Genomic DNA, 1,153,433 nt, shown 5'->3' with positions numbered 1-1,153,433 from the left:
CTTTCTCTTTCACATTTAAATCTTTCAACACCACTAACTTGCTCTTGATCAGCTTGTAAAAAATTATTATTGAGAACAAATTGACTCATTATTACAGTGTAAAAATGTCTACATAAAATATGCACATGCATGTATATTTGCCATCATTTTCTTCATAGAAAGAAGCAGATTTGAAATTTCCTTTACCAGGATTTCATTGCCTCTTAGATACTCTTACTGTGGTAATTTGACTTTAATCTTGTATCCTAGAGAGCACAACACGGGCCTGACAAAATCTAATATGATCTAAAAAAATCAAAGCTAAGTATTTCCAAAACTTCAAAAACCAGAATTAAAAATAATTCTATAATAAACTCTGAACTAGAGTGCTAGGATATCTGATGGACCCCGTGGCAAAGTATAAGCAATAGAATTTTTTCCTGCTGAGTATTTGAATAGCAGGTTCAAAAAAAAGTTTGTTTTCTCTCTACTTCTTTTTAATACTCAATCTATTCAATTAATATTTGTTAATAATTATTACATATGGCCCTAGACAAACTGCTGTGGTTGCCACAAAGGCCCCTCAAGAGAAAAACTGATTGTATCAATATGTGCAACATGAAGAAACTGGTGCTAAGAAGTTAAGTCAATCTAGTGCAATATTCCTAAGAATTGAGCACACGTTGATATTGCTACAAACTAAGCCACACCACTGTACATTTATTTTAATATCACTACCAAATACATAGAATCTGATATTGAAAATCATTTCTAGTTCTACTATTCTTTTTGTAGAAAGAAATACTACATGAAGTGTTACATACAAGAAATACTTGTATGGAAATACCTCAGTGCATTATAGTCAAATTTACCATGTAACATTTGGAAGGAAAGAAGAAAGAAAGTAGAAGGGAAAGGAAGGAAAGAGAAGAGGAGACAAAGAAGAAAGCCTGGAAGCAACTGAGCATTCTGCAGACATTACCTCCATCGGTTCACATCAGACTCTTATAAGGGAGAGATGTTATTGTCTATATTTTATATATGAAAAAACTAGCTTGGAAATACATTTTATTCAAGGTAAATACATAACAGAATTGGTATTTAAACCCAGGTCTTTGCTGAATCCAAAGTCCATGTCCCCTTTTCTCATCCCCAGGATACCTTCTCCTGCCACCTACTTTTTGATTTAGGAATAATATCACACGTGCTTAAAGCCAAGTTCTGTCCTGTGGGGAAGGTTCAACTCCTTCCGATAAATCCTGCAATAGACAGTCGGTTGAGTACTGAATGTGCCTAAGCATTCAACAAATACCTTTTCCTTCTCTGACCACAGTAAATGACAGAGAGATTTCTCACCTTCTAGTTAGTATTGATTAGCAAGCAAGCAACACTCTGGAAGCCTAGTCTTCAAAAAACCGCAATGCAACAAATGTGGTGAGGACAATGCACAGAAAGACTGTAGAATGCCTCACCTCCTGCTTTTCTCTCCCTCTGGGTTTGTCACCCACTGTTAGTTTTTATTTACGTAGTATTGTAAATGTGAAGCTCTATTGACGGGGGTAAAGCCTGTGCCAGAAAGGTCAGAGACTTAGTTCACTTCCTGTGCCTTAAACAGTTCTTTGATTCATTAGCTTTTTAAAAAATTAATCAGTAAGTTTTTTTTTGAGTGCCTAATTGAGGGGAAAAGCCATCAACATTTAATGAATTGTTGGAATATATTAATACATACAAGAAATATATAAACCTAATTAATGTTTGGCTAAGATAATAAACTTTAACATTTATTTATTTGTTTATTTATTTTTGGCTGCATTGGGTCTTTGTTGCTGCGCATGGGCTTTCTCTAGCTGCGGCGAGCGGGGGCTACTCTTGGTTTTGGTGCATGGGCTTCTCATTGCGGTGGCTTCTCTTGTTGTGGAGCATGGGCTCTAGGCACGCAGGCTTCAGTAGTTGTGGCATGCGGGCTCAGTAGTTGTGGCTGGTGGGCTCTAGAGCGCAGGCTCAGTAGTTGTGGCACACGGGCTTAGTTGCTCCGTGGCATGTGGGATCTTCCCGGACCAGGGCTCGAACCCGTGTCCCCTGCATTGGCAGGTGGATTCTTAACCACTGTGCCACCCGGGAAGCCCTAAACTTTAACATTTTTAAAAGACTTTTGTCCATATAAGAGGTAATGTCTCCACTGAAAGATGAGTCAATGTCACTGAATGTCACAGACCTCAACAGCAAAGGCAAAACTAAATTACTTGTTCAACATTTCAGATTTGGTCTAGTTGAAACAACACACATTACTACAAAATAACATTATTCATTTCCTAATCCTAACACTAGGCCCATAACCCAGGGTGGACCTGTCCCCCTAGCAGGAGTACTAAAATGTAGAAGAAAGTGCTTGTTGTAATATCCAGAGCTGGGAGATGGGGGTGAAAGTGGGGTGCTACATGCATATAGTTGCAAAACCCAGTGAGGGGACACAATGATAATCATCTTGCAATGTGCAGGACAGTCCTTTACAAGGAAGAATTGTCCAAAATGTCAGTAGTACATGGACCCATTAAAGTTAAAAATGAACATTTTAAGCCCAATCTATAACACTTTATTTGGTTTTCATGGCGTTATAAAATAAATTTGAATGGAGCATGTGCACTCCAGGATGACAGACACCTGAGACTGTTTTCTTAAGCCTATCTTTCGGACTCAGTTACCTAACAGCCCTCCTAAACGTTCTTAAAGTTGAAAACCTCTAAATCCTGATCATTGTCCAACCATGTAAATGGGTGACTTCAACCAGCTTAGGTAAATGGTACATTCTCTAAAACTCTTTTAGTTCTGGGAATGTATCTCAATCACAGTTCCTGAAATCCTGAGCAGGTCTTTTTCCTGGTTAGAACTGAGGAAAGAAAAGAGAAAGGCAACATATGCTTGAATAATATGCAGATTTAATAAAGTTATTTTTCAAATAGGTCTTTCCATGGATAATCTTGCTGTCGTTTAGTCTCAAAAGTCCACAGACAAGAGATACAACTGTACTTGAATTGTTGATGTTGGTAGCTTTCTCTTTGTTATGTCTTAAGATAAACACTATCAAAACTGATCAGAAAGCAGTGCAGCCCCTAAGGGTCCCTCATGGAGAGAGTAAAGATATATTCATTTTCTTCTGTGTCAATTCAGGTTTAGTATTTACAAATATGAAACTATTGTTTTCTTATTTAAACTTCTAATATAAGAATCATTTTGTTAATGTCCAGTTTTATTGCAAGTTCTCAATTACATGCTGCAATTCCTTGCTCTGGATTGTAAAATAATTTCTTTGTAAAAGAAACAAATTGTAAAATAATTATCTTTGATAATTCATAAATTCTTTGGTTTAACCATATTTTACTTCTTTAAATAAAAATCAAATTTTAACTCTAATACATACTCTTTGAAGCCAGTAAAATTATAAAATACAAAAATATTTTAAGGCAAAGCTAAACAACATCCCCTTCCAACAACACCCATACCCTCCACTAAGTCGCTTATTCCCACTTATCATACCAAGTGAGTGGCAATAACAGCTTAGTGTGGTAATTTTCATATATTTCTCCTTGTTCACAGACATATACAAATTGATATGTATATATAAAGCATATATATGATGCTAAAGAGTTTTGATTTTTTTTTGTTTCATTGTTTATACTGAAATAGAATCATTAAATACATATTGCTCCAAACATGCATGTTTTCACTCATAATATATCCTGGACGTATCTCCCCCCGCTCCTCCATATTGCCCCTATATCTCCTCTAAAGTTGTCCTAATCTAGTTTACCAATGACCTCCAAAATCATTACAGAAGTAATCAATTCTCAGTCTTCACCTTAATTAACCTATCCATGGCACTTAATCCTGTTTTTCAATTCCTTCTCCTCAATACATTTTCTTCACTTTTTTTTTTCCAAGTTTTCCTTTTTCCTCACTTTGTTTGGTTTTCCCTTCTACCTCACTGTTTGCTCCTACTCTGTCTCCTTTACTGGTTCCTATTCTTTTCCCCAAATTCTTAATATTTGAGTACTCCAGGATGCAGTCCTAGGACCCAGTTCTCCAGAGCTTTGCACTCCATTGATGATACCGTTCCATCTCATGGGTGGTGCCGTTTTCTACTATGATGTTTGTTTGATGTATCTCCTACGCTTCTCTTCATTGTTCATAGTACTTCCTCATACAAATCATATCAGGGATGTTTCTTTCTCAAGGCATTTGCTCTACCTAATCCCTCTGTCTGGAATATTCTTCTGATAATGCCTTGCATTATTTTGCTAAAATGTCACCTTCCCAAATAAGCCATCATGACACACTATTTAAAATGTTAACATGCATCACCATCTCATTTGATTATACTACACACTTACTTATGTCACACTATATGATTCATTTATTTTTCTCCCCCATACTATAATGTAAGCTCCATCTTCAACTGTTTTGTCCACTAGTGTATTCCAAGTACCTAAAGCAGTTCCTGGCACAGAACTGCACAGAGCTAGAAAGTACCTAATAAATATTTGTTAATTAATTAACCATTTTCCTATGAAATAAGTATTCAACTTGTTACAGATTATATATTCTATTAAAATAATGCTACAATAAACAGCTAATAGATCCTTATATACTGAAGCTTTCATTTCTGTGGGCTAGACTACTATAAGTGGGGATTATTATGTCAAAGGTGTATGTATCTTTACTTTTAATAGATGTCATATTGCTTTCAAGACATCTGTAACAGTATAAATTTCCACTCCTATGGTAGGTGACTATATATATCCTCATATTCCAGTCAACAATAGATTTTCTTGTACTTATAAACAATTCCCTCTATTATGGATATAAAGTATCATCTTATAGTTAAAGCAGTTAGCATATCTATGACTACTAACTGGTTTGAGCATCAGCAGACAAGGTCTTGAAAGTAAATCAGAAATATCATTTATTTAAATTTCCTGCCCTCATTTTCCTTATTTACACAATTAGCATTCAAAATCAGGTGATCTCCCCTACAAATCTAAAAGTTTATGAATTGATGAAAGCAAGGTCCAGTTTAGAATTTAACACGGAACCAGAAATGGTACTTGGAAGCCTGTCAGTACCTTCACATAAGCTAATTTATCAACTCAGTTAATTTCACAAATAAGGATTCTGAGGAAGTGAAACCACAGGTACTCTTTAACTGGGGAATGGGTTTAAAACATGGGGCACAACTCTGGTTTATGTAACAATTAGGTAGTTAGGACATGGGGCTATGATCCCCTAGAAAAGTGGGGGTTCAATGTGATAATATTTGGAGGCAGCACCTTTGGGGAGTGATTAGGTTATGAAGGTGGAGCCCTCATGAATGGAATTAATGTCCTTACAAAAGAAACTCCAGAGTGTTCTGGCCCCTTCCAACATGTAAGGACATAAGGAGAATGCAGCATCTATGAGCCAGGAAGCAGATCCGCACCAGACACTGAATCTGCCAGCACCTTGATCTTGGACTTCCCAGCCTCCAGAACTTAGAGAAATAAATTTCTGCTGTTTATAAGCCACCCAGTTTATGATATTATGTTAAAGCAGCTGAACAGATGAAGACATAACCCTTACTCTTTTCACCAATGGAAAAGCAGCCATGAAGGCTGGACTTCCAGTTAGGCGTGTCCCATGAATTAGAGGTGAGGTTATTTTGTCTCAAGAGCAGATAACACGTTCCATTACTTTGCCCTTGCTCTACTCAGAGATTCCACTCAGTATCCATGGGAAGGAAATGAAGGGAAATGAAGAAAATGAACCTTGCAGGACCAGCTAAATCTCTGTCCTTGCTCTTACAATGTCTATATCTGTCACTAGGTGTGTAAATCACTTTAATCCTTTGCAGAAGGGTTCATCATCTTCAGAGTAGAAGGAAACTGTAAAAATGTTTCCTTTTAAGTCTTGAACTTCTCAATTACAAATATGGAGATAATGCCTCAAATGATAATTTGTAAAGAATAAATGAGATGATATAAAGTGTTATGTAAATAGCAAGCACTATAAGAATACATGCCTCCTAGGAATAATTTTCCTCATCTATAAAATAATGAGGTAGGATGAAACTTTTTCTAAGAATCCATTAAATTCTAATATTACCTCCAGCCCAGATCCATCTTCTGAATCTCAAACCCTTAATCTAACTGTCTAATTATGGACACACATTAGGTAACTATATAAATACTTAAGTCACCTGGCTACATTAAAGAGGTCTAAATTCAACATGTCTGAAAATAAACTTGTCTTTCTTCCTTTGTTTTCTGTCAGTGTTCCCTGTCTTGGTAAAGTGTCATGTCATCTACCCAGTGACACAACCCAGAAAACAGGAAATTATCCTTGATTCCTCTCTTACCCTTTTATCAAATTAATCACAAAATGTTGATAATTCTTCCCTAAAATATCTTTCAAATTGGTCCTCAGGTCTCTATAGACAGTGCCATCACCCTAGTCCAAATCACCATGATCTCTCACCTTGACTACTGACATCATTTCCAAACGAGACTCACTGTCATTAGTTCCCTTCTCTAAATCCCTCACCTCACTGGAAGCAGAGTGATCACTTTAAAATACAAATCTCGGGGCTTCCCTGGTGGCGCAGTGGTTGAGAACCTGCCTGCCAATGCAGGGGACACGGATTCGAGCCCTGGTCTGGGAAGATCCCACATACTGCGAAGCAACTAGGCCCGTGAGCCACAACTAGTGAGCCTGCGCGTCTGGATCCTGTGCTCCACAACGAGAGGTCGCGACAGTGAGAGGCCCGCGCACCGCGATGAAGAGTGGCCCCCGCTTGCCGCAACTAGAGAAAGCCCTCGTACAGAAACTAAGACCCAACACAGCCAAAAATAAATAAATAAATAAAATTCAAAATAAAATAATATAAAATAAAATACAAACCTCGGAGAGAGGGGGAAGATGGCAGAAGACGTGGAGATCACCTTCCTCTCCACAGATACATCAGAAATACATCTACACATGGAACAACTCCTACAGAACACCTACTGAACACTGGCAGAAGACCTCAGACCTCCCAAAAGGCAAGAAACTCCCCATGTACCTGGGTAGGGCAAAAAAAAAAAAAAAAAAAAAAAAAAACAGACACAAAAGAATAGGGACGGGCCCTGCACCAGTGGGAGGGAGCTGTGAAGGCGGAAAGGTTTCCACACACTAGGAAGCCCCTTCGCGGGCAGAGACTGCGAGTGGCGGAGGGGGGAAGCTTCGGAGCCGCGGAGGAGAGCAGAGCAGCAGGGGTGCGGAGGGCAAAGCGGAGAGATTCCTGCATGGAGGATCCGTGCCGACCAGCACTCACCAGCCCAAGAGGCTTGTCTGCTCACCCGCCGGGGCGGGAGGGGGCTGGGAGCAGAGGCTCAGGCTTCGGTGGTAACGCAGGGAGAGGACTGGGGTTGGCGGCGTGAAAACAGCCTGCAGGGGGTTAATGCACCGCGGCTAGCCGGTACGGAGTCCGGGGAAAAGTCTGGACCTGCCGAAGAAGCAAGAGACTTTTTCTTCCCTCTTTGTTTCCTAGTGCGAGAGGAGAGGGGATTAAGAGCGCTGCTTAAAGGAGCTCCAGAGACTGGCATGAGCCACGGCTAACAGCGTGGACCCCAGAGATGGGCATAAGACGCTAAGGCTGCTGCTGCCGCCACCAAGAACCCTGTGTGCGAGCACAGGTCACGATCCACACCTCCCTTCCGGGGAGCCTGTGCAGCCCGCCACTGACAGGGTCCCGGGATCCAGGGACAACGTCCCCGGGAGAACGCACGGTGCACCTCAGGCTGATGCAACGTCAAGCCGGCCTCTGCCGCCGCAGACTAGCCCGAAATCGTGCCCCTCCCTCCACCACCCCCACCCCCACCCTGGCCTGAGTGAGCCAGAGCCTCCGAATCAGCTGCTCCTTTAACCCCGTCCTGTCTGAGCGAAGAACAGATGCCCTCCAGTGACCTACACGCAGAGGTGGGGCCAAATCCAAAGCTGAGCCCCGGAACCTGTGCAAACAAAGAAGAGAACGGGAAATCTCTCCCAGCAGTCTCAGGAGGAGCGGATTAAATCTCCACAAGCAACCTGACGTACCCTGCATCTGTGGAATACATGAATAGACAACGAATCATCCCAAATTGAGGAGGTGGACTTTGAGAGCAAGATTTATGATTTTTTCCCCTTTTCCTCTTTTTGTGAGTGTGTACGTGTATGCTTCTGTGTGAGATTTTGTCTCTATAGCTTTGCTTTTAGGGTTTTGTCCTAGGGTTCTATCCGTCCGTTTTGGGGGGTTTTTTTCTTTTACTTTTTAAAAAAGATTTTTTCTTAACAATTATTTTTTATTTTAATAACTTTATTTTTTTATCTTACTTTATCTTATTTTCTTTCATCCTCTTTCTTTCTTCCTTTCTACTTTTTCTCCTTTTTATTCTGAGCCGTGTGGATGAAAGGCTCTTGGTGCTGCAGCCAGGAGTCAGTGCTGTGCCTCTGAGGTGGGAGAGCCAACTTCAGGACATTGGTCCACAAGAGACCTCCCAGCTCCACGTAATATCAAACGGAGAAAATCTCCCAGAGATCTCCATCTCAACACCAACACCCAGCTTAACTCAACGATCAGCAAGCTACAGTGCTGGACATCCTATGCCAAACAACTAGCAACACAGGAACACAACCCCACCCATTAGCAGAGAGGCTGCCTAAAATCATAATAAGTCCACAGACACCCCAAAACACACCACCAGACGTGAACCTGCCCACCAGAAAGACAAGATCCAGCCTCATTCACGAGAACACAGGCACTAGTCCCCTCCAACAGGAAGCCTACACAACCCACTGAACCAACTTTAGCCACTAGGGGCAGACAACAAAAACAATCGGAACAACGAACCTGCAGCCTGCAAAAAGGAGACACCAAACACAGTAAGATAAGCAAAATGAGAAGACAGAAAAACACACAGCAGATGAAGGAGCAAGATAAAAACCCACCAGACCTAACAAATGAAGAGGAAATAGGCAGTCTACCTGAAAAAGAATTCAGAATAATGATAGTAAAGATGATCCAAAATTTTGGAAATAGAATAGAGAAAATGCAAGAAACATTTAACAAGGACCTAGAAGAACTAAAGAGGAAACAAGCAAGGATGAACAACACAATAAATGAAATTAAAAATACTCTAGAAGGGATCAAGAGCAGAAAAAGTGAGGCAGAAGAAGGGATAAGTGACCTAGAAGATAAAATAGTGGAAATAACTACTGCAGAACAGAATAAAGAAAAAAGAATGAAAAGAACTGAGGACAGTCTCAGAGACCTCTGGGACAACATTAAATGCACCAACATTCGAATCATAGGGGTTCCAGAAGAAGAAAAGAAAAAGAAAGGGACTGAGAAAATATTTGAAGAGATTATAGTTGAAAACTTCCCTAATATGGGAAAGGAAATAGTTAATCAAGTCCAGGAAGCACAGAGAGTCCCATACAGGATAAATCCAAGAAGAAACACACCAAGACCCATATTAATCAAACTGTCAAAAATTAAATACAAAGAAAACATATTAAAAGCAGCAAGGGAAAAACAACAAATAACACAGAAGGGAATCACCATAAGGTTAACAGCTGAACTTTCAGCAGAAACTCTGCAAGCCAGAAGGGACCGGCAGGACATATTTAAAGTGATGAAGGAGAAAAACCTACAACCAAGATTACTCTACCCAGCAAGGATCTCATTCAGATTTGATGGAGAAATTAAAACCTTTACAGACAAGCAAAAGCTGAGAGAGTTCAGCACCATCAAACCAGCTTTACAACAAATGCTAAAGGAACTTCTCTAGGCAAGAAACACAAGAGAAGGAAAAGACCTACAATAACAAACCCAAAACAATTAAGAAAATGGGAATAGGAACATACATATCGAGAATTACCTTAAATATAAATGGATTAAATGCTCCCACCAAATGACACAGACTGGCAGAATGGATACAAAAACAAGACCCATATATATGCTGTCTACAAGAGACCCACTTCAGACCTAGAGACACATACAGACTGAAAGTGAGGGGATGGAAAAAGATATTCCATGCAAATGGAAACGAAAAGAAAGCTGCAGTAGCAATTCTCATATCAGACAAAATAGACTTTAAAATAAACACTATCAGAAGAGACAAAGAAGGACATGACAAAATGATCAAGGGATCGATCCAAGAAGAAGATATAACAATTGTAAATATTTATGCACCCAACACAGGAGCACCTCAATACATAAGGCAAATACTAACAGCCATAAAAGGGGAAATCAACATTAACACATTCATAGTAGGGCACTTTAACACCCCACTTTCACCCATGGACAGATCATCCAAAATGAAAATAAATAAGGAAACACAAGCTTTAAATGATACATTAAACAAGATGGACTTAATTAATATTTATAGGACATTCCATCCAAAAACAACAGAATACACATTTTTCTCAAGTGCAAATGGAATATTCTCCAGGATAGATCATATCTTGGGTCACAAATCAAGCCCTGGTAAACTTAAGAAAATTGAAATTGTATCAAGTATCTTTTCCAACCACAACGCTATGAGACTAGATATCAATTACAGGAAAAGTTCTGTAAAAAGTACAAACACATGGAGGCTAAACAATATACTACTTAATAACGAAGTGATCACTGAAGAAAACAAAGAGGAAATTTAAAAAATACCTAGAAACAAATGACAATGGAGACACAATGACCCAAAATCTATGGGATGCAGCAAAAGCAGTTCTAAGAGGGAAGTTTATAGCAATACAATCCTACCTTAAGAAACAGGAAGTATCTCAAATAAACAACCTACCCTTGCACCTAAAGCAATTAGAGAAAGAAGAACAAAAAAACCCAAAGTTAGCAGAAGGAAAGAAATCATAAAAATCAGATCAGAAATAAGTGAAAAAGAAATGAAGGAAATGATAGCAAAGATAAATAAAACTAAAAGCTGGTTCTTTGAGAAGATAAACAAAATTGATAAACCATTAGCCAGGCTCATCACGAAAAAAGGGAGAAGAGTCAAATCAATAGAATTAGAAATGAAAAAGGAGAAGTAACAACTGACACTGCAGAAATACAAAAGATCATGAGAGATTACTACAAGCAACTCTATGCCAATAAAATGGACAACCTGGAAGAAATGGACATATTCTTAGAAATGTACAACCTGCCAAGACTGAATCAGGAAGAAATAGAAAATATGAACAGACCAATCACAAGCACTGAAATTGAAACTGTGATTAAAAATCTTCCAACAAACAAAAGCCCAGGACCATATGGCTTCACAGGCGAATTCTATCAAACATTTAGAGAAGAGCTAACACCTATCCTTCTCAAACTCTTCCAAAATATAGCAGAGGGAGGAACACTCCCAAACTCATTCTACGAGGCCACCATCACCCTGATACCAAAACCAGACAAGGATGTCACAAAAAAAGAAAACTACAGGCCAATATCAATGATGAACATAGATGCAAAAATCCTCAACAAAATACTAGCAAACAGAATCCAACAGCACATTAAATGGATCATACACCATGATCAAGTGGGGTTTATTCCAGGAATGCAAGGATTCTTCAATATACGTAAATCAATCAATGTGATATACCATATTAACAAATTGAAGGAGAAAAACCATATGGTCATCTCAATAGATGCAGAGAAAGCTGTTGACAAAATTCAACACCGATTTATGATAAAAACTCTCCAGAAAGTAGGCATAGAGGGAACTTTCCTCAACATAATAAAGGCCATATATGACAAACTCACAGCCAACATAGTCCTCAATGGTGAAAAACTGAAAGCATTTCCACTAAGATCAGGAACAAGACAAGGTTGCCCACTCTCACCACTCTTATTCAACATAGTTTTGGAAGTTTTAGCCACAGCAATCAGAGAAAAAAAGGAAATAAAAGGAATCCAAATCGGAAAAGAAGAAGTAAAGCTGTCACTGTTTGCAGATGACATGATACTATACATAGAAAATCATAAAGATGCTACCAGAAAACTACTAGAGCTATTCAATGAATCTGGTAAAGTAGCAGGATAAAAAATTAATGCACAGAAATCTCTGGCATTCCTATACACTAATGATGAAAAATCTGAAAGTGAAATTAAGAAAACACTCCCATTTACCATTGCAACAAAAAGAATAAAATATCTAGGAATAAACCTACCTAAGGAGACAAAAGGCCTGTATGCAGAAAATTAAAAGACACTGATGAAAGAAATTAAAGATGATACAAACAGATGGAGAGATATACCATGTTCTTGGATTGGAAGAATCAACATTGTGAAAATGACTCTACTACCCAAAGCAATATACAGATTCAATGCAATCCCTATCAAACTACCACTGGCATTTTTCACAGAACTAGAACAAAAAATTTCACAATTTGTATGGAAACACAAAAGACCCCAAATAGCCAAAGCAATCTTGAGAATGAAAAACGGAGCTGGAGGAATCAGGCTCCCTGACTTCAGACTATATTACAAAGCTACAGTAATCAAGACAGTACGGTACTGGCACAAAAACAGAAAGATAGATCAATGGAACAGGATAGAAAGCCCAGAGATAAACCCAGGCTCATATGGTCACCTTATCTTTGATAAAGTAGGCAGGAATGTACAGTGGAGAAAGGACAGCCTCTTCAATAAGTGGTGCTGGGAAAACTGGACAGCTACATGTAAAAGTATAAGATTAGATCACTCCCTAACACCATACACAAAAATAAGCTCAAAATGGATTAAAGGCCTAAATGTAAGGCCAGAAACTATCAAACTCTTTGAGGAAAACATAGGCAGAACACTCTATGACATATATCACAGCAAGATTCTTTTTGACCCACCTTCTAGAGAAATGGAAATAAAAACAAAAATAAACAAATTGGACCTGATGAAACTTCAAAGCTTTTGCACAGCAAAGGAAACCATAAACAAGACCAAAAGACAACCCTCAGAATGGGAGAAAATATTTGCAAATGAACCAAGTGACAAAGGATTCATCTCCAAAATTTATAAGCAGCTCATGCAGCTCAATAACAAAAAAACAAACAACCCAGTCCAAAAATGGGCAGAAGACCTAAATAGACATGTCTCCAAAGAAGATATACAGATTGCCAACAAACACATGAAAGAATGCTCAACATCATTAATCATTAGAGAAATGCAAATCAAATCTACAATGAGATATCATCTCACACCAGTCAGAATGGCCATCATCAAAAAATCTAGAAACAATAAATGCTGGAGGGGGTGTGGTGAAAAGGAACACTCTTGCACTGCTGGTGGGAATGTGAATTGGTACAGCCACTATGGAGAACAGTATGGAGGCTCCTTAAAAAACTACAAATAGAACTACCATATGACTCAGCAATCCCACTACTGGGCATATACCCTGAGAAAACCATAATTCAAAAAGAGTCATGTACCAAAATGTTCATTCCAGCTCTATGTACAATAGCCAGGAGATGGAAAGAAACTAAGTGTCCATCATCGGATGAATGGATAAAGAAGATGTGGCACATATACACAATGGAATATTACTCAGCCATAAAAAGAAACGAAATTGAGTTATTTGTGGTGAGGTGGATGGACCTAGAGTCTGTCATGCAGAGTGAAGTAAGTCAGAAAGAGAAAGACAAATACCGTATGCTAACACATATATATGGAATCTAAGAAAAAAAAATGTCATGAAGAACCTAGGGGTAAGACAGGAATAAAGACACAGACCTACTAGAGAATGGACTTGAGGATATGGGGAGGGGAAAGGGTAAGCTGTGACAAAGCGAGAGCGTGGCATGGACATATACACACTACCAAACGTAAAATAGATAGTTAGTGGGAAGCAGCTGCATAGCACAGGGAGATCAGCTCGGTGCTTTGTGACCACCTAGAGGGGTGGGATAGGAAGGGAGTTGCAAGGGGGAATAGATATGGGAACATATGTATATGTATAACTGATTCACTTTGTTATAAAGCAGAAACTAACACACCATTGTAAAGCAATTATACTCCAATAAAGATGTAAAAAAATAATAAAATAAAATACAAATCTCCTCATGCTATATATCTGCTTAAAAAGACAGAGAAACCTGCTACTATTAATATAAAGACCAAGTCTTCAAGATACCTAATGAAGCCCCTGCCTCATCCAATGCCTATCTCTTCTGCAACTTCTCCTCATACCTTTGCTGATGCATGATTTCCATTCACCAACCCTTCTGCCTTCCTAGTTCCTTGAATGGTCCCAGTCCACTTCCCTCACTTACTTGCCTGGATAGCTCATACTCATTCTTTCGTTCTCAGCTTCAGTGTTAACTTCTCATATAAGCCTTCTCTGATTCCCCCTAACCCTCTTTTCAGATAGAATCTCTCATTCTATGCTCACTTAGTACTATGTAATTCTCCTGTGCATGTCATATGTCATTAATCAATTATTGGGGTTTTTTAATAATAAACTTAGTTTTTGTAAGCAGAAAGTGTGTTTATCTCAAAATGGCTGTATCCCAACCATCCTGTGCTTGCCTGGCATACTCTGTGTGTTAAGGAAGGAAGAAAGGAAAGAAGGGAGGGAGAGAAGGGAGAGAAGGAGGAAGGCAGGGAGAGAAATCATACACATACTGCTGAATATGAAGATAACATACACAATCCAAACACAACATCAACAATGAAGAAATCAACATGTTTCTCATGGTGTTCGTTTTTTTTTTTTTCTTTTTAAGAATCAGTGCATACAATAAAGACCTATGACTTTTGCTTCTATACAATTTTAAAGTCCCCTTACAAGTCAAAGATTTCCCGATTTTTGTTGCCACCTACTAATAAAAGAGTCCCTACAAATAATAACTGCTTGTGTCATTACAATAAAGTCTTTCACAAATAAAAAAAAAAGATATCTTTTTGAGGCCATGTACAGTTTTGATGGATTTAATAACATACCAAAAATTAAGAAAGAATTACCTAGAAATTCTTTGTTTCCACTTTTATGCATTAAGGTAATACTAGCTATAGTAACAAACTAAAAAATGTATGATGGCTCAAATGCAATAGAAGTTAATTTCTCATATATAATCCAACTTATTTTTTTTTTCTGAGCAGCAAGGAAACTTCACCTACGTAGCCATTCAGGGAGGCTATTTGTGACTTCTTATCTCCAGCATGTGGTTTCCAAGGACCCTGGGCCTACCTATGCCATGTTGGTGGAAGAAGAAGTTGGAGAATTATCTATCAGAATCTACAAGCCAAAGCTAGAAATGGAACTTGTCACTTCTATTCACATAACAATGGATAGATCTCCAACACATGGCTATACCTGAGTGCAAAGGAGACTAGAAAATGTGGTTTAACTGTGTGGTCAAGAAGAAGAGAGGGCTTCCCTGGTGCCGCCACGGTTAAGAATCCGCCTGCCAATGCAGGGGACATGGGTTCTAGCCCTGGTCCGGGAAGATCCCACATGCCGCAGAGCAGCTAAGCCCGTGCACCGCAACTACTGAGCCTGCGTTCTAGAGCCCGTGAGCCACAAATACTGAAGCCTGCGCACCACAACTACTGAAGCCCGCGCGCCTAGAGCCCGTGCTCCACAACAAGAGAAGCCACCACAATGAGAAGCCCATGCACTGCAACGAAGAGTAGCCCCCGCTCGCTGCAACTAGAGAAAGCCCATGCACAGCAACAAAGACCCAATACAGCCAAAAATAATAAATTAATTTTTTAAAAAATTTAAAAAAAAAAGAAGAGAAACTGGTTTGGTGAATAGCTAGTCGTTCTCTACCACACCACTACCTCTCCAGTAAGATTTCTCACTGATCTACTCTAACCGTTTCCCTTAACTTATTTTTCCTCAAAAGTTATTCTTAAAAGTTGACAATTATGACCAATAACAGAATATTTAAAGTATAATAACATAATCATTATGTACTGCATGCAATCTCAACATTAAAATACTTGTAATTTTCTCCTTAACAATAATTTTATGCAAATGAGTGCACATCCTTCCCATTGTTAACTTTCTACTTACAATTCTTCCTTTCTAAAAAATAGGAAAGGAAAATAGTTTTCATAGGTATATTTATAAAGAAGTGTAAAAACAAAGTTAGTAGAGAATGACTTTAGCTTAGGAAGTATTCATTTCATAACAATTGTATAAAGAAACTTGAACAACACAACTTAATTTATGCACATGCTAAATCTGAATAATAAAATTAGCATTCAGTGAATGTCAGCTACGCTTATCTGTACAGTAATATTCATTTGCATGAATTGAGAATCATTCTCCATTACTGATAGAAAAAAAAGTGAAACAAAAAAGGAAGATAAAGAGACTAATAAATCTGTCAGAGTGACTATAATGGAGGAAACATGGATATTCGAGAAAAGCTTGATGTACCCACCTCATTTTTAAGCCATCTCTTTGATTGTACCAAAACATTGAAACTTACTTTAAGGAAATTGCCAAACCAATATTTTTGCCTCTCTTTAAATCTCCTTTTTTCACATGGCCTACCCAAATTCCAGAAACATTTCCAAGGACCAGAAATATCTGAAAGTACTGTGGAGTGTGATATCTTATTATAATATGTTTGGGCAATGATAAAGTGTCTCCCTCTCCAAGAATTAGATCATGATCTGAAAAATAAACTATTAAAATATTAAGCATTTAAATACACACAAACCTGTATGTACACAGTCACAAACACACAGAGCAGAAGTGGTTATTCAAATGTAAGAGTGAATCAAGATATTGTCTGTGATACATGACTACAGAGTTCAGGTACCATAAACACATCAATTGAGACAGAGATATAATGACAAGTGAGTCAATCTGAAACATAACTAATTGCACAGTAGCCTAAAAAGGATGGTAGAAATAGAAGGTACATAGATGGTCAACTCTGGAGCACAATTAAAAGAAGATTAAACACCAGAGGTTGATTTTTGAACAAGCATAACATGGAGAGAGGATGTCCTGAACCACTGATTTATGCACTATTTCAGATGTTTATCACACAATTAACTCTGCTTGTAATGATTCTGTCCTAATCATGTGGTCTTCTGATTATAATTTAGTTTCCCATGTAGCTCTGCCTAAAATGAAAGAATGTGTTTCATGCCAACATGAATAGGTCAGTCCATTTGACAGTCACATTTCTCATTGTTCATTAACAATTTGGTCTTAGGTCCTTGACTAACATAACTCTGATCCTGAGAAATAGATCCACTTTTAGTGCAACAAAATCAAATTTCTGATCTTAAAGAACAAGACAAAAGATGCTGAATTGAGGTTCATACACAAAGTAAATTCCACCTCGACATCACCAGGACAGCCAGCCATTCATGCAATCAGTATCATTTCTTTACTACTGTCTTTTCATTCAAATTACAACAGTCTACGGGACTTGCCAGGCAACAAACTGGTGCACCTAAATGAGCAGCATCCCCAAACACAGTCAACAAGAAGAATATAAATTTTCTGATCTATAACTTCTACTTTGACAGAGTGGCTCCAGATAAAACTTGTAAAAAGGTTCATTTTTCATATTCTCCTTGCCACCCTTTGATTAGTCCTTTACTCTGGTCCCACTTATTTTCTTATTTTTGGTGGGGCCCTGAAACATGTCTTTTTTTATACTATGACTTGGAAGAATTTCTAATATGGTTTTAATTTCTTTTTGGAAAAATTAACATCTCAATTGTACATCAGGTCATTTTAACATCATATAGTTCTATTATTTTCCCGGGTCTTCCCAACTGGCTGTCACTGCACCTTATGGCAACAGCCCCACAATCCAAACCTCTGGAGACTGGCCAAGAATACAAAGTCAAGCATGCTGAGAAGGGAACTGACACTTATAGAAAATATATGGGCATTCTGTCTCTGATCTCTTAACCATGGAGAAGCAGAAGATTTTGTGGTAAGATATAAGGCAAAATTGATATTAAGACTATTACTTTATATACTAATGACAAAAATGCTAATTAAACTATGACATATTATTAATATATTATGATCGCAAGATGTATTCTCATTTCAAGGAGTTAATATGTGAACAAAATATGTACAACTTAGAATTAATGAACAACAGCATTGGCTTTTATTGCCTCTTACTGAGCTCCAGACTCACAAAGGTTGGCATCAAAACCAAGACACCATTTATTGACTAGATGTGGTTCAGGGAAAGGATTTCAACAGGTCAGAATGAGTCTCTGAAATCTAGCTCAATGGTCTGCCTGGTGCTTCTGATTTAGCTGCTATAAATTATATAAATTTCCACCAACTCACTGACCTTTTTGGCCAGAATTCTTTAAATTCTCTACAATAGACTTCTCTTCTAGAGCTTCATTTGAATATATCTCATCTACATGAGGGAACTTTCGGGGATGATGGATATGTTTGCTCTCCTGTTGTGATGGTCCAATGAGTGCATACATATGTCAAAACGTATCAGATTGTACACTTTAAATATAAGCATTTTATTTTATGTCACTCACACTGTTAAAGCTGTTTTAAAAATAATAAATAATGTTCAGACTGAAAAAAATAATTAACCAGCCTTTTTTAGTCCGATGAACTTCCTTGGGGCTGATAGTCAAGTGGAGAGGACAATCACAGAAACAAATAATTACACTGCAATAAGAGATCTGAAAGAGCAGTGAAGAGCCAGCCACCAGCTGTGGGGTGATTATCTAGAATTGGAGTTCAAGGAAAGCATCCTGGAAGAAATCATGCCCCTGATGTGTCCTGAAGTAAGATGACAATAGAGATAAAACTCCAAGCAGAAAAGGATGAGCCCTCTAAAAGTTAGTTTTGGTTGGTTAGCTTCATAGTATTGTTAAAAATAACATTTTAATCAGCTCCACTATAGTTTCTGCTTATGAGAAATGTTCAGTGACATGTGTCCTTTTCACACATATATTTATTCCCTCTCCTTTTTTCAGGCTTCACTGTTAAATGTTTTTTGTTTTATGGATGAAGCACACATGATCATGAACTATGCAAGGCTAGGTGAAAACAAAATTTTTTAGTATCTAGTTAACTTAGCAGCGGCAAATTGGGTGGGCACATTTGGGCATTCTCCAAGGATATACCTGGTGCTACCTGATAAGCATATACTTGGTAGAGATTCTTGGGAAATTTTTTTAATTGGGTCCTGGATCCCTAAAAAATGTTATATTATAAGAGCACAATTTCTTAAATAGTTGAAAGTACATAGTCTTTGTATATAAACTAGCAACTTGCTAACAATACTACAATGTGAATTTAGTCATCAATGCTATATCTGACATGTAAATGCTTGATTGTCCTGTATCTATGTGTTCTAAAACCTCCAACTTCTGTTTACTTAGTCATTCCTATAATGTCTGAGCCCAAAATTGCACTAATTCCCTCAGGCTGCTCTAATAAAATACTGCAAACTAGAAGTCTTAAAATAACATAAATTTATTCTTTTAAAGTTATGGAGGCTAGAAGTCTAAAATTAAGGTGTCAGCAATGCTATGCTCCCTGTGAGGACTCTAGGGAAGAATCCTTCTTTGCCTCCATCAGCTTCTGGTGACAGCCAACAATCCTTGGTGTTCCTTGACTTATAGATGCATCCCTCCAATCTCTACCTCTGTCTTCACGTGAACATCTTGCCTGTGTGTATTTCTGTGTCTTCACGTGGCCTTCTTATAAAGTCACCAGTCATTGGCTTTAGGATCCATCCTAATTCAGTATGACCTGATCTTAACTAATTATATCTGCAAAGATCTTATCTCCAAGTAAGATCACATCCTGAGGTTCACAGTGGACAGGAATGTTGGAAGGAAACTATCCAATGCCATATGGTCCACCTCTGCTCTCCCCCAAAATTTATGTTTATACCACATGCAAAATACATTCACCACATCTCAACATCCTCAGAAGTCTTAAACATTTCTAGCATTAATTCTAAATTCAAAATCTCATCTAAATATTAGTAAGAAATGTTCCAAATCTGGTCATCTAAATCATCTAAATCAGGTATGGTTGATACTCTGGGTATGGTCCCCTGTGAAGCAAAATTCCTCTCCATCTGTGAATCTGTGAAAACTAGAACACAAGTTATCCTCTTCTAAAATACAGTGGTGGGACAGGCATAAGATAGACATTCCCATTACAAAAGGAAGAAATTGGAAAGCAGAAAGGGGTCACAGTTCCCTAAGGAGTCCAAAATCCAGCAGAGAAAATTCCATTTGGTTTCAAAGCCTGAGAATAATGCTGTTTCGACACTCTGTCCTCTGGGCCCTCTAGGGCAGCCCTGCCCTTTTGGTCATTAATTTGGAAGTCATTTTTTAATCATATATAAATATTACCTAATAGAGAGATAATAACTTAATAATCTGAAAAAAGTACTTCATTGGCGTGAAATAAATATCTTATCCACCTGACAGAATCTAGGGCAACGTAACATAACTTATAACTCCATAAATTTTTTGTTATTAAAAAAAGAAGAAGAAAATTATAGAAACAGTTGGAGAGTTGAAACTTCTTTACTAACACATTTTTTTTTCTTCAGGACTATAAGGAACTTGGAAGTCCAAATTTTTTTAATCTAAGCATCTGGTATCTCTCTCTTCCAAAGATATCTAATAAATTGCAAAAATGCAACAGAAACTTGCTGCCACCTTTCAGTATCCTAGGGCTAGAAATCTAATTCTGTTACATGGCACTAAAATAGAAGAACCTTAGATTGTTAAGGACAAATTTAATGAATTGCAGCATTAATATAAAATAGCACCTAAAATTATGGTAGCAAATAAAATGGAAAATAACTCACAGCTGTACTTAGAGAAACTTGGGTCATAAATTAATAAACATTGATATACTATATAAATTTATATAAAGTATACCTTAATAATAATATAATAATAGTATATACACTTGAGATGATGGAGACATTAAATATAGTATATATGTTATTCATAGTAAAAAATTTTTATATTGCTTTTATTATGATTTATTTATTTCATAAATTACCTTTACAACTACAGCTACTAATGAGTTGTCTTAACCAAAACAGAATATTTTAATGCTTATTTTTCCTCCAATGCATTATATTACTTTGGGAATGTCATTCAACCTTACCTGAGTACTTGAGCTCTATTCTTATCTATGGACATTGACTAGCTAAGGCTTAGAATTTTCTAACGCCATATATTATATTGTCATAATCATTAACTAGTTTGTTCTGGTTATGCCTGACAAGTAGACTGGCTTATTAACTGTTATAGCATAATGGCTAATGTATGTGTCAACTTGACTGGGCCACAGGGTGCCCAGATATTTGGTCAAACATTATTGTGGGTGTTTTGTGATGATGTTTTTGGATGAGATTAGCACTGGTAGATTTAGTATAGTAGACTGTACTCCCTAAAGTGGTGGGCCTCATCCAATCAACTGATGGTCTGAATAAAACAAAAGGGTTGACTCATTTCCAGATAAGAGAAAGTTCTTCCTTCTCGACTGCCTTCATTCTGGGACATGGGCTTTTTTCCTGGCTTTGGACTCAAACTGAAACATCAGCTCTTCCTGGGTCTCAAGGTTGCTGAACTTCAGACAGGAACTACGTCATCAGCTCTCCTTTATCTCCAGCTTTCAGGCTAACCTTGCATATATTGGGACTTGCCAGCCCCATGACTGTGTGAGCCAATTCTTTATTATATACACACCACACATGTGCATGCACACACATCCACACACCCTATTTGTTCTGTTTCTCCTTCAGGTTCTGTTTCTTTGGACAACCCTGACCAACACACATAGGTACTCCAATTCATGTCCTCTTGCCCTCACCTCTGACTGCCATCTCAGCTAGGGAAGACAATATCATTAAAAGCTTTGATTAATTTTGTGCTGATAGTGTCTCCTATCCTCTCCCACTAATGTCTGGATGGCACATTAACTCCATAGCAATTTGGGACTTGGAAGTGTAAGGGAGTTAAGAACCTTGCAGGTAATCCTCAACCAATGAAAGACAAAGGCTGATGGATAAATGCATTAACCTCTGGTCTGGGAAAATGTGCTTCCATGGAGGTCTTGGTGCAGCTAAGCCTCAATTGTTTGTAGCAGTTACCTCAGTAACACAGTCTTATATTGGCTTGTCCTCCTTCCCATCCTCCTTTTTTCTGCTACTTCACCCCTGCTCCCTAGAATCAACTTTCAAATAAACTACCTGCATGCAAGTCTTTACCTCAGGCTCTGCTTCCAATAAAATCCAAGCTAAGACAACTGGCTTTAATTTGGAACAGTGTAACAAAAGGTGAGAGATCAAACTGGTTTACAATAAGTGTTCTAGTGACATCAGTGAAAACAGCAAGTAAGGACCTCTGAAAATTCTCTCCTCCATAAAAGCAACAAGAATATTGGCAAAAATTGTCAGATTCAATTTTTTCAAATTGAAATTAACCAAAGGCTTGTAGCAATCTGGGGAGTGTTTATTCAAGAAAAACAGCTGAGTCCTGATAAGCTTTGTGACATTTAGACTTGCTTTATTTTCATTCCTCCCTCTGCTAATCCATGGTAAACTTAAAAGCCAAAAATCTGCACTCATGGTGAAAATCAGCAGCCTGGCAGTCACTGGAGGGGAAAAAACATGGTTGAAGTGCTTTCAAAGTTCCGTTCCCAGACAAATGTCATTACTTGACCTGATTCCTTGGAAAACCCCGCTAGCAAGACTGGCTTTATGCTACCTGAATCAGAGCTTGCTCACTGCAAAATAGCCTTTATCCTGGGGGTGTTTGTTGAAAACAATCAGAAGCAATTGTTGAACAAATCAGCTGTCTGAGACAGTGGATAATGGTTGATAAAAACAATAAGCTAATCAAAAAGCTTGAAAGGAAAATATGAGGAATGAGATGTCCATAGATAACTTTGAAAAGCTCTGACATGTTCCTGGGAATCTGGAAGGTCATGCATTCATAGGGCTGTGCACATGACCAAAGCTGTACATATACTCAAGAAAGACCTGGGAAGACCATAAACTCTCACCTCTGTCAGACTTTGACACTCTGTACAACGGGAAGTGAAGGCTAAGGTAGAGTTGTCAACTTCATGGCTAAGTGTTGAAGACATGCCCCATGACACAAAGAGCCCCTCAGAAAAAATGGGGAGACTTACTGGTTCTAAGAATCTAAGGAAATATTTGTTGAATCATTATCTGACCACTGAGCTTATTGAACAGAGACCTCAGTGGCTACATATAACAAAGAATACAGACTTTACAAAATTAGTTAGGAAAAGTTATGAAGCAAGCAGGCAACAGCAACAACAAATACTGGGAAGAATCTGATTTTTCAGTTGCCTCATTATATTAAATGTCTAGTTTTCAATAAAAATACAAGAGACATGCAAATAAACAAGAGAGTATGGCACATACACAGTGAGAAAAAAATCAACCAATTGAAACTGTTCCTGAGAAAGCTCAGATGTTGGACTAAGTAGGCAAATACTTTAACTATTTTAATTATATTAAAGAAACTAAGAGAAACCATGTTCAAACAATTAAAGTATGAGAATTATGTCTCACAAAATCCAGAATATCAATAAAGAGACAGAAAAAAAAATTTTAAAGAACCAAATAAAAATTCTGGAGTTGAAAATTACAATAACTGAAATTAAAAATTTACTAAAAGGGCTCAACACCAGATTTAAGCAGACAGAAGAAAGAATTAGTGAACTTGAAGACAGGTCAATCAATATTATCCAATTGGAAGAACAGAGATTTTAAAAAGAATGAAGAAAAGTGAACAGACCTCAGACCTGGGGACATGACTGAGCATGCCACCATACATTTAATAGGAGTCTTAGAAAGAGAGGAGAGAGAGAACAAGGCAGAAAAAAAAAATATTTGAAGAAATAATTTCCAAAAACTTCTCCAATTGATGAAAAATATTAAGCTATACATCTCAACCAAGAACCTCAATGAAATCCAAGTAGGATAAACTTAAAGAGGCCCACCCCTTAGACACATACTGAAAGTTAAAGACAAAGAAAGAATCTTGAAAGCAGAAAGAGAGAAGTAAATCTTCATATAGAGGGACCCTCAAAAAGCTTAACAGTTAATTTCTCATCAGAAATCATGGAGGTAGGAAAACAGTGGGATGACGCTCTAGGTGCTGAAAGAAAAAGACTGTCAACCAAGGATTCTATATCTAGTAAACCTATCACTCAAAAATGAAGGAGAAATTAATACATTCACAGATAAACAAAGTTTGAGAGAATTTGTTCCTAGCAGACCTGATCTACAAGAAATCAAAAAGGAGTCAGTCCTTCAGGCTGAAATGAAAATGACACTAGACAGTAACTCAAATTTACATAAAGAAATAAAATGCACTGGTAAAGCTAACTACATAAGTAAATTTAAAAGACAGTATAAACCTATTTTTTATCTTAACTCTATTTTTCTCTTATATGATTTAAAAAACAACAGCCTAAAACCATAATTATAAATCTGTATCTATGGGCATACATGTTATTACTGACCTTACAGAAATAACAAAATTATTAGGGAATACTCTGAATAATTATATGACAACAAATTAGATAACCCAGCTGAAATGGATGAACACCTAAAAAGACAAACTATCAAAATTTACTCAGGAAGCAGTGGAAAATATAAATACGCCTACAACAAGTAAAGAGATTGGAAGAGTAGTCTTTAAAACTTTTCACAAAAGAAACCCCAGGACAAGAAATCATCACTGGTCATTTACCAAATGTTTAAAGAAAAAATAACCAATAACCAATCCTTTACAAATTTTTCCCTAAAAATTTAAAATAGAAGAGAAGGGAACACTTTCCAATTCATTCTATCAGACCAGAATAACCCTGATATAAAAAAAAGACAAAGACATTACAAAAATCTTCAACAAAATGCTAGCAAACCAAATCCAACAACTTATAAAAATGACTATACATTATGACTAAGTGGGATTTATTCAAGGAATGCAAAGATGCAACCAGCATATGAAAATTAATCAGTGTAATACACCAGAGAAATAGAACAAAGGACAAAAAATTAACCATTTCAGAAAATGCATTTGACAAATCCAACATCCTTTCAAGATTTTTTTTAAAAACACTCAAAACTCCAAGATTAGATGAAAAATTCCTCAACTGCTATCTACAAAAAATCTACAGGTATATCATACAGTGAAAAACTGAACACTTTTCTCCTAAGATCACAAAAAAGACAAGCATATCCACCCAAGCCACTTCTATTCAACATTGTACAGATTCTAGTCAAGGCAATTAGGCAAGAAAAATAAACAAAAGGTATCGAGATTGGAAAGGAAAAATTAAACTGTACTTTCAAATGACATGATCTTGCATATAGGAAATTCTAAGAGATCCACTAAAAATCTATTAGAATTAATAAACTACTTCAGCAAGGTTTCAGGGTACAAGAACAATACACCAAAGTCAACTATATTTCCATATACTAGCAATAAACTATCTGAAAATTAAATTATGAAAACAATTCTATTTACCATAGCATTAAAAAGAATACTTAGGAATGAATTTAACAAAAGAAGTGCAAGATATACACTGAAAACTATAAAACATTGTGGAAAGAAATTAAAGAACCTAAAATAAAGGGAACTATATCTTGTGCTCATGGATTGTCAAGATGGTAATATTCCCCAAATAGATCTACAGATTCAATATAATCCCTATCAAACTCCCAGCTGACTTTTTTTCAGAAATTGACAAGCTGATCCTAAAATGAATATGGAAATGCAAGGGATCCAGTATAAGAAAAAAAGATAAATTAGATTTCATCAAAATTAAAAACATTTATGCCTCAAAGGACACTATCAAAACAACCCACAGAATGGGAGAAAACAGTTGCAAATCGCATATCTGGATCTAGCATCCAGAGGAATAAAGAACTCTTTCAACTCAACAACATATAAACAGATAACCCAATTTTTTAAATGGGCAAAAGATTTGAATAAAAACTTCTCCAAAAAAAATATTACAACTAGTTAACATGCTATGAAAAGATGCTCAATACTGTCAGTTACTACAGACACACAAATAAAAACCACAGTGAGGTAGATATCACTTTGTACACACTAGAATGGCTGTAATCAAAAAGACAGAAAGTATGGAAGAGGACGTGGGGAAATTGGAACCCTCATACGTGACTGGTGGTAATGTAGAGTGGTGTAGCCAGGTTGGAAAACCGTTGGGCAGTTCCTCAAAAAGCTGAACACAGTGCTCCCATACGACCCAGCAATTCCACTCCTAGGTATATACACGTAAGAATTGGAAACATATGTCCACACAAAAACTTGTACAGGTATATTCATAGCAATATTATTCATAATAGCCCAAATGTCCATCGACAGATGAATGGATAAACAAAATGTGATATATCCACACAATGGAATATTATTGAGCCATAAGAAAGAAGTATTACTTATTCATACTATAACATGGATGATTTTGAAACTATTACGCTATGTTTTAGAAGGCAGACACAAAAAACCACCTACTGTATGATCCATCTATATGAAATGTTCAGAGTAGGCAAATTCACAGAAACAAAAAGTATATTAAGGATTGCAAGCAGCTGGGGAGAGGGGAAAAGAGGAGTGACTGCTAACAGGTACATGGTTTTTTTGGCATCATGAAAACCTCGGGGAATTACATAGTTGTGATGTTTCTACAACTTTGTGAATATACTATAAACTACTAAATAGTATACTTAAAAGGGTGAATTTTATGGCATGTGAATTTTATCTTAATAAAAAGAATTGAAAGCAAAAATGATGATCTGCTGATTCATGAATCACTGTATACTCTACTGGTTTGTCTGGGTTATCCAATGGACCTTTTGACCCAACCTGCAGTTGTCCAAATTATATAGATTTCTCCAGTATATACTTACTCTTCGGTCTTCAAAATCAGATTCTTGAATATGTTTTGAAAATTTAAGAATATTCTCTACATATCCTTGAAATTAATGTCAAGCTTCTGCTAGCTTTATATAAACCAGGCGTCTGCTAGCTCTTGATAGTCTGTACCAATGTTCAAGTTGTTTACAGTTTGTCTTCCCACAGGTACATGTGCACAATTACCTTCTCCAAAGGTCTCCTGGCTGTTTTCTGAGAATTGAGTACACTTCCAAATATCTAAGCCTTGTGATGACCCACAGAATCACCACCATGCTTACTCCTGCCACATGCCACCTTCCCAGGGCTCTTGCATGACTATTGCCTCTGTGTGGTGGTATGTGCTTTCCAAAAACATGCATAAGGCTTGCATTCCCACTTTGTTCAAACTTCGGCTCAACTGTCAATCTCCTCCTTTCTTGGCCACTCCTTTGAAGATAGTACTCCCACTATACTCTGTCCCCTTTCACCATTTCATCATTTCATCCTAGCCCTTACCTAATCAACTTAGAATACATATATACATACATACACACTTTCATTCTTTTGTTTACTGTAAGTGATAGCGGACAGAGTCACTGGCCTGCTTCTTATTCTTAGCATTTAGAACCGTGCCAAGCATATAATAGGTGCTCAAAAGATATCTGTTGAATAAATGACTGAAATGCTGTCTTAACACAATCTTGAAAATTATTCTTATCATCTATCCAATAATCTGTGGAGACTTATTTAGATGGTCTTCCTTATGTCTCTGAAAAGGCATAAAACACTAATTAGTTTTAGTCCTCATACCTTTCAATCCCTAGCCTTCCTTTCCTTTAAACGAAGTGTTTGGGGCTTTTTTCCTCTCTAACAATAACTTTTCTAATCAAATGGTTAGGGGGAGAAAACTGTCAATCAAGCAACCTTGGATTTCCAATATTGTAATGTTCCCTAAGTATACTTATAGAAAAAGCACCAAACATAAGCACAAAGCTTAATAGCCCAGGACAGTATATTTGTGGAGAAAATACTATTTTTGGTAATCCTTCCAAACATGTGTGTAAAAGACTAGTAAAGCAAATTACTGTTTGGCTAGCCACATGACAATATTCTTAACAGTACATCTCTAAAAGATGAGAGATATGCTTTTCTAATAGCATGAGCATTTTATACTGGTATTTTAAACATGTATCTCTCTGTGTAAGATGAATTCCCAGTTTATTAGGGAATCAGATGCAAATATATACATTAAGAGAAGCAGAGTAAAATGCACCCCTGTATATATATATTTCCAGACAGAACAGAGGAGTCTTATCTCTCAGCAGGAAATGTATGAGATGAACTTCTCACTTAGTCAATTAATTTACACTGTAGTCACCAGGGCTGGAAGGTAGCTTGGCCGACTTAGCGGTCTAGGCTAGAATGAGTAATAATAATTCACATTTATAAAGGGCTTCAGAATATTAATTATTTAATCCACACTATATTGCTGCATGATAATTCAGAATTATTGCTTGTGCTTTTTAGGCAAGAGAAACTGATCTAAATCAATTAAAATTCATGCTAAAAGCAGAGTTCCTGGGCTTCAAGTTGGTGCTCAGTCCATTTTGCCTTGCCATTCTGGCCCTTTGGACTCTGTGATGGGTTAATTAACCTCTCTTGCTTTGAATTTGTCCATAAAATGGTGATAATAAGACTAACCTTACAGTAGTATATTGTGCAAATTAATTGATTTTTGGAAAGCACTTTTAGATCCATGGAAAAAAAGTATAGTTGTAAATATCTCAATTGATTTTAAGTGATAAATGATCATTTTTCATATCATTTTTCAACAGCGATAGTGACAGAGATATTGAATAATATATAAAACAATGAAAAATTCTTTCCATCACTGAAAGAAAGAGCACTTGAAACTCCCACCTCCATTCAGCCAGCCATGACTCATTCATTGGAAAAGAGGCTATGATTCATTCCTTTCCACAACTACCCAGGCTAACATGCATTTCCAGTACAATGAGAATATTGGCTATTCCTGACAATGTGGTCTCTCATTTATGGTTGCATTTTAAATATGTGTACAGTAGCTCATCTTGCAGTGCACTTCAGTGCAGTTTGGAAGGTAAGTTGCCCAAGACAAGAACACGATTTTTTTAATTTATATTTTTCAGTGCCCCGATCAGAGGTGCAAAACATTTGTTTTAGTGCTAGCATCTTATTAAGTGTTATTATAAACTAATGTATTTATAAATAAACATTGAATGGTATCAATGAAAATGCTACCAAAATTGTAGATCTCAAAGAAGAATTATTTCATTTGTATCTACTTTCTTAAATGAGTTTTTCTACATAATAGTTCTACAAAACATGTTGAACTTGATTCTGAAAAAAATACAGCTAAGTTATTTCATCTGAAAACTACAAAAAATTAATTTAAGGACTTTTATTTCAGACATGAACCCAAAGTTGAAGTTCCAAATCCATATAAACCTAGAATTATGTGGTGATAAAATGTTGGTGCTTAGTACAAGAAATGAAACACTAAGCCTTAAAATGTGTCTAACGGATGGTTTGTAGCCATCTTCAATCAAAACTCAGTACCCACTGATTTTTTTCCCAAAACAGGAGGCCCAGTTCCCCTCTGAGTGGCCTCTCTCATGTGGAACTCTTCCCCAACACCCACTCTCCACATTTCCCCCAGTCAGAAGTATGGACTTAACACAACACAATATTTAAAGAGGCACTAATTTCACTCAAATCAAGAGGCAGATTTGGTTCCTGGCTTGAAAAGGAAATAGCCATAATTAGAATGTGCCTAATAGATTACACCTGTTTGTTAGGCTAACCCCAGAAAACAAGTGCCTCCTCAGTAAAGACAAATCCTGAAATCCAAGGTCAATGAGGGTATCCCAGGTTTTGATACCTATCAGGATCACAATTAATCTACCCATATCTCCCCTGCAATAGTCTCCTGGTTATAGAGATTTCTGTATATGTGTGTGGGTCTGTTCGTATGTATGTATGTATATACACATATACACACACATATATGTATATACTATTTCAACCTATTAAGCAAACATACAGCCTCCTACCTGAACAACTGAAATGCCCTAAATTATAAGCTATATTGCTTTATCTCTTTCATGTATTTATGCATTTTATTGCTGTCCTTATTTTATACACTAAGATAAAACATCGAGGTTTTCATAAAGGCTTAAAAATTATTTATACTTGCCTTTTTGGCATCACCTTTAAGTAAAGCAACTTTCCTATTCAGAGTCACGGAAATTAACCAAACAAATAAAAATAATGGAATAATTAAAATTAAGATCATTCTAAGTTAAAAACTTTGTGACCATTTGCACAAAATTAGTAAATAAAAATTTTCATACAATTATTCAAAGTATCTGTTTAACATAAAAATCATAAGGTTAATACCCATCAGGATGGTTGTTATTTTAAAAAAGGAGAGAAATACCCTTTACCCATGTTTTGGCAAGGATGTAGAGAAACTGGAACCTTCGTGCATAGCCAGCAGAAATATAAAATGGTGCAGCCAATGTGAAAAACATTTGTCAGCTCCTCAAAAAGTTAAATGTAGAACTACTATATGACCCAACAATCCCACTCATAGGTTTATACCCAAAAGAACTGGAAGCATAGACTCAAAGATTTACACCCACGTTCCTTGCAGCATTATTCCCAATGTCCATGCCAATGTCCATCAACAGACAAATGGATTTTTAAATGTGGTATATACACACAATGAAATATTCTTCAGCCATAAAGGGGAATGAAATTCTGATAAATGAAGGAACCTGAAGACATGCTAAGTGAAAAAATTATGCTAAATGAAATAAGCCAGACACAAAAGAACAAAAATTGTATGATTCTACTTATATGAGGTCCTGAGAACAGGCAAATTCATAGAGATACAAAGCAGAATAGAGGTTACTGGGAGCTGGGCTAAGGGGGCATGGGGATTAACTATTTAATGGGTACAAGGTTTCTGCTTGGGAAAATGAAAGGGTTCTGGAAATGGATAGTGGTGATAGATGCACAATATCGTAAGTGTGCTTAATACCACTGAGTTGTACACTTAAAAACCAGTTAAAATGATAAATATGTTATATATATTTTACCACAAAAAAGCTCACAAGGCTAACAGAAATTGTTTTAGTATATTTGTTCAGAATTATTCATTGCCACTTGACCAATTATGTTTTTCAGAGCAGCTGGGTGTCTTAATTTGTCCCCAATACATATAATATAAACGTGTGTATATATATACAAAATCTAATTTCAGAGACTGGAAAAGGGTATAAGCAGAGTTCTAATTTATGAGATCAGGGAGTAAACATAAAATTTACCTTTGTAATTTTGCTGAAGTTTATAGCAAAATATCCTTCTTGAGGTTTATTAAACTCTAATCATTTTCTTGAAAGATTAGCAGCAATTATCATTAAGGTTTAAGCATTTAACTGTGACTACTGCAATAAATCTTATTAAAATAACTGAAACATACTTTTTTCGCATGTGGCAACCTGTCTCTGAATCACAACCATCTGTAAGTGGTGATTGCCTGGTGCACACAGATGGGAGTAAAACAACGTTCAGGCTATACCATTCTTTCATCATCACTTGGTACCAAACAAACTGAAATCTGAGTCAGACTATTTGCATTTGAAAGATTATATGATCGCTGTCATTAACAAATACTCATTGGCTTTCTGATATAAAATGCGTGATAGGTACCTGATTGAAAATAACACTTGAACTGTGCAGCCTCTCTCTAATCTCTGACAGCCTATAAAAAAATTAGATGTTAACAATAGAGGAACAGGTTTTGAGTTTTTATAGCACACAATTCCTTTGCAGATTTAAAATGACAGAAGAAGGGAACAGAATAATTTATTTCTTCTGGCTTACTGCACAGAACCATGGCGGTTCTAGGCCCATAACTTCAGGGCTACACTTTAAACTCCCGTCAGCCTAAATCTGTCACAAAGGTGAGCCTCTGCCCCATCTTACTTTTCCTTCAAGGCAAGGAAAAAAGACCCACATTACTCACAAAGCCCAAATCTTTAAATAAGAAAAAAGGAAGCCAAAAATCAAGAAGATTAATATCTTCCTAGGTGTCACCACATTTTGGCTAAAAAGACCTGCCTCTACTGGATTAATAATCAGAGAAGGGAAAGAGATTTGAGCACTATACGATGACACAGAGCACAGATTTTGGAGTTGGGCAAGCCTGCTTTCAAGAGGTAATGATAAGCTATCTTAACATTTAAGTGAGTAATTTTCTCTATGAGGTTTTTTCAATCTTGATGAACTTCAGAGTATTTCTTACTTTGTCGAGAGTGCATTTGGTAGTTAAAAGCTTGGACCTAGATAGAATCAGACTGCTGAGGCTTAAACCCTGCTTCTTCCACCTACAGCTGTGTAACTTTGGCAAGCTACTTAACTTCTCTGTGCCTGTCTTTATTCACTTATAATGTAGGGGTAATAATAATCCATTCAAAGTTTTGTTGAGGGGACCAAATGTGTCAATCTATTTGAGTAGTTTAGAACAGGGCCTGGCATCTATTACTATCAATATATATCAATCAGTTGCTATTCATATGTGAGCAGGTCCCTGAGTACACAGTGAGTCCTTTGGCCTCATGGAGCTTGCAGATTGCTGGAAGATAGACATTAAAAAATAAACACAGGGCTTCCCTGGTGGTGCAGTGGTTGAGAATCTGCCTGCTAATGCAGGCGACATGGGTTCAAGCCCTGGTCTGGGAGGATCCCACATGCCGCGAAGCAACTAGGCCCGTGAGCCACAACTACTGAACCTGCATGTCTGGAGCTTCTGCTCCGCAACAAGAGAGACTGCGATAGTGAGAGGCCCGCGCACCGCGATGAAGAGTGGCCCCCGCTTGCCACAACTAGAGAAGGCCCTCACATAGAAACGAAGACCCAACACAGCAAAAATAAATTAATTAATTAATAAACTCCTACCCCCAACATCTAAAAATAAAAAAAAAAATGATTAAAAGAACAGGATTTGGTTTAAACAAAAAAAAACCCACAAAAACACATAATTGCAAAATTGAAAGAAAGTAAGAGAGGACAGCAGATCTCGTGATATTTGAACTAATTATTTCATGTCAGATTCTTCATCTGAAAGATTTCAAAAATGTTACCTATATAATAGCTATTGTAGGAAATACATAAGTATCATAATGTAAAACCCCCTATAAAAGGAAAACCTTGGTGCAGGTTAGTTTCTTTCTTCTATTTTCTCCATGGTATCTGATCATTTAGATAAGTGCTTGCTTTTTTCACTGTTTGTCTGAAGATTATTATTATTATTATTTTTTCAGGGAAAAGTTTCTTAACCTCAAATGACCTCATTCTTCGAGACGCCAGATGTTGAAGAATATTAGAATTATATTTAAGACACTGTTACATTCAAATTAAGATGTATTTTCTGCTAGATTACATTTTTAAAAGACAGTCATCACATATTATATACACTTAGATATCAAATGACTGCATTTACATTTGAACCAAAATAAAAGATGAAAGTGGTTAATGAAGTTCTAATTCATTGCCTTGAATGTTTTTAGCCTACTACATCCAAATTATTTTTTTTAAATAACTGCCACTAGAAAGGCTAATGCAGTGCAGATGACTCCCCAAATATTTGCAATAGGTCACGTGAACACCACTGCAGCATCTCAACAATTGACTGTAATAGATTTAAGGGGGAATGATAGGCTGCCTTGACATTTAAATAGATAATATTTTCTATTAAATCTTTTTTAAAAAACCTTGATTAACACCAGAAATATTTCTCACTTAACCAAAAGAAACCCTCATTAAGGAAATTTTCACTGAGTTACATACAATATGCTCATCTGTGCACCATGAACTTGTTTTTACTCTATATTCAAAGCTGTATGTTTATTTCTCTGTTCTAGTTCAGTTCTGAAAGCCAAAAATATGAAACAGATGTGGTGACTTTCTGTGTAGTGTGAAGCACAATTATGCTTCTTTGAATTGCTTAGGCTAAACAGTTGCCCTCCCTAGAGCATATCGAAACTGCTTTGAGATTCTCTGCAGCCAAGAATCCAGCTTGCTACCTGTCAGGAGCTGGAATTGGCAGGCCACAGCTGGGTGACTATGGAGGATGATAAAAAATATGCAGGCAAAACTTCAGCTAAATCGTATGCTGTCTCATCCTTAAGAAGAGATTGAGCTATTTGATAGTATAGTTCAAGGTCCACTTTATGTGGCCCATTTAACAGCACTCAAAAAAAAGCTCAGTTTTCTAGGCCATGTTGCTCCCCAAGAAGATGGACAGCCAGCACAAGGCAAAGGGCAAGTGAGATGGGCATCCATAAGCCCTCCCAGCCCCTTTCTCGAAGTGACACTAAAAAAAAAAAAAAGTTCAGTTTGTCCTGCTTCTGAGTTCATAGACAGCATTGGCAATAGCCGAGAGCAAATAAAGAAAAATCTTCCAACTTACATGTTGCAGCCATGATGCCTTTAAACCTGTGTCAACCAGATTAGTCTATGTATCAAAAGTGCACGTGTTGATTTTTCTTTCGCTGAGAATAGTTTAAAACATGTGGAAATTGCTATAAATGAAGAGAAAGCTTGAAACAAATGGTAATTTTGTTCTCAAAAAGGAAATTTTCTTCAGGCTGTGGGAGGTGAGGAAAAGAAGCTTCCTTTTCTTCTAAAATGAGTGAATGCTGAAAATAATGGCATTCATAGAATCCTGCATTGATCTTGCTAGCTTACAAAACTGCAAAAAGGTCTTGAAACAAAAGTTAGCAATGGGCATGTTCATAAAGGAACATTTACAGAGTGCTGTGCTCAGAGGTCATAAATTTGATACAAATAAGCACACCAGCAGTCTCATCAAATGTATGTTTTTTATCAAAGCAAACCATGTGTCGCCATTCATTCACTCAGCATTCATTTACTTCATAGAGACCTGGGCATTATGCTAGATGATGAGGATACAGATATGAAAAGACTAAGTATATGCTACAATATGTTCATAGGGAAAGGGGAAAAAGACATTTAAAAGACATGTAACAGACAAATAGAATATTTTTACTGCTCCTGAGGACTCATTTCCCCCTGTAGTCAGGCCCCTGGGTCTTGGAATAACAGAAATAAAGATATGGGGGGTAGAGACATTTGACCTCCATAATCTTAAGAGACATTTTACCATCTATATCTAGGAGTCAGGTCCCATTTTAGACCAATTCTTAAATTGCAATGACTTCTCTAAGTCTCCTCCTACCAATCTCACCACTCTCTCAACGCACCACTCATACAAAGCCAAGAGCGTGAGAGGGAATGTAATCAGGAGGGCTCACACCCTTTGTCCTTTACCCTGAGAGATGTCTGATTCTACGCGGTCATTTTCAGTTTCATTGATATAGTGTGATCATTTTCATCTGTCTAGAAACACTGAGGGAAAAAGCTGGTGTTTTCCCCCTCAACACTTGCTATGGTCTAACACTGTGCAGGCTGTGGTCCCTGTATCCCAGACCCACCTCCACTCTTGGCTTTATAGTGTCCTAGGTCATTAAAGAGAGGTCACTTGTCCACATGGGTTGAGTCAAACAGAGTTGAGCATCCTTAGGGCATATGAGACAGTAAGGCCCAAAGCAGTGGCTGTATCCCACAGCCAATCACCACCTATATCAACAAGAAGAACAGTTGTCGTAATTCCTGGGAATGAGTTTTATATGGCTATAAATTAAGCAGAGGATGGATTCATCTGAGTGTTGGCTCTGCCCTGACTTTCGCAGGGCTAAGTACTTTGGGACAGAGCCCAGAAGACGGATCTAGAGCCTACTTCTAATCATGTCACCTTGAACTTTTGTCTCACATATAAACCAAGGCCTTGAACTTAGATACAGATAACTGCATGCATTTGTCCTACGGTTCCAAATCAAGGGAAAGAGAAGAATATTCTTTGATGAAAGGTCCTTGGAAGTAGATGTGATTGAATCATGGAGGGGTAAACAAACCCAAAACTATAAAATCATACTTGTTTAAAGCAAGTTCTGTAAAAGAGGTCTAGATTTGGAAGTATGTTTATTGCACAAAGTATTCTATTTCCACCACTTGTGAGGAAAGAAACCATGACTCCTTAATTGAAGCCACCCTGCCTTAAGATTCAGCAAAGTAAGGGTAGTCAAAGTTTGCCTCATTTCTTATTCTACCATATTAATATTACATCTCAACAAATATGGATACTATAATTGCTCTGATAATAGTGTGTAAAAAGTACACCAGGGTCAAAGAGGAAAAGATTACTCAGAGCAGTCAATAAAGGCCTCATCTAAGATACTACACTTAAACTGAGCCTTGAGCTTGCCAGGTACAAAAGCAGGCAGAGAGAGCACTGCAGACTGAGACAACAGCCTGTGTAAAAGCCCACAGCCTAAAACCACATGAGAGCCTAGGACATGTTAATGGGACTGGAACCAGGGAATGCAAGACACTAGGCATGTCAGCATGCACGGGTGCTGGACTTATCTTTCTGACCATGGAGTGTCATTTCCTAATTTCAAGCAGTGGTGTAATGTGAACAGGTAAGTAACCAGAGGTCAGAAGCATCATTTTCATACACAAGTGCCACCACAAATACTGCTATATGTGTATAAATATATAATCCTGCATGTGCATAACTTGCATCACAAGCTATTAGGTGCATTTCTCTCAGAGAAGTTTAGAAACAGTAACTCATCAGTTGAACAGACAAGGTAGAGAGACCATGGAAATATGCTGAATAGTCTCCACAGAAATCTCCAATTACAATGAACTTTAATTATGCAAGAATAAAATATGTTATCTGAATTCCAGGGATCTGAAATGTAGAACTTGCAATGTCACTACTACATAAGCTCTAAAGGGTAGTGTTTTTAAAACAGAAAAGGAAAGTCTTTCAAATTGTAAAATGATAATTATTTAACATAATGTTTCCCACCCCCATAATAGTTTCTCCTAAAATGTGTGGAATAATTTATATATAAATATGTAGATGTATACAAACTGAAATGCCAAACATTGAAAAGAAACTCAAATGAGTGGGTATTTACATATGGAATAGAGCTCATAAGAAACCGTGTTTTCGTGATAATGAGATGTTTTCCAGGCTCCCTTTCATTCTGGAAATTTACTCAGAGACAAGCCTATATAGTCATAAAACAACAAAGAAGTTCAAAAGGCAGTCTTAGAAATCTGAAAAGATAAGATCTGACTTAAGAAATGGCCACTGTGCCTTCTCAAGTTCAGTGATGGGTCAAAGAGTGAAATGATTCCCAAGACACAGAAGGTAGAAAATCCTTCAGCTAACAATGTCTTTAACCGTTATAGGACATATACAATTCCAGGTCCAGAGAAACTTTAAATGGATTTAAGCAAGTTACCACTGTTTAGGTACATTCTACAAGGATCATTAACTACTTATATACAATCACAGAAAATAAAGAAAAAAGGTGTTCTCCACAATGTTTACGAAATGGATGCTTATGATCCATAAAGCCCAAGTAGAAGACAAGGTAAATAATTTGTTTCCAAATTTGTCTGAAAACCACTGCATTTTAAAAATTCAGCAAGATGTAATCAACTGTCTTGTTAGCAAGATAGTACCTTCTCAGAGGGACTTCATATTTTGTAAGAAAAGGAAAATGGCTTTAAAGCCTTACAGTATTTCCAACAAGAAAAAGCCTATCAATTACAAAACTATTAAAATGTCTCGTCTAAAGGCTATATTCAAATGACCGACTTGGCCAGTTTCTTTTAGTTACAGAGGACAAAAAACCAACTCAATAGTATATATGTGCCACATCTTCTTTATCCATTCATCTGTCGACAGACATTTAGGTTGGTTCCATGTCCTCGCTATTGTAAATAGAGCTGCAATGAACACTGTGGTACATGACTCTTTTTGAATTATGGTTTTCTCAGGGTATATGCCCAGTAGTGGGATTGCTGGCTCATATGGTAGTTCTATTTTTAGTTTTTTAAGGAACCTCCATACTGTTTTCCACAGTGGTTGTATCAATTTACATTCCCACCAACAGTGCAGGAGGGTTCCCTTTTCACCACACCCTTTCCAGCGTTTATTGTTTCTAGCTTTTTTGATAATGGTCACTCTGACCTGCATGAGGCGATACCTCATTGTAGTTTTGATTTGTATTTCTCTAATAATTTGTGATGTAGAGCATCTTTTCATGTGCCTCTTAGCCATCTGCATGCCTTCCCTGGTGAAATGTCTTTTTAGGTCTTCCGCCCATTTTTTAACTGAATTGCTTTTTTGATATTGAGCTCCATGAGGTGTTTGTATATTTTGGAGATTAATCCTTTGTCCATTGTTTCATTTGCAAATATTTTCTCCCATTCTGAGGGTTGTCTTTTTGTCTTGTTTATGGTTTCCTTTGCTGTGCAAAAGCTTTTAAGTTTAATTAAGTCCCATTTGTTTATTTTTGTTTTTGTTTCCGTTACTCTAGGAGGTAGGTCAAAAAAGATCTTGCTGTGGTTTATGTCCAAGAGTGTTTTTCCTATGTTTTCCTCTAAGAGTTTTATAGCGTCTGGTCTTACATTTAAGTCTTTAATCTATTCGGAGTTTATTTTTGTGTATGATGTTAGGCAATTATACTCCAGTAAAGATCTATTAAAAAAAAAAACAACAACTCAAACCAGCTTAAAACAAAAAAGGAATCTACCACCTCACATGATTAAATCGTGTGCTGAATCCAGTTGCTTCAATAAATTCATTGGAACACTGTTCCTGTCTCTTTATTTCTTAACCCTATTTTCCTCAGTCTGCTTTATTGTCAAATATGCCTTCCCCACGCAGTAAGGACGCCCTCTGATAGCTCCAAGAGGGTTTTCTATCAGTTTAGTAACCCAAGTGGAAAGGGAATGTCTCTCTCCCAGTAGTTTCTGCTAAAATCTCAAACTGACACAGATTGAGCTTGAGTAAACACCCAGCTCTGAATTGTTTGTTCTGTCCAAGTGTGTGTCATACTGATTGACAAGACTTGGACCACACACCCAGCCCTGGAGCCAGTGAGTTCAGTCCTCTGGGTTACACTGACCAACAATGAAGGATGGGTAACCCCCAAAGAGACAAGGAGCAGAAAAACACATATTTTTCACTCCACAGATAAAACTATTATGAATTTGAGTATTTCATACATTCACTTTTAACAAAACGACATTTGACAGTTTAAGTGAACTGTACTCTCTGTAGGAACAGGCACTCTACCATATTTATGCTCTGGCCAATGCTCTAAAGCCAATGGGAAATATGGCAACTCTTGTATTGCTGGCAAAATCATCATGAGCGTTTCTTGGCTCCAGACTCATTCCACGTACTTCCTTCCTTTCTTTCTTATTTAGATCCAATCAGGTTAAAAATTCTTTCTACGACAGTCCATTGCAGAACAGTGGAGAGAGAAGTTACATACAGGTAATTACATATAGGTTATAACAACTATCCTAAAAATTCACATAAGAGCAGAGATGGTCATAAGAGGCCAGGGATAAAACTCAGTAAGCAAGAAACTAGATAGACAACATGAATAAAAAAGTTTCAGGAAGCCAACAAAGTCGGAAGGTGGGATTATAAAGACAGGATCCAGAATCTGGGAATTCAGAGGTTTAATAAGGACAACTATAGAAAACAGTAAACTGTGGTTCTAAGGAAAATGATGTTCTTTGCAGTCTTTTAAAATTTCTGCTGAATGTTGAGGATATAAAGACAAGGTCTCATCAACTGGAAGTATATTTCCGTTCAAAGGTATCAACCGGGTTCCCAATGTGCTTTTTTTTTAATCCTATTTGAAGAAAAGGAAGAGGTTCGGGCTTTGAAAGTTTTAAATAGATGAGACCAGGTGACCTAAACAAGTCAATCCTAATCATGAACAATTATGAGATTATTGCCTCAAATTAAAGAAAAATCTTTTTTTTTTTTTTTTTGTGGTACGCGGGCCTCTCACTGTCGTGGCCTCTCCCGTTGCAGAGCACAGGGTCCGGACGCACAGGCTCAGAGGCCGTGGCTCACGGGCCTAGCCGCTCAGCGGCATGTGGGATCTTCCCGGACCTGGGCACGAACCCGTGTCCCCTGCATCGGCAGGCGGACTCTCAACCACTGCGCCACCAGGGAAGCCCAGAAAATCTTTTAACACATTTTTATTTCTGACACATGGAAAGATATGGCTGGAGGGCACACTGATTGATACTGCCCTAAATCACAGGGAGTGTAGCATGGCCAGGTTACTAGTAGATCCCCCATTGACTCAAATGTCGATCTTCTCAGCAATCACCCTCTCTAGGGGACCATGTGATTTCAGAATGAGTCACAGTTCAATTCTTTAGCACTAAATATTATTGATTCATACATCAGAAGTTAAATAATTTCATCATCTAGTTATCTAAAAGCCTTGGGACAGCTATACAATAACAGTGATGAGTTCTTAGCAATATCAATTTAAGGTATTTATTTATTTTGTAAACATTTACTGAGCATCTATAATATTCCAGGTACTGTGCTAAATGTTAACATAATACACATATACTCAAATTGTCAAATAATGTTATCAGTGTTACTCACAAATGCATGAAAAATGTGATCATGGCTATGGAGGAACATAGGAGAATCCTTGCCAACATCTGAACTAGGTAAAAGGATGAGTAGGTATTCATCCACTTGGAGAGGTAAGAGAAGTGCATTGCTAGCAGGAGAAACAACATTCATAAGGACACAGCGGGAATAATATATTTGGTAAATATACAGAGTTCAATGTTACTGGAGCATGAAGTGATAGGTGAGTTGCAGACACTGATAAAGGTCAGATTGCAAGGAGCAATGTATACACCAAACTAATTCTGTTTAAATTTTACACTTCAGTGAGTCATGAGGTCTTGTCTTAAAAGAAGTGAGGTAAGATGATCTCTTTAATTCTCATTTAATTTTTGAGTAATATAACTGCTCCATCAGTGTGGAAGGAGGACCAAGGTGAATGGGAAGTAGGTAGGAGGCAATGGGCCACACAAGAAATAGTAAGATAGCAGTGGAATGGAGAGAAACTGGATTAAAAAGATAGAATTGGTGGCATTTGGTGACCAATTTCAAATAATTGTGGAAAGAGTGGAAACAATTCATAGTATATCCAAGACTTCTAACTTTGAAAAAAGTGAAACCACTAACTAAACTTAAAGTTAGGAAGGGGAAGCACTGTGTCCAAGACTGGTAACAGTTCACCAAATCCATGCTCCCCTTCTGCCCAGACATCCCAGTGGACTGCATTTCCCAAACTCCTTTGCAATTAGAGGGATCCTAAAACAAGAGCAGTTGAGTATGGAGCAGTTGTTGGAGCTCAGGAGAAACGCAATTTTGGAGATAGGATTGAGGACTGTCAATTTATGATTCAAGTCATAAGAATGAGTGGAGAACTCCCTTTAAACCACCACCAGACCTAATCCAAATATTTATTTGATTTTATTATTCCTGTAACATTATATATAAGATTAAGAAATATTGAAAATATGACTGGATATGTGCTATTGAAAAATAACAGCAAGGAACATCTAACACTATTATTTCTCTATCATCTTTGGTCAGATGCAGGAAATGTAAAGGGCAAGACAGGAAATAACTAGTGTTGCTTTATTCTATTCTACAATCATGTAGCACATATGTACACAGCTGATTTTCTCCACTATGAGTACCTACTAAATAAAAAGTTCAGATGCTGTGATCATATTTATTCTTTTATATCCCACCACTTTGCAAAAGGAATTTGAGGCATCCCAAATGCTATATCCTGCAAAATATAAAAATTTTACCCAACTGTTGAAGAACTATACCTGCACCTATATATAAATATACATGTAAATAGTACAGAATTTACTACACTTTTCTATTAAAAGTGTTTAGAAGATGCATTAATCTACTTCTTCACTCATCTGAGACTTGTGAACAGGATAAAAGAAAAATGGAAAAAATACTGAAATGCAATTTCTGAAAAAAGAAAAACCATTCTACTAACATTTAGAGATGCTTCCATTAATTCCTAGCAGGTTATTTTAGTCAAACTATAGAGATTAAATAGTTTGTGTCCAAGCAGCTTTATTTTGTAGTATTGCTTTCATCTAAGAACTAAAAAGCCCCATCTAAAAACCACTACTCACAGCAAAACAATATTAATACTATACCAGAAATTGCTCCATGAAGATTGTAAAAATACAGGGGGAAACATTACTGATACTTTAGCCACTCCTTGTTTTATTATTTATTTGACTATCTCCCATTTAAGTACTGACCAAGTTTGCCTTCACTTAGTTTCAGGGAGCCTACAGGCAAAAAATTATAAGGTGTCTGAATTATTTATCTTAAAACTTTAAAGGCATCTGAGGCATCTGCTATATTTTATAGACTTTTAATGGATCAGTGTCAACTACTAGAAATGTAGGCTTAATGATCCTATAAGCCCAAATGGCCATTCTGTACCCCAATGAAAAATGTCACGTGAGTCTTTTGGCCTTGGAGAATCTAACACACAACTGGCTTATTTATGGGAATTATATGCTTCAGTCACCAATAAATCTTACAACCATAATCTATGAAGAAACAGATTTTCTTTATACTACGTTATGGAAGTCAACGATGGCTGTGAGGTGAGCTGCTTAGAAAGTAGTCTGTAAATCCAACTCTATGAGGTAAGCCTTTTAAGAACATTTTTCTCTCAGCAACAGAAGGAATGGTACTTCACTTTAGATTTTATTTCCTCATGGAACATATTCTAGTGGTAAAAATGACTGAGTATTTTGTGACTCTGAAATGCAATAATTAAAACATAATCTGTTCCTTAAGAACTTAAAATTTTTCTAAATTTGAGATGTTCAACTGGGATATCCCAAACTAAACTGGAATTACTTAAAGAGTAAATCCAAACATTTGTGCAAAACTGATGCATGCACCTACAATATCTGTACAACATGAGAACATAACCTGAACATAATACCTAGCTAAAGACTCAAACTATTTATATCTTAAAATTTAACGTGCATCTAAACCACAAAAAAAAAATCTTAATTTCTTGGAATGTACAATTTGATTCTTGCCATCTTTTAAAATCCTAGGGGTTTCCAGATCAAAATGGCAGACTATAAACATTCACTTTTCCTCTTTCCTAAAATCACATTAAAATAACAGAAATATGAACAGAAGGGACTAGATGTTGAGTAGTACTGAGATGAGAATAGGAGCAATCAGCAGACCAGAAAATTTTCTCAAGTTAGAGGATAAATAGAGGCATATAAGACAGTACAGGATCGGACTTCTCTGGTGGCACAGTGGTTAAGAATCTGCCTGCCAATGCAGGGGACATGGGTTCAATCCCTGGTCCAGGAAGATCCCACATGCCGTGGAGCAACTAAGCCCATGAGCCACAACTACTGAGCCTGTGCTCTAGAGCCTATGAGCCACAACTACTGAGCCCACGTGCCACACCTGCAGAAGCCCGGGTGCCTAGAGACCGTGCTCTGCAACAAGAGAAGCCACTGCAATGAGAAGCCCGCGCACCGCAACAAACAGTAGCCCCCACTGACCACAACTACAGAAAGCCCACACGCAGCAATGAAGACCCAACACAGCCAAAAATTAATTAATTAATTAAAAAAAAAAGATAGTACAGGATGAAAAGCTGCAGAAGACAGCAGCAGGTGTGGAGTCCCAGAGGGGTGCCAAGTTTGGAGTGAACAAGAACAGGGAACAACAGCATGCTGTGGAGCTGTACTCAAGGAGATAAATGAAAGGACTTTGCACGGACCAGTCAGTGAGCTCTTTCCTCAAGCCTTTCTCTTGCTTCTCACAAGGGACCAGAAAGCAGCACTGCCTCAAGATAAAACCATAAGAATGCATTCTAAAGAAAGTGAAGGATCTTCTGGGGCGGGCTAAAACTCCTGAGACAGAGGTAGAGTGGAGATGGAAGTAAATCCGGACTCTACACAGCTACATGTGGAGAGAAGGAGCACATATGAAGAGAAGTCCAATTATTGATAAAATTTCACTCTTTAAGACATTTTGCCTTTCTCAGAAATATGTTCTTTAAGAGTGAAAAAACCAACTCTATCTGACCAATTTTCCTATAATTATCATCTACTGACTTGGCTTTTGGTATTATTAAAAATACCTGTATTTCTTATCAGTATTTTACTAAAATTCATAGGGGTGGGACTTCCCTGGTGGCACAGTGGTTAAGAATCCACCTGCCAATGCAGGGGACATGGGTTTGAGCCCTGGTCCAGGAAGATCCCACATGCCACAGAGCAACTAAGCCCACGCGCCACAACTACTGAAGCCTGTGCGCCTGGAGCCTGTGCTCCACAAGAGAAGTCACCCCAATGAGAAGCCTGCGTACCGCAAGGACGAGTAGCCCCCACTCACCACAACTAGAGAAAGCCCTCATGCAGCAATGAAGACCCAGCACAGCCAAAAATAAGAAAGAAAGAAAAGAAAGAAAGAAAGAAAGAAAGAAAGAAAGAAAGAAAGAAAGAAAGAAAGAAAGAAAGAAAGAAAGAAAGAAAGAAAGAAAGAAAGAAAAATAAATAAAATTTGTAGGGGTTACAGAAATTAGAAGTTTTGTCTTCCAGAGGTAAAGAATAAATTCTGTTTATTTCATCATTCCTAAGACACTCTTTTTTTTTCCCACATTAACACCTTTGAAATTCAGGTGCATCTTATAAAAAAGGGCATCATGCAGTGTGGCTCCATCCGGTGTACATGTGACACAGTATGGCCATTGCTTTGTCATGCACTTACTTGGTTGTTATCCCTAGAGGCATGACTGGACAACAGCAAGCCCTCAACATTTCAGAGAACAAAATATTTAAGGAAGTGTTATGAGCCTTGGTTGTTGACTGAAAACTTTCCATTGATACCTGCTGTCAAGATCAGGAAAACATCAGCATCAAAACTTACTGAAGGGATGCCAATGGCTTGGAAGAAACTCCCAGAGATAATGAGTGGAGCACACATCTAAAAGACGCTGCCTCGATACTCTGAAGAGTCAAAGAGTGAAACTGTGTAGAAAAACTCAGACACTGATGACTTTGAGTCAAGAAGTGGCTTAGAAGACTCAGAATGTGAAAAGGTTCTAGTTATACCTTAATTTATTTTACTTAGATTTCTCTTTTTGTGTATTCTCAAGGATTAAAATTACATCTAACCAAGTCTAAATATTCTAAATGAAAAGAATGATTTTGCTACGGTGTAATTGGCAGTGATTTTCTTTTTCCTGGTGGTATAAAAAAAATAATACGTCTTATGTTCAAAGGCATCCTAGATTTGATGAGATACAGTTACTAGCATTTCAAGAAAATTTGGCTGTTTTAGCAGAGGGAACATAGCCAATATTTTATAATAACTATAATTGGAGTATAACCTTTAAAAATTGTGTATCACTATGTTATACACCGGAAGATCATATAATATTGTAAATCAACTATACCTCAATAAAAGAAAAGGAAATTTAGCTATTTTATCATTTTTGGAACACAATGTTGGACCCTCTTTCTAATTGATTAATGTGTATTTGACATCTGTAGTTAATAAACTTGGCTCCTTGTCTACCCTATTCTAATCTCTCCTAAATTCTTTGTCACAATTCTGTTACCGTCACATTTTTCCCCCAGAAGTGTATGGCTCACTCACCAGTTTTGATTCTCTTTCTTGATTACAGGTAGAAACAAGTACATATGATGTTTTACAAACAGACGTATGCTTAATGGAGCAAAACACCCGTAATTTCCTAGTTATTTAACTAAAAAAAAATTAAGCGTAACTTAGTATGTTCACCCTTCTTTCATATTACATCTGATTTTATATTAATTTACCTAATCTTTTGCTCTGAAATACAAATAAAACCAATAGTAAAAAGGAGAAGGATCAAGTTGAACAAATGGGAAAAATGACCAGTGGTAGACAGAGATAAATCTGGAAAAGAGAATACACAACAAAAATTATAATGGGTCTTATCAGAGGATTTGAGGTGGCTGTTGTACCCACAGAGCAAGAATAAGCTGCTATGGGCAAAAGACGCAATCACAGAACAAGAATCCTTGTAAATTTAAAAATATAATTGATTTGTATTTTGAAAAAAGAAAAAATACAACTGATGAAATGAGAACTAATAAAAAATATTACCTATAGCGAGACCAATATTGCAGTTACACTGTATTACTTTTGGGTTCTAAATGCTAGACTAAATGTGAAAAAAAAAGTTATACAATTCCGAAAAAAATGTTTTGAACCTAAAATCTTTCACAAAAATTAATCAAAGCACTATGAAAATAGAGTGAAGACTTTTTCAGATATGCAAGGAGTCAAAATGTTCAAAGCAGCATTGTTTACAACTGCAAGATATGGAAGCAACCTAAGTGCCCATCAACAGATGAATGGATAAAGTGGATCAGTATCTTGCAGTGTTTGCCAATCTTTTAAGTAGTTTCTTCAAAGAGGCTGCATGTTAAGTTCATAAAAAAGAATGAAAATTTTCAATTTGCAACAACATGGATGGACTTGGAGGGTATTATGCTTAGTGAAATAAGTCAGAGAAATAAAGATAAATACTGTATGATATCACATATGTGGAATCTGAAAAATAAAACAAACTAGAGAAAATAACAAAAACAGACTCAGATATAGAGAACAAACTACTGGTTACCAATGGGGAAAGGGAAGGGGGGGAGGGGTATACAGGGGTGGGAGTAAAGAGGTATGAACTATATTCCAGGTGTTGTACAATATATCCTTGTAGCTTATTTATTTTATACTATGTACATTTTATAATAACTATAAATGGAATATAACGTTTTAAAATTGTGAATCACTATGCTGTACACCAGAAACTTACATAATATTGTACATCAACTACACCTGAACATTTTTAAAAAGTATTTAGTGCTCTACATCATCTTCAAAACTTGTATTTTCCAATTTTAATTTTTTCCTACCAAGTGGTTAAAAGGTCATATCTCATTCTAGTTTTACTTTGTATTTCCTTGATCTTAATTAGATTATAAAATATTTTATAATTTCATGGTTTCTCTTTTTCCCCTGTGAAATACCTATTCATGTGTTTTGACCACTTTGATATTAGGTTCCTTTTTTTTTTTCTTCTCATATACCTGAAAACAAATTTGTCTGCTAAATATGTTTCAAATACATTTGTATTTTATCTTCAGTAGTTTATCTTTTGACTCTATAATGTCTTTTGATGAGGGAGTAATCTTATTTGTAACACAGTTGAATATAGCAACTCCAAGAAGTCAAGGAATCTTAAACTTTGTCCTCCAGGTAATTTTGAAGGTGTACTCATCAAAGTATGAGAATAGAATACATTTTTAGCTTGATTAATAACTTTTAAATCTTTAGAAATGATGTGTGGTCCTTCATAGTAAATGCTTACCTCAGGCCCTGCACATGTTAGGAGCATGTTTGCTTCTGGGATGTGCTTTTGCTGCTCTCCCAGCCTGCCTTTAGCTTCCACTCCTCCTGCTCCTCGACCAGTTTTTGTTTTTTGTTTTTTTCTCAACCAGTTTTAATAGCTGAAAAAAGCATCCTGTGCCTAAAGAAACTTACAAAGGAGAGCTTCACATATAATAGCTCCAGCATGAACCTGATATTGCCCACATTTCCAAAGTCTGCATTTACCCTCTACGGGATGCTTTCTATACCAAGACTTCCAACCACAGCACATAGACACAAAGCAGCCAGACCAATTCTTTTAAATGTAAAATACTGATAGATGATGCCAATCTCTTGCTCAAAACCCTCCAATGGCTTCTCCTCATATCAAATAAATCAAAAGTTCTTTCCATGGCCTCTAAACCCTGCTTGGTTTGTCCCCTGGTCACATTTCTGTTCTCTTAGATGAAATCCTTCTATTCCCCCCTCTACTCACTCCACTCCAGGATAATGGCCTTTTGCACATTCCCCAAAAGCACTATGTTCCTGCCGTGGAACTCTGCACTGACATTCATTCCCTTCACCTGGAATGCTCTTCCTCCTGATGGATCACTTCCTAGTTTCATTCTAATTTCTGTTGACATATATCTTTCTCATAAAGTCCTTCCCTGACATTCTATCTAAATATACCCTACTGTGTATTATATTTTTATAGAATTTATTACTACCTCACATTATACTACAAATTTGTTCTTGTTTATTGACAGAATGACCTATTAAGATGTAAGCTCTATGAGGACAGATAGTTTGTTTAATTCATATTTGTATCCCCAAAACCTAGAACATGCCTTCATATAGCTTCATATAATAGGTATTCAATAAATGTTTATTGAATGAACATTTCATCCACATACTTCTTACTCACAGATGTGCCACAAAAACATATGAGCAGATAAATGTGGGTAACCCTTTGTTATCTGCATCCATTACCATGGGCACATCCACAGCTATGACAGTCAGAACCCCAGAACCATTTTAACAATGGAAAAATTCTAACCTATGGCTAAGGGTTCATGTATCTTGATACCAGAGAGCCCTATTATTATAGAATAAAGTTTCTCTTTCTCTTGGTTCCATCAAATTCAGCGTCAGTAAAATTTTAAAAAATTTTTGCTTCTTGAGTTGGGGTTGAGGGGGTAAAGAAACACTTTAAAACATACCTCTTAGAGTGGTATTGATAATAGACATAGGGTCAGGGTCAGAGGATTTTACGTTATATTTGGTACCATTCTGTACTGCTTGAATTGTTTTATCCATGTGCATAAATCCCTTTTAAAATTAAAAGAAAGTTTACAATAAGATAAAATATTTTAATATCCTCTGGAAATAAACATATATATATATATTAAATTTTTAAAAAATTGCTTCTTCTCTCTCCTCATTTTCCCCTTACACATACAGTATCTTTAACAAAAGGGCTCTAACTCTCCTGAAATACTAGGGTTCATTTTCAGTTCACTAAGTCTCTCAAGGAAGTTAGAGATTTCTTATTACATATCTTTCTTCTCTTTGCAGGATCACATACTATATATTTACATACTTGCTTCTATTTTAGACTATGCCTCCACAGATTATCTAATCAGACAATGCAAATATATCTTCATTGTTAATTACAAAGGAAAAGGAAAAAAACTACAAAGGAAACAATTTTAAACAGTAATATATTCCAAGCACTTTGCATTTACATGGAACAAAAGAATTACCATTAATGAAGGACCTCTACAAATTTACACTAGGTAATTAACCCAAAAGAAAACAGAATGAGTTAATAATGATTATAAAAATAGTCATCACTTTATATGAGAGGCTTTTTTTCTAGGTTATAAACTAACAAATTTAAAGTATACAACTTCCAAGAAAAAGAATCAAATGTATACTTTTTATTTTTAATCATTTTGTGTGTGTGTTACAAGTATTAAACTCTTATTTTTTTAATTGAAGTATAGTTGGTTTACAGTATTATATTAGTTTCAGGTGTACAACATAGTGACTCAATATTTTTATAGATTATACTCCAGTTATTACAAAACAATGGATATATTTCCCTGTGCTATACAATATATCCTTCTTGCTTATTTATTTTATACATAGTAGTTTGTATCTTAATACCATAACCCTATCTCTCCCCTCCCCTCTTCCCACTGGTAACCACTAGTTTTTTCTCTTTATCTGTGAGTCTGTTCCTGTTTTGTTGTATACATTCGTTTGTTTTGTCTTTTAGATTCCACATATGAGTGATAACATTTTCCTCTGTCTTACTTCATTAAGCATAATACTTTCTAGATTCATCCACATGTAAGAGATTGTTTATCCTAATATTTCTAATAAATTTAATTTTTAAAATACTTTATCCCATTTTTGCAAGCCAAAGAAATGTATATGTATGTGTACATGTGTGTATTAGTATTAGCAAATGAATAGGAGGAGGATAGAAAAGAAGCTCATAAAATAATTGACAGTGCTATCTCTCAGGAGGAGAATGGAGGTGGGAGAATAAGAAAGGGAGATTTCCACATTTTTCTGACTATAGGTCTGTATAATTTGATTTTTTAAACAATGAGATATATTTATACTTTGTGTAACATGTTTGTGTGTGTGTGAAATTAATAAGTAATATTTTTAGAGTGTTTTAGAGTAATTAAAACTAAAATTTCCAAAAAAAAGAAATAAAAGAAATCATTTTAAGGCATTGAGAGCTTAGTTTTTAGACAAATACAATGGAAAATATTAAACATTGAAAAAATAAAACATTTCTTAAAATGAATTAACAATCTTCTGGTTTATCTGTCTTCATGCCTAGCTTTCTACATTGGTATAGACTACTTAACGTGTGGTTCACACTGATTCCGTTACAACAGTGAATATAATAAAGCAAACCTGATTTCTACAATCTCATGATATTGTAATTCTTAGTCTATATTCACTCAAGGGACTGTGGTGGGGGAGGAGAAGGAGGTAAATAAGATACAAATCTATGCATTTTCAACATATTTTAATGTATCGATTTTTCAGGGGAAAAAAAGTGTATCTAATTTCCTAATTATTTCTTCTATCTTTCTAAATGGTAGAGAACTTTAAGGGAGAAGATAAAAGTACCTGATTGGTTGCAACCTTCCAAATCCATGACTCACTTCCTGAAACCTTGCTCATGGACTCTCATGTGGAACATTTCCCATCAGTAGTTGAAATTACCTTTCGGAACCTCCAACATGTTTCAGAATCTTAGGATGAATAATTAATGCAACTGCACTCACAGACCTTTGTAATGAGCACATACTTTATAAGTAAATAACTAATGTTCAATACCAAATAAATACCAATGGAAAGAGATTTCTAGAAAGCAGGCTTGGTGTTTTGTATGAAGCCTGAAACTGACACTAATAGGCCAATATTCACAAATTTCCACTTTTATTAGTTGGTTTTTAGACCCATTTACTGACTGTGTCAGTTTAATTCTCATATTGGCAAATGAATGTTTGTTTGTGGCTCATGAAAGAGAATGGAATTAGCTGTATCATTTAACCACAGGAAGCCACAAATAATGTTAACTGATCAGCTGGCCATAAATTTATTCTTTTTAACTGTTGAATTATGCATTCAATACTCTGCACCTGAAAGCAGTTTTCTTCTTTCCTGTATTTGTGTCAGTCTTTTCTATTTTGTGAATCATCTTTTCATTCAGAGTATATTACATGAATCAAAAGTTTGTGTACATGTAAAATAGTTCACCCCCATATGCCTGGCATTATGCCTTCATTTAACTGAATAATTTCTTAACAGCCAGACTTTATAAAATCTAATTTAAAGGTCCTGCATTGTACTAAAGCACATAATTAAAAGAGTATTCATGAAATTGACCATTTTCCCTGGTAAATACCAAAGAAACAGTACTTCCTGAATTATCTCTGTTTTTACAAGTTTTCCTGACCATCTATAGACTTTTTTCAAGTGAAACTATTTCAAATGATCATGAGAGTGTTAAATTTTTTTCTACTGACTTAGGACACATAAATCATGTCTCATTTTCTATTTGCTTTGAGAGCCTCTAGTGAAGAGAGGGAACTTGTGTGATAGAATTCTATAACATTTTACAGAAAATATCCATGAAGCATATTGGCCTAATGCAAAAGAAGGCTATTGGTTAATGAGAAGAATCTACTGGAAGAGCTAAAGTATCTAGAAGTAGCATGTTAGGATCAGCAGGGGCTGAGCTCCGTCCTGCATAGTCACTGGGAGAGCATGGAGAAGTAACCTGATCCCTGTATCTCAGTTTCCTCGTGTGCAAATAGGAATGATTATTTATCTTAAAGGTGTTCTTAAAATTAAATAACGCATTTAAAGTACATGACACACAGTAAAGGCTCAATAAATCCTCTCCCGTTCCCTTGTCCAGGTATAAGTATCACATCTAAAACTCCCAGATATCATCTCTCAGAGAGGATTGGTATGAATTTTATTGTGCAAGATCTGAGTGTTAAGGCAACCATGCTCTGTCACCCTGCTTTCCTTTTAACTATAATGTTCCTTCATGGCATTTCTCACAACTGTAATTAATTACTCTCCTCCACTAGGCTGTGACTCCATGAACACCATGTCCATTTCTGTCTTCCTTCATTGCAGCCTCAGAACTGAGCTAGCAGTTAATTGGTACTCATTGAATAAATGGATGTCCAAGTCTTTTTCCTCTAAACTCTCTAAGGTCAACTGCCTTTTACCGGAATCACTGATGGCCACTACAGGCACATTTCATGATGAAATACACAATGAAAAATAACAGAATTTCCAAGACAAAAAAACCAACAGGAATTTTTACCAACACATAATCAAAATAAAGTTCAGCATTTTCATGTGCTCCAGAGAGAATGCTTTCAAAGGGTTAATCATATCACATTACATTGTTGGTCACTTTCAAAGAGTATGCCGATTCTACTTCAATTATTCTACAGCTATTCATGTGAGTAGGTTTTACTGAAAAAGATCAATTGGTAATGATCTTTCTATAAGAAGAACATAAACATCATTCTTTGATTTGTTGCTGGAGCTGTTATTTGCAGAGCCTGAGGCTGCTGAAGACTTTACTTTAAACTCAAGTTTTACCTGAAACCATTCCTAAAGAAAGGGAAAAGATTTATTAGTATTCCATTCTGTGAGCTGTCTGCCACTGCCATTATTAATATTAAACCGATTTTAATCCATTAAAAATAAATTGTTTCAAAAGTGGTGGTTAAGATTCTCTCCCCAAAAAGCAGCACACAAGTAAAATACTGATTTTCACAGAGCCCACAGGAATGTACCTTTTACTTTTAATGCATTTTAAAGTGAAAATTCTGAAACTGTGGAGGAAACCTGGCCACTTATAGAGTTGGGAAAGGACTAAACTGCTTGGCAAACTTTTGATACATATAAAGGAATGACATGGAGAGATGCTTGCTAGAACAGCAAGGGTGAAAACTGATCAGTAAAAGGAATTCACAGTAATTAGACTTGCCAGAACCAGAGATTAATTTAAGGATGTGAATACACACTGATAGGTTTAATCTTAAATATTCCTGTAAGGCTTTTACTTACTAGCTCTTTACAACATGTTAAACACTCTACTAAGCACTTTATGGAACTTTTTTTTTCACTTAACTCCCATTTTTTTAAAACAATCCTACAATGTAATAATAATTATGCTTATTCTATAAATAAATAAATGGAAGCCCTGTTGACAAGTAAAGCAACTAGGACCTTAAATGCATCTCTTTCCAAAATTTCTGGTTCTTAACTGCTATGCTATGCTCACTAACCAACCCTAAGGGTTAGACAACCCCAAACTGAGAAGCATTTCATTGGGAAAACAATTTCAAAACCACAAGTCAAAAAATGTCTGATTAGTCATGCAAATCTATAATTTAAAACCTGAGCACAGGGAATCTGAGCAGTCTTAGCAAATACCTCTGACACATCTGCCTTCCATGGTCCCACTGGAGTAACTCAACAACCACTGCGAGCATGCTGGCAGAGACTAGGGGATATCCCTATAGTCCCAAGTTCTACTTGGATCTCCAAGGACCATCACCAGAGCTTCTTCATCCCAGAGGCAGAAGAGAGCCAAGGAAAACATCACACACAAAAATATCAGTAGCTTCTCTTTAAAGCCCAAGGCAGAGACCTCAAATTTCTTGGCTTTCAAAAGGAGTACAGCTAGCAAGTCATCAGAACCCACTGACCCATCAAACAACGAGAGAAAGTTTCTCCAGGGTACTTTCTACATGGAATCCTTGAGCCAGCAGCACAATCCCACCGGGCCCAGCTGTCCTACAAGAGAGCTAGCCACATGAGAAAACTAAATCACTGCCAGTTTCTGTAATGAGAGGACTGTCCCCTTGCACCTTAAAAATCTCAGAGCAGAGACTATTCTTCCCAATAAATCATAGAGGACTGAGAGTTGGCCAACTCATCCATTACTAGCCCAGGAGAGTGGAAAGCACTCCTACAGACTGATAAAAGACAAAAGAGCCAACATAAAAGTGGGCAAACTTAGGAAGCACATATCCAAACTGAGAACAAACAAATGAAATAACGTACGATTTCACTAATATTCAGGAAAATGAAAATTCAAACAAACATAAGATGCCAAATATTCTTAAGAGCAGAAATCTCATTTTGGGAAATATATTTGACAGTAATAAAAGCATTAGAGTGTTGGTATATATGCACAAGGATTTTTATGTGTCAAAGGAAAACTGAAATCAACTTGACTATTACACACAGGAAGACAATGAAACATACTATATAGTATTTTCATTCTATGCAATATACACCAGCCAGTAAAAAGAATGTTTTCTATAAATCTGGAAGTCTATTTTTAAAAAGGAAAGTGTGGAATAACATGTACAGTAATATTTTCTTATTTAAAAACCTGCTTATGTTTGATATCTTTTTACGGACATGAAGACAGGTGGAAAATGTCATGCACTCTGCTATTCATGTGGCTGAATTCAGGAAAGTGAAAGTAGAAAGATATGAGAAAATCATTCACTTTTCCTTTACATCCTTAGTTTGTTGTATCTGGTACCAATAAGACATTATTTTGGAATTTTTTTTTAAGTTAAAGGAAAAACTATTACATATAATTACTTTCAATATAGCACAGAGATGACCTTATATGAATTTAGATAATATTTTTTTCAATGTTAAAAACTCATCATTAACTCAGGTAAGAAAAGATGATGATCTAAACTAACATAATACCAGAAATAAAAGAAACCAATTCAAAGGATACCTTGCATGCTAGGTAATCCTTTAATGTGGGTAATGAGAAAGGAAAAAAAAAAACAGCAATGATCTCAAAGTTACTAGGTTATGGAGTATGTAGGGATTATAGTAATTAAAATAGAGAGCAAGGGATAGAGAGCACGTTTGGAAGGGGTATATATGAGAAGAGAAATTTAACTTGAACATATTAAGGTGTTAGGAAATAAACTGACACCATCAGCATGCAAGGGATGGTTAAAGCTGTAGAAGTAAATGGGATTATCCAGGAAGAGCACAAGGATGATGAAGAAAGGAAAGACCAAAATTTAAACAGGTAGAACATCAAACATTACAGTGATAGGTAACTAAAGACCATTCCACTAGAAATCCCTTATGTGTTAATATTTCCAAAGAAAAAGATAAGGCTAAGGAGGTAATAAAGAAGGTGGTATCCGATATGTATAAATTCTACAAGAGAATGGACTTGGAAAATCATGGAAGCAGAGAATATGTTTTTAAAGTTGGGATGGGGGGAGAGAGAGTATCAACATTGTTAAATGCTGAGACGTCCAAAGAAAGCAGACAGAAAATTTTGCCATTGGCCCAAGCAGTAAATGCACAGGGAGTCCACATGGAGCTTGATAGCTTAGCACTTCTTCCAGCCTTCTCCCCGAGAGCCTTGTCAACAGAGTGATATTAGCAAGCTTTTGCATTTTTGCCAATCTTATGTGTGAGAAAAATGGCATATCATTGTAGTTTTAATTTGGATTATTCTCAGTATGAATGAAGTTTAATATTTCTCCATGTATTGAAGGTCCTCACACTTTTTTAAAAGTTGTCTCTTCATGTATTTTTGCCCATTTTCCTATAGGATTTTTGTCTTTTTTCTCTCAATTTTTGAAGGTTCTTTATGTTTTAGGGATTTTAGACTTTTCACTTTGCTTACGGTACTATGTTTGACACAAAAATAAATTTTTATATAGTCAAATTTATCAAATTTTTTTCTTTAATTCATCTGGATTTGAAATCATATTTAGGAAATCTTTCCTTAAACCCAGATTTCAGCAGCATTCACTTGTTTTCTTCTAGGGCTTATATGGATTCACTTTTTTTAAAAAATAAATTTATTTATTTTTGGCTGCGTTGGGTCTTTGTTGCTGCACGCGGGCTTTCTCTAGTTGCGGTGAGCAGGGGCTACTCTTCCTTGCAGTGCACAGTCTTCTTGTTGCGGTGGCTTCTCTTGCTGTGGGGCACAGGCTCTAGGCGCGTGGGCTTCAGTAGTTGTGGCATGTGAGCTCAGTAGTTGTGGCTTGCTGGCTCTAGAGTGCAGACTCAGTAGTTGTGGTGCACGGGCTTAGTTGCTCTGCAGCACGTGGGATCTTCCAGGACCAGGGCTCGAACCCATGTCCCCTGCATTGGCAGGCAGATAAAGAAACCACTGCATCACCAGGGAAGTCCCTGGATTCACTATTTACTTTGAGATAACAATCCATTTTAATTTTATTTTTGTTTATTGGTATAAGAAAAGGATATAATTTTATCTTTTTCCAAACAATTATCCTGTTGTCTCAACATCATTTATTAAATAGTCAATTCTTTCTCCAATGATTTGACACTTTTTCATATACTAAAATTCCACATATAGTTGGGACTATTTCTAGATGTTTCAGTCTGTTCCACTGATCTGCCTACCTATCCATGCACCAGACCCACACCATTTTAACTACAGAGGCTTTTGTGGGGTGTTTTAAAATATGGTAGAGCTACTCCGCCTCATAGCTTTTCCTTCTCAGTGTTATCCTACTTATTCTTGCATGTTATTTTCAGTATGAACTTCGCTATGAACTTGTCTAACTCCACAAAAGGACACTTGTGGGTATATTTATTACCTTATATGACAAAAGGACTTTGCAAATGCAACTAAGTTAAGGACCTTGAGATGGGAAGATTATTTTGCATTATTTTGCATCCTGGTGAATCCAATGTATTCACAATGTCCTGTAGAGTCAGAAAAAGAGCTGTGACCATGACATCAGAGTCAGGCGATGTGATCACTGGCTTTAAAGATGGAGGGAGAGGCCACAAGCCAGGGAATGCAGACAGACTCTAGAATTTGAAAAATGCAAGGGAACAGATTCTCCCCTGGAGTCTCCAGAAGGAACATAATCCTGCCAATAACTTAATCTGAGCCCAGTGAAACCTATTTAGATTTCTGACTTCCAGAATTGTAAGATAATAAATTTGTGGGGTTTTTTAAGCCACTAAGTTTGTGGTAATTTGTTTGCAGAAACCATAGGATACTAATCTAGAATTAAATGAGAAAATAGATGAAAAATGTTAGTATAACGCTTGAGACATGGAAGTATTCAATAAATGTTGTTAACGTGAAGATGAATATTTTTGTTCGGATAATAATTTTCAGAAATTTTGACTGTTAGGTTAAATTCATGAAACTGCCAATATTTGATCTTTTTTTACCTATATAAATGATTATTTCATATGGTCCAACCTAACGTTTCTAAGTCCATGGCTGATTCACAGGAATTAAGAAGCAAAACAAAACAAAATTTAAAGAGGGTGCCAATCTCCTCAAAGTTTATCTTACTATTCCCTCATCAACTCCAACCACCTCATGAGATTGTTATAAAGGATTAAAAGAGGTAATGTACATAAAGTAGTAACAAGAGGACTAATAGTGAGCCTGAATACATGTTAGCCATTACTATGCTCTTGTTTAATGTAAGGCACTTCATTTGTTTTATTCACTGCTGTAACTTCTACTTGAACAATATTGTAATTTCATATAACTTACTTACTAAAAAATTCAAACCAAAAAATAATTTCTATGCAGTTTCTTGTAGTGCCTTACCAATATGCCTTTTTGTTAGCACTGTCATGCTTTTAAAAACGTTTTGTTGAATTAAAAATTATCACTTGGGTTTCATTGTGTCAAGTATTCTGTTTCTCTTTCATCTCATGATTTTTCTCCTATATCGTATACATTATTTGTATTTTTCATAGGGGTTTAAGAAAAATTGTGTTCACAGATGCACAGATACAAGTAACAATGTCTTTTAGCAAAGGCATCTTCTTTCTGCCTCCTTCCTGGTTAAATGAAATACACTAACCCACATCTGCTTTGTTCATGACAAGCAGCATGGAACCGAACCGGAAATTTAAAGGTACCGGAAGTATGGCAAGAGTGTTACTGCCCACCAAAGACACGAGCACTCCCCCACCTTTTCCTGCCCCCTTGTTATTAGGTAAAGCCAGGTGACTGGTTATGGCCCATGGTCTATGGGAGGAAATGGTACATGTCTCTTCTAGACCAAAGCATTTACAAGTCCAAGTGGGACCCTTCAACTCTCAAACCTTGTCCAAGAGGTACGAGTCTCAGACAGCACAGCCACAAAACACAGAGCCTTCTTGAGCTCACATTCCTTTGTGACTTTGGAGAGCAGAATCCCACACGCTCATGCTAGACTACAAGCCTAAGGGAGAAATAAATTTCATGTGCGGTAAGTCACTGAGATTTTGAAATTATTTGTTACTACAACTCAGCCTCTCTTACCCTGACCAATAAAAAGAAAAAATATATATTTAATAATTTAAGGATCCTGATCACAGATTGATTAGCAATTAGTTGTCTTCACCCTTACAAAAACAATTTCCAGAATAACTTTAAAGAAATTAGTTTGGTGAGAAGATTAGGGACATAATAAAATAACAGGAAACAAAAAAACTAAAGCATTGGGTATGATAAACGAAATAGTAGCCATCAAAAATAAAGTTAGACAAAAATTAAGATTTATGCCCCTGGTTCATAACACACACAGAAAGAAAAGCAATATTGTAGGTTTCGTAGTGCCAGAGAACAGACACCCTTGTTCAACATTAATGGATATTGTATGTTATTAAGCACTATTATTGCCTGTATTAGAATTCCAGACAGCTGTTCACCAGCTGACAATATAACTCTTTGAGAATTTCAAATAGAGAGAGACCATGTGAGATACTAGACTGTGAAAATGACCTTCTGTATCAGTGCTTCTCAAACTTTAATGTGAATAAGAATCACATAGGGATTTGGTGGAAAACACAGATTCTTGAGCTCTACCTCCAGCTATTCGTATACTCTATGTCTAAGAAACTCCCCCCTGCTGGCAGTTTTAGCAAACATTCCAGGTGGCTCTGATGCAAGTGGTCTATGTGCCTTCCTTTGGGGGAAAAGGTACGTACGTGTCCATTATTAGGAGCCTGGTAGTAACCGGCTCCAACATAAATGCAAAACACCCTCCCCACGAATACTCCAATGCTTGTCTTTCCCTTTAAATTTGTCTCATCAGAGTTAATTTTATTGTACTACAAAATTCTTTTCTCCCTTTATACAATATATATATGTATGTTTTCTTACACTTATACTGATATTTACATAATTCTTCCAGGAGCTTGAATGTATATTTGGTTGCAATAATCAAAAATATTTTTCTAACAAGTATGTATTTCTATGAGGATGTGTTATTTTAATTTTTAGTATCAGTGATGTCATATTTTAAAGTCGTATTACCTTTCCAGTTAGAACAATCTATGAGGATTGTTGTAAGGATTAAATGAGGTATAATATGTACAGTAATTAGAAGGGTGCTTAGAATACAGTAAGCTGCAATACTATTAGCTATTCTTCACTAGACCATAAGTCTCATGAGACCGGAGACTTCCTGTGTTTTATTCATTGCTGTAATTTTTGCTCCAACACACAGAGGACACTTGAGAAATATTTGTTGGATGGATGGATGGAGGGATGAGCAGGACTATGAAAACTGTTGTTATCACTATCACCTACTCAGGTTTACACCACTAAAAAGCTCGACAGTTAAAACTTTACACCTGTTGATATTTTTAGATGGTTTTACCATCTTTCTCACCTTCTTTGCCCTCCTTACCCTCACCCTCACATTTTCACCACCCCCAGCCAAAACATATAGTCCTTCTGGTTTGTAATTCTGAAAGGATGGTATTTCAGAGTTGCCTCCATCTAGAGTTCCCTAAGTGGCAAGACTATTGCTTGAACCCAACTGATTGCTCAGCAGTGCAGGATCTGGGAAGCGAGGCTGAGAATCAGTGTGACCAGCCTCAGGTTTGTCAGGGATATGTCAGGTCATCTGATCATTACATTCCAGCCATTGTGTGGAATTTAACAGTCTCTTGTAGTAACCGGGTGATTTTTAAACTTGAAGTTGGGACACACAAGATACTCAAACCATGAGTGAACAGAGATACCTGGCAGAGTGATGGGCTGCCACAACCCAATCTGACAACAGCATGTGGCAACAAGTATCTCTGTGCTTATGAGAGGACAATAAAGTTGTGAGGAAGAGAAAACATTTGCTTAAGTCTTTTCCAATCTGCTAAAGATTCCAGGCAGTTGGATTAAAAACAGATTTGGGTGAAAAACATATAAACCCTTCAAAAATGCTATCAAAGCCATGCTACCAAACACTGCAACACATTGTCCTGACTAAGAAATTTTGACTTGCAACACAAGTTACAACACATCTGCTAGTGATTATTACGATGATTTTATTCCGTAATTTTGAATAATGGTTGTGTTCCTACCTTTTAAACCACACAGACATACATTGTACATGACATTAATGTTACATTTGTTTCTCATTATACACGTTTCTCATTAACAACTAATTAGTCTTGATTTTTCTCCTTAAATTATGTAGTATTAAAAGAAATAGACCTTAAAAAATGTCAACAGCAGTCAAAGTTAAGTCAATATTAAAGAAACAAACAGTGCTGGCCTATAGTTAACCTTGCAAGCAAGAGTAAAAACTGACCAAATTGCATGTTTAAATTAACCAAAAAAAAGTGTGAAAAAAAATTACATGTTGCACATTACATTTTCTTTTGTGGAGGGGGATAATAAAAGGCTAGGTATGCTGCATTTTAGGTGAAACTGGCTTATATTAGATTTGAACCACCTAAGTGTTTTTATCCCTCTTTCTCCTCACAGTTGGAGATCTGGATAATGTATATTTCTTGAACAAAAAAAAGAAAAAGAAAAGAAGTTGCTTTCAGGAAACTACGCTACATTGAAAAAAAATTTTTAAATACTTAAAATATTGTTGTTAAAATCTAAAATATCAACCGCCAAACTAAAACAACCTAATGAAGTTGAAGACAATTCTAAACAACATGCCAGTATGAAAAAATTGGAGAAAAAAATTATTTTTTTTCTTTGTTATAAATTCTAAAATGTTACATGTCACCTGTTAGAAATAAAGATTGTAAGATGCATCCCATCCTTAACTCCAATACCTGACTGCGCTGAAGTTTAAAATAGCAGGAGATCCCAATAATGCCATGTCTAGTCCACTAATAATTTTAAGTAAGTTTTAAAATTGTCCTAATTATTTGACTAGAAGCAGAATAGTTCTAATTGCTTACCCAGCCAGCAGCACCACATCATGGGAAGCGACGCCTATAGTTGTACGGCTTCCTGCAGTGTGAGAAGGGAGAAGTTCAGCACGGCCCCAGATTTACCCCACGTGTCAAGAGTTCATGGTGAAACAGTCCTGACATTGACATCGCCAAGACCCAACAGCTGAAACCACCTTAACAGGGTATTAACACCGCAATGTGCTTCATAAACTGTTACCAGCTGGAAGTGGGGGGGGGCGGTGAGCAGAGGTGAAGCCTGGGAGAAAGAAACTGGAGAAAAGAAAGAATGTCATTTCACAGCTGAAAGGGGCAGGGGAGACAATTGAAAATTAATATAAACGTAGCGGGGCTTTGTGTAAAATCGCTTTATTTGGGCACAGAGGATGACAGAGCAAAGTTGAAGTCATATAGCTCCTCAAACCACTGGAGCTGTTTTACATTTCCTCTTGCACAGAATCTCAGTTAGGAGTTGGAAAAAGTTAAAGCGGTGCTCTTCTTTTCTCTGATGTCTCAAAAAATTTTGAAACTTCTTTCTTTAACAATATTCTCCCAAATGGTTTATGAAAATGAAGAAAAAGGAGGAGGAAGAGTGGGAGAGAGAAGGAGAGATGACAAGGGGGGAGGGGGGAGGGGAGGGGGGCACTCAAAGTCTGAAGCAGCTGAACTGAAACAGACAAAGCAGTCTTCATTCTAATCATGACCGAAATCAGTATTTGTCACACTATAACGTTCATGCCAGTCACCTGTAGATCTTGCCAAAATGCAACTTCTGATTCAGTATGTCAGAAATGGGGCCTGAGAGTCCATACTTCTAAAAAGATCCTCGTGGATGCTGATGGTGCTGGTCCGTGGACCACACTGAGTAGCAATGACCTAGATTCCCCTGCATATCAACAGAAGTTCCTACCAGATGGATTCATTCAAACAAAAGTTGTAACTGGTCTGTGCTGCTCTCAGATGTTTAAAGTAGACTTAACATTGGGCTTAACTTTGTGACATCTCAGTTGTTTCTCTTTTGTGTAATATTGGTCATATTCTCCATGTTTCCTAACTGCATTCCACAGGAACAATTTGATAATTGTTATTTGGTTATTGGTTCCCTTATGCCCTGTATATCCTGCATATTGGTTATCTAATTACTGATGAAACATTCAAACCTATCTCCTCCTAATGTAGAAGGAAGAAAACAGTTTCAGGCTGGCTGCAACAAGCCAGCACTGGCCACACCTAAGAAAAGCTGGGTTCAAGGTGAGATGAGGTCTCCAGGACTGGGAAGAACAGTGTATCCCTATGTGGCAAATAGCAGGTTCTAAAGAAAGTGAAGTTTTAATGAAAGGGAGGAGTTAACCTGTACCTAGCTCTCTGAGGTACTGGTTTTGTCCTATGCTTGCTTGCATGATAGAAAAAAACTATTTAATAGTGGGCCTTGAGAAACGTAAGCCCTGTTCTCATGTCCTGTGTAATTCCAAAGATTCAGAACTGTAAGGAAGAAACTCAATTAAAGGCAGTAGGAAATAGTTGGATGAAATTGGGTAGTAACAATGAAAAATTGAGGAACTGTGGGAAATGGAAAGAAACAAAGGCTAATTCCATATAAATCCAAATATCCAGTCTTTTCACTGGGAATAAATATCAATCCAAGTAAGTGTTTGATTGGAAGTTGTAAAAACTAGCTGCTGGTCCTCTAAATTGGTTTCTCAACTAGTTGCTTTGGTGTCATGTAGTCACAAAAATGATGAGAAAGGTAAATTGGGGGAAATAAACTATTGCTATTTTCATCTTCTTTACTGTTATCTAAGGTTAATGAAAGATGCTAAGAAAGAAAGCTGGTAAGAAAAGGATAAGACTACATAAAGAAGTAAATTCATAAGAGTAAATAAAATAAGGAAAAGGAAGCACTCACGCACCATGAATGCAGTAGAGAGGCCCTTGTGATGGACTTGCTCTGCTAGGGAGCCGAAGAGGAGGAACAGAGAAAGAATCTCAGGCAAAGGAAGGGAGGAAGAAGAGATTCATGTGTCAGAGCTGAGATGAAACATAATAAAACCATTAGAATAAAGGAAATGATCATAAAACAATATTAACATTCTAAAATATTAAAAAGTGAAATCAGAAGTCCAAAATCCTAAATATTTTATCCAAAATAAAATCTGCTTATTAAGGCAAGGACTACAACAGCAGAGGGAAAAAATAAAATCTTCCTCCTTTTGAAAAATCTTCATCACATAATTTAGGCAATAAAATTCTGTGAATTTTAACCAAGCTAGATATCTTTGAGTCAAATGGCATTCATAAAAGGTGCTGAGCTACCTTCTATTAAACTCACTGAGGCTTTAGAGTCAAAAGAACATCTCCCCAACACCATATCATTCTGAAGATATACCGTTTTCATAAATGTGGTTAGCAATAGTCACAGGACACTGTCTTATGTCTGCTTTTTTTTTTATTAAAACCACAATTTAAAATACCATCACACACTGACAACCCAAAGTCTAGGTCTAAAGCTCTACCTAGTTTTGAGTGAATGAGTATATTTTCAAACCAAAACTAATTTAAAATATTAACTCTAAACAGATACCTATTGTGAATTACTTCATTTTTCCACAAGTGATACAATGTTCTCCAAGAGGTAATGCAGTAGAATAAAAAATAATACTTAGGATAAAAGCATTCTTTTTTTAAGCCCTCTCGCCTTAAAGTGTATGCCTTCTTATTACTTCTTAATCCACTTTTTCAGTGAAAAACAAATGGGTGGGGTGCCGCGGGGGAGCGTGGAGTTAAAAGTCATTTAACTTTAGTCTCATGGTGCCATCTAGTGGTGATAAGTGGTAAGACTAGCTAATCTCTTCCAATTTACTTATACAAATAGAAATTGCTACATTGAAAACGAAAGGTTATTTCAGTGAGTATCTCCCATTTCTCTGGAAGCACACAAAGACCTTACCACTTTGTGTGTTCTTTAGGAGACTTAATTTTATACTGCCTTTAGCTCCCGATTACTGGCTTGGCTCTCTTGCCTGCATGAGACAAAAAAACAAGATCAAGGCTGTGTTTGCTCTACTCAGGTTCTTTACTCATACCTATGTTATGAATGTACAACGTGGATGATTAAAACAAGTATTCAATAAGTGAACAAACTTTTTAAAAACACACACAAGCACAAAACCTGCCCAGTAGCGATCTCATTTTGCCTTCTCGCTCTTCATGCGCGACTGAGCAAACCTAGGGGCAGACTCTCCAGCCTGTCTCTTCCCTGCCTTCTTATCCTCAGCTTCACCATATTGAAGAAGTTAAGAACAAGAAAACTGAAGTCAAACAGACCTGGATTTTATTCCTATGTCTTAAATATTATCTATGTAGCCAGGAAACATTTAACCACTGGAAGTTTCAGCTTCTTCATTGATAAAATGAGCTAGTCCCTACCTCATAGGGGTTTTAGGGGATTAAATTAAATGATACATGAAAAGCACCATAGAGTTTGGTCTGTAGAAAGTGTTTAATGTGTTTGGTAACTTTTTTTTTTTGCTGTGGGAACTTTCTTCCACTAGATTCACAACCAGTGAAATATCCCACCAGTTCCCAAATACCCCACGTATATTCTAAGTCCTGTAACTTTACTCACACTGTTCCCTTTGTTTGGAGCATCCTTCCTTCAAGGCTTGACTAAGTCCATCCTCCATCATGACAACTTTCTTAACACTGCTTTCCTCCCAATTTCTCCTTTCTCTGGTTCGGAGCAGTCACTGGGTTCCTGACTCACACCTTGGTCACTAATATCCACCCCCGTCTCGACTGGATTTAAGCTCCTTTAGGGCACGACTCCATAACCAGAGTACAGCACTGAGCAGTTTCCTCAGTAATCACCAGCAGTTTACAACCCTGACAGTAGCTGGGAAGTGGAGATGTTCAGATGTACGCTGTCTAGCCTTAAGCAGAAGTATAAATGGCAGTCTTTACTCCAAAGACGACCCACAGATCTATTTTATTTGAGGAAAACAGGGTTTTCAAATATTTGAAAGTAAATACAGAATAGGTGCTTTCAAGTCATTATTAGTGGCAACTTTTCTTTCTGACTCCTTGTTTCCAGGCAAAGAGACCCTCTGGTAGCACCCCTCACCTCTTGCCCCATTTTCCTTCCGTGAATTACCAGAGATTGCCTTGATTGGCAGGTGGTGCTTATTTACTAAAATCTAAAAGGAATGAAGAGCAGGGATTTTCTTTCCTGCTGCCCTGAACTAGTGTAAAACAGGCAGCCAGGCAAATGGAAGGAACTCCTCTAAACACCTGACCTTCCCTCGCTTCAGGTGTGCCGTCCCCAGTGTTATAGCCAATGGGAGGAGGTCAGTGGATCGTTATGAAACCACTTTCTCCAAAAGCTTTATCAGGAAAAAAAAAGGTAATGTTTTAAAATGTTGGGGGTTCCCTGATGGTGTAGTGGTTAGGGTTCTGGGCTTTTACTACCATGGCCCGGGTTCAATCCTTGATCAGGGAACTGAGATCTTGCAAGCTGTGCAGTGCAGCAAAAAAAAAAAAAAAAAAAAAAAAAAAAAAGATTATCCTGTAGGACAGGAGGAAAATAAACAAAATTATCTCCCTAACATGATAGGTATATGTGGATCTCTCATCTAAACTCAGGCAGAGGAAAAGAGTATCAAATTAGCCTTTTTAAACCCTAACAAGCTGCTTCTGTGACTCTTACATCTTACATTTTATGTTTTTCCGCAAAGACTTTTGAACAAAATATCAGTTTTAAACAAAGATGGACTCTGACCCTGCACTCACATGACCCTACCTCACTGGTCCACCCCCATCTCAGCCCTGATTCCAATAAAACTTTATGAACCAAAACAGGCAGGCAATCCTTAAGGCATAGGTGGCTGATTTGACTTTTTTTAAACATTGCATTAAAACATGATTTCTGAATTGTTAGATGTCATCTTATATCTTGCATCTGAAATGAGTGCCTCACTCTCCTCACCCTAGTCCTGGCCCCTCTGACTTATAACCTTCTTCTCAGGGTGCTTCCTACCAATAGGTAAGCAAAAGGCCCAAGGAAACATGGGCCAGGACGGTCAAATCATGGTGCCTCATCTTTCTGGCGAGAGAGGTTTGTTGGCGAGCATTTGCCACAGGATGTAAGGAAGACCAGAGTCCTTCCATAGAACTGGACTGGCAGAAAGGAGTTCTCTCACTCTGCTGAGGCTGCTGAGCTAAGTCTGGGAGGCAGGACTGGGGCTCAGCAGGCATCTTCTCCATCATTTGAAAGGGCTTGTGTGCAGAACAAAGCCAATCAGAGGCCAGCAGAGATAAAAGCAGGATAGAGAGAGACCGTGAGCACAGTGGTACTGAGACCCCTTCTAGGATCTGAGGTCCTGGTTCCTCTAGCAGTTCCTTCAGGCATGTGAGCTATTCCCGCTACAAAAACCATCACATTTCCTTTCTGCTCAAGGTAACTTGAACTGGATTTTTTCACATGTGTCCAAAAGAATCTTGAGCAATTTCAGGATCTCATCACTAAAGGTTTTTGAGGTCAATTATTATTTTTTCCTGAATTCTTTTGGCTGGTCTGAGCCTTAGAACCTTCAATTCCAGGATGGCAAATCCTCCCACATAGAAAGCTAAGCATTGTCTTAAGACAAATAGAATGTTTAATAACGCAACATATTTCTTGTGGTCCAAGTCACCAACTGTTCCTTAACATGTCTGATTTTAGGAGAGGCTGTGGAATAAGAAAATGACTGCATGCCATCTAGAATTCTTCCCCCAAATGTCCGGGAAGCTTAATAAAGCTAATAGCAGAGAAATTCTACTTTGAGTGAACCCTATTGAGAAAATTTGTCTTCGTAAAATGTCAGACACTTCACTCTACTTTCTCCAGGGAACCTGGAACTCAGAATTCATGAGGTTACAGAAACTCTTCCTCTAAAGGTCCCTGGCCATATTTGGGATCTCTGAGTAACTGATTCCTTGGGCCTACACTGATGACAGAGCACTCAGCCTTGTCTTCATGACACAAGATGAAGCCCCATATATATTTTTTTACTTACTATAAAATAATATTGCTTGTAATGACTCTTAATCATCTTAAGTAGCTAGAGATTTGTAAACTTTTAAGTTAAGATGCTTAAACTTTGTCTGAAGAGAGGGTATGGTCTTGTGTTTCCACCCACAGATGCTGGCAGAACAGGGTCCAGAGGGTTTACTCTGTGCTCAGCGCTAAGCTAAGCCCTAGGGAGCCTCGTAAGACACAGGTCGCCCTTTGGTGGCTCAAAGTGTGAAGCCAATTTAAGGCAGAGGCTCAAAGCATGGGACTCAGTCTAGAGAAATTATAAGTGAAGAAGGAGGGCTGCTGTGTACAGGATGTACCCTGCTGAGATGGTGCTGTAATCTGTCCTTTAATTTCTAACCAATCTGTGCGTCCTGGCATCTTGCTAATTGCCCCACCTCGTGGTGGCGGTCGGTGGGGGGGAGGTCCCTTTAGCAATTTGTCTGGGAAGAAGCAGGATACACTAGAGGACATCCTAGCAAATGCCAGACCCAGGGTCTAAAGTTTCTGCTCTCAACAGTACAACAAAAGCAAGATGGGTAGAGCCATGGAGCTTTCTGTCCAAGTGAGAACCACTCAGGATTCCAGTTGGGAATGAGATAGCAAAGAGTAGCAAATAACTTTGATCACAAAATGAATTGATTTCTGATAATTAAATGAAGCTCATAAGTAAGTCATGTGTGGTAGACAGAATGATACCCTCTCATACACATCCCAATTCCCAGAACCTGTAAATAAGGCAAGTTACATGGCAAAGGGGCATTAAAGTTGCAGGTGGAAGTAAGTTTGTTAATCAGCTGACCTTAAAATAGGGAGTCTCCTGAATTATCCAGGTGAGTCAATGTAATCACGAGTCCTTTAGAACAGCGCTGGTAAAAAAAGGATCCTATAGTTAAACAGTCAAGGGAGCAAAAAGGAAATAAGTTAGGCAAGAATAGGCAAAGTCATTAAAAACTTATATCTAGGGGCTTCCCTGGTGGCTCAGTGGTTGAGAGTCCGCCTGCCAATGCAGGGGACACGGGTTCGTGCCCCGGTCTGGGAGGATCCCACGTGCCGCAGAGCGGCTGTGCCCGTGAGCCATGGCTGCTGAGCATGTGCATCCAGAGCCTGTGAAAAAACTTACATCTAGAAAATCCCAACAATCATGACATTTATTTATAAAAAGAAATTAGAAAAGCATATGTATTTTCTACTTTGTGGAAACTTCAGAGGCATGCACCAGTTTTAGAAAGGTTTTATCCTGTGTTAATAAAAAAGAGTTTAGATTTGCAATGGCTATGGTCTTGCCATACATTAGCCAATTTTTATGGTTAGGAAAAGTTGACAAATTTATAAACCAGGGTCTTGTTTATACTGCTAATAGAGAAGGATAAGCATGTATTCGATGAAGTACAAAATATATATATGCTGAATCTGAGTAGTAGAAATCTAAAGTACATGAACTTAACTTATAGAACTGTATGCATATTTTTCTATACTTATAGCCACTAATGTCTTCAATAGGCTTATAGATTTAGGGCAAACACAGACACCATTACACTACATCATATTTAGCCTCTTGTACCACATTTTGTGGGTGGAGCTTCGTCTGTCAACTGGGTCACAGTAGTATAATGTAGCATAACCTCTACCTATCATGAAGAGACCACAGTAATGCACTGAAGGCTCTGAAATAATTCAGAGCAGTGCTTCCTCCTCCTTCTCCCAGCCCAGCCCAGGCTCCTTGCATTATCACAAAAGCAATATTCCTGTACTTATCTCAGGCCCTGACTTCAGAGAAGTACAATATGGCCTAGAGGAACTAAAAGATTAAAATCATTAAAGATGGGACTTGAGGAAAAAAGGCTTTAGCAGCCTAGGGAAACACTTACAAAACTAAACACGTACCTATTCTACAGCCAGAAGTTCTACCCTAAAGTATGTACCCAAGAGAAATGAAAACATTTGGCCACATAAAGACTTGTAGTGGCTCTACTCACAATGGTCAAAAACTTGAAACAGGCGTCCATCAACAGATGAATGGATAAAGAAATTACAGTCACTACATTTAAGGTAATACCACTTGACAATAAAAAGAAATGAACTATGATACTCATAATGATACAGCTGAATTTTAAAAAGCTGCTCAGTGAATATCTTACAAACAGTGTGGACATGAATGATTCCATTTATATGAAGTTCTAGAACAGCAAAACTAATCTGCCCTGAAAAATATCACAACAGTAGGATGGGATTAGGGATTGACTGGGAAGGGGTGCAAGGACACACTTTCTGGGTGACAGGAAGTGGTTTGGGTTACACAGGAGTATTCATTTGCCAAGATTGTACACTTAAGACTTGAGAATTTCACTGTATACAAATCTTACCTCAAAAAAAACACAGATACTGAATTCTAATGTTCATTGTGTTGAAGTGCTTAGGGAGAAAGACTACTGATTGGTATCTGCAACTTATTTCTGAAATATGTCAAAAAATATAGGATGGATTGATGGATAGAAAGATAGAATAGATATGTGATAACACAAACAGCAAAAATTAAGCTTCAAAACAATCTCAGTTTTAAAAAGCAACAATTAGGGGCTTTCCTGGTGGCGTGGTGGTTAATAAGCCACCTGCCAATGCAGGGGACACCGTTTGATCCACGGTTCGATGTGTATCCAGTAGGATCCCACAGGCCGCAGAGCAACTAAGTCCGCGTGCCACAGCTACTGAGCCTGTGCTCTAGAGCCCATGGGCCACAACTACTGAACCTGCTCGCCCTAGAGCCCGCGCGCCACAACTACTGAGCCCATGCACCACAACTACTGAAGCCCACGCGCTCTAGGGCCTGTGCTCCGCAACAAGAGATGCCACCACAATGAGAAGCCCACGCGCCACAACTAGAGAAAGCCCGCGCGCAGCAACGAAGACCCAACGCAGCCATAAATACATAAACAAATTAATTAATTAATAATAATAAATAAAAAGCAACAATTTAAGGATATCAAACATTCACAATTAAGTAGCTAATTAAAGGACCAATTTTTAGTTAGAATTTCAATATTCACCAATCCTATTTGCTCTTGTGCTGCTGCCCAACGGTCCTGTGGCAGGTCTATAATCATAGCCCACATCTTGTTGTGGACACCAACAGCACTCAGGGGAGCTTTATATGACATTTTATTCGCTCTAAGTCAGTCTCCCAAGACTCAAGAACAGCCCTAGGTAAAGAAGGGTGAAAATTCACTCAGCTAATACAGAATAAGAATTTATCCAACTAGAAAGAAACATTTTCAAACTCTGAAGTTCTATGAAGTTAGGATAGCCCAACTCCCTGGGCCCCTTCGAACTAATTCTTAAAACAGAGGTCTGGCTCATAAAGAATTATGAAAGTGATCTTGTCTCCTCAGTAGGGGTTCGGATGTCCCTCACAAATGCTAACAGTCCTGAGCCATGGGGAGGACAATTTTAAGTTTTCCTTCAGCAGACACATTTCAACGTTTGAAATGCTTTTTTTGTTCTCAACACATGATATAAAGTTTACCTATTTACAGGATCTTCATCACTTTTATTCTTTCTTTCTTTTCACACAAATAAGGACTCCAAACTTTCTTGACTTTGCCTTTGTTTTATTTTGTTCCAGAATTTAGACAAAAACTACTGTGTCATACACAGTCCAAACACCCCAACTAGCACAATGAGTAAAGTAATTTGTGAGTGGTCAGAATTTGTCCTTGTGTGTGCCCTTGCCCTGAAATACTCCCACTCCTCCAACATAGTGCAGTATGGAAATTGCTGGGTTCCTCTCTTTCCTAAGCCCGATCCCTTAATAATGTCTGATAAACCATCACAATTCTCAGAAGTACTTTTTTTTTTCTTCCCCGCTATGCGGGCCTCTCACTGTTGTGGCCTCTCCCATTGCGGAGCACAGGCTCCGGACGCGCAGGCTCAGCGGCCATGGTGCACGGGCCCAGCCGCTCCGCGGCATGTGGGATCTTCCCAGACCGGGGCACGAACCCGTGTCCCCTGCATCGGCAGGCGGACTCTCAACCACTGCGCCACCAGGGAAGCCCTCAGAAGTCCTTTTGAAGTAAATTTAAACTAGGAAATTTAAACACTTTCTTAGCAAAGGGAACCCAACTCTCCAATACAGACAACAATTCAAAATTAGTCCAAAACTAAGGATTTGTCTTTATAACTCCTAAGATAAAACCCAGATGAAGATCAGAAATAGCATTCTTTCTTTGCTATATGCTATTTTGGAGAATTATTTATTATGGCCTTGAAGGATTTATCTCGAGGGAATATAAAACTGAAAGTTAAAACAAAATTGAGTGACAGATGTAACTTTGACAGCCAGCCCTCCCTGTTGTTCTTTCACAGAGATGGCTAAAATTGAAGAAATGTCCCTGAATTCAACTAATTGTTCTCCTTCTATGAAACAGCCTGCTCAACGGACATGTCATATTTCCCAGAGCCTTCTTTTAAGTTTAGATTTATTCAAAATAATCTTTAGCCTTTGATATTCAAGAAAATGACACTGATACTGAATGGTCCACATAAATTATTACAGGGTCAGAGAACTTAGCTCCATACTAACCTTCCTTATCCTTGAGTCAGAAAATGTTCCAAATGTAAAAGCTTTCTCACTTTTAATCCATGAATTTAAGCAACTGTGGGGACCTAACTATAAATTAGTTGGATGCTGTCAGTGCCCCATTGCCCATGCAATTTTGAACCCCAAATGCTAGCCTTGTGCAATGAATTTTCCAGGACCAATTTTGATGGATATAAAACCTCCTTAATCAGCTGACAAGGCTAAGAACTCCTTTATCTGAGTGTATGTATGAGTGTGTGTATGTGTGGTACACCAAGGAGAAAGTGTTAATAAAATAGATTAGGGAGGGTTAGTTTTTTCACTTCATTTTTTACTATACCCCCTCTTTTAACTATTTATAATTAACCAGCTCTGCAAGCCTTAAGAAGCTCATGATCGCAGTATAGGATCAGCTGGTAGAGCAAAAAGAGGGACTTTATTTTTATTATGGAATTCTTCATAATAAAAATAATTGGAGGGACTTCACTGGTGGTGCAGTGGTTAAGAATCCGCCTGCCAATGCAGGGGACACGGGCTCAATCCCTGGTCCGGGAAGATCCCACATGCCGTGGAGCAACTAAGCCCGTGCACCACAACTACTGAGCCTGCATGCCACGACTACTGAAGCCTAGAGCCGATGCTCTGCAACAAGAGAAGCCACCGCAATGAGAAGCCTGTGCACCGCAACGAAGAGCAGCCCCCACTCGCCGCAACTAGAGAAAGCCTGTGCGCAGCAACGAAGTGGCAATGCAGCCAAAAATAAATTTAAAATAAAATAAATAAATTTATTAAAAGTAATAATAAATAAATAGGAGAGCATTTTGGCAAGACATCTCCAAGTTCTCTTGTAGAGAGCTAAAATTCTGTGATCGTATGACTTCATTATACTTTCTTAGATGTGTTAGACTTTTTGAAGTTGGAAGAAGAGTGAGAATCCCAGTTTAATATGGTTAAAGTTACTTTCCTGTACGGATACCCAGGGAATTGAAGAACAGCTTTCTTCTAGCACCCTAGACTACTTTCAGTCCTTAATCACAAGTTTCAATTTCTTTATGGTCCCACTACTTTCTACTTCAGCTCACACAACATCTGCTTCTCTTGTTACTCACTCAGTGACTCTGCTTTTCTTTCTTCACCCTCTGGCTTTTGTATGTGGTGGCCTTGGCAACCTTCTGGAGTCTACTAATCGCTTTCTTTCTGTGAGTCTCTGTGCTTCCGAGTTGCTTTACCATTTGCATGTCTCTCTTTGAATGCCCTCAGAAGATCTAACCAGGACCAGTCTCCTGTCTCCTGCAGAGGGCATCCTGTTTCCTAGGGTTCTCATGCGAATGACATGCCTCCCCACAGATCACTGGCCAGTATAGTGCTGCCTTCCTTTGACTCGGATGCTAATCCTTGAACCAGTTAGCTATGCTCCCAAGCAAGATTCCCCCCGGGCCCAGGGTAAGGATTGCCCTGTGCCTGTGTTCTTCAGAAACAGGATATGGAGTTAAGTGGCATTAAAATAAATACCTAATGTACTTGGACACCATACATTTTCTCAGACTATACCTAGACCATCATCAACCTGTATCTCATTTGGTATAAACATAAGGATAAAATTTAGAATATTTGGCTAGACTGCCTTTATAGCAAAGGCAAAATAAGGAAGTCCTCATTTCTATACTAAGAATACCACCTCAAAATTTTCACACTTAAAAACAGAAGTTAAGGGACTTCCCTGGTGGCGCAGCGGTTAAGACTCCACGCTCCCAATGTAGGGGTCCCAGGTTAGATCCCTGGTCAGGGAACTAGATCCCACATGCGTGCCACAGCCAACAGTCCGCATGCCACAACTAAAGGAGCCGGCGAGCCACAACTAAGGAGCCCGCCTGCCACTACTAAGACCCAGTGCAACCAAATAAATAAATAAATATTTTTTTAAAAAACAGAAGCTAAAAGGAACAAAATTTTAAAACTCACCTGTTACCTTTTCAAATGATCAGCTCAAAGTTATTAACATAATAAAAATGTAGATGTACTTTCTGATGAAAAATCTAGATGTTAAAAAAAATAATCTAGCCACAAAGATCAGAAACATTTATCAGAGGGACTTATGTTTATGATAACTATTTAAGTGTGTAAGGCAGAAACACTGAGAACAATAAATACTTTATAGCTGGCACTTTGTCAAACCTGTAAGTGGCTCTGCCTTAGAATTTTACATCATCACTGAATTTACAGTCACTTGATAAGTGGAACAGGACAAGAATTACTTCTTTCTAAGTCTAAACCAGGTAATAAATCTAACATCAGGATTCTTCTTATTGTCTATTATCATCTGATGACAATGCCTTTTACCTTCATTGTCTTGGCAGAAATATGCTATATAAAATTATAATGTCATATCACTCAGAGTGATTTAACATTATCCAGCCCATACCATTTTAATCAATCAAAATTGTCGCTTTTTAGTGTAATGATTTTGTGGTGAATTCCCTGTGTTTAATATGATATATGGTCCTATCCACCCGTTGATTTACTATTCTATTCTCTTCCAAAGTTGAACAGCCCAGAAGGCTGTTCTTGCTTTTGGACATTTCTGGAATTAGTAAACAAGAATAATTTGTGCTAATAAAAATGTTAATTTCCATCGCACAATGAAAGCTGAAAAAATATCTTAAGTGACAGTAGCTACAGCCAGTTTTAAGTGGAATTAAAAGATGCTTTTGTGAATTAAAGCCACAGAAGACCCAGAGCTTCTTCCTCTGTATCCACATATGATCAAGCATCTGTAATGCTATAACCAGGTACTTAAGTACACAGTTTTTTCTTCAATACTATCAAGAAAAACTGGGAACATACAAAGTATTCCCCGTTATTAAATTCAGACATACATCATACAAATTTCTTTCTTCTTTAAAAAACTTTGCAAAATAGTTTAAAGTGATTCCTTAAACATTTATAAATCTTTTCTACTAGAGATAAGCTAATAAAAATCAACCTCAGTTCCATTTCTCAACTATATTTTGCATTTAGAATTGGCTACAATGCAGTAATAACCAACCACAAAGTCTCAGTGGCCAAACACAATACTTTTTGGTTCATTCTATGTACCCCAAACAGGTCCACAGACAGTCATTTAGGGACTCAGTGGCTCAGGGACCCGTTCTACATACTCCACATAGGTCACCAGAGAGTCACTGAGGGAGCCTGGTTTGTGGAGGCCCTACCATCTCATAGCTGCATCATCTGGAGTATAAAGCCTCCCAAGACACTGTAGAAGAAAGAGCTGCAGGTCCTGAGACAGTGATTACATGACTAAATTATAAGTCTCTTGTGCTCATAGCCCATTGGCCAGAACTAGTTACATGGCTTTTCCTAACTGCAAGGTTGGGAGAAAACATAAGCCGCCTATGTGCCTGGAAGAAGAACATAGGATATGGGTGAGCTTAAGAAGTGACAGACTTACATGTTTTTAAAGAATAAAGATTTCCAAGTTTATTACAGGCAACTCTCCTTGTAGAATCTTGAAAAACATGTACTTCCTCTGGAATCTATAATGTTACACACTCAGAAAGAAAATTACCTATATGACACCAGATAAGTTAAGATTAACAACTGATTCCATTATTTAAGCTGCCACATAAATATATATAAGAGGAAAGCAAATATTCTGCCTATAGTTTAAGTTAATAAAAATACTTATCTTTAAAATTTTTTAAACTTGCTCCAATTGGCAAAGTAATAAACATAATTTAAAATAAAATTTTTCATTTTGACACTCAGTCATCCCAATTCTGGCTCACTGAACCATAAACACAGATTTTAAGCACAAAAATATTAATAAGAAATATAAGACTCCAATATTTTTAATTTAACCTTAGCAGAATGAGTTGAACTTCTTTAAACTTGTTACAGTAGTTTCCTTCCCCATTGTTACCCCTCCCACCAGTCAGCCCAGGTGCTGTCACTGCAGTTCCCAGTAGGCAGAATCAAGAACTCCTGGATAGAGCTGGTTCCCCAAGGCTCACCCAGTGCTGATGGGGGAGAAGAATATGAGTTTATTTATTCACTCAACAAATATTTATTGAATATCTGCTATGCACCAGGCAATCTGCCATACTCTGAACATGTAGCTACATATAACTGAAATAAACAACCAAAAAAAAGAAGAATTCTTCTCTCTTGGCCCTCACATACTAGTGAGAGAGGAGGGCAAATGAGATTAAGAGAAGCCATAGATTAAACAAACAAACGAGGAGGATAATCCCATGTAATGATTAACACAATGAAGAAAAGCCAAATAAAAGGATAGAGACAGGAGTGGAGTTTGGAGCTACTTTGGGGTGGGTGGTCAGAAAAGTTCTCTGAGGATATGACATTTGATCTGAGAGCAGAAGGGTATAAAGAAGCCAAGGAAGAGAAGAAATGCAAAGATTGAAGGATTGAAGTCAGGGTTGAAGGAACCCCAAAGACAAAGGTCTTAAGATAGGAAAAAGCTTGGCCTAAGACAGGAAAAACTACCAGGGCCACAGGTAAGAAATGAGGAAGACGGGTAGATGGAGCAGGTCAAGACAGGATCAGGGAAAAATAAGGAAACAGATTAATAGCAGCTCAAGATAAGTCAGTAGTCACCAGAATACCACACCATTAATGTGGTATAGAACAGAAAATTTCATGGGGTGATTAACAGTTGATAGTAAGCCAGTTCAGCAGGGCTGCTAGGACAACAGAGAGTGTTGTCCATCCAGTTCTAAAAAGCAATCTAGAAGAAATTTAGGCAGTTAAAATTATTGAGTGATCAGTGTAAACTTGGGGACTGTGAAGGGGAGGCTGTGAGGAGGAAAATAGGAGATTGAGTCTGTCTTACGAAATCTACAACTAAATAGAAAAAGCAGAGGATACACCACCTGAGAATTAATCAAGGACTTTTGAAAACAAAATGTAACTAAGTGCAAATTAAAATGAGACAAATTATATCTCAAGTACAGAGGAGACAGTCAGAAACAAGTGAATTACTCAGTAAAGGAGAGAGTAAACTTTATTTAGAGTTTTGAAGTAGAATCCAGATTAAAGGTTTGTTTGTGGAATGCTAGAAAAGTGTCACAGCAAGGTACTTCACATGGGAAAATGTGTGAAAGGTGTGCAAGGTGTGGAAAATGGTTACTGTTTTGCTATTGCTATGTAATAAAGCAACATAAAATCTAGTGGCTTAAGCATTTTATTACAGTCTTTCATGGTTCTATTGATTGACTGAGCTCTGCTGGGTGGCACTTACTTGGGGTCTCTCATGCAACTGGAGTAAAACAGTGGCTAAGCTCAGCCAGGCTGCTCATCCAAGTTGGCAGTGATGCTGGCTCATGGAGGGAGCTCAGAGGGAGTGTTCAACTGGAGTGCCTGCAAGTGGCCTCCCTGTGTCTCTTGGGCTTCTCACAGCAGCAGCGAGTTTCTAAGAGGAGATGTCTCATAAGCAAGCATCACCATAGACCAAGGCAGATGCTGTAAAGCTTCTTATCATCCAGCCTCAGAAGTCCCATAACATCATTTCCACCACATTCTATTGGTCAAGCAAGTTACTGAGGTCAGCGCAGATTCAAGGGGAAAGAAATTAAACTCAACCCCTTGACATGAGTAGGAGCATGTATATGTAAAGAGGAATAGAATTCACAAGGGTAATATTTTACTATCTATCACAATCTACCCTTTGGCCACCAAAATCCATGCTCCTCCTACTCACTCTCTTAAGACTCCCAGCATTCTCATCCCACTGTGACCTAAGGCTCAGACTTGAGGGCCAAAAATCTTGTCATTTAAATCAGATGTGTTGTTTCCTCAGGTTTAGTTCTTCCAGTATAGTTCTTATCAATCTGAAGACTTGTTAATTAAAAGACAAATTATCTGCCACATGCACACCCCACACAATGGTGAGAAGGCGTAGGATAACTGAAATAGATACTCCCTGTCACAAAGAGACTAGATGGGAAGGACACAGCAGGTCCACAATAGTTCTGAAATCCATTTGGGCATGGGTCACCAGTTCCTTGATCATGGCACAGTCCTATTTCCTGAGAATGATTCACTGGAGCTTTTGGTTGCTCCTTCTGGGATCTTGGTTCTGGCCCTCTGAGTCATCCTTCTTTCCCCATGAGAATAACCATCCTTATAACTAATTTTTTCAGCCTGCCTCCTGCAGGTTAAGAAAACAAAAACTTTTCATTTGTATTACCTCACCCCTTTCATTCCAAGTTTATACAATTCTTTCAAAGCTTTAGGGGCTTCCTGTGTGTCAAATTATAATCCACTCCATTCAACAAAAGTCACACCCCAATTTCTTTCCAAAAAAGACTTGGCCTATGCACCAAGATCCCATGGGACAGTGACCTTAGCATACTTAGAGTCTGTCTAGTTGAAAATATCTGAGTCAAACTCTTAAGGTTCCTCACAGGCTCTACTTTCTAGCAGAAAAGATATACCAGAATATTCTTAGAAGTTCTTTTAAGCACACCCTTAACCTACTGTATAGCACAAGGAACTTTGCTCAATATTCTGTAACAAAAATGGGAAAAGAACTTGAAAAAGAATAGATACATGTATAGGTATGACTGAATCACTTTGCTGTACACCTGAAACTAACACAACATTGCTACTTAACTATACTCCAATATAAAATAAAATTCTTTTTAAAAAAGATTATCTTGGATGTAGATTAGACTTTCTGTCATTTAAAAAATAGCCTCTCAACAAATAGAACTTAATGTCAAACTAAAAAGAAAAAACACCCTTACATTTTCTATGGTCATAACAAAGAATCTTACAGACGTATTCTTGAGATCTTTATTTGCACCATCCTGGATTTGATCTTTTTCTGATGTCATCACTGACTTTGAGAATTTTTGAAGATGAGACATTGAAGATGAGAAACAATTTTATTTTTCTAACACAGAAAGTCCTGACTTCTTTATATTTCCTCTAATTTTGCTTTAAAACTGTTCCTTAAATTTCTCTAAATTATATTCAAAAAGGTTCCTTCTTGAGTTCATTTCTCTCTCCTCATTTCGCTTTACTACAAATACTAAAAAACTATTTGGTAATGTCTAAATCTATTGAGCAATATTCATAAGTTCATTAGGCACATATATCACGGTGTAATGGCTGCTGCTTCATTTTGCCTCCCAAATCTCATTCATATTTCTCTTGTGGCAACTCTAACCCAGAACCAAACAGGAAAAAGAACAATGGGAAATATAGACCAAGCTTAACTGACACAGTACAAAATTATCACAGCTATAGAGGCAGCAAAAATTATGTTCCTCCCTTTGTTATAAGCTTATCCCTCCTTCTCCACAAACACTGCAAAAATGCTTAGAGAAAACAAGTAAAAGATTCATATTCTATAACAAATTGTGATTTTTTTTCTTAGCATGTCTATTTTTAGATAGGCAAAACTATTAACAGTGGCTGAATTACATAGTGACTTAGTATCTTCTTATGCGAATGTAAAACCCTGCACTTTTCCTCCTGTTATCCCTCAGGTCTGACTGCCCTCCAGTCAGAACAACTTCGTCAGTTGTTTTTCTGCTTATATAATTGTAAATGTTGTTTATGAATAAAATTTAATCAATACAGAAGAGCATAATGAAGAAGGCAAAAATCATCAGAAATTCCTTAACACTGCAACAACCACCATTAATACTTTAGTGATCATTGCCTCATGGGTCTCTATGCATCTGTACACACACACACTTTTATAGCACCCAAGGTATTTTTTTATTGTGAACAACTTTATTTCTTTACTTATTTGCTTATGTGTTTGTTTCCCTTGTCTTCCCTCTACCTTGCTATGAGTCATCACATTTTCATCAAGATAACCAGTGTTAGAAACCTGGAAGATAATTTTCTGTGGCTTTCACTGTGTGTGTGTGGTGGAGTGGGTGGGGACTGGCATGGTTTATCTCTACTTTTTGAAAATCTCTCCAACTCAGCTGGTAGAGGGTAGAAAGTTAATAACTTATTCCTTATTCCTGTTGGAATTTACATCTTGTATATGATAAAAGGAATGAAGAGACCACTTTTACTTTCTTCAAAATAAATAACCAGCTGTATTAATGCTATTTATTAAACACAACATGTGTTCCCAGAAAACTGCCATATATTAAATCCCTTGTATACTGCCTTGAGCTATTTATATATATATATATATATATATATATATATATATATATATATATATAAATTCTGATACTATACCAACCCATATTATTTGTTACTAATGGATTAATGTCTTAATATGTATTAAGACAAATTTATTCTCACTGTTCATCTTAACATTTTTGGCTACCTTTTGTGGTTCATTCTTTTACATTCAAATACTTAGTATCATTTTATCCAATGTATTCTTAAAATATTAAGATTCTAGTTGAAGTTGCATTAAATATATGTATTAATTTGGTATTATTGACAGTTTATGTTATTGAGTCTTCCCATTCAAGAGCACAGTGCCTTTCAGATTGGTTAATGGACTTCAACAGATGTTACAGTTTTCTTCATATAGGTATAGTTTCCTTCTTTATAAGTTTATCTCTACTATTTCATAGTTTTCCTACTTAATGTGGTAGTGAAGAGCAAATAAGCCCAACTAAGTTGCAAATTTGTTTCCTGGCTCCTGGATAATTAGCATGGGCCATGACCAAGTTCTCAATCAGAATTATACTAGGGAGCTGAGCTAATGATATTCCTGCATTACCAAAGTGAAGATCATAGGGCAATCCCAGTTGTAGACCAGTTATAACACCCAGCCGGCAAAAAGTAGGAGTGAACCACAGCGGATCCCTGGTCACTAATAGACCAAAAAAAGCATTCTATTTATCCCCTGATAAATGTTTGATTGGAATATGTTATAAGAAGTAACTTAAAATACACACACACACACATTGTTTTCATGGTTAAATGATTTAAAATAAAAAGCTGACTAGAGGCAAAAACAGGAAAACCCCATCTGCAAGTTACAAACCACCCTCTGTTTACACTTCACCCAAGCTGTCTCTTCAGCAAACTGCCTCTGTCTTAATTAGAAGTCACAAGTTACATTAGTAATGAAACAAAGTGCTTATTCTCCACTCTGGATATCAACTTCAAATTTTTTTTTAAATTTTATTCGGAAAAGTTATAAATGCAATCATTTTCATTTGGAAGGTTCTATAATCAAAAACTAACACAAATCTTTTGAGAGACAGCACAAAAGGAAGAAGAAGAGTGAGTGAATTTTACTGACTCTTCTTTCTGGTAATTAGTCTGTAGTTCTAACCATTTTGTCCTAATTTCAAGAAACATAAGAAGACAGATCAACTGGTTAGCTGAATGGTTTCAGTCAAGATGCTTCTGTGTATCTCTGAGTACCAAATTATCTTGTAATTTTCTACTACAGTATTTTAGGGCTGGGATGCACTTAAGAGTCCTGTATCCCAGACATTTAAGCTCCACTTAATTTTATTATGTATCTTTCCAATAATCATGTCATCCAATCAAAGTTGAATTAAGATGTTGGTAAGCTAGACAGCTGCCAGAGTGCCAGACCATAACAGTCACCAAAAATCCCGTAAATAAACTGAGAACATGGCGCCAGTCAATTGAGGTTTAATATATGACTCCATATAAGTGAGTCCTGTCCTCATTTAGTTCCTGGTTTTGAATATATGTATCTCCAGAAAAAAAAAAAAAAAAAATATATATATATATATATATATACATTGTTCATAATCCCTACTGCCTTTTATGGAGAATAGATCCTTTCAAGTGAAGAATCTTTCAGTAGCTCTGTTAAAAAAAAAAAAAAAATCTCATAGTTTGGTGGTTGCCAAAGGTGGGGCGTGGGAGGTCAGCAAAATGGGTGAAGAAGATCAAAAAGTAAAAACTTCTATTTATAAAATGAATAAGTCATGGGGATGTAATGTACAGCATGATGACTATAGTTAATAATACTGTATTGCATATTTGAAAGCAGCTAAGAGAGTAGATCTTAAAAGTTCTTGTTACAAGAAAAGAATTTTTGTAATTATGTATGGCGATGGATGTTAACTAGACTTATTGTAGTGATCATTTTGCATACTGAATTGTTATGTTGTACAGCTGAAACTAATATAATGTTATTTTTCAATTATATCTCAATAAAAAAGAAAAGAAAAAGACTGTCCAGTGGTTAAAAAATTTTTTTTCACTCATTTTAATGGGCTTTCTGACACACTTGAGGAAAATATTAATATTTACTAGCCACTATAACAAGGACACCAGTTAACCAATGCTTCTTTCTCAGAAAGAAAGAAAGAACAAAAAGGAGAGAGAGACAAAGAAAAAGAGAGTGAGAAAGAGAAAAAAAGAGAGAAAGAGAAAGAAAAAAAAGGAAAGAAAGAGTCATCTATGTCTTTCTCTCTCTAGACTAAATATTCCCATGACTTTCAGAACTGGCTTCATTGTCATGGTTTCCAGTCCTCTCCCAACACTGGTCGTTGTCCTCCTCTCCCAAAGCCACAGCCCTCACCGATGAAGACAACAGCCCATATCCATCCCACCAACAGGAAGTACAGCAACAGCACCACCTCTCCTTCCTTATACCATAGCTTTAAAACAGTTAAAAACTGTACTAGCTTTTTTTGGCAGCCTCATCATCCTATTGCCTTATGAGTTATCTTTCTATAAGTCATCTTTTAATATTACCTTATTACATTCAAAGTTTATGTCAAAATACTTAATTAGAAAAACAGATGCCTATTTGATGACTTTAAGAGGGAACCTGCCAAAGTCACTTTTCCTCTACCCCAAAATACATGAATCAGACTCTCCCAATGTGTAATGCATTTATTCTGACTGCTAAAATTAAAAATTCCTCCAGAGAAGTGTCTTTATTCTTACCAATTTAATTAACATTTCCGTGACCGTGAGAAGCATCTTTTATACCAATGTTTAATTCACACATCAGTAAGTACTAATGATAACTGTACTACCATATCAACTTCTAGCAGTTAGTATGTCAGTGAAAGCCATCATAAAGTTAAATAGATCATGGTATTCAAAGAAAATGCAATAAAAAAATATTGTGTTAATTACCAATGTCAAAAGTAAAGAGTTTTAATCAAATTACTTTCTTGGGTTCCTATATTTTTATTTAAAAATTAGTTTGAGAAATCAAAGAGAAAGTTGCTGCTTTCAACATCAAATGTAAGTCTAATTAGTGCCTCTTTGTTGCAGTTAATAAGTATGACACTCAGCATTCTTTAAATCAGCATAAATAAATTCTCTCGTGCTTTTCTCGCTTCACCTTACTCTCTGCCTGCTATGTTTCTTACTAACATTTGGCAACAGAGAAGAGTGTTTATTTTGCTTGGAAAATATAATTGCCATTCCTACTGTCCTGGAGATTTCCTCATGACTAAACAGAGATTTCCAGTTCCCTCTATTGCTTATGTTGTGGCTTTTAACCGATTCTGAAAGATGTCATTGGTTTTGTATGACAGTATCTCATAGTGTAAGCTCATACAAAATTTGCTTTCCATCAGTGCCCTATTTATTTGATAATATAAATTTGCTTTTGTCCTTCTAGTGAAATTGGATTTTCAGAAACAAATAGTTTTCTTTGAATGGTACTTCATAATTTTCTGGCTGCATTTATATCCTCTGGTATTTGCTAGAGGTGATAATTATTATGAGTATTAAGTCAACATGCACTCGTTCATTTAATTAACCAAGATGATAAAGAGGAATCCCTACTCATGCCCTGACACCTCAAAATAATAGAATAATTAGAATAATAGTAAAATGGAAAGAGCCCTGGACTACAAATCAGAAGACTTGAGCTGAAATCCTGATGCCCCCATTTATTTTACTAGCTGTGGGATCATGCCCACATTACTTAAACTCTCTAAGCCATCATTTATTTAGTTACAAAATCATAATGAATGTGTCAGCTAAATTGGATATAGCATGTGATAGAACACATGGGGTCAAGGATAATTAAGAGATTTGAGGCCTAAGCAAAATAAAGGATGATTTTGCTATTTACTGAGATAAGAAAGATGGCAAGAAAACATTAAGCAAAGAATTGAGGGTTTGTTTTTTGGACATGTGAAATTTGAAAGATCTATAATATCTCCAAGCAGAGATACCAAGACAGCAATGGGATATACAAGTCTAGAGTGCAAGAAAAATATCAGAACTGAAGATATAAGCATTACTCATGTAATATGTTAATAACAGGTACTTCGACCACTACTCACCAAACAATGTACTGGATGCTGTAGGTAAGTTATTTATTCCTCAAGACAAACTTTTGAGTTAATAATGAGTATTATTACCATTATTATTATTTTCTAATGCCTCATACAGTGTCTGGTTATGTAAGCTACCAAAATATTTTTTGAATGAATTTTTAGCTTATGGATGAAGAAGTCAAAACTCAGAAGAGAAACTTAACCACAACTAGTAAGTAGAATCAGGATTCAAAATTAAATTTGTCTCTCATTCCAAATGGTTATTCTTACCTTTACTGCAGAGATAATATCAACTACAAAGCAGCTTCACACTCATTAGTTTATTTAATCTGCACATAACCATTTCGGGTAGGAGAAGAAGAGAGACTGAGGCTCAGTAAAATAGAGGTGGCTTGACAATATTATGCATCTTGTCACTGCATCTATCACCCACAGCTAAGCATAAACTTCCTAACCTAAAGATAAAGACTATAGAAAACCTACTCTAGATTTATTTATTTATTTATTTATTTATTTTTCTGGCTGCATTGGGTCTTCGTTGCTGCGCACAGGCTTTCTCTAGTTGATGCGAGCAGACGCTACTCTTGGTTTCGGTGCTCGGGCTTCTCATCGCGGTGGCTTCTCTTGTTGCAGAGCACGGGGTCTAGGCGCGCGGGCTTCAGTAGTTGTGGTTCGCAGGCTCTACAGCGCAGGCTCAGTAGTTGTGGCACACGGACTTAGTTGCTCCGCAGCACGTGGGATCTTCCCGGACCAGGGCTCAAACTGGTGTCCCCTGTATTGGCACGTGGATTCTCAACCACTGCGCCACCAGGGAAGACCTCTACCCGACTTTTTGAAGCTTGGTTCTTGGGCTTTAGCAGACATCGTAATCAACCAGACTTCAAAACATTGTATCGTGCATAACGTGGCAAGATAGTCTATTGCAATAATCATCCATGTTTTCTTCTTGCTTCTTTCAAGACTCAAAAGGATGAGAGATGTTGTCCTCTTCCCCCTACCAGAGAGCAAATGAACCCAGGACTCCTCGAGGGCTGGGAACTCTCTTGTTAAAGGGGAAAGTTAATAGGGCTCCATTCTGAAAATCTTCTACTTATAAGAGGCCATAGAGTCTGGAGAGGATGGAAAGTGGCCTTATTGAGGACAAAAGGATAACTTCCCCGAGCCTGGAAAAATGGAAGGTATCTGGATATGTGAGCAGAGGCCACCTCTGCTTTTTGCACACAATGCCCTGGATGAGGAGGAAGGTTTTAGAGTGGTCCTTGCACAGTGAGTTAGTGGGCTCTTCACTCTACCTAAAATGCTCTTCCCCCAAATATTCATATGACTGGTTCCACACTTCTTCCAGGCCTCTATCACATGCCGCGAGCTTCCGGAGGCCTTGTCTAACCACTTGGAAATATCCACCTCCGACACCCCACCATCACCTTCTTTCCCCTTATTTGCTTTTTATTACTCTCTAATGCTAATCTTAACCTGAAATGTTATAACATATGTATTGTATCTATCTACTTATATATTTATTCACGCTTATCATTCTTCTCTCCCACTAGAATTTATGTCCTAGGATTTGGGTGTTTTCAACCTTAAATAACTAAAACCCAGTAGGGAATCAATAACTATTTGTTAAATGGTTAGCTTCCCATATCCCTTTGAAGGACATGAAAGACGCAAATGTATTTTTTAGGAACTCCCCAAAGTTTCTTTCTAACTTTTTTGGATTTTCATATTTTTTATTAAATACTGTGTGTGTATAAATAAACTGTAAATCATATATGTTAGGTGAAAAGAATAAAAAGAACACTTATCACTACTTAGCTTAAGAAATGGAACATTTCAAGTAATTTCAAAGCCCTTTGTGAGCCCCTTCCCCACAGGGAATCACTATCATGAATTTTTGTATTTTCCATCCACTTGCTTTTCTTTATAATTTGCATGTTTGTATCCCTTTAGAAATATTGTTGACTTTTGCTTACTTTTAACTTTATATAAATGAACCATATGCTGTATATTTTTCAACTTGTTTCTTTGGCACAATAATATCTGAGAGATGAACTCACATGTTGCTTTTAGTCATGGTCCTTTCATTTTCACTTCTTCATAGTGTTCCATTGTGTGAAAAGCTAAATATATAGTCATCCAGTATTTTATGGCAGGATGTTCGAGTTGTTTCCAATTTTTTTTTTGTTATTACAGACAACAATGCTACAAATTCTTGTACATATCTCCTAGTATACATGTGCAAAAGATGCCCTAATACATTTGTGATAGCGAGGAATTTGGGGGTCATAGCATACGTGTATATTGAGTTTCATAGGATAACATCACATTGTCTTCCAACGTGTGTGTATCCAGGACTAGTGTTCAGCAGGTGCTCACCAGTATGGCTTCACCAGTTTCTTAAATACTGAAATAATTCCACACTTAAGAAACAGCTGCTACCCTGGGTCCGTTGAGGGTCCCCTTGCAGTTAATACGGCCATAGGGTGACTAAACTATTCTGGTTTTCCTGGGACTGAGAGGGTCTGGGGAACACAGGATGTTCAGTTTTAAACCAAAAAAGTTCCCAGCAAATGGGGACAAGTTGGTCACACTACCTGGCCAGCCTCCTAGATGTCAGAGACCTTCCCACAGTTCAGTAACTAAAGGGTCAATGCCTGACCCAGTGGTTAAACATTGTGACTATGGCCTGTTATTGCACCTGTTTATTCTCCCACCAGCAGCTTATGTGTTTCATCTCTCCCTGTCCTTACCATCACTTGTTACAGTCCTCATTTTTAATTTTTGCTATCTAGGAGTGTAAAATGATATCTCATTCTAATATTAATTTTCATTTTCCTAATGTGATTGATCATGTTTCATAGGATAACTGACTATTCATGTGGCTTCATGGAAAAAAATCACTATGCCAGAGAAGGGCTGATACAAGCAGGGTAGGTAAAATGTCTCCAGGCTATTCAAAAATTTCATTTTCCAATAGTCTTTTAAAGACCATCACTTGAGAAAGATTCCCTCTCCTTTCTTTGCTTAGAATGGGAGCCCTGCACCTCCAAATTGGCCATCAAAGTTTGTACCAAAAGCATCTATCACAATGGCAAAAACAAGTTAAATGGTACCCGAAAGCACTTCCCTCGTGTTTTCAGGTTGGATAGAACACCTGAGCATCCTATTCCATACAAAAAAAGAAGAGAGCAACAAACTATGACTAATATTGATTAACTAGCCGAACTGAGGTGGATAATGAATACATGGACTTTATTTGACCTAGAAACATATCAGTATGATACTGCTTACACCTCCATTTTGTGGGCCCTATTTATACTCCCTACACTAGACTCCCCTGACCACCAAACTGAACAGAGCAAAATCTTCTCTAAATGTACAATCCATGCAATTACACATCTAAAAGCTGGAAAACAATTAGCATAGTCTTGAAAGGTAAAGCAAATCTGGAAGCAGTTAGAGACTGAAAATGAAGTGCCATAGCTGGCCATCTCATCTTAAGATGTTTAATTATATCTTGGGAAAAGGGTTGGGCTCAGTGAAGGTAACTGAGAAAGACTCTATGTAATTCCTTCATCAGATGTGTGATCTCTTGAATCAGTGACATTTTCCTAGTTCAAAAAGCTTTTGCCCAAATTCCATGGCTGGGAGGAATAAAGCATGATTTTAACCTTGATCATCAATATTTCTGTGGCTTTTACATTCTAGCAAATCATACATTCATGATCTTTCTACAAGTTTAGTGTATAACAAATTCTTTCCTTACTTTCACAATGTCCTGTTTAAAATAAAAAGAATTTTTCTAGCAATGTTTGTGGTACATTATTCACAAATATTCTGCTATGTAGGTAGTGAGAGTAGAGGCAGTAGGTAGTGGAGTAGGAGAAAAAGTGGCTCGCAAAACCATTTCGAATAAGCTTACTCTTGGGTAACATAATTTAAGAAGTTCAGAAGAGAACCATACAATCCCAAAATATCTCCTAACTCCTTTGTTTCAATGCCTAGAATTTGATCATTAGACCCTAATTATTAGGCCCTAAAATTTCTCAACAAGAGAAATTTAGGCCCTACATATTTCTTTTTTAAAAGCAACTATTTTTAGAATATGTGACTCAAAAATAACACAGTAGATGAGAAGGGAATGGGGGAGGGGGAAGCTGCGTCATCTAACATTGGAGTAAGTTCTTGTAATTCTTATAAGTGGCCTTTATGCCTCTACTCAATTGACTGAAGAAGTATGGAGGAAACAAAGGCAAGACTTATCTTCTTCAGAGCCCACCCTGATCAATACTAATGAGTCATTTCCCCACCAGCCACTTGGCCCCTGTCACAGCCTGGTGAGGTCTGTTCTCCACTACAACATCTTAAGATTCCCACTGGAGCCCAACCAGCTTCTGAACATTCATTCCCCAAGCCACAGAGATGGAATATCTGGCCTACACGTTTCTAGTTTATAGGAAACCATATGCTACTTCATTTACTAAATACAACAAATGTTCTTTGTCTAGTGTTGTTATTTTTTAAATGTAAATAATAAATCAACAGAAAATGAAATCTAAAAAACTCTTTAAGAATTAGAAAACTACTTTTGCATTAAAATCTGAATCACTATTCATGCTAAACATTTGGGGAATTTTAATGGCTAGTGTGTAGGTCATGTATTATTCTGTAGGTTTTATATGTAATACCATTTCATTTTTAGAGCTAAATTCAAAGTCTCATAGAGCAGTAGGAAAAATAAGAGCGAATGTCAAATCTGTACAAACATGTAATCAAATAAACCCATGTCTGGAAATGAAACTCCTTTAATTTTTAAATGGACTTCATACAAATCAGTCCTGATTTTTGGAGGTGGGGCCTTTGGGAGGTAATTAGGTCATGATGAGGATGGGGTCATGAGGGTGGTGCCCTCATGATAGAATTAATGCTTTTAAAAGAAAAGTAAGAACTCTCTCTCTTTCTCTGTCTCTCCATGGACACATACGAAGGAAAGCCCATATGAGGTCATAACCAGAGGATGGCCACTTGTAAATCAGGAGGAGGGTTCTCACCAGCACTGAATCTGCTGGCACCTTGATCTTGGATTTCCCAGCTTCCAGAATTGTGAGAAATAAATGTCTGTTGTTAAGCCACCCACTTTACTGTATTCTGTTATGGCAGCCTGAGCTGACCAGGACAACATGTCATACAAAGGCAGGAGAATTGTGAAGTTATTAACAGCTATGATTATACACACAGAGACCCTACATAGGGTAGAGACCCTACACATAGGGAAGAGATAAATCAAGCAATGTGTGTTTTTTAAACCTGAAAGAATCAACAAAATAACATATATAGGATGAACACTGAGGAAAAACAATAAAGGATTTGGCATATATCTAATTAGTCATATCAACAGAGAGAGGTTCAGGTTGGTTTTGGTAAACACCAGGTGGTTTTTGAGTGGAAAGCAAATAAGGGCACTGAGGTACTATACTAATCACATTTGTTCTAACATTGACCTTATAATAATTAAAAATTGATGCTTGCAACATAATACAGCTGTGCAATCATATTTAAACCTAATCATTTCATAGAGAGAGGAAAGTTGTGCAAAAAGGTCAAAAACACTTTAATTTCATGACAGTAAATTTACTCTTTATTCCCAAAGTGAAAATGTCTAATTTCTAAAAGAGCAAACCAATAATTACTTATTATAAAGCTATTTTAGTCAATACTTAATTTCTCTATATTGATTAGTGTTTAGACATTTAAAAAGTACCCTACAGCAAGAATATGTGTTTACAATACTATTCTCCCTACTGATGTTTGTAAGTATTACAGGTATCGATTGAAGACATGTCTCAAAAATGCCAAACTTAATAGTAATCATATAAAAAAGAGTTTTACTCTTTTAAAACTGGAATTTTATTTTTAAATATTTGAACACTAGTGTCTTAAAGGTCTCTATCATGATCGCTATTTCTGCCATTGTATACTTTAATGATGAGTGCCTGATTAAACTGTGTATTATAAATTCCTCCCCCTCCCAAAAGTAATGGAAAGAGCTAATATAAAAATGATCGACTCTACCACTCACAACTAAAACAAAATGTTTCCTTTTTATTTTACGTACTTCTGATTGTAAAATAAAGACTGGGATATTATTTCCCCCTTAACTTGCATTCTGTGTAACTTAGAGCTCCTTGCAATAAAACAAAATGATGCTTCATCAAGATGTTACTGGGAGTACCAAGGCAATTTACAAACTTTCTGTCATTAAGTCTGAGAACATCACTGTGAGGCAGGTATTAATATAAGACTTCTCTCCTGAGGAGTTCGATGCACTTTACATAACTTTACTTCATTAACTCTTCCTTGAGCTGGGCAAAAAGGCTAAGATATCTAACCATGCACCTCACTCACAAAGCATGTACAAAAATAGGAAAGAGTCTATATAGCCACATATTTTAAATTCACTTTTGCTTCTAATCTGAAATGATGACTAAAGATAAGGCCAATTGGGTCACTTAATATTTTTGGCTTTTGTTAATATTGATTTTAAACAGGTTCCAATTTCATAAATTTGAAGTCAGAATTAAACACATAAAAGATTATTAATCTCATTAATTCTTAAGCAATAATTGCTACTATTAAGAGTAACAATCAACTTTTATCTTTATATAATTTACTAAAAACTACAAAAGCAGATTATGATCATAGGAACAGGCATCACAACATTTTTAAGTAAATCTATGCCTTTCTTAGCAAGAGTGCAAGTATGCACACAGAAAGGCAGCCAGAAGGGAGATATAAAGTGAAGGATGTAGAAACATTAATAATACCTAGTAGTGCTCACCAAGTGTCAGCCACTATTTTAAGGAAACTATATGTATTAACTGATTTAATTTTCACAACAACTCTGTGAGGTGAGTAATTTTATCCCCATTTTATGGATGAGAAAACTGAGGCTCAGAAAGCTGAGCTTGCCCTAGGTCACAAAGCTACTAAGTGGCAGAGCTGGGATACAACCCAGGAAATATGATTCTAGAGCCCGGTTCTTAGCCAATGTTCTAGAAGGAAAGAGATGCTGACCCCAGCTGACCTGATCCACGGCATACACCATCATAGAGCTCCAAGTCCATAGTCTTTTCTCACTTTAATTGCAACACTTTCCTACCTGAGTCAACTTCACAATCATTACAGAAGAACAGCTGCTCAAGTTTGAGTATTGTACTTTCAAAATATGACACCAGTATTTAGAAGATGGTCACAGGGAGGCAGTATATTATAGCTAGGGGTACAGACCTAGGTGTCAAACAGACTTTAAGAAGCTGCCACTAGGCAAGCTACTTCTACCCAAGCTTCATAAAACAGAGATAATGGGACTTACCTCCTGGTGTTGTAGTGAAAATTTAACAGGTTAATATTGGTGTTTAACACAGAGCCTCACACATAGTAAGCACTCAAATAAGTGGTTGCTATTATAGTAAGTCAATATAAAATTATTTGAGCCATTCTCAAAACTCTGAATCAGAATTAACAGTGGATTTAGCACATCACAATACTGGTGGTAAATTGAATTGAATCGATTCTTTTATCAAATATATGTTCTAGGTATTATGCATGATCTTATTTAATCCTCAGAACAAACCTAAAATTAAAGTGTGTCTATGCCCACTTTTAGATAGTAAATAAGCTTAGAGATTTTACTTGTCTGCTATCCTGACAACAGTAATTAGATGATTAATCAATTAACTAGATGTATCCCACAAAGCAGAATGAAAACCAGTAAGTGAAGAAATTATTTGCAAAACTTTTCTCTCTCTCAAATTGAGGAACTGAAAAGTCCCTGGACTGAAGTTCACTTTGTTTAGTGTTCACTATAATTAGAGTGAAGCTACACCCAAAGAGAGTAGTTAGAATAGAGATGCTAAAGAGGAAAAATACTGCCCCCAAATACATCCCCCATGTCCAGCATGTACCAGGTGCTTTTGCTACTTCCATCAGAGCTACCAAGGAAAACAGCAGGGGCCAGGGTTAGGATAGGAGCTATCGGAGGGGACAGTCCAAGAGAAGAAGCTGGCAAGAACTCTGCCCTCAGGGGCTGGGGCTCCAGCTAGAGGGAGGTGAGACTGTGGTACTTAAAAAGTAGATTTACCTCAAATTAGCCTTACCTTCACCCAAACATCCTGTAAAGGTCAGTTTCTGTTCTAGTCAGAGAAACGTACAGAAAAAGAGAAAATACATTTTATTAGTCTTTCACTGACCTCCTCCCTGGACCTTGACCTATTGCTATTCCCTAAATTGGAAATGCCTTAGTTACACAAAACAAAAGTACCTCCTGCTGAAGTAGGACACTGCTTCTTCTTTCTCTCTTAATGCAAGTAAAAAGGTTGTCATTTGCTTAATATCCACTGTGTATAGGAAAAAAAAATATTTATCAGTCTCATTTAAAGAACATGATTCAGCACTGATTACTTTATTCCACAATGACTGAAAAAAGAAGCTTTAAGTGAAAGAACAGAATTTCCTATTGCATTGGCCAACACATGAGCCAATATGGAAGATGTGGCAGATATAAAGTAATCATATATAAAACTTGATGCAAGCTCAATGATAAGGGTTCTGCTTACACAAGTGTGGAAAGAAGTGGAAAACAATCGACCTACATGTCAGCAAGAAATATAATTGAAAATATATTTATATTATCCCAAGAATATATATGACATTGTGTTCCACTATCAATTACCGGGCAGTACCCACTCTAACCATTTCTTCCATGTTTAGACTATACGACCTCTCTAGATAACTCGTTTCAACTTTTAACAATTGTCATATAAAGGTAAGCCTTTTTAAACTAACTTCATTCACTCATATGATATGACTGAAAGACCCAGAATGATGCGAAGCGCAACCAAGTTACTCCATAGACCCTGTTGATGGGATGGTGATTTCAGTGTATTTCCCTTTTCTCTGACCTTAGTGGAGATAGGAGAAATGCTTAGACAGAAACACTGGCAAAGGGTTAGAGATGAGGACAAGCTGATAAGGGACAAATGCAGAGTAGAACTGAGGAAGACAATAACGTGAAATGACTCACTGTGCCCGAGGACAGTGTGATCTATTTTAGAAGAGAGCCAGTCACCAACAAAATGTGAATTGTAAAACAGAACTTGCTAAAGCATACACTCAGAAAATCTACTGCTTCTCTGCTTTCCTACTCAATTTCATTCAAAAAACTCCCAAATCAATCAATCTCTCTTTCTAACCCTGACCTTTCCAAGAGTTCCGATTCCACTCATATAACTATATAATTGTACTGGGTGGTGAGATGGAATATTCTTTCCCCATGATTCACTCTGTCCTTTCTTCATGGCTTTCCTGCTAGTATAGAAGGCATCTTTAGTAAGACCTAGAGAAAAGAACCATCATGGGCTGCCATAGTGACCCCTTGACATTTTAGTATGGGAACTAATCAATATTAACAAGAAAAAAATGTTTATATGTCTTGCAGATTCTCCAGTGTCTTAGTCCAAGAATGTACAGAAAAGACCTGACATTGCCGGTGCAAGAAGGATTTAAAGAACCCTGGGGGAGAAGGTAGGGAACCCAATGGAAAAAGTAAGATAGGTGATTGGTTAACAGCAGGACTCTCTGGTAATGGAATAGAATTGCCTGTTAGCTTTGGCAATAAAAGGTTTAAATCTGGATACCCAGGAAGCACCTCAAACTTTAAATTTCTAAAATTAAACTTCCCCAAGTACCAGCTTCTGCTGACTTCCTTGTTTGTTAAGGGTACACTTGTTCTCTCAAGCTCCAAACATGAGTCATCTTGCCTCATTCCTCACCCACCCTCATCATATCTAATTAAACACCAAGTCGGAACGGTTTTTTGTTCAGCACTTTTTTGCAGCTCTCTGCTGCTTTCTTTTCCCATTGCTTCATCTCTAATTTGGTTTTGACCTCACACTTGGCTCCCTGACTATAGCTCCTTGACTCTTCCAAACAATCCATCTGGCAGGTAGCTTCAGCTTTGAGTTTGGGCTCTGCCTTGATTGGGTCACTATTTTTATCAGAAGTATTTTGTGATTTTCCCCTGTCTGCTATACAAAGATATTCCAAGCTACTTCCAAATGCATCCTAAACTGCCTTTTAGTTTTACCTCCTATTTTTCTGGGTACCAGTCATGCTGACTATAATCCTCCTCCTGGTACCACACGCTACTGCCTTAACTCCTGCCACTTCCTTTTCCTGTACTACAATCTCCCCAGCCCCAGCACATTCCAACCACCCCTACGCGCGCGCGCGCGCGCGCGCACACACACACACACACACACACACACACACACACACACACACGTTTTGGCATCAGCTCAGATGTCCTCCACACCTTAAGTCTCACATCACATTTCCACAGATTCCCCCATCAGAAGTTTTTCCTGTTCTCTCTTAGAGCCTTTATTTGCTGTAATTTGATAGGAAAACATATTGCTTTGTATTGTAATTGTTGTTTTTATTCAAGGATCTTCTTTCCCTGCTAAGGTCTCTGCTCTTGCAAGGAAGGAGTATGTCTAATTTGTCTTCTTATCCCCTCAGTGCCTCAAATAGTTCCCCTCATACCCTCATATACTGAGTGTTCAGAAACTATTTTATGTGAATAAATGCAGAAAAAAATGACTACTCCAGATATATTGTTTCTAAAAACAGAGGTTTTCAAGCTTTAGAATGACACAGAATTACCTGTGATGCTTGCTCAGATATTCTGATTCAAAAGATATGGTCTGTTATAGAGAACAAACTAGTGGTTACCAGCAGGGAGAGGGAAGTGGGGAGGGACAATATAGAGGTAGGGGACTAAGAGGTTCAAACTATAAGGTATAAAATAAACTCCAAGGATATACTGTACAACACAGGGAATATAGCCAATATTTTATAACTATAAATGGATTATAAACTTTAAAATCTGTGAATCACTATAGTGTACACCTATAACTTACATATTACTGTACAGCAACTATACTTCAACTTTTAAAAAAATATATGATCTGAGACCCAAGAACATATATTTTAAATGTTTTCAAACTAAAACTCTCACCTCTTAGAGTAATGAGAATAAAAACAAAAATAAACAAATGGAACCTAATTAAACTTAAAAGCTTTTGCACAGCAAAGGAAACTATAAACAAGACGAAAAGACAACCCACAGAATGGGAGAAAATATTTGCAAGTGAACCGACCAGCAAGGGATTAATCTCCAAGATATACAAACATCTCATGCAGCTCAATATCAAAAAAAGAAACAGGTTAATCAAAAAAATGGGCTAAAGATCTAAATAGACATTTCTCCAAAGAAGGCATACAGATGGCCAAAAAGCACATGAAAAGATGCTCAACATCACTAATTATTAGAGAAATGCAAATCAAAACTACAATGAGGTATCACCTCACACTGGTCAGAATGGCCATCATCAAAAATTCTACAAACAATAAATGCTGGAGAGGGTGTGGAGAAAAGGGAACCCTCCTACACTGTTGGTGGGAATGTAAATTGATACAGCCACTATGGAGAACAGTATGGAGGTTCCTTAAAAAACTAAATATAGAACTACCATATGATCCAGCAATCCCACTCCTGGGCATATATCCAGAGAAAACCATAATTCAAAAAGACACATGCACCCCAATGTTCATTGCAGCACTACTTACAATAGCCAGGACATGGAAGCAACCTAAATGTCCATCGACAGATGAATGGATAAAGATGTGGTACATATATACAATGGAATGTTACTCAGCCATAAAAAAAGAATGAAATAATGCCATTTGCAGCAACATGGATGGACCTAGAGATTATCAAACTAAGTGAAGTAAGTCAGACAGAGAAAGACAAATATCATATGCTATCACTTACATGCGAAACTAAAACGATGATACAAATGAACTTATTTACAAAGCAGAAACAGACTCACAGACTTTAAAAACAAACTTATGGTTACCAAAGGGGAAAGGTGGTGGGGGAGGGATAAATTAGGAGTTTGGGATTAACATATACATACTACTACACATAAAATAGATAATCAACAAGGACCTACTGTATAGCACAGGGAACTCTACTCAGTATTCTGTAATAACCAATATGGGAAAGGAATCTGAAAAAGAATGGATGTGTATATATATATATATATATGTGTGTGTGTGTGTGTAACTGAAAAAAATTTTTAAAATAAAGGGGTAAAATGTTTAAAATAAATAAATAAATAACTCCATTAGCTTCCATGGAAAAAGGTGTTGTGTATGTAGTTCATAGTCTGAGAGCTGAGATAGATTCCACATTAAGCTATCATTCTTTAAAAAAAGAAAAACAAAAAAAAAAAAACTGCACACCTCAACCTAGCAAAACAATTGATGTTCAATAATAGTAGTAACAGGGCTTCCCTGGTGGCGCAGTGGTTAAGAATCCACCTGCCAATGCAGGGGACACAGGTTCGAGCCCTGGTCCAGGAAGATCCCACATGCTGTGGAGCAACTAAGCCCGTGCGCTACAACTACTGAGCCTGCACTCTAGAGACAATGAGCTACAACTATGGAGCCCATGTGCCACAATTACTGAAGTCCGTGCTCCACAACCACAGAAGCCACCACAACAAGAAGCCTGGGCACCTCAATGAAGCATAGCCCCCGTTTGCCGCAACTAGAGAAAGCTGGCGCACAGCAACGAAGAACCAATGCAACCAAAAATAAATAGATAAATAAATAAATTTATAATAATAGTAATAAAATGATAAGCTGATGTTTAATAATAACATATTAAACACAGATATTATTTGGAGTTAAATTTTATATTTTTTTTTTTTAATTTTTTTTTTTTGCGGTACGCGGGCCTCTCACTGTTGTGGCCTCTCCCGTTGCGGAGCACAGGCTCTGGACGCGCAGGCTCAGCGCCCATGGCTCACAGGCCCAGCCGCTCCGCGGCATGTGGGATCTTCCCGGACCGGGGCACGAACCCGTGTCCCCTGCATCGGCAGGTGGACTCTCAACCACTGTGCCACCAGGGAAGCCCCTAAATTTTATATTTTAAGGATCATTTATTAGGTCAAGTAAATCAAGTAGGATAAAATTTCAGTTGGTAGTTTCTACTGAAAATAGTTTGCATTCCAAGCAAAAAATAGTTCTTGAATATTTACTATAATGCACTACCAAAAAGTGCACAAAAATAACAATCTATTCCTTTACAGAAAGGCTTTTGTTTGCAACATAAATTTTTGTGGCTCCCCAAAATTAAAAAAAAAAAATTAAAAAGAAAAAACTTGTACTTTAAAATTGTACAATAGTAGATAGTAAAAAGAAAAATGATTTCCCCTAATTTATAATAGAACAGAAACTTGACTTTGCCTATTTGCACTCTGGTCTCATCTTGCTTTTCTGCGACAATTTCCCATCTATGTCAAGTTCACCTGCACTTTGGAACCCTTGCCACAGAGTCAGTCTTCTTTAGGGAAGACTTCCCTGCTCACTAGTTCTTAGGGAAGACACTGTTAGTGCAAGGAGATTAAGTAAACAGAGAAAAATTGAACTTTTCCTTCCATAAGAAGTCCATGAATTCAGAGAAAACTATTTTTTCTATAGAATTTAGAGATGGACAATGTGAATTACATAAAATTTCAAATTTTAATACAGGGAGGATGAAGGGTAAGCTGGGACGAAGTGAGAGAGTGGCATGGACATATATACACTACCAAATGTAAAATAGATAGCTAGTGGGAAGCAGCTGCATTGCACAGGGAGATCAGCCCAGTGCTTTGTGACCACCTAGAGGGGTGGGATAGGGAGAGTGGGAGGGAGACGCAAGAGGGAGGGGATATGGGGATATATGTATACTTACAGCTAATTCACTTTGTTATATAGAAACTAACACACCACTGTAAAGCAATTATACTCCAATAAAGATGCTAAATTTTTTTTTATTTTAGCAATTTAATGTTAATACAACTAACTTTGTGTTCAAAGATTTAGTAACAATTTTTTTTTTTTTGGTAGCACTGTGGGCATGTGGGATCTTAATTCCCGGACCAGGGACGGAACCCATGCCGCCTTCAGTGGAAGCACCAAGTCCTAACCATTGGACCGCCAGGGAATTCCCTAATCACAATATTTTTAATAGCAAAGTAACTATAGACTAAATGTCTAAAAGTAAAAGATTGGTAAAGTAAAATATAATTCATTAATAAATTAAAATAGTATATAATCACTAAAAGTGATGCTGTATAAATGTATTCAGTGAAATAATATAAAAAATTTTGAGAAGCAGGTTAAAAAATACTGTATATAATATTATAACATTTTACAAGACACACATAATCATGGAAGATAAACACTGGAAAGACATTCACCAAAATGTCAATCACGGTTATTTCTGGCTTTGGGGGTTATTGTTGATTTTTTAATTTTGTTCTTAATACCTTATATATTTTATACATCACCTATAATAAATGTAATTTTTTTTACCAGTCAAAAAAGAAAAGAAAAGAAAAGTCTGGATTCTAGTGATAGCTGGGTCACCTTGAGCAAGTCGCTTAACTCACCCAACTACAGTTAGTTACTTCATCTAAAAAAGTGGGCCAATAATTGTACCAACTGTACAAGGTGAAGTAATAATTAAAATAAATGATATAATAAGTGTAAAATTCTTATCACTGGTACATGAATAAATAGGAGTTTGAAAAGACCAGCTAAAGAGGTTCTATAGGAATTTCAAGTTTTTACCTCTTTTTTTATTCTTCATCATTTTAACCATCAAGCCAGTCTACCCTTGAGTTCAAACTCTCATAAATCAGATAATTGTTTCAGTAACTTGTGGGGGGTTGTTGAACCAACGAACATAACTATGGCTGTGGCTCAAGTTGATATTTTCCACCAGCTGCATTACACATTGGTGGTTTCAATAAATTGCCATAATGGTCAACAGGGGAAAGAAAAGAATTATCTTCCAAATCCATACTCTTTGGGAATTCTGCAAAGGAAACACATAATTACTAGAATTTGGCTGGCATATTGAACCTAGTGCATTAAGAAAAGTCATGGGACTTCTAAAGACAGAAAATGGTCCAGACCTCAGGTTTGTATGTCATCAAATAAAAATAAATCTTTTAAGCAAAAGTACTCTAATGAAGCCATATTTTACTTCTGGGTATACTTTAGTTATTTTAACTGGGAAAAAAATGTATTATTATTCTGTATAATTATTATATTTTCATTTTTCTTGGATGTATGTATCACCATTAATCAGGTAATAATCTGATTGAAAACATTCACAAGTTCAGAGATACACTCATTGCTTCCTTCATTCTTTAACCCAACAAATAGTAATTGATCACTTAGTATATGCCATTCACTATGTAGATGCTGAGGACACAAGGAAGGTCTCTTATGAAGCATAAAGCATAGTGGGGGAAAATTATTCAAATAAGTACACAAATAAATAATTGTAATTGATGCTACAAAAGCAAGGTAATACACTACCAGGTGAAGAATTAGAAACATCAAATTTTTAAGATGCTGAGGGTTCTCTACCCCAGTATAGATATTTCTTTCATTCCCTTCCCCTCTTCTTTCTCTCTCTCTCTCTCTCTCTCTCTCTCTCTCTCTCTCTCTTTCAATGCCCATCATGGCATATCCATACCCACGCTTTAAATTAGTCAGTTGAAAATGTTACAGATGCATAGTAGTTTTCGGGGGCTGCCATAACAGAACACCTCAGACTGGTGTCTTAAACAAGAGAATTTCTTTTTCCCACAGTTTCAGAGGCTGGAAGTCCAAGTTCAAGGTTTGGGCAGGATTGGTTTCCTCTGAGGCCTCCCTCCTTGGCTTGCAGATGGCCACCCTCCTGCAATCTCTTAGCATGGTTTTTCCTCTGTGCATGTCGCCCCTGGCATTACCTTTTCTTATGAGGACACCAAGTTGGATTAGGACCACACCCTAAAGGCCTCATTTTAAGGTAATCACCTCTTTTAAAAAACCTTATTTTCAAATACAGTTATATTCTGAGGTACTGAGAGATGAGATTTCAACATAAAAATTGGGTGGGGGGGGGACAAAATTCAGCCCACAACAGGGTGTTAGGGGGCAAGGCTACCACATATGGTTGTGTCAGTTATGCATTATACAACAGCAAAATGTGTTACCCACATCACAGTTATCACAAATTTGTGTATTTTTTAATGGAAAATTTTCCTGCAGGAAATTTTATAACTGAAATCTTCTGGGAGGAAGGTTTACCTATTTCTGATTTCCACAGAGGAGCTTTGGGCTAGCCTTGTTGTTTTGTGGTAGGAAATCCTTCCACTTGGAGGGAGATCCCCTAGAGTAATTCTCCTAGCCTCTGTTTGCCCCTCCCTCCAGACTCCTCCCTTGAAGAGTGATTTGTTTTGAACAATTAATTTAGGAGCTCCATGAAGGTCACATAACAGAGGCAGTGTGGCGTAGGGTTAAACATCTAGCTTCTAGAATAAGATGACCTGAGCTTATACCCCAGTCCTACCACTGTGTGACTATAGGCCTTATTTAACATATGTGTGCTTAGAATTCCTCATCTCTAAAATAAAAATGATAAATGTACTTACTTTTTAGGGTTGTTGTAGGAATTCAAAAAGACTATAGCTATTTATAAAGTGCTTTGTATAAATAAATATATAACAAAAGGCTGCTGTTACTACTTCTGCATAGTTTCGGGATTACCCCTCCAACTCCCTTCGCAAAAGCTGAGGAGGAACAGATGAGGGCCACACTGACAATGATTTGAATGTAGTTCCAAGGCGGCTGCAACTATGCTCCACTACATATCAATGCCAAGCAGAGCTCCTGGCATGGAGAAAATATTCTAGACTTGTCAAATGAATGAAGTTCCTAAAGGAATCAAGGCCAGACTACAGAATTCCAATCTACACTGGAGAGTGGGGCTTTCACCTCGTTAGCCTGTATATCCTCTAAACAGCTTAGTATGATATCTTGTTTCTTGTAGGTACCAAAATATTGACTGGGCTGCTATAAGGTTAAATAAACCTAAGATACATTAATATAGCTTTTTTGGTGGGGGGAGGATTTTTCTCCATGATATATGTATATATATATATATATTTTTTTTTTTTTTTTTTTTTTTTTTTTTCAGTATGCGGGCCTCTCACTGTTGTGACCTCTCCCGTTGCGGAGCACAGGCTCCGGATGTGCAGGCTCAGCTCACGGGCCCAGCCGCTCCACGGCATGTGGGATCTTCCCAGACCGAGGCACGAACCCATGTCCCCTGCATCGGCAGGCAGACTCTCAACCACTGCGCCACCAGGGAAGCCCCTCCATGATATTTTTTTATTAGTTAGCTATTTTATACATATTAGTGTATATATGTCAATCTCAATCTCCCAATTCATCCCACCACCACCAACCCCTGCTTTCCCCCCTTGGTGTCCATACGTCTGTTCTCTACATCTGTGTCTATTTCTGCCTTGCAAACCAGTTCATCTGTACCATTTTCCTAGATTCCACATATATGCGTTAATAGACGATATCTGTTTTTCTCTTTCTAACTTACTTCACTCTGTATGACAGTCTCTAGGTCCACCCATGTCTCTACAAATGACCCAATTTCATTCCTTTTTATGGCTGAGTAATATTCCATTGTATATATGTACCACATCTTTATCCATTCATCTGTCGATGGGCATTTAGGTGCTTCCATGACCTGGCTATTGTAAATAGTGCTGCAATGAACATTGGGGTGCATATGTCTTTTTGAATTATGGTTTTCTCTGGATATATGCCCAGTAGTGGGATTGCTGGGTCATATGGTAATTCTATTTTTAGTTTTTTAAGGACCCTCCATACTGTTCTCCATAGTAGCTCTATCAATTTACATTCCCACCAACAGTGCAAGAGGGTTCCCTTTGCTCCACAACCTCTCCAACATTTGTTGTTTGTAGATCTTCTGATGATGTCCATTATAACTGGTGTGAGGTGATACCTCATTGTAGTTTTGCTTTGCATTTCTCTAATAATTAGTGATGTTGAGCAGCTTTTCATGTGTCTCTTAGCCATCAGTATGTCTTCTTTGGAGAAACATCTATTTAGGTCTTCTGCCCATTTTTTGATTGGGTTGTTTGTTTTTTTGATATTGAGCTGCATGAGCTATTTATATATTTTGGAGATTAATCCTTTGTCCGTTGATTTGTTTGCAAATATTTTCTCCCATTCTGAGGGTTGTCTTTTCGTCTTGTTTGTAGTTTCCTTTGCTTTGCAAAAGCTTTTAAGTTTCATTAGGTCCCATTTGTTTATTTTTGGTTTTATTTCCATTACTGTGGGAGGTGGGTCGAAAAAGATCTTGCTGTGAATGTCAAAGAGTGCTCTCTCTACGTTTTCCTCTAAGAGTTTTATAGTGTATAGTCTTACATTTACGTCTTTAATACATTTTGAGTTTATTTTTGTGTACGGTGTTAAGGAGCATTCTAATTTCATTCTTTTACATGTAGCTGTCCAGTTTTCCCAGCACAACTTACTAAAGAGACTGTCTTTTCTCCATGGTATATCCTGGCCTCCTTTGTCATAGATTAGTCAACCATAGCTGCATGGGTTTATCTCTGGGCTTTCTATCCTGTTCCATTGATCTATATTTCTGTTTTTGTGCCAGTACAATATTGTCTTGATTACTGTAGCTTTGTACTATAGTGTGAAGTCAGGGAGTCTGATTCCTCCAGCTCCATTTTTTATTTTTTTTCCCCTCAAGACTGCTTTGGCTATGCAGGGTCTTTTGTGTCTCCATACAAATTTTAAGATGTTTTGTTCCAGTTCTGTAAAAAATGCCATTGGTAATTTGATAGAGATTGCATTGAATCTGTACAGTGCTCTGGGTAGTATAGTCATTTTCACAATATTGAGCCTTCCAATCCAAGAACATGGTATATCTCTCCATCTGTTTGTGTCATCTTTGATTTCCTTCATCAGTGTCTTATAGTTTTCTGCATACAGGTCTTTTACCTTCTTAAGTAGGCTTATTCCTAGGTATTTTATTCTTTTTGTTGCAGTGGTGAATGGGATTGTTTCCTTAATTTCACTTTCTGATCTTTCGTTGTTAGTGTATAGGAACGCAAGAGATTTCTGTGCATTAATTTTGTATCCTGCAAATTTACCAGATTCATTGATTAGCTCTAGTAGTTTTCTGGTGGCATCTTTAGGATTCTCTATGTAGAGTATCATGTCATCTGCAAACAGCGACAGTTTTACTCCTTCTTTTCCAATTTGGATTCTATTTATTTCTTCTTCTTCTCTGATTGCCGTGGCTAGGACTTCCAAAACTATGTTGAATAATAGTGGTGAGAGTGGACATCTTTGTCTTGTTCCTGATCTTAGAGGAAATGCTTTCCATTTCTCACCATTGAGAATGATGTTTGCTGTGGGTTTGTCATATACGGCCTTTATTATGTTGAGATAGGTTCCCTCTATGCCCACTTTCTGGAGAGTTTTTATCATAAATCGGTGTTGAATTTTGTCAAAAGCTTTTTCTGCATCTATTGAGATGATCATATGGTTTTTATTTTTCAATTTGTTAATATGGTGTATCACATTGATTGATTTGTGTATACTGAAGAATCCTTGCATCCCTGGGATAAATCCCACTTGATCATGGTGCATGATCCTTTTAATGTGCTGTTGGGTTATGTTTGCTTGTACATTGTTGAGGATTTTTGCATCTATATTCATCAGTGATATTGGTCTGTAATTTTCTTTTTTTGTAGTATTTTTGTCTGGTTTTGGTATCAAGTGGTCTCGTAGAATGAGTTTGGGAGTGTTCCTTCCTCTGCAATATTTTGGAAGAGTTTAAGAAGGATCAGTGTTAGCTCTTCTCTAAATGTTTGATAGAATTCACCTGTGAAGCCATCTGGTCCTGGACTTTTGTTTGCTGGAAGATTTTTAATCACAGTTTCATTACTTGTGTTTGGCCTGTTCATATTTTCCATTTCTTCCTGGTTCAGTCTTGGAAGGTTATACCTCTCTAAGACTTGGTCCATTTCTTCCAGGTTTTCCATTTTATTGGCATAGAGTTGCTTGTAGTAGTCTCTTACATTAATATAGTTTTTAACACTGTTCCTTTCCTGGGTAATTTTTCCTTAAGAGGAGAAGGGCTCCTTGATTCTGGAGATGGATGGTGTTGATGGTTGCACAACAGTGTGAACGCACTTAATGCTGCCAAACTGAGTGAACTGCACCCTTAAAAATGATTAAAATTGTATATTTCATGTTACGTAGATTTTGCCACAATTTTTTTTAAATGTCCATATTTTTACCACTTTTTTGCCATGGTAAGAAGAAAGGGAAGTTGTGCTACTGAAACATAAGATTGTTTTGAGAATGGAGTGAGATACCAGAGTGCCTGGCACAGGGCAGAAGCTCGATAAAGTTAGTTCCCTTTTCCAATAGTGCTAGATCATAGCTGCCCCTGATTGTGACAAGTCACCCAGAATGCCTGCAGTTCCTATTGCCAGATAAAAAGTTTCCTCTGGGGCAAAAAAATCTCTAACTCTTGTAGTGCTTCATGTCCTGATACTGCAGATGGCAGAGACAGCAGCTCTGGAAGAAACCCTACAGCTTGGTCTCTATTATAATCAATTCTAATCACAAATTACAAAGTATCAAAGGAAATGCTTGAGACTATTAAAAGAAGATATGCCATTTACTATCCATTTTGGATAGGCATCTGTAACATTTGTTTCAAAATAACGATTTTTTTTTCAATTACAGCTCTAGTGAGTTTATATGCCTCATTATAAAGTAATTCTGTAGGAGTTGAGGGATTAGAAAGTAAAGTCATTAACTCTTTCTTCAGAGAAAAACCACAATAACCCACAAAGAAAGAATGAAAGATGTAAATAAGAATTTCATATTTAATAGACAGCCAATATTTTATTTTAAAAGATATATTTCTATTCACCTACTAATCAGTCTCCTTGAATTTGAGTATTTTTTTAAATCAATGTATTCTTGACTGAGTTTAAATAAATCATGACATATTCCTGAGAACTTGGCAAGAGCATCAATGATTTTACATCTGGCATCACACACCAGCTGCATGTTGAGGGAATGAAAGTTTCTCTGTTTCTTTACCTTGCTTCATTAGTGAATATGTGGTGATGCGTGCATTACCACGTGTGTGCAGGCTCAGCTCCCCATATGGAGAGGCATCCAGCAATGTCACAAAACCCATGCATTATTTGCTATGATGCTGAACTTTCAAAAATAATAAGATGATACTTTCTGAAAATATTTTTATCTATAAATGAGCATATGTTTCTTACCAATAGAGCTATATGCTTAATACATATTGGTAGAACCTGTTGCAAAAGTCTAATGGAGAAATAACTTTAGCTGTCACAGTTGAACATATGTACGGTATGGTACCCATCTTCAAGTCATCATACAGCAAAAAACAATAATTTCCTTGCCAAATCTGTGTCCAACACATTCTCTACTTAGTTCTTGACAACTATACTACTTACTGTAAAAATATCTGCACTGTGAGCTGTATGGTTATCTAATTAAAGAAATCTTTACAATGTCCTCAGTCTCTACAGGTATTTATTTGCTTTATATTTGCATATTGTATGTTGAACAAACATGTCTTTGTATTAGTTATACGCTGTGTAACAAGTTACTCCCAAAACGTAATGGCTTAAAACACAATAATAACTTCCTATCTCAAGGTTCCAGTGGGTCAGGAAATCAGAAGTGGCTTGGCTGGGCAGTTACAGCTCAAGATCTCTCATGAGGTTGCAGTTTAGGTGCCAGCACTGTTAGCATCTTATGATTTGACTGCGGCGGGAGGATCTGCTTCCAAGATGATTCACTCAGGTGACTGGCAAGTTGGTGCTAACCCTTTTGACAAGAGGTATCAGTCCCTTTGATGTGAAACTCTAGAAAGCTCCTTGAATGTCCTCATGACATGAGAGCTGGATTCCCCAATGCCTGATCCAAGAGCACAAGGCAGAAGAGGCACAGTTTTTTACAACCTACCTTTGGGAGTCACACGCCATCACTTCTGCCATATGCTAACGGTCACACAAACCAAACCCAGCTTAATATGGGAGGGGACTACACAAGGGCTTCAATACCAGAGGTGAGGATATTTGAGGGACATCTTGAAGGATGGTTACCACACTCAAATTTTTAAGCTTCCATTGTACATACACTTTCATTTGGTTGAAATCTGATTTTGCACATGTTCACTTTTCTGCTTTGGCTGAGCACTAAAATGGCATAAAGGTAAAAATAGAGGTTCTCAACCATAATAATTTAATCAATCTAAAAATTACAAGCATATCCACATTTAACTGATGAAAAAAATGTATCTGATCTAAAGCAAAGCTATTTGTAATCCACTGAAAGCACGTACCTAATAACAAAAACAAAAATCACTTTGAGTCATTGGTTAAAATTATAGATAAGGAAACTAATTACTTGGAGAGATTTTGTTGCTTTATCTTATTCAATATTCCGAGGCAATATCAATCATTAATCTCAAAGTATATTTAAATTTAAAAAAAAAGTTTCTGCATATGTCTGATCTTCTGAAAGCTTTTAATTAATGACACATTAAGGGAACAGAATGATCTTTATGGGCTTTTTAATCAATAAACAGGAAATATTCATGCAGAACTTATTGCTAAGCTATTTACAAAATCTCTACCTTGGTACCCAGCCTCATTATGCTCAAATATGTCTGAGCACCTGTTGCTTTAAGATACGCTAGGACATAAAAAAAACTAAGCCAAGGCCTTTGCCTTCAAGGTACTTACATATGGTTAGGTTGATAAGGCAGTTTAACACATACTTTAATACTAGACATCTTGCAATAAGTTTCATAAGAGAAGGGGAAAGTGCACTATGAGTTAGAAGAGAAAGAAATCAATTCTGCTTGGCAAACCCAGCAAAGCATTAGGGAATATTGGCATTGGAGCTGACTTTTTAAGGATGAGTAGATTTTAACATTGGGAGATTATAGGGTGGTTATTACAATGAAAGGAGAACAAAATCAAAATGTAAATACAAGGAAATCATGACGCTACTAACACACATCAAACCTTGTCCAAAGTAGGAGCACCCTCCTATCACCTCCATATTTCAGGGTAAGAGACCAGGTAGATTCTGCTCCTCAAATGATTATGTCCTTCTCCTCTTCCATCCTTCATCCAGTGAAACCTTGTCATTACCTTCTACTGGCTTTTTGGTTCGAATTTTCTGAGGCTGGTTTTCCTGCCAGTCCATCAGTACTATAATTTATACAATATACTCTCAGTGAGTTCTTTTCTGTTTTCTTTCCTGTTTTAATTAATCAGTGAGGGTTTCTCTACAGGATTTACATTTTAAACTCTTCTGATACAGCTAGTGTGTCAGATTGTATTTTTCAACATGGCAACAAAAATAGCCTGAGCTGAAGTCCCAGCCCTAGCCACCATCTGACTGCCATCGCAAGATTGATCTCAAGTGAGAAATGCCTAACTGAGCCCAGTCTACCCCACCACCACAGGAGGTAATAATGAACAGACTGTTGTTGTTTTAAGCCATTATGCCTTGGAGTGATTTGTTTCCTAACAGTAGATAGTTAAGAAGGATTCTGGCTCCCGGAACTGGGATGCTGTCGTTAACAAAATCCTAAGACATGCAGCATTGTCTATGGGACCAGGTTGTGAGCAGAAAATGGAAGAACACTGAGGAGACTGTTGGTGGAAAACTAAAGAACCTCCATGAACGCGTTAGTGGCACCTGAGGGCCTTAAGGAGGCTGCCAGCAAGGGCTCAAGCAAAGTAAGGCCAATGTCACCGGAAGCAAGAGGAAACGGTGCACTTGTCATGAAGAGGCGCAAAGTTTGGCAACACTGTTGCCTATGGTAAAGTGGAAAATGCAAAATGTACCTAATGAACTAGAAGATCTAGCTAAGGAGATTTTCAGGCAGGATACTGAAATTGCCACCTGGTTCCTTCTCCCTGCCAGTGATAAAATGCAAAAGGAAAGAGCTAAAGAATGAACTGTTAATATAGAGGTGCCAAGACTTGCTGGGTTTGAAAATAAAACGATTTCTTACTCCAGCCTCTCTAGACAGCAAATGATTCTAAAATTAAAAGTAGCTTCTGGGCAAAGATGAAATCCAGTGCACTATCAGGAAAACACGGTCTAAAAATGAAACCGAGGGCACGACTAAAATGCTTTGTTAGGATTTTAGAAATATCTAAAATAGTACCTCATAGACCCCTTCAATCAGACCCAAAGCTTTTCAAGGCTCTTGAGAGCGTGCCTTGAAGATCCTCTCAGTTGAATAATTGGGCCTATCAGAATCTTAAGGATGTTGTCCTACACCAGTGTCACACGAGCTCTGGTAAAGAAGAGTTTCGCTTCAAGAAATAGGATTATTACGTTTAGAGACACACAAACTCACAGTGTTTTTAAGAGAATTATTCTGGTGGAACCACTGCCATCTTAGAACAAAAAGAACAGATTAATACTAAATAAAAAGAGGACTTTGAATCCCTACTATTTTATAGGCAGGAAGCAGGCTGAGAAGGCTTCTCAATTGCAAACTCAAGTTTTCTTATTAAAAAAAAATTTTTTTAAAGGATGACTCAGGGCAGAACCAAGAGCACAGAAGGTGGATGGAGCCAGGAGCCAAGCAGGTGTACTGACTCAGGAAACAAGCTGTAAATCAGTGGCTGTCCCTCTTGTTTTAGCCTTGGGGCACTATCCCATAGCTGTGTGTTGGGGTGCGGGAGGAAGGAAGTCTGTCCCTTTAGTTCATAGGTCTACAAACTGAGAGGAATGGGACTCAAGGAGATGTACCCGAGGAAACACATTCAAGAAGCTGCACCTGTACCTGAGCCTCACTTCCATGACAAGATCCTGGACTTCGAGCAAATGCCATCAGAGAGTGAGACTCAGTGGAAGGGGACAGAATAAGTGTATTTTGCACAAGGGAGGAATTTAAATTATTATGGCCAAAGGGTTGACTGCAACTGATAGTACTCTCCAGCATGACCACCATGAGACCTCCCATTACCGATTCTCTTACAATGTGACCTTGAGAGCTCACTTCTCCCACTGAGAGGGTACATGTTCCCTTCTCCTTAAATCTGGCAAGGTCTATGATTATGGCAGAAGTGATTCGATTTCAGAGCACAGGCTATAAAAGGTGATACTGTTTCCACCTGGGCCCCTTGGGATACTCCCTCTTGGAATCAGTCACCACAGCAGGAGGAAGAGGAAAGACCTCACTGAGAACCACATGAAGGTGTTCTGGTCAATAGCCCCAGCTGAGGTGACAGCCAAGAGCCAGCATCAACCTCCAGACACATGAGGGAGTGAGTTTGGAGATGACCTAGCCCCAGTCACTATCTGACCACTACTAAATGGACATCCCAAGTAAGAACCGCCTAGCTGAGCCCAACTACCCCAGAATCATGAGAGAGAAAACTAAAATTATTCCTGTTCTTTTAAGCCACTAAATTTTGGAACAATTTAATACATAGCAATAGAAAACTAGAAGTTACCTATTAAAATCATTTTTTAATGTCAGGAAGATTAAGTTAATATTAGAAACTTGTTTTTCGTTCCCTATAAGCATGTTTTTAAGGTAATGTCTTTCTTGTACAAACTTAAAAGTTTGCTTTTAAGGTGATGTCTTTCTCACATAAAATAAAAGTTTATGAAGTCTGTTGTAGTGAATACGTGTTGCTCTTTGTCTTGTACCCTATCCTCCAGTTCAGGTAGGTTTGTGAGTGGTTCCCATGATTCAGGGAGTGCCAAGCAGCTGACCCACCATGCTGAGATAGTCTATCTTGAGAATGAACTGCTATGAATAGGTAAAAGTTAGGTTGCTATAACAAAGAGGCTCCAAAACACAGTTAGAGAAACAAAGAATTATTTTGCTCTCATGTAACAGTTCAGAAGTGCACATTCCGGGGCTGGCAAAGTGACTCTGCTGTACAAGGTTATCCAAGGATGCAGTCGTTTCATTCTCTTCCTCTATCATCTCCTAGGGTTATCTTCACCTGCATGGTCAACACTACTCACTAGTACTGTATTCACATTGTCACTTATAGGAAGGGGCAAAGAGCAGTGAAAGGCAAGAAACATCCTTTTTTAAATAGATTCCAAAACTTCCACCCACTAATTCTGCTATCTTCCCATTGGCCAAAACTTAGAGCCATCCCTAGCTACAAGGAAGGCTAGGAAACATAGACTCTAGCTGAGCAGATATATATTCAGTTTGGGCACACAGAGTCTAAGATGGCCCTATGATCCATTTTTCCTGGTTATTCACACACTTGTATAATCCCCTCTGCTTGACGGTGGGCAGAACCTGTTTCTAACCAATAAAATATGGTAACAGTAATGGGATGCATGTGATTACATATGAAGAATGTGGGAATATTCCCACATTAATATGGGAATGTCCATGATGCTAGGAGACTCTCCCTTGCTGGCTTCGAAGAAGCAAGCTTCCATGTTGTGAGCTACTGTATAGAGAGGGCCATATAACAAGGAAGTGAGGGCAGTCTCTGTCCAACAGCCAGCAAGGAAGTGAATGCTGCCAACAGCTACGAAATCTGATATGTCAGAACACAGAGAGTGGTTCCATCCGTGCAAGAGAGCAACAACAACATTGATACCAGAAGGCAAACTTAAGGCCTTTAGTGAAAGAACAATCACAGGGAACCAACCACTCAATCTGCCTGCCCAGCTCAAGTCATGGAGGTCAAATGACAATTAGCACATGAGCATACAACCCATGTAAAGGAGTGACAGTATGATTCGGATGCTGAACAGCACCAGAGTAACTGAGCCTGTGTTACCATTGCACAGTAGGAACAGACCTGCAAATCTGACTCCTCAGAACAAAGACTGGATGAGCAATGTTAATATTTCCCCAGAGACTCTCTTCTGTTTCCTGGGTAAGCTGACCAACCTTTCTGATTGATGCATTGTTTTCTGGCTATTCTTGCAAAGCAAATTTGCCAGGCAAGGCCACCAGGGACAGTTATGCGGATTATATGGATTACACAGTGTACAATGACCACAACCAACATCATCAACATTCATATGGATTTCATATATTTGTATATTATTATGACATTCATCCAACCAGGTGGAAGTCACGTTCTGAGGAAGGTGTATGTCTTGTAGTAAATTACATAAAACTCTGTCTGGACTACTGGCATTCCTTGATTTATAGATGAATCATTCCAACTTCTGCTTCCATAGTCACATGACATTCTCTTGTGTCTGTGTCTGTGTCCTAATTTCCCTCTTCTTATAAGAACACCAGTCATTTGATCAGGGCCCACCCTAAACCAGTATGACCTCATTTAACTCGATTATATCTGCAAAGAACCTACTTCCAAATAATGTCACATTCACAGATACCAACAAGCGTAAGGATTTGAACATCTTTGTAGGGACACAATTCAACCCATAACAATATTAAGTCTTTATTTTCCTCCACGGACAATATAATCTAGTTTACCTCAAGAGAGTATATTCCTGTTATCAATAGGACTTTCACCTAACACTCAGCAAAATAATATTCCCGATTGATGGTGCTAAAAAATTTACCCACTTCATAGGCCCTGAACTATTTTTTTGTTTGTTTTTAACTGTCTAGTTCTCTGGAGCTTCTGAGTTTGCAACCTAGAGTCCATTTTTTGTAGGCTGGAATCACTCACATTTGTAAGGTGGCTACGTATGTATCTATATGTCCTCTTTTGTATTGTTCTTTAAATTTAACACTCAAAGAATAAATTTTATTTCAAACTTCTTAAAGGAAGTTACCACATAATAACTGCCACATACTGACAACAAGAGCTTTGTGTTGCTTTTAGATTAATATACAATGTTTCGGTGAGTGGAAGTTAATAGAGATGCAGATTTTACTACATTATGGAACAAATTTCTAACCATTAAAGTAATCTGAACATGGAATGGGGACTGGTCTAAAGTACTGAGTAGCCTGCTCCTGTAGGTGTTTATTCAGAGGATCAATAATTGCTATATCAAAGACTATATATCAGAGAGTGAACAGTGGCCGGCACTTAGTAAATGCTCAATAAATAACAGATGAAGCAATGATAGAGAGAAGGTTCTTCTGAGGGATCTCATCCAAATCCAAGATTCTGTCATTTTACCAGGAGTCCATTTAGAAGAAAGTCATTTAGTATCCCTAACATTTGGGCACTTTGTATTTTTATTGATAATATTATTATTACTAACAATAATAGCTGCCAACCATTGAAAACTCATATTTCTAAGGCTTTATGCTAAGTGCCTCATGTTGTCTCATGTAAATACTTATATGAGTTAAGTATTATTATTCCACTTTACAGGTGAGGAAACTGAGGTTCACACTCTTTACATGGTATATGTAAGATCAATAAGTAGTAGGACACTTCACCATCTCCCCTGGGACACAGAGATGACTGACCAGAGGACAGGTACTTGGAGCTGTACTATAGGAGCAATTCTCAAAATGTGGTTCCCAGGCCAGTATGTCATTTTCACCTGGGAACTTATTTGATAAGCAAACACTGCAGCCCCATTGCTGACCTACTGAACCAAAGCCTCTGGGACTGAGGCCCAGTAATCTGTATTTTAATAAACCTCCAGGTGACTCTGATATATGCACAAGTTTGCAAACCACTGTGCTAGGGAATAGGATTTCGTCGTGCCAGCATTTCACCTCAGGAGGTACTTGTCCCCTGATACAGGTAACTACAAGTTGATTAGAAAGTCACTGTACTGGGAAAGCTAGAGAAAATGATTCATTTCTTCAATACCTACCAAAATGTCACAAAAGAAACAAGGCAAATAATCCATTGAGTGATCATGATTCACCACTCTCGGTAGCATCTATCTTCTATGTATATTGCTGTACAATCCACATTTGTTTTCTGACAGTTTCACTTGTTAACCAAAACCAAGAATACTCACTATAAATGATGTAAAAATAGGACTTAAAATTAGTGAAACTTACCGTATCAGTTTGCAATGAATTTGGCTGAAAACAACATATGCCTAAGATAAACACATATTATTCATTCCAGTCAGATACTTTAAAGAAAAAAAATTTTTTAAGAATCCAGACTCTGATAATCAGTGGAATATTAAACACTGATGTCCTAAAATGAAAGGTTCATTATTCAAATATACTCATGAATTTGTTTAAAATGTGACAAATCCTACTACCCTTAATGCACTGGTAAACGTATATGCTAATGAGTTGGAAAAATGAAGAAAAAACAGTATACAAGATCACACCCAAATCCATCTGAAGCCATGATGCTTTGTTTCCCAGATTTCAAAACATGGATCTTTAACTTTACATTTCTCCTAACAAATAACCAATGTCCTTATCATTATATCATATAGAATCTATTTTCAAACTTTTTCTTTTCTTTAGAGATTGAGTACAGCAAAACAGGAAGAAGTATGTTAAAACAAACCCTTTTATTGAAGTAAAAGAAATGCAAGGCCTTTCACCATTAGTATTTAGAAGATAATCCCAAGAGGTGGATGAAGAAAGGTAGCTAAGCCATAGATAAAAGCAGGCTCCTGGCCACAGAACTTTACACCAATGTCAATGATGCTGGAGTGATGCCAGAACTCATCAACTAGCAAACATGAGTCACACAGGTTTACACAGGGAAAGGGCAGAGGGAGCAGGCTGGGATTCTATTCGCCATAGCCATGGGAGGTGACAGCAGATTTTCGCATCTTCGAGTGCTTAGGATAGTATTTCTTTATTAAAACGACGATAACCCAGAGAAGATACTGTGATGATGGGGGTGCGGGGAACACCAGAGGAGCAAATTGTTTCAGTTTAGTTCATACAGTTCTCTTTCCAACGTTGCTGGATTCAGAGACACCTAATTATATCACCACATGCTTTGAAAAGAACATTTTTTCACTGCATCTAAAACAAGCATATGGTGAAATATTTTTTCAGGGTTATCTTTTAAATGAAGTGAAGAAGAACTGATGTAGTATATAATACTTCTAATACATAAGAAGCTTGAAGACCTTTGAGATATAAAATCAGAATAGATGGATTAATAATTTTCTTGACATATTTTTGCATGTTTGATTAATTGGTGTCTTGAGACTATGTCATTTTATTTCAAGATTTGAATGTACATGGGTTAATTTCATAATGGATATCATTTTAATTGGATTTGAAATTGGGGTTTATGTCTCTGAGGATCTTGACTGGTCAGGGTAGTCAAAAGTATTAATTAATGCACCTCAGAACATTAACTTATTTTCTGAATGCCTTACGGTCTTCCTCAGTTCCTAGATTTGTGAAAGTTTTCCTCTCAGCGTGAACTCATGCCCATACATTTGGATGTTATAAAAGATTAGTCAAACGTAAAATTATGAAAAAAAGTTTTTAAAAATTACCATAGGCCTTCTGTTGCTGATTTTTAAATTAGTTTTCTGAAAATCACTTGCAGTATCTAGGAAAAATTCAACTGTGTGTTTCTTGAGCACCTAGATCTACTTTCTATCAAATACAAATGCATTGGCCAGTGTTATCAAATTAAGCCATTTAAACAATGATTGTTGTTGAACTGTTTTAGAAATATGTGTGTCAAAGTACATGTCAAGTAGGCTGGAAGTCAAAAAGCATGAGAATTAGTTGTGATCTTTCATTCACTGTTTTTGTAACCCTGGCCAACTTAACCTGTCTTTTTGTGTTGGGTTAACCTGTCCTTATTTGCAAAATAATGCTTCATTCTAACGTGGCTATGGTTCACTGAAGTCTGGGTCTATGAAGCGCCCAGAGTGAAGAGCCTGTGTCTGTTTGCTGATTTTGTTGTACTGATTGAGAGACCTACCAGTCACTAAGGGACACAAAATACACACTCTGCAGTGAGGTTTGGAGAAATTCTGCAACAATTTCAGGCCTAACAATGAACAGAAGTCATCCTTATAGTGCTCCTGTGCACATCAGCGGGTCCCAATATATTCCCAGAAACCTCCTGAGGTAAGGCAGGTGGTCCAAGAATACCTTCCAGGAAATATGCAAGAGATCCTGCGCCCACTACCTTCCCATCACAAGAGTCTTGTTCCATGAGAAAGCATAGTCCTTAGAGAAATGCAAATCAGAACTACACTGATATATCACCTCACACCGGTCAGAATGGCCATCATCAAAAAATCTACAAACAATAAATGCTGGAGAGGGTGTGGAAAAAAGGGAACCCTCTTGCACTGTTGGTGGAAATGTAAATTGATACAGCCACTATGGAGAACAGTATGGAGGTTCCTTAAAAAACTAAAAATAGAACTACCATATGACCCAGCAATCCCACTACTGGGCATATACCCTGAGAAAACCATAACTCAGAAAGAGTCATGTACCACAATGTTCATTGCAGCAAGATTCACAATAGCCAGGACATGGAAACAACCTAAGTGTCCATGGACAGATGAATAGATGAAGAAGATGTGGCACATATATACAATGGAATATTACTCAGCCATAAAAAGAAACGAAATTGAGTTATTTGTAGTGAGGTGGATGGACCTAGAGTCTGTCATACAGAGTGAAGTAAGTCAGAAAGAGAAAAACAAATACTGTATGCTAACACATATATATGGAATCTAAAAAAAAAAAAAAATGGTTCTGATGAACCTAGGGGCAGGACATGAATAAAGACACAGATGTAGAGAATGAACTTGAGGACACAGGGAGGGGGAAGGGTAAGCTGGGACGAAGTGAGAGAGAAGCATTGACATATACACACTACCAAATGTAAAACAGATAGCTAGTGGGAAGTAGCTGCATAGCACAGGAAGATCAGCTCAGTGCTTTGTGATCACCTAGAAGGGTGGGATAGGGAGGGTGGGAGGGAGACGCAAGAGGGAGGGGATATGGGGATATATGTGTACATATAGTTGATTCACTTTGTTATACGGCAGAAACTAATTATAAAGCAATTATACTCCAATAAAGATGTTAAAAAGAAAAAGAAAAAAAGAAAGCATAGTCCTTTAGGTACATTGCCCTCTGTCTGGTTTTCTTACTTTGTGTGGGTGATTAAAGACTCTCATGTCATTTCGAACCAGAAGGAGGCGAAGCCTCACAGGTATTTGATATGATCTACAAGGTCCAGCATGATTTGGCCACCTGCCTACCTCTAACTCCCCCTGCCTTGGCAAACAGTGGGACTCCCCCAGCCCTCGCTGCTCCAGGTGGACCAGCCACTTCGCCTCTTGCCCCAGGGCCCCGGCACCTGCAGCTCCCTCTGGAAGGCTCCAGTCTCACGCTCCATGGGCCCACACACACAGTCTTGACCAAGTAAGTCATTCCAATCTCTGTTAAAGTATCATTTCCTCAGGGAAACTTTCCATAACCCCCCAGTCTAGGTCAAGTTTGTTTATGAACTCTAAAGGATTATGATCCTTTCCTTCAATTATCTACATTTGCAATTATGCATTCATGATGGGATTATTTCAATAATGTCTGTGTCCGCAACTCAGTGGTAACATCCATTACAGTGTGTACTTTGAACCTTTTGCTCACCAGTTCTATCACTCAAATTCATGGGTGCAAGCAACAGACACCAATTATGACTGATTTACAACACAGGAGACATAAGGGTTAAAACCTACATCAGGCACCAAGCTGCCTGGATTTGAATACTGACTCTGCCATCTATTACCTCTGTGGCCTTGGACAGCGTCCTTATTTTCCATGTGCCTTAGCTTTCTCATATGTAAAATGGGGATTATAAGAGGATCTACCTATTAGAACTGTAGTGAGGATTAAATGAGTTTATTCATCTAAAGCACTTAGTAAGAACAGAACAAAGCAAATGTTAAACATCCAATAAATTTTGACTATTCTTATTTAAGCAGAAAATAAATGTATTAATACCAATTTTAAAGGTTATTTATGTAATAATGAAAAGTTACTAAAAGGTTATTGGGTAATACTTGATGTTTCTAGAAAAGGGAAAACTATAGGAATAGAAAACAGATTAGGGTTTGGGAGTGGCTGAGGGGTGACGACAATGGTGAGTACATAACTTTATATACTTTATATATATATATACTTTATATATATATATACTTTATATATATATACTTTATATATACTTTACTTATACTTTATATATACTATATATTATATATTATCAAAATCCATAGAACTGTCTACCACGAAGAATGAATTCATTGCATGTAAATTTAAAAAATGAAAGGTTACTTGAAAGCTCATATAATCACTATATTTTTGGAGAACTAGATCTAGAACTGAGCAGAAATTTTAAAAGGCCAGTCAATATTGAGGACCACAGCCCAGATCAGTTCTGTGTGGACAAGGAACCACTATTTCTGGAGACTGGATGCCAGAGACCACAGCACCGCCATCATCTGGGGCATGGAACATGCAAAGCTCCATCAGGATTCACTACCCTTGCTATCCCTACAGCCCCTGGAAACTGGATATGAACACTTCATAGCAACCACCTGCCAGATGAGAGGATTCGCTGTCCTGACTTCTCAGGCCAGTAGCTACCAATTCAATGTCTAATGTGGGTGCAAAAATTAGCTAAATCTAGATTATGAACACATATTTTAGCTGCAAGGGAGGCTGGATACACCAATGTTTCTGCTTTATAATTATGGACAAATGCTACCCCAACAACATGAATAAGGTAGAAAATTATCCTGAATGTAGGCATGGGTTCAGATGCTGGGCATCAAAACATAAAAACTAATACAAAATAAAGATGTCAGTGATAGTTTTCAGTAAATACTTGTTGGATCAGATTTACAACAGAGAGCCAAAATTAGGCCTTTCAGAAGAGGAGTTCTTATCAACAAATAACTTTAATGGCTGCCTGTCCAATTTAGTATAAACTAGAATTTAACAAGAAGCAGTATGTTATGGTGGAAAGGGAACTGAATCAGACGACCATAGATCTTGAATTCACTGACAAATGCCTGGACCCCCCTTAAGGCTTTACTCCTTTATCTATCAAATAAGCCCTACACAGAACTGTTATGAGAGTGAAATTAGGAGAAAAATACAAAAAAAAACTCTAAAACCCTATATAAATGTAAGTTATAAAATAATACCACCCATTTAAAATGATTTAAATCTCCATGTGCTGAAATGGTAAGGTCTCCAAGATATATTTGCTGGCGAAGATGTTTTCCTTCTGCTTCACATCTCCATGTCAGCCCATGGGAGAGGGCATACTCCCACCTATGCTCCCAGGCCATCTCTCCACCCACTTCCCAGCTACTCTTCTGCCTCCTGTGAGAAGAGGAATTGTTAATGTTATTAGCCTGATGCTTGGATCAAATTTGACTAGTAGCAGGGCTACTATTGCTTAAAAGTAAGATTACCGGGCTTCCCTGGTGGCGCAGTGGTTGGGAGTCTGCCTGCCGATGCAGGGGACACGGGTTCGTGCCCCGATCCGGGAAGATCCCACATGCCGCGGAGCGGCTGGGCCCGTGAGCCATGGCCGCTGGGCCTGCGCGTCCGGAGCCTGTGCTCTGCAACGGGAGAGGCCACAACAGTGAGAGGCCGGCGTACCTAGAAAAAAAAAAGTAAGAATACGGTCCACTGATTTTCTACTGCTACCTGTTCCTATGCTTTTGGTTCACAGAGCAGAGCCTAGCCTCAGAGGCAAGCCAGCACACCCAGCCATAGGCTGGCTAGGTAGCTGGACTTAGGAAGCAAGGGGCAAGAATACCTGCTTAGATGGCTTGGCCTCTTCCTCTTGAACCACTGCCACTTCACAGGGAAACCTTCTTCCTTCCAAAGATATGGGCACTTACCCAGCTAGTCTATCTTAGAAGTCATTACTTGTACTTTGACCCCTCCTCCCTGCCTCTGGGCGGTTGTTTACTAGTCAAGAGTCCTGGAGAGAAGATGGGCCAGTGGTAGGATTTAGTATTAAAATTCCATCAAAAATTCCAGCAAAAATCTTTTAGAAGAAAGAAAGAAAAGCCTTAGAACAATATCTATATTATAATTCTGTTTCTGTCAAAATAAAAATGTCCCCAAATTCTGTGTATGTTCTTATGCAATTATGAAAATACTTTTTGAAAAGGTAAGAAAGGATGGAAACTAAATTCTTATCATGGCTGCTGTTCAAGAGGAGAATGGGTTGGAGGGAGTTAGAGGGAGAAAATGTAAAGAGAGATGTTGACTTTTTCCCTGTGTAGTTCTGTATATTGTTTGGATTTTTACAATGAGCATATATTCATATATTATGTGTGAGTGTTTCAAGGTTTTCTGCTTATGATAAATACATACAAAAATAACTTTCTGAATGTAAGACAACTAAGGAACAACAAATCTCATACACAAAAGATTTGCTTAAGAAAACGTATGGCCTTATTTAAAACATAACCTCCTCTCCCCTCAAAAAAAACTACAAGAACCATGAGAATTTGTGGGGAAAATCACTTTTAAAAAGATAATAAAAGATATAATACAAAATAATTCCTATTTTAAATTTAACTCTTGGTTTGCTTAACTTGCTTGTCACCTCTGGGCCTTTCCTAGAACTAGACAATTAAACAATAGGTATTCTGAGGGATGGATGAAGGATTTTGAATTCTCTGAGTACAGAAGAGAGGATGTAGTTTGCCAGAGCAGGAACTGATTGTCTTCTGAAGTCAGGTGGTATGATTACCAAGTGCTATATATTATACATATGCACCTAGACATATAGCACACACACATACATATGTCTATTAACATAATTCACACAAAATATGTATAACAGAGCTTCCCAAAAGCAAGAGCCATAATTTAGCCATCTTTGTATCAGAGTACCCAGTGAATAACCTGGCACGTTATGGTCAACACAAATATTCTGAGCTGTGTAACAATATTTTAGCTACCATTGATTGAAGACTATGCTGGCCACTTAAATACACTGTCATTTAACCTACAACTTACTAGGTAGGTATTATGGCTTGAATTATGTTCCCCCAAAATTCATACATTGAAGTCCTAACCCCCAGTACTTCAGAATATGATTCTATTTGGAGATAGGGTCTTTAAAGTGGTCATTAAGAAAAAAATGAGGTCATGCAGGTGGGTCCTGATCCAATATGACTGGTGTCCTTATAAGAAGAGATTAGGACCCAAACACACACAGAAGCAACACCATGTGAAGCACTGGAGGATAACAGCCATCTACAAGCCAAGAAAAGGCCTTACTTGGACTTCCAGCCTCCAGGACTGTAAGCAAAATTAATATCTGTGGTTTAAGCCAGTCTGTGGTACTTGTTATGGCAGCTTGAGCAAACTAACATAGTAAGTAAATTATTTTACCCTACTACCTGATTCTTTTGAGATTTACTCAAGTCTGGACAGTGTAGCCCAATGGACTTGTAATGGATATCTGTTTTGACAACAGTACCCCGTTTTCTCTAAGGGTTTCTATTCCATGGAGTCCTTGTGGGTCTGCTAAGCAAAGGGTGAGCACGTGATCAAGACTATGGCATCCTAAGATCCTTCCCACTGCAGTTGGCCCAGGCGAGACTTCCGGACCAAGCATTCAATCAGCCTCGCTCTCTTAGGATCTGAAATCTGAGCAGTCACACAGGACAGAAGGAATTTGGAGCTGAGGCATTTCAAGTCTAGTGCCCTAAAGAGATTCTCCATGAGTTCTTACCATAGAGATCCCTGGAGCCACTCTGCTTGTTGACCTTCCCAAGGCCCTGAATTTTCAACTCTTCCTCTTCTTCTGAACCAGTTCTTTCCCTTTTTTGGCCTAAGCTCAGTAAGGGACAGTCTTCTCTCCTTGAAGCCAGAAACACCTCAGTGATACACATATTATTTTGTACAATCAAGTCCTTCCCATGATAGTCTCTTAATAAATGAGTTAATTGTATATTCTTGGGCTCCTTCACAAAAAAAAAGTCTGAAAATGCCTTGCAAAATAAAACTCTCCATAACACCTATCCAATGTCAGTAGGTGACAATGCCATTTCACAGATGAAAAAGGTCAAAGAACGGAGGTTAACATAAAAACAGACTTTTGCAACATACCAACAGAACTTAATAAGAAAATTAGGGGCAAGAGAAAACAGTGCATGGCAAATTCGAATTACAGAAGTATAGAGTTTGCTCCGTAACTAGGTCAGAGTTTGTACCTGCAGTGCACTATGGCACATGGCTAACAAGGAGCTGGACAGCAAGTAAGCACAGGAGTTTTGCAACAATAACTTTACTCTACTGAACTCTCAACCCCCAGACCAGATGGTTTCCACAGAGACAATCTACATCATTACCAACGTGACTTAATAACATGACTTGGTAAAAGAATTTTAAAATCACTTTCAATAGCACTGTTTACTGATATCACTACACAAGAAATATGCAAAGTTCTGTCTATTTGCCAAAACAGTAATTTCCCACAATGAAAATTACTTATTCTGCATTTATTATTTATATCACTTGTACTTTGTTGGCATAAAGTTTATAAAAAATATATTCTCCCAATCCCCATCAGTCACAATTTCAAAATTGCCTAGAGCCAGGTAATACAATTAGATCTCAGAATTAACATAACTTTTTTCAGCTTAAATTTTAAAACATCAATACAGCTTTCATTTACTTTTCCATCCTCCTTCTATATTAGAAATTAAATTTCTTTAACTTTTTTCTAACACCTGGGAGATTTTTTACTTGCAGTTTCTGCTTTTCTTTATCCATCAAGGAACTGGTACATCAGTTTTCAAAAGCTTTATAAGCCACAATCTAAACTGATTTCATCATTTATGTAACTGCGCATCATTCACCCTGCCAGCTTGTTAACCTCAGTTAGTAAGTATTAGGAATGGCCTTTTATATTCCAGTGAAGTAAGTCACCTACTAAGGTAGGTTAACCAACAGGATCAGCAGAAAAGCCTTATTATCGTGTACTATGCCCAAGGAAGTTTGCAGGTGTCCCCATCACCAGCCCCAGAGCTAATATTTATTTTGCCCAACTACAAATCTACAAATCAAAATCTCTCCTTTCCTCTCCCTCCCTTACTTCCTACCTTGCCCTCCTTTCCCCCCACCCCCTCCCCTTCTTCCTCCCTCTCTCCCTCCCAGTTTCTGAAGGTTTCCATCTCAATGTTCTGGATCAATCAATCCCTGCTCAACAAACTAGCTCCCAGACAGAGACAAACACAGGAAGAGAAAATGTTATGACTTAACGAGTTGCTAAAAACCTCCACGGTGCTTTTCCCTTTCTGTAACTGTTCACATTGCCCTCACATTCCCACACCAATAGCCACAGAAGTTTAAGGCCTGGTCTCTCTGGATCAACTCTGTTAAAATACCTACAGGTACCCTTGGTAAATTAGTGTATGAATAGCCATTACCAAGGAAGGGGGTCTTGTGCTATTGGGATGAAAAACACAAGCAGTAAATACTACAGACTCAGACATTTAGCCCTGAAGTGATCCAGTCATCAGTAAAAGCACAGATTTAAAGGCAGGAGTGAAGGCATAGGAAAGTATAAGAAGTAAGTCATGATCCAGAAGGAGATAAGGAAAAGTCTGTTAAGGTGAATTTCTTCAATCAAAATGGCAGGGGCATGGGCTTCTCTGGTGGCGCAGTGGTTGACAGTCCGCCTGCCGATGCAGGGGACGAGGGTTCGTGCCCCGGTCTGGGAGGATCCCACATGCCGCGGAGCGGCTGGGCCCGTGAGCCATGGCCACTGAGCCTGCGCGTCCGGAGCCTGTGCTCCGCAACGGGAGAGGCCACAACAGGGAGAAGCCCGCGTACCGCAAAAAAAAAAAAAAAAAAAGGCAGGGGCAGACCCACGGTTGCTTAATACACAGACTTACAATTTTTTTTCAATTTTTTTAAATTGGCACAAAAGTGAATATTTATTTAGAATGAGAAAATAAATAACAATGAATTACTCATTTTTTTAAAGCTGACATATCTGACAGATTTTTAAGACTGTTTACTACATATTTTAATCTGTACACTCATTGACCATGTCTTTAAATGACAACAATTAGCTCATATTTTCTACAGAGAGAATAGAAAAGTAATTCAATCTTTCTTCTAGCATGGTTGGCAGATTTTTGCTTTTTATTACAAATAGATTCTAAACGTTTCTTTTACAACACCTAATACGGAATGTTGAGTAAATTTTTAGTTTTTTTTTTTCTTCAAATTTGACAACTCTTCTCATTAAGTTTCTTTCATATATGACTGGTTTCTGGTTCTACGCATTTCAAACCTTGTTTCTCTCCTCTGCCTATGTAGTTTCAGTGCCAAGAACACGTTCACATTGCAAATGCTCCTGGTCTTGCACCTTCAAATCCAGCTGCCACTGTAGACAGCAGTTCTACACAGGGACAATAGCTTTGGTTGTGAAACCACGTGTTAAATGGAGAACACACATCAGCAGCCATTTCCTTTCTATAACATTTCTCTGTAACCAAGTCACAAGATACAGAAGCATTAGAGTATCAAGCAAATCTACACCCGCTTTTTTTTTTAACATCTTTATTGCAGTATAATTGCTTTACAATAGTGTGTTAGTTTCTGCTGTATAACAAAGTGAATCAGCTATACATATACAAATATCCCCATATCTCCTCCCTCTTGCATCTCCCTCCCTCCCACCCTCCCTATCCCACCCCTCTAGGTGGTCACAAAGCACAGACCTGATCTCCCTGTGCTATGCGGCTGCTTCCCACTAGCTATCTATTTTACATTTGGTAGTATATATAAGTCCATGCCACTCTCTCACTTCGTCCCAGCTTACCCTTCCCCCTTCCCATGTCCTCAAGTCCATTCTCTATGTCTGCATCTTTATTCCTGTCCTGCCCCTAGGTTCTTCATAACCATTTTTTTTTAGACTCCATATATATGTCTACACCTGCTTTTAAAATGTATGTTAAATGGAGTAAATCACATGAATTTGCCAATAATTTCCTCCTCACCAGAGCAGTTGCTTCTTGTGATTTGGCTTTCTTCCAGGCCTTTTTAGATAGCAGTGCTGACCAAATTATCCTGTTATTCAGAAAGCTCAATGTAACATTAGATCATATTTATTTTCAATAATTAAATTCATACCCAGCTGCCAAACAAGAAAAGCATTCCTTCTAACGCAAACCAAAATCAGTTTTAAAAAGACATTGCTCACAAAGAGTGCATGTAATGAACCAGAATATCCTATATTTAAAGCCACACATAGCAACGTGGGCAACTCTGGATACATTAATTTGCAGGCAGTAGGGGGAAGTCTTCCTATTCACTGTATTTCATTCTTATAAAATGTAAAGTTATAAAATGTAACTTATAAATCTTATTAAAATGTAAAATGTAATGTTCTATCCTAAACAGTACTGAAGAATTGATCATCATTTCCAAAGTGCCTAATATAGAAGCTAGATTTAAAAACCATGAAATAGAAACAATAATTCCATAGAGTTAATTGAAAGCATCTATTCACACTATTCTTAGGATGGCTGTAAAATTTCTGGTTTGTGTCAAAATCATTTTATAAAATTGAAAAGCTAACTATAGCTTTTGTTACTCTGAATTTAACAGTTTACTACAAGGTGGAGACCTAAAAATACTGCTTTATCACTCATTTAATCCTTTAGGAAATTCCTATAGAAAAAAGAAGTTTAGGAGTTCAAGACAAAATAAATGTTTTGAAACTCTGACTACAAGCAATAGTAAAATGTTGTTTAAAGGCAGCTGTTCTCAATCTTGGATCCTTGTTAGAATCACCTGGGGAACTTTTAAAACTCCTACTGTCCAGACCACACCCCAGACAAATTAATTAGGATTTCTGCATATAAGGCCCAGGCATCAGTCCCACGTGATTCTGATGTGCATTAAAAAGTGAGAACAACTGCATTACACTGTATTTGTAATGAGCTGGCAGGCAAGAGCAGACAAGAATATTTGCTGTGATTTAATTCAGAGGGAATGAATTTATCTAATGCAGTAAACACCAACAAGATTCATAGAAAACCCACGAAACTTTTAAGAAAATTGTACTAACAGGAGCACCATTGACTTAGACTAAAGGGGACAAGGAAGAAGAGCCATAGTGCCACCAATGTTCTACAGAGGGTGGAAAGCAGGTTTAGTCTGCCCAACTACCACATGGGCCATGGAAAAGGAAGGATGATACAGAGGGCAGAACCAAAGATCTTAGAGTGTGGAGCCAAGAGCACAGAGACGTATAACCAGGGCAGAGCCAGGGCCTGATCAAGGAACTGGCAGCCTGTGCCCAGTTGGATTTCAGAATTGCTATTGATCAGGGGACTCATTTTCCACTGCTGCCATAACAAATTACCACAAATTTACTGAACTGAAACAACACAAATTTATGATCTTATAGTTCTCTAGATCAGAAATCAGGTGCAATTTTCACCAGACTAAAACCAAATGTTGGCAGGGCTCTCTGGAGGCTCTAAGACAGAATCTGTTTCCTGCTTATTCTGGTGTTTGGCAAAATTCAATAGCTTGAGATTATAGGAATGAGTTTCCTATTTTCTTGCCAGCTGTAAAAGGATGGCCATTTCCAGCTGTAAAAGGATGGCCATTTCCTTCCATTTCTGGAGGTCATCACATTCCTTAGCTCATGGCCTCCATTCTCCACCTTCATAGCCAGCAGCAGCCTTTCTCTGACTCACTCTTCTTCCTCTTCCACTTCTAAGGACTCAGGTGGCTCAAGTGACCTGGAAAATCCAGAATAATCTTCCCATTTCAGGTCCTTTAACCTTAATCACACCTGCAAAGTCCCTTTTGCCATGTAAGGTAACATATTCACAGATTCTGGAGATTAGGACATAGACACCTTTGGGGGCCCTTTTTCTGCTTACCATAATCACTAAGGGGTATAAGCCTTCTGTTCTCCCCCCACCTTTTTTTTTAACTTTTTTTTTTTTAATTTATTTTTGGATGCATTGGGTCTTTGTTGCTGCACGTGGGCTTTTTCTCTAGTTGCAGTGAGCAAGGGCTCCTCTTTGTTGCAGTGTGTGGGTTTTTCACTGTGGTGGCTTCTCTTGTTGTGGGGCATGGCCTCTAGGTGCACAGGCTTCAGTAGTTGTGGCTCACGGGTTCTAGAGCACAGGCTCAGTAGTTGTGGCACACGGGCTTGGTTGCTCCGTGGCATGTGGGACCTTCCCGGACCAGGGCTCGAACCCACATCCCCTGCATTGGCAGGTGGATTCTCAACCACTGCACTACCAGGGAAGCCCTTGTTCTCCCCCTTTTTAATGGAACATCTTCTGCAGTGATCCTCTCTCTGTCTCACCAAGGTATGCTCGGGGGTGGGGAGGGTTAACTGTGGAAGAGGACAGATAATCAGTCTCTTTAATGAACAGGTCTTCAGAGCAACTGGATCTGAACTCAAGGAACTGTACCCAAGTTACCAAACGTGAGGAACCTCAGCCACATCTGGATCTGATTTAGATAAAGAGCTCCTGGATTATGAGCTGATGCTGTAGTAGAATGACATTTTAGAAAACCTTGGAAGGGGTACGTATATTTTGCAAGTGAGAGGGATATAAATAATCTGCAACCAAAAAGCAGACTGAGGTAGACTGAAGATGACAGCAAATTCTTTATACTCCCCCCATTGAAACGTGGTCTACAGCCTCTCCCCTCGAATCTTATGACTCCTTTGACCAACAGAGTAGAGCAGAAGTGATGCAGTGTGACTTCCCAGGCTACTTATTGTACCTGTCAATAAGACAATGCTCAGAAAACATGTGCTGAGTGAGTGGATAAACAAAAACCTACTCTGTGTAGAAGTCAGGGCAGAAGATTACTTTAAATATTAATAATGCATATGGTCACATACCATTTATTGGAGACTTACTAGGTACCAGGCAGTGTGCAAAGTGCTTTTATGAATGTATTATAATTGTATTATCTGCACTTTATAAATAAGAGCAGAGAGATTAAGTGATGTGAATAAAATCATGTGGTCAGTAAGTGGCTTAACTGGTATTCAAACCTGGATCCCTCTAACACCAGAGTCTCCTTGTTTGCCTTCTTCCTTCTTTCTTTTATTTCTTTTTAACTTCCTTTTTAAAGTTATTCATATAAACAGTCAAAAAAAAATCCCACAAATAGTGTAAAAAGTGTACAGTGAAAAGTATGTCTCCCTTTCACCTCTGATTCTGGTCTCCCGTTCCCATCCTCAAAGAAAAATGTGGCCACTAGTTTCCCCTGTATTGTTCTAAATATATCCTCCGCATATACAAATATATGTATCTTTTTTTACACAAATAGTAGTATTTTAAATGCAACTTTAAAATGTATTTTAAACGTAATTCAACTTTTTTTTCATATAACCATGTCTCTAAAATTGTTAAACAATATACTACATTAACATATACACTAAAAAAGAGGTAAAAACTGGAAAATATCAAAGTAATTTGAGGCAGTATAATTGTTTAAACAATAAAACATTAATGTGGTGAAAACAAACAGAATACTTTATTCCTCAGGGTTTGTTTGTTTGTTTTTTTTTGTTATTTTGGGCTGTGTTGGGTCTTCATTGCTGTGCATGGGCTTTCTCTAGTTGTGCCGAGCGGGGGCTACTCCTCGTTGGGGTGCACGGGCTTCTCATTGCCCTGGCTTCTCTTGTTGCGGAGCACGGGTTCTAGGTGTGTGGGCTTCAGTAGTTGTGGTACGCAGGCTCAGTAGTTGTGGCTTGTGGGCTCTAGAGCACAGGCTCAGTAGTTGTGGTGCACAGGCTTAGCTGCTCCGCGGCATGTAGGATCTTCCCCGACCAGGGCTTGAACCCCTGTTCTTAACCACTGTGCCACCAGGAAAGTCCCAGAGTTTTTTCATTAAGTCTCTTAAACATGTGTTCTATTCCTTGAAACAGTTTAGGAGCATCAAATATTATGTTCATTAAGCAAATGAAAATAAAAACAGGCAATGTAACTTAAGTGGTAAAGTTTTATTCAAGCAATAGACACCCACAGAATCTTAAAGGATAAATGGCAGGGGTTTAGGTCTGACACATTTAATTAATTTTAACTAACCACTAGGGAAAAAAATATGAGGTGTATACAAAGAACAAAATATGGACATCTTCCATAGAGTTATGAAATATTTCTTTTTAAACATTCTGAACCTATAGCTAATTATCATATGGAAAAAAATTATCTTGGCCACCTCTTATACTGAGTTTGCTTCCATCTATTATTGATGCAAAATAAAATTGGACTGAAGTTCTCTGAAGAGGAAGCAGAAAAGTTTTATTAGTATAAAAGGAGCAAATATAAATTTTACAAAAGATAAAAGGAAGATTTTGTAATATGAAAGATTAATTCAATACTTCAAGAATCACTCTCCTGGAACAGGCATTATGTTCAAAAATATGAGAAAATTATCAAACTGCATCTTTCAGGATAAATTTGGCCGATATATGTCATACAGAATAAAACTATCAATTAATAAAACCTGCAGTTCCTTTAGTAGTAAGAAAAAAAATGGCCCAAATGTTTGGTTAGAAATTTTTCATCACACCTGAGTAGCTTACATATCAAAGTGACACCCTAAATAATATATATACACAAATAATTCACATTTGTCTTAGTTTGGATTCCCCCCAGAAGCACACTCTACAACAAGGATTCTAGTACAACTAGTTGATCTGGAAGGAGAACACAGGAAAGTGTGGTGGAGCAGAAGTCAGTGAAGGGTGTTTTACTGAGGCAGTTAACACTGTGGGCAACCAAAGAGGACTCTGACAGTCAGTATTGAACATGCCCAGTCGAGGGACAAGGGAGCCTGGGTATCTATCCATTAATAGTCACTGATGCAAAGCTACTCCCCAAAGGTGTTGATTTGTGGCTGTTTCCAACCTGCTGAGAACCCAGGCAAGGGGGCTCAGGCCCAGAGAAAGCCCTCAAACAGTGACAAGGACTTTGTACTACAGGGGTGGGTGGGACCTGATGGGATTTGGACAGTCTCTGCTATATTTCAGACCAAGGGTAGGCAAAGGTTTTCTGTAAAGGTCCAAAGAGTAAACTTCTAGGCTTTGTGGGCCATTACAATCCCTGTTGTAGCTGCTCAACTGGGCAGTTGTAGCACAAAAGTAGCCATAGACAATACATAGACAAATGAGCATGGCTGAGTCTCAATAAAACTTTAGGAACACTGAAATGTGAATTTCATGTAATTTTCAAGTGTTAAAAAATATCATTCTTCTTGCAATTTTTTTCAACCACTTAAAAATGCAAAAACTGGGCTTTCCGGGTGGCACAGTGGTTGAGAGCCCGCCTGCCAATGCAGGGGACATGGGTTCATGCCCCGGTCCGGGAGGATCCCACATGCCACAGAGCGGCTGGGCCCGTGAGCCATGGCCGCTGAGCCTGCACGTCTGGAGCCTGTGCTCCGCAACGGGAGAGGCCACAACAGAGGCCACAAAAAATGCAAAAACTATTCTTAGTGTGCAACCATACAAAAACAGGCGGTGGGTTGTATTTGGCCCAGTGGCCAGTTTGCCAGCCCGTTTCAGACTATGAAGTTATTTAACAAACATTTATAAAATCCCATGGGAGATAACATTCAATTTGCAAGAATTTCATGTGATAGTATTTAATAACCAATCTAACACAAAAACTGCCCTAGTGTTTTGAAAAACAGTGTATTTCCATTTTAGTCTACTGATCTATGCTGGAGTTACTAATGAGTTATTAAATGTAGTGAACATGTACATGAAAATCCAAGTGATACAAATTGACCTCAGACTTGTCATTAACCTGTTCTTTTGTCAGAGTAATCTCATGTCTGATGACTACTAAAAAAATACATGAATTAGTAAATCACAGACAGTTTTTCATCAGTCATAAGTGCATTGTGCTAATCTGCATATTTAAATCAGCTATGAAGTCTACGTAATGCAATCTAAATAAGCAAGTATGGAATGTGATTTTTATAGAAGGGGACTTAGGTGAACTGGTTGGAAGGTGGGGCTAGTCTTGGCCTATGTTTGCAAGATAACCATGTTATTTTCCTTTACACTGTAAATTTATGTGGGATTGATAAATATGGAAGAAAGGCTGTAGATTACAGAAGGGTGTAAAGTCTTCTCCTCAAAGTGCCTCTTTATGCCAACACTACAGCAGGCAAAAGCATCAGAGAACCTAAACTCAATCTTCCACAGAGAGGCATGTTACCTTGGGGAACCCATCTGACCTCACTGATCATCATTCATTTTGAAAACAGACATTAAACACCAACTGAAACTATGCAAAAAGCACCTTGCTAGATGCTGGAGATGATCAGACACTGTCTTTTAAAAGTCCAAAATTTAATGGACAGATCACAACAATTCAACATGATAAGTGCTCAATTAAATGTGTGCACAATGCAGTATAGGATATCAGAAGGGAAATTCACTAAGGAGCTTCACACAGATAATATGTGAGCTAATTCTTAAAGGGTAAGCATGGCATGGCACGCTATGGGAAGACGTTTAGAATTTATCCTGCAGACAATAAAGAGATAAAAGGTCTCTGAGATGGAGTGTGACATGTGCTAAAGCACAGGCAGCAAAGGTGAAATAAGCAATCAGACTGAGAGACATATCTGAGCTAAAGTGGGCTGGACTTCCTTGATCAGATGTGGGATGAAGTAGAGCAGTAGTCCAGAGGACTCACATTGCTAGCTTGGTGGACTGGGTGAATTGTGTGGACTCTGATCTTGGTATACAGAAAGAACAAAGTTTGGGGAGAAAATAACAGTTTGGCTTTGAAAAAAGTATGTTTAAGTTACCTGTATTGTATTCAGAAGACTCACAGTAATAGCAGCCTAAAATTAAAAGAAATGTCTGGGATAATGGGTTAGGTTAGGAGACTCTAATCCATGGAGAGCTGTGAGAGAAAATAGAAGAGGCTGAAGACAAAATCCTGGTAGACACAAAAGTGTTCCTGTTCATAAAATGGATATCATTATGGGTCTTAAAGAAACATTCTGAATGCACAGACAGGATTCAAGAAGTTCTACCAAAAATTATTTATTTGTTGACTAAGCGAATATTCATCGAATACCTTCTAGGTACCAAGCCCAGTGCTAGGTCACAGGTTTGCAGCAAAGAACCAGATTTAATGTATCAAAGAGTTTACAGTCTATTGTGGAGACACATTTAACAAGTAAACAAAGTAAATTAATTCTACACCATTCCAAGTACTAGGAAGAAAATGAGTAGAGTGCTATTATAGAATAACCAAGGACCTAGTTAGAAATTTTTTTTTTTTAATTATGGTTTGTCAGGACCAAATTTCTCTGAGGAGGTTTCATTTAAGCTGAGACCTGAGAGAAAAGATGAAGGAAGCATTCCAGGAAGATGATAGCAAATGCAAAATCCTTTTGTAAGAAAGAGCTTGGGACTTCCCTGGTGGTGCAGTGGTTAAGAATCCGCCCATCAACTCAGGGGACACAGGTTCGATCCCCGGTCTGGGAGGATCCCACATGCTGTGGAGCAACTAAGCCCGTGCACCACAACGACTGAGCCCGCGTGCCACAACTACTGAAGCCCGTGAGCCTAAAGCCCATGCTCTGCAACAAGAGAAGCCACTGCAATGAGAAGCTCGCGCACCACAATGAAGAGTAGCCCCCGCTCGACGCAACTAGAGAAAGTCCATGCACAGCAACAAAGACCCAACACAGCCAAAAAATAAATAAATAAAATTAAAAAAAAATTTTAATGTAATAAAAAAAAAAGAAAGAGCTTGATTTGTTCTCAAAACTTCCAGAATGCCCACATGACTAGCAGATAAGAAGCAGGAGAGAAATGAAGGTAGAGATGGGGGTAGTGGACAGGCCTTATAAAGTCTTGTAAAACATGAGATTAGGATTTGAGAGTTTTTAAAAAAGAAAAGAGTTAAGGATGACTCCCAATTTTATGATTTTATTAACTATATCGATAGTTGTATAATCTGCAGAGGAAATGGAGACCCAGGAAAAGACAAATTGGGGGCTAAAATCTAGAATTTGATCTTACATATTAGGTGAAAGTATGTACAGATGGCAGAGTAAGGAATGTCAAAAAGTCATCTGGGTATATGAAGAAATACTTCGGGAGTATTTACCTTACATGTGATATTGCAAGGTATGAGAAGAAATGAGATTATCTGACAAGAGTGATATAGTAATATAGATATAGTGATATAGATTCAGTAAATGTTTGCTAAATGAATAGGTAAACAGCCCATTAAAAAATATGTCTATAAGTCAGACAGATATAGATTTACATCTTGACTGTGCCACTTGTGAGCTGTGTGACCTTGGGTAAATTACTTAACCACACTAAGTACAATTTTCTCATTTGTAAAAATGGAAATAATAATAAATAGCTCACTTGGTTGGTTTTAGGACTAATGAAATTATGGGTATAATGTGCTTAACAGTGCATGGCATATAGCAAATTCCAATAAGTGCTAACCTTCCACCACCCCAAGTCCACAACACCCCAATGCCATGGGTGAAACTTCTTACTGTATCTTTTTTTATTTTTTTACTGAAGCCTTTTATATGCCAAGTAGAGGATTATCTCCTCTCTCTTCCTGCCTTCCCTTCTTTTCCTTTCTCTTTCTCTCTCTCTTTCTATTGATATATATATATATATAAAATATTGATAGCAATATATAAAATAATAATATTATTATATATATGTCTCACATTCTTTTTCTCTTTCTTTTGAAATAGAAATTGAATGCCTACTTTACACTTAATGTTGCCACTCCCTTTAGATACTGGAGACAGCAGTGAACAAAAGTGTAATAGGGAAGAACACAAACCACCCTGTGCCTTTCATTATCCTGAAAATAGAATTAAATCAAATATCTACCTAATCTAATTAACAATGACAAAAATCAGTCCCTACAAAAGAAAAAAGACCAAAAAAAATCTGTCAATTCAGTTTTTCTGGCACAGCTTAATAAATGAGCAACTGTAATCATTCTATTAAAATAAAGTTGCTTTCTCCCAAAACATTAGCATTTATGTCCTTAACCTTTTAGACTTACTTCTTGAGCAATAAAACTGAGGCAACACTGCCTAACCTGAGGGGTAAGGGTGGGAAGTAAATGAGACCATCTCCTGAAAGCATCTAGCACAAGGCTGAATACAATGCAGACAATTAACAAAGTTATTTGCAGCCCCCGCCCCTTCTCTTTCTTGTATTTTAAAAATAATTTCTGAAATAAAACAAACACACACACACACACACACACACACACACACACACACACACACACCCACCCCTAGCTCAAGCTTTTACAGAAATGTCATAAAATAAACTTAAATCTTATCGAACACAGACAAATTTGAATTCTTTTTGGAAAAGAGTCTTCTTTATATTAAGAAAAAGGGGGCAGTTTTCTGTGTAAGGTTCTGAAAAATAAATCAAATACAAATATTAAAAAACTCACTCATGATTGAAACTCGGTCATATAAATATAGGTAGCTTATATCGTACAGAAATATGTCTTTGTTTTATGTGCATAAGTTCTTGAAATTTATATTTGAAAGACTTTTACTTATTTACTTAATGGTACTTATTAGAAAGTATAATCACAGTAGTTCTTGAAAAGTCACAAAAGGAAGTCCAAAAAGTTGGTATTTGACCAGAAGATGGCGCCAAGGTCCCAAAAATCTTTGTAGCAGGCAAACAAAACAGCATTCAAAAGTTAATTTAGGTCTAGAAGGTGAGCCATTTGCTTACTGACTTTTTTTTTTTTTTTTGCATTTTTGAGTGTTCTATTTATATCAAATTGGATAAAATGTGTGTATTTCTCAGACAGAAAAGACACGTCGAGGTAGGAATGTACCTTTCAATTATTCATGGGTACACTGGGGAGATTGTAAAAGTGCAGATTCTGATTCAGTAGGTCCGGTGGGCCTGAGTTCTATTTTTTTTTTTTTTTTAACATCTTTATTGGAGTATAATTGCTTTACAATGGTGTGTTAGTTTCTGCTTCATAACAAAGTGAATCAGTTATACATATACATATGTTCCCATATCTCTTCCCTCTTGCCTCTCCCTCCCTCCCACCCTCCCTATCCCACCCCTCTAGGTGGTCACAAAGCACCGAGCTGATCTATCTCCCTGTGCTATGTGGCTGCTTCCCACTAGCTAGCTACCTTACGTTTGGCAGTGTATATATGTCCATGCCTCTCTCTCGCTTTGTCACAGCTTACCCTTCCCCCTCCCCATATCCTCAAGTCCATTCTCTAGTAGGTCTGTGTCTTTATTCCTGTCTTACCCCTAGGTTCTTCATGACATTTTTTTTTCTTAAATTCCATATATATGTGTTAGCATATGGCATATGGTATTTGTCTTTCTCTTTCTGACTTACTTCACTCTGTATGACAGACTCTAGGTCTATCCACCTCATTACAAATAGCTCAATTTTGTTTCTTTTTATGGCTGAGTAATATTCCATTGTATATATGTGCCACATCTTCTTTATACATTCATCCGATGATGGACACTTAGGTTGTTTCCATCTCTGGGCTATGGTGCTTACTGACTTTTGTGGTTACATACACCACCACCTTGAAGAGTCAGGGGAAATTATTTCCTAAGGGTCAAGACTCCTTTATGCAATCTTACCAGATTCTCGCTTTGCTGTTAATATTTTAATCTACAGATGAATCTTCTTCCTCATATGTATCTTAGTTTTCAACTTGACACTTTCAATGTTCCATTGTATATTTTAAAATCCAATCTACATGTTTCTGGATGATACTATGAGATTTTGAGACTTTGGTATTAATCTCATTACCATAATTCAGGTTTCAATATTCTCTTCTTTATTTTTAAATATAAGAAATAGAATATATTGAAACTGTAGATATTTAACATTATAAATGAATTTTTAAATTATTAGTAAAGAAAGTTAGAAATTTTATCTTTTTTTTTAACTAAAGTTTGTATCGGTATTGATAGCTTAAGTTGTGCTATTACCTACAACCTCCAAAATCTCAGTGCATTAAGAAACAAAGGTTTATTTCTTGCTCACACTACAAGCCCATTGCAGGCTGTTTGGGGCTCTCTTTCACATCAAACTCGTTCTAGGACCCAAGCTAGGGATCAATTGCCAATTGGCATATTCCTACAGTTGCTCAAAAGCTTCCATCCGGAAGTAACACTCTACTTTCATTCACATCTCATTGGCCAAAACCAGTCACATGGATACAACTAACACCAGGAGACCTATAAAGCCGAAAGCTGGAAATACATGGTGAAGAGACACTATATGCAAATCATAACTATTACATCACTCTATAATATAAAACATCTTATATGAATTTTTATGGCCTTACCAAATCTTCCTAGTGTTAAAGAAATGCAAAAGGTCTTTCTTTCACAGGCATTAAAACTGGTTGGATAGAAAAGACATATTTAAAAAACAAAATTCTTATGACAACCAATATCCATGCCAATAAATAAAGTGATAAAATAAAACTGTCACAAAGTGATAAAGAAAACTAGCTGAAGGAGAGGAGATTTATCTGAGCATGACAGGAAGTGTAGAATTTGTATTGATGTATCAGGAGGACATTTGAGACAATGGGAATGACCATGAGAAAGGACACAGAAGTGGGAATAAACAACTGTTGACTATGAATTATGTAAAACGACTAAGATCATTGTTTCCCTGACTTGCAAAAACAAAAAAAAATTAACAGAATAAGTATGTTGTGTGTGAGTGAGAATGAGAGAGAGAGAGTGTGTGTGTGTGTGTGTGTGTATCTGTGTTGTGTTTTTATGGTGGGGAGAAGTAGAGGAGTAGGGAGGTGGGAAGAAGGCAACCATCAAAGTTGCCAACTTGTACTTTTCCCAAGGAAGATGTTTTTTAAAATTCTGCCATCAACTACCAGCATTTCATGAAAAATGAACATTTTATCACAAAAAGCAGGACAAATAATCTCAAATTTTTTGAGTATACTACTCTAACCACATTTTCCATATTTTTATCATTTTACTATGGGCCAGTGAAAACTTTGTCACAAGCCAGCTTCTGTGAGTAACTGACCTGAATACAGAGAGTCCAAATTGAGATGAATGAGAAAGTGAGCACATCTTCAAAACAAAGCTGAGTAATTTCACCTGGTTGGCAACCAGTAACTACTGTACATCTTTGAGTAGAGGGCCAACTAGAATTGGGGTGTGGAGGTGGAAGGGGAGCCTAGAAGAAAGAACATCCAGAATGACCTGCAGTAACTCAGAAAGATACGGGGGCCTGGATTAGGATGCAGACAGAGGAAAAGGAGAGGCATGGTGGAAAGAAACCAAAAAGAGAACCTTAAAAATAAATCTCTACTGTTGGGCTTCCCTGGTGGCGCAGTGGTTAAGAACCCACCTGCCAATGCAGGGGACACAGGTTTGAGCCCTGGTCCGGGAAGACCCCACATGCTGCAGAGCAACTAAGCCTGTGTGCCATGACTACGGAGACTGTGCTCTAGAGCCCGTGAGCCACAACTACTGAGTCCACGTGCCACAACTACTGAAGCCCACGCGCCTAGAGCCTGTGCTCTGCAACGAGAAGCCAGTGCAATAAGAAATCCGCGTACCACACGAAGAGTAGCCTCCGCTCGATGCAACTAGAGATAGCCCGCGTGCAGCAACAAAGACCCAACGCAGTCAAAAATAAATAAATAAATTTATTTGTTTAAATAAATAAAAATACACCTCTACTGTATAGCACAGGGAACTTTACTCAATGCTCTGAGGTGATCTAAATGGGAAGGAAATCCAAAAAAGAGGGGATATATGTATATGTATAGCTGACTCACTTTGCTGTACAGTAGAAACTAACACAACATTGTAAAGCAACTATACTCCAATAAAAAATATTTTTTTAATTTAAAATAAATAAATAAACCTATTCTCCCCCCGTTGATACCTCCCACCTCCCTATCCAGGAAGGTTTTCTTCTAATGGTTTGTAAAATAAAGAGTTCTTGGGCTTCCCTGGTGGCGCAGTGGTTGAGAGTCCGCCTGTCGATGCAGGGGACGTGGGTTCATGCCCCGGTCTGGGAAGATCCCACATGCCGCGGAGCGGCTAGGCCCGTGAGCCATGGCCACTGAGCCTGCGCGTCCAGAGCCTGTGCTCCGCAACGGGAGAGGCCACAACAGTGAGAGGCCCACGTGCCACAAAAAAAAAAAAAAAAAAAAAAAACAGAAAAAAACAGAGTTCTTAAATGTCTGACACATCAAAATCTTCCATAGATCTTGAAAAAAATGCTATATAAACAAAGTTATAACTAGGCAATTATAAAGTATTTCAACATCCTCCACTGTTCTGGGGCTATCACTTAAACCTTCATCTAGTAGACTTGACCCCAGGGGAATGCAGCAAACTAATCATGTTTACATAATGCTAATCTCACTTGTGTTTTTACTTTCATTGTGACCCATTCAACCACAACGTCTATGAAAACAATACTACTTAAGCACTAAATGGTTAGTTATTTATACGTGTGTAACTCTGGAGAAAGAAGGCATTACTTAGATTAGACTACAAGTATTTATCAGGAGTTATTGAAACCATGAGTATATTTTTTATCTTCAAGTAGTTTTAACCTAACTCTAAATCACAGTGTTTTCCTTTGAGGTAAAATAATGCTTTATTTTTCTAAAAAAATAAAAGCTTTGTTGCATTAACTTTAAAATCATATTTCTTTATACAGGGCATTCTTCTCCACTGCAAATAAATTGACAGATGCCTTAATTTTTAAAAGATGAATAAAAATCCAACATCTAATCAAGTTCATTATAATGTTACGCATCATTTTGGAAAATGCCTGCTGCCATATGTTTTTAAAAAATACCAAGAGTATTTTAAACGTAAAAATTGTCAGGCCTATCAAAACATACAGACAGTAACAGCAGAAATAGCTAAGCACCCCCACCCGAGTTTAAAACATGAAACAGAAAATTAAATTTCCTGTGTACCTCCACACACAGCCTAATCCCATCCCAGAGATAAACTCTATCTTAATTTGATGTTTATCATTATGATCCTGCATGTTGCTATATCTTTACTACTTATATAAGCACCTACAAACAATGTACAATATTATTTGGCATATTATTAAACTTTATACACATAGTATTCTAATGTACAGATGCTTCCCCATTTTGCTTTTTCATCCAATATAATGTTGGTATTTAGCTACAAATTGACACATATGACACTATAGGTCATTCAGATTTTCTACCACATACTATTTACTTACCCACTCTTCTATTGTTGGAATTTGATATTTTTCCATACTTATTTTACGAACAATGCTGTAATCAGCCTTCTTGCCCCAGTCTTCTCATACACATATGCAAGACTTTGTCTGAATTCCACATTTCAAGGTACATCGCTGACCTGACACAGACTCTCATTAGCAGTGTGAATTCTTTCTGCTTCTCCTCCTCACCAAAACTTTTTTTAAATGAAATTTTTAAATTTTATGCCAGTTTGATGAGAGTGAAACAGTGTTGCAATGAGGTTTGAATTTCCTTTTTCATGATTACAAGTGAGGTTAAGCATCTTTTCTTGTGTTAATGCCCATTAAGTTTTTCTCTTCTGTGAAATGCCTCTTCATATCTTCACCTATTTCTCTATCAAGTTGCTGATGTCTTTATTATTGATTCTGTAGGATTCTTTGTACATCTGGAATATCATTCCTTTGAAAGTCAGTAATAAGCACTGCAAATATCTTTCCATCTGTGGCTCATTTTCATTTTCTTCCTTTTTAATGCTTTTTTAATGCACATAAAGTAATATGAGGAGGAATACCTACCAGGCAGCTTCATCTCTTTGTTTTATGGTTTGTACTTTTTATATCTTGTGTCTTGTTTAAAATAATAATTACTATTCTGAGGGCATAAAGATACTTCTTTATGTTTTATTCTAAAATTTTTTAAGTTTTTCATTCACATTGAAGACTTTAATGGACCAAAAATATATTTTTGAGTATGATGTTAGATAAAAATCTAATTTTTTTTCCATATGGGCCAAGAATTGTTGTGGCATCATTTATGAAACAGTGCATCCTTTTCTCCTTGATTTTTATAATATCTCTGTCATTTATCAATTTTCTATATGTGTGAGGATCTGATTCTGAGCTTGTATTCTTTCCCAGCATTAGGAAATTTTCAAAGAACAAAGCCTTATCTAACTTTTATCACTCATTATCTGAATTTTTTTCCTATAGGTGAAGTGTAAATTACAAGAACATTTACAACTACATCTTCAAAAAGACTGAGGAATGAACTTAATAAAATAGGTGTATACTTCATCACTTAGCAGCATAAATTTTAACACAAAACCCTGATTCCCTGAGAAATACTTCACATTCTTATGATCATTTCAAGTCAGAACAATCAATTCCAAGTTTTCCCTTTTTCCCTTCCACCTGCGGTGGCAGTGAGATGAACCATTGTCCACAAAGGGAGAATTTGCTGAGAAAGAGAATGAGAGAGAAGCCAGGGTTGGGGGAGAAGTGCAGGTGCACGCACATACATATACACACACACACACACACACACACCATGGCTCACTGCTTTCTTTTCTCTTCTAGTTCATCGGCTGTTTGCTTAGACTCTTTCCCATGCATCTTCCTTAAATCTGATATCCCATTTGAGACCCAACTTGTGATGAAAAAGCAAGGCACCACTGGAGCCAGACCGCTTTTGTTGAGTCCTGCCTGTCACTTTCTAGCTGTAAGACCTTGGTCCTATTACTTAACCTCTCTGTGCCCCAGTTTCCTCACTGGTGAAATGTAGATTAAAATGATACCTACCTCACAGGGCTGTTGTGAAGAATAAATGAATTAGCATAAGTAATATTTCTAAGGCATTTAAGAAGTACAAGTGCCAATAGATGCTATTCCACTGTGTTTTGGCTTCCAGTGTGGTAAGAAAGAACTCTGTTATCACTCTGAGATTTTCCTCCTTGTAGAACCTGCTCTTTCTGCCTGAAGTCATGTACCATTTTCTATTAATGATTGGAGTTCAGAGATTTCATCATGATATACTAAGTGTTTTCCCTCATTGCTCCAGCCTAGAACCTGGTGAGATATTATAATCTGCACACTCATTTCTTTCATTTTATGGAAACTGACTTCGTTTGTTTAATTACTGTCTGACTTCCTTTTTCCTCTTCTGGAACTACCATTATTCACTTGTTAGACCTTTTGGACAGATTTTCTAGGTATCTAATTGCTTTTCTCAGATTCCCAGCTCTTTGTTTACTCTGCACTTGGAGAAATGTCTTGGTGCGATTTTCAGACAATTTCAGGTTTCAACAATGAGCACCCTCTCCCCAAGTTCTTCTAATAAATTATTTATTTGGTTGGTTTGCTTGTTTTGTTTTGTTTTTGGCTCCAGAAAGCCTCTTTTGTGCTGCATGTTTATTTCCTTGGGTGCTCTTCTTATTTTTGAATTCAGGATTTCCTTTTTCTCCATCCAAAAGCTCTATTTCACTGAATATTCTGCCTGATTTTCCCTCTGGCTTCTGAGCCCCAACTCCTTCTTGACTTTAGAAACCAAGGAGACTGGGTTTACTCATGCTAAGCCTGGACTGACCCTGTACCCCAGGGTCCGAAGTCTCCCCTGAAACCACTGCTTTCTGGCTCTCCTCTGCCCACTCAGCCACTGGCCTCACACCCTACCTGCACTCAGCTTTCTCAGTTACATCCAGGAGAAGCACAAAGAGTGGAACTGGGAGTGAAAATGAAGCAAAAACTTTCCCATATACTACCTTCCCAGCAACTTCTTATGCAATTTATAAAAACTAAGAGGAAAAAGGCTGGAAGAAAATACACTCACAGAAGTAGGTGTACCACATAGAAATTTTATGGGTGGGGACATTGTTATTTCTACAATTTCCAAATATTCTAAAATGAATACACATGATTTTAATAAACAAGAAAGTTACATGTTGTTATTCATTTTAAAGCCAGCTGTTGGCTGCTCGTATGCTATTTTAAAAGTCTATGCTTATTATTGGCTGAAATGTGTCACAGGCTTTATAAATGATAAATAAGTTACTATTAAGATTTAGTTTCAATTAATTAGAATACACTTCTAATCCAAATTACTGAATTAAAGATGAGGATTAAAATGAGATCCAACAAATATTTCACCATAAGATACCATAAATTGTTATAGATCATGATTGACTACAGATAATTTTATATAGATTTCAGTATTCAAGCATATCTATTGGAATTCCTAAGGATCATTCTGTTAGCAGTAGCTCACTTTCATCATTTACCAATGAAAATTTTCTATTTCAATAGGTGAAACAATATTTTGGAAAAATGTCTGCCCTGAGTGAATATTTACCTCTATATATTCTTAATTTTGAACTTTTTCTTTGCAATTAAAAAGTACACATGCATGATTTAAAATTTCAAACAGTACAAAAAGGTACACAGTGAGGGCTTCCCTGGTGGCGTAGTGGTTGAGAGTCCGCCTGCCGAAGCAGGGGACACAGGTTCGTGCCCTGGTCCGGGAAGATCCCATATGCCACGGAGCGGCTGGGCCCGTGAGCCACATGGCCGCTGAGCCTGCACGTACGGAGCCTGGGCTCCGCAACAGGAGAAGCCGCAACAGTGAGAGGCCCGTGTACCGCAAAAAAAAAATAAAAGAAAGAAAAAGGTACATAGTGAAAATGAGGCTTATGGACCACTCATTTTGCCCCTCACCAAGTACTAACAGTTTCTTGAGTATCACTCCAAAAAATGTACATATCTCACCAGGTTCTAGGCTGGAGCGATGAGGGAAAACACTTAGTATATCATGATAAAATCTCTGAACTCCAATCATTAATAGAAAATGGTACATGACTTCAGGCAGAAAGAGCAGGTTCTACAAGGAGGAAAATCTCAGACTGATAACAGAGTTCTCTCTTACCACACTGGAAGCCAAAGTATACAAGTATACATGTGCTTATACATCCTTTTTAAAAATGCAAGCATACAGTAATACTGTCCTGCACCTTGCTTTTTTCCAAGCAGCAACATATCTTGGAGATCATTCCTTTTTTTCAATGGCTGTGTAGTGTTCCATTTCTATGAAATCATTCAGTGGGTTTCCCTGATCACCCACAAGGGTAATTATTATCTCCACTTTACTGATAAGGAACTGGGGTTCGAGGTTTCACAGACAGGAGAGTCAGAATTCAGAAAAGATTTGAAATATTGCAATATCCTATCTTAATTTTCAGTTTTATGCTTCAGAAATGTACTTGATTTAATCATTATGCTTCTGTGTTGAAAAAGATACTGCCAAGTGATTCTTTTCATTTCACCAACTGCTACTATTTCTGGCGTGATTTTGTTTTCCTAAGCAGAATTCCTTTCCAATTCCACATGCCTCTCTTGCGGGGCTGTAACCGGTGCACTGGTACTGGCCTGTAGAGGGCACAGCTGTTGAAGACCCTAGCAATACTTCCATCTCTCAGGCCATTTCCTCACACAGTCTTGATTTCCTTTTCCCCAGCACCGGAGACTCCTCCAGCTCTTTCCCTTTAACAGGACAAGTATACTGACAAACTCTTCTCATAGGGTGGTGGGTGCTAGACTAAGCTATTTGACTATAAGTTAAAGTAAATTTGGGTGGCCAGCATTTCTAGGTCTCATGCTTATTTTCATTGTGTTCTGCAGTTACCACAAGGAAAGAGCTGCAGAGTTAGCTCCAGAAAGAGGCTTGGCGGTGGCTTCAGGGCCTGTGTAGCCCCAGGCAAAAGGAAAGCCACCACTCCTTATTCACCTTCCCAAGGTAGACATCAGGTATTCAATCCCTGCACTCTATGCTGCTGAGACCTGATTAGGATTCACAGTCTCTCAATACAGCATTCTAGGCAGGCACTCCCAAGTGATTGCCAATGACTAGGAAGATTACACTCTCCCAGGTTTCACCTAAAGCACAGATGAGGCAAATTCCATTCTTCCACAGTGACATGTCTTTCTCATTATACACAAAGTGATTCTTATTACCTCTCCTGGTGGTGTTTTTTTGAACTTGATTTTTGATGGGTATAATATTATTATTTTATTCAGTCCCCAATTATGAACAATTTGCTTTTTTTCAATTATCTGACGCTTTCAAGTGTAATATTAACCACCATTACAGTTTAATTACTGAGTTCTCATATCTAATCTAAATAAATCTATTTAAGTAACTGATCTGTGATCAGGGCTTTGCTGAGTTGATTGGTTGAATTTATCTATGATCTCATTGGTGCAATACAGCTCAGAGATGCACATTTACAAGAGTATCAGATGGGGTAGTTGCACTTGCTGTGAAATAATATTATGCATTTTTATATCTTACAAGGATGTATGCTTTTAGTTTATTGCAAGTATATAACGAACCATCTAATATACCCTGGATTCTGGACACTAGAGGATAATGTTCAGCCTAAAAAGGTGAATAAAAATTTGTTCACATTCTATTGTAACTGAAATGGAAACAGATCTACATGACAGGAGGATGTTAACTAAGTTTTAGCAAGAGGCCCATAGTCTAGAGAATCCTGGCTCCTTTAAGGCCCTAGTTTACCTTATAGTGGAGCTGCCTCTGCAAGGCACTTCCCTAAAAGAACAGGAAAGGGTGTGACCCTTGTCAACAGTTGAAAGAGCTGGGCTTTGGAATTAATCACTGCTCAGTGTCTTACCAGCTGTATGATACTGAGCAAGTTATTAATCTTTAAAAGTCTCAGTTTCCTCATATGTAAGAAGGAAGTAATATCTTCTAACTTGCAAGGATGATGTCCTAAAGATGAGAAATAGGTTTAAAAAGTTTTTAAGACAAAGTTTTTTTGGTTTCTTATGAAGTTGCTGTTTCTGATGTTTTTATTAGAATTAAAGCTGAGCAGGCAGTGTTGCACAGGCCTGGGTCTGGGAAGTGACTCCAGGGTTAATTAGCAAGAGGTCGACAGACTACTGAGTAGTTTTCCTCCTATGTGGTTTGGATCTCTGACCCAGGCTCTGAAACCCAGAAATTGGCTTATTCTTTCCAGGTAGACGTGATTCACCAGATGCTGATCCTTGGGGATGTATGCACAAAACATTTCTTTCCATTCTGTCACTGGGTACCCATTGAGGCTTCCCTGATGCTCTGGCACCTGTAACTGTAAATGCTGTCACTATGCTTTATTCTCTCTGTAGCTTTTTTACTACTTGAAATTGCATTCTAAACTGATAGGTTAACTTGTTCATTATTTGACTCCACCATTAAAAATATAAATTCCATGAGGGGAGGCAATTTGTCTCTCATTTTTACCATTTGATCCTCAGTGTCTAGAAGAGTGGCTGGAATGTACAGTGATTTCAACAGATAATTTGTTAAATGAATAAATGATTTAAATAATTGTACTCACTCTGTGCAGCTGAACATAAAACTCAGCTCTGATTCAAGAACTACTAAATAATTCACTCATACAAAAATACTATTGGGCAATGTTGATTTTACTGAACATTTTGTATGGGAAATGAAGATAGGGTTTATATTGGTACTCTTCATTAAAAATTGCTCAGCCTAACTACAACAAAAAGAATATAAATTAAAACTGCACCAAGGGACTTCCCTGGTGGCACAGTGGCTAAGAATCTGCCTGCCAATGCAGGGGACATGGGTTCAAGCCCTGGTCCAGGAAGATCCCACATGCCACGGAGCAACTAAGCCCGTACACCACAACTACAAAGCCTGAACTCTAGAGCCTGCGAGCCACAACTACTGAGCCCATGCACCACAACTACTGAAGCCCACACACCTAGAGCCCATGCTCCGCAACAAGAGAAGCCACTGCAATGAGAAGCCTGCGCCCCGCAACGAAGAGTAGCCCCCACTCACCACAACTAAAGAAAGCCCACGTGTAGCAACAAAGACCCAACGCAGCCATAAATAAATAAATAAATAAATTTATAGGACAAAAAAAAAAAACTACACCAAGAAGCTTGAGGAGCCAATGAGGAGTGAAGAGAACTTCCTCAGGAGATGGGGGGAGGGAATATGGAAGGGGAAACAAAAAGCCCACGTGGAGTGTAGGAAGTCTTTATGTGGGAGAGAGGCAGTGATGTGAGATGCGTTACACACAGGGGAACGATCAAGTAAGTAAATATGTAAGGATAACGTGAGCTAGCTTTCTCACTGTCAGAGAAGGGAATTAAAAATATGGAAAGAGAGAAAACTAAAATCAATCATGTGGTGTGGTATAGGTATATGAAGGTATGGTATAGACTCATAATTTTAATATAGAAGTAAATAAACAAATATAGATGTAAATATGTGTCTGTTTATTAAGAGGGCCTGGGAACAGAGACACCCCAATAGGAAGGAGCACACCTAACGCCAGATCTTGACTTCCAAACACCATTCTCCACTAAAAGCTTCCTTGAAGAAATTAATAATTCCAAGTCCGAAAAAAAAAAGAAAAAAAAAGAAAAAATTCCAAGTCCGGGTCAGAAAAAGTACAAGATGACCCTGGGACATCTCTCTGAATCAGAATATAAGGAAATGCTCACAGAATGATGGAAATAAGTCAAAAGGACAGAGGAGCCAGCTTTAAAGAGCTCCCACTGACCAAATCTAGGATAATTTGACCAACAAAATAAATAATGATAATAAAAGATTATAATCCATTGAACATAATAGAAACTAATAAGTCCATAGTGATATAACTAAAAGAAACAAATTAATAAATCAAAATTTTAATACTGAAAGAGATAGTTACATAATTTCAAAGTACCCTACCACAAAACATTACCTATTACAAAAAGAAAAGACTAAATTTACAGTGGAGAATCCTAGCAGCCATGACTTCAATCAGATGGCCAGAATGAACATCATCATTAATACAATAATTCAAAATTATGCACCATCTGGGCTTCCCTGGTGGCGCAGTGTTTGAGAATCTGCCTGCTAATACAGGGGACACGGGTTCGAGCCCTGGTCTGGGAGGATCCCACATGCCGTGGAGCAACTAGGCCCGTGAGCCACAACTACTGAGCCTGCGCGTTTGGAGCCTGTGCTCCGCACCAAGAGAGGCTGCGATAGTGAGAGGCCCGCGCACCACGATGAAGAGTGGCCCCCACTTGCCACAACTAGAGAAAGCCCTCTCACAGAAACGAAGACCCAACACAGCCAAAAATTAATTAATTAATTTAAAAAAAAATTATACACCATCTGATAGGTTACAATGAGAACACAGCATCATTTCTGTGATATCCCTGCCAAAGATGTATAATCTGAATTGAGTCAAAAGGAAACATCAGGCAAACCCAGATTAAGAGAAATTTTACAAAATATCTACCCTATAATTTTAAAAGTATCATGGTAAAGAAAACAGAAGGAACCATTTCAGATTGAAAGAGGTTAAAGACTCCCAGCAGCTAAGCACAACACATGATTCTCACTGGATATTTTTGCCATAAAGAACGTATTACAGATAATGAGCAAAACATAAATGGAGTCTGAGGGTTAGATGGTAGTAATGTATCAAAGCTAATGCCCTGAGATTGATGGCTTTATTTTGGTTACAAAAAGAATGTATTTGTTTGTAAAATATATACCCTAAAGTTTTCCAGAGTGCAGGGATATCATGTTGGCAACTTACTCTTAAATAGGGAAAAAAAGTTTTTTGTACTTGCAACTTTTCTATAAGTTTGAGATAGCTTGAAATTTTTGAAAAATTGAACTTGAGAATTGAACCTAGACACCAAGATGCCATTTGTTACCTACCAGATTTGTGGAAATGTAAAAGTCTGACAATATATTGTGCTGGCAAAGATTTGGGAAAACAGGAACTTTCATTTATTTCTGTCGGGAGTATAAATTGGTACAACTCCTTAAGAGGGAAATGTAGCAATGTCAATCAAAATTCCAACTGCATATATCATATATGTTGTCCAACAATACCAACACTGGAAATTTATTCTGTGGGTATGCATGTGCTAATGCAAAATAAGCTCTATATAAGTGTACTCAATATTGTAAATTCAAACCATTGGAAATAACCCAATGTCCACAAATAGGTTCAATTAATTATGATATATCAATAAAATGGAATACAGTGAGACAATAAAAAGAATTAAAAAGCTCTCTATGTGGTGATAGGAAAGATGTCCAAAATATACAGTATAATGAGAAAAAATTAAGGTACAGAACAATGTATGTAGTAAGCTAAATTCGGTGTTTAAAAAAAGCACAGAAGGAAAATAAAAAGCAATATTCATATTTGCTTTTATGTGTGTAAAGAAATTTTAAAGCTTACATAAAAAAACAATAACAGTGGTTAGCTGGTGGAGAGAGGGGTGAGCACTGAGGTACCAGGATATTAAGGAAACTTTATGGTCCGTGTTTCTATACTTCTGCTGAAACATATGTTTCTATCTTCTATTTAAAAAATTAATTTTAAAAATCCCTCATTAAACATTTTTGTTTTTCAAAGTCTTTCTTTTAACCTAGTGGTTACTTCCCTTTACTCCTTCTCTAAAGGGTCCGGTAAGCTGGCTCTTCACTCCTCCCAGTATTCCTCAGAAACTCATATTCCATTCTCCTCAAATATACCCCAGAACTCAGCCCTCTCCTAAATTCTACCTCCAAACCTACTTACCAACTCTTTAGGGAAGTGACCAAAACAAAGGGCCCTATGTGGAAGGCAATGATGCTCCCTTAATGGTAGGGGGAGGAAGGCGGGTTCTGACAACTACTCCCAAGTAGTTTATCAAAGCATTTTTTTCTAAATACATACATTCTTTGCCCAAGAGAAACTCCAACGAATGGGATTTCCTCCACCTCATGAAGTACTCATTTACCCACTAGTGGTGACCCTCTGTCTACACACACAGCATTATTTGCCCCTGCTCTTCATTTTGGTGGGTCCTGATATGCATGGGCCACCATCCCTCTTGTCTAACATGAACTAAGTTTCATCTACATCTAAATAGGCCAAAGGCTCTACCCAAATTGGGAGAAACATTTAAGAACTAGTCAAAACTTAGGATTTGGGGCTCAAACTCAAGATGAGAAGGATAAACAAATCCTCTCCAAACGGAATCTAGTTCTGATATATTTTCCTGCTTTCTAATTAAAGCCAAATATTTCAATATATCCCAAACTACCTCTGATGAAATTCACTGCAAATTCTGTCTTTTAAAAGCAGATGAACTTATATGTACATTGTTAATAGATTTATTTCAATGCATGCTAGTTTTCAGTGTGTTTGTCACAGGGTGTCATGGACCTCTACCACAGATGGCCCAAGCTCTAATCTTTGATGGACTGACACATTTGCTCCCTGGACCGCACACATACCAAAGAATTGTGGGAGCCACAAGTGGTCAGAATACTCTCTCACACAACATTTTACCATGATTTTTCTCCCTGCCAATGATACAGGGGATCCAGTGAAAAAGACTCCATGATATCAGGGGTCAGTTAACACCAACACTGGAAAAAGTAAAGTCCTCTGACTTGATCACATTTCAAAATAATCTCAAACATTTCAGCAGGGCATTAAGAATCTACTGTAGGTGTTATCCCATTTGATCTCCACAACTTGAGGTGGCTATAATTATCCTTATTCTCTGAGTCAGGAAATGAAGACTCAGAGATGATCACTGAATTTCCCCAGATCACACATCTAGGAAGGAACAAGGCTGTGAGGTGCATGAACTAGGCTTACCTTCAGTGATCTCAGAGTAAAGCTCTGATTATCAAGTGTAATAACTCTATCAGTAATGGGTATTTCTAAATTCAAATGAGTTTAAAATTTTATGAGACTAATGCCTCAAGAAGAGAGTCTGCAGAGGCTGGGAATTCCACAAAATAGAAGCTAAAAAGGTTAATTTATTCTGACAAAAGGATGATTAATATAAGATAAGATTACCTATCTCTAATTAACCTAGTCATTATTGAATCCTTAACAAGAACGATATGGATAACAGAAATGTCACTCAGAAAGAATTCAGCTGAGACAGTCTGAAGACAGTACCATTCTGGGAATGATAATCATTATATTTGTTGGCCACTGGGAACACTAAAAATCATCTTCATATTTAAGCCAGAACCTAAAATACTTCTTTATTCAAACCTCTCTTAAGGGGACTATGAGGTGTAAGATTAACAAGTACATTTTAACATCTACTTAAATAAAAAAGTGTCTTTCAAAGGTCTAAGCGAAGATCTATTTATTTTTTTTAACTGACGCCAATTCTACTTATTATATTCAAAGCCCTTCTAATAAAAATAGTTAAACATTGTTCTGATCTATATTCTTAACTGACCAGTGATTAATAATAGGCCTAACTTCTCTCCCTCATTGACCCCTCTTATACCTGCCATATTCCAATAGGAAGTCAGACAAAACAACTATAATATTATTCATTAATAATATTTCTGATGACTGTGGAAAATCAATGGTACTTTAAACATGCCTAACTAAAAATCTTAGGCACTGAAAAGATCTGGTTTGCCATATCCTATGGGCTAGAGTTTGTGTGTTTTTTTTTTCTTTTCATTGTAAACTGCAGAATCAAATAAGAATAAAGGTTATCATTTACTTTAGTTTTATAATAATAGAATGTTGAATGGAACTTTTTCTGTTGTCTTGAAATTAGTTATTCTGGCTGAAAAATGATGACAAAAAGGCACAAGGATTTCATGCTTTTAAAGGCCTCTCCAGACTCCCTCTTGTGAGAGCACCAGAATCATAACTAACTGCTGAACAATAATTGACAGGAAGACACTGGAATTCACTGAAAAAGATACCCCACATCCAAAGACAAAGGAGAAGCCACAATGAGATGGTAGGAGGGGCACAATCACAATAAAATCAAATCCCAAAACCTCTGGGTGGGTGACTCACAAACTGGAGAACAATTATACCACAGAAGTCCACCCAGTGGAGTGAAGGTTCTGAGCCCCATGTCAGGCTTCTCAACCTGGGGGTCCGGCAACAGGAGGAGGAATTCCCAGAGAATCAGACTTTCAGAATTTGATTGCAGGACTTTGACAGGACTGGGGGAAACAAGACTCCACTCTTGGAGGGCACACACAAAGTAGCGTGTGCATCAGGACCCAGGGGGAAGGAGCAGTGACCCCACAGATTGAACCAGACCAACCTGCTAGTGTTGGAGGGTCTCCTGCAGAGGCAGTGGTTGGCTGTGGCTCACCTTGGGGACAAGGACACTGGCATCATAAGTTCTGGGAAGTACTCCTTGGTGTGATCCTCCCATAGTCCACGATTAGCCCCACCAAAGAGCCTGTAGGCTCCAGTAATGGGTCGCCTCAGGCCAAACAACCAACAGGGAGGGAACCCAGCCCCACCAATCAGCAGACAAGTGGATTAAAGTTTTACTGAGCTCTGCCCACCAGAGCAACAGCCAGCTCTACCCCCACCAGTCCCTCCCATCAGGAAGCTTGCACAAGCCTCTCAGATAGCCTCATCCACCAAAGGGTAGACAGTAGAAGCAAGAAGAACTACAATTCTGCAGCCTGTAGAACAAAAACCACATTCACAGATAGACAGACAAAATGAAAAGGCAGAGAACTATGAACCAGATGAAGGAACAAGATAAAACCCCAGAAAAACAACTAAGTGAAGTGGAGATAGGCAACCTTCAGAAAAAGAATTCAGAATAATGATAGTGAAGATGATCCAGGACCTCGGAAAAAGAATGGAGGCAAAACAAAGACAGAGAAGATGCAAGAAATGTTTAACAAAGACCTAGAAGAATTAAAGAACAAACAAACAGAGATGAACAGTACAATAACTGAAATGAAAAATACACTAGAAGGAATCAATAGCAGAATAACTGAGGCAGAAGAACGGATAAGTGACCTGGAAGACAGAATGGTGGAATTCACTGCCATGGAAGAGAATAAAGAAAAAAGAATGAAAGGAAAAGAAAAAAACCCAGGAGACCTCCGGATCAACATTTAATGTACCAACATTCACAGTATAGGGGTCCCAGAAGGAGAAGAGAGAGAGAAAGGACCCAAGAAAATATTTTAAAAGATTATAGTCGAAAACTTCCCTAACGTGGGAAAGGAAATAGCCACCCAAGTCCAAGGAGCACAGAGAGTCCCAGGCAGGATAAACCCAAGGAGAAACACACCAAGGCACATAGTAATCAAATTGACAAAAATTAAAGACAAAGAAAAATTATTAAAAGCAACAAGGGAAAAATGACAAATAACATACAAGGGAACACCCATAAGGTTAACAGCTGATTTCTCAGCAGAAACTCTACAAGCCAGAGGGGAGTGGCACGATACATGTAAAGTGATGAAAGGAAGAACCTACAACCAAGATTACTCTACCCGGCAGGGATTTCATTCAGATTCGACAGAGAAATCAAAAGCTTTACAGACAAGCAAAAGCTAAGAGAATTCAGCACCACCAAATCACCTCTACAACAAATGCTAAAGGAACTTCTCTAGGCAAGAAACACAAGAGAAGGAAAAGACCTACAAAAACAAACCCCAAACAATTCAGAAAATGGTAATAAGAACATACATATCAAAAATTACCTTAAATGTGAATGGATTAAATGCTCCAACCAAAAGATACAGGCTTGTTGAATGGACACAAAAACAAGACCCATATATATGCTGTCTACGAGAGACCCACTTCAGACCTAGGGACACATACAGACTGAAAGTGAGGGGACGGAAAAAGCTATTCCATGCAAATGGAAATCAAAAGAAAGCTGGAGTAGCAATACTCAAATCAGATAAAATACATATTAAAATAAAGACTGTTACAAGAGACAAGGAAGAACACTACATAATGATCAAGGGCTCAATCCAAGAAGAAGATATAACAATTATAAATATATATGCACCAAACACAGGAGCACCTCAACACATAAGGCAAATGCTAACAGCTATAAAAGAGGAAATCAACAGTAACACAATAATAGTGGGGGACTTTAACACCTCACTTACACCAATGGACAGATTATCCAGACAGAAAATTAATAAGGAAACAGAAGCTTTAAATGACACAAAAGACCAGATAGATTTAACTGATATTTACAGGACATCCCATCCGAAAACAGCAGATTACACTTTCTTCTCAAGTGCACATGGAACATTCTCCAGGATAGAACACATCTTGGGTCACAAATCAAGCCTTGGTAAATTTAAGAAAACTGGGAATTCCCTGGTGGCGCAGTGGTTGAGAGTCCACCTGCCAATGCAGGGGACACGGGTTCATGCCCCAGTCCGGGAACATCCCACATGCCACGGAGCGGCTGGGCCCATGAGCCATGGCCGCTGATCCTGCGCGTCCAGATCCTGTGCTATGCAATGGGAGAGGCCACAACAGTGAGAGCCCACGTACCACAAAAAAAAAAAAAAAAGATTTAATGAAATTGAAATCATATCAAGCATCTTTTCTGATCACAATGCTATGAGATTAGAAATAAATTACAGGGGAAAAAAAAGAAAAAACACAAACACATGGAGGCTAAATAATACGTTACTAAATAACCAAGAGATCACTGAAAAATTCAAATAGGAAATCAAAAAATACTTAAAGACAAATGACAACAAAAACACGACGATCCAAAACCTATGAGATGCAGCAGAAGCAGTTCTAAGAGGGAAGTTTATAGCAATACAATCCTACTTCACAAGATAAGAAAAATCTCAAATAAACAATCTAAACGTACACCTAAAGGAACTAGAGAAAGAAGAACAAACAAAACCCAAAGTTAGTAGATGGAAAGAAATCATAAAGATCAGTGCAGAAATAAATGAAATAGAAACAAAGAAAACAATAGAAAATATCAATAAAACTAAAAGCTGGTTCTTTGAGAAGATAAAATTGATAAACCTTTAGCCAGACTCATCAAGAAAAAGAGGGAGAGGACTCAAATCAAAAAAATTAGAAATGAAAAAGGAGAAGTTACAAAAGACAACACAGAAATACAAATCATCCTAAGAGACTACTACAAGCAACTCTATGCCAATAAAATGGACAACCTGGAAGAAATGTACCAATTCTTAGAAAAGTATAACCTTCCAAACTGAACCAGGACGAAACAGAAAGTATGAACAGACCAATCACAAGTAATGAAATTGAAACTGTGATTAAAAACCTTCCAGCAGGGGCTTCACTGGTGGTGCAGTGGTTGAGAGTCCACCTGCTGATGCAGGGGACACGGGTTTGTGCCCCGGTCCGGGAAGATCCCACATGCCGCGGACTGGCTGGGCCCGTGAGCCATGGCCGCTGAGCCTGTGCGTCCGGAGCCTGTGCTCCACAATGGGAGAGGCCGCAACAGTGAGAGGCCCACGTACCCCCCCCCAAAAAAAAAACCTTCCAGCAAACAGAAGTCCAGGACCAGACAGTTTCACAGGTGAATTCTATCAAACATTTAGAGAAGAGCTAACACCCATCCTTCTCAAACTCTTGCATAAAATTGCAGAGGAAGAAACACTCCCAAACTCATTCTACGAGGCCACCATAACCCTGATACCAAAACCAGACAAAGATACTACAAAAAAAGAAAATTACAGACCAATATCACTGATGAATATAGATGCAAAAATCCTCAACAATATACTAGCAAACAGAATCCAACAACACATTAAAAGGATCATATACTGTGATCAAGTGGGATTTATCCCAGGGATGCAAGGATTCTTCAGTATACACAAATCAATCAATGCGATACACCATATTAACAAGTTGAAGAATAAAAGCCATATGATCATCTCAATAGATGCAGAAAAAGCTTTTGACAAAATTCAACACCCATTTATGATAAAAACTCTCCAGAAAGTGGGCATACAGGGAACCTACCTCAACATAATAAAGGCCATATATGGCAAACCCACAGCAAACATCATTCTCAATGGTGAAAAATGGAAAGCATTTCCTCTAAAATCAGGAACAAGACAAGGATGTCCACTTTTGCCACTATTATTCAACATAGTTTTGGAAGTCCTAACCATGGCAATCAGAGAAGGAAAAAAAAGGAAAAGAATACAAATTGGAAAAGAAGAAGTAAAACTGTCACTGTTTGCAGGTGACATGATACACTACCTAGAAAAACCTAAAGATGCCACCAGAAAACTACTAGAGCTAATCAATGAATCTGGTAAATTTGCAGGATACAAAATTAATGCACAGATATATCTTGCATTCCTATACACTAACAACGAAAGATCAGAAAGTGAAATTAAGGAAACAATCCCATTCACCACTGCAACAAAAAGAATAAAATACCTAGGAATAAACCTACCTAAGAAGGTAAAAGACCTGTACTCAGAAAACTATAAGACACTGATGAAAGAAATCAAAGGTGACACAAACAGATGGAGAGATACCTGGAGAGATACCTTCTTGGATTGGAAGACTCAGTATTGTGAAAATGACTATACTACCCAAAGCAATCTACAGATTCAATGCAATCCCTAGCAAATTACCAATGGCATTTTTTACAGAACTAGAACAAAACATCTTAAAATTTGTATGGAGACACAAAATAACCCACATATCCAAAGTAATCTTGAGGGGAAAAAAAAAAAAACGGAGCTGGGGGAATCAGACTCCCTGACTTCAGACTATACCAGAAAGCTACAGTAATCAAGACAGTACGGTGCTGGCACAAAAACAGACATATAGATCAATGGAACAGGATAGAAAGCTCGTGCAGCTCAATAGTCAAAAAACAAACAACCCAATCCCAAAATGGGCAGAAGACCTAAATAGACATCTCTCCAAAGAAGAACTACAGATGGCCAAGAGGCACATGAAAAGCTCCTCAACATCACTAATTATTAGAGAAATGCAAATCAAAACTACAATGAGGTAATCACCTCACACTGGTTAGAATGGGTATCATCAGAAAATCTACAAACAACAATTGCTGGGGAGATGTGGAGAAAAGGGAACCCTCTTGCACTGTTGGTGGGAATGTAAATTGATACAGCCACTATGGAGAACAGTATGGAGGGTCCTTAAAAAACTAAAAATATAATTACCATATGACCCAGCAATCCCACTATATACCCAGAGAAAACCATAATTCAATAAACACATGCACCGCAATGTTCACTGCAGCACTATTTACAATAGCCAGGTCATGGAAGCAACCTAAAGCCCATCGACAGATGAATGGATAAAGATGTGGTACATATATACAATGGAATATTACTCAGCCATAAAAAGGAATGAAATTGGGTCATTTGTAGAGACATGGGTGAACCTAGAGACTGTCATACAGAGTGAAGTAAGTTAGAAAGAGAAAAACAGATATCGTCTATTAACGCATATATGTGGAATCTAGGAAAATGGTACAGATGAACTGGTTTGCAAGGCAGAAATAGACACAGATGTAGAGAACAGACGTATGGACACCAAGGGGGGAAAGCAGGGGTTGGTGGTGGTGGGATGAATTGGGAGATTGAGATTGACATATATCATATAATTGACACTAATATGTATAAAATAGATAACTAATAAGAGTCTGCTGTAGAAATAAATAAAATTTGAAAGTAGAAAAAAAAGGCTTCTCCAACCACTGGGGCCAAAAACCTCCTGAAGGACTAACTCAGAACCACCTCTGCTCCTCCCAACCAACATCTCAGTCCTAGGTCAGCCGAAAGGTATTTCCCGTCAACCCTCCAGAAGCCAAGGGAGCATGGAGTTTCAATGGAAAACAGAAAGTGAGTACTGGCAAAGAGGGAAGGTTGACAGCCTGCTACCTGGCTGAAGACTTGCAGAGTCAGGTACCTAGAGACCAACCTGATGCCTGCCTTCAAAGTGCAGTGAGCCCCGTGGGAGAGTCTGGGGGAGAATTTGACTTGTGTCCTTTGGAATTTGGGAACATATGTGAACACCAAGAATTGTGCCTGCTTCTTTTCTGGAGATTTTGAAGGAAGAGGACTTACTGTCTGAGCCCAGGAAAGTGGAACAAAAAGAGACCATGTTATAGGGAACTTAAGAAGAAGGTGAGAAAACCTCCAACCCATTCCAGGTCTCCTCGTCTTTCAGAGGGTACAGACGAGAACTACCATATTTGACACCATATGAAGGAATATAAAGAAGAGAGGAGAAATGGTTGGGATGTGGACCAAAGGCAAGACTACAGGAAGACATGGGTGCCCCCTCTGCAGGTGACCCAAGGTGAAGCTAAACAACTCTAAAAATTGCACAAAGTTATGAGGAGACCACCACATCCTCAAAGAATACCAGCAGCAACAGAATCATGTAGTCTTGTGGGGAGGGGCACTCTTCATCTCCAGTAAGCAACCCGTGCCATCTCTCATATTCTTCCTCCCCAACAAAGGAGTTAGATGCTAGTAGAGGGAATTGAGAGGATTACATTTGAATCAGATTTGAGATTGGATTTTTACACTGGAGTGAAATTAGTCTGGTTCTGCTTTGTTTTTTTAATAACTGAAAGTGATGAGAAAGTTGTGGAATGTACCCAAGAAATTGTCTTGGGAGATTCTATATAGCACTATCGGGAATTGTGATTGGGGAAAAATAAAAACATTACTGTGTTAATATGCACAATGTAGAGTCTACTCAATAAACTGTTTGCATGAAAATGTTGACTTCTGAAAGCAAGCTGGGAGGGGTTGTTTTAGGGGGGAAAGGAGGTTACGCATTGTCTCAAAAATAATGAATAAAAAGAACAAAGATAAAAAAGAAGTCAATTCTTTTTTTTTTTTAAAGTCAATTCTTAAATGTAGGGTTTATGGAAGGAGATTTTAAAAGAATAAAAAATCATATAAATTTATTTTATCATATAAGTTGAAGACACATACTTACTTATGTCTTTTCCAAAAGGAGACATTTTTAGTAAAACCAACTTTGGATTTGTATTGATTTTAAAGTTTTCAATGCACTGCTTTGTACTTTAACTTATGAGCAAGAGACCAAACTCTCATTATGCACTTTCCTATCCACAGTACACCTGACAGACCTGAACCACAGAAAATGTTCAAGCCATGACTTTCAAATCAATCTATCACCTTCTACCCAGTTCTCCCCTTTGCTGTCATATCTTGGTCATTGTTACACAGTCACAAAAGACTTGGGGAAAAGGAGATATCTTTAATTATTTTTACTATGTACATTTATTATTTTTGTGATTAAGAAAAATAAAAGTAAAAAAAACAAGGATTAGTATTTTATTCATCATCTTCCCTTCTGTATCAAATCATGCTTTATCCTGCGTAAATTCAATACCACACATGCAATCTACTAGTGCTGAACATCTTTTGTTTTTGCCGGCATGGCATCCATTCTCCTCCTTCTCTTAACAGCACCTTTGTTTTCTTTTGAGGAACTACCCCTATCCCATTTCAGGCAGTCTTGGTAGAACCCTCAACCACCTAGCTGACCCAAGCAAAGCCATGAAACTTTAACCTTTCCCTCAGTATTTGAATCCTGAGCAGTAACATAAGAATAAATGATGATAGAGCAGATTCATCCCCATAGTGATCATCTGAAGAGGCTTCCTAAAACCTCTAACACCAAAGCTGCATGCTTCCTGTATCTTTGAGGCATGATTGTTCAGCCTGATTTTAAATTCTGTGAGTTACTCAATATACATATAATAAATCCTTTCCCTTCCCACCTCTACACACATACCTTTAAGTTAGACAGAGTTGGTTTCTTACTGTTTGGGACCAAATCACACAAGGACCTTGGGATAGGCATGACCCATCTACTGTCCCTATTCCAGAACCCTCCTTTCTTTCCTTACTTTTCTAACAGTTTAAAGAACTATTCATTTCAGGATAAAGAAGATGTGGTAATATATATACAATGGACTATTACTCAGCCATAAAAAAGAATGAAATAATGCCATTTGCAGCAACATGGATGGGCCTAGAGATTATCATACCAAGTGAAGTAAGTCAAACAGAGAAAGACAAATATCATATGATATCGCTTGTATGTGGAATCTAAAATGATGATACAAATGAACTTATTTACAAAACAGAAATAGACTCACAGACACAGAAAATACACTTATGGTTACCAAAGGGAAAAGAGAGGGAGGGATAAATTAAAAGAGCTTTGGATTAAAATATACACACTATTGTATATAAAATAGATAACCAACAAGGACATACTTGTTGCACAGGGAACTATACTCAGTATCTTGTAATCACATATAATGGAAAAGAATCTAAATATACATAATTATATATATAATTGAATCACTTTGCTGTACACCTGAAACTAACACAGCATTGTAAATCAACTACACTTCAATAAATTTTTCTTTACAAAAGAACTATTCAACATTCAATATTCATTTCCTTCATGTCAACCTCTCTCTAGCCAATATCCTCAACTTACTTGCACCATGTCTTTCTATTTAACTGTTTGCCTGATAAAAACTGCCTTCTCCACTCCTAGTGCTGGGACTGCTGGAGAAAATACTGCAACCGTTTGGGTTAGTGTCTTCACTCATTTTCAGTTTCTATTTTCAGTCAGATTTTCCATGCCACACAGAAATCTTCCTGTGTTTTTGCTCATTTCACTTCTCATTTTCCACAGTGATTTTAGAACCTTCTCCACTCTCCTCAAATCTCCAAGTAAATGACTCCTTCTCAAGAATGTCCATACAGAGAAAGTAAAAGCCATAGGATGGAAATTTACTCCTCTCCCAGGCAGGAAACTCTCAAACAAACCTGTATTAAACCCATTCTTCCCTCCTGGTCTCTGCTGGAGTGGGAACATGGTCTTTTCTCATACTTAAAACTAATCCTTAGGATTATGCTCTTAGATCCCATTCTTTTCTACCTTCTGAGAGAAGCAGCTTTATCAATTATCTCTGTCTCTTCTATTGATATATCTTTAAACTTACCCTCCAGATGGGCATCTTATAAAAAAACAATTCTTTCCTGAATGAGTCACCTTTTAGCTACTGCCCTTTCTCTTCTCATTCACAACTAAATTAAAGTAGTTGTATATCTGCCCTGCTTGTGGAAGGAAGGGCCCAGGAAGAAGAAACAATGGCAGCATGCAAGTCAGAGCCCACCTGGTACAGGGTGAAGACAGCATCACAGAAAGGTCAGTCCAGTGTGGAGAGACCCAGCCTGAGTAGGGTGAGGATACATCCATGTAGAGGGGCAGTCTGATGTGGATAACAGAGCCCACACAGGAGAAAAGTGCATCTATATGGGAGAAGGGATGGCAGTGGAAAGAAGAGATTGATTACATACAGGGAGATTGGCTAAACAAGTAAATCTAATAAGGCCAAAGGGAGCCAGGTTTCTCAGCATCAAAAAAGGGGGTAGGGCTTCCCTGGGGGCGCAGTGGTTGAGAGTCCACCTGCTGATGCAGGGGACACGAGTTCGTGCCCCGGTCCTGGAAGATCCCACATGCCGCAGAGCGGCTGGGCCCATGAGCCATGGCCACTGAGCCTGCGCGTCTGGAGCCTGTGCTCCGCAACGGGAGGGGCCACAACAGTGAGAGGCCCGCGTACCGCAAAAAAAAAAAAAGGGGGGTAACATATATGTAAAGGAAGAAAATTAGAAGAAACTCTGAGGTACTAGATTAGAACTAATGGTATCAGTGTACATTCATGGCCAGATAGATAGATATAATGCAAAGGTGTATACATACATTCATATATACATGCATATATGTCCTAGCTCTCTTCACTGAGCCTTCAAGCACCATACTCCAAAAGCAAAGAGCACACCTAGTGCCCAGATCCTGTCTTCTAAATATTATTCGCCACTAAAAAGACTCAGGTCTAAAATGGCTGATTCCAGGGCTAGCGTAGGGAAAGTACAAGATAAACTTGTTAATATCTTGTACCAGAAAGAAAGAAAGTAGTCAAAAAGTGATGGAAACATGTCAAGAGACACACAAGCTACCTGGAAGGGGTTTCCTGTAGCTAAATTGGGCACAATTTGAACATCAAGATAAATAATGATAGCAATGAATTAAGGCCCAATAGTACTACAAATAAATAAATGAGTATACTGAAAGTTTGATTAGGAATGATATACTTGCAGTCTCAAAGAACTTCCCTGCAAAATACTTACTAGTTACCAAAAAAAAAAAAAAAAAACTTCATTGTTAAGAATCTTGACAGACACATACTTAATCAAGTGACCATTAGTAATGGGACAAATCAAAATTGTATGTCATCTAATAGGGTTCAATGAGAAGAAAACATCATCACTTTCGAGGTATTCCTGTCAAAATCTAATAATTTAGCTTTCTTCAGCTGAGCCAGAGAACACAGTGACTATTTCCTCAACTCTCTCAAGAATGCTTCATAACTAATACTGTTTTAGGTGTACTGAGAGAAGTTAATTTTTTCATACAATAGATGCTCTAGGATGTTAGGGTTTCATTCCCTTCCAGAACCCAGGCTGGAAAAGGCCCAGAGGTATAGTCCATAAAACAACCGATCTGTAATCTTCAAAATGTCAAGGTCATTAAAAACCAGGAAAGATTGTTTTGCTGCTCCCAACTGAAGGAGACTAAAGAGGCATGATAACTATATGCAGCAGGTGATTCTGAACTGTATCCTTTTGCTCTAAAGGATAGTATTAAGACAACAAACTTGATTGGGATTTGTGGAGTAGATGGTAGTCATGTATAATGTCAATGACCTGATTTCCACGGTTGTGTTATGTTTATGTAGGCAAATGTCCTTATTTATAGGAATACACAGTAAAGTATTCAGGGGTAGTGGAGCAGCATACTGGCAAATTACTTCCAAATGGTTCAGGAAAAAAAGTCTTTGTACTTTTTTATGCCTGGAAATTTTCTATCAATTTTTAATTGTTTCAGAATTATAAAAATCAAAAAAATTTTAAATGAACAAATATGAAACTGAACAAATACAAATTCACTATCATCCTCACTCCTTCTCATGTTCCTCATCTCAGTGAATTCCTGGTTTGCCCAAACAGGTTTTGTTCATTTCTGTTGTACCAACACAGACATTATTGGCCTCCTTTTCACTCTCAAGTGTCCCAACCAGGACAATCATAATATAAATGTTCTCACTGTAAGGTTCTGAAAATCTGGCCTCTGTTTACTTCTCTAGCTTGATCATTAAGCACTCCCCCAATTTCCCTCTCCTCGCTAGTGAATCTCAACTCTTTTGGGAAAGCTCTGCCTGAACACTGGATCAGGCTTCACTATATTTGCTAGATGCTCCCTAACGCTATACTAATCCTACTAGTAACTCTGTCTATTGCATACATATCTCTATTGTAACTATTTGTTTATATTCCCTCTTAAACTGCATTTCTGTACAGATAACTCTGCCACTCAGGGTGTGACCTTGAACAAGTTACTCAACCTTTCTAAGCCTCAATTTCCTCATCTGTAAAACAAGGATAACTGTATTGTTGTTAAGATCAAATGATATAAAGCGCATGAAGAGCTTAGCCCACCACCTTCATCATTTTATGTTTTAAGAATTATGTAAATAGTCAAACGTATTTTTTCTCTCTAGAGCTCCTTAGCTGTCTTCTTTTCATACCTAATCTTTTTATGTACCCTATTTATCAAGCAAGTAAAGATTGTTTCTTCTTAACACAAATATCACAAGTCTCTATGATAGAGTTTTTTTTTTTTTTTTTTTAATTTTGGCTGCGTTGGGTCTTCTTTGCTGCGTGCAGGCTAGAGTTCTTTTTAATTTTATTTACTTTTTTAAAGAAAACACATGTTCTTACAGAAAGTTATCTTCTGGGAAATAATACCAGAAACTATTAGCTCTGCTCAGGCAATGGGATATTTCTTTCCTTCCTTTCTAGTGAATAAACACATGTAAGTCCCCACGGCAAATTCTACATATATATAGTATAGCAAATATAGTGTGTGTGTGTGTGTGTGTGTGTATATATATATATATATATACACACAAATATATAAATATATATATAAGAAAATACACTTTTAACATATTACAAAACAATGAGTGCCAAATATATAAATTTGTGGAAAACAATGTTTTCAATCACTTAAAGAGTTGTTTATTAATAACTAAACATTGTTTTGGGAAAGAAAGCCCTCTTGTAAAAAGGAATAACCATTCAACAGTAACAATTAATGAGTCCTACATTGACAGACTGGACATTGAATATAATATATTTAAAGCTCTTTGGAGTCTCATAATTGTGAAGAAAAATATGTGGGTATTTTGAAGCTCTCTACCTTATATTGTGTTTCGTCTTCCAGAAGTGAAAATTCAGAATTACATGATTGTATATTTCTACTCACTGACTACACTTTCTCTAAATTTAACTATCATTGTTTTATCTTTGTTAATTATATGATTTAATCATAGATCCCCTTTGCTTAGTAAAGCATATAAATACACTAACCACATCCCTAAAGCTTTTCTTTTCATTATTAAAGAAAAAGTAATTCATATTTTCAGAGTTAAATTTATACAAACAAATTTAATCCACAGTACTAACCATTGCTCATGCTTTGTGATATCTTGCAAGCATCTAGAATGTTACATCTCAAGTCATAAATGCATAAAAATCTGCTTCTCCACAGCAAAAATTGCACTATTTTCCACCTAATTGTTTCATTATTTTTAAAAATAAAAACATACTTAAAAATATAGGTGACCCTTGAGCAACATGGGTTTGAACTGCATGGACATGGGGATTTTTTTCCACTAAATACATACTAGAGTACTAGGCTATCCAAGGTTGCCTAGGGTTGGTTGAATCAGAGGTTGCAGGACCTTGGATTCGGAGGAACCTGGGAAATGGAGGGCTGACTATAAAGTTATACACGGATTATATGCACAGGGGAGGGGGAAGGTTGGTGCCTATAACCCTCAAGTTGGTCAAGAGTCAACAATGTATGTAGTCATTTTAAAATAATATATATTTTTAATGACCAGGGTTTCACATACCAGACTGATGAATTTACCAAACGTATGAATGAAGAAGTGTTTGTCTTCAGAAATGTTTTTAGTGATTTTATTTCTAAGAGAGATATCACCGATACATAATCTAAATATATGTAGCAAATAAAATATTACATAATTGAAATCTTTGAAATAAACCTATTACCTACTTGCAAATCTGTTCAGAATACTTTATTAAATGTCAGCTGTGAAACACTGTTAAAATACAGATAAACAATATTACAAGTTTCATTTAACTTCCCAAATTCTTAGTCTTGTATTTTGCTCTCTGCTGTGGCACACAACTGGATTTTTCCTAAGCAATCAAAAGCAGGCTGGAAGACTCTTTGTTCATCAGTTGTAAACAATATACCAAATGTAATATAAGTAGAAAAATGCCCAAAGAGGATATATGAATTTTAATATGATTATTACTTTATAACCATAAAACTTTAGCAAATAGTAATCCTTATTTGCTTTAACTAGTATTGGATAATACATCATGATGGTGACCTTGTGGCAATCGGCATACTTTTATAAAATGATGGTTTGAAACTTAAATCTTATTTTTAATTCTTCAGTCTCATGTGGTCCTCTGGGAAAACTTCCCATAAGATTCTACAATCTTACAGGGGCTTCCCTGGTGGCGCAGTGGTTGAGAGTCCGCCTGCCAGTGCAGGGGACACGGGTTCGAGCCCTGGTCTGGGAAGATCCCACATGCCGTGGAGCAAATAAGCCCGTGAGCCATAACTGCTGAGCCTGAGTGCCACGACTACTTGAGGCCCGCGCACTCAGAGCCTGCGCTCCGCAACGGGAGAAGCCACGGCAATGAGAGGCCCGCGCACCTCAACGAGGAGTGGCCCCCGCTCACCGCAACTGGAGAAAAGCCCGTGCGCAGCGGCGAAGACCCAACACAGCCAAAAATAAATAAATATAATAAATAAATTTAAATAAATAAGTAAAAATCAAGCTGTAAATTTACAATTTGTGCACTTTACTATGTGTATGTTAAAAAAAAAAGATTCTACAATCTTACAATGGAAAATTGCTTAAAGGTAACACTCCATTATCAATATATCACATATCAATAAATACTTATTGAGCGTGTATTATTTGCCAGGCACTACGCTAAGTGCTGGAAATATAAAAATGATTAACGCTTGAGCACTAGATAAGATATGGAGACTGCCCTTGAGAGGCTTGGAGTATTATGCAAGAGGCAATTAATGTACAAACTATATAAAAGATTGTTAAGGAACAGGGTCTTAAAAGGTGCTGTGTACAAAGAAGAGAAATATATAATCCAAACTAGGGGAGGAAAGGATGGTTACAGGAGCCTTCTTGGAGGAGTTATTAACAAATAAGTCTACTGACTTGCTGGCAGTATGGCCTAATGATTTAAGAGCACAGGTTCAAATCCTAGCACCACCTTTTACCAACTGTATACGTTTGGACAACTTACTTCATCATCCCAAGCTTGTTTCCTTGTTTACAAAATGGATATAATAGTATTCACTTCATTGGGCTGTTAAGAGGACTAAATAAGATAAGAGTAGAAACACCAAATAAGAGTAGAAAGCACAATGGCTGCTGTAAGATATGCTAGTATTCTGGTTGTTATAATGATGATCTCTTCCTCACATACACACCCCACTCAGTGAACCTGGTAGTTTCTGGACTTCTTGGCCAATGTATGCATGTGCCACACAGCTATAAAAGAAAAAACTGCTCCATCCTCACCCCCATCTTCTGTTATCATCCAGGCTTCCCAGTCCCCTGAAAAGTCTGCTTGACTTGCTGTCATTACCAGACATGCCTGCGCCATGCCCATTCGTTGAACGTGAGTCTGACCACAGAGGCATCTCTGGACTACCTGTCCACCACCACTCTCCTCTCATCCTTCACTGTCCCCCATATCCACCAGGAGACAGATCTCTTGGCTTTCAGCCCCACACTAGTCTCTGATGGGTCTTTCTTACCAGTGTTTTGGTGATTTTTATGCATTTCACTTAATCAGCTTTGCCCTCTAACTATTGGCCACCACTGTCTCCAAGCCAGTGGCCAACATTTCATTTCATTTGGAGTTACCATCATTGCAGAGACAGAAAAAAAAAAAAAAAATATATATATATATATATACATATATATATGATTAGAACAAAATCATCAAGCTTTGTGAGGTTGAGAAAAGCTAGTGCTAGAAAAAGAATAACATTTGGGTCTTTTGTTCTTTCCTACTTTATCCTCTTTAGGATCATGACTATTTTACAATCCAGTGTTTGCCTGCAATAATCTCCCACTGGCTAGTTTTCTATCAAGTGACCCTTTCTGAAAGGTTTTCTCCCTCCTATTCATTTGCAGAAAGACCTATGGGAGGGGCAGGGCTCAACTCAATTTCTTCTTACACATTCACCTTTCTGAGGGCTTTTACCAAGTTTCACCAAAACAGATTCAAATGATAGCAATAAATAATAATAATAATAAATGACAAATTAAAGTTAAAAGATGTTTCCCTATTCAAGTGGCTCACTGGTAGAACTAAGTGTTCCTTATTTCTAAGAGTGCAAAAGATATGATTTGGACATTATAAGTATTGGGTAAAAGGGCATCTACTCTAGCTTCCAAATTCTGTTTTTAACACATACCTTACAAAATTGTTTTGGCTTTATCTAAGCACTACTCCCACTTTCTAAAAACCAAGACACACTGTATTATTTTAATTTGTAAATTATTCATGATTTAATTCTGTTCTTCACTTTGGATACTTTGCTTTATACATCTTCACGACAGCATGTGTACCTCCCTGCCAACAAAATCCTTCATATATGTTTCAAAGTCCAAAATATTAAAGCATTAAATTTCTTTCAATCAGATTCTCTGCAGCAAAATAATTTGAAACTCTTACATGACCACAAAATGTTATAGCAAGTTGAGGAAGAAAATTTTAGTTGCCTCATGTTTCCACTGAAATGTATTAAGAAGTTTATACAAGAACTACAAAGATGTTTATGTTACAAAAACAACAAATATAAAGCTAATTGCTGATGATCCACATATGAATTTACTATGTCATAGACTGAAACTGTGATTTTAAGGTTTAGCTATCACCTAACCTGTTCCATAATCCTGAAACAAGGTCATTTGAAATTCGTAAAATTCTGGAGACAGTGAGTCCTCAGCAAACTTTTAAACTTAAATTGCCCCTCCTCCTTACAGCTTTTCACATGAAACACTTCCTTCATCATAGCTACTTCTTCAGTGTGGTAGCAAGTAAAATTCCCCAACAACAGAAATGAAAGTAACATGAAAACTGAGCTGATTACAGATGGGTGAGGAGCAAGAATTCTCTCTTACAATTTTTAAATTACGATATTAATAATAATTAACCACAATAAATAAAACTAACCTTAGATGGCAGACCTTTGTAAAATGCTTCCATTAAACAGTATTGAAAAGGTAGTGGCAGTGAGTAACAAGTTTTGGGTTTTTTAAATCATTCATAATGATCCTCAACATCAAAAGAAAAAATGTAGATGACTGGAAGGGTAAAATTCTCCAAGTAAGATATTGAACATGAAATTCCAGTTAGCCAAATATGAGTTTTATGTAAAAAACTGAGAACTCGTTCCTTTCAATTATACTTTGCCACTAAAACCCAATATCCATCAGAAAATATGAGTTATTATAATTAGAATTCTTTTACCCTCATTACATAATGCTGTGCCTGGTCAAAAATCATAAAATAGTTCAGAAAAGAAATTTAGCATTTCTGATCCTTCTTGTAGGCCTGATGCCACTTTGAGCCTGGATGAATAAAGTTTTTCAACTCATCTAACTTAGCAGGGCCTAAGTGTTACAAATTAATTAAAGAGACTATACCTTTGGAGCTACTAATCAAATCTGTTGTCAAAATAGCCTACTGGACTCAACAACGAGAAAACAAACAACCCGATTAAAAAATGGGCAGAGGGTCTGAATAGACATTTTTCCGAAGAAGACATACAGATGGCCAACAGGCAGATAATTTCCTAATTATCAGGAAACGCAAACAAAAACCACAATGAGATCTCACCTCACACCTGTTAGCATGGCTACTATCAAAGAGACAAGAAATGACAAATGTTGGAGAGAATGCAAAGAAAAAGGAACCCTCATACATTGTTGGTGGAACTGTAAATTGGTGCAGCCACAGTGGAAACCAGTAGGGAGATTCCTCAAAAAATTAAGAACTACCATATGACCCAGCTATTCCATGTCTGTGTATTTACTCGAAGCACACGGAACCACTAATTTGAAAAGATACGTGCACCCTCATATTCACTGCAGAATTGTTTATAATTGCCAAAATATGGATACAACTTAAGTGTCCATAGATGGATGAATGGATAAAGGTGCGTTATATATACAAAGCGGATTATTACTTGGTTATAAAAAGAGAAGGAAATCCTGCCATCCGCAACGACATGAGTGGACCCGGACAGCATTATGCTAAGTGAAATAAGTCAAATGGAGAAAGACAAATACCTTATGATTTCACTCATATGTGGAATCTAAAAAGACAAAACAAGTGAACAAACAAAATAAAATAAAAATAAACTCATAGATACAGAGATCAGCTTAGTGGTTACCAGAGGGAAAGGGGGTTTGGAGGGTGGGTGAAAATGGGGAAGGGGATGGTGGTGAATGGCAATTAGACTTGTGGTAGTGATCACTTTGTCGTGTGTACAGGTGTCAAATTATAATGCTATACACCTAAAGCTTATGTAATTTTTTTAAAGTTTAAAAAGTGTACTTGATAAGAAGCACTATCATTGCTTAACTGGTAATGCTTTTCTTTCCTAGTTGTACATCTAGATGGAAATGTACCAAAATGTTAACAGTGGCATCTCCGGGTGAATAGTAGAATTACGAATGATTTTATATTAAATCGAAAATCAAAAATAAGAAGATTAAATGGCATTCACATAACACATACCACACTATTTAACGATGGAAAACAGAAACCAAATTTGGTACTGAATTTTATCACAAAATCCACAAGACATTAAAACATGTATTAAGTACAAAGAATGTAACAAACATATATAAAATTAACATAAAAAACAAATCTTACTCATTTTGCTAATACTATGTATAGCAAATCTTACCTCTAATCTCCACATCAAAGTCAAATTTGCTGCATCTTGAAGATGTTAGAGTTGAGCCAGAGTTGCAAAATCTTGAAAGGCAGAGTTAAGACTTAAAAAACAAACAAACAAAACCTCCCTTAGTTCTACAGCACTCAAGCCTGTCAGGTGTTAGTTAAAATAAGGAGTAAGCATGGATTTCATATTTTTCCTTAAGAAATAGGTTTCGACTGCTGATACAGTTTTTCTTACAACCACAAAGCAAAACTTTCAGTTGAGATGGATTGTTGGGTTTTTTTTAATGATACTGAGCATTTTGATATAATGTGAAAAACTCCAGACTTGGCAGTAATTTTGACATGTTGCCTCAGTATTATATACCGTGATAGCAATTATCATTTGTCTGTTTTTGACAGAGTTCTTGAGATTGAGTTTAAACCTTTATACAGTAAGGTGGAACAGCCATGGAGTTTAAAATCCAAGAAACAAATACCATAAGAAGAGCTTCCCATATAAGTTCTGAAGCAGCTATAAAAAGGGGAGGGAACTGGTTACTCTGCCTAGTCAGAGTTTTATTCAGTTGTGCCAGAAGGAGGGAGACAACACAGCCGTGGGATACTGTTCTGGGCACGGAAAGCAGCTTGTAACTGCATGTTGGCAAGGGGGAGACAGGCTAACAAAGGGGACAGAAGATGTACTTGACAGTAGAGAGGGTTAGCAGATGAGTAGGAGGAGATGGCATATGAGACGTAGGCTGGGGTGTGGTAGGAAAGAGCCTTGGTGGTAAAGATGAACAGCTTCAATTTCACGCAAAATACAATAAAGGCCCAGTAAAGCAAGTCCAGAAGCCGCAAATAATGGCTACAGTACAGCATTTCAAGCTGTTTACAGGGTAGATATTTAGATAAGGAGTCTTGAAAAGGGGAGGTTATAAAAGTCATGAGAGAAAACATTCAAAACTTAGTCCAAGTGTTTTCATGGAAATGAAAACACAAGCAGGGATTTAGAGGTGCCAGAGTTGGTTGTTTGTTTCTGATGTTTTCATAGTTTGAATAAATAGGAGGAGGAAAACAGAATGAAGCAAGTAAACTCAAGTTTAGGTGTTTAAGAAATAGTCACATGACTGAATCCAAAGAGAAGAAAGGTGATAATTAGGGTAAGTGAGAAGGATCTTAAGTAAAAATTATAGGGGATAAGAATTTCTTGGCAACTTGTCAGTTACTAAAGTGTTTAGGAAGACATTGTAAAAAAAAAAAATAAAGAGAAGTAGAAAAATAAATAATGATAATGATTTATAATATCCTAAAGGGTTCAAACAGAAGGAATAATGTAATAGAGTGACAGGGTTGAATCATTTAATGTGCTTAAACAATTTTCCAAACTACGAGTAAATCTCAAGTTTTTGGTTAAATGGAATTCTAGTTTGATTTAAACAGCTGATTCTTATTTTTTCAAAAATAAGTTATATTCCGACTGGAGAGATTTTACTAAAAATTCTGAAGAATTCAGCAATTGTTCACTAGCCCTTAATAATTTAAAACAGCTTTGGTAATAAAGGCATCATTGTGAACTGTGCTTTTAAATCCACACCCAAAGTTGTTTGAATGGTTAGTATATTTGACCTTAACGCTAACACTTTAACAAATTTACCACTAGGTGGCGAAAAAAACCCAAATAGTATCTGTTAACAAAGCTAGTACAAGATCCCAAGTACTTGAACAACTAAAATAGCCACCAGGTGTCATCCAAGAGAGGAAAAAAAAAAAAAAAAAAAAGACTATTCTCCCCACTCAAATACAAAAATTCAGTTTTAAGCACAACCATCTAAGCTCTATCAGAGGTAAATACCCTGTCCATTAACTGTCTAAATAGTTTGCATATTTATACGCTATATAATTTATACAATGCTCTTGACTCCAAGATACTGCCTTTCAACTAAAACCCAACTAAGTAAAATTTAATTTCTTTAAAAAAAACAACAAAAAAACCAGCAAGACCAATGAACGAGCTCAATGTATTGTGACTCATAGTTTCAACCTATCCAAATACACTGCACAAAAGAACCTAAAACGGCTTAGACACAGACAGCCAAGAATCTTCCAAAGTGTATTTGGTTATGTATATATACTTCCAGATTCATATTCTTTTTCCCTATATTTCTCTCCTATAAGCAATTTCATTGATTGCAAAAAAATCTAGATAATTATGCTGTTATGCCTTGAATCCCGGTGTGATTTTACAAAAGCACTGAAATTTGTTACCAAAACGTTCACAGTAAAGAGACAAATGTACCTGTCCTTAAGAAAGATGTATAATGAGAATTATGTTGAACAGTCCAAAGCTGAAAATTAAAATTAAAGCTTTACAGAATTAAGCCCTATTTATATAACAAACCATGCTTTTTAAAAAAACATTCTGCACTTCACTAACTTCTAACAAAGATTTTTCAACGCTGTTGTAAACATTATGTCAGCTAAAACACTATGTCATGCTGCCTTTTATAAGGTGATACTTTTTTAGGCCGAATCCTATTCTTAATCCTCTGGACACAGGTGTTGTAATCATGTCATACCCTGCAAATCTAGCGGTAGGTGGTGTCTCAAAAAAGGACGTTTTCTTCCTTCTAGGAAGTGGTCAAACCTTGTTTTTCTCTCGCAACTTGATTGTTTTTCGTTGCTATCGAATTAAGAGATGGAAGAGAAAGCAGTTCAGGAGAAAGCAAAATATACTGATTAAACTATACTTGCTTCTCTTCCTTGCTCCTTATAGTATTCTCTTTTAAGGTCTCGACCTGACCTCGACTGGGCTCATTTCCACCCTGCCTACAAAGCACTGGTTTTAAAAAGAAAAAATTCCAAGCCAAGAATGCTCTTGTCTATGAACATTATCTCTTCTCTGGTTTTTATTACATTTTCTTTTGAAATTCGTTAGATTATGTTCAACAACCAGCCCTTGCCCAACCGGTTTCTCCCCTTCCCCCATCTCTCTACACACATCACTTTTTCCTCCTCCCATCAGGGCAGTGGGCAAAACACTGCAGTGCTGGGAACGCACGTTTCGGGCCGGTCACTCAGCAGTTTATTCTCACTTGTCTTTGCAAACAGCTCCCCACCCAACCTTGTCCCCCAGTTCCCTCCCTCGGCCATTATCTTTCTACTAGACTGTGCTCAGTAAGGGACTCCAGCTTGCACGTCGAGGGTTTACGGTAGCCTGCCTACCAATAGGAGCCTACAATGAAGAGAAGTCAGGTTCAGCCTCCCGGCAGCCCCAGTGTCTTCTTCCCCTGGCTGTACACCTACTGTACCCGCGAGCGAGCCGGGCGCGGGGCGGGAGGGGGCGCGCAGGGAGGGCGGACAGCAGCCGCGGCGTGCGCATGCGCAGTGGGGTTGTTTTTCACAAAGCTGCTCTTAAAGTGAGCTGGCAGCTTCCAGCCGCCCGTCTTTGTAAGGAGACCACTGAGACTAGCAGGATCGCGGAGCAGCAGCCTGTGTGCTGCCCTGAGTTTTTAAGAAATCTCAATGAACTATTTGTAAAGAATCACTGATCCTGCCTGCAAGCTCTTTGCACGGCAAAGACATCGATCAGTGTTAAGTGAAGATCACATTTTATATGTGATCTTGACTTTTTTGTCTTACATTATATTTTTTATAGATTTTGTTATAAACATGGTGCTGGGAAAGGTAAAGAGTTTGACAATAAGCTTTGACTGTCTTAATGACAGCAATGTCCCTGTGTATTCTAGTGGGGATACAGTCTCAGGAAGGGTGAATTTAGAAGTTACTGGGGAAATCAGAGTAAAATCTCTTAAAATTCATGCAAGAGGACATGCGAAAGTACGCTGGACCGAATCGAGAAACGCCGGCTCCAATACTGCCTATACACAGAATTACACTGAAGAAGTAGAATATTTCAACCATAAAGACATCTTAATTGGACACGAAAGAGGTAAGTTTTTTACATTATTCAGAAATTATTAGACCTGTTTTCTTTGGCAAAGTACCTTTTCAATTTTCCTGAATTAATATCCTACTCCTACCATAACGTATAGCTGTTTGATAAAGGTTGGAAAGGTGGAAGATTTGAATTCTCCTTGACATTCATCGTGTGTTAAGCCGTAATGCATGCAGGCATCTGCAAAGTGACTGCAAACTGCACTTATTCCACTACCTCTATACCCGGCTTGGTCTGTGCCATACACACTTGCAATCCATTTCCACCTTACGTATAAATTCTGCTTATGTGCGATTCAGTAATTTTACTAATATGTTTTCAAATGAATTGCTAAAAGCTGCAATCCAATATTAGGTTTTTCCCTTGTACTCTGCAACCTTAGATCTTAAAAACTAAGCTTCAGTGAAGAAATGGAGTAACATTTTTAAGTGGGTTAATAGGTGTATTTCATTTTTAATATTGACACGCAAAAGACTTAAGAGAATTGATCGTTGTTCTTTGATAATGGGTTTCTGTGGTTTATTTTGACATATGGTATCAACACCCCACGTGTTTTTTCCTATTCTTTCCAGTTCCTTTAGAAATTTACATCAAGCATTCTGTATTTTAAAGGACAGCACCTATCATTATGATATGTTTAAAGTCAGTTTTAGAAGCCATTTAGGGTCAGAAATTTTCTTTTCCAAGCATCATGCCTAACTTTGGAACGTGCATTCAATGAAACCCGTGCCAGTCAAATGGAATTGAAAAGTATTCGGCTCGTTGGATATGATTTTTGGTTAGAAACTGGAGATGAAGGGTTGTCAAAGGGAGAAGGGGTCCTGAGATTTCAAATCTATTGTTTAAATGGTTACATTGTGGAAATATAGCAGACTCTAAGCTTGTTTTTCTAAGTTTCCACCCTTTGTTAGAAGCGGTTCAATCCTGTTTCGGACCAGTTCTGGGGGGTGGTGAGGAGGGGCGCTTGTTCTGCTCTCAGCAGATTGGTTACACGCGTCAGGTGGTGGCGATGACTTAATTCCTAGCCCAAGAAGAATATAGTGTTAAAACTGGTTATGTAATTTTGTCCTTCTCCTTTTTAATGCAGTATTTAACTCGAATGTTGATGACTTTTCAGAGTAGAGCACATTTTTACCTCCATTTTTAATTAAAAACTACACATCCACGAGGAAGTGCTAATTGAACTAAGGCAAATGTAGAAACGTAGGGTGCTTTGAGTTACAGCATGAATGCATTATTTTTAAAATATTAAGATGAAATCAATCTTTAATTGGATTTTCAGTTACACATAGGTAATTTGCATCCTGAAATAATTTTTAGTTAACCTCTCTAAGCAGTGACAGTGATAAGAAATGCAACTGCCTAATGACAGTCCTGGTATTTGTTGAACAGGACACACAAGTTTCTATTTGATCCTTCCTGGACTGGCAGCTTTTTATAAGATGAGTGAGAAGAAACAAAGGTTTTTAAGGAGTTGAGGTTTGCAGTGGGGTAAAAGTACAATAACGACTTATGGGGACAATTTCATTAATTGCGCCACGATTTCATAGTAAAGAACACTACGTGCCCCGCACCCCCACGAGACACCCCTCAACCCCTGCAAGCTAGAACGAGCTTCGCTTGGAATAGTTTCAATGACTTAAAACTGGGACCTCTCAAACTAGCCTGGTAACTGAGACCCCGCCCCGGGCGGCCGGCGATAGGCGGAGCCGGGTTTGTTAGCCTGTTGCTAAGGCGATGCCAGGCTCTGATTGGATTGGGCGCGAGCGGGTGGGGAGAGTGGGCTCGCCGGCTGGGGCGAGGCTTGGAACCGGCGTGCGCCGGTAAAGGTTCCTCCTGAGCTGCGGTCCCCGCCCCTACTCGCATCCCTGCCCGGGCTTCTGGAGGCGCGCGGGGCTCATATCACATACCGTTCTGTTGCCCCTCACCTGGGCCCGCTTGCAGCACCGAAAGGAGCGTCTATAGGTTTCAACAGAGTGGAGAGGAGAAGCTTCCGCCGGCCTTACAGGTGCCGGATGGCCCTGGGCGCAACTTTTTAGCTGCCAGTTCTATTCACGGAGAAATTGGGTGGGCAGCGTTAGCAGGACCCCATTTTCCACGTTTTCGGGTGGAAGTTGTCAGGCACCTTCTGTAAGCGCTTGTCTTCTTAGCTGAAACAGCGTGTTTCCCTTTCTATGCAGTCAGTAGACTGGCTACCTTGATGTGACCCGAGTGGGGAGAGAGCGCCAAGACTGGCCGGGACGGGGAAGGAAAAGTGACACTAACATTGAAAGCGGGGTGAGGTGGGGGCTTCGGCGAGTATTCCTTGCCCACTTGTCATTGTTTCTTTGGGGCTCTTGCACCCCGCGCACCATTCCCCGCCGCCGTCACCGCAACTGTAAAGGTGTCGGGGTGGCCCGAGCCAGATCGAACCGGTCACCGGCCGGGGCGTGTAAAGCGGAAGCGCCGCAGCGTGCTCGCCCCGCCCCACGTCAGCAGGCTAGGCTGCGCGGCCGCGAGCGCGAGCGCCGTGCGACATATGCCGTATGTATAGCGGGGCGCGCGGGCGGCGGCGGCGGCGGCGGCGGCGCGCGGGCGGGCCGGCTGGGATCTGCTCGCGCCGGTTTAGGCCGGTCCTCTCCTGCTCCGGTCTAGTTCTTGATTGACAGCCCGGCACTTGTTTACCACGGCGCGGCCGCCGCCGCTCGCCTCGATGAGACTGCTGAGCTGGCACAAAAAAGGGAGCGAGACGGGAAGAAAGGGAGAGGGAGACAAACTTTGCGCGCTGTCGGGGGGAGCGATTTTAAATGGCCCCCAGCTCGTCAGCGGGATTTCCGTGCTGAAATACCGTAGAGAGGATTTGCACGGGGGGAGAAGAAAATACTACTGAGATAGAAGGGAGTCTTGGTGATTTTTTTTGAATACAAGTTTCCACATATAGGCGCTTTTTTCCTTTTCTCCTGTGGTGGAAGGGAAGCATCACGGTTTTTGTGTGAATTCATTACTTTGGTGAGGGAAAGTTAAATGATAATACCCGTTTCTCTTAGTCTCCTGGTTAATGATAAAGGTTTCTACACCGAGAAAACTGCGCTAGTAGACGTTTATGTAATTAAATTACCCGGTCGGAACGCTTTAGAAAATCATTTTAAGAATCCAGAACACCCACATTTCGTTATATTTGTTTTGCAGATAAACCTATTTGAGCAAAAGAAATTGGTTGTAAAATAAAGTCATCCCGTTTTTTCTAGCAATGGGAAACAAACCTAGTCTTCATTTTTCAAGGATGTGTGACAGTTGTTTCCCATTAAGCAGGCACCTTTTAAATCTAAGGTATATTTTATATATATGCGAAATTTTAGCTGTTGCTAGGACAGACTGAGATTGTCATAATTTTAGGTTCAATAAGAATTTTTATTTTTAGCTATGAAACTGACATTAAAATCACTGTTCCTTTTTTTTTTTGATTCCAACATCTATTTGACAGAGTTTTCTAATGGTTTTAGAGCTTTAACATTCACATCTTCTGCATCAAAACTGACATATTTTAAAAGGCTTACATGAACAGTTTTCATTTTATATATAGTCTATTTAAGTAAGTGGATGAAGAGAAAGGTAACATCTTAGTATGAGATTTGAAATCTGGATCTTTTGTTGAGCCTGTATTGTCACACATAGATGCTTTACAGTTTAGGTTGTTTTCCATTGAAAAACCAACTATGGGGTATAAGTATTAATTATCCCCATTCTACAGATGAAGCAACTGAAGACAGGACTTTTATTTTACCCAGAGGAAGTGATGAAGTTGGAATTAGAACTCAGATCTCTCACACTCTAAAGTTTGTGGCCTTAATTACTATGTGAGCATCTTTAAAGTTCTGCCACCAGGAAGAGAGTGTAAAGGTTTAACAAGTTTTTTGTTTTCTTTTTCTGTTTGTTTTAGATGATGATAATTCCGAAGAAGGCTTCAACACTATTCATTCAGGAAGGCATGAATATGCGTTCAGCTTCGAGCTTCCACAGACGTAAGTATTTTGTAACAGGCATTTTTCATAAACATCCATTCTTTTCAAATGAAACATTCTAAATTTAAATATTTTTAGTTTAAAAAAAAAAACCCTTTTCATTACTGAAACTTGCTAGAGGAAAACATATACTCAGAAAAGAAGCTATTTTTTTAATCTAGAGTGGCAATATTATAGAAAGCAAAGCTCAATTCTTAGTATGCTGTTTCAAGTTTTATATGGTTTTTAAAACTTGAATAGTATTTCATTTAAAGTGAGTGAATTGGAAGGTGCCAGTAAAATAGTAAGCATTTAATACTTAGTTTATCATCAGCATTAGCAGAAAAGGTAGAACATAACAAGTCTCTCATTTAGTAGTTTATAAAAATTCAGTGATCATTTTCTCTACTGATGGTACCCAACAGCAGTAAGCTAAGAAAGTCAAAATAATTAAGAATATCCTCACTTTAGAAGTGATGTGTTTTTTCTGTTATGAATTCATTAGCTTCTGTGCAAAGAGCTATTGAGAAGGTCACTCGAGATATTATGACCTGTACTTAAAAGGAAACATCCGTCAGAGATACCTTAATATAAGGCTTGGAATCTAGTATGAAAGGAAGAAGGAAAGTAGTATATTCTTTTTTTTTTCTTTTTTGCGGTACGCGGGCCTCTCACTGTTGTGGCCTTTACCGTTGCGGAGCACAGGCTCTGGACGTGCAGGCTCAATGGCCATGGCTCACGGGCCCAGCCGCTCCACGGCATGTGGGATCCTCCCGGACCGGGGCACGAACCCGTGTCCCCTGCATCGGCAGGCGGACTCTCAACCACTGCGCCACCAGGGAAGCCTGTGTATATTGTTAATGTAATAATAAATCATTAGAGGAAATTATACAAAGAGTAATTTTTGAAAAAAATGCCTTAACAGATATTAAAACATGCAAAGTGGCACTTGTACTGTTTGCTCTGAAAGGTAAACTTGCATTACATAAGAACGTCAAGTGCCAAATGTACATAATTCTGTATTTTTTTAAATTCTAGTACTTGTTATATATGGATAGAGTTCATAACGGGTATTTTTCAGAGTATCCTGTGTATCATGTTGCTTAAGAACATGATTTTTAATATAATGCCCTAATTACTTTCTGAGAGAACTATTTTAAGTCTGAATACAATAGGACTAATACATTTGGGCCTGAATATTTTCAAAGCATGGAAGTAATTTAATATATTTTTTAAAAATTCTATCTATAAACCAGTCATTTAAAGTAAACTCTAGAAGACTAGCATAGATCCTGCGTTTTATTTCTCTGCTCTACAAGTTAATGCAGAAGTCTAAAATACAAAACAAAAACACCACTACTCCTCATAAAAAGCACTCTACCTTGTAAATAAATGAACCTTGTGCATTTTTCTAATGAAATTATGAAAAAAGAGACTAAATTCACTAAAATAAAATCTTCCACAAGTAATAAAATCTGGGAGAGTTGAAAAAGAATTATGATTCTCTTGATACAGGTCAACAGAAAAAATTCTTTTTCTTTTTAAGTCTATAGTATAGTTAGAAAGCATGGCCAAAAAGAGTTAGAACATAAGTAAACTGGGAAATGTAAAAGCATTTTTTTAGAGCTTCAGTGGATTTAATGAAATGTGAAAAACTTTTGAAACTATAACGACTATTCCAGGCCTTTTCTAAATCTTAGTTAGTTACTATAATAAGAGATAATAATAATTCTTAGTTAATGAAAAATGGAACGCCATAGGGAGTCGTTTGGTCTGAGTGTTTAACCAGTGTCCAGAATATCTCAATAGAAATAGTTAAACCATTCTTAACTTTATTTTTAAACTAAAGTCTTGACCTTTTCAAGAATTGTTCATTTCCAGACTTTCGTAATTTTGCCACCAGCATTAAAAGTAGCCTCTTCTTAGTTTAAAGAGATTGTATTCTTCTGGCTTTTTTAACCAAATTTCTGTAATATTTAACAACTTTGTGTTATTATTTGGAAACAGAAGGTTTTTTCCCCAGTGACTTATCCCTTTGGAAATGTAAATTATGCCTTTGATAACTCATTGATGTATAAACTTACAATATATTAACACTTCTATGATGAGCTACTGTCTAAATATTAAAAAGAGGTGTAAGATTAATATATTGACCTTTATATTCTGCACAGACCACTTGCTACCTCATTCGAAGGCCGACATGGCAGTGTGCGCTATTGGGTGAAAGCCGAATTGCACAGGCCTTGGCTTCTACCAGTAAAATTAAAGAAGGAATTTACAGTCTTTGAGCATATAGATATCAACACTCCTTCATTACTGGTAAGAACTAACTGAATTCTTCATTTTTTGTTTTTGGCATATAAATATTAAAGAATAATCACCTAAACTACATACACATTCTTTATAATTTTTAAATAGTAACTTCATTTTTGAATTAAATAAATACCACTTTCAAAAAAATAGTTAAGAGCACAGAAATTAATACAGGATATGCTCACATTTTCTGATACTGTAATAACTTTAAGTAAATTTTTAAAGTAAGACCAGTATTTGGTATGAAATATCTTCCTCAGAAGGTAACAGCAATAACAAAAGAATAGATCTGTTCCCTAAATAATTTTAGTGGAAAAAGAAGAGTAGTATCAATTATTATTATAACAATATCACTTAACTTGAAAATATCATAATCTAAAATTTGTATTATTTATTGCATTATTCCAATATAGGGATAGTTGTCAAATGATGGGGAGATAATTATTTTCATGAAAAAACTTAAATTCTATTTTAAAGGAAATCTTTTTTAATTGTATTTTTTCACAAGATTCAAATTTGATTTCAAAAACTTTACTTGGTTTAAACAAATAATAACATCTTTAAGCAAGTAAAATTAATCTTAAAAATGAGCAGTTTTCTTTTTTTATGTATTGAGTTTTACAGTCTCAGAGAAAGATGTTATCATTTGGGATTATAACCAAGTTGCTTTCCAAACTGCTTTTTTTTTTTTTTTTAAAGGCAGTTTAAATGGAATGTGGAAAGGGTTTTTTTTTTTTTCTGTTTTTTTGGTTGTTTTTTAATTATTGTGTATGTAAATAGCCTGGGCTAAAACTATGTTTATGAAATATGGTGTTAAACCCTGTACCCTTTTTTCTTTAATTGAATGGAAACTTGTATAAAGACAAAAATACTAATATATGTATAAAGACAAAAGTACTAATATAAATCAGAAGCCCATTGGTTAGTGGAAAAGTATATTTGGATACTGAAAAGAAAACAACACTACTTTTAATGTTAAATTCTTCAAGAATTTAAGATTGTATTTTAAAACATTCTATTACTGTCTCAATTCATACATTGATCATTTTCTATAAATTTATTTCTTACAGTCACCCCAAGCAGGCACAAAAGAAAAGACTCTCTGTTGCTGGTTCTGTACCTCAGGCCCAATATCCTTAAGTGCCAAAATTGAAAGGAAGGGCTATACGCCAGGTATGTATGAGGTGGATTCCCACAAAAAATGATCTTTCTTCACTTAGCTCTTGTGTATAAATTTACATTATTTCTACTAAATGAAGACATGATACAGTATTCTTTGGTAAAATATCATAAATTGTGCTTATCCAGTTTCCTTTTATAAATTGGAATGTAGTCTTCTTTTTTAAATTGCTACTGTAAATGTGTTTATTTTTATAACTATAAGTTATTTGCCACTCTTAGGATAGCTTTTTATCCATGTAGTTCATTGAACTTTCAGACTTTAGCCTGAAAGTCTACATTTGTTTTGGGGTTGGTTGGTTGGTTGGTTTTTAACAGTAGATATATTTTTTTTTTCCTGTAGGTGAATCAATTCAGATATTTGCTGAGATTGAGAACTGCTCCTCCCGAATGGTGGTGCCAAAGGCAGCCATTTACCAAACACAGGCCTTCTATGCCAAAGGGAAAATGAAGGAAGTCAAACAGCTCGTGGCTAACTTGCGTGGGGAATCCTTATCATCTGGAAAGACAGAGACGTGGAATGGCAAGTTGCTGAAAATTCCACCAGTTTCTCCCTCTATCCTCGACTGTAGTATAATCCGTGTGGAATATTCACTAATGGTATGTATAGATTTAAGGGTTTGGGGTGGGGTTTTTTTAGGTTTTAAAGTCGTAAGGGTATCATTTTGTCTTATCCAGGATTTGATTTTTTTTTATTCCATGTGTGATATATATAATTATATGTAATTCTTTATATAGTTTGGAATATAATTACTAATTTTACCTGAGGTAAATGTACACGATGGAGAAACTTTTCAAGTATATCATATGTATATAAATTAAAAAATGAAGTAAATGAGAGCCTCAAATAACATTAGATTGGGTTATTCATTTTTTTAGAGGAAATAGTACTTGGCATTCTAAACCTAACATCTCCTTTCATTGTTTAGGTATACGTGGATATTCCTGGAGCTATGGATTTATTTCTTAATTTGCCACTTGTCATTGGTACCATTCCTCTACATCCATTTGGTAGCAGAACCTCAAGTGTAAGCAGTCAGTGTAGCATGAATATGAACTGGCTTGGTTTATCCCTACCTGAAAGACCTGAAGGTAATAATTTGATAATGCATATCTAAGCTTAATCTATTATTTTCAAGAACATAATTTTGCTTCTGATATTTTATGATTAAAGTTTGTCTATACTTGAAGAGAGAAGATGTGCCCCTAATGTTAGGTTTAAAATGTATATCCCCCTAGTTGTGATCACAAGACAGATTATTATTATGTTACCTTGACAGTCCTTTTTAATACCTTCTATTCTGTGTATTTTGACATGCATAAGAACGTGCTGTTCGAATTGCGTGTATCTTTTTCCTTCAGCACCACCCAGCTATGCAGAAGTGGTAACAGAGGAACAAAGGCGGAATAATCTTGCACCAGTGAGTGCTTGTGATGACTTTGAGAGAGCGCTTCAGGGACCACTGTTTGCATATATTCAGGAGTTTCGTTTCTTGCCTCCACCTCTTTATTCAGAGGTAAGCATCAAACCCTCAAGTACAAAATGGGCTGTGACTCTCTTAGTAAACAGTATTGCAGACTTTTTAAAAACACAGCTAGGTTTTGATTATCATAAGAGAAAAACAAATAATTTTGAACAACAGATTAAAAGTTAGATCATAAAGTTGTCACTATTTACTAAGTTTGACCCAGAGGTAGGACTGGTCTCTTATATTATTGGGGAAATAAAGATAATGATCTGACCTCATACTTCCAAAATGCCAGTTAAAGGAATAAATCATCTTTTAAAGCATCTATAGAACTGGCATTTTACAGTCATTGATTAAATAGCTAGAATTTATCTTATCATCCTTTTTCAATTTAATATTCATATTTTAATATTCTCAGTCATAAGGGAAAATAACATATGTAATAACATCTTAAACAGCATTCCTGTACTCTTAGATTATTTTTATTCATCTCAAGTAACTAAGCACTTACATGAATAAAACATGGCCCTTGGGAGAAGTGTACAGACTGGTGAGAAAAACAAACTTAGAAGCAAAATATTACCTAACAATGTAATAGTAATGCACAGTTCATTTGAGGAGCAGCTTGCTGGGTCTTGAGAATCAGGAGGGGCTTCCCTAAGAAGGTGATTGTTAAACTGATTCTTGAAGAGTAAGTATTCTCAAAATGTAGAATGTTCCAGGCAGGAAGAAAAATATGTGCAAAGGAAAGGAGGTAGGGAGCAATCCAGCAATGTCGGGATACTAAAGAATATATATATACATAATAACACATTGTAGGGACTTTAGAGTTGGCCTTGATACCAATGTTAATACCAAATGATTTTGTAAATCACTAGCATCAGCTTTTTCTTTTTGGTTGCTGTAGTTTAGATAGCTATTTTACAGTGAAATATTACTCCCAAGAAAGACATAAAAGGATTGTTTCACTCTTCAACGAATTGCTTTTATTTTTTTTCCCCTTAATACCATGACTAGAAGAGTTAATTTTCCTTTGGATATGATTAATATGAAATCCACTTTATTCATTTATTATAGGATGTTCAGAATCTGTTCTGTTCTCTGCAGATTCTTGATTGGACATAATTTTTCTATCCCACTATTTCAATTCATAAAATTATTAGATGCTAAAAATGTCCTCCCACTTTTTAGAAACATTGTCACTACATTTTTATTCTGACGTTTCTGTCTTGCTTATTAAGTCCCTCATTTGTGATTTGATCTGACAGGCATTTTAAAAGAATGGCAATCTAAGTATCCACTTTTAAGCAATTTGTCATAAAATCTACCTCCTTCTTTTAAAATGAACTAAAGATAATTAAGAGAATTCAAAACTTTTAAAACCCTATATTGGTTCACGGTGTGATTTAATTATTTTACATCTAGCCACATAGAGGGGGCAAAGTATTGTAAATGGGTCTTGTCCAAAAGATCTTTCAGTAAAAGAAATGTATTAAACCCAACAATTTGCCTTCCTGTGCCCATTCTCTTTGTACCTGAGAAGCAACTAAAATATGTTCACTTTTATTAAGTGTATGTGCATATGAAAGTCTCTACAGAAAGAGGCAAGGTGGGAAGCCTCTAGAGCATTTTGGGTTCACCATTCCTATTTCTTGATATACACTGTATTCCTAGGCCCTCCCTACGGCTTTACACCCATGAGTTATTACCTCACGTAAGCACCAAGAACTTTGTTTACACAACTACATTCTTCCCAAAGCTCGGGAAAAGATGAGTTGACTTTTTTGTAACAGGATGAAATGGATACTTTACAGAAGAAAATCACCGCTATGAAAATGTTGGCCAATTGTGTATTTGAGTCTTAAGTATGACTAAGTGCTGAGTAAAACTCCATTCTCTGATAGAATGTTACCTTTAGCTTTTGTCAAATAAAACTATTCCAGCATACCTTTCTAAATTTAATTGTTAATCTAGTGATTGAATAACAAGTACTTTATAGATGATACTAATACCCTTTCTTCCCCATACAAACTCTGTACTTTCTGATTACATTTCTCAACCAGTACTCAGAATATTAGTGTATTTGCTGCATTCTTACTAAACCTTATCAATTAACTTTGGTTTGGGTTTTTTTTTCTCTTTTCTTTCTAGATTGATCCAAATCCTGATCAGTCAGCAGATGATAGACCATCCTGCCCGTCTCGTTGAAGGAATACTTGATTAAATCAAGTTGATGTGGGTTCCGAACTGTATCTCTTCCCTTCCCGGCTGAGGACAGAGAAGTATCTTGGAGACACGTTTTCAGAGGAAGTGGAATTGCTTTTGCCCAGAAAAATGGCGAATACATGAAACAACCAGTGATCATGCTTTAGAAGCCTACAGCAACGTTCTGGGACTGCTCCAACATGCTTGAAGATCTAAGCTTTTTTCCTTTAAAACTGGCACACACTAAGAGCAGTCTTCTTAGCCTATGGTCATACGTGTCAAGACACCACGTTGTAAAGAGGGATGATTTCCTTCTTTTGATTTGAAAATTTGCACATGCTCAATGCTTACATTGTGCGGTTCCATGTCACTACAGCTTTTTTTTTTTCCATTTATGCCAGACTCTTGATACTCTTTTAAAACTTGTTTGCAGTGAGCACAACAAGGAACAAAAGAAAGCTTTGAAAAAAACTTTAACATGAAAAAAACGCACTGACATTTTTTTTTTTTTAATTTAATATAGCCTGGACTTTACCTGCGTATGCACATGCTCAGAATTGTCCTACTAGGCTGACCATGTATCACCTCTTCAGCTTGGATCCTATTGTGGATTTATTTACAAACATCAAATGCCTTCAAGCCAATCCTTCTTGCTGTATGTTTTGCAGCCTACTGTAGTAGATACGCAACAGATATGTGGGAAAAGAGATAAGAGGAGGAAGCTAATAAGAGACTGTCAAGATTGTATACCTTCTTGGTTTCTTTTAAGAATTTGTTGCCTTTCTACTATTACAGCAAAGCAGCATTTTGTTACTGACTGCCTAAAATCACTTAATCTCAGGTGAACGCATCACTTGCCAAACTGTTGGAATGCTATTTGTGTTTTGTTGCACTGTTGAGTTTTTTTGTTTGTTTGTTTGGTTGGCTTTTTGAAGAGGGAAATTTGGAAAAGGGACATACACAAAAGTGATAACCCACCCGCATTGCCTTTTTATCATTACATATGAGAAGAAACTAGCAGAGCTAAGAATGGAGTAAAGAGAGGCAGTATGGCAGGCACCAGCAAAGAGTTAAGGGCTGTTGCTCTTTAAAATTATTGTTATTTTTTATTATTATTTTAAAAGTATGGAAGTTTTCCAGTCACTGGAAAGGAGGAGAAAGTGCATTTATTTTTATACAGAGTTACATAATTACCTCCAAAACACATATGTTGGAAATCGTTTTTGCTGGTGCAGAGTATTTTCATGAGCAGGAATATATATGTTCAGATTATGATTAGAGAGCTCAATTTATACATTTCCTATCCTGCTCAAGCTTGACAGAGCTTGAAAACCCAAGTTTATTCTAAAAGTGTATAACTTCAAAATTACAAATACTAGAATATGTGCTGGAATAATAACTTTTATATTTTTGTGGTTCTTTTAATGAAAGTATTTTCTTCCATTACCTAAAGAAGATTTTGCTAAGCATGAGAAATCATACACTTTGAGTATATATAGTTATGAAGAACGATCACATCAGTAAATTATAGCTTATATTAAAGATAATTTACAGTTGGCTCATAAATATACCAGCATTCATGAAGACACTTATAACTGCATTTTCCAAGGTACCAAGCTGTACTGATTGTCTTATTCTAGAAGGAATTCAGCTCTGATGTATCTTAATGAAAATCAGCATCTCTGGTGTTGCAACATATGCGTGAAATGGGTCTTAACATCTATCCTGCCATTTAATCCCACAGTTAATAAAGTGGCTGAAAATAATAGTAACTCTGGCTTGGTGCTTGACCTGGTTAAATACTGTCTTAAAGCTTCATACAAAACAAATAGGCTTTTCCATAAGTGGCCTTTAAGAAAACATGGAAGACAATTCATGTTTGAAAAATGCTGACAGGGTGAAGAAAGCCCATGTAAAAATGAATCGCGTTTTAAGTGATTCAGTTAAAGGGTTTGGGCTCCCATAGCAAACTAATACTAGATAATAAGGAAATGGGGGTGAAATATTTTTTTATTGTTAAATCATTTTGTGAATGTCCCCCTCAAAAGAAGCTAATGGAATATTTGGCATAAAGGGCATTTGGTGGTTTTATTTTTGTTGGGGCGGGGGGTGGGGGGATTGTCAGAAAATCCCTTTTCTCTTCTTATGTCTAACTGACTAGGGAACAATTATTGATATGCATAGCATTGGAATACTTATCACCATGTACTCTTTTAAATAACACATGAGGAAAGAATGACCAATATTCTGATAATTGGCACTGGGTTACAAAATGTGATAAAGTTTCAAATATATAAAACTTTATCAAATAAAGTTTTATTTTCCCCATTAAAGTATTCCTTTACTTTCTTACTTAGAGGCATTACTCTTTCTAAATATTGATCAATTCTTGATATAAGATGTGAGGTTCACAGGTGTATTCCAGTATTCAAGATAGATTCCTGATTTTTCAATTAGGAAAAGTAAAATCCAAAACGTTAGCAAAACGAAGTGCAATATTAAATGTTTGCTTTATAGATTATATTCTGTGGCTGTTTGTAATTTCTCTCTTTTTTTCTTTTTTATTTGGTGCTGAATATGTCCTTGTAGGCTGTTTTAAGAAAACAATATGTGGGAAATGATTTAATTTTTCCTATTGCTCTTCCTTGTGGAAAATAAAAGTGTTTTCGTTTTTTTTCCTTTTTGTAAACTTGTTTGGAGATTTATTTGAATCTGATCATATCAGTAACTCATCATACGTGCAAACACAATTAAGACTACAATTAGGGAGTTCCCTGGTAGTCTAGTGGTTAGGATTCAGTGCTTTCACTGCCATGGCCTGGGTTCAGTTCCTGGTCAGGGAACTGAGATCCCGCAAGCCACACAGCATGACCAAAAATTTTAAAAAAATAAAATGAAGACTACAATTAAACTCTTAAGCCATTCTGGGTAAGAATTGTTTCTAGCTCTCTGCTAAAGAAAATTACTGAAGGCTTACAGGAATTTTTAGTACAAATTATCGTTTTCCTTAATGATTCATTAAGCTATGGATTTTTTTAATAAAATTTAAAAGTTAGAAAAAAGATATATAAATTTCCATCTTATATATGAACCAAACTTAACCAGGTATAGTTTCAGGTACTAATTCCTTCTCTCTGTGATGTGTCCAAGTTTCTAATATTTTAAGAGCACATAAATTTAAAAGTTGTATTAATCTAATCTTAAAACAATTTTTCTAAATTTTAAAATGTCCTTTTTCTCAAAGAATGTCTGAATTTTATAGTGATTTGTAACATTAAGAAGTACATTTGGAATCACATTTAGAAGTTATCTTCTTTCAGTGTTTATACATTCACGGATGAACTATCAAGTTGTATATGTGCCTTAGTATATGATTCTCCACTCTTCTCAAATGTATACACACATGGAAAAAACTGTGTTACAAAGAGACATTTAGAGACAGACATTTATATTGTATTTTATAGAAATAACTATACTATCATCCTTGTTAACAGCAATCTACATAATATCTTAATACGATAAGAAAATAAAAATGAGTAGAAGAAGAGGAATCATAGCATGAGAAGGGGAGACCTAGGTTCTGGGTTCTATGGCTTTAGATGTAGCCTTGAACAAGATATGTGAATTTTGATTTCTTCATCTGCAAAGTGGAAAAGTAGCTATCCAAAGTCCTTTTCGTGACTGCAGATATGAGGTTATAATACATATTTAGGTAAAGAAATAATGCTCTGTCAATTATTAAAACATTGGAAATTAACCATGCTGCTTCTAAATTTGCATTTGAATACTTTTAGACAGTTCAGTACATGTCTCATTATATAAAAGACAGTTATCTGGGTCTAATTTTTGCCTTATATCACCTATACTCATCAAACTCCCTTTGTCATTAATTATAATTTATTGAATGGCCAACATTGGTATATTTATCAGGACTTTTGATTGTAAACAGAGGGAGAAACTCAGACTAGCTTAAGTAAAATGTATTAAATAGTAATTCCAGGGATGAAATATATTAAGCACATTTGGATCCAGAAATCCAAATAATCCTCTGGGGACACCCTCATCTCTCATCTCCATTCACTTACCCTTTTTCATATTAGCATTATTTTTTCCTATCAGCCTATTCTTTCATGTTTGATGGGTCAGAAAAGATGACCTCAGCGTTTATAGCTCACAGAAGAAATACTATCTCAAGTCCCCAAATCACTTGTTAGGGAAAATCCTGGTTGGCCAATACCTGAGTCATGTTTCATGCTACCTAGAATGGATTTCCCAATAGAAAGAGTTCTGTTTCCAGAAGAAGGAAGAAAAGAGATCACTATATTCTTACTATTCAAGTGCTGTCCAAACCAGCAGCAATGGCATCACCTGAGAGCTCATTAGAAGAGGAAAATATCAAGATCTATCACAGAATATTGACCCAAAACACCTGTTTACATGATTCCCAGGTGATTTGTACAATAAGTACAGCAATGTTTGAGAAACTGCAGCACACCAAACAAACGTTATGAGACGAAAACAATAGGCAGCTGTTTTCATGAATCCCAAGGTTTAACAGAGCTGAGGATTTGGGCCACTTAATATGTGAAAAATAACCATGCCATTTTAAATCCCAAGGCATATTTACGGCTTGATATTTTTGAGATAGAACTTTGTAACTACTGAGATGGTGGCAATTTTTTTTCTTTATTTTTTAAAATTTATTTATTTTTGGCTGCATTGGGTCTTCACTGCTGTGCGCGGGCTTTCTCTAGTTGCAGCGAGCAGGGGGCTACTCTTCGTTGTGGTGTGCGGGCTTCTCATCGCAGGGGATTCTCTTCGTTGCAGAGCACGGGCTCTAGGCACACAGGCTTCAATAGTTGTGGCATGCGGGCTTCAGTAGTTGTGGCACACAGGCTCAATAGTTGTGGCTCGCGGGCTCTAGACCGCAGGCTCAGTAGTTGTGGCTCACGGGCTTAGTTGCTCCGTGGCATGTGGGATCTTCCTGGACCAGGGATCGAACCCATGTCCCCTGCATTGGCAGGCAGATTCTTAACCACTGCACCACTAGGGAAGTCCCTGGTGGCAATTATTATACCTTTGGAACTCCCATGTCAACAATCGGCATTTCTCAAAACTTCCATGACTGAATAACGAAATTTGCCTTTTCATTTCTTGATATCAAATCAAGACAGAGGGGAAATACATTTTTCAATTCATGAGAAAAGAATTATTGATATAAGAAATTTTATTTTTACTTTTTTTTTTTTGACTTTTGAGGAATGTAAGTCTGCAATATTCTGAAGAAAAAAATTTTAGGGAAATAACCCAGAGATGTGGTAAACACATGAATGTGGAAAGATCACCTCAAATCTAAGACAACTAGTAGTTTAAAAATCCAAAAGCACATGCCCAACTGGAAATGGAACCAGTATCACTGTCTTTGACTGTTGAACAGCGCAAAGGTAAACATAAAAGGAGAAGATTTTTTTTTCAAACTAGCTTCACAAATAACCAACTTAGACAAATAATGTCAAGGTAATATATAGAGCCAAAAAGCAATAGTTTATAGCATTTATATGTTAAAAGTGTATAGTCTAGGGACTTCCCTGGTGGTCCAGTGGGTAAGACTGCGCTCCCAATGCCGGGGGCTGGTGTTCAATCCCTGGTCGGGGAACTAGATCCCACATGCATGCCACAGCTAAGAGTCCACATGCCGCAACTAAGAAGTTCACATACCGCAACAAAGATACTGCGTGCCACCACTAACACCCGACACAGCCTAAATAAATATTAATAGGGCTTCCCTGGTGGCGCAGTGGTTGGGAGTCCGCCTGCCGATGCAGGGGACGTGGGTTCATGCCCCGGTCCGGGAGGATCCCGCATGCTGCGGAGCGGCTGGGCCCGTGAGCCATGGCCGCTGAGCCTGCGCGTCCGGAGCCTGTGCTCCGCAGCGGGAGAGGCCACAGCAGTGAGAGGCCCGCGTACCGCAAGGAAAATAAATAAATATTTATAAATAAATAAAAATAAATATATTTTTTGAAATTAGTTTTTAAATAAATAAATTTATAAAAAAAAAAAAAAGAGGGACTTCCCTGGTGGCGCAGTGGTTAAGAATCCGCCTGCCAATGCAGGGCACACAGGTTCAATCCCTGGTCCGGGAAGATCCCACATGCCACGAAGCAGCTAAGCCCGCGCGCCACAGCTACTGAGCCTGCACTCTAGAGCCCATGAGCCACAACTACTGAAGCCTGCGTGCTCTAGGGCCTGTGCTCCAGAGCCCGTGCTCCACAGCAAGAGAAGCCACCACAATGGGAAGCCCGCACACCATAACGAAGAGTAGCCCGTCTCGCCACAACTAGACAAAGCCTGCGTGCAGCAACGAAGACCCAATGCAGCCAAAAATAAATAAAATAAATAAATAAATTTATAAAAAGTTAGTTTTAAAAAATCATCCCTTTAAAAAAAAGTGTATAGTCTAATGTGATTCAAGAAAACAAATATGTATGACACCTATATTAAGAACTTCTGATACATCATAGCTAATTCTAACTGGAAATGGATTTTTGCTAGTTCTAAATTCAAGACTTACATATGCTTTCAACATTAATTTCCAATCTAAACAAAATAATTATTACCTCTGGCACTAGTAAGTCTCTGGGAACACTAATAAAGTTAAAATAATGAGTTAGAACATCACTTTGTATAATTTAGAGGTCTGTTTACCAGTTACACAGAACAGTCTTAACAGTGAACAGAAGGTTGCGAAAAATTAAAATATACTGCCCTAATTTTTAACCTTATAAGATGATGTTACTTTTGCCTTGTAGGCAACTTGTAGGTCTAACAGTGATGATACAACTAGTGAAAATCAAAGTATTACACTGTTATTACTTTAGATGATAAGAATTTTTGTCTAAAGCAAAAGCTATCTGATTCTTACTGAGTATAGGAATTTGGATTTATTAGGTCAATTTTGTCACATGAATTAGTAGCTTAAACAATGATAGAAATGCAAAAAAATGTTAGAATAAGCAGTCAGTTTCTGCCTTTTTAAAAAAAAAAAATCAATATTTCCATCTTCTAGTACAAGGCCCACTTTGATAATCTAGACATCTTGACAGGTCTGAAACCCAAAAAGTAGTACTCAAGATGTTTAGAATATTAGGAAAATAATAGGAAACTCAAATACAGCACATGGATCTTGCAAACAAAACAGTATGCCAGCAGCCTATAAAAACATACCCAGAACCTACAACAAAATCACACAGGCATTCTCCAAACTGTCAATTCCAAAATTACAAAAGCAGCGCTGGTGGTATAGTGGTAAGCATAGCTGCCTTCCAAAATTACAAAAGCAGAGGAGAAAATGTTCCTTCCCCTTCACTATTCCTCCTCCCATTTGGAAAGCCAATTCTACAAAACCCTTGCGAAGAAACAGCCATAGGAGTACATGCTGTGTAGGGAAGCAGTAGACAAATGCCTCAGGCTGGTGAGTTTTTATGAGTGCCTTGAGCAGACTGATCTGAAAAAGCCAAATAAATTGCCTCGTTACATTGCCGTGTGTATTCGTTTCCTGCAGCTGCTTTAACAAAGTACCACAAACCAGGAGACTTAACCGAAATTTATTTGCTCATAGTTCTGGAGGCTAGAAGTACAAAATCACAGCAGGGCCAAGTTCCATCTGAAGCCTGGAGAGGAAAATCTTTCCTTGCCTGGTAGCGGGTGTCAGTCTTTGGCCTTCCTTGGCTTGTAGATGCATCACTGGAATCTCTGCCACTGTAATCTAATGACCATCTTCTCTCTGTGTATCTCCGTCTCTTCATGTGGCATTCTCTCTGACTCTCTCTTCTCATTAGGACACAGTCATATTGGATTAAGGACCCACCCTGCTCCAGTATGACCTTATTATACTAACTATTACATCTACAAGAACGGTTTTCCAAATAAGATCACATTCTGAGATGTTGGGGATCAGAGCTTCAACATATCTTTTTGGGAGATGCAATTCAACTCATACCATCTTCCTTCCATTCAAAAATGAAACCATAATAACAATGCAGTATTTATAAGGAAAAGCTACCACTTTTTTTTTTTTTTTTTTTTCCTGATTAGATACTGTGGTAGGCAACCACTCATCTGGGAGATAAGAAACCTAAGTTCTGGTCCAGAGACACAAAGTAGCTGAATGAACTTGAACAAGTCATTTGAGTTTTCTGGGGCCCCCATTTCCTGTTTCCTCATTTAAGAAACAAAAGTCTTTTGGGGCCCTTCCAACAATACCTTTCTACTTGGGATACCTGATATAATGGAGTGAAAATACCTAGCCTTGCGTTCAGGCTCTGGTGTTCAAGATTTTATAATTATTACAAAATTTATAATTTCCATATACTTAAACCAATACTGTAGCTTAAAACTTATACAATTGAATTTCACTCTCAAAAATAATTTGTAGTAGTATGTAGGCCAATACTTTACTTCAAAACAGTAAAACTCACCATTTTCGTTTAAAGCTAGCCCAGGATATCATCGAATAGCCACTGTGTTTTAGAAAGCAGACTGCGTCAGGAATTGAGAATCCTAGATCCTAGTCCTCTAACTAGCTAGCTGATCATAGTACACACATCAGTAAACTCTCATGACCTCAGTTTCTTCATTCTCCAACAGTAAAAGTGAAACTTTTCCATGACTTCTGCAATTTCTTCTAGACATACCTCTTTCTTATTCAGTGGGTATGAAACGCAGGTGAGACCCTGCTTTCAGAGCACCACATAATCAAACTGTGTGATTTGGGATGGGTTCGATTATTAAGGCAAAAGTCTCTTTCTTACTAGTTACCTAGATTCTAGGTAACTAGAATCTTCCCAATTCCAGCACAACGATGTGTGTTTTTACCTAGCATTGAGCAATTTTTTTTTTTTGCATTGAGCAATTTTAATACGTATTCCTAATGCTAAGATAGGGATATCATTTTTTAAATTTTAGGATATGACTATTAAATAAGAAATATATTTGGTTTTATAAGATTTATGACAGCAAACATTAATTCATAGAAAGAGCCATTGAGTCTTCGTTGGTATAAGAGTCAGAAGAGAGTAAAACTCCCCGAGAAGATTTGGCTAGTACTCAGGAGCAGCTTCAAGGCCACCTGCCTGCTTATTTACGGTGAAGACACTGGTGACCCTGGCTTCCCTAAAAGGAGGGAGGAAGATGATAAGTCGAAACATTCCTTCTAAGGGAAACTGAATATTTCTCTGTTCACCTTAATGTAGATTACTTCAAAGATAATCTCCAATTTAGTGTTAACAGGAGATTCTTTCAAGAGGAAAAATTAACCTGGGACATTTCCATTTGGGACAATGTTACTATGGTACAAAGTAGAAAAACCTGGAAAAATTCAGTATAAAATTTGAGCTACAATGCCCCCTTATTACACAGCGAAATTTCCTTCCAAAATACCCTTGGCTCGGTGCTAATGGAATACGGCATAATAGAGTTTTGTTACCTTAGAGCATTATCTACACTGTTCTATGTCTCTTTGACAGTTAGCTTTCTTGATTCAATAAAGGAGAAGAAAATTGCTCCAATTCAAGGAAAATCTATTAACTCCTTTCATTCTCTAAGGTACTATTCTTCTGTATGCCGAAGCACTAGCTTACAAAAGAACATCGTAGAAATCAAAAATCTCTGACCAGGTAGAGCCTGGAGTACATATTCCTAAATTAGGGGAAAGATTGTATGTCTGTCTGCCTTAATCTTCTTTTTCCTAAGCCTGTGTAGAATGATTTGTGAAGTGTAGAAACGGCACATGTGTGTTTTTCTTTGGCCTGTCTTGTAAATACCATCCTACGAAGCTCCTACAATGTGTCAGGTACTGTTCAAGGTCTCTTTATGTATATTTTCTTAATCATCCTTCCAGCCACTTTCAAAGATAATTATTACATGTAGTATTTTTTAGTTGGGGAAACCATTTTAAAGAAAGTTTGAGCAACTGTCTCAATCCACACACCTGTCACGTTAAAGACCAGTGATTCACATCCAGGATTGTCTGGATTTAAAGCCCTGGCATTTTGCTATAACACTACGTATATAATTAATTAACCCCTTATCTGAACCAAGGCTTTGTCTTCAGAAAGCTCCCAGTTAGAATTTATCCTCACCAGGAGCCCTGAAGAACTAGACACTAGAAGGGTGAATGTTGCATGTAGGAAGGCAGAAGTGGTTGGAGGATCTAAATGCTGGGTGCAGGTGTAGGCAGTCCTGAGCTCCTAGGGGAGGAATAGGAAGTTTAAGGGCAGACTACTACACACTGTCTTCACGGAGGGAACCAGAGCCTGACTGTCGGCAGCAGCTACTAGTACAGGAGAAAAGTCAGTGAGAGCGGAACTGCCAGGGGGAGAGACCACAGTAGGCCCAGGAGACAGGACCTGATTCCAAGGGGAAAACTACGTCACAGTGCAGTGCCGCACTGTCCCAGGCTCCCTGCCCGCTGGGAGTGCCTCAGTGAATGTACCTGGACTAGTCTGACAGTCAGATGACTCCTTTGAAAACTGAGCTAATTAATCCCTTCATGTGATGGCAGAACTCATCATTTCTTCAGCTAATTTTGAAAATGAATTTCATTTCATTCAGCTAATCATTTCTTCAGTGCAGGAGTAATAAATAATAAATAGTGCTCAGAACACTCAGTTCAATGGAGGTGGGAAAGCTGCTTGACTTCAAAACATCCCTGATGCCCACTAGGCATTTTGGATTTTAAACTTCTAACATTCACTCATTCAATCATCAAGCCAACCAACAAATATTCATTTTGTGTAGCACTAAGTGCTGTGTAGGTCCTGAGAAAAATCAGAACTAAGTCCATTGAATTTTCTATAGTTTTACACCACTACGTCATTTGCTATTGCTAGATTTTTCAGGGTAATGATGATGGCTAATAGCTCTTTACTTTCCATACATCTCTCTACATATTTTCTCAAACAAACCTTTCATTTCCCTAGCTTCCATTATCAACTCTATGATAATGATTCAAATAACCATTATCTGTGGTCTCCATTATCTACTTTTTCTTATCTCTTTGCTCTTAATCTCAAAAACATTAAAGATATTTTACTTAGTAAATTCTTCAGTTCCTAAAAACTGATATTTCTCACTGATGTGTATAAAATTGATGACTAATAAGAACCTGCTGTATAAAAAAATAAATTAAATAAAATGAAAAAAATTAAAAGAAAACAAACCAAAAAACCCTGATATTTCTAAAATGAAGTCATCTTTCCCCAGGTAGCTAACCACCACCACTCCCCTACCCTCCCTTTTTCTGGAATTTCTGATCTCTCTTAAAAGAACTACTCTCCTCACTCATTTACTCCATGCTTCAATTACTGAGGTTTTCTGCAGGCCAGTCAGTTATGAAGTTTTCTCGGTCTTCTCGGTAAGACCAAGAAGGTCTTCATGGTGAGATGTCGGTAAGGTCCCTGTCCCTGTCCCTCCACTCACATTGCTACCCTCCTGGTCTAGGTTTTCATCGTGTCACACACTTCTTTCTTCCTTCTACCCATTTTAAAATCCCAGCTTATGCTTCAACTCCTTCATAAAGTTTTCTGGACTGTTCCAAACACTCATTGATCTCTGCTCCTCTGGAGTTCCCTCAGCATTTATTCTAGTTTGTGATTTACTGCTCTTACCTCCCCAATGAGTATTTCACCCCACCCCATTCCCAGCTTTCTCAATGCCTATTCCAGCCTGGTCCAGGACAGATGCTCAAAAAATACAAGGCAATGGTTAATGTCTGGGCACTGCTATGGACTGAATGTGCCCCGCCCTCTCCAATTCATATGTTGAAGCTCTAACACCCAATGTCATTATCTGAAGATACGGTCTTCAGAAGGGAATTAAGGATAAATGAAGTCCTAAGGGCCGGGCTCTGTTCTGATGGGTCTCTGGTCTTTTAAAGATGAGAGATCTCTCCCTGTGTCTCTCCCTTTCTCTCTCTCCTTCTCTCTCTCTCTCTCTCTTTCCCTCCTGCCCCCTTTCTCTCTCTCTCTGTACCACGTGAGGACACAGCAAAAAGGCAGTCTTCTGCAAACCCGGAAGAAAGCTCTCACCAAAACCCAGCCATGCTGGCACCCTGATCTTAGACTTCCCAACATCCAGAACTGTGAGAAAAAAATTTCTGTTGTTTAAGTCACCCAGTCTATCTTATTTTGCTACCCAACACCTTTTAGCCACATGGTATGAATAAACTAATAAAAAGTAAGCCTTGGTCAGCTTAGTCTTGTTACATTGACCACAGTGAATCCTTCAAGGATAAGTAAATGATCCAATACCAACTAGAGGGATATAACAAGAATTTTGTGAGAATTTTTGGGAAAATTCCTTGCTCTCAACAAAGAATTGTCAGAACAGCTATTCTTTCTTCACATTAAGTTGTTGTGTGTGGAATTACTTTGACTGTTTATTTACTGTGTGGGAAGGTAGGCTAAAAATGAAATAGACCCAGAGAGAGGGGCAGAGCTGAGAGAGAGAAGAGAAGTAGAGCTGGAGCCTTGATCAGATGACACCTGAATCTTGACCTCCCCCTGTACTTTTTAGTTCTGTGAGCTAATAAATTTCCTTCATTGTCAGTGTGAGCTTGGCCTTCAAATACTTGCAACCAGAAATATCTTTCTTATAGAAAGGAGAGCTAAACCCATTACAATTGGGAAATTATTATTCACAGGAGAAAATTCAGACCTCACTTTGTATCTCAATCTGACCCAATTCATCCCCCAAATGCTTTGTAACGACATTTGTCCTAACCCTCCAATACTGTATCTCTGTGAGTGCTGGCCCATCCCAGAGCCTGAGGCACTTTACTGAGTACACTAGATAGAAATTACATAAATTTGTCCTCTCAGAACAAACTAAAGTCTCTGATAAAATAAACAGAACAACGGAATGAACAATTGAAGAAGCAAAGCAGGGGCATATATTAGAAGAACCGAAACTCCATGAAGAAGAATTGAGAAATAATTGTAAAACCACTGAGAAAAGTCTGGGTCCCGCTTTCTTAGCAGAAGAATGGGAGTCAGCAGTGTAAAAACTGTGGAAGCCAATTGCAAACACAAGAGGTCCAGAGCCATATATTTTTGTCATGGTTGCAATAATACACTCTAACTAAACTCTGTTGCTGATTCATGGGTCAGACGCCTAATTTTTAAAAAAATAATAATAATTTAAAAAAATAAAGTCCAAAGAGGACCTAACGACTGCAGATTAAGATCTACGAAGGAAAGTTTAAAACTGGAATAATGTAGCTCAGAGATCACAAAAATCAAATGCCACCAGTGACCAGGCAGGTATTGCACATGAGTGAACTGTGAGCAGCGGGGAGTGCAGAGGGCTGAGGATTAGTGCTCTGTTCAAAGTGCACAGGGGCTACTTAGCTCTAGAACTTTGTTGCCCTATAGAAATGTTACCCTTGTGTTGTCGGATTTTCCATTTTTTTCAAGAGAAGCTGAAAATGTGTGTATATGGAGTGTGTGCGTGTGTGTCTGTAAAAGTAACTAATCAGAAAAAGAAAATCAGTGTTCATTCCAAAGAAAGGAAAGAGGGGGGGAAAAGAAAGAGGGGAAAAAAGAAAGTCAGTGAGCCATTTCTCTAAGTTATCCTTTAGAGAGGTCATCTTCAAGGAGCCTGAGGGGCAGATCATCTGAGCATGATTTTCAAACTATTCTCACATCTCCTCTCCCCCACACCTGAGAGTAGCCCTCCAGGTATCATTAGGCAGAAAATGGCCAGCCCCAGAACAAGGCTTCTTGACCTCCAAAGTGCAAATGAGAGTCACCTGGGGATCCTGTTAAAATGTAGATTCTGACTTGAGCCTGGTCTAGGGCGGAGACTGAGAGTCGCATTTCTAAGGAGTTCCCAGATGTTGCAAAACTGCTGGTTCACACTTTAGAGTAGGTTTTTCCAACTTTCTTGACCACAGTCTAAAATAAGAAATAAATTTTACTTGGCAACCTAGAACATATACAAAACAGACATATAATTAAAACAGAGACAAAAGTTATTTTATGGAGTGTACCTTTATATTTTTATCCAGTTCCACTATTTTATTTAGCCTATTGTATTTTTTTAATTTTGATCATTACTCATTAAAGAGTTTTTTTGACCCACTAATAAGTGATGATACAAAGCTTGAAAAATACTTCCACTAAATTTGTATTCAAACCCCTTATATTACACTTTTTCAAATGTATCTTTCCATCTCTTCAAAGAACAAAACAAGAAGACAAAAAAAACCCGTAAATGTTGCTGGAGGAATGTAGATCAGCAGAGATGATAGTAATAGCTAACAGGGGTTGAGCATTTCTATTTTTTAGGAGTATGGTCAAGCACATGTGCTGTCGGACAAGACTGCAGGATTCTAATCCCAGCAAAGCCACTTAAAAGCTGTGAAACTTGGGCAAGTTACTTAACTTCTCTGTTTCCACATCTGTAAAACAGATATAACAGTAATACAAATGCCTCATGGGGCTCTTGTGAGGATTGCTGTATATATAAATCTGAATATGTGTAGGACAACGTATTGCACACAACACGTGTCATAGAAGTGTTTGTCATTGTCATTATTATTACTAAGTACTTCGTAGGAGTCGTATCACTTAGCTTTCTAATAATCCCATGGGATAGTATAGCAGAACTGTCAGGTGGTCCAGTTTATACCTGTTCCCACCTACTTCTTTGTTGACAGAATTCCAATCTACTCGGGGCATCCATTCCTTACAAGTGATTCAGGAGTGAATTCTAGTTGGTAAGGTGATCACAATAAACCCTCCTCCCTTGCCAGTGATGGGTTAAAGAAGAGCATGTGATTCATCTCTGACCAGTGAACCAAGAGGCATCTGGGAAATGTTTCCTCTCCCTTAAAGTAAAACAGAAGAAAGAAACATCCTATCTTCTTGCACTGTGTGGTTGTTATGTCTAGATGTGATGCCAGAAACTGCAGCATTCATTTGGCAACCATGAGGGAAGCCAAAGAGAACAAAGTGAAAGGCATGCACGTGGACGCAGGTAGGTACGGTTACCCTCTCCACTGTGAAAGGGGAAGGTGTGGGATCAAGCAAGTATAGGAAATTTCCAAAAGTCACACTAAGGAAGCCACCTATTCTTTATCCACTATGCTACCATAGCCTCATCTTTAAAAAATACATAATAATTTTCTTTAAACACCCTGAAGTTATGAACTGATACATTTGGAAAACATTTCCAGAATCAGTTGTCCATCTCAAGACCATTAAGGTGGGTTAAGATGATCATTTGTTGGGAGTAGGTAGGTTGTGATCTTGTTAATACGCACAGCATGTACATATTTACTTTGTGCCACACTCTGCCACTTGGTACATGTTTATTACTTTGCAATTATTCTCTTCTTATTACACGTCTATGGATTAGTTTTTCTCTAACTGGGCTGTCGATTTCATAATTATTCTGATAAACAATCTTAATCCAAGGTGTTATTGACTAATAATAGATTAACATATCCCTATTTTCAGACTGTTTATGTTCTTAACATGCATCTTCCCTAAAAGAATTTAAATACTCTGCAATTTCAGAGACTCTATCAGGGATATAAGAGATACTTAGCAGGCAAGGTGACCACTTTGATCCCTAAAATTAGCACCCCTCAAGGAGCTGCCTTGGACTCTGAGTCCTACATTTCTCTTCCAAAACCTAGCAGGCATAATATTCTTCATGGCAAACTCTCTTATTACTTCAGTGAACACAGGCATACCTAAATAAAAAAGCATTACAGAGACAGGATGTTTAACATTTACTAAGTCATTTTACAGACTCACAACAACTTCATTTAGGTTTTTAAATCAATATTTTGATTTTAAGAAACACACTGTTGGGCTTCCCTGGTGGCGCAGTGGTTGAGAATCTGCCTGCAAATGCAGGGGACATGGGTTTGAGCCCTGGTCCTGGAAGATCCCACATGCCACGGAGCAACTAAGCCCGTGCGCCACAACTACTGAGCCTGCACTCTAGAGCCCGCGAGCCACAACTACTGAGCCCGTGTGCCACAACTACTGAAGCCCGCGAGCTCTAGGGCCTGTGCTCCACAACAAGAGAAGCCACTGCAATGAGAAGCCCACGCACCGCAATGAAGAGTAGCCCCCGTTCGCCGCAACTAGAGAAAGCCCGTGCAGCAACAAAGACTCAACGCAGCCAGAAACAATAAATAAATAAAATAAAATAATAAAATAAATAAATTTATTTTTAAAACATTAGGGGCTTCCCTGGTGGCGCAGTGGTTGAGAGTCCGCCTGCTGATGCAGGGGACACGGGTTCGTGCCCCGGTCCGGGAAGATCCCACATGCCACGGAGCGGTTGGGCCCGTGAGCCATGGCCGCTGAGTCTGCGCGTCCGAAGCCTGTGCTCCGCAACGGGAGAGGCCACAACAGTGAGAGGCCCGCGTACCTCAAAAAAAAATTAAAAAATAAAAAAAAATAAAGAAAAAAAGAAACACACTTTTATTTCACATTTTAGAGTCTTTGAAATTGGATAGTATCTTGCAATTTTTGTTGGCCAAGCAGGAACTGTGATGCAGTTGCCATTGACTGTGCACAGACTTTTAGTTATTTCTGATGGCAAGACTGGAAAAGTTCTAAACTCATGTCATTTTAGGCCCACTTGAGTTGTGCTTATTGTCTAAAAACTTTCTGTTGATGTCTTTTGGTAAGATGAAAAAAGCTACAGCATAAAAACTTGTAAACAGGTGTCAGAAGCTTGGGGGGAAGATGTATAATGACAACAGTAAAGCAGTCTTTTTGAAAATGCTGCATCAACATCCACAGGCATTGATAAATCTGATTCAAAAGTGAATCTGAAGGGACTTCCCTGGTGGCGCAGTGGCTAAGAATCTGCCTGCCAATGCTGGGGACAAAGGTTTGAGCCCTGGTCCAGGAAGATCCCACGTGCTGTGGAGCAACTAAGCCCATGCACTACAACTTCTGAGACTGCTCTCTAGAGCCCGTAAGCCACAAATACTGAGCCCACGTGCCACAACTACTGAAGCCCGCGTGTCTAGAGCCCATGATCCGCAACAAGAGAAGCCACCGCAATGAGAAGCCCACGCACCGCACCAGAGAGTAGTCCCCGCTCGCCATAACTAGAGAAAGCCCATGCACAGCAACGAAGACCCAATGCAGCCAAAAATAAATTTTTTTAAAAAAATGAATCTGAAAGGCTGACTCCAAAAAACTTTAGGAATACCTTAACTAATTATCTGGCTTCTATTTTCCTTTTTCTATTTACAAGAGTAAAATATGACAAAAATCTATATCTAAGTCTAAAAGAACTCTTTAAACTACAAAAATAATAATTCTAAGTGATAAAAAGATTTCAGTTTAATTGGCATCATTTTTTTCCTTTCTTAATGAAACCTAAAATTATGATGCATCTTCACATCAATGACATCTTGAAGTCTTTGAATATGATATTATTCATAGAAGAACAAACAGAATCAGAAAAGCTAAATGATTTACACACACATACATACATGCACACACATGCACACAGTTTCCGCAGGACTAGAAGACGGGTCTTTCCTCTACACTGCAATATTTTGCCTCTCCTTTGGTGAGACGCTGAGCATGAAGCAGATTCCTTAAGGTTTCCTCTAATCCAAGGATTCAGTTTGGAGACAGTACTTGCCACGTGTGGAATGTTATGTGTATTTTTTCTCTAAGACCCAGTGCCGGTGAAATGTAAAATGACATAGCAAGGATCATGCTTTCTTTTAATGTACATCACTGTGAAGGAAGAACTTGATTGTCCAGATTGTAGGCAGGGACTGAAGTCATGTGAGACATAGACTGTATATGTTAAGGGGAAAGCCACATTGTACACACATGCTCTGCTGCTATCACATGTATGTTACCCCAGCAAGAGCATGTCAGCCCCTGGAGAAAATGACAAGCTTTTGCTAGGCTGACGTGCAAAACACATAGTGCAAAATGTTCTGAGGATCTCTAGATTATGTTTCAGAGTTTAGCTTCAGGGATCAAGGATGTGAAGGAGTGATCAAAATCTTCCCAAATTTAAAATCTGAAAGTGCCTAAAGGGAATTCTAGTTTGATCCCACAGTGTTTGTAAGCTCAGATTCTTATAAGCTCCTGCTGGACCACAAGTAAACATTTTCTTTGAAAGAAAAATACATCCTGGGAGAGAAGCTGGAAACCATAAAGGAGCTCCTGGACTGCGTGATGGTGCCGAAGTGCTCGGGGTTTAAGAAAGAGGTCTATCAAGGATTATACTTTGTAATCTACGTTCAGAATGCAGTGCTTTAAATTGAAAACAATAAATCTTTCTAAACTTCAGTTATCCGCCAGTAATGATTTGGAAACTGAAGCACAGATCATTCCGTTGAGCAGATCTGTGGAAGGGAAAGGACAAAATCCAAGAGAATTTTTCCTGCCGTGAGGCCTGTGAGAGCCGTCTGCCAAGTGGACAGTTTTTTGGCTGTGCTACTTCGGGAGAGGGCGAGGTAGGAGGCAGGGAGAAAGGAAAACCTTATGCACCATAAAAATCCTAACAGGTCCACTCTGAGTCAGACCAAAGATATTAAAATCCTTACACTGATCGAATGTTACTATTGTTAAAGCAAATTATGAACTATTTAAAAAACTATTTGGGGGCTAGATGTTTTCTCTCAATGCAATCTCAACAGCTAGTCAAATGTAGAGATTTTCAGATAGTAAGTAATGTATTCAACACAATTTTTTGCCAGTCCTCAATTAGAAAGTGTTAGGTGTAATCTCCAATGCCCTTCAGCCTGAACTATTTTTAGTGTGAATCTAAAACATCCAGGCCCTATGTTCAAGAAGGGGAAATAATCAGCAGCAGCAAAAATTCTTCTAAGTTACTGTCTGTATCTGTGTTTACGAAGTACCCACTTCCTCTTAAGGAAATGTTACGTAAGTAATCAGGAGCACATCTCAGTCATTCTTGGACATTATGTCGGAGGTGAAAGAAGAAAACCTTGAGCACTAAATTCTTATAAAAGTTAGGCAAAACAAGTTTTTTGGTAATTTTTCTCCTACAGTAATAGAAGGCATATAGAAAATTTAGTTTGAAAAACCAAACATAAAATATGATAATAGACAAAACACCCCTTTTCCAAATCACTTTCCTTTTTTCCTTATTATTTGCGCAAACTGAAATGTTATTGTAGAATACTTCCAAACACATTCAGGTCTGCTGTGACTTTCATCTCAATTATTTTCAGAGAAGCCAGTTTGAAAATTTGTAACATTTCTGGGATAATTCCAAATAAAAAAATAGTTACGTTCATATAGACCAGCGGTTTGCAACAGGGACAATTGTGCCTCCTCCCACCCCTAACCCTTACCATACCCTAGGGGAAATTTGGCAAAGTCTAGATTCATTTTTGGCTGTCAAAACTGGGGGAGAGGGGCTTCCCTGGTGGTGCAGTGGTTGACAGTCCGCCTGCTGATGCAGGGGACACGGGTTCATGCCCCGGTCCAGGAGGATCCCACATGCCGCGGAGCGGCTAGGCCTGTGAGCCATGGCCGCTGAGCCTGTGCGTCCGGAGCATGTGCTCCGCAACGGGAGAGGCCACAACAGTGAGAGGCCCGCATACCGCAAAAAAAAAAAAAAAAAACTGGGGGAGAGGAGGAGGTGCTACTGGCATCTAGTAGGCAGAGGTCAGGGAAGCTGCTAAACATCCTACAATGCACAGCACAGCCCCTTAACAGAATTGGCCCACCCCAAATGTAGAGAGTACTGAGGTTGACTAACCTTGACATGACACATCTTTGTTTCTCTTTATTTGAACTTTGTGATGTGCCACAGGGCCCATGGGACAGAATTTAGTGCACAAGGAGCAAAAACAATTTAACACACACCCTTTCCGCCATGTGCACTGCCTGTACCTTAGACCATTCCACCATACGTTCTTGCACGGACTACTCCCGTAGCCTTCCCACTGGCCTCCCTGTTTCTACTTCTGCTCCCCCCTATTCCAGTCTTCCCCAGAGCAGCCAGAATGGCTTAAATGATGGGGGGGTTCCCTTGCTGTAGACCCTACTGAGGTCAATGTCCTATGAGACCCTGCAGGAGCTCCCTCCTGCCCCCTCTCTCCTCAACACACACGGGCCTGCTAGTTGCTCCCATCACCTTGATCCCTTGCACCTCAGAGCCTTCCAGTTTTGCACACACCCCTCTTAATTCCTTCTTACCTTTCAGATCTAATCTCAATTCGAGGAAGCCTTCCTTAATCCATCTTCACTAGATAAAGTCAATCTGCTATAAACTCTCATAGCCCCCTGTACTTTTTCCTTAATACTCTACCTAACTGCATTATACACTCGTGTAAACCAGCTCTGCTAGTTGACCGTAAGTCTGTGACTGCAGAGTCACTTTGCCCATGGTTTCCTCTCCAAGGTCCAGCATGGTACCTGATATAGTAGCTCAGTTATACAACTGAATGAACGAATCCCAGGTTTTGCCTTCTAAGAGTTAATGTAACTGATGGTGATTGGAATAAATGTCTTTATCAGCATACTACTATGTATTGGCTTGCAGTGATAGTTTAGATGGGAAGAAAGTATTAAACTGCTTTGTATGATGAAATAAGAATTAGAAGATTTGGAGGTGGGGGAGGTGACTTGAGAGAGGAGAGACCTGGGGGCACAAAAGTATGTTCAGGAGACACTGAAATTCTCTGTGACAGGGACTAACTGCCAGACTTTTGGAGAGTTCTGGTAATGATTTTGAAGTTGTTTCCTATACCGTACAGCTCTGTAACATTTAATTATTAACATGAATTCCAGTAAACACTTTGCACTCTCAACCTTGTATTAGTGGTGCTCTGTGAAATGGGAGTATAATCCAGGCTGTGTCCAATGTTGGGAACAGGATGTAAAAAAGACATCAGAGAGGGGAGTAGCCTGAGATCTCAGCAGATAACAGAAAATTGGAGTAGACTGATGAGAAAGGTACGCCCCTCGAGGACTACTGAAGATATTGAGATAGATGCTGGGTTTTCCCCATATTTATATAAAGGGCTTGAGTCAATCTTACTTTAATATTAGAGGTCTAGTTGCTCCCAAGCAGGTGACACCTGGGCACTGGCATCTGTGCTACATAACAATGTGGAATGAATAAAGGAAGGGTGAAGCTAGATGATATCTAAGGTCTCTTTTTCAAACATTTCCCCTCTTTATTCTTTCTAACATTAAAGGCTGAAGCATGAATCTGAGAATAATTGCTTTTGGTTTTAACATTTGAATGTGTATACATTTTCTCTGGCATGTCCAAGTATTATTTCTTTTGTTCCTTGAATTCTCATCTCACAAATTGGCAAATGGAAATCATACTTACCCTTTATTCTGAAGTTCCCAGAAAGGTTTACAACTTCCTAACTAAAAGTCACCAATGACTCATTATGGAAAGAAATGGGAAAAACCAACTCCAATGAAGTGTGGGAATAAGAGATGCAACTTCTTCACAGCTAGTATTTAAATTGTTCTGTTTTTAAGTGCTTTCATATATCAATTCATTGAATTGCATCAACTCTGTGAGGTAGGTACTGTCATTATCCCCATTTCACAGAAAAAATATTTGAGGCACAGAAATGTTAAGTAACTTGCTCCAGGTTACATAGCTAGTAAGTGGTGAGCCAAGATTAGAACCTAGGCAGTCAGCCTCCAGAGGTTACACATTTAACCAATGTAGGCTTTTGAATACGGTACATTGCTAGGCAAAACACAGGATGACATCTCAGTTAATGCCACCTCTGTCCTTCTTTTGCTTAATCCAGAGAAACATCCTTGAATTCTGTCTTTCTCTTACATCCCACTTCAATTTGTCAGAAAACTTCAAAATATACCCAGATTCCAACTGCTTCTCACCATCTTCACTACCACCATCCTGGTCTAAATCACTGCCTTCTCCCCACTGGATTACTGCTCTAACCTCCCAAATATTTTCTAGGCTTGCCCTCTAACAGGTTGCTTTCAACACGGTAGTCAAGAGTGATCCTTTAAAACCAAAAGTCAGATCAAGTCACTTCTCGGCTCATAACCATTCGGTGGCTTCCTAATCCATTCAGAGTGAAAGCCAAGCTTGTTACAATGGCCTACAAGGCCACATACGCTCTGCTCTGCTCTTCCTCCCTCTTTGGAGGGACCTCGTCCCCTCCCACGTACACAGCCACCCTGCCACACCGGACTACTTGTTCCTCCTGTCCTCGAATATCCCACACAGGCTCTCTGTCTTAGGGCTTTAGCACTGGCCAGTCCCTCTACCCAAAATTCTGCATGGTCATTTTTCTCACTTCCTACAAGTCTTTTTTTTTTTTTTTTTTTTGCGGTACGTGGGCCTCTCACTGTTGTGGCCTCTCCCGTTGCGGAGCACAGGCTCCGGACACGCAGGATCAGCGGCTCCACGGTATGTGGGATCTTCCCGGACCGGGGCACGAACCCGTGTCTCCTGCATCGGCAGGCGGACTCTCAACCACTGCGCCACCAGGGAAGCCCCCTACAAGTCTTTATTCAAATGATAAGCCTACACTGAAAACCCTAATTAAAATTATAAACTACTACTCTCCCTGGACCTGCTGAACCCCAACTCTCTCTTTCACTCTCTGTTTTCCCATGGCTCTTACCACTTTCTAATATAATATCTAATTTACTACTTACTTATTGTTTGTCTTCGCTACCAGAATTTAAGCTTGTCAACATTAATGTATCTTAAATGCCATACAGATTTGTTGAATGAATGAAGGAAAGAGTAAGTGGTCATAGTTAGTGGCCCTAAAGAATGAGTACAGCTGGTTTTTAAAGTCAATAATTTGTCTATGGAAGTATGTGAAATATATTACTATTGAGTGCATCCGTTTTTGGCATGCAGACATAAGTGTTTGGAATTTTAGGACTTAAATTTTTTCCCCATGAATCAGCAACATTAAAATATAAATTTAGAAGCAATGAATGTTACAGCTTTAATCATGAAATTCCACGTTCCAGCAAAAAATCCAAATACCCTCTTCCTATTCACCTTATAGGCCCCCAAAAGGAATGGGAACAGTTATAAAAAAAAAAAATTATACATGAGCACTGTTTTTCAGAACGCTTCATCCTCTCAGTCTGTTCAGCATATCCTTGTAAGTTTTCCTCTCCCAGAGAATCACTCCATTTGTGCGTTATATCCTCGAGATAATGCATAGGAACATATTCAGGTGAGTGGTGAGGGCTCTATCAGCAGGCGTCACAGCTCCTCCAAGCTGGATGGCCATCCCATCAGCACCCAGTGTGGTCCAGGACAATCTCATCTGGGTTCCCGGTGCTCCAACTACTCCTACTAATTTAGAATCCAAGAGGTGGGGCTGGGTATTTGTGTTTTAGTTTGGTCTAGTGTGATACTTAAATCCCACTGATGTTTAAGAACCACCATCTTGGCCTAGACTTTTCCTGACCTTTCTCCCAGGTACAAATTTGCCCTTCCCTCTTCTCACTTCCTTGTGCCCAATTCTCTGTCAAAACTAATCTTCTGAGAGATGCTGAGGCAATAATTATGGATAATGTTTTAGTGTGCTAGTTCCCAAGATTTCCTTTCCATAATTGCATTCAATACTTTGATGCAAACTAGTAACCAATGCCACGACTGTGTAAACTCGCAGGCTCAGAAGGGGAGAGAATTTATGACAACATCTCTCTTATTCAAGGCATTTCTTTCTCTCTAATGTTCTGCCCTGGTGCAGGTTTGACTGAGGGGAAGGATGCTTCTCTCTGTAAGAAATAATCTTTCTTCTTTCCAAAATGTCTTTTCATTTAAGTCATATATTTGGAAATAAAAACTATTTTCTTGTACACTATGTTTATGCTTTATTTTTCCAGCTACCAGGTTGACAAGACAAAACCAGGGAAACCCTAGTTAGAGTGACATAAATTAAATTTGGCCTTGATCCTTAATATTTGCTGGGTTATATCAAATATTGATATAGGTAGGTACTTCTGGTATTTATAAGAATAAAGTTATTCTGAGAATTCCAGTAGTCTTGTTTGTGTAGAAGTCCACTAAATAGCAGGTGCTTTTTAAAGCCAGACTCGAATAGAGATATAGTTGATTCTCATTATTCTTGGTAGTTACGTTCTATAAAGTCACCACAAACACTGAATTAGTGAACATTGAAACATTGCTCTTAGGGGAGACACAGGGTTAGGTTCTACAAGACTTTGGTCACAATATTTTTATCAATTGATCAATATATAACTATGTTTACATGTTTTTCTGCTTAAATACAACTTAATAATAATGTCATGGTCATCAGCACTATAATTCATGCCTGATTGAAGCTTATCTAACACATGTATTTTGTCTGTAAGATACATCACAGCCTTCTTGCTCTTAGGAATAGCACTACTGCACAATGCTTGGTGGCCAGCATAAACACTGATATCGTCAACAAAAAGCACAGAAATGGGAAAACATGGCTAAACAGATCACATAAAGGACATTTGTTTACACTGTGAGAGCTGAAACAAGAAGACATAAGGGGGGCTTCCCTGGTGGCGCAGTGGTTGAGAATCTGCCTGCTAATGCAGAGGACATGGGTTCGAGCCCTGGTCTGAGAGGATCCCACATGCCGCGGAGCAACTAGGCCCGTGAGCCACAACTACTGAGCCTGCGCGTCTGGAGCCTGTGCTCCGCACCAAGAGAGGCCGCGATAGTGAGAGGTCCGGGCACCGCGATGAAGAGTGGCCCCCGCTTGCCACAGCTAGAGAAAGCCCTCGCATAGAAACAAAGACCCAACACAACAAAAATAAATAAATAAATAAATAGACAAATAAATAAATAAATAAGAAGACATAAGGTCACCTTGTTTGACTTCAGCTGGGAACATGCATTTCAGGTAACAATTTGTTCACTGCTCTCTCCATGCACATATCTGCAAACAACTGTAGATACCACAAGTATTGATTTTAGGGTTACAAATAAATTGTAGCAAGTAGACAAATTCGTAAATATAGACTCCAAGAATAATAAGGATTGAGCATATTTTCAAAATAAAACACTAATAATGATAATATAGTTACCACTTATTGAGGGCTTGCATTTTACCAAGCACAGTCATTAAATCACTTAATTCTTAACCCAAGTATATACCTGAAGAATTTGGGCTTTAGAAAGATTATTAATTTTCTCAAGATCATAGCACTCTAAATATCAAAGTGAGATTCAAGAATTCAAAATTTATTTCAGACAACTTAAATATTCTTTCAAAACATACAAGGGGTTTATTTGATTTTTTTCTTTTTTTTTTTTTTACATTTAAAACCTTAATTCAAACATCATTAGTTTGAAGTTAATAGACTTTAATAGGCATTACTTTATATCAATGGGAAAACCAAAGCACAAAGACATTAAGTTACTAACCAGTCTCACAAATTCAATTTTTAAGAACAGCAGTTTCAACATCCAATGGCACAGCCCAGTCATAATGACAATCATACTCTGTGGATACAAACAGGATAGCAGTTCTACTAAAATAAGTGGCATGCCATTTAAATGTGCATTTGCCAAACTATTCCTATTCCTAACATCTTATTAAATGAGACTGGGTAATGCTTTTCCTTCAGAGGATATCTGAAGGATCATTGTAATCACAGCAGAACATAAGCTTCACAAGGTGGCACTTTTACTATATAAAACTACTGGATAAGCGAGTATTGGTTTTTGTTTGTTTGTTTTATACAGCAGGTTTTTATTAGTCATCAATTTTATACATATCAGTGTATATGTGTCAATCCCAATCGCCCAATTCATCACACCACCCCCCTGGACAGCTTTCCCCCCTTGGTGTCCATACATTTGTTCTCTACATCTGTGCCTCAATTTCTGTCCTGCAACACGGTTCATCTCTACCATTTTTCTAGATTCCACATATATGCATTAATATACGATACTTGTTTTTCTCTTTCTGACTTACTTCACTCTGTATGACAGTCTCTAGATCCATCCACGTCTAAACAAATAACCCAATTTCGTTCCTTTTTATGGCTGAGTAATATTCCATTGTATATATGTACCACTTCTTTATCCATTCATCTGTTGATGGGCATTTAGGTTGCTCCCATGACCTCGATATTGTAAATAGTGCCTCAGTGATCATTGGGGTGCATGTATCCTTTTGCATTATGGTTTTCTCTGGGTATATGCCCAGTAGTCGGATTGCTGGATCATAAGGTAATTCTATATTTAGTTTTTTAAGGAACCTCCATACTGTTCTCCATAGTGGCTGTATCAATTTACATTCCCACCAACAGTGCAAGAGGGTTCCCTTTTCTCCACACCCTCTCCAGCATTTGTTGTTTGTAGATTTTCTGATGCTGCCCATTCTAACTTGTGTGAGGTGATACCTCATTGAAGTTTTGATTTGCATTTCTCTAATAATTAGTGATGTTGGGCAGCTTCTCATGTGCTTTTTGGCCATGTGTATGTCTTCTTTGGAGAAATGTCTGTTTAGGTCTTCTGCCCATTTTTGGATTGGGTTGTTTGTGTTTTTAATATTGAGCTGCATGAGCTGTTTATATATTTTGGAGATTAATCTTTTGTCCATTGATTCGTTCACAAATATTTTCTCCCATTCTGAGGGTTGTCCTTTCGTCTTGTTTATGGTTTCCTTTGCTGGGCAAAAGCTTTCAAGTTTCTTTAGTACCATTTGTTTGTTTTTATTATTATTTCCATTACTCTAGGAGGTGGATCAAAAAAGATCTTGCTGTGATTTATGTCAAAGAGTGTTCTTCCTATGTTTTCCTCTGAGAGTTTTATAGTGTCCAGGCTTACATTTAGGTCTCTAATCCATTTTGAGTTTTTGTTTTTTTTTTTTGCGGTACGCGGGCCTCTCACTGTTGTGGCCTTTCCCATTGTGGAGCACAGGCTCTGGACGCGCAGGCTCAGCAGCCATGGGTCACGGGCCTAGACGCTCCGTGGCATGTGGGATCTTCCCGGACCCGTGTCCCCTGCATGGGCACGTGGACTTTCAAACACTGTGCCACCAGGGAAGCCCTTGAGTTTATTTTTGTGTATGCTGTTAGGGAGCGTTCTAATGTCATTCTTTTACATGAACTGTCCAGTTTTCACAGCACCACTTATTGAAGAGACTGTCTTTTCTCCATTGTGTATCCTTGCCTCCTTTGTCATAGATGAGTTGACCATAGGTGTGTGGGTTTATCTCTGGGCTTTCTATCTTGTTCCATTGATCTATGTTTCTGTTTTTGTGCCAGTACCATATTGTCTTGATTACTGTAGCTTTGTAGTGTAGCCTGAAGTCAGGGAGTCAGATTCCTCCAGCTCCGTTTTTTTCCCTCAAAACTGCTTTGGCTATTTGGGGTCTTTTGTGTCTCCATACAAATTTTAAGATTTTTTGTTCTAGTTCCATAAAAAATGCCATTGGTAATTTGATAGGGATTGCATTGAATCTGTAGATTGCTTTGGGTAGTATAGTCATTTTCACAATATTGAGTCTTCCAATCCAAGAACATGGTATATCTCTCGATCTGTTTGTATCATCTTTAATTTCTTTCATCAATGTCATATAGTTTTCTGCATACAGGTCTTTTGTCTCCCTAGGTAGGTTTATTCCTAGGTATATTATTCTTTTTGTTGTAATGGTAAATGGGAGTGTTTCCTTAATTTCTCTTTCAGATTCTTCATCATTAGTGTATAGGAATGCAAGAAATTTCTGTGCATTAATTTTGTATCCTGCAACTTTACCAAATTCATTGATTAGCTCTAGTAGTTTTCTGGTGGCATCTTTAGGATTTTTTATGTGTAGTATCATGCCATCTGCAAACAGTGACAGTTTTGCTTCTTCTTTCCCAATTTGTATTCCTTTTATTTCTTTTTCTTCTCTGATTGCCAGGGCTAGGACTTCCAAAACTATGTTGAATAATAGTGGTGAGAGTGGACATTCTTGTCTTTTTCCTGATCTTAGAGGAAATGCTTTCAGTTTTTCATCATTGAGAATGATGTTTGCTGTGGGTTTGTCATATATGGCCTTTATTATGTTGAGGTAGGTTCTCCCTATGCCCACCTTCTGGAGAGTTTTTATCATAAATGGGTGTTGAATTTTGTCAAAAGCTTTTCGGCATCTATTGAGATGATCATATGGTTTTCTTCTTCAATTTGTTAATATGGTGTATCACATTGATTGATTTGCATATATTGAAGAATCCTTGCATCCCTGGGATAAATCCCACTTGATCATGGTGTATGATCCTTTTAATGTGTTGTTGGATTCTGCTTGTTAGTATTTTGTTGAGGATTTTTGCATCCAAATTCATCAGTGATATTGGTCTGTAATTTTCTTTTTTTGTAGTACCTTTGTCTGGTTTTGGTATCAGGGTGATGGTGGCCTCATAGAATGAGTTTGGGAGTGTTCCTTCCTCTGCAATTTTTTGGAAGAGTTTGAGAAGGATGGGTGACAGATGTTCTCTAAATGTTTGACACAATTCACCTGTGAAGCCATCTGGTCCTGGATTTTTGTTTGTTGGAAGAGTTTTAATTTCACAGTTTTAATTTCACAGTTTCAATTTCATTACTTGTGATTGGTCTGTTCATATTTTCTGTTCCTTCCTGGTTCATATTTTCTGTTCCTTCCTGGTTCAGTCTTTCTGTTCCTTCCTGGTTCATATTTTCTGTTCCTTCCTGGTTCAGTCTTGGAAGGTTATACCTTTCTAAGAATTTGTCCATTTCTTCCAGATTGTCCATTTTATTGGCATAGAGTTGCTTGTAGTAGTCTCTTAGGATGCTTTGTATTTCTGTGGTGTCTGTTGTAACTTCTCCTTTTTCATTTCTAATTTTTTTGATTTGAGTCCTCTCCCTCTTTTTCTTGATGAGTCTGGCTAATGGTTTATCAATTTTGTTTATCTTCTCAAAGAACCAGCTTTTAGTTTTATTGATCTTTGCTATTGTTTCCTTTGTTTCTATTTCATTTATTTCTGCACTGATCTTTATGATTTCTTTCCTTCTGCTAACTTTGGATTTTGTTTGTTCTTCTTTCTCTAATTCCTTTAGGTGTAAGGTTAGATTGTTTATTGGAGATTTTTCTTGCTGCTTGAGGTAGACTTGTATAGCTATAGACTTCAGTCTTAGAACTGCTTTAGCTTCATCCCATAGGTTTTGGATCGTCGTGTTTTCATTGTCATATGTCTCTAGGTATTTTTTGTTTCCTCTTTGATTTCTTCAGTGATCTGTTGGTTATCTAGTAACGTATTGTTTAGCCTACATGTGTTTGTGTTATGTTTTTTTTTTCCCTGTAATTCATTTCTAATCTCATAGCGTTGTGGTCAGAAAAGATGCTTGATATGATTTCAATTTTCTTAAATTTACAGAGGCTTGATTTGTGATCCAAAATGTGATCTATCCTGAAGAATGTTCCGTGTGCATTTGAGAAGAAAGTTAATCTTCTGTTTTTGGATGAAATGTCCTATAAATATCAATTAAATCTATCTGGTCTATTGTGTCATTTAAAGCTTCTGTTTCCTTATTAATTTTCTGTTTGGATGATCTGTCCATTGGTGTAAGTGAGGTGTTAAAGTCCCCCACTATTATTGTGTTACTGTCAATTTCCTCTTTTAGAGCTGTTAGCAGTTGCCTTATATATTGACGTGCTCCTATGTTGGGTGCATATATATTTATAATTGTTATATCTTCTTCTTGGATTGATCCCTTGATCACTATGTAGTGTCCTTCCTTGTCTCTTGCAACATTCTTTATTTTAAAGTCTATTTTATCTGATATGAGTATTGCTACTCCAGCTTTCTTTTGATTCCAAAAGAAATGGAATAGCTTTTTCCATCCCCTCACCTTCAGTCTGTATGTGTCCCTAGGTCTGAAATAGGTCTCTTGTAGACAGCATTTATATGGGTCTTGTTTTTGTACCCATTCAGCGAGCCTGTGTCTTTTGGTTGGAGCATTTAATCCATTCACATTTAAGGTAATTATCGATATGTATGTTCCTATTACCATTTTCTGAATTTTGGGGGGTTTGTTTTTGTAGGTCCTTTTCTTCTCTTGTGTTTCCCACTTAGAGAAGTTCCTTTAGCATTTGTCGTATAGCTGGTTTGGTGGTGCTGAATTCTCTTAGCTTTTGCTTGTCTGTAAAGCTTTTGATTTGTCCATCGAATCTGAATGAGATCCTTGCAGGGTCGAGTAATCTTGGTTGTAGGTTCTTCACTTTCATCACTTTAAGTATATCATGCCACTCCCTTCTGGCTTGTAGAGTTTCTGTTGAGAAATCAGCTGTTAACCTTATGGGAGTTCCCTTGTATATTATTTGTTGTTTTTCCCTTGCTGCTTTCAATAATTTTTCTTTGTCTTTAATTTTTGCCAATTTGATTACTATGTATCTCAGTGTGTTTCTCCTTGGTTTTATGCTGTATGGGACTCTCTGTGTTTACTGGACTTGGGTGGCTATATTCTTTCCCCTGTTAGGGAAGTTTTTGACTATAATCTCTTCAAATATTTTCTCAGGTCCTTTCTCTCTCTCTTCTCCTTCTGGGACCCCTATAATGCGAATGTTGTTGCGTTTAATGTTGTCCCAGAGGTCTCTTAGGCTGTCTTCATTTCTTTTCATTCTTTTTTCTTTATTCTTTTCCACAGCAGTGAATTCCACCATTCTGTCTTCCAGGTCACCTATCCGTACTTCTGCCTCAGTTATTCTGAGATTCATTCCTTCTAGTGTAGTTTTCATTTCAGTTATTGTATTGTTCTTCTCTGTTTGTTTTTTCTTTAATTCTTCTAGGTCTTTGTTAAACATTTCTTGCATCCTTTCGATCTTTGCCTCCATTCTTTTTCCGAGGTCCTGGATCATCTTCACTATCATTATTCTGAATTCTTTTTCTGGAATGTTGTCTATCTCCACTTCATTTATTTGTTTTTTGGGGGTTTTATCTTGGTCCTTCATCTGGTACATAGCCCTGTGTCTTTTCATCTTGTCTATCTTTCTGTGAATGTGGTTTTTGTTCCACAGGCAGGATTGTAGTTCTTCCTGCTTCTGCTGTCTGCCCTCTGGTGGATTAGGCTATCTAAGAGGCTTGTGCAAGTTTCCTGATGGGAAGGACTGGTGGTGGGTAGAGCTGGCTGTTGCTCTGGTGGGCAGAGCTCAGTAAAACTTTAATCCACTTGACTCCAGAGTATTGTTAATGAAATCTTTCATTAATTGTTTCAGATCTAATAGACATGAGGAATCTCCATGTCACTCCCACAGCACTTTGCACTGATCTCAATTTTACCACATATTACATGGAATCATAATTATATGCTCACATATCTGACTGTCTTATTACAATATGAGATCCTCAATGGCTAGGACCCAATTTTCCTCACTTTTGCATTTTCTAGAACAGTGCTTAACTCATAGTACTGCTCAGTGAAAGTTATTGAGTGAGTTTCAGAATGGAAGGATGGATGAATGGATGAATGACTGACCGTGAGGTTTGCATATTACCATATTTGAGGTCTTGAAGAGTGAGACTGGGTCGAATGTTTTTTGTTTTCATTTTGTTCACACATTTAACACATTTCTTGAGCACTGCTATGTGCTGGCCACTGTACTAGGCATAGGTGTAACTCAGTACAAAAGATTTAAAAGGTCCCTGTCTTAATAAAACTTAATATTTTAGTATTTTTAGTGGACGGGAAGACACTAAATGACTTCATTTACATAAACATGCAAATTACTTCAAATAGCAAATAATGTAATAGAGATAGAAAAATTAAAAAAAAAAAAAATGGGATCTTGTGGGTGGAGTGACTGCACTAGACGTGAGGAGACTCCCTGAGTGGGTGACATTTGAATCAAGACCAGAATGATAATGGAGAATTGTACAAATCAGAGAGCCCTTGGCCTCAGCCCAGAAGAAACACATCTTCCTTCTGCTCATATTTCACTGGGCTAGCACTGGTCACATGGCCTCAACTGACTACAAGTGAGCTGGGAAGTAGAGTCTCCTATGAGCCCAAGAAGGAGGGGAAGAGGATCATGGTGAACCCATAGTATCTACCCAGTGGCTCAAAGAAAAGGGAATGGCTAAATGATAACTTACCTGTTTGCAAATGTAATCAGTGTTTAGTACTTAGTGTGGCTTAAAAAAACCAGAAGAACAATTGTTCCAGGCAAAGGGAGCAGCAAGTGGTTGGCATAGTAAAGGAACAGGGAAGAGCCCAGGGCATGGCTGGGACACGGTGAATGAGAAGCAACATGATAGGACATGAGGAGTTAGAGGATGTAGCACAGGAAGGCCAAGCAAGGGGTATGGATTTTTACTTTAAATGCAATGGGATGCCTTTGGTTTTAAGAAGAGTCAGGTAATCTGACTTAAATTTGTAAAATATCTCTTTGGCTACTGGGTGCTGAATAGATTTAGGTGGGGGTTGGGGGAGAGTATAAAGGTGGGAAGACAGGAGGCTCTGCACTAGTGACAGAAGATGGTAACTAGGCCTGTGGGAAAGGAACAAAGGAGATGAAATGTAGATCTTTATTTAGAATAGAAAGGACTTTGTGGTAGATTGGATGTGAGGAAGTGGAAAATACAGAAATCCTTCCCCGGTAAATAGTGCTGGATACTCGTTTTTCTTCCCATCCTTATTTCCATCTATAAACGTGAAGATGCCAGGATATATGCTGTACTATGTTCTTCACTGCAAAATTTTATGAACTGTATGAAATAACGCAGATGAGACCAATTTTTTAAAGGAATTATTATTATTATTATTGAAAGATGAGACCAATTTTTAACTTGAAAACAAAATAGACTTACTAGTCCTGGTCAAGCCAATAGTCATCTTTTAAAAAAATAGAGATTATTTTTGAGTTTGGATTTTAGAATATATCTTATAATTCAGGGTGCACAACCACAGAATGTGAACTTGTATTGAAAGTTTTCTAGAAGTTAGTTTATGACTGCCTGATGTGGTCCAAGTTTTAGTACAACAATTGAATTTTATAAACCTCTGCATTTGTTGTCAATGACAATCACACGCTACAAATGCAGATTCTTAACTCACAATAATCATTGGTGGCTTTGTAATTACACTGCAAGAGCAACGTGTCTAAACTTTTTATAGAAATGCTAACTCCAGCATTCTATCCTTTTACTTTCTCTATAGAAACACAGAAGTTATTTTTATAACATTTTTAAAAACATTCACATCTTAATGAATGGAGATGTAGGGAAAAATGAAATTTAAGCATTAGCTCTTCAGATATATTGAGGTTTACATGTGTGTTATGTTCCAAACAAGGTTGAGGTGCAACAGAATGGGTTGCTTGCTGTGTAAGCCACCAATATACGAGACTAGACTGCAGTAGAGATATGGAACTACCTGTTGATTTTGTTGTGTAACATGACCAGATGTGTTTAAAATACAACAGAAGCTGAGTCACATCTTCCATGAGGCTGAGCACCAGTGTAAGGAGCTGTATGCTGTGGTCAGAAGACAAGGCTCACAATAAGAGGCTGCTTGCAATATTTTAGCTCTTTTTCCATATTTTAAAAGGGGATTCTCAGTGCCAGTTCTATCTACATACATTTTCCTGAATCACATTATACACTACTTTCTTAGGTGTGGAAATGGTCCCAGGAAGCTTGAGCGGGCCCCAATTTGATCCAGAGACCTGTGAACCTGTCTTGCCCTTTGCTTGTGAGAGACAGGCTTGTTCTGTGAGTGAGCAGGACTCATTCGGCTGGAGGGACAGACAACTCCCGGGGTTGCCTAGCCTGTATGGAGGAGACTAGACTGCTTTCAATAACACTGCCCATGGGAGAAAAGAAATTTTTTTTTTTAATTTAAAATAGTGAGGATGTAAGGGGATTTACCAAGATGAAAGATACAGTGGAGAGAGAAATGGAGTGCCAACATCGATGAGGAGAGGAACATTAGGGAAAGGGGATATTCCAGGTTTTGAGGGTTTGGTTTTGTTTTGGTTTGGTTTGGTGTTTTTGAGAAATGATTTTGTAACTTTTGGCATCGGGGGGCGGATTTTATATCTTCCTCTTTTTTAGATTTGGAATGTGTCTTTCCATGAGGTAAGGAGGAGTTACTGTAAATACATATGTCTATTTCTCCTCTTTCTGCTAAGAAAATTGCCGTTAAACACGCTGCTGCTACTCCCTTATTTTGCACCAAGTAAATGTTTAAATATTTTAAAATAAACATGTTTCAGCTGACTGCTGGGTGAGATTCATTACAGCCAGAAGGAACTCAGTGGAACTGTTCAAGGAGATCTGGTTAGTATCACCATGATTTATGCCTGTGGTGGAAATTGCACTAATATTTACACAAAGGGCATGGTTTGGGGGCAATGGTAAGGCCCGACTGAAGTGGGAATTTGCACAGTCAATGCTTACTAATGAAAATAGCTACAGTTCAGTGCTCTTTCCAAAAGCATAATTAGGCCCTTCAAATGACATGTTATTTTCACATTTTTACTCTTAAGCTGCAAACTTTTTCTTGCCATCCTCTGCCTGCATTGAGATTACTCCTTTGCAAAAACAATTAAGCAAAATAATACTAGGCTACAGGATAACTTCTAAAAAATGTATTTTGGCTTTTTTTTTTTTTTTTTTTTTTTTTATTATGGCTGCATCAGGTCTTTGTTGTGGTGCACGGGCTCTACATCGCATGCAGGCTTCTCTCTAGTTGTGGCACAATGGCTTAGTTGCCCCATGCCAATGTGGGATCTTAGTTTCCCAACCAGGGATCAAACCCACATCCCCTGCATTGGAAGGCGGATTCTTAACCACTGGACCACCAGGGAAGTCCCAATTTTGGCTATTCTTTGATAAGATTTACCAATGGAAAAAAGTCATGATTTTCTTGATTAGTTATATATATTTTTAAATGATCTATGAGTTATCTTTATAGTGTCTGAGTAGCATTGTAAAACTGCATTTCTTGGCACTGTGAACACTTAAATGAGTTCCACGTGGGTGGAGAAGAAATTTCAGACCAAAAATTACACTGAAAATACAGTTCTGCTAAAGTCCTGTGGGTTTCCTCATTTAAGTGACGAGTGAGCCAGTGGGAAATCTCTGACACTGAGTTTGCCAGGTTTTCACTTTTTCTTTATTCTTTCTTTCCCAGTTCAACGGTTTTCTAATTTGTTTCTAAAGCAGAACACCCTAGAAGTCAAGGTGCTCTTCGTGTCACGTGATGAAATACAGATATATTTATTCTGATTTAGTACAGAAAGACTGAACTATGTATCTCTCTCTAGAGACAGATCTCTACAGAGATATATAAAAAGTTATGCATTTATTTTACTTGTTTTTCAAGATTATTCAATGCTGGTGTTGTAAATAGCATTCTCTTGATCTTATATTTATAAATACAACAAGGCTGTTTCTTGGTTTCCAATTAGGGCTGCTTCCATCTTTTCCTGTTAGTTCTTGTTTGTTACTTGTTCACTCACTTTTGTACCCAGCAAATAAGATGGAATAGCTGATGTTTTAAGAAAAATTTATGAGAGAAAAATCTAAAATTTCTAAGATTCTATCTATTTTGAGATTTTTCTGAGTTGGGAAAATTCCATTTTTTGATTTTAGCACTGAAGACATTAGTCCAGCAATAATAGATTTGAGCATAGCTTGAGAACTGTTCCTCTAATTTTAAATTGAGACTGCATTACATCTAATTGCTGCTCAGAAGGTAGAGACAAGGTATTAATATAGGCCAAGGTTAACTAGAAGGCATCTATGGGCAGCTTCCTTTTTTTTGTTTAATCTTTATTGAGTGCTTAACTATGTACCAGGCACTGATTTAAACACTTTATGTGTATGAATATTAGAAGCATATAATATCATCCCTTCATTTATTAATACACGTATACTAAGTGCCTGGCACTATTTTTTGCCCTGGGGGTAGAACATGAACAAAACAAAGTCCCTGCTCTGCTATAGTTTATAATTCTCATGAGGAGTACAACTCTGTGTTTAAATCTCTGCTTCACCTCTTACAAACTCTGTGACCTTGAGCAGATTATGTAATCTCTCTGTGCCTAAACTGCTTTATCTGTAAAGTGCAGAGAATAACAGTTCCTACCTTAGAAGGCTGATATGAAGTGATATGGTATGATATTAATGAGTCAATAGTTATAAAATAAAACTGGGTATGGAAAAGAGAGAAGGACTAGAAACAGATATGGGGGGGTTGTTCATGTTATACAGGTGGTTGGTTGAGAAAAGCCTCACTGTGACTAGGACATTTGAACAGATACCTGACAGAAGTGAGAGCCCAGATCACATGGCCATCTAGGGGAGGAAGGGTCTGGGTGGAGGGAACAGCAAAGGACAGAGGAGGAGGTGTGCGCTATATGTTCGGAGAACAGAAAGGAAGCCAACACAACCAAGAAAGGGAGTATGGTGGGAGATGAGGACAGAAGGAAGCAAGGACCGTGATCAGGAAGAGACTTGTAGGCTATGATGAGAACTTTCTATTTTAATTAGAACTTTAATCTGAATAAAGCAAAAGGCCTCAGAAGAGATCCCCAGTAAGCTGCCTCCCCCTTCCCCACCCAGTTTTTAAATAATTGGTGAAATAAAGCAAGGGATTTTTACCTGATTCTCCTTTTTTTCCCCCTCTCTAATGTATCACAAGCAGCAGAACAGTATCTGGCATAGAGTAGGATCTCAACAAATATTTGATGAGTGAATGAAAGAAGAAACTCTGTTTTAAAGTAAAGATGGAAACCAACACGTCAGCTTTATTACTGATAGAGGTGCAGCTGTTAGATGCTGCTTTGGGTTAGTTAGCCAAGTGGACTTACTAATATTGAATCCCAGTATTGGGCAGAAAGAACCAATGATCAGTGCATCAACTGAAAGGGGCAGAAGTGAAACCATGCCACTCAGATTGGGACTTGAACCCACAGTCTTTTAACTGAGGTAACACACCTGATCTCAGGACTTAATGAAGCTCAGGTTCTTGATGTCTCCTCACAGAAAGAATTCAGTGAGAGACAAAGTGGATAGGTAAGAAGTGGATTTATTTAGAGAGAAACACACTCCACAGACAGAGTGTGGGCCATCTCAGAAGGTGAGAGTGACACCAGGGTATGGGGCTGTCAGTTTTTAGAGCAGTGGGTAATTTCATAGGCTAATGAGTGGGAGGAGTATTCCAGCTATTTTGGGAAAGGGGTGGGGATTTCCAGAAATTGGGCCACCGCCCACTTTTTGACCTTTATGGTTGGCCTTGGAATACTGTCATTGTGCCTGTGGGTATGTCATTTAGCTTGCTGATGTGTAACAATGAGTGTATACTGAGGCTTAAGGTCTAGTGGAAGTGGACTTGTCCTCCTTCTTGGACCTATTAGGTTCTAATCAGTTCATGTCGTGACCTCAGGCTGTCATTCTTTTAAAGAATGTGCCCTGCCCCCTTCCCTCCTGTTTCAGAAGCAGCCTGAGGAAGAGTTATGTGATGGCAGAGCAGAGGAGAGAGCCCAAGGGGATGAAGTACCAGGCCTGGTTTATCAGCCCGGACTTATCAGATAAGTCAGTCCGTCTTCCCAGGAGCAGAGTGTCTAGAGACGGAAGCCAGGAGTGTGCTTAGTAATACTTCCTCCTTATGGAAACCAGGAGAGGGGAAAAAGTAGATCCTCAAATGACTAAGATAAACACACATTCGAGGATCTGGAACAGGGAAGGACACTTTCTGATTTACATTTTTGAGGATTCCTTCTATTTGCCCCTCCAGATCCACTCTTCACTCTCCTCCTCTGGCTGGGTGATCCAGGGTGAATGGGATTGGACTGTAAGGGGGGCATCAAAGAGCTCAGGCTGGGCGAGGTCTGAGTATTCCCCTTTCTGGATTCTGGTAACCACTTCCTGTGCTCTGAGATACCATGTCATTTCTTTCTGATTTCCCTCAAACCTGTCCTTACCTTTGTAAATTGTTCCTTTATTAAACTTTTCAAATTAGTTTGTTGAGTGTCATCTGTTTCCTACTAAGACCCTGATATCATTGAGATATAGTCGCCCTGGCTGTTTTGTAGGGAAAAGATTACTTGGCTGGGGGGGAAGGGTGCTGGAGGAGGCTATAAAAGCAGATCAGTTAGAAGTCGATGGCGACAATCCAGGTGAGAGAGGTTGGTGCTGGGCACCACAGTAGTAACAACAGATGTAGTGGGAAACGGTCAGAGTCCGGAATTCATTGAATGTAAATAGAACCAACAGGACTTGCTGATGCATTAATTACGGGCACGAAGAAAAAAGTGCCAGAAAAGACTCCTCATTTTATAAATCTGTGGAACAAAATGGTGCTATTTAGAGGCCTGACAGAAAGGGAATTGACTGTGGGTTTTTTCAGAGGTGGGAAGATACCCTCCAAGAATTTTCAAGATTGCTTTAGCAAGAGTTTTCCTATTGGTAGTGTTCATCTCAAAATTGGAATTCCTAGAATCTGTCCTGGGGCCTTCTGCAGTTTCTCCAATCATCTCTAGACTGTTGCAGATATTTCCACCCAAGGGAATGAATTTTAACCCATTTTAATTAAAAAAGCAAACCTGCACACATGTCACACAGCCTTTCTGGAAAAAGGAGGAAAAGGAATATTTTAAGCCAAATTACCAAGGGATGTTGCAATTGCAAAACCTAAATTTCTGAGCACTGAATCTTCTCACTTAGAAACACTGGCCATACAATCTTCTGACTACTACTGTCTACATATGCTGAGCAAATATGCATGGTATATTCAATAATACCTCAATAACATACAGCTGCGTGCGTGTGTATGATGAAGCAAAAATTGAAAAGATAAAAACCAAATTGCTAAGATTATGGGTAATTTTTAATTTTCTGCTTATACTTGTCCACATTCAAAGATTTCTGAGTTAATCAGGTATTAGTTTTAGAAACAGTTTCTATTTTGATATCGCACCCTTAGACTGGGCTTACTCGGCCATCTATCTAAAATAGTGATCCCTCCCTCCTGCCCTACTTTCACACGAATGCCTACGCAAAACACTTTACCCTTCTTTACAGCATATATCACAGATATATCATATATATATCATATATTATATATATCATATATAAGCCTGAACTTATATTATTTGCTTATTGTTCAATCCCATCAATAAAATTTAAGCTCTCTGAGACAAGTCCTTGCCTGACTTGTTTATTCTTCCGGTGCCTAGAACCAAAGCTGGCCATGAGGAAGAGGCTCAAAAAATTCTATTAATTCACACACACACACACTTTTATTTCAAAGGTATGTGATGGCAAAGATTGTCATGGTGATTTTAAAAAATCTACACCATGTGTAGAAATAGAAATTGACTCAAAATTTCTAAGGAGAAATTTTACCATATATTAAAAAATAAACAAGAAAAATCATGACTTTTGATTCAGAAACTCCACTTGTAGGGCTTAATAGAAGATTCATATATTTATTTACAAAAGTGTCTTTGCAGCATCTCTGTAATAGCATGGAAAATAAGGAGGCTTGCATAGCACAGGGAGACCTAAGGGGTGGGATAGGGAGGGTGGGAGGGAGACTCAAGAGGGAGGAGATATGAGGATATATATATATATGTATAGCTGATTCACTTTGTTATAAAGCAGAAGCTAACACACCATTGTAAAGCAATTATACTCCAATAAAGATGTTAAAAAATAATAATAATAAAATAAAATAAAATATCCTATATTTGATTCAAAAAAAAAATAAGGAGGCTTGGTTAGATATATTATGAAGAAGCCATAAAATATTAAATCATTATAGCAATTAAACTGCTGTAGAAAGAGGTATATTATATATTATTAAATTTTAAAAGTAAGTAACAAAGTAGCATGCTCAGTCTAATTCCTTACACATGGAAAAACTTTGGGAATTCCAGAATATTAACTGCGGTTATCTCTGGGTTGTGAGAGTATAGACATTTCAGAGTTTCTTTTGTGTGCTTATCTACACATTTTTAAATGTCTACAATAAACTATTGAAACAAAGTATTGCTTCATTTTATTTCATTTTTCAATAGTGTTAAAAATTATTATAAGCAATCCAGAACGGATTTCCTAAGGACTCGTAACTACAGCATATCTCAAAGTGGAAAAATGAAATTTTCAAGTGAGTTGGAATCACAAAAATGTCTGAATATTTTCTCTCTCTATTTCTGTTATCCAATATTTATCTCAAGTGGAACACATTTCTCTCTGGTCTCCAAAAGGGATTTGTAGAATTACCACCATCTGCCAACAGAAATTATTATTACAAACAATAATTAGGCTGACATTGAAAACCCTGGGGGGTAAATACAAAACCCACAATTCACCATTATCCTTGAGTGGAATCTGCGGAGGTTAGTGAAGACGTCCTCTGTCAAATTCAAATCAAATAAATGGTAGTAAGCACCCTGCCTATGCTGGACCCACAGAACTAAGCCCTAAGAAACACAGAACGTGTGTTGCAAAGTGCTTGCTGACCAGTGACTATTCTCGTGCAGCCGAGAACCTTCTCATCAGGAAGGCTGTTTTGAGTATGTGGGAAGGATGGTGCTAGAGATGAAGAGTGGAGTTGTGGATGGTGTGTGTTACTTCCTTAATCTGAGCCAAGGGTTGTAAAAATGTGATTTGAAAGTTGACTCAGTCCTGCAGGTATTTTAAACACTTAGAGCGCTTAAAAATAAAGGCTTGAAATCTTATTTAGTTCTTTTCAGGCATAGCACTTTGCAGCTGTCCAATTCTAAAGTTTAATTTATGTGCTCCTATAGGTATAGTTTTTTGTTTGGTTTGGTTTGGTTTTTAGGTATAGTTTTTGATCCTTGTATCTGAGCTATTCTTGGATCCCTACTTGAAAAGTGACTAGCATCTGTCAAACAAAAAATCCAGAGAACACAGTTCTCTCTGACCAATATGAATAATGCTAACTTCCACAATTCTCAGGAAATAACTACTAGGTAGGATTTCCTCCCAGGCCTCTTTCTTAAAGCTTTGTCTTGCTCCTGTTTATCTGCCAGCGACAAAAACAAAGAAACAAAAAGTAGCAAGCCAGTGTTAAAGGAAAACAACAAACCAAACACTGTGAGGGTCTATGGTGCTGGGAAGCAGGGGCAGATCAGTTTCTGCAGGATCTCAATTGCCAAGAGATGGGATTTTGTCTTTACCCTGAAGATAATCAGAGGTCCTTGATAAGGAGATAGAATAAAAAGAAAATTTCGGAATCCGTTGATAAGAGTTCATTTGAAATAGGGATACACTTGGTGCATGAGATCAGGCCTGTCAAATAGTTTCTGTCAGTCTCCAGATTAGTAATGGGTGACTTGGCATCCAGGCGGATGGGCTGGCGAGAAAGGAGCTATATCAGAGACCGCCACAGACACCCGGGGCAATGTGATTTGTCAATTACAGGAGGAGGAAGCCTGAGAGTGTCCCATCGCGGCTGCTGAGTCATCCTACTCTGGTAGCTATTTAAACAGAAGCCTCCAGCAGACATACAATCAACACTCCACGCAGACAATGCCCAGACCTCCAGAAACCGTGTCCACCCTGGATTGCCCACGACAAGGACAATTTCCAAAAACAGTTTCCATCCTCTTTTCCCAGTATTGTCACGCTAGGGCGTTCTGACTTCTGGCTCCTTTCCTCAAAATGAGCCTATCCAGCCGATCCTCCAATGGGACCTTGGCCCCAGAGGCCACCAATTCCTGTTTCAAGTTTTTTCATAGTCTTTCTAATATTTCTGTCAAGTCAGCAGACATTGGTTGAGCACTTGTTATGGGTCGGGCACTGACCTACAGGTAAGGGCTGGTCAAAGGATAAACGAGACATATTCCTTGCCTTTAGAGGCTAAAGTGGAAGAGACAGGTAACCAGGCAACAACAATTTATGGAGTGATGGCTCCAAGATAGGTAAGTACAAGATGATATTTTGGGGAAAGAGGAAGGTACCACTACTCTTCTTTAAAAGCTATCACCCTCTGTGTGTGGCTCTCTGGGAGGAATTGAAGGGATGTGGGAGACATCAAAGCGATGTGGGAGGATGGACGTTTTAGAAGGGCTTTTCAAATCTGAGTGTATTTGCATTTCCACCTGTCTGCCAGCCATCACCGTGTTTGACCTGGGCCCTCACGGCTGCTCTGTCTGGCTGTGAGTACTGTTGATTCTTTTCCTTGCCCATCCTCTAGGTGCTCCCTTTAGTGTGTCAGATGAGGACTCTCTTCACATTTGGCTCTCATCTATCAGCCATGACTGTCCAGAAAGCTTTGGCTTTCAAGCCTGCTTCCTGGCTGGGCTTCTGCACCACTACATTAAGGATACTGTTTGGTATCACATGTGCTACAGGTGCTGTTGATGAAAGTGCTAAAGTTGCTGGATATGACTGACGTCTTTGGGAAGGACGGGACTGCGTGCCCATGCAGTTGTTGCGTCCAAATGCTGTCCTTACCTCCCAACAGAAAGGTACTGTAAATAAAGGGAAAGGGCACTACCTTATTTTAAACACCAAATAGGAACTAGGAGCTGTCCTAGGCACTATGTAAAAGATTTATTTAGTTCTCACAGCAATAGTGTCTGTATGTCAGAATCCCATTTTATAGATTGAGAAACTGTGGCTCAGAGAGGTCAAGAGGCTTACCCAAGGTCACACAGTTTTACAGTTTTTTGTTGAGCTTGAATCTGAACACAGGACTATGTGACTTTGACTCTTGTATTCTTTAAACTACTGGAAGAGTTCACAGAAAGAGCTGTGGAATATTAATATGGCAATAAAATTTCTGATTCCAGTCTGATTATCAGTCTTCTCAGAGTGATATAAATATAGGATGTATAGCACAAGTTTCTGAATCTTTGCTCTGAAACATGAAAACAATTGGAATAAATTGGAGTAGAAGGAAGCAAAGAACATAGAGTAAAATCTAATTCATCAGATGAAAATATGGATAAATATGTTTATGTTCGCAGAACTTTTAATATTGAAGAATGAAAGACCCACTGGGAAAAAGATGAGGGGAAAATATGTCTGTTTTTATGACTTGTTGATATCTATGGGGTTTTTCCTTAAGCCTCAAAACAATTTACAACATTGCCAACAGCATTCAGTACATTCAGAACAGGATCATTTCACCCACAGCTGAACTAGGGCCATGCTTGGGACAGCACTGAGAACAGCCTTCCAGCAGACATGCCAGGGAGTAATCCAGGGTCAGTGAGTGAAGTGGAGAGCAGGGCCATTTAAAGCAACACGGTTTATGTAAGTGTGATCTAATTGCTTCCACTGGAAATGGGTCATATTTGAGTCAAGAGAACCAGGAGCCTTAATGACCCCAGTGAAATCAGATTATGGCTTTTCTTTCCATCTCCTCAGAGACTATGGCCCTCTGATGAAATAATAATGCTTCAATTCATTATAATCTGTGAGGTTTCCCACTCCCTTCCTGCTTCCTTGTAGTTGACTTTTTTGTTGTTGTTTTTTTTGTTTTTTTCTTTTCAGTTAAACACACTAAACTAAACGGGATATATCATATGACAGACTGTGATAAATTGACTACTGGGAATAGGGAAAAAATATGGGATAAAGAAATAGGTCTTTCTCGCCTCTCACAGCTGTGATTCAGTTCTGACTCAAAAGGAAGTGTGCCACCTACTGAATCACGGAAACCACTTCCTGTAGCTGTTTGGTTTATTCTGGAGGGGCATCAGGCCAAGTACTGCCCTGCCCTGACCCTGACTGGCTCTACAGAGCCCAGGCGTTTACAGCTTGAGGTGGTTTGGCCTCAGACTCTGAGAACACTGCATATTAAATTACAAGTGTTTCATTTCCTAGCAAGGAGTCTTCAGCAACATAAAAACGAACATGTGTTATTTGCAAACCAAGTGTGTCATTACTCAACCTGCATATCCTTACCACTTCATAGGGTATGTATTCTGGATGACCACTCTCAAGATCTGAATGTACACTAGTTCTGTTTTTCCTGAGGGCAACTTGAACAGTCTGTAGGGTGTCTTTACCCAGATGAAGTGGCAAGATTACCTTGCAATGAAGCAACACTAGACTTGTATTCATTCAATGTATTTTTGAGCACGTGCTCATTGCCAGGTATTGTCCTGGGTAGGTGTAGAGGATACAGTGGCAAACAGTCCAGCTCCTGACCTCATGGTGCTGATACTCTATGCTCTACGAAATTTATACTCTCCCCTCTAGAGGCAGGGGCTGTACTTTGTATACCATTAAAAGGAACATCAACTAAAAGAAAACTGTTGTTTCCTCTCTACCCACAGAACATTTCTGACAGCAAGATGTGTGGGTTTTTCCACACCAAGAAATTCTCCAATTCTTGGCAAATACTGAGTATCCTACTCTTTAACTCAATTCTGACACTAAATGCCTGGAGTTAGCACAGACCCTTCAGGTTAAGGGCTCAGTCCCGTAAGACTAGCCTCAACTTCAAACAGCAAGTCCCAGTTATCACCTGTACTTATGACTAAGTGGCTCTAGCAAGCATTCCCACGATCCCCTCCTCAGGTTTGATAAGTTGCCAGAATGGCTCACAGAACTCAGAAAAAAACACATATGTTCACCAGTTTATTATAAAGGATACAACTCAGGAACAGCCAGATGGGAGAGTTACATGGGACAAGGTTGGAGCGGGGTGGAGGGGTGAGCAGTGGAGCTTGCATGTCCTCTCTGGACACATCACCCTGTTAGTAACTTGACTTGTTCACCAACCTAGTACCTCTCCAAACGCCTAGTTTAGGATATTTATGGAGACTCCATTATGTAGGCATGATTGATTAAATCCATCTCCAGCCCTCTCCCTGCCCTGGAGGTCAGGGGGTGGGGCTGAAAGTTCCAACCCTCTAATCACATGCTTGGATCCACTGGCAGCCAGCCCCCATTTTCCAAGCGTTACCTTATTATCATAAAATCAAGTATGGTTGAAAGGAGCTTACCATGAATAGCAAAAGATGTTCCTATCACCACGATCACTCAGGAAATTCCAAGAGTTTTAGGAGCTCTGTGCCAGAAACCAGGGATGAAGACCAAAATACATATTTCTTGTTATATCACAATCATGCAGTCTCAGCATCTAGCACTGGGCCTTACATGAAGGAGCCTCTTCAATACTTGTTTGTGGAATAAATATATGAAAGAAGAAAGAAAGAAGAAAAGAAATAAGGAAGGAAGAGAGGGAGGAGGGAAAAAAAATCATCTCACTATTATTTTTTGCTGTATTTGGAAGATGAAAGCATCAGTTAGTTTTTTTTTTTTTCCTTCTGTAATGAGAATTTCAAATAGACTACAGGTTTCTGCTCTTAGGTGGAGAGTCTATAGTGCCTCAGGACACTCGCAGCCTCTTAACCAGGGGCCTTCTGGAATCGAGGAGGCCCATTCTGAGATTAGGTCAACACTTAAAGTCCTGAGAATCCCCTCTGAGAGTAAAAGGCTCTTTGTTCTTCTCCTCAGAATGGGTCAGAATCCCTAATGGTAGAAAATCTATCATTTCTCTGATGGTCCGTGCCCAACAGATGTGTCAAAGAATGGCTGCAAATCTGTGTAACATTAAGAAATAATTTACCCACCTCATAAAAGAGTTGTGAGAATTCAATGAAACAATGTTTAGAATGGTGCCTGGCACACAATAGGCTCCTTGTACACAGAAGCCATCACAACTGCAACTTCTCTTATTATCATTATGATCACTACTTATACTACTATTACTTAGATTGCCCGTATAAAGCCAGCAATTTTTCTAGGGTATGACCAGTGGTCTTATGTTTAATGATAGAATTCTATGGTTCAGTGTGTCTCATCCTTTCTTTCTCTTTTTTGGCTTCACTGCACCAGGGATCGAACCCGTGCCCGCTGCAGTGAAATCACGGAGTCCTAATCACTGGATGGCCAGGGAGTTACCTCTCTCATCCTTTCTAAATCCATATTCTTCTCTGAACAATCATAAAAACTCAAAATTGACCTTCAGTTGAAAATCCCAGTCAAGAAGATATTGTCTGGGTTACTTACAATGTTCAATTTATGAGAGTAATATTTTTTCTCAAACATAAAATTATAATATTGAATTTTTCTAAATTACATGTAACTCAAATATCGTAGTGTTAAAAGATAAACAGAGGCATATTAAAAAGATTTAAAGAATTTATTTGAGCAAAGATTGAACTAAATGGGGCAGTGCCAAACCAGAAATGGTTAGGAGCTCTCCACCAACAGGAGCCAGGGGAAAGAGTTTTATAGAAAAGAGGTGGAAGAAAGCAAGGAAATTATTGGCTATAGATTAAGTGGTTGCCTAATTTGGAAAAGCCTGGTTTGCTGTTTGTGACTGGGTGTCCTTAGGTTTTGATTTCTTAACCTTGAGACATTTACAGGCTTATGTTTTGGTTTGTTTACTAGGCTGCTAAAGCATTAGAACCACCTCAGACTAACGACCTCCTAATTTAATTAAGGTAGTTTGTTTTGCCCCTGCCCTAAGGTCTATTCTCTGCACATTTGACCTAAAAGAAGAGGAAGGGAAAAAAAAGAAGAAAAAGAAGAGGAGGAGAAGTAAGAAAAGATACAAAGGGGGAAAAAAAACATCCCCAGCAAAAATACTGAAGAGAAAGGGAGGTTTTATTGGAGTTTTCTTAAGTACTGCTGAGGCATTTATACTGTACCTCACACCACAAAGATAATGAATACCTTGTTGAAATCTTGAACAGTTTTTCTCAGAATTTCTCTTTCTATAGAAATCCCTTGAGGACACGGGGAGGTAGCAGGGTAAGCTGGAACGAAGTGAGAGAGTGGCATGGACTTATATATACTACCAAATGTAAAATAGGGTAAGCCTGAACAAAGTGAGAGAGTGGCATGGACATATATACACTACCAAATGTAAAATAGATAGCTAGTGGGAAGCAGCTGCATTGCACAGGGAGATCAGCCCAGTGCTTTGTGACCACCTAGAGGGGTGGGATAGGGAGGGTGGGAGGGAGGGAGACGCAAGAGGGAAGAGATATGGGGACATATGTATATGTATAACTGATTCACTTTGTTATAAAGCAGAAACTAACACACCATTGTAAAGCAATTATACTACAATAAAGATGTTAAAAAAAAAAAAGAAATCCCAACATCTCCCTTCATATAGGTTCTTCCTTACCTGGATGACAATTTTCTTCCCCTGTTTCCTCCAAATTATCCCAGTTTGCCCCTCTGTTTTCACAAAGATCAGTTTAACCTCCTCTCAGCCTCCCTGTCATGTCATTTGGCTCACAAAGGACAGGAAGTTAGATCCCAAGTGAAGTTTTCCCAAAATCAAGACATTATAGTAGACAACAATTATTACAGCAATCATAGCAAGCAAATAAATTAGTTCACAAAAGAGTCTCAGAAGCCCAACAATAATTTAAACCCTCATTCCCACGTACAGTTTTGCTACTGGTTTTGTTCTGTTCACAGGTGTATCCTAAGTGCCTATAAGAACACCTGGCATAAACACGTATTGAATAAATAAATTAGTTTGAGAGTTAACATTTGAAGTAAAACAAAATATCATTAGTTCACCTTTTCTATTTTTTTCTCTTAATGTGTATGAGACAAGTTGTCACACATGCATCCATACGAAAGCATACAATTTTCTGTCATTAATTTTTTATTATGTCACTTTAGGTCAAATGTTACAGAAAATTATACTGAACTCTTGACCAATCTATCTATTGTTTCCATTGGAATATTGGCCCAGCTAAGAAATAACATCAAGGAAAAATTATTTTTTGGCAGAAAAATGTCCTCTCTAAACTCCTGTGTGTTTTGTTTTGATTTTTCCTTAGTGACTGGAGGTCAGTTTCAATCCACTAAAGCACAGATTCCAAATTTTCAATCTGGTTTTCTTGAGTACAGACCGAGGGCCAAGAATGAGGCAATGATACAACATCACTACCAAGGCAGACACAGACACAGAGTCCAGGGCATGTTCTGGTGACTTGCAAGCTTCTCCCCTCTGAAATTTACTCTCAAACTCATACACTTTAATTTCAAATGGATCTATTCTCTCTCTCTCTCTAGCCCATTCTTATGCAATTTTTTGTCTAATACCCTGGTCAGGGTATTCCAGACCCTAAAAGATATCATAATGGAATCATCTATTGACTAAAGGTAGTGTGTCCTCTACTTATCCTTTCTTGCTTCCTTTTAAAACTTGGATTTTAACATGCTTGGGAGTGAATCAATGAATATAAATGTAATTATTGAAAAAACAATTTTCTTTTAGCCCAATAAAAAAGGAACTAAAATTTTTTGGCAGCCCCAAAAGAATCACATGTTATTAAACATGTGATGTAGAGGAGGGGCAGGGCCCTAAAGGAAAGAGTAGCATGCCTGACAGCCAAAGGAACAGACGTCCCCTATAAGTAATATGAGTGCCAGGTTTGGATGAGAACCATCTCTGCTATGAGACTGGGGACAGTTCACTTAATATGAGCCTTAGTTTCTTCAGCTATGACTAAAGTATTGATATACTTGATTCATTGTATAACTCTCCTTACTAAAGTAAAGTTAACTGTGTCTGTTGTTTCATGAGCTGTCAATTCTCAGAATAATCTTTTCCTGTTCCAGCCACATTCTCTATCATTGACAGAGATATTCACCTGGTTATTTTGGCTTCTCTAATCCTGCTGGTGAGAACACCTCCAAGGGAGCTTTTGGTCAGTAGTTGACCATGGCATTTAAGGTCACTTGTGCTCTTGGCAGAGAAAGAGAATTCGAAAGGAAACCAGGGTCCAACCACCAATAATATACACTTTTAAAAATCTGGACCTAGTAACTTCCCTGATAATGATATTTAGCTCATATTTGTTATGTCCTTATTAAGGCCAAGGTTGCTTTTTTTTTAATGCATCACCTCATTTAATTCTTATAGTAATCCTTTAAGATAGGGTATCAGGGTGTTTGACTATAAGTGACAGGAAAAAAAATACAACCACCTCCAACTGACTTAAACAGTAAGGGCATTTGTTGGCTCACATAACTGGTAGTCTAAAGAGAGGGCAGCTTCGGGAATGGTTTATGGATCCAGTAGCTTCACATTGTCACCAGCTCCCCAGGTTCTATCTCTGTCCTGACATCCAGTGTTGGATTCCTCCTAGCACCAATTCCCCTCTGTAGGATGGCCATCAACAGGAAACCTGGGGACTTCCCTGGTGGTCCAGTGATTAAGACTCCATGCTTCCAAGGCAGGGGGCACTGGTTCGATCTCTGGTCAGGGAACTAAGATCCCACATGCCGGGAGGTGTGGAAAACAAACAAAACAAAACAAAACAGGAAATCTGCTTCCTTATTTATAACTAGCAAACGTGAGGTAGTGCCCGCACAAACAATGAAAAAATTGCTTTCTCCTCCTCACGATCTGCCTAACTAGTCAGCTGCTTAGCTCTGAAACAGTAGCTATTGTGGATGGAAGTCAGGGGAAGGAGGAATATTATCGTATAATTAACTCATCTTCCTGAATCCAATTATCCTGATTGATTTGGATGATTTAGAATTTATTCCTGGAGGTGGGGAGATTCTCTGAACCACATTGCCTAGTACACAATGGAAGAGGAATAGAGCAGATTTGGGGGAGCCAACTACAATGTGCATTACAAGTAAATACTGCTAATTCCCAATTTACAGATGAGAAAATTGAGGCATAGAGGAGGAAGGTTAAGTAATTTGCCCAAGATCATAATTGAATCTTAAAAGTCTATCTCCATTCTAACAATTAAATTATCTTCCGTGTGCATTTCTTGAAAGCTTATGACGTATAGGAAGAATTAAGGGAAAGACCACAGCACTAGGCATCAAGAGATGAGATTACAATCTTGCCCTCCTTCCCACCACCGCATTACTAGCTGTATAACTTCTTTGAAAATGAGGATTATAAAGCCTACTTACTGAAATAGTAGCAAATATTCAAATAGAAACAATGCAGAAGAGTGGCATTACTTGGGAACTTGTTTGAAATGTAAATTCTCTGCCCTACCCGAGACCCACTTAATCAGAAGCTCTGGGGGTGGAGTCCAGCAAAAAAAACTTTAACAAGCTCTGCAGGTGATTCTGATGGTTGCTAAAATTTGAGAGCTGCTGGTCTAACACATTGCCTGGTGCCTAAGCTTTTATTTCTCGTTATTGTTCCAAAGACAAGTATATTGACTTCTATCTCCAAGAGTTCAAAATCTAGGGAAAGACAGAGTTCTTTATTAAGTTCTTTAATCAGGACCATACTGTTTGACAAATGTTCTAATACAGGTTTAATTTGCTTTTTTAAAAAATTTATTTTATTTTTTACATCTTTATTGGAGTATAATTGCTTTACAATGGTGTGTTAGTTTCTGCTTCATAACAAAGTGAATCAGTTATACATATACATATGTTCCCATATCTCTTCCCTCTTGCCTCTCCCTCCCTCCCACTCTCCCTATCCCAACCCTCTAGGTGGTCACAAAGCACTGAGCTGATCTCCCTGTGCTATGCAGCTGCTTCCCACTAGCTATCTATTTTATGTTTGGTAGTGTATATATGTCCATGCCTCTCTCTCACTTTGTCACAGCTTACCCTTCCCCCTCCCCATATCCTCAAGTCCATTCTCTAGCAGGTCTGTGTCTTTATTCCTGTCTTACCCCTAGGTTCTTCATGACATTTTTTTTCTTAAATTCCATATATATATGTTAGCATACGGTATTTGTCTTTCTCTTTCTGACTTACTTCACTCTGTATGACAGACTCTAGGTCTATCCACCTCATTACAAATAGCTCAATTTCGTTTCTTTTTATGGCTGAGTAATATTCCATTGTATATTAATTTGCTTTGAAAGCTCTTAAGGGGTTGAATTTATTTCTAACAAGATGAATCTCAGAAGGCTTTATAGAATAGATAAGAAATGGAAAAGGGGAAAATAGCTATGAACTAAAAGCAGCAGAGATAGTTAAACTTCTAGTAGTTACAGCAAAGTTCTATCTAGACAGTTAATTTAAAATACAGTTGACCCCTGAACAATGCGAGAGTGAGGGGCGCTGACCCTCTGTGCAAAGATCCAGGTATAACTTACATCTGGCCCTCTAGCAACTTAGTCCCGCATCCTCAGATTCAACCAATCCAGGATTGTGTAGTACTGTGGTGTTTATTATTGAAAAAATCCACGCATAAGTGATCCCTCACAGTGTTGTTCGAGGGTCAACTCTATAACAATGCAAACTATCAATCATAGTAGGGGAATAACAACCCATCAGAAGATGAGGATTTTAGTCCTGATGTTACACTTAGCAGCTGGCCCTTAATGTGCTATTTCATAAAGAAGGAAAGAGGTTGGATCCTTGGTTCTTACCTAGGAGAAAATAAGGTGCGGACAGGGCATGTGTAGACTTAAAGATTCCACAGGGGAGTGTGGACACAGCCTGGTTAAGAAGCGCTAGACTCAATGGTCTCTAATCCGTGGCTGTGTATTAAAGAATTATTGAATATAAAATTAATACGTTAAGGTAGAAGCATGTAAATGCCATTAAAAATCTATAAGCCAGACTCTGCTTTTTGTTGTTCCTGTTGTTTGCTTAACATCTCTGAAAGTGCTTTAGTACCTGAATACCCAATTAATCAAAGGGAAACATCGGTATTAGGTACCAACTAAAATGTCACCTTCCCTGCGTGGATCGCAAAGTCCTTGGCAATCACTTCCATACCAGACTAGTGAGTATTGTTGTTCTCATTTTCCAGATGGATAAACAGAGGATAAAGGCCTTGTCATGTGTCACACATTTCATGCACCAAATGAAACACAATGGATATCAGTCTTCTCATCCCTTTAACAATAAAGAGCTGTTAAGCTCTTGCCGTCAACAAGAACTTCTGGAAAGATTACACTGGCTGAAAAGGCATATATATGAATGACATCCACAAATAGGAGGAAAATCAAGTTAAAGCTGAGTGTCTACTCTCACTGACTCAGCAAAAGAGACAGAAGAAATGTAAAGTTTTAGCAAAGAAAGGTCTGAAAGAAAATAAATATAGCTGATTATTAAGTGCTATTTTTACACAGTAAAACAAGGGCAAAATTACTCTTTAAGTAGTAATTCTTAACTCTTGATTAATTGAGTCATTCATTTATTCATTCAACAAATACTTATTGATTGCCTTTTACGTGCCAAGTACTAATCTCTGTATTGGAAATGTAACAATGATCAAAAGCAGATGATAATAATAATAATAACAGCTAATGAGCAAGTACTAATAATATATCAATAAATAATAATAATAGTTTGCTGAATAAGATGTCAGAACTCAGTATGAACTAACATTCTTTTGGGGGCTGCATCCGTTGACTATAAGACAGCTAATCTACTTTGAACTTCTCCAGGTTTAGGGCCCTCTATCAAAAGCAGCTGTTGTTGGGCCTGCCTCTTGCTGGTGATGCGTCTACCAATGAGAACGGACTTATGCTCACTGTCCTTGGAGAGGCAACTGGAACTGAGTGTTGTGACTTTTTTTTACTGTGATTTTTTAAAATTACTAGAACCAGCTCTTCTAACTTTACTTCTTTGTTTCCTACTTACTCAAATACTGGAAGAGATATATAAAATAAAAGCCATCTTAACATTGTTTTAGCACAAAACAACAGTGTCCTTTCAACTCGGCTTGAGATGGAATAATGCACATGCATATTTGAGATTAACTTTTTTTAAGATTAATTAATTAATTAATTTTCTGCCACACTGGGTCTTCATTTCTGCACACGGGCTTTCTCTAGTTGCGGCGAGAGGGGGCTACTCTTCGTTGCGGTGCGCGGGCTTCTCATTGCAGTGGCTTCTCTTGTTGCGGAGCACGGGCTCTAGGCCCATGGGCTTCACTAGTTGTGGCTCGCGGGCTCTAGAGCTCAGGCTCAGTAGTTGCGGCACACGGGCTTTGTTGCCTGCGGCATGTGGGATCTTTCCGGACCAAGGCTCGAACCTGTGTCCCCTGCATTGGCAGGCAGATTCCTAACCACTGCCACCGGGGAAATCCTTTGAGATTAACTTTCAATGGTAAATTCATTCTATATATGGTTTTTAAGAGTAAATGCTTTGGGGGCTTTAAAAATCTCTTCATCTTTTTAAATGTCAGTTTACTCACACTGATGATGCTTTCAGATGTTAGGAAATCTTTTGAGACAGAAAGTGGGAATAAAGTGATGCAATATTTCTGAGTGTCATGTAATTTCACAATTTGTTTTTCCATCTGTTTGGACTTCCAAAAAGGAAGATTCTCATACGTCAACAAGCTCGTGAATTGAAGCTTAAAATGCTATAAACAAAGCCCCAGAGTTTTAATTATATGAATATATATAATCATGTTCTTTAATGGGATGCTGGCTTGCATTAATGTTCAGTCTCCTGAGAAACATTAATTTTTCTCTGACAAATTTACTAGCTTGCTTCATCTGAACACATGAACCATAAACAATGCCTAACAAGAAAACTTTCCGTCTTCTCCAAGGTCAAAATTGGAACAAGTAGAGGGAATTCAGTTTTCCTTACTTGACATTCTTCATCATTCTTGTAGTCAGTATTCTCATAAAGAATGCAAACCTCTTATAGTTAGTACAAAGATACAACAAATTTCCAGAGCTAATATATAAACTGATGAAATTGGAAATATGTAAAAAATGGTTATTAACTTCTTCCATTCCCATATTTAAAGTTTGAATTCTCTGCTCTCATCGTTGTGACAAAGCCAATGTAACTGTAAACAAGCAAACACATTCTTGTTTTCTCATGTTTTACTACTCCAAGCACCTATGAGAATTTTTGCTGGTACGTAAGCTGTTGACCTACTCATGCTTTCCAAGGTTCTATGTGTTTTTCCAACCTCTGTTGAGCATTTCTTTTACAGTAGAGATGGCTCAGTGATAACAGGTAAGTGAGGAGGAAAGAAAAAAAAATAAAGTTTCGAAATGGCATTAAGAATAGCAGCAATAAAACATAATTGCCTGGGAATCAGAGCCTTGGAGGCAGGTTGGTCAAATAAAATGCATCATATTTGTTTTGGAGTCAGGAGACGGTTGGAATTTGTCTCTATTGAGCATTTATTTGGTAAACTTTAGTCAAAGTTTCGTGACTCGATTTTCAAAATAAAGCAAAAAGAACATGAAGATATGAATTAATTTTTAAAAGTAAAGTTGCCAATTAAAATGGCACAAATAGATTATATGGAAATAAAATGCAAATTAAGTGTATTATTGCCAGAACCAGAAACAAGGCTTTAAGAAATCTTCATTATTATAATTGCAGAATCCTTCACTGCATATTCTTTCAATATTCTTAGATTTTTCTCATCTTTACTATACCACATTGTATTAATGGGTACCACAACCATGTTTATTTAGTTTAGTTGAGTCACAGTCAACTTTTCCAAAGAGATTAAGAATTATCCTCCCATACAGCTGTGGCCTGATCAGAGCATTTTAAGTCCCATGCATTTAACACTTCCATGTAAAAAAACAAAAACAAAAACACCACTACACTAGAATTGCAATGATGATATGATGAATTACATCAGTAGCAACTTATATGAAGTTTTAAACTTGTTAGAGCAGATATGGTAGTAAAAATAAAATTCCACCTCCCCTAAAACTCTTCCAGTCCCTAAGGCCGTCATTTTAAAATAAATGCCGTATGAATTTCTTCCACATCTTGCTAGTGTAAGAGTATTAATACACTTTACAAAGTGCATAACTCATTAGCAGGTAGTAACTCAAGCAAAGGAAGCAATCTGGCTGGATCAGTGATTTGTCAGCAAGACCTGAATCAAAGGAGGTTGGTCTCTAGTGTATCCTCTTGGTCCAGAAAGTGGGAGGCGGTGGTCCAATGAGCCAGGAATTGCCTGGCAGCATCAACATCCTGGCTGTTGCTCAGGGTAGGTTGCATTTTTTGGCTCTCACTCCTGAACTGGAAAGTTCAAGTGTGAAAACCAGGACTGAAGCTTCTTCTCTGCTGGAGCCAGGACACCCCCAGTTCAGCCAGAAGTTAGTTTGAGGGTGGAGTGGCCCAACATTCCAGGAGTGGCACATGTCAGCAGGAGGTGTGCCAGGGCTGTGTCCCAACTGCAGAGCTGGGCATGCCACACATCCTTCACTTCATTAATATACTGAATTTCTGGGCGACTGGGCAGAGATGCTGTTGAGACAGAGTCAAGATGTGACTTACGTGCTGAGTCTATTATCTCAGCCTTGGGAGGCATGTTTTGGAGAAGAGTCAGGCTGTAGCCTGTAGATTTCAGCCCACCTGTCTACATCATGTACCTGAAAGTTTCTCCTGGACCCTTTTGTTTCATCATTCTTAAGAGTAAAGCGTTCATGTTTCTCCCTTGCTCCTTTTGTATAACCAAATGCTTCTACAACAGCAGTTCCCAGAGCTGACTCTGCATTTGAAGGAAGGAAACATCTTCTAACCTCCCCCTCTGGCATGACCTATTCCCTTATAATGCTGGCACTGATGTTCTCTTTCGTAAAATATACATATTAAACCATTACTAGGGGACTTCCCTGGTGGCGCAATGGTTAAGAATCTGCCTGCCAATGCAGGGACACAGGTTTGATCCCTGGTCTGGGAAGATCCCACATGCCATGGAGCAACTAAGCCCATGAGCCACAACTACTGAGCCTGCGCTCTAGAGCCTACAAGCCACAACTACTGAGCCCACGTGCCACAACTACTGAAGCCTGCATGCCAAGAGAAGCCACCGCAACGAGAAGCCCGTGCACTGCAACAAAGAGTAGTCCCCTCTCGCCGCAACTAGAGAAAGCCCACGCGCAGCAACAAAGACCCAATGCAGCCAAAAATAATAATAATAATAAATTAATTAATTAATTTAAAAAAGACAGCTATTGAATTGCGTTGATGGGTATAGTGGTGTTCATTGCATTATAAAAAAGATTACTAGACTGTACTTATGGGGAAAAAAGTCAGAATAGCCCAGAGTATACAAATTGAAGGTAGAAGTCCACCTTTCTGCCCTTCTGTACCCCCCAGTGTCTTGGTGTTTTCCTAGACTTTTCTCTAAATACATGCAAATATATACATATGTGTGTGTGTATATGTATGTGTATATATATATATATATATATATATATATATATATATATATATATATGTAGGTGATTCTATGAGTCTGTGATTTTGGGGGCTTATTTTTACAAAAATGGGCTCTCAATGTTCACTTTATCTGCTAAAATGTGTGTGGACAGCAGGTGGAAGAGACTCAGGTGCAATTTGCCTTCCTCCCCTCCCTCTCAGGCTTGCCCCATGAGCTGGTTCTGGGTGACCTCATGATAAAGGAGAGCTCTCTGGTGTAGCATCCAGGATCTGGCCGTGCAGCAGAGGTATGTCCAATGGCACAAAGAACATCTGGTTTTCAAATACAAGTCATGCAGCCAAGTGTCAGGTACTTGTGTTTCAGGCCCCAACACAGGCCAGCATCAGACCGACTTTAACCAGCCAGGAGGGAACATGCGAATGAATCCGTGATATGTGATTCAGCTGAAAATGTCAATGATTTGAATGCAGTGAAATTGTAATGAAACTTCCCAGTGGCTAAAATTTTATGGCTCACTTTTGCACGGGCTCTTAGCACAAAAGGCAATTATGATGTATGTGCAAAATGGTAGCCTGACTAGTTCTCACACACACAAATATAGTGCTTATCACACATCTTAACTGCTTTTCTGCTAAGGAAAGTGAAACCGCAGATCATAAAAGTGTGGCATCCTTCATTTAATTAACAGGTAACATATCCTGAATACTGTTGAAAAATGATTAAAAGACACACGTTTATAGGGAAAGTTGAGGTTAAGACACTGATGTCATAGAAGACAATTATAAAGTATTGTTCACACTCACAAAATACATATCTCTGTACAGAAATTTTATGAGTTACTATTTAGAGATAAAGTTTAAGGTTTTTAGTTTTTGCATTTCTCTTGTTTGCCCACATCGACCTGTAAGTTAGGGGAAAATATTGCCTCAGAAAGCAGGAAGATACAGACTAGAGTAAAAAAGTAAATTAAAGTACTCAGTAGCTTTTATGAATTTTCAGATAGATAGAATTATCTTGAAAGCCAACATTTACAAAAGAATAAAGGGTGTTTTAAGTTCCATAAGGTTTAGAGCCTGAAGGAGCCAGAGCCTCACAGAGTTTCTATGTAAGACATAAAGTGGGTAAAATGGCTAGTGTCCTTATCATTAAGATAGGAGATAGGGCTTCCCTGGTGGCGCAGTGGTTGAGAGTCCGCCTGCTGATGCAGAGGACATGGGTTCATGCCCCAGTCCGGGAAGATCCCACACGCCGCGGAGCGCCTAGGCCCGTGAGCCATGGCCGCTGAGCCTGCGTGTCCGGAGCCTGTGCTCCGCAACAGGAGAGGCCACAACAGTGAGAGTCCCGTGTACCGCAAAAAAAAAAAAAAAAAGATAGGAGATATATGTTCCTCCAGCTTGAAGGGGTGAGAAATTCAAAGGGAGACCTAGTTAGTGCCTAGGTCCCTGAGAGGGGGCAGTAGAAGCCACATACAGACTTAGGAAGACTGGAGATGGAGAATGTGGGAAATCTTGCCTCTATTTGTAGAGTATGCCCAGAGGAGACTCCAGACATTTCAGAGAACTGTTACATCCAGCAAGGCAACAGAGTGGATGAGGGAGGGTCTGGGTGGTCAGAACTGAGGCAAGTCTCACCCTACACGGAGCAGGAAAGGACCCACCAGATCCCCCAGTTCTCAAGAGCACTGGGGTGGCTGAGAATAGCCAGGGGACCCAAAGGAGCCTGGGGTGGGATGAGGAGGATACAGAATGCTGGACATGACATCTGCAGTATATGGACTGTAAGCAGCAGAGGCCAGCGGGGCCAAGCAGATTGGGTTCGCCATCAACCAAGGCCAGCAGGAACAGAGAATGATGGAAGACCAAGGGCCCCATTCCCGTCAGATGTCAGGATGATGTATATGCTTTACTCTCCTCTCTTCAATATCTCATCCCCAGAAAAGGGGATAGGAAAGATAGAGAAAGAGTAATCTTGAGTTCAGTGAGAATTACTCAATAGAAAATGAGTTTTGAATTAGCAAAATGCAGTTTTCCACTGGCAGCGGAAGTAGGGCTAGGCTAAGATTAATGATAGAGAAATAAAACTACATGCTGTTACCATGGCTGTTAGCCTTCAGCTCTAACCCTCCCTCTTCCTCCAGGGAAAAATGTAGGCTGTGGAGAAGCATTATCCTTGTCTTACAGGAAACCACCAGAAATGAAAAACAAGAGTCCACCAGAACTGGTTGAACCAAGTAGGCCCAAGATGGCAGAAGACCTGACCTCCAGTTGACCTTGACCTCATAATAGACTCACTGTAATATATTACCATGCCATACAACACACCCACCAGTGCCATGACAGTTAATTGCCATGGCAACAGCCAGAAGAGCCCTACAAGGACTGTTAAGTCATGAATATTTCTCTCTCTTTACTCAGTTCCCTCCCTATTACCTGGACCCTCCTATGTATATGGTGTCTCAGCCCAAGTGGGGTTGAGAAGTTGATTTGCAAACTAAGTCCTCCTTCTCCATTCTCTGGCCATTGAATAAAGCTTGTACTGTTTCAGTCTCAGCAACGGTTTCCTTATTGGCTGTGTGAATCTGAACAGAGAAAGAACCTTCCCAGCTGAGGCAGGGGGCTTCTGTCGGGCTAGGGCCCAAGGGGGGCGTCTATATGACCAATTCAGTAACAATGCTATACCTGAGTCTGTGTTTGGAATTTCATGCCCAGTGAAATATATATGCCCAGTCATAATATCATAGACCCTAGTGGCAAACAAATAGCTGGATAACATTGGGCAAATTTTTTGATCCAAGATTCTGCTTCTGTAAGACTAGGAATAATAGCGTCTTCTAGGCTTATTGCGAGGATTAAATGAGATATAGATGTTACCCTAAGATCTGGCATACGGTAAGCCCAGAGCAAATGTTATTTGTCGTGATCATGACAATAATTATCATTGTACATTTTCTCATTTTGACTGAGTATGAACTTTTGATTGGTAGGATTTAATTACCTGTTGTACACATAGCATTGCACATCCAGCTACCAAGATTGTAAATGCTTAGAGGTGAAGGGACGTTCATGCACGTGTCTTTAGTGACAGTATGTAATGTGCACCCCCATTTACATGTTGGTTTATTGTTTAATTCCGTGAGTTTGTTCTGAAGGAGGGATATGTGCCTCTAGATTTGGGGACATTTGAGGTAAAATTCCTTTTGAGCCAAGATAAAAATCTAAATTTTAAACAAGGAAAGTCTGTTTCCAGCTCCACACCGCTCCCCCCACCCCCCCAACCACCCCCACCCCACCCCCGCCATCACTTAGGTGGAAGTACGGTGGGTGGCCCAAAGGTTCACATTTGGTTTCCTCTTTGCCAAACTCATCAGAGGCACAGTGCCCTTGAATTTCACCCCAGCACACACTTAAGAGCACTGCTTTGTTCCTGGCATCCTGAAGGCTCCTTTAGGACATTCAGTCATGTTGCGGTTTTATTAATGTATTGCCCTTATATAGTAACCAGGTATTTACTATACTTCAACGTGTTTGATGTGGCAGCAATATCCATGCCTCTGGGCTTCCTTCTGATTTGAGAAACTTGACGGGACAAAGCATTCAAGATGCCTCACCACACCTCTGGCCTAAACACCCTGCACCTCTTATTCAAGAGTGGGTGGGCAATCCTAGTTTCACCCCCTAAGGCTATCAAAGTACAAAGTCTGCAGGAATTGCCATGTCCTCAGGTAATAAAACAACAGCCGCAGGGGCCAGTAGTCTGTATTTGGCTTTGCTTGATCTCTGGGTGGCCTCAAAGCTTCCAATCTCTTGACTTAGTTAATTTATCTACAAAGGGAGGATAATGATATCATGCCAGTTTGCCTCAAAAGGGTATTATGTAAAACTAAAGATTGCACGGTCGCAGGACAAAGCACTATGCAAATGCTGTGATTATCATTAACCAGCACTGGTTAATGGTGAATCCATTTGTCTACTGTTTACTACAGCCATTCCCTATATTAATGTAAAGTGTGGATAACAGCGTTTTCAATGTGGGTCTCTAGATTTTATTCAAGATAGACATAGAACTCATTTGGGCCTCTGAGTCTTTCTCCTAGATTCTGAAACAAAACAAAACCAACCTTTTCCATTAGAAAGGAGGTTCTGTCCCACAAAGTCTGAAGTTTAGAGGCAAAGCCTTGGCCATATGAAAGAGGACAAATGCAAGTGGCCAGATGTCAGCTGAATTAGGGCCTGCCCTCACACACAGATCTTTCATTTCATCTGATTATATTGTTGAAAAGAAAATATGTATATAGACTAACATTTGGGAAGTGCTTTAATAAGCAGAACTGTGCTTTCTGACAATTATTAATAAGAATAAACGTTCCTTGCCATATACATATGTTATTCAAGCTACCCAGAAGTTCATCTTTAAAACTCATCTGGAAATGTTGGTGAATCATTCTCCAGTCATACTTATAAATACACGTTATGTACACTTGTAGAAAAAACACACACAAAGTTGCAAATGATCATTTTTAACTCTAAGGGCAACGCTCTGACGTTTGAAGCCATGGGAGAGTCTGTTTTTTCACTATTACTTAAGTTTCCTCAGGGTCTGTCAAATTGCTGAGGAGACTCAAAACAAGCCCTGGTCTACTGGGATGAATGCCAGCTTTATGCTTTGGTCTGGCTGTGGAAAATCCCAGGGTAGCTCTAGGAATAACTTGGTTGGGACACGTGATTAGATCATCACTGTCATCATCCTTCTAGTGTTGATCTCTCCCTTCAAAATTGTTTCTTTCTCACAGAGGGCTCTCCAGAAGGTTTTTGTCACCTTAATGCTGCCCTTATTGACTTCAGACCTGAGAAACCAGAAGGCCTGAGATGCTGAGTGGGGCCCAGGCCTGCTTGGCTTCACAGAGCACCCAGCAAGGTCATTTCAGGGGACTTATTCAAAGGACAGAACGTGATCAAGGATAGACCTGTTAGGCCCTAGAATTCCTCTCTTACTTTGTTTCCTAAAGTAGATTACAAATTCCTGCAGGTGTGGGGGGGTCCATGCTTTTCTTTTATGTATTTCATGGGCTACACCCTGAGAGATTCTCCTTCCCTGAGGAAAAGTGGGTTCTGGGGTGATCCACATCATAGTTTGAACTTAGGGCAGGGAACCACGTTTATTCTTCCTTGGAGATAGAGATGACATAAACTAGGTCATTCCCTGTCGACGTGATTAAGAGGGAATATAATTTATACTCTACTCTTCTCAACAAACTGCCCGCAGAGGCTGTCTCCTATACTATAGTGATGACGGCCACCCCTCACTCTCCAGGGTGTTCCCACAGTTACTTACTGGAATCTATCAGTTACTTGCCTTTTCATTGACTTTGACATAGAACTGGTGAAGCATAGAGGTATTTTGTAAACTAGAAGATAAACTCATTTATTTATTCAACAAACACAATCGACTATGTTCATTGTTGAATTATATTCAATACCGGTATATTCATTGAAATAGGTTAAAACTACCCCCCATTCTGAATACTTATTGATAAAATTGATACCTGAAGCATGTTATAAAGGAAAGAGAGCTGGTGTTGGAATCCAGGCCTACCTCTACCAGTTCTTAGATGTGAAGTTCTGAGTAAAATATCTAACTTTTCTCAGTCTCTATAAAAATGAAGAGTGTAGAAATGAGGCAGCATAGCATTATGATGAAGATCTCAGCCTTTGCCGTTGGACAGGCCAGGATTCCAATTCAAATATATTCTGCTGCTTATTACCTGAGTACTCTTGGGCAACTTACTTAAACTTCCTATTTCTTAGTTTCCCAGTCTGTGAAAATGAGAATAGTACCGTCTCACCTCACAAAGTTGCTTTTACAAGAATTAAGTAAAAGCATGTCTAAAGTGCTTACTTCAGTATCTGGCTCATAACAATAGACAGTAAACTATGGTTTAAAAAAAAGAAATCCTAAAAGAACTTTTGGGGTCACAAGGTGTAAACTCCTTCTTGTTTAAAATGAGAAATGGAGGCCCAGAAGTAAAGGATCCCACTTAAGGTGACTGAGCCCACGTTTGTGATGTATATTCCCAAACATTCTATGAGTTCTATGATCTGGACAGAGTACTATCTCTTTGTGACCTAATTTATTTACCAAATATATGGACTCTTAGACTGGGTGATCACCAAGTTTCCATCCAGGTAAAAATGCCAGTGATTGCATTGCTACTGAGCCCGTCCTATGTTCAAAACATGCTGCTGATACTGTGGGTGCTATAATGGGTGTATGAGAATCTGTCTCTGGTCTTAAGAGGGTTTAAAGTTCAGTTGGAGAGACATTTATATAGACATTTATGAGACATGTAAACCTTTGGTATAGCCATATGACAAGGCCAAAGTTCAAGTGTCAAGCGGATTGGACATGGACAGCAAGATCCATTTGACCTGGCTGTTAGTGATGGCTTCATAGAGAAAATAGGACTTTACCTGTGCATGAATATTGAGCTGGATTTGAATACACAGATTCAAAGGGGAGAGAAGAGGAGAGGGGAAGGTATTATGTGCCTTGCAACTTTATGTGCCTGGACAAAAGTACAGAGGTAGAGACAAACATCATTAAGTGTGGGGCATTCACTTAAGCGTTCACTTGGTCATTCCTTATGTGGAACTTAGTTCTCTAGTGGCAGTGGGAGTTTTCACAAGTGTGTATGTGTGTGTACGTATGAGCACACATTTCAGAACTCTCAACTTTAAATACTGGCGGGGAAACAACACCAAGAACTTGGTGACTCCCCAAGTGCTTAGTACCCAGAAAAGCAGAGGTCATCTTTGATTCCTCATGCTCCTGGCTCTCACTCTAATCTATCAGCTCATTCTGGCTCTCCTCCCTCCAGCATATATCTCAGATTCCTCCACTTCTCTCTATTTCCACTGCCCCAATATCAGCCTTCACTAGCCATTGTTGTACCAATGCTAAAGGAACCCCCATTCCATTCCTGCTCCCTGCGATGCATTTTCCACAGGGCAGTCTTCTGACAATGTAAATCACGTCATGGAACCCTCTGCTAAAACCTTTCAACCAGCTGCCAATTTTACTGAGCATATAATCCAGAATGTTTACTATGGCCTTCAAGGCTCTGCAGAATCTGGCCTCTCAAACCTAACGTCATGTTACTCATCCCCTCACTTGCAGTTCTTTGAACAAAGTGCTTTCAGGCTCAAGGTCTTTGTCTTTGTGATTCCTGTGCCCTCTGCCTGAGCTGTTATTCCCTCTGCTTTATGCAACCCTTCTTACCCTTCAAGCTTCAGCTTAAATGTCACCTCCTCTGAGAGTTCTTCTTTGATCTAACTATATAAATAATTTCCTTCTGGGATTCTAGATGGCAGCCTATGAATTTTCCTTTTTAGCACTTATCAATTTTTTGAGAATTTTTGATACTTACTGAATTTGTTAGTTTCTTAACTTTTAAAATGTTTGTTCTCCCTACCAGAACATAACCTCGACGATTAGGTCTTGTCTGTCTTGTTCATTTTTCAGTCTCCAGGATCTATACTGAAGATTGCAGAGAATACTCAATGGATTAGCAAAAGGAAATAAATGGAAAACTATTATAGAGAGTAACTATCATAAAATGCAGTTGCTTTCGTGACCATGTTCACCTCTTGATTCTGTAAATGTGAGACTACAATCATGTACAAAACAGTTGCTTTATTTGGGAGGGACGTAATTATAAAAGAAATATTTATTTTATTATTTCAAGAGAATGACTATTACGTCTTATAGGTGGGGGGCTCAGAGCTGCTTGGAGATTGGCCGCTAATCTCCATTAATAGCTAAGCTCATTACTTTATACGTGGAAAGAACTAAATTTCTGTCTCTGCAAAATAATGAATAATCGCATGTCAAGGGAGTTGATCTATAATTTAAAGGGCAAATGTTATATTCTCTTTGCCTAGTGACTGCCATTCTACACTGCCAACTTGTTCTCTCTGAGAACAGAAGAAAAGGGCTCTTGCTTGGCTATTCTGCATCACCTTTCTGGCCAACTGATGACTGTAGGCATTCTCTTTCAGCTCTCCTTTCATAATCAAAGAACATCAAACACTCACCCAGCTGTTTTACAATCTTACCCAAATATCTTGCCTAAGGTCAGTTTGTGATGTATATTCCCAAAGTCTTTATTAGTTCTGTGATCTGGACAAAATACTACCTCTTTGTGACCTAATCTATAGTTTAATCAAGTTCAATAACAATGACAGCAGGATGCAAGCATTCATTTACTGAAGGAATCTGTTTGTTTTTAATGTGCCTAGCATTGTGCTAAATCTTTTACAGGCATCATCTCTTTTAATCCTGTCTAACAAGCCCATGAAATAGTGATTTTAATCTCCATTTCACAGAGAAGGAAACAGGTTTAGTGAAGCCAAGTAAGTAGCCCAAGTTCGCACTGTTATAACGTGAACTTGGGTTTCAAACTGAAGTTTGTATGACTCCATAAAGTGCCAAGATAGTATCAATATTGATAAGGTAGTAAGAAAGAATCAGAACCATGCACAGTTTTTTAAACAAATGATGTACAGAGGATCCCCTACCTACAATGTTTTAAATTATGATGTTTTGACTTTACAATGGTGAGAAAGTGATACACATTCAGTAGAAATGGTACTTGGAATTTTGATCTTTTCCCGAGCTCATGAGCTATGAGGTGTAGACTCCCCATGACAATGGCAGAGGCAGTGAGTAGTAACCCCCAGTGAGCCACACGATCACGAGGGTGAACAACCAACACACTTACGACCATTCTGTTCTTTGCCTTCAGTATTCAATACATTACATGAGATATTCACCACTTTATTATAAAATAGATTTTGCCCAACTGTAGGCTAATGTAAGTGTTCTGAGCATGTTTAAAGTAGGCTGGGCTGAACTATGATGTTCAGTAGGTTAGGTATCGTAAATGCATTTTTGATTTATGTTATTTTCAACTTACAATGGGTTTTTTGGGATATAAGCGCATTGTAAGTTGAGGAAGATCTGTATATGCTTAGTTAAAATTTTAGATATTTTATACGAGAATAACATGCTTTTTTAAAAGCCTTGCACACAAGTATATCTCTGGTTATGAACAGTTCAAGTATAATAGATTCTACTTCTGGTTGAAACTACTCATTTTGCTTTTCTGGGCTCTCATATCTTCATGTTTCCTTATTATTTTTTCAGTTTGGTGGCTTTTCCCTCCTTTTAAAAAATTGGATAGTCATGCTTCTCTGTAACCTTGGTGAGTCAGTTCAACCTCTAATTACTTCAGTCTCCTTCCCTGCAGGAAAGGCTGTCAAAATACAAAAACACTCCAATGTTTTGCATCATCTTGCACGCACACAGGGATAAGGAGGGATATAATTCTCCCAAAGAAGCAAAACAACTGGCAACAGCCGGTACAACAACTTCTAAAGATCCAGTCTGACTCTGTCTTGAAAATCAGCTTCAAACTGCCCTTAAATAATAATTACCCCATCTGCATCAGGACTATCTCATTGACTAGCCACTCAATGACATAATACCTGCTATCAACTTTCAGCACAAATGCAATCACTGCCATATTTTGTAAGACCAACAAAGTATCATCTGTACCTCAGGACAGTGGGATATAATAGGATACACAAAGACATGGCTCCCCGTTCTTTGGTAACCTCACATCAAATCGCTACCAAACACGTCTCCAGTCTTCAAAATAATTTAGTTATTAGAAAGGTGATTGGACAAACCAGCAAAGATTTTTTTTCACTAACAAAAAGCAAATCAGAACAGAGTTAGTCTTTTTCTCCAGTTACCCAGCATTCAAAGCTCTAACTGTAGTCACATTGTAATAATTTTAGACCCCAAAGCAGTGTGACCATTTGATGCATAATTTTCAACACATGTTTTATTAATCCATTCTTCCTGAGCTTCATTTAAAATACTGGAAACTATAAAAAGATCAGTGTGTTACTCCCCTGCCAGGAAAAAAAAAAAAAAAAAAGAAAAGAAATGAAAAAAACCTAGACACGAAAAAATCCAGAGCAACTGGAATCTCCGTCTTGAGGAAACACATGGGATTGAAGCATCCGCCGGAGCTCTGTCACCGACTGTCATCTGTGACTCTTCGGTGCTGAAGTCTAGATGTCACCAGGCTGGGACGAGAAGGCGTGCGTGCAGGCGAGTGAGTGTGTGACGGCGGGGGTCCGGGATGGGGACCTGGGGGCAAACGGCTCGGGGAGGGTTTTCCAGGAAGCCCGGAGCTCGGCTGCGCGGGCGGCTGCGCGTCGGGCTGGGGCGCCTTGGCCGGCACGTAGCGCCCGGCGTGACTCAGCGCTGACTCACCGCACCCGCTGCCGGTGGATTTCCCGGTCCGCGCGCTCAGCCACTTCTCGAAGACGCCTGCTCCCCCGTCCTTTCCTGCACGCGGACCAGTCCTGGCGCTTTCAACAGAGCGGGACAGATTTTTATAGCTTTTGAATCCCGATCAAGCAGGGAATTAACTGGCTTTGTTGTCTTTGACTTTAAGAGCTCCATAGTCCACTGATGAAATTCTTTCAAAGGCTTGTTGGAACAAATCCCTAACGTCGTCCTTCCACAGTGACTTAGAGATGACCTCCACTCAGATTTTTGCTTCAGGCGCACCGAGCTCGCGTCTTATTTTGTCCCACATTTGGGGAGGTTATCTTTTCAATACGTCTGATAACTAGCCTTGGCTCAAACCCACAACTGTGGTGACGCAAATCAGGTTGGAACTTGGCATTATGTGTGGGCCTTGAGTGGCTTACTGTAAAAACCAGGGAACACTTCATAAAGACGTCCTTATCTGCCATCTCGCTTGTTGATTAGATGCCATGCTCATTTTCAGTCTGTCACTACCCTTTGCAAGGTCCTGGGATAGATTTAGATTGTTAACAGCCAGATTCTTGAGCAGTCATGTTCATTTCTTCCTCTGCAGGGTTCAGCACAGAGGGCAATAACAAGGCAGTATTTCTCCAGCTGTAGCCCACCGGCCACCTGTATGGAGAGTGCCAGCGGTACGTGGTCAAAAGGCATGTTCTTAGACCCCGCTTCGAAGTGCCGACTCAGAATGTCCTGGGCTTGGGCCTGGAAATCAGCCCATATGGAATTCCAATGTACCCTTAGGTTTGTAAACTACTAGGCAGAGGATGAGGGTATGAGATATTATTCTGTGAAGACTAGGAGAAATCTTTATAATCAAGAACACTCTGTTCTAAAATTGATATTGAAGTTCTGATGCCAGGTAATCATATTTCTAAAATTAGTTTTATATATAATATTGTGTTTGCTTTAACTGTGTATTAATATAGGCAGATTTTTTTTCTTTTTAATTAGAAATTCAGGTATAGAATAAAATGAAGTACCTATTGAGTAAATTTTCTTATTTCGGACCAGTATTTCCCAAACCTGACTTTGCAACAGAATTACCCACAGAGCCTTAAAACATTCTAATCCCTGGGCCAGACTCTAGGCCTAAAGAACCACTATCTGAAGGTGAAGTCCAAGAACAGGCAGTTTGAAAAGCTCTGAAAGTTAGTCTCTGTTCCTTTGCAAAAGGCGACTATTCCCAAATACAATAGAAATGTCATTAACTGCAGGGTGGTTGGCCTGTGTTGTTCTATGGTGTTCACTCATCTCTCAGTCTGCACTGTTTCCTTTTTTTTTTTTAATTATTATTTATTTATTTGGTTGCACTGGGTCTTAGTTGCGGCAGGCGGGCTCCTTAGTTGGGGCACGTGGGCTCCTCAGTTTTGGCAGGCAGCCTCCTTAGTTGTGGCATGCGAACTCTTAGTTGCAGCATGCATGTGGGATCTAGTTCCCTGACCAGGGATCAAACCTGGGCCCCCTGCATAGGGAGTGCGGAGTCTTAACTCCTGTGCCACCAGGGAAGTCCCCTGCACTGTTTGCTTTTGAAATCACCATTTAAAAAATAAAGTTAAAAGTGACCACATAAAATATCAACTTATTTTTATATTGGTAAATTCACTTCTTCAGAAAGCAAGTTTGAAATATTTGTATTCTAAATCTTTGGAGGGGAGCGGGTGGGGAGAATGGTGGATGATTGGAGAATAATCTGAGAGTTGATTTTGAAATTTTTCTTATTCTTTTTCTTTGGATATTCTATTTACTCATTTTCTTTTTGTCTCACTGGATAGATTTTTCACTTCATCATTGTTAGCATTGTGTCAAAAAGCTTAGATCTGACACACACCTGACAGAGGCATCTCCATGCTGACTTTCTTATATAGCCTTGCTTCTCCAAGTGAGGTTTCTGGACCCGCAGCATGTACATTACCCGGGAACTTATAAGAAATGCAGACTCTCAGGTCCCACCTAGAACTACTGACTTAGAATCAACACTTTAGTAAGATCCTCAAGCAATTTGTATGCATATTAAAATTTGGGAGGTGCTGTCTTACAGTAATGGTAAGAGTTATAATCTGGGGCTGGTGGAAGAAAAGAGAAGAGACAGAAGTGGGGTATATTTGTTTCCTAGGGCTGCTGTAACAAAGTACCATAAACTAAGTGGTTTATAACAATAGATATTTATTCTTCCACAGTTCTGGAGGCCAGAAGTCAAAATCAAGGTATCATCAGGGCCATGCTTTCCCTGAGACTGAGTAGAATCCTTCTTAGCTTCTAGTGATAGTCATGGTGGATCCTTGGTATTCCTTGGCTTATAGCTGCATCATTCCTATCTTTGCCCCGTCATAACATGGCATTCTTCCTGTGTGTCTCTCTCTGTCTTCTTATAAGGATATCAGTCATATTGGATGATGGCCCATCCTAATGAACTCATGCTAAATTGATTACATCTCCAAAGACTCTATTTCCAAATAAGGTCATACACAGGTATCAGGGGTTAGGGCTTCACCATATCTCTTTGGGGGACACAATTCAACCCACGACAGGAAGATGTGGAAATTCCATTTTCAATAAGTAAAATGCATTATGTGAAAAATAACATTAAAAATAATTATTGTTTTAAAATAACCTGATCACATTTTATAAAATAATTATAAACTATTCTCTCCCATTGGCTGTTATTTCACACTTTTATCTTGTATTCTCTCAGCTGGATAATGAACTCTTTCCAAAACCAACTTTCTTTGCCACCCTTTCTACATGATGCTGAGTTCATAGTAAGAACTTAGTAGTTATTAATTATGATAATCAAGCTATGAGATACTATTGGACAAATATACAAAATCTCACATGTTTTAATCTATTAATGGTACAGGGTAAGAGAAAATTCTACCACAAAGATTAGTTTGACCATAAAAATTAAGCCCTAAAATAAAGGAAAAAAAATACTTACAGCTAAAACTATAACCACATTGATGGGCAAACTGAAAATACCTTACGACCAGGGCAAGAAAATGAAGGGAATCCTTATAACCGCAGGAAAGGATAAGAATAGGACCAGAGAGGCAGCTCCAAGAAAGTGACGTCTTTTTAAGAGCCCTTGACAGTTTGTAGTGGGCACCTGATTTTGTTTGCTCATCATGCATTTTCCCTCTTTCCTTTGAGAAAGCTCTCGTCATCCACTCCAACATTTTTGTGCCGGACTGTCAACCGCAGGGTTTCCCTTCCCCCTTCCTCCCAAGGCTAAAACACATGACTGTTTACTTTCTGAATCTGAATCTGGGTGAGTCTCAAAACTGTAGAAGTGGTTGAAGCTGAGTCATTTCAGTGGTAGTGCTCAAAGACACCAACAAGGTCTTTTTGTTTGTTTGTTCGTTTCAGCACGGAGAATACCAGAGTAATCCTAGTCACAGTCTTCCCAAGTCCCAATTGTTTAACTCTTCCTTTTATTCTGAGAGCTACTCAGTATCTTTCCAAATATTAATTTATTTAAAAATGTAAAATTTCAATGTTTATTTTTAACTTACTCTTTTCAGTTCATTATTTTCTATTATTTCATTACAATTTATTACTAACTATTTTTTAATGGGGCCAAGAGTTAGCTCCAGCTGGTTTCTATTGCTTACAACCAAAGGAACATAACTACCATGAATATATTGATGGGGAGAACACATATTGCCTACAGCCGCCATACTAAGACAACCTGAAATAGTCGTCTGCATTCATGATGAACAAAATATGCACTCTTGAAATGTAATGAAGCTCTTTTCAGCTTATTTCAGTTGATTTTTTCAGCTATCATTATTGTCCTGTGTTTCAAGCTGAATCATTCTTCCCTTCTGGACCATCCAAATTGCCAATGGGTGCAAAAGGGAGAATCACTCTTGTTATGCTACTTGTGGACACCAATAATCTTCTTTATGTTGCCTCCAGCTCCTCACTGTGGTTTTCATGATATTTGCAGTATTAAGGAGATTAAAGAAGAGTACTCCAAAGTTTCTAATTAGAGCTCTTTACTGGGGGCTAACTGGCAAAATAGAAACAGAGTCCCTGTTATGCCAGATTAAATGTGATCTTTTCTTTGCAAGCTTCATATTGGCCAATACTAAATAAATGTGTGTCTTTTGAGTTCTACAGATGAAATTTTATTTCATCAAGGTACATCAGCTTCCCAGAATCCTTAAGTCTTTACTCTTACTAATCTCTCTCCCACCACATGCTTGTATCAATAGTTGCATGGTGGATATGGTTTCATTTGGCTGGAGTAGGGAGTTTATAGGGAGAATAAGCCACCAAGGTAGCTGTTTTGAAATTATAGTGAATCATGAATATCATGGAGAGGTACGTAAACATAATTCTTTAATGGTTTTTGATCAAGATAGTGACATTTATTGAGTACATATTATATGCCTGGAACTACATTATCCATTGATTTCCTGCTTATGATAGGTGGATTTCACGCTCTTACACCACCTATGACTTTATGTAAAATATTTAAGACTCAAAAAATTTTTTTTATCAATGACAGACAATATGAATATTTACTTTGTTAGAAGAGGGTATATGCTCCGCATTCTTTACCTTTCTCTTCTTTCTGTTAAATTCTGTCATCTGTATATTTCCTTTTATCTTATTGAGATTGATAACATTTATATACTTGTTCTGAGGTTTGTCTATAGATTTGACACAACTAAAAAAAATTCTTAAACAGCATTTTCATTATATTATGACTATATGACTAGTCACAGCAGAGAAAATAGTGTAGTATGATTACATATCCTTTTCTACAGTCTCTTGTTTTTCCTAAAGTTTCTTATTGTCTTGCCCTTTTATTTTTTTCTTCCATTATCTCCCATAATTTTTTTAAAAAATTGTCAAACATACTACCTGGTCTGTGGAAACCTCTTTTTCTAGGACATTTCCAGCCTCCGGTCCCCCTTCAGCGTCTGAACTGATTGCTCTCTAGGCCTGGTGCACAGCTATCCCTCTGAGACTCCTGTGCATTGTAGCAGTAGGTTACAGCCACTGTTTGCTGGATCTCATATCCTTGTTCCTTAACTTACTCCCTTCACTCTCAAATATCTTTTAAAGAGAGAATGCTTGGGAGATACATGTACTAATTCTTGCATATTTGAAAATGTTTCTATTCTGCCTTTACATCTAATTGATATTTAAGCTGGCTATAGAATTCTTGGTTGAAGATAACTTTTCTTCAAAAAGCTTGAGAGCACTACTTTATTTTCTTGTAATAATATTGCAGATGAGAAATCACATGAAAGCCAGAATCTCAATCTTTTTTTTCTCTTCTCCAACCTTTGAATCTCTTTTTATTCTTAACTTTCTGTAAGTTCATGGAGTTTGTAGGCATTTTCTCATTTATTCTATTTATCATTTAGTAAAAACTTTTAGTCTGAGGACTCACGGCTCCCTTCAGTTCTTTAAATACTTCCTGTTTCTATTTTCTCTGATGTTTCTTTATGAAACTGTTATTATTTAGATCTTGGATCTGGATGAACTCTCTATTTTTGTTATAACTTTCTTCTATCTTATGTTTTCTTGATTTTTTTCTATTTTCATGCATTTACTTAATTTTATCTTTTAATCCTTCCAATTATGTTTTCACTTTGGCAAATATACTTTTAGTTTCTGAGAACTTTTACTTAGTGTCTGATTGTTCTTTTATTATAACATCCTATCTGCTCGAATTTCTCTGATAAACTTATTAGAGTTTTTTTTTTTTTTAAGAGTTCTTTGTTCCCTGAATTATTTATGTTTACTTATGCTGGGTTTTCTATTGATGCATTTCTTTCATTTTGCAGGTTTTCTTCTAATGTCTAGGAATCGTTGATTGTGTTTTTGTATTATGAAAAGCACCAGAAATACATCAATTTAGGATACATAAGCCCCTAGGTCCTCAAATTCCAAAATGATCTTATTTTAGGGCATCGAGAATCCAGTTTGCTACTAGCTGTCATAGTTCTCCCAGGCAATGTTTGTTTTCAATGCCCCTAGATGAAAATCTTCAGTTTTTGCTTTTTGTTTTGGATTAGCACAAATGCCTGATGGTTACATGTTTTGAGCTAGATGGCTGGAAGTAGGGAAATGGGGAACATTGTTCATTCACTGTTCTCCACAGGACTTTCACTTTCTCTCGATGTTTTTGTCCCACTTTTCACTGTTATCCTTTCTTACATCTCTCAGTCTCTAAGAAGAGAGACTGTTTGGGTGGTACAAATAGGCAGCCTTCTGCATTTTCCTAGAAACTCTCAAAAAGTACAGATTCCTGGGCTCGACCTAGGGATCCTGATTCAGCACATCTGGGATGGGTCTAGATATCTGTATTTTTTTTAATACCTTCCCTGGCTCATGCACACATTCAGTTTCCGGCACTACCAAGAAATTACTAGTTTCCTGAGGAGGAGGTAACTATATAAGATAAAGCAGATGTAGGAGGCTCAGGACTGGGCAAATGACTGGGTACAGAAAGAACAAAGAGGAAGGAATCAAAACTGTCTACTAGGTTTTAAGCCTGAGTTGACTCCCAGAGTGATAGTGCCATTAGCATAAAAAGGAAAGTGATCAGAGGGGGTAGGTTTTACTTTCTTCCTGATTTTTACATCCAGATATTGTACTAAGTGCCACTCCCACAAAATATTACTAAAGTGCTCTTTTTGTAGAAAGATTACTAATAAGAATGATGTTAGATACAATAGAATGATGAATAAATAGATGTGTAAATACATTTTCAGGCTGGAGAACTAGTATTTATATGCACAAACAAAACAATCTATTCACTTTAAACAACTTACAAAGGTAATTAAAAAGCATATATAGAGCATTCTAAAACTAAATGTGAGTAAACTACTGGTGGGAAGTTCCTGCTTTCCTTTCAATCAAGTGTCTTAATTTTGCAAATGTAAAAGAGCAACATTCAAGTATACAATAACTCTTATACTTACTACATTTGAACACAAATGCAAAGAAAAAAAATCAACCAAAACCCACAACAGTATCTACAGCTATTTATGTCTTATATCCTTACTAAAATATTGCTATTCACACATTTCAATTTCTATTAATAGAACAGCCTGATGACTCATTTTGTACACTGACAGTCTAATGAGGATGTTTAGATATGTAATATCTATGATGACCATTAATAGCTCCTTCGCATTAAAATACATTTTTGGGGAAATAGTTCTAGGAAAATACTGATTTTTTTTCTTTTTAAAAATTCAGGTATAATTTACATGCAGTATTTTTTACCCTTTTTAGTGCACAGTTCTGTGAGATCTGACGAATGCATACAGACACACAGCCACCATCACAGTCAAAATACAGAACAATTTCATTATTCCTCAAAGTCTCCTCCAACTCATTTAAAGTCAAGTCCTACCTTCCCCCAGCCTTCAGCAGTGAGTGATCTGTTTTTTCTACATATAGTTCAGGATTGGTGCCAGTGGAAAAAAGTAATCTGAAATACAGATCTCAGGCCTGACATGATGAAAATCTAATGCCACAGCTATTGTCTCTCACAACTGTCACTCATCATGTTTTAATTTCACAGTTTTGATTTAATCTTTTCTAAATACGGCACTAGATAAGTACAGAACAAGATAACAAGAATTCCCAGCAAAGGAGCCAGGTTGGCATTAGCACTATCCCCCTTTCGCCACCTCCCCAACCTTTTGAGTTTTATTCTTTGTGACATTGCATCTCTAGGACACTGCTTTGTATGTTCACAAGGACCAGAGCTTCTGTACTAGCTCAGAAGCTTAACAGGAATCACAGCTTTGATTTCAGGGTGACTTCTTCACTTTTCTTATCACGCCAACTAGGATGCTTTTACCAGCCATCTTAAGTTGTAATGCACAGTGAAATTGTATTTGAAAAAAAGAATAAACATTTTCAATGATGTACCCTCAGATCCCCCCCTTTTCTAACATATATAGTTAAAAATACTGTTTTCAGCCATGGATTATATTCTTTTTCTTCTCATGAAGCCTCCTTTAAAAAATAAACCCTATATTGAGTTAGAGTTTACATACAATAAAATGCACCCATACTGCGTGTACCATCTTGACAAATGTATATACTTGAGTAAACCATCACTACAAATAAGAGCATCTCCCCCCTCAAAGCCTTCCTAATACACTTTTCAGTCAATCCTACCTCCACTCCCAATCTCAGGCAATTGATCTGCATTCTAACATGATAGATTAGTTTTACTTTTTCCAGAATTTCCTACAAACAGCATGTATTCTTTTGGGTCTGGCTTATTTACTTAGCATAAATTTATGGAGATTTGTCAGTGTTGTTGCATGTATCTGTAACTTGTTCTTTCTTTTCCCCTCTGAGAAGTATTCCATTTTATGGATATACCATTTGTTTATCCATTTGCTTGTTGAGGGACATTTGGGTTGTATCCATTTGGGGGCTGTTATGAGTAGAGCCACTATGGACCTTTGTGTATAATTCTCTGTGTAATATATTCCTTTTTCCTGGGCAAAGTTCTAAGAGCAAATGGCTGAGTTGTATGATTAGTACCCATTTAAGCTTTTAAGAAACTACAACCTGTTTTCTAGAGTGATTGCATCATTTTACATTCCCACAAGTAATATATGAGAATTCAAGTAGCTTCGTATCCTCAGCGCCACTTGGCTTTGTCAACTTTTTAAAATTTTAGCCATTCTAGTGGGTTTATAGAGCTGTCTCATTGTGATTTTAATTTGCAGTTTTCTGAAGACCAAGGACATCAAACAATTTTTTCATGTGCTTATTGGCCCTTTGGATAGCTTCTTTAATAAAATGTCTGTTCAAATCTTTTGCCGATATTGTTTTGGATTGTTATTTTCTTACTGAGTTGTGAAAGTTCTTCATATATTCGGAAAACCAGCCCTTTATCAGATATATGTATTACAGATATTTTTCCTACCTTTTGGCTTGTCATTTCATTTTTTTAATGGTGTCTTTCAAGGAGCAAAAGTTTTTAATTTTGAGAAAGTTCAATTTATCAATTTCATTCTTTTATGACTTGTATGCTTTATGCCCTAAGAAAGCATTGCCTATCCCAAGTTTGCCATGAACATTTATGCTTTACTCAAGAAGTTTTATGATTTTAGCTCTTATATTTAAGTCTCTGATCAATATCCAGTTTTATATATATATATATATATATATATTTTTTTTTTATATATATATTTTTTTGCGGTATGCGGGCCTCTCACTGTTGTGGCCTCTCCCGTTGCAGAGCACAGGCTCCGGACGTGCAGGCCCAGAGGCCATGGCTCACTGGTCTAGCCGCTCCGCGCCATGTGGGATCTTCCCGGACCGGGGCATGAACCCGTGTCCCCCGCATCGGCAGGCGGACCTTCAACCACTGCACCACCAGGGAAGCCCTCCAGTTATATTTTTGTTTACGGTATAAAGTACGTGTTGAGGTTCATTTCAAGTAGTATTTGATTAAAAGATAAACTTTGTTGAAAATCAATTAACAATATCGTTTGAGCCAATTTTTTAAAATTTACTGTTGATTATATTGAAATATATGTGTATAGAATGGAATCATGGAATCATATATACTGATTCCAGTAACAGACTGCCTAAACTACTCTAGCTTTATAGTAAATGTTGAGATCAGTCAATAGAAGTCTTGAAATGTTATGCTTCTTTAACAAAAGTGTTTTCTAGGTTGTTTGCAACCTCATGTAAACTTAAAAATAATTGACTTTAAATTTCTACAAAAAGCCTGCTGAGCTATTGATTAAGATTTCATTAATTAATTTGAGGAGAATTTCCATCTTAACAATACTGAGTCTACTAATCTATGAATCCAGTATATCTTTCTATTTACCTAAGTCTTTTAAAACTTCTTTCATTAGTATCTTGAAATTTTTAATGTACAGGTATTACACATATTTTGTTAATTTTATCCCTAAGTATTTCATGTTTTTCTGTGCTGTTGTGAATATAATTTTTCTTTAATTTCACTTCCAGAGGATAATGACTAGCATGTAGAAATGCAATTGCTTTTTTATATTAACCTTGTATTCTATAACTTTGCTAAATTCACTTGTCACAGTAGTTTATTTGTGGATTCCTTTTAATTTTCTATTTCTATAATCATGTTATTTGTAAGTACAGCGTTACTTCTTCCTTCCCAATCTTGTCTTTTACTTCTTTTCCTTGCCTTATTGCAAAGGCTAGGTCCTCTAGTCAAGGTTGAATATATGTGGTGAAAGCAGACATCCTTGCATTTTTCCTAGTCTTTGTGGGGAAATACTCAGTATTTCAATATGAAGTATGATGTTACCTGTAGGTTTTTTATAGTTGCCCTTCATTAGACTGAGGATACTCCTTTCTTTTCTATTTGCTGAGAGTTTTACTATAAGTGGATATTGAATTTTGTCAAATACCTTTTTGGCATCTACTGAAGTTATCACATGGTCCTTGGCCTATGGAACTTACATTCTAATGGAGAAAATCAGATTACAAACTAATAAATAAATATATAATATATTCATTGAGAATAAGTGCTATAGAGAGATGTAAAAAAGGCCTAGATGATACATTGTTATTTGCAGAAGATGGTAAAAAAAAATGCTTTCTAGACATTTGAGTGAAGACCTGGAGGAAGTGAAGGAGAATACCATGAAAATATCTCGGGGAACAGCATTCAGATGGCAAAGAAAACAGCATGTACAAAAGAGCTTGGTGTGTTTGAGGAATATCAGGGAGGCCAAGGGGGCTGCAGTGGAGTGAGAGAGGAGCACAGGAAATGAGGTCAGAAAGGTAGGAAGCCCAGCTCATAAAGGGCTTTTAGGAGAATGAACTTTGGAATGAATGAAATAGGAAGTCATTTTAGGATTTTGAACATTAAAAAGATACAATGTGTCTTGTATTTTAGAAGGATCACTCTGATATGGGAAATAAATTATAGGAGGCAAGGGTTGATGTAGGTAGACCAGTTAGGAGGTTATTACAATTGCCCAGATGAAAGACTGGACCAGTATGGTAGCAGTGAAGCTGAAGAGAAGTAGTGGGGTTCTGGACATATTCTGAAGGCAGAGCTGACAATATACCCAATGGATTGGAAGTATTCTGTAAAGAAGAGCCAAACTCAGATCAATTTAATTCCAAACCTATACTTTCTCTAAGTATAGGAAAAAAATCTGTTTAAAGAAGAAAAAGGGAGAAAAAACCCACACAGTTGGTATGCTTAAAAACTGTAAGAAACTAAGTTGAAACTCATGGTCACTGGTGAATCCAAACCATTTTAATCACCCCAAATATTTTCAATCTAAATGGCTCATGGTGTCTGCCTAAAGTAAATTCAATGTTATGAAAAAATGTAATATACAGGTTGTATGTTGATTTGTGAATGCTTTAGAGTTCTGAGCATATAAAAATACTTTACTTAAAGTTTGGAAAATAACTAATAATAGAGTAAAATGAGAATCATAGCAATCCTACAAAATATGAGAAGAACAACTATTAGTCCTACTATTCTATAGGTTATAAATTTAAAAACGAGATAAATATATGGCCAAATCTAATGAGTCAGAGACTAGGATCAGAGTCTACTGATTCGAATTCTAGCTCAGTTATACTCTTTGATCAATTGCTGACTGCTGCTCAGGGCTGCCTATCATTTCTGCCAATTTTAATGAAGGATATCAAATATCAATATCTTTAATACCCATGACATATGTCCTGAAACCTCAATAGATGACTATGAGAAGATTCTACATGTTAGCTCATTTAGTAAGATCCACAAAATGACAGCTCAGTGAAGTACAAAGAACTTGGACAAACCAATTTCTAGGAAAACTATGATCTGTATCAGTAACTCTAAGTATTTTAAAACATCTAATGCTACTACAATTGTGTAGATTTATTTTGCAATGGCAAAATATGTCCAAATATGTGTGTGTTGCTGGTAGTGGAGTGAGGGGGATGTTTAGAAATCCACACAGAAAGAACATTTGCAAACACATTTAAACAAAGCAGGGTTGAGAACTGTAATTTTTACTTCTTTGATGCTGAGCATGCATTTCCCCTAAAATTAAAAATTAAAAATTAAAAAAGAGAGGGCTGTAGAATTTATCTGTACCAAAGCAATTGGGATGTGTGGATTCTTTTATTCCACTGTAAATATTTTGCATACGTTTAGAGCAAGCACCAGTAATTAGTCCATAATTGTAACTTGTCACTCTTAAACACAAGAGCTGTGTATATTTGGAAAGATTAAGGATAACTAGGTTAAGTAATTCTCAGAGCCTTGTTTATCAAAGCAAAGATGGCTAGCAAGACTCTTATTGTTTACTTGATATGATATAAACATATTTTATTAAATAGTGAAGACTACATAGTTTAAAATTTTATAAAGAAAGCTTTTTACCTAATTTTGGGGAAAATTAAAGGAGAACATTTCTTTCCAAGGCTGAATTTTTTTTTTTTCTTGGCCACGCCACACAGCATGAGGGATCTTAGTTCCCCAAGCAGGGATTGAAACTGCGCATCCTGCAGTGGGAGCACAGTCTTAACAAATGGACCGCCAGGGAAGTCCCTAAGGCTGAAATTTTAACCTTCTTTATATTACCTAATAATGTGCCACATACAATTTGATACTTGATCATTTTTTTCTGTAATCAATCATGACTCATTACATCAATACACACACATATATTTTAGTATTAAAATGGATCTTCTTGGTTATTCCTTGAAACTATTCAGGAGGTAGTATTTCTATTTTACAGACAGAGGTATAATTATTTAAATGTGGTACAACAAGCTAAAAATCACACAAACAGTAGAATGAGTACCAGAACATGATTCACTAATTTTAGATTTACAGATCAGTGAGCCCCAAATGTCTCTGTTTCTGGGCTGTTCTTTTGGCAAAGATGTTTGCTGAATCTGCTGATGGAGAGATTACAAATGCACATTCTATACTGGTGTATATTGAGAGTGGAATAAATTGTTAGTGGGAAGGATCTCCTTTTCCAAATAAAATGCAGGCTTCTAAGAACAAGCAAAATTGGGATTCATGTAATTCTGGAATATCAGAATAGGCAGAATAAATAAAATAATAAGCAAAGTTTCTTAGTGACTTTTCTAACCTTTGTGCTGATTTAACATCAAATTCATTTTGCTAAACAACTTTGGAAAACTTACTAACCAGTAGAAATGTGAATTATAGCTCTTCCTCAATGAAGTAACAAATTAACATTGCCCAGGTAGTAAATTTCAATAAAATCCATTTAAAATTGGAAAAGATAAGCCCTTTTGGAAACTGCTTATTCAGCCAACAAGGGCATTGAACATCTATTTTATGTCCATCAGTGGTTTAGAGTGATGAAGAAATATGAGAGATAAAATGAAATTGTTTTTGCCCTCAAAGGATTTATAATCTAGTTAGTTCTTAGTGACGGTTTTGCTTCAGATTGGTAGATAAAAGCTTTAGGTGCGTCTTGATACCCTTCTTTAGAGAACCAAATTTTGTCAGAATCACAGGACTCCTTCAGACAATACCATGGAATAAATAAACAATATTGAAAACATTTGCTTCAAACAAGGTTCTTATTTTATTCAGTGAGTAAAGATTCCACATACCTGTTTGAAATATCTCAGTGTGGAAGAAGCCTTGACCAGCCAGGTGGCCTACGTGAACTTCTTCACCCTTAGAAAGAAAAAAACATTGAGTAATATTGGTTCTGCTACCTGGTGCTGGCCAGGAACACATGAGACAATGTGCAATTGTACACCAAGGACTCCAATGTCACTAACAAAGAGATTCCCAAAATATCAAAGAGGAAAGCTTTTAAGTTTTAGGAAAACAGCTTAAAAATAAAATTTGACTAACTATACAATCTTATTGGACATTCTGCCCAATCATCTCTCCTAATCCCTACATAGTCCGAAATGCTTCCTCTTGTTCTTTAGAAGGAAAAAAAATAATCATTTTTTGGTTCCAAACTTTTGGTAAAAATTACCTAGAGACTGGTAAAGGTTTAATCTGTTAGATTTCTTATATGTAATCCTGACTCATGATCATTATGCTGAATATCAATTGCACTTCAATAATCATTTATTGTCCAAGTTCGAGGTACAATTCACTGTGCTAGACATGGAAAGAAACACAAACATTAACCTATATTTGATGTCCAGATGCTTACCATCTAGCAGAGATAATCCCATAAATTCTATAAAGTTGAATTTATACTAAGATGTACCTGAAAACTGCACTTTTGAATATGTTACTGTCAAACTAAATAGACTAATATTACTTTTATCATTAAAAATTGAATGAGGACTGAAGGGAAAACAGTTTTTAGAGCTTGCTCATTGTTTATATGCCATAAAAAAATTATATATATGTTTAAATATATATATATATATATATATATATATATATATATATACACACACACACACAGATATTTTGGTGAAAACAGATTTGAAAATATTCTCTTATGTTAGTGAAACAATCTCCTATTGAATTCAAAATATGGAGGAAATTATGTATAGAATAAATCAGTTTTAGGGCTTCCCTGGTGGCACAGTGGTTGAGAATCTGCCTGCCAATGCAGGGGACACAGGTTCGAGCCCTGGTCTGGGAAGATCCCACATGCCACGGAGCAACTGGGCCCGTGAGCCACAATTACTGAGCCTGTGCGTCTGGAGCCTGTGCTCCGCAACAAGAGAGGCCACGATAGTGAGAGGCCCGCACATCGCGATGAAGAGTGGCCCCCGCTTGCCACAACTAGAGAAAGCCCTCACACAGAAACAAAGACCCAACACAGCCATAAAATAAATTAATTAATTTAAAAAAAAGAATAAATCAGTTTTAGGACCTAGAAAATGAGAGGGGAACTTTTTCTAAGTCAATTTAAGAAATTCATAAACTGCTATAAAAGCTAATAATACTCAATAAAATTTTGGCGGCCAAATAGGAGTTTCCATGATTTGCCTAAATCTGCTCAATCTAAACCATTTAAAAGATATCTATCTTCAGATATTTTATATAAACCTAATATCTATAGTTTTAGGGTGCTTGCTATAAGAGCTAAAATGATGAAAAATTGAGATTAGACTTCTAGATAATGGACCAAATATAGGTACTTGTGTTTGCTTCCTTTCTATAATATCATCAAAATGATAGAGAGTGATTTAAAAAGAACAAATCCATAAAGACAAAGAGGATGGAAGAGGAGTCAATACAAGAAAATTCTAGAAACTGAGAAGCAGACTCAGAAGTGGTAACTGCCTATTAAAACTTTAGAAAGCAACTGTGGGGAAAGTCAAGAAGCAAATTAATTTACATTTCAGATTTTCTGAGGGCTCAAAATTATTGGCACTAGGTGATTTTGAACTGTGTTAAATGTGAGGCTACAAACAGGAGAATGGGTTGAATGTCAGTGGGATGCAGTTGGACACTTCCCCCCACAGAGCTCTCTCCCTACCTGTAAAATGGACCACTTGAGCATTCCTAATTAGTACAGAAGATCACAGGTTTATTCTAAAGAGGAGTTTTGAAAAGAAGGACACTAGGCAAAATCGTAGTTACTGGTACCTTGCTAAAAAGTAGAATTAAGTGAACTTTAACATATGGAATTCTAAGAACACCCATCTTGTCTTCTCACACTTGGTTCCTAAAGTGCTCGCTTCCACCCACTACTTCCTAGGCCTAGGAATGGAAAAGTCACCTCTGGGGAATCTGATCAGCCCTAGGATCCTGACATCAGGGTTCCTTCAATGACATGAGTCACCCAAATCACCCACCAAAAGCAAAGCCCCCCTCAGCATACTGTACCCAGAAGTGCTCAGAGCTTCCCATCAGCTTTCTAGTCCCCCCACTCTTAGAAAACCAGAGGTCACTCAATATTTGAGGGGAGCCTCTGTGTGAAAGACAAAGATGGAAACAATCAGATAAAAGCAGCATTGAAGAGATGAACATAGGCAAGGGAAGAAAACGCAAATACTGTCTTTCGTATCCCAGATCGACAAGAGGTAGTATGGCAGCCATAAATTAGAACAGGGTGACTGACTATCTATCTATCATCTATCTAACTATTTATCTACCTTCCTATCTATCTATCATCTATCTCATCTCTAAGGAGAACAAATAAAGAGCTCCTAAAAATTCAAATTATGAGAGTAGAAATTTAAAACAAAAATAATAAAAGGGTTGAAATACAAAGAGATAAGTTGAGGACATCTCTCTGAAAGTGGAGGAAAAAGACAATGAGAGGATAAGAAGGAAGAAATGATTTTGAAATCAGAGGACTACAGACCATCCAGGAGGTCCAATATCTGAGTAACAGAAATTTAAGAAACAGAAGTAAGAGAAAATGGCTAGAAGAAAATAATCAAATAAGTAAATCAAGAACATTTTGCAGAAATGAAAGATTTGAATTCCCCCATTAAAAGGGATTACCAAGTATGCACAACAAAGATTACTAAATCTTCCAGTGGTTTTTCTGGGGGGGATGGGGGGTAATTTTTTGCCATATTCCAGTATAATGTGCTTATATTGCTGCTTCTTGATTTTGCAGCTTTAGGTATTATCTATTGACTCCCTAACGTGACAGATGTAGATTTAGTGTTGTTTCACCGTTACCTGTCTTCATCTGTCTCTCTCTTCTCATCCTCAAATCCACCTAATATATTTATATTGCAATTTTGGTTAAATCAATATTTACATTATTATGACTATGTACAAGCTATTCACAGCTGATCCCTGTAGCATTTTATAATTTCTTTTCTTCTTTCCTGCATAATTTTTTGTTTTCCTTAGAGTCGGTCTTTGTCTTGTTTCTTCATTTGTGAAATTGGGAAGTTTGTGGTTTGACCTACTTCAGATACAGAGATTCAGACATTGTCATTAAGAAACGATGTCACTCCTTTGATCTGCTCTGTTTTCTTCTGAGTTACCTTCGTTCTCAGGCAGGCAATCCCAGCAAACATACTCTAAGTAGCTCCAGACTTATATGCTAATGGTTTAGAAACCTCAGCAGATAAAGGGAGGTTTTTTTCTCAGTAGCTCCAGTGAGGGAAGCAATCTCTTGCCCAAGAGGATGTGCTATTCTTTTTGTTTTCTTGAGTCAACACTTTAGCCAGTGGTGATGTCAGTTTTATCTGAGCCTCATGGATTGAGAATGAGCAGAGTCTGGTCAGACAAAAAAAAGATAATAGGCTTGGAAAATTTTTAATGAATTTTGTATTTGCATCTATAACTATAGTATAACTCAAACTCAAAAAAGTCTTAGGATTGCACAGGCCAGAAAGGACAAGAGTTCATTTAATATTTTCCTCTGATGTAATCAGGATCATAACCAAATTAGTCCAGATTTACCACCAAAATTCACTAATGTTAAGCTCTCTATAATTGATGCCTTCAGGTTAAGGAAGTATTATATAAGTTTTTGAGTTTAAACAGCATTATAATTTTAGAGTTTATTCAGGAATATTGTACTAATAGTCAAAGAGCAGAAATTGCTATATAATTTAAAATTAAGACAATATGAATTTATGACAAATTTTAGTACTACCAACATGTTTATATGCAGTTTACTTGATCTTTTTTCTTTTTCTTTTTTCTTTTTTTATTTTTTTTTGCGGTACACGAGCCTTTCACTGTTGTGGCCTCTCTTGTTGCAGAGCACAGGCTCCGGACGCGCAGGCTCAGTGGCCATGGCTCACGGGCCCAGCCGCTCTGCGGCACGTGGGATCTTCCCAGACCGGGGCACGAACCCGTGTCCCCTTCATCGGCAGGTGGACTCTCAACCACTGCGCCACCAGGGAAGCCCCGCTTGATCTTTTAAATGTTGTATTTAATATTATTTTTGATGAGTATTGTGACCTACACAACCTGTTATGAGGCAACCGTTGGCTATAGGAAATTTAGTATTTAGGCTATCCTACTGCTCTGTAAGACTTCAGCCAAACAATTCCTGTTTGGTAGAAATAATTGCAATTTTGGTTTCCAAGGAGGTAAGGCCATCTTCATTTATTCCCTCTTTTTTGGTAATATATTTTTTTAGCAAACCAAAAGTCCTTAGCTGTCCTTCAACTACCTTGCACTGTAAGAAGTAAAGAGTATTGATTGGGGAAAACCCCCAAAATTCCATGCTAACAAAATTATTTCAAAAGTAATGAACAGTGCCGAGTTCAGAGAGACCCTTTTAGTACTGATGTATACCAATCTTTAGTGTTGTCATATTTATATTTGTCTTAGTATTATTTTATTGTCTCTCTGCAATATGACTATGTTTACATCTAAGCTTACAAGTCAAAATACTCATTATGCATTTATTTAACAATGTTAGAGAACTATGATGACCACTTTTAGTTTATGACAATACAACTCTGCCATTTGCAAATAGTGATAATAACAATAGCTAACATTAATCCTCACAAAACCCCTACAAGTCAGACACTGTTATTATTCCCAGTATACTGGTGAGGATACTGAAAAAGAGGATAGACACTTACTAAGAAATTTATGACTAAGTGGTTAGAACCCAGCTAGTCTACACAAGGTAAAAACTGTACGAACATAATGACAGCATTGCATGGATCATGACAGCCTGCCTATTTCTAGTGTAGAATACGGGAAGAAGAAAGACTCCAACATGAATTTTGAATGGCATATGCAAAAAGCCAAGAGTCAATAAGTTGATAGAAGAGGTCATGTTGTGGTTTGTAAGTGGAATAGACTACTCATTGAGTCCACTGCTTAGGATTACACCTATAAAAATGGTAAAGATAAGGTAGTAAGGATCAGAGCCCACCATGAAGAAGAGTCTTTTTATAATTCGGGACAGAGAGAACGTTCTTTTGGTGTGCTGTCACTCATTCTCTCACTCTTTCTCCACACCATCTCCCCTCGAAACCTTTATTCTTTGAAAAAAAATTTTTTAATATTTTATCATAATATCTATTAAGTATACAAAAAGTACAGAGAATACCATAACACACATATACATACCCATCATTCAACTCCATCAAGTTCTTAAATTTTGCCTAACATTTTGTTTTAACATTAACATTACTTGTTCATTTTTAAAAATTATTCTTTTAAACTATGTGCTAGATTAGACAGTTTAAATAGTATATTTAAACTGACTTAAAGAGTAATAAAATGACTACTCATGTACTCTCCAGCAAGTTTAAAAGATAAAACATTACTCCTATCTTAGAAACCCCTGTGTTTCCCTCTCCAATGCTGATAGTTTGACAGAGTATAGAATTCTAGGTTGGAAAGAATTTTACCTCAGGATTTTGAAGGCACTGTTCCATTGCCTTCTGGCTTCCAGTGTTGCTGTTCAGACACCTGATGCCATTCTGATTCTTTATCCTTTGTATGTAACCTGCTTTTTGCTCTCTGTGGAAGCTCTTTGTCTGCAGTGTTTTGAAATTTCACAACAATGTCTCAGTGTGGCTTTATTTTTATCCATGTGCTGAGCAGTCTTTGAACCCTTCCACTCTGGAAATTCATGAACTTCTGCTCCATGAAATGTTATTAGATTACTTTTTTGACGATTACCTATGTTCCCTGCTCTTAATTTAAATTTTGGATGCGATGGGCTGGTGTCCTAACTTTTTAAACATTTTCTCTCATTTTTTTTTTTTTTTTATCTCTTTGCCTTTTTGCTGTACTTTCTGGGACATTTTCTTAATTCTATCTTTAAGCCCTTCTAATTTCTTTCTATCATGTTTATAATTTCCAATGGCTCCTATGAGATAATAGAAAAATATATGTATTGGTCTCTGCCCCTGGTTCCTGGCACAGAGCTCCTAAAACCCTTGTAATTTCCTACGTGATAAGAGCACTAGGAGCATCTCTTGTTCTAATGAGGTGACTCTAGGAAAGACAAAGCCATGATTAGAAGCTTTAGAGTTTTCAGCCCTGTCCCCCACTTCCCTAGAGAGGGCAAAGAGGCTGAAAATGGAGTTAATAATTGATCATGCCTACGTAAAGAAGCCTCCATAAAAATCCCAGTAGTAAGGGGTTCAGAGAACTTCTAGGTTGGTGAACACATCCACACCAGGAGGGTAATGTACCCCAAACTCCATGGGAACAGAAGCTCCTGCTCTCGGACGCTCCCAGACCTCACCCTGTGTATCTCTTCGTATGGCTGTTCATCTGTATCCTTTATCATATCCTTTCATAAACTGGTAAACATAAGTTAGTGTTCCCCTGAGTTCAGTGAGCTGCTCTAGTGAAATGATCAAGCCTGAAGAGGGGGTCATGGGAACCTTCAATTTGTAGACAAACTGGACAGAAGTTGTGGGTAACCTGGGAACCTACTACTTGTGATTGGCATCTGAAGTGGGGTGGGAGCAGTCTTGTGGGACTGAGCCTTTAACATGTGGCATCTGACACTATCTCCAGGTAGAATTAATTTAAAAAGTAGGACACCCAGTTGAAGTCATGGAGAATTGCTTGATGTGGGGAAAAACCTCCATGCATTTGGTGACCAGAATGTCAGAAGTGAAGTGTTCTATGTGAGTAGTAAAGGAGAGACACAGAAGGGAAAAATGGGGTGATTTTTCTTATACAGTGCCTTTTCCTCATCTGTTCTTTCACTAAAGTCTCAGATGCTTTTATGGCTACACTATCTTATTTATTTCTCTGAATATATAAATAACTTGAAAAATATTTTTCTCCTCTTTGTGTGGTCTCTATTTTCTTGGAAATGTTTTCTGTTTCTTTGTTTTGGTGACTCTTTCTCACATTCTTCAGTATCTTATAGTGATCCTTGTCCTAAGAATGGGGCATTAAAAATGTGTTCAGAGTTCCATATTCATGTCTTGGACTTATTGACTGTGAGCTTATTTTAAGATGTTTTGGCTAAACAATTTTATTGGGGAATCTCTGACATCTTGCCTATCAGTGTTTTTATGAGAGCTGGAAGATTCCCCAGAAGAGATTCTTCCTTTCTCCTCCCTTGCCTGTAAAATCTGACTGCTAACGTTTCAGAGTCAGGAGGATGGTGGGGGATGGTGGTATCTCAATAGCCAGTTTGTAAACATTTCATTTAATCCCTCTGTTTTCAGGGTGGTAGCCAGTTCTGTCCTCAGCTGTGCCCTGAGCCCTCCAGTCTAGAAACACTCTGTTCTATCCTTTCCAGGGGATAAACCTCCAGTGTTCTGCTGGGGTAGGAAAACAACAACCCCCTGGCTACAAAGAGCTGCAAGGCTCTGGGTAGCTAGGTCCTCCTTTTGTAGGCCTAACTTTACTCCCACTTCCAAAATGATCAGATACTAGCAATGCTGAGATATCAGTGAGTTTGGGGTATATACTGGATTGCTCTTTTTACTTTCTCTACTGTCATTTTAGAGTAGGAAGCTTCTTGAGTTCTGCTAAATTCATCTAGTTTTCTGAGTCCTATTTAGACTCCCCCCCCCCTTTTTTTTTTGTTCTTGGTGTTCTGTAATTTAAATACAAGTTTAGGTGTAGATTTCATTTGTCTTGCTTGGGGTTCCTTATGTTCCTGAATGTGAAGATTTGTATCTTTTCTCAATCCTAGCATATTCTCATTTACATCTTTAAAAATTATCTTCTACTAACAGTTTTAATGTACACAAAGCTGTGCACAATTCTGGGCAATTTCTTTAAAGTAACAAGCTAGCCCACTAATTCACCCTTCAGCTCTGTCTATAAACGGCTTTAAACTGAATGTGGAGCTTCTATTTTAATTATTATATAATTTCTAGAATCTATTTAGTTCTTCTAAAAATAATTACTTTAAATACATTAAACATGCTTATTATCTCATATTCTATAGCCTATAATATCAGCATCTTCAGCCTTTGCAGTTTTGATTCTGCTGTGGTGATGCCATTTTGTTTTCTTCTTCTTGTTTCTCCTGTTCAGAGTGGCCTCTTGTGTTATATGTTTTGAGATTTCTCATTTTGTACTCCTGTTCCTTGGAAATGTATCTGTAAGTACTCTTTGAGACCTGGATTTGAACCCCCTACATTTCCTTCTATCAGTGCTACCTGGGAACATTGTCAGCCTAGGACCACTTTGATGTAAATTTTTAGGTTGGGCATTTTGAGTGACACTGAGTATAAAGTTTGACCTAAACTCAGGTTGAGGGCTAGCTTGAGGTTAAATATTGTCAAGGAAGAATTCCCACCCTCATCCAGAGTTAAGATCAAGAGAGTCAAGTTTCTTTCTTTCTTTTTTTTTTTCCTTGTGGAGTGTTTTAATAATGACTTTTTACTTAGGTAATAGTAATGAGTGCTAATTATAGAAATTTGGACAGCCTAGAAAAACTAGAATAAAAAATTTATCCATAGACTTACCACATAAAGATAACATTGGTGAGTGCATCTACAGGACTCCTAGAGAGAGGGAGGCTGTTCCCGCTGAAGTTCCTTGCTCATCTGCAGGCGCATCCTCGTCATGTCTTCGAAGGGGCCCCAAGATGGCCGCAGGCGCAAGAGAACCAAGTTCGACAAAAACCAATACAAGATTCTTATTGAGGCTTTTGAAAGTGACGCTTACCCTGATATTAATGTCAGAATAGATCTGGCCAAGCGAACCCAGATTCCTGAGCCGAGAATCCAGGTCTGGTTTCAGAACAGGAGAGCTCGAGTTCTTCTGAAGAACACCCAGAAGGAAGAGGCACAACCCCCAGTTCCAGAACCTATTCAGGGAGGAGTTGGTGTCCTAGTTCCAGGATCCAGTCAAGGTGGACTCTGTGCCCCCATCAGCCCTTGCCAGCAGGGTCTTCTGGTGGCCCAGAGAGGTGCCAGTTCTTTTTCCTGGAAGCTGGAAGATGCTTCTGGTCAAGCTGTTTTTGGGGGGTATGCTGGTGGCCTGGGTGTGAATATGGCCTCGCCTGACCTGCAGACCCCAGCTAATGAGCCTTCTGGAGACCTCCACTCGTCTCTCTCCTCGGGTTTCAACCCCAAAGTTCTTAACACTACCCAACAGCGCTTCTCACAGCTGGAAGACCACAGTGCAGAGACTCATTTGGGAGACCCTGGACAGCTCCTGGCACATGGGAACTGGGACCTGCAGTGGTGCGGGCAGCATCCTCCCTCTGGAGAACAGCAACCATGGTGGAGCTGGCAGCCTCCGCCTGCTGTGGAGTCAGAGGTGGCACCCCAGCAACTGCTGTCCCAGAACCCGGAGGCCTGGGCGCCACCATGGTCCTGTTCGCCCCTTCTGCCCACTCCAGCATCTTCACCCCCTCAACCCTCTCTGTCCCAGAAGCCCTGTTCCCATACTGCTTCTCCTCAGCCCTATCCAGTGAAGGCACCTGCCAGCATCAGGAGCCGTTTCCATCCCTACATCTGAGAAAGGACCTTGGTGGGAGACCCTAGAGCACCACAGCCCTCAGCCGTTGCAGCAGTGGGAACAGCACTTGAAGCCTTTGCTACAGCAAAACAGTGGAAATAACCTAAGTAAGTGTGAGTTGATAGAAGACAGTTTAAATCAACTAGGGCTCATCTATACTTTCAATATTATGCAAAATTGAAAAGGGATTTGAAGATTTGTATATTTTGCCATGGAGAGGTCTCCTAGACATACTTCTCAGGAAATGAAGTTGTCAGGATGGAAGGGCATAAAGTCCATATCAGTGGATACGGAAGAGAGGCAGAGGACCAAAGGGGTTTCCTTAGATGTGAGGAAAAAGGATCTTTAAAAGTCCATCTATCCTGCCTTTTGTGGTTGATCAACATGGAGCACTTAAATTGTTCTATAAACCTTAGAAGGGACTGAGGGATAGGGTGAGGGCTGATTTGTAGAAATATACTCAAAAATCAATAAAGAATGAGGAGTCACTGTGAAAAAAAAAAAAAAGATAACATTGGTAATCATTGCTATCTTTCATTTGTCCCATTAATATTTATTTTTGTAATAAGTGTGCTTTAAAAAATTTTTTTAAATTTATTTTTATTTATTTATTTATTTATTTTATACAGCAGGTTAAGAGAGGCAAGTTTCTTTATTATTTTCTTTTTTCTTAGTTGTCTTATTGAGGGGAACAAATTTTAATTGTCGGAGGAGTGTCTCATAAAAGAATTTCTATATTGAATGGATCCTATCTCTTGTACTAAACCATTAAATCTGAAGTTCTAGACTCTTTAGAATTAGTAGATCACAGTCTGCCATGCACTGCCCCGCCCCACCCAAGAGCTGAGGAAATTAACAAACTTCCTGGTCTATATCACAGCCCTGTTCCATGGTTCATATTACTGTGAATCAGATCACATGAGTTATAAGGGAAGAAAGATGATCTCTAACCTTAACCAGCTTTATCTCAAAAAGAGATAAAAAACACATCTAAGTGCATACACAAATATACAAAGAACATATTTAAATTTAAGTATACGAGTATTATTAAGCATAAAGGAGGGAAAGACGGAGGCGACTGGTGGGGAAGGAAATCTATGACGTGAGCTGAACATACAGAGGCAACTGTGACAGTGTACCCAGCCTGGCTGTCTTCATTTACCCCTCAGCTGCATGCTGACAAAATATTCACTCCCTCTGGCAGCTGGAACATTTTTAGCAGTCTTGGAGTCCAGACATGCACACGTTTAGATCCTCAATTCTGTTCCTGATTGACAGTCCCTAAAATGAAAATCTCTGGAAATCTGGTCATTTATGAGTCTAATGTCTTATCAGAAAGAATTAAAAAGCAAAGCATATTGGTCCTTTTTTCCAGCCGATGTTATTCAACTGCATTCTTCTATCACACAGCCTTGAGATTTTATGGTGCTAAGCATGGACTTTTCCATTAACTCTAATGTTAATCTCTTTCTCAATGACCTCAAATGGTGGGGAAGAGCATCACAATCTTTGGAGTCATAGTGGTGGAGTTAGCTACTTGTAGGGAAACAATTTTATCTATAGAGGAGTTGGATTATTAGAGGGAAAAAAGGGCATTTATTTTTTGTTTTTCTTCCTTTTGCCTGACACAAGTTAGCAGAGTAGCCCAAGTTTGTAGGTGTGGATCTCTCGACCACTGTACTTTACATGCCCCACAAAACCTCCCAATCTCTCTTCCCATTCTCCTTCCCAGTACACTTTTCCATCTTCCATTCCAATTCTAGCGTGTGCATATGACTTAATAAGCTGAGTCTGTAATTTCCATGAAAATACAAAAGGCCAAGTGTAAGTAAGACACATATGGCAAACAAGGTAAGAAGAATTCTACTCGACATCACACAAGAAAAAATATAATGTAAGAAGGGGGAACCCTCAAAACATCAACATTTAAGAAGGTAAAAGGAGAAAAGCATTCAAAGGAGATTTCATAATATATCCATAAAATCTGGAGGAAGGCTCTAGTAATAGGTTCTGAAATAAATGCTGTTTCCAACAAGTGTTATAAAATGCTTTGAATTTGTAGTTAAAAACAATCTGCACTTCAATTCTAACTCATCACACATCACGAGTGTGTACGTGTGTAAATGGGAATAAAAATTCTAGAATCACTGGAGCAAACATTTCTAAAGTGAAAAGTATTAGTATTAAGCTCAGTCTCCTTTGAGATAAGACCAATAAGAGTTTTAAGCTAGTGATTTTGACAGGAAATTTTAGCTAGTTTGTGAGAAAAACACTTAAATTTTGGAGGGGTGATAGGCCAATAAAATTAAATGAAAAAATTTTCCATTTTCAGATAATTTTGTAGGACATGTATAGATGGAAATTATCAAATGAATTAATGTCTGTCTAAAATGTAATGGAAAACAAAAATACTGTGTTTTCGTCTACTTCCAATTCATAGTTCAAGTAATTAGTAGTTGAAATAAAAATATCTCATATATTTCTACTAAGTGTGATACTGATTAACAAATATTTTCTGAACAGTTTCTTCACTTCCAGCTCAGCACAAGCAACATTCTGCATGTATGTGTTGCTTGTGTTTGCATGTTACTATCAGTGATACTTGCGCAAAGGCCACTGTCAACTATATACTCTCTCCCAGGCATGTAGACAGACTGCAAATGGAAGGTCATGCATATCTGTGCAGTGACAAAAAATTGTGTGTTTGTGTGATTTCATGCGTAATTTATAAGCATGAGGTAGAACTTAATGTATTGTGTAATATTTCGAAAGTTTAAAGTGTTGCTATTTCTAAATTCAGTTTGCTGGAATTGTCAAAATACTTGTTATTGGAGACTGTATAAAATTTCAAAATAGCTCATTTTGAGTTATCTTCAAGAAAAACACACTTTTCTACTTCAACAATGAAAGTAACCCAACATCATTGTAATTAAATATTGTTATGTTTATAATACTTTTTATGTTAATCATGAGCTGGCCAGCTGATGGTGAACTGGCTAGTATTTCTGTGTGAGGATGCCAAGAACAAAATTTCATAAGGCCTTTACCTCTCAATGAAAAATAATAGTTTTTTTTTTTTTTATCAAGAATGTATTTGGGGGTATTTGAAGATCAGGAATTTGTAATTCAAATAAATCTTTAGTTCTTTCTTTTGAGATGTAAAATTATCATTAATAATCATTATTATTGATACTAAAAAAGACTGTATCTTGGGCAGTTGTCTGGTTTATAAACTAGATACCAGATCCGAATATCTTATGCCCAACCTTCTCAACTACAACCCCCAAAGCTGCCTGAAACAGTTAAACAAAAATTTTCACAGGTCAAATTCTGTGTACCTTCCAGTGCGATATAAAGAGGTATGTTATGTCCATGGTGTGTTAGAGCTGGTGCAGACTGACTCTTGAGAACCAATGTGGGTGTTTTCTAACCCCACATTCAGTGACATCATACTGATAGTTCGAATCAGCCCTGGCAAGAGGAGTTATACCACAGAAATGGGAAAACACTATAAATCCGGTCTTCTTACCCTGGAGTATCAGCTGTTAAACATTGACCTGCATATCACTATTTAGGGGGGAAAAACGAAAAGAAAACATGGATGTGGTTTTAGTTGTAGGAAGGCAATGGAATTTGGAACTGGAGTTTAGAATGACTAGTCAGATTTAGAATTGGAGTATATTCAAAATGTCATGTACTTGAAGAATATTTTCAGCATTGTGAGATCAATTAGTTTTGGAAAATTTGGAAGCAGCTACTCGGAATTTTAAGTTATGGGAAGTTCTGAGGAATCTAGTATGTTTGTAAAAGGGATGTGCAATGTAATTAAATGAGTATCTTATCAAGCACCTTGGTTCTGGTCTGCTGCAGGTTATCCTGATTTGAAACAAGACTAGTCTTCCCTAGAACCTCAGCCAAACCTGATGTGGAGGACCAGAAGTCCTTCAAATGTAGGGTGTAGGTTGGTGTACACTGGAAAGTAAATGCATACTCATTGGCAGGGGCCAGGTAATTATATTCTTCACTTTGTAGAGCCAACAGAAGTCAGCTTTCACTTCAGAGCAATGAAAACAGACAAAGTTCTAAGATGTTATAATTTGACTCTGGTTGAGTTTCACAGTGGAAATTCACAAAGAAAGACTCATTCTTATAGTTATCATAGCTCAATTTCAATATGTAATTTGATTGATTATATATAAAATATAGAACCAGTTATTCTGAATATAATATGAACCCATAGGACATCCTAGCTGATATCAAAAATATTTATAAGTAATAAACAGATGTATATTCAAGTATGTGAAGCCACCGTGATTTCCAGATAATTAGGCCTATTCTTGTAATTACTGTTCTATTATTAATCACCATGCTGTATCTCCTTTCCTGGATTATTTTTTCTCCATGCACTTATCACACTACATAGTTTTCTGACTGTTCTTATACTATGTATTTCCATCCACTAGAATGTGCAGGCTTATGCAGGCAAGGGCCTTTTCTGTTTGCTCATTACTTTATTGCCACTGCTATGTTCTTTTACCAACTGGCACATGATAGATAATGAATATTTGCTGAATAAGTAGATGAAATAATTAACACAGAGATTGATGAAGAAATTTCAATGATTAAAAACTTTCAGGATTCTACTCTATTTGAGATTCCACAGCAACCATTAAAATCAGAAATAGAGAAGATACACAAATAAACCCAGCATAAAAATGTTGCTCACTTGCACCTAGCTTACTAAACACTGAAAGTATGTTTCAGATGTCACATCTCAACTTAGTACAAATAACTAAACTGGGTCTTTGTCGCTGCGCGTCAGGCTTTCTCTAGTTGCGGCAAACGGGCTACTCTTCGTTGCAGTGCGTGGGCTTCTCATTGAGGTGGCTTCTCTTGTTGCAGAACACGGGCTCTAGGCACGCAGGCTTCAGTAGTTGTGGCACACAGTCTCAGTAGTTGCAGCACGCGGGCCCCAGAGCACGTGGGCTTCAGTAGTTGTGGTGCATGGGCTCAGTAGTTGCAGCTCGTGGACTCTAGAATGTGGGCTCGGTAGTTGTGGCGCACCGACTTAGTTGCCCCGCATCATGTGGGATCTTCCTGGACCAGGGATAGAACCCGTGTCCCCTGCATTGACAGGAGGATTCTTAACCACTGGACCACCAGGGAAGTCCTAATTAACCTTGTTTTAAAGAACAAACTCAGTCATCCCTAAAAGTCCCAGAGATCAGACACTTTTCAACAATGAAATGAAATAAGATGATTTTCCTTCCTTATGTTGGAGATCCATATTCTCATTGAGAGTTTTTTTAAAAAATATTTAAAGGTGGTCTTAGGGAAATTTATTCCCATGTAGATATGCTGTCATTTTCAACAACTTTCCCTATTTACTTATTCTTACCATTATTATATTATAAAGGAAATGTGAAAAATCATTTTAGATCCACTGTAGAAACAGATTAAAATTGATAACTAACTAGCAGACATGGGTTGGATAGTGGGAAGATAGCCAACCCATATGAATTCAGATTATCCAGATTTACAAGATATGTAAATCCATTAGAAAATAGCCTATTTTTTTCGCTTGGCTTTGATTATATAAAGCTAGTAGAAAAAAACAAAAGCCATACTTCTATCTCTTTCTTATATGATACTTAAAAAATTGAGTTATCTGTGTGTTTGTAGGGCTTAAATTGCTGAATGGTTAACAAAAAGTCTCCATCTGATAGTCTGTGAGTTCCTTGGAGGGCAACGGCTTTGTCATCCTTAACACCTAGCATGGATCTGAGACCATAATCAGTTCTCAATAAATATTTATGGAATGAACGTTGCATAACTGATTTAATAATGAAGTATCTTTGCAACTAGGCCTATAACTTTGAATTCAGAGCTGGACCCGGTACTTTGGTCCCTACAACCCATTTTCTTCAGGCATCTCACTTTATGCTTTGCTTGCCGTATGAGAGAAATGTAGAATCTGGAGCCAAAAAGGAAATAGAAATGTACAAAATAGCATTTTTAATACAGGAGTCCATGTGACCTTTAAGAAGAGTCCAAGCTCTATTGGCTGAAAAGTTTTCTCTGGGCAAAGCATTTTCCCAAGGTCAGGAGAGTTCAAAGAACACAGCAAACTTTGAGGAACATGCCAATGAATTTTGTAAAAGTTGTTTTTTGGTGTGTGTGAAGACACAGGGCTTGGCTGGTCATTCTGATCTCCAGATGGTCACAGGATGCAGCCAGTAATGACCATGGAACATCCTGAAACATTATTAGTTTAGTCAAGCAACATAGTCTCATTTGTTTGCTTGTAAGAGAGAATTTGTCAGAGATCTTGACTCTGTTCTTTGTCATTCCTACCACCATGCCAGACTAAGTGACCATTGTTTTTCAGCTGGATTATTGTAATGACTTACTAACTGGTTGCCTCTTTAATAATCTTGCTTCCCTGAAGTCTATTCACACTTTAGTCTTAGAGATCATTTTAAAACCTAATTTGGATCTTGTCACTAGACAAGAGACTGAAAAGTTTTGCCTCCCATTGCAGTTAAGATAGAATGCAAAAATTTTGCCATAACCTATAAGACCCTGCTTGATTAGGACCCTGCCTTCTTCAATTGTTTCTCCAGCCACTGTCCCTTTGACTCCAGGCACTTGGAGCTCTTGTGGTTCTTCCTTATCTTAAGGCTTTCCCCTGTGCTTTTCCCTCTCCCTGGAATATGCTTCTCATTCACAATTTAGTGCTGCATGTACTATTCTAGACATCTCTTTAAGGGTCAGGAGGCAGTGGTTAGTTTTACTGGGCCAGGCTGGTAATGCTTCATGACAGAGTGATTCTCAAACTTGAAGATGAATAAGCTTTCCTAGTTAGATATGTGGGACAAAAGTGTAATTTCAGCAGAGGGAACAGAATAGATAAAATACAGATGGCAAGAAACCTTTTGACATAGAAATATCACTGACATTTGTTAAAATAAGAAAAATAGACTGAGGATTAAGTTTTGAGAGATAGAATGATCTCTGCTTTGGACATGTTGAGTTTGATTTATCTGAGACTGCAGGATAGAGATTGATAGAGATAGGCAACTGGGTATGTGGGGAAGATTATGGGATGGATACATAAAAGGCAGGGAAGGATATAGAGATCTAGGAGTTATCAGCACATACAATTTCCTAGGAAAATTTGCAGAGTAATAAAAAAGAAATGCCAACATTTAAATATCAGGCACCAGTAAAGAAGATAAAGAAGTGGTCAGAGAAATTGTCTCTGGAGACAAGGGAGATGAGGGTTTCAAAAAGGGATTGGTCCACTTCTTACCACAGAAACACAGAAGATAACTTAATTAAGGTGAAGACTAAAAGGACACAGGGATTTAGAAATAGGAAAGTCTTTGATGAGTTTTACCAGGAAAATATGAGAAACTGAGCCACACGGAAAGTAGCTGGAGATTGAGGAGGAACTGGGATATACAGAAGTGGAGCCAAAACAGAAACAGATTCAGATGTAGAAAACAATTTATGGTTACAAGAGAGGAAAGGGGTGGGTGGAGGGATAAATTAGGAGTTTGGGGTTAACAGATATACACTACTATATATAAAATAAATAAACAACAAAGACCTACTGTATAGCACTGGGAGCTACTATGTTCAATATCTCGTAAAAACCTATAATGGAAAAGAATCTGAAAAAGAATATATATATATATATATATATATATATATATCTGAGTCACTTTGCTATACACCTTAAACTAACACAGCATTATAAATCAACTATACTTCAATTAAAAAAAAAAAAGAAATGTAGACAGAGATTGAAGACCATTCTTTTGTGGAGCTGGGCTGTGAAGGGTAGAGGAACAGGGCGGCCAGCTATGAAGTGGGTACAAAGTTGAGGAAGAGTGTTTTAATTATATTTTTTATAGTAGTGAGACTAAATCTGCTTTACAGGGGAAAGAAGTGTGATACTAAAATACAGTTTTTGAGGAAATAATTTATGAAACAAAATATTGCAAGAGAGAGTAGGGGATCTACTTTTTTTTTTTGCAGTACACGGGCCTCTCACTGTTGTGGCCTCTCCTGTTGCAGAGCACAGGCTCCGGACGCGCAGGCTCAGCGACCATGGCTCACGGGCCTAGCTGCTCCATGGCATGTGGGATCTTCCCGGACTGGGGCACGAAACCGCATCCCCTGCATCAGCAGGCGGACTCTCAACCACTGCGCCACCAGGGAAGCCTGGGGATCTACTTTTGAATCAAGAAGAATTGCCTTTTAGTGCAGGAACAAACTCTTGAGATGGGAAAAAAGGTGAAATGAGTCATGGGCTTCTTACACATCTGTTAACTGCAATTCTTCTCAGTGGGGTAGGAGATGTGGTCACTGCTAAGAGGCCAGAGGATGCGAGAGTAGCAACTTGATCTCAGTAACTTTACAGATATATCTCATGGTGCTAAGCCATAATGGTATTATATATAAATGGTTATGAGGACTTGACCCACACATAAAATAAAATATTCAAGGCTGTGACATTGCCGCAGACATGTCTCTCTTGGACCAGAAATAGGGATGCAAGGCCAGAGGAGGAGGTTCCAAGATAAAGGATGTGAAAGTAGCTGGGACAGAAGGTGAGATCCCCTCTGAATGTGCACATCAGACTGTCATAGAGACTGATTCTTTTTTGGTGTAGGCCTTGACACCACCTTCTTTTTGCCATTAGAGTGCATTTAGGAATCACTACAATTTGAGGCATTGTCTGATAATGCTTGACTGTACTCAAATTTGAACTTTTAAATGTTTTTAAACAACTGCTTAATTTTGAGAGGAATGAGAAGTTTGGGGGGAGGGGTGATGTATGGAATTTTCTATCATCAAAATAAATAGCTAGGCAGTTCCTATTGTTCTCAATAGAAATAACAAGCAAAACACTTAAAAAATATATATATATATTCATTCAATGTTTTTAGCATATGTTTGATAGGTACGTTTAGATTATAGCTGTGGATGATTCTTTTTTTGTGGCCTCTCCCGTTGCGGAGCACAGGGTCTGGACGCACAGGCCCAGCAGCCATGGCTCACGGGACCAGCCGCTCCGCGGCATGTGGGATCCCCCTGGACCGGGGCATGAACCTGTGTCCCCTGCATCGGCAGGCGGACTCCCAACCACTGCACCACCAGGGAAGCCCCGATTCTTTACTTCATGTATTTGTGAATATAATTATCTCCTACTTTTTAGTGGTACTAAAATTTTCTTCAGTGAAATATGATTTTCTATTCTCAGTTTTTGTTCCTTTGCCTTTTTGTTTTCTTGCCTCTAACTTTTTGCCTTGCCTGTGTTATCCTGCTGAGTTAATAGCCTCTGGACACCAAGTAAGCACCGGATAAATACCTGCTGATTCACTGACCCAAGTTCTGTGAGGATGCTTCGGTCACAGGGTCAAAGCAGGAAAATGATGTTGCCAATTTAAACCTGGCTTCCTGGTTGCTTCAAGCCACCCATTCCTGGCTAAGCAGGGTGTGTGAGCAAACTATCTTGCAGCATTGCTCATAGTGGCAGTGCTACTGCTGTTAGGAGAATTTACTAAAGTACAGACATCTCTAGCTGGGTTTTTTTTTTTTGTCTCCAGCTGCTAATCTTAATTACACTCTCAACCTGAAAGTATCACAGATACATGCTATTTGGGTTTTTTTCCTTTTTTTTTTTACTATAGCTTCATTATCAAAAACAAAAATTTTGGGGATGAGATGAGTGGGTTAAAGCTATAACCACAGGTTAAGAAATTGTTCAAGGCAACTATATTTGAACACCTATTTTTCTTTTTTAAAATTTGTTTTATTGAAGTATAGTTGATTTACAATGTGTTAATTTCTGCTGTACAGCAAAGTGATTCAGTTATACACACACACACACACACACACACACACACACATATATATATACATATATATAGTCTTTTCCATTATGGTTTATTACAGGATATTGAATATAGTTCCCTGTGCTCTACAGTAGGACCTTGTTGCTTATCCATTCTATATATAATAGTTTGCGTCTGCTAACCCCAAACACCCAATTCACCCCTCCTCTACCTCCCCTCCCCTTTAGCAACCACAAGTCTGTTCTCTATGTCTGTCTGTTTCATAGGTAAGTTCATTCATTTTACACCTATTTTTAATAGTCCCTTAAACATAATTTTTAAGGTGTTTCTATCATAAATAGTACACCAAGGGCTTTTCCTTTCTATGGATTTCTGATGAAGTCATGCTATGCATTACTCTGCAGTGTTACATTTTTAGCACAATGCTTGACTTAAAATGTTATTGATTTTTCCTAGAAAGTTTTCATTACTCTGTTTAACATGTAGTTTTTAAAACTTTGCCTGTTGTTTCATGTGCAAAAGTTTTTTTTTTTTGGACTATGCATGGCTTTTTAAAACCAATATCTGGAAGGCTAGAATTTTCAATAGGAATATGTACATTCCTATAATACAGTAGTATACAAGACAGGCTACATTCTTGCCCCGATGGAGTTTATCTTCCAGTGGGGGAGATACTTTAGGAAAACAAGTAAAATGATAAATAAACAATTTTAGGTGGGGATTAGCATTACAAAGAAGAATAGAACAGAGTGAGAGGATAAAATGATGGAGCATGAGTGAAAATGGGAGTTGCTGTTTTAGATGAGGTGGTCAGAGAAGATCTTTGTGAAGAGAAGATTTTACACGGAGACCAAGTGAGGAACTGAGACATTGGAGGGCCTGAGGAAGCTGACTCAAGCAGAGGGGAAGCAAGTGCACAGCCCATGAGATGGGACTGAACTGGACATGGTGTGTTTAAGGAACATCGAGAGGGCCAGTGTGCCTGGTGCTAAGTCAATGCAGGAGAAGCTGGTCACAGACAAGTTAGGATAATGTTGGCCTCCTTTAGTAACACTGAGAATTCTGGATTTTGTTCTTCATGTAAAAGTGGGGAGTCGTATTAGTGAGCTGGGGCTGCCATAACAACATACTACAAACTGGATGGCTTAAACAACAGAGATTTAGTTTCTGACAGATCTGGAAGCTGGAAGTTTGAGTTCGGGGTGCCAGCATGGTTGCTTTCTGGTGAGGACTCTCTTCCTGGCTTGCAGACAGCCCCCTTCTCACTGTGTCCTCACATGGCCTTTCCTCCATATGTGCTTGCATGGGGGAGGGAGAGTCAGCATGTGAGCGAGCTCTGGTATCTTTCTTAGTTTTCCAGCTTTATTGAGATATAATTGACATAAAACATTTTGTGGGTTCAAGGTGTACAACATGATGATTTGATGCACTTATACATTGCAAAATAATACCACAATTGGATTAGTTAACACCTCCATCACATCACATAATTATCTTTTTTTTGTGGTGAGAACATTTAAGATCTCTCTTAGCAATTTTCAAGTGTATAATACAGTATTGTTAATTAGAGTCATTGTGTTATACATTAGATTCCTAGAATTTATTCATTTTCTAATGGGAAGGTAGTAACATTTGACTAACATCACCCCGTTTTCCCCACCCCCCCAGCCCCTGGCAACCACCATTCTACTCTCTGTTTAGGTGAGCTTGGCTTTTTCAGATTCCAGATATAAGTGCGATCATCTAGTATTTGTCTTTCTTTTTCTGGCTTATTTCACTTAGCATAATGCCTTCAAGTTCTATCCATGTTGTTGAAAATAGCAGGATTTCCTTCTTTCTCATAGCTGAATAATATTTCATTGTGTGTGTGTGTGTGTGTGTGTGTGTGTGTATATATATATATATATAATCTTCTTTGTCCATCTGTTGATGAACATATAAGTTGTTTCCAGACCTTGGCTATTGTGAATAATGTTGCAGTGAACATGGGGGTGCAGATGTCTCTTCGAGATCATATTTTCATTTCTTTTGGATAAATACCCAGAAGTGGAATTGCTGGATCATTGTTGATAGCTCTATTTTCAATTTTCTGAGGAACCTCCACACTGTTTTCCATAGTGGCTGTACAAATTTACATTCCCACCAACAGTGCACAAGTGTTCCCTTTTCTTTACATCCTCACCAATACTTGTGATTTCTTGTCTTTTTGATAATGGCCATTCTAATAGATGTGAGGTGATATCTCATTGGGGTTTTGATTTGCATTTCCCCGATGATTTGTGATATTCAGCACCTCTTCATGTACCTATTGGCCATTTATGTACCTTCTTTGGAAAAATATCTATTCAGATCTTTTGCCCATTTTTTAATTGGATTGTTTGTTTTTTTGTTACTACATTATATGAGTTCCGTATATATTTTGGATACTAACCGCTTATCAAATAGATAATTTGCAAATATTTTCTCCCATTCTGTAGGTTGCTTTTTCATTCTGTTGATTATTTCTTTTGCTGTACAGAGCTTTTGGTCTGATGTAGATCCATTTATTTATTTTTGCTTTTGTTGCCTGTGATTTTGGTGTCATATCCAAAAAATCATTGCCAAGATGAATGTAAAGGAGCTTTCTTTTCCCATTTTCTTCTTCAGGTTTTACAATTTCTGGTCTTATGTTTAAGTCTTTAATCCATTTTGAGTTAATATTTGTGAGTGGTGTAAGATGGAGTCCAATTTTATTCTTTTGCATTTGATTATCCAGTTTTCCCAACACCATTTGTTGAAAAGACTATCTTTTGCCCAATGAGTATTCTTGGCACTCTTGTCAAATATTAGTTGACGGTACATGCATGGGTTTATTTCTGGGCTCTTGATTCTATTCTATTGATTTCTGTGTCTATTTTAATGCCAGTACCACACTGTTTTGATTTCTATAGCATTGCAATATAGTTGGCATCAGGAAGTGTGATGCCTCCAGCTTTGTTCTTTCCTAGGATGGCTTTGGCTATTTGGGATCTTTTGTGGTTCCATATAGGTTTTAGAATTATTTTTCATATTTCTGTGAAAATTGACATTGAAATTTTGACAGGGATTGCATTGAATCTCTAAATGGCTTTGAGTAAACATTTTAACAATATTAATTCTTGAATTAATATTAATTAATATTAATATTAATCCATGAATATGGGATATCTTTCCATTTGTTTGTGCGTTCTTCAATTTCTTTCATCAAAGTCTTACAGTTTTTAGTGTACAGATCTTTTACCTCCTTGGTTAAACTTATTCCTAATTTTTTTTGTAAATGCTATTGTAAATGGGATTGTTTTATTTCATTTTCAGATATTTTATTGTTAGTGATATCTCTTTTTATAAAGACACTAATCACATTGGAGCAGGGCCTCCATCCTTCTGACTTCAGTTAAATTTAATTACCTTTTAGGGGCCCCATCTATGGTATGGCCACACTGTGTAAGGCTTTAGCATATGAATTTGGAGGTGGGGACACAAACATTCAGGCCATAACAGGAATAATATGATCTGACTTAACTTTTAAAAATATCACATTGGCTCCTGTGTGCTGAATAGACCACATGGGGGAAAGAGTGAAAACAGAAAGACTAGTTATAAGTCTAAGGCAATGGTCCAGGTAAGAGATGATAAAGCCTCTGAACAGTATGACAGTGGTGGAAATTGGGATGATATGTAGATTCAGATTATATTTTGAAAGCAGAGCTGTAGAAACTTGCTAGATGTGGGTGGATAAAACAATGAGAAGAAGCAAGGAAGAAAAAGATCATGGTTTGGGGCCTGAGCATGAGGGAGCATGGTGGTATCATAACCTAAGATAAACAGGACTAGGGGAGGAAAGGCAGAAAAATCAAGAGTTACATTTTAAACATGTTAAGATTGAGGTGCATATTAGACAGTCATTTGGTGACTTGGAATAAGCAGTTAGATGAATATTCAATTTGTGGAATGTTGATTCATAACCAACTTTCATAAAAGCATCTATTTCAGGAAGGTTACTTATGACTTAGTTATAAGCACTTGAAATTAACTGTTGTTGAATTAAGCAGTTATGGTAGCATATTGGGTACCTCACGGCATTATTGGGAGGGCTGAAGAACCAGAATTTGGCATAATTAATCAAGAAAATCTCCCCCAAACACCCAAAACCAGAACTGGCCCTGGGAAGAAAACTGCTAAGTACATTTTAGGATGATATTGCCCCCAGCTGGGCTTGAACTACCAACATTTCAGTTTCCATACTGTCTGGAGACCAGCCAGCCTCCTGGTGGCCTGTTGAATATATTGGACTCCTTCCATAATGAAGAGCACAATTATTTGGGAATAAATGATTAGATGATTATTTTATGTTTGTATTTGCTTTTCCTGCCCATTCTGCCAGAATCACCATTCATAGATTTAGTGTATGTATTCTCCATCATGAAACACCATACAACATAACTTCCAATCAAGAAACTTACGGTGAAAGAAGTAGGAAAATGGACTAGTGTTTACAGTACTACTGGCTTTACCATGTATTCCCGTTATCCAGCAGCAGTTGACCTTACAGAATTTTGGAACAGCACAGGAAATACTCAGTTCGCTTGGAAGTTGGGGTGCTAGTATATATGGTATACTATATACCATAGTATACATATGGTATGTGCTCTGAACCAGTAAACATTTATGGCACTGATGCTTCCACAGCCAGAATACATGAATCAGGTAAGCAAGGGGCAAAAGTGGAAGTGACACCTCCCACAAATTCACCTAATGGCTCATTCACAAAAATTTTGCATCCTATTCCAGTCCCTTTAGGCTCCATGGGTTTAGGGGTCTTAGTAGGCTCGGGGAGGCTGCTGCCATGAATCAAGTAAAGACTGGTTTAACTGAATTGGAAGCTGAGATTGCCACTTTTCTATTTCTGATTCTGAAACCACAGGATGAATAGTCAAAAAGAGGATTACGGTATGACAGGAATGATTGATCCTAGCTATAATGGGGAAACAGTGCTGCTATTACAAAATGGGATCACAAAGGTGTTAATGGAAACCCAGTGATCTTCTGAGGTGCCTTCTAATACTGCCATTTCCAGTGTTAAAAGTTAAAGGGGAGGGGGAAGGGTAAGCTGGGATGAAGTGAGAGAGTGGTATGGACATGTAAATGTAAAATAGATAGCTAGTGGGAAGCAGCTACATAGCACAGGGAGATCAGCTCAGGGCTTTGTGTCCACCTAGAGGGGTGGGATATGGGGAGGGTGGGAGGGAAACGCAAGAGGGAGGAGATATGGGGATATATGTGTACATATGGCTGATTCACTTTGTTATAAAGCAGAAACTAACACACCATTGTACAGCAATTATACTCCAATAAAGATGTAAAGAAAAAAAAAAGTTAAAGGAAATCCACAACAACCCAATAGGGGAAAGATGGTCCAGGGGCCCCTTTTCTCAGGGATTAAGGTATAGGTAAACTCTTGGGTAAGGGCAAAAGAAACATGAAATTGATGATAGAGGAGGCAAGCCAACAACATAAATACAGCACCAACGATGAGTTGCAGAAATAAGGATTGCATCTACGCATATATTCTTTCAGGTGTGTATTTATATATCTTATCAGGTTTTCCTACATTTTCCCTCCATTTCTCCTGAGATTTATGTAGTGTATTTTACTGATGGTTAGCTTAAATATTAGTAGATATTTTATAGAATATTGAGACAAGACCATGGCACAACTCCAGAAGAATTGGACATCTTCCAGAAAGCCTGGATTTCAATTTGGATAAGACTTCAGCTCGTTCCCTTTATACGGGGAAAAGTAGTTACTTTAGGCTAAGTGCAAGAGAAGGCGTAAATTGATGTTGGGCTGCAAAAGGTTTGACTTATAGAGGACATTTGTGATTCATTTGGCTATATAGCAACCAAGCCCCTTTCTATATTTGGGGAATTCTCCACTTAGGAGTATTAGAGTGGGGCAAAGAGTCTATTGCTATAGAAGCTGAGAATGTTAGATACTTAGCAATTTCCCTTAAAGATAGAACACTACTATGAGACTTAAATTTATAGCTGGACTTTGACCAAGTAGTTAGTAATGCAAGAAACCAAGAATAGGAGGCTTTTTTCTGTGTGTTTGTGACCGTGTCAATGACAGCAATAATTTCCTTACGAAAAACAAGACTGAGATTTAGTTTGGAGGTTTTCCTTTGGATTCTTAGCCTGAAATTGGGCTCCCTAGCCCTCCCAGTGTGTCTGTAAACTAGTCAATGTCCTTTTAATAAATTCTTTTTCTACTTAACTCTAGCTGGAATTGTTAGAAATCAAGAGTCCCAACTAATATATCATCTGTTGAGGTACTTTCCAACATTTTGTCAACCTTATGAATCACTTTTTAAAAATACCTTCAAAACAATCCCTTTAAAAAAAATCTGTTTTAAAAAGTCAGTCACAGACCTCATATTTTAAAGTATTTTAATATTAAGCAAAATGCATTTATTAAGTCTGTGCAACTTTAGCTCAGATGAAATTACACCATTCATCAGTTTAAAAATCCTAAAAATAAGATATATGCCTTCATCACTACTTTTAGATTGAGGATCACCAGGTTGAGATAATGTACACACTATGCAACAAAGCCTCATTAGTTCAAATTAAACAGGAGGAAGGACTTTCCATGTCAATGTAAAAATACCAATTTTTAAAGTAATGAACGTTTATAATTTCCAAGTATTTACAATAAGTAACTACATCTAAATACCATCAAAGCATTACTAGAGATGATAGAAATCTACTAGAAATTACTAGAAATCTGCCAAGCTAGATTTATAGAATACATGACCACACAATCAAGTTTTGTTGAGCGGGACCTGTATTTTTCAGGGTTCTTTCTGTTTCAAATAATAGAAACTCAATTCAACTGGCTTAAATTTTAAAAGGAAACGTGTTTGGCATACAGAACTGAAAAATCCAGTTAGTCTGGCTTCAGGCATCGCTGGATGTAGGGGCTAAACATCACTAGAACTCAAGTCTACTCTCCCCATTGTTGGGCTATACTTTCCTCTGTATTGGTTTCATTCCTGGGCAAGCCCTCCCCTACTGCTCGCAAGTTGGCTGCCAGAAGTTCTGGGCCTACGTCGTTTTCTTCCAGCAATCTTTTCAAAAAAAATTTCTTTTCCCCAATAGTTTTTTAAAAAGTCCTAGGTCTGACACAGATTTACCCAACATGATCCATGTGCCATTTTTGGCCAAGAATATGGAGGACACTGAATGCCTGTATTGGGATCACATTCCCATTGCTAGAACCCTAGGATGACTTCAGCTCTATCAAACCTCAAACCTCGTAGAAGTGGAGAAGTTGTTCAGCAAAGAATATTGGGATGCTACTACCAGAAGAAGGAGGTATGGGATGCTGACCAGGCAGAAATAACAGCCATTTCACTAGAGGACCTTGGATTCTAAGAACCACCTGGAGCATCAGGCTCCTCTCTAACACCACTGACTGTTACTCAGCTTCCACTTGTACACTCCTTGTGTTGATACACCTTTTTTCTCATTTGGCAATCCATTCTGTTGCCAATAAGTGATAAAGTTCTTCCTTATAATGAATTAAAATTTGCTTCCTTGGACTTTGAAACCATCAATCTATCTACGCTCTGCTCTCTGGAGTATAGCATTTGCCCCTTCCTACTTTAAAATGACGTTCTTGGGCTTCCCTGGTGGCGCAGTGGTTGAGAATCTGCCTGCTAATGCAGGGGACACAGGTTCGAGCCCTGGTCTGGGAGGATCCCACATGCCACGGAGCAACTAGGCCCATGAGCCACAACTACTGAGCCTGTGCGTCTGGAGCCTGTGCTCCGCACCAAGAGAGGCCGCGATAGTGAGAGGCCCGCACACGGTGATGAAGAGTGGCCCCCACTTGCCACAACTAGAGAAAGCCCTCACACAGAAATGAAGACCCAACACAGCAAAAATAAATAAAATAATTAATAAACTCCTACCCCCAACATCTAAAAAAAAAAAAATGATGTTCTTTCAAGTGTAAGAGGTCAGATACGATGCAAATCATGCTTCCCACCCAGTATTGTTTCCTCAGCCATTTCTCAAATGACACATTTTCTACTACCTTCATTGTCTTGGACACTTTTCCTCAAGACATTTTCTTATTTCTCTATGTTCCTTTTACTAGGGTATCAAAAATATGCTCCTATAAAAGAATGCTTTGGGAAAGGATAAATGAAACAACAAGAAAACAAGATTACACCATGAAATACAGACTGTCATTTTGTTAAATGGGGCCCATCTTTCTACAAGCAGTCCAGTTGGGTTAGGATACCAATCCTTGGACTTAGACATAAAGTGGCTGCAATAGGCCACTTTATATTTTGTCTTGACTAGAGTGACCATAGTCTGCATTGCCTAGGACAGCCCCAGTTATGCCTTCTGGGGTAGTGTAATTATGATTGGTGCCCTTTTCACTTTCAGAATCTCATGTTGGTCACCCTAGTCTTGAACCACTACCTATTACTGATGTGACAGGTTATTCCACAGGCACAGGTGCACTAGGCTGTGAGCTACTTGAGGGACTATGTTATATTTGACCTTGTATTCCTAGAGCTTAGCTCAGTTCCAGGATATAGTAGATATTTAAATACATGCTTATTGAATAAGGGGGTGGATAAATCTAATCATATTGTTTTTAGCTTAAACACAAAACTTTGCACTTGCCCTTAAAAATACACATATAACTGGCAGATGCATGCTTTAAAACAAGTGATATGTTTTGATATGTTTAAGTGCTTAAAAATAGTTTGCTACATATTTTTCAAAATAGCCTAAATATTTCATAGATAATGCCATAGAGAGTGAACAATGGCCAAATAAATGAAATTTAATTAGTAAAAATTTAACTACTAGAGTATCCATGTGCCCAGGACAGAGTTTCACAGATAGTAAATATTAAATAAATATTGCTGGAATCAAGACTAACTTCAAAAATATTTAACTATCACATGTATAGATTATGATGGTAAAGTAAAGACTGAAAAAGTGAATTCAATAGATTTGGTTTTAGATATATATGAGCTTAGTTTAAAACAGTGCAGAAGTACAGAACTGGCAAAACATTGGTTAAAATAAAATGCTTAGAGAAAGCAGCAATGTAGACTGTCAGAATTGTCACTCAAAGAATGATAGAGACCACCTAGTTTAATCTACTCTTTTTGCAAAGGAGAAAACTTGATCACAAAGAATAGACTTCTTGTTCAAGGCCACGTGGTTAGTTTCTAGCAGAAATAGATAAAGAAAGCAGGTTTTAAGTTGGAAAAGTACAGGGTTTTTACTTTCGTTTAATGGGATCTTCTGTGTTAATGGAGTTAAACAGGAAAATATTTTAGAAATCTCTATTATTTTGTATTTAAAGAAGGAATATTGATCAGCTGATTGATATTTCAATGATCTTACTTTCATGTATAGCTATAGGAGCATTCTAAATATAAAGGGGCCACACTCCAATCATGAGGTTTCCCTATAATACTTGTAGAGGGAATGCAGATTGAGTGAGCTATATGTAGGGTGACCAGATAATTTATCACCCAAATGGAAACATTTTTGAGAATGAGAGAGGGTGCTATCAATAATTATGCTTGAACAATAGGCATAAACCAGGACTGCCCTAGGTAAACCAGGATGTATTGTCACCATAGACAAATGTGTACTTGTTTCATAGTTAATTGCTTTTTATTAGGGAGCTGTGGACAAGAATTCTGAAAATGGAAGTTGGGAGTAGGGGCTTTGTTGTATTTGCTGTATTAAGAATATACCTTAGGACTTCCCCGGTGGCACAGTGGTAAAGAATCCGCCTGCTAGTGCAGAGGACACCGGTTCGAGCCCTGGTCCGGGAAGATCCCACATGCCGTGGAGCAACTAAGCCTGTGCGCCACAACTACTGAGCCTGTGCTCTAGAGCCCGCAAGCCACAACTACTGAGCCTGCATGCTGCAACTACTGAAGCCCGTGCACGTAGAGCCCGTGCTCCGCAACAAGAGAAGCCACTGCAATGAGAAACCCGTGCTCCACAACAAAGAGCAGCCCCTGCTCACCGCAACTAGAGAAAGCCCGCGCATAGCAACAAAGACCCAATGCAGCCAAAAGTAAATAATAAATAAAATAATTAATTAATTTTAAAAAAAGAATATATCTTAAATAATAAATGAGTTTCTGGATTTGGATTTAGTCCAAGCAAATTACACATCTAGAGTTACATATCCAGAAATTATACATTTGCTATATCATTTGGGAGCATCAAAGTTAGTAAATAACATGAATCATCTCTCAAATAGGTTGGGAAAATTACAAGTTCTTTTGAGACACCTCAACCCCTCTCCAATATCATTACTAATCATGAAAGCGATGCAAATGTTTTAATTTTGTTCTTAACTTGGGTCACATTCCATTGTGGAATGATGTAAGAGTTTTAACCAAGCATAGAATAGTAATGAGCAATTTGGGAGATCCAGTTCTAAAACCTTGCCTTTGGTCACACAACTAGCACTTAGAATCTAAAAACATGGAACCTTTTGATTTGCAAGGTTAATCGTACACCTGTTTACTTTTGGCATATTTTCTAAGAGGTTAAACTGTAAAAGCAAAGAGTAAGTTATGGTCCACTTGTCCAAGAAAAAAAATAAGCCTATGAGTCTTGTAGTATTTTTCCTAGCTCATTGAATTATACAAGCTTGGCCCTCATATCTCTCCTCCACAAGCAGTAGAGGGCTCTTGACTTTTGCTTGTAGCCGGTGGTTTCCAGCTTGGCTACACATTAGAATTACCTGGAGGGCTTCTTAGAAATACTGAGGCACAGGCCACACCTCAGGCCAATGAAATGATCAGCTCTGGTAGCAGAACCCCGGCACCAGTATTTTTAACACTACAGATAATTCCAGTGTGCAGGCAAAGTTGAGAAACACTACTGCAGACCCAGCTCCATCCCTAGCTCTGGAATCATTTAAGGGGTGATTTGAGGAGTGCTAGCACAGTGCTCTGAGGAGTCTGGAGAAGTCAAACTCAAGTTACAAAGCTAGTTTGACTTACTAGTTCCAGTAACTGATTTCCTAGATTTGCAAGTGGAAGTAAGAAAAAGAGGGATAATTAGCTTTAGACTGTAGTAGGCTTTATTTTTAAACCTGGGATCAGAGACTTAAATTAGCTGTAAGGCTTTGGACATGTTACTTATTCTCACTGAGCCTCAGCTTCCCCATCTGTAAAAGGACTAATAACACCTGTTGCTGATCTGCTACAATTGCTTGCCTTGTTAATGAAACCAAACCTCTTCTCCTGTTTAACCTAGCTTTGGAAGCTTCTATTCCTAAAATATCTAGAGTCCTGTCTTGATCATCTGATATTCTAGGACTTAGCCTCTGCCTTCTTTGTATGGATGCTTTCTCAATGACTATCTCTCCTTGACACCAGCTTGAGGTTCGGATTTTGCTGCCTGCTGACAGATTATCCTGATCTTATTTTTCCATGCACATATACATTTGTGTGCTGCCCCTTCTAGATTTCTTGTTTCTGGGCTCGTGCCACTCAACCACTGGCACATTCCAGAACTACTTTCTGGATATCACTGATACCTGTTGCCTCTAAGTACACGTATTTGGCACCAAGTTCCACCGCCCAACTAGACTTCTTCTTAGTACCTCTGATTGGGCTATCACCACAAATACTGCCTCGATCTTAGGGAATATATTGGATTTATTCATTAAATCAGTATTTGTCGAGCATTTGCCAAATCAAATCACTTTGGCTCTGCACTCACAATTTACAGAATTGTGGGGGAAGATGGACAACAGAAGGTGTAATAAGTACAGGGGCAGGGACAGTTGTAGGCCTTGATCATCCCTATATCCTCTTTTCTCATCAAAGCTTAACACTTTTACATTTGTTTATGTCACAAAATAGGATCGTTGTTTAAAAAATTATTTTAAATTCTTGTGGGGGGAGAATGGCAAGGAAAATGGTTATTGGCTATATTAAGTTATGTTGGATTCTCATGTTTTGCTCTACACGATCGGGATGATTTAGATTTTTTTTTTTTTTTTTTTTTTTCTGGCCGCACCACGCAGCATGCAGAACTTCCCTGACCAGGGATCGGACCTGCGCCCCCTGCAGTGCGATCACACCGTCTTAATCACTGGTCCACCAGGGGGAAGTCCAAGGATTAATTTTGTTTTGATACATTTTCAAAGTTCATTTCCTACTCCTTGACATAGTGCAAGCACACACTCAATTCTAATTCTGCGATCATCTTCGTGAATGTAAAGCAAACTCCATACTTCTCCTTAGAAATAATTTAGTATGCGTGCAGATAAGGTATCCTTTGGCTCTCTAAAAACCAATCTGGCTTCATTTGTCAGTTTCTATAAAGAACTTACAGGTATGTGTGCAAACAGGTCTAAAAGAGAAAAGGAATTTGATGGCTTTTCCAGCAATAGACATTATGGAGCAATCAGCGAGAATGTTATCTAAGCTACCCTTTGACTATTTTCCCTTGACTGTGCTTATCAGTCCTGACTCCCCTCTGTGCCTTCTTAATTATCTTTCTTTATGTTTTCTGTGGCTGCCAGCAACTTTATATCACATACCAGAGGAATGAAAATGACTGATTCTACCAGAGGCAATTGAGAAGTTATATATGGCTCACAGGAGTGATGGTGATGATGATGATGATGACTGTTGTTATCTTAGTATTTTACAGAATTCAGAAGTGATTGGCTGCCTCCTGACCACTCTACTCATGACCATTTAACCTTGAAGTTGTCCAGTTTGCTTTGTGGTGATCAGGGCTGGCTTAGCAAAAATTACAAAGGAGAAAAAGGTTAGGTTTAGTAAATCTGTCTCCACTACTATATATCTAGTCTCCTTGTGTTGGTTTCCTAGGGTGCCCTCTGCTGGGCTCCAACCAGGAGTTCTAATTCTGGGCAATAGCCCATGAAACCCATGGCTCAACACTCATTAAAAACTTACCACTTTATGTCGTATGTCATCGGAATCTTAGATTTGTTTTCCAAGCTGACAATTAATCCAGGTAAATTAACCCGTGTCAATGAGTAATGTATTTTATTGTATAAATGGGAAAAAAAACAACACCCCTCCCAGATCACTTAAGTATATGTTTCCACAGTGACCTCATGGAGATAACACTTCAACTTAGAGTCTAATTTATTGGTGATTAATGGTGGGACTAGAGGCCAGGCATATGAAGAAGGCTATGTTCTGAGAAATCAAATTAAACTGTGCGGGCAGCTGTGCACTCCAGCTATCTATATGGCCAACCCTCACAGAGGTAATTTTTAATCTGCTAAGCAGGAAAAGATTGAACAACTTTGTTTACTTTTAATTTTTATGAAGAATACCTCTTTTAGAGGGTATTATCTAAATACTAATAATAGGTAAGTATGTGGCATTGTTTGGTGGATTAGTTTGTCCATAAAGATGTGTATAGGGTGTACATTCACTGGCATGACCTCTGTTGCCCTATGTACTTTCTTGTCTACTGAAATCAGTTGGGCAATCCCCGTCTGCAAGCACATTTCCCAAGAACCGGTTAGAGCCAGTCTTCGTAAGAGGAACCTATTATGAAACCAGCTCCAGAGGATATTTACTTCGTTGAAGATCTACTGAAAGATACACTTGCCTGAAAATGAAATTGCTTTCTTTTGGCTCCCACCCAGCCCCTTGAAAACCAGAGAACCTTGGGGCTCAATTAGAATTAGATAGAGAGGGGAGATGACAGCTGGACTTGATGTGCTTTTTTAAACTTTCTCATTGTTTAAGCTGGTATTCTCATAACTGTTGAATGCATGTGTTTCATGAAGATCAGCTAAATCCATAACACATTATCAAACTAATAATGTGCCTGAGATTGGGAACCTGGAAAACATAGCTCAAATTTTTTGAAGGCTTACCTTTTTTTTAAAAGTTTAATGTGAAAGTTGTATCTTTCTCTTTAACCTATCCGTGTTTAAGACAAAAATAACGTGTAGGTTGCTTTCAGGTAAGTTATTAAATCTTCAGTTAAATAAATGTTCCAGTAAGAAACATCACTATTAACCTGTGGCTCCTATGATCTAAAATTGTGTATCCCCAGGATTATATGTATTCAAATTTGAGAAGCACAAACTTAGAAGAATAGTGAGGGAGAGGATCTAGTCAGGGAAGAATGGGTATTAATGATTAATCTGTTGGTAAGGAGGATTAGCCCTCTGCTGTGGATGACATTCACAGGGGAACAGTGGCTTTTGATGATAAGATCTAGTACATAGTTGTAGGAGACAGGGATGTTAAGAGTATCTAGATAGCACTGGAGTTGAAGAGACAATAAAGTCAAAATACAGAGTCATAAAGATGGATGGGGAAGAGGCAGAAATGTGATTAAACCAGTGCACATTTCCTAGATTCCTTATAGACCTACGGCAATTGCAGCTGTACGAAGTCAATGGCATGGCAAATAAATAAAGGAGAAAATCCTGCATGTTAATTTTTGCATGATAGCATCTGAAATATTAAAGTACATATCTTTTTAATCTTCAAAGTGCTATATAGTTTTTGTCACTAGTGTTTTATATTTATTATCTGGAATACATTTGTTCCAGAAGTTAATTTGTCTATAGGTTTTTTGAAACTCAGAGCATGCTTTCCAATACAAAAAATCTTATTAACAGTGAGTTTTTCACGCCAGTCCCCAAAGTATTCAGCACATAGGATATCTGGAATAGATGAGGGGTAAGGGCCTGAGTATCTGTATTTTTTTTTTTTTTTTTTTTGTAAACACACTTTGATGCAAGTGATCTGAACAATACTGTGAGAAACACTGTTATAAAAGGGTGAAGACCCTTGTGATAAGGGCAGGAGACTGAGGACATTGGCTGAGAGCCCAAGACAGGGTTACCAGGGGGTGTAGAAATATATTAAGTCGACTGCCTTCCCTACTACGATATCCAACAAGAGTAGTTACTTTGGCAATTAGGCGAAAACTGATGGAACCATGGGTGGACACATGACCTAAGGTAAGTCAACCAGATACTTTAACTTAAGAGTTTGCAAATGGGGACAGATACACCAGTTAACCCCTGCTCGTTATCTGAAATGAAGAGATTTCCAGGGGCTACAAGGGGGCCAGTCATTTCAATGGAATGGACCAGCAGGGGGCCAGCATCCATGGAAAAAGAATGAGAGACACAGAGAGAGAGAAGAGATGAGGAACCATGCGTTGTGGGTGGGGAAGGAGAGGGAGAAAAAGTAGACAAGGGAGAGAGAAAGAGCGAAAACAAACAAATAAAAAAAATAGAGGGAGAGAGTTTTCCTTGAAACCTGTCAATTTGTTGCTGTAGATGCCAGTCCCTCCTGTGGTCTGGGTTTTCTGTGAAATATCTTTTGTGTCCTTCCAGTTAATTCCTCTTTTTCACTTAAGCTAATTTAAATGTGCTCCTGATGACAGGACAACAAGGTTTTGGGAGAAGAGAAGACAAAATTGTATCTTATTCTCTCTGCTGCCTCCTCCATCTCACTTTTCTTTCTCCCTTTCCTCTTTCTCCAGCTCCTTGATTCTTTTGATGCTCTTCCTTTCCTACTATTAACATTCTTCTGTTCTCCCTTTCAAAGAGCAAGAGGACCTTTTTTCCTTTTCCCACCTCTGCTCTTCTACAAGTATTGACTCTTTCTGCCCTAAATAGAAATAAATGGCCAGGATGGAGAGGAAAAGAGCAGAGGGACATTCCTAGGACCACTCGGGCACAAATGAGAAAGTGACTGCTTATACTAAAATATAATACGTGGAGTATATTTATTTAAAATAGCCCATTTGTTAAGTACACTGAATTTAAGAAGCAGCTTCAGGCTGGCTTGACAGTCTTTATATGTAGCAACTGAAAATGCTTGTTACTATCTTTGAAATTTAACCTTTTGTAATGTTTGACTTGATGAAACACTTCTCTGGCTCAATCAGCTTCAGTGGCACTAACTGGTCTTTAAAAATTAGATGCTCTTCATTGAACTGAGAGAAAAAGAATTGCAGATGAGGAATAAAGGTCTAGATTTGTTATTAACTTGAAATATAATAGGTCATCTATAAGATTTATGACTTTAGATCATGAAAATCCTCACTATGCTGTGAGGGAGGGCTGAGCTAAAAATGCCCCAGTCACAATTCCCCTGGGTCTCAATTTTCTCATTTTATAAAGTGTGAAATCCTTTCTTCAAACAAAGCCACAAATAGGTACTTTGTGGATATGATGAAGATAGACTGCCCCAGGTCCAGTCAGGGTGGGTTGGGCTGACAAGGCCAGGACCCTCTTCCCCTGGCTCCCTTCCCAATGCCCCACTACTCTACCCATGCCCCACCCCCCCATCTACCTCCAGTCCTTGGGACTCCCATGGACTCTGACAGTTCTGCTGAGCACACCTGGAAATTCTCCAGACCAGATAACCTCCACAATTGCTTCAAGCTCATTAATTCTACAATTCTATGAGGTCTTTAATGAAAACCCTAAAGAAGAAGAGAAAATATGTCTTTTGTTCCAGTTAGTGTTTGTCAAGGCTCTTTGATGACTGTGATATTTATGATTTAAAGGACCAGATGATGTGGGAAATCAGGTTTTTATTGAAGCTGTTATTTTAATTGCTAGATATCAGTTAGTATATGTGTTTGTTGAAAAGAGAAGATTCCTCATGTATTTTCATTTAGATGGAACTTCAGGGGAATAAAATGTACTCATAAAGAACAGTTGATATTGACTTTCCAGTCAAAGCAAAGTACTCTACCTTGGTTTCCAAATATGTCTCTTCTAAGAGCTCAGTATCAGTTGTTGGGAAGGTAGTTTTTTTTTTTTTTTTTTTTGGTCATAGAATTATTTTATTTGTAGTTTTAAGATCCATAAGCATTAAAATAATACAAATTTTCTCTGATAATTCAAAATTATAAAATTTGAATAAGGGCTAAACTCACATTTTCTTGTACTGACTAGCCCTTTTCTTCTTAAATGCTTGAATTAATCCAAGCTACAGATCCATCATCAGAAATGATTCATTGTACTACATAAAAAAAAGAGTGCTTTATATCAGGTCTTCAGTATGTTTTATGCCTCTCTGACCAATTTGAAATTTGTACCAGACTTACAATGGGCATTTAGAGGTTTAATTAGTTCTGTTTCAAAGGAAGAAAGTAATCTGGGAAGGTTAATTCTTAGTATTGTTGTTGCAAGTGGGGCTTGTGCACTTGGTGTCAGGGTTGCCTTCCATCTCATCGTCCCTCTTCAGCTAGTAAGGTCCTTTGGAATCACAGTTTGCTCTTTAACAGAAAAGAGTCTAATCCAGATGGGGAGATTCTTTTTAAGTGTTATGTCAAGGTAAGGATAAATTGGGAGGCTAACACATCTGAACTTCACAAATATTACTGTTATCAGTTGAACTATGTCCTTCAAAAATTCACAGGATGAAGTCCTAACACCCAGTACCTCAGAGTGTGACCTTATTTGGAGATAGGGTCATTGGCTGCAGATGTAATTAGTTAAGATGAGGTTATATTGGAGTAGGGTGGGTCCTGATTAAAAGAGGAAATCTGGACAAAGGCATGCAGGGAGAATGGCATGCTAAGATGAAGGCAGAGATCAGGGTGATATAGCAGAGGCCAAAGAATGCCAGCAAATCACCAGAGCTAGAGAAGAGACATGGAACAGATTCTCCCTCACAGCCCTCAGAAGGAAGTGTTACCAAGGCTGTAGCCCCAGAATCATACTCCTGCCCCTCCCTCGAATAGAAACCAATCACTCTTATCTAAGTTTCAGAAGGAGGCTGCAAAGAGAAAAAAACAAGGACTGGTTAGAACCAGCTAGGTCCAAGATGGAGGAAGATTTGACTTCCAGTAAACCTTAAGCCTCATTGTACGCTCATTGTAATACATTAGCATGCTGAAAGACACACCCACCAGCACCATGACAATTGACTGTTGCCATTACAACAACCAGAAAAGCCCATACAAGGATTGAAAAGGAGAGTTGCCATGAGTTCCAGGTCCAAACCACACCCCTGTTCTCATGAATATTCCTCCCACTCTTTCCAATTCTCTCTCTTTTACCTGGTCCCTCCTATGTATTTGGTGCCTCTACCTGAATTGGGTTGGGAAGTTGATTTGCAGCGAACAAGCTTCCACTTCTTCATTCTTTAGCTGTTGAATAAAGCTCATGCTGTTCTAGTCTCAGCATCATTACTGGCTGTGTGAATCCAATTGGAAAAAGAACCTCCCTGGCCTATAAAGGGGGTCTTGGCCCAGGCTAGGACCCCAGCGTGGGTCCAGTTGACCAATTTGGTAACAGAACCAATACTGCCAACATCTTAATCTCACACTTCTAACCTCCAGAACTGTGAGACAATTTTTTGTTTGCTTTCTTTAAGCCACTCACTTTGTTATGACAGTGCCAGCAAATGAATACAACTACCATTACTGTTAATTTTCTAGAGGGGATTCCTTTTTTTAAAAAATTTATTTATTTGTTTATTTATTTTTGGCTGTGTTGGGTCTTCGTTGCGGCACACAGGCTTTCTCTAGTTGTGGCGAGCAGGGGCTACTCTTCGTTGCAGTGTGCGGGCTTCTCATTGCAGTGGCTTCTCTCGTTGTGGAGCATGGGCTCTAGGCACGCGGGCGTCAGTAATTGCAGCACGTGGGCTCAGTAGTTGTGGCTCATGGGCTCTAGAGCACAGGCTCAGTAGTTGTGGCACATGAGCTTAGTTGCTCCGCGGCATGTGGGATCTTCCCGGGCCAGGGATCGAACTTGTGTCCCCTGCATTGGCAGGCGGATTCTCAACCACTGTGCCACCGGGGAAGCCCCAGAGGGGATTTCTTAAATGTCATTTGAGTAACATTTTCATGACTTTTGCTACAGTACACATCACCGGTATTGTTTATTTTACATTTTCCTTAAAAAAAATGTTTTGTTTTGGTTTTCTTTTTTAGGTAATTGGATAGAAGACGACGTTTAAGTGGACTTGTGGTCTAAGTGTTCTTAAAAAACCATTAGAGGTACTGAGTTAAAATATAATAAATATCCTTTAAAATGCATAATTGACTTCTTAGGGAAATAAGAGAAATTTCCAGGATTCAAAAAGAACTTGTGAATCCATTCACTGTTTTCTATTTCCCCTGCATGCCTCTTTCAAGCCACCACCATCTTTCACTCTGGACCACTGTAAAAGGTCCTAACTCCCCTAATGACTCTTGCTTCCTCCAAACCACTCTCCTAGTTGCAGCCAGAATGAGGTAAATTTTTAAAATTTAATTTTCAAAATACAAACACAATCAATTAACTTCCTCGTTTAAATCCTTTCTATGATCTGCCACAGCTATTAGGATAAAGACAAAAATCTTCTCACGTCCCCTGCCAACCCCTTTAGCATAGCCAGATTCTAGTTATACTGGTTATCTCTGCATCTCCGAGCAAAGAGGTTCCTCTGCTTGAAACATACCCCACTTTGCTCTCTCCTGCCCCACCTTTCTTAATTAATTCCAGCTCATTCTTCAGAGCTCTGCTCAATGACACTTCATTTAAAGCCTTTCTCTGATCCTCCCAAACCAAGAGAGTCTCCGTGATTATATTCTATCAATTTTCTGTACTTCTTCCTAGCATGTCACAATTCCAATTAAACAAATAATTAAGGATTTCATTGTTTCATATATGTCTCTCCTTCTAAAATTTAAGCTCCATGAAGGGAGGGACTGTTTCTATCTTGTTCTGTATAATATTAACCTGTACCAAGCATGGTATCTTCCATAGGTGATTAAAAGTATGTTGAGTGAATGACCTATAGGTACCCAAGCGTAGAATTGATATTAATTTCTCTCCACCTCACTCTTTATATTCCACCCACTAAACATTTTAAGAGTAACATTAGCCTGTTACAGCTTTTCTTTTAGCCTTTCTTATAATGCCTACATAAAGAAGTTTTACTCCACACTCCCTGACAAAATTTCATCACTCTTCTGCAATTTGAAAGAAATATCCAGGGCGATATACTTCACATACTCCTAATTGTGGCCAGGGACCTATTATTTTAAGCTCTTATTATGAGTGAATATCAGTTGAAATATAGAAGTAAATTTAATTATTTAGGTTTTTCTCTGGCTAGTGGTTGTGGCTGATATAATTGATTTTACCTTTACCTGAAGCAAGTGTGGTTGTAACTGAAATATTAATTTTTGCATTATAAGCAGATTGTGTGTGTGTGTGTGTGTGTGTGTGTATGTGTGTGACCAGCTTCCCAATGTAGCAAAGCCTAATTTACTAAGGATTTCCTTTGCCTATAGTCCTCTTATTTTATCAATTCAGATATAAGACTTGAGATCTTTAAAACTAGAGATAATGGAAAAAAGAATCCTATAGAAACTGAATCTGAATGCCTGTAAAATTAGCTCTGGAATTAAATAAGCCATTCTCGTGTTTAACAATTACAATTAATGAAAAAGACATTCTTCGGCATTTAAATAACCCATTTTTCAATGTTATGGTTTTTTCTTTGTGAAAGTGAGAATCAAGTAACCTCTGTCTTGTGAGGTTGTTTGCAATTCAGTGTTCTTGGAGACTTTTTAAAAAAAATTTATTTGGTTGCACCGGGTCTTAGTCGAGGCTCATGGGCTCCTTAGTTGTGGCATGCGAACTCTTGGTTGCGGCATGCATGTGGGATCTAGTTCCCTGACCTGGGATTGAACCTGGGCCCCCTGCACTGGGAGTGCAGAGTCTTAACCACTGGACCACCAGGTAAGTCCTCTTGGACACTCTTTCATGCTAAATTATTTGCCCACAAATTAGCATCAGCAGCCAGATGAGTGCAGAATTGTTTTTAATACATATGAGCTTAAGTGTATAAGATAGTCAACAAAGGGCCAGGCCCTGAATTTAAAGCTTTATATCCATCATCTCCTCTTACTTTCACACAAACTATTTGCAAGGCAGTGGGTCATTTTATTATACCCTCATTATCCTCATTTCCTGAAGCTTGGAGAGATTAAGTAACTTCCCCAATGTCACACATTTAGTATATGTTAGGTTCAGGAAGTAAACTCAGTTTATTTGATTCCAAAGCCCCATCTTTAAACCACTACGCTTTAGTGCTTTTACATGAAAAGCTCTATATTGCCTAGTATTCAGATACCTAGGACTTATAACCATGACACTTTTAGATGAATTCAATTTTATACTTATTAGGATTACACTGTTTATGCCAGAACTGGGAGAAGAACTCAGGTGTCCTGATTTCCATACCAATTATTTTCCCATTAGATTACGCTTCTTGCAATTATACAGCTTATCCATGTACATTTTAGTTGAGACATAAACTAGAGCAATATTACTGGGCTCTATGCTTAAAGAGATTATATATACCAAAAATAATTCCTGAGTTAAAGTTTGATGTCTTTGTCTTATATATTTAATTGTCATTCACATGGTTAACAGGAGGCAGATTTTTTTTTTTTTTTTTTTCTTTTTGTGGTACGCGGGCCTCTCACTGTTGTGGCCTCTCCCACTGCAGAGCACAGGCTCTGGATGCGCAGGCTCAGCGGCCATGGCTCACGGGCCCAGCCACTCCGCGACATGTGGGATCCTCCCGGACCGGGGCACAAACCCGTGTCCCCTGCATCGGCAGGCGGACTCTCAACCACTGCCCCACCAGGGAAGCCCAGGAAGCTGATTTTTAAAAGTGCTCCTGTCTAAAACCCTGACCATGATCTTGAAAAAAGACATCTTCTGCGACTAAGATCTCAACCTCAGAACTTTAGACCAACCAAAGTATCAGCACTCTCTTCATTTTTTCCTCCTCTCTCTCATGCAAGAGACAAAACTGCTAGTGAGAAGAAAATCACACAGAAATTCTACCCTAGTTCATTATGCCTAATTTTTCTGCTCTTATTGCACACGGTAGAAGCAAGCAGAAAAAAGAATCATTATACAGCACCAACAGAGTGAATTCCTATTCCAGATTTTATTTTTTAATCTGAAAACTTACTTCTTTTTCTACAATTAAAAAAAAGGTAAGTATGTCCCTACGTGGCATTTCCAAAGATCCACAGATCAGATGTTACTTGAGATTTATATATCATGACCTTCTTTCAGCAAATCTCATATCACCTGCACATTTTAAAAATTACCAAAGGTATTATCTCTTGTTAGAAATCCTAGTTATACCTCCCAAACTCTTCAACAACCAAGAAACAAAGCTTGGTGGTGGAATGATTAAGTATAATATTTGAAGTACTTTTATTAGACTGATAACTTTTAGGAACACAATGAATTTTTTTCTCGGGCTATTTTATTCCATGAATAACAATCCAGAACTTTTCATTGTTCCACAGATACCTATTTTCCAATTGCTTAGTAATCTCTTCTTGTTCTTCTCTGAATCTTTCCAGATTCTCCATGGGCTTCTATTTACGGATTATTGTACTTGTTTGCTCAGGGCTGAGAACTGGAAGCTCTATTACCTTCCAATCACTCACCCATTCAACTTCTACTGTCAGGCTTATGACAGGCACTGGTGATAGAGATAAAAAGTAGTGTCTAACTCCAGCAGAGACTGGATGACTGTTACTCAAGTCATTTGCTCTTCTTCCAGGGTGCACAGCTAGACCACTTTTCCCAGCCCCTCTAATTAGGTGTGGCCGTGCGCCCAAGCTCAGTGGCTTGTGGGCGCTAGTCAAGTGTGATGCTAGCAGGCCTGATCCGTAGCACTTCCTTCCCCTTTCTCAAAGTAAATATGTATTGAAACTGGATGAGCCACAAGATAGAACTTAAGACCCTGACTCCTGCTTGGAGAAGAGCCACCTGACAATTAGCAACATCTGTTTTGAACTTCTTATGGGCAAGAAATAAACGTCTATTGCATTAAACTTCTTAGATGTAAGAGTTTATCTCCTACAATAACTAGCCGTGCCCTAATTAATACACTGCACCCAAAACCAAACAGGATGACAGATTAAAAAAAACCCACTATATAGTACAGTGCTCTGATAGTGGTAAAACATGCTCTGATCCAAGAACAGAGGATGGCCTGGGGAGTCAGGGGTAGAGGAGATAACATCTGAACTGAATTTTGAAGGCTGAGTAAATGTCAGGCAAGCTAAGTATGGAAGGAGTGTTCAAGACAGACTTGTATGTACAAAGTCCCCCAGGCAAGAAAGAGTAATGTCAAAGGACTAAAAGACATTTGGGATGGGTTAAATGCTGACTTACTTTAAGGAGAATGGTGAGACAGGAGCCTAGAAGGGTAAAGTGGAGCTAGCTAATGAGAGAGGAATAGACATCTGACAGGCAAAGAACAGGTGGGAAGACAACATTCTGGGCAGAGAAAACAGAAAGTACAAAGCCCAGAGTTATTAAAGAGCATAGTGATCTCTAGAGATTTAAACACAAATTAGCAGAGATGGAGTGAGGTAGGAGTGGGAAATAAGGTCAGTAAGAAATTGAGACGGGAGTGGAAGATAAGACCATCTAAGGAGTTTTCAGCAGGGAAGTAATGGAACTTATGTTCACCTTACAAATATTCCTCTGGCAGGGAGTCATGTGGAAAACACTGGTGTTCGGGAAGACTTTCAATATGGCGGTGTTTTGGTTTTTTTTTCCCCTATCAAAAATGTTATTGAGATGAGCTTTCCCACTGAATTCTACCTTATCATTTGATAAGAAATAATAGTTTTGGTGCTCGTGGATCACCATGGGGATCATCATGCACTGGATTAGGAAAGATTGGAAGTGAGGGGACAATTTAGGAGGCTACCAGTATTGTTCAGAACTCTGGTGCTGAGAGTCTGAGCTCAGGTGGAGTCAAAGGAAAGAGAGAAGAGGAGAAGAACTCGAGATGCAGATTAAACAACTTAAGGAGGGACCTTAGGTGGAAGCAAGTGTCGAAGATGACTTAAGTTCTCGATTTTGAATGAACAGGGAGATGGCAATGCTATTCACCCAAGAAGGGCCCAAGACATAGGAAAAGAAAAATTGGGGGGACAGAACATTTGATTTTTGGAAAACTGATCCTGAGGTATCCAAGGGGAAATGTTGAGCTTTTATTTGGAAAGAAATACAGGCTCAGGCTCGCAAAGATCAGGGAAGTGGGGGATAAATTGCAGAGGGTCATCAGAATATAGAAGTCCCCGTAGAAGCCTGCATGAAAGCAAGGGAGATTGTCCACGGTGAGCAGAAAGAAAGGAGGGCCAAATATGGAGGCTTAGGAGCCACTTACATTTCAGCACCCAACTAAGTAAAAGGAGAGACTAAAGGAGAAGGAGGAAAGCAGCTGTGAAGCAAGCCTTCGAGTTCAGAGCAAGGCTGTCATGGCAAGCCGCCAGGCGCTTGAAATGCCACAACAGGAAGGACCAGAGGCTTCCATGCTTACTAATACAAAGCCCTTGGAGACCTTTTGGGGAAAAAATTTATTAGAATGGAGGAAAGCCAATTATGGTGACTGAGAGGGAAGTATAGATGTGGAAGCATCAGATATCACTATTCTTTCTAGAAATTTTGCAAAATGGCTGGAGATTGAAAGCAATCTATGATAAAGATGAAAAAGCCTAGGGATAAGGGGCAAACTCTTAAATGAGCCATGAGGTACATGTGAGGCCTCTTTCCATTACTCAGAATCATTCTGGCAGCTTCCAGTACTTTAGCTCTGAAATGAAACCATTTCTTGTGAAGGTTCTACAGAGAAAGTCCCTTCTGTACTAACCATTCTGTGCTCTTCAGAACCAGTGGGACCTCTGGCATAAAACTGAAAGGGGGGAGACGTCACCATAGACAGAGCTGTAAACTCAACATATGCATTAAATGTTGATTTATTGGATATACCTGACTCATCTGAAAAGAAGCATAATATCAAAAGTTTGCAGTTAAATTAGCGTAGTGAGGCAAAATTAATGTTGAAAGGATTGTTTTAGAGGCTATAGCACAGTGTTTTTTTGTTGTTGCTGTTTTGTTGTTTTGGTTTTCTTTAATTCTCTAAAATCCCAAAAGACGTGTATCTGAAGTACAAACCAAGTGCATTTTATTTGCTTTTTTATCTTGTGAATTAATGGCAGAGAATAGAAGCCATTTCTCATGGGAAAAACAATTCTTTTTTAGACTATCTGTGGATCCATGTTGCTTCATTCCTACTTTTCAACTGGTTCTCTAAGAATTTTTTATTATAATTCATAATTTAAAGAAAATAAAATATTTTGTATTTCAATGCCACTAATTTTGTGTCATTTTAGTCAAGTCAATAAAAAACCCCTTTTCTCTTTTGTTTCTACTTCTCTAACGCTTATAATAAGTTACTGCTACTTATCTGCTGTGCTAGACAGTTAATAAGATAGTTTTATTCTAGTTCTGAATGCTACATAAAACAGAGGTGACAAATCTAGAGTCAGAGAAGTCAAGTTTGAGTCCCAGCTCTACCTTACACTAAATGTGCATAGCTTCCCTATCTGTACCATAGGAAGAATAAATACATGTCCTTTTTGGACGATTGTGAGACATGTGTGAAAAAGGTCCATACAAATATAGACTTCTAAGAAACTAGTGGGATAGTATCCTTATTAAACAGGAAATAACATCATTTCTACAGATAATATCTATTTCATTAGGTAAACAGCAAAAATCACCCAGCAAAGAGAAGTGAGCTTTAAGAAAATGTCCTTTGAAGTTTGCCACAGGGATTGCTGCTATCTGGGCAAATGTAAGGAAAGTAAGATTTGGACAAATAGTCTCTATCCTTCAGTGAAATATCGACGCCGTTGAGAATTTAAAGCCCAAAGATAGAAAATGGACACACTGACCCAAAATTAAGTGTCTTTGTGGCTTGGCATTTTATATCTTTATGTGGATATATTTTACATAAACAAAAATTTAACTTTCAGTTTGCCTTTATTTCTTCTTTTTTCATATAAATTTAACACTTGACTCGATTACACCAGCTGCCCTAGAGCTCATTTAAACTTTGATCTTTAAACAGTGTATATGCTTCCTCTCACCTATTTTTTATCTACTTATTATCTGTTTCTTCTTTTGCTGCCTGGAATACTGTGTTTTTATTTTATCAGAAGGCAATGCAACATCTGTGCTGTAAGCAACCTGATATATATTATAGAGTCTTAATGAACATTTTTTGATTGGTTTTATTTGCTCTGTTAGAAATGTTCACATTTGACTCAGTTAAATAATGATTCTGATTATTATAATAAAAAATAAGAATAGTACATAGGGCATCTCTCCAGGTTTATATGTTTAGGGACAATCTTTTCTTGAACTAAAGTGAGTTCATACTGACACACACTCTCAATATTGGGCTTTCCTGAACTTGTTTCGTTTTTTGTTTTATTTGGGACTGTACCTTAGACTATACCTGAAGATTCCTCAGATAAGTCCAACCCACATTGGCCTTCCCATACTTTGAAATTTTTCCTAAGAACCATTGTTATCTGTTTTATCTGTTAATTGTTTTATCCTTGTCTCTCACATAATCTCACTGAATATAGCTTTTTCTTTTTTCTTTTTTTTTGGGTGTTTCCCACAACTTTCACCTCACTGCTTTGTACATATAGTCAGCAATACATAATGTGCTTAACCGTAAGCATTTAACTGTTTTCCTGCCCACTAATGCAAGCCTTAAGATTACTACTACTTGATCAGAATGGCCAAACTACAAGGTACGGAGCCTGGATACTAATTCAATGAGGCAGCCAGAAGACTATTTCAGTCAGGATTACCAATGCTGGCAGGTTTAACACAGACTCCTAAAATCTCAGTGGTTTAATATAACAAAGAATTTCTCCCTCACTTTCTGGTCTGATACAGATCTGGTGGCTTCCACCATTGTAGTTTCACAATTGTACCAGTGCCTCCAAAGGGGAAGGCAGGGAAGAGCTGGAGGGATGGGGATATTAAGGAGCCAGGCCTGGAAGTGACTGTGTTCCTCTGCCCTTATCCTATGTATAGAGCTAGCCACATGGCCCAGGTCTACTGTCAGGGAGCCTGGGAAATGTGGAAAGCACATGGATATTTGTTGAGTACTATAATCGCTAGGCCAAACTGTGATTTTCTTTTTTTTTAACTAAAACTGAGAAAAACCTTGGCAACTTTGCCACTGCAGCTCCTTTAAGACTCAGGAACATTAGGAAAGGTCACATTCTGTGACCTGGAAGACAGAATGGTGGAATTCACTGCTGCAGAACAGAATAAAGAATGAAAAGAAATGAAGACAGCCTAAGAGACCTCTGGGACAAAATTCAACACAACATTTGCATTATAGGGGTCCCAGAAGGAGAAGAGAGAGAGAAAGGACCCAAGAAAATATTTGAAGAGATTATAGTCAAAAACTTCCCTAACATGGGAAAGGAAATAGCCACCCAAGTCCAGGAAGCACAGGGAGTCCCAGGCAGGATAAACGCAAGGAGAAATACACTGAGACACATGGTAATCAAACTGGCAAAAATTAAAGACAAAGAAAAATTATTGAAAGCAACAAGGGAAAAATGACAAATAACATACAAGGGAACTCCCATAAGGTCAACAGCTGATTTCTCAGCAGAAACTCTACAAGCCAGAAGGGAGTGCCATGACATATTTAAAGTGATGAAAGGGAAGAACCTACAACCAAGATTACTCTACCCGGCAAGGATCTCATTCACATTTGACGGAGAAATCAAAAGCTTTACAGACAAGCAAAAGCTAAAAGAATTCAGCACCAACACACCAGCTCTACAACAAATGCTAAAGGAACTTCTCTAAGTGGGAAAAACAAGAGAAGAAAAGGACCTACAAAAACAAACCCCCCAAAATTCAGAAAATGGTAACAGGAACATACATATCAATACCTTAAACGTGAATGGATTAAATGCTCCAATCCAAAGACACAGGCTCACTGAATGGGTAAAAAAATAAGACCAATATATATGCTGTCTACAAGAGACCCACTTCAAACCTAGGGACACAAACAGACTGAAAGTGAGGGGATGGAAAAAGATATTCCATGCAAATGGAAGTCAAAAGAAAGCTGGAGTAGCAATACTTATATCAGATAAAACAGACTTTAAAATAAAGAATGTTACAAGAGACAAGGAAGGACACTACATAATGATCAAGGGCTCAATCCAAGAAGAAGATATAACAATTATAAATATATAAGCACCCAACACAGGAGCACCTCAATACATAAGGCAATTGCTAACAGCTCTAAAAGAGGAAATCGACAGTCACACAATAATAGTGGGGAACTTTAACACCTCACTTACACCAATGGACAGATCATCCAAACAGAAAATTAATAAGGAAACAGAAGCTTTAAATGACACAATAGACCAGATAGATTTAATTGATATTTATAGGACATTCCATCCAAAAACAGCAGATTACACTTTCTTCTCAAGTGCACACAGAACATTCTCCAGGATAGATCACATCTTGGGTCACATATCAAGCCTCAGTAAATTTAAGAAAATTGAAATCATATCAAGCATCTTTTCTGACCACAACGCTATAAGATTAGAAATGAATTATAGGGGAAAAAACGTAAAAAACACAAACACATGGAGGCCAAACTATACGTTACTAAATAACCAAGAGATCACTGAAGAAATCAAAGAGGAAATCAAAAAGTACCTAGAGACAGGGCTTCCCTGGTGGTGGGGTGGTTAAGAATCCTCCTGCCAATGCAGGGGACAGGGGTTTGAGCCCTGGTCCGGGAAGATGCCAAATGTTGCGGAGTAACTAAGCCCGTGTGCCACGACTACCGAGCCTGCGCTCTAGAGCCCACAAGCCACAACTACTGAAGCCTGCACACCTAGAGCCCGTGCTCTGCAACAAGAGAAGCCACCGCGATGAGAAGCCCGCACACCGCAACCAGAGAAAGCCCGCGTACAGCAACGAAGAGCCAACGCAGCCAAAAGAAAAAGATTAATTAAAAAAAAATACCTAGAGAAAAATGACAATGAAAACACGACGATCCAAAACCTATGGGCTGCAGCACAAGTAGTTCTAAGAGGGAAGTTTATAGTGATACAATCCTACCTCAAGAAACAACAAACATCTCAAATAAACAACCTAACCTTGCACCTAAAGGAACTAGAGAAAGAAGAACAAACAAAACCCAAAGTTAGCAGAAGGAAAGAAATCATAAAAATCAGAGCAGAAATAAATGAAACAGAAACAAAGAAGACAATGGCAAAGATCAATAAAACGAAAAGCTGGTTCTTTGAGAAGATAAACAAAATTGATAAACCATTAGCCAGACTCATCAAGAAAAAGAGGGAGAGGATTCAAATCAAAAAAATTAGAAATGAAAAAGAAGTTACAACAGACACCACAGAAATACAAAGCATCTAAGAGACTACAAGCAACTCTATGCCAATAAAATGGACAACCTGGAAGAAATGGACAAATTCTTAGAAAGGTATAACCTTCCAAGACTGAACCAGGAAGAAATAGAAAATATGAACAGACAAATCACAAGTAATGAAATTGAAACTGTGATTAAAAATCTTCCAACAAACAAAAGGCCAGGACCAGATGGCTTCACAGGTGAATGTTAACAAACATTTAGAGAAGAGCTAAAACCCATCCTTCTCAAACTCATCCCAAAAACTGCAGAGGAAGGAACACTCCCAAACACATTCTATGAGGCCACCATCATTCTGATACCAAAAGCAGACAAAGATACTATAAAAAAAAGAAAAATACAGACCAGTATCACTGATGAATTTAGATGCAAAAATCCTCAACAAAATACTAGCAGACAGAATCCAACAACACATTAAAAGGATCATACACCATGATCAAGTGGGATTTATCCCAGGAATGCAAGGATTCTTCAATATACACAAATCAATCAATGTGATACACCATATTAACAAACTGAAGGAGAAAAACCATGTGATCATCTCAATAGATGCCGAAAAAGCTTTTGACAAAATTCAACACCGATTTATGATAAAAACTCTACAGAAAGAGGGCATAGGGAGAACCTACCTCAACATAATAAAGGCCATATATGACAAACCCACAGCAAACATCATTCTCAATGGTGAAAAACTGAAAGCATTTCCTCTAAGATCAGGAACAAGACAAGGATGTCCACTCTCACCACTATTATTCAACATAGTTTTGGAAGTCCTAGCCATGGCAATCAGAGAAGAAAAAGAAATACAAATTGGAAAAGAAGAAGTAAAACTGTCACTGTTTGCAGATGACATGATACTATACATAGAGAATCCTGAAGATGCCACCAGACAACTACTAGAACTAATCAATGAATTTGGTAAAGTTGCAGGATACAAAATTAATGCACAGAAATCTCTTGCATTCCTATACACTAAAGATGAAGAATTTGAAAGAGAAATTAAGGAAACACTCCCATTTACCATTGCAACAAAAAGAATAAAATACCTAGGAGTAAACCTACCTAGGGAGACAAAAGACCTGTATGCAGAAAACTATAAGACAGTGATGAAAGAAATTAAAGATGATACCAACAGATGGAGAGATATACTATGTTCTTGGATTGGAAGAATCAATATTGCAAAAATGACTATACTACCCAAAGCAATCTGCAGATTCAATGCAATCACTATCAAATTACCAACGGCATTTTTTACATAACTAGAACCAAAAATCTTAAAATTTGTATGGAGACATAAAAGACCCTGAATAGCCAAAGCAGTCTTGAGGGAAAAAAAATGGAACTGGAGGAATCAGACTCCCTGACTTCAGACTATACTACAAAGCTACAGTAATCAAGACAATATTGTACTGGCACAAAAACAGAAATATAGATCAATGGAACAGGATAGAAAGACCAGAGATAAACCCACCCACCTATGGTCAACTAATCTATGACAAAGGAGGCAAGGATACACAATGGAGAAAAGACAGTCTCTTCAATAAGTGGTGCTGGGAAAACTGGACAGCTACATTTAAAAGAATGAAATTAGAACACTCCCTAACACCATACACAAAAATAAACTCAAAGTGGATTAGAGACCTAAATGTAAGACCAGACACTATAAAACTCTTAGAGGAAAACATAGGCAGAACACTCTTTGACATAAATCACAGCAAGATCTTTTTTGATCTACCTCCTAGAGTAATGGAAATAAAAACAAAAATAAACAAATGGGACCTAATGAAACTTCAAAGCTTTTGCACAGCAAAGGAAACTACAAACAGGAGGAAAAGACAACCCTCAGAATGGGAGAAAATATTTGCAAACAAATCAATGGACAAAGGATTAATCTCTAAAATATATAAACAGCTCATGCAACTCAATATTAAAAAAACAAACAACCCAATCCAAAAATGGGCAGAAGACCTGAAGAGACATTTCTCTAAAGAAAACATACAGATGGCCAAGAAGCACATGAAAAGCTGCTCAACATCACTAATTATTAGAGAAATGCAAATCAAAACTACAATGAGGTATCACCTCACACTGGTCAGAATGGCCATCACCAAAAATGTATGAACAATAAATGCTGGAGAGGGTGTGGAGAGAAGGGAACCCTCTTGTACTGTTGATGGGAATGTAAATTGATACAGTCACTATGGAGAACAGTATGGAGGTTCCTTAAAAAACTAAAAATAGAATTACCATATGACCCAGAAATCCCAGTACTGGGCATAGATCCAGAGAAAACCATAATTCAAAAAGACACATGCACCCCATTTTTCATTGCAGCACTATTTACAACAGCCAGGTCATGGAAACAACCTAAATGCCCATTGACAGAGGAATGGATAAAGAAGATGTGGTACATATATACATTGTAATATTACTCAGCCATAAAAAGGAATGAACTTGAGTCATTTGTAGTAACCTGGATGGATCTAGAGACTGTCATACAGAGTGAAGTACGTCAGAAAGAGAAAAACAAATATCGTATATTAACGCATATATGTGGAACCTGGAAAAATGGTACAGATGAACCGGTTTGCAGGGCAGAAATTGAGACACAGATGTAGAGAACAAACGTATGGACACCAAGGGGGGAAAGTGGTGGGGGGCGATGAATTGGGAGACTGAGATGACATATATACAGTAATATGTATAAAATGGATAACTAACAAGAACCTGCTGTATAAAATAACAAATAAAATTCAAAAAAAAAGGAAAGGTCACTTCCATCTCCATAGGTTTCCTGAGCAAAAGCTATGGGAGATTGCTTCCATGTCTTGGCTATTGTAAGTAGTGCTGCAATGAACATTGGGGTGCATGTGTCTTTTTGAATTATGGTTTTCTCCAGATACAGGCCCAGGAGTGGGATTGCTGGATCATATGTTAGCTCTATTTTTAAGGAACCTCCATACTGTTCTGCATAGTGGCTGTACCAATTTACATTCACAACAGCGTAGGCAACCTAAATGTCTATCAACAAATGAATGGGTAAAGAAGATGTGGCATATATATATATATATATATATATATATATATATAAAATAGAATATTACTCAACCATGTAAAAGAATGAAATAATGCAACTTGTAGCAACATGGATGAACTTAGAGATTATCATACTAAGTGAAGTAAGCTGAAGACAAATATCATATAATACTGCTTATATGTGGAATCTTAAAAAAAAAATTTAAAAAAAGATAAAAATGAACTTATTTACAAAACAGAAACAGACCCACAGACATAGAAAACAAACTTATGGTTACCAAAGGGGAAAGGGAGGGGAGAGATAAATTAGAAGTTTGGGATTAACATTTACATACTACTACATATAAAATAACCAACAAGGAACTGTATAGCACAGAGAACTATACTCAGTATTTTTGTAATAACCTATAAGGGAAAAGAATCTGAAAAAGAATATATATACCTATATATATCTATAGATAGATATATGTGAATCATTGTTGCTGTGCACTTGAAACTCACACAACACTCTAAATCAACTATACTTCAATTAAAAAAAACACTCAAATTTAAAAAAAAAAGCTGCAGGAGATAACAGAGACACAGTGGGGTGGGGATACATTCATGGGTGATGACCATGTAGATCTCATCTAGGGCTCTGTGTTTTAGGGCTCCTTCAGGCTTTTCAGAGATTGCACTAGGAGAGCAAAGGCTGGGGTAGAATCCTACATTTGGGGCTACTTGTAGGCTTCTCAGCTATCCCAGACCTACAATCAGTTAGCCCATGAATCTAGGCTGCAGGTTTGAAAACCTCTCATTCTTGAGGTCAGAGGGTCGCTTTGATGCAGCCCTGGGAAACTGATTAGAAATCAGTTGTCATTCACTTAATATTGCAAGGGTAGGATGCTTTTCTTCATTAATCTGAACTGAGAAATAAGACTGGACAGATTCAAACATCTGACAAAAAATGAGGGTTTTTTTTTTTTTTTTTTTTTTTTTGCAGGCCTCTGTGCTCCTCAGAAGGAAAAATAAATACTGAGTGAACTGTGAAACTGGTATCCTAGAAATAGTCTAGAATTAGTTGTATTAGGAATAGTGTAGAATAGTAATATATAATAGTAATAGATATATAATAGTAATAGATATATAATAGTGATACATCTGTGCCTCACTACAGCCTCATTACAGCCTGTTGCCCAAAGTATGGCCACAAAATTGGACAGGATAAGTCAGCCTATCTGCAATTTTGCTTCGTTGGGAAATTTAAATAATTTAAAGTTAACTGATTTGATTTTCAGTTGGATTTAAACCCACTGTTACATAGTCCAGCACAGGGACAGGCAGCTGGCACAGGTCTGTGCAATCGCTCTCCAGGCAGAAATAATCATCACAATATTACCTCTCGCTTATAGCAGGTGTCTCCAAGGAGCTCCAGCACCAGAATTCTGTTTAGCAGGTAGAAATACAGCCCTTTAATATGCTCAGTGCATTGAGAAACAATTGAAACATAACCATAATGATGGTAATCGTTTTATGACATGGCTATTACATTATCTCCATTGTTGTAATGGGGTATCATTGGCTACCATTCATCGGTACATTCGTGTGGTTCACAGTGATCTAATAAATTGCAGCAGATGGCGTTTTGAGTCTCCTCGGAGAACTGACTAATCCTACATCCTGTGGAACTGCTCTCTTTACATTTAAGTCTTGGTCTTTCTCAGAGACCGAAAATGAATATGACAGGGAAACTGACAGAAGGAAAACTAGCTGCCAGAGTGTAGAAGCTGTTCTTTTTTTTCTTCTTCTTCTGTGGTACGTGGGCCTCTCACTGTTGTGGCCCCTCCCGTTGCGGAGCACAGGCTCCGGACGCGCAGGCTCAGCGGCCATGGCTCACGGGCCCAGCCGCTCTGCGGCATGTGGGATCTTCCCGGACCGGGGCACGAACCCGTGTCCCCTGCATCGGCAGGCGGACTCTCAACCACTGTGCCACAAGGAAAGCCCAGAAGCTGTTCTTTTGTCTGTACTGTTCAGGAGCTGAATCTTATTCCAAACCATAGTAACTTCCTTCCCATGCCAAGCACACTCACGACTTTTGTTTGTTCACACTGGAAATTAGAACTCTGCATAGTACCTAGATTAGCTAACTCAGTAAGGGAATATTTCTGGACCCTACCACACCCCACAGGTCATTTTTCGCTTTCTGGTTGGTTCTGTCAGTCTGCTCAGACTGCCATAACAAATGCCATAGACTGGTTGGCTTAAACAACAGGAGTTTATTTTCTCACAGTTCTGGAGGCTGAAGTCTACGATCAGGGTGTCAGCATGACCAGGGTTCCTGGTGAGGGCCCTTGCCCTGGCTTGCGGATGGCTGCCTTCCAGCTGTGTCTTCACAAGGCAGAGGGAGAGACACAAAGCAAGCTCTCCAGTGTCTATTCTTAAAAGGTATCTAATTCCTATTCTTAATTCTCCTAAGGGCCCTACTCTCATGACCTCATCCAAATCTAATTACCTCCCAAAGGCCAATCTCCAAATACTATCACATTGGGGGTTAGGGCTTCAACATGCTAATTTGGGGCAGGACACAACTCAGCGCAAACCACTAACATAATACATTAATAGGAGTATTCTACTAGTTTTCCTGATGGATCTTCCTCTTCCTCACTAGACCCTATAATCTATTCTCAGAGACAGATTTTTGAAAAATATAGATCGGATAACATCACTCCCCTGTTCAAAATCCTCCAATGACTTCCAATCACACTTAGAAACCATTGTTCGGTGGATTACAAATTTCCATATGATTCAGACCCTCTTCCTTTGTCCAGTTCCTTGTTGTTCACCTCACTCGGCCACACCAAGTCTCTTGCCACTCCTCAGACACACCTACTCACTTCTCCTTCAGGGACTCTGCGATTGCTGGCTCCTTGCTCTGGAGCACACTTTTCCACATCTTTGAATGGCTTGTTTTCCATCTTCATCTTTACCTTCCTAATTGTCACCTTGAGGCACTCCTCTTTCTCTAGTTCTCTCTAACTGTATATTCTGGTTACTATAAGCACTGTGCCTTCAAAGGACTTCATATATGAAATTTTGCTTTTGTTTTGTTTCTCTTTATATCCTCAGTGACTAGAACAGTGCCTGGCATATAGTAGGTACTAAGTTAGCATTTATTACAAAAACTGAAATACGATGCACATGCCAATGTCTTACACATACATTGTCCCCCTTGACTCTTTCATAGACACCTCAAAGTGAAAGTTTCCAAATTGATTAATCTATCCCGTGAAACATATGTCTTCTCCCATGCTCCCCTTCATATAGTGGTTCAAACAAAATCTGGGAGTCACCTTTCATTTCCCCTTCTTCCTTGCCTCCCCACATCCAGTCAATAAGCAATCTTCTTATTCTATCTCCAAAACACATCATGACTCTGTCCTCTTTGGTCCATTTCTACCACTGCTGTCCTTAATGCCATCATCTCTGGCCTGGAGCACAGCTTCTTAACAACAGATCTTCCCACTTTTAGTCTTGGCACACCTTTCCAACTATTTTCTAAGCAGTAGCCAGAGTGATGCTGGGTATTTCATCACAGTAGTGAACGGGTATTGGATTCCACTATGTGTTACTCTATTGGCACTTGAAGATGAATAAACTCAACATGGGTTTGGGCTCCCCTGGAGATTAAAAATGCAAATCTGTTCATGTAACTACTCTATAAAAGTCCTTAAAGATTAGTTCTCATTGCCCTTAGAATAAAGGACAATATTCTTACCTGGCCACCAGGCCCTGTGTGGTCTGGCTCTGCTACTTCTACAGTTTCAGCTTGTAGAGCTCTCCTTCAACCTCTCTGCGTTCTGACTGCAATAGCCTCACAGCCCTTTGAAACTTCCACCTGCCTCTCCCTTCAGAGTTTTCATATAGGATCCTCCCAGTCTGGGGAAAATTCACTCTTGTCCTGAGTAACTGCCACTTCTTTTAGGCCTTGACTAAAATATCACTCTTCAAAGATGCCTCCCGTGAAACACCTCATCAAAACTGAGTCTCCCTGGGCTTCCCTGATGGCGCAGTGGTTGAGAGTCCGCCTGCCGATGCTGGGGACACGGGTTCGTGCCCCGGTCCGGGAAGATCCCACATGCCGCGGAGCGGCTGGGCCCGTGAGCCATGGCCGCTGAGCCTGCGCGTCCAGAGCCTGTGCTCCGCAATGGGAGAGGCCACAGCAGTGAGAGGCCCGCGTACCGCAAACAAACAAACAAACAAAACAAAACAAAAAAACCTGAGTCTCCCTAATGCATTCTCTTTACAGCACTTACATTTAATTTTATCATGGTTGGTAATTACAGATTTATCTGTAACTGCCCAAGAGCCGCCTCTGCCGTGAGATTGAAAACTCTATGAATTCAGAAGTCATGGTCTATTACTTTTTAACATATCTCCATATCTTCAAGGGCTGAGTTGAGTACCAGGTACACAGTGGGCAATCATTATTTATTACTGTAGCCAAAATAAATGGAACACTCTCCCTCACCCCAAAAAGTACCCTTCGGGCTTTTATCTCTGGTCCCTTGAATGGCTTAAAGTAAAATCCAATAACAGGTTACTACAAAATGTACAATACGCTAAGTAACTGAGAAAAGGGAAGGGTGTTTCAACCATGGCTTTCATTGAAATTGTTTCGTTTTTGGTTCAAGAAAACTTTCCTGTAAATAGTGTGAAAGAATCATGTTTTCTGGTAAGGAACTTACCTGCATTTAGTAATTATTTGTCATCAATTGTGCATTTGCAAAGCACACCCTTTTTTTTTTTTTTGCGGTACACGGGCCTCTCACTGTTGTGGCCTCTCCCGCCGCCGGAGCACAGGCTCCAGACGCGCAGGCTCAGCGGCCATGGCTCACGGGCCCAGCCTCTCCGCGGCATGTGGGATCTTCCCATACCGGGGCACGAACCCGTGTCCCCTGCATCGGCAGGCGGACTCTCAACCACTGCGCCACCAGGGAAGCCCAAAGCACACCCTTTTAGATCTATTCCTTATGATAAACTGCCGGTTTATTAAGGGAGGTGTTGGGATTTCATTATCAAAGTGAAATGCTGCTACACAAAGTGTGAGCAAACGTGTTCTATCCAGTGATTCAGTTCTTCTTTGCCAAAACTACTTTGCCATATTTAACATAGGGCTTTGACATAGATTTTTAAAGCCCAAAATACTATTTTGTTTTAACAACAACAATTATTATTACTACCACCACAAAAGGCCGCGTGTCTAAATCCAGGCATTTTTAATCAAAATAAAAAGATAAAGTAGCCAACCATAATAGAAGGCTATTCTGGGACCAAGTCTCAGGCAATTGGTTATAACTGATTGCATCAAGTTGAAAGTCAAAACCAAGAAGATATCTTAATCTGGGTAGGCAATCTACACAGGGCTCATGGGCTAATAATGATTTTATATATTTAAATGGCTGAAAAGCACAAAAGAAAATATTTTGTGATATGTAAAAATTAGTATGAAATACAAATTTCAAACACCGATGCTCATTCATTTGTTATCAATGTCTTCTTTCACATTATAATGGCAGGGTTAAGTAGCTGCAACAGAAACTTTCAAATTTTTGAAATTTGAGGACTGTAATCCTCAGTAATATATTTTATTTATTTATTTATGGCTGTGTTGGGTCGTCGTTGCTGTGCGCGGGCTTTCTCTAGTTGCAGCGAGTGGGGGCTACTCTTCGTTGCGGTGCGTAGGCTTCTCATTGCGTTGGCTTCTCTTGTTGTGGAGCACGGGCTCTAGGTGTGCGGGCTTCAGTGGCTCGCAGGCTCTGGAGCGCAGGCTCAGTAGTTGTGGTTCGCGGGCTCTAGAGCACAGGCTCAGTAGTTGTGGCTCGCGGGCTCTAGAGTGCAGGCTCAAGAGCTGTGGTGCACGGGCTTAGTTGCTCCGTGGCGTGTGGGATCTTCCCGGACCAGGGCTTGAACCCGCGTCCCCTGCATTGGCAGGCAGATTCTTAACCACGGCGCCACTAGGGAAGCCGCCTCAGTAATATATTTTACACTGAGAGCTATATATTGACACAGACACACAGCTGAAAAGTTTTACAAAACAATCTTTACACTAAGAATTGAGCAGAACACAGTAGAACACATTATATTTCAGTATTTCTAATGTTATTTCTGATTCTGACCCACTAATGATTGCTACTCATAGTTTGAGAAACATTAATTTATTTGTTTTATCAATCCTGGTTGCATAATAAATCACTTAGGAAGTTCTTTGAAAGCTACTAGGCTCCACTCCAGAGCAGTCGAATCAAAATCTCTGGGTACTTGGGTATTAGTCTCAAAAAAGAGCAAACAAACAGCCCCCTCAGGGTGATCTTATTGAGGAGCCCAAGTTGAGAACTAATCCCTTTGCTACTCAAAGCCTGGCCACCTAAAGACATTTCTCCAAAGAAGATATACAGACTGCCAACAAACACATGAAAGAATGCTCAACATCATTAATCATTAGAGAAATGAAAATCAAAACTACAATGAGATATCATCTCACACCAGTCAGAATGGCCATCATCAAAAAATCTAGAAACAATAAATGCTGGAGAGGGTGTGGAGAAAAGGGAACACTCTTGCACTGCTGGTGGGAATATGAATTGGTTCAGCCACTATGGAGAACAGTATGGAGGTTCCTTAAAAAACTACAAATAGAACTACCATATGACCCAGCAATCTCACTACTGGGCATATACCCTGAGAAAACCATAATTCAAAAAGAGTCATGTACCAAAATGTTCATTGCAGCTCTATTTACAATAGCCAGGAGATGGAAACAACCTAAGTGTCCATCATTGGATGAATGGATAAAGAAGATGTGGCACATATATACAATGGAATATTACTCAGCCATAAAAAGAAACGAAATTGAGCTATTTGTAATGAGGTGGATAGACCTAGAGTCTGTCATACAGAGTGAAGTAAGTCAGAAAGAGAAAGACAAATACTGTATGCTAACACATATATATGGAATTTAAGAAAAAAAAATGTCATGAAGATCCTAGGGGTAAGACAGGAATAAAGACACAGACCTACTAGAGAATGGACTTGAGGATATGGGGAGGAGGAAGGGTAAGCTGTGACAAAGCGAGAGAGAGGCATGGACATATATACACTACCAAATGTAAAACAGATAGCTAGTGGGAAGCAGCCGCATAGCACAGGGAGATCAGCTCGGTGCTTTGTGACCGCCTGGAGGGGTGGGATAGGGAGGGTGGGAGGGAGGGAGAGGCAAGAGGGAAGAGATATGGGAACATATGTATATGTATAACTGATTCACTTTGTTATGAAGCAGAAACTAACACACCATTGTAAAGCAATTATACTCCAATAAAGATGTTAAAAAAAAAAAAAAAAAAAGCCTGGCCTTCAGAACAGCAGCATCAGCACTTGGGAGTTTGTTAGAAATGCAGAATCTCAGACCCCAATCCAGACCTACTGAATCTACGTTACAGGATCCTCAGATAATTTACACGCACACTGAAGTGTCAGAAGCACTCACATAAACCCAGAAAATGTTTGATTAAGCACTGCAGCGTTAGGTTATACTCTCCTCATTGCTGTGGAAAAGACAATTAACATATTTGCCTCTGGTTAGTATTTGATTTGGACCAGCAAGGGCAAATGTGAAATGGCAAAGAATAAGATGTATCCAGAAACAAAAACTGTTTCAGGGGTGGGAGTTTCTACCCGCAGGAGGCCATCCAAGTCCAAAACAGGGGAGTCTGGGAGCTGGATTCCAAGAACATAACAAGAGTGACTTTGATGTACCAAACCCAGCTAGACATCTAAACTGGATCCAAGTGTGTTCTAACCCTGCCTGCCTCTCTCCTGCTACTGCAGTGGGACCCATGACACAGCTTTCTCTAATCTCAACCTCTGCACCTGGGCCAGAATCAGACTGATTTCTAGGAATCGGAGTATTGGCTCTGCTACCATCTTTTTTTTTTTTTTTCCGGTACGCGGGCCTCTCACTGTTACGGCCTCTCCCGTTGCGGAGCACAGGCTCCTGACGCACAGGCTCAGAGGCCATGGCTTACGGGCGTAGCCGCTCCGTGGCATGTGGGATCTTCCTGGACCGGGGCACAAACCCGTGTCCCCTGCATCGGCAGGCGGACTCTCAACCACTGTGCCACCAGGGAAGCCCTACCATCTGTTTGATCAGAAACATCCATGTTTTAGAAACCAAGCTCTCTGGTGCATCCCAGTGAGATCAAAGGCAGTTTCTGAGTTCTCTCTGGTTGCTGAATATGAGGCTTCCCAGGGACACAGGGAGTCACAGAGGAGCCATGGAGGGGTGAGGTCTCCAGCAACCTACACAAACTCCTTGGCAAATGGAACCTTGGACGGCAAGTTTTCCTGCTGTAATTTCCTCAGGCCTCTTCTACAGTTTAAACTATTTGTGTTCTCACAGCATTTCCAAATGCTGGTTTTACCCTCCACTAACCTGAGCGATTCTGTTTGGTGCTGTTGTTAACTTTTTAAGTTCTGGCAAGAGACAACATTCAGTTTAGATTTTTGCTTTGTTTTGTTCTGTTTTGAGTGGAGGGAGAAGATGTGAGTGGAGATACTGGATTTAGAAGCAGGCATCGATAGAAATTCGATCAAGTAACAAAAGAACTAGATACGAGTATTAGAAGCTATCTTTTTTTCCTTCATAGCTCCCTTCCAAGACAAATAATATACAAACGATAAGAAAACAAACAAAAACCAGATCTAATTTAAAATGACCACATATGAACCTCTCTGGAGAAGTTTATACAACTTCCCTTGGATGTTTTTGCCCTCAGTCCCACTGGTGGGAGTGTGCAATTCCCAGGGCAGTGGTTCTCAAAGTATTGGTGCCAGGAGAATCCACTTCACCTGGAAACTTGATAGAAATGCACCATTTGGGGCTTCCCTGGTGGCGCAATGGTTGAGAGTCCGCCTGCCGATGCAGGGGACGCGGGTTCGTGCCCCGGTCAGGGAGGATCCCATATGCCGCGGAGCGGCTGGGCCCGTGAGCCATGGCCGCTGAGCCCCTGCGCGTGCGGAGCCTGTGCTCTGCAACGGGAGGGGCCACAACAGTGACAGGCCCGCGTACCGCAAAACAAAACAAAACAAACAAACAAACAAAAAAAAGAAATGCACCATTTGGGGCGTCTTCCTAGACCTGCTGAATCTGAAGCTCTGGGGCCCAGGTCCAGCCCTCCAGGTGACTGCAGGCATGCTAAAATTGGAGGACCTCTGTTCCAGGGAACAACTGAATTCACACCAGCTATAATTTAAACTGGTCTCAAACACAGGTTGACCTTTTTGGAAAACAGCAACTTGCTAACGCAAACTACTTTTGGAAAAAAGTTGAATTTGTGAAAGACATTCTTATTCTAAGCATAGATAGATTAAGATCAACTTTTTATGGTCACCAAAGCACTTTTCCAATAAGAGCTTAAAGTTGTATAAACATTGCCAAACCTTGTTAACCCTCAGAGTCACCTCCTGGGTTGGTCATCTTTTGTTGAAGATTATGTACTCTGATGGACATGAATCTGTCAGAAGGAAGAGAACAAGCTGCTCTCACTTTGCAGTTGAATTTTAACTCCAGTCAATCAACTAGGTAAATTAACATCTATTTGGAAAGGATTAAAATACCTCCAAACAAGGAGGAGTTCACCAGTCAAGATTTAGTTAGCAGAAGGAAACCTGTTCCCACAACTAGTGCTTTAGAAGCCAAAAGATAAGTGAATCTGCATACAAATACAAAGACACAGGCAGTGTCCAAGATATGTTCGTCCAGTGAACCATAAAATATGGCCTAGCATGAATTTCTGAACAAAGTGAAGACAGAAAGTTCCTGCCCAATCCTTTGGGACAGCAGTATTTCCTAAAGGAGACCAAGCCCAACATCCACATAGGCTCTAAGTAGAAATACCTTGAGATTACACTCTGTGTATGAAGGGTTGCTAAACAACAACAAAGGGATAAGAGGCAAATGATTTTCCATTTAGAAAGATTTAAGAAACCAAGGTTAAATTTTGAGTAATGTTTTTAAAAAAAACAACCTACAGGTTTTAGTGGAAAGCAGGAAAAGTAAATTCCAAGTGGTGAGAATTTCTTTCTTCCTGTAATTTACATACCATGCATTCATTCATCAGTCTGTCATTTGTTCATTCCTTCCCTTGTTCTCTTCACACTTTGAGCTCTCCTTGCCTAAGGGATTGAAAATCATCATTGGTGGTAAGTATTCTGACTTCTTATTGACAACCAAAGAAACACAAAAGGTTTGGTTATTTACAAGTTGTGTGATATTGAACAAGTTATTTAAGTTCTCAAGGGCCTGTTATTTCTGCAACAAAATTATCATAGTTCTTTTATATGGTTCTTGTTAGACATCCCATAAGTCCTACCAACAGGATTTCCTCATAATGAAGTAAAATATTGTACAGAAGTCCAGCAAACATTCATTTGGGTATTTAGTTTTGCTTTGCAAACAATATCAATATATCAAGTATCTTGGTTTATTCTAGATCTCCTTTAAATTCAAAACATCCAAAGAGGAGTTATTCCCCCACCCAGCAAAACCTCTACTCTTCAGTAAGAACCTAAATGGTTTAGTAACTAAACTTTGATGTGGGAAATACATTTATCATTTCCGTCTTTTTCGCTCTCTCTCAAAAAAAAAAAAAAGCAGCCTGTAAAACAGTATGAAAATGGTGCAGTCATTTTGGAAAATAGTTTGGAGATATCTAAAAATTTTAAACATAGAGTTATTATATGACCAAGCATTTCTGTTCCTAGGTATATACCCAAGGGAATTGAAGACATAGTCACAAAAAACTGGTACACGCATTCACAGCAGCATTATTCCCAATAGCCAAAAGGTAGAAACAATCCAAATGTCTAATAACTACTGGATGGATAAGTAAAAAGTGGTATATCCATACAACGGAATTTTATTCAGCCAAAAAAGGAATGAAGTACTGATACATGCTACTCATGGATAAACCTTGAACACATTATGCTGAGTGAAAAAGTCAGTCACAAAAGTCCACATATTGTATGATTCCATTTATATGAAATGTCCAGAATAAGCAAAGAGACACAAAGTAGATTAGTGGCTTCCAAGGTCTGGGGGAGTGACTGCTAATAGATACAAGAGTTTATTTTTGGAGTGATGAAAATGTTTTAAAATTGATTACGATCATAGCTGAACAACTCTGTGAATTGTACATTTTAAAAGGGTAAATGTTATGTTACAAATTTTATGCTAAGGTAAATTATATCTTTAAAAAAAGGCTAAGAAATGAAACATTGTATGTGATATGACTCAAAATTTTTGAAAAAAATAGTCTATGCATGGAATAAAGATTGAAAGGAAATTTACCAGAAAACAAACAAACAAAAAACTTCTACTCTTTTATCAATGTTTACCAGTTTATCAGTGTCGATTAATTACTATTAATCAAGCTAATCATATCTAGTGCCCTCTTTACAACCTGACAAATCCATGGAACATCACAATCCTACTATTTCTCCCTTTGTAACATTTTCCTTACTGCCAACCCCTTCCATTTGCCTCATCCTCTTGTGTCTGGACTATTGCAATAGTCAGTTACATCATTTTCCTGCTTTCAGTATCTTTTTCTAGTCAATCTAGTCTTGATAGTATAGTGGATGATCAAACAACCTTCAGCACTACTTGCAGAGGTTTGACTCACCTCCACCTTTGTATAGTTACATGAACTTGGACAAGTTATTTCAATAAAAATAGATCCTATTTTTTCACCTGGAAAATGGGTATTATAAAAGTATCTACTTTACATATATTGTTTTGAAAATTCAGTGATATAATCAATATAAAATACTTACTGTGCTCAGTTCAGAGCAAGCACTATGTAAATGTTATTTTATTCATTGCACAATCTTTCTAAAGCATATTTTATCATGTCATCGCTTGCTCAAAAAAATCCAAATAGGGCTTCCCTGGTGGCGCAGTGGTTGGGAGTCCGCCTGCCGATGCAGGGGACACGGGTTCGTGCCACGTTCTGGGAAGATCCCACATGCCACGGAGCGGCTGGGCCCGTGAGCCATGGCCGCTGAGCCTGCGCGTCCGGAGCCTGTGCTCCGCAACGGGAGAGGCCACAACAGTGAGAGGCGTACCACACACACACAAAAAAAATCCAGAATAGCTTCCCAATACCAACAAGTTAGATTCTAGAATGTTCATAAATAACTGATAATTTTATTGGAAAACAGGTATTCCAGAAATCCCTTAGAGTAGTGCCCTTACCTTAAGCAACTGTGTCAACTAATGCAAAAATGGAAACTAATATTTGGATGCTAATACAGGGGAGAAAAATCGGTAAATTAAAGCCACCTCATAATGCAACCTGGAGGACCCATGTGCTAGGAATCCTCTCCATTTCTTGCAGGTACCATGTCATTTTTGCCCCTAACTAGCCATTGCTTAAACCTCTGAATTTACCAGTTCTAAGCCCCGCTGCTTTCACACCCTCTGTCACAACCCTGTGATTGTTTTTTTGTGCTCTACCTAGTTCCAAAGAATTTGAGAAAGCTTACAAAAATATGTACAGCAGGAGAAAAAATACATAGCACACTGTTAAATAAAATTAAATTGGAAATGTAGCCAAATAAGCCCTCTTAAAATCTAGGATGTTCAAACTGATTTTCCCTGTATGTTTGTCTGACCTAGGCCCAATAGAATGTATGTATCTGTCTACCAATTTACCTGCGTATCTGTCTCTATATTTCTACATCTACATCTATATATAAACTAGGCAGGCAAGTGACCCATGGGGCGGGGGCTGGAGAATTAAACTGTAAATTAAACAGTAAACTGCTGATATACTCAGGTACCTGATATACTCAGGTACTCAAAGTTCCTCCCAAAGGTAAGTCCATTGCTCTACTAAATATTGGAGCATTTTAGGGAAAACCTGACACTTTACTTCCAAAATAAACTTTGAATTTGTTCAAAATAAAACTAAAATCTTTGAATAAATGTTGAAATCAGGGGAAGGACTTCAAGTATTTTAAAATAATCTTCTGAAGGGTTCACAGAAACTTATGTATGTGGGAAACCTACAGCTCAGTTTCACAGAAGTAAATTATACGATGAACAGATTAGTGGAGATTTAGAATGTAGGATTATTTTTCAAGAAATTAGAACACATCCACTTCTCAGTATAAAAAAAGAAAGTGAAGATCCTTGCCACACTCTACTGTAATAAAAATATTATTAGAAACAGAGAAAAACTGTTTTAAATATTCACTGATGGGTGGGTTGACCACATGTCCTATTTTGCCTGGGGCAGTCCAGGTTTATATCTGTTGTCCTGGTGTGATTGTTATTAGTGGTCTCTCTTGATCTTAAGTATCTTGCTTTAAATGATAAATTTTATATTCACTCTATAAAAGTAAATATGTTTTATATATATTACTTTTATTATTATACATTTTATATGTTGACTGATTAAAATGCTTATTTGCCCGATTAGCAGAGCTCTAACTGAAACTACCTGCTTGAGTTGGAAACAAATCAGTTTACCTTTCTAAATGGGTGTTGCTTCTAGGAGCTGTGAGGGCTTCCCAAGTTTGTATTATATATAATGATAAAAATTCTGTGAGCATCTGGAAATTCCAGAGCCTGGTAGGAATTACCATTTGGTTCTTTCCATTGATAAAGCACCTCTAAAAGACCTCTGGGAAGGCCTGGGACTGCTGGCAGGAGTGCAGGGTTGCTGGGAACAGGTAGCTAAACAAAAGTCCCCTTGAGGTAGGGATTAAGGGGAGTGTATTAATCTCATGCCAGTGCCCTTCACAGATCCTAGAGACATCAATATATTGAAAGGTCACAAGCTGACTGTAAAGATTAATTAAACCCTTAGGTTCATTCTCAAAATCCAGTTTCTCAATTTTCCATAAAAATAAGTCTTTCCAAGTCTTTGTAACTTTAAGATCTCTCCTGTTCATGAGCTATGTAGAAAATCAGTGGAGGGGCTTCCCTCGTGGCGCAGTGGTTAAGAATCCACCTGCCAGTGCAGGGTACACGGATTTGAGCCCAGGTCCGGGAAGATCCCACATGCCGTGCAGCTACTAAGCCTGCATGCCACAACTACTGAGCCTGTGTGCCACAACTACTGAAGCCAGGGCACCACAACTACTGAAGCCCACAAGCCTATAGCCCGTGCTCCGCAACAAGAGAAGCCACCGCAGTGAGAAGCCCGTGCACCGCAACAAAGCGCAGTCTCCGCTCGCCGCAACTAGAGAAAACCCATGTGCAGCAACGAATACCCAACGCAGCCAGCCAAAAATAAAATAAATAAATTTATAAAAAAAAAAATCAGACGGCTTCCGGAAAGATGGCGGAAGAGTAAGACGCGGAGATCACCTTCCTCCCCACAGATACACCAGAAATACATCTACACGTGGAACAACTCCTACAGAACACCTACTGAACGCTGGCAGAAGACCTCAGACCTCCCAAAAGGCAAGAAACCCCCCACGTACCTGGGTAGGGCAAAAGAAAAAAGAATAAACATAGACAAAAGGGTAGGGACAGTACCTGCACCAGTGGGAGGGAGCTGTGAAGGAGGAAAGGTTTTCACACACTAGGAAGCACCTTCGCGAGCGGAGACTGTGGGTGGCGGAAGGGGAAAGCTTCGGAGCCGCGGAGGAGAGCACAGCAACAGGGTGTGGAGGGCAAAGCAGAGAGATTCCCGCACAGAGGATCAGGGCCGACCGGCACTCACCAGCCGAGAGGCTTGTCTGCTCACCCGCCGGGGCGGGTGGGGCTGGTAGTTGAGGCTCGGCTTCGGTTGGAGCGCCGGGAGAGGACTGGGGTTGGCGGCGTGAACACAGCCTGCAGGGGTCTAGTGCACCGCGGCTAGCCGGGAAGGAGTCCGGGAAAATTCTGGACCTGCCGAAGAGGCAAGAGACTTTTTCTTCCCTCCTTGTTTCCTGGTGCGCGAGGAGAGGGAATTAAGAGCGCTGCTTAAAGGAGCTCCAGAGACGGCCGCGAGCCGCGGCTAAAAGCGCGCACCCCAGAGACGGGCATGAGACGCTAAGGCTGCTGCTGCCGCCACCAAGAAGCCTGTGTGCGAGCACAGGTCACTATCCACACCCCGCTTCTGGGGAGCCTGTGCACCCCGCCACTGCCAGGGTCCCGGGATCCAGGGACAACTCCCCCGAGAAAACGCACGGCGCGCCTCAGGCTGGTGCAACGTCACGCTGGCCTACGCCACCGCAGGCCCGCCCCGCACTCCGTGCCCCTCCCTCCCCCAGGCCTGAGTGAGGCAGAGCCTCCGAGTCAGCGGCTCCTTTAACCCCGTCCTGTCTGAGCGAAGAACAGACACCTTCCGGGGACCTACACGCAGAGGCGGGGCCAAATCCAAAGCTGAACCCCTGGGAGCTGTGAGAACAAAGAAGAGAACGGGAAATCTCTCCCAGCAGCCTCAGAAGCAGCGGATTAAAGCTCCACAATCAACTTGATGTACCCTGCATCTGTGGAATACATGAATAGAAAACGAGTCATCCCAAATTGAGGAGGTTGACTTTGAGAGCAAGATTTATGATTTTCTCCCCTTTTTCTCTTTTTGTGAGTGTGTATGTGTATGCTTCTGTGTGAGATTTTGTCTGTATAGCTTTGCTTCCACCATTTGTCCTAGGGTTCTATCCGTCCGTTTTTTTTCTTAATAATTATTTTTTTATTTTAATAACTTTATTATATTTTATCTTAGTTTATTTTATTTTACTTATCTTCTTTCTTTCTTTTTTCCTTCCTTCCCTCCTTCCTTCCTTCCTCCCTCCCTCCCTCCCTCCCTCCCTCCTTTCTTTCTTTCTGCTTGTACTAATTCTTTCTTTCTACTTTTTCTCCCTTTTATTCTGAGCCCTGTGGATGAAAGGCTCTTGGTGCTGCAGCCAGGAGTCAGTGCTGTGCCTCTGAGGTGGGAGAACCAACTTCAGGACACTTGTCCACAAGAGACCTCCCAGCTCCACATAATATCAAATGGCGAAAATCTCCCAGAGATCTCCATCTCAACACCAGCACCCAGCTTCACTCAACGACCAGCAAGCTACAGTGCTGGACATCCTATGCCAAACAACTAGCAAGACAGGAACACAACCCCACCCATTAGCAGAGAGGCTGCCTAAAATCATAATAAGTCCACAGACACCCCAAAACACACCACCAGACGTGGACCTGCCCACTAGAAAGACAAGATCCAGCCTCATCCACCAGAACACAGGCACTAGTCCCCTCCACTAGGAAGCCTACACAACCCACTGAACCAACCTTAGCCACTGGGGACAGACACCAAACACAACGGGAACTACGAACCTGCAGCCTGCAAAAAGGAGACCCCAAACACAGTAAGATAAGCAAAATGAGAAGACAGAAAAACACACAGCAGATGAAGGAGCAAGATAAAAACCCACCAGACCTAACAAATGAGAGGAAATAGGCAGTCTACCTGAAAAAGAATTCAGAATGATAGTAAAGATGACCCAAAATCTTGGAAATAGAATGGACTAAATGCAAGAAATATTTAACAAGGACCTAGAAGAACTAAAGATGAAACAAACAACGATGAACAACACAATAAATGAAATTAAAAATACTCTAGATGGGATCAATAGCAGAATAACTGAGGCAGAAGAACAGGTAAGTGACCTGGAAGATAAAATAGTGGAAATAACTACTGCAGAGCAGAATAAAGAAAAAAGAATGAAAAGAACTGAGGACAGTCTCAGAGACCTCTGGGACAACATTAAATGCACCAAGATTTGAATTATAGGGGTTCCAGAAGAAGAAGATAAAAAGAAAGGGACTGAGAAAATATTTGAAGAGATTATAGTTAAAAACTTCCCTAATATGGGAAAGGAAATAGTTAAGCAAGTCCAGGAAGCACAGAGAGTCCCATACAGGATAAATCCAAGGAGAAATACACCAAGACACATATTAATCAAACTGTCAAAAATTAAACACAAAGAAAACATATTAAAAGCAGCAAGGGAAAAACAACAAATAACACACAAGGGAATCCCCATAAGGTTAACAGCTGATATTTCAGCAGAAACTCTGCCAGCCAGAAGGGACTGACAGGACATATTTAAAGTGATGAAGGAGAAAAACCTGCAACCAAGATTACTCTACCCAGCAAGGATCTCATTCAGATTTGATGGAGAAATTAAAACCTTTACAGACAAGCAAAAGCTGAGAGAGTTCAGCACCACCAAACCAGCTTTACAACAAATGCTAAAGGATCTTCTCTAGGCAAGAAACACAAGAAGAAGGAAAAGACCTACAATAACAAACCCAAAACAATTAAGAAAATGGGAATAGGAACATACATATCGATAATTACCTTAAATGTAAATGGACTAAATGCTCCCACCAAAAGACACAGATTGGCTGAATGGATACAAAAACAAGCCTTTAATTGTTGTGTCATATGAAGAGGACTGCTGTACAGTAGAACCAGAAGATGATATACACATCACAGTCTTTGTGCATTGAGTGCCCTAAAGCTAAACAATTCAGAGCCTGTGTGGCAACACAAAATAGTGGATCAGATAGAGACAGAGACAGAAGACAGAGACAGACAGATGGATAGGTAGATGGATGAGCCATTCCTTGGGAATCTTCGTCGTGGTTGTGAGTTGTCTGAGGAGGCCAATGATGCAACTAGTACATTAACCTGGCTCTTTAAGTAGCTCATTGAGATTGTGTGTAATGTGCTACTAAAGCTGACAGCTAATCAGCCAGATTAATAAATAATTTTAGTTAAGGTGGTTGATTCATCATTGTGCAAGCTTACTTTTCCAGCCTTTAATGCTAACATTGTTCTTGCCCTTGTTTATTACTGTATATTGTGTTTTTCTTGAACTGTACCAGCAGTGCACCTTTAACCCCCATTTGTATGAAATGACCCAGCCCCAAATTTGATTGAATCAGAGGTTGAAACCCTGATTCAAACTGCAACAACCTGAGATTCATTTGCAGGAATTAAGAATTGGGACTTGATTGAGATACTTTCTTTTTTTTAATTTATTTATTATTTATTTTTGGCTGTGTTGGGTCTTCGTTTCTGTGAGAGGGCTTTCTCTAGTTGCGGCGAGCGGGGGCCACTCTTCATCGCAGTTCGCGGGCCTCTCACTATCGCGGCCTCTCGTTTCGGAGCACAGGCTCCAGACGCGCAGGCTCAGTAGTTGTGGCTCACGGGCCTAGTTGCTCCGCGGCATGTGGGATCCTCCCAGACCAGGGCTCGAACCCGTGTCCCCTGCATTGGCAGGCGGATTCTTAACCACTGTGCCACCAGGGAAGCCCGAGGTACTTTCCTAAATGGAGGATAGGTTGGTATGTTTTGTCAGCCACATTTTCTCTCATAGCTACCCAGGAAGCACAGAAATCTAGTCTGAAGGGAGACAGAGGGGTAGAGAAAAGAGTTCCATACCATGACCAGTAATTTTATAATAAATTGTCAATTTCCTGTTATCACAGAAGCTGGTTATAGGTGGATCTTTCTGCAACCAAAAGAATCTATCACACTATTCATGATTTTACAGTTCAGACTTATTAACAATAAGAATGACTCGAACTTTGTCTCTGGCATATTATGATAAGGTCCCAAGAGCAAAGCATCTATTCTCTTGCGCTTTAAATGATTTTCTTTTTCCTAAATTGAATAACTTCCCAGAGAAATGGCACAAATGAAAGAATTTATAAACATCTGCCTAGCTCATGTTATTGGTTATTTGTGTAAAAATTTGTCTTATTACTCACACAAGCTTGTTTTTTTACCCTTTGGAAAAGAATAATCTATGATTTCCTGTACGTAAAAGAGCCAGGGAAAATTTTTTATTCTGATCTAAGTTGTTTCTTCACTTTTAATTATAATACCTACTATTGCCCCAATCAGCCAAGAAAAATCTGACCTGGTGTAAAGCTTTAGAATAATTTTGTTCAAAAAAAAGTTTCAATAGCAACAAGTCAATCTAAATCAGAAGGACTGTTATACTCCCTTAAGTTATTCAAGAGATACAGATAAAGAAGTTAATAAGATAAACCTAAACAAAGTTTGAAAAACTATAAAATGCCTTATAAAGAAAAGTCAAATTTGACTTATTATAAAGTCAAATAGGAACATTTTAATTTTATTGTATATGATTAATTTAATGGATACAAGCAAAGGCTAGGAAATCCCTTAGTACCTCCCTCTATTTATTTTTCCAGCAGTGTTTGTATGATTTTGAATTCCAGAAGAGCTGTGAGGTCTTTTCATCATGGTTTTTTTTTGTTTGTTTCCGGGGAAGAAAAATATCTGGTTTAGTAGTGACGTCTGGTGTAAGAGATTGTATTTCAGAATATTTCAACTCATCTTTGTGTCATTGACCTCAGGTCTGAAAATTGCAAGATGTTTCCTCATGTAGCTTGTTCTTTGGAGCACTTCTCTTTCATAACTCTAGTTTCTACCCCCAGGCATTCTATTCTGGCACTGAGGATTTACCTTTTCATCTCAGGGAATTTTGAAGGATTGTAGACCTGTATCAGAGTATCAAGTAATATTGTGTTAATCTTTTATGAAAAACTCTAAGTTCTTACTTCAGCTTCTCTCTTCTCTAGAATTTTCATCATAGCCATTTTTATTGTTTCTTATTCTTAGTATTAATAGTTTCCTATGGTGGCTGGTGATGATTCTACTGGCTTATTTCTCCATCATTTTTTTGTTCTTTACAAACACTGAAAGGATAAACACAAACTGAGGCAAGGATATTAGCTTTGGAAGTGTTTGATTCTTACCTGGAAATTGAAGTACAGTGGTGAGGGTTGGCAGGAAGGAATTTACTGGGATTGTGGGACGAATAGCTATGGGTGAGTTAAAGTGATAGTGCCAGAGAGGTAAGACAGAGAAGGCAACAGGGTGGCTTGGATGGTAAGAGGAGGGTGTGCATAAAACATGTCCCAGATAAGGGTTGGTCACCTGAGATGGTGTGATTATGGAAAGAATTGAGTGGTATAGGCTCTTGGTGTTTACCTAGATACACTCCTTCATGGTGCACAGTTCAACATATTTCCTGGCCCCTCTTGTACTCAGTCATGTGACTGAGCTCTGGCCAATGAACTTGTAGTTCTGATCACAACATATCCCATGAAGATTTCTACTCTCTCTCTCTTTCCCAGGCCACTCTGCTAAAAATGAAGGATTCTGAGGGTCTGAAAGATGATGCTACCACAAGATAGAAGGAGCTGGGTCTCCTAAGTCATTGTTTGGAGGGGAGGAATATTGAATTTTGCAAAACAAGAAATAAACTTAAGCCACTGAAAGTTGCTATTTGTTTCTTACAATAGCTAACATTAATTATCCTGATTAACATAGTATCTCTTTGGTTATGATATTGTCTTTGATATTGTCACAGTAAGAGAATAAAAGAAAGAATAAGAACCCGAAAAATATTACTCAGAGAGAGAATATTCAAGGGGAGGGGGGTGGGTTGAAGAGCAGGAGAAAACAGATGGCATCGGGCATGGAGGGCCTCCCTAGATAGAAAACACTTTGTGGATGTACTGATCTAATTTTAGAACTGAGCAGGACACCTCTCAATGGACCTCAGTTTGTATAAAAGTAGACTGACTTATTTTTGACAACTATAATTAAAAGAATATCTATTTCATACAACTGTAAATGAAGCACAATCTATTAAGTTTATTTAAAAATATAAGATAGGAAAAAATCAAAGAACTATAAAGTTCTTAAATATAGAAAAAGATTTTTTAAAACAATACTGAGTTATGCTACATGTATTTCAAAATAGGAGAGGCTGGAAGCTGTGAGCTTGCTGAGTAGAGGGTGCTGTGAGGATGGGAACTGTATGAGGAGAAGGTGTGGATTGCATGCAGTTAGATATGAAGCATGCTGGGCCTGGGAGTCCAGAGAAAGTGGCAGAAGAGGACCCGTTTTTCCCTTTGCTTGTTAGTACTTAAATACAGTGACTTAAAAGTCAGTTTCTGTGCAACAAAAGAAATATTTAGTGATCAGATTTGGAGCAGTTATTTGAAATTTCCAAACATCTGAAGGGTAAAAAATTAGAGCTAACAGTTTCTTTAAAATATAGAAGTTTTTTGTTTTTTTTTTTCCTGAAACATATAAAAAATCCAAACATCTAAAATAATACCCCAAATGTTCACTCTTCGGTGAATAACCACCAAATATATGTCATTATCTTTAAAGTATGCTAACATTGTGGCACGCACTGATTGGGATAAAAGCACTCCTTTGTTCCGTCTATAAACTGCCAGTGACAGACCTTTCCTGTGGGTTGGAGCTTCCCTTTTCATTTCCCCCTTGCTTTCCACACACAAATTCAAGATTTCCTTAGGCTGAGAGGGAAGTCTAAGAGCTTATGAGTAGAGCTCCCCAAGACTCTAGCGCCCATGGCTCCAGTAGTCCCGAGGCTCATGGTGGTCACTGTGAGTCAATCACTGTGGTCTCCTAATATCATCTACGGAGCAGATTATAAAAGCAGGTAATTTCCTCCAGTAACAGGGTGTTCAAGGTCCTCACCTCAGTCTAAAAATCTCACCAGCCAGGGGTAGGGGTGGGTGGTGGAGAGAGAAATAGGTAGAGCACAGAAGATTTTTAAGGCAGTGAAAATACTATGTATGAGTTAATAATGATGGATTACATCATTATATATTTATCCAAACCCAGAGAATTACAACATCAAGAGTGAACTGTAAGGTAAACTTTGGATATTGGATGATTATGATGTGTCAGCGTAGGTTCCTTAGTCCTAACAAAGTACCATTCTGGGGAGTGATGTTGATAATAGGGGAGACTATGCAAGTATCAGGGCAGGAGGTATATGGGAAATCTCTGTCCCTTCCTCTCAATTTTATTGTAAACCTAAAACTGCTTTTAAAAAGATCTCACTAGCTATAATTGTTTCACTAGAAATTGAGCAAAAAAAAAGAGGTGTCTTAAATACCACCTGTGCTAAATTCAGGGCTAAAATAATTTCGAAAAAGCTATATACTTTCTCTGATTTCAAAGATAATACGTGTTCTTTGTAGAAAACTTGAAAAATACACGAAAACCTAAGAAAAAATGGAAAATCTCTGAACACTATTAACTTGTTTTATATATATATGTATGCTGTGTGTCTGTGAAGATGTGTGTAAATATATACTTACATTGTAAGTGTAATATATAAATGTATATGTTATATATTTATATACATATAATATGGAAATATATTTTTATATTTGCATATATGTAAATATGTAGAATTTTACTGTATATAACTTTGTTAGCTATAAACTTTGGTTGTATTATAAAAGTTGTCTTATTCATTCATATTTTTTAAATAAATAAATAAATTTATTTATTTATTTTGGCTGTGTTTGGTCTTCGTTGCTGCGTGGCGGGCTTCTCTAGTTGTGGTGAGCGGGGGCTACTCTTCGTTGCGGTGCGCGGGCTTCTCATTGCAGTGGCTTTTCTTGTGGCAGAACAAGGGCTCTAGGCGCATGGGCTTCATTAGTTGTGGCACATTGGCTCCATAGTTGTGGCTCATGGGCTCTAGAATGCAGGGTCAGCAGTTGTGGCGCACAGGCCTAGTTGCTCTGCGGCATGTGGGATCTTCCCGGACCAGGGATCAAACCCGTGTCCCCTGCATTGGCAGGCAGATTCTTAACCACTGTGCCACCAGGGAAGTCCTATTCATTCATATTTTTAAGACACTCTAAAAATATTCTCTCTCAAGTGACTTCACAAGAGCTTTCTTCCTACATTTATTTCACTGTCCATAAAATTTGTACCGTAGAAGGGCACCTATCATGTGTAAATTTCTAATCTTACCCCTGTTACATTTTTCTTTAAAACAAATGATGGTCTCTTCTTTGAAATGAAGCTTTAGAGTTATTAGAGAAAACTGAACTACAGCTCATCAATGTCATCGAAAGAAAGCTTATAAAATCTTTTATTATGTGTACTTCTTCGCATGCCATGAACATACGTACTGCCAAGGTGGTCATTGTAGAAGCCATATTTTAAAAAGCCTACCTATTTGGGAAATTCATTTGGGAATGAATTTAATAGTTTGCACCATTGTCTATGATTCTTTTACAGTTCCTGAAGGGTCAATTACTGCCTGAGGGGAATCAGGGTTCTCCCTGTTTTTCCCATAATAAAAATGATAAACGATAAACCATTTTAATGGTTTCCTATTTTATTGGAAACCTTGGCACTGTCAAAATCTATTTATAAAGAATGCTCACATAAGTCACTTGTAAATATGTGATGACATGCTGAGCTTAATTTTTACTTTGCCTTGAAGCAGGCAGAGTGTGAGCAATTCCCCACTCTGCTTCACATTACACAGTTTAGTCCTAAAACAGTAACCAACTATTGTGTATTCCAAAAGCCATACAGGGCCTTGGTTTCTAAGATTGTACCATATGACAACTGGAATCGAGTTGATGAAATGCATGAAATTTATTATATATCCGAACGGCATTTTTCCACTCTGAAGGTCTAAGTCTTCAGCAACTATGCTTTGGAGGTGTGGATGCAAAGAGAAGTACAAATCACTGAAATTAAAAGGCTTGTCATCTTTAGAGAGTTTCTAGCTTGTGGTCTCAGTGTTATTTATTGCGATCTAAGTCCTGCAAAGAATGGCTGTTCTCCAAGGACAGCAAAACAAATAGCTAAAGTGCTGGAAAGTGAAGGAATCTTTTAATTCCAAATGGACAACCCTGTATTCTAGAGATAATATTTGAGCAAAATACAAAATCCACTGAACTTTGCCTATAAACATCTGTTGATTGGATGAGATAGGAGTATATAATCTCAAGTACGGTACCATGAAACCAAGAAGAGTAAGCAGTTGTATGTGTTTTAATAGAAAATATAAGCTACTCTCTTGTAGAAATGAAGCAGCAGGCTAAATCCAATAGAATTTTAGAAAATTTTGGGCGTTTGCAAAGAGAGCTTTTCAGAGTAATCACTTAGTGAATAATTCTGTTTCTAAGCTCACCTTTAAGTAAAATAGGCAGACATTAATCTGCCATTTTCCAACACAAATCTTTTGTGTTCCAAATTTGTCAGATATTTTATAGTGCTTTTGTCTTTTACTCCTTGACTTCAATAATTGTATTGCAAAATAAATCCAATTTACCTTGTCTTTAAGATGATGTTGGGGGTAGGAGTTTATTAATTAATTAATTAATTTTTGCTGTGTCGGGTCTTCGTTTCTGTGCGAGGGCTTTCTCTAGTTGTGGCAAGTGGGGGCCACTCTTCATCGCGGTGCGCGGGCCTCTCACTATCGCGGCCTCTTTCGTTGCGGAGCGCAGGCTCCACACGCGCAGGCTCAGTAGTTGTGGCTCACGGGCCTAGTTGCTCCGCGGCATGTGGGATCCTCCCAGACCAGGGCTTGAACCCGTGTCCCCTGCATTAGCAGGCAAATTCTCAACCACTGTGCCACCAGGGAAGCCCTACCTTGTCTTTAAAGCATGTTCAATTCCTACTTTATTTCTAATAACTGCATCTACTTGTGACCCTTCAAAAAATAAATTTCTCCACCTGTTGGGATTCATTCCTTTTATTGTTTGCTCTATTATGAAAATCCAGTATATGTTCTATACATTTTTCTTTAGTTGTAGAGTATACAATTGGTCATATTTATTTGTATAAGTTCCTTTCAAGTCCAAGAAAGTAATTTCCTTATAGGGTTTCCTAGCTATTAACAAGCATAGTCTACTAGTCTGAATGTCATAAGGAAACTGATCACTGTTTAAATAAAATAAATCATTATTAAACTTACTATGAATAATTGTTTGGACTTGCTAATTTGTTAACCCCTAACAACTACCTCAGAGAACCTAAAGGGAGGAGGAGGAAGAAAGGAGGGGAGGAGAGGGGAGGGGAGGGGAGGAGAGTATCCCAAAACCTCCTGAGCTGAGGAGAGAGCAAAGAGGTTCATCCCATCTCGCCTCTTGTCTCTATCTTATATCAAAATAATTCACCCACATACAGAAAAATCTTGCCTGTCTTTACCAAAAACACAACTTGCATTGAGAACACTTACAGTTAAGTGTCTTTCTGCCTCATCTACGCTGAAAACATAGTTTGTTGGTGAAAATCCTAGAAGGTAGAAAACACCAACTGCTTTTCACTTCCCTAAAGGCAGTAATGGAGTGGAGGTATTTATGAAATGAGTTTCTAAAAATCCAGTGTGGATTACATACCCCATATTTCAACACTCAGTGGGGAGGATATAGGTGGGAACGGTGAAAGGAAAAAAATTACCTGGTATTTCCAGCTACAAAGTGGAAGTGATGTGAGGTGAGAAGAACATGCTGACCGTTTTGGTCCTTTACTTGTTCTGAGCACGATCAGCACACAAAAGTGGGCCTTTCTGGCTCTCAAATATCCCCAAGCACCTGAGGCACAAATGCAGGTGCCTGCATCGGGGCAGCTGAGGTTGGGAGGGGAGAGATTCTCGTTCTGGGCTGCAGATCTCCAACGTCAATCTGTTCTCTGGGGACAGAAGACCTTCCTTGCTGTGAAGAAGTTAGTGTGATTGAATACTGTAACAGTGCCTCTAATGCAGTAGCTAATCCAATCTAAGGGTCAACATCTCTGTGTTAAGGAGTAAACTGCAATATTTTAGAGCTGCTATCAGCCTTAAACAAACCCTAACGATAAGATAAAAACACAAATAGAAACATTTTCTATTGCTCTGCTCTCCCTGTCTGGCTGTCTAGCCTCTAATGCATGCTTTTGTACTTGAGCCTACAGCTCATCTCCAGCAGATGAATCATGATCAGGTGGTGACTTAGGCTCTCAGGAGAACTGGCTGAACATCACCCATCTCCATTTTTTGTCTTTTTTCTCTTTTCTTTTTGATGAGCAAGCAGGTGCACTTCATCTTAATATAAGCTAAACTTTTATCAGAATCCTTATTTTTTTTCCTTTTAAAAAAAAATGAAGTCTAGTTGATTTCCAATGCTGTGCCAATGTCTGCTGTAAAGCAAAGCGACTCAGTTATACACATGGAGACATTCTTTTTTCATATTCTTTTCCATTGACTATAGTTCCCTTGCTATACATTAGAACCTTGTTGTTTATCCATCAGAATCCTTATTTATAATCAAACTTTCTCATATGGAGTGAAAAATGTGATATACTTTATTTAAATGCATGATTTTATTTATTTTATTTATTTATTTTAATGTTTGGGTTTTTTAAAATAAATTTATTTATTTATTTTTGCCCGCATTGGGTCTTCGTTGCGGTGCGTGGGCTTCTCATTGTGGTGGCTTCTCTTGTTGCGGAGCACGGGCTCTAGGTGCGCAGGCTTCAGTAGTTGTGGCGCACGGGCTTTGTTGCTCCATGGCATGTGGGATCTTCCCAGACCAGGGCTCGAACCCGTGTCCCCTGCATTGGCAGGCGGATTCTTAACCACTGCGCCACCAGGGAAGTCCAAAATACATGATTTTAATATAAATTTTAAGAAATTGTTTCTCATATAAAATAAGTGTGCCAGTATGAGGAAAAGGGGAAACGGTAAATAGGAAGACAAAGGGTAAATATCCAAAACCTTCTTGACTATGTGAGCAGTCTTACAAGCAAAAAGGGAGATTTTGTAGAATTAAACAAATGTTTTTTCTCTCTTTCAAAATATTTTATACAGTTCTAATTTACAGAGTTTTAAAATACTTGGACCAAAGATAAATTCAAATAAAATCTGTTCATCTTTCTGTTCATCCTTCCAATCTGGCAATTCTGTTATATAGTCTATAGCATCTACACAGGCAAACTGTGATTTTTGAGCAATTTATCAACTATTTTTGGCTGACTTTAAAATGTTTATTTAAAAAATTACTTGTTTTCTTCAAACATATTTTTGTCCTTTGCCAGAAAGAAAGTCTACTTTCCACAGATCAGTCTTTATCTTGGATAATGACAAGAAACAATGACTTTTGACTCATAATCTTTTGGGTTGTCTTGAGAAATCACGAAGTGGTTGAATATGGGAAGGTCTTGACTCTTATTCATAATTAGTTCTTAACAGCATGTGGTAAAGGCATGCTCAGTTATGAAGATGATAGTGTGTTCTTCTGAACCTTGGACACTAACAATTAATCTGGTAGACACTGACTTCTTAGCTTCAGAGTACAATTAGTCTTATTCCCTTGGCTCACTAAGATTAGAAATTATATGTTATCTAGGTTTGACTGTTACAATGCAGACCGTTATTTCAAATATATTTAGTACGGGCATAATGAATCAACCATGAAATGACACATATATACTTCTTTGACTTCCTACTGTGGAACCAATTAAGTATGAGAAAGATTGTAGATTATAACCCTTTGGTTACAAAATATTCATGCATATGTAATTTCCCACACAAAGCCCTTATGACTAACAGGTCATGGAATAACAATGAGATATGAAGAGTAAACATCACCTCTTGTTGTCTGTTTACTTTTGGTTTGGCCTCCTCCTTGCCTAGTAAGCCTTAAAAAAACTATCCTAGTTTGAAACTTGTTATATAGACTACTGCCAAAATGAAAATGACAAGTTTTTCATAGTCTTCAGTGGTTTTCAAGACTCCTTGGATGACTAGGAAGCAGCATGAATTACATATATATAATTCAACAAATTATAGCTTTGGAAATGAAAGCTGTTGGTAACGTGAAGATGATACGGCATCTGATTTGTGCAATAACTGCCATTCATTTGGATTCTTAAAGGCAAAACATCTGTAACTAAAACTATAAAAGATCAAGAAAAATTATTCTCTAATTAGCTATCCGAATAGGGTAATTATTTTTCAGTTGAACAAGTATTTATTGGTCATCAACTTTGTTCCAGGCATTGTGCTAGGTGCTCAGGATACCAAAACGAGTAAGACGTAGTTCCTGCTCTTCAGGAGCTTACAGGCAAATATGTGTTTCTCTTTTGGGGCTCTGCAGATGTCATTAGGGGTTCTGTGACAGGTTAACTAGGAGTTCCAGAAGAGACTGGACAACATTTAAAAAAATGGTTTGAACTTCCTTCTCCATGCAATGCTAGCACTTGCAGTGAAGAACAGTGAGCAAGCAGTCCTGCTAACAGTTTAAAAAATTGTTTATTTTATTGTGGTAAGAACACTGAACATGAGGTCTACCCTTCTTATAAAACTTTAAATGTACAATACAGTGTTGTTGCCTATAGGTACAACATTGAAGAACAGATCTCTAGAGCTTATTCATCTTGCCTAACTGAAGCTTTATGTCTGTTTACTAGTAACTCCCCATTTCTCCCTGCCCTCAGCCCCAGGCAACAACCATTCCACACTTTGATTCTGTGAATTTGACTATTTTAGATACCTTATAAGTGGAATCGTGCAGTATTTTTTTTTTTTTTTTTTGGCCGTACGCGGGCCTCTCACTGTTGTGGCCTCTCCCGTTGCAGAGCACAGGCTTCGGACGTGCAGGCTCAGCGGCCATGGCTCACGGGCCCAGCCGCTCTGCGGCATGTGGGATCCTACCGGACCGAGGCACAAACCCATGTCCCCTGCATCGGCAGGCGGACTCCCAACCACTGCACCACCAGGGAAGCCCTCCCAGAATTCTTTTATTCTTTTTTCAATCTCTCTTTCTTTTCCTCCTTTCCCTCCCTCCCTTCCTTCCTTTTTCTTTTCTGTTTCTCTCTCTCATGAGCATACACCCTTACCTTTGAAATAAATATAATCAAATAAGTGATATTGAAATGATTTGCATTGCCTCTTCCCTTCATTCTTATTATAAAACAAATGGTATCAATACATTCTTAAATTTTAAAAAAATATCAAATCTGTGATTTTGCTCAGACTCCTAAAGGCTAATCACAGGGAAGAACATAGTTTACCCTGCTTAAGTTGGAATCCTTTTATCTGTTAGAAAACAGTGAGTACTTATCTTTTCTCACAGGACTAACATACCATTTCATGCCCTGCAAATGCTAACAGTTTCCTTGAGCTGAGTCTTTCTAGGGACTTCAGCACTAACCCTGGTGCTCACAGCACTGCCTAAGCTATTGGGCCCCATTGCTGAGTCCCCGGCAGGGGCAGGCTGGGCACTGAACTGAAGCATCCCATAGTGCTCCCAAGGACCATGGCAACAGTGTTTGATAACTGCATCCCATTGTCATAGATGATGGGCAACAAAGTTATTCTCCATTTGCTTCTTTTCCTGAAACCATGTAAGTTACTTAAGTAAAAGATGTTTATTAACCATAATTGTTAAACTCTTTTATCTCCAGTGTAGTAATTTTTAATTAAGAGGGTTGCCAAACTTGTCAGGGTGATTTGAATAGTTACAGACCACAACAGAAGTAAAGTTTCTTCCCCCTCAGGGCTATTATTTCTTAAAAATACTGTGCATGTATTCATTGTATGTGCTAGTATGTGTTATAGTTTAATAAAGCATCTGGGGCTTTGTAGATTTTTGCAAAGGTGAGTTTGGTTTTCTATTATGATGCTGAAATTATTTTTATGAGTGAAAAGTTTAGGTACGTGAGATGTATTGAATAACAACATCAATGTACCAACTAAATCTTACCAATAAGAATATCATTCACCTTTATTTCACTAGTCAATTAGACTAAAAGAGATTCAAGATAATGGAAGAGTTCCAAGCCTCAGTCACTTGGTCCATTCTTTAAATATGTTACTTATAGGTAATGTGGTCCTTTGACTTACATCCTGCTAGAGCAGTACTGGGGAACTGAGTCCATGCCATTAACAATTAAAAACAACATGAAACACAGAATTTCCCATGTTGCTTTCTCTGTTCCTATCAAGGTCAGGCTGTCTAGAGGAGATCCACTCTGCCACCCAGCTGCTTTGAAAACTCAACATTACCTACCGATCTGATTGAGACCTACCCTCAAACAATCTACCCAGAGTACTTAAGGCTAAACTCAAGGTGGATCTTAAGTGCTGGTAAACACAAGGCTAAGTTGTTTGGGAGCTATATTCCTGAATGGCATTTTCTTTTTCCAGCCATACCCCCATTGCGTATTGAAACTTCTCTGGTCAGATTTAGGAACCATGGAAAGTATTAATTAAACCCTAAAACACCTCAAGAGATTGAAAGCCAACACAAAGATACAGTTCCAGGGTGGAATTCGTTCTGTGTTTTGCTTACTATGATTTTCATTTGCCTAGGCTCCTGTCTTGGTTGGAATTCTGTGGGCTCTACTGCTGCTCCATACCTCAAATGCATACCTGTCTGCACTTGCATCCAAATTAGGAAAATCCTTCTTTTTTGCCCTAACATTCTAAAAAAAAAAAAAAAAAAAAAAGTTGAGAAAAAAACTAAAGCAACAAGAAAAACAAATTTTAAATAGTTACAAAAGTGCAGAAGCAGAGACACTTCCCAAAGAAATGTTAGGTGTCTACTGACAGAGGGAAGGAAATGTCAAAGAGATGGGATGAATACACAGTTTCTGTCTGAGGGTGATAAAAATGTTTTGGAAATAGAGGTAATGATTATACAACATTGTGAGTATAATTAATATCACTGAATTTAAAAACTACATTTAAAGATGGCTAAAATGGCAAATTTGGTGTTACACATATTTTACAACAATTAAAAAAACCCCAATATGAGAACCTACTGTATAGCACAGGGAACTCTACTTAATCCTCTGTGGTGACCTAAATGGGAAGGAAATTTTAAAAAAGAGGGGATATATGTATACGTATAACTCATTCACTTTGCTGTACAGCAGAAACTAACACAACATTGTAAAGCAACTATACTGCAATAAAAATTAATTGTAAAACCCCCCAATAATGAAATATAATCAAATACCACTAAATTGCACATTTTAAATGGGTGAGTTGTATTGAATGTGAATTCTATCTTAATAAAGCTATTTTAAAAATGTCATGGAGAGGGGCTTCCCTGGTGGCGCAGTGGTTGAGAGTCCGCCTGCCAATGCTGGGGAAACAGGTTGGTGCCCCGGTCTGGGAAGATCCCACATGCCCCGGAACGGCTGGGCCCGTGAGCCATGGCCGCTGAGCCTGCGCGTCCGGAGCCTGTGCTCCGCAACGGGAGAGGCCACAACAGTGAGAGGCCCGCGTACCGGAAAAAAAAAAAAAAGTCATGGAGAAAGGGAGCATAAAACCTCCTGAAAAAGAAAGATCACAAGGTGTTTTAGTTCTAGTCTTCGAGTTTTCATTTTTAAGACTTTGATTTGATCTGCTTCCTCCTACCTGGTACTATCCTTCCCTGGCTGATGTCCCATCTCACTCTACATTGAGAGGAAACCGGATGGCAAAATATTGCTGCTGTTGGAATATGAAGCTTATTTGTTTTAGCACTGCGGCTTCTAGAAATCTTGCCCTTTCCTTCTAATGTTTAAAGAATCATGCTGATCAGTGGCAGGAGTTTCTTTTGATTCTTTATCAAGACGGCGTTTGGGATAACAATAGAAATTCAGTAAGCTGAAGTAAGAAAGGTGTCTGTGATTGGTCATGTTTTTGGTCAGATTTTCCCAAATTCTGACAACACGTAGAAATGAAAATAGCTATTGACAATTGTCTTTGTTAGAGAATTCATTATGGTGTAGTTATAATCCATTTAGGCACTTCAAAAATGCTGATAATAACTTTACCTTAAGTGACAAATAGGAATCAAGGAATCTGCAAAAAAAATGTTATAGTAATTATGACTCATGGATTCCACACCATGAAATCTCACATTTCTGTAATCATTATCTTAGCCTCAAATTCATTAAAACCTATTAACAATTTTAAAATGCTTATTACCAATTTTAAAATTTTCATGTTAAATTTTTATTTTATAACCAATTCCATCAATTGCTTCTTATTTTGGAAGAGACTACAGTACAATGCTGTAGGTTGAGAGAGACACTAACTTATTTGTCATATAACGTAAATTCAATCTTATTAGCACCATTTCTAAACTTCCTAAAAAGGATTATAACTCTGCCAATGATGCTGCCTTTGTCTTTTAGGCTGTTTGATTTTGTTGTGCAGCTTCTGTTTCCTACCTAAAAAGTCACTGATCAAAGCTTAATATATGAGGAAATGGAAGTAGGGGAGGACCAACAGGAAGAAGAAAGGAGAGTCATTTTATAATTCATCAAGATCAGTAATGCCACCTTATTTTATAAAAAATAAAGCCATGCTTCACAGTGATGATAGAACACTTGGGTGTTTTAATTATGGTTTTAAGTGAAATGATTAACAGAACAAAATTTTCCCTTAGGCAGATTTTCAAATTTTTTCTTGAAATGACTACTGATTTTCCCCCAAATACTTAGGAATTCAAAAATAAAAGGTCAAAAAGGCTTTCTTAGAACAAACTTGTTCTGTTCTTAATGATTCCTCTGGAACCATAGTCAATGAAATCATCTTGAACATAATAGGGTTTGTTCTAGGACAGACTTGCTGATTTCTCATTCCAAGACAAAGACTGAAAAATCCAAACCAAGAAATATTTCTCCCAAACAAACTCTGCACTGTTTGGATGATCCTCTTCTTAGCTGTACTAAAATGCTTGATGGAGTTATTTTTAACCGGGAACAGAACATTCATTCTGGAAAATGTTCAGATCCCTAATTTCTTTTTTAATTTGTTTTTAATTTTTTTTTTTTTTTTTTTGCAGTACGCGGCCCTCTCACTGCTGTGGCCTCTCCCGTTGCGGAGCACAGGCTCCGGACACGCAGGCTCAGCGGCCATGGCTCACGGGCCCAGCCACTCCGCGGCATGTGGGATCTTCCCGGACCGGGGCACGAACCCGTGTCCCCTGCATCGGCAGGCGGACTCTCAACCACTGCACCACCAGGGAAGCCCCAGATCCCTAATTTTATAATGAGCAGAAATACATACTTTTGATGAAAGACTATGTAAACTACAGTACTCCGTCGACACTCAGGTACAAAATCAACAGACAATACATTTTACGGTTTTTAGGAATGAAGGTGAAGTCTTCAATCTGGATCACCTGTATCAATGCGGGAAGAAATGGGGTGCTGGACATCATCTAGATAGAGTTTGTTTCTTTGCTCAGGCACAGTATTTCCTCATAAATAATGAGCCTGGGTCATGCCAAATGGATTCTATGGTTTTTATTGATTGTTATTACTTTTATTAAACAATGTTAGCCATGTAGCATCATTAAAAAACAACTAATACTCTTGGAATATGTACATTCTATTAACTGACATGCCAATCCTATTAACTGATACAAATCAATCCAGTCTTTCATTATAGCAGTTAATTTTCAGATTGCACAAAGATAAGTAATTTATATTCCAAACACAACAATCACCTCTGGGTTAGTCATCCAGTACAATTCACAGAGTCCTATTATACGGCTGCATGTACTTAGAAAGTTTTAGCACAGAGCCAATACAAACAGGGAAGTACCCTCATTCTAATGGTTACTGAGGTGCTAGAGGTGGGTGTCGGCGATGGGGATCCTTCTGAGTTCTACGATCTGGGAGTCAGTCAAGGTGCCTCCCTCCTGGCTGCCTTGACCAGATTCATTATCACTGACACTGATACCAGCTCCTGCAATAGAAAAAGAATAAACACAAAACGCCCAACTATTAGTCCAGCAAATTAACGGTCAAGTTACAGTAAGTCAACACACGTTTACTTCTATTATATTAGTAAAAAGTGAGCTATACATTTAGAATAAATATTATTAATACCTAGCAATTATAAAACTGTATTTTAAATTCCTTTTGGTAGTTTTTATAAGTACAAATTAATTTCTAAAGACATGAATTTGGCTTCTCAATCTTTTTTTCTGTTTCTACATGGCTGACAGGTATAACTTACTCCAAAGAATAGCATTTCTTAATAGGGAGATTACTAAAATAAAAAGGATCAGGCAAGTTATTAGAATTTTTCAGCAGGGGGGTAGGATTTGCTGTTAGAAAACATATAACCTCCAACCCTACATGTACCAAACCTAGTAAGTCCTTCAGCTGAGACTCTGTGGCAGGCATCCGAGAAGAAAACTGTGCATGACAACACCTGGTATCATATCAGTGCCCAGAAGACACTGGCTCTCAATGACTCAGATCTGCTCCTAAGATAAAAATAATTATGTAACACAGTGCCAAAACAGATCCGCACAAGAATCCCACAAAGCTAGCTGTTAACTGAAGATAGCGCCTGGAATCTCTGTTTTGAGGACGCTCCACTGTTTACTACTTTTTTCACGACTCAGAATAATTCAGAAAACTTGACACTATGTTAGACTAACACCTTGTTGTTTTCTTCTGTAATGTGCAGAGGAACACATAAACACACACACACACACTCTCTCATGCGCGTGCGCACACACACACACACACACACACACACACACACACACACACGCGGACTAGGTATGTGGTCACAGGGTGTGCTGTTGGCTGAATCACCAGAGATTACAGTTCCCAGCCCCACCCCCTCTGCTGGGCACAAGACTGCAAACAAGAAGGGAAGTGAAAAACCAGTTGCCTGGGCAGCTGAGACTTCCCTATCTGTCTGAGATGTAGGAAAGGCAATTCTGCAGTTAGTAGCTATGGGAAGATAGTGGATTAGCTTCTTCTTAACCTGTTCGGAGATGGAAGCAGGAGCCCACTAATGACCTCTTTCTAGCCAAACCCTCCTTCTTTTGGGTCTCTGTCCTTCCCACCCTCTCTCTGTTAAAGGCTGCTGCTGAGACTCCACTTCCTGGCTTTGTTTCTCTGACACTGCACTGGCCCATCTCATCCACTCATCCACTGACCTGTTGACTCTTTCTTTCTTTCCTTTTTTAAATAAATTTATTTATTTATGTTTGGTTGCGTTGGGTCTTCGTTGCTGCGCACAGGCTTCCTCTAGTTGTGGCGAGCGGGGGCTACTCTTCCTTGTGGTGCTCGGGCTTCGCATTGCAGTGGCTTCTCTTGTTGTGGACCACAGGCTCTAGGTGTGTGGGCTTCAGTAGTTGTGGCACGTGGGCTCAGTAGTTGTGGCTCACGGGCTCTAGAGTGCAGGCTCAGTAGTTGTGGCTCGCGGGCTCTAGAGTGCAGGCTCAGTAGTTGTGGCACATGGGTTTAGCTGCTCCGCGGCATGTGGGATCTTCGTGGACCAGGGCTCGAACCCGTGTCCCCTACATTGGCAGGTGGATTCTTAACCACTGTGCCACCAGGGAAGTCCTCTGTTGACCCTTTCCAAAGCTATTCTGCTTTCTTTTGCATCTCCTCCTGCGGTCTGACCTCTGGAGGGCTTGTCTTCAGCCCAGCTTCAAGGCACGATCCACCTGATTCTTGCCTGCTCTCTAGCCTAATGTCTCACTAGAGCTGCTGGTCACTCCCTTTCCCCACCGTGTTATTATTCAAGCATTTCTGCCTAGAATGCTCTTTCCCTGCCCCCTCAACGCTTTAGCTTGGCTGCTTCCACTCTTCCTATAAATTATCAACTCAGGTAGTATCCCCTCTGCTACCCTTGGAAACATGATGATTCTCTTTTAAAATTTCAGATTCTCCCATTGGATTATGTCTCTTAGCTAATAGGACAGTGCCCAGCACACTGTGAGTGTTCAGTAAATGTTTGCTCAGTGTATTAATAAATTATGCTCTGCATCCTAGTTCTTGAAAATTCCTCTTCCATTTGTATTGCCTGTTCTGTTCCTCTGATCCATTCTGCATTCCACTGCCTTCTCAAGAACAAACATTAGTTCCTATTGTCAACTGCGTCAGCCTGGAACCCTCTGCCTTGCCTTTCAAGATACTCCTAACCCGGCTGGACCTCACCAGATAGACATATTCCAACTTTTGCCCATTGGAGAGCTTTCTCAAAGTGATTTCTCTTGACTGGTCCTGCAGTGCCATGTAAATCCAGCCTGAGCGTCTTCCTACCTATCCGTCAAGGCCCATTTCCACACCCTTTCACAAATACTTCTTTCACTATTCCTTCAAGCAGGGAGCTGGAGGATGCAATATTTGAAAAGAAAAGTCCTAGTTTATACCTGAAAAAATTATTAATCACATCCCTTTTACTCTCTTGAATTGTCCTGGTATGGATGATAAATTGTAGGGTACCTCTATATATAATGTACATGTAAGTCATGAAGCAAAACCTGACAAACACCTGTGAACTCTTTCCTCAATTAAGAACTAGCATATTACCAATGACAATGTATATTCAAAAATTTAGTTAGTTGCCATGATTTAAAAATGAATACATTTAAAATAAAAAATCAGATTTGGGGGTTCTCTTTAAAAAGCAGAAGACAAGGCAACACTGGGCCAGTATTTCTGGATTATATAAAACAACCACCACCAAAACATGGACCAGGTACTACCTTTTGGTATGCCACTGTTTTTATCAGCTCTCTTGAATCAGTTATGGTGTTTGGCCCTACATGTGAGTAACATTTGAGTTTGCCACACTGCCTTTGAAGGACAAAGGGCCCATGTTTCTCTGCCAGGGAAGCAGAGGAACTGTCTGACTTAGAAGAACCTCCAAGTGGACCAGTGACACATTGCCATTTTATAAAGAGAAGGTGACTGAGGCCCTGAGGCCTATAGCAGCTTGATCTCGGTGAGTAACAGAGTTGCCCAATATGGGGTCAACTACAGAGAAACAGCGAGGACCCCAGCATTAGCACCAGGGAAGAGTGGGGTTTAATGAACAAATGAGCACCAACTTCCTCTGATTTCAAGGTTGGCCTGCTCTAAATGCCACTAGGAATGCATAAGCATCTGCCCAGCATGGAGACAAAGCACATTAGAAGTTCTGAACTAAGAGCCTGCTGAGCAGACTGTGAGGGATGAAGCACACTGGGCTGGAAGGTTCAACGTGGGGTGCAGCTTTACAAGCGACTGGGTGTCACCAGCTTGTTCAGTAGCCCAGAGCCCTGGAAGATGTCAGCAAGTTCTAGATACAGCCTCCCCTGAGTCACCACATCTGTATGATCCACCTCATCCTCCTTTTCAATTTCCTCCCAGTTGACATAAATGCACAATACCCAAATCCTAATCCCTTGCTGAGACTCAGAAAGGACACATTCTACATACAAGTATAACACGGCGGAACTGGGAACACAGCCCAGGTTTCTTGTCTCTTTGTAATTCATTCAATGGTCTAGGAAGGTATTTGGCAGTAAGTATCCTGATTTTCTGCAAGGTATTTTCATGTTTAAATTTTAAGCCAAAAATTCACGAAAAATCCAGCAACTGTGATAACAGTTAACTCTCCCCCTTGGTAGACTGAACGGGCAATGTCAAAGGAACTACAAGTAATAATTCACATTCATCTAGAGTCTCTCCTTTCCTCAACATTTCAAACATGCTTTAATTAGGAAAGCATGATTATTAGTCCTGTTTTACAGACATAGGGACTGAATGGGGATCAGAGGTGTTCACTGAGTTGCCCACGTCACACAGCAGGGAAGTCACAGAATGAAGATATCCAACCGGACTTCTTTTCTTTTTTAATTTTTTAAAAACAATTTTCTTTGTTTGCCTGCGTCGGGTCCTAGTTGAGGCATGCGGGGTCTTCGCTGAGGCGTGCGGGATCTTTTGTTGTGCGGGCTCTTCCTTATGGTGCGTGGGCTCCTCTGTAGTTGTGGCGTGCGGGTTTTCTCTCTGTAGTTGTGGCGTGTGGGTTTTCTCTTTGTAGTTGTGGCGTGTGGGTTTTCTCTCTGTAGTTGTGGTGTGTGCTCCAGGGCGTGTGGGCTCTGTAGTCTGTGGCACGTGGGCTCTAGTTGAAGCGCGAGCTCAGTAGTTGTGGCACGTGGGCTTAATTGCCCCGCGGCATGTGGGATCTTAGTTCCCTGACCAGGGATCAAACCCGTGTCCCCTGCATTGGAAGGCAGATTCTTTACCACTGGACCACCAGGGAAGTCCCCCAACTGGACTTCTGACCCCAGATGTAGGGTGTTGTCTTTTACATCCTACAGCCTCTTATGGGGGCAGCTCTATTCGTGTGACTTCTTTGTCCCACAGGTTTCACGTGTTCATATTTGTCTATAGAATAAATTTCAAACTCCTTGGCACACATTCAAGCACGAACCTCCCTCACTCAATAGTTATGGTGCAGTGAACACCCAGGTGTTACAGAACACATTATGAATAGTTAAAACCGTTTTTAAACGTAACAACAAATCGAACCCAACAAATAATTTATACCACATACTGAATTTAAATTCTGCCAGACACTGTGGTAGAATTTTCACATAGACAATCTCCAAACTTCATGAAAACTTACAATAAGAACACTTATTTGATGGGCTTCCCTGGTGGCACAGTGGTTAGGAATCCACCTGCCAATGCAGGGGACACGGGTTCGAGCCCTGGTCCGGGAAGGTCCCACATGCTGCAGAGCAACTAAGCCCATGTACCACAACTACTGAGCCTGCATGCCACAACTACTGAAGCCCGCGCTTCTCGAGCCTGTGCTCCGCAAACAAGAGAAGACACTGCAATGAGAAGCCCACACGCTGCAAGGAATAGTAGACCCCGCTCGCTGCAACTAGAGAAAGCCTGCGTGCAGCAACAAAGACCCAATGCAGCCAAAAATAAATAAATAAAATAAATAAAATTTTTAAAAAAGAACATTTGATAAATGAGGAAACTGAAAGGTTGAGTTAGTTACTGAAAGTCACACAGGTAGTTGACTGCAGAGCTAGGATTCCAACACAGAGCTCTCTGAACCCTCTTTGAGCCCATTCTTATTTTCTATGGCCTTTTAAAATGCGGCAGTGATACAAAGATCATACTCCTTCAATCTTCTTCTGAGGAAAAAAAAAAAATCAAAATCTTTCCAAATTTGGGCTTCCCTGGTGGCACAGTGGTTAGGAATCCACCTGCCAATGCAGGGAACACAGGTTCGAGTGCTGGTCCAGGAGGATCCCACATGCCACAGAGCAACTAAGCCCGTGCACCACAGCTGCTGAGCCTGCGCTCTAGAGCCCACGAGCTACAACTACTGAGCCCACGTGCCACAACAAGAGAAGCCACTGCAGTGAGAAGCCTGTGTACTGCAACGAAGAGTAGTCCCCGCTCGCCACAACTACAGAAAGCCCATGCACAGCAATGAAGACCCAACGCAGCCAAAAATAAAAAAAACAAAACAAAAAAACAAACAAAACGTTTCCAGTATGGAAAAGTTTACCATGACTTTAGTGTCATTGGTCTGAGGTAAAATAAGGAAGTTAAGGGACTAAGGATGATGGAGAATCAGATTAGTCCCTCTGGGAGAAGCCCCTGTGGAAAAACACCCTGTTTCTAAGCCCAACAGGCTCCCAGATTGACATTTTCTAGAGTCTTGTCAGCTTTGGATCAACATAAAAATGCCATGATTTAAAAATGAATACATTTAAAATAAAAAATCATTTTTATTACATTAAAATAAAAAAACACTTCTTGTTAGGGATGTAAATAGAGCACATGCCCCTCCATCCTGGACTCACACTCTGTGTAGGCTGAATCTGTTCTAGTTAGCTCTCTACCTTCTCCTCTTCCCTAAATGGAGGCTGTCCCAGGGTGACTGTTCTCATTCTCCCACAGTCCTGGTTGGGGACACTGATGATACATTGGAAAGTTCTATTAAAATAACTAATAATAACCATGGCATCACTAGTCTAGAACTGAATGTCTCATTTGCCTGTGGAGAGGCTGATGCATTTCAAGAACAACTAATTGAAAGATATGATGTCCTCTTTTTAGAGTGAAATGTGAATTTCTCATAGAAAGATAATTTATTTTAAAAATGAAAAAAGGTCAAGTGTTTTCCTTTGTGTCCTTTTTTTTTTTGCTTTAAGGAATTCAATATGGCTAAAATTCAAATGGAAAAACAAGTCCATGAGTGGCTTTGGGACAAGGGCTTCTATTTTATACCAATTAAATGAATTTCAAACATAAAATATATTACATTAGGATAAAATTCTGTGTCGGGAGTAGAATGGTAATACAAGTTCAAAGAGAAAAGAGAATAGTGTAAAATCCCCAAATGTAAAAGAAGAGCTTTCTTGTACATATTTAAAATAAAATGAATAGCAGTGGTATCAAATTGCTCTGGTACTTAGGCCCTTAAACCCTAAAATTTATAATAGAAATGACATTGTTTGATTCTATTTAAACTTATGAAAACCTTTGGATGTTTATTTAGATATATGCAAAGGGTAATATAACTTTTCAAAGTTGTTTAGGGGTTCAAATGAAAAAGACTTGGAAGTCCCACTGTTCCCAGTAGTTGACTTGGTGTGGCCCGCAGTTAAGGTGGACCTGAGATAGGTCAAGGTTTGCAAACTCAAACATCACAGGTGCCAGGGAGGCTCACATAAATCATTGACACAGGTCTGGTGGGCACTGGACAAACTAAAGAGCTCATGTCCTGTCTAAAGGGGCAGCCATTACTCAGCTCCAATCAAGCAGTGTTGTGTTAGATTTTAAGCACTCTATTGGTAGATTTTGTTTTAAAACATATTCTGGATTTTTACAGGATATCTCTGAATTTTAAAATTTTGCCACAAAAAATTGTTAAAGTGCAATGAAGGTCAAATAAAACTCCCTGGTGGTCCACATCTGGCCTATGTATCAATTGTGAATTCCACTGTGGATGGAGTGGCAGGTGGACTGCTCCTTTGATTTGACCATATTGTATGATGGAAAGCATCTAGGGGGTGGAACTTGATTATTATCGTACCTTTTCTAAAAATAGAGGGGGCCAGTGTTAGAGACTGCTATTGTGGTCTTTTAAAGTATTTACTTCCTAAAGAGTTTAGTGAACTCTAAGGAATGCTAAACGCAGTCTATAAGTAAGTAAGCCATTCCATACATTCCGGAATGGAATGCATTTAGTACTTGTTATATATATATAGGACCCAGATCTAATTTAATTACGTCGCAAGAATTCATTTTATGCTTCCAGTGCTGTAACATCAACTGACTGCATTGCAGTGCTGGGGACATAATCTACCCTGGGAACTATTTGTAATCTGAAAGCCCCCTTTCAGTCCTAGCTCGAATGGGCATTCTATACAGTTGTTCCTTCCTCCTTCATGAAACACTTCTCTCTAGTTTTCATGCTGACCATGCTACAGTGTCCTCTGTGGGACCCTCTTCTATTTACGCTTAAACGTAGGTATCATCTTAGATGTTCTTCTTGTTCCTTTTCCTTTCTCGTGTTTTCCCTTCTTCCCTCTCCCTCCCTCACTTCTTTTCTTCTCATCTCTTAGCTTCCACTGTTCCAGACTAAATTTATTCATCCCCATAGCTTCAAATGTAATCTCTGCATGATGCCTTTCAGACCATTACTTCCAAACCCGATCCCTCGCCAAAGATCCCAACTTGACTCCTGAAGAGCCACCAGGCAGAATGATCAAATTATCCAAGTCTGAACTCATCAGTTTCCCCTTGAAAACAAATAAACAAGCAAATGCTCTATGTATGATCCCTCAGTCACCTAGGTGAGAAGCAGGAGCCTTTGGTGACTGTCCTCTCAGTGTTTCCTCAGCATTCTTCTTGTCCTTTTTCTTTCCACTCACCAGATTTGAGGTCTAAACCTTATTCCCTGGGACCATGGTAAACACCTCTCAGCCTTTCTGATTTTGCTTCTAAATTTATTCTTCAGACTTCCCTAAGAGTTATTTTGCCTCAAAACCAGTGGGAACATGTTGTGCCTCTCCTCAAAAACCTCGATGGCTCACTGAGTTCTATAAAAATCCCATCCCTTAGCATGGCATCTGAAGAGCATTTTAATATTATGCAGGGTATCAGGAAGTCTTCTGCTCCCCCAAATGAATCTATCACTAAATGTATTCTGGAAGCCCCAAGTTAAATTAAGTGAAGTGGTTTTCTTTACTCTAGGACTTTTTAGAGCTGCTAAAATGCTCAAGTGAGTTGTGAATCTCTGCAGTTTCCCAAATATACTTGGTCAGGGGATCCTTTCACCAAGGATGTCTAGGAATATCCCAAGGAGGGTGCTTGCTGAAACCCAGTGGAGGAACTACAGTAACTTATTAACAATGTAGGTAAACTACTTTCTGGGCTTTTCTCCTGCTGCCTGGCTTTACTCACCCTCCCTCCCAGCCACACTGCATGCTTCTTCTCCCCAAGCAGGTCATGCACCTGCAGCCCTGGGCTTTGGCTAATTCTATTCCCTCAGTCTGCAATGCTTTTCTTCCACTCTTTACTTACTTAAGCTCTATATATCTTCAAGAATCAGCTGAGCAGGTTTTTAAAAACATTTCCTTGAATTCTCAATAATTAATAACTCTTTCCACTACTTATTTTACTCTTCTTTATGTCATGTTTATCTAATGTCTACTCCTCCAAGCAAACTCTAAGTTTCATTTTTCTTTCACTCATTCATGAAATGAATTCATTCATTCATTCTCCAACAACATCTACAAAAGGTTTACCAACTGCCAAGCACTGATCTGACATGGGAATATATATATAGTAGCATGCACTTTTGAATAACTATTTCAATAGGTTCATCTGAGCACGGACACATCTTCTTGCATGTTTGTACATCTAGAAATGAAAAAGTTCACTGAACTTTTTCTAACAGTGACAGTTCAACATTTTTCTGAGGGAAAAAAGAAAAGAAAAAAGTTGCATATTTGATTTGAAAACAACTCTCCATTGGGGTCACAGGTTGAGTGGAGTTGAACGTATAGGAAGAGCCAATGAAATACTATATATATGATGGCACTTTGAAAACTGTAGAACTATATGAGGCCCATTATGTTGCCTTTGAAAGTTTCTGCTCCAAAGATACTCCATAAGAAATTCTCTTTGGTAGGTCAGAGGCAACACTCTCTCAGGGAGATCACTACCAGATTCTTATGACTCAGCAGTATCTTGGTGTTCTAGCAAGATTCCAGTGCAGAGAGAGTTACATCTGGTTAGAGTATTCCTTTTTCTTAAAAGCAAATTGTCAATTATTTTTAGGTTGTCTCATATTTGGTGCCAAGAACAAAATATCCTAGAATTCGGCTAGGATTAGGAATGGGTCATGAGAATTGGGATGTGGTACGGGTGACTGATTGTACTTTTGCAACTTCATGGGAAGAAGATACAAATTGTAGCATAGCGAGAGTGCCTACTTCCAAGGGGGTCTGTGGGTTCACATACCAGTTTTTAATGCAAATATCAAGTCATCAAACTCCTGCGACTCCTCATCGGCTATTAGTGACCCCTGGCCATATCCTCCAGAGGAAGGGAACGTGGCGCCATTCTGTGGGCTTGGCTTTAAGTCAGGGCTGGCCTGGCTGGCTTGTCGGAAGGATGCTCTCTCCCAGTCAGGTGGCACCTTTTTGGGTGGGGGTTGGGAGAAAAGGAAACCATAATATGAGTACATACATACTTACCCTGAAATCTGTATGAGCTATTTATCTCTGCATCTCATTACAAAGACTAAGTGAAAGGGCTGTTGAACTGTTTAGAATTGACCTTTAATTTTACCTTTGTTCCTTAGAAAAAAGTAAGTCTCTCCATGAGACCGTCTAATCTGGCGATGCTAAACAATTTCTCTACGAGGATTACTTGTAGATTTCTAAGCTGTCATGCGTGGAAGAAGAGAATTATTTTTTAACCCAATCAATACGTTAAATTTTTTCATAGAATATGTGCAAACAAAGCTGTTAAAAATATAAGAACTGGAGAACCCTCCTAAATCTTTAAGATACAACATATAATTTTAAGTATAGTAGCTATCTATGAGGATATACTGAATTGAAAAGAAAAGCTCTTTGATAGAATGCTAAAGTCCTCCTTTTTAAAAATTAAATGATTAAGAAGATAGTTCTATCTTGAAATGAGTAAATGTATTTGCTTCCCTTGTGGTTACTGGTAAACACCCCTTAATCTTTCCTTTCCTAATGCTTTCCCTTCTCTGCGTGGCTTTCTGGAATGTCTCTGCCAGTGCCTCATTGACAGCTGGATCAAGGCCAATTCTAAGCCGCTGAGGAATGCAGAGCACACTTTAGGGTATGCCACTGCGCTCCACCCCCAGTGAACATTTAAGTAGTGGCTCAGGCCAGGAACTGAACTGTCACAGCTGCTGCCTCCCAATATAAGGTTTTCTGAGACACTGCGGGGATGCCTCGCACTGAGAAAAATGATTTGAGTACTGGAGAAATAAATTTGAGAGAACATGAAACCTTAAAGGATTTTACGAAGAAGTGGAACATCTGGACTACCACTGTTCAACACAGCGATGGTTCAATACAGTTCAGTATAGCACTGTGATGCCACAAATGTTTTAGACATTTGTTCTCCATTACGGTAGCTACCAGATATATGTGGCTATGGAACACTAGAATGTGGCCAGGGTGACTGATGAAGTGAATTTTTTTTTTTTTTTTTTGCGGTACGTGGGCCTCTCACTGTCGTGGCCTCTCCCGTTACGGAGCACAGGCTCCGGACGCGCAGGCTCAGCGGCCATGGCTCACAGGCCCAGCCGCTCCGCGGCATGTGGGATCTTCCCAGACCGGGGCATGAACCCGTGTCCCCTGCATCGGCAGGCGGACTCTCAACCACTGCGCCACCAGGGAAGTGAATTTTTATTGTTATTTAATTGTGGCTAGTTTAAATTTAAACAGACATACATGGCTAATGGCTAATGTATAGTGTCGATCTAGACAAATGCTAAACTGGGTAGCCAAGTAAAGAGACAAAAACCATTATTTTAAAGATTTACTCCCACACTGCTGATCTTAAAAATATCTGTTTCTATTGTTACCACCTGGGATGTGAAAATAATTCAGTTTTAAGAGCTTATGGGATATAGAAATGGTACTAGATTGCTGAACCCTTTAGGGTACTAAACACATATCAAGATTTTTAAATATGGTACTTTATTTGTGATCACTTACCTTAATTTTCGCCTGATATGAATAAAGTTACTTTCTAAATTAACACGGAAGACAAAAAAAATATCACTGAGCAGGTAGATTATCTATTTACCTACTTAACTATGTATAAACTGTTTTCTTTTCAGACATATGCACTTTGATTTCCTGCCATTTTGCAGGATGCAAACACAAATACTGTTCCCCTTGGCTCCTTCATACAGAGACACTAACATGGGCTGTGTAAGGAATGGTAGGCAAGCACATCTCAGGCACTGCAGAAATTGTCAGGGACCTGTTTACCATCTCTTCCTGGACAAATGTCTTCAGGTATGTTTCAAAATACAAGCAGTGGTACCAATGCTATGGGTGGCACTACTGAGAGGTTGGTGGCAATGTGATTTAGACACAAGAACCCAAAATGACGTGGAGGGAGAACATTGGGAGGTTTATTTGTTTGTTGGGATTGAAGTAGTGGATTGGCATGAGTAAAGGAAGAGAGCTGTGAAAATATTTTCAGGAAGAAACGGTATTTGAAAAACCATTTCTGAAGCAGATTCAGTCACTGCCGTAACCAATTAGGAAGCTTTTGAAGAAAGAGCTCTGATTTCCCGGTACAAACTGCAGGTTAATAGAGCTCACAAAGCAAGGAGGAAAAAGAATTAGATAACAGACATGATACCATGGTGAGCACAGCAAATACCAGAGATCAGAGAATGTCAGTAGGAAAAGGATTTAAAAGTTACATGGCACCATTTAACTTGTACTCCATAAAATGGAAAGGTTGTATATCAAAGAGTGAGAGAGAGAAACAGAGAAGGAGAAAGGGCAAGGGCAGGCACCTCCTCCATAGCGCTGATCAGATTCTGGGTAGACTTGCTGATCTCCCCTCCAACAGGAGGCATTCCACTCCCGGGTGTGAAGAAGGCTGTGCTGGGTCCCGGGTGCCCATTCATTTCCACTGTGTAACTGGCCTTCATAGGGCAACACGTCTGGTTGTGCAGAATGAAATAAACCACAAAAACGTACAGTCCCTGCAAAAGAAGAGAACACTAGCATATTAAAGGAAGTCCTGCTACCATAGCTAAAGAATAAACATGATTGTAAGCATAGCTGATTTTCTACAAGTGTTCTCCAAATGCTACCCAAAGCTGGGAATGACAGAACATGTTCGAAGTCTACCAACAGGCCCCTGTAAATTTCTGAATGTCACAAAAGTTCTTCAGTGTCATTTGAGAAAACTGCTCTCTCACTTAGAAGTCTTTTTTTTTTTTTTTCTTGGTTAGAACATCAGTAACTGAATACAGCTCTACGAATACATGAAAACAGAATTGCAGAAGTATATCTGATTAGCTGTGTACATTTTGTTTTAGAGGGCAAACCTCTTGCCTTCTGAAAAATTACTATCTTTTCCCACCTATCTCACTTAATCTCATTTTTTTTCCTTAGCAAAATGGGGAGTAATGCTCCAGCCACCTTGGCGACTCAGGGAAGGGCAGCACTAATTAAGCCTTCTAATTCTGTTTAAATATCTCACCTACTTATCTCAGTTGGAAATAAAATCACTGGGTAGGGACTCAGTATGGATTGCTTAATATTTAGCATGCCTTGCTTCTCAGTAAACGTTACATGAGAATGACAAAGCTATCTTGTGCATTCTTAAACATCTGCAGGCCCTTTAAATTCTTTTGCAATCTAGTCAAACTCTTGACAATTGTTCTGCTTCCGTCACAGAGAGCAACTCACATTTTACAGTCGTGTTCCAGACACTGCGTACACTGGCTTTCCTTCATGATTTCTACAAGGGATCTACTGTATACTTCTAATGGTGCTTCTACAAAGCTTGGTAATTTTGACCTTTACACAGCCAATAAAATATGTTAAGTTGTGACTTTTGTGTCTGTTAATCCTGGTGTTTAAGTTTTGGAAGCAAATAAGAATCTCCTTAATTACTAAAATTTTAAAATTAATCCACAAAAATGAAAGCAAGACACTCAGCTTGTTAAAGAAAAAAAGGAGTTCATGTCAAGATCTTCATAAAACACAAATAAGTATGGTCATTTTTTTTAAAATTTGCATTCTCCCATATCTCCTAATATTTCTGGCAGTGTAGAAGCAGTAAAGCAAACAATATTGTGGGCTTAAAACTTGTATCTGCTGGAATAAATAGTAAAAAGTCTATTAGAAAATCCTCAAGGCACAAGAATTACAACTAACTTTTAATGTAAAATGAAATTAGAGGACAGTCTGCAAGGTAGGAATGCTAGCATTTGATCTCTGTTGCCATTTCTGGAATATTGTTATAAATTAGGCCTTTCTCCTCTTTCTACTGGAATGACCCCTTCCTGAGTTGGCTTCCAGTCTATGTAATTAACAAATATGTTTTAAAATCAGTGGTTTACCTGCTAAAAATATTTTAAAATGTAACCATTTACATTTAAAATGTAACCATGATATAAAATTAGTAACAGAAACATTCATTTCCTTTTGAATTGGGCTCGTTTTGGTTTTTTGGAAACAACATTAATATTCTAAATTATGTAGGGTAAGTGAATTACTTTCACATGCAAATGATGTCATGTACATTAGCAGAAACAAATCTTCCTGAAAACATACACATCCAAAATTTTTCTTGTACAAGTAATTTTTCACATGGGTATGACCTAATTATATTGGCCACAGACAAAACAGGAAAAAAATTAAACTGTCAGCCTTAAAAACTGTGAGAATGTCACCGATTTATTTCAGGATTTCTCTTAGCATTACTAAGTGATAGGGTAAAAGCTGGATCAGGAAAAAAAAAAAGTCCTAAAAATCCATCTCCAAGGATCCATTTGTTAAAACAGCACTTCTCTCTTGTTTGTTTTTATATCTAGTCTTTTGTGTTTCAGAGAAGGAACTGTCTGCTGAAAACAACTTGCATGTGAAAACTGCATGTTTTTTTTTCCTTAAAAGCATATTTACATATATAGTAAATATTCTGAATCTTTTAGATGTGTGCCAGGAAACATAAACACTGTTAAAATGGAAAGAAAAGAATGTTTAAACGCAGATTGTATGACATTTGCCTGTGCCCAGCCCAGGCTGGGCGAATATAGAAAAAGGACCTTCATTAGCCAAAGTACTCAGCTGTGGAGGTTTCTGACCTCACAGTAAAAACAAGTCCCTACTCCAAACGCTGTATATTAAATCTCAGGCTCTCCTTTGTATGATGTTCCGTGAAAGAATTTTAAGAGAGAATCTAGAATCTCAATTATTCAATCCAATCTGCAGACCACCCCTATGTGCACTGCCAGATAATGAGATGCAAGGATAGAACATTGCCTGCTTACTCCCAAGTTGCTCACAAAGACAATATCCTACAAAATAATAGGTTAACTGTTCCAGAAGCAGGACGTATATAATTCATCTGTCCTTCCTTTTCCTTATTTAGTGAAAGCTTACAGAGAAGGAAATTCTTTCTGTGCATTGCTGTTTTGATTATTTTGTTGGGTCTCCTACTTACAATGATGAAAAATGCTTTCAAAAGTCTTTAGTTAGATTGTATCTGGATTGGCCAACCTTGGATTCCTTTTGATTCAGGAATTTAAACCTATTAGCAGAGACACAAACGAGACCAAAATGATCTAAAGGAGTTAATAAATACTCTTAACATCTGAAGGAGCCAGTAAGTACAGAAGATTTTGGCTGCCTATCTCAAAAATTTATGTTGGTTCCATATGAGGTGCGAAAGAATCAACATTGCCATTTGCCAAATTTACCCGAGAAGTGATGGCAGAGGAGAAGTGGGTAAAATGGGAAGCTGATTAAGCTGCCTATCTCTGAAGGAAGTGAAGTCTCAAGGCTTCATACTGATCTGAGTATCCCCTCTGAGGACTAAGATACAGCCCTTAAGTAAGAATAGTTAAGCTTCTCAGGACTTGTAAAAAGATCTCAGAGGAGGGTTAAACCAGGTATCAAACTGTAACTAAAGGCACAGTCTTAGGCAGCAGTCTTTTTTGTCTCTGCCTCTCCCATCCCATAATTTCTTCAGGTTACAGAAAAGTGGTTAAACTATCAAATGCACTAAATGAACCCATTTAACAGCTGCCCAGGCTCATTCCTTTAATTGTATGTCTCTAAATAAAGTGAAATATTAGTTCATTATTTTGTCTGCATTCTGAATGCTGGCCTGCATGCACAGCCAGTTGGAGCTAGTGTGACAGAACAGTGAGCATGGACACACCCACACAGCAAGAGCTCTCAGCAATCCTGACCTGATGTGTTCAGCAACCTGACATATTGACTCCACATGGCCTCTATTTCTAATATTTATTTTAGATTCTGGCAAAGAGTTATTATATGTGATAAAAATATGCTGGTGATAGTGTCTCACTAGCCATTAAAACACAAAGAATTGAATCAGTCTAGATATTAAAATATATCCGATAAAAAGCACTGAAAACCATTTGCACCAGCTTGGTTATGTGAATCTCTTTGATGTTTGGATTCCACACAAGTTAAACGAAAAAAACCTTCTTGACCATATTTCCACATGCGATTCTGTACTGAAACGTAATGAAAACATTCCGTTTTTAAAACAAATTGTGATGGGCGATGAAAAGTGGATACTGTACGGCAATGTGGAACGGAAGAGACTGTGGGGCAAGGGAAGTGAACTACCACCAACCACACCAAAGGCTGTTCTTCATCCAAAGAAGGTGATGTGTATATGGTGGGATTGGAAGGGAGTCCTCTATTATGAGCTCCTTCCGGAAGACCAAATGATTAATTCCAAAAAGTACCACTCCCAATTAGACCAACTGAAAGCGGCACCTGACGAAAAGCGTCCAGAATTAGTTAACAGAAAACGCATAATCTTCCAACAGGATAACGCAAGACCGCATGTTTCTTTGATGACCAGGCAAAAACTGTTACAGCTTGGCTGGGAAGTTCTGATTCATCTGCGTTTTCACCAGACATTGCACCTTCGGATTTCCATTTATTTCGGTCTTTACAAAATTCTCTTAATGGAAAAAAATTCCATTCCCTGGAAGACTGTAAAAGGCACCTGGAACAGTTCTTTGCTCAAAAAGATAAAAAGTTTTGGGAGGATGGAATTATGAAGTTGCCTGAAAAATGGCAGAAGGTAGTAGAACAAAAGAGTGCATACATTGTTCAATAAAGTTCTTGGTGAAAATGAAAAATGTGTCTTTTATTTTTACTTAAAAAAACCAAAGGCACTTTTTGGCCCACCCAATATATTATAGCAACTATAATATGGTCACATTATTTAAATTTTATTTATAATTAGGCATCCAATCATATTTAGTATGTCTAGAAAGATGCCTGAAATGATGTTCACTTAATGTTGTTATTTTTACTTTAAAATAGTCAATAGTCTTTGAGACAAAATGACATACATATGTATAAAGTAGGAATGATTTGTTAAATGATCTTGTATATTTAATGACTTACTCTTTCTGGTGTTCTCCACTAATTTCCATATAATTGGATTTCTCTTATATCATTTCCCTTTCCCTTCAACCTGCATAAGTTCTCTTTAGGATTTCTTAAAGCTCAGATTTTTTGAAAATAATTCTTTCAGCTTTTGCCTGAAAATGTCTTTACTGCACCTTCCTGTTAGAGGGATATTTTCACTGGATATAGATTTCTAGGTTAACAGGTTTTGTTTTCTCATTTGTTACAGGACTTTAAAGATGTCATTCCATTGTCTTCTGGTTTCCAGAGTTTCTGATGAGAATGGTATTAATTTTTATCATTATTTTCTTGAATACAATGTTCCCTTCACATCCCCAAGCTGCCCTCATGATTTCCTACTCAGATTTTCAAGAGTTTGACTATGATATGCCTAGGCATATTTTTCTTTGCTTGGGATTCTCTAAGCTGTTTGGATCTGTGGTTCGTACTAACAAATTTGGAAAATTCCTGGTCATCATTATAGTCACCTAATAGTTATGAGGATTACTTATGGATGAAGTTTGAAGTGACTTTAAAAGTTTTTAATCTTTTTATTATTTGTTTCAATTCTTTATAATAAATATTTATCATTTTTCCAAAAATAATAATGATTAAAAAAAAGTCTAAGCAAATTTGTCAGTATATTAGTAATAAAGGGAACATGGACACAGGGACCGTTTATTAATGCTGCTTTTCTTTTCTATGTTTTTAAAACTTTGAAGCACAAAGATATTAAAATAATAGGAATATTGTTTTTGGAGACCCAGGGAAAATGTGCAATTTCAAAATCTCTAGGTATATGTTAATTCTGTTATGAAAACTAGTTAAGAAATAGGCAGTGTAATCCTACAAATGGCCTAATCAAAACCACCTATATTTTGGATAGCCTAAGAGCACAAAACAATGTAGGATAAAGGACTTAGAGGAATGAAATCTTCATTAAAATTAGGCTTTTTTTTTTTAACTCAAAAATTACAAATTTGGGATTACAAAAAGAATATCTTTCATTAAATTGTAACCTCCTAGAAAGTAAGAGATTATGTCCAGTTAGCTCAAAGTTGTATTTTTTAGTTTATAGCATGGTCCCTGGCACACAGGAGGAGCTTAAGAAATATCTGTTAAATAAGAAATTCTGGTGTTTAAGTTTCATCAGTGGGAGAGAGTACGATGGAGTGGGGACAGGCAAGTGTTCGTTTTAGTCCTCTAATTTTCTCACTATAGTTAGGTAATTTGGTAGTTGCTCAATAAAATTTTGTTTTGGCTCAGTCTTTGTGTTTTATACATTACATGTGCCAAGACTCTCTTATGGGAGAGTGAAGCATCCACTGTTGGCTGGGTCTCTGCTCTTCTGGGTCTGTGACCCTCTGGTGGTAGGCTTGTTTGGTGCTGAATCCCCAGGTGACTTCCTGGCTGTCTCTGCCTTCTCTGCTGGGACTGGGTTTGCATAATGCTGCTGCTTTTTCTTGTGACTACTTCTCCTTACAGGGCTTCACAGCTTCTGCTTTTGTTCTCCCTTGGTAGACACCCCTGTGAAGTCTCTGTGATTTCTTTTTTTTGGCTTCACACAGCTTTTGGGCTGCTGACCTACTGCTGTTTTGCATCACCAGTGACTAAGCAGCAAAGACTGGATGTCATGCCAATGACAGAATTGAAAAGACAAATGCAGTATATGCATTTGTACATTTTTTTCAGGTGTGAGAAAAGGAGGAATTTCATTTCTCATCACTTCATATTTTTTTAACTGCTCTTATTTTTCACAGTTTAAGTTGCTTTTGTTAATGTTCTTATTTACAGTAAGAATCTTCAATCTAACATGTGCATTAAATATACAGAGAAAGGAAACAAGTGAGTCATCTTGATGGCCATTGGTTATCAGTGCAATTGTAACATTTAGAAATCTCTGGGAACAATTATCACCCAACTGCTCTTAAAAATATTTGGATGGGATCAGTAATTACCTAGTGTTCACCATGAGCTATGTCAAGTTCTTCTAAAATTTCTTATTAACTTAAGGGATACGATTTATTCAGAACAAGGAGAGTCAACAGAAGTTCAGTTAACTTAGTCTGCTGGCTTCAGACATGTCTGTGACTGAAATATCTGGGTAGCAGGGCTTCACTTTCAAGGTTGGGGCTTCGAAAGACGTCTATTCTAAATATTGTTAAGTCCTAGGAGCAACAATTCTATGTGTTCTTTTTATCATCAATATCCAGAGCATAGACAAGATATTTTTTCTTTTATACAACTGAAGTTTTTATCTGCAATTTAAGAACATATTTCTGTGTGTGTCACTTATGGACAGGAGAAACATTTGGTCAGTCTTTTTTGAGATTAATACTCATGAATCAAAAGACAATTATTAGGTTATGCCTCAGCAATTTCATCTCCAGATGGTATGGTCCCTTTTCCTTCAGCTTTTCTTCTTGAAACTTGTTCTACAGGACTTCATCACAGAGGCTCTCAATGTTCTTTATGCTTCTGTTAAGTTTCAAAGCATGGAGTGCTAATCAATCATGACACTACTTATCAGGAGCCAGACTATTTTTGACAAGATAGAAGGAACTGAAAATTAAGGTTTTTTTTTTTTTTTTTTAAGTTACAACAACACAAACCCCTGATCCCACCAACACCCTGCTTTGAGAGTTCCTAGATAAGAAAATTTTCAGAAGTACAAATTGAGTTGGTGGTAGGACTGAGGGGCAGAGAAGGCTGGAAGTGGTCATGACAGTACTGGGATGGAACTAAATAATGGAGAAGAGGTTTGGAATCTGAGGATAATTTTTTTTAAAGGTTTTAATAAAAAGTGGAGAAGAGATTCAAGTTGGATTAAGCTTTGAATGTGAAAAATGTTTTTAACTTAAATGACAAAAATGCCAAATTGTACCATGACTATTTATTTAAATATTGTTATATTTATAAGTACTTAAAAAATAATTTGAACCATTTTTGGTTTACTCTGAGAAATCTCTGCCACAGGCACTGGAAATACCTAGAGTCTGCAGAATAATATTAATAATAATAATAACAATGACAATAGTAAAATAAAGTGAGCTGTTTCCTTGTCCTCTGGGGTGGTTTTCCTATGCAGAAGAGATTATTCAAAAGTTTACTATTTGTTTTGTCTAACAGTAAAAAGTCGGCAGCGTGTCCAACAAACTATGGTGATGGGTCAAATCGGCCCACTGCCAATTTGTACACTTATAGCAAATCACCAAGATGTACACTTTAAATATCTTACAATTTCATTTGTCAATTATACCTCAATAAAGCTGAAAAAAAAACCCCATAATAATAAAAAGGACAAACTACTGATACACATAACAATATGAATGAATCTCAAAGTCAGTATGCTGGGTAAAAAAAAGCCAAACATAGGGCTTCCCTGGTGGCACAGTGGTTGAGAGTCCGCCTGCTGATGCAGGGGACACGGGTTTGTGCCCCGGTCTGGGAAGATCCCACATGCCGCAGAGCGGCTGGGCCCGTAAGCCATGGCCGCTGAGCCTGCGCGTCCGGAGCCTCTACTCTGCAACGGGAGAGGCCACAACAGTGAGAGGCCCGCGTACGGCAAAAAAAAAAAAAAAAGCCAGACATAAAGGAGTACCCACTGTATGATTCTATTTATACAAAGTTCTAGAAACTACAAATTAATATACAGTGACAGAAAGCAGATCAGTATTTGCCTGGCTATGGATGCAAAGGGAGGGATGTTCTGCAAGGGGGCCTGGGGAATCTTTTGGGGGTGATGGAAATGTCCTGTATCTTGACTGTGGTTTCATAAGTGTGTAACCACCTGTTTTTTTTAAAAGCTGAAGAACAAACTAGAGTTTTGAATTTGTTGTTTTAATAAAGTGAACATTAATCTTTTAAACTAAGGGTCAGCAAACTTTTTTCTTGAAGGGAGTCACATAGTAAATATTTTAGACTTAGCAGGGCATATGGTCTCTGTCGAAACTACACTGAAATTTGAATTTCATACAATTTTCACATGTCTCAAAATATCATTCTCCTCTCTATTTTTTTCAGCATTTAAAAATGAAAAAACCATTCTTAACCCTATAAGGACTTTTTAACATAGTTTTGGTCAGCATCTTTTAAATTGCTTTTTCTAAAGGCCTTAAAAATTTAGCATTCAGGTATCTGTTAACAACTCTATGGATTAATCTTGTTTGTGCAGTGATAGGAGACCAAAGAATAATGTTGATGATGATGAAAAGGGAAAATTAAATGACCCAGTGATAATAAAAATAAGAGAGGAGAAGCGATCATTTTGCAGTGGAAACTAAATTACATACCATCCATGCTGAAGTGAAAATAAGATTATTGTAAGTACTAGACAGGAGATCAGGAGAGAAGGCAAGGTTAGAGACATAAGTGTGCAAATAGCTGTGCAGTGGTAAAAGCTGAAGCCATATGGTATATAATTTTTTTAAGGAAGACACTATGTAGAGGAAAATGCTGAGTGCTCAGGATTCGGCACAGCTGGAGAACACGAACAGGAAGAGGAACAAGTGAAGTAAACAAGGAACGACCGACTGGTCAGGCAGGTCAGATGAGAGAACAGCCACAGCTCACTATATCAGGGACCCCAAGAGAAGACTCTGTTCCAGGAGAGCGAGGTGGTCCACATGAGCACAAACAGACATTAAGAAGAAGTGAAAAGAGGCATTTCTTCACTGCAGATGTAACTGATATCTTTGGGAAAAACACAACCAGATCATTCCCTAACCTAAGGGTAGCTTTTCCTTGATAGCACTATACATTATATATTGCAGTCTACTGTCACCCCCATCCAGAGAGCAATGAGAAAAGACTGAAATACATAATACACAGAGTTGTCAAGAAAAAGGTACCCTTAGGCTACGGAATGATCTGACACACGACATGAGATCAGCCAGTTTGATAACTACATGCTGACACTGGATGGGGGGTTTTCCTCCTTCCTCCTCATCTACTTCATTCATTATTATTCTTAGAGCAAAAGACTATATAGCACAGAGTTTAATTCCTTTAAACTACAAACTTCAGGCATTCCATCTGAAGATACTCAATGAACATTGAATATTTCACATTTTCTACGATGGGTGTGCCTGCCTGCCAATATTAAGTCAACTCTGATACCAAGGCCCCTTTGGGAAATGCCCAAGTTTTGTACTTTTGACTTATTCCTGTCCCACAGGTTGCTGAAGGCGGACAGTCAGCCAATGACATGTAACTACTGGGCTTCTACATCTTTTATGTCACTTTTGAAAGGAAAAAAATCTAGTAAGCTTCTAAGAAATTATTCATTTCATTATAACATGGTTAATCAAATATCAAAGGTGATCTAAATGGCCTTGTTTTAGAAACATTCTTGATGAGTCAATTCCAAAATAAGGATACAGTCCATAGAGACTTTTATAGAAATGTGGAACTCAACATCCTATGATTTGCTGTACTGAAACTCACAGGTTATAAATCATGCACTGAGGAGAAAGAGATTTCTTATAACTGGCAAAACTGGCAAATTCTGAGACATCTCACCAGCAGACAGAAACTCTGAGTTACCACACTTCTGGGAATCTTTGCCTTTATAGATTTGAGATAATATAGCATGTAAATGGATATCAATAATAGTTCTAGATATTAAGAACCAGATTACATATTATCAAAATATTATTTGTTATTATTTTCAAATACTCTTTTCTGATGATTAATGAGCTACTTAATAGGGAGAAATCATTTAGTATCTTTTTATTGCAATTTTCTAGTCAGTGAAACAAGGACACTAAGATAGCTCTAGGAATGCTCTACGGAATAATTAATTTACTAACAAAACTCTAAAAATGTATGGATATTTTAATTTTAAAGAGCAAAAATTTAAAGCAGCCCAAGTTCAATTGTTAACATTTATTGCAGAAGGGGGAAGAAGAAAGAAAAGAAAATACAGAGAAGTCAACCCCCCTGCACCCCAAATTTATACCAGATCTTAACACTCAGAAATACCACTCTATCTTGTCTATGACCTTTCTTAAAACTACAATTTCTAGGGAGGGTTTATTTTCCCCACGCTGTTAATTATGTAAGGACACATTTTTATATGTAAGCATTTTTTGGGGAAAGAGAGCTGAAGGTTGGATTTACAATTGGGCGATAGCTGAAGAAACCTCAGATCTCGGTTTGCCTGGAATAGTCCCGGTTTGCTTGGGATTCCTGGTTTAGCCTGCTGTCTCAGCATTTTTATTAACGTCACCCCCTTTCACTCAAGTGTCAATGACAGTGAATTATATGGCAATTTAGTAGGGCTAGATAGGGCTCAAGAAGGATCCTGCATTGTGGAAGAAATCCTATTTGAAACAACAGAGCTATTGAGTATATCCTAATAAAAATCCAGATTCTAACCAGCCCTCTTTACGTAAGGATGGTCTGCAATTTAAATTCTCTCCTAACAATCTTCAATTCATTCATTAATACATAATAGCTGAGTGTCCACCAAGAAGTGCACTTAGGTTCCACACAGGCAGTGGACAGACAGGCTCAGTGCTTTCTCGAGTATTTCATGCCCAGTCTCATGGTTCAATGCTTGGAGCTCCACCAGGAGCTCCTCTGCTTCCTAAATCTCAGATCGCTGCCTGAGGGGGAAATAAGTGAAGTGGAAGATGGGTCCAGTGACTGGCCTTACCTAAATTTGGGGATACTCTTCCAAATATTTTATCTTTCTTACTCAAAATAATGTTGTATACTATTCTTTGAAAAGTTTTTGAGGGTCTAGTATAGGAAAATTCTGTGATTCGTAAAATAATATAAAAGATGTGGTATCTGTTTCAAAGAGTTTACACTAGAGTTAAAAATATGAGGCATATAAATTAATTAAGTCCTGTGGCCTAAAATGCTTCCTATGATGCAGGTCCACACTCCCAAACTTCTTTCACAACAGAAATTTTCAACTTTGTGATAGTCGGTAAGTTTAAAATGTGGGCATGTATTATCTCTTGTGATGAAAGTCAAAGGAAAAAAAGATTTCGTTTCATGTATTGATTCCATAGCCAATATTTCAGAACACAATTTATATATATGTTATACTGGTAGTAAAAGATAAATTTTTTAGTTAGTGCCTCTTTTAATGACCATGACCTTAAGTCAATCAATTAACTTTTCTTTTTTTTTAAAAAAAGAACAGTTTACATGGACATATATACACTACCAAATGTAAGGTAGGTAGATAGTGGGAAGCAGCTGCATAGCACAGGGAGATCAGCTCGGTGCTTTGTGACCGCCTGGAGGGGTGGGATAGGGAGGGTGGGAGGGAGGGAGACGCAAGAGGGAAGAGATATGGGGACATATGTATATGTATAACCGATTCACTTTGTTATAAAGCAGAAACTAACACACCATTGTAAAGCAATTATACCCCAATAAAGATGTTTAAAAAAAAAAGAACACTTTAAACAGAGCATTTCTCTTCCTTAGACCAAAACAAGTATACCAAGCAGCAAAGTGTGTATTATATTGTTTTATATTTGGAGTCCAAGAACACTATGTATTATCTTCTACTCTTTTAGGAAGTAGAGTGTTTAATTCTTACGATTGATAATTTAACAAAAACTTGAAATAAGGATTTTATTCTAGCCCTAAACTTAATTTTCTTGACTGGTTATAATCATTCTCTTGTGGAGAATGGGATTTAAAGTCATATATCTTAGAATTTAATGTGTAATAGGTAGTATTAGTAAATAAGTATAATTATATACCAATTAGTATAATTAGTATATATTGCTTTGCTATTTGCTAAATACTGTTATATTGAGTTATATTTTATATGAACCTCAGTTTCTTCATCTATAAAATGGGAATCAATAACTTTTACTTCCATGGATTATTATAAGGCTCAGATAAAAGAAATTCAAGGTATATTTGTAAACTGTAAATCTGCTTTATAAATATAAGGTGATATTGTTTTTATGCTAAAAGGATTTGCACAAAGTTAGTCTCATCCTTAACCTGGTTGGTTTATTCCTTTGTGTAGCACATTCCTACCAGTTGAGGTGGCCCGCCACAAGGTCATGTTCCGAGAGATAATGTCACACTATAAAGCCAAGCAGGCTCTTGGTGGTTGAACATTTTACATGGCTAAGAACCACTTCTTTCCCAGAACTGGTAGAGAATACAAACCGTGGTGCTGTTCTGCCTTAGTGTGATTACAGATACAAGTCTTGACCATCTTTCTTAAGGCATGGGCATCAGTTTCTTCACTGATACGGTTTATTCTTTATTGAGTCATTTCACAAAAATGTGAAGGTAGTGGTGAGGTGTTAATCCTTCAGTGGTTCTCAGTACCTTCAGAGTATACAATTTGTAACTTGGCTAATAAAGCCTTCCGCGGTTTGGTCCTGTCTGTCACCATTCCCTGACTCAGACTCCACACTCCGGGCAAAATGAACCACCAGGAACTTTCAATTCCTCCAAATGTGCTGCACTTTTTCTCAGCTTTGCCCTGTGGACTTGCTGTTCTCTCTGCTCCCTCCTCCTCCTCTAGCCTGGCTAAGGCTTTAAGCAAGTATCAGCTTCCTCCAGGACACTGAGATGCTTCTTTGGCCACCCCACCACTCCATTCTGGGTTAGGTAACCCAACACTCTGTCCCACACCCTGGGCATCACTGCCATAAGCACAGCACAGCACCCTGTGAAGACCAAGTTCTTCATAAATCTTTGTTGAGTGGGTGAGTGAATATATGAAGTCCCCCGCCAAATCTGTATTATCTGGGTCCTTGAAAAATAAGGGCAAGAAAAACCAGGATCCCACTACGAACAGCATTGATGCCTTAAGGGCTTACTCTTAACTAAGAAATGGGTATAGCTGTACCATCTATGCCATTTCTTTACTACACCTTCCCAGAAATTCTAGAAGACAAACTGGGGTGCTCTCTTTGGCAGCTGCTCTCATGACTCAGATCCCAAGTGAGTAGGGGGTATGAGGGTATGTAATCACAAATTTGTATAGGCTATTAAGTTGGAACAAAAACCACCTATAGTGGGAGAGGATGAAAGGCATGTTATGGGAAAGGCAATAAAAGCTGAACCCCGTGTGTGTGTGTGTGTGTGTGTGTGTGTGTGTGTGTGTGTGTGTGTGTGTGTGTGTGTGTTTAAAACCCTTGGGAGTATATGTGAAAGCATGATACATTTTACTATTTTGTTGGTTTAAAAATACTTTTAATTTAAGTATATGAAGCAATAGCTGTGTCTAAAATGAAGCTTTGCTAACATTAAGGAACTAAAGTCCAAACACCAAATTTTGTACTTTATGTACTTCTGCAAATCTTTCAATGCAGAAAGGGGTTTGTACCTTGACTTTAAATTTTACCACCCTTATAAGAGAATGCGTATTTTGCAACATTATTCTAACCTAGGTTGTAATCTTTAGAACAAATGAAAATGTGGGGAATTCCTTTGCAATCCAGTGATTAGGACTCAGAGATTTCACTGCTGTGAAACCAGGGTTCAATCCCTGGTTGGGGAACCAAGATCCCGCAAGCCGTGCGGCGTGGCCAAAAGAAAAAAAGTCTTATAAACAAATGAAAATGTGGGACTTACAAGACAAAGAAATGAAATCCCATATTCTCTGAAAAAATAATCTAAAAATTATAAGAAAGCATTCTAAGTTTGTATAAGGAAATGTTTGTACAGTCAATAAAAACAATCTAAAAATATTTATTTACATGTTATCGGTGAAAAATAATGAATCTATGTATTCTACCACATGGCAAAAGGATGACTGAGGTCCTTTATATTATTTGTCAATAATAACAAAATCTGGACACAGAGAAGCATCAGGCCATGCCTTGACAATACGTTACATGGGGTAAAACAGATTGCTGTAGGCTTGCCTATTTTTCTTTCCCTCGGGAATTTTGGACACGTATCTCTGCAGGTTACATATTGTTTCCTCGTTCCTACATATTTTATGCATAGATTTGACATTAACAGGCTTGAGATATTGGTAGTTGGGTCTTTTCCATTTTATTCAATCTTTAATATAGAAAGCTGAAGTCAGTGGCATCCTGAGCATTTACCTTTTGTTTTTTTAAAAAATTGTAGCTACATTTTAAAGAAAGGAGCAAGCACCCTCTTGGTGCTATAAACAGAGTTACTGCCTGTGATATTGTGATTTATAATAAGAAATATACGTTTGGTCTTCACCCTCATTTCTGGCACAGAGTTCTTAAAACCCTTGGACATTTTTGTAGCCAGGAGAGTGATAAAGGTGTCTTTGGTTAGGTTAATGAAGTGACTTTTGGAAAGCACCTAAGACGGGGGCTGGATGCCAATGGTGCCATTTCAGTCCCACCCCCTGACCTCCAAGGAGGGGAGAGGAGCTGGTGGTTGAATCAGTTGCTAACACCCAGTGATTTAAACAATCATGCCTATGTAATGAAGTCTCCATAAAACCCCCAAAGGACCTGGTTGGGAGAGTTTCTGGGTTGGCAAACACACTGAGATTCAGGGAGAATGGTGCACCTGGAGAAGGAACAGAAGCTCCTCACCCTTTCCCTACACCGTGCCCTTGTATCTCTTCCATCTGGCTGTCGCCGAGGTACATCCTTTAATGATAAACCAATAATCTAGTAAGTAAATGTTTCTTTGAGTTTTGCTCTAGCAAATTAATTGAACCTGAGGAGGGGGCCTTGGGAATCTGGTTTATAGACAGTCAGAAGTACAGGTAGGGCTTCCCTGGTGGCACAGTGGTTGAGATGCAGGGGAAATGGGTTCATGCCCCGGTCCGGGAAGATCCCACATGCCGCGGAGCAGCTGGGTCCGTGAGCCATGGCCGCTGAGCCTGCACGTCGAGCCTGTGCTCCGCAACGGGAGAGGCCACAGCAGTGAGAGGCCCGTGTACCACAAAAAAAAAAAAAAAAAAAAAAAAAAAAAAATAGAAGTACAGGTAAAAATCTGGGCTTGCAACTACATCTGAAGTTGGGGGGAGGTGCCGAGATGGGCAGTCTTATAATACTGAACCCTTAACCTGTGGAATCTCATGCTATCTCCAGGTAGATAGTGTCAGAATCGAGTTGAATGGTAGGACATCCAACTGGTGTCCTGAGAATTGCTAGTTGGTGGTGTGGGGAAAACACTCTCCCAAACACATTGGAATCTGGCCTCAGAACACCTATTACTGCCTAAAGGATAGCAAGTATGTATCTTTAATTAGCTGTGTGGTGGAGCTGACCTCTGTACAAGAACCTGATCAAAGAAGTGCTGTAGTAAAAACATACTTGTTTACTGTAGTAGCAAATCAGACAAGGTTAGTGGGGATTCTCAGAAGCATAAGATACAAGAATCAGCACAAAAAAGAGGAAAGGTAATCTCTATCTTATCGCATTCTGTGTGCGCCACGCACTGTATTAGGGGCTTTGCAAACATTGTCATTCAAACCTTTTAACAATGCTATGAAGCCTTCCTTCAGAGGGATTCAGTAACTTCCTCAAGTACACAGTTCTCCTTAGCAGGCTCAGAAACCGAGGGGTGAAGTGGCTGGAAGCACAGGAGTTTGTGCTTCCCTTATATTGGAGCAGTGAAGTAATTGGAGGTGATGGCAAAGTCCCGGTGGCGTCAGGTTGCATGAGTGGGGCCGGAGCGCACCAAGAGCTGTGTAGGGTGGATCACCTACGCATACTGAGGTCCCCAGGAGGGCCTGGGACACCTGGGAGGACACTTTCTCTCACCTCCTCCCCACTCCCAATCCAATTCATCAGCAAGTCCAGTCAATTTTACCTCCAAAACATTCCTTGAACCTTGGACTTCTTTCCAAATCCACTGCTCATATGCTGGTCAAAGTAACCAGAATCTCACACCTTCCTCATGGCAAGAATCTCTGTATCAACCTGCCCCTACTCACTTCCCTTCCTCTCCTACAATAATTAATTCTCCGTAAAAGAAAATGTCACTTGACTCCTTATAACCCTTTAAGGCTTACCACTATTTTTAAGATAAAGGCCCCAGTCCCACCATGTTTTATAAGCCTCTGCATGACCTGGATTCTATCCACTTTTCCAAGCTCATTGTCACCACCCAGCCTGCATTCATCACATCCAGCTACACTAGTCTGATTTCAAATGCCCCACCTCAGGGCCTTTGCATAGTCCTTTTTTCAATCATTCCATGAGTGTGTATTACACAGGTAGAACGGCCAGGCACAGCTCTAAGTGCTGCTCCCTCTGGAAAACTCTTCTAAAACACATAATCCCTCCTGGGCCTGGTGCCACTTTACTCAAACCTCTGACCTCACTTCCTTAGGAATCCCCCAGATAAGACGACTTTCTTCTGTTTTTGCTTTCTTTCTGTTTACACTTTCCTTAATAGCACCCTGCACTGTTCTCTTGTAGAACTTATCACGATTTTTAACAATGTCTGTGTGATTATCTTATCAAAATATGCCTCCTACAGGAGAAGCAGCCTCTGTGGTTTTATGCATTCTTTTTAAGACCATTTCTGTTTGCCCTCAGAACCAGATGTAGTGGCCAACTTAATAAATACCTTTGAATGAATAAATGATGAGGGAAGCTACCTGCTGAACTCTTTTCAGTTACAACCTAAAATATGATTTGGAAATGTGTTACTGATGAAGGTAATAAAACTCAAATTTATCAGAAACTCCAGAGGACCTTATAATTAAAGACACGTTAATCGAAAGTGTAGACAGTTAAAATAAGTTTAACGGTTTGTTCTATAAAGACAAAACTTTTAGGAAATCAATGACAGGTGATCACTTAGGTAGCCAGTGAGAGGCGAGAATCTGCCAGAGATTCTCCATCACTAACCAGTGACCCAGACCCTTTATTTCTTGATGTCCTTTCCATTTTTAAATTTAGAAATTTACCAGTCCCCCCAACCCAAAGTGGAGACAAGGTGCTTTAGCAGACGACTTTAGCTTAATGGAAGTATTATTTTTGAGTTTTTTTTCCTGTTTAATTTTTTTTTTTTTTTTTTTTTTTTTTTGGCGGTATGCAGGCCTCTCACTGTTGTGGCCTCTCCCGTTGCGGAGCACAGGCTCCGGACACGCAGGCTCAGCAGCCATGGCGCACGGGCCCAGCCGCTCCGCAGCATGTGGGATCTTCCCGGACCGGGACACGAACCCGTGTCCCCTGCATCGGCAGGCGGACTCTCAACCACTGCGCCACCAGGGAAGCCTGTCCTGTTTAATTTTATAGTCACTAAAGAATTTCAACCATCTCTTGGTCCAACTTCTGACTACTCATTTCACTCTAAAATCAGGGAGACAGCAGGGGCCGTGAAAAGTACACAGATCTCTAACCAGGAGACCTGGATTCTCGTCTCAGCTCTGTCAACAAATAGTGCCGAAAACCTAGGGTCCCAGTTTCTTATGTGCAAAACCAAAGTGTTCTGTAGACCGGATTTTATATGAATCTTTCTAGAATGAAAAGTTTGATTTTTTTTTTTTCTATCGTTGCAGAACATAACATAGTTGCAGATATTCTGTCTTCTCTTAGGGCTTATCACAAAGAAGGTTTGAATCTACGAATTTACTTTCTGTAGACAACTGGTCTATTTCCCAGTCATACACAAATCTCATTGTAAATTAATACATCATGAATACTTGAGTAGTGAATCAGCTTTCTGGAGCCTTGTTAAGTGTGAGTTTTTGAGCCTGCAAAGTTAAGGATCAAACTCTGATCTATGGTGTCCTGAAAGATAAAGGCAGTTTCTACAATATATTGATACTTGAGAAAAAGCAAGTAATTCCTCATCTTACATATCATAAAAATACTAGTGAATCCAATCACAGCAAGTCATGATAGAATTCATAGGAAGGGAAGAAGTCTACCTTCTTTCCAAAGTGCTTTCTCATTTAGCCTGGCTCATGGCCTGCATGACTGAGAGTGGTAATAGGGGAAGATTAAGAACCAGATCTTTAATAGTGATTTTTGCTCTTCTTGTTACGTAGATCCGCATTTATGTGTCAGAGAAGAAAGAGCATCTCTAGTAAATGTCAACCATATTTGTTTATAAAGAAAGGAAATGAATTTCAGAGTTAGTTCTAACCCATAAATAAAATAGCAAAACATTCTTCATATATCTGTCTAAATAATTTTGATCTTAAAACACCGACAGTAGTCTGCATCAATTTCTTAGTCCAGAGAAAATTAAATACTTTAAACTCAGGCTTTTCCTATTTCAGGCTGATTACTGTTTTTCTTCATCTATACTATAACTTTTGGTTTTCATTACAGAAGTCTTGCTTTATTTTTTTAACATTAAAGAATCCTTGCCTCATTGTTTTTATAATAATCCTCTAGGAACTTAAACAGAAGTTTTATTTCCCAGTAAATCCTCTCAGATTTGCCTAGGACTGACCAATGTTGATGATTTGAGTACTAAGTACTGGGAATATAGGATAGACCATTCTGGAATCAGTGTGGTCCTTACCAGTTCACTGCAAGAACAGCAGAATGGGCCTTCCTGTCTTTACTAGCTTCTCCCCTGTGTGTGTGTGTGTGTGTGTGTGTGTGTGTGTGTGTGTGTGTGTGTGTGGATGGTGGGTTGGGGGGTGGTAGAGAGCCATTTAAATTTAGGACACACCAATATAAGTCAACATGTTGGAAAGGTACAGTAAACCTTTCATTATTCTTAGCATTCATTCAAGTATTCATTAATTCATGGATCCATTCATTCATTTAATATTTACTGGGCATAGGCATTGTTAGAGCTTGGAACCAAGAGATAAAACACATAACACTTGTCTTCAAGTGGCCAGCAGGTGAGTGAGAGAAAAACAAAAGTAATGATATTATAGCATATGAATCAGGAAAGATAATCATATTGTAGGAACTCAGAGGAAATACAACAAAAAGTGGTTGGGGGCAAGCAGAGAAGACCCCTTGTAAGACTTGACTCCTAAGTGAGTTTTTTTAAAAAAACAATTAGGAAGCCAGGCAGCAGGCAGGAGGAAGGAGGAAGGGGCAGTAGAAGAAGGTACCCAAGAGGACCAGACAACATGTTCATGCTCAAGCAAGCAGTGGAGAAGAGCAGTGAAGCTTCAGATATCATACTGAACCACATCTTCATGTAGCATATTACTTTCAGTGTACAACTAAAGGGAATCACAGATGGTTACTAAAGGGGCATTATTGTTCCAGTGAGTACACTGCAAACCCCAAATGAATCCTGTTGATTGTTCAAAATTATAGTACCAAGAAGTCTGATTAGATTTTAAACTATATTGTGGAGTGTTGCTTTGCGGGGGGCCTGAGGAATTCTGAAGACTTGTAAAGCTACTACACTTCCAGTGAGTGCAAGAATCAGAGTGACTTTAGGAAAGGCTTAACAAAGTTGTTTAGCTGGTGAATCAACGGCAAGACAGTCTGTTGATTTTGAAAACAGCCCAAATTTGTATTATGAAAATAGAAAAAACTTGAAACGGTGCAGGCCAAGTGCTGGTGTCACCTATGAAGTTAGCTTCCTAATTTCTTACCCAGGATTCAAGCTGTCAGAAAGTCTTGCTTTGGCTTTGTCTACTGTGTGACTACATGGACTATTTATCCAGCTGAGGAGAGATTTTTCTGAGACATAAACTGTTTAGTAGTCCCTTTTGTAATAAATCAAATCTCTAAGAAGATTATTATTAGTTAACAAGCTAAGTCTCAATGCTTTATAGGATGCCTGCAGAGTAAGTTCAAGGGATAATAACAGCTCTGACGGGATGGGCTTCCCTACTGTGATGGCTGGCTCACCTCTGGCCTGAGGCAGTTTATAAAAACCGTCAAACCATAATAGCTACAGCAAAGTGCAAAAGTGTACTCTGTCCAGGTTATTGGGAAGTCCAATGAGATGACCCCATGTATAACCTGGTTACTGTAATTCTGGAAATAAGTGACAGTAATCCACAAGATGGACACATGACTCTTCTTTAAGGTTGCATGCCTGCCTTCAGATGTTGGAAAATCAAAAACTTGGTTTTATGAAAAAAAGAAAAAAAAACAAACTTGGTAATATGGGTATATTGCTTATTGCCTCTGTGAGAGAGACAACTGTTCAAACAGGCATTTCTCCTGTTGCTTCCACACACCTTCCCTGCAGAAGTGGCCCATAAACGACAGAGCCAAGTCACATAACAAATCCTGTTTCCAGTTGAATGCTGCAAACATAGAGTAAGTCACATCTTGTAATTCTTCCACCGTGAAAACGTACAAGAAGCAAAGCAACTTTTCAAAGCATAGCAAAATCAACATTTGCTCCATGACTTAATGAATTTGGCACGTGGAAAATATGCACTTCCAGTAAACTTAGTGAGTTAGCTGAGGCACCGACTTCACCTTCCTGGTTGGTTAAGGCCACCCGACTGCCCTGGGAGGCTACTCTTACTCTTACTCCTAACCCCACCACTAAGTCTATGATTTGAGGCAAAGCATGTAACCTTTAGCTGTTAAAATAGCTCTTAACTGGAACAATGCTGCTGTTCCAGCTATCACACAGCTCTTAGGGCCAATGTTTGATAATTAAATATGTTATTTTAATATAAATATTTTGGTGGTACATGTTGGAAAACTATGAAGCATGTAAATAATTCGAAAAGGTCAGCTTGGGATGAGGTGCTAAAACTTGTGAGTCATTTCAAGAGACTTCCCTAAATTGAGGAGATTTGTGGGAGGGAAGTGGAGACACTGGAAATTTCAAATAAGAGATTTAGTTCGACAAGAATTTACTGAGGACCTTCTGCCAGCCCTCTAATTAGGCATTCTGGGCAGTACAAAAGAAGTGGGAGAGTGGGTCTTCAGGGAACTGGTTGGGGAACACCTCCAGGGGGTGTAGGATGTACCAAGTGAGTGAAAATACAGAATACGATGTGGAGCGATCAGGAGATTATGGTAAACTAGGGAGGAACAGAAGATTTCAGGGAAATGGACGTTTAAAGCTGGATCCTTAAGGAAGGTAAGATTTGGGAAAAAATTTTAAAGGGGAACACAATTACACATGAACGTAACAGCGTGGTCGAAGGCAAGGAGATGGGAATGAAATAAAACCCCTCTGTATCGTAAACGACCATAACTGCTGTATTTGCTCATTCCAGCCAGTATGCCCTAGCAACAGTGCTTTTCATGCTTCGGTGACCTGGTTACCATGAAAAGCTCTAGCACAAAATGTATTTACTCAAAATAAATCTGGAGAATTATTTAAGGCCGTGCAACTCTTCTCTTCCTCTCTTCTTTTTTCCTTTTTTTTTTCCCCCAATAGTAAAACTACCTTTACTGAGTGTTTACTTATGTGCCAAGTGCTGGGCTAAGCACTTTATGTGTATTATTTCATTTACTGGGACTTAGGGATGGCACTGTACCTGGAATTCAAACTTGGGTCTGATTCCAAATCCCTAACTCTTTGTTGTAATCTATCAAGGCTAGTGTTGCCCGGATTCTCTCTGGACCTTAGGGATTTTCAACGCATTCAGGTTTTTCACCCTACTAATGCTGTGCTGTGCTGCTCCAGATTACAGCTTTCACTGTACCTTCTAACTACACTCCTGATCCATGCAGAGAAGCAAAGGAAAGCCTACTTTTGGGGCAAATGGTATTACATAACATGACCCACCCAGGGTGAAAGATATGTACTTTTAATGACCAGTGTTCACGGATCACGTCAGCAGCCCACAGTTTAAAATGCCTGGGAAGCAACACACTCAGGGAGCGGCAATGGTCACTCTTCTCTCCCTGCATAGATTCAGGGGAAGCAAGTCTTGAGAGCTGACAATACCTCAACAGGAAGTAGAGAGAAAAGCAGTGCGTGACTCCCCTTCTTCTACTCTGTTGATTTTATCTTGGTCACTCTGAGGTCTGCACTGCCCGCAGCAAAACTGCTGAAACCCTGTCTCTGAGGGACCATCTCAGTCCCAGAGACTTTTCAACTTCACATCTGAAGTGAAACTTAATTTTAATATTAAATAATTAAAATATTTCTTTTGATGTTCATTATAAAAACTCATACAAATTCAAATATAAGAGAGTATTATGGAAAACTTTAGAGTCATATATTTTTATGTAATTTCCCTGAACTAAACCAATCTAAAATTTTTCTTCCTGTTTTTCGGGAATGCCGAAGTCTGTTATGAAGAGATATTTTTGAGGAAAACTCCATTTTACAGAAAGTTTGCTTTTGTCCCATCTGTTACCTTTTCTGTCCTTCATTAAGTTAACTTCAGGTGTCTGTACTAGAGAGAGAACGTTTTCTCCACAGCTGTGGTAAAGTCACCACTGGCACTCTTCAATCTCCAGATCTAGTATTTTAGTCCTACTTTGCCTCACATTGCACCTATCTTGATAAGTGATGTGAAGCAAATAAGTTTTAACTTCCTTTTGATGCAGCAATACTAGATTGGCCTAAGGTGAAATTGAAACTTTACATAATGAACCTAACATTTACCCTACTTACTTGGGAGAGAAAAACAAGACAAACATTTTTAAAAATTAATTTTGTGGTGCCTTTGGATGGATGAACTCAAAATACACCAGAATTAATGCAATGGGAAATTTTAGGATAAAGGCCAAAAAAAATAGATGAAAAGAGCTAGTCTAAGAGACACTTTGTGATACTAATAATGTAATGGAACTCACTAATGGCTACTCAGAAATAATACAAACAGGGACTTCCCTGGTGGTGCAGTAGTTAAGAATCTGCCTGCCAACACGGGGGACATGGGTTCGAGCCCTGGTCCGCAAAGATCCCACATGCCGCGGAGCAACTAAGCCCGTGTGCCGCAACTACTGAGCCTGCGCTCTAGAACCCGCGAGCCACAACTACTGAAGCCCTCATGCCTAGAGCCCGTGCTCCGCAACAAGAGAAGCTACCGCGATGAGAAGCCTGTGCACCGCGACGAAGAGTAGCTCCCACTCGCTGCAACTAGAAAAAGCCCGCGCACAGCAACGAAGACCCAACTCAGCCCCAAAATAAATAAATAAATGAATAAATAAATTAGAAATAATACAAACAAAAACTTCTAGTCAGGAAAAAATTTTAAAAATAAATAGACAAGGAAGTAAAAGCAACTGAAGCTGGACTCTGAGATCTTCCCTTGTTTCCTTTTAGATGTGGTCATCACTTGCCTTCTCAATGAGCATCCCCGACCATTAATTTAAAACTGCAGCCCACTTGCCTGACCCTCACTCTCCTGAACTTGGCATTTATCACCTTCTAACACGCTACCTAATTTCCTTATTAAGTTTATTTGTATTATCTATCCATCCCCCACCCCAACTCCCCACCCCCAAGTGCAAGTTTTTCAAGGGTAGGCATTTTTGTCTGTTTTGTTAATTGATTTATCCTAAGTACATATAACAGTTCTTGAAACAGAGTAAATTAATTAATTAGTCAATCAATTAATTAAAATTAACCATCTTCTAGTGCTAACTACAGAAAATTCATAGTCCAGGAACAGAGAAGCAATTATTACAAGTCAATTCAGCAAATGAGATTTGTAAAACAGGAGGTAACATTGAGAATAACAGTAAAAACAAAAAAGATGAACATTTATTGAATGCTTACTAGGTACTACCACTCTGAAATGCTTTACATATATCGTCTCATGTAATCCTCACAGCAGCACTGTGAGATCGGTACCATTTATCATGCTCACTCTACAGATGAGGAGACCAAGGCACAGGGATGTTAAGTAACTCATCTTAAATCACAGGACTAGCAAATGGTGAGCTGGGATTTGAACCCAGGAAGTGTGGTGGAGAGCTTGTGCCTGCTATCTGCACACGCTGGAAGGTGGACAACTGAGGTACATGGGTTTTAGGAGGTTGTTTCTCTCTGGCAATAGGAGAAATGGGAGGAGGTCTGGGCGGGGGGGTCCCTTTCTAAGATGCCAATATTCTGGCAAGAGGCACACCTGAGACTGGCACCTTGAAACTGTCATCGGGGTTTAAGTAACACTGAACCACACTCAACAAAAAAGCACAATTAGGGGGTAGGGGGTAGACGGGGCAGGAGAAGGAAAACGACATGGGAAGCTGAGTGGGGAGATACTAAAGATAAACTTTTGCATACTCTGCCTTGAAAATGTTACTAGTATGTGTTCTGTCACTGATCGCAATGATAGTTTCCTGACCTGTATTTTGCCAGACTACTTTCAGCCATTGTTACAGGATCAGAAGAGGCAATTCAATAGAAATTTATGGCTTCTCACTGTTAAATAATGCTATTTTATTATCTTCACTTTTTTTCCCCCCAAAAGAGGTTATGAGGTGGCAGTGCACCATGACCAGATCAAACATCGCTAATAAATAAAAATGGTTATTTGGAAATAACCTAGAACAGATAGTATTTTCTCTTTTTCTAGCCCTGTGTGTGTGTGTGTGTGTGTGTGTGTGTGCTCGGTTGTTCATCATCAATTATAAACAGGAGACGACCTCTCTGCTTGAGAAGCAAGTCCCTGGTTAGCATTTGGTAACTGCCTATGCAATGTATTCAGTAAAAGACTTTATTTCCACAACTATACTCTGTTCAAGAACAACAAAGGGTAGAAAAGCATAAGGGAAAAATTATGACAAAACCCACCCACATCACATGATAATATATATTCCACATATATGTACACACAGAGTAATCATAAACAACTTTTCCTGTCAAACTAGTTTTCTCCTTGCTTTTTCAGTGAAAGGCCCAGAAAGAAGAGGAAAGTAATACAAAGTCATTAACTTTATTGCAATCTAGTTCCTCTTGTTTCAGAGCCAGGAAAACATTTTTAGATTTAATTTTACTGGTAAATAAAACACTTCTGAAGTTCAATAACAAGTGAATGGTCCAAGTTTCATTTTTTCCCCTCTCTTTAAGTCATACTGACCTTTATAGAAGCACAAGAACAACATCTGACATTTTGTGGAAAATAAAGAAACATAATTTAGCAATTTTTAGCCAATAGCCACATGCTACAGAGCTTTAGAGTTGCTCAACACTTTCCAGACACAAACGTCTCACAAACATGCTTCATATTCTTCTTAAAATCACAAGTAAATAAACAAAATTTTAATTAGATAAGCTTGCTTCACATACTTGACTGATGTCAGCCTCGCCTCTCTGGGAAAAAAAAAATCAATTAAAAAGAAACAAAGGAACAAATACAAGACACAGATGACACCGTCTCAAATGCTGAGCTGCATTTTTGAAGTGCGGCTGGATAAAGCCAAAACTGCAGGTTCTGACTCACTTAATTAGACTTCTGGCCCAACTCTCACACACCATAAAGAAGCGTGAAGAAGAAATACACCCATGAGCCCAGGGGCTGACATTTCTTTTGCCTTGTCCCACGTCTCATCTGCTCACATGCCCCAGTCCTCCACTTGGAACAAAAATCGTCTGTTGTCTCCATCCCAGCCACTGGACCACTGGCACTGCCTCTATTTTTGGTGAAAATTTCCAATAGCCTGGTGGATGGAGGGGCACATTCAAGGAACACGTAAGGAAGCAGCACAGAGCATGGTTACTGAGCTCCTCTACTTTTGATTTTCATGGCCTGTTTTTAGCTCCAGTTGAGGAATAGGAATGAGTACCATTCCCTGACACTCCCCATTCCATCGCTCCTTTATCTCCTCCGTCTCCCACAGCATCTCATTCCCGTATGCTCGGACATAACTGCAGGTTGCCAAGCACAGCTGAGGAGGTCCTGGCCCGACTTGCCAGGGGTGTGCTTTTCCCCATCTATCAAGGATAACTGGATTTGCGCCTGCTCTCGGGCTGTAGATCTGAGCAAGGTTGAACCACGTGTCTCGCAGTCATCCAGAAGGGCCAGCCTCTTCCCCTTCCCCTCTCGGATCAGCCACGGACTGGAGGTCACTTGAGGGAATGGACCATCCTGTGGCCACCCTGGGAGTTGGGGTTCGTTCCAGACTATGTTCAGAAAAGGGGTCCAAGAACTCTTAAAACAACTCTGATTTTTTTAAAAAATGTCTGGTATTAAAAAAAATGTGTAAATGACAGTGAAGCCGGGAAAGAGTTTCTTGTCCCTGATCCACATGGACCACGAGGGAAGAAGCCCTTCCATTAGTGCCTCCTAGGTAAAGCCAGAGGCCACACCCTGACAGCTGAGCATCGCCTGCTAACACGCTGTGATTGGCCTGTACACTATTTCAAGGTTGCCTTTACATTAGCTGCCAACATTAACAAGTTAGGAGCTTGCACATCAAAATCTGGTTTCTGGCTTCTCTAGAAAAATCATACGATGGGGCTGACAGCAGCTCTGCTTCCTGTCTAGTAAATGCTTAGTTGGAGCCAAGTAGCTGCTGCCCCTTTAGACAATGCACGCTGCCTCTTGACCGCAGGCCCGGCCTGTCTGCTCTCAGGCCTTGGAGCGTGGGAGTGTGTGCAGCTGCTCGAGAAAGCAGCCGAAGTTCCTAAGAGAGGACCTGGTGGAAGCGCTAGGCTGTTGTCAGCAGATATTTGGCAATTTGCCTGGTACTTTCTCTAACCTCTTCCTTCCCCTTTCTACCTGCCTCGGAGCTGCGCTGAAGCTGCATGCGGGCATTTACTAGTAAGAACCATATTCCTCTGCCAAAGGGTCAGAAGTTCAAGAAAGGCCCAAATTCCTCCCCTCTCTGATGGCCTTGTGTCTGTGAATCGAATTGCTTTGGCAGGAAAAGACTTATTAGTGAGGAAGACAGATAACTCGTATAACTGAGCCAACTATTTGTCGATAAAAAGATGTAACGTCATGCTAAGGGAGAGAGTGCTAAGGGCTAAAGGGGAAATGTGTGTGTGTGTGTGTGTGTGTGATTTTATTTTATTTCTTAATGCGGGGCCCCAAATTGGAATGCAAAGTTGATAAACGTAAGGCCTGATGTCCGAAGTCAAGATAAGGCCACTCAAATAGTTTCTTTGCTTCAACCTGAAACTGTGGAGATTACGTTTAGACTCTGTATTCAGGACAGCTGCCAGTTCTCTCCTTAGAAAACGGCAGAGGCTAGCTTCTGGTGAAACGCAGCGTGAAACCTGCTGCAGGGCTAGGTGATAAGTTGGTAACACAGAGGCAAAAGACAATTGGGGTGATTTTCAAAGTGCTTCAGGGCCTGCAGCTGTAAGACGCCCGTTGACTGCACAGCAGTGAGGCAGCTACAGTTCTTTCTTTCACACAGCTCTGAAAACACAAGCAATCAACTCTGGGCTGACTTGGGGAATCCAGTTGCCTGCCTATGATTCCTCACAGCACCGGCCATCATTAACTGCTACTAGGAATGTGCACTGGCTTTCTGAAATCGCGCACATCTGGATGTTTTATTCCGTCTTTTCACCCTTCCTGAACTGGGAAATTCAGCATGTCTCCTAAAACAAACAAACAAACAATGCCTTGCAGAACACTATTAGGTGGATTTCTTGGCTTTGTGTTTTCAGGGCAGAGATGGGTCCTTGTGTGCGGAAGCCTTGCTGTCTCAGACGATAACACACATAATTATCTTGAGGATTACTGACGGAACCCCGAATGTGTGAGAATGATCAAGACAGATTAAAAAACAAGGAGAACAGATGCAATCAAAAACAGATGTTGAAAGGGAAAGAAAAATGATAACAAAGTCCAGCTGATGGAATAGAGACTGAGATAAGAAGAGAAAAAAGAGAACGGCCAGTGGTTTTAGATGGATACCAACAGTGCGAAGTTCAGGTGCCATTCTCCGTGCCTTAAGGTTGGGATGAGGTTCTTTCACAGCAGTGCCCCTTGGTGCACTGTCCAAAACTGTAAGTGCTTTCTGGATTCAATTCAGCAGGTTCTCAGCACTATCGGGAGGGCTGGGATTGTGAGATGCATGGAAGATTTACAAATCATGGCCCCTGATCTCAAGATTACACTCTGGATCACAATTTTATTTTATGCATTTACGTTTTATTTATTTATAATAAATTTCTTCCATGCTGCTTGGAGCTCATGCTGAGGCAGTGACAGTGGAAGGAGCAAGGGCATCCGTGGTTACGGTTCTGTGTTCCAGCAAAATAAACACCCTGGTGGCTGTCTTTGAACTTGCCTTTATAGATGGAATGCAAAAGAACTGAATTAAATATTTACAGTGGTTAAGGTATTTACAAAAGAATGATTTTTTTAAAGAAGTTTTAAAAAAAGTTCTCGAAACTGTTCTAATAGATAACAATGTGGCGAAAAGACTTTGCTCATGCCACCTCCCCACTCCCACTCCAGGGCCTTTTCAATGCTCTTTTTTTTTTTTTTTTTTTTTTTGCGGTACGCGGGCCTCTCACTGTTGTGGCCTTGCGGAGCACAGGCTCCGGACGCACAGGCTCAGCGGCCATGGATCACGGGCTTATCCGCTCCGCGGCATGTGGGATCTTCCCGGACTGGGACACGAACCCGTGTCCCCTGCATCGACAGGCGGACTCTCAACCACTGAGCCACCAGGGAAGCCCTCAATGCTATTTCTTTTTGTTCTCCTACATAAGCGTCATTCCAGTTAGATGAAGATGACCATGTTCTTTCCCATCTTGTGCCTTTGACTGATCCATTTCTTCTATCTGAAGACCCTGAAGAGACTTTCCTCTCCTCCAAACTCATCCAAATTTGGAATCCTTTGCAGCCCAGCTCTAGGACCACATCTTTCATGAAGTCATCTCTGCCTTTTCTAGACCTTTCAGCGAACTTCTCTAATTATTATTATTGTTGCTAAGAATAATTACGAATAAGACTAGATCACAACCATCACAGTAAGAGTAACTAATATTTCTGAGCAGTCTTTCAACTCCACAAACTTGACCATGGTTCACATATATTATGTTTTCATATTATTCAATCTTCAGGTAGGTACTATTATCATCCCCATCTTTCAGAAGAGAGAAACTGAGGCTTAGAGAAGTGAAGTACATTTCCCAGTGACACCTAGTAAGTGATAGAGCATTCTTGTCAGTATCATCAATTTAGCATTTAACTATGAATATTTGTGTCTCTTGAGCTGCTATTTGTTACTGTCATTAAACTATTTTATTTTATTTATTCTTTAAAATAAAGTTATTTATTTAATTTTTGGCCGCGTTGGGTCTTCGTCGCTATGTGTGGGCTTTCTCTAGTTGCGGTGAGCAGGGGCTACTCTTCGTTGCGGTGTGCGGGCTTCTCATTGCGGTGGCTTTTCTTCTTGTGGAGCATGGGCTCTAGACACGTGGGCTTCAGTAGTTGTGGCTCGTGGGCTCTAGAGCGCAGGCTCAGTAGTTGTGTTGTAAAGGCTTAGTTGCTCCGAGGCATGTGGGATCTTCCCAGACCAGGGCTCGAACTCATGTCCCCTGCATTGGCAGGCGGATTCTTAACCACTGCACCACCAGGGAAGCCCCATTAAACTATTTTAAATGCACTGTTTGGGAAAGGGGTTTTAGTATGAAACAAAACTGGGGTTTCAAATACAAAAGGTACTCTTCTGTTAATCTTGTGATTGCTCTTCAGGGTTCTGGGAGACTTAGGAGATATCTGAGATTGAGCAAAGAGAAGCGTGGAAAGCACCTATGAGTGAAGAAAGGGCAGTGACAGCACAGAAGAACACTGGGATGTCATCTGGGACCAGTGGTTGTTTGCTGGAAACCCGGGTTCAGTTCCCAGACCAACCCCTCATTGGTCAGTTACCCTAGAGCTCATCTTACTCTCTGAGGTCTCGGTTTTCCAACTGAAACAAAAGAATAGCTGAAAACATGTACTTGCACAAGTTATAAAAAGAACGAATGGAAAAAGCAATGTCTCTAAAACTTTTCTGATTCCTCACACAGAGTATCAGTCATTTTTATAAAGTTTTGGAAAAGAATCTTTAAGTTCCAGAGCTAGGCAAGATATTATTTGATTCTATTTGTTTCATAGATGAAGAAATTCTGCTCTCATGACTTGGTCAGTGCCACACAATTAGCTAGTGACATATCTGTGCTTCCTAATTCTTAGTTCAAAGCTTTCTTCATGGGTTATCACAGCCCATAAGTACAACCTATTGTATATGCAAGTCTATACATGTCTTTTTGTACTTGGGCGATATAGTAATACATTTGTAATTGATTTCTTTTTATGATGGTGTTCTTCAAAGACTATTTTGGCCCCAAATGAAAATAAAGAGGAAAAGGAGAAATTTTAGAAAGAAAACTTAGTGACTTAGCAAGTCAACCTCTCCAGCCTTGGCTTCTTCATCCATAAGGTAAAGTAGTTGATGCAAGATTACTAAATCAGGGGACTTCCCTGGTGGCACAGTGGTTAAGAATCCGCCTGCCAATGAAGGGGCCACAGGTTCGAGCCCTGGTCCGGGAATATCCCACATGCCACAGAGCAACTAAGCCCGTGTGCCACAACTGCTGAGCCTGTGCTCTACAGCCCGCGAGCCACAACTACTGAGCCCATGTGCCACAACTACTGAATCCCGCGTGCCTAGAGCCTGTGCTCTGCAACAAGAGAAGCCACCGCAATGAGAAGCCCGCACACCGCAACGAAGAGTAGCCCCTGCTCACTGTAACTAGAGAAAGCCCATGCACAGCAATGAAGATCCAATGCAGCCTAAAATAAATAAATAAATACATAAATAAATAAATAAGATTACTAAGTCAGTGAGAATCTGATAGAATGATAAAACTACTTTTGATGTCCAAGAATTACCCAAGTTGTCATAGTGAAAGGAGCAAAAAATGCAATATATGTAATAGGAGATAATAATCCAGAGGAGCAGAAAACAAAGAAGGTTAGGCAGGGGCAGGTGACTGTTTTAAGCAGAAGAAGGGAATTATAAACAGTATGGATACCAATGGAGAAAAGGGCAGAATCTCTCAGAATTATGGTTGTATACAATGAGAAGGAGAGGTCTGCAGAAGAAGAGTAATGTGTAAAAGAAAGAACAAGCTGGAATGAATCCTACAGGTGTGTGGGGTAATAGTGGCAACCAGACAGGATACTCAGAAAATTCACAGTGGCAGGTAGAGGGGGAGCACAGCTATAACTATAGCACGACAGAACAAGTCTCTTTCCCTCAAGTCAGTAAAGGGAGGCAGGAGAAAGGAACAGAGTAGTGAGCGTCAAGGTCAGGGGTGTATAGGATTTTGTTAATTCACACCAATTAATGAACCCATTTGGTGATTCAAACAAAGCCAGATTTCAAACAGATTTTATATATGGTTTCAATTCACTTTTGCATTAAAAATGTGCATTCCATGCTTGAGAGAGAAGAGCACATGATGAAATTAAGTATCAAGGACTAGCGAAATGTGGTTTTGTTTTGGTAGAGATGACCTTTCTGTTTCTCTGACTCTACTTTTCCGAATAAAATGTTTGATTTATATGGTTTAGAGGCATAGAAAAACACTGTGGACTCTGTCCAAAGACGAAAGTACTAAATTATAGTGTACTAAGAGAACATACCAGTTACAAAACACTGTGGATTTTATCATTTATACGTAAGTAACATACTGAAGCATGGACGAAGAGGACGAAATAAGAATTTTACAAGCACATCGTAATAAAACCTACAACAATTGGGGTGATAAACACAGCAAGTCCACAAAATTTGCAGCAATGATTTGAAGGTACCCATTCTTCAAGATAACTCTTGCACTGGCAGTACACATCTATATTATTCTAGGTTAATGTTTTTCAGGTAATTTAATTTTGAAGTGGAGCTCATGAGTGAAGAACAGAGCAGAGGTTCTCGTATAGAACCTGTATTCAACTAGTGTAGTCAACAGGAACTTGTCACTCTCTCTTTACCTGTAGTATATTATTTCATTTTACTGAAGACTGTACACACATAAAGTCACACTGGCACTGATGAGAGACATCCAAACACTTTACCTGAGGCCAGTATGCATTTAGAAATAAAAAATATTTTCTTGGATGTTTCTTTAAAATATTGAGACTAGTCTAGAAGTAACCAAATTTGCAAATGGACAAAATTCAAGTAGATGTGAAAAACTTTTGCAGATTTTTTTTCTATAATGGCTACTTAATTGGCTTCTTTGGAAGAAAGCAAACCTTTAAAATATGATGAATGAGATAATCTGAATAAAAGAAAAGCAAAAGGCTATCGCAGAAAGTTAAATTTCTCAAAAGTATCTCATAGGAATGTGATGTTGAAAAGTGTCCATGGGGATGACAACTTTTCTTAAATTTGTTTCAAGCATGTACATTTTTAAAAGACCCAGAGAAATATAAATGCGTTATTAATAAGAAAATTATTATAAATAAATCTATTACTAATACAATATTATTATGAGAAAATTAAAAAGAAGCAGATTCCTCACAGACTCAGAAACACCTAACTAAGTTTTCACACTTGGGATGAGAAGTGAAAAGGGAGGCATCCCTGTACAGTCTCCCCTTTATTTATTTATTCATTTTTTTGCGGTACGTGGGCCTCTCACTGCTGTGGCCTCTCCCGCTGCGGAGCATAGGCTCTGGACGCGCAGGCTCAGCGGCCATGGCTCACGGGTCCAGCTGCTCTACGGCATGTGGGATCCTCCCAGACCGGGGCATGAACCTGTGTCCCCTGCATCGGCAGGCGGACCCTCAACCACTGCGCCATCAGGGAAGCCCTCCCCTTTATTTTTATAGCGATTCTTCATGAAAAGTGGATAACTTAAAAGCATATCATCTGTAATTCGGTTAACATTTACAACTATTGCAAAATTCATTTAGTAAGACTATACCCTGTCCAACTCATTGTAATAGCTCTGGTTACCCCATGAACTGTTAGACTTTAAAGGGGAAAAGTATTCGAGGGTTTTCTGATAAAAAAAACAATCATGGATAAATTTATTCAATTTTAATTTGCCTATCACTCTTCACTGAAAAAAGAAAAAAAAATTCCTTTGAAAAACTTCCTTTTAGCAAGTGATCAGGTCACTAATACAGCTCTAGTAATCAGGTTATACAGTTCTAGTAATCTTTTTTCCTGCACTCTTTCACTTAAGATTCTCCAACTCTTGCTAGTGCTGGGGATGGAGGTGGGCACTCAGTGATGAAACAAGAAATCTTCAGTGCAAAGTGCTGCGACCACATCAGCAGACAAGAGACTGCCTAAACCCTCAAAGAGGAGAGAAAGCAGAGAAGCCAAAGGGAGACAATGGCTTCTCAAGCATCAATTCCCTGACTTCATTTTAAGAGACCCAAGCACATCTGGGACAATCGCTCCTTGGATTGAATACAGCCAGTGAATCTAAAGTTTCCATTCCTTTTTTTGCAATTCCATCATTTCAGATGGCTTGTCTAGCCCTAGTTAGTGCTAAGTTTACTATGTCTTTGTCTTCACTGTAAATATCAAGTAAGTGGAGAAAAATAAAGCCAGAGACTTATCATGTTTTCCTAGAAGAATGTTAACTGTACTGTGCTTTTGCTGCCATGTTTAAACTTAGTTGATATTCATTGAAAAGTAATGTGTTAGGGATTTCAGAAAACAGTGGAGGTCATAGATAAGAGTCTTACCAGAGGTTTGGGAAACCACTCCATCTGGCCTATTTAGCTCAAGGCATATGGTTTTTGGATCTCCTTTAAGGATCATCCTCCTAGATGCTTGGAGCCTGGGTCATGTAATCCAACACTTGATTTCTTCTAGCCCTGTCTTAGTCTCTAATTGTGTCCCATATGTAAGTTTTTTCCTACCCAGTAAGGTCTATATGATATTTAAAAAGACAGACTAGGCAATTGGTCCAGATGGAAGGCAGTTCAGCTGCAGCAGCAGTTAAGAGCTTGGGCTTTGAGAGTGGCAGAGACAATGAGAGATGGGAAGAGAAAGCAAGGGATCTGTTAAGGAAGCCATAGACATACCACCAACATCACATGTGTTTTTAGAGCTCTTCCTGCCTCTGAAGGTAGGGATCATGTTTTTTTTTTTTTTTTTTTCCCCCCCGGTACGCAAGCCTCTCACTGCCATGGCCCCTCCCGCTGCGGAGCAACAGGCTCCGGATGCGCAGGCTCAGGGGCCATGGCCCACGGGCGCAGCCGCTCTGCGGCATGTGGGATCCTCCCAGACCGGGGCACGAACCCGTGTCCCCTGCATCGGCAGGAGGACTCTCAACTACTTTGCCACCAGGGCAGCCCCTTTTTTTTTTTTTTTTTTTAATGTCTGTTTCAGCTTTCTCAGTGTTTACAAGTGTCCTAAGTAAGTCACAGGAACCTGACTTGCTAACTTAAACTTGATGCTCAAGGTCACTTCTATTAAGACTGCCTAAATTACAGAACTAGGGAAATGAAGGATGGCAGATAACTTGTGGGCAGCATATTCACTGTGGAACTTCTGTCTAATCTGGAATCTGCTGTGTACGATACTGCTGCCCCACAGATCCCTCAATGAAGATCTTCTACTAAGCCAAAAAGACACTGTTCTTTGGGAGAATGTGACTTTATAGTGAACATCAACGTTAAAATAGACAAACATTTGTTGAAATGCATTAATTTTTATAAGTGAAAGATAACAAAACAATAATTCACATGTTAACTATGCTTATTGATTCATTTTAATTCATCTTGTCTCTTTATGCATTTTAATTTAGCAAAATTTTTAATTCAACAAGCATTTGTTGAAAGCTACTATAAGCACAGCCTTCTGCTAAGGTACTGTGGAATAAGGAAATAATAAGAGGTTCTACAGTCTTGCAGCATTGCAGAGCCTAGTGGGGGAACTGATCATAGTTTATAGAATGCCAGCTCATAAGTAACTGGGTGTGTGACCGAACCTAAATTACTTAACTTCTCTAAGACTCTGTTTCTCTGTATTTTTTTTTTTTTTTTGCGGTACGCGGGCCTCTCACTGTTGTGGCCTCTCCCATTGCGGAGCACAGGCTCCGGACGCGCAGGCTCAGCGGCCATGGCTCACGGGCCCAGCTGCTCTGCGGCATGTGGGATCTTGCCGGACCTGGGCACGAACCCGTGTCCCCTGCATTGGCAGGCGGACTCTCAACCACTGCACCACCAGGGAAACCCTGTTTCTCTGTATTTAAAATGGCAAATATAATAGTCTCTACCTTGCAGGGTTGTTGTAAGGATTAAATGAAATAAATACAATTCCACATAATAAGCACTTAATAAATATTAGTTACTATTGTTGTGATTTTTATTATAAATATATATTGAGCAGAGAGGCATGGAGATGTGTGGTCTAACATATACATATACAAACACATTCTAGATTAATGTTTTTGAATGGATGAATATAAAATTTCCAGTGTTATGATATTGGCTCTAACAATAAGGTAAAATACATGTAATTTACCATATTACCACTTTATAGTGAGAGTTTCCAAGGCTGACAGAGAGTCTGAAGTGTTTATAGTTATACTCATAACTAACATTTTGGAACAAAGGACACCCTATAACTAACAGATGTCATATTTACATCACATTTATATAGTATCTATATACTGGGGTCGTAGCTAAATAAGATCATTGAGATGACAGCTTAGTGAATGTGGCCTGTGACAGCAGCAGGGTTCTGAAAAGACCGAATAATCAGCAATTAGAGAAACACTGCTAACTGATTTCAGTGGTACGCTCTGAAGATCTGACGCTCAGAGGTTTCATTTGTGTGGAAATAATCTTAAATGCGTATGCAATTATGGTGTCACATGAGGGAAAGAAGAAAGGCAGTTAATGTTACTACACACCTATTACATGCTAGAAATCTAAAAATATTTTTTGCTTGATGTCCACAGATGCCTTACAAAGTAAATTGTAGTATTCCCATTTTGGAAAAATTAAATAATTTGCCTAAGACCACAAAGTTGAAAATCTGTAGGACAGTATTTGTATTCCAAAATACGTTTACCTCACTATTTCATGGTATTTCTCAAGCTAACGAGAATGTTATTTAAATATTTGCAGAGGAAAACAGTAACATGGAATTGATTTATTCTGAAGGATGAAGAGAGAACTTCCTGGATCCATCTAGCTAAAATGATTTTTTTTAAAAATTTCAGTTTATATTTGAATTCATGCCATTAAAACTTTTTTCAGTAGGAGTTTAGTTGGCATTTTTTAAAATCCATATTCTGAGAAGGCTGACCTGTTTCCTAGAGCAGTAACCTTTCAAAATATGCACCTCTAGCTGCTCCTCTGCATTGTTTGTCTGTTTGTCTTATTGGTGTATTTTAGTTTTGTGAAATAGGTATGAGGTTATTCTATAGCCAGAAAATCCTTTTTGAATCTCAGTCTTCAACTGATGGATTATAAATTCTAAGACCTTACTCAGTTTTTATTTTTCAAAATACTATATATATTATATATATAATATATATATAATATATACTATATATATGTTTTGGTGATATAGAAGACATAAAGTACACCTCATCAGTTGACCTTAAGAAGCTGCATGTATAGGCTTCCTCATCAGTGTTCCCAGGAGCACCACCAGCCCAGTGCATATGTTTTAAGAGGTATCCACTGGATATCTGATGAACTGCAGTGACTCTAAATATCTTCATTTATTAATGTGCATTCTGTTTATATTAAACATTTATTAGATACTTGTTGAAATAAATTTGAGACTTTGGTTTCTGGCTCTGATAGAGTTTATATCAGATTAACTCTAATTGATTACAATTCTACAAGCTGGAGAATACACTTTCAGATACACATAGACAATAACAAAACAACAAATACAGTAACAAAACAGCAGAGGGAAGGCATCCAAACAGCTAGTATCTGAGGGACCAAGACCCTAGAGAGAAGCAAAACCCATTGCGTGGGGAGCCCTATATTCACTGCTTTTTTTTTTTTCTTCAGGGAGTTTTCCAATTCAAAGTGAGATGCCCAGAGGCTGAACAGAAAGTTGTAGCTGGGACTTGCAGCAATCTGACTAAGTTGGGGAGACAAAAAATAGAGTTCAAATCTACTAAAGCAACCAGGACTTGAGGGGCCAAGGCTCCAAAGAGAAAGGGAATGGTAAAGGCATTTGCCACTTCTCAAGCTGCATGGGGCTGAAAGGCTAAGAAACTAAGCAGAAAGCAGCTGCTCAAAGGCTCAAAAGCTAAGCAGAGAATTCAGTCGGCTCACAGTACCAGGGAATGAAACAACGGAGTCCAGAGACTGCGAGGAAGAGGAGTTCCAGGAAACACGACAGGCTTTCAGCTGAGTCACCTGGGTCCCCTGAACAAATTTTTAGTTTGCCCCAAGAGAGGGGGCAAAACATAACTAGAGTAACCATCGCAATGCCTGAAACCCAGTTTCTGCTGGACCAAAGAGGTGACCAGCCCGTATTCTCTTTTGGCTTCCAAAAGAAAATTGAATCCTCTTCAGAGAAAGAAATTTGAACTTTTTATATGGGAGTTGCACACTGACTGCCACCTATGAGAATTTACCTGCCAAAGCTTTTGTTTGGCCCACACAATGTTTGCTTTTCTCATCTGCATGCTTTGGGGAGGAGGCTCGACTGTCTGGTTCTTCTACAGTCCCCACCAATCCCTGCAGTCTCACAATAAACCTATTTTGCCCCCACAAGTTACTTACCTGAAACTGAAGGCATGTGCTACACATTTAAAAGCAGATGAGTGATGACAACAACCTATGTTGTAAGCCAAGCACTGTGAGTGTAATCGCAAGGGACTGCATGAGGCGAATACCCAAGAGGGGATGAGACCATTCAGGGGGAGAACCAGTGGCTGAAGAGAGGATTTAAAGACTGAGCTCCGACAGACATGGAGAACAGGCTCGTGGCTGTCAAGGGGGAGGGGGACTGAGGGAGGCATGGAGTGGGAGTTTGGGGTTAGCGGATGCAAACTAGTATATGTTGAATGGATAAACAACAAGGTCCTATGGTGTAGCACAGGGAGCTATATTCAATATCCTATGATAAACCACAATGGAAAAGAATACTTTTTAAAAAAGAATGTATATATGTATAACTGAATCACTTTGCTATACAGCAGAAATTAACACAATACTGTAAATCAACTATGCTTCAATAAAAAAAAAAGACTGAGGGGCTTCCCTGGTGGCCCAGTGGTTGGGAGTCCGCCTGCTGATGCAGGGGACACGGGTTCATAACCTGGTCCGGGAGGATCCCACATGCTGCGGAACAGCTAGGCCTGTGAGCCATGGCCGCTGAGCCTGCATGTCTGGAGCCTGTGCTCCGCAATGGGAGAGGCCACAGCAGTGAGAGGCCCGCATACCGCAAAAAAAAAAAAAAAAAAAAAAAAAGACTGAGCTTACAAACTTCCTCTCTTTGGTCTCTCATTTGCCTTCATGTAGCTTCTGACAAACATTTCTTTTGTCCATTTATTCATTTATAGAACTTTGTATTTGTAAAACATTATGTAGTTTACCAATTACATTTTATACATATATTTTTATATAATACTTAGGACAAAACTGAGAGCAAGAATTCGCATGTCTCTCTGGAAAGCAGGTAACTAAAGCTCAGAGGTGTCAAGTCATTTGGTAGAATAGAGGTTGCACGACACTTAATTGTATGCTTCTACTATACCTAAACAGCTCAACATTAAAGAATGTTATCATAAAATATGCATATAAATGTATTTACAAAAAAAATGTATTCTCCCCACCCCAATGTCTGAGTAATACATGAGATAAAAACAAAATTTTAGACCCTGGAAAAATTATAAATTAACACCAACACAAAGAATCTGAATGACTGAGTAAAAACTGGCTCAAACGTTAACTGCATTCTTCTCCCAAAACTGTTTTAACAAGGGGAGGTATGTGTCTCGCTTACTCTAATTCTTGTAGGTTTGATAATTCAGAATCAGAGCGTGCTAAATCCTTTCACAGGTAAAGTAAAGGCTCACAAAGCCCAAGAAGCCGTGTTACACGGTTAAAATGCAAAAAATGCAGTCATAGAGGGCACAGGAAAAAACTTTGAAATGGAAAAACCACTGAGTAAGAAACTAACATAGGATTAGGGCAGGAGAAATGGGGTACCTGTTTTGCAAGGATGCAGCCAGGTGTCAAAACGTAGTCTATTCAATCCCATCATTTCTAAACCTGTATTTGTAGAAGACATTCACTGGCAGATCAGATCCCGACACTTGTATTTAGAGAACCCAGCACAAACAAAAGTAAAAACCCTGCAGTCTGTCTTAAGAGTCCTGCTTGGCCAATCAACAGGTTAATGAGAAGGTAACGCTATCATTCATTGTCAAATGGAGTAAGAAGTTTATTACATGAAAACTCAAAGATATTTCATCAGCCCAGATGCTACTGAACACTGAACAGAGTTGCATGACCTAATCAAGACAATTTAAATACAGCTACTTGTCTTAGCTTCTGTATATTTATTTGTAAAGTTACAGAAATGTTCTGGGACGTTCTGAAGAGCACACGAGGCATTCATTAGTTTCTGAATTTCACTCTACAAAACAAGTGTAGTAATTTTTTTCCACTGAACTTGACATGGTTCTGGGACAAATCAATGATAGAATCCCAACCTCCTCTGGCTTCTACATGTTTATTCCAGGGTTTTCTGGGAACACCGGTTTTCCACTCTTCATGTGCTAGTCTCCAATGGAAACAAAGTGACATTTCTTATTACTGCTGGCCCTTGGAAAGCAATGGCAAAGGGAGTGCCTTGAAACAATTAGTCCTCTGTAACTGATTATTTAACAATGCGTATTTCCCAAGAGCTGTTTATCCTCAAAAGGAAGCAGCCAAGACTAAATAGGTACTGTATCTATGTAGACACCTGCACTGAAGCCCTCTGGATGCGAAACGGGGATTCTCACAGAAGAAAATTAATGGAGGATTATTTTCTTTTCTATTCCATTTGCAATGAACCCTGTACCTTTCCGTGAGCAAGGAAACATATTCCATTTCTCATGATACCTCAAGGACTATTTTTATTGGGAAAATCTCTTCATGAAAGATGGATTTCGTTTTAAAGCTGAAATTCAACATAGAACAACAAGAGAGACATGGAAAGCAAGGAAGGAAGAGAGGAAAGAAGGTAGAAAGAGAGGGAAGGAAGGAAGAAGGGAGAGAAAGAAAGAAGGAGGATAAAGAAAAGAAACACTATTTTTTAGTAGAAGAAAAATGCTTTATGTGTTCAAGGCACTCTAGTGGCCACTAAAAAACAATAATTTTTTAAAATGTAGGAGAAACTGTTCCCACCTTTAAGTCACTTATTTCCCTAGCGATTTAGCTGTTAAAGATGCGGGGCTAGGAATGAAAATGATTTTAACTAGCTGACCTTAAATTTGAATACAGGCTATATATTTTTAGCTACAAATTCCATGTTGTAACTCCCTTCTCTGAAATAGGGAATGATTCAAAAACTGCCAGGGAACATCTCGAGACCAGATGCTCACATAAACGAACAAGTACAAGTCAGTTACAGGGAGACAGTCAAATAAGATTCTGAAGAATGTGGTCTCATAACTCACATACTGAGAAATGTCATATCCCCATACTATGTAAAGTTCCACTCCCTTGCCAACTTATGCATTCCAAGAAGAATGCATTTCAGCTTTTGGAAAGGTTCTTCTCTGTATATGAATCTTCTCCAGAACTTATTTTTCAGCATCTCCAACAAGCTCATCCCTCTTTACTGCCGGCTACCCTCATTATCTTACCTGGGATTCCCTACATGTAAGAAGATTGTCAGTGAAATTTTGACGTAGTCAATGTGCGAGCCCTAGAGAAACCTGAAATAAATGCTGTACGTAAGTCTGAAGCTGAGTGGTTAGGTTAAAAATAGAAATGTATTTTAGAACATAGTTAAGCTAGGAGCGATGCACAAAACGTTTAGGGTGTGGCATAGGCACTGACCCGTCAGACTGCAGGTCTAGTGCCGGAGCAGGGTCCTGGCGCTCCCTGTCTAGCCAAGCATTAGCCTTTTAGCTGCTAGAGGTCTGTGGTGCTTCTAGCTTAAATAGCTAGAAGTCTGGGACACTTGCAGGGGGTTTAGACAGTACCTATTTCAATATTATGATGACTGATAGGGTTCTACTAGTGACTACCAGCTGAGTATCAAACTTAGTGATTATTTTCTTTAATTGTTACACAAACGTGGATATACCTTGGACTAAACATTTTAAGAAAGTTGTCATCTGTAAGTTTTAGCATAAATCTACTTAGAAATGACAAACTCAACTTTTTTTTCTTAAAAAAATAGTGGTTATTGAGTTAATGGATGAGAAAATTAAGAAAAATAATGTAGTCCCTTATGACTTTTCTGTGGACAATACAGAGACATTTGGTTATATGATGGATCCCAAGGATATTCATAATAAACCTATGTCACATTGATTAAGTTTCCTAGTAGTTTGACAATAGCTGCCCTTGGCCTTGTCCAAACATATCGATGAACAAGAAAATTTAGAAAATATATATAATGGACACCTGTTACTTTGGTCTGCCTAGCATTGTTACCATTCTATTGGTAAGAGATTCTTTTCTTCTGGTGGGAATTCCATTCCATGTGGTTTTTGTGAGATCAACTCATCTTTCCACTGTTAGCGTCTGCTCATGACCCAGGCCTGGCCAGAGTACCTGCCACCCTGTGACTGGTTTCTGGATAATGAGTGATTCAAAGTGAGGGTAATTTAAGTCCTTCACAGGATTTTCCCTGCTGGGGCTGGAAAGCCGGTAGGAATTAAGACTGGTGGTGGCTACCATGCTCAGCGCACTCAGAAAGCCCATTTAGCAAAAAACAAGATAGAGCCCCGAGGCCTTTGGGATTTGGGATTGCTAAGCAAGTATGTACAGAACTACCTTTTTCTTTTTGGAAATTTTAGAGTCCCTCTTTTGATACAAAAGAAAGCGCAATGGAAATCAGGATTTGTTCACCTCACATCCACACATCAAGTGCATCATGGGGAAGTGGAAAAACAGCAGATACCATAAACATGCTGACATGCTAGCAAGCAACTCCTAGAATTAAAAAAAAAAACAACCCAGGAAATAAACTCAGAGGACATTTCCCCCTTTATTCTCTATGTTCTGCTTACTCGATACTCAACAGTTTAAATTTTTTTAAACAATCAAGAAGATGTAAATAACATGCCTAAATCAATAAAAATTTGAATTAAAGTTCAGTTCTTGAGGAAAAAATGTCTTAGAGTTCAAGGAAGAAGCAATAAAAATAACAGTAGACATATTTAGAATGATAACTTTTTTTACATCACTTTTGCATTTGCATCCATCATGCTTTAGAAAGTATTTCATACACGTTTTCTTAAAATGCTCAAACATATTAAAATTTGGTAGCTCAACCCTGAATCTTCAGAAAGTGATCAAGAAATTTCTGACAATATTTCAAATGATCAAGATTTTCTTTTTTAAATTGTACCCAATAATAAATATCAAATATCAGAATATTATAAAAATATAACTTTCATCTGTCAGTTTCAGAGCACCTATGGAATAATAATAATCTGGATTAAAAAGTGAGGCAGTAATCACCTCTGAGCAAAATATAAAAGCCAAGCGTAAGATATATAGTACACTTTTCCGGTCACAGGTGTTGACAAAAGCCAATAAGAAAATACAAAAGTCAGGGACTCCCCTGGTGGTCCAGTGAGTAAGACTCCGTGTTCCTAATGCAGGGGGCCTGGGTTCGATCCCTGGTTGGGGAAGTAGATCCTGCATGCATGCGGCAACTAAGAGTTTGCATGCCGCAACTAAGAGTCCACGTGCCACAACTAAGAGTCCTCATGCCACAACTAAAAGATCCCACATGCTGCAACTAAAGATCCCGCATGCCGCAACTAAGACCCAGAGCAGCCTAAATAAATTAATTAATTAATTTTAAAAAAGCATGGAATCATGGAAATGCCCAAGTTGAAGATGTGAAGTAGTTTATAAATTAAATGAACTTTAATAAACCCTAGAGAAACCATATTTTCCAAGTGTTTCTTAACAGGCATTCCTTTTAGGACTGACTCACTGAGCACTGGTGCTAGGAATATGCCAGTGCACCAGATACCAGGCAACAGTGATACAAAAAGTCATTGCTTCAATGGTGCCGCATAGATGGAATTAAGCTCATTTAAACATGAGTTTGAAATATTTTTAGTTTTTACTTATACTTAGCTTGTTTTCAGTTCCTCAAAGAAAGAGATCATAACAATTCCTTTTTTATCTTCCTGTGAAACATAGTTTAATCCTCAACAATCCTCCTTTATTACCAAACCTCTAACCTCCATAAGAGCTCAATAAACCTTTCTCTTGTGTGTGGTTTGATAGGTTACAATGGCTACCATTTCAATCGTAAGGCTTAATTTATTTAATTACTGCTGAATTACAATTACAGATTTCAGGTGTCCAACCCGAATCCCACCAATTTCTCTCTAAGCAGTCATTTCTTTACCATCTTCCAATCCACTGTAATTTATTATTTACTTTCTGCTTAGAAACTGCTCCTTACCTTTTACTATTTTTACCACAAGCTTTTAATCCATTCCTCTCAACAAATGTCCTTGCTTTTTGCCTTTCAGAGATAAGAGAGAGCATTACATACAAACCCCAACTTTCCAGACTTTCAGCTCCAGAAGAGTTTTCCGTGTACTCCTATCCTTCCTTCTTTCCTGAGCCTCAGTGAAAGAAACATGTCTAACTCCTCCCTCAGACAGGCCGTCTGTCTCTTCTGTTTTCCTGCCCTGTCCATGATCTTGCCAAGGCAATGAGCCTTTCCTCCAGTTGTCAGTTTCTTCTTCTCTGTTGGTTCTTTTCACAAGGAAAGAAAACCAAACCCCCAAGTTTCCTTTGAACCAACCAACCTTCCTTCCTAAGCTATTATTGCTTTCTCCATTAAACTTCTTGAATAAAACAAACAAACAAAAACCTGCTCTTTAACTGTGAGTTACTGTACAATTGCTTTATGTTCATTATGCCATTTAATTAAATCACACTGTAATCCTAAATGGTATTTATTCCCGTTTCACAGATGAAGAAAGTAGAACTGGGTAAACATCTGTGACTCAGCTGAAGTCAACCAGATAGTAGGCTGGTGGAGTTACGATCACACTTACTTTAACCAATGGTTCTCAAGCTGTGGCCTCTAGAGCAGCTGTATCAGCATCTCCTGGAACTTGTTAGAAATGCAAATTCTTAGGTCCCACCCTGATCTACTGTATCAGAAGCTCTGGGTGTGGGACCTACAATCTGTGTTTTAGCAAGCCCTTCACGAGATTCAGATGACACTACAGTGCGGGGACCAGTGCACTAGACCACAATGCCCTTCTGTTCTCATTCTATTTAACTTCTCTGCTACACTTGACAGAGTTAGGTGTTTTCTTTTGAAGCCTTCTTTTCTACCAGAAACTCCAAACTACTATATCTTGATTCTCTTTCACTAACAATCTCTTTCACTAGCCTTCCTGCTAAAACATTGGTTAGCTTTACCAATGTCTCCCAAATCTCACCAACTCACCAACTTTGCTGCATGTTCCCTAGGACCTTCTCTTGTTGTAATCTCCATGTTGACCAAAGGAGTCAGTGCCCAGCCATTCACCACAGCCAGCATCTCTAGGTGATGTCGCTCTCTTGCCCCCTACATTCCTACATTTAATTGGCTAACCAAATTTCGTCAATATTTATCTCTAGAATATTCTCAAACCTGTCACCTATCTCTATCCCCAGGTGCACTCCCAAACATTATAGGCTGGAATATGATAACAGCCTTCCTGCCTGGAGCTGCTCTTCTTTTCAATACCATCCTAAACATTTCCAGTTATCCTTCTAAAAAGCAGGTATAAGCATGTCATTCCCATTCAAAATTTAAAAATTAAAAAAAAAAACCCTAACAAAATTTAAAAAACTAATCAGAATAAAACAAACAAAATACCCAACTTTTATGGCTTCCCTTTACCTAAAGGCTGAAGTTTAACATGCTATTCTGAGCATGGTAACATGGTGATTAAGCCAACCTAGACTTCTGTCTCCTCTCCCACCACTAACTGCAAAACCTTTCTTCCTCCCCCAAACCTTTGGTAAATGTAGGCAAGATTAATCACGTTTCTTTTTTGCAGCCTAGGCTAACACTGTATTCTCTGCCTGAAATACCCATCTCTAACTATCTACTCATCACTTATTTAATAAACATTAAATATGACACAAACTCAGGGGCAGGTAAAATGAACAAATTGAATATATCGAGTATAATGAGGTAACGTGCCCCATCTAAAGAGGGCAGCATCTACTCAAGACTTGAAAATTGCTGCCATGCAAATACTGCCATTAGAGAAAAGCCAGACATTCAGGTTTTCATGTGAAATTTCTCAATTTAAAAATTGAGCAAATATTTATTTATTTTTCACATCTTTATTGGAATATAAATGCTTTACAATGGTGTGTTAGTTTCTGCTGTATAACAAAGTGAATCAGCTATACATATATATATGTCCCCATATCTCCTCTCCCTTGACCACCCCTCTAGGTGGTCACAAAGCACCAAGCTGATCTCCCTGTGCTATGCAGCAGCTTCCCACTGGCTATCTATTTCACATTTGGTAGTGTATATATGTCAGTGCTACTCTCTCACTTCATCCCAGCTTCCCCTTTCCCCCATCCCCGGTGCTCTCATGTCTGTTCTCTACACGTCTGCGTCTTTATGCCTGCCCTGCCACTAGGTTCATCAGTACCGCTTTCTAAAATTCCATATATATGAGTTAGCATACGGTATTTGTTTTTCTCTTTTGGACTTACTTCACTCTGTATATTAAAAAAATCTAAAACCCTGCTCTGTGTACCATTGTGTGTCCACCAAATAAAACACATCTACAGGCGGTCAATGTGGACTTTGGTATTAGTTCTGCTAGGCCTAGGTATTCAAAGGTGACCAAGACAGGGCCTCTGACCTGAGTGGCTCACCTTTGGTGTCCAGCTCAAACACTAGCACAGGCAGGAGTAAACAAGTCCTCTACTCTGCTCTCATAACACTTTGTTTACATGGCACCTGCCAGAGTATACCCTTACAGCTAATTGTTTGCTTACTCCCTGAATCATCAGATCCTAGAGAAGCAGTGCTGTCATCTTCACCCTAGTAATGGTAGCACTGGCACACTGTGCTAGTAGCTGGTACTCAATTATAACTCTATTGGGAGGTGTCTATATATCAACTTGTATCAACTTGATTCCAAATGTTTAAGCCACTTTGTATTTTTCCCTCCCTAAATCGATATTATGTTTTGATTAGGCACCATGCTGTTAGATATGATCTCACTAATGAATCTGTCTCCTACAAAGCAAACCTAAATATGTTTTGAGTCATGTTTCAGTTTTATGCTATAATCCTAATATTTTTCCTACAGAGTTTTCTTGTAAGATGGTGGTCCAAACAAGGGCTGTTTACAGATATCCTTGGCAAATTCAATAAATTGTTTTAGTCTAGGACACATCTTTTCACTTTGAAAAATAAGAAAAAATGTGTTCATTTGTTCAGTTTGCTAATTTCAGGGTACAACTTTTTTTCCATTTAACGAAAGCACTAAAAAAGTCAGCTTTAACTTTTGTTACAGTTATATAATTCCTGGTTACGCTATCCAAACATTCTCACAAAGCTAATTTAAGCTAGGCATTGCCAGACTTGGAGGATGTCAATCAGTTTTCAGTGAACCAAAACACTAAGCACCAGACTCAAGAGGGAATTGCTTGACCATCACTGTTATTTTACTCTCAGTTGATCTAATTTCTAGACACAGACCCACCCCAAATATGTGCATATGCCCTAGATGGCTGCCATCTGTGAAGTTTATAAACATCAATCCTATTGAAAAAGAAACATGTTTTTGTAGCTACTTAGGTGTTGTCAAAATGAAGGAGGGTAAATATTTTATGTCTTCCCTATTTGTATAACCAGCAGTTAGAGGGTCCAGCCATATTTCAGGTGTTAAAAAATTTTAACATAATCTTTGTCATTTTATTCTAAAACTCTGCGTGATGTTTTTGTGCATACGAATTCACCTACATGTGGACACTTGATTTCTTTACGTTGAAACTCCCTGCCTCGTGTTTATGTGTGCTGTAACCAAACTGTAAGGCTTACCTGCAGACTGTTGAAAATGACAAAGAGGACCAGCATCCAGAAGTGTCTGTAAGCCATGTGCAGGCCTCCCCAAAGCCATGTCATTGAAATCAGGGCAAAGAGATACAAAACCAGTGGAATTTCTAGACACCATAAAATAAAAAGAAAAGAAAAAGAATTTTTGAACTTCAGAATACTGCATAATCATACATATACACAAAATTATTTTTAGCTACTTTCTGGAGATACTCTCTATGTCTAAGCACTCATTTTGAAAGAACAACCTTGGAAATACCAGTCTTACAACAGAGAAGAGAAGGCAACGGTAACGTTGCTGAGTCCACCTTCCTTCTGTTTTGCTGGTAGGCAGGGGACTGAAGAAGGATGAGAACTGTTCCTCTCCTAGACTACCACCTGCTGGACTGTTCAGGAAGTGCCACCAACAACTGGGGAGATGCAATCACATTTCAATCCCAGGGAAGACCGGGTATATAAATCTCCTTAAAAGAGCTCTCTACCAGAAAATGGTAGGCAGCAGTGTGCTCTCAAAATTACTGTAGTCCAGTCTGACATTTTAAAACTTAAGTGACATAACTTGTTTGTATGTAATGGAAAAATACATATTTATCTCTTTTGCTGAGTGGACACCAATCGTCACAGCTATGGTTAAGAGCAAAGATGAAGTGAAGGATTCACTACTGACAACACTAAGCTTATTCTACCCATCATTTTATTGTGCAATTTGTTTTAATAGTTTCCAGAACAGATTTCTTCAGGGCCAAAGGACTTCATTACCCTTTCTACTTATTTTTGATATTTGGGATTTAGAATAACAATCTTAAAGAAGGGTTATCAATATTTAAATGGAAAGCTACAGAATATTTGGAAACTGAATCAGATCTTAGCAGCTGCACATAAACACATTTTCAAGCTACTGAAAGACATCAGGAAGGACCACACATCACTGACAACTCTCATGACAGACCTCAAAGTCCATATATATTCAACATCAATTAATGCCTACAATCTACATACATTGTAGAAATCTGAACAGTTATTTACAATTTTAGCAAATTAAAAATCTTATTTTATTTTGAAACAATCTCAAACTTATAGAAGGGTTGCAAGTACAGTATGACAAGAAAGTTTTGTTTTTCCCTGAACCATTTGAAAGTTGCCAACCTGATCCCCCATCACCTTCTGAACATTGTAATGTATATTTTCTACAAAGACATTCTCCTACATTAACACAATACAACCATCAAATGAGAAAATTAACACTGATATGTTACGACTATCCTCAGATCCCACTCAAGATCAGTCGATTATTCCAGTAATTTCCTTTGTAGCAGAAGAATCCAGTTGACTTTTCTGTAGTCTTCTTTAATCTGAAATGGCTCCTTTAACAGTATGGAGGTTCCTTAAAAAACTAAAAATAGAACTACCATACAACCCAGCAATCTCACTACTGGGCATATACCCTGAGAAAACTATAATTCAAAAAGAGTCATGTACCACAATGTTCACTGCAGCTCTATTTACAATAGCCAGGACTTGGAAGCAACCTAAGTGTCCATCGGCAGATGAATGGATAAAGAAGATGTGGCACATATATACAATGCAATATTACTCAGCCATAAAAAGAAACGAAATTGAGTTATTTGTAGTGAGGTGGATGGACCTAGAGTCTGTCATACAGAGTGAAGTAAGTCAGAAAGAGAAAAACAAATACCGTATGCTAACACATATATACGGAATGTAAAAAAAAAAGGTCATGAAGAACCTAGGGGCAACTAGGGGCAAGACAGGAATAAAGATGCAGACCTACTAGAGAATGTCCTCAAGGACACGGGGAGGGGGAAGGGTAAGCTGGGACAAAGTGAGAGAGTGGTAGTGTACATATGGACATATATACACTACCAAATGTAAAATAGGTAGTGGGAAGCAGTTGCATAGCACAGGGAGATCAGCTTGGTGCTTTGTGACCCAAGGGTGGGATAGGGAGGGTGGGAGGGAGGGAGATACAAGAGGGAAGAGATATGGGGATATATGTACATGTATAATTGATTCACTTTGTTATATAGCAGAAACTAACACACCATTGTAAAGCAATTATACTCCAATAAAAATGTTTAAAAAATAAATAAATAAAAATAAAATGGCTCCTTTGAGTGTCGTTGGCTTTTGTGACTCTGGCATGTTTGAAGATTACCAGCCAGTTTGTCTTGTAGAGTGCCCTTAAATTTGAGTTTGATATTTTCCTATGATTTAGATTATAAGCTTTGCCAGAAATCACAGAAGTGATCCTGAGTTCTTTTCATAACATTCTATTGGATGGCACAAGATTTCTATTTGTCCCATTATCTAGGAGGCTCATTTTGGTCATTTGATTAAGGTAGTGGCTGCATGAATTCTCCATCGTAAAGTTAGTCTTTTTCCCTTTGTAATTAGTATGTATCTTGCATGACATTACTTTGAAACTAGGTAAATATCCTTTCACTGATCAAATATCTGATTTATGCGTTTACTTATTTTTATAATATGGACTCATATATTCTCAACGTAATGGGTTATCATCTATTACTACCATTTATTTTGATGCTCAAATTGTCCTAAGTCTGATTAGTGGGAACCCCTTCAAGATGGTTTCTGTGACTTCTGTTATGTCCTCATCATTCTGCTTTGGCCCAACAAGATGTTTCAAGCTCATCTTGTACTTTCCCTGCCCCAGTCCTGGCTTCCTTTAGGGTAGAATGGCGTTCAGAAACCAAGATCTGGGGCTGGGTATGGTCATTGCTATTGGGGCGCTGCTGCTCCTACGTCCTCTCACTAGACAGGGCTGGGGAATACCTGTCTGCACACATCTGCACACACACTCATTTCCATCTAGATTTCTATATCTATCTCTGTACAGTGAAAATCATTAGTATACCAATATTTCCAATTCTAATCCAGTGCCACAAGGTTAATTGGAATTGTATCTTTTTCTGTATTTGTAACTTCCTTCTCTGTTGGCAAGAAATGTATTTCTCATTATTCTTAAAATATTTACCTATTGGATCAACTCTATTGATTGTAACCAGTCTCCCATTGCTGTTGTCCCTGCCTTGCACAGATGGCCTCCCAAATCCACTCAGGTTCTTAGGAGCCTCGTGAGTCCACTCCACCCTTCACACGGATGCCCCCTCACAATGATTGGCTTGTGACACTCCATGCTTGACACCTTCCACTGGATGCATACCTGGCTCTGTCAAACTAATGGCTTTAAGATGGAATTGTTCTGGAAGGGAAAAGAAAGGAAAGAAAGAAAGGAAGAGGGAACCTGAGCATTTTTTTTTTTTTTTTGAGAAGAAAAAAGGCTTTCGAAGGACATCATACTGATATCTTGTCAGATATCCCCTTTTTAGAAAAATGTCAATTGTCTAAGTTATTACAACTGCACAGAGAAAATAAGAATAATATAAGACACAGTTTCTGCAGATGAATAGTTCCTGTGTCATCGATGCCTTACCACAGGACAGGGGCGAATATATTAAGATTTAATTTTTTTTTAAAAACATCATTTTTGTTTAATGAAATCATACAATTTGATAAAGGGCCAGAAGGCTCTTATTTTACTTCTGACAAGATACCTTAATACTTAGGAAATTGCCTAAGCTATGCTCATGAAAGTTTTCAGAGATTAGGTATTAGTCTGGCAATTGCATCCTTTGCTCTCACTGTGCAAGGACAAAATTCTATTTATGGCTCTGTGTACAGTGTAAAAGGACATGCATATTTTGCATGAACAGCTAGGAACCAAATTTTCAAAATTTGGCCTGCATGTTCCTGCAAGTGCCTAGAGCCAGACAAGTGCTGTGTTGCTGAAAAGCTCCCTGCGGAAGCCAGAAGAGCATACCGGGGCTGACTAGGAACACCCAGGGCTCATGCTTTTCTGGAACTCTGCAGAAAAGTGTGGTAGTTTGGCAACCCAGATCAGAAACTGCAAAGAAAGAAAGCCAGTCATAAATAACTCAGTATACTGCACAACAGACCCCAGGCTGGCTTTCCAGCAGTGCAACACTAACGAAGACATGATTTCAGATGGAAGAAACATATCCAGAGGTACATCCGGATTTTGTGGGCCTGAACTTTTATAAAATTTGGAAAGGCTTCTTTAAAAAATAAAAATTTCAAAAGCATAATTAGGTAGAAGATCTTGGAAGAGGTCCATGCAAGTAACAGGCCCTAAAACGTAAGCCTCATCAGCTTTATGGTGAACCTAAAGGAGGTACCTTTCACCTCTGGGGCCTAGAGTAACAATGACCAAAGGGAGAAGGGGTGTGAGAGTGGGTGATGGTGATGAAAGTGGGGAGGAGCATGTTGTTGTTTAAAAGCTACTATGAATTCCACTTGGCAAATTGAAAATTAATGTTCTTTTAATGAAAATCATTTAGTTACATATTTCCTAAGCTGATACTTCACGTTTGGTAAAATACTAGTAACTTTTCTGTTGGCTATATAAGTCACTGCTTACTGAGGCAGGCATTTATGATAGGTAATGTTAGAAATATATGTTTAGGGGTGAATTAGTTAATAGAAAACAGAATCATTTCGATGTTCCCGATAAAAGGGAACCCTAAAAACACAGTATTGGACCCATGGAATAAGGGTATCTATATAAAGACTGTGCTATCCAGAATATACAAGGAACCCCTCGAAGTCAACAAAAAATAAACAACCCAATTCAAAAATGGGCAATGGACTTGAACAGACATTTCTCTCCCAAGAAGATATACAAATGGCCATTGAGCACAGGCAAAGATGACCAACATCACTAGTCACTAGGGAAATGCAAATCAAACCCACAATGAGATATTATTTGTACCCACTAGGATAGCTATTGTCAAAAAACGAGAAAGTTACAAATGTTGGCAAAGATGTGGAGAAATTGGAACCCTTGTGCCTTGCTGGTAAGAATGTAAAATGGTGCGGCTCCTGTGGAAAACGGTTTGGTGGTACCTCAAAAAGTTAAACATAGAATTACCACATAATCTAGAAATTTCACTTCTAGGTATATGCTCAAAATAATTAAAACCAGGGACTCAGAGACTTGTACATCAATGTTCATGGCAGCATCATTCACAGTATCCCAAACGTGGAAACAACCCAAAATGTCCCTCAACAGATGAAAGGATAAACAAAATACAATGTACACATACAATGGAATATTGCTCAGCCTTAAAAAGGACTGAAATTCTGACATATGCTACAACGTGGATAAACCTTGAAAACATTATGTTAAGTAAAATAAGCCAGACACAAAAGGACGAATATTGTATGATTCCACTTACATGAGGTGCCTAGAATAGGCAAATTCAGAGGCAGAAAGTAGAATAGAGGTTACCAGGAGCTGGGAGGGGGAAAAGAGGGAGTTATTGCTTAATGGGTACAGAGTTTATGTTTGGGATGATGAAAAAGTTCTGAAAATAGATGGTGGCGATGGTTGCACAACACTGTGAATGCATTTACTGCCACTGAATTGTACACTTAAAAATAGTTAAAATGGTAAATTTTATGTTATGCATATTTTACTGCATGCTAAAAAAGACAGGCTTGTGTCAAGATGACGTTCCACAATGAGGGAGAAAACAATCCTCAAAGTACTTAAAATACTTACATTAGCAAGAGTCACTCATGTGATAAACAAAGTAATCTGAAAAGGTTTTAGTGAAAGAAATTACTTGTGGAAAGTATCAAAAAAAAAAAAAAAGCCCGACAAGTGGATTTGTTATTTAGTACTACTATCATTAGTAAAGTCTACTTATGGGAGTCAGTAGATTCCATAAGATCTCTTTACTTTTTAGTGGAAAATATGATTTCAATGAATTGCCATTTGTAAAGGAAGTATGGTTCTATATTATGTCTTTTCTTTGTAATTGCAGTCTTGGCTTTATTGCTATGCACCAGTGACAACAATAATGGCTTTATTATGGAAATCACACCTCATTTACATGAAGCTGAAATTTATTCTGTGTTTACAATCTTCTAAAGTACTTGTTTTAATTTTACCTCACTGATCTTCTGATTCTAACAATTTGGATGTGCTACTAAAACAAACTCATCAACGTAAAACAAGGAACACAACTGTGAAATAATGTGGATCTAAGATATTTATGGGTCTATTTCCAACAATAATCATGCATTATTTTTAAATTAGAAAAAAAAGGTAATCAAAAAAAGGCATCAAAAGGTCTTATTTCTAAAATATGGGCCTTTATTCTGAAATGAGCAGATACTTGAAGGTCAAGAAGTTTCATTGATCTGATCCATTTCCTGGTGAGAAAATATTAAATGCGCTCTTGAGCTTTCTTAACAAGGGTTAATACACAATGTATAGTCACCCACCTGTATTCTCAGCAAATAAACCTAATGTTGTAGAAGAGAACAAGGCACATATTTCACAGAACTGCCAAATCAGTATTAGGATACTGTGGCTGGAACAGATAACAACAAACTTATGGACTGGATTTGTAAATTGTTCAAAGAAACACTCCATACTTCATCTGGGTAGTTTGCATTCCTAACCTTTGGTCACTAGTCCTATACCTGGTTCTAGTTTTAAGAGTTTCCTTCTTGCCTCAGTACTTCAACATGTTCCCAAAAGAGCTCTTGAGAACCATCTGGGCAACAGGGAACCCACTCTGAGTCCTGTGGCGCTGGTGTCCAGACACAGCTGCAAACGTTTGTTGCAGCAGGCTAGACTGTGTGTATGTCACCTGGATGATGTGCCAGGCTCTTCACTTTATTTAGCCATCCTTATCAAACTCATAATCTCTAGTGTCACCTGCTTTCAATGAGCATTTTAGGCCAAAAATATCCAAATATGCATCTCCATCTCTCCTGAGTTCTAGACCTCCAGGTCTGGAGATCCTCAAAGCATCTCAAATTCAGTTCATTCAAAGCTAAATTTGCTATCCTTCCTCTCAAACTGTCTCTTCCTTCTGAGTACAGGTACCACCCTCCAAATGCATTTACCCCATGACTCATTTTTCCTCATACACTGCACCAAATGGGGGGGAGGGGGAGAGAACCACGCACAGAAAGCAGTCAGCACAGAGCCTGGCACAAAGCACGTGCTTAAAGAGCCTTACCTCCTGTCATCTTCACCCTCATCCCATCATCCTCACCCTCATCACCACTATGACTTTAGTCAAGTTAGAGAAACAGCATATGGCTATAGATAGCCTTCTCTTGCATCTTTAAAAGGCCAAAAAAAAATCATGTAATAAACACGTTTAACTTTTTTGTACCTGGATTTCCCAAACTTATTTGGTGTTAGAACACTTATGTTTATCCTGATGTAATATGATGATCACATAGAGAGGAGGGCTGCTTTCAATGTGCAGACTCTAAGTTCCATCACATCCAAACTGTCACTGAAAACTTCCTGACCAACCTATTTAACATGGACCTCTCCGTATCCTCTATTCCCCTCTGTCTCTCTTTGATACTTTCTATTCTATTCTATTTTTATTCTACTCTACTCTATTCTATTCTACTTTATTCTCTCCAATCCCCTCCCATCCCCTCCCATCCCATCCCGTTTCATCCCACTCCACTTTAAAATGCTGGCAATGAGACCCACCAATGTATTGTGACCCACAATGTGTAAAACTCTGCTCTAAAAGGTCATTTAAGTAGCTAGTAGGATATCTCAGACACAAGGTAGATAGAGTAAATGTAACTATCGTGGGAGGCCTACAGCCACCATGTTCGGACATGGATTTACCCTGACCCTTCCTGCTATACGAAGGAGGCAAGCCTAATTTGGAGGGATCTGTACAGGTGACACATTAGATCTGCAGGCAGAACAGAGAGTCAATACTGGCCTAGAGTATATTTTCCAGGGGTAAAGAGGAGGAATGTGAGCAAATTCTCAGAGGAGTCTCAAGACCGCTGGGACCCTAAATAGCGGTACTTTGTCAATGGCTGACTTGAGGCTCTCCTGGATGCTAAAGACAGTTCAGTGTCAGGCCTACTTTGAGGGTGATTTATTGGGATTGAAACAAAATGGCAAAAGCCTAGAATTATGGTCTCGCCTTGCAAAAACTATGTATAATTTTCAATTTGCAGGCTATAATTTTGAATCCAAGGAGAATAATCAACTTAGATGAGACCTACCCACATGGACCTTGCACGCACTGTTATTAGAGTAATACCATTTGAACCGTGTACTTCAAAGTTGCCAGAGAATATCCTACTGACGGGGATCAGATAGTTCTGTGATTCTTAAGGAAAAGGTTAAATGATCTGTTTTCTTCTTGTGAGGAAAAATGTCTTGAAACTATGAGAAGGAGAATTACCATTTGGTTTCATAGCCAACATAGTAATTTTCTACACACTTCAGAAATGTTTCATACAATCACATTATGACAAACGTTTTTAGAAGATCAGAGTTCTAAAACAACCATGAAGTCAGGCAACCAACAATCGAAGACTGGCTTAACTTAGCTTCCTAACTACATTTCCAGTTAATTAGCCATTAAGGAGTTCAGAACAGTCATCTCCAGGCATGCTCAGGCACCTAACAGCAATTCCCAACACACTGCTTTCGTAACACAATGAAAACACACAATGCATCTTTCAACCTGCTATATCTATATTTTAAGTCTTACTAGATGGTCCCATAATTTGGGGAATCAGGTTGCTATGTATTCGGCCATGACTAGCCAGTTATGTTTTAAAGATAGTTTGATAGTACATCACAGAGCAGTCATTACCATTTAATAGGCTCAAATTCAACACTGAAGTCTTGAATCAATTCTGACACAATGTCTCAGAAAAATTAACACTAAAAATAACTCTATATGTTCAAGAAAATATTTTTACAGTGTGTTAAGTATGTCAGCTCCCAGAACTGTTTCCTGGTAGAGACCCTCAATCTGGATAAATGCCAGCTGACCTCAACACGTTATTTCCTTTCTTTAATTGGGCTCTGTAGCCCTCACATTACAAAACTGTAACACCAATTTAAAACTTTATTTTAATTTCCTTTGCCATGTCACTATCCTAAAAAGTCTAATTGAATGAAATCTTTTGGTTCCTCTCTGTCAATGTGATTAATTGCATCTCTTCTCCCAAAAGATATTCTGGTATCAGATTATCAGGGCATTGTCTTGTCATAAAAATAATGTTATGTATTTCTCAAAAGCTTTGGGGATATTACTTACCCTCTGTTGTTAAATAACTACATCTGCAAATACAGAAAACTAGTACCAAACCCATATAGAGAGCTGTTTTCGGGAATATACAAGAACAGACCATAAAGTGGTATAATACCTGTGTTATATAAAAGCTTATCGTTAACCATTAAATAATGGCACAGTAACAGTTGTGCCAGGAAGGTCTATGCATATGGGAATGAACTAATATTTTATTGCTCATTCTTACTAAAAACCTTGGATCAAGCCCTTATAGAGAAAAGAAAGAGAAACCATTGTGCTAAGAAAGAAAGGTAATCCCCAGATTGAATAGCATGTGTATGATCTAGGGATGAGGCTGTCCAAGAAAACATCTACATTGACAATATTTCTATATTAATGATCAAAGTAATTTTATCGAAGTGATTTGGACCCAATGATAAACTTTAAAATTTTCTTTCTGTATTTGTTTGTCAATGTCATGTGTAGACCTTAAAATCTGTAAGATTTTAATTCCAACTCTTTCTCCTCTTTCATGTGGAATTAAAATTGTTAATGGTTACACTGTTTCACAAGTGTTAGATGTTAGTAGCAAATATAAGGTAGATACTAGAGCTTATTTTTGCCTCAGGCTCAAAATTATGTTTCCACTCCTTCCTTCCTCCTTCCCTTCTTCCTTCCTCCCTTCCTTCCTTCCTTCCTTCCCCTCTTCCTCCCTCCCTCCCTTCCTTGCTTCCCAAGCCCCCAACATAGAGCTATTTTTACTATTCAATTCCATCTTTAATAGGTTAGACAGATCCTGCTATATTTTTCATTTGTTTGTTTCTGTCCTGTTTTTTTTTTTAAACCAGGTGAAGTTTATTCTGTTACAAAGTTTGTGAGCCACATTTGTAAAAAACAATTTTTTTCATGGTGGCAAAGCAGCTTTACTATAACCATAGATTAAGTGTTTATTTGCAAAGACTCTGGCATTAGTGGGAAAATGATAGAGAGAGGGAGATCACCACACTTCTTGGAAACCATAAAATTAAATGAGTGTAAGTATCAACTATTGTTCATTTCAATTACTTGTTAAGTTACAACCACATGGATTTATACTGTCTTTATAAAACTGCACAATAGAGCTTCAAATTGCTCTTCAATACTTTTAGTGTTTCCTATGACCCAATTTCTACTTCTTTCTTGAAGTTGATGTATCCTAATTATAAATCACATCATTTGCTTTCCTGAAGGTTATTTATACTAAGTTTTCTAATTTCCTTCTGTTAAATTCAATTAAAAGAAAAAGATCTGTTTTGAATATGGGCAGTCAGTCAAATAAACTTTTTTAAAAAGCACGCACTGGGACTTCACTGGTGGCCCAGTGGTTAAGAATCTGCCTGCCAGTGCAGGGGACACGGGTCCCAGCCCTGATCTCGGAAGATCCCACATGCTGCAGAGCAACTAAGCCCATGTGCCACAACTACTGAAGCCTGTGCGCCTAGGGCCCCTGCTCTGCAACAAAGAGAAGCCACCTCAATGAGAAGCCCGCGTACCACAGCGAAGAGTAGCCCCCGCTCGCTGCAACTAGAAAGCCTGCGTGCAGCAACAAGGACCCAACGCGCGCAAAATAAATAAATATATAAATAAATAAATGAAAAATAAAAAGCATGCGCTGAGGTTGACTGAGTGGGATTTATTCATCAAAAGGCAGAATACTAGAGTGGTTATGAGCATGGACTCTGGAGCCAGATTACTTAAGGGCCATTTACTAGCTGTGTGACCTTGGTGAGTTACTTGACTGCTCTGATGCACAATTTCCTCAACTGTACAATGAGAATAACACTAGTACCTCCTAAATACAGAATACTGAATTCAGTTAGGATTTAATGGTTAAAATGCAGAACACTTAGAACAGTTTTATATAAACTTTGGCTATTGCTTATTATTCAAGAAATATATATTTATTTAAGATTCAAAAATGTATTTGATAAAATGTGACAGGTAAAAGGATGAACTACGTATGGGTCTTCTTTTAAATATTATATATATATATAATATATATATCCACTATAATAAAAGGTAGAAGATCAATATTAGAAAAGAGGGATAAAGTTATACAAAAATTCAGGGAAAGCAGCAGTTACTTACCATTGATGGTATCAGAGAGGCCACTGGCATTTCAACTGGCACTTAAAGATGAGCCATATTTGAACATGTGGACTTTGAACTCAAGGTAGTGGAAAGAGAGGCAAAAAGGCAAATGCATAAATTAGTGTAAAATATCCCTTTTGATTGGTGTGAAAGGTCCATGAAGGTAAATAGTGAGAAGAATATTTGTAGCATGAGGTCATGAAGGGATCTTGAGGACCAGGTTAAGCAGTACAGAATTATTTTACAGGAAATGGAGAGACATTTAAAATTTCTGAGAAGATGTGTGGCCCAATCAAAACAGAAATTTCCTTAATCTCACAGGAAAGTAAACAGATTGGTGGAGAGAGTGCTGGTGGCAGGGATTCCAGTTAGGTAACTGTTGCAGTGCTCAACGTGAGACGTACTGAAGGCCTGGGGCAGTGGCGGAGGAGGGACTCCCACAATGGAAAGAAGGGGATGGACACAAAAATATTATAGAGAATCTAAAGGTGAAGTACCCCCAAATCAGAAAACAGTGAGAAACTTTAAAAATTATACAGATATTGGGACTTCATCTCTTGAGGTTCCAATTCACTGAGCCTCTAGAGAGACTCATCAAACAATCATTTGTGAAAGTGTGATTTTGATGATCACTTTTGACAACTACTGACCTGAAAGTCTAGGAGTGTGGAGTAAAAGAAATTACACTGGCATCAAAATTAGGAAAATGAGAAAAGGATTAAGAGGAAGAAGAGAAGGAAGAGGGAGAAAGAGTAACACAGAGATCAGAGCAATTGGGGTAGGCAAGTTGTTGACAAGTTTTGTACTTCCTGAGGACAAGATATTATTCCCAGGAAGAGGACAGAAAAGAAGATGGGAAGACAAGTTGAGCTCAAGTTGACAGATTTGAAAATAACTACTGTGATGTGAAAAAGGCAAAGGCAATCCCTGGAAAACACATACACTCCAGAGTTATGAGTCACAAAAAGAGTGAGTCATGGCCTGGGATTTAACAGGAAAATAAAAAAGAAGAGAGCATCATGAAAACCAAGGGAGATAGACTATTCAAGGAAAGGAAGTTATCGATTTACGAAGACGAGTTTAAGGATAAGGACATGAGAAAAGTGGTCAGTAGATTTGGTGTCCAAGGTTATAGGTGTTGAATGGAAGAGAATAAGCAAGATACTCTCAAGGCTTAGCAGTGAACATAAGGTGATGAGTATAGATAGCTCATAACGACTACTCTACAAGAAGTTTGTTGGTGAAGGAGACAGGCAAGGAGGTAACTTGATAAAGCAGCAGCATTATGAGTAAGTTCTTTCAGGCACTGAAAAGTGACGCATGTTTTTAGATGGAGAGGAAAGACCCAGAATAGAGAGATGTTTAAGATGTAAGGCAATTGTGGAAAATTTAATGAAACAAGTTCCAAAAAAGGAAAAAGAGATGGAGAGCACAATTGGGAGGGTTGGCTTTGGTGAGAATGAGTTATTTACTCCCTTCCTAAAATGGAAGGAAAAATGGCAAAGAAGGGAGAAAAAAAAAAAAAGAATCGATCAGATAATATAAGGAAAGTTGAGTGAGAGATCATCAGGTTGTTTTCACATCTTATATAGAGAGTGAGAATAGAAGGTATTAAGCATAAGACTTACGGGCAATCTGTTTCAAAGATTACCAAAGAATCAATTAAAAATAATCCAAAGGATTACTGAGAAGCAGAGATGGCTCAGCTAAGATTACTTAGACTAAATTTGTATCTATTACAGAGTAGCATTAATTGGCTGGTAAAAAGAAGAGAAGTACGTGACATAGACTGGAATGGTGATTGGCAAAATTGCTTAAGGAGACAGCCAAGTTGGTGAGGAAATCAAGGGAGCTAATGAAAATATCCTTGGATGTTCAATCACAAGGTCAAAGAGAGGGAGGTCACAGTGAAGATGAAGACCAGTAGGAGTGAGGAACTGGGAGAGGAGGGCAGGGAGAGATATGAAGAGGGAAACGTTGACCCAGGAAGGGAGGATATCATGAGAAATGGTAATCACGGTAATATGAATAGGAAAAGGGTGGTGTAAGCAAAATGCAAAAATTTAAAAATAGGAAAAGTTATTAAGCAGGGACATCATGACCTTGAAGTAAGTGCAAGATGGAACAAAAATATTTTGACATCCTGTTAGTTGGAAGGAGTAGCCTCTTACAACTGGTTGTAGGGAGAGTGATTGGTTTACGAGGCCACCATTTTGGTTATGAGAAGGCAACTGAGTCCTTTTATAAAAGGATCAGATCAAGTTTGTTACTGCCTTTCTGGTCCAACGAAATTCAAACTTCACCTTTGATATGGATGTCCTTTTCTTCCAAAAGGAAACAACTTATTATAAAGATGTCCTTTTTCACTATTCAACTTTCTGAGTTTTATAATGCATAAACTATTAAGTATACCATTGTGATCACAGATGTGCCAACTATACATTTTTAAAGAAATTTATGATGCAGTTGCTGATTCCCCAGATTACTTGTCCCCACTGCCTATTTCCCTAGACCTATCAATGCTATTTTCCTTTATTTCTGGATCTTCTCTTTAATTCTGTACCAGTTGATTTATTAAAGTGTGATCAAACAAACTATTATTTTGTGGCTATGTATTCTTTAAAGAATTGTATAGGCACTGAATAATTGAAAGTATCTCTAAATAATGAGAATGGTAATAAATAATACATGAAAAAAGTTGCAAATCACAAATGGAATTTACACCTTAGAACTTGGGATTTGCCTGATTACAGAGAACCATGGAGTATCACAAGATCACAATGTTGACACCAACTGAGGTGGCTCACAGACCAGGTTGAGTGGGAATATAGTGTTTTCAATGCCATAAATATTCCAAGATAAAACAGGCTTGAAAAACTCATTTTTCTACTCTTCAGTAGAGTTTTATAATACATTCTTTGGCAATGGTCTAAATACAAATTTGAGAGACATGTTAAAAAAATCAGAAATTGTATTTTCATTAGCTAAGAGATGAATGGAAGACTTCAGTCACCCGTTAAAAAACTGAATGTGCTCTTAGATGAAAGCAATAAATATGAATAACTGTTTCACCTAATTTTCAAAAGAGTAGAAAGTAATGCCTCACTGTAATTTTTTCAAGATAACTAAAAAAAGGATTTAAGGGGGGAAAAGTCCTTTGAAAGAGTGGAGTATGCCAGGAAAGTTAAAATGTAAACTTTTAATTAACTTGGGAAAAAACTGCCAAGGAAATATTTGGGAAACTCAGCCTATGCATAAAAATTATAAACAATGGGGAAAGTTTCACTGACCCTCTGGGTCAAGCTGAGGCACGGCAATGGTATTCGCATGGCAATGGTAAGCCTATGTCAATAAGAGATGAAGGGCAAAGAGTTTGCAGTGAATCTGAGCAGCAATGCCACTGTGATGCTCTTAGACACTGGCTTTAAATGTATATCATACTGACCACATCTTCCACTAACATTCTACTGAAGCCTGTTCATGATGGGTATCAAGAAATTAATTTCAATTCCATTCCTTCTCCTCCCCAACCACCATAAATGATGAACTCAGCAAGTGAGAGTGAATTCAGTTATGTTGTTTAAGTCCAGACTTATCAGACATCATGTCACTTTTAGGCAACAGCACTAGTTCAGTATGGCTGTGCATATGGAGAGTTTATGCAGGGAAGTATTGGAATTTTCCTTTTATCCTACAGTTTAAGGATTGCTATTGTCTTTGTTTGTTTTTCTGCCACGCCTCACAGCATGTGGGATCCTCTTTCCCTGACCGACCAGGGATTGAACATGTGTCCCCTGCACTGGAAGCACAGAGTTCTAACCACTGGAGAGCCAGAGAAGTCCCTAAGGATCGCTACTGGATGAATTAATGTGATCAATTTCACCTTTTAGATGTTCAATGTGGAATGGGGACAGACAAGAATCAAGGAATATCAGTTTAAGAGAGTTGTGAGATGATGGAGGATATAACCCAGGTGCTATGAACTGAATTGAGTCCCCCCCCCCCCCCCCCGCCACCAAATTCATATGTTGAAGCCCCACCCCTCAATGTGATGGTATTTGGAAATAGGGACTTAAGGAGTTAAGTCATGAGGGTAGAGCCCTCGTGATGGGATTAGTGTCCTTGTAAGGAGAGACATGAGACATTTCTCTTTCTCCCTTTCTCTTCCTCATTCTCTTTCTCTCCCTCTCCCCCCCATGTAAGAACATAGCAAGAAGATGATTGTCTGCAAGCCAGGAAGAGGGCCCTCATCGGGAACTGAATTGGCCAGCACCCAGATTATGGGACTTCTCAGCCTCCAGAACTGTGAGGTATATATTTTAATTGTTTAAACCACCCAGTCTATGGCATTTTGTTATGGCAGCTCGAGCTGATTAATACATCAGGCATAATCATGAAGAAAGGAAGAGAGAGGCATATCTGAGAGACATTTAGTAAGTATACAGGACAAAGTCTGAGTATATTCTGCACCAATTACATATTGAAAGAGTTGTTATGCTAACAAAAATACCAAAGCCTACTGACTGCTTATTGTGTTTCAGAGAGTGTGCTAAAGACTTTATATGAATTGACATTTAATACTTTAATCCTTCAAACAGTGCTATGAAGTTATATATTATTATTATGCCTGCACTACATATGAGAATAGTGAGGAAAACTAGGCATGTTTCAGTACCATAAAGAGAGGGGGCAGTCTTTCTTGGAAATAAGATGAAGAAATAATTTGCTAGCCTGGATCACTTCAAATTCTTTCTCAGGAATAAAATCGAACAATTCCTTTTATGGAATTAGAGCTCTCTAGGTTTAATTTAATGTTTACATGTTATTTTTCTCAATGAAAGTTTTGATAAAAAAATGGTAAACTGTGAAGCATTGGTGTTGGCCAGAGTCACCTGTGGTTCTAATCCAACTGCACAATTTAACGGCTTTGCAAATCTGGACACCTTCCTAAGCCTTTCATTTCCTTCATTTTCTTGTCTCACTATAGGAATAGAAATGCCTATTTCACAAGATTCTTGTAAAAATTGAGATAATATATACGAAATGCTTAGCCCGGTGTCTGGCATACGGTGATTGGTAGAGGTGATGAGGATAATGATGATTGCCACCAGGGCCCAAGTCCTTTCACAGCTGCCACTTACATGTCTTCTACTCTCTCTCCCAAACCTACCACATCCATGCTCTATGCCCGCTGCCCACCTAGAAAACAAATGTAAATTGAATTTAACAGTTTAGTACTGAAATAGTCTGAAGAGAGAACCATCCTTGTCTCATCAGTTTTAACAGACTAGGTAAAAGGCAGTCACTGAGGTATAGACATTCAGGAAACTTGAGTTTTAGAAAGACCCAGCTCTGCCACAAATTACTAGTCCACTTTCTTCATTGGTTACATGTGTAAATCAGGAGTTCAAACAGAAATTCAAGCTTTCTCTCAACTCTCTGATTTTATTTTTTACTTTTTATCTTGAGGTTCCAAGCCTTAGGAAACTAATTCCTGATGCTATTGTTCTAGGAGTTTTTAATGAGCAATATCAAATCCCCAATGTTTTCAAAAACAATAATGAAAAAAACCAACACACACTGAATGACTACACATCATCTTTCAGGCTCAAAGATTTCTGATTTGAATCTTTGAAGACTGAGGTCATAGATATAATTCTAAGCAGAGGATGAGCATGCATAATGTTTTTAAAAATATTCTGGATTTTCCCCAGCACTATTGACAAAATGTGGGAAGACTAAACTGTGCTCACAAAGATTTTTTTAAGCTCAAGTGGAAGAGATTGTTCATTGTGTAGTGGGGAGCTCTGGGGTTTTCCTTAGGTCCCTAGGCATTGTTTTTTATTTTCTTTTCAGCAATGGAACTGGGAGTAGACTGCAAACAAGCAGCTTACTGCCAAGGACATGTGAAACCTGTTATATTGGTCATTCTGGATCTGATTCAAGTACATACTGTTGTTAGGTAAGATTACTTTTACTTTGCTTTAGTGGAAGCCTTAATTTTGGTTTAGGGAAAAAAAATCATATTGTGTTTTTCCATTTATATTTATAAACCATGTAAAATTTAAAATGATAATGACACACTTAGAATTCTGTAATATGTATTTGAAATGACAAGCAATAAAAACTAAAATAAAACAGCACAATAAAATCAGAATGAAAATTAAAAATGACAATGACATACTTAGAATTTTGATGTGAGAATAATAAGGATACTAGAACCAGAGTGTTTCAGCTATTGATTGCTACATAATAAACCACCACAAAACTTGGTGGCTTAAAATAATTTACAATCTGTGCTGGGCGGTTTTCTGATCTGTGTGGTGTCTACTCGGGCTGGAACCTACAGGAAGGCTTTTTACTCCCATGTCTGGAATCAGACGCCTGAAACAACTGGAGGCTGGTCAAATATGCCTATTCACATGGCCACTCCATATGACTAGCCTGGAGTTTCTAACATCATGGTGGTCTCAGAGTAACTGGACTTCTTACACTGTGACTGGCTTCCAAGAGAAAGGAAGCTGAAACTGCTAGTCCTCTTAAAGGTTAGACCCATTATGGGGCAGTATCACTTCGCAAGTCCAAAGAGTTAAAGGGAGGGGAAATAGACTCCACTGTTGTATGTGAGGAGAAGCACACATGTAAAGGGAGGGAAATAATTGACGGCGGCCCTCTTTGGAGAACACAACACAGAGTGTACTGCATTTACTAGGAGCTATTTCCTTTTCTTCTTTTTCCTTTGGCTTATACTGAGTTTCTCTGAACTCTTTTTGAAATTTCTAAGATGTCAGGAGAAGAAAAGTTACTCAACCTTAAGATGAAAGGGATGATACTTCATAATATTCATTAGAGCAAGTTTCCAATGATTTTCATAATAGCGATGGAATCTTGATTTACATTAGTATTGTTGTTCTGTAAATATGAAGACATGGAGACTCAGAAGAAGTGGAAGCATTCATCCTCAAATATATTACCAAGCACAGAAGTGGCCATTATTGTACGGGGAGATTCCAAATACCTCAGATTCATGTTATGCATGGCTAGCTGGATCAAGCCACCTTTACATTTTTTATATATCATATTGAAACATATGCATGGGATTTTTATAAGAAAGGGATTTGTAATCTGCTTCCTCTTTTTATTCAAATTAATTTTCCTTCCCTGATCCATGAATCACTCCTCACATAAGAACTGGCTGATGAATCAGAAAAGTCAGTAAATTCTAATGAGCCTAAAAGGAGAGACAAGCTTATCATTGCCAGAGATCAAAACCAAACCCTAAAATTACAGGCTTTGTTTAAAATGCTCTTTGAGACACTGAAGTTTAGTTCAGGGAACATACCTTTATCCTGACTCATTCTCACTGCACACTCACCTCACTGAAGGAGGAGGAGGCCAGTAAATTTCACTAGGAGCCACCGACCTTCGAAAATGTGGTTCATAGCAGTCGAGCAGCAAAAAGGGCACAGAAGGAAGCAAAGCTGACATCGCTGTCCCAGCCACGCTCAGAAAGGGAGGGACTGACAGTGGCTGTCTTTGGAGACTACAGCACAGAGTGTATTTGATTTACTAGCAGCTCTTCCTCTGTTCCCCCTTTCCTTTGGATTTCAGTGGAAATTTGAGTCTGAAATTAACGGATGTCAGGAGTGAAGAAGTCACTCAAAATATAGAGTATAAAGGGGTTGATACTGAGCAGACATAACCAACACACAAGTGTTGATGTAAAATTGCTCCTGTTGTCAGGCACATCTAATCTGCACCAGAGTGAACAGTCTAGAGAACAGTTCTATAGAAATATGGAAGATTCCAGCCCAAACAAAATGACTGATATAAGCTCTTCAGTTATTCAAACAGGGCTGATGCTGGTGTTAACTAATCACATCTGTTTACCAAACCTAAAACTCTAAGGTAAATAAATAACCATAATCATCCTAGCTACTAAAAACAGAAAACAGCTTGGCTATAAGGAAACTGTAAATTGACCTTTCCTTCTCATAATGCATCGTACTCATTGTTAAAGGTAATTTATAAATAAACAAAAAACTCTTGACAAGGTTTGACCAAAAATACTCAAAATTTAACATAATTTGGAAAATTAGGAAACTGTGCTTCTGTAATAAAAGGGGATTTACTTTCAACTCTTGATTTATTATTTGAGAATATATTTCTCATGCTACTATCTAATACAGTTAAGCCTTGAACAATGCAAAGGTTAGGGGTGCCAAACCCCCTCACAATCAAAAATCCACATATAACTTTACAGTTATATATATAATAATATATATATATTTTCTGCATCTGAGGATTCAACCAATGGTGGATGGTATAGTACTGTAGTACGTATCTATTGAAAAAATCTGCATATAAGTGCATAGTTCAAATCAGTGCTGTTCAACGGTCAACTGTAATATCTGAAAATACTCATCCAATTAAAAAAATGCAGGGGACTTCCCTGGTGGCACAGTGGTTACGAATTTGCCTGCCAATGCAGGGGACACGGGTTCGATCCCTGGTCTGGGAAGATCCCACATGCCGTGGAGCAACTAAGCCCATCTGCCATAACTACTGAGCCTGTGCTCTAGAGCCCGAGAACCACAACGAATGAGCCCGCGTGCCACAACTACTGAAGCCCATGTGCCTAGAGCCTGTGCTCCACAACAAAAGAAGCCACCACTGTGCACTGCAACGAAGAGTAGCCCCCGCCCACCGCAACTAGAGAAAGCCTGCGCGCAGCAACGAAGACCCAACACAGCCAAAAATAAATAAATTAATTTAAAATAAATTAAAATAAATTTTAAAAAATGCAGGGCAAAATAAAACTAAACTATAAACCATCTCAGCTGCCATAGGAAAAAGGGCTATTTTGCATGTTTGGAATTGTAGAGAACTAAGCCAGATCTGCTTGAGACTACAGTCTTCCCTCTGTATCCATTGGGGATTAGTTCCAGGACCCTGCAGGATACCAAAATCCAAGGATGCTCAAAGTCCCTTATATAAAATGGCATACTATTTGCATATAACCTATGCACATCCCCTGGAATACTTAAAATAATACCTAATACAACGTAAATAGTTGTAAACACAATGTAAATGCTATGTAAATAGTTGCTGGTGTGTGGCAAATTCAAGATTTGCTTTTTGGAACTTTCTGGAATTTTTTTTCCCCAAATATTTTCCGACCCATGGCTGGTTGAATTTGCAAATGCAGAACCTGGTGATACAGAGGGCCAACTGTAATTGGAACTGCCCTCCTCAGATACCACGTACACACGGGGTATAAAAAGTGCAGGAATCTCAGAGGAAAGAAGAGAAGAGGCCTGGTACCAGTCTGTGTTGCATCTGAAGCTTTGGCTTTTAGAGAACATAGTGGCAACTGCTTGCACTGTGGACTCAAACTCCTGAGTGGGGTTTGTGCCAATTATTCTAACAATAAAGAATATTAGAAGCAAAGAAAGGGTACTTACTATCCAGTTTTCAAAAATACAGATGTGGGAACTTTACTAATATAGTAGACTTTTCAGCATTCCCCTACCCCTCTCCCCCAATTTTTAAACAAGGTAGATATTTATGGGTAGTTATGTTAATTTCTTTAATTCTAGAAAATTCTCAACATTACCTCTTCAAATATTGATTACTCTCCATTCCCTGTATTCTTTTCTCCTGGCAATGTATTCTCATACTTCTTAGCTCTGTTTTCATATTTTCTCTTTTTTTGTATCTTTCACATGAATTCCTTAATCCTAGCTTCGGATTCTAATTAATTAATTCTCTCTTCTCTGTGTCTCATCTATATTTTATCTCAAATATAAAGATATTTAAAACTTTCGACTAGTGTTATTTTTCACTGTCAAGATTATTGAAATTTTTTCATTTTCATATTGGTCTCTTTTAATTTTATTTGCTTATATCTTTTTTTTTTTTTTTTTTTAATGTTTAAGTGCTTTGAATGGATACATCTTCCTTTATGTCAGGGGTCAATGGTCAACCATTTTCTGTACAGGGCCAGATATTAAATGTTAGGTTTTTCAGGCCACATGGTTTTTGTTGCAAGCAGCCATAGAATATATGTAAACAAATGGGTGTGGCTGGGTGTCAAGAAAAACCTTTACTTACAAAAACAGGTCACTGCAGCTACTTTGGAAAACAGTTTGGCAGTTCCTCAAAATGTTAAACATCGAGCTACTGTATGACGCAGAAATTCCAATTCTAGGCATATACCCGAGAGAAATGAAAACACATGTTAATACAAAAACTTATATATAAATGACCATAGGAATGTTTTTCATAATAGCCAAAATGTGAAAACCACCCAAATGTCCATCAACTGATGAATAGGAAAGCAAAATGTAGTATGTTCACACAATGCAATATTATTTGTCAATAAAAAGAACTATGTACTGATACATGATATAAAGTATGGATGAACTCTGAAACCACTATGTTAAGTGAAAGAAGCCAGACTTAATAAAAGACCACCTATTCTATAGTTCCATTATATGAAATGTCCAGAATAGACAAATCTATAGAGACAGAAAATTGATTAGCAGTTACCTAGGCTTCAGGGAAGTGGAGAATGGGGAGTGACTGCTAACAGGTATGGGGTTTCTTTTTGGGGATGATGCAAGTATTCTAAAATTAGATTATGGCAATAGTTATACAACTATATAAATATAATAAAGACCAATGAACTGTACAATTTAAACAGATGAACTTTACAGGATGTAAACTATATCTCAATGAAGCTGTTAAAAAAATAAATAGATAAAATGAGGAAACAGGTAAGTGGCTGGCAGGGCTATAGTTTGATGATTCCTACTTTATATTTTTGAGGAACCTAAATAACTTGAGAAAGTTATTTATAGTTTATTCTATTTTTATATTTTTTTCTATGTTAAATTCATCTCTTTGCTGATTTTAAGGGCTATCTTTGTTAGTTTTCCTCCAATGTTTGGGACTTTTATATTGCAGCTAATCTTGAGTAGAAAGCATTTGCTTCCTTGCTTGTTCTCTCTCTCTCTCTCTCTCTCTCTCTCACTCACTCTCTGTCTTTCTCTCTGGCTACCTTTTTCTGTCTAATGGTTTTGTGGTGGCCTCCACTTAACCCTTCTCTCCAAAAAGGACTAGTTTGGTGTCATGGGTCTTCTGTCCCCATAATGACATAGACATATGAATATGGCAGATAAACTCTGTGAACTCTAGAGATTTTGGCCCAGGAACTTGGTGAGATGCTTCCTCTGCTTTCTCTTTGGGCTCCCAGATCCCTGAGCCAAAGCCCAAGCTACTATGGCAGCTCTTTTTCAGGTTCCTTTCCTACAGGTGCTACTGCTCCAGTCTACCGGCCTTGGGTGAGACCTTTAATTCCCAGCTTACCACCACAGCAGTTGAGATACTCCTGCATTCACAGGCTTGTGGACCCAGAAAACATCAGGTCCTTGACAGTAGCCCAGCTTATACTTTGTGCTTCTGCTCTTTCTGATCCACAATTCATCTTCTTTTTAATTTTCTCTTGTTATATCTTGTCATTAACTGCTATGTATATGGAGCAGGGAAATGGGCAAAACATGAACTTACAGTCCTTCTGGACTGGATATTTTTCAGGTCAATGCAATGGAATTCTAGTAGACAGATTCAAAGAGAGTATCAAATGCTCCTTGGTAGAGTAGATTGACATTTTTTTTTCTTGAACATTTGAATTCGAGGTATGTGGCACATGTTCAGATGGAAGAGAGTTAAAGGAGGCTTCAAATAAGATGTAAGATATCAGCTTAGAGGTCAAAGCTGAACACATAGTTTTGGGAATCAGAGAAGTCAAGGCAAAAATGATAGTCCTAATAATAACTTTTAAAGGGATACCTACAAACAGATCAATGAGATAAATTCTATAATTTCTACTTCTGATGATATGACAGATTCCTTTTCTTCTTAAAGCTATATTTAGCTTTGGGATCCATTCCCATAATCATACGATTTTATGGTGCATTGATGATTATTAATTTATTCATTTAGTCAACAAATATTAATTATGCTCCTGCTATCTACTGAGCACTCTACCAGGCTCTGGTGATACAGAGATGAATAATAAATGGTCCTTACCCTCAAGGAATTCATAATTTATTAAGGAAATCAGCCACACACACCAAAACAAGTCACCATTTAATTCTGAAATAAATGCTAAGTGCTGTAATGGCTGTAGGAACAAAGTGCTTTAAAAGCATAGAAGAAGGAATGAGTAATGCTTATTTGGTGTGGCTCTGTAAAGAGGGAATTCCAAAGGTGTCACAGAAGAGGTAGCATGTTGGGAGCTTCCAAGATTTCTATAAAAGAGTGAGCAGTATCTTGCTGGAAGGGCTTCCTAGGGATTAACTTGTGTTTGTTCAGCACACTTCTTTTACTTAGTTTATGGGTTTCTTTAGGACAGCTTTGGGGAGATAATGAAGATTATGGAAGGGTAATAAGCACCTTCCACCTCTCTTTCATCCACATTTTCTCACATTACTTACTAAACACATGAGTTTTATCAACTGATGATGAGGAGTTCATAGAGGGCGCCTTACATGAGCAAAGATGACAGTATCAGGCAATTTTAAGGATGAGTAAGAGTAGGGGCTTCCCTGGTGGCACAGTGGTTGAGAACCCACCTGCCAGTGCAGGAGACATGGGTTCAAGCCCTGGTCTGGGAAGATCCCACATGCCGTGGAGCAACTAAGCCCGTGCGCCACAACTAGGGAGCCTGCAATCTAGAGCCCACGAGCCACAACTAGTGAGCCCGCGTGCTGCAACTACTGAGCCCGCATGCCTAGAGCCCATGCTCCACAACAAGAGAAGCCCGTGCACTGCAACGAAGAGTAGCACCCACTCGTTGCAACTAGAGAAAGCCTGTACACAGTAATGAAGACCCAACACAGCCAAAAATAAATAAATAAATAAATAAAATTTATTAAAAAAAAAGAACGAGTAAGAGGAGTAAATTGATGGCATGGTCAGAATGCAGGCTGAATGGTAACTAACTTGGGGACGAAAAGATGGCCCAAGGGTGGACTTATAGAGACTCTTGTGTTATAAAAAGACTGAACTTTCTTCTGGGCAATGAGAGAGACTTCGAATGACTGTAAAGCTAGAGAGTGAGGGGAGCCACTTTGTTGAAATATAGACATCTGAGAAAATGATACTGGAGAAGAACTAGAACTAGTGACCTATCAGGAAAACACTGTAAGAGTCCAAGTGAGATAATGACTATTAGATTGAGTGGGAATAGGGGAATCAGAACTGCCATAATTGTTTTTATTTGAAAAGCTACAATAAGAGCAATGCTTCTATTAATATTTCATTGCAAGAGAGGTTTCGCTAGTTGAGATAGAAGTGTGCTAGGGCTTTTAGCATTATGTTCAATGCTTGAGGGCTGTTTTTCAGATAATCAGAGCATTGTTTATCTACTGTATCCATGATGGATCATATCCAAAAAGGCACAGGGGTGATTCAGGCATGAAAGGACTAACTCGTTAGGTTAGGCCCTTATGATGTTATCATTATTGAAAACATGCAAACATTGGCACTTTTACATAATATACAGAACAAAATAAATCTGGTTATTTGGGGAAAGAAACAAACTTTTCCTTCGAAAGAGAATATGCATTTTAATAAAATGAATCTTAAGTTGAATAAAAGCAGAGCTTCTAGATAAATTCTATATCCCGTGAAAAAGGTGGATTTCTACATTGAATATTGTTTTTTTAACTGAAGAATCTAAGATTAATCATAACCTTAAATAATATTTCTGCCCTCATAATAATTGCATGCTAAATGAGAGAGAAGAGGGAAGAGTTGGCTAGATACAACTATCTACAAACTACCCCACAGACTAATATAAAAGAGTCCCTTCTTTTTGTTTTGTTTTTTGTTTTGTTTTGTTTTGTTTTTGCAGTACGTGGGCCTCTCACTGCTGGGGCCTCTCCCGTTGCGGAGCACAGGCTCTGGACGTGCAGGCTCAGCGGCCATGGCTCACGCGCCCAGCCGCTCCGCGGCATGTGGGATCTTCCCGGACCGGGGCACGAACCCGTGTCCCCTGAATCGGCAGGCGGACTCTCAACCACTGTGCCACCAGTGAAGCCCAAGAGTCCCTTCTTTTTACACAACAAGGAAAATCGTTCTGCATCTTCCCTTACACAGTTTAGGAACTACAGGCTTTTCTTATATTAGAATGAATCCTTTTATTAGCCTATAAATGACAATATCTATTGAGTCTCTAATAATGTATTAGACATTATTATATTATGTATTCTAGGGACTTCATATATGGTATCTTGCTTAAACTCTGAAAAGCACTTAAAAAGTGAAGAACTTCTCCATTCATTTGGCTTTCAAAAGCTTAGAAAAGACTAGTCTTCCTCTTGGCCCAAGTGGGATTCCCCCACCCCCAGCTCATTAGATTCTCCCTAATATCACTCAAACCATTTTAGAGTGACTTTTCTGTATGAAGGTGTTTGGTTATTGTTCCTTAAAAAAATTCCTAAGAGACGCTAATCTAACAACAGAAAAAGAAACACATCATAAAAACCTGTGTTAAGTATGATTCAAAGGGAAAAAATGAACTGTAGTGAAAGCCAATTTGAGCTGGAAAGACTGTACTCTTAAGTAACCAGACATGTGTAGCCACTTATGAAGCTGTCTGGTCACATATGTTTTTAAACATTTGTCAGCACAGTCAGAACTCCACATGCAAAATACAGCACTCCCAAGCATTATGGAGGTTTGTGAAGAAGTCTCAGAATCTGAAAGAAATGAACAGATTTCACAAGTTGAACACAGGTTGTTACTGCTTGAGTTGAAGAACACTTGGGGAAGCAGCTCCCAAAGGCTGTGAGTCACTTACTTCAATATTAATATCTCAGGGACAAAACTGGCATCAGAATAAAACCTACAGAGCCCTGAAGAAAGAGAGATGTCAGGAAGTCCCAAGGAGTGGGAGAAATTGGAGAACTATAATTTAACTTATGGCTTCAGAGCTGAAAGTTAAGTCAAACCTCACTCCTTTTCTTTCTTTCTTCTTTTTTTTTTTTTGCGGTACACGGGCCTCTCACTGCTGTGGCCTCTCCCATTGCGGAGCACAGGCTCCGGACGTGCAGGCTCAGCGGCCATGGCTCACGGGCCCAGCCTCTCCGAGGCATGTGGGATCTTCCCGGACCGGGGCACGAACCCGTGTCCCCTGCATTGGCAGGCGGACTCTCAACCACTGCGCCACCAGGGAAGCCCTCACTCCTTTTCTTGATAAAGAATATTCAGTGATCTTTTCCCTCCATTAAAAGTCCCCATCTTAAAATACAAATACAGTTTCTTTCAAACCTGCAGCATTTGTTCTTCCTCTGAAGACATCATCATATGCTTTCCACTGTGGCTTCACCTGGTAGGCATGGATGAACACCACAAATACTACCACGAGGCACATTAACGGAACAAGAGCTGCACTGAACAGAGCTGCATAGATGTTTGGGATGAAACACCTGGAAGAGACAAGAGAAGAGATTACTCAACTTCAACACAAACATTTCTAAATGCACCATGCATTACATCACCGCTTTATACTAGCTCTTTGTATCTAAATGTTGGCAAAAGCAGCTTTCTGGCTTGCCAAATTGGAGCTCTGTTTGAGTAGAGGCTACATGACTAAATCTAACCCACTGCTTCACAAAGTAGGTTCCATGGAACATGCATATCCTGAGGTGCTCAGAAAACTTCAAAACAGGTTACGGCCAAACAAATTTCAGAGATGCATATTTGCTTTTCCAGCTCTGTCTTCTTCGTCTAATGAGACCACGGTTTCACTAGGGACCACATGAGGGAAGGTAATTGTTTTCTTTTATCTTTTAAATTTTTTTATTGAAGTATAGTTGTTATACAATATTATGTAAGTTACAGATGTACGATACAGTGATTCACAATTTTTAAAGATTATACTCCAATTATAGTTGTTATAAAATATTGGCTATATTCCCTGTGTTGTACAATATTCTCTTGTAGCTTACGTTATACCTAATAGTGTAACCTCTTAGTTCCTACCTCTTTTATACCTAATAGTTCTACCCCTATGTTGCCTTTCCTCTTTCCCTCTCCCCACTGGTAACCACTAGTTTGAAGAAGGTATTGTTTAAAGGCAAATTTGAGGATTCCCAGGGCTCAACTCTGTAATTTCCACAATTTTGTTCTCTGCTTGGATGACAGTTTTGTCATTCCTAAGCTGTACATTTCCCTAGAGCCATTCATTCTCTTGAAAATGATGACAATTTTCCATTTAGAAGCTATACTGCATAACTGTATCCATTATTACTGGAGTTTATTTAGATCAATGAGGTTTAAGGTAAACTTAACATCATTTATATATTTTGGTAATACTGAAATTCCACGGAAAAAGGTTTTAGAGATGTAATTGGAAGATTTTACTCACGGGTTATAAAAATCATCTTGTTCACATAAAATCTTTCACAAAAAAATCTCAACATGGAGGACTGTTAAATAGGTTCTCAGAATCTAAAATTGTGCTTCTGAGGTATTCTTATAGAGGACACACCTCCTACAACTTATAATGGCAATAATACTTTACAAGAAATCTTAATAGTAGAGAATGTCTCTTGTGAAATATTTTCCCCAACTTCGCCATTTTTTAATACATAATATCTGCAAACCTAGACTGCAATATAGCCAAAAATAATGGATGCTGATAACGCAAGGGAAAAAATATAACTTAAGAAGAAAACCTCAAAATCCAAACTATAGGTAATCAGGGGAAACACCCATTCTTGCAACTTGGGAAATCAGTCCCTTTGATTTATGTTTAAAAAGAGATACGTTATTAAAGACTTTACTCAGATATTATTTCTAATTAATATGATCTGCTAAATGTATTCCTCAAGTAAACAAGACACATTTCAAGAGATATTTCAACACACATTCTGCATCTGCAAAGAGATGTCAGAATGATGAATTTTCTGGCTTTTAGAATTTAATTTCGACAGCATAAAGCCTGAATCCTTTCCTGTATGCTCATTTGTATGCCATAAGACCCACATCTTCCAGGTAAAAGGTATGTGATTAAATAAAACAGGCAAACATTAATGGCTTTGATCTTGAATATATTTCTGCACTAAAAATAGGGGTCATGTTGGCTACTTGTTTTTATGTACATTGGCTTTAAATGATTTCTTTTTTTTAAAATTTAATTTAATTTTTTTAACATCTTTATTGGGGTATAATTGCTTTACAATGGTGTGTTAGTTTCTGCTTTATAACAAAGTGAATCAGTTATACATATACATATGTTACCATATCTCTTCCCTCTTGCCTCTCCCTCCCTCCCACCCTCCCTATCCCACCCCTCCAGGCGGTCACAAAGCACTGAGCTGATCTCCCTGTGCTATGCGGCTGCTTCCCACTAGCTATCTACCTTACGTTTGGTAGTGTATATATGTCCATGCCTCTCTCTCGCTTTGTCACAGCTCACCCTTCCCCCTCCCCATATCCTCAAGTCCATTCTCTAGTAAGTTTGCGTCTTTATTCCTGTCTTACCCCTAGGTTCTTCATGACACTTTTTTTTCTTAAATTCCATATATATGTGTTAGCATATGGTATTTGTCTTTCTCTTTCTGACTTACTTCACTCTGTATGACAGACTCTAGGTCTATCCACCTCATTACAAATAGCTCAATTTCGTTTCTTTTTATGGCTGAGTAATATTCCATTGTATATATGTGCCACATCTTCTTTATCCATTCATCTGATGATGGGCACTTAGGTTGTTTCCATCTCCAGGCTATTGTAAATAGAGCTGCAATGAACATTTTGGTACATGACTCTCTTTGAATTATGGTTTTCTCAGGGTATATGACCAGTAGTGGGATTGCTGGGTCATATGGTAGTTCTATTTATAGTTTTTTAAGGAACCTCCATACTGTTCTCCATAGTGGCTGTACCAATTCACATTCCCACCAGCAGTGCAGGAGTGTTCCCTTTTCTCCACACCCTCTCCAGCATTTATTGTTTCTAGATTTTTTGATGATGGCCATTCTGACTGGTGTGAGATACAATGTATCTCATTGTAGTTTTGATTTGCATTTCTCTAATGATTAATGATGTTGAGCATTCTTTCATGTGTTTGTTGGCAATCTGTATATCTTTGGAGAAATGTCTGTTTAGGTCTTCTGCCAATTTTTGGATTGGGTTGTTTGTTTTTTTGTTATTGAGCTGATTTATTTTCACCTGAATTATGGATTCACTGCCACAGGCTGGCTTAAAGCAGGTTAGACAAACACAGACACTGACAAAGGAAGTCACACAGGTTTCAGTGTTTTATTTTTTATCTTGAAAAATGTCATCACAAGTCAATTTCAGGCTGTAAAATGGGGATAATTACCGAATCTACTGTGAGCTGTTTTAGGATAATAAACATTTTGTACACAGTGCTATGGCGTATAGCTTTGGCTCTCCAACATCTACACTTGCCGGTGGCTGGCCATGTTTGGTTCTCACCTCTATCTGAAGTGCTTTCCTGAAAACTTTCCTTTATTATAGAGGAAAACATATGAAAGGAGGACTTCAATGAATGCCGTGCGATCCTGGTCAAAAAATAAATTGGGCAAAGTGGACCTCTGGGAGGTTAGAAGTAACCAGGCATGTGTGCAGTGGCTTTGGGAAGAGGGGGAGAATTCCCAAAGTGTCATAGCTCTTCACAATCTCATTTGCAATTCTCCCTGTTTGTACAGTGACTTGGCCATGTTGGGCCATTCTTTCAGAGAAAGGGGCAGGAAAATTATCTAATCCTGAAGCAACCCTTTTCCCCTCTGTTTCTTCAGAGCCCTACAAATCGTGGCCTCTCATTAGCATCAGGCTGGTGAGAGTGCCCTAAGTTTGTCCTGGTCAGCGTGGGGCCAGATCATGAATGAGGAGGGCTTGGGCCCCCAGCGCGCCTGCCTTGTCTGCAGCCCCTTCTGCCTTCCTCTCCTACGCAGGTACTACAGTACGGCAGGGGCTTCCCTCGCCCACTCCTGTCCAGCTGTGACTCCATCCCAGTGTCCCTCCAACAAACTCTCTGCCTTGTGTACCACCTCTCTTAGGGGTTAGGGGGTCAGACAACTCTCCTGCAACAAACACTAACAATTGCAAATGAGACAGGGCTGAGAGGGTAAACCCACAAGCGCAGGCCGCAGTCAGGGCCCCTACTCATGTGACCTGGGCCATGGAATGCAGGTGGAGCTGGCTATGTCATTCTACATTCTATCTTATATACTAACACTTCCTTGTTTTAAATTCTCATTGAACTTTTCCTTTAAAGCTAATACGTATTCTAAGTTTCTGATCAATCTTTTCTGAATGGAATTTCTACTGATGTAGAATAAAACTTGCGACATACATTTAAAAGTTCCCAAGATAAATGAACTATACCCTACCCTCAAAGGAAGAAAAAAGCCTCACTAACCAGAATTTTCTTTAGTCCAACTGACTAAGATGTACAGTACATCCAGGTAGTCTGAAGATTAGATCACATGAAAGTGATGTGGGGAGTTAGGAAACTGAATATCATGTTCAAAACAGTTTTTGAAGTAAACTTCAAATTCTTGGAAAACAATGTAATGTAAGAAAATTCTTGGAAAAACAATGTAATGTAAGAAACAAGCAGACTGAATACTATGCATACACAGGGCTGTGGAAGCAGCTGATTAACCTGCTGGCAACTATTGCTTCAAGGACAGCTGTGGCAGTTACCAGAAAATGAGACAAAGGCCATGTGGATTTGCTGTCTTAAAAAGGGCGAGGAAAGTTGTTCCTTGTAATTACTAGCTCAACCAGCTTCAAAGCATTCTGGCGACCCTTCTCTCTTTTGGTGTTAAATATTCTTTTGGGTTCTTGTAATCACATGACTAACTTTTGCTGTTCCCTTTTAAAGTTTCATGGGTAAATTTCCTTTCTTATTATAACCCTCAGACAATCCTACTTTATTTCAAAATCTTGCCAGGACTTCACCTTTTTCTCTATTTTAAGCCAGATGAAATAAGTAGATGTTGTTTCACTATCTTCAGTTTTTCCTCTTCAAGTCTACCCTGGAGCATTCACAACACCTTATGTCACTTTCTCATTTATTTTATTTATTTATTTATTTTAAAATATTTATTTATTTTGGCTGCATTGGGCCTTCATTGCTGTGTGTGTGCTTTCTCTAGTTGTGGCAAGCAGGGGCTACTCTTTGCTGCGGTGCGTGGGCTTCTCATGGCAGTGGCTTCTCTTGTAGTGGACTATGGGCTCTAGGCACGCAGGCTTCAGTAGCTGTGGCACACAGGCTCAGTAGTTGTGGCTTGTGGGCTCTAGAGCGCAGGCTCAGTGGCTGTGGCGCACGGGCTTAGTTGCCCCATGGCATGTGGGATCTTCCTGGACCAGGGCTCGAACCCGTGTCCCGTGCATTGGCAGGCAGATTCTTAACCACTGTGCCACCAGGGAAGCCCCTCACTTTCTCATTTAGTAAGATTATTATTACCCCCTCACCCCACCGCTCGCAGGTAGTTCTTTATACTTATTGAAGTGTTTCTACTTGTATTACCCAACTTGATTAAAAAAAATTATGTGGGTGGTATACGGTATTTCAATTTTTTTAATTCTTGTATGAAATCAGCATAAGGAGGGGCTCAGAAGCAAAGAGTCCAGGAGAGACAAAAGCTTCACTTACAACTGCTAAAAATATTGGAAGAGATGCTGGGAACTCCCTGTATGTGAAACTGTAATTTGAGTCCATTTAAATTATATTTTAGAGAACAAGTTGACCCTGGCGCACTGGAGGACATGAAGCAATCCAGGCAGCAGACATGTGCGTTACATCTGGGTTACATAGGTAATGAAAAAGGAACTAGGTAATGAAAGAATAACAGATGTTTGTTTCTAAGGTCTTTATAAGTACTTCTCCTCAACAAGACAATGATGATAGTTATGACTCATAAGCTCATGTGCCAACCTCCCCCAGGAGGGGAGATTTCTTTAATGATGGCACCTATGTCACAGTTACATTTGCCACTGCAACCAGCTTTTTCTTTTCGACATGGAAACTCATGGTGATGCCCTACTTTATATGGGAAAAAAAGAGATGGTCTGTCAGTTTTATTCCAGAAATTTTAAAATGTATGATGGATCAAGAATTGTCCACTTATTGCAAACTGAGTTCTACTTTGTGTAGAAAGTACAATACATCGATGTACTGGCCCTATTAGTTGAAGAATACAGATGTTATTCATTATGTAGATGCTTATAAATAATATCTAAGCCAATACTTATGAGTTCAATATTCCTTGCCTTGCCCGCTCAATTTACTTTCTTTCCAAAGATGATGTTATTATTTAACACACACTTTTAGTTCACCTGTGAATTTATGTATGTATGTATGTATGCATGTATTTCTGTGTATATGTGTGCATTTCCTGTCCCATTCAAAATGACTGGAGAGGTTTCGAGAGAGCCCTTTAAGCACATTCATTTTTTTCTCAGGAATAAATTTATGAAGACATTGGAGTGAAGGGAAAATAACTGCTTAACGAGCTGCAAGTTAGGAAAACAAATTCTTCTAGAAGTCCTTCTGTTGTACTGCACACAACTGAATTCTAAAATTCATCTTCCTTTAAACTCTAAACAAGAACAATATTAAGACTAAATTGCAGATAAGCCCTACAAAGTGAAATCTCATATTAGGATAATGTATGGACTCAGAGAAGAAGAGGAAGAGCAAAGTATTTTCTTAAACTGAATTAGTTAGTAATGAAAACAACCTTAAATATTACTACTACTGCTTCTACTTCTTCTACCACTACTAACAGTATTAGCAGTGATCATTTACTGTGTGCCAGGCATGAAACTCAATCCCTACATGTATTATCACACATAAATATCACAACAGTCCCCTTAGCCTCATTGTACATATGGAAAAATGACACAAAGTATATGAGATCAAATGCTATAGCATAAATAGGCTCATTCTGCTACTCCTACAATTCTAAAATTATTTCACAATTCTAGCAAAGCCATATTAGAGTTAGTAGGACAGTGTTTCCTTGAGGACTTGGACTGTAATTTTTTTTAGTATTTCTCCTAGTCCTTTGCATAATCAGACCCTTAAGAAATGTTTATTTATTTCACTGATTTTTAGCAGTCTTTGAAACCACTCACTTTTTTAAAAAGTAGGCATAGAAAATCCTGTATTTCCTGTGTGCTTAGTTTACTCAAAATCCAAGCAACATTTGAATATCTACCACGTATCAGGTACGGTGCTGGCCATGGAAGGGCAGATGAAGATGCCTAAGGCACGGTCCTTCCCATCAAGAAGATCATAGTTACAATAAGTCAATCTAATCTTCTATTCAAAGCATTGTTAATTCATCAGCAACATCAACACTACCTGGGAGTTTGCTATACATGCAGAATCTCACACTCCATGACAGAGTTCCTGAAGTTACATTTTAAGAAGATCCCCACGTTTTTCATGTGCACATTGAAAAGTTGGAGAAGCACTCTTCTAGCGCACTCATGAGGCATAAAGTAGCTTAAACTAATTAACAAAATTAACTAATCTTTACATCTATTTGGCAGTGAAGCCAAGTGTAACCCCAAAAGGAGAATTAGGCCCAGAGATTTTGCAGCACATGGTGGTCACAGCAGCCTGAAGAACCAGAGAGGGAAAAGCAGCAGGAAGCAAAAGGGCTAGAGAAGCAGAGATGTGTCATATTTAGAAGTCTGGCAATTAGCTCCTGTCACATTTAGAAGCCTGTGATTCGCAACCTGAACATGCTCGTTACAGAAAAGGAGAGAGAGAAAGCAAATAAAGTGAGAGAGGACACAAGCGATCTGCAGACCGGTGGAACAAAACAAGAAGGGGAGTGCTGGGCTGTGACAGGTGTGGATGGCAGGTAAATAATCAGCTGCATCTAAACAACCCTTGAAGGAATAAGGATTCTGATAGTTGTGGGCACAATAGACATGTTCCATAACTGCTGACACTGCTCAAGGGTTCTGGAAGAGCCTGTGTTCCATATACCTCTATCCTCACATCCCACCCACAGATCACCCAAATACAGGTGACTAGCTCTGAGATGGATACCTGACCCAAAGACAGACATTCTTCTGGCTTGCCTCTGATTTATAACTTGGTGACTCTGCTCTAAACGTTGAGCTGAGCCAATGAGTTTTTTGGTCTTGAGAATTTCACATGGATAATTGCCAATTAGTAGTGGGCACTAGAACCATTCTAAGTTCAGGGCAAACAGCCATCTTGGAGTAAACACACAACGAATATCGAGTATAAATGGATAGAAAAATGGCAGGGGGAGGCAAGGGTTGGGAGGGGCATTGAGATGTTCACCACAACAAGAAGTGAGGCTCTGTGGTCCCTAAGAGATGAAGAGTGTGGTCTGGTCTTCAGCATTTTAATTCCAGGTCCTCTGAGGTCCAACTACACCTCATTTCCTGCCGATATCACTGCCATGTCTACCAGTTTTAGAGCTCAAATCTACTCCATGATTATCATTGCTATCTACTTCTATGCACTGACAAGTGATCAAAGAATAAGAATCAGTCTCACCTTTTAGTATTTAAAATGTATCCACATACTTATATTACTTGAAAAGATTGAGCTAAGAAAAATGTGGACATATCCAAGCAATACTGTTTCATCTGCTTCAAAAGCAGATATTTTGATTCACTGAATATTAAACTGCCTACAATTTTGAAGTAGTCAGATATACTACATACACTAAAATGCAGCCTTGTATTGTTCATAATTAGCTCATTAAAAACTTAAAGTATTAACAGCATAGAAAGAATTGATAAAAAACAGTCTGAAAATCATGATACCCCCAAATGACCTTTTCTTTTTGTTCTTTTGTTCTTCAAGTCTGAGCAGTCTGTCCCCTTAACAACTTGATGATACTGTTGAAATTGGTCCAGTGGACAGTGATTGTCAACTGCGCTCCAGGTAGGTTCCAGTGAATCAAGCCCCTTCAGAATTTAATCAGAATAAGGTCTGACTCGTTACTTTTTGCATGTACTAATGCTCTATGTCCTCATAAAACAAAATTGATAGGTACTGGAAAATGTCATTGTCCTAGAGCATTCAAAGGTGTCCTCCTTAACCTCTTGCTTACCAAGTCTCTGAATGGATGGCTAAAAAGTGTTTTTCTGACTAATCCTATCACCTTCTTGTATCTGAAAAGGTGATAGAGGTGACCATGGGAATACAAGATTAAAGTCCAAGAAATATTTATCTTTTTGCACCCCCTATCTTCATTCACAATTGTACTTATGGACAACGATACTCAGAAAATACTCATTAACTGTAGTATCATAGACCAGCTCTAACAGCCACCCAGTATGAACATATTAAGGGTGTTTAGATACCTTAAAACAGATCTTTGATGTGCTAACCCATTACTCTGAAGACCAACATCCTTAAATATTTGTTCAATAAAAAATTCACATCAGATTGAACTGGCCTCAGCAACAGAGTGAGGAAAGCAGGAAAGCAGATTCAGGTGAGGTAATCCCTCATCACACAGGCATGATGAAGTATCCATATTTTCTGATCTTAGATTGATGTTGGAGATACAATTTTTTATTTTTTGTGCTTTGAATCTGTGATTTCAATAAACTCAAAACATTTAGGGATAGTTTAGAAGAAGTTAGGGGCTATGTTTCATGAGAGCATAAATATTCTCTCCTTTTCCTGATTAAGACTCTGTAGACTTTGGAGTACTGCTCCCTCCACAAACAGTCTTTGAACACACTTGTAGTGTTTCATTTAGAGCCCATGGAAATTATGAGAAAGGTAGAAGTGCATGTCTGTGCATGTCTATGTCACTGTGGCCACTCTATTAATGATATAGGTGTTTCAAGTGGCAAAAAATCCTGAGAGCAATGGTACTCATTTTTCAAAAGGGCAAAATCACTTGGTAGAAGGATAATCTAACTTTTAATCGACTATATACTACTGAACAGTAGCCACATTACACTGTCCTGAAGATTAGGCCCACAGATTTCTCTGGCTTTATGTGAAAGTTGCAGATACTCCAAGAAAAAATGCCTAGAGCATTCCCTGTAGGAGTGAATGCTCAGTCATACCCACATCTTGTATCATTTATACTCACATTAACATTTATAACACATTGCAATAAGTAATGTTCCTAAATATTGACTTAAAATCACTAAGAAATTGTTAATTGAAGTTAGTCATACCCTGTTTAAAATACACTATACACTTCCTTGTGCTTTCTGTAAAATTTTAATCCTGGAAACAACAGTGTTAACTTTTAACTATTGAGAGAACAGGATAATGTTAAGTAGATGAGGTGATAACGTCAATTATTTCAAGGTCATTATGTCAAGTTGTAGAAAACATAGTTATGTCTCAACTCCAATACTCACTCTGTTGCTGAGTTCAATTCAATCTGATGTGCTAAATTTTTTATTGAACAAATATTTTAGGATGTTGGTCTTCAGAGTAATGGGTTAGCACATCAAAGATGTGTTTTAAGATAGCTAAACACCCTTAATATGTTCATACTGGGTGGTTGTTACAGCTGGCCTATGATACTACAATTAATGGATATTTATTGAGTATTTTTATACCTCCTGCACTGTTACAGTTACAGCTGGAAACTTAGCAAATGTGAAAGGCATAACTTCTTCCCTGAAGGGTCTTGGGGCAAGAGACGTACAATATAACAATGAGAGAACATTATAAAATCCCATAATACACTGCCAACATGTGAGGGATATCTAATAAATGCTTAAATGGTTAAGAAATACAGGCCAAAATATCTGGGGGAAAGGAGATAGAGTTTATGGATTAATTTCAGAAAAGGAAAGTAAAACTGGAAGCAAATGGAGGCCAAAATTCTGTCCACTCTATGGGGAATCCCCAGCTTTGATGGGAAATGACACATTTCACTTTCCTTGAAGTTTTGAAATCTTAAGGATTAGATCATACAGATGTAGAAGCAATATGTGAAAGTCCGAAGTTGGAAAGTCTTACACTAGATACCAGATACATAGATATAAAATGATTTCCTTTATGATTTATGTAAAGAATTTTCTCAAAAGAAAATGATGTTGCTATTGACAATTTATGTGTGGGAAGAAGGACAGAGTAGGAAAAAGTTTCTTACTGGATCAGGATAATACTGCCTACAAAAAAAAGAGTGTACTGTTAAGAATGAAGGCTCTGGAAGCAGACTGTCTTGAGTCAATCCTAGGTATACCTTTTACTGACTCTGTGACCTGAGCCAGTATTGAGCTTCTCTATACCTCAGTTTCCTAAAAAATAAAATGGAGTGAACAACAGCATCTGCCTCATAAGAGCAGAGTGAGAACTGAATGTAAAGCTCTTGGATGGGAGCCTAGAACACTGTAGGTGCTCAATAAAGATATTTACAATGATTATATATATATCATCTATTACTAAGCCCCAAATCCTCTTATGTCTATACAAGACTTGGCTGTATTTGAATAAAAAGAAGATACCAAATAGTACAGAGGGAAGTGTGAACACCTAGCACCTTTTTTATCTGTTAGGGAAAAGTGCTGAATGGTACGAGTTTAATGATAGAAAAGTCTTTAAACTGGGGTAGTCAGGGAAGACTTCATGGAAGACGTGGGATTTGATAATCAGCTTTTTCCCTCTGGAATTCCTTGCCAATCAGCAGATACTTCGTGTGATTTAGTCATGCAAATAAGATGATCTGCCTTTGTCCACAGAGGCTCTGCAAGAGGGGAAAGAGGAAAACTTTCCCTTTGCAGCTTTTCCACATGACTCATCTGTGTTTCTGCAAAACTAGTTGTTGAAACTTGGTTCCAACTTGAAAAGTCAAGGTAATTATGGGTCGGTCATTCAAAAAGAGGTAGGTAACCCTCAAGGAAGTCCAACATAACATTATTGCACTGCCACAGGCTGACAAACCGGCCTGGTCCAGAAGTGTCAGCAGCAGGAGACAGCTGGGTTCAGGGGCTTCTCTAGGCATTTGAACAGATGGTTTCTTACCTGCTGTCCTCTAAGGAGAAGGCAAACAGTTCTGGAGGGAAAAGGCCAATTAGCTGATGGTTTTCTAGAAGAGGGAGAGTTTCAAGCCACTGGGAAGCCCACAGTCTGGATTGGGTGACTGCTGAAGGACGCCCAATGTTGACTATCAGAAAGCAAGGCATTGTGAACGTCCCATCAACCTGACCCGTCCACCAGAAAGATAACTGTACCTCCTCCTTTCACGAAGGCATTTTTTCTTCATGGAATCTTAAAACTAGAAGAAATAATAAAGGTCATTCCACCCTCCCTCTAGCTGTATGGGTGAAGAACCCAAGAACCAAGGACTTCTGAGGCCTGCCCAGAACCTGACTGTCTAAACTCCTAAGTCAGTGTTCCAAATGAGGGTCCAAAGCATAAGTCAGACTCAAGAAAAATAACCCCAATGTTTTCAGGGGCCATATTCTGCAAATAATCTAAAAATTCCTTTTTTAGGAAGTGTCCCCAGTGTTTTATTTTACCTTGCATATGAATTCCCAGGGGCTAGGGGACTACTAAATAAATCATAGAATGAAACAATAAACATGCATATTTCTGAATATAATACTCAATAGTAGTGACCCAAGCAGCTTAGACCTTACTTATCCCTCTCATGAAAGTTTTTAATGACACCACATATTAAGTTTTTGCAACATATAAATATTCATATAAAAGACTAAATTTCATTTAGTTAGAGATATAGCAAAGATATGAAAAAAGGCCAGTGAATCCAAAGATATGAAGAAAGGGCAGTGAATGGCACTCTGTCATTCATAAGCTCCCCTCCCACTGAGGAACTTCCCACCCTCCAAAAAAAAATTGGCTTCAGTTGAATTAATACTTTATCCTAAGGAATTTATTTTTGACAACAGGATGTTCCTGTTATTTTCAAGTCCTGTAGTTTCAACAACAGGATTTCAGGGCAGTGAAATGAAATGGGAACAGCAGAGTAATATTAATTTCTGAGCATAATCATGAATGTATGAGGAAAACCCAAGTAGTCTAAAACCTGTCTTTAAAAAAGCCTATCTCCTTCATGAATTTTCTGAATTTCTTTTAATTAAAAAATATCATGATCTGACGTGCAGTAAAGATTTTTTGTTTTGGCTAAAATTCTTAACTTTTTCATTGTAGCCAAACTTCTTAAATGTAGAGCTGGGCCAGCTAAAGTCTTGAAAAACTTGCCTTCATGATGGTATACTAGTGTATTCTCTTCTTTATTTCTTATTCTCTCTTTCTTCAAATGAAAGTTCCATGTGTCACAAAATGGAAATAATTTAAAAAACATGCTGAAAATGCAAGAGTGTGATATACATGCTGTCTGGGAGGGTATCATGTATTTTTATGATAAAATCTTACCAAATGTCAAGACTGTTCTTGACCAAATGTCAAGGCCTATTACTCAGGTGTGTGGAGAGAGGAGTCAGGAGATATCATCTCCTCTAAATCAAACACTTGCTTGAAGATTCTGCTGCCTGTTATCACTAAAAACAGAGACTAATCTAACTGGCTTTGATCATGGGTGAAAATGCATCAAAACCCACTACTGTCTGGGACATTCTAAATGGAAGACAGGAAGACTATGATGATTTCACAAAACAGGGAGTGAGAAAGTGAAGTGCTTACAGATGTGGACTCTGAATCAGATGGGCCTGGCTTTGAACCTCGGCTGCTACTTAATAGCTGTGTGACTATGGGCAAGTGAAGTTACCTCTCTGAGCTTCAGTATCCTTGTTTATAAAATATGAATAAAATCTATTTTTTTCATAAATGTGCTGTGAGAATGAAATTAGATTAACTTGATTAAAGTGCTTAGCACAATGCCTAGCATGTGGTAAAGACTCCATAAAGGACAGCCGTTACCATTCACTTTAGCATGTGAATTGGTTACATTACTTTGCTGAAACACTGTAATGTGAACTTGTGAATAGAAATTATATGTGGCATTTAACTATACTCAGATTGTTTCATGTATTTGGTTAATATCACTGACTTTTTTGTTATAGCAAGCTTATCCACAAAGTCATCATCACCTCTAACCCAAGGTCCAACACCATTTCTCAGAAGAGCAAGCATTTCCTTTAACACCCATAGCAGTGACTTGAATCAAAAAATTAAAAATAGTGCTACCATATAACCCAGCAAGAATTCCACTTCTGGGTATTTATCCCAAGAAAATGAAAACAGTAATTCAAAAAGATATATTCACCCCAAAGTTCACTGAAGCATTATTTACAATAGCTAAGATATGGAAGCAACCTAAGTATCCATCAACAGATGAACGGATAAAGAAGATGTGGTGTATACACACACACACACACACACACACACACACACACACACACACACACACACACTGGAATATTACTCAGCTATAAAGAAGAAATCTTGCCATTTATGACAACATGAATGGACCCAGAGGGTATTATGTTAAAAGAAATAAGACAGAGAAAGACAAATACCATATGATTTTACTTATATAGGGAATCTAAAAAACAAAACAAATGAACAAACATAGTAAAACAGAAACAGACTCATAGAAACAAAGAACAAGCTGGTAGATTCCAGGAAGGGGGAGTGGCTGGGTGAAGTAGGGGAAGGGGATTAAATGGGACAAACTTCGGTTATAAAATATCAATAAACAAGTCACAAGGATGCAATGTACAGCATAGGAAATATAGGCAATAGTATTGTAATAACTTTGTATGGTAGCAGATGGCTATTACAGTTATTGTGATCATTTTGTAATGTATAAAAATATTGAATTACTACGCAGTATTCCTGAAACTAATATATAGTGTGAGTCAATTATAAAAAAATTAAACTTTTAAAATTAATTTAAAAACATGTTAAAGCTCGGGTCAATATTTAGTCATTTGAAAGCTAAGACAGACGTGAAATCTTTAAAAAATGTATGTTTAAATCTTCAATTGGTACTGCTGAGGTAACCCAAAATTGTTTGCACTAAATCCTAGGTTTAAAACCACAGAAAGGTCAGGTGTGGTGAAGTCTTCATGTTGGGATATAGATTGCCTAACTGCTTAGGGATGTGTGTCCCTATGGTTGCTGTTTTGAAGGGTAAAGGAACACATGCCATCACAGTGGTCTCCTTTGTTATGACTAAGCTGTTATTTTCACAGCTATGTTACTGTCCTTGGAAGACATTTTCTTTGGCAGCTGAGGCAACTTTGTAAATAAGCTGCCTATCATGTTATTTCAATACCTGGGTAATAGTAAATAGCATTTTCAGGGTGTTTTTTCCCCTACTTTCCTCCTCAGCAAAGAGGTACTGGACCCTCTTTATGCTTCCTTATTATTCCTATAAAATACGAAAGTTTAACTAATGTTCTTAAAATTGTTTTAAGTAGTTTATAAAGGCATATAATCTAGATAATATAAAATAAAAATGAGAGAAACGAGGCAAATAAAAAATAAACTAAGACTGCATCAGGAGTGGGGTATCAAAATACTATTGGCTAAAAATCAGCTATACATTCATTCCAGTGTGCTTTTTCCAGCAGATGTTTCAGAGACATGCGCACGTGCGTGCACACGCACACACGCACACACACACACACACACAGTAGTTCAAGAGAAGTACAACTCTTTCCAATATGAGAGCAACATGGTTACTGTGTCATACAATGGTCAATGTTCTTGCTACATGTTACAATGTTCATGTTACATGACTGCTATTCATTCATTCAACATACACCTACTAAGCAAAAACTATGTGCATTCTATTTGCCAAGCTATTCATCAGTGATGAATAATACATGCCTCTTGACCTGGAGAAGATCAGAGTCTACAGTGGAGGAGAGTGCCAAATTTTACTGCAATGCGTTAAATGTGACAGCACAGCCACCTGGAGGGTGGCGGGAGCTCAAAGGAAGGCGTGAGTTATTGTGTGCAAGGGGAGTTGAATGGTGAAATCATATTTGCCAAGAAAGAAAAGAGATGAGAATCGAGAAGGACATTTGTTACTTAAGTCACCTGATAGGAAAATGATTTGGACAGTCTTGGGAGAGCCATACTCCCTTTCCCGGACAATGGCAAAGAAAAGGCAATGCTCAGAAACTTCTCAGCTTTGTTTCCTGTTGCTTCAGGAATCATCTGTGCTCTTAAAAAGGAAGCATGGTCTGAGATTTTCAGGAAGATAACATAATTATGATTAATCTTTGTTCCTCTGGGGCTATAAAACTTTCAAGGACAAGGATTTGTGTATAGACCCTGATTTGGGGCATATGCAGGGACCAAAATTAATAACTACATAGAATTAAAACAGAGGCTTGATTGGTCCAAAGATACAAGGACTGTGTATTTTACTAATTTTAGAAAAAAGGCCCAGAGTAAAAGAGAGACATGTCATTTCACAACCCCTCCAATACAGTTTGTGTGAAGGATAATTATGGAAGAAAGTTCAAGAGAACTGCCATATAAGAATTTCAAAAGAAGCCCAGACAATCCAGAAATCACAGCAGCCTCAGGAAGGAAGCAGTTACTGAACCAATGCTCTCTTCTTAGGACCCTTCAACCCAATGGCCATGACCAGATGTGATCCATAAGATCAAAGCTGAGCGGAGGGGGCTTGGGAAGTGGAGTAGAGGCATAATTCACCACCCCTTGAAACATTCCACTTTTGTTAGCTGAAAACGAATCCAAACTTAACAACTGAAGAATGTACTAATATTGGATAAAAAGTAGCAAACTGAAGAACACTGAAGAAGCAATATTTCTGGAGGGAGAAGAGGCCTTTGATACTGCTTTCCCCCCCTCCATATCTTTTCAAGGTAAATTTGTCCTTGATTGCTAAATAAAAATTTTTCCTAAGCTATAACTGGAATTGACATAGACATCTTTAACAAGTCACAAGATATTTAAAATGCTAGGTCTAAAAGCTAGACTCTCCTGATAGCCTGAAAGAAGTGTCACCATCAGCATGTAAAGCATCTATCTTGTAAAGAAATACGGCAGAGCTTCTCCTGTATGTCAATGCTTTCAACAAGAACAGAGTATAAAACACTACAGTCCACCTAATAAATGCAATTACTATGCAATTTTGAAAAGTTAGATTCTAAGATGCATCTTTTTGAGGAGAAAGGATCAAGAAAATAAAGAGGCTATCAGCCTATCACACACACTAATATCAGATGTCTAATGCTTTGTAACTCCCTTTCTTTAATCCTTGTAAAATCTCACTGCAGAGGTCCTGATGTTAATATTTGCATTTGCTTAGAGTTCTAAGTGGAGCACTGTCTCTGGCCTTCCTTGATATTAACTTAAAAAAAAGAAAAGCAAAGCCAACAAATTCGTTCAGTAGTTTAAGTGTCATCTTTATCAAATGAACAGTGCCAAGACACCAGTCAAATAAAGATCATGAGTAGTTCTGTCTATGGTTTGGTAAAATGTTTAGGATACTATTTCGTCTTTTATAAGAGGGAAGCTTGTATAAACCAAACATAAAGCAAATTGCTAATGAAAATCATAATGAGCTTCTCATCATTATAAAAAAGTCATTCACTATAAAAATGAGGATGCTGAATATAATTTTCAGAAGTCAAATTTATTTGAAACATGCATTTAATCAGTATCAATATTTAAGGGCTGACGTTCATACACTTAAAGTCAGGTCTGGCATTTCTGGGTGCCACATCAGTCCTTTCAGGGTTTTTGGATTCCATCTCCTCCTGTATTAGGTACTTTTGCACACAACCTTTAGTTTAATCCTCATGACAAATCCGTAAGACTAGCAGTGTTTTCTCCATTTTTTTCATTTAGTGAGTACTTACTGAGCACCTATTAAATTCCAGAGACTATTCAAGGCTCCAGGACTAGAGCAGTGAATAACCACAACAAAAAGTCCTTGCCCTTCTGGAGCTTACTTTCTAGTGGATACTGCTTTTTCTTAATTCTTTGTAATCAACCTTGTCCTGAGCTAAGTTATTAGAAAGAAATTAAAAAGTAAAAACTTCCTCTTAGACCACAACTGGAATCTGACATGGATACCTGAGAGAAAGAAAATATGAAAAAAACTCATTCAAATAAATAAATAGATACTACATCCGATGGTGATAATGCCATGACGGAAAATAAAATAGGAAAAGGTCACTAGGAAGTTCTGGGAATTACTAATACTACATGAAAGAGTCAGAGAGATATATCTCAACTGAGATATGAGATTTTTCTATAAACAAATCAGTGAACTGAATGTCTCTTTCAAACAACAGGAAAAGATAGTAATATTCCAGTATTATTACCAACATGTTGTTGTCCTGAACAAATTAATGCTAAGTCTTGAAAAGGCAGAATATCACCCAATGAACACCTTACTCTACTGGAAAAAAATCCTATCACTTTATTTCTAAAACATAAAGATCCTCATTGTCACCATATATACCCAAATGGGTATGGTTAATTATTTTTCTAATTCTTATCAGGAGGATCCGGAGGAGGACATCTGGAATTCTCCCTGACAGGCCAGCACGTGACCCATGTCAGTAAAATAGTTGCACTGACTACCTGATAAGTCTACAGATTTATATGAGGCATTTCGAGACCTCATACACTGTATTGTTTTTCTCACTTACCGTCAGTTTATATCTTTTGCCTGAAGCATTCTCCCTTCAGAAATGATCAGAAGACACTGGTGATTCGAACCTTAAATTTGCCTGAGGGTGACATTTTTTTCTATCTTATTAGCATCCAATTCATTTGATTATAGTCATCCCATAAATCCCAGTATTTGCCTGAGCACAAGCTATCCAGTAAATACTTTGAATAATAGTATTTGTTACAAGTCTGCATTAAGACATAGGGCAATGAGTGTCCATATGTGGCCATTTGATGTAGTATGCATGTATTTACCTAGTTATTTAATTTAGTTCATTTTGGAGTAATTGTGATTATTTTGTGCTTTAGAGAATTCTGCTAGAAAGATCCATGTATCTATAGAAATGTACTCTAATGTAAATATCCTTTGAACACAAAGTCTTCATTTATTCTGTCATCAAATATTTGTTGAGCACCTACTATATATATATATATATATATATATATATATATACACCAGACACCACTCTAGACTCAAGGAATATAACATTACACAAAAATCCTTACTGAGATTACATTCTTTTTGAAGAAACAAAGAGTTAGAAAGATGAGATAAATATAATATATAATATCGGGTGGTGATCAAAGCTATAATAAACTAAACTAGCGAATAGAGATAGAGAGTGAAAAAGATGGTCAGGAAAGGCTTCCCTGAGGCGTGATAGTTGAAGTGAAAGAGCATGCCATAGGAGGCTTCCCTGGTGGTGCAGTGGTTAAGAATCTGCCTATCAATGCAGGGGACACGGGTTCGATCCCTGGTCTGGGAAGATCCCACATGCTGCGGAGCAAGGAAGCCCGTGCGCCACTACTACTGAGCCTGCGCTCTAGAGCCCGTGAGACACAACTACTGAAGCCCGCGCTCCTAGAGCCCATGTGCTGCAATAAGAGAAGCCACCGCAATGAGAAGCCCACGCACGGCAACGAAGAGTAGCCCCTGCTCGCTGCAACTAAAGAAAGCCCACGTGCGGCAATGAAAACCCAATGCAGCCAAAAATAAATAATACATTAAAAAAAAAAAGTTAAAAAAAAAAAGAGCATGCCCTGGGAGTATCTGAACGAAGAACATTCCAGACAGAAGGAACATCAAGTGCAAAGGTTTTGAGACAGGAATAGCTGTAAAAATATGTAACGCATAAGTGTTATTTACTAAATGCTAGGCACTCTTCTCAGTAGTAGAAGGGCAGAATGAGTGGAATAACACTTAATCCTTAAGAGGTAGTACTAGTATTATCATCTCCATTCTACAAATGGGGGAATCAAGGCACAGAGAGGTTAAATAACTTGTTTCAGGTTAACTCTAAGAGGAGGCAGAATCAGAGTCTGAACCCAAGCAGTTAGTCTACCTCCAGAGTCTGAACCCAAGCAGTTGGTCTACCTCCAGAGTCCCTTCTCTAACCACTGCACCACATTCTCTGTCTCAACAAGGGGGCTCTGGGGGTTGGGCACTGAGTGAAGTCTCCTTAAAAAGTTGTAGCAAGAACTTCCAGAGCTTCAAAGAGTATTGCTATCAAGATGTAAGATACTGGCTTTAATTTAAAAACTTAAGATTTATCAGCTTGAACCAACATAATACTTAATATAACTATATCTGGAATAGAAATTCCTCTAAAAGAATAATGAACACAGATGGAATTTTGTCCAGGCTAGGGACAACTCTACTGTATTAGAGTCAAAAACACTCCATAGGCTTACTTCTTTGATTACATCTGAAATAATGAAGCAGAGATGAAACTTCGGTGCTTCCTCTCAAAAGAGTTACATCTGGTTTTCCCAGATGGTGAACAGGAAATTGCAGATAAACATTGGACTGTGGATAAAACAACCACAGAAAGCTCAGCCTGTTGCTGAGCACACATTAATAAAAATGCTTGGGGGTTACTATTGGCTCAAACTATAGCTTGTTTGTTCTCTTGGGAAGGAAAAAAAAAAAGCCAGAAATCAAGTTTTAAGGATCTCAATAAAGAGTTGGAATGAAACAGTGAATGCTTTCAGCACTAGGAATCCCATGTAAAAAAAAAAAAAAAAAATCAGGCTGCCTTCTAGGGTGCCTCCCATTTATGGATGTACAAGCAAAAGTTTATTAAAGTTCTGACATACATAACGTTAGAAATGCATAAAGGAAACAGGAAAGGGATTGTTTGCTAATGTGTAGGGTATTATTTTTTAAAGTCTGCTGTATTTTCTAATGCTGACATTTTATTCAGATTAAATTATCCTGATTTAATAGATAGCTCTCTGCAGCATGATTGGCTAAAAACCAAAATGCATCATGCCGAAGCAGCGTAACATTTGCTTTAATGTCCAAGGTGGTAGACGTGTCTTGTGAAGTCCAAATGGACAGCTCTGGCCCAGCTGTGAATGAAATAAAACAGTTTTCTTTGTGGCTGTAAGAAAGGTGTTATTTTTCAATATACCAACTGTACTGTGATGCTTAATATAACCCATTGTCACTTAGGTGGCTCCCAACAGCACGATTACTGAATTACTTTATTATTCAAAATAAAAGCTATTGTCTGTAGCAAAGCACAATCCTTTCATAATGCGTTAACTACTGAACTGATTTCAGAAAAGTTTAGGCAGAGCTTGGGGAGATCTTTGAACTGAATGAGCATGTTTTCCTGGGCCAGTGGTGTAATCAGATTGAAGGTAAATCGGTAAAATTGACTAAGAACCTCAAGTTTAAATGCAGTTAAATAACTTCCTCATTTCTTTGTTTTTGTTTTTTTGCGGTACGCGGGCCCCTCACTGCTGTGGCCTCTCCTGCTGCGGAGCACAGGCTCCGGACATGCAGGCTCAGCAGCCACAGCCCACGGGCCCACCTCCTGGACTGGGGCACGAACCCATGCCCCCTGCATCGGCAGGCGGACTCCCAACCACTGCGCCACCAGGGAAGCCCAACTTCCTTATTTCTTTATCCTTAAAACCACCTTCTAACGGAGACCTAATTTTAAATACACAATTCTCAGGACTTCCTTGGTGGTCCAGTGGTTAAGACTCTGTGCTTCTACTGCAAGAGGCGTGGGTTCAATCCCTGGTCCGGGAACTAAGATCCCACCTGCTGCTTGGTGTGCACCAACCCCCCCCCCCAAAAAAAGAAAAAAAAGAACCACAATTCTCAAATCTAAGATGTTTCTAAGAGAAAGGAAAACATATTAAGCCTGTATTTATCTGCATGTGTGGAATTTGTTTTCAGAGCATTGCGAAAAAGAAAATTACAAATCAATCTCAAGATGGTATTAAGGTATGGATTATATTAACCAATTGGAATGAATCTTTCAATGAAGAAAGAGCCTGTGAAAACTTTCCTCTGACTTCAGGAAATTTTCAGATTTTAAGCAGGTTCTAGTCCAGGTTCTGCCGTAAAGAGGTTATTTCACATTAGGCAATCATTTAACATAGTTAGGCCTCAATCTCATTATCACATAAATAATGAGATGATTATAGAAGGAGAGGTTAGGTAGAAGATGGGCCTTCAGTTTCTTTCTGTAACCCAAATTCTATCACTCAATTCCATTTTAACCTGGATTCAATATTAAATCTATTTATAAAGGTGCTATGAACATGTGCTTTTTATTTAGTATAATTTATGATATTAATAAGTGCCATCTTTCATAATTATTGTTAAAATGAACTCTTAGTTGATGACAATAATAGAGGGAGACTATGGACCAGAGGATCCAAAATTGCAAATAATTAGAAATTATATCGTTTCACATTGCCATTAATCTTTCACTTGGATTAACAGCATATCGTGCTTCTATTCACTGAAAACACAGCAGCTAGAAAATTGGCAGTCTAGGCATCTGTTGTGCATGATGATAACACCAGCATAAATATAATATTTATTTGGCAGATCCACAAAACAGATTCCATACACAGATAATTAAGAATTGAGTATATTATACAAATTAGCATCGACACACATTTACTCAGCAAATATTTTAGGGTCTATTATGCTCCAGCCCCTGAGATGCAAATTTGCAAAACACGTGATTCCTGCCCTCATGAAGCCTATATTCATCTAACTCTTCACTCCGACTCTGAACAGCACAGGGTCCTCACCAATCAAACATATAAGAAGGAACAGCTGTTTTAAAACATTTCAGAAAGGCTTCTGATTCATTCCAATGCTTTATTAACTCTTAGCTAAAAATTTTTCTATCTCAAATCCAAATGTTTCATGCTTTTTTTTTTTTTAAAGAAGATACTGGAGGTAGGAGTTTATTAATTAATTAATTTATTTTTGCTGTGTTGGGTCTTCGTTTCTGTGTGAGGGCTTTCTCCAGTTGTGGCAAGCGGGGGCCACTCTTCATCGCGGTGCATGGGCCTCTCACTATCGTGGCCTCTCCCGTTGCGGAGCACAGGCTCCAGATGCACAGGCTCATCAGTGTGGCTCACGGGCTCAGCTACTCTGTGGCATGTGGGATCCTCCCAGACCAGGGCTCGAACCCATGTCCCATGCATTAGCAGGCAGACTCTCAACCACTTGAGAAGAAGCCCCATGCTTCTTCTCAAACTTCTTGTATTGTTTTTTTTAATCTTGAGTACAGATGCATTATTTTCTGAATTAAAACTATATATATATGAAAGTATTCAATTTCTCTTTTACTGGTGCAATACTTTTACATATTTATTTATCTCAAAAGGCTTTGTTTTGCATAGACAAAGCACTACATTCATATTATTGATTTTTAAATTTCATTTTCTACCCACTACACATCTTCGTAAAACTCTTCTGAATCTTTTCCAATTTGTTTTCAGTCTATTTTTTTAGTTGAAGAGTACCAGCTTAGATACAAGCATCTCATTTAAGGGTAGTAAAATAGTAAAACTAAATCATCATTCCCATATTCTATACATAGTTTTTTTTTAAAAAATAAATTTATTTATTTATTTTTGGCTGCGTTGGGTCTTCGTTGCTGCATGCAGGCTTTCTCTTGTTGCGGAGCACGGGCTCTAGGTGTGCGGGCTTCAGTAGCTGTGGGTCGTGGGCTCTGGAGCGCAGGCTCAGTAGTTGTGGCGCTTGGGCTTAGCTGCTCCGTGACATGTGGGATCGATCCCGGACCAGGGATTGAACTCACATCCCCTGCATTGGCAGGCGGATTCTTAACCACTGCACCATCAGGGAAGTCCTATACATAGTTTGTATGCATCCTTGTACTTTCTTGATTTTAAAACTTTGGCACCTACTGATTCACATGCAACACAATATATAGTCTTTTCATCTTTTCATTTATATTATCGCATAATTACCTCCTCTTCATCTTACATTTATATACTTTGTTTTAACCTTTCAGGTCTGTAATTCTGCTTTTGGCCTTATTGAAATCATTCAGTGATGTTTCAGCACTTTTCCTATTTTCCTACCTGAAATGACATCTATTGTTCGTTAGTTTGCATGCCCATCCATCACGTCTTCCTCATGTTCTGGGATCACATCCCCCATTCTTGTGGAGAGGAGATCACATATAACACTGGTTAAGCTGATCAAGGCAAACAGGTGACTTCAGTTGGACAGTAAGTGCTTCATCCTTTGGCCACACTGATTGGTTCAGAGATAGGTACATGACTCAAATGGTCTTCCCTGTTTTCATGGTGGGTAAACGATACAGTTTTCCATTGGGAAACCAGAAGGACCACATAGGCTAGGAGCTGCCAGTGGCCTCTTTTCCTGCCTCATGGAGAAAGCCTGCCAATAATGAAAGTAACAAAGGAATCCAGAGGTGAGTCATGGAGTGAGACAGAACCCTGATGACTTCTTCTGTATTCATAGCTGCTGAATCCTACTCTGCTCTGAAGGATTTTACATACATGTGCTATATGTTTTCTTATGCTACTTTGAATTGAATTTTTGTCAATTACATTTTAAATACTCCAAGAATACGCTTCTAGGAGTTCCTAAATGCTAAGAAATAATTTACACATTGTGAACATCAGGCTCAATACATATTTGATATAGTTGCTTATCTACTATATATTCAGTAAATCTGAGCAGTAAGACAATATGAAAAAAGGACATAAACCTCAGAATTAACATGCTGGGAATTTAGGGAGCATTAATGATGGCATTATACCCTAATTTTAATTGTAGGAGTTTGGAAGGGATCATACTGGTAGGAAAATTTGAGGCATTATTTTTTACCAACTGATAGCATAAGGGTCTTCTTTCTTCAATGAACTTAAGCAAAAAAGCACTATATTTTGAGGTTAAGAGGTATATGCAATATCTCAATTCCCTAGAGCTCATCTTTCATCCGCACCAAAGTTAGTTCTTAGAGCCCTGGAGAGAATCAGGTTCCTTATGTGTATATAGCTAAAATGCTTGCTGTCACTGAAATAGAAATGAATTTATGAGATAAATCCTCAAGAGGCTAGTTAATTCTTTCTAGGCACTCTGCCTGTGCAGTTGCCCATGCCAGAAATCTGAGAATCATCCATGACTTTATTTTTCTCTCTCTAAATCAAATCAATCACCCAGGCCTGACAACTATACTGTACTTTATAAATATTTCTTGAATCCATTCATTTCTTTTCATCTACATTGCCACTGTCTATAGACCAGATCACTATCACCTCCTGCTTGGCGTATGGAAATAAACTTTCAACTCCACTGTCTGCATTCACTATTCCCCTACAACCTGTTTCTTATACAACAATGGTTGTGAGAGGGAAGCTTTTAAAAACGCAAACATAGGGCTTCCCTGGTGGCGCAGTGGTTGAGAGTCTGCTTGTCGAGGCAGGGGACACGGGTTCGTGCCCCGGTCCGGGAGGATTCCACATGCCGCGGAGCGGCTGGGCCCGTGAGCCATGGCCCGCTGGGCCTGCGTGTCCGGAGCCTGTGCTCCGCAACGGGAGAGGCCACAACAGTGAGAGGCCCGCGTACTGCAAAAACAACAACAAGAAAAAAACCAAAAAAACCCCACAAACATAATAATGGTACTCTCTCTCTTAACCCTTCAGTGACTTTGCACTGTCATCTGGATCAAGTCCAAAATCCAATCTAGCCCCTGTTTATTTTATTCTGATCTAATAATCCTGGCCTTCTTGTAGTTCCTCAAATAACCTAGGCTTCCTTCATCCAGTAGGAATAGGATCTTCCTTCTACCTAGAACACTGTACGCCCTACTCTTAACCTGATGATTCCTACTACTCTGTTAGGCCTTGTTTTCAACTGTCACTTCCTCAGTGACACCTTCTTTGACATCATGAACTAGATCAAGGCCCCCCAATATATAATTTCATAATTTAATTTTCTCTGGTAGAATTTATCCAAATTGCAATTAATCATTTTAAGGCCTACCTGTTTAAAACCTGTAAGCTCCCTGAAGGCAAACACTATGTGTATCTTGTTCCTTTCATATTCTTCCTATTATAATGAAGAGATCATTGTTTATCTATCCATATAACTAACTTTAATCCCCCTCCCCCAAAGAACATATGACAATACCTTTCTCCCCTGACTTGATGGGATAAATGCTGGGAGACAGTTCTCCATGGGTCTCTCTCTTTCTGGATGGCTTGCAAACAGAGGCACTGACAGCTTTTGTTCTGGACTATCTTTTGAAGAATGTACGGACAGCTTTGGAAGGTAGAGGTACTGCTTCCTTGTGGAGCAGAAGGCGGATTTAGTTACTGTCTGGTGTAATAAATATTTGTCCTTCCTGTGCAAAGATCAGATAGGTTTGCTTGCAGCCCATTATAAAAGATTGAGGTTTCCTAAACTTGAGGGTCTTCAGCTGGGATGCAAATCCACTCTGTGCACAGCATCCACCTAGGTTGCCCTGCATTGCCCCTGTGCATCTTGGGGCAGGGGGCAGTGGGCAGGGCAAAGGGAATTGCTATAAGGAGCTGAACTGCTGGCTGTGTCAGGAGTATTAAAGTTGCTTTGTCTCTGATCCAGAATTCTCATATCTGCCAGTATCCATGAGCTGTGGCAGGCTAGGAAGGAAGGTAAACTTTTAGATCCTGAGTTTCTGACAACAGGAGATCATCTAGTCTTTGTAATCCTTAACATTAAAAACAATGCTGGGCTTCCCTGGTGGCGCAGTGGTTGAGAGTCTGCCTGCTGATGCAGGGGACGCGGGTTTGAACCCCGGTCTGGGAGGATCCCACATGCCGCGGAGCGGCTGGGCCCGTGAGCCATGGCCGCTGAGCCTGCGCATCCGGAGCCTGTGCTCCGCAACGGGAGAGGCCACAACAGTGAGAGGCCCACATACCGCAAAAACAAACAAACAAACAAACAAACAAAAAACAATGCTAAAACTTCTTTTGGCATCTGATTTCCTACTAGAAACTCTTATTTATTTTTTATATCTTTATTGGAGTATAATTGCTTTACAATGTTGTGTTAGTTTCTGCTGTACAACAAAGTAAATCAGCTATACGTATACATATATCCCCACTACTAGAAACTCATTGAAGTATAGTAGATTTACAATATCATGTTGGTTTTAGGTGTACAGCATAGTGATTCAGTATTTTTTCAGATTATACTCCATTATAGGTTATTACAAGATAATGGGTATAATTCCCTGTGCTATATACACTATACCCTATCCTTTTTGCTTTTCTATTTTATGTATAGTAGTTTGTTAAGCCCATACCCTTAATTTGTCCCTCCCCCCTTCCCTCTGTAACCACAAGTTTGTTTTCTATATCCGTGAGTCTGTTTCTGTTCTGCATATAGATTCACCTGTATTATTTTTTAGATTCCACATATAAGTGATATCATGTAGTATTTATCTTTCTCTGACTTATTTCACTGAGCATAATATTTTCTAGGTCCATCCATGTTGCTGCAAATGGCAGTATTTCATTCTTCTTTATGCCTGAGTAACATTCCATTGTAAATGTATATCACATCTTCTAAATCCAATAGTCTGTTGATAGTCACTTGGGTTGCTTCCATGTCTTGGCTATTGTAAACAGGGCTGCTATGAACATTGGGGTGCATGTATCTTTTCGAATTAGTGCTTTTGTTTTTTCCAGATATATACCCAGCAGTGAAATTGCTGGATCATATGGTAGTTCTATTTTTAGTTTTTTAAGGTGCTGCCATACTGTTTTCCATAGTGGCTGCACCAATTTGCATTTTCACCAACAGTGTATGAGCGTTCCCTTTTCTCCACATCCTCTCCAACGTTTGCTATTTGTAGACTTTTTGATGACAGCCATTCTGACAGGTGTGAGGTGATACCTCACTGTGGTTTTGATTTGCATTTCTCTAATAATTAGCAATATTGAACATCTTTTCATGTGCTTGTTAGCCATCTGCATGTCTTCTTTGGAGAAATGTCTATTTAGATCTTCTGCCCATTTTTTGATTGGTTTGTCTGTTTTACTGTGTTGAGTTGTATGAACTGTTTGTATAGTTCGGAAATTAAGCCCTTGTCAGTTGCATCATTTGCAAATATTTTCTTCCATTTTATAGGTTGTCTTTTCATTTTGTCGACTGTTTTCTTTGTTGTACAAAAGCTTTTAAGTTTAATTAGATCCCATTTGTTTATTTTTGCTTTTATTTCTTTTGCCTTAGGAGACTGATCTAAGAAAATATTTAAGCCATGAATACTTAAGCTGAGGTACCAGGATGGGCTTCATGGGAATAAAGAATCCAATATATAAGCACTATTGTTTTAACAGAATTCTTGAAAAGAGTAAACTGCTTTTTATTATATTTTCCAAAAGGCCAGAAAAAATGTTAAGAACAATTTAAGGGTGTATGCCTTATCTCCTTATGAATATTTTATATTTATTTATGATATACTAGAATAGGTTGAAAAACAGCAATGTTTTCATTAAGTATGTTTTAAATGTCAGATATCTGTGATACTTAATCTAAAAATCCCAATTGGTCAACCTTCTTTATATCATATTTTTGTTCTTAAGTACTTGAAATAATGTGTGTGGTGTGAATATGTGAATGTTAGCTTATATGGTGCCTGGCATTGTTCTAAGAGCTTTACGTGTATTAACTCATTTATTACTTACAGCATCCATATACGGTAGGTACTATTATTATTGTTATTATTATTATTGGATGTTACAGATGAGAAAATTGAAGAGCAAAGAGGTTAAATCACTTGTCCAAAGTCACACAGCTAGCAAGTGATGGAAGACTTGAAACTAGACAGGGAGATATATGAATTTATATATGACCTTCACACATAAGCTATATTAGCTTTTCAATTTGATTAAAAATTCAAGATCTTTTGGATTCCTTTTGCTGTTACATATTGGCCTATGTGTGCTACTTGATTTGATTTAACTAAGTTGGGCTAGTTAATAATATAACTATGAAATAAGAGCTAACCAATCACATTCTTGAAAATTACATTCTTATAATTTTTATTATTTGACAAAATCAAAGTTGGCTGAAGCATTTCAGAAAGTTGAGATTAAGCAAAAATGATTCTAAAACATATGTTGAGGAAGAAAAAAATCTGATTTCAAAATGTGATAGACAGAATTCTTCTTATGGATCTAATTTAGTTAGCAACACTTCTTAACAGGCCATTGGGAGGTAAATGCATGGGCCTCAAGAGAAAGAAAAGGTGAGACCAAGGGAAGATTGATTTGCTCTTCAGAGAAGGTGAGAAAAAACTGGTTCCTTTCCAGGGGCAGCCAAGTGGGAGGTAGTGAAAGCTTAGGACATAAAAGAGGGTGGAGGATAGAGAAGATATGAAAGCTGGATGATGGAAGATGGACTGGGCTGGAAGATAGAGCCACAGAGAAAGTCTCTATGTCGCAGAAGACAGGAGGCTAATTAAAAGTAGGGATCTCAAGCAAGATGTCCATTATACTGTTTTGTCTCCTCTTTACCCTGACTTATGCTTGTAGAATTTGGCAGGGCACAAAAAGTAAAAGAAGTCTATGTTTTCTGTCTTTATCGATAAGAGAAAGAGAGAAGAAAATTCATGAAAGAAGCTAGATGCAGAGTAGAGAGGGAATACAAGAAATGCAGGAATCCAAGCACAAGTGTTCATGGAGATACAGGTGAGGACACTGCACTCCTCACCTCTCCTGTGATGGGGAATTGGGTCAAGTTCTCAAAACCATTAAATGGAAGGGTGACCCCGGGAGGATGGAATACTTGATAAGTAAAAGTTCTAAAAGGATCCTTTTTCTAAAACAAAACAGATTAATTGATGTTAATAATGTCACCCTTCTTGAATCTCTCTTCAGATGTTCAGTAAACCTTGCTTCAGTGCAGTAATCTATGAATTTTTGTGTTAATTCTTCTATGAGTTTCGTGGCTTAAAGTTTGCATCCAGGTCTTATTGGATTGACATGTTATGTGTTTGTATTTAGACTGACCTTGACTGGTTTTTACAAGTCTCAGAAAAATGTGTGGGTAACCTCCTAGCCTACCCTGGCCTCGGTCTTCCAGCTGCAGTTTGGAAGATTTAGAGAAAGCAATCACTGTTCCCATGTTCTTAGAAGCACTCAACCAAACATTAAAAGTTAAAAAATTTTTAAATTTTGGTATTCATATATAAAAACAAGTTATCACAAAACAGCAGCTGGTTGAGAATTTCTACATACTGAATTTTATTTTCCTTATATAAAGGAATTAAAATATTTGGTGACCCAAAAGAAGAAAAAAAAACTTTAAATGAACAATGTATTTGAACAATGAACAATGTATTAGAAATGTGAAACAATATCACTAATATTCTGAATGTCAATTTAAAGTAAAAATGTTGAGGTGGACTTTAAGTCAATATGGTTGACTATACTGAACTCCCCTCTACTCCAAATAAATTACTTTAAAAATAAACAAGAAAAAATAAGTAAATAAATAAGAATACTAAAAATGTAAACATATAGTCTAACTGAACATATAACACAACAAATCCTTACATGCCAAAATTAAAGCCACACATTGGTCAATGGGGGCTGCAAGTCCTGTGACACAGAGCAGTCAGAACTAGGGAGGTCTGGGTTTAATGCCTGTGCGGAGGTGGCAGGGCTTTGCCTGCAAGCTGTAGAACTGAGTTACATGCAGAAATCTAGGACCCGTGAATGGCTGCCAAGATCATGAAAGGGGAACCAGAAAAAAATCTTTGCTCACTGTCCTGAAGAAGTGAAAACAGTTACCAGCCAGAAATTTGAACTCCAACCCCTACCCTATGTATTTAGATGTGGCATCCAAATTCACATACTCATATAATCAGGAATATCAAGCTGAGAAATTAAGATAAAATTGGTTTGGAACATGTTAATTGTATAGGACCCATTAAAGTGCACAGAGAATTCCTGTAGAAAACAACCCTTGTCTAGCTAAACTTTAACTAAAAAAAATCATACACCACACAAGGAAATAAAGGTCCTTGTATCATTCAATAAAATGTTAAAGACATTATTAACTTTAAAAATTTTGCTAAGTATATATATTCAAAAACTACACAAACCTGTAAGTAAAAATTGAATTGCTTAATTAAAAACCAATGAAAGAACAGCAAAAAGAAAAGCTAACAGAAAGCTCAGATTCACAAAAAATACAAAATGAGTTAGTAGAAATAACTCAAAGTTTACCAACAATCACAGTAAATGTAAATGTATTAAACCCACTAGCTAACAAAGCTTAGATTTGATTTAAGCAAATACAGATACATACCACATGAGATTTACCTAAAAATCATACCCATAAAGTTTAAAGTAAAAGGTCAGGAAATGCCACAGTAAAACAGAAAACTGGGATAGTAATACTAATACAAAACCAAATAGAGGAGAAAGCTTATAAGCATTGATAGGGATACAAAGATATATTATTTAATGATAAAAAGAACAATTCCTCCCTGGAAGATATAACAATTTGAAACCTATATGCACCTAACAAGATAGTCTTGAAATACATAATGCAAATACTGATATAAGGTAAAATCAACAAATCTACAATCTAATTGGGAAATTTCATTCTTTTCAGAAACTGAAAGATCAAGTTGACAAAAACAAAGAAGTTAGAAAAACAATGAAAGAATAAACTATATAATTAGGGATTTGGCTAAATACAATGTTTAATTATAATTAGTAGAACAAAATAATTAAGAAGAAAGGGTGGTGAATTATTCAACTAAAGAAAGTAGAAGGAAGACAATAATAAAGATATCAGCCAACACTGCTAAAATAGAAATGAATAAACAAAAACAGCAGAGAGAGATGATTCCAAGTTCACCTCTGCAGTCCCATTGCTACCACCTTGGGCTAAGTGGTCATTATCTCTTGTCTCTATCATTGCAATAGCCTCTTAACTTCACCCTGCTTCCTTTACATTTGAAATCAGATCCTGTCATTCCCACCAGAGCTGTCTCAGTGTAATCACTCAGACCCAGAGTGATTACACTTACCTATTTCCCTAACTTCTCCTTTCCTCTTTCTCTCAGTCACTCTACTTGGGCCACACTTGTCTCTTTTCAATCTCCAGTCATACCAAGAATGCTCCTGCCTTAGGGCCTTTGCACTGGCTGTTCCCTCTACCAGGAATTTCTTCCCAGGTACACACATGGCTAACTTCCCCACCCCCTTTAAATCTGTTCAATTCTTGTCTTCTCAGTGACACCTCCGCTATCCACCTTCTTTAAAATTGCAACCCACATGCCCCCTCATACCCTATAGCACTTCTGATCCTGCTTACCCTGCTCCACTTTTTTCCATAGCTTTTCTTAAGATATCTCATATAATTAATTATATTTTACATTTGTTTTTCATCTCTGCCTCATAAACTCCACAGGAGCAGGATGTACGATCTGTTTATTTTTCACTGCTCTCTTTTTATCCCCATCCTAATCACTTAGAACAGAGTCTGGCATACAGTAGTTATTCAGTGGAGTTTACTAGTCACCTTAATGAAGCATAATTGTTTAAAAAGCTACTTCTTTGAAAAGACACGAACAATCATTGGCATTTTTGGTCATTAAAAAGAAAGAAAGCCAAAAAACACGTTAAAAATGAAAAGGGGGATATAACTTTAGGTATTAGAAAATAATATCAAGTACTTTATGTCAAAAAATTTGAATACTTAGGTGAAATAAACTGTTTTCTAGAAAAAAAGTTCTAAAGTGACTCAATAAAAATAGAAAACATGAATAGACTAAAAATTATTAAAGAAATTAGAGTCAAAACTCACCCCATATTTTCAGGTCATTAAGGTTTTACAGGTGAGTGTTAAATAAACTTTTATGAAATTGATAACTCCATCTTATACAAATAATATTACAAAATAGAAAGTTCTCCACCTCATTTTTTGATGCTACCATAACCTGGGTATCAAAGGGCCAGAAATATATGAGAAGGATCATAATAAACCAATCTTGCTTATGAAGATGCATACAAAAAATCTAAATTAAATATTAGTAATTTGAATCCAAGAGTGGACCAAAACAAAGTAGGGTTTATCCAAGGATTTCAAAGATAGCTTAACATAAGGATATCTATAAATATAATTTATCATGCACAGATTATAGAAGAAATATCATGCAGCAATTAAAAGAGTATGATCTTGTTACAGGGATAAGCAAAAGGAACAGAAGAAAGAGTCTACCCACATGTGAAGGGGAATTTTTTTTTTTTTTTTTTGCGGTATGTGGGCCTCTCACTGTTGTGGCCTCTCCCATTGCAGAGCACAAGCTCCGCACGCGCAGGCTCAGCGGCCATGGCTCACAGGCCTAGCCGCTCTGCGGCATGTGGGATCTTCCCGGACGGGGGCACGAACCTGTGTCCCTTGCATCGGCAGGCGGACTCTCAACCACTGCGCCACCAGGGAAGCCCAACGAAGGGGAATTTTAGTATATGACAAATAAATGGGGGAAGAATAAATTACTCAGTAAATGGTATTGAGACAATTGGTGGCTATTTTTAAAAAAATAAATCCCTATTTGACACCACTCACAAAAATACATTCCAGATAAATAAAATATCTAAATGTAAAAAGTAAGACTTCAAATATCTTAGAAGACAATATAAAAGATTATTAATGGTATCAGGCTAGATTTTTTTCTTAAGCAAAGTACATGTTAAAGGAAAATATTGTTTAATATGACTACATCAACTTGAATATTCACTAGATACACAGAATTAAAAAGACAAGGGACAGACTGGAAGCAGATATTTAAGACAAATTATTATCATGAAAAAAAGTTATTCAAACTCCTAAAAATCACTTAGAAAAGGATAAACTATCTATTGGAAAAATGGGCAATTATTTGAAAGGACCAGTTACCAAGTGTCGGCAGAGCTATGGGGATATGCTCATATACGTCTGGTGGGGTATAAATGGCTGCAACCATCTTCAAGAGCAATTTGTCAATTTCCACTAATGTTTGAGATGTGCCTCCATTCATTTCTAGTTTAAGTCCCTGAGAAATTTTTGTTTATTTTCTGCATATGCACATTTTTGCATATGCAAATGTGTTCACTGAACCATTATTTATAACAACAAAAAATTAGGGAAAATCTACATGTCTATCTATTGATAGTTAACAAATTGGAGAAATAAATCATAGTCTATTTATACCTTGGCATATAGGAGAATAGTTTAAATAGGTAAACTAAAGATATATGTACCACGTTGGAATAACCTCTAAAACATTGCATTGATTAAACAACCAAATGGCAGAAGGATAGGTACATTTAAATAAATCAATACTCTATGTAGCTCATGAACAGTATAAAAACATGGATAGGGCTTCCCTGGTCGCGCAGTGGTTAAGAATCTGCCTGTCAATGCAGGGGACACGGGTTCGAGTCCTGGTCTGGGAAGATCCCACATGCCGCGGAGCAACTAAGTCCGTGTGCCACAACTACTGAGCCTGCGCTCTAGAACCTGCATGCCACAACTACTGAAGCCTGTGCACCTAGAGCCCGTGCTCCACAACAAGAGAAGCCACTGCAATGAGAAGCCTGTGCACCGCCACGAAGAGTAGCCCCTGCTCACCGCAACTAGAGAAAGCCCGCGTGCAGCAACGAGGACCCAATACAGCCAAAAATAAAAAAGCAAAACAAAACAAAACATGGGTAGAGGACTTCCCTGGTGGCGCAGTGGTTAAGAATCCACCTGCCAATGGAGGGCACACGGGTTTCAGCCCTGGTCCAGGAAGATCCCACATTCCACGGAGCAACTAAGCCCGTGTGCTACAACTACTGAGCCTGCACTCTAGAGCCCGTGTGCCACAACTTCTGAAGCCTGCGCGCCTAGAGCCCATGCTACGCAACAAGAGAAGCTACCGCAATGAGAAGCCTGCGCACCGCAACGAAGAGTAGTCCCTGCTCGCTGCAACTAGAGAAAGCCTGCACGCAGCAACAAAGACCCAACGCAGGCAAAAAATAAATAAATTTATAAAAAAAACAAAAACAAACATTGGTAGAAAAGATATACAGTAACCTTCATAATATAGAGGATAGAAAGGGAAGTTGACCTGTACCTATGTAGTATGCCTTTAAAAAAGAAAACTAAGAAAAAAAGTCTAACATTTTCACTTGTTGGACTTTGGTTCAGTCATGTTCAATGAGTCTGGTAAGTCTGGGACAGGCTGTATTTAAAGAGTCTTGTCCTGGATGGTAGAGATGTCTTAACACTGGGGCAGGGCAAGGCATCACCAGATGATTAGGATGTTTCTAGTGTGTTAGATTCCGGCCATGTTTAAATGGGCCTCATTGCTGGGAGAATCGGCTTAGGAGCAGGATGTCAGTTGGGTCAGACAGACAAAGCGCAAAATAAAAGGAGACCAAAACCAACCTTAAGAATATCAAAGACAGCTTAAATTCTTTTGAAAATACAGCCACAAGTAAATAAGCAAGCAGTCAAGATGGAATGGTGAAGCAGACCTCGGTAAATTAATTTTCTGGCACAAACCCGGCCTGTAACCCAGGCCAGCCGTGGCTCTGTTTGAAACTCTAGGTTCTATGGGGTCAGGCCCTCTATCTAGGTTTATGTAGATAACTGGGTACGAGGGTGAAGAGGAATTTTGGTAGGAATGGATTTTGGTAGGAATCCTTCCCTACACCATGATCCAGACAGCCTCAGAACAGCTTCAAGAGCAGGGATGTATAACTCTTCTTTACTCATAAATCTGTCTTTCTACTCTTTTTACAAGAAACAAAAACAGAGAAAAGCTGAAATTCAGCCATTCATTGGTTTAAAGAATTCAAAACAAAACAAACCACTGGACCTGAATAGCAAATGGTCTCTAGTGTCTTCTAGTACACAAAGCCCGCTATTTAAGAAATCCCGATTTAGAAAACAAATTCCATTAACAACAAAAGAAAGTCTACTGGCCTGGTAAAGCGTAGAAACCAGCAGGCTCTTAAAAAAAGTTCATTGTAAGATTCAGTATTTACACCACCAACAATAGTGTCAATAAGTTAGACTTACTATTGTACAACGCAGGAAAAGAGCAATGTTCCTTGTTTATCTTTGGCTGCTGTTTACTTTTCGCTCTGCTGTGGGAAAGAGAACTCAAACAATGCTAAGCTTTTCCTTAATGAGATCCCGATTAGACAGTCTGGACGAAGGTATAAAGCACAGTACACCAAAGCAGTAGAGCAAAATTAAAATCTTTGTCACCCCCTCCCCTGCAAGCACAACTGTCAAGTCACTCCAGTTTATCCTCGGCAAAGAGCTGAGCCTTCTCATTTCAATGACCTCCCTCTTGTCACTGACTGCCTGTCCCAATTAACCCAATAACCTTCTGATGCCCTTTCTCATGCCGTTCCTATATCTTTCCATATTCTGGGGTGGCCTTGCCTTGATCCCAAACAAGGAAACACACACACTGTATCTCAACTTCTCAGCATTACACCAAAGTAGGCACTGTAAAGAACGTGAGAGATTTAACCTATATGTTTTTAACCTAGGTTCTATGATGAGGTTTAGGAGCCAAGAACACCACTGAATTTATGCCTGCACGTTTCTCAAAAGAGAGAGTTCTGAGCTTTCATTAGATTATCAAAGAGGTTAGCAACCATTACTTAGTCCATTAATTATTTTATGGATTGGAAAATGAATAACTGAGAGATTGTTCCTTTCCTCCAGTCAGGCAGCTCGTTAATGGCAGGGAGGACTGATTTCTAGTCCTGTGGATTTTTGGTCCTATCCTCATCACACTATAAGAGCTGAGGTTAACTTGTCTTCATGAAAACATTCATTCTTACTGATAGACGAGGTATTTGACTAAGGCTTTCTGTGTTCCCATCTCCCACCTGCCAGGTCTCTTTGGCATGCCTCTAAAATCCAGTCGCAGCACAGATGGCTGTGTCACCTATGAGTTCAGGAATGTTCATGTTCAAAGTGCTATTAAACCTCCCTAAGAGCTTCAACATTGAACATATTCCTTCTATTAACTGAAATCCAAGGAGGCACCAATCCAAAGTCATCCCTAGTTAATAGCATATACTTATTTTCCTACTACTTCTCAATATCGAGCTCAGAGGTTTAATCTTGACATTTTCCATTTTTCAAGACTTGTGTTCCAACATAGGGAAAGGGAATTGCACCAAGATAAAAAAAATATATAATGAAATAATTAAATTGCAGGCTTTTAAAATAGTAGTTTGGTTAATGTTTCCAAAGCAACACAGTGGTCAAATACTCTTTGACTGCTTTATTTTTAATTATTTTAATTTAATTAAGCTTAAATTAATGCACAGAAATCTCTTGCATTCCTATACACTAACAACGAAAGATCAGAAAGAGAAATTAAGGAAACAATCCCATTTACCACTGCAACAAAAAGAATAAAATACCTAGGAATAAACCTACCTAAGGAGACAAAAGACCTGTACTCAGAAAACTATAAAACACTGATGAAAGAAATCAAAGATGACATAAATAGGTGGAGAAATATACCATGTTCTTGGATTGGAAGAATCAATACTGTGAAAATGACTATACTACCCAAAGCAATCTACAGATTCGATGCAGTCCCTATCAAATACCAATGGCTTTCTTCACAGAATTAGAACAAAAAAGTTTACAATTTGTATGGAAACACAAAAGACCCTGAATAGCCAAAGCAATCTTGAGAAAGAAAAATGGAGCTGGAGGAATCAGGCTCTCTGACTTCAAACTATATTACAAAGCTACAGTAATCAAGACAGTACGGTACTGGCACAAAAACAGAAATATAGATCAATGGTACAGGATGGAAAGCCCAGAGATAAACCCACACACATATGGTCACCTAATTTATGACAAAGGAGGCAAGAACATAAAATGGAGAAAAGACAGCCTCTTCAATAAATGGCGGTGGGAAAACTGGACAGCTAGCTACATGTAAAAGAATGAAATTAGAATACTCTCTAACACCACACACAAAAATAAACTCAAAATGGATTCAAGACCTAAATGTAAGACCGGACACTATAAAACTCTCAGAGGAAAACAAAGGAAAGACACTCTTTGACATAAACCACAGCAAGATCTTTTTTGACCCACCTCCTAGAGTAATGAAAATAAAAACAAGAATAAACAAATGGGACCTAGTTAAACTTAAAAGCTTTTGCACAGCAAAGGAAACCATAAACAAGACGAAAAGACAACCCTCAGAATGGGAGAAAATATTTGCAAACTAAGCAACAGACAAAGGATTAATCTCCAAAATATACAAACAGCTCATGGAACTCAATATCAAAAAAACACAAAGAGTCCAATTAAAAAAACGGGTGGAAGAACTAAATAGACATTTTACCAAAGAAGACATAAAGATGGCCAAGAGGCACATGAAAAGATGCTCAACATCACTAATTATTAGAGAAATGCAAATCAAAATTACAATGAGGTATGACCTCACACTGGTCAGAATGGCAATCATCAAAAAATCTACTAACAATAAATGCTGGAGAGGGTGTGGAGAAAAGGGAACCCTCTTGCACTGTTGGTGAGAATGTCAATTGATACAGCCACTGTGGAGAACAATATGAAGGTTCCTTAGAAAACTAAATACAGAACTACCATATGACCCAGCAATCCCACTACTGGGCATATACCCTGAGAAAACCATAATTCAAAAGGACACATGTACCCCAATGTTTACTGCAGCACTATTTACAATAGCCAGGACATGGAAACAACCTAAATCTCCAATGACATTTGGACATTTAAATGGATAAAGAAGATGTGGTACATATATACGATGGAATATTACTCAGCCATAGAAAGGAACAAAATTGGGTCATTTGTAGAGATGTGGATGGACCTAGAGTCTGTCATACAGAGTGAAGTAAGCCAGAAAGAGAAAAACAAATGTTGTATATTAATGCATATATGTGGAATCTAGAAAAATGGTACAGATGAACCTATTTGCAGGGCAGGAATACAGACGGGGACATGTGGACACAGAGGGGGAAGGGGAGGGTGGGATGAATTGGTAGATCAGGATCGACATACATACACTACCATGTGTAAAACAGATAGCTAGTGGGAACATGCTATAAAGCACAGGAAGCTCAGCTAGGTGCTCTGTGATGACCTAGATGGGTGGGATGGGGGGTGGGGTGGGAGGGAGGTCCAAGAGGGAGGGGATATAGGTATACATATAGCTGTTTCACTTCATTGTACAGCAGAAACTAACACAACATTATAAAGCAATTATACTCCAATAAAAGAAAGTAAAAGGCATTGTTGTATGCCCTGCTCCAATGAAGTACTTTACATTTCATTTGTTGGCATCATACTGATTCTGCTTTAAAGCATTTGCAAATATTTAATCTTGTCTGTAAGTCACAGAAGTTTCCTAAAAGTTAGCAGAACGGTAGGCTAGGGGTTTAAAGCACTGACCTGGGAGCAGGTTTACATCCCAGCTAAGCTACTTGTTAGCTGGGTGAAGTTTTACGTCATTACTTTGTGCCTCAGTAGTCTCATTTCTAAAATGGATATGATAATAATAGTATGTACTTCATAGCAGCACTTTGTAGTAAGCATTCAATAGGTATTAATTATTATTATTATTGTTAGATGGCATTTTTGGGGTTATCATCTCATCAACATAATGTGCCCAATTCTTCAAATTTGTCATCTCTGCCTTATTGAGAATTGAGGTGCTTTCATGTGTTGAAGCTCAACTGCTGAGCTTTTCTACGTACTATGCCTTGTTTTTTACCAGTATATCCAGAGTTCCTGGGCCAACCACAGTGGGATAAGAGCACTAAAACAGTGTTCTTTCCATTCCCTGTTTGGGCTATCAGTGGAGGTACGGGCATAAATGCAGTGGCCGTTCATGGAAACAAAAATTAAGAGTTTGTGTGGTGTCTTTTCACTGCTTCTGACTGGTGATGGCTGTGGCTTATAGGCTGAATGTTGTGGCAGAAGGGAGGGGAAGAGTACACCACTGGCTCTGTCTTTTGCCTGTGGCAGTCCATTGAGAGATCAGCAGAAATAAACCTTATTTATCTCAGAGCTTGCCTTTCCTCAAGGTCTCTCACAACCGAAAAGATCCTACCTTTTCAAAAGTAATTATATCCATTGTTCCAACTCTGTCCACAAAGGTCAATCATTTTATCCTAAATTAATCCCAAGTTCTCTTAAAGGTATTTGTGCATCCATTTAGATAATTGGTATTAAAATGCTTAATCGTCAGGCTTAGGTAAGACACGGCCTCAAAATCTTCCTTCTGCCCTTGGGCAACTTTATTGTTTTACAATAACACTAGCTCCTGATTTTGTCCCTGACGAATTGTGGGATTTTTATGTAAGTTAGCTAAGTTCTGCATGGGGGAGGAGGTGGGGGACTGTGAATGGGAGAAAGAGTAAATGGAAAAACAGAACAGAGAACCAAGGGGATGCTAGAGAGAAGGGAGGGAGAATTATGCAGAATAGCGATATGTTACTTAGTGTGTATTAGGTCTTCTACTTGCATGGATTGGGAATGTTCTCGAGGTCACTGGGGTTGGTCAGAGAACGTTGTTATAGGCATTCAACTTTCCTAGCCTAATGAGAGCTCAAAAAGCTGCAGTTTATAACTCAGAAGTAGCAATGGAAACTTTAAAGCCTTTTATCTTGGCACAATTCCCAGGGAAGTCGATGTGGAGACCCACTGGCTACCAACACCATTCTGTGCAATTTGACGCTTTTCGTTGGGTAGAATTTTGTTGCCAAGGCTATTGCATCAAGTTACTGAAATCTCAGTGGATGCAAACTGTCTCATCTGTCACTTAGCCTGGCGTGGAATTTAAAGGGCATGCTTTCTCCTTAAATGAAAGATTTCACCTCTTTAGCCCATTATGCAATAAGCAGCATTCTAAACCCTACAGGAATGCTCATGCTTTAGTTTGTGTCTATGAGAACAAACTGATTTTTTTTTTAACCAAAAAGTAAAAGTTTTAGCGGAAACTAGTTGCCCTCATTATGAAATATGCACATATTCAGATGCATATTCTAGGGATTAGGAATTTAATTTTACATCTTTTAATCATTTTGTATAGTTGTTCAGTCTGTTAATATGTGTGTGTAACTGAGCACTGCTCTTAGTTAAATCCCAGGAGAGAAACAAATCGCTGCTGATTTATAGAGGATGTAAACAAAGGTTTAATGTTTTCAAACCCTAAATGTTGGCAGAGTAAAAAGAGCACTTGATAGAGCATTACCTTCGGGTTTATTAATCTACAAAAATAATTCAGGCAATAGAGAGATTGCTTCCCTTTCTAAAACAGGATATTACGAACATGAATTTCCTTTCTTCATCTTGAGTGAAAATGCTCAAACCTTCAATTTCATTGCCATTCTTCTGTCTCAAAATCATCACACAGTAAATAAGGCCAGGAATACCATGGAGGAAATGGCTAAGATCACCAAGAGAACAAACAGCTGAGACAAAGCAATGCTACGTGGTTGGGCATCCAGAGATGAGGAATTCGACTCTGGCTGCATATTTAAATCAGCAGGGGAGTTTTTAGAACCTACTCACATCTGGGCCCTAGGCCTTAGGTGCAGAAACTGGTTTAGTACTAGTTTCAAAAAGTGATTCTAATGTATAGTCAAGGTTGAAAACCACTGGTCTATAGGATGAAAACCATGAAGGGATAAACTTTAATGTGTGAAGTTCTAGTATGGGTAGTTACTAGTTGCTATATATTAATTATTACATTTACTTTCTAAAAATAAACAAAAATATTTTAAAAGCATTTAAGTAACACTCTGTGTTTTTCATCCCATCTCTGTCAGTATAAACACTTGCATTTTCAAAAAAGGAAATGTAGCTCTAACAGCCTTGCTCAGGGCTCCAGGGGGAAGCTTTGCTAGGACTCTGGGTTCCCTGTCCCCTAAGCTACCCCCGTATCTTGGGGGTGGCCTAGGATCCTTTTGAGATTATGATAGAAAACATAGGTGTGGATATGATTTATTTTTGAACCTGATACCAGAAAGCATTTCCAAATATCTTTCACCCACAATTCTTGGGCAACTAAACCTGCAACAGTTCAGGAAAATTAACAATTCTCTAACTCAAAAACCAAACAAAAGAAAGGGAGAGGAAACATACACTTTTTAATTTGAAAATATAGCAACAATTGTTATTTCTGGTGTCAGGTCCTTGTTTTCCATTCCATTCCCACTGCATCTCTAAGTAAGGTCTTTATCACCTCACCTTTACCACTTCTTTAGACTATCACACTTTTCCCCTGGGCTCTGATATCCCACCCTTAATTCAGCCTGTGAACATCTGCAGATTAATCTTAATGCTCTGAGTATGTAGTGCTTGTATTAAAGTCATAGTTTAACTACATGTTACAGTGTTTTAGTCATAAGACTGTTTTTAACATTTAAACACTGGCCTTATTAACTGTAAAACTGTAATATGTAAGTTTGCTTATAAGTGTTTCTGTTTAAGCATCGATCCCCTTTTAAAATTATGAGATCTTAAATTCACCTGCAGGATCTTCAATAGGGAAAAAGAAATCACTTCTAATTTAACTGCACAGAAAGGAAGTAAGACCTGAGACAACAGGGAGCTTAAAAATGACAGAAATAATCATAGGATCTCAAATTTCCTTTCACAGGTCCCAGGATTTCACACCTAAATTTAGGAATTGTTAGCTCTTTTGTCTTCTTTAAATGTAACATCTTAAAACAGCAATACAGAAAGCTGTAGGCTAAAAGTGTAACTTGTAAACCTACTGGAACAAATTTAGTCCTCACATTAAGGGAAACTAACTTGCTGTATTCATCTCCCCAAAATTGTATCTCTACCAGTAATCAAGCTTATCTGTGACCCAATTCTAGCTGCTCATAAATGGGGGTGGGGTTCCGCAAACCCCACAGTTGGAGACACTTGAAGGATTTATGAGCCTATAAATGGATGTTAGCCATTTCAAGAAAACAGAGGCCAAGCTAAACTCTTAGCTGTCTTTATTTAGCCTCGATTACAGGCATTACACAAATAAGAACCCAAATGTATTCAGGACTTAGAAAATTGCTTAGAGGCTTTCCTTTCCATAAATCTTAAAGCACAGGGGGTACTCTATGTTGAGCATCTGAATCAAATCTTTCAGTCAGATTTCTTTTTCCTGCTGCCTATTTTCATGGCAGGAAAAAAAAAGAAATTCTTAGAAGTCATAGAAAATTTTTATAGCTCAACTATTCAACTCTCTCTGATGGTAATCTTAGTGGTTCTTCACTCCTGAGCTCCATGGACATTCTATAAGCAGTTGGATGTAACTAAGCTTAAGTCTAGCTTTAGCAGAAATGTTTACTTGGCTATAAATTCTACTCATAAAGATCTGTTATCACAGAACTGAGACTGCATTGATACACACAGTGGATTGTTGAATTGGACACATAAGGCTACAAGACAGACAATGATTATGCTATTTTAACTAGTTCAAAATGGAATTGTTTTGAAGGTGGTGATTACCTTATGAACCATTCCACCATTTTTTTTTTAATTTCAAAGTGTTTTGCATTGCGTGCTATACAACTGCTTGCACAACTTTACAATCTGTCACTGTATTCCCATCCTCAATTGCCATCGTGCTAACTGAAGAGGACACTAATAATCATGCTGCCCTATTCTCACGGGTAGGCAATCATTAAAAAAATGATCCTCACTGGCTCCCTCCCTGGATGTACGATACCCTGGCTCATATGAAGCACCTAAATCTGAATTCCGAGTGTTGCAGTTGCTCCAGGTGCAGATACTATTATGCTCTCTACCTAGACACTACCCTTCTTTTAAAATAAAATTCAGAACTGCTGCAGGATTTTCTGAAAAACCAGGGCAAGGGTCACCATGGGCCTGTGCCACACAGATGTAATGATTTGGTGGTAGAACCACACTATATCTACCTGCTGCCAGCCTTTGTCAAGAGCCAGTGTGATTTACACTTACCTTGGTTTAGCACTTCCTTGGTAGAGATTCACATAAAAGCTGATGAGATGGCACAGGATTATTTCATACAGGAAATGTGGAAGATAAGCAGTCTCTAACCTGGTTCTCTGTGTGGGCTTAATTAGGTCTCTGATTCTTTCATGGGCACAGAAATTATCAGTCTCAGCTTTGATTTCCTCACCTAATATAAATAAAGTTGAGTTTATTAAACCATTTGATCTACTTCCAGCCACTCAAATTGGATTTTATGTGCTTAACTGTGTAATTACAACGTTGTGAGGAAATCGAGAGAAAAATAATACCACCAAGGGAAAGACAGTAGCCCTTGGTTAGAAATCAAGTCATATCTTACTTACTGATGAATGAAACTGACAAACTTATGCCATTCTGCATTATAGCCCCCCAAAATCAGTTGTGACAGTGGTAACTGACATTCTTAAAACAAGATAAAAATCAGGTTAGATAAAATAAAATATTTTCTTCTTGCAATTCTAAGTCCCAACAATAAAGTAACTGACAGAAAATAATTGCCCTTAGGGATCCAAATCATTGATTTGTGTCTCTTTCTGATATGGAAATATATGCTCTAAATTTACATTAAAATTTGAAAAAATATAAAAAGGACTTAAAAGAGAAAAAGCATGCTTTTTCTTTTTGCATACTAGTAAACGGGATAAGTTTGAAAGAATTCAAAGTTAAACATTACATATTTCAAAATACATGACATTCAATGAAAATATTTTATTTGAATTGTGATACAAGCAGCGCAAGAACTTATACGCAGTCAGTACCTTTTAAATAATATTTCAGAAATTTAGATGGCAAGGCAATGGCATTCAGTAGGTTTAATGTCCTTTAAGATGTCTCCTACTGGTTCATTCTCTTCCCAGTGTCTCAATTTCTCTCAAGCCCTTATGCTTGCCAACTGAAATTCCTCAGCCTTGCAGCCTTCCACATGAACAATGGCAGAGGGTCTTCCACACATGCTTTGCTTTGTCTCACAGTCTACAATGCCAGAATGGATTTCAGGCAACAGCATGATGGAAAGAATACACACTCAGTCCAGAGTCAAAGTCCTGACACTGTCATTTCCTACTTACATAACTTGGCACAATTTACGAAAGGTCCTCAAGCTCCAGTCTACCCGAAAATTTAGGAAAACGATACCTCATCTATTATGAGACTCAAGTGGGATAATGTACATGAAAATAGTTTCTAAAACGGAAAGTCACATACAAATGGAAGCTGTCTGGAAAGTTCTTTTTTCTGTGATCCACTGATTAGGTAATGCAGGCCAGTGCCTATGTCAGCACTAAGAAAGTCACATAGTTTAGAGGGCTGAGAATGGAACTGGACACATGTTGGATTCCTAGTCTCACTCCTTAGGATCAAGGCCAGCTTCCAAAAGCATATACCCATGGCAGCCCGATAAGAATGACTACTGGGACCTGCCCAGAAATAACATAAACCAGCAAATATTACACAGATGTAGCATCATATGCAATCTATGGGGAAGAAACCACAGTCATTGTGCCATAACTATAAGCCACGAAGAAATTACATTTAAAAACATCATCGTATTTTCTTTAAATTTTTCTTAAACATGACCGTTTTTGATCACCAAGGCCTAGCTAAGCCCAACTTATTTGATGAGAATTTTAAAGTTCCAGCTGCTCAAATGATAATTATACAACGAGGAAGTACTGGAGACCTGGGAGTGGGAGAGATGCAGAGAGTAGGAAATAGTTAGACAAATGAATAAGGAAATTCTCTGAGAAAGAAGAACTGGACCTCTCTCCATACATATTTAAATAGTTATGCAAATCTAAAGAGTTAATATGTGAAGAACTAAAAATAGTCATTAAAAAATGTGCTTGGATGATGGTATTTTCACCAACAGCCATTTTATTTGGATGACCTCTACCACAAAGAATCCTGGGTGTTTTATAATTAAAAATAAATAACAAAGCAGTTTCCTAATCATTAGACTCCTATGAAAAAAGTGAAGATCTAATGGCATCATTTCGAATTTTTCCCCAGAGAATGAGAAAAAAACTAAGTGAATTAATGACACAGCAATGGTCAAGCTACCACATCTATTACCATTAGACAAGTGTACTAAAGGGCAATCTTAAATTGGTTTCATTTTACACTAAACTGTAACATGCTTGCTTATTCAACAGTTTAAGGGAAGAAGAGATTATTAAAAGTATTCTATCTAAGAATGGTCATCTATACTAGATCAAATTAGACCGCAATCTCATCAGAAGAGTGGGGATCAAAAAGTCCACTGCTATTTCCCTTATATTTCCTAACCCTAGGATTAATTTCCTGTAGATTTTTACATATTATTACTTATGATGTACCTATGTAATAGACACAGTTGCTAGTTGCCTGCCCAGCATTTATTCCTCCTTCTTCTGGTCATAGCACTTCAGAATTTCCTTTGAGATCCGTGTGATTTGGTCATGGCTTACCTCACTCTTCCTTGCTCTAAGAATGGACCTATGACCTGGCCAATTGATGTCACCTACTCCCCTGTCCACAGGGACAAGCTCAGAGCTGGACACTGACTCTATGAAGCCAATGAGACTCATATTTAGGACTTCTGCTAGAACTGTTTTTATTTTTTAAATTAATTTATTTACTTATTTTTGGCTGGGTTGGGTCTTCGTTGCTGCGCGCGGGCTTTCTCTACTTGTGGCGAGCAGGGGCTACTCTGCTGCGGTGAGTGGGCTTCTCATTGCTGTGGCTTCTACTTGTTGTGGAGCACAGGCTCTACGCACGCGGGCTTCACTTAGTTGTGGCATGCAGGCTCAGTAGTTGTGGCTCACGGGCTCTAGAGCACAGGCTCAGTAGCTGTGGTGCATGCGCTTAGTTGCTCTGCGGCATGTGAGATCTTCCCAGACCAGGGCTTGAACCCATGTCCTCTGCATTGGCAGGCAGATTCTTAACCACTGTGCCACCAGGGAAGCCCTAGAACTCTTGAAAAGAAAAATCTCTTTCATCTATATTGGTAGGATGAGAGTCTGAAGCCACCAGCTATCATGTTGCCACCATAAGGGAAGCATCTCGCAGTGATAAATGACTGAAAGACTGATCGCTATGACATGAGCTCCACCCCCGGATGGTGAAAGTCACAGTGCTATGACATCTTGAACCCCTGGATTCAGCAATGCCTGAAGCCACTCATTCACAGCACATCAATTAACATACATAATCTTTAAGGCTTATGCCCTGCCAGTTTGCACTGGGTTTCTGCAAACTTTTTTGTATTAGCATGAATTCTGAGTAATATAATCTTGCTTCATAAAATGTGGGGATTTTTATTGAATCGGTATCAATGTACTTTAGAAAACTGCTTTTGAAAGGAGTATCAATTGGACTATTGCAAAAAAGGATTTCAGACTCACTTCTTAATTTATTTGCATGAATATACAGTACATTTTTTCTATTAGCTGATTTAAAGCAAACATAAGATGCAAGACTTACAGTGTCTGTTACTTTTTAGAAGGGCAAAAGTTGCCTTTCACACCTAAGAACCCAAAACAAACACTGTTTGAGGTCAAGATGTTGAGTAACATAAATCTCAACTTTTCTATCAACACCTCTCTGAAGAGGCTCTGCCAAAACCTCTGTCCTACAAGCTAGTAAATCTCCCATATCAAGTTTACTTACGGCATCTCTCATGGAATCTACATCCAGGTCCTGGGACAGCAGACGGAACTGCTCGAGAAACGCAGCTGGCTGCCAGAGCTGCCTGGAGCTTCAATTAACTCCAAGTAGTTAAGGGCAGGGAGAGCTGGCAGAGTATGAAATTGCATTCCAGAAAGCCCACCTGGGACTTCCTGCAGGACACCAGCTCTTAAAACAGACACGGTCAGAAGGGGCAGGAGATGGCTCAGAGGCTTGCAGAAAAGGTTTTCCTTTCCCTTTCGGGACCAGATTCTTTATTGGGTCTCTGGAGGTTGCTTTCTTTCTCTAAACAAATATGGGAAACCCAGCATGTACTTGGCAAAAACTGGGTGGGGCTGATTATGAACAGTTTCAATAAGATAAATTTGTTTTACATTGTCTTTCAGTGTATGACATATATTCTCTACTTTTGAACATGTAATTATTATAATTTTATTTCTATTAACCAGTTAGTTACATTGACTGACAGGAAAAGATTCTTTTGCTTCTAGGTCCCTAGCTTTCAAACTTCAATTTGCATTAGAATCCTTCAAGGACTTGTTCAAAGTACAGACTCCCAGGGCCTATCCCAGACCTGTGGAATCTGAATCACTGTAGGCAGAGCCTAGAAATCTGAATTTTCAGGTGATGCAAATCACCTGAGAACCACACACTGAGAAACATTATCCTGGGGGGAAATTCACATCCAAGGGCACACAGTCATTTGTCCTTTGCATTCATTCCTACTTTGTAAATGCAACAGCAATTTACATCGCTGGTGCCATATCTTCAACTTGATGCTTTTAGCATAAAATCTTATTTATCAAGAGCTACAGAGTTAATAATTTGAGTAGAATATTGCTCTGACTACTTATTTTGTCTGCTATCACCCCCAGTATTCATGCCATGGGAGGATAAAGTGTTCCTGACTCACGGCTGAAGTGGCAGCGCAATATAAACAAACAGCTTCAGTTCTCCTTCAGGTGACAAAGCAAGACATTTCATAGACTCCCATGGATCCACTGATACATTTTAATTTGAAAAGTTAACATTTTGAGGGACGCTTATTTTTTCCTCTCATTTTAAACACAGAATTATAGGAAAGTGCCTGGTGTTTTACACTTTACATTAGAACACGTTCTGCCAATTGTGGTCTAAATGCAGTTTACATGGTTTGGTAGCTCATCAATCACCACTGCAAGAGAGAACATCTCTTAATGAGGAAAAATATGTATGTAAAATTGAAAATTTAGCAAGAGCATATAGAACAAGGCTCTTCATGAGCCACATATATACGTTTTGAAAGCCACACCTAAAGTAAGGCATGTTTGAAATACGTATTAATTCTTATAGGCTGTTAGGTACCACTGAATGCAATGGGACAATAGTTTCATAAATGGTTCTTCCATTGGAACTCCTCAAATTCTAGCCTAAACATCTCTAGGTTTTACAATCATGTGACAGTCTTGAGTGACAACAGAGTCTTCTTCTCTGCTCTCTTTTCTCTTTATCCTCCCCTTTTCATCCCCATACCCTCTCTCTCTTTTTACTATCACTGGGAATAATGTCAGAGACTACTTTCAATACCATACCTCCTATATCTATGAGAGTGCATGGCACATAAAAATGATTAATAAATACTCCTTGAATGAAGGAACAAGTGAATGAATAAATGAATTAAATGGCTTTTTCCCCCTTTGGTCACATTATCTTTTATTCCATCTTAACTTTACTCAGTCTCTGTACTCAAGGTGGAGTGGGTGAGAGTAATCTCTCATTCTTACCATTTGCCACAGGACACCTAAAATCCATCAACCTTGCCCTTGGCAAGCTTATGGGATTGATGTCTGCGTTCTCAATGGATGATCCCGAAGGATAGAGAGGTTTTTATGGAATACCGGCCAGCATTTCCCCTCCCTCCAAAGTCCCAAGGGTTTCTTTTCTTTAATTAGGAGTCAGCTTAAGGAAATTCAGATAGAAAAAGAGGCCAAGAAAGAGACCAGGGTCCTAAGTCTGGATCCGTGGAGGTGGGAATTTGTCTCTGCATTTGTGTGTGAAACTTGCAGGGGCTGGGAGCTGAGGCAGTGACTAGACTCCATGAGAGAAAGAACCCTCTAGATTCTGGTAATTTCTGAAGAACTCCCCACCACACAGTGCCTGGGTCCAAACAGATAATCCGTAAATCTTTGCTGAATGAATAGAAGGCAAAGTATGGCCCAAATCAGTCAATTAAAGGTTAATTAAAAATTACAAACAAGGCTTCCCTGGTGGCGCAGTGGTTGAGAGTCCGCCTGCCGATGCAGGGGACGTGGGTTCATGCCCAGGTCCGGGAGGATCCCACATGCCGCGGAGCGCCTGGGCCCCTGAGCCATGGCCGCTGAGCCTGCGTGTCCGGAGCCTGTGCTCCGCAACGGGAGAGGCCACAATAGTGAGAGGCCCACGTACCGCAAAAAAAAAAAAAAAAAACTACAAACATGTATATTTGAGCGTCTCAATTTTAAGCATATTTTAATCATCTGCGAATATACTTTATCACTAATCCTTTGTCAGACAGGGAGAAATTATTTCTTGTTTGCCGTGGAAAACATCCCCATCAGCACACTACTTGACACACAGTAGATGAGTAAGTTAATAAGGAGAGAAAAAGCTACATAAATTATACAAGAAAACATGTGATAAGTGCCATAAGAGTGTTTAAATAAATAGAAAGGTATTCACAGAAGAGACTGCCTATAATGAAAATGAAGCAAGCCTTCTAGAAAGTCATGGAATTTAACCCCAAAGTATATATAAGATTTTAACAGACAAGTAGGAAAGGAAAACTGAAGGAGATTTATTAAAACAAATGGTATAAGCAAATGGGTGGAGAAAGGAAAGAGTAAGTTGTTCGAAGGAGAATAAAAAAGTATCCCAACTAGACTGGAACAAATGGAATGTCTAACAGTTACAGACCAAGCTGAAAAGGTGTCCAAGGATACTGAAAGTCAGGCAAAGGGAAATCAAATTTTATTTAGGCCTTAGTAGGAAACCAGTCACTAGAAGAATGGCAACAGGAGAAGGCAGACCAACCCAGCCCCAGTGTAAAAAGAGACTGAAGGCGACCAGCAAGCTATTGAGGTTGATTTTATTTCAATATTTCAGGTCATGGATTTAAGTGGTAGTAGCGGGAATGGAAAGAAAGGTCGAATGTGAGATGTGCTGCGAAGGAAGATCAAAAAGAAGGGGAGATTGTATTTGACGTGAAGAATGGAGGACGGGAATGGAGTCAAGGTAAGTTCAGATACCTGGGAGAATTCTCAGAATTGAAGGAGATCATGGCTCATTTCCCAGGCAGGAAAGTGTTTCAGTTTAAATGGATAGATCAGCTAATTGCTACTATTTTCAAAGGAATGCCGTCTGAAGGTAATAAAGTAGCTCTACTACATGGGAAACCATGTCTTTTTAGCACCACTTTTTTTTCTTACCTTACTAAATCTGCACAGTAAAAGCCTTTGTGAAAGGAAAGCATAAACCATATTATTAACAGATAAATTGACAATGATACAGGGATAGTAAGAGGAAGAATACAGAAATTTAAAATTCGTCACTTTCTAGTTTTATAGATGAGAAATGCTGTATATGTACACAACATGCTAATATACTAATACATATAAAGGGTCCATGAAAGTAAATATTTTGAAGTTAATAGTGTTCTAAATGAATGAGCAAAAATGTGGAGTGAAATCTTCTAGGATACAGTGTTTTTTGCCACTTAGTAAGGCGATATGACTAAATGAGGAAACTGGAAGAAAGGGAAATGGATACAGAACTATGTAAAGAAGCTGAATCTGAGAAATCAGAAAAGAACTAGAAATGACACATTCATAATTATAAAAATGTTCAAATTAAAATTTTCTTCCTCTGGAAACAAAATAAATAGTAACAAAACTTTGTGAAGCCTCCAATATGAATGTAAGAGAGAGTTAGTTGCCAAGTTTTCCGTTCTATGAAGCTTTAAGGTGCCATACGTTTTTAGCCTTAAACATTATTATTATGAAAGTAATAGAGCAAGTCTGTGATAAACACAATCAGAAGACTCCAAGGCAGAAAGTAAAGGCCTCCTGACCCCTTTCCCCATCTCCTTCCCTAGAGAAAACAACTGTTAGTGGTTTCCTGTACACTGTTACAGATTTGTTCTATGCATACTAACATTTGTAATATAAATTGAATTCAATAATATATGTTGCTATCTCTTTCCAAGAAATCATTCATTTATCAAATAGTAATTCTGCACTATGCTGAGAATCTAAAGTCAAAAAGTGTCTGGATTTTATTTTCAGGGAATTTACTATCAGGAAAGAGAGAGAAGTTAATTATTATAATACAGAACTTAGTAGTATGAGAATCATTACTTTGTCTAATGCATATTGAATATTTCAAAAATTTCAGAAAATGTTTAGAAATTAAAATTAACATATTTGAGTGAAAGGTGATTTCTAGGAGGCAAATCTAGATTTTCAGAAAGTTTCTAATGCAAATAGTACAAGAGTTAGTCAGGCATTTTCAGATAAGTCAGGCAAAGTTTCTTTATATTACAGTGACTATCACTTAAGGTGTTCATTCTCCAGTGGTTTTAATTACTGAAAATATCTTTGACCTAAAAATTGTCATTTTACTTTTGCCCCATCAAAAATCCATTGAACAACTGTGAACACTGATTTCTCTATTTCCAAATATTTTAGGGCTCGGAGGAAAACAAAACTTCACTTACTATTCATAACTATGCCTGTACAAGGGCAAACAAGAGTCAATGAAAAGTGCCTCAGAGATCATCTGATCTCTGAGAACAAGACTGGTGTTTTAACTCAGGCTTTGTGTTCAGTCAAGCATTGCCCCTTCTTTTAGAAGATGGACAGATGTATGCTCATATTTAGGTGGTTCTTTGATCCACCCTAGGAACTGCGTATGTAACTACCGCTTCTCGGAAACTCTGAATGAGATCGTTATTCATTACTTAGAAAGCCCATGTGTCATGCTGCATTTAGCTTTTATACATTCCCATTCATTTTGTTCCCCTACTAACATCTACTTCCTACCCCATCCAGCTTTCAGTAACTCACATTAAAAGACTATTTTGTTTGTGACCTACCATAGACAAATTTTTGTGAATGAGATGCTAAGACAATGGCAGTATTACTAGGGTGACCCTGATCCAGTCAGTGTCCCTTTGTTTCTGTAACACCTTAATGGAACTCAGAAATAAAAGCAACTTTCAGTGTTTTAGAGACACATGAAATGCATAATTATAATTCACATAACTACCCTTAAATTACTGATACATATTTAAATATATGGCCTTAATTTTCTGATGCTTTTAGTCTCTCTTCCTCCTTGACTCCAAATACCTGAAGGGCTATGATAGAGTGTTGTCAAATCCACCCAATTTAGTGACATAGGCATTATACCACAACTTAATAAACACATATTATATAACTTTAGTTCATGACATGACTGACTTGCCACTCTTTTGCCATTACAAAATGGAAAAAAAAAAACTTAAATGGAATTCTTTTTATTAAAATCATACTCAAAAGTTACAGCTTTAACAAAAGAAAATTTGTAATTATTTTTCATTATTTGGCTCTAATTATCTGTCACAGACAGACATTTATGACAAAGCAAACATCACAGGTATGAACACTTGGAATAAAAAAAAAGCATTCTGAAATCTCCCAGGAGTATATTATTTCATGTCAAGGGAAATCAGCAGTAAGTCATTCTGGGGACTTGCCAGGACTGTATGGTTCTCCTCGTCTTGTTTCACTTCTGTCCAACAGAACCAGGAGGTACAATCTGAGGACATGTGGCCTGATTATGATGCTGGGCTAGTAAAACCTTATCAGAGGAAATACTGACAGCTCTGGATACCACATCTATTCACTCCATCATTTCCTTGATGAAAGATCATTTTGCAGAGATCCTAAAAGTAGAAGGTCATAGTTGCTTCCTTTCACCTCATATCTACATGAAGGGGAAAGTCACACTTGGAGGAACCTTAGGAAATAGTCAATAGTCTTTTCCTTAGTCTGTGATTCACCGCTATGGACTACATATTTTGAAGACTTTTATGAATTGAAGAGATAGCAAGTCACATACAAATGCAACAGATTATGAGGCTAACATCAGTTATCAACTTGGGGGAGGTATTAGCGTCCCTACTCCACTACCAACATGATTTTTTAATAGAATCCTCTGAAAATGATTGTTATGATTTGTCAACATTTGCTTCTAAGGAACTACAAACAGTGTTGTGCTAAGGTTGGCTTGTACAAGCTCATGAGAAGTGATTGTTAAATTTTCAAGAATTTTGTGAACCAGTTGTTAAACAGACCCATTATTAAAAATGAAATTATACAGACTTACAGTTAATTATATTAAAAGCAAAGGTAATAAATACTCAAAACTCACCATTTTCTAATTATTTTACTTCATTTTATTATTACCCATGCATCTATTATATTTGTGTGGTGGAAATGTCATATAATGGTGTGCTATTATGCATCCCTTTCCACCTCTGTTTTCAAGGATGGCACACTGATAGCTTGAACTCAGCCATAGTGGGAGCATTTACAACATGGAAGCTAACTAATGCTACAATCAGTTGTGCCCTGCTCCCATGAGCCACTTGTTAAACATTTACCAGCACAATACTGGCAGGGTGGGTTCCAGGATTACAAAGAAGAATAAGACCCTGCCTTCATAGAAATTATGACCTAATTGGGAGACAGGTAAATACCTAACTATAAGATTGTCTTGTAAGTGACAAAATAGGGGTTAAAGGTGTTACAGGAAAAGAAAGAGATGTAATTAATTTTGCTTGAGGTGTTCTTAGAAGGTCGCATAGAGTAAACAACCTTTGACTAGACCTTAAACATTGAGTAAAAATTCACTAGCAGAGAAGAAGGGAAATGCTCTTCCAAAAAAAGAACAAAGGGTAAAGGATGAAATGCCTTGGCATGTTTTGGAAAGGGCTAATAATTGAATATGTTGAGGGCAGTGAGACTTTCCCACTCAGAACCATTAATGGCAAAGAATGAATGGGTTATTCGGGTGATCTGAAGCTGCAGCTTGAAAAGGCTCACTACTAAGAGATATTTCTTTAATTTCATCTATTTTGCCTTTAAAATTCATCAAAAATTTCCATCATCCCTATGTATTGATATTTACACTTGGGATAGGGTTTGCCTTCTTCATCTTTTTTTCCACCTTGACCTCTCCACTAGGAGGGAAAAGGTCTTTCAACACATCAAGTATTTAAAGGCATGAGGGAAAATCAATATTATGAAGGGAAATATTCGTATTTCTTGTATATGCTATGCTCTGAGGGTGTAAGCACCCATTAATAATCTCCCAGGATGGAGAGAAAAATGGGCAAAGATGCAGTAGCAAGATGGAGCAGGGCCAATGAGATAGAAAAGGAAGTAGAGAGATCAAGGAGGGAAAGCTTCTTGGAATGATTCTAAGCACTGAAAGCTACACTGTAAAGATATGTTTTCGAACTGTCCCCTAGACTCCAAATATGTATATGATCAGGTATCAGCAGACTTTCCTTCTTATAACGAACCACCATTGGATGTACCAGGAAGCTAACGAAGCTTAAGCTTAAACTCTAGGACTACTAACTTGCATAAACCCTTTTCAAGGGCCTGGGAATGGCCCTAGCAGTATGTTCACCTGGTTATGAGTTTTTGTAAAATTTATGAAATTAAGATATTTTAATTGCAGTCAGTTAAGCCTGCTGTCTTTTCAATCCCAACTCTCCTTCTGTCACATTACCTCTTGCATTAGGTGATACTGGAATGATTGATAATTTGGGATGTGGCTAAGGGGAAGTTCAGATGGGAGTAAATTTCGCTGGAATGTGTGGGATATATTCATGCGGCATAGAGTCACTTCCATTTATGAAGTTACTGTTAGACATCATCCATGGTACCACCTCGCTGGGCATCAGTGGTGAGGACATGCAGGGTCAGAGGTTATACAGAAATATGAAAATGTGCAAATGAGTGCAGCCTTAGAAGAGCATGGTGGAGGAACAAGGTTTAGAATGTATATACTCAAAAGTTGGCCTGTAGAAAATGCCTCCAATTATGATTAGACCCCTTTTCTCTTCTGTCAGAATATATCTAATGAATAAAATGATAAATACTCTATATACTTTTTTTTTTTTTTACTAAGACTTGATTTTTTAAAAACGGTTTTAGGTTCACAGCAAAATTGAGGGGAAGGTACTAAGAGTCCTCATTTATCTCCTACCCTTACACACTCATAGCTTCATTATCACCATTCCCCATAGTTGTGGTACATGAGTTATAACTGATGAACCTACACTGACACATCATAATCACCCAAAGTCGATAGTTTACATTACAGCTCACTCTTGGTGTTGTACATTCTATGGGTTTGGACAAATGTATAATGATGTTTCCATCATTATAATATAATACAGAATAACCCCTGGCAATCACTGATCTTTTCAGTCTCTCCACAGTTTCCCTGGAATCTGGATCAGCCCCTGTAAGGCCCTGTGCCTGTATTCCCACTCAAATGTCAGAGAGCATAATATTATGTCTAGTATAAAAATAATATTTTAATTTATGTACCAACTAAACTATTTTATGTTTACCCTAGATATTTAAATAAAATTAAACTTCAGGAAGGTAAGCCATGTCTATTCTGAGGCTCTGTCTATGACTCTGGGGCATTCTACAAGTACTCTAGTTTGAAAAGTATAGAATCAGGGCTTAGCATACACAAGTGGATATGAACGGCTGAGAAAAGCATAGGCGTTAATGGTGCTGCTTGCTGTTTATAGGAGTTTGAATTTTTTTTTCCAGAGAGCTGCCGAAGGGTTTTAAGCAGAACTTGTATTAGAATAACTCTGGTGATAGTACAAGGAAAGAATTAAAATGGGGAGTAAATAATAAAATAACTGACTTTGAAGCTATTGCAATAGACTTTGTTCAAGACTATGAGGACCCGAATTAGACCTACGAAAGAGAACAGGACAGGAGGGAACAGGTTTCAAGTGCTATCAAAAGGATCAACAGCTCTGTGACTAACAGGATGTGGAAAGTAGGTGAGAGGAAGCTGCCAAAGATGACTCAATTTTCTTGCTTGAGCACCTAGAGGAATAATACGGCTGATAATAAGTTGGAGAATGCAGCATAAGCAGATTTTCACAACGTACGTAATAATGGCAAACAAATTAGAATTGTTGCCTTAAAAAGTTTTGTACACTTTTCAAATAGATTGGTTAAAATACTGTCAAATTTCTCCTTTATGAGTATCTTGGGCTGTCTTCTCCCCTTAGGAGAAGTCAATTTTGGGGTTATCGGTTATATCCTTGTTGATATTTTAGCAACAAATAGAATCTTAAAGCAAATCAAGTTAACCAAATATATTTATTGAGTATTTATTGAGCATTTACTCTAAAACCAGAACAGATAAGCTATAAAGTTTAAAATGAATTCTGAAAAAGCATACACAGTATGCTCTTTCAGTGGAGGATTAAATGTAGTATGTTACGTTTAAAAGCAATTAAAAAATACAAATCAGCATTTCAGGTTTATAAAAGAGAATCAAATTATAAACCATTGAGTGTAGAAGAACTTTAATGGTCATTTAATTAGCTTTCAATCAAAGCTTGACTCTCCCGGTCTCCCTTTTTGTTATGTCAGTCCTTCACACATTTAAAGAAAGCTGTATTGTGTCCCCTAAGACTTTTCCTTTATAACAAGGCCCCGCTTCTATTCATAAACCCCTACATAATGTCATTTGACATCCTCCTAACCATCATGGCCATTCTCCTCCTGACAGCCTATTGTTTTTTGCATGTCTCTCTACCTTCGGAATTCAAAACAAGTAATTAAATCAATACCCGTTAGATACATTTATTTAAGCAAGCATAAGACAACTCTATCATATCCAATCCATATTTTACCATCTTATCCTTAAAAAAATAATAGGAAAATATGTCACAGATTACAATATTTATAGGATTCTCTTGATATATTGATATACCCCTTATAAAGGAAACTGGTCTAAGAGTATATGTTATCTTTTAGTTTATCACCACTTTCTTTTTTCTAAGTGCTCCTAAGGAATCAATTTAAGAAGATATTTTGGGAACTTTTTTCAGGACCAGGAAGATTGCGAATACAATTTATGAAACTGGGGACAATATTTGCTTATTCTCCATTTGTTCCCTAACTGTCCTGCATTCCTCAGTGTCAGTTCAGCAAATTCTCTCATATTTGAATATTATCATTAATGCAGGAAGAGAAATGTGAAGTTATTTAGAACACTTAGGTGCTCTCATAAACAGTTCACCTCTTTGAGATTTCAAGTCTTTTACCAGCAGCCTTCTTTTTCCTTCCCTCTAGAGACTCCTTCTACTTAACAGAGAAAGGTAAAGCAAAATCTACCTTAATCATGTTTTCTTTTTCTAATATTAAATGCCTTCCTATAGTAGACATTTTCCTCACTGTTTAGTGTATCTTTAATCTGTACAATAACTTTAAATGGCCCCTCCTTCCCTTCAGTTGTCATTTTATCATTTTTTTTAGCAAGCCTCACGTCACTTGAGGTTTAAGCTTCCCTTTTTCTTATATTAGCCATTCTTTTTCTATTAATGATATATTCCTACTTTCTTTCACTATGCCTGTCCTTGTTTCATTTGAGCCCACCAGAAAGAATACATATACCCTATTGATTCTATGACTATCTTTCCCTTTTTTGTCTTTAAAATTATTTCAACCATTTCATTTGAATTTAATTTTTAAACTTTCTCCTCTAGTACTGTTTCCTTTTAGAGTCTCTGGTTGTGAAATATTAATATTGTCTAATTTTTATCTGAGTGTTTTAAAATTGAACTTCCTAAATTTTAGTGTGAACACATATCTAATTATGTTCAAGCTTTCCCTCTGTTTATCAAGGGCTCCATTTGGCAAAGGTTGATAGCTGCTGGATCTTATTGTTTCTATTTCTCGAATTGAACGAATTATGTCAAGTTTGCCTCACTGCTTCCTCTACCTTCTGAGAAATTGTCAGATATTCAAATAAAATATAATTAGTTACTCTGTTTCAAGCAGAATAGGATTTCCAGTGTGCATGTGAGAGAGCAGCTATGGACCCACTGGGTTTAATCCCGGCTGTGCTACCCATAATTTTTCTGACTTTCCACCTCTTTGCACCTTAATTTCTCATGAAGAAACAAGTTACCCAAAAATTCCCATGGCATTCATTTAGCTAATAACAGCCAGGATCTCTATCACTAGAAAGCTAGGCAGCTCACAGAAATTTCCTTGTGAGGTAGCCAGAGTTCTTTTCCTCCTGCCAGCAGTCTACTCATCCAATTGATACTAATGAACTTTAGCCACTGTTTCCAAGCCTACAGTTCACCAAATCCATAGGAGCAGTAGGAGTAAAGGGGACTGTGTTGGGCATGGTACTCTGAGAGGTATGGTAAAGATGTATTTCACAGGTACAGAGACAGGAAAAACCCTGGCAGCAACGTCTGTTGGGGTCTAACATTTTTCACGTATTTTATCGGTTTGAAGTGTCAGACAACTAGGCTGTGCAGGCAGATGAAAATGCCACTTCTATCCTATAGACCTGCAGCAGAGGTATGCTATACATTATTGTTAATTGGGCTATTATTATGTACATAGACGTTAAATCAACCTTGATATTTAAAAAGAAGATTCTAACTAAGAACAAAGCGAACAGAGCTAACCATCACAGCTTCATGTACTGGACAACAGAAGGCTCCACGGAAATCTCATTCTAGGATGAGTAAATAATTTGTGAAAAATCAACATGGGATACATGAGAAGAAACAGTGAACCCCCCAAAATAAAATAATAAAAAGATACTGATTTTGAAAATTATTAAGGTGCCAGAAAAAAATTTTTTCTAACTGCTTAGAACTTAAATAGAATGTAAGAAGGCAAAGCCTAAGGAAAAGCAGCAAAATAAGGCCCAGACAAATGTAGTCCGAAGGAACTGTCAAAGAAGCAAAAGAAACGGGAAAAAAATGTGTAACAACTGAAATCTCCATTGGAAGCAGGGGTAAGCAGAATAGCAATGCAGAAACTCAGCTGACTAATAGAGCAGACAAACTTGAGAAGCTGTGGCAGGATGCATGGGAAAAAGTCAAAGAGTTGAAAACGATTAAGTGTGATTATTATGATCATAGAAGACAAGGTATAGTGATAAGTACTCATAATACTTTGTTATCTCTGATTCTAGAACAATGGGAAAATAGCAAAGAAAAGGTATATGATTGAAAAACTCAATGAAGCAGAACACGCTATGTCTGTGGAGTTAAGAGCCCAAGTACCAGACACATTTAAAGGAAAAAATAGCTATAACTATATACATTCAGCCCCAATTTTTACATTATAGAAATAAAATGTTAAAGATCTACAAGCATCCAAGAAGGTAAAGAATAAATTAACCTGAATGGAAAAACAGTATCAGGCTAATCTCTGTAACACGAAAAGCCAGACAATAATAATATATTATTTCCTGAGTTCTGATGTGAAAAATAATATCCAGCAAAAATAATAAATTATTTAAGAGCGTAAGAAATAAAAAATACAGTATGCAACTGAATTAGCAAAAAGTAGAAAATGTTTGAGAGAAACAAAACACAAAGGGAAAAGAAATTAGGGAGAATATACTGCAGATACGGGAGATACAAAGATCCAATAAATTAACTGGCATTCAGGAAATAAAGAACCTCCCTAAATGGAAGGGAATAGAAAGGCATTAAAGATGTAATTGAAGAAAAATTTTCTGAAATTAAGGAAGAAATAAATCTTCATGCTGAAAGAACACAAAACTTTTCTAAGCATACAAATAATAAGCCAAGAAAAATGCAGGAAAAGGTGGATAGGTTTTACTACAATTTAGAAACGTGGATCACAAATTGTGACAAATATTTCACCAAATACTACAAAGGATAATGTCTTTAATAGGGACAAAGCTCTCGCAAATCTATAAAAAAAATAGAAAAACAACATGAACAATTTATAAGAGAAGTACAAATGGCCGAATAAATATATGATTGTATTCAAACTCCCTGGTCTCATGAAAGAAATAGCAATAGAAACAATAATAAATCACTGCATGTGATGGTTAATTGTATTTGTCAACCTGACTGGACCATGGGATGCTCAGATATTTGGTCAAACATTATTCTGCCTGTGTTTGTGAGGGTGTTTTTGGATGAGATTAACATTTAAATTGGTAGATAAACTGAATAAAGTAGATTGCTCTTCCTAATGGGAATTGTTCCTACTTCATGGTCTTTGAACTGGGACATTGGCTTTTTTCCTGCCTTCAGACTCCAACTGAAACATTGCCTCTTCTAAGGCCCCAAGCCTGCCAGCCTCTGGACTGGAATTACACGATTGTTTCTCGCAGGTCTCCAACTTGCTGACTTTCCCTGCAGATTTTGGTAATTGCTAGCCTCCGTAATCTCATGAACCAACTCCTTACAATAAATTTGTGTCTATCTATCTATCTATCTATCTATCTATCTATCTATCTATCTATCTATCTACCTCCTTACCTACCTACCTACATCCTATTGGATCCATTTCTCTGGACAACCCTAACACACTGCATTTACCTGTCAAAACCATAAAGCTCACAATCAAGCCTAGCACTGCTGTTGGGAGACTGGTACTCTCCAGAAACATCATTAAGACTAAATTTTGAACCTTTCTGGATGACAGTTTGGCAATATTTCTAAAAATTTCATATTTTTAATCCAGTAATTTCATTTCAGGAAATCTGTGACGTAGAAATGTGACACAGCACACACACTGCAGACCTTTTAAATATTAAAAATGAGGAAAGGGAAGAACTTAAATGTCCAATGCTGGGGAATGGTAAACACACTATGATAAAGTCCATCTTGAGACAGATATTGTGATGTCATTAAAAAAATGTGGAGGTATACCCAATGGCATGGGAAATTCTAATGATATGACATTAAGTGAAATAAGGAGGAGATAAAACTTTGTGACCTCAATTTTACATAATAAAAATCTATAAATCTAGATATAAACAGAAGTACTAATATTTGAATGATGGGAATATATCTGACTTTTATTTTTTAAATTATATTTTCTAAGTTTTCCATAATTTCTAAAACAATGATTAATTTTATAATTAAAAAAATATTATTTTAAGAAAAAAAAAAAAAGCAAGCAGATTCCTTGCTCCTGAAAAGCCACAAAGTAGAAAATATCACCCCCAAATCAACTCTCAGAAAATCTTTTTGAGCCAGGAATGGTTTTCTTAAGTCACTAAATATCCTGTTGGACAAACTGTTTATATTTGTGGGCATTTCCTTTTCCATTAGAGACTTCAACAAAACTTCCCCTATAAATAACTGATTTATTTCCTGAACTAATACACAAGTGACCATTTGTGGTTGTATGAGCTTTCTTAGACTTCCAAATGAGAGTTTTTGATATATTGCAAAATACCTTGTAATGCAGAGCATCTGAAAATGAAAGCTGATCAATTTTTTCATTTCATCTGTAAAATTTTTAAAGAAAATAAGCAAGATGAAATGCAATTCACAAGCATCTCTCATTACAACTCCACCTCCTGCAGTTTTACAATTACCTCTTTCCTAATGCTTTTTTCAGCTTGATATTTCAAATGCCTAAGTTCTTAGCACTCTGCATTAAAACATAATCATTATTCTTCCTGATTCTGCCTCTAGTTAATAAATTAGGATGAACACAAACTGAGATTCTTGTGGCAACACGTTTTCACCATTTTGACCCTGAGTAAATCACTTTAAATGTTCTCAATGTGTTAACTGTACTATTATTGTACTTGGAAAATTTAATTAGCACACAAAACATTTAAACTAATTCTCTGAAATAATCTGATATCACACAAAAGCTTATCTCATACATTAAAATGTAAATTTTCCTTACAAATGGATAGGAGAAAGATGTGTTAATAGAGAAATAAAAATTCAAGGGAGACAAAAGCTAATAGCCCTAATATAGTGCACCTCACCTCCAAAAAAAGTGAAAAAGAAAACAAGGAAACACTACTCTTCAAATTATTGGAAAACATGAACAATCAGAAACATTAATGGAGGAAGATGAACAAGCAAGTCACAAAATAGATAAAAATGGTAAATAAGTGTATGCAATGATATATAAATGAGACGTGTACTTAGGATGATGTCTGATACATAATAAATGATGTTATTAAAACATATATATAAAAACATATATCTGTATATACATATAAAACATACCTATCTACATATGTATATATGTGTATATATAAACATATATGTCTATATATACATATAAAACATACCTATCTATGTATGTATATATGTGTATATATATAAACATATATGTCTATGTGTGTCTGTGTATATCTATCTATCTATATATCTACCTACCTACCTACCTACCTACCTCACGTTGGCAAACACTGAAAAAAAACTTACAATGCCCAGAGTTGTCAAGAACATGGAGCAACAGGCTCTGTCATATTTTGTGATTTGAGTGTAAATAGATGTGTCCATTTTAGAAAACGCTTTGGTAATATCTTTTAAAGTAAATAATTATATATGTCTTCTTTGAATGAGCCATTCCACTGCTCAAAATTCATCCTATGGCAAACAATAACACAAGTATACAAGTATATAGGGATATTCATTACAATGTTCTAAAGAAAAACTGGAAATAGTCCAAAAGTCTACCAATAGAAGTTTGGTGAAATAAATATAATAGAACATTACAGTACAAAATGTGATTGATATATACGGATATAAAAAATTGTTCCATAAATAAAAAGTAGATTGCAAAACAGAATATATCCTGTTTTCATTGTGAGTGCGTATTTATGTAGGTATGAGCATGTGCATATACATATATTAGAATATACATAGAGAAAAGGTAGAAAAATACATACCAAATACCTTTAATATGAAGTTATAGGTGAAGTTACATATTATTATAATATTGTTACAAGTATTGAGACTTGGAAAAAGCTATTACTAATACTACTGAAGTAATCACAAATAAAAATATTTATATGACACTACTGTCCGAAAATAATATTAGAATAAATCTAGTTGTTTCTGGATATGGAAGGATTCAGTTCCTCATCTTTCAACATAAATGAAGCTTATGTTCTCTTATTTTTTACAACTTGTGGTCTTACCAAAAAGGACTCCCTGGAACTAAATGGATACTTAATCTTTCACTTCAGATTGTATTTACATTTAGATAAACTATAAAAATACCAGCTATGGACGGAATGTTTGTGTTCCTCCTCTCCCCAAATTCACATGTTGAAACTCTATCCCCCAATGTGATATATTTGGAGATGGCAGCTTTGGAAAATAATTACTGTTAGATTAGGTCATAGGGTGGAGCCTTGTGATGGGACTAATGCTCTGAGATAAGAGGAAGCACAGGATCTCTCTCTGCATGCACCAAGGAAGGCCATGTGAGGACAAGACCAGCTAGAGGGCCCTCACCAAGAACCTGACCTTGCTGTCACTCTGATCTGGATTTCCAGCCTCCAGAACTGTGAGAAATAAATGTTTGTTGTTTAAGTCACCCAGCAGTCAATGGTATTCTGTTATATCAACCTAAACCAAATGAGATAGTATCATAGACGACTGCAAACTTTAGAGGCATTTTATTCTCATTTATGACAAACACAAAAGAAAGCAAAATAAACCAAAGTCCTGACTTTGGTTGATAAAAGCTTCTGAGTTTCAGAAATATTAAAGAGTGTATTATTTGTAATCCTAATGTCAAAGATGCAAAAGAAAATGATAGAAATAATTTAAATAATAGTTTCAGAATAACTGGAGGTAGTAAAATGATAAGCTGCCCTTCAGGAATTCATAGGGTCAATAACGTTTAGCCAGGCTTGTCTGACAGATTACATGTAATTATTACTTCACGTGTGACACACATTCACAGACCCATCACAAGGCTGTCATGAACTGACCCCCCCCACCCCCATGCCAGGTACTGCACATGCATTTTCTCTACATGCATTATCTCACTCAATCCACATCACAATCCTATGACACACAGGTTTTATTATACCTATTCCACAGATGGGGAACAGCAAACTCTCAGAGAGTAACCGGCTCAGGGTCACAGAGCTAGAACATAGGAGAGCCAGCAGTTGACGTCTTGTCTATCTACCTCCAAAGCCTCTGCTCTTTACACTGTGTTCCGATCAAGAAAAATTTTACAGCCACCTCCCTACACAGAGTGAGTACAGTGAACTGGCTAAAGTACACTTTTTTTAGGTCCCTACATTTCAGTACCTGGGTGTGCCAAATATTAAGGACACTTACTTAAGAGTTGGATGCCTGTGTACTAGAAATAAGAGTCAGAGTTGCATCTGGCCATGGGTGCTTATTTGTAAGTGTCAACCAGCTAGAGTGACTAAATAAATATTCTTTTTACTGATAATGCTATTTGGTGATGCTATCTCCTTTACATAGAAGAATATTACAGGTGGATTTTAAATGAGTATTAAAAAATGTGTAATTTTTACTCAAATATAGGACATGGTAGAATTGGTTTTTTGGTTATCCTATATAGTATTCAATGAATGCTTATGGAAAGAAGGAGTAAGGAGGTAATCTATCTATGAATTTGTACAGTAATTAAAATGACTCAGGTCATTTAACTTAGAATATTAAATTGATCACAGATAATTCTCATCTTTTGTCTTCTAATGGCAACTTCTCTTACTTGACTAAGAAAACTTATTTTGCTTGTGTATCTTAAGTAATACACCACATCATGGGGACACAGGTACAGAATACAAAAACCCTTGTAATTATTATTCAAATTAAACTGAATAATGGCAAAGGTATGCTAGACACATTTTAAGGCTATTATATGCCTTCTCTTCATTATCCACAGATACAAGCAATTAATAAAGAACTCTGTCATGCTGTCTGACATTAGCCAAACTAGGTCACTATGGTGACACCATTTGTGGAGGACAGAATTTTATGTTTGTGGGTATATCATAAAGAAGTGATGAGGAGTTTCAGTCCTCCATGCAGATGAATTTGAAAACCTACACACAATGGATAAAATCCTAGTTTAATACAGACTATCAAAATTGTTCCCATTTGATTTAGAAAGCTTAAACAGACCAATTTCTACAGAGAACTAGAAAAAGTTATTGAGGGACAACTCCACAAAAAGAAACAGGCCCAGATGATTTCACAGGGGAATTCTACCAAACCTTTTGAGACCAGACTGTCTCATGCACTGTTAAAAGGAAGAAAAACTTCCTAAGTCCTTTTATAAAGCAAGTAAAACACTGTTACCTAAACCAAATAAAGGCAGTCCAAAGGGGAAAAAAAACTATAAACCAACATCATTCATGAATAGTGATACAATAATACTAAGTGAAATATAAATAAAGAGAATCCAACTCCATATTAAGAAATAATACGTCGGCTCGGTGCTTTGTGACCGCCTGGAGGGGTGGGATAGGGAGGGTGGGAGGGAGGGAGACGCAAGAGGGAAGAGATATGGGAACATATGTATATGTATAACTGATTCACTTTGTTATAAAGTAGAAACTAACACACCATTGTAAAGCAATTATACCCCAATAAAGATGTTAAAAAAAAAAAAAAGAAATAATACAATGACCAAGAGGGATTTCTTCTAGGAATGGTAGGTATGCTCTATCTAATAATCTCATACATCACATTAATATATTGAGGTACATTAATAAAATCATATGCTTGTCTCCAAAGATGGAGAAAATTGGTGAAATGTGAAGAAGGTTTGCCATTTAGTTAATAGTGTTTTATCATAGTTAATTTCCTGGTTTTGATCACTGTACTATGGTTATATAAGTATGTATATATATGTCCTTGAGTGAAGGATATATGTGAACTCTGGCAATTTTTTCAACTTTTCTGTGTTTAAAATTCTTTCCAAAATAAAATGTAAGAGAAGAAGATGGATATAGATGGATAGACAGAACAAGTTTAGAGGAGAGCTACTAAGATAGTGAAAAGATGCAAAACCATGCTATATGTGGAAATATTTGAACAAATAAGAAATGTTTAGCCTGGAAACAAAATAACAGTGACAAACTGAAGGATTATTTAATTGAAATGTTTAGGGTTTTTTCTGGTGTGAATCCAGCAATTAGATTTTGAGCCAGAATCTAAAAGATTTCTACTCTATGTGGAAAGTCCTGGGAGGAAATACATGCTTTCTCATAGAGGAGTTCAAATATAAAGTGAATGAACATTTGTCAGGGATTGCTGTAAAGATTACCCAAGGATTGTAAAGGAGACTGGATCCAATGCTTTATAAAGTTCTTTTTTCACCTAGATTCCATCTTGCATGTGAAGAAGAGGATCCAGGGACTTAAGAGAAGTCATGAGGGGTGTCAGTCAAAGCATCAGTTGGAATTTTTCTCGGAGAGATACAGCAGTAGTCAGAAAAGCTGAGGCTGGTGCTAGGAGAGCTAAAGCTAACATAAGCTAAGAGAATGAGGTAAGGGTAGTAGAATGAGTTGTATAATCAGTAGCTATAAAGGGTCATATAAACTGAGTATGTTTACAGTAAGAAGTTCAAGAAGCTAACAAGTCTTTGAACAGGGTTTTGAATCATGATATGCCTTTGAGGACATGCCTGGAAGTTTTCCAACCCTTTGATTCTATGATTCTAAGACTTTGTGGAGAAGCATACTCTCAATATTTTTTTATTTGGAGTTCTGAATAAATGGAAAATGCGAGTCGAAAGCTGCTATTTCTATTCATGTATTTGTGCGCGTGTGTGTGTGTGTACACACCCGTGTGCAATAACATACCACCCACCTGAGAAAATCCTTGAAGAGATCCTGACAACATCTCTCTTCCATAGATTTACTGCAATTTTCTCTAATCCTCAGACGATAGGTAAATAGGCTCCCTGTATTTATAAATATTTTTCATGATTCTCTTTTTAAGTAATTCAATGAAAATAAAGACTCTCATATGATATCATACTTCCCATACAGAGCTGTATCTCCTACTTAGTTCTAATTCAGAATACACAGATTTGTCCTCTATGTTAACAACATTTCTCCTAATATAGTTAGCAAAATTAGATTGTTTTCAGAGGATTGAGTTATTTATAAAACAAGTAATTCAGTTCAGGAGCAGGAAAATCAGAATAGGTTATAATTAAGATTTGTTAAGAGTATCTAAAATAAAACATGATGCCAAAATATTAAGAAACTAAAATACTGAAAAACTAAAAAACTGTAATAAATTTTTAAATTAAGTTATGCATTTTTTCATCATGAGCAAACAAATTCTTAGCTTAAATAGAAGAGAATTCACTTAGGCCTTAGCACATAATTGTTATTCAGTAAGCAATTTGCTGATATTTTCTTTAAAGTTGAATTCATATGACCTAGCAAGAAAGAGAAAAAAGCAACTGTTTTGGAAGTACAAAATAACCTATCATTTTTGTTATGTCATTTTTACTGTTACTGACATTTATTAATATGTCAGGGTCTTACAGCTCAGAGGTAGGAATATGGAGATAAGTAAGTCTTCACTCTCTTCCCCTCTGTATGACATGACTCTGCCACTCATTCTCAATTACTCTATCCTTCCATAGTCACATAACTGTGACCCCAGATTAACAGCATATTATCTATTTAGGGACAATGTCTCAGGGCCATATTCCCTTGGCTTCTACCCTGGCTCTTGACCCTTCTGTATTCTCTTTCCTCTGCATTTGGCATGATAAAGCTAGGGATTTTTCTTCAGATTGTTCCTTTTCCTAGAGCAGTTGAGAAGCCAACCCAAGAAAAATCGGTGGCTACTTCCAAAGACACTAAATATACACCACGCAATAGAGACTACCTCTAGGTACTCTCAACAGTTACTTCTGGTAACCAATGGAAATCAATTAAGGACAGACTTCATTTACTTTGGCTTTACTTTAGTTAAACACTGTTCAATTATACGATAAAAAAGAAAGCTAGAAGAATTTCTAGCACAATTTTCAAAAAGTGATGAAAATGTCTTTAAAATTTTTTAAAGGTATAGGAAGCCTTCTTCTGTTAACTTTGAGTATAGTACAGTTTTTCATAGTTTCATAGCATTAACCGGCTCAGTGACAAAGTAGCGGTAACAAGTCTATATTGGGTGTTCTACTTCATAGACAAAAGTAAATTTAAAATTTTATAGGCTCTTTAAAACCTTTCTCTAAATCATGTTGTGTGATTTAAATCTAGATTCAAAAATCCATTACTCTTGGTAAATTAGAATTTTATCTATTATATATGTATAAGAAGATTTTTTTCTCATAAGATATGACATGCCTCATGCAGTATTTAAAATGTTGAGACATTAGTATCATTTGGTGACTTCCAGGTATTTTAGATACAATTCGCTAACCATATCACTGTGTAAGATTTTATTAGGTATATATTATAGAGAAATCATGAAAGTTTTCTCTAAACCCACATTTGTGTAAACTTGCCTTGGTTGTTAAGGCTTTTCTTTTTTCCAGTTCAGATATTTCCATCAAGGGGTAAATTAAGCCCCACATTCTTCATAAATTTATTATTTTTACCATATATTCTGTAATTAATCGCTGACCTCCAGGATGAATTTCAATTTACATAGCTAACTTACTCAAGTATTCATAATATAGTATGATTGGCACAATCATAGGATTTATGACGGGTTCTGAGTCTACCAAGGTTATATATAAGAGGTAGTGTTTTAATCTGAAAATAGACACTTTAAAGAGTTGATATTTAAGTTGATGTTTAGAGGAAAAATAGGTATTTTTTTGGCAGATATAAAGAAAGAAAAGTATTTGAGACATAGAAGATATAGTTAAAGGTATATGCATAGGAGACCACGGGAAATATCAAGTGATTCAGTTACAAAGGATAACTGGAAAGGATGGGTGGGAAGGATGCTAAAAGAAGCTGGTTCAATAGTTTAGAGTCAAACCGTGGACAACCTAACAATCCATGACCTTGATGGTAATGAAAAGCACCTCCTGGGTTTTAAGCATCAGAGTGATATCGTTATTTCCATTTTTTAAAATTTAGTGAATGGACTGTAAAAGGAAGAAATTAGAGATAAGAACACAAGTTAAGAGGCAACCCAACAGACAAGACAAAGATGACACAAATGAACTGAAGAGATGGTGATGAAATAAGAGATGAAAATGAGAAAGTAGTAGGAAGACATTTAGGAGTTAGACTAGGAAACAATTTGTGATTAATAGGATGTGAAATGTAAGGGGAAAATAGTAGAAAAACTCTCAAGTTCACAACATGGGTACCTAGGTAGATGGTGGACTTTTCCTAGGGAATGTAGGTCAAAGCACACATTTAAGAGATTATTATTTATTTATTTATTTTTGCGGTACGCGGGCCTCTCACTGTGCTCCGGACACGCAGGCTCAGCGGCCATGGCTCACGGGCCTAGCCGCTCCACGGCATGTGGGATCTTCCCAGACCGGGGCACAAACCCGTGTCCTCTGCATCGGCAGGCGGACTCTCAACCACTGCGCCACCAGGGAAGCCCTAAGAGATTAATTTTAAACCTGTTAAATATAAGATAGCTGCATGTCATTCTGGTAAAGATGTTTATTGGACTTCTGAATAAATAATAGAAGTCCCTAAACAAACTCAACTTACAGAGATCTTCTCTGAAAAACACATTATAATAAAACTGTCAAAAATCAAAGACAAAGAAAGCATCTTAAAAGCAGTAAGAGAAAAAACTTGTAACTTACAAGGAAACCTTCATAATGCCATCAGTGGATTTCTCATCAGAGACCTTAGAGGTATCCCAGAAGAGAGTGGGATGATATATTCAAAGCACTGAAAGAAAAACCTACCAACCAACAATACCCTACTTGGCAAAGCTGTCCTTAAGAAATTAAGGAGAAATAAAGACTGAAGGGATTCATTACCACTAGCCCCACCTTACAAGAAAAACTGAAAGGAGTTCCTCAAGCTGAAATGAAAGGATACTAGTCACATGAAAACATATAAAAATATACAATACATGTAAAGGTAAGCATGTAGTCAAATTCAGAATATTCTGATACAGTAGTTAGGTAGTGTGTTCACCAGTTAACTCTACTAAAAAAGTTGAAGGACAGAAGTATTAAAAATAACTATAGCTACATTAATTTGTTAATAAATACACAATATAAAAAGAGGTAAATTGTGACCCAAAAAAGAAAAGGGGAGGAGTAAAAGAGCAGTTTTTGTATGCAGATGAAGTTAAGTTGACCAATAAAATAGATTGTTATATCAATAAGATATTTTATGTAAGCCTCATGGTAACCACAAAGCAAAAAACTTTCAGTAGACACACAAAAGATAGAAGGGAATCAAAGCATATCACCATGGAAAAGCACCGATTCAAAAAGGAAAATAGCAAGAGAGGAAAAAGGAAGAAAGGAACAATAAAATAGGCAAAAAAACAATTAATAAGATGTATTAGTAAGTCCTTATCGATAATTACTCTAAATGTAAATATATTAAATTCTTCAATATAAAGGCATAGAATGGCTGGGTAGATTTTTTTTAAAAAAGGGTCCAATATATGCTGCCTATAAGAGATTTACTTCAGCTTTATGGACACATATGGGCTCAAAGAGAAGGGATGAGAAAAGATATTCCATCAAGTGGAACTGAAAGTGAGCAGGGGTAGCTATACTTACATCATACAAATAGACTTTAACTCAAATGGTGTAGCAAGAGATGAAGAAGGCCATTATATAATGATAAAGGGTCAACTTATCAAGAGGATATAATAATCATAAATATATATGTACCCAACATCAGAGAACCCAAATATACTAAGCAAATACTAACCAATCTGAAGGGAGAAGTAGACGAGAATACAATAATAGTAGGGGACTTCAACATCCCACTTTTAACAATGGATATATCACCCAGTCAAACAGTCAATAAGAAAATGTTGGACTTGAGCTATTCTTTAGAGCAAATGGACCTAAAAGACATATAGAACATGCCATCCAACAGCAACAGAATATACATTCCTCTCAAGTGCACACAGAACATTCTCTAGGAGAGATCATATATTAGGCCACAAAAAAGTTTTAACAAATCTTAAAAGACTGAAATCATATCAAGTATCTTTTCCAACCACAATAGTATGAAACTAGAAATCAATTACAGGAAGAAAACTGGAAAATTCACGAATATGTGGAAATTAAACAATACACTCCTAAACAACCAATGGGTCAAAGAAGGAATCAAAAGGGAAATAAAAAAAATCTTGAAACAAACAAAAATGGAACACAATATACCAAAACTTATACCAAAACTTATGGGATGCAGCAAAAGCAGTTCTAAGATGAAGTCTGTAGTGATAAAAGCCTACATGACGAAAAAAGAAAGATCTCAAACAACCTAACTCTACACCTCAAGGAACTAGGAAAAGAAAAAACTAAGCCCAAAGTTAGCAGAAGGAAGGAAATAATAAAGATTATATACTTTCGGTGGGAACGTAAATTGTTACAACCACTACAGAAAACAGTATGGAGGTTCCTCAAAAAGTTAAAAATAGAACTATCATATCCAGGAAATGAAATCAGGATCTTGAAGAGATATTTGCACCCCCATGTTCACACCAGCATTATTCACAATAGCCAAGATATAGAAACAACCTAAGTGTCTGTCTATGAATGAATGCATAAAGATGTGAGATATATATTGCAATATATACAATACACTACAATATTATTCAGCCACAAGAAAGAAGGAAAGCCTGCCATGTGCAACAACATGGATAGACCTTGTGGGCATTATGCTAAGTGAAGTACTTTAGACAGAGAAAGATAGATATTATATAATCTCACTTATATGAGGAATCTTAAAAAAGCTGCACTCATAGAAACAGAGATTAGAATGGTGGTTGCCATGAACTGAGGATGGGGAAAGTGGGGAGATATTGGTCAAAAGGCACAAATTTCTAGCATAAGACAAATAAGTTCTGGGGATCCAACGTATAGCATGGTGACTATAACAATAATATATTACATACTTGCAAGTTGCTAAGAGAAGAAATCTTAAATGTTCTTAACCACACACACACACACACACACACACACACACACACACATACACACACACACAAGGTAATTATGTGAGGTGATGGAGGTGTTAACTAACCTTATTGTGGTAATTAGTTCACAATAGATGTGGGTATCAAAGCATCACACCTTCAACTTACAAAATTATATATGTGAGTCATATCTCAATAAAGCTGGGGAAAATTTTTAAAATAAACAAAATAAATACATAGTACATGGCACATAGTAAGCAAAGCAAATAAAATAAATAAGATAAATAGAATAAAGAAAGAGAAAAGTCAGATAAAATCCAAAAGTAAATCAAGAAGATAAGTCTAGAAATTGATGAAATTGAAATGAAATTTAAAATAAATGCACAATAGAGTATATCAAGAAGTCAAAAGCTGAATTTGGGAAAAAACAGTACTATTCATAAACACCCCAGCAAGACTGATGAGGAGAGGAAAAAATAGTGAAAGAAGACACTAATTGTCAATATCAAGAACGAAAAAAGGTTCATTACTACAGATCTCTTACAAACACTAAAAAATTTGAATAGTTAGATGGAATGGAAACATTCCTAGAAAAAAAGACAATTTATCAAATTGACACAGAAAGAACTGCATATGGAAAATATGAATAGTTCTATATGTTTACAAGAAAATGAATCTGTAATTAAAAGTCTTCCTACAAGGAAAAAATGAGGCCTAGTTGGCTTCATGTGTGATTTCTTCCAAAATAATAAAGAAGAAATATCACTAAACTTGCAAACTTTTTCAGCTAATAGGAAAAGAGCAATAACTTCCTGGTTTTACGAAATTATCATAATTTTGGTTCCAAAAGTTGGCAAAAACATTGTAAATATAACAACTTGAGCATATTAATACATTAGAGATCTACTTAAAGAAAATTCGTCACTAAAAAGGAAGTTTTATTACTGAAAACAACCACTGCACAACAGATGTCCAGTTATTTTACAACCACAAATCCTACCATCTCCAGAGAAAAGGCATGTTTTTGAATGATGATATAAGTATACAATATTTTACAAAAATAACACAGTAATTTATTCTTACATTGAGATTAAAGTAATATTAAAAATACAGAATTTCTTAAAAACTGGAATAAATTCACATGAACATTCTATGTGAATGAAGAAGAAAAGTAACCTATACTACTTACAAAGGTTAGTCACTTTTGGTTGAATAAGGCTATAATTTTAAGATTGGGTAAAGGTTAATGTATTTTACATTGCATTTATTATAGTTGAGCTGGTAATAAAGAACTTTCTGCAAAAGCCTCAGAAGGCAAATATTTTAAGAGTCAGTTGATTTGGACATTCTTGTATAACAGTTTATTTCTCTCTTAAAAATCCTTTTAGAAGCATCAAGAGGGAGTTTCTTCTAGCTAACATCACTTTCATCGGGTGATACACACCCATTTATCCAGACTGGGTGTGTATACATGTGATGCTAAAACTGCTGCCAAATAACCCCGATCTTGCCAGGGAGCTCATGAAAGAGATGGCTACTGGCCACCAGGACTTGTCTCATGGTTACTTTGTACTTGACAAAGAAAGATGCAGAACTTTCTGAAATTAATCCTGGCAGCCCAAGGTTTAAATTAATGCCAGGAGTAGTAATATGTCATAATATAACTGTGAAAAGACACAACCATTCCCTTCTAGAAGATCAGGCTTTTAGAATTTTATATCAACAAAATAGAATACTATATTTCAATACTATTGTTGTAATGCTATAAATTAATCAGTATGAGGGAATCTTACTGAATTGCAATAAAAAGACTAAATTATTATATATGGTATCTCAATGGGTGTGTGTGTATTACATAGCTCATCTCCTTTGGTTTAATGTGGTATGGGATATTAGTCTGCGATTGCCCACGTGTGAAGTGTATCTGCATACATCAATAACAAGTGTTGATTAATAGGCTATTCTTTCTTATTTAGAAATGTTACTTTTTCCTCTAAATCCTCATTACACCAAGGGAGTTGATTAAGCTTTATTACCCAAAGTTGTCTTTTTTTTTTAAATGTGGAGTCAATAAAAGGGGCTGAGTGGTCCTCAAAGCTGTAAGATACCAGATTCAGGATTAAGGCGTGCATATATATGTGTGTATAAAGATCCGTTAGATTTCAAGACTACAGTGTACTTTAATAAGAATCTATCAGAAGGACCCAGCTGACCTTGCCTCCTTCCCATGTACTTTTGCAGACACTCTCCATTCACTCTGATTTGGTATTTAGGGATTTTATGAATGATGGTGCCTGCCGTGCTCCCCACCCACCTGCCCCAAATATCAGACTCCTTAGATAACATGCCACACTCAAAATTTGTCACTGATTCTATTCTTCACCAAAATTTTCATAGTTCTCTGATTTCACTAGGTATTTCTGTTTGCCCCAATCTAACAAACTAAATTATGGTAAAGTATAAATTGCTGTGAACTGTTTGATACACCAATTCACCTGAGAAAACTGCACCTATCAAAGGGACTGGAGAGGCAATAGTTTCTTATTTATAGAGATAATTAGAGATTTAGAAGGTGTGGCAGGAAGGCAAAGGTCTTCATGGTGCTCCTTCAGTCAGACCCCTTAGTCAACTGCTCCCACCTTCTACCAGTAAAGCTGCCTGGATACAGAAAGGCTGAGGAGGCAGTGTGCTCTGCCTGGATGTACTTACAGGTCACCGTGGATGAGTCCATAGATCTGCGACATGCTCTGATGATAGACTCCTCTCAAAATAACTATGAGGAGAATCACCACAAAAGCTGGAAGTCCCCAACTCAGAAGAAAAAACAGCAGATACCGCCTTTCTGTGTGTTCATCATTCATCACCAGCACGTACCAGAAATTCACAGACTACGGAAAGAAGCAGAACATAAGATGAACAGGCTCTGGTCTAGTGGCACAGGAAACACACTCACCTGGCTTAGGCATAAAGAGTGACAACAGATCAACAAAGGGCCAGGCTCTACTCAATAACTATAGTTTTGATTTGATTTTTTAAGTCAGTTCACACATTCATTTTTTTCATATACCCGAGAAATTCAGGGTATCTCAAAAGTCCGAAAACATTAGTAAATACTTAGTTTATTTACTGTACTTTATATTTTGCTTAATTTGTTTTGATTATGACGATTTGACTCAGTCATAATCGTCTGTGATTGTTCTGTCAATGTCTTTGAAGAAACACACAGATACTCAAACGTACTTTCTATATGAACAGCTTCATGATGATAATGAAGTAAATAGCCCTATGTCCCAGACTTTTAAACAATGTTTACTTATTGAGGGTTGATCACGTGGTAGAGTCAGACACTTGTTCCAGGGAATGGGGATATAGTTGTGACAACAGCCCCAGTCTCAGTCCCAAGTGGGAGACAGACAAGTAAACAGAAAATGTTTGCACAGAGAAAAATGTACTGTGATGGGGTAGGCTTTGCGGCCATTCTCCTTTCTCAATTTACACTCTCTCTTTTTCATTCATTCGCTTGATAAATGCTTATTGAGTGCTTACTGCATTTCAAAGGCCCGTCTAGGCACTGGGGCTATAACAGTAACAGAGGTGGTAGGGGTATTTACCTTCTTGAATCTTACTTTCCAAACAAATGGGAAGAAATCATTAAGGAAAACATTTAAATTTATATCATACTTTATATGTTATTTCTTATCTTCTTAAGATAAAAATATAAAAGGGGGCTTCCCTGGTGGCGCAGTGGTTGAGAGTCCGCCTGCCGATGCAGGGGACACGGGTTCGTGCCCCGGTCCGGGAAGATCCCACATGCCGCGGAGCGGCTGGGCGCGTGAGCCATGGCCGCTGAGCCTGCATGTCCGGAGCCTGTGCTCCGCAACGGGAGAGGCCACAACAGTGAGAGGCCCGCGTAATGCAAAAAAAAAAAATATATATATATATATATATATATATATATATATATATATATATATATATATATATATATATATATAAAAGGCACAAGTGTATATAAAGAGTGAGGGGGATGAAGGGATATATTAGATAAATAGAAGAAGGAATCCGAGGCCTGGAAATGTTACTGTTGGCCCCAAATCATACCTAGCGTGTATATAAGCCAAATCTAGAACTTATATATTCTGCCTTCTAGTGTTCTTTTCCCATGAGATCACTTATGTTTAATTATCTTTTATTACAGAAACAACATTGAAAGGCATATCATATATATTTCACACATGATGCTTATCCACTAGATAAACCCCCTTCTCAATTTCATATTGTGAAGTGTGAGTACAGATTAATCATATATGTATATTTTTATACATTAGTGACAACAATCCCAGAGCAAGTGACAACAATCTCAGTTTCTTCATGTGTACAACAAAGCTATTACAAAGATTACATAAGACACTACATATAAAGTGCTAAGCACATAGTCAGCACTAAAAAATGTGACCACCTCACTTAAATCTCCTATTAGGATGTCGGACAGTGTGAAAAACAAAAGATAAATAGAGACCAAAAGTAAGCAGTGATACAATGGAAACTCTTCTATGTGAAAAACAACATGCCTAATGTTCCTAGGAAGGCTTTCAGATAGTTTACTGAGGCTTCCAGGTAAGATTCTATCTGAACCAAAGTAGCCTTGAAGGATTAGTATTGATTGGCCTAAACCAGGAAAGGATAAAAATGTTTGGTTACTTGAAGATTTTTGTCTCTGAATTTTATTTCCTGTCAGCACTCCATATCTTTATGTACATCTGCATCTATCTGAAATTATGGAGGATGTTTTGAGTTGCTGCTTATGTAAATTTGTTCTAACTTCTTTTTAAAAATTATTAGGTCCAAGAGGCTTTTTTCCTCCTTTCTATTATTAGTGTAGGGACATGACTCAAATAGGTGGGTCTGTATCAAGTGTCTGATGCTGGAGTGGTCAATACTGCCTGTTAAGAGAATGAAAATTCATGCAAAGTAAGGATGATTAACCCATTTCCAAAATAAAAGTACGGATTATTTATTTTAAATCGATGTTGTATGTATCCTTATAACATGGTAACTCAGTGGTGCAGTCGGTGGAAGAATCAGGAAGGAGCGCACAGATTGGTAAATGACTTGTAAGTTGATTCATCATGATAAAGATTGGGGCATTTCCAAAATGTCCACTTTTACACTTTTTAGAATCACTGAACGTTTCAGCAACCGTCTGACCTTTACCACAGCCTCAGATAAGACTGAGACAAATGTAACTGCTTCTTAGATGTACACACACAATGCTTCTGCTCTAAAGAGCTCAAGGTACAGGGTCACTGATTCTTGAATACTCAGTTAAGCAAATCAAGCTCCAAATGTCATAAGCTTTTGTTAATTAAAAAAAAAAAATCTCTTTCCTTCTCAAAAGAATCCAATCATTGAGGTATACTCTAGGGACAGTATTTACCACTATATGACTTTTTTTTTTTTTTTGCTAAAGAATGGAAACACTATGTAATGAAACAACATCTAACTATTCTGGAAATACCATATGGCCTAAACCTAAGACTTGTGTTGACTAACTCACTTCAAGTTTTACTTGAAATTTAAAATATTTTAATATAGTATGTATGGTAGGTATATTTTGGGATGTATGCCTAGGCCATCAGCACTCTTCTCTGAACCCTGTCTCCCTCCTTACCTTCCCCCACCCCCTGCCAACATATGCAGGGTGGGCTCATGACCCTGTTCCTCTGCCCACAGCTGTGGATCTGGCGACAAAGCCTGACCCAGGCTGAACCAATCATCTCTCATTGAGTTCCCTGAAATTTTGTGATAGTTAAGCTGGTCAACTGAGAAAAGAAAACATATGAACTTTAGTGGTAGGAGTAGCCAAAGGCACAGTGAAGAGAGAAAGTGTGTTTGTAGAGAAGAAGAAGGGACAAAGCCTTCCATTCCTGCTCACAGCTCCTTGAGGTCCAACTGTACTTACAGAACTTGGGTTCAATGAGTTAGCCTATATGCTTATTATTCCTTTTATGATTTGAAAGTTTGCTTGGATTAACTTAGTTTTTCTTCATTGTTCTAAAAACATTGAGGCATATATTGCTCCTCTGAAGCACTTGGGTTAAAAGCTCCAGTACTGCCATTCTCCACAATAAGGTGGGAGTGGAACATTTGAGATACATTCCTTTCCCTGTAATCGTGGTTCCTCCTTTGTAATCGAAGGTTAGAGTATCAAGAGACCATTATCTTTGCATAATATTTTTATGTTGCCAGATATATAGCATATGTGCCTCAGTATCTGTGTTTATCCAATGTTAGAACTAAAAGAATTATGAAAATTCAGTATAAGTTAAAGGTGTCACTCTCACCAACATGCTTCATACTGACTGAGCACAGCTTACCACACTTACATATTTATTGCTAAAGACTAAATGTGAATCGAAATTTCAGTACCTAGGTCTCCAGTTACATTTCTATCTCTAGGCTTTAAACACTTTGTTAGAACCCTCTTATGGACCATCTCAAGACATCTTATTTAGAGATAAGGAAGCTGAGGCAGCGAGAGAAAAACATAGCTTTTTCATATTTGGGTTAGTTATAGAACAAAGCATCTTGTGAAGACTAAGGTTAAGATTTATTTCCATAGAAAGTCACACAAATGCTGACAATATTATTGTTTCCATGAGAGCTTATTTTTTTGTCCTCATTTTCCCGCACTCATTGTATGTGCCAGTGGAGATGTATTTTCCTGGTTCAAGTATGGAGATAACCCATTCTCTCTCCCTCTCCACTTTTTGCCAGCACTAAATGAGAACTTATAAAGGGCTTAATCAGAATAGAAATGGCTGAAACATATCTGTGAGCTATGGTAGATTAATGTTTGTATACCTTGCAGTACCTAGTAAAATGCTCTGCATACAATCTTTATTGAGAAGTATCAAATAAACGAAGATGTACACAATTTCAATATTTAAGTTTTCATTGAATTTAATAACAATTTCATAATTTGGTTTAGTTATTGAGTTTATTTATTTATATACTACCTTCTCAGAAAGAATTGTAGAATTGATTTGATTGAACTCCTAATGAAGGGGGTCAATGTTAAACTGGTGGAAACTTGCAAATGTTAAATACAACAGTTTAAGAGAATAAGAATGGAATCAGTATTTACTAATTGGTTAATAAATGTAGACCCCACATTAAGCTATATCTCATTTAATAAAGACAACTGCTCTCCTAAGTTTTATTATTATTATTATTAATACAGGAGGAAACTGAAGACAGGAGAAGCGTATTTCTCAGAATTGGGAATTGAGGCTGTTAGAATTTAAACTGATTCTGATTAAGATGCAAACCAACCAAATGAATTACCCAGATACAACTTAGTTCAAATATAGATAGGAATAAACTAAAAGATGGTGTGTCTATAAGCATATTTACTTACATTCGTATATGTACATGTCTATTTATTTTTAGAGTAACATTTTCGATTACCGCTACTATCTTCCAAGCGTCTGCACAGGAAAATTGAAGCTATACTGCGTTAACTGTTTGATGGTAATAAGTCATAAATGCTTTCCTATGCTCCATAAACACAGATTCATTAGTTTGCTCATATAATATATGCTAATATAATACATATTATATGTATAAAATATAAAGGAGAAATGCCTTTTCTTTTTTTAAGTTAAAATAGGCTGCTTGAATCCCATACATTTTCATGATGTGTGGAATAAGATTGGAATCTAGCCTGTTGTTTAATATTTGGTTATTAATTGTGTCACCAGAAACCATGCACTGATATATAGCATCAAGTTCAGTCAGAGATCACGGATGCTATTAATTCTGTCATCACCATACGTTCTTAGTCATTCATTTCAGAGGAGAGTCTAAGAAATGTTACCATGTGTCCTTGTTCCAGTTATCCTCCCTTTTAACAATTTTTACAAGGCTTTGTGAGGATTGGAGAATTCAGTATTTCCTGGATATATCATTTTTATCTTGATAATTACCAGTCTGTTTTCCTTATGAATGCTCAAGTACAACTGTGAAATGATTTCTAACTTTATTCTACCATTTAAGAAATATGTTCTTCAAGTAAGCTTTAGTTTCAAAATAAAATGTTATAGTTTTGAGTAAGCTGTGTCCCTTGGCATGAAATGAACAGACTGCAAGGACAATCCAGGCTTGGATACTGATCATAACTGAAGCAGATTATTATATAATTTAACTTGGTGACAGGAAATGATCATAAAACTGGGCCAAATGAATATACAGGCAAAATTAAGTTTCTATTTACCTATATTAAATACTAATATCTCAAATAATTTACTTGTGATTTATTTCCTGCATGAATTCACACATGGTCTGGCAATCCATCTGGCAGCATGTTTCACGTAGATGTTAAGAGCAAAGACATTAGTTCTAGGGATTTATTCTGTAAGTAGACAAATATTCAGAGTGTAAGGATGTTCGAAGAAACATTGTTTATAATAGCAAAAATAACTGGAAATAACCAGCATTTCATTAATAGGAATCAGAAAAAAATTATGGAATAACCATATTATAGAAGAGAAAAAAAAGTATATCAGTATGGGGTAAACTTATATATATATATTTATATATATATATATATACACACACTATAAACATATATACACTATATACACACAAACACACACATGTGCTTCTTTATATATTTATAAATATTTATATACTTGTGGAATATATCTGGAGGCATACACAGGAAACCATTAACAGTGTTTAACTTTGGGAGTAGGGTTGAGGGTAGAGCAGAGAGTGGAGAGCATATGAAAGAGGGAGAAATAGATGTACTTTTCATTTAATATTTCTCTATAGTGTTTGATTATGTTTTGTACAATTAGTATATGCTATTTCTAAAATGAAAGCCAATCAAAACAGAAAAAAGAAACAAAAGTTAGAACAATAACTAGGAAAATAGAGCAAAAGTACCATGAGAGCTTAAATTCTCACTGTCAATTTTTCTTAGAGTAGACATAACCCTGCTGTTTCAGTAATTTCCGAGTGATCTTACATGAAGAGCAAACAGAAGGCTAACTCAATTTCCATGGGCAAAAAGGAATTTGTGAGTTGTATACTTCTAAAAAAATATGCAAAATAATTTGTTACTCTATTCCCATCATGCACAGTGTGACTTCCCTGTCAAAGAAAGGGGAAGCCTAAAGAAACACTCAGGAAAGGGGACGTCTAAAGAAACAGTAAAGGCCACCAGCTCTGGTCTGGAGCCTGCTATGAGCCACACGTGCACTTCAGTAAAGAGGTTAGAGGTTATCAGCTTGCTAAGGCTTTTCAGCTCATGTCTGCCTCACACTGTCAGCCCTCTCGTTCTCCTATATCAAGCTAATTCTCTTTTGCCAAAAAAAAAAAAAAAAAAGTGTAAATTATACTGGAAAAACAGAGTATTTCAACATGTTTCAAAATCTAAGAATTATTAGTCTACATATTTGCTTAGCCGATAATATGGGTAAATTCGTATGGAGTGTGCAGTCTGTACCAGGAGTCATTCCAAGCTCTTTCCATGTATTCATTCATTTTGTCTTTTTACAATCCTCAAAGAGAGGTATTGTTATTACAAATCTAATCATTCAATAAGAAAATCTAGGCTCAGAGAAGTTATGTAACATGTTTACCAACAAAATTGCTCTTTACCTACTCTAAAATAGAATCCCTTTTTACTACAATGTATTAAAAGTATGATGTAAAAGTAAAATAACTTTTCAAGATAAATTCATTTAAATGTATTTATTCTAAGATTGAAGATATAATACAGATCAAAATAAATAATTCTTGCATGCTTAGCTCAATGATTAAAAGTTAGTGATTAACTTTTCATCATAAGCTATGCACACATACATATATCAATTTCTCTCCTACATTGCTAGAAATACAAAGTAGAATTATTGAAATGTTAATATTCTTTCAATTTTTTCAACTGTTTGACTAACAAGATTGGATCTTTTAAATAATGTTTTAAAAACGAATTCTCATTAAAAAAAAAAGATTTTAGCAGACAGTATTTTATAAACAGGAAAACACAGGTTAGTAAAGGCGACAACCTCTGACCACAAAGTAACTCATTAGAAGTAACCTACCTAGAATCAGAAGTTATTGAATTTTTCCCTTGTGGTCACACCACAAACCATGAAAGTGTGTGGTGTACCATCTGAAACACATTAAACTTCACTGGTACTTTAAATAGTTTTCCTAAACCATCAGCCATACAGAAATCTAATTAGTTTACTAAATGTGCATCAGCCACAATCATATTTACTCAAAACTGGAAGAAGACATACAGAATACAGCAATCTCTATTAAGCTGGATGAAATTTTATATGCCATCCCCTAAAGCAGGAAATCTGTCTACAACATATTTGAAAGTTGGTCATTTCCCCCATTTTGAACATATTTCAGTGATTGGACGTTCTCTACTTTTAGACATAGCTTTTTCAACTTTGAAATTCTTACTGACTATAAAAGTTCTTAACGTGATTCAAAATTTGCTTCCCTAATTTTTGACCCATTTGTTCTGGTTCTTCCAGATGAAGCTATATAGTCCATTCTTTCTTTCCTGTAGCAGCCCTCCCAGTACCCGTAGACAGCCATCACATCTCACTAAGTTCTTTCCAGGTTAGTTGTCTCCAGCTGCCTCCAAGTTTCTTATAGGACTGTCTTCCAACTTCTCATTGGCTGGTTAATATTCCTGCTGAAAGTGGTTACAGGGAGCCAGGGTTGTCTGACTATTGTAGATTATAATTTAAACATGGCTCCCCCAGCTGCCTTCATACTGTTATTAATGTAACCCAGGTCTGTGTTGTTTTTGTAGTTACCGTAGTTGCTATGGTTTAAGTAATCTGGTCACACATTTGATTGCTACTGAGTTTGGGTTAAATTAAAATTTCAAGTTGTTTACATTAACCCCCATCAGATTATGCCTCTTGCACTCTCATTTTCAAGCTGTCGCAGTACAGGTTTTCTATATTTGTTCTACCTGTACTCTTAACACAGGCAGCTTGCTGTTTTAGCTTGTTTCAGCTCTGTATCATTGCATACCTGATAAGACAGCTCCCTGTGTTTTCATCCAGATCATTCATCAAGAACTGAATAGGTCAGGGACATGGACAAAGACCTTCAGCAAACCGCTATGGACCTCAGTTCAGGAAGATAAATGACAACATACACAGGGCACACATAAAAAGGTCAACTTAGATAAACTACTAAAGGGAGTCAGAGAATCTTGCAAATGCTATTGTAATTTCAGCAAGTATTTATTTTATGTTGTATGGTTTAGATTTATTTTTTAATTGTTTGGTGGGGGACTGGAGAACACCATAAATTTTCCATAATTAGAGCTGCTCAAAGAGCTATAAGACAATAATTCTATGAGGCAGGAATTATTATCTCCATATGCAGGTTTAGAAACAAACCTTGGAGAGAGTCAATAACTTGATTAAGGTTACAAAGATAATAACAGAGCCAGAATTCAAACCCAGATGCAGGCCTCCAATTGTTCCAAGTAGTTCTATTAACTAAACAGTTCAGTTTTCTTCTGCTTCAGAGACAACTATAATATGATACTTGGGAAAAGATCCCTTCCTTGAATCTGTATGGTATTCTCTAGTAATAGTATCACCTCACCTTCCTCCAATATTGCCAGATGGTAGACATCCCACATCCTTCTTATTCAACAAGAGAAAAGAATATGCAAGAGCCTGAATGCATCTGTTTACATAGTATACTTCACCTGCGTACTCAGAAACACATATGAAACTATTTCTATCACGTGAAAGATGGAACGATACCACCATGCAGAAATCACTTTCGAAGGCAGCATCTTAGTTGAGCTATTGAATTAGTGAAATTAATAGTGCTTAAGTGGATCCAACTCTCACATCACCTTCTTTATCAAGCAAATCAGCATTAGACAATAGAGAGAATTTGGGACTTTAGTCAGAAAAGGAGAGTTCAAATCTCTCCCCAGCCCTTACTAGTTCCTCAGGACAGTATGCTAGATCTCTTTGGGTTTCACTCTGTACCCTCTCCCAAAGTGATCTCTTCCAAAGCAATGGCTCCATTTTCCAACTCTAAGTCAGTAATTGTCTAATGTATTTCTCTAGCATGGACCTCTGTTCTGGGATTTAGCTCTGCATATTCCACTTCTCCCTGAGTCTCCATTGGAGATCTCACAAGAACTTCACACTTAGCATGTCCTTAAAAATAACCCATCATCTTCTCCCAGTCTCCAGGGATCATTATTTTAGTTCAAGGCACCACTATCTACCCATTCATTCATGCCAGAAACTTGGGTGACATCCTCGGTTCCACCTTCTGCGTTCTTTATAACCAATCTCTACATCCTATAGTTCTAGTTTAAAAAAACAATTCTTAGAAGCTGTTCACTTCCCTTTGTCTCTTCTGCTCCCTTTGGTTCACACCACCACGTTCTTTCCCCTGAATACAGCTAAAGCTACTTAATTGGCTCCCATGTCAACTCTTTGCTGAACTCAATTCACTACAAACAGGGAGTTCCTTCTAAAATCCAAATCTCATCATGTCACTCTCTTGCTTAAAAATAATTCTATGACTTCTCATAGAAAAAAAGTTAAAATTTCTTACTGTGCCTTATAGGGCCTCATCTCCTACCATTCTCTTATTTCCAACTCTATTAGATTTCTTTTCATTTCCTCAAATTCACTACACTTTCTAATGTTGTACAGCTTATAAGGTTTCTCTTGCATTGATCTCCTGGGAATGCAGTGACGGATATATGGAATTGCTTCCATTTCAGTATAAAGAATATCAGATATAAAGGCCACTCCATCCAGACACATTGGAAAGCTGAAGGGGGCAGAGGGAGGAAAGGAGGTACCAACCTGGATGAGCATCCAGCTAAACTGGCAAAGATACAGGTAATGTATGACAGCAGCCACGGCTGAACAGCTCTCCTCCGTGAGTTGGGGACTTGCATATGCAGATGCCAGAAATACAATCTGTAAGAAACAAATACTTTTATTTTAAAATCATGTTAAAGTCATTCAAGAATATTAAGAAAATAAAACATTTTCTTATCTGAATCGACGATTCAATGACTCAAAGGGAAAAGAATTTGATTTGTTGCCCAAAATGAGATGACTAAGTCACTCTAAAAATGGCAATACATGGATTTTTATGTTTATAAGAAACAATGAATTATATGAAATTATGCTACACACTGCATCGGACTGTCAAGAGGAAATTCTCAAAGTAAACTCTGTTCTTACAGATGGACAAAAATCATATGAAATACATTTATTTTAGTTAAGTACAAAAGAGAAAATAGAGTGGAAATACCATTCCTTGTGTAAGTCAAAGCTAATAGGAGAGAAAAGAAAGAGAAGAAAAAAAGCTCTGAGGCTACCATCATCTGCATCCTCTGGTCAGGAAGTACACATATAACAAAATAGACTTAAAATAAATGTAAAATTTCAAACCCTATGGTTACCCTAATTCTTGGATTTTTATTTCGACTACCCTCAAGTCTTTCTTCAAAAGTAACCTTCACAATGGGACCTTTCTTGACCACACTATTTAAAATTACACCCTCTTTTCTTCTCTCCTTCCCACATATGTGATCTCCCTACTCTACCTTTCTGTTTCTTTTTTAAACAGTGCTTGTCATTTTCTAACATGCTCTGTCATTTGTTTATTTCTTATGTTTCTTGGTCATTGTTAGTGTCACCCACTAGAATGTAATCCCTATGAAGGCAGGATCACTTAATGTTTTACTCACTGGTATACCCCACACTCACACAGCCCAGTGTCTGGAACACAGTAGGTACTCTCAAAGTCTCTATTGGAGGTACTCAATAAATACTTGTTGAATAAATGGATAAATAAATGCAGTGAAACACTCCTGTGATTTCTATCTATCATTTTCTCTACTATATGACTACTATGTCAAATTTTATAATGGAAAGTATAGATGGCAAGGGAAAATTTGGAGCAATAATAGTGGACTGTAACCTCTCAAGGAATAAATTCCCTTCCTCTTTCAGACACAGACCAAGTCTTTTTAACTTAATGTTTTAATAAACTACCACTATGCCTGGAATATGCCTGAAATGTTCAATAAATAATTGTTGAAAGAAAGAATGATTGATTCCAAAACAACAGAGGGGTGCTGTAAGGAGAAAAGTAGCTGACTTAGGCCTCAAAATCTCTCAACTTCTAAAAAGGAAATGCAAATGTCATTAATGTTTCTTGGATTTTAAAAAATGAATACTGTGCTCAAAATCAAATCAGAATATTGTTTTTATTTTCAAATGAAATATACCCCTCCCCAAACCTTTTATTTCAAAGGTGTGTACGTTAAATCGTCTTGAAAATTTCTGCCCAGGAGTGTTCCCAGGATGGCATCATTGTGGCGAATGTCAGGATCTGGGATAAGAACTTGCATGCTCCCAGCATCTCTATTTCATGGGGAAAAACTTACCTTAACCAGTCTCCTTAGTCAATTACAGAAGAACCAAAATGCTAATTAATAAATTCACAATAATACATATCTCATGCCATGCTGACTTCCCTCTTGGTAATTATTTATTGAGTACTTCCTGTACCAAGTATAGAAGAAAAGGAAACCTTTTCCCTTTTTTTTTTCTTTTTCAAGCTATGGACTCTAAACAAGTCAGTTTACCCTTCTGGGACTAATTCCCTCATTAGTAGGAGGAGGAAGTTGGAAAAAATAAACTCTAAAGTCTCTTTCTACTCCAAAATTCCAGGATTATTTTTTAAATGAGAAGTATTCCTGACTCAACTTTTTGTTTATTTTAACTCTAGTTTTGGAGTATTTGTAACACACAATTTAAAAAAAAAAAAGCAGACACTAGAAATGTATGTCTGGTTATATCCTAACAATCTGGTACAAATTAGCTCCCTGGAAAAAATAAAGCCAACAAATTTGCCTTTCCAGAATGTATCACAAATAGCTTTTGAATTATTAGAGCTTATTTTAAAAACACGCCTAGATTTCCCTAGATTTTAGCTTCAAACTTCTGAATTGTAATATATTATAGGTCATACATTTAAACTTCCTAAATTTCACAAAAATTCATTGAACACCTTCACCAAAACACTAACAATGAACACTAAACAACTGAAAACTATGCCTTAAAAGACCTTAGAAACACAGAACTGTGAGATTCAGCCAAACAAAAAAATCCAAAAAACAAAAAGAATAATTTTAACATTTTATGCTTTTTATTTGCACAAAGTGGCATCTTTTCATAAAGTCTTTATATGTGTACTTATAATAAATTTGAGCCTCTCTAATTCAGATTCTATAATATGGATTGTGTTGAATTTATTTCCTAGTTTTGTACGAATCAACCTGAATGGTTTGCTAGGTAAAACAATAGTGTAATCCAAACTGTAATTGAATGTGTTTAGTTTTAACTATGAAATTATTTATAAATGGTATGCTAATTTAAATAACTCTTATTCTTTTCAATATTTTTTCTTTGAAGCAAATTAGTACAAGTTATTGCTTAAAACTATATTTATTTCCAGAATACAGTTTTAACATCCAAAATTCCATTTTTAAGATATGGCTTCTTCATATTTTATTACGTTTAAATCTCTTTTTCTAAATCATAAGACCAGTTACATACCTACTTTTGTAAACTATGAACATTCTTCCAGAATGTTCTCTAAAATATGAGAAATGCTTCTCTCTGTATGGGAGAAGGCTGGTAAGCAAGACAAGGCTGAGCTCTCAATACACATTACTACAACAGGGATGAGCTAAGAATACTTGGAGAACCACAGATTATGTGTCATGGGGCCTATCTAAAATTAAACTGAATTAAAATATAAATTAAATGGTTAAAGTAAAATAAAATAAGATCTCCTAGTATATTTAGTTCACATATTCTTAAGGTACATAACCAAGGAAGAGAGGAAGTTTTACCGTTGCTTTTTTACTCAAACACCTAGAGATGATCAGGAAAAAGGTTATTTTCAGTCAGTTCTCTGGATACACTAAGTTGAACACCATAACAGAAAGCAAGGAATTTTTCAATGGTTCTCAGTCATTCATGTGTTGATTCATTCAGTAAGCAAGTGTTGGCATACCTACTATCTACAGAGCATTATGCCACCTATGCAAGATGAAGAATGTTATGGTGGAAAATTGTGTACCATGCACCAGCATGGTGCTACATGTTTTCTTGTTTTTTTTTGTTGTCCATGTGTGTGCGTGCAGACGCGCCACATATTAATGATGTGAAGTCATTATTGTTTTATCCCAATTTAATTAAAGATGAAAGAAGGTCTGATAGGGGAACTAACTTGTTCAAGGGTCACTGAACAAATTTTAAAGTGGGATTCAAATCCTGGTGTTCTGATTTGAGAGGCCAGCGTTCTTTCTAGAACATCACACTGCTGCCCACCAAGCTACATCCAGCGTGAGCCCTGTCTCAAAGTGCCGAAATTCTGGTTCATTGTTTCTCAATCTTTTTTAACCCATGGGCCACCACAGGTTCACAATGGCAATAGAACATAATGCCCGTGGCAAATATAATACTACTCTTAATTCTACATTGATATAATATATGTACGTCTTAACCAAAAAAAAAATATATATATATATTTCCAGAAGAGAGTATCTGATATATTTTGTTAACAACTTGTAAAATTCTTTCTTCTTCTGGTTGATTAGAGCTCTACTATAATAACCAAGGGAGGAAATACCTAATTTTTTTTTCATTTAAAATATATACGGGGCAGGGCTTCCCTGGTGGCGCAGTGGTTGAGAGTCCACCTGCCAATGCAGGGGACATGGGTTCGTGCCCCGGTCTGGGAAGATCTCACATGCTGCGGAGTGGCTAGGCCTGTGAGCCATGGCCGCTGAACCTGCGCGTCTGGAGCCTGTGCTCCGCAATGGGAGAAGCCAAAACAGTGAGAAGCCCACGCACCGAAAAAAAAAAAAAATGTATATATATATATATATATATATGTATATGGGGCAGAGTTAGCGTCTCTCCACAACTAGGGTGCGAGCCGGCCGCTGGTGGGGTACCCTGACACCCAAGGAGACGGGAGGAACCCCCAAGTGAACCAATAAGATGTGGGGGGACTGAGGTGGGGAGAAGAAGTGGAAGCCAGACAGGATCAGCATCCCTGAGGCCGGGGAGATCAGGAGAGGCAGGCATGTGGAGCCATCCAGAAGAGGGAGAGGAGTGGAGGGCAATCGCCCCGCCCACTCGGGCCCAGGGAGCCTGCTGAATTCCCAGGCTGGTACATCCCCTCCAAAGTCCTGTGCAGGCCATGTGGGTCTTGGGGGCATAAGAGGGAGACCAAGAGAGATCAGGAGAGGCAGGCGGGAGGGGCCCACCCAGAGGAACGGGAGAGGAGCAGAAGGCGTTTCCCCCATCCACTTGGGCCCAGAGAGCCTGTTGAGCTCCCAGGCCAGTCCCCTGCCCTCCAAGACCCCCCACTGTGCCCAGCCGCATTGGTCCTGGGGGCATGGGAAGGAGGCCAAGGGGAGAACAGGAGAGGCAGGTGGAAGAGGCCCTCTGGACTGGAGGGTCAGGAACAGAGAGGAGGGCATTTGCCCCACCCAGTTGAGCCCAGAAAGCCTGCTGGGCTCCCAGGTGAAGTCTCCTACCCTCTGAGACCAGGGGTGAGGGGCAAGCCTGGGCTCCTTCTGTTCCATTGAGCCTAAGCCCCACCCCTCACAGCCCCCAGGGCCTCTTCCATCCCTGTGGGTCCAAAGCATAGGCCCTGCCCAGGCCCAAACCTCACCCTTGCTTAGGCCCCACCCTCCACAGCCAAGGGCCCCCCCCCCAATTTTTTTCTTTTCCCTCCTCCTCTTTTTTTACTATTGTGATACTGTTATACCTTCCAGTTGTTGATTCATCTATAGTTTTACTTTTATATTCTTTCTAACATACCTGTTAGTTTCCTAGTCTAATATATTTTTTTAACTTTGTTATTGTTCTTTTTTTCTTTTTCCACCCCATGTGGCTTACAGGATCTTGGTTCATGAGCCAGGGGTCAGGCGGGGTGGTAGCTCCAAGTTTGAACCACTAGACTAACAGAGAACCTCAGACCCCACGGAATATTCATTGGAGGGAGGTCTCATGGAGGTCCTCATCTCAGCATGAAGACCCAGCTCTACCCAACAGGCTACAAACTCCAGTGTTGGAAGCCTCAGGCCAAACAACCAGTAAGACAGGAACACAATCACACTCATAAAAAAAAAAAAAAAAGACACGACAAAAAATTATGTCACAGATGAAGGAGAAGGAGCAAGTTAAAAACCTACAAGAACAAATAACTGAAGATGAAATAGGCAGTCTACCTGAAAAAGAATTCAGAGTAATGGCAGTAAAGATGATCCAGAATCTCAGAAATAGATGGAGGCACGAATTGAGAAAATACAAGAAATGTTTAACAATGATCTAGAAGAACTAAAGAACAAACAAACAGAGATGAACAACACAATAACTGAAATGAAAAATACATTAGAAGGAATCAATAGCAGAATAACTCAGGCAAAAGAACGAATAAGTGAGCTGGAAGACAAAATACTGGAAGTAACTGCTAAGGAGCAGAATAAAGAAAAAAGAATGAAAAGAATTGAAGACAATCTCAGAGACCTCTGGGACAACACTAAATGCACCAACATTCAAATTACAGGGGTCCCAGAAGAAGAAGAGAAAAAGAAGGGGTCTGAGAAAATATTTGAAGAGATTATAGTCGAAAACATCCCTAACATGGGAAAGGAAATAGTCACTCAAGTCCAAGAAGCACAGAGAGTCCCATACAGGATAAACCCTAGGAAAAACACACCACGACACATATTAATCAAACCAACAAAAATTAAATTCAAAGAAAAAAATATTAAAAGCAGCAAGGGAAAAACAAAAAATAATATACCAAGGAATCCCCATAAGGTTATCAGCTGATTTTTCAGCAGAAACTCTGCAGGCCAGAAGCGAGAGGCAGGATATACTTCAAGTGATGAAGAGAAAAACCTACATCCAAGATTACTCTACCCAGCAAGGATCTCATTCAGATTCGATGGAGAAATCGAAAGCTTTTCAGACAAGCAAAAGCTAAGAGAATTCCGCACCACCAAACGAGCTTTACAACAAATGCTAAAGAAAACTCTCTAGGCGGGAAACACAAGAGAAGAAAAAGACCCACAAAAACTAACCCCCCAAAATTAAGAAAATGGTAATAGGAACATACATATTGACAATAACCTTGAATGTAAATAGATTAAATGCCCCAACCAAAAGACACAGACTGGCTGAATGGATACAAAAACAACACCCATATATATGCTGTCTACAAGAGACCCACTTCAGACCTAGGGACATATACAGACTGAAAGTGAGGGAATGGAAAACGATATTTTCCATGCAAATGGAAATCAAAAAAAGCTGGAGTAGCAATACTTATATTAGATAAAAATAGACTTTAAAATAAAGAATGTTACAAGAGACAAGGAAGGACACTACATAATGATCAAGGGATCAATCCAAGAAGATATAACAATTATAAATGTTTATGCACCCAACATAGGAGCACCTCAATACATAAGGCAAATGCTAAAAACCACGAAAGAAGAACTCGACAGTAACACAGTAATAGTAAGGGACTTTAACACCCCACTTTCATCAATGGACAGATCATCCAAAATGAAAATAAATAAGGAAACACAAGCTTTAAATGACACAATAGACCAGATAGACTTAATTGACATTTACAGGACATTCTACCCGAAAGTGGCAGAATACACTTTCTTCTCAAGTGCACATGGAACATTTTTCAGGATAGATCACATCTTGGATCACAAATCAAGCCTTGGAAAATTTAAGAAAACTGATATTGTATCAAATACCTTTTTTGACCACAACACTATGAGATTGGAAATTAACTGCAGGAAAATAACTGTAAAAAACACAAATACATGGAGGCTAAACAGTGCACTACTAAATAACCAAGAGATCACTGAAGAAATCAAAGAATAAAAAATATATAGAAACAAATGACAATGAAAACAGGATGACCCAAAACCTATAAGATGCAGCAAAAGCAGTTCTGAGGGAAGTTTATAGCAATTCAATCTCACAACAAGAAACAAGAAAAATCTCAAATAAACAATGCAACCGTACACTTAAAACAAGTAGAGAAAGAAGAACAAAGAAAACCCAAAGTCAGGAGAAGGAAAGAAATCAGAAAGATCAGAGCAGAAATAAATGAAATAGAAACAAAGACAACAATAGCAAAGATCAATAAAACTAAAAGCTGGTTCTTTGAGAACATAAACAAAATTGATAAAGCTTTAGCCAGACTCATCAAGAAAAATAGGGAGAAGGCTCAAATCAATAAAATTAGAAATTAAAATGGAGAAATCACAACTGACACCACAGAAATACAAAGGATTATAAGAGACTATTAGAAACAACTATATGCCAATAAAATGGACAACCATGAAGAAATGGACAAATTCTTGGAAAGGTACAATTTTCCAAGACTGAACCAGGAAGACTTAGAAAATATTAACAGACCTATCACAAGTAATGAAATTGAAATCTTATTTAAAAATCTTCCAACAAACAAAGGTCCAGAACCAGATGGCTTCACAGGCGAATTCTATCAAACATTTAGAGAACAGCTAACACCGATCCTTCTCAAACTCTTCCAAACAATTGCAGAGGGAGAAACACTCCCAAATTCATTCTAGGAAGCCACCATCACCCTGATACCAAAACCAGAAAATGATGTCACAAAAAAAGAAAATTATAGACCAATATCACTGATGAACATAGATGCAAAACTCCTGAAAAAAACACTAGCAAACAGAATCCAACAACACATTAAAAGGATCACACACCATGATCAAGTGGGATTTATCCCAGGGATGCAAGGTTTCTTCAATATACACAAATCAATCAATGTGATACACCACATTAACAAATTAAGGAAAAAAAACACATATGATCATCTCAACAGATGCAGGAAAAGCTTTTGACAAAATTCAACACCATTTATGATAAAAACTCTCCAGAAAATGAACAGAGAGGGAACCTACCTCAACATAATAAAGACCATATATGACAAACCCAGAGCAAGCATCATACTCAATGGTGAAAAACTGAAAGCACTTCCACTAAGATCAGGAACAAGACAAGGATGTCCAATCTCACCACTCCTATTCAACATAGTTTTGGAAGTCCTAGCCACGGCAATCAGAGAAGAAAAAGAAATAAAAGGGATACAAATTGGAAAAGAAGAAGTAAAACTGTCACTGTTTGCTGATGACATGATACTATACATAAAAAATCCTAAAGATGACACCAGAAAACTACAAGAACTAATCAATGAATTTGGTAAGGTTGCAGGATACAAAATTAATGCACAGAAATCTCTGGCATTCCCATACACCAACAACAAAAGCTCAGAAAGAGAAATTAAGGAAACAATCCCATTTACCATTGCAAGAAAAAGAATAAAATACCTAGGAATAAACCTGCCTAAGGAGGTGAAAGACTTGTACTAAGAAAACTATAAAACACTGATGAAAGAAATCAAAGATGACATAAACAGATGGAGAAATATACCATGTTCTTGGATGGGAAGAATTAATATTGTAAAAATGACGATACTACCCAAAGCAATCTACAGATTCAATGCAATCCCTATCAAACTACCAATGGTTTCTCCACAGAATTAGAACAAAAAATTTTACAATTCGTATTGAAACACAAAAGACCACAAATAGCCAACAAAATCTTGAGAAAGAAAAATGGAGTTGGAGGAATCAGGCTCCCTGATATCAAACTATACCACGAAGCTACAGTAATCAAAACAGTATGGTCTGGCACAAAAACAGAAATATAGATCAATGGTACAGGGCAGAATGCCCAGAGATAAACCCACACACCTATGGTCACCTAATTTACGACAAAGGAGGCAAGGACATACAATGGAGAAAAGACAGCCTGTTCAATAAGTGGTGGTGGGAAAACTGGACAGCTACATGTAAAAGAATGAAATTAGAACACTACCAAACACCATACACAAAAATAAACTCCAAATGGATTAAAGACCTAAATGTAAGACCAGACACTGTAAAACTCTTAGAGGAAAACATAGGAAAAACACTGTTTGACATAAACCACAGCAAGATCTTTTTTGACCCACCTCCTAGAAAAATGGAAATAAAAACAAAATAAACAAATGGAACTTAATTAAACTTAAAAGCTTTTGCACAGCAAAGGAAACCATAAACAAGAAAAAAAGACAAGCCTCAGAATGGGATAAAATATTTGCAAATGAAACAACAAAGGATTAATCTCCAAAATATACAAACAGCTCATGGAACTCAATATCAAAAAGACAAACAATCCAATTAAAAAATGGGCAGAAGACCTAAATAGACATTTCACCAAGGAAGACATACAGATGGCCAAGAGGCACATGAAAAGATGCTCAACATCACTAATTATTAGAGAAATGCAAATCAAAACTACAATGAGGTATCACCTCACGCTGGTCAGAATGGCCATTATCAAAAAAGCTAGAAACAATAAATACTGGAAAGCGTGTGGTGAAAAGGGAACCCTCCTGCACTGTTGGTGGGAATGTAAATTGATACAGCCACAATGGAAAACAGTATGTAGGTTCCTTAAAAAACTGAAAATAGAACTACTGTATGACCCAGCAATCTCATTACTGGGCATATATCTTGAGAAAACCATAATTCAAAAAGAGACATGTAGCACAATATTCACTGCAGCACTATTTACAATAGCCAGAACATGGAACCAACCTAAATGTCCATCGGCAGATGAATGGATAAAGAAGACGTGGCACATATATACAACGCAATATTACTCAGCCATAAAAAGAAACAAAACTGAGTTATTTGTAGTGAGGTGGATGGACCTAGAGTCTGTCATACAGAGTTAAGTAAGTCAGAAAGAGAAAAACAAATACTGTATGCTAACGCATACATATGGAATAAAAAAAAAAAACGGTACTGATGAACCTAGTTGCAGGGCAGGAATAAAGATGTAGACATAGAGAATGGACCTGAGGACACGGGATGGGAGGGGGAATATGGGGCGAAGTGAGAGTAGCATCAACACATGTACACTACCGAACATAAAATAGTTAGCTAGTGGGAAGCAGCGGCATAGCACAGGGAGATCAGCTCCGTGCTTTGCGATGACGTAGAGGGGTGGGATAGGGAGGATGGGAGGGAGCCTCAAGAGGGAGGGGATATGGGGACATATGTATGCATATGGCTGATTCACTTTGGTGTACAACAGAAGCTAACACAGCATTGTGAAGCAGTTATGCTCCAATAAAGATCTATTAAAAAATTTTATACACAAGAGACAACATTATATACTATTTACTGCTGGACAAAACTGTAATAAAGATAAAAAAACATAAAAAAATATAGCACATGTCTTTTCTTACTTGGGCTAAATAATAACAAATAATAAAAACTGGTTTTCCTATAAACCTCAATTCTCAGTACTTCTTAATATACACTCCCCACCCCTCCTCCACATTTTACTACGGACATTCTCACTCCTCTCTCTATGAAATGCTCTTCTCTCTACTCTCCATCTTACCCAAAACCTACTCAGTTTTTACAGGAGCAGTTCAAATTCCGCCTGCCTACTCTGATCATGACAGACTCCTAGACTTCCCTATTTTTTAGAGTGTTAACAGCACGTGTTGTCGAGTATTTATAATGGGCCAAATGTTGTCCTTTCTAATAGGAGAGTGCGTATGGGTGAAGCCAGACACACATGATGCAAAAAATGTAACAGGTGTTGTAATAGAATATGGGGTAAAATATCAGGGGAATGCAAAGTCAAGACTGAGTAGTTCTGCTTGTGGAAGTCAAAGAAATATTCAAAGAAACAGAATTGCAGTGGCTTTGTCTACAAGTCCCATCTGCCCCACCTTCTCTTCCTAAGCTTACCTTCCACAGGACCCTGCATACTCCAAACCTGCTACTCTAACTGCATTGACTGCCATTCCCTAAAACACGTTCCATCATCTCTCAACGCTTTGCCTTTGTTCTTTGTCTTCTGTGTTGCTAGAATTGTTTCTCATCTTTCTCTGTTGAAAGTCCATTTTTCAAGGTGTGGTTGAAATGTCAACTCTGTCATGAATATACGGCTATTGCTTTCAACCATAAATAACTCTTCCTTCCTCTGAATTTTTAAAACAGGATTTTATTAACATAAGGATTGATTTTCCTACCCAGTTCTCCCAACTCTTATACAAAAATCAGCCTTAATCTCTTGGAAAACTGTCAACTCCTTAAAGGCAACAATTCAATCATATTCTCTAGTATTATTATTTTGAAATACATTTTTTTAAGAAGGAAAACATAGCAAGTATTCAGTATCCCATACAGACCCTATCATGATTTTGAGCATAGTAAGTGCTATTTTAAAAAGTTTTATTGAAGTATGATTGACAGACAATACATAATGGCACATATTTGAAGTGTATGATTTTGACACATAGATACTCCCGTGAAACCATCCTCACAAGGAAGATAATTAATGTATACCTCATCCCCAAATCTTCATCATGACCTTTGCAGCACCCCCCCCCCCGCCCCACCACCACCACTCCTCACTTCCCCAGACAACCTGTTTTCTGTCACTACACATTAGTTTCATTTACTAGAATTGCATGCAAATGGAATCATAGGTACTTTTTTCTCTAGTTTATTTCGTTTAGTATAATTATTTTGAAATTCATCCAAAATAATGTATCAATGGTTCATTCTCTTTTTATTGTTGAATAGTGTTCTAATTACATATCCTTTCACCTGCTGATGTGTATTTGGGTTGTTTCCAGTTTTGGGCTTTACAAAGAAAGCTGCTATGAACGTACAAGTCTTTGTATGGACATATGCTTTCATTTATCTTGAGTAAATACCTAGGAGAGGAATGGCTGGATCATATGGTAAGTGTGTATTTAATATTTTAAGAAACTGATCAATTATTTTACCAAAGTGGCTGTAATATTTTACATTCCCATGAGAAATGTATGTATCCAGTTATTCCACATTCTCACTAAAACTTGTAATGGTTAGCTTTTAAATTTTTAGCCTTTCTAATAGGTACACAGAAGTTCCTCAGTGTGGTTTTAATTTGCATTTTCCTAATCAGCAATGATGTTGATCATTTTTTCATGTGTTTATTTGCAATCCATATCTCTTCTTTGAAGAAATTCCCACTTAACTCTTTTGCCCACTTTTAAAGTTGGTTTGTTTTTCTGTGATTGAGTTTTATGAGTACTTTCTATATTTATGATAAAAGTCTTTCATCAGATACTTGTTTGAAAATATTTTCTCCAAGTCTGTGACTTGTGTTCTCATTCTCTAAACACTGTCTTTTGAAAAACAACTTTTTAACATGGATGAAACCCAATTACGAATTGTGTCATACATTTTTGACCTTTTATAGATTATACTTTTGTTATCATATCTAAGGAAAATTTGCCGAATTCAAATTCACAAAGGTTTTCTCATATGTTTCCTAGAAGTTTTACAGTTTTTGGTTTTAAAATTAGGTCTTTGATTAATTTTGAGCTATTCTGAATACAACACAAAGTATGGTCCAAAGCTTTTTGTTCTGCAGGTGGATAACCACTTTTTTCAGTGTAATTTTTTTGAAACACTACCCTTTCTCTACTGAATTATCTTTGCATATTTTCCTATATACATGGGGATCCATTTCTAAACTCTCTAATCTTTTCCATTCATCAGTTTGTCTACGTTTACACAATACTACGTCATCTTGATTACTGTAGCTGTAGTTCTTGAAAACAGGTAGTACTAGACTCTAGTTTCTTCTTTGCCTAAGTTGTTTGGGTTATTACAAGTCATTTGCATTCCACACGAATTTTATTTCTTTATTTTATTTTATTTTTTTGCGGTACGCGGGCCTCTCACTGCCGTGGCCTCTCCCGCTGCGGAGCACAGGCTCCGGACGCGCAGGTTCAGTGGCCATGGCTCACGGGCCCAGCCGCTCCACGGCATGTGGGATCCTCCCGGACTGGGGCAGGAACCCGCGTCCCCTGCATCGGCAGGCGGACTCTCAACCACTGTGCCACCAGGGAAGCCCCTCCATATGAATTTTAGAACCAGGTATTCAATTGCTACAAAAAAGTCCTGCTGGGGTTCTGATTGGGACTGTGTTGAATCTCAACCTGGGGAGAATTGACATGTTAACAATATTGACTCTTGAGGCTCATGAACATTTTATCCTTCCATTTATTTAGGTCTTTTCTAATTTCTCTCAGGAGTGTTCCGTAATTTTCTATGCACACGTCCTTCATATATTTTAAAAAATATTCATCCCTCAGTATTTTATATTTTGCTGTTATTATAAATGGTATTTCATTAAGCTTTAATTTCTGATTGTTCATTGCTAGTATATTGACTATACATATGAATTAATTTTGTATATTAATTTTATATATTGTATTGATTGTAAGTATTGATTGCATATTGATTCTGTATATATATTCTGCAAACTTATAGAACACACTTAACTAGTTTGAATAGTTCTTCTGTAGAAAACATTATATTTTCTACATAAAGGATCTCTGAATAAAGGAAATTTTACTTATTTTTTAAAATCAGAATGGCTTTAAGTTCTTTTTCTTGCCTTACTATACTCACTGGATATAGACAGATGAATAGATAGATAGACAGGTAGATAGATACAAATACAGATACAGTGTATATATACACACAAAGGTGGTGAAAATGAACATCCTTGTTTTACTTCTCATCTTAAGGCTAAACATTTGGTTTTTCACCATAAGTATTTTTATGAGCTGAACTGTGTCCTCCCAAAATGCATATGTCCAAGTACCAAAGTCCAGTATCTCAGAATGTAATTATATTCAAATATGATGTCATTAAAGAGGTAATTAAGTTAAAATGAGGTCTTGAGGGTGGGACCTAACCCAATATGAATGGTGTCCTTATAAGAAGTGAAAATTTTGGATACAGCAATCCAGACATACAGAGGAAAAAAATCATATGAAGACAAAGGAGAAAGATGAACATCTAAAAAGCAAGAAAAGAGGGGTCAAAATGAAATCAACCTTGCCAATACCTTGATCTCAGACTTCAGACTCTAGAACTGTGAGAGAATAAATTTCTGCTATTTAAACCATCTGGTCTGTGATTTTGTAATGGAAGCCCCAATAAATTAAAACAAGTATGAGGTTAGCTATGTTTTTTTTTTTGTAGATGCCCTTATCAGGTTGAGAAAGTTCCCCCTTCTATTCCTCCTTTGTTGGGAGTTTTTATCAGGAATAGATGTTGAATTTTGACAAAGCTATTTCTCTATTGAGATATTGAAAAATATCACTCTATTTTTGTTTGTTAATGATAAATTACATTGATTGAGACTTGAATATTAGACCAACCTTGCATTACTCGGATAGTTATCACTTTACTGTGATGTATTATCCTTTTGATTTGCTAAAATTGTATTAAGAATGTCTGTATCAATGTTCATAAGGAACATTGGTTGATAGTTTTCTTTTCTTGTAATATCTTTGTTTCATTTTGTTATCAGGATAACATTGGCTTCAGAGAGTAAGCTGGGAATCATTTCCTCCTTTTAAATTTTCTTAAAGAATTTGTGTAGAATTGGTATTTTTTCTTCCTTAAATGTTTGAGAAAATTTACCAGTAAAACCACCTTTGGACTATAATTTTCTTTGTGGGAAGATTTTTAAATATAAATTCAACTTCTTTAATAGACATAGAGATATTCAGGCAATCTATTTCTTCTTGAATGAATTTTGGTAATTTGCGTCTTTTAAAAAAAATTGTCTATTTCACCACGACTGGCAAATCTATTGATGTAAAGTCATGTATGATATTTCCTTATTATCTTTTTAAGATCTTTCCTGTAGTGATGTCATTTCTCTCTTTCCTCATATTGGTAATTTGGATCTACTTTCTTTTATTCCCCGATCATTCTGGCTAAAGGTTGATACTTTTATTGATCTTCTTAAAGAACTGGATCTTGGTTTCACTGATTTTCTATATTGTTTTCCTTCTTTCTATTTCAGTAATTTCTGTTCTCCTCTTTATCATTTATTTATTATTTATTTTGAGTTTAAAAATTGTTTTTCTTTTTATGCAATCATATATTTCTTAATATAGGCATTTAGTTCTTTAAATTTCCTCTTAATACTGCTTTAACAGAATCTTTCAAATTTTTTTATATCGTGTTTTCATTTTCATTCAGTTCAAAATACTCTGAAATTTTCATACTGATTTCTTTTTTGACCTATGAATTATTTTAAAGTAAGCTATTTAGTTTCCAAATATTTGAGGATGTTCCATCAATCTTTCTGTTGTTGATTTCTAATTTAATTCCATTGTAGTCACAGGACGTGTTCTGTATGACTTGAATCATTTTAAATTTACTAGCCTATATTCCACGTGCACTTGATAAAAATGTATATTCTACTGTTGCTGGGCGAAGTGTTCTATAAATCTCAATTAGGTCAAGTTGGATGATAACATTTTAAAGATATTCTATATTCTTACTGATTTTCTGGGTCTTTTTCTTTCAGTTATTAAAGAGAGGTCTTTAAATTACCAACTGTAATTGTGAATTTGTCATTTTTTCCTTGTAATTCTATCAGTTTTACATGGTATATTTGGAAGCTCTGTTATTAAGTATGTGAATATTTAGAATTACTATATCCTCTCGACAAACTGACCCTTTTATTATTATGGAATAAACTTCTTTCTCTCTTATATTATTCTTTGCTCTGATATCTACCTTGATGTTAATACAGTCAATCCAATTTTTTTCCATCTTTTTACTTTTAACCTAAATATATGTGGCTTTACATTTGAAGGATGCTTCTTGCAGGCAACATATAGCTGTGCCCTGTTTTTTATTCATTTTGAAAAATCTCCATTTAAACAGCATATTTAACACCACTTGCATTTAATGTGATTTTGTGGGCTAAAGTTAAAATCTATCATCTCGTTATTTGATTTTTAGTTGTCACATCTGTGAAAATTATCTGGTGATAATTTTAGCTTTAATATATGTGAAAACATCTTTACTTTGAAAGATATTTTGGTTAACAGGTTTTTTTCTCCTTCAGTACTTAAGCATGGTTTCTACTATCTCCTCACTTACATGATTTCTGACAAGAAATCTGCTGTATGAAATGATTTCTTTTTTGTAATTTTTGTTGCTTTTAATATTTTCTCTTTATCACTGGTTTTAAGCAATTTGATCATGATGTGCCTTGGTACAGTTTCTTTATGTTTCTTCTGTTTGTGATTCATTGCAGTTCTTTCAACTTCTTGAATCTGTAGGTTTACACTTTCAACAAATTTGAAAATTTGTAAATCATTATTTTTTCTTTTTCTTTCTTTCTTTTTTTTTTTTGTGGTACACGGGCCTCTCACTGTTGTGGCCTCTACCGTTGCGGAGCACAGTCTCCGGATGCGCAGCCTCAGCGGCCGTGGCTCACGGGCCTAGCCGCTCCACGGCATGTGGGATCTTCCCGGAACAGGACACGAACCCGTGTCCCCTGCATCGGCAGGCAGACTCTCAACCACTGCACCACCAGGGAAGCCCTAAATCATTATTTTTTCAAATGCTTTTCCCCAAGTCCTCTGCATATCTCCAGAGTTCTTTTTTATAGTTTTTTCTTCTCCAGTACTCTGTCCTGCAAACTCTAGCTGCCTTGGTTTCCCAAGACTCTCATCTTGTCTCCTTAACTCTGTGAGTCTGGGAGGAGTGGCCAAGATGATGGAGTAGGAAGACCCTGAGCTCACCTCCTCCCATGGGCACACCAAAATTACAACAATCTACACAGTTACTATTGATGAGAAAGGCTAGAAGACTAGCAGAAAAGATGTTCTACAACTAAAGACAGGAAGAAGGAACAACATCGAGATGGGAAGGAGGGGGGGAGCTGCATACTCTCAGGTGGGCAACACACATGGAAGAGAATAATTACAATTGCAGAGGTTCTCCCCAAGGAGCCCCACACAGGGCTCCTCAGCCCAGGGGGTCCTGCACTGGGAAGAAAGACCTCAGAATGTTTGGTTCTGAAGGCCAGCAGTGCTTAATTTTAAGAGTCCCAGAGGGCTGTAGTAAATAGAGACTTCACTACTAAAGGGTGCACACAAAATCTCACATGTCCTGGGAGACAGGGTAGAAGGAATAATTTGAAAGGATCCTGAGTCAGACACACCTGCTGATCTTGAAGAGCCTCCCAGAGAAGCAGGAGCAACTGAAATTCACCCTGGAGACATAGACACTTGTGGCAGCTCCTTCTGGGAGTTTGTTCTACCATGTGAACACTGGTTCTGGCAAGCATCATTTTGCAAACCTCACTCCAGCTTATTAGCACAGGGACCCAGCCCCGCCAAACCAGGACCTGGCTCTGTCCACCAGAGGGCCCAGGAACCAGCCCTGCACACCAGTGGGCTGACACAAACTCTGGGACCCTTCAGGCTCTGAAGCCAAAGAGCCTGGAATTCAGCTCCACCAACCAGTGAGCTGACACTAGCCCTGAGACCCCCTGGGCCACAGCCCAACCTACCAGCAACACAAAAGTAGCTGCAAGACCCCCTGGCCTTGCAGCCAGAGAACCTAGGACATGGCCCACACACCAGCAGGCCAGCATCAGCTCTGGGATATCTTGGGCTCCTCAGCTAGCTGCCCTGATATCTGGCCCCACCCACCATCAGGCAGACACCAGCTCTGGGATCCCCAGGGCTCTGTAGCCAGAGACTCTGGTACCTGGCTTTGCCCACCAGCCAGATGGCATGAGCCCCAGGACCCCATGGGGCTCTGCAGTCTCTTCATGACCCGGCCCCACCCACCAGTGGCTGGAAGCCTCCTCACAAGGCAGGGCCTGGCAACGAAATGGACAGGGCCAGCCACACTGACCAGGCTACCCACAGTAGGCAGCCCACCATAACAGAAGAACCCACACAGCCCAAACAGGGGGCACCATTAATGCATACATCTCTGGTGACCAGAGGTGAATGTGTTTCTAGGACACATAGGACATCTCCTACAAAAGGCCACTTCTCTGAGATCAGGAAATGAAACAATCCTACCAAATACACAGAAATAAAAACAGCAAGTCACACAATATAGGGTGACATAGAAACATGTTCCAAATGAAGAAACAAGATAAAACTCCAGAAGAAAAACTAAGTATAATGGAGATAAGCAATCCACCCGATAATGAGTTGAAGACAATCATCATAAAGATGCTTAAAGAACGAGCAAGAAGATTGAAGGAACAGAGTGAAAAGTTATTCTTTTAAAAAGTTAGAAAACGTAAATAAAATAGAACCAAACAGAGATGAAGAATTCAATAATAGGTATAAAAAATACACTAGAAGGAATCAAAACGTTAGATGATACAGAGGAATGGGTCAATGAGTTGGAAGACAGAGTAGTGGAAATCACTGAAGCTGAACAGAAAAAAAGAATTAAAAAAATAAGGACAGTGTGGGACATCAAGTGTACTAACATTAGGATTACAGGGGTCCCAGAAGGAGGAGAACGAGAAAGAGGCAGAGAATATATTTGAAGACATAACAGTTGAAAACTTCCCTAACCTAGGAAGGACATCCACGTCCAGGAAGCACAAAGAGACTCAAACAGGATCAAGATAAAGAGCAACCCACCAAGACACCTTGTAATTAAAATGGTAAAAATTAAAGATAAAGAGAGGATTTCAGAAGCAGCAAGGGAAAAGCAACAAGTTACAAACAGCTGAACTCCCATAATGCTATAAGCTGACTCCTCAGCAGAAACTCTGAAGGTCAAAAGTGAGTGCCATGATATATTTAAAAAGGTGAAAGGGAAAAATCTACAACCAAGAATATTGTACCTGGCAAGGCTTTCATTCAGATTTGATGGAAAGATCAGAAGTTTTACAGACAAGCAAAAGCTAAAAGAATTCAGTACCAGCAAACCAGCTTTACAAGAGAGGTTAAAGAAACTTCTCTATGAGGAAAAGACAAGGCCACTACTAGAAACATGAAAATAACAAAAGAGAAAGTTTCTTCATTAAAAGCATGTATACACTATAGGTAGTAAATCAACCATGTATAAGGATAGTAGGAAGGATAAAGACAAAACTGTAAACTCATGTGTATCCATAGTAAGTAGTTAATAAATACAAAAAACAAAAAGATGATAAATATGATGTCAGAAACAGTAAAAATGGGCAGGGGGAGTAAAAATGTAGGGTTGTTAAAATGCATTTGAACTTACGAGATCAGCAACTTAATCAAATATATATAGTATACTATATATACTATATACTCACTTTTATCTAACCGTAACACTAAAGTAGTCATCAAATCACAAGGGAAGAGATCAAAAGAAGAAGAAAGGAACAAAAAAGAACCCCAAACAATTAATAAAATGGTGGTAAGTACCTATCAATAATTAATTTAAGTGTAAATGGACTAAATGTTCCACTCAAAAAGCACAGCGTGGGTGAACAGATATGAAAATAAGACCCATCTATATGCTGTCTACAAGAGACTCACTTCAGATCTAAAGACACCACAGACTGAAAGTGAGGAGATGCAAAAAGGTATTAATGCAAATGGAAATGCAAATAAAGCCAAGGTAGCAATACTTATATCAGACAAAATAGACTTTAAAACAAAGACTGTAACAAAAGAAAAAGGACATTACATAATGATCAAGGGATCAATCCAAGAAGATATAACTATTATAAATATATATGTACTCAACATAGGATCACCTAAATACATAAAGCAAATATTAACAGACATAAAGGGAGAAACTGACAGTAACACAATAATAGTAGGGGACTTTAACACCTCACTTACATCAATGGAAAGAGCATCCAGTCAGAAAATCAATAAGGAAACACTAGACTTAAATAACACATTAGACCAAATGAACTTAGTAGATATATACATAGAACATTCCATCAAAAAGCAGCAGAATACAGATTCTTTTCAAGTGCACATGCAACATTCTCCAGGACAGATCACATGCTAGACCACAAAGCAAGAGTCAGTGAATTTAAGAATACTGAAATTATATCAAGCGTCTTTTCCAACCACAATGCTTTGAGACTAGAAATCAACTACAAGAAAAAAAACCCTGCAAAAACCACAAACACATGGAGGCTACACAGTATGCTACTAAACAACCAAGGATCACTAAAGAAATAAAAAATTACCAGAGATAAATGAAAAAAACCCACAACAATCCAAAATCTAAGGGATGCAGCAAAAGCAGTTCTAAGAGGGAAGTTTATGGTGATACAAGCCTATCTTAGGAAACAAGAAAAAAATCTCAAATAAACAACCTTAAACCTAAAGGAACTAGAAAAAGAACAACAAACAAAACTCAAAGTTAGTAGAAGGAAAGAAATCATAAACATCAGGGCAGAAATAAATAGAGACTACAAAAACAAAAGAAAAGATCAATGAAACTAAGAACTCATTCTTTGAAAAGATAAACAAAATTAATAAACCTATAGCCAGACTCATCAAGAAAAACAGAGGGCCCAAATCAATAAAATCAGAAAAAAGGAGAAGTTACAACTGACAGCACAGAAATACAAAGGAAAATAAGAGATTACTATAAACAACTATACACCAATAAAATAGCCTACAAGAAATGGACAAATTCCTAGAAATGTTCAATCTCTCAAGAGTGAACTAGGAAGAAAATGAAAATATGAACATACCACTTACCAATAACGAAACTGAATTAGTGATAAAAATACTCCCAACAAACAAAAGTTTAGGAACAGATGGCTTCATAGGTGAATTCTAGCAAACATTTAGAGAAGAGTTAATACCTATCTTTCTAAAACTATTCCAAAAAACTTCAGAGAAAGGAATGCTTCTGAACTTACTGGAATGCATTACTCTGATACCAAAACCAGACAAAGATATCACACAAAAAAAGAGAAAACTATAGGTCAGTATCATTGATGAATATAGACGCAAATATCCTCAACAAAATACAATATATTAAAAGGATTACACACAATGATCAAGTGGGATTTATCCCAAGGATGCAAGGATGAATCAATATTTGCAAATAAATCAATGTGATATACCATATTAACAAACTGAAGAACAGAAAACATATGATCATCTCAATAGATGCAGGAAAAGCTTTTGATAAAATTCAACATCTATGTATGATAAAAAAACCTCTCAACAAATTGGTTTCGAGGGAACACACCTCAACATAATAAAGGCTATATATGACAAGCCCACAGCTAACATCATACTCAAGGGTGAAAAGCTGAAAGCATTTCCTCCAAGATCAGGAACAAGACGAGTATGCCCACTCTTATCACTTTTATTCAACACAGTATTGGATGTCCTAGATACAACAGTCAGACAAAAAAAAGAAATGAAAGGAATCCAAATTGGAAAGGAAGATGTAAAACTGTCACTGTTTACAGATGACATGATGCTATACATAGAAAATCCTAAAGATGCCACCATAAAATAGAATTCAACAATGAATTCAGTAAAGTTGCAGGATACAAAATTAAAATACAGAAATCTATTGCATTTCTATACATTAGCAACTAACTATCAGAAAGAGAAATTAAGAAAACAGTCCCTTTTACAATTGCATCAAAAAGAATAAAATGCCTAGGAACAAATATAAATAAGGAGGTAAAAGACCTGAAATTGAAAATGACACAAACAGATGGAAAGATATACCATGTTCATGGATTGGAAGAATTATTATTGTTAAAATGACCATACTATTCAAGGCAATCTACAGATTCAAATGCAATCCCTATCAAAATACCCATAGCATTTTCCACAAAACTAGAACAAATAATTCTAAAATTTGTATGGAATCATAAAAGACCCGAACAGCCAAAACAATCTTGACAAGCAAGAACAAAGTTGGAGGCATCACATTCCTTGATTTCAAACTACACTACAAAGCTACAATCATCAAAACAGCACAGTACTAGCACAAAAACAGACACAAAAATGGATGGCCCAGAATAGAGAACCCAGAAATGAACCCACACTTACACAGACAATGAATCTATGACAGAGGAGGCAAGAATATACATGGGGAAAATACAGCCTCTTCAATAAATGGCATTGGGAAAACTTGACAGCTATGTACAAAAGAATCAAACTGGACTACTCTCTCACACTATGCACAAAAATAAATTCAAAATGGATTAAAGACATAAATATCAGACCTGAAACCATAAAACTTCCAGAGAAGAACATAGGCAAGCTCTTTGACACTGGTCTCTGTCATATATTTTTGGATGTGTCTCCTCATTTGTAAGGGAAACAAAAGCAAAAATAAACAAATGGGACTACATCAAACTAAAAAGCTTTTGCACAGTGAAGGAAACTATGAACAAAATGAAAAGGCCACCTACTAAATGGGAGAAAATATCTGCAAATGGTACATCCAATAAGGTGTTAATAACCAAAATATACAAAGAACTCATACAACTCAACATTAAAAAAAAAACAAACAACCTGACTGAAAAATAGGTAGAGGATCTGAAAAGACATTTTGCCAAAGAAGACATATAGATAGCCAACAGGCACATGAAAAGATGTTAAACATCATTAATCATCAGGGACATGCAAATCAAAACCACAATGAGATATCACCTCACACCTGTCAGAATGGCTATCAGAAAGACCACAAATAACAAATGTTGGCAAGTATGTGGAGAAAAAGGAACCCCTGGGCACTGTTAGTGGGAATGCAAGTATGGAAGCTCCTCAAAAAATTAAAAATAGAATCACCAAATGATCCAGCAATTCCACTCCTGGGTATTTATCCAAAGAAAACAAAAACACTAATTTGAAAAGATATATGCAGCCCTCTGTTCACTGCAGCATTATTTACAATAGCTAAGATATGGAAGCAACCTAAGTGCCCATCAATAGATGGATAGATAAAGATATGATATATATTGGAATATTACTCAGCCATAAGAAAGAATGAAATCTTGCCATTTGCAACAACATGAATAGACCTAGAGGATGTTAGGCTGAGTGAAATAAGTCAGAGGAAGACAAATATTGTATTATTTCACTTGTGTGTGGAATGTAAAAAAAAAAACAAATGAACAAACATAAAACAGAAACAGAACTATAGATACAGAGAACAAACAGGAGGTTGCCAGAGGGGAGGGGAGTGGGTGGAGGAAAGAAGTAGGTTATGGAGATTAAGAGGTTGCAAAATAAATAAGTTACATGTATGAAATGTACAGTGTGGGGAATATAGTCAATAAAAATGTAATATATTTTATGGTGACATCAGAACTAGATTTCTCATGGTGACCATTTTTGAAATGCACAGAAATACTGAATCACTGTGTTTTGTAACAGGAACTAACATAGTGTTGTAGGTCAATTATATTTCAAAAACAAGCAAACTTATAGAAAAAGAGATCAGATTTGTAGTTATCAGAAGCATGTGGTGGGCAGATGAGGAACTGGATGAAGGCAGTCAAAAGGTACCAACTTCCAATTATAGGATAAGTACTAGGGATGCAATGTACAACATGGTAAATATAATTAACAGTGCTTTATGTTATGTGTGAAAATTGTTAAAAGACTAAATCTGAAGAGTGCTTACCACAAAAAAAGGCAAGGGTTTACCTCATATATTACATTATATTATATCATATATCATATATCTTATATTTATCTCTTATATTGACTGAGGTGCTGGAAATATCTTTTGTGAATCTAGCTGCTGATTACACAAATGTGTGTGTATATGTACACATATACATGTGTGTGTGTGTGTGTGTGTGTATATATATATATATATATATAACTTCATCAAACTATATGCTAAAAAAGTTCTGTGAGTCTGCTGGACTCCACCTGGGTTCCTCTTCCTTCTGCCACAGGCTGGAAACTCTCATAAGGCAGTATTTCAGGACAATTGTTAAGCTCACTTTCTTTCCCACACCTCAGGAATCACTATACTTCACTGCTTGATCTCCAGTCTCTTGAAAACTGTTACTTCAGTTTTTAAATTTAAAATATTAAAATATTTTTTATTTGTTTCAGATTCGAGGGTAAATCTGATCCCTGTCATTTCATCTTAGCTTGAGGCAGAATCCAGTAGGTATTCAAGGTATTGGATCTTGTTATTAGTACACTTTTTTTTTAATTAAAATTTTTCTGTTGTTATGGTGCTCTGTCTTAAGCTCAACTAAAAAGCACTGAAATCTAGATTATCAATATAATCTCTTTTGTGAATTTTTATAGCTCACTTTTTCTAACATACTCAGCTTCTCTTGACCACAAAAAGTTTTACATTCTCTTCTTCCAAAGTTAGCTGGTAAGTAAGCTATTTTACACATTAGTTTCAATGACAAAAAACAAGATATTTTAAGTTTAAAAAAAAAATCACAAAATGCTGAGCTCTGAATTATCTCGGTTACTTGTAAATCATTTATGTCTGCAAAATACTTATTCATGGAGAATTGTGTATAACTTTAATCTGATGCTAGAGACAAAGAGACCTCTGCATGCTGCTGATGCACTGGCCACAGTGGCAATGCCAAGTGTGTCATCACAAGTGTAATGACATTTCCATGACACTAATGCATTCTGTGGTAACAGACTCCCTTTTGTTTAACTTTTTATCAGCATTACCTGTGCAATTTTAAAAATTATTTGAAAAAACATTTAAAATTGTCTGAAGAACTTTAACACAGTATTAAACATAAAATATCAAGAGAACTTAGTGATAATCCTTAATTCCTTATGCAGTAGTATAGAAGCCAGAAGTGGAAAAGTAACTCTGAGGAAAGGTTATCAATTTTTCTTTTCCTGCTTGACTGTGCCCAAAAGAGGTTGCCAGGAGGATGTTCCTAAGAACACAGCACTTGGAATAATGTCTTAATTTCTTATATCTTTTCTTCATTACCTTGTGATCACACAGTATGTTTGCGACTATTTTTTTTTCTGGGCTAGCATATTTTTCACTTGTATTTCTACCCTAACCCTTAAGAGAGTGTTTAAGTGTCAGGAATGTTCTGTCAATACCAAATCTTAATTTTCACTATTATTAAAAATATCTGACTTAACATTCTAATTATTTTCACCGATTTCACACAGCTATTATTGTCGTACATTGGCTAGAAGACTTTAAACATTCTTGAATAGCTTTCTTATGGTCTTCATGTCAAGGAATACAAAATCTATTATGTTCCCTTTCACGACTTTCTCCCTTCCTTTCTTCTCTCCTCCCAACCTCCTCCCTCCCTCCCTCCCTCCCTCTCTTCCTTCCGTCTCAAACAAATCCCAACTCCCTGTACTTTATACTTACTTTGACTATTATATAAAATGCATGGAATCAAAGACCCTTGAATGATAAAGTAAATATGGCTGTGAATGCCTAGGTGTGTCAGGAAGGTGTTTTATGCAAGTTTCTGGCAACTACTGAATGTCACAAACTGGTCTCAACAGGTTTTTATAATTATTACTTTTTTATAGCTGTCATAGTGAAAATACAATAAAAAAATCAATCAACTTATTTATAGTTTTCACATGGCACATTCTGTACATGTTCTGTCTTCAGTGTATCCTTGTTCCTAACTGCTGTAAATAACACAGATCTCCTACTCATGCTGCATGGTACTGTCAGAACACAAGTAAATCAGTAGTGCTTAGTCAGAAGCAGATGGAGATTGGGAGTGTTCACTCAAACTGTAGACACAGTCAGATTATCTGTTTAGGTGTATGACTTAAAAAAAGTTGGTCTATAAAATGTTGTTAATTATCATTAAAAAATAAAAACCTTATGGCTTGTCTATAAACATCTTGGTCCTAGCTCATCTTTGGTAAAGTAGATTGCTTGGGACATATGCCACCGAGAGAAAAAGACATTTTAAAAGGCCATCTTGTAAAAGACACCAGAATTTCCAAAAAATCTAACACTCTCTTAGTTCCCTTTTCAGATTTTTTGAGTTATTTTATTGTGTTTTTATTTCTTTGTTTTTCTTTAAAGAGTAATCTCTCTGAGAAACATATCTTTAGGAGTCATTCATTAACACCAAGACTAGTCTTTTTTATCTGGCACATAGCCAAAGAAGTAAAAACTTATTTTTAACGGTAATAATAACAATAATAATAATTTCCATTTAATGAATGGCTATTATGTGCCAGGTACTATGCTAAATGTCCTACAAGATATTATTTCATCCTATTCCTAAATAATCCATGCAACTTAGAGATCATTGCTTCCATTTTATAGAGGAGAATACTGAGGCTTTATAAAAGTTTAAAAAAACTTTTTAGGATTTTACATAGTTTGTGGGTATCTAATATATTGTTATCATTAAAAATCAATGTCAGCTTAACACTTAGTTACCCCAATATTTGTTTAGATATATGAAGTACTTTTTGTTTACTACTGATAATTATTTGATCAATCCACTGCATAGTTAAAATTAAATGAGCATGGCAGAAATTTAATTCACAATTAGAAAAACTAAACACATTTTTAAAGACCTTTAAAGAAAGAAGCTTTTACCTTTCATCTAGATTTTTAAGGAATAAAAAAACGAAATATGGATTCGCCAAAAAGTTCATTCGGGTAACATCTTACAGAAAAACCCAAACAAACTTTTTGGCCAACCAAATACATTTTCTACAACCATTACCATACTCTTTCTTTCTTTCTTTAATTGGGGTATAGTTGTTTTACAACGTTGTGTTAGTTTCTACTGTACATCTAACTGAAGTTCTTATGTTACTCTTTGCACCATTTCCCCTTTTAGAATTATGCAAGAAAATTATAACAATTATTACAAAGGAAAGGCATACATTATTAATTAATTAATTAGTTTCAATTCATACTTTTACTTCAAATCAAATAGCTAAACTTCTATACACAACTTTTTAAACTTTTCACTTGAATTGCTATTCTTCAAATGCAGGGCAAGTTGCATTGACCTTATCCGTAATTTCAGAGAGGTCATTAGATTCATTAGTAGCAAAATAGATGCATCTGCAGGGTCTAGAGCAACAACAGCATATCTGGAAAGTGACATGACTGAATCAATTCTGGTGAAGGATATGTATTATTTAGAAAAAGACAGCTCAAATAAATGAAGCCTGCTCTACGTGTAGAACATGTGGCCCTCTGGAAGAAACAGGATACCTGTGATACAGAGTGAGGGCTCCTGAGGTATTATAGCAGTTTGTAATCGCATTAGTCAGCCCACAAGAACTAAAGCATCTAATCACCTGCTCATAAGGAAACTGAGAAGTTGAGTATTATATGAACAAGCCATGTTCTTTTATCAGACAACATAAATCTATGATGAAAACAAAAACTAAGATTACACATTTTATTCAAATCAGAAGAATAAGTGTGTATACCTAGATTTCTCCACTGTACCATTAATCCAACAAGGTTGTGCTCTGGACACTGCAAGTAACAAAGCTCATTGCCTGATGGGATGAAGGAAAGGGCCAGAATTGTAGAATTTAGGCTGGCCTATTTTACTATTTCCAGTTCATAAAAATCTTTGGAAAAAAGTGAAGCCACAAATGCAAATTTCATCTGTGTTGTCATGAGAATCTGCTAAAGACATTTAATATTTGAAATTAAAGGGCAAGTTAAAATTAATTTCAAAAAATTGAAGTTAAAGAGAGTCTCAAATTGGAAAGTTGATGAACAGCTAGCAACTAAAGACTCCAGTTATTTCCAATCGGTAAATAACATGTTAGTTAATAAAATCATATTTTAAAGAAATAGAGGATACTATGGTATAAATGAAGTCACATTTCCTACAAGTTTCTCAGATTTTTCTCAGTTTGCATTGTGTTTTAATTTTGTATAATTGTTCTTAAAGTAGAAACATCAGGATGCTTATCAATTGTCGAGAGTCTTCATTATTTGAGTAGGTCAGTTAATACAAAACCAAAACCAAAACCTGCACTAAAAATAAACTAGTTCCTCCAAGAAGACCCAATATTCCTGGGTCTAGAAGTGAGTACATAAACCTCAGAACTGTCTGAAACTATTGAGTATTATGGGGACATTGGGCAATGTTTTTTTTTAAATTTAATTTTATTTTTGGCTGCGTTGGTCTTCAGTGCTGTGCGCGGGCTTTCTCTAGTTGCGGTGAGTGGGGCTACTCTCCGTTGCGGTGCGTGGGCTTCTCATTGTTGTGGCTTCTCTTGTTGTGGAACACGGGCTCTAGGTGCACAGGCTTCAGTAGTTGTGGTGCACGGGCTTAGCTGCTCCGCAGCATGTGGGATCTTCCCGGCCAGGGATCAAACCTGTGTCCCCTGCATTGGCAGGCATATCCTTAACCACTGCGCCACCAGAGAAGTCCCTGGGCAATGTTTTGACTCAAACAGGGAGGAAAGTAACCAACACTTACTGGGTTTCTCAGGTGTGGTGGGCTTTCTGTGGTTTCTGTAGATAGGTTATTTCATTTTAATCTTCATAATAGTCCTATTAGGTTATTACCCTTGTGTGATAGCTAAGGAAACAGAAACTCAGAGTCTTTACAGCTAACCAATGACAGAATTTGGATTGGACTTATCTGACCACTAACTCAATGCTCTTTTCGCCATTCTCTGCTGCTTTTATGCTGTTTCAATGATAACTGCTAAAATTCAGGCAAGGACTGCCATTAGTTCTTTGAATGTGGAGACAGAATTGAGATTTGCTGCATGGCTTTAAAGAATATTTCTGTTAATACCAGTGTTCTCATATACTTGGTCAAAGCTAGTGACTCTCACAAGTGCTTCAACCTGTTCTTTTCAATGAATAAATTTTATTAAACTGTTTTAAATTTATATTAATACTAAAATTTATATCTTGAACTGATAAACTAGGTGACATAATTATCAACATAAAATCCAAGTGCCTCTCTTTGAAAATTCTTAAAAATGAAGAATTCCTTCTATAGACCATTCAGCAGCATAAAGGAAATAACACAAAAGAGGGCTATGTATAAGAAAACAGGGCGAGTCAACATAAACAGGTCAAGATCTACATAAAAGTTTACTCCTGTATCTAAATGGTAGGCATTTGAGGGGATATTTTGGTATTATCCTCTTATTATTATCCAAACAGAGAATTCGTGCCCCAAAGAAGAAAATCTTATTCTCCTGAGAGGGTTAAAAAAATACTATTTGAAATAAGACAAGGACTTAGGGAAGATGAATTGTACTTGATCATATTATACATGTTGGGTATCTACAGATCAGCCTTATAGCAGCTTCAGGTATCCAGGATGATTGAAACTTCAAAGTTGCTCACCTTCCCACATATCCCAATCTTTCCCATGGTCCCACCCTGAGGCACAAATGAGATTTAACACAATGACCACCCTTGCACAGAAAGTTGTAAGAAAAATAAAAAGGGCTCAGAGAGAATAAATGGTAGCCCATGATTGATCACAAGGAAAAGAGCATGCCAACTGCCTAATGATGTCCATAAACAGTCAGCTGTGTGGAACTAAAGTGAGGATTCTCTGGAGAAGTGGCAGAAACCAAAAGAAAACCAGAGAGAAAACACTGAGGTGGAGGGGTGGCAGCAGGACAGAGGTTAGAAGTGGAGCACTATCTTGGCAGCAAAGTCAGCACTAAAATAGAGAGAGAGAATTTTTAAAGATTCAGTGTAGACTATGGGCAACTATCACTTTTTTGTATAATGGAATTTTGGATGTGCATAAAAAATTTTCATTAATTTTAAGCCTGCATAGAAATTTCAACCTTTCATCTTTAGAGAAAATTTCTACTTTAATAATGACAATTGAGCTTTATCTATATTGCCATTGATTGGCATGAGAGTACTACAGCAAATAATCCATTGTGTGGAAAAATTAATATAGCTTTATATACAGCATAATATATATCCTTAAAAATAGCTCCAACTCCATGTAATTGGATTTAATAAATTCTCAGCTCAGATTTAAGCACTTTGAGGGCAGCAGGGCTCATGTCTTGTTTATTGAGGTAACCCTAATACTTAGTACACTGGCTAAGATCTAGTGAGAATTTATAAATACTTGTTGAATATTTATTATTTAATTTAAAGAAATATTTATTATTTAAAGCAATAATTTAGAGAGTGTCATACAGAGTGAAGTCAGAAAGAGAAGAGCAAATATCATATAATAACACATATATGTGGAATCTAGAAAAATGGTACAGATGATCTTATTTGCAAAGCAGAAATAGAGACATAGATGTAGAGAACAAACTTATGGATACCAAGGCGGAAAGGGGAAGGAGAAATTGGGAGACTGGGATTGACACATATACATTACTGATACTATGTATAAAATAGACAACTGATGGGAACATACTGTATAGCACAGGGAACTCTACCTAATGCACTGTGGTGACCTAAAGGGGAGTGAAGTCCAAAAGAGAGGGGATATCTGTATGTGTATGGCTGATTCATTTTGTTGTGCAGTGAAGGCTAACACAACATTGTAAAGCAACCATACGCTAATAAAAATTAATAAAAAAATAAAATAAAATATTTATTATTTAATTTTAAAATAGTTGTTGAATTTATTTCATGTAGGATATCAACTCATTTGGAAATGTTGACAAATCTGTGATTTAGAAATTAAATTTGAATTGGAGACCTATTCATTTGATTGCTTGCACCATTTAAAGTTATTTGGTTTTTTTTTCTAAATATTAACTGTGTCAATTTACTCACAGTCCTTGTTTCCAATAAAACAGAAATTGCATTAACTTAAGTAAAATGCTAATTTTTATGAGTAAGCAGTGACTAAAATAAAATAGAATTTAGTAGGCTTATGAGATAAGTAATGATAAATGGTACTAAATTTAAAACTTAAGATTTCAAGGAAATGTTTAAAATCATACAGTCTATTTTCAAGGATCCACAGTAATTGATGAAATTTTATTCATTCTTTCCTCAATAAAGTAGGAGGAACAGGCATCTTCAAAATTTTGTGTCACTTTAAAAAGAATCCATAATTCTGCCTTGTTTCTGACTCATTGAAAAACTAGCAGTCTCATTACCTCTCTACAACCCAATCCAACTAGTTCTTACCTAGCAGGCAGAGAATAACTAGCATTGAGGTGGGCTCTATGGAAGAGATTAAAGATCAGAAGAAACGTTACTTAGCTGGGAACAGTGGATCATCTAGAAGCTAAGATGAGCCGATTTATATCAAGGCTGGGTCACACACCAGATGCCCTCCCTCCTACTGTTTTTATGTCTTAACCACAAACTTTATAAAGGGTTTATTCTTTGTTCTGCAAAGTAGGAATAAGGATATAAGAGAAGACTGAGGCTTATTTCTGTTGATGGCAGTAAAATGAAATAGCATTAATGTTTTATTCAATTAGCCTCTCATCTATAGAAAGAGAGATACAGATAAGAGAACATTATTTATAAAGTGATTATTTATGATTGTGGAATTAATGCAAGATATATACTCAGGTATAACCTCTCCCTACAATGCTCCACACTAAAATTTTGATCCTCTCCATCAAAAGTACTCCTACTACTCCAGTGTTCTGTGTCCTAGTCAATGGCTCCACCATTCAACCAGTTACTCAAGACCTTGACTCCTTTTATTTTTCATCCTGTGCAATTAATTCTCAAATTCTATCAGCTATACTTTTCAAGTACCTCTGGAATATGTCAATCCTTCCCCGTCCTTCTATTATTATCTTTCACCTGGACTACTTCCTCTCCATGGTGAACAGGGTGGTGTAATTACCTTAATGTACAGGAATATATACACTCTATACCTCTCTCTCTCTCTTTCTCTCCATATAATATATTCAATTTGATCCAGGAGATAAAAACAGTTTAAAATGAAGCATGAAACTTTTAAATCTATGCATTACTATATTTTTCATTGAGATAACTACCACAATTATGAATTGATTGCCAGCTCTCCTATATTCAGAAACATCTGACTGTTAAGATACTGATAGGAATTATGGACCAGCCATTGTACAAAGTCCATGTTTAACAATGCATTATTCTGGAAATGGTTAATCAAGCATGAGTGAAGTCATCCTTCCTTTGTCAAAGAAACTCCACATCAGAGCACCGTGTACTTTACTGAGTCACTTTCAAACAGTCAATGGAACACAATCCATTTTAAAATTAAGAGGGTTGGGCTGGATGCAAGCGAACATACCTTACCATACTGCTCTAAAATACCACGATTTTTTCCCTTCATTTTCTGACTTATATAAAAGTATCTCAGAATACTTGGGTCAGACTCTAAACCAAATCTAGCCATCATGTGCACAGGCATCTTATTATGCAAAGAACCCCTAGAGTTTCCCTGTAACAGGGAAAGGCATGTCCCATCTCTTTTCTACACCTGTGCTCATAACCAAATCCCTCTTCTGGTAACCTATTCTGGGACTCTGCTCTTCCATTTATTACCTCTACCATCTGAGCCCAATTAATTTTTAAATTCATTAAAAGAAATTCATGTACATGGTTAAAAGAAATTCATGTACATGGTTTTAAGAGAAAAATTGTTTTAGAAGGTTCATAACAGACCAGCTGCTCTCTAAGGCCTGCTGTGCAGCTATCATCCTGAGATTTCCCTTGCATTCTGGATTCCATATTTCCCTCTGTTTCCCTCCTTCTTTTAGTGAAGCACATCTCTAGTAGCTATGTGAGAGTACACAGAGATCATTTTTTGAGGTCTTGTATGACTGAAAATGTTTTACTTTTTCTGTCAATTGAATACTAATTTAGCTGGGAAAGTAGCAGTGATACAGAAACAATTTACTGTCAGAATTCTAAAGTTACTAATTTTTTGTCCTCCAGCACTGCTGTTAAGAAGTCTGACACCATTCCGATCCCCGATGTGCGACACTGGGCGTGGGGTTCTCTGGAAACTTTTACAGCTTTTTTTTATTACAGTGTTCTAAAATGTCATGATGATTATGTGCCTTGTCTGGTTTTGTTTGCTAAGCATTTGAAGGGCTTTTATGAATCACAGTCTTCAATTCTGGGAATTTTTTATTATTTCTTTGATAATTTCCTCCCCTCTATTTTCTCTTTTCATACTTTCTAGATCTACTATTATCCAGATATTGGACCTTCTGGCCTGATTCCTTCTTTCTTTCTTCTTTAAAAAATATATTCTCTTTATTTACTACCTCCTTGTTCCCCATCCAGCTCATGAGGATACCGTAAGAAAAATGTTCATTTCAAATTTTTAAAATTAAAGTCTACCTTACATACAGTTGATCTCAGGAATCTTTAATTGCAATTAGATAAAATTTTACATCTATATATACCCACAAACCACCACCAAGATCAAGATATAGAACACTTCTAACATCTTATAAGATTCACTTGTGACCCTTCCCTGTCAGTACCCTGCAGCTTTAAGGAAATCACCATATTCACCTGTATTACCATCAGTTAGTTTTGCCTGTTCTTGAACTATAGTACGTACTATTTCATGTCTGGTTTATTTCTCTTAACAAATGTCTGTGAGATTCATCCATGTTGTTGTATGTAATACTATTTCACTCCATTTTTAATTGTTGTGTAGTATACCACTGAGTGAATATACCAAAATATATCCATTCTACTTCCTATGGACATTTGGGTTATTTACAATTTGGGAATACTATGAATAAAGCTACAATTAATATCTTACAGACTTGTCTTCTATGGCATATTTATCTTGGGTATATATTTAAAAGTAAAATTGATGGGTTGTAGGATAGGCATGTGATTTATATGTTTAGCAGAAATCCCCACTGGCAACACCTGGAATTGTATGTTTGTTTTTTTCTTAATTTTAGTCATTCTGGTTGATGAACAGTTGTATATCGTTCTGGTTCACATTCATTTTCAACCTTCTTTAATCTAGGTTCCATAGTCACCAAGTAGCCACCAAAACTACTTTTCAGTCCTCATCCAACTTGATCTGTTTGATATTTTATGTTATTGGCATGCCCTCCTTTGCACTTGCTTGCTCCTAAATTTCTTCCTTATATAACATAAAGATTTCATTCTTCTGAATCAGAGTCCTGGATTCAAATTTTAATATTATCATCAGCTAACAGCGATGTCAGGGAAGTTATTCAACTTTCCGAACTTCAGTATCTACATCTTTAAAATTATATTTATTTTGTGGGGTTGTTGTGAAGAATAAGTTATAACACATTTAGCATATCTCAAACTTTTCTATTCATGTACCTCTTTTGGAGAAGAATATGCATGTCTGACTCTTCTTGGGAAGTCTGGGGCTGTATCCTTGACAAAGACTTCTTTTGTGTGTGTGTCATACTTAATCCTAAATACTATGTGAATTTACATGTTGCTTAATATCATCATGCTTATTTAACTTTAACTACATATTAATTTTATTATGCTGTAAAATAACATTGATAACTGATGATGTAGGAAGATAGGACAGACATATGGGTTCTCATTCACCCTGCAACACTGTCCTCCTTATCTGGGGGATAAATATACCTGTGACAAGAATAGACTACCATGACCTTCTCCATGCTGTTTCAGAACCTGTATTCTCTTCCTCCTACCTCTATTAAATATTGATATTTTAGGCCTCCTTAGAATACTAAAGAAAAAGAAAGAAAGAAGAAAAATCTGTCCTTTGAATAGGAAGAAATTCAGTTCGTTGGCCAGGTAAGGCCTAGTACCGTTTTGCTTAGGAATTTTAGAATTGCATTTTTAAAAATAAAAGGGGAGCTTGTGCTAGTTTGAATAGTGTCACCTCAAAATTCAGATCTACCTGGAGCCTCAGAAATTGACTTTATTTGGAAGCAGGGTCTTAGTTTAGATGAGGTCATACTGGCTTAGAGTGGGCCCTAAATCCAATGACTGGTATCCTGATAAGAAGGCCATATAGGGACTTCCCTGGTGGTTCACTGGGTAAGACTCCATGCTCCCAAAGCAGGGGGCCCAGTTTCGATCCCTGGTCGGGGAACTAGATCCCATATGCATGCTGCAACTAAGAGTCCGCATGCTGCAACTAAGAGTCTGCATGCCACAACGAAGAAGTCCGCGTGCCGCAACTAAGACCTGGCGTAGCCTAAATAAATAAATAATAAAATAATAAAAAATATTTAAAAAAAACCATATGAAGACAAATAGACACACACAGGGAAGAAGTCCATGTGATGATACAGGCAGAAACTGGAGTAGTGCAGCTATAAGCCAGGGAATGCCAAGGATCGCTGGAAATCAACAAAAACTATGAAGAGGCAAGGAAGGATTCTTCCCTAGAGCCTTTAGAGGGGAAACGGTCCTGCTGACACTGTGATTTCAGATTTCTATACTCCAAGTTGTGGTACTTTGCTACAGCAGCCCTAGGAAACGAATACAGGCTCCACTTTAGATGGGAAGGTCATGGGAGGCCTCTCTGAAGAAATGACATTTTAGCTGTCATCTTAAAGACAAGAAAGTGGCAGTCAGGTAAAGGTAAGAGACGTTTTGCAGGCCAAGGAAACACAGCATGTGCCATGGCCCCAGGATGGAGAAGAGTCTGGCCCCAGGATGGAGAAGAGTCTGTCAGGTTCAGTAAGCTGAATGATTTGTCCAAGGTCATAAAGCCAGGAAGAGAAGAACTGAGACTTGGTTCCAAGACTTCTAATTCAAAGACCAGGGCTTAAAGCTTTCCTACTACATCCCAGATCTCAGAACATCCTCAGAACAACCAACCAACCAGCCAACTCACCCACCCATTCACCCCTCGCTGTTCAATGTTATTGGCAATTAAAAGTGAAGTATGGCTAGAGGCAGGCAGTGCAGATATTGCTGACAAAGGACATTTTTATGAGGGACAGGAAAAGGCTAGTATTAAAGAGGTACTCTATAATTTTCCCTCCAGGCCAAGGCATCCTCAAGAAACACACATGAAAACTAGCTTAATCAGACTCCAAGTCTTGGTGATTATTTGTAGCTCCTGGTTGGAGAGGGGCAGAAAAGGCTTCCTGGAGGCTGTAGCTCTCTCCTATTCAAAACCACCTAGAGGCAACCATTGTGAAACCTTCCTGAAATATTCATCACGTTCTCTGGCCTGATGAAAAAGCTGCAAGGCTCACCTTTTCCTACACAAATTGTAGCTGTAGTGTCATAGGCTGAAATCAGCTTCCAGGTAGGTCTTGTTTGATCTGCTTATTGTTTTAAAAATCCGGATATTTGGGGCTTCCCTGGTGGCGCAGTGGTTGAGAGTCTGCCTGCCGGTGCAGGGGACACGGGTTCGTGCCCCGGTCCGGGAGGACCCCACATGCGGTGGAGTGGCTGGGCCCATGAGCCATGGCTGCTGAGCCTGCGCATCCGGAGCCTGTGCTCCGCAAAGGGAGAGGCCACAGCAGTGAGAGGCCCGCGTACCGCAAAAAAAAAAAAAAAAAAAAAAAAATCCGGATACTTCACACAGCAGTTCAGATACTCAATTTTTCTTAAAAAGTCAGAAGTCGTTGCCATAGGGAATGATTGGTCTGAGTTGGAAAATGGCTTTCACTTAGGGCATGCAGTTATGGGTTACCACAGTCCCTAGAGACTCACTTAAATAGCTTTTCTGGTCTCTTGCAGGCACTTGGGTTTGTGAGCCTTGCTCCGTAAAGATTAACTTTACAATCTCCAACCTGACCCCACTTTATCTGTACACTTAAACTTCTCACTAGTCTCAAACTCAGAACCTACTATTAACTCTGAGAAATTCCTCAACTCTTCTGTAAATACTTCATATTCATTTCTCCTCCTCATCTCTCTTTTAGTCAAATCTACCCTCTGCCAGGGAACAACGTAAGTTATGGCATCTTCTCCAAATATACCTGGCCCACTATTTTTCTAGAACTAACTCCTTATTGTGTCTGCTACTTAGAGTTTTCTTAACTGAATGCTGACTTGGCATTGCTAGTTAATTGTCAAGTACATGTATTTAAGCTAAAGATTATATAGGATCATCATGAATGTCTTTGCTATCATCTTAGCACTTAACACATAATACTCGTGGTTAGTTCCATAAACTGCTTGATGAGTGAATGGTGTTAGTGACTTGGCTAGTTAATAGTTCTAATTATTCACACTTTGGATTAGATTAGCTAGGCTTTTGGCTTCACCCTCTTACTTCTAGACAATTCCTTATTTGATGGGCATCTATCAAAGAGTGGGGAGAATAAAAAGAAGGGTATGGTTTTCTCGTGACTGCTCTAACATAAGGCTTTATGAGGAGAAAGATTGAAATCGATGGATAAAATAAGATAATTAGATTACCTAGGATTTTTGTGATCACAATTACCATGGAAAAATAAAAATCAATTTCATCATCATATTTTAGCTTCCAAAATCGTTTTAACACTATGAGCTCATCCTGGATGGCTTCTACGAAATGCAATGTCAAGTTAGCTATGGGTTTTATTTCATATGCACCTGAATTTAGACCACCCTTGATCTGCATGAGAGTCTGCTCTGAAGTCACATCTTTAAATTCCTAAGATATGTGCGTGGCTGAGAATAGGGGTTAGATCGTTCTCCGAGTTCTGTCTCTTGTATTTTCAGTTGGGGGACCATGCTGGCAGTGACTCCTAGAGTGGAAACCGTCTAGCAGGTTTTAAATGGTTTTGGATTGTTGCCTAGTAGTAGTAAAACCAAAATTAATGAGACAGAACTGATTTGAGAATAATGAGTTTGAAATATACCAGAAGCCCCATAGCCACACTCTTGCCCACTCAATTTAACTCATTCCTAAAGGTCATTCTCATTTTAAAAAATAGCTATGTGTATTACACATTTTCACAAGACTGATCATTTACCATCAACCAATTTCATTTCCTTAAAATCTTCTGTGACTTTAATCCTCACAGAAGGTTATAAGTGATTTCCTGTCTGTTGACTGACGGCAAATGGGCGTCTCTGATGCACAGTCTACAACATTGCAATTAGACATCATCTGAAGTGAAGTTTCATTTGCTTTGCATGGTGACGTCTGCTTTTACAACATTTAAAAGAAGTGCTTTTACTTAGCACAGCCTGCTTAGGAATTCTCTAGAAGCAGGTTCTATTTATATTTTGCTTTTGTTTTTTTTTTCTCAGGAAATGTTCAAAATTAAGGATTCCCTTTTATCAGTATTCATATTCTGCTCTAAACAGGATGGGGAGACAAGGGCAAATCCTGGGAGGGGAAATATAGACAGCTCTGCTCTAGCACAAACAGCTATTTCTGTGTTTCTTTCACAGAAGAATAAGAAGTTTGTGAGAACATGATGCCCGTAACCACACATTTAAATGAGAGCTTCTAAATGGCCTTCACAGCGAACCTTGAAACGAGCCCAGGCTGAATGAATGTAATTCCCCTTCTGCGCCTTCCTCCTCTCTGCGGGTCCCACCTCAGCTCTCCCTGTCATTACCAACTAGTGCCGGTTCAAACTGGCTGGCTCCAGTCTTTGCATCATCCTTCCTCTCTTTCTCTGGGCTTTTGTTTGAGTTAGAACAGAGCATGGCTTTTTGCTTCCATGTAGCCTGTGCAATTAACCGCCAAACTGAAACACCTCATTAAATAACCTATTAATGTCTTAATTAGCTGAAAAGATAATATTAATCTAAAGCAAATATAACTGCATCTTTACTGTTTATTATCAGACATATTTGTATTTCCTCTATTCTCCTGATTCTGTATAAGTCATTCAGTATAATTATTCTGTTTGGTTGCTTATAAAGTCCTACAGAAATATTTATATAAAGAATTTGAAAAGAATCCAAGGAAAATTCATTCAAATATCCTAACTTTTTCTGTTTTTCCACTGGACAGACAGGAAGAGTAAACAGAACAGTCCTGAATCATCCAACAAAGGGAAAACGGAAAATAGTCACTGATACAGTGGCATTATTTTAAGCAATGCACTGGTTTTAGAATCAATTATTTGAAGCACAGAATATGTGTCCATTCTGTAACAATACCTGTGGGAAGCAAACTCTGGCAAAGCAATTTCTGGTTTTGGAATAAGAATACATCTCTTTTTTTTTTTAAACATCTTTATCGGAGTATAATCGCTTTACAAAGGTGTGTTAGTTGCTGCTGTATAACAAAGTGAATCAGCTATACATATACATATATCCCCATATCCCCTCCCACTTGCACCTCCCTCCCACCCACCCTATCCCACCACTCTAGGTGGTCCCAAAGTACAAAGCTGATCTCCCTGTGCTATGTGGCTGCTTCCCACTAGCTATCTATTTTACATTTGGTAGTGTATATATGTCCACGCCACTCTCTCACTTTGTCCCAGCTTCCCCTCCCTCTCCCTGTATGTCATTATCAAAATTCAAAGGAAATAAAAGCAAGTTAAAGCATAGAAACAGTCTGCTCTGAGAGCAGAGATAAATGAAATAGAAACAAAGAAAACAATAGCAAAGATCAATAAAACTAAAAGATGGTTCTTTGAGAAGATAAACAAAATTGATAAACCATTAGCCTGACTCATCAAGAAAAAGAGGGAGAGGACTCAAATCAATAAAATTAGAAACGAAAAAGGAGAAGTTACAACAGACACCGCAGAAATACAAAGCATCCTAAGAGACTACTACAAGCAACTCTATGCCAATAAAATGGACAACCTGGAAGAAATGGACAAATTCTTCGAAAGGTACAACCTTCCAAGACTGAACCAGGAAGAAACAGAAAATATGAACAGACCAATCGCAATTAATGAAATTGAAACTGTGATTAAAAATCTTCCAACAAACAAAAGTCCAGGACCAGACGGCTTCACAGGTTAATTCTATCAAACATTTAGAGAAGAACTAACACCCATCCTTCTCAAACTCTTCCAAAAAATTGCAGAGGAACGAACACACCCAAACTCATTCTATGAGGCCATCATCACCCTGATGCCCAAATGAGACAAACATACTACAAAAAAAGAAAATTACAGACCAATATCACTGATGAATTTAGATGCAAAAATCCTCAACAAAATACTAGCAAACAGAATCCAACAACACATTAAAAGTATCATACACCATGATCAAGTGGGATTTATCCCAGGCATGCAAGGATTCTTCAATATACACAAATCAATCAATGTGATACACCATATTAACAAACTGAAGAAGAAAAACCATATGATTATTTCAATAGATGCAGAAAAAGCTTTTGACAAAATTCAACACCCATTTATGATAAAAACTCTCCAGAAAGTGGGCATGGAGGGAACCTACCTCAACATAATAAAGGCCATTTATGACAAACCCACAGCAAACATCATTCTCAATGGTGAAAAACTGAAAGCATTTCCTCTAAGATCAGGAACAAGACAAGGATCTCCACTCTCACCACTATTATTCAACATAGTTTTGTAAGTCCTAGCCACGGCAATCAGAGAAGAAGAAGAAATAAAAGGAATACAAATTGGAAAAGAAGAAGTAAAACTGTCACTGTTTACAGACAACATGATAGTATACATAGAGAATCTTAAAGATGCTGCCAGAAAACTACTGGAGCTAATCAATGAATTTGGTAAAGTTGCAGGATACAAAATTAATGCACAGAAATCTCTTGCATTCCTATACACTAATGATGAAAAATCTGAAAGAGAAATTACGGAAACACTCCCATTTACCACTGCAACAAAAAGAATAAAATACCTAAGAATAAACCTACCAAGGGAGACAAAAGACCTGTATGCAGAAAACTATAAGGCACTGATGAAAGAAATTAAAGATGATACCAACAGATGGAGAGATATACCATGTTCTTGGACAGGAAGAATCAATATTGTGAAAATGACTATACTACCCAAAGGAATCTACAGATTCAATGCAATCCCTATCAAATTACCAATGGCATTTTTTATGGAATTAGGACAAATCATCTTAAAATTTGTATGGAGATACAAAAGACCCCGAATAGCCAAAGCAGTTTTGAGGGAAAAACACCGAGCAGGAGGAATCAGACTCCCTGACTTCAGACTATACTACCAAGCTACAGTAATCAAGACAATATGGTACTGGCACAAAAACAGAAACATAGATCAATGGAACAAGATAGAAAGCCCAGAGATAAACCCACGCACCTATGGTCAACTAATCTATGACAAGGAGGCAAAGATATACAATGGAGAAAAGACAGTCTCTTCAATAAGTGGTGCTGGGAAAACTGGACAGCTACATGTAAAAGAATGGCATCAGAACACTCCCTAACACCATACAGAAAAATAAACTCAAAATGGATTAGAGACCTAAATGTAAGACCGGACACTATAAAACTCTTAGAGGAAAACATAGGAAGAACACTCTTTGACATAAATCACAGCAAGATCTTTTTTGATATACCTCCTAGAGTAATGGAAATAAAAACAAAAATAAACAAATAGGACCTAATGAAACTTCAAAGCTTTTGCACAGCAAAGGAAACTATAAACAAGAGTAAAAGACAACCCTCAGAATGGGAGAAAATATATGCCAACAAATCAGCGGACAAAGGATTAATCTCCAAAATATATAAACAGCTCATGCAGCTCAATATTAAAGAAACAAACAACCCAATCCAAAAATGGACAGAAGACCTAAATAGACATTTCTCCAAAGAAGACATACAGATGGCCAAGAAGCACATGAAAAGCTCCTCAACATCACTAATTATTAGAGAAATGTAAATCAAAAGTACAATGAGGTATCACCTCACACCAGTTAGAATGGGCACCATCAGAAAATCTACAAACAACAAATGCTGGAGAGGGTGTGGAGAAAAGGGAACCCTCTTGCACTGTTGGTGTGGAATGTAAATTGATACAGCCACTATGGAGAACAGTATGGTGGTTCCTTAAAAACTAAAAATAGAATTACCATATGACCCAGCAATCCCACTACTGGGCATATATCCAGAGAAAACCATAATTCAAAAAGACACATGCACCCCAATGTTCACTGCAGCACTATTTACAATACCCAGGTCATGGAAGCAACCTAAATGCCCATCCACAGACAAACGGATAAAGAAGTTGTGATACATATATACAATGGAATATTACTCAGCCATAAAAAGGAACGAAATTGAGTCATTTGTTGAGACGTGGATGGATCTAGAGACTGTCATACAGAGTAAAGTAAGTCAGAAAGAGAAAAACAAATATCATATATTAACGCATGTATGTGGAACCTAGAAAAATGGTACAGATGAACCGGTTTGCAGGGCAGAAGTTGAGACACAGATGCAGAGAACAAATGTATGGACACCAAGGGGAGAAAACTGTGGTGGGGTGGGGATGGTGGTATGCTGAATTGGGCAATTAGGATTGACATGTATACACTGATGTGTATAAAATTGATGACTAATAAGAACCTGCAGTATAAAAAAACAAACAAAAAAACAACTAATACTAAACTTTCTTTGGGTTATTTGTATGGAAATACGTTAATATAAATGTTTCAGACATTACATGAAATTTCTAAAAATCTTATATGTTCTGGTATAATGTTATAAGTCATAATTCTAGCTATTACTTTAAAATGTGTATCTCAGAAATAACTAAATTTCTTGTCAACTGCATTATTATGAACCTTCATCAAATCTTTAACCATGGTCATTTTTAAGTCTTTCGTCATTTACAGACAGTTCTGGGTGTACTCTGATGCTTTCACAAAAATGTTCCTATAAAACGGTTTCATCTTCAAGGAATTTATGGAAAAGACTCTGACAAGTACAGGTTTCTGGTAACTGACTACACTGCTGAACTGAATGAATAAGCATTTTCAGAACTCTAATGGAAAAGTGATGAATTCATAAAAGTGCTAACAAAAGATCAAGATGAAAAAAAATTACATGGGACTGAGTGAACTGATGAGGATGATTATAATTTTTGTGACTTTCTGTTTGAATAATTAAAAAAAAAGAAATAGTCTGTTCTGATAAAATAAAAATTTGCATTATTTATAACACCAAACATCTGCCGCCCCATATTAACTGCAGTTCCCCTTCTAGTGCTGAGGATTCATACGCCAGCCTGTTGTGAGTGGAGTTCTGGCCTCAGGCTCCTGTATCTCTGGGCCTGTTGTGGCTGTGCATGGGCACTATGGGAAGATGAGGAGGCACAGAGGAACAGTAAGGACACTGTGACAGGGTCGGTGACTTTCAGTCAAGGTTCCAGAGCCCCTCAGATGCTAACATACACTTGACAGATCTAATGGGATCTACCACACTAACCAGCTGAGGGAACTGAACTTGGCCTAACAGCAGGCGTCACACGCTGGAAAGTGAACTTTTGCCTGCACGTGTGTTTTGTTTGGCCAGTACAGTGTTTTTAATAATCTGAATGTGAATGCCCCTAAGCAGCGCCTGTACTCCTCGGGTCCCCACTGTCACCATTCCCCATTGCCGTATATTTGTCTTCATTCACGTAACTGGCCCCTGAAGGCCTTAAACTTTGTGACCTCACTTCAGAAACTGAGTCCTATGCCCCAGCATCTCCACTGACCACATTCTAAAGCCAGCCTCCAAGGTCCTGACACATATTTTCCTCTCTATTTCAGGAATTTCATCTCAGAAGCAAATTCACTGTGACAACAGACACGACCATATATACATAATCCTACACTGTCTGTCCCCAGTGTACACGTTTACAATTCAACAGAGCTTTGTACTGAAACTTAGCCAGTTCACCTGTGTAGCGTCCCTTTGCCAGCAATGGACAAACTTGGAATAAGAAGTAACATCATCGAAATCATGGATGACTCATAAATTCAGAGTAAATGCCAAACTAAACTTGGCTTTTTGAATTACCTTGCATTCTTAGAGAAAACTAAAAATTGATACAAATAATGTATTTTCCCTTTGTGAAATTGTTTGAATGCAGAGTGTGCTTCCTATGTCACAAAATAAGAGCAGCTCATATTTTGGATAAGACAGGATCAGATTTATATCCACGTCCAAAGGATCGTCGGCGGAGGGTGGTAGATTTTTAGCCTATTTTACATTCCTTGTCTGAAATAACTGCAGTTCTTCTGCTGTTCTGCTAGTCTGCAATAAATGCTAGGAGCTATTTACAGGAACAGGTCTTAAGAGAACAAAGTCAACAATGGTGTTTTGAAGGCCTAAGGAGAATCAGAATATCAAGTTGCATGCTTGGGAAATATGTTATTTCTGAACTCCATGAAGAGGTGAAGTGAGGTGAGGTGAGGTGAGGTGAGGTAAGAATGACAGGATCTCCTGGCTGTATGGGGAAATTCTAAAATGACATCAGTGCTGAAGGATAAGATAAATGTGTCCAGTCACTCTTAAGCTCTCCAAGAAAAGATTATTGTCTTTTTTTTTTCATGAGGCTATACAGAAATGGTCTAATTTACAGGGCTTTTGTAAGTATTATATGAAGTTAGGATGAGAAAGTACTTAAAAATCTAGAAATCACTATTCAAAATATTAGGTATTATGATTATTAAACAAACAAACAAAAAAAACAGAAAGGAAAAGCTATTCTTCTAACTGTAGAGCACAGTATCTAAATTTCCACTGAAAAGTTGTTTATCAATTCCAAATATTATTCCCAGGTGAACAAGAAAATTTTTTCTCTCTAAATTATTATTTTTTTCCACATGTACTTTCATACTACTTTATATCCTTGTCCTTTAAAGCATTTCATTCACAGTAACATTAATCCACAATATCTCTATAAGGCAGGAAGAAATTCAAATTGCAGGGAAAGTAAACAGTGAGCCTAGACAGGAATCCACATTTCCTGACCTTCAGTTTAGTGTTCCATCTGTTAGGCCCTGGTATTTGAATAATGAACTCAAATTAACCTAATCGTCATTGCTCAAAAATTCGTTAATCACAGCAGCAAATCTGAACAAAATGAGTAAGTCAATGAAAACTAATACCCTAAAATTGCTTTTAAGTGTCATTCCCCACACAGCTAACTAATTAATGAGAGAAACTCTAATCCACATCTTGTACCTCATTAAAAATGGGACCCTTCTTTGACTACTATGTTTTAAAACATAATACCAAGGCTTAAACTGACAATACATTTTTCTTTCATCGTCTTAGTTTAACTTTGTTTTTCAAGCTAGAAGATTTCAATGTGGTTTTCTAAAAGGGGCACGTTTAATTTTTAGACAAACAAAATATATTATCTATCTTTTCCTGGATTACCTTTAAGTCCATAACTTCCGTAACTATAGCATTGGAATAACTGATAGTCTTCTACCACTGTAGATTTACAATAGAAAATATATAGAAAGACACAAGCATGTACAGATTTGGGTAGTTATTTCTTTTGTCAGTGTTCTAGGCATGTGACAAGAAGAGTCAATTGAGTTCCTCTAGATATAGCACCTGCGTAGAAAGATAATAAAAGTAAACCTAGAAGCACCAACTGCACTTCTCTTACCAATACAGTACATAATAACCAATCCCAGAATTATAACTTTCCTCAATGTTTAGTGATTAATAAAAATGCTGCTTGATCAAAGCTATTATTAACAATAAGCTAGAATGTAAGCTCCAAGAAGTTAGAGACTTTATATGATTTGTCTGCTGTCATATGCCCATATTTTATGCACAGAACAGTACCTGGCACATAATAGGCACTCAATAAAATATTTGTTGAGTGAAAAATATTAGGGAATTAAGCAGAGGCTCTGGCTGAGGAAGCAGAGTAATATTATCCAGAGTAGATCACAAAAAGCTTTAATAGAAGTGTTCAGTAGGGAAGCCTTTAATAAAATAATACCTCTTTTGACAGTGAAACATTGTGAGCCTTGCTGTTATACTTTCCCTCCAAAAAGCATACTCTTCAATACTTATGGTAGTGTATTAAATTTGGCAACAAATTACAAGTCAAAACCAAGCAGTTCTAAAATTGAGTCAATCTAAATAAGAAACACTTCAAGGCAATGAAAGTGAATTTTTCAGAGCAATGAATTCTACAACTAGAATGAAAACCAGTAAATAAAAAAGTTACTTTTGCCTTAACTGACATTAAAAATTACTGAATGACAACTCAAAATTATTTCTTTATTTCTTCCTCTTGCTCCAACAAGCTGTTCGGGACTTCCAATTCAAGATGCACAATAGCGTCACAGAGGAAAGTCCACTTTAAATACAGACCAACCATGGAGTTTTTTTTTAAAAAAGGGTGGGAAGAGTAAAAATTACAGCCAAGGTCAAATATAATCGACTATTTTAGTGAACTGGAAATGGAACAAAAATCAAGGAACTGGACAGGTGCTGAAGTAGTGATCTTGTTGGGCTATGGGTCTGGAAGTATGCTGAGACATCAGAAATTTCAGCTCCTGTGGGATAAAGAGAAACTAAAATGTTTCACAGGAGATGGGGGACTGCACGTGGCATGTGTTGACGCCTCTCTAGCTCAACTTCCTGAAAACAGACTGAAACAGTTTCTGTCAACTGTCGCCTGTGTTAGTGTTTTATGAAGCTGTAAGACTGGGTAAGTGAAAACACCAATACAGCCTCCTGACCAGAAACTGAGCCAAGTCATCATTTGGCTCCAAGATTAGACTGACCATATCCCCCGTACTACTTTGTTATTGTAAGTCTGAGTTCCAGAATGGGGGCTCTAAATTTTGGGTGGAAGCCACTGCAGTACTATTAGACGTGAAGAGATGATAGAGGAAGGGAAAAAGAGGAGGAGAAAGAAAACAAAAAACCTGCTGCTCAAAATGAGTCTGCCAACCAATATTTCAAAACACATGAATAAATCTAATGAAAATAAAGACAATCAATAAAATCAGCTATTTGAATATAAATGTGCTCCAGATGAAATTAATTTCATGAAACAATCTGACAAAGATCTTAAGAGAGTAGGTTAACAATGGCCAGAATTAGTGCAGACAAAATTATCAATAAAAATAACAAGAGTCTACAAAATATACACAGAAATGAAATATGAATAGTAAATGTGAAAAAATATAAACCTTGACATTTAAAAATACAGTTATTGAAATTAAAAGATGCAATAAATGGGATAATTTTAGGCTGGGATCAAAGAGTGAATTAATGAAAGGGTAGTAAATACTGAAAAACTCACCCAAAATGCAGCACAGAAAGACAAGGTTAAAAATTATGAAAGAATAGGTAAGATACTGGAAAGTATCCTAATATATCCTCCAGAAAAAGAGAATTGAAAAAGAAATTTGTGATAAGGCAATTGCTTAGAATTTTTCAGAATTAATGAAAAACATGTCATTACTTGATATGCACTTCAAGTATAAGTAGAATAAATAAGGATAAATATAGACCTAAACATATTGTAATAAAACAGCGAACATTAAAAACTACCCGAGGGAGTAAAATACAAATTATCTACGTTAGAATGACAGATAGGCAGCAACAGATGTCAAGAAACAATGAAGCAATATTTGCAAGGTGCCAAGGAAATATAACTCTTAACCTAAAATTTCATACTGACCCAAACAGTTATTCAAGAACTGAGGGAAAAATAAATATAATTTAGACACAAAAAGACTGAAATACTTGGCACCAACATACTTACCAAAAGACTTATTAAAGTATATTCTTCTGGAACAAGAAAATTAAACTCATCAGGAAGGTATAATATAGAAGAAACAAAGATAAACACAGCAAGTGTTTCGGCCACAGCAAAAATGGGCCAAAATTTTTATCTATGTACTAAACAAATGATAATAATTCTTGTTGAAAAAATCTATAAACAAAACATTGATGACTTGTTTCAATTAGAAAGAGGACAAAAATAATAAATATAGATACTGTTAAAATTTTCACAATTAAATATACATGTTAAAATTTATGAGGAAACATTAATACAATCCACAATTTCTAAATTATCAAAAAAAAATAAGAGGCTGAAGAAGGCATTATCAGTTCACCAGAAGATAGGGAAAGAGAAAAATTAAGAAGAAAAGAAAAAAAAGATGATAAACAGAAAACATAAAATAATGTAGACGTCATCCAGTGTATCAGTAATCACAATAAATGTACATAGACTAAACTGACTTATTAAGAGAGAGAATACTTGAATTTATTAAAAAAATCAAGCTATTAATTGTTTACAAGAATCTAAAACAAAAACACACTAAAGGCTGAAAATAAAATATGAAATACACTTAAAACAAGACACTACCTTAGCAATAAGAAAATTGGACAAAATATAATTTAAAAGAAAAAAAGCATTAAAAGGATAAAAGGATATTTGTAATAGAAAAAACTATCAAAATACATGAAAAATATCAATGTAATCTTAAAACATATTTGGCAAAACTTGACAGAATTCAAAGGAGATAGTGAGAAATACCCAATCAAAATAAAAGATTCAAAACACTTTTATCAGATACTGATAGATCAAGCAGATAAAATAATAGTAAGGACAGAAAAGGTGTGAACAAACAAAAAGTTTGACAAGTTAACAGAAAATATTGATAAAAACTACTATGTACAAGATTCCCACTAAAATCTCAAAAAAAGTTTTTCAAAATGATGTCATTCACACTATGCTTTTGACCCAATATTACTAAATTAGGGCTCAGCAGGAAAATAAAAATAAAATATTTAAAACCTTTTTAAAAATGTGCTCTCTTGCACCTAAAGCAATTAGAGAAAGAAGAACAAAAAAAACCCAAAGTTAGCAGAAGGAAAGAAATCATAAAGATAGATGAGAAATAAATGAAAAAGAAATGAGGGAAACGATAGCAAAGATCAATAAAACTAAAAGCTGGTTCTTTGAGAAGATAAACAAAATTGATAAACCATTAGCCAGACTCATCAAGAAAAAAAGGGAGAAGACTCAAATCAATAGAATTACAAATGAAAAAGGAGAAGTAACAACTGACACTGCAGAAATTACAAAAGATCATGAGAGATTACTACAAGCAACTCTAGGCCAATAAAATGGACAACCTGGAAGAAATGGACAAATTCTTAAAAATGGACAACCTGCCAAGACTGAATCAGGAAGAAATAGAAAATACGAACAGACCAATCACAAGCACTGAAATTGAAACTGTGATTAAATATCTTCCAACAAACAAAAGCCCAGGACCAGATGGCTTCACAGGTGAATTCTATCAAACATTTAGAGAAGAGCTAACACCTATCCTTCTCAAACTCTTCCAAAATATAGCAGAGGGAGGAACACTCCTAAACTCATTCTACGAGGCCACCATCACCCTGATACCAAAACCAGACAAGGATGTCACAAAGAAAGAAAACTACAGGCCAAAATCACTGATGAACATAGATGCAAAAATCCTCAACAAAATACTAGCAAACAGAATCCAACAGCACAGTAAAAGGATCATACACCATGATCAAGTGGGGTTTATTCCAGGAATGCAAGGACTCTTTAATATACGCAAATCAATCAACGTGATACACCATATTAACAAATTGAAGGAGAAAAACCATATGATCATCTCAATAGATGCAGAAAAAGCTTTCGACAAAATTCAACACCCATTTATGATAAAAATCCTGCAGAAAGTAGGCATAGAGGGAACTTTCCTCAACATAATAAAGGCCATATATGACAAGCCCACAGCCAACATTGTCCTCAATGGTGAAAAACTGAAAGCATTTCCACTAAGATCAGGAACAAGACAAGGTTGCCCACTCTCACCACTCTTATTCAACACAGTTTTGGAAGTTTTAGCCACAGCAATCAGAGAAGAAAAGGAAATAAAAGGAATCCAAATCGGGAAAGAAGAAGTAAAGCTGTCACTGTTTGCAGATGACATGATACTATACATAGGGAATCCTAAAGATGCCACCAGAAAACTACTAGAGCTAATCAATGAATTTGGTAAAGTAGCAGGATACAAAATTAATGCACAGAAATCTCTGGCATTCCTAAATACTAATGATGAAAAATCTGAAAGTGAAATCAAGAAAACACTCCCATTTACCACTGCAACAAAAAGAATAAAATATCTAGGAATAAACCTACCTAAGGAGACAAAAGACCTGTATGCAGAAAATTATAAGACACTGATGAAAGAAATTAAAGATGATACAAATAGATGGAGAGATATACTATGTTCTTGGATTGGAAGAATCAATATTGCAAAAATGACTATACTACCCAAAGCAATCTGCAGATTCAATGCAATCCCTATCAAACTACCACTGGCATTTTTCACAGAACTAAAACAAAAAATTTCACAATTTGTATGGAAACACGAAAGACCTCGAATAGCCAAAGCAATCTTGAGAACGAAAAACGGAGCTGGAGGAATAGACTCCTTGACTTCGGACTATACTACAAAGCTACAGTAATCAAGACAGTATGGTACTGGCACAGAAACAGAAAGATAGATCAATGGAACAGGATAGAAAGCCCAGAGATAAACCCATGCACATATGGTCACCTTATCTTTGATAAAGGAGGCAGGAATGTACAGTGGAGAAAGGACAGCCTCTTCAATAAGTGGTGCTGGGAAAACTGGACAGGTACATGTAAAAGTATGAAATTAGATCACTCCCTAACACCATACACAAAAATAAGCTCAAAATGGATCAAAGACCTAAATGTAAGGTCAGAAACTATCAAAGTCTTAGAGGAAAACATAGGCAGAACACTCTATGACATAAATCACAGCAAGATCCTTTTTGACCCACCTCCTAGAGAAATGGGAATAAAAACAAAAAAAACCAAATGGGACCTAATGAAACTTCAAAGCTTTTGCACAGCAAAGGAAACCATAAACAAGACCAAAAGACAACCCTCAGAATGTGAGAAAATATTTGCAAATGAAGCAACTGACAAAGGATTAATCTCCAAAATTTATAAGCAGCTCAATAACAAAAAAACAAACAACCCAATCCAAAAATGGGCATAAGACCTAAATAGACATTTCTCCAAAGAAGATATACAGACTGCCAACAAACACATGAAAGAATGCTCAACTTCATTAATCATTAGAGAAATGCAAATCAAAACTACAATGAGATATCATCTCACACCAGTCAGAATGGCCATCGTCAAAAAATCTAGAAACAATAAATGCTGGAGAGGGTGTGGAGAAAAGGGAACACTCTTGCACTGCTGGTGGGAATGTGAATTGGTACAGCCACTATGGAGAATAGTATGGAGGTTCCTTAAAAAACTACAAATACAACTACTATGTGACCCAGCAATCCCACTACTGGGCGTATACCCTGAGAAAACCATAATTCAAAAAGAGTCTTGTACCAAAATGTTCATTGCAGCTCTATTTACAATAGCCCGGAGATGGAAACAACCTAAGTGTCCATCATCCGATGAATGGATAAAGATGTGGCACATATATACAATGGAATATTACTCAGCCATAAAAAGAAACGAAACTGAGTTATCTGTAATGAGGTGGATGGACCTAGAGTCTGTCATACAGAGTGAAGTAAGTCAGAAAGAGAAAGACAAATACCATATGCTAACACATATATATGGAATTTAAGGGAAAAAAATGTCATGAAGATCCTAGGGGTAAAGACAGGAATAAAGACACAGACTTACTAGAGAATGGACTTGAGGATATGGGGAGGGGGAAGGGTAAGCTGTGACAAAGCGAGAGAATGGCATGAACATATATACACTACCAAAGGTAAAATAGATAGCTAGTAGGAAGCAGCCGCATAGCCCAGGGAAATCAGCTCGGTGCTTTGTGACCACCTAGAGGGGTGGGATAGGGAGGGTGGGAGGGAGGGAGAGGCAAGAGGGAAGAGATATGGGAACATATGTATAACTGATTCACTTTGTTATAAAGCAGAAACTAACACACCATTGTAAACCAATTATACTCCAATAAAGGTGTAAAAAAAAAAAAAGGGAGAGAGAGGGGTGTGAGAGTAAACTGGGCAGTGGAGTCAGATTATTCAGGGGATGATGGAAGCCCTTAGGGCTTTATCGAGCAGGTAGGGTAGTAACTTGAACAAACACAACTTCAAAAGATTTGTGAAAATCTTTTAAGGATTTAAGATAGCTTTTCTTTAACCAGAAAATTGTATCAACCAGAAAATCCCATCATCCAAACATTGGATTTGTAATGGATTCTTTACTACAGAATTCATAGTTTTTTTTACCACATAATAATGTTGAGATTTTGAAGATCACATGGAGGGGTCCTAAAAACATTAAAAAAAAAAAAGTGCTCTCAAACTAATTAAAGAAGTTAAAATGAAAATCACAAAATATTTAGAACTAAATGAAGGTACCAAATTATATTGTAAAGCTGCTACAGTGACACTGAAAGCTAAATTTATAGCCTTAATTGCACTTATTTACAAAACAAAACTAAAAAGGGATAATTTAATTCAAAAGCTAAAGATTTAAATGTAAATAAATTAGGTAGAAAAATAAATAATAAAAAAACTTACTGGAAAAAAGCAGAGACAGTAACCAAAACCATAACCTTGTTCTTTGAAAATATAAATAAAATAGATAAACCTAGAGAAAGGCTTATCAAGAAAGAGGCACAAATAAACAATACTGGGTATGAAAAGGGGAAGATGTTTATAGGTAAATTGATAGCACTTTAAAAATCATACCGAGATACAAAAATTCATAAAGTAACAAATTTGAAAGGTATAGATGTAAATACAGATTTAGAAAACTACAATTTAAGCTGGAAATAAACAGATAATAAAATAATTAATAATCCAGTAACAATTAACCAAATGTGATCCACAATCCATAATATCCTGGCCCAGAAGAAATCAAAAGGGTTGTTTGGAAGAACACTGTCTTCTGGTCACTGTCTTTCTCTACAACTTACAGCGATGATTCAGAAAGTTTAGGGTACAAAAGAATCACCTTGGAAATTTATTACAAACTATCAATCTTCATCATGGGAGATTCTAAATCAAAAATTCTGTAACACCTGCATTTTAAACAACCATTCCTAGTAACCCTGATAGAGTCGGCCCTCCAGCCACCTTGTGAGAAACACTGCTTTAAGACATAAGACATTTGGACATCTATCTATAAAAGCTCAATATATCTTCCTAACTGTGGTGAACACATACCATAGGTGTGTGTATAGGGGTAAAGGTATAAATTCTGTGGTGCCTACAGAATTAGTAACTAAAAACAATAACAAAAGAACTATTAGAAAATCACATGCCCATGTTTTCCTGTTGAACATACAGACTATGAATTTCCAGAAGTTTCAAGAGCATAATCAATCTCTCCTCTCTATATAAGACAGCAAAACTTCCCCAGATAAGTTACAGCTACTCCCCTCAGTCCACTGCTAGCAGTTAGGGCCCAGGGGTCATAGAAATTGGGAGTGAGTGTTATAAGGAGATGCAAAATCCCAGTACTACTCACCCTTGAAGGGTGGTGCTTATAACTACACACTCTGAGGGAGCAGAAGTGAAGACCTTAGTCTCCAACTCTAGAGCAGCTGAATGGCAGACATCTCGGGGATGCCAGCCAGCATGTTATTGCCAATGGATCACCGCAGAGGACCAGACTGATGTCCCTGCCTTCCTTCCCCCGATGGCTTACAATTATTAGAGTCCCCAAGAACCTAAGTACAGCCACAGGAAAAAAGCCAAGGGAGATCAGAATTGCCAGATTAAGTTTCCACCTCCGTCCCAAGCAGAATGGGGCTCAATTCAGCTATGATCAAATAGAGTCATATTCCTTACATATCTGTGTGGGTGAACTGAGATTCACACCCTCGACATACCAGGCAGAAGGACCCTAAATAAAACAGAAGGATTGGAGAGCCGGGCATTTACAGGAAATAGCAATAAGTTTGGCATTGCTTAAACAGTGGGTAAAGGAAACTGAACACCGAAGACTTTCAAACGCTGGATTCAAAAGTTCTGATTTTATGCTAAGTTACAGGGAACCATCACAGGTTTGGGAACTGGGAGCATGCAGGCAAAGAAACACATTCTCAGAACTGTGTTGAGAAACACAATTCATGGTAAAATGTATTTGATGGAGAAGACAGGAGACTGAGAGAACACTAAGTTGACTGATTCTTGCAATAATCAAAGATATGATTTTGACTGGGTGAAATATATATACAATATATATGTGTGTGTGCACGTGTACCTGCATATAAAACTCAACAGATGACCTTCTACATGAATCAGTCCCACAAAGTCTTGGCCAAATTAACCCAGCATGTTCTGTCATTTAATCCTCAAAACAAGTTGATACATAGGTCTCGTTATCTCCCAGTAACAGGAGGAAACAGCCTCGACAAAGTTAAGGAACTTCCTCACGTTCACGGAGAACCATTATCTCTTGCCTAGACCACTGCAAAACGATTTAAACTAGTTTTCATACTTTCATCCCGGCCCCTTCTGAGATTCACCTCAGAAGTTAGAGTGACCCTCTGAAAAGTTACGTCAGATCAGCCCATTCTTCTGCACAAATCCCACCCGTGACATCCCGTCTACTAGGCCCTCTCACATCTCTCTGACTTCCTCTGCTACCACTCTCCTCCACACTCCAGGCCCAGGCTCTCTGACTCTTCCTAAAATAAACCACAGGACTGCTTGCTTTTCCTTTTATCCAGAATGTTATATGCATGACTTTCTTTCTCATTTCCTTCAGATCTCTTCTCAAATAATACCTTTTCAGTGAGACCCTTCTGGCCTCTCTGTATAAAGTAGCTTAGCTTCTACTACTCTCAACCTTTTACAAGTGCTTAACCCTTTTTTGTTGCAACCTGGAATGTACCCTTGTCCCTTGTCACCACCACTACCAAATACAAACACAGGTAAAGGGATTTTGTCCTTATGATTGCTGCTCTAAACCAAGTCAGGAACAGGACCTGACACAGTCCGCACTCAATAAATGAATGAATACCTGGAGCCAGGCCTCTAACTCTGATATAACAAATTTGAAAAATCATGCTTTTTAAGTAAACCAACCTATTTCAATTTGAAATGCATTTTAAATGTTCAGTTACAATCTTTGATAATAGAAATCTGAAACTATCTAAAAATTCAATAACTGCATTAATTACTATCTCTAAAACTCAGAGTGTGATTTTTTTTTCGGACATCACTAATAACTCTAGTTTAATTTTATATGCATCCTTATCACAAGGGGCCTGCCTATATCAGTCTGTGACCAGCAGTAATAAGACTGACCTTCACAAGCCACTAAGAAAATGTTCTCTATGGTCTGGTCATTCTAAACTGTATTTATGTTTGTGTATATATACTACACACCAATCTTACAGTCTCTGACGATTTTTTGAACCTGAAAGCTCTTTCTAACGCAAATCAATGTTTAGTTTTTGTAACATTGCATGCTATTGTGGCTTAATATCCTCAACTCTTCACAACTGAGATAAACTTAGAGATCTATATGTTTTTACCTAAGAGAAAAAAATACTGGGGAGAGAATCACTATTTTAAAGGTATTAATAGAACTTTTAGTGAACATGTGCTAACAAATAGATTGTGTTTTTCTAAAAAATTAAATATCTCTGTCCAAAAACTAGCACCTAGAAAAACAGGCACCAACCAAAACATTTGGCAGTCTTTGTTATTGTTGCTTTAACAACAATAAAAAGACCTGTCTCCACTAGCAAATAGAGACTGCGTGCAAACATCTTTCGTTTAGAAACAGAAACAGAAAAGGTGAATAAATACCCACAAGGTTTATTGGGGAAGTTTTCCGGGTGCTTCGAAAAATAGAGTTTGGAAAGAGCGCCTCCTAGCGGGTAGACTTGTTCAATGTAGAAGTGACAAGATGGAAAAGTACCTTTCACGTGAAAATGAAATGGGATAGTTGGGAAATCATACCAATAAAGAAAAAACAACTTACAGCCTTGCAAACTCATTTCCTAGCAAGTCACCACTTCCTTGAATTCTCTCACCTGTTAAAATGATTACATACAGATTTATCTACGAGGAAAATAATCTAAACTGTCCAGCAATGCTTGAGAAATCCTTTCTAGCAAGTGGAAAATTTATAACAATTTGTGTGATGAAGGAAAACAAAACCAAGTGAGTAAAGTGAAAACCTAAAGCCAGAGTTCTTTATGGTTCTTGCTGTTCTAACTTGGTACCTCTGCTCCTATGGACCACTTATTTTATGACCACTAAATATTCAATTAAGTGTTAAGATTTCAGGTGCTCAAATTTAGATCAGCAGTAAATTGCCAGTGATTTTTCTCAGTCAATATATAGCAAAGGTTTTCAAGCATATGCCTGCCCAGGAATAGTTATTTCATGTCTGCCCACCAGGTAGGAAACATACCTAATTATGAATTAATCAAAGAAGAAGGAATGGACAAATTATTAAAATATTTCTCTTAAGAAACTGTGTTATCAATTGCATGTTGTTGAATGGTCTCTACTTTCCATATTTCAATTTAATCATTGTATAAAATTTTGCTCAAAAGCACTGATAATACCAAAAAGTTATTCTTAGCATTTGTGATTTTAAAAGACTTACTAATTTCTAAATAGAACTGTATTACTCTTAGGAAATTAAACATTTTTGCCTAATGAAATTCATCGATTTAGGCAGCAATATAAGAACTGAACTAAAAAAAAAAGACACTTGTTTTACAGAAGCTCCATTAAGTTAGCTAGCTATATTCTTGGATAAATGACGAACTTTTGGATAATTGATTCCTTTCATATCACCCCTCTACTCTAAATCTGCACTGTCTCCCCATCGATGGTAAAATACAAGCTTCTTGGATACACGGACCTTCACGACTAGCTCTTGCTTACCAGTCTAGTTTCATCTCCCACTTTGGCCTAATTTTACTTTACACTCACTCCAGTCATCTTAAACTGAACTTTGATCTTCTTTCTCCATCAACACATGACAAATTCTGTCAGAGCTGCCTGCTTTTACCAAGGCTACTCTCTCTACCTGGACACACTGCAGCCAGTAGCTCCTCTTCCCCTCTCCTCTGCTTCACTTATCAAAAGTCTACTAAGCTAATTTTTCAGTGATCAGCTGGGATGTCATCTATTCCAAGTTACCTTGGGATCAATGAAGTAGCCGTCTCTCTGAGCTCTCATGGCACCTGTTCTTAAGTCATATTCTAGCACTGATACCCTGTAGTAAACCAATCTGTTTAGGGTTCTCCTTCTCAAAGTCAGGTTTTGTTTATCCCTAGCCCCCCGCAACATGCACTGCCCATAGTGGGTTCTCTGCAAGTGTTCATTGAGTTGAATAATCCATATTATATAGGGTCTCACATCATGAGAGAAACTTCTTCAAAACCCAGGAAAATTGTTATTAAACTTGAAACTACAATATATCCTCTTTTCCATTAAATGGGGTCATTTATAAAACTGTAAGACCGGACTTCCCTGGTGGCGCAGTGGTTAAGAATCCACCTGCCAATGCAGGGGACACGGGTTGGAGCCATGGTCCGGGAAGATCCCACGTGCCATGGAGCAACGAAGCCCGTGTGGCCATGACTACTAAGCCTGCCCTCTAGAGCCCGCGAGCCACAACTACTGAAGCCCGCGTGCCTAGGGCCCGTGCTCCGCAACAAGAGAAGCCCTCATAATGGGAAACCCGTGCACCGCAACAAAGGGTAGCCCCCGCTTGCAACAACTAGAGAAAGACCCCGCGCAGCAACAAAGACCCAATGCAGCCAAAAATAAATAAATAAAAATTTAAAAAAAGAGTGCAAGACCAAGCTGATGAGGACAATAAAAATTAACACGTGAGCAAAGGAGAATTATATTACCCACTCAGAAATGTGGACTCATGTAAATCTAAAAATAATTCTCTAACATTTAAAAATTTGGCTAACACCAACATTTGGCCACTTTTTTGGGGGTAAGAAACTTAAACACACATGCATAAAACAATATTATTGCATTTAGACAAATTCATACATTAAATACTGAGTTATAAAAATCTGCATACAAAACTACCAGACAATAAAAAGGCATTACCACTTGGTCATTATGAATTGTGTAGAAGATTGTGTACGAATGTTCCTGGACAAATAAGCCCATAATGAAAACAATTTTTTAAGTTGGCATACTCCTTCACTATATTTGTTTTTTTTTCAGTTTGCCAAAAGGACCTTTGTTAAATTTTGTTAGACCAACACTGAAAGTAAATATTGGCATCAAGTGTATCTAATGAGAAAGTTGCACCTCACGTCCTATAGCTCAGGAAGCTGTCGAATCAAGAATCACACCATGATCTGTCCTTAAACCAGTACTGTTACGAAACATGTTTTTTTTCCAAAGAATTTTAGGTAAATCATATTAAAGAAAACAGAAACAAACAACAAAAGAAATCTTAACAGGTCAGTCCATTCAATGGAAAACCAAAACCCATGGCTGAATTTAATGCATACTTAAATATAGACTGGCCACCTTAAATTCCTCTATTTTAAAGCAGAACATGGATGAACAAATAAGCTAAAATATAAACATAAATACAAATCTTCCTTGATTGTAGCCCATAGTTATCACCCTACTTTCCTTAACAAAATGTTTCTGTACAGAAAAAAATACTCATGTGTCTATATATTAGTCAACAACTTAAATATACTCAGAGCAGTATAATCCACATTGGACCGACTCATGACCAAAACCTATTTAGAGAAGATCTGCCTAATCATAAATAGCAAAATTAAAAAAGAAAAATACTAACAGTACCTTTCAACTTCCAAGTTGTGTGTGTGTATACACATACATATATATATACATATATATATTCTAGTATATTTTTAAATTCTAGATTATGCTTCCCTTACTCTTTAAAAAAAGCAATTCCTTTTAAATTGAATTCATAGGAAATCTGTAACTTGTGATGGAATTTTATAGTACATATTAAATTAGAGGTGATTATCTTTTATATACAATATATTAAATCTTACCCTAACATTTGTGTATGAAAATATCCTTTTAGCTAATGGATCCCTTATAAGCATAGCAAACATTATGAGCATAACCTGCAATTTATTCTATCCAATTTATGTGACACATACATGTAATGCTCACAAGTTTAAAAGGACATGGTCTGGGTGGGGCAAAATATGCTTCTATTTCTCATGGAGATAAACAACTTGGTTGGTTTAGTGTTGAAAACACCCAAATTCCAAGCATAATTTCTTATGACAACATATTTCCAGAGAAGACAAGATGAAATACAAACCTGGTCACTCAGTATAAATGTACTGACAGCCACTATGTAACAGGTGCTCTGTAGAAGTTTTTGAGGACTCCAAATCGAACAAGATACAGTTCCTGTCAATGCATCAAGAACCAAATATATAGATACTATTTCTAAAGCCTGAGCACCAGCAGTATCAGATCACATGGGTGCTAGTTACAAATGCAGGTACTGTCAGTTATAGGGTCCTAGGAACAAAACCAATGGAAGAGGAGGGTCCAACCAAAGGAGATGAGTAGGGGGAGTGAATGAGCAAATAGAAAACAGTGTCAAAGAAGTTTAAAAAAGCAAAAGAGAGGACAAATCTCATAAAACAATGTCAAGTAAAAAACACAAAAATAGGTGCTAAATAACACACACACACTTTCATATCATTTACATAAAGGTTAAAACATAAAAATGTGACATATGACATACTGAGGTAGGAGTACACACATACTCAGTAAAAGTATAAAAAATGTATGAGAATGATAAATACCAAATTTTGTTATAATGGTTACACTTCTGTCTGGGCAGGGAGGAAATTACCATCAGGGAAGAACACACAGGGACTTTGAACTCTGTTGATAATATTTTATTTATCAAACTGGTAGGGGGCACATGAATGCTCACATTTTTTTTTTTTTTTTGGTGCGGTATGCGGGCCTCTCACTGCTATGGCCTCTCCCGTTGCGGAGCACAGGCTCCGGACGCACCAGGCTCAGCGGCCATGGCTCACGGGCCCAGCCACTCCACGGCATGTGGGATCTTCCCGGACTGGGGCACGAACCCGTGTCCCCTGCATTGGCAGGCGGACTCTCAACCACTGTGCCACCAGGGAAGCCCAATGCTCACATTTTTAATAGTTTATATGCTTTATAATAAAATTTTGAAACTAATTAAAAGGGTGAAAAAAAGTTTCACAAAGTAGGATGTTGTAAACAGTTTCAAAGATGAGAAATGGAAAAACAATTGAATTTGGCAGACAGCAGTTTGTTAATGACATTTATAAGAAAAATTTTAGTAAGTACAGAAGAACTTGAGTTAGATTTTTTTTTAGTTAATGGAGTAGAATTCCATGTTTAAATTTTAAACATTAGCTGCACTGTTTCTGTTGAGCTTTTCAGTTTAAAGGAAATTAAATAAATATTTTATGACAAAAAAAATGAATTTTGTTTCTTCAGTAATTAGAGAAAAAAAATACTAACAAGATTATAACTTCAATTCATCTAACAAAACATAAATTTCTGATTAGCTTAGCTCATTATAGGAATAAACAATAAAGTGTTAATCATTCTCCATTAGCATATTAAAAATAAATCCCATATCTGATAAAATTATATAAATTCTAGGAGGCAGCAGAATTTAGAATAATGGAAAGTAAAACCTGACTCTGAAGGGAAAAAAAATATCTTTTTTATTCAAGTTGTTTTATACAAATAACTTTCAAGAGTACTGCAAAATAATCCTCTTTCAAAACATTTTTCCTATTTATTCTAGCAGTGATGATCTCAAGCTATTGTCTGTATTTCCTCTAATGGAACTAAGCTCAAAGCTTAAACTAAATCTCACCTGAATCGCAGATAAGTACATTAAGTAATTGTAGTATATTTTATCAAGGTAAGAGATTACTTTCAAGGAAGAACTTTAATTTTTCAAACTTCAGTTGTTTTTCTTCTTATTTAAAATTACAATCACTATAAGATTCTGGTAAAATAAAAGAAAGTGAACTTCTAATTTGAATCTGTAGTACAAGAATTTTATATATACGAACTACATTTCCCGACATTATTTTCTCTTATCGACTTCTTTTTGAAATTTCTAATTCCATCTAAATACCATCCCTACAATCATTAGAATAAATTGCTGTTATGACTGGACAAGATTTTCTATTTCACTACTATTTGTGAATATAGAGACACTGTAGAGAAGTATATAAGAGATGAGATAGGAACAAGAGTGTAGACTTGGGCAAAAAGGAAATGATTGGACCAGATGAGTTCCTTGGTCCTTTATGATTCCGTCATTCTAAATACAGGTGAGAGGAAGGATGCTATTAGTAGCTGGAAAATATTAAAAACTAGAAAAAGAGGTTTGGGTTTGATATTTGGGGTAGTGGGTAGTTCACAATGCTTTATGTGTAGTCAGAAAACCGAGGGATGATCTTTAGTAGGCAAATTAAAACAACAAAAAAAAACTTTTAGAGAAACTTAGCCCAAACTCCATGTTTGATTAATGAGCTTTCTGCCAGCTTTAAAAGATAAACATGAAATATTATGGTCCTTGAAGGCTACTTCCTCAAAGCCCTATGCTGCTACAAAGCGCCCAAGCAAAGGTTTATGCATTATAATCGACCCAGAAAGAAAAAGTTCTTATGCTTGTAAAAGTCAATGTGTAATAATATCTGGAATCAATCAAATAAAATGCTGAAGGGGATGGAAGAGGTGCTGCAGTGACTACCTGACAAAGTCAGTCTTTAAGATTCAAGAGGAGAAGGCTGAGAGGAGACAGAATCGACTATACAGTCACAAATATGGAAAGAATAAGCACAAATAGAAACTGGGAACTAGAAGGCATCAGTAAAGCCTAAAGGATTCACTTTAAAATAAACACTACTTTTTTTTTTTGGCCACACTGCACAGCATGTGGGGATCTTAGTTCCCCGACCAGGGATGGAACCCAGTCCCCCGCAGTGGAAGTGCCAGGTAAGTCCCCAATACTACTTTTTTTTTTTTTTAAGATCAAAGATGGTAAACTTTTAGAGAAGCTTGTGTTACGGCACAAAAAAGTGGTTATAGAAAAAAACAGATCTATAGCAATTAATGGAGTACAGCAATAAGGAGCAGTGACTATGTTGGGAAACGTGCCTTGTTTCCTAAGGCTGACAAAATGGGTTGGGATGAGTACTTTTAGACACAATATATATCCCTAAATCCCTATCAGAGAAAGGCACACTAGGCAGGATGGTCCAGTGTAGGACCTGGGGGCAGACTGATTAAGTCTCTGGGTGATGAACACCGAATTCCTAAACTAAGGAAAGACATAGTTAAAGGATTATTTGAGAAGATCCTGGTGGCTGGTATATGTATATGTTCCACTAACTAAGAAGTGAAGAGAGGGAAGCCTTGGCTGTAGTGATATTAGAAGTGGAAATGTAAAAGAACGGTTTAAATAATCATTGTGGAGTGAAAAATACCAGGGATAAAGAGCCTACATGTACCAGAAACTGTATAAAAAATTTATATACAGATATCTCATTTAACACTTGTTATATACATTTTTAAGAACAAAATACCAGGGCACAGAGACATTAAGTAACTTAGCTGTCCAAAGTTACAAAAACAGTAAATAGTGGGGCTGGATTTCAAAATCAGAAATAGCTACATTCAAAATCTAGTCTTTCCACACTAATCTTTGTACCTACCTCTCCTACTGAACTTGGTGACTCACAGACATGGAAGATGCAAGAGATAAAATCACTGAAAATAGCCTCAAGATTTAAACTTAGTGATGTGAATGTTAATAAAAGAGAACTAGCGTCTGGGAAATAGAAGTTTAGATCATTTCTCTCTGGATCTGGGCCTTCATTTACTCTAGCAGATGTGGCTTGTCATAAAACCACTGCAGGATTCCTGAAAGTCAAGGAATGCTTCTGGAGGATGATTAGAGCCAGAGCTGGTCCAAAACTCTGGGACTACTTCCTATAGGAATTAGCACCTTCTATAGCCACCAGACTGGAATGATCTAGCACCCAAATCACAGCATCTGTGAGAGCCAAACAGTCTCAGAAAGTCCACTTAGATGTTTGATTGCAGGGATTAGAAGGATAGACTCTAGGATCTGATAGGCCTCAGTCAAATTCCAGCTTCTGCTCTTACTGGTTGTATAACCTTGAACTGGGTGTTTATTCTCTCCATGCTGTTTCCTCATCTAAAAAAGGAAACCGTGAAATACATCTCCCTAACAGCTATGATAAAGACGAAATAAAATAAGGCAGAGAAAGTACTCAGTATAGTACTGTACAAATGCTCCTTTAACAAAAATGATGATGATGATAAAAATGATAGAGGACGAGGAGGGGGAAGAAGAGGAGTCCAATTCAAAGGTTCAGAGATATTCTCTTTACATCTGCTTTTCTATGTATTTGTTAGCCAATAACCTTCTTTCTACTCGGAAGCATGCTTTCTATAGTCAAGGGGTAATAAACAACATAAGATGAGACGCTCTACGTGGTTTTTCTTTTAAGGAAAGAAGTTTGGTCTCTCAATTAAAGAGATTATTGGGTTTGAAACTTACTTCTTCAGCAGTGTGTCAGATTTAGAGCTTAATATAAACCTTAAGAATGTGAAGCCGATTTCACCTGTTCATTTTGTTTTGATTTACCACAATCTTGTTTGCTTATTTTGAGTATTCCAACTGCTAACACATGGCCAGCATAAGTCACGGTAGTTAATTTTCATCCATTCTTGGTTGCTGTAGGTAATTTGCATTTAAAAATTTTTTTGTTGGTAATGATTTAGAAAGTCACTTTTAAATTAGAATAACATACCTGTATCTATCTTTACAGACACATATTACGTACATCCCCCTACTCGTAGGGAACTGCCCATGGCTCTATTTGTAAATGTAGCTATTTGCAGCATTTTCCCCCCTTCTCATTTTTGGAGTCCCCAAAATAATGAAGATTTAACATGTGTTTAGTAAATGATAATTCCCAATTCCAGGAAATTTGTGGTGAAACAAGCACTCACTGCTGATAGTATTGTGATTGCTACATCCCTTATGAAAGCAATGTGGCAACCATGAAAAGCAAGGTTTGTTCATTCTCTTTGATTTGGTCTGGAAATGATCCAACAGAAATCAAATGATACTGCACCATTGTTTTCTACTGGCTTACACGTGAAACACTCGACGTTGTAAGAACGATTTTAAGAAATTATGATATATACATATATGGACATTTTAATGAAACATTTGAAGACTATGAAGAAGCACTGAAAGTATTTGCTATAACATTAAGTAAAATAGCATATATATAAATAAAATATAAAATAATATATACACTGTAGTGAAAACTATGTAAAACATTGGTTCTTTACCGGGCTGCACATGAGACCACCTGCAGAGATTCCTAAATATTTAAATGCCAAGGCTCTATCACAAAAGGATCCTAATCAATTGATCTATTGATGGTGGAACTGTTGAAAATCTACATTTCTTTTAGATTTTATTTAGTGTAATGATGTTATCAATTTCAAAATACCTTCATACTTTTAAATGTTATTAAATCACATAGTTGATTTAAATGTTATTAAATCACCTTAATTGTTGCCACTTCAAATTAAATAAAAATTGTTATCTTAAATCTATGTTTTCAAAAATTGCCATTGCCTTATTAAATATAATCCTTACTTTCAATGAACTCACTAGAATGGGATTCCAGAAGCAATCCCATAAAAATATTACAAAGTGGCTACACTGAATACTTAGTGGGGAAGCCAAAAGCATCCCACATCCCAATATCCCCTCCACATCTCTCCAAGCTCTGGTGTTAGTCCACATTCAGAGAAAACCTCCTGGCAACACTGCAAGGAGGTCAAGATTCCTGGCCCACACTCACCTAAACAACAACCTGTCAACTCCAAATATAGGAGCATCAGAAACATTCAAGGGCTTGAAAGTATGAACAAATGATGCTGTTAAGGAGGGCCAGAAGACTTATTATTGGAGTCTGAATGTTTACACGTATAAATTATGAAATGCTGAACTGTTAATTACATGTATATTTACGAGTAAAATCAACCAATCTACTCTTCTGAAGTGATTTTGGTAATTTTTCTGCCTAAGGATGAAGCATGCCCACGTAGTACACTTACACGGGCAAAGCCAGTGATTACGAGGCTGGGCTCCTCCTCCCCAGAGCATCCCAGTGGGAGGGGGAGGGTCCACAGGCCAGCCAACAGCCCCTGGTGGGCAGCGCATTGATTAATAGTGGCTAATTTTAGAATTCGATGTGTATTTTTTACTTTGTTCCCACCCCTTTTCTACCAATCTCACAGCATTCATTTTTGCAGAGTGCTTTTGCATTCCTAGAAGAGTTTAGCCTTCAGACACAATGAAAAAAACAAACAAACAAGGTCATGGACTTTATCATGCTCAGTTCATGTGGCTCTTCCCCAGATTTCTGATCAAAGGTCACATAGATTAATAAGTAATATTAAGTCAGAGAATTAAACAACCACTGAATTCTTAAGCCAAACTCCACACTCAACACAAATTTAAAAATAATATTTTAACGTCAATGTCTGTTTAAACCAGAATATTGATTATTTTAAATTATTTATTTCTTGTTTAAAAATGATAATACCCTATAACAAATAATTTTTTAAAAGTTATCCTACACTACATTTGAAGACATTATATTTTCTAAGATTACTTTAAGATTACAGTCTTGATAATTAGTCTTTTCTAGGTAATAATTCCCACCAATTAATAACAATGAATATTAAAAAAAAGTTTATGTTTAAATTTCTCAAAGTTAAAAGAAAAACAAAGAAAGCAAAAGAAAAAATTATAAACATCACAACTTATCTGGAAGCAACCTAAGTATCCACCATCAGATGAATGGATAAAGAAGATGTGGTATGTGTATACAACAGAATATTACTCAGCCATAAAAAGAAAAAAAAAATCACCATTTGCAGCAACATGGTTGGACCTAGAGATTACCATATTAAGTGAAGTTAAATCAGACAGAGAAAGACAAACAGATGATATCACTTATACGTGGAATCTAAAAAATAATACAAATGAATTTATGTACAAAACAGAAATAGACTCACAGACATAGAAAACAAATTTATGGTTACCAAAGAGGGGGGTGATAAATTAGGAGTATGGGATTAACAGATACACACCATTATATATAAAATAAACAATAAGAATTTACTATATAGCACAAGGAACTGTATTCAATATCTTTTAATAACCTATAACAGAAAAGAATCCAAAAAAGAATATATATATAAATATATATATATATATACATATAATATGCTTTTTAAAAAAATTCCCAAGGTTTTATTTAGTTATTTTGCATTGCCACTGCAAAATGACAGCCTTTGGAGAATTTTTATGCATAATATACACTGAATGTTTTTACAAGAATAAATCACAAAACAGTAGTGGCCTATTGGGTCCAACTCATTATTGTATAGTTAGGAGAAATATCAGATCATTTTGCATTCTTCAGGATATCAGCAACGGACATTGCCTCTACTTATTAATTATGATTGGTGTCAGTTTTGTTAGCTAGGGCAGAGAAGTAAGGAGAGAGACAAGGACTCCAGGAGCCAGCACAGGATGGTGAGTGTGGCAAACAGCAATATATACAAACATATATATACATAAAATATGTAACTGAAAAAGAATCACAACATCCAGTTTTGAAGAGAGCATGCAGGCAGAGACTATAAACTCTCCTTGTCCATAAATATTCCAACAGTTACTTAGAGAATTTGTCTTTTACGAGATCTTGAAGGTAATTAAAATATCATGATACTATGACTACTGTTAAATTAGAAAAGGTTTCTTGGAAAACAGGCTGTTTTTGTTTTTATTGTTGTTAATAAATAAACGTATCTGGCAGATTTAAAGCTCTGTGTAAAGATTGTTAACCACTTGACCTATAAACTTAATGAAAAGAATCTAGCAGCTTCTGGTAAATGAAAACCAATGAGAAATGGGGGAAATATCTCCTTTATTAAAGGTTAATTATTAGATAAAATAATCATATTTACAAAATTTTTTCTTATATAATTTTTAGTAATACACTTATACAATTATGCTTCACTATGTATAATATCCAAATTCGTTAGTCTGGAATTAAGGACCAAAGAGTTTATCACCACTTAATAGTGGTGTGACCTTAAACAAGCTGAATAAACTCTCTGAGCCTCAGGTTTATCATTCTTTAAATAGGGACAATAAGAGAAGCTCACTGAAAGATTTGTTGTGATTGAATGATATGGTCTCCAGGAAAGCTTTAGCACAGTGGCTGGCACAGAGTCAAGCCTCCCTCAATAAAGTTATGTTGTTATTCAGCTAAGCCTGGATCCACTACCTTAGTCCCACCCACTACCACACATACCTAACAAAGGATTGGATTTTCACTGTCAGGGTAACTGTGCTAAGAGGGTCTTATCAAAACTTTAAAATCTGTGCCATGTGACAAAACAGTATAGCATGATAATTCACCTGCAAAGATTTATGATGCTGAAGCAGGACAAAAGTATCACACATCTATGAACAACTAATTCTAAATATTTTCAAATAAAATGAACACGACAGTGACTTTGGGTTGGCTTGGTTTTCCCTGTGGACACTCACATAGAACTCATTTTAGAATGAGGTTCTACAGAAAGGAAGCTGACCCTTTGTGATATATTTAGAAAACTACTCTGCAACGGGAAGACATGCATGAATTGTAACAATGGGGCTTACAAGGCACACAGCTGAAAAACTCTGAATGAAGGATACCTAGGTTTCCATATCAAATTTACATTTCTTGCAATTGAGAAAAAAAACTTGACATTTCTTAAAATTTTAATATAATCAGTACTCTTCTAAAGTTATTTTACAATTCTATATCAGTCATTAAATCCAAAACTATTTTTATTTTCTTATTTTTTAAATTAATTAATTAATTTATTTTTGGTTGCGTTGGGTCTTCGTTGCTGTGCGTGGGCTTTCTCTAGTTGCGGCGAGCGGGGGCTACTCTTCATTGCGGTGCGCGGGCTTCTCATTTCAGTGGCTTCTCTTGTTGCAGAGTACAGGCTCTGGGAGCGCGGGCTTCAGTAGTTGTAGTGCGTGGGCTCAGCAGTTGTGGCTCGTGGGCTCTAGAGCGCAGGCTCAGTAGTTGTGGCGCACGGGCTTAGTTGCTCTGCGGCATGTGGGATCTTCCCGGGCCAGGGCTCAAACCTGTGTCCCCTGCATTGGCAGGCAGATTCTTAACCACTGGGCCACCAGGGAAGTCCCCCCAAAACTAATTTTTAAATGCTACCACTTTCAGAAGTAAAACTTCTATTAGACCTAATTAGGTAACTTCTACCAAACCATAAAAATAAGAAATTTCATTAAGAAAATGGCAAACATTGATATAACAGGATAATTGCAGTAAAAAAGTCTACAAATTCAGGCTTATGCTTTAGGTTAGGAGTGAAATCCACGAAAGTGCTAATTCTCTGATGGCTAGTGTAAGTGCTGCTACCATGTGAGATAGCACTTCATTCCAAGGGTGGACCCAGATCAATGCAGAGCACTGCTTCCACCGTGCCCTCAGTATTAATTCATTGAGAAGGCACTTGACCTTCATTTCTGCACACAGTTTGCCTGGGGCGCAAATTGCCCGGCAAAACCACCAACTCCTGGTTAAGTGCAGCACATAATTTTTACAGTGAGCCTTTTAATGATCAGAAATCTATGTGTATTTTATTAACACAGAATAAGGTTAAGAGAGGTGATGGGACGCAGAGGTCTGGGCATGAGCTCTGGAGCCTAGCTACATCCTAAGCCATTTAATGGATGTTTAACCTCAGGAAAGTTAAATACTTTGTGCCTCAATATCTTCATCTGTAAAATGGCAGTAAGTACCTAGGATAATTGTGAGGATTAGATAAGTTGATATATATATATATATATATATGTATATATATATGTATGTATGTACAAAGGGACTAGAACAGTGCCTAATAAAGCATTAAAATGTGTTTCTAATAATACAATTGTGAATATTCCAGTTCTCTTCTTCAAAGGTAGGAATGGTCATCCTTTGATTTTAGGATTTGCTTCTGAACAATTTTTCTTATTCAATTCAATCTAGAAAATAGTTTTTCAAGACCTACTATGTTTATCTAGTCTTACTTTTCATACAGTATGAAAAGGAGTGTTACGGAGAATGAAAATATGTTTCACGTTGAAACTTCAAAGTCCCAAATTTCTACTCTACAGCAGTAAGCATGGACAATATAGGTTGAATAACTGGACTTAAATAACTTTGAGCAAAAGTTGATGCCGGCAGACGGTCAAGAGAAATGTTTGGTACTGTCATTTAAAATCATAAAGGCCACTGGAGCTACAAGTCTACTCAGGTCCTCCCATTCAGCTGCTTCTCTTCTTCCTTTCCCTTCCCCCTTCCTTCATTACAAGGAGACCTGGTATCAGCTTTCTGCTTTTCATCACTGGTCTTTTTGAGAAGTTAATTATCTCCTTAAACACCTCTGTTAAACAAGGTTCTCTCCTCTCCACAAACATGATGATAATAACAACACCTTTTATTTATAAGGTACTTACCATGTATTAGGCACCTTGTGAGGGTGTTTATATGCTTTCTTTTTTTTTAATTTTTATTTTATGCTCCTAACAACTCCCTGAGATTGGCCCCATTAAGTCAGCTGCCCACAGCAGGCATTTCAGAATTGGCAGAGCCAAGATGTGAACCCAGGTAGTTGCACTGCAGACTCAATGTTCTAATCATTATGGGGCTGCTCCCACAGGAGACTTTGCAATTGTTCTCCTATGTATAGTGTATCCTCAACCTGAGCTATAGGAAGACACTTTTTGTGGGACCTGAGACAGTTCCCATTTTAATTAACTTCCTGAGAGGACAAGGGGAAAAAAGTCCATGATACCATTTCTGATTCAAAAATTGTGTATTCTTTTGGAGATGCAGAAAGCTAAGAAGGCAGAAGGCAGAAGCCAAAATAAATACATAAATAAAGGGAGGAAATATTATATATCTAATATTTCTTATTTGAAATTCAGCTGTAATAATATTAAAACCACTAATATAACAAATGAGAAGTTTCAAGGTCAACTTTTGTGTGATTCATTTTATGTTTTATATTAATAAAAATTACCAAAAGCTAAAATAAACTTTATTCTCCTTCTAGATAAGCCAGTATGTAAAATAATATTATAGACCGCTTTTTTAGTTTCTATGGAAATATTGAGAGAACAGATCCAAATCACACCTTTTAATAGATTTTGAATAAACAAAGGTTAACTGATCAGAGATTCAGCACATGAGGTCTGGATGAGAATGTCTGGATCAAGAGACAAACTGATCCTTCCTAATGTTTACAGAATACAAAAGAGTTCAAAAGGTAAATGCCAAGTTGTCTGTCTGAAAGAGTCACATATTGTCAATACATGAAAGAACTGACCTAAGTTAAAAATAGAATTCTCATTATGCTGCCTATCTCCTTTTCCTGAAGAACTTCACTTAAAAATAGAGCCACACTGATTTTACAGCCATCATTACTTTCCTTGGTAAAACCATTATCAAAAATGTTTAAGATGTTATAGTTCTCTATTAAGACTTCTTCACCATGTTTCTTTGTAGAACAGACAGAAAACACATTAACTAGAACTCTATTTTTCTATATTAAATAAGATTTGGCCACTACTTAGTTAACAAAAGGACCATCTCAGACTAGGTTAACATTATCCTTCTTTCTCTTGTGAGTTGCAAAGTTCAAATATCTGACCAAAATTTTAGTAGGAAATAGAAATGCTGACAAAAGAACTTGCCATCACCACTGTCAAAAAATTAATTCCGGGCTTCCCTGATGGTGCAGTGGTTGAGAGTCCCCCTGCCGATGCAGGGGACACGGGTTCGTGCCCCGGTCCGGGAAGATCCCACATGCTGCGGAGCGGCTGGGCCCGTGAGCCATGGCTGCTGAGCCTGCGCATCCGGAGCCTGTGCTCCGCAACGGGAGAGGCCACAGCAGTGAGAGGCCCGCGTACCGCAAAAAAAAAAAAAAAATTTAATTCCCATAAAAAACCAGATTTTTAGTCAGTAATCAGTTTATTGCTATTAAAGATTAAAGTAAAATTGTGAAATTATATACATATGTGTCTTTAAAAAGATTCCAAGAACCTGAAGATTGAAGCTACTACTCATGATCACATGTCAAAGCTGATCGATCTATCTATTATCATCATCATCTATCTATCCATCCACATATATCCTCTTCCTCAAAAATTAATTAGTTCACATTAAGCCTATACTGAGTATTCAGGAAAATGATACACAATTTAATTTTCCAAGAGAACTAAATTCTTTTGGGTTATGATTTCAAATGAGAACCTAACGATTCAATAAATGGTATATTCTCTTTTCAACCTCTTCAGAATAAACTTCAGGAAAGTCTAAATTCATCTTGTCACTCCCATATTGAAACCACCCCTCTCTGGGAGAACCTGTGGGTCTCCAAACATTTTCAATCAGCTGACCACAAAATAACCCCAATCACTAAAAAAATGTTTGGTCATATACTCAAAACATGACTATTATTTACGTATAAAATATATGCATCTATTCTCAGAATTAAATACATACATTACTAAACGTGGGGAAAAGTGGACATTTTAAAGGTTGAGTATAAAAATGAAGTAAACACTATTTTTAAATGATAATACCACACTCACAGTGCTTACTATCTCAAAACAGAATATACACTTAGGATGAGGTTCTTCTTCCAAGATACTGGTATATATCTACTTTTGTAATAGTCTACTTGGAAATTACCTATTTCCGTTGGTGGGGTTTCTGTGACACCTGACTAAAATACCATTGATTTTTTGCTCTAAGTGTAGTTAAGGAAGGGTCTGTATTAGGAGTATGAGTATCAGGAGTATTAGGAGTATTAGGAGTATAAGTATCAGCTTCAACATGTGACTGCATCATGAGTAGTAGCTTCAGTCTGCAGTAGTAGCTTCAGTCTTTAGTAGTCAGTGCTTCTTAAATGTCTCTTCAGTCTTCAGGCAAGAACCTTTTTAAGGCTCTTGATCACTTTGTGAGTGCTATTTTGGTTAAAGCTAGAAACACAATCTGTATATCTAGGCACATATAAACTGCAATACCCCAAAAAAGCTGTAAGTGAATAAACACATAAGGTCCCCACTGTCAACCCTTCTAGGTTGTTGAGTTTAGACTGCTCCCTCCAGAAAACTGTTACCACACTTGATACATGATTATCTAGTATACAGAGTAACTTGGGCCATTCTATAATTTAAATATTTGTATTTTTGATTTATTTTTATTTTAAATATTTTTATTTTGTATTTATCTTGTACTTTAATTATACTCATTAAAAAATTTTAAAGATAAAAATACATTGAAGTAATCACTATAATAATATCTTTCCACACCCCAATGGATCATTCTGCATATTTTTCAGGTGCCAACACCCCACTTTGAAGACCGCTGACATAGAAATGTAAAATTCAACCTGTCTTGAAAGTTCCTTCACAGCCCAAATTTAACCTTTTTTCTTTCAGTATTTCCACAAATATTTTTCAGTATTCCCACAAATGAATCTTTCATGGCAAGCAAGCTGGTTGTTACAATAGAAAAAGAAACTGCACAGAAAACTGAGATTACAACAGTCTCTGGTTGGAAATGTAGTCTATGCAGTATGTCAGCAACTAGATAGATAGTAAGCTAACTATACTAACAAGCCAAGGGTCTGGGTGAGAACAGCAAGCCAGAAACCTCAGCCAGTCAGAAATTAGACCACACACGTCAGAGGAGCTCAGGTACCAAATGCAGAAAAGAAATCAAGCAGGCAGATGAGAACCTCAAGTCACAATGGCAAAGCTTCGGGGATGGTCAAAAGGTCGAGGAGTCAGGAATCAGGAGATCCACTTTAACTAGCACAGGGGCTGGTGAAAGGACAAGGAAACAGATGCAAGACCCAAGCAACAAAGCAATTTGATACTGAAGCAATTCTGTTATGGCCAGGAAGTTTCTTACACGTTTCCTACTGGATCCTTTCCCAGAACTTGGCTAGTGTGACCCTGTGCAGATGTGAGTGTATGGAGGAAAAGATGGAATAAGGAGGAGGGATCAAGGGAATATTCTCCATAGCCTGTACCTTTGCTATGATGCTCCCATCCTCCTGGAGTATTTACCTCTCCTATTCATCCTTAAAATCACATACAAATCTTACCTGCTCTCTTAGTCCTTCTTTAACCATCTCAACATACCACTCTATGAATTCCTACAGCAATTATTTTATCCTCTGAGCATTTTGATACTACTCTGTGAAGCCTTGCACTTTTTTCTTGTTCCATGTGTCAGCATTCCCAAAGAGATTGCAAACAAGTGGTGAGCTATGAATTCACGGTACACTTTGACTTTTAGTAGTCAGTGCTTCTTAAATGTCTGAGTTCTTTGAATACTGTGATATCACTCTTTACTCACATAAATGCAGAGAGGGGCATGCACACACTATTTAATATATAATTATACAAGATCAGGTAATTTACCTAGTTTACCTGAGATAATTATAACAAAATTCTACCACTGAATTCAAAGTAAAGGTTATTTAGCAAATTTAAAAAAAAAAAGCCTTCTGTACCAAAATACAATAGATATAGATTTCTTCACTTCTGTGAAATATGAAAGATTAGAATAGGAAATATTAGACACTAGTCATTAAATCATTGATTACTATCCATTCAGGGAAAGATTACCATAACATTCACTTATTAATTTATTGACAAATTCCATAAACCTCCACAATATCCCTGCTATTGAATACTTTGAAGACACTGGGATAGATGCTAGGTGAAAAGAGGGGTACAGAGATGAATAAAGCATCATCTCAGCCTTAGAAAAACCTAGACAATACGAAATATTTCAAGTCCACCTAATCAAGCCCAGAAAGGCTGTCCAGCCATTTGATATTGGGCATGAAGAATGAGTGGTAACTCACTAGATAAAGAAAGGGGAGAAGCTGCACGTGGCAGCACAATCCACAGGGGCAAAGATATGAGACCACCAGAGTATGTGTGTGGGGCACGAGGGGTATGTGAGAAAGAGAAGGGATGGAATGTGAGACTGAAGCATAGCTTGGTGTCGAAGCATACACTGTGTTAAGGAGTTTAGGTTTCATCTTGGAGGCCCTGATGAGCCATGGCTAATTTTAAGTAGTAAATCAGTAGATTTCATCTGGGTTGGTAAACAAAAATTAAAATTTATTGATTTAAGTGATTAATTTCAAACTGTTACTAAGATAATATGAGAGTCAGAAGTGATACATAACGTTCAGGCTTATTCTTTTGTTTCCAAGTTAGCTATTTTTTTTTAAAAGCCAGCTGATTTCCAAACTATCTTTGAAAATAATTCAAAACATACACACTTTTAGGTTGAAAGAGAAATGTCCACAGTGACAGCATTTAATGTATTAATAATGACATGCCTAATAATTTGCTAATTAATTTAATTTAGACTATTTTCTAGTTGCATTTTCTAGACGTATCTTAACTTTGAAAAAATTAAGTCCTACCTGGACTATCATCTGGGAATCATGAACCACAGCAGAAGTCACTTGCTGAAAGGTCTGGTGGGCTACATGAGCATCTTCACACATGGAGATATGGATGAAGCAATTTATATATATATATGTAAATATATATAATTTATTTACCCATTTATATATATGGAGTATTACAAAACTACTATTTTATTATTTGAGTTATTCATGTCCCAATGGATCATTAGTCTACCAATTCTGCCCTTTTTATATTAAAAAATGGAAACCAAAAAGACCCCCCCCCCCAAAAAACAAAAAACCCTGATCTGCTTGCCTCTCAGTTTAGGGTATATTCTAATTTCTTTGTAAAGCATACCTGACAATAATCCATAGTCCACAGTATATTCCAAACAAAATATCACTATTCCAAAATAACAGTGAAAGTTACTCAAGTAAAAGAAAGTACTGCTATTATTTAAACTTATATTAAAAGTTTAAGAAAAAGAGTTTAAAAGAAATTAAAATTAGTTTAAAAGAAAGCTAACATAATTGTCCCATTTCAAAGAGATAAACATTACTCAATATTTTTAAAAAATAAACTTTGGTGTGTATTATAAAATAAACTTTATGTTTATAAAATAAACATAAGGAATTTATCTCCACCTGAAATCATGCACGATATTATAATTTCGTGGAAATATTTTGGGGTAATGACTTTCAAATGAATACAGGAAGAATGTTATTAAAAAGAACAAAGATTAGGAAATATACTCTCGCGCATAACCCTGCAGTGGGGAAGGGAACAGTCTCTTATGATCTAATAGGATTTTTCCATTCTTAACTTGGTTAATCTTAGACACAAAGCAAATAAATCATTCTTGGTTTCTAAAAGTCCATGGTGAGTCTCAAAGGAAATTAATTCCCTTTGCTAACCATGGTTCATAAAAACATATTATTAAAGTGAACTCAATAAAAAAATCTAGATTTATTACTAAAATGAGGTGTCATCTTTTTTTTTTTTATAAAACAAGAGATTTTTCCATCCCTTTCCAAACAGTTTCTAACACAAAAGTGGCTTTCCAGTATTGGGAAATATAGGGTGAATGTGCAGATTAGCAAAGTTATGAGGTTGGCATAATGGAGACTATAGTAAACTCAGTGTGGTGAAGGGAACAGCCCTTGAAACCTGACAGCACAGAGCTGCCTTCTGAAAAACCCACATGTATCATCACTTAATATGTTGGGAGGGAAAGAGCCTGACTACTGGCAAAAGTGTGATTAAAATTCTTACCAAACACTGTCACTACAGTGGAATCAAAATATTATCATCACTTAAAACACATTTATTTAAAACCAAATTACACAAGTATAAGGCAGGAAGTGCCCTCTAGGTATTACAAACCAAAGACAGACACTTACACAAATGCACATATATTGAAACACAGAATTAAACTTGCAGAGCAAGTATATGAACGGAAAATGAGGCATTAGTATTTCTCTGTTACAGGTAGTGCGCACTGCAGCAAGGAGGCAACATATGTAACTGGGTCGAGGACAGAAAAGCTATGGAAATTCTTCCTCCCAACTGAATAAACTATGTGGAAATAGTCTGGTCTCTGGTCAATCAGAAGAGCTTGATGAAAGAGCAAGGATTTCAAAATCTGTTAGAAAGTTCACAGAACAGGTACAATCAGCAAGCTTCCAGAGGTGGGTGGTGACAGAAGTGATGAGAAGCAACTGAGTAATGGAGTATGGCTCAAAGTTGATTTCTCATAGGAAGGAGGAGCTTGGATAACTGGTGTGATGAAGAAAAGGAATCAATTAGATTAAATGACTCAAACCAGGGGTTTTCCTGAACTCCTCGTTTCCCCTTACACACATCTATCTCATCCAGTAAATTTACTATTTACCAATAGTAAATCCTATTGGTTTTACCTTCAAAGTATAGTGCAAACCCGAAACCTCTTCTCCCTACTATGGATCCCCTAGCTCAAGCCATCACTATCTTTCACCTGGACTCTTGCAAAGGCCTAACTGTTCTCTTTGTTTTCACTCTTCCCCATCATCCACTATTCACCACGGTCTATACCCCACCCGGCAGCCAAAACTTTATAGTGACTTTGCATCACACTGTTTATCATAAGCGACTGGACCTTACATTATCTGGACACTACTTCTCCCTTTAAATTCACCCTCTTCCATTCTCTGCCCTGCTTTCACCAGCCAAGACATATTGGACTTCCTGCTGGTACTCAATTCAAAATCCCAGTTAACTGCTGTTTCATGCAGCACTAAAACCTGACCATGTACAGAATTGTTTAATCATGTGTCCTCTCTTAGCTAGGAGAATTTGCTATTGAATTGAATTGTACAAATCTACATCTGGAAATAACAGCAGTGGTGACTTACCTGATTACAGAACAAATAAAGCAGTACAGTACAGGCATTTTCAAATTTATCTTTAAGATAAGAACAATAAGCAGAAAGACACACAGAAATGGCCTATGGGTGAATATGTTCCTTGGAAGCATGAGATATGTTCACCAACACTGCATGCATGGGAGCAAACAGGAGAGAGATAGTAAGAAAAGAGAGACAGGAAGAGAGGTGTAGCATAGGTGCCAAAATGTGCCGTACATACTATGTGGAGCTGGGATAAGGGCAGGAGATAGGGCTCCAGTCTTAATCCCTAAGATTCCAGAGTCAGCAGGCAGTGACTGTTACATACACTTTTCCACCATGCCTAGGGGTTGTGGCCGAGTAAGAAAATATCCCAGCATCTTTGCATCCTTTTCTAACATGCTTAGTACAGAATGCACTTTTCCATAGAAACCATGCTGTGAGATGGCAAGGCTTCCCAAACAGCACAGAATCCTATTAAATCCATTATACTGCTGGGACAGTGCACATTTTTAATAAGGAAGACACTGACCTCAACTGAACACCAATTAAATACTAAAGTGTTGAGCTCTACACTTTAATAACTCATTGAAAAATTGATTTTATAACCTTAATATATATGTATTTATATGTCACAGCCATACTATGGTTTTAAATTATCTTTTTGGGAGCAAGCAAAGGAGTCTAAATACGAATTTTTAAAAATTAGTTGCATCCTGAACACCTACGTATAAGTAAGGTAAACTGCTAAAATGCACAGCAACTATTCAATACAAATCAGAGGTTGATAACTGTATACGTAGTCTGAACAAAAGTCAAATGGGTTCACGTTCATTCCCAAGGGGAGGGCTTGCAAAGGTTTGCAAAGGTTTGAAGGCAATGCAGGTGGGGCTGGGGGTATCATACCACACAAGAATGGCAGCTGACTCTCCCAGTTTTGGTCCAGATGAATACTGGATTGTATTCATTTCTTCCATTGGCCCAAAGCTGGCCAGAATCTTTGAAAAACACACCTAAACAGGTGAGGTCAGGACTAAGATGAATCCAACTGCCTTGAAATATTCCACATTTATGAGTACTCACCAATTAACCTGTTAAAAGGACTCAGGGCTGTGCTGTTCACCATGAAACCAAGTGACAACCACATTTCCTACTTGCGCCTAGTGGCCAGAGAGAATCCTGACTGGGAACCATTCAAGTTCCTGATTTGGAGAACGTCTAATGCCCTAGTTACAAAGTGAATGGACTTTGCAAACCTGAGATTACTGAATCTCCTGAGGAAAAAGGTAGTAAAATCTTTAAGAACTGTGGGGAAACTTGTTGAGGGAGAAATTAAGCCCTGTACAGCATAATAAAATTCTACAGGATATAAAATGGTGCTGGACAGAAGGGAAAAAAAAAAACCTTGAATGCAAATTTCTCAGAACTTAACAGTAACTTATCCTGGGTTGTGGCAATACAAAAGACATTTTATTCTTTGTAATTTTTTTGTACGTTTTAATTCTTCAAAAAAAAAAAGTGCTGCCTGGTGGAAATCTATGCCTTTAACTCTTTGGTTCCAACGCCTTTTTTCCTTTTAAGACAAGGATCACGAACTCAAATGCCTCTAAGGCCCAGCAGCTAATATAAGGGAGTGAGGCCTGCAAGATGGGAATTGTGTCAGACCAGTGAGCATAATCCCATGTCAAGAGGCAGCTGTTCCTCAGTGCCAGGACACAGCTGCTGCAGAGAAATGCAGGTAGTGGAGTTGCCAGATTAAAAATGTTTTTGACACTGGAAATCTGGATTTTTGTTGAAATTTCCTGGTTTTTAAATCTTGGCAAATGATTTAAATTATAAAAAACAAAACACATAGCTCTCTTAGGGGCCAAAAAACTTAAGTGATTTTCGAGGGTGATTTTGCCCTTCAAGTATGAGATACATATTTGTTTACTTGCTTTGTATACAAACCCATATTCACATTAAAGTCTGAGAAGCACAGTTCTAAATCAAAGAAAAGAACAACAGTAGTCTATATGCAGACTAAAAGAACTATTAAATCCCTATCTAAACGGAGACATCCCTATCTAACAGTAGACATTTCTAAAGTATTACTTTCTGCTAGTAAAATTCATTTCATTCTGCTTATCATTAAGTTTCTATCACATGTTAACAGACTGAACACGATTAGTGGAGTGATCGAAAATGAGGGCCAGGTGGTAAAATTTACTAAAATAGTAAATGAAAGAAGTACGTATGTTTCTTATATTGTGCATCCAACATGAAATTTGGGGTGAGAAAAAGTGCAAGGACAAGGTAAGTCAAAGAAAGGAAACCAGAGGGATCAATCAGGACAAATCCACAGTAAGAACTCCCTCTCCTAAAGAACCAGTGGCAAGGGGTGTCACCCTTGGTGGACAGAAGACAAATTGGTGAGGTCCATTAGATGGTGGGGGAACGTTAACTGCCCAAAATTCTATCAGACTGAGATGCAAGAAGCTCACACTTGATTCCAGACTGTTCAGGGGAGGTGGAATAGATGGGGAAACAGTGGGGGAGGAGTGGGAAGAAGGAAGAGTGAGAGTCTAGAAGATGTAGTGGACAGGCATACCAGGCCTGGGGAAACCTGAAAGTCCATTCAAAGAAAGAAGAAAAACCAAAGGTATCTGGAGTGTAAAGATTTGTGGCAGGGTACAAAGAAAGAGGGTGAAATGAGGCAGAGAGAAGAAGGTCCAAATTCATATACTAGATGCGTGCTGAGGTCAAGGACAGCGAGGAAGCACAGTGGCCTGAAGTTGGACCCTGGGAAACAGGAAGAGGCAGACTAATAACAGGTTTCCGATTCAGCCAAGTTTTTCCAACTTTGTTGCTTTTGGCCAGGTAAGGGATGTTTACCTATGAAGGGTCAAGATAGAAGAGAGAACACAACCACAGAGAGGTATGTGGGGTGATCTGTTCCCCAAGTAGACTGGAGGCCAGAAATACTGTCCCACAGGTCTGGACAGAGCGGAGACCCAGGACAGAGCAGTGCATCTTCCTTCACCGTGGGTGAACGAGGCCAGTGAGTGTGCCATATGAGATATTTCTGCTAAAACCCAAGAGCCAGCTAGTTCACCTGTTTCATTGGCTTTGCAAACAGGATATTATCAGGAAACTATTTAAAGAAAGAGTTAAAAAAAAGTTTTGTAGAAGCTAGTAATTTTTTTTTATATCATGTGATCCTTGGACTTTATGTTTGCATAAGAGAGAAAGGCAGCAGCAGAGTCCATTCTAATCTTTAACCATAACTGACTTCCAAGAATCAGTAACACCATCCCCAGTTCCTTTGATTCAGTTACTTTCAACCAGTTACCAGCATTTAAATTTATTCAAGCATGCTTGAAAGTGAGACACATTGAAAACGCTAACCTACATTTTTATTCAGAAGGAAAGTACTTCAGTATAACAAACCCTAATGATGACATTTTGCTACGGAAGTGAGAATACACTGATGACTCAAGACTGACTAAGCAAACCAAACCTTGGAACTTGTGTGTTTATGAAGCTTTAAAAACTAATTTCTATGACCAGTTTGAAATGCAGAGCTAAATTAAAATATACCAACAATTTAAGACAATGAAATGACCACTGAAGACCCCAAAAAAGTGACTGAATTGCTGGATCCCTAATTCTTGGCCCAAGCATACTGATTAAAGTCATAAGAGACCCTTGTGTTCTGGTTATGAACAGAAAGTGTTATCCATTATTTTGTCTTTGTCTGCAAAGGAGCTTCAGCACCTAGGCACTTCACCGTCTACACCCTCTGTTGGTTCGCTCACCAAGATCACACCATAATGAAAGCTACATGTAGACCTGGCAGCTCCCTCTTCTGCATTTAATTCTGCTTTGTGCTGGTGCAGTAAAAAGGAGTTCATGACAAGGTTATTTTTTAATAGTTTTCTCCCTTGAGAAATCATAGTGCTTACTTTTTCATTCACATGGGATATATATTTTATAATATTAGTTTCACTTCTAATACATGTATATTGAAACCATAAGAATAAAACATAGCAGTCAGGGACCAAACACACTGAATAGGTATCAGCTGCCGGATATATTAGCTACAACAATACAAATTGTTTTCTACTGAGTTCTTAATAAATCCCGATGTTTATATAAATGAGTAACAAATAATTTCACTGTAACAGCCTATTTGTTTTCAAATTTAATCACCTCAGGCTGAACTCACAAGCTCAAGAAACAAAGAGATAAATTTCTTTCCATAGACTTTGAAATATCTCAGAAAGAAACTGCAGATCTACTGCATTTAAACTAATTTATGATAGTTTTAAAAAAGTATATGGTCCAACAATTTATATTTTCAACTGCAGTAAAGTCCGCTTAGCTTGACTATTTGATTGTCAGCTGTGTCAGAGGCTGGGGTTCAACGAGTTATTTGTCACTCCATAGGCACTCCTGAGCCTAGACAGATCAGAGCACATCTCATTCTAATGAGTCACAGATCTACAGATGAAACAACTTTCTGCACAAAATTAATAGAAAAATGCATGTTCAATTAAAGCAAAGTGTGGATACTACCTTCTTCTTTTTGATATGTCCCTCCTGACTGCTTGCTTACAAGTGTCTGGGATGATCTTGGCTATACGCTCACTCCATGTTATATAGTACATCTCCCAAGCTGGAGATATCGGCAAAATAAAAATTATTTCAACCCTAAATAGCCAAAATAATGACATTATTATCAGCTAGCCCTCTAACCTAAAATTTGCTGAAAAAGAGGCAGATAACCTATGCATTTACTGAACTGAGAAAAAAGAAAAGAAATGTTAAGCTTTAAAGATATGTCCTACCAAGGCCCCGCCCACCTCCCGACCACATTTTCTAAGACTTCCCATCTTGTTCACTAACCAAGTGCTACACTGCCATTTCTACTGCTCAAGTATGCCAACCTTGTTCTAGTTTCTGGGCCTTTCTTTGCATTTGCTGTTTTCTCTGCTCTTGCCCCAGTCTCTGCACTTCCTCTCAGTTCACGTGTCACCTCTACAGTGATAATGTCTTCTTTGACCCCACCTCCCTCCAACTGATTTTCACCCTAACACTTACCAGTATGTAAAGTGTGTTTATTTACCTCTTTACGTCTGTCTCAAATGTTATGATACTTACACACAAAAAGTAGAGACCTTGCCCTTTTTTGTTCACCACAGTGAACAAACTAAGAACCACTCAGTTCTTAAGAATAAACCCCGATGCTTATATAATGAGTAACAAATAATTCACTGTAATATCAGATTTGTTTTTAAATTTAATCACTTCAGGCTAAACTCACAAGTTCAGGAAACAACAAGATAAATTTCTTTCCAATGACTTTGAAATATCTCAGAAAGAAACTGCAGATTTACTGCATTTAAACTAATTTATGATAGTTTTTTAAAAGTAAATTATATTATTAGAAACTAATAAAATAAAATATATATCCCATGTGAATGAAAAATTCACCACTATGAACCTTGCCTGGCCCTTATCAGAAACTTGATAAGTAATGAGTGATTAAAATTGATCTAATAAAAGCATTTTAAGGACCAAATTTTGGAAATAAGACACTGTTCCTTAATACTGACATTTAATCAAAATCTACCTTGAAGAAATTCAAGGTAAAGAATGAATCAGGTTCCACATTCATTCTTGGAAATGATACTCAGTGCCCTATGCTCTGCCGTGTGCTGGGCTTGGTGCATCTATGCCAACACTCAGGGAACCTGCTGGAGTCTGAGAAACCAGTCTGCCTTGCAGAGTCTGTGACCGCTGCGCTCCGAACAAAGTCATAAAATATCAGTGAAATAAAGAATTGCCCTGGGAATAGAATAGTCAAGACGTATTAGTATACTCAGTTTTGTCAGTTAGTCAACAAATTCAGTCTCCCTCCTACCCTTACCACCCAACAAGTGAGTCTTCAAGTTACCAAGCAAAACGGGCTTCCCTGGTGGCGCAGTGGTTGAGAGTCCGCCTGCCGATGCAGGGGACACGGGTTTGCGCCCCGGTCCAGGAGGATCCCACATGCTGCGGAGCGGCTAGGCCCGTGAGCCATGGCCGCTGAGCCTGCGCGTCTGGAGCCTGTGCTCCGCAGTGGGAGAGGTCTCAACAGTGAGAGGCCCGCGTACCGCAAAAAAAAAAAAAAAGTTACTAAGCGAAGGCAAGCTATTTTACCTACTCATTTTAGATGCTGCTTTGTTTTAGGGTGCAGTTAAATTACATCAAGTTGTGCAGGTATTCCTGATGTTTATGAAGTGGTCAGTAGGAGCGGAGGATGAGGAAATGGAACAGGGGTATGAAAAGAATGGTGAAATTGAATACAGACCTAGGAGTTTGAAGGAGGTCTGAGAATGATGAAAACCTTTGCCAAAACTTAAGCCTTAGAACTCGCTGCTTCTTCCTTGGGAGCAGCATGAGCTATAGGGTGGGGCAAAATGATTTTACTGCCAGATTTTTTGATGCTGTGCTCCATTTAGTTTCATTGTTTGCATTTGGGGGCCTATTTTGAGTCACATACTCTATTACTGTTAATATGTGAGAACATCTATTAATATTTTGAGTCTTTATTAGAGTTTAACTGTAAGCTATAATTTAACTTTAGATGATCTTTTAAAAGTATGCTGAATTTCTAAGTGGGGCATATTTTTACACTCAAATCCTCCTCTTTATTTCTCCCCATACCAGTTTTCAAAGCAACGCTAAGAAGGAATTTTAAATGTATCTACACCTAAGATATAGGAAATACATTGAAAAGTGTGAACAACACAATAACAGTCCTCAAAATGAACAACTTTTTGCTACAGTAGTGTTTGGGAAAAATAAATATTGAATTAGCTAATGTTTCTAATTCAATATTAATCCTTCTGAGTAAAACTACAAATAATAGAATCAGATTCTTTCATAACATGCTGCAGGTTTAACAACACAAAGGGACAAAATACACCAGATTTAACAAAAAGTTCTTGAAATAGAGAGGATATTTAAAGGAAATGCAACATTGTTATTTTCAATGGCTATTAGTAAACTGTTAAATAAATATGTGCTTTTAAAAATTATTATTCAAGACGTTGTAAGACTGTTATGTAATCAGCCAATAAATATTAGGCAAACGGACCCTGCTAAAGTGGATTTTGTGGGCTGAATACACAAGAGCCTTGAAATGTGCTCAACAGACAAGCAATGGGAGCAAGTGGGTTTATGTGATTTGTTTCCTTACATCGGCAATAACATTTAACCTATTTTAATGATGTTATCTAAAACAGAAGTCATTCTAAAATGAAGAAGACTAGTACTTTTATAAGATGTCCAAGTATAATAACTGATAGTTAATTTTTGTAACTTATATTCAATAAAACATTTAAAATAGAATATTCTATAGGATATTTTATTATTTAATCACACCATAATCATCCTGTATCGTGAAGAAGCTGAAGATTTTCCCTTTTCTGATCCTATTACGTTCCAAATATATTTTCCATATTTTTTAATAAAGTGAATGTTATCGTTTTAATTTTACTGTTTATACTTTTATAATTAAGATTTTACTGTAAGTAACTGGTTATCTTGTAGTAACATGTACATACTAAATTTTCTTAATCAGTGATATTTAGAATATTGCTATCACTTAATTATTGGTTATCTACGGGAAGGTGATTTCATATAAAGGCTATTTTAAGACATTATCTTTCAGTTTGTGTTACATGACAGTGCATGACTACCTCTGTACACACACCTATTGCTAACTACTCTTTGAGATACTAAGAAAACCAATGCCTTCCACCCAAAAGTAAGAAAAGTACAAAAGTATGTCCAATCAAAAAGAGGGTTTGAATCTCAAACACATCATGACCTGGCTTGACAATAAAACCTAATTGATTTCTCTTTTAAAAATTATAAAATATTGAAAATGACAAATAATGTAAACTATAACCAGCTACTCATCACCCAGATATAACTTAAATTTTTTCCAAATTTTCTTGACATTTTTGTTGTTTAAAATGTTCAGATACATTTAAGTCTTATTCTTTCATTCCATTCCTGCTCCTTCCTCCTAGAGGTAAAAAGTGATCTTCCTTACATTTTAATTTCATCTGCTTGTATCCAGCATTATACATGTTGTTTTGAACAAAGAATGAACAAAGAATATTAATTGGCAATTCCCAGAAAGGCCAATTAGAAAAGATTTTCAACTTCACTCTTCCTCAAGAAATGTAAATTAAAATAACAGAGAAATATCCTGTCACCTATCAGACTGAAAGTGTTGGTGAAGATGAGGAAAAACAGGAACTTACACACTACAAGTAGAAGTGTAAGTTGGTACAATGTCTTTAGAGAACAACTTAATAATTTTCAAGCACAACTGAAAATATTCCTATGCTATGGCCCAGAAATTACCCTTCTAGGCATTTACTCATGAGAAAGTGTCACCTTAGACCTCAGAAGGCATGTAAAAGAACCACGTTAATAAATGTTATAGCTAAGACTTGTACAGAGCCTTTTATGTGCCAGGCACCGTTCTAAGTCCTTCCTATGTTTTCACTCTATTACCCTCATAACATGCCTTCCTCAGAGGAAATATATCACATTTTACCGGTGAGTACACTGAGGCACAGAGGTTTATGACTTGCCAAAGTCACATAACTAGTAGTGGTGGGACCACAAACCCAAGCAATCTAGTTCTGGAGTCTGTTAATCACTATGTATGGGTCACTGAAGTACCACATGGAAGAGTGAAAGGGTTGAAATCATCCAAGAGCCCATCAGAGAGGAAGGAACAAACAACTGGCAGTACATTCACATGGAGCAGAAGAGACCAGCCAGTAAGATGCAAAAGCCAGACTGCACACAGTAGCTTGCATACATTCCAACAGCCTGGCAGGGAGGGAAAAGGCAAGGTGCAAAATGATTTGTACTGCACGACACCGTTTTTATGATTTATTACCAATAGCTAAAGAAGCTAAAGCACTCTTAGGCTATACATATTAATAAAAATACAGAATCAAGAGCAAAAAAAGGGCTCCTTTTCTTGCCCTTGGGTTAAGGACTGATAACACCTCAAAAAAAATGTGTCAGTTCCGGGAACCGCAAGATTGACTAACTAGATTGGGTTTTGGAGTGAGCAGCTGGCATGGTGAAGGATTTTGTAGCTGTTTGCAGCACGCACGTAAAGTCTTTCAAGTAATTAAAGAAATCTGCTTATGTGCAAGGAAGGAAAATGTTCTCTATCATCTCTCCATAGGCTTCTCATCAAATGCGTGGGCATATAATTATCTTAAGGCTTATATTCTTGATTTATGACAATTATCTTCATACAAAACTCAAAAACCTTAATAGTATAACAACTTTACTAAGCTTTAACACACAGTAGACATGGTTTTCACAAATACATGGAAATGTTTTTACATACCAAATTGCATACAAAAAGTATTCATAGAAAACCATATAATAAAAAAGAAATCTGGTTACTTTTACATGACCAAAATAGATGAACAAATGATGACAAAATAAAATGTAATAGTTTTCATATTGTATAGTCTGAGAAGATAGGCCTATCAAGGAATTTCCCTCCTACTGAAATAGACTCTTAACAAAAAAGTATTTGCTTTAAGAAGATATACTTAAGGGAGATTCTAGCTCTGAAAACAATGATCTGTACAAGGTCATAACATGGAGCTCTTCTCCCTCACTCCCCAAATGAGACTTCTCTGCATAATGAACAAGGAAGGCCTGTCAAGAGATCACAATGTTGATGTCAGTTCATCTAGACCATCAGCCTCCACAGAGCAGTTCCATACTCTCTATGGAACAGCAGTAATACTAAAAAAAAAAAAAAAAAAAAGGTTTCTACAGAGAAAAGACCAACCTAATAAAGACAAATCTTTGAAAGATCAAGAAGTTAAAGTAAGCAGTGACACACATGGCTAAAATGTTAGTTTTCATGGAAACTTAATGGACAAATAAGTGGGGCTATATTTAATGTTAATTATTCTTAATCTTAGCCGTTGAAAAAATGTTTTAGGTTTAGGTGTGGCAACTTCTTTTGAAAAACTTGTTGGCACTCCAGTGTACACCTTGCTATGATTTCTTTCCAACATTGGACACACCTTGTTCAAAAGACAAATGACTCATAAGAGGCCACAATCCAAGATGTGATATTCAGCATTTAACTCACTAGTGATACCCCAGATGTAGCCACAGCTTCTATTGTGAGAAAAAGAGTAGATGGGATTAGAAACTATGGTTTCTCTGTTTCACCTGAATCAGTTGTAAAAGAATAGTAAAAATACAGCTTAAGGTCAGATAAGGTAATAAGGAGAAAGGCCACAATGGGGGGCGGTTGTGAAAGTGTGCCAACATCAATAAATGTTACTCAATGTTTGTACCACTTAACAAAAATAAGCCAAGCATAGAAGGTGAAAATGGCTAGATAAGAAAGAAGAAAACTAATGTAAGAGTTGACTAGGCTAATCTGTACTACTATGATTAAAAACACCAAGTAACTGACACGTGATATCCAACATCAAATACTTTATTATCTACGAAAAAAGGCCAACTAGAGTCATTTCTTCCTCCAAAGTCCATAAGCATATTTGTGCATGTTTTAATATATCATTCCAATTGTTCTCAAGTTTTTTGTGTATATAATTTGAACAGCTACAAGAAGTTGCTAATATATACAGGCATACCTCAGAGATATTGCAAGTTCAGTTCCAGAATACTGCAATAAGTGAGTCACATGACTTTTTTTTTGGTTTTCCAGCACCTATCAAAGTTATGTTTACACTACACTATAGTCTACTAAGTGTGCAATAGCATTATGTCTAAAAAAAACTGAACCTTCAGTAAGTCATAAAACTGAACCTTCAGTAAGTCATAATCTTTTTGCAATAGTGACATCAAAATGACTGGTCACAGATCACAATAACAAATATAATAATGAAAATGTTTGAAATACTGCAAGAATTACCAAAATGTGACACAGAGACATGAAGTGAGCAAATGCTGTTTGAAAAAAACTGCCAATAGCCTTGCTCAATGCAGGGTTGCCACAACCTTCAATTTTTAAAAAAATGCAGTATCTGCAAAGAAAAATAAAGTGAAGCACAGTAAAATGAGATATGTCTAAGACGATACTGTACTTTTCTTTTTTTCTTTTTGTACAAATTGAAGGTTTGTGGCAAACCTGCATTGTCAGATGGTGGTTAGCATTTTTAGCAATAAAGTATTTCTGATTAATCTATGTACGTTGGTTGTTTAGACATAATGCTATTACATACTTCATAGACCACAGTGTAGTGTAAACATAGCTTTTATATGCACTGAGAAACCAAAAAATTTGTGTGACTCGCTTTATTGTGATATTCACTTTTATTTGGGTGCTCTGGAACCAAACCTGCAATATCTCTGAGGTATGCCTATATGTGGAGATCAGTTTTCTCCTAAAGTTCATTATTCCTTCTATAGGAAAAAAAATGATTTTAATGCTATCCAGTTCCACTAGTCAAAATAAAAGTGACACAATAGATCTCACGTATACTGAACTTGGATAGTGTAATAATCCCTCATGTATATATAATTTTAACAGAACCCCAGGGACAAGATAATATGCAAAATGGTAAAATTTCAGGCACAAAAATCAAGAGTAAAAGAATACTTTTTAGTTATTTTTGCTTTTATAACCTCCCTGAAGTTGGAGTATGCAGGCAGATGGTCATTTTCTACCTGTATTTAAGGTCAAGTCTGTATTTGTTCTTTTTCCACATAAATGAAAAAAATGAGTTACTGTGTCTGGAACGCTGTAGGTGAAAAAAAAGTAGCACAAGAATCTTACTGTGAATTATACAAATAAAGGAAGTTAAGTGTTGGCTAGTTAATCTTGTTAAATATTTACACCTAAACTACATAAAAGCATGATAGATGACAGATAACACAGAGTTGAATTATTACAACTCCACATTAGGTTTTAGTCTGTAGGTATCCACTTTCAATATGAAATCAATAATTTTTAAAAATCTCACCCAGATTCTATTCCCCAGCTAACATTTCTTGGGCCTACATTAAATACAAACAAATAAAGCCTAAACCTTAATTAATTAATTTAATAAATGTGCACTGAATGCTTATTATTAGCCGGGCACTGTTCCAGGTACCGAATGTACAGTAGTGATGAACACAGCCATAGTTCTTGCCCTCATGGAGTATACAGTCTCATGAGAGAAAGAGCAATGAATAAATAACCACAACATGCTTAGTATTATAGAGGGAAGGAAAAATGAACTGAGAGAATATCATGTGCTGAGGATGAGGGAGAATTAAACAGAGTGAAGCAGAGTGATGAGAAAGGCCTCCTTAAAAAGGTAACATTCAACCTGATCCCTGAAGTGAGTGAAGGAATCTGCAATGTGAAGAGCCAGGGATCAAGAAAAAGAGCATTTCAGGAAGAGGCCACCGTACCCACAGAGGTTCCAAGACAGGGAACCAAGAAAGGCCAGTGTGGCTGGAGCCCAGTGAACAAGGGTCAGAGTGATGGAGGTGGGGGCTGACTGATGAGGCAGACTGAGCTGGCTGTGTACTATCTTACCAGCCACAGTAAGATGTCTGAGTTGGATCTGAAGAGCAGCAGGGAGTCATTAAAGATTTTCAATAGAGGATACACATGACATTTTTAAAAGATGACACTGGCTCCTCAAGAGACAACAAATTGGAAGGGAGCTAGAGGTGAAGTAGGCAGACCAATTAGAAGCCAATTTCAGTAGTCACATAAGTTTGGGTGGTGGGTTGCACAGAAGGTACTGGATAGATCTGTAAAAAAGTAGATGAAGTCATGGCATAATTTGGAGGCAGAATCAAGGGAACCTGCTGATAGATCAGATACTGTGGGTGATGCAGAAGAAGGAATGAATAATGCTCTTGAGAAACTCAAGAGACCCCAGGTGCCTGAGATCCGGCCCTCCCCACCAGAGAACCCAGGACCCAGTCCCACTGGCCAGTGGGCCAACATTAGCCCTGGGAACTCCTGGGCCCTGCAGCCTGCCGAGCAGGGACCTGGCCTGCCCACCAGCAGGCCAACAGCAGCACAGGACCCCCAGCCCCACAGACAGCTATCCTGTGACCCAGCCATGCCCACCAGCAGGATGGAACCAGGACTGGGACTCCCCAGGCCAAGCAGCTAATGGTGCCAGGTTCCAGCCCCACCCTGCAGGAGCTGGCAGCCTCCCCACCAGGTAGGACCTGGCTACCAACTGGACTGGGGGCCAGTCACACCTACCAGCATGCCCACAGTAGTCAGCCCCACCACAGCAGAAGGGCCCATGCAGCTCACATAGAGGGCACCCCTAGAGCACATAGCTCTGGTGACCAGAGCAGAGTGTGCTTCTGGAGCCCATAAGGACATCTCCTACCTAAGGCCACTTCTCCAAGATCAGGAAATGTAACTACCTACCTAATACATAGAAATAAGAACAGGGAATTTGGCAAAATGAGCTGACAGAGGAATGTGTTCCAAACAAAGAAACAAGATAAAGCCACAGAAAAAGAACTAAGTGAAGTGGTGATAAGGAATCTACCTGATAAGGAGTTCAGGGTAATGATCATGAAGATGCTCAAATAACTTGGGAGAAGAATGGATGAACCACAGTGAGAAGTTTAACAAAGAGTTAGAAAATATGAAGAAGAACCAAATAGAGATGAATACAACTGAAATGAAAAATGAACTAGAAGAAATAGTAGATTAGATGGTACAGAGGATCAAATTAGCCAACTGGGAGACAGAGTAGTAGAAATCAGTCAAGCTGAACTGAAAAAAATAAAAATAAATTTAAAAAAATGAGGACCATTTAAGCAGCCTCTGAGACAACATCAAGCATACTCATATTCTTATTATAGGGTCCCAGAAGGAAAAGAGAGAAAACAAAGGGGGCAGAGAACATATCTGAAGACATAATAGCTGAAACCATCCCTAACCTGGAAAAGAACACAGATATCCAGGTCCAGAAAGCACAGAGTCTCAAACAAGATCAACCTTAAGAGGTCCACCCCAAGACACATTGTAATTAAAATGGCAAAAATTAAAGATAAAGAGAGAATATCAAAAGAAGCAAGGGAAAGGCAATAAGTTATGCACAAGGAACTCCTAAAAGGGTATCAGCTGACTTTTCAAAAGAAACTCTGCAGGCCAGAAGGGAGTGGCATAATACATTTAAAGTGATGAAATGGAAAAACCTACAATGAAGAATACTCTGCCTGGGAAGGCTTTCATTCAGACTTGATGGAGAGATTAGAAGTTTTATAAATAAGCAAAATCTAAAAGAGTACAACACTACAAAACAGGCTTTATAAGAAACGTTAGACAGACTTCTCTAAGCAGAAAAGACGAAGCCACAACTTGAAACACAAAAATTACAAAAGGAAAACTCTCATTGGTAAAGGCAAATATAGAGTGAAGTAAATCAACCACTTATAATGCTAGTAAGAAGACTAAAAGATAAAATTAGTAAAATCATCTATATTCACAATAAATATTTAAGGAATACACAAAACAAAAAATGTAAAATATTATGTCAAAAACATTAAATATAACAGAAGGACAGGTAAAAATACAGAGTTCTTTAACAGCATTTGAATGTAAGAAATGAAAAACTTCAAATAATCACATATACATATATAGATTGCTATATATAAAGCTCATGGTAACCACAAACCAAAAATCTATAACAGATACACAAACAAAAAAGAGAAAGGAATCCAAACATAACACTAAAGTAGTCATCAAATAACAAGGGAAGAGAGCAGAAGATGAAGGAAGGAACAATAAAGAAGTATACAAACAACCTCAAAACAATCAACAAATGGCAATAAGTACATACCTATCAATAGTTAGTTCAAATGGAAATTGACTAAATGATCCAATCAAAAGACAGAGAGTGGCTGAGTCGGCATGAAAACAAGACCTGTATATATGCTTCCTACAAAGGACTCACTTCAGGTCTAAAAACACACACAAACTCAAAGTGAGGGGATGGAAAAATATGTTCCACACAAATTGAAATGAAAAAAAAGCCAGGGTAGCAGTACTTATATCAGAGAAAACAGACTTTAAACAAAGATTGTAACAAGAAACAAAGGACATTACATAATGATAAAGGGACTGATCCAACAAGAAGATATAACAATTGTAAATATATATGCACACAACATAGGAGCACCTAAATGCATAAAACAAATATTAACAAACAGAAAGGGAGAACTTGACAGTAATATAAGAAGAGTAGGGGACTTTAACACCCCACTTACCTCAATGGACAGATCCTCCAGAAAGAAAATCAGTAAGAAAACACTGGACTTAAATGATACATTAGACTCGATGGATTTAATATATATATATAAAACATTCCATCCAAAAGCAGCAGAATACACATTCTTTTCAAGTGCACATCTATCCAGGATAGATCACATGCTAGACCACAATACAAGCCTCAGTCAATTTAAGAAAACTGAAATCATATCAAGCATGCTATGAGACTAGAAATCAACTACAAGAAATAGCTGCAAAAAACACACAAATGTGGAAGCTAAACAATATGCTACTGAACAACCGATAAGTCACTGAAGGAATCAACTAAGAAATCATATAACACCTGTAGACAAATGAAAACAAAAGCACAACAATCCAAAACCTATGGGACATAGCAAGAGCAGTTCTAAGAAGGAAGTTTACAGCGATACAAACCTATTCTAAAATAAACAACCTAACCTTACACCTAAAGGAACTAGAAAAAGAACAAATAAAACCCAAAGTTAGTAGAAGGAAAGAAATAATAGTTTTTTAATAATAAAGCAGAGCAGAAATAAATATAGTTTAAAAAATAGAAAAGATCAGTGAAACTAACAGGTGCTTTTTAAAAATGTAAGCAAAATTGATTAACCTTTTGCCAAACTCATCAAGTAAAAAAGAGAGAGGGCCCATATAAGTAAAATCAGAAATAAAGGGCTTCCCAGGTGGCGCAGTGGTTGAGAGTCCACCTGCCGATGCAGTGGACATGGGTTCGTGCCCTGGTCTGGGAAGATCCCACATGCCACAGAGCGGCTGGGCCCGTGAGCCATGGCTGCTGAGCCTGCGCATCCGGAGCCTGTGCTCTGCAACTGGAGAGGCCACAACAGTGAGAGGCCTGCGTACCGCAAAAAAAAAAAAAAAAAAAAGAAATGAAAAAGAAGGTACAACTGACATCACAGAAATACAAAGAATCATAAGAGATTACTACAAACAGTTATACGCTAATAAAATGGACAACCTAGAGCAAATGGACAAATTCCTAGAAATGTACAATCTCCCAAGACTGAATCAGCAAGAAATAGAAAATATGAACAGACTGATAAACAGGAATGAAATTGAATCAATAATTTAACAACTCTTGACAAACAAAAGACCAGGACCAGATACTTCAGAGGTGAATTCTACCAAATATTTAAAGAAGAGTAAACACCTATCCTTCTCAAAATATGCTAAACAACTTCAAAGGAAGAAATGCTTTTGAACTCATTCCATGAAGCCAGTATTACTTTGATACCAAAACCAGACAAAAATACCACACACAAAAAATTACAGGCCAATATCACTGATAAATACAGATGCAAAAATCCCCAACAGAACCTTAGCAAACCGAATCCAACGATATATTAAAAGATCATACACCATGATCAAGTGGGATTTATCCCAGGGATGCAAGGATGGTTCAATATCCACAAGTCAATCAATGTGATACACCACATTAACAAACTGAAGAACAAAAATCATATGATCATCTCAGTAGATGCAGAAAAAGCTTTTGACAAAATTCAACATTCATTCACAATGAAAATTCTCCACAAAGTGGTTACAGAGGTAACATACTTGAACATAATAAAGGCCATATATGATAAGTTCACAGCTAACATCATACTTAATGGTGAAAAGCTGAAAGCACTTTCAGCTCTGAGATCAGGAACAAGACAAGGATGCCCACTCCTGTCATTTTAATTCAACATAGTATTGCAAGTCCTGGCCACAGCAGTCAGACAAGAAAAAAAATAAAAGGAATCCAAATTGGAAAGGAATAAGTAAACCTGTCACTATTTGAGATGACATGATAGTATACAGAGAAAATCCTAAAGACACCACCAAAAAACCTTTAGAACTTATCAATGAATTCAGTAAAGTTGCAGGATACAAAATTAATATAGAGAAACCTGTTGTATTTCTATACACTAAAAACAAACTATCAGAATAAGAAATTAAAACAATCCCTTTTACAACTGCATCAAAAAGAATGAAATACATAGGAGTAAATCTAAGGAGGTAAAAGATCTGTACTCAAAAAGCTATAAGACAATGATGAAAGAAATTAAAGATAACACAAACACATGGAAAGAGATACCATGCTCATGGTTTGGAAAAACTGATATTGTTAAAATGACCATACTACCCAAAGCAATCTAAAGATTCAGTGAAATCCCTATCAAAATACCAATGGCATTTTTTGCAGAACTAGAACAAATAATTCTGAAATTTGTTTGGAAATAAAAAAAAAAAACCCAAATAGCCAAAAAAGTCATGAGAAAGAAGAACAAAGCTGGAGGTATCATGCTCCCTGATTTCAAACTATACTACAAAGCTATGGTCATCAAAACAGCACAGTACTGGCACAAAACAGAAACACAGATTAATGGAACAGAATAAAGAGCCCAAAAGTGAATCCACACTTACATGGACAATTAATCAATGACAAAGGAGGCAAGAATATACAATGGGGAAAGGACAGACTCTTCCATAAATGGTGTTGGTAAAGCTGGACAACTACCTGCAAAAGAATCAAATAGACTACTTTCTCACATGATATAAAAAAATAAACTCAATCATTAGAGAAATGCAAATCAAAACTACAATGAGATATCATCTCACACCAGTCAGAATGGCCATCATCAAAAAATCTACAAACAGTAAAGGCTGGAGAGCGTGTGGAGAAAAGGGAACCCTCTTGCACTGTTGGTGGGAATGTAAATTGATACAGCCACTATGGAGAACAGTATGCAGTCTCCTTAAAAAACTAAAAACAGAAATACCATATGACCCAGCAATCCCACTACTGGACATATACCCTGAGAAAACTGTAATTCAAAAAGAGTCATGTACCACAATGTTCATTGCAGCTCTATTTACAACAGCCAGGACATGGAAGCAACCTAAGTGTCCATCGACAGATGAATGGATAAAGAAGATATGGCACATATATACAATGGAATATTACTCAGCCATAAAAAGAAATGAAATTGAGTTATTTGTAGTGAGGTGGATGGACCTAGAGTCTGTCATACAGAGTGAAATAAGTCAGAAAGAGAAAAACAAATACCATATGCTAACACATATATATGGAATCTAAAAAAACAAAAAGGTCATGAAGAACCTAGGGGCAGGACAGGAATAAAGACGCAGACCTACTAGAGAATGGGCTTGAGGACATGGGGAGGGGGAAGTGTAAGCTGGGACAAAGTGAGTGAGTGGCATGGACATATATACACTACCAAATGTAAAACCGATAGCTAGTGGGAAGCAGCCACATAGCACAGGGAGATCAGCTCAGTGCTCTGTGACCACCTAGAGGGGTGGGATAGGGAGGGTGGGAGGGAGGGAGACACAAGAGGAAAGAGATATAGGGATATATGTATATGTACAGCTGATTCACTTTGGTATAAAGCAGAAACTAACACACCATTGTAAAGCAATTATACTCCAATGAAGATGTTTAAAAAATAAACTCACAATGGATTAAAGACTTAAATGTAGGACCCAAATCTACAAAACTTCTGTAAGAAAACATAGGCAGTATGCTCTTTGACGTCAGTCTTAGCAACATTTTTTTGGATCTGCCTTCTCAGACATGGAAAACAAAAGCACAAATAAACAAATAGACTATATCAAGTTGAAAAGCTTTTGCACAGCAAAAGAAAACTATCAACAAAATGAAAAGGCTAACTACTGAATGGTAGAAGATATTTGCAAATGATATATTCAATAAGTGGTTACTGTCCAAATATGCAAAGATCTCATACAACTCAACAACAAAAAAAACAACCCATTTAAAAATGGGTAGAGGACCTGAATAAACATTTTTCTAAAGAAGACATACAGATGTCCAATGGGCACATGAAAAGATGCTCAGCATCACTAATCATTAGGGACATGCAAACAAAACCACTGTTAGATATCACGTCATACCTGTCAGAATGGCAATTATCAAAAAGACCACAAATAACATATGTTGGCGAGGATTCCCACTGTTGGTGGGAATGCAAGTTGGTGTAGGCACTGTGGTAAACAGTATGGAAGTTCCAAAAAAAGATTAAAAATACAACTACCATATGATCTAGCAATTCCACTCCTGGGCATTTATCTGAGGAAGAGGAAAACACTAATTAGAAAAGATATATGCACCCCTATGTTCACTGCAGCATTATTTACAATAGCCAAGGTATGGATGTAACCTAAGTGTCCATCAACAGATGAATGGATAAAGAAGATGTGGTATATACATACAATGGAATATTACTTAGCCATAAAAAAGAATGAAATCTTGCCTTTGGCAACAATCTGATGGATCTAGAGGGTATTACGATAAGTGAAATAAGTCAGACAAAAACAAAGACTGTAAGATTTCACTTGTATGTGGAATATAAAAAACAAAACAAATGAACAATCATAACAAAACATAAACAGAGTCATAGATACAGAGAACAAACAGGAGGTTGTTAGAGGGAAGGGTAGGTGGGATGGGGAAGAAAGAAATAGGTGAGGGAGATTAAGAGGTACAAACTTCCAGTTACAAAATAAATGAGTGACAGGTATGTAGTGTAGTGAGAATATAGTCAATAATTATGTAATATCTTTGTATAGTGACAGATGGTAACTTGACTTACTGTGGTGATCTTTTTGAAATGGATAGAAATATCAAATCACTATATTGTACACCAGGAACTGCCATACTGTTCTAGGTCAATTATTCTTCAAAAACCAACCAACCAACCAACAAAAAAACTCATAGGAAAAGAGATCAGATTTGTGGTTACCAGAGGTGGGAGTAGGGGGAATAAGATGAAGGCAGTCAAAAGGTGCAAACTTGGGACCTCCCTGGCGGTCCAGTGGTTAAGACTCTGTGCTTCCAATGCAGAGGGCGCAGGTTTGATCCCTGGTAAGGGAACTAAGATCCCACTTGCTATGCAGCCAAAAAAACTAAAAAAAAAAAAAAAAAAAAAAAGGGTGCAAACTTCCAGTTATAAGATAAATAAGTACAAGAAATGTAATGTACAACATGATTAATACAATTAAAATTGCTGTATGTTATACATGAAAGTAATTAAGTGAGTAAATTCTGAGAGTTCTCATCACAAGGAAAAATTTTTTTCTATCTTTTATTTTGTGTCTATATGAAATGATGGATGGTCACTAAACTTGCTGTGCTAATCATTTCATGAAGTCAAATCATTTTGCTATACACCTTCAATTTATACAGTGCTGTAAGTCAATTATGTCTCAATAAAACTGGAAGAAAAAATAAAATAAAAACAACAGGATACATTTCATAAAGCATGTAGATAAAAATGATAAAAGGAATAGACTGGTTGTCTAGAGTACTGGCTCTCAAACTAGAGGCAATTTTGGTCTCCAGGAGACATCTGATAATGCCTGAAGACATTTTTAGTTATCACAGTTGGGTGGCAGGGTGCTACTGGCATTTAGTGGGTAGGGGCCAGGGATGGTGCTAAACATTCTATGATGCACAGGATAGTCCCTCACAACTAATTTTCTGGCCCAAATGTCAATAGTGCAGAGGTTGGGAAATCTTAGTTTAGGTCCATAAAACCTTTATAAAAACCACTTAGTTAATACCAGTGACATTAAAGTGAATGAAAAGTATTTTTATTCTAGGAGTGTGATTGTTAGGTTGACAAAGGACAAGTATTTCTCCCAGTTATATCTGGAAGCTGTGAAAGGGAACTATGTATCATAAAAAGGACCAGTTGGTAAGGAAATCATTAATTAAAATGAAATGTTCAAAGTACTAACTAGGGATTTGCAGACCAGCATTTTCTATATAACTCAATATTGGACTTTATACTTATTGAAATAATATGAAAAAGAGGGGAAAAAAGCCAGATAGCTATTTAAGAATCAACACATATTTGCTGCCTCTTTTCTTCAAGGCCTGAAATACCATGCAGCTAGTCTAGAAGACAAAGCAAGATATGGCCTTCTTTCTGGTACCCAAAGATGAATATGTAATTTTTAGTATAATATCTCTATTACTAAAAATCTATTAGGGTTCATCCGAAAATATTTTAGAAAGAATCATGATTCTTTAAAATCATATTGTTGAACAAACAAAATGAATTCAGAGATAATTAAGGCAAACAGTAGTGTTAGGGACATATCCACTAACCTCTGAAGGCTCTCTGAACCTTCAAAGTGGAGATGGAATTTTTTCTTACTCCACTGCTATTTTCATAGAAATATTACTACCAAAATAACTAATTTACATATCTCTAATTACAAATAGAATAATATATAATATGGTCACAGACATTTTTTAAAGTAAGACTTTTTAATTCAACATGATTTTAAGGACATTGATAGAATCTTTAGAATTTTCAAATCACTATTCGTACACAGTAAAAATTATTTGTTATATATTTAGGTATTTACTGATTAAAAACATCTGTGTATTTTTGGATGTTGTCTCTCATTTTCCATGAACTTGATCCATATATACAAGTTTCTTTAGAAAAAGGAAAGGCATTTATTTTCTAGATGTGAAATGCAAACACAGTGAGCAGTTGATCATGTCTAAACAGGTAGGTAAGTGGTGAGTGTGTCCAAAGGCCTGTCTGGGCACAGGTGGTGTTTTCCCAAGCAGAACAATAGCTTTCTTGAAAACTTTAAATGACAAATAACACAGAAGTTTTTAAAAGTCTGTCGCGAAAAATATATATACAGTTATATGTGTAACAGAAAAAAAAATAGGCTTTGAAATGAGCCAGATACAAGTTATATTCACAGCTTCCTCAGTTACTTAGGCAGGTGACTGTGGGTAAGTCTGTCTCCACACCTGTAAAATGGGGATTTCAAAAAGATAAAATACCTGTTTCTCAACATAGTATTCAATATTATTTCCTATCCTCACCTCCAAAATGAATGAGAAAGACAGACAAAGAAGCACTGAAGAGCTTTGTAAAACTGCTTCCAGAAATGAGAAGAATATTTCTTTTAAAATAATTACATTAAATCAAAATATCAAATTCAATTTTAAAATCCAGAAATAGCTTTCTGTGTGGAAGCAAACATATTAATGGAAAAGCTAATTGTTTTACGCCTGTGAGAAAATCTGCAATTTTCTCCCAAAGATGAATTTTAGAAGTTTTTCCATTGACTTAATTCTCAGTAAAAGTTAGCTTATAGTCAAATGTTAAAGATGAAATCCCCCCCAAATTTTATTCTTGTTATCTCTTCTTTCCAGTCACTAATCATTTTCCAGATTTTGTTTTCCACGATTTGCATTAATACCGCAGGGACATCTATGAAATACTACAAATTTTGAGCATCCTTCACACACAATACCCAATCTTTGTCCTTTACTGTGACCCACTGGCCAAGGTCCACCTCTCTTGAGCATGTCCAATGACATGAATTTTTTGGAAAAATACAAGATTAAAAAAAAAAAACTTTCTAAGACTTTTAATGAAGGTTTGTGATGAGACAAGTCTATTAAATGGTAGCACATTTAATGAGTACCTAAATAATATTATTAACACCCCAATAATTAGACCCCTTTGCCACATACACACAAAATGTCAAAGTAACAGGGTCATAATTTCCGGCAACACTAGTTATGGGTGCTCTGGTCTTAACTATTTTTTATTCTTTCTCCTTAACTTGATTAAGCCAGAAATAATGAGCAAATGTGAACCCTTCCTGGAACGCATCGTTTAATTTCTTTTTAAAAATTGCACAGGTGGAATCCAGCAGTTTCTTGGCAATGGACTGAGGTAGGATCCAAGAAACACAAAATATTCCATCAATTATCAACTAGGGATGAAATGTACAACAAAATTCTTCACATTGGTATTCACCCTCAGAGTCTGATTTGGCTAAAAAGCAGCTCCAAACATCATCCAGCTATGAAGAAAAGGATCCGTCACCAAGCAGATAGAGTTTAAGTTTCCCCAAAGAGTGATAGCAGGGGATGTCAGAACTCTAAGTGGCCAAGCAGAGCCATGGGGTTTATAGAGCAGTCATTGATCAGAAAAGGTCCTTGCTAAACTCTGTCCACTGCTCAGTGCAAGCTCACTTATAAGGGTAAGAGACTACAAAACAGTGGGAAATTTGAGATTACTACCATATCGTAACACAGCAACAACAGTCTCCAGAAAACTGACAATTGGGATGGTGGCTGCCACTGCTGAGAGCTAAGAAACTGTTGGTGTGAAGTCAGTAACTCCATATGCCCAAAAAAGCTGAGCTGAGAGGCAGCTCCGGAACCTTCTGACCATGTCAGTTCTCTGACCAACACCTTCCAATGTCTGGAAAATCGAGCTTTCAAGGTCTCTCATAAGCTAATCTGGATCTGCCTTTCCAAGCTTTTCCCTCGACACCCTCATTCAAAGACCCAAGGTGTCACTGATGCTGCTTCCTTTACTCAAAATGCTTTCTTCCCACTGAAAGTCACCTTCTAACTCTGACTATTCCAATTTCATCTATCTGGCTAAAGCCTTCAGTAATTTCCAAGAAAAGGGAAAAGTACTGCTCTATATGATACACATTCATGTACTTGTGACATATGTGCATGTACAGGGTTTTGGGTAGTTTAGTGGATAAAAGAGAATCAGACACACACATGGGTTAAAATCTTAGTCCTGCTTCATAGTTGTGGTATCTTGGGCAAATTTAATTGTATTTTGTGAGCCTTAAACTAAGTCTCGGCTATAGAGTGAAGATGATAATGCCTACTGAGAGCACTATTTTGAGAACAGAATGAAGTAGCCATACTTAAAAGTCTCTGGATTATACCAGGAGCTCAAAAAGAATATTATTAACAATGCCATTACCTCCCTAAAAGTTATATAAATAAAATGGAAAAAATTCTGAACATAGACTCTTTTTTTTTTTTTTGCGGTACGCGGGCCTCTCACTGTTGTGGCCTCTCCCGTTGCGGAGCAACAGGCTCCGGACGCACAGGCTCAGCGGCCATGGCTCACGGGCCCAGCCGCTCTTGCGCCACCAAGGAAGCCCTAAACACAGACTCTTAAAAGAATTTATTTTAACAGAATTAAATTTAAAATTAAATATATGTCACTTACCATTTAGGAAAATGAAGGGAAAAAAGCAAGCAAATCAAAGCAGCACAATGAAAAATAAAATTGAAACTTCAAGAAACAAGGCTAAACCTTGAAAGGAATTGGGGGAAAGGCCACACTTCCTTTGATGAGGGGAATCGGATCTTCCACAATCAAAAGATCCATGTTGGGGGCTTCCCTGGTGGCGTAGTGGTTGAGAGTCCGCCTGCTGATGCAGGGGACACGGGTTCGTGCCCCGGTCCGGGAGGATCCCACATGCCGCGAAGCGGCTGGGCCCGTGAGCCATGGCCGCTGAGCCTGCGCGTCCGGAGCCTGTGCTCCGCAACGGGAGAGGCCGCAGCGGTGAGAGGCCCACGTGCCGGGGGAAAAAAAAAATGTGCACATGTGTCGCCCTTCAGATGCATATGTGAAGTGGGCCTACTTGTGAGTGTAAGACCCATCTTTCCTGTCGCTCTCAAAATGATTTCTGGAAAGATAGTGGGGGCAGGGAATCTTGGGTTCCACTCCTGCGTTGTGAACTGTGGAAGTGAATTCGGAGTCCTCACCCTGCTTTTGCTGGTGGGTGCTCCCTTCCCTTCCTCCTGCTTGCAGACTGGGAGAACAGCAGCAAAAGCCTCCTTTCAAACAAGTCTGAGTCTGTGACCTTATTTCTACAACACTTTCCCCAAGTCATTCTCCCCTTGAAAGCTGAAGTAGGCTTATTCCAGGGAAAGAATTACTCTCATGCAACTGGTCAACGGTTTCTTTTCCCATTTGTTCCAGTCTGTCCACCAAAAGAGATGTAACAAACAAATGTGGTTAGAGTCCTTACCCTCAAGTAAATTATCATCTCTAAGTAGCAAGAAGTATAAATGTGCAGCAACAAAGAATGTGTGACAGCTACACCACATTCATGTAGCTGATTTCATGCTCTCCTTATTTTCTCTTACTCCGTATCTGTATAAGTGGGCCCAGTACTTCTCAGATTACAGTCTTCTTGAGGACATGACTGTGACTACTTTGGTGTTTGCTAGTCAGTTTGATTATTTGTTTAATCTCATGCAGAATTTACAAATGACTATAAAGATAAGAGGTATTTATTAAAAGTATGTCTTTGACTTTTTGTAGTTACCTCCGAAGAAGTAGTAAGAAGGTGCCCTTCAGAATGAGATCCTAATTATCGTTTAGGACTGTCTGCTAAGTACATTTTTTAGATTTATACAAAGCAGTATTCCAAGGGTGCTCTAAACCACTTCCTTCTAAATTTCATGTTACACCGAAGTGGTAAACAATCTTTTCTTCAAGTTGTTTCCTCTCTCATGGCCACCACTGACGCAGACATCAGCTGGAAGAGAGGCCGCCCAGGATTAGGCAGAGTGAGTTATATGTAACTTGTCAGCTACTTGTAAACCCCGAAGAGAGTAAGTCAAATGTCAGGGACTGATTGTGAAGCTGAATTGCTTCCTCTTTTCTAGTTTCTCACAAAACAATTTGAATTCAGCTTCCCCTCGCCCTAACAGCAGCCACTTCTGACGGAAGTCTATTCTCTCGGACTAGCTTCTATTTAGGAAAAAATTGCTTATATTGTTGTTCTCAAGCCTGTTGATAACTTTACACATGCTGAATTTTAAACAACACCACAAATACTTTCCTGTGGTATTTTCACTGCATTTCTCTATGCTCTGAATTCTATCTTTACCTCAAGAATATGAATTCAATAGGAAATTCACAAAGGGTAGTATCACAGAAAATATACACAGGATATATTTCCTACTGTTATACAGTTGGAGTTATCACAATTTCACTGTAGCTTTTTTTCTGGAATTTTGTCCCTAGGGCTTACTTAAAAGGGCATATAAAATGTAGTGTTGTATTAATATTTTTAAATAAGTTTAAATATTGCAATATATATGACTATATTGATTTAGGCCTTTATGGGTCTTTAACATATGATTGCAGATTATATTTGAAATAACATTGAAAAATACTTTATACCTGATCAACTTTTTCCTATTTCTTCACCAAAGCTAACAACAAAGAGTTCATTAGAATTGTTCTGAGGAATTATTCTTTAAAATATGAAATAGCTTTTTATCTCCATGCATAATGAATGCTTCGATTTCTAAAACATATTACCTCATGCATTAATAAACGACCAAAAAAACCCATCTGAACTTCTACTGACACTTTACAGAATAGAGACTTCTGATTTTTTTATGAGCTGTGGTATAGAGTTGGATATGTTAGCCTTTTCAGGTTAGACCAGTTAACACACTTCTAAGAAAAATGCTCATGAGACACAAAAATGTATCTGTGGCCTCCAAATTTTTATCCTAGAAAAACCTATAAGAAATTCTCATTTCCTGTTTCTTCCCCAAATAGCAGTTCTGCTCAGGTCTGGAGACCACTCTCCAGCTCTTCCAGGTCTGCAGCAGAAGTAATTCTCCTTCTGTCACCATCAACCCTTAACCAGTGGAAACATCCCAAAAGCCCTGCGAAATAAACAGAATATAATCCAATGCAGAGCAATCCTGCCAGACACTGCCCATTCCTCTGCCTTTACTAAAGTCTGTATTTTAATTATATGTAGAGTCTACCTGGTAAAGACTTCTCATCTTTCAAGACAGCTTTAGCACTGTCACTGCTATAAAGATTTTCCTGACGCTACCCCTCATCCTGGATAGAATTAAAAACTCCCCTATTTTTGGTTCCCACTGTATGCTGTACAGACTGCCTATCACACTCTATTGCATTCATTTATTTACATGTTTATCCCCTTTGCAGTAGACTATAAATGCACCAGGGTCTAAACTATGTTTTATTTATCTTTATGTCTGCAGTTACTACCAAACAGCTTAATACATTATATATGACAATAATATTTGCAGAATGGGAACAATGAATGGTGGTTGCATATACAAGGAGATAAATTTAAATTGGGTTTCCACAAAAACTTCACAAAAGGTCTTTTTGTTACCTACAGAATAAATATATTTTTCTGCTGCTCTGATTTAGACTCAAACACAAGGTAATAGACAGACCTCCCTGTCCTCATTTGACTTGTCTACATTCACACAAGAGCCTTCAATAATTACCCTGACAAACATTTTCAAAGAGCAATCCCTAATCCTAAGAGTTGAAAGTTGCTCAAGTAAGGACTGTTTGTACAATATAAGACCATTTTTTATGGAGTCTCACAAGCACCTAGTGAGTTAACAATAGTAATGACCATGACCTGAGCTAACTCCAGCACTCCAGCTACTCTGTCTTCCTGGGGTTAATCTCTTAAACTCCTCTGGCCTTTGTACCTCTGTGGAGTGAAGAAACTGTGTAAGCAATACCTACACGCCTCTATTTATATAATTTAACATGCTTATATTGCCCTTCTAAAACAAATATTTATTGAACACTTTTCTAGGCAGATTCAAAGAGGCAAAGAAACTTAACCAATACTTTTACTTTTTTAATTAAAGATTTCCAAGGTACAAAACCATACTCCTTAAAGGCAAAGTCTCTAATTTTTTACAATATTTTTTGGGGGGAAGGAATGGGGTTTTGTGACTGTTTTGTCTCATTAACTCACTTGTAATACCAGGCATTGTAATGAATGCTTTACTCATAAGTTCAAAGGCTTTGGGGATGTTGTATTAGCTATATACAATAAGCTCAGAAACTAACATTGGTTTCATCATGACTCTAAACAAGGCAGGACTGTTCATTATGTGTAGACATATTACAGTATGTTGGGGTATTTCATCCCAGCCCTAATTCCAACACACTACCAATATGACAACCTTGTTACTTGCATCCTTATTTTTAACGGCCCATTTTAATTACTTTGGCACTACAGACATTTACTAGTTAACTATTTACCAGAAGTAGCTATTATAATTAGTTATTATCTATCTTGAGTGTCTACACTCAATCTTAACACAAAACGTTATTCCTATGGGATACAGAAATTTTACTGTGGAATATTGAAAAACTTTTTGTGTACTCCAGTGGCGGGTCTCTCATCTCTAACGTCGCTTCTCAATAAGAAGTTAATGAAGCTACTTTATGAGCCAGTTCTCTATCCTGACACTATGTCCCCAAGCTCCAGAAAACCTTCACATTTGCTATCCAACTCACTTGCACAAGCATCCACTCAAACTCAGGAAGCTGGTTTCAAGAAGTCTCCCTCTCCCCTCGAGTTTCCTCTCCCCTCTCCCTGCCCCATTCTGAGCCGTCAGGTCTGCTTCTATGGAATTCTGAAGGAAGGCGACCCAGGTAACAGAGGCTGTGGAAGGAGGGAGGATTTTCTTGAAGTTCCCCACCAGACATCGAAATGTGTTTTACATGAAGAAAAATTACTAATAGAACCCACAATAGCTAGATTAAGAGTTAAAGGGCTTTAGTGGCTGGCTTGGGATCTTTAACTTCTCTTTATAACTACTTTTGGGGGAAAAGCTAATTGTGAATTGAACATATTTAAATTATAAACCAAAATTTATACTACAATTTATTTATAAGTTGTAGATCACTACAACATTACAATTCTTTAAGAATATGAATAATCTTTTTTTTTTAATTCTGACTTTTTTTAAGGAATTGAGAATACAGGAAGTTTATTTTCATGAGAAAATGGTGATAGATTAGTTTTTTGGGTTTTTTTTTTTTGCCGTATGCAGGCCTCTCGCTGTCGTGGCCTCTCCCGTTGCGGAGCACAGGCTCCGGACGCGCAGGCTCAGCGGCCATGGCTCACGGGCCCAGCCGCTCCGCGGCATGTGGGATCTTCCCGGACCAGGGCACGAACCCGTGTCCCCTGCATCGGCAGGCGGACTCTCCACCACTGCACCACCAGGGAAGCCCGATAGGTTAGTTTTAAATTGAAGACGTTCATTAGGAGCAAGCCTGCAATTTCCTTTCACCTCACTGTTTGTTCTGTTATTCTAACTAGTTTTTATTGGAAATCTAGTACGTGTCAAAAAGTTTTTTGTGAGTGCTAGAAACACAGCAATGAGCAAGACAGGGGAGTCCTGATCTAATGGAGTTTACGTTCTAGGAGAAGGGGAGTAGGGAGCGAGGAAGGGGAATTAATACAACAAATGAACAAGAGGATTCAGATACCGATATATGATATAAAGCAAACATAATGAGGATGTGATATTGTGGGGCGGGAGAGCTACTCAGGGAGGCTGTTCTGAGGTGATACTATGGGAGCTGAGTGTGAATGAAGGATGGATGAATGAATACATGAATGAGCAAAGCACTAGTATAGAACTTTCCAGGCTTAGAGACTAACTGGAACCCAGGACCCAAGACAAGAAGGAGGTGGCATGTTTAAGGCCCTGAAAAGAGTCCACTGTCACTGGTGCTGGGTGAACGGGTGGAGATGGGAGGAGGTGAGATCAATGTAGGCAGGGGTGATCCTCATGGTCTGTTGGATGCAGGTCAGAAGTTTCTCTTTTAGTGCAGTAGGAAGTCACTGAAGGATTTTAGGTGGGAGAGTGACTTGAGCTGATTTAGTCTTGCAAAGGACTACTGTGGCTGCTGAGAAGAGAACAGATTATAAAGAAAGGGGCCAAAGCAAAACCATGGGTAATAATTTGGACACTACTATAAAAGAGAGATGGCTTAGATGAGTATGATAAAGGCAAAGATTGACAGGAAAGGATACAATTGAGATATCCTCTGGAAGAAGAGAGATAAAATGCATTTAATTTCCAAATATGGTTAATCCTATACATATTTTTCAAAGGGGATATCCATACTAAAATAGTTTTAAAACATGCAAAAATTGAGAATATCAATTCAGAAGCTGACTTTCATTTAACTTTGATTTCTGTATTCCAGAAGGATCAAGGGCATAAATTGGGTTGGGGTGCGGCTTAGAGGTGAGCTCTGGGGTTGCTGTGGAATTTCTCCGTTTCCAGGCCCATAAAATCATTTGCACATGCCATCTTCTACACGTGAAACCTGACCAGGAAATGCACTTGGTTGTTGACATGTGACATGTAACTTTTTCAACTTGGCAATAACATTCACGCTTACAACCAAAACATAGTGCCTGAAACCAAGTTCCTCCTCATCCCTGGCAGAACACAAAGTACACGTTCCCAGGAGATGGGATCCAAATGGGGCTCTGCCAGAAAGGTGGTTCTGGACTCACACAACTAACAAGCCGATAGAAAACGCTACTTTACTTGTATAACTGCTGTTATTTTGGCCCTCTTATACACCTTTTGGCATAGTATATGATGTAAAAAAAGAATAGTCGCTTTGCTCAGGAACTTAAAGTTCAGTTAGGCAGATAGGCAATTAAGTGTAAGACACTGTAGGTAAAGCAAGAAGCTAAAATTCAGGCACAGCTTCCTGGGACTTACAGATGTATATGGAAACATAAAAACCAATTTTGTGAGGGCCAGTCACTGAAAAGAGCCACAAAAGGAAGCAAGATGTTGAGGAGCAAAAAGATTAAAGAGAGGCCTACTAACATGATTACTCTAGTAGCAAATGTTAACTATACGTCAATAAAGCTACAAAAATAAAACTGATTGTGGAAATGGGTACACAACTCGGTGAATATACTAAAAGCCACTGAATTGTACACTTTCAATGGCTGCAATGTATGGCATGTGAATTCAATCTCAACAAGGCTTTTTCTTCTTTTTTTTTAAAGCTGTCTGCAGGAGACCATGCTGTTATGCTCCATGGAAGTGGAGGGGAAAGGCACCATTGAAGGGTTCTGAGGTGTCTTTCTCAGACAGAGATGGGGCATTGGGCCTGGGCAAGTAATGTAACCTTTTGGGGTCTCAGATTTTTCATGTGCAATGCAGAGGCAATCATAATAATACTGACGGTCTCACAGGGTGTCGTAAGGATTACATGGAATTACGCAGATCAAGGGCTTACGGTAGTCCTTAGCAGTACTGTTTCGTTAACTAGTGTCCCTTTGTTAAAAATATGCCTATTCCCAATAGGAATAAAACCAAAAATAAGTAAATGGGACGTAATCAAACCTACAAGCTTCTGTACAGCAAAGGAAACCATAAACAAAATGAAAAGACAACGTAAGGACTGGGAGAAAATATTTGCAAATGATGCGACCAACAAGGGCTTAATTTCCAAAATATACAAATGGCTTATATAACTCAAAAACAAAACAAAACAACAAAAAAAACCCAATCAAAAAATGGGCAGAAGATCTAAATAAACATTTCTCCAAAGAAGACATACATATGGCCAATAGGCACATGGAAAGATGCTCATCATCACTATTATTAGAGAAATGCAATTCAAAACTACAAAGAGGTACCACCTCACAACAGTCAGAATGGCCATTATTTAAAAAGTCTAAAAATAATAAACGTTGGAGACAGTATGGAGAAAAGGGAACCCTCTTACACGGTTGGTGGGAACATAAACTGATGCAGCCATTATGGAAAACAGCATGGAGGTTCCTCGAAAAAAAACTAAAAACAGAGTTGCCATATGATCCAGCAATCCCACTTCTGGGCATATGCCCAGACAAAACTATAATTGGAAAAGATGTATGCACCCCTATGTTCATAGCAGCACTATTTACAATAGATAAAACAAGGAAACAACCTAAATGTCCACTGAAAGATGAATGGATAAAGAAGATGTGGTGTGTGTGTGTGTGTGTATCTATCTACCTATCTAGATAGATACACACACACACACACACACACACACACACACACACACACACACTGGAATATTACTCAGCCATAGAAAAGAATGAAATAATGCCACCTTCAGCAACATGGATGAACTTAGAGATTACCATACTAAGCAAAATAAGTCACAAGGAGAAAGACAAATACCATATGATATCACCTATATGTGGGATCTAAAATACGGCACAAATGAACACATCTACATCCTCACAGACACAGAGGACAGATGTGTGGCTGTCGGGGGGTGGGGGGGGAGGGAAGGATTGGGGGTTTGGGATTAGCAGATGCAAACTACTATATATAGCATGGATAAACAAGAAGGTCCTACTATATAGCACAGGGAACTATATTCAATATCCTGTGATAAATATTATTCAGCCATAAAAAGAAACGAAATGGAGTTATTGGTAGTGAAGTGGATGGACCTAGAGACTGTCATACAGAATGAAGTAAGTCAGAAAGGGAAAAACAAATACCATACGCTAACACATATATATGGAATCTAAAAAAAAAATGGTTCTTAAGAACGTAGGGGCAGGACAGGAATAAAGATGCAGACGTAGAGAATGGACTTGAGGACACGGGGCGGGGGAAGGGTAAGCTGGGACGAAGTGAGAGAGTGGCATGGACTTATATATACTACCAAATGTAAAAAAGATGGTTAGTGGGAAGCAGCCGCATAGCACAGGGAGATCAGCTCTGTGCTTTGTGACCACCTGGAGGGGTGGGATAGGGAGGGTGGGAGGGAGATGCAAGAGGGAGGAGATATGGGGATATATGTATATGTATAGCTGATTCACTGTGTTATAAAGCAGAAGCTAACACACCATTGAAAAGCAATTATACTCCAATAAAGATGTTAAAATAAAAATATCCTGTGATAAACCATAATGGAAAAGAATATGAAAAAGAATATATGTATAACTGAGTCACTCTGCTGTACAGCAGAAATTAACACAACATTGTAAATCAACTATACTTCTATAAATTTTTTTTAAAATACCTATTGCAAATTTCAAATGTACACACATCCACATTCCCAAGGTCAAACCATATACACACAGACACACATGCAGTTTTTTTTTCAAATATCTATCTATATCTCTACCGTTCTTAAGGTTCTAACAATGCAACACAAGCAATAAAGACACAACACTTAGAAGATACTTAAGATTAGGAGGAAAAAATCACATTTGAAAAATATAAACAAAGCAAAAATTAATATAGTGTCTAAAGATAATGCAGACCAACATAAAAACCCTTCTGGGAGAGTACAGTGAGAGGTGTGATAATAGGCATGATAGAGGCAATTATTTAAAAACGGTGGGGCTGAAGAAACTTTCACCTCCCTTGCTGTTGATTTAAGAAAACCTCCGGAAGAGAAAAGCAAGCTCAGCTCTCCAGAGGGCATTAGGAAGCGTTGGACTCAGAGCAGAACCCAACGGGCCTCTGCAGTGTTGTGTGGCAGCAGGAATCATCCTTACCCTCCGCCTTTGCCCCTCGTTTGTTCCCTAGGCCTTGTGTTTCAAGATTTTTGAACATGACCTATTATCCTCTTAACAACTCTGCAAGGCAGGCATTCTTATTATTTTTTTTTAATTTTTTTTTTTGCTGTACGCGGGCCTCTCACTGCTGTGGCCTCTCCCGTTGCGGAGCACAGGCTCCGGACGCGCAAGCTCAGCGGCCATGCCTCACGGGCCCAGCTGCTCCGCGGCATGTGGGATCTTCCCGGACCAGGGCACGAACCCATGTCCCCTGCATCGGCAGGCGGACCCCCAACCACTGCGCCACCAGGGAAGCCCAGGCATACTTATTATTTTTCCAATGATTTTCTGATTGCAGCTCAGAGATATTCCCCCATTTGGTCCTCTAATTCCAAAAATGGGACTCTTCCTCCTACATTCCATATTTGTTACTTAAAGTTCTTTAGAGCTATCATTAAACTTTCATAAAAACATTTTTTCTCAGATGCTGATTTTCCTTACTTAGGGAGATCAAAAGAAGACTTTTAAAAGTCAAGGATAGTTTATATTTTTGAGGCTGTAACAGAAGATTCCAAACTGGTATTTTCTGGTAAAGTCTGGATTTGCTTCATAATTTTTCCTAGTAACAAAAGCCATGTTGCAAACATGATAATGTCACTGTAGCCTCATTCAGAATATTACTCACTCTTTCTGTTGCTTTGCTACTTCAGCACTTGGGAAAGTTTGAATTTCCCAGTAGTGTGACCATGATACTATTTTTGTATCTTCAGCGTCCACTTATTTTCAATTTAGTGAATCTACGGTTGAGCTGAATTTTGAAAGCTTGCTGGAAAAAAGGAGCTGGATTTTATTATTAAAAGATTTTAAGAATAAAAAATTTTGACACATAAATATGTTCTTAAGAAGAAAGCAAACATGAAACTTATTATTTCTTCAAGTTTTCCTCCATTTAAATACCAATATCATCTTAATCCCTCAAAGCACATACTTGTGAATAGCATAATATTAATATTTTTGGTTGTAGAATGGATTATAACATTATTTGATAAACACTAGCTACAGATTTACTTCATGACTGACTGCAAGTTTACGTGAAATTCAATAATAATAATACCAAAAATGTAAGGTCATCAAAGAAAATTTGGATTCAAGAAATGCAGGGAAAAAACGAGCTCAAACTAGAGCTTTAATTGTCTCCTAGGTATAACATGATTAGGTTAGGCACACGAGCAGGAAGTTACTTGTCTTAGGCATAAAAAATGTCAAAGTAATCAAAAAGTATAAATAAAAACATGGATCACGGAGAAATTTACCAATTCCTATTACCCTTTCATCAAACTGCTAAAGAAAGTTCTATTTCAAGAAAATAAAAATACCAATGTGGGAGGGGGAGTGGGATGGGAGAAGAGGAGACCTACCCCTTTGGTGGGTGGTAGCTGATAGCCCCAGGGTCCAGCTTCCCTTCAGCGAGCTTTTTATATCAGAGGCGCCAGAGCTGTTCCCACTTCTTGTGCCCCAACAGGTCCCTTCTTTCACCGCCAAGCTTCTCTCAGGTGTGGTCTGAACAACCCTTCCATTTCCTCCCGATCGACTGAACTCCCTAACCTTTTGTGTCTTATTTTCATCATCTCTCACCAAGGTTTCCAGTGACTTTGTTCTTGCCAAACTGGAGGACTAATCTCCCACTGATGCTAAATCCTTCCATTTGAAACATCTTTTCCTTCCTTGGCCTCAGAAACTTTAACTATGCTTTAGTTAGCTGCTTCTAACGATCCTTCTCATTCCACACAGCACAGTGTCTTAAAACACACAGATTTTGGAAGCAGATGGACTTGAGTTCAGACCCTTCCAGCTGCCACATTCCAGCTCTGAAGGTTAGGGCAGGTAACTGAACTTCTTAGTCCCATTCTTTCCATTTGTAAAATAGGGATGATAAAAGTACCCACCTCATCTGGTTGTTACAAGGAGTGAATAAAGCAATACATGTAAATGTTTTACGGCACAGTTCAGTGCCATAAAGGCAAGCCCTTGTGACATTAGTTACATGTATTCTATAATCAGGTTCTCTCCTCAACCTGTCCCAAAGAACTATTTTATAGTGTCAACACTTGTTTATGTAGCTAACATTGAAATCACTAGCTTAAATGTGCTATGGGAACTCTAAATTCCTAATGCCCAAAATTGCATGTATCCTTCTCCATCTATTAAAACTTCAAATGACTTAAATAAGAAAAGGCTATCTATCTCTTTGGTGATAGGGTAAATCTCATTAATTCACGATTTATGAGGCAGTATACGTAGTGGTTAAAGGGTGCTTACGCTCAATTTCCAGTTCTGTAACGTATCGCTCCATGACCTAGGACAAATAACTTAAAACTCTTTGTGCCTCGGTTTCCTCAGTTGTAAAATAGGAAGAGTACTAGTGCCGACCTCATATAATGCTTAGTAGGTATTATATTAATGTTTATTAACACGTTTATTAAATAAAATAAAATTTACAGTGTGACCTTTGTATTGATTTAAATAGAAAACTAAAACAGTAATACTTTCATAGCACAAAACAGGGTGTTTTTTATTAGTTCCTCTTCTTTCCTTTGAATTTTCATTGCCACTACCACTGTCCACTGCCACTGGTTACGTGACCCAACATAACCAGATGATGGTAGAAGCTCCCCACCCTGCCTCTCTAAACCCATCTCCAGGCATTCTTCTATTTTAATCCATTTTTTATTTAAACCCTAATTGCCAGATCAATCCTTTGGAACAATCCTTTCACACTGTGCCCTTTCGGACTACTCCATTGGTGACTCCCACCAATTCTCAGACAATATACAACTACCTCACCTTTGATGGCTTATCTAGTTCCCTATGCCAGGGGCAGGTCTTACCTAAGTGGAATTCCCAGGGTCACTAAACCCTTCAGGTCTTTATTCTTGTTCTTTTCCCCTGCCTAGAATGTGCCACATCCTATTTCTTCAAATCTTATCCATCTTTCAACAACCGAGTCTGATTCCACTTGCTCTGTGGAGCCTTTTCAAGCTAAGGCCCTCACCCACAGCTTATGCAATACTACCTAGTATCCTAGAGAAGAGGAGACTTTCTTCTACATACAACTTGGTTCTTACCATAAGGTTCATTTTCAGACTGTTATCTACGTGCTTCATGTGTATATATCTTGCCTGGTATTTCCCACTGCACAATCTCAATACTGTGCATATGGTAGATGAGGTGGAAGCAGATGAGTTCATAGATGAATGATGATCCTGATGGGGGATAAGTAGGGTTTGTTCAATTTTTTTTTGCTTTAATTTCACTGCTGGATGATTGAATGGGCATTCATAGTCATGAATAGTGATACTATTTTGGCCACATTAATGAGCATACCTAAACTAGAATCAAATAGTTTAATAAGTTCAACTCAAATGTATATTCATATCTGTGTGCAGAATGCTCTTTATTCATGTTCACCAAATTAATGTCTATGTGAAGGAAAGGTACAGTTAAATACCTAACAATTTTTTGTATAAAAAATAAAAGCCTTACATACTCAATACTATTGAAGTGGAGGCGCTTACAAGCTCTTTATAGGAAAGACATGGTGGTAGAGGTGCTGGTTACACCTTCTTTCTAGTGGTTTACGTCCATGTACAATACCGAGAAGTTCTGCAAGTGTGAAATGCTATGAGAAAGACCAAAATAAAAGTCTGGTCTGCACTCTCAGTCCTACATTAGTTCCCATGTCTGAGGATCTTTTCTTAGTAACCCAGGAGGAAGAAAAGAAAGCCAGAAGGAAACGGTTCCCGAAGTTTTCCCTTCAGGATGGAAAGATAAATGTTTGTAAGCGGTTTCAAGGCAATGACACTTTAAATGAAGTAAAAATTTAATTAATGGAATTTCTTACAGAAATTATTTTTAGAGTAAAGAAAATAGGTTAGTACTATGGGTTTAGTAATAATAATAATAGTAATAATAAAAACAATAACAGCAACAGCAGCAACAACAACCAGAAATGTATCTGGGTCCTAACAGAGCTAACCTAATCTCTCAACTAGTGGGATCCAGAAACCCACCCAGACTTAATGATTTAGTATCTGAATTTTAACAAGATGCCTACATCCAACTTTAGGAAACACTTTCCTAATCCATTTACATCTACACGAACAAATGATCATAAATGTTTCACTGAATAATGATCCTTCATGCTTCCCAATCCTCAAAACAAGGTCCAATTTTTATTCTTGTACTCAAACTCTTAAATTCCTTTTTCTTAAATAACAAAAGTAGAAATAACAAAGGATACCCTGCTTAACAAGCAATTAACTAAAACTTCCAGCTAATGAAAAATCTGTTCTGAGTAATGAACATTTTACAATTTCTGTCTGACTCTGCTTCAACCCAAAAAGATATGCCTATAAGATACATGTTTTCAGACCCTTCACACACAATGACTTTCCTGAGCTGACAGACTCAACACAACAGTGCAAGCTGCCAGGAGAGAAACCAGACCCTGGAGTAGCCATAAGGAATCAGTACTGAAGAGGTCACAGTTGGCTTCTGGCTTCCTTCACGTACAGCCAATGATTCTGCATCTCAAAAATACTAGATACTCAAAGCTAAAATAACATAAATTGCAGATTAAAGCAGAATCTATTGGCAGGAGTATCTACACAGAATCCTACCCGGGAAACAAAATGACATTGCAAGACGACATCCCAAAGCATTACAGAATGAGGAAACAGGACTAGTCACTTACAGTCCAACTTTTTGCTAAATTCCAGAGGACTGTCCTCTGAATTTTAAGGCGATTTCCTTGTCCCTTCTTAAGGAGAGGGCCTATGGAAGCTAAAACTCCCATACATCCAGCGGCTACCCAAAATTCATATTTAAGTATTTCAAATTCTCAGATATTCGGTGTCATCTGAATTCAGAGAGTATTTTTACATACATTTTTTGCTAGACTAATTTGCTCTTCAGTTTCAGAAAAAGGTGCTTAAGCCATGCAAACAAAAAACAGAGAAAACAAACAAACAAACGTTTCCCTCTGGTTAAGTTTATTAATCAGAGTAAATGCAGTGCTATCTTATCATCTTTCTATGAGGAAACTTCTGTTCTTTTTTTAGATTTGGAGAATTGCTTTTCCTGACAGAACCCCCAGAACTGAGAACCCTGAACTGCAAACTTGTCCTTTGTCCTAGTTGTTTACCAGCCTTATCAGGGCACACATGGGCTGGCAATGTGATTCTAAGATAAAAATTCCTAAGATATAATTAGATGTTTTTCCAAGAAATATCACCAATGCCATGAAAATTTGTTTGCTCTCTTCTCCTTCATATTTAAAGATAATGATCTCACAATTTCTTGCCATTTAATCATTTTCTTTTAGATGAGTGAGAAACATTAACTTGGCACTGAAGAAAAATACATACTTTTTTTTTTTTTTTTTTTTTTTTTGCGGTACGCGGGCCTCTCACTGTTGTGGCCTCTCCCGTTGCGGAGCACAGGCTCCGGACGCGCAGGCTCAGCGGCCATGGCCCACGGGCCCGGCCGCTCCGCGGCACGTGGGATCCTCCCGGACCGGGGCACGAACCCGTGCTCCCTGCATCGGCAGGCGGACTCTCAACCACTGCGCCACCAAGGAAACCCCGAAAAATACTTTTAAAATAAACAATACTGAAAACACAGATCTTATCTTAAAACTTCTGCGACATTTAAACATACTTTTCTCCAACAACACACTTCTTAAAGCTTATACAACATAAATATAATGAAAATAATGTTATACCCCTGAATTTAACTATAAATGATAAATGACAGAAAGATATAGTCCAAGCTAGTGATGCACAAGCTTTCTTACCGTACCTTTCAGACTCATTAGTTCAATTCTGAACAAAGGGGATAAAAAGAGAAAGGTAGAAAATCACAAATGCATGTTTGCTAAGTTGCAGAAGAATACTCTCTAGCCCAGTGCAAGAAGTGCTGTGAAAACATCTTAAGTTCTCTACTGAACTCCATCTTTGCTAGAGACTAAAAACCGGTTTTGCAAAAAAAAAAAAAAAATCTTTTACTGCCACCTGCTGGTAATTTATAGTCAGTGGTTCTCAAAGATGCTTGAACGACACAAATTCTAGATTAAAGCAGAATCTTTTGTCTTTTAAAGGAAGAACATTAGATACAATATATGTTTTGAGAAACACAGACTATCACATTTTCCTGATGCTGATTGCTTCCCTCACTGACACACTGCCCTAAAAGGAAGTCAGAGGCCATTACATTTTTATTCTTCCCCTTTCCACAAAAGCCATTCGACTTAGTCCTAGGCCAGCAATAAAGATTTAAAACCAAATGGTCTTGGCAGACCTGTCTACAGAGTATTCACAACTCAAACACTTGAGGTCAGCTAGAGAAATTTTACTCTTTTAGCCAAAGACCCACAGGCCAAACTGTATTTTTTAAGACTTCTCTACAGGAAACTTAAACTATAAGAATGTGAACATATAGTTGATGGAGGATCCCAAATGAGAGGTCCAAGACTGGAACTGGAATCCCCCCACTGGCAAGATTCTGTAACTGGAGATATAAACGTGATTTTAAAATTCATAAATGAAAGGGTAGGCCCAAGTTCCTGCAGTCAGCTTCATTCCTTTTTTTTGGAGAGTCTAAGAATTTTTCAAAGGCTTTGCTAAAAGGTTTTAAAGGAGAAAATTATTCTCTTTAATTTAGAGAGTATTTTTAAAAATCAAAGTAGATAGGTAAAACATTTTGAGGAAACAGTACTTTCTATCCACAACCTATCAACAATTCTTCCTGCCAAAAATAAACTACGGAAGTTCTTTTTTAGTTACGTCACATGACAAGTCATACATTGTAGGATTTTTCATGCCACGTTGCTTTATCTATTCTAAAAATATACTGAATAACATGGATTTGACTATTTTCTCCAAAATTAATGTTAAGTATAATGTGACTCTGAAGGCAGTGTCCCAAGATATAAATCCTGTCTTTTTTTTACATCCCTAGACATGAGCAAATTTGTCTGCTAGGACACTGAAGAGTTGTCTGTAATTCTATGGTTCTATAATTAAGACTTGTACAAATTCTGCTGCCAAAAAATCACCAGAGTGGGTGGTGAATACAGCCAAGTAAACTCTAATTATGGAAGGTGGGTTTTCTAAGATCTTAAATACAAGAAGCAAAGGCAAGATCAGACAACTAAGATAGCTACCAAGGCAATATAAATAGTCTCGTCAAACTCAATGTAAGCCCCCCTTTGGTAACAGCTGTTACCTCTCATAGTTCATAGGTACTTTAAAAGCACAATCTGGAATCTTCTACTTAGAATTCAGCACTTCATTGTTCCCTAAAAAATAGAGTTATGAAATTTACTCATGTCATTTTCACTCCTGGGACCAAAAAAGGCAAGAGAAGTCCAATGTCCCAGATAATCTTCCATTTTATATTTCAGCTCCTCCTCTAGTATTATTTTTAAAGGTTCTGTTTGGAGTTCAATAGAATGCCATTAGCATTCTAAAATGCGTGCAACTCCTAAGTGTAAGGACAGCACAATAAATTTACGTAAACTGAACACATGCATACACCAGCACACAATCAGGCACCAGCATTTTCTGCACTTCAGATGTGCACCCACCTACCCAGAAATGAGGAAATTTTATAAAACAATATTACAAAGTTTTCTCAATAATAACATCATATAGTGTATTCTTCCGGTTGAAACTGTAATTACAGTCTTCAAGTAGAAGTGATTATGCTTTTTCCTGTTTGCTTATATAGATGTCTATGCCCATCTTACTCCTAATCAACAAACTGCACGAATTTCTCATTTGAGCCCACCCCAAATATCACCTCCTCTGTGAAGACTTCCCTTACCTTCGCAGAAATATTAAGTCCTCAACTATATTTACAAATAGTCTGTGTTCACACTAATTACACTGCATTAGAGTTATTTGTATGTACATCTACTGTTCCAGACTGTGAATATCTTATGGACAGAAAAGGCATTTAATTTCATCTTTTTGATCTACCTTCTGGGCTTTAAACTGTGTGCTTTAAAATGCATGCTAATGAATGACTCAATGCTTTTCACACTATTTCTTCTGCCATAGAAACGGTTTTTCAAAAAAGAATGTTCTACCAAACTGTATTCTATAATATTAAATGAAGCAAAATATATTATCCGGATGTCTTAAAGTATATATCATTTTGGGCTTCCCTGGTGGCGCAGTGGTTAAGAATCCACCTGCCAATGAAGGGGACACGGGTTCAAGCCCTAGTCCGGGAAGATCCCACATACCGTGGAGCAACTAAGCCCATGCACTACAACTACTGAGCCTCTGCTCTAGAGCCCGCGAGCCACAACTACTGAGCCCCCGTGCCACAACTACTGAAGCCCGCACACCTAGAGCCCGTGCTCCACAACAAGAGAAGCCACCGCAACGAGAAGCTGCACAGGGCAACGAAGAGTAGTCCCCGCTCATCACAACTAGAGAAAGCCTGCGCACAGCAACAAAGACCCAATGCAGCCAAATATAAATAAATAAATAGTATATATCATTTTAATGCTCTCCATATAAAGGATCTGTAACAGAGCATATTTTATTCAGATTAAATTAAAATGTGCTCATTTTAACATATATACACATTAGTAATACATAAATTGACAATATGATGCTTCATGATAAGCAGCAGTTATTTTCTTGTAAGCGGTGACACGAAGGTATTTCTCTGTAGAAAGTTCACAAAAGACACTTTTTAGACCTGATACTCTCATTTCCTCTTACTGCTCTCCTTCCCCAGCCTCCTCCACTACAATTTAAACAAGCTTATTTCAACTAAATTGAGATTAAACTTTACTTATACTCAAGGATCACAGAAGAAGAAACATGAACATCACATGAAAGTGGGAAATCCCAGCGCTCTCCTACCTGTGTACCTAAGCTGGCTGCCATCATGTGAGTCAGAAGTTTAGCTGCAAACATGGAATACTTGGCACAGAAGATATGGGAAAGAACAGCCAGGCAGAGACCTGTAGAAACAAAAAAAGCCCATGTGTGGTTTTACAATCCATGAATAAACAGAAGCATGGTAAAATCTCTGGAAAGGGTAAGCACATAAGGCCGCATAGCACAACATCTCAGGAAACATTCATGTTCCAATTTTAATCCAGTCCACTTGACAAGACATATAAAATCCTCACAGTTATTAAGCCCAAGGGTAACTTTAAATTTCAAATATCTACTTGCTTATTTCCCTACTAAAAGGAAAGCACAAATTAAGCAGATTAATAATTTAGACAAGTTTTACTGTTTAAGAAAAGAATCAAATTCCAATCTAATTTTCCATGATCAGGTGGCTTGCTAAATAGAGATATTTAGGGAGGTGAATAGGATTTTTCAGGCATAAAATTGTGAATGGTGCTACCAAAACTCAGGTTTGGTAATTACCCGTTTTTGTCTACTAGAAATAATTATGTAATTACAACAGTGGTGATTATGAATTTTTAAAGCAACCTTATGCTCCTGGGTGCCAAAACCAGGAACAAAATGTGTTCTTTCTCACTGAGATGATTTTTAACCTAAACATCTACATTTCCAAGTAGTGTGAAGAACATTATTCTTATTTTCTTTAAATCTACTTGAATTCACCTACCTATACTACTTCAAGGGGAAGATAAGAACCTCAGGACTAACGCATAAATCTTTTATCTTGCAATTTGTATAAATTTCTTTTAATGTTAGGTTTTAAATGTAGAACGTATATATATTTTGAAAATATTTCCTGCCTTTTAAAATTTAAATGTGCTGCACAAAGTAACCTATTTGCTTTATCACTTAAGCCTTTTACTCCACTCTCATCCTCAGTAGGGTTATTTTGTCTAAGAAGTGTTGAAACATAACAACTGGCTTGTGTATGCTGCTTTGCCCTGTACGCTGCATGTATTAGCTCATTCATCAACGCTTCCGTGGCAAGCAGGAGACGCTGCATTTGTTTGACATTTTGTTTCTTCATTATCTTTTCTGAAGCCATGGAACAAACTTCTCAAGTACGTACACCACACGTTGGCATAAGTGGACTGGGCATCTGCAAAATGCGCACATGGGGTCTGTGACTAATTGTCAGCACAGAAATGCCTCTCAGAAATCCTTCTGGGAAAAGCTTTCAATATGCTTAGGTTTGCGTTAGGTAGACAAAGTTCCACACAGGAAGTGAGGCTTTGCATTAGCCAAGGCTTTCAGCCTAGAAATTTGGCCAAGAAATCAGGAGTAATCCACTTTTAGGAAGGCTGCCATGAGGTGTTCTGGGACAGGTGCGCAGGTCCTGGGGCTGCCTGCCCAATCCACCCACACAGGTACACAGTATAGCCAGAAACTGCATTGTTACTTAGGTAGCTTATAAACTATTTAAGCTGTTGCTCCAAACTCACAAATGTACACTTTGAACTTCCTGTGATGGTCAGAGTCACCTTCAACTGAAGGTTCAGGTTGAGTGTGACAGTGTGTGTGGAGGGGGTCTGTGTGTGTTACCACACTGACTTAAAAGCAGGGCCTTGGAAGTCTCATTTCATTGTCGGCCACATGATCACAAATATGTGCTTTACTATGAGTTTACTGTGGTGGATGGTAACAATATGAGGCAAGGGGATTAGGGCTGGGCAAAGGAGAAATACTCCTGAGTCAGCTGTTTCTTTCTAGTTCACAAGAAGAACTTATTCACAGCCTTTTCCCCTAACTTGGTAATTCGCCACTATACTCCCATTTCATGATATAAATTTAGTACAGTTAAACTTGACCAGATCAGTAATATTTAATTAAGTCTATTAAGCTTCAATTAAAATGCTAGCATGACACCTGGTGGCAGTCCAGGATTCAAAGCCAGTGGCAGGAGAATGGGCTAGGTTCTATTAGCCTGTAAGTGTAATGTATGATGATTATCTAGATGCATTTTTTATTTAGGAGAAAAGAATGCGGCTAAAAAAACCTCAAGCAGCCTAGCCTCAACTGGCCTTGGGAGAGATACTGAATAGATTTAAAGAAATAAATACTTCAATTACCAAGTTCCTAAACACTATATAAGTATTTATCTTTTATTTTCTTATCTGATATTGAAGAGCTGTATTCAGCAAACATAATTGAAATTTACAAGTCAGTTTTTTAAAAATTGTAACTTTTTTTTGGTTTAAATTCCCTTAATATGTAAATCACAGGGTACAAAAAGGTATAATTATAAATAGAAATTTTTAAAAATAAAGTGTAACAATTCCAGGTATTACCTAAAGGTATACTCTAAACAGGTTTGTAAAAACTGATTCCTTGGCAATTATGTAGAAAACCAAGTTGCTGATTGAATAATTTTCATTTGCTTTTTCCCCTAGCACTATGTAGGTTACAGAATCCGTTGGAAAAAGGCAATTAATCAGTTTACTAACACAAATAACTTTTCTATATGATTAGACAGTAAGATGGAAGATAAATTACCCTTAACAAAATAATAACATTGATAATCTTTGATTTAGATAAGAAAAACTCTAAAGAACCGCTGGATTCTTTTGCTATTACCAAAGTGGACCAAAGATCTTATCTATCTATACAATATTCGAATGTTTGTATGTGTATATACATATGTACTGTTTGTATATGAATATAGATATCCAGTAAATAACTACTGTTTGGCATCACTTACAAACGGGACATACTGTCCAAATCACTGAAGTTTATCCCTCCACAAGCCAAACATTAACACTTTTTCCCAGGAAAATCTCTTTAAAATATTTATAAATTTTGTATTGCGTTACTTATGTATCTCTGCCTTCTCTACAGATCAATCTAAAACCCAAATGATCACTGGATTATTATATCAGTTATTCGCTTGTTAGCTTAGGTTTTTTTCTCTTCTCCCACCTAATGATAGCTGTAACTGTCACCTTTTTTACTTTTTGTTGCTCATCTCTATTGATTCCCATATTCCTGCAACTCTCCCTTCAGCGTGATGCCTCTTGATTACAGCTACTAATAAGCTAAGGACAGGAAAACAAAGTTGTCAATCCTGAAAAGTTTTCTAGGGTGAACAAAAGTCAATACGAAACACCTTAGAGTACACAAGTTCTGTGTATTAGAGGGAAGGGTTTACTCCAGAGGGAAGAGGTTGCCAGGAGATCAGCCTCTGGGTGACCTATGAAGTTCAATACAGTAGCCACTAGCCACATGTGGCTATTTAAATGTTAATTAATTTAAATTAAATAGAATTAAACATTCAGGCTCCAATTGTACCAGCCATATTTCAAGGGCTCATAACCAGATGTAGCCAGTAGCCACCACACTGAAGAGGGCAGAACATTTCCATCATCGAAGAAAGATCTACTGAAGAATGCTGTGTTAAACTGTCCCAAGACTGTTTATGAAAGGTCACAGAACACAATTCTGGTCAAAGAGACGTGCAGGAAAACGCTCTGGGTGGTTTTCAGGAAAGTTTTCATTGCTCTTAAAACTGGATCCAGATAAGTGCTTTTCCCTTGGCAAGCCTAGGCAGAGTTGTGGGATACTTAGAGCTGCTGCAGCCAGCTCAAGACCACGTAGGGGCAAGGCGGAGAAAATAAAATAAAACCTTTGAGGAGAGCAAAAGAGACAAATGTAAAGAGGCTGGGCCCCTGATGATGCCATTGGGGTGCTGAACTAATCAACCCTGAAACTAAATTCTGCCTATTTAAGATATTTGACTTGCTTTCTGTCACTTGCAATCAGGGCCATCCTAAACAATACATGTTATTATCGATACATAGCTAGAGAAATCCAACATTTTTATGCCATGTCAGAATTAGACTAAGCTCTCTGACTTCTATCACCTGCAGTAACCCCTTAAAACTGCTTTTTTTTTTAAGTTCTGACATTTTTTCGATTCTTCTTGTCAATAACTCCCCATTAGATAGAATGAAACTGTTTTGATAATTATAATGGCTATCTTAGGACAACGATTACTGTGAATATGAACTTAATATCTTTAGAAGAATCTGACACAGAAATTGAGTAAATATCTCTTATATTTAAAAATAATTAAAAATGAATGGGTGGCATCTGATAGAGGTTTTTTTTCCTAGAAAAACAATTAGACTATCAGCTTGTAAAATATAAAAGCACAACTAGAATATTCTTTTTTTTTTTTTAGAATAGTCTTGCAGTTTAATAAACCTGAACAAAAGAATAAGCATGCTTCAAAGTATTCTGGATTGGGCTGATTTACTTATCCTGTAAGTCTTAGTATTTAGCAATTTATAGACAATTATCTCCTGTTACTTACTGTAAACAATGACATTGTGTTGGCACTTAGATACTTAGTAATCTATAGAGTAAATAAAACTATTCATCATTTAAAAGGGAAAGCTTTAGTTTGACTAATGTGTTAAAGCATTTCTCCATCATAAGAGAACAAAAAAGAACAAATGTGAGGTCTCAGCTTAAAAGCACTTCAAAACAGGAGACTCACCCTCCTACAAGTACATCAAACATGACCTAGTTCATGTATTGATGTTAAAAACGAAGTGGATTATGGAACGTTACAGCATCTCATTAAGTTCATAAGGCCATATGGATTGTACTCCAGAGTCAAAATTAGGATGATTTTAACCCAATGTCTACCTCTGATAGATCAACATCAACAGAGTTATGGGAAGCAGAGCAGGTTTCTTTGATATTATTCTCCGAATAGTAATAGTACCTCAAACCATGCTTAGGTTCCTCAATAACTATAAAATTATGGCATTATCATCTAAAGTTATTGTAAGTTGTGATTCTTCCAAATCACCTTTGAGGCGAGTCCCATAACGTTACACTGCTGTGCAGTTATTTACTCGTCCTTTCTATCTTTTTTTAGCTTCAAGGGATAACTTTAATTTCTTGGAATTAGATAAACTGGTTTACAATTTTAAAAGTCACAGGTATATAGCCTAGTCTTTCACCTTTCTAAATGGAGGATTATTAACTTCTTGGCCTACATGCCCATTTCATACACTTGGATCATTTTAGTTGCTCTGCTCTAGTAAAGTAACCAGAACTGTAAACTAGAATTGGAACAGATACACTGTGATCTATCCTGATTTTTTTTAGAAAGGGTTTAATTTCTGTCTAATTGTATGTTACCGCATTTCATGAAAAGAGTTTGTCAGATTGCTTCCAAATTCAGAGGGATATTTGGTGTGGCCTGACCTAAATTAGAGAATGTGTATGTAAGATATATAAAAGTCTCTTGCCTCCTTCCTGGGGGCCCTCAGAGTGATAGAATGTCATCCTCCCCAGAAGCTGAAACTGAGCACAAAGATAGGACTTTATGTCTCCTGATCCACAGAACGTGCAATCCATGTTACAATATGTCATGGACAGAGGGGGAAAAAACCCAATAATTTCAAATATGAGTCCAAGTCAAAAGTAATAAATGTAGATATTAATATTTGGGTGTTGGTTCTCAAATACATGAGTAAATCTATGCAGACTTTTCAAGAGTTAGTTGCAAAAATGCATATTTATTAACAATTCTCTCAGGAAATATCTTACAGTCCTGCTAGTCTTCTAAAAAAAACCAAGGTAACATTCTCTCTTTAGTTTTTAAAACTCTTTGCTTTGATGTTTAGTATTTAGAACAAGCAAAGGATTTTTGTGGGTTATATTAGCACTTAGATTTATGTCTCTATGGAAATACATGAAATGATATCTAAATAGATTTTATTTCAGCATTTTACCTTTTGGCTCTATTTCATCAGTCTATGAAATTTCTGTAAATAGATTGCATCAAAGTAAAATAGGATGTCTCCATCTGATTTTGGAACTCTGTGTACCTAGAAGAATCTATTAAGCAAGAAACATCATTCTTATGGAAGATGCTATTAAGAATAAGAAATTATTAACTTTTGTTACTGAATCTAAGTTAGGTTTAGAATTAAGATACATTAAGGAAAATGTATAACTTTATAAAATGAAATTATAATGAAAATATTTTAACTAGGACACAGAACATTAAATTATAGTAGAAAGATTTAACAACCAGGACAAAGAAGAATAATTAATTACATGCTTCTACCTCCACAAAATTTTCCTAATCGATAAAGATTGCTAGGGGACTGTTTGCACACCAAGTAAAAGACATAAATTCAATGATAATCACATTTACACACAAAATATCATGAAAGCAGAATGTCTGAGTTAGTATATCTACCACCCTGTTAACACAATTTAAGCATATATATTTTTTTTTTGCAGTACGCGGGCCTCTCACATGTTGTGGCCTCTCCTGTTGTGGAGCACAGGCTCCGGACGCGCAGGCTCAGTGGCCATGGCTCATGGGCCTAGCCACTCTGCGGCATGTGGGATCCTCTCGGACCGGGGCATGAAACCATGTCCCCTGCATCGGCAGGCGGACTCCCAACCACTGCACCACCAGGGAAGCCCTAACACAATTTAAAATCATATATTGTGGGTATGGAAATGGAGGTATTAGGCCCAGGTCTCACAACTAGCCAATGGCAGGACCAGGATTTGAACCCAGGCCATTTGGCTTCAGAGTTACCCTATACCCAGTCCTCTATGTAGCATGTTGTTCACAGAAGCTGCTGTACGTCTGTAAAAGATGACTCAGGGCAGAGAATGGATGAGGGTGGGGACAGAAATATAGTGTAAGGAATTCTCAGACTCCCAACCACAAAATCAAAACAGCAAATGAGAATAATTCTATAGTTATTCAAAGCTAAGTTATAGGTAAATAGTTTGACAGACATTAACACAACTCAAGCTCCTATTCCTGCCAGAAATGGGACCTAGATGTAGAAGGTGAAAGACAATTTCTTTTTTAACACAGTGGTTAAGCCATATTTAGAGCTTCTAGACTGCAGAATACAAATCAACCCAAGGGATAGGTTTATTTTCTAATGAAAATACAAAATGCTTTGTTTATATTATCTCACACAGTCCTGATATTCCACTGCAGAATCTGCCTTCTAAATCACAGCACTATCAACTATACCCTTTCTTACTATCTAGCTTCTATCCCACACTGTACTTTATATTACAGATGAGTTGGAACTATGTCTTGTTCTTTCCTTTCCCTCAGTACAAAGTTGGTCCTCCATAAACAACTGCTGTATGAATTAATGAACAAGACCATGGGAAAGTTTATTTTCTCCTTGTGTTGATGAATTACAGTATGCCCACATCTTGCATATATAAAAAGACTCCGGGAAAATGGGTTTTATTCTCGATATTTTAAATTGTTGACTCAAAAATACTGTAACTCACCTGAGATACATATAAATCCAGAAGAGAAAAAAGCTTCGTTGTATGAAGACAAGTTGTCAGTCTGGGCATAGACTGCATACACGGACATGTATGAACAGGCACATTCCACGTAGTTTGAAGTGTCCTCAACCACTTTGCAAAACTGACTGTCAGACAACCAGCTAGGGCAAAAACACAATCGTCACTACTCCTCTTTCATCAATACTTTAGGCGTTGAGATGGCTTTTAAAGAAAAAATAACTTACTGAACCTAAGTATTCTTTACTCAAGACGTAAGCAGACCACATTTTCAAGAAGAAACATTGGAGGGAACATCTTGTCCAAGACGTGACACAAAGATCCCACAGATACTTTAAGAAGCAGCCTAAATACTAACTGAACCTGCAGAAGCATTCCCAATACCAAAGAAGCTGGTCCTCTCAAAAGAGCAGTATCAGTCCCTACCTAATCTAAAGCAAACACACTCAAGGTGTTCAACAGAAAGTACTCTTCCCTAGCATTCAAGAATACCAAAAGGTCAACATAGCCATCAAATGTGCAGTGTTCACCCTTCCTCATTTTTCACAACTCCTTTATTTTGAGCCACATAAATTACTTACATGCTTTTCTAAGTTTCCTAGCTCAGCTTTTTTGGATTTTGAGCCAGTTGTATTATGTAAATGTTTCGCAGGGTTCTTTCAGGTGTTTCCTTCTATAAGGTTTGGCTTTTACCACAATAACTGTCATGATTATAGCAAATATAGTGTCACATTCCATGCCTTCCGAGCATCCCTCAGTGACTACCGACTGAGCCTCTTCCCTTCCAGTGCCTCTCGATCCCTTTACTTTTCTAAGGACATAAAACTTCTTAATCCCAACTGCAGATTCAAGCTTGAAACATTCAGTATTAATTATATATTGAGGATTGTAGAGTGTATTAGGTTTAAGATGTGTCCTCGGACATTAGCAATTTCAATGGAAAATTATTTTCTCACAACGAGACTAAGGAGAGTTTTGGTGTTTGAAGGACAGTTGGTTACCCAACTAAGCTGTTGAACCCTCTTTAGAATTTTAGTTGGTGTGGCTGTAAGTCAGTAACAAACAGAACCTAGTGACTGATTTGAACCCTAAACCTTCTAAGCCAGCAATGCCTGACCCTGCAGCCCTGGTTGAGCTCCCAGAGAGAGAACTGCTCAGAAACATGTCTTAGGCCAAGGAGAGTTAAAGAAAGAATCATGCCCTTCTTCTCATTCTTGTGCATGGCTTTAATCCCAAAATGTACTCCAAGTCATATGTGGACTAGAATTATAAATCCCTACTACTCCCTCTAAACACAGAGCAGCAGATCCAGAACCACAAGCCCAGATGGAAGGGGTCAAAATAAATTCCTTCCCTGCTCAATAAATTAACCAATAACCACAGGGAGGTTATCTGAATTGAGTAGAACTCACACTATGTCCCGTGAAAGTAGTAATAATAAAGGAGTACATAATGTGTTAAACACAGATTTAAATTGTTTGGTTGCGTTTGCCACCTGCACAAGGCTAGACCATTTCCTATGCTGCTTTGTCTCATTTAGTGTAGAGGTTATTCTCCAGTCTAAAATCTCACCTGAGACCTCTATGTTCAGTACAAAAAAAAACACTGGGCTTAATGATACTGGAATGGGGAAGGAACAAATTCTGATTTTAAAGCATTATTAACAAGTACCTTGCAGCAGCCTGATTCCAAAGGAGACACAGAGATGTCTGGGGAACAATTCTAGGCTCAGCAGCATAAATCCTGTAGAGAATCTCATTGTTGTTGGTCAGGGGTTGTGAACTCTGGCCTTTCACACTCAAAGATAATACCTACAATGCCAAAAAGAATAGAAAATGTAATGATTTTTTTCAAATTAATGTCATGACTGAATCTCCCATTCTGAACTTCGCTTCATTTTTCCAGTCATTTTAGTTACTTGCTTACTGTCACTATTATTCATAGCTTATGAATGCAGGCTGTCTGGTTGGTTTTCCACTGCAAACATTCTACCTCTACTCCAGCTGCTGAGCAGTCTCCAGCTGACAGACTTTATTGTCAGACTTCATCACAAGCGGGATATACAATACAATATAGCATTAGAGAAAGCTATGGTTTTTTTTTCACTTTCTCCACTTATATATATATTTTTTACTTAATAAAACATGAAGGAAATATTTCCAACTATTTTTGAGACTAAACATTCTACAACTAGCTCATAAAGATAGGACATGTTTCGTAATTAGCTCACCATGTCTAGCATTTACCACAAATGTGATCAAGTGAATGTATCCTGAGGAATATGTTTGCTAAGGAAAAATCAGATTCTAACCACATAATTCTTTAAATGATAGATTACCTTATTTTTCAGGGCATGAAGATTAGTTCCAGTTATAAACCACTGCTGGCTGCTATACTCTGTAAACTGGACTAATTCACATATACTTTCCCCGGCCATTATTTCTGCATCCGGAACATCCAATAACCTCTCTGGAATTCGAATATAATCACCTTCTTTTCCTTCAAACTTGTGCCCATTGATTTGCTGAGGGTACCAGTGAAGAGCCAGTATGGACAAATACGGGCAACTGTCAAGGATGGTTTTGCTTCTATGACAGAAAAGCAAAGGTTCTGCTAAAATGGCATGCATTTGCATATGTATTTGCAAATATTTGTTAAATTTTTTTAACATATTTGTTAAAAACATATTTGTTAAAATTCATCACCTTGGAGCTCCTTCCTTTATGTATAACCATGACACTACCTACCCAGGAGCAGTAAAGAGAATGTGCTTTCAGTTCTTTTACGGTGAATTGTTAGGATTTTCTGCACAGAACTTTCTGCATCCTCTTGCCTGATCCCCCTTATAACCTAAAACATGGGCTTTTGCAAGCTGTTTCACAGATATCAGATCTGTGGTTATAAAATGTACTTTTCTGTATTAGTCACATCAGCATTGGTGGAATAGGTTGAGGAAAGGATGCACCACTAAACTGAAACTCTGCTTTATATTCAAGAATATCATAAAACTTATATACCTAGAGCCATGTTTTCATCAAGTTTACCTCACCCCTTTCTAAGCCATCAGAGCATTTCCAATTTAACCATATTATCTGATAAAAGAAACAGCCCTGAGCAGGGATCTTTATCCATTTAACAACTGTTTTCAACATTCCCTAGGCACGAGATCCTGTGCTCAGTGAAATTGCTTCCAAACCTCAGTGTGTGTTGAAATCACCTTGAAGCTTGTTTTAAAACACAGATTTCTAGATCACATCCCACTCTTACTAAATCAGAAACCTTGCCTGGGGGAGGCTAGAGTTTCTACGAATCTGTATTTTTTAACCAGTCCTCCAAAAAATCTGATACATTTTTTCTGTGGATCTATCATGTTTGCAAACAATGAAGAGACACAAAGGTGAATCGTACCTGAAACCTGCCTCAAAAAGAATAGAGAATATATTAGGATAAAAATCATGCATTAAGTTTTAAAAGTTACATGGGCCACAAGAGATGCTGAGTATATATAAATGTATCATGGATACAAATACCTCGTCAAGGCCCCTAACCTGGGAAAAGGAGTTGAGAATTTTAAACAGAAGATTTGAAAAAGAAAAGAAAGGGTAAGGGCTAACTTTTTCCTCTAGCTATATACTCTCTTTTAAAAAAATCTTTAACTACCACATTTGAATTGGTACCTTTAAAATCTATCTTTAGTCCAGCCATTCATCCAGGCTCTAGACCCCTGTGTCCAAGACTCCTATTAAAACAGTTCAATCCATATAGGCCATCTGCACCTCCACAACAGCTTATAAAAAGCTCATCTCTTCATCTTCCCATCTAGCTTCCTACATCTTCACTGGTGACTCAAAGCTAAAAAGCTGCCAGTGTCGACCTCCCCACCCCTGACCAGGTACAATGTGACTGAGACCAGTGAACCTACGCCCTACCCACCCACCCTGGAATCTTCTGATATTTAACCCATCAGCGCTATCAGGGACCCCATTACGTTGGCATTCTCAGACGAACACAACAGGTACAGTGACTCTACCCAACCTTGACACAAGTGTGTCAAATCCCTGGCCCCTTAAGAGGGCCTGACGACAACTACACTCTCCCTGACACTTTAACCTCCTATATCCATGCCCTTCCAATGCACTTACTTTGATCAATCCCCAAATCTGCTTTACACCTAGGTTTAAATGAGGGGGAAACACCCACATTAACATGTAGATTGGCACCACTACAAATCCACAATGACCGACTTCAGTCAGACCCTCAATGCCACTTGACATTGTTTTTACTTGGCTTCCAAATGATTGTTCTAGATACCATCATTCTCCTCAATATCCCTGCTCTATTCCCAAACCCTTCACTCCCAGTAGATGCCCCTGAATACTGCTTAAGACAATGTATAAATAATGCATATTAGAATGGTCAACATCTTTAGAGTTCCCTGAGTTAAAAAAAACTCATCTTTAACATAGTCCTCAACACGATCGCTCTAAAATCCTAAATCGGATTCCTACACACACATACACACACCCTACCTAATGTATTCTATATTCAATATTTAAAGGTTGATGATCTCCCCAAGTGATGATTTCCCCAAATGTGCCATGCTTGCTCCTCTTGCCTGACTGCCATTATACATGCGAAACAGCAAGCCTGCAGGGATGATGCACATGGCCCAAAACATACTGATTCCTTTATTCATTCTATTCACTCATTATACCATAACCACTGAGAATCTACCATGTACCAGACACTGTTCTAGGCCCTGAGAACACATTAGGCAACAAGACAGAAAAAGCCACTCCTTTTGTGCATCTTATACCCTTTTGAGTTCTCACCAGGCCTTTGAGAGCAAAGATGGAATCAACATTCACAGCAGGGTAGATGGTTCACGTCTACCACTATCTCAACATCCTGGTGATCTTGCATAAATATGGAAAAACAAAGAGAAAGGACTGAGACTATACAAAGCTATGAACTATCTGACTTCACTGAACAACACTTTTAATCAGACATGTCCCGCTAAATAACAATAATTGCTTTTTAAATAACATAGTACTCTGTGAAAATTGGAGGGAAATATCAACTTCCAACCATGTTCTATTATGAGCTATTTTTATGTTAAGTCAAACAGAATTAAAACATGATTCAGGTCTTTGTACTACAATGATCCAATTTACCTTATGAATGTAATTTATCAATAAAACACCAGAACTGGAGAATATTAACATATAGTTACAAAATTAACTATATAGTTAATACACAAACCACATTTTACTTTTTCCTTTTCCTCTTACTTGCTCTCTGCCCTGAAACTCCAGCCATGAAACAACATTTCTGAAGTTCAGCAATATGTTCTAAAACAAAAGACTCTGAAGTTCAACAACATTCAGAGAACTGCCTCCAAATGGATGAAATTGAACCAAAACTCCAGGGAGAAACACAATTAACAGTATATTAAAGTATGTCTAAAAGTTGATATGGATCAACAGAACAGAATAGAGAGCCCAGAAATAAACATACACACCTATGGTCAATTAATCTTAAACAAAGGAGGCAAGAATATACAATGGAAAAAAGACAGTCTCTTCAGCAAGTGGTGTTGGGAAAGTTGGACACACACTTCATGTAAATCAGTGAAGTTAGAACACACCTTCACACCATACACAAAAACTCAAAATGGCTTAAAGACTTAAACATAAGACATGACACCATAAAACTCCTAGAAGAAAAGCATAGGAAAAACATTCTCTGACATAACTCATACCAATGTTTTCTTAGGTCAGTCTCCCAAGGCAATAGAAACAAAAGCAAAAATACGTAAATGGTACCTAATCAAACTTACAAGCTCCTGTGCAACAAAGGAAACCATAAACAAAACGAAAAGATAACCTACAGACTGGAAGAAAATATTTGCAAATAATGTAGCTGACAATGGCTTAATCTCCAAAATATACAAACAGCTCATACAACTCAACAACAAAAAAACAAAAACCCAATCAAAAAATGGGCAGAAGATCTAAATAGACACTTTTCCAAAGAAGACATACAGATGGCCAACAGGCACGTGAAAAGATGCTCAACATGGCTAATTATTAGAGAAATGCAAATCAAAACTACAATGAGGTACTACCTCACACCAGTCAGAAGAGCCATCTTAAAAAACCTACAAATAACAAATGCTGGAGAGTGTGGAGAAAAGGGAACCCTCCTACACTCTTGGCGAGAATGTAAGTTGGTGCAGCCACTATGGAAAACAAAATGGAGTTTCCTCAAAAAGCTAAAAATAGAGTTGCCACATGATCCAGCAATCCCACTCCTGGGCATATATCCAGACAAAACTATAATTCAAAAAGATATATGCACCCTTATGTTCATAGTAGCACCATTCACAATAGCCAAGAGATGGAAACAACCTGAATGTCCTTCAACAGAGGAATGGATAAAGAAGATGTGGTACATATATACAATGGAATACTACATAGAAACAAAAGGAATGAAATAATGCCATTTGCAGCAACATGGATGGACCTAGAAATTATCATACTAAGTGAAGTAAGTCAGAAAGAAAAATAACATACGATATCACTTATATGTGGAATCTAAAATATGACACAAATGAACCTATCTACAAAACAGAAACAGATTCACAGACATAGAGAACAGACAAAGGTTGCCAAGGGTAGGGGGACGGATTGTTTGGGGTTAGCAGATGCAAACTATTATATATAGAATGGATAAACAACAAGGTCCGACTGTATAGAGCAGAGAACTATATTCAATATCCTGTGATAAATCATAATGGAAAAGAATATAAAAAAGAATGTATATATATTATAACTAAATCACTTTGCTATACAGCAGAAGCTAACACAACGTTGTAAATAAACTACAAGTCAATTTAAAAAAACTTTTTTTAAAAAGGAGTGAAATTCTGACACATGCTACAACATGGATGAACCTTGAAGACACGCTAAGCAAAGTACACCAGACACAAAGGACAAATATTGTATGATTCCACTTATGAGGTGCCTAGAATAGGCAAATTCATGGAGACTGAAAAGTAGAATAGAGGTTACCAGGGCTGGGGGAAGGGAGGAAAGAGGAGTTACTGCTTAATGGGTAAAGATTTTCAATTTGAGAAGATGACAGTTCTGGAGATGCAAGTGGTGATGGTGGCAACAGTGTGAATATACTAAATGCCACTGATCTGTACACCTAAAAACAGTTTACATGGTAAATTTCATCTTATGTGTATTTTACCACAATAAAAAATATGGCCTAAAATATGTCTAAAAGTTGGAATCATCTTACTTTTTTTTCCATTCAGAAATGTATCTTCTACTCATTATATAAATATGAGTAAGCAATAACACATTTTTATTTTTAAAAGAACCTTCAAAACAAGAGGAATATATAACTGACAGTATAAGTTAATTTCTCTTGATGTAGTTTCTATGTTTTCTTCAAATAATTAACTTAATTTGCCCATTAGGTACAATGTATTGATTGTATAATCCTGAGTTACATCAGTTAAACATCAATTTGCACTGCATATTACTTTGTAAACTGTGAAGGAATACATATAAGGTACTGCTATTATATTAAATGATACTTACTTTTCACCAAGAGAGCCACAAGTAACATCAGTCAGTAGAGAAAAGGCAAAATTCTCTGTCACTTCAGTAAAGTGACTGAATCCCCTAGTGTCCTTGCGTTTTGGGTTAACAAGAGCACAAAGAATCTCATAGAAAAGATTTCGGCTTTCAATGCTTAATGCTTGCTTCTTTCCTTCAACAGTTATCTGGAAAAAAATCCAAGTATGAAAATATATGTTCAAAAATAAACTGCTTAAATGATATATATGGTATAACTTGTTCTTTATTACCAGTTACTAACATTAACAAAAATGAAGATGAACCTATGAAGAATTTAAGAGAAGTCAGCATCAAAATCATATTTCAAATGCATCTGTACTTTAAAAAGCAATAAATAATCATTTTATAAAGAAAAGGCATAATCACCAAAATATCTTCTACTTAATATCTAGATAAAGCCCCAAACAGTTGCATTGGTCACTTAATTTTAACTACAATAATTAACATCACGAGTCAAATTAATCTCACTTTTACACCTACCCCAAGATTCTGTTTTCTTTCGACCAACAACTAAGGAAATAGACACAAGAATATATGTCTATAATAGAACAAAATTTATTCTTATCTGTTTTTTATTGGACAGAAGCCACCACGTATCACTAAATTTCTCAAACATCAAAGGAGAAAATCCTTTTCCAACCAAGAGTAGTCAAGAGCTCCTGATACTCTTGCCTTTATTGGTAAGTATGAGCCTTCCTACCTGAACGGACTGGGTTATTTGTTGTTTGAGGGACAAGGAGAGTAAGAGGAAAATAGCCTTCATGATTTAATTTTTACCCCTCACGTGAATGATGGGGGACACATTTTTACTGTCAGAGTAAGCATGGGGGTGAAGCCACTGACTTGTTATTCCACTACACTCTTAGATACCTGAGGAGTCCCTATTAATTCTTCAAAATCCAAATTAGTCATCACTTTTTCTGTGATTTCTACCCTATGCCCCAGCTGCTGGCATACATGATTACACTCTGTAAGTTGCACATACTTTTACTAATGAACTTATGACAATGTTGAAATGATTTTTCTGTTACTGCTATTAGTTGAGCTCACTGAGAAAGTGGCTCAATATTCTCTATATATTTTTTAATAACTTTGTAATCTATAGAGTGCCGAGATGATGGCTGAACTCAAGATTTAAGTTTATAAGAGTAACCATCTTAAAGACAATTAGGAATAATGGAGAATAATACACAGGGTAAAGATAAAAGGTACAAAATGAAATTTAACAAGGTAAAAACTACAATGGGGAGATAGGGAACAGCCCATTGGTTACTAAAACGATCAAACTGAATATGTTAAATGAAAAATAAGCTCAAGAAACACTCCCAGAACTCAGAGAAAATATTACAGACAAATGGGACAAACCTGTAAGATACAACAAGCATATAAAATATTAGGTAAAAGAAAAAAGCAACATAGATCCTTGATAAGCTAAAGAAATACGTCTAAAATGCAGAGTTTGCTTTCTTCCAGAGAAAATTAGGAAAAGAAACAACACCAGATGTATTTGGGTGATTTTTAAATATAATTTCAAGAGTTTTTAAAAAATCTTACCAGAAATCAGACAGGAAAAAAATTACTAACAGAGAAATAAAAATTCAGTCTGACATCAGACTTTTTTTGCTAATGAAATGACAGAAGCCAACAGAGCAACATAAGCAGTTTCAAGATTTTAAGGCTGTGATCCAAGAATTCTAGAGCCACTCAAACTTTCATACATATTCAAGGGTAAGAGAAAGTTTCTTTCAGCAAAGCACACAAAAAATAAAACAAGGAGGGAGACCTTCAAGATGGCAGAGGAATAAGATGTGGAGACCACCTTTCTCCCCACAAATACATCAAAACTACATCTACATGTGGAACAACTCCTATAAGAAACCGACTGAACGCTTGCAGAAGACCTCAGACTTCCCAAAAGATGCCCTCAGGTGACCTACACGCAGAGACGGGGCCAAATCCAAAGCTGAACCCCAGGAGCTGTGCGAACAAAGAAGAGAAAGGGAAATCTCTCCCAGCAGCCTCAGGAGCAGTGGATTAAATCTCCACAATCAACCTGATGTACCCTGCATCTGTGGAATACCTGAATAGACAACGAATCATCCCAAATTGAGGTGGTGGACTTTGGGAGCAACTGTAGACTTGGGGTTTGCTTTCTGCATCTAATTTGTTTCTGGTTTTATGTTTAACTTAGCTTAGTATTTAGAGTTTATTATCATTAATAGATTTGTTTATTGATTGGTTGCTCTATTCCTTTTTCTCTTTTTTATATATAGATTTCTTTTTCCTTTTTCTTTTTTTGTGAGTGTGTATGTATATACTTTTTGTGTCATTTTGTCTACATAGCTTTGCTTTTGGCATTTGTCCTAGGGTTCTGTCTGTCCGTTTTTTGTTTGTTTTTTTTAATACAGTATTCAGTGCTTCTCATCACTGGTGGATTGGTTTTTTTGTTCAGTTGCTATCTTCTTTCTTTCTTTCTTTTTTCTTTTCTTTTATTACTTTCCAATTATTTGATTTTTAATAATTTTCTTCTTTAATTTTAATAACTTTACTTCCTTTTTTTTTATTCTCCCTCCTTCCTCCCTTCCTTCCTTCCTTCCTTCCTTCCTTCCTTCTTTTCTCCCTTTTCTTCTGAGCCATGTGGCTGACAGGGTCTTGGTGCTCTGGCTGGGTGTCAGGCCTGTGGCTCTGACGTGGGAGAGCCAAGTTCAGGACATTGGTCCACCAGAGACCTCCCAGCTCCATGTAATATCAAGTGGCAAAAGCTCTCCCAGAGATCTCCATGTCAACGCTAAGACCCAGCTCCACTCAACAACCAGCAAACTACAGTGCTGGACACCCTATGCCAAACAACTAGCAAGAGAGGGACACAACCGCACCCATTAGCAGAGAGGCTACCTAATATCATAATAAGGTCACAGACACCCCAAAACACACCACAGGACACGGTCCTGCCCACCAGAAAGACATGATCCAACCTCATCCACCAGAATACAGGCACCAGTCCCCTCCACCAGGAAGCCCACACAACTCACAGAACCAACCTCACCCACTGGGGGCAGACACCAAAAACAACAGGAACTACAAAACTGCAGGCTGCGAAAAGGAGACCCAAACACAGTAAGTTAAGCATAATGAGAAGAGAGAGACACACACAGCAGGTGAAGCAGCAAGGTAAAAACCCACCACACCAAACAAATGAAGAGGAAATAGGCAGTCTACCTGAAAAAGAATTCAGAGTAATGAGAGTAAAGATGATCCAAAATCTTGGAAATAGAATGGAGAAAATACAAGAAACGTTTAACAAGGACCTAGAAGAACGAAAGAGCAAACAAACAGAGATGAACACCACAATAAATGAAATTTAAAACTTTCTACAAGGAGTCAATAGCAAAATAACTGAGGCAGAAGAATGGATAACTGACCTGGAAGATAAAATAGTAGAAATAACTACGGCAGAGCATAAAAAAGAAAAAAGAATGAAAAGAACTGAGGACAGTCTTAGAGACCTCTGGGAAAACATTAAACGCACCAACGTTAGAATTACAGGGGTACCAGAAGAAGAAGAGAAAAAGAAAGGGACTGAGAAAATATTTGAAGAGATTATAGTTGAAAACTTCCCTAATATGGGAAAGGAAATAATCAACTCCAGGAAGTGCAGAGAGTCCCATACAGGATAAATCCAAGGAGAAACACGCCAGACATATATATATATATATTTTTTTTTTTTGCGGTACGTGGGCCTCTCACTGTTGTGGCCTCTCCTGTTGTGGAGCGCAGGCTCAGCAGCCATGGCTCACGGGCCTAGCCACTCCATGGCATATGGGATCTTCCTGGACCAGGGCACGAACCCGTGTCCCCTGCGTTGGCAGGTGGACTCTCAACCACTGCGCCACCAGGGAAGCCCCAAGACATATGTTAATCAAACCATCAAATATTACATACAAAGAAAAAATATTAAAAGCAAAAAGGGAAAAACAACAAATAACATACAAGGGAATCCCCATAAGGTTAACAGCTGATCTTTCAGCAGACACTCTGCAAGCCAGAAGGGAGTGGCAAGACATATTTAAAGTGATAAAAGGGAAAAACCTATAACCAAGACTAGTCTACCCAGCAAGGATCTCATTCAGATTCGACAGAGAAATTAAAACCTTTACAGACAAGCAAAACCTAAGAGAATTCAGCACCACCAAACCATCATTACAACAAATGCTAAAGGAACTTCTCTAGGCAGGAAACACAAGAGAAGGAAAAGACCTACAATAACAAACCCAAAACAATTAAGAAAATGGTAATAGGAACATACATATTGATAATTACCTGAAATGTAAATGGATTAAATGCTCCCACCAAGACACAGACTGGCTGAATGGGTACAAAAACAAGACCTGTATATATGCTGTCTACAAGAGACCCACTTCAGAACTAGACACATACAGACTGAAAGTGAGGGGATGGAAAAACATTCCATTCAAATGAAAATGAAAAGAAAGCTGGAGTAGCAATTTTTATATCAGAAAAAATAGACTTTAAAATAGAGACTATTACAAGAGACAAAGAAGGAAATTACATAATGATCGGGGGTCAATCAAAGAAGAAGATAAAACAATTGTAAATGTTTATGAACCCAACATAGGAGAACCTAAATACATTAGGCAAATGCTAACAGCCGTAAAAGAGGAAATCGACAATAACACAATCATAGTAGGGGACTTTAACACCCCACTTTCACCAATGAACAGATCATCCAAAATGAAAATAAATAAGGAAACACAAGCTTTAAATGACACATTAAACAAGATAGAATTAATTGATATTAATAGGACATTCCATGCAAAACCAACAGAATACACTTTCTTCTCAAGTGCTCATGGAACTTTCTGCAGGATAGATCATATCGTGGGTCACAAATCAAGCCTTGGTAAATCAGAGAAAATAGAAATCATATCAAATATCTTTTCTGACCACAATGCTATGAGACTAGATATCAATTATAGGAAAAAATCTGTAAAAAATACAAACATGGGCTTCCCTGGTGGCGCAGTGGTTGAGAGTCCGCCTGCTGATGCAGGGGATAAGAGTTCGTGCCCCGGTCTGGGACGATCCCACATACCGTGGAGCGGAATGGCCCGTGAGCCATGGCTGCTGAACCTGCACGTCTGGAGCTGTGCTCTGCAATGGGAGAGGCCACAACAGTGAGAGGCCCACGTATCGCAAAAAAAAAAAAAAAAAGAAAAAAAGAAAAATACAAACACATGGAGGCTAAAAAATACACTACTTAATAACCAAGAGATCACTGAAAGAATAAAAAAGTACCTAGAAACAAATGACAATGAAAATACGATGACCCAAAACCTATGGGATGCAGCAAAAGCAGATCTAAGAGGGAAGTTTATAGCAATACAATGCTACCACAAGAAACAAGAAACATCTCAAATAAGCAACCTAACCTTACACCTAAAGCAATTAGAGAAAGAAGAACAAAAAAACCCTAAGTTAGCAGAAGGAAAGAAATCATAAAGATCAGATCAGAAATAAATGAAAAACAAATGAAGGAGGTCCTCACGGTGAGCCATAGCCACCCCCAACCTCCGCAGGAACCCTCCAACACTAGCAGGAAAGAGATCTTCATATAAACAGATTCTTACTGGCTGGTGTGAAGAGTCATTCCAAGAACCGCAATGTGTTGGGTTATCCATCCACCTTTCTTTCAGGTAATAACGTGCCAAATTCTGAGTCCAGGAAGATAGAACCTAATTAGTCTAGTTATCACTGATCAAAATGTCATTCCCCTCTCCTGTGACTGGAAACCCACTTCAGACCTAGGGACACATATAGACTGAAAGTGAGGGGATGGAAAAAGATATACCATGCAAATGGAATCAAAAGAAAGCTGGAGTAACAATACTCATATCAGATAAAATAGACTTTAAAATAAAGAGTGTTACAAGAGACAAGGAAGGACACTATATAATGATCAAGGGATCAATCCAATAAGAAGATATAACAATTATAAATGTATATGCACCCAACATAGGAGCACGTCAATACATAAGGCAACTGCTAACAGCTCTAAGAGAGGAAATCGACAGTAACACAATAATAGTGGGGGACTTTAACACCTCACTTACACCAATGGACAGATCATCCAAACAGAAAATTAATAAAGAAACAAACGCTTTAAATGACACAATAGACCACATAGATTTAATTGATATTTATAGGACATTCCATCCAAAAATAGCAGATTACACTTTCTTCTCAAGTGCACATGGAACATTCTCCAGGACAGATCACATCTTGGGTCACAAATCAAGCCTCAGTAAATTTAAGAAAATTGAAAGCATATCTAGCATCTTTTTTGACCACAACGCTATGAGATTAGAAATCAATTACAAGGAAAAACACATGAGAAACACAAACACATGGAGGCTAAACAATACATTACTAAACAGCCAAGAGATCACTGAAGAAATCAAAGAGGAAATCAAAAAATCCCTAGAAACAAATGACAATGAAAATACAACGATCCAAAACCTGTGGGATGCAGCAAAAGCAGTTCTAAGAGGGAAGTTTATAGCAATACAAGCCTACCTCAAGAAACAAGAAAATTTCAACTAAACAATCCAACCTTACACCTAAAGGAATTAGAGAAAGCAGAACAAACAAAACCCAAAGATTAGTAGAAGGAAAAAAAATCGTAAGATCAGAGAAGAAATAAATGAAATAGAAACAGAAAACAATAGCAAAGATCAATAAAACTAAAAGCTGGTTCTTTGAGAAGATAAACAAAATTGATAAACCATTAGCCAGACTCATCAAGAAAACGAGGGAGAGGACTCAAATCAGTAAAATTAGAAATGAAAAAGGAGAAGTTACAACAGACACCGCAGAAATACAAAGCATCCTAAGAGACTACTACAAGCAACTCTACGTCAATAAAATGGACAACCTGGAAGAAATGGACAAATTCTTAGAAAGGTGTAACCTTCCAAGACTGAACCAGGAAGAAACAGAAAATGTGAAAAGACCAATCACAAGTAATGAAATTGAAACTGTAATTAAAAATCTTCCAACAAACAAAAGTCCAGGACCAGATGGTTTCACAGATGAATTCTATCAAATGCTTAGAGAAGAGGTAACACCCATCCTTCTCAAACACTTCCAAAAATTGCAGAGGAAGGAACACTCCCAAACTCATTCTACCAGGCCACCATCACCCTGTTACCAAAACCAGACAAAGATACTACAAAAAAAGAAAATTACAGACCAATATCACTGATGAATATAGAGGCAAAAATCCTCAATGAAATACTAGCAAAAAGAGCTTCCCTGGTGGTGCAGTGGTTGAGAGTCCGCCTGCCAATGCAGGGGACACGGGTTCATGCCCTGGTCCGGGAAGATCCCACATGCTGCGGAGCGGCTGGGCCCGTGAGCCATGGCTGCTGAGCCTGCACGTCCGGAGCCTGTGCTCCACAACAGGAGAGGCCACAACAGTGAGAGGCCTGCGTACTGCAAAAAAAAAAAAAAAAAAAAAAAAAGAAATACTAGCGAACAGAATCCAACAATACATTAAAAGGATCATACACCATGATCAAGTGGGATTTATCCCAGGGATGCAAGGATTCTTCAATAGACGCAAATCAATCAATGTGAAACACCATGTTAACAAACTGAAGAATAAAAACCATATGACCATCACAATAGATGCAGAAAAAGCTTTTGACAATATTCAACACCCAGTTATGATAAAGTGTCTCAAGAAAGTGGGCATAGTGGTAACTTACCAACAACAAAATAAAGGCCATATACAACAAACCCACAGCAAACATTATTCTCAATGGTGAAAAACTGAAAGCATTTCCTCTAAGATCAGGAACAACACAAGGACGTCCACTCTCGCCACTTTTATTCAACATAGTTTTGGAAGTCCTGGCCACGGCATTCACAGAAGAAAAAGAAATAAAAGGAATACAAATTGCAAAAGAAGTAAAACTGTCACTGTTTGCAGATGACATGATCGTATACATAGAGACTCTTAAAGATGCCATCAGAAAACTACTAGAGGGCTTCCCTGGTGGTGCAGTGCTTGAGAGTCTGCCTGCCAATGCAGGGGACACGGGTTCGTGCCCCAGTCTGGGAAGATCCCACATGCCGCGGAGCGGCTGGGCCAGTGAGCCATGGCCACTGAGCCTGTGCGTCCAGAGCCTGTGCTCTGCAACGGGAGAGGCCACAACAGTGAGAGGCCTGTGTACCACAAAAAAAAAAAAAAGAAAAAAAAAGAAAACTACTAGAGCTAATCAATGAATTTGGTAAAGTTGCAGGATACAAAATTAATGCAGAGAAATCTCTTGCATTCCTATACACTAATAATGAAAAATCTGAAAGAGAAATTAAGGAAACACACCCATTTGCCATTGCATCAAAAAGAATAAAAAACCTAGGAATAAACCTACTAAGGGAGTCAAAAGACCTGTATGCATAAAACTATAAGACACTGATGAAAGAAATTAAAGATGATACAAACAGATAGAGAGATATACCATGTTCTTGGATTGGAAGAAGCAACATTGTGAAAATTACTATACTGCCAAAAGCAATCTACAGATTCAATGCAATCTCTATCAAATTACCAATGGCATTTTTTACAGAACGAGATCAAAAAATCTTAAAATTTGTATGGAGACACAAGAGACCCTGAATAGCCAAAGCAGTCTTGAGGGAAAAAACCGGAGCTGGAGGATTCAGACTCCCTGACTTCAGAGTATACTACAAAGCTACAGTAATTAAGACAATATGGTACTGGCACAAAAACAGAAATACAGATCATGGAACAGGATAGAAAGCCCAGAGATAAACCCACACACCTATGGTCAACTAATCTATGACAAACGAGGCAAGGATATATACAATGGAGAAAAGACAGTCTCTTCAAAAAGTGGTGCTGGGAAAACTGGACAGCTACATGTAAAAGAATGAAATTAGAATACTCCCTAACACCATGAACAAAAATAAACTCAAAATGGATTAGAGACCTAAATGTAAGGCTGGACACTATAAAACTCTTAGAGGATAACATAGGAAGAACACTGACATAAATCACAGCAAGATATTTTTCGACCCTCCTCCTGGAGTAATGGAAATAAAAATAAACAAATGGAACCTAATGAAATTTAAAACCATTTGCAAAGCAAAGGAAACTACAAACAAGACGAAAAGACAATGCTCAGAATGGGAGAAAATATCTGCAAACTAATCAACAGACAAAGGATTAATCTCTAAAATACATAAACAGCTCATAAAGCTCAATATTAAAATAACAAACAACCCAATCAAGAAATGGGCAGAAGACCTAAATAGACATTTCTCCAAAGCAGATATACAGATTGCCAAGAAGCACATGAAAAGCTGCTCATCATCACTAATTATTAGAGAAGTGCAAATCAAAACTACAATGAGGTATCACCTCACACCAGTTAGAATGGGCATCATCAGAAAATCTACAAACAACAAATGCTGGAGAGGGTTAGAGAAAAGGGTACCCTCTTGCATTGTTGGTGGGAATGTAAATTGATACAGCCACTATGGGGAAGAGTATGGAGGTTCCTTAAAAAACTATAAATAGAGTTATCATATTACCCAGCAATCCCACTACTGGGCATATACCCTGAGAAAACCGTAATTTAAAAAGAAACATGCCCCCCAATGTTCACTGCAGCACTATTTACAATAGCCAGGTCAGGGAAAGCAACCTAAATGCCCATCGACAGATGAATGGATAAAGATGGGTACATATATACAATGGAAGAATACTCAGCCAAAAAAAGGAACGAAACTGGGTCATTTGTAGAGACATGGATGGATCCAGAGACTGTCATACAGAGTGAAGTAAGTTAGAAAGAGAAAAACAAATATGATATATTAATGCATATATGTGGAACCTAGAAAAATGGTACAGATGAACTAGTTTGCAGGGCAGAAATAGAGACACAGATGTAGGGAACAAACGCATGGACACCAAGCGGGGAAAGTGGCGGTAGGGGGTGGTGGTGGTGGTGTGATGAAATAGGAGATTGGGATTGACATATATATACTAATATGTATAAAATGGATAACTAATAAGAACCTGCTGTATACAAAAATAAATAAAATTCAAAAATTGAAGAAACAAAATTTAAAAAGAAATAAAATTTAAAAAAAGAAATGAAGGAAACGATAGCAAAGAGCAATAAAACTAAAAGCTGGTTCTCTGAGAAGATAAACAAAATTGATAAACCATTACCAGACTCATGAAGAAAAAAAGGGAGAAGACTTAAATCAATAGAATTAGAAGTGAAAAAGAAGTAACAACTGACACTGCAGAAATTCAAAGGATCATGAGAGATACTATAAGCAAATATATGCCAATAAAATGGACGACCTGGAAGAAACGGACAAATTTTTAGAAAAGCACAACCCTCAGAGACTGAACCAGGAAAAAATAGAAAATATAAACAGACCAATCACAAGCACTGAAATTGATACTGTGATTAAAAATCTTCCAACAAACAAAAGCCCAGGACCAGATGGCTTCACAGGCAAATTCTACCAAACATTTAGAGAAGAGCTAATACCTATCCTTCTCAAACTCTTCCAAAATATAGCAGAGGGAGGAAAATTTCCAAACTCATTCTACAAGGCCCCACCATCACCCTGATGCCAAAACCAAAGATGTCACAAAGAAAGAAAACAACAGGCCAATGTCACTGATGAACACAGATGCAAAAATCCTCAACAAAACACCAGCAAACAGAATCCAACAGCACATTAAAAGGATCATACACCATGATCAAGTGGGGTTTATCCCAGGAATGCAAGGATTCTTCAATATACACAAATCAATCAATGTAGTAAACCATATTCACCAAATGAAGGAGAAAAACCATATGATCATCTCAATAGATGGAGGAAAAGCTTTCGACAAAATTCAACACTCATTTATGATAAAAACTCTCCAGAAAGTAGGCATAGAGGGAACTTTCCTCAACAAAATTTAAGGCCATAAATGACAAACCCACAGCCAACATTGGTCTCAATGGTGAAAAAATGAAACCATGTCCTCTAGATCAGAAACAAGACACAGTTGTCCACTCTCACCACTATTATTCAACACAGTTTTGGAATTTTTAGCCACAGCAGTCAGAGAAGAAAAAGAATTAAAAGGAATCTAAATCAGAAAAGAAGAAGTAAAACTGTCACTGTTTGCAGATGACATGATACTATACATAGAGAATCCTACAGATGCTACCAGAAAACTACTACAGCTAATCAATGAATTTGGTAAAGTTGCAGCATACAAAGTTAATGCACAGAAATCCCTTGCATTCTTATACACTAAAGATGAAAAATCTGAAAGTGAAATTAAAGAAACACTCCCATTTACCATTGCAACAAAAAGAATAAAATACCTAGGAATAAACCTACCAAGGGAGACCAAAGACCTGTATGCAGAAAACTATAAGACAGTGATGAAAGAAATTAAAGATGATACAAATAGATAGAGAGATATACCATGTTCTTGGATTGGAAGAAGTAACATTGTGAAAATGAATATACTACCAAAGCAATCTACAGATTCAATGTAATCCCTATCAAACTACCAATGGCATTTTTCACAGAACTAGAACAAAAAATTTCACAGTTTGTATGGAAATACAAAAGACCCCGAATAGCCAAAGCAATCTTGAGAAAGAAAAACAGAGCTGGAAGCATCAGGATCCCGGACTTCAGACTATATTACAAAGCTACAGTAATCAAGAAAGTATGGTACTGGCACAAAAACCGAAATATAGATCAATGGTACAGTATAGAAAGCCCAGAGATTAACCCACACACATATGGTCACCTTATTTTTGATAAAGGAGGCAAGAATATAAAATGGAGAAAAGACAGCCTCTTCAAAAAGTGGTGCTGGGAAAACTGGACAGCCACATGTAAAAGAATGAAATTAGAACACTCCCTAGCACCATACACAAAAATAAAATAAAAATGGATTAAAGACCTAAATGTAAGGTCAGACACTATCAAAGTCTTAGAGGAAAACATAGGCAGAACACTCTATGACATAAATCACAGCAAGATCCTTTTTGACCCACCTCCTAGAGAAATGGAAATAAAAACAAAAATAAACAAATGGGACCCAATAAAACTTAAAAGCTTTTGCACAGCAAAGGAAACCATAAACAAGATGAAAACACAACCCTCAGAATGGCAGAAAATATTTGCAAATTAAGCAACTGACAAAGGAATAATCTCCAAAATTTACAAGCATCTCATGCAGCTCAATATGAAAAAAAACAAACAACCAAATCTAAAAATGGGCAGAAGACCTAAATAGACATTTCTCCAAAGCAGATATACAGATTGCCAACAAACATATGAAAGGATGCTCAACATCACTAATCATTAGAGAAATGCAAATCAAAACTACAGTGAGGTATCTCCTCACACCAGTGAGAATGGTCATCATCAAAAAATCTACAAACAATTAATACTGGAGAGGGTGTGGAGAAAAGGGAACCCTTCTGCACTGTTAGCGGGAATGTAAATTCATACAGCCACTATGGAGAACAGTATGAAGGTTCCTTAAAAAACTAAAAATAGAACTACCATATGACCCAGCAATCCCAATACTGGGCATATACCCTGAGAAAACCATAATTCAAAAAGAGTCATGTACCACCATGTTCATTGCAGCTCTATTTACAATAGCCAGGACATGGAAGCAACCTAAGTGTCCATCAACAGTTGAATGGATAAAGAAGATGTGGCACATATATACAATGGAATGTTACTCAGCCATAAAAAGAAACAGAATTGAGTTATTTGTAGTAAGGTGGATGGACCTAGAGACTCTCATACAGAGTGAAGTAAGTCAGAAAGAGAAAAATAAATATCGTATGCTTACACACATATATGGAATCTAAAAAAGAATAATGGTTCTGAAGAACCTAGGGGCAGGACAGGAATAAAGACGTGATGTAGAGAATGGACTTGAGGACATTGAGAGGGTGAAGGGTAAGCTGGGACGAAGTGAGAGAGTGGCAAATGTAAAACCAACAGCTAGTGGGAAGCATCTGCATAGCACAGGGAGATCGGCTCACTGCTTTGTGACCACCTAGAGGGGTGGGATAGTGAGGGTGGGAGGGAGACGCAAGAGGGAGGAGATATGGGGATATATGTATATGTATAGCTGATTCACTTTGTTATAAAGCAGAAACTAACACACCATTGTAAAGCAATTATACTCGAATAAAGATGTTTAAAAAATAATAAATAAATAAATAAATAAAACCAAATAGGCTATTCATGTAACCCTTGGTTTGCAAGGGTGCTGTTCTCAGCACATTATACTAACTTCTCTAATTCTCACAACATTCCGGTGAGGAAGATGCTAGTGTTATTTTGCTTTGTTTCCAGATAAGGAACCTGAGGCAGAAAGAGGATGCCTAGCTTTTCCAGGGAGACAGAGATGATGAACAGCCAATCCCAGGAGGCACCTGTGACAGCCACCCTTCCCTGACTCAAAACATCCCCCCATTTGCTCGTCCTAAAATAACAACACAGACTGACTCAGTCTGCAGACAGTTCAGTCAAAATTATTGCAAGCATGAAACACAAAACCAGGTAGGAAAATACAGAGCCAAGTCTATATCATCATTCGTATGATTATGAAATAAATCAAATGTAAAAAGTAATTATTGAAATATAAGATATATAATATTAAAAAGTATATGATAAAAAGAAATATGCTGGATCTAAGTAGCCATTTTACATAAACAGCAATGAAAAGAACTCCCCAAATTATCAAAACTGTCTTTCGAAAAAGTGGAAAACCTGAATCAACCATGGGGAAAACTTTAAAAACTGTCAGGAGAGAAACAAAAAAGTGGGGGACGCTTATGGAAAAGGAGGGTCTATCAAAGTCTCACAGAAGAAATTATTCCTGTGGTTTTTCAACACAAAATTAGAGGCAATGCCTCCTGACCTGTGTTTTACCAAGCTTCAATGACCTGGAAACCAAAACCCAATGAAATTAAAAATTTGCATATCAAATCCAGCAGTCTTAAAAGACAAATACTATTATTAAAGCAAATGACAGTGTTTTAAATAATTTTCATTGCACCATACCTAGGAAAATCAAGGGATAGACTATTATGTCATGACAAAAATTTGCCCAAACCACAGCTGAGTTTTATCCAGAACATCTTTATAGTGAGTCATTTAAGGCTGTTGCTCTTTTTAGCACAGTAGCTGTTTCTACTGAACATAAATAAGTAGTCACTTCTACTACTAACTAAACAATAACTAAGATCTGTTGAGCTCTTCCTATAAAGAAATATATAGCATAAAGCAGATTCTGTTTCAAAGAAGTTAGAATCTGAGGGATAATAAAACTTACAAATATGAAACAATTTCACATAAAATACAAGACCTTATAGAATGACATTGTATCAGTACTTGGAAGTTCTATTCTGTATTCCTGAATTCGAGGATATCTTAGAGCACATATGAAGTACATATGGGACATAAGAATGGTTGCCAGATAAAGTATAAGTGACTCTATTTGAATTTCAGATAAGCAACCAATAACTGCTTGATACAAGTATGTCCCAAATACTGCCTGTAAATAAAAATATTTTTATTTGTGATATACCTATAATAAAAAATATATTCATTGTTTATTTGAAATTCAAAGTTAATTGGGCATCTTGTATTTTATTGTTAAAATTTCAACCCTACCATGTGATTATCTACATTTTCAATGCCGGTTTCATTATTGTCTTATTCTAATTACTATATGTCTAAATCATGAAAAAGTTTTACGTTTTATGGATATGCCAGGCCCCTCTTAATAGCTATTTTTCCCAATTTTTGTTATTATAAGTAACGCTGAAATAAACATTCTTATTATATATATAATTGCATAAATATTCCCCACACCTATTAGCGCTTTTCTTCTTACTCCCCCCCCAGTTTTACTGAGATATAATTGATATATAACCATTAGGTGTCTTTTGATTTTGCTTGTGGTATATGCAAAGAGAAATTTTGTTTACATTTTATGTGGTCAAGTTTATCAATCATTTCCTTTATGACTTTGGGGTTTTGTTTTATGTTTAGAAAGAACTTCCCCACATAAAGTAAATTTCTATGAAAAAAAATGTATGAAGCAGTGTTGCAACTGCTAACATTTGCGAGGGCTTCTTACCTTGTCTATTAAATACATCACAGCGCTGAGCTGTTCATCTGTGTTCTCCGTTGCCACTTTCACACTGATGCTGTGGAGCACCCTGTTGAGAATGTCATCATCCAGGGGCTGCTGCAGCTGATCCGCAAGCCCCCAAAAGGCCTGAGAAGCCGCGTCAGAGACAAGAGTGATGTTAGCAGTCCCATACACTTTATCAATTCTGGCACCACCTTTTGGGTCAAAAAGCACAATCTGGAAGCGTTTAGGAAATGGATTTAAAGACCCTGTCTCTGGTGTTAGGATGACATCCAATATGGTGTTTCTCTGGCCAGGTTCAAAGATCAACATGCCTTCAGTTCTCACAAAGTCTTTCCCAGAAATAGCTGGAGATATGAGAGTACGACCAGTTGTCTCAGCACTCCTTAACTCCTAGAAATTAAACAACACCACTTAAGTGAAACTATAAACCTCTGATCTAGTCCTAAACAAATTTTATTTCTCCTAAACAATCTGATGGGCCACAACAATGTTACTATTAAAACGGGAGGTTTTATACTTTTTCTAATTTCCTAAAAAAATTAGAGAGATAAATACACATCATACAGTGATGAGATCAGGAAAGACAGATGCCTTAGAATAGATCAAGAAAGAGAATTAGAAAAGAAATGTCACTACTGCCTCACAGAATTTCTCCAATTGTGAGCTTACTAACAATTTGAAGATATTCAGAGGCATATATGCCCAGGGGTCAGATCATGTATGTCCATCATACAAAGTATGGCAGGAAGACACTGGAGGATTCCAGCAGGAGAGAGACACACTTTATTTCATATTTTCATGAGTATTCTGGCTCTTGTGGATAGTTAGGCTGTAGAAGGGGATGAGGATGGAAGCAGGAAGAAGAGATAGAACGTTTTTACATTAGTTCCTGCAAAAAAAAAAAAAAAAAAAAAACCGAAACAAACGGTAGTTTAGGTTGTATAAGTAGAAAGAGTAAGAAGTACTCAGACTGGGAATATATTTTGAATGTAGAGTCAGCAGGACTTTCTGATTAATTCAGTGCTGGATGGAGAGGCAAGGAGAACTCCTGGCTGTGTGCCTGAATGAAAGGCAGTAAACTGGGGGAAAATAGTGCTAAGGGAGAAATCAAGAGTTATGTATTATATGTACTAAGCCTGAGATGCCTTTTAGACAATTCAAATGAAGATGTCAGGTAAGAGCAATCAGATATATGAGTCTGGATCCAGGGCAGTGAGGAGGGTAGTGATAAAAATTCAGGAGTTCTCATTTTACAGATGATGTTTAAAGAAAACAGGTATGGATGGTCTAGCCTAGAGAGTAAGTCTAGGTGGACCCCAATATTTATTGGTCAGGAAAACCAACACAGGCAACAGGAAGGAGCTGCCAGAGAGAAAAGGTTAAGAGTAGGAAAGTGTGGTGCTCCAGAGGCCCAAAGGAGAGCACACATCCAGAAGGAGGAAGTGATCAAGTGTTACAAAAAGTGAAAAATCAATGAAGAAAAAGGGTTTTCAAGAGCCTCTGCAGCATAATGATAGGGAAAAAAAGCCTTGCTGAAGGAAAAAACACAAAAGTCTATTGGCCTCAGAATGGAGAAATGAAACTATCCACTGGAATACCATATAACAGGAAAAATGAAAGAACTATACACATTAGCACACATATTTCTCAAAAACACTGTTGAGCAAAAAAAGCACACCATAAGACAATACAACTGGAAGAATCTCATCTGCATAATTTCCAAAACAGGTAAACCTAAACAGCATATGGTATGTGGTAAAACTATAAATAAAAACAAGGTAATAATTCATCACGTAATATAGGGTAGAGGTTATCTGCAAGATGGGGAGAGGTTATTCTGCAAAGGAAACAGCAGGATGGCATCAGAGAAGAGGTCATGGCAGCTAAGATTCTGATTAAGTTGGATTTCTTAAGGTAGGTGGTGATGATTTTATTACTATAAACTGCACATATACATTCTGTTCACTATTTTCTGGTAGAAGTTATTTCACAATTCAGACATTTAAAGGAAATGGAACAATCAAAATGTTCTTGTGTTTATAAAATACATATAACAAACACAAACAAGAAGCACTATGCAATTGAAAAGCAACAACGAAAATCAATACAGAAATAGCCTTTGATAGAATAAGCAATGTGAGAATAAGAAGGAAAGGCATATTCTTTCTTGAACTTGTAGGGCTTTGGTCTAGTACACATAGATACAAATGAAATATCTGGAATTGGTTTTCAAATTTGGCTTAGCTATAGGCCTATTTAATTTAAAGATAACTGGAATGAGTGATATTTTCATTATCTCAAATCCTTATATCCCTTAACTTTAGATCACAAATATGTAGATATAAGGGAACTTATGTACCACATAGTATTTATGTACAAGGAATGCTGACCTACTGAAGCGTAGGTATGCTACAGCTATTGTTTTACCTACATTATTAAAATCTGTTTAAAGTAAAAGCAAAATTAATATCACTGTAACAGAATAGCAACTTGGTCCATAATTATTTTCTCATCCTTGTCAGCTACTGGAAACTAGAATTGTATGACTTTCTCTTCTAACAAGGTGCCTAGCATTGAGAGAGAAAATGCAGGGGCAATGAAGCAACAGGAAAATAAAATCATACCAGAGAGGTAAAACTTTTATTTCTAATTTTTTAAATGAAACTTTTTATTTTGAGATAATTATAGATTCACATGCAGTTATAAGAAATAATAAAGAGTGGTCTCCTGTGCCCTTTACCCAACATCCCTCGCTGGTAACATCTTGCATTATTATAATATATCACAAGGATATGGACGTTGATAGAGTCAAGATACATTTTCATCACCAGAGATCCTCTATGTTGATTTTTATAGTGTTATAAAAATGCTATGAGTTACATGCTAGTGACAGCATGTATTTTGCAAGGAATCATTTGTGGATAATCTAGAAAGAATATAAATAAATATGATAAGAGATATTGGCATTCACACTCTTATACTGGCATTTTCATCTCCCCTTTCCCCTGAGTGTGTGAACTAAAGTATGCCTCAAATCTTTTTATCCCTTCTTTCCGTCTTCCACTCTACAAAGTAGTGAGCATATGATGATATATATTTCATGGGAGAAGAAAGAAGCACAATTTTTTTTCTCATTTCTCTTACGATATTAAATGCTTAAAAGAAAAAAAAAAGCCAAAATCTCCATGAATCAAAGTACTTCTTTTCATGTTCGTACTATTTCAACGTTATTTAGGATGGAGTTGATTTCTAGAGTCTCATATGATATAGAGTGTCTTCTCACCTGCCAAGCTGTAGACTTTGTCATAAAGACAACTTTTCTTCCTGGCAAGCTTCCAGGACAGCTCACTACCCACAGCTCCAGTCTTAACCTCCTATCCCTGACTCACATGATTGCTACAGCAAACTGGCTGCACAAATGTTGTATTTTATATACACAGAATGTTCTATGTGTTTGAGCCACTCAACAACCAAAGACATACTAAACAGCACTTTGTATAAAAAAACAGAAAACAACTTTGATACCTTGAGGCCTAAAGTGTCATCAGCTTTGAAATCTTGAAACCGGGGAAATGGTAGCACTGTCCGGAATGGTAGTTTCCAAATTGTGGGGTTTTGGGAGTTATATGAGTCAAGGGGAAATAAGAGAGGGCTAAGGTGGGCAAGCTCCAACCTCTACAATCATGCTTGAAGAAAAGTAGATGCACACTTTTGCTTTAATATGTTAGAGTTTTGCTCCTAAAACAAAGTTTAAAACATAATGTTCGGAAGGTATAGCATGTTGTGTGGACCAGCCCCAGGCTCTAGTTGCTTAGCGTTTCGTAGCATTACTCTTCTGAATCCCTGGATACCCACCTGCTCCTTCTCTTTCACTTGATGTCACCTAATATGATGGATGTGAAAAGTGGCTGTGAGACCTCATGAACTCATGGATTTAAAGAAACATAAAGATCAGTTACTGTTTGAAGTCCTGAAGAAGATTTTCAACTAGTTCAGGTAAAAATCAGAACAAAGACCCATACTTTTTGTTTCTGGTCTTATACAGTTTCATTCTGAAGAAATTTCAACTCTCTACAGATTTTATAGAACAGATTTATGTAAGACGCTTTGCACTGTATAATCAACTTTTCCAAAAGATAAAAAAAGACAAAAGACTATCATTTTAAAACATGATCTAAGTGAAAAAAACTGAACTGTTTCAAGGATAAAGCTTAATGTAATAAACATAATGTGAATTATGATGGTAATTCAGAAAATAATACATCAATTCTTCTCTGTTTCATTATACATGCTACAGTTAAAGAAGAAAACCTTACTGTGTGATAATACATACTGCATGCTTACCTGGGTGCTGAAGTTAACAGACATCATTAGTCCTGTCCCAGAGTCTCTGGCCACCTGCAGACTGATTAGAGTGGCCTTCTTATGAGCCACCGGCAGCCGAGAACCCACAGAAAAATACACGAGACTTAGAGGTTTATCACTCTGTAATAATTTAATCTGTGCAAATCTGGCACTATTGTTTATGGCTGCTCCAGCAGTTACTTCATACAGTTCCACAAAAAACTGCATTCCAACTTGACGTATCTGACAATGAGATAAAAGGAAAAAAAAAAAAAGGATGATTACTAATAGATTTCTATTTTAAGATAATTCTGATATTAAGAAATAGTATTATTCATATACATTATTACAGAAATAAGTATACATATAGAGATACATTCTGTATAATTACAGAATTAAGTTCTTATGTTAGATTACCATGAGATTATTTTTGGTCTTTCTTTAATACCTTTACTCTCTCTGGGTGAGCTTCTTACTAGAAAATCAATGTCAGGAAGCAATCTATGCATACTTCAATAAGCAAAAGGATACATAAGATATATTCGTACAATGAAATGTTACCTAGTAGTTAAAAAAAATGAACTATTTCAATATTTTTCAACATGGGTGGGTCCAAAATCATGATAATGAGTAACAAATCAAGTTGCATAATGATATGTATGGCATGCTACAATAAATGTAAAATTTTAAATTACATAAAGCTTACTACACTTTGTTAATGGATACATATTTATTTAAAGAGTAAAAAGGAAAATAAGACACCATGATGGTAGTTATCTCAGGTGGACGGGTGGCAATGCGGGTAGGGCAGGGTGTGGAATTGAAAAAACATGGGATAGGAGTGAAAGGGAGCTTCAGTTTTGTAAGGTTTTATTTTTAAAGGGTTTTACATAAATATGACCAAATATTGACGAGTTAATTTAGTGATTTTATGTATTTTTCAAAATTTCCCTAAATTCTGTATCAAGAAATCTAAATTTAGTCTGTTGGTTACAGTTTGCTCATGTTTTACCTTGGTTCTTTCTCAACAATCTCAAATAATGTTTCAAAGCCTGAATTCAATTCTATAACATACTGTCAATCACCTGTTTTTACTTACTTGCTCTTACACAATAATCTGAAAATCTTAGCAGCATTTTTAGCTTCCTAGCATAACTCCAAGAGCTAAGCTGAAGCATTTTCAACTGCATGTATCATTGTCTAATTTGTTATAATGCATCATTTTTATTTATCAGCAAGGACCTTATTCATCATTTGTTTTGTGATCATTTTAATGAGAATCATTATGTCATGAAGCAATACAACAAATTCTTTAGTATTATTCAAAATGAGTTGCTTCTTAGTAGCACAATAAATGAACTTAATCTCTTTTTATTGTCTAAAGAAATATATTTAGTTTTCCTGTGGTATATATTATGCTTTACTTTTGCTGATCAACTCTCAGTAAATATTGAAATGAAGGTAAATGCACTCTTCCCGCTTTTGAGAAACTAAACTTGGCAAATACAATAAACTGAAGCACTAGAAAAGTATGGGTAACTATATTCAATAACTATTATTCCCTAATGGCCAATGAGCTTGAACTCACAATAGTTTCATTTAACTAAGGATTTCAATATTACATTCCAACATACTCCTGTCTTTGTTTTTCAGCATAATATTTCTTCTCATTGTGATGATGATTAAAACATTACTTATAACTACTTTGAGTCAAAAGAATATGTTATAATCTAAGTAAGGAACCACGCAAATTGAACAGTGTGCAGATGGGTGCCAACACATAATTAGAAGAGACAAAAGGAATCTTCCAGTCTTACAACAAAATACTCTCTTCAAACAATATGCCTGAAGTGTATTGGGAAAGCAAAACTCACAGATCATTATCTGAACCTCTCTGGACCTAAATATGACTGGAGACCTCACAAGAACTCAAGTTCCTTTCCTAGTTAGGGCAGCAGCATTCCAGGATGATGTTTTGCCCAACTAGTATAAAATAATTTTTCCTGGGCCCAGACCTGCTCAGAAGCAAACAAAATAATAATGAAATAATGTCTTACTTAAATACTTTTAAAAAATATTTGCAACAAATGTTTAGACAATCTGTTTGGTTTAAACAGATTTTGTGGGCTAAGAAATGCATCCTAAGTTAATTAACTATGACCTTTATACATTTTGCTAATACAGAACCATAAGACAGAACCACAGAACAGTAAGATACCCAGCAGAGAAAGGGTAAATGGACTGGAATTCAAAAGATGAGTTCTAATCTTTGCCAAGTAATTGACCTGGGGAAAGTTACTCAAATTCTTTATAACTTGAAAATGAAAATTTTGAATAACTATAGGGACGATAATTAGAGATATGATAGAGTAGAAAAACTTTCAGTTGAGCGTCTTTAGGAGAAACCACCATCAATCACTGGCGTAACTCTACAGATGAAAGTGTGCATTGTGTTTGCTGTGTTGTTTTGTTGTCACTCCCCTGCCACCAGGATTGATGTGGCTACTACTCAAGTCACTGAATCACCTCGGGCTCTGTTCCCATCCATTCGGAATAATAGTAACCCTCCCTTGTGAAGGGCCAACTCCTTGCCAAGAACCGTGTGAAAAAACCTCTTAGTCATTATCTCATTTAATCTAACAGCCCTATTATTAACTCAACCAAGTCTGGGAAGCTCAGGAAGGCTAAGCAACTTGTCTAATGTTACCCATTCATTGCGGCGTGCGGGCTTCTCATTGCGGTGGCTTCTCTTGTTGCGGAGCATGGGCTCTAGGCGCACTGGCTTCAGTAGTTTTGGCTCATGGGCTCAGTAGTTGTGGTGCACGGGCTCTAGAGCTCAGGCTCAGTAGTTGTGGCGCACGGGCTTAGTTGCTCCGCGGCATGTGGGATCTTCCTGGACCAGGGCTTGAACCCGTATCCCCTGCACTGGCAGGTGGATTCTCAACCACTGTGCCACCAGGGAAGCCCCTTAAAAACTTTTAAAAAGAAAATTCTTGGAATTTCCCAAGTTTAAAAAAAAATCAGCGGGAACTCAATATTTTAAAAAACATATTTTCTAGCTCTGTCACTACCAAGATGGCTCACAGAAGCATCTTTGTCAACCATGACCTCTCATGCCTATCTCCAGAACATACACTCACGATCTCTGAAACTCTTTTTGATGAAAGAAATCAAGTTCTTAGACAACAGTCGATTGGATGTCTTAGAGCAGGAAAAATCAAGATGGCTCTAGAACACAGGTTATTGCTATAAAGCAAATAAGCATCCAGAGATATTTAAAGCAATATGAAAAGACAAAAGACTAGCTTAATAGATCTTTCAGTGTCCATGACATGACTATTTGAGTAGCAAAAAGAAAAGCATTTAGTAAGCAATTAAAATTAGTTGAATTTGAATCTATAATGGTACTTAAAGGAGAAAAGTTATTGTAATGTATTAAAAAATGGTTAAAATGAAAAATGTGAGTATAATAGTGTGTACCTAATATTTTATTAAGTTTAATGTGTAGGAGAATGTTAACATATCAAGACAGTTATATCTTTTATTCAGTATATATTCATTTATTAAGGAATGATAAACATTCTTCTCTTTGTATGTTAGTAAAGAGTTAATAAAAGATGTTAATAAAACAATTATTCCTAGAAAAAGTAAGAATTGCACCAAAAATAGGAATAAATTATTAGGACCTGTGAAACACATACAAATGAAGATGAAAACAAGTAAGAAGTTAAAGAGTACTGTTGGTCACCCAGAAGTTGAAAGATGATGCAGTTGTATGTTTGTCTGAATACGACAGAACAGATGAACTGCAGAGATGCACTAAGATCACAGATTTGTTATCTCATTTCTTATGAGGTAAAGCCTCTAGGTTGCCTTCTTAAAAATTAACAAGATATTAACAAGGCAGGTCTACCTTTCCAATACCACTAATAGACCAGCTCCATGTTCAACAGTGACAGGGCAATGGTTAAGTTAAAGCTGGCACTGCAAAATTTAAAGAACAAATCATTCTGAGGAAAACACATGGTGTTGAAAAAATTAATTTGTAAAGCATGAACTTAAAAAAAAAATGTTGATCTCACAAGTCAAGTCATAAAATGAACCCCAATCAGATGACCAGCAATTCGCATTTGAAACAGCTTCAGAGAAGCACCAGGACCTGTGGTCCTAGCAAAGAACAAAGAGCTCTTGATAACCAAGAGCATGTAACCTTAAGTGATCTGGGACGATTATTCTTTCTCTTCTGGAACCAATACAATTACTACAGTTCTGGGAAGGTATGAAAATATGTATCATTGTAATCTTAGAGAAGATCAATATAACTGTTTCAGTAATTCTCAGAAGGTGAAAAAACAGGTAGAGAAAAAATGAATAAAGAGTTAAATCTACAGGACTGCTATTTAGAATGAGTTTAAATATAGCTATACATCTGGAAATAACTTTATTTGTGCAATGCTTTTTCTGCTGTTTGAAGTGTTTGGCATGTACAAAGAAATCATGATACTTTTGAACATTCATAATATTATGGCTAGTTTTTGTATAAATACTTGAGTTTAATAAATTAAGTAGTAGACAAAGAACAAATACTACTGAGTGCTCCTTAGGCATTAAAGTATCATGAAATAGTCATTTAAAAAAGCCACACATGATTACTAAATGACTAAAGCTCTGTTAGGTCATCAGTGACCGATACCGTTTGAATAATGGAGGTTCCTTTAGAAAGAGGGGGGAACACCTGGCTCCTGGGTGCCATGTGCAACATGAACCAATAGAAATGTATCCAAAGGCTCATCAAGCATGGCCTCGGTGCTTCTTCAGTGGGTCAGAACTGAACTCTCTAGAGAACGAGAGAACTTTCATTCTGGATGAAATCTATGGATATAACACGATGTGACCAAATCTATCAATATGATAAAAGCAAAACACTAAACATTCAGAGTAATCAGAGATATTACTCTGGCTGAAAATGACTCAAGGGATCATTCACACAATGAGCAGGTGGGCCAGGAAGAATCATGGAAATGACAAGAAACAGAACAGAGAAAACTGATGAGCTGTTTTTTTTAGCACTGAGATTCAAGCTTTTTTTTATTACTGACTTACAACATTGTGTAAGTCTTAAGTGCACAAGTGATAAGATTATTTACAAAAATTCATAATGTAATAAATTCTAAGTGTGACATCTATTGCTCATCTAAGAGATTTAGACATTACGGCTACGCGAGACACAAAGAATCTCCACATGAGCAATGTGTAAGTTTCAACAAAGTGGCTTTAGAATGATTAATTGTAAAGAAATATAATCAGAATTTGCCAGTACTGTGTCTCATAGTGTCTTACCTTCCCTGGTTTGGGCTCAATGGTGATAAAGCACTTTGTTTGACCTGCTGTACAGATTGTGGTCCCTGACACAGACAGAAATTCATCTCTCAGGTTCACACCATCTTTTTGGAGCACAGCAGCTGTTTTGTTAAACGTGATTCGCCAAAAGATCTTGACATCTTCAAAGGCTCTAGGAACAAAGCAAAACCTATGCAAATGCAGTCACAGAGTGCATTATTCCTGTAGCTAATGCAGAATGTGTTATCACTGTGCCTGAGTGTACCTCTACATCCAAAGCAGAGCACTTACTCTCCCACTGATAATGTCAAAAATAACCAATTCTCCCCACTACAGTTAAGAAATTAAGGCCAGAGTTTACATGGCATTTCTTTAACCACATTTTATTCAGTACTAATTAAGTATTTATTGAACTATGATTCCTGATGCTATGTACCAGAAATATGAAAATAAAAATTATAGAGAACTTTTGCCTTCAACTAAGTGTTCCTCATTTGTCTTTTAACAAGAATCCTTCTAAAGGAAAAACACTACTGCCAAAATGGTTGTTACTATAAAAATAAAGGGCAAGAGATGACTTACATTTTCAGAGAATATTCAGTCCCAAAATGGATAAGGTAATACAAATACATGTACATGTGTGCATACCAAGTGCATGTACATGATGAACACTCATGTACACTATACTGTACTAAGTTGCAAGCAAAACGAAGGTAATCCAAGTCTCCCTAACAGTAAATGGTTGTGTATTCAGAGTGATCAGAGAAGAGTAAATACGATAAAGTGATGACTTACATAATCTAACATCTGTATGGTACTTTATAAAGTACAAAATGTTAAGGCAGCCCCAAGTTATGTTCATAAACCAAGTGTGTTAAACCACAGATTAGGAACTACAGCATCTGAACACTGACATGCCAAATTCCACCCTACCTTCTTCTACCAACATTTCATCCTGCCTCTACCATTTTATGAATTCAAATTGGATACACAGGATGTTACTTCTTCCACATATATATAAACATACCTGTTTGGCTGCCTTGTGACAACAAGATGCAGTCTGCTCATCTCAGCTCCTTCACTCAACTCCAGTACACTCTGGGACTCCTCACTGAATCCTATGATGCCATTGTGAAGATCACTCCCTGAAAAGAAAAATAGAAGATTATAATATACTTAAGACTTTAAACGATCTCCAATGCTTCACTAATCTTTCCAGCTCAGATGGTATAAAACTGAGACATTCAAAAGTGAATGGGGTGGGAGGGAGCTACAACATTTAATGATCTTTACTAAAAACAGACTAGAATCAAAATGATCACATCAAGGTAGCTGACACTTTGAGAACAGAAGATGAAAAGGAAAAAAACATCAAATCCTGCTTCCCATAATGACAACATGCTCATCTCTCTCTGATGAGGCTCTACTTTTTATTTCATAGTCCTTGATACTACTGTTTAAAATCAGTGCATCCTGACAGAATATAAGTTCTTCTCAGAAGCAACTGTTTTATTTACTGCTGTATCCCTGGTACCAAAACAGTGTTTAATAAATATTTAGTGAATACATGAACTCCATCTGACTGTTTACTTTTCTATAAGAGAGTTGACCCGAAAGACCATTTATGTTTCACATTTGGTTATTTTCCCCAGAGAAAAACAGAACTATTAAGGAACTCTTGAGAACCTCTGAGTAAAAGAAACTCCTCTGAGCAACTCTTGAGGTTACAGGCAGCATCATTCTACAAAATTGTGTTTAAACTGGAACAAACCTAGGGCCCACACTACACTGAAATAGTCACTCCAAATCCTTGCCAAAAGGTAAACTAGCTTCTCAGACCAGAGAAATACCAATAAACAGTTCCTGCTGCTTTCTATTTCTCAATGACTCAGTTTTGCAAAGTGATCCTAAAAGCAATGATCCAAATCAATCAGCCTCAAAAACCATTCGTACCCCTCACCCTGAAACCTGACTCCTGAGATTCCAAGTAGACAGAACTTCTGTAAGGAAACAGAAAACCACTGAACTGTCCCGAAAGGGGAAAGCTGGTGGTTACCAGCCCATATTTTGCAGGTCTGAAGTGTGAGCAAATGTGGAGCCCATGGCTTAGGGACGTGGAGGTGATGGACGACTTTTATCCTGGTGCCTCATGTGTGTTTTGTCTCAGCCAGATGCCCATCCTCATCCTCACCAATTAATCACTACAATTGCTTCTTAGCCCTGCGTCAGAACCAGACCTCAACTTTTTTTTCTTCAGCAGCAACTGTTTTCTTGTCACTTTTAATGGGAATTTGGTCTCTCAGTTAATAATAGATTATAAGCTTCCCACAGGCAGAACCTTCGTTTTCTTTTTCAATGCAATAGCAACTAGCATGGTTCTAATGAGTATAATACTTCCCTTGCCACATCTACAATAATGAGGTTGATGTCAAATTTCTAGTAAGATGAATCAAACTTCTAATGTGCCAATGATCAAAAACAAAACAAAATAAACTATTTTCCCCTGATTTATCTTGAAAGTTTGTTCTAAAATCTAAATGTGAGATTATAAAGATTAAAGGTAAGACAAATAAAAATAAGAGGAATCAGCAAAATTAATGATAGAGTTAAAACAGAAATACTATGTTAAAATAAAAAGCCAGGTGAGGAGGGACTTCCCTGGTGGCACAGTGGTTAAGAGTCCGCCTGCCAATGCAAGGGACACAGGCTCGATCCCTGGCCCGGGAAGATCCCACATGCCGTGGAGCAACTAAGCCAGTGTGCCACAACTACTGAACCCACACACCGCAACTACTGAAGCCCACACGCCTAGAGCCCGTGCTCTGCAACAAGAGAAGTCACCTCAATGAGAAGCCCATGCACCGCCATGAAGAGTAGCCCCTGCTCACCACAACTAGAGAAAGCCCACAGCAACGAAGACCCAATGCAGCCAAAAAAATAAAATAAAATAAAGTAAAATAAAATATTTTTTTTAAAAAGCCAGGTGAGGAGAAAATGATAGGAACATTCACAGACAGAGTAAGGGAACTTAGGGTACACGACATGCAAAAGTGCTGGTGAATTACATCATGTGACACTAAGAGGAGCCAATCATTTGCCAAGTATGTATGATGCCATGTGTTAGGTAGGGAAGTTCTCATTAGAGAACTTCATCGAGGCTCAACTGAGTGACTGGTAAGTTAGGCTCAGAGCTGATAAATGGGAATTTGCCTGGTGAGTTAGGCTCAGAGCTGATGCATGGGTAGGCACTGGTACGCCATATTGATATAGTATCAGCACGCCATATTGGTATGCGTTGGTATGCCAAACTGAACTGAGGAGCACTTCCATTCCAGTTGGAATACAGCTGCTGTCTTGAGCCCCCAGAGAACCCTCTGTCACCAGCCTAACCAGTATGAGATCTCCCTGTGATCCAGTAACTAATGGGGTAATGTTTGGGACAGCAAAAAGCCTCCAGCAACCATTGTGATTGGTCTGTGCCTCTGTCAAACTAATTGCTAAATACTTTGTCAGCTCTGGTCTTATTCAAATAAATGTAATAAAATATCTATTTCATGGAATGGGGGAGGAGGCTGTTGAGTGCCAAAACAATTTTAATAGAAATATATAGATGGCATTAAGCTAATGTGAATCAAAATCAGTAAGTAATTTGGAGAACAGAATTTGACTTTACAATATTCAATAAACTGAAGGAATAGGAATAAATGACAGTTCTAATTGGTGTAAATTTGCAGGGTAGCATAAATGAGATGATGCTGGGTATAAAAGTTACACGATTGTAAAATTATGACTGAATTATAACTGAATGGCTAAAATAAATAAAATTCTAGGAAGCACCAAATCCTAAAAGGGGATCATAAACATGTTTATTCTAAATATTTCCTTTTATAAAAAACAAAGCATAAACACTAAATGATTTATTAATTCCTCAATTAATGGTTGAGCTGGGTCAAAATATAGGCTACATAACTTTTAATTTTCTTTTTACTATGTTTTACCATAGTGTTATCTGAAACTCTAAAACACTGTGTAAAACTCATAACTGTTTGTATGAAAGAGTGGAGTAGGTAAGAATCATGAGACAGCCTTGTCAATACTCTAATTACAGTAAGGTACTGACAAGCTGAGCTAAGCCACTTAAAGAAATATAGTATGATTTCAGAGGAAAACTGCAAATTATCACCAAAAAATTTTATAACATGCATGAGGAACTCTATATATGCACACACCTCCCCAATAGTCCAAAACTTATATAAACTGCACTGGTTCAAAAGCAGAACAAAAGGAAACAGTTTTAATATATTTCCAACAGATATAAAGAATTTTCTGACAATGAAATCTTAGACTCTGGGATAGATTAATGAAAGTGGTTGGGAAATTCAGAATGAGGTTTCAAAACAGGACAGGCAATCATGTTTGGGTGATTAAATATATTTCAGAAGAAGTACATGAACTTAAGTATTTTTAAGGTTTTCCCTTTATTGTGAAAGTACAGATTTATAAATTGTGTAACTGTTTAGCTGGCTCTGAGCTAAGTGACATTTACAGTCCATTAAACTCTAGCCTGGCACCTCCGAACAACATCATGAGTTTATATTATGGGTTCATGCCATAGGAAAACAAAATTTTAATGATTCACTATGGGTGAGTCAAGTAATTCCCCTTCTTAAATTAAAGATAGAATGATCTTATTACAAATTCTGTATCACAAAAGTACATTTTTAACTCCATCACTCCAAATATATACCTGTAATGATGATCATGGCAAAAGCTGCAAACCCACTGTCATCCTTTCCCTTCACAATCTGTGCTCCCCCTTGTGGGTCTGTGAGAAACACGTAGAAGAATTCTTGCCCCTCAGGCTCATCATCATCCAAAATTTGAACAAATACTTTACGTTCTCTTTCTCCATCTACAAATGTAAGGATAAGAGTTTGCTCTTCAAAATCTTCTTCTTCAGTTGCCCATCTTAGGTTGGAAATCCCATGGATGTCAGGAAAGGGCAATGCATTTGGTTCCTTCTGAGCAGATCTTTCACCAAAAGTCTTAACTGTTACACTGACATCGCCAGTAGACCCACCAGTTCTTCGGACAAGAACTTCTGCAGCGTTAAACGTGCCATTCTTCATTTCTTCTTCGACATAAACAACAGATGGCCCAAGACTAAATGTTCCATGAGGGGAAACATCTGCAGTTACAGTGAGCACATCAGGCTTCTCAGACATAGCAGACGTACCAGTCGCAACCACTTCGGCAGTTATCTTGGTTGTGTCAGGGTGTGTGGTAGAGGAGTCAGTTTTTAGAGGAAGAGCTGTGTCCGTTGCTATAGCCACAGTTGTCTTGGGGAAAGAAACATCCATTCCTGCCAGGTCATCATTATCCAATATTGTGATCACTGCCACACTGAAATCTAGATTCAGGCGAGGTCTCTGATTAGCATCAAATTTTTGTGATCCTTTAATTTCTACTGAAGTTAGATTAATGTAAAAAATTTCTTCTATCTCAGGAAGCTCATCATCAATAATAGTTATTTCAAAATCAACCTCAGCATGGAATTTTTGGAAAAGCAGCCCCCCATTCTGAACAGGCTCAAAGTCTTCCAGGGGCTTTGCCATTCCTGCAGTTGTCTGATAGGAAACTTCAATAAGATCCCCGTGGAACCCAAACAGTCTTTGTACATGTAATCTGATCATCTGTGTATCCTCTGACACTATGATATTTCTTGAACTAGGGGAAAATTGAAAGACTCCCATTGGTTCAATTTCAGCAACGGTGAGACCTGATCTGGAAAAAAAAAATTAAACCATGAGAGAACTGATGAAAAATAGCAATACCACTATAGAGATTCATCTTTCACACACTTAAGATACTGCTCATGAGGACATCTTAAAAATGACATGCCCTTTCAAATTCCATAAAACCCTATTTACTTATTGATGAATATACCAGAGCACAAGAAAGATAAGAACAGGAGCTGCACAGGTGATAGGACCTAACAAGGTCTATATATATATATATATATATATATATATATATATACACGGAGAGAGGAGGCGGGCAATGCCTGGCCTAGGGTAAGCACTATAAAACTGTTAGCCTGAATCACTTTGCTGTACAGTAGAAATTAACACAACATTGTAAATCAACTATACTTCAATAAAATAAATTTAAAAATAAGAAATAAAAAAAACTGTTAGCTATTATTGTTATTGTTAAAGGTATGTGAATTTTTTAAGCTAAAATACGTTGTGTCCAAACACTTTTTGAATGGCATATGTATAATCAAAAGCCATATTGGATTCCAACCAATATCTCCTATACATAAATATGTATACAAACACACTTGAACACACACTGGTTTTGCCCACACATTTTTCCCAGTTTCCAAATAAGTAAACTAAAGAACAGAAAGATCAAGTAACTTTCCCAAAGTCACACAGAAAGTAAGTGACACAGCCAGGATTAAACCCAGGGTCTGGCTCTAAGATCAGTCCTCTGTTGTTCTGATCAAATCCATCTCACGTATGAGAAAAGTCAATTGCTTTTGACCAGGACATATTTATCTGCAAATATACTGATATAAATTAAACTCAAAAGAACTACTAGTTCAAGTCACATTATTATCCTACTGTGATTTCTTATTCTTATTCTTTATCTCTTGGAGAAATCAGGTATTTTTGGCTACCTTTCAGAAGACAGTTTCCTTTAAAAATAGTGGCTTTGCCATTTTAAGTTAGACTCCTGTGGCTTTCAGTCTCTTGGCTCCTGGATTGAAGGGGAATCAGAATTTCCTTTCCTCCTGAATTCAGCAACTTGAACCCCAACTCAGCAGCTCATAGGACTGTTCTTGAAATAACGCTGTTCACCCAACCAAAACCATGGAAAGCTGCCAGACCCAGGTTGGAATTCTCCCTGTAGAAGGAGTATTTTAAACCATGTGTGTCCCTGAATAAATGCATTTTCAAAAAAAAAAAAAAAAAGGTGGCTTTGCCATCATGGTTCTTTTTGGAGGTGTCACCTCAGGCCAACATTCTTGAGTGAGAGGTCATGAGAAACGCTCTTCAAGCAAGCAGTGGGTGGTGGCATCTTTGGCAATGCAGGCCATATATTGCTCTACACTAAAACTGTTTTCGCCTCTGCTTCAAGGAGAGAGATCCTTGTGTCTTTTTTTTGTTTCAACAGGTAAATTCCAGCTTATTCCTCAGAGACTTTCTTGGCTGAAAATCAAGTTGGTCTTACCGAAGCTGAGCCCCACCAGGGGCACTGCTCTGCACTCCTGAGAGGTGAATGACAAAGGCCTCTGGCCGACCAGGGCTAGGAAATGTCCACAGCAAGACTCTTTTACTTTCTTCTCCATGGGAAAATGAAAGACTCCCTGACAGGGAACATGAAAAGGGAAGCTGGGTTTCATTTCTGAGTTCTTAAATTGGGATTCAACTCTTAAAAATAGAGTGAAATCTTTCCTTTTCCAAAATTCTATGACAGTCTACAAAAGGTAAAACATTTAAAAAGTCAGTGGGGGAGGGAGTGTAAATAGAGGAAGCTCCGTAGACCACACACACCTTGCCTTTAATCATGCCTCCTTTACAAGGTAGAGGTCAAACCACCTAACTTTTGCACCTCACTGATCCTCACAGAGCTTATGGTATAACTAAAAATAAAGTAGATGAAATAACAGCTGCTCAACTGTCAGAAATATTCAGATGAACATGTAAATGGATATAAAGGTGTGTCTTTTTTGATTATCGTATGGGCCACATTAGGTTTTTAGAACTAACTCCTCAGGTATAAACAGAGTAGTCTGCTTAGTGACCATTATTTCCAGGTGAGGTATGAAGTTTTCCATTTGAACGAATAAAGTTCCTCTCATTCTCACCAAGCAGCCTGTGAAATTCTGATCACTTAAATCTGAGAGGACTGTATTAGGAGGCAAATAGCTCACTGTCCAGAGTAAAGAGGATTCAGGAAAATTAGTGGCCAATTACACATTTCCATGTTCTATAGGGAAAATCCTAGAAAAGCCACAACTCACCCACTTTGGGGGTCATATTGCCAACAACAACGAATTCGGGGATTTTTAACCCAGGAACATATCCAGCCGCCCAGGAAACCTTGAGAGAGCCATACGTGCCTCTCCTAGAAATCACAACTTGGCTTGTTCCAGCGGTGATGTCCAGGAGTGGAAAAGCAGTAGACTCAAATCCAACCTGAGGAAAAACATGCTTAGAACATTTTATTTCTCTCTAAAGGTTCTTGTTTTCTGAAGAGTGGGTTAAAAGTCAACTTTCTCTTTGTTTACACAGTATATTTCCTGTTCTAAAATATAGTCAATTAAAGAGTAGTAGTTAAGAAATGACATGTGAAATTTGAAAATTTATTCTATTTTATAATGCTGATTATAGTTTACAGCTTTATTTTTTTATCAAAATGTAAACCCCTGAATTAACCATATCTAAAAATATAATGGTAATTATGGTTAAATGAAAGGAAAGATTAAACATGGCATTTTAATATGATTTGTTGACGGGTCTTTATAGAACCTAATTTGTCTAGAACTGAAATCTGACTTCTTTCTAAGGTATAATAATAAATTCTTTATTTATAAAGTGAGTACCATGAACTAGATTTTCTATTAAGGTTCTTTTCAGCTCTTTGATTCAATACAATATCTTTTTTTTGAGGATCAGAAACCCTCAAAGATTTTTTTAAAATAACAATCTTTTTCATCCACACCAAGTAAGATCTGGTTTTCAGGGCAACCTTCCCAGGGTACCCTGGGATTCATAGATGAAATAAGTTCTGGTCAAAGAATAAGAATAAAACCAGATTCCTGGATTCACATTGTTATTTAGACAACTCAGTTTACCTCTTTGGTCCCAATATCTATACATTTGGAATACCATAGAATCAACAGTTCTATATTAAGACTCATTCTCCCCATTTTAAATTGGAATGGAGAGGAGCAGAAAGTGTGAGAGGGGCCACAGGACAGCTTCTGAAGCCACAGAAAAGAAAAACCAACAACTTCAATTTGACACCCGCCTAGATTCCTTATTACAGTGAGGCTTCTGGTTAGCAACTGCCAAAATCTTTGGCATATCTGAGCTCATGCTTGCCAAATGGCTAGAGGCTGTTTGAAAGTGCCCTAGGCACATCACACACACACACACACCCCCCACATACAAATACTGGTAAGGAGTACAGAGGATACACCAAGGACAGGAATACTCCATGACTGGCCCTGATCTGGCCCTTTGATGTGACATAATGTTGTGACAACATGCATGGAGAAGGAGAAGAAAATAGTTTACTACACCAAACAAAGGATTCAGGTTGAAAGGAATCTTTGTTATTAACAACCTGTGAACAAAAAGAAGGTAACAAAATGTCAAAGCATTAAATTCTATACCCTCTTTCCTTCTTGAAAAGAGGAGGTGCAGAAAGAAGACAATTCCTCTCAGTTAATTTTAATGCTGGTGGATTCCACTTTAGGGAGCAAAGCAAATTCATTCCCTGGGGAGAAGCAGCCTAGGTGGGAGTAACTGGAGAGCATCCCCTTAATGGCCAGAGACCCTGTTACACAAGCTGGTGGCCAGATCTGCCCACACTCCTGCCCCTCCTGCACAGATTCCACATCCTGGTCAAGGAACTGAAGGAACTCCCACCTGAAGGAGTAGGATGCATGCTTATCCCTTATTATGGTTTATAAAATACACACATTACCGTAGCCAGAGACAGGAGCCCTGTCTTGTTCCTATATTGACAGAATTGGCCTACACAGGAAGCAAAGCCCTCAAGGTATTCTTTGTTCTCATGTGAATTTATAAAGTGATTAGGGAACAATCTTCCCTAAAATGAATTCAGGTAGAAGGTTCAAATACTTAGGTGCACCACTAGCATTAACCTATATCAGAACAAACTTGCCACAGTGAAAAGAGCCCCACAAGTTAAATATTTACAATCTTAGTAAATGAGAAAGTCTGAAATATGAACTGAGGTTTCATTCTAATTTTAATTATTTAGCATAAAATATCTCAATGTTAAATATTCATTTCCAAGAAAAAACCTGAAGTTTTGACTCTAGGTGACTGTTATTTTAAAAACTCTAGGACTTCCCTGATGGCGCAGTGGTTAAGAATGCGCCTGCCAAGGCAGGGGACATGAGTTCGAGCCCTGGTCTGGGAAGATCCCACATGCCACAGAGCAACTAAGCCCATGCGCCACAACTACTGAGTCTGCGCTCTAGAGCTCGTAAGCCACAACTACTGAAGCTCCAGCGCCTAGAGCCCGCACACCGCAACGAAGAGCAGCCCCCCCTCGCCGCAGCTAGAGAAAGCCCGCGTGCAACAATGAAGACCCAATGCAGCCAAAAATTAATTAATTAATTAATTAATTTAAAAATTCGACACCTTACATTCTACAAGACAGAAACTTTCTAAAACTCCAGAAAGGAGATATAGTTTTCTATCTAATGTTGAAAACTGACAAATTATTTTCATATAGTGTATCCACAGTGTCTACTTTGATATTCATAGGATTACTTAGATTTAAGGAAATAGTGAATCTTAAGAAATTCTAAGAATCTTAGTCCTTCCTATAAGAGCTGCCCTCTAGTGGTTCCGGGGTAGTACCACACCCAGGGCCAATTACCTGAGAATTGGCAGCTTTCTCAGGGACTGGAAGGACAGCAGATTTTGCTTCCTGGAGAATTCTTGGCATGCCATAGAAACTTCCACCAACAAGCATCACAGTCACCAGTTGCAAGGTGAAATTAGAGCCCAGGGGTAGGAAGACCTATATACAAACAGTATCAATGACTTTTTTAATAGTAAAAAATAATTTTCAAAGAAAAATACTGACAATTGAAATGAGTCATTAGCATTTCCTCCTTTTGTATCAGTTTCATCAGTATATGCCCTTTCCCCCATGTTACAAAACAAAGCACCAGCAGAAAGACTTTGACGCTAACACTGAGAGCCATACAGTATTAAAAAAAAACACAAATCTGCAAATACTCTCTGTGTGCCCAAATGACCTGAAGAATGATGAGAATCTCAGAAGTAGTATTAGTGATAGAATCACGTGCACAGGAATGGAAAGAGCTCACTGGTGAACAGTGTCAGCTCCTAAAACCAGCAAAACTCACTTTCTCCCTTTTCATTGTGTAGAAACTAAGAACTCTAATGACAGTTACTTAAAACAGATAATGATTTAGGTGTACTGATTATTTGAATACTTGGGACAAATAAAGACTACTAACACCATTTATTAGACTACCAATTTTCAAAGTTTTAGAATCCAACAAAATAGGGAAATCCTGAATTTAAAACCTGGTATTACTTTAAAAGATTTTTTAACACTTATTGATATAATACATTTTTCCATAGAAACCTTGTTACTGATAATGGATAAGCCCCCGTAACCTGGAATATTACTAACAACTCTGTACATCTTTATTGAATGTACAAATAACTATTTCTATGAAGTCTGTCCTTCTTTTAAATGTAATGTACTTAAAACACAAAACACACTCTGAAATGTGTAAAATATGTACTATAGTGGTTTCAAATGTGCAACATGAGGGGAACAGATGTTTTATTCATTCAATCAACCTTCATCTTTTCCAAATCACATTCACTGAACATGAAGCATAGATCAAGTGCTGAGGAAACAGAAATAAATCATGGTGTCCTGACTTCAATCATGTGCCTCCCTCCTCTCCTTGAAGGGTGTGCCCCTTCCCCATGCAGTTCACTGGCTGGGCAGCTAAGGATTTTTTTTGTCCCTATTTCCTAAAGAATGAACGGCCAGATGTCAGCTCAAAGCTCCCAGGCATTTGTGCCTTCCTACCCAACTCTTCTGTTCATGGGCCCGTGCAGCACACATACTTATGGAGTGTGGCAGGTCCCCAAGGTGCAGTAATTAAACATTAAAGTTGAACAGGAGTAATGATGGATTTGGAGAAACGCTGGTTTGCCTACAGAAGAAAAGCGGGTAGACTAATTTGAAAAAGACCTTGAAGGTTTTTAGGAGTTGAGGGTGTTCTGTTTTGCCCTTCCATGTCCCTGATCCAGGACTGTATCACCAATACTATTCTACATATTTCCCATCATTCTTGATGGCTTTGGGCACAAATGGAGTTTACAGCCCCATAATATCCTGTGTGTATCTTGAACACTGCTTATCTGCTTGCTTTTATAATTGGCTGTTCAAGGGCCTTCTCCTGCACTAGACAGGGAGCAACCTGACAACGGAGATTATGTCTTTGTGATCGCTGTAGCTGCTGTGCTTCTCACAATGACTGACACATAGCAAGTGCTCAATAAATATCTGAATAAATGACAGCCGTGAATATAATCTTATCTTGCATTCTAACTTAAATTCTTTTAAACGCAGACTTGTTTCTTTATCGTGCCAATGATTCTTACCATCAGTGAGTACTTCATCTGAGAAGCCTGTTGTTACCCAGGTGAGGTAACTGTTCACTCCCTGGTCCTCATGTTAAACCAACATCAAGAGTCTTCTAGTTTTCAGAGCCTAATGGAAACTCATTCTGTCCCAAGACCCACTTGAAGGTCCTTCTCTGTGGCGGACCTGTCCGAAGTCCTAACTTTTATCAGGGCGGTAGATCAGGTAGATCTATATGTAACTTGTAACTAACATCCCAAACTTTAAAGAGCAATGCATTACACCCAGGGTGTGAGGGGAGAAAGGGACCGCTGGAAAAATCCTCCCCTCAGTTTATGCGCATGTCACATGTTGCCCTAAATAGTCACCTTGGAAGTCTAACTCACATAATAATCTATGTGCAGTCTACACCACACATAGTGGAATGTAAGAGACAGAAGGAACCCATGCAAATTTAAATACACTAATGAAAGATGTTAAAGTAAACAAATAAGAGGAAGCTTTCATAGATGGGTAAGCTAGTAAACTTTTGTTACTCTTTATTGAAAATAGAAATCATAAAAATAATAGAGCTTCAAAACAGTTATTAAGAAATCCATAGATAATTCAAACAGGTATTAAGAAAGCTAAGTATCTTTATCAACTATACCATTAAGTTTTCAAAGTAAAATGACAAGAGGACTACCATCCTTCAAAATGTCCCAGGTACCACCACAGGAGATAATCTAAAAGTGTCCTCTGGTACAGACTTTCTCAACCATGAGATAATTAATCCTCACAGCTATAATGCATCTCATGCATGAAATAAATTAACTTCTCTGCCATGCATATGGAATGATACTAGTTATCTTCTTGGGAGGATGAAAACAGTTGCTCCAATCACTTTCTGTGGATCACACTGAGAAAGACTGCTAGGTACCTATTTGACCCACAGAAAATCCATGTATTCCTAGCACTCTCACCTGATATGTCGGCAGAACAGTCTGCTGTCCTAGGAAGTCTACAAATATCTTCCCTTCAACAAGAATCCAGAGTGTGTGTGTGTGTGTGTGTGTGTGTGTGTGTGTGTGTGTGTGTTTATGTAGCACTTGGAACAATTTCTGGAACTCTGAAGTACTAAATAAGTGCCTGCTACTATCTAGACAAAAATATTTTATCTCCAAATAAGAATATACTTATTTACTTATAATCTGAAAATACTTCAGTATATGTATTATCCAATAATTAGTATGCAGTTTCTAAGGTATTTTCCATGGTTCCATTTAAATATCAGAATAAGACTTTAAACTGATCATGAGATTAACTAGGGCTTTCCTGAAGGAGTTTTATTGGAATGATCAGGAAATTAAAGAAATGCTACAAACCTGACTCTTGACTGACACTGTGTCCAATTTATATCTGGTGCCATCTTTGACCACCAGCTGCCTCTCTGCATCTTCAGTAACAACAGACTGCTTCTTAGGATCAGATGATATTCGATATCCAACAGTCACATCTCCAAATGTTCCAGCAAGCCGGGTTACATTAATTTGGATGAATCTACTAAGGTTCTGCCTAATAAGTATTGACTGGTGATCTGAATACAGGGCAAATACCCCATGTGGGTCATCATTTGCAGAGACAGAGAACCGTGTGATGCATTTTTCTGGATCAAGTTCTGCTCCTCCCTTTACAGAAACAAGCTGAATCACATAAACTTCCTCTATCTCAGGTACATCATCTGGTAGCAAGTTAACATCAAAGCTGGCCTCACTTTCTCCATCAGCAATGGTGAAAAATCCTGTTGTAGATAGAAAGTCTCCAGTAATATCAAACTCACTGCTTAATTCCCAGTAAACCTAAAATAAAAGGAAAAAAACCCCAACAAAGTTATACAATTCAGTATACTGAATCAAAAATCCTTTAAATTAGTTTTCTTCTACTATATACAAAAAAAATTAAGTGTGCATCATTATATTCCAAGTGAAACTTTCCAAGTAGTTAGGTAATTTAGAAAGTATCTTAACTCTTTCAGGCTGTTGTATGCAATTTGCAAGACAGGATTGTAAAATTTCATTTCACCTGCTTCTAAAATAACGTAATTTGAAAAGATAAACAAGTTAACTTTAAAATACCAGTACCACAAATACATTCAATAGTGAACCACAGACAATATTTGAAGGTAAAAAGTAAGTAGATAATCTGACATTCACACTGGAATTTGTTTTTGTTTGTTTTTAATAAAAAGAGAATATCGAGGAGGAGCTTCCAGATGGCGGAAGAGTAAGACGTGGAGATCACCTTCCTCCCCACAAATACATCAGAAATACATCTACGTGTAGAACAACTCCTACAGAACACCTGCTGAACGCTGGCAGAAGACCTCAGACCTCCCAAAAGGCAAGAAACTCCCCACATACCTGGGTAGGGCAAAAGAAAAAAGAATAAACATAGATAAAAGGATAGGGACGGTACCTGCACCAGTGAGAGGGAGCTGTGAAGGAGGAAAGGTTTCCACACACTAGGAAGCCCCTTTGCAGGCGGAGGGCGGAAGCTTCGGTGCCGCAGAGGAGAGCACAGCAACAGGGGTGCAGAGGGCAAAGCGGAGAGATTCCCGCACAGAGGATCGGTGCCGACCAGCACTCACCAGCCTGAGAGGCTTGTCTGCTCACCCACCAGGGCGGGCGAGGTCTGGGAGCTGAGGCTTGGGCTTCAGAAGTCAGATCCCAGGGAGAGGACTGGGGTTGGCTGCGTGAACACAGCCTGAAAGGGTTAGTGCACCACAGCTAGCCGGGAGGGAGTCCGGGAAAAAGCCTGGACCTGCCTAAGAGGCAAGAGACTTTTCCTTGCCTCTTTGTTTCCTGGTGCACGAGGAAAGGGGATTAAGAGCGCTACCTAAATGAGCTCCAGGGACAGGTGTGAGCCACGGCTATCAGTGTAGACCCCAGACAGGGGCATGAGACGCTAAGGCTGCTGCTGCAGCCACCAAGAAACCTGTGTGCAAGCACAGGTCACTCTCCACACCGCCCCTCCCGGGAGGCTGTGCAGTCCACCACTGCCAGGCTCCCGTGATCCAGGGACAAATTCCCCAGGAGAACACACTGCGCGCCTCAGGCGGGTGCAACGTCACACCGGCCTCTGCCGCCACAGGCTCGCCCCGTACCCGTACCCCTCCCTCCCCCCGGCCTGAGTGAGCCAGAGCCCCCAAATCAGCTGCTCCTTTAACCTCGTCCTGTCTGGGCGAAGAACAGATGCCCTCAAGCGACCTACACACAGAGGCGGGGCCAAATCCAAAACTGAACCCCAGGAGCTGTGTGAACAAAGGAAGAGAAAGGGAAATTTCTCCCAGCAGCCTCAGTAGCAGCGGATTAAATCTCCACAGTCAACTTGATGTACCCTGCATCTGCAGAATACCTGAATAGACAACGAATCATCCCAAATTGAGGAGGTGGACTTTGGGGGCAACTAAAGTCCTTTTTCTCTTTTTGAGAGTGTGTATGTGTATGCTTCTGTGTGTGATTTTTGTCTGTATAGCTTTGCTTTTACCATTTGTCCTAGGGTTCTGTCGGTCTGTTTTTTTTCTTTTTTTTTTTTTTTTAGTACAGTTAGTTAGTGCTTGTTATCATTGGTGGATTTTTCTTTTGGTTTGGTTGCTCTTTCTTTCTTTCTTCCTTCCTTTTTTTAAAATTACTTCATAAACATTTTTTTTATTTTTAATAATTATTGTTTACTTTAATAACTTTATTTTATTTTATTCTTTTCTTTCTTTTCTTCTCCCTTTTATTCTGAGCCATGTGGATGACAGGGTCTTGGTGCTCTGGCCAGGTTTCGGGGCTGTACCTCTGAGGTGGGAGAGCCAAGTTCAGGACATTGGTCCACCAGAAACCTCCCAGCACCACGTAATATCAAACAGCGAAAATCTCCCAGACATCTCCATCTAAACACCAAGATCCAGCTCCACTAAACAACCAGCAAACTAAAGTGCTGGACACCCTAGGCCAAACAACTAGCAAGACAGGAACACAACCCCACCCATTAGGAGAGAGGCTGACTAAAATCATAATAAGGTCACAGACACCCCAAAACACACCACCAGATGCGGACCTGCCCACCAGAAAGACAAGATCCAGCCTCATCCACCAGAACACAGGCACTAGTCCCCTCCACCAGGAAGCCTACACAACCCACTGAACCAACCTTAGCCAGGGGCAGACACCAAAAACAATGGGAACTACGAACCTGCAGCCTGTGAAAAGACCACAAACACAGTAAATTAAGCAAAATGAGAAGACAGAGAAACACACAGCATATGAAGGAGCAAGGAAAAAACCTACCAGACCTAACAAATGAAGAGGAAATAGGCAGTCTACCTGAAAAAGAATTCAGAATAATGATAGTAAAGATGATCCAAAATCTTGGAAATAGAATGGAGAAAATACAAGAAATGTTTAACAAGGGCCTAGAAGAACTAAAGAGCAAACAATGATGAACAACACAATAAATGAAATCAAAAATTCTCTAGAAGGAATCAGTAGCAGAATAACTGAGGCAGAAGAATGGATACATGACCTGGAAGATAAACTTGTGGAAATAACTACCACAGAGCAGAATAAAGAAAAGAGAATGAAAAGAATTGAGGACAGTCTCAGAGACCTCTGGGACAACATTAAATGCACCAACATCCTAATTATAGGGGTCCCAGAAGAACAGAAAAAGAAAGAAACTGAGAAAATATTTCAAGAGACTACAGTTGAAAACTTCCCTAATATGGGAAAGGAAATAATTAATCAAGTCCAGGAAGCACAGAGAGTCCCATACAGGATAAATCCAAGGAGAAACACGCCAAGACAGTTATTAACCAAACTATCAAAAATTAAATAAAAGAAAAAATATTAAAAGCAGCAAGGGAAAAACAACAAACAAGGGAATCCCTGTAAGGTTAACAGCTGATCTATCAGCAGAAACTCTGTAAGCCAGAAGGGAGTGCAGGACAACATTTAAGGTGATGAAAAGGAAAAACCTACAACCAAGATTACTCTACCCAGCAAGGATCTCACTCAGATTTGACGGAGAAATTAAAACCTTTACAGACAAGGAAAACCTAAGAGAATTCAGCACCACCAAACCATCATTACAACAAACGCTAAAGGAACTTCTCTAGGCAGGAAACACAGAAGGAAAAGACCCACAAAAACAAACCCAAAACAATTAAGAAAATGGTAATAGGAACATACATATTGACAATCACCTTGAATGTAAATGGATTAAATGCTCCAACCAAAAGACATAGATTGGCTGAATGAATACAAAAACGAGACCCATATATATGCTGTCTACAAGAGACCCACTTCAGACCTAGGGACACATACAAACTGAAAGTGAGGGGATGGAAAAAGATACTCCATGCAAATGGAAACCAAAAGAAAGCTGTAGTAGTAATTCTCATATCAGACAAAATAGACTTTAAAACAAAGATTACTACAAGAGACAAAGAAGGACACTACATAATGATTAAGGGATCAATCCAAGAAGATATAACAATTGTAAATATTTATGCACCCAACATAGGAGCACCTCAATACATAAGGCAAATGCTAACAGCCATAAAAGGGGAAATCGACAGTAACACAATCATAGTAGGGGACTTTAACGTCTCACTTTCACCAATGGACGGATCATCCAAAATGAAAATAAATAAGGAAACACAAGCTTTAAATGATACATTAAACAAGATGGACTTAATTTATATTTATAGGACATTCCATCCAAAAACAAGAGAATACACTTTCTTCACAAGTGCTCATGGAACATTCCAAAGGATAGATCATATCTTGGTTACAAATCAAGCCTTGCTAAATTTAAGAAAATTGAAATCACATCAAGAATCTTTTCCGACTACAACGCTATGAGACTAGATATCAGTTACAGGAAAAAATTCTGTAAAAAATACAAACACATGGAGGCTAAACAATACACTACTAAATAACCAAGAGATCACTGAAGAAATCAAAGAGGAAATCAAAAAATACCTAGAAACAAATGACAATGAAAACACAACGACCCAAAACCTACGGGATGCAGCATAAGCAGTTCTAAGAGGGAAGTTTATAGCAATACAATCCTATCTTAAGAAACAAGAAACATCTCAAATAAACAACCTAACCTTACACCTAAAGCAATTAGAGAAAGAAGAACAAAAAAACCCCAAAGTTAGCAGAAGTAAAGAAATCATAAAGATCAGATCAGAAATAAATGAAAAAGAAATGAAGGAAATGATAGCAAACATCAATAAAACTAAAAGCTGGTTCTTTGAGAAGATAAACAAAATTGATAAACCATTACCCAGACTCAATAAGAAAAAAAGGGAGAAGACTCAAATCAACAGAATTAGAAATGAAAAAGGAGAAGTAACAACTGACACTGCAGAAATACAAAGGATCATGAGAGATTACTACAAGCAACTATATGCCAATAAAATGGCCAACCTGGAAGAAATGGACAAATTCTTTGAAAAGCACAACCTTCCGAGACTGAACCAGGAAAAATAGAAATATAAACAGACCAATCAGAAGCACTGAAACTGAAACTGTGATTAAAAATCTTCCAACAAACAAAAGAACAGGACCAAATGGCTTCACAGGTGAATTCTACCAAACATTTAGAGAAGAGATAACACCTATCCTTCTCAAACTCTTCCAAAATATAGCAGAGGGAGGAACACTCCCTAACTCATTCTACGAGGCCACCATCACCCTGATACGAAAACCAGACAAAGACATCACCAAGAAAGAATACTACAGGCAAATATCACTGATGAACACAGATGCAAAAATCCTCAACAAAATACTAGCAAACAGAATCCAACAGCACATTAAAAGGATCATACACCATGATCAAGTGGGGTTTATCCCAGGAATGCAAGGATTCTTCAATATACGCAAATCGATCAATGTGATACACCATATTAATAAAATGAAGGATAAAAACCATATGATCATCTCAATAGATGCAGAAAAAGCTTTCGACAAAATTCAACACCTATTTATGATAAAAATCCTCCAGAAAGTAGGCACAGAGGGAACTTACCTCAACATAATAAAGGCCATATATGACAAACCCACAGCCAACATCATCTTCAATGGTGAAAAACTGAAACCATTTCCACTCTGATCAGGAACAAGACAAGGTTGCCCACTCTCATCACATTATTCAACATTGTTTTGGAAGTTTTCGCCACGGCAATCAGTGAAGAAAAAGAAATAAAAGGAATCCAAATTGGAAAAGAAGAAGTAAAGCTGTCACTGTTTGCAGATGACATGATACTATACATAGAGCATCCTGAATATGCTACCATAAACAACTAGAGTTAATCAATGGATTTGTTAAAGTAGCAGGATACAAAATTAATGAACAGAAATCTCTTGCATTCCTATACACTAATGATGAAAAATCTGAAAGTGAAATTAAGGAAACACTCCCATTTACCAGTGCAACAAAAAGAATAAAATACCGAGGAATAAACCTAGCTAAGGAGACAAAAGACCTGTATGCAGAAAACTATAAAACACTGATGAAAGAAATTAAAGATGATACATAGACGGAGAGATATACCATGTTCTTGGATTGGAAGAAGCAACATTGTGAAAATGACTCTACTCCCCAAAGCAAACTACAGATTCAATGCAATCCCTATCAAAGTACCAATGGCATTTTACACAGAAGTAGAACAAAAAATTTCACAATTTGTATGGAAACACAAAAGACCCCAAATAGCCAAAGCAATCTTGAGAAAGAGAAACGGAGCTGGAGCATTCAGGCTCCCTGACTTCAGACTATATTACAAAGCTACAGTAATCAAGACAGTATGGTACTGGCACAAAAACAGAAACACAGATTAATGGAACAGGATAGAAAGCCCAGAGATAAACCCATGCACATATGGTCACCTTATCTTTGATAAAGGAAACAAGAATATACAATGGAGAAAAGACAGCCTCTTCAATAAGTGGTGCTGGGAAAACTGGACAGCTACATGTAAAAGAATGCATTTAGAACACTCCCTAGCACAATACACAAAAATAAACTCAAAATGGATTAAAGAGTTAAATGTAAGGCCATACACTATAAAACTCTTAGAGGAAAACATAGGCAGAACACTGCATGACATAAATCACAGCAAGATCCTTTCTGACCCACTTCCTAGAGAAATGGAAATAAAAAAAAAATAAACAAATGGGACCTAATGAAGTTTAAAAGCTTTTGCACAGCAAAGGAAACCATAAACAAGACAAAAAGACAACCCTCAGAATGGGAGAAAATGTTTGCAAATGAAGCAACTGACAAAGGATTAATCTCCAAAATTTACAAGTAGCTCATGCAGCTCTATATCAAAAAAACAAACGACCCAATCCAAAAATGGGCAGAAGACCTAAACAGATATTTCTCCAAAGAAGATATACAGATTGCCAACAAACACATGAAAGGATGCTCAACATCACTAATCATTAGAGAAATGCAAATTAAAACTACAATGAGATATCATCTCACACCAGTCAGAATGGCCATCATCAAAAAATCTACAAACAATAAAGGCTGGAGAGGGTGTGGAGAAAAGGGAACCCTCTTGCACTGTTGGCAGGAATGTAAATTGATACAGCCACTTTGGAGAACAGTATGGAGGTTCCTTAAAAAACTAAAAATAGAACTACCATACCACTCAGCAATCCCACTACTGGGCATATACCCTGAGAAACCATAATTCAAAAAGAGTCATACACCACAATGTTCACTGTAGCTCTATTTACAATAGCCAGGACATGGAAGCAACCTAAGTGTCCATCGACAGATGAATGGATAAAGAAGATGTGGCACATATAGACAATGGAATATTACTCACCCATAAAAAGAAACGAAATTGAGTTATTTGTAGTGAGGTGGATGGAACCAGAATCTGTCATACAGAGTGAAGTAAGTCAGAAAGAGAAAAATAAATACCATATGCTAACACATATATATGGAATCTTAAAAAAAAAAATGGTCATGAAGAACCTAGGGGCATGACAGGAATAAAGACACAGACCTACAAGAGAATGGACTTGAGGACACGGGGAGGGGGAAGTGTAAGCTGGGACAAAGTGATAGAGTGATATGGACATATATACACTACGTAATGTAAAATAGATAGCTAGTGGGAAGCAGCCGCATAGCACAGGGAGATCAGCTCAGTGCTTTGTCATCACCTAGAGGGGTCGGGTAGGGAGGCTGGGAGGGAGGGAGATGCAAGAGGGAAGAGATATCGGGATATATGTATATGTATAGCTGATTCACTTTGTTATAAAGCAGAATCTAACACACCATTGTAAAGCAATTATACTTCAATAAAGACTTCTTAAAAAAACCAAAAACCTTGAGAGAAAACGGAATGTTTTAAAAAAAAAGATATCTAAGATTTCAGAAATTAAGAATTCCCCCCTCCCAAAATCTGTAAAAAATTATCTTCTAAGAATTTTTTTACCTCCAAACCATGAAGTTTCAACTGAAGAAGTAACAATTAATCACCAATACAGGAAAAGAGGTAAGTTTATAGAGAGAGTTCACAAAATATGTTTTGCTAGCAAACAGATAACCTTGATCAGTTCGATGAATATACTCATGATTTACAAGAGCATCTCGATTATATTGAAAATAAAGAATATATGCATATTGATCTATGTTAATAGAGTAATAGATCTAGAGCAGTGATTCCAAGCCATGTTTTCTTGAAATGTTTCAAGGATTCCACAAACATTTAACTCAGTTCAAACAATGTTCTAAACTTCTAAAATAATAAACACATTTAAAGAGGTATATCCAAAAAAAGGATATATTAAGACTATATTAAACAATTTATAAAAATCATGGATAGGTCTGTTCAGTAGGAAAAGCTTCACATTATAGCAAACAAAAAATTACAAAATAGTTCAGTCATTTTCTTCATCATTAAATATGAGAAAGATCTTTTTAACTTAATTGTAACTGAATTTCGAAAGACAGCCAGAGGCTGGTGCCGGCTAGAGAGTCCAAACGTGCTCCAATGAGCCTTCTCAGAGCGTGTGAAAACTCACGTCACTTCAGTATATCTAAAACTTTAACTCTCCAGCACACGCAGTTTCTCTGTTCCTCTCAACCGCAGTTGTTAGGCAAATTACTACTCTACTTAAAAATCAAAGGAAAAATGATACCATAATCTCTCCCAGAGTGCCCTTGACTCTTTTGACAAAGAAAGTAATGATCAGGGGCCCTTCCAGAGCTAATGGCTCCAAATAGGTCTCCTCAGATAAAGAGTCGGGAGCAAACTGAACCACTCCATTTGGATCACCAAACTTTTGTATCTAGAAAGAGAAACAGAGAGCAGAGTGAAAATGTATATAACAGCTATGGATGAAATTACGGTATCCAATATATCAACACACTGATGTATTGTGTATGTACAAGATAAGCTGAGGAAATGAAAGAAACACAATCACGATACTTGGATATAATCCACCTAGCTACCTGATTTTTAAAAACCTTCTTTATTACGTTGATTGTTACCAAAACAGGTAGATTCTTATCCCCCAAGGATAATGGGAATAAGTGTTCAGAAAACTACAATTTGTAGAATCACCAAAGGATAATACTTCAATGACTGAATTTAGCTTTATTCACCTCTCATTTGCTTCATTTAACCAGTTAAGTTTAGCTAACCTCTTTCTACTCATTATGATATAATACAATATGGAGAGAAGCAAAGGCCCTGTGACGGTTAATTTAATGTGTCATCCTGGCTAGGCTACAGTGTCCAATCGTTTGGTCAAACACTAGTCTAGATGTTGCTGTAAAGGCATTTTGCAGATATGATTAATATCTACAACCAGCTGACTTGCAGTCAAGAAAATTATTCTCAATAATGTGAACGGACCTCATCCAGTCAGTTGAACCTTAAAGAGCAAACACTGAGGCTTCCCGTAGAAGAAGGAATTGTGCCTCAGGACTGTAATTTAGGAATCCTGTTTGAGTTTCCAGCCTGCTGGCCTGCCCAAAAAATTCAAACTCAAGACTGCAACTTCGGTTCTTTCCTGGCCTTCCTGCCTGCCAGCCTGCTTTATGGATTTTGGACTTGCCAGACCCCACAATTCCATGAGCCAATTCCTTAAAAAAAAAAAAAAAAAAAAACTCCTTCTTCATATATATTTCCTAATAGTTCTGGTTCTCTGGAGACATCTGACTGATACAGACCCCAGACATGAGTGTTTTCCAAACTTAAAAAAAAGGTGCATCTTTCAGTCTTTTTTTCAGTAACCTTGGTCCCCAGTACTTTCTTCCCCGATGGACTGGGTGATTCATGCAAAATATGCTGAACTCGGATCTGATCCACACCATCATTGCCCTAATTGTACAAGTACCATTCTTCCTTCCAACAATCTGACTTGTGACATCTGTGAACTTTTATGTACTTTAATGGCAAAGATATCCAATGCGTATGATATGACAAATGCCTCCTCTCTAAAAGTGCCAAATATCCCCAAAACATCAGGTTTTCTCAGAAAGTGTAAAATAAGTATTTCTCATTATCTTAAAGCCTTTAAAAATTATCAGTTGGGGCTTCCCTGGTGGCGCAGTGGTTGAGAGTCCACCTGCCGATGCAGGGGACACAGGTTCGTGCCCCGGTCCAGGAGGATCCCACATGCCGCGGAGCAGCTGGGCCCGTGAGCCATGGCTGCTGAGCCTGTGTGTCCGGAGCCTGTGCTCCACAACAGGAGAGGCCACAGCAGTGAGAGGCCCACGTACCACAAAAAAAAAAAAAAAAAAAAAAAAAAAAAATATATATATATATATATATATATATATATATAAATAATAAGGCTATGGAATAAATTAATATAACAACCAGAACATCTGACCCACAGGAATTACTATGACTTCATTTGGTCTTATAACTTTAAATTCATCATAAGCCCATAGAGTTTCAACAAATGTAAATGCATTTTCCAATAAATCGTTAAATCCAAAATTTTGTGGGCAAAACAAATTCGGACTTACTGTTAATGTAACATCTTTAGCTCTGGAGTCTAATTTAGCTTCTCCTTTCACAAGTTTAAGTTTAATAATGAAAGTCTTTTCAACTTCAATGTCATCATGAGGATAGACTATCAGAGTGATGCTTCTCACTCCACCTTCCCCATCTCCAAAGGAGAAGGACCCGCTCACCGGGTCAGCGATGTCTCTGTTCTGTGATGGTAAGGCTTCCTGAGAATTGGGTCCGACTATCTCCCAGTTTACCTGCAGGGTGTTTGTTTTTTTAATAGAAACGATCAGCTTTAAACAAAGAATTACTTAGCAGGATATGTAGTATTAAAAATATATATAATACATGTGAAAATTATTCTAGAATATCTCCAGCAAATTCCTATGTTATCAACTCATGTTGTTTAAAACAATATTTGCAAATATAAGCTATGTATCTATAGAATATCTGTTTTCATGAATAGCAACGTCTAACAAGTAAAGAAAGATCTGAATACCCAGTCATTTGTTATCACCACAGGATAACAAAAACATAAAGGTACATATTCTAAATATATATATTAGAGTAATATGAACTTTAAAAATATGAGTACAAACTGTCTTGCTAGTGCACAGCTTCTGTCCATCAAAACCTATTTGAATCAGACTATAAAACCATGTGAAAGGTCTGCTGGGCGTGCAGCAATAAATATACTTAAATTCCTAGTGTAAGAGGAACAGAAATTTTCATAAATTGTTACAAGAAACAAAAATTTTATATTGCAACAAATACATTTTTTAAAGTTTCTATAATTTAAAATTGTATTCTTTTCATATGCATAAAGAAGGAAAACTGGGCACTTCTCTTTGCTTCTTTCATCAGCATTGGACACAGCTGACCGCTTCTTTTTCTTGAAACACTGTGTCCTGTCTTCCTTGGCTTACATGTTACTCACATAACACATACCTTCTTAGTTTTCCTTCTTTACTTCTCAATCTTTTTGGCTGGCTCTCCCTCCTCAGATCCCTAAATGTTGGGAGCCCGCGCTTGGGTCTATACCCCTTACATCCCTGTCTACACTCCTTAGGCCACAGAGTTTCAAATGCCTCCAGGTGTGTCAACATCTTTTGAATCTGTGTGCAGTCCTGACCTCCCCACAACCCACACTCGAACTTCCCCCTGCCTACCTGCCCCTCCACTGGGATGTCTAGTAGCTACCTCAAATCAACAAGGCCAAAACAGAACTCTTGCTTTTCCCCCCAAGCTTCGGCATCTCCGTAAACAGCACTACAATTTAACCAGTTGCTCAACTGAAATTCTAGCAGTTATCCTTGATTACTCTCTTCCCCTCTACAAGCCCAGTGAATTTTTCCTCCAAAACATACTCGATGCCCATTCCCATCTGGCCAGCTCCATCTCCACCCTTGTCTGAGCCATCGTCAGCTCTGCCCTGGGCTATAGAGGGCAAGAGCCTTCTAACTGCTCTCCCTGCTTCTACTCTGGCTTCTTGACAACCCATTTTCCTCACAGCAGTTATAAATGAGCTGACAACCTGGTGACACTGACATCATTCCCCTGCTTAAAACTCTCTAATGGCATCCTATTTGCACTTAGACTCATCATCTTTAACCTGGCTTAGAAAGTTCTCTGTGGCCAAACACCTACTGGTCCCTCTGATCTATCTTGTGCTGTTATCCCTTCATTTCCAAGCCCATCCACCACATGGACCTCTGCATACCGCAAACATGCCAAGTTTGTAGATCTGCACTAGCTAATCCCTCTGCCCAAATGCTCATCCCTCTAACAATTACTTGAGCACCTCTTTCTTATCATCTTTCAGCTTTAATATCACACCCTTACCATCCAATCAACAGTGGCCAGCAGGTCACTTATGATTGTGTCTCCTGATTTTACATTCCTGCAAAAAACTTAGTGTTATCAGATCATTTTCTTTTCATTTTTTTGTTTATTGTTTGAAAACTTTATGAGAACAGAGATGAAGTCTGTCTTGTTCACCAGTGCGTTCTCAGGGCCTATAACAGGGTCTGATACATGGAAAGCCCTCTACAAATACTTGTTGACTTTTACCAGAATCCTTCATTTAATTTTTAACTTTCTCTCAAGAGTGTCCTGAGGACAGCTATATGCCTTATGCATTTTTATGTACTTCAAAGGATTTTAGAAGCTGCTTTATACCTACTAGGTAATTAATAAGTATTACTGACTGTGAATAAATAAATGACTATATTTGAGGAATAAGAAAATCCAACAGCATATCTATCAATCCAAATTATTTTTTAAATCATGGGAAAAATAACTCTACCTGAATCTCTCCCAAGAGTCCTCCAGTCCGCTCCAGCATCAAGGGTAAAATCACTGTAGAATTGGGATTAGGAATAGAAATTTTGCTTTGATTGAGAAATCTTACTACACCAAAGGGAGAGTCACTCTTGGCAATCGTGATTCTGCACACTAGGTGGCGCCCAAGGACCGCTCCACCAGTAGCTCCAATGAGCAGGATTTCAATGGGCTCCTCAAATTCGCTGCATAGCAAGAAGGAGCAATTCTGTGAGTCTAAACATATTAAAATGCTTCTAAAATCCAAATAACTAGTCATTTTCAAAATTGGTCATACATATTCAAGGCACAGTAGTCACACACCAAGTGGTAAGAAGAGGGTGCTTAGCTAAAAGCACAAATGATCACTTCAATATTACATAAACTGGGATAGTTACTAGACTTTCTTCCCCTCTTTTTAATTGATTAATGCATTAAGGAAGTGATCTGCAGGATGTTTCCACATTCTGATTAGACTTTTCAAATCTAGAAGAATAAAAATTATTATTTCTTCTTCTGTTTGAGAAAAAGTGAGGCACAATCACAATGGACTCCCAATCCCTTTTTCCCTATCTCAGCACCTCCTAAAGTTTCTCACTCATTTTTCAATGGGTACAAGTATAATCTAAAATTCTATTATCAGTGCAAAACATAGGTAAGGACTGGAGCACAATACTCATGCTTTACATATGCCCATGTTATTTCCAATATCACTAAGTAGTTTTACCTTTCATTGTCATCAATGATGGAAACATTTATAAAACTTAAGCTCTGCCCATGCTGAAAGGTGACTGAACTACCATGCAGTACATAATCAACACCACCAGGAACTGCAGAAGAGCTCTGAGAGATGACATCAGCTGTCACACGGCCGTAAGTGCCATGAAGCCTCACCACTGGAATCATGATCATCCCTACGTCCTCCTCCACTGTAACAGGAATTTGAAATTAATTGGTACGCCAGACAAAGCAAGTGACTTTTATAAGATTCAGTCAAATCAAACATGACAATTAAATATAACAGTACAACACAAGCACTCAATTTTTCCGCAGTTCATTTATTGCTTTAAAAAACAATTAGTGAAAATGTCATGACTTATTTTTTTTTTTAGGAGAACTACAGTATGTCACAAGTTGAAAATTATAGTGAGCAGTGTAAGTTAGAATTTAAATAATCGATTTAATCATTAGCATAGCCATTCTTTCTCTGTGTGCCACATATAAATAAATAACCCTTGCTTTTTTGACAATGCTAGATGAGCACAAAAAACACTTAAAATATGTGTACTCAAAGGAAACCATTCTGGGGGGCTTCCCTGGTGGCGCAGTGGTTGAGAGTCCGCCTGCTGATGCAGGGGACACGGGTTCGTGCCCCGGTCCGGGAAGATCCCACATGCCACGGAGTGGCTGGGCCCGTGAGCCATGGCTGCTGAGCCTGCGCGTCCGGAGCCTGTGCTCCGCAAAGGGAGAGGCCACAACAGTGAAAGGCCCGCGTACCGCAAAAAAAAAAAAGGAAACCGTTCTGGATTGTTTCTGCATATTTAACTGAAACATCAGTAATATAAAAAATAAGGTGTATGTTATTTATATCATATGAGTGTTTGAAAACTCCAGATATAAAGATGATTCTGTTACATTTTCAGTTCCTATGAAATCTCCTTGTAAATCTGAAAATGTTTCCTCAGTGCTTGATTTCAACTTAAAATTTCTATTCATATTTTATTTCTTCTTCAGCTATGCTAACATATGTATATTAAAATATCATTTAATAGAGTTCACACTAGCCAGAGCTAAATAGTACTGAACTTACATTGTAATTATAAATGCATTGTCCCAAATATCCCCAAAGATAGTGAATCAAACAGAAATCAGTGAACAAAAAAGATCCAAGTCCCATTTTTCTGCTGGTATAAAAATGCAGCCTTTTTTTACTTGCTGTAGACTGAAGTTCACAAAATGGTGATGTTTTCCAGGACTTTACCCATGAAGTCAATACAAATCAACTCCTAAAGTGATTTCTGATGAACTTAAAAAATGGCTAGATAATGAAAGAATTTCACGGAGGCAATGAAGCCAATAAATTAACTGCAACAAGAAGATACCATGTTTATTTTGAAAGGTATATTCATATTCTGCTTTTGAATAAAATCAGAAAAAGCAGCCACCTCCTTCTACCAGGAGGAAATATAACCATATATTCTGCATTCTGCTTCTACAAGAGGGGAGAATGGGCAAGATAAGGCAAGCTGCTATTAGATACTGTTTCAAGAAAGCATGATTAGGAGTCCAGATACTACTTGCACCTGCGGTCCAGTAAAATATTTCAAAGGTGATTATTCATTAGGAAGTGAATATTCACTGATTTCTAATCACAAAGGAAATTAAGCATTACATAAATTAGAAATATAAGTGTTCGAAATATAAACATTTCAACAATCTTAAAGTTAAACATAATTTCTCTAAATGCCTTATTCCCAACCATTCCACTTTGCCATACAAAAGTGAGATTCAAGACTGCCCAAAGGTAACTCAAAATATATTTTTAAAATAAATATGTAAATATATATAAAGCCATATATAAATACATACAAAGGTGTATATATGTGTACACACACACACGCACGCACACACACACACGCACGCACACACACATGCACACACCCCAAATCAGGAAAATTTGCATACAGCAATTCAAACTGACAATGTCGTGCTGAGGTACTCTAATTCAGAAATTGGTGGCAAATTTATAAGTAACGTTACTGAACCTACCTTCAAAGTCAGTATAGCTTGGGTCAAATTCAATGATTCCCTCTGCATTATCATTTTTCATTATGATGATTCGGACGATGGAGATGTCTCCTATTTCAGGAGGCTGATCCACCTGAAGTCCATTTTCTTGGATGGTAAAATCATACCCCCTTTCAGAGTCATAAAAAATAAATAAAATAAATTGAGTATAATTGTTTAGCATGAATTGAAGAAGGGTCCTATTAGCTCCTATAATTTAGTCCTATTAAGCTTTTTCATCCTTTTAAAGATCCCAACACGAAAATACTTTTCTTTTCTGAAATGATGTTTGAAATATATTTCTGTGCTGTTCCCAATTATCACCGCCTGCATAAAACCAAAACTCATATAAAGTTATTAAACTTAGGCAATAGGAAAAGATAATAAAACTATTAGGAAATTGGGAAGAAGTTGGAAAATGAACCTCTGGGGCTAGGAATGTACTGCTGAACACATACTACAGTAATGGGTCACGGAAGGGAATGTACATTAAATTGTAGTGCACTCAAAGATGGAAACCAGCTTGGTTAGAGATCTACAGTGTTAGGTTGAGAGGATTACTTTATTTATTTATTTATTTTATGGAAGAGAGAGTTACTTTAAGGATATAATGAGTGTCATGCCACTAAAGAAATTTTAAGCTAAACCATCAAGATTCAAGAAAAGATTCCAGTTTCTGTGAATATCAATTAAATCAATGCCTCTATTCTTTCATACAGATGGTAGCTTACTTGTCTAGCCATGTATTTCTGCTAAGAAAGTCTCTTTTAAAGATTGCTATTACTCCCATCAAAGAAAAGTTTTGACTTCCTGGGTTTTACATCGCTTTAATTCCTGAAGCTACCAAAAAAGATGGCACTAAACCATTTTAGTCCTTCCTTCAATTCCCAAATTCTATTTACCTAGTATTTTTAACCTACCCAGTTTGGAAAGGTTGAACGCTCATTAATTAGATTATATACAAGACAAAATTAGAAAACTGGGGGTTAAAACATTAAATGATAAGAGAAACCGTTATCAGTAGTCTGAGATGGATCATGGTTTAGCTGCTTACCGTAACTGAGTATCAAGGCAGTAAACTTTCTAGCAACTAGGCAAACTGGGTTTATACTACTCTCCTTTTCAGATCAAAGGAAGCCTAGAAATTTATCTGGAAGGAAAACTTGTTTCCTCAGAATTAAGCTTAAGTAGGAATTGCCTTTTTTAAAGGGCAGCAGCGAGGACAAATGCCTCAAGCCCCACTTAGTCAAAAACACAGATATAATCTCACACATAATGAGCTACATTTACCAAACTTCACTCACTCAATTAAAACAGTCAGTGACCATCTCAAGTTTTAATACATTTAATATAAGTACAAATTCATTCCCATCGTCAGACACAGAATCATACCTGGGAAATTTAAGAGTTGAAGTGTTAGTGAGCCCACAATAATTTTTCCCAGGGGAATGAGATACACTCTGCCTAAGTCATTCAGTGAAATATTTTAGTTAAAAAAAGCTTTAAAGCATTGCATTAATATTACAAATGCAAAAGCATTTTCATTGCATGCACAAGTAAACTTCCTTTAGGACATATCTAAGTGCAAACATTATTCCAGTTGAAGGTTGTATGTAAGCCATAGGTACAGAGGTGCTTCTTGAGCCACTTAACCTGTAGGTATTCCATCTATTTCATCATGTAACATGTGTTTCCCACCCTTGTTAATCAAGTCACTGCACTAAATCAGAGAATGAGAGGGACTCAATATGGTTAACTCTTGATTTTCAGTGAAAACATGGTGCATTAACTACCAACCATCTTTTACTCAAAATTTTCTCCCCTGCTTTAAAAATGCCATTGGGCAAACATCTACCTCATTCATCACAAAGAAGACAATATTGTACAGCCTTCAGAGACATCAAGGAAAGAAATCTCTCAGTCCAGCCTGTTCCCTGGTGTAGAGACAGAGATGGAGGAACCAAAATCTGTCCCACCAGCTGACCTTTGACCTAGAGAACAGCTCCTCTCTCTCCTCACCAAATTACTACAAGTCCACACCATGTTCAATTCCCCTGCTGCCCAGAGTGACTTCACACAACAGAAACACATACTTTCAACTTCCAGGAAAAAATTTTATTTAGAACATTGTATAATTAACAGTCTTTGCCACCACTGTCCTGGTCTAGTGTCACATAAATGTGAGACAAAGCAGGGGAAGACTGTTTTACAGTCAGTTCAGTATTAATCCCTGCACAACCTAGCTTTCACTCATCCTTTCTCTCTGTTTTGTTTCCTTTTTCCTATTTTTCTCTTTTACTTTACCTTCCCAGGAGTTCCACCTTTGTAATCACTAGGGAAAATTCCTCAGGGCCTTCAGGAAGGTTGTCATCAAGGATTTCAATGTGCACACTTTTCACCGTCTCCCTCGCTTCAAAGAGGAGCTGCCCTGGTGGAGGGATGAAATCCACGCCGGCCTCAGCTGTCCCACTCACAGCCTCAAACCAGAGCCTCACGGGGCCAAAAGAGCCACCCGAACGGATGATTGTGAGGTTAACCTATGCAAGAAGCAGTTTTTTATTTTGGATGAGTACTCTACCAGACAAGACTTAATTTTGAGTGTCTCTAATCCTATTTACCAGGATTATGTCGAAGTTACACGTAAATGTATCAAAGTATATAAATTCTATGTTAAAATGATATCAGGAACACATTAATCAGTTTGTGAACACTTTGGAATATGAACAGAGAAACACATTTTAAAGATCACTCACGATATAAAAAATAAAAATGATATTTAACATTTTAAGCATTTCATGCTCCACCTTTTGCACTTCCTCTGACACTCGAAGTTGTTCTTGTGAAAAGGCGAATCGTCCATAGGGAAAGTCACTAGCCACCACTGTGATGTTGGCAGTGCTGCTGGCTTCACGCCATACACCCCCGTCGCTGACTCCAGTGAGCTGAAACTCATAGAAACACTTTTCCTCGGGAATGTCATCATTCAAAGCCTAGAGAAGGACAGAAAGAGCCATGAGCAGCAGAATCTGAACATTTAAAAAAATATATCTATCATATAAGCAAAACAATGAACTCTCTAATACTGACCACCTCCCACCACCCCACCCCCCAACCACACACACACACAGCAAAGGGCATAACAGCAAATCAGTAATACTGATACCTGTAACACTACAATTGCCGCAGACTGTCCATCTCGCATTGTTAGTTTTCCTGAAGTTTCAGCAAATTCCCCCATGGAAGGAGGGAATATCCTCCAGTACACTGTGACCTCCCCAGAAATCGCTGGGCCACGAACGAGGCTATAACAACACACAAATGTATATTTCATTTTTTATTGAAAAGAGCTTTTCCTAAATATTTGCTCTATCCTTCAAAAATAAACAATTTTCAATTATTTCAAGAATATTATGAATTTCAATAACCCTATCTATCAACTATAAAGCAAAAAAAGTCTTTTAATTCCAAGACAGTAACACCCAAAATACTGAGCTTGTGTAAATCTGCTTGACAAGAATACTAGGAAAAGCAGAACACTAAAAGTAGAAGGTTTAAAGGAATAAAAAAAAAGTACGTATGGACATTCCACTTACTACACAAGATACAAAATACGAATAAAGAACAGTAAACACTTCACACATGCAGTGCTAATGAAAAAACTACCAAAAAGATAAAGTTTTGACACAAATTCAGCTACTTTATTGATAACTGCTATCTCACTCCTCATGAGAAAATTTATGATAAACAAAACTGCCTATGATCATACTACCCTAGTTAAATAATAGGTCCTAATTTTAGAACAATCAGAATCATCAAATCTTTGATCCAGATGATTTTTTAAGGGATGATTCTGGAGCTGAGGCACACAAGCTTACAGAGATGAAGTAACTCCTATTTTACGTGGTTAGTGACAGAACAGGGCTGAAAGCACAGATCTCTTGATGTTACTCAGTGTGCTCTCCTTGGCATGGGGTTGTGCAAATAATCTAAAGAACAGTCAGAAACCTTCTCATGCCTACCCAGCTCTTCGGTGGGGACAATGGTGGACTCTGGGAGGGCTCACACCAAGGAGTACTACCCAGAATTGCTGCTGCAAGTGTCTCTGTCCCCACGGGGAGCCACAGCCACCCCTCCACCTCTGCAGGAGACCCTCCAACACTAACAGGTCCAAGGCAGAAGGCAGAAGGTACACACTCCCATTCTGCAAAGAAAGAGGTAGAGGGACCTTAAAGTAGCATTTTTTAGAAAAGCTGTGTGGTTGACAGGGTCTTGGTGCTCCAGCCAGCTGTCAGGCCTGAGCCTCTGAGGTGGGAGAGCCGAGTTCAGGACACTGGTCCACCAGAGACCTCCTGACCTCATGTAATATCAAACGGCGAAAGCTCTCCCAGAGATCTCCATCCATTTCAATGCTAAGAACCAGCTCCACTCATCGACCAGCAAGCTACAGTGCTGGACACCCTATGCCATACAACTAGCAAGACAGGAACACAACCCCATCCATTAGGAGAGACGCTGCCTAAACTTATAATAATGTCACAGACACCCCAAAACAAACCATCAGACGCGGTCCTGCCCACCAGAAAGACAAGATCCAGCCTCATCCACCAGAACACAGGCACTAGTCCCCTCCACCAGGAAGCCTACACAACCCACTGAACCAACCTTAGCCACTGGGGGCAGACACCAAAAACAATGGGAACTACGAACCTGCAGCCTGCGAAAAGGAGACCCCAAACACAGTAAGTTAAGCAAAATAAGAAGAGAGAGAAACACACAGCATATGAATGGAGCAAGGTAAAAACCCACCAGACCTAATAAATGAAGAGGAAATAGGCAGGCTACCTGAAAAAGAATTCAGAATAATGATAGTAAAGATGATCCAAAATCTTGGAAATAGAATGGAGAAAATACAAGAAACGTTTAACAAGGACCTAGAAGAACTAAAGAGCAAACAAACAATGATGAAGAACACAATAATTGAAATTAAAAATTCTCTAGAAGGGATCAATAGCAGAATAACTGAGGCAGAAGAACGGATAAGTGACCTGGTAGATAAAATAGTGGAAATAACTACTGCAGGGCAGAATAAGAAAAAAGAATGAAAAGAACTGAGGACAGTCTCAGAGACCTCTGGGACAACATTAAATGCACCAACATTCAAATTATAGGGGTCCCAGTAGAAGAAGAGGAAAAGAAAGGGAGTGAGAAAATATTTGAAGAGATAATAGTTGAAAACTTCTCTAATATGGGAAAGGAAATAGTTAATCAAAAAATACACTAGAAAGAATCAAGAGCAGAATAACTGAGGCAGAGGAACATTCTACATAGTGAAAATAACTACAGCAGAGCAGAATAAAGAAAAAGGTTGAAAAGAATTGAGAACAGTCTCAGAGATCTCTGGGACAACATTAAATGCACCAACATTCAAATTCTAGGGGTCCCAGAGGAAGAAGAGAAAAAATAAGGGACTGAGAAATATTTGAAGAGATTATAGTTGAAAACTTCCCCAATATGGGGAAAGAAATAGTCAATCAAGTCCAGTAAGCGCAGAGAGTCCCATACAAGACAAATCCAAGGAGAAACATGCCAAGACACATATAAATAAAACTATCAAAAATTAAATACAAAGAAAGCATATTAAAAGCAGCAAGGGAAAAGCAACAATTCACACACAAGGGAATCTCCATAAGGTTAACAGCAGATCTTTCAACAGAAACTCTGCATGACAGAAGGGAGTGGCAGGACATATTTAAAGTGATGAAAGGGAATAGCCTACAACCAAGATTACTCTACCCAGCAAGGATCTCACTCAGATTCGATGGAGAAATTAAAATCTTTACAGATAAGCAAAAGCTAAGACAATTCAGCACCACCAAACCAGTTCTACAAAAAATGCAAAGGAACTTCTCTATGCAGGAAACACAAGAGAAGGAAAAGACTTACAATAACAAACCCAAAACAATTAAGAAAATGGTAATTGGAACATACATATTGATAAGTACCTTAAAAGTAAAAGGATTAAATGCTCCAACCAAAAGACATAGACTGGCTGAATGGATACAAAAACAAGACCCATACATATGCTGTCCACAAGACATCCACTTCAGACCTAGGAAGACATACAGACTGAAAGTGAGGGGATGGAAAAAGATATTCCATGCAAATGGAAATCAAAAGAAAGCTGGAGTCGCCAATTCTCATATCAGACAAAATAGACTTTAAAACAAAGACTATTACAAGAGATGAAGAAGGACACTACATAACGATCAAGGGAGCAAACCAAGAAGATATAACAATTGTAAATATTCATGCACCCAACATAGAAGCACCTCAATACATAAGACAAATACTAACAGCAATAAAAGGTGGAATCGACAGTAACACAATCATAGTAGGGGACTTTAACACCCCACTCTCACCAATGGAGAGAACATCCAAAATGAAAGTAAACAAGGAAACACACGCTGTTAATGATACATTAAACAAGATGGACTTAATTGATATTTATAGGACATTCCATCCAAAACCAGCAGATTACACTTTCTTCTCAAGTGCACATGGAACATTCTCCAGGATAGATCACATCTTGGGTCACAAATCAAGCCACAGTAAATTTAAGAAAACTGAAATCATATCAAGCATCTTTTCTGGCCACAATGCTATGAGATTAGAAATCAATTACAGGGAAAAAAACTGAGAAACACAAACACATGGAGGCTAATCAATGTGTTACTAAATAGCCAAGAGATACTGAAGAAATCAAACAGGAAATCAAAAAATACCTAGACAGAAATGACAATGAAAACATGACAATCCAAAACCTGTTGGATGCAGCAAAAACAGTTCTAAGAGGGACGTTTATAGCATTACAAGCCTACCACAAGAAACAAGAAAATTTCAAATAAAAAAATCTAACCTTACACCTAAAGGAATTAGAGAAAGAAGAACAAACAAAACCCAAAGTTAGTAGAAGGAAAGAAATCATACAGATCAGAGCAGAAATAAATGAAATAGAAACAAAGAAGACAATAGCAAAGATCAATAAAACTAAAAGTTGGTTCTTTGAGAAGATAAACAAAATTGATAAACCACTAGCCAGAGTCATCAAGAAAACAAGGGAGAGGACTCAAATCAATACAATTAGAACTGAAAAAAGAGAAGTTACAACAGACACTGAAGAAATACAAAGCATCCTAAGAGACTACTACAAGCAACTCTATGCCAATAAAATGAACAACCTGAAAGAAATGGACAAATTCTTAGAAAGGTATAACTTTCCAAGACTGAACCAGGAAGAAAGAGAAAATATGAACAGACCAATCACAAGTAATGAAATTGAAACTGTGATTAAAAATCTTCCAACAAACAAAAGTCCAGGACAAGATAGCTTCACAGGTGAATTCTATCAAACATTTAGAGAAAAGCTAACACCCATCCTTCTCAAACTCTTCCAAAAAATTGTGGAGGAAGGAACACTCCCAAACTCATTCTATGAGGCCACCATCACCCTGATACCAAAACCAGACAAAGATACTACAGAAAAAGAAAATTACAGACCAATATCACTGATGAATATAGATGCAAAAATCCTCAACGAAATACCATCAAACAGAATCCAACAACACATTAAAAGGATCATACACCATGATCAAGTGGGATTTATCCCAGGGATGCAAGGATTCTTCACTACATGCAAATCAATCAATGTGAAACACCATGTTAACAAACTGAAGAATAAAAACCATATGACCATCACAATAGATGCAGAAAAAGCTTTTGACAAAATTCAACACCCAGTTATGATAAAAAGTCTCCAGAAAGTGGGCATAGAGGAAACCTACCACAACATAATAAAGGCCATATACTATAAACCCACAGCAAGCATCATTCTCAATTGTGAAAAACTGAAAGCATTTCCTCTAAGATCAAGAACAAGACAAGGATGTCCACTCTCACCACTATTATTCAACATAGTTTTGGAAGTCCTAGCCATGGCAATCAGAGAAGAAAAAGAAATAAAAGGAATCCAAATTGGAAAAGAAGAAGTAAAACTGTCACTGTTTACAGACAACATGATAGTATACGTAGAGAATCCTAAATATGCCGCCAGAAAACTACTAGAGCTAATCAATGGATTTGTTAAAGTAGCAGGATACAAAATTAATGCACAGAATTCTCTAGCATTCCTATACACTAATGATGAAAAATCTGAAAGAGAAATTAAGGAAACACTCCCATTTACCACTGCCTTAAAAAGAATAAAATATACAGGCTTCCCTGGTGGCGCAGTGGTTGGGAGTCCGCCTGCCGATGCAGGGGACACGGGTTCGTGCCCCGGTCCGGGAAGATCCCATGTGCCGTGGAGCGGCTGGGCCCGTGAGCCGTGGCCGCTGAGCCTGTGCATCCGGAGCCTGTGCTCCACAATGGGAGAGGCCACAGCAGTGAGAGGCCCGCGTACCGCAAAAAGAAAATAAAAACAAAAACAAAACAAAAAGAATAAAATACTTAGGAATAAACCTACCAAGGGAGACAAAAGACATGTATGCAGAAAACTATAAAACACTGATGAAAGAAATTAAAGATAATATAAACAGATGGAGAGATATACCATGTTCTTGGATTGGAAGAAGCAACAATTGCAAAAATGACTATACAACACAAAGCAGTCTACAGATTCAATGCAATCCCTATCAAATTACCAATAGCATTTTTTACAGAAGTAGAACAAAAAATCTTAGAATTTGTATGGAGACACAACAGACCCCAAATGGCCAAAGCAATCTTGTGAAAGATAAAGGAGCTGGAGGAAACAGGTTCTGGACTTCAGAATATACTACAAAGCTTCAGTAATCAAGACAGTATGGTAATGCCACAAAAACAGAAATATAGATCAATGGAACAGGATAGAAAGCCCAGAGATAAACCCATGCACATATGGTCACCTTATTTTTGATAAAGGAGGCAAGAATATACAATGGAAAAAAGAAAGCCTCTTCAATAAGTGGTGCTGGGAAAACTGGACAGCTACATGTAAAGAATGAAATTAGAACACTCTCTAACACCATACACAAAAATAAACTCAAAATGGATTAAAGAGTTAAATGTAAGGCCATACACTATAAAACTCTTAGAGGAAAACATAGGCAGAACACTGCATGACATAAATCACAGCAAGATCCTTTCTGACCCACCTCCTAGAGAAATGGAAATTAAAAAAAAATAAACAAATGGTACCTAATGAAATTTAAAAGCTTTTGCACAGCAAAGGAAAACATAAACAAGACAAAAAAACAACCCTCAGAATGGGCGAAAATATTTGCAAATGAAGCAACTGACAAAGGATTAATCTCTAAAATACACAAGTAGCTCATGCAGCTCTATATCAAAAAAACAATCAACCGAAGCCAAAAATGGGCAGAAGACCTAAACAGACATTTCTCCAAAGAAGATATACAGATTGCCAACAAACACATGAAAGGATGCTCAACATCACTAATCATTAGAGAAATGCAAATCAAAACTACAATGAGGTATCAACTCACACCAGTCAGAATGGCCAACATCAAAAAATCTACAAACAATAAATGCTAGAGAGGATGTGGAGAAAAAGGAACCCTCTTGCACTGTTGGTGGGAATGTAAATTGATAAAGCCACTATGGAGAACAGTATGGAGGTTCCTCGAAAAACTAAAAATAGAACTACCATACAACCCAGCAATCCCACTACTGAGCATATACCCTGAGAAAACCATACTTCAAAAAGAGTCATACACCACAATGTTCACTGTAGCTCTATTTACAATAGCCAGGACATGGAAGCAACCTAAGTGTGCATCAACAGAAGAATGGATAAAGAAGATGTGGTACATATATACAATGGAATATTACTCAGCCATTAAAAGAAATGAAATTGAGTTATTTGTAGTGAGGTGGATGGACCTTGAGACTGTCATACAGAGTGAAGTAAGTCAGAAAGAGAAAAACAAATACCATATGCTAACACACACATATATATATATATATATGGAATCTAAAAAAAAAAAAAAAAAAAAAAGGTTCTGAAGAACCTAGGGGTAGAACAGGAATAAAGATGCAGATATAGAGAACGGACTTGAGGACCCGGGGAGTAGTAAGGGTAAGCTGGGACGACGTGTGAGAGTGGCATGGACATATAAACACTACCAAATGTAAAATAGATAGCTAGTAGGAAGCAGCCGCATAGCACAGGGAGATCAGCTTGGTGCTTTGTGTCCACCTAGAGGGGTGGGATAGGGAGGGTGGGAGGGAGACATAAGTGGGAGGAGATATGGGGATATATGCGTATGTATAGCTGATTCACTTTGTTATACAGCAGAAACTAACACACCATTGTAAAGCAATTATACTCCAATAAAGGTGTAAAAAAAAAAAAGAAAAGAAAACTTCTCAGGATCTAACATCAAGATAACTCAAAACATACCTTCAGTTTTTATCAAAAATATGTTCTACTCTCCACAGGATTTTACAAATATATAAAAAGACAATGCCTGAAGAATATGTCTGTATTCAGACAATGTATTTAATTAATAATACTAATTATTTAAATAAAACTCAAAACCCTCACCTAGGCAAACAAAAATTAGAAAACCCTTACCTGATGATAGCAGTACCATTATATTTTGCAGTGGGTTCCCCAATGAGGACGTGCCTAGATGATGGAGCTATCCCAACTTCTCCTGACACTCCCTTATCTCCTCGAATGATTATTGATGCGCTACCTGAGTTGAAGATGATATATATACCACTTATGTAGAAAACACATGGATTCACTTAGTACATGCCTGGCAATGTTCTAAGGGCTTTACATATACTAATCTTGTGAGTTAGTCCTCATGACAATCATATAAGTTAGGTACTAATATTACTCTCATTTTACCAGCACAGACATTTAAGCACATAGAGGCATTGAAGACACTAAGGCAAATGACTTGCCCAAGATCATGTTTTAATGAAAGGGATAAAGTGGGCAGTACTTCCACTATCACTCCCATGATAAGTAAGTACTCTTCTACCATGTGCATTAATCCACTTCTACCATTTTGTAGCTCACTGAAATGGGTTATGTGGCTGTATGTATTAGCTATGTAGCAAAAACTAGAATTCTTGGGGGCCCTTTTTTATTTTTAATTTTCTGACTCTGCCATTTGCTTCTAAGTGTTCCTACTAAAATTGAAATAAAAACCATATCAAGTAATTTGAGTATTCATATCATAATTTAGCAGTAACTTAAATAAAATTCATATCATAATTTAGCAGTAACTTAAATAAAATTGTTTGCAGAAGCACACATAAAGGATTGGATTACTATACTATCACTTTCTTTGGCAATGGATTAATGGGATCAAGAGTGGTTTGTCAAGTGCAAGTATATCACAGTTAGAAATATATTATGAATCTTTTATATTAACAAATGATTTACCTTGATCCACTGGTATATTCTTGTTCTTGCGTCTAATTAGTCTATATAATATCAACCCTGACATTTAACACGATGTAGACAACTGAGCTGACTTAAGACTTATGGAAGAATATAATGCAAAGATATGATTCCCTCAAATGCTTGCTGGAAGTACTCTATATATAAATGCAAAAGGAATAACTACCCTAGGTGATTTCATAGGTGACAGTACACAATACTCTACAATTCTGCGAATTTCCTTAGCCACGGAATTCTGCTTCTTTGACCACGAACCCTTGCATAGGATGAAGTTCTTGATGGCAAAAAAGGACATGCAACAGTAACTAAGCTTTCATATCAAAGTTGCTGGACCATTTTTTATGGTTATTACTATTTGTACTATAATGAAACCATTTTAGATCCAGTAATCCTTTCTCTCCAGACCGAAGAAACAAATTTTCACATGGACCACAGGCAAGTGAGAATTATGATGCCTGTTTCTGAAATGTCAAAATCTAAGTAATTACTTTCTGATCAAAATAGGCAATAGATAGGCTGAAAGAGACATAATAAGATGCTAAGTTTTAAAATAACATTTTATTAGAAATGTAACGTGATCATTGTAAGTAGGTGTAGAAAATATAGGTAATCAAAAACAACTATCAACATTTCAAATAAATAATTCCAAACATGTTTATGACATGCACGTGACAAAAACGGGATTACACTGAACATGTTGTTACAAAGCCTATTTTATTAATGTAACAATTATCCATGTAATGAAGTGTTCTTAATTTTAATGTAAGTAAGGCTTTTTCTGCCACATTTTTTGAATAGTTGCATAGTATTCTGTTACATTTAACCAGTCTCCTACTGTAGGATCATTTAAGAAGCTTTCATATTTTACTTTATAAACACTGCTAAAACAAACACCTTTTTCTTTTAAAAAACCACACAGCTAAGTAGTATGAAGTCTTTGGCGTATGACCTTACCAACATTGGGTATGGTAATTTTAGCTTTAAAAAGTCTTTAGCTGTTATACAAGTAGGAAATAACATCTTTATGATTTAGAAAATGTTTTAGGAATTATAAAAACTAATACTACCTATCTTTGTAACTATTGAGTATCTGGTTACATTTTTCTAAAAATCTACTTTTTTTCCAAAAATGTCCATTTCTCTTACCTTTTATTGGAGATATTTCTACCTCATCAACTGGTACCAGCTGAATGGTGAAACTCCTGTCCTCCTCCAACATGGCGTCTTGAAGTGTGTGCAACACAATCGTCTTCTGGAACTCAGTCTACATCAAATGAGGAGGAATAACACATTTTCCAGATTGACCGAAGTTTTGAATTCTCATTAGCAGAATAACATTTATGTTCATAAGCATTTTTTAAAGTGTGTCCTTTCTGTGCCCTAGAATTATGAGTTTCTGCTAGAGAGAATTACTATGTAAAAATTAGCTCTGAGCATAAATCCAATTAAGGTTCGTAATAGGAAAAAGGGGGGGAAATGTTAACACAACTTTTAAATTTCCTGAAAATTTTCAACCATTCAAAGTTCGATCACTTAGAATTAAATGGTCATAGCATGACGTAAATAGATGAACGTCATAGTTTTAATACTTATAAAGGTTATCTTTCTACTACCCATTTTTACTCCTTGCCCTCTACCCACTCCTGCTTCCTTCCCATTCCTTCCATAGGTGTTGATCTCAAGCATTTTCACTATTATTCCTTCCCTCTCTTGGCTTAAACTTAGCTCAGTAATTTCTTGGAACATGGGCTAAGTTTTCAGTCTAGGCTGGAAGAGAAAGAATAAGGAAAAGCAAATATATAGAAGACAACCAGCTTAATACTTCGAGACATAACCGTGACAGAAATCACTTTTATCTTCACCGCCTCCTCCGTATACTGGTAAAAAACCCTCAAATTTGTCCTATGCATCACTGATTAATTTTCTATAGTTTGAATTCTGCTGTTTATTGCTTCTTATGTACATCTTAGTTCCGCAATCGCATCTCTTCTTTGAGATTTTTATTATTAAAAGCATTATTCTAATCTCTTCACTCAAGCTGTCCTCTCTTCATAAGAGTCCTTCTTTTATATTTTACAGTAACTGTACTTCTTAAAAATTTTATAAGAGCTGCTAGGAAAATGTATACTTCCTGCCTTAGACCTTATTAAATGCACTCATGGAAAATCTATAATTCCTGGGATGCAATTAATCACTCCCATCCCTTTTACTCTCTGCACATTGTCAATTAGCGGCTCTGAACTATATGCTTAGGTACAAAGCCATTTGTTAGAATGGAGACGTAGGTATGTCAGTAGCTGAGTATACAAGAACAGTAAAGCTATTATGCAGAGGTACATGGAACGCACCAGGTTGGTAAGCAAAGAACAAGACGGAGAGGGTCAAGTCCAGGGTGACCCATAAACTCACCCCTCCTGATACAGTACTCTGAACAAGGATGGCCTTATTCCCTGGGGTAAAAGATCAGACTATTTGCCATTTTGGTACAGATATCCTGCTCAACATCAGAAAATCTTTCTAATCATCTGGGAAGTAGATCTAGTAACTGGGAAATGACTGCTCATTATTACTATGGAAAATCTTTACAGAAATTTCAAAGTAATTTCTAAATTCTTCTCATGACAAATGAGAAGTTTATAGAGGTTTAGGGCATGCAGCCGAAATGTTTCTTGAGGCACTGCATATCAGAACCTAAGAAATGAGTGGATGAAATATCTGTGCCATCTGGCTTGAGATCTTTAATTCTATTAGAGTAACCAACACCTCAAAAATGGTGGCAGAATGTCTAAGTGGCAAATGGATTGCCAGAGGGCATCACCGATTAATTTATTCATCACCTATTAGAAAACTGAATGCAAAAAAAGTATTTGCTTTTGTGTTGTTTGGTGTTGAAAGCTCTGATAAAAGGTCAATAGACTCAAAAAAAAATAGATTGACCATGTTTCATTGGGATCATCTTACCTTTACATGTTTGGCCAAATTTCTTTTAGAAAACCACCTTGGGGACCTTCTAGTCTCCTATTTAATTTTTTAAATTCTATTTCGTTTACAGAAATTCATCTGCTTAGACTTTCTATATCTACTATTTACCTATTAGAGTCAATTTCATATAGATATTTACATTCATTTGTCTAGATATGTACAAGGTAATCTCTTAAAATTTTATACTTTCTCTTTTAATGGTTCTTTCTTGCTTGTTCTTATTTTGTGAAGTTATTTTTTGTTGCTTTTAAAAAAACTTATTCATCATGTTTTCTGGTTTTTAACTAATTTCCTTTTGCTTTCGTTTTTACTAATTTAGGAAAGATTTATGAAAACATGAAAGCAAAAACCATAAAAGATTGATAAATCTGGACTCTCCAGTTTCTTCTCTTTGGTCTATTTGTCTATCCCAGAGCCAATATCATACTGTCACATTTACCTGTGCTACATATTATCTTAAGTTTAGTTAGGAAGGGGCACCCTCCATTCTTCTTTGTGAGTTTCTGAAACTATTCTTGGTCTTTTGCATTTCCATATGGATTTAAGAATCAGCCTGTCAATTCTCTTCTACCTCTCCATCCCTCCTTCCAGGAAAAAAAGAGTTCAGAGTTTGATAGATAAATGCTCCTTGGTTCTGGTTACACTGCATTCACAGTGAAACTCTGTGCTCAGATTAACTGGGAGGAAGGTACAGCCTGTATTCCCTCCGAGAGGCTCTGTGTTCCACATTTCAGAGCCTGAAGTTCTGTGGGTAAGACGCTGCCACTGGATCATTTTAAGTAGGGAGTGGCATAACGAGATCTTCCTTATAGAAAAATAACCCTACTCAGTGGCACGGATACTGGACAGAAAAGGGAAAAGACATGGAGTGGGAATATCAGTTAAAAGACCATCCAAGGAAAGATGGTGGAGGCTCGGATTGTCACAGCCATGACAGAGTATGAGAACAGAAAGGGTATTTAAAAGGGAAAAGTGACTAAACTCAGCTGTCAAATATATGCAAGAGTTACAGAATGGGTAGAGATGGGGATGACACCCACATGTCCGGCTCCGTTGACTGGTTTTGCCCTCAATCAGGGGAGGATATGTCAAGAAAAGAGCAGTTTTAAGGGTGGGATGTAGGTAGTGCCTGAAATAAATTTCAGACATCTTGGGGTGGGGTGTGTGTGTGTGTGTGTGTGTGTGTGTGTGATTTTTCTCCACGGTGCATATGATTTCAAAAAATTCAGAAAATCAAACAAAGACAAATTAGAGAAAAACTACAGGAGTCCTGATGACGATCATACCTCATCAAAATGAAGTGTCCCATTCAAAGGACTGAGGTCGTCTTTAGCCATCTCATCTATGGTCCACTGAAGTCGGATGGCTCCTTTTCCTCCTGGGGACCGGACAACTGTCAATGTCACATATGAATCAGGGTCATCAGACAAAAGGGATTCATCAACCATTACCTGAAAAAAAGAAAATCCAGTAAGGTTAAAAAAAAAAAAAAAAAGAGTGAAAAGCAGCAGGAAGAACAAACAGAATCTCATTTCTCTTCTCAATGACGGCAATTTTTGAATTTAGAACTCTAATCACAGCATGTTACAATCATGTGGCAGAAAAAAAATGTTTCACCAAATCCCATTCCCTTTTTGCCCTAGACACTCAGCTACTTGGCATTTCCTAGCCCCTTCTTCAATTAGGTGGAGCTTGTGACTGAATTCTGGCCAAAATAATTCAGGCAGAAGTGAAGTATGCTAATCATTGTCTGGCCATCAACTTCACACAATCTTCCACATTCTCTCTTTCTCCATTTGCTGGATGACTAGAGGAGGACAGAGTCACAGATGGAGAGACTCTGGTGCCTGAGATGCCAGTTGGAGAAGAGGTGTCCATAAGACCCCAACTAGGAACAGTGATGTAGGACTTTTGCATAAAGAAGAAATAAACTCTTATTAGATTAAGAAACTGAGATTTGGGGGTTCTTTTACGGCAGTCAGGCTCCCCACATAATACAGACCTAATATGAATTACACATATTGACTCTGTGAAGCAAAGTCCAAACTGAGCCTATACTATGCACTTGTTATGTAAATACAAAAATATAACACAATGCTTTCCATTTTCAAGAAAGACACTTAACGAGTGTATAATTCACTCTTGTTGGGTTTTTATTTCATGAGATTTTTGCCTTGGTGCCAAGAGTAGGGATTTGGAGCCAACCGATATTTGTTGAGCTTCTATTATGTGTCAGTTCTTGCACATACTTTATCTTATTTAAGCCTCACAAAAACTCTAAGAAAGCTGAGGAGCACAGATATACATGTATTTGGAGAAAAGGAGCCTGCGATTTAGTTCAGATGTTGACTCCACACGCAGTGCTGTTCAAAGCACTCCTCAGACACCAGAAATATCAAGTAAGAAAAAAGCAAAGTGAGAAAGAAAAAAAATCCATTATAAACAAACTGCGTATATAAGTCCTTTTCGTTTCCATAGATAATAATATTCTAGTTTCAGTTTCACAAGCATATTTCCAGGAGTCTCTGCGATTCCCAGTGATTTGGTATACTCAGCACATTTCCCTGTGAGAAGCTTATTAATTTTGGCAGATTAATACCAATAGTCCTTTCTCAGTGTTCTTCAGTTCTGAATATAATCTGTCTCACCAAATAATGCTACCAGAATGTTCACTATGTGCACAATATTGTGTATCTTAGATACAGGTTAAAAGATAAACTCCAAGTTATCAAGAGCTATCGGCTATAAGAAAGATAGGATACAAGGAAAGTAGCCACAAAGGGTTGAGCCACAAGCTACTACTAATACTATCAACAATTAAAACAGCAATTGACACCTACTGAGGGTAAAGCCCAATTATATGTGCTTTACATGTATCAACTCACTCCTCACAACAAGGGTTTGGGTACCTTAAATCTTACTTTTAGACTATAAGACAAGTTGGAAATCTGAGGCTATTACAATAAGACAGTAGTTCCCAGATCAAGGATGCACTAAAGTTATTGCAGTAAGGTTTACGACAGCAGTTAAGATAAAATGAATAAACAGAAATTATTTATGGATAGTAGCATAACTCCTGCATTTTCTCAAAAGGTGAGAGAAACCTGTAAATATACCATCCAATGGCTAAGTCCAAAAGTGTGACAAAGTTAAAAGCAAAAACATTATTATAACATTTCATCAGTTGGAGGTTGGACTACTTAAACCCTGAACCTTTTATCTAACCTCAGAAGGTAACAGAGAATACATTTTTAGTACATTTAGTACATTTTATAAAAATAAATTACATACTCGTATATATTAAAATATTTCTCTGCATATATGCAAAGAAGGCCTGGATGGAAATATGACAAAATACTAACGATATCTATCTTAGAACAATAATATTATGGGTACTTTTACACTTTTCTTTATATATTTTGTATTTTCCAGACTTTTTAGGTTGCCTAGAAAACATTCACAGCTACTCTTTTGTGAATCTACCACTCTTTACATTTATTTCTGCTCATTCCTTTCTCAAGGAAGAAAAAGAGTCTCAAATAGGCTACAGCAGTAGAAGGGTTCTGTTCCTTTTATAGTTTCCATTTTCTTATGAAGTTGAAATTTCAATGATCAAACAATTAGGCAATTATTAGGGTTCATCTAAATTTTGGAGCATCTAGGAAGCCCAGCCCTGATATGCAAGTTGCAGGTCTAGCCTTGCATCCACTGAACAGTAAAGACAATAGGCATTAGACAATTTGCTATTATTTAAAATGATCTATGGTGAATTACTGATTACCTATAAGTGATTAAATAAAGGGAATGGTGACAAAGAAGCCAGAAAAGTTGCTGTGTCTATCGAAATTATCTAAATATTTGTATGATTATTTCATCTTGAAATTTCCTTTGAAAGGTAAAGTCATAATGATGATGATATAATCATTATGTCATAATAATTATGATATAGTTTATAGCACCTCATTGTATAGTTAAGGTAGAGAGATAATTTTGTACTAGCCAAAGCTTTTTTTTCCTCTCTCAGGGGAGAGAATATTAATAATAATATTTAGGCTCACTCTTGCAGGTCTTAGAAGTAGGCAGCCCATGAGAAGTAAGAGGGGAGAGAGAGAAGAAATACATAGAAACACAGGAGCTGGGGCGACTGTAGTGTTTTGTTCAGTATAAATCAAGATAGAGGGCCTGAAAGGTGGGGAATATAAATCCCTCCTCAGCTAAATCCATTCCTGGGGTGTAAAACTGGAGCATGACAGAATCCTGCCTTGTAACCAGGATGGCAGTCTGGTAGCAGAGCCAGTACAGAACAGAATGTATAGACAAAAAGTACCTCATAGTCTATTACACCCCTTTGTAACTGCCTGATGTTAAGAGCTCTCACTATTACAAAACTGTGTGCACAGGTTAGCAGATTGGCCCCTAATTCAATAGCCAACTCAAAAGAGCCTTGAGAAAAGAACTGTAAGTAAAGAGTAATGCAGAGTTTTTTTTTTTTTAAAAAAAGAAAAAGACCTTTCTACTATAAATTACATGAAAAATTAGTTTAGGGGAAGGCACCCCCCCCCTTCCTGATATATTTCACTTACAGTCTTTTCTTCAAATCCAAACACTCCAAATGGAGAATCATTCTGTGGAATAACAACAGTTACCACAACATCTTCTCCAAGTCTGCCACCTCCAGCCACCCTGATTAAGGAAATATTGAATATCTCCATGAGTTCAAATTCAGCATCATCAATTATGGTGATTTCTATCACTGCGATAACCTATAAAAGAAAAGAAGGAAAGAAGGAAAAGAGGGAGGGAGAGAAGGAAAAAGGGAGGGAGAGAGGCAGAGAGGGTAAAATGTAATAGCAGTTTTTGATCGCATATATTTTAACTTTTTAGTTGAAACTTAGAAACATAGTACCAAAGAAAAAAGCAGGAATTTTTGCCTGTGGTGTTCATAATACTATTTAAAAGTCAGGGAATTCCCTGGCAGACCAGTGGTTAGGACTCTGTGCTCTCACTGCTGAGGGCCTGGGTTCAATCCTTGGTCAGGGGACCAAGATCCCAGAAGCCGTGCAGTGTGGCCAAAACTTTTCTATAAAAATTTAAAAATTAAAAAAAAAAAAAGTCACATATTTATAGTATTTCAAAGTCAAAACTTTTCAGTCTATTGTTTCCAAGATAGAGGACATTATATATGTAATAAATTATAGGATAATTTATAGATTCAAAAAAACAATGAAGGCTTATTCTTGAAGAAAAATATTTAAAATGTCATGCAGGCTCTAATTACCATTGCACAAACATAAATTTTAGTATACTTAGCATTAATACGACCTGATATAAAATGGTACCATATAAATTATTACTGTCTTCTGTAACTAGAATAAATCCCTTCGGTTTCAAATTACTGTTCTTATAATGTAGGGAAAAAGGCAGGAAGAAAACCCAAATTTCATGTTTTTAGAACTCTGTGATCAGGAGTTCATTCATCTGTCTGGATCTATGTTACAAGTTTTTATAACTTATAAATGAGTAAAACTTTGGTCCAGCTTGTGATTTCACTATTAGTCATAAAAATATCCCAGCTGTATGTCCATATTTAAAATATTTTCTATATCCCAAAGGGAAATGACACAGATATTTATCAAAAAAAAAAGTTTTCCTATCTAAATCCACCTTTAATATAGTAACAGAGAAAAGTGAGAAATCTGGACGTCACATTCAGAGAAAGAGAAACCTGAACAAAATCAAATGCTAAAATACAAGCTTGTCAAAATGTCTGCACCTCAAATCAGTACTGTAGAACACAGAATACTTTCCCTACAGGATGTTAAATTTAAGAATGATGATGATCCTAAGGGTGCTGCTAAGTGATGGGACTTTAACTTCATGAAAAGAATAAAGTCCTGATAATATAAAGTTGGAAGGTTACTTCAATGAAAAATCAATTTATTTGTTTCTACTTTTAACATGAAAATCTGCATTTCCCCTCCTTTTAGTAGGAAATGTTTTAAAGTCTTAAATTTGTTAAAATCTCATGATTTCAAATATTAACAATAGACCTTTATGTGTAGGAAAATCTAGATCTGTATGCTTATCTTTTAGCAGTATTTACTATCCCCCTAACGGCAACTAATAAGTTGATGCACACTGTGCAAATCTGTGCAGGCAAAATCAGACTGCATGTAAACAGATACTGCTATTTGAAGTTACTAACATTTTCATGGTTGTTCACATGCTTTTTCCACTTACTGATTTAAAAATTTATCAAAAATTCTTACATATTGCAAAATGCCCAGTTCACAAGCTTACAATTCTTAAGGAATATTTTGTAATTTTTAAGATTGGTTGGCCCAAATCTAGAATACTGTTTTTCAATTTTTTCCAGTTTTAACTACTTTGTTCCTTTTCTATCATTTTAGTGTTTTTTAATTGTAAAAAAATCTTTGGGTAATAATAAATGTACATAATAATAAATGTCTTTAGTAATAAATGCATACACTTCTACTGCAAATCCTAAAAAAAAATTATATTTATAATCATTAAGAAACAAATAGAATATAAGAACCTAAAGTTCATAGGAATAGTCTAGTTCATCAGGCAGTATTTTATACATTCTTAGGCACTTCCAAGCCAGTTATTATCATTTTATAACTTCTATTTAAAATAGAGTAAGGTGGGGAATTTCAGAGAGGGTAAGATTCTTGCCTATTTATATTCTCTTCCCATGTCCATTAAAAAATTATACATTAACTAACGATACCTCTGTTGGCTTGACATGGAAATTTAGAATTTAATACATTCAGCAATCACTACTGCACATTCATTTGGTGGATGCCTATAAAATGTTTCAAGTACAGCCAAAAAATGTTAATATGTCTGTAACTAGCATACTTGTCTATCTGCAAATTCAAGAATCCCGTGAGATGGCTTAAAGTCTTCCAGGCCAGCACTGTCCAGTGTTGCTTTCCAATAAACAGTTACTGCCCCAAAGCTTCCAGCCAGCCGGACTACAGCAACTTGAAGAATGTTCAGGGGTGGAGGTACCTCATAGGCAGTAATAACTCCACCAACATCCTTTAAATAAAGAATATAAGTTAAAATGCAAGACAAAAGTAACTCATGTAAGTCATCACTTTCTAAACTTATTATTTCTACTATTAGTTCTTATACTTCACTCTTCAAAGTAGAAATCAATAGTTGACTATAAGTATGCATATTCGGTCTTCAGAACTCTTACATTTAAATGTAATGTAAATAAACTTGCTTAATCCTTTGTTCTAGCTCAAAGAGAACTAAGAATTAGTCTATAAGAAAAACTTCAAGATGGGTATTTATTAATACCTACAAGAAAAGTCAATTATTTTTCAGAAAATATATGATACTGGCCAAATCAGCAGATACAAGCTTTTGTTATTACTATAAATGTGTGAAAGTTCCTCTCACTCTGGTAACATGAAAATTAAAAATTCCTCTGGGATCATCATTTTCTTCAATCATTATCTCAACTATTTCCATCCCAGGCCTCCGCACACTTGGCTGTCCTGCAGAGAAGTCAGAGTTCACCAGGTACACCTCAGTGATGTTGACAATAAACCCTTCCTCCAGCTCGGGGGCATCATCCTGGGGGTAAGGAACAGGGGGAGGGGAGAGAGATGGTGTTTTATTTTTTTTAATATATTTGATTTGCATTGGAAATACAATATTTTTCAGTAAAGAATGACTGTCCACAGGCACGGGCAGCTCTACCACACATATAAAAAAAGATTCCTTTTTATATTTTAGTACATCCCCACTGACAACTTCAGAATCTTAGGGGATATTCAAGCTTATTGGTGATGTTTCAATGGAAGCCACATACTCATGAGCAAGTAAAATAATTCTTTAAAAGTATCTATCCTACAATTTTGACCACATCCTACTGAATATGTTTTACATATATAACATCCCCTCAATTTAGGAGAAACTGGTAAATGCTACATACATCTTAAAAAGTGAAAGCTCTGGACTTGTAAATCTAATTATAATCCTATATTTTAATTAACTTTTTAAAAATTGTTACCTCATTTTTCAATAGGTAATAAAAAATTTCAAAAGAATGATAATGAATATATGTAGGACTATAATATATAAATACAATATTTAATTATATATTAGTGATAATACTATTAACAAATTTCAGTTTCTTGGGCATCACTACAAACGTATATACACATTCTCTTTAGACGAAGGAGAGAAAGAGAGTGAGAGCACTAAAACCAGATCTAAACCGCATCTGAAGACTAATCTTAATTCAAGTGATTGCATCATGGAATGAAAACACTGTCCTGTAAAAGCAATAATAAAAATAACCAGATTAACTTGGGTATTTTATTCATTCAATCATTAGTTGAAAACAACTAACAAAGCAACAGAATAGAGGATCCAACCAGACACATAATCAATCCAGATTCAATGCTTCAAAGTTCATTCAAACAATATTCCAGTTCACAAATAAATATAAACAATTAATACACTTGTTATTTTATCTTTCAGTTATTAAATAGTCGTTCATTATTAAATATTAGGGTGGGTGGGAGCATTAGAGTACTTGTATCTTTATATTTAAAAGGCACCCTTTTTAAAAATTTTACCTTCAAGAGTATTTTCCTTTATTTTACATCACATTCATTGCAGCCTTAGACTCACCGGCAAAATGGCAACTTTGACATAAGTTTCTTTTATGTTTTCTTTCATTATGATCATTGGTTCTTGTAGCACATAATCTTCATTCTCAGTGGCTTGATTACTGACGTGCAGTAAGAAATTGGGTTTAGCTACCAACTGAATGGCTATGTCTCCAAGTAGTCCTTTATTTCGAACAATTTGTAACTGAAGAGTGGTGATGTTCTCTGTGAGACAGACATGCCTTAAGTAAGTAAGCTTTTCTACTTGCTGTTGATGCTATTCCAAGCACTTAGGATAGAATGTTCTGCACTACCCCTTTCAGACAGGTAAAAAAGAGAGGTAAAACAAAGACAATGTATACTCCCAAGGAGTATTTAGTGTTTTATCCCTTGTCTCCAAAGTTGTGGTGAGAATCACCACACGCTGTTAGCATTATATCCCAGTTCTAAACCCCCACTTCTGGTACTCTAATTCACTCTCCTATGTTGCACATGTCATACACTTTAACAGAAACTGCTGAAAATCTTAGGAAAGTGCATACCTGCTGGTTGAGCAGAGGGGCTAATTACGAATGCCAGGAAGATTCTTTGAAAATGAAAAATTAAGCACACAGAGTCATCATTTAATAACTAATCATTAGAAGAAGAGCAATTTCGTTCTTACAGTAAAGGTGGCTATCACAAAGCTCAAAGTATTTCCCAGCACATATTTTTTATTTCATTTCTTAGATTTTTAAAATTTAGTTTGCTATATAAATGAAAAAAATGCTTGTCAATTTCCCTACCAGTCTGTGAATTTCTAATGACGAAATACCGTGTCTTTGTTTCCAGAACACATAGCACAATTTCTGGTACTTACTAGGTGCTTCAAAAATGACTGTTGAATGGATAAATGAACAGATCATTTTATTTTAAGATTACTCTTTCTATTCCGATATGTACAGATATATAAAGACCTAGATGCATAATTACATGTCATTTTTTTCCATCAACTATTTAAATAAAAGGTCCTTGAAAGATGTCCATGTTCCTATCTGAAAATTTTAGAGCCTTCACATATTCTTAATACATATATATTATATACAACCTTTTATTCAAATAAGTCAAATGACCTTTATCTATAAAAATCTATTTATTCTACAGTTGATAAGAATAGTCATTTAGACAAAGATGTCAACACTAAGCTCAAAGGAAACAGGAAAAGAGGCACTGATCACTTATGCTTCACAGAAAAAATATTATTCTAATTACTGCTTTGGGTTTAATAATTAACACCTCGAGTACCACATGCATTTCTCTGTGCTGCTCATTGTTTTCTATAACTATTGAAAATCTATAGCGGAGAAATCTGAGTGAGGAAAGAGAACAGATATATCAAAAATGAAAAAGAGAAAGTAAAATAAAACCCAAACACTTCTACTATAATGATTTACTACAATATTATTATTTCTATTATGACAGTAATGTCTCAAAAAGTAAAAGTACGGCTTCCCTGGTGGCGCAGTGGTTGTGAGTCCGCCTGCCAATGCAGGGGACACGGGTTCGAGCCCTGGTCCGGGAAGATCCCACATGCCGCGGAGCGGTTGGGCCCGTGAGCCATGGCCGCTGAGCCTGCGTGTCCAGAGCCTGTGCTCCGCAACGGGAGAGGCCACAACAGTGAGAGGCCCGCGTACCGCAAAAAAAAAAAAAAAAAAAAGTAAAAGTAAAAGTATTTCATACAGCCATATCACTGTGTAACGACAGGATCAGAAAATTTAATAGAAACAAACAAAAAGTAAAAAAGGATTGAGTATGACCTGTCAAACTGAAAAATATCATGTAAAAAAAGAAAATTACATCCCTAGTAAATATTAGAATTAAGTCATCCAATAAAACTTACTAGAACCTGAAAAATATTTAACAAGATTTACCTTTAGGCTCTGCTACTCTGACGAAGAGAGACTCAGCATGCCAGCCCACCGAGCCATAGGGCGAGTCATTGGGCAGAGTGGTTATCACAGACTTGCTTCTTTTCTGATCAATAGTAGCACCTTTTGATGGGTCCTCAACCCCTTCTGTGATAATACGGATGAGTGTTACAATCACAATCTCTGACAACTCTGGTAGGTCATCGGCAAGAACAGTTAGAGTAATTGTAGACAGTGCCTGGCCTTCAGAAAATGAAATCTAAAATTTTAAAGAAAGAAGATTTTATTTATATTCTACTTATCACTGTGCAGTAAGAATACCAAAAGGTTAGATTATCTTTTAATATCGACCATATCTTAAATAATGAGATATTTAAGCAACATAATATGATCCTACAAATCAATCAAATGCCTTTCACATGAGAAGTAGAAGATTGTTAGGAAAAAGAAAAAGTAAACCACTACTAAAACTTAGCTAATAAAACATGTAGCCAAACTGTCCTATCCTGAAACCTACCTTCTTAATAAAATATTGAGTACATACTCTTTCTGGAAATTTAAGCCCTGGATACCATATATAAAAATCTAAAAACATAAAAGAAGGTGGCATATAGTTTAAACATTTTTCTCTACAAAACTTTTGCTAGGAGTGCTACTTCCACTTCCCTCACCTAAACTCTGAATAGATGTATTATTTAACAATGAATCAATCAAAATAGAAATAGAGAGAGAAAGATAGGCAGAGATACAAATCAGAGTCTCTCTCTCCTCCTGGGTCTCCACTGTCTGAAGAGTCAAGCCTAAATTTGCTAAAAAGCATCTGAAGTCCTTTCTGATAGGGCTTCTGTCTGCTTCTTGAATGTCATTTCCCTTTTTTCCCCATTTCAGACTTTATTCTCTAGTAATAGGAATACATACTATTTACAACAATTCAAACTAGCATTACAGGCCTATTTTGCTGACACTCATCTCTCTACCTAAAGAAGGCACTTCAGGATATAAACTCAAGAGCTTTATTAATAAAATCAAGAGTCAGAAAACTACTGCCCTTTGGTCAAATCCATTTTTTATAAATTAAGCTTTATTGGAAAACAGAAAAGGTCATTTGATAACATCGCTGCCCTTGTGCTACAAGGGCAAAGCTGATAGCTGGGAAAGAGAACATATAGCCCTCAATGTCTAAAATATTTACTATCTGGCCCTTTACAGAACTTACTGACCTTTGGATAAGATAATTCTCTTCCAAAATACACTCCAGGGCTTCCCTGGTGGCGCAGTGGTTAAGAATCTGCCTGCCAATGCAGGGGACACGGGTTCGAGCCCTGGTCTGGGAAGATCCCACATGCCGCGGAGCAACTAAGCCCGTGTGCCACAACTACTGAGCCTGCGCTCTAGAGCCCGTGAGCCACAACTACTGAGCCTGTGTGCCACAACTACTGAAGCCCACGCACCTAGAGCTCATGCTCCGCAACAAGAGGAGCCACCACAATGAGAAGCCCGCACACTGCAACAAAGAGTAGCCCCTGCTCGCCACAACTAGAGAAAGCCCATGCACAGCAACAAAGACCCAACACAGCCAAAAATAAATATATAAATTAAAAAAAAATACAGTCCATACCTAAGATACTATTGTGTATTTAAATTAGAAATCATTTTAATCATGCTTATATAAGAAATATTAATTGGGGAAGCATATTATAATTCAGAACACACAGAACCTGAGAGATACAACTTGCAGTTTTGGTAGCTTGAATAAAGTAAATATTCACTGCAATAAAATTTGCCATAATATTCTTCACCCCAGGTTATGCCTCAACCAAAAAGTGACCAGAAGTCAAGGACAGCTAAAACAGGATGCAACATTATATCCCCTCGCCCCAACTGGAAACAACTCCAGAGGACAAGCTCAGCTCCAAAACTCCCTCATAAACTCCACCTCAGGGACAACTGTCTGTGGATCAACTTCTCCCTCTGCTCATGATTGCCTTCCTCACTTCCTTATACGTGCTCTTCCCAATGAATTTTGGCCCACAACTCTCAATCTCAGAGTCTATTTATAGGAAACTCAACCTACATCACTCAGCAACTCTGGTCTACTCTTCCATACTTCCTGTTATTTCACTGGACTTGTTCCCGATTTACTGCTTCTATTCTACCCAAATCTCAAAACCACATTTCCAGCCCCAGCTGGATTACTTTTATCTTTCTGACAGCGTAATACATCCATAATCTGGCCAACCAGTGTACTGAATCTCAAAAGGGATGATGTTTTTACAGATAATTTTGGTATTATAGGGAAAAAAGAAGAATCACAACAATAAAACTAACCTTAACTTGTATCCCTCTCTATGGTGATTAGGAGGAATCCAATGCTGACATGGTCAAACTCAAACACTTCACCCACAAGACAGGGTTTGGTCCCATGCATCAAAAGTAACCATAATTTAAAAGTGACTCTCCTATAATTTTGTAAATTACATACCACTCCTGAGGTAGGAAATATATCACTAATACTTCTGTCAGCTTCCCACGCTACAGTTATACGACCATATGTTCCTTTTAAGCGTTCAACGTTCAAGGTTACTAGGCTATCTTGCTCCATTTCCTCCACCTGTTTATATAATGAATTCTGAAAAATACACAGGAAGTCATAAGGGGTTATTTGAAATCATCTAGGCAGACTTTTAGGTCATGCTATTATGCATTTGCAAACTTCACAGTACCAAGCAACATGACATATTATGTTAAAAACAATATTTAAAAAACAGTAATATAGGATGACCATGATTTTTACTTTAAAACATGCGTGTCTGAATAAGTAAAAGACTAAATTAAAGTAAATGAAAAGGTTAATTTTTATAGGATTTTTTTCCAGGTTCTATATTTTTCAAATTTTCTTCAATAAACATATTATTTTTATACTCAGAAAGCATACACATTTTTAAAAGGAGTATACATAGCATGTAAATAGCTTATACAACAGAAGTGTCACAGAGAGAGTCAGGAGAACAGAGAAATCTTCTTCCTCCCCTATGTTAAGCTCTGGCAATCCCTCTAGGTCTTTGTTTCCTGTTTGTAAAATAAGTGTTTGGTCTATGTGGTCCCCAAGGACCCATCCAAATGTAATGACATCATGAGAAGCAGTGAGCTCTTTCTGATCATTTACAAAAGTCTCTTATCCTTAAATTCATATCCTCTGAAACATTTCTATAGGCTGTGATGTTTCCATGGATGATGTTTCATTCTTAGCTCATGGTCTTTACAACTGTTTTTCCTGCCAGAACGATCCTTTTCCCTCATGTTAGACCCTTACTCTCTTCTTCTCACCTATACTTCTGAGCCTCTTTCCTTTGTTCCAAACTGATTTCTGCCTCTGTGTGACTATAACATTCTTTGTCCAAGGCCTGTAGACTTCTCTTGCCAGCCATTTAATGAATGCTTCCTCAAAATTAATACTCCAAAAACTCTCTTCTTACAATAACTTTTGTTTCTCCATAGGCAATACAGCAAGAACACAGAGTATAAAGATTTTTTAAAATATTTCCAGTAATATTGTTCTCGTCTTTTTACTTACTTTTACTTAATCCAAAAATAAAGACTCCCCTATTAATTTCTTAAATAAAATTAAGAAATTTCATTTAAGCTTATGTAAGCTTCCAGTTAGAATGCTAACTTGAGTAGATATCCAATCCTATAGCGTTTTACACAGCATTTTAACACATTGCTACAGATGTTACATAGTAGTAAAATCTTGCTCAAGGCAATCACACATTCCTACAGAAAATGCTTTGATTTTAAAATATGCATATAATTTGCTCACAAAAGGCAATGCCTTTAAAAAAAGAAAGAAAGAAAATGCTTTTTAAAAAGAGAAGCCTCTCTCAGGCTTCATGCCATCTGTTAACAAGGATTAGTAAAATGAGGATTAATACAGCCAGAAGATATTCAAGAAATTCTCAACATCTAAAGTCCCATCTTGGAACCAGGCTGTCCAGACACGAGAGGCCTGTATTGAGGAATTTTCCTGAACGGATTGAAGAAACCTAGGATACTATATCTATTGGCAAGGATCAGGCCACGGTGACTTCGTGTCTCTAGAACAATTGTGAAACAGGCTTCATAAAGCACGGTCTATGCTTAAATAGTTGAGGAACAGAATGTACTCCCCATCTGCAGCACAGCTTCTGGTGAGAAGATGAAGCTGAGCTGCAGAGCATTTGGGTTCTGCCCCAGGAGCCCCAGCTCTGCCCTCCATAGTTGTATGAGATCCTGAGAAGGCCCCGTGAGTCTTCTGTTTCCTCCCCTGCATAATGACAGGCTCACAGGAAGCACCTACAGAGTGCCAGGCACTTGTCTGGTTCAGGGAAAGCTGCGAGGAAATCAGTATGCCAGCTCTCATAGTCTTTAATTCTAGTAGAAAAAGAAACTGGCAATAGACCAATCAGGCCATTGTAAGTGCCAATAAGGAAGATTAAGGTGTAATAAAGAATGATGGTGGGAGTCACAATGTTCAGCAAGAAAAGGCCTTTCTGTAAGATGGCATTTCAGCAGAGAGGAAACAAAGTGAGGAAACAAGTCATGTGAATACCTGGTGGGGAAAGAAGTTGTCTGCTTTCTTTCTAACCCTACCCGCGCAGCTCACATCTTAGAGCTACTCTGTCCTACACAGCAGCTCCTGGCCACATGTGGCTACTGAGCACTTGAAATGTGACTAGTCTTTCACTGTAAAAATGCATACTGGATTCGAAGACAAAATACGGGAAAAAAAGGATGTGAAATATTTCATAAGTAATTTTACATTGATTACATGTTGAAACAATAATATTTCAAATAGATTGGGTTAAATGAAATATAACATGAAAACTGACTTCATCTGTTTCTTTTTACTTTTTTAATAGGGCTTCTAGAAAACTCAGAATTACCCAGGGGCTCATATTATATTTCTATTGGGCAGAGGTGCCTCAGAGGAAGCTGACCTGCCTTTGGCTCCAGAGATGGGACAGAGCGGGTAACAGGGTGACCCTACGATCCTTGCAAGGAGTTGACTCAGGGTATTAGTAAGTCCAATCTTATCCCCCGCAAACTGCTCCTCTTACAGTGGTTGTGTCTTGGTGAAAGGCACATTCCTGTTCCCCATAGCTCTATCATTTGCTGCTGAATTACTGCAATATCCTCCTAGTCTATTTCTGTCCTTGCCCACTTACAATCTAGTCTCAATTCTATGAAGAGAATGTCCTTTAAAAGTGCAAGTTGGGGGCTTCCCTGGTGGCGCAGTGGTTGAGAGTCCGCCTGTCGATGCAGGGGACACGGGTTCGTGCCCCGATCCGGGAAGATCCCACATGCCACGGAGCGGCTGGGCCCGTGAGCCATGGCCGCTGAGCCTGCGCGTCCAGAGCCTGTGCTCCGCAACGGGAGAGGCCACAGCAGTGAGAGGCCCGCGAACCACAAAAAAAAAAAAAGTGCTAGTTGGATCAAATTTCTCTTTTACCCCAATCCTCCAAAAGCTCCCAGTTTCCCTCAGAGGCCAAATTCATGAAAACACTAAGGGGCCCATGCAGGAAAGAGTTAAGGTAGCAGGCCTGACCGCTATACTTCAAAAGGCCTATGGGGTTCCTTCTTGGCTGATGTCTGGGAACCTGGAATATCGGGAGGGTTCTCACCACCCACAGAACTGATAACCAGCTTCTTGTGCCTGAACTGTTTGTACACACAATGTGGTTGATACTAAACAGTCCGTTTCCTTCTGGGACTCTGGAATTTTGTTCTATGCCAGGTACAGGGTGCCTATGTGATCAGCCCCCAGTTAAAACCTTGAGCGCTGAGTCTCTAATAAGCTTCCTTGGTCAGCAACACTCACATGCGTTATCACAAGTCAACTTGACACTGGGGGGAATTTAAGTGTGTCCTGTGTGACTCCACTGGGAGAGAGGGCACCTGGTTCCCTCTGGAGTTCACCCATGAGCCTTTTCCCTTGGCTGATTGTGCTTTGTAACCTTTCACTCCAATAAATCAAAGACATGAGAAAGACTAAATGTTGATCCTGTGAGTCCTCCTAGCAAGTCATCACAACTGTGGGTGCTGGTGGGGACCCCGACACAGGGCCCTGGCCCTTCATCTCCCCTAGTAACTGGCTTCAGCCACAGTGGCCTTCTCGCTGCACCAGAGGAGCAAGGCTTCACGTCCGGGCCTCTGTCCTTGCTGATGGGTGCCCCTGCCTTGAATGTTCTCCCCTGAGATATGCACAAAACTCCCTCCCTCATCTCCTCCAGGCCTTTGCCCTATGTCACTTGCTCAGCGCAGCCCTCCCTGATTTTTTTGATTTCCCAGCACACAACCTCCACCTCCTCCCTCACTCACCATCTGCCTTCCCTGTCTGTTTCTCCATGGCACTTATTAACATCAGCTATGGTACAGATGTTTCTTTTGTCTTTGCTTATTGTCTGTCTCCCCTTGTCCACTCTAGAATTTAAGGACCAGGAGGATGGAGATTTTTACTGTTTTATTTTCTAACATATCTCTAGTATCTGAAACAGCATCTGGTACATGGAAGGTATTTATTAAATACCTGCTACATGAATGAATAAATGACTGAGTAAGTGGGCCTGTTACCCAGTTCCGGCCAATGAGACATAAGAAGAGGCTTTTGGGAAACTTCTCCCTTACACAGAGAGCCACATAAAGCATCTCTCTCTCTGCAAATGGACATGAACAAGAAAGCAGTAGCCCTAATGATAGCATCAGCTTTCAAACAACAAAGCGAAAGGTTAGCTTTTTGCTGGCAAAATACACAGATGCAAAGAATCTGAGCCATAGTGACACAGCAGAGTATCCAGTCAACCCCAATCCCACCTTCTCTGTGGACACGCCCTAGGTGTTTTAAGTCAGTTTCAGTTCAGTTTTCCTTATCTGCAGAATATTTCAGAGAAAAACACAAGATACCTGCAGCTGTAACTCTAACTAAGAAATCGTGATACATTTTGCAAATAGGACTAAATGATGCACTATGAAGGTTTGTCCTTTTGCTCACTGGTAAAGGAATATGAAGTCTGGGTATGGAAGTCAAACTGGAATAACTGGATAGCTCTCTTTCCTCAGGAGAAAGCATCTCCATGTGTACAATGCACATACAGTTACAAACATCTTTCTCTCTCTTTTTCTTAATACACAGAAGTAACAAAGGCGTAAAAGGACAGTAATATATTTGTAGGTGATGTGCGTGACAAGACACAGTGTGTAGTGTGTATTTGGAATCTGCTTCACCATTACCCTCTGGAAACAAGGATAAGAGCAGAGCCAAACTCCTGGACCAAGGCCAACTGGTAACATTATAAATTCAATCTTAGGAAAGGAATCAGTACCAAAAAAAAGTTTAAGACAAGTTGACTCAAGGGTCCATTGTGCAAGTCTGTAAATTTCAATCATCAGTAGAATTCACCTTATAATGCAGAGTTCGGAATGAAGCAGGGAAAGGAAGAGAAGAGAGGCTTAAGACACTCACTGAGTGTTGATAGCAGCTAATAAATAAATACAATGAATAAATCATTTGACGTCAAAGTGTGGAATCTTTACCTGAGCAAATCCAACCACTCCATAGGCATCATCATTAGACAGAATAGTTATTTTTACATAACCATTAATACCAATCTCTGCTCCTCCTTTGGGATTTTTAAGCTGAACTCTGAAGTATTCATCTTCCTCTGGAACTGTATCATCAAGGATATTTACCGCTATTATAGCTTCTTTATCTCCAGGTTCAAATATCAATTCACCTGAACTAGCATAAGAAGTATATATAAAATAAGTCAACTACAACAAATTAAAGACATATAAATGGTAGATTAATCATAAAATTCTCATAATACTGATTACTATTAAAAGTTTGCAGAAATCACATTTCGTAAGTAAAATTTTAATCCAAAATGTTCATATATCACTAATTAACTTGGTAGAATAGATATTAGAAATATGGATAATAACTGAACTTCTGGCTTGTTAATAGTTCTTGTATTTTGTATATGCTTCCATCACTAGATAAAGACTCAGAAGTTAGGTACCATATAAAATTATGGTGAGACAAAGACATTCAGCATAAAATGTTGAACCTACCTAGGAATGAAGTCAGACTGGCTCGAGACATAGGCCAGTTCATATGTGTGTGAGTGGATGGGTCCCGCAAGAGCAATTAAATGCTTGCTTGAATTAAGGGACTTTACTGTAACAGAGGCTGCATCATGAGCAGATGGTGCTTCCAGAATAAAAGAGAATTGATTCAGCTCTGAATTCCAGCAGTAAAGAGCAGACACAGCTTGGCCAACAAGAAGTATGTGGACTAGAGGAAGAAAAGAAAAGGCAGCGAGAATGAAAAGTGAATGTCACCTCACCAGCTCCCCACAGCAAAACCCTCCCACCTCTCAAAGTTCCATTTTGATTGCTGCAGTAAATAAATATGATTCAATTTCTGAAATAACTAGATATAAATAATAATTTTTAAATACTGTGGAAGGTACAAGTCAGCCTGACAGTGTACCCACAATCCACTTGATAAAAAAAAAAAAATCACTGGATGATAAAACCGAAATGAATTTTGAACTCTTTTGTATTCATCTTAATATTTATTTATTGGATAGCATGGTAGGATATTTTTAAAGTGAAAAAGACTCATAATCCCACCACTAAATGTTTCATTTTTATATTTTCCTTTCCAGTCACCATTCATATGAATTCATAATCGACACAGTCTAAATACAAAAAATCTTAATTAAAAAGCTTAATGCTATATTTATAGTATACATTTTATACATATATATAGCTTTATATTTTGCTATACAGCATTCAGATTTATAATTTTAATATACAGATACTAATCTACAGTTGATTTTTTAAATATATTTAATTATTCCCCTACATTGGACGTTTATTGTTGTATTCTATTTAACTTGTGAATATTAATTAGAGACAGCATTCATCATTTTATTTATTTCCACCTGATAAATTCTTAAAGGTGTCCAAAGGATATTAACAAATTTATGATCTTAGAGTATATTCTGCCAATGCTTTCTGAAATGTTAGTAGGAAAGCATATATTTATATATGCATATATTTATATCTGCAGAAATTAGGAGGGGAAGGGGGCTTACTACTCTGTGTATACCATTAAGCAATCTTCAGACTTAAAACTGGGAAGAAAAGTAGGAAATCATGGAGAAACGTACAAATTCCAGTACTTGGAAACACACATTGGAATCTGAAGATATCAAATAAGTTTTACTGGGCATTAAAATAACATGTAGAACCAGAAACCATGAGACTCTTCTAAAATTTTAGCCAATAGCTGAAATGGAAAATCCCATATCCTTACTCTTAAATATCAAAAACTATTGATAATGTTTACTTATGGTAATTAATTTAAGTACTATTTCAGTTTAGTAAATATTACATAATAAAGATCAAAAAAGATTGTTATTAATAAACTTTCATTTTAAAACTGATCAAACATTTTTCACCAAGTTGTATAAAGTTATATACATTCAGTAAAGAGCAAATTCCTCAGACGAATCACATCTCTCAAGTTTAAGTGATGCTATAGTCTAACCAAAATCATAAACTAAAGTGTTCTGAACATCACTGATTATTTATCTTAACCCTTAGAGATATACCCTATTCAATTCCTCGCAATCTGATCGGAATGACAAGGCAGCAAATAGATAATCTGACATTCAGAGCAGGACCTGTAGGGGCTCAAATCTACATATATGTATGCAGAGAGTACTTTCTCAGAAAACAGACATTCATATTTGTTCAAGATAATATGAGACAGGGAATTTATAAGGGGAAAAAAAAAACCTCCCTAAATCTCTATCTACTCTGGGGAACAGGATTTTTAACTAGTACTGATTACAGAATTCTCTTCCATACAGCACAACTATTTAAAAAAAAAAAAAGAAAAGAAAAGAAACAATATCCCAAAGGAAGGAAACTGGATAATATTATTTAAAAAGTGAGTGCAGACAAAGAAAAGTTCCATGATTAAAATGCAAGAGCAAGCATTCCTAACATTTAGAGATCTGGGAATATAAAAGGAACCAGTAAGAGACAGAGCAGCCAGAGAGGGCTGCATGAGAAGCAGTGTCCTCAGGAGAGTGCTGAGCTCCAGAGCACTGAGATGAAGGGAAGATTCTGACAAACGTTTGAGATACAATACACAGGGCATCACGGAAGGGGAGTTGGGGGAGGTGCGAGTTGAGCATCTGGTCTGGAAGTTAGGGCTCATATGGTCTACAGCATGCATAGACCACATGGGGAAGACAGTCTCTTTATCCCCAGGGGGCCTGGTCTTCTTAGGATGATCAAACAGGGATGAAGAGAGTGATGAATGAATACAAATAATCTCCAAAGGCCATGATTTCCAAAGGTAATCGTTTTGAGAAAACTGAGAGTGCTCAAGGACTAGGGAGGGAGGGGTGAATTTTTCCAGCAGCATACAGAGCTTTGAGGATTAAATGCGATAAAGTAAAGGACTAGAATAGGACCTTGGACATAATAAACATTCAGCATGTGTTAGCTATAGATTTCCATCTTTCCTGACTCCTTTATCATATATTCTCTTTAAAAAGTGGAATTCAGCAAAACTTGGTTCAAGGCCCCCTTCTCTCATACATACTACACAGTCTCTTTCTAGACAATTTCACCTCTGTCTGTAGTAAAATGACCCTCCGTACGTATAAAATGTGTAGCTGTGGTCTAGGCTTCTCTTCTAAGCTCCAACCAGTAACACTTATTGGTATCTAAATACCAAGACTCAAAGGCATTTCAAATTACCCCAACAAAACTCATTATCTCTGCCCCCAAAAGCCTGGTTTCCTCCCCGTGATCACCATAATAGTTAAGAGACTACCACTCATCCATTAGTTGTAGAAATTAGGGCTCATCCTTGATATTCACTCTACCTACCCCCATATGCAATCTATCATCAACTCCCAGGATTTTACTTGAGAGACAGCTTCTGAATTAATCTACTTCTCTGATTTTGCACCTGTATCACCGACCACTTTCCAAGCTCCAGCATTCGAGATCTTCAGCCTGAACTGTGCTAAGAGCCTCCAGCTTGACTACAGACATTTTCTCTTACCAGCCTCTAAGCTTTTCTCCTATTGGCAGTCAACATTCCTTTTTTTTTTTTTTTCTTTGCGGTACGCGGGCCTCTCACTGTTGTGGCCTCTCCCGTTGCGGAGCACAGGCTCCGGATGCGCAGGCTCAGCGGCCATGGCTCACGGGCCCAGCCGCTCAGCGGCATGTGGGATCTTCCTGGACTGGGGCACGAACCCGTGTCCCCTGCATTGGCAGGCAGACTCTCAACCACTGTGCCACCAGGGAAGCCCTACATTCCATTTTTAAAACACACACACACACACACACACACACACACATATAAACACTCACTCACTCTCACACACAATATCTGTTTCTGTGTCTGTCTCCCTCTCTCTTTCTCTCTCTGAACCCTTCTATTTTCCATCTCCTCATTATGTTCTCATAAAAGGCACCCTAATACTTACAGGATAAAGATAATAGCCCTTTAAGTCCCTATCTGGCCTATCTGATTACATCTTCAGTTATACCCTGGACCACTCTCCCCTCACTGCCACACTGGCCTCTTCCTGGTCCTTTGCCACACTCTGACCTCTTTACCCCTGCAGCTCCTTGTGCCTAGAGGCTGCCTCATGCTCAAGTCTTTGCCTCATTAACTCCTACTCATCCTATAGTCCACAATTAAATGTTTCCTCCTTAAGAAAGCTTTCTGGGCATCCCTCAGACCAGGTCATTCATCTCCGCTCCATTTTGTGTTATGCAAGTACTTTATTCTTTCATAGTAGTTATCTGTTTGTACCTAAAAACTTACTTGTGTGATTATATATAATGGCCTTCTTCCCTATTAGATGTTAAACTTCTTCAGGGCAAGGGCTATACCTGATTTTGCTTACCCTTTTTTCCTTGGGGTCTACCACTGTGCTGGGCACATAACTGGCACTAAGAAATATCTATTAAATAATGAAGGAGAAAAGGGAGAAGGGGAAGCTAGGTTTATATGTCTTGGCAGTCTCTGTCATATTCATTCTTCCTCTGCCATTTAAAGAATTCAGTCACTACCCAATAATCTCTGTCAAGCCATTAACCAGAATAAATATGTAAGCCTCACAGTCACGGCTCTAATCTAATACATTTAATAAAATATTTGACACATTCAAAATAAGAAAGTCCTTGAATATTATTTAATGCATAATTTCAGCTTTCAGGGGATCTATAATAAGCCATTCTAAATAATTACCTACAATCTTTTCATATTTCTACATCCTCAAGTCACAGAAACAAAAGAAATAAAGGGAACAAGCCTTTGGCAGAATTTTTCACAAATTCTTTTAGAAAGAGTGCCTATTCTATTTTTTTAAGCCTTTAAAGAGAATTCTATAACTTCAATTAATGGCCCATTCAGGCAGCACTCTTCATCCTTAAAAACATTCATTAAGCAACTATTTTGAATCATAATAAGTGACTCAAGTAGATATAGTTAGTCCACTTGAAAACCTGAGGTATAAGGAAAGCAAAAATGATAAAGGCATAAAATTAAAGGACAAGTAAACAAAAGCTAAACAAATACATGATGAAGGATACATAATTTATTCAGTAAATCAATTGTTGAGTGAATGATAAGAAAGTCACAGAGTTGGAAATCACAGGGTAACATCACAGGTTTATATGGCCTGTCAGAGGCTAACAATGTAAAGGGAAGTTATTTAAGAAGAGGATGAGCAGAGCAGAGCAGAGACAGACACAGGACTGTCAGCAGAGTAAACTTGGGGTGGAGGCTGGAAAATGATGTAAGAGTCCAGAGTGAGGGGAGCACGTGGCATGAACATCTGGGAGGACGCAGGGCTAAGGAGGGGGGAGTAGGACACATGGAAGCAAAGTACAATGAGATAAACAATCTACTATGAAAAATGAGGTAAATAACCTCTGAGTCCTGGTCAGCAGTTGAGATGACTGAAGGTGACTAAAGTATATAACACCTGATAGAGAAAGCAGCAGTGCGGCACTGAGAGAAAAACCCAAGAATAGATTCCTGTATTTGTGCAAAATCCTCTACTCTTCTCAACAGCACTTCCTCTGTAGATTTTTAACTTTTGTGAATTGAACTACCCCCATGCATCAACATGTCCTCTTACTAATGTCCTCCTGATTTCAGTCCCTCACCTCTAACCACACACAAAGCCTTCTCCATTGCTCTTGCCCAGACAGCTGCAAACTGCACCCAGCATGTTCTACATACTGAAGCTAGGTGGAGTTGAAAAACACGCCTTGGATCATCACCTGCCTTTGAAATGCCTTCAAGGATTTCTCTACCTCAGTAATGCTCAGAGTGAGTCCAAGGACCTTTAAGAGTCCTTGAGACCCTCCAAGAGGTTCTGTGAGGTCAAAACTGTTTCCCTAATAATACTAAGATGCTGTTTGTCTACTTCACTCTACTTCTCTCATGAGTGCACAGTGGGATCTTCCAGAGGCCAGATGACTATTATTGAAAAAGGCTGAATTACAGATGCAAACATGAGAATCGAACTATTAAACCAGACATTAAAGAGATCTGCAAAAACAAAAAAGCAATGAAAACTCTTCTTACAAAAGGTTTTGTTTTTAAAATTAAAACGTATGAGGGCTTCCCTGGTGGCGCAGAGGTTAAGAATCTGCCTGCCAATGCAGGGAACACGGGGTCGAGCCCTGGTCCAGGAAGATCCCACATGCCGCGGAGCCACTAAGCCCGTGCGCCACAACTACCAAGCCTGCGCTCTAGAGCCCACGAGCCACAACTACTAAAGCCCGCACGCCTAGAACCTGTGCCCCACAACAAGAGAAGCCACCACAATGAGAAGCCTGCACATCGCAACGAAGAGTAGCCCCCACTCACCGCAACTAGAGAAAGCCTGTGCACAGCAACAAAGACCCAATGCAACCAAAAATAAATAAATAAATTTTTTTTTAAAATGCCCTTACCTATTCCTGAGGCTGGTGTGAAGAAGTGGATCTTATTAACAGTAGCAAAATCCAGGGATTGAAAATATCTGAAAGAAGACTGTCCTCCCTCCCAGATGAAAATTTCAATTGAATTCTGATCTCCTACAATAACAGAATAAAAGGCAAATCTGAAGGCAAAAGTTACCTATAAAATGACAAAATTACACAATAAAACTATAATAAAAATATTAAACTTAATTAAAGAAACAAATTTAGGACATTTCTCAGAATTCATTCAAATAAACAAAAATACAATTTAGTAGGAAACACTTTAAAAGTCTTCTTGCATTTACCACATGAAGTATATATTGATACATGGTTTAACCATTAATCATGATCTGATATCAAAAAAAAGAATAGTAACAAATGTTTTATTTTTCAGGAATGTTGAAATTTTACCTATGAAAGTCCTACTAAGCAGAAAAAAGCATATTTGTATTCAGAGAACATTTTTAAATGGTCTTATTGAATGTTGCTTGGCACTATTTATTACCACTGCAGATTATCCATGGCATCCCAAGTACAGCCATCTAAAAAGTTACCTGTTTGTACCTTGGGTGTAAAATCTTCAAAATTCTTTCTACTTTACCCACCCATCCCCAATTTTATTTTAATATCTTTAAAGTAGTGGTTTAGAACACCCACAGGTTATGGACATAACACTTAAAATGTTTTTCTTTTTTCCCAATATCCATCTGTTAGCTGACAATCAATACTTAGATCCATCAAGAAACACACTATGGATTAGCTAAAAAATTATTACAAGAGCATTTTCATATGAACATAAAATGAATGGAAGATAATTTCGATAACAGCTATGTATGCATTGCAAACACTAAATCGTCTTACCTGGAAAAACAGTTTTGGCAAAAATTAAGTAAATATCATCGCCTGAAGTCAAGGCTTCAACTTGTGTTGTTCCACTGATGGGAACTTCTTGAAAGTTAATAAACTCATTTCCAGACCACCTGAGTAAAAGGGAGTTTGACCTGACATTAGCCTGCGAAATGGCTAAGAACATAGCACCTCCTCTGGTGAATGAGGCCATGCTCAGCACACCTCGGACACGGAGTGTCTGATGCAACACAAAGCTTCCTCCATTCCATCTGAAGACCTGCAGGGAATGTTCAGACACAAAACACTCATGACTAGGAATTCAGCACTTGTGAGAATTTAGCCAATATCACATGTTTACTCTCCTAGACCCCTTAACTTAGTTACGAAGATACTTTCACAAATGAGAAAATATCAAAACTGATCCTCTCTCATTGCTCTCTCCCTCTTTTTATCTGTGTGTGTATGTGTGTGTGCCTGAGTACACACACAGAGAATGAAAGAGAAGTTATTTGAAAATAAATCAATTTCAAATATACATCTGGGCAGGGGTGGGTGACAGCAAGAGAAGGGGAAGCCAAATATAGGAGAAAATTTATTTAAATATGAAAAATTCAGAGTGAGATAAAAAACTTTCTAATGCTGTATTATCATTACCCACTGCTCAAGCAATAGAATATAAAGAAAAACACCTAAACTTTTTAGTCCTGAAGGTGGCACTGCATACAAGGTTTCAGGTGAGTGTTCATGTATTTTAAACTGAAAGAAAACCCTGAATCTACCTGATTTCTTATGCCATCCGGTCAATTTCACAAAGAATTATATTTATTCAGTAAAAACTGGGAATCTTATATAAGCCAAGCATTATGCAAGAAGTAAGGGACAGAATCACTTCTTCCTTTACGGATCTTATTAACTACTAGGGAAAGGCAAACAATAAATACATCAATCATTAAATAAATGTATGACTACTAAACTGAGACAAGTACTCAACAATTAGGAAGGTATGATAGAGAATTATGAATGTCCTAAGAAATAAAATTAGAAAGAATGACATGACAAAGTTTCTAATGCAGAAAAAGTTTGTCATAACCTGAATGAAGACTGGTGCAGCTAGAATGCAGTTGACAGCACTGGGGGAATGAAGATAATACTGGAGAGGTACCTTTTGTTAAGGTGCCCATATAATTTAACACAGGGATGCTTTAGAGAGTGAAAGAGACAGTCCTAATCATTGTAGGACAACAGGCACAACCCAGCACTGTGGTGGGCAAATAAGGACATATGGTTACCTTATTTACAGTCCATATTAAATAATTTAGAAGTTATTCCAAACATAATTGGAAATCATTGAATAATTTCAAAATGAGGAGCAACATGAATTAATATTTTTAAAAGACTACTCCAGCTACTTGAAACATGGATCTGAGGAGATCAGAGAATTTTGGAGACCAGCTAGGAGACTATTCTACTAGCACGGTGAGAAGTGATGGGGACCTAGATTAGGGAAGAAGAAGCAGAGATGGAAAGAAACATCTGTACTCAAAATAGTATCAGGAGATATAATCAAAAACACTTAATAATAAATTAGATGGGAATGAATAATCAGCAGAAATCAAGAAAGTTATGGACTTCCCTGGTGGCACAGTGGTTAAGAATCCTCCTGCCAATACAGGGGACATGGGTTCGATCCCTAGTCCGGGAAGATCCCACATTCCGTGGAGCAACTAAGCCCGTGCGCCACAACTACTGAGCCTGTGCCCTAGAGCCCGCGAGCCACAACTACTGAGTGCGCGTGCTGCAACTACTGAAGCCTGCACGCCCATAGCCTGTGCTCCGCAACAAGAGAAGCCACTGCAATGAGAAGCCCGTGTACCGCAACAAAGAGTAGCCCTGGCTCACCTCAACTAGAGAAAGCCCGCGCGCAGCAACAAAGACCCAACGCAGCCAAACATAAATAAATAAATATTTTTTTAAAAAGATACAACCCAGCACTCTATCTCAAGCAACTGCATTTATGAGGTTACTATTTCCCGAGATGAAAGCAAACACTTGAAACAAGTTTCATAGAGAAAATCTACAGTTTAATTTGAGATATGTTAAATCTTAGATACCTAGAACATATTTATGTGTACATGCCAACAGGCAGTTAGACACAAAATCTAGAGTACACAGGAAAGGCTACTGATAAATTTGGAAGACAGCCTATAGTTGATATTTAAAGCCATAGGACTGATAAAAGTACTCACAGTGAGTGAAGAGAAAGAAAAAAGAAATGTGAACCAAAACTGAACCTGAAAAACTTCAAGATATCTAAGTTCAGAAAAGGGAGAAGGAAGTGGCATTGGAGACTGAGAAGGAGACACAGAAAGAAAGAATGAAAATCTGTGTGGTAGTTCAAAAATCAAGAGAAGAGATGGTTTAAATTTGAGGATGAGGTGACTGTCAAGTGCAGATGGGAAGCAATGCAAAATAATGACAGAAAAAAACACCCACTGTATTTGCAACCCAGCTGTCACTGGTGACCATGAAGAAGTTTGCAAAGCAAGCAGAAAATTCTTTCAAGGTCTCAATATAGAGGGGATAAAAGAAATGAAGCAGGAAGAAAAGGGGGATAAGATCAGAAGAGAAATCACTTTTTAAGCTTGGAAATCCTGCATTTATGCTGACTGTAATAATCCTACAGAGAGAGAGAGATGCTAGTTACGGTGGCACTAGAGGGAATAACTGACCCTTACGAAGGCAAGAGGGGAGCCTATGTTAGGCGCCTGTCTTTTATAGAAGAAACACTTCTGCCATTGTAACAGGAGGCAGGAATAAGACTGGTTTTCAAGACAGTTTCTGAATTTGCTGTTGGGAAGATGAGTAATCTTTCTGGTAGCTTTCATTTCAACAAAGTCATGAGCTGAAAGTGAAGAGATGAGAAGCAGGTATGGGAATCTGAGGAGTGACGAAAATTATCAAATAAATATTATTAAGACACCGTGATATAGTTTACTAGAGAAATACGGGATTTCTGGAGTGACGTTGTGTGTCCATCTGGCAATGTTAATCATGAATTTTTAGTGATACCATCTATCCAGTTGTGTGATTTTTCTCCAAGTTTTCCAATGCAATTAAAATCTAATTAAATGTTCATGCTTATTATTATACTTGCTCTGGTTCTTGAAGACAATATAATATTCAAAACTCTATCATTTAAAAATTAGCTATGACTAATCAATATCTATATTCTTTTTACTACGTTACCATAATCAAATTATGGTTTTCTTTTATACTAAACCTACAGACTACATCTCTGATGTGTTTCAATTATGGCATTAAAAAAACTCATTTTAAAAGAATCAAACCTGAGTTAATTCAGAATAATCCCTTTGACTTGCAACAATTACATAATCTTGACTGTCTGAAGTAAAATATCTTACTTGAGAACTTTCTGAAATAGTGATTGTTTGTACCTGCAAGGAAGACAGAACAGTGAGAATAAAAAATTTAAAGGAAAATTTAACTAAGAAAAGCTCTGAATTACAGTTAATAGTCTGAGTAAATATTTGAAGTTCAAAACTTGAAAAATCATTCTGATCCCCAGGTATGCACATCCAGATGTCATTTCAAGAAAGACCAAAATATCCCTGGATTAAGACACCTTGCTAAAATGTGTATCAATTTGCCAAAAACCCCTTATCACATTAACATAGAACATACACTATCTTCTATTTAGCTCAATCTCAAGAATCTGATTTTTCTTTTAAATAAAGCAATCTACCAAAAAAAAGTGAAGTGTTTTTTTACCAGGAATAATTTGAATCCAGATGTGAATGTATACACACTGTTAACAGAAGGCTTTTCTTCATTTCTTTCTTCATGAGTAATCACAATGTAGGGGGAAAGACCCATATTAAAGGCCTCACAAGTTTTAGGATTTTCTATATGTAAATCCTAGGAAACAAGGAATAACAGTAATTCACAGGGCATCCAAAATCTATATGTACATTATAGTTTGTGTACCATAAAATAAGTGATGTTTACCTCAAGTGGAACAAAAATCCCTTGCCATCGGTAAACAGTAGAAGACAATTTTCTTAACATTATACCATATACTGAATCTTCCAAAGTAAAGAAACACCAGCCAGAAGCCGATGCATCCAAAAAACTTTGAAATATAGAAAACTTAACATCCATTCCCCCTGAAAAACATAAATCGTGATTTGCTTCTGTAAAATCCTCTCAAACTTTATCTATTCTGTTTATTGTTTAAATAGTGAAACTAGTGAGTTTGTTACTAGAAGCGAAAATGCTTCCATGGTAAGTGTATGTGTATGAGAAAGAGAAGAGACAAACTAGAGAACTTCAAAATAGATAGTAACTAAAAATATCAATACCCAAAGACAAGAAAAATTGTTAACACTGTGCTCTAAACCCACAAAGACTTTTCCAGGGTATATTTATAAATAAATACTGAATTTATACTTTAAAAGGAAATATGTTCAGTATGATTTTTATCAGCTTTCATAAAGATGATGAAAATATAACAGAGAAATTTAGAAATAATAAACACCTTTTATGGAAACATGCTAAATGATAGGTTTTTAAAACTTACACTATTAATTTGAAGCTATCCCCATCCAATGATTTCTAACTTTACATGTTGTATATTTTAAGAATGCCAAAACAGATTCACCTACTACAAGTAGCTATCAAGTTTTATCAGCCTGCTATAACAGGTACATGTCCTAAAATTCTGTGCTACAACTAAACAAAGACAGAAACAAAAACTTCCTGCTTAATGAAGAATACCTTTAAAACACCTTGTGTGTCCTATTATCATGACAGTTTCCCATAGAAAGTTAGTTCTTTTTAAACTTTAGTTAATGGTGTGAACGTGATGCACCAAGAACAAATGTCAAAGTTGAAACCTAGGCTCCTTGTAAATTATTGATCATTTTTAGATTACCAGTTGATGAAGTCATAATGTCAGTGTCTTTTATGTACTATCCATTGGTAATATCCTTTCCTAGAAATCCAATATTTTAGATTCCTGCTTTGCCACCTTTTAAAGGCACACTACAGCTTTTGCATTAAGAGTCTGAATGTTTTGCACTGAAGTCGACCACATGGTCAAATCCTGCCCTACCGTAATTCCAGAAGATGGTGAATGAAGAATAAACAATGCTTGCTGACATTTAAGAACCTCCAACACATACTCCCACAAGCACGTCCACAAAACACACGCAGAGCCCAAACTATAATGAGATAACTCTGAATTAGAAAACATAATCTTTCTTTTTTAGATCCCATCTCTTCCTGGCTTCCAGGCCATTGTCCCACTATTAATTATCCCTTCTCTTCTAAATATTCAGTCCTTCTCTACTTACCAGGCCTTTTCCATCAGCATTTACACATGCTTAGTCTCTTCAAATTACACAAATAAACAAAAACCCTGACTCCTACACCCCATCACTACTCTTACTAGATCCTACCCTTCTCAGCCAAACTTCTTGAACTAGTTGTACATAGTTGAGGCCTGCATTCTCTCACTTCCACTCAAAATGTTATTCGGTCCACATCCCTCTATACAAATAGCTCTTGTGATTTTATGTCTTCTACATTGCTGATGACAATGAGTATTTTTTCAGTTCTCATCTTACTGGACTTCTCACCAGCAATTGACACGATTTACCACTCCTTTCTTTTTAAAACGCTCTTTCACTGCTGCCTGCAATCCTGCATTCCCCTGGGTTTCTCACCAGGTCTCTGAAGTCCCCTTCTCCTCTCCCTGGTCATTCAATTTGACTCAGTCTGAGTCCTCTTCCCTCTCTATCTTCATCCTCGCTTTCCAGGTTTTTACGTCAACTTCCATGACTTTAAAAACAATATGCCTGCTAAAGGCTCCCAAATTTATCTCTCCAGCAGAGATCTTCTTTTGAGTCTAGAGAAATTTCTTCTAAAAAGTTAACTCAAATTCAAATATTTTACTCCCCTCACCAAAGTAACACCTTGTTTCCATTAGGCACTCCCTTTCTTACTGAACGGCATGAATCTCCATCCAACTGCAGAAACTAGAAACATAAGAGTCATCTCAGGTACCTTCTTCACATCCAGTCCATCACCCAGTCCAAGCTACCATCATCTGTTGCCCTTTTGTTTGTCTCCCTTCATCCTCTAATTTCTCCTGTGCCAATCCATTCTTTACCTGGCACCAAGAATGATACCTTCAAAGTGCAAATGTGATCAGACCACCCCACATCTATACATGGGAACCCTTCCTCATGCCTAGACCACTCAGAGACTTTCTATAACCCTAAGATAAAGACTAATGTACGTGATATATTCTTCAAGTTCTTGAATGATCTAGTCTTATCTAGCTCTCCAAACTCAGCACTCCCCCTTATTTCTAAACCCAGTGCCCACTCTTCAGTTCTTCACTTATACGCTCTAGACTTCTGCCTTGATAGCTTCCCGCTTTCTCTTCTATGTTTCTCCAACTCAAGTCTTTGCATAATCCCTACTCATCATTAAGTCTTAGTTCAAACAATGATTCCCCTCGAAGGCATTCTTTGATGTTCTCACAACACTTAGAACTTCACCTTTAAAACATTTATTATACTCAAACTACACATTGATTTTTACTTATTTATTTCTGTCTCCCCCTAAATTCTAAGTTCCATGAGTTCAGTACCATGCCTGTCACAGGACAGGCATTCAATAAATATCTGTGAATGCAGTAAAAGAATTAGATATCTGTTCTCCATTTTCAACAGATCTGTAAGATACAATTCATGGGGGAAAATGTAAATCTTATGCATGCAATCTTTCTTGGTTATAGAATTTTGTTTTTATAAGAAACTAAACGTACTCATGCCAAAGGCTGTTTCAGAAACTGTCTCCCACTCCACACTCACAGCTAAATCAATGCCATTAGTACGTGACACATTGAAATATACAGTCCTGTTGGCTTCTTCAGTGTCTATAGAGGTGGCTCTAAAAGAAACAAACAGTTGCAGAAAGCAGAAAAAGCATGTAATTTCTACACGTTAAATACCTACATCACATTGCTAGTATATATTTAATACACTTTTAAATTTACGCAAGTCAAGGTGACATCCATCCACAAATTTTATACAGGAGAAAGGCTAGACTCTAGAGCTCAAAATTATTCATTTATGAAGACATTTAAAAAGCACTATTATCTGATACTTATGACAGTAAGAAAATACTGAGGGTCAGTAACTTCAGTAACTTTACCCTACATATTCTAAAATAAATAAAGCTTTGTCATTCTTAAGTTTCTTCTCACATAAACTAAAAACATTTTACAGAGAAAAAATGAATCAGGAAATTCTTGACATATTAATAAAACTAGATCTATTAGAATATTTCTAAGACAAAAAAACCCCAAATATTTGTCAATTTCCAGAAGGAATTTTTTAACTAAAATCATGTTAATATATGTTTGAAGAGTCATTCATTTGGTTTGAGCAGCTAAATATAAGTTATACTATTTCTTGCTTTTTATTATTACTGAAAACACAAAATAGTGCTTTTACCTGAAAGTGTGGATTCTGAGAAAATAAGAATTCTAATGACACCATTGCACAGCACATGATTAGGTTTTTGATGCTCCCTGTTATGAGAGGGCATATGGCCTCTCTCGATCTATCTGCTAGAGCTCATTTTAAAAGTCCCCATTACGAGAGTCAGAGATCAGTTTTCTTCTGCATTTTCTTTACGTCAAAAGTTACTTCCTACTTAGCTTCAGAAGTGACAATTTCCTTACGAATAAATTATACCTATTTGCAACTGCAGAGATACTGAATAGCCCCAAAGGGGCCTGGTTTTGCAAAACTGTTATCAGGGTTTGAACACGGGCCCCTAGTCTAGCACCTCCAGTCGGATTAAACAAGGTACAGACAAAATGCTCATCCATCTCTGGTTCCGTGTCCAATATGGCTGATATGTGTAGGGCCTGAAAACACAATCAAAAGATAAAGTTACTAGAATTCAGCGACACACATACAGAGTAATTTGCTAAACATTTATGACAACAAAATAGTATTTTTGGAAAAGAGTACCTCTTTTTTACTTTAATACTGATCCTCATAAAGTAATAGTTACAACTGTTTCAAGTTACAACTTTCAAGATTATCAACACTGTGACACAGTCTAACTGAAATGTCTAAAAATAAAATCTATGGCATTTGAAAACATCACTGAGATTAAAAAATTAAATTTAGATCTTCATTTTTGCTACTTCTTTATCCTGCCCTGGCTATGTAACTGCATTGTCTCTTTCTAGCCTAGAATTCACTCTTAAAAAGCAGTTATAGCCACAGCAGGCACAAATCAGAAACAACCCACATGTTTATCAACAGAAGAATGGATAAACAAACAGTGGTCTATTCAATGAAATGCTACTGAGCAATAAAAAAAGAACCAACTACTCATGTGTGCAACCAAAAATGATGTTGACCAAAAGAAGTCAGACATAAAAAGAATACATACTGTATGGTTCTATTTATAAGAAGTTCAAGAATTAGCAAATGAGTCTTCAGTGACAGAAACCAGAAAGCACTTTCCTCTGGGGAGGGTAAGAGACAAGAAGGAAACTTCTGTGTGATGGTTTGTTTAATGTTTAATATACTAATCCAAGTGGTTGTTACACTGGTGTATACATATTTTTAAAGTCACTGAGCCATACACTTAAGATTTTTATATTTTACTGTTTATACCTCAGAATAAAAACATGTGGAGAAAAAGATAATTATGTGGGTGAGAGAAAAATCGATTTAATCCAATTTGCTCTAAAATTTAATTTGCCTAATGAACTGAAAGGTCTTTAAACACACTTTGAAAAAAAGTCTTTTAAGAATAAAACACAATAGAAATATAATAAATTTAAAATATACAAAAAATTAAATGAAATAAAATGTAAAACTTTTTTAAAAAGGCATGTGAATGTAAAAAAATAGCAAATTCATAAAATACTTCAAATTTGAATTCTTTTTATCTATATCAAGATGTAAGCATCCTTGAATAAATCAATTAAAGGTTTTAAATTTCCAGAAACATGAAAAAAGTAGACATGCAAATGAATACGAATTCAAAAATGTATTGAAGTTTATACAAACTGATCATAAATAAAATTAATAATTAGGTGGACTGTTTTTAGATGAAATAGTTTAAAGTATATTATTTTAGAATTATACTTCATATAGCTGGCTTAAAAAATATCTTAAGCTAATACAATTAGTTATTTTAAACTTAAACTGTGTCTTAAAAATAAAATTTAGTAGTAGGAACAAAAAATTACTAATATACAGAAATTGAAGTTTCAGAAGGTAAACTTCTACAAGTATAGTTCACATTTATGATTAATCCCAAATCCAGTATTTTTCCCCCAATAAGCTATTCCTGTTTACATAGGATATTTGCTCCTCAAATAAGCAGTCTGAAGGAAGCAGTTGTATTTTGTTTAATGAAAATGTGGCAAAAGAATGACTGGCTATGGCTTAATGACTGCAATGAATTGCTTGGAGTTTCTTTTAGTTTATGATTTATAGACAATATAAAGTGAAGTATGCCATTTAAATATACTTAACATTTAAAACAGCAATATGCATATTTTCTTTATTATTTGCGCATTCCACTACTCTATTAATGGAACAAATTTCTCCGGTTGCACTCTATGTAGACGATACAGCACTAGAGCACTTTCACGTGGTCATCTAATCACGCCTTTACCTATCACCTAAGCTGGATTTTTTTTTTTTTTTCCCGGTACTCAGGTCTCTCACTGTTGTGGCCTCTCCCGTTGCGGAGCACAGGCTCTGGACGCAAAGGCTCAGCGGCCATGGCTCACGGGCCCAGCCGCTCCGCGGCATATGGGATCCTCCTGGACCGGGTCACGAACCTGTGTCCCCTGCATTGGCAGGCGGACTCTCAACCACTGCGCCACCAGGGAAGCCCCTGGATTTTTTTTTTTCTTTCTAGGATCTAGGGTGTTCCTCCAAGAGAAAATTATTTTGTAACTATTAATCATTCATTCTTAGTAAAGGTTCATCCTGTACCTTGAAACGAACACCTTCTTCTAAAACAATATAGCCTTTGGAAGGAGTCAGATCTTTCGACTCCATTGAAGAATTCACTTCTGTCACAATGAACTGAACTGTCACAGTTCCGAACAGTCCCTGTCCAGGTTCCCGAACAATGTACAACACTGCCACACTCTCCTGGATGTAGAGAGCTGTCGGTTCTCGTAGGAAAAAGTGCTCACTGTTGTTAAATGCTAGAATTCCAGGGCCATCATCATTAGCAAGGACAGTGATTAAGGCTGTCAAATAAAAATATTAAAACAATAAATGAAAATAGAATGGGTTGTAAGTAGTGAGAAGCATGTGCATGTTTCATTGTAAACCAGGCCAACTCTTTTCTAGATCATCTTAAAAACAGAGAAATTTTAAAAGGCATCTAATGAAATTCTACATTCACTCATGATATAAATAAAAACACTTAGTAATCTTGAAATAAAAGACAGCTTCCTCAACCTGATGAAGTGATATGTCTCAGAAGCCAATAGAAAGTATTAAACTTAATGTTGAAACATTAGAAGGGTTGCCACTAAAAACAGAACAAGACAATGATGCCTGTCATCACTGCTACTGCTATTCAGCATCGTCCTGGAGCTAACAGGCCGGTAACAGGTATAAAAGCAATGGAAAGGAATTGCCAAGACTGTCACTATTTTCTAGACATCATGATTGTCTTCTTAGAAAAGGCAAGAGAAAAAAATTATTAGAACTATTATAAGAGTTTAAAATATAAGGTGAGTAACCTTCAGAAATCAAGAGCTTTCTACTTTCTACCACCACTACTAATAATGTTAATAATAATAGCCGAAACAACAACTAATACTACTGAGATATTACAAGTTGCTTAACCTATATTATTAACTCATTTAATTCTCACAATAACCCTATGGGGTTGATTATATTATCATTCTCATTTTAAGAACTGATGATTGAAGCACAGACAGGCAATCTGTGGAAATTCACAAGTTAGGATGTGGCAGTACTGGCACTCAAAGCTAGGAAGTCTGCTTTGGAGCATGCATTCAAAAAGATTATTGTAATACCTCTATATATCAGGTATAACCATTTAAAAATATAATAAAAACAGACCTCGTTCATAATAGCAACAATACCTAGCAATCAAAGTAAAAAATAAGACCTACATGAAAAAAATTGTAAAATGCTAATGTGTGACTGCGGCGGATGGTGTCAGTGCATCACCCATAGCCTGTGGCTCACTCAGGAGTGAAGGGGTGAAAAGGAGCTGTGTATAAGAAATCATTAATTACCTATTATATTTTCCCCCAGCTCCAGTCCAGGAGAAGGATTTGTTAAAATCAGCTGAAATGCTTCATCTCCTTCCGGAATGTCATCATCAAGAATCATGATGTCAACATGTTTATACCTTTCTCCATTAGCAAAATGAAGAATCTGGTCAAAAAAGTAAAAGTAGCAGTATTATATTTAAATACACTCTGAGTTTTTTTTAAATGTTTGGAAATAAATACAATATACTTTTGAATGTGAACTAATCTATTTACAGTATTTTTCCCTTACTTTTTCATGACCTCTTTTTATTTAAACTGACAATATTAAGTTTAAAAAGTAGAAGTTGTGCAGGAAGAAAGGAAACATTTGACTAAGCAGTAAAAGGCACGAAGAGACAAGATAAACATTTTCAAACACTAAAGGTGTTTCGGTAAAGTAAAACAAAGAAATGGAAGAGTTAACATTTTCAAGAAGCGTTAAGAAACACTCTGGAAAGGTCATCTAATGATATAAATTGTGTAACACAATAATGTGTGTTCTCCAGTATCAAATACTACAATAAGGTAGTAAATTAATAAGAAGTGGGTATCAAATATTACAATAAAATAATGAATGAAGTAAAATACAGAAGAATCTTTAAAACAGTACTGAAAGTTTAATTTATAGAATTTACCAAAATAGTGAAGAGAGCTATTCCACCATGTGGAAATCTTCTGCCCTAATTTACTATGGAATATACAGTAGTTTATTATTTCAAGATTAACTTATTTACAGGGCCTAAATCACTATAATTCTCAATGAGTTCACCATTGCGGTAAAGACGTAATCCAGCCCCAGCTGTGCTTCCAAATTCTGGGCATATACAAACAAGGAAACGTGGCCAAGAGTCCCTTTGCTCCTCTGGGCTACCAATGTTAAACTTCTTTGGGTTTCGTTTACTTCAAATCTATAATAAAAAGAATACATTCATTTTTCCTTATAAGCTTTTATTCAGTAGATAGTAGAGAATCTGAAACTCAGAAAAGGGCTCTTACGCAGGCTTCGGTTTACCTGCTCTGTTGCCACTCAATCATGCCTCGAGCACCGTCATTGGCATCAATAATAATTTGTGCAGTCAAGCCCTCTGAATCTGAAAAAGCACAGAAACATACCTTTAAATAAATGTAAGTAGTTAAAAAGAGAATTCGTTGATATAGAATTTAAAGACCTTTGGTATTATATAATTCCTAACATAGAGGTATTGCCAACATTACTCAAAAGACGTTTAAGAAAATAAGACATAAATACTTAATAACATGTGAATGAGGAAACTTCTGCTAACAAGAACCACTGACTTACAGAAATCTAATCAACTGAGAACAGTATAAAATAAGCAACTGAAGCTACGGTTAATTTCTATTATTTTAATCCATTTCAAGAGGAAAGGAAAATGGGGATAGTTGCAAGGAGTAGAAAGAGGAGGGAAAAAAATGGGAAGAGAAAGGCAGGATGTGCTGCAGAGAAAAATACAGGTGTGAAAAAGAGACAGAGATACAGGGATACAAACAGAAGTTGAGAAGGTAGGAAAGATGGGGGAAGGTTAGGTGGAATAAAGACTAAGCTTAAAGTAAATTTCTCTTATCCCTTTTTATTCTGTATTCTGTCCACCAAGCTCAGTATGTTACCAATATCCATTATTCAGTCCTGAAATAGTAACTAACCCTGTAACTGTTTTGTTCTGTTCTTTAGTATGTTCATCCTTTATCTTTTAAATTTCAGAAGGTCCACCTTACTCTCGGATACGTATGACAGCTGTCTGGGTGAAGAATGGGTAAGGAAAGTGGAATTCTCTCTGAGTGAAGGGATCAACAACGTTGAAGAAAGAATATAAAATCAGGATTTGTGCCCATCAAGCTAGAAGCTACAGAGCACAAGCCCAGCCCCACCAGTTCCTAGCTGTTTGACCTCGGCATGGCACTTAGCTCAGCTCCCCCATCTATAAAATGGGCAAACATAAGGAATAATGGTACTAATATACAAAGCACTTGAAACAGGAGCATTAGAAAGCACTTATCAAAAGTTAAACTATTCAAATTACCTCTGAGTGTAAGGAAATATGATGTACTCTGTCAGTTTTCTTAGTGTGAACAATAATTAACTTGTAATAATTGCTTGATGTAAACAGACTAGTTGTTGGAATCATATATTTCTTTTGCATAAAAATGGAAACTTTCCAAGTAATAATATAATAATATGTTAAAAACTGATTATTCCCTTTTGCTATTTTCAAAGTTGTCATACTGAGCCTCAGAAGTGAGTGAGGAACTCCCATTCCTCAGGCCCCTGCTCTGGGCCATGCTTCTCCCCCTTTAACTCAGACTAATTTTCCCTCTGCCCAGAGCACCTTCTAACCCAGGGGTCCCCAACCCCCAGGCCACAGACTAGTAGCAGTCCGTGGCCTGTTAGGAACCAGGCCACATAGCAGGAGGTGAGCGGCAGGCAGGTAAGCGAGTGAAGCTTCATCTGTATTTACAGCCGCTCACCATCGCTCGCATTACCGCCTGAGCTCCACCTCCTGTCAGATCAGCAGCGGCATTAGATTCTCATAGGAGCGCAAGCCCTACTATAAACTGCGCATGCGAGGGATATAGGTTGTGCGCTCCTTGTGAGAATCTAATGCCTGATGATCCGAGGCGGAGCTGAGGCAGTGATGCTAGCACTGGGGAGTGGCTGCAAATACAGATTATCATTAGCAGAGAGGTTTGACTACACAGAGATCATAATAAATCAATTGCTTGCAGACTAATATCAAAACCCTATCAGTTAAAGAAGATGTGGCACATATATACAATGGAATATTACTCAGCCTTAAAAAGAAACAAAATTGAGTTATTTTTAGTGAGGTGGATGGGCCTAGAGACTGTCATACAGAGTGAAGTAAGTCAGAAAGAAAAAAACAAATACCATATGCTAACATATATATGGAATCTTAAAAAAAAAAAAAAAAAAGTGGTTCTGAAGAACCTAGCGGCAGGACAGGAATAAAGACGCAGATGTAGAGAATGGACCTGAGGACACGGGAAGGGGGAAGGGTAAGCTGGGACGAAATGAGAGAGTGGCATGGACTTATATATACTACCAAATGTAAAATAGATAGCTAGTGGGAAGCAGCCACATAGCACAGGGAGATCAGCTCGGTGCTTTGTGACCACCTAGAACGGTGGGATAGGCAGGGTGGGAGGGAGATGCAAGACGGAGGAGATATGGGGATGTATGTATATGTATAGCTGATTCACTGTGTTATAAAGCAGAAACTAACACACCATTATAAAGCAATTATACTCCAATAAAGATGTAAAAAAAAAAAAAAACCGTATCAGTGAGTGGCAAGTGAAACAAGCTCAGGGCTTCCACTGATTCTGCATTATGGTGAGTTCTATAATTATTTCATTATATATTACAATGTAATAATAATAGAAATAAAGTGCACAATAAACGTAATATGCTTGAATCATCCCAAAACCATCCCCACCCCCGCCCTGGTCCTTGGAAAAATTATCTTCCACAAAACCGGTATCTGTCGCCAAAAAGGTTGGGGACCGCTGTTCTAACCAGGGGATGGGGAGCAGGCTATTTCAGGGCAACTCACCACCAACCCCCACTAGGCCGTCACACCTAAAACTTGCAGACAAAATTTCCAATATCAAATGTCCAAATTGTAAGCAAGAGTTTGTGTTTTAATAATAGGAATATATCTTTTTAAAGTAATCTACATAAAGTTGTACTAAGGTTCAAGTTTTACCTTTCAGTCTGTAATGAATTAACTGAGTCTTTTCTAAAGCATGAAAAGAAAGAGATAAAAAGTCAAAAAAGAAGCAGAGAACACAGCAAACAAACACCCTACTCAATCTAAGAGAAAATAAAAACATCTGAGAGTTTGGAGATCTAATGAAAATAGCAAATTAAATATTAAAAGGAAAATGCCTTCATAAGAACTAATTCTATTTTGAAGATTACAAATTTGGTTATAAAATAACTGTAATGTTTAAAAAGCATCACACAATTTTTAAATTTCTTTATGCTGTCCAATGTACAAAGCTACAATATATGATGGTCTTTAAATTTAAATAAATCTAAAAGCTCACATATTTACACATATAGCTGACATTAGCAAACTTCACAATGATCACTTCTGATTAAAAAATGAAGAAACTTTACTTCGTTTGCAGTGAGTAAACAGAAACAAACAAAAAAGCCCATCATACCTAGTCTAGGAGGAAATGAAGTTAAAGGAGCCATGATAAGTTCCACATAAGTTAAATTCACAAGGAAATATTCTTCTAGTTCTGGTACATCGTCCTGCAAAAATTACACCCATTATATTATCTATAATTATGCTCTCAAATTAATTACCTTACAAGCTGTTTTGAAAAATTATCTTTTAAATATAAATATATATATTTAAATAGTATACAGAAAAGATAAAATGCAAACATAGAGTAGAAAAGATTTAAATCAGAAAAAATAAACATGTCTTGGCAATGATTTTTTGGATTTAACACTAAAAGCAAAAGCAATAAAAGCAAAAATAAACAAGTGGGACTATATCAAACTGAAAAGCTTCTGCACAGCAAAAGAAAACATCAACAAAAGAAAAGGCGACCTACGGAATGGGAGAAAATATTTGCAAATCATACATATCCAAAATTTATCTTAAAAAGTCATACAACTCAATAGCAAAACAACAAATAATCTGATTTAAAATGAAGAGGGACAGAATAGAAATTTTTCCAAGGAGGAAATACAAACGGCCGACCTGTACATTAAAAGATGCTCAACATCACTAATCCTCATAGAAATGCAAGTCAAAACCACAATGAGACCTCGCCTTACATTTATTAGAATGGCTATTATCAAAAAGACAAGAGGTAAGTGTTGGTGAGAATGTGGAAAAAGAAGAACCCTTCACACTGTTGGTGGGAATGTAAATTGGTGCAGCCACTGTGCAAAACAATATGAAGGTTCCTCAGAAACTTAAAAATAGAACTACCAGCAATCCCACACCTGGGTATTTATCCAAAGGGAATGAAAACACAATAGTGAAGCGGTATCTGCACTCCCATGTTCACTGCAGCATTATTCACGGCAGCAAAGTTATGGAAACAACCCAAGTGTCCATCAACAGATGAATGGATAAGATGTGGTATATATATAAAATGGAATATTATTCAGCCACAAGAAAGAAGGAAATCTTTCCATTTTTAACAACACGGATGGACCCTGAGGGCATCATGCTAAGCAAAATAAGCCAGACAGAGGAAGACATACTGCATGGTGTGGAATCTAAAATAAAGTCATACGCGTAAAAACAGAGCGCAGAAAACTGGTTGCCAGTGGCTGGGCTGGGGTTGCAGGGGGGAATAGGGAGGGATTGGTAAAAGAGTACAAACTCAGCTGTAAGATGAGTAAGGCCTGAGGATCTAAGGTAAAACATGGTGACTATAGTTGACAACACTGTACTGTACAATTTAAATTTGCTGGGACAACAGAACTTAAATGTTCTCACACACAAAAAAAGATAAATACATGAGGTGATGGATGTGTTAATTAACTAGATGTGGGGAATTCTTTCACAATGTAAACATATATCAAATCAACAGAATATACACTTCAAATATCTTATAATTTTATATATTTTTTAGATTCTACATAAGTTTACCATACAGTGCTGGTTAATTATACTTCAGTAAAGCTGAAATTTTTAAAGAAACATAAAATTATTAAACTTACACCTGGTTGTATAGGTTATTAGGTTGAACCACATGAAACTGCTAATATTATATCATTTTTTACCTGGACTAATATAATATGTAAACCAATTATATAAATACACAAACTTAGTATACCTTAAATATAATAAGAGCTAAATATTTTTAATTACCTTAATTACCTTTTTAATTACCTTAAAAAAATGATTCTAATCCAATGATTAGAATGAGGAATAGAATAATACTATGGGAAAAATATAGGCTTTGCAGTCAAAGAGAACTGGTACCAACTTTCTGTAATTTTAGGTGAGTTACTTAAATTTTAAGGCCTCAATTCCGGCATCTTTATAATGAGGGAAGTAACTGCTACTTTGGGGATTTTAATAATGATTAAAAATAATGTGTATGGAGTACCTGGCCTAGAGAGAGTCCCTACAAAGTGACAGATATTTGTGATGGTTAATTTTAATACAATATTACTATTAATCACTAATAAGGCAGCTGCTCAAAACATGAGGACGAGCAAAACCCACATCAGTAGTAACCAGACAGCCAACAATATTGTGACATAGAAACCCAATGTATATATATGAATATATAATATTAGTACATACACCTCTCTCTTCATTGTATTTAATGGAGATGTGTTGGCATGTGAAAAAATAAGAAAATGAAGGTCACAGTTTCTATCTTCTGTAAAACCGGGACAAATGTGAGTTACAGAATCAGCGATGTAAAAGGGACTGTCCCCAACCTACCCGCACTGTTCCCCACCTCCATGCAACAACTCTCCCCTATCATGCCCCAGGCTGGCTTATTTCTGTAAATACAGGCTTACAGTCTCTTAATCTTGTGCTACTCTGAGAACAGAAACGACTGCAAAAACCTGGGGAGAAAAAAGGAAACTTTGAAACCGTGTGTTCATAAAACAAGACTGTAAACCAGACCTCTGAAGGTGGCTATATATTTTCTGCTTTAAAAACTAACGTATCGGGCTTCCCTGGTGGCGCAGTGGTTGAGAGTCCGCCTGCCGATGCAGGGGACAAGGGTTCGTGCCTCGGTCCGGGAAGATCCCACATGCCGCGGAGCAGCTGGGCCCATGAGCCATAGCTGCTGAGCCTGCGCGTCCAGAGCCTGTGCTCCACAGCGGGAGAGGCCACAACAGTGAGAGGCCCGCGTACCACAAAAAACAACAACAACAAAAAAAAACTAACGTATCTAAGGAATAATCCATTTATTTGTATTCAATTACATTAATAGATTATATATTTGGAAGAAGACTTACCTTAAAGTTTTATGGAACCTTGTGTTGTATGTCATGTACTGAAATAACATTACCCTTCACCTTACGGCTTTAGAGTTCTCATACTACCATATTAGGTCACAGTGCCACAGTAATCAACAAAATAAGAATTACTGATTTCAGATGGTAGATGGTTTACAGTACTTATAATTTTGTAAAAGTAAAAGGCCTCTGAGAAAATTAAAACTTGAAAAAATAGAACCCCAAAATACATAGTAACTGAAAATTATTTTTCTAAGGCAATATTCATTCTCTTTCTCCCTTCCCCTACCCCTCCACCCCACACACCATGTCCTACCCTCTCCATATGTACTATTTTCATAAACTTCTTGGAAATGAATTTAAGTAGTTGAAACACTAAGTCCCAAAACAACACAAGATTTCCCAACATGAAAAATCATTTAAAACACAATTTCAGTCAGAAATGACTACTTTAAGTTTGACCATAATCACATTTTATACCATCAGCCTCTAGTGAGTTTCTCACTATCTCTAATTTAACCGGTCCTAACAACTAAGTCGCTGAGCTACATGGCTTTGCTGGTCCAATGAATCCTTTGGAGTAATCAAAATGCTCCTTTGGAATCTCTTAGGCCAATGACATCTTAAACGGGACTGCCCTAAGGAAATTTTCTTTATCACAAGTTGTTTCTGTGATAAAATACACAACAACAGACCAGCCTATCTAGACAAGAAAAGAATCCCCTGTGTAATTTAAAAAAAAAAAAAAAGTCACAAAAAGAAATAAGTTGATTTAAAGACACCAGAACATTTAATCAACTTCTACTTTTTATCTGGTTATTCGCGTTTAATACAGTAATAGCAAAATAAGCGTTTTACCTCAAGTATAGTAATGTTGATGGCTGCTGCTGTTGCCCCTTCTTCTAAAATCAGAAAGCCAATTACTGGGACAAAGTCAACATTTGGCTCAGCTAGGTTTCCTTCTGTTTGGTTCTTTAGACTCAACATTCCAGGAACTGTGGTATATGTGACATTAATGGCTCCTAATTGAATTGGATGGGAAGGGATTTTTAAATTATTTAAAATTAAAAAATAGTATCTCATTATGAACTTGTTGACTTTCCTAAAAGCACGTCAGTAGCTGTATTATTGGCCCCAATTCTTCACCCCTTCCTCTGTTCTTGGCCTTTACCATGTAATGGCTCAGTGATGTTGCACTGTGGGCAAGGCATCCCTGCCTACCTCTACTTTGAGTTTGACTGTGTGACTTATTTGGGCTACAAGGTAAAAGTGATGGTGCGCTAGTTCTGAGCCTAGACCTCATGGGGTCTGGCGTGTTTTTGCTTGCCTTCTTATGCCTCTACTGGTTCCAGGAGAAGAATGAGAGACACGTGGAATACAGCCACCCTAGCCAAGCCCAGACTCAGTGGACCCACAGCTGGCCCATTACCATATGCTGCTGAGAGTTTATGATTGTTTGTTGCACAGCATTCTGTGACACTAGATAAATTCGTTTAATCTTTCAAAAATAAAGAAGCTATAAAATCCTGTCCTGAATTAAGAAATATTAATTGTTTTCCTGTCCCTGATTTATTCTAGCAATGGCTTTCATCCACCCTAGTAGAATATTAAAAAAGCACCTGCCTGGAAACTCCATTCATTCTAGAGTAACACAAACCTAGAGATCCAAATTCTCTGTTGATGAAAAGCTGAATTGTCATGTTAGCCTCCTGTAGCAAAACAAATCTTGATGAAAGAGCAAAACTTAACACTCCATGTGGTTCATCACTGGCTTCTACGGTCAGAACAGCTGCATATCCTTGAGCATCAAGCAGAGCAGTTCCTGCTGGTGGAACTCCTAAGAAAGTCAGGGACCACAAGAAATCTAACAGTGACTTGACCTTAACTTCTAAATACTTAAAATATAACCCCACTTTTTGAAACATATTAAAGTAACCAGAAAGTGGTTACTTTCACTCCTCTAACAGAAATCTTCAGTGTGAAAAACAGAAGTTACCTTTTAGTTTTTTTTTCTTCTTAGATAGCAAATTTTTTTTTTTTTTTTTGGCTTGACCTATTATTGTCATTATGTGCTATACTGGTCATCTGAATTACAGAAATTGATTAGAAACTGAGGAAAATACCCAGATAACTTGCTCAAATTAGTAAATCTAATTTATCCATAAAACTGATCCAGAATCCAAATTGGTCAGCTTAGCATAAAATTAATTTCATTAAATTCTACCTTTGGAAATATATTTTACTCCATAGGAAATATTCAGCAAAATTTTTAGAGGTTTTAACTTGAATCCATAAAGATAAGTATTTTCATTCTGAGCTAATTCTTTTGGATCTAAATGTTATGGGGCAGACGATATTTAAATAACATTTATAAAATCGCTATGCATCTAACTGTTAAATATAGAGACAGCAACTATTATTTTTTTCTGAAAAGAATAATACACCGGAAAAATAATTTAATTAAATTCTGCATTACCTTGTGTCCTGACATCATACAGAATGACCTGGTATACTTCTTTCTCCTCAGGAATATTGTCATCCAACAGATGCACAGATATTGTTTTATTCAATGACCCCTATGTCAAACAGAAAGAAATTCATCCCTCTACTGTCACTGAGCACAAACTAACTCCTGCTTTTACTGGCCTTATAAATTGTGCATCCAACTATATTTTCACTTAAACAAAGTGTTCTGTGGCTTAAAAAATAAATTAAATAAAAAACCACTGACTCATAAGAAAACAGGCTTAAAGTAGATAGGGAACAACTGTGGAAGATTTTGAGTGCTGAGCTCATGAATATAGATCTTATCTAGTGAGCAATGTAGCCCTATTGAAAATTCCAGACAAAGCAATAAGTTGGAGAGATTTCTATGTGGTTAATGGGAAAAACTGGAGTATGGAAAAGAAGACCAGTGTTGTAGGGAAACCAGTTATTAGAAGTCAAATGTAGTCCTCAAGGCAGAAGGTTATAGGGGTTAGGCTTAATATTGAGGGAGTGAAAATGAAGAGAAAAAGAATGAAACAATTTACCAAACAGGAATTCATATCAAGTGAGCGTGGAGAAGAGAAGACGAAGAGAAACAATAAAGTAGTGCTAACTTTCTACCCAAGAACTGCTTTCTTATAGTTATTTTCCACCAATCATCTTCTTTCAAACTGTCAGCAAGAGCTTTTAAATGTAACCTCAAAAACACTGTGTGAACAGAAGATAAAAAGACATTTGTTTCTCAGGCTATATTTGCTGTTTCATAGCAGTGAAACATTTAAGTTCCAAGTGCATTGAAAGTTCCAAGACAGTGAGGGGTAAGAGAAGAGGGACAAGCAGTAATCATCTTCTTAATGACACAGTTGAAACCAACAGTGGGAGGGCAAGAAAGCAACAAGAGGGCTTGTCTCAAATACAAAGTCAACTTTTTCTGTTTCCTTAAAGGAGATCTACCTAGTACATATGGAAAAACAAACCCCCTCCTTAAGTCTTAGAAATTCTTTGAGTAATGTTCTTCCTTTAGGTTTCTAAGGAAGCAGCTCCCTCATGGATCTCTATTAATCTTTGTATTACATAATCAGAGTTTTCCCATTTTCCTCACAAAACACAGTTACCTCCAGATATTGCAGTAAAGCTTTTCTTGGTGGTATTACCTCAGGAAAGAAGAGTTGTCCGGTAAAGTTAGCAAAATTGAGTTCTAGGTTTTGCCCAATAATTTTCCAGTTAACAGTAACATTTCCTCGACCAGGGGGTGTTCTCATCACATGGAATTGTAAAATTTCTCCTGCAGGTGAAATGTACAGATTGATGAATGTTTAGTGTAAAATGAGCTTAACATTTGAAGTCAACAAAACCCAAATCCCAAACATGCAACTACTACAGTACCTTTTCTAAGAATATTACAAAGCTGTTCTGTTTGCAATTTTCTAGAAGCTTTATACATGCTTATTGTTTATCAACACATTATTGTTTATTCCACTTCTAAATACTTCCATTTAGTAGAACTTCAGGAAGTTTAACATGTAAAAGTTACAAAAGCACATGCTAAAATGGAAAACACAAACTTTTATTCACTCCAAAACATGCACCAGAACATAAATGTTCTGTAAATTAAAGAAAATAATTAAGTCCTCGTGGTCAAAACTAGTAATAACACAAGTAAATTCTTCCTTCACTTCCCAAAAGGACAAAAATTCCTTACACTGGTATGCAATGTGATTTTACATAATGCATGCATAAAAATGCTTGCAAATACCTGAAAATCACATTTCTTGAAATTGTAACTTACATATACCATCAATGATTTTGTTTTATAGAAAGAAATACAAAGGAAAGGTGTCAAATCTGTATATCAACCTCTGTAACTTCACCAAAGTTACAGCTATCCTTCCTGGATAAATGAGGCATTTTAGATACTTTCCATTCCTGGCTTTTATCCTCATGTAATATTTTGTAAAATTGAAGAAAATCATAAAAGTCATTTCTTCTAAATTGCTGGAATTGAAAAGTAAGCTCCTAGGGAGTACTGGTGATGGCCATGTGTCTTGCTGAAAGTATGCTGAATTCAAAAATTTTATGATGATGAACAGAAGTGGAGGTACATTAATGAACTATATTACTAAAAACTAATAATTGTTAAAAGATAAATGAATTCATGTTTAAAAGGCTTTAAAGAACACATCCTTATAGCATAGACGTATAGTTGAAATCCATGCATGTTCATTAAAAATATCACTTTTACTTAGTTATCTAAATAAATACACACTTCTGACACTTTTAAATGAGGAGAGTAGCAATAACACAGTAAAATATAAACACCCTTTCCAAATACGTTTTAACTACCACAGTTTTTTAAATGTTTTAAATAATAAAATTAAATAATTATTTCTAATAGAAAGGTTTCTTAAAATATCATAAATTCATTAATTTAGAGATTATCTTATTTCAATTACTAAAAAACAAAATAAAATTTTCATACTAAATTTAAGCATACATAACTTTAATACATTTATTACATAAATTATTTTGGGACAGCAGAAAATATAAGAAAGCAAAAACAGACTTCTAAATAAAATTTCCTAAAACAGTTCAATGTTTAATGTATACATTTTAAAATATTTCAGTACAAAAAAAAATTTTTAATTGCTATCACAATAGCAGACTATGACTTGGATGTTTTTATTGAAACATAAAGGATATGTTATTAGAAATAAGAGTGTCCGAAGATAGGATATAACTGAAAGAATGGGTACAATCAGCCATAATTGCCATGCCATTTAAAATTTTTATACTTATATAACTCATATGAATAAAACACAGGCACTAAAATGAAATGCTGGAGTCTCTCTATTGTATACCAGGCAGAATTTCTCAAGGGTTTATTACTGAATGGCAGAGAGAGAACCTTGGAGTTATTAAGCTCTTTCGTCTACAGTGTTGTCTGGTGACCCAAATAAAAAGGTATAGAGTCATGGTTTTCAATTTTTTTTTAAATCACAAAACCCAGTAATATTTCAAAATGAAAATTATAGAAGTTTGAACAAGTGCTAAAAATGCAGTGGGAATACAAGTGGCAAAAAAAAAAAAAATGTAGGTCAATGAAAATCCATATTGAAGGGGAACCTGTAAATATCATAATAAAAATAATTATGGTTGTAAGATGGTACATAGAGATTTGGGAATAAATACACCATTAAAGGCAAAACTAAAAATGAAATGCTAAGGAGAGAAAAAAGTAAAATCCTCCTACAAACTTATTACATGTAAAAATGCTCAGTCTAGGGCTTCCCTGGTGGCGCAGTGGTTGAGAGTCTGCCTACCAATGCAGGGGACACGGGTTCAAGCCCTGGTCTGGGAGGATCCCACATGCCGCAGAGCAACTGGGCCCGTGAGCCACAACTACTGAGCCTGCGCATCTGGAGCCTGCGCTCCACAACAAGAGAGACTGCGATAGTGAGAGGCCCCCACACCATGATGAAGAGTGGCCCCCCGGGCTTCCCTGGTGGCGCAGTGGTTGAGAGTCCGCCTGCCGATGCAGGAGACACAGGTTCGTGCCCCAGTCCGGGAAGATCCCACATGCAGCGGAGCAACTAGGCCCGTGAACCATGGCCGCTGAGCCTGCACGTCCGGAGCCTATGCTCCGCAACGGGAGAGGCCACAACAGTGAGAGGCCCGCGTACCGCCAAAAAAAAAAAAACAACAAAGAGTGGCCCCTGCTTGCCACAACTAGAGAAAGCCCTCGCACAGAAACGAAGACCCAACACAGCCATAAATAAATAAATAAATAAATAAATAAATAAATAAATAAATAAATAAATAAATTTTAAAATGCTCAGTCTAATACCACTTAATATCACCTTTGAAAATTTAATGTTACCATGCAAGAATTTAACTTGCAAGAAAATATTACAAGAAACACAATTTGAAGCACAACACACACACAAATAAAAGGTAAACCAAGTATTCCTTAAACACATAATTTCATGAGCCTATTAAAAATCACGTCAACAGCATAAATAGTGTGAAGATTTTCCTAAGAATCAAAATAGAGGTATTAACTGCCTCTTTAAGGCAGACTGCCAAGAATCAGGTCCATTTAAAATGCCTTCTAGGGACTTCCCTGGTGGTGCAGTGGTTAAGAATCCGCCTGCCAATGCAGGGGACAAGGGTTCGACCCCTAGTCCAGGAAGATCCCACATGCCATGGAGCAACCAAGCCCGTGTGCCACAACTACTGAGCCTGCGCTCTAGAGCCCGCGAGCCACAACTACTGAAGCCCATGCACCTAGAGCCCGTGCTCTGCAACAAGAGAAGCCACCGCAGTGAGAAACCCACACACCATAACAAAGAGTAGCCCCCGCTCACCGCAACTAGAGAAAACCTGCACTCAGCAACAAAGACCCAACACAGCCAAAGATAAATAAAAAAATAAATATATTTATTTATTTTTTTTAAAAAAAAGCCTTCTAGGAAGAATTACCAGAAAGCTACCTTCTACCTAGAGGAGAAGTCAAAGAACATAGGAAAAGGAAAAAATTAGAAACAAGTGCTCAGTCTTCTAAATACGAGGGAAGGACAGAAGATAGGTCCTAAAGAAGGAAGGTAAAATTTTCAGATAGCCAATATTTTACCACACTGCCTTCTAGTTTTTGCCCAGAATGAAGACCTAGAGAGGGCCCTCCCCCACTAAAGAGTCTAATTCCTGTAAGATCATCTTGATATGAAATCTAGAGTCCACCAAAAAATCGGTGATACATTTTAACTTTAAGCAGAAGATCTAAGACCAAAAACAAAAAGGATTTCCCTGGCAGTCCAGTGGTTAAGACTTCACACTTCCACTGCAGGGGGCATGGGTTCGATCCCTGGTCTGAGAACTAAGATCCTACATGCCACGTGGCGTGGCCATAAAAGACCAAAAAAGAGGAAGATCTATCATATGGGTTCTAGACCTAGCCTAACACAAATAATATGAATATAAAATTAATTTTAATAACCCAGAGTATTTCGTGTATTTCTTCCTAAAACAAATCAGGATTGTTTTTACAAAGATAAACGTCAACTACAATGTGTACAAAAATAATGGAAAACTAAAATACAGGAAATATATTTTAATAGATTCATGTATATGTGGTATACAGGAACCATCCAAACTGATTGTGCTCTACAATTAATAGAAAATAACTTAAAACAATTACAGGGATAATATGAAACACAAACTGTCAATAAGAAAAATAGTTGAGTGTTTCTAATACAGCAGTTCAAGATATATTTTTAAAGAATCACATCTCTTGTTCAAATCTTTACCTAGAAAAAATACATGCTGTCTCTGAGAAAAGGAGAAATTTTAAATCCATTGAACATGACATAATGATTATGCTGCTGCAGAGATGTGTGAAGTGAAACGTTTAACACAGATTTATAAAGAGCACATTTATACATACTTTGCAACCACAGTAAAAATCTATTGTCCTATATTTCTAAAGTCTGCCCACTACATTTGAAAGAAAGTAATATTTACCACTGGGCATCTGTCCAATTGCTTTAGGACAAAAATGTAGAAATAGGATTCTACAGAATTCAAAACACTGTTAAACACTAAGGCAATTCCTCCCCATGAAATGAAAATGTATTCTAGAGCCAGAAATTCAGCATTGTCCACATTTTAAATCTAATCACATAAATGAAACTCCAACACTAAGTCAAAAGCAATGTTAACACTGTCAAAAGCCTACATGGCATGATTTTTTTACCCCATTTCTTTAGCAGTTATCTTTGAAGAAACACCATGAAGTTTTCATTTTTGTAAACATCTGCTTGATATACATTTCTCTATGCAATTTTGCAGTAATACAAAGAATACATGCACAAAATACTGAATTCTTGAGGTTAGACATAATGTTTTTGAAAAAAGAAAATTAATTTAGACTCTAGGAAAAGGTTTAGGAGAAAAGGGAAAGAAAAGTAAATTTAAAAAAATAGAAATTCCTACCAATTTTTATTTAGAAAATGTAAAAATTCTAGGGAGTACTGATTAATGAAAGCAATTCATTGTTCTATTTCCTGTACCAAACTCATGCTCATAGATTGATACGATGAAGCAGATAGGATATGCTTTTGATATGATAAACCAATAACACGTTTGGACCACGTGTTTTAATGACTAATCATTTTTTCTCTTTGCATCCCCTGCAGATATTTAGCTGTTGGAGACTAAAGAGACCACAATCTGGTTTTCAGGTGTTAAGTTCGTTCCAGTGAAAGAGAACACAGGTGCCAAGACCCTGCAGTTTCCCCAAGATGACTTGGTGCTCAGCACAAGAGCCTGGGTTTCTTCAGAGCCTCCAACCCACCACCACTGTCACCACCCAGACCTCCATAGGACGCATGTAATGACGCTAGATCCTTTACGGTTAAAATGCCCTTCAAGTGATCCTGGACATCCAAATACTTTTGTATTCTTAAAAAAAAAAAAAATCCCATCATATTGCTGAAAATCACATACCTAGTCCAGCTCTGTGTCCTCCCTTAAATCTAATCCTTTCTGGTCCCTGAACTTATTTATTCCCACCCCCATGCCACTAACACTTTTCTTCTCTTCTTCTACATCGCCTTCTTCTCTATATTTCTTCAACAAAACAAAGCAAGTCCAAAATACTCTACGCTTTAATCTGGTTTCACCAATTTTTCTCCTTTCCTTGCTCACAGAGCCAACAAACAGAATATCCCCTAAGGTAGTGCTTCTCACCCCTAATGCAGTGAAGGACGAGATTTGGTTTTGTTTTAATACTTTTTTTTAGTTTTCTTTTATCTGAAAATATCTTTATTTCACTTTCATTCTTGACAAATGTTTTCACTAGTATAGAATTCTGGGTTGCCTTTATTCTGCTTTGAGCACTTTTTTTTTTTTTTTTTTTGGCTGCACTGGGTCTTTGTTGCTGCACACAGGCTTTCTCTAGTTGCAGTGAGCGGGGACTACTCTTTGTTGTGGTGTACGTCATTGCGGTGGCTTCTCTTGTTGCGGAGCACTGGCTCTAGGCACATGGGCTTCTGTAGTTGTAGCACGTGAGCTCAGTAGTTGCAGTGTACGGGCTCTAGAGCGCACGGGCTTAGCTGCCCTGCAGCATGTGGATCTTCCCAGACCAGGGGTCGAACCTGTGTCCCCTGCATTGGCAGGTGGATTCTTAACCATTGGACCACCAGGAAGTCCCAGACAAGGGGTTTTTGTCTGTTTTTTGTTTTGTTTTGTTTTCCTTGATCTATCATAAACTGACATTTTTGTAAAACACAATAAAATAAATGACTAGATAAGTTAAATGGCAAAAAGAACACACATACAAAATGTAAGCCCATAGATATCACTTTTGGATATCACAGCAAAATGAAATCGTTATAAAAGTCTCTAGAAAAGATTCTTTCCATTTTCAAACTTATCTTGTCACAAACAAAAAGCAAACACTTTGTGTGCAGATGTCAGCTTGAGGACCGTACTTTGAGGAGCACTGCCCCCAAGGCTTCTACAGTCCTGTCTTTTGTTATCCTTAGTTATTTGCTTTCCATGCCAAGTTTTCCTTTACAATTCCTCTGCAGTTACTACTGTTCCCTCTAGCCCATTTGGGAATCTAATCTCACTCGTTGCCCATGTATTACGAGACACGCTGGTTACTTTCTTCTGATAACTAATGAAAACACATTCTTATTTTGGTCTCTTCCCACCTCTCTGGCAGAGCCTTCTTTCCCCTTTCCCCTTTGCCTTTTGCCTGTCCCAGCACCTTACCCTGGTGCCCCACATAGCTCCATCCTTGACAACTTGCTTTTCTCCCTCTATCCACTAAGATCTTAATTTTAGATCTTTAATTTTCCTGATTTCAACGATTATCTCTAAAAATCCAATTTCCACCCCTAGCTTAAGATAGAGTCAGATTCTTTCACCAAATTTCCTCCTCTCACATGGACACTGTTACTCAAATTCATTATTCTTCCAACTCAAATCCTGAAATATTTACCCAACGTTCCTGCATTGTCAGGTTCTGCAGTAGATGTAAGTTCAAGCAAAACAAGTTTCTTCTCACAAGGTGCCCTATAGCGTAAGCTCTGGATTCAGACAGCACTAGGTTTAAGCCCCACCATGAATAACTATGTGCTGGGTAATCTCTCTAACATTCAGTTTCCTTGTGTGAAAAACTGGTGTATATCGTCATACCCACTTCATAGCCCTGTCAAAATTAAGTGAAATGATGGATGTAAAATGTCTGGCATGCAGAAAACACTCAATAAGTGTTATTGTTGTTTTCATTATTATTGAGATTAACTTATCTTCCAGTGACTTTTTACTTGTATTATACTACAAATAATTTTTCAAGAGTTGATGATCTGTCTTTAGATTGACTTATAGCAATTTGTTAGTCACTTTTACTCACTATTGCTATGACAGCATGAGCTTTTAAACCGTTAATAAAAGGAAAGAGTATTGGAAAATGGCTCAGATATTTGCATTAAGTTAAATAAACTTGCAAGTTGGGAGTACAGTAAGGTAAAAGGTGATGCACACTAAAATGCATTCAGTTTCCAGCACAGTCACTAACTAGCTGTATGATTCTGTCCAGTCACTTAATCTCTCTGTCTCAGTTTTCTCATCCATAAAGTCGAAGTCCAAATGCATGATCTATATCCTTTTCATTTCTTAACTCTTTTAGGTACAATTATTTTTTAATTTTAAACACAAATTATAGGGAAACAGACTATAAATAACAGTTTTATCTCAAACAGACTTATTCAAAGACAAAAACACTGCTATAATGGTTTAAACAAAAAGTAGCCTATAAATGTAAACCCTATAGATGATGTAAAATATTAAGATTCATGGAAATTACTGTTTTTTTACGGGAAAAGAGGACATTGTATAATTTTTTTCTTGTTTGGCACTTTGTTCATAAAATATACAAACATATAAAATCCAAGCTAAAATATTCACTGATCAGAAACTGCTATTTTTTTTTTGAACAGAGAGCCAATATTTCACCATTTAACATCAACAGCTACCACTGAGCACATATACACTATGTGCCCAGAACTATGCTAAGCACTTTACATTTATCCACTTAATCCTCACACAGAAACCTACGAAGGAAGTAGTATTTCCCTTCATTTAACAGATGAGAAAGCTGAGCATCCTAGGTTTGACCAATTTCATCAAAATCACACTAGTGGGGAGCGGCAAGCTAGAACACAATACCAATCTGCGAGTCTCCTAAATCTAGTTAAACAGTTCCCTATACAGCCCTCTCCCAAATAAGCTCCCTGTACATTAACACACCCAGCTGTACAAAATAATGGAAGAATTTTTAAAATGGGAAACTTTAAAAAACTAGACAAAAAATGACATCCATGGAAAAGAGAATGAATGTGCTCAACAAAGAAAGGAACCCACCTTCATGACCTATGACAGATCTGGAAGCAGTCTGAAAGCTAACGACTCCTGCCACATTGTCGTTGGCCAAAATGTTCACTCTGACGGTGTCGGAACTGGGCAAAATTCTACTTCCGCCTTCGGTGTACACCAAGCTGACTATGATGCTTTCATCATCCTCTGGCTCAGAGTCATCCAAAATGGTTAAAATGGCTATCTTTTTGGTTTCACCTATAAAGAATTAATGGAATAAAACCCAAGTAAGAAAATCATCAATAGAGAATTCACAAAGGTCCAAGATAACTTCTTTCAAAGAAAAAAGTTAAGTAAAAATACATGAGTGAATTATAACAGTTCAATACCATGAGTAATATTAGTGCCACTATAAGCAAATGTTGTATGTAAGTATGTATACCCTTTCACCTATAAAACACTGTAAAAATTTCATTAATATGGGCAGATTGTGGAAAAGGACATTTTGAATTATGGAAAGTTAAAGGGTAGAATTATTTCAAGGAATCATGGTTTTACTTCCTGGTCTTTAGCCTAGAACCATGACCTAGCTAGGGGAAGAGGTTCTGAAGCATCTACTGTTTAGAAACTGATCCCTCTAGAAAGTGGGGTCTCATTCTCATTTTGGCGTTACCATGAATGATTTTCAGGTAATCAAACCAAAACTTCCCTGAAAGACCAGGAACACTTAGGGAATAGTGGTCAAAATGGGAAACAGAAAAGGATGGTAAATTCTGAGCAAGAGAACCCACATAAATGGGATAAGTCTTCGGGGAGCCAGATGAGATGACAACATCAAATACTAGTCTCCAGGATTCGGGCAATAAGGGAAGGAGGCAGAAAAGGAATTCAAAGGGACACATAACAGCAACAAGGGCCAAGCAATCTACTTTGCAATTTGGTCTAGGACCCCACTAGTAGATAGGGCATCACTGAAAACCCCCAAACCCAACACTGCTTCTGCTGTTCACCTACAGTGTTCCCCATCTAATTCTTTGCCACTTTCTGGAAAGATGTTGAAAGGGTGAGAAAAGGCAGGAGAAAGGAGAAAATGGATGTGAATTCATGTTCTCTCTCGCGCGACCCTGGTATATTTTATCAATTCAGTGTCAAGACTGCCTCAAGAGAGTGTATGTTATCTGAGAATCTAGGTTAACTATAAAATATAGTCCATTTCGTGTGATTCTAAAGTTACAATTCAAGGTAATACTAATTTGTATAATGCCACTACTTTATATGATAGCTTCTTTATTGTTACCAAAGCCATTAAAAAAACCTAACTTTAAATTTTCATCTCCACTCCCTCCTCAAAGTTCAATATTTCCTTTGAAATAGGGAGAAATGTTACCAGTTACTAACCTGTGCACACACACAAACCCATACATCAAGCATATCATTATTCCATCGTTCCCAAAATCATTTACTAGGAAACAATCATTTTTGAGAAGTTTTATACTATTTTAAAAACTTACTCTAAAATATAATGTTTATTAGATGTTTCAAAAAGTATATAATCTATATGTATCATGATCCCTGACTACTGTTTCCAAAAAAGTATATGCATTAAAATTAAATGATAAAAGATGCAATGAATGAATGCTCTAAGATATGGAATTGTGAGTAACATTTACTTCCTTCATTTTGTTGTATAACCTGAAGTTTTCATGAATAAATATTACTTTTCAATCAGAAAAACACTATGTTAAAAAACTATATGGAATTTATAATTGCCTAAATCAGGATTTAAATAATGATCTCAGTAAAGATATCGTTCTTCTACCCAAGAAAACTATTTTAAATATATAAACTTTTGAAATTTTCAAATATAAATGATTCAACCAACCCTGGAAAAGAATCAGTGAATCTGACCCTAATTCTAATTATCGTCCAAGTTCTCTGCAATTTCATTGTTCATGAAAATTTTAAATAGTGGTCCCATCCAAGTCTAAGAACAGTATTATAAGTTGATCTACCACTAGTCTTAATTTAATATGAATCAAGTCACCAAAGTTTATGCTATTTATACTTACAAATTATTTTCTTTGGAGGTTTATCCTGGTTTGTCTAGTGCATATGACAAAGCTTCCCAGTTAGTACCCATTTTCCTAGCTACCAATACTCCTTACCCACATTTGGTTGTAGCTACCCGGCTCATTCTTGTAACTTCCCTTACAAAATTAAAAGTTGCTTTAGAGCTGCCTCTACACTTCCTTGAAGGCTCTGCTACCACACATAAAAGGGATAAAATTCTCACATTCCCTGAAAATCTTTTTAATAAACTAGAAAAGATACACATGTAGGGCCCTATGCCATGGGCCTACATATGTCATGTCAACCATTAACAAGCCAACTACTACTATTTCAAAACCATCATTCACTTGTACACATTAGCAAGAATGTATACAGTAAGAATTCATATGAATCTTGTCATAAAAACTGACTATAACGACTTTACCAGGGGGAACTGAAATCCATTTAGAACCATAACTCACCTTCAGCAAAAGTCAGAATGTCTCCAGCACCTATAAAATCTAAACCTTCAATAGCTGTTCCACCAACAACACGCCATTGGACTGTCACCTGACCTAAGCTGCCCCCTGTCCTGTGGATCATCATCTCCACTGTGGTTTGGGGCCGCTCCTGAACTTCAATATATAAGCCATCTTCTGAGGTATTGGGACTAATACCGTAGATCACAAACACTCCAAAGGCATCACCATTTAATGCTATGACAACTGTAGAAGTATTTGGCTGTCCTATGGTTGGTTGGTTTTTAAGACTGGCTGTGATGTTCATAAGATGAACTTCAAGGAGAGAAATTAGGAAACTCTCATCCATCTCTGGGAAATCGTCGGGAAGAATAGAAACTGTGAGATTTGCAAATTCATCACCTTCCAGCATTACGGCCCATTGCCTTGTCACAGGCTCGTAGTCACTACCAGCCACAGCCTGACTGCTAAAAAGAGACGCTACCCTGGTCATGTTTTTCTTGTAGGTCCAGAAGTCTGAGTTGTTCATGGTTGGGCTGATCCACGATGTCATCCAAAAACATTGGGGGCCTTCAGAAGCACCGAGAAAGGAAAACGCTGAGCATGCGTGTTCTTTGAGGCACAAAGTGGCACAGGTGTACTGGGGTTCCCCCATTGCAGAGACATTCACCCAAGTTCTCCAAAGTGGGTCAGGCACCCCTTGAATTGGCGATTCATAGTAGGACAGTAAGTCTTGACCCTCCTCAACTGCAAGAGCCACTACATCAATATCGGAAGTACTGTAGAACAACAACAGCCGACCAAAGCGCCCTCCGCTAAAATGTGGAGTGACAATTAAAAGACAGGTTAAGCACTCAAAGCCATCTGTGGATTACATAATAGAGAAGAGAATGCTGATGGTGGTTTTCACTTTTTTTTTTTTAAGTGGATAAAGTACTAGCGCAAACACAACCATGTTTCTTAATAACATTTGTCTTTCGCATTATGTTTTCTCATGTAAGGAAATCTGGCTCATTTTCAATCAAATACTACTTATTTTTAACCAAGCTATGAAAATATCTTGCACCATATGCAAATCATATCCATTTCAGAATTTTCAAAGACTTAGAAAATGAATCTTCATTACTAGCTTTCACTGAAACAAAGTAACAATGATACCAACATTGAGTACATTTTAAGGAAATGTAACTACTTGCCACAAGGTCACAAGCAAGACCAGCTATTTTTTATTTCTGAAGGAGCTCAGTGAACTGGATGCTGTCTCACAAGAGAAATCCAGACAAAATGGAACCTGAAAGTCAACCACTTCATATGGCATCTGAATATTCTTTAATTTAGAAGCCAGTTGTATTCAAGTTCTAATTCAAACACATCACCAATTAAAGCAATAAGTGTCTGGGGCTACAAAGCCCAATGATGTATAATCCATTTCACTAATAAAAGGTATGATAGATACAATGAGCTCTTTATATTAATAGGCATAATTCAATTAACAAATTATAACAACCTATAAAATAATTTACATTCTACAAAAACTACCAAACTTTATTTGACTGTGTAAGAGATCCTTTCCCACCACCCCACAAGTTCCATCACCGCCCCCCTCCCCCGCCGGATACAAGCAGCCACATCTCATATACCTTCTCCTGACAGTTATGTTAGCACAGGAACTTCTCTCCAGAGGCTCTTGAACACGATAAACCGACTGAACAAAGGCTACTGTACCATAAGGGTTATCATTGGCAGGAATAGTAATATTTGCCACTCGATCTAACCCAATAGTACCACCACCAGAGGCATCAGTTAGTTGCACTTGGATAACCTAAAAATACAGTGAAAACTTCCTTAACAGAATCCCGGTTCTGAAATTAGAATAAAAATGATGCAGGAAAAAAAAATCAAAACTATCCATACAAGTACAAGAACAAAATGGAGTAAAATATAAATGGACTCAAAGAAATTCCTCCATTACATTTACAATCCCAACACGTAACAGAACAATCCATCACCAACTTTTAACGATAGAGCATGATGGCACAGAAGAAATACAGGCTGTTTAAGTTCCTTAATATTCTGTTATACAATCTTGTGAATCAATTTTAAGAGGCCTGTTTATGTTTACCACTTCAATAATATACTTTTAACCCCTATACCTTTTTTTACTTAGGGAGGATACTGCATATGTGTTTTATGAATAGTTCATTTATTATGCTTTATTTTCCACATTCTCATAAATGAAAATTCTCTGATAAAACGTAAAACTAAAAACATATCATAAATTTAGAGAAATTTATGATAAGTTTTTAGGTTTTCATACCTAAATTCAGAGAAAAGGAAAGAGAAATGTTGTATATGTATTAACTAATATCTAATATTTAAGTAGTGAGTAATGACACAATTAGCACCCAAAAAGAAATTTTATGGATTTCCCTTCTACAAAAATTTGACACTATTAAAGAATAAATGCTATTAAATGTAATTTTATGAGCTCCAGCTTTTAATACTTGAATTTAATAAAATAAAATTATCTTCAGCCAATATATATTAGTGATGAATCAATTTCCCCACTGAGACTCTATCTTTATTTGCCACCTTGCCTCTTCATGATGAAAAATAAACATCAGGCAGATAAATCTAGCATGGTATTTGTCACATAGTAAATCCTAAAGAATAAACGAATGAGTGGAAAATCAAAATCTACACTTAATTAAGACTGACTGGCTCACACTCAAGTCAAAAGGAAGTCTGAATACAAACAAATTAAGAGTTTATATGAAACAATACAGCAAAACTTATGACAGACTATACATGTTTAATCATTTAACCAAAACGTAGAAAAATATTACATAACGGTACCAAAAAAATCTTATACTAGTAAACTAGTATGTGTATGAGACCTATTTCTAGAACATTCTTGTTTTTTGTTATCTCTAAGGATCACTTTCACACTAACATATTTTGAACATTCTTGCAGAAATAATTTATCAGACACCTCTATAAATGTCACAATAACAGCCATCTGTTCTAGTCACTATAAGACAAGATATGTTTTACAGTGTCATTCTAGAGTAGCCATTCCTCTCACCTCTTCAATCTCCGGAACGTCGTCAGCCAGGACCTCTAACAACAAGGTTTGAATGGTTTCCCCAGGGGCAAAGGTCACATTACCTGAGACAACTCGCAGGTCGCCAGTAGCAAGCTGTCCATTAATGGTGGCAACCCACTGAACAGTAACATTGCCGAGTGTCCCAGAATTTCGAATTATTGGCAGGTTTACCTTCACTGAGTTAAACTCAGGTTCCTCTACAATAAGTTTAGTAATCTGAAAACCTAAAGGGCAAAGCAGAGATAATTTCAAATACAAAATGAAACTAAGTCAATGTAGAACAAACCAATTGCCGTCCTACAGTTGATTCTTTTTTTCCCCTAAGCAATCTAAGAAGCTAAACCCTACAAAATCAGAGAAACATGCTGTGATACAAATTGGTCAGGCCTGCCAAATTTTCCAAATTATTTTCATTACGATAGAAGCAGAAAGCATAACTCAGATGTCCACAGAGGTCAGGAATATACCAGTCATAAGTGAAGTAGGTCTAGTGAGTTCGGGGGCCAACTGCATGGGACAAACCTGGCAGTTGCGATTTTTCTCCTAAGACTGATACTATGAAGGAAAGGGGCTTGAGGTCACCATATTTTTCTACTATAAAGATAGGCCAGAAATTCAGATTTTTGTACAAATTTCTGTGAATTAAATTAGTTTTTTAAAGAATCGTCTAAACTTCACAAAACACATCTAGGAACCAGATCTGACCTAAAAGCCTAAAAGTGTATGATTTCCAGATTTATTCTGAGAGGTTGATTTCTAACCACTGCGAGGTTTACTAACCACTGCTAGTGAACACACATAGGTGTCCTATATATCAGCAATAGCAGGTTAAAACGGAAGAAGATCAAATCAATTCTGAGTCTCTAAAAATAAAGAAAGGTATGAATCTATACAGACAAGTAAAAGAGAGACACAAACTAGTCTCATTACCAAATAATCCATAGGGGTCATCAGAGGCCTCAATAATAATGATCGCCTCTGTTAATGCCCCTAGTTTGGCTCCTCCTGTTGTTTCATTCAGCAGTTGCACAAGAAAAGATTCTTCCAGCTCAGGGTAGATGTCATTAATGATATATATTGGCACGGCTTTACTTGTTTCCCCTTCTAGCAAGACTACATCCGATGAAGCTATGCTATAATCTTCACCTATAAAGACAAAAAAGAAAAATGCTAAGACTTATTCCAGTATATGATAATAAACATCCCATACTCTAGGGAAATACTATGACATATCACATTCCATGGACATACTTTGAAAGACTTTTTCGAGGATAGTGACTACATTTATTCTAAACAAGATTCACCTCTCTTGCAAGAAAAAAATGGGTTTGATACAACAAAATAACAAAAAAGACATCTGGGTTGTTCAAGTTCATTTTTAGAACAATGTATACATAATGTGTTCTATTTGCCATATACACATATAGATGATACAGATATAGACACAGACATATAGATAGGGACATGGATATGCACATGAACATAGAGAGTCATTCATTACCGCAAGATGGCCCCTTATGTACAACAGTAAAAAAAAATGTGTATGGTACCTTAAAACAAAGAACAAAACTAGAATTCTGATCTCACTGGGGAGATAAATTACAGTGCTGCACAGAGACGGGCATGTCAGCGTCATCAATCTTATGGTTGGAAGCTATGAAATTTTCTACAAAGTTGGATTAAAAGCTGCTACTGCATACCACTCGGGGTGGCTTTGTCTCCGGTCAAAAAGTGAATGAGGAAAAGAGAGAGGCTTCCTATGGAATTTGGGTGCTAATTTTCTAGAACAGTGATCAACCCTCACCATCTGTCAATGTGTAAAGCCCTCTACAGACAGGCACTCCTCTGAGCTACCCTCCTCACCCCACCCCTTACACACATGTCATTTAAGGACTAGGTGAGCCTGGTTCATTGTCTTTTCAAGCAAGTATCACATCCAGATGATCTATTTCAAAAAATCAATCATGTTATCCCATCCATTCACACTCATGTCCTTTGAGTGCACACTAGAGAGGTTCTGATTGAATAGCTCTTAGGCAAATCTCCCTCTAGATGCTGTAACTGCACTACCAAAGAAGGCTGTCTCCTAATATTTGCACTTGACAATGAAATCCTTTTGCTAATACATAAAATAGTTAATGCTAATCATTGCCTCTACCATGTTCTTCATAAATAAATAAATAAGCAAGATGAGTTGAGAGACAAGACTGTTGCCAAGCACTGCAATCATATGGCTGCACATTTTATCCTGTATTCTTCAGCACTATTTACACATGAATCCCTTCCAAAAACCTTAAAAGTACACACGGAGAAAGCCTAACAATGCTTTCCTGGGTTTACTTTTCATTGGTTTGTGCATATTTCGGTCATCAAAGCTTTTAAATTCATATACAATTTGCCAACAGTTTTCACAAATTCTACAAAATCAATGTGATAAATATATAATAAAAACTCTAGGTCTGTGCCTTAAAAACATTCAAGGGTATTATTGCTTTCTAGTTGATTTTTTTTAACTACATCTTTAAGGGGCTTTGTTAATCAAGGATACAATTTCCCTCCAAAACACTTCACTGCTCCTTAGATGTCTTTTCTCACCGGCTATTGCAGTTATTGGCACAGCTTTAAACTTCACAGAAACATCTGCAAATGCTCCTCCTGTTCTAGTCACATTGATAATGGGTCCAACATGATCTTCTGCAACTCGAACGATTGGGGCTGAGAGCTGAAGAATTCCAAACGCATCATCATTGGCAATGATAATTAGATGAGCAATAGTTTCTACCTTAGGCCCAAGGCGTGGAGAGTTTGGAACTGAAAGACAGAAGAAAAGCTAATATATCAAAATTCTAAGAACTGGCCAAAAAGTCATCAAGAAGCCTCAGCCAATATACAGAATGGATAAACAACAAGATCTTACTGTATAACACAGCGAACTGTATTCAATATCCTGTGACAAACCATAATGGAAAAGAAGATGAAAAAGAATGTATATATATGTATAACCGTGTCACTTTGTTGTACAGTTAACACAACATTGTAAATCACCTATACTTCAATAAAAAATTAAATTAAAAAAAAGCCTCGCAAGATCCATCAGCCAAATGGGATAATCATTTTGTGTTTTCTACTATTTTTAGCAAAAACATATTTATCGTTTACTATGTACCAGCACTAATCTAGATGTTGGGGATACAAAAATAAACTAAACGGAAAGTCCCTACTCTCCTATAACTTCTAGGGAGATTTTTATTATAGCAAAGGAATAGTTACCCTACAAGAATTATTTTAATAACTATTGGAAACTTGTAAAAAGGCAAAAAAAATGAATAGAGTATATTTAATCATCACTTTGCAAAATATAACAGAAAATGATGAAACCTACAGAATTATGCTCTTTTAATTAGTTACCAGCATGCCACAAATTTTTTTAAAGGCACTACAGTTACAAAATTGAGTAGGTAAGTAATCTAGTTACTTGCCCTCAAAGAGGAGCTGAAAATCATCACACTCTATTTCAATTACTGCCTCTCTCCCTGCTTCACTGTCCTTCCTCACAAACCTGTTCCCCTTGCCCCATCTCAGTTAATAGTCATGCAACTACCTCATCCAGAAAGCGGAGTCATGCTATCCCAACACTGCTATAATAGAGTGTGCTCACTCAGGCTTTCAAGGCTATACTTTAAGGCTATGCTTTTAAGCCTACTTTTAAGACTCTCTTCTTACTTGCCACTGATTTTAGAGAGAGCAAAACTTATTTTGAAGGCATGTAGGACCCTCCACAAACTCCCTGACTTACTTTCTAGATTCAATTCCAACTGGCACCCTTGTCTAAACAAGTAATGACACAATTTAATTTCAATGATACAGGCCCAGACTGCACTAAATTATATAGTTAAAAACACAAAACTATAAATCAATATAACAATTAAATTTAACTACATTGGAAAAAAATGGCAGTAACACAGAGTTGTAGAAGCAGATGACATTTTCTGAGTATGCCCTATTCAAAAGGCATTGTTCTAAGCACTTTTCTTGCATCTAGGAATTTAATTCCCATACCATCTCTATGTGGTGGGTAGCACTGTCCACATTTTACAGATGAGGAATCAAGGGCACAAGGATGTTGAGGAAGTAAGCTAAGGCATTAGACTAGTACCTGCTGGACACAATTAAGAGGCGTCATGTAAGGGTTTGTCTAATCTCTTGCTCCCTATATGCAATTCCTCATCAAACCTTCAATTACCCATGACTGTTCATCCTGCCCTGTGCCTGTTCATCACCAGTCTTCTCACACGGCTCTCCTGAAGGTTGATGATTATACTCAGAGCAGAGTACAGAGACCCTATCAGGTCCTACACTGATTTTGCTATTAAAATTGAAACAATATCACATAGATTTGCACTTAATTGTTCTTTTTTTTCATTTTTAATGACACTTACTGTTTTCTTTCTAATGCACTTAATTGTTCTTTCATTATTTCACATCATAGCTTATGCCTATTCTGAATCGCCCCAAGTATGCTGCATGGTTCCAGGAACATATCAAGCATAAATACATGTTGACTGTTTCTCCCATTCCACAGCACATTAATATTTTGCAGATACCATTTTATTAATAATAATCGTTCACATTTATTGAATGCTTACCACGTGCCAGACACTGTATTCATTTTCACATATATTATGATATTTAAGCCCTATAATAATTCTGTATTCTAGATTAGGAAACTGGGGCTTTAAAAGTTTATGGGCAACAATTTATTACTATACACTTGAACCTAAGTTATCTGCACCAGCAACCATCGCTCCTAGTCACTGCTATACGTGATCCTCCCTCCCGGTTTTATTTCCAGCTCACTCAATAAACTGTGAGTTCCTTGAAAACAGGGCTATATTTTATAATTCTTACTTAATAAGACTAATTATTGGGTTTTATTTCAATGTATTTGCTATTATAACTGATGCTAAATCTTGCTAAGAAAAAAAGGGATGGGTTATTGTGTGAGAATTTTAACCTTGACTGTAACCTGAAAATTTAATGCTAGCAGTTGTCCTAGAAAGTAAATTTCCTTCTATAACCCTGGACTACAATTACACTGTGGACAAGAATGGGGCTCACTATACAGTATATCAGTAAGGTGAAGAAGTTTACTTGTAAGAAACCTTAATCTATATGGCAGAACACAGTCAACATGCAGATCTTAAATTGTACTCTTTGGACTATTTAATTCCAATTTCCTTAAGAAAGTTTTATTATATTGTTAGATATATAATATTTATTTACTGTATTACATTTACATATATTTACAAATATTATCCTAAAACTGATATTAAATTAATATCACCATTCTTCCTTTCCTTGTTGTCTTGTTCCAGGAAATCTAGATTCTTCTCTTTATTTCAAACCCCCTTTCTAAAGTTATACATCTTCGCAGAGAGATGTGACTAATGAACAAGCTATAGTGCAATAACTACCTTTAGCTCCCCAAGCTCAGGCCCTGCTCTCAACTAGTAGCCCCCCTCTCTCTACAAAGCTACTGAGCCACAACCCCAGGGGTAGAGGCTGCTATGTTCCAACAGAAGCCGCTGCACCAGATCCTCTGCCCAACACGGGTCACTCTGCATTCCTCATTCTTATCCCCAACCACTGCCTTCTTCTCAGCTCTCATGGTGACCCACAAAATTTCCAGGATTTCCAACCCCAGGGGTAGAGGCTGCTATGTTCCAACAGAAGCCGCTGCACCAGATCCTCTGCCCAACACGGGTCACTCTGCATTCCTCATTCTTATCCCCAACCACTGCCTTCTTCTCAGCTCTCACGGTGACCCACAAAATTTCCAGGATTTCTTACTACTACATAGCCCTGTCCCCCAACTTCCCTCATGCAGTTGCCAAATCCTCACTCATGCTCCTCACTAATACAAAGAGACTCTGTTGGTTAAGGAATCTTCCAGAGTGGATCAAGGCAAAAGAGACTCAGGATCTTGCTACCAGGACTGTCCTTGGAATCCCCAGATTGATTCCAGAATGTTTTGGAAGCTACAATATCAAGTACAATAGTACTAGAGATCAGTTACACTGGATTACACAGACACTTCTAAAAATTTAGTCTGGGAATATAACAGGCTTTTAAAACATGATTTCATGTTTTCAAGTGTCCCACTTCCATTTGCCTTATCGACAAACTTTTGTAAGAAGATGCTTTCAAAGTTAGAACTTATTATTTTTATAGAATTTTCTACTATACCAAATTCTTAATTTATTGTTTCAGGATTCTTACCTCTAATAATAATAACAACACATTAATGGTTACTTACTTGGGCGATTCTGTACTTTCTCTATTAAAGTAGAGTTGAGCAGTTCAATAAACAAAGACTCCGACCTTTCTGGTTCATCATCATCCAAAATTGAAATAGTTATTGTTGCCTCGCTCTGATTGGCTCTGAAAAGAGCGAATCCAGAAGCTGGAATATAGTCTTTTCCTTGAGTTGCTCTGGCTAAATTAGGTGGAAAATAAGGCAGTTTTTCCATATCATCCAGTGTTGCGTATGTGACTTTGACTCTTCCCAGGAGGCCTTTTAACCTTATTATTGACAAAGTGATGTTCTGGGTAGCTTCCTCCACTTCAATAGGTCTATTTTTCTCAGAAAAGATGAAGACCCCATAAGGATCATCACTAGCCAAAACTATTAATGTGGCATTAGTATGAACTCCCAAAGAGCCACTGGAGACACTGAGGATACACACAGAGAATGCCTTATCCAATTCTGGATCTTCATCAGGCAATATTTCCACTGTGATGTTGGCGCTCTTCTGTCCAATCTCAAATGTGACGTTGCCAGAGGTGAAGGCCAGATCGCCATCAGGATCAGAGTCTATGCTCCAAAGCAAAGTCACTCGAGACAGAGTCCCATGATGTCTCATAATCTTTAAAATATTTAATATTAAAATGTATTAAAAGAGGAATTAAAACCATTGACTTAGAGGTCTGTAAATACAGAATGATAACGGGATATTAATTTTTTATTTTATTTTATATATAAGCTGTTCTCAAGAACATAAAATTCTTGAAAGCAATGTACTACCCATATTTGAAGACCCTCAGGGAGTCCCACTTAAAAAGTGATTGTGGCATGAAATGACAGACTGAACATTTTTAGCTTCTAACTAAACTATAGCTCTATCACTTCTGCAACTATAACATACATTAGTAATAAAGCAAATGTAATTAACAGTGTATTATATTTACGTATATTCATGAAAATGTTTAGATTTCCTTCAAAGAAGGTATATACTTTACTGTAAGGAATAGATGACTGATAATTTTTCTGAAAAGTTAGCCATAAAACTCATTTTTAAAATCAAATTATATTTAATTGTATGTTCAATATAATATAAAAAACAAAAATTCGGGCTTCCCTGGTGGTGCAGTGGTTGAGAGGCCGCCTGCCGATGCAGGGGATACGGGTTCGTGCCCCGGTCCGGGAAGATCCCACATGCCGTGGAGCAGCTAGGCCCGTGAGCCATGGCCTCTGAGCCTGCGCGTCCGGAGCCTGTGCTCCGCAACGGGAGAGGCCACAACAGTGAGAAGCCCGCGTACCGCAAAAAGACAAAACAAAACAAAACAAAACAAAAAATTCACCAAAAAAGTACATAACCCAAGGTTATATAAAACACATTTAAGAAGCAAGAAATATTTTGTCAACAGTATATTAAAAAGAATAAAAACCCTAAAAAAATCACTTCAAGTTAAGTCCCAACTAAAAGTAATTTTTATTTATACTTAAAATATGAATGCTGGTTCAAAATAAAGTTAGAGACAGGAATTTATAAAACTTGATGCTTTCCCGTAATCCTTTTTTTTTTCTTTCTTTAGTATTGGGTTGGCCAAAGAGTTCGTTTTTTTTCCGTAAGATGGCTCTAGTAGTGCTTAGCTGTCTTTAACTTCATTAGAAACAATTTTGTTAGATTGTATTGTAACGGCTATCATATCACCATGCATTAAAAAAAAAAAAAAACAACAAAATTGGTGAATTTTTGTGTAGCCATTTTAATATTGAAGATGGAAGAAAAAAGCAACATTTTTGGCATATAGCTGTATTATCTCAAGATAGGTAAAAACGCAACTGAAATGCAAAAAAAGATTTGTGCAGTGCATGGAGAAGGTGCTGTGACTGATTGAACATGTCAAAAGTGGTTTGTGAAGTTTCATGTTGGAGATTTCTCACTTGGACGATGCTCCACGGTTGGGTAGACCAGTTAAAATTGACAGCGATCAAATAAAGACATTACTTGAGAACAATCAACGTTATACCACACAGGAGATAGCCGACATACTCAAAATGTCCAAATCAAGCACTGAAAATCATCTGCAGCAGCTTGGTTATGTTAATCGCTTTGATGTTTGGGTTCCACATAAGTCAAGGGAAAAAAAACCTTCTGCATTTTCGCATGCGATTCTCTACTGAAACGTAATGAAAATGTTCCGCTTTTAAAACAAATCGTGATGGACGATGAAAAGTGGATACTGTACAATAATGTGGAACAGAAGAGATCGTGGGGCAAGTGAAATGAACCATCACCAACCACACCAAAGGCCGGTATTCATCCAAAGAAGGTGATGTGTATATGATGGTGGGATTGGAAGGGAGTCCTCTATTATGAGCTCCTTCCGGAAAACCAGACGATTAATTCCAACAAGTGCTGCTCCCAACTAGACCAACTGAAAGCAGCATTCAACGAAAAGCGTTCAGAATTAGTCAACAGAGAACACAAAATCTTCCATTAGGATAACGCAAGACCGCATGTTTCTTTGATGACCAGGCAAAAACTGTTACAGATCGGCTGGGAAGTTCTGATTCATCCGCCATATTCACCAAACACTGCACCTTTGGATTTCCATTTATTTCAGTCTTTACAAAATTCTCTTAATGGAAAAATTTCAATTCCCTGGAAGACTGTAAAAGACACCTGGAATAGTTCTTTGCTCAAAAAGATAAAGTTTTGGGAAGATGGAATTATGACGTTGCCTGAAAAATGGCGGAAGGTAGTGGAACAGAAGGGTGAATATGTTGTTCAATAAAGTTCTTGGTGAAAATGAAAAATATGTCTCTTATTTTTACTTTAAAACCGAAGGAACTTTTTGGCCAATCCAATAATTAGTTACTGGGATTTCCCTGGTGGCACAGTGGTTACAAATCTGCCTGCCAATGCAGGGGACACGGGTTCAATCCCTGGTCCAGGAAGATCCCATGTGCCATGGGGCAACTAAGCCCATGAGCCACAACTACTGTGCCTGCATGCCACAACTACTGAAGCCCATGTGCTCTAGGGCCCGCATGCTGCAGCTACTGAGCCCGCTTGCCTAGAGCCCATGCTCTGCAACAAGAGAAGCCACTGCAATGAGAAGCCCGCGCACCGCAACAAAAAGTAACCCCCACTCAACCCCACATGCTGCGGAGCAACTAAGCTCATGAGCCACAACTACTGAGCCTGAGCGCCACAACTACTTAAGCCCACGCACCCTAGAGCCTGCGCACCGCAACTACTGAGCCCATGCGCCACAACTGCTGAAGCCCACGCGCTCTAGGGCCCACATGCTGCAACTACTGAGCCTGCACGCCTAGAGCTTGCGCTCCGCAACAAAAGAAGCCACCGCAATGAGAAGCCTGTGTACAGCAACGAAGACCCAAAGCAGCCCAAAAAATAATAATAAAATAAATTAGTTATCCCTTCTGAAGTTGTTTAATTTACTCCACGACAGTTTACTGAAGATCTGCCATGAGAATACAGAAAGGATATATTTTGAGTGATCCTTCATATCACTTGTATAAAATCTGAGAAAGCTGAGCAAGTTTCTAGCTCCTCTAAATTATTTAACCATAGAATCCTACTTAATTCCTACTGGATGAATGCAGAGTAGACACACACAGACATACACACGTGCGCGCGCGCGCGCACACACACACACACACACACACACACACACATATAGAGTTGTTATTATTGCTGTTCACAAATGTTTTGGATTTTCATTCCTTCTGGGAGAGATACAAGCCAGGAATGCACTTCTCTACCTGGTTACATTAGCGTTGTCATGTGACTTGCACTTGCTTTGACCAAAGAAGTTAAGTGGAAATGCTGTGAATCACTTCCAGAAAGAAGCTGAAGAGCCAGTGTGCAGTTCCTCACATTCACATTTCCCCACTCCGTGGAGAAAGAAGCACCTGTTGAGATGTAGCCTCTACAATCCTCAGTCCTAAGTCACTGATGACAGCCCACTTCAGATGGACATAAACCATGAGTGAAAAATAAATCTTTGTTGTAGTAAGCCAATGAGATTTGGAGATGTTTGTTTCCACAGCCTATGTGAATCAATATAAAAATCTATGTAGGACAGATCCACTGTATTCCTTAAAGAGTCAGGAATCCTCAGAGTCATAAGATGAATTTGTATGCAAAGTGAAAGACAAAGACAAGTGCCAAATCGCTGTTTAAGTATCAGTTTGAATTGTCTGTGCCTCTAGGCTCATTCCCCTCCACTTAAATAGAAAAAAAATTAACAAAAAGTGCACCTTAATAATACAATAAAACAGTGTTAAAAGCAATGTCTAGGACTGGAGGAAAACGTACTCACCGTTAATATAACAGTGCTGTACCCATCTTCTGGTTCAGTTCCACTGACAAAGAGTGACTCAGGGCTAAATTCAAATACACCGTGAGCATGGTCAGAGGCTGCAATTGTCACTAGAATTTGGGAAGCCACTCCTAGACTGGCTGCATGGATAAGTTCCAACAAACAGAAGAAAATGTCAATCAGTAATTTACAAACCAAAGGGAAAAGCAAGGAACAACTTTTTGAAAAGAGATGTACTATTCACTGAGCATGTTCTAATTTGCTTTAGAAAGAAAGGCACACACAAATGGCTGCCACACATATTCATGCTTTTACGACCTTCCTCTGTCTGGGCACTAACGTGATATACAAGTGCTGCATGAGCACTTGAAGATGAATAAGGAAAACTTGTTTTTCTTTTTCTTCTCTATGAAAGAGAACATTCTTCCACATGGAGCATATGAGGAAATTCTCCCATGACCTTTGCTAACCTCAGAAGAACGTGAGCCAAAATGATTCTTACCCTTAGGAAACAGTAGTTTCCCTACGATTTTCATCAATCTGACTGCACAGATTCTTGGTTTCCAAATGTGCATTAATTCTAGGCCTATTTTCATCATATTATGATATTATAGATCTACCTCTCCTGGTCTCATCCAGTCCTATAACTAAAAAGATGCCAAGATCTAAAGAAGTATTTAATTTTTTCCTAAGAAGTATGTTCAAGTTTTATGTTCCATTAATGGATTCGAATGAGAAAATAAACAATCCCAAAATTAGGAGAGTAATTAAATACAGAAGTTACATGAGGCGTTGATGGAAGTCAGGAATGAGAGGGGTGGGAACATGAGTTCTGAAACTAAAATATAAAACCTGACATGGTGAAAAAGGAATGTTTTGAGGATTCCTCAACAGGAATCCTTTTGAGGGTTAGTAAGAGTGCTCCCTAAAGAAAACAAGTATTCTATGTATTCTCCCTTAATATGAAAAATATTTGAGGTAAAAAGCTGAATCATGTTTGTATATGAATATGATTCAAAAGGCATCCTCTTTTCAATATTCCCGCCCATTAACTGGCAACTTATTCTCCCCATTTGTTTTCTTCTTAATTTCTCTTTCCCATTTGTTCTGATTAAAAGTTACATATAAAGACCCGTTTGTTTTCGTAAAGAAAATCAGTGTGATACATTTTACATGCAAGTATAAATGTTCTATTTATCTCTTTCAGGTACTCAAAGCGATGTAAAATCTTTTTCAATAATCACTTTTGTAAATGATACCAAGCAAAATTTCTGTTATAATTAGAATCAGGAAACTGCATTAGGTTCACACAGGGAGGAGGAGAGTCTGGGCTTTGGAGGCAGACAGGACCTGATTGTGACTTGATCACTTTCTAGCTGGCTGACAATAACATGGAACAAAGAATACTTCTTAAAGCTGTGCTGGTTAATGAGATGAAATACATAAAGGACCTGCATGTAGTAGGTATCAATAAATGGTTAATTTTCTTGTCTCTAAAAAGAAAAGTTAAAATGTAGAATAGTAAAGGGGCCTTGGAACAGCTGCTTACCACGTCTGTGAATAGCTGGAAGGAAGAATTCCATGTTCCCATCACCACTACCACTGCCATCAACCCTAAAGAGTTCAGTCACTTCACAAGGAGAAACACAGAGACACAACCCACGCAACACACGTTGACACAATGAGAAAATTGAGAGCTCTTAAAACATATCCAGCAAAGAGGAAAATACAGTAATATTAGACATGCATTCTTCAAAAAAAAAAAACAACAACAACATATTAGGTGGTAATAGTATAATATTAGTCAAGCTACCAATATATAAAACTTTCATTCATAGCTTCAGGAAATATTCCCTGTAGGCTGTAATTGGCATGTCCCATTTCTGCCAATTTAACTAGTTTTATTTTTAAATTTTCACTTTACAACAGTGTAAATTGTTTTTAACATTTTAAATATGTTTTAAACATCTGCGTGCATGTATCAGCTTACACTTAGTCCTATATACCTTTGACAGTCACCTTACCACTTAACAACCACCAATTCAAAATAAGGGAGAGGCATCTAACATTTCCCTTCAACCACATGCTTAAATTCCCACCATATGTACCATTCTCAGGCTTGATCACCCTTTTGCCACTGACATTTCTCAAAGAACCCTGGACAAGCAGCCTAAAAACCTCGGCTTCAGCCCTGGCTGTGAGAGACAGCAGTTGTAAAACCTTCAGCAAGTCACTAAACCTCTTGGTACCTCACTTTTCTCACCTATGAAAGGTGCCTGCTGCCTTTTACAGAACTACTGTAAAGATCAAATAAATAATATTGTAGAAAATGAAGTACCCTGGCAATATATAAAGATTATAATAAAGAGAAAATGATTCTAACTTTACTTCCACTACATCTCACAAGCCAATCATTATTTTGCCAAATATTTGCAAACACAGAAGACAGGAAGGGCAGCGATGGCAGCAGTGGAAAAGGAGTAAGAGTAGCAAGACCACATCCACACCTATGTGCTTCTACCAGTATCCTTGATTGACATGCCAGTCTAAGATCTGCTCTGCTCTTCTGTGCTTCCCCTCCAAAGGACTGGGATATATATGAGAATTTATGGCGCCCAAAACCTGAAATGATCTTAGAGACGTAAGAGGCAAAATGGATTTCAGGGACTATACAGTGCATGGCTTGGCTTCCATATTAACCACAAGTTGTGAGGAAGAGGGGTGAAATTTAACAGCAATGTACCCTGGCTAGCATAAAACATCTACTCGGGTGGCTATCATATGTAGAATTAGTCTTATAGGCAAAACAGTATGGAATAAGGGTTTCTCCTTTGATCCTCAAAAGAATTTAGCTCTACAGGCTATTTCACCTCTTAGTCCCAGCTACGACTCGAGGAATGGAGGCCAGCATCTAGATTCCTCTATCTCCAATCTGCACTCAAAGGGGGAGGAGAGGATCAGCTTCTCTGCCAGTATTGCCCACTTACGGTGCAAGATTGGTTTTCAAATGAGTACTCATGCCCAATTAATACATAACGATGCATATTCTAGAGATATAGGAGGAAGTTTCTATATAAAATCAGAAGTATCACTATGATCACAAATATCATTTCTGAAGAATATTTGATGCTCCTTATTAGTCAATATTAGGTAATGCTCACTAACAGTTTCTCTATTACACAAGTATTTTTAGCTATAAGTAATACAAAGAACAACTCTTCAAATACTTTATAGTGACCTCTGATTAATGAAGTCGTTTCATGAAAATAATGATTTGGAAATGAAAGGACTTGTCTCTAGAAGACAAGCAACACTGGTATTGTTACATGACACCAGCCCAGCAGGTTGTCCAGCATACTTTCACTGTTTTATGTAGTCAACCAAGCTGTGGCGCTGTTTAATCATTTCCCTGGCTTGTCCTCCTTTGCTGCCACCTGGGCTTTGGGAGAACAAGGAAGGGAAACATGGGAAAATTTTGTCATACTCACGCCAAAGGCTCACTGCATACTAAAAGACAATCTTAGTATTTCTGTCTTACCCAATTTCTCCCTTTGGATGTCTTATTCAGTACTATGACTTTCTTCATCAAAACGTAAAAATAATAATAAGCTAATAATACCAGCTTTTGTAATGGAAGAGACTGACCTGATGAATACCATACCAACTCCCAAATTCTTACATTTATAAAGGTAATATGGTACACATCTCATGTATACTGTAACACCCCCAGTAGCACCTGATAATGAAACACAGTGATACTTCTGCAAAGAAACGTATATAGTTAATCTAAGTGGGATAAATAAAGATTATAAGTAGCCTCTCTTCAATACAGATGAGTTTTGCCACAAAATGGATTTCTGACTCCAAAAATCTGTGATAATCAGAGTTTTCGGCATTACAGAATTGAGAGTAAGGTATTATTAACCTGTTTTATTGATAGTCACCTCATAATGGATTATCTAAAGAGATTAACTTTGACCTGTTCTACAGCTGGAGGTAGCTCTAAAGGAGCTACTGTGAAAACTGAAATAAGGAAGAAGGTAGAGAGGTGACTTTAGGGGCACCTGCTCTGAATGATAGCTATAATTTGGTGATTCAGTATAACTAAATTATTTCATTGTAAAAGCACACCTACTTTAGGAAAAGACCAATGGGTAATGAAAGGGGGAAAACCAGCACAATAGGTTAATTCAAAAGAACCTATTTCCTTAATAGAATCTACTACCACCATGCTGAGTGTACAAGTAAATATTTGACATTTTTGAGTCTTACCTCCTCCCTCCAAGTTTAACAACTCAACTTTAAAGGATTTTTCCAATTCAGGAATAGAATTATCAGTGATGTTAACAGAAATGTACTTAAATCTTTCTCCTGGTTGAAATTCTAAGGTACCAGCAACACTCTGAAATATAAATAAAAGATTTATCCATTAGATTATAATTATTCTGTATGTGAATGTGTAAAATGAGAATGTTTACTATATCCCAAATTGTTATAAATACTGAAACAGATGAAGTAAACTATAAAATTGAAAACATTGAAGTGGATATGAATAGTGTTCAATATGAATTCTAAACAAATATCCTCAAACTAAATAAAGCAGATGGATTTTTATCTCTCTTATTTTCCTATTCATCAAAAAAAACCTGTTAAGGCAAATGAGAAATCTGAATAGGTGACATCCACAAATTCCTAAAGAATTAAGTCAACGAGATGCGTGGAATTCTTTTGATTAAGTATATTGAGAACTATTTGGTTTATGTCATTGAGTAATTTAAATACTCACTGCATAATAATAATGGTATTTTCATTCCAAAAATTTCCCCTAGCAATAATAAATAACAATCCACTGGGCATTAATCTTTCCTTGATTATATCACAACTGCAATTCGCGATACAAATCTCCCATCAGAAAAGTTCATAGCTACTAGAAAAGTAGTTTTTTAAAGCCTTAAGGCCCTTTTCCTCCCACTATCTAATATAAGCATTTTCTGCTCAAGTCATGAGAATAAATAAAGATGTTTAAATTTTTTCTAGGGTTAGCTTTTGTGGACAAGTATATTTCATCCTGCGGAGCAATTAATGATCCTAAAGTTAAACTGAGGAACCCAAGTACCAATGCACTTAATCACTCACTTACTAATTTTTTTCAATATTTTCAAACACATAGCATGTGCGTTGCACCCTTTTAGATGCTTGGGATTCAAAAACAGCCAAATCATATCTGTATCTCCACGAACACATTCCCTAAGGAGTATTAAGCACAGGATAGAAAACAACTGCTATAAAAGACATACAGCAGCTCAAGAAAAAAAAGTAATTAACCTTGCCTACAGTGCAGTCATCAAAGGAGTAATTCTACAAATCTTAACAGCAGAAACAACATCTGACTGTCTTAGGAAACCATATTATTTGACCTTAGCAATATCTTACACAATTGGCCACTCCCTCTCTCTCTGGTATTCCGTGATACCACATTTCTTATTTTTCCTACCTTTTTAGCTCATCTTTGTGTTCTTTGAATTTTAACATTCTCCTAGGACCTGGAAAAACTATTTTTCATCAGATTCCCTCTAGACCCTATCTCTAGACAAGGCTACCACATTCTAGGCTTTTAATGTCATGTATATGTTGCCAACTTCCAAATTTCAACAGGCAAAACTTATTTCATTGCACTTCGCCTTATTTCACCTTGCAGATGTTGTATTTTTTACAAATTAAAGGTTTTAGCAACCCTGCGTAGAGCAAGTTTATTGGTTCCATGTTTTCCAATAGCATTCCCTCACTTCTTACCTCTGTGTCACATTTTGGTAATTCTCACAATATTTCAAACTTTTTCCTAATTGTTATATTTGTTAACGGTGATCTGTGATCAGTGATCTTTGATGTTACTATCGTAATTGTTTGGGGGCACAGGGAACTACACCCATATAAGACAGCTAATTTAATAATTGTGTGTGCTCTCTGACTGCTCCACTGACTAGCCATTCCCCCATCTCTCTCCCTCTTCTGGGGCCTCCTATTCCCTTAGATACAACAATATTGAAATTAGGCTGATCAGTAACCCTACAATGACCTCTAAGTGTTCAAGTGAAAGGAAGAGTCACATGTCTCTCACTTTAAATCAAAAGCTCGAAATAATTATTAAGCTTCGTGAGAAAGGCATGTCCAAAAGCGAAGACAGGCCAAAACCTACACCTCTTGAGCCAAACAGTTAGCTAAGTTTTAAATGCAATGGAAAAGTTCTTGAAGGAAATTAAAAGTCTACTCCAGTGAACTCATGAATGATAAGAAAACAAAACAGCCTACTGATGATATGGAGAAAGTTTTAGTCGTTATATAGAAAATCAAACCAGCCACAACATTCCCTTAAGCCAAAGCCTAATCCACAGCAAGGCCCTAACTCTCTTCAGTTCCATAAAGGCTGAGAGAGGTAAGGAAGCTGCAGAAGAAAAGTTTGACGCTAGCAGAGGTTAGTTCATAAGGTTGATGGGAAGATGCCATCTCTATAACACGTAAGTACAAGATGAAACAGCAAGTGCTGATGTAGAAGCTTCAGCAAGTTATCCAGGAGATCTAGCTAAGATAATGAATGAAGGCGGCTACACTAAACAAGAGATTTTCAATGTAGTTAAAACAGTGTTATATTGGAAGAAAACGCCATCTAGGACTTTCGTAACTAGACAGGAGAATTCAATGGCAGGATTCAAAGCCTCAAAAGACAGGCTAACTTTCTTATCAGGGGCTAATAATGCAGCTGGTGACTGTAAGTTGAAGCCAATGCTCATTTACCATTCCAAAAATCCTAGGGCCCTTAAGAATTATGCTAAATCTACTATACCTGTGCTCTGTAAGTGGAACAACAAAGCCTAGATGACAGCACATCTGTTGACAACATGGTTTACTAATTATTTAAGCCTACTGTGGAAACCTACTTCTCAGAAAAAAAAAATTCCTTTCAAAATATTACTGCTCATTGACAATGCACCTGGTCACAAGAGCTCTAATGGAGATGTACAATGAGATTCATGTTGCTTTCATACCTGCTAACACAACATCCATTCTGCAACCCATGGCCTGAAAATTCTCAGAAACATCTCCAAGGGTATTAGCTTTCTGAAAGTTGTGAAGGATACATACATAGATTTTTGTTTGTTTCATTTTGTTTTAGTTATTAAAGAAAATGATAATCCAACTGGAGATTGGGGATGGCCACATATGACAAACCCACAGCTAACAACATACTTAATGGTAAAAAATTGAAAGCATTTCTTCTAAGATCAGGAACAAGACAAGGATGCCCACTCTCACCACTTTAATTCAACATAGTATTGGAAGTCCTAGACACAGCAGTCAGACAAGAAAAAAATAAAAGGAATCCAAATTGGAAAGGAAGAAGTAAAACTGTCACTGTTTGCAGACAACATGATACTATACATAGAAAATCCTAGAGACCACCAGAAAACTACTAGAGCTCATCAATGAATCTGGTAAAGTTGCAGGATACAAAATTAATATACAGAAATCTGTTGCATTTCTATACACTAACAACAAAGTATCAGAGAAATTAAGGAAACAGTCACATTTACAATCGTGTCAAAAAGAATAAAATACCTAGGACTAAACCCACCTAAGGAAGTAAAAGACTTGTACTCTGAAAATATACGATGATGATGAAAGAAACTGAAGATGCCACAAACAGATGGAAAGATATACTATGTTCTTAAATTGGAAGAATCAGTATTGCTGAAATGACCATACTACCCAAGGCAATCTACAGATTCAATGCAATCCGTATCAAAATATTAATGTCATTTTTTTAAAGATTTTTTTGATGTGGACCATTTTTTTAGAGTCTTTATTGAATTTGTTACAATATTGCTTCTGTTTTATGTTTTGGTTTTTTGGCCACGAGGCATGTGGGATCTTAGCTCCCCAACCAGGGACCAACCTGCACCCCCTGCATTGGAAGGTGAAGTTTTAACCACTGGACTGCCAGGGAAGTCCCTTAATGTCATTTTTCACAGAACTAGAACAAATAATTTTAAAATTTGTATGAAACACAAAAGACTGAATAGCCAAAACAATCTTGAGGACAGAGCTAGAGGAATCAAACTCCCTGACTTCATAGTACACTACAAAGCTACAGTAATCAAAATAGTATGGTACTGGCACAAAAACAGACACTTAGACCAATGGAAGCAAAAGCAAACAAATGGGGGCTTCCCTGGTGGCGCAGTGGTTGAGAGTCCACCTGCCGATGCAGGGTACACAGGTACGTGCCCCGGTCCAGGAAGATCCCACATGCCGCGGGGCGGCTGGGCCCGTGAGCCATGGCCGCTGAGCCTGCGCGTCCGGAGCCTGTGCTCCACAACGGGAGAGGCCACAGCAGTGAGAGGTCCGTGTACCGCAAAAAAAAAAAAAGTAAACAAATGGGACCTAATTAAACTTCAAAGCTTTTGCACAGCAAAGGAAGCCATCAACAGAATGTAAAGACAATCTACTGAATGGGAGAAAATACTGGCAAATGATATGACCAACAAGGGATTAATATCCAACATATGTAAACAGTTCATACAACTCAACATGAAAAAAAAAAACAAATAAAAAATGGGCAGAAGAACTGAATAGACATTTCTCCAAAGAGGAAATGTAGATGGACAACAGACACATGAAAAGATGCTCAACACAGCTAATCATCAGGGAAATGCAAATCAAAACCACAATGAGATATCATCTCACACCTGGCAGAATGGCTATCATCAAAAAGAGCACAAATAACAAATGCTGGCAAGGATGTGGAGAAAAGGGAATCCTCATACACTGTTGGTGGGAATGTAAATAGGTGCTGCCACAGTGGAAAACACTATGGAGGTTTCTCTAAAAACTAAAAATATAACTACCATATGACCCAGCAATTCCATTCTTGAGTATATATATCCAAAATAAACCCAAAACACTAATTTGAAAAGATACATGCACCCCAACGTTCATAGCAGCATTATTTATAATTGCCAAGATATGAAAGCAACCTAAGTGTCCATCAACAGATGAATGGATAAAGAAGATATGGCATATATATATATATATATATATACACACACACAATGGAATATCACTCAGCCATTAAAAGGATGAAATTTTGCCATCTGTAGCAACATGGATGGACTTAGAGGGCATTATGCTAAGTGAAATAAGTCAGACAGAGAAGGACAAACACTGTATGATATTACCTATGTGTGGAATCTAAACAATACAACAAACTAGTGAATATAAGAAAAAGGGGGCTTCCCTGGTGGTGCAGTGGTTGAGAGTCCGCCTGCCGATGCAGGGGACACGGGTTCGTGCCCCGGTCCAGGAAGATCCCACATGCCGTGGAGTGGCTGGGCCCGTTAGCCATGGCTGCTGAGCCTGCACGTCCAGAGCCTGTGCTCCGCAACGGGAGAGGCCACAGCAGTGAAAGGCCCGCGTACCGCAAATAAATAAATAAATAAATAGGGTTGAGGGAGTGGGAGGTACTATGGGGTGTAAGATAGGCTCAAGGATGTACTGTACAACATGTAGAATATAGCCAATATTTTATAATAACTGTAAATGGAACATAACCTTTAAAAATCGTATAAAATATTTTTTAATTTTTTTTTTTTGCGGTACGCGGGCCTCTCACTGTTGTGGCCTCTCCCGTTGTGGAGCACAGGCTCCGGACGCGCAGGCTCAGCGGCCATGGCTCACGGGCCCAGCCGCTCGGCGACATGTGGGATCTTCCCAGACCGGGGCACGAACCCGTGTCCCCTGCATCGGCAGGCATATTCTCAACCACTGCACCACCAGGGAAGCCCTAATATTTTTAATGAATAAAGGACCTGAATAAACATTTCTCAAAAGACGACGTAAAAATGGGCTACAGCTATATGAAAAGGTGCAGATCATCACTAATCATCATGGAAATGCAAATCTAAAGCACAATGAGGTATCACCTCACACCTGTTAGAATGGATACTGTTAAAAAGACAAGAGATAACAAGTATTGGAAATGATGTGGAGAAAAGGAAATGCTTGTACACTGTTGGTAGGAATGCAAATTCATATAGCAATTATAGAAAACGGCATAGAGGGTCCACAAAAACTTAAAAATAGAACCGTCATATGATCTAGTAATTCCACTCCTGGATATATATCCAAAGGAAATGAATTCACTATGTTGAAGAGATATCTGCATTCCCACGTTCATTGAAGCATTATTTACAGTAGCCAAGATATGAAAACAACCTAAATGTCTTTCAGCAGATGAATGAAGAAAATTAGATAGTAGATAGAACAGAATATTATTCAGCCTTAAAAAAATATGCAACAACAGGGATGAACCTGAAAAACACCATGCTAAGTAAAATAAGCCAGACACAGAAGGACAAATACTTCATGATCTCACTAATACGTGGAACCTAAAACAGTCAAACTCATAAAAGCAGAAACTAGACTAGAAGGGTGCTTGACAGGAACTGGAAGAAGGGGAAAATAAGAAGTTATCGAAGGATGCAAAGTTTCAGTTATGCAAGGTAAGTTCTGGAGCCATACTATATTGTACACTTGAAATATGCTAAGAGAGTAGATTTTAAGCATCTTGAAGGAAAGAGAGAAAGGAAGAAAGGAAGGAAGGAAAGAAAGAAGGAAGGGAGGGAAAGAAAATTATATCTATGTGAGGTGATGGATATGTTAGTTAGCTTATTGTGGTAATCATTTCACAATGTATATGTGTATCAAAATATTAAGTTGTAAATCTTAAATATATATAATTTTTATTTGTCAATTATACCTCAATAAAGCTAAAAAAAAATTTTAAAGACCATCAATATAAGGACTAAAGTATTTCTTTAACAGAACACAGAGAAGACAATACTAAGCCGAGCTGAGATGCCCTATGAAGTATACGACATACCAAACTAAAGAAATAAGTGTCAGGGCAAGAGAAATATAACTTGCCCAATAAAAGCGTTTGAGAAAGAAGAAATCATCTTCTTGCAGTTAGCAAAGAAAACTCTGCTAACTGCAATACAGCCAAAATTAATTGAATTCAATTAGCCAAGTTTTCTGGGGTTTGGGAGAAAAAGTATGTACAAATTACTGAAGACTACACCCTTGTACAGGTCTTCTTAGGAATAAGAGGAAAATCAAGAAAACTAATATTAAATTTAAAGAGAAAGATTCTTTGGGAAAACAAATGTTGAGGGATATAAAATACTTCCTGAGAAGTATAGCTGAGAAGAAATTATGAGCATTCACTTAATATGAGTGTTGGTGATAATACGACTAGGCAACAGTTATTGAGGGTTACTATATATGTTCCACGTACTATACGTGACACTTAAAATGCTGCCATCAATCCTCAGAGTGGCCTGGCCCAGCAGATATTATCTCTCCCTTACAAATAAGGAAACTGAGGTCAGGAAAGACTGAGTCTCCCAAGGCCACATATTTAGAAGGTCAATTTAAACCCAGTTCTGCCCAGTTTCAAATTCCAGGTTTTTTGTTTTGTTTTGGTTTGGTTTTTTTGCCAGTACCACACTGGTACTCATTTGGAGAAAAAAAAAATTTTAATTGAAATGACATAGACATATAATATTTTTACAATTTTGGTGTTGTTCAATGGACACAGACAAAAGGATTTAAAATGTGTAAGAAACATAATTTTAAATATATATAATTAAAACCTATAACTTAAAATAAATAATACAAATGAAGCCTACGACAAATATAAGGTACAAGAGAAATCAATATGACAGCTATTTAAGTGTCAGGCTTTAGTGGACTGAAATACTTTAATTCACAGAAATTTAAAGGCTAAAAAGCCATCAATGCTTCTTTTCCTTGTTTAGTAAGTTCCAGGTACAGTGCCAAGTCCCTTCAAAACCCCCAAGAGGACTGTGTCTGTTTTATGAGCATAAATACTGCTTCAAAAGGATTAAGTGATTTACCTGGTAGTCCTCAGGACTGAATGCCGTCAGTGATACTGTTCTATATTCCGCCGTAACCCTCCCCAGGAGCCCTTGAGCACGGACGACCAGCAACCTAACTTCTCCATCTTCCTCCTGCACGGTGATGTGTGGAACACTGCTTGCAGGCAGGGTCATTGTGTCCTCAGGCTGGGGAGGCAGCCCAGTGGAGAACTGTAGCAAGCCTGGCAGGTACAAAGAGAAGCAGGGCATTCTTGCCCCAATTATCTGTGGAAGAATCTCTTACTCACTTGAAACAATCTTACACAATTATTTTGATCACCAGGATAAAATTCAGAGGGCTCTCATTTAGAAAAGACTTGAGTGAAGATTTGACTAACATGCTTTTGACAGAATATGTTAGTAAGTTTTCAGGATGTTAAAAATTAAAATGCTAATTTTCCTTGTCTCTACTCAAAGAAAGCATTTTTAATGGAAGCATCAATAAAAAGAATAGTGATGGAGTTTTAAAATATTATTATCAAATATTTACTCATATATGACTCTCTAGAAGTCATCCTTAAATTTATAGAACAAAATTAATGGCACCCTAAAGGATTTGCAACACGCTTTTTTGAAAATTTAAGTATGAAAATCAGAGTTGAAGAACTTCCCAGGTTTCCTTCACAGATCCTTTATTGGATGGTCTTGCTTTATTCCTACAAAAGAACTATTACTTTTCAATGCAGAAAACAGTCTCAACTTATTATGACAGACATCTATGATAGTTTCCCAATTAAGAAAATTATCACTTTTTAGCATAAGACAAAAAGAAACTAATATAAACAGACAGTGATAATGCTACTTCTTGAAGTTAAATAAAATATAAATTACAAAGTATTCCAATTAGGTGTTAACATATCACAGTAGGACAATTTTCAAAATTAAAAAAAATTTGATTACCATGAATAAAAATACTTTTTTCATTTAAAATTATCCTGCATTTAAAAATACTTTTCAAAATATATTACTAAACTTTAGAAATTGATCCTTATATGTTTTTCACAAGCACTGTCCCTCAAAATGGCAGCTTAGAAGTTCCAAGAGCTTGGAAGTTACAGCATCCGAAGGAGTTCTACTTCAATCATGTGCAGAAGTCCCTTAAACCCTTAGCGAGATCAAGTACACCCAGAGAGGGAGGATTATTCTTGCAAAAGGGCTTGGTTACCATATGGATGATCACTAGCTTTGATGGTGATATCTGTTGTTTGCTTTTCAGGGTCTATGCTTGCACCACTGGTGGGAGTTGAACCTAGTTTCCCGTCTCCAGGAACCGCAGAAACCAATGTCACACGGAAATACTCATTAAGCTCTGGAATATCATCATCAAGGACATAAAGATTCAGGACCTATAAATATAAAAATCCAAAGGCATTAAGCAATGAGGCATGTAGAAATTATTTGCCACTTATCAGAAGAAAATAAAGCAGCCAAAGTTACTTTTTAACATGACAGATTTCTACACAAACTTAGACATAAAAATAGAGAGCGAGAGAGAAAGTAAGAGAGAGAGAGATCTGAGAAATTCATTCTTTAATCAATAATGGGTGCTGAAGAGTAATACTTTCTGTTAAAAATATCCTAGTCATGTATTAATATCATACCATATATTATACATTGATATATCAATACAGTATCATATATTCTTTGTACCAAAGACAGTGGTATTACCAACCTCATGTATAGAGTTCCTGGTTAAGGAACTGCACGTTATCTGACAGAATGTGGTAAGGCAATAGGAAAGGACAATGTAGCCATGTCTAGTTCTGGCCTAAGGAAAGCCTGACATACCTAGCAGCTGCATGCTAGAAAACAGATCCACAATAAATGCTAGAAAACAGATCCACAATGAGCCCTATAAGTCTGGCATACACAAACTGCTCAAAAAACATTAGGAAAGGAAGTAGCAATAACTCAGCCATGCTCTACAATATATAAGTCAAAATTTGAAGTGAAAAAAACCATTCCTCCTTCTTTTATTAACTGAACAAGCATGTTTTGACATCTACAATGTGCCAGGGCTAGAAATGGCCCCAGTCGCTAAGAGACTCACTGTCTTCTGTAGGAGAAAGATCTGTGGAAAAACATTTAAAATGCAATGCAAAAATGTCATAATAGAGTTATGTACAAAGTAAACTGAGAACAAAACAATCAATTCTATCTGGTAAAGGTTTTACAACAGACAAGTGTGAAACAAGTCTTAATGAATTAGTTGTAGTTATGAGTAATAATGAGGAAGGGCATTCCAAGTAAAAGAAACAACAGCATGAAAGAATAAGACATCTGGGTAATTACAATTAGACCACTAAGGCTGGAGTGGGAGAGAAGTCTGGACAGATAAACAGGAGTCAAGGTCATAGGGACCGTTCACGCTATCATTAAAAAAATGGACTTCATTCCATAGACAGTAAAGGAAAATGGAAGAATCATAAGCAAGGGACTGACAAAATGAGAATTCCATTTTAGAATCAATACCATGGCAGAATGTAAACAGAGTGGACAGAGCAAGAAAGGACGCAAGGTGCTGGGTCAGGAGGTGACTGACCAGAATTAATGAGGTACTGAACTAATTCAGTGACAATGGAGATGAGAAAAAATGGATGGATTTTAATTTGTTCTGGAAATAGAAGACCGAGGCCTTAAAGACTCAGCATAGGGAGTGAGGGACAAGAAGGAATGATGTATGATTTCCTGGTTTCTTCCAGAAAGGAGGGTGACAACAGTCTGAAAACAAACTGTAACTCCAAATGCAATCTCCAAAACACTAGTCATTAGGCCTAAAAGCATTTGAAGAACTTTTTTTTAATGTAGGCCCAAGACAGAATCTGAATTTGGTTTCAATGTTCATTTTAATCAAAATTTTAATTAATAAAGTAATACATGGCATGGCCAATGTGCTCAAAGTATAAAAATGACACTTCTACCCAAATCTTGTCATTATTTTTGAACTAAAGGGAACAATAGCGGTCTGAAGATTTACAATATCTTGCCCCTAGAAAGTAAGCTGACAAATGTTGCTATGAAAAGCAATACCAAAACATCAAGATGTACATTAAAAATGAAGCAATTAATATTTTTAAAGTATTGAAGCATACCAAAGTACTCGCTCAATTCAATTAGTGAAATGAAGAGTTTGAAACTGAAGACTCTATCAAGGTATAAATGTATCTCACATGGTGACTCAGTACACAAAACAGTATTTACCTTTACTATATGTTATACACTCTGCTATTTTCTATTCTCTTTTGAAACTCTTCCTCATAACTCACTGAATTGATTTCATAACTAATGCGCCATTTAAAAACACTTGAAAAACACATTTCGAGTATACATTCCTGTATTGCAGCAAAACACACACACACACACACACACACACACACTCACACACACACCCTTCCCAGACTGTCTTGCTGCTAGGTTTCTAGATGTGATTTAAATGTACTCCCCAGACATCTGGAAGGCAATAGCAAAGTGGAGGTCACCTGACTGCTATCTGCACTGGAAAGCATAGTCACGGAGCATCAGCAGATACCACAGTATCCAGTCTCTGGCTTAGTAAGACTGAGAAGCTAGTGTAGATCCAGCAGGCACAGCATTACAAACCAACCCCAGTATTCAGTGTTATTGTTGCTTTAAAGGTCAATTCGTTTTTAAAGAAATTTTTAAATGACAGAAGAAAATATTTTAAATAAATCTTGACAGGAGCGTATACGACTATTTTCCTGACCAAACTTTTATTAACTCTTAGCTCTTCCAAAATATATATGAATACTCTTTATAAAACAGTGGTTCCCAGCTATATTTTTATTTCATAGAGGGTAAATTTTCCAGGGGAATATTTTGAGGATCAACTCTGTTTTCCAAGTGGGAACATTAAAAAGTTATCACATATCATCACTGTTACTTGATAAAAGAAATAGCAATTTAAATCCAAAAAAGAAGTGAAAAAGACAGGATCAGAATAAATTATAGTCCTTTAAATGGAATAATTTCAGCCTTACGAAAACTTACTCATTGTCCTAATTTTCCTCATTTTACCAAAGACCAGTAAAACATTTATCATGGCTCTTATTTACAGACTGCTATTGGGAACTTCTGTTGTAAGTTATTTAATTTGTTTCCTTCTTACCCCAAATTATAGAGATTTGATCACTTTTCTTTAGCTTGAACTCTTTAAATCTTAAGAATATTTTAAATTTTTCCTAATTTTATCTTTTTCATCCAATCAACTCCTAAGTCCCTTAGAAATGTCTTCAAAGATATTTGCAAGTCTTAAGTTATTTTACTATTTATCCCTGATGACCTATAAACTATTTACATTTCTAATGAAAAATTATACTGATATGAATATTCCAACATATCAGACATTTTATATTAGAATGTAAAAAAAATTTATATAGGAGAAGGTCTCATCTCAATTTCACTTACAATAAGTGTCACTTATTTCTGGAGCATCTATTCAGAAATCAGACGATTCACGGAAAGCTTCTGATAAAACTGGTGATCACTTGTACTTTCAAAACAAAGAAAAATTACCTATTTTTTCCAAATTTAAAAATAAAATATTACAGTTTTAGGAATTCCTCTTGGCTGACCGGAAGAGTACCATTAAGAATTCTGCAGTTTCTCATTGTATCAGTAATAACCAAAAACCCACAATGATAAATCTTCAAGCTATACCACTTTTATTATATTGAGATTAAAGAACAGATATAACAGACATTATTTAACATCCTTAATTTTTCACTGCAGAAATAAATACAAAAATATTTTATGCCATGATATATAACTAATTGCCTAAATATTCTAAATTGCTTAAAAAGCAGGAAGCTGCAAATAAATTACAGAACAAACAGATCAGGAAAAGCTTTCCAGGAGGCTTTCAAAGAAACAGAGAAGGTAGAGTTTACCTCTGATCTCTGCCAAGGAAGGAATGTGATAGTTCCACTGGCATTAGCAAAATCGTCAACAAGGTAATTAACACCATCAGATTCGATCTGTGAGATGGTGTAAAAAACATGCACGTAATCCAGAGCTCCTCTGGTTCGCTCCACCACACATGAAATGGTGGATCCCTCCTCTGCAATCTGAAATTGAACATAAGTTCTTTATAAGTATACACCAATTCAAATCAGTGATAAAATTACAAGGCTTTACTGAAATCCTTTTACCATAAACTTAATTCTATAACTTTCTACCTCTCTAAGGCGGCCTCTACATTCCTCCGGATATATTTTTGACTGCTAAAAAGTATTTACAATCATTGATTTTTCCACTCATTCCTTTAAAGGGATAAATAAAAGCAGAAACAATCATAATTAATTAACTACAAATGTAATTCATTCATTGAAACCTCTTGTGTGTCAGCCACTATGCTAGATGCTACAGTTACAAACGATTTTTTTAAAAAAAGCACAATCCTTTACCTGGGTAAGTCTAAAGAGGAAAACAAACTCATGATTTTATGATGAGTTCAGCACAAAAAGTAGGGTGTAAAGAGTGGAACATGACATCAGGGAGAACTTTCTAGGCACAGACACAAGAAGTAATCGAGTGGATTTGGTGAAATCATTTTGAGGGTGGTTATTATAAACTATCCAGTGGGGACAGCCTGGAGAAACTCCTGGTGGGGAGACAACAGTCAGGTAAAGGAGGGCACTGATATCATGCTTAATATCTTTTTGCTATTTCTGACATATATACATATGTATACATACATGTGTGCATTTTTCATGTGAAAAGTATTTTTATTTACATAATTTAAGATAATGTTTAGAAATTACATGGAGCAGGAAATTGGAATATCTTTTAGAATAGGTCTTCCTATTCTTAAATTCTCCATCTCTCAATTCTATTTTTATAGTATCTACCATAAAATTCATAGAAAAAAGAACTAAAACTGAATAAATAGAGCTCAAAATACAAATCTTAATATATATAGTGTCATTCTCTACTTTTCACATCAATCATAAGCACCTCTGATCAGCATTAAATAGAGCTATTTTGGTGCCAACATCAGAGCTAGAAAGAACAGATTTGAAATTTGTCTGCGAACAGGCAATAGTCAGAACAGTTATCAATGAGCATGGAAGCACCAGGAGTTGTTCCAGTAAATCCTTCGAGTTTCACTGAGCATCAGCATTCCTACTCCAAAATGCAGCAGAAACTCTACTGCCTCATAGTACACAAGATCAAGGACCCCTGGGGCAATATAACTCCTTTGTCCGCTCGTCTGCCAGCCTAAGAAGCCCAAAATGACCCTACGGTTGTTCAAAAGAGCCTTCAGTCTGTCTCTGGATGGAAATGTTCCATCTCCAGGTCCAACCAGAACTTCTAATCCAGTGGAACTTAAAACATGGGAACAGGAAACACAAATTCTGACAGTGGGTCACTGGGGGTGATGGAGTTAAGAGTCTCACTTCTACCTCTTGCTTCCTGAGCTCATGTGATCTAATTACTGGGGGCAAGGAATTAGATATCAGCCATTGGGCACACATGCTGGATCTTGGAGCACAAAACTCCAACACTTCAAGATGTTGTCCCTGAGCTGGCACCTTGGCTGAGTCTTTAACAGGCAATCCCATTGCTGCACTAGGCCAGCTGCTTCAGGTGATGTCATATAATACACACACACACACACAATGGAATATTACTCAGCCATAAAGAAGAATGAAATATTGCCATTTGCAGCAATATGGATGGACCTAGAGATTATCATACTAAGTGAAGGCAGACAGAGAAAAACAAATATTTGCTATCACTTATATGTGGAATTTAAAAAATAATACAAATAAGCTCACTTACAAAACAGAAACAGACTCACAGACATAGAAAACAAACTTATGGTTACCAAAGGGGAAAGTGGGGGAAGGATAAATTAGGACTTTGGGCTTAACAGATACATACCACTACATGTAAAATAAACAAGGATTTACTGTATAGCACAGGAAACTATATTCAATATCTTGTAATAACCTGTAATGGAAAATAATCTGAAAAAGAATACACATATATATGTGCGTGTGTGTGTATAACTGAATCACTTTGCTGTACACGTGAAACTAACACAACATTTTAAATCAACTATAGTTCAATTTAAAAACTGGTATTTCCAAACAGCTCATGTAACTCAACAACAAAAAAACAACCCAATCAAAAAATGGGCAGAAGACCTTTACAGACATTTCTCCAAAGAAGGCATACAAATGGCCAGTAGGCACATGAAAAGATGCTCAACATCACTAATTATTAGAGAAATGAAAATCAAAACTACAATGACGTACCACCTTACACCAGTCAGAATGGCCATCATTAAAAAGTCTACAAATAACAAGTACTGGAGAGGGTGTTGAGAAAAGGGAACCCTCCCACACTATTAGTGGGAATTAGGTTGGTACAGCCACTATGGAAAACAGTATGGAGGTTCCTCAGAAAACTAAAAATAGAATTACCATATGATCCAGCAATCCCACTCCTGGGCATATACCCAGAGAAAACTCTAATTCAAAAAGATACATGCAGCCCTATGTTCACTGCAGCACTATTCACAATAGCCAAGATATGGAAACAACCTAAGTGTCCATTGAGAGATGAATGGATAAGGAAGATGTGGTACATATATACAATAGAATACTACTCAGTCATAAAAAGAACAAAATAATGCCATCTGCAGCAACGTGGATGCAACTAGGGATTAAGTAAGTCAGAAAGAGAAAGACAAATACCATATGATATCACTTATATGTGGGATCTAAAATACAGCACAAATGAACCTATCTGCAGAACACAAACAGACTCACAGACAGAGATCAGACTTGTGGTTGCCAAGGGGAAGAGGGGGAGGGAGAGGGATGGACTGGGAGTTTGGGGTTAGTAGATGCAAACTACTACATTTAGAATGGATAAACAACAAGGTCCTACAGTATAGCACAGGGAACTATATCCAATCTCCTGGGGTAAACTATAATAGAAAATAATATTAAAAAAGAATGTATACATGTGTATAACTGAGTCACTTTGCTGTAGAGCAGAGACTGGCATAACATTGTAAAAATGTTATGGTATTTAACATATGGCCTGGTATTTTAAGGCCATATACAAATGGTATATTTTAAGGCCATTACAATAAATTATATTTAAAGACTGGATAAGACAATGAGGGAAGTAAGTATAGATAGAAAAGGACCAAGTACAATCAGTTCTGCTGTAACACTGGTTTTGAAATGAAACTGTTCCAATTCAACTGATACATCAGGGAGCACTCTGAACATATTTCACATTTGTTTATGTATAATTTCATCCACAAGAAACATGGTGAACACAGAAAACTGTACCACCTAAAACAAGCCACATGGGAATACACACACACACACACACACACACACACACACACACACACACACACACACACACACACACACACTCTCCAAACATCAGTTACCTCAGTTCAACGCATGTGTCACCAGCCACATTTATCTGCAGTGAATGTGGCAACGTTCCCTCTGATTTCGAATAAACCTCCTTCCGTCACTTCACAGTAGCATGCAAGCTACATTCCTCTGATGCCCACTTCTACAAGCAAACTTAAGGTTTTTTCAAGGTATATGCCATATTTATTATCATACTTAAGAATTAAACACTTATTGTGTAAACCTATTTTTTATTAGGTCCTTACCTTTCTTTTTACATATCACTGACCAAATTTTTGGATAGCGTTCGCCTAACTCATCTTTCCCATAAGTTCTTGTGTTTTTCACTATGCAATTTGGTACAGAGTGGTGATTTTTAGGAACACATCTATCATGTTACGGCAGAATTAACTGTTCTGAAGGTGGGGCCCTCCAACCCTAAGAGGCTGGAGAGAAGAGGAAGCAGCAAAGACACAGGTGCTCAATACAGCAACTAATTTAATTTCCACTTAGACATTTACATCAGCATTTTCATCATAGCTGAATGGTATACAAACATACGTGTGGTGGAAACAGCATGGCTTTAAGATCAAACAGTTCTGTTTGACTGTTTCACTCCACCACTTACCAAAAGTCCTCTGTCTCAGTGATCTCTTCTTAAAATGAAGATCACAATGTCTCATGGACTTTGGTGGAGGTTAAATAAGTGCTTTACATGGTACCTAGTAAAATAGTAAGTGCTAAACAAATCTTATATTTCTTCCCCTTAAAATACAGATACACAGGGCTTCCCTGGTGGCGCAGTGGTTGGGAGTCTGCCTGCCGATGCAGGGGACACGGGATCGTGCCCAGGTCTGGGAGGATCCCACATGCCGCGGAGCGGCTGGGCCCGTGAGCCATGGCCGCTGAGCCTGCGCGTCCGGAGCCTGTGCTCCGCAATGGGAGGGGCCACAGCAGTGAGAGGCCCGCGTACCGCAAAAAAAAAAAAAAAAAAAAAAAACAGATACACAAACACAGTAACAAAAAATGCCACATAAAAACATTCCCTTATTTTATCAAGAAACTTAAATGCTTGCATATTTAAAAAAAGCAAATTCCCATGTATTTAGATTCCTATCAGAGTGGGGACATATTTGCTCCCTTTTCCCACCCCAAATTTTAATCAGAATGACTATTTTGAATGAGTTAAATTAATAAATCATTAATCCCAACATATGAGTATTCAGCCTTTCCCTTTCAGCAAGAGACATAGATTAATTAGATCCAAAGACACACTAAGGAGTGTGATGTCTTCTTATAGCTTTTTACCAAGTCAATGATATTACCATGCAGCGTACAGGACTAAGCATTTTGCTTGCAGGAATCACATGGGGAAAAGTTATCCAACCACACTTTCATTTAGTAAAGCCTTCATTAAAATCTATCACCTACTAACTATTTTCAGTTTGAAAAAGAAGAGAAAAAAAGACTATCCATATTCAATACAAATAAGTGCAGACGTGTGGTATATATCAAAATTGCATAGAAATTTTAATGAATTAATAATTTACACAATAAAGTAAACTCTGTAAAGTTTTAACAAGGGAAGAAGCTTCAAGAGCCAAGCATCCATTAAAAAAAAATGACATAGGATGCTTGGTAAAAATCCACCTTGCATACTTATGAATTTACAGAGAAATGACGTAATGCATGACATTTGCTTTAAAAATTATTTCAGCCAAAAAATAAGAAACAAGACTGGCAAAAGGCTAATAAATGTTTAAGCTAGGTGATGGGTCACTGGGGTGACTATTCTTTTTCTATTATTCTGTACGTATGATATTTTCCATTGTAAAAGATTTTTAAATTTCAGCTTTTTGCCTCCCATCCCATCCCCCAATAGAGATTCTGACTCAGAAATGGGATCTTGATTCAGGAATGGTATCCAGGAAAATGCGTTAGATATTTCCAACCAAGGCCATCCACACACAGCACTTTGGGAAATAGCAGACCAGAGGATGGAATTAGCAATACAAGAAGGGGATTAAGACATGGAGAATAAATAATTAAAAGATCTTTTCCACTATTAAAATATTCACCTAATTGACTTTATTTATTTATTTACTTATTTATCTATCTTTGGCTGCGTTGGGTCTTCGTTGCTGCGCGCAGGCTTTCTTTAGTTGAGGTGAGCCGGGGCTACTCTGTTGCAGTGTGCAGGCTTCTCACTGCGGCGGCTACAACCAAGATTACTCTACCCAGCAAGAATCTCATTCAGATTCGATGGAGAAATCAAAAGCTTAACAGACAAGCAAAAGCTAAGAAAATTCAGCACCACCAAACCAGCTCTACACAAATGCTAAAGAAACTTCTCTAAGTGTGAAACACAAGAGAAGAAAAGGACCTACAAAAACGAACCCAAAACAATTAACAAAACGGTCATAGGAACATACATATCGATAATTACCTTAAACGTGAATGGATTAAATGCTCCCACCAAAAAACACAGGCTCACTGATTGGATACAAAAACAAGACCCATATATATGCGGTCTGTAAGACACCCACTTCAAACCTAGGGACACATACAGACTGAAAGTGCGGTGATGGAAAAAGACATTCCATGCAAATGGAATCAAAAGAAAGCTGAAGTAGCAATACTCATACCAGATAAAATAAACTTTAAATAAAGAATGTAACAAGAGGCAAGGAAGGACACTACATAATGATGAAGGGATCAATCCAAGAAGAAGATATAACAATTATAAATATATATGCACCCAAGTAGGAGCACCTCAATACATAAGGCAACTGCTAACACCTCAAAAAGAAATCAAAAGTAATACAATAATAGTGGGGAAATCAACAGTAATACAATAATAGTGGGGGACTTTAACACCTCACTTACACCAATGGACACATCATCCAAACAGAAAATTAATAAGGAAACACAAGCTTTAAATGACACAACAGACCAGATAGATTTAATTGATATTTATAGGACATTCCATCCAAAACCAGCAGATTACACTTTCTTCTCAAGTGTGCACGGAACATTCTCCAGGATAGATTACATCTCGGGTCACTAATCAAGCCTCAGTAAATTTAAGAAAATTGAAATCATATCAAGCATCTTTTCTGACCACAACACTATGAGATTCAAAATGAATTACAGGGGGAAAAATGTAAAAAACACAAACACGTGGAGGCTAAGCACTACTTACTAAATAAACAAGAGATCACTGAAGAAATCAAAGAGGAAATCAAAAAATACCTAGAGACAAACGACAATGAAAACACAACAATCCAAAACCTACAGGATGCAGCAAAAGCAGATCTAAGAGGTAAGTTTATAGCTATACAAGCCTACCTCAAGAAACAAGAAAAATCTCAAATAAATAATCTAATCTTACACCTAAAGGAACTAGAGAAAGAAGAACAAACAAAACCCAAAGTTAGCAGAAGGAAAGAAATCATACAGATCAGAGCAGAAATAAATGAAATAGAAACAAAGACAACAATAGCAAAGACCAATAAAACTAAAAGCTGGTTCTTTGAGAAGATAAACAAAATTGATAAACCATTAGCCAGACTCATCAAGAAAAAGAGGGAGAGGACTCAAATCAATAAAATTAGAAACGAAAAAGGAGAAGTTACAACAGACACCGCAGAAATACAAAGCATCCTAAGAGACTACTACAAGCAACTCTATGCCAATAAAATGGACAACCTGGAAGAAATGGACAAATTATTAGAAAGGTATAACCTTCCAAGACTGAACCAGGAAGAAATAGAAAATATGAACAGACCAGTTACAAGTAATAAAATTGAAACTGTGATTAAAAAGCTTCCAACAAACAAAAGTCCAGGACCAGATGGCTTCACAGGTGAATTCTATCAAAAATTTAGAGAAGAGCTAACACCCATCTTTCTCAAACTCTTCCAAAAAATTGCAGAGGAAGGAACACTCCCAAACTCATTCTCTGAGTCCACCATCACCCTGATACCAAAACCAGACAAAGATACTAAAAGAAAAGAAAATTACAGGCCAATACCACTGATGAATACAGATGCAAAAATCCTCAACAAAATACTAGCAAACAGAATCCAACAACACATTAAAAGGATCATACACCATGGTAAAGTGGGATTTATCCCAGGCATGCAAGGATTCTTCAATATATGCAAATCAATCAATGTGATACACCATATTAACAAACTGAAGAAGAAAAATCATATGATCATCTCAATAGATGCAGAAAAAGCTTTTGACAAAATTCAACACCCACTCATGATAAAAACTCTCCAGAAAGTGGGCATAGAGAGAACCTACCTCAACATAATAAAGGCCATATATGACAAACCCACAGCAAACATCATCTCAATGGTGAAAACCTGAAAGCATTTCCTCTAAGATCAGGAACAAGACAAGGATGTCCACTCTCACCACTATTATTCAGCATAGTGTTGGAAGGCCTAGCCTCGGCAATCAGAGAAGAAAAAGAAATAAAAGGAATACAAATTGGAAGAGAAGAAGTAAAACTGTCACTATGTGCAGATGACATGAGCATAGAGCATGACATAGAGATGACATACATAGAACATCCTAAAGATGCCACCAGAAAACTACTAGAGCTAATCAATGAATTTGGTAAAGTAGCAGGATACAAAATTAATGCACAGAAATCTGTTGCATTTCTATACACTAATGATGAAAAATCTGAAAGAGAAATTAAGGAAACACTCCCATTTACCATTGCAACAAAAAGAATAAAATACCTAGGAATAAACCTACCTAGGGAGACAAAAGACCTGTATGCACAAAAGACACTGATGAAAGAAATTGAAGATGATACCAACAGATGGAGAGCTATACCATGTTCTTGGATTGGAAGGATCAATATTGTGAAAATGACTATAGTAACCAAAGCAATCTACAGATTCAATGCAATTCTTACCAAATTACCAATGGCATTTTTTACAGAAGCAGAACCAAAAATCTTAAAATTTGTATTGAGACACAAAAGACCCCGAATAGCCAAAGCAGTCTTGAGGGAAAAAAGCAGAGCTGGAGGAATCAGATGCCCTGACTTCAGACTATACTACAAAGCTACCCTAATCAAGACAATATGGTACTGACACAAAAACAAAAACACGGATCAATAGAACAAGATAGAAAGCCCAGAGATAAACCCACACACCTATGGTCAACTAATCTATGACAAAGGAGGCAAGGATATACAATGGAGAAAAGACAGTCTCTTCAATAAGTGGTGCTGGGAAAACTGGACAGCTACATGTAAAAGTATGAAATTAGAACACTCCCTAACACCATACACAAAAATAAACTCAAAATGGATTAGAGACCTTAATGTAAGACTGGACACTATAAAACACTCAGAGGAAAACATAGGAAGAACACTCTTTGAAATAAATCACAGCAAGATCTTTTCTGATCCACCTCCTAGAGTAATGGAATAAAAAGAAAAATAAACAAATGGGACCTAATGAAACTTAAAAGCTTTTGCACAGCAAAGGAAACCATAAACAAGACGAAAAGACAACCCTCAAAATGGGAGAAAATATTTGCAAACCAATAAACAGACAAAGGATTAATCTCCAAAATATATAAACAGCTCACGCAGCTCAATATTAAAGAAACAAACAACCCAATCAAAAAATAGGCAGAAGACCTAAATAGACATCTCTCCAAAGAAGACATACAGATGGCCAAGAAGCACATGAAAAGTTGCTCAACATCACTAATTATTAGAGCAATGCAAATCAAAACTACAATAAGGTATCACCTCACACCAGTTAGAATGGGCATTATCAAAAAATCTATAAACAACAAATGCTGGAGAGGGTGTGGAGAAAAGGGAACCCTCTTGCACTGTTGGTGGGAATGTAAATTGATACAGCCACTGTGGAGAACAGTACGGAGATTCCTTAAAAAACTAAAAATAGAATTACCATGTGACCCAGCAATCTCACTACTGGGCATATACCCAGAGAAAACCATCATTAAAAAAGACACATGCACTCCAATGCTCACTGCAGCACTATTTACAATAGACAGGTGATGGAAGCAACCTAAATGCCCATCGACAGACGAATGGATAAAGAAGATGTGGTAAATATATACAATGGAATATTACTCAGCCATAAAAAGGAACGAAATTGGGTCATTTGTAGAGACGTGGATGCATCTAGAGACTGTCATGCAGAGTGAAGTAAGTCAGAATGAGAAAAACAAATATTGTATATTAACGCATATATGTGGAACCTAGAAAACTGGTACAGATGAACCGGTTTGCAGGGCAGAAATGGAGACACAGATGTAGGGAACAAACGTATGGACACCAAGGGGGTAAAGCAGTGGGCGGTAGGGGTGGTGGTGTGATGAATTGGGAGATTGGGATTGACATGTATACAATGATGTGTATAAAATGGATGACTAACAAAAACCTGCTGTATAAAAAACTAAAATAAAATTCAAAAAAAAACTAAAAATGTCAAACAAGAAAAGAAAAAAATGGAAATGGTTTAACTGCTCTATATTTAAAAAGACTGATCAAAAAATTTAAAAGAGGGCTTCCCTGGTGGCGCAGTGGTTGAGAATCCACCTGCCAATGCAGGGGACATGGGTTCGTGCCCCGGTCTGGGAAGATCCCACATGCCGCGGAGTGGCTAGGCCCGTGAGCCATGGCTGCCGAGCCTGCACGTCCGGAGTCTGTGCTCCGCAACGGGAGAGGCCAGAACAGTGAAAGGCCCGCATACCACAAAAAAAAAAAAAAAAAAATTAAAAGAAATTCACCTAATTGACTTTACTTATGTATTTATTTATTTTTGGCTGCGTTGGGTCTTCGTTGCTGTGCTCAGGCTTTCTCTAGTTGTGGCGAGCCGGGGCTACTCTTTGTTGTGGTGTGCGGGCTTCTCACTGCGGTGGCTTCTCTTTTTACGGAGCATGGGCTCTAGGCCCGTGGGCTTCAGTAGTTGTGGCTTGCGGGCTCTAGAGTGTAGGCTAAGTGGTTGTGCGCACGGGCTTCGTTGCTCTGCGGCATGTGGGATCTTCCCATACCAGGGCTCAAACCCGTGTCCCCTGTATTGGCAGGCAGATTCTTAACCACTGTGCCACCAGGGAAGCCCCCATCTAATTGACTTTAGAATAATAAATCAAGCAAAAGTACAGGCCAGTATATATGAAGGGGCATAACATCAAGTAATAATCATCCGAACCATCATCACTCAGTTTTTCACAAGAAACAGTAGCAGCCGCTACTGTTTTCTCTTTTGAGTCAGGAACTTGACACATCTTCAGACCATCAGAAAAGTAATTATAAAGGTTAACAATGAGAAGAGTTTCTGAAATACATTTTCCTAGAAAAAATAATATATTATTCCACATGAATTTGGCTTTCTCTACTGAGATAGAAGATTAAAGCTAAACAATTACACATCCAATTAATTTTTTATTTTGTTTCATGCTTGGCTGATGATCTGGGATATCAGATTATATCAATATCACTTATATCTAAAGGAATCTATTCACATAACATAGGGCAGGCACATAAAAACAAACACAGTCCAAGTTAAATAATATTCTCGTTTTTACAAAGATCCTCTCAAAATATCTCTAAATTGATTCTTAAGCCATGAGTTTATAAATATAAAACATAATCCAAATAGTAGTTGTAAAAGTAAAGTAAGACTAGCAAATTCTATGAATCATTAGGAAAAGCAACTCTATAATTATGTGGTATACAAGACTGCAGGACATTAAAAAAACAGTGCGAAAAGAAGGTGGAGAGAAAATAACATTGTTAAGTACGAAGAATAACAAAACACAGGAAGGCAACATGATAATGTGACTACTAGGCAATACGTCCAACAAAAATCAGCCATCTGTTCAATACAGAGCCCACTAGGAATCCAAAGAATTATTTGGCATACCCCACCAGGGCTCTAAACTACATTTGTTCATTCTTTCAATTAAATTTATTAAGCACCTGCTATTTGCCAGGACACGATGTACCTGGTTAGGAGGAAACAAATCACAAAATAATCTCATCTCTTTCAATATGCCAACAAGTAGACTATGTCATATTCCACATATTTTCATTATTTGTTTAAGATCTTATTATGCTTTCATTTTAACCTTAATATTACTTTATGTCATATGAATCTATGAAAAATGTAAAAGCATAACATAATTCAGAGAGAAGTCTTTAAACGATCTCTATCGGCTTCAGCATTTTTGGAGGAATAAGAAAAAAGTTAACTTTTCAATGTCACTGAAACATCACAATGCAGAAGAATCTATGGAAGTGACAGTGGTTTTTATTTCTGAAAATGAAGCAAATAACCATAAAATTTAAATTCAAGATAATTCCAGGTATAAACCACCAGTTCTCAAATATTTTAGTTTCAGGACTCCTGAGCTCTCATAAAAATGACTGAGAACCCCAAGGAGTTTCTTGCTTATGTTGGTGAAATCTGCTGATATTTACCATTTTATGAATGAAATTTGAAAAAAAATTAAATACTGATATACTAACTCATTTTAAATAGCAATAATAAACTCATGTTAACATAAGCAACGTATTTTATGAAAACTAACTATAGTCTCTAAAACAAAAAAATAATGATGGGGGCATTGTTTTTACATCTTTGCAATTCTCTTCAAAGTCTAGCTTAATAAAAGACAGCTAGATTCTCATATCTCCATTTGTAATCAATTTGTCTGTTGCTATTTGTTATTTTGGTTGAAGTATATGAAGACTATCCAGCGTTACATAGATATATGACTGGAAAAGGAAGAGGATTACAATAGTGTTTTCAGACAGCTGTGGGTATTCTTCCTCAATATTATACCAAAATTGGACAAGTGGTAGTTTAGTTGCAATGTGGAATCATACTCTAAGACATCAAAATCCATTGGTCTACCTTGCACTTTAAATCGGTCTTTACCCATGCATGATTTTGTAACAATACACGTGGATTATTTGGAGAATATTGGTTCACTGAGTTATACACATCTTCCAAATGTTGATGTATTTCATTATACAAAATAAGTAAATCACACTTGCTAATATCACTATCAATCTTACCTGAAAAGTCTTTAAGTATTGGGAAACTATCAAGTTCACTTTGGCAGGTAAAATGTCCCAACAACCCTAATTTTTGTTTGAAAGCTCAAATTTTTATCACTGGCAACAAATACTATCAGTTGTTTTCCAGGTAGTCACTGACTCACTTCATTCATTTCCATGAAAATGCCTGCCAGATACCCAAGTCTGAATAACCAAACTTTGTTGGTCATTTTTCAAGTAAAAATGGTGTTCCACGAAAAGAGCAGCCAGTTCAGCTCACAACTCAGTATCTGCACAAACGCTTTTCTTCACAACTATCATGTTTTGTTAATGTAGCAGAAGTGCTTTATTTGTGCTTCTCATTTCACAATACGGAATGTTAAAAAGGTGGGTATTCAAGGGTAGAAATTTTATCAAATTAATGTTTTGTATTGTTTCATCAAAGATACTCAAGTGAAATATTCACCTTTTAAACTACAGGTGTGTGGTGATAAATAAAACAATGACAACTGGTACAGTTTTGTGCCACTGCCTTGATTCATACAAAGGCACTAGCAGCTAGCAGTTTCGGCAACCGTTGCTTTTGCAGGGCAAATGTCAATAAAATGAAAAAGAGATCATGGCATTTTATAAAATTAGGTTTGACTTTTGTAGAACTCCTGAAAGATCTCAGGAACCCCTAGGGGTCCTTGCGCTACACTTTGAGAATGACTTCAGTAAGCAATCAATAAATACTGATGACGGTCATCACGACAAAAATATTTCATATCACTCCTGTCTTCATATCACACCAAGATGAAAGTACGAGTTTTATACTTCAATTCTTAAGACTTTCAAGAATGAAAATTCTGTAATCTTCCTGACAATCAAATTCCAATATCTGATCTTTTAGACACAACACTTTCCCTATATTAACCATCTAAACTTTACTCTTTCCAGTATAGATGTATTCTATTTCTCTCTCAGGTGGGCTTAGAGAATAACCAGTCAAGTTTTCTTTTTCTTTCCAGCGGTTATACAACTATAGATGCTGTGGCTCCTATAAGGAAGTTCTCTTCTGCAATCAAAGGTTGACTGGCCCTGTTCAAATTCTGAAATATCTGGGAACAAAGGTGGAATACCTAGGTGGAACTAAACCAACACCAACACAATCTATCAATGGAAATTGTGAGATAAGCCAGCACTGAAGACTTACTATAATGTCCCAGAAAGTCAGAGAAACACTCAAAAACTACTCATTTTAGGCAGGTTTTAAAAACTTATGTATTGTTTTGTTTTGTTTTTCAGTTTGGCTATTTATGCAGCTTAGCTGAATCTGGTTGTGTTTGTTATTTGAACTATGAGCCTTTTCATGTCTTGATATTAAAATACATTCACAAGTTCAACAAAGACTTATTGAGTACCTACTATGTGCCATGCTAGGTCCTAGAGATACAATAATGAACAATAATAAAACTTTCACCTTTGTGGTAGAAAGTGATAGCCAGTATATAAGCAGGCTTATTAATAACATACGGAATTGAAGCGTGTGATCAATGTTACAAAAAAAAAGTAAAACTAGGTGAAGGGATGGAGAGTGGCCAGTTAGGAGAAGTGGGAGGATTACTTTAAATTAAAAAGTCTTTACTGAGTAGATGTCTTTGGAGCTGAGACTTGAATGACTAATTCTGAGGATGTGGAATAAGAGTGTTCCAGATTGAAAGGCTAGGAAGTGCTGATGCCCTGAGATTGGAACTGAAACAAGGAAAGTCTGAAACATACTGACCAAAGAGGAGAATTACACAAGAAGTCAGAGCCATAGGCAGGTGCCAGGTCATGAAGTGATATGAAGGGAAGCTGATTTTAGATGGCACAGAATGGTTCTCACAACCTGATGGAAGTCACTTCGTCTTTTTAAAAATAGAGATGATGATATCAAACATACATGGGGGAAAGACAACAGGTTAGAATTCACAAGACATAAGTTCAAATTCCAGTTCTTCCCACTGTATCTTAGAAACAAAAGAAGGCAGGGGGAGAAAATTAGTATTTATTAAATACTAGCAATTGTCACACTTTGAATCAGGTATTTGATCCTATCTCATTTAATTCAACTAGGGTTAGTTATTTTCTCAGGTCTCTAAGCTGCCGTTTCTAACCCTTCGAAGTGGAGAAGGTAATAATTAATATTTGTTGCAGCTACATTATGAATTGTCAGAAAGGTGCATAAAAAACTAACATGTAAAGTTCTTTGACAACTAAGTATCTAAAAGTATTATCATTATAGATAAACATATTTCTCTTTTAAGTCATAGACTTGTATGACATTTGTCCTCCCTGTCTAGAATATTCTATTTCTGGTATAGAAAAAGAACACTTATTGAAGATCTCTTATGATTGTCACCAAACCAAAGAATAAGAGGGGCAATAAAACACTCCAGAGAGCCAGGCACCCCAATTTGAGCTATTGATACAATGAGCCCTATGACCTAGATATTTTTTTCAAGCTCTACCCATTCATGTTTTTCTTAATTGTTTCAATTTACATATGCACCCCTCTAAACCTACAAGAATCAACTTGCAAAAGGAAAGCCTCTCTTGTTCGTTGGCATCCTTCCATGGACACTGAGCTGTTGCTTCACACAGAACACCTGTGAAGCGGTTGCATAAGATCTCACATTACTGAACAGGAAACCAAGATGATTACGAATTCTTGAAAGCTTGGAAAGGACTGATAAGGGCAGTAAAACTGCCTAATGAATTAAGCTGGCCAAGATGGGTGATAAGACAGGCATTTACATCCAACATGGAAGAACACTGTAACTACTTAAGAACGTTTCATATGTGGGGAAAAAATCCTCAAAAAATCATATTTTAATAAAGTCTCAATTACAATTATTCATAGAAGCTTCAATATATATTATTTCATTTACTTACACAGTAGCCAAAACGTAAATTACATGTGGAGTACAATTATGCATTCTGTGAAATGCATTAACTGTAAAGATAACTGCTAAAGTTTCATTTGCTAACTTATTACTACTTCTCTCAGCTTATTAAGCTTCTGATTCAAACTGTGAACTTATAAGAGAAAAGACCTTATAATTTACATTTGCACCGCTGGCTATAGCATACCTCTGGGCCTAGCGTCAATACTCAGGCAATCTTACCAAATGAAAGAAAGCCCACTCCCGAACAAATCCGCGAACTAACTCTGAAATTCACCAGACTCACTACTTACCTCTGGTATACAGGCTCCTGTGAAACCAAACAAGCCATTGGCATTGTCACTTTTTTGTATTATCAATCTTGCTGTAGTATTCTCTTCAGAAATGCGAGCTCCTCCACATACAGAGACTAGTTTAAGAATGAATAATTCTTCTCCTTCCTCTTCATTGTCATCTCTTGCAGAAATAATGAATGATTTGTTAGTTTCTCCCTGTCTGAATTCCAGATATCCAGAAACAGGGTGTAAATCACTCTTTGCTGGCGTGGCATGAAGTTCGTAAATTTCTTCAAGGGTCAATTTCTGCTCATAGGCCCTCACATCCTGCATCAGACCTGTAAATCTGTCATTGCCATTCACTCCTGCCCCAATTCTCAGTGTTCCTGGACCTGAAATTAGAAATGGGTTTAAATGCTACAATAACCACAATTATCCTGTCCTAAATTACAAGTGTGATTCAGAAAGTGAAGCGGTTTTATTAAAAAGTCTTATTAGGTAAGTAAAGCTTTCACATAACTAGAACACAATTAAATAAAGGCTATCTATTATAATGAAAAATGAATCAGTAAAGTAATCGCTGGGATTTAAGATATTTTGTACCAAAGGATATGTTGTACGTGTGTAGGTATGTGTATATACGTATGTATATGTATATATTTGGATAGACATTTCTTCTGGGAAATCTAAAAATTTCCTTGCACATCTAAGAATGGAATGATTCAATTCAGTCACAATTTTAAAACTTTAGTATTACTATTCTTTGAGAACTTCAATTCTTGATCTGTTAGAAATTCACCTTGAGTTAAATGAAGTTGTGAGGATTCAGCAAAAGGAGTTTTTGTGGACCAAAAATAACTTTTAATCCAAACAACTAATGCAATATATGTAGAAAAAGAAATATTCCTTCCCAGGAACAACATTATATGAGTTTTAAGGACTTTTTCATGATAGTAACAATATGCAGCTCAACTCTTCACTATGCATCAATAATAACCCTTTTTAGGAATTCACCAATTCTTATTACTTTACTTATTGACTCTCCAATAACTCAACTAAGATATTTATGTAAGATGAGAGTTTGGCAGTGATTTGGGATTGCCTCCATGCCTTCTCCAGAGGTTCTGGACTGACTATATAGTAATGAGAATGAAATATCTACAATAGACAAAAATACAGATGAACTTCACACACAATACTGAACAAACCCCAGACACTCAAGCGTACGCACTGCTCAATTCTATGTACATAAATTTTAAAAACATTTAAAACTAATCTTATGCTCTTAGAAATGGCAATCGTAGTTGGGCATGGTGATGAGTCAATGAGCCAAAGAGGGCTTTTGGAACACTGTTTCTTGATCTGGGGGCTGGTTACATGGAGTGCTGAACCTGATGAATTTAAAATGAATTTAAAATTTTTAAAAAATTTAAAAATTTTTTAAAATTTTAAAATTCATCTACCTGTACACCTATATACACTTTTGTATATTTTATAATATACATAAAATATCCTATATTTCATTAATAACCTAAAAATATATATATATATATATACCTTTTCAATTTTATTTATAAGTTACAAATTACATAGACAATATAAGTTCCTTGCAGTAAGCTACATAAAGAAACACCAGCTCTTACTTTCCCCAATCTTCCCCATTCTACCACCATGTCATCATGGTGGTTAACATCATGTCAAAAAAATTGATGTTAACATCAATGTTAACAGACATATGTATATATTCACACAATCAAAAGATTAATAATTTGGGCTTCCCTGGTGGCACAGTGGTTGAGAGTCTGCCTGCCAATGCAGGGGACACAGGTTCGTGCCCCAGTCCAGGAAGAACCCACATGCTGCGGAGCAGCTAGGCCCGTGAGCCATGGCCACTGAGCCTGCGTGTCCTGAGCCTGTGCTCCGCAACGGGAGAGGCCACGGCAGTGAGAGGCCCACGTACCGCAAAAAAAAAAAAAAAAAAAAAAAGATTAATAATTTAATGCCACAGATTGTTGTAAGCACGGTTCTACAGGCTGAAATCAGTAGTGTGTGTATGTTATTCTTTTGCCCATCTTTTTTCCTACTAGGAAAGAAAAAATACAATCAGATATTTAATGCAGGAGGTTCAGAAGGAAAATATTCTGTTAAGATATAACCATATAAGCTCTGCTCTACTTTCCTACTAAATAAAAAAACAAAATCAAATTATAGGATAGAGGGGCTGGGAGGGAACTGGTGATTATAACAGAAATAACTGATATTTGTACATAAACATGCACACAAGTGTGTTTCTCAAGGAAACAGCACATAATTCAGCTTAAAGATAAGGATTCTCTCTCTTTAAAGCACACCATAGAATTCATCAATTTAACTCCTGATACTATAAACCCCTGCAATTGCTGGATTGTTCAATATGATTTTCTTTTAATTTCTCTTTAACCTTATCTCCACCACCCTTTACCTCCAGAACACTGAGCTGACAGCAGTTCTCCAGATACAATACTCTGCTTCACACTTCTACACCTTTGTTCTCTTTTCTACCTGGAATTATCACACCCATCCCTCCTACTATCACAAGAGGAATTTTTTTCTTTCTTCTTTATTAATTTTTTCTTTCTTCCTACAATGTGTTGAAGTGATCTGTTTGCACACCTCTCTCCCAGAGCCTATTTCAGGTACTTTAAGGGCAGAGACTCTGCCTGATTCATTTCTGGAACACTCAGCACAGAACTTATGGTCTTGGTAGACGTGTAGCTTTATTTAAAAAAATAAACCAATAATACATGAGCAGATTTTTAAATACCCACTAGCGTTTTTAAGAAGTCAAAATTTTTAAAAACTCAAAATTCAGGGTCCTAATTGCAAAGATAACACTCACCATCAGTAATGGCTTCTCCTTTTAGACTCTTGATTCCTCTGGGCATTGCATTTCCATCAAGGTAGAATTCAATTATACCATCATCGAGGATAATTAGAAGATGCAGCCAAACATTTTCTTCTAAGTATTTCATGACTGTCGTCTTGGCAATATATGTAGCATCAGAACCCAGAGTTTTGTAATGAAGGGAAAGTGTCACATGGGATTCATCTGTTTGAATTTTTACCCCATAGTAGATGCTTCCATTACCATCATCCTTTGCTATAACAAATCCATTCGTATTGGCATTGGGCATTACCCAAGCTGAAAATGTAAAGTTGGCAATTGAGTTGTTCCTTGAGGGATGGTATTTTGGATTAACAGTTCCAAATGCACCCTCTAGTCCACTGAAGTACAAAGCATCTGTTCCACTATGGTGACGCCTCATGTGCGGTTGTGAATGCACAGTGCTGGGAAAAATTCCAGCCAGCAAAAAATCTATCATTGGAGGCAAACCAGCAGTGAACTCACTAGACAGTATTTCCCAGCCTACTCGTACATCACAGAAGACACCCTGCTGCCTCAGAACAGTAAAGTTGGTGATATAAGACATATCATCTTCTGAGAGGACATCTTCTGCCACTTCTCTCTCTAGGCACTCTGGATCAAAGATAAAAACTCCAAAGGGATCATCATTGAATGGAATCATTACTGTCACCTGGAGGTTGGTTCCTGCTAGTTGGCCCCCAGGACCTGGGGACCCACCTGTAATAAGATAATTTATAAGGAATGAAAAACCAGAATTGGGAGTACTTTCTAGTACAAGATGAAGACAAAAAGAATTTGTTTAGCAAACTTCTCATTAAGTAATTTACTTGTTTATCAATGAACAATAGTGTCACCATATGGCCTTCACCACATTTTCAAGGGTATTCTGGTTCAGTATTTCATTAACAACCAGTTGAGCCTGAAAAGAGGATACTAACTAGAAAGGTTTAATTCCCATGCTTAAAACCAAAAGTGATGGGAAAATTGATTATTTAAATTATGGTATGAAGACCAACTTTAAGCTACCATGAATCTGTACTTCCTAACTACCATTAATGTTTTGTTTGAGATACTCTATTTGGTGTGGAAAAAAAATCTATTTACAAGTTTGAGGATGGATATGTCTCCATCCATAAAACTTCATTTAACTGCATTTTCTATACAGCTCTAATTATTCCAGCATAAAATAGTAAATTTTGGTGGTAAAATAAAAGAGATGAGAAAACACAGCACCTGAAATGTTCACAAGCTTTAAAATATAAAACTCATTGAATTCAGGAATTTTGTCTGGAAAAGCATGGAGAATTATTGGTTTGGCTCCTTCTCCATCCATAAAGTCAACAGTGCCTGAAGTTTCGTAGAACTCTTGTCCAGGTTGCAAAGCAGAATCATTCTGAAAGAGCTGCCAAGCCACAGAAACATTGCCAAAGTGTCCTCGGTGCCTCAAAATCCTGTATAACAAATTAAAGAAAATTATTTCTTATGAAAAATGTATAAGTAGTAACTCTACTGAGAACCTTCTGTATTATCTCAGAAATACACTTTGTCTATTTATCATGTTTAATATAAACCAGCCAGCCAGTTCTTACTGAGCAACCAAGAAGAATTTCATGGAAAAGGAAGAACGAAGTAGAACTTCAAATAATAAAAAGAAGCAGTCTTAAAATTCATAATCTTCGAAGTCCAAACTGAAAGATAAAGTCTAAGATAAATTCAATCGAAAAATATTTAGATGAGAATTGGCAAAAGTTCTTCAAAAGCAAAGCCTAGGGTGAGGGTAGTCACATATCATTTAAAAGAAGAATTCCAGAAGACCTTGAATAATTGAAGTCTCTCAGTCTTGACGAGGAACAGAAGTGGGGTAAAGGAGGGTGGGGAGAGTATTTTCTGCTTTCCATCTAAAGTGTCAGGGTTTTTTTTAACAAGTGGAAACAACATGAACAAAGTTTACAATTCATTCAGACTACCAACTTTGAAATTATTCCATTCTTAACCATTTTTTTAATTTTGAAAGATTAACAATGTTTCAAATTTTTGCATACATAAAGATTTTATTTTATTTTAACCAATTTTGAATTTGCCTTGTCCAAATATACTTACCAAAATGAATTAGTCTTTCCTTCTTCTACTGCTTTGTCTATGGGCTCCAAGGAAAAAATACCATTTGGGTCATCATTAGCTTCAATTATCACTGTAGCTATTCCAAATTGATATACTACTGTATCACCTAAATTAAAAATGGAAAAGTCAAAATAACAAAAAAGTACTTGACTTATTGTTAAATTTGTATTTTTAAACTAAGAAACAGTTTAAAATAAGGTTCAAATTCCAGGAAGAATTTCCTCATTGAAGGTCATAAATAAATGAAAGAGATGGCTAAATAAGTTTAATGTGACCTGTCTCTGAAGAAATGTTTAATTACAGAAGAACTACTTTACTGAAAAACATACATATTTTTCTTTGCAATAGGGATATCACCTCAATAGTTTAATTAGAAATTAAAAACATAGCTTTATCAAATTTCAACATTTTGAGGTAGATTCTTTCATTTCATAAAAATTAAAGTATTACCCCATAAGATATATTAATTAGAATCACTGGCTTAAATATTGGATTGACCAAAAAGTTCATTCCGGTTTTTCCAAAACATCTTATGGAAAAACCTGAACGAACCTTTTGGGCAACCCAATTATTTCCCTTTAGATCTCAGCCTTTAGGCAGCAGAGTCTGATCTGGTCATACATAGAACAAAGCAATCTTTATGATATTTAACTTGATTCCTTTCTACTCCAATTGTTTCCACAGTATGTTAGCACCATTACAGCCAATAAATTAGGTCTCTTCTCATCACTCCCCTGAGGTCCATAGCTTTTCCTCTTACTGGAGCTGTTCCCTCTGTGAGCAAAAGTCTTCCCAACCTTTATTCACTTCTTTTCACTCCTCAGGACCCAGCTCAAGCAACAACTCTTCCGGGAATTCTTCCTTGAATTCCCAAGTTAAGTGCATCCTCCACTGTGTTCCTACAGCACTTTCAATCTGGCATAGTGATTATCACCTTATATTAATACACACACACACTGACACGTACACACACACACACACACACACACACACAATATTACTGTTAAGTCCTTGTACAAATGCTTCTCAATCAATTTCATCCCCTAGCAGGGTAGATGCTCAGTCATTGGTATTTATCAAAGTTCGCTGAACTGATACAAATAAAACTTTGAAAATTAGACGAGGACAACACCTAAAACTAAAATTAGAGAAAAAGAAATACGTGGCAAACCAGCACATTAAAAATAATTTATATAAATATACAATTGTACTCAACCTTACTTGATGATTAGCAAATGGAAAGAGGAAAGGAACATAAAAACAGACAGTAAATCACTGTATAGAAAATCCTGACATTATGGAGTAATAAAATAACTTAAAATATATCATAAAATCTAACAAAAACAAATAAAAACAAGAACGCCTAATTTTGGCAGGGTTCTGCTATAATGTGCATTTGTTATGCAACATGTCATAGGTGGTATTGAAAATAATGGAGAGGAAGGGGAATAGGAAGAAAGACACAAAGAGAAAGAGACAAACGAATAGGGAGAATGATAAACACAGCACAAACAAAAATTAAGTGATCTCTTTCTTTTCCTCTTCTTCTTTCTTAATATTTCAGTCTAAGAGGTAGAGCACAATGCAGGCACGCTGTGAGTTAGGGATACGATACCACAGTGACCCAACACAAGGTTAGAGCTCACGCAGGGTAAGGAAGGTATCTCCAACAGAGAAAAGCTTGGGGTTCGATGTTGGAGTCTGAGTGGTGTGGGAGGGCATCCACATGAGGGTAAGGGGTTGGCCTAGAGCAGGAAGCTAGAATACTACTGCAGTAAGAAAAGCAGACTCATTGTGGGAAGAAGGTAAACGAAGCAATGGGAAAGTGGTTACACACAAGGTGAATTAATCAAATAAGTAAATATATTGATATTAAAGATAATCGGAGTTGGACTGCTCATTACCAGGGGAGGAAGGGATAAATATGAAAACAAGAAGGAAACTTGTGGTATTGGATAGAAATGGAGACCCTAGGTGAACTAATGGTCTTCAATGTATACAGTTGGGTACAGAACTACAGATGTTAATGTGCATGTGTATATACATAAATTCATACATACATACATATATTCTCTATCTCTGTAAGAGGGCCTAGGAGGACCATAAACTCAATAATAATTAGCATACCTAGTGCAGAGGTCCTGGTTTCTACATAACATTCTTGGGCTTTCCTTGGTGGTGCAGTGGTTGAAAATCCACCTAACAATGCAGGGTACATGGGTTCAAGCCCTGGTCTGGGAAGATCCCACATGCCGCGGAGCAACTAAGCCCGTGCACCACAACTACTGAGCCTGCGCTCTAGAGCCTGCGAGCCACAACTACTGAGCCTGTGCACCACAACTACTGAGCCTTTCCTCTAGAGCCCGTGAGCCACAACTACTAAGGCCTGCACACCTAGAGCCCATGCACTGCAACAAGAGAAGCCACCGCAATGAGAAGCCCTTGCACCGCAACAAAGAGTAGCCCCTGCTCACCGCAACTAGAGAAAGCCTCCACGCAGCAACAAAGACCCAACGCAGCCAAAAAATAAAAATAATAAAATAAATAAATAACATTCCTCCCTAAGAGGAGTCAGGGCTTCTTGAAAAAATGACTGATTTCAGGGTTTTGACAGGAAAAGTATAAGATGAGTCTGGAATAGCTTGCTGTTTCAGGAAGTAAGAAAATGCTCACAGAATAATAGCGACAGGTCACAAAGACAAAGAAGTCATCTTGCACAGGCTACCACTGGCCAAATCTGGGACAATGTGACCATCAAAGTAAATAATGATAGCGAAATAGGGCAAGTAGTTAGTTGTTAGTGTCAGTTGCTTGGAGGTGGCGGCCACAGTCACCATGAAAGGTACTGGACGGCAGGCGAAGGTAGTCACCCTGGCGGCGTGTGGGCCCCTCAGACGATGAGGTCATCTGCAATAAATTTCCTGAGACACCTTCAAGATGGTGGAGGAGTATCATGTGGACATCACCTTCTTCCCCACAAAAACATCAGAAATACATCTACATATGGAACAACTCCTACAGAACACCTACTGAACGCTGGCAGAAGACCTCAGACTTCACAAAAGGTATGTACTTTTTTTTTCCTTTTTCTCTTTTTGTGAGTGTGTATGTGTATGCTTCTTTGTGTGATTTTGTCTGTGTAGCTTTGCTTTTACCATTTGTCCTAGGGTTCCATCTGTCCTTTTTTTTTCTTAGTATAGTTCTTAGTGCTTGTTATCACTCGTGGATTTGTTTTTTGGTTTGGCTGCTCTCTTCTTTCTTTCTTTTTTCTTAAATTACTTTTTAAATTTTTTTATTTTTAATAACTTTTTTATTTATTATTTTCATTTTTTTATTTTAATAACTTTATTTATTTTTTCTTTCTTCCTTTTTTTTCTCCCTTTTCTTCTGAGACGTGTGGCTGACAGGGTCTTGGTGCTCCGGCTGGGTGTCAGACCTGGGCCTCTGAGGTGGGAGAGCCGAATTGAGGATACTGGTCCACCAGCGACCTCCCGGCTCCATGTAATATCAAGCGGCAAAAGCTCTCCCAAAGAGCTCCATCTCAACGCTAAGACCCAGCTCCACTCTACGAACAGCAAGCTACAGTGCTGGACACCCTATGCCAAACAACTAACAAGACAGGAACACAACCCCACCCATTAGCAGAGACGCTGCCTAAAATCATAATAAGGTCACAAACACCCCAAAACACACCACCGGATGCAGTCCTGCCCACCAGAAAGACAAGATCCAGCCTCATCTACCAGAAAACAGGCACCAATCCCTTCCACCAGGAAGCCTACACAACCTACAGAACCAACCTTAGTCATTGGGGGCAGACACCAAAAACAACGGGAACTACAAACCTGCAGCATATGAAAAGGAGACCCAAAACACAGTAAGTTAAGCAAAATGAGAAGACAGACAAACACACAGCAGATGAAGGAGCAAGATAAAAACCCACCAGACCTAACAAATGAAAAGGAAATAGGCAGTCTACCTGAAAAAGTATTCAGAATAATGATAGTAAAGACGATCCAAAATCTTGTAAATAGAATAGACAAAATGCAAGAAACATTTAACAAGGACTTAGAAGAACTAAAGATGAAACACACAATGATGAACAACACAATAAATGAAATTAAAAATACTCTAGATGGGATCAATAGCAGAATAACTGAGGCAGAATGGATAAGTGACCTGGAAGATAAAATAGTGGAAATAACTACTGCAGAGCAGAATAAAGAAAAAAGAATGAAAAGAACTGAGGACAGTCTCAGAGCCTCTGGGACAACATTAAATACACAAACATTCGAATTATAGGGGTCTCAGAAGAAGAAGAGAAAAAGAAAGGGACTGAGAAAATATTTGAAGACATTATAGTTGAAAACTTTCCTAATATGGGAAAGGAAATAATCAACTCCAGGAAGTGCAGAGAGTCCCACACGGATAAATCCAAGGAGAAACATGCTAGGACACATACTAATCAAACTATCAAAAATCAAATACAAAGAAAAAATATTAAAAGCACCAAGGGAAAAACAACAAATAACATACAAGGGAATCCCCATAAGGTTAACAGCTGATCTTTCAGCAGAAACTCTGCAAGCCAGAAGGGAGTGGCAGGACATATTTAAAGTGATCAAAGGGAAAAACCTATAACCAAGATTACTCTTCCCAGCAAGGATCTCATTCAGATTCAAAGGAGAAATTAAAACTTTTACAGACAAACAAGCAAAAGCTAAGAGAATTCAGCACCACCAAACCAGCTTTACAACAAATGCTAAAGGAACTTCTCTAGGCAGGAAACACAAGAGAAGGAAAACACCTACAATAACAAACCAAAAATAATTAAGAAAATGGAAATAGGAACATACATATCGATAACTACCCTAAATGTAAATGGATTAAATGCTCCAACCAAAAGACATAGACTGGCTGATTGGATACAAAAACAAGACCCGTATATATGCTGTCTACAATAGACCGACTTCAGACCTAGGGACACATACAGACTGAAAGTGAGGGGATGGAAAAAGATATTCCATGCAAATGGAAATCAAAAGGAAGCTGAGTAGCAATTCTCATATCAGACAAAACAGACTTAAAGATTATTACAAAAAAGAGACAAAGAAGGACACAGCATAATGATCAAGGGATCAATCCAAGAAGAAGATATAACAGTTGTAAATATTTATGAACCCAACACTGGAGTACCTCAATACATAAGGCAAATGCTAACAGCTATAAAAGGGGAAATTGACAGTAACACAATCATAGTAGGGGACTTCAACACCCCACCTTCACCAATGGACACATCATCCAAATTGAAAATACATAAGGAAACACAAGCTTTAAATGATACTTTAAATGAGATGGACTTAACTGATATTTATAGGACATTCCATCCAAAAAACAACAGAATACACTTTCTTCTCAAGTGCTCATGGAACAAACTCCAGGATAGATCATATATTGGGTCACAAATCAAGCCTTGCTAAATTTAAGAAAATTGAAATCGTATCAAGTATCTTTTCCAACCACAATGCTATGAGACTAGATACCAATTATAGGAAAAAATCTGTAAAAAATACAAACACATGGAGGCTAAACAATACAGTATTAAATAACCAAGAGATCACTGAAGAAATCAAAAAAATACCTAGAAACAAATGACAATTATAACATGATGACCCAAAACCTATGGGATGCAGCAAAAGCAGTTCTAATAGGGAAGTTTATACCAATACAATCCTACCTCAAGAAACAAGAAACACCTCAAAAAAACAACCTAACCTTACACCTAAAGCAATTAGAGAAAAAAGAACAAAAAATAACCCTAAAGTTAGCAGAAGGAAAGAAATCATAAAGATCAGATCAGAAATAAATGAAAAAGAAATGAAGGAAATGATAGCAAAGATCAATAAAACGAAAAGCTGATTCTTTGAGAAGATAAACAAAATTAATAAACCATGAGCCAGACTCATCAAGAAAAAAAGGGAGAAGACTCAAATTAATAGAATTAGAAATGAAAAAGGAGAAGTAACAACTGACACTGCAGAAATACAAAGAATCATGAGACAGTATTACAAGCAACTCTATGCCAATAAAATGGACAACCTGGAAGAACTGGACAAATTCTTAGAAAAGCACAATCTTCTGAAACTGAACCAGGAAGAAACAGAAAATATAGAGACCAATCACAAGCACTGAAATTGAAACTGTGATTAAAAATCTTCCAGCAAAGAAAAGCTTAGGACCTGATGGTTTCACAGGCAAATTCTATCAAACATTTAGAGAAGAGCTAACACTATCTTTCTCAAACTCTTACAAAATATAGCAGAGGGAGGAACAGTCCCAAACTCATTCTATGAGGCCACCATCACCCTTATACCAAAATCAGACAAAGATATCACAAAGAAAGAAAATTACAGGTCAATATCACTGATGAACACAGATGCAAAAATCCTCAACAAAATACTAGCAAACAGAGTCCAACAGCACATTAAAAGGATCATACACCATGATCAAGTGGGGTTTATCCCAGGAGTGCAAGGATTCTTCAATATATGCAAATCAAGCAATGTGATACACCATATTAACCAACTGAAGGAGAAAAACCATATGATAATCTCAATAGATGCAGAAAAAGCTTTTGACAAAATTCAACACCCATTTATGATAAAAACCCTCCAGAAAGTAGGCACATAGGGAACTTACCTCAACATAATAAAGGCCATATATGACAAACCCACAGCCAACATCGTTCTCAATGGTGAAACACTGAAACCATTTCCTCTAAGATCAGGAACAAAACAAGGTTGTCCACTCTCACCACTATTATTCAACATAGTTTAGGAAGTTTTAACCACAGTAATCAGAGAAGAAAAAGAAATAAAAGGAATCCACATTGGAAAAGAAGAAGTAAAGCTGTCACTGTCTGCAGACGACATGATAATATACATAGAGAATCCTAAAGATGCTACCAGAAAACTACTAGAGCTAATCAATGAATTTGGTAAAGTAGCAGGATACAAAATTAATACACAGAAATCTCTTGCATTCCTATACACTAATGATGATGAAAAGTCTGAAAGAGGAATTAAGGAAACACTCCCATTTACTACTGCAACAAAAAGAATAACATACCTAGCAATAAACCTACCTAAGGAGACAAAAGACCTGTATGCAGAAAACTATAAGACACTGATAAAAGAAATTAAAGATGATACAAACAGATCGAGAGATATACCATGTTCTTGGATTGGAAGAAGCAACATTGTGAAAATGAATATACTACCAAAGCAATCTACAGATTCAAGGTAATCCCTATCAAACTACCAATGGCATTTTTCACAGAACTAGAACAAAAAATTTTACAATTTGTATGGAAACACAAAAGACCCCGAATAGCAAAAGCAATCTTGAGAAAGAAAAACGGAGCTGGAGGAATCAGGCTCCTGGACTTCGGACTATACTACAAAGCTACAGTAATCAAGACAGTATGGTACTGGCACAAAAACAGAAATATACATCAGTGGAACAGGATAGAAAGCCCAGAGATAAACCCACACACCTATGGTCACCTTATTTTTGATAAAGGAGGCAAGAATATACAATGGAGAAAAGACAGCCTCTTCAATAAGTGGTGCTGGGAAAAATGGACAGCTACATGTAAAAGAATGAAATTAGAACACTCCCTAACATCATACACAAAAATAAACTCAAAATGGATGAAAGATCTAAGTGTAAAGCCAGACACTATCAAACTCTTAGAGGAAAACATAGGCAGAACACTCTGACTTAAATCACAACAAGATCCTTTCTGACCCACCTCCTAGAGAAATGGAAATAAAAACAAAAATAAACAAATGGGACCTAATGAAACTTAAAAGTTTTTACACAGCAAAGGAAAACATAAACAAGACGAAAATACAACCCTCAGAATGGGAGAAAATATTTGCAAATGAAGCAACTGAAAAAGGATTAATCTCCAAGACATACAAGCAGCTCATGCAGCTCAATATCAAAAAAACAAACAACCCAATCCAAAAATGGGTAGAAGACCTAAACAGACATTTCTCCAAAGAAGATATACAGATTGCCAACAAACACATGAAAGGATGCTCAACATCACTAATCATTACGGAAATGCAAATCAACACTACAATGATGTATCACCTCATACCAGTCAGAATGGCCATCATCAAAAAATCTACAAACAATAAATGCTGGAGAGGGTGTGGAGAAAAGGGAACCCTCTTGCACTGTTGGTGGGAATATAAACTGATACAGCCACTATGGAGAACAGTATGGTGGTTCCTTAAAAAACTAAAAATAGAACTATCATACAACCCAGCAATCCCACTACTGGGCATATACCCTGAGAAAACCATACTTCAAAAAGAGTCATGTACCACAATGTTCATTGCACCTCTATTTACAATAGCCAGGACATGGAAGCAACCTAAGTGCCCATTGACAGATGTATGGATAAAGATGATGTGGCACATATAGACAATGGAATATTACTCAGCCATAAAAAGTAACGAAATTGAGTTATTTATAGTGACGTGGATGGACCTAGAGTCTGTCATACAGAGTGAAGTAACTCAGAAAGAGAAAAACAAATACCATATGCTAACACATACATATGGAATCTAAAAAAAAAAAATGGTTCTGAAGAACCTAGGGGCAGACAGGAATAAAGACGCAGATGTAGAGAATGGACTTGAGGACACGGGGAGGGGGAAGGGTAAGCTGGGACTAAGTGAGTGAGTGGCATGGACATATATACACTACCAAATGTGTATATATGATACAAATAGATAGCTAATGGTAAGCAGCCACATAGCACAGGGAGGTCAGCTCGGTGCTTTGTGACCACCTAGATGGGTGGGATAGGGAGGGTGGGTGGGAGACGCAAGAGGGAGGAGATATGGGAATACATGTATATGTATAGCTGATTCCCTTTGTTATAAAGCGGAAACTAACACACTGTAAAACAATTATACTCTAATAAAGATGTTAAAAAAGAAATGATAGCGAAATATAACCCACTGCATTAAACATAAATCATGAGTCCATACTAATAAATATATCAATGAAAAAATTGGAAGTTTGATGAGTAACAGGATATTTACATAAACTATCTCCCCCACAAAATATTTATTAATTACAAAGGAACAGAAAGTACAGTAGAGAAGCCTGGCAGTCACCACCTAAACTGTGGTCAAAGTAAACATGGCAGTAAAGGGACAAAACAAAATCATGTGCCAACAGAAGAGATATAATAGGAACACAGAATTACAACTATGAAATTCCTGCCAAGGATGCAAAGCCTGAATCTAATCATGAGGAACATCAAACAAACCAAAATGAAGGACATTCAACAAAACAACTGCCCTGTAATCTTCTATATAATAAAGGTCATGCAAGTCAAGGAAAGACTCTATTCCAGACTGAAGAGATTAAGAGACACAGCAATTAAATGCAATGCATGATTTAGGAAAGGATCATTTTTGCTAGAAAGGACATTGTTGGGAAAACTGGAGAAATCTGAATGGGGTCTGAGGCAATAATTGTATTAATGTTAACCTGATTTCAATGGCTATATTGTGGTTATGTAGGAAAATGTCCTAGTATATAGGAAAAAACACACTCGCGTATTCAGGGGTGATGGAGTATCATGTCTTCTTAATCTAGAAGATTAAGGAAAAAAATAACTCTATGTACTCTTAAAAGAATAAAATAAATACCAAAAGAAGCTATAATCCCTCTAATTTACTAAAGATGGGGTCAAAACATTCTCAGGACCCATATAATGGGGACAAAACATCCTGCTTCATTTATAGCATGGAGAAGAAGGAATTTCCCCTCCTGCAAATTGTCATGCATTGTGGCTGTAGAGCCAATTGGGCTCAAGTCACCCACAGAATGCAGCTTCCCAACCACCATGCCCAGCACCCTGCTAGGAGGGAAGAGACTACAGATGCCCTAAGCCCTTGGATGACTAGAAAAGACTTAGGGTAGCTTTAGCTAAAAGATTTCTATTCCTCATATAATAATAACATAATTTTCTATGTGTGCTATATTGTGAAAAAAGATTAAGAATAATGACATAGAGTATACCAGGTACACGAAGTCTCAACACATATATTCCTCAGCCCTTCCCTCAAGAAAGCAATGAAATAAACAATTTTGCTCTTGAACAATCCCAGGTGACAGTTAAATGCTTAATGTCATCTCATAAAAGCACTGAAACAACAGATATGCCATAAATGTAATTTATTTACCTGTTGAATTAAAGAGGATTATATAAAAGAACTCATCTGTTTCTGGGATATCATCTTCATTAATGAATACAGATATGTTCTGCTCTCTACTTCCAACCGCAAAAACAAGCATTTCTCCTTTTTCAATGGGAACAAAGTCCCCCTCTCTGGCGGTAGCATTCCCATCCATGGTAGCATATTGGACGGTGCAGGCAACATCAACAGATCCATTTCTGAGAACTATAAAGTCAGCAGTCTCACCTTCCCGAACCCTCACTACACGAGGTTCTGAAATATTCATAAAGATAAGAAGAAACGTGTGAGCTTTTCTGATTCCATCTCCATATTTTCAGATCACATATTTTTCTCCCTGCCCCCCACAAGAAATGAACTCCACTGTGTCTTTACTTAAAGACTCAGCTCTGATCCCAACGCCTACATGAGGTCTCCTCTGATTACTTCTAGTCAATGGCCTTCCTCTTGCCTTGACTCCTATAGAATCCATTGTCTTCAACACCCAATTTGTCAGTAAATTACATACTGTCTGGAATCCTCTGACTACTGTTTCATACACTTTATTTTCAAATTTAGACCATAAGTTCCTTGACAATAGGCCCAGATATCTTAGGTTTTATTTTTGCCACTTCTTCTACAGGGTTAGTAGAAGACTGAACACAGGACTAACTCATTAAGTACATGTTAACTGAAGGTTAAAATATAAATCAATAATACTCAAGAGGTTTAAGAGTCCTACAGTTGTAAATTGAACATCTTGCAAAAATGATTTAAGAAAGAATTAGATACCAATAGATTAGATACCAAATAAAACTAAAAGATATCTCAGGTGGAAAAGACAGTTCTAAAGAAAGCATTAAAGTGGCAAAAATGGGGAGACCTTAATTTATATGTTAACTTATATGTCCCTTAAGTAATAGTAATTATAGTAAGTAACCATTCATCAAGTACAATATGCAGACCCTGAACTGGCTACACTGTGTACTGGAAGAGGTTATGTGGAAGTGTGTTCATTTTTGCACAATGGAAAGAAAATACCTTGGAATTTAAAAGTGGGAGGAGAACAAAGCTAATAAAATAGTAGTTATTTTATTTTCTTTTTCCTTCAGAAGATCCTTAAAAGTATTTGTTAAAATGTCAAAGAAATTGAATAATGATCATCCAAACAAATTATGAAATCCTATTTAAACAAGCAACAATTGTGCTTTATTGAAAATGTTCACTTAAAACAATTATTGAAAAAAAGTATTTTTATACTGTTCAAGAAAGATGTGAACTCACTCAAATAAGAAAGCAATACCACCTGCAAAATAAATGGGGTCATCATTTCTTCTAATCCTCAGAGTTGCAGTAGTTTTATTTCCTATTTTAGCTCCTCCAGTGGCATTAAGTAGGATAATGGTAAATTCCTCCATTTCCTCTGGAATCTTTTGGAAAATGTTACACATGCTTTTAGTCAGGTGATTTGTATAAATAATTCCACTACATATTCCTAAATTATTTTTATCTTTTTTAAAAAAGAGCGTTATTAATAACGGTACTAATGTTTGTTTCTACTTCTGAGGCAGAACCACTCTAAATTATTCAAGTAGGCCTCAGAACCCCCCAAAATTTTAATGTACATTCATCCAAACAGTCACTTTATTTTGACTCGCTATAAAATTTAATGGAAATAGAGATATTATGCCTTACGTAAGTTAAAAACAGAAATACTACATAGCTTAAGTTATTTCTATAAGAAAATAGGATATATATTGTTTTTAAGGAAAAAAATGGAACAGAAAAATAACTTTATGACACACTTAGAACAGAATTCATAATCATAACAAAAGCTCAGCTAGCTCTCAAAGGCCCCTTACAAACCTTACTTAAGTTTCACCGAAGTACATCACAAAGACCTCATTCTCCTGTCCTAACAAGATGAGACTCCCCACATCTCTGAGCCTATATGGCTCCCCAGATGGACACTGTTTCTCTTTCTCATCCATGTAAGCCGGTCTTCTCCAGACCCTAAAATGGAACAGTGTTGGAATTTTGTCTCTCAAGGCACAAGTGTGAAGGAAAGGACACAGGTTTCCATACCTATTCGAAGCACAGTGTCCCTCAGAAAGGTCCACCCCATTGTTACTAACTTCTTTCTCTGCATTATCCTGAATCCACCATCCATCTGGTCCAATGTCCTGATTCTGAGAGTGCATCATAGGATACCTGGTAGATGGTGACCTCATCCTCAAAGGGCCTAAGTACAAACCAAGTGCTTAACCTCTCTCACAAGTATGAATCCCTGATATTTGGCACCTACGCAGTGTCACCAGCGACTATCAGTTCTAAGAGTTAAAAATGCCTTCAGGGAAACCAAAAATAATATTTCTATTTTGGCTTATAGTCAAACATTATCACACATGAGTTCTTTACAGGGGTCCCCAACCCCCGGGCCGCGGCAGCCTGTTAGGAACTGGGCCACACAGCAGGAGGTGAGCGGCAGGTGAGCAAGTGAAGCTTCATCGGCCGCTCCCCATCGCTCACATTACCGTCTGAACCATCCCCCGCCCCCTGCCCACCCCCACCCCCATCAGGGGAAAAATTGTCTTCCACAAAACCGGTCCCTGGTGCCAAAAAGGTTGGGGACTGCTGCTTTATCACATACTCTCATGACAGAGTAAATTACCAGATGTTTAATTATTTTAAAAAATAATTATTAAACAAAAAAAAGAGAGTTATTTGTGTAACATTTACCTCATCTGGAAGGGAGTAAATGGTGATATTTTTTGAAAATTCCTGATCTCCAAAGAAAATAGTCCCTTGGACAGGAAATACATCTTGCGTAAAGTCTGGACTAACCACCCATGATACATTAACGTCACCAAAGTTGCCTCGATTTCTTATTACACCATAAACAGCTGTGAAATACAAATGGGTATAACATATATGAGCATATATTAAACAATTTTAAAATGATGAGTGAAGAAATTGTTCAAATAAAAGTAAAAATAAGCCCTCTTTTTAATAAAAACCAATTATTTCCTTAGCCCAGCCTCAAGGTATATATATAAATTAACCTAGTCTTCCCTCTGTAGGTATACAATTGATAAAATAAATGGACTTGATCTTTTCTATCACAGTTTGCAATTTTAAAAGTCATTCAGCAAAAGGAGCAGAATGGTGACTAATTAGGTACACCTATCACAAAGTCCTATAAGGATATTTGTTAAGGGCAGCTAGAGGAAGCTGCATACTCAAAAGTGATTTTCTTACCCAGAGAGACACAGCTCTAAAAATAACCTATCAATACATCTCATTTTGTGCCACTGCAATAGTTCCCTAGCAGTAACTCCTAAAGCTTTTCCTATTTGACTCAACTCATTCTTTTGAGTGTTTGAGTTCTACCACATATGGTTAACTGAAATCAAAATATAACTGAAGTCATCATCACAATACTATGTAAGAAATAAAACTAGCAATCTTAAATATGATTTTCTAAAACACCAATTTCTGTACTACATGTAATTTCTCAGCAGTTGGACAACTAAAAATAACTATTAACTAAAAAAATAAACTAAACACATGACTAATTTCTTCTTTAGTAAACAGTAATAGAAAATTAAAAGTAGAATAAATTACCACTATAGGTATCGTCTCCTTTACTTTCATTTATCGTAACAATTAGATCATCAGAAACAAATTCTATAATCCCATGAGGATCATCATTTTTTAGAATCGTTATGTTGACAACTGTAGCGCTTCCCAACTTGCTTTTCCGTTCACCATGGCTGCTGAGGACCACCCAATAATGTTCATCCAACTAAAATGAACATGTTAAATTAGGAAAAATATAAAGTTGAAATTTTCAGAGGAAATTAAAATATATATATTCAAGAATCAGCTTTTCACAAACATGCCACTCACTGAAAAAACAAAGCTGATTTTTTTTTAATTTTTAACATCCTTCCATCAATTAAGAGAGACATCAGATATAAGTATACATTATTCAAAAAGGGAAAAGATAAACCATGATACTATATTAAAATTGTAAGAAGACTTAACCTTATCACTGATGATCTAGTCATTTAAAATAATAAGAGTAAATAAAATTAATGTAAAAGCTACATATGCAATGGTATGTAAACATAATGGAACAATATCTGATTCCCTTAATATACAACTAAAATTTATTTCCTTTAAAAGAGTAATTTTACAGAAAAATTTCTTCAGTTCAAAACTGTATCACTGAAAGTTCAGTCAATACAGATTACATAAAATAAGGTTTAACATATATAAACCTAAAAGGAGATGAAAACTGATTACACACTGAATGTTTCAGATTGTTTGGTACTGCTTTACGTACAACAAACATGGACAATTCAAATTGGAATAAGTCTTACTTTGTTTCTTAAGCTTGTTTTTTTTTATTTTCCAAACATAAGCACTTCTCAATCCTTTCTTGCCCACTTCCTTTCCTGTATCTCCTTGCCAGTGTTCAAAATATTTATATTCATAATATACAAGATACTATCAACTTTCCACAAAAGCACACGGAAAAAATAAAATCCCATACCTCTGGTATTCCATCCAATCTTGATAGCAAGGTGATTACGATCTCCCTTTCCCCAGGTTTAAATTCCAGTACCCCTGTGTTCCCATAAAATTCATTGCTATCTCTTGGCTCTATTCGGTAGTGTAGAAACTGCTTAACAAGAGCTCCCCTGGAACGGATGATGTGGAGCTCTACAGATTCTCCTTCCTTAAAAAAATCCACAAAATTCAAAAAGATACATGCACCCCAATGTTCACAGCATTATTTATAATTGCCAAGATATGAAAGCAACCTAAGTGTTCATCAACAGGTGAATGGATAAAGATGTGGTATGTATATATATATATATATATATATATATATATACACATATACACACACACATATATATACACACACATATACACACACACACACACACACACACACACACAATGGAATACTACTCAGCCATTAAAAAGAACGAAATTTTGCCATTTGAAGCAACATGGATGACTTGGAGGGCATTATGCTGAATGAAATAAGTCAGACAGAGAAAGACAAACACTGTATGTTATCACTTATACGTGGAATCTAAAAAGTACAACAAACTAGTGAATATAACAAAAAAATAAGCAGATTCAGATACAGGAACAAACTAATGGTTACCAGTGGGTGGGGGGGCAACAGAGAGGTGGGGGAGAGGAGGTACAAACTATTGGGTGTAAGACAGGCTCAAGGATATATAGTACAGCATGGGGAATACAGCCAATATTTTGTACTAACTGTAAATGGAAAGTAACCTTTCAAAACTGTATTTAAAAAAAACAAAAGAATCACACACCCTGAATTTTGGACTGAATAGGTTTGGCATCACAACTTTAAGCAGTCTGTCTAAGGCTCAGCTAGAAATGCCAATGTGTCTCTTTTTCACGTTTGTAAAATGTGAAATAGAGCACAGACCTCTTTAACTCATTGTGAAGAGTAAGGGCTGTGACTACAAAGTGCTTAGAACAGGGAAGAGAATATAGAAGGCCCTCATTATATGCTATCTATATGATTATAACAATAATAGTGATAATAACTGTGTTCTTGTCAGTAAAGTACCATATATAGGACAGGAAAAAAAAAGTCCACAAAAGCTTAAATCTTTCGAGATTGTTCTTTTGAAGCTGTGAGTACAGAATAGATTGAAGTTTCTTTCATACTTACTTGTATAATATAGGGTCCTCTGGAAGCAGGAGAAAATTCAAAAATTCCCCCAGGATCATCATTTTCCAGAATAATTAGGTCACGGCTTGTATATCCAGATTTCAGCACTTGGTTTTCCACATTGACCCTGGGGAAGTCAGAGGGGAAAAAGTTTTACAGGCTTTCTAAGTCTTACAGACTACCTATAGTCTTACTTCTGAATTTTGAAGTCTTATTTAAAATATTTACAACACTTCAGATAATGAATATGAAGGTTATTAGGAGGTAAAATTTAAGTTGAATTTAAGTATATTAAAATCACTTCAGATCAAAACAGTTTTACTGATAACATTTATGGGAGAACTTCTATTTCTGAATTCATTGGTTCTTTCATATTTGACTGAAACCAAACACTGCATGTGTACCTTAAAAATACATTAATCAAAGGTTTAAATATATTTTATAAAGTAGTATCAAATTCACAAATTTGTTTCCAGTTTTAGCAAAAGTTAATTTGTAACATGTAGTTTAAAAATAATTTAAATAAAATTGTTTTAACTTTACATACACATGAATTTCTTTAAAAAAAAACTCATTACATAAGATTATACTAACTGAATACAAGTTGGTTAACTGCTTGGACTAAAGCAAGACACACCAAAAATAAAATTGTGATTAGATTTTAGAGATACTTTGTGACCTTTAATATGATTCTATTCACCTTGATTTTAACCTCACGCATTTTCTTTTGTTTTATTACAAAAGAAAATGCGTGACATACATGAAAAAAAATGGAATAGAATAGATCTGAGATACGTGACATGCTATAGCAATTCCTATACAAATCTCAGAAGAACATATTAAAACAAGATGTTTTTTATTTCTGGTTTTTATGTTCAGCCTATAATTAGAATGATCAAAGGGACTAGGACTGTAACGCTCTGAGGGTTTAAAAGCCAGCATACTCTTTGAGAATTCTCAATCCTGCAAGCTGCTCTAAACCTTTCCAAATGTCACTTTCTATTGAATCAAAACGTACTGCTGATCAGACCTCAAAATTACAATGCAGTCACAATTAATATATAAAAAGGACAGCACACTTCCTGTGTAATAGAGAATCTGAATTAACATCTTTCCCCAGCTTTTGGAAATCTGACAGCCAATACCTAGCATACTAGTAGCCACAGAAGATATAATCCAAATAATAAGATAGTTATCCTTTTTGGATTATTAATGCAGTCATATGATTTTCATTGCAAATTTGTCCATATTTCATTTACATTGATATTTTAATCAATTAAAATTTCCTATGTCTATATAAGCTAAGAGACAAAAAAAACACGATCAGAATGTGAAATATAAAAATCCATTCTGAGCATTAAACAAATGAATTTATTTTTAATGTGCTACCCTTTTGGAAAAAGGCAAAATTTTGAAAAGTTCTTTATACGACAACTGAGAGAATGTAGGCAAGAAATTGCTTAGATGCACTCAAAAACCAATGGAAGAGATGAGTGCCCTGCTTCTGAATTCTTTGTTAAACCACAAGATTCATAAAAGATGTTAAATAAGAATCTCACAAGCAAAGGACACTAATTGTTCTCTTGGTTATATGTACACTATAAGGAAAGTTAAAATTTTTAAGTTCTTCAAAACATGAAATTACATAAATTCTCAAAAATTTTATCAGATATCTTAAATGCATTCATAATTTAAAACTCTTAATACAAAAAAAAAAACTCTTCATATAAGCTTATCATTAGAAGATGAAAGGACACACAAAGCATGCACAGGCAGGTGGACAAGCAAACTCTCTCAAGACTGGTGGTCATGCAGAACAGCAGCCTTGTCCGAAACACTGACTTGCAAAGCAAAATGTTGAATCACCAAAAACAAGACATTCTTTAGCACACTTACCCAAAATACACGACAAACCTTTCGGTTTCTACCCTGTCAACACAGAAAGAAGGGGAGGCGTGGGGGGGCGGGTAAGACAGAGACACTATTTGCCAAAATCTCACCAATACTGTTAGAAATGTGAATGGCAGGGTAAAAATAAAGCTAAAGAAAGCTCTCTTTTTTCCCTCCCCCCGCACAAGCTAGTCATATTCACTTTAAGGGAACTCTGCACACCGGGTTCTTTGCTATTCACAAATGCTAGCAAAAGGTTCGGCAGTTCCCACTTAGGCAAGATGACCCCATGACCAGCCAGCACGTCAAGACCCATTGAAGACATTCCTTTCCAGGCCTGCTCCAAGGCGCTGGAGGCTGCCAAGCACTGTGCACGCTCACAAAACCACGGCAGCTGAGCAAATTTCATTCAGCCCGACTTTTAATTACTTAGTAGCTTTAATTAGGTTTCAAAAAAATAAAATCCCACATCCTCAGATCTAACGCCAGTCATTCTTTGAAAATATAAAAACTCTATCAGCAGAGAAAAACATATCTTTCATCATTTGCACAGGAATATACTCAAGAAGCCAAAAGATATCGCTGTATCTTTTAATTATGACAAATATTACTTAAATATAACTTCATATCAGGAAATCTAAACACTTTGCCAAATTCCCAATGTGCTGTATTTTTAAACAGCCTTGAGAAACATGTCAGAATGTAGAGTCCTAGTGCTTCATTTTTCAAGTCAAATAACACTATAAATAAGGAGTTGTATACTACATATATTACAATTTTTTCTGAAATAAATTGGCATAATAATATTGTTTCTGATTTGGTGAGAACTAAACAACAAAATATTTTTAATTAGTATGGTATTAGAAGCATCATAAATCACTCAGTACCAGGGTAACTTTTATCTCTATTTAATTGAAATATAGAGAATTTTCATTTGAATTTGACATTAAAAGAAAATCGTAAATGGTATCACAGTAAAATGTTAATTATTTTTTGTTGCAATATTTTATTGTAACTTACTGTAATCACAGTAGCATTCATTCATTCTTTCATTTTAGTTTTGTTAAAAATTTGCAAAATTGAGACGGAGATTTTGATAAAATAGGAGATTGTCACATTTATTTAATTAAATGTCTTAGAACACTGAATTGTAATTTGTTCATGCACAACTGAGATAATACAAGTATGCACTAGTTACTAATTGCATTAAAACATTTTAGTATAAATTTGAACTAATTTCTTCTGCTTGAAAAGAGAGGAACCATTAATTTCCGAAATTCTCTGCCCCATGGTTTATACTTTCTTGTGTACTGCCTTAACCCAGAGGAAAGAGAGAGAAAATACTTTAAAATTATATTTAGTTAATTTCGAAGACTTACATGATAAGGTTGAAAATGACTATTTTGAAAGAATATGAAGAATAGTCACTTATGAACTTGCAGAGGTATAATTTAAATCATTCTTTAGACATTTAGTTCAGAGCAGAAACTTGCAGCTTAGCTAACAAAGTTCCTATAGATTGCTACCTCTTTGGTTTATAATTGCTGTTCATTTTTCTTTAGTTTGTTTTTAAGACTGTCCACTGATTTAATAAGTACTCAAATCTAACTTAAGGAAAAAAAGCACACAAGTGAAAAACTAATAATTTTCAGTTTACATTTCACCAATTTTTTCATCATATGAAATATCTTTCCTTAAGATTTAATGGAAAATATATATTAAAACCATAAGTCATTTAGACTGTGCATGTGTGTTTGTGTGTGTGTGTGTGTGTTGTATTTGGTTTTTGCTTTTTTTGGTTTGTTTGCCTATTTTGTTTTGTTTTAATTTTTATGTTAAGAAAAAGGAAGAAAACACAATGTGGTACTGACAGCACACAAAATGAACAGCAGACATTCAACAGATTTGTTCCCTATATTCTGAATTTTTCTTCCACATAAAAATAAAAACAACTACTCATAAGGTTTATAAAATGTGTTTACACAATACACCAACATAGAAAAACCTACAACAGACTGAGAGTAAAATTTGGAGAGGACCAGGGGTTACATAAAATAATTATTACTACTTCAGTCCTCATTAAAACAGTATAAAATAACAGGTATTGATTCATCTATGAATTTTATTGTTTCTAAAATAAAAATTTTGCAAAGCCATCAAGTCACATATTAACCTTCTCTAATATGTATCCACTTTAATATAGAGACCTGTAGTAGATAAGCTTGGTTTCAATTTTTTTAATTAACATCAATTATGCACAGTAGTTTTTTATTTTTGGAATTTTCTGAATCGCTGAAAAAAATTTCTCTTTGAGAGATTGTGATATTTTCTTGATATAAATTACTTACTGAGAAATGTTAACTAAATCCTTATTATTACTTAAAAATACCCCTTAAATTTGTATTATTTTTTATTCTCTGGAAAATTAGTATTATTTAATGTTAAATTCCATGTAAAAAAGAGAATTTCATTATATGAAGATTAACACTTTCTTTTTACTCACTGAAACAAGCTCTAATCCTCTTCCCTGATGAAAATGAAGCCAGCAGAGATGTTTGCCTAACCTAACATTTTGGGTTTGCTGCTGCCTATTTTTTGAACATAGCAACATATTAGCTATGATTAAGATGTATCTAATACCTTCTATAAATCCTCTATGTAATGTTTCTTCATGATAAATAGCAGGGTAAGAGTTCACTATGTTGTAACAGTCTAACCAAAAGCCATCAACAAATATCAGAAAAGTCAGAAGAAGGTCAGCATGACATTATCTAGTTAGTTTTTTCTTTTTACTTTATGTGAAGAAAAGAATTAAAACAAGAAACAAAATTATTTCAGAGAACGTGAACATATAAATGTCACTAAACATTACCTAAATGGGTTATTACCTGTCTAGAGAAAGTGTTACCGTCTCATTCATTTCCGGTATGTCATCAGCTTTGACAGTAATGTTGATTGTTGTGTCACTTTGCCCAGATAAAAACACAACAGAGCCATTAAAGGGTCCTATATCATCCAGGGTCACTGCTTTTGAATTAAAGCCAGAGGGCTTCAAACTCCAATAGACAGTAGCCTGGCCATCAGTTCCATCCCGATGTAAGGGAATGCATACCTTATAAAAAGAAAACAGAACAAGTTCTTCTGAAATACATGCTCACAAATTACATAAGCTTTTCAGTTAGTGCATACACTTGTTATATGAATATGTTTAGGTATTGTGCATAGAGAAGTGAACAATTAAAATGATATTAAAAGCACAACTGAACAAGCTTTCTTTAAGTATGATGATAATTTCAGATTTGACTATTTTATATTAGTTTTTGCTAATCAAACTTCTCTATTAAATTTCCCCCACCCAAAAACCCGCCTAACCTGGGATTTGTCTTAACAAAAAGACTTCATTTTAAAAGCCAAAGAACCATGAAAAACACAGAACAATGGCTAAAGAATAAATTTCCATCAGAGGTTCTCTGAAAAAAAGAATTAATTTAATATCACAGTACAAACTGAAAAATAAGCTTTTGTGACTAAATCTGGGAAGTACACAGTTATGTCAAATGCATCCTAACGTGATAAGGGGCAAAATAAGAAAATAATAATACAAATAAGAAATGTTTCTAACCAACACAACAAATGCAGCAGAAACAAAATCAGATGCTCAAATCATGGCTCTGGGTTACCCTGGGCAAGTTACTTAACCTCTCTGACCTCAATTTCCACATGTGAAATGAAGCTAGTGGTTCCCTATTTTGCAAGTTCCTGGTGAAGATTAAAGTGTCTCTCCATAGCATGAGCTAAATAAATGTAAACTATTATAATAATTCTGAAACAAATTGTATTCGGTAGTTTTATTTAAGTGCAGCACACTTTAAATATGTATAAGAAAAGGATCATTGAAGATCATAATGAAGTTTTTTTCAAACAAAGAATGTAAACAAATATTTAATAGTATATAATGCTATTCTTTTTAAGTGGCTAAAAAAGGTATCCTCTGCTCTTTGCCCTTGAACATAGGCTGTCTTGAAAAACATGGAAGATATTTCCTCACTAACCATTCTTCTAATTTGGCTAGCAACGGTCAAGTCTGTAGACTAGCAAGCAAAGTAAGATTCTTAGAAAAGACAAAAAAAAGTAAGAAAGGACTGGGCCCTTAAATCACCCCAAGAGGGTGGGCGTGGCCAGGCTGTAGATGGGGACAAAGAGAACAAAGGGAAATTCTCACTCTTTCTGCTGTTTCCCAGGATGGGAAGAATGCAGGTTTCACAGAGCCCAAAACTTTCCCTAGAAACTAATTTCCCTCTAGGGAAAAATATGAAATGGTAAATGTACAGCTTTGTAAGATAAATGAATAAAAACAACCCATTCTTTCAGAAAAAACTGAATACTTTTTAGTTTTTAGAAGAAAAATATTAAAATATTATGAAAATATAAAAAGTCAAAACCATCTTGAAAAATAGAGCTTCTCTGCCAATTCACAGAATCAAATATACAAACAAAGGAAGTTGTGGTCACCATATTTTGACATGAGGCTTTGATAACAAAAACAACTCTCCACATTCCTGATCTCAACTGCAACCCAGTTTAAACCAAATCTAAGTGTAAGAGACTTGGAGAGGGTTTTAGGGACAGACTGTGGCTCAGGGAATGGTAAGGTCAAAAACAAGTGTGGTCCCTATATAGATGGCAGGAAAATTCAACCAGGGTGGGGGGAGGCAGGGAGACGTGCTGTATATGTGAGCATGTTTGTGTGTGTCCGTGTGTGTGTATCCAGAAATTTACATATATATGTAAATAAAATTTTATATATGTATATATATACACACACACATATATATATATATAAAATTCTGAAGATTTGGCATCCACTACTTTACCACCATCACCTCCACCACCAAGTATAGGACGTCACCTGAATCCTGCCCAAGGCAAGCATGAGGAGTGCTCAGAAATAGAAAAGGTCAAGGATTCTTGTGGTACATATGACTTGGCCAATAAAAAAAAATTGTGTTTGGCTATTACTCTACCAAATGTCATACCACTAGCTGAACGCAGCGTCATCAAAATATCCTACTTTTGCTGTGAGCAATTAATTCTAATTTTATTCTATCGAATATGGCAAAAGATGATGAAAATCACACATTCATCAGTTACTTATGTCAAATTACATATTGAAGGCTTGCTGTAAATGGTGAAGCTTTTCAAGATCTGTTAACTCTATAAACTAACCCGACCTCCCCCTCAAAAAAACAGTGTCTTTACATTATCTCAAACTCATTAGGCCCCATCAATAAGAAAAAGCCTACTTACCACTTCAGCAGCAAAATCTTCTGGTTCATGCAAAATGATTGGAAGATTGCTAATAAAGCCAATTTCTCCATTTGCAATGTCTGGAGTAACCACTAAAGAAATATTTCGGATTTTTCCAAATCTAGGACTTATGGGTGGGATTGGGGGAACTATATTCACCAACTCCAGATCTTCCAACTATAATAAACAAAAAAACCCATAAAAATGGAAAGAAAAGACATTTTTAAGAAAAATGTTAAAGTCTTAATTGCATGGGAAAACAAAATAAGCATGGGTAAGGCCACCAATAACTTGGCAACTTCCTTCTTCATTCACCATCTGATTCAACCTCCCACACTGGCTTCTTGAGCTCTTTCTGATCCTCAATTATTATTATTCCCCAGGGTTCTTCCTAAGACCTTTATCTTATAATTCCATACCCTCTCCATAATAACCTCTGGATCTCTCCTTCAAATTCCAAATCTTTATAACCAACTGCCACTGAATATGACATAAACATCACAGAGACACCTTGCAGATAGAACGTGCCAAAGAGAAATCACTATCTCTGCTCCATGTCCTCTAACCACTATTTTCACCAATATCACCATCCGCTTTTCCTCCTTGTTGCCTATACCCAACTACCTTGATGTAAAGCCAAATATTGGCGAGTTGCCCACATTTCCCTCCTCTCTTCCACTGACCCACACCTCCAATCAAATCACCCACTCCCCTTCTCTGCCAGAGAAAATTCACAATCAGAAGACCATTCAGAACTCCAAATGTGACTTAATATGTCTTTATGTTTAAAGAAATGTGACACATGTATAACATATAATGTCCCTGTGATTAATGAACATGACCTTCAGAGTAACTTTCACAGTTTCTCCTCATGTAGAATGGCCTCCTTCCATCATCTCACAAGTCAAAATGTACTCGCTCTTAAAGACTAGTTAAATATCCCTCTCTCCCATGAAGATTTCCTTGGATTCTCCAGCCCTCTTTCTTCTACCTCTTCCTGAACTTCTACTGCTACACTCACTAAACGTGGAAATTAACATTAAACTTCACATATTGCTTGCTTATCAGCATTTTGTGTGTTCTAGACTTTTACTTCCCAACAGGACTATAAACCTCTTGTGTGTCTGTGTCTTTCTCAGTATTTTCCTGCAACATGACATTAAGTACAGCAGCTACACAATAGACTTGTTGATTTATCCCTACAAGACAAAATGAGCTCTATAAGAATCCTGATATATCAAAACTTTCAACATCTTAATATTCTAACTTTTCAAACTCCAACTTATCAATCCTCACAGTGTTCACATGAGTATAGGCATAGACAATCATTACAGGACTGCAAAAAGCATAGAGATTTTAAGTTAAAAAGCAACTGTGAACTTAACAGGGAATTATGGATTGCCCACTCTTCAGAGCCCTCTGTTAGGCTTTGTAATGTGGAAACAATGATACTAAGTAACCACCTGTAGAGACTGGTGATTTAAGTTGATATTGTGGACACCTGTGGACAAGGACTGTACTAATCCTGCACATACGCTCACATTTTGTGATGAACAATACATATTTTAAGGGTAAAAGTGAATGCCTTTTTAAATGTAACACACTTTGCTTTGAAAATAATATACAGGAGAAGAATATCAAAAATTCCATGACTGGTAAATAGTCACTCAGGTAAAAGAAAAAAAAAGAAATCAGACTGACCAATTTTGCTAAATACTGGTATGTGGACTAAGTCAAGTAAAATATAACATGCGGTTCTTTAGGATACTGCATTTACTTTATAAAATAAATGAAACATAAAGATACATAGTTAAAACCACGTAAGTATAACTGTCATTCCTTCTAGAGAAAAAGAATATACATACCCATATATATGTAGTTATCTTTAAAAATAGCACAAGAAACTAAAAATATATATTTGAATGGCATATAAATATAAAGTGTGCATTGGATGGAGGTGAAGACTTTTTAAAATACACTGGTCTTGTGTGAGTTAGCACGTGTTTGTGAATGAACACTCTCATTCTCATGCATTCACAAAGAGTTAAACTGATAATACTGTTGAATATATCAAGTAAAATAATGATTTATTTTTACTTCAAAACTTTTCAAAAAGAAAGGAAGAAAATTCATATTCTACTTACATTTATCAAAACAGTTACAGAATTAATTCTAAATATAGTATTTTTGGAAAATATAGATAAAGAAGATATAGAAGGCTACGGAATGAACTGATCAAAAGAAAAATGCTAATTTCCCATGGCTTATTTCCTAGTCTCTAAGCCTTTTTGTCTGGGTTCCTTAAGCATCTGCTAAATCAAACTACTCCATTCATAAAGAGTCGTTCTTTGCTTCCAGACAGTTTGCAACTGAGACAGCACATTAGTAACCCCATGCCTGCCAAAAACGGTATCCCAGACTAACGTATTTTAGCTGAGAGGCTTACTGAAGAATGAGGAGCTCATGTCTCAGATTCTCCTTTCTTCAGCCTCATTCAGCTTTCCATGCAGAGTCTGATGCCTCCTATTCTTGAGTTGCTCATCCATTACGTACTATACAAACTACACAACCTTCTAATTCCAACTAGCCTTCCAGAACCTACAGCTGTTTTGAACTTTAAGGAATTGTGTCAGTGACTAATAATGACCTTTTGTCCTAAAGCATTAAATTGACTGTCTGCACTGTAAGACCTTTGTTTTTCAACTGAATACAGAGATAGATAAAAAATTGAGTCTGGAATTAGTGGTGCAAACAGATTTCTAACCTGGGATCACCAAAATTCAGATATTACATGTTTCTTCAAGCTTTTCCTTTCTTTTCAAGTGTTGTCTAAAATAAATTCTGTCATATTCATATAGAATGCTGAAATAAAATAGTTAGAATAATATCTGACCGATTGAAGGTTCTTAATAAAGTTTTGTTTACAAAAGGATTCTCTGCAGCGACTTGGATAGAGATACTGGATATTTTCAAGAGACTGAAAGCTTAATATAAAGGTTACTAATATTGGCATAGATATACGGGGTCTCTATCCACAGTAAAAACTGGTTTTGAGGCAGAGTAAAAAAAGATATCAGAAATGTAAAACAGAAAAGTTCTCTACAACTCAAAATCAATCCTTCTGCATCATCAGTTCTCAAACTCATGTCATGTCACTGCAACTACTACAGGAATTCCAGGATGCCCAGGTCTCCATGAAAGCAAAAGCAACTGTGTGAAACCTTTGCTTCATTTCACTTGTTTTAATAATTTGTTTCTTATATGAGTTTTGACCTATGCAGGATAGGAGACAGAGGGAGAACTGAATACTGAGGTTCTAGGGACAAAAGCCTTAAACATATATGCTATGAATTGAATGTTTGTATCCCCAGACCCAGAATTCATATGTTGAAACCCTAATGCCCAATTTGATGGTATTTGGAGATGGGACCTTTGAGAGGTGATCAGGTCAGGAGGGTAGATCTCTCATGATAGATCAATGCCCTTATAAGGAGAGACACCAAAGAGCTTGCATCCTCTCTCTCTCTCTCCACCATGTGAGGACAAAAAGCAAAGACATCAGTCTGAAAACCAGGAAGAGGGCTCTCCCCAAAACCCCACCATGCCGGCATTCTGATCTCAGACTTCCCAGATTCCAGAACTGTGAGAAGTAAATGTCCGTTGTTTAAGCCACCCAGTCTGTGGTAGTCTTTATAGCAGCCCGAACTGACCAAGACAATGTCTACTAATAAGAATGCTCTGAATACAGAGGACACCAACCACAGAGAAGGCAAAGGAGAGCACTGATGCCAAAAAAAAAAAAAAAAAAAAAAAAACACACAAAAACCCACAATAAACTCTGACACTCCTCTCAGCAAGTTATTTAAATCTCCCAGAGGCACCTGAGAATTCCTAAGTTTGGGAAATGCTACCCTAATTGCAAACTGGTGAAATTAGTATGTATTTCCATATATTAAAAGGACCAACTTTAAAAAGTAAGTTATGACATGTTTTTTAGAAGGTCAAACTTAAAGCTTTTTAAAATTTTCTAAATATCTCTCTAAATGTGCTCTGATGGCAGCATTCTAATTGCCTTAACTTCTTGCTCAATGGGGTCAGGGCCATGGGCTTGACCACTTGCTCAATTCCACTTCACAGACCCAGATCCCCCACCATTTGGCCAGTCACCTCATAAGAGCATTCCACAAGCTGCAGGGGGAATGGAAACAACTGTGAATGACACCATGTTCTGTTCACCCATCACCCCAAGAAGAGAATTCAAGGGTCCTCCATAAAAGTGGGTTATCCTCATAGACAGAAGGATGCATCGTATCATAATTTCCCCATTTCGAGGAGACACAATAGAATAATAATAATAGTTATAATAATAAAGGTGAAAAGCAGATCTCCCACCACAAAGCTTTTGGAATGCTGACAAAAGGTCTCCCTATATGTAGGCATATTGCAAAAAGGCATCCCTACGTACCGACAAATCATATATCCCCATAACGGGCCACTCACTAGACACCTCCACTAGGAGTCTGCAATTAATGCACAAACCATACAAGCGTGAGCAGTGACTTAGCCCAAAAAAAAGACAAAAGTCTTCAAAATAAAAGGGCCCACCCCACCAAGTGCTAAGCAAGGTACGACACAGCCCTGAGAAATTCAGAATGCCAAGATTTAAAAAAAAGCTTTCAGAGATAAAGAGCAAGTTAACCTAAAGGTAAATGATTTCTTTCCCCTCAAATTTCTAATCGCAACTCTGGAAGCTAAAAGGCAATACCTTTCAAGTTCTGAAGAAGAAGTTACTTTAATCTAGAAATTCTACGAAGCCAGTTATCAATGTATGAAATTTCACTTTCAGTGCTCAAAGACTCAAAAAGTTTACCTTGCACATACTTTTTCTGCACATGTATTTGAGGATAGATATATTTCAACAAAACTAAAACACAGGGCTTCCCTGGTGGCGCAGTGGTTGAGAGTCCGCCTGCCGATGCAGGGGACACGGGTTCGTGCCCCGGCCCGGGAGGATCCCACGTGCCACGGAGAGGCTGGGCCCGTGAGCCACGGCCGCTGGGCCTGCGCATCCGGGGCCTGTGCTCCGCAACGGGAGAGGCCACAGCAGTGAGAGGCCCGCGTACCGCAAAAAAAAAAAACTAAAACACAATCCAAGAAGTAAAAGGCAAGAAATCAAGAAAACTGAGGAGTTCAGAAAAAAACAGTCCCAAGTAGCAGGCGTGAAGCAAGTGAAGAAAGCAGTTGGTACAGCTAAACTCAGCATTCAACACATCTAAGACAGGTGGAAGACCTAATTTGGTAAGAATGGCATATAAAAAAGAGCAAGGCTTCCCTGGTGGTGCAGTGGTTACGAATCCGCCTGCCAATGCAGGGGACACGGGTTCAAGTCCTCGTCTGGGAAGATCCCACATGCCGCAGAGCAACTAAGCCCGTGTGCCACAACTACCGAGCCTGCGCTCTAGAGCCCACGAGCCACAACTACTGAGCCCGCGTGCCACAACTACTACTGAAGCCCGTGTGCCTAGAGAGCGTGCTCCACAACAAGAGAAGCTACCGCAATGAGAAGCCCGCACACTGCAAGGAAGAGTAGCCCCCACTCGCCGCAACCAGAGAAAGCCCGCGTGCAGCAACGAAAACCCAGTGCAGCCAAAAATAAATAAATAAATAAAAGGGGCAATTAGAAACTCCAGAGAAAGCAATAATAAAGTATAAAACAAAGTCTAGGCGAAAATATGAAACAAATTTAAATGCAGTACTATTCAAAGAAATTAATGGAATATGAGATTTCATTTCATATATATTTCACTTAGCAAAATGTATGGTGACATAGATCATACATTCTTTCTTTATTGATCTATTCATACTATCTGATTCTGCATTAAATTTATTTACATAACCAAAATTTGATAAGCACCCTTTATTGCTTTCTAATTTTCAAAATCAACCAATACCAACCATATGGAAAACATAACCATGGTAGCATAAATAAGTACAGATGTTTCAAACTTTGGCAATAAAAATATGCTCTGGTTAATAAAAGTTAAGAAATAAAAGAGATAAGATGGAGAAATATAGGGCCCTTATTTCTTCTTACTAAGTAGATAGAAGTCCATAGATTCTATCTACAGTTAATAGATTTTTTAGTATACTATTTAAAGTTATATACACAATTTCTCTCATATTGCTTTTTTTATTTCTGGAATGCTTTCCCTGCAGCATCCATCATGAAAAACATATTTATTCTACAAACTATATTCCTATGTCAAATTTTCCTAAATCAACTCAAAAGAATGGCTCACTCTCTCCTGGCCCTCCCCCACTCACAGTTCATGAATTTCTCCATTACATCATCCATTATATTCTGACCTACATTTCATGTCTGATCTACTTTTATTACCACATGATTAAAACAGACTTTAGTATAATCCTTGTTTTATTCATCCTTATATGTGTTGGGGCAGACAGGCTCTCTTTGGACTCCCTACATAACTTCTAGTAAGCAACAGAATCCAAAATATAAATGAAGGCAAAATAATGACTGGTTAACTCTCTCACACAGATAAGCACACTTGTAGTTTAACCAAAGTTGAGATTATTTTAATCATTCAAATACCTGTACTAGGAAGTGGGCCCCATTTTGAAGGAATGCATCATTTCTTAGTGGTAATTTTACAGTGACTTGGGTTTTTTGTTCTGGAAAAATGAGGCTGCTTCTCCTGGATATATTTAAGATGCCATCTTTTGCTCGCAAAGGGTCCACATCTCCAGCAGGAATATAAAGTGCAGAATAAAACATATTCACATCTCCTTTAGTTCCTCCTAGTCTTTTAAAACTCAAGGATAAATATCGTTCACGTGGGCTACTTTCAATCTTCTGGTTTTCCATAGGAAAAAATGTTATTAGGCCATAAACATCATCACTATCCTGAATGTAGAACAAAAGCTGCAGATAAAGGAATAAAATATTAAAGTGCAGAATTCTCACATCTGAGATTACCAAACGGTTTATTTTCTAGGCTATTTTGAATTTTAATATTTACTTATGTATCACATCTAAAAATGATTACTCTCATAGGTAATAGAGTAACAGATGAATCAAAAACACATTTGAAAACTTTGTGGAATTTTTTTAAGAGCAAACTTTTTATTTACAGAGGGACAACCTTCAGCAAGGGAAGTAACCACCATTTCTAAAACCAGTGCTCTTCCTGTCACATCAAACTAAACATAAATGTGCTTTGTGTGGTCAAGTTCTTCAGCTGTTCTATGACACAGAAATATTCCCACAAGTAAAGCATAATGAGAGATCTACCTCTGCTGGTTCGCTCACTTCTGCACCTCCTCGTATTGTATGAGGGAGAATCTTAAGTAGGTAAGCTTCTGCCTCTTCTGGAAGATCATCATCAACCACAGTAAGAGGAATTGATGCCAACATCTGCCCTTGTGCAAAATGGAGAACTCCAGAACTTGGTCTGATATCTGCTGTTACCGGTGAAGGATCACTGCTATTCCGTGTCAATACCCAGTTCACAGAAATATTCCCATGAGTGCCACCATTTCTAACCACTGTAATTTCTTCAAATCTAGAATTAAAAAAATATATATATGGTCATATAATACACTCTATTTCCCTTAAAATGGGCATTTTCAATGTCAAGGTGGCCACCAGACACTGGTAAAAGCAGAATCCAAATCATAAAGAATGACTGTTTTTAATATGAAGGAGTAGATATGTAGATGTGCCCTAGGAAACTACCATAATGTGAATTAACTTGCATATTTAAATATGTGATTTAAATATCACTCCCAAAATAGAAAAAAACAGTGAAACCATGGTCAAGGAAATGACACATACACTTAACAGTTCAGCACTGTGTCCAACACCACAAATATTAAATCTTGGAATAACATATTAAAATAACTGTAGCAATACAACATTTAAAATAAACCCTACCTTGATGTTGTATCTTCGTCAATTATAACTGTCTTTTCAAACAAGATACTGCTGAATGAGAGGACACCATAAGGTTTGTCGTTTGGCTTAATGGTGACTTGTACAACAGAAGGGACTAATAGCACAGCATCTCCCTGTAAGGTATCTTTTAGTAACATAACATGAAATGATTCAGCAATCTCTGGTATGGCATCATCAATTATTTGAAATTTCAGGTGTGATTCATAAATAAAAGGTGGAAAAACAATAGTTGTGTTTGGCTGAAGATCAATGAAGTCTAAATTTTGCTGGGCGTGTGCTGTTGAATTCCCAGTTATAACAACATAATTGATCGAAATTTCATATTCATCAGATCCAATCATATTTCCCTTGTCATCTTTTCCACGAACCACTGGAATTGTGAGTATGTGGTCTTCCTCAGGTACCAAATAAACACTCTGAACGAATCTCACAGGACTGTCATTTTTCTTAATGATGATCTCAACTGAGCTCCTGGAGGTGTTGATTTCAGCTCCTCCTTCTACACTTTTCAGCTGAATCAAAAATATTTCATCATTTTCTGGTACCTGTCAGAGAAATATAAACAGTGGTAAAACATCAATAACCAAAACACCTGCAAAAAAACCAAAGTGTGAAAAGTCCCTCTGTTTCAATGCAATTACATAGAAATAAAAAAATCTTTACCTGAAGGGAGTAGATAAAGAGGCTTGTTCAGTGTCTATTTACTAAAATATTTTCCAAAGGTAAACAACATATTTTAGATAAAGCAATGATAAGAACAAGTAAGCAAGTATCAGTATAATGGCTTTCAACCTTGATCAATCTTTAGATAACTAAAGATCTGACAGCAAAAACTAGTTTCATCAGGTGGGTAGGGTCAGAAGCAGCATTCAAGGTCTGATAATAGATAAGAATCTGGAAAACTACATTAACATCACATACAAATTGTTAGTTTTCAATCATGTCAAATTATTCTTGCTTCTCTCTAAACAGTTTCTATCTCAAGATTTAAACATATGATACCAATCACATGATTTTCAAAATACATATCATGTCTCTCTAGAGAACAAGCTACAAGAGTCACTATTAGGCAAAATGATGACACTGTTAAAATGAAATTTTTTAAAAATAAATAAATAAATAAATAAATTTATTCATTTATGGCTGTGTTGGGTCCTTGTTGCTGTGCGCAGGCTTTCTCTAGTTGCGGCGAGCGGGGGCTACTCTTCATTGCGGTGCATAAGCTTCTCATTGCAGTGGCTTCTCTAGTTGCAGTTCACGGGCTACAGGCGTGCACGGGCTTCAGTAGTTGTGGCTCACAGGCTCTAGAGCACAGGCTCAGTAGTTGTGGCGCATGGGCATAGCTGCTCTGAGGCATGTGGGATCTTCCTGGACCAGGGCTCGAATCCGTGACGCCTGGATTGGCAGGCGGGTTCTTAACCACTACATCACTAGGGAAGTCCCGAAACTTTTTTTTTTTTAACTACACAGAAATCCTAGGACTTATCTCTACTGTGCTATTTGAGTTTTTACTTCATTATAAATGATTGAAAGTGAAAAAATATATAGTTTTACCTCCATCAATAGAAATATAAAAAGTAAAGCTATTTATCTCAAAAAAGAAAATGTAATGATTTGATTGATGATCTTTTCCCCCCAACTTTATTGAGGAATAATCGACAAATATAACTAATATATTTAAGGGGTACAACATGATGATTTGATATACATATACATTGTGATTACAAAGATCAAGATATTAACACATCTATCACCTTACATAGTTAACTCTGTGTGTGTGTGTGTGTGTGTGTGTGTGTGTGTGTGTGTGGAGAGAATACCTAAATCCTACTCTCAGTAACTTTTAAGTATACAATACCATACTATTAACTATAGTCACCATGCTGTATAGTAGATCCTCAGAAGATGATCTTTTAAATTTATAATTAAAATGTATAATTAATCATTGCCCCCAAATTATAACCTGTTAAATGTTCCAGGATCTATAGACAAAAGGTTTTTGTTAGCTTTCACAACCAGATGAATTAAGAGTTATCAATGCTATCTAATATTTCATTTTTTCAAGAGAAATACTTTTTTCTAATAATGTCTTCTAATTCATTTTTCTTCTCTTGTGATTTGGTTTCATGATTTTTTTTGTGGGAAGGTAGAGGGATAAATTCCCAGCTATTCCCTTTTTTTCTGATAATACTACTAAGTAATACTACTAATAATAATACTAAGATTATTTTATTAAAAGTCATGTTTTCTTTTGGTTAGCTCATGGGGGACATCCTTGTACATATTGTTCAAATTCATTCTTTCCTTACCAGTTAAACTAGCTGTGTCATGTATCTCAATCCTTGGTAGCTTCAATGTGAAATTAAAAATAACAAAAGCCTTCCTATGAATGTAAACATTTAAAATATCTAAAAAAAATGAATATCATATGCAACCAAATTTTCTTTGCTTTTATAGTAAAATATTTATGCTGGGTAAGTAGTACCGTACCTGCTCAAAACTGAAATCACGAGCAAAATCAATCATCAAGGTTTACAAAATGCTTAAATGTTTGTATTAAGTGTGGTTGTCAGTTACATGCAAGTTCATCACCTTTTAGATACACAACTTCATGTGAATTAAATAAGATAAATATTAACAAGATATATTCAAAAGAGATATTTATAGCTAAGGCATAATTGGCCATAATACACTAACTTCACATAGGACTATGTTGAATAATTTTAAATCCTGAACATAATTTAATACTTGACATAATATTCTCTAACATGTCTGTAACACAGAGAGAGGCCTTGTCCCTTTTAAGCACTTAACACATCCTACCTCGTCATCGAGAACTGTCAAGTTATAAACTACTGTTCCACTGCCAGGAGGAACAGTGATGTTCCCTTTAACTGGACTTAAATCTTCTTCAGGTGGGTTTGGGCCACCCTCTACCTGCAAGGAAACACAGTGCCATCAATAAACATGAAATATTTCAGAAGAATAAGAAAGCATTATTGTGATATCAGCTGGCATATTTAGTTAAAAATGTTTTGCAAGAGGAATGATACTTTAAAAAAAATTTTTAATAAACAAATATATCCTGGTACTTCCACCAAAAAGAAAAAAAAAAGAATAAGAAGAAGAATGATACTAACCTATATTAAGTCTGCCCTTCTAACTGATAGTCAAGGCCTGTAATATAATTACAGATCTTGAGTATAATTACATTAAACTACATGGTTTCTAAGAGCTTTCTCTTTTTTTCTCAACCGTACTATTAAACCTGACAAAAAACTTATAAGTACTTTTTCTGGAGCGGAATGTATTCACAATTAGTGTACTCTCTTAAGTAACGGAATCAAATACCAGTTCCACCACTGGCAGTGTAACCTTGGACAAGGTATTTAATAACTCTGTCCAGCTTTTTCCTCATCTTTAACATGAGCGTAATAATGTCCACTTTCCAGGCTAGATATGAATATTTAATAAAATCATATTCCTTTTGAAAAGTATTAAGTATTCTGTGTCTAACCCTTTTTTAGGTACTAAGGATACAGCAGTGAACAAGGCAAACTTTCTACCCACCAGGACCTTACATTTAATGAAAAGGAACAAATGGAAGATAAATAAATGTGTGTCCGATGATGGTAAGTACTATGGAGAAAAAATTTTAAAGGGCATGAGGGAGATGGAGTGCTGGGAAGAGTTGCAGTTTACATGCAGCGATAATCAGTGTAAAGCACTTAGAACAGTATACGGCAATATTAAGTGCTCCACAAATGTTAGCTGTAATTATTTCAACATAACAGAAGGCTCAAGAGCTAATAAAATAACTTCAGACATCCATAGAGAGTTGAAAACACTATAACCTGATGATGCCTCATCGTTTCTACAGCCAATTTTCTTCCAAATTCTGGAGTACAACTGCTGTTAACACCATCCATTAAGTATATTTTTTAAAATGGGGAATGTATATGGGGGAAGACTACATATTAAATAATTTTATATAAGCCTAAGGAACCCATGAGCATTTTAAAATTTTATATCCTTGAAAAGATTTATCATAAACGTTCTATGAATTTTATAGAATTAACATTATTGTTCAATTTGTGGTTTATTATTATCCTGTAATCTAAAATGATATGTTGTGTTTCACATAAGCACAGTATATCCAAGAAGCAAGGAAAACAGTTTTATATTAAACATGAAATTTATCAGATGATCAAAGTATTTACTTTTATTTTATTTTCATTAAGAGTCATGCTTATTATACAAAGGACCTTGATTTTAAAAGTACAGCCATCTGGTATGAACTCTGAAGCGTTACCATTTAAAATGATTTCAGAGTAAACTTACCTCAAAAGTCACACTGACCATCCCATAGGTTCCTTTTTCTCTGATGAGAGTAAGAGGCACAGTTTCATTTCTGCCCGGGGGCTCACTCACTGTGATTGAGAAAGGCTATTGGAAGAGCAAAGACCATTAGGTGCTGATCACTCAGAGACAGGAGCTCATGCAAACTGTTACCTTAGAAATCCTAATTTTCCACAGACAAATCAATCTACACTGTGCTCTAAAAATGTGGGGTTTCCTAGCATTCACTAACTGTAGCTAATAACGCTTAAAAGGTTAAAATAATAGTATAAAGGGAACATAAAACTAGTCAGGCAAAAGACGTAGGTTCTTGTCCTGCTTCCAGCAACAAGCAGCTGTTCCGCTGAGGAATCTTAAAGATTATCTCATTGAAAGATGATGAACTCAAATGCTCCCAGGGGCCCAGGAGGTCACAGAAATGAGTTGTGCCTCCAAGCCAGGGCAGCTCATTGGGACTACGGTTCAGCCTTGCTCCCAACCACTGTTCCCTCCTCATTGGTCAGTTAGCCACTGAAAACAGACATCTGCTAATGACTTTTTCAGGACATGATCACTGAGGGGAAGAAAAAGCCAGGACTTCAAATGTTGCACAGTGTTGGCATGGCAGGGTAGAAGAGATGAGTGGGCAGGTACACGCTAGCTAAGGCCGCAGGTGACACTAAGTCTCAGTATCCCCATCCATCAACAGGAATAGGAATGCCTGTCTCAAACAGTTGTGATGAGGTGTCAATAATGCACGTCTAAGTGCTTATCCTAGTACATGTCACACAGTGAGGACCCAGCAAATGTTGGCTATAATTGTTATCATCATCATCGTTACCTTCATCATCGATATAATCATCATGCAGTCTGGAAAACAAAGCCAGCCTATGTAGTAACGACTGTGAGCTCAACAGTTACTTAGTTTAATTTTAATCACACAGGGCAGGTGCCTAGTCAGAGGCTTCCTGGCAGCTCTGAGATCACAACACTCAGGGACCTAGGACAAATGCTAGAGACTAGGACTCACTCCCAGCGGCTAAGATATTTAATTTAATGTCAAAAGAAAGAAGGAAAGAAACCTTTAAACAAGTCAGTATGAGGTGCGGGATGAAAGTTGGGAGTGAGTGTAGAGGAAAAGAAGTAGGGAGAAAAATTAAGCAATTAAGGGAGCCTAGTTCATAATTAACTAAAAATTCCAGATCATTCAAATAGAAGCGATTGATTAATTAATTAATTTTTGTAAATGTTGATATAATGGAAGTTACAAAACGTCTACTACCTTGGCATTATTCACATATCCATTTTAATAAAGATACTGCAACTATAAAGATCATATTTATCTAAAGCTCACCTTGTTTCAAAGATAATTCAAGGTGCTAAGAAAATGACATACAATACACCAACTGAAGTAGCAATCTAAATTGGAAAATAAATAAAAAGCTGGGGAGTGTCACATTACCTTTTAATAATGATAATTAATAACATGATTCAAAAAGACTCCACACCAGGAAGTTTATTGTAGACTAAAACTTACTTGCAATATCCAATTTTACTTGAGATAAATTTTCTTTAATTTCAGAGCTGAAAACAATTTCTCTCAAAGGTGGGGGGGACCTGTGTTGTGTGTTTTTTTCTAAAGAACAAAACCCTCTGAACACAGGACTGGCCAGGGACACAGGAATTTGGTGATAAAGGAGAAAAAAATGAACTGTTGAGCAAAACTGAGGAAGATGACATGGAGTTTTAACCTTCAAGAAATAGTAATTAATAGGAAAATCTCAGGGTAGGGAATAAATATAGAATAACTATATTTAACAGCTATAACATCTGCTATTCAATTGTAAGTTTACTATAGGTTTTTTCAGTGTTCTTTCAATATATTTTTCTTGTCTAGAATCACTCTAAACTTTCAGAGGAGGCTAAGAGACAATGCTTTTTGAAGCGCCAGTTGGGGACATCAAGCACAAGGAACTGTGTTACATCTGCTACAGACTGAATGTTTGTGTCCCCCCAAAATTCATGTTCAAATCCTAACCCCCAAAGTGATGTTATTAGGAGTTGGGGCCTTTGGGAGGGGAGTAGGTCATGAGAGCAGAGCCCTCATGAATGGGATTAGTATGTTTATAAAAGAGACCCCAGAGACCTCTCTTGCCCCTTCCACCACATGAAAACACAGCAGAAAGACAGCTGTCTATGAACCAGGAAGTCAGCCTGCACCAAACACCAAATTTGCTAAAGCCCCGATCTTGGACTTCTCAGCCTCCATAACTGTAATAAATTTCTGTTGTTTTTAAGCCACCCAGTCTATGGTATTTTGTTATAGCAGACCAAACTGACAAGGACAACATGTGAGTTAGAGACCACCAGAGGAGGTAACAAATGAGTCAGGTGAAATGATCAGCAGAAAGAGATTAGGGCAAGAGATGACCACGATCATAGGGGTCCCCTCATTTCACAGAAATCTTAGGTAAAACAAAAGGACAGTCTACAGAATGTGGAATACAGATGGAGTTAGACCAAATTTTATTTATATATCAAAAGACAGGATGATTCTAGGTAGCATAGAAAGTAATCACAAAATTTAACAGACGGTTATCTAAGCAACCACAAGATTCATCAAATTATAACCATAGGGCTTCCCTGGTGGCACAGTGGTTGAGAGTCTGCCTGGCGATGCAGGGGACACGAGTTCATGCCCCGGTCCAGGAAGATCCCACATGCCACGGAGCAGCTGGGCCCGTGAGCCATGGCCACTGAGCCTGCGCGCCCGGAGCCTGTGCTCCGCAACGGGAGAGGCCACGACAGTGAGAGGCCCGCATACCGAAAAAAAAAAAAAAATTATAACCATACCATATTAAATGAAATAATTCCAAATGCATTGTCATTTGACAATATTGTCACAGTAACAGTCCTTGGCCATCCAAGCTTCACATTTGCTGAAGGTTTCTAAAATAAAAGCCCAAAAGTAAATTAAGCAATTAAACATAAGAGGAAAAAAGAGATTATTTTAAAAGGATTTTGGTCTTTATGTAATCATTCAGAATATGAATAAAAATACAAGTATATTTTTAATGCACAGATTAAGAAAATACATTAAAACTAAATCAACGTGGTTAAGTTCTAAACAAGAATTCTTCAAAAGAGTTTTGAAAACCATTAATCACTATTAAAATATAAATTGTTATAAATATAAATAATCACTGGCTAGTAATATATTCTAATTTCATTACCAATATAACAGAGAATTAAGTAACAGTATGAAATTCTATTCATATGTGATTTTTTCTTACACTATAGAAGGTACTGAAACTTAAGAATTAGTTATTCCATAAATCATAGAACCAAATTAAAGCTAAAATATTAAAGCAATTTTTCTAATAAATATGGGAAGAGTTTGCTACATTTCTATTAATATTCAATAGCAGCATAAAGAAATACGAAAAAAGAGAGTCTTACAAAAGTAAAACATGACTGCTTCAAGTGCCATTTTCACAAAAATTTTAATCACACCAACCCAGTCATTCCAAAAAAATTCTCAGTTCACTTCAGAAAAATTAAGTAGAGCAGTGTTAGCCATCACTGCCTCAGCCATAAAGGACAATTAAACCTTAGGCTAGTCAAGCATTTTTCCCAGGGGTGCTCCAAATTTATTCTAAGGCACAGGGACCTCCCACTGCCAAGCCTGCTTTTTGTACCCTTCTCCTTTGAACTCAGAAGTCACGGTCATTCTTTGTGCATCTGGTAGCAGAAGAGGGATAAAAGAGAAAAGGGCCAAAGGGAAGACAAGGTTTTCCTGAGCATCTGTCATGGCAATTCCTAAATAAGCTGAATTAATCCAAAAACTAGCTGTAGAATCTTCTAAACCAGATTGTCTGAGGAATAACCAGACCATGGAATTGCCAAAGAGACTGTCAGTTCTGGCTTCTATGAAAACCACCACCAGGCACTTAAATTGGCTCATCTCTAGAGAAAATGATTTTTAAGCATTGTAAGATTTTTATGAGTTTAAGCTTACTGGGGAAAAAAGGACTTACCTGTAAAATTAGGTGAAAAATAAAAGTTTCATCCGGCTCCGGTAAATCATCATCACATACTGCTATGTACACTGTCCTATTTGTTTCTCCAACAGGTATAAAAGCTGCAGCATATGTGTCAAAAAAGTCACCGGTGTCATCTCCATACAGCTATCAAATGCAAAACACAGTTCTTACATAACACAGTGTCAGGACAAGCAAAATTGATGCTAATTAGAGCAATTAACAGGCAAAACAAACATGAATCATCAAATGACACTGATGTTTATAAACAGGATGTGGAAAAACAAAACGAATATCTAACAACCAAAAAAAATCACCTTAAAAAAAGCATTATAAGAAGAAATGATTCTATATAAAAACATTTGTTTACGCTCTAGAAGGTAAAGGAATCATTAGATTCCTCACAGAAAAGTAATAATTATAAAGGAAAGTAATGATGTGAAATTTTTTTCTCTGCCTCTTGATTGATGTGAAGTGGATTACAGCAAACCTAACAGGGAAGACAAATTGTAGTTAAAACTCTCCCAAAGAAGAGGTGTAAGTAGCCAAAATACATCAGGAAAATCAATTATTTCCCTATCAGTTTTAAAGAAACTACTCTTTCCAAAACTTTAGACCTGAAGTTTTATTTATATTCTCCCACAACACCAATAAGGACCCAATTCTTTTAGCATACCAAGTTATTAGTCATTATAAATTTTTCCTCAAAACTTTTTAAGACCTCATTCTGTAACATCAGCATTGCTAAGATTCTCAAGGGAGCAATAATTATGAAATTATAATGGAGCAACTTCTTGTGCAAATCCAAATGAGATTTCTTCTGCCAAAGAACCCAAAATGAGTAACTTAGCTACTAGAAAAAAAAAAACCATTTAGTATAAACTAAAAATGAAGGATGTCTATAGGGATATTGTAGTCAATTTCTAGTTCTCATTTACAAAATAAAGTTAGTTTTAAATACTTGAAAAATCCAAGTAAGTTGTTAAGGGTGTTGGAAAACTTGTTCTCACACCTTAATATAAAAAGTGACACAAAAAGTGGCACAGTCTCTTTAGAAAGTATTAAATATCAAGAGACACTGATACAAATAAAGAGTAAAACCACAGTAATCCAACCCAAAAAATCATTTAACAATCCAAAATATACAAAAATTGATATGTACGTAAACAGTTTCATCAGAGCAATATTTACAACAGCAAAAATTGGAAGCAACCTCTATGAAAAACTGCTGAGAAATGACTGGGAAATGATGACCCCACCATCAAGAAAAGTTGTGAATACGACAGAGCAACCTGAAAAAATTATTACAATACAATCAAAATTATATGTAAAAAGTTATTAAATATAATATATACTCAAACTAAAAATAAATTCAATAAATATATATACATGTCATAAATTAAAAACTAAAAGCAATGCACCAAATTATAATACTGTGTTTCTTTCATAGATAGTTTTTCTTCTTTGTATCTTTTTACAGTGTGTCCCAATGTGACGATTTAACCTATTGTTTAAAAACTTATTTTGAGGGGCTCCCCTGCTGGCGCATTGGTTGAAAGTCCGCCTGCCGATGCAGGGTACACGGGTTCATGCCCCGGTCCAGGAGGATGCCACATGCCGTGGAGCGGCTGGGCCCATGAGCCATGGCTGCTGAGCCTGCGCATCCGGAGCCTGTGCTCCGCAACGGGAGAGGCCACAACAGCGAGAGGCCCGCGTACCGGAAAAAAAAAAAAAAAAAAAAACTTATTTTTTAAAATAAAAATTCCAAGTAGTTTGGGTCTCAAATATATCAATGTCCTTAGTGGTCATATGACATGATTTTCTGGTTAAACACAAATATATGTACATATAATCTATCTACTAACTAAACTGTGTGCAAGATAGAGCAATAGTTTAACAAATTCCATCTAACTTCTACTTAATATACTTAATTTCTCCCAAAAAAGGAGCTCTCTGACATAAGGGTTTTTTTTAATTGCCATTTCTCTACATTTAAATATTTCATATATTTTCTCTAAGCCACCTGATACTAAGTAATAAATCCAAGCAGAGATAATGAGAATTCAAGTTATTCAAAATAAAATGTTCTTTTACTTAGAAATACTTCTTCATATCTTGGGGGTTTATTTGTTTTAAAATAAACATATGAACATTTTAAAATAATCAGCCTATATCTTTAAAATACTGTATCTTTACTGTCAAATGCACATGCTACCTTAGAGCACTCTATAAACCTCTAACAGATATAAAAGGAATAAATCGTTTATCTGCAAATTGTTTATCATAATGGAACTACTCAAAGAGTTAAAAAATTCTTATCACTGAAACTAAAACATTTCCTATCTACTTCTGTAAAAACAGAACTATTGTCATTTCTTACCGATACAATTGCAGTGACATTTGCTGGGTCTCCTATCCTTTCAATGACAAGACGAATAACTGTTGTACTTGTTTCATTAACTACAAATTCTGTTTGTCCGGCAAACCTTACTTCTGTTTCTCCAAACACAAAAGGGATGAATAAAGCTGAAAGAAGATTTACTAATAAAGATGCAGAGGGCATCCCTACAGGGAAAAAACAAAAAAAGATTTCGTTCACAAAATATATCCAATATATTTTCATTACGTTGCATTACCTACAGATAAGAGTGAAGAGTTAGTAAGCAACTAAGACATAAAAATCCATCAAATATTAAGCCACCCAATGCAGATGTGTGATCACAGAAATAAGTCAAAAATCACAACCCTCTTCGGTACTGTTTACTATCCATAAGTACTTTTTGTTCTTTAATTTACATATTAACATAATAGTTATAACTTGCCTTAAACTTATCTATTAAATTTAGTTTATTAAAAAAATTTGTCCCTCCAGGGCTTCCCTGGTGGCGCAGTGGTTAAGAATCCACCTGCCAACGCAGGGGAGCTGGGTTCAAGCCTTGGTCCGGGAAGATTCCACATGCCACGGAGCAACTAAGCCCGTGTGCCACAACTACTGAGCCTGCGCTCTAGAGCCCGTGCTCTGCAACAAGAGAAGCCACGACAATGAGAAGCCCGCACACCGCAACGAAGTGTGGCCCCGCTCGCCGCAACTAGAGAAAGCCCGCGTGCAGCAACACAGACCCAACACAGCCAAAAATAAAAACAAATTAATTAATTTAAAAAAGAATAATCTTAAAAAAAAAGTCCCTCCAATTTATTCTAAGTAAAACCTAAGCAACAACATGAAAGTTGAGTTAAAGCCCATCTTCTCCCAAATCAAACCGTAAAATACAAGTCAAAACTAAAAATTACCAAATGGATTGATAATCTTAATGGGACATTATTTATTTGATGATTATACAAATATGAGCAAACTTTTGGAACTGTTACATAAAGCAGCTGAAGCTAAAAGTTTATATCTTGTTTATATCTACTTTTCCCATAGTTTTGTCTTGAGAATGTTTTTTAATTTTTTAGTTATTGCAAGGAAATGCTAATCCTTTCAAAGAACACACAAATTTCCAGGACTTAAATTTCTCCCATTTTCCTGGCTAAAATACTAATATCACTTCTTAGAAAATGTCCACGTTGCTTTAAAACTAAGGAAATTTGGCAAAGTGTTTTTCTTTTCCATAACTCTTATAGTTTTCTTAGTACAATGTGTGTGTTTATGAGTCATCAATATTGTTCCTACTTTTAACACTGTGTAATTCAAGTTTTCAAAAGCCTAACAGTGCAGTGGCCTCTCGAAAGAGCTGCTATTTTGTAATGTAGATGTACCTCTAAAAATGTGAACAATTTATCTCACGGATCATTAAGATTCCAAAGGATTATGTGATCAGTCACACGAACATAACAAGTTCATGCGTTTTAAAGAAGAGTTGCATTATGTACTCTATGAGCCAAAATGCTTCCTATTAATCCTTACCTTGGTCAAGAAGTAATAAAATTCTCATGTATCTGGCATTTCCACATGGCGAAACATAGCTTTCTATTTAGGAACTACCACATAAACCAGCCCTTGATATATTTTAGGGTTAAAATGCAATTTTCTCAGTCGAGTATATTCAAACAGTGCAGTCTGGGATTGCCTAATGATGTCTCACATGTTTATGGCTGCAAAATCCATAGACAGGGATGCAGAGTTCAGATAGAGTCCAGGAAACAGACGTAGACCAACAGGGACAGAGATTCTGGAGCACTGAGGCATTTTTTACACCTGTGCCTTCTCTCTTAGAAAGCTGCCATGGGGCTAAGGGACCTGGGAGAAGAAATAAAATAGTTCACCCTCACCAACTGCAAACTCTTCCTCGACTTCTAAGCCAAGAGTGTGTACTGAGAGAGAAGGAAAGAAAAAAGATGAAAGAGAAGGAAAACAGGAAAGCCTAGGTAAGGTGGGAAACTGGGAGCTCTGGGCTAAACCAGAGACAATTGAAGATCTTTTGTGGAATTCTAAAGCCAGGATGATTTTACATCTCACTTATGACAAATAGTGGGAAAGAAAGAAACTAGGGCCAAGAAAGAGAATACAGAATGGAGGGGTGAGGAGGTAGCAACCCAGGCCTTGGATGTGTAAGAAAAAGACAACTTTGGTCTGTTGCAATTTTGAAAGAAAAATCTCAAATCCTTGAACATGAGATGTAATAGAACCATGAGTTGAGAGAAATAAGATGACACCTGAAGTTCTAAGTAAGAAAAAGTGAGACTGAGTTATAGCATGAGAAGGGCAAATCATGTATGACTGGGAACATAAGTTCTCAAAATCTGTCATGCATAACAATCAACTCCAACATTTGTTAAAATGCTGATTTGCAAACCCTGAAATTCTGATCCAGTGAGTTTAGGGTGGGGCCCAGGAATCTGCATTTAACGGACAGCCCTATCGATTCTAATACAACTGATCCTTGAGACACCCTTTGAAATACATTATCCAAGAGTGTGAGAAATTATGAGGGATGTGTCTTGGAGGAGACATGAAATAGATCACATTTGTAGCTTTAAGTTAATTACTGAATTTTTCAATGCAATACGCTTGAACTTACTGCAGACGTCCTCATATATTTTTCTACATATTACTATATAGCATTTTAAGATTCCATATATCCTGAAGAAAAAATGTCATGACCTATAGAACGAAATCATAACAGCAGATGCTTATATAATGTTGTTCTATGTACTTTATACACAATAACACAATTAATCTTCACAACACATCTGTGAAGAAGGTGCTGATATCATTAACCCTATTCTATAGCTCAGGGAACTAAGTCACAGACAGATTAGTTAACACAGGCAGTGTTACTTAGCTAAGTAAGTGGCTACGCAGGATTTGAACCCAGGAGTCTACCTCCAGACACTCTACCCATAACCACACTAGACTGCCTCTTACACATTATTCCTACAAATCACACATCTCTGTCTTTAATAACATGGTAGGTAATTTATGCTACATGTTTCCAAGCTTTCTATTATTTTAAACTCATGCACAATAACCAAAACTACCATAAAACTGCATACTTAATGCATCTCCTAAAGGTCTGCACCTTATTATTCTGATAAACATGAAATTTATTTAACTAAAACTACGGTTCTCTTGACTACGTTAAATATTTAACGTCTTTTAATGTCAGGACCAATGAGCTCAAATGGTGCATTCCTGCAGTCTCCCAGGCAATTAGATCTTGTGGTTAAGTCAGTAAACTCATTTTAAATTGACTCACATCAGTGAGTTTTGAGATTATGCAAAACGAACAAACAAGCATCACTGGAAATGCCTCAAATTCTGTGACATCATTGATAATTGAATTTCCTCTGCTTTCATCTTTTCAACTTGTAAGAAAAGTTGTTGAGGCAAAGTTGGCATTCAATAGAAGTTAGAAGATGAAGAAAAAGCTTTGAAAGTGAAGTTCCCATTAGAAGACAGGCATAATTACACAAATGATGAATAGTTTCTTTTTTAGGGTAACTAGGTACATTTTCCTCTATCATACTAAAAATCTAGTCTTTGGAATTCCCTTTATTAAACTCAGAAAACTAGGCATTAGTAACTGACACAACACATAAATCTTACGTCTATTTCAGGTCACTTTTCTCTTATTAGATTTAATGAATGTTTTACATGACCCACAAGACCACCTATTTTAAACGTCTCTATGAAATGAATTTCAAACCACATATGTTTAAATATCATTATGTGCTTAATTCATATTCTGTCACAATTGTCAAAGAATAATTTTAGCTTCACTGAATCATTCCTCTGCTCTGCAATGGCATGATATTCCAATATTCAAATCCTCTCATTTCCAGCTATCACCCATGTTACCCTCACACCTCCCACTCCTGATCAGCATGATTCAAAAAAAAAAAAATGAAAATTGTTCCTGCCAGTAGATCTCTTATCTCTTAATCAATCTCTTATTGTGTTAAAACAATATGAGATTTAGGTTACTTTCTTATTTCCTGGATTACACTATGAAGTTTGCATAGAGTCCTGATAGCATGCAGACACAAAGTCTCAGGTTCTTGCATATTCAGCCTAACCAACTAGTCACCTAATTCTACAAAAATTACTTCAAAACTAAAATCAGGAATATATTAGAACAGCTCTAACAATGCAAACTGTTTGCTTTCAGAAGAGCAGCTTACAGTTTGGTATAACATCTGTATACTGAGTGCCTACTATACACTGTATAACACCTGTGCTAATCACTGAGGACACAAAGACCCACAAGAGATGGCCCTTGGTTCCAAGATACTCACAGGGGTGGGCAAAGGATTTAGATCGGCCATCAAAGCCAACAAGACACAATTCTGATGAAATAATGCCATTTGCAGCAACATGGAGCCTGGAGATTATCACACAAGTGAAGTAAGACAGAGAAAGACAAATATAATATGATATCGCTTATATGTGTAATCTAAAACACAAACAATGATACAAATGAACTTATTTACAAAACAGAAACAGACTCACAGACTTAGAAAACAAACTTATGGTTACCAAAGGGGAAAGGCTGGGGGAGGCGGGATAAATTAGGAGTTTGGGATTAACATATACACACTGCTACATATAACATAGATAACCAACAAGGACCTAGTTTATAGCACAGGGAACTCTGCTCAATATTTTGTAATAACCTAAATGGGAAAAGAACTTGAAAAAGAATAGATATATGTATATGTATATGTATAAACTGAATCACTTTGCTGTACACCTGAAACTAACACAACCTCGTAAATCAACTATAGTCCAATATAAAATTTAAAAAAAAAATTTTTAAAGACAATTCTGAGACTTTTGCTTAAGCATAAAGATGCAGATTCCCTCTACTGCTGGACTCAGGATCATGTTGATTGGGGCCAGTTTTCTCTGAAGTCTGAAAATGAAGCCAACACAGCCAAAGACAGATCTAAGAGGTGGAGAAGAGCCAAGTCTTGATAATCGAGCTCAGGTTCCTGAATCCAGTTTTACCCTTGCCTTTTCAGTTGCTGAGGCAATAAATTACATTTTCTGCTATAGCCAGCTTGGTTTGGATATTCGGTCACTTCCAGCATCAACATTTATCCATTAAATTCAAACCTGTAATATTGTGAACTCATGTCAGGATACACCAAGTGGAAGATCCCTCCTCCTCCCCTCTCACACTCAACAGCCATGGTCTTTTCTAAACATTTGTGAAAGGACACCACACCAGCTATCTTTCCTGTTCTCATGCAATTATTACCACCATCTACAATATTATCTCCTCCACCTTGAAATGGACAATTACTAGTGAGGAAATTTAGGACACACAGACAAACCAAAAATGCTTTCACAATAGAACAAAGCAGGACAGGAGTATACCACACTGATTCAGCATTCTGAAAAAGTTAATGCCCTTCTTATTGTCCTAAGGAACCCCAATATCATGCTTCTTCAAATTAGCCAGGCATTAATTCCTTTCTCTTGCTTTTTTCCCTTGATGCCTAGCTCTTCTTCCCTTCTAAAAATCTACTGGTATTTGCTAATTTCATTCCTCACTTGTATTACTTAGCACAGAAACATACTAAATTTCATTTATAAAAAAACACCTGCCCCCACAATAAGTTATAATAATCACTGAATTCTAAATTCTGTTTATCTAGGATATTACCTTCCTCCCACCTTGCCTCTTATTAATAGGTACCTCAGGAAAGGTAGCAAGTATACTATATTTTGAATAAATGGGAATAGTCTTCTACTTTAAGTTTCGATAAGTCTGTATAAACAAAATAGAATAAAATATATAAATGAGAATCAGAACCCAATAGACAACAGTGTAAAGAAAAACAGGAGAATTCAACTGATTTTGATGATTTTGAAGTGATCAACTTTCATACATAACCCTTCATCAATGTGAAAGTTAACTTGGTCTTTTTAAGTTTCACAATAAAAACTGTACAACCTCTGTGAATGACAGGAGAAGGTGAAAAGACAAACATTACTAGTGATGAATTGAAGAGATACATTGACCTTTCAGCTTCAGCTGTTGCCTTGTCAATGCCATAGCAAGCATCTTCCCACGGTGTGACCACCAGGTAATTCATACTGAAAATATGATCCTAATGGAGCAAGGTTTTCAAGTTTAGAATTACTTGAATTCTATTACATTTACTAAAGAGCATTCTAAAACTATAGAATTACTCCTGTGGAACAAGAGAAGTTTCATCATTCATATCATCAATTATTCAGCCTCTAAGAATTCTTAATCTGTGTTACTGGTATTTGGCGAGTACTACAAAAAATTAGCCGTTTCCTTCTTCCATACCAAAATAGAATTTAAATGTGCAACTTTCAAAAGCAAAATAATCTAATGTTACAAATTGAGGAAATGCTAAATACTTTTAAATGATAAAGGGAGGGACTTCCCTGGTGGCGCAGTGGTTAAGAATCTGCCCGCCAATGCTGGGGAAAGGGATTCAAGCCCTGGTCCGGGAAGACCCACATGCCGCGGAGCACCTAAGCCCGTGCGCCACAACTACTGAGCCTGTGCTCTAGAGCCCGTGAGCCACAACTACTGAGCCTGCATGCCATAACTAGCCCACACGCCTAGAGCCCGTACTCCGCCACAAGAGAAGCCACCACAATGAGAAACCCGCACACCGCAATGAAGAGTAGCCCCTGCTGGCCGCAACTAGAGAAAGCCCACGCACAGCAAAGAAGACCCAACGCAGCCAAATAAATAAATAAATCTTAAAAAAAAAAATGATAAAGGGAATAGTCTCATAGTTATTCAGACTATAAATGATGTTTCTTACCTTTATTTTTTACTTACTTCGCAATTTTAAGGAATATATTTTTATTCATCTTTAACATACGTAGAGGTGGTACAATATTAAAAAGGAACAAAAATTAAACAATAAAAAGTCAGTCTCCCTCACACCAGCCCCCACCTGCCAAATGCCTCTTCTACCCACAGTCCATTACAGTTATCAATGTCGTCTGTCTCTCATGAGAGAATCTATTATACACGTATTAAAATGTATGTCTAGGGACTTCCCTGGCGGTCCAGTGGTTAAGACCTCACCTTCCAATGCAGGGGATGCAGGTTCAGTCCCTGGTTGGGGAGTTAAGATCCCATATGCCTCCTCGTGGCCAAAAAACCAAAAACATAAAAACAGAAGATATATTGTAACAAATTCAATAAAGACTTTAAAAAAAAAAATGGTCCACATAAAAAAAAAAATGTACGTCTATAGGAGAAAATGCCTGCAATGAATTCTGTTTTCTTCTACATACAGACTACAGGAATCAACACATTTTTTCAAGACAGTGGTTAACAGAGAGGTAAATACTAGGCTTCGATGTAGACATTCATAATGGAAACATATTTATCGTCTCAACTACATCCCCGTCAATATTGTAGATCTCATCAATAAAATGATGGTTTCTGCTGACTTTTACTATACCTATCAATTCACCCTCTAGGGAATGGTAGACACAAATCTGGAAACCTGCACCTTCCTAGATCACACATTATAAAACCTACGTTAATTAAGACCTACATTAAGCATGATCTCTACACCTGAAACACAAGAGTCATCTTGAGATCCCCTTTAACATCATCCTGGGATTCCCTTTGATTCTTCCCTGTGTTTGATGTCCTGTTTGCTGATCCATGTTTTCCTCTTTTTTGGTTTACTTGGTTTATTCCCTTGTTTTGATGGAGAACATCCTCCAGTAACTTCCCAAGAAAGGGTGTGTAGAGATAAATGTTTTAGGTCTTGCATATTAGAAATTACCGTAATATTAATCTTCCACTTAATACTTTCACTGGGTATAGAATTTTAGGTAAAAACAGTTTTCTTTCATTATTTTGAAAGACTTGTTCCATTGTTTTCAATGGAACAGTGTTGCTGTTAAGAAATCCAAAATCATTCTGATTCTGAAGTATTATATGTGTTTGCATATTTGTGTCATCCCCTCTCTGGAATGTTCTCCTCTTTGTCCAAAAGTGTTATGAAATTGCAGAGGATTTTTCTTGGAATGGGTTTATTTTTGTCCATTTGGCTAAGCACTCAGTCAGTTCCTTTCAATCTGACACACATCCTTCAGACCTGGAAATTTTTCTTATATTATTTCACAATGATTTATCCTCCTTCCATTTTCACTGTTCTTTCATCCTAAAACTCCTATTATTTGATATTGGTATTCTCTGACTAACCCTCTGATTTTCTAATCTTTAATTCTAATTTCCAATCCTTTGATTTCTGCCCTTTCAGAGAATTTAATTCATCATTAAATTTCAATTCTTCTACTAATTTTTTTTAATTTATGCCCCTCTGTTTTCAATTTCTAAGAATTTAGTGGTATCCTGTTCTTCTTCCTTTATCCCATTAAACGTTCTTTTACCTTTCAGAAAGTACTTATTTTTTAAAATTTTCTATTCTCTTTATAGTCTCTGTTACCTCCAAGTTGCTTTGGTATTTACTCTGGAATCTATCTTCTATGTAAAATTTCTTCATTTTCCACGAGATCATGTACTCTCATTTTCATAAGTCACCAAATAAGCATATCACAAAAACCATTCAAGCTGCTCATATCTGGATTACAAATGCCCATCAAGGAAAAAGGATGAACAGTGTAGAGATGCTTCAGTTCTAGAGCACATATGTGGAGCTCTAGAAGATTATGGATTTCAACTGTGCTCTCTCAACGCCACTTTGGCAAAACGCAAAATGAAAGATTCACTATACTAAACCCTTTGAGACAAACTCAGAAGCAATAAATTAAGTCAAGATATGTTCACGCAGCCGCCAAATCTGAGTGTGTGAAAGGCAGCTGTCAAGGAGCAGTAAGACATACTTGCCTTTTTGCTCCTTTGAAATACAAGGATCCTGTGTCTAAAGGAAGGTTTCTTGAACCACCATTAGATGGCACCCCTCCATCTTCCAAAACAATCTATAAACCATTTCTCAAATTATGAAAAGAGGTTATGAGAATTTAAAGATAGATTTTTGCCACCCATAACTCTCTACAAATACGATTTTTAATTCTTCATAGAACTCAAAGACAAAAGTCACAAGAGTAATTTTCTTGAAATTAAGATCTCACTATGAGAGCTCTAATAGTTCTCGTCTTTCCTCTTAGATTCAGTATTAACCTAAAGAAAAAAGGTGGGGAAAGGTTCTCTTAGTCACTTTGTGTGAGTTTCTTTCTATTATGTACCTAGTTAATGAATATCAACTGTTTTTACTGAGCAGGTAGGTGCTTGTATTTTCTAAATGAATTATTTGCACTCATGGCAGGTAAGGGAGAGAGGTTCATGATATAAACCCAGAGGTTTCAACCCAAAGAAGCCTAGAGATGTGTGTTTTTTAGTCTAAACTGTGTTTACAAAATAATACTGCAAGAATTTTTGCCAAGATCAAATGTGAAGATTTTGCATTTTAAAAAATGGATTTCTAGACTATTTTGAAAAATTACAGAACTGGCAAATCTGAGTCCACATTTTTACATGACATCAATTGGCTGGATCTGTCCAGCAGCTGTTATTTAGACAGACAATTTGCTCTCCAGTACCCTGCCAATGTCTCCTCAGACTATTTATGCCAATCAAAGGTAGAAAAACAAGCACAAGTGTGTGCCCACACATACATATGGATACACACACTCACACACTTTGCAGACTGCCTCCCTGCAGTTTCAGGAATTTGATTTTATAAGACAACGGGAAAGCATTCCTGTTATACCTGAAGATCCTGCTATAGATGCTATGAAGCCTGTAGCTGGACACTGCCAAGGCCTCTGGGGGGTATGAGCCCCTAGATGCCTCTAAAGCAGGAGGTAAGTACTGGCTCTGGAGTCAGACATGGGCTCTACTCTAGTCTCAACCATCTTCCCAGCTGGGTGACTTTGGACAAATCAATTCCCTTCTCTGGGCCTCAAGTTCCCTCAACTGTTAAAGGGAGGAAAAACAAACAGCTACAGCACTAGGGTAGTTGTAAGGTTCAGGGGAAAGAAATCATCCCAGCATGCCACCAAGTGCCAGATTCCAGGCTCTAGGCCTTCAACGTCCATATGGTCAAGAGACCAAAGGAAATAGATTGGGTATCCTAGACTGCCCGTGTAAAGCCCATCCTCCCACCCACTCACCCTCGCAGCAGCAACAATAGAATGAAAGGAGGATGTCTGTGGTAAATGCAAACGTTGAGAACCTAGGAAAGTTCAAAAAGCACAATGAAAACCCATCATGGGTTCTAACTTCAAGGTCAGAAGGGGAATGAACTGCAACACAGTATTTGAAGAACAAAATAATGGGGTTCCTGATGTTCCTGGATGACCTGCAAAACTTGAACCACAGTATCAACTTACCTCTACAACACTGTACCTGGCATGGGAAGCATAGGTAGAAGGGAGGTCTGGGAACGTGGGAAATGCCCACCCTCCTGGTCCAACCTATCAACCCAGAAAGAGAGTACTTTTCAGAGTTAGAAGAATTGGTTTGTATTCTATCTGTAGTAAAGTGAGGTTCCTCCTGAGGAAAAAAAAAAAGGGTAGAAAAACAGAAGACAGACCAAGAGGCCCTGACGGTGTCTTGAGGTCAAAACCCCTGCCACGGCCGCTTTGTGCCAGAGCCCAGTGATATCTTCAGGCTTAAACACTACATGCCTTTAACCACCTGGCTTCTGCTGGGTCATCACCATGACTTTATATCATGGTTTCGTAAATAAATATTTAGCATTTTCATAATGAAATAGAAAAACAAAACACATATTTTAACTAATTAAAGTCAACACTTTATTCTGATTTTCTTTAATTTTTACCGAATGTCTTTTTTCTGTTCCAGGATCTCATCCAGGGTACCAGGTTACATTTAGTGGTCATGTTTTCTTAGGCTCCTCTTGGCTGTGACAGTTTCTCAGACTTTTCTTATTTTTGACGACCTTGGCAGTTTTGAAAAGTACTGGCCAGGTATTTTGTAGAATGTTCTTCAACTGAAATTCCTCTGATGACTTTCTCATGATTAGACTGGGGTTATGGGGAAGACTTCAGACATAGTGACACTCTCATCACATGGTGTCCAAGGTACATTCTGTCAAAATGACATCACTGCTTCTGCCACCCTTGATCGCCTGACTGAGGTACTATTTGTCAGATTCTCCACTGCATAGTTGCTAGCCCCTGCCTCTGCCCCTTTCCATACTATACTCTTTGGAAGGATGTCACTATGTGCAGCCAACTACCCTTTTATTTTTTAAGCTTCTTATTGCTTTCCTTTAAATCAAACAAGTTCAACTTCCTTTCATCCATCCATCCACTTATTAAAAACTATATCAAGCATCAGGGCTTCCCTGGTGGTACAGTGGTTGAGAGCCCGCCTGCCGATGCAGGGGACACGGGTTTGTGCCCCGGTCCGGGAGGATCCCACGTGCCGCAGAGCGGCTGGGCCCGTGAGCCATGGCTGCTGAACCTGCGCGTCCGGAGCCTGTGCTCCGCAATGGGAGAGGCCACAACAGTGAGAGTCCCGCGTACCGCAAAAAAAAAAAAACTAAATCAAGCATCAAAACATTTTCTAGATATAGTATTGTAAATCTGTAATAACTTGTCTATGGAATCTAATTGAAAGATGCAGATACTTCCATATGTATCCTTGGAAGATAGGTATCTTTCAGGGATACATATGGAAGTCTAATAGAATAAAATATAGGGTCATTATGAAGATATGTAGCCAAATGGTTGATTAATTAACAATTTCAGATTTTGCTCCTCAATTTCTTTGAAGTTATATGTGCATAAGCTCATTACTGCTTCTGTTAATAAAACTCTTGAGCCACTTCAGGCAGTCACTTACCCTTGTGAGTCTACTTTCCTCATCTGTAAAATGAAGTAATAAGTCTACTGACTTTATCTGGCTAATTTGACCTTGGATTTATTTACCAAGTCCACAAATTTTCTGTTTTTGAATTCACCTATTTTTTCTTTAATCTTTATCAATTTCTCTCCTGACTGGTTTATTATAATATTTTTTTAAGATTCATAAATTAAAAATTATTTTAGTTTTCATTACTCCTTAGCCTCTACAGCTATGGTTTTGCTACAGGAATAGCTGTGGCTGCATCTCATAGGTTTTGATAAGCTAAGTTTTTGCTGTTATGATATTGTAAAACTTTTGTTACTGCAGATATTAGTTCCTCGGTAAAACAAGGATTACTTAGAAGAGTTGGGTTTTCTCTTGTTTCCAAGCAGAAGGGAGGTTTTTTAAAATTTATTATCATTTTTACTTTTGTTTTAATAAAAAGTAGGCTTTTATTTAATTTTGTTCATAACATTCTGTTTTCTGTTAATCCCTTTCACTTATTAAGTTTGAAACAAAACTGAATTGTGTGAGCTAAACAATATATGGGGAAAAAAAAAGAAAAAAGGGGGAAAAAAAGCCTTTAGTTCTTTGGTTTCACCAAAATTTTGTTAAGGTAAAGTAAATAGCTTCTTTAAGGTAACTACACTGCCTAAATATGTAATGTTCAGATGAATTAGGTAAAATGATAGAAAATCACCTATGGTCCAGATGAGTAATTCCTCTTTCCCATTTGTAAGGTATTACGTGCCATGCAATCTGTTACAACTGCCAGGAGTCCTCTTCTAATTTAAACAAATTTAGATACCCAACCCCTTCAATTAACAATTTTCCATAGGGCCTCAAGAACTGTTCAAAATTTTAATGTTAAAACAAAATTAATCCGAAACCAAAATGTCTGAACACCTTCTACTCTTCCTTCAACGCCCATAGCCCTCAGCAACTTTGAAACTTGTAAAATTTAAGACTGGATTACAAACATTTCCATCCCAAAAAGTTTGAAGCCAATGACCTTTCAATATTAATTTATTTCTCCATCTGTCTCACACACACTGTACTTGTGAGAAATAGATTTAATGTCACCTCAGTATGCTACCATGTTTTGTCTATATACTTGTATCTCTAAGGGAAATCACTGAGATTAAGCTTCTCACACTGTCCAATTACACAGAATGGTTTACAAATAAAAAACAGCACGATAAAGCCAAAAATCCATTTTGATAAATCTCTAGAACACTTTGTAGATTACAAAAGTATCCCTATCAAGCAGGTCAAAACTTCCAAATGCTAAAATACTCTTCACTGAACTCATTATATACTGTTAAGCACCCTCCGGAAGTGCCACTGACTCCAGAGTAAACTCATTTCAGGCTGGATTTTGACTAATGTTCTGACAGATGTTATTAACGTTATAACATCTATCAAAGCATCATTTCAAAATTCTATGTCAAAGTTTGAAATTTTTCCAGTCCAGGGAAAGCCCAGGAGTTTATCATTAATAGATCGTTGAGATGGGTCTGAGCTGTATAAAACATTTTGAAAGATCTTCTGATTTTTCATTATAAATAACATATTTGTTAGGTTTGATTTAAACTCATCTTTACAGAAAAGTAAATGCCTAATAACTATATTGACTTTACTCTTTCTTGCTTTCATAAACATGCTTGGTAACTATATCTGTGCTTTTCTCAAAGCATTCTTTCTTTTTTTTTGTGGTACGCGGGCCTCTCACTGTTGTGGCCTCTCCCATTGCGGAGCACAGGCTCCGGACGTGCAGGCTCAGCAGCCATGGCTCATGGGCCTAGCCGCTCCGCGGCATGTGGGATCTTCCCAGACCGGAGCACGAACCCATGTCCCCTGCATCGGCAGGCGGACTCTCAACCACTGCGCCATCAGGGAAGCCCTCAAAGCATTCTTTCTAACTCATCTAATCTTTTTCTTTTCTTACCTTAAATTTCCACTCTTTTGGGGCTTTCATGGCCATGATCCACTGCCTACACGTATTCCAAAATTAAATATTTCTCTTCTTTCTTCCTCTTAAAGGATATAGTGTTTGTTGTTTGAAATGTAGCCCAAACTCTATTTCAGCGCTATGCTGGGCGTTGGGAGGATGACAGAGTTAGATTTGATTAAAATTTTCTTATGGCTATGATATAATGAAAATTATTAATTCCTTGGAATCCTTAGTATGTAATAAGTATGAACTAGTCCAAAACAACCATGGTGCAAATATGTCACCATGCCATTATTTCTCCAAATTAAATTAAATCCTACTCAAGGCTCCATGCACCATGCTAAAAGGAAATCCAGTTTTACCTCTTGGAGGCTCTTTACTTGCATGCTCCAAGAATTCGAGTGGATTATGCATTCCTAAAAAAGGTCTGGTGGGGCTTCCCTGGTGGCGCAGTGGTTGAGAATCTGCCTGCTAATGCAGGGGACTCGGGTTCAAGCCCTGGTCTGGGAGGATCCCACATGCTGCAGAGCAACTAGGCCCCTGAGCCACAACTATTGAGCCTGTGCATCTGGAGCCTGTGCTCCGCAACAAGAGAGGCCGCGATAGTCAGAGGCCCGCGCACCGCGATGAAGAGTGGCCCCCACTTGCCACAACTAGAGAAAGCCCTCGCACAGAAAGGAAGACCCAACACAGCAAAAATAAATAAATAAATTACTAAACTCCTACCCCCAACATCTTCTTTAAAAAAAAAAAAAAGGTCTGGTGTCTCGCAGACTCGAGTGCTCCAGCTGCCACTGAGCCTCAGAACCCTGTACACTGTCTGAACCTGGTCCTCCTCCATCTGCCTGGACCTGCTGCCTCAGGCTGTGGCCCTCGTGCCACACTGCTCCGAGCTCCCAGCACAGGTCAGCACCACCTTTCAGAGGAGGGCCACTGCACGGACTGTACCACTTCTTCAGCCCACAGAGTCCCTAACCAGCTCCCTCCAGCAACAGAGTTTACTGTCAAGTCTTCTCAAGAGCTTAGTCTTTTCGTTCATGCACACAAGTTTGAAAGAGCTCAAAGGAAACCCATGTGCAGCACGTGGACCCTATTGCTGTACTGTGGCTGTGTCTAACATTCATTCATCACTCAACAACATTCAAAAAATACTTACTGAGTCTCTACTATGTGCCAGGCATTGTCTAAGGCCTGAGCACACAGCAGTTAACGTGACCAAAATCAAGACATTAAAATAGAATTTCATCTTGAGTTTCTTCCTAGGTAAAGGAAAGGTAAATGCTCTTTAGATCAGTTTTTGCCTCCCAACTATGCACTCTACATGGATGTGTAAACAGTAACTGGAAAATGGACTGTACATCTTAGTAAATTCAAAATTAAACTAAGGTTTATTCTTCTTTGCTTTCATTACTGCATCAGAATGCCTATTAATACTAACTGCCCACATTTAAAATTTTATATTTCAAACACTTTAGGGATTTTATTTCCCTTCCCTCAAAACTCCCTCTCTTCCTCCATCACCAATGACTGTCTCCCAAAATGGAACACCCATACTGCTAAGAATAATCCACCACCTATGATTCTGACCCTATTCGTTCATGCTTCCTTAAGACTTTACCCCTATTAGTCTCTCTACCTATTCTCTACCTTTTCTCTTCTCCCTCTCCTTCCTTCTCTCCAGCCCTCCCTGTGCCCCAGACGCAGTCAAACAATACCTAGTCCTCAACCTTGCTTCCTCTTCAAGCTTCTACCTCAACTCTATCCTTCCCTTCAATATCAAATTTAAACTTTCCCTCTTCTAATCTCAACTTTTCCTAACCCCTACAAAAGACTCCCAAGTCCAACTCTTAAATTCTCATGTAAGCTCCAACCAATATTCCCAATATGCTATGCAATGCTATGCCCACATTTTGATCAGACTAAAGAAACCTGTTGTGAATTATGTTTAGGAAAAAAAGTTGTATAGATACTATACATACCTTCCTAAATATTCAAAATACTTAAAGCAAACAACAAGCACCAAGATGACCTAAACACAGCAGACTTAACTTTATTTAACCCATCATCTCCCAAGCCTATAATGACCACAGAACAATTCACCCCTACTGGTATCTATGTACGTCCTGAAGAACTAGACTCATATTTTCAACTACCTAGACACTTCCATCTAGCTACTCTTAGCACACTGTCTACTTTAGAGTAACTACTCAATAACTGTGCATTACTGTTATTAATTCACCCAAATAATACTAACAAAACCATAGCTTCTATAAGGATGTATCAAAAAGTAGTAATTCCACCAGGTTGAAATTATTTTTAGCAACTGCGACAGGAATTCACTTTAAATGTCTCTGATTAGTTGACTTCCTAAATCATTTACAGTTCCCTAGTGGCCAGTTAAGTAATGAGCCATCAGCAGTTATACCTTTCCTTTAGCAGATCTCTAGTTACTTTAGCCCTTTATATTCGTTTGCTTAACCTCTCTGCAATTTAGAGTAAACAATTTAAACTATTTTGTCATTAATACAGTAACACCAGTAGATAATCCTTGTGCAAAGACCTATTTTTTAAGAAGTACTGCATCAGAGCAATAAGAAGCCCTTAAACATTTTTTATAAAAATATTTATAGGCATGAGAAAACGTTCAAGGTTAAAAAGTAGGATGAGGGCTTCCCTGGTGGTGCAGTGGTTGACAGTCCGCCTGCCGATGCAGGGGACACGGGTTCGTTCCCCGGTCCGGGAAGATCCCACATGCCGCGGAGCGGCTGGGCCCGTGAGCCATGACCGCTGAGCCTGCGCGTCCGGAGCCTGTGCTCCGCAACGGGAGAGGCCACAACAGTGAGAGGCCCGCGTACCGCAAAAAAAAAAAAAAAAAAAAAAAGTAGGATGAATACAATATTACACTGAGAGCATTTTTATTTTTAAATGTCCGTGTTCACAAACAGTAGTTAGATGAATACATACCATGGCTGGTATGAGTCTACTATCATAGAAAGTTGGAACTGAAGTGCATTATTCCACTTTAAAATTGGATGAGGGCACTTGCAGCAGGTTACAGATAGCTGCCACTCCTCCTGTGACAGTGGAATCTAATTCCTCTTTTCTTGAATCTTGCCAATAAAATGTAGCATAAATGTGACATTCTGGATCTTCTGAGGTTAGGTCATAAAAAGTTTTGAAGCTTCTGCCCAGTCCTCTTGGAATGCTTGCCCCAGCAGAAGCCAACCACGATGTAGGACACGTGCCTCCCTTGAGACTGCCATGGTTTGAGGAAACCCAAGCTAGGCACATGAAAAGGCTGCAAGGAAAGAGAGATACCTAGACAGCTTGTAGTTGTCCACACATGCCATGTCCAGACCTCATAAGTCAGACCAGATATGTGAGTAATTAAGCGTCAGAGGACTCATCCTCAGTCACTATCTGGCTTTAATTCTGTGACGAATCCCAAGCCAGATGACCCCTCAGCCCTTCAAACCCCAGAGCTGTGAGAGATAATCATAAATTAATTTCAGCCACTAAATTTTGGGATGGTTCATTTATGCAGCAATAGACAACTTGAATATCTCTGTTCATGATCCTGCCATTTTAATATATATTAATTCCCCAAATCAAATATAATGTGTCACTTTAGTTCTTATTACATAATTATTTAAAAGAATGAAGAACATCATATTATGAAATATTATAGTCTATTTTAACTGAATTTTATGCTACACTATGTTAACCTAAAACATAATACTTTATGTAAAAAGTAAATAGTAAACATACACACACATTTATGTATACAAGTGAGTATCCACATAGAAAAGTACTGAAAGAACAGTGGTCAACTTCAGGTAAAAAAAATTTGAAGTGATTTTGCTGTTTCTTTGTGCTTTTCTACATTTCCCATAGTTACCGCATTTGAGTATGTTTTACTTTGGTCATTTCTGATCCTGTTTTTGTTTTTTTGGGCTTTTTTTAAAATAAATTTATTTACTTATTTATTTATTTGCTTATTTACTTATTTATTTTTGGCTGCGTTGGGTCTTCGTTGCTGTGTGGGCTTTCTCTAGTTACGGCGATCGGGGGCTACTATTCACTGTGGTGTGCAGGATTCTCACTGCGGTGGCTTCTCTTGTTGCAGAGCACGGGCTCTTGGCACACGGGCTTCGGTAGCTACGGCACACAAGCTCAGTAGTTGTGGCTCGTGGGCTCTAGAGTGCAGGTCAGTGGTTGTGGCGCACAGGCTTAGTTGCTCCGCGGCATGTGGGATCTTCCTGGACCAGGGCTCGAACCCATGTCCCATGCATTGGCAGGCAGATTCTTAACACTGCACCACCAGGGAAGTCCCTGATCCTGTTTTGAAAAGCAAAATATAGATCTCTGAAACTAAACCCGAAAACTAAGATCATTTAATACCCCCATCCTAACACCTGAATTGTGGATATAAATCCCCAGGGCTTAATTATAATCCAAGAATTACAACCTTAGAATTCTGTGAATGTATTCTCAACCCATTATCAAAATACGGAACTTCTAGATATGTTTAGTACCCAAGTGTGTTTATAAAACAAAAAAGGCAGAAACATCATTTAATCAAAATAAGAATACAAACAAATCTCTCATCATCTTTGTACCTTTCCTGTTTTCTTCCTTATGCTCCATTCTCCATTTTCTTCTTTCAGCTGCATTACATGACTTGAGAAGAGAACACAGTTCCCCCCACACACATGTATTTCACATCCTTCTATGAAATCCTTTATACCCAAAACTTACCTTTGAGGAAAATTCACAAATGAAAGGAAGCCTTTAATAGAATTCACTGTGTGTATCAACTACAATATCTTTCATCTCTTGACTTTGCCTTAGGAGATCTGGTGTCACGAATTGAAATACAGGGAGTCTTTTTCTCATAATGCAATGACTCCCTCAGACTTGCTCCTTTTTTTATGTTGCCTTTGATCGATGTGTCCAGGGTACAGAATACTCTGAAGTTATACTACCCACTCGGCCCTCACTTTCTAGCATGGTAATTGTCCCTTCCTTCCATCATAAAATTTATCAGATTAATTGGCTTTTTTAAAAAGATGTATCACTTTTCTGTCTGAATTTTTTTTTACAACTGAAAGACAATACTTTCTTTGTTAATTCTTATTCTTTCAACTTTAAATTTTAACTTCATCCTATTTTAAATCCCGAGTGCCATTTACACTTACAAAATCCACTGAGAAGGTTGAGGTTGTGAGAAGGTAGTTAGACGAGGAGTGAAGGGTTTACAAAAATTGGCTTACTTGAATTTCTCTTCTAACTTGGACTTGCTTTCCCATTATCAGAGCACAACCCCTCCCACTCTAAATATCTCCCATTTCCCTAAGTTCAGCAACCTCCTATAACTCTTTAAATACGCTCTTGTGGTTTAGGATATACTAGAAAGCTAGAATACAAAATGTGACTGAAAGAGCAGGTGGACACTTCCTGCTTCTTGAGTCACCTTCTCATGCAGCTTCCTGACGCCACATACGTCCGGTTTTCCTTCTCACTCACTAGGTACCCTTCAGCCTCCTTTGCTGGATCCCTATTGTTTTCCTGATGTCTGCGTGACAGAATATTCCAGTTCTCAGGCCCAGACCTCTTCTCCATCTACACTCACTCTCACTGTGATCTCATTCACCTCACTGCTTTAAACATAAGTCTTCCAAATTTACACCTCCAGCCAAACTTCGCCCTAAATTTGGGGCAAAGATGTCAATCAGACTATTTGACACCTCAAGGTGTAGGTAATCTTTTAATCTAATTTTAATTTTCAAAATATATAACTCATTTCTATGAATACAAGCTCAAACCTATAGTATAACAAGGTATATTCAAAGAATTCTCACCTCCGTCCACCTATTCCTTTCTTCTCCCTATAGGAAACCATTTTTACTAGCCCTGGAATTATGTTGCTAATGTTTCTTTGGCAAACATAACTATATAGAGACAAACAAACTGAAACAAAATAAGGTAACTGTATATCAAGCGGTGATATAATCACACAGACAAAATAATTATCTCTAGTGTGTTTAGAACATAGTATTTCGACTATCTGCCCTAAGTAGAATAAATTCTAAGGACAAATACACCTGCAAAGAAAGCTTATACTTCATTCCGTATTCTTATTGTCAGTGGTAATAGCAGTATTATTTTGTTTAAATTAAATTTTTATATTGTAGAATATACATTTCAGGACCATACTTTATACATTGTAGAATATATTTTGAAACTATATATGTTGTAGAATAGAACAAATAATAAGTAACTACATAAGAAAAGAAAGAAACGACAATAAAACCAAAGAAATTATGCCAAGTCTATATAAGGTTAAACTTAAGTTGCAAATAGCAGTATCACTTCATGAGTTTTCTTTGTAAAAATAGATATTTCCTGACTATTGAGCATTAAAAAGGCTTAGAAGTAATGACAAACCCAAAACAATAAGCATCACTAGTGACCAGATTTTTGTCTCTAAACACCATCCCCCCCCCCCCCCCGCAAAAGGAACCAGGGCTCTTTAGAGGAATAACTGATGTCTGGGGAGGGAAATACACAAAATGAACCTCAACATCTCATACCAGCAAGGAAGCTACTGAAGATTAATGAGGTCATGCCAATGGGACACAAGAGGAACATGAAAGGATTCCCACTGATCAAAGATTAAAATTTTGTGCATCTAAAAGGGTAATAACTGCAATTGTTTGAAACACATTGAATATATAAATCCTTATGTTCAAAAGGATACTAAAATCAATCTATCTGTCTGTCTCATTGGTCACCACTGAAAGCAACTAGGGCAACAACTCCTTACTCTGAAATTAACATTTAAGAAGAACAATTAAATATTTATCCTGTCTATCCTGGGTAAATTCCTTTACAGAGTAACCAAATAGCCTAGTTAAGGAAAAAGTTTTTCCTTAAAGAATTCCAGCTAATGTGGCAAGAATGACAGAGTTAGAAAAGCACCTTTTTGCAACTCCTAAAAAAATAACTAAAGAAATGATCATTCATGGATGAAACAATTAGATAAAAATCAAAAAATAAATTAAAGACTCGAATATAAGACCTGAAACCATGAAACTCCTAAAAGAAAACATAGGGGGTAAGCTCCTTGACATCGGTTTTGGCAATGATTTTTTGGATTTGACATTAAAAGCAAATTCAACAAAAGCAAAAATAAGCAAGTAGGACCATATTAAACTAAAAAGCTTCTGCTTAGCAAAGGAAACCATCAAAAAAAAAAAGAAAAGGCAACCTGTAGAATGGAAGAAAATATTTGCAAATCATATATCTGATAAGGAGTTAATATCCAAAATATATAAAGAACTCATAAGACTCAATACCAAAAAAAAAAAAAATCTGATTAAAAAAATGGGCAAAGGAACTAAATAGACATTTCCCAAAGAAGACATAAAAATGACCAACAGGTACATAAAAATATGCTCAACATCATTAATCATCAGGGAAATGAAAACCAAAACCACAATGAAATATCACATACTGCTAGAATGGCTATAATCAAAAAAGACAAGACATGTGTTGAGAAGGATGTGCTCTGTTGGAGGGAATGTAAATTGGTGCAGCACTGTAGAAAACATTAAAAAGTTTCCTCAAAAAGATTAAAAATAGAACCACCATATGATCCAGCAATTCCGCCTCTGGGTATATATCTGAAGGAAAAAAATTAACTACATCATAGAGATATCTGCACCCCCATGTTCACTGCAGCATTATTTACAATAGCCAAAGCATGGAAATAACCTAAGTGTCCATCAATGAATGAATGGATAAAGAAAATTTATACATATAAATATATATAGTAGAATATTATTCAGCCATAAAAAAGAAGGAAATCCTTCCATTTTGACAACATGGATGGACCATGAGGACTTTACGCTAAGTGAAACAAGTCATACCTAGAAAGATAAATACTGCACAGTCTTACTTACACGTGGAATCTTAAAAAACAAACTCAGAAACAAAACACATCAGTGGTTGCCAGAGGGGGGTAGGGGTGGAAATGGGTGAAGGTGTTCAAAAAGTATAAACTCCCAGTTATAAAATAAGTCCTGGGGATGTAATACACAGCATGGTGACTACAGTTGACAATATATTCAAAACTTGCTAAGAGAGTAGATCTTAAAAGTTCTCATCATAAGAAAAAATATTTGTAACTATGTGAGGTGATGGATGTTATCTCAACTACTGTGGTGATCATTTCGCAATATATACATATATTAAATCAGTTTCCTGTACACCTTAAACTAATACAATGTTACATGTCAATTATAAAAACTGCCGGGGGTCAGAGGGCGGTTAATGGGAAACTTGTGAATGGAGGGATTGGGCTTTTACCACCCAAACCCACTGCTGACTCCTAGTATCGCTAAAGAGAGAGAACCAGACATGACCATATAAATATCATATAAATTTCAGAGCACCACTTATGTTGCCCAAAGTACAGAACCTGAATCCAATGGAGGCTTGAAAGCTAACTCCAAGTTTACCAGGAAAGAAAATAAAACAGGGAATAAAGAAACATTAAGTATTCCAAAAAGAAAGAAACAATCAAATCCAGAACATGGACATTCTAGGGGACAAATTACCAAGTTTCTTCAACACATCAAAGGTATGGGGGAAAGGGGAGATTCAAGGGGACTTTAAGAGGCTGTAAGATAGAATATCTAAGAATTATTTACATAATAAATAGAAGAATCAAACTCTAAAAAGACATTTTTGAGACCATCAAGGAAATCTGAATATGAACTCATTACTGAATGAGACTATGGAATTATTGTTAACTTCGTTAGGTAAGATAATAGCATTGTGGTTATGTAAGAAAATAACAACATTTTTTATAGCTTCCTTCTGTGATATGTTGAGATACATGAAACAAGTATGGCAAAATCTTGAAAACTGCCAATTCTGGGCAGTGGTTGTAAAGGGGTCCATTTTACTATTCTCTTTATGTATGTGTATGTTTGAAAGCTTTCATAATAATACATATTTACTGGCAAACCCACATAACAATTCAAAGCTCTAATTAATTTAACAGTAACTTTTCTTTTACCCCAACTAGGGCTGCCTGCAAGCGGTCCTCTTAGGCAAGATCTCTTTAAAATGACCTCAGGCTAACATCCCTACTGTAAGTGTCATGGTTGGCCCTTAAGGCTTACTTCCCTTTGCCCTCTTGTGGGAGGTGATGCATTCAGCCTGGACACGTCCCTCCATCGTGCTGAGCCCTCTCAGAAACTATTCAGGAACTTTTTTGCTATGGTCCTCATCCACAAATCAAACTCTCCAAAGGGAGCTGAAGTCCTCCTCACCACATTTAAGATAAGGCACAGATACACCCAGGAAAGGGGACAGTCACAGCACTTCCACAGTTCTTAAAATATACACTCTCCTCAGAAAATCCTCTCTCAGACTTCACTCTTTTGAATTTTTATACACTTTATACGAGGAATTTTTTTAATTATGCAATAAGTTTGTTATCTTCTTTGAAATTTTGAGTCTCAGCAATTTCTCACAATTTGCTTTGACATTTAATATGCATATTTTTTGGTGCCTCAGTTGAAAATTCCAGTCTAAAAAAATGCATGAATATACTGCCATCGGGAAGTCAAAGTGGCTTTTTCCCCTTTTAAATAACCCACAAAACACACCCTCTGCCAAACTGCCATCACTTCAACAAAGCACTCCATGAGAGCTACTTTTCTTATTATGTTTTTAGTAACAACAGCAGTGTGGTAGTTTTCAAATATGGCTCCACAACTTTTTGACCCTTCTCCATTGAGAGATGGGCTTATATGCCCCCTCTTCTTAAATCTAAACTCTGTGGCCACTTGCCCGCAGAATTCAGTGGAAGTGAATACTGTACTAGCTTCCAGGCCCAAACCTTAAAACACTGACAGTTTCCACTTCCTGTCTCTTAAATACTGCTTGCTCAAGGAACTTAACACCATGCTGTGAGGAAGTCCAAGTCTCCTCATAGGGCAGTCCACGTGGAGAGGAACCGACAGCCAGCATCAACTCGCCAGCCACTGGGAGGGAGACTCCTTGGAAGAGGACCCTCCAGCTCCACGTAAGCTGTCCCAGAAAACACTGTGTGGAGCAGGACAAGCTGTGCCCACCAAGCCCTACCCAAGTTGCAGATTCATGAGCAAAATAAGTGTTTATTTTAAGCCATTAAGTTTTAGAGTGGTTGGTTGTAACTGAAGCATACATAAGCGAGGGCTCCTCTGCAAGTAAGGGTACAAAATTAAATACAAAATTGTCAGGGGTTGTTATCTCTCTTTGCATTCTCTGGCTTTCCACCTTTTTATGTCCTTACGTTTATTGTGTGTCTCTTGTAAACAACATATAATTGATTTCTATATTTTTTGGTCATTTCTGATAATCTCTGTGTTCTTACTGAAGAGTTAAATTTATATTCATTTATTACAATTAGTCTTATATTTAGATTTTTTTCTGTCATGTTATTTTGTGGTTATTTTGCCCTGCTCTTACAGTTTTATTATTTCTTCTCTTTCTTCCCTTCGCTGTGCTTGCAGATGTGTTTGTTCTTTGAGAGATTTCATTTTCATCCTATAAACTTTTAAAGGTTTAAAGTTAATATCTTCGGACCAGAGGGCAGACAGCAGAAGCAAGCAGAACTACAATCCTGCAGCCTGTGGAACAAAAACCACATTCACAGAAAGACAGACAAGATGAAAAGACACAGGGCTATGTACCAGATGAAGGAACAAGATAAAACCCCAGAAAAACAACTAAATGAAGTGGAGATAGAAAACCTTCCAGAAAAAGAATTCATAATATTGATAGTGAAAATGACCCAAAACCTCAGAAAAAGAATGAAGCCAAAGATCGAGAAGATGCAAGAAATGCTTAACAAAGACCTAGAAGAATTAAAGAACAAACAAACAGAGATGAACAATACAATAACTGAAATGAAAACTACACTAGAAGGAATCAATAGCAGAATAACTGAGGCAGAAGAATGGATAAGTGACCTGGAAGACAGAATGGTGGAATTCACTGCTGCAGAACAGAATAAACAAAAAAAAATGAAAAGAAATCAAGACAGCCTAAGAGACCTCTGGGACAACATTAAATGCAACAACATTCACATTATAGGGGTCCCAGAAGGAGAAGAGAGAGAGAAAGGACCCAAGAAAATATCTGAAGAGATTACAGTCGAAAACTTCCCTAACATGGGGAAGGAAATAGCCACCCAAGTCCAGGAAGCACAGAGAGTCCCATATAGGATAAACCCAAGGAGAAACACGCCGAGACACATAGTAAACAAATTGGCAAAAATTAAAAATAAAGAAAAATTATTGAAAGCAGCAACAGAGAAACAACAAATAACATACAAAGGAAGTCCCATAAGGTTAACAACTGATTTCTCAGCAGAAACTCTACAAGCCAGAAGGGAGTGGCATGATATACTTAAAGTGATGAAAGGGAAGAACCTACAACCAAGATTACTCTAACCGGCAAGGAACTCATTCAGATTCGATAGAGAAATCAAAAGCTTTACAGACAAGCAAAAGTTAAGAGAATTCAGCACCACCAAACCAGCTCTACAACAAATGCTAAAGGAACTTCTCTAAGTGGGAAACACAAGAGAAGAAAATGAGCTACAAAAACAAACCCAAAACAATTAAGAAAATGGTCATAAGAACATACATATTGATAATTACCCTAAACATGAATGGATTAAATGCTCCAACCAAAAGACACAGGCTTGCTGAATGGATACAAAAACAAGACCCATCTGTATGCTGTCTACAAGAGACCCACTTCAGACTCAGGGACACATTCAGACTGAACGTGAGGAGATGGAAAAAGATATTCCATGCAAGTGGAAATCAAAAGAAAGCTGGAGTAGCAATATTCATATCAGATAAAACAGACTTTAAAATAAACAATGTTACAAGAGACAAGGAAGAACACTACATAATGATCAAGGGATCAAACCAAGAAGAAGATATAACAATTATAAATATATATGCACCCAACATAGGAGCACCTCAATACATAAGGCAACAGGTAACAGCTGTAAAAGAGGAAATTGACAGTAACACAATAGTAGTGGGGGGACTTTAACACCTCACTTACACTAATGGACAGATCATCCAAAAAGAAAATAAGGAAACAGAAGCTCTAAATGACACCAGACCAGATAGATTTGATATTTATCAGACATTCCATCCAAAACCAGCAGATTACACTTTCTTCTCAAGTGCACACGGAATATTCTCCAGAATAGATCACACCTTGGGTCACAAATCAAGCCTCAATATATTTAAGAAAGCATCTTTTCTGACCACAACGCTATGAGATTAGAAATGAATTACAGGGGAAAAATGTAAAAAACACAAACACGTGGAGGCTAAACACTACTTACTAAATAAACAAGAGCTCACTGAAGAAATCAAAGAGGAAATCAAAATTTTAAATTTTAAAATGGAAAATAAATAAAGTTAATATCTTCAGGACTTCCTCAGTGGCACAGTGGTTAAGAATCCAACTGCCAATGCAGGGGACATGGGTTCGATCCCTGGTCTGGGAAGATCCCACACACTGTGGAGCAATTAAGTCCGTGCACCACAACTACTGAGCCTGTGCTCTAGAGCCCGCAAGTCACAACTACTGAAGCCTGCACACCTAGAGCCCGTGCTCCGCAACAAGAGAAGCCACCACAGTGAGAAGCCCATGCACCGCTGCAACTAGAGAAAGCCCGCGCGCAGCAATGAAGACGCAATGCAGCCAAAAATTAATTTTTAAAAATAATAATAAAGTTAATATCTTCACCTTACTGTTGAGCAATAAAAATATCTTAGAATACTTAAACCCAACCATCTGTCACACAAACCCCACTATCATACTAATTTTGTTCACAACATAAGCTATATCTTGTTTTACTTAACTCTCAATATTTAACATTAGAATATAGAATTTAATCATTCTTATTTTCTTCATTTATCCAAATGTTTACTCTCTACTTTAGTCAACATTCCTTATACCTTAGATCCTTCTGGGATCATTCCCTTCTTTCTGAAGTTCATGAGATAATAGGCAAACACTACTGAAATATTACTGTTGTCTGTTACTAACAGACAAAACAGACTTCAAGGCAAAAAGCATTACTACAGATAAAGACAGTCATTATACAGCAACAAAAATATCAATTTACCAGGAGATACTACAAGCTAAAACATAGCTTCAAAATATATAAAGCAAAAATTGCTAGAACCCCAAAAAGAAGTGTGGGATTTCAATTCATATCCTCTATCTCTCTCTCCCTCCACCTCTCCCTCCCCGCTCCCCGCCCCCGCTCTGTAGTTGCTATATCAAGTACACAAAAATTAGGAAGGATTTGGAGGATTTGAACTACACAGTTCATAAGCTTGACGTGATGATCCGATGGGCATATAGAATACATCCCCAACAATCAGAGAACACAATGTTCTTTTGAACACACAGGAAAGGTTTATAAAAACTGACAGTAAGTTCCAAAAACTGGTTATCATATTGAGCTTGTATGCTGAATACAATAAAATTCATCGATAAATTAATAATACCAAAAACCAAAAATAGAGCAGCATTACTTGTAAATTTTTTTAAAAAAACAAGTTCTAGAAAATCTCATGGGTCAAAGCAGCAATCATTATAGACACAGGACACTGAATGATGTAAAACCTAATTTGAGGGTTTGTGGAAGACTTTCTCAAGGAAGTGCTTATATTAAAAAATAGAAAAGCTAAAGATTAATGTTCTAAGGATCCAAAATAAGCCTACAAAGTAAAAAAGAAAAAAACGTTAGGGCCTGAAGCTTGAGCTCCAGTATCTTCGAGGTAAATTTAAATCCTCCTCAGGGATCTAGAGAAGGCAAAAGGAGCTAAGGAAGAAGATATCCCTAGGCACCTTAATCATCAATAATTTGGATTTCATGTGTGACAATATTAGCTAATAGCAGCTAACTTTACTAAGCTAGGTAATGATGTTGTTCTAATTGCTTCACATGTGTTAACTCATTTGATCCTCATAGCAACCATTTGAAATATAAGATGGGTACTATTATCACACTAATTTTCAGACGAGGAACCTGCGATACAGAGAGATTACATATATTTTTCAAGACTGTACCCTGGAAATGCAAAGCCAGGTTACAAACTCAGCCTCTCAAGGTCCAGGTCCTATGGTCTTAAGTAAATATTAGATTACTATTCTCTATTAACAATAAAATCTTGCTAACAGTCATACAGGGAAGATAATTTTTTTTCTTTTTTCCGGTACGCGGGCCTCTCACCGCTGTGGCCTCTCCCGTTGCGGAGCACAGGCTCCGGATGCGCAGGCCCAGCAGCCACGGCCCACGGGCCCAGCCGCTCCGCGGCACGTGGGATCCTCCTGGACCGGGGCACGAACCCGCGTCCCCTGCATCGGCAGGCAGACTCTCAACCACTGCGCCACCAGGGAAGCCCCAGGGAAGATAATTTTTAAAGTCACCACTCCATACAGCCTACCATATAAAAAAGCCATGAAATGAAAAGTGCACATCTTTATTCTCTTCTCTCTATAGTCAAACTCATCCTCTTACTGGCAGCCACAACCTACTCACTCTCGTAGTCTAGTGAAGAGAACAGCCCTATACCCAATGCTTAATGACGTAATAAGAATGGTCACATTATGTACAATTTCACACCCAGAGTGACTGGCCATTTGCAAGGTAATTAGTTGTGAGTATAGATTTTATTTGTAGCTGACATGATACTTTAATAAGAGCAGAAGCAATGAAAGAAGGCAAATAAGCAGTCCTAATTCTTTCCATGGCTACATTCATCTCCTGTGCTGAAAGAAGTGAGCCTGGGGGCGGAGGAGAAAGGTGTTGGCTGCCTAGAAGAGTAGCATTAGGATTTCTAAACACGCAGTGCTATGAAATCACTGGAATTTTGTATCATTAAAAATCACTATAAAATCGAAATAAATTTTGAGGTCAATAGATATAATAAAATATGAAAGTAGACACTACCAGCTCAGTGTGTTTTCCAAGTCCATGGTAGAGTGCTTCAGGGAACAATGAATGCATGAATGACCAACCGCCAATATAATATCTTTCATGAATATTAGTAATAAAATTCCCTGCAAGCTAAAACAGCTTTTGGAAATTCTATTAATCATATTATTCCAAGGTCTCAAGTAGTAGGTACAGCACTGACTTATAAAAGCTAGGGCATTTTAGTCACCTAAAAACAAGAACAATTTCCAAAATTTGCCGACTTTCTCTAAGAAAGGTATTTACATACTATGTAAAACTGCTACACAATGATCAAATTGCTTTACACTGGTATGCAAAGATTATCTCCAATTATTTATAATTTTGGTAACAAATGTTCAAAAGAAGTGAAGTCTTGGCTGAGGTTTTCCTTATACTTTTATTACACTGAGGTTTTTAGTGTAATGCTACCCAACGAAACAGATTTGTTTATATTAGGAGATTTAAGATAGGAAGTCAATTCATTTTAAAATTAATAGAAAAATGTTTTTGTGAGACACCAAAAATAACAAAATATTACAATACGATCATTACTGTGATTATTATTAATGAGTGGACAACTTTTGGACATTAAGTTGAAGATCTGGGTTTGTTGTTGTTTTTAATTAATTTTGTTGACCTTTATGAATCTTCCTTTCATCTATAAAGTAAAAACAGTTAACTTACAATGAAGTGGTTATTAAGATGACATGAATTAATTTATGTGAACATATGTTCCAAATCATAAGGCACTAAGCAAATATATTTTTTAGGTTTTTTTCAAAAGTGCTTAAAATATTTTGCCTCAACCAAAATTAGACAAATTTGTTCAAATGTCAATTTATTTTATAAAGTACACCAGACCATTTCAGGAAACTACTTAAGGTTTCAGATAAACAAATACACGAATGCACACACATACACACACACACCAGAATTAGTGATATCTAGCAAACTATACATTAGTGAATTGGACATGTCTTTTACTTAAAGCCCAATTCTCAATCGAGCGATTTAATGAATTACCCTCATTAACAAAATAACATTTTAAAGCTTCTGTAATTTGTCTTAGTAGCAAAAAAAAATTATCTCATTTTGTCAATTCAACCATATCATTTAGATGAGTGCCTACCAAAAGGAAAGAAGTCATCAGAAAACTGAATTCAGTTGCATCAGATAATATACAATCATATTTCCGATTTCAGCATATCCTAGATAGGTCAAGCATTATGCCAGCCATCACCATACTTCCCTTCCTAAGAAAACCTACAGCCAGTGGTGAGGGAGAAGCTGCAAATTGTTCCTTTTTTTTGTTTTATCACAGTTTGGTTGTATTAAATGTCTTATAATTGGCAGAGATCTATGCAAGCAGAGTTCTAAGTGATAAACCTTCAGGCCATACTTGATGCATTTGCCTCATAATGCGACCCTAAGCTTAACAGAATGTATAGAAGGGATAAAGTTTTTCTAAATGCATCCTGGCTGTTTTATTTACCTCTCTATTGACCCAGCAATTCCACTCCTAACCAAGAGAACTGAAAGCATACGTTCACTCAAAAACTTGTACACAAATGTCCATAATATTTAGTCAAAACATAGAAACAACCTAAATGTCTATCAATTGATGAATGGATAAACAAAAAGTAGTATATTCATACGATGGAATATTATTCAGCCATAAAAAAGAACAAAGTAGTGATACATGCTACAACATGATGAACCCTGAAAATATCATAGTAACTGACAGAAGGCAGACACAAAAGGCCACGTACTGGATGATTCCATTAACATGACATGTCCAGAACAGGCACATCTATAGGGACAGAAAGTAGATGGGTTGCTGAGGACTTGGCGGTGAGGAGAGAATGGGGAGTGAAAGCTAACGCGAACAGGATTTCTTTTTGAGGTGATGAAAATGTTCTGGAATGACAGTGGTGACAGTTGCACAACTTTGTAAATACATTAAATACCACTGAATTATCTACTTTGAAAGGTGATTTTTTTGTTTTGTTTTGTTAAGTGAATTATATCTCAATTAAAAAAAAAAATCCATCCCACCCTGTACATTCAGTCATCTTTTTCTCTTCTGTCAACAGTTCCAGTCAAGTTGATATAATGTGTATCTGGGACAAGACAGCCGGAACATTCTTATCTCTGCACCTTTGATCTGAGATGCTCCCCAGGCCCTTCTTCCTACCTCTCCCCACTCCTTCTCCTTTACCACTCTGCAAAGTCCAGATCAAGTCCCACTTTTTCCAGAACACTTTCCATCCTTAGTTGACTAGTCTGCCAGAGGACAGGCAAGCCTTCTTTGTTTCATTCCTAATCATCAACACTGCTGAATTTAGTTGAATAATATACAAATGACTCTAACTGTAGCTGCAGATAGGGCTTTCACTTTATATCGCAGATTGGAAATATAGAAGCTCAGGCAATTTTTTCATATATGTTCTCAATTATAATGATCACGTGCAAGGCTTGTATCTAATACATGCCTTCTTTCAGTTAAACATTATTTGAAAAAAATGAGAAATGTATTATTTTTCCAAATAATTACATAAGCACTTTGCAAAAACAGGACTGCATTAAAAGATGAGCTAAATTGAATTATTGCCACATGACATGGATTAAAGGATATCATTCCACTTATCCTAACAAAAGGATTATCATAACATACAGTGGTTCCTTCAGAGGGATATGACTATATACATGAAATACATCAACAGTACTATAATTATCAGAATTCATGACTAAAGAAGCTAACAAAATCTTATTTCCAATTAGCACACAAATACAAACTGTTGAATTATTTCCACAATATGCCTCAGAGCACTTGTTCATTTGTTATAACCCTTAAGAAAAAAATTATTTTCTCTTTTACACATATTCCCCACAGAATTCTTTCTTGCAGAAAGGAGCAAAGTCAATATAAATAATTAAGAATTGCTTCTTCTTTGTTAATTTTGAGTCATCTTAATTAATTCCAATATATATACCCTCTGTTTATTGCACATACTACATGCAGAAATAAACTATTAAGAGTATCACACAATGCCTTTTTGAAGTTGCATTCGATTTGAAGCTATTCAGTATCTTTCAACCTGTGCCACACTTCAATAATGACTATTTAATAATTACAATCATCCCCTTAGTAGCTTGGCATTTCATTTTCCTTGCCCTGTAGCACCCTACAGCTGAAGGCAAGGAACACTCTCCGTTGATTAGTTATTTAAGACCAGCAACAATAACTATACTGGAGAGAAGGCTACTTGGAGAGGATTACATAAGAGCTGGAGCTCAACAGCCTCAGACAGAGAGCAGCAAATTATAAACCCAAGTACTTCGTTGCATGTAACCAAATTGGCTAGTTGAAATGCTAATTGCCTTTCAGCAAAACTAAAGACAGACAGGGGACCTTGTGCTTCAGAGAAAGAAGTGAATTTTTATTCCACTTCTGCACTATTGTCTTGCTGAGAATCACTGGAAATCTATTCATAAAAGTAGCTCTTTCCCTAACCTTTAAATTGTGGGAATTTTATTCAGCCTGTACCACCACCTCCAACCTGATGTGCCAAGATGCGAACAGATGGTTGGATTTAAGCCATGTTAAGCCCCTAATAAAGTAAAGCATGAAAGAATTCTACTCCCAAATACATAGTACAAATCAAAAAAACATGCCTAGGGAAAAAGAATTTTGAATAACAAATACATTTATTAAATTTAAATAGTCAAATAATATAATCTTTAAAATGAATATTTTCAACGTAATTACATTCAAATGCATATGGAGAGCTGGCATTGCCTCTCTCAAAGAGAACCCACCCCCGCCCCCGGCCCTCCTTTTTAACTAATAATTTTGTATTAGTTCAAAACTCATTTATGGACATCTATTCCAACAGTCAGTTTTAGCCCTTTATATGAAAGAAGGTCCATTCTGGGTTTTCAGAATCCTGAATAAATGAATGAGAAATGTCCTTTCAGCATCTTGCCCTCATTCTGAGGTACAGGCAGACTTACGCCTGACTGCACCAGAAAGGGCCCCCATGACCACCTGCCCAACAGCTGGGGGAGGGACTTGGTGTGGTACGTTTTAAAGTGTATAGTGTGTCACAGTGCGATCAGAAAACACAGCCTTTGCATTATCACAGCCTCCTGTGTCCCAGCTCCACCCTCCTCCTCCTCTGCCACACCTCTATCAGGACAACAGAGCTCAGCTTCCTGTGTGGCCTGAGATCCTAGTATATCGGGGAACCCTCCGAACTTGCAAAGATGCCTCCTGTCCCCCCAGTCCTGCCTTCTGAAGGGAAAAAAAACAGGCCTGCATACGTGGCAAAATCAACTTTCTGTACTACTTCATTCTGCATGAGAGGGAAAGAGTCTAGTTTATTAGCAGTATGTTTATCTTCATTTCTCAACAGATATCTTTGTTTATATAATGTTTGAGCTGCCTGAGAGTGAGAGAATACTAAGACTAAATAGAGCTTTAAACCGTAAACGGTTAAATAAATAATTCAGTTCTCACCCTGATTCGGCAGGATTTAAGGGAAGAAAGACATCTCTCTGGCTGGATGTTCACCAAAATCTTTGGATAGTGGAGTTCCTGGTAATTTTTCTTTTTTTCTGTACTATTTGAATTTCCTACATGACTTTGTATTATCTTTACAATTGGAAAAAAAAAAGTTATTTGCAAATCAGCGAGAGAGAAATGTACACTCAAATGTGTGTAATACTTAGCTGTGTGACTTTTTTTCTCACAACATCAGAGAAATGCCCAACCACATCTCTCCAACATACTATATTTCATAGTCAAATTAAACAATCATGATCTAAGCAGCTTAATATGCTTTATAAGCAAGTGTAAACTGTCTAGTTACCCTCTACATGAAGTCAAAGTGGTAATGGCATAGTGCTTCCACTATGCAGATTTTGGACCCAGTACATAAAATAATCCCTTGTCACAGGTAAATAGTTAACAAAGCCACTTGTTCAATATATTAACCACTTTGTTAAACCCTAGAGATACTAGAGAAATATATAATACAGTCACTGTCCTCAAAGATTTTATATCCTAATTGGGGCAACTTTGAAATCTTCAATAACAGTAAGACAGCAATATAAAAAAGGGCATGGGGCAGCATTTGGTTGAGTGGCAATAAATTCAACATTTAATGACCAAGTTAACGGTAACATGCTTCTCACTTATTAGTTTCTAGGAATGTACAGATGACTAAAGTCATAAATGGGAAAACAGAATATATGTCTTTAAGTGAATCTCTTAACTTTTCTAAGTTTAGTTTCCCCAAATATAAAATAAAGGAATTGGTCTAGTTTGGCTCCAAGTCTCCTCCCAGTACTTGAGGAGTTCAATGATATATTCACCGCCTATGAATTTCTGAACAATAAAGGGTCACACACCTAATCTAAGTCAAAATGTATTTTCTTTGTGGACTCTCCCAGAGCATAGATCTTTCTGCCTCAGTTTCTTCATCTGCAAATCAAGGAAATAGTATTTGACAACTAAATATAAAGTTACTCTATTTAAAGGGCCTAGTAGAATTCCTGGTATATAGCGGACCTTCAAAATATGTGGCATACTATTATCATTCATTGTGGGAATATGTACAAAAGGATTTACTCACAGCTGATTCTTCTATGAACACTTTTTCTTTGAGTGTAGCATAGGCAAGGGCACCTCCAAGTAGAAAGATAATCTGAAATACTTTTGTGTAACACTAGCCTCTGACTTCCCATATTATTTCTAATTGTTACTTTTTATTACCACAAAAGCATTTGTGTTCCAAATATACCTCATGTTATCATTTTGGGACAATGAATACAATTAGCACTCAATATTTGATAAATACATATACATTATAAACTATAATCATTGTTATTAAAATATAATAAATGTTGACTGATACATCATTTCTATATGTGATGATATCGAGATTCAGTGTTGTTTCATAATTTACTTTCACTCCATTATGAACTTACATTTTAGTCTAAGATTATTTCTTAGCTGGTGTTTATGGGTGGTTTCAGCTTTTAATCTTCACATTCATTATAGTGTAGATGCTCAAAGCACTTGGGAAAAACCCTTGATCCAGCTCTTATTAACTTTGGACAAGGAGCTTAAACTTTCCGTGCCTCAGTGCCATTATCTGTAAATTGGGATAATACTATTTAATTTATGGTCTTGTGAGTGTTACATAAAATATCGCATATAAAGGCGTTCTCAGAATTCATTACATAGCAAGCATTCAATACTGGGTGACTGCTATTGTCATTCATCATGGAGATAGGCTTCGGTCAAACTTATTTTTAGCATACACAGTTTGGTTGCTCCTTTTTAAAAAGTTATAATCTTGAGACATAATAAGTCTTTCTAAGCACCTAGTCCAATCCCTTTACTTTATAAATGAAGAAACTAAGGCACAGAAGGATGGGTGAATGTCCAAAGTCACTGTAAGTTAATGGCAAAGCCTGCATGTTATACCTAAACGCATATATTTAAAACGTTTTATTGCAACACAGTTCAAGATGTATTTGGCACGTCCCAGCATCCTAGGAAATTACCCCAAAATAAATAAATTGCTGGTGTTCATTTGTATCATGACTAGAACATAGAACATCTTTTTTTCTTTTTTCTTTTGTGTGGTTCCATCTGGCTCTTTTGATAACTGACACACAGCGGAGGAAAAAGAACTTTAGTAATGTAAGGTAATAACTTCTGCAAGAATTTGTATATAATGCTGAATGCATCAGTTACAGTACACTTTTTGAGCTTTATCCTAATTGTCAGTAATTATGCACCTTCAAGATTCGATGTTAGTAATCTCTAAAACAGTGTGCATCTAACATATAAACACATTACACAAGTTTTTAAAGGTTTTGGGTTTTGTGAAATTTTTGTTTTACTTTAAAACAATAGTTACACAGAATTAAAAAACACTGCACCTTAAAATCAGCTGCACCCCGATGAAAACTGCCATAATTTCTGTTTTAGCTTTAAGAAAAAAATCAATTTTAAAATAGCTTAAAACATTATAAATGTGTAAGTTTTTAATATGTATTATTCTACAGCTCCAGGCTAATTTCTAATTCCCTGAAATCAATTCCCTGAAAGTTCTTCGACGTAGCGGTTATTCTGGAACATAAGACTCCTTAAATTTATCTCAACCTTCCCGTTATTTATTTCCTAAGGCGCGCCTTTCTTGATCGGTTATTTTTCAGGCAGACTTTTTAAAATTAAAGCTAGGATTCGAGTTTCAAACAGGCAGAAAGAGAATAAAAGAAACTTTTCCCTTTGCTCACTCTCTTCTCACCTTCTTTGAGATGAGGTAGCTGTGGAAAGGGCGGGTGACAGGAACGCCACGCTCAATGCACCGCCGCGGCCGTAGACAGGGCGGACGCGGGCGGCGCGGCTGAGTTAGCCGCAGCCCGCGGCACGCTCGCCGCCCACCTCCAGCAACAGGTGCTGGCGAACGACCCCGTGCCGCCGAGGATGCGGCGACGCTCCCGTGGGCCACCGAGATGTCCGCAGCACCACCCCGCAGCCACAGCCTACCTGGCCCCGGGGACACCGACATCCGCACGCTCCCCGAGGTCCCCGTCGGTCCTCCCTTCGCACAGTCTCGCTCTGCCTCTCACTCGCGTCCCCACGCTTCGCCGGGGCTGCCGAGTCTTTCTCCCGCTGTCGGCTCAGGAAGGTGGCTCCATCCTCCCCCTCTCATCCTTCCCCCGCCTCCTCCCCCTCCATCCTCGTCTGCTCCAATAGGACTCGCGGCTCCCCGGGCTGCGCTCACCTGACCAGCGGAGTGGGGGTGGCCACCCAAGGCAGCGCGCCCTCGTTTGCGCAGCGGGCAGCTAGGTCCGCGCTCCGGCAGCGGGAACACCCTGTCTTGGCCGTCCCTAATGGACTCTTCCAGCAGCTAGGCCCCCGAGCTGACCTGCCTGCGCGCAGGAACACGCGAGTCCTGCAGCTGCAGCGCGTCTTCGACCTCGAGAGCGGACTGCGCTTTCTGGTAGACAGCTTTGACGAAACTTGCTAGTTTGACCCCTTGGGCACAAGAACCCCACACACGCCTAGACAGCGGGGTACTCCGCCCTACGTACACCACTGTAAGCAATTGCTGGTGTTCTTTCCGGAGAGAAAAAACATTTACTGAGTCTTGTTCCGTTCCTAAAAGGACATTTGTTTTAACGTTGAAGCACGCCCTGAGATGTTCACCTCTTGAGAATTTGCGCGTGAGTTGGTGAAATATTAAAAATGAGGAATCTACTCTCACATACTCTTATAAGCACAGACTGAGGTCAACATCTGAGTAAGTTATCTGTCTCCTCGTTTATAAAATACGAGTATTAATTCTTACCTAAGAAGGCTGTTGGAAGGATTAGATGAATGAGATCGTGTGAGGTGCAACTCTTTACACCTGGTAAATCCTCAACAAATGTTGGCAGTTATTTCCAAGGCTTAAAAGTAAAGCCCCCAAGGTCAGACCATCTCATCGGCAACGTGCAAATCACCATCTGCATCAGAGATTTTTAAAGCACATGCAGCATTCTTAGAATCATAGACGTTTGAAACCAGGAGGGAGATTGAAATTAGCAATTAGCAGTCCAGCACCACCTCACCGCTGATTCTATGGTCGAAAAAATTAAAATAAATGCTGATTGAGTGGCTTAAAGGCATAGTTAGGACTAGGTCCTAGGTTTCCTATTTCCAAGGTTCCCTTCCTAAGGAAGGGTGTAGGAACAGGAATAACCAGAATGTTACTTTGAGTTCCAAACTGCTATCCAGGAGTATTCATTTAGCATTATTATGAGCTGTTACTAAGTGCATCATCTCAAAGCTGCAACAGTCAACAAATGGCATCAAAGCCGAAAGTTACTCAGGCAAAAGGGTTCTGATGCAGAAATGGTGTGGGACTGCAAATGATGCACTTCAAAGCTTAAGAGAAGTTTGTGAGAAGAGCGACCTAAATGATCTAGGGGATTGAACAATTTCCCTGTGAGGCTCAGCTGCAAAGGTGGGTCTAGAAGCTGTAAATCCATGAGGCCTTATTAACAGATTCGCTTACTTACATTAGTTATTGTTAATATGTGTTTACTCTGCTAATACACCCCATGAATTTACAGCTTCTAAATTATTTAAAACCTCTTATAGCTTCCAGATTATTTGAAATGTCTTAGTAAAATACATATTCAGCCCACAGGTTTTGTTTGTTTTTAATTTATTTTTAGCTGCATTGCATCTTCCTCGCTGCACACGGGCTTTCTCTAGTTGCAGTGAGCAGGGGCTACTCTTCGTTGTGGTGCCCGGGCTTCTCATTGTGGTGGCTTCTCTTGTTGCAGAGCACGGGCTCTAGGCACTCGGGCTTCAGTAGTTTGGCACGTGGGCTCACTAGTTGTGGCTCGTGGGCTCTAGAGGGCAGGCTCAGTAGTTGTGGCGCACGGGCTTAGTTGCTCCACAGCATGTGGAATCTTCCCGGACCAGGGCTCGAAACCCGTGTCCCCTGCATTGGCAGGCGGATTCTTAACCACTGGGCCACCAGGGAGGTCCACCCACAGTTTTATTGTATTATTAGGATGCTTAAAGGCTTTATTTGCAGCTAAATGATACTTTACTGAGACCCCAACAAAGTCAGTGTTTATCAATGAACTATTCTGTCTTTTTTTTTTTTTTGAACTATTCTGTCTTAATCATTGTTTCACCAAGTTCTGTGATTAAAGCCATTCTGCACAACTGGACTTAGCATGCATCTTCACTCTGTGTGACACCATCCTAGGCCCCGTGTGGGTCAAAATGAAAACTTAACACCCACTGTCTTTCTCAAAGCTACCTCAGGGAATTAAGTAATTCATTAACAATTATTACTGAGTGTTTAGGAAGCAGAAAACACTGGAAGGCACTGTGGGAAAAACAAGATCTCTAAATCACAACCCTGAGTTCACTGAGGTTGCACTCTCTCTCTGGGTAAGAGTTTAATGAACCACAAAGCAGAATATGCCAAGCAAAAAAATGAGCATCCCAGAGAGTAGTAGCAATGCTTCGAGAGGAAGAGATTATATAGAATGCTGAAAGCTTCTCCCAAGAGCTGAAAATAAAACCACAGCAAACAGTATAGCTGATATTTTTAGCTAAATCATGTAGATGTTACCAACTGCTGAAAGTATTCAATGCATGTCTGTCCATTGCACTTAAATCCAAACTCCTCACCTGGACTGCAAGAACCACATGATTCTGTCTTTTCTTTTCCAGCTTCAACTTGTCCCATTCTCCCTCTTTTCACTGTATTCCCATCACACTGAACTTCATTCTTTGGCTCAAACACAGCAAAATCATTCCTGCCTCAGAACCTTTGCACAAGCTTTCCTCTCTGCCTGGCACGCTGTTGTCAGAGATCTTCATATGGCTGGCTCCTTCCATCATATCTTTCATTTGAGGGGTGTCCTTTCCTTGGAGGTGTCTGCCCTGATTACTTCTGTGGGCACTCTTACCTACTACTTTGTTTTATTTTCTTCATATTATTTATCCCTAATAAAGATCTTATTTGTTTATTTAGGTGTTTTTGTCTGCCCATAGGAATGAAAGCTCCAAGAGGGTAGGTTCCATGTCTCTCTCATTGGCTGCTCTATAGCTAGTAGCTAGAATAGGCTCTGGGATATAGCAGAAAGTTAATATGTATGGAAGAAAGGGAGGGAGAGAGGAAAGGCCTATATAATAAGATTGTGTGAAGAACCTGGAGGCTATCATATCAAAAGGATTCCCAGAGCTTATTTTCTTGTACTTCACAATCCAGCCTTAGAAAACATGACTTGATCCCATGTTAAAGTACAAATATGCTGGAATCAGAGATATTTTAAACTTCTTCCATAATTTACAGCTTAGAGACCTGGTTCTTCAAGTCATGCTTTGATAAGGAAAACAGAAAGGAGGGGGATTACTGGGCATCTGGAAGTGGGAGGTGGAGGGGCCACCGAGAGAGAAGGGTGTTGAAAGGAAAGTTGAAAGATCTGAAGGCAAGTTGGCCTAATTCCCAATTCTGCCTAAATGCAGCACTGATGGAGTGTAAGTCTTTTTCACTATTGTAATCTTCATGAAATCAAATCAATCACTAAATTTCACACATTAAAGAATAATTAGTTTTCTTAAACTCTGTAAGGAAAGTATTGATGTCATACAATTTTTCTTCCTTCTCCAATTTAGTTAGTCTTGCATACTAATAAGCCTTGTAAATCTTCTCCAAAGATCTCTTCAGTTCCTTGAAAAAGGTGTTTCTCATACTTGACATTCTGAGTTTAGATATCTAAGTTTAGATATGCATAAGGGAATTTCATCAAAGGAACAAAACCAAGCTTAGGCAGTAGCTACTTCTCCTTCCTTCCAAAAAAACTAGAAGTAGGATGTTACTGCAGGAGTACCCAAATCTGTCTGCCAGAGGCTTCTTCTGTTTGGGCCCAGACAGGAAAAAATTAAGATTTGTCAGGAGCTTGCTACACTCCTGGACTCCTCTTTCTCTAGGTTCAGACCTGCCTAGGCTACTAGCCAATCAAATTTCCTCCCTTGCACCCCCAATATGTCATAAAGTTCTCAATAAATTTTAGTGTTTATCATCTTAGCACTTCATAATGGAAAAACAAACAGAGCTTAAATCCAAGCTCTCAAAGGGCCTGGCGCACTGTAGTAGCTCATTAAACATTTGTTGAATGAGTGATGTGACTGGACAAATACGTCAGAAGGAGGCCCCACTGTCGGACCCAGAATTTCATTTCATGAGCCAAAGGAAACCATTCTCTGCCTCAAAGGGACCAGTGAATCCATTTAATAACTGAGGATACTTTAAGCTTGAGGTGCTTCTCCCAGTTTAGAAAAAGAAAAATATTCTTGGACATTTTGGACATAAAAATCTGAGCGAGTCCCTGAAATATAGCTATCCCTTGGTGTTACTGCTTCCTTGAACACTCTACTCCAAATTCATTTAATTAATCTCTTGCTTACTGATAATTAAAAGCCATCTGCCTCTGAGCTGCCAGACCTTGCTTTTCCTCTTCTTCAGAGAGCACCATAATCCTGCTAGCTACTATTCGTGTTCTAAGCGAGCACCTACTTAACCAGAAGCATCGCTAGACCTTCAGAATATGAACATGGACAAAATGCGGCCTCTGCCCTCCTATAGTCCACATTGAATAGGCGAAAGAAGACATAAATCATGATAATCAAAAGTACCATGTGACCATCAAAGAGATTACAAAGATGGTTCAGAGAAGGGAGAGATGAGATTACAGGACTGCATCAAGATGACTTTCCTCTTGGCTCTGATAGATCTGTCATATCCACCCAGCTCTGGTTCCCAGGGCTTGCGTTGTCCTGTCTGACAGAACAGCCAGCTGCTCCCAGTGACCTCTGGACCTGAGTTAACCATGCTGTGACTGAGTCACACTCAACAGGAAACATATAGAAAAACAATTTTAAACCTTTATGCCAGGGATCAGAAAACTTTTTCTATAAAGGGCCAGACAGTAAATATTTTAGACTTGCAGGCCATGCGGTCTCTGTTGCAACTATTCAACTCTGCCATTGTAGTGTGAAAGCACCCAAAGACAATATGTAAACAGATGAGCATGGCTGTGTTCCAATAAACCTTATTTACAAAAGCAGGCGGTGGCCAGAAATGGCCAAAGAGCCATAGTTTGCTGATCCCTGCTCTATGCAGAAGCAAAAGTTATTTTAGTTAGCAGGTTTTCTTTTATACTGCTATACTAAATTGATTAATTCACTCAACAAACATTTATTGAGTGCCAAGGATCTATGATGTTTCAGAAATGTAAAGATGAATAAGGATATGGTCTCAGTCCTTAAGAATATTTCTGTAGCAGAATTTGCTGTCCTGTTCCACAAGGTCCCTCTACATATTCCATTTATAATGTATTCTAGCCCTGAGTCTTTGCAAGAAGTCTGGACTATCCCCTGTCCTAGATCCACATTTTTATAATCTGCTGTTTCTTTTTTCTCTACCTAGTTTCTAATCAATGTTTTAATCTGACCTTCACAACAACTATATGTGCAGATTCTGGCTAAGTTCTTGCTTGTTCTGATCTAAACTTCTGACCCTTAACAAACTTGCCTTGAGTTCTACATTCTCACTCTTTAAAAAATAAAAGAAAAGAAAAGAAACTTTAAAAAAGCAGCTAACAACTATTATCAACTTATGCATCAACTGGGGCTTCTTGTCCATCTGCTGTGTACATTGTACAGTATTAAAAATCAATGTACTGGGGCTTCCCTGGTGGTGCAGTGGTTGAGAGTCCGCCTGCCGATGCAGGGGACGCGGGTTCGTGCCCCAGTCCGGGAAGATCCCACATGCCGCGGAGCGGCTGGGCCCGTGAGCCATGGCCGCCGCGCCTGCGCGTCCGGAGCCTGTGCTCCACAACGGGAGAGGCCACAACAGTGAGAGGCCCGCATACCGCAAAAAAAAAAACCAAAAAAAACAATGTACTGAATGGGCCATTTTCTGCTCCCATAGAACTGTTGATTTGGCCTAAGCCAGGAACAAGAGACAAGCACCTGACTTCTAAAGAAAGGGCCAACCATTGAGACCAGACTGTGCCTCCAGGGCTTTTTAAGAGGTGGAAAGATAAATATAGGACAATTACCTACCTCCACCCTCACCTCGGGGGGAAGAAAATCATCCCTGAGTAGTCAGCCTATGGGGGAGGTTCTTGCTTTTCTCTCTCTTTCAGAACTGTGTTAGAAATTGGAGATCATAGTAGAGAGGCAGGATTGGCTACTCATTCCAGCGTTGTCTGCTCAGGCCAATAAATTTGTTGATCTGCCCTGACCCTACCACTAAGAGGAAAGAGAAATGGGAAAGAAAGAAGGCAGAACAGAGAGAAAGAGGGTAAGGGAGCAGCCTCACTGTCACCTTTGTACAAAAATGTGTAGATCTCTCATGGATTGTGATACCATGGAGGGTGCTCTTTGGTAAAATCTTGTCAATACCTGACCCAAGAGAACAGCCCATGAAGTGGGAAGATCCCAGGAACAACAGACTATGTACTTCTGGGAAGTAGCTGAAGGAGGCGATTAAGAAAAAACTGACTTCAAGGAAACATGCAATGGGAAGGGCTCGCAGAACCCACCAGGACATACCCATGTGCCTTTGAGAACATCAGCACGCCAGTCACACAGAGGATAGCTAGTCTGTATTATCCAGAGAAGCAGCCACAGCCCTAAAGGAGGGGGCTATGCCGACAAGCAGTCAAAGAGATGTTTGTCCTTCTCCTAGTCTCCCTCTCAGCTCTCAGCATCAGAAGAGTTAGACCTTGAAAAGGAACAGGTAGAAAAGACAGGTATTCTAGAACCAGAATCACCATACACACACACACTACATACTTCAACACCTAATCATGTCTCCTTTCCATTTCAGGTCCCTGGAGCCATTGGTCTGGCCTGTAGCTAGGAGGAAAAAGCTTTGAATCCGATTCGAGTTTGGCATATATTGAAATTATGGAATCTCCCCAAGAGATTTGCTACCCAATGAGAAAGAATAATTTGACATAGGACACAGAGGGAAGAGACTGTAGACAACAATATTAAATCATATTTATGTTTGGAGTTCATGTTTGAACCCCACTGAATTAAAACTCCTCAGTAAACCAGCTATATCAGCATTTCCGAAAGCATGTACTGTGGATTTCAGTTTCCCAAATTTGCAAATGGCAAAAGGCTCTGTAATCAAACCATAAATGTGGGAAACATTCTTAAAAAACCATTAAGCACTTTAAAATGTTAAAGCATCTGAATACTATGGTAAATAAACCAGTTTAAATTTGCTTAACTCACTGTTTTATATATTTATTTGATCATAGAAACTTTCTTTTTCTATGAGATTCTTATTAATATTCTTCAAAATACACCTTTGAAAATTCTGTTCGAAAAAAATATCAAAGCCTGGTTAATAAGTCTAAACTCAAAGTCATATGAATGCCAACTGGGCAATTAATGGAAAGAAACCTGTTTCTTTTGGGTTTGGGTTCCTTGCCTGTCTGCGTCACTCCCTCCAGGACTGCAGGAGCTGTGCAACTCTTGGCAGTATCATTTACATGGAAATCTATGTGAGGGATGCCCCCTGGAGTTGTTCGCACCAATGAGGACCACATGAGAAAACATGTAACTTTATGAGGGGGTTGAAAAGCCGAAAAAGGTCTTGGAAAACTGAGAGGAGTAAGCCCTTCTGGGGAGTGTAAGGCTTAAGTCAGGAAATAAAGTTGGAAGCCTAGAATAAGTGGAAGGTTATCAATACCATAGCTCCCGAGAGGCATTTTTCATGTCTTTCCTACCCTATGCAAGACTTTCATGATCAAACTTCTGCAGACTGTAAAAAATTAATAAACAGAAACCTCAGTTAAAATGGGGTCAGTGGGGCTTCCCTGGTGGCGCAGTGGTTAAGAATCTGCCTGCCAATGCAGGGGACACAGGTTCGAGCCCAGGTCTGGGGAGATCTCACATGCCGCGGAGCAACTAAGCCCGTGCACCACAACTGCTGAGCCTGAACTCTAGAGCCTGCGAGCCACAACTACTGAGCCCTCGAGCTGCAACCACTGAAGCCTGCGCACCTAGAGCCCATGCTCTGCAACAAGAGAAGCCACCGCAATGAGAAGCCTACGCACCACAACAAACAACAAAGTGTAGCCCCCACTCGCCGCAGCTAGAGGAAGCCCGCACATAGCAATGAAGACCCAATGCAGCCAAAATTAAATAAATAAATTAATTAAGTTTATTTTTTTTTAAATGGGGGTCAGGGGACTTCCCTGGTGGCACAGTGGTTAAGACTCCACACTCCCTGTGCAGCGGGCCCAGGTTCGATCCCTGGTCAGGGAACTAGACCCCACGTGCATGGCACAAATAAGAGTTCACATGCCACAACTAAGGAGCCTGCGAGCCACAACTAAGACCCAGTGCAACCAAATAAATATATATATATATATTTTTTAAGTGGGGCTGGGAGACAAGAAGAGGGAGCTCTCGTGCCTTGTGACAATAGCAGAGCCCAGTAGGGAGAAAGACTCCTCTCCTTTCCTGGCAAAGACTCAGGCAAAGAATAACTTTTGTTTACTGTAGTCCTTCCAACTTCCTTTTCCTCTCTATGAAAGTGTTCTCCTTTCCTTGCTGTGGGGGTACTTGCATGTGGCTCACCATGGTTGCAGGTCCTGAATTGCTATTCTCTGCTGATCCCAAAGAAACCCATCTTTGCTGGAAAACTATTTGGCAGTCTATCTGGTTTAGATCAACAAGACAAAAAACAAAACAAAAATGATACCAAAGCCCCAGGAAAGTTGACATCTGTACAGTCATATGAGGGAGGAGCCAGGACAAAGGAGTATGGCAGAAAGGGTTCATACACAGCTTCAGCTAGAGATGGCTTCACACCTTCCGGAGAAAAGACTTAGGCGTGAGGAAAGGCTTAGTCTCGAGCCCTGGTTGGTTCTAGTTGGGCAATGGGGCTGCTAAAAGCTACTGGTCAGTAGCCAACAGAGGAGGGCCAACTGGAAGAGGCAGAAGAGCTAGCAGGAGCCATGGTCCCCATATTTTCCTGTCTTGCCAAAGCCTTTGGTTACCCTGGCTCTTACCTATTTACAGGTTGTCTAGAGGTGACTAATTTGTCATGATTTATCACAATTATTTTCAAATCTCTAATGTGCCCTGTCAGAACCTTCTCTGTAAAAGATTTGGTTCCTACAGAGATGAAGTGTACAAAGAGTAGTTCCTCCTTAATTTAAGACTAGTTGTTTGACAAGGTAGCAGTCAACACAGACCACAACAGAAGTTGAGGTGGCATTTTAGAATCAGAAATGTGATGCAAAAAAATAAATAAATAACAACATTAAGACTTTTTCTCTCTTGCTTTTTTCATGTGAAATTAATATTTCAGTTTTTCTGTACTTGGTATTATCTCCCTTTTCCAAGTTTCTCATACTCTCAATATTTAATTTTTCTAAAATTAAGTAAAGGATGAATTAAGTGTGATTTTTATGTTCCACTACAAATGTTTTAAATCTTTATCTTCCCAAGTTAAAAATATTCTTCCTCAAGAAGTCCATTTACAAAACCTGATAGTTGTGACTTTGTGAGAACGGTAGCACTGTTTCTATTTCTAAAGGCACAAAAGAACAGGGACTTCCCTGGTGGCGCAGTGGTTAAGAATCTGCCTGCAAATGCAGGGGACGCAGGTTTGAGCCCTGATCCAGGAAGATCCCACATGCCGCGGAGCAACTAAGCCTGTGTGCCACAACTACTGAGCCTGTGCTCTAGAGCCCGGGAGCCACCACTACTGAAGCCCGTGTGCCTAGAGCCTGTGCTCTGTAACAAGAGAAGCCACCGCAATGAGAAGCCTGTGCACCGCAATGAAGAGTAGCCCTCTACTCGCCACAACTAGAGAAAGCCCGCGCACGGCAATGAAGACCGAATGCAGCCAAAAATAAACAAATAAATTTATTTAAAAAAAAATAAAAATAAAGGCATTGAAGAACAAAAATAAAAGCATTTCTCATAGTTAGGTCCAGATGATGCCAAGGGGTAATGTAACATAACTAGGTCAAGCAAACATAAATTTATTAGTCTTTCACACTTTTACTTTCCTTATCTGCAAAATGGAGGTTTTTTTATAATACCTACTGTACAGACTTGTGTGTGGATTGAAAGAGAGAGTGAAGTCTGGTACATAGTGAGATTTCAATAACTGACAGAAAAGCAATGAAATAAAAGCAATGATTTCCTACTCTAGCTCTATTTTAGATGTAGTTGACAAAGTTTCTCTTGTGAGTTAACCAATCCAATATTGAAAGCACTATGGTAATTATACATAAATAATTTTGCAAATTTATAATTATATATTTAAAAGCATTTTCCCATTAAAATTTTTAAACAATTTCTTTTCATTGCTATGATATGATGGCATCTGTCTTTAATGTATCTGTGTATATTTTATACCAATGAAGAATAGAATGTATATGTAATTGCTAAATAGCTCCATCAAATGAACATTAAGATCAAGTAATAGCTGAGCATACATATCACTTTCTAACAAATAGTCTCACCTCCTTATAAATCTAAATATACACAGTAGTAGTATTTGGCCATATATACTGTTTTTTATTATGGCCATATGCAATATCTATTCCATTATTTGGCAAAGAATGAATTAAGTACAATTTTATGTGCTGTAGAAAATATTTTAAAACTTTATCTTGCCAAGTTAAAAGTGTTTTTTCCTCAAGAGATCTGTTTACAAAACATTTACAGAAAATGCTATCTGAGACTTTTTTTACATTAATAATAATTTCTATTTCTTAACAAGAAGCATGTCTCAGAACAGTTTTTCTCATATTTTAAAAGGAATTTGCCCATAAATTAGATACAAATGTGTATGGAATTTTTAATCCTTTAAGAACAGCTAATTAAATCTTTTTTCCTAGTTGCCTCTGGTTTAGGCACGCTGTGTGTGGTACTTCCCGTGGTTTGTCATTTTGCTTTAATGGCAGGGGAAGAAACCAGCAAACCTCAGTAACCACACTGCATATCAAAATGTCGCCATGGCAGCATTTGTCCACTTGTCAGAGTCGTTCTGTGTGACTCAGCCATTCATTTTGTTGAATCAATATTGAAGCTTTTGAGATTTATTACTTGAGGTTTGGGAGCAAGCAAGGCAAACAAATCCTTCGTTCCTAATATCAAGTTCTATTTGGGTCAAGATTATGATTTCTGTCGACACTTTATTTATGAGGATAGACTATAAGGTTTCCACTCTTTGCATAATTATCTTGTAATAAGCTTACATTTACTTGCCTGATAATACAGTGAAAAAGAATTTAAAGTTTCTAAAAACATTCTGTGGACTGTGGTAAGCTTGTCAAATGCTGAATTCAAATATCTAATTTCCTGGGCGATATGGGGGAGGAGGGCAGGGAGGAGAGATTTTCTTTTGATAGAAAACCTTTAAATCTTTAATATATGATTCCTTAAATTCCATTTTTATATATCCCATCTAGAGGCATAATTAATAAGAACCAGGACAAGCATGTTAACTACTAAATCTTTCTGTTTATTAAGGTCCACTTTCCCCCTTCAACAAATACAAAATTGTAAAACTCATCTTTTCTATTTTCAAATACTGAGATTTCTTCACATTTTTTTTATAATCACATAAGTTTCAAGTGGATAGGGTCACAAAATGAGTCTGATTTCTCAACCTAAATACTCCCTGTGTGTATTTTCAGTTATCACGGGGCTAAATTCAGTGTAGAGCTCATCAATACTGTCCAACAATGAAATGAGAAATTTTCACATGTATGGATCTGCCCGGTGAGACCCTGAAATGTCTTTGAAGCTTCATTGACATATAGGGCAGGCTAATGTGAGAGAGGGCAAGGTTCTCTTCAGTATTCCTCCTTTATACATCTTCCCAGACCCAAGGAGTCTCCCATTTAACATCTTCTGACCTAAGCCAGTCCTACGAGGATCCACACAGGACGCTGTGATGCAATTATCTTCAGTGGGGCGAGTCTACACCAGATAAAATTATGACGTCATCGGGGTTGGGCCATAGGATCTGCTATCCCAGGACCCCCAAGTTCTACCAAGAACTTCTTCAAACTGAGGTAATGTTTATTTTACCAATGGCTGCAAGGAAACAAAGCCACTGCAAACAAAGCTCCCGCTGTCTATTCCCCACATGGGTGGGAAAGTCAAGCCCAGTGGGAAGAGAGGTTTGACTGATGCTATGTTTGGAGATCACGCAGGGCCTTGCAAAGTATATGTATGCGTGGGTGCTTGTCTACTTAAAACAGACATCGTTGCCAGCAGCCTTAGACTTAAGTTTGGAGGGCTTTACGTTCCAAATATCCAGTCAGCTTTCTTAACTTAAACAATTTCATACAGCCACAGGAATTTCAACTCATACTGAAATGCATATGAGTACTCTTTGCAGTTTCTGGCTAAGGTAATGAAAAAGTTTTTGAAGTGGATCATGATGATATATAACATCGTGAATGTAATTAATGCCACTGAACTGATGCTTCAAAATGATTAAAATGGCAAACTTTATGCTATATTTATTTTACTATTACCTTTCAACATTAATAACGTTATATATCAAAACCATTGAATTGTACATTTTAAATGGATGAATTGTATGGTACATGAATTATATCTCAAGAAAATGGTTTAAAGAAAGGAAAGAAAAAAAGAGTATTCTGCAGAAAGCTTCCTTGCTTTGTCTGTAGCTTGTATTGTAAGTCAGGTCATATCAGAAAATTACACTGGAATTGTCTCACTTTTCAGAAAATCTAAATTCTTTTGAGTTTTTCTCTTTGTAGCATTCTGAAAAAGAAAAAAAGGTTTTTAAGATTATGCTTGAAAGAGTACTACGCAGACAAATACAGCCTTAGCATTGCATTAGAGTAATCCCACATGGAATACTCCCAAACAAAATGTTCACTCATACTCCTTAGTTTTTCTTTTTTCTCTTTTTCCTTTTCTTTTTTCTTCTAAAAGCAAAGAAGTGAATTGTGAATATTTCCTATAAGAAATGCTGAGCTGGTTAAGTTTTGATAATTATAAAATCACGGGTGGTCACCAGTTCAAAGAAAATCTTTCCCAAATAAAACCAATTATGAGCAGAGATTTTAACTGTGTCCCTTAATCCACTGCCAAAATGCGGTGTCAATAGAACAGAATGTGAAAGCTGTAGCTTTGATATGAAAGGTACTGAAAGTATTCATCTTTTGGTAGTTGTTCTGCCACCATATGGAATGGAATAAAAGAAGAAAGAATTATGCAGCATCAACTTGAATTATGCAATTGGAGAAAAGGAAAAGCAAATCATAACCAGATGTGTCTAAGCATACATTTTTATTATAAAAATTTCCTTTGATATCACCAGGCACCCAACACACTCTGCTGGCAGTGTGAAGTAATTGAAAATAATATAAAAGAAAAAATTTAGACTAACATATATTATCATTTATTTACACCAGAGAAATACTATCAGAAATGCCTTTAAAACATCAATATTAGGCTGAACCACATGAAACTGATATTTTCTTACGTTAAAATGGTCAAACAATGGCAAAATTGTTGAATAGTAGCAATTTTATATAATTTAATCTAATACACAATTTTGCTCCTAATTTAAAATGGCAGCCCATTCAGTTCTTTATCATCATCATTCAATAGAATAAAAGACATTTATTTAATTTTATGCAGTTTGTTTAATTTTAAATTATTTAACATTTTCAGCCCCTTTCCCTAAACACATGAATGAATTAACGTTCCTTTTTCCCCCTTGTTTTTTTTTTTTGGATTTATTTTTTTGTCTGCCTTGGGTCTTTGTTGCTGCACGCAGGTTTTTCTCTACTTGTGGAGAGCGAGGGCTACTCTTTGTTATGGTACACGGGCTTCTCATTGCGGTGGCTTCTCTTGTTGTGGAGCATGGGCTCTAGGCATGCAGACTTCAGTAGTTGTGGCATGTGGGCTCAGTAGTTGTGGCTCGTGGGCTCTAGAGCACAGGCTCGGTAGTTACGGTACATGGGCTTAGTTGCCCCACGGCATGTGGGATCTTCCTGGACCAGGGCTTGAACCCATGTCCCCTGCACTGGCAGGCGGATTCTTAACCACTGCATCACCAGGGAAGCCCTTTCCCCCTTGTTTAATAAATATTTTATAAGTTGGATATACTTACAGTTACTTACTTAAAATTTTTCACTCGTCCTTCTGTTAGGGGTACTCTCAGACAGTCGTGAGGCACTTCAGTGGAGGCCCTTCTCTATTTGAGATGATGGTAGGAGGAGAAAACTCTTTTCCATATTGACTCTGCTCCTATAACCGTTCTACAAAATGGGGACTAAATAATGTGCCAGGCTTCCTCCCTTTGCTACTTTGAGGGGCCCAGAAGCAGGTAGTATGGGTGCGTTGAGGGATTGGAGGAGCTGAGAGAGAGGTGTAGGGCTGCTGGAGTGGGACTGAGTGGGATTTAACCCAAATGGAACTAGAGGGCAAAAGCAGATCCTACTATGGATGACCATCCTACCTCCAATCAGAAACACCACATCTCCTCTAGGTTCTCGAGAGAAAGCCTAGCGCTGGAAAACAGAAGGTAAAGCCAAAGATGAGAAGCTGGCTCATCTTAGGAACAGTGTGAAAGGAGAGAAGAATGGGAAGCAAGAAGAGGGGCAGAATGGGACTGAGTTGAAAGAGACAAAGAACTCTGCCACTGAGCGCTGCCTGCACAACCTAGTTTAAAGATGTAGTACTGGGAGTTGGATGGGGAAGTGGACAAGCACTGTCCATGTTCCAGGCTCAATGGCCAGAGCAGAATGGGTTTCCCAACACATGCTTGGCCCATGCTCAGACAGCTGTGGTTGGCTCCCGTTGTAGGGGCAGGATTTGGGTGGTACTACTGAAAAATATTATGTTGTCAGTGATAATCTCCTCCATTCAACAACTGGAAAAGTTCTGTTTGCAGTTCACACTGTTTGCAGTTCACAAAACTGTGCTTAGCACACATCTCTGGACATTTCCCAGAAGGAGAATAACCATTAAACAACTCTTCCTAAATTAAAGTCAAAGATGAGAGGCAGTCTGGCAGTGATGGAGGATGACGCTGTTTTCCAGAGTTACCTGAGGAGAAATACTGGAAAGGGGTTCCACATCAAAGTAGCCAGTTTATTAAATTAACTCAGTTTTGTTCTTTCCCACCACTGACTCATTAAAGCTACGCTGCATTCTTCTCTGTCCCAGGATGAAATCTTGGTTGGATCCCATGTTTCACATTCACTTTTCAATTACTAACAAATGATCTCATGCTCAGATAGTATAAGCAAAGCTTAACCTCCCTCCCATTTACGCTTTGAGAGTCAGTCTGTTCTTGCTTGTGTCTGATCCAGGTGATAAAGCCTACAATGGAGAAGGAAGGCGTGGTCATTCTTTTTCTCGATTCCTCCCAACTCTTTTTTTTTTTTTTTTTGCGGTACGCGGCCTTCTCACTGTTGTGGCCTCTCCCGTTGCGGTGCACAGGCTCCGGACGCGCAGGCTCAGCGGCCATGGCTCATGGGCCCCGCCGCTCCATGATATGTGGGATCTTCCCGGACTGAGGCACGAACCCGTGTCCCCTGCATCGGCAGGCGGACTCTCAACAACTGCGCCACCAGGGAAGCCCCCTCCCAACTCTTAAACTTATCCATTTTACTGTGCTCTTTTATGGGTCCTTCAGAGTTGGAAAGAAGGGAAAGAGATATACAGAGGTAAAGAAATGTTCTTTCCTAAATGAGTTCTTCGAAGAGTCTCATCTATGGGGATCTCCGACATGGGAGGGCTATGTTTCCCTGGGCAGGCCACTTACAATTAACCTTTCAGCCCCTGCCTTCTCACAGTCTGTCACAGATCCTGAGGGTAGGGGTAGCTTCATTCTTCCAGATATACCTCTTGAGTGTGGTATCTTTAAAAGATTTAGACTCTCTCTCATGTCCACAACTGACCCTCAGAACACACCTTTCCCTTGCCATCACTCTACCTCAGAGCAGCGTCAAACTCACCTTTTGACTTTTTTAGGATGAGTCAGGTACCAGTCTATCTGTCCCTCAAACTCCATGTCAAGTTCTCTAAACGATTCTCTGACTCTCTACCACTCTTGCCTGGGCGTGGCAGAAGTGGAATGCACAGCACAATGACAGCTCTCTCCAAAGGAATTCTCACGACAAGCCTCAAGATCAATCTCCTGGATTCCACTTATATACCCTGTAGGTAAAAGATAAAAATCACAAAATCAGTTATCAGTCTCTTTACAATGTTAGTTAGTGGTTAAGTTTGCAGATTCTAGAACAACTGAGCTCAGAACTCTGCTCTATACTATTTACTAGATGGCTGACCTTAGTTAGACAAGACACAATCTCTCAGCATCCTTACAAAGTACTGGAACCCATAAGAAATAAAAGAAATACCTACAACAAATTGTTTTAAAATTAAGTGTGTTAAGTACTTAGAAAAGTGCCTGGTCCCCAATAAGGAGGCAAATCTACACATTGTGTGTCTTTTGATATGATGCACTGAGAAGTACCCAACATCACCCATGTAGGATTCTTGTCCCCCAAAATTTAACCAGAATCTAATCATGAGAAAACAATCAAACAAATCCAAATTGAGGTACAGCTACAAAACAACTGCAGACTAGATTTCTCAAAAATATCAAAGTTGTGTAAGATAAAGTAACTGAGATGGGGGAGGAGAGCTGGGGGACTCTTCTAAATTAAAAGAAACTCAAGAGGCATGAAAACTAAATGCAATGCATGAACCTTGATTAAATCTTGGATCTTATTTTAAAATAAATAAATAAAAACAAAAAGAAAACAGATAAAGGACATAATCAGGACAATCTTGGATGTCTACATGTAAACTGAATATTAGAGAATAAGATTTTATCATATTATATTTCTTGAGTTAATGTCCTCCTCAGGAAATATAACATATGCTGAGGTATTTAGGGATGAAGAGTCATGAAGTCTGTACCTTATTCTCAAATTATTCTTCAAAATATTATATTAAAAATAAAAATAATAGTCCAATACACATAACAAATCTCTTAGAACAATAATTGGCACATAATCAATAATCAGTAAATTATGTATTATTAGCATAGCTACCTAGATAACAGGAAAAATCACATTTGAAATTATTATACATTTGTCAAATTGAAGTACTGTACTGAATTATGAATTTCCTAACATCTTTCCTAACATTCCACTGTACATATATACCACATCTTCTTTTATCCATTCATCTGTCAATGTACATTTAGGTTGCTTCCATGTCTTGGCTATTGTGAATAGTGCTGCAAGGAACATTGGGGTGCAGGTATCTTTTTGAATTATAGTTTTCTCTGGATATATGCCCAGGAGTGGGATCCCTGGATCATATGGTGTCTCTACTTTTAGTTTTTAAAGGAACCTCCATACTGTTCTCCATAGTGGCTGAACCAATTTACATTCCCACCTACAGTGTAGGAGGGTTCCTTTTTCTCCACACCCTCTCCAGCATTTATTATTTGTAGACTTTTTAATGTGGCCATTCTGATTGGTATGAGGTGATACCTCATTGCAGTTTTGATTTACATTTTTCTAATAATTAGTGATGTTGAGAATCTTTTCATGTGCTTGTTGGCCATCTGTATGTGTTCTTTGGAGAGATGTCTATTTAGGTCTTCTGCACATTTTTTATTGTTTTCTTTTTTTATATATATACTAAGCTGTATGAGCTATTTGTATATTTTGGAAATTAATCCCATGTCAGTAGTATCATTTACAAATATTTTTCCCCCAGTCAATAGGTTGTCTTTGCATTTTGTTTATGGTTTCCTTTGCTGTGTAAAAGCTTTTAAGTTTAATTAGGTCCCATTTGTTTATTTTTGTTTGTATTTCCATTACTGTAGGAGACAGATCCAAAAAAAATTTGGATTTATGTCAAAGAATGTTCTGCCTACGTTTTCCTCTAGGAGTTTTATAGTAGCCAGTCTTACATTTAACTCTTTAATCCATTTTGAGTTTATTTTTGTGTATGGTGTTAGAGAATGTTCTAATTTCATTCTTTTATATACAGCTGTCCAGTTTTCCCAGCTCCACTTATTGAAGAGACTGTCATTTCTCCATTGTACATTCTTGCCTCCTTTGTCATAGATTAACTGACCATAAGTGTGTGGGTTTGTTTCTGGGCTCTCTATCCTTTTCCATTGATCTATGTGCCAGTACCATATGGTTTTGATGACTGTAGCTTTGCAGTATAGTCTGAAGTTAGGGAATGTGATTCCTGAAGCTCTGTTCTTCTTTCTCAAGATTGTCTTGGCTATTCAAAGTCTTTTGTGTTTCCTTGCAAAATTTTTAAATATAATATTTGTTCTAGTTCAGTGAAAAATGTCATTGGTGTTTTGATAGGGATTGCATTGAATCTGTAGATTTCTTTGGGTAGTATGGTCATTTTAACAATACTAATTCTTCCAATTCAAGAACACAGTATATCTTTCCATCTTTTTGTGTTTTCTTCAATTTCTTTCATCAGTGTCTTATAGTTTTTTGAGTACATGTCTTTTATCTCCTGAGGTAAGTTTATTCCTTTTGCACAGCAAAGGAAACCATCAACAAAACAAATAAACAACTTACTGAATGGGAGAAAATATTTGCAAATGATATGATTGATCAGGGATTAATATCCAACATATGTAAACAGCTCATACAACTCAACATCAAAAAAAATTTTTTAATGGGCAGAAGATCTGAATAAACATTTTTCTAAAGAGGAAATGCAGAGGGCCAACAGGCAGATGAAAAGATGCTCACCATCACTAATCATCAGGGAAATGCAAATCAAAACCACAATGAGATATCATCTCACACTTATCAGAATGGCTATCTTCAAAATGAACACAAATAACAAATGTTGGAGAGGATCTGGAGAAAAGGCAACTCTCATATACTTTTGCTGGGAATGTAAATTGGTACAGCCAACTAGAAACAGTATGGAGATTTCTCAAAAAATTAAAAATAGAATTACCACATGACCCAGAAATTCCACTCCTGGGTATATATAAAAAACAAAAACACTAATTCGAAAAGATACACACACTTCAAAGTTCATAGCAGCATTATTTACAATTGCCAAGATATGGAAGTGATCTTCTGTCCAGCAACAGAAGAATGAGTAAAGAAGATCGGTAATACATACAATGGAATACCACTCAGCCATAAAAAAGAATGAAATTGTCATTTGTAACAACATGGATGGACTTGGAGGGTATTATGCTACATAAAATAAGTTAGACAAAAATAGACAAATACCATATGATGCCACTTATATGTGGAATCCAAAAAATACAACAAACTAGTGAATATAACAAAAAAGAAACAAACTCACAGATATAGAAAAAAAAACCTGATGGTTACCAGTGGGGAGAGGGAAGGAGAGAGGGGCAATATAGAGCTAGGGGATTAAGAGGCAGAAACTATTATGCATAAAATAAGCTACAAGGATATACTATACAACACAGGGACTATAGACAATATTTTATAATAACTATAAATGGACTATAACCTTTAAAAACTATGAATGACTATATTGTACACCGGTAACTTATATAATATTGTATATCAGCTCTAACTCAATTAAAAAAAATTTTTAAAAAGTTAAAAATAGGGGCTTCCCTGGTGGCACAGTGGTTGAGAGTCCGCCTGCCGATGCAGGGGACACGGGTTCGTGCCCCGGTCCGGGAAGATTCCACATGCCGCAGAGCAGCTGGGCCCGTGAGCCATGGCCATTGAGCCTGCGCATCCGGAGCCTTGCTTCGCAACGGGAGAGGCCGCAGCGGTGAGAGGTCCGCGTACTGCAAAAAAAAAAAAAGTTAAAAATAATTTTAAAAAATCAATAAAAGAGAAAAAAAGAAATTAATTGATTATAGATGTATAGGTTTATTTCTGAACTCAATTTTATTCCATTGAAAATATTCTGTATGTCTATCCTTATGCCAGTACAACACTGTATTGATTAGTTTAGCTTTGTGGTAAGTTTTGAAATTGGAAAACATGAGTCCTCCAACTTTGCTTTTTTTTTTGTTAAGAGTGTTTTGACTGTTTGGAATCCCTTGCCATTCGTTATGAATTTTAGTATTAGCTTTTCCATTTCTAAGTCCATTGGGATTTTGATAGAGATTGCATTGAAACTGTAGATCACTTTTGGGGAGTATTTCCATCTTAAAAATCATAAGTCTTCCAGTCCATGAATACAGGATGCCTTTCCATTTATTGATGTTGTTTTAATTTTTTCGGCATTGTTTTGTAGTTTTTTGTGCACAAGTCTTGCACCTTCTTGGTTAAATATATTCCTAAGTGTTTATTCTTTTCAGTGCTATAATAAATGGAATTATTTTCTAAATTTTCTTTCAGATTGTTCATTGCAGTGTATAGAAATACTAGTGATTTTTATGCATTGATCTTGCATCCCACAACTTTGCTAAAGGTATTTATTAGAACTAATGACAGGTGGATTCTTCTGTTTGCTCTGCATTTGGTCTGTTGTTATATATTGTTTTGGTAGAAGTATATGAAGAAAATCCAGCTTCTCATATTTATTTAGTTAAGATAGGAAAAAAGAATTTTAGCAAGTTTTTCAGATAATTATAGATCTTTGTCTTTGATAACTATATCAAGTCTCAGTAAGTGATAGTTTCTTAAAGGTTAGCTGCAATGTGGCATGTGAAATCATATCAATAAGCATTTTTTATTTACTCACATTAAAATCCCTTGGTCTTATACTTTACATTTTTAAAAAATATTTATTTATTTATTTGGCTGTACCAGGTCTTAGCTGTGGCACGCAGGATCTAGTTTCCTGATCAGGGATGGAACCCGGGCCCCTTGCATTGGGAGCGCAGAGTCTCAGACACCAGGGAAGTCCCCCTTGGCCTTATACTTTAAATGCATCTTTTATCTGTGCATGATTTTGTAACACTGTACATTTGGAAAATATTAGGTATACTGAGTTATGAACATTGTTTAAGAGTTGATACTTTTCATAATATGATATTTAAAACACCACGTTATTACAATATCACCACCAATTTCATCACAAAATTCTTTCAGTTTTGGGAAGCTGCCAAACTTATAGAGGCAATAAAAGTTTTCTAAAATCTAAATTTTGTTTGAGATAAAGCTTGAATTTTATCAATGGTAGCAAATGCTGTCTTGTTTTCCTTGAAGTAACTGGCTTACTCTGTCCATTTCCAAGAAAATGTCCACCAAATATCCAAGTCTTATTGACCATAGTTTTTCTATCAGTCATTCTTTCTATTAAATTTGTGTCCGATGATAAAAATGGCTTGTTCAGCTTCCAACTCAACTCAAGGGCTTTTCTTCCAAACAACCACTGTACTTTGATATGTAGTAGAAGAACTTTATGCAGCTTTAACATTTCATCAGAAAGAATAATAATAAGTAGTCAAGGGTTGAAATTTAATAATTAAGGAACATTCTCAAGTAAAGGGTTTTTTTTAAAAGAAAAAATGAGTATGGAGAATTCCCTAGCAGTCCCGTGGTTAGGACTTGGCCCTTTCACTGTTGCAGGCCCAGGTTCGATCCCTGGTTGGGGAACTAGGATCCTGCAAGCTGTGTGGCACGGCCAAATAAATGAATAAATAAATAAAATTAAAAATAAAAAATGAGTATGTAGCAGTGAGCAATATAATGACTACTAATATAGTTTGATGCCACGGCCTTGATTCATTCACGCAAGTACAAATGATACCACAGTGAGCAAGGCAAATAACTTAGAATTATTGCAAAAATAGTTTTGACCTTGAGGACTCTATGAAGGAGTCTTGGGGATTGGTAAGACCACACTTAGACAAGTTTGGCAGACCACACTTTGGCAAAAGCTGGTATAGCTATTGAAATGTCAGTTTTGCATAAAACTGCCTTAATTCACAAATGTTGAAAGAAGTAGATGTTACCATTCTTATCATAATCTCCTTGTTGAAGTTTTCCAGTCTACTAGCAATGCCTTTAGGTGCTCTCATTACACACACCCAACCAGCAATAGTAGTCCCCACTTTCAATTATTATGAAATTGGAATTTTAATGGGGAAAGGACAGATATTTAGAGAAAGGTGATATGGCTCATGGAAGGTAGGACAAGGCAGGAAGAAAAAAGATTTAGTATAAACCCTTTCGTGTATTCACATCACATTCACCACCAAACTCTATCCCATCCAGTTGCTAAAACCAAATAAAGCAGAAAAGCTAGCATATCTATTTTACCAGACTAGATTATGTAATGGTTTTAATGGCTTTTGTCTTATGAGCAACCATAATTTTTTATTTTTATTTTTGGCGGTACGCGGGCCTCTCACTGTTGTGGCCTCTCCCGTTGCGGAGCACAGGCTCCGGACGTGCAGACTCAGCGGCCATTGCTCACGGGCCCAGCCGCTCCGCGGCATGTGGGATCTTCCCGGACCGGGGCACGAACCCGCGTCCCCTGCATCGGCAGGCGGACTCTCAACCACTCTGCCACCAGGGAAGCCCAACCATAATATTTTTATACAAAGAATTATTCTTTCTCAAGCTAATCCCTTCTTTTGCATCGGCATTAATTATAAAATCTATATAAATTGTCTTTCACAAAGCCAAGAGTAATACACAAGGAATTTTCTTTTGAGGACTGCTGTAGTGAAGCAATAAGATTTAGAAATCTTTATAAACAAATTATTCATTTATATTATGTTATGCTATAGATAAGCAAATCTATAGTGTAACCTTAAAGGCAAGGTAATAAAAGGGAAGTAAATCAAGTTTCTATTAATACAAATCGATTCTCCTATAAAATAACAGATTAGATTTAGAATATTAGAAAGGAAAATAAGTCCTTTTCAAAATAACAGATCCAAAAAAAATGAGTTTCAGTGTGTTTCTTCTTAACAGACTGTTCACTGGTCAACATATACTATTGCCAAACACACTATTCTGTGGAAAGGAAGGAAGGTTCCACTACTCTCGTTATATGCCGCAGCGGGTAAATCCAAGTGTGAAACCCTCTTTGAAGTCAGCAGGCATTCTTTGCTTCAAATAATTCTGAAAGGATTTAGAAGCCCGATAGGATTAAAGCTTGGAAAAAAGAGGAAAAAAATCAGCTCAACCTTAACTGTAAATAAAAGAAAACATGGTGAGAAGGGAGAAGGGAAACTTAGATGCAACAATTGCTACAGTGGTAAATCTGCCTTATTTAGTATTAACAGGGAAAAGAGACTCACTAATGAAGGTATACAAGAAGGAACCAGTGAAAAATATCTTAAAAACCAAAATGGAGCAACCTCACGAAATTGGGTGCTTTGAAAAAATATTTTTAAACCAAGTATTTTTAATCCAAATCAATCTGATATATTATGTTCTCTCTGATTCACTCCAACCTTTCCTGCTCTAGTTACTGCAATAGCCTCCTAACTGATCTACCTGCTTATATCCTGGCTCTCCTAAATGATCCATTTAAAAGGTAGATAATGTCCTCCTCTGCTCCAAACCCTCCCATGGTTTCCCATCTTGCTGGGAGTAAAAGCCCAAGTCCTGGGAATGGCCTACAAAGTCCTATCTGATTTGTCTCCCTCTAAACCTCATGTCCTGTTGCTCTCTGACCTTGTGCAATCCACTCCAGCCACACTGGCCTTCTTGCTGTCCCTCCAATACACTGCACAATTCCTCTAGACCTGGCACTTGGCTGTTCCTTCTGCCTGGCAAGCTCTCCTCCCATGTGCCAACATGGCTCACAAACTGACTCTCTTCAGGCCTGTGTCTATCACTTTTTCAATCAGGCCTTTCCTTACCTACCCAATTGCAAAAGCAACGCCCACCCCACCCAAAACACTGCAAAAAAGGATGTCTATACGTATATAACAGAGTCACTTTGCTGTACAGCAGACATTGGCATAACATTGTAAATCAACTTCAATAAAAACAACAAACTACGGCAACCTCCTTCCCTACTTAGTTTTCCTCCATTAAATTATCACTATCTAACATACTAATGTTTCATTTATTTATTTTATCTCTCTTCCACCACAAGAAACTCAGCTCCATGAAAACAAGGATTTGGGCCTGATTGTTTACTACAGATCCCCAGTGCTTAAAACAGAGCCTGAAATCCAGTAGATGCTTAGTTAATATTTGTCAAATGAATAGATGTAATTTCTGTCTATATTTTGTCAGATGAGCACTACCTTCTCATTAGGTATATGCACCTTGCTGTTCTATGATTCTTTATATGGGCATGGAAGCTTTGCTTTGAATTTCTATCTTGTCTTTTCAAATACTGTTGGTTAAGCTAAGGACTGTCACAGGAGTGGTCTCTTAACTATCTAGAAAGACCTAGACTAGAACAAGAAAACACTTTTGTGTCTTCATTTTGGAGACCTTTCCAGGTATGTCTTCATTTTTTCTTTATGCTTCCCCACCTCCTGATCTTCCTGACTCCATGAACACATTACTGAATACCTAAGAAATCTAACTGGATATCCACTCTCTGGACTTTATTTTGACTTGCCCTCCAATTCCAGATGCCCTCACCCAGTTCCATTGACTGGGTCATCTATCACGTTTTCCTTTGGTGAAGTGGACTCAATTAATTCTGTCTGACCATCATAGGTCGTTGGAGGAGTAGGCAAAGCAATAAGCAGGTTATAGATCCTAGGGCATTCACCTGCCCCAATTTACTTATGTGGCCACAGTAATTGTAGAGCTCACAGGAAACAAGGCATTTCAAATTATAGTCTACTTGGGACTTCCCTGGTGGTGCAGTGGTTAAGAATCCGCCTGCCAATGCAGGGGATATGGGTTCGAGCCCTGGTCCAGGAAGATCCCACATGCCACGGAGCAACTAAGCCCGTGCGCCACAACTACCGAGCCTGCACTCTAGGGCCCACGAGCCACAACTACTGAAGCCCGTGTGCCTAGAGCCCGTGCTCCTCAACAAGAGAAGCCACCACAATGAGAAGCCTGCGCACCACAACAAAGAGTAGACCCGGCTCACCGCAACTAGAGAAGGCCCATGTGCAGCAACGAAGACCCAACACAGCCAAAAATAAATAAATTTATTAAAAAAAAAACTATAGTCTACTTAATTGTAAACATATATAACTATTGCTTTCTATGTGTAACAACTACCTAGCTAAAGAATTTAAGAATAGTATTTTGAGTCTAGTTTTCATCTAGTAACGTCTGTATTGATAGAGACTTTTGAAGTCATTCAAGTCACAGTTAATATCCCTGACATTTATTTGCATTTATAAGCATTTATATTTGCATATATAAATGCATTTATAATTGCATTTATAAGCAACTCTGAACTCCTGAAGTATACTTGACTCTTCTTTTATCCACGTTATGGCAGAGCTGTGATTATGATAATCGCTATGCTTTAAAATCACAGGGTGAACAGCAACTAGGGAGCTCATCTGGTTTATCTCTAGCAGAACATAATCTGAATCATGCAGTTTGGTTTGTTGGTTTTTTTCAAGACTTTTGGAGAAGAGACACAATAATTTTTTCTACATATAGTTTGAAGATCAGAGATGAGGGGTTTTTTAGGTTTCCTCTCATAATCCAGTTTTAAATTCATTTAAGTATTTCCTTGGTGTACTACAGTTTTTTACTTCTAGAAAGTAGAATGAGAAGGAACAGCTGATAAAAAGATACAAGAAGGAGCAAAGATTTAAGAAGCAAGGATGAAAGAAACCTGGCAGAGGGAAATAAAGAAGAAATATAAAAATAATTAAATGTTCCATTACTCTTTCATTTTTTTGATTTCCAAGAACCAGATTTGATCTCGTTCTTTTTTACAGACACTCACTACTTGAACACAAGGTACAAAGAGACTCAGGAATGATTAAGGAGTGCATGGTTGACTATTGGTTAACTGTGGATAAAACAAGTCCAGTTATTCATCAATAATATGTGTTCAGTCTTAATATTTTTAAATAATAATAAAAGCACATGGTAATAAAAATTCAGTCTATGTAGAGAGGTCTAAAAAGAAAAGGCAAAGTTTCCTGCCACATCTAGTCCTTTCAATCACTGTTAAAAATTCCTTTAGTAATTTTCTAGAAAGAAAAATTAAATGCATTTTCCTATATAGATATATGAATGTGTGTGTGTGGGGGCGATGAGGGCTGTGCATTTAAAATTTTATTACAAAAGAATAACATACCTCCTATGTGGCAGCTTACTTTTTTCTCTTTAAAATACGTTTTGGAGACCTTTCCATGTATCTAGTCATGGAAGCTCCATGAATAAGGAAACTTTGTCTTTTTAAGCATTGTACTCCCAATGCCTAGAACAAAGGTCTCACAAATACTTTTTCTCCAGAAAAAATGTGTTAGGTAAATGAATGAATAAATTAGAAAATAAGAAAAACAACTTCATTGTTTTGAGCAAAGGCATAATATTGCATTATTTAAATGTACCAGAAGTTTCTAGTCTGTTATTGATGAACATTTAGAATATTTTCAGATTTTTGGCTATTACTGTAGTAAACATTCCTGAACCTATCTGTTAAATCTTACACGTTTATCTGTAAGTGAATCCAAGGTAATTACTTTGCAATGTACTAGTTCAGTCAATTGCATTTTTAACTTTCACATTTCCAAGTAACACTCCTAACTGGTTGCATCACTTTACACTCTTATTAAAATACAATTTTTATTCTGGGGCAAACCACAAAACCTAAATGTTTAATGTCAGAAATACACATTCATAGAAACTACATATTCTTTCATCTACAGCCTTTTAATAAAAACTGTGTCAGATGAGATCTAAAAAAACTGAAAATCCTTGTGGCCTTGCTCAGCACTAGGGACATCCTTTTTCTCAAGGACAAAGTACTTGTTCCTTCTGGCCAGCTTTTTGGAACTTGGCCAAAATTCATGGCTAACTGCTTCCTTTGTATATTCTAATAATAAGATATAATTCTATTAGTGTCTTTTTGTAAAAAGCTCAATAACTGCACCTTTGTCAAATATAAATAATGGTTCAAGAGCATGCACATGTCATTGAGAAAGTATTTATACAAAGGAAACAGGTAGCAGTCCTGTAGAAGTGCTTGAAATTCTATCTCTCGGGCTTTCACATGGATTCCACTGCCTATTGACATTAAAATAAGAAAAGTAACCTATATGCAGAAAGAAGGTTGTATTCACATTAACATTCATGAAGGCTGAGTAGCTTGAGCCCTACACATCAAGTAGGGAATATATCCTTTGTTTACCGATGAGAAAATGTCTCAGTGATAAATGGTTACAGACAGGGGTGTCACAAGGGCAACAGCATACAGAACAGCTCCGACAAACTTAAAAAACATTTTTTTTTTAAAGTCTTCTTCTCCTCCAGTTCTTTTTGCAGATTGTGGAGCTCAGTGCCTATCCCCTCAAATAAAAGAAAAATATCGCAATGCAGAATTCCTAACCTTTACTGAGGCACCTCCCAGAAAACAAAAAACACACTCTTTGAGAATAATTTGAAACAAAGCTTCAAAGGTTTCATGATGCATAAATATTCAGACATTCTGAAAAGAAGTGCCCTACACCCTGCACCCTGCCTGTTTGGGTCTAAAATGTATATTGTTATAAGACAGCACGGTCGTCAAAGTGCAAAGTCTAACGTCAACACTGGGAGACGTTAGGCACATCGTTAAAACGCTTTACACTCATTTACATAAATTCAAACACATTATCATACTCATTCAGTAAATTTCTGAGAAGAATCATATATGAGGTCATGAATTTGTCATTTTTCAAACTAATATCTTATTGACTCCAAAACTGACTTGGTAGACTTTCAGTTAATTTTCAAAACAAAATAAGTTATAACTTGTAGACAGCCTTGTCTCATTGAGAATAGGAAGCCTGGAACCAGGGCTCGAGGGCAATTACTTCCCGGGGCCTAACTCTAGGTGGCTCACTTTCCTCACCTAAAAACACAAAGGCTGAAACAACTGTCTCCCGCAGCCCAAGGGTTTTTTCTCCAGCATTTTGTCTTTTCTGCAGGAGTCTAGAGGATTCAGCAAGAAGAGTTAGAAGCACAGAACAATCTAAAACATGGATGTCGATACTATGCTTTGGGGAGTCCTTCCCCATCACACAGAAACCTCCAGATGCAGAGCAAGAGGAAATGCACAACAGCCGCCGACAAATCCCCTGCTAGCACCTCCCCACTCAGTGTTTTCTAGCCAGCCTTTGCCAGCACTGTGCGAACGAAGGACAAAGGCGCAGCCGGAAGGTCGCCCCGGGCCGCCGGGTTAGCCCCGAGCCTTGGCCCTGGACCTATTACTTACTGGGGATGACGGGGCGGGGCCCAAGGGGAGGAGTCAGGGGCGGGGCTGGAACCGGACCCTACTCCTGGGCTGCGGCGGAATCTCTGCGTCTGCGCGCCCGCGTAGGCCTGTGGTTGGGAAGCCCCAGGTTCTAGGCTCGCCCCCGCGCCCCGGCCTCCGCCTCCTCCAGGTCCCTTCCCACCTCCGCCCACTTGACGCGATGACGCACGGCAGGTTTGCGGACGTGGCGGCGGCGCACTGCACGAAAGGCCGAGACGTTGGCGGCGGCGGTGACGGTGTACAGGGGCAGCCAAAAACGGAGGCTCGGCCATGAACTGGCCCGGGACGGCCTCCCCAGCGGCGGCGGCGGACTTGGTAGCCGTCTCCTCGTTGAGTCCCGCCTGCTAACGGGACAGGTAAAGATCGCGGTGAGAGGTCGGGGGTGGCCGGGTCCCGGCCGGCGGGGTTGGGCCCCAGCTGCACCCTCGCTGGAGGCGGCGCGGACCCCGCGGCCGCAGATGTGGCGAGGCACCTGGTTGGGGCTTGGACCCCAGCCCGCGTTGAAGAGACTCCGAGGCAGGGGAGACCTTCGAGACCAGCTCCACCAAAGCCCCTTGTTACACTGTCGGGGAAACTGAGGCTCAGAGGAAGGACTCCTACTTGCCCCAATCCCGGAGCAGCGCATTTCCCACCTAGACACACTACATTTCTCCTACAACTTCGTGTCTCTGTTGAATATTCGTTGACAGCATCTCGTCCACATCGTCCAAGTGTGATGGTGTAAGATAGAGATCTGAGATTTAATTCTCGCAGGGGTAACAGGGAAAGAAAAAACAAGACGTGTGGAAAGGAGGAGGGAAGTTAAGTTTTTAGAAACTGAATTGGCCCTGGCAGGTACAGTCCCTGTGATACTGTCCCAGTGCTGAACTGGATTGTGACCTGTGGCCCTTTTATTGCTCTCTGCTTAAGGAGTGTCAAAGCGAAACACCCAGCAGCATTTATGCAGCACGAAGGCGTTTGGGAAATCATTTTCAGTCAGAAAGTGAGCTGATGAGTGCTTCAACACGGTATCCATTGTGTTACTCTTGTCATCTATGTAGCATGCAGGCTTGTTTTAGTTTTCTGAAGGAGGTATTTGTGCTTTTTTTTTCCTGCCTTAAGATAATTATGACAGGTGAAGAGAATTCAACCAGATGACTTGAATACTGGGTACTTTCTTATCTCTATATACTTGGCTCAGATAATTATATGCCTGGGCCAGAGTCTACCTTTTCGCGTCAATTAGGGACACAACCAATTCTTGATTATTCAGAAACAGACTACACAGTTTGTGGTATTCTACTGCCTGCGTTTCATTCCAAGCGGAGTGAAGAGATCGTGAAACAGATGACATTCTAGTCTTTAAATATTATTTAGCAACATATCATGGAGAGACGTTGATATAAGTATCTAAAATGGCTTTGGGGCATTGCTCAGTGAATTTCAGCTGTTCTAAGCCAGTTTGGGGTTCTAAGACCAAATTATCAGGGGAAAAACGTCTAAAGGGCAGCATAACTGAGTCAGTATAGCCATGGGTAAATCGCTGTATATTAAGTGGTTCATAACTTTTTAAACTTTTTGAGAATATGAAAACAATAAATATTATCCTCAGAAAAATGTAAATATGTATAAAATTTTGCCTAGGAATCCACAGGATTCACAGACATTCCCTACATTAAAGACAGGAAAGACTGTAAAATAAGTGGAAATTATCTGTTTTAGATGAAGGTGAGATACTCTACTCTTTCAACTTTTTTGAGAACAGAATAAAAATAAAGCATCCTTAATTTATTATGATATTAAAACAAGTTTAATCTTTAAGCTTGTTAGAGTTGTCACTTGTTAGAATTCCTTGAAGGAACAGGTGTGACTTTAAAACTGCTTTTAAGATGTAAAATGTGGTAGCTTTCTTTAGTTTGGTGGCTGTTGAGTTAGGAATTCCAGTTCAATAAATAATGTAGCTCTTGGGGGGACAGGTGAAATTATCGACTTAATATATAGCTATTAGTTATTTATGTTATCTGAATAGAAACCTTTGAGTTTTTGAAGCATTACAGTGTTGCCACAGAACAGAGTCAGAAACTGGTTTTCAAGGGTTCTATTCAATGATATGAAATAGTTCCCAAAATTTTAAAGTATGTCCCGACATAGAGAATGTAATCTATTGTCATGTATATTACAAACTCAGACTTTTGGAGTTGGTCTTTTTCGATTTTTTTCTTTTTCACCTGGTACTTGTCCATAGTATTCACAACTGGCTTTGATACATCATTTAGTCTTGGCTTCTATGGCACATTTTCTTCGTTTCCTCCTCCTCTGAACACTTCTTTTCGTCTTTGCAGTCTGATTTTCCTTCGTCTAGGTACTAAATGTAGCAGTTCTTCAAGGGTCAGTCTTGGACCCTCTTATTCTGCGTGCACGCTCTCTCTTCCTCCCTCCCTCTCTCCCTCTCTCCCTCTCTCTCTCTCTCTCTGTCTCTCTCTGTCTCTGTCTCTGTCTCTCTCTCTCTCTCTGTAATCTCATCTACACAGCTTCAGTTTCCACCTATGTGCAGATGAGTCATTAAATTATATCACCCAGACCTTTCTGAATTTGACCACATAGACCACTTGACTACCTGACATTCTTTTTGGTTGTCTTAAAGGAATTTACAGTCAGCGTCACCAAGCCCCCCCGCCCCCACCAAGCTCTTTTTCCAGTGTTCCACATCTTAGAGAATGGCACTACCATTTACTCAGGGATGCAAATCACAAGTTTTGGTGTGATCCTTAACTAACTTCTTCTCTTTATATCTGAGCCACATCATTAAGCCTTAAGTATTTTATCTCCCCAAATTCCTCTTACGACCTCTCTACTCTCCATCTTTCACAATAATTGAGGATAATCTACTATCCTTTCTTATGTGAACAATTAATATGAAGCTAAAACTGTGAATGTGGTAATAGTTTTGTATGTTCTTGTATTGTTTTTTGTTTTTAACATTGACAGACTTTATGGGGGTGGGGATCTGGTTTCCACCTGGGATCCTACCCTCTTAATATAGATAAGAAGGGATTTAGAAACCTTTGTACAGTATCTATTCTGGGCCTCCAGGGCAGGAAGGGGGTGATTGCTGGGTGGGCGGGCTGGAAGGGTGGAGGCAGGGCCCTTACCACCTGCATGCCCACATCCACCCTGAACATGAGGGTGGGGTGAGATGCTCTGGGAGGGATGAGGGAGTCCCCAGGCTAGGGGCAAGCTGGCAGCAGGGGCTGTGACAGGTAGCCATAGCTTCAGCAGCACTTGGCACCACAGTTGCAGGGCAGCTTGTTGCTGGCATCGTCAGTGGTGCATTTGTAGTCATAGGTGAGCTCCTCACCATGCAGGGTGCAGTGCAGGGTAGGTGAAGATGATGATGGGCTTCTGGCCCTCCACGTGGGTGACTTGAGAGAAGCAGTTGGGCTCACAGGAGTGGTTGATGACACGGGCAGCATTACCATGCATCGTGGCATCCCCACATCAAAGTCATCCATTCGGAACATGTAGCACCCAGTGCCCTTCCCATCGGAGAACTTCTCCCGCTTATTGTTCTTTTTTAATGAGGATAGATTAACTTGATGAAGGTGAGTTGAGAGTGAGTACACTTAGGTCAGCTCTCATCTCAGTCAGTCTTAAGATGTCTTTTCTTAAGTAGAAATGAATGTAGAACTTATAATCTGTTCACAATCTTTATAGACTATAAATTGAGTTTCATGAGGACTTTGGTAAGTTAAAGTTTGGTGAAAAGCTGCCAGGGAAGAAAAATCCCTGGTTGAGAGCAAAATTATGACCTGTATAGAAGGTACATACTATACTAAATAAAAATACTGAAATCAGCGTGATCCAGGGAAGTAGGTAGGGAGTTCAAAAGACAGTTCAATCCCATGGAACTTAAAATGCAGAACAACTCAGAAAGTTTGGGGTGCATAAAAGTGTTGTGTGTGCACATATAAAACATGTACTTTGATTCTATCAGATCTGTAAATTGTATATATGATCACACGTTTTTAAGACATAATACAAAATTATTTCTGTAATTTTCTTCACATCCTCAGAATGGGGAAACTTAATTTTTTGACCTAAAAAAATATAGCAATTTGCCCTTGTTAAAATGTAATCATCACCATGTTTTGTGATATATGGTCTATAAGAATGGATTACTTCTTCCTCCCATCCCATTGTCTCCATTGCCAAATACGTTCATTGTACTTCAACAACTATAAAACTTGAACCTAAAACCATTCTTTAAAAAACAAAAGATAGTGTCCTGAATATAAGATTCATGTAAATTAGTCAAATGGATCAGCTACATTCCAAAGTTTTCTCTGCCTTCTTTCCCTACCAGATTTTGACATTATGGCAGGGAGGCATCAGAATCGTAGTTTTCCTCTTCCAGGAGTTCATTCAAGTGGTCAAGTACATGCATTTGGAAATTGTACAGACAATGATATGTTGGAGGAGGATGCTGAAGTGTATGAGCTTCGATCCAGAGGAAAAGAAAAAATCCGAAGAAGTACATCAAAAGATAGACTTGATGACATTATAGTATTAACAAAAGATATACAGGAAGGAGACACTTTAAATGCAATAGCCCTTCAATACTGTTGTACGGTAAGTTTTAATTTGATTTTGCATAATGCAGCCCCAAATAAATTATTCGTTCATAGCACAAAATTGAAATAAATTCTGTGCCCTTTTATCTTGTATTCCCCCCCCCACCCACTTTTTTGTCTTTTCACAGAAATCAGTATGATGTTGGTGGATGTTAACTTTTTAAATTTTTAAGTGAATACTTGAATTTCTGTTTATTTCTAAATCATGATTCTATTTTCAGATTGAAAAACACTCAAATGTGTTTATTTTTCTCCTTATTCAAGTTGTAAGGGAATGTAGAAATATATAAGGAAAGTTTTTTTCCTGCCCCAATTTCCTGAGATAACACACGTTGGTGTATTTCTTTCCATACGTTTTTTGGGGGGAGATATATATGTGTATAGTGATTTTTTAAAAATTGGTTTATATTATACCTATTACTCTGCAAGTTGCCTTTGACTTTTTCATTTCTTAGTATACCATGGATATCCCTCATAGCCTTATAGATCTAACTCATTATTTTATGTAGCTATATGATGTTGCATAGTATGGATGTACCATAATTATTAAGTTGTTCTCTTACTCATTGATAGGATTTTCTCCATGTTTTGCATTGTGCAGTGAATATCATCACAACTGTTACCTTATTTCTGTGAAATAGATTCTCAAAAGTGGGATTTATAGATGAAAGGTATATTTTTTATTTTACTAGGCATTAAACTCTGTTTAAATCCATTTAATGTCTGTGTCATGTCCATTTTGTATCCATAGCATGGAATCTATTTTCATGTAAACACATTGATATGGAAACTGTTGATATCTTTCATTTTCAAACTTTTTATTCTCATGCTTCCAAAAGAATTTTGAAATGTATATACTGTGTACCTCCTTGCACCTTTTAAAGTGAACATCTTAAATACATCCTGACTTAAAGTAGTTATAAAGGATTTAATTTCCAGAATGTTGTCAATATTGATATTTAAAAATAAGACTATTAGAATATTCTTTAAATATATGCATGGAATCCTAAATACCACCAGGATTTGCTACCTAAAATTATTCATTTAAAATATATATATGAGCTCTTTTTTTAGTAGCATGAAATTTTATATTTAAAAATTTTTTATATATTTAAAATTTTTTCTCCTTGATTAATATTTTCATCCCCCCCAAAATCTTTCATAGTATAAAATATTTTTATCTTGAAAACCTTTTATTGATTACCTGTCATAGTTCTCTCCAATAGAAACACACACATATATTGATAAATTTATATATATATATTATTTAATTTTAAAGTCTCTGATGACCATGAGGTTCTATGTATTATTTTTCCTGAATAATTATTGCAATTATTCACAATTGATCAAAACAAACATTATAAATTTTAATTTAAATGTTTAATAAATATTTTATTGAAATGCATTTCTTGATGAGGTAAGAAAGCTGGGTTTGGGTTTTTTTTTTGTGACTTGTTCATGTATGGCAACATTATTTATTGTTAAATCAGAAAATATCTGATTTCATTCTTTAATGCAAATAAAATTGTTAATATGTGTTCTGTAGAGAAATAAGACCACTGAGAAATAAATTATAGAATGTGCTTTAGAAGGATGATAATGGAAAGTAATCAAGACTTTAAAATTAGGGGCAAGACTGAAAATATCAAGGTGAAGATCCAAGAGAAGAGTGTGGTCCAGCAGCTTTATTAGAGAAAGACATTAGTTTTCTTTTAATGAGCCTAGAAAATTTTCTTAGAAAAAGAGAAATTTGAAGTGCCATCTGAATGATTAAAAATAGATCATATTTCCAATGAAGTGAGAAGGAGAAAGTATTTCAGGCATGACAGTGATGTGGAGATTTCAAGGAGGAAATAAGGCGGACAACGGAGGAAGTTTAATAGCTGTTTCAGAAATGAGTGACACAGACTAGGATGAAGTGATTTAATATAACTGAGGGAAAGTTTGATATATAGTAAGAGAACATCATTGTAAGATTTTAACAAGAGTGCTGCAGAATGGGGTGGTGGGGGGCGGGAACCTGCTGGTGAATTAGAGGGAATCCAAGAAAGAAGTTACTGGAAGATGATCCAATGAATATGATTCAGGCTTAGGCTAAAATATTTATAGTAAAGAAGAGAAGAAGCCAATAGAAAATGTATTGGGGGGGAAATCACAGGGTGTATCCGCTGTTTCCTTAATTAAAATGAAGAGTGATGAAAGGCAGCTGAACGTTAGGGAAAAGATGGCATTGGCCACAATAATGGGAAAATTGATACAGCAGAGATAGGGAGTTAAGCAGTGCTCCCTTTTGACAGAACTCAACTAGCAAAAAAAAGATTAACCTTACAAAAGGATTTATCATTTAAAAATATGGTAATTAGTGCTATATTCCACTTGTAAATATTCAGCCTTAGGAATTATTAAAAACATGCCTGTTATAAAACAGTGATAAGAGGAACAAAAAGCTCAAGGTTACATTTGGAATCCTAAATGTAACCAAGGAAGTTAGCATAACAGAGAAAATATTATAGGGATATTTAGAGAGATAACCTAGTTAGATGCTAAACCTTGGAAACCTGGTTCAGAAAGATTATTGAGTAGTTATTAGTCAGAATACACAATACCAGGCAAAAGAGCATTTAAAGAGAATAGGATCAGGCTTTGGGGTTTGTCAGTGAATCTTCATTTGCCTTAAAAGAGTCTCAAGGTAGTAAAATGACAAAGCACCCTTTAACATTACACTCTCATCTCCAAGTTACTGTTCAGTCCTCTCTCCCTTTTCTTCCCACACATACACTTCAAAGGAATTGATTTTTCCAATAAGAACTCTCATTCTTCATCAGTAATATGCAGTTAATCCAGGTCACTACTACCTCTTAAAAACCCTGTCTGACAACCTGGATTCTGACTTTCCTACTATTAAAATTTAATAACAGCTATTAAAATTTAATAACAGCTAACATTTACATAACATACTGTGTGTCACTACTGTAGATGTTCTTTGGACATTTTAATACATTAATCTTCACAGTAATCCTATGTGGTAGGTAGTATTATTACTGTCATTTTACATATGTGAAACTGATTTGCAGACAGGTTAAACAACTTGCCCCAAATCATACAGCTAGAAAGTGTCAGGACCATGCTTCAAACCCAGATAGTCTGTGCTTTTAACCACCATCATATAGTGCTTTCCTGGGCACTGTTTCTTAATCTCCTTCGTGGATTTCTCTTAACTCAGCATACCCCTCAAATGTTGGCATTCCTCAGGGATCTTTCCTATGTTACCTTTTTCTCCTAGACTTTTTCTAGTGAATCTACTCTTGTGACTTCAATTACCATTTTTGCTGGTAATCCACAAATCTATATCTCTAGCTGAGATCATTCTTCTGAATTTCAGGCATACATTTATAACTGCCTTTGGACATCTTCCACTTGGCACATTTCAAGCACCTCAAAGTCAACATGTGTGAAATCTGCATTCATTCTCTTTTATCCCTGTACAGTGTTCCATAATCTCAGTGAGTGACATCATTATCCATCGAGTTGGCCAAGCCAGAAATCTAAGTTTTATCCTAGACTCACTTTACCTCTCTGATATCAATCAGGTGATAAATGATCAGTGCTTGGTTTACAGCATTGATGGAAATGGTGGATTAATAACTTAAAGGCAGTTGGAGAGCCTGGCATAGTAATTGGTAACTTGAGAAACACTCTCCTGCTCCCCTTACAATGGCAGGTGGAGAGAACATGTAGACAGGTTGAGGACTATATAAAATGTATAAGGAAAGCTTATAAAAATGGCTGATCTGGGGGATAGTTGAATAATGCATTTACACCAGAGGTTTGGGGAAAAATGGCTTCAGGGGACAAATGAAGGAGACAAATTATCATATTTTATCAATTCTAAGGTGTATTTTTTTTACACATTTTAACATCTTTGAAGTTAGAATGGTGGCGTCTTCAATATTTGGTGGGGTTTTTTTTTTTACCTTAATGATACATAAAATAATGGCACATCTTAGAGTGGATTGCATCTTGGTTTTGATAAAATATGGTACTTTTAGTTCGGTAAGTTGACATTTGCCTATACTCTAATCACCACATTAGAAGAAGGAATGTAAGTATCTGTAATCCTTCCTTCACAAATTGTTTACAAGCGGCAGAAGTATGATATTTGCGCATGATATAGAAAGAGAAATACCAAAAGATCCTAGAATCTACTTAAATAGCTAGGATTAGTGTTAATATTGATAATATGTGGGTGATTATAGAATGTAACTGGTGATTTCTTAAGACTGGTAGATCAAGAATGGTATAGAACTGTTATCCACAAATAATATAAAATCCTCTCTGGATGTGATAACTTACTACTTCTAATAATTAAGCTCAATTTTTTTTCCCTCCAAAAGTAACTGGGATGAATGAATATTACTACTTCTATTTTGATTTAGAATTTAGTTGAATTTTGCTTTTTTTTTCTTTACAGGTAGCAGATATCAAGAGGGTTAACAATCTCATCAGTGATCAAGACTTTTTTGCCCTTAGGTCTATCAAAATTCCAGTAAAAAAGTTTAGTTCATTGACTGAAACACTTTATCCTCCAAAAGGAAGACAGACTTCACGTCCTTCATCTGTCCAGTACCTTTCAGAACAACAGGAAGTTTTGTCAGCTAATGATTTTCTTTCTTCCAGTGAGTCAGCTGGTAGCTTTTTAAAAGAAGTAGACCGAGACATAGAACAAATAGTAAAATGTACAGACACCAAAAGAGAGAACCTTAATGAGGTGGTGTCTGCCTTGACAGCACAAGTACGTTTTGAACCTGATAACAAAAACATTCAACGTAAGGATCCTTATTATGGAGCAGACTGGGGAATAGGGTGGTGGACAGCTGTAGTGATAATGTTGATAGTAGGCATAATAACGCCAGTATTTTATTTGCTGTATTATGAAATTTTAGCTAAAGTGGATGTTAGTCACCATTCAACAGTGGATTCTTCACATTTGCATTCAGGAGTCACACCCCCATCACAGCAGAGAGAAATGGAAAATGAAATTGCTCCAACTAAAGGAATACCCTTTGTCCCACAAGATGACCATAAGCTTTATAGTCAATATTCTCAGTTACCTGCTGCTCGACACAAAACATAGCAGTTAGTTCAGTTACAGTGTTAGCGATCACATGTGTATCTGGAATTTGGTGGGTGAATCAGTTATATTAAATAACCACTTCAAAGGCAGAATTTAGGGAGATTGAAGATGCTTTGTTTTTCACCTTTTTTTTTTGTTTTTTGGAGCCATTTACAAATGGATTGAGTATAAAATCCCTACAGTTGCTAGTTGTTGATTCTGAAAGCAGTACATCTGTATATCTCTTTTATCAATGCTTAAAGCAGAAATGAATTTAAATATGTGTCTCGGAAGTTCCTGGAAAATGCATTTTTTTCTTACTCAAGACTGGTTATGTTCAAATTTTATTTTTTAAGCAATTGTTTTTGGTTTGAGATTATTAATAGTAAATTCATTATGCAGAATAATGATAGCATCAGATGTCTGCAACTGAAGAAAATTTATTACTAACCATCAAAATATTTAGTTGCAGAAAAGTTTGATTCTAAAATTATTTGATAGGACTTAAAATTTCATTTTGAAACTTAAGAAAAACCCCACATTTAGTACATACGCTATGAAAACATAAGTAGAACAGAAAGGGGAAAGAAATGTATAATGTCTGTAATAGAAGCTGAGATATATTATTTTTTTTAAGCCCCCAAATTAATGTGTTAACTGTTGGGAAGTTGCCATTTGGTCACTAGAACACTGGATTATGTCAGGACCTAAAAGTTATCTTTGTCTCTGAAAGAATGCTGCCTCTGCTTCTGTGTTTTAAGTGATTATATTTGCCTCTGATGTTTGAAAGCACTTTTGTTGTTCTTTGATGAAAAGTGTTATACATGTACAGATTAGTATTAATTAGGAAATATTTCCTTACATACTGTGATAAGTTGTTGCTGTGTTACATGTAATAACATGCCTTAATTACATTTAATGCCTTATAATACTTTATGTAAACTAGTATAATTTTTAGAATTAAAATTAAGCATTATTTCAGATGGTCCGATAGGATTCATAACATGGGCTGTATAAATTTGTCTCCACCTTCACTGTCAGGCACAAGTTAATGGGATAGTAACATTTTTGTTGTCTGTCTCTGAGGTCTGTTGCAGAAAAGCAAGGGTAAAGAGACCTTTTGCATTAGCAAAAACAGACAAATTGTTTTGTATATTGATCCCTTAACCTCTGTTTTTCAAAGAGAAAATGTTCAGCTTAGGTCTTTTTTCCCTGAACTAGAGCATCAAATTGGAGAAGAGAGGCCAAAGGTGTATATGGATTGGTCAAAAGAGTGCCACTTTTAAGATCTGTGTGGATCAGAGTCTGGCTAAATAAGCATTTGCATACTGATTCCATCATTTAGTTTTTAAAAGTATGTGTTTTTAAAATGCTATCAAAATGATTCATTTGGTGGAGTCTGGCTTGCCTGTTTGTGTATAATAAAGTATGTACCTTAAGATATATTATACCACCTAATTTTCTGGGCATTATTTCCTAACTTTTAATGTTTCAGCTTTTTGACCAGTCATTTTATATTTCAAACTTCAGTCTTGATACAAAGTGGGGTGAATAAATATATACGCTTAATGAGGTTTAATGTCGTTTTAGGAGCAGTGTATCATAGAAAGACAGGACAAAGATGTCAAACATTAAAGCCCTTGCATATATTAGAGGGCCTTAGACAATTACCAAAAAGTGTTAATATGGAGGTTTGTAGCAAACTGATTTTTTGAGTTAACGCTATTAGTTTAAGATTTAAAAAATTGTTTTAATGTGCTTTGGGCATCTTGAGAAAAGTATGATCTTTCTAATTTATGCTCAGTGTTAACTTGGTCAGTTTACATTGTATTTATTAAGCCTGCTGAAAATCAAGTTTCAAGAAAGAAAATACAGATTATTTTAGGGTAGAATGGGCTAGATGTCCTTTGAAGAACTTTGTTTACATCAAATTGATGAAATTACGGAGTCAGGGATTCCTTTTTGCTAGCGGTACTTTGAAATTGTGATAGAGAAGTCTGATTTATAAAATAAGTAACTTTTTAAAAAGTAATGAGGTATACCATGTACTTGATTAGAAACCTTTTCTGTCTTGCAGAGTGTCCTATTCCTTGAAGGCAGTATAACATATCCTTATGACACAGGCAGTTTCCTTTGTCCATATATTTGAATTACATTGGGCTGGCCAAAAAGTTTGTTTGGATTTTTCCATAACATTTTACAGAAAAAACAGAGGGAACTTTTTGGCCAACCCAATATATTTTTTTACTTAATTGAATATAATTTGAATTATATATAATTCTATATATATGTATAACATATATAGAATTCTGTTATATATATAGAATTCTAGATTCTAATCCTTAAATGTTATTTGTAAAAGAAAAATTTCTTAAGCATTTAATAGATTTAGAATAATTTTAGCTTTTAAAAAGTACTAATACATCAAAATTTGTAACAAATGCAGATTACTTTGTAAAACTTAATAAAACGAAAAGTTATTTGATTTTGTGGCTTTTGTGTTGAAACCCTTATTTGAATTTACTTTGAGGCTTTACATTAGAAGATATATACACAAACACACACATACATGCAGATGTAAAAGTAACGGAACTGTGAATCACTGCATTTGGTTCACTTAAAAAGTTGGAGTTGCAAGTGAAGAAAAACCTATTTTTAAAAAGGGCAGATTCTTAAAGTCTGGGTACAAATGGTTAAGATTGTTTCAAACTAATGGATGCCATTTAAATTAAATATTTTTTGCCATCGTATTTCTAGAAAATTATAGGATTCATGTCCCCAAAAGATATAAGATCAGTTATAGAGAGTCTGGTGGCCACGTTAAGAATTAGAAGACAGTAATGTTAAATTAATTTCTCCAAAGACTTTTGTTTTTTAAAGCTTATCTTTTTCTGGACTCTACTTACTTGTTCAGTGGCCTGAAGAGTTCTTTAAATGAACCATTATTTAGTCATTAGTTCTTTTTAAAGTACTACAAAAATTACCTACTTGGGAATATGAAGGATACAGTTAGAGTTTTAGAAATATCGTGAAACAAAGATCCAGTCAAAGTGTTACAGAGTAAAGGTGTAGTTTTTAGGAGTCTGTATTTAAATGGTACATTATGATGGGAATCATTCTTATTTTGAATTACAAAGTTGCTCAGGAAATCAGTATTTTCTTCCAAGTATGTGCATATTGCACTGTTAGATCATAGAAATCTGATGCTTTATTTAATTCTTTTTATGTATGCAAATTATATAAGTCTTTTGTATAATGTATTTTATACAGAAGCAGCATGGAATTGTAGAATGTTATGTTAGCATGTACATCTGTAAAACTGGTTTTTAAAACTTCTTGCCCCTCATTTTTCATATTTTAAAAGATCTGCAAAATGCAATAAAGTTTCTATTTTATTATTCAATCGAAAATGGAATCTGGTTAATTTAATTGAATAAAGCAAACCTTTTCTCCTCCTCTAACTATTAGAGATACTATGTAAGATAGACTGAATTGCCAAAGATTTACCAATTCAGATTCCCCCTTGTTATACTGAAAAAATACACTGGATTATTTATAGTACATAAGTGAAAGGAAATGAAAAAAATTTCAGATGAATGTTATTTGTGGGGGGATCTCTGATCTCATGGAAGAAGGCCTCATGAGACCTGGTCCACACCTTCTTGGCAAGTTACAGATTGGTTGTGTGACAATATGCTCTATTTATATGTAAATTTTATTATCACGGAAACAACCTTTCCATTTCAAAATATTAATTTTTTAAAATACCAGTAGCAAAAAGAATTGAGACAGTTATTTGGAGTTTTTATTTATTTAATGGAGAACTTGTGGTGTAATCCTTGTTTTCTCCATTTTTAAAAGTATCTTGATCTTAAAATTGTATTTACAGTTTTTCTTATAAGAAGTTTTTACTAACTTAAGAGCATTTAACCAAATTAAGGAAAGCCATTGATACTGTACATCTGAAGGTAGTGGGGAAGGAAAGGTTAACAAGGTCATCTGAGTTTCTTAGCATTCTCTCAATATCCAAATCTCTTAGTTTGTTATCACAACTTTAATCACCTAGAGTTTGGTTGTTGATGGTGGTTTGTTCAAGAACATTTGATACTGGCATCCCTGCTCAATAAATACACAGTTATTTTACTAGGTAAAATAAGTATTAACAAATTAGTTTTCTCTATCGAATGTATTTCAGCAGGGTCAAAGAAAACAATATAAAACAAAAGGATACTATTGTAAGAATTTAATGTGTAAACAATACAGAAAAATAAGCATTAGCGCAACAAAACAGTTTTGCATCTTATATAGAAATTTTAAAGATACTTTACCAACAAGTAGGAGGTTAATCTCTGTATTAAAGCTTGCCTTCTTATAGAATAATTTAGCATTCTCTGAGATTTTAAGCCAGAAAAACAAGATTCATGCTGGTAAAGCAACCTGCAAATACTTTCTGCCTGTTCTCACAATTAGTCTACTTTAAACATAAGATCTTCCAAAGGAGGAAGACGATGCACTTAACGGAGATGGCTGGGGCCTTCCCAGGAAATCCTTGCCCATAGGAGATGCTTTACCATCTGCAGGACTAAAATGGTGGCAACAAATAGAAAGCCAGGGAAAGATTCCTGTATCTTTGGTGTATTTGCCCAATTTAAGTGTTATCTTCAGATGTATAATAAAACAAGTAAACAGAACCATAAAGATAAGCTTTCTATAAATTAAATGGTATTTGGCTATAGTACTAAGGAGGTGAGAGATTAAGAAACTTCTGTTAATTATCAATCCTAAATGACTACTTGCCCATTACAACTGAAAACTGAGGATTCTACTCTAAGAAGTAGAATTGCTAATACTAGCAATTACTAATCTACTAATTAGTAGATTGCTAATACTTTAGAGTGTTTTATTCATGTTTTCCATTTAGAATCTTTAGAATTATTGATAAGCTCCTTTAAATAAGAAATCACATAGGATCAGCACAATACTGAACTAATAATGGCCCTCACACACATACTGAATTATCTGAGAAATATTACAATTGAAAGTGGTCTTTTTCCTGAGAAAGCCATGTTACAAAATGGCACAAGACAATACACATTTTCTCCAATTTTTCCCACCAGAAAATAAGATGGGAAAATCAGATTATAATATATTTTATGAGGAAAACATGTTTGTTTCTCAAAACTGTTTTCAATCACTTTATCATCTACAATTTTTTAAAGGGTGAGAACTAAATTTAAATTAAGAATGATCATTTCTACAAGGTGAGAGAATGAATACATATGGTAAACTTTGGTTAGAGTTTAAACAATTTTTATAGAAAATTGTTCACAAGTGAAGAAACTAAGGCACAGAAAACTTAAGCTCAATTTCAAGGTTGAGTTTAATAGTAAAGGTAGAAATAGAATCTAGGGCTCTTGATTCTCAGAGGGTAATGGGTGGTATCTTCCCAAGAGGGAAAAAATTTATTTCTTTTGGTGGGTAATGTTCATAAATCATTTTTAAAATATATAATATGAATTTCCTTGAAAATCTTTGGCATATGTGAGTCATTGGAGGCTGAAGTTTATAGATATCCTCTCCCCCACCCCAATACAAAAAGGCAGGGGAGCTAGTTTTTAAATGAATCAAAAAAGATTAATCTAAATTTCAAAGTGACCTGAGTTTCATTCTGCATTGTTATATAAATCAATTGGAGAGGTCAGTCTTGTGAAACGTAACAGAGGCCACTACACCTCACAGATTACACATACATGCATACTGCAGTGAGATTTATATGACTAGAATTTAGTCAACATTTTTATAAAGTACAAAATTAAATCTCAGTCTAATTTTTCATAAGCCAATGACTCAGAGATATCAAACTTGTTACAGTGGGATGATTCATTCATATATTGTATGGTATGAAGTTAGCCTCCAATTCAGGTATTTTTAATATGCATCCCAGGCCTTTGTATTGGTTGAGATGTAAGCTGTGAAGTTTACTTAGCTCAGATTGGCATTTTTCCCTGTGCATGTGCTTCCAATCACGAAATTTTTAATCTCATAAAATGTGCACTTGTAAGAGCTCAGGTAGGTTTATGTAGTCATAATATAGTAGCACAGAACATAACATGTAAAAGTAAAAAATAAAATTATTTTCAAGTTTCTTTGTATTTAAAGTGCTCCATGTGCAGTATTAAACCAACTTTCAGATTATAGAAATCCGTTATGATGACTAGTAGTTTTAGAAAAGATCAGCAGTTAAACAAGAAAAAATTGTGTAAGTATGAATACATAGATTAAAAGATGCAAAAACTCTTTAGGTACATTGTAATCCAAATAATACCAAAAAAAAAAAATCCACTTGAATACATTAGAGAGATGACAGAGGTGTTGAGAAGGAATGTCAGAGACTAATTGGTAAGGTAACTAGTATGTAAACTCAAAGTGGTTCTGAATATTTTGGTAACAAGTATCTTTCCAACAAAACAGGAACAAAAATAAAATACTCATTCCTTATCAGAAATAAAATAGAAAACAAGTCTGTTCAAATGTTCAGAAGCTGTATCATAAAAATATTTTTTGAGAAATTTCATAGCTAATAGGTTGCTTCATCCATGTTGTCATCACTGTCTGCACCAAAATCATCTCCATCTTCAAAGTAGGAATTAATGTAGTCATTTTCCTAAGTGAAATGATATATTCCTCAGTAAACATTAAAAGTATGAGTAGTAACATTAAAGAACATAATGTAGGCTGTCCCTTTAATATAAGTTTATAAATATCAAAGTTAGGTAATTAGAAAATATGCCACGCTTAAAAGAAGTCTCTGTTATTTCAATGCTTGAAACACACATTAACTTTCACATATCTAACTGTGCTTTCTTCCTCAAGACCACCATCTCCTACTATTCTCAGGCACCAACTAGCTGAGAGAACATAAACGGATGCCCATTACACCTTAATAGGATTATACATCTCATTCATTTTACTTTAGTGGGATGATACATGGTTTAGTTAGTTAAACCACTAAACACTTACTCCAAACAAATGTACAAACACTCAAGAAACGAGGCCAATTTATACTAACATTCATTCGACTACACCAGAACTGAGGTTTCCAGTTACAATGCATAGCTGAGCATAAGCAGAGTGATTTTTGCTTCCTACCAAAAAACAAACAAACAAACGAAAAGACCTCAAGATACTAAATCAAATGCAGAAGATGCCATATTATATTACATCTAGGGCCCCTCAGTTTATTTTTTTTTAATTTTTATTTGTTTTATTTATTTATTTTTGGCTGTGTTGGGTCTTCGTTGCTGCGCACGGGCTTTCTCTAGTTGCCGTGAACGGGGGCTACTCTGTTGCGGTACGCGGGCTTCTCATTGTAGTGGCTTCTCTTGTTGAGAAGCACGGGCTCTAGGTGCGTAGGCTTCAGTAGTTGTAGCACGCGGGCTCAGCAGTTGTGGCTCACGGGCTCTAGAGCGCAGGCTCAGTAGTTGTGGCCACACGGGCTTAGCTGCTCCGCAGCATGTGGGATCTTCCCGGACCAGGACTCGAACCCGTGTCCCCTGCCTTGGCAGGCGGATTCTCAACCACTGTGCCACCAGGGAAGCCCCTCAGTTCCTTTATAAATTAAGAGGGATTAAGCCCCTGGGAACATTCCAATTCTTATGGCTGAGTAAGACTACTATCTGTGTAAATGACTCAAGATATTTCTGCTTTCTATCAAAAATTTAAAAATCTACTTTGGATATAGATTAAAAGAAATTTAAGAGCGTTATTAACCAACTGCAGTGTATGGACTGCAGCTGGATTCCAACTGGAATAAGCAAAAATTTTTTTTCCAATCAAAACTATTTGAACACTGGTTTAATAATTGATGATATTAAAGAGTTACATTTTATTGTGTTAGGTATGATAATGATATTGTGATGTTGTTAAAGAGCCCTTATTTTTTATTTTTTTATTTTTGTGGTACGCGGGCCTCTCACTGTTGTGGCCTCTCCCGTTGCGGAGCACAGGCTCCGGACGCGCAGGCTCAGCGGCCATGGCTCACGGGCCCAGCCGCTTTGCAGCATGTGGGATCTTCCTGGACCGGGGCATGAACCCGTGTCCCCTGCATCGGCAGGCGGACTCTCAACCACTGTGCCACCAAGGAAGCCCGAGCCCTTATTTTTGAGTACATACTGAAATATTTATGGATGAAATGATATAATGCCTGGGATTTGCTTTAAAGTAATCCAAGGCAGCTGCAGGCTTGAAGTGGGGAGGAAAGGAGCAGACTGGGTGGATGAAAGAGTGGCCGAAAGGCTGGCTATGAATTGATCATTGTTAAAGCTAGGTGATGAGTCTGTAGGTGTTTATATTACTAGTCACTAGTTTTTGTAAATGATTGAAATTTGCCATAAAAAAATTAATTTCCAGGATACACAGTTTTGAGGGCATTAGCCCACTGTGGCCTCCTTTGCCTAGCAAAGCAATAAAGCTATTCTCTTCTACTTCACCCCCCCCCAAATTAATCTCCACATCTCTACTATCTACATCAGAAATTATGATAGAGTAAGAAATAGGGACTATTCTCAAAAGAAAGTCTCCTGGATATCACCTTTTTTAGTATCTGCATGGTGGGATTTTATATATAGATTTATATAAATAATATAAGAAAGGTAACTTGTATTATTCAGATATGTATTTCATTACTTTGTCCTCCCTAAACACTTTAATTTTCTGTATCCAGCTAAGACCCTAGGAAGTTGGCCTGGTTTCTCTGGTGCCAAGAAATCCAACAGTCTGGAAACCTGGCTGAATCCGGAGGCCATGTACCAGGGACAAGTGGCATGGTTGAGAGTTCAAGTGAGTCCATCTTGTAAGTGAGATCTTGGCAAGGACACTTGTGTGAAAATATAAGCTAGCCAATTTGTACATACAAGTGGAAATGAGTAAGGAGGAGATACTGTATTTCAAATTGAGCATATGCCACTTGTGTTTAGACATGAGCACCTCCAAGTATGTTCAATGATGCGCATTAGGTAATTTTGTGAGATTAGTAATCTTGATACAAAGATTGGTACAAAGTGAGAACTTGTTGAAATTGATGGCTTAAATGGTTCTTGGCTTCATTTGGGCCCCTGCTTTTTTCTTTAATTGTAACACTCAAAAGACTGCAGAAAGAAAAAAGTCTATATTTTCTCAATTTTATATGTAGGTGTTACATAGATAATTCGCTCCACTTTACTCTTCAAAACAAAATGCTCTTTAAATCCTCAATATACATCAGGTGAGTCAATTAGCAGTAATTTTTCATTAATCAGTTAATTGCTAGAAAGAGCAAAGAGTAACTTTAAATCTGGAAAGGCTTTGAGCTTGCTTATACCCAGACTCACCCAGGCTCACACTCAGAATATATATCCTTTCTTTATTAAAGTAGAAAGTTGGTTGTTTTTTTTTAAATGAAATATAGTTACATAAACCCACTGGTGGTGTTTTGGACTCTGTTAAGATCCAATACAGAATTCTGAAATTACTAGAATCCTAATGTTTGCTGTTCTTGTTAGGACAGATCTAAATTTCAACACAGGTCAACTCAAGTAGACTTTATAAACAGAGCATTTCAAAAGCCAAAGAATATTCAGGAAAATTCTGAAAAAGAAGGGTAACATGCTCTAAAAATATTAACAAATAATCAGAAGCTTCTATTAATTGGAACATCTTAGTGATAGTTCAGAAATGGATCAATGGAACAGAGTCCAGAAATACATCTAAGTAGGTGAAGGAATCTAATAGCTGATAAAAGAGAATTTCAAATCCATGCAGAAAGAAAATTTAGTACATGAGGTAGGCAACTGGCTAACCACTTGGAAACAGATAAAAATGCTTCTGTACCCCCTCACTGCACACCAATATAAATTTTATAGGAATCCAAAATTTAATGTAAAGTACTTGTAGCATATAATAAAGATTTCTCAGGTGGAGCAATTCAGGTGAAAAAAAAAGATTCAGAGTGTGGTGTGAGAAGCTGAAATGGAGTGAAGACAATGGTCACTTGCAATGCAGAAGAAACTCTCAGCCTAGGGTTAATGCATGAGACGTTTACAAAGTCCCAAAGAGGCCGTGACCAACAAACTTACCCTGCTTGACTGACTCCAGCTTATTTTGAAATGCACCATGTTTCTGAAAGTTGGAAATCCCAAATCTAAAACACTGAGTTCTGACTGAGATACTTGAGGTTGGATTATGAATGTTCTCTGATAGTGTCCACATGCACGTTGGGATTTAAAACCTGATGGTATTGCAGAGTACCCCCTCAAACCTATGTGACTAAACCCTTAATTCCCTTATTGCTGACTTAAAATTGTATGTATATAGATCTTAAACTAATCTGATCAATTTCCTTAACTTGTGGACTTCCACTTTCAAATTTGCCTATCAAGTTACTTTTACCTCCAACATTCCATTTGGTATCACTATAATTTCAATGCTATAATAATTCTCCTGGTACCAAGAACTTGATGCCAGTGATAATAATATACCCCTGGTTCCCATCAACTTGGTTTTGGTTTGTTGGTTTACTTTAATTATATACCATATTAGCTCATCCTTAAGCTTAGTTAGCTTTGTTACTCTCCCAGAATAGACCATTACCTCTTCTTGCTCTTCTTCGTCATATTCCTCTTGTTCTGCAGCATTGTCATCCTCCTCATCATCACCTTCTTTACTTTTCTCTTTGCTTCCTTCTTTCTCTTCATTTTCTTCATCTGATTTTTCACCATCACCTCTCTTTTCCAATTCCTGGTATAAATGAACTTCATTAATTTAAATGGAAACCACTAGACTCTGACTTGCCTGCTCAACCTCAAGAGAACAGCTACCTATCACCCTAATTCTAACCCTCCCTTACCGACGCCTCCAGGCCACCACCTAGGACACCGTGAGTTAACTCAAGAAAGATGGGACTAAATGGCCTGTCATTACACTGGTATTTTCTCTGAGTTTGCTACTTCATAACTGGGTCTTGAGTCATGCTGTGATATCAGCTCTGCTGCCCAATGCTTTATTTTTATGATTCCTATCCTACCTCCTTATAAAATATTGAGTTGATTCTGTTTATGGAGAAGCACTTTCAGAATGTTATTTTGTTTTCCTTGAAACATGAAAGGAGAAAAGAGAATGGAATGGTAACATTTCAAAATGTCTATGTTTTAGTTTCTAAGTGAAACTGTTTAAAATAATATCAAGTCATCCTATTTGCAGATTATCCATGTTCTTATCTCTATTCTCCCTCATTATTTACTTCCCATTTCCAAGGATTTTTGTTTCTTAATGTATCTGGCAGGTACATTAAGAAAAGAGAGATTAAAACTCAAATTTCAGTAAATATTAGCAATTATTAGCAACTCTAAGAATGCAGGCAAAGAAGAGATGCAGAGTTAGAGAAACTTTGATTACCTGATGGCTCCACTTATCCACCTTGTTAAAACCACTGCCACCTTCTCATAAGACAGAGATTTAACTTTAAGATTACATCTTTATATTTCTATTGTGACTACCAATAATTTTTTCCATTTGATAAAAAGTGACCTGTTTTTATTACCATTACTATCCATTTGCTAAACTGTTCTAGGCTTAATTTGCACAAGTGACAGAATTTCACCAGTTTTCTAGGAGGTGGGGGACAGCAATAATTTCATATATTAATACTCATAATTAATGCATAAGATCACTTTAACTAAAACACTATTATTCTTAATCAGTAATCAGAACACTAATTCATAAATCTGTAAATACTCTACCCTATTATAAGATATTTGCTCTGTAGATTACATACAGAGAGAAAACATATTTTGTATTTGGTGTGACTACAACTTAACTATTCCATTTGGTTCTTAAATATTTTTTTAATCCTTTTAATTACATTCAAATTTGAATTTAAGAAAACCAAAGGCAATGAAAGACTACATCAGATAGTCTCAATTTTTAATCAAAATTCAAACTCTACCCTTCCTGTCACCTTACCCCACTTAGGTAGAACAAATAAGACCAAGGTAATAGACATAAGATGATTTATCTTCATACTGACCCATGTTACCTTATATGAGTTATTCCTACAATATAATGTGTGCAATTTTTAACACTTGGCAATCCCTTTGGAAAACTGCATGTAAAGAAAATAGTATTTACAGATTTTTTAAGTGTTTATAAAAACACATACATATAATGATGACATATTAATGTTAATTAAGATATGAAATTTTTTTCTTTTCTATTTTAATCAAACCCTAGTAAAAAGGTCTACAACCCACAAGATTGTATAGTTAAAAGGGAACTGTAGTGCTATACTTATTTAACTCTGTGCAAGGTATACGCTACATCTGAAAAAATCATGCTATTAGCTATTAGTTAATAATTAGCAACAGAGTTATTTAAACCAGTTATGTAAAAATATTTTTAAATATAGAATTCATTCAGTGCTATGTAGGGACTAGGAGGTCTTGATTTCCACTACTGCCACCTCAATTATCTTTAAATAAATAACTTCAACTTTATTTCTACTACATAGACCTAAATCAAACCAATAAAATACCTAAATCAGTTAACAAATATCAGATTTATGAAATTTAGAAAAAAGATATCATACACACTGTCTCATCACTTTATTCCTTTTGTGTTAAGATATTAGTTTTAATTCATTTACTTAATAGTCTCCATTTTCTCTTCTGTGAGATACAACTATTTACCCCTACTACTTTATGGATTTATTTAAAGAACAATGTGAATAACACAATGTGAAAACACTTTGAAAACAGTTGAATTATGAACAGTTAACAGTTCTAGCTTAAATACCATAGACCACTCACAGAGCCACCTGTATGTCATACAGAAATAAGCTCAAATATTAGTTTACTGCTGTCTGATTATTCACACAATAACCATGAGATTTGACTGGATGTCATCCCCTCTCCATCACAGAAGTTTCATTAAGGAAAACTTGCAACTACTTTTGCTGAAGAAATGAACAATAATGGAGTCATCTAGAAGCTAACTTTGCTCTATTAAATAAAGCTGCTAACTCATTGGGATTTCTAGATTTAAAATTCCAGTTTTAACAAAGTGTGTAATGAAAAAAGGTGTTTAAATGTAGGGAATAAGGAAATACAACTTGTTCTGATGAGAAACCACATCCAGAGGTCCAGATCTATCTTCCTTATAGCCCATGTCATCTTAGCAACTTCTTTCCAGGAAGTTTTAAGAACAGTCAGAATCTGTGTTCAATCAATACAAGATGGCTAGTTCTGCAACTCCATCCATCATTCCACCACAGTAAAACCTGACAGTTATTGCTATTCCTTCAACAATCCTCCTGGCTTGATTTTCAGACCTGTTATCTTCAGCTCAAGTACTGGTCAAAAGTAAAATTTAAAAAGATGAGTTTCTGTTACCAGATAGCTATGCCAACTTGGCCAGGCAAGTAAAAGTTTTAAAGCTTGACGTCCTCATCGGTAAGTAAGGAATAATAATACCCATCTCTCTTTGTTGTTATGAAGCCTTAAGCACATAATGGATGTAAATAGTTCATCAAAGAGCCTGCTATTTAAAAAGTTCTCAAAAAGCGCTAGCTGCTATCATTATCATCATCATCATCATTACCATCACCATCACCATCAATGCAAGGTAATTCACGCATTGATAGTGGGAATAAAGGGAATAAACTGGTATAACCTCATTGGAGAATGATCTGCCAATATTTATCCATATTTTCCATATTATACAGTACACATAACAGCTGACCTAACAAGTCTACTTCTAGAAATCTATCCTAAACATGTGAAATCACATACTTAACATGGATTCACTGCAGCATTGTTTATAATGGTGAAACACTAGATGAAACATAATGTCCATCAATAGATTACTGATTAAATAAATTATGGTTCATTCTTATAGTGTAGCCAAAAAAAAAAAAAAGAAGAAAAAGAAAAGAATGAGGGAACTCTTTCACAGACTGACATGGAAACATTGCCAAGATATTTTAAGTAATAAGGTGAAGAGGCAAAACAGTGCAATATGCTGCTTTTTTGTCATTAAAAAGAAAAAAATCTGTATTTTCTATGCATAAAATGTTTCTGGAAGGATATATAAGAAACTGGTAACACTGGCCATCTAAAATAGAGGAATTTAATGGATGGCTAGGGACAGGGATGGGAGGGCATATTTTTAGTTTATTCATCTTTTTAATTTTACATCTTTTTTTTGAAATATTAAAAAATAAAGATATAAAAATTAGTGCCATAAGATAGGATTTTCCCTCAATAGAATCTTCTACACTTAAACATAAAGCAGAAGAAAAGCATTAAAAATACACATATACCAATAAGAGGAAAAAATGAGAGATCTTTAAAGATATACATTCATGTTTCTTTCCCATGCATAATCCAAATGCAAGGGGAAAAGAGGAATAGAGTGGGAAAGGAGTCAGGTGACAAAAGGTGAGGCAAGCTGACAGGTGAGTCGTAGAGAGGACAGAATGGAGCCCCCATATCTCCCAGCCAACAATGTTCAAACCTTGCTAGTTACCCTGTATGCTGGGCTTGGCTCTGCCAAGTGTACACGTTATTTAAAAGAGAGAGAAGGTGTTAAGGTGGAAGAAGACAAAAAGAGGTATGACATTTTTTCAGTTTGTTCTTATAATAAGAAGAAAACCTTACCTCAATTTTCTTCAATACATCTGCAGTATTAGTGAGTGAAGTGCCTTTGCCTGTATCTTTTGCCTTTTTGGATTTGGGGCCTGCTGAAGTAAAACCACTGTTAACACATTTTTCTATAACAGCAATTGTATATTAAATGTCTTCGCCTTTTAATATGCCATCTAGCATGCTGGTATGCCATACCAGGCACACATAATTTGCAGGATGAATTAATTTTCCTAAAGAATGAACAAAATAAATCAGCACACATCACCAATTTTCCATGGTGAGGAGTAAACGATAATCACTTAATAGGATATTTTCTAAGACTGCAACCAGATATCTCTACTGAAAATTTGGATTGGCATTTACTGTCCTCAGGGCCAAAACTGCGACAATGTTCCCTCAGGTAGAAGCACTAGAGGGCCAGTGAAAGGCTCCCACAAATGTATCATCTGCACTGGCTTCCTGTTCACTCATCAGGAAATTTTAAATAGGGCAATCGTACCAGGTTTGGGAAAATAAAAAACAAACTTCCAGTTATAAAATATATAATCACGAGGATGTAATGTACAGTGCAGGGAATAGGTCAATAATATTGTAATAACTTTATATGGTGATCGGTGGTAACTAGACTCATAGTGGTGATCATTTCATGTTGTATAAAAGTTATCACAACACTATGTTGTACATCTGAAATTAATATAATATGTAAGTCAACTATACTTCAATTAAAAAACATACAAGTGTAGAATAAATATGTATTTGCCAGTGGTTAAAGAGATGAGAAAGAGGTTATATTCAGGGCAGCATAGCATTATCTTTGTAATGAAGATTAAAATAGTTAAATGGAACACACACATCATATGAATCTGAAAACTCAAAGCAATATAAATAAAATGTTTTAATAGCTTTGGGATACAAAATTTTTTAAGCTGTATCAAAAATATTGCATTTTGAGGCTAATGTGAAACTGCAGGGTATAAAGAATTGTTTCACATATAGATCCTGCTAGTCAGTTAACAAAACACTATGATATGTTACAAAATTGTCCCATGGTGATCAAAAAGTATTACCATTCTTTCCCAAAATCAAACTAAATACCTAGAAATTACTTGGTAACAGAGGAAAATATGGCTCAGAAAGATGTAATTTTGTTAAAGATTAACATTTAACCTATAGAAGAAGAAATTTTTAGATTGTGGTGCATGACCCATAACTGATGGAATTTACAATTTATTATGTGATACCAAATTGCCCCTTGGGGAGTCACTGAGTTCAGACCTCCCAAACATACATATTAGTGAGGTTTTGCTCAAACAAAAGTTATAAAAAAAATAGTTAGATTTAATGACGGGTAACTATCTCTGTTCCCCTTGAGAGCAAAGACTGTTTAATCTGAATTGTAGCACATAAAATATCATATATGAACAAGCTCTCAATATATAATATTGATGCCAGAAAACACTAGCTAAGAATGTAACTTACATCAAGAAGTCTTTTTCTCTAAGGAGTTTTTATCAAATTATTTAAATTTCATACACATAAATCTGTTAAATGGATATTATAGAACATGGTCAGGTAAATAAACTTATAAAAATTATTAATCTCTTAGCCAAGAAAGTCAGTTGCATATTCAAGTCTACTCAGCAATTCTGGCTATGTATTATTTATAATTGAGAAAGAAGTGTCTAATTATGAAAAGTTGTTAAAAGACTGTTTCAACCCCAAAACATTTACATGAATTTTTTTTTCATCTTTGGCCAAATACATGCATATATTTGAATTTTTTTGTTTCTTTCAACACCTGCCAATAGCTGGTTCTTCAAGAAACAAACTTTTTCAGTCTTTGGCTCTTTTGGTATTGGCTACTTTCATGTAAATCAGGGGAGGCCATTTTAACAAAAGAGAGAGTATAAGCTTACCAGGAACATAACACAAAAATTATACAATATGAAATAAAAATATTAAGAAGAATGGAAAAAGAAAGTTTTGTTGTTTTCGTTTTCAACAAATGAAAATCCTGATGCACTGGAAGCTTTTACAAATCATCAATGTATATATGTGATTCTAGGGATGAGCAGCTGGTGGGATGTATTTGAACATTAATTCCTCCAAATCAGATATATTCTTTTCAGCTCTTTAAAGTCTGCTAAAAATTTGTGATCCACTAGGACATGACCAGTATCATTCAAGCAAATGTTATTTTATTGTGAAAATAATATATTTGTCTAAGAAAAGCCAAGGGTATAAAGGACAGCAGGTAAACTATCAGATCTCAGTATATAATAATTCTGTTCTCAATCAAGCTAAATATTCTTATATGTTGTAGCTTTGAAATAAAACAAAATAAAAATACTTCCATTTAAAATATATATGTCAAAATTCACCAAATTGTATGTTTCGAATATGTGCATTTTATTATATGTCAACTATATCTCAATAAAGCTGTTAAAAAGGGGAGGGGGATCTCTTTCAAAAGACAGAAGTCGAAGGAGTACTTCCTAACTCATTCTATGAGGTCAGAATTACCCTAATGTCAAAATCAGACGCATATTATGAGAAAGCAAACTAAAGATCACTATCTCTCATGAATAAAGATACAAAACTCCTCAACAAAATATTCTCAAATCCAATCCAACAATGTGTAGAAGGAATTATACACCACAGTCAAGGGGGATTTACCCCAGGGATATAAGGCTGGTCCAAAATCAATTAATGTAATCCATCACATTAACAAGCTAAAGAAGAAAAATCACATGATCATATCAATAGATGCAGAAAAAGCATATGACAAAATCAAACAGCCATTCATGATAAAAACTCTTAGTAAGTTAGGAACAGAGGGGAAATTCTTCAACTTGATACAGAATATCTACAAAAACACCCTATAGTTACATCATACTTAGTGGTGAAAAATTTGATATCATTAATAATAAAAATCTGACATTCTGCCACTAAGATCAGGAAGAAGGCAAGAAAGTTCCCTCTCATCACTGCTTTTCAACATTTCACTGGAAGTCCTAGCTAATACAATAAGATAAGAAAAGGATACAAAAGGTATGTAGATTGGGAAGGAAAAAATAAAACTTCCTTTGTTCACAGACGACATGTAGAAAATCTGAATGAACTGGCTAAAAAACTCCTGGAACTAATAAGCAATTATAGCAGGGTTATAGGATACAGGTTAATACGCAAAATCAATAGATTTCTTATATATGAACAATTGACAAGTAGAATTTGAAATTAAAAACATAGTACTATTTACATTAGTACCCACCAAAATGAAATACTTAGGTAAAAATCTAACAAAATGATCTATATGAGGAAAACCACAAAACTCTGATTAATGAAATCAGAGAACTAAATAAATGGAGAGATATTCCATATTCATGGATAGGAAGAGCTAATATCTTCAAGGTATCATTTCTTCCCAACTTCATCTATAAATTCAACGCAATCTCAATCAAAATCCTAGTAAATTATTTTGCAGAAATCGACAAACTGACTCTACTGTATGTATGGAGAGGCAAAAGACCCAGAATAGCCAACACAACACTGAAGAAAAATAACAAAGTTAGAGGACTGGCACTATCTGACTTTAAAACATACTATAAAGCTATCGTAATCAAGACAGTGGTATAGGTGAAAGAATAAATACATAGGCCAACGAAACCAAATAGAGAGCCCAGAAAGAGACCCACATAAATACAGAAAAAGGCAACTGGACTTCCACATGCAAAAAAATGAATTTACACAGACTTTACACCCTTCACAAAAATTAACTCAAAATGGATCACAGACTTAAATGTAAAACACAAAACTATAAAACTCCTAAAAGATAACAGGAGAAAATTTAGATGACCTTGAGCTTGGTGATGACTTCTGAGAGGCAAAACCAAAGGCAGGATCCATGAAAAAAGGAACTGATAAGCTGGACTACATTAAAATTAAAAACTGCTGTATGAAAGACACTGTCAAGGAATAAGAAGACAAGCTACAGACTGGGAGAAAATGTTTTCAAAAGACGTATTCGAAAAAGGACTGTGTGAAATAGAAAATAATATATATTGGTCTCAGCCCCTGGTTCCTGGCACAGAACTCCTAAAACCCTTATAACTTCCTAAAGTGACAATAGTGTGTCTTTTTGTTGTTGTTCTAATATGTGTCTAAATCCCTTGGAATTTACTGGGTGATAGGAGTGTCTTTTGTTCTAAGGCGGTGACACTTGGTGGGCTGCTGGGCAGCTTCAGGATGGGGTGGGTTATCATAAACATCAAGCCATGATTAGAAGCCTGGAACTTTCAGCCTCATCTCCCATCCCTTGGAAAAGAGGAGAGGGGCTGGAGATTGAGTTAATGATTGATCATGCCCATGTGATGAAGCCTCCATAAAAATCCCCAAAGTATGTGGTTCCAAGAGTTTCTGGCTTGGTGAACATATCCATGTACTAGAAGGTGCCACATCCCAATTCCACAGAGACTGAAGTTCCTGCACTGGCGACCTTCCAGACTTTATCTTATGTATCTTTTCACCTGACTGTTCATCTGTATCCTTTATCATAATCTTTATTATATAGTAAACTGGTAAACGTACGTAAATGTTTCCCTAAGTTCTGTGAGCTGTTCTAGCAAATCAAATCCAAGGTTGGGGGTGGAGGGCATGGGAACCTCTGATTTGTAGCCAACTCAGACAAAAGTCGTGGGTAACCTGAAGACACACTATACTTGTGATTGACATCTGTAGTGGGGAGTAGTCTCCTGGGACGGAGCCCTTAATCTGTGGGGTCTGTGCTAACTCCAGTTAGTGTCAGAACGGAATTAAATTGTAGGAGACACAGCTGGTGTTACAGAGAATGGCTTGATGTGCAGGAAAAAACTCCATACATCTGGTGTCAGAATTGCTGTGAATGTGGTAGTGGTGTGACAGGAAAGGACAAACACCCAGCAAGAGTGTTTTTCCTACAGACTATCATCCAAAATATACAAAGAACTAAAACTCAACAATAAAAACACATTAAAAAACCCAATTTCTCCAATGTCTCTCCCACAACCTCATCTTAGCAAGCTAGCACTCGTCCTTCAATCTGGAGTTCAATTGTACCTCCTCAAAGAACCCTTCCCTGGCCTCCCAGTGAAGACAGTGTGTTACGTTTAATGTCTTTACTCCAACTGACTGTGAGCTCTGTGAGGGCGAGGATTACTCCTACTTTGCTCACTGTTTTATCCCTCTTAGCACAGTGTCTGGCAATAGTAGATGCTCAACAACTTTGTATTCGGTGGAATTATGAAAGAACAACACAACAGAAGGTTTCACTGTGATATTTTATGTACATCATAAAGTTCTATTCGACAGTTCCCAAACGTTACCAGTTCCAAATGTTTTAGTTAAAAACTTAAAATATAGCCAGTATAATCATTTTAAAACTTTCAAATATGCAAATGAGAATATCTACATAATTGAAAAGTCTTTCCTAGCACATCAAAATTCCATAATTAAAGGAAAAACAATTAAAAAAACAAAGAAAACAAAACAAAAAATCAACAGCAAAAGGCTCCAACAAAATAATCATAATGTCAAAAATATTTTAAGAAAAAGCATTCAGAACATTGAGTGTAACATTAGATTGACAGTTCCATATTAAATGGAAGTTAAGCAATAACCTTTTCCCACCTGGATTATTATTATTATATTAGTTAATGTACCTTTTTTGCATTTTTTTCTTGGCATCAACTCTCTAGGGAGTCTTCTCCAATCTGTGTGTACAAAAGGAGAAATATAAAAATGGCAGTTTCCTCTAGGAATTACTGGCACTAGCTATAACTATTTAAAGAACATGATAGTTGCTCATGCAAAGGAAATAAAGTTTCTTAATATCTGACTATACATATTTAGCTGGGATCAAATTATAACAGTGATATATTTTCTCCTATGAAGAAAAAAAGTTTATTAAAATAGCTTTGAAACAGTGTTATAAAATTTCTACAACATTCTTTTAACAGCTATACAGTATTTATATAATTAATTTCAAATACAGAAATTTTCATAACAAAAAATATAGAAAAATATTTATGGGCATGAAAAGTTATTCATGATATACTGGTAAATTAAAAACTTCTAAAACAATACATACAGAATTCCATTTAAAAAATAAACCTACCATATAAATATTTTTATATATATTTGTGCAGAGAAAGCTCTAGGTTGGGGACAAAATATTACAGAAATTCCTTGCAAGTGTTAGGATTACAGCTGTTTTTCTTAACTGTTATTTATTTAACTACTCTGTATTTTGTAAGTTTTCTGTAGTTGATATGTATTTTTAAAAAAATTTATTTATTTAACTTATTTATTTTTGGCTGCATTGGGTCTTCATTACTGCACGCTGGCTCTCTCTAGTTGTGGTGAGTGGGGCTACTCTTCGTTGCCGTGTGTAGGTTTCTCATTGTGGCGGCTTCTCTTGTTTCGGAGCATGGGCTCTAGGCTTGTGGGCTCAGTAGTTGTGGCGCACGGGCTTAGTTGCTCCGCGGCATGTGGGCTCTTCCCACACCAGGGCTCAAACCCGTGTCCCCTGCATTGGCAGGCGGATTCTTAAGCACTGCGCCACCAGGGAAGCCCTGTAGTTGATATGTATTTCTTTCTTTTTTTTTTTTTTTTTTTTTTTTTTTTTTTTTTTTTTTTTGTGGTACGCAGGCCTCTCACTGTTGTGGCCTCTCCCGTTGCGGAGCACAGGCTCCGGATGTGCAAGCTCAGCAGCCATAGCCCACGTGCCCAGCCGCTCCACGGCATGTGGGATCCTCCCGGACTGGGGCACGAACCCGTGTCCATTGCATCGGCAGGCGGATTCTCAACCACTGCGCCACCAGGGAAGCCCTGATATGTATTTCTTATGTAATAAAATTTTTTTTCAAAAGTTAAAATATGTGATCACAATCCTAATACGTGCAAAACTAAATAAACACTTCTAATAATTATAGGAAAACTTTAAAATTAAAAATACAAATAGCTATGGAAAAGTAAATTCCCTCCAATTAATAATTTTGCCTGCATTAATTAAACAATTCCTTTAATTTGTCACTTCCTTTTCATTTTTAAGCTTAATCAGAAAAATGATGCAACATGAAAATAGATAAAAATGCTGCCTGCTAGGGCTTCCCTGGTGGCGCAGTGGTTGAGAGTCCGCCTGCTGATGCAGGGGACACGGGTTCGTGCCCCGGTCCGGGAAGATCCCACATGCAGCGGAGCAACTGGGCCTGTGAGCCATGGCTGCTGAGCCTGCGCGTCTGGAGCCTGTGCTCCACAACGGGAGAGGCCACAGCAGTGAGAGGCCCACGTACTGCAAAAAAAAAAAATGCTGCCTGCTAATAAAAGAAAAACTCAGTGTCTTTTGCAGAAAACATTTATATCTCAAGCTATTTTAGCCGAACTAATAAATTTTGCTTTAAATATGTTTCTTTTTATAAACAATACACAGGTGATCATAAGAAAGTATTTAAAGAGAATCATTTAGAGATGAATGTTTATGAAGTAGAAGAAATGAGAGAACTAAGACAGTGTTTTCAGAGGGACACAACCTTATCAATAATCGGCACTGAAAAGAAAGAGCACTGTAAGTCAGGAAAACAATAATGCTGTAAATGCAACTTATGCATTTACATACAGGCAGTTTCTATAACACACCAAGGACAGAGATGTCAAAGGAAAGTGAGTTAAAATGAGGAGACCTGGGTTTTAGAAGTATGGTCCATGTCGTCCTGACAGGTCTCTTCATTTCTATGGCAACTGTTAATTTTCTATAAAATGAATGAACTGGATGAGTTCTCTGCAGCCCCCTTTCACCTTGTCTCTATCCAAGGCAATTTTGTGAATGTTGAAAAAAAAAAAACCCTTAGGTATGGTTCTGTTAAAAAGGCATCTTAACAATCAAAAAGAGTCTATGCCTGCTGGAAAGAAAGGAAGATACACAAACTTGGCTTAAAATATTCATAAAAATAGACTTGATTTCTCCTCAGAAGCTATAAAATCACGCAGGTGCACAGCAGTGAGGACTACTGGTATTAGAGACTAAAACTGTGATTGTGGCAAAAGGAAATGGAAAACCCAATGGTTCTGGTGAGCCCCAGTTTATAAAAAAAAAACAAAGTATCCTAAGAATTTCCAAAAAAAACACTTCAACCCTTCTGTGTTACAATATAAAAATCTTTTCATCTTAGTTTTCAAAAGATATATGTTGCTAATTAATTATAGGAAAAGAGCCAGACTCTATTTTCCTATGGTGAAAATACAAAATTTGTCCTAAAAAATATGGAGTAGGGAGATAGCCTTTAAAGATTATTTTAACATTTTCAGTTTTACAATTACCTGGTATCCACTCTTCTTTGTACACCTTCATATATCTTTTACTATATCTTTCAATATCTAGAAAAAAGATAGAAAAAACAAATTTTAAAATAATTGAAAACACCAGGTAACATCTTTTATTTCACATACAGGGAGTTTCTTACATTTCTCCACAATGTGTCCCTGGACACATACTGAACAGTTCAATGAGTACTACATGTTTAGGGAAGTGGCAAGAAGCACCTGGGTATGAATGACTGGGGGTGAGCAGAGACCTAAACCCTAATTATGGTTCTTAGAATCAGACAATCTGACTCATCTCTAAGAAAATTCACAAAAGCCCAAATGCAAGTCAGGAAGCCACTTACACATAAGGGCAGGGGGTCTACTTGGCATCTTCTATTTTCTTCTTGTGACACTGGCCTCCAGCTCCCAAACTCTAAACCTTGTATAACTGGAAGGTATTAAGTATCTAAGTGAGGATGGAGGGCCGTTTGCTTACCTCCAGTAAGGTAAGCAAATGCTTAATACACACATTTACTTAGGCTTCTCAGTGAGCTACTTTTCACAATCCATTGGGGAAGAGAATGCGGAAAAGGGTAGGAGTAGGCAAGGCTGGACTTGATGGGGCATGAATGAGCAAGCTGCAAGCCTTCCATGTCACTGCTGAGAACTCTGCAGGGACCTTACGAGCTCACCAAAAACAGGACTGTGGCTGTGGCTCTTGTTCTGCTTTGCCCACTTTGCCACAAGAAATTCCCTCGATGAGGGCTCAAACCCTTTCCCAACAGCACAAGTTAGCAAGTGACACCATTATACAATAGCTTGAAACCATGGTTCATCATAAAAACTGGTTTAGGAGGATAGTCATGAAAAGCAGACAGTAATATAAAAGATGAAAATATAAAAATCAAGACCCAAGTAGACACTGATTTTTCTTCCATGTTAAAAAAAATGCTTCCACAGATTCACAGATACAGGGAACAAACTAGTGGTTATGAGTGGGGAGAGGGAGGTGGGTAGGGGCAATACAGCGGTAGGGGATTAAGAGGTACAAACTATTAGGTATAAAATAAGCTACAGGGATATATTGTACAACACAGGGAATATAGTAAATATTTTATAATAACTATAAATGAAGTGTAACCTTTAAAAATTGTGAATCACTATATTGTACACCTGTAACATATAATATTGTACACCAAATAATACTAAGACCATGGTGTCAGACAAAGATAACTAAAATAAAGAGTAGATCAGAAACTAAGAGACAAGGTTTTTCTAGATATTTAACTGTTTGACTTCAATCTTGCTCTCAAGTTTTTCATCTGTAAAGAAAAGGCAAATGAGAGATTCCCAGCATCTGCATTTTAAATTTTTCTCCAAAACAGATTCTATATTTTGAAAAAATTTAACCCTCAATTTACCAAGAAAAAATTATTATCATTTATTAATAATAATGGTTACTACCAATGAACCATTTTTATATTTTTAAGTTACTTTCAAATAATTTACAGAAGAATAAGAGATGTTGAAAACCAACTACTGGAATTCAATTTAAAAAAGCAAAGGATACAAATAGACGTTTCTCCAAAGAAGATATACATGGACAAAAAGCACATGCTAAGATGTTCAACATCATTAGTCATTAGGGAAATTCCAACCAAAACTACAATGAGCTACCACTTTATACCCAGTTAGATGGCTAGAACTAAAAAGACAGTAATAAGTGTTAACAAGGATGTGGAGAAATTGGAACCCTTATACATTTTTGGTAATGTAAAATGGTGCAACCACTTCAGAAAACATTTTGGCAATTCCTCAAAATGTAAAATAAAGAGTTACCATATGACCCTAGATATGTACACAATAAAAGTGACATATGTCCACACAACAACATGTATATGAATGTTCATAGCAGCATTATTCATGGTAGCCCCAATGTGGAACTGACCCAAATGTCCATCAACTGATGAATGAACAAAATGTGGTATACACATATAATGGAATATAATTCAACCATAAAAAGGAATGAAACACTGATACATGGTTTACTGTGTATGAACCCTGAAAACATTATGTCAAGTGAAAGTAATCAGTCACCAAAGAACACATATTATGATTCCATTTATATGAAATGTCTAGAACAGACAAATCACTAGAGACAAAGCAGATTTCTGGTTGCCATGGGCTGAGGGGGGGAGGGGACAATGGGGAGTGATACTAATGGGTATGGGGGTATCTCTTCAGGATGATGAACAAGTTCTAAAAATTAGATAGCACTGTTGGTAGCACAATTCTGTGAGTACACTCAAAGGCACTGAAATATTTTAAAAAGTAAATTTTAGATATGTGAATTTTATCTCAATAAAGCTGTTATTTAAAAAAAAAATTAATTACTGGGAACTTTAATAACAAAGTATAGTAAACTCATTATACTCCACTATTTTCCTGGTTTTGAAGGTATATTCACCCAAAATGGGCTACATCCTTTGAATGCAGCTAAGTGTGCATCAACTGTGCATCATGAGTTTGTCATGTACAAGCCTTAAATATAAACATTTCATATATCCTGATTCCAGATTTCAAATACATCTTTAATAAATTCTAACTGATTATTTCTGTTTTTTCTCACACCTGCACCACCCAAGTGATTCTAGATTACAAATACATTTCTATTAATAGCTTTTAGCTTATCATTACTTCCAATTCTTCTTGTATTTGCATCATCAAAATGTAACACTTTAAAAAACTGTTATGGCTCACACTTTTGTTGAAGAGAGGATGGCCCAGCCATCTTCTTTGATCTATAATTGTAAAACATTTTCATTATTAAATTTATAATTACCAATTAATGTGATCAATCCAATAAATTGTTTCATTTCTACATAATCTATTTCCTTTCAATCATCTTTGTCTTTTCCTTTGCCTTCAGCAGTTGTCTGTTACAAACTATATGAAATAAAATTTGGTATATAAATACCATCAAAAAAGAAAAAAAATATGGTCATGTCATTTTAGCAAACAGAATTTTCAAGGTTCCTATCACAAAATATTATGCGAAAGATTAACTGTATGAAAATACCATATGTCCTTTTCATTCTTAGAGATATACTGTTTACTCATTGATTCATGAGTTCATAGTAGAGAACAGTTAATGAAAAGTGATGAAATAATATCTATGATGATGAAACAGTAAAATATTTCAAGAGGCAAGAAAAATAAGATCACTAAGGTTCCAAAATGTATTTTAGATTTATGAAAGGGTCCAATTGGCCAGTATGGTAATGCTAAGATAATATGAATTTTTTTTCTTTTCTAAAGCAAATTCTCTTTGTTCTTTGGAAGATGTCTACGAAAAAATAAGTAATGAATATCAATCATTACATAAAATAGTAAGAACTGCTCAAAAAGAAACTAAAACATTAAAATGGACCCTGACAGTATATTGAGAGTTAATAAACCAAACAAACTCCATTTGTTCAATAACAGCCCTTGTGGTCATAATGCAGGTAAATGTATGATTTCCATTAAGCTTCTGAAAATGGCTTACAGAACCATCACCACTGTCACCCCTGTTTCTAGCTCAGAGGACCCCAGTGGTTCAGGAACCTGAGCTGGGAACCACTGGACCAGATGCTCTCTATGCACCTTTGCAGCTAAAACTCATTAAAATAATAAAATTCATTGATTCATTTCTCTTTATTAAAAAATAATAAATTTCATTGCAGAGAAACTACCAATCATTTCTATAATTCTACCTCAGAACACTATAAACAAACCTTGAATCTATCACAACATGAAATATGTTTATTCTGTGCCCTCCGTTCTTTGTGAACAAATCTCAGTGCCCTAAGCCACCAGCCATTTGATGATCAGGAAGAGATCTCCTACTTTATTTGTCAAAGTCTGTACAGCTTTAGTTCTTTACATTAGTCCATAAATCTCTCTTTCCTAAAGCACATAGGTAGTGAGTGATGAGAGAAGGCTGGTGAACATACAGAGATGGAACACTATCTAGAATATGGCTCCCTATGACAGTTGTGTACTTCTATTCAGTCTGGCCAATTCTTTTCCATTCAAGGTGTGTATATGCACACTATATGTGTGTGTGTATGTGTGTGTGTATATATATATAATGTATATATACAGTGTATATAAACCTGTACTCATATATATATTATGTATTTTTAAAAGCCTTTACTTTCTTTTCATTTATTAATTTATTTCTTTATTTTAACATCCTTATTGAAGTATAATTGCTTTACAATGGTGTGTTAGTTTCTGCTGTATAACAAAGTGAATCAGCTATACATATACATATATCCCCATATCTCCTCCCTCTTGCATCTCCCTCCTACCCTCCCATCACATCCCGCTAGGTGGTCACAAAGCAACGAGCTGATCTCCCTGTGCTATGGGGCTGCTTCCCACTAGCTATCTATTTTACATTTGGTAGTATATATAAGTCCATGCCACTCTCTCACTTCGTCCCAGCTTACCCTTCCCCCTCCTTGTGTCCTCAATCCTCAAGTCCATTCTCTATGTCTGCATCTTTATTCCTGTACTGCCCCTATGTTCTTCAGAACTTTTTTTTTTTTAGATTCTATATATACGTGTTAGCATAAGGTATTTGTTTTTCTCTTTCTGACTTACTTCACTCTGTATGACAGACTCTAGGTCCATCCACTTCACTACAAATAACTCAATTTCATCTCTTTTTATGGCTGAGCAATATTCCATTGTATATATGTACCACATCTTCTTTATCCATTCATCTGTCGATGGACACTTAGGTTGCTTCCATGTCCTGGCTATTGCAAATAGAGGTGCAATGAACATTGTGGTACATGATTCTTTTTGAATTATAGTTTTCTCAGGGTATATGCTCAGTAGTGGGATTGCTGGGTCATATGGTAGTTCTATTTGTAGTTTTTTTAAGGAACCTCCATACTGTTCTCAATAGTGGCTGTAGCAATTTACATTCCCACCAACAGTGCAAGAGGGTTCCCTTTTCTCCACACCCTCTCCAGCATTTATTGCTTGTAGATTTTTTGATGATGGCCATTCTGACTGTTGAGAGGTGATACCTCATTGTAGTTTTGATTTGCATTTCTCTAATGATTAGTGATGTTGAGCATTCTTTCATATGTTTGTTTTCAATATGCATATCTTCTTTGGAGAAAAGTCTATTTAGATCTTCTACCCATTTTTGGATTGGGTTGTTTGTTTCTTTGATATTGAACTGCATGAGCTGCTTGTAAATTCTGGAGATTAATCCTTTGTCAGTTGCTTCATTTGCAAATATTTTCTCCCATTCTGAGGGCTGTCTTTTCGTCTTGTTTATGTTTTCCTTTGCTGTGAAAAAGCTTTTATGTTTCATTACGTCCCATTTGTTTATTTTTGTTTTTATTTCCATTTCTCTAGGAGGTGGGTCAGAAAGGATCTTACTGTGATTTATGTCATACAGTGTTCTGCCTATGTTTTCCTCTAAGAGTTTTATAGTGTCTGGCCTTACATTTAGGTCGTTAATCCATTTTGAGTTTATTTTTGTGTATGGTATCAGGGAGTGTTGTAATTTCATTCTTTTACATGTAGTTTTCCAGTTTTCCCAGCACCACTTATTGAAGAGGCTGTCTTTTCTCCATTGTATACTCTTGCCTCCTTCATCAAAAATAAGGTGACTATAGTTGTGTGGGTTAATCTCTGGGCTTTCTATCCTGTTCCACTGATCTATATTTCTGTTTTTGTGCCAGTACCATACTGTCTTGATTTCTATAGCTCTGTAGTATAGTGTGAAGTCCGGGAGCCTGATTCCTCCAGCTCCATTTTTCTTTCTCAAGATCGTTTTGGCTATTCCGGGGTCTCCTGTGTTTCCATACAAATTGTAAAATTTTTTGTTCTAGTTCTGTGAAAAATGCCATTGGAAGTTTGATAGGGATTGCATTGAATCTGTAGATTGCTTTGGGTAGTATAGTCATTTTCACAATGTTGATTCTTCAATCGAAGAACATGGTATATCTCTCGATCTCTTTGTATCATCTTTAATTTCTTTCATCAGTGTCTTATAGTTTTCTGCATACAGGTCTTTTGTCTCCTTAGGTAGGTTTATTGCTAGGTCTTTTATTCTTTTTGTTACAGTGGTAAATGGGAGTGTTTCCTTAATTCCTCTTTCAGATTTTTCATCATTAGTATATACAAATACAAGAGATTTCTTTGCATTAAATTGTATCCTGCTACTTTACCAAATTCATTGATTAGCTGTAGTTTTCTGGTAGCATCTTTAGGATTCTCCATGTATATTATCATGTCATCTGCAAACAGTGACAGTTTTGTTTTTGTTTCTTTTTTTAACAGTGACAGTTTTACTTCTTCTTTTCCAATTTGGATTCCTTTTATCTCTTTTCCATCTCTGACTGCTGTGGCTAAAACTTCCAAAACTATGTTGAATAGCAGTGGTGAGAGTGGACAAACCTTGTCTTGTTCCTGATCTTAGAGGAAATGGTTTCAGTTTTTCACCATTGAGAATGATGTTGGCTGTGGGTTTGTCACATATGGCCTTTATTATGTTGAGGTAAGTTCCCTCTATGCCTACTTTCTGGAGGGTTTTTATCATAAATGGGTGTTGAATTTTGTCAAAAGCTTTTTCTGCATCTATTGAGATGATCATATGGTTTTTCTCCTTCAGTTGGTTAGTATGGTGTATGATTTGCATATATTGAAGAATCCTTGCATTCCTGGGATAAACCCCACTTGACCATGGTGTATGATCCTTTCAATGTGCTGTTGGATTCTGTTTGCTAGTGTTTTGTTGAGGATTTTTGCATCTATGTTCATCAGTGATACTGGCCTATAGTTTTCTTCCTCTGTGACATCTTTGTCTGGTTTTAGTATCAGGGTGATGATGGCCTCATAGAATGAGTTTGTTCCTCCCTCTGCTATATTTTGGAAGAGTTTGAGAAGGATAGGTGTTAGCTCTTCTCTAAATGTTTGATACAATTCGCCTGTGAAGCCATCTGGTCCTGGGCTTTTGTTTGTTGGAATATTTTAATCACAGTCTCAATTTCAGTGCTTGTGATTGCTGTTTATATTTTCTATTTCGTCCTGCTTCAGTCTCAGAAGGTTGTGCTTTTCTAAGAATTTGTCCATTTCTTCCAGGTTGGCCATTTTATTGGCATATAGTTGCTTGTAGTAATCTCATGATTCTTTGTATTTCTGCAGTGTCAGTTGTTACTCCTCCTTTTCATTTCTAATTCTATTGATTTGAGTCTTCTCCTTTTTTTTCTTGATGAGTCTGGCCAATGGTTTATCAATTTTGTTTATCTTTTCAAAGAACCAGATTTTAGTTTTATTGATCTTTGCTATTGTTTTCGTCATTTCTTTTTCATTTATTTCTGATCTGACCTTTATGACTTCTTTCCTTCTGCTAACTTTGGGGTTTTTTGTTCTTTCTTTAATGGCTTTTGGAAAAAGGTTAGGTTGTTTATTTGGGATTTTTCTTGTCTCTTGAGGTAGGATTGTATTGGTATAAACTTCCCTCTTAGAACTGGTTTGCTGCATCCCATAGGTTTTGGGTCATCGTGTTTTCATTGTCATCTGTTTCTAGGTATTTTTGACTTCCTCTTTGATTTCTTCACTGATCTCTTGGTTATTAAGTAGTGTATTGTTTAGTCTCCATGTGTTTGTAGTTTTTACAGATTTTTTCCTGTAGCTGATATCTAGTCTCACAGTGTTGTCGTCGGAAAAGATACTTGATACGATTTCAATTTTCTTAAACTTACCAAGGCTTGATTTGTGACCTAAGATATGATCTATCCTGGAGAATGTTCCATGAGCACTTAAGAAGAAAGTGTATTCTGTTGTTTTTGGATGGAATGTCCTATAAATATCAATTAAGTCCATCTTGTTTAATGTGTCATTTAAAGCTTGTGTTTCCTTATTTATTTTCATCTTGGATGATCTGTCCATTGGTGAAAGTGGGGTGTTAAAGTCCTCTACTATGATTGTGTTACTGTCGATTTCCCCTTTTATGGCTGTTAGCATTTGCCTTTGTATTGAGGTGCTCCTACGTTGGGTGCGTAAATAGTTACGATTGTTATATCTTCTTGGGTTGATCTCTGGATCATTATGTAGTGTCCTTCTTTGTCTCTTGTAATAGTCTTTATTTTGAAGTCTATTTTGTCTGATATGAGAATTGCTACTCCAGCTTTCTTTTGGTTTCCATTTGCATGGAATATCTTTCCACCCCCTCACTTTCAGTCTGTATGTGTCCCTAGGTGTGAAGTGGGTCTCTTGTAGACAGCATATATATGGGTCTTGTTTTTGTATCCATTCAGTCAGTCTATGTCTTTTGGTTGGAGCATTTAATTCATTTACATTTAGGGTAGTTATTGATATGTATGTTCCTATTACCATTTTCTAAATTGTTTTGGGTTTGTTATTATAGGTCTTCTTCTCTTTTGTTTCCTGCCTAGAGAAGTTCTTTTAGCGTTTGTTGTACAGCTGGTTTGGTGGTGCTGAATTCTTTTAGCTTTTGCTTGTCTGTAAAGCTTTTAATTTCTCCGTTGAATCTGAATAAGATCCTTGCTGGGTACAGTAATCTTGGTTGTAAGTTTTTCCCTTTCATCACTTTAAATATGTCCTGCCACTCCCTTCTGGCTTTCAGAGTTTCTGCTGAAGGATGAGCTGTTAACCTTATGGGGATTCCCTTGTATATTATCTGTTCCTTTTCCCTTGTTGCTTTTAACATTTTTTCTTTGTATTTAATTTTTGATAGTTTGATTAATATGTGTCTTGGCATGTTTCTCCTTGGATTTATCTTGTATGGGACTCTCTGTGCTTCCTGGACTTAATTGACTATTTCCTTTCCTATATTCGGGAAGTTTTCAACTGTAATCTCTTCAAATATTTTCTCAGTCCCTTTCTTTTTCTCTTCTTCTTCTGGAATCCTTATAATTTGAATGTTAGTGCGTTTAATGTTGTCCCAGAGGTCTCTGAGACTGTGCTCAATTCTTTTCATTCTTTTTTCTTTATTCTGCTCTGTGGTAGTTATTTCCACTATTCTATCTTCCAGGTCTCTTATCTGTTCTTCTGCCTCAGTTATTGTGCTATTGATTCCTTCTAGAGAATTTTTAATTTTATTTATTGTGTTCTTCATCATTGTTTGTTTGCTCTTTAGTTCTTCTAGGTCCTTGTTAAACGTTTCTTGTATTTTCTCCATTCTTTTTCCAAGATTTTGGATCATCTTTACTATCATTATTCTGAATTCTTTTTCAGGTAGACTGCCTATTTCCTCATTTGTTTGGTCTGGTGGGTTTTTATCTTGCTCCTTCATCTGCTGTGTGTTTCTCTGTCTTCTCATTTTGTTTAACTTACTGTGTTTAGGATCTCCTTTTCACAGGCTGCAGGTTCGTAGTTCCCGTTGTTTTTGGTGTCTGCCCCCAGTGGCGAAGGTTGGTTCAGTGGGTTGTGTAGGCTTCCCGGTGAGGGGACTGGTGCCTGTGTTCTGGTGGATAAGGCTGGATCTTGTCTTTCTGGTGGGCAGGACCGCGTCTGGTGGTGTGTTTTGGGGTGTCTGTGACCTTATTATGATTTTAGGCAGCCTCTCTGCTAATGGATGGGGTTGTGTTCCTGTTTTGCTAGTTGTTTGGCATAGGGTGTCCAGCACCATAGCTTGTTGTTCGTTGAGTAGAGCTGGGTCTTAGTGTTGAGATGGAGATCTCTGGGAGAGCTTTCACTGTTTGATATTACCTGGAGCCGGGAGGTCTCTGGTGGACAAATGTCCTGAGCTTGGCTCTCCCACCTCAGAGGCACAGGCCTGACACCCAGCCAGAGCACCAAGACAGTGTCAGCCACAGGGCTCTGATATTAGTAGTGCCAGAAGGCTCTTAACAGCGGTCTCAGCCACAGAATCTCAGCTTAGTGACATGCTCTGTGCCTTTGTAGGAGCTGCGACACCCCCACCCCCCCACCGGCTGCATGCTCTTCCGGCTCTGCACCAACCCTCCTTCCTCCATGTGCCTCTAGGTGGTGCCCTGGGCCTTGTGTGCCTTTTACACGTGGTAAATGGAGGCTCAGAGTGCAGGTCAGCCGAGGTCATGCCCCAACCCAAAAAGCCTTTACTTTCAACCATAGTTTTTTTTAATAACACATTATATCAGGAAAGAGAGGTAAACATGAGTATATTCAAAGAGAATATACTTGTATCAGTTTAGAAAATTCTATGCAAGAGGTTTCTTCTGGAACAGTAACAAAAGATTCCTTATATATTTAAATACTTTATTATGCAGTTATCAAAGGTAAAGATCTGGGATTCCCAGGTGGCGCAGTGGTTGAGAGTCTGCCTGCTGATGCAGGGGACACGGGTTCGTGTCCTGGTCCAGGAAGCTTCCACATGCTGCGGAGTGCCTGGGCCCGTGAGCCATGGCCGCTGAGCCCGCGTGTCCGGAGCCTGTGCTCCGCAACAGGAGAGGCCACAACAGTGAGAGGCCCACGTACCACAAAAAAAAAAAAAAAAAAAAAAAAAAGGTAAAGACGGTCTTGATCCAGGTATAAGCCAGCTGCTCTCCGAAACCATGAACAAAATTATGTTCCTGGTTTAAAAGACTCAAATAAATGTTTCCATGGTATGACATACTTTTAAATTGGACATGTACTTTAATAACAACCACATTTAAGTAAGTACATCCCATAATCTAGAGAAGAGACTAATTTTAAAAAGCCTAACTAATTTAAAAAAGCCTAAAGTATATCCTACACTATTCACTAAGATTGAATATTTATTAGTTCATTTAATCTTACTTATTTAAATCTTTAAAATGAGATTTAATTTCATTTTTAAACTCAAATAGAGAAAAGCATGCAACATAATCATGAAAGTAAAAAAATTCAGTATTTTTGAGGTAAAAATATCAAACCATTTATTACATAACTTCAAGAAGCTATGTTTTGAAAAATTAAATAAACTTGTCTGAAATGTTTCTTACAATTATAAGCACGTGTAGTATTACTATATAAGCCTTCCTTTTTGATTCTTATCCAATCTAAATCTTTTAGAATAAGGGAAAAGGGTATGCATTTTTAATACTAATGGAATGAAATGATACTATATGAATTTCTCATGTTTTAATGATGTTGTTTTGAGAACTCAAGGATGATATCGATCTCTCTAATTTCAACATTCAGGGGCAGAAACTGAAAATCAATATAGTTCTACTGTGCTAAATAACTACTCAGGAATGTGTTCTCTTCCTCTAAAACCACTTTGCACTTCCAGTCTGAGACTGTCAAGCCTTCTCCAACTGTAATTTCTCCTCTCTGTCCTTGGCATAACCAGTGAATATATATTTTATATTTTATATCTGATAAATGGTAAGCCAAAATACAGTCAAGCCTTTCAAAAATTTTAACCAAAATATTAAATAATCAGAGAACTGATCAAAGATTTACGTATAAGGATAGTACTCATAGTATTATAGATATGAGGAAAAAAAACTAGAAACAATCTTAAATCTTACAGCAGGGAACTAGTTACAATTAATAATGTTATATCCACACAATGGAATACCACATAGTCATCAAATATCATATTTTCTAAGAATGCTAAGAATATGTGGATAAAATAGATAACTAATAAGAACCTACTGTATAGCACAGGGAACTTTACTCAATACTCTGTAATGACCTATATGGGAATAGAATCTAAGAAAGAGGGGATATATGTATATGTATAACTGATTCACTTTGCTGTACACCTGAAACTAACACAACATTGTAAATCAACTATACTCCAATAAAAATTAACTAAAAAAGAATATGTGACAATGCTAATATGCTATTGAGTGAAAAAGGAAAATACAAAGTAATATGACTCCAATTTTATAAAAGGAATATACACACAGAAGAAAAATCTGGAATATATAATAAAATATTAATAGTAGTTCTCTAGACATAAGGAATACAGGTGATTCTTACTTTCTTAATACTTCTGTTTTTCATAAATTTCACTGAACATATAAAACTTCTATTTTGAAAGATAATTTAAAAAATAAAATATCAAAAAGTTTAAAATATATTTTCTGCTAAATCAACATAAATATGCTTTTTCAAGGCAGTTGATTGAAATTTCTGACTGAATCAAATCAATCAGCAATAAAGGTCATATATCTTATGCTGAAATGCTATTTCATCTGTAGACAGTGAACCACATAAAGAGTCCAATACGCACCTTGTTTTTCTTCAGGTGTTTCTACAAAATAAGGCATTCTTTTCACTGTTTCTCTCAACTCCTGTTTCAGGGCCAGCACATAATCTTCACCCTCTCCTGTTTTCAGTGGCACTGGTTTATAATCTGTATCCTGTTTAAATTAAGAGGCAATTTTAAAAAATAAATTAAATATTTTAATATCCTTTTTGTCTATATTCTGAAAAATGTTAGTTTTATTGAAAAACTACATTTTACAGGTATTCAGTTTTACCATCAACTTAAAAGATTTTGAGCTTTTATAATCTATTAAACCTTTCACCCATCTCCTATTTTGCTCTTCTTTTAGAAGTAGAAAAGATACTTAGTTTTCCTACCTGCCTTAATTTTTCTACTGATCACACCAATAATCATTTTGCTATATAGTCTGTTGATTGTGATTCTATATTTTAACAATCAAGGCACCCAAATAAAAGCAGCCGCTGTAGTCTCCTATTAACCTCAGTCAGTGGTGGTGGTATTGGTGGGAGCAGCAGCATTAAAAAAAAAGTAGTAGCAGCTACCATTTAACAACTGGTTACTACATACTACAACCTAGATGTACTCAATATTCAAAATCCATGAACTCATCTAAAGTATCAATATCTCCCCTTTCACAGTGAGGAAACTGAGAAATGAACAATCTATATGCCCATATAGCACAAAAGTGGCAAAGCAGAAATTTGAGTCTGTATCTTCAATTTTTAAAAATTACATGCACACCCACATATGTATATATATTTATAATATATATATTCATTAAAATGTGGGTCCTCAGGGTACATAAAAAAGATATTTCTGGTTTCACAGGCTAAGTATAGGGTACATTTTAAAAATTTCACTCTGAATTTATTCATTCTACAACTATTTATTGAGTGCCTACTATAAGTCACAAGGGGTTAGACAACAGGAGATGAACTAGTCAAACTTCCTACCTACATGGAATTTACATTCTAGGGGAGAAAATAAGTAAACAAATGAGGTAATATATAATTTCAGATAGTGATAAGTGAAATAGAAGGGCTGAAGCCAGGAAGAGGAACAAGTGACTAACGGAGTATGTGGAGATTGGAAGTGGCTGGTCTAGACAGGGTTATGCACGCATTATCTCTCGGGGAAGTCATCTTTGAGCAGAGATCTGGATAAAATTACGAAGCCATCCATGCAAAGAAATGGGGAAATCAATGGCTCCAGCCAGGGAAACAAGCAGAGGAAAATGCCTAGGGGAACAAGGAGATCAGCATGGCTAAGGAATGAGGACAGTGGTAGGAAAAGGGTCAGAGAGACATCAGTAAGGCCAGATCAGACAGAGCCTTTTAGCCAGTGATAAGGAATTTCATTTTTATTCCATGCAGAAAAAAACAGTATGTACTAATATTCCCAAGCTTTAGAAGTAACCTCACACATGAAGAAGAGCTTGTTTTAAAAGAAATCAATGTAAAGTGACATAATGTCTATACCTGAGATATTTACCTTTGTTTTTAGGCTATAATGAATATCAGAAAGGCAAAATACCAAGAGCAAAAAGTAGACACTCCCCATGTGAGACATCTAGATCCCCAATACATTTATCCAGGGTCCTCTACTTACATAAATCTTTCAACAAAGGATGTTTCCTTTTAAAAGAGGGAAAAGATTCCTGGAGGGAGTATCTGGTTATTTATGATTTTTTCATATTTTATACTACAGCACATGTGCATCTGGAAATGTAAGCTTACATTTTAAACTTAATATAAAGCGAAAACATTAGATTAAAAATTACACCAATTAAGTCTGCAGCATACTCATTAAATTTAAAAGCAACACTAAATGTAGTAGAAACGCTTATATTCTGAGAAAGAGTAACAAAATTAAAATTGACTTTAATAAGGAAATAAGCAAAAATAAAGTTCAGTGGGTAAAAGGTCAAGTGGTATACTAGGGAGCAAAATTAAATTCTATAGATACAAGATGAGAAGAAAATCATTAGGTGAAGATCTGGCACAATGGGAAGTGAGGACCACTGTAAAACCTGACTTTACTTTTAAAAATATTATTTTAATATTGGAATATATCAATAACAGCATTATAAGATGCAAGGATTGAAAAAAAATTCTTTCTTGGTTCAAAAAGTACTGAATACATTCAGGAAAAGGTGTATATAGTTTTCTGTATTTTAAGAAAGCAGTTTGAAAATTAGAAAAGTTTCAGAAAAGAACAGTGGAAATATTTACATTAAAGGTAAGTGACACACTCTCTTTTACTTTCTTATAGTTAGGATATCGTAATGATATCATATATTCAAGTCTTATACAGAATTTAAATTTTCTCTGAAACATGAAAAAACACCCTGTGAGCATTTTGTTGTTAATGTACTTACAGGAAATAGTGGGGGTGGCTTCAATACCACATCAGGTAACTTTTCACCTCTGCTAAATCCAACTGCCTCAATATTAAAGGTGTAAGCAGCACGTCCTCTTCCTTTATTCCCAGCCATCAGAACTAGTTACATCAGAAAAAGTGGGCAAATTAAGACACTGTTAATGATTAAGATTCACTGGATCAAATGATAAATGAAACCAACATTTTAAAACAAAATACACTCCACTCCTTAAATAGCATGGCCCATTTAAAACACTTCTGGAAAGCAAAACCTGTAAATAAATAAATATGTGATAAACTGACTCCTGAACCCGTCACATCTAGTCATGTTTGGCAAGTAAAGTGATGATGGGCTCAACTACCTCACCCAGATCCTGGGTGGAGGGCTGATCCTGGGGCTCCTTTGCGATGCTGCCCCAAGCGCTGTGCAGCCAGCTGATGCAATTCTCTCCACCTCTCTGTGGTCTGGCAACAAGATCTCAGATAGATATTACAAAATGTGGCCAAGGAAAGGTTGTGCTGATGAAGAGAGGACACCTCGTTTTTTTAATCAACTTGAAGACTATCAGCAGTCATGTATACTTTAAATTTTTAAGTAATTTTTTATCCTAAAATTTGAGTGTTAGAATCCTTGAGATCCTCCAATGTCCTCCTTTTAGAAATGGGAATGGGCTCAGTAAAACTTTGAAGAGGTCTGTCCAAGCAAAAAAAATTTTTAAAGTTCAGAGAAAAAACATCTCAAATAGTTAAGTTAAAGGTAAGATAAACCTGTACTCTTTAACTTTAGAGATAATGACAATGTCATTCTTAAGTCCTGAACTGAATTTCTGAATTGTCTGAAATGTGATTACACTATACAGTTGATGCTTGAACAACATGGGATTAGGGGCACCGACCCCCCATGCAGTCAAAAATCCATGTATAATTTTATAGTCAGCCCTTTGAATCTGTGGTTCTGCATTCTCAAATTCAACCAACCTCAGACTGTGTAGTGTTAGTATTTATTGAAAAAAAAATCCATATATAAGTGGACCCATGTAATTCAAACTTGTGTCATTCAGAGTCAACTGTAATGCGAAAACAGGATTCCTACACTAGGGCTCTTTCACTACAACTCTGTATTGGACTGTAGTGAAGATTATAATGCACATTCTTTAAATCTTTCCCCCAATGATGCTACTGAGTATCATTCAACTCTGTAAGCCCAAGAAAGCAATAATATGCCCTCCATACCACTGTAACAGTTCCCTCCCTTTTATCCCTAATCATTTATGTGTTGAAAAAAACAAGGTCATTGTCCTTTGCAATGCTTCTCCAACTTTAAGGCATGTGCAAATTACCTAGGAATCTTGTTAAAAGGCAGAATCTGAACCAGCTGGCCCAGGGTAGGCCTGAGAATCTGCATTTCTAACAAGCTCTCTGAAGCTATCAATGCTACTGGTTTGCAGACCACACTTTGAGAGTAGGAAGGCTGTACAATTTCCCATATTCTGGATTTGCATGATTGATTACACAAGATGTGGTTTAATACATTCCTCTACTCCCTGTATTTTCTATAAACAGATGGAATAGAGGCTTACTCAAATTTGGGTTTGATTTTGTACAAGAATACTTAAAAGAGATGCTCTGTTTTTCCTACTGCATCACAGGACGCACATGAAGTCTTTCTCAGTGATGTTCTCTGGTCATTGGGTTTAGGTGCTGTCAGTCTGTTTCGTCCAGTATGAAGTTCCTATCAGTTTTCACTTAATGATTTTAAAATTGCAGCCATTGATGATCATAGCCTAGATTCACGGTTCCATTACGGATTGTAATGTGGTGATACACAAATATTATCATTCTTTCTTTACTAACTAGAATCCCACCAGTAATCAATTCCCCTCATCTACTATTTAGTTACTATGAAACACAATTCATACAGAAAAGATACTTACTTTAATTACCAAGCTCATTCCGTTTGTCCACACTAAGAGAGGGAAAATATCCAAATGGCCTTGCTTCAATTGCGGAGTCACTAAAACATATGCTGAGCCTATAGAAAGCAGGTCTCCCAAGTACAAAAATTGCTGAGCAGAAGAGCTCACACCCTCACTCTAAGGAAAACCCACCCTACAAAAGAGAGTATATCAGCTGCCGTTGCTTGATGGAATATCCCTTGAGAAATATCAACTCTGCTGACTCTAAACTTTCATATTTATCAAGAAACCTTCAGGTGTATAAACTGATTACCATTAGTGAATGTACTGCCCTTGGCAGAAAAATCAATCCTAACTATTGAGACACTCTTAATAGTTACATGGCATTCTGGCCTACAAATCCATTTCTTTTTAGTTTGGTTATCATGAGTCAGTTCTCCTGTACCTGGGGAAGCTGCTAAATTAATTTTCTTCTCTTGCAGAGCTGAAAGGTAATCCCTGGACTCGGGTAACCATCTCATGGAAAAAGTGGCTCACAAGTGTGGCCTAAGCTTCACTGTTTGAAATCCTTAAAGTTGATTTAACCATTACTGTGGTCCTTTTTCATCCTGCTAAACTTCTTGAATGAAGAGTCTTTTTAACCAGCTTTTCCCATTTTCTCATTATCCAAATCATCCTCTACTTCATGTGGGCCAATTTCATCCAACTAATATTGAGCATTCCAGGCACTGTGGTAGGACTCAGAGAGCACTGAACAAAACCAAGTCCCTGCCTTCAGGGCTTATATCCCAGTGGATGAAAGAACGCAAACAAGCATAAGTATGTAGCATAATATTATGTGCTCCTATAGTGTTGAATTATGTCCCCCCACCCCCAAATGTGTTGAAGTCCTAACCCCCCGGGGACCTGTGAATGTCACCTTCCTTATTTGGAAATAAACTCTTTGAAGATGAAATCGAATTAAGATGAGGTCATATGAGATAAGGGTGAGCCCCCTCCTAATGACTGGTGTCTTCATAAGGGGGAAATCTGGACAGAGAGAGACACACACAGGGGAAACATCATGTGAAGATGCAGGCACAGACCTGAGTGCTGTAGCAGCAACCCAGGAACACCAAGGAGTGCCAGGAACCACAGAAGCTGGAAGAGAGGCACTGAACAGATTCTTCCTCAGAGCCTCCTGAAGGAACAAACTCTGCTAATACCTTGATTTCAGACTTCTGGCCTCTAAAACTGTGAGAGAATAAATTTCTGTTGTTTTAAGCCACCCAATTTGTGGAAATATGTTATGGCAGCCCTAGGAAATCAGTACAGCTCTGAAGAAAAATAAATCATGGTAAAGGGGTAAAGAATAACAAAGGGGTATGGTACTGACTTTTTCACATAAGGGAAGTCTTTCTGTGGAGGATAAATCAGAGCAGGGTGCTGGAGAGGGGCTGTGAGCTTCAAGATGAAGGAATGAGGTGAAGATGGCTATGGACAGAAGGAAGAACAGAGGCAAAGGAGGAAGCCACAAGCTGGGAGCATCTGAGGAACATGAAGCTCATGCAGCTGGTGAGGAACAAGGAGAGTCTGGTTAAGACCAGATCTTGTGGAGCCCTGAGTGAGCTATGGTAAAGGGTTTGGCTTTTATCTTACTTGTGATGGGAACTATACTCAGGCAGATGCTGAAATGCCAAGGTCCCTAATGGTCCTCAATGGCAAAATCCACAGGGCTTTTTCCCTTGTTCACGCTCTTGAACTTCCAAAGCATACCATTCATTATTGCCTCCATCCTTATGAAACTGTCTCTTCTCTAGGTTTTAATAAAATCCCAGGGACTTCCCTGGCAGCGTAGTGGTTAAGAATCCGCCTGCCAATGCAGGGGACACGGGTTCGAGCCCTGGTCCAGGAAGATCCCACATGCCATGGAGCAACTAAGCCCGTGAGCCACAATTACTGAGCCTGCGCTCCAGAGCCCATGAGCCACAACTACTGAGCCTGTGTGCCACAACTACTGAAGCCAACGCGCGTAGAGCCCGTGCTCCGCAACAAGAGAAGCCACCGCAATGAGAAGCCTGCACACTGCAATGAAGAGTAGCCCCCGCTCACCGCAACTAGAGAAAGCCCACACAGCAACAAAGACCCAACGCGGCCAAAACTAAATATAATTAATTAATTAATTTAAAAAAAAACACCTCCCTATTACAAGTACTGGGGGCCCTTTTAAGATGGCTGCACTGATCCTCCTGACTCACTTGCCTATAATCACGTCTTGACTAGCATTCTCTCCACTGGAACCCTCTTCCTCCTTGCCTGGCTGCATCCCTTTTTACCTTAAGATCCAGTTTAAGTCCCTCAACATCCACAACTGTCATTTCATCCCCTTGCTCTTGGAAAGATCCTCTTGCTAAAATAAATGGATTTTTAAAAATTGAGGTAATACATACAATGCAGCAGCATTCTTCAATTCTGAAAGAAATATAGACAATGCCTCTTTTGGGAAATGGACCTGTTCCAAAGAGAAGGAGTTTCACTTCCATTTTTTTTGTTTATTTCTTCAACTATATTAACAGTAGAGATTTTATATCCCCCACTGTTCAGTAGAATACTCTCTATACAACAGCTCTGTAATCAGTGTTAGGCTTTCCTTATTTACTTACTATGATTTGATAAGCAAATTTACCCACAGAAATACAATTCAGTCAGCCTACTATTAAGGATTTTTTTTTTTAAACTTCTAGAACAAGTTTGCGACCTGGCTGTACACTGGAATCATCAGGAGAGTTAAAAAAACAAAACAAAACAAAACAAAAAACCCTCAAGCATCACCCCAGAACAATAAAATCAGAATCTCTGGAGGTAGGATTTAGGCACTAGGACTTTTTAAAGCACTCCAGGAGATTCCAGTATGTAACCTACATTAAGAACCACTGCTCCAGGGCTTCCCTGGTAGCGCAGTGGTTGACAGTCTGCCGGTTGATGCAGGGGATGCGGGTGCGTGCCCCGGTCCGGGAAGATCCCACATGCTGCGGAGCGGCTAGGCCCGTGAGCCATCGCCGCTGAGGCTGCGCATCCAGAGCCTGTGCTCCGTAACGGTAGAGGCCACAACAGTGAGAGGCCCGCGTACCGCAAAAAAAAAAAGGAAATGTAAAATCAGATGCACCACCCTTCCATTTTGGGATGCCTCCTGAAAATTCCTATTCAGAATTGTTCTGAGATAGTTTGATGAGTGTAATTCAAGTAACCAAGAGCTGAAATGCAAAAGCCTATTCTAATTAACAGTGGAAACAACTTTGTGGCAGAGATTTAGCTCATCTCTGAAATTCCTCCTAGCTCAAACATTTTATGAGTTATAATTGTGGCTTAACTGTATTGTCCTCCACATCTCACACAGTCTCTTGCACATATTACCTTGGTCAGTAAACATACAAACAGATATAAGCAGGCATGGAAGCTAGGAGAGGCACTGAAAGCCAGGTCACAGTTTCTTTCCTGATGAATAGCACCTAAATTGCCCTAATTAGAAACTAACAGTCATGCTGACCTTGTCTCCACCTCCCTTGATCTCCTCATCTAATAGTAGAAGACTATCAGCTCTGTGTCCCTTCTTATATGTTTGTCTTTCTTCACTTCTGCTTTAGTTCAGGCCTTTACCATCTCTTGCCTGGACCTCTAATACAGAACAAATAAACTTCTCATGGCCAGACTCCCCCTTTCAATCCACTCTCCAGTCATCTCTCTAGAACACAAAACTTGATGTATCACTCTCCTTGACTAACAGAGCTTTGGAGACTAACTTTCCGCTTCTTGCACCTTGCACCTCCCCTTCCCCCCACCCCAGCTCTAACCATTCCCAACTCTGCTACACCAGCTGCTGCATGTCACGGTTCCTTCTGCTTGGAAGGCCACACCCACATAAGCAAGCCCCCATCATCATTTAAGATACTATGCAAATGCCACTTCTGACCATTTACTCCATCCGAAACGGAGGTAGGCCTATCTCTTTTCTGTTTCCCAAGTACTACACTGCTTTTATTACCCTTTTAAAAATCATGTTGTAATTGTCAGTTCTTGCCTGTCTCCCCAGTAATTTCTTCAATTATCCATCCTTCTAGTATTTGTTAAGCAACCTCTGTGTCAGACCACCTACATAATGAGAATATAATAGCGAACAAAACAAAATCCCTGGTTTCGTAGTGCTCATAGTCTACTATGGGAAATGGAAAAAAATATACTTTATAGAGTGCCAGGTAGTGATTAGTGCAAGAAAAAATAAAGGCAGGAAACATGGGTGCTATTATGGAAAGAATGGTTGAATAAAGTCCTCCTGTATTTTGTAATATTTGAGCACAAACCTGACAAAGAGAAGGAAAAAGCCAGGCTGAGAACTAGGAAAGGATATATAGGGGAAAGTGTAATACAAGCAGAAGGATCTGTAAGTGTGAAGGCCTCTTTATTTGAAGACTTATTCACCTTTTCCTGCCCCATTACCAACCAGAGCCTGGCAAAAGTCCAATAAAAATTGGGAGAATTATTGCTGAGTTCATGGCCTAGTAAGGATATTACTCCAATTCGCCTCTCTTTGCCTAGAGGAAAAATAAAACTGCAGAGAATTCTGTACTTCCCTGTTGAGAACATCCTAACCAACAGTGGTCTTTTAAGGCCAGCTCAAATGCCACTGAACAATCCCTTCCATGCATATTCTCACAGCACCTAGTTTTTACTTCCTCTGGGGTACATATCTCATTTGCTTTACATTGCAAACATTTGTGTACAGTTATTATCTTCCTTCAAATTGTTGGGAACCCAGATCATGACTTTTTTTTTTTAATTCTGTTTTTTTACACATCTTTTAGCTTGGGACTTGCACATAAGAATAACCCTGAACAGAGTGTCTGGATAAATTCTAACTAGGTTAGGCAAATATTCAGAAAGGCTACATCCTCATCGAAGACTTAAGGATTGTAGGGGAGGAGAACACACCTCTCCTTCTAAGAAGGCTTATTAGCAGCTGCCACAATAAGTGTTTTCCTAATTATCTTTTATAATGCTGTCTCATGGGTCTCTTTATAATTTTTCCTGGCTGAGCAAGGAGGTTAGTCAAGTTCTCAAGGGAATTTCTGAAGCCTAAATGGATGTTTCAACAGTGGGGAGATGCAGGATGGGGACAGGAACCTGGTGTTAATAGTGGGGGTGATTTCTGTGGCTGTTGGGGCCACGCCCAGGCATTATCCACTTTTCCCGTCCTCTCAAGGTGCGGCTGCCTCCACCTTTCCTCAGTTGAGCCTTTTTCCCAACTTTGTTTGCTCTCTTCCAAGAGCGGACAAACAATGCAAAACAAAGGAGGGTAGGGGAACGAATATATAATTTAATTTTTTAGAAGACAGGAAAAATCTTATCAACAACACCTCTCCCCCATGATACAGGGTAAAGTGCTAACAGTTAAGAAAACATACTGAATAGTCTGTCCTTAGCTGCAAGTCTGCGGCAATGACCCGTGTTTGAACCAATCATACCAAAGGAATTGGAAATCTACCATCAGTAAGAGTATAAATTCCATTCTCACTGCAAACAGTCCTAGGAAGTGGAGACTAGGTAAAAATTGGAAGCGACAATTTTAAACGATTGTGAAGGGATTAGGAGAAGGGGACGTAAAGCTATCTCCCAATGCCCCTCAATCCAGAGGCTCTTTAATCTCCACTCCTGACTTCCCCCACCTTCTCCATGTGCCCCTTTAACTCCCCACTTACCCTCTCCAACTCCTCCCAAGCCCTCAATTGCCTCCTCTGTTACCTGCTCACTAAGTCTCGAGGCTTGGAAAACTGTGCAACCGAAGTGCCGGCCGGCAAGGAAGGGGTGCGGACAGAACGTTCCGACGCTCCGGTGCTGGTTCCACCTCTGGAGAAGCACGCTCCGCCCTCCACGCGGCCTCAGAGCCGCGTTCAAACCCAACCAATTAGCCCCACCCACTCCCTAGCTAGGCCCCGCCCTCCTGGCAAAGAGCTTTTTAGCCCTTGGCGGGCGCCGTAGTCGTCCAACCCCCTTGGCCTGACTCTTTCTGCGCCAGCTGGAAGTGCGCAACATAGCGCGCGGTGGGTGGGCTGCCCTGCTCCCTCCCACGCTTAGCTCTCGGCTTCTGCCGTCAGACCCCCAGAGGTGGGAAGAGTTATCACTTTCTGGATCTCTCGTCTACTGCATTGGCCCCTGCGTTAACGCTCCCTTGTGCTACGGCCAGTGAGGCTGCGATTGTTCCAGCGCCCCGGTACGAGGAGAGCAGCTCCTGCTCTCTGCGGACCTGGCAGGAGGGTGCGGGCGGACGCTGCAGGCAGAGTCTCCGCGCGTCTTTCCTTCTTCTGGTTCTCCCCGCAACCCCATCCGCATCCCCCGCCCCCTCCTTGCTCTGCGGTTTCTCCCGGGCTGCGGGCAGACCGCTCCATACAGCTGCAGCGCCCGAGTCTGGGCAGCCTGCGGGAGGCACACACGCCCACACCCACTCCTCCTGGCCGCATCCTTGCCCAGCATGTCTGCGCTTGAGTGGTACGCCCACAAGTCCCTGGGCGACGGCGTCTTCTGGATTCAGGAACGCTTCTATGAGTCTGGCAACCGCGCCAACATCTGGCTGGTGCGCGGCTCCGAGCAGGACGTGGTGATCGACACAGGCCTGGGGCTGCGCAGCCTCCCGGAGTACCTGTACTCCTCCGGCCTCTTGCAGGACCGCAGGGCCAAAGAGGATGCGGCGTGCCGGCCACTGTTGGCTGTGGCTACCCACGTGCACTTCGACCACTCCGGCGGCCTCTACCAGTTCGACCGGGTGGCGGTGCACCACGCCGAGGCCGAGGCGCTGGCTCGCGGGGACAACTTTGAGACCGTGACCTGGCTCTCCGACAGTGAGGTGGTGCGGGCGCCGAGCCCGGGCTGGAGGGCCAGGCAGTTCCGAGTGCAAGCGGTGCAGCCCACCCTCATCCTGCAGGATGGTAATGGTCCCTCACGGGCGCGCGTTCTCTCATTAAGGGAAGGGACTGGGGAGAAACTGTCCGAGGGGTGCTTGTTGCACACCTGCTTGGCTGTAAGGTGTCATATCGCAGAAACACTACTTCTGTTTCTCCCTTCCCTGAGTCAAAAGCCCACTCGACCATAGAGTCTGTGGAAGGCCACTGCAGCCTTCCCTACCAGGGACAAGCTCCGGCACCTTGTAGTAATGCTGAGTACGCGACTGAAAGCCGGCCCCACCCCCTAGTCAGTTTCCTGTGTAACGTACGGTATGTAGTAACGCTATAGAGACTTCTGACTAGGATTCCCATTCTTTTCCCGAACACAAGTCTGACATTTCCAGGCACTTTTCTAGCGAAAAGACTCTTAAGGAATGGTGCCTCATGGAGAGTGCATGTCACGTTCTATGCTTTTGAGAACTGCTGACTTCATCGGCCGGGTACGAACAATTCCCACCTGTAGGCTTAGAAAGCCGTTAGAGAGCAGTGGTTCTAATCTGCTCATGCATCTTTATCTTTCAGTTCTTGATGTTGCCTCACAAGAGGAAAAGCTTGATTGTGAACATAAAAAGTAGAATGTGTCTGAGTCTTATGACAGCTCTCTATTCTGGTTGAAAGCAAGGCCTGAGAAAGATTAATAAGGAGGCTATTTCCCGTAATGGTGAAGTATGTGGACTAATGCTTAGATAACCCTGGGCCTCTTTGGCTCTGTGAAAAGCAGGATGGGGTTCAGAAAGAAACTAATGGAATAAAATAGTGTAGGGTTCCAGCCCTTCCAACCTCACACAGTCACTTAAATAATTAAGCCAGTTGGTCACAGCAGTGATATTTGTATATTAATTTCTTTTTTGTTTTTAGAATGCTTCTGTTGATTTTAGCCTCACAACACATTTGAAGTGAGGCTACTGACCCCCAATTAAATGGCTTGTCTAGAGTCCACAGAGCAAGATACAGATAAAAGCTAGGATTGCAACCCAGGCACAATAGATCAAAGCATGCAGATCATACATAAATCCTACCCCATAAATATATTATGATAATCCTGAGAAGGAGGTGAAACCCTCTTTCCTTTCTATCTTGAAACTCTTTTATTTGCCAAATTAGTTTATTAAACCATTCCCCTACGAGGCAGAAAAATCCAGTTGCTGCAGTACAATAAGTCTCACTTTTATGACCAACCAGTATCACAAATAATGAAGTACTTTACAAAAATGAGTTTATCTTACAGATGAGATCTTGATCACTTGAGGCATAAGAAATAGAAAGCAAGATTCTATACCTCACACCCCACTTAAACAGTCTTTTCATTAAAATTTTAAATCTAAAGATTAAAAAAAACAATGGTTTAGATGGGAGTCTTACATTACCTGACAATTTGAGATGAAAGAAAACTAAATTTACATTAAAGGTACTTTTAATTGCTGTATTTCTTGATGGAATTGATACTTTTAGAGGTAGGATTTCCATGCAGTTGATGGGTATTCAGACTAAATTAACACCCAGCCCCCCCCCAAAAAAGTTTACATTAGTATTTAAAATATATTTAAATTGTCTAAATGAATAAATGACTTTTGATTTATTTACTTTTGCTTCTGTGCCAGAAATAGGAAATGATGAAAGAACGATAGGAATTATTGTTTTATAGATGAAGAATCCACATGGGCTTGAATATCATACCTGAAGTCACATAGTTAGGGAAAGAGCTCGGACTGGAAACCAGGTTTCCTAAATCCCAGTTGATGCTGGAATTACAGGATTTTGGAGTTGCAAGGAACCTGCAAGCTACCTTTGTGGTGCTTTAAGCCTTTGAAAGTGTGAAATGAAAGGTTAATATTTACTAAAAACTTTGAAGGTGGTAATACTGTGTTAAATTAAAAATTGTTTTTCATTAGGAGCTGGATGTCTCACTCTCTCAAGTAGTATCTAATATCCTCTTTTCTCAGGAATATTAATTTCCTGTCTCTTCTGAATGGTGTGGCCTGCTAACTTGATATTATCATAATCCAGGTACCTGGAAGGAAATAGAAAATATTTATATTAAAAACTCATACACAGTTACGTACACACGAACCGTACATACCTAACAGCATGAAGTCTTCGTTGTTTTGGTTAGAAAATAAGGAGGCTGAATTCGTTAGCTTATTACATTTCATTTAGTGGATTGATGACCACCTGTCGTGGAGAAGCATAAATCTGTGCAGTGTATCACTAACCCAAAAGCTTACTTGTGTATAAGGGACAAGGAAGACAAGGAGAGGTCATCATCCAGTGCATGCATCATTTTTGATGGAAAAACAACTCGCCCTACTAATAGTGAAATCATATCTTCCTATAAGAAGATAGCAATAAACCCTAAACTGATACAGCACATTCTTCTTGAATGGGCATACATCATTCTGCCTGTTTTTCACAATAGGCAGGCATTTTGGCCCCTACTGTACATGTTTAAACAATTTTCCTAGAGTCATCAAGATATTAGAACAGTTGTTTCAGGTAAACTTAAAAATCATTTGGGGAGGTTAAAAACAAAAAATGGATTCCAGAAAGGTAGCAGATTGAACGAACACGTCTAATTTGACTCCCTCTCAAAATCCCACTAAGATTACAGCAGATGCACCATGGTTTGTCTATTTGCTTTATGTATAAATCCACATTGAGGTTCTGTTTTGGATGCTGGAGAGTAAATGTGATGACTGAGTTAGCAGTTTTATCCTATGCCAGCAATAGAAAATTGAGAGCCAATCCAGTTTGCACTGCAGGAGACTTAAAAGGTTCAGGAATTAGCAGTAGCTGGTACCTTAGTTGGGGCAAAGGGAAGAAAACTAAAATAAGTAGAATTGGTTGAAAGTCATTTAAGAAGCTGTTAAAACTCTGAACTCTTCTCCCTAAGTGAATGCTCCTCTCCCCGGAGTTAGTTTGTTATCTGGCAAGAATAAAGTAAAGGGGTTTCTTTTTTTTTTTTTTTGGCTGCGCCGTGCAGCATATGAGATCTTAGTTCCCTCACCAGGGATTGAACCCATCCTGCAGTTGAAGTGAGGAGTCTTAACCACTGGACCACCAGGGAAGTCACAAGCAAAGGGGTTTCTTGATTGAGGGATGCCAAGTACTCATGAGCTCAGGAGTTCAGATGGAAAATAGGGATAAGTGTATGTGTATGTATATATAATTTGCATTTCCCTAATGACTAATGACATTGAGCATCTTTTCAGGTACTTATTTGCTATTCAAATATCTTCTTTGTTTAAGGGTCTATCAAAATCTTTTCTCTTTTTTAAAAATTGAAAAATTGTTTTCTTATTGAGTTGTAAGTGTTCTTTATATATTCTGAATTCAAGTCCTTTATCAGATATACATTTTGCAAGTATTTTCTCCCAGTGTGTGGCCTGCCTTTTCATTTTCTTAATGGTATCTTTTTAAGCAGGGAAGTTTATAACTTGGATGAAGTCCAATTAGTCTCTTTTCCTTATGTTTTATGCTTTTTGTGTCATATCTAAGAGCTCTATGACTAGCCCAAGATCACAAAGATTTTCTTCTGTTTTTTTTTTTGCTGGAAGCTCTCACATTTAGGATTATGATCCATTTTGAGTTAATTTTTGTTAATATTGTGAAGTAAGTGTTGAGAGGTGCCTATTGTTTATTTGCATATATATATATATCCAAAGTATTCCACTCTAATTTGTTGAGGAGACTATCCTTTTACCCAGTGAATTATATTAGTTGATACTTTTGTCAAAAATCCACTGACCATGGGCTTCCCTGGTGGCGCAGTGGTTGAGAGTCCGCCTGCCGATGCAGGGGACACGGGTTCGTGCCCTGGTCTGGGAATATCCCACATGCTGCGGAGTGGCTGGGCCCGTGAGCCATGGCCGCTGAGCCTGCGCGTCTGGAGCCTGTGCTCTGCAATGGGAGAGGCCACAACAGTGAGAGGCCCGCGCACCGCAAAAAAACACTGACCATATATGTGAGTGTTTTCTTCTGGACTCTAGTCTCTTTCAATGATTATGTCTATCATTTAGCCAGCACCACACTCTCCTGATTATTGCAACTTTGTTATAACTCTTGAAATTAGAAAAGTCCTCCAACTTTATACCTCTATTTCAAAATTGTTTTGGCTATTCTAGGTCATTTGCATTTCCATATAAATTTCAGAGCCAGATTTTCAATTTCTGTAAAAAAGCATGTCAAGGTTTTGATTGAGATTCTTGAATCTATAGATCTACACTGACCATTAAAGTAGTCACTAGCCACATGTAGCTATCTAATACAAATTTAAATTAATTAAGATTGATTAAAATTAAAAATTTAGTTCCTTGTTGCACTAGCTTTATTTCAAGAACCATTAGCTACACATAGCTGGTGGCTACCATATTGGACAATGTTGATACAGATAATGTTGTTCCATTGTCCTAGAAAGTACTATTAGACAGTGCAGTTATAAGAAAAACTGGATTTAATTACCATCCTAACAGCTTTGAGTCTTCCAATCAATGGATATGGCACGTTTCTCCTTTTGCTTAGATCCTCTTTAATTTCTCTTGAAAATGTTTCTGTAGTTTTCAGTGTACAAATATAACAAAACACCTTTTTCATGTGCAATTGAAAAGAATGTGTACTTCACTGTTTTGGTGTAAACTATTTTTTATATGTTAGTTAGGTCAAGCTGGTTGATAGTGTTGTTCAGGTCTTCTGTATCCTTACTGATTTTCAATCTACTTGTATTATGAATTATTCAGAGAGGACTATTCAAATCTCTAAGCACAGTTGTTGAACTGTTTATTCTTATTTTAATTATGTCAGTTTTTATTTGAAGAATTTTTAGTCTCTATTTTAGGTACATATGCATTTAGAATTTTTTTTCATGTATTGACCTAATGTATAGCCTCATAAAATGTACCTCTTTCCTCTAGTAATATTCTTATATAAAAAACCATTTTGTCTGACAGTATTGCCACTCTAGTTCTCTTATTGTTAATATATTTTTTAAAATTAATTTATTTATTTTTGGCTGCGTTGGGTCTTCATTGCTACACGCGGGTTTTCTCTAGTTGTGGCTAGCAGGGGCTACTCTTAGTTGCAGTGCACTTCTTCATTGTGGTGTCTTCTCTCGTTGCAGAGCTTGGGCTCTAGGCACGCGGGCTTCAGTAGTTGTGGCGTGTGGGCTCAGTAGTTGTGGCACACGGGCTTAGTTGCTCCATAGCATGTGGGATCTTCCTGGACCAGGGCTCAAACCCATGTCCCCTGCATTAAGTTAAGGCGGATTCTTAACCACTGCACCACCAGAGAAGCCCTTATTGTTAATATTTATATGGTATAATTTTTCAAACTATTTTTGTCTTTGATTTTATAGTTCCTCTCCTGTAGACTGCATACATATCTCACTTTTTAATCTAGACTGACAATCTCTGCCTTTGATTAGAGTGTTTATCCCTTTCATATTTAATATAATTATTGATATGGCTGTATTTAGGTCTGCCATTTTGTTATCTGTTTTCTATGTCTCATTTCTTGTTTATGTCTTTGTTTTTCCTTTATTTTCTTCTTTTATGTTAACAATTCCTGATTATTACACCATTTTAATTTCACTATTAATTTTAGCTATATTTCTTTGATTTTTTTCTGTATATGTTTGCACTAGAGATAACAATATGAATATTTTAACTTATTATGATTTACCTAAGTTAGTACTGATTTAAATCCAGTAAAATAGCAATTTGTATTCATATAGCTCAGTTTCCTCCCCACTGTCAAATAACTGAGAAGAGTGTGAGATTTTACCGTACTTGCAGGTTAGTAAGTTAGCTTGCCCCAGTTTCATGGATTCTGACAGAAGACATGAGGTTCCTGGGTCAGAGACTAAGAACAGTTTATTACAGCAATACCAGTAGCCAGAGCATCATCATTTGTACCGATTCCTCAGGTCTTAATTTCCACAGAGTGACAAAACAAAGGGCAAAAATATAATACTGTTCACTAGAGCACCATTCATGAATTGTGTCACCAGATACTAGTACAATGGATATTCTGAAAGATGAGGTTTTTGGTCAAATAAATTTGAGAAACTATACAGCCACATCTCCCTTGTGTATATCCACAATGTACATTAGCGTATTAAATGTACATTAGCATATCTTGCAGAAAAGAAAGCTGCTTAATTTTCTTTGAAGGGTTTTCAAAATTATTTGACCACAGAATCTTCTTTTCTTCTTTTCTTTTATATATTATAACAACCAGCAGAAATTGTGTTTCACTGTTTACTTTGGCAAACACTGGTCTAGCAAACAACAGAAGTGAAATATAGGCAACTTATTTTAAATCATCAATAAGAAGTAGGTATTTTTAAAATAAAACTAAAATAAGTTCATCCTTCCCAACATCTTTGAAACTGTTGTGTTCTTCTATTCTTTAAGCGATTGAAGTCAAATATATAACATGTTTATCTGTAAATTCTGTTTCCATTTTTAGGGGATGTGATCAACCTTGGTGACAGACAGCTCACTGTTATGCACATGCCTGGTCATTCTAGGGGCAGTATTTGCTTACATGACAAAGACCGGAAGATTCTCTTCAGTGGAGACGTCGTGTATGATGGATCACTGATTGACTGGCTCCCATACAGCAGGATAAGTGACTATGTTGGAACCTGTGAACGTCTGATAGAATTAGTGGACAGAGGTCTGGTAGAGAAGGTGCTTCCTGGGCACTTCAATACCTTTGGTGCTGAAAGGCTTTTTCGATTGGCTTCTAACTATATTTCAAAAGCTGGGATATGTCACAAAGTTTCTACTTTTGCCATGCGATCTCTTGCAAGTTTAGCCCTACGTGTAACAAATTCTAGGACCTCGCCCTAGTATTTAATTCTATAAATTAATACAATTAATTCTGTGTTGTTTAAAATAGTGAGCATTTTAAGAAATGCTTTTTTACTACTATTATGTATTAGAGAAAAAAAGGTTGAGAATGAATAAGCCAAAAATGGAACTTCTTAAATTTTTTTCTTTTTTCCAAATAAGAAACCACTTAAATAAGATTATAATTTGCCAAAGCTTGTAATTTGCCATCATTCTGTAATATTTGTTCTAGAAATGATATAGAGGTATATGGGGAAGCAAGGAGGCATTTTGCAGTAAGAAAAAGAACTACCTTGCGTCTCATTTCTCTCATTTTATTTCCTAGATGACCTAGAAAAAAGAGCATAAAGAGTTTTATGTTTATACTCTGAACTTGATATTTTTAATATATTATTTGAAGATAAAGGTTTTTGGGTTTAAAGTACATTAGAACTCAAAACTTAAACTAACATTTAGAATGACAGCTAAAACAATCCATTGTTACGGTACAGAATTTTTTTTTTTTTTTGCCTCTCACTGTTGTGGCCTCTCCCGTTGCGGAGCACAGGCTCCGGACGCATAGGCTCAGCGGCCATGGCTTACAGGCCCAGCCGCTCCGCGGCATGTGGGATCCTCCTGGACCGGGGCACAAACCTGTGTCCCCTGCATCGGCAGGCGGACTCTCAACCACTGCGCCACCAGGGAAGCCCCTATGGTACAGAATTTTTATGCTTCATTTTATTTATTCTTAATGTAATTATAGTGTACATTATGTGTTATGTAATTTTACGTACAAAAAGTACAATGAATTTTGTTTTATTGTGAAGCTTTAAATATAAATTGCAGAGTGCTTCAGTAAAAAGAAACTACTATATATTGTTGTTTGTTATTATGTAAGTGTAATACTTTCAATTGTAAAAGTGAAATTCAAATGTCTGTAATCTAACTATAAATTGTCAGATTTCTCAAAAGGACACTGTCAGGGAAATTTGAAAATATACACATTAAGAGTAATTTTAAAATTATATCCTATTTTAATAATAACAGCTATAATAAACAAAATTTTTCTTTTTAAATAGCAGCTTTAGTATATGTGTCATATTTTATAGTACCAACATCCTAATATAAACCATTCTTTTACTTAACATAACATACATATTTGCCACAGAAGGCTTTTCAAATCAATTGCAAAATGTGCATTAGATATTGACTTAGAGTGAATTGCCTTTTTTATCCTGATTCACAACACCTATTCCTGTTCAGTATTCTTTGTCTTGAATGAAAAGAAGTCTACATTTATAAAGATATAGGAAAGATTATCCCACTATTTAGTAAAATGTTTTAGTTTGGCACTCTTAATAATTTATTGAAAAGCCTTTTGGAATATTTCATGAGGGTTTTTTAAACAGTTTTTTCACTGCCTTTTTATTATTGACATAGCCTAAACCAAACTCAGATAGCTTTGGAAATCAGATTTTTTAGTATTAAGAAGGTCCAGCAATTTTGATTTCTGAAAAAATATGAAACTTTTCCTACCCAACACCCCACTCAGGTTCTTTAGTCTTTTATTCATTCAACACACACACACGCCCCCCACATGCATACACACAGTCACATACATACATGCATACATTGTGCTAAACACTGTGGAAGCTTAAAAAGTCAGAGACTATATCCTAGCTGGAAGTAGAAGACAAACAAAACTTGAATAATAGTATATGCAGGTTGAAGTTAATACAAATTACACATGAGTGTCAGGGACATAAATGGAGGGGTGTGAAGTTTGGTTAGGGAAAGGTTCCTGGAGGAGGAGTTTTTGAGTCAGATTTGGAAGGATGATTTGTTGGGTGGTGAGGGTAGAAAACAAGAATGGGGTTATTTCTGCATCCTCAGTGCTAAGAATAGGGATGGAAGTATTGCTGTCTAGAGTAGGCTATTCCTTGTGTCAATTCAATTTTCCGGTGTCTTAGATCTTCTAAACACCAAGCATTTAGCATGAGAAAGATGGGTCTGTGATTGTATATATAAGAATCATCCTTATGACAGACAAACTGTACTGCCACATGCCACAAAATGAACTTACTTAAAATCAGCAAGGAAGCCATGGTTGTTGAAATGAAGAATATCATGGGAATTTCTCTCTGACAGTCATTCAAGGCAGTAGGTCTGTTTTAATTGATAGTGTAACATCAAGAACATAGATTTGGTTCAGGGCAACTACAAACTATATCACTTAATGAGCCTTAAATATAGCCATTATTTTTATATCAATAGCACAAGAGAAAACCAAAAGTCCTTAACCATGGACCATTTTATCATATTTTAGGACTTTTTAAAAAAATCAGGTTATAGTAGGCACTAAGTTTTATTGAAAAATATTTAAACCTGATGAAGGCTTTCCTTATTTCTTAAAAGTGCGATTTTTTCAAAGCACATTGCACATTGATTTTATTTTTAAATTTCCCAGTTTTTTTTCCTGGTTTTTCAAATTGTACCAAAACATAAGACTGTGATATTTTGCTATGGCTTCAATGTGGGTAAATTAGGGAAAGGATGTATCATTCATTTAGTGCCCATGCTATGCATTTTAAAATAGGCATTATTTAATTTAATCCTGGCCCCAGTGCCAAGAAGTAATTGACCAGCCTAACACGACTTTGGACAAAGCTGGTAACTGAACACAGGTCTGTCTGCCTCCCAAGCTGAGCTCTTTCTCTTATACCTGCACTATAACATAAAACTGGCAAAGTGTATTTTTACTTCTCGAGATGCCACATGTGCCAAGAATAAATCAAGTGATGTTAAAGCATAATAGCATATTTTAAAGAAGCTTTGAAAATATATATTTTCACCCTGACAGTGACCCTTGTTGTAATTTATGGTTTGGGGAAATAATATTATGTAAGTATAATTCAAAGTTGTCAAAACCTAAGACATTTAGAAATAATTTTTATTATTCATTTTGTTAATAACTTAATTTTTGGAAATTCAGTTCCCTTATTTGGTGTTTCCTTTTAACTGAGAAGTCTAAAACAAACAAAACCTTGTGTGTTATCCTGATATAGTTGAATAAATGAATATGTGTCGTTGTTCTTATATGGATAGTAATATGAATGTGACATGCACAAATTGTCCTCTTATAATTTTCAGATAAGTGTAAGTAAACATTTATGTGATAACTATTAAAGTGGACATTTTATTTCAATCTATAGTTGGTATTTTTTATAATGTTAGCAAATTTCCATTTAATGTCTTGCAAGGTTATTTTCTATGTGAAGTGCAGTTTTGAAAAGCTTGTAATAAATAAGCTGTAAATCCCTAGGCAAGGATAGAGAACCCAGAAACTGAATAATACCTGTATAAGGCTTAAGTAGTTAATAAATATAGCATTTCAAATAAATGGATAAAAGAGGGACTATTTAATATATATTTCAATTGTTGATGTGGGAAAAAAGGCCCCTGCCATCATAAAAATAAATTCCAAATGGATTAAACATCTAAATGTAAAAAGCAGAATCACATGTGTATTGAAAGAAAATTTTAATCATGTTTAAGACATTAGGATAAGGAAGATCTTTTCTATATAGAAACAAAAAGCAAAACTATATCAAAATTTAAAATGTCTTAGAACTCGGATGTCATAATGAAAGTTAAAGAGGGAGAGAAATTTAAAAATATTCCTAACTTGTGTAACAGAAAAAAAATTTAAAACAAATACAAAGCATGCCTACAAATCAACAAGAAAAAGGTAAACTAATGTATGGGAGGAAAAACCTTTCCTTTACCCTCTTAGATTCTGAGGCTGGGCCTGAGAATTAAACTTACAAAAGAGATTAACAGGAGCAAAGCATACAAATTTTTTTTGACGTTAATATTTTTACATGTACACAGAGGTTAATATATATGAAATATAAACCCAAAGGAATGGATAGGCTTGAGCGCATGTATACCATTTTAGCAAAGAATGACAAACTGGAGAATGAAGAGACAGGAAAAAGGGGCTTGAGCTAGGGTTGGTAAATTGTGGAAACTAGTGAAATACAACTTTTTTTTGTTTTTAATTTTTGGCTGTGTCAGGTCTTTGCTGCTCGCGGGCTTTCTTTAGTTGTGGCGAGCGGGGGCTACTCTTCGTTGCACTGCTAGGGCTTCTCCTTGCGGTGGCTTCTCATTGCAGAGCGTGGGCTCTAGGTGTGCGGGCTTCAGTAGTTCTGGCATGTGGGCTCAGTAGTTGTGGCTCGCAGGCTCTAGAGCGCAGGCTCAGTAGTTGTGGCGCACGGGCTTAGTTGCTCCACAGCATGTGGGATTTTCCTGGACCAGGGATCAAACCCGTGTCCCCTGCATTGGCAGGCAGATTCTTAACCACTGTGCCACCAGGGAAGTCCCAGGGTTATTTTAATGGATTTTTTTTATACAGATTAATCTTGATGTTGGATCCCTATCTCCAGTGATAAGAATGTTCTCCTCGTCCTCGTATAGGGAGGGCATCTTTCTCAAGGGAAATTTTATGCCCTGCTTTGGGTAGTAAGGGGGAAGTCAGAGAGCCTTTCCTGTATTTGCTTTTTCTCAATTGCCTTCAGCTTAATCAGCATGCCACAGTGATATTTTGGGATGGCATGTTCTGATACCCTTCACTACCTATTAGAAAAATGGGTAAATTATATAAACAGGTTATTCACAGAAGAGGAAATACAAAAGGCCAATAAACATAAAATTATCCTGAACCTCACTAGTAATCAGGGAAATGCAAATTTAAGCAATGAGATAGTTTAATCAGATTCAGAAATGTGGAGGATATGGAGTGTTGGCAAGGGTAAGGTAAGTGGATATTTTCATGCTGTGCTGCTAGGAGTGTAAAGTCCTCCAGCCATTTTGGGGGGCAATTTTGGAGTGTGATATGGCACATTCTGATTTTGGGTTAAGAATGGCAGGTATAGCACACCTTAACTTTTGCCCCTTTCCGAAACTCAGTAAAATGACAAGAAAGACTTTTTTTTTTTTTTCAAGCGGCATAAACAAGAACAGCAAGAATGTAAAGGACCAAACAGCATCAACATTTTGGACATTGGAAAGCTGATAGAGAAACAAAAACTAATTTGGCAAACACAAGAAGGCTGAAAACAGGAATGTGGAAAGCAAAGAAGCAATCCTTTCCAACACAACTCCCCCTAAAAAGGCTTAGAAATTGATAGTAGCAGGTACCTCTAGGACTTGGAGTGAAGTCTTTTTGCTTCAAAGTTTGTTTGCAATTTAAATCAAATTCCCCCTAATTCTATACTACTAAGCAATTTCCTCTCCCCCCACCTCAAGGAAGATTGGAGGCTAGTTTAGATTTACCATGAAATTAAGTAATCTTTAGGTTCAGAGCCTAGCACTGTCATGGGTCCCTTCCAAGGCCCTGGGAGGGGCCCAAGAAATGTGTTCAAATGGGTCATTTTTTGGTTGGTTTTAATTTTTTTAACTAAGTTATTTTTTATTCTCTGTCTCAAAGCCCCCAAATTTCATAAGTTTCAGACACTGCAAAACTGGGATCTGCTGCTGACTAGAGGATTATTATGTGAGGAGGATAAAATAGGATCTCTACTCAAAAGAAACTAGACATTGTTAAGCCAGGGTCCTATACTAAAAAGAGAGGGATTTAGCAAAGCTTTATGTACAGTGAAGTTTGTATACTAAAAGTTCACATTCCCAGACTCCTCTAACCTAGTTTAAAGAATGCTGGCAACCAAGATTTACCCTCTAGGCAGTAGATTTTAAAAGCCGTTTCTTAAAAATTTGACTCCCCAAAGAAAAGACCTAATGATACTGAATCTAGAGTCCCCAAACAAAGGTTCCTGTGAGATTACCCTACAATGCAGTGCACAATTGCTGAGCCTCCTTTCCTTAGCACCTTCACACATGGAATTGTAAAGTCTTCTACTCTTAAGTTTAAATATATACACCAAGAGCCAGCATCTTATGGAAAACTAAAAGAATAAACTAAAAGAATAAACTAAAAGAATAAAACTAAAAGAAATAAGTGGGAAAAAAAGCCCTCTTAAAGTAGTAAGAGAATTTAACAAAGTAGCAGGATATAAAATTCACATAAAAAATATACAGTCTTCACCAAAGAAGATATACAGATGGCAAATAAGCATATGAAAAGATGCTCCATATCATATGTCATCAGGGAAGTGCAAATAAAAGTGAGATATCACTACAGACCTACTGGGATGGCCAAAATCCAGGACACTGACAACACCAAATGGTGGTGAGAATGTGGAGCAACAGGAACTCATTCATTGCTGGTGAGAATGCAAAATGATACAGCCACTTTGGAAGAATATTGGCACATTCTTACAAGACATATTCTTACCAAATGATCTGATTGTGCTCCTTGGTATTTACCCAAATGAAGTAAAGATGCATGGCCACACAAAAATCTGCACATGGATGTTTATAGCAGCTTTATTCATAATTGCCAAATCTTGGAATCAAACAAGATGTCCTTCAGTAGATGAATGGATAAACTGTGGTACATCTAGACAATAGCGTATTATTTGGTGCTAAAAAAGAAATCAGCTATTTGGGAGTGGCCAAGATGTCAGAGTAGGTAAATCCTGAGCTCACCTCCTCCCATAGGCACACCAAAATTACAACTAGATTATCTACAGAGCAACTATTGATGAGAAGGACCAGCAAACTAGCAGAAAAAATATACAACTAAAAATGTAAAGAAGGAACCACAGTGAGACAGGTAGGAGGGGCAGAAATGTCGTATAATTAATACCTGTACCCACCAGTGGGCGATTCACAAATAGGAGAATAATTACAACTGCAGAGTTTTTCTTCAAAGAGTGAGGGATCTGAGCCCTGCATTGGGCTTCTCAGCCCAGGGCTTCTGCACTAGGAAGACAAGCCCTCAGAATGTTTGGCTTTGAAGGCCAGCAGAGTTTACTTTGGGGAGACCCTTTTGGGAAATAGAGACTCCACTCTTAAAGGGCACACACAAAATCTCACATGCTTTGGGACCCAAGGCAGAAGCAGTATTTGAAAGGAGCCTGGGTCCAGACCTCCCTGCTGATCTTGGAGAGCCTCCTGGAGAGAAAGGAGGCAATGGGAGATCCCATTGGGACAGACACTGACTGCAGCCATTTGGGGGAGTCATTCTACCATGAGGACACATGTGTTGGCAAGATGAACTTAATAGATGTATATAGAACATTCCATCCAAAAGCAGCAGCACCTACTGCTGCTTTTCAAGTGCACATGGGACATGCTCCAGGATAGATCACATGCCAGGCCACAAAACAAATCACAGTAAGTATAAGAAAACGGAAATATCAAGCACCTTTTCCAACCACAATGCTGTGAGACTAGAAATCAACTGTAAGAAAAAAAAAAACTGCAAAAAATACAAACATGTGGAGGCTAAATAATATGCTGCTAAACAACTAATGGATCACGTGATGAAATCAAAGAGGAAATCAAATAATACCTGGAGGGACTTCCTTGGTGGTGCCGTGGTTAAGAATCTACCTGCCATTGCAGGGGACACAGGTTTGAGCCCTGGTCCAGGAAGTTCCCACGTGCCGTGGAGCAACTAAGCCCGTGTGCCAAAACTATTGAGCCTGCGCTCTAGAGCCCACGAGCCACAACTATGGCGCCTGTGTGCCACAACTACTGAAGCCTGTGTGCCTAGAGACTGTGCTCCACAACCAGAGAAGCCACCGCAATGAGAAGCACACACACTGCAACAAAGAGTAGCCCCTGCTCGCCGCAACTAGAGAAAGCCTGTGTGCAGCCACGAAGACCGAACACAGCCAAAACTTAAAATAAAAAAATTTTAAAAATACCTGGAGACAAATGAAAAAGCAGTTCTAAAAGGAAAGTTTACAGCCATGCAAACCTACATTAGGAAATAGGAAATATCTCAAGTAAACAACCTAACCTTATATCTAAAGGAACTAAAAGGAGAATAAACAAAACCCAAAGTTATTAGATAGAAAGAAATCATAAAGAACAGAGCAGAAATAAATGAAATAGAGACTAAAAAAAAAATAGAAAAGATCAAAGAAACAAAGATCTAGTTCTTGAAGAGATAAACAAAATTGACAAATCTTTAGCCAGACTCATCCACAAGAAAAGAGAGAGGGCCCAAATCAATAAAATCAGAAATGAAAAAGGAGAAGTTACAACTGACACTACAGAAACATAATGGATCATAAGAGATTACTACAAACAGCTACACAGCAATAAAATGAAAAACCTAGAAGAAATGTACAATCTCCCAATATTGAACCAGGAAGAAACAGAAAATACGAACAGACCAGTAATGAAATTGAATTAGTAACAAAAAAAAATCCCAACAAACAAATGCCAACACCAGATGGCTTCACAAGTGAATTCTACCAAACATTTAGAGATAAGTTAACACCTATCCTTCTCAAACTATTCCAAAAAATTGCAGAAGAAGGTACCCTTCTGCACTCAATCCACGAGGTCAGCATCACCCTGATACCAAAATCAGAGAGAGAATGTCAAACAGAGAAAGGCAAATACTGTATAATTTCACTCATATGTGGAATCTTAAAAAACAAAATAGGCAGTCGCTGCAGGTGTTAGCTCTGGTGCAGGCAGCTCTGACTGAGCTTCCACTCGTGGACGGACCGACGGACTGACGAGGTGCCGCGCTCCCACCGGCCTCCTCCGACCGCCCAGCGGCAGGCGACCGCCCTGGGCGATGCAGCCGGCAACGCTGCAGAGCCCAAGCCCGCAGGCGGCCGCCTGGCGATGACTTTTCAAGATTTTTCTCCTTTTTGCAGGACTTCTGGTTAAAGTTCCCGTGGGGTTGTATTCTTCCTGAAAATTACTGCTTTTCCAAAGCCTCCTGTTAATGTCCCCTGAGGACAGTGGCTTTTGCGCGACCATTGTCGCGGTGGTGGGCCTGCATGTGGTGCTGGCGGGGTTCGTGTTCATCGTGTGGAAGGAGGGGATGCCTGAATGACGAGAAGAGAAAAACGAGCAGCGCAGCCCTTGCTTCCAAAGCTGCAGGCGTGGGGGGCCGGGAAGTCCTGAAAGGGGTTTTCTTGTCCGTGTTTAAAAAGAAAAAGTGTGGGGTTTTTTTTTTTTTTTTCTGTTTAAGAGGGGAGGGAAATTAAGTATTTACTGCAGCTTACACTGGTAGAAATGCGGGCGCGGGGAGGGCTGACATTTTTCTCCACTGCCTGTTAAGGTGCCAAGTGCTTTTCGTTCTGGACATAATGCTTTTGACCGAGATCATGTCTGACTAATGTAAATATTAGTGTCAGAATAGAAGCTAAGATAAAGTAACACTAATTAGTAGGTTTAGAATTTATTTCATATTAAAATACGTGTCGTGATGTAATTTTTCTGGCTTGGCTCGAGCGACAGTTTTAAGGGTGCACCCTCATTGATGCTGCTCACAGAGACGTGGATGTGTTGTTACTGCTTTCCAACTCTGCCTACTACGTGGCCTATTATGATGATGAAGTTGACAAAGTAAACCAGTATCAACGACTAAGTCTAGAAGACCTGGAAAAAAATTGAAATAGGTCCTGAACCCACTCTTTTTGGTAAGGCAGAGTTCTGCTGCGTGCGACTGCACTACAGATATAAAGAAGCAAGTGGCTATTCCCTAACCCTGAGAGCTGTAATGCTCAATGCAGAAGAGGATGGAAAAGATACCCTTCAGTGCATTGCAGAGATGCTGCAGATCACCAAGGAAGCCATGGGATTAGATGTACCTATAATAGAGAAAAAGCTTGAGAGGAAGAGCAGTAAACCTCATGAAGACATCATTGGCACCAGATCTCAAAACCAAGGCTCTTTGGCCCAGGGGAAAATTTTTTAATGAGCAAATTTTCATCTCTAAATCAAAAAGTGAAACAGACCAAATCCAATGTAAATATTGTCATTCTACGAAAGCTAGGAAACTTTACAAAACCTGAAATGAAAGTTAACTTTCTGAAACCAAACTTAAAAGTAAATCTTTGGAAATCAGATAGTAGTCTTGAAACCATGGAAAACACTAGTGTGATGGATAATGAAGCCCAGGCTGAGTCAGACAGGGAAATGTGTTCAGATAATGACTCATACCACTCTGATGAATTCCTTACAAATTCCAAGTCTGATGAAGACAGGCAGCTAGCAAACTCTTTAGAGAATGTAGGGCCAGTAGACTATGTTCTTCCTAGTTGTGGTATTATTGCTTCAATACCTCGATTAGGCGGTCCATCCCAGTCTATTAGCAGCACTGATATTAGCGTTCATGTTCCTTCAGAGGTTACGCTTGCTCATGAAAGTGGGCTTGGAAAAGGCTATGCGTCTTCTTTGAAGAAAAGTCCTTCTGCTGACGACATACACACATTGACTGGCTTTACCTAGCCTGTGGATATTTATTGCCACAGATTTGTTCAAGATGCATAAAACAAGATGACCCAGCTGTCAGAAACCAGGTCTGTTTCTTAGCAGGCTAGTGAGGAAGGAAATCAAATGACCAATCGAGTTTCTAACGAAGAAACTCACTTTGAATCAACGGAACAGATACCTTCTCGACCATCTCAATTAGATGTGTCTTTTTCTGCAGCAGGCCCACATCTTTTGTCAGTCGAACCAGTGCATTCAGTTGTATCTCAAAAGACCCCCAGCTCCGAATCTGGCACACCTGAACTTGAGAGAAGGCTTCACGTAACTCCTTCTCCTTCAGAGGGCTGTAGCAGCAGAGCAGTCTCTCCCTTTGCAAAGATTCGAAGTTGCATGGTCCAGGTTGCTAATATTACCCAAGCTGGATTAACCTAGGGGATAAACTTTGCAGTGGCAAAGGTTCAGAAGAACGCTGCAGAACCCGAAGTAGTTAATGAAGTCCCGCAGAATGAACTTAAAAATATGTTTACTCAATGCCAGACACGAATAATTCAGATTTAGTGTTTAGCCACACAGAATCATGTGGCTTTTATTTAATCCAAAAAAAAAGGAGGAGTCATATAACCTGTACTGTCTTTGAATCTACGGATCCCAAATTCTAATTATGTTTATTTGGAAAGGTTTTAAAAAGAGACTGAACCTGAGCAGATTTCCAAATTTGAGAGCTAGGACAATGGAAGTGCATCACCCTAGAATGTGTAGACCTAAATAGGTTATACACTACAGAGCAGTTTGTCTCTCTTAACGTAATTCAAGAATACATTGCTTTGGGACATAATGACCTGAATCTTTTTTGGAGTGGGGTGGGTGGGTAGAATGTATGAAGTAGACACAAAGGGTGGACATGGATCCATTTAGGTGATTAGCATTTTTCATAATTTGTTTTTTTCTGTTTGTCAGTTAATTTCTGTGTGTTTCCTCTACAAGGTAAATACTTAGTTTTTAGTGACTTCAAAGTGTTACTAGTATGGAGAAGCATTTTAATATAAAAACTAGCGGTTTAGTTTTTGATGGCTTAACCATTCCCTATAAAGAGTTAATTGAGGGCTAATGGCACTACAGTCAAGAAATGAATGTCCATTTGATCCTGATCTTCCCTACATTCTACCTAAACAAATTAAAAATACTGCTACCTTGTACACCCCAAAGTCTAGGAGCATTAAGACTTGCCAGTCATAAAACCTGAGATGTGAATAGCAGCACCTATTAATTTTGCTCTATTTTCAGAAATGTTAAGAATGTATACATATTGGATACTGGTAATGCATTCCATAACATCCTGTGTAGATGAGCACAACTATCGAAAATTTAGTCTGAAGCACAATTGTGCTAAAATTTTAGGTTTTATGACTGTAACCTTTACCACATAGAATCAGGGCCTTGTCTGTAAGCCTATACAGTAAGAAAGTTGCACACCTTCTTCCAAACAAATATTGGTCTGTCTGATATCTTAAGAGCTTTACTCTGTTGAAGTGATTCTCAGCTAAACATTATGTCTGCTGTAACTTTGATATTTCTACTTTTGTTATTTATTAGTGGTATCTTTTTTTGAAGTGTCAGATGTTGTGACTATTTAAAATAAATATCATTATAATTTAAGTGAAAAAAAATGAAAAAAGAAAACAAACTGTGTTATAGTTACAGAGAATAAACAGGAGGTTCGGGGTGGGGGGAGGAAAGGGAGGAAAGAAATAGGTGAGGAAGATTAATAGGTATAAACTTCCAGTTGCAAAACAAATGAGTCAAGGGTATGAAATGTACACTGTGGGGAATATAGTCAGCAACTTTGTAATATCTTTGTGGTGACATATTGTAACTATACTTATCATGGTAATCATTTTGAAATGTATAGAAATATCGGATTACTCTGTTGTGTAACAGGAACTAACGTAGTGTTGTTGGTCAATTATACATCAAAAACAAGCAAACTAACTAACTCATAGAAAAGGAGATCAGATTTGTGGTTACCAGAGTCAGGGAGTGGGAGAGGGGGAATTAGATGAAGACAGTCAGAAGGTACAAACTCCCAGTTATAAGATAAATTATTACTAGGGATATAATATACAACGTGATAAATATAATTAACACTGCTGTATGTCATATATCAAAGTTGTTAAGAAAGTAAGTCCTAAGGGTTCTCACCACAAGAAAAAGTTTTTTATATTTCTTTAATTCTGTATCTATATGATATGATGGATTTCACTAAACTTATTGTGATAATCATTTCATGATGTATGTAAGTCAAATCATTATGCTGTATACCTTATACAGTGCTGCATATCAATGATATCTCAATAAAACTGGAAGAAGAAAAAGAAATGAGCTATCAAGCCATGAATAGATATGGAGAAAACTCAAACTGATATTACTTAGTGAAAGAAGCCATTCTGAAAAGGCTACATACTATATGGTTCTAGTCGTATGACATTCTGGAAAAGGCAAAACTATGGATAAAGTAAAAAGATCAGTGGTTGCCAGGGGTTGGGGTCCGGGGCAGGTATGGATAGGTGGAGCAGAAAGGATTTTTAGGGTTGTAAAAATACTCTCTGTAATATTATCACGATGGATACAAGTCATTGTACCTCTGTTCAAACCCATAGAATGTACAACACCAAGATAGAATCCTAAGGCAAACTATGAACTTTGCATGATTATGATGTGTCAATGTAGATTTATCAACTGTAACAAATGCACCACTCTGATGGGGGATGTTAATGACAGGGGAGGCTATGCATGTGCTTTTCTACACTAACTTTTTAAAAAATGTTTATCATTGAGGTATAATTTACATACCATAACAATCACCATGTTAAAGTGTATAATTCAGTACTTTTAAGTATATTCACTAAAGTGTGCAACCAACACCGCTATCTAATTCCAGAACATTTTTATCATCTTAAAAAGAAACTTTGTACCTATTAGCAATCATAGTTTTTGACAAGGAGACTCCATATCATAAAGATATCTATACTTCCTAAGCGATTTATAAATTTAGTGTCATTCAAAAAGGCATAAATACCAAAAGAATTCAAAGTTAAATAAATTGTAAGTTGGTGCCTACAGAGTCCTTTCAGGAAAGTTGGCGTGTTCCTGCCTTATGGGGTCTCTGATATACACTGAATGTTTTTGCCCCCCAGATTCATATGTTGAAACTGAATGTGCTGGTATTTGGACATGGGGCCTTTGGGAGATGATTAGGTCATGAGAGCAGGGCCTGCATGAATGGAATTTGTGCCCATATAAAAGAGTATCCAGAGAGTTCCCTTGCCCCTCTGCCATGTAAGGACACAATGAAAAAATGACTATCTACGAATGAGGAAGCAGGCCTTCACCAGACATGGAATCTCCCTTGATCTTGGACTTCCCAGTCTCCAGAACTGTAAGCAATAAATTTCTGTTGTCTATAAACCACCTAGTCTATGGTATTTTTGGTATAGAAGGCTGAAGGGACCAAGACAGCTCCAGACTGACAAATGGTAAGGAATTTTCCTTCCTGGCAGTCCAGATATACTCTTATATTTTGGAGACCTCAAGAATGAGGGATTTCCCCAAATTTATAGGTACTGTCTATGAAACCTGGTCAGAGAGTTGCTTGGGTTTGTTTTCTTAGCCTTGGAAGAGTAAATAGCAATGTATAAAATCCTTGTCTATAGAAGTGTAAATATATTTTTTTCTGGTGGAAGGACAATAGGGACCCTCTCACCCCAAAAAGCAAGTTTTAAGTCCCTCTGCAAATTCATTTCAGTATTTCTGATTTATAAATATCTCCATCCCTGCTTGCTGCAACTAGAGAAAGCCCACACGCAGCAACGAAGACCCAGCACAGCCAAAAATAAATAAAATTAAAAACTAAACAAGGGCTTCCCTGGTGGCGCAGTGGTTAAAGATCCACCTACCAATGCAGGGGACACAGGTTCAAGCCTGGGTCTGGGAAGATCCCACATCCCGTGTGCCACAACTACTGAGCCTGCACTCTGGAGCCCATGAGCCACAACTACTGAAGCAGGCGCGCCTAGAGCCTGTGCTCCACAACAAGAGAAGCCACCTCAATGAGAAGCCCGTGCACCACAATGAAGAGTAGCCCCTGCTCGCCGCAACTAGAGAAAGCCTGCATGCAGCAATGAAGACCCAACACAGCCAAAATAAATAAAATAAAATAAATTAATTTAAAAAAAAGCTTTTCAAAACAAAACAAACACCTGATTTTTCACCACAGATGGTTTAAGAAGCACTGCTTTAAATAACATGCTTTCTTCCATTGGGAAAGGAGGGGCCGAGCTGCAATGAGTTTCTGTTCCTCAGAAAAAAATAAACTCTGACTAACATGTTAAAAAAAAAAAAAAAAAAAACTTCATTCTTTAACTTTGCCTTTGAATCAGTTATGACATTTTCCTCGTTCTCTCATTAGGAATAAGTTAAGTAGAACCTTTGATACATGTATACTTTATAGCTATATCAGAGCTTGATTTTAATTTTTTTTTTTTGGTTTTTTTTTTAAGTATTTATTTATTTGGGTGCACCAGTGGCTTGCAGGCTCTTAATTCCCCGACCAGGGATCGAACCCATGTCGCCTGCAATGGAAGCGTGAAGTCCTAAACACTGGACCACCAGGGAATTCCCGTTTTTAACTGTTTTTGAAAATTATCTTTTAATATGACTTACTCCCATATTTGCCTGCTTATACAAAATTTATTTTATTTTTTTACAGAATTTATCATATGCCCAACTCTGTTTTGTTTTGCTTACATTATTTGTTCCTCACAACAAAGTACATAAAGTAAGTATTGGTGATAGCTTGCCATCCTCCACTCTTTTGTGGCAGATGGGGAACCTGAGACCAAAAGTTCACAGATGAATGAAATAGGATTAAAATCCAGGCAGCTTGATTCCAGAGTCTACACTCGTCACCACTACATTATACTCCCTATACATAGAGAAAACTGTCTTGAGCCTCTAAGATTTCTTAAGATGAATCTATAAATTAGTTTCTAATTTTGATTTGGCTTCCCTTGGAACTTGAAGATTAGCAAAAGCGTGCTAGGTTAACATCAGTATTTCCAGTGTGAGAGAGTTAGAGTTACAAACTTGGCATTCTTGTACTATCCCTCCCCCCAGTGAGTATGAGTTTAATCTTATATGATCATGGCTCTAGGCTATGGTAAAAACAAGACAACAGGCCCAAAATGGAGTTGCTTATTCTAAGCCCCATGTCACCAAACCAAGACAATTTAATTACAGTTTCAGCACTACCAGAAATGGAATCTTAAATCAGTCAATCAGAAATTGCCTGATCACCACTAGTTAGGTAATCTGCCTGATAGATCCCTGTAATCCCCTAAAAAAAAGCAACTTTGCAATAACCACCTGCTTTTTTACCTAGTATAACTTCTTTGTTCCTGCTCCCTTAAGGCTATAAAAGTCTTTCATTTTGTATAGCTCCCTGGAGCTCCTTTCTATCTGCTAGATTGGATGCGGCCTAATTCAAATTGAATTTTGCTCAAATAAACTCTTAACATTTTTAATATGCCTCAGTTTATCTTTTAACACCTATGATAAGAATGATTCTCTGGGCCTTCAAGTTAGAAAGCAGGTCCTATTGACCTTGGATAACCCTGGCTCACCTCACCATTTCTACCTTTCTTTACAATTTCTTGACTGATTACTCCATAATAGTTGATAATGATTAAGAATCTGTATTAAAAAGAAAAGATTAAATTATACTCAATAAAATTCTTAGGAAAATAGTAAGTCTGTAACACAGTTGAGAACTATTTGTATCCCAAATGATTAAAGTAGGTTTTAAAGCTTAAAGGAAGAAACAAACAGCTATCCAGAAAATTGCCACCCAAAATGCTTTATTTCCCAAGGTGTCCAAGTAGTTGAACTTTTATCACATCAGTTAGTGGCCTTCCCAGCACTGCATGGAAGTCCATTGACTATTGTTAAATAAAATCCTGCTGTTCTTCACCCTGGAGCATGCTGTGCTGCATAAGCCTTCTTTAAAATTGTGTGAATCAGCTCAAAACATACTGATTTCTGTAGCTGTTTTGCAGATGGCTGCCTATCTTTCTCAGGTAATCACAGGACTCACCAAAAGTGAATTGCAAGTCTACTATTAACTCTAAAGTTTAAGTCAGACCATCCCAGACCTGCCCTACAATTTAAAAAAGAAAAAGAAAAAGAAAAATCCAGAGGTATTTGGGTGATAGGAAAATAGATATTTTAATATCTTTATATAAAAGTGAGAGAAATAACAATTCTCAGCCTGACTGTACATATAAATCATGTAGGAGTGTTAAAAATATGAATGTCTGGGATGCACACAAACCAATTAAAAAAGTATAACTGAAGCGCTGTAATTTTAAAAGCCTGGATATTTGAGTGCTTAAAATTTCCAGAGGTGATTCTGACGCTCAGAGAATGGGTTAAGAACCTCTGCTAGAAATATTATTATACTGAAATTTTGAATGTCAGTTTAGGTAACTTTAAGCAATAGATCTGTTGACTCATATTTTCTTTCCACCATTTCCAAGATATCCACGGTCTTTTGGATTGAAGTAATCAACATATTTTTAAATTTAAAAAATCCAGTTGTGACAAATGACGATTTGATCGTCTCCTTTTCTTTTCTTAGACTAGGCAAAACGCCCAAAACATTTCTCCAAGCTGGCTTCCTTTATATTTGGGACTGACAGTGACAGTCACCTTGGCTGGTTAGAGGATGAAGAGCAGCCTATGCTTGAATGAGGAAAAAGTAGCTGGTGAATGCAGATTAGAACCAGCTGCATTTCTAGTGATATAGTCTGTCAAGAATTTTTTTTTTTTTTAAACTTATCTGCCACCAGTGCTTTTGTTTCACTGCCAACTTATTTTTAACTTTATGTTTTGGTGTCATCCATTAAAGATTAAATAGTTCAAAACCTGGAATTCCACTTAAGAGGCTTTTCTGACAAGCAAGGAAGTTGAATTTCTTTGTCCTGTGTTGCAAATTGTGACTACAGAAAAGCAGTATTAATCTAGATTCCATCAAGTCACTATATGTGCTTATTCAGGTATGTGTTTGGCTACTTAATAATTCTATATGTGTATCTTAGCATAGGTATTATCTGCTGGGAACTAAGACTTTATGTGGGAGTTAAAACTTGTGATTCACATTTGTATTCCAGGACTATTAGCTCAAGATTTATCATGGTTTTGTTTTCTCCAGCAGACAAAGTACAGTCTCAAGACTGATCTAAGGTTTTGGATCACCAAAACAAAAAGTCTGTTCAGAGGACCAGCTACTTAATTTGTGGGACTCAGTGCAAAATGAAAATGTGGGGCGCCTTGTTCAGAAATCATGAAAAGTTTCAAGATGGCAATGGCAGAGCATTAAGCTGAGTGTAGAACCCCTTCTAAATGCAGACCCTTCTACACGTGTGTGTGTGTGTGTGTGTGTGTGTTTTCCATGTGAATGTATATATACACAAACAAAACTTTTATATAAAAATTAGATTTTTAAGGAAAAATCTCAAATATATATGCTTTTATATATACATATATGTGTGTATGTATACACACACTCATAACTATTTCTCTTCCTTAAAAATTTCATCTCCTCTTAAAACTTGAGCTGTTACTTCTGGGAAGATGACTACAATATTTGTGTCTCTATCGTATTCATTCAACAAATATTTACCTTTTTGCCAGAATTCTGTTCTACGCATTTAGAATGGATATAATGATTCAGGTCCAAAACCCATCTTGGACCATAGAGGAAACTTAGGAATGAAAAAACATGGTGGAGCAACAAGATGAAAGGATCCTGGGTGACTGACATAGTGGGGCCATCGTGCCAACTCTGGACTGCCTATCTCAGACCTTTATGTGTTAATGTTATGTAAGCCACTGATAGTTTGAATTTTTCTGTTATTTTAACTGAATCTAAACATAACTAGTAAAATAGACATCACAAATTTAATATGTCCAAAAATGGACTTTGGATTTTTTTCTCTCAAACCTCAGTAATGGCATCTTATATCCTTCCAGTTGCACAGGCTAAAATCCTTTTGGAAAGGGGTCCTTAACTTTGGGTTCATGAAGGCTCAAGGGGTGATGGAGTCTATAAACTTGGAAAAATTTACACCTATAATACCATGAACCTATAATTAAAATTTAATATTTCCTTCATTTATGATCACAGGCAATAAACCACAGTAGTGTTAGTAGTATCTGTGACATTGTCACCAATAAAAATCACAGATATTTTTATATCATATACAGTTGTTGCAGAAATTTCAAAATATCTTTAATACTTATCATTGCTTTGAATTATAGGAGCAATTATGAAGAAGCATGTATATCACATATTTTCTAATATTTTGATAACAATATTTCAATATAATTGGCTTCCTTTGTAATCTTAAGCATTTCATTTCATACACTTAAAACATTGTTCTAAGAGGGTGGTTCATAAGCTTCACCAAGGGCTAAAAGGGTCCATGCCATAGGAATGGGAAAAGCCCTTTTCTTCTGGTCATCCTTGACCTCTCAGTTTGTCTCATACCCATGTAGCAGAAGCTGCTAGGTACCACCAATATCTATTCTTCCTATTTCCTTAGTATCAGAACCTCAGGGTTTTTTGGCAGGGAGCAATAATATTCTCACTTGAGAGACTTCATTTCCCAGACACTCCTTGTAGTTAAGCATAGCCTTGTGACTAAGCTCTAGCTAAGGAGTTATAAGTCAAAATGTTAATATTTTGTAGGACTTCTGGAAAGGTTGTTTAAAAGGTCCGACTTAGCTGGATAGAAGACACAGAGAGCCACCGCACCTTTTTGAATGGCCTACTTCTGGGATTATTTTACATTAAAAAAAAAAAACAGTCTAGGTAGAGTTCTGTTCCTAATTGATGAATACAGTTTCTAAATTCCTAACTGATACACTCCACTTATAACAAATCCTATTGGTTCTGCCTTCAAAATCTAATTCAAATTCAGAGTTTGAGTACTTCTCACTATCTCCACCACTGTTACACTTGTCCCATCAAATCTCACCTGAGTTATTGCAACAACAAATTCTAACTGGTCTCCCTTCTCCTGCCTGGCTCCCCATGGTGTTTTCTCAACAAGTGTCCAGAGTGACATTTTAAAATTCATAAGGTGGATCACATCACTCCTCTGCCCCAAACCTTTAACAGTTTTTTTTTTTCTCATTTCAAATGAAAGTTAAGTCCTAATGATGGCTTATGTAGTTTTATAAGTTGCTACCAGTCTACCCCCTTACTTCTCTGATCTCTTCCCATTCTACCCCAGCTCACATAATTCCTGTCCCATCTGCCCCCTTGTTGTTCTTTGAATGTGACAAACATGCTCAAGGTAGGTGCTCAGTAATATATTTATCTAATGAATAACTGAGGGAAAAAAAAAAGAAGGCTATTTCAGAGCAATTTTTGCTCTAGGCTAGAATTATTCAATGTAGGCAGACCTGATTATTCCAAATGATTGGATTCTTATGTGTAATATTGATAAAATAACTATTTATGGTGCCAATAGTGTAGAATATAACAATAAAAGTTGTCACCGATCATGAAAGGAATAGTTGTATCATCACTCTGACTTAGACAGTCTTGCCACAAAACCAACTCTCTTGATTTCCCCATTTCTCTCAACAGGTAGTCAGATTCAAACACTCAGTTATCCTGATTTTTCCCTATCAAAAATGCCATCATCTTCATGATGTCTCTCAAGCTGGCCTTTTGTTCTTCATCCCTTCTGCTTCCCTCTGTTTCAAGGTTCTTTCGTCTAACACATGGATTTTACTGCAGGAACCTCCTACTGTGCTTCCCATCATTTCTCTCTCTCTTATCCTGAGTACTACCATTAGAATAATTTCCCTAAAAGACTGGTTTTAATAGATCCTCTCCAGCTCAGTATCATTTAATATTTATATATTTATTTACTGATGGTAAAAACTAATGTACAATGAAGCTTGTTACTAGAGGTAAAGAAGCTGAGGAGTCTATTTGTTCTTATTGCTATACTGTAAGTTCATAGCAAAATAATAATAATGAAATTTAATATCCATAACATAACTGTCCACATAGTTGGTATAATTAGATATAATTACAAAGCTACTTGCCAGTAAAAGACTTGAAAAAAGATGTTTTAAAAAACTATGCTTTATGCATCTTCTATAATTCATTTCAATTCTTGCTTATTTAACATTTACAAGGTACATAGTACTGAACTATATGTTGTACTATGGGAATAGACAAATGAATACACAAATAGAGAATATTGGGAGTGTGTTCTATATTATCAAGCTACGTAGAAATTCTGGTAAGGTATTGGGAAAAATGAGACAATGGGAAAGGGGAAAAAAGGTAATTGAACCATTGATCAATGAATCAAGGAGAAATACATTTGTTTTTAGGTGATTTGTTTCCATTGAACTATTTAGGTTATTTCAAGTTTTTAGAAATATCTGACCATTAAATAGACAATAAGATGTACTAAATTTTAAATATTTAAATGATATTTCTTATGGCAAAAACTGCAAAAATTACAACCTTTAAATGTAAGCCTAGCAGTCATCATGATATTTTTAACAGAAATGTATTGTGTTGAGAGAATTACAAAGGAAATGCCAAGGAAGACTCAGTTTGACGCTGAGGTTCTATTTCATGTCTCTTCAGCAACACTTTAATTTAACCTCAGAATCAAAACTATAAAAAGTACTTGAGAATCAACTGTAAGAATCACCATGGAGACCACACCGTGTTCTCAGGTCACATTAATGAGGTCTCTCCATTCTGCCAAAGACGAGTTCCTTGCATCTGGCAGTGCTGCATCTAGTAGACAGAAAATTGTGTGGTTGCAAGTATAACAAATACACACTCAAATCAGCATCAGTAAAGAGGGGATTTATCAAAGGGATAAAACTGGCCATTTGAAAAACATTTGAAGAATAAAATACAGTTGGGTCACCTGGAAAGTGGAAAAGGACTATTATAAACCCAACAACTTCCTTTCACCTCCCTCAGAGTGTTATGGACTCTGTTTGTCTCTGTTTACTTGTGGCATCTCTGCTCCCCCATAAATTATCTTGTTCTTAGCTTTTATTTGTTGTCCTTTCTCATGTTTTGCCCTGACCTTTCAGTTCAAGCATTTAGCATCTTCTGACTCATTGGCTCAGTATCTGTATTCAAAAGTCCGAGAAAAAGAATCTGATTTGTTTAGTTTAGGTCAGGTGTCTCCAGGTGGAGCAACAGGGTGTGGAGGCCTTAGTATATGGCCTTACAGGGGCTGTGACCAGTTAAAATACACATCATCTACAGTTTTGTGAAACCCTTAAGGGGTAAAGAGGCCGATGGCGATAGTATATTTCCAGCTCCATTTTGGAATCTTACCATTAATTCATTCATGCTTTTCTTCCCCACTGAGTTTAAGAAATTAAGATAATACACACACACACACACACAGTCTAAATTATCGAACAGCTGACAAAAAATTAAGGTTGTTATTTTGATCCTTCTGTTTGACTTGTTATTTGAATGAAAACTCAATGAGGAAATATTTATTGATTCCCTTCAGTGAGCTCAGCACTGGACAGTTTGGGGTGGGAGAGGTGAGGAGGACAATAAGTGATAAAAGTGGTCTTTGATGTCCTAGGTTTTTCTAAGTTATGAAAAGTCTAAACCCTTAAAGGACCCTCCATTTCTGGTAATTACCAATGGGCTCATAGGTGTGTAGTCTACACAAACTTATTGTTGACCTGCTCATCCGTGACGCTCAATTCTTGCCACTACTTCTGCAATCATACTCTCACTTCTCAGAACTTGCCCCTTCAACAGCCTTCACATGAGAGAAGGATTCTAGAAAATTCCCTTAGGCAAATTATGGGGGAGGAAGGGAAGACACATGATGTTTATTTATTTATTTACTTTGGTTAAGTGGCCAGCATCATTAAAAAAAAAAAAATCAGGGGAATTGAAATAACAATATGGTTTTCTTGTTTCTCTTGAAAAATCTGAAAATCTGGCCTTTGGGGATCTGTATTTTCATACAGCTGGACCCACATAGTAGTCTCCCTCTTTAGATGGGGCATGAGCTTCCCAATTTGTCATCGTTCCCCTACTGTGTCCTGTACTATATCCAGCCTGCTTGACTCATTTTACTTAAATGCCCTGCCCTTGTAGGCATTTGTGTTTGCAAATCTTGATCTTTCTTAGTTCACGAAATTTACTGTATTCTTTTATTTTTTTCCAAATCTAACTTCTGGAGAAATTGTGACACATCTCCAGATTTGAGAATATTTTGTGGTGCCACATTACACTCAAAATTGTGAGCCAAGTCAGAGACAAGTAATTTCTATTCTTTTACTTTAGGGACAATTCTTTGCTTACCTCCTCTGATATCTACTTCCAGAGCTAAGGAAATCCATTGTCTGCTTAATTTATTACAAAACTTAATGACAGTATGCCTGATTTAATCATTGGTCCTGGTCACCATCTGTGCAGGGAATCTAGTGCAAAAAGTGCCTCCTTGTGGTTTGCCCTAAGATTGCAGCACATGGAATAAGGCTCTTTCTGCAACCGTATTGCTCATCCCAACAACATAATTATTTTAAAAAGTAGTAATGTTAGGAAAAACTGTCCACTACTTGGAAATAGGCAAAAGAATTAATTGAGTTTAGCAGACCTTCTGGGGATTATCTGATTATATAACGTTGTGCATCTTTGATTGACTTTCTACTGAGGAGGCTATTTTACATCTCAATATCATAGAAATTAACTTGTACAAAACTAATCATAAAGCAAATAATGCTTGTGCATACCAAGGAAAATTAATTAATTTTGTGTCATAGATATAAAATTTATTTCTGCCTCATAGGAAAGATTACCACAAACATTAAATTTTATTGCCTTATTGGTAATTAACCAGTTTTGCATCTATTAGCAAGTTCTTTTCAGCATTCCTGATTGAGTGTGTATGCATGTATGTTTTTGAAATTTTATTTTAAACTGATTCTCCCATTACTATTAAGTTGAATAAAATCTTTCATATGTGTTCATTTTATATATACATAAAAGTAAAAATATATTTTTTTCTTTTTGAACATAATACTTTAGCAATTAAATACCTGCTGTTTTGGGCTTCCCTGGTGGCGCAGTGGTTGGGAGTCTGCCTGCCGATGCAGGCGACACAGGTTCATGCCCCGGTCCGGGAAGATCCCACATGGCGCGGAGCGGCTGGGCCCGTGAGCCATGGCCGCTGAGCCTGTGCGTCCGGAGCCTGTGCTCTGCAACGGGAGAAGCCACAACAGTGAGAGGCCTGCGTACCACAAAAAAAAAACAAAAAAACAAAAAACCTTGATATTTTGATTATTGTATTTCAATAGCTCCAAGTGAAAAAGAAACTCAGGTTGCTAAATATGTAAACCTAAATTATACAAAAATTAGTTGTAGTGATAATTTTAGGTACAGAATATTTTAGGTATAGTGACTATAGTTTTGGCACTCAGTATGTAAACTTTTCTGTGGTAAAGGAATCTCCTCCACAAAGGAGTATTTTTTAATCCATAAAGGGGAAAGAGAAATTGGCTGTATTTTTTAATCCATAAAGGGGAAAGAGAAATTTTAGAAATAGTGAAATCAGATGAGAAAGCAAAAAAATTAGTGGTAAGAATGAAGACAGATTCAAGACCACTGTTTCAGCTGTCTTTCTGTACAGAGTATCCTTACAGGCCTAAAATCTTGGAAGTTTGTGTGCTCCAAAGTGAAGCCAAACTTCAAAGTGAGTTTTCACCTCAGTGACCCAGGGACACCTCCGGTTATTAAGGAAGGACGTTAATTTACTACCCAAATACAACAGAGTCCTCTTTAACTGGACTGGAGTTTTCTCCTCTGTATATTTCTTTCCTTAGAATTGAACAATAGCAATTTGGTAGCTGAGGTCAGAGCTTTAAAAAAATATGATAACTGAGTGTTTTCTTCAAGAGATGTTTGTCTAGTGGATTCATAAAGAAACAAAGATATTGCCATCTAGTGGTTTAATTGAAAAAAATTCAGTAAAAATTTTTCTCATGAAGGTTCACATTAATAGTTTCTTTATGTGGCCCTAAGTTAAAACAACAACAAAAAACTTGCTTTTAGAAAGCAACTATTAATATACTTTTAAAAATTACTGTTTCAGATTTTGTCACTCTTTTTTTTCATGTTATAATCCCTAATTATTAAGCTCTGTAGAATATGAATTAGAGCAGGCAAAGATGTTTTCATAATTTGAAGAAAATATTAATAAAAGAAAATGTTCCACTGAATAAATTGTCAGATGTTACACAAACCACAAACCAATGTTAAACCAAATCATAAAATCAAATTAATGATAAAATTAATAGTTCAAATCAAATTTTAAAAAGGAACTATATAAAGTAAATAGGTGTACATTACATACAATTATAATAGCGTGTTCTCTAAAGTATGGTCTAAAGCTAGGCTCTTATAACAGGATCCTTTGCTTTTATTAAATAGCTTCATTACAGCAAATTGGCTACAAAAGAGTATTCCATTAAATAAATATTATTTTACCATTCATTTTGATTATAAGAAATGTATTTCTATAAAAAGCTCTCCAACCCCCAAACTTTGACATTTAAACATAAAAAATTATACTTAAAAGTCCAGCAAAATTTCATTTAGAGGTAAACAGAAAATTCACAGATATTATCATTTATTTTCTGCATTGGTATAAATTTTTACACTCCTGTGTAAAACAGAATTACTCTGTTGTACTATAGAACTATTTCATTTCTTTTTTTAATTTTTTAATTTTTAAAAATATTTATTTATTTATTTGGCTGTGTTGGGTCTTCGTTGCTGTGCATGGGCTTTCTCTAGTTGCGGTGAGCCAGGGCTACTTTTCGTTGCTGTGCTTGGGCTTCTCATTGCAGTGGCTTCTCTTGCTGAGGAGCATGGGCTCTAGGTGCACAGGCTTCCGTAGTTGTGGCTTGCAGGCTCTAGAGCGCAGGCTCAGTAGTTGTGGTGCATGGGCGTAGTTGCTCCACGGCATGTGGGATCTTCCCGAACCAGGGCTCGAACCCGTGTCCCCTGCATTGGCAGGCTGATTCTTAACCACTGTGACACCAGGGAAGTCCCAAGAACTATTTCATTTCTAATACCAGCATGAGAGACAATAGCTCCTGCAGATATTCTGACTGCATCTGGCTATGATAGGGATTTTTCCAGGTTCCCCTTGGATTTTCAGATCATCATGTACCCAGGTTTCTTCAAAGGGAAATTTTTAAATAAAAATTTCTGAGTACTCTGATGCCACTTTTAAAGCAAACTTTATACTCTGGGAACCATAATGTTTACATTGAACTTAGCAGAGCCTTCTCGTCCTTGGTCAGGAAAGTATCATGATGGAATCCATCCAGCCTGGGACAAACAAGAGAAAAGATGTCTTTTCATGGCATCTTCTAGGGTACATAAAAATCTAAAGGAGAGACACAGAAACTAGACAGAGGGACAGATAGAATCCATTTATGATCCCTGTGTGAAATGATGAAACCTTCTATTCCAAAAATGGTTCAGGGGCACAGATTGCCATATAACCCTTGAGTAGTGTTTAGAAGAAAGGAGAAGTTTATTATATACAGTGAATAAACAACAAGGTCCTACTGTATAGCACAGGGAACTATATTCAATATCCTATGATAAACCATAATGGAAAAGAATATAAAAATAAATGTATATATATGTATACTGAATCACTTTGCTGTACAGCAGAAATTAACATTGTAAATCAACTATACTTCAAGGAAAAAATATATATAAAAGAAAGATGACTGACAGTAGATGGTAAAAACAAACAAACAAAAAGAAGGAGAAGGAAGTAGTATTACTGTGTATACTCCTTCTCATCCTGCAGGCCCCCAACCGACCCACACACAATTTTTGTCAGGGTTCAGGTAACTACAGATCCTGTTGTGGTTCTAATGGAAAAAAGCACAAACTCAAGGTTTGGAGAAAGATTTGATTCTGGCATCTAGTAAGAAGGCTACATGCAGGAACGAAGCCATGTGAGCACACACAAGCCAAAGCTGGGTGACCACATTCCTAATCCTTGACTACATTTCCAATTTTGCTGTCATGGAGCTATTTAATAAAAGCAAAGGATCCTGGTAGATTAAGTATGTAATCTACATTTATATCTACTAAAAGCAAAAGAAAAAAATTAGACAATGTATTTTCTTTAGGTACGTTAAGTTACCGGGCAAGTCAATCAAGGCAAAATATTATAGAACTGCTAAACTTCAAGTGCTATTTGTAAAGTGTGTTGACAGTCTCTGCTGAAACAGGTCACACTATTTGTCTAGAAGAAATAAAACATGTGTCTGTCAGTTTGTAGAAATGTCAGCCTTTTCTCTGTCTATATAATATGTAGATCTATTTGTTATAGGGGATAGTTTCTTCTTCAAGATCTTATTAAAAATATAGAGCCTTGCCCCTCCTCTCTCAAATACTACTGAGTTAGAATCTATGAGATTGGGGCCATATCTATTTTTAACAAGCTCTCCAGGTCTTTATGATACATCTTAGTTTGAGAACTATTCTTCTAGACACCATTAACAAAACCAATAAGACTAAATACTTTCCATGGAAAAGGTTTAAAGGCAATCAAGGGTGAAAAAGTGGAACAACAGGTCAAATTTAATAGCCACTTAGCTGGAGGACTGGCAGATCACCAGTGAGATTCCCACTTTATAATACCATTGGTACAGGGAATAATTTTTTAATGAGTCATATTACCATAGAGGGCAACCTGATAAAATCTCTGTGAAAGAATGGAAATTCTCAAAATGTAAACAGTAGTATTTATTAAACCAGGAGTTGCTTATTGAGTACCAACTACATGCCAGGTGCTATAAATAGGCACTAGAATTACAGAGAAAAATGTTTTCCCTTAAGAAGCACTTAGTATAATAAATTGACTCCTAGACTTCAGTAGGAATAAAAATCACCCTGGGTACTTGTTAAGAATACAGATGCTCAGTATCTGATTATGAAGCACATTGGTCTAATTAGTAAGTAAGAAAGTAAACAGACATTTATAATACACGTGGTAAGTTTTAAGAGATATACAAAAATGTTATTGGATCACTGATCTAGATCAAGAGGGAAGGGTAAATGTCAGGGATAGGCTTTTATAAAAAGATCCCAACTTGAATTCCTGAATAAAAACTAGTAGTTTTCTAGATGAAGAAAGGTGTTGAAGAGCATGAAAAATGGCATTGAATTATGAGAAAGTGTGGCATATATGAGGAACCAAGGAAAGTTTCTTACATCTGGAATTTAGGAGTTAAGAGTGAGGCACAGGGGAAATGTGATTGGAGAAGTAAGCAGGACTAGATCATGAAGAGTCTTGTATCCTAAGCTGAAAAGTTTTATTTTCACCCACAAATAAGTGGTGAATCATTGAAGTAGAAGGTAACTCCCTCTGAATTGGGTTTTAGAAGAAGCATTCTCATAGTCCTGAATGAAGGGGTTGAGTGGGGTAGTGGTGGGGAAAGAAAGGGAGCCTGGCAGGAAGGCCAGTTAGAAGGTTACCTGATAATTCAAGCAAGAAATGTGAAATGCCTGCTTTAAGGAGTGTTGCTGGGAGCGGAACATGTTAAAGTGATTAGATTGATGGAATGAGAGGAAGGTAGAGTGAAGGATGACTTCTAGGTTTTGTTTTGAGTCCATTCATCTCATCTCCTTGGTAAGAGTGCTTCTTCGTTTTAATTGGGAAGACTTTCCCTTTGGAATCTTAGTATTTTGTACTTTAAGTAACTAATGTCATTTGCTAGGGCTGGTTATGTTCCAAATGCTACCATGACAAACACATTATCTCCCTACAGAAGATGCTGTCAATGCCCTTCCCATATCCTCTCAGCCCCCTCCAGAGGTTCTGTAGTCTTCACTGACAGTTCCTGGAAAAATCCAAAGCTTCTTACTTCAAGCCCTGAACCTTTCTCTGTGAGGGCTTTCTCTGACCCTGGAGTGTGCCTGACCTGTGCTCAGGGTAAGCCAGAAGTGTATAACAGTTAATACCCCAGGGGCAACCCTCAATCAGTGGGGAATAGAGGTCATGGTCCTTCCAAGTTTCCTAGCCCAGTAGTGGAGGATTCCCCAGCAGGATTCCCTTCCTTGTCTCACTTTATCACACCCTCACCATGTTTCCTGGGATCACCTCCCAAATAAACTACTCGAACCCAAATCCTCGTCTAAGAGATCGCTCTGGAGGAAACCCAAACCAAGGTATTCAATTCTCAACGAACTCAATGAGAGTGGTAGAAATTATTCTTATCACTGTTTTATATATGTGCAATCTAATGCTTGGAGAAGTTAAATAAATTGTTCTTATCACTTAGCTGGTAAATGCTAGAGCCTGGATTCAAATCCAAAGCCTGTGATCTTAATACTATGCTATACTGCCAGTCTCAAATTCCAAGATGTAAACCAGGCATCACTAACTTGGAGTGAAAGCCAGAGGCAGCCTGTCAGTCTCTTTTGAGCAATATTGAGACTGATTACTATTTTCAGATTCTGGTCCTTATTATTATAAAGGTTGAGCCTGAGACTTGGCTGCCAGCATATGTTTCCTCTTTTCATGTCCACTTTAGAAGGTTGAAAATTCATTATGTAGTTTCTTCCTCTTACTGAGAATAGTAGTCATGTAGAATTTAGAAGTTGAGCTGATCCCTTTGGAATGAGGTAAATATAATAATGTAATGGCAGAAAGTGGTATGATACATCAACTATTCTTAACCCTTCGTTCTTCTTTCAGATTCCCCTAGCACTTTCATGGTTTAATTCCTGGTTAAAAATTTGAAGTGGAAGTGAATGATGAAAGGAAAAGGCAGCTGCTACTTGAGGTCATTAAAAATAATATATCCAGAACTCAACTCATATTTTCCTCTCCTTGCCTATAATGAAAATAACTCACGTTGAAGGGAAGTATGGAGGAAGAATATCAAAAATCGGAAGATCTAATTTCAGATCCTTCACCAATTAAGCAAATGTGACATTAAGCAAATCACCTAGCTTTTCAAAATCTTGGTTGTTATCTGTGGAAAGAAGGGCTTCAAGTACAGATTACCTGTGAGTTCCTTTCTAGTATTAACATTTCTGTGATTCCATCCAATCCTGATGGAATACTAGAGTTACTGGAATGAAGAAGTCTCAGCTTTAAATATACTAGTCTGCCATCCTAGTCCCTCCACCTGTTTTGTACTTTCCTAAATTCATGCATTTTTCCTTTGATTTTCCTTCCATCTGAAATGCTTTTGACTCTCTTATAAAATTTCAACCCAACTTTAAAATTCTTTGCCTTAATGATTGTAGAAATTATTGTGCCCTCCTCTGGATCATCAAGCATTTATTATTATACCACTCATTCATATGGCACTTTACATTTATAGCACAAGAAAACTCTGCAAGAGACATTACAATAGGCATAGAGTACAGGATTAATGGCTAGACGAGTGGTTTGGACTATAGTTCTCAACATGTGGTGGACAAATCACATTGTTTCTATGACTATATTCCTTTCTCTCTCACTGATCAGACCCACACTAGTGTGTCATAACACTCCAAGTTGAGTATAATTAGTATATAAATGAACTCAAATAATTATACAGGCCATAATGACAAAGTGAAGCAGTTCATCTGCAATAAAACGAGTGAAGGGGATTCCGGCATAAAAGAGCTCAAGTCCCACAGAAACGGGGCAGCAGTACCTTGGCTGTGAGCGGGGGCAGCATCTGTAATGCTAAATCTTCGATTCTTTAAGACAAGCTAGAAATTGCAAATTTTTGTTCCTTGTTCCTGGTTTGTAAATATTCGTAGCAAAATCAAACATTTTAAACATACCTTCTGTAGGTCTTATTAAGCTAGTAGGTGGTCTCTGGTCATCTCTTCCTTAGCCCATTACTTCCTCACTCTGGCTTTTCCAGTGAGATTACTCACCCAGAAGTTACCAGTTACCAGCTTTGTGACCCAAGAAAAATAACTTAACATGTCCTAGCATTAATTTTGTGTGTGTGTGTATGGCACTGACCTCACAGGATGTATGAGCAGTAAATAAGAAAACACCTGTAAGTCATAGCACACAGAAATAAGCATTCCATGAATGTTTGTTCCTACTATGCTTGAATCATGCTACAGTCTGGCTTCCTCCATCAACACGGTATAGCCATCTCTGTCAGTGCACAATCTCCCCCCTTTACCTGCCAAGTTTTAACTCTTTTGAATAAGGTCCTTCTCAAGTTGTGTGTAAGTTTTTTGATGGTAAAGACTATCCTTGCTCTTCCCCCACACTTAAAAAATCTTTTTATTCTGGAAAATTTCAGTCATATACAAATGTAGAAAAATAGCACTATAATCAACCCCTGAGTTGATTATCCTCACAATTTTCAACATGTGGCCAATTTTGTTTCATCCACACCCTCATCAAATCCCTACTCTCCTACCCTACACACATACTGGATTATTTTGAAGCCAACTGTAGACATCACATCATCTCATTTGTAAATACTTCAAAATTTATACAGTGTCCTAAGGAATGTATGAAAAACAGTGGTCTTGTGGGAAGATTCTTAGTGATGATAGGGAGGGGAAGGGCAAGCAAGAAGGGACGGTCTCATAATAGAGTCAGGTTAAAGGAAGAAATTCTTTCTCCAATTATCAGGTAAACCTATGTATATAAGTAGTTTTCTTTCTACCTTATAGTTCTCTTACTTAGGAGAAAATTTCAAAATACATTTTGCATAAATTTGATCAACAATAGAAATGCTATGACCATTTTAAATTAATCCAGTCTGGCCTCCAACAACAACCTTTCACTAAATGTGCTCTTGCTGAAGTTACCAATATTGCCAAGTCCAACTGAGTTGACCACTTCCTCCTATTTGGTTTTGAGCACAACATTTTCTCCTGGTTTTCTTTCTTTCTTATATTGACCATTCCATTTCACATGCCCAGGATTTCATCTTGAACTTTATTTTTTTTTAACACATGCTACTTTTTCTAGTTGATTTTATCTAGTTATATAGCTTTACCATTTAAATACTGATGACTCAAATTTATTCCTAGCTTTCACTTTTTTCTGAAGCATCATACACCCACACATGTGTTTATACAAAGGTTCATACATTTTAGAATAAATTTTAATGATATAAAGAATATGTTGCACAAAGCTGTAAATATTAGTAAAAATAGAAAATATTCTTTATTATAAATTCCATATAGTATATCAATTATTGTGGAATTCTCTCATTGATTTTTGTCAAAACCTTGTATCTGTATTCAAACTGTGGTTGCAACTGATAAAACAAATGTAGTTCCAATATGAATGTTCATTAATTCTTTTCATTATGTCGATAAGTAAGATAACACTAGCCAGCTCTAGTACTCCACTAATATTAGAATTCTCTCTGTTCCTGGATTATGCCAAGTTTCTTCCTTTTGCATTTACCCTTCTTCTGCTCTTTTTCAGCTCTTCACTAGACTGGCTTCTGACCCCAGTTCAAGTGTTGTAGAGAGGCTTTCCCTGACCACCCTATCCATGCAGCTTTACATACTTTACTCTCTATCTTATTGTTCTCCTTTATTTTCTTCATAGATATTTAGCAATGATCAGTTCTAAAAAAGCAAGGCATGTATCTACATAGGTTTTTATTTATATGAATGGATGAGTCACGCTTTGAATGAAACAATTCAAGCAGTGCAAAAAAATATCCAGGAGATTTCCACTTCCCGGAAGACGGAATAGCTGTACTTTTCCAATTACAATTAAAAATACTGGGCATAACATATAAAACAAACATATGAAGATTCTGATAGGTAAAGAGAAAGCAGAGTAGCTAAGGACTTCAGGATCTAAGGAACAAACAACATGGTGAGTTGCCTGGATTTTTTTTTTTTTTTTTACGCACATCATCCCAGAACGAATACCGGAGAAGCCAGCAACCTGAAAATGACAATGGGCGCTGACAAAGGCCCAGCAAAAGCCTGCTCCCTTGAACCAAATGACCAGAAAAGGGTAGCCTAGCAAGACAGAAAACTGTTAGAAAATAACCAATTTACCACAGAAGAAGCTATGGTCCCATCCCCACCCATGCCAGCAAAGGCCAAGTGGGGAGCTGAAACTTTATCCAATTATATCTTTATCCTCCTATAGGCTGTCCTCTCTATAGATGAAATTTGTTCAGACACCCAATCCTATAGCTCCCCCTGCTTCCTTGGACCCTCTCAAATTACTCAACCAGAGACAAGTCCTTTCTTACACTCTTTTTTTCTGAGACACCTCACAGTTCCCTCATGGTGTTTGCAGCAAAAATAAATAAATAAATAAACTCACTTGTTCAACTACAGTTATTTCTCTTAGTCTTTGGCTGAAGAGCATTGACATTGTGAAGTGGGCTTAATCTCTCTTTATTATTATTGTTATTATTATTTTAACTCAAATAATAGTACGTTATATACACTGGTTTGTACTTTCTTTTATTTCACTTAAGGATATATTTCAAACATATTTCGTATTAGTATGTACAGATCTGCCTTATTCTTTTAAACAAGTGCATAATAATTCCATGCTATGGATGTAAATTAATATATTTAACTGCCTTCTGTTCATGGACATTTAGTGTTTTTCCAATCTTTTTCTAAATGGCAATGAATAGTTTTGCACATACTTTTTGCACAAGTACATCTACAGGATAATTTCAGGGAAGTATAAATGTTAGTTCAAATGGTATGCACATTTACAATTTTGATACATATGAACTCCAAGGCTCTCCAAAGAGGTTGCCCCAAATTACCTAACTATCAACAATGCATAAGGAAGGCTTTTCCTGCTATTTTCCATAGTAAGTTTATAATTCCAGACTTAGACATTTGCAAATCTAGTAGGTGAAGATTTATATCTCAGTGTAATTTATTTGAGTGCTTAACTTATTTTTAGAAAAGCTGAGCAAGTCACATGTTTAAAAGCTATTTATATGTCTTTTTATGTGAGCTGTCTTCCATATATTTTAGGTTCTAATATAAAAACGTATTAAATGTTATATATAACAATATATAATATACTATATAACATGTAAATTTTGATCTTCTCATTTCATATGGTATTTTACATTCTATTGAATTTGACTTGAGGGTTTATTTGGAAATATAAATATATTTCCCACCCTATCATATGCAAGCTACTATTGTGTTTCTTTTATCTACATTCAGAAAGTTTTTCTTTACTTTGATATTCAGATATTGAGTTGTTCAAGCCCTAAACATAATTATTTCAGTGTTGCGTTTCTATTTTAGTTACCAGTTACCACATTTTACTCTTCAGTCAAAACACTTTTTTCTTTTAATCATTTTTTTTGTATAATAGCCCAATCCTCCCTCTCTCTCTCCCACCTCCCCTTCTTTTCCCTCTCTCTTTTTCTTTCTCTTCATATCTTAGCTGTTGCAACAGTAATCACTTTATATAACTGGATGCCCCAAGTTTGGGAGGAAAGAGAAGACTTTTATTAGGAGCATTATGATTTATTAAACTAAAAGAACCATTATTTCCCTCCTGCTCTTGATATTGTCTGCCTATAGTATGTAGGTGGTAGCTAAAAATAACTCTGTTAATCTTCTTCTCTATACTGTATTTAGTAGCATGTTTAGTGACTCATTACTAATGAGAATTCATCCAAAAAATGCAAAATCCTATGTTTCTAACTGTTGTGATAAGAACACAATTTGGGTTCAAAGACAGCCTATGAATCTACAATCATGAGTACCTAAATACAACTTACCTGGTTTTTAAGAAATGTAAAGCCAAACAAAGAAGCCATGACATTTTTTTGCTTTAAGCCAAGGCTCCCCAAAGCGGGTTACCAGACCACTGCTGGTGACTAAATATTCTGATCTGAAGAGATCTGAGATTAATAAGTCATTTTCAATTTTATGCAGTGCTTCATAGGGAAGCTTTCAATCCATCACAATAACTCAAAAGGCTAGATGGCTTACTTTGTAAGTGGAAAGCAGCCTCTTAAGGATGTATATGTTCCACTTTACTTTTATTATATTTTTGAGCATATTTTGATCTTAAGTTTTTTGTTCTTTCTAGTTAATAGTATTAAAGTCTATGTGTTTTCACTGCTAGAAGCAGGAAGTGTGGCTAATTCTAGACCTAAGTGTGACTAGCTATATTGCCCTGAGCTCTGGGCACAAGAAGTCCCTACTCAGGGCACCACACTTTGGAACCCACTCTGGCTCTTTCTCAGCTGTACTTCATACGAGGTGAGGAGTCTCAAGGGCCTAAGATATACCTGTCTGAAGAGTAGCAGAATACGCTACCTTAAAATGTGCCTCTGACAAAAAAAAGGATTTTGAGCCAAAGGCAATTATGAAGCAGCAAATGCAGAAAAGCTCTCTCTACCCACGCCCTTCAAAGGATACAAATCCTCCCTTTATTAGAGACAGACCCTTATTAGCCCAGAGGGGTAGGGGAGGAAAGTAATTTTCCCTCTACCCACCCAAAGCCCACATACCCACTTCACGACCAAGTTCCAGATACTTGGGACCACAGAATTCCCTGTGCAAATGGCTCTGAGCCTGCCTCTAGGGTTTTTGCACAAGGACCTTGCCATTGGAGTGTATAACCCTAAGCACATGTGTGGCCAAGTGGCCGCTATTTGCCAAGGGTGAGAATGAAGATTGGGCTTCCAGGCTGGCGTATCCACACATGTACACTACAGGCCCCTCACAGTGTGGGGTGGAGTTGGAAGAAGGAAGGAAAGGCTGAGTTGGTCTGGATCTTCCCACATCACCAGGATTCAGTATGAAACACTAAGGAATGAGAATTCTAACTTTGAACCTGGACTTCAGGTCATTATGAAGCTATACTTGTCAAAGTAGGAGGATAGAACATATTTTATTTAACAGCTTGCCAGCCTGATTTATAACTTTAAAATATTTGTATGTAAGGTATTTGGAGTCTCATTTGCACCAGCCCTCACAAATGTTAAGGAAGTGCTGGGGACTAGGTTCCTTGTCCTCCACTGGGTCTTTTATCCTGACTTCAGATTATTCAATTTGTTTTTCAAACTACTCATGAAGAATGATTTTCTGAAACTGTGGTTCTTTTTTTTTAAGGGGAAACTAACATTTATTGTCTTAATGGATACTTTAGATTTAGGTTATTTAATCTTCATAACAACTCTGTGAAGTAAATGTAATCTCCATCACAGGGATGAGGAAACTTAAAAAGTAAATAACTAGTCCTTCACAGCTAATGAAATAGCTAACTGGCTTCATCAAACCCTCCAGTCATCATTTCATCCCACCTCCTGACTTTTAGTAGATGTCCTGACTTCCTATTTTACTAAGAAGTTTGAGAACAGGTACAGTAAAAGTCCTCAAATTATCTTCCACCTCACGGTCTCTGAGTATCTTCACCCTACCTCTCTTTTTTCACTCTATCTTCTTTCCCTTTATTTAGATAATCCTCCACTTTTGACTCCAAGGCATCTAGTGTTATCAACTTTCTCTTCTCCTACCTCATGCCTATCTTTGACCTGTACCTCTCAATTGGCTTCTCCCCTGATAAAGCATTCCCTATTCGAAAGGAATTTTTAAAACTTCCTTTGACTTGTTGATATCTTTATTAATTCCTTAATCTTCTCCTCCTCTTGATAGCCGAATTTCTTCAAAGTGAAGTTAATCACTGCTTCATCATTCTTTAACCCTTTACAATCTATATTCCCTAATTCTACAAGACTTTCATCCAAAGACCCTGTGAAAAACTAATATTTTTTAATGGATAACATACCTAATAAAATGCATAAAGTACAGTAATCTTAACTGTGCAGTTAGAAGATTTTTACATATGCATACACTCTTATAACCACCATGTAAATCAAGATATAGAATATTTCCACCACTCCATAAAGTTCCTTTGTGCTTCTTTTCAGTACATACCATCGGCTACTACCTACCCAAAGGTAATACTGTTGTGATTTAGACAAACATTGATTAGTTCTGCCTGTTGCTGAACTTTATACAAATGGAATAATGTGCTACAAATTCATTTGCATGTACTCTTTTGTATATGACTTATTTCACTTAAAACAATATCCATGAATATCCATCTTTTTGTTGACTCTATGAATAGTCCTTTATTATTTTTCTTTTATCACTGGTAGTATCCCATTGTATGACTATACCTCACTTTCTTTGTCCTTTAACCTGTTAATGGAAATTGGGGTTGTTTCCAGTTTGGAGTTATTATGAATAAAGCTGCAATAAACATTCTTGTAAAAATCTTTCTAGGGAGACATACTACTTCACTTGGGTATATACCTAGGAATGAAATTGCTGTGTCATAAGGTAAGTGAGCTTGACATTAGTAGAGACAGACAATTTTACAAAGTGGCTGCTTTATTTTACACTCATAGCAGCAGTGTTTAAGAGGTGGCCCACATCCTTGCCAGCATGTGATATTGTTAGTCTTTCAAAAAACTTTCATTTTTTAAAATGTTAGTCATTTTGGTGCATGTGTGATAATATTTATTGTGGTTTTAACTTGTATTTTCCTAAGAACTAATACTGTTGAACACCTCTTTATATGTTTATTGGCCACTTAGATACCCACTTTTGCAGAGTGCCTATTCAAATATTTTATCCAATGTTCTTATTTGGTTTTTGTAGTTTTATAATTGATTTGTAATGCTTTGTCAGATATATGTACTGTAAATGTCTTCTCCCAGTCTGTGGCTTGCCTCTTCACTTTTTTAATGGTGTCTTTGATGAGAGGAATGTAAAATTTCGATGATATCTAATTTGTCAATTTTGAATTTTATGATTAATGCTTTTTAAGTCCTATTTAAGAAATCTTATCTGCCCTAAAGTCATGGAGATATTCTCCTATATTTTCTTTTAGAAGCTTTATAATGTTTTCTTATATGTATAAGTCTATGATCCATCTCAAATCAATTTTTGTAAGAATCAGGTTCATTTCTCTTTTGTGTGACATCTGGTTGCTGCAGCACCATTCATTGCAAGATCTTTTTCTCATTGAATGATATTAGTGCCTTTGTAGTGAATCAACTGACTGTATGAGTAGGCCTACTCCACTGATACATTTGCCATTGATTAGGGCTAAAACTGAGTAAAATGTTAACTTGTAGATTTTTGTAAGTGATTTTTGTCTGGTAGAGAATGTAACACCAAAGGCTACAGTTTATTTTGACCTGTAAAACATTAACCTGCAGGACATTGTAACCTAGCAAATTTATTTCAGCACACCTTTTGTGACGACCTACGTACACTCAGTTTCTCTAATTTTTCTATAAACCAGCTTTATCATCTTGCTGGTTTCCTGATTAAAAAGTTAAATAGATCTTAGAAACATATTCATATTCATTCTACATTTGTACGATAGTCATATCTTTAAATTTTGAAAATTATACTTTGAAAACACTGAGGCGTTAAATGTTATTCCAATGAGTTACGTGAACGGGGTGACTAGCGATGCCATTATCCAATGTAGAGAATACATAAGAAGTCTTTTAGGAGAAAATATTTTTGTTTTGGTATATTATTTTCCATTAAGATGGACATGCATAACATGCAAATGGAAAGACTGAGAGTAGAGGGCTAGAGGAAAAAATCTGAGAAATTTTGGAGTTGTTAGCATGTTATGTGATTATTGGAATTTAGGAGATGAGAGGGCCTAGAGATAGCATGGAAATACTAAGGATATAATTCTGTAAAAAATAAACATTTAGGGAGTAGGTGAAGAAAAGCCATCAAAGGAAACAAGGAAGGAGTAGTAAAAAGCAGCCATGAGAGCAATTTTACGGAGTAAGTGGTCAATGTGCAGATGCAACCCAGGGGACAACTAGGATGGGAATTGAAAAGAAGCAATTGAACTTAGCAATTAAGAAGTTTTTGGTGACCTAGTAAAAGCTCTTCCAGTAGAGAGGTAAGGATGTAAGCCAGATTTGCTGTGGGTTCGGAGAAAATGAGATATGAGGAAATGGATGCTGTATAGATTGTTTCAGGAAGTTTGGCTCTAAAACCTAAATCAGATCATAATAATTCACTGCTTAAAACATGCTGATGGGTTTCCATTACACTTGAAATAAAATTCGTCTCCTTATCATAATCTGTTAGGTTCTATGTGATTAGGACTCTGTTTATCAATCTGCCTTTCTATACCACTCTGCCACTCTCATTGTGCTTCAAACTTATTGAATTCTTTTTTTCCCTTGAACATGCCAATCTCGTTCCTATCTTAGGGCCTTTGTGCTATTGCCTCTTTTTGATACACTCTCCCTCCAGACCTTTGCAAGGTTTGTGCAACAGTAATGAAGGCATCCTGGTCAGATCTCCCTTTAAAAGAACCTGCTGTGAGGATCATTAGTTAACATCTTCGAGCTGCTCTACCTTCAGATCCAATTACACTGAGACCACACTTACCCTGAGATCTAGCCAATGAGTGAGTACTGCAGGGATATCAGAGCTAGTGTTAGGCTATTTCTGCCTAACACAGGACTCCTTGAAAGGGCAATTCTTGCTTTGGGGCTCCTCATTGGCCTAAGATTTTCTCACAACTACATTTCACTCTGAAGCTCTTCCTACCTAATTTTCCTTCCTTCCTGCTCTCCTTTCCCATGTGTCACAACTGGATTGTTGTTTGAAGACTCTCTTGTCTTCTTCTTGCCACACCTTATTCTCACAGATGTTTCCTAGTCTCTGTCACACCCAATTCTATCTTTTCTTCTGGACTTTACAGGACCTGAGATAACACAGCTGGCAATCATTTTATATCTCAGTATGAATGTCACTTTCTCAGAGACCTTCCCAAATTTGTAGTACTCAACCTCTGAGTATTCAACTCACCTCGTATCTCACTCTCCTGTCTTATTTTCGTCATAGGATTTATCATTGCACTAAAAAATTTTTAAACTGCTTTAGGTATGCTATTTTAAAGTAAACTACAAATATTTTGAACATTGCACCTCTAAACATTTTAGTTTGTATCTCTAAACAAGAGAACATTTTCATAGATTGACAAAATATTATTAGAATGCCTGACAAAATAATTTGCTTGTATCATCTGTCACCCTGTCCATCTATCACCCTGTCCATATTCAAATTTTCTCAGTTGTCTACATAATGCCTTTTATAGCTGCTTTGTCCAAACCAGTATCTAATTCAGGACAAGGCATTCTATCTGGTTGTACTCTCTTCTAAGACCTTTTTGATCTAGGTCAGCCCCTTTTTTCCCGTGCACTGACTTGTTGAAGAGAATAGCCATTTGTCCTGTAGAATGTTTTACTTTCTGGACTTGTCTGATTGTTACCTCATGGTGCCTTTTTTTTTTTTAAAAAAAGACGTTTCCTTATCTCCTATATTTCCTATAAAATGGAAGATTAAACATTATAATTTAATAAAATTGAAGTTAAACATTCTTGGCTAAAAGATGTAAGAGGTTGGGTTGGGTACTTCATATTAATTACATTAGCAGATATTTGATATCTGGTAATACTCCAAGTTGCTGATGCTAACTTAAACCATTAGATTAGACTGGTGACACCCTGTGGTAAAATTACATTTTCCCCCTTGGGACCAGAAAGTCACCTATGTGGCATTGCTTTGGAAATATATGAAGATACAATTCTCCAACACAAATCAATTTTTTTAATGCAGTTATTTTATCTTGAATTCAATGCTTTTGTCTGCTTGTTTACTTTGCTTAATGGAGTTTTTGCTGTACAGAAATGTTTCATTATCATATAGTAGAATCTGTCAATCTTTGCGTGTTGTATTAATCTTTTAGGGCTGCCATACAAAATATTGGGTTGGCCAAAAAGTTCGTTCAAGTTTTTCCATAAGATGTAGCGAAAAAACTTGAAGTTTTTGGCCAACCCTGTACAACAGACTGGGTGGCTTAAACAACAGGAATTTATTTTCTCACAGTTCTGGAGGTTGGATGTTTAAGATCCAGGTGCCAGCAGGATTGGTTTCTCTGGAGGCCTCTCTCCTGGCTTGCAAATGGCTGCCTCCTTGCTGTGTCCTTACATGATCTTTTCTCTGTGTGCACATATGCCTGGTTTCTCAACCTCTTCTCATAAGGACATCAGTCCTGTTGGATTAGGGCTCCACCCTTGTGACCTCATTTAACCTTAATTACCTCTCTAAAGAACCTACCACGAAATGTAGTTACATTGGGGGTTAGAGCTTCAATATATGCATTTTGGGGAGACACAGTTCAGCCTATAACACACTTACATAGCATCTGACTTTTGTGTCGCATTTAGGCAGGACTTCACCACTCTTAATATTATAAAAGCACTTCCTCACACTCTCTTGTAGTACTTTTTTAGACTTCATTTTTATTATTAAATCATTCATCCATTTGAAATTTATCCTGGTGTTAAGTTTGTGGTATGAATCCATCTTTATCTTTTTTCCACAAGGCTACTCAGTTCCAATACAACTTATCTAACTATTAGGGAAAAGCAATGGACTAGATGTGATTTTGCCATAGACTAGATTGGATGTTTTAATACCAGAAAGGAAATCATAATTATAGAAATGGGACTTATTCTTATAATCAACCATGAAAAGAAAGCTATAAGATATGCCTTAGACAGAAAGCAACCGGAAGGAGAGATTGGGTAAAATATACTTGAAAGCAGTATTGGAGAACAAGAAAATAAACTTCTTTCTTGTTTGGAACATGTCAAGGTCAGATTGCATAGTAAACAGTTCAATTATAAAAAATAACACCTCCTTGTCCTTCATGTATTTTGCAAATATTTTTCCTACTTCATTATTTGCCTTTCAATTTTTTAATCTTTGTATTTTTGGGGTTTTATTGGTTTTATTATCATACTTGTCTTTTACACATATATTTTTTCTATCTATTGCTTGCAATCCATTCAATTTTTCTTCTTGAAAACATTCTAGGTGTCCATCTATTTATTTTAGACTAATTGCCTTCTAAGCCTTTTGTATCTCACCTTTTCTCTTTCATTGAATTATGAAACATACTAGTTTTCTCTTGCTGCCATAAAAGATTACTACAAATTCAATGGCTTAAAACAACACCCACTCACTATGTCTCAGTTTTATAGGTCAGAAGTCTAGGTACAGTGTGGTTCAACTCAGTTATCTGCTAGGGTCTCACAAGGCCTAAATCAAGGTGTCAGAAGTGATGTGCTCCCTTCTGAAGGCTCTGAGGATGAATCTGCTTCCAAGCTTAATCAGGTTGCTGCCAGGATTCAGTTTCATGCTTTTGTAGGACTGAGGTCCCTGTTTCCTTGCTGGTTGTTGGCTGGAGGTTGTCTCAACTTCTAGAAGCTGCCCACATTCCTTGACTCATAACATCATTTTTTCTTTTTAAAGCCAAAAATGGTGGATTGAGTCCTTCTCATTATGCACATCTCTCTGACCTCTTCTGCCTCAATATGGAGAAAGTTCCCTGCTTTTTAGGGCTCATTAGATTAGACTGAGCCTACTGGAGAATCTCCCGATCTTAAGGTCAGTAACCTTAATTACACCTGCAAAGTTCCTTTTGCCATGTAATATAACATATTCACAAATTTCAGGAATTAGGGCATGGACATTTTTGGTGAGCCATTCTACCTCCCACACTAGGTTATAATTCTTGTCTTTTATGTCTATCTTATTTTTTTATTTCACTCATTTTTATGGAGTATACCTCTCAGAGCATAAATGATGACTGAATTTTCTGAAATCTTTATTATGTTCTCACATTTGATTTTTGTCTTGACAGGGAATAGAATCCTAAATTCAAATAATTTCCCCTTACAATTTTGACGGTATTGTCATCTATCTAATGTTTCTGATAAGAAATCTAATGCTAATTCAATTATTATTCTTTTATAGGAGATCAGATTCTTGTCTCTGAAAGCTTTTAGGCCTTTTTCTTTTCTTTTTGATTTATGAAATGTCTTGTTGATGTGGCTAGGTGTGGTTTCTTTACCATTTATTTTGTTCAGCGCTAGGAATATCTATCAATCTGGAGACTTGTGCTACTCTTCAGTACCTTGAAATTTTTCTTCAAGTATTTATTACTTTGATAGTTTTCTGCCTCTTCTCCAGTTGTTGCTCCCTCTTTCTGGAATTCCTATTAATCATATGATGGACCTATTGAATTAATCCTCCACATTTTTTCAATTTTTCCATGTTTTTGTCTGAATGCTATATGTTCTGAAATATTTCCTCAATTAAACCATCTCACCATTGTATTAAAATTTTAATTTCTGCAATCATATTTATTTTCAAGTCTTTTCTTACTGTCAGGATGTTCCTTTTTCAAAGTATCCCATCCTCCAATACAGTATTTTCTTGACCACCTCTTAGAAAGCTTAATATTATTAATTTATTATGAATTTCTTTTGGTTCCTAAGCTCAGTCTTCCTAGATAACTGTTTGTTTTCCGTATTTTTATCTTTCATGCCATTGATTTTCTTCTTATCTCTGATGGTTTTTGATTTTTCATTAATTTTTTTAAGAGTGAGGTTCTAGACAGAGGTGAAGAGAAAGAATAATGAGGAGGGGAATCTGGAGAAACTGAAGTACAGTGGTTTCCTAAAGAGCTTCTAAATTTACATTTTGTATTTAGCCCTCTTCTCATTTCCACCCTCTACTGTATAACTCTAATCCTAGGGTCTCTCTGGGACTCTGCCAGTCAGATCAACTCTCTCTGAACCTTTAGTCATCTCCTGCAAATTCTGAGATGCCACTTTGATGATCTGTGTCATTTGTTAACAGGCTTCCATGTCTCTTTAGATCTTTCAAATATTTTTCGAAATATCTTGTCTGCTGATGGTTTTTCTCCAGGTCACTTCAGTATTAGAAATTAATTTCTCAACTATTGTTTCATTAAGCTTTCAGGAGGAAGACTAAACAAATACTAATGCTACTATCTTCTTAAATCAGGAGTTTTATCTACTTTTGGCTCTGGCTCTGGACCTATCATTCTGATTACCATATTCTATTTTCCCAAATTATTTGCCCACAAAACCCATTCTCCACGAAATGACCGTAAACATCTCACAAAATTCTAGTGTTTCAGAGACCAGGTGTGAAAAACACTAACATTTTATTAGGTACATTACTTGTCATGTTAAAAAAAAAGTATCTTTTATACTTGGTTTATTAATATGTATTTTGTTAGGAATGGGTATTGAGTATTTTCCAGTGTTTTTTTGACATTTGAGATGATCACCTTAACCTAGAATTATGATAAATTAGTTATGATTAATTATTACAGATTTACATTTTGAACTATATATTTTAAAAATAAACACTACTTGGTTATAGTGAAATGTTCCTTAAGACAATGCCAAATTCATTTTGTCACTATCTAGGACTTTTGCACATATGTTCACTAATGAATATCAAATATGAGGCCAACACATACAATGGTGAGCAACATGCACACACTCTCATCATGGAGCATGCATTCAGTACTTTAAATGCTTTTTAAGATGCTAAGCGTTGTGCTAGTTTCAAAAATTAAGCTAAGAAGCTCTCCATCATGCTTTGGATTTAAAGCACAAGAATTAGCTCTTTAAGAATTTTTAAAACTCACCCATACATCTGAGTAGGCTGGATGCCTTTTTATTTTGTGATACAGAACTTTGGCATCATTTTTAAGTCCTGTCTATAGCTATTAACCTAAATCAGTTTTCTACCTTTTTTGAGTCCTTATCTTTGTTTTCCTTGAAAAGTGACTATTTCATTTTGGTATTAATATTTATTGGCAGAATGAAGTTGTATAAAGTATTTTAATAATTTTTAAACCTCCCTTTTAAACTACCAACTTTATTAGTGACAATATTCCCTTACCTGTTACACTTCCCTGTCAATTTTATTGGTATTGCCAAAAACCAGTTTATTATTGGATTATGAGAATATCTTACCAATTTACTATTTTAACACTTTTCTTTTTTTTTTTTTTTTTTTGCGGTATGCGGGCCTCTCACTGTTGTGGCCTCTCCCATTGCGGAGCACAGGCCCCGGACGCGCAGGCTCAGCGGCTCTGGTTCACGGGCCCAGCTGCTCCACAGGATGTGGGATCTTTCCGGACCGGGACTCGAACCTGCGTCCCCTGCATCGGCAGGCGGACTCTCAACCACTGCGCCACCAGGGAAGCCCTAACAATTTTCTTTTTAAAACCTGTTTTCTAATTCTTTTGTTGTCATTTTATCTTAGTAATTTCTTCTTCCTAATTTCAATTAATTTTGTTCTTCATTTCTAAAATATTCAAATAAATGTTTGGTTTATTTTCATTCGTATTTAATAATAATTTTCTTCTATAGCTTGGTCTCTATCTTACAATTTTAATACATAATTTTTTCATTGTCATTATGTTCAAGTATGTAATTGCAATTCTACTGTCCTTTTAGACTCAAAGGTGATTTACAAAGACACTTTGAAGTTTTCTACTTTTGTTTTTTCGGGGGGCTATCCTGTAAATATTAATTTTTATTTAGCTTTATTCCATCATACCATCTTTACTTAACCAAATTTAGCTCATCCTTCTAGGCCTAACATATATGTCATCTCCTTCAAGAAGTCTTTCTTCTACCCTGCTGTGTTCTCTCCCTTCTCTAAATCTGTACATGTATCCCTTTATATTTATACCACAGGGTTTATATATCTTCCTCCTTCCCCGGCTCGACACCTACCCTCAGGCAATTTCATTCCTTTATGAGATCTTCAGTTTAGCTCAGTACTTTGTGAGTTTTCACAGCAAGATTCCATTCAGTGCAACAAATATTTATTGAGCATCTAGGAATAGCGTTAAATGAAAGGTATAATCCTGGCCTTCAAGATTAGTAGGAGAGATGAACAGGTAAAGATATTAAATACCCAAGTGAGCTTCAAGAGACTTGGTTAGGTAAGTGACGGTAACATCATGTGTATAAGTAGCTTACAGACCTTGAAAATAAGGACAAAAACGTTCAAAGGAGGAAGAGGGGAGCAAACGGCCCTTTAGGTACAGCTCCACCGTAAATTGCCTAATAATTCAACCCAGTGCTTATCAAAGTATAATCCATAGCACCTGCCTCAGAATCACTTGGCATTTGTAAGGGAAAAAAAAACTTAAGATTCACACCTACTAGAATCAAAATGAGGGATATTTAAATCTGCGTTTTAAACAAACTCCCCATGTACTTAAACCATCCAAAAATGTAGAACACAAGGCAGTCAAATTTCGCAGACCTCCTTCGTAAGCCTCTCCCTCCTTCTAGCCAGAGGACAGCCTGCGGCGTCTCTCTTCCCTTCCCGCCCCGTCTCCGGACACTGGCCCACAAGCCGCAGGCCTTCTCTCCTGAGGCCTAGCTCAGCCACCGTCCGACCGAAGAGCCAAACAGACACTCAAATCCTCGCTTCGCAAAAGATTAGAGAGAAAAAGCAATAGGCCAATCTAAAGGGCCGGAGGCGTAGCGGGGCAGGCCGGCAGGGAGATCTCTTTGATTGACGCGAAATTTTCCCAATGAGAGCAGAGGACTAGTGACGCTTTCGCCTCAATGGGCAGGACATTAGCGATTTCAACCAATCCAGCTCAGACACGTCTACCTTGTGGGAGGTGCTTGAGGCCGCGGAGGTCGTTGGTGTCTGTTGAACGGCTCGTGGAAGTCGTGCTGCCTTGGGTAGGGGTTAAAATCGTTCTCGAGAGGAACGTCTCTGTCCGAAGAGAACATGAGTTTAGCTCTGAGGTCGGTAATGAGCTGGCGGCAATGCTCTCCACACCCCGCCGCGGGCCCCAGGGCGGCTGTGTGTGGAAGGGAGGCAGCTTGGGGCCGAGGCGAGGAAGGGAATGCAGTTTGGGACGAGAAGAGAGATCTTTGGCCAACCTTCCCGGGCCCGGACCCCTCATCCTGGAGGCTCTGGTGAGCTCCGCACACTTCTGCTGAGGTGGTCATTTCTGTCAAGGCGTTGGGCTTTGGACCGCCAAAAAGCTGTGCTGTCTTAGTCGCGAGGAGGCAGTAAAATATCGCGAGGTTTCTATGCGCGGTGTTTGCGGGAAACCAGGCCTTGGAGCGTCCCTTATTTCAGTTCCTTGTCAGCGGCTTCCAGCTCGCAGACCTCCTGCTAACATACTTACCCATAAATTTTGGAAATAACACAAAACCCGCTCCTCGCTTTTCTCCTGTGGCCATGCTTTACGGTATAATCGGAGACACATTTTAGTGATTATAGTTGGTAATCTCTTAGTTTCCTAAATGTCTTCAGCTTCTTTACCTTTCCTTCAGTTCCAACCTCTAACGCACTTTTTGTTGCCTCCGCCTCCAACCCCAGCTAGAAGTTTTACCTTAAAAATGTCTATGTAGTTACGTCACACTAAAAAGGTACCGAGTTCTAATAAGGGATAATCGTGGTATCCTTGGATGGGGTCAGCTGTTGGTGGGTTGCGAACTTGTCCCTTCAGAATCTTGGGAAGAAAATGACCCCCGGGAGTTGCAAGTTTGTGTGAAGTCAGGTCTCTTGTGAAAGAACTTCCTCAGCTTTATCATACCTCTTTTGGTCATTTTTAGTCGTCTCTTGCCTTTTTGGGGGTAGTTTTCAGAGAACAATACAACTTCAAATGCAAATAAATAAACTCCACTGGGTTTTACATTTTTTAAATTTATAGAATTCTTCCGTTACCAAACTTGTTCTTATACAAGTTTTGTAGCCCCATTTGAAAATTTGGAACACTTAGATCGGCACCTCTTAAGGAACACATTTCTGGCTTTTACAGTAAATTACTTTCTTAAAGTTTTTTCAGAGTTTATGAGAAATTAAGTCTAGATGTATATGTTAAGTGAGATTTACAAGACTATTGACTCTTCACATTATTATATAGAATTAGCACAAATATTATGTACTTTTTTTGGTGTTTAGTATTCATGGTATGCTTAGGTTCATTATTTTGGCTGATTTGTTAATATTAATGGGAGAAATTACAAAGAAGTGCCAAACTGTTAAAAATGTGTAATCTAAAACCATTTTTAACCCAGAATGCCAAAATAGTAAGTTAATTGATGAATTAGATGTTTTTTACAATGATTTTGATAATTATAAGCACTATAAAAGTAAACCTAATCTATAGTGATCATCAGTTGTGAATTGAATTCTTTTTTTTTTTAACAGTCTATATTGTAGAATGATGGGAATATGGTTGCTTTGTTTTTTTGTTGGGGTTTCTGGCATAAAACTAGTGTTTCTTATTCACAGTTCTTGTTTCTTCCACAGTAATATTAGTGGGAATAAATACAAAGCTAGGAAGAGGGAAAGCTAGGTCCTCATTTCTTTTAATAACCTGTAACACTTTTCAGTTTAGGAAGTACACATTTATAGCAGCCTAGACTATAAAATGAGTAGGGCTTTGACTCACGTAGGGAAAATTTCTTTATATTTTTACAAAATACTTCCTTTTTCGAAATTTAGAAAATTATTCATTGGCTAATTTTTATTGCATTTTTGGTATTTTATTATTTAGAAGCCTAGGAGAATAGGATTAAAGTGGACTAAATAGACTTTTTTCTTATCATTTCATAGAAATGAGCTTGTAGTAGACAAAACAAAGAGGAAAAAAAGAAGAGAACTCTCTGAAGAACAGAAACAAGAAATTAAAGATGCTTTTGAACTTTTTGACACAGACAAAGATGAAGCAATAGATTATCATGAATTAAAGGTAATATACTTAAAATATATCTTTTTCTGTTAAAATGATTTGCATTTTTGACAGTTGATTAAAAATATATTTTTAAATGTTTTAATTAAACTGGTTTTGGAAATATGAAACCATTTTAAACATTTACCGTTAAGTGCTATAATAAAATTGAATAGTACTCAAAACATATCTTTTTAGAAACTCCTTTTCACATGGTAAAATGAATAATATTTTAACTGTAAAAATATATTCCTATGGAGGGGCTTATTTTCTACTCACATACTTAAAAAATTTGAAACTATAGGTTTTAAACAGTTCTAACTATATTCCTCTTCCCACTGTGTTTTGTTTTGTTTTGGTTTTGATTTTTCAGATTGAGGGAATGTTATTTGTTTTTTAATTTGAACATGTTATTAACAGTCTCAACCTATTTTCTCTGGTGCAAACAACATAAGTGATGTCTGATGTTGACACAATGCTAATGGGGGAAAAATGTCAATTTTAGGTTTTAGAATTATTTATAAAGAACCAAGGGGAAATTGGTGTTGAAGGTAGTTTGGGTCTTAAACTCAGCACAATGCGAAAGATAGTATTTTTGTATCTCTTTAGCTCACTTTTCCCCTGTTTCTTTTAGTTACCCAGCTTCAATCCATTCTTCCTTTATAATGTCTCTTCCATTTGTTGCTATTCTTATTATCTTGGTTTGGGATCTTATTTTATATCTGGGACTTCCTAAATGGTTTCTCCATTTCCTGTACACTATCATTAGATTCGTCTTTCTAAAATTCTTTCATCATATTATTCATTGCTCATAAACCCTTAATGGCTCCTCATTGTACACTGGATAAAGTTCAGATTTTTTTCACTTGTATTGAATGCCCTCCACACTTTTACTACCACCTACTTTTCTCATTTGCTAGCTGCTTTCTTCCGCCTGATCTTTTCCCATTCAGGTAAGGTAAACTGCTTTGTTCATTGCATTTAAGACTATTTTTTATTTCTGTGTGTGTTTTAATACTAGTCATTCTTTTCTAAATGCCCTTCTACTCTACTTCATCCATATACGATTCAAGGAACAACTTGAATCTCTCCAAATAAGACTTCTTTAACCAGTAACATCTCTCCTTCCTGTTACTAGTAACTAGATCTCTTCTTTCTCTAAGGTCAGGTTCTTAGACCACCTACTTGATAACTAATCATGTTGAGTCTGATGAAAATTCTTATTTTAATTTTTTTAATCTCTTCTGTGATATAACTTTTTAATATTTATGGTGTGCCTTTTTTTGGATTTGTTAATCCTTTGAGAAAAAATAACTTATTAAAATTATCTGTGCACTGAAGTCAGTACATTGTAGAATGTATTCTATAAACACTCACTGATTAGTTTGTCATTAAAAAAAGGATATATAAATGAAAAAAATTGCTATTTAATTTCAGTAATGAAGAAGAACTATCACTGTTACTTTAGAGACATAAAACATGCAAAAGAGTGTGTGCTTTATTGATGTGTTGTCGTCTTTTAAGTAGTAAAAACTTATTTAAGAACTGGAATTCACTTCTTTTGTAAAAAATGTTTATAATTTGCTTTTCCCTTTTAATCCAAAAGGTGGCAATGAGAGCCTTGGGGTTTGATGTAAAAAAAGCTGATGTACTGAAGATTCTTAAAGATTATGACAGAGAAGCCACAGGGAAAATCACCTTTGAAGATTTTAATGAAGTTGGTGTGTATTTTACAATATTGTAAAGACTATTTTACAATAGTCTTTGTAATCAGTAGTTTATTAGGAAATTATCTGGTTACTATCAATATTTTTAGAAGTCTCTGGGTTATGGAATTTTGCTATTGAACATTGCTGTGTAATGTGGATCTTATTTTGGGGTTTTTTTGGTACTCTTTTTTTTTTTGCTAATTTTCAAAGAAAAAAATAAGATTTATAGCTTCACTGTAAATGGGATTTATCTTTTTGTCTTTTGTTCTGAAGATTTTAACCAAGGAACTATTGTGTAGCTTCTCCTGGGAAGATGTCTTTCCATGTAATATGTACCTATATTATGTGATAAAACTAAAAGAGTGATCAAAAAATTATTTCTCACAGTAAAAGATAAAATTTGGTATATTTTTGTTTGGAAAATATTTCCCAGCACCATCCTAGTATGTGATTTTTGTTGGCAAAGTGGAAGGAGAGGAAATTGGTAGCAGTTGGTATCTTTAGCTGTATATGAAGTGCATGCCTTCAGGTTGACAAAGCTTATGAGGGGCTACCTACTCTGGATGACCTTGATCTCAGTGAATAAAGTCATCTCTTTAAAGTTGCTGGTGGGGAGAAGATTGTAGTAAGGGAGGCAGTTGGCAGACTGGGAGCAGGAGAAAACATTTTAGAACAAGCCACTGGGTTATAATATCAGCATATTATTTAGTTATTTTTAGATATTTAAAAAATCTAGGAAAATTCATTTACACACAGACATACAAACCCTTTATTTTAAATATTCAACAAGGGGCTTCCCTGGTGGCACAGTGGTTGAGAGTCTGCCTGCCGATGCGGGGGACATGGGTTCGTGCCCCGGTCCGGGAGGATCCTGCATGCCGTGGAGCGGCTGGGCCTGTGAGCCATGGCCGCTGGGCCTGCGCGTCTGGAGCCTGTGTTCTGCAACGTGAGAGGCCACAACAGTGAGAGGCCCGCGTACAGAAAAAAATAAATAAATAAATAAATATTCAACAAGAAGTAATATGAGAAACAAAAAGAAATGGCAGTTAGTATGTGTGGAAAAATAGATTCATATCATTAGTAAGTTCTTTTAAATCTGAAAATTCAAACCAAAAGGAAGGAAAAAAGAAATTAAAGAACAAATAAATCTAAAAGACAAAAAAAAAGCACTGCACAGAAGATCCCCAATTTATAAACTAATAGATGACTATTTAGAGAGGCAGCTTGTCCCTTTGGAGAGGATATTCTTTTTCTTTTTCTCTAGTTCATAGAATTATTTACTTGAGAAGAGGTAGAGAGCCATCTTTATTTTCCCAGTATTGAAGCTTTCTGGGGTTTATGATCTTAGTTCAAGTTTCAACTTAGATTGTTTACAGAAACAAGGATCAGGATACAGTAGAAATGATACTACTAGGAAAGAGCTATAATTCAGGTACATTTGGTACAGTGTAGTGGTTTAGCATGGACATTTTGGAACCAGGTTGCCTGGGTTTAGATCTTGGTTTTGCCACTTACCAGCTGTGTAACTTGGTCATTTTACTTCTCTGTGCCTCATTTTCAGCTATAAAATGGGGATAGTTGTATTATCTCATAGGGTTCTTAGGAGGAATAACTAAGCTAAAACTATGTAAAGTATTTAGAAAAGGGCCTAGTATGTAGTAAGTTCTATTAAGTGTTTGTTGGTATTATTATTTCAAAAATTAGTCTTTGTTTCAATGGCTGGAAAATATATATATCACTGGAACATAAAAATATTCTGCTCCATGTATTTATATTTTTCTCATTACCCTTTTCCTGTAGTTGTAGGTTATTTTAAGCACTATTTGCCTCTAGTAATTTTACAAAACACATTATTTCATCTTAGGTGAATATAGTTTTAAAATTTTGATTTTATTAGCAGTTGAAGCCAGAGTCCCATGTAATCTCTACCTTTCCTGACCCTGCATCTCTTCTATGTTATTAACAGAACAGAAATACTGGGTTCCTTCTAGAATAAATGGTCATGAGTAAACTTCAGCCTGACTTTCAAAGATCAACCATTTGGTAGGCTTAGTACATACTTTAACTATCCTAAGGTTACCTATTGAGAATATCAACTGTCAAATAAAATTTTATTACTATTTGGGAATCAAATAATCAAAAACTATTACTTTCCCCATTTTTTAAATCATTTTAAAATAGTAACTGGCCACAGATGAATATATGTTTTATAGTTTGGGACAAATAACTCTAAATCAGAATATTTGAATCTTACTTTTTATCTACTATCTATTACTGTTTAAGGATATTGTTCCACAGATATTTACAGGTATTTCTAGATAAAGTTTGGCACTTCATATTCTTTCCAATGCTAGAAAAAAGTATTAAAATATACTTAATGTAAGTTTAGAATTTAGACAGCCTGAGGCTTGTGAGTTACAGGTGTTTTAGGAATTGCTGCTTTAAAGTAAGACCAAGATAAGTCAGCTATTTGTACTCATCTATTTTTGGCATGTACTATTTATTATTTTATTGCCTATTTAGAATAGAATATTATATTGTTTTTTGTTTTGCTTAGCAAACATTTGCTGAATTTTTTGGCATTCAGTACTGTGCTGGGGTGAGGGAGGGGAATTAATCACAAGTTACTAAGAGGTTCTTTCAAGGAGCTTACAATTTAAATGCGGGTGATAACAAGCTATGATGCTCTGTGGTGACTTATAATTTTGTATAGGGCAGTAGTGGCATACTGCAGCCCTTGGGCCAAATTCAGCTGTTGCCTGTATGCTGCCACATCCATTCTTTTTTTAAAAAAATTTAATTAATTAATTAATTAATTTATGGCTGCGTGGGTCTTCGTTGCTGCGTGCAGTTTTTCTCTATGTGTGGCAAGCGGGAGCTACTCTTTGCAGTGGCTTCCCTTGTTGCAGAACATGGGCTCTAGGCATGCGGGCTTCAGTAGTTGTGGTGCATGAACTTAGTTGCTCCGCGGCATGTGGGATATTTCCCGGACCAGGGCTTGAACCTGTGTCCCCTGCATTGGCAGGTGGGTTCTTAACCACTGCCCCACCAGGGAAGTCCCTGCCACATCCATTCTTTTATGCTGCTTTTGTGTTACCATGACAGAGTGAGTGGTTGAGACAGAGACCTTATGCTCCCTCGCCCCCCCCCCCAAAAAAATAGCCTAAAATATTTACTGTCTGGTCTTTGGCAGGAAAGTTTGTCAATTCCTGATCTAGAGCAATTGAAGACTTTGCAGAGGGGATTTTTAATTTAGGCTTTGGGAACAGGAATAGGATTTCATCACAAGGGGAAAATTGTGGGAGGGGTATAGAAAGGCATTCTAAGCAGAGAAAACAGCAACAACAAGGAGTAATAACAGACATGTAGCACGTTCAGAAAACTTCAGTTAGTCTCCTGCTCTAGAGGATAGGGAAATAACTGGAAAGGTAGGACTGGGCCAGCTAGGTAAAGTCTTGCATAACACAGAGTTTGGACTTTAGTCAGCAGATGATCTATGTCAGTTTTTAAAGAAGAGGAGATAATATGTTTTAGAGAGGTAACTGTTGAGATTATTAAAGATGTGTTGGAGGGAAGAGATTGCAGGCAGAAGATAAAGTTGGCCCTCCCTATCCCTGGGTTCTGCTTCTGTGGATTGAAAATATTAGGGAAAAAAAAATTCCAGAAAGTTCCAAGGAGCTAAACTTGAATTTGCTGAGTGCCTGGCAATTATTTACATAGCATTTACATCATATTTACAACTATTTACATAGCATTTACATTATATTAGGTATTATAAGTAATCTAGAGATGATTTGAAGTATACAGGAGGATGTACATAGATTATATGCAAATGCTATCCGTCCCAGATTTTGGTATCTGAGGGGAGTCCTGGAACCAATCCCCCATGGATACCATGGAAACTGAGGGATAACTGTAATAGACTTTTTATGCTGAGGGTGGTGAGAATAAAAAGAAAAGGGGTACATTCAAGAGTAAAAAAGGTGGTAACCTCAGTACTCTAGGATATAAGTAACTGGGTTTAAAGTTTTAATGTGATGTTTTTGAATTTGCTTTATTAAGTGATTGTTATAATGTATAAGGGCTATCTATTTTGAGTAAGTACATTTTTGAGAGTATAATTAAATCATTTGAAAATTGAGTTACATGGACAGAAATTTGTGAAATAGATTGAACCCATCTTTACTGCTTGTATGTCAGTCGATTTATTTTCATTGAAAAATAAATGTATTTCTTATAATTCTACTTTGTAGAATAAGAATAGAAGAGTAAGGCATGGAGGATAGTCACCATAAAGTTACAATGTTTTAGCTGTCCAGAATGATGGGTATTTATAGTTCCAAAGAAAAGTTGCATTCTAAGGCAAAGTATTGATAAAAGATTATATAGACACATAAGTCTGAAGTAACTAACACAATTAAAGCACCAGTGGGATAGGAATTTATACATCTTGGAGCCCCATCTGTTCCCCAGATCACCCTGTTGCTTCTTTAAATACATTAATATTTTCAGCAAGCTGCTTTTTTGGTTCACCTGTCATGTAAATTATTTAATTGGTGAAGAAAATTTCTTAACACTTTTTTTTTCCTTGTCCTGCTTTTTTGTTGGGACTAAATTCAAAATAAGTTGAGTATGAGCCATAGAGTTAAGTGTGGTATTTTATTTTGGTGTTATGGCTGTATATATGCCAACTCCTTTTTAACTGAATATTTATGAGCTTTGATGATTTGCATACTTATAGTAATATACTTCAATTAGTTACTTGGAAGACTTTTTGTATAAAATTAATGGATAAAAGAAAACTATTGAATATATGTGCAGATGATTTAACATTAGCTTGAATAGGTGCTTATTCTAAAGCTTATTCAACCAAATATGATGAAAACAGCAGCAAAACAACTATTTGTGGGGGTCTTGAATTGTATTTTTCTTTTGGGTACATTAAATATTCCAGTATTTTCCATCTATAAGCATTTGCAAATTTTTAGTGATTCTGTAAACGTCAACAGGACTGAGTTATTTTTATGTTTTTGCCGTACACGGGCCTCTCACTGTTGTGGCCTCCCCTGTTGCGGAGCACAGGCTCCGGATGCGCAGGCTCAGTGGCCATGGCTCACGGGCCCAGCCGCTCTGCGGCATGTGAGATCTTGCTGGACTGGGGCACGAACCTGTGTCCTCTGCATCGGCAGGCGGACTCTCAACCACTGCGCCACCAGGGAAGCCCAGGACTGAGTTATTTTTAATGGGACAGTGAAGGTCATAAATACGTCTTGTTGTAGTGGTAGACTAGCATGTAGAATTACTTCAGAGATATTTCCTTTGATATTTTCAGAATTTTATCTAGTAACTTAAAGAATTTTATACCACAGATTTAAAAATTTCTGTTATTATGGCTATTGATTAAAAGACTGTGGTTATATTGAAAGTATTAAGTTGACTCTATTATTATATATTATTACATTTAGTATTTTAAAATAATTATTACTATTGAGGCTTGAATTTACTCACATTTAATTTTAATTAAGCTGTCTGATAGTTATTATCTTGATGAACAAAATGGATTTGACTTTAGAGAGATCTCCTTTTCAGACCTTTTTGTTTTCTTACTACAGTCAGATTCAATCCTTTTAATAACTACTTTTGAGAAACCAAGAGGTTCTTTTAAATCATGAGGATATGAATGGAATTTTCATCTACTGTCTGAGATTGTGGTTGTATTAAATTTGAAGAACAATCAGTATTACTATTAAGTTTAGCCAGCAAACAATTTTTATCTAGTTGGTTTTAATTGTTTTGTTGGTATATCATCTCTACAACTAGGTTACTCCTAGACTTGTGTGCTTGATGTCAGTGGAGCCTAGTACAATTCTTGATAATAGTAAACCTTAAATAAATATGGTATAAATGTAGTTTTCAAAATTTTGCTTATGTGTGATATAGTTATACTTATAATAGGATAAATTGTTGATAATGTAAAGGTTAAATTCTAAAATATGGATTTGGTTTTTCTAATTTTCTGTTTATCTCTTTGGGCTTTTGGACTTTGGCATTTTTATTGTCAAACTAAATGTTGACAGATTCATAGCTTTAATTCTCATCTAATAATTAGTTGATTTCACAAATGAATGCCTTTGAGACTATAAAGGTTTACTTTTCATATTTTTTTAACTATAGTGACAGACTGGATATTGGAAAGAGATCCACGTGAAGAAATATTGAAGGCATTTAAACTATTTGATGATGATGATTCAGGTAAAATAAGCCTGAGGAATTTGCGACGTGTTGCCAGAGAATTGGGTGAAAACATGAGTGATGAAGAACTTCGGGCTATGATAGAAGAATTTGATAAAGATGGTGATGGAGAAAGTAAGTTTTAAGTAAAACATATATTCCAAATATGCCTACTGTACACATATAGTAATTTTTTCTAAAACCAAATGATTTTCAAGACCCTTTGCAAACTATCTATTTAGTGTAAATGTTTTTCATCCTATAATGGGATTTTTGCATAAATATTTCACATACTCAGTTTAGAATGAAGCAGACCTTTAAAACCAACTGTACAGATTATAGTATGAGCTTCCACACTTCAAGAAACTGCTTTACTTTTCTTTGAGGTGAAATATCTCCAAAATTTCAGCCACTCAGTAAAGTCTCAGCCTTTAATGTCTTCTTCCTCAACCTACATGCACGTCTAAGTTCTGTTGAGTCTACCCTCCAAATATTTTTAATCTGTTTTATTTCTTTGTTTACTGCTACTGTCCTAATTCAGGCCCTAATTTCTTTGTAGGAATGTTATCATAGCTTTGTTCATTATTTCCTTGAATGCCTGCTGGGTACAGTGTTCTGTGTGCTGACTGGTGCTACCCAATCAGAGAGGCTGATGTTGTCCCTGCTCTCACTGACTTTACAGTCTCTTGTAGCTTCCTAATTGCCCTCTATGCCTGTAAGCCTCTTTTCTCTTCCTAATTTGTTCTAGCAGAATTCTTTTCCTAAAATGCAGGTTTGGTGATGTCATTTTCCTGTTCAAACACTTAGGATGATTCTTCAGTGCCTATGGAGTAAAGTCCAAAGTCTTCTATGATCTGTCATACCATAACTATCTAGTTTTATTTCCCACTGTATTCTTCTACTTTCTACTTTAACCCTCACCTCCCATATAGTATACACACTTTGACAAAATATACTCTGTCCTATCTTTTTATGCTGTGCCTTTCATCTCATGCTATTCTTTAATCCTAGAATGCTCTAATTGCCAATTGCTGTCTGCTAAAATGTTAGTCGTTCTCTCAGGTTCATTTTAAACTCCGTCTTTTTCTCAAAAGCCTCCCTCAGTGGTCTCTGTTTATAAATTATGAGATTTCCATTAAGAGCCCATAACATTTAGAGAAATAAACTATTTTGACCTTTTGTACACTGCCTTCTGTTAGTTATATACATGTGTGTCTCTCCAGTTATATTGTGAGCCATTGAAGAGCAGTTTGGAATCATATAGTGTGAAAGGCCTGAGGCTTTAAAATCATACAGACCTGGATTTGAATTGAATCTCTACCAGTTACTTAGTAGCTCTGTAATTTTGTGCAAGTTTTTAACATTGTCTGAGTCTCAGTTTCCCTATTTATAAAAATCAGAATGGTAATACCTTTCCGGATGGTTGTGAGTATTAAATGAAGATAATTGAAGGTGCCTAGCATTAAATGTAAGCTTGTTTTCCTTTTTCTTCTTCGTCTTTATATTCTCCTGCATTTTCTTGAACATGATGAGTACTCTGACGTTTGTTGACTTAAGCAGCGAGGAGTGTGCGTTACAGTAGATATATGTTGCTATAGTACCAACTATTCATTTTTACATAAAAAAAAAATATATATATCTAAAACCTTGGAAATACTGGATGCTTCAATAAGGAAATAAGACAGTAGCAAATAGTTATCAGCCCAGATTGTCCATTAGAATTGCGCATTATTGTGCTTTCTCATTATATTTATGTGACTATTATTTAAGCATTATACAACTTTTCTATTTTTAGTACTAGCTCTTTGAAGGGTATCGATATAGTTAGTTATATTTTAAAACAGAGATGATTAAAACTTGAGAAAACTTAAAGGACTTCTTAAGCTGTAATTCTAATATTTGGATTTATAATCCGCTGTCTTCACAGTTAAAAAATGTTTGTGTCTTCCCTAGCTGTTGATTATTACCCTAAATTAGCTTTAAATGAGTTCCTTTATGTAAAGGTACTCTCTTCAGTGGTAGAGAGGATCTTGGTGTGTCTTTTTCATACTCCAGCTACTTAATATGTGTCAAACGACCAGAGTTATAAACAGTTCTTTTTCCTGTACTAGGCTCATGCAAGTTAGGTTTTAGTTATTAGCTTCATTTGACATTAGAATAAAATACCAGTTAGTAACCTGTTCTTAAATTCAAACTTCATGTGAAACTTTTCTTAGAAAATGTGTCCGTTTCTTGCATACCTTGCTAGACTGCTCTACCTGCTGCTTTTGAATTTGAGTTCACACCTGTGCTCCATTGCTGGGAGATTTATTTTAGTACATCCTTAAAACATTTCTTTGGTCCTCACTGCTTGCATTATTCCACTTTAAGTCACTGTACAACTGTTGCTTGGGCATCTTACTGTCATTTATTCACATGACTAACAGGCAAATAACGCTTTTTTTTACTTTTTTCCAAGTGATTGATTACAAATAAAATAACAGGCAAATAACACTTTTTTTTCTTTTTTCCAAGTGATTGATTACAAATAAAATACACCTGACACATCTTTTATTGTTAAGACTTGTCTTTTTTGGGGGGGATAGGAGGGTGGTCTTATCATATTAAAGTAGTCTAATCCAGTAGTTTCCAATCTGAGATGTGGGTATCTAGGGGTGGAGGCCTTCTGAGGTATTGTGCAGGGTCTGGGAGTTCATGTATGCATCAAATATTGTCTGTAGACCATACGAATAATAGCATTGCACATGCATACATATACTGCTTTTTTCAGTTATATTTAAATGCTATTGTGATTGATTGCAGAGTTTATATAGCTATTTGACATTATCTACTTCTCAAACGAGATATACTAAGGATAGCTGTTATTGTGGCAAGTCCAGAAAATTATTATTGAAAGGCATTTTCATATTCAGAAACAATGAGAACTCCAACCCTAATCTATTTAGTGTGGCTTTGGGTTACTGCCTTAATTTATATTGGGTTTCTGTAGCTATCTGAAAATCTGCCCATTTTTGAAAAAGTAGGAAGTTAGATTTTATAATAATTTATTAATCTGATCACTTAATCTGTTTTTTTTTTTTTTTGGACTGTAGGCAGAATTTTTCTTAGATATAACTAACCTGCTTTCTTTGTATATGTTAAACTGGTAAAGATCGTAAACTTTGCTACCTTTTTTGGACTTCAGTAATTGTTCTGTTTTTACGAGTTTTTCACACTTCAGTATTTGAGAGCAATGAAAAATTTTTTTTTTATTGTATGTATAGAATAATAAACATGGTGAATGAGGAATTAAAGGAAAAGAAGACATAATACAAAATATAAATACAGCTGTGGTAATGATATAGAAAGAATCCCTCCCAAGATGTATAAAATAAAATATAGTAAATCATTTTGGAAAAGTGGAAGCAACATTTAAAAAACCAAAGTGGACCATCTTCTAAATAATTATGATGAATGTTAACATTTGTTTAGTACTTTATATATGTTAGATTCTGTGCTTAGCATGTTACATTGTGGATTATGTCGCTTAATTTACATAATAGCTTTTGTGAAGTGAATACAATGTTATACCCATTTATGCATAGGATACATGCATATATATAGATGAGGAAACTAAAGCTCTGAGAGTTTAATAACCTGTCCAAGGTTATTACAAAGCTAATACATGGCAGAGCCATACTTAAACTCATACCTCCATAATGACAATATGCTTTTAGCCGTAACACTGTATTGCCTCTTGTGCTATAAAGTAAAATATTAATTAGGTTTCTATGTTTATGGAATTTTTAAAATTGCATACTATTATAGGAAACAGTGTGTTAGTAAAATATTCAACTGACACTTCAGATATTAAAATTTGTTTTTTCCCCTCAAAGCCAGATGGTCTCTAAGGTACTTAATTTCTCTAAAATTTTTTATTTTAATGGCATGTAATAAGATTTACCCTATGAAATGATTGATTTATGAAAATATTATTTAAAAAGGCAGTGTAGGAAAAAATGAAGTGTCATATTTTTGATTCAATATATATTTTATCAAATGCCTATTTTAAGGTAGGTATTGTGTTCCTTACATCAAGGAACTTCATATAAGTATGATTGATAGAGAAGGTTATAAAACCAAATGTATAAAGGCATCACAGATTCTCCTAATTGTCTGAAAGTCTCACTGACGATAAAGGACCTAGTTTAAATTCCTTAGCCACTTTCTTCCCTTCAGCTTTTAGGTTCACTTTTTTGGACTTAAGTATTTTGTTTTTAGGTATGAAATTATGGAATAGTTTAAAATACTTTTGAAATGCTACAGTGCTTTAAAGTGTTTACATATAAATAACATAAATATTGATTTGCTTTGTTTTAGAACTATATGAAGCTTAATTTGGAATTTGAGTATTGAGAGTTTACAAATTGAGGGAAAAAAGTTTTAGATCTTTAAGTAACAAAACATAAGTACTTTTCAGATTTTGAATATTTTAATCATGGCTTTATTATGCTATTAAAATAATGTGTAGTCAGATCATTCCAAGGCTGCTTTCCTTATGTTGTTTTTCTTAAAAATATACCCTTGTTTCCTGTTTTGGTCTAGATGCCTCACTCTAGATTTTTCTAAATCAGGGGTTCTTAAATGAAGGTACATATTGATGAAATTGTTTAAAATTTTTATATATTTTGATTTTCTTTTTTTTAACTAGGGAGAGAGGGGTCATAGCTTTCATAAGATACTGAAATGTATTCGTTTAACTGCAAAGGTTAAAGATCAGTACTACAATTTATAAAATCACTGCAAGTATTTTCAGTTTTGTATTACAGGTTTCGTATTCTGTTCTGTGTCTATCATAGTGTCTTGTAGATGTTTCATATTGAATGCATGAATTCTTGGTTATTTATCAGCTCCTGGACGGCTCATTCCTCTTAACTCCTTATAGCTTATTTTTTGCAGTATTTTTTTCTTTAACTATGTTTCAATTAGTTTTTCTTTAAAATAGGCTTTTAAATATATAAAAGTTCCAAAAAACAATGATTTGACTTTTTTTCTAATTCTAATACATTTTTATCCTTCAGAATTCTAACTTACGTGTGTGATATATTTAAGCTTATTTATTAAGAAAGGGTTTGCTAAATGAACTAGTACAATAACGATTATCAAGAGTTTAACTATCTAAGAAATTTAAAATTTTAAGTTTTTAAAACTATTTTCTTGTGTATAAATATCATGATTATGATGGATTTTTTGTAATTTATATACTAGTATGTCTTTTTCCTAGCTAATACTATAGAATATTAATTTATATTATTATATTTTATGTATTTTTGTATTCATGAAGTTCAATTTAATTAACGTATTCAACTTCCTACCAAAGAAGTAAAAGCAAAAAGCTATGTTTTGGTTTATTAAGAATTTTGTATAATATAAAATTTAAAGTTACTTAGTAAAATAGTAATAGTGTTCTCTGAAAAAAATTTGTATTTCTGACTTACATTTTCTTTCTTACCACAGTAAATCAAGAGGAATTCATTGCTATTATGACTGGTGACATTTAAAGAATTACAAGGATAAACACTAAGAATGTTGCAGTTATCATCTTATATTCTATTTTTGTGCCTGAAGCCGTGTTTAAAACAAAAAACAACTTAGTTCTTTTTTCCAAACGGACCAAAAATAAGCATCTTATGTATTCATATTTTACTACTGTTAAGTTTCTTTATATGAACAGTATTGTTAGTACTCTAATAGTTTAGCTTTGTATTTATAATATAGCTTTTATATATAAAGTTTAAAAAATTGAATCATGTGGTACACATTTTTTGAAGGTTTTTTATTTAGCATTAGTAGTCACTTTTGGTGCACATGTTTTTCAGACTTTCCTTAATAAAATGTTTATTTTTTAGTATTTCAAAATTTGGTAACTTTTCTGTTTATTTTGATTCCAAATGTCTGCTAACCCTCAAGAGTATCTTTCTTAAATCTTTTCTCTATACACGGTTGGTTTCAGAAACGAAAATTGAAATATAAATTGCAATAGAAGAGTACATTTTTCCATTACAAGTTTGACATTTGATGTTTCAGTACAAAATGATGACTCCGTATAGGCATAATTCCTTTTTCATGAGTCATGTCTTTCAGTTTGGAGGGAAACAGTATTGTGCATATAGACTCATTTATCCTCATGTATTCAATATTATGTTCTGTAACACTTTTGGTGTCTTAAGTTATGACAGTTAAATCTGGATATTTCTTTCTTAAACTAATTGAATATAGTTTGAATCATCTAACTTCTTGACAAAGTGAAAGATTTAAATTTTGGAATTTTGATCTGTTAAGATAATTATCACTCAATTAAACGTCACAGTGATGAAAATAGGAAACTGTAAGCCACAGAAATCATTTAAGGCTCTGTTTTAGCTGTATAAAGGAACGTTCTGTGATTCACCAGGTAACAGTGGAGACAGATTTTCCAGATATTGGTGGGTTCTTCTTCCTTGTAGAAGTGTATGTTAGGGGGAAACACGTGGTTAGGGGAGATAGGTCATAGTAATAGTTTGAGGCACTTTAAATGTTGTGAGCCTCCTAGAATATTACAGAAAGAGTTATCCACTAGAAATTTAACAAAAAAATCAGTAGAGAATAATGTAACAGTGGTGATATTTCAAATAGTTATCTAGAAAGCAAGTTAATTGTTCACCATATTAAAATTCAGTTTTGAATATGAAATCAGTGTTCACAGTAATACCAATATCCAGGGCAACAAATAGACTGTGAAATTTAAAAAATTGTATCACGTTTACTGATGAATTTGCCTTCTCTATCTCAATCACAAAATATGTTGATTTCCAGGAAATTGAAGAATAAAGAAAATGAAGAATAAAACACAAACATGTATCTAGGCTTGCTAGTCTTCTACCACTTTATTGGAATAAGTAACCTAAGGTACTTTTTTGTCACTTACAGAGATAACTTCTTTATTCTTAATATAAATGGTTACTCCTTGGGATGCCAGCATTTTGTTTCTTCTTATTGTGGGTTGAGGGAAGAGTGCTCACTTCAGTTCTTTATGTTTGTGAAAGCTTTCTCCTACAGAAGGGTATGAATTATTTTCAAGTTTTTTCCAGTGTTAATAACCGTAGAGTCAGAGGCTTATAAAATTGGCTAGTAGAGGTGGCAATAAGAAGAAAGGAGTGAATTTGCTTTAAACAAGAAGGAAGTGGAGGTGGGTATTAGTCATTTACTATTATAGTTATATTTATTATACAATGGCATTTCATGATGTAAGAAAATAACTTTCTTGCTAAACTTACCTACTGCATCTGCTGTTCTGGTATCCTGGTAAGCTTTGATAGTTTGGGATTTGTCAGCTAAGATCTCTTCTTATATGTAAACCATCAAAGCCTACTTTAAGTTATGTGCCTCTTAACAGCTCCTAGATTAGGGTCTGGCGGTAGGTAGTTGGGGTGGGGAGGAAATCAAAAACATATTTGTTATGCAGTTAATATGTGGTGTGGGTACTGCACTAGGCTCATTTAATCGTTCGCTGCAGGAAATTCATACAGCACTTCTAATGGAAGACTTTCAAATTTAGTTGATGCGCCAGTGTTAATGGTCTTGCATTAGCAAACACCATGATGAGTTAGATGATCCAGTTGAGTTGCTAATTTCCTCAACTCCCTAAACTATTCTGTCTGATGCTAATCTCTGGATGTAAATTCTCTTGGGAATTGCTAGTGATGTGTTCTACACTAAAGATAATTTCTAATGTTCTGAAGACCAATGTGAAGAAGGCAAAAGAGTTTCAAAAAATCACTTAAAATATGAAGTTAAACAAATTACATAAGTAATATATAAAGTAAAAGTGAAAATTCTTTTTTTTTTTAACTGCCAGCTCCACTCCCATTCCTCTGAATAGTATCAGTTTCAGTTAGACCTCAGACATCAAGAGGAGCACAACTGGATATTTTCACAGAGTGTAATATAGGGAATAGGTTAAATTGGTGCTGAAGAAGAAAAAAAAATCAGGAAAGGAACACTGGGATAGCTGAGGGTAAAAGTTGTAGTTACTGGAAACTAGAAGCTGGGAGGAGAGGTCCTATGGAGCAGAGACTCGGAGATGGTTGAGGAAGGGGGCACTGGTAGGTGGTGCTAATGTTGATGGGGAATGATGAGGCTGGTTTGGGGAATCTTGAGAAAAAGCTGGAGGATGGAACCAAGTGCTGCTCCTGGAAGGAAGAACTGTTGCCCTGGGGATGCTGACGGGAACTCCAGGCAAACTGGAAACAGCAAAGGAGTCTTTTCCCCTCCTGCCTTCCTGTTTTATTCTTCTAGTCCTCTTTTTAGTGGAGCTTAAAAAAATTCAGCTGGCAAAGGGGAAATGTAGTTTACACAGTTCCAACCCTACTGTTACACATTTGAATACAGAATAGTGGTTTGGAGCTGTGGGGAAAAAAGTTTAATGACCAACACAATTGACCATATATTTTATGATCTAAACCGGTTACCTGAGAGTGAAGGAGCTTAGGGGAGACTATTATAAATCTTGGCACAACAGGTGTAATTCAGAACTAGCCTGGGCAGACTAGGACATAACTGTCACCTGATCTCTAGGAATAGTAACCATTGTTATTTTAGAGATTCATTCAACCTGTTTCCTTTGTATTTACATGAAATTATAGAAGTAGTTTTTTCCACATGAATATTCTATCCATTCTGCAGCTAAGTTTTATAAAGGAAATGTCTTTAAAAATTTAGTAACTTGGGCTTCCCTGGTGGCGCAGTGGTTGAGAGTCTGCCTGCCGATGCAGGGGACACGGGTTCGTGCCCCGGTCCGGGAAGATCCCACATGCCGCGGAGCGGCTGAGCCCGTGAGCCATGGCCCCTGAGCCTGCGCGTCCGGAGCCTGTGCTCCGCAATGGGAGAGGCCACAACAGTGAGAGGCCCACATACCGTAAAAAAAAAAAAAATTTAGTGACTTAAGTGCTGCTGTGTTCCAGGCACACATAGGTATTTACATACATTATATATTTTAATCTCGGTAACCTGAGGTAGATACTGTTGGGTTGTCTTTATTTTACACACAAGAAAACCAAACCTTAGGCTTAAGTAACTTGTTCAAGGTAATAGGCATTGGAATTGGAATTGGAATATGATCCTAAGTCTTCTGACTCCATGGCCCACTCATAGCCACTAGATTGTATTATCTCCTTACAGTGACTTTTATAAACTATCTCAAGGTGTAAAGGATCAGACTTTTAAAACTACAAAACTAAGAGAATCTGGAATTCAGAGGCTCAGCAGCAAAAGCATTAAACATTTATGCATAATCTAGCATGGCATTTGTTGTATTATCTATTATTCCATGTGAGTTAACATTTGGTGCCAGTCCTCTGGAAGCTAATAAGCTTAGATAGAATGTTTTTAAAATCATGGAGTCAACACATTGAAAAAGTAGATGTTTGGGAAAAAAAAATACAATATTAAGCAAATGCTTATTGATAAAGTGCATATTATTGAGTAGTCATAAAATATTTTCATTTTGAGGAAACATTTTTTCCACTTACCCTTTGTGAAGAAGATTTTATTTTAGGGGCTGTTTGAATGAAGAAAGAACTCTTTAAATTCTTGGTAGGAAATGGAAGGAACCTGGGGCTTAGGAGTATGTTTGGTAAAAGGGTGTGTGGGAAGATCTTTGAGGCACCTAGCTGGAGAGGAGGAAGGTTCATGGACCTGATAGTCTAAAGCAAAGCTCTTGTCGGTCTCAGTGGTCAGAGAAGAGGGTCAGTAAAGGTTATTTTAATGGTAGAATGATGACTTGTTTAGGATTTGGTTTGCAAAGAGAAATTCTTGGGATGAAATGAGGCAGTCATCTGGATGGCAGCTTAGTTGGGTCTTGGAGATCTTGATTAAACAGCCTAGGCTTACCCATTCAATTGAGATAGGTAATTTGCCTACATATCCTGATTCTGTGTTAAGTCATATGTCATTCTACAGTTACAGCATTCATTGAAAGCTTCATCTAAGACTCTACAAAAGATTGCCAAATACAGTCTAAAACTAGTGAAATCAAGTCTTTTTTTTTTTCTGAGATAATATATTTATGTTAGAGTTACCTTTGTGAGTTGTACTGTAAATATTGAGTATAATTATAATAGTATTATCTAATTGTCTACAAAAATCCAAATTGTCTTTTTCTTTAGAACTTGGGAAAGCTGTATGTCTTGTGCTGTTCTGAGGATACGTAAAATATTTTTTCATTATATGATAATTTTGGGAAGATTACTGACATTTTATAGAATCAAAGATCAGCATTGTTACTTCCATTTTTTACTTAATTAAAAATATTTTAAAATGGGTTTTCTTTATTCCATAATAAAAGAAATCAGGGATACTTAATAGACTTCTGGGGTCCAATATTTCTAATTTTAATATGATTGTAACATTTGTCCAACATACCACTGTGTTCTCTGAAAAGAGCAATTATTTTCTCCGTGTGGCATCATCATAGACTGTCTATCCCCAAGGTCTTCCAAAAGGTCTGTGTAAGCCTGACAGCTAGGAAACGTGTACTGTTGTAGAACATAAATGCTGGTGACTCATTGATACAAGCCTACTCCTGATGGTTGTCTCTTTAGAGTAAATAGCATTCAGCATACATTGGCTAAATGCTAAATGGTTAAAATATTTCCAAATCATATTTCGTATCATGGATGACCTCCTTAAATTTAGCAGCAGATTAATGATTTGTGTTTGGCTTACTGAGGAGCAGCCTTTCCTTAGAAAACATGCATTTTGCTTGTGTTGAAAATTCAGGCATTTAAAGTCCTTGCCAAGCTGGTAAACTTAACCATACTTTAAGCAAAATCTACATTTTTCTTTTTCTATTAAGATAAACATATTCAATTAAATGTGAAATAGCTGGCCAAAACTAAACTTTCCAGGAGACTTTTTCTATACCAATCCTGCTGAGAGAGAATTATTGCTAACCTAAGTCCTAAGAGATGATGTGATGCTTTTCAGCATTGGCAATAAAAACAAAATAACTCCCTCATAGAAAAAAAAGCAGCAAGGTATAGATTCTAAGGATTTTCTTTACGAAAGAAAACTGTGTTCAAATCTAATTGGCTATTTTCACTGCTATAGCAAAGATTAAAAGAAAAAAATAGCTAGGAAAGAGTTTTAAAAACTAGAAAATGTAATATCTGTTGTAACTAACTTAGTTGGTTTTGGGAAAAATTAAATCAGATTATACTTGTGAAAATGTTTTGTGAATTGCGAATTTTATTAAAATACAAAATTTTATATAATTAGGCATGTACTTTGGTTGGAATTATTGATCTATGGGCCCAGGTTACTTACAGTTCTATAGTCTGATACTGGAAATTCTGGGATCTCCAAGGCCCCTAAGGGACTCTCAGGTGTACCCAGACCCAGGTAGCTACGAGATTGCTTAGAGGAAAATTTTAAACACACATTAGTTTCTTCTTTGGAATGTTCATAAGCATATGAGCAAGCACAGTGTTCAGTCCATTTGAAGGAAGTATATTCTTAGGGAACCTGGGGTATCTCAAAGTAGAGAATTATATAAATCATATACTGTTTACATTTGGTCAAAACAATAATAATGTTAACTATTTCCATTTGGTTGAAATAAGCTTAAAATCATAACAGTTTATATTTCTACTTAAATTATTATGATCAAAAGATATTAAAAAATTATTGTAAAAAGCTAATCTTAATTCCTAGCAGCTATTAGGGTCTTCATTTCTAAAGGATATTCATTTCTTCATTTCTAATTCATGTGAAAAAGAGAAAAGGCAAATTTTTTTCCTTAAAGAGTTCTTTGTTTCTATTATTGAGAATTTATATCTCATCTTTTTCCAAAGAAAAATTTATAACAAACGTCTCCAGCACAAATACAATAAGATTTTTTTTTTAATTAATTAATTTATTATTTATTTTTGGCTGCATTGGGTCTTTGTTGTGGTGCACGGGCTTCTCAATGTGGTGGCTTCTCTTGTTGTGGAGCATGGACTCTAGGCGCGCAGGCTTCAGTAGTTGTGGCTTGCAGGCTTAGTTGCTCCGCAGCATGTGGGATCTTCCCGGATCAGGGCTCAAACCCATGTCCTCTGCATTGGCAGGCAAGTTCTTAACCACTGCGCCACCAGGGAAGCCCACAATAAGATTATTTAATGAACAGTAATGGATTACAAACCAGATGGAAGGAAGAGACAAATCAGAGTCAACTTCAGTTATTCAGTGTTAATTCGAAAGAGTTTTCAAATTAACTGGCTAGCAGAGACCTGGGACAAGGCTTATCTCCCTATCACAAATAGCTGCTTTTTACCCCTTTTAGTCTCTCCTTCTTCCTTTTGTCTCCCTGGGATTGGAGAAGTGCTGAGTTAACTGAGAAGCATCTCTGGTTGAAGTGGGGGTGAGAACCTACAGCAGCCTCCACTACATGCCTCCAACTCCTAGACTATAGGGGAGGGAAAATACTGGATTCCTGCTATACCTTAGTGTTGTTAATCTACAGAGTAGTTAACCTGTTCCTACATAATCAAGACATTTGTTCCAGGAATCCAGACCAAGGTAAAAGGTGAGGGCTAAGAGGTAAAAAAATATATAAGCTTGATTTAGACTCTGACTTAACTGTGTTGATGTAGAAGTTTCCGAAGTGCAGAGTAATTCACAGACTCTTTGTTTGCCCACTGACATATCCCGTATACTACTTTCTAAAGAAAGTCTAGAAACATGAAATTAAAAGAAATTAGGATTGCTGTAATGTATGGCCCAGTATCTTAAAACATGGCTCAGGATTCTGATAAATTGGGCATTGAGGAATGCCCAATTCAATAGCTGCTAACCATATCAATAGCTGCTCAGGGGTTCCTAAGCCTCAAGGAAGCCAGAGATTTAGGAGTGGTGTGGGAGAAGCTGGAAGGAGTTGTCGGAAAAGGATGGGTGGCCGAGAGACACTGATGGCAAAGGACTGCTCAGTAGTCATTGGCTTGTGCATTTACAATCTGATCTTGGATGTTCTGGGATCTCCAGGACCTCTAGGGTGTGGAAAACAATATCATCCAAATTTCTGTTTTTGTCCTGAGACTGACTTTGCTTGACCTCAGTTTTCAAAAGAGCACAGAATGAAATCTTAGTTCCGTACTGTTCAAAGGTGACTGGGTGGGAATCCACTGATGGGATTGAATGGGAACACCTGGTTCTGGTTTCATTTCAAAAACTTGTTTCATTCATGCATAGAAGAAGTTGGCACACTTATTTCTCCCATTTTGTATCACTTAGGGTATCATCCCATGTAACCTAAAAGTGAGAAGTGTAATAACTCTTGGTACTTCAATTTGGTAATATTCTTGTGAGTTTTCAGTGAACAGTGATTGCACTTTTGTCTCTAGGGAACCATTTGCCTTGTATACATTAATAGATGTAGACCAATAAGAGGAGTCATTAGCTAGATTCTTGTAATGTATGGGTCTGATTTTTTAAAGCTTCATCTTGTTACATATTCAACTTTGTTAATCTCTATTAACTAAATCTTATGTTTTGAGGATGTTCTTTTTAGGGGGAGGGATTTTGATTCTTGTAATTATGAATGTGTTAAGAACAAATTTACATGTGGTGCAATTGACAGTTAATTCACAGGCCTTCTAACTTATTTTAATCAATGAGTTCTTCTCTTACACCTTTCTCTATGCATTTCTTCAAGGAAGAATGTAAATGTACTTAATCTGTTCAAATTAGAATAGTATTCGGAGAGAAAAATAGGACAAAATATACTTTCAACCTCCACCAGGGGGACCTATTACTGCAACTAAAAAATTGAATCTGAGGAAGAACATGCACTTCACAGACAGTTACATGACATTAGTTTTTTTTTTTTTTTTGAGGTATACACACATTTGAAAAAATGCTTTTATATTCCATATGAATATTTCTCATAATTTTATTTTTACATTATATGTAAAAATATAAAAATAGGGAAATAAGATGAGGTTTTCTTGATTTAACAAACTTTTTTCAGTAAATAATTATAAAATGAAAATATAAATTCAGTCTTTATTTGAGAATAATTTGTATTTAAAATTATATATAGGGTGACCTACATAAAACAGAGAAAAATCTTTTTCACAAAACACGTTTCTAAATTTTGCCAATTCAGTATATTTTATTCCCTACTCTACTGGCTTTTGTCTGTGATGTAAAGGCTTATAGTTTTTATGGAACATTTTTATTTATACTATAATATTTATAATCATAAAATGGGTAAGTTATGTAATCACAAAATTGGTAAATCTTTTTGCCTCATTTCTAGTGAAGACATTCTCTTTTGTGCCTTCAGATTATACATACATTCTTAGCATCAGGTACTATTCTATTTGTTTATACTAATATTTCTTAATATTCCTTAATTTTTTTAATGATTCAAGTAATTCTGTTTCTATATTCTAGGTGTTTTTTACCTGACTCATGTTACTACCTCCTTCCTGAGTTTACTGATTAGAAGTAATTTACATTAATGGTTCTCAGTGGTGAACAGTTTACAAATTCTGTGGGGCAGATATTACTATCTCCATTTTTCAGATCAGGAAACTGAGGCTGAGAATGATTACATCACCTGACTAATGTAATATACTGTGCCTTCTGATTCTAAGCCCAGTATTTTCTCCACAATACCACAGTTGATTTTAAGGTATTCCAGATACGGACTAACCATCTTTCCAAGCATATTTCTCAACCAAGACTAGTGAACTCATAATTTGAGTTAGTGTACCTTCTGACTAGATATGTTTTTCTTTATGAGAAATGCCTTGCTCTAGATAAAGTATTTGGATAATTTCCATTGTCCCTAGAAAATACCAGCACATGGTGTTTTAGTTGTAGCAAGAGATATTTTTTGTTCATACCATAATAATACGTTTGACTCAACAGTGTTTTAAGGATGCCTTTGAATTTCTGTTTACAGACACACATACACACACACACAACCATTTTTCTCCCCAAAGAAAAGTTTTAACTCTACGTTATGAAGAATTGAATGCAACTCAAGCAAAATGAGATGAAAACGTATTTCAGACATACGAAAAGTTTTACTCATACTAAAAGACATGCCAAGTTAAAGTACTGTGAGATACCGTTTTCACCTATTCAGTTATTTTTGTAATATACTCTGTTAAACACTAGAAGGTGTGTGTGTTGGGGGGTGATAAATAAATAAATAAACTAGACATTCTTCCACTGCTGGGATTAAAAATTGGTACAACCACCAATGGATAACATCTATCAGCCCTATAAATGATAGACACTACTTGTTCCAGCAACATGTTTCTTGGAACTTAGCCTGTGGATATACTTGTGCACATGCAAAATTATTTATGTTTAAGGTTATTCATAGGTTTATTATAGCAAAAGTTGGAAATAAATGTCCCTTGATAGGAGGTTGGATAAATAGGATACTACACAGCTGTTAAAGAGAATGAGAAAGCTTTACACTGATATGCAAAGAGCTTTAAGCAATATTAAATGAAAACTGCAAGATGCAGAACAGTCTTAAGCTACGTTTTGTCTAAAAAGAAAAGAATAAGAATACATATTCATATTTCCTTTTATATTCATAAACTCTTGAAGGATACACAAAGGATTAATACAAGTGATTACCTGCTTGGGATTAGAGGCAAAAGAGGCAACTGGGTAGCTGAGAGATGGGTAAAAAAGACACTTTCTTTAGAACCAGGAGAATGTTCTACCTATTTTAAAAGTATGTATGTGAGAAAGAGGAAAGAAAAAGAGAATATGTAAGTCAGAGATTAAGTAGACACATATACTTTTGCTTCCTAAAATGACAAGAGGTATTTTTGAAAAGGCATACACCAACAAGGACAGAGAGATTGGAAGAGGAAGAAATAGCGAATTTCTGAAAGCTGGAAAGCAGATGAATGAATGGTACTGACTCAGCAGACCCAGAAAGCCAAATTCTTCGCTGACAGTGGAAAAAGCTGAGAAGCTTTCACATTGCAGAATATCCAAAAGGTTCAGGAATTGGCTTCTCCAGTTACCTCTGGAAATGCGATTGAAGGTGGGGCTAAAAATAGGAAGAATGGTTGAAAGCCTGTTTAAGCAGTTAAGTTCCCAGTTTCACAGCCAGGCAAATTCCCTTCCCCAATCTTCTGGTTTAGTTTCTGGACTGGGTTAAAAAAAGAAAAAATCCCACAAAACTCTTTGGATTAAGATGTACCAGGAAGAGGTAGGGGAGGGGTAAGTAACTTGCTGAAAGCAAAGTGATTAACTGAGCATTTGCATACTGAATATCAAGACCCTTTCTCTCATTTCTCTTTTCCCACTTGGTGCGCAGAGTGTTCACAGTCCAGTCTAGGCTGAAGATGCTTCTTGATGAAATCTGACCAGTCAAGAGAAAAGACATCTGGGGAATCCAATGGAATGACCGGCCCAAACACAGTACAGTAAAGCTCACAGTTGACAAGTGCTAACATGAACTTAGAGCTTTCAGTGTTTTAGTACCTCACTCTTAAATATGAAAAACCAAAGATCACTAATTAACTGAGGAAAGTTTTTAACCTGAAAGATAAAGACTGTAGTAGATGCTGTGTTGCACTGTTCAGATTGGCCCTTCAAGCTTTCCTCCAGCTGCTGGTAATGTTGACTACTGAGGGCTCACTTTCAGCTGAGTGGCTGAAAAGTGTCACTTTGCCTAGGGTTACATCCTCTCCTCAGAGCAGCCCACATCTGGTTGAGAGGTAAGATATTGAGTTGCTGTCACAAGACATGGTTCCCTTGCCTCAATTGGGGACAAAAATGGGGAACAACTCTAAAGGGCCATTCTGGCTTCAGAATTCCCTGTGGGATTGGCTGTTGCAACTGCATCAGAGGTCAGCTTCTCGGGTCGGCCCAATCCTGCCTTCCTCACTCACTTAAAGGTATTGTTCCTGAAGGCACTCCCCAATTAACCACCTGCCCCTAAATCTCAGCCTCAGGAAACCCTATCTATTACAGAAACTAAAACAAACCAAAAAAATGGAAAGAAAAAGATTAATAACCTCAAATAAATACGAGAAGATATTACATCCATGATACAAAAGCAAGACACTGTAAGAAGAAAAATTGAAAGAATAAAAAAGAGCTTCTGAAAATTAAAAAAAAAATGTGATGGTAGAAATGTAGAAAACTCAATAGATAAGTTTAAAGTTTAGGAAATCTCAGAAAGTACAGCGAAAGGTGTTCTGAAGGTGAGTAAATATCTGGCATCTGAATAAAAAAAGCTTCAGAAAGAGACAGTAGAGGAAATGGGTGTCATGGGGGAGAATAAGGGGAAAGCAATCATCAGTAAAATAATAACATTTCTAAGAACTTAAGGATATGAGCTTCCAGGTTGAGTGCTTGGCCCAGTTGTGAATATAGGGCACCTCACGGCAAAATTTCAGAATACTAGGGAGCAAAAACAAGATTCTGTAACTTTCCAGAGAGAATAGATAGGTCATATACAGAGTATTAAGTATCAGAATGGTTTCTTGGCACACTGGAAGCTTAAAGACTATATAACAATAGGTTCAAAATGGTGAAGAAAAATGACTTCTAATATTCCACAGCCAGGCAAACTGTTAAGTGTGAGATAGAATAGACATTTGAAGACCTGAAAGTTCTCAAAAAATTTACCTCCCCATTTGTCTTCTTTGGAAGCTCCTGGAAGATATACTCCCGTAAAATGAGGACATAGTATAAGAAACTATAAGATGTATTGTCCATGAAAGAAGAAGCAAAGCAAAATCTCTATGATGTGGATTAAGCAAATACCAAGATGTTGATTGTGCCCTAGGCTTTAGGGAATGACCAATCCAGATTTGAGTAAGTCCGAAAGCTCTGGCAGAAATTATTCAAGATGAAATCACTAGAACACCTACCGTGAATAAAAAATTGAGAAGAGATTTAATAATTTTCAGAGAGTTTGGGGTTAAGTTGGTGATAACTACACATAAAACTAAGTAAATGTAAAAACAAGATTGCTATTAACTCCAGGGAAATGAAAACTTATGCAAGAAAGAGAAATAATGTCTTTACTGCCTAACTGTAAAAACATACATAATCATAAAAGGTAAATGTTGAATATTGATCTAACCAAAATTAATGAAATAATATTGAGAAGATGAGGGAAGAATGGGTGTGTGTGTGCACATGCGTATGTGCATGTGTTCATATGTCTGTATTTGCTGTCTTAGAGAACTAAATGCTCATCTTCTATAGAGAGAAGTAGCAATATAAGAATGGAGCATACTTTAGTATTAAGAACACGAATTTTGGGTTCAGACTGCCTAGGTTTGAAAGATAGCTCTGCTGCTCTCCAGCAGTGTGACCTTAGGCATGTTACTTGACTTCTCTGTATATCAATACTCATCTATAAAAGGGAGATATGATGATGCACATCACACACAATTATTGTGAGGATAATATGTAAGTGAGCTTAGATCACCACTGTACTGCTATGTAGTAACTGCAATATAAATATTTTCAATTTACATTATTTGTTATGGACTGAACTGTGCCCTCCCCCACCACCGAATTCATATGTTGAAGCCCTAATTTCTAGTACCTTAGAATGAGACTGTATTTGGAGCTAGGGCCTCTAAAGAGGTAATTAAGTTAACATGAAGCCTTTAGGGTAGGCCTCAATCTAATCTGACTGGTGTCCTTATAAGAAAAGATGAGGGCATACACAGAGAGACACCAGGGATGCATTGGCACAGAGAAAAGGATATGTGAGAAGTGTGTCCTTCTCACAGATGGCACACAGAGAAGGCAAGCTAAGGAGAGATGCCTCAGGAGAAACCAAACCTGCTGACACTTTGATCTTAGACTTGTAGCCTCCAGAACTGTGAGAAAATATATTTTTGTTATTTAAGGCACAATCTATGGTATTTTGTTATGGCAGCCCTAGCAAACTAATACATTATCAAATTCCAGAAGATTTACCTTAAAGAGCTAAGAGTGGTTGTCTCTGGGAAGCAGTACAGAAGAGAGATGGCTTTTTTTTTTCCTAATGAAAACTTTGTGGAACTCGTTGATTCTGTAAACTATGTATATTTATAACTGAAAAAAAGCACAAACAAAAAAAAATGGAAGGCAGCATCTGATAAATCAGAGTTATCTCTTGTCTTTTTTTATCTGAGTCATTAAGAACACTTTGGAGTTCTCTTTCAAGCACTGTAGACATCTGGGTCTCTATCAAAGATGCCACTAAATAGGGACTAATAACTTTGGGCACCCTTTTTTAATGCAGGCTAGATTAAATCTAGCCTCTATAATGTCCAGGTAGCCAACTGGGACTCATTACTCCTGGGTAGGAACCTGAATTCACCAATAACTTTTTTTTTTTTTTGGCTGCATTGGGTCTGCGTTGCTGCGCGTGGGCTTTCTCTAGTTGCGGTGAGCAGGGTTCTCATTGCGGTGGCTTCTCTTGTTGCAGAGCATGGCTCTAGGCGCGCGGGCTTCAGTAGTTGCAGCACGCAGGCTCAGTAGTTGCGGCGTGCGGGCCCTAGAGCACGCGGGCTTCAGTAGTTGTGGTACGTGGGCTCGGTAGTTGCAGTGCACCGGCTCTAGGGTGCTCAAGCTTCAGTAGTTGTGGCACTGGTTCAGTAGTTGTGGCTTGCGGGCTCTAGAGTGCAGGCTTAGTAGTTGTGGCGCACGGGCTTAGTTGCTCTGTGGCATGGGGGATCTTCTTGAACCAGGGATCGAACCCGTGTCCCCTGCATTGGCAGGCAGATTCTTAACCACTGCACCACCAGGGAAGTCCACCAATAACTCTTTTATAGCTGAGCCCCCTCAGAGAGAATTGTGAAATGATACTACATATCTCTCACCTCACTTGACAACAGCCTATTTGTTATGGGTACAAATTTTTTTACACTATATTTCCATACAGTTTTCCTTGTCTGGTCTCTGATTTCTCTCTGTGTGGCCGTTCTGACATTTTTACCCCAGAGAAGATATAATCACTCAGTATGCTTTTGGCTGCAAATAATAGCCAACTAGTAGTGTTTAACCGTAAGGAAATAGTCTCTCACATAAAAAGAAATCTTGAGATGACTGGTTCTAGGTAGGGTGTCTAGCTCAATGGCCCAATGACATTATTAGGGACCAGATTTTTTGTTTTTATTTTGTGTGCCATTCTTAGCATGGTGGCTACTCTTGTCATAGGTACAAAATAACTGACTGCAGCAGTTCAGGCCTTATGTCTTCATAAATATCCAAAGGCAGCATGGGAGAAGAAGACATTCACATTTGAACATTTTGCCAGAAGCCCCAGGGTGTCTCTTCTCATATCTCAACGATCATAATTGCATCACGTGTCATTCCTAAACTAGTCACTAGAGTAATAGAATTACCAAGGTTTGCTTACTCCAAATAATGCTCTCTGAAGTTGGGAAGGGGCTCAGGCTCCCCTGAAACACATCTCTGACTCATACCTGAATATAGCCAGGATTATGCTAGCAAGGAATAAGGGAGGAGAAAGGCAAATGCCGTGGAATAGAAAAGAAGAAATATACATTTTAGCAATATTTCTGGTGAGATAGGAAGGGAAAGTGGACAATTCTTTCACTGAGAGGAGAGAGAGAAAGGCAGTGAAAGGTCAGTGATGAATGTCTTGACTTCACACCTTAGGGTTTAAACTTGGGAAGGGGCCTTGCAGGCAGAGGTTAAGGGTGATGGAAACACACAGGTTCCTAGTGAAGGGACCTTTAGTCTTGGCTTCTTAAAACATGGTTTAGGACATTGCAAGTCTTTTAGAGAAGTCCTGAAATTGGAATAAAGCCACATCCAACATGCCACTGTGTAAGAGATTAGATCGCTGAAGAATGGGGCTAGTGAGAGGTGTCTGAGAGGGTATGTGAGTGCCATATAATTTGAAGTTCCTGTAGAAGGTGGATTTTTATGCCTGAAGACTGGTTGAGGCCAATAACTGGGCTGCAACCAAAAGAACTGACAAAACTGCAAGGATCACAGAAGAGCTTCCCTACATCACTGCCTGAGGATATGAAAGCTTCACACTCCCTCTACTGTTTCTGGAAGGGAAAGGGGAAGGAAGAGGAAAAACAGATCTAACAGAGATTTTGAACTTTGCATTGACTGAATATTCACATTTCAAAACGCAAATAGACTGAATTACATTTATTGGGAATTTTTTTTCTACTGGAATAGGGCTTCAGAATAAGAAGAGATAAGTTATAGAGAAAAATTACCATTTTTCTTCACCTCAAAGTATATAAATTTTGGCCATGCAATGTTTTACATATTTCAGTATTATCTTCTTTTTTTTCTTTTTTTAATCTTTTGGGGCAATATTGTAAAAAGTGGAAAAGGAAAGAAGAAATGTAAAGATGGAGATGCGTAGGGCTCTCAAGAAATTGCTACATGGTTTTACAGAACAATTAGGATTATGTAAAAATAGTGCAAAATTATTTAGCTAACCACTTTCTCCAAAAAGTTAATATGGTTAATAAAATATTTTTAGTAAACCTAATATGATATCATTTAACTGGGTTTTAAATACATGCATTAACTTTTTTTTTTAATGTAAGGATAACCATGATTCAGTACAGAAACAAGCAAGCAGGTTACTTATATTTATTTTGTTTGCATTATGTTTTCTCTTTACTACCTATGTTTAACCAGGTGGAAAACAACAGAAATTTTCCATTTTTTAAAACAAATATAACCTGGTCAGGAATTGCATTTACATTCTAATTACATTGTAATAAATCAAGAATGTTTACAGTCACATTTAGCACTCAGTGAAAACTCAACACATGTATAATAATAATAGGAAAATTAGTTGGCCAAAATGTTGTAATAGCTACTAAAAATACGTGAATAAATTTTAATATCCAGACCGGAAACCACAGACATACAGTGTGTATCTGAGGCACATGCATCATTTGAACAGGTGCCAGAGTTATGTAGCTAAAGATTAAAGTGTGGTTTAGAGATATATTCCACTCTGTATGCACATGCATTGCCTCCATTAACATTAATAGAATTTACATGCACACAGAGGAGAGAACTGAAATTTGTTGAAAGGCAAAGAAGGAATTATTTTTAACTTTGTAATTCCAGGAGCATGGGACTGTATTATTAAAAACTCTGTGAAAGGTCTTAGTTTAGGAATTGAGATATAGAAACATATCAAACTACTACATGTATACTTCGTTTGTATTATTAGAGAAAAATGAGCCAGGCAAGCTAAAGAATTTGTTAAAATCTGATCTAGCTGAGATCATAGTACTGTTTAGAAATGGAAAACAATATATGCATTTTGGACGTGGATTAATTTGAAGAACATGAACAATTTTTTAAAATATTTTTGCATCTGAGGCAAAATGTAATTGGTGTTATTGTGTCCATTAGTGGGTGTACACACACACACACACACACACACACACACCAGTAATTTATAGTATTTATATTCATTCAACTATAAGCATCTATCCCCTACCCAGGCTTTAGGAAAATATAAATATTTTCCTATGGAGTGTATTTCTTTTTCTTGCTGAAAAATTGTCAAATAAATTGTTGAATCCTAAGGTCTCAGGGAAATTTGGGGGAGGACTTAGAGGGAAAAGTAAATTTGTATCCTCTCATTTACTACTTCCCAGGAAATGGCTCTCATTAAATGTACCTATTCCTTTTGTGAGCATCAGGAAGAAAGAACTTAGCTAAACAACGAATCAGATCAAGATGGCAATAAGTGATAGACTTAACTTTCTGTGGGAAAAATAACATTTGAAAGTACAGTTTATTTTGGAAAGTCTCTTTGCAATATATTCAGTCATTCATTTAACACATTCTTAGTGAAGGTCTACTATGTGCCAGTCACTTTTCTGGCTCTGCTGACCCAGGGGCAAATAAGACAAAGTTCCTGACCTTATGGATTTTACAGGTGAGCAATATGCATTAAGAACTTAAAAAAGGTCCTCACTTTTTAATTTAGTTATTATATTTTTATTAATCTAATCTGATACTTAGAGATTTGTACAAAGATTGATGCACACAAATTCCTATTGCATCATTATTTGTAATGCATAAAAATATAATCTCCTTAAACGCCCAACAATATAATGCCATGTATCAAATGCTTAGATACTTTTGAATATGTATTGAAGTTCTCTATAATAAGAAATAGATATCTCTAGGTAGTGAAAAGGAGTACGTTTAATTGTCTTGATTCTTTCCTACCCTTTCTGAAATTTCTGAGCATACATTGCTTTTTAAATTTAAAATAATTTTAAGGTCCTTTTAACCTAAAGAGGTAAAACTGATAGATTTTGGGGGTAGAAGATATTTGTGAGAAGCAAGGCTTCACTATTTCTTTTGCTTACACAAATGGTCTTCCTCTTATTTCTGAAAGGTTGCTAGTGCCTGTGCCAGAATCCCATAGCAAATTCTTCTATATCATAAGAAGCTAGTTCAGAAGTGTTTGAGGTGCTGTGTATGAATTGAAATGTTTGGGTCAGACTTGAACTTTAAGTGAGAAGAGGCTATGGAGGTGAGGAGGAGTGTTTCCTACTTCTTACACAGAAATGTGAACTGTCAGGTGCTCCAATGCAAAACATGTCATAATGAATTCACAAGTATTACACTCTACTTTTAGGAGTTTGAAAGGAGTGAACTTCCCACCACCTCTGAAGTTAGGTGGGCTGTATTATATGTTTTGGATGATAAAACTGGAGCAGAAATGATATGTGTCAACCAGTGGTAGGAATATTAAGAACCCATGTGCAGTCTGGCATTCCCTTGCTGTGACGATCCTGAAGCTATATGTTAAGATGGAATTTCCATAGCCTGGGTTTCTTAGTGACTTAGTGACAAGACTGAAATCTCCTATGATCCACCTTTAATATTTAGCATGGAAAGAATTAAACTGGTTGTATTGAGTTGCTATGTTTTGAAGGTGTTTTATTATCACATCATAATCCAGTTTTGTTGGATTGATAAAAAAGTAAACAAAAGTATAATTTTTTGATATCTTAACAACACAGATTTCCATCCACAGATTATTCACTGAATAGTTGGTTTTTCAAATGAATAGTTTTTTTTTCTTTTTAACCCAGATGGCTATCATACACTAGTAAGTCAGGAAGAGTTGAAATCTCAGACACTGAATAGCTTGTATTTTCATCCACCCCTTGTAGGGCAAGGAGTGTTTGTAAGTTTTACCTTTAGCTTTCTCTGCAGGTCATGACAGTCACAGGTAGTTCACAAGATGGTGGAAGTTGTTCCAGCAAGGCTGTGAAATTTTTTTTAAAATGTGGTTCCTGACACAAAGCTCCTAAGACCATTGTAATTTCCTGAGTGAAAAGAATGCCTGACACTGAGATCCTTGAGACTTCCTTGAAATTCCTGGGTGATAGAAATGTGTTTTGTTCTAATGAGGTGACTCTAAGTGGGCTTCTGGATGGGGTCAATCACGAGAAAGACCAAGCCAAGATTAAAAGCTTGAAACTTTCAGCCCTAATCTCCATTCTCCAGAGAAAAGACAGAGTTAATATTCCATTTTGCCTACATGTGCCAATAAAATCCCCATAGTACAGGGTTTAGGGAGTTTCTCGGTTGGCAAACACATCCATGTACCTAGAAGGTGATACTTCTCAACTCCATGGTGAATGAATTTCCTGTGTTAAGATCCTCCCAGATCTTGCTCTATGTATCTCTTCATCTGACTGTTCATCTGTATCTTTTATCATATCCTTTATGATAAACTGGTAGATGTAAGTAAATGTTTCCCTAAGTTCTGTGAGCTGTTTCAGCAAATGATTGAATCCAAGGAGGGGGGTCATGGGAACCTCCAATTTATACTAAGTTGGACAGCAGTTGTGGGTAACCAAAGGTCCTACTACTTATAATTGACATCTTATAATTGACTACTTATAATTGACCTTATAAGGTCCTACTACTTATAATTGACATCTAAATTTGGGGACAGTGTTGTAGGACTGAGTCCTTAACCTGTGGGGTCTTCACTAACTCTGGTCATAATTGAATTGAATTGTAGGACACCCAGCTGGTGTCACAAAAAAATTGCTTGGTGTGAGAAAAAGCCCCACACATCTGGTATCAGAAGTGTGAGTGTGGTAGTAGTGTGAAAGCAAAGGAGAAACACACAGAAGTAAGTTTTTCCTTACAAGGGCCCGTTACCTAGAATCAAATCTGTTGATAGAAGAACAGAGAGCAGCCTTTGAGTTCTGTGGCTCAGCTACAGAAGCCATTTATAAAATAGGGCTGCTGCTTTAGATGTGGGTAAAGGATCTTTGAAAGCTTGACCTTGGAGAATGGAGAATGCTTAGTGTTTTTATCTATTTGTTTCCTTATTTTTTAATTTATGTTAAAGTAGAAGTTTCTAAGTATGGTTCTGTGACCGCAATTTACCTACTACTTTATAACCATTCTATTGTGTGTATTTCATGTAGGTTGTGACAAACTGAAGGGACTTTTCTTTGTTAAATCTGTAAAGCATCCATTATAAAGACATGCCATGCTTTTACAAATAGAAAATTATGAAGCACCTTTCTAAGGTCATACACACTTTCCTTGGTGTGTATGTTTTATTGGTTTTCTTGCAGATTGATTTTTCTTTTCTATTTTAATAGTCATCCCACATGCCCCCCAATTTATATGGACTCAGTTTTTAACAGCAGCAGAGACATACTAGAATTTCTTATTCCTAAATACAATTTCCTGGAAAGAGAATCTGATTGAACAAGCTTTAGTTGAGTATCCAAATCTGGCCCAATTAATTCTGGTCTATGGCACCAGGGCACATGGGTATCAGGACCCATCTCTGAATGGGGTGGAATATTTGTTCTCAGAGAATGAGGTTGACAACCTAGAATGTGTATGCTGCAGATAACAGTTGGAAAACAGTATAGTTGGAAATCATTGTTTTAGAGTATTATCAGTACAATTATATAGATTATTAGTATACTCTCAAAGGATTTGACTATCACAGTCAGTTTATAAAATTGTTTCCTTGAGCTGTTAAAATATTTCTATATGTTTTTTATTTAAATTAATAACACAAGGGGAAAATATTGATGTGATTTTGGGCATGTAATTTTAAAAACTAAGTTGTACTTTATAATAAAAGAATTACTTTGTATATAATAATAATATCAATGAACATATAATAATTATGGAGTTGGGAATGGGTATGGAGTTAAGTTTATAGAAAGTATATGAAATAATGATTTAAATATCACTAGAAGACGTATCTTGTAAAACAAAAAATTTACTTAAAATTTTAAATTAAAAATTCAAAGTAAAGAAATTGTATAAGAATGCAAGAGATTTCTGTGCATTAATTTTGTATCCTGCAACTTTACCAAATTCATTGATTAGTTCTAGTAGTTTTCTGGTGGCATCTTTTGGATTTTCTATGTGTAGTATCATGTCATCTGCAAACAGTGACAACTTTACTTCTTCTTTTCCAATTTGTATTTTTTATTTCTTTTTCCTCTCTGATTGCCATGGCTAGGACTTCTAAACCTATGTTGCATAATAGTGGCAAGAGTGGACATCCTTGTCTTGTTCCTGATCTTAGAGGAAATGCTTTCAGTTTTCACCATGGAGAATGATGTTTGCTGTGGGTCTGTCATATTTGGCCTTTATTATGTTGAGGTAGGTTCCCTGTATGCACACTTTCTAATAACGAAAGATCAGAAAGAGAAATTAAGGAAACAATCCCATTTACCATTGCAACAAAAAGAATAAAATACCTAGGAATAAGCCTACCTAAGGAGGCAAAAGACCTGTACTCAGAAAACTATAAAACACTGATGAAAGAAATCAAACATGACACAAACAGATGGAGAGATATACCATATTCTTGGATTGGAAGAATCAATATTGTGAAAATGACTATACTACCCAAAGCAATCTACAGATACAATGCAATCCCTATCAAATTACCAATGGCATTTTTCACAGAATTAGAACAAAAAAATTTACAATTTTATGGAAAGAAAAAAGACCCCGAATAGCCAAAGCAATCTTGAGAAAGAAAAACGGAGCTGGAGGAATCAGGCTCCTGGACTTCAGACTATACTACAAAGCTACAGTAATCGAGACAGTATGGTACTGGAACAAAAACAGAAATATAGATCAGTAGTACAGGATAGAAAGCCCAGAGATAAACCCACGCACCTATGATCACCTAATCTATGACAAAGGAGGCAAGAATATACAGTGAAGAAAAGACAGTTTCTTCAATAAGTGGTGCTGGGAAAGCTGGACAGCTACATGTAAAAGGATGAAATTAGAAAACTCCCTAACACCATACACAAAAATAAACTCAAAATGGATTAGAGACCTAAATGTAAGACTAGACACTATAAAACTCTTAGAGGAAAACATAGGAAAAACACTCCTTGACATAAATCACAGCAAGATATTTCTTGACCCACCTCCTAGAGTAATGAGAATAAAAACAAACGGGACCTAATGAAACTTAAAAGCTTTTGCACAGTAAAGGAGATCATAAACAAGACCAAAAGACAACCTTCAGAATGGGAGAAAATATTTGCAAATGAAGCAACTGAAAAAGGATCAATCTCCAAATTTACAAACAGCTCATGCAGCTCAATATCAAAAAGCCAAAAATGTAATCAAAAAATGGGCAGAAGACCTAAATAGACATTTCTCCAAAGAAGACATAGAGACGGCCAAGAGGCACATGAAAAGATGCTCAACATCACTATTTTAGAAATGCAAGTCAAAACTACAACGAGGTTTCACCTCACACTGGTCAGATTGGCCATCATCAAAAAATCGACAAACAATAAATGCTGGAGAGGGTGTGGAGAAAAGAGAACCCTCTTGCACTGTTGGTAGGAATGTAAGTTGATACAGCCACTATGGAGAACAGTATGGAGGTTCCTTAAAAAGCTAAAAATAGAGCTACTGTATGACTCAGCAATCCCACTACTGGGCATATACCCTGAGAAAACAACAATTCAAAAAGACACATGTGCCCCAATGTTCATTGCAGCACTATTTACAATAGCCAGGACATGGTAGCAAGCTAAAATAAATGTCCATCGACAGATGAATGGATAAAGAAGATGTGGTACATATATACAATGGAATATTACTCATCATAAAAAGGAACAAAATTGGGTCATTTGTAGAGATGTGGATGGACCTAGAGTCTGTCATACAGAGTGAAGTAAGTCAGAAAGAGAAAAACAAATATCGTATGATAACACGTATATGTGGAATCTATAAAAATGGCACAGGTGAACCTATTTGCAGGGCAGGAATAGAGACGCAGATGTAGAGAACGGACGTGTGGACAAGCAGGGGAAGGGGAGGATGGGATGAACTGGGAGATTAGGATTGACATATATATTCCCATGTGTAAAATAGCTAGTGGGAACCTGCTGTATAGCACAGGGAGCTCAGCTGTATGCTCTGTGATGACCTAGATGTGTGGGATGGGGGTGGGTGGGAGGGAGGTCCAAGAGGGAGGGGATATATGTATACATATAGCTGATTCACTTCCTTGTACAGCAGAAACTAACACAATATTGTAAAGCAATTATACTCCAATTAAAAAAAAGAAATAAAGTAAAGAAATTGTTAAAGGTTTACAATAGACTGTTGTTTACTAAAGTGTTAGCTTTACAAGCTGCTCCTTTAAAAGGTTCCATATTTTCACATTAGTGTATGTCAAAGGCTCTGATATGTTCATTAGGAAAAAAGGCTGTTCTACCTTTTAACCCACAATTGTTTGAATACAGATTTTTATCATTTAATTAATTAAAAATGCTACAGAATTAGTGTTATGAGCTCAGCAAGTTGGCTGATTTTGACGGCTTCATATCACTATCTGTTAATTTTCCTACACTCCTGTAGTCAGTTGGAGTTATCATATTCTAATAATACGTATTTTAGAAAGGAATGATATGAACAAGTGTCAGGCAAATGTTAGCATTTGTCAGGTTCCTCAAGCTCTCTTTTTGGTGTTCAAACACCAAATAAGGTCCCTAATAAGGACCAGGGGACATATTGTACATTACTGATAATTGATGGACTTCATTTTGTGTTCTACAACTCCAAAAGCCACCAAAGTGAGTGTCTGTGTGAAGTCAGGCTTAGTCATTTTAATCTCTACTTTTATATACTGGGAGCATCTCATTTCCATGGATATCATAGCAAACATGATATTGGCTGAAGTCAATTTAAAAGAGTTCAAGTTCAAGTGATGATAAATGGAAAAGAAAAAAGATAAGACTTCATTTTAATCTTCACTAAACAATGGTTGTGTATTTAGTTATTCATGTATTTATCCAAGTAATATTTATTTAACATTGACTATGTGCCAGGCATAATGTGGAGATAGGCAGATTCTCTGCCCTTTCCGAGCTGATGTTTTGTCATGAGAATGAAGCGTGTCAGCAATCTGATGCTGAAATATTATACCATATTCCAAGAATAAATACAGGTTTCCCTGGAGGTGAGGGCTGGTATTAAGGAGGTTTGAGGTTTGTTAACTGTTAACCAAATTATTGAGGGCTTAGCATAGTGGTTCCCAAACTTTAGTGTACATTAGAATGACCTAGGGGCCGTGTTAAAACACAAATTGCTGCCCCGCAACTCCAGAGCTCCTGATTCAGTAAGTCTTGGGTAGAGAGTGAGAATGTGCATTTCTAACAAGTACCTAGGAGATGCTGATCCTGCTGGTCTTGGGACCGCATTTTGGGAATCATTGACGCAGGGAGTGTATTGGTTAACTATTGCTAGTATAACAAATTATTCCAAAATTAGATGACTTAAAACAAATGTTTATTATCTTACACAGTTTCTGTGGGCACAGGTCTGGGAGTGCTTTAGCTGGTTCTGGCTTGAGGTCTCTCATAGGGTTGCAGTCAAAATGTCAGCCAGGGCTGCAGTCATCTGAAGGCTAGACTGGGGCTGGAGGATCCACTTCTTACGTGGCCCACTCACTTGACTGTTGACAGGAGGCCTCAATTCCTCACTGGCTGTTGGCAGGAGGACTCAGTTCCTTGTTATCTGCATCTCTTCATAGGTCTGCTTGAGTGTCATTATGTCATGGGAGCAGGCTTCTCCCAGAGCAAGTGATCCAAGATAGAGGGCAATGAGGAAGCTACAGACTTTTATGACCTAGTCATATACCATCACTTTGCCACATGCTATTCATTAAAAGTGAGTCACTGAGTCCAGTCCAACTTAAGGGAAGGGGAATTAGGATCCACTTTTGAAGGGAGGAGTGTCAAAAAAATTCGTGGGCATATTTTAAAATCAATTTACAGATTATACTCTATAATTAGTATTTAACTAAGTAGTTATTAGTTATTTACTAATATTAGCAATTAATTAATTAGTTAGTGATTAGCTCTTCAAAGATGATAATATGATAAAGGAATAAAGTAGAAATGCAGAATAGCCAGAATTCAATAGCTAGAATTCATTATTAATATACTTTCACTTTTAGTGATTTTGAAAGATTTTGAAAAGAATCATAATATAATATTGTTGCTAGTATTTTGAATATTACTCATATCTTGAATATTCCTATTTTATAAAAATGTATTTTGCTTAAATGTAGATACTAGGATGTCTCTTTATTCTATGTATGTATGTATGTATATATGTGTATATGTCTGTATGTACCTATTTAGCTGTGAACGTAAGTTTGATCTAGTAATGGTTTGTATTCCAGTACATCATTTAGTAGCTTTCTGACCTTGAGTAAGTTATTTAACCTCTCTAAACTCAGCTTACTCATCTGTAAAATGGATTTGATAATAGTACCTTCTTTATAGAATTGGTCTGAAGATTAAATGAAATAATAAATATTGAAGAGCATAGTACTTGAGTATTATCTCCTTTTTATGAATATATATGTATACATTAAAAATAGAACAATTCAGAAGGGATTAAAATGAAAAGTATAAGTTTAGAGAGTAGTGGACTTCAGTGAATGTTTGGAGAGAGAGAAAAAGTTTATATCTTAGCCAAAACAGATAATTTTAAATTGTATTGAACATTGCTGTGCTTAAAGAAAATGAAAAATTTTAGCTATTTCTCATAGCTTGTACTCTAACCTCCTGCCATACTGCTTACCTTTATCTTTCTCCATTCTTTCTCCACTCTCAAGGAAGATCTTTCCCAAATTTCTTGCATTTTTCATCCAGAACAATTTAATCTTCCCTTTGTTCTTCTGTTTTCTTGTGATCTATATTTTCCCATCCAAGTGGCTCATCAGGACATTTTCTTAAACAAAGACTGTTCTTTCTCTCTTTAAGAAGAATATTGGTACCAGCTGTTTAACATATCATTTAAATTCTGCTACTTATAGACTAATTCCTAATATATCCATTAGCAACCCATGGCTATTGACCATGCACTTTGTGTTGTAACCATGAATATACTAAGCCTATGATCTACTGAAATAGGAAGGTGTGAAATAGTTGATCTGGTGTACACCATTTGTGCCACACTGGCATAGTCTTAGTAATTCCTGAGGTATGATGTATCATGAACATTGTTTTTAATAATCCCAAATATCACTTTGTATTCCATGTCACATAAATCTAATAAAAATTTCAAAACCTCAATTTACTAGAAGGCAACTAACCTCAGTTTGAAGTTCTAAAATATAGTTTCCTTAGAGGACAAAGGTAAAAGCCAGGGTTAATGATTCTTAGATTCTTGTCCAGTATTCTGTGCCTTCAACCTCTAATTTCAGAGGTTTGGAAAAAATGATTAGTGGTCAGGATGATGGCTGAGGTACTGTCAAGTCTTGCCATCAGAAAAGGTTTTATTATGTTTTGTATCCTTTACTTAATGCTTCTTAGTTTCATCTTAAGATCTGAATAAGAATCTCTCCAGACATACATACCAAATAAGACTCTCTTGAGGTGGGACCTAGGAATCTGCATTGTAGCAAGTCCTCCAGTGCTGCTTCTGTACAATAAAATTTGCTCTGCTTAGTAAAATAGAGTTGGAAAGATTTCCAATGGCAACCTTGAACCTACAAAAAGGATTTTCTCATTTATGGTTAATTAACCAATGATTATATTAAAATGAACAATCTCCTAATTGAAACTTTACTATAATACAGTTTGTTGATTGATTTTAAGAATTCTATTTGTACCTTGCAGTCAGTGGATGAGGCAATGAATATTTAATGACTGGTTTTGATGAACTAGGTATTAGAAGAGTGAAGAGGTGTAAAGTGAGAAATAATCTAGAACCCAGGTTTCCTTACTTTTAGTCCAGTGCTATTTAAGTTGCTTTTAATTTCTAAGGTTGTTTTTGCCTCTCATGCTCTGTTATTAGTTTTAATATAATTAAAACTTCATTTGACTATTTTGATTTATCTTTTTCAGATTTTATTAGAGATGTTTCTTTTTGTGATATAGTAGAAAGATTATTTGCTTTGAAATCAAATTGAGTTGTGAATTCTAGTTCTGCCAATTACTAGCTGAATGACTGTGAGCAAATGTAATAAGTTCTCTGGGCCTCAGTTTCCTCATCTATTAAGTGAGGATAATAATTCCTAAATTATTATTGTAGGAATGAAACAAATTCCTACAATATTAAGAATGTTGTAGGAATGTATTAGGAATGTTATTGTAAGGATGAAACAAATAGATGCTTACAATCCTATTTTCTTTACTTTTTTAAAAAAAATATTTATTTGTTGAATTGGTTCAAGATGGCAGAGTAAAAGGATGTGCTCTCACTCCCTCTTGCGAGAACACCAGAATCACAACTAACTGCTGAACAATCATTGACAGGAAGACACTGGAACTCATCAAAAAAAGATACCCCACATCCAAAGACAAAGGAGAAGCCACAATGAGACGGTAGGAGGGGCTCAATCACAATAAAATCAAACCCCATAACTGCTGAGTGGGTGACTCACAAACTGGAGAACACTTATACCACAGAAGACCACCCACCGGAGTGAAGGTTCTGAGCCCCATGTCAGGCTTCCCAACGTGGGGTTCTGGCAATGGGAGGAGGAATTCCTAGAGAATCAGACTTTGAAGGCTAGTGGAATTTGATTACAGGACTTTGACAGGACTGGTGGAAAGAGAGACTCCACTCTTGGAGGGCACACACAAAGTAGTGAGCACATCGGGACCCAGGGGAAGGAGCAGTGACCACATAGGAGACTGAATCAGACCTACCTGCTAGTGTTGGAGGGTTTCCTGCAGAGGCGGGGGGTGTCTGTGTCTCACCGTGAGGACAGGGACACTGGTAGCAGAAGTTCTGGGAAGTACTCCTTGGCATGAGCCCTCCCAGAGTCCACAATTAGCCCCACCAAAGAGCCCAGGTAGGCTCCAGTGTTGGGTCACCTCAGGCCAAACAACCAACAGGGAGGGAACCCAGCCCCACCCATCAGCAGGCAAGTGGATTAAAGTTTTACTGATCTTTGCCCACCAAAGCAACAGCCAACTTTACCCACCACCAGTCCCTCCCATCAGGAAACTTGCACAAGCCTCTTAGATGGCCTCATCCACCAGAGGAAAGACAGCAGAAGCAAGAAGAACAACAATCCTTCAGCCTGAGGAACAAAAACCAGTAACAGTAACACAAAAATAAAAGTCGACAGTAACACAATAATAGTGGGGGATTTTAATATCTCGCTTACACCAATGGACAGATCATCCAAACAGAAAACTAATAAGGAAATACAAGCTTCAAATGACACAATAGACCAGATAGATTTAATTGAAATTTATAGGACATTCCATCCAAAACTAGCAGATTACACTTTCTTCTCAAGTGTGCACAGAACATTCTCCAGGATAGATCACACCTTGGGACACAAATCAAGCCTCAGTAAATCTAAGAAAATTGAAATCATATCAAGCATCTTTTCTGACCACAATGCTTTGAGATTTGAAATCAATTACAGGGAAAAAAGCATAAAAAACACAAACACATGGAGGCCAGGCAATACGTTATCAAATAACCAAGAGATCACTGAAGAAATCAAAGAGGAAATCAAAAAATTCCTAGAGACAAATGACAATGACAACACGATGATCCAAAACCTATAGGATGCAGCAAAAGCAGTTCTAAGAGGAAAGTTTATAGGTATACAGGCCTACCTCAAAACAAGAAAAGTCTCAAATAAACAATCTAACCTTACACCTAAAGGAACTAGAGAAAGAAGAACAAACAAAACCCTAAGTTAGCAGAAGGAAAGAAATCATAAAGATCAGAGCAGAAATAAATGAAATAGAAACAAAGAAAACAAAAGCAAAGATCAATAAAACTAAAAGCTGGTTCTTTGAGAAGATAAACAAAATTGATAAACCATTAGCCAGACTCATCAAGAAAGAGAGAGGACTAAAATCAATAAAATTAGAAATGAAAAAGGAGAAGTTACAACACACACCGCAGAAATACAAAGCATCCAAAGAGACTACTACAAGCAACTCTATGCCAATAAAATGGACAACCTGGAAGAAATGGACAAATTCTTAGAAAGGTATAAACTTCCAAGACTGAAACAGGAAGAAATAGAAAATATGAACAGACCAATCACAAGACTGAAATTGAAACTGTGATTAAAAATCTTCCAACAAACAAAAGTCCAGGACCAGATGGCTTCACAGGTGAATTCTATCAACCATTTAGAGAAGAGCTAACACCCATCCTTCTCAAACTCTTCCAAAAAATTCAGAGGAAGAAACACTCCCAAACTCTTTCTATGAGGCCACCATCACCCTGATACCAAACCAGACAAAGATACTACAAAAAAAGAATATTACAGACCCATATCACTGATAAATATAGATGCAAAAATCATCAACAAAATAGTAGCAAAGAGAATCCAAAAACACATTAAAAGGATCATACACCATGGTCAAGTGGGATTTATCCCAGGGATGCAAGGATTCTTCAATGTACGAAAATCAATCAATGATACCCCATATTAACAAACTGAAGAATAAAAACCATATGATCATCTCAGTAGATGCAGAAAAATCTTTCGACAAAATTCAACACCCATTTATGATGAAAACTCTCCAGGAAGTGGGCATAGAGGGAATTTACCTCAACATAATAAAGGCCAGATATGACAAACTGACAGCGAACATCATTCTCAATGGTGAAAAACGGAAAGCATTTCCTCTAAGATCAGGAACAAGACAAGGACGTCCACCCTCGCCACTGTTATTCAACATAGTTTTGGAAGTCCTAGCCTCAGCAATCAGAAAGAAAAAGAAATAAAAGGAATACAAATTGGAAAAGAAGAAGTAAAACTGTCACTGTTTGCAGATGACATGATACTATACATAGATTATCCTAAAGATGCCACCAGACAGCTACTAGAGCTAATCAATGAATTTGGTAAAGTTGCAGGATACAAAATTAATGCACAGAAATCTCTTGCATTCCTATACACTAATGATGAAAAATCTGAAAGAGAAATTAAGGAAACACTCCCATTTACCATTGCAACAAAAAGAATAAAATATCTAGGAATAAACCTACCTAGGGAGACAAAAGGCCTGTTGCAGAAAACTATAAGACAATGATGAAAGAAATTAAAGATGATACCAACAGATGGAGAGATATACCATGTTCTTGGATTGGAGGAATCAATACTGTGAAAATGACTATACTACCCAAGGCAATCTACAGATTCAATGCAATCCCTATCAAATTACCAATGGCCTTTTTTACGGAACTAGAACAAAAAATCTTAAAATTTGTGTGGAGACACAAAAGACCCAGAACAGCCAAGGCAGTATTGAGGGGAAGAAACGGAGCAGGAGGAATAAGATTGCCTGACTTCAGACTATACTAGAAAGCTACAGTAATCAAGACAATATGGTACTGGCACATAAACAGAAATATATATCAATGGAGCAGGATAGAAAGTCCAGAGATAAACACACAGACCTATGGTCAACTACTCTATGACAAAGGAGGCAAGGATATACAATGGAGAAAAGACAATCTATTCAATAAGTGGTGCTGGGAAAACTGGTCGGCTATATGTAAAAGAATGAAATTAGAACACTCCCTAACACCATACACAAAAATAAACTAAAAATGGATTAGAGACCTAAATGTAAGACCAGGCACTATAAAACGCTTAGAGGAAAACATAGGAAGAACACTCTTTGACATAAATCACAGCAAGATCTTTTTTGATCCACCTCCTAGAGTAATGGAAATAAAAACAAAAATAAACAAATGAGACCTAATGAAACTTAAAAGTTTTTCAAAGCAAAGGAAACTATAAACAAGACGAAAAGACAACCCTCAGAATGAGAGAAAATACTTGCAAACGACTCAACAGACAAAGGATCAAGCTCAAAAATATATAAACAGCTCATGCAGCTCAATATTAAAAGAACAAACAACCCAATCAAAAAATGGGCAGAAGACCTAAACAGACATTTCTCCAAAGAGGACATACAGGTGGCCAAGAAGCACATGAAAAGCTGCTCAACATCACTAATTATTAGAGAACTGCAAATCAAAACTACAATGAGGTATCACCTCACACCAGTTAGAATGGGCATCATCAGAAAATCTACAAACAACAAATGCTGGAGAGGGTGTGGTGAAAAGGGAACCCTCTTGCACTGTTGGTGGGAATGTAAATTGATGCATACACTATAGAGAACAGTATGGAGGTTCCTTAAAAAACTTAAAATAGAATTACCATATAACCCAGCAATCCTACTACTGGGCATATACCCAGAGAAAACCGTAATTCAAGAAGACACATGCACGCCAATGTTCACTGCAGCACTATTTATAATAGCCAGGTCATGGAAGCAACCTAAATGCCCATTGACAGATGAATGGATAAAGAATATGTGGTACATATATACAATGGAATATTACCCAGCCATAAAAAGGAAAAAATTGGGTCATTTGTAGAGACGTTGATGAATCTAGAGACTGTCGTACAGAGTGAAGTAAGTCAGAAAGAGAAAAACAAATATCACATAGTAACACATATATGTGGAACCTAGAAAAATGTCACAGATGAACCGGTTTGCAGGGCAGAAATTGAGACACAGATTTAGAGAACAAACGTATGGACACCAAGGGGGGAAAGCAGTGGCAGGTGGGGGTGGTGGTGTGATGAATTGGGAGATTGGGATTGACATGTATACACTGATGTGTATAAAATGGATGACTAATTAGAACCTGCTGTATAAAAAAATAAATAAAATTAAGTTAAAAAGAAAAGAATGGAATGTGCCAGGAAAAACCCCCATTAAAAAAAAATAAGATTTATTTGTTTATTTATTTATTTATTTATTGGCTGCTTTGGGTCTTCGTTGCTGTGTGGGCTTTCTCTAGTTGCGGTGAGCGGGGACTACTCTTCGTTGCAGTGCATGGGCTTCTCATTGTGGTAGCTTCTTTTGCTGTGGAGCACAGGCTCTAGGCATGTGGGCTTCAGTAGTTGCAGTGCATGGGCTCAGTAGTTGTGGCTCGTGGGGTCTAGAGTGCAGGCTCAGTAGTTGTGGTTCATGGGCTTAATTGCTCCGCAGCATGTGGGATCTTCCCGGGCCAGGGCTCGAACCCGTGTCCCCTGAGTTGGCAGGTGGGTTCTTAACTACTGCACCACCAGGGTAGTCCCTCCTTTACTTTTTTTCTAAAATAACTTTTGGCCATTTAAAAAATTGCTTAGATTAATTTAACTTGACTAAAGGTATTTATCATTTTCAACTTCTCATTTGTATTTACGTTTTTCGAATAGACAGTTTGAAGATGATTAAAATTATTTTTTTCTTATTAATTGGTTGTCCTTTCTATTCATAGTATGTAATATTGATCTATCTTCCTTTGTAAAGAAAGCGTGTATCAAAATTGCAAGGTAATATGCACTCTCTTACTCAAACTCCCTCTCCTTCTTTAAGCAAATGCTGTGATACATGCTGTAGGGGGTGTAAAGAAGAGAATTGTAAGATATAATCTGTGCCCTCAGGTATCTTTGATTCACCAGTGGACAGACATCAGAAACAAGTGGAAAAGTAAATAAAAATAGAAGATTTAAATAACATTCAAAGCAACGTTAGAAGAGATGACCCAGGTAGTACCTGAGTAATTGTCCGAACACTCACCATTAGCATAAATATGTGCTAATGCAACTCTCTGAAGAATGGTCAACTTTCATTTGAAATAAAAGCATTCATCTGAAGTTGATATTGGCAACCAGAATTACATTTTCCCTTTTCTGTTTCCGGGGTAACCCAGGGAGGTCAAAGAAATACTGTCTATAGTTATTTACCAACTTCTATTGTAGGGCCATGAGACATAAAAGTGGATCTTTATTCTTACTGTTGGAAATTATTCTTGAGAATACCATTGAAGTATGCAGTATTTAATCTTTATTTGTAATGACCATAATAGGTAAAGAGAAAATGGATTAAAATGATCAAGCAAGTGGAATGTTTTCTTTTTCCCATTTATGGTATTAGAGCACATGATATAAAATAATTGCTTATGCTTTCATTCTAAATACTCTTCAAAAAGTGTCTGGAAAAGTTGGATACCTAGACAAAATAAAATAAAAAATTAAACAAGAGTTAAATTAATTAATTAGTTTTAGGTACCTATTTTGAATATTGCCCCTATAGCTTTTCTCTACACTCCCTTGCCACCAGTGGGGTTTTTTTTTTTAAAAAAAACTTCATATATTTTCCACCTTCTTTATTTCATTTAGGTTTTGTGAGATTTGTATATTTGTGTGTGCGTAGGGACTATATATCAACATTACCTATTTGAACACTTCCATACTTTCTGGTTCCACGAGATGTTCTAGGCTCATATTGAACTTTCTCAGCTCCAGCCCTTGAATCAGTCATTTCTCCAAGGAGTCCTGGTTCATTGTATTGATACCTTTAGAAATCAAGATCTGGGGGCTAAGTGTGTTCATTACTACTGAGGTGTCATTGCTTCTAGACCCTTTCAGTGGACAGAGCAAGGAAACATTCTCTCTCTCTCTTTCTCTGTATAGATAAAAACCACAATTTCATACTAATATCTCTAATTCCAATCCTACACTACAGGATTCATTCTAGCCTTCCCTCTTTCATTATTTGTAAATCCTTTCTCCAACAGTGAAATAGATACCTGGATTTTATTATCCATAATATATTTATTTGCTCAGTTCTAGAATGTATTTAGTTTCAGAATAATTTATTAATTAGAGTATAATACTTATGTACAGTTTTTATTGTCTTTAGACTTAAAATATATATTAAAATTTTTTTTTCCAAAGTTACTTAGGTTAGTTCTTTTCTTCTTTGTCCTCTTAAATAGGGTTATGTTATTCCTTTCTAACACAGTTAGGCTCACTTTTTGCTATTTATATTCCATTTTGGGTTTTCTCCAAGTCCTGGTTGATTTTAATCATTTATTTATATTCTTTTGTATGTGAAACAATGTCATTTTTCTAAAAACCAGAATTATACAAGAAGATGTACTTAGAGATATTTCCCCTTATCCATTCTATCCTGTTCTTATTCTTCCTTCCTTCCATTCTGTTCCCACCCCTTGTAGGTAGTCAATTTTATTAGTTTTTGGTTTATCCTTTATATGTATATCTTCTTTTATTTCCCTTTTCTTTTTCTAACACAAATGGCAGAATACCATAGATACTCTTGCATTTTGCTGTTTTCTCTTAACCAAGTATCCTGGAAATCACTCCATATCAGCTCATAGAGATATTCCTTATTCTTTTATTTAGCTGCATAATTCTTCATTTGTGGATGTAGCATGATTTATTAATCATTATTCTATTTATGGGCATTTAGGTTGTTTCTAGTATTTTTCAATTGTAAACAATGTTGCAATGAACAACTTGGTGTATATGTCTTTTTCTATTGTAAGTGAATCTTCAGGCTAAATTCCAGAAGTGGAATTGTTGGGCTAAAATGTACATGTGTATGTAGTTTTGTTAGTTGCTGTCAAATTCCCCTCCAAAAGGGTGTACCCTAAGGTACAAAAGTGCCTGCCTTCCCACAGCCTCACCAACAGAGTTCATTCCCATGTTTTAAAAGTTTTATTAATCTGGTTTGTGTAAAGTTTAATTTTAATTCTCTTAAATTTTACTGTTGATTTGGAACTAACACTTTGAGAATTCCTTTTTATTTTTTAGGGTCTATCAGATGATTTTTTTTTGAGATCCTGTCAAGTTTTATAATTTTTTTGGTCACAGTCATAAGGTTTTATCTATCCACTCACTCACTGCCTATTCAAAAAATATCTTGAGTGACCTCTATTTCCCAGACAATGTGGTAAGACATGGTACTTGCCCTCAAGTTGCTTACTGACAGGGAGGATGGGGTAAGCAAGTAAATGGACCATTACAATACAATGTAACAAGAACCTTATTATTGGGGATGGAGTTGGCTGATGCAAATAAGTACAAAGTATTAACGGAGCACTAAAGGGGAGCATTTCCCTTATATTTGCAAGAGGCTTCCTGGAGAAAGATCCAGCTGAGTGGATCTTTAACATGAGTAGAATTAACCAGTGGAAAGAGAAGTAAAGGAGTGTTGGCGAGTTTTCCAGAAAGCCACAGCTCTGCACAGAAGAGAACTTTCAGTGAGGGAAGAGAGAGCCAAATGTGTCCTGGAATTGCAAGTAGTTTAATGTGATTGGCATATAGAATTCATGTATGAACTCATAAATGTAGAGAAGTGAGAGAGGAGCAGAGGGAAATACAGTTTAAGAGGCATGTTGAGAAGTTTAGTCTTCATCCAGAGGACAAAGGAGACTTACTAAAAAGTTTTAAGCAGAGTAGAGATATGAGCAGGATTTTTATTGTGGAAATGATGATGAGATGTTTCCAAAGAACTTGAGGTTTGTCCTCAAAGTGTTGAACTATGTTGTATACATAGAGATATGTTAAGTCACGTAAAGGAAAGGAATGGTCCCAAGAACTAACTGTGAGCTTAAAGAAGTAGCTTCTTTAAGAAATAATGGATCAATCTGAATTTGGTAAGCAATGACAACAAGGTTGAAGGGAGGTGGCATCTGAGAGGAGACCATTGTCTGTTTTTGTGGCTTAAAGTGAGTCCTTTTCTCAGAAAAGGAGCTGCTCTTGGTATGCTGGGCTTTTCCAGCTGAATAACAGTTGAGAAACAAAACGATCTCTACCCACAACAGCCTATGGTTTGCACTGACATGACTTTACTTACTATTTCAGAAAATTCTTGCCCAAAAGGATAAAATTGACAATAACTTTATTGTTCACTTCAGAAAATTCCTGGGAATCCATTTAAACCAATGTTAGACAACTCAAACTAAAGAAGCATTAAACAGTTTTTTACTTTTCAAGATGTGCTTTGAAACCCTTTTTTTAAAAAAAAACTTTCCCCTCCCTCTGTCTACCAGTCCTAAACTATCAGATCATAAATTTGCCTAATTGTAATCAAGTCATCCAGTATATCCATCTTAAACTAGATCCCCCAAATCTTATATGTATCATGTCTTTGCCTTTCCTCTTCTGAAACACCATCATGATTCTTGTCAAGAGAATTAGCCTCTCGTACTGTGGTAAGCAATGAATTCAGGTTTGCTTTATTAAGAGGTTGTTTTGGTGGTGTTTTCAGGGAGTAAAGTACATACAAGATTTATTTCTTATTCCATCTACAAATGCTTTTTGTATAACTGGTGACTCATAGTTTAGACCCATAAGGCCTAAAGTAACAGTTCAAGAAATCCGTTACCTTTCTAGTTTTTTCTCTTTCTTTTGATATATGACATTTACAGTCAGAGAGGCTTCAGGGAATATCACTTGTGGTTCAGTCATAATTATTGTTTTTCAAATTAGTGAATCTGGAAATGTATTAGGGATTCAGGAATAAATAAGTGAACTATGAGCTCTATCCAATCAGCCTAAATCAACCAAGGAAGACTTTTGAGAAAAGCTATATAGATTTTATGTAAATTTGGTATTTATGAGCACCAAACTTTTAGCACTGACATCTGCCTTAGAAGAAACTTCATTTACAGCAGTGGCAGAAATGAAGTTCACTGCGAACTAGTTTTGGATACCATATGCTTTAACATGCTGAAGAGGAGGGGGAAAAGAGACATTTTAAAAACAGATTTTTCTTGCTCTCACTGTGGATGATGTTGCGTGACAACATTGTGACATCATAACTTACGTTATTTTATTTGCTGTTGCACCAATATAGCATCAAGGCATGTAACAGCACCTTGGATGTATATAGTACTTTCTTTCCATGGAACTTAAGGCACTTCACAGACATTTTCTTTCTAAACCTCACAACATCTCTCTAAGGTATTGCCAAACTGGAGACAAATTTCACAGTTTAATCATGTGGAACACATTGGTAAATATAGATGTGCCTTTTAGAAAGTTGCTTCAAAGTGTATTTTGCAGCTCACGCGACGTTTCTCAGGGTGTAAACCACTGGTGTAACGCAAAGATTTTGGCCCTCTCTGACGCGACTGGGAGGGGAGATGTGCTTGGCAGTGCACAGTGGCACAGGAGGAAAGGAGGGTCTTGGGGAAAGGCAGGCTGACTATGTTGTTACACGTCCTTCCCTTTTCTCCATGTCTCCACACAGGGATGCCTCCTTTTCCTCCATCTAGTTCTTTTCTTTTCAGCATCAAAAATGAAAACAGAGTTATAAAATTTAACTGTGATTAAGAGTCTGCTTAGATTTTCAGGGCAGAACACAAAAGTCCATTTAACTCACAAGGCCTGTTGACTATAATGCTGGTAATCTAACCAGTACTTACACTTTTCATGGAAAATGAGTTCTTCTTATGACATGAGAATGTGGCAACATTGCAGACGAGCTGTGATATTTCTTGCTCTGATCTCTTCAAATCCACTGTGAAAGGGAATGGGCTGTGTCTCAGAATGCTTCTGCCTCCTAAACCCCACCTTTTTCCTTCCTAGAGCCCCACACCTCCCAATTCCCTAGAAAAGCTCTCTCGATATGGAGCAGAGACTGGATGTGAGTTCTAGCTGTGTCCTGGAATAGCTGTGTGAACCCTGGGTTTTTAACTTCCCTGAGCCTTCCCCCCATTTGTGTTTTATACATACTACCTAAGTCACAGGTTTGTTGTGAAGACTGAATAAGACAATGTGTATGGAAGAGCTGCAGAGCTGTGCAGCAGATAAGATTAAGGCCAATCAGAAACATCTGACTGTCCGGTTTTCTGAGGGTGTCCAGTTTTCCACTCTTTTGGCTATCATCCAAACCAGAACATTTTCTGAGAGTGAAAGAGGGAGCTCCAGGACAATGACAGACAGAAACTGGGACTGTCCCAAGCAAACCAGGATGTCTGATCAGTCCATACGTAGGGAACATTCAGATGGGAAGTGTCTATGCCTAATTGTACATATTATTGTGGAAACAGGTGCCTGAATTTTATGAGTAAGAATATCATTCATTGCCCACATACAAGATGAACCTGTACCACTTATATTTTATTTTCACAACTCCTTGTATAGCTTATATTTCCCAAAGTTTGCTACATGGACAACAGATGTTACCTGAGACCATTTCAATTGTTATATAGCAAACATTAAATTTTTTAAACTAGCATGTCAAATCTATATTTTTGGAAGTAAAGTTTTTAATTTTAAAATAAATTTATTTAGACCAAACTTAGAATTGATTTAAAGGAAACAAATAAATCATTATAAATGGGTTACAGAATGACTGATATGTGTGAAGCTCTGCTTGATAGGATACAGCCAGGAGAATGAAAGAATAAACTATTCAGTGTTTGAATAAACAGTATTATAATATATCACCTTTCATTCCAGGAAAAGTGCTTTGCAAGAGTTGGAGAAAAGACAAATACCCAATTGTGGCTCAGGTGAGAGGAATAGAAATGGAGTATTTGCACCTGAAGATAAGCCTTGGTTACATTTCCTGGTAAGTCCTGGGCCTCATCAGTAATTTTGTATGTTATTAATGGAAGCTATGTATGAAGAATTGATAAAACTTGGCAAAATTTAATACATACACTGGTTTAAACTTTGTGGGAACATTTTATTCATGTTTATTCTTTGAGATACATGATTTAGGATGGAGACTTATTTGATCTTGTCTTGAGAATTTCAGGAATGAATACTCTTCAAACTCTTTGAGTAATTCATATAATTCTCTGGTAATCAAAAAGGTCTTCCTGATATCTAGTCTCAATCCCTTCTATTTTAATTGCAGTCTCCAAAGAAACAGAAAAATTAGGAAGGTGTTACCATTCTGTCTCTCAGTATGTTACCAAGATCTGACAGCAGTGGACTTCCTAATGCTCACCTTTGTTTGCACTCAGTTTTCTTTTTGTTTGTGACTTCCGACAATAGAAAGCATGAATGCTTGTTATTGCTTTTGTTTGTTTGTTTCAAATGGAGACAATTTAGATAATATATCAAGACACTTTGGTATGAATGATAAGAGGTCAGCCATTAGCAATTATACTCTTTCCTAAAACACATCAAAATATTTGCGAGATGGTCATTCAAAGATATGTGTGCACTCAAGCTCAGGATTTGTAAAGGTTTACAAGTATTTATGTATGGTTTTATGTGTATATTCAGAGTTTTTTTTTCTTTGTGGAACTTTGAAAAATGAAGAGAATTAAGTTGTTTCTAAAAAGCCAAAGCAGCCTGCCATCTCTTTTTCTTTTCTGGGCTACGGTCCAATTTGCACAGCAGTTGCAAAGAAAAAGCAAACGCATCGCTAGATTCAGCGAGAAATATTGTAACAGTATGTAATCTCTGTCAAGATAAAATTGCTTTGTGATTTACATTACAATAAATCCTGACCTTTAAGTGCTGCAGACTAAGCTAATCTGTGAAGTACTTTATTCCAACACTGAATCAGCGAGTGAGGCTCAACCAAATTGACTGCATTAGTCCCACTGTGGTGTGGGTAAAGAACCTATATATATCGAAGCAGATTACAGAGCATTGTTCTATGTGTACTATAATAAGTAGAATAATTGAAATATTCAATCTGTTTCATCATTGTGAAATAATAGAATTATTTTAACCTCCCTTCTCTTTGCCTATTATGGGAATTACAAGTAGCTTCATTTAAATATCATTAGGGCCTCATTTAGATAGATGAGAACAAGGAAATTCAGAATTAAGGGTAAAATACCACATGGCATTTCAACCTTAATTCACTTCCTATGGCTACTATTTATTTTCTTTTTCTTTCTCTCTTTCTGTCCCTTTTTTTTTGATAAAAGAGTTGAGATGTTATGTTGAATTTCTCAGTACTAGCTTTGAATTTTTGACGTTTTTATCTCCCCAAGTTAAATATTAGGCTCATCAATCACTGGAGAATGGAATTTTCTTAGAGATAGTATGAATTTAAAAAATAACTAGAATTTACCAAATTTTGGAGATTTCAAACTATTATTTATTCATATATTTTTCCCTCCTCCCCTCTCTTGGCTTTCCTCTGGATTTCGATTACACATATATTACACAACTTTACATTGTCCCCGAGGTCAGTGATACTTTCTTTCCCCAGTCTTTTCTCTCTATGCTTCATTTCAGGCAGTTTCTATTGCATGTCTTCAAATCCACTTTTTTTCCCCCCTGTAGTGTCTAATCTGCTGTTAATTATATCAGGATATATTTTTTAAAAATTTCAGGTCCCAAAATTTTCATCTCTAAAAGTTCCATTAAAAAAAAATCTTCCATTTCTCACCTCATCACCTCATGTTTGCCAATTCTATCATCTCTGTCATGTACTCCTCTTTTCCTGTGTGGTGAATACTGATTGGATAATGGATATTGTGCTTTTGTTTTTTTAGGTGAATTTTTTTTTAACATCTTTATTGGAGTATAATTGCTTTACAATGTTGTGTTAGTTTCTGCTGTATAACAAAGTGAATCAGCTATATGTATACATATATCCCCAAATCTCCTCCCTCTTGAGTCTCCCTCCCGCCCTCCCTATCCCACCCCTCTAGGTGGTCACAAAGCACCAAGCTGATCTCCCTGTGCTATGAGGCTGCTTCCTACTAGCTATCTATTTTACATTTGGTTGTGTATATAGGTCCATGCCACTCTCTCACTTTGCACATTCACAATGGGGGTGAGGCTGAGTTTTAAGCTTTGTTAGGCAGATCCAGAACAGCCTTTAGTCTAGGGCTAATTTGGCCCTGTGGCTAAGGCAGTACCCTCTGAAGATTCTTCCTCAAGCTTAGTGTATTACATGTCTTCCCACTCTGCCTGATGGGAACATGGGACTATTTCCATCCATGTAGGAGATGTGAAAATTGATCCTCTTACTGCTTTCTGCTGCTTCTTTGTTTGGTCAGAGGTACTACCTTCTCTTGCATGTACAAATTAGTGCTTAGCCAAAGATCTGTGGGACACCCTCCACAGAACTCTGGAAATCTCTCTGTAGCTCCCACCTCTCTGGTACTTTGCCCCAAAAAGTCTACCTGTCTTGGCCTTTCTGAATTTCAACTTCTGTCTCTTCAACTCAGCAAGATCACCGGGTTCACTTTGGGCTCCCTCTCCTTCCCTGAGGACTGTTAACTGTCTTCATGCAGAATGCTGGAGGGCTGCAGAGCTCAGCATCTCCCTCTCCTCAGGAACCATACTCCTATGCCACCTATTATTCAATGTCTGAAAACAGCTCTCTCCTATATTTTGGTCAAGTTTTGTAACTGTTTAAGGTGGAAAGCTCCCTGTTACTCTATCACAGTCAGAAGCAGATGTTGCAAATAACTAAAGTTTAAAAGGTAGTTTAAGACTTGGATTTAACTATTTATTCAGCAATTCTTGCTAGGATCCATTTCTGGAGACATTAAAGTGAGAAGGTTATTAAAACAAATCCTGGATTTGTTATAATAAACTGTAACAATTGTCAATGCTCATTGTCTACCCACAAAGCAATGTAATGATTGCAAAGCACGGAAGACACTATAATCACCTCAGCAACTTAAAATCAGATTTTTAAAAACTTCTTTCAGAGTTATATACAAGTGCTTTTTGAAGTACTGGAGGCCTCCTCCATTGTTTCTTATGGCAGCTGTTGCTCTGCTCTATTTTAAAGTTACATTTAGTTCAGGGGAACAGTTTTCATTTTATTAAGGCAAACTTTTTTGGGTTTTTGTGTATTTTTTATTTTAGATTTTTATAATAAATTTACAGGGTGCCTTGAGGGCAGCCCAATTTGCATTGTAGGGGGCCACCTAAGAAACTCACCTGGGACAGACCACGCTCTTCTGCCTTGGAGCACTATTGCCTAGAACCAGAATTGTTCATGAGATACCCCACATTATAAATAGAGACATCCTCAGGGCACCATATCAATGTATACTGGAGGGTCTTCTCATGCATTCTAAGGGAAAATAGCAGATTTGATATCCCCAAAATAAGAGTAAGTATTCCTGATGCTAAAAGGATACTTCAGCCCTTAGCTAAAACATTAGTATTTTTAAAGGTCAATTTCATAGTTTGAAACAATTTTAAAATCAAGATATAGTGATTTTCTAGAATATTTGTTTTAGTACCAAAAAAAAAGAGTACAAAACTAATAGTCTGAAGGAAAGATTATATAAAAATATTGATAGATTGTTATAGATAAGGTCACACACACATACATGAATAGTCTTTCAAACTGCTATTTATTTAACTACGAATTTTTAAAAACTGCCAACTAATGTGACTGTTATAACCTGATAACTTTCCAATATTCAAATTTTCTGTGACCCAACCTGCAGTCTACAGCATAAGAATAGCTCACCGATCTTTTGTGATATCAATTAAATCAACATTTACCTCTAAAACAGCAATTTTATTTTTATTAGGAAGAAGCCTTGACTCTTAGCCTGAAACACTTTCCAGTGATTTGGGGGTTTTGCCATCCTTAGGTCAGTCAGACACCTCTCCACCTCCTTATACAAAAATGCCAACTCCACACAGGTCATGTAGATGCTAATGTTTTGTCCCTATCTTCTTGATTTGGGGATTCAACAGGGTACCTTATCACTACTTTGTTTTAGGTCTTGGTCTGTGGGTTTTGGTTTTGCTGTTATAACTGTTTTCTGTTTTTATGACAGAATTTAGGGAGCTTCAAAACTACCCCACTGCCACCACTGTCTTCCCAGAGTTTCTCCCTACCTTGAATTCTTAAATCTTTTGTTTCTTCATCTGTTAGAATAAAGAGAACGAAATGATCTCCTAATAGCCTTTCCAGTTCTGAGAACTGTGACTGTATAAGGTAACCCAAAATTGTGAAAGAAGGAATACATGAGGTACAGCCTCACTCTCATATTTTCAGACTGCATGTCTAAGATTAGGTGTGTGCTATGATCATGTTTTGTCCTCTTAGTCAGTACTCATCCTTATATCCATCCAATTATCCGTCCATCCTAATAACAAACACTGAGCCTCTGCTCTGGACTACTTTGTTTCTCCAGGTACTTATCAGGTTTGCTATGCTATTTGAAGCTGTAAGTAGCCACACTATAAATACCATTTCTCAAATATATAATCACCTAAGCAGATCTGATTGTTACTTGGAGGTGAAATGTGAGTGTTAAATGATTTTTTTTGTTTTTTGTTTTTGGGGTGGTGTGGGGTGGATAGTGATAAATTATTCCAACTTTTTTAAAAAAAATAAATTTATTTATTTATTCATTATTTTTGGCTGCATTTGGACTTTGTTGCTGCATGCGGGCTTTCTCTAGTCGTGGCGAGCGGGGGCTACTCTTCATTGCGGTGCTCGGTGGCTTCTCTTGTTGCGGAGCACAGGCTCTAGGCACACGGGCTTCAGTAGTTGTGGCACGTGGGCTCAGCAGTTGTGGCTCGAGGGCTCCAGAGCGCAGGCTCAGTAGTTGTGGCGCACGGGCTTAGTTGTTGCATGGCACGTGGGGGAATCTTCCCAGACTAGGGTTCGAACCCGTGTGCCCTGCATTGGCAGGCAGATTCTTAACCACTGCGCCACAAGGGAAGCCCAAGCAATACTTCAAGACTCATGAGAAATAGCTGGCCCCTGTTTTATTTTTCTCCTCTTCTGATTCCCTCTCTCCAGAGGCAACTACTTTCTTTTTTCTTTTTTTTTTCCAACCCAGCTCCATTTTTTTCTCTCCATGGGTCCAGTAGGTAGTCTATCTTTTTTTTCTCTTTGAATTTTATTTATTTTTTTATACAGCAGGTTCTTATCAGTCATCATTTTTATACACATCAGTGTATACATGTCAATCCCAGTCGCCCAATTCATCACACCCCCACCCCCACCCCCCCAAAGCTTCCCCACCTTGGTGTCCATATGTTTGTTCTCTACATCTGTGTCTTAACTTCTGCCCTGCAAACTGGTTCATCTGTAACATTTTTCTAGGTTCCACATACATGCGTTAATATACGATATTTGTTTTTCTCTTTCTGACTTACTTCACTCTGTATGACAGTCTCTAGATCCATCCACGTCTCAACAAATAACCCAATTTTGTCCCTTTATATGGCTGAGTAATATTCAATTGTATATATATACCACAACTTCTTTATCTGTTCTGTCGATGGGCATTTAGGTTGCTTCCATGACCAGGCTATTGTAAATAGTGCTGCAATGAACATTGGGGTGCATGTGTCTTTTTGAATTATGGTTTTCTCTGGGTATATGCCCAGTAGTGGAATTGCTGGATCATATGGTAATTCTATTTTTTAGTTTTTTAAGGAACCTCCATACTGTTCTCAATAGTGGCTGTATCAATTTACATTCCCACCAACAGTGCAAGAGGGTTCCTTTTCACCACACCCTCTACAGCATTTGTTGTTTGTAAATTTTCTGATGATGCCCATTTTAACTGGTGTGAGGTGATACCTCATTGTAGTTTTGATATGCATTTCTCTAATAATTAGTGATGTTGAGCATTCTTTCATGTGTTTGTTTTCAACATGTATATCTTCTTTGGAGAAATGTCTATTTAGGTCTTCTGCCCACTTTTTGATTGGGTTGTTTGTTCTTTTAATATTGAGCTGCATGAGCTGTTTATATATTTTTGAGATTGATCCTTTGTCTGTTGATTCGTTTGCAAATATTTTCTCCCATTCTGAGGGTTGTCTTTTCGTCTTGTTTATGGTTTCCTTTGCTGTGCAAAAGCTTTGAAGTTTCATTAGGTCCCATTTGTTTATTTTTGTTTTTATTTCCATTACTCTATGAGATGGATCAAAAAAGATCTTGCTGTGATTTATGTCAAAGAGTGTTCTTCCTATGTTTTCCTCTAAGAGTTTTATAGTGTCCTGTTTTAAATTTAGGTGTTGAATTCATTTTGAGTTTATTTTTGTGTATGGTATTAGGGAGTGTTCTAATTTCATTCTTTTACATGTAGCTGTCCAGTTTTCCCAGCACCACTTATTGAAGAGACTGTCTTTTCTCCATTGTGTATCCTTGCCTCCTTTGTCAGAGTAGTTGACCATAGGTGCGTGGGTTTACCTCTGAGCTTTCTATCTTGTTCCATTGATCTATGTTTCTGTTTTTGTGCCAGTACCATATTGTCTTGATTACTGTAGCTTTGTAGTATAGCCTGAAGTCAGGGAGTCTGATTCCTCCCACTCTGTTTTTTTCCCTCAAGACTGCTTTGGCTATTTGGGGTCTTTTGTGTCTCCACACAAATTTTAAGATTTTTTGCTCTAGTACCGTAAAAAATGCCATTGGTAATTTGATAGGGATTGCATTGAATCTGTAGATTGCTTTGGGTAGTATAGTTATTTTCACAGTATTGATCCCTCCAATCCAAGAACATGGTATATCTCTCCATCTGTTGGTATCATCTTTAATTTCTTTCATCATTGTCTTATAGTTTTCTGTATACAGGCCTTTTGTCTCCCTAGGTAGGTTTATTCCTAGGTATTTTATTCTTTTTGTTGCAATGGTAAATGGGAGTATTTCCTTAATTTCTCTTTCAGATTTTTCATCATTAGTGTATAGGAATACAAGAGATTTCTGTGCATTAATTTTGTATCCTGCAACTTTACCAAATTCATTGATTAGCTCTAATAGTTTTCTGGTGGCATTTTTAGGATTCTCTATGTATAGTATCATGTCATCTGCAAACAGTGACAGTTTTACTTCTTCTTTTCCAATTTGTATTCCTTTTATTTCTTTTTCTTCTCTGATTGCCGTGGCTAGGACTGCCAAAACTATGTTGAATAATAGTGGTGAGAGTGGACATACTTGTCTTGTTCCTGATCTTAGAGGAAATGCTTTCAGCTTTTCACCATTGAGAATGATGTTTGCTGTGGGTTTGTCGTATATGGCCATTATTATGTTGAGGTAGGTTCCCTATATACCCACATTTTGGAGGGTTTTTTTCATAAATGTGTGTTGAATTTTGTCAAAAGCTTTTTCTGCATCTATTGAGATGATCATATGGTTTTTATTCTTCAGTTTGTTAATATGGTGTATCACATTGATTGATTTTCGTACATTGAAGAATCCTTGCATCCCTGGGATAAATCCCACTTGACCATGGTGTATGATCCTTTTAATGTGTTGTTGGATTCTGTTTGCTAGTATTTTGTTGATGGTTTTTGCATCTATATTCATCAGTGATATTGGTCTGTAATTTTCTTTTTTTGTAGTACCTTTGTCTGGTTTTGGTATCAGGGTGATGGTGGCCTCATAGAATGAGTTTTGGTGTGTTCTCTGCAATTTTTTGGAAGAGTTTGAGAAGGATGGGTGTTAGCTCTCCTCTAAATGTTTGATAGTGTTCACCTGTGAAGCCATCTGGTCCTGGACTTTTGTTTGTTGGAAGATTTTTATTCACAGTTTCAATGTCATTCTTGTGATTGGTCTGTTCATATTTTCTATTTCTTCCTGTGTCAGCCTTGGAAGGTTATATCTTTCTTAGAATTTGTCCATTTCTTACAGGTTGTCCATTTTATTGGCATAGAGCTGCTTATAGTAGGCTCTTAGTATGCTCTGTATTTCTGCAGTGTGTGTTGTAACTTCTCCTTTTTCATTTCTAATTTTATTGGTTTGAGTTCTTTCCCTCTTTTTCTTGATGGGTCTGCTAAAGGTTTATCAATTTTGTTTATCTTCTCAAAGAACCAGCTTTTAGTTTTATTGATCTTTGCTTTTGTTTTCTTTGTTTCTGTGTCATTTATTTCTGCTCTGATCTTCTTTCCTTCTGCTAACTTTGGGTTTTGTTTGTTCTTCTTTCTCTAGTTCCTTTAGGTGTAAGGTTTGATTGTTTATTTGAGAGTTTTCTTGTTTTTTGAGGTAGGCTTGTATAGCTATAAACTGCCCTCTTAGAACTGCTTTTGCTGCATCCCATAGGTTTTGGATTGTCATGTTTTCATTGTCATTTTTCTCTAGGTATTTTCTGATTTCCTCTTTGATTTCTTCAGTGATCTATTGTTTATTTAGTAATGTATTGTTTAGCCTCAATGTGTTTGTGTTTTTTACGTTTTTTTCCCTGTAATTATTTTCGAATCTCATAGCGTTGTGGTCAGAAAAGATGCTGGATATGATTTCAATTTTCTTAAATTTACTGAGGCTTGATTTGTGACCCAAGATGTGATCTATCCTGGAGAATGTTCTGTGCACACTTAAGAAGAAAGTGTAATCTGCTGGTTTTGGATGGAATGTCCTATAAATATCAATTAAATCTATCTGGTCTATTTTGTCCTTTAAAGCTTCTGTTTCCTTATTTATATTCATTTTGGATGATCTGTCCATTAGTGTAAGTGAGGTGTTAAAATCCCCCATTATTATTGTGTTACTGTCAATTTCCTCTTTTATAGCTATTAGCAGTTGCTGTATGTATTGAGGTGCTCCTATGTTGGGTGCATATATACTTATAATTGTATATCTTCTTCCTGGATTGATCCCTTGATCATTATGTAGTGTCCTTCCTTTTCTCTTGTAACATTCTTTATTTTAAAGTCTATTTTATCTGATATGAGTATTGCTACGCCAGCTTTCTTTTGAATTCCATTTGCATGGAATATCTTTTACCATCCCCTCACTTTCAGTCTGTATGTGTCCCTAGGTCTGAAGTGGGTCTCTTGTAGACAGCATATATATGGGTCTTGTTTTTGTATCCATTCAGCAAGCCTGTGTCTTTTGGTTGGAGCATTTAATCCATTCACGTGTAAGGTAATTATCTATATGTATGTTCCTATGACCATTTTCTTAATTGTTTTGGGTTTGTTTTTGTAGGTCCTTTTTTTCTCTTGTGTTTCCCAGTTAGCAAAGTTCCTTTAGCATTTGTTATAGAGCTGGTTTGGTGGTGCTGAATTCTCTTAGCTTTTGCTTGTCTGTAAAGCTTTTGATTTCTCCGTCGAATCTGAATGAGATCCTTGCTCGGTAGAGTAATCTTGGTTGTAGGTTCTTCCCTTTCATCACTCTAAGTATATCATGCCACTCCCTTCTGGCTTGTAGAGTTTCTGCTGAGAAATCAGCTGTTAACCTTATGGGACTTCCCTTGTATGTTATTTGTCATTTTCCCCTTGTTGCTTTCAATAATTTTTCTTTGCCTTTTATTTTTGCCAATTTGATTACTATGTGTCTTAGTGTGTTTCTCCTTGGGTTTATCCTGTATGGGACTCTCTGTGCTTCCTGGACTTGGGTGGCTATTTCCTTTCCCATGTTAGAGAAGTTTTCGACTATAATCTTGAAATATTTTCTCTGATCCATTCCTTCTCTCTTCTGCTTCTGGAACCCCTATAATGCGAATGTTGTTGTGTTTAATGTTGTCCCAGAGGTCTCTTAGGCTGTCTTCATTTCTTTTCATTCTTTTTTCTTTATTCTGTTCCACAACTGTGGATTCCCCCATTCTGTCTTCCAGGTCACTTATCTGTTCTTCTGCCTCAGTTATTCTGCTATTGATTCCTTCTAGTGTAGTTTTCATTTCAGTTATTGTATTGTTCATCTCTGTTTGTTTGTTCTTTATTTCTTCTAAGTCTTTGTTAAACATTTCTTGCATCTTCTCAATCTTTGCCTCCATTCTTTTTCCGAGGTCCTGGATCATCTTCACTCTCATTATTCTGAATTTTTTTTCTGGAGGGTTGCCTATCTCCACTTCATTTAGTTATTTTTCTGGGGTTTTATCTTGTTCCTTCATCTGGTACATAGCCCTCTGCCTTTTCATCTTGTCTGTCTGTCTGTGAATGTCACAACTACTTTATTTTTAACTATTTATTCTTATATTTGCTTCCATATATATAATAGCTTTTATTGCTATTTCTTGATTTGTCAGTTTTAAATATTGTTTATCAACTTCCTGCTCTAGAAGATTGCAGTCTAGCTCTCTTATATCCCCATCCCTTCAAGACAGACGTATCTCCCCTTCCTCATTCTTTCAGTAAAATTATATAACCATTTTTTATTTAAGTCAATGTTTGTTTACATTGTTATCATCATATAAATATTATACACAGATAGTGAACCATATATTTTACTCTATTTCATTTCCTTTCAGATGTAAGTTATATTTTCTTTGAAATATAAAAAAATTCTTTTTTTGTTCCTTATTTTTCTATGTAATTATCATTAATTCATCCCAATTCTGCAACAGAGCTGAAATCCAAACACTTTGGGTAACCATCATGTTCACTATGTGTGAGAGGTATCCCTTCTAGAGGCCTGTGTTCTCCTGCCCTGATCTGCACTGGTTGTTCTTCAGGCCTGCCACATAGCTGTCATCCTGAGAGTTCCACTCATATGTCTGTTACACCTTTTTACTGTGTCCCATTTGACTCTAATGCTGTTTCTGATTTTTCCATTCTTTTAGTCTCCTTATATTTCTGTTTTGGATTTTTTTCTAATAAAATATTTTCCAATTCATTAATCCTTTATTTTGCCTGTCTAATCTTTTGTTACACCCATCTATTGATTTCTTAAACTGTTATTTTCTTTTCAGTTTTAGAATTTTCATTGGATTCTTTTTAATATAGAGTGCAGTTTTGATGAATTTTTTCATCTTGCCATTTATTTTCTTGAATATATTTTTATAGTTATTTTGAAGTTCTTATTGATAACTCTAATACCTGTGTTTCTGTTTTCATTTTTTCTCTTTGTTTTTAGTCATTCTTGTCTTCCTGGCATGCATAATTTTCGACTTAATGCTAGACATTGTAAATTAAAAATTATAGAGGTTCTGGTTTTGTCTTTTTCCAGAGAGAATTCTTTTTTCCCCTCTGGCAGGCAATTAGATGGATGGATCAACCTCCATATATTTGTGGATAGTTATTTCCAGTCTGTTCTTGCTCTTACAGTATTTCCATTTGTAAATCTCAGCTAAAAGTCTGGAGGTGTCTACCAAGACCTCTTATCCTTGGCAGGCTTTGAACTCCAATTTTTGTCTTTTTGACGCTGTGGTCAATTGAAGACTCTACTTCATTTTTAGCTTCTAACTACAGATTTCTGCTTGGTTTCTTGGCTTCTACTCTTGCACATCTTAAGAATCTGCAAATGCCTTGAGGAGGGAAAGTTCCAAGGAATGTCAGGTTTACTTCTTCCTGTGGTCCCCTTTGCTTTAGGATATTGGATCCTCAAATTTTGGAAGCCTGGGTATCCCTGAACTTAAATTTGGGTCTCCCCAAACCATGGAAACTGACACACACTCTAGGCCTACCCTTTTTGTTCAACTTCAATGCCCCACAATGCAAATCAACACATACTCTGAGGGGAAAAAGCACCAATGAATGTGACACTTACCTCATTGAGATTCCCCTTTCTCTGTGATTTTGGCTCTTCAAGTCCAGGTTGCCTTAGCTGTTACCAGTGCTTTAAAAAAATCTATTTTAATCCAGCTTTTAGTTTGGAACTTATGACTTTTAGGATTTGAAGTTTTTTCTTGTATTAGTTCTATAACAATTTATGTCCTTCCATTTTTCTTTTTTTTTTGTTTCCCCCCCCCCCAGAAAACCCTGATATTTTCATATTGAACTTCCTGGATGCATCCCTCAGTTCTTTACTTCCTTCCCTCTTATTTTCATTTCTATGTCCTTTCCCTTGGGCCAGTTAATTCAGAGAGGAATCTTCAATCTTCTCTCTTGGGTTATGGGGTAAGAATGGCTGCTGGTGTTCTGTGAACAAAGTAGGGGTTGAGGAGGAAGGTTGTTCTAAATGTAACCTTGCACTCAGTGCCCCTGTTTTCAACTTGGTACTTTACTCATGCCTTCACTTGTAACTTCTGTCCCTAGTTCCAGAACTTCCCTCATTCATTCTCCCCAGATAGTAAACTTCAGTCTTCAGCACAGATGGAAGAGAGAGATTTGTCTGTAATTTTTTCAGTCCTACTCCACATGTAGCTTCAGAAATACTTGGTGCTGTGAGTTCTTGAGACTACCCAGGCTCTGTGGCATAAGTAGATTGTAGACAGGTTTCAGCTTTCTCTGATATGTTAAGACACTTACTTTTCACCCATTTGCTTTCCAACTATTAAAATTATCTTGTCAAATCGTGTCTCCTACATTCTTCTCTCTTATTTTTGTTGTCCTTGTGGATTCATACTTAAAAGTTTTTTTTTGTCTTGTCTTGTTCTTTTTTAATCTAGGGCTTTGGGGAAGAACCAGAGAACAGGTGTGTTTAATCCATCATACTTAACAGGAAGTTTTAGGTGCTTTATATACATCATAACACATTTCCACAGCAGGTATTAATATATATAAAGAAAATGCTGAAGAAACATAGTAAATGACAAAGTTAGAATTAAAACTTAGTCTGTCACTGAAGCCCTTATTTTAGAATGAGTTTTTCTTTTTTTACTTTGAAATTCAGGTTTTACTCACAAGTATGAAGAAATCCAATCCTTTTCGAAATCAAGTGATTCATGAAATAAGAATTTTTTGCAACATATGTTCACCTGAAATAAGAATTTTTTGCAACGTATGTTCACCTTCTCTATTTAGCAGTAAATTCTTATATTCTTATCACACTATAATGCAGGGGTCCCCAACCCCCAGGCCACGGACCAGTACCAGTCTGTGGCCTGTTAGGAACCTGGCCACACAGCAGGAGGTGAGTGGCAGGCAAGTCAGCGAAGCTTCATCTGTATTTACAGCTTCTCCCCATCACTCTCATTACTGCCTGAGCTCCACCTCCTGTCAGTTCAGTGGCGGCATTTCTGTGAACTGCGCATGCAAGGGATCTTGATTGCACACTTCTTATGAGAATCTAATGCCTGATGATCTGAGGTGGAGCTGAGGCAGTGATGGTAACACTGGGGAGCGGCTGCAAATACAAATTACCATTAGCAGAGAGGTTTGACTGCACAGAGACCATAATAAATCAACTGCTTGCAGATTCATATCAAAACCCTATCAGCAAGTGAAAACCAGTTCAGGGCTCCCACTGATTCTGCATTATGGTGAGTTGTATAATTATTTCATTATATATTACAATGTAATAATAATAGAAATAAAGTGTACAATAAATGTAATGTGCTTGAACCATTCTGAAACTATCCCTCCCTCTGCTGGTCCGTGGAAAAATTGTCTTCCACAAAACCAGTCCCTGGTGCCAAAAAGGTTGGGGACTTTTGCTATAATGAATTGTAAATTTTCAAAATCTAATACAATTTTACTAATATTTTTCTCATTGTAGTTTTTATTTTTTATGTAAGAACTAGTTGTAGATTCCATTCCAAATGGTGAATTAGCCTAGCATACTAGACATAGTCTGCTGTTTTGCAAATATGGGTCCAGTTATATTCCCAAGAAATCAATTCAAAAAGAAGCTTACCAATGTCATCTTATTTTTAAATATAGCATGTTTTCATCGGAGTTCAAAGCAATCTTTAACTGCTTGTCTTTTCTTTGCTCTAGATACAAATTTTTCTTCAATTACATATACTCTAGTTGATTATGCAATTGTATGTTTCTTGTAATTGCCTCTACATTTATATTAGTATAATCTTCCTTTGTATTACCACAGAAAATTTTGAGAAATAGCCAAAAAAAATCTTACCTTTAAAGTACTCCACAATAAATAGAGAAAGAACCACAACTTTAGGTTTTCTAGTTATTGGATTTTAACTCTCCTATTTTTAGTAACATCTCTCCAAATCCTTGTATGAAAGGGCTATAAAATGTGAAGTATTATTACCACAACTTATAGCAACAAACTACCTCAACATAGGTATAATCAAAAGGAAAATTTTTATAAGCACATTCATATTCAAAGATCTTGTGATATAAGCCAACTCCTGTGGGGGTATTATTTTCAAACATAACAGGTTGACATTATATAATTACACACTGCTGGATATTGAAATATCAAAAAAGGAAAAAGTGCTTATAGTAGTACAGCACACTATTATGAATATTCACATTTATCCACACATCTTTAGAGAATTATTTCTAGTTACATATTACATACTTTAGCAAAGATTTAGTGATTTATTTAATATCAATATTAGGTTTTGACATTAATGTTTTAGCAAGCATAGGGAGGCGTGGTCCTAAGACTCACTTCCACTCAACAAAGGGGCTCCAAGGTGAACCTCTTCTCCATTGTTCTACAGTTTGTTAGATAGACATTTCATATATGTCTGTGTATGTAAATATTTAAAATTCCATGCAATTACATTTATAATTTCTACTCCCAATCTATTTAGCTTTTCCCTTTATTGTTGTTTCTACTTTTGATGATGATATTTTTATTTTCTGAGCTAAGTTCTTTTATTTTAAATGTCCCACTTTGCCATCCACTTCTCCTTTATGCATCTTCCATAGATATGATTGGGATTTGCAGCATTTCTGATTTCTTTCTATTTTCCACTCTTCTCAATGGTACCTTCTTCACAGTTCATCTCTGGATTGTAACCAACTTTTACCTTTCTCCTTTCAAATGTCAGGTTTCTAAGCTTTCCATTCTCTTTGCTTAACATGAGGTTTTTAGTATGTGTGGTGCACTGTGAGATGTTGTTTCACAATATTTAGGGCCAAAATGCCATCATTCTTGGAGCCTTACCTTGTCTCTCTCTCAAGTTGGTCAGCTTGATAATCTTACATCTCTTCTTCCTACTAGGTTATGTAGGTAAAATCTATTGGCTGCTTTTGAATTTCTCTCCTTTCTAGACTTCTAAAATGAGATGCATATAATTATAGGGTGCATCATTTCATATTTAATACTCTTAGCAATGTTTTTTCTAAAGAGACTTACCTATGTGAGAGTGGGAGTGAGGTAAAGAGGAGAGATAGAGAACTAGAGCATGAGACAGAGACACAAATATATCTTGGGGGGAGCATTAAGGTGGCATATAAGGACAGTCACTATTTAAGAGCAAATATTAGTAAAGCAACAAACTGTAGTATATGTACTAGTCTAGGCAATAGTAGTATAGGGAACTACTCTCTCCCTTGTTAACAAAAAACACCCAGTCAACCAACCAACCATGCAATAACAGAATAAGCTGTCCCAATTAACATGCTTGGATTTAAGTAGGTAGATACTCAATAAAGGTGGACCAAGACTCTTCATGGTGGTTATAAGAGGCTCAAAGAATTTACTAAGCTAACTTCGTTGCCAACTCTGTCATCTTTCCTTAGATCTCTTGCTCTTTCTTTCTATTGACACATGCCAAGGATGCAGTTGCTAGAATACAAGATGAAAGTCTTTAACTACAGTTCTTCAACCTCCTACCCCTAACCCATAAAAGGCCTGAGTGATAACCACAATGGGTTTTCAATAAACATTTATAGATAGGAATTGTAACTTGCAAAAGAAATTCAGTTAACCTAGTTTGTTTTTTTTGTTGCTTGCTTTAATAAATTATATTTGGAGAACTCTTATTAGGGACAACTTTGCTGGCTTTTAAAAGCTTCTATAGGTGTCCTCTTGAGATATGCAGCTAAAATAATTATTTTTCAACAGAAATAAACTTGGGAAATCCTGTTATCACCAGCAAACTAGAAATAAGTGAAAATAGGCATCAAATTAAAAACAAATGCAGGAGATTGGTTGAAGATGGTGGAATAGAAGGACGTGCTCTCACTCCCTCTTGCGAGAGCACTGGAATCACAACTAACTGCTGAACAATCATTGACAGGAGGACACAGGAACTCACCAAAAAGGATACCCCTCATCCAAAGACAGACGAGAAGCCACAGTGCGGTGGTAGGAAGGGCAAAATCACAATGAAATAAAATCCCATAACTGCTGTGTGGGTGACTCACAAACTGGAGAACACTTATACCACAGAAGTCCACGCACTGGAGTGAAGGTTCTGAGCCTCACGTCATGCTTCCTGGGGGTCCAGCAATGGGAGGAGCAATTCCCAGATAATCAGACTTTGAAGGCTAGCAGGATTTGATTGCAGGACTTTGACAGGACTGGGGGAAACAGAGACTCTACGCTTGGAGGGCACACACAAAGTAGTGTGAGCATTGGGACCCAGAGGGAAAGAGCAGTGACTCCATAAGAGACTGAACCAGACCTACCTGCCAGCATTGGAGGATCTCCTGCAGAGGCAGGGGACAGCTCTGACTCAACGGGGGACAAGGACACTGGCAGCAGAAGTTCTGGGAAGTACTCCTGAGCATGAGTGTCCCAGAGTCCACTGTTAGCCCCACCAAAGAGCCTGTAGACTCCAGTGCTGGGTCGCCTCAGGCCAAACAACCAACAGGGAGGGAACTCAGCTCCACCCATCAGCAGACAAGCAGATTAAAGTTTTACTAAGTTCTGCCCAACAGAGCAACACCCAGCTCTACCCACCATCAGTCCATCCCATCAGGAAGCTTGCACAAGCCTCTTAGATAGCCTCATCCACCAGAGGGCAGACAGCAGAAGCAAGAAGAAATACAATCCTGCAGCCTGTGGAACGAAAACCACAATCACAGAAAGATAGACCAAATGAAAAGGCAGAGAACTATGTACCAAATGAAGGAACAAGATAAAAACCCAGAAAAACAACTAAATGAAGTGGACATAGAAAACCTTCCAGAAAAAGAATTCATAATAATGATAGTGAAAATGACCCAAAACCTCAGAAAAAGAATGAAGCCAAAGATCGAGAAGATGCAAGAAATGTTTAACAAAGACCTAGAAGAATTAAAGAACAAACAAACAGAGATGAACAGTACAATAACTGAAATGAAAACTACACTAGAAGGAATCAATAGCAGAATAACTGAAGCAAAAGAATGGATAAGTGACCTGGAATACAGAATGGTGGAATCCATTGCTGCAGAACAGAATAAAGAAAAAGGAACGAAAAGAAATGAAGACAGCCTAAGAGACTTCTGGGACAACATTAAATGCACCAACATTCACATTATAGGGGTCCTAGAAGGAGACGAGATAGAAAAAGGACCAGAGAAAATATTTGAAGAGATTATAGCTGAAAACTTCCCTAATATGGGAAACAAAATAATCACCCAAGTCCAGGAAGTGCACAGAATCCCAGGCACGATAAACCCAAGGAAAAACATGATGAGACATATAGTAATCAAATTGACAAAAATTAAAGACAAAGAAAAATTATTAAAAGTAGCAAGGGAAAAACAACAAATAACATACAAAGGAAGTCCCATAAGGTTAACAGCTGATTTCTCAGCAGAAACTCTACAAGCCAGAAGGGAGTGGCACAATATATTTAAAGTGATGAAAGGGAAGAACCTACAACCAAGATTACTCTACCCAGCAAGGATCTAATTCAGATTCGACAGAGAAATCAAAAGCTTTACAGACAAGCAAAAGCTAAGAGAATTCAGCACCATCAACAGATGCTAAAGGAACTTTGCTAACTGGGAAACACAAGAGAAATAAAGGACCTACAAAAACAAACCCAAAACAATTAAGAAAATGGTCATAAGAACATACATATAGATAATTACCTTAAATGTGAATGGATTAAATGCTCCAACCAGAAGATACAGGCTTGCTGAATGGTTACAAGAACAAGACCCTTATATATGCTGTCTACAAGAGACCCACTTCAGACCTAGGGACACATACAGACTGAAAGTGAGGGGATGGTAAAAGATATTCCATGCAAATGGAATTCAAAAGAAAGCTGGAGTAGCAATACTCATATCAGATAAAATAGACTTTAAAATAAAGAATGTTACAAGAGACAAGGAAGGACACTACATAATGATCAAGGGATCAATCCAAGAAGAAGATATAACAATTATAAGTATATATGCACCCAACATAGGAGCACCTCAGTACATACAGCAACTGCTAATAGCTATAAAAGAGGAAATTGACAATAACAATAATAGTGGAGGACTTTAACACCTCACTTACACTAATGGACAGATCATCCAAAATGAATATAAATAAGGAAACAGAAGCTTTAAAGGACAAAATAGACCAGATAGATTTAATTGATATTTATAGGACATTCCATCCGAAAGCAGCAGATTACACTTTCTCCTCAAGTGCACATGGAACAGTCTCCAGGATAGATCACATCTTGGGTCACAAATCAAGCCTCAGTAAACTTTAAAAAATTGAAATCACATCACGCATGTGTTCCAACCACAACACTATGAGATTAGAAATAAATTGCATGGAAAAAAAACATAAAAAACACAAACACATGGAGGCTAAACAATACGTTACTAAATAACCAAGAGATCACTGAACAAATCAAACCATACTTAGAGATAAATGACAATAAAAACACGATGACCCAAAACCTATGGATGCAGCAAAAGCAGTTCTAAGAGGGAAGTTTATAGCAATACAATCCTACCTGAAGAAACAAGAAACATCTCAACTAAACAATCTAACCTTACACCTAAAGGAACTAGAGAAAGAAGAACAAACAAAACCCAAAGTTAGTATAAGGAAATAAATCATAAAGATCAGAGCAGAAATAAATGAAATAGAAACAAAGAAAACAATAGCAAAGATCAATAAAACTAAAAGCTGGTTCTTCGAGAAGATAAACAAACTGATAAACCCTTAGCAGACTCATCAAGAAAAAGAGGGAGATTCTACTGAAAAAGCTCTTCACCAACATCACCTACTTCTCTCCCACAACTCGGTTAGACTTCAGCTCAAATGTCACTTCCTCCAGGAGATCTTCCCTGTCTCCTGTCTTCCTCTCTTCACCAGCCTGCTGGGGCCATGGTAGGCCTATCCCAGGATCCCCAAGGACCTTGTAGGTTATGTTAAGGTATTTACTCTTCTTTCTAGAAGAGAATAGGGAGCCACCAAATTGTTGCCAGCCAGGAAAGATAGGATCAAATATGCTGGTAGGTCTAGGACTCAGAGAATTTTGAACAGCAACAAGCAGCTTACTTGGGACACAGATGACCCTTGCTCAACAAACAGTGGCCTCATCCTACTTCCCCAGGGTACCTCCAGTAATTCCCTATGGTACTGCTTTCCAGAATGGGGCATGACTATCACTGGGGGCTCTAGGAATAATTTTAGTGGCATATAACCAAATATTTTTCAAAGATTAACATATTTATTTTAATGGGGATTCAAAAATAAAACTTGCATTCTAAAAAAAAAATAGAAAAAGAGGGAGAGAACTCAAATCAATAATATTAGAAATGAAAAATGAGAAGTTACAATAGACACCACAGAAATACAAAGCATCATAAGAGACTACTACAAGCAACTCTATGCCAATAAAATGGACAACCTGGAAGAAATGAGCAAATTCTTAGAAAGGTATAACCTTCCAAAACTGAACCAGGAAGAAATAGAAAATGTGAACAGACCAATCACAAGAATGACATTGAAACTGTGAATAAAAATCTTCCAACAAACAAATGTCCAGGACCAGATGGCTTCACAGGTGAATTCTATAAAACATTTAGAGAAGAGCTAACACCCATCCTTCTCAAACTCTTCCAAAAAATTGCAGAGAACACACCCAAAAGCAATCTATGAGGCCACCATCACCCTGATACCAAAACCAGACAAAGGTACTACAAAAAAAGAAAATTACAGACCAATATCACTGATGAATATAGATGCAAAAACCATCAACAAAATACTAGCAAACAGAATCCAACAACACATTAAAAGGATCATACACCATGATCAAGTGGAATTTATCCGAGGGATGCAAGGATTCTTCAATATACGCAAATCAATCAATGTGATACACCATATGAACAAATAGAAGAATAAAAACCATATGATCATCTCAATAGATGCAGAAAAGGCTCTTGACAAAATTCAACACGACTCAGGATAAAAACTCTCCAGAAAGTGGGTATAGAAGGAACCTACCTCAACATAATACAGGCCATATACAACAAACGCACAGCAAATATCATTCTCAATGGTGAAAAACTGAAAGTATTTCCTCTAAGATTAGGAACAAGACAAGGATGTCCACTCTTGCCACTATTATTCAACATAGTTTTGGAAGTCCTAGCCTCAGCAATCAGAGAAGAAAAAGAAATAATAGCAATACAAATTGGAAAAGAGAAGTTAAACTGTCACTGTTTGCAGATGACATGATACTGCACATAAATAATCCTAACGATGCCACCAGAAAATTACTAGAGCTAATCAATGAGTTTGGTAAGGTTGCAGGATACAAAATTAATGCACAGAAATCTCTTGCATTCGTATACTACAACAATGAAAGATCAGAAAGAGAAATTAAGGAAACAATCTTATTCACCATTGCAACAAAAAGAATAAAATACCTAGGAAGAAACCTACCTAAGGAGGTAAAAGACTTGTACTGAGAAAACTATAAGACACTGATGAAAGAAATCAAAACTGACACAAACAGATGGAGAGATATACCGTGTTCTTGGATCGGAAGAATCAATATTGTGAAAATGACTATATTACCCAAAGCAATCTACAGATTCAATGCAATCCCTACCAAATTACCAATGGTATTTTTTACAGAACTAGAACAAAAAATCTTAACATTTTAAATCTTAAAATCTTAAATTTTAAATCTTTAAGTCCAATCTTAAAATGGCAACACAAAAGACCCTGAATAGCCAAAGCAGTCTTGAGAGAAAAAAATGGAGCTGGAGGAATCAGACTCCCTGACTTCAGACTATACTACAAAGTTACAGTAATCAAGAAAATATAGTACTGGCAAAAAAACAGAAATATAGATCAATGGTATCGGATAGAAAGCCCAGAGATTAACCCACACACCTATGGTCAACTACTCTATAACAAAGGAGGCAAAGATATATAATGGAGAAAAGACAGTTTCTTCAATAAGTGGTGCTGGGAAAACTGGACAGCTACACATAAAAGAATGACATAGAACACTCCCTAATACCATACACAAAAATAAACTCAAAATGGATTAAAGACCTAAATGTAAGGCCAGACACTATAAAATCTTAGAGGAAAATATGGGAAGAACACTGTTTAACATAAATCACAGCAAGATCTTTTTTGATCCATCTCGTAGAGTAATGGAAATAAAAACCAAAATAAACAAATGGGACCTAATGAAACAAAAACTTTTGCACAGCAAAGGAAACTATAAACAAGATGAAAAGACAACCCTCAGAATGGGAGAAAATATTTGCAAAACGAATCAATGGACAAAGGATTAATCTCCAAAAGAGAAACAGCTCATGAAGCTCAATATTAAAAAAATAAACAACCCAATCCAAAAATGGGCAGAATACCTAAATAGACATTTCTTCAAAGAAGACATACAGATAGCCAAGAGGCACATGAAAAGCTGCTCAACATTACTAATTATTAAAGAAATGAAAGTCAGAACTACAGTGAGGTATCACCTCACACCAGTTAGAATGGGCGTCATCAGAAAATCTACAAACAACAAATGCTGGAGAGGTTGTGGATGAAAGGGAACGCTATTGCACTGTTGGTAGGAATGTAAATTGATGCAGCCACTGTGGAGAGCAGTATGGAGGTTACTTAAAAAACTAAAAATAGAATTACCATATGACTCAGCAATCCCACTACTGGGCATATACCCAGAGAAAACCATAATTCAAAAAGACACATGCACCCCAATGTTCATTGCAGCACTATTTACAATAGCCAGGTCATGGAAGCAACCTAAATGCCCATCGACAGATGAATGGATAAAGAAGATGTGGTACATATACACAATGGAATATTGCTCAGCCAAGAAAAGGAACGAAATTGGGTCATTTGTAGAGATGTGGATGGACCTAGAGACTGTTGTACAGAATGAAGTAAGTCAGAAAGAGAAAAACAAATATTGTATATTAACGCATATACGTGGAATCTAGAAAAATGGTACAGATGAACTGGTTTGCAAGGCAGAAATAGAGACTCAGATGGAGAGAACAAACCTATAGACACCAAGGGGGGAAAGCGGGGGTGGGGGTGGTGGGATGAATTGGGAGATTGGTATTGACATGTATACATGTATAAGAACCTGCTGTATATATATATATAAAAAAACAAATGCAAGTATTCTAGATATGTAGTGTGACTATCATGCTTTATCTCCCATAAAATCTGCTCTTTACACACTTTATGACCTCTTTGGGGTGTTGGTTTTCATGAATAAAGATGTTACTTTAAAAAAACAAATTTCTTTGCTCTAATTAAGGAAAATGAAAGTCTTCTGTTACAATTTATATTGTTAAAATTTTGACATTTTCTAATGGCATAAAACAAGTTCTATTTTTAACAAAGTCCTATATTAGAAAAGTGCTTGAGATTTCCACCTTCTAGTGAAGTTTGAGTTTTTGTAATTATTTGATACCAAAAATTGTGGTGTAATAACTTTGGTTGTCTCTGTTCCATTTTAAATAGTAATTGACCTCTAGAATTATATGCACCCAGAATAACATGACCAGTGATTAAAATTTTATTTATTTGTTTACTTACTTAAAGGTGGAGATGGGAAATTTTTAAAATAATATTTATTTAGGCTGTGCTGGGTCTTAGTTGCGACATGCGCACTCTTAGTTATGGCATGCATGCAGGGTCTACTTCCCTGACCAGGGATCGAACCCAGGCCCCCTGCATTGGGAGTGTGGAGTCTTACCCACTGTACCACCAGGGTAATCCCAATTAAAAATTTAAAAAGTTAATAATTATTAAAACTTCATACATAATAAAAATCATCATTTCTGGGCAACAGAATCTTTAGGGTAAAACAGTCAATTAGGATTTACCTACATCAAAAATACTTGAAAGGACCCTTTAATCTGGACCTTTATGAATACTACAAAATTGTTGAGAATGACTGAAGTATATAACTGTACTTAAGAACAATAAATGATAAAGGACATAGAATTCTGATCTCCATGTTCAATTATTTCTCATTAAGGAACTGATGATTACTCTAGACAATCTAGCTAAGGGTACTGTCTCTGCTATAAACCCCAATTTTTTTTCTTCCCTAGTTTACATAGCTTAAAAATATAAGTATATATATATGTATATATACACACATATATTTATCTCTTATAGCATAAGATATATTTTCTTTTTGCATCAGGGCCTTTAATAAATTTTTTGAAATATGCAATTACAAATGCTCAGAATTCACCTCAAAGAAAGTCTTATTTTGGAAATTTTGCTTTTTCCAAAATAATTCCTATTCAATTTTCTAAAAGGATGGCTATTTTATGCTGCAACTCTAGGTCTTGTTCTATTCAAAGCATTCTGGGCCTATGTTCATTCTGTTAATGGTTATTGAACACCTATGATGAACAAACATTGGGTTAGATACTATGGATGCAATAGTGAATTGGACATCATCCCAGCCCCAGGGGAACCTACATGCTAGGGGTGAGTACAAACAAACAAAAAGGAATTGCCATATAGTAGAGAGCTGGGATTGGGGTAAAAAGAGAATGCTATGGAAACAAATAAGAAGAGCATCTAGTCTGGGGTTCATGGGTCAAAAAGGGCTTCCCAGGAGAAGAGGCTATGGTATTGAACCCTGAAGAGTGAGTAAGACTCAGCCAGATCAGGTAGAGGGGAAGAGTGGAAAGACTCCTTCAGGAAGATGAGATAGCATGCAGGCTTTTAAACTAAGTTTTCTCTTCATAAATAATTTTTGTACACTGTGGTGATGAGAATGTTGTTTTTAACAACTCCTAGCAGGGAAGAGTCACTACTTGTTTTGTGTTAGTGCTAAAACTGATACCTTTGTATGGAGATGCATGAAGCATTTTTACTGTTCCCTCACCTCTCCAGCCCAGTAACAGCAGCTAGCTGGACTAATCACTTGCATACAATACAATGAATGCAAACGTACGTGTATGAGCTTACTTGTACCTACCTAACAGGTCTACTCATTAATTAGCTGCACAAAATAAAAGAACACTTGGAAGGAATATGTCTGCTAACAGTTACAATGTGTTTGGCTGCAAGTAGCAACAACAACAAAAATCCAACCTAAATTGGTTAAACAATTATGACATTTATTTTATATAACTGGTTAAGTCAGAAGTAAGGCAGGCTTCTTGTTATCAAATGGCTGGTGTGAAGTCATTGAGGATCCAGGTTTTTTTCTACCTCTGTGCTCTAGCATACACAGCATCAGCTTCATCTGATTCCTGTTTCTCTCCCTTGTGGTTACTGTCAGGGCTATGTGATTTCTTGTTCACATCCAACAGGAGAGAGTGAGATCGCCGCCCTCAAGTATGGAATCATATGGAATCAAGTTGTTCCCTTCAGTCTAATCTGTGTACCTTAGGACACATCCTACCTTAGACCAAAAGCAATTTTGAGAGTTACACAATTTTCTATTTACTCAGTGGAGAGGTACGCTTAGAGAGGGTGAGGAGTCAGGAGCTCCTCTCCTGAGTCATGGAGGGGAGACATGGATACCTAAAGAAAACCATCTTTCTGTTAGGAAGGATGAAGGGAGACTGGATGTGGGATAGACGAACAACAGTGTGTCCAAGCAAGTTGTTTGCTACTTCTTCATATTTGCTTAATTTAAATTCAGTCTCCTGACCAGAGAAAAAAATACTTCTATATGTTTGGGAAAAGAGCATGATTCTAATGGACTCTAACTCTTTGAACTATGCATGGATTGGTAATTAGGCAGAGATGAAGTAAATGTTGAGTTGTGGAGCCCACTATTTTATCTTTCCTTTCCTTCGCTTCCTGAATTGTACTTTTGAATTTCTACATTGGTTTTTGTGGTCCACATTTACTATAGAGTAGAAAGAAATTGCAGACACTTATTTTGCTGTAAAAGTATTTTTAGATGTTTTGTGGGCTGTGTATCAATTACTGTATAACATAGAGTTAGGAAGGAATGTGCAAAATATATTTAGCAACCTTTTATAATATTTTAAGAGCATTTGATTCTGACACATGCTATATAATTTATAGAGATGCAGGTTACATCATTATAAGGTTACATATTGGGAAATCTACAAAAAAATCCTTAACAAAAATACCTTCTTGAAACACAGACTGAGGAATGTTCCCTCAAAGGAAAAATATGTGGTGATTGCTCAGGTTTTTCTTTTTTTCCCCCTTCTTTATTTTTTATTTATTTATTTTTGTACTTCCTATGCAAATATAATTTTGTGGCTTCTCATCATGACGAGTAGATGACTGAAACACAGTAGTTTTTGTCTATTGAATGATTGACACTTATTTTTTTATTCAGGACTATTCTTTCACTTTGGCTACACAGGGTGGAGTGATATGCTTGCTAGAGGTTGGGCGAAGATAAACATAGTCTCCTATGGAAGTGGCAGAGTGCAATTGCATAAGAAAATGCCAAAGGTTTTTTTTTTTTGTTTTCTTTTTTTGTTTTGTTTTGTTTTGGCTGTGTTGAGTCTTTGTTGCTGTGCGTGGGCTTTCTCTAGTTGCGGCGAGTGGGGGCTACTCATCCTTGTGGTATGTGGGCTTCTCATTGTGGTGGCTTCTCTTGTTGTGGAGCATGGGCTCTAGGAGTGTGGACTTCAGTAGTTGCAGCACGCGGGCTCAGTAGTTGCAGCCCGCAGGCTCAGTATTGCAGCATGCGGGCCCTAGAGCGCGTGGGCTTCAGTAGTTGTGGCGCCCAGGCTCTAGACTGCAGGCTCAGTAGTTGTGGCACACAGGCTTAGATGCTCTGCAGCATGTGGGATCTTCCTGGACCAGGGATCAAACCCGTGTTCCCTGCACTGGCAGGCAGATTCTTAACCACTGCACCACTGGGGAAGTCCCACAAAAGGGTTTTTTTGCAAGTTTGTTCAGGGTAAACTTTGATGGACAGAAGGGAGAATAAAATTAATAGGTTGAAAGTAAAAAAATAATGATTTCTATCTAATATTTGAATAGTGATATATTTTTCAGAGTGTTTCTGTACACGTTATCTCACATAATGGAGTAATCCTGGGTTAAGAGAAGGGTGGTAATGTTATAAGCATCTGGCAGATTAGGTAATCAATATATATGAAGGTTAAATGAATTTGTCAACAATCTCAGATTTAAGAATGAGGTACATGAACTTAAACTTTTTGTTTCTTTTCTGTGTGTGTGTGTGTGTGTGTACATTTTCTAGTAAATATTTTACTCCTCCCTCTTTTTTTTTTCAAGAAAGAAAACAAAACAGAATACAAGGAAAACAAAAGAAAAAAAAGAGTTGAACAAAAAAACTCCTGCTATGTTTTTTTTAATTGCTTCTAATATTCTCCAATTATCTTTTTTTTTAATTAATTAATTAATTTTTGGCTGTGTTGGGTCTTCGTTGCTGTGCATGGGCTTTCTCTAGTTGTGGCGAATGGGGACTACTCTTTGTTGTGGTGCATGGGCTTCTCATTGCAGTGGCTTTTCTTGTTGCGGAGCACAGGCTCTAGCGTGTGGGCTTCAGTAGTTGTGGTGCATGGGCTCTAGAGTGCAGGCTCAGTAGTTGTGGTGCACGGGTTTAGTTGTTCAGTGATGTGTGGGATCTTCCCAGACCAGGGCTTGAACCTGTGTCCCCTGCATTGGCAGGTGGATTCTTAGCCACTGCGCAACCAGGGAAGTCCCATCCCTGCTATGTTAAATATACATAATAATTTTTAAAGGCTAAATTTTTGCTAGATTATGAGCACAGTATCAATTGTCAATTTCTAGAAATTGAATGACTTCAAATACTTATAAAAATACCCTTTAAAATACAATATTTTCATTTTTACTCTTCATTTTTCTATCAGGTAGGGGTCTCACATATCCAGTTTAATCTCTTTCAAGTGTTTTTCTTATGCTTATGCTCTTATCCTCTTACTTCCCGCTCTCCCAAACCTAAACTCACCCCTCTTATGAGGGTGTTTGTGGCTGAAATTACTTGTGAAGCCTCCACTCAAGGCCTAGAGACCATTAATGGACCCTCTCGTATTATTTAGAGGCATCTATTTAGGAAAATACATTCAAGGGAAGGACTATTGCTAGAAGTCTTTGAAATCATATATGTCACATGGTGGTTTACCCATTCCTGGTAATGCTCCCAGATACAGTCTTAAGAATTTGATGGTTGACACATAGTTGCCTCTCAGTAAACAGCTATAGATAACTATTGAGTTTGCTTCTGGGGTGACTGGGTTGCATGATTCCGTGCTTTCTGAATACAAAATAAGTCTTTGAGTAAGGTATGCTTTTTGACAGCTGCTGATAACGTGTGAAATATAATTTAATTCATCTTCAAATAAAGCAGCAGAAAATAAAGAAAGCAAACAGGCTACATCACTACTCCTGCTTATTTGATGAATATCAATAAATATGGATGAAACACCTGAAGGAGCACACGAATGCCTAGTTAGCAAATTTGCCAAGTATGCAGACAATGGGTGTACTGCATGATTATGTTTGTTGAAAATAAAAAAGAAAGATACATAAAGAGGGCTAGTGAGAATGAAGATTCAGTGACAGCATCGCATAATGCTCATAAAGTATCTTTCATCTTGGGTAGTTGAAAGCATTTTAAAAGTGTCCTCATGACACCCTTCTGGTGCTAGTAGATGGTAAAGAAATATCGTCTCCATTTAAATTAGAACGGGTGCTGAAATGGGAGTTGAAAAGTGAAGTGAACTGCTCAATGTCTTGGTCTTAGAAATGGAGGCTGTGTCTTTCTGTGGCAAGTGTATTGTGTCATTTGCCCCCAAGCAATCTTTTTCTAGCTCTGTATAAATTATCTACCTGGCAAAAAGAAGACTGAAGCTGGGAGCAAAAATATACTTCTGTGGGTGTAATTGTATTCGTGGCCAAATAGAATTTGGACTTCTTCCATTAGCAGGAATGTCTGGTGGTAGTACTAACTTTAAAACCCTGAGTTGTCAACAAACAGAAGGAGCCTAGCTGAACAGGATTAGAGAGGAAGAAATGGAGAGATGGGATAAATACACAGGCACATCTGAGGATTTAACCTCAAACTTCCTTGAGGAAGATGAATTTATGGGAGAGATCCTTTCCTTAGGACTGGGCTCATTTCTTTCTCCCCCCTTTCCCAACTACTTTTCTTGTCCCCTTTTGCTTCTTGGTCTCCCTGAAGTACCAGAAGTCAGAATTGGGAACAACCAGCATCCAGGGCAGGTTTCTTCCTAGTAAGGAGTAGAAGTACTGACGATATTCCTTCCTCCTGCTGAGGACACTGAACATTTCCCTGAAGCGCCACACTGGGTCATACTTCCATCTCATTTTTTACTTCTCTCACACCTTGCTCACACCAGCTCCAACCACACTGGTCCTTGGTTTTTGCTCAAATAAACCAGGCATGTTCCAGCCTCAGTCTTTGCACTTTCTGTTTCCTCTATCTGGAATGTTCTTTTTACTCAAATAATATTTTCATGGTATGTCTTTTCTGGACATTCAGTCTAGATTTAGAGTGATAAGTATCCTGTTTTGCCTGGGACTAAAGATTTCTAGGACGTAGGACTTTAGTTTTAAAACCCGATCAGTCCCAGGCAAACTAAGATGCCTTTGTCACCCTATTTAAACTACAGCTCCTTCTAACTGGCTTCCCTCCTTTACTGTTTCTCTTAGCATTTATCACCATCTATTATACTATACATTTTACCTACTTGTTTTTTATCGGTTGCTTTTCTTCCTCCCCCAGTGCTATCTCCGTGAAGGCAAAGATTTTTTCAATTTGCTATTTTTTTTCACTGTTGCATCCCTTGTGTCCAGAATGGCTCAAAGTAGGTACTTAGTAACTGTTTTTGAATGAATAAATAAATTAATGAGAATTTTAGGAAGTGTTAATCATATATGAAGAAATCATATATGTTGGGGATATATTTCCTGAAGTAAATTATTGAATCCATAAAGTTCTTTTTTTCTTTTTATATGGCAACTTTATTTTTAGTTTTTTGAGGAACCTTCATACTGTTCTTCATAGTGGCTGCACCAATTTACATTCGCATGTGGTGCCATTTCTACTCTCATCTCACGTGATGAGTCAATCTTTCCTGGTTGAAGAAATTCCCGAGGGAGGAGGTTTATGACAACTGAGTTACTTTTGGAGGATTTGCCTTTAGGCAGGTAAGGGGAGTTCAGAGAAAGCCTGTCCCTGAATTTTCTGTTTTTTAAGTACCTACAGCTCAAAATAATCAATATACCGTACCAGCATAGTTTGGGGTGGGGTGTCCTGTCCCGAACTCCTACGATCATATCTTGGGGTGGCATATTCTGCTACCTTTCAAGTGCTACCACATTAGTATATTTTGTTGTCTTTTCTGACTGGAATCTATAAAGTTCTGGTCAAAGGTAATTTGACTCTCAAAACAAATGCAATATTTCCTAACGAATGGTACATTTCTTGAGAAATTTAAACTTTGTTGTTCATAATTTAAAATCAAAGAGTTATTTAGTTTTTAAAATAAATTTTTGTAAAAATAGACTATTAATAGAATGTAGTATACTTAAATATCGTGTTGGTGGATCATTTGTGTGGGTTTAGGTCAACTGATCTTAATCTATTGGAATGTACTTGTAATGGAAGTTCAGCTAGTTTTTTTTTTTTTAATGTTGAGCCTTCTTTCAATTTATTTATTTTTATTTTTGGCTGTGTTGGGTCTTCTTTTCTGTGCTAGGGCTTTCTCTAGTTGTGGCAAGCGGGGGCCACTCTTCATCACGGTGCGTGGGCCTCTCACTGTCGTGGCCTCTCTTGTTGTAGAGCACAGGCTCCAGACGCACAGGCTCAGTAGTTGTGGCTCACGGGCCTAGTTGCTCCACGGCATGTGGGATCTTCCCAGACCAGGGCTCGAACCCGTGTCCCTTGCATTAGCAGGCAGATTCTCAACCACTGAGCCACCAGGGAAGCCCTGGAAGTTTAGCTAGTTTTAACCCATGTAAGCTTCTCATTTGCCCCGGTGAAAACTTAGACATATGTTTGATTAACATACATGACAGTCCTTCTCTTAATACCCAGTTATTGTTGACTGGATGGATGACTTCAAAGGCAAATATACAGAAAACTAAATGAATTTGTAACCTCTCTACTGAACAAGAAGTCAGAAGTCATGAGCTGCCATATACTTAGGATGGCATTCTTGGGTATCTGACTGCTGATCTTAGACCTAACGTGGAAAGCCTGGCTAAGTTGTCTCATTGCTCTATTATTTGAAAGCATTTGGATTGTCTCTCACATGTCCATGTTGGTAAAGTGCTATGGGGAGAACATCGAATCTGGGTGCAGAAACCCTGGGTCCTCATCCCCTTTTCACTTAACTTTTCATGTGGCCTTTCATGATCACTTACCATCTTGGAACTTGAACCTCATAATCTGTGAAATGAGGATGATAAAGTTCTACCTACCTTACCGGGTTGGTGTAAGCTCAAAATAGGAATGGAGATGCTTTGAAAATTATTAGATGCTGTGTAACAATGTAAGGTGAGGTAAGATGAGAGGTGAGATGATCTCCTGGGTGCATGTGTTGCAGGTGATTGCGCAGCCACTGCTGGATGGTTCTGAGCTTGGCTCTTGGTTCATACTTATCTTCCACCTCATGGGTGAAGGTTCTCCCTTTCACCAATGATATCCAGATAGTACCAGGAATGGAGCCTGCACTTTCCCCTTAGATCTAGAGAGTCACTTAAGTGACTCTCATCACTTCATTAATGAAGTCTCATGACGTCATTGGAGAGCTACTCTAGTGGTTTCTTACACAGTTTAATCAAGTCAGTTATAGAAGCAGGTCACCCACTGGAAGCAGGCTTTCTTTCCTTTAAAATAGGCATCAGTCCTCCATTTTCAAACTAGATTCTATCTTGGTAAATTGGTGAATAGCCACAAAGAAGCCAAATGATATAGTGGTTAAAATGTACTCTGGAGCTAAGCTGTTTATGATCAAATCCCACCTCTGCTATTTCTGAGATATTTGGCATTGAATAAATGACTTTTTCCATAAGTGTCTTGGTCTCCTCTACCTCATAATATGTATGAGAATTAAGAGTTAATAACATAAAGTGCTGAGAAGAGCTCCTGGTGTGTAGGGAGTGCCATGTAATTGTTATTATGTTATTATAATTATGTTACTCTAACTGACCCCTCACTTAAATGGGATGACTTATGCCTCACTCCCGGCCTGGTTTCTATTATTCTTTTTGTAAGGATCCACCAAGAGCACACTGATTACGCTTCACTTCACTTCCATGAGCTTTATGACACAATGCAAATTAAGTATTATCTCTAGGGATTGGTACCCTATAGTCAGTCTCTCCTCTCCCATCAGAAAAATCCACCATGGACTTCAGATTTATTTTTGGATTATTTAGGAGTGATAACATGCAGTACAGGCCAATCACGTTCTTACCAATTATTGCGCCATCTAAGGGAGATTGCTTTGCTTAAAGCAGCACCCTGTTGAGGGTAAAGCCATATGTATTTTCTTACCCATATCTTGCTATGATGACATCATCTATTCCGTCTTATGTCACTGTGGTTGACTCAAGGAAGGACAATAAACTCAGTGCAGCTGGTCTTTAAGCTGTCTACTGAATGGCCTGGTCATTTTGCAAGGTGATTTTGCAAGTAAGTTCTGTCAAAGTATGGATGTTTATTTAGGCCAACTTAGATGTTCTGTTTGGGTACATCTTACTGAAGATATATGGAGAAAGCAATGGTTATTTTATTAGCAGCAGTAGGGCTGAGTGAGCTGAAGTGATGAGTAAGCAGTCTTTACTTAGAGACTAAGCTATGAGCAAGCAGAAATCATTCATAAGCAGAAGGCAAAAGACATACTACAGCACGGAGTGAGATAGTTGGCTTGGTGGTGGCTAGAGCAGAAGCACAGGAGCTGGTAACAGAGGGAGATCGACAAAGTCCTTCTGTTGAGGGGGTGATAGGCTAATTAGCTCCCATACCTGCTTCGAGTCCTTCAATTTTTTTTTCTTAACATCTTTATTGGAATATAATTGCTTTACAATGGAGTGTTAGTTTCTGCTTTATAACAAAGTGAATCAGCTATACATATACATATATCCCCATATCTCCTCCCTCTTGCGTCTCCCTCCCACCCTCCCTATCCCACCCCCCTAGGTGGTCACAAAGCACTGAGCTGATCTCCCTGTGCTATGTGGCTGCTTCCCACTAGCTATCTATTTTACATGTGGTAGTATATATAAGTCCATGCCACTCTCTCACTTCGTCCCAGCTTACCCTTCTCCCTTCCTGTGTCCTCAAGTCCATTCTCTACATCTGCATCTTTATTCCTGTCCTGCCCCTAGGTTCTTCAGAACCTTTTTTTTTTTTTAGATTCCATATATATGTGTTAACATAAGGTATTTGTTTTTCTCTTTCTGACTTACTTCACTCTGTATGACGGACTCTAGGTCCATCCACCTCACTACAAATAACTCAATTTCATTTCTTTTTATGGCTGAGTAATATTCCATTGTATATATGTGCCACATATTCTTTATCCATTCATCTGTGGATGGACACTTAGGTTGCTTCCATGTCCTGGCTATTGTAAATAGAGCTGCAATGAACATTGTGGTATATGAAGTCCTTCAATTTTTGACCTGTTCCAAATTCCAGAAGTCCACCTCATGGCTGTTTCTGGGTTTTCTTAAGATTATGTCAGTGTGCATGCTCACAAAATATCCTTATTATTTGAGGTAATTTGAATGAGGGTCTGTTCTTTTTCAGCCAAAGAACTTAAGGATCATTTCAGATGCTATTGTGTTTCCCTTACTTATAGAAGGAAAAATAATGAAATTTAAGATCCTGATGGCAGGAAATATATGACATTTATCACTTTAAGTCCAAATTTAAATCAATTATATAATTATACTAACTTTACTCAAGAAATGTTTTTGAATAAATAAGTGAAAATGACCATTGTTAATTTTTCCCTTTTTATTTATTGAGGGATATTCTCATACAATAAAATACACATATTTTAAGTGTTCAGTTTGATGAGTTTGATATTTGGGTTCACGTGTATAAGCACCACCACAATCAACATAAAAAACATTTCCATAATCTCCAAAAGTTTCCTATGTCCCTTTTCAGTCACTCTCCCAATGCTTAAGAGGGGATCACTTTCTGATATCTGTCACCACATATCACCTATTCTTGGACTTCAGATAAAAGAAATCATACAACAGATATTCTTATGTATTCTGTTTCATTTGTTCAATGTCATGTTTTTGAGATTTATCCATGCTGTGTGTTTCAGAAATCATTCTTTTTTATTGCTATATTAGTATTCCATTGTATGAATACAGCATAATTTATTTATTTTTTCTCCTGTTGATGGATATTGGATTGTTTCCAATTTGGGGGCTGTGAGTATTCCTGTATAAGTCTTTTTGTGGACATACGTTTTACTTTCTCTTGAGTAAATAGCTGGAGTGAAATCACTGGTTGACAGTGTAGATGTATGTTTACCTTCACAAGCAACTATCAACCCGTTTCTCAAGGTGGTTATACCATCTATACCTCTATGGGCAGAGAATAAGCATTCCAGTTGTTCTACATCTTTGCTGCATTTTGCACTGCCATTTTTAAAAAATTGAGGTAAAACTGATATGTAACATTATATGTTTCAGGTGTACAACATTATATTTGATATCTGTATACACTACAAAGTGATCACCACCAAAGGTCTAGTTACCATCTGTCACCATACAAATGACCCCTTCACCCATTTCGTCCACCGCCAACCCCTTTCCCCTCTGGTAACCACCAGTCTGTTCTCTGTATCTATGGGTTTGTTTTCATTTCTTTTGTTTGTTTGTTTTGTCTTTCTTTAGATTCCACATATGAGTGAAATCATATGTTATTTGTCTTTCTCTAACTCATTTTACTTAATACCCTCAAGGTGTACCTATTTTGTCCCAAATGGCAAGATTTCATTCTTTTTCCCTAAAAATTCACAGTGTTGTGCACTTAAAAAAATCTTTTTTAGTGACCCTTTGCATACCTTCCTCTGTGAAGTGTTGAAATCTTTTGCACATTTTTTATTAAGTTATTTTTCTTTTTATTGTTAATGTACAAGAGTTTTTATATACCCCAAGTCCTTTTCAGATATATGTACTGTAACTATTTTTTTCCTAGTCATTGGTTTGCTTGTTCATTTTCTTAATGATTTTTTTGAAAACCATTTGAGCAGAAATTTAAAATTTTAAGGTTGTGAATGTTTCTCAAAAACTTTTTTGGACAGTTTATTATATGAATCAGAGTAATCATTTTTAGGCATCTCTGAGTAAAATATTTCAGGGAAATCAGCTTTCCTGAAAATACCTTTTTAAAAAAAAATTTGGAAAGTCAGATTTTAGTTTGGAATTAAGAACACAAATTGTCTATGCGATGTCTATATTCTCTAATAATTGTGACACTAACTCATCAGTGGTGTTTGGTACATTCTGGTGGTTGTTAAAAGAGTTCTCTTTTTTTAGTCATGGGACCATATTCAAGGAAGCAAGATTGCATACCATACATAGAACACAAATGAAAGATGTCATTTTAGCAAACAGAGCAAGTATGGTTTTTAATTTGAAGAGGATTTATTTTTTAATATTAGTTTGATTTTAAAATGAAATAAAATTACAGTAAGTCCCCTACATACGAACCTTCAAGTTGCAAACTTTCAAAGATGTGAATGTGCATTTGCATGTTAGTTCACTTGTCTGGTGTACATCATCACGTGCGTGTATTCTCTACAAGTGGTTGTGCTTTTGTGTACTTTATTGTACAGTACTGTACAGAGTACAGTAGTACAGTATCTTTATTTCAAGCCCAGGATGTCGGAAGCAAGTTTAAAAGCAGCGGTGATGTAGCTGGTACTGTATAGCCGATTGTGTTAGTTGGGTACCTAGGCTAACTTTGTTGGACGTACGAACGTGCTCTTGGAATGGAACTCGTTCCTATGTAGGGGACTTGCTGTAATCACATTTTCTATTTACAATGTGGAGCACATCAAATCATTGCCATCTGAAGTAAATCATTTACTTTCTCACTTAAATAACTATCTTCCAGATTTGAATTTTTACCCATTGGTTTCTAAAGTACCAGAGTGATATTTGTTCTTAATATATATGTGCAAAGCAAAATTTCCCTGATCTATTCATTGGCTCATATGTAGTCACATTAACATTACTGCTCAAATTATGGCGGCTTTGCGCATATGTCCTAAGAAACTGAAGAAAGTAGAGTCTTATATTTAGGACACCTTAAAAATCAGCTTTTCTGAAGATGCCTAATTTTTTTGAAAAAGATTGACAGGTATAGATCACATGCCAGTCAAGAGCATGGCATTTGGAGCAGAATGGGTTTGAATTTCAGCTCTACTATTCACTGGCTGTGTAACCTTTGGCAAATTACTCATACTTTCTGTGCCTCAGTTTTCTTACCTGTAAAATAGGGAAAAGAGCAGTAACCATCTCACAGTGTTGTGAGAGAGAAATGTAAAGCATTGAGAACAGTGCCTGGCACATGGGAGGCACTCTGTGTTAGCTGTTATTGCTGTTATTATTATTATTCTCCCCCACAGGAAGTTGTGAGGGTTCTTGAGTGTGCCTACTAGCTTCATAAATAACACATCATGTGTTATTTTGGCTGTTTCAACACTGCAGATATACTCTGATTTTTAGCTTCCCTCTGCTCAGCATGCTTTCTCTAGTCTCAGATGGCTGACCATCCTTCGACTGGAAAAGCTCTTCTACACCTTCTGTTTGATGCTATACGTGAACACAGATGCTTCTGAGTGTTCCACAATCTTCCAGAGACATGGCTATTAGTTTTATCAAAATTTACTAAAGCTTCTTGGATAACACAAGGTAAGAACAACAGAGATAATAACTTGAAATTTGTACTAGAGGAATCCTGGGTTCCAGTAAAAACAACAAAAAGCCACAACAAAACATACAACTCCCCACACCCTACTCCACCAACTCTAAATAAAATATAAGTTGAGGAAAGAACATATGAAACCAGAATAGCTTGGGATGCCAAAGGGTGCTGCAGGATGGCAGGTGCTGCAGGATGACAGGTGCTGTGGGGAAGAACTTGGAGTAAGATTTTTCTAGCAGGAGCAGAACACACACACAAAATCAGCAAATATTCACCCTCCAAAAGAGGGAGGGTCCTATCTGAGTGAGAACTGCTGAGGGCAGGACTGAGAACAAGTAGGACAAGGCATTAGGGCTTGGGGAAGCAGTGAGAACGATTGTGGAAAGATGCAGTGGAAGATAGCAAAGAAAATACCTGTCACAGTAACAACAGAAGGCAGATTCCTTGATCTAAGAAACTGGGAAAGCACCCTTACCTCTCTTCTCGCATCCAACAGGTTCTCTTGATAATAGGTAAGCCAAGAAAAAGAAACTCATTCAATTATGAATAAAAATAGTAAAAGTGCTACATCCACATACATAAGGAATTACAAGTGAGCTTGGCAATGGAAGAAAACTCACTAGAAAACAGCACCACAATCAGAAGAAAATTGCAAACGATGTTCTTAGAAAGGAAAATGTGTATATATGTATATATATAAAATATATATAATATGTATATGTATATATATAATATATATTATATATATATTATATATATATCATACAGCTATTTAAAAATCATGAAATAGAAATAAAGGAACTCAGAGAAAAGATGGCCAGACAATAGGAATGAAATGACAATAGGAATGAAATGAAAATGGGAATTGATAGCATTCAGGAAAGAAATTGAAGTTTCAGATAAAAAGTGTAGAACAAGTAAGAACTTGAAGATGCATTTTTCCCATCAGGATGCAGTGACAGAAGGACTAGCAGTAAGCAATACATAGATATAAATATAGCACCAAGAATTTTAAAAAACGTCCAAAAGGATAGGGGTGAAATAATAGTATATAAATGTTATATGCCTTAACAATGCAAGAATTGAGCACCTCAGAAAAATTTGGGAGAAGGAGGAGGTCAGATGGTAGAAAGTAATGTAAGTTCAATAGTGCTTCCTTAGTAATAACCAGAAGTAAAGTAATATCACTTTAAGGTGACAAATCAAGTGGTAGATTCCCAAAATAAGTATTCTGAAAAATAATTATTGACTAAAATTGGATGATGGAGGAAAAGGAAGATGGGTTTAGAAAAAAAAGAAAAATTGGTCAAAGTGTTATCCCTTAAAAATATCATAATAGTTAGGTGTTTCCTATGCTATTTAAGCTGTTCCAGTTTAATAAAGAAAACATAAGAATATGTCCAAATTCATTTATGAAGGGAGTATAATACTGTTACCAAAACAACTAAAGTTTCACAAGACAAAAAAACCCTACAAATCAGTATCACTTCTAAATATTGAGGCAATTACTATTTTAAATAAATATAAGCAAACAGTATTCATCAGTATAGTAAAAAATAATACTTCTTAGCCAAGTGGGGTTTATCCCATAAAAGTAAGGATGGTTTGATATTAGTAACGTTAGGAGATTTAGGGGAAAAAAATCATATGATTATGTCTATAGATGCTGAAAAGGTATTTGACAAAATTCAGTCTCCATTTCTGATTTAATAAAAAAACACTAAAATGGTGATTGGTAGATTAACTATATCTATATATCTATCTAAATGGAGAAATACATATACACACATATGTGCATATTTGTGTGTCATCATCCCCCAAACAACATCTTACATAATAAAGGAAGCATCAGAGGCATTCTCAGTGAAGTCAGGAATAAGACAGTGACACGTGTTTTTGGCACTACTATTTAAAATAGTATTGGCAGTGTTAGCTAGCACAATTAAATAAGAGAAAAAATCAAAATGTTAAGAATAGGAAAGGAAAAGACAATCTATGAATGGATAACTGGGAAATTCCAAGAAAATCTGTTAAAAAGTAATTACAAACAAAGTCAGAAGGGTAGCAGGATATGAAATTAAAATATACAAAAAATAGCTTTAATAGACACAAAAATTAGTTAGAAAATATAGTCGAAAACAAGACCCCATTTACAATAGCAACATAAAGATAAAATAGGTACCTAGAGAAAAGTTAACAAGAAATATGCAAATCTTATAAGTTGTTCTATATATTTAAAGCAAACCCAAGTTGTTCTCAAGTTTTTAGAGAAAAATAAACAAGAAAGAAGCATCCAAAAAAACCCAGCACTTCTTATTTCAGGAAAAAAAAAAACTGTTGGCATTTTTTCTTGGACTTATATTAAATCTATAAGCTAATTTAGGGAGAGTCTTACAAATCTTAGAAATTGAGAAGAAAAAGACCAGAACTCAATAGAAAAGTGAGCAAAGGGCATAAACATACACAACACAGAAAAAAGTACATGTGATCCTTAGACACATGAGAAGATAGTCAACCAAACTCATAACAAGTGAAGTTAGGTTAAAATGACACCAAGGTGTATTTCTCATCTCTCAGATTATCATCACCCAAAAGTTTGGTAATATACTCTTGTTGGTAAGTTTGTGGAAATAGGCACTTTCTTACATTTCTGGGGGAAGAGGGTGTAAAATGTACAACTCCTCTGGAAGGAATTTTGCAATATTTAACAAAATAACAGGTTGACTTTTCCATTTTTACCCAGCAATAGGAATCTTATGTATAAATATGTATGAAATTTTAGAATCTTTCTGTAGCCACTGCATCATAGTATCAGCACATTCAGCGATGAATCTTTTACCAAAAAAAGGAATCCAAGGACCCTTGTGCATTATATGGCACAAAAGTCATTAAATATTGTAAATCCTGCACGTTTCATTGCAACATGTTAGTTTTCTGAGCCCACATGCAGGTATTACTGTCATACACTTTTCACTTACATGAAATACAGTCTCATCACTGCTAGGCAACCTGCAAAGTCGTATCTATTATGCATGTGAATCTGAACATGGTAGCAACAATTGTTGTTGCAACATATTTCTCTCTGTCAGGGCCTGGAGCATGTGCTAGCGTTTAGATTTCATCTTGAGCTGCTGATGGAGAAGAAGTCGGATGCCAAGAATGCCAGATGAAACTTTTCTTCTCTATTTGTTTGTCCCAGAGGCAGAGGATGTTTTGAACTAGTGATGATTTGTAATATCTTAAATGGAGTGATCTTTGTACTTTAGCACAGAACCAAATTTAGATAACTTTAACACACACACAAAAAATGAGAAATAGATGGGTAACTCGACAATCTTGTGCATAATTCATGCACAAGTACAACCTAGCTCCTGAGTGTAGGTGAAGCTGTCAGTGCCCTGCCTGTATTCCCTTGGCACTTGCCATTCCCATGTGCTTTCTAGTCTGGCTTTTGGTCTGCTTCCACGAGTGAAGTTCAGCTTATTCCAGGAGCACCGTCTAGTATACTTGATGCTCCAAGGTCCTATACTCTGAACTATAAGGCCCAACGTGAGCTGAGAAATTTTTACCATCCCAGTCTCACACGTGCAGTCTCAGTCTTGTCCCTGGATCTTCTCACTTCCACTTCTTTTTAGAAAACCCTCAGTCTTAGAACATTCCTGGTGTGTCTTTGCTCCAGTCACATCAGAACATAATAGCCCAACATCAGATTATTTTCAAAATCTCGGTTTTTTAACCTTAAATTAGACCATGAGAGGGTTACCTACAATCCATTGTAGAAGGCTTTTCAAGCCTGACTGTGCTTCAGAAGCATACATGGAGCTTTCTAAAATATACATGTGCAGGCTCCATCCCCAGAGATTCTGACTCGAGTTCACTTTTCTATCCTTGAAACTAGTATAATATCAGATATCTTTGCAGTAGCTCTAAATCTTAGTTCTAGCTATTCTGTGAGCAATAATTAGATTTATCACACATCCTCACCCACAAGGAAAGCAACAGTTTGGAAGTATGCTGCAATGAAAACAGATATGAAAAAGGAATTTTTCTTTAAAGGAAAGAGTCTGCGGAAGTTGAACTCAGCCTTTTCCATGATCTCAATGAACAATTTAGCTCTTAGGAGTCACAGCTTCCCAAACATCGCTGTTTTATATCTATATAACAAAAGGACTCATTGTGGTATTTTTCTAAGGACAAAGGAAAAAGTGGTATATGTTTTCACATCTTGGAGGACATAAAGTTGCTCACAGTATTGAAAAGGTAGTTTTTCCGGCTTCAAGGATCCAAAGAGCTTAGAGCCAGTGTGGCTCAATATACCCATGCATCTCTCCTCTTCCTAGCCATCCCTGGACCAACACAGTATCATGCTAAGAAGATGTTGGGGGAGAGTTAAGTCAACAAGAATCACCCTTCTCTGTTACACAGTTAACATCCTACACACTTTATGCAAAGTGGCACAAAACATAAATAGGAATAAAAATTTTTAATGCTTATAATTTTTAATAAGGGGGAGGAAGAGCAAATAATATTGCCTTTCAAATTTGTAGTTGGCAGAACAGTGCAAGTTAAAAAAAAATCAAGTGATTTTCTTAATGTCAAGGGAAAAGATCCAAGAAAAGAATGCACATTAATGAGAAATCTTATAGAATAAACTACTTTTCAAAAATTGAGAATATTCTTTAAAACTTTTAGATTGCCCTATAACCTGAAATTTTAATGACCAGAATTGCTTTGTGAAACCAAGTTCATCTTCACCTACACAATGTATAGCATTTTAGATCAGTTAATCTCTACATAGTCTACTTGTATTATAATTAATGTTTTCTTATAAGGTTATGTCAACTCAATTAGTTTTTTCTAGAAATCTATTCATCTCAAGTTTATTTTGTTCCCTTGGGGAAAAAAGTGTTTTGCATTAGACTCATCTGTTATAAAAGGAATATTTTTAAAATAATTGAAGAAATAATTTATATCATTCTTACAACTTTAATTAGGCCTTCCAAAATGTTGCATGTAGCCAGACTACGGTCTCTCAACTGGCTTATGTTTCTGTATTAGTCCACAGACAGGATTTTGAGGGGTTTATCTTTCCCTACTAAAAATCAAAAATCTTTTAGAATAAGTTAATCAAGTATATCCAAGAACTTGTGTGAAAGATTTGGGTGGTATGTCTCAAGTCATTAGTGTACCTCTTTCCCACTGCTTCTGTGCTTCTTTCCTTGGTGAATTTGCTTTCCCACAACAAGTCACTTAAGGAAAGCATTTATACCCTAACAAAGAGAGCTTCAAGGTCAATTTGTTAGTAGACAAAATTCTCACTCCTCCTTCCCTGTCTCTCCTTCTCTCTACTTATTTTTTATTCATTAGTTCATTCACGTGCTCATCCTAGATACTATCATAACCAAGGAGGAGTATCTTGTTCCTAGACTCTTCCTCTATTTGCCAAGAAGGTAATAAATGTTGACAGAAGAGAAGCCACTTAAAACAAACACTCATGCAACTTTGGGTACTATTAATAAGATAATAGTTTAAAAGAAGACTTTTCTCCAGACTATTTTATGTTATTACCACATTGGAGATAAAACTGGATAGAACTCACCTATCCAGATTCAACTGGAACTGAGTAATCATACCATATTTCTACTTTTTTCCCTTGACCACTCTTAGTAATTTCACTAGTGTTTTAAAAATTGCACACTCCATAACAGTTGAATTCCAAATTCTAAGGTCATCTGTGGTGGACAAGAAAAATTTTTTGATGAGAAAATAAACTTGTACATGGTATATAGAAATGTGAAATGTAATCTCTGGGTGGCAGCATGTATTCACCAGCAAAAAGTCCTTCTTAAGTAATGCCATTTCCTTTTTTTTTTTTTTTTTGGATTATGAAATTGATGCGTCAGCAATATTCCATGGTACAGAGTGGCTTGGTCATTTGACAGCCCCTCTTCATGTACTTTTTGAACAGGTTATAAAATGTAGAATTGGTGATAATGTAATTAACTGGAATTGCGTATGACTGTGAACTAAATGCAAAAAAAATATATGGTTAATTAATGCAATGATGTCAATTTTTAAGACTTTCTTTAGTGAAGTTTCATAATGCACTAGTCTTCTTATTAAACATTCTTTTTAATGCCTTGGAAACAGTATCCAAGCTTATAAAAATTACAACTAATATGAACTTTGAGGTATAGTGAATATACTAGATAACAGAATCAATACTCATTGGAAAGATGAAATCCGATAAAATTTTGCCAATATTAATATAAAGTCCTAAGATTATTAAAATTAAATAAAAGAAATCAGAAAGTATAATATGACAAAGACCTTAGCATTATGGTTAATCCTAAATGCAATATGAGACCAAAAAAAGTGGTATGACTGTTAAGGCATACAATTACAGGCTGCATTCATTGAAGCTTGGCATTGTTCACATCAAGAGACTTTTCCTGGGGCACTGTCTGCTGGTTAGACTAAACTTGTATTACACTCAGATCTAGGTGTCACACTCCAAGAGGGACACTGACATATGTGAGTATCAAAGAGAATCGGGGAAGGTAGACGGTAGAGAGTCTGGAAAGTATGTTATAAGAAAACACTGGAATGGCTTCAGGATATTTGGTTTGGAACCTAAAAGAACCTCAGTACATGGCAGCAGTGTTTGAATAATTGAAAGGCTGCCATGTAGGGGAAAGAGACTTTGTTTTGTTTGATTTGGAATAATTGCTATAAGGTATGGAGGCTAGTTGTTGGAATAAGGAAAGCTTTTCAATAAGAATTAGAACTATTCAACAAGGAACTGCTTGCTCGCTGTTAATTCCTCATCTCTGATAGTGCTTACCCAGTTATCCAGTGTGAATGATCATCTGTCAAGGGGTGTTGAGGAAGAAGTCCCCTCTGTTACTAAAAGCCTCTTAGAGCCTTCCAGTCCTTAAGAGTTTTCACTTCTACTTTTGGATACTTAGTGACTTAGGCAAACTATCAAGATGAGCGACTGCACTTTTGCTTTTGCATTTGGATTGATTTGATTGATTGATTGATTTTGGGTCACAGTATAGCATACCCAAATTGTTAAACAGGGCCTTTTATAAATGTTTTAAGTTGCAACTACTGATAACTACTTGGGTATAAATTTTAATGAGGTTAGACAAATGAAACAATGTCATCTATGATATACTGTGGTCTGGATTGTAGGAAAGATAACTGATTTAAAACAAACCTAAAAACCATGTACAGAAATAAAATAACTTATAATGATAATTTGTTGAGACATGTTTTCCCCTTGTTTTTCACCATAGTTTTTCATACATCTGATACTTTGCAAACACTGTGGTGAAATGACACTCAGATTATCAACTCATGTTTGTGCTTCTATGAGTTATTTGGAGAGGCTCCAATCTTATCAAGTGTATTTTCACTGATTTAAAAAAGTGACTTCATTTTCCAGTGAAAGATTTTTGTGTGAATTACAATGTGAAATTATTTATCACTATCAGAGAATATTATGCCTACATTATATTGATTTATATTTATAATTAATATCTCTAAATTAAATAGCAAATATAATAATGTTAGCTGGTTTATCACTTATGTTCATTGCATTTTTTAGTGTAATATTGGCTTATTTCTCATTTAATCAACATTAAAAAGCAGTGGCCATTTTCTTTAAACTTTTTTTTTTAATAAGAAAAGAGGGTAAAATGAAGGCAACAATAGTACTTGAATTTTTTGTTTTGTTTTGTTTTGTGTTATTATTGAGGGAGAAGGACCCATATTGCCTTGGCAGAGGACCTAATACAGCATTTATTTCCCCTACTACCATAAGTGCTTATTTTCAAAACAATTGAGAAATAACAGAAAATAAAGATACAACAAAAGTTTTTTGGAATTAAGTTAAAACTTTTAACAGAGGCCTTTAGGCATTCATTTTTTGACTAGATTGTATCCTCAACAATTTATTTTCACCAGGGGCAATGGGCAGAGTTGCCCTTATCCACACTTTTATTTTCTATGGTAATAGGGCCTTTGGGTGATGCCAGCTATATATTCCATAAATATAACTGTTATTGATGTAAGTGGAGTGGAGAATATAAAGCAGCATTCATTGTTGAAGATCTTATAATGTTTGTCACTCACCTAGACTTCTTGTTTACAGTCTCTGTGGACAAAATTGAGGTTTTAGCATTAGTCTGACTGTGTATTTTTCTTTCTCTAAATTGTAGTCATTCCCTTGTGCATTCAGTTCTCCCCCTGAGGTTACATCTTTCATTTTACATTAGCAACTCACCATTTCAAATATTTATATATTCTGGTTAACAGCTATCTAGGGAAAAATAGTGTGTTGTATACTTACATCCTTCTTACCTGCTCCAATTTTTTATTAATTTTTTTATTTTTTGAGGCAATCGGGGTAGGAAGCATGACCTTCTTTTGTAATATTTGGAAGAATGTATTTTTAAAAATCGTCCTAAAAAGAAATTTGACCTGTTTAATTAATTTTAAATTTTAATAAAAGTTTAAAAGGAACTTAATTTAAAATGTTTTTAATAGTCATGTGATTCAAAATAAGAAACTATGAAAACCTACACAGTGTAAAGCAGTCCTTCAATTCTTTTCTCACACATGACCAGTTCCCACTTTCCCCAGGTAGCTACTGTGAAAATTTTAAATGTGCCCTTACAGAGTTTTGTTTATGCATATACTTGCTACTAATATAGATATTTATCTTTCATTTATTCTAAAACTGACATTATATTATACGTACTATTCTGTATTTTTTAAACTCAGATCTTTCCATAACGATGTAGAGCACTTTTTCATTCTTTTTTATAGCTACATAGTATTCCATTGTGTTGATGTGCTATAAGTGACTCAAATGGTCCCCTATTGATGGGTGCTCACATTGTTTCCCATCTTTCACTATTACGGTGCACAATGACTCACTTTAATTTTACACCCGCTTCACACTTGAGCAATGATATTTGTAGGATAAATTCCAAATAGGATTTAAAATTTTTTGATATTCTTTTTAAGAAACAGGTTATTATTATTTCTTAAATATTCTACAAGATTGACACTAGCCCTTTCCCTCTTTTGCAACTTGGACATGTGGAATTAAAAAGTTTTCTGTCCATTTTTATAAGTGCCCAGACTAACCTTGCACACTTGTGTTCTATATCTGCTCTAGAGACTGGGCCTGCCAAAGCAGAACCACTGGCTGGGTTCAGCTGAGCTTTTACATTCTGAAACTATCTTTCTTGTTCACAGAAGTACTACTTTTACAAACTAACTCTCTGATGCTACATGTCTTCTTGAATTACCATTTCATTGTTTAAGAACAGGTCTCTTCTAAGCATGAGAGGAAGAGTTCTTTATTCTTTTACTAAATTGGTCAGCCAAAGAACAGCTTTTGGTGAATAAAAGATATTCTCATTTTAGCAAATGAAGGGGAAGTTCTATTCCCTCCAGTCCAATGCAAAATGTTGTTATTCCTTAAAAATGTTCTAAGTGCTCAAAGTGCTGGAAACTGTTCAGAACATACCACAGAACCCAGTTCCTCCCTACATTCAAAATGTTTACATTCTAAAAATGACAAGAGAGGGAAGGTTGGGAAGGTAGCTAGATCCGGAACAGATGGGCACATATGCCCTCTCTCCTTACCAAATGCAGTCCTATGGATGGCTCAACAGTTAATGTAGATTTCTCTTTACTAAGTTTTATAAGTAACTCTGCTGTGCACAGCCAAATGACTTGAAATGTGAAGATGTAATGCCTCTTTGCTGTGCCCTGCTGTTCAAATGTTCTCAGCTTTGACAATTTATCTTGCTGGAAAATGTCTTCAGAATGTCAGTCACTTCAGTTTCTATGCTTGCCATTTGCATGTTGCACACCTGCTGGTATCTTTAGTTGTGATCTATTGTTATTTTTCTGTGGGGGTGGGGAAGGTACAATATTGCATTTGCAGACTTGGAGTTCAGTTTGTGTGCAGTTTGGAAATGATTCTTATGAGCCCAGCTATTCTTTTTAACATCATGATCACCTACAAGCAAATGTTTACTGAGAGCCTGGTGAAATTTTAGTGCTACATTAGCCACTTAGGAGACAATCATAGCCGAATGAAAAGACAAGTTCTTTGTCCCAAAAGGATTAGGTCCCATATGAGGATACACATAGATATATAGGCACACAGATTGACAAAGGAATACTCACAAACAGTATCATCTGGGCAAACATAGGTGCAGATATTCCAGTTAATTAAAAATGTGTTAATAGTGGATGCATCTGATAAGGAGTGGGAAATGGGGTGGGGGGGAGCATAAAGAGGAATAACTTTGTGCCCTGTTTTCTTCTCTATTGTTTGTTTATTTTTTCAATGAGCAGGCAATACCTTGTTTAATTAAAAATAACAGTTTAAAAAACAGTAATAAAATAATTTCATATAACATTGTGCCAATTAGGATAATCTGGCTGCAAGTAATAGAAAACCCATTTTAAAATTAGTTGAAATAATAAAACATTTATTACTTGACCTACTAAAATCACACAGTAGGTTGGTGTCAGAGCTGGTTAATCCAGTGGCTCAAAGATATCATCAGTGACTGAATTTCTTTCCCATTTTCTGCTCTGCCATAAGAAGAGGTGCCCCATCAGGGTCATTGTAACGTTCAGAATCTGGAAAAAGGAAGAGGGTGCATCCTTCTGTGTCAGATTTTTCCCATGTCTCTAAAATCTTTCAATTTTGGAAAATTTCAAACATACACCCTCCTCCCAGCTTTGACAATTATCAACATTTTGCAGATCTGCTTCATTTATTCCTTTCCTCCACTTTTTAACCTTGACTATATTACAACAAATATCGTATATTTAACCCATAAATTGTTCAGCATGCATTTAGTAAATATGGACTTTTAATGAGATCATATACTTTTATCACATGTAAAAGTAATAGTAATTCCTTAAAAACATGTACATACTAATCTATGTTCAATTTTCCCCAACTATATAAAGAAAAAAAAAGAATCCAGATAAGGTCCACACACTGCATTTGGTTGTTACATTTTTCTAAATCTATTTTTATCTATAATTGTCTCTCTCCATTTATTTTGTTGAAGAAACTGGATCATTTATCCTGTAGACTATCCATATACTGGGTTTGGCTGATTGCTTCCTTGTGATGCATTAAACTTGATCCTCTTCCTCATATTTAAGGTATTTAAATATAAAGAGTTGAACAGATTCAGATTCACTTTTGTTTTATTTTGCAGGAATATTTCATAAGTGATACTGTGTACTTCCTAAAAGTTCAAATCAGAAGACAGTTAATATCTGGTTGTTCTACTGTTAGTGATATTATGATTCATCAGTGGATTCAGAAGTTGTCAATAAGATCCATTCTTTATAAAGTTCCACATCAGCTTTTGCATAGTATTTTGGCATGCATTGGTACTTGTTGCCTAGATTCATTATTCTCTTGAAGGTTGCATTTATTAGTTGGAATTCTTGAATAAAGAAGATTTTTTCCTCATAAACGATTTAGTTACTCAAAGGAAAGAGAGAATAAATGCTTGATACTTCCTTTCCGTTTTTAAAATTTTTTAAATTTTCTCCTGGCCTTTTTTAAGAGTGATAAAACTTGCACATCCATCCATCTTCAGAAGTTTCCCTTTACTTCTTATTGGCCACTTTGGTAGCACATGTCTATTCCTGAAGTGATCATTTGCAAGGGAAGTAGAATTATCACAATAGAATTGAATTAGACAAGCTTACCTTCTTGGGGTTGAATAGAAGCCCAGTTTTTTGAGGAGAAGATGCTGCTTTATATTTGAAAAAACTGAGTGCTGTTAGTAATTAAAAGGCAGAGAACTTGCTAGTGGGTAGGCAACTACAATGCCTGGTGGAACATAACTTTCTATATGTATGTCATTGTCACTCCTTACTTTTTGATCACTAACAAGCTAACTGAATTTACTAAAATAAACCTTGTCCTTTACCTGTATACTCTGAGTACTCTTTAGTTTCCTTGAACCTTTATTTTTATGTCTTAACAAAATCCACTACAACTTTTAATGGCTGATCTACTTCCTTCCCTCTCTTTCAATGGCTTGCCATTGCTTTATGATCCCATGACCTGACTCCTTCCCTGGGACCAATCTGAGTGTCACTGAGTTCTTGCTGTCCAAGCCACCTTGTTAGTATTTGAAACATTTATGTGAAGTTTAGGCATAGAAGAATACTATAAAGATAATTTTTAGCATAGATGAGTGAAATTTCCAGAGTATAGGATTTTATCCCAAGTTACCTAACTTCATTGGTGGTTTCACTACTAAATTGATGCTCTCCTAATTACTGTGATCTTCTTTTCTAAACAACATGAGGGTGATGTCTTTTTTTTTAAAATATTTATTTATTTATTTTTGGCTGCACTGGGTCTTCACTGCTGCGCGTGGGCGCGGGATTTCTCTAGTTGTGGCAAGCGGGGGCTACTCTGTTGCAGAGCACAGGCTCTAGGCGTGTGGGCTTCAGTACTTGTGGCATGCGGGCTTGGTAGTTGTGGCTCGCAGGCTCTAGAGGGCTGGCTCTGTTGTTGTGGCACACGGGCTTAGTTGCTCCGCGGCATGTGGGATCTTCCCGGACCAGGGCTCGAACCCGCGTCACCTGCATTGGCAGGCGGATTTTTAACCACTGCGCCACCAGGGAAGCCCCGAGGGTGATGTCTTGAATACCTAGGGTCAGCTTTTTCATTGGTTTGCTGACATATTTGGAGTCATAAGAGATCAGACTAAGAAACTGATTATGGGGGCAATATGTGGGTGGGAAAAAATTAGGTCAGTCCAAAAGGAGTGTTCTCTGTTGGTTTTCCGAGAGATGAGGCAAAGGAATATAGTCTGGGGGAAAGCCAAGACCATATTCCAGAGACACAGGTATAAATACAAGCTTAAAGCATGAGGGGTGACTGTAATGGTAGAATTAATAACAGTCCTATGTCAGGAGAGTTGGGAGAATAATATCCAGCTAATTTTTATTGAGCATTATGATGTCCCAAGCCATGTTCTAAGCACTCTACATATATTAACTTATAAGAACTTTATTGCCACTTTTTTTTTTTCAGATAAGTTTTAGGACAAATACTGTAGATTTCAACTATATGATTGAAAAAGGCAAAACTGTGGAGATAGTAAAAAAAAAATCAGTGGTTCCTAGGGGTTATGGGGAGGGAGGGATGAATAGGTGGAGCACAGAGGAGTTTTAGGGCAGTGAAACTACTCTGCATGATACTATAATGGTGGATACATGTCGTACATCTGTCAAAACCCATAGAATGTACAACACCAAGGGTGAACCGTAATTTAAACTATACACTTTGGGTGATAATGGGGGAGGTTATGCATATGTAGGGACAGGGGGTATATGGAAAATCTCTTTACCTTCCACTCAATTTTGCCATGAACTTAAAACTTCCCTAAAAAATAAAGTCTATTATTTTTTGTTTTTAAATGGAGTTTTATCATTCTTTGGGAGCTTCCTAAGTATTCTGAACATTAATTCCTGCTCTTGAGAGCTCATGGTTGGCCATCTTCTTTTTTCCCCAAGACCTGATTGTTCAGATTTTTAAAAATTCTATGAATTATCTTTTATCTTTCATTAAGTTACTTTTCATGCTTAAGTTAGACAGAGTGGGATTCTATTGCTTGCAACCAGAGAACCCTAACTGCATACCCACACACACTGATCCATGTTTTATGGCTCATTTTTTGAAAAAGCATTTGACTTACAAGCTGTAGTCACATCTTGGCCAAATGCAAGGAAGTTTTAAGGTTATTCAAAACCAGTTGAAAT

General features: G+C 37.4%; 6 protein-coding genes and 1 pseudogene across 8 annotated transcripts; 5 read left to right on the top strand and 2 right to left on the bottom strand.

The window, feature by feature from the left end:
• Positions 1-171,510: 171,510 nt before the first annotated feature.
• ARRDC3 (arrestin domain containing 3) lies at positions 171,511-185,848 on the top strand. The gene is made up of 8 exons (XM_082650900.1): positions 171,511-172,007; positions 175,933-176,014; positions 178,165-178,312; positions 179,377-179,479; positions 179,829-180,085; positions 180,415-180,577; positions 180,848-181,002; positions 183,106-185,848. Exons 1-8 carry the CDS (start codon positions 171,728-171,730, stop codon positions 183,160-183,162), a joined length of 1,245 nt encoding a protein of 414 aa, XP_082507026.1. The 5' UTR covers positions 171,511-171,727; the 3' UTR covers positions 183,163-185,848.
• A 162,745-nt stretch (positions 185,849-348,593) lies between these two features.
• On the bottom strand, positions 348,594-911,990 carry ADGRV1 (adhesion G protein-coupled receptor V1; the record flags this gene model as incomplete). The annotated part of the gene is made up of 95 exons (XM_082650308.1): positions 348,594-348,832; positions 358,384-358,561; positions 360,944-361,135; positions 408,473-408,594; positions 435,106-435,263; positions 510,304-510,482; positions 520,482-520,598; positions 639,933-640,033; positions 647,283-647,443; positions 648,972-649,111; positions 649,639-649,888; positions 654,914-655,098; positions 670,203-670,610; positions 674,565-674,807; positions 679,905-680,076; positions 680,932-681,049; positions 684,652-685,688; positions 687,144-687,279; positions 687,937-688,111; positions 690,555-690,698; positions 693,677-694,150; positions 702,512-702,661; positions 704,352-704,591; positions 706,640-706,859; positions 707,381-707,582; positions 709,423-709,571; positions 711,745-711,977; positions 712,245-712,430; positions 712,604-712,742; positions 720,074-720,197; positions 722,063-722,180; positions 725,185-725,349; positions 728,482-728,661; positions 730,781-730,963; positions 731,333-731,509; positions 732,575-732,777; positions 734,463-734,718; positions 736,942-737,088; positions 742,029-742,233; positions 742,566-742,788; positions 748,503-748,625; positions 749,373-749,637; positions 752,708-752,815; positions 753,150-753,296; positions 753,387-753,544; positions 756,214-756,338; positions 757,148-757,323; positions 759,425-759,687; positions 760,714-760,855; positions 761,501-761,639; positions 761,744-761,822; positions 764,938-765,031; positions 768,584-768,747; positions 769,383-769,562; positions 770,202-770,301; positions 771,367-771,497; positions 779,639-779,848; positions 782,122-782,933; positions 783,759-783,940; positions 785,204-785,448; positions 786,155-786,370; positions 787,820-788,035; positions 791,541-792,150; positions 795,860-795,999; positions 797,409-797,489; positions 800,132-800,261; positions 807,832-808,034; positions 809,018-809,198; positions 812,760-812,936; positions 828,548-828,921; positions 831,408-832,151; positions 832,668-832,885; positions 833,535-833,661; positions 843,830-844,096; positions 845,127-845,250; positions 846,560-846,723; positions 847,445-847,625; positions 848,379-848,564; positions 849,549-849,675; positions 851,445-851,477; positions 854,327-854,550; positions 856,746-856,922; positions 863,359-863,688; positions 864,058-864,328; positions 864,700-865,265; positions 867,544-867,657; positions 869,062-869,166; positions 871,912-872,007; positions 873,096-873,245; positions 875,479-875,663; positions 879,837-879,922; positions 881,569-881,657; positions 884,401-884,496; positions 885,910-885,993; positions 911,727-911,990. 95 exons carry the CDS (start codon positions 911,988-911,990, stop codon positions 348,714-348,716), a joined length of 19,488 nt encoding a protein of 6,495 aa, XP_082506434.1. The 3' UTR covers positions 348,594-348,713.
• A 28,383-nt stretch (positions 911,991-940,373) lies between these two features.
• Positions 940,374-953,431, top strand: LYSMD3 (LysM domain containing 3). The gene is made up of 3 exons (XM_082651537.1): positions 940,374-940,701; positions 944,688-944,953; positions 949,427-953,431. Exons 2-3 carry the CDS (start codon positions 944,699-944,701, stop codon positions 950,087-950,089), a joined length of 918 nt encoding a protein of 305 aa, XP_082507663.1. The 5' UTR covers positions 940,374-940,701; positions 944,688-944,698; the 3' UTR covers positions 950,090-953,431.
• A 3,177-nt stretch (positions 953,432-956,608) lies between these two features.
• POLR3G (RNA polymerase III subunit G) lies at positions 956,609-995,464 on the bottom strand. Of its 2 annotated transcripts, none has more exons than XM_082652533.1 (8): positions 995,368-995,464; positions 987,675-987,796; positions 985,301-985,430; positions 973,096-973,152; positions 970,440-970,490; positions 964,756-964,838; positions 960,695-960,841; positions 956,609-956,732 (listed from the first exon to the last, which is right to left on the bottom strand). In XM_082652533.1, exons 2-8 carry the CDS (start codon positions 987,789-987,791, stop codon positions 956,646-956,648), a joined length of 672 nt encoding a protein of 223 aa, XP_082508659.1. In that variant the 5' UTR covers positions 987,792-987,796; positions 995,368-995,464; the 3' UTR covers positions 956,609-956,645. The 2 variants fall into 2 exon arrangements, with proteins under 2 accessions (XP_082508659.1, XP_082508660.1); XM_082652534.1 differs by having other exon boundaries at positions 964,756-964,835.
• A 265-nt stretch (positions 995,465-995,729) lies between these two features.
• Positions 995,730-1,003,411, top strand: MBLAC2 (metallo-beta-lactamase domain containing 2; the record flags this gene model as incomplete). The annotated part of the gene is made up of 2 exons (XM_082652105.1): positions 995,730-996,548; positions 1,003,026-1,003,411. The coding sequence occupies exons 1-2, from the start codon at positions 996,095-996,097 to the stop codon at positions 1,003,409-1,003,411; spliced, it is 840 nt and encodes a 279-aa protein (XP_082508231.1). The 5' UTR covers positions 995,730-996,094.
• An 8,906-nt stretch (positions 1,003,412-1,012,317) lies between these two features.
• On the top strand, positions 1,012,318-1,014,313 carry LOC309819835 (phosphatidylinositide phosphatase SAC2-like; annotated as a pseudogene). Its single transcript has 2 exons — positions 1,012,318-1,012,480; positions 1,012,788-1,014,313. The product of its transcript is annotated as a phosphatidylinositide phosphatase SAC2-like (transcript).
• Positions 1,014,314-1,049,450: 35,137 nt separating this feature from the next.
• CETN3 (centrin 3) lies at positions 1,049,451-1,065,256 on the top strand. Its single transcript, XM_082651672.1, has 5 exons — positions 1,049,451-1,049,590; positions 1,051,416-1,051,551; positions 1,053,137-1,053,251; positions 1,059,414-1,059,605; positions 1,064,967-1,065,256. The coding sequence occupies exons 1-5, from the start codon at positions 1,049,574-1,049,576 to the stop codon at positions 1,065,008-1,065,010; spliced, it is 504 nt and encodes a 167-aa protein (XP_082507798.1). The 5' UTR covers positions 1,049,451-1,049,573; the 3' UTR covers positions 1,065,011-1,065,256.
• Positions 1,065,257-1,153,433: the final 88,177 nt, after the last annotated feature.

The sequence above is a fragment of the Grampus griseus genome (assembly GCF_964374135.1).
Source record: "Grampus griseus genome assembly, chromosome: 3".
NCBI lineage: Eukaryota > Metazoa > Chordata > Mammalia > Artiodactyla > Delphinidae > Grampus > Grampus griseus.
Note: the sequence above shows the minus strand (reverse complement) of the source record. Positions and strands in the feature narration are given on the sequence as shown.

Excerpts from the sequence above, each read along its gene's own strand:
- ARRDC3 (XM_082650900.1), top strand. The coding sequence starts at position 171,728 with ATGGTGCTGGGAAAGGTAAAGAGTTTGACAATAAGCTTTGACTGTCTT. Across the intron at positions 176,015-178,164 it reads AGCTTCGAGCTTCCACAGAC|ACCACTTGCTACCTCATTCG; the intron begins GTAAGTATTTTG and ends TATTCTGCACAG. Across the intron at positions 180,578-180,847 it reads CCTACCTGAAAGACCTGAAG|CACCACCCAGCTATGCAGAA; the intron begins GTAATAATTTGA and ends TTTTTCCTTCAG.
- LYSMD3 (XM_082651537.1), top strand. The coding sequence starts at position 944,699 with ATGGCAGGGAGGCATCAGAATCGTAGTTTTCCTCTTCCAGGAGTTCAT. Across the intron at positions 944,954-949,426 it reads CCCTTCAATACTGTTGTACG|GTAGCAGATATCAAGAGGGT; the intron begins GTAAGTTTTAAT and ends TTTTCTTTACAG.
- POLR3G (XM_082652533.1), bottom strand. The coding sequence starts at position 987,791 with ATGGCTGGGAATAAAGGAAGAGGACGTGCTGCTTACACCTTTAATATT. Across the intron at positions 985,431-987,674 it reads AGCCACCCCCACTATTTCCT|GATACAGATTATAAACCAGT; the intron begins GTAAGTACATTA and ends TAATTTAAACAG. Across the intron at positions 970,491-973,095 it reads CAAAGAAGAGTGGATACCAG|ATTGGAGAAGACTCCCTAGA; the intron begins GTAATTGTAAAA and ends TTGTACACACAG.
- CETN3 (XM_082651672.1), top strand. Across the intron at positions 1,053,252-1,059,413 it reads TGAAGATTTTAATGAAGTTG|TGACAGACTGGATATTGGAA; the intron begins GTGTGTATTTTA and ends TTTTAACTATAG. Across the intron at positions 1,059,606-1,064,966 it reads TAAAGATGGTGATGGAGAAA|TAAATCAAGAGGAATTCATT; the intron begins GTAAGTTTTAAG and ends TTCTTACCACAG.